Raw genomic sequence first — 1,153,433 nt, 5'->3', positions numbered from 1 at the left:
AGTGTAGGGACAGTCTAATCTAAATTTTCCTTTCTGTAAATGACTCATAAGCTACAGCTTGTGTCTATTCTTGCAACTTTGGTGATTCTTGAATTGGTTTTGGTGATATTCTTCTGCCGACTAAGAACATTTAGAAAATTCATGTTTGTATTGATACCCGTATATATTTTGAACCTTATTTTGAGATGTTTGTATCTCCAGTTAACTTTGGCTTTGAAATAAACTTTTAAAACTTATTCTTAGTAAGTGGTTCTTTAGAGTGGTGTAAGTCATTAACTGATTGACCTAGTAGTGGATTGTCTTTTACTCAATGACAGGTACCAACGGTTCAGTCGACCTGAGTTGGGATCTAGATCTATAACTATAGACCACAAATCCCGCGTTAACAGTTGGTAGCAGAGTGAGGATGGTTACCTTCTTGAGGTAGGTGATCTAGACTAGGTTAAGATTACCCCAAGGTCTCTAGAGATCGAGAGATGGCCTGCCGAAGAAGGTGCTGACGGTGCGAGAGAAAAGCAGCAGAGTCGGACGGGAGTGAGTATAACAAGGGTCATGCGTTGATAAGATTGCGGTGTTTTGTGTTGTATCTGTATCGTAATGTCTTGCGGAGTTGAATGCCTGTAGAGTGATTGAGAGAGGGTTGTGAGCGCGCGCAACCTGGTAGACTGGTAAACTGGCAACCTGGGGAACGGGTGAACCGGTGAACTGGTGAAAATCTTAAGTTCGGGGTAGAGCTTAAGTGGTTCGGGTGTATCGAACATCCAGAGTAATTGTCGACCAGAGTAAAGGGGGTCATGAGGTACCATTGATCGCCCGCAGGACCGAGATAGGGGGAATGCAAGAGTGAATGTGTGGGTAACGGACGCAGGTCGAAAGTTACCGTGTGCAAGTAACCTATCAGAGAAGGCGATTGTCTAGACGTACACGGAAAGACATTTCGTCAGTTAAGGCGACAATTACAGTTAGACTGTGGGCGTACAGTCAAGGAAAGTGATCGCTTGGTCGGAAGTAATCATTTTTCAGAGTATGAATGGGACGCATGCATGACCGCGGAGACGAGCTGAGAAAGGAGGGGAACTGCTGCGAAGGGGGAGAGTGACGTCAGCTAGAGCCGCGCTGTGATAGGGCGGTTGGTGAGACGTCAGCTAGAGCCGCGCTGGGATAGGGCGGTTGGTGTGACGTCAGCGAGAAGCCGCGTTCTGATAGGCCAGTTAGCGAGAACCGCGCTGAGATTGGTGGATTGTCATCAGGAAGTAAACGAACGCGGAGAAATTAGAAATATTGTAGGTTTTAAACATGAAGTGTTTTAAATGTTTGAGAGGGATCTTTAAGAGAAAAAGAAGAGGATCTTATTACGGGGAAGAGGCACCGCCAGAGGGTACACCAGCTTACTATATGGCAACGAATGTTGGGTTGCATACTATACTGTGGCTTGATACTTGGAGTAAGATTACAGAAGGGAATGAGGAACGGACTTTTCCGAAATACGGAACTTTTAGACTAGAAGTGTTGCATCAGCTGAAAGCAGTTATGTCCTCATTGAGACCTTTGCCTAGACCAACACAGTTTGAGGCCCTTAATGCATGGATCAGGGCGGCGCACGACAGGAGTCAGAACAGACGCCAGGAAAGGGTAAGGCGATCAGTAAGGGCAGTGCAAGATGCCAAATGGGATGAGGAAGCCAAGAAATGGAGGGTACAGACGATTGAAGTGGATAAGTTGTACCCAATGAGAGAGGTTACAGGAGAAAAGAAACCCATAGAAGAGGATGACGAGAGCGAGTCGGAGGATGGCCTAATAAATATATTGCTGATAGATAGACCGCCTCCGGACAATAGGGAGATAGAAAGTACGGAGCTCCCAAGGGAAGATAGAGTTGACATAGAAGGGTATAGGTCACTCCCTATAACGGATTGGGTACCTACCAAAGATGAAGGGTCACCTCAACATGGTACTGTACAGAGAGTAGTCGGAAGGGTTGTGGTGCAGAAGATGCCAGCAACAGAGAGGGTTGAGTCTTATGAATTGCCAGATGCTCTTCAAGTACCCGTTACCATAGGTCCTATACGGTCGATTTATCACCCAGAGAAAGGGAAAGAGGAAGAACAGGTACAGCTAGACAGAGAAAGAGTAGAGATGGAAAGAAGGAATAATACGACAAATGCCTGGAGGCAATTGCCGGGACCGATAACGTGGAGCACCCCATTGGATTCAGCAGTGGATCCCGTAACAGAGCAGGGGGGTCAGAGACCGATGGACCTGAGGGGACCACGGCCGAAATCCTATAAAGAGCTGAGGGCTGACTTGAGAGAATGGGATAGGTCCACGGAAGCACCGAGCAACAGGTCAAGAGTAGAAGTTGAATGGGGAAATCGAGGCAACGGGACATTATCTCACTGCGGGGCTAGCGAAAGCAGTCAGGAGAGTAGAGGAGTTACACGTCATATTGACGGTGGAAATGGGCAGGAGCGTAGAGAGAGAAGTACAGGGTGTGGAGAGATGTCTCGTCTCATTCAAAGTGAGGGAGACCAAAGGACACAAGAGTACAGGGATAGATTAAGTGCACACACCACACACCTGATGATAAGGTACAGCACTGGAATCGAGGGAACATGGGGAACCGCAAAGGATCTTCTCATGTGCCGACTGATCAGAGATCACAGGCAAATTGCGAAGACATGGTGAACAATGGAATGCCTTACCATGCACCTAGAGAAACCAGGCAGGATGGAAATTGTGGGACTATGGGAAATAGGAAAGTGTTTCACCATACACCCAGAGAGGATGGAACTGCATGGGACCTGGAAAGATGGGAGCATGGGAGGACTCCCCATAACACGCCTGAGCCCAGACGTAGGACTCAGAGCTGTGATGGGAGAGATGTAAATGGACTCTCTAGAGATGGCATACTGAAAGCTGTGATGAAAGCTAAAAGACTCGATGTGACCAGCTTAAGATCTGATCTGGACGATATAATAGAGGGTACGTTGCCTATAGAAAGGATTGAGATGTACGAACAAGATGAGCTGCTGTTTATAGCAAAGGACATCACTCAAAAGGCAAGAGCCACTCATGAAAAACTGTCTGTATTGGCAGAAAGGTATATGGTAGATTTGTCCAGAACCAAGGCATTGCAGGGTAACCATAGATTACATTATTCAGATCAGGACTTAGATGAGAGAAGGACTACTGGATTAAAAACACACATAAGAGAACTGATCACAGGAATAAGAGCATGGAGAGATCAGGACAAATGGGAAGAGAGGTGGTCCAAAAAGGGAACTGCTAGACGGAGCGCGAATGTGATGTCTCCGGAGGGAAGATTAATGCAGATGGAGGCATTCCCTTTGCGAGAAATAGCGAATGGGAGTTATGTACACGTGCCCTGGAGTAGGGGAGATTTGGCTGCATTTACCAACTCATTTCTGAAGTTAAGGGAGAACCCTGTAGAGTGGTACAAGCAGGTAGAGAGGTTTGTGAAGATCTCAAAGGTATTGTGGATTGATTTGAACACCTTGTTTGACATTGTGGTCCCAGGAGACTTGTGGATAGCATGCAAGGTTAGTGTCGACTGGCCAACTGCAGAACCAGAAAGGGATACTCGTACTAATGGACCGTCAGAAAGCGTAATGTTAAAATATGAAAGGGTGATGACTTGGCTGAAAGAGAAGGTGCCAACACAAGATATAGATTGGGTAAAAATAGACCGAACAAGACAGGAACCCAAGGAGACAGTTCATGAGTACTATGAGAGATTGCTGAAAGCATTCAAACAATACAGTGGACTAGATGTAATGGATCCCAAGGATATAGGACAGTTTGTATCAAAGTTCGTTTTGGGGTTGAGACCTGATATTTGTTTGATGATTCAGCAACATTTAATTTGTTGGCAAAACAAACCATTGGATGAGATTTTGAGGTACGCAAGGTATTGCAGTGATGAAATAGATTCCAAAGCAAAGAAACTGAAAGAGAAACTGATGATGGTACAAATGCAGTCAGCTGGAAGGGGTGGACAGCAGCAACAGGGAACAGGGACAATGGGACGGAAATCAAATAGTCAGAATAAGAACAACGAAGAAAGTCTGAGACCTAGAATAGATTTTGCTACATTGAAAAAAACGACAAAGTGCCACCAGTGTCACCAGGTGGGACATTGGAGACGCGAGTGTCCCTATAACCCTGAAAACGGAGAACTAGAAGTAGAGGAGGAAGTGCAAGAAGTTCCAGTTCAAGGGGTGACAGTGTCAAGAAGTAATGTGGCCAAAGGGGGGACTTCGGCTCCACGAGCTCAGTTCCCGCAGCCACCAAGGATTACGACAGGGGGAAAGATTCATCGACAAATGCCTCTTTTTATAGACGAAGGAGAGTGTTACTACGTTGATCCATTGACGGGACAACGTGTAAGTAGAGAAGGGGACTGTACCCTCTGGGCAGTTCTAGAGGTGGATCAAAGAGGACCGTTTGTTGAGGCAGAAGTGGCAGGGTGTCCTACAACATTCTTGGTGGATACCGGAGCTACTCGATCAACTTTGAGATCGGCAGTGGTTCCAGATTTACCAATATCGGGAGAAACAATTCAAGTGGTAGGAGTAGCAAATAGGAGAATGACTAGCCCTTTGACGGAACCAGTGTCAGTGAAAATAGGAAACTACACCAATGAACACCAGTTTGTAGTATGCGATTCCAGTCCTGTGTGTCTGTTAGGAAGGGACTTATTGTGCAAACTGAACTGCACAATATACTGCACACCTCAGGGAGTGGAGGTACAGACTACTGACGATGATGCTACCTTTAAAGTTACAGATTCGAGAACATGCATAGAACTGTATCCTACCCTGACTGTGGAGGACCTTCCTTGGGACTTATGAGATGCAGTGGCATCAGAGGTATGGGATTTTACTGGAGAAGAGATAGGATTGATCAAAGGGGTAGAACCAGTGAAGATCAAGGTAAAACCAAATGTTGAATATCCTAGAACGCCTCAGTACAAACTGACCCCGGAGACGATTGCAGGAATAAAACCTGTAATTGACTCTATGATTCAACAGGGAATACTGAAGGAGATCGTGGGTAGTCCATGCAACTCCCCGATTATGGGTTTGCAAAAACCTAGTGGGAAATTCAGGATAGTACAGGATCTTCGAAAAATTAATAACATAGTTGTTTCATGTTGTCCAGTGGTACCGAATCCATCAGTGATATTGTTTCAGATACCATTCCAAGCTGAGTGGTTCACAGTGATAGACCTTTGTCAGGCTTTCTTTTCAATTCCATTAGATGAGGAGAGCCAGTACCTTTTTGCTTTTAAGCTGGAAAATCGTGTTCTAACATGGTGTCGTATCCCACAAGGGTACACAGAAAGCCCATCAATTTTCAACCAGCTGTTGAAGAAAAATCTTGAAAGTCTGGTACTGCCACAGAACTCGGTTCTGGTCCAGTACATAGATGACCTACTTGTTGCGTCAGGAACAGAAGAAGCTTGTAAGACATATACCATTGCCTTGATGAACCATTTAGCTGAAAATGGACACAAGGTATCTCCGAGCAAATTGCAGTACTGTCTGACAGAGGTACAGTACTTGGGTCACCGAATAGAAAAAGGAAAGTGCAAGGTGTCACCAGATAGGATAGAGGCGATAATGAAGATGAACGCGCCTACGACACAGAGAGAAGTCAGGATGTTCCTAGGAATGGTTGGTTATTGCCGACAGTGGATAGCTAACTTTTCACTGAAAGCAAAACCCTTACAAAAACTGATGCACAAGGAGGTGAGTGATCCGGTACCATGGGACAAAGATTGTTTGATGGCGTTTCTACAGCTGAGAGAGGATTTGTGCCGTGCTCCAGCCTTGGGAATGCCAGATTATGAGAAACCATTTTCACTTTACTGCAGCGAAAGAGAAGGTTGTGCGTTGTCAGTGTTAGTACAGACCCATGGGAATGCCCGTAGACCAGTTGCATACTTCTCGGCTACTTTAGATCCGGTAGCCGCAGCGTTGCCCGGATGTCTCAAATCCGTTGCTGCAACAGGTGTCAGCATTGAGAGGTGTGAGAACATTGTGATGGGACATCAATTAGTGGTGTATGTACCACATTCTGTAGAACTGTTAATGACCAGGACCAAGACACAGCACTTGACCAATAGTAGGCTCACGCGCTACGAGCAAGTTATTCTTGCTGCGGAGAACGTGACCCTTAAGAGGTGCTCTGTTTTGAATCCTGCTACACTGATGCCACTTCCTAATGATATAGAAGGCGAAGAATGTGAAGATCACGATTGCCTTGATGTGACCGAACTATGCACGAAGCCAAGACCAGATATTGTGGATGAGCCTTTGACTGACCCTGATGAAATTTTCTTTGTCGATGGCTCATGTTTAAGAGATGATACTGGTCGGTTGAGAGCAGCTTATGCTGTTTGCACCATTACTGGAGTTGTGGAAGCCGCTTGCCTGGAAGGAGTACACTCCGCTCAGGTAGCAGAAATCATTACATTGACACATGCCTGTATAGCAGGTAGCAAAATTAGAGTCACCATTTATACCGATAGCCAATATGGTTTCGGTGTAGTTCATGATTTTGGGCAATTGTGGTCTCAGAGAGGTTACATGACCTCCTCTGGTTCGCCTATTCGAAATGGAGAATTCGTGCGACTGCTGTTAGAAGCATTACAAGGTCCAGCTGCAATTGCAATTGTCAAATGTGTAGCCCACACCAAAAATACAGATTTTGTGTCACAAGGTAATAGATATGCGGATGAAGTTGCCCGCTACTGTGCGGAGCAAGGATATTCTTTCACGGAGGTGGAAGTAGGGGGGGCTCAGGAAAGGACCGAGTTAAACATGATGCTAGAAACAGTTGATACTTGGGAGGATTTAAAAAACATGCAAGAGAATGCACCTGATTCTGAGAAAAAGGCATGGGAAACAGCAGGTTGTGTGAAAAGTGAAATGGACTTCTGGGTTTCGGCAGATGGTAGGGCAGTATTACCTGAGGAATTAGTGAGTCCAATGGCACGACAGATACATGGTCCAGTACACTTAGGAAGAGATGCCATGCTGAGGGTATTTAGGCAGACGTGGTATTGCCCTAAGTTTAGGATTGCAGCAGAAGCAGTCTGTAGGAGATGCGTTACTTGTCAGCAATTGAACGTAGGGAAAAGAACACCAGTTACAATGAGTCACATTGGGAGGTCTGGGGGGCCTTTCAACCGAATGCAATTAGATTTTATTGAGATGCCAAAAGTCAACCGCCTTAGGTATGTTCTGGTGGTTGTATGCATATTTTCCAGATGGGTCGAAGCATACCCTACACGCAGGTGCGATACACTCACAGTAGCAACGTTGTTGCTTAGAGAGTTGATCCCGCGCTTCGGGGTGCCAACCTCCCTGGAATCAGATCGAGGAACTCATTTCAACAGTGAAGTTGTGAAGATGCTTTGCTCTGCGTTGAATATTGATCAGAAGTTGCACTGTAGCTATCGACCAGAGGCTTCAGGTATCGTGGAGCAGATCAATGGCACTTTGAAGTCCCGAATAGCCAAAGTATGTTCATCGACTTCCTTAAGTTGGCCTGATGCTCTGCCCTTGGTACTCATGAGTATGCGCAGCACACCAGACAGGAGGACAGGTCTCTCTCCACACGAAGTTTTAATGGGGAGGGCAATGAGACTTCCGTCTGTACCGACTACAGCTTTGTTGAATATTACAGATGACCTGATCCTGGATTACTGCAAGGGACTGTCTGACGCCATTCATTCTGTGTCTCTTCAGGTGCAGGCCGCTGAAGTTCCATCTTCAAGAGACCTATGTCACGACTTGTGCCCAGGTGACTGGATCCTATTGAAGAAGCACGTCCGGAAGAACTGCCTAGACGTGCGTTGGAAGGGGCCCTACCAGGTCATATTGACAACGAATACTGCCGTGAAGTGTGGAGGGCTGTCAAACTGGATCCACGCTTCCCATACTCGAAGAGTTCCAGCACCCCTGGAAGAAACAGCTCCTCTCGCAGATGAAAATCCAGCTGTGGACGGCGAACCACTAGAGGGGATCAGTCAAGCTGTAGGGGTGTCAGAAGAAGTTGGGAGTGCTACAGATCCAGAAGAAGAAAGACAGGACGGCAGTGAAACTGAAGTTGCCACGGAAGGAGAGAGTAGTTGTGAATATAGCTCAGACACAGATCAAGTCCAGAGTGATCAAGAACCGAGTGTGAGGACAAGAAATAGGAGAACAAGGTGTGGAGAAGCTAGTTGGCCTGAAAGAAGAAAGAGGCCGAGCTTGAAGTCAACTCCAGAGAGAACTCTTGCTCCTATATCTGAAGACTCGGATTTGGATAAAGGTGCACAAGGACAGGAACAGGAAGGTCCGAGAAGATCGAGGAGAGTGCGAGTGCCTTGCAGAAGATACGCTACTCCTGAGTGGACCTACCTCGTTACAGATGTCCAGAGCACAGAGATCCGGGAGGGTGAGGGAAGTGACCCTGACCAGTACTGACCCCATCATAACAGTGGAAATAGTGTTGCTGATACCAGGAGTGGAGGTCGAAGGGTTGTTGACACTCACTATTCCCTATCCTCCTTATCTGAGCGGGATAAGAGACATGGTGTTAAGCAGAATAGAATTTCCGATTTGTTGTTCAAGGAGGCCAATACTTGAGGAGACCCTTCTTCGTTTGGAAATATTAGAGAGTGTGATTCGAGTCGCTGGAACACGTATAATTCCAGATTGCTAAAGACTTTGTAAGTAAACAGATTGAGAGATAACCTAGCGCCAAGTGGAAGAAGAAGAAGTTTAGGGATTTCATTTTAGCGGGCGGAGAAGGGCTAGGGTTGTCTGTTGCTATAGAAATCAAAGACTGATTTTGCAAAAGGGATTATCAGCTTCCAAGTGTGGTTCGAAAAGAGACATTGTGCTGTGAAAGAAAACCGGAACTACACTGTTTGAGATCATGGAGGTTGGCAACCCGAACCGCAGGACAAAATGCATAGTAGGCACACTTTTAGTGGGAGTGATTTTTCTTATAGTTTTAGTGGTTACTATATCCTATGTAATGGGACATGAAAATGAAGAGAAAGCAACAAAGGAAGCAAAAATTATATCGCTACAGAAACCTACAACTGCTGGTCAAAGGGGGAATAATACAGAGAAAGATAAAGCTTTACTAGCAGCTGAGACTCGTAGGTTACATGTAGATGCATCACAGGGGAACTTTAAATCAAATGCATATGCTAAATTGCTTTATGAATATGTTGATGCTATGGAGGCTAAAAATTGTTATGTGTGCATGAAATTGCCAGCCTCTGTAGATGAAGGTATTAGATATCATCATCTTCCATTGACTTAGGGAATCACATGTAGTTTGTTGCTGAGCATATTTTATGAACGTGATGGTTTTGAATATTATTTTTCAAACTTTGATGCTGTGTTACCAGAAGTGCCAAACTAGAAGCACTTGAACAAGTGGGATTATTATAAGAGTGAAGACAGATTACAGAAATGTTTCCTTCCCTGGAAAACATTAGATACTTCACATGCCCGAAGAAATAATTTGACTTGTAAAGTGTCAGAAATTGAGAAAAAGTTTGTAGGACAGGTGGATGATCGGTATAGGAGACAGAAGATTTTAAAATCTTCAGGTCAATGGAAAACAGATTGGACCGAGGAAGAAAGGTCACACCAACGAAAGTGTAGCAATGGTCCAATAGCTCTAGACCGAGAGAAAAGGGGGAAACTGTGCATACATAGGGGTGAAACCTATTACGAGAATGTGTTTGTGGGAGAAGTAAGTTGTGAACATGCTTTCCAACTAGAATATTACTCTAAGGACTTCTTGAAGGAAATGCAGGTGATTCCAAATGTATATTTTGTATGTGGAAGAAATGCATACGTGAAACTACCGGATAATTGGTATGGATCATGTTATTTGGCAATTGTCTTCCCCAAAATATACCATGCTAAGGATTTAGAAGTCATAGAGGGAGGAACACAAGCTAGAGGAAGAAGAGATGTCAGCACTGAGGAGGTAGTTGGAGATGTATTTGGTGCTGCATTTCCTCTTTTGGGGATAATGCTGAATGACATCAAGATTAGAAGATTGGCAACAGTTGTAGATAGGTTGTCCGCCAGTACTGCTAGATCATTAATGCTGGTGGAGGGAGAGATGCAATCGATAAGGGCAATGGTTCTTCAGAACCGACTTGCTCTAGACGTTCTGTTAGCCAAAGAGGGAGGAGTCTGTAAGGCTTTGAAGGTTCAGGAATGTTGCACTTACATTCCAGACAATTCAAAACCTCTAGAGAAGTACATACGGAACATTACTGAAATTCATCATGAGATTGAGGATTTGACGCAGGTAAACGTGTGGGAAAAAGTAGGTAAAGGAATGGGTAAAGTTGGAGGTTGGTTTGCCAACCTAGGAAAGAGTTTCATTTGGTACATACTGAAACCCATCATCATAATAGTGATTTGTATAATCACCCTGTGGGGATTGGTGCGGCTGTACCAATGGTATAGATCAAACAGGTTGCAGAGATCCATGAGAAAGCAGGAGAGGAGATTAACTGCGATGCAGGATAACCAGTACAGGAGTCTGAAGGCTCTAGAGGGAATGAAACGAGGGGGTACTGCAACGACTTCAGTTTGACTCAATTCATACCTCAGGGATGGTGTTGTGATGGTGATGACTACTAAAAGTCATCAAAGGGGGGATTGTGAGAGCGCAAATCAAAGAAAAATCTAGAAGTGCACCATATTTACAAGCACGTTGTATTAGTCTAGTAAACATTATGTAGGAGTGTCGAATTTATAGAGTGCAAATGTATAAGAGTGTTTAATTAAATTAAAATGCATATATCTGTGTGAGAAGCTAATGTAGAATTGTGTAGAAATGTTAGAATGATGTTGGAATCCTATGTTATGTGGCTGTTGGAGGGGAAAATGTAATTCTGCTAAACGTAGAGATGTGTAGGCCACATGGCAGTTCACAGAGAATACAAGAAGCTGATGCATTTCCACATAATATGGATTTTAATGTTGTAGTTCAAAGTATTATTGATCATAGAACTGAAATATATGTTTTATAGAAGTGTTTCATATAATCATTGTGTGTAATAAGTTAGAATACTGTTTAGACGAAGTGCATAGGCCCGTTTCATGTAATTCTAATAGACCTGAATAGACAAAAATCGTTTCCTTTTGATCTGCATGTGCTCGTTAGAGAAAGGTCGTGTTAGGCACAAACTGTGGAGCCTGCTCGATGGTTTACGACTTAGAAGATACGGTGGAGGCCGGAATTTGGGGCCCACAGTACAAGTGTCTGTTTGCAGGTGCGAGGGGGTTTTAATCAAGAGAGTGATGAATAGACTTTTGTCTCGGGAACCAGGCACAGGCCTGGAGGAGTCTTCAGGAATTTCCTGGGATGTACCGTCCTGCCGGAGAGGAGCCTGGGAAGCAAGGTCAACTCTAACAAAGGGTCCAGAGGAGTATCAGCACGGAACATACCAGAACCAACACCACGTGAGGGGCGTCTCTAAGGGGCGTTTCTATTGTAAATGTGATTTTGTATTAGGGACAGCACCCCTGGGTGGAGTTAAGGCAGATGGTCTGAGGAACCTAAGAGAGCGGATGGGTAGGCAGATAGGTTAACTGCGAAACCTCGATTCATAACGAAGACTAAGGGAAGTGTGTGATCTTCTTTGGAAGTCACCACGGCTGACACCTTTTTAGGTTAAGAACTTGTTAAGTAGGGATGTCACTTAGTCTAGTGTAGGGACAGTCTAATCTAAATTTTCCTTTCTGTAAATGACTCATAAGCTACAGCTTTAGTCTATTCTTGCAACTTTGGTGATTCTTGAATTGGTTTTGGTGATATTCTTCTGCCGACTAAGAACATTTAGAAAATTCATGTTTGTATTGATACCCGTATATCTTTTGAACCTTATTTTGAGATGTTTGTATCTCCAGTTAACTTTGGCTTTGAAATAAACTTTTAAAACTTATTCTTAGTAAGTGGTTCTTTAGAGTGGTGTAAGTCATTAACTGATTGACCCAGTAGTGGATTGTCTTTTACTCAATGACAGGTACCAACGGTTCAGTCGACCTGAGTTGGGATCTAGATCTATAACTATAGACCACAAATCCCGCGTTAACAGTGGCAATACTGCCCTTGATAATATGCCCCTAAGTGTTAAGTGAGAATAAAACAGCAGACTTTCTTGACTTGAGGAATAAAATAATCCACTGGTTGAGACACAACATTTTAGATCTGGTGTAGAGAACCCAGATCCCTGGGTAAGTTCTACAGGTATCTTGGAATTGTTTTTAAAATCATCCTCCATAGCAGCCAATTTTAATAATCCGTAAATACACCAATCCTTGCCTTATAAAGCTGACATTAGTATTGATAACAAGACCGTATATATTAAGAAATGCAGAGTACCATTTTTGAACAAATATGGGTTGAGAGACAGAGCACTGGATGCTGTAAGAGCACTAGCAATGCAAAAGTGCACAGGGAGAAGATCAAGGAGGAAACAGACTGCATGTGTTTTACTTAAGATTTGACTAAGTAGAGCTGATGTAAGCTGCTACACAAATTGACAGATGAAACAACTTCATTACAATTTTCCTGTACAAAGTTTATTTTTAAAATATGATGTAGTACCACAAAGTAGCATATAATAAATGCACTATGACTAAGCTTTGTAGAAAACTCTAGTATTAGATGTCACACGTTCCTAGGTATCTTATAGTGATAGTCCCTGCTGCCAGAGAAGGTAACAGCATTTTTCATGTGCTGGATTTCGATATTTGCCAATGGAATGGAGCATTATTCTGATCTGTATTACATATGTGTTTAAATATTAACCTGTGCATATTTATGTATAGTAACATTTGTTTTCTTACATCTTTCGTGTAACCAATTGAAATCCAAGTGGTCCTCTCCTCAGTCAACTACCTCTGTTCCAATGACTGGCCTCACGCCACAATATGCTTGTGGCTGGGGCCTTTCCAGAAATGAACAGGCCTGTTATTCATGTATTCCTTGGCTTAGGTAGTGAAGCTTCCCTTTAGCTAGTTTTAGGGCTTGAACATACCTCAAAACACATTTTTGAAATTTTCCATGTAATCCCAAACTGTATCACATCATGTTCAATGTATATGGAGTGTATTAGCCATATTGCCAGCTGAAGAGCTGTATTTGTTGATGAGAGCTCCTTCAGAGACAAAAAATGTCTTCTAACATTTTTTGGGTTGTCCTCTTTCTGCCTTCTTTATAGACAGTGCGGCTCTATGGACATCATGAGATTGTCTTTTGTTCAGGCTCAAACACCTGGATCCCCTGAGAAGTATTATATGATACCCAGAAAAAATACTTAATATCCATAATTTGATAAATCTTCATCCTCTTTCTCCTGGTTCCTTCCTGTGGGACTCTACTGAGCCAAATAAAAAGCATAAATCATTGTCAGGTTGTATATATGACCAGTTGTTTCTAAAACAAAAACCTCTGACTCAAAGGGTCACAATCAAGAAAAGCTATGTATTGGCGCCCTTCAGCTGTTCCAAAGAGTTTACCTTTCTCTTTTGCCTCACGAAGGCCTACATCTGTGGCGATGGTTATTTGCGAGTATCCATGAAGATGATCTGATTTTAGGATTGTCTTTCAACTAAAACGCTTGAATGAAACCGTGTCCAGACAGCCATCTACAAGAAAATGGATCAATTTCTGGATTGTGAAGTGATGTATCTATAGTTGGCCTTTATGGGCACCCTTTCCCAGAGAAATGTTTTCTTGCAGTCAAATCTGTTTCATAAATGGAATCAGTCAAGTTGCTCTAAAGCTCGGGAACCCAAATCGGACCAAGATCACAGTAGACCAGCTCCTGCATGAATCTACAGTGTTCCATATTTTCTTCAAAATCCTAAGGTACATTTTTCCACCAGGCCATTCCTCATTCTCTAGACAGACAAGGCACACTCTTGGCCCTGCCTGCCCCTGGATGTCATTCCTATGGAGAATACTCATAACGACACTTTGAATCATTTCTTTCAATTCATTTACTTTGATAGACCCATAGTAATGCCTGCCATAATGTACCACAGACGAACCCTACACAGTGATTGTTAGGTCTATTTTTATTTTCGCTTCTTTTCACTTGCGATCTTTTATAACTACCTTTGACAGTAAGTGAAACTTTTGTGCCCAATTGACAAAGGTTCTTGGAAAGTGAAAGAAAGAATATTTTTTAACAGTGAAATAAAGGTCTTCAGATGGTGTGAATAAATGCCCTGACATTACAAAGTAAACTTAAGCATAGTTTAAGAGCTAGCAGCCATTTGTCATAGAAAAGTGGTATATTCTTAGAGGACTTGTTAAGATGGGTAAAAGCTGGACGTTTCTGCAAATTATAGGCGTACATATACGCATACAGTAGTTTACAACTTTTTTTTTATTAATCGGTTACTTTATTTCACCATATTGCATTGTACTCATTGATTCCTGTATCACCATCCCCTTTGGGGATGTCAGCTTGGCAAATGTACCTACAGGAAAGCCCTGGATCTCTAATTTGAATTTGAATTTTTTTGAATTTTTAGTTATTTGTAGAGCGCACGTTCACTGAGCAGTTTCTTGGCGCTATAGGATTTCAAACTGAGGGAGACATCGAGGGTTATGGGCTGAAAGTCTACCCCGTAAGTCTAAATGGCTGCATTTCACATTTATTGGATGCTCTTCTAGAGCTGTATAGGCTACTAATGACACTCTCACCTCTACTCTGCCAGAGACATCCACATACTAGCAACCCCTGATTCTAATATCCACCCTACCAATACAAATTGCTTCTTCTTGGCTGACAACTTTGCTTTACACATACATACCAAAGTAGGAGCCCTAATCCAAATGCGTATGTAATCCTTATGTCTCCTCTTTCATCAATGTTTCACTCTACTATAACTACCTTATCCCTTTCTATCTAAAACCCTGCCGGACTACTTCTACTGTGGAGGCCGCCACAGTTCAAAAGTTGGCTAACTCACTGAGGGTTATTTACTACGTATCCGAACTGGCTCTCCTGTGATAGTTAGGAACTCTGTACCAGAGAGTGTCTGCTTGTTTCTGAAAAGTGCCGGCACTCTCTAATTAAAAGTATTACATTTCTCTTTAAAAGTACCGGTACTCTCCCTCTCAAAATAAAACAAGCATTGGCATAGCCAATAGGTCTCACTTTTGGGACCTTGTAAGTATTTAATTATGCAGAACATTATCCTCGGTGCAACAACATCGACTTTGCATGGCTAAACACTTATAAGGTCCCAAAGGTGAGACCTATTGTCTATGCTAATGCTTGTTTTCGTAATTCCTAACTAAGTGTAGAGATTGGTGAACACTATACTTCTGACGTCCTTCTTTTAATTCATAACCAAGGCCTTCTACTAATGGGAATCGAAGACAAGAAGCAGACACAGAAGCTGAGCTCCAAAATAATTAATTGTGCAGCAGTTAGGTAGGCTACTGCACATGCTACACAGCCTGCACAATAACAGACACTAAAATAATGAATTAACATAGGATACACCAAAACAATATGGAGCCTCTAAGATCATGATTTTAAAAGACCAGCTCTGGATCTCACTTACAAGAGAGCACTAAATCAGAAGGTGCATCTCTTCTGTAAGAAGATTTTACCAACTATTTATGAACTGTTTTGGTTTTTAAAAAAAATAACATTATCACTGTAAACAAAATCATTTTTTAATTAAAGGAGGAGATATTTTTACTAAAAAAAGGCTTATAGTTTGGATGCATTGTATGTAAGTGTGTGAATAGCATGAGGTAGAGGCAGTAAATAATAAAAATGAGAAACAGGCAGTGTCTACTCTCGGGTACTCACAGCTTTAAACCTGAGTTACAGGAGGGCTCTGGCCTCCCATGTGATACTGATGTAGAGAGATGTGACCTAATCTCACAGCTGAAGTACATAGGGATCCGGTGCAACCTTCACATTTGCAATCCTGAGGGATAGTGGGCCTGGGGCCTCTGACCCTCACATCAGTGATACTAATGCAGAGAGGTACGACCAATTCGCACAGCTGAAACCACAAAACTCAAAATGTTGTTCAAATCAAGGCTAAAATTTAGGCCAAAATAATAACTTTGCATTTCCGAATCGTATTACTCCCTCAAGACAAAACTGACATAGGCCCTATGGTGGATACTGTTATTTACCATATAGTCCAAAATCTTAAGATGCTATTTCAGTACAGCAACCAGTCTAGGGGACACTTTTAAATCCACCTTGTCAATTGTTTGATTGCTATGGTTAAGGATCCGAGTGCTATATAAAATATTAAATACATATCTTGACTCTTTATTTGTATGCAGAAAATACAATTAATCAGTTCCTATTGCTTGATTAAACACGAGTAATTCAGCTGCACATAACAATAAGACAACACATTTCGAATTAGCTGCTTAATTGCTCCTGTTGCTGCCTGATGATTTGGTTATTCTTTGTCAATAAGACTATTCATTTCTCAAACACAGGATTGTGTTTTACATGCATTAGACTGCGCCTTGACTTCCAGGGGGTCTTGAGAATATTTCTTAGCCCACACCCCTTTTACTGTTGCCGTCTTTTTCATTCCATTTAAAGCAATGGCAGAGGGCATGACCTCAGTAGAGTCTGGCCCAGAAAGCAGAATTCGAACATTTAGGGATGCACTAGCAGATAGCTCAGTGAGACAGCATATACAAACTCCACTTGCAACTGATTTATGACACCTTATCAAGAAGGAAGAGCCAAGTTTATAAACTGGATACATGTAGGTGAGACACACAACAGGAAAGCTACATTCCAGACAGAGACATACAAAGGATGCAAAGAGTTATGGTACAAATACAAAAAGTCTGGAGATTAAGTAGAGCTCACCACTATAATAGCAAGTAGTGAAAGGAGGAGACTGTGGGCTTGATGGTCATACTCATCTCTGACTTTGAACGCCCTCATTTACCTCCAGTGATTGTTAGCATGTGCAGTATCTATTTACAGCCAACATGTGGGTCAAAGAAAGGTCGAAAATGTGGATTATCCCAGTTACTGGGCATTTTGTATTCAGATGGGAATCCTTCGCCAGAGAGCTGCAGGCAGAGGGTGTTGGTCATCACTGGAAACGTAGCTCTAGAGACACCCAGCGGTGTTAAAAGTAGAAGTTTTAGCAAGTTTTGCAGAATGCTTTTATCGTGGACACACCTGGGCCGAAAGTGCCAGAACCGGACACGATCTGACTACCACCCTTTCAAAATAAAAGACTATCTCCTCGGACTGGCTGGTGTTTTCTCTTTCGGGCATTGTGATTTCAAGGCTTCATTTCAGATTTTAATAATGAACCCACACAGAATAGTGTGAGGATATCCGGGTGTCCCATGACTAGCCTGCTGTAAAAGATCTGGGGGTTTTGTTATAAAATAGAAGTCGGTCTCAGTGATCTTCGGAGGGTGGGAGGCTGATGTCTGATGTGAGTTATAAATAGTAAGTCTCTAATTAGATCCGGGTGAATGCTGCTTGGAGTAATCGGCTTCACTCACCATTGTGCATCTGCTGTTTGTCGGACCCTTTGTTGCCTGATAACTGTTAGATGCTGTTCTTTTCTGCTACTACTCTGTTTCTTGCATGTGCTGCTGCTGGCCCTCTGTTCTGTTTGCGCATTACTCTCTTCTCGAGAACTCCTTGAAATGGTATGAATTCCCCCCTCAACTAATACGAATCAAGCTCATTGGAAAATGTGTGTTATACATGTATAATTCCAAACAATTCCTCAGATTTTAAAAGAATTCAAACGCACAGTCCACAGTGCAAAAACCTTGTATTGATGCATAATATATTTTGTAAGCCATGACAACAAGTAATGTCCGCGCTGACGTGAAAGTGACAAGGCCGCGGGGCCCGAAAGTGAAACAAAAATGAGAGCTGACGAGGAAGGAGTGGAAGAAGGGAGGGGATTCATGCATGCGCTGTAAGGCTTAATGAGCCATTACAGAGGCAGCTGTGCACGTCGCATGCGCTTGTGCGCATAATCGCAAGCTGGTGGCTGGGAAAAGCAGTCTTTGGTAGCACTTAGAAAAGCCACTGACTGAATGTCTCGGCCAGAGCTGCGCATGCGCTGGATCAGGCGAGACTTAAAAAGTGGTGGTACTCAGTACCGGACAGTACTGGCTCATTTATAGCACTGGGTGGCGATAAAGAAGTGGCCAGTGGCCTGCTATACAGTCCATAATTGAATTGTTGGTGGTGATGGTGGTGGGGGGGGCATGCCTAACATAAACAACACACAACTGATTCTGCTATGCATCCACTCCGTAGTCTAGACCCTAACGCGGATGTCAACAATCTCACCCCCCACTGTCTCTCAATCGTTGCAGTCAAAATCAACAATGTCGCTCCGCTCCAAAGCAAAAGGAACAGACCCACCCCCTCAGCACCTTGGTTCAATAAAGCTCTCTATGACGAAAGGAAAAACCTTAGAATCTTGGAGAAACATTGGAGACAATCTCCATTCACCTCCAATCTCTCTCTTTCACGGTCAGCAAGATCCAAATACCACAAACACATCTTCCATGGAAAAGCATCACATTTCAGATACCTCCTCGACTCAACTAAAAACAGACCCAAAAAACTTTTCAACCTCATCAAAAACCCAAACTGTTCTCCCCAAACCATCAAACCCAAGGATGCTTCAAAGAAAGCAACTGAATTTGCTATATTCTTTGATGAAAAGGTCAAATCACTGGTGGATCAGGTCACCCACCCCACCCCATTGAGGAGCGAAAATCCTTAGTCACTTGGCCGGACTTTGCTGCCATATCGGACGATGACCTCCTCAAATGCATCCTCGAAACAAAACCCTCCAACCATTCTTCAGACCCCATACCTAGTGTCATCGCCATTGATTTCTATACCAATACCCTCTCCTATTGGACCAGGCTAGTTAATCTCTTCCTCAGTCAAGGATCCCTCCCAGCTGTCCTCAAAACAGGACAGGTTACCCCCTTCTAAAAAAATCCTCCGCAGATGCGAACGACCGCTATAACTTCCGCCCATCACCAATCTCCCTTTTCTTTCAAAGATCACAGAAAAATGTGTTGCAAAACAACTTTCCCAACGCATTATGGACAATAATCTCCTTGACGTGTTTCAGTCTGGCTTTATTCAAAACTGCAACACTGAAACAGCCCTGCTGCAAGTGATCGATGATGCGCTGTATATACTCGATTCGGGGGAATCGTGCCTTCTGATTCTTCTTGACCTCTCTGCAGCCTTTGACACTGTTAATCACAACAACCTCCTTAACACTCTTCAACAGAGAATGGGCGTGGAAGGCACAGTGCTTAAATGGTATGCCTCATTCCTCTCGGACAGATCCCAAATGATCAAGATTGCGAACAGGTTCTCGTCTCCACTCATGGTTCGTCAAGGAGACCCTCAAGGTTCTATCCTTGCCCCCACTCTGTTTAATCACTATCTGGAGCCATTAGCGAACCTCCTAAGCAAATCTGGAATCCTCTACCATCTCTATGCGGATGACACACAAATCTACCTCAAGGTGTCTTCCTCACAAGATCTCTCACTACTCAACTCTACTCTCAACTCTATTCACAACTGGATGTTAGTTCACCAACTCATTTTCAATCCCTCCAAAACTGAATTCCTCCTCCTATCTACCTCTCTCCCCGCCTCCTGTTCAATCCTGGATGGATCAGCTGAATTTACTCAACAGTAAACCCATCATTGTCGACTGCGCTAAAGCCTTAGGTGTCATACTTGACAAAAGACTCAACCTGGCTGAAGCCGCCCTGGGGGGCCAGCAGCGCCACCAGCTGCAGCTCGTGCACCGTGGCCTGCTGGAGGTGCTGCACCACCCGCTGGAAATGTAGCCGCTCCAGCCGCTGGAGCAGCCTTCGGGCCAGGGCCTGCAGCGCGTCCGGGGGCAGCAGGCCGCAGTCGCAGGCCTGGAGTAGCAGTGGGGTGACCTGGTGGGCCTTGCGGGGGGCGGCCCTCAGCAGCTGGACGGCGGTGCTCCGCAGGGACGCCTCACTGAGCGGCGCAGCCTCGGTGAGACGGCAGAGCACCTGCTGGCAGGCCTCCTCCAGGAGGTCCCGGAAGAACAGCCTCACAGCCCGGGGGTCGGCGGGGGGGGGGGGCGCTGCTGCGGCCATGGCGGGGGCCTGGAGAGCAGGAGCGGGGTCCACACGAGAAGCAGGGTCCAGGGAAGCTCAGGAGCAGGGTCCACACGCGAAGAAGCACAGCAGGAACCGGCAGCAAAGCGGACCCACAATCAGGGCCAGCTGGGCTCAGCCGGGCCGGGCCTTTATACACCTCTAAAGCAACCTCTCACACCTGAGGCTGCTTGTTTTTTTTTCCCAAGCCTGACTCGACGGGGTCGGGGCGCTCAACATGAGCACCAGGAGTGAGAGAAGGAGTAAGGGAGAGTCTGACGATGGATTGAAGATGCATGAAGTAGAAACAAGACTATCCAGCCCTGGTATTTATCACCGGCCACAATCCTCTTAGAAAAACGTTTGACGCCAGCACTTGTCCCTTTTCAAATTAAGCACTCTTTATTTTGCCACGTAGAAGTGAAGCTGATGGCAGACGTGGGCAAGGTCTTTAAGGGGAGAGGAGTTGGCCTAACGGCTAGGGCGCTCGACCTCGGACCTGGGGAACTGGCTTCGAGTCTCGGTAATGTCGCTAAAACATCCTGTGATTCTGGGCATTTCACTTAATCTCCCCGTGCCTAACAGAAGGAATGTGTATCTTCATGTTACGTAACTGGTGCTATGTAAAGCGCTTTGATACCTGGTTCGGGTCAAGTTGTCGCTCTGCAAAACAAAGAGTTAATCCAGATGCCGAGCTCTGGCTGGGATCCTTCAACTCCAAAATTATACAAGCTTTTCTGGAGCTCGACATGTCTCCTAAAGATGGACTTGGCTGCAGCATTCATGCCTGGCCGCATACTTGTTTTGCATCCTTTATATAGAAGTTAGTACTCCTATGCTGGGTGCACAGGCGATTGCCCACACAAGTAGCAGGCTACGCCGTGCACGATGTCTGGTTGGAAAGACGATTTTTTGTTTTACGCTTTGTGGTAAGAATGTGTTTAAAGGTTATGTATGTCCCAGAGAAGGCAGAAACTGGTGGAACACAAGATTCAGAGATGTGCTAGGATGCACTTAACTATCATCATCCATATCTGAGTGGCATGTGAGATGTCAAAAGCCTGTTATAGTATGTAACTATTTGGGACCCACGGAAATGAACATAAGTCCTCTATTAGCCAACAGTTTGTGGCAGACCTCTTCAGTACATTGCTTATTTGCTGTGGACTGCTACAGGAGTGGGTATGGACATGGCCCATAGCAGTTTTGTTTCAAGTGAGAGCGCCAAGTACTATAAGGTAATTATTGTGCAGTCTGAGTGAACTACATTTAACTGACGCTCTTGTGCGATGGTCGAGCTGCTCCGAATATTGGGGTGTCTGCGGTGGGTGCACTCTGTCCCAGTGAGAGCCTTTTGGTCCCAGGTTAGTGTGGGGCGCCTTGCTTTTGAAGTGCACGGTGGGGGTAGGGGGCTTTGCAACTCATGTCCTGTGCTTTCGTGCTATCATTAAGCGCTCGGGTTCCTTTGTTTTTTTGTGGGAGGGCCAGTCGGTGGGGGCGGTGGTTGCTGCTACCTTTAGGGGCATAGAGGTCCCCTGGCAGCGAGCGTAGCATGTCCAAGCTTATAATGTTGTGAGCTCTTTTAGGTATGAGACAGGTTCGGTTCTTGCGGGGGCGTCCGTGTTGCTATGTGCTTGGCCCATATACCTCAGGGCGACCTGATTTGGGGCTCTATCTCTAGTGCTGGAGGGTTGTCTGCTTGTTGGAATAGACGTGGTTCCCTGGGGTTCCGCATCTTACCTGTTGATAATGTCCTGGTTTTAGGTGTTGGGGTGTCTGGTGTGTGGTGGGTGGGTGTGTGTGTGTGTGTGGGGGGAGGTGCTGGTCCCTATGTACTGTCGCCTGATGCCGCGGCATGATCGGGGTTCTGGGGGGTTCCTGGGCTTCCTTGGCAGAGCTGTGCTGACAGCCCTCCCATCCTTCCCCTCCATGTGCCTCTGTTTATCAAGCGGTCATTGGTTAACGGGAGCCGGCTGCAGACAGTGTGTGCGGGAGGCATGGCACTGGGATTTTCCTTCTGTGTGCTCCAAGGCATCACTTCTGCAATCTTTTTACGTCTTTTATTTTCTTTGTGTCCCTGTGCATTGGAATAACGAGGTACTCTTTGTGCATGTTGTTTCCGCTCTGGTTTATGTAGCTGTATTCTCCCATTCTATGCAAGCGTTGCTTTTCCTTTGCTTCCATGAATGGTGTGCATTTCCACCGCATTTTCACTCGTATATTCGGAGTTAAAAAGGTGTTCTGCTCTACAGCTTTCGATCCCTTTGCTAAACCGGTTCCGATAGTTCTTTGCAGTATGTCTGTCTGATCTCTGCTTAGGGCACTTGGACATTCTCTAGTCCTTAACATTTAGAGTACTGCGACCTGAATTTTCCCAACAAATTCTAGTTAACGGTGATGGTCTGGGACAGTTTGGTTTCAAAAGCCTGATGGATGTCTCATGATACCCCGATTAACCAACATGAGCAATCCGTGGGAAAAGTCATCTATATCGAGGGGTATGCTGACACTCACGTGCTCTTTGGTTCCAGTTCGAAAGGACGATTCAAGTTTTGAGGTGTGAATAAAATAATAGTTTTTCATAAACGTCAAAAAAAGTCTGGCACCCGACACAGTCCTGGTTATTTATGTCTTGTTTTGTCTAGCAAAGAGTTGAAAACTCACCTGTTCCCCAAAGAGTAGGGAGGGACTAGGTTTTGGGGCTGATGAAAGCAACAGCAGCAGAGGTGCCCCGGCTTCACGCTGGCTTCTATAGCGCGGGGACACACCAGTATGGTGTAACCAGGCACTTTACAAATTCAATTTATTATTATTATTAGCGCACTATAAACCAGTAAGTCTCCAAGATACTTCTGAAGCTTGCTCCAAACAGTTACATTAGGCGCTTGGCAGCGTGCGCAGACACACAACTGTCTGTACACATGCTTGCCCTGAACATTACAACTTTGGCTTTGAACACAATTCAGTTCCCGAAATAGTTAGGGTTCTTATCCGTTTAAAGAAATGTGGGTATTACTGGGAAAGGTTAGCCAAGATTGGAGAATCTAAAGGATGGTGCCTGTATTTGAGAACCATTAACTCTTCCCTCAGCTGCAGGTCATCTTGCAAGGCTATTTGACATTTTTTTCCCATTAAGAAGAGTTAGGTAAGCACTAATCCGTGAACGTATTTGTAAAACCTATAACATTCTTCAAAATTCCCCTTCTAGTTGCAAATTAGTTTTTCCGTTTGTTGTCATGTTATGACATGGGCTTTTGTATCTTGCACAATGAGTTGTTTTTGTTGTTGTTGTAAGCTGGGATAGTGAGAATTGCACGAATGCAAGTTTAAAAGAAGACATTTATTGCATTTTAACGACTGAATTGATCTGACTGCCCATCGAGAGTGGGTAGTCGAGATAAGCCACAAGACTTTAGCAGGGGGGTGTTCATTTTGAATATGATTGGAATGATACTGGGGCTGATAGGACTTGCCCTGGTATGCTTGAGTTTGTGTAGCATTTATTCAAACCTTCAGCCATTTAACTTTAGGAAAGTCAACTCTATCATTGTTTCAACTTGTAAGCAGTTGTTTATTACTTTAATGTGGAACCCCATGAGTGTAGCATAGTTTTATAGCGCTCCGTATGCAGCTCCAACTTCTCCCTAACATATAAGGATAAACCAACTCGGATATGTAAATCCCTCACCATTAAGGCACTCATCAGCTGCTTTCAATAGCTATGCGTTTGCCGGGCAATGGACGCCTTTACCTTTTGAGGAAACTTGTTAAAGCTTTTACCACCAAAGAATTCTCACAACTCAATAAAACCCATATGCACCTACTGATCACACCTTTACAAAACCACACTTTCGTCTTCAATGGAAATAAGTGCAATTAATTCCTTAGCTTACTTAAAGGTGCTTCAGTGACATCCTGAGAAAGCATATCCAATGCTCTACCCTATTTCTCATCCTTTACCTCTATCAATATCTTTAATCTACATATACTTACCTCTTTATGCATCTATATACTTTCAATGTACTTATGGATTGATATATTTATCACTTTCTGCTACTTTAGCATTTCCAATGCACTACCCTATTTCTCAGCCTATGCTTCTCTCAATATATCTTCTAGCCCAACTTTCTGACTCATCTCAAACTTCTTTCTACTACTCTTTCCAATGCACTACCCTATCTCTCACCCTATACATCTATCACTATATCCTCTACACTCACTTTCTCATTTATCCCAAACCCCATACTACTACTATGTCCCCAAAAATAACCCTTTCTTGACTCTCTCCTACTCTACCCCTCCTTGCATCATCTGACACCTCTTTTACTATACCCCTCCCCTAAGACAAACCTTTCTAAACTCTTCCCTCTGACTCTTCCCCTCCAAAAACCCTTTTACTCATCCAAAAGTCTCCTCCTACTGCATATGACCTAAAAAAAATCTTCTATCTTCTATCCCTCCACTATCCTTTTCAATCAAAATGACAGACTAACATGTTCACTTCTCTAATTACATATTCCACTATACTAATTCACCACTAATCCTTTATGGGTTCCAGAGTAGCGTGCTACTCGCCAACAAATCTTTTTAACACCTCATCAGGGTTACAAACGCTATAGAAATGCAAACCTTTTTCCCTTTTTTACCCCTCCCCAACCCTTCTAAATCCAAATAACTGACTAACATATCCACCCCTCAAAATACTTCATATTTCACTAGACTAATTTTCAACACTATTTCTTTATAGCCTGCTACTCTCCAGAAAAGCACTTCAACACCCCATCAGGGGTAACAGGCGCTATATGAATGCAAACCTTTCTTTCCCTTTTATCCCTCCACTATCCTTCTCACTCCAAATAACTGACTAATATCCACCACTCAAATTACTTTCATATTTCACCATACTAATTCACCACTAATCCTTTATGGGTTTCCGGGGTAGCGTGCTACTCACCAAAAAAAGCGCATCAACACCCCATTAGGGGTAAGAAGCACTATATGAATACAAACCTTTTTTCCTCTTCTATCCTTCCGAATCCAAATAACTGACTAACATATCCACCACTTAAAATGTACTTGCATGTTTCACTATACTAATTCAACACTAATCCTCTATGGGTCCCGGAGTAGCGTGCTACTTGCCGAAAAGCGGTTTGACGCCTTGTCAGGGGTAGTAAGCGCTATACAAATGCAATTACAATTACAATACAATACATCAATTCCATTGCCAAGAACGCACGTTATTAGCTGCGCCTTCTGTGGGGAATACGTCGGTTCTTCCCGGAGAAAGACCTTAAAACCTTGGTCCAATTGCTAGTTCTCTCTAGACTGGATTATTGTAATTCTCTTCTGACTGGCCTTCCCAAATCTCACCTCTCCCCCCTCAAATCTGTCCTCCATTCAGCAGCTCGCTTCATTTCAGGGTCCAAACGAAGTGACCACATCACTCCTATCCTGTCTTCTCTCTCGATGGCTTCCCATCGAGGCTAGAGCTATTTACAAAACGGCTTGCATCACCCACAAAGCTTGCACTCTTCCTCCCCTCGCTATCTAGCGAATAAACCGAAATTGTCTGGAGGCTTGAGACCTTCTCAGAATGCGGAAAAGTTTCTGCTTGAGCCCCCCTCCTTCAAAACGGAAAAATTGATGGCTCAATCGTTCTCAGGTAATGCGGTGAGACTCTGGAACTCGCTTCCTCCATTGCTCCGTGCCACCACCTCCATCTGGATCTTCAAAGCGGACCTCAAATCTCTTCTATTCCAAAGCCGCTTTCAGAACTAATTCCTTCATTCTCAGACCCCGCCAGGAAGTTCGTTAGTCATTGTAAATTTGTAATATTTATGGATTTTTGTACATTCCTTGCCTGCTGTGTTTGATACTGTGTTCCTCTTGCCTGCTGTGTTTGATTCTGTGTCCTGCTATTTTTGTACGTTCTATTTTGTAACATTCCTCCCATGTAACGTAACTTGTTCTATTGTACAGCGCTCTGACACCTTCGGGTAAAGTCCACGCTTTATACAAATGCATAAATAAACACCCCTGGAGAAAGATATAGAAGAAAGATGTTATATAGAAGGTTGTCAGGTTCTACGGCGCGTTAACCCAATGCATGTTCCTCATCAAGTCCATTTCTGTGCAGTGACATAACATAAACCCCCGCAGGCCTCGTGGTGCGGAGGGGCCCTAGAGCTCCATGGGGCCCGTGCAAGAGCATTGCCCCCTGGCTCGAGTGCTCACGACTTCTTGTTCTTTGTGTGTGTGCTCAAGTTTCCTTACGCCATTGATTCTGTGGACGGATAAGGCTTCGAGTCTGTGGAAACGAACAGCCCGCGCGTGTCTGTTATTTGACAGCATAAATACACTTTCCTCGGTAGATGCTGGAGGTCAAAGGGCAAAGGAGTAAAGGGTCAGTGTTGTTTCCGGATATAAAGCATTCTATAAAAGGCGCTTTGATTTATGCGGTGGCGGAAACCGTGCTGGCCTTCCATGACGAGGACTTATGAAGCTCAAACCAAAGGTGATTTCATGCAGCAAAAAAAAAGACAATTTCGCAGCGTTAACCCTTTACGTTGCTTTGAAAATGAGGCTCCACAAAAAGGAGCCTGCTTTTAAAATGCTAAGAGGTCATTAATGTTAGCACTTTTTTTAGGAACTGAAAAACAGAAGCACAGCTCAAAATGTTGTAAACGTTATCAAGAAGTTCTTTCTAAAAAACATCAGACTTCTACTTTAGTCTTCTGAAAAGCTGTATTTCAAGGCACAGCTGTTTCTGGCAAACTGAGTAAAGTGGAATTGCTCTGTGTGATAAAAAGAGCCACGGAGGCCTGGCAGCTCTCGGTGCCTGAATATACAGGTACCGCATGCTCAGTATGCGGGTTCCTGTTGTTTTGATATATATTTTTTTCAAGTGCTTTTCCAAGTACTTTTTACTTAAAAGCAAAGTTGTGCAGCGTGTGCTGACGCAGCAGCAGTCTGTGTGTTGATTGGCGCCTGCTGACGAGCTCCCAGCTGAAGCCCTGCTCTTAGACAACCTCCATAATGCATGAAGGTCTTTTATTGATTGTCTGCAGAGCCGCATGAGGTCACGGTTCCTGCTTCATAATTATATTCGTCTACAGTTACTGGCTTCGGCGGGCAGAGCATTGTATTGGAAAGCCTGAATGGCGTCTATTAAGCGGCCTGTTTCAGTGTCACTTACTGAAAGTGTTCTTGTCCTAGTAAATAATGCTAATAATATTTATTTGTGTATGGCTATCCGACTTAAACATAGTTGAGACTTTGTCCTTTGCTTTCAGTCCTGTAAAATGTACTTATTATAATACATTAATAAACATTACATGAATAACACATTTTATTTCATAGTGTTTTGTAGGGCAAGTCCTAATCTCGGAGGGCCCGTGATAATGACAGAGCCTGTATCCTACAAATTCTAGTCCTAGTTGTTTCTAGTCCAATGCATTCACCATAATACTGTGTGTTTGTTGCAGCAACTTTAAAATCCACTGTTGAATATGTAAATTTAGGTCTATCATTTCACCATATCTTCTAATACACTATGTGGTTTACTAACATACGTTGTTAGCCATACACAACATATCCTACTTACTAACAACTTTGAAAGAGCTTAATAAATATTGAACAAGCTTATCTCTAAAAGCAAACCCATTGCTTGCACAACTCTGCATATTTTGACAATCATTCTGAGTGGCATGGTAATCCCGAATTTACCACAAAATACTGTCCCCTATCTGTATTATGAGTAGGGCTCCCGGTATTAGGGTATTTTTTTTTTTTTTTTTTTACATTTCTGTCTGTATTCATCCATATTTATTTTTGTGGCCATTTTATTGGTATTTATCCATTTTTTTTAATGTTTTGAGAGATAAATGGAGTCATAAAATGGTATATTTCCACATTTATTTAACTGATGAAGAATCTCTCACTTATGCTTAGCTGCCTGTTGCAATTTAGCAAATTAAGCAGCCAAATATATAAAACACTACACCGACAGGTAAATATTAGCATTATATACAGATATATGTTAACATATGCCTGGATTTAAGGGACTGTCAATCAATCAGGGGAATTGTAAGCGCACTACTCACCTGTGAGGGTCTGAAGGCGCTGGGGGGCGGGGGGGGGGGGGGGGGTAAGCAGCTCCGTTCAATCGAAGAGCCAGGTCTTGAGTGTCTTCCTGAAGATGTTCAGGAATGAGGTGCATTTGATGTCGATCGGGAGCTCGTTCCAGGTCTTGGCTGCGATGTAGGAGAAAGCTCTTCCCCCTTTTCTGGCTCTGCGGATCCGCAGGATTTTGGCGAGGGCAAGGTCGGCGGATCGGAGGTTTCGCTTGGGTGCGTAGAAGGAGATTCTCTTGTTGAGGTATTGGGGTCCGGTGTTGTGAAGGCATTTGTAGGCGTGGGTGAGTATCTTTAAGGGGATTCTCTTTTCTATGGGGAGCCAGGGGAGGTTCCGCAGGTGTTGGGTGATGCGCTCGTGTTGAGGGATGCCGAGGATGAGTCTGGCTGCGGTGTTCTGTTTGGTCCGGAGTTTGTGGAGCACATACCTGTTGATCCCGGCATAGAGGGCGTTTCCGTAGTCCAGTCTGCTGGTAATGAGTGTGTGGGTGACGGTCTTCCTTGATTCAGGAGGGATCCATTTGAAGGTCTTTCGGAGGATGCAGAGGGTGTTGAAGCAGCTGGAGGCGACGGCGTTGATCTGTTGGGTCACGGAGAGGGAGGAGTCGAATACGATGTCTAGGTTATGGGAATGGTTCGTGGGGGTGGGAGGGCTGCCGAGGATGGTGGGCCACCAGGTGTTGTCCCATGCAGAGGGGGAGGGTCAGAGCACGAGGGCCTCTGTCTTCTCCGAGTTGAGCGTCAGGCAACTGCTGCTCATCCAGGATGTGATGTCCTTCATTCCTTCCTGGAAGTTGAGCCTGGTGGTGATGGGGTGCTTGGTGAGGGAAAGGATGAGCTGGGTGTCGTCGGCATAGGATACTATGCTGAGTCCGGGCTGTCTGACAATTGGTGGCGAGGGGGGCCATGTAGATGTTGAAGAGCGTGATGCTGAGTGATGATCCTTGGGTTACTCTGCACTTGATTTCCGTCGGTTCGGACAGGAAGAGTGGCAGTCTGATTCTTTGGGTTCTGCCGGTGAGAAAGAAGCGGATCCAGTCGATGGCGATTCCCTGTATTCCGTCCAGAGTCTGGTGGTGAGTGTGCGGTGGGAGACGGTGTCGAACGCTGCAGAGTGGTCGAGTAGGATCAGGGCCGTGGTGTGTCCTTGGTCGAGGAGGTTGCGGATGTTGTCTGTGGCGGCGAGTAGAGTGGTCTCAGTGCTGTGGTTGCAGTGGAATCCAGATTGGGAGGGGTAGAGGATGGAGTTTTCTTCAACGAATCTTGTCAGCTAGGCATTGACGGTCTTCTTAGTGACTTTGGCCATGAACGGGAGGAGGGAGATGGGTCAGTAGTTCTTGAGGTCCGTGGGATATAGAGAGGGCTTCTTGAGCAGGGGTCTGACCAGTTGTCGGGATAGATGCCGGTCTTGAAGGTGGCGTTGATTGTGTGCCATAGTTCTGGAGCGATGGTGGCTCTGTGGAAGATGTGCGGCGGGCAGGGGTCCGTGGGGGCTCCTGAGTGGATGCCTTTCATGGTTGAGGTGGTGTCTTCGGTGGTGACTGGGGTCCAGATGGAAATGGTGGGCTCGCTGGTGTTGCTGGAGGAGGATGTGGTTTCGGGGTCAGGCGTCTTGAAATTGTCATAGATGCCTTTGATTTTCAGATGAAAGTAGGATCCAAGCTTGTTGCAGAGTTCCTGGGAAGGGGTAATGGCTGTGGTTTGGCTGGGGGGCTTGGTGAATTCCTGGATGATGCTGAGAAGTTCTTCGAGTTGCTGGAGTTGGCGAGGATCTTGTTTTGGATGAAGGTCCTTTTGGTGGATCTGATGTGTTGGTAGTGTTCCATCATAGCGTACTTGTAGGTGGTGCGATCTTCAGTCGTTTTGCTCCAGATCTCCAGCTATTCTTGAGGGGTCTGCAGGTGCGTCAGGATTCTTGGAGATCGGTGGTGAACCAGGTGGGGTTCCTGGGGCACTGTCTGTCGGGGTTTCGTAGGGGTATGAGCTCATCTGCGCAGTTGGAGATCCATTTGTGGAGTTCCTTGGCTGCGAGGTTGGCGTCAGTTGAGATGGTGTGGGCGTCTCGGTTGAGGGTGGAGTTGAGATGCTCCTCAGTGACTTTGCTCCAGTTCCTTCATGGAGGGCGCAGTGCAGGTTTGGGCGGCGTTGGTTTGTCAATGCGGAAGTGTACGCAGTGGTGGTCCATTCATGGAGGTTGCGTGGTGTGGCTGAAGTGAATGTTGTTACCTCCTGTGAAGATGGGGTCCTGCCTTGTGGGTAGGTGTGGTGACAAGCTGTTTCAGTTCAATGTCGGCGAGGTTGTCCAGGAGGGTGGCGGAGTTGGGGTCGCTGGGGTTGTCAAGGTGGAAGCTCAGGTCTCTGATGAGTATGTAGTCCATGGAGGTGATAGTGTGGGGGTGATGAGGTCGGCAATGGTAGTGGTGAACGGAGCGTGAGGTCTGGGGGGTCTGTAAGCGAGGGTGCCGCGAAGTGTGTTTCTAGGGCTGGTCTGGACCTGGAAGTGCAGGTGTTCGGTGGTGGAGAAGGAGTCACTCGTGGTGGAGAGTCAGAGGATGCTCTTGTGTGCGATGGCGAGTCCTCCCCCTGGGCGGTTGGGGCGGTCCTTCCTCTGGTTCTTGTATCCGTCAGGGATGGTGGTGGCGATGTCGGGCGGAGGAGGCGTTTGTCCAGGTTTTTGTGAAGAAGGTGACGTCTGGTGAGAGGGTGTCGAGGAGGTCCCAGATCTCTAAAGCGTGTCTGTGCAGGGAGCGCACGTTGTGGAGGATGCCTTTCAGGGTTTTAGTGGTAGGGGTGGGGGGTGGTTGTGGCGATGCGTGTGGTGCTGAAGGTATGGTGGTAGTTTTGGCAGGAGAACTGTCAATGGGTGGGGCTCGGCATGGACTGCTGGCAGTTGTTGCTCCTTTCGGGGTCGAGTGCGAGGAGGGCAGCTGAGTCGTAGCGATGGATGGTGGGAGACACAGCATTCTTGGCGCTGGTCGTGGTCGGGTCACGGAAGGGCACAGTCGGGCTTGATTTGGCGCTCCTGCGGCTCAGCCACACATCGGCCGGCATTAAATAGGGAAGCGGGGAGGGAAACACAGCTGGGAGCCGGGCGTGAGAACGGCGGGGGAGGGGCTGTGGGGGAGCAGAGGAAGGAAAAAGGACAGTGAGAATGGGCAGGGAGGGGAAATCGAGGGCACAGGCATAAAAAACAACAAAGGGCAGAAAAACAGAATCACAGATAAAAACAGGCACAGAAATTACAGTTAAAAAAACAGTAAAGACAGGAAAAGACACCACAAACAAAAACGGGCACAACAAGGCAGACAGACAGCAGTGGAGCAGCAGAAGAGCAAGGCTCTACCACTGGACCACCAGGGACGAGGTGCAGGCAGGAGCCTGAGAGTTGAGGAGAGCCACAAACACCTACCAGGAGAGAGAGGTGTCTGGGGCAGTGGCAGGCGAGGCTATGTCGGAGCTGCTTGGGCGGAAAGCGGGACCCTGGCCACATGGTCAGAGGTGGTACTGTTTCAAATGTGAAACTGTTTTTAAATCGCCATAGTATATACCTGGTTAGCAGCTGGTCTGGAATTCATTATGGACAAGAAGCTTTATTTTTTCTGCTTTTAAAAATAAATTCAGACAGGAAATAGATTGTTTTCTGTCTGTATTAATCTGTAAAAATCTGTAAAAATGAAAAACTTACAGCTTTAATTATGAGATTAAGAGATGTGGTGTTGAGAGTAGCCGAAATTTCAGAGTAAAATGGTATTTGCATGAGGGTGGTTTGTATTATCAAGCTCTACGTATTCACTTGTTTCCCCTTTCCCACAGTTTTCTTATTTGGTCGACTAAATTGGCATCACATATAAACTGCACTGTGACATTAGTTTCAGTTTCTATACATAACACAATTAAAAATTATTGCCCTATGTGGGAGTGAGATTGTCAGGTTTCCTGTGTCAGGATGAAATGCTTGAGGTACCTGCGAGAGAGATTTATATAGGCTCTCAATGTAAGATTGGTAGGTTTGGGGATCCTGGTGAGTCTAAGGTGCCCTGGATTTCAAATGGGCCCGCAGCCCTCTGGGTGTCTCTGTTTGGATGAAGTGCTTGGGGTTCCACTGACAGGAAGAGGCTGTTGGTCTCCATAATGCTAATACTCTTGACATGCATGTGCAGGGCAGTAAAGCTGATTATCACACTTTGAGGCTAAGATGTTGAGGTTTTTGAATTAGGCTGAGGAGTAAACGTTTGTTTGAGTCTTAGGAGCTTGGTGTCTCTGTTTGATACTGAGGTTCTTTGAATCCCTCGGTGAAGTTGAGACATACAACCCATGTGAAAGTGTGCTTATCTGGAAAGCAAGCCACTTTCTAGTCCACCCGAACATAAATCCTAAAGGACCCTCAGGGCTGCTCATATTTAAAGGGTCTGACTCGTTAAAGCAATAACTGGGATTGAAAAAACAGGAGCCTAATTGATGAGTAAATCTACACCCAACAGTTTACAACCTTGCATATATTTATTCTTTTTTTTGGCACTCTTAACACACTACAAGCTGCAACTGGCAACTTGAGGCAATACACAGTTGTGCATTGAAATATCTTCAATTTGTGAAATGTCATTTATTTGTCTTTTTTTGTCCACGACTGGGATAATATTTGTTGCTCTGGAGAACTCTCTCAACCACAACTCCACCAATTTTGAGAGTGTTTCTTTCTTCTTCCTAAACTGAAAAGGATGTACTATTGACCTTGTCAGGAGTAAATGTCAGAGCTTTCTATAGTGAAAGTATTTCAGGAAGAGCTTTAGAATACCCCAGAAGTGCAGGTTTGTTGTTGTGCACTAACAAACAGGGCTTTCCGGCCCTTTTAACATGCACTCCCTGAGCACTCCCGCCTAACTGGAGTAAATTTACTCACAGAAATGTCTTTGCGTAAGTAAATCCTTATATGAGTATCAAATCAAGTTATGAGATTTCCAAAAGTACTTTTACACCTGTAGAAGAGTTTTTTGTGCTTCGAGTTTAAGCTAACAGGCACTAATAGCTTATTGAAATAGGCCCCAGGCTTTTATAGATTTTGAGCGACATTGAAATTTACTAAACCAAATACAGTCTTCTTGAGCGAGAAACAAATTGTTTATTTACATGACAGATCAAAAGGATACTTACACCATTAAAAAAGCACACTAATCAGTAAATATTAAACGCAAGGTGTTTGAATGTCAGTGATCGACCTTGCACAGCTACCATTTAAAACAGTTCCTGTGCATGTGTGACAGCACCCCAGCACAAACAGTTGTACCATGCACATCATTCTGGTGTAGACACACATAAACTTGGCTGCAACAGAGAAATATGACTCCTTGGTGACTACCATGAAGTATTGGAATATTTTATTTAGTCGCCTTCAGAACGGACTGCTAAATCTATTATTTTTAGCTATTATGGGGCACATTTACCATTATTTCATGCAATTCGGTGCAGGAAGGGAACTTGCTGCACCGCGTTGCATGAAAGGGAGAGAGCAGAAATGATCTATATTTAAAGGTATGGAACATTTCTGCTCTCTCCCTGTGCTGTTGCACTGTGAGCTGCCTAGCACCAATGCAGGCACCATTGCACCATTGTGCAAGGCTCCCTGCATTATGGACAGGATTGTTGATATGCAGGAAAGGATACCATTCTGCACAAAAATAATCTGAAGAGTCAAATTCTTCTTTCTATGTATCATGCAGAATGCCTCGCGCCTAGAAAGAGTAAATAACAAGGAGAAACATTGTTGTTCTTCTAGTTACACCATCCTCTGTGTAGCATGCAAATTTGATGCAATACCAGGTTTACAAATCTGTGTAAATCTAGTATTTTGTTAAATCTATTGGTGGATGCATGGGCACACCCATGCTTCAGCCTTGGAACCCCTCTTGGCTCAACATGAAATGTAACGCAGCAGAAGCAGCTGTGTTGCGTTAAATTTCTTTACAAAGCCACGCAAGGCAGCACAAATCGCCCCACAAGGCAAATCAGAGTGCAGGTCCCCCATGGCAACAAAATGAGGTGCTACTAATTCCACAGTCTTTTTATGTACTTGCAGAGTCTTGCAGTCAATGTATAGAGTTGTCAATCAGGCAGTAACTCAGTTGTGTCTTAATCATCTGGTTACCTTCTGCACAGGAACTGGTTAAAATACCTTAGAAAAAATAAGGAGGTAATCTAGAAGTGTCCAGGTTCAAATAGGGGTTTCTTACATTCAGAGCAATTCTGCTAGATGAAATACATTGCCAATATCTCTGACATGCTTTCATCTATGTTATGCTAACTTCCAATGATAATAATGATAAAAATTATACAGCTATTAAACTACAGTGATTACTCCTACTAGCTGTTTCCGACAGCAATCATAATGCATCATGCATACAATGAAGAACTGTTAAATATCTCTTGCGAATGTCTAGGAAATTGATAAGGTTACAGGGAAATGTCATCCTTTATGTATAATTTGGGCATCCGATTTCAATTGCACATTATGTGGTTACAATTTAACTGATGTTTGCAGGGTCACTGATACTGAGAACCAGCTCTTGCCACACTTTAAACACACTGTGCAGGGTGAAGCATTAAATTCTATCATTGTGGTTAATGATTTATGTCTAGCCGATACCTTGGTTAGTACCCCATCCATACAATATCCTACCTACCAGGGTGGAGGTAAAACTAGCACAATTGATTTTCTGCTAATATCTAGAATATTTGCCTGCCTCGTTGTGAGGTTTGCGGTTGAACCCAACCCAGCTAGTGACCACAATTCCCTCACCATTTCTGTATATGTAACGGCACAGGAGGGCAAGGGTGATAAGCGTCCACTCAAGTATAATCGCAACCAGGGAGTAAGACTAAAATGGAGTAAAAAAAATCCCTCCCAATTTGAGGAGAATATTGTTAAAACTAATTTAAGTACAATCATGTTTAACTCATGATTCCCACCCAGACGTGGTCATACAGAATTCTGAGCTAATCTGCAAAAATGTTGCCAAAGACTTGACCAAGTTGGTGAAAAGGAGGGACCCTCAACAAACAAGATGGTTTAATGCTGAGTGTACCGGGGTACATAAAGATCTTAAGAATGCCCTGCATGCAATCCCCGTGACCGAACTTTATCAAAAAAATAAGGCAAACTTATAAACGTGTAATTAGACAGAGAAAGGATGAACAGGGAATACTAGCCTGGGAAGATCTTGAAAGGGCTAGTGACCTCAGGTATTCTAAAAGTTTCTCAAATGAGGTTAAGAGCATGGAATCAACAATACTTGGGGAAGCCTGGGAACTTCATTTCACAATTTTTTTAAATCCAAATTGTGTCTCACCATATGAATAAAGGGATGGATTAGTAATTAACTTAGATACAGCATACCACCTTAGTTCCTCCCTGACTGTTAGTGAGGTTGAAGATGCTCTAACAAAGGGTATTTCCTCGAAAGCACCAGGCACGGACGGGGTGCCCCTGGATTTATTTAAAAACAATCACAAATTATGGGCTCCGTTGTTGGTTAATGTTTTTGAAGTTGTAATAGTGGGTCGTATTCCCTCTTTATGGAAAGAGGCTGTAGTAGTGCTGACCTATAAAAAAGGTAATAGAAACGATCCTGCATGCTACAGGCCCATTTCCTTAATTGATGCCACTTGTAATGTCCTAGGAGCGTAATTCTTGCACGCCTGGAATCCTGGGCTAATACCTCTGGCCTTATATCCAATACACAATATGGCTTCAGAAGGGGTATGGGAACAAATGAACAGTGCCTCAACCTGTCCCTGATCATGGGTAAGTACATGAAGGCGAGGAGGAGGTCAATCCACCTTGCCTTCATGGACTTATCCAGCGCGTCTGATACAGTAAACAGGGGGAAGTTATGGAATCTAATGGAAAAAAAATGGGTTGTGAGGAGCCCCTTATAACTCTATTGCGGAGGTTGCATACTTCTACTACTGTTTCTATCCGTTATGGCCCTGGGGGAGAGAAGACTACGTCAATTGTTTCCACGGAGGGGGGTTCGCCAAGGGTGTATTTTGGCCCCTTTTTTATTCCTTTTATATGCAAATGGGCTGGAGGCTTTTCTTTTGGAGCAACAACTAGACTTACATAGCATGGGATGTAAATCAGTACCCCTGCTGTCATACGCAGATGATACTGTCTTGATGGCTTTGAAAGCCAATTGCCTTCAAAAAGCTTTGAATGCTTTTTCTGACTTTATGCTGGCATTGGACCTGAAAGTAAATTTTAGTAAATCTTTTATTATGGTGTGCGGTCCCAAACAAACGAAAACAATAACATTTGTGGTGAAGGAAAAGATTATAGACAAGGTGCCCAATTTCACTTACCCAGGGAATGTTTTTAATAACAAATTAACTGGTAGCAACTGATTGTGGCCAGAGTTTAAAACACTAGCAGAACAGTGGAGGGCTGTTCCGCTTTGCTTGTAAGTTAGAACATAGGCCATTAGCGGAAATGATAACTCTATATAAATCCAAATGTTTATCAGTATCTGCTTTCGGGGCAGGAGTATGGGGATATCGCAAAAGCAATCAGTTGCAAACTCTAGAAAATACATTTAAAAAAAGATTATTAATGATCCCTGTTAGTTCTTCTAATGCTTTTAGCCACTCGGAAGTTGGGTTGGATTTTGTAAGAGATAGAATAAATATTGCTCCCTTGATCCTTTTGGGAAAAGTGTGGACATCAGAGGACTTATCATTCTCAAGGAGTGTTCTCAGAGACTGTATGCCCTTGAAAAGGCTCTTGTGATCCCCTGGCTCCGATATGTAAAAGAAATGTTTTATAAGATGGGGCTAGGGCACCCTCTATAATAATACCGACAGTATTCAACCTAATATGAAACCGATGATAAAAAATGCTTATTATGCTGAATTAAGTATGTCTAACCGGGTTTGTAAAACACACAATTGTGTAGATGGGCGCCCAAACCATCCGCAATTTTATTTGTCGTTTACCATTCAAGTTCATTCACGTTTCCTCATGACCATATTTCGACTCTGCTCATTGCACTTTCTTGTGGCTTTCCCTGAACAGGTGAGTTGGTGTGAGTGACTAACGCCCTGTCCTTGCAATCATTTAGCCCAACAAAGCACAATGCACTTTGTGTTGTTCTGCAATTTTTACAAAGGTCCAAGGGTACTTTTTATTAAACCTGTCTTGCGTGATATCAGACCCTGTTCCGATCAGGAGGCATGTAATTTTTTACGCTTTTTATCCACTGCTGCTATATGTATTGCTATGCTTAATTTCATTTGAACTGCCTTATCAATTAGGAAACGTTATGAACTGTAATATTTAATTATGTTTTTAAATGAGTTTATAGTATTATTTATGTAATATTTATGTGCTGAACACTGATATGATGAATTAATTTGATCAAATATGGCTTTCATGCAGGGGGAGTTAAAACAATGCTGGAGGATGATATATGTGTTGAGTCCTAAAATTTAAAGTTCAATCATTTATTTTGCGACAGTTCTTACAGCCTTTTTTGTATAGGTCTCTCAAGAACTATTTATGTACATATGCAAACTTTTATGATTCTTAAGAAGCAAATAAAGTGTATTTGACTGACAATGAAGAACTGTTAAATATTTCTTGCGAATGTCTAAATGAAGTCATAAGAAGGTGTTTATTCATTACATCGATATTTACTACAACTTTAAACACTAGAACCATGCAATAATTAGTGCAGAAACAGAACATTAAGGATATGTTGCTGTTTAACACCTCACACATCGTTGAAAACACATTAGATATGATTTTCACCAACCCAAACCTAGTCACACTCCAAAGAATGAATCCTGTCACATGGTCAGGTCTCTTCCTCCTTACCTTCCAAAACAAAACACCACAACCCACCACAACTAAAACCAACCTAACCTAAACCACATAATGACCATGGAACAAGCTGAATTTTGAGGAACTAGATAATCTGCTTACCTCCAACACAAGTCTGGTCACAATAATTCCTGTCTAAACACTCTATGTATGTCTCCAGTGAGCCTTTGATCTCTTCTTTCCTCTGAAGACATCTAAGCATACCAAAGGAAAACTCACCACCTGGGCCAATACAGAAATAAAAAAGATCAAACAACAAAATGCTAAGTTTCAAAGCAATTGTCTCAAAATAAACACCCCTGAAGACAAGATATGCCTATACAGACACAACAGAACATACAAGTCTAAAAGCAAAAAAGCTATACCATTCAAGTCGAATCCACAATGCAAAATTTGCCAATAAACAATTCTATAAAACAGCCACCAAATTCCATAAGCCAAAATGCAAAGAAGCTACCAACCCCATTTCACACAAGATTTTTTGTGAAAAACTGGCTACCATTACATATCTAAAGCAAATATGTTGGATGCCTATTAAAAAAAAACTAACCTGGCCAATCAAGACGCCGCCTCTACAGACCTATAGCAAACGGACCATTCCTGCGCAAGCTTTTCGAAGAGCAGCTTTCAGCCCAGATATCACAATTCACTGAAGAGAATTCCATACTATCCGATTTCCAAACTGGTTTTGTCCAGGAAGAGGCACTGAATCGTCCCTAATGTCTATCTGGTATGACCTTAAAGACACACTGGACCAAAACGGAGTTGCTGCACTTCTTTTCTTGGACCTATCAGCAGCCTTTGACACAGTGGATCATTATACACTCATCCAAAGACTTGAGGAAGCCGGAATAGATGGCACAGCTCTCAAGTGGATCTCATTCTATCTACACAACAGAACAAATATTATACATACCCCCCTTCCCTCATAAACCATTCAACATTAAAGCATGAGTTCCTCAAGGGTAAATCTTCTAACCCATGCTTTTCGACATCCAGGTAAAATCACTAACATATCTGATCAGTGGATTTGGCATCACCTGCTATAACATTGCAGGTGACTTGCAGATATTTCTGAAATTGGAAACCCCAAAAGACATTAATACATCAAAACTCTTTGATTGCCATTGATCAATGGATGACATGGAGCCACCTCAAATGGAATGACTCTATAACCGAGATACTCCCCTGTGGTGAATGGAAAACATATGACCCTCTCTGCACCAGGCGTGACAATCTAGGACTACCTCTAAAAATATCTACAGAGATAGAAAAAAACTGGAATTACCAAGGATGCCAAACTGTCAATGAATCCAAAAGTGGATAAGGTAGCCACAACAAGCTTTCTCATGATGAAAACACTGTGATGCATCTTCCTGCACATAGGATTCCCACACAAGGTTCAAGCTTCCATTCTTCTTAGCCTATCAAAACTGGAGTATTCTAATGGTCTGTATCAAGGCTCAACTTTGTAAAATATGAGAAGAATACAAAGAATTCAGAACGCTGCCTTTAGACACCTCCTAAATGTAAAGTCATAAGCACACATCTCCTTTGTTTTCAGCGCCACCAGAAGTTCCTTCTTCAAGATGATTTGTATCACACTCAAAGTTATACATGGCAAAGGACCATTTTCCATCAGGAAGAAAATCAACAAATACATACAACAAAGGAACTTATGCCCAAGAATGGCTACGGCCTTATAATTCCTACATACAAAAAAACACATGGATGGAACCTTTCTCTTTGTTCAAGCAGCCAAACTATGGAACGCCCTACCCACAAACATAAGATCCACTGGCAACCATCTCCACTTCCGACAATGAGTCAAGAGCTAGCTCTTTCCCCCATAACGACTATACTCACAACTCAAGAATGTACCTCAACAATATACTCAGACACGATAATCTATACTTCTCACAGTATGGAAAGGAGCTGGTGTTCTACAAGTATATGGCATTGTACTTTGAACTATGCCTGATTTTATAAGCAAGATACATTCATAGGGGGAAAACGTTATACTACACCATAAGATACATGTGTATATCATACCATACCAACATTGCTGCTTCTGTGTACATATAGGTGCATATATAAAGGGTAATGCCTGCTACTAATAACTACAATAAGTGGCATGTGTATGTGTGTGTGTGTGTGTATATATATATATATATATTTTATTTTAGGCACCCCCTTTGACACGGTGAACCATAAGATTCTGCTGAAGCGGCTGTTTGAGGCGGGAGTAAGAGGGTCGGCAGTGCAGTGGTTCCACTCATTTCTGCAGGATAGGCAGCAGGCGGTGTCTATCCCCCCTTTTCAATCAGCATTTTCTCTGATTTCTCATGCGGTTCCCCAGGGCTCAACAATTAGCCCAATCCTTTTTAACCTTTACCTCAGACCTCTGATTACACTAATCAAAAGCTTCAATATTAAAATTGTCAACTATGCTGATGACACGCAGATGATCCTCTCCTTAGAAGGAGAGGACTCTACATCTGTTGAGGTTTTCCACAACTGCCTGCGTGATACGTCTCGCTGGCTAAGGGACAACTCCCTTCAGTTTAACGCAGGGAAAACGGAGGTGCTCTTTAGCACTGGAACTAAGATTCCCCGGCCATTCCCAGATAACTTCTGGCCCCCTGAAACAGGGACCTCAGTCCGGCCGGTGGAATCAGTCCGTAATTTAGGGGTCATGCTGGACCACAGGCTCAGTATGGAGACGCATATACAAAAGACTACTGCTTGCTGTTTTGCCATCCTCCGATCCCTAAGGAAAGTCCTGCCTCTCCTTCCTTCCCATGCTCGTGCCCAAGTGGTAAGATGTACCATCCTTAGCAGATTGGACTATTGTAATGCCCTTCTGCTAGGATCCCCTGGGTTCTTGCTGGATAGGCTCCAAAGGGTCCAATCAGCAGCTGCTAAACTGGCCTTGGGGCTTCCAAGAAGAGCACACGGGCTGTCCTCTCTGAGCAAACTACACTGGTTACCGGTAAGGCAGAGAATACAATTCAAGGCCCTTTGTATAGCATTCAGGGCGCTCCATGGAATTGGCCCGGCTTCCCTACAATCGAAATTTGCCTGGTACACTCCAGCTAGGCAGCTGCGTTCTTCTGACGCCAAGCTGGCAGTGGTTCCCAGATTCAAGAAAGTCAGATCCGGAGGCAGATCCTTCGAGGTAGCAGCTGCCAAACTTTGGAATACGCTCCCTGCCGAAATTAGGCATATTATTGAACTTCTTCCATTCAGGAGAAGGATTAAAACCTGGCTATTCCCCACGTTAACCGCCCGATAATTCCCGCCCATGTGTTCACTTCTTGCCTCCCTCTGATCTAGTCAGCGCCAGGATGCCTGCAATGGTGACAGCGCGCTTAACAAATGCCTAAAATAAATATATATACATATTACCTACTGGCGGTCGCCAGTAGGTATATATAGTTAGGATTTTTTCTCTATGGGATTTTTGAAAATTCTATGTCTAATAACTTTGGCGTTTGTGGACGGAATTGGCTGAAATTTTCAGGAAAATGGCACATTTTGTTTCTGAGCAGCCCTTGAAAATTTGGGGGGGGGTTCGTCAAGGGGGGGCCGAGAAAAAAGGGGGGTCCCAAAACGTGTTTTTAACATTGAGTTTTCCATAGGGCGGTTGGCCTCACTTTTAGCCCGAACGGCTGAATGGATTTGCACGAAACTTGGCAAAATTGTAGGGACTGGTAGCCCGATGTGCCTTTGCTAGGTCTCAATATATGTGCTCCAGTGGATTTTGAGAAATTAACGTTCAAAAAAAGATATATATCTGTAACAGCGGACCGGGCAGCGCTCCGGTTCGCGGACTTTACGCGTAACGGAACTTCGCGTAGCGAAGCTGATTGGCTCTCCAGCGTCTGTGAACATTCCAAACAGTCCGTAGCGGCCGCCATCTTGTCTCTCGGTAGGATCGAGAGACAAGAGGAGGCCAAAGCGAAGGGGCAAATGACCATAAGGGGGCATAGTAGATCCTCGCTGACCCTCTAGGTTTGATGTGGAGGTTTTAAAAGGGTCACGCGGGGCAAAAAAAAATAATAATAATAATAATCGAACGGCTGAATGGATTTGCACGAAACTTGGTAAAATATTAGGGACTGGTAGCCCGATGTGCCTTTGCTAGGTCTCAATATATGTGCTCCAGTGGATTTTGAGAAATTAACGTTAAAAAAAAGATATATATCTGTAACAGCGCTCCGCTTCGCGTAACGGAGGTTTGCGAAGCTGATTGGTTCTCCGGCGTCTGTAAACATTGCAAACAGTCCGTAGCGGCCGCCATCTTGTCTCTCGGTAGGATCGAGAGACAAGAGGAGGCCAAAGCGAAGGGGCAAATGACCATAAGGGGGCATAGTAGATCCTCCTTGACCTCTTAGGTTTGATGTGGAGGTTTTAAAAGGGCCCCGCGGGGCAAAAAAAAAATAATAATAATAATCGAACGGCTGAATGGATTTGCACGAAACTTGGCAAAATTGTAGGGACTGGTAGCTCGATGTGCCTTTGCTAGGTCTCAATATATGTGCTTCAGTGGATTTTGAGAAATTAACGTTCAAAAACAAGATATATATCTGTAACAGCGCTCCGCTTCGCGGAGATAAAATTATATCTGTATTACCTAGCTGTTGCTAACACCAGTTAGCGACGGCTAGTAGGAGATAGCGACCATCTTGGGCCCCACTTTGCATGTGAGTGATATTTATCACTAATGACATGCAAAGTGGGCATGCCAAGATGTTAGCGACTGGAAACAGTCGCTAACATCGCTATCTCCTATTATCAACTTTTGGAAATATTCGAGATAAGCGCGAATATCTCCAAAAGCTAGCACCTGCCCTGAGCAGTTCTTAGCCATGTTATCCAATGGGAGGTGGATAACATGGCTAAGAGCATTAGCTCGGTAATGCATGAATATCGCTGAGTTTTCAGCGATATTAATGCATTGCGGTCGTTTATTATCGTATTTGCGATAAACCTTGATAATAGCAAGGTTTATCTGCGATAATTTCTGACGATGCTTAGCGGTAAAAAAATCGTTGCTAAGCATCGTTAGGGATAAATATCGCTTAACTTTGGTAATATGCCCCAACGTCTGTTAACGTTCGATTCGAAGGAAATCAGGAAGTGTTGAAAAACATTGTCTGCGCCATCTTGTCTTTTTTCAAATGCCACACTTTTGTCGTGCACGGCAGCCATTTTAGATGCCTTGACCAGACCCACTCTGTGCACACTGTCGATCCTTAGCATGGCTCCCCACCCTCGCAAGCATCTCCCCCAGGCAGTGGTCACCCCCGCTCTCTGTCTTATGCATGGGTAATAAACCTCCCCCCATCTGCGCTGCTCTTCCCTGAGAATCACACCCTGTGCCCGCCCGACACCTCCCTTTCGCCCTATTCACTACCGCACCCTCTGACACTCCTTTTCCTCTGTGTCCGATTGTCCAGGCTGGTCCTAGGGTATCAGCTAGCCCTGCAGATGTAGTTTATGGCCCCAGCTGTAAAGAATCACCCCTCTTCAAAGGAGTTATAGTAGATCAAGGCCCACACTCGATGAGATCCGTCACAGCAGAAGCGTTCCTATTATCTGAAAACCATCCTGTATTGTGATTGGGGAGGGGACCGAGCCTGAAGCGGAAGATTCCAGGGATGACTCTTTGTACATCAAAGTTTTTACAATTATGTGTCACATTAAAAATATATAGCACTCCGACAAAGTAGTAAGATTATAAAACTTTAATAATTTATAAATATATACAAGAAAACAAAAATAGTAATAACATATAAACATTTTTAGGGAAAAACAACGAAGTAGCGGTCGGCTGTGCGAATAGTCCCAACGCAGCACAACGTCCAGATTTCCGGCGTGGGGCGTCGCGGGGGGTGGGTCATCAGTAGCAAACTGTTGTGCGAATAGTTCCAAGGCAGCAGAACGATGGCACCAAGGTGATGTCCAGTAAGTTGCCGCACTGGTTTTGGTATCCTACAATGCTGCTCCGAATAACGGCGTGGGGCGCCCCGGGGGAGGCGGCGTGAACGGGCCTCTCCAGGTGGAGTGTCATCTGTTGTAGTGGGGCGCCCCTTTACCGTTTCAGTTGCCATTCCGTCCGTTTTTGGTCCACTGTGTCAAAAGCCGCAATTCAGCTGAGTTGCGCCCACTCTTGCGGTGCAGCGATAGGCGGCTGTCACAGGACTCTCAAAATGGCGGCAGGCTCTTTCCTTTTTGGGCCTGGTCCACTGAAATGGCCCTGGGACACCTTGGAAATCGGATGCTTGTCTGCTAGGTCTTGGACCCCATTCTCGAAAGCGTCCCCTCCGCCTTGAGGATTCATCAAAAGTTTTGGGGGCCCCCGACTCCTGTAGGCTTCTGGTGGGGAGAGGTTGCCATGATTGCTCGCGGAATGACCACGACGGAGCTACGAGATGGTGGTGCTCTCATGCTGACGCCAGCTTCAGTCTGAAACATCCAGAAACAAGGTGGGGCTTTCATCGTTTGGGAAAAAAAAAAAGTTTTCATCCAATGAAAAGTGTTGTTTTTAGGTCATATGATCAAGCCTTCCATCATTAGGAAACCAAAAGTAAAATGAACCAATGAAAAGTTTTATAAACAAGTCACATGACCTGTTATGCGGCATAGGGTATAAAATGCGGAGAAAATACGTTGGCACGTGAGGCGGCGTCAGTAGCGGACCGATGTGCGAATAGGCCGAAGGCAATACAACGCGCCAAGATCCGGATGGCACCGAGGTGGTGTCCAGCAAGTTGCAGCACTGGTGTGGCCATCCTACAATGCTGAAAGTCGGCGTGGGGCGCCCCGTTGGCCTGTGAGTTTGCGTCAGTAGCGGACCGATGTGCGAATAGGCCGAAGGCAGCACAACGCGCCAAGATCCGGATGGCACCGAGGTGGTGTCTAGTAAGTTGCCGCACTGGTGTGGCCATCCTACAATGTTGAAAGTCGGCGTGGGGCGCCCCGTTGGCCTGTGAGATGGCGGCAGTAGCGGACCGATGTGCGAATGGGGCCAAAGGCAGCGCAACAATATTTTCAGAATAGAAGACACCACAAGGCGCTGAGATGCCAAGATCCGGATGGCACCGAGGTGGTGTCTAGCAAGTTGTGGCACTGGTGTGGCCATCCTACAATGGTAAAAGTCGGCGTGGGGCACCCTGTTGGCCTGTGAGATGGTGTCAGTAGCGGACTGATGTGCGAATGGGGCCAAAGGCAGCACAACAATATTTTCTGACTGACACCACAAGGCGCTGAGATGCCACGATCCGGATGGCACCGAGGTGATGTCTAAGTTGCGGACCGATGTGCGAATGGGGCCAAAGGCAGCGCAACAATATTTTCTGTATGGAAGATACCACTAGGCGTTGAGATGCCAAGATCCGGATGGCACCGAGGTGATGTCTAGCAAGTTGCTGTACTGGTGTGGTCATCCTACAATGCTGAAACTCGGCGTGGGGCGCCCTATTAGCCTGTGAGATGGCGTCAGTAGCGGACCGATGTGTGAATGGGGCAAAGGTAGCGCAAGAATATTTTCTGAATAGAAGACACCACAAGGCGCTGAGATGCCAAGATCCGGATGGCACCGAGGTGGTGTCTAGTAAGGTGCACTGGTGTGGTCATCCTACAATGCTGAAACTCGGCGTGGGGCGCCCCATTAGTCTGTGAGATGGCGTCAGTAGCGGACCGATGTGCGAATAGGCCGAAGGCAGCACAACGCGCCAAGATCCGGATGTCACCGTGGTGGTTTCATAGTTGAGAGGCACTTCATCTGCAGTGGGGCGCCGAGATCCGGATGGCACCGAGGTGATGTCTAGCAAGTTGCTGTACTGGTGTGGTCATCCTACAATGCTGAAACTCGGCGTGGGGCGCCCCATTAGCCTGTGAGATGGCGTCAGTAGCGGACCGATGTGCGGATAGGCCGAAGGCAGCACAACGCGCCAAGATCCGGATGTCACCGTGGTGGTTTCATAGTTGAGAGGCACTTCATCTGCAGTGGGGCGCCGAGATCTGGATGGCACCGAGGTGATGTCTAGCAAGTTGCTGTACTGGTGTGGTCATCCTACAATGCTGAAAGTCGGCGTGGGGCGCCCCATTAGCCTGTGAGATGGCGTCAGTAGCGGACCGATGTGCGAATGGGGCCAAAGGCAGCGCAACAATATTTTCTGAAGAGAAGACACCAAAAGGCGCTGAGATTCCAAGATCCGGATGGCACCGAGGTGGTGTCTAGCAAGCTATGCAGTTGAGTTGTGTGCGCACTTGCGGCGAATAGGTCGAAGGCAGCATAACAATGTTTTCTGAATAGAAGACACCACAAGGCGTTGAGATTTGGTTACCACCGAGGTGATGTCTAGCAAGTTGCCGCACTGGTGTGGCCATCCTACAATACTGCTCCGAATAACGGCGTGGGGTGCCCGAAGGGGGGGGGGGGAGGCGGCGTGAACGGGCCTTCCTAGGTGGAGGCTCGTCTGCTGTAGTGGGGCGCCCCTTTACCGTTTCAGTTGCCATTCAGCTGAGTTTCGGCTGCTCTTGATGCTACAGCGACAGGCGGCTGCAACAGGACTCTCAAAATGGCGGCCTGTTCTTTGGATTTGGGCCTGGTCCACTAAAATGGCCCTGGGACACCTTAGAACTCGGACGCTCGATTTTTTTTTCCTTTCCTGTACATGCAAAAAAAGGTAAATGCCCGGTACGTTACACGCTTCATCTGCCACGATGAACTCTCCAGAGGAACCGAAAAAAAAAATAGTTATGGTAACTATACCATGCATCGTCATATGGAGAGGTGGCACCAATTAATTATAGTGCTGCATAAAAGAGAGATTTGGAGGAGAACCCCTGACCTGCTAGTACATTCACCAAAGAAGTGGCATCAGAGGCAAGGGAAACGGTCCCAAATATTTAGAAGAACTTTGGAAAGATTAAAATGACATGTTTAGATTGTGGCAAATTAATTTCATGTGGACAGATGAGTGTTACTCTAATAAATACAGCATATGAACATCATCATAGTCGATGGTTGGTAGAGACATTTTGACTATATCCTGGACCTGCCCGTCCTCGCCCAAAATGGCGCTGGAATAAATGGGACTCGTAACTCCTTGTTGTGTACTGGTTGCAGAACCTTGAAATCACGAGATACATATGCAGTTTTGAAGCACATGGCGGGCGGGGACGAGAATTGATTGAATATTTCGACATCCCTATTGATATTAAGTTCTGATGTGTTATTGATTACTGTACTATTGAAAGTTCGAATTAACGTCACCCATGGTACTTGCCCGCAAATGTATATCTAGATAATTTTATTGTAACTGGCCCTGTCGTATTTTAATTATAAAATGTACGTCCACCGATTCCGTAACTGTTAGACACCTTAGTTCTTGCAACCTAATGGCCCGCCCGTTACGTTCCTCTACAGTGTAAATGTCTACTCATCATATACGATTACAGTTTGCTCCGTGGCAGGCCCACGTGGTTATAGGCTCGTATTTGTATAATGAAATTTTCACAATAAAGGTTTTTAAAAGAAAACATGGTAGTAGTATATACATTGGTAAAGTTTTTAATAATAGTCACTGTTTTAGAATCATTAAAAGGCAAGTGAAATAAAGCAGACCAATTACATGAAGGGTAAAAGGTATAATACGAAGGAACGCAGTAAAGATAAATGGTCAAGGGCTGTTGTGTTTTCTATTCCTGCAACATAAAGTGATCGATAAGAATCTCATATTCAGGCGTATCGGCGACTAAGACAGCAGACCGACCCTCATTTGCTCAACGGCTCCGTCATGGGACGAAGAAACACTCTTTTTCTCGAAAAAAGAATATATTTTACTTGCAGGACAGTTGTAAATTTTCCGGGAAAGTACATTAGCCTGGAACATTATAACATATATTTAAGAAAAAATAATGTTCGGAAGTAATAAAAAGCGTAATTTTTCGGTCATATGACCAAGCCTTTCATCATTAGAATAAGAAAAGTAAAATGAACCAATGAAAAGTTTTATTAACAAGTCACATGACTTGTTATGCTTACGTTACGCGCTGCGCGCCCCGGATGACTTCCGGATGCGCTAACGCGGCGCGTCATATGACGCATTACGCGACAACGCAGATCCAGAATATAGTCAAAATGTCTCCACCAACCAGCGGTCGGAACACAACCCCTTTCAGCAGGCTAAATAGTTCTGTTAAATGACAACAGAAGGGACAGGCAACAAGAACCATCAGTCAAAGAGGGGAGGGCTAGTTCTTCTCTACCGGGTTACATTGGGGCGCTACCGGAACTGATCGAATTGGTAGTCTACAGTGTTTCTGGATGTTTCAGACTGAAGCTGGGGTTAGCATGAGAGCAGTACCATTTCGTAGCTCCGTCGTGGCCATTCCGCAACCAATCATGGCAGCCGCTCTTTATCGTTATTTTGGGCGGGGTGGGTGGCGGAGCCGAGCTGTTTTGCAGCCATCATTGTGTGGAGTTCAGTTCATTTCACTAGTTTTGTATTTGTCATGAGGGGTTGTTCCTAATGTTTCTATTTTAGCGAGGTCAAAAAGAGATCCCGTTAGTGGCCTACTGATTTTGCTCGATTCCTTTTCTTTTTTTTTTTTACACGATTTTTCGTTATCTGCAAAGACTAAACAGAGTATTGCGACTCTGTGTTTGTTTGTAAATAGAGAATGAACCAAAGAGAACCAATTCTAAAACAGTAAATACTTGGATAACAATCAATCAAATGGAGAGAGAAGCAGGCACGACGTATTACAACGGGGGCAAAGGCCTGCGTTAACTACCCTTCACTATGTGCAAAGAGAGAGTACTCCTAATAGAAATGAGGGGGGGGGGCACCATTCAAAGCAGATCAGTGTGCATAAACACGAAAATGTTTTCACTTACCACGTACTTGACATTCGACAGCTTATGATATTTGCTATTAAAAAACCATTGAAATTCACTGAAAAAACCATAGGTTATAGATCATATATAGTTAGGAATTAGCATTTACAAAACCTTGAAAATTCACTGAAAAAACCATAGGTTATAGACCATATATAGTTAGGAATTAGCATTTAAAAAACCTTATTTTACTCACACAAAACCATTGAAATTCCATATATAGTTAGTTGCACTAACTATATATCGCGCACCCGCAATCCACTGCTGATGATGTCACATATTACATCATTCATGACATAGTCAGTGACATCACTGATGACATCACTGATGACATCTCAAATGACATCACTGATGACATCACTGATGACATCTCATTTGACATCAATGACCACATCACTGATGATATCATTCATGTGACAATACAATGCATCTCCTCATATTTTAACATAACCTCTGTTTCACCCAGTGTTAAATACAGAGTATAATTTTTGAAACCATTGACACACCAATACTAGTTACTACATATGTACTCACTGATTCCTACGTCTACACACACATTCACTCATTCACCCATACAATCATTCATACATACAATCACTCATCTTTACAACACTATCATATGCACTCATACACCTATACAGACACTCACACTCTGCCACTCATCCATGGAGTTACTCACACACCTAGTCAGTCCTGTAAAGAATCAATCACACTTCCATTTTCTTGTCTATATAGTTAAACATAGAGCACCTTATATTTTCAAACATATACTAACACATACTTACCTTGTTATACAATCATTGATATAAGTACACATTGATCTGCACAGAGTCACACACCTCCCAGCCAGCCACACACACACTCAGTCTCCCATACAAATACTTGGACAATCAATCAATAACCCATATAGTTACTCATATAGCTACTGATCAACACATGCAGCAGTTTACAGAACAACAGACATAATGATGCACAAATTAAGACAGTTTAGTCACTAACCCATGCACTCAGTGAGACACATTTAATCACTCAGTCATACAGTCAGTCATGCACCTACTAAATCCTTCGTCCAGACACTTACACATCCACTCATTCTTCAATATGTAAGACATATTTAAACTTTACAGAAACAAAAAATCACTGGATGTTGTTATCAGTCATGTCATCAGTGATGTCATTTGAGATGTCATCAGTGATGTCACTGACCATGTCATGAATGATGTAATATGTGACATCATCAGCAGTGGATTGCGGGTGCGCGATATATAGTTAGTGCAACTAACTATATATGGAATTTCAATGGTTTTGAGTGAGTAAAATAAGGTTTTTTAAATGCTAATTCCTAACTATATATGGTCTATAACCTATGGTTTTTTCAGTGAATATATATATCATTATAATTATTTGAAACGACACAAAATTTACCACATGAAAAATGGGAACATTAGACCATGTAAATATTGCTGCTTCAATGTACATGTGAGCATTTGCATTGAGAGGTATCATCCAGCAAACAAAACTTTACCAAGCATCGTGTGTGTGTATATATATATATATATGTGTATAATGTTTTTTCATTTTGCTAGTAAAAAAACCCTGCCGTCCTTACCAGCCTTCTTCCCTCTGACTCATACCAAACATTTTTAACTTCTATGGACTCCCAAACATCCTTCTCAAACTTTCAACCCTCCTTTTAAGACTTGCCACCCAACTAACAAGCACACAAGATCACTACTTACAAAAACAATCTTACTACTTCCCCTTTTCAAATCCACTCCTATCATTCTATCCCTATTCCAAACTCTACTAAACACACGAGAAATAAAGAGCACAAACATGACACAATTAATGCACAAAAAAATGTATAATCTTAGGTTTCAGATTGCCATTCTACCTACTGAAAAATCTCTTCAATGCCGTGTCAGGGGTCATAAGTGCTTTATAAATATATTTACAATTACAAGAATATAATGAAGTGATGGTTGGAAAGATTGAAAAAATCTCAGCCACTGGCAAACACTTGGGCGAAAGTCGTAGAAATGTATGAAGAGGAAGGAAAATCTAAAAATTGTGCAGTCCCCTGAATAAAAACTTGATTAAAAACAGCAGACCATACTCAGGAAGATGAAAATCAACGTTTTAAGCAGGTGTGTTTAGTGACTACATTCTTAAAGACTTGAAAAGTCCTTGAAATATAACATTTACAAAAATGATTTTCTTTAGCGGTTTGATGTGACCAGAGCACAAACAAAACCTTCCTTGCAAGCCACACAGAGTCCATTTAGCAACCAACAGTTCTCTTAGACGATTAAAGAATATGAGGGGCCAAGAAGATCTTTCAAGAGAAGACAAACGTACTGTCTTATTGACAGATGGGAACATCGATGCTGCAGTGTTGGTCCTATGGTTAGAGAATATGTAACCCAAAGCACTCTTCTCTCCTTTGAGAATCTGAGGTTGTTACTCATACGGCTCACTGGTTTCTCTAGCCATAAGAATAAAAATATATTTACTCAACCTTTTGAAAATCTTCAGGTCCTTCTTCAGTTACTAGCCAGGAAATGTCAAACAAACTAAGTTAGCACACCGATTCTTGCCATTAGAACATCTCCAGTTTGGCTCCCTTATCTTCATTTTAATCTCTGAGAAGAGTACTGTTTCTGTGTCTTAATCTCATTAATAATGAGACTGACATACAGCTCCTAAATAATATTCATATGCCAAATCACCAAACAGTAGCACCTGAAGGAGCTCTGTTGTGGGACCTTAAAATAAGGTTCAACCCCATCCTGCATAAGCTGTCTCTCTTCTGTTTTCCGGGATCTCCCAAAGAATCAATGGAGAGGAGGATTCCGCTTCTGCCTAAGATATTATGCTCATTCTCAAGAAATAGATAGAAACAAGGGTACCTCAATTGGTGAACATGGGGTGGTGAACTAACGTGAAGCCTACTGGAGCTCTCCATAGGCGCTCTTCCTTTAATGCTTAACAATTACCGCAACTACACCACAATTCAGCTTGCTCACCTGTTATATGTCCTGAAGATGATCTCGAATAATTGAGATGTAACCGCCGTCAAACCCTACAACATGAACTCCTCTCACTCTGTTAAAATATTTTGAGGAGGTTCTATTATTGTTGTCAATGCAATGTCTTAATTTTAATAAAACCATCACTTTTCATGTCACGCTTATTTTTTATTTATGTGAGCACCTGAATACTATTGTTTTGGAAATAAATATCTGTTATAAACTGACCTACATGTCCCTTTGCATATTGTCCATCACTCCCTTGAGGGATTAATTCCCATTCGGAAGCGCCGGAGGGACGCGGCAATACGGGCTTGAGTTATACCAAGTTACCGAAGGACACGTGATCAGTTGACACGGGGTCCTGTTGTATAGCTCCTATATATCCTTATATCGTGTTAAGTTAGCATAGGTACATTTCGGATTTAAACGCCATTTTTCCTTTCTTGCAACTTCTGCACACGACCCTTAATTGTTGACTTAGCTTTCAACCTAGTGGTTTGCCGTGGTGTATGTGAGAATAATATGTTATTGCTCTGATATCAGTTTTGTTTAATAAACCATGTCTGCACGGAGAGTGCTGAAGTTTCAGGAGCAACACGATATGGAATTGTTATGAGGTCTGATCTCCACGCCTTCATAGTCATAACACAAGTGCAGCCTTTGCCAACTTGGGCTTGAGGCGGGATTGATATTGCTTTGCACGAGAATTGTTAACACACTTGATGCGGTGCACATGCAGAGAGAGCTGGTGTATGCTGATGTGATTCCTTCATGCTAGGACACTAAGGTATGGGCCCGCCCTAAAACAACCCAAAGAGACCTTCTTAGATAATAATATAATATATGTGTTAGGGAGGGTGAGATATAAGTGTTGTTAACTCTTATTCATTACAGCATGTTAACATGCTGTCACCATTCGCTTTTTATGTCTTAGTAACTATGCTGATAATTTTGCTACTGATAATAAGTATACTTGTATTATCAAAGATACTGCGCCTGAGAAGACGGCATTAGTAAATAAACATTTCAAATGCACATGTGTCTTCTTTACTCCATGTTCTGGTTTGTAATGATAATATAACGAAAGAGTGTTCATGAGTCCCACGTACCCTGAGGTACTGTAAGTTCATGTTCTGGTTTGTCTAAACATTGGGTGTTTAATATGTCCAATGAGACACTGTAGCTAGCTCGGTAAGGGGTGAGTTGGTTGCTAAGGTAAGTTTTGGGACACCCTAATTTGCCGAGGTTCCACTCCTCTGTGCACAGTTCTGTGTGAGTACAGAAACCCTGCAACATGGCGCCCAACGGTTTCGGTGGTCTTATATCATGACACTCGAGTAGTTTATCGTTCATGCCTTAACCCCTTCACGTCCGTTTCCGGAAAACGGGGTGTCGGTGAAACCTACCTATTTTTTGAAGTAGGTCTTTATTCAAGCTTGATTCTTTCTTAAACGGTTTCTTTGAATTACTACCCAGTTGTGCTACAAAGTATTCTTTGTGTTTTCTTATTTCCAATACTGTAATGGCGGCAGCGGTGGCTATTGCGCAGCATAGTCGCGTAGCGGTACGCAACCATCTTCAGACGTACCAGGTCCCAGTAGATGGGATGGCTGTGATTTTCGTGGTATGTGCAGATCCGGCGTTTCCTTACGAGTTGTTTTACTCTTGGGTTACGTTTCCGGCTGTGGACGCTAATTCTGGTTTGTTCCACTCCTACACCGCCTCAGATGTCCCAGCTGAATATACGCCGTACAGGGCATTGGAAATACCTATTGATCATTGGCAGCATCGAGTTTGGTTTGATGGCGCCCTCCCCCACTCTATGTCCCCTGCGAGGTTAGGTCCACTCTCAATTCCAGGTACTAATTGGCCTGCGTTGGGTGGCTTTACCCCGCACCCGAATCACGGGGCTTGCACCCTGGCTGAAATTCGCAGGCTGCATGTAGTTTCCATTTCCGTGATTCGTGCTTTAGTGCAATACATCGGTCGACATCTTCCTGGTGGTCCCCAGGGGGGTGCGGCCGCTCCCATGGAACGAGGCGGTATGCGTCTCAATCCAGTGATGGTAAATTCGGTTTTTGGTGCGCGTCCTGTTGACAACGATGACTTCCCATTCTGGCTAGCAGAGAAGTTTGATCAACTGGAGGCGGTTTTTCCGAATTCTACTCCTGCTGATAAACATAGAATGTTAACGATTACTCTACCGAAGGATATTACTCCTGAACTTGCTGACTGTGACAGCTGGGGAAAAACATTTGCGGCAGTTTATACAAGGTGTTTCGGCACCCCGTCTATGACTGCCCTGCCTGAAATCGTTAGACGTGTTCAGAATGATCACGGTCCAGAGGCAGCGGTTGAATTGGGTATGCGCCTGTGTGGTTCTTTTGAGATTGTAAGTGATCTCATTCTCTCCAATGTTAAAGGAGATGCAGTTAACTTTCAGGTGTCGAATGCTTTGGCTGCTCTGCCCGATGCCGACAAACCCCGCCAGTTAGCAAAGATTGTGGTGGCCGCTTATAAAACAATTGGCCGCACAAGTAGAGGTCTAAAATATTTTCCAGTAAAGGAGAAAAAACAACCACAGGGACAATCTGCAGTGACAGATGCCCAGCCCAAGTCCAAGAAACAAAATTGGCCTAAAAAACAGACACAGGGGAAGCAGACAACGCAGACTCAGGGTAATTTTCCTGCAATACAAGCTCCTGCGCCACCCGAAAAAGTTTATGATTTGCGCGACCGCGCGATGATTAAATCGCCTGATCGTTTTCAGGGTTCTGATCAACGCTCTCCTCGTTCCTTTCAGGACACATCGGCTCCCAAGACCGGTGGAGGAGGAGGGGGTGGACGTGGACGTGGTGGCCAACAAGGACGTGGTCAGTCCCGCCAGACGGACGGCGCAGTGAAGCAGGAGGATTCTACGCCTAGGCGTCCGCAGTTTGCGAAAAAGAAAGTCGCAGCCTTAACAGCGCATCGATATGCCACAGATAGTGAGAACGCGGCTTCGGAATCTGACGTGGGCTCTGACCTTGCTGGACAGCGCGGCGGAGATAACCATAGTCAGAGAGGCGCTGCGTCCACTACTGAGGGTGACAGCGACTGATGTCTACGTTGTGATAGAAACAGCGGATACGAGACTTGCTCCCCCTGAAAGACTATATGAAATTGTCCTGTTAATTGAAGGTGACATACAGCGTACCGTTAAAGGTGTGTTTTGGGAGAATCTGTCTTCTACATATGATATTTTACTTTCGGAGGCTGACTGGCCCCCACCTTTTGTGCTCGCGGCGCCGCGAGGGGAGGAGGTAATCCTACCCAGTTTCGCGAACACTGTCTCGAAAGAGCATGCGCAGCATTTTGCAGAAGAGTGGGCTCGGGCTCTCGCGCCGGCTCTGTACCGTAACCAATGTGGTTGGGATAAATTGTCGCCTTGCCACGAAATTCCGTTGCGGTCTCAGCCGCAGCCTCAACCTCAATATCCCATTCGGCGTGAAGCAAAATCTTCCGTCGCGGAAATCCTTGAACAATTGGAATATCAGGGAGTTATTGAAACATGTGTGTCACCGATGAATAATCCCCTTTTTACTGTGAATAAACCTGACGGATCATATCGTTTGGTTTTGGATTACCGGCATTTAAACTCGCATTGCCGTAACTGTGCAGTACAGAATACCCACGGCTCTGCCCTAGTGGATAGTCTCGTGCGTAAGCGTTTCAAGACAACGCTTGACATATCCAATGGTTTTTATGCCCACAGATTGGACAGCTTTAGCTCCCAATGGACCAGTTTTACAAGCGCTGGAGTCCAAAAGCAATTCCGGCGTCTTCCAATGGGCTACAAGAATAGTCCTGGTGTATTTACCGCTCGAATTGTCTCTATTCTGGAGGCACTCGACCCTGATGCTTTTTCGTATGTGGATGACATATATCTCACAGACGACGATATTTGGGAGCATCTGTGTCGAGTAAATTCTCTTGTTTGCAACTTCGCAGACATGGGTTACAAATTCAACTTTGCAAAATCGCACATTGCTGAACACACAGTGTTGTTTTTGGGCTATGAGCTCAACAATGAAGGTAGAGGTTTGGCTCCTCACTTCTTGGAGAAGTGCGCACAATTGCGCGCACCAACAACTCTGAAAAAATTACAATCCTTACTGGGCTTTTTGAATTTCGGCAGAACTTACATTCCGGAATATGCCCAGCGTATCAAGCCTTTGTATGCTTTGATACAACCAACTTTCTCAAAATCATGCTGGCTGCCTGAGCATTCAGCCATTTTGCAATCCTTGCAGGCTGATCTGCTCGCTTCTAAATATTTACTGACTCGTGATAACCACACCAACCTGGTCATAAGAATAATTCCTGGGACGGTGGGTTTCACTTACCTCACTTTTAATGAAGGTGACACAGTACCTATTGCTTACAAGTCACACTTGTACACCTCGGCTGAGATGCGGTTTCCCACCATAGAAAAGGTTTTAACTGCTGTACAGATGGCTATTCTAAAGGAACGAGCTCTGTCACAGGGGAAACGCATGCTAGTGGTAACACCCTGTCCTCATTTGGAGGCAGTCACGAAAGCGAGTGTACCAAATTCAAAAGCTTTGCACCCTCGGTGGATTCAGTGGGCTGCGTCATTGTCATCCTCGGATGTCATGTTTATTTTTGACGCTTCCTTACGGTCGCAGGAGTACTTGCAGTATGAATTCGTTCATCCTGCTCCTCTGGCGATGCGACCTTTGGAGGACTTCCATTGCATCATTTACACTGATGGGTCGGCGCAGGTTGCGCATGGCTCTAAACATGCCTACGTTTCCGCATGCGCCATTGTGGTCGGTGCTATGTTGAATGATGAGTTCATTTCCAGGGAGGTACACACGTTGCCCCTGGGCGATTGCACCGCACAATTGGCAGAGCTTCGTGCTCTCTTACTAGCTTTGGAGTACGCAGATCCAAGTGTTACTACTCTAATTGTAAGTGATTCTTACTACTGTGTCCAGTCTTACAATGAAAACTTGTTCTTTTGGATTCAAAATGATTTTCATGATTCCAAGGGTAGCACAATAAAACATAAAATGATCTGGGTTCGAGTGGCAGAGCTTAAGGCTATGTTGCCACTCGTTTATGTGATTCATACTCTCGGTCATCAGCGCGTGGGAGTTCACGCTGTTGGCAACTCGCTTGCTGATGAAGCAGCGAAATCAGCAGTATCTACATACTTAGTTGCAGCAGTTACTAGGTCGAAAACCAAGATTGATAGCGACATCTTGGCAGCGATTGCTGCCTCTGAGAAGGGAAGTAAACATCCTTCGGGATTCCCTTCGAAGTATAATTACCACTTAAGTCCCGAAAAGGTTCCTTTTGTGACAATTCCCGATGTTGGGGAACGGCTGATTCCCAACTCGGATCGCAGAACAGACTTGATTACAGCGGCTCATGAAGGTGTGGCGTCTGCGCATGCGGGCGTCTCAGCCACTGTAACGCAACTACAACAACGTTTCTGGTGGCGGGGACTGTACAAACAGACGCGTGATTATGTCCTTCTTTGTGACATATGCCAGCAGATTAAACCTTCAACTGCTACGCGTCCGCCTCAGACTCAGTTGTACATTTCTAATAAACCACTAGGCTGTGTTTATTTAGATCACTGCGGTCCATTATCATCTGATACTGCGTATAAATACATCTTAGTAGCAGTTGACTCATGCACACGCTTTGTGTGGTTATGGCCACATCGCAGCGCTGATTCCCGGACTGTCATCAGAGATTTGCGTATCTTTATAGGGATTTTTGCCTGTGGTACCTTCCATTCGGATCAGGGTCCGGCTTTCGCCTCTAAGGCGTATAAGGATGCCATGACTTCGATGGGGGTCCAAGTCAAGTTTTCGTCACCCTACAGACCCGAGGGTAATAGTGTAGTTGAACGAATGAACCGTGATTTAAAGCAATCTTTGACAGCCCGAGTTATAGGCACTGGCAGAAATTGGCTGGCTCACCTCTATGGCGTGCAGCGTGCTCTTAATAATCTCCCTAGAAGGTCTCTGGGTGGGCGGACCCCATACGAAATGCTCTTTGGCATCAAGATGTTCGTCCCTGACCTTGACGGTCTAGACTCGGTGGTTCGCGCCACTTCCTTTGACGCAGATGAACATTGCAATGTTTTACAGAATCTACAAAAGACGAGAGACACTCTTGCAAAGGAACATTTGCCCTCCACATCGGATGATGCGTTGCAGATCCCGGTAGTTGGCTGGCTACCCCAAGTTGGAGAACTGGTTCGAGGGAAGATCGACAACAAGAAAGAGTTTGGTCCCTCCTATCGAGCTCCGGTCCCAGTGCTTGGAGTGAAGGGCACAAGAACAGTCATTTTACCACCACTTCCAGGTCGTAAGGAAAACAGGTTTATTTCTATTGACAATGTCAAGATACACAGAGTGGCCGATTCTTCTTAGCATGACACCGGCTGTTTCCTGTCCTTCCATTGTGAGAAATTCAATTATGCCCACTGCTTCTAATAATGAACCTGAGGTGGCCATCGATTTACCTGCTGTTTCCACTCCATTATTGAATACTTTACCAGGAACTAACCTTGATGAGACAGACTATACATACCCCACTGATTTGTCCATGCCTGACCTGCAAGCTCGTTTAGCCACGGAATCCAGATTTTCATTTGACTCTGCTTCCCTTGCCTCGAAAAAACCCTCTAAAATTGCATTATATGCTAGCCTGTTTAAAAAACATTTTTTGATACCTCCTTGGGTATACATTTGGCTGGTCCTTTTTTCAGTTTACCTTTTTATGTCAATTGGTTTTGTGTTTTATTTTTTTCGGATTATGAATGGACACTATGTCGAGGAGAGAACTTGCATTACTCATTTGAATGGAACTTTGGCCCCACTTTCCTCTTCACATTCTACACACAGATTAAAAAGAGACTTGACTTTGGTTAACATCACAGCGTGGCCTGTTCTGGATGGAATCGCGTGGGATGCAGTTCGTTTTCAGATTCATGGTCCAACGGAAGTCGTTAATGTCCCTAATGTACTAAGAGTTAATATGGGGGATGTGGTGAAACAAAACATTCGTTCTGATGATTGGGATGTTAATGCTGTGGAAAGTTTGTTTTCTGATTTGATATATTATGCTGCTTTTGATGCTGAGGATTTATATTTAGAATCTGCTAATTATGGTGAATTGTTCTGTTACCAACATTATGGCAATCACTTCTTACACAAGACATCTTCCCGAAGGGATGCGGTTAATTTTACTCAGTGGGAACATTGCCCAGCACCAACACAAGGGAGTTCAGAAACGTTTCTTAAAAAGTATACTTATTTCACTGACTTTAATCAGTCCAATCCGGAGTCCTTTTATTTTAAATTTCACAAACAGCCACTGTCCAAGGTTCGACTTACAAATACAAAATTGTTATATTCAAAGGCCTTCCTGGATCAATTAGTTACTGGAGGGTATGAGTTATGGAAGGATACCATAGACCTTAAATCAGTTTGGGGCTCAAGGGCCTGGCAGGTACAAGGCACTGAGGCTTTGCACCGTGCATGTCTCATCCCAAATCATATGTGGTTTTTAAATGAAACCATTTCCCAGACCACGTGCTTTGGATTGGCTACATCTAAAAGGTTAAACACCCCGTCTTTCCCGGAGTTGGAGGAATATGAGAATTGGAGTAATTTTACTAAATTGTCCATTAGAGATATACAGGCTCTGCTTCTGAATTCCTCCTTTAACATTTCCAGTATGACTCCCAAGGGTTGGCTGCTTTGGCACCGTAGTGCTGATTCTTGCCAAAAAAGATTTTTAAATATAACTGACGGGTTTAAGACTGTTAGATCTGATCCCCGTTTTGATTTGAGTCATACTGTCACCTCTTACTCTGTTGGCAAGTTGTGTCAAGCTTGGCTGAAACATTCAACTTTGCCTGCGGTTAAGTATCACCTTTCCAAACTGAATGCAGACGTGGAATTGAATGATTTCATTAAGGGCCCAGCTAGTGGCAGGTCGAAAAGGTGGTTATATGGTGTTTACAATGAAATTTGGAAACTCTCACAGATTGAGGCTGCTTCACGCCTTAGGGCTATTGATCAGGCAAATCTTGAGAAAGTGCTTGCAGTGGTTGACAATAGCATTAACGTGCTTTCCTCTAGAATTTACACATTAGATAATATTGTGTCGTCTGTTGTTGATATTGTGCATGATGAAGTGTCTGTATTATACCATGGTCAAAATCAATTACGTTCTATCATGCAGTTTGCATGGACACTACAGACTCTAAAAATGGGTAAAGTTCCCTGGGGATACATGAACGTTTCCTCTTTATTTGCACCATTTAATTTGACAGACAAACAACGCTTGCTTTCAATGCGTGATGCTTCCTTTTCTATGCTCCATATTGAAAGATTGGAATCTTTACCTTTTTCTGTGGCAGAGACCACTGCTGCTACGTGGCTTATCCACGGTTTAATAACGCTGCCTTTTGCTTTATATAAATTTTCAAATTGTATGAAATATGTGCCAATAGGTCGTTTTGAACCCTTAGGTAGCGGTTTTCTTCATGAGGTCTGGTCACTCCCATACACATACAGATGTTTCAAGGATGAACAAGAGGTTTATCTAACAGGGGATGAGTGTACTGAGACGCCAGATCATTCTTTAATGTGCAGACACATACAGTTACACGGTTCATGTAACAAGGACCGACCGAATATGGCTTGCGTTTTACAGGGCACGCCAGTTCCTGCTATCGTCCCCACGTTTAAATTGTTAGAGAATGGTAGTTATTTAATGCTCAATAATGAAAACTGCTGTGGTTTAATTAAAGGTATAGCTTTCATAGTAACGGTTAGTGAGCGAGTTATTTGCTGCAGAAATGTTCTTTATCCTCCCACACGTGAACATAGGGAGTCTTCCATTTGGCCACAGATACCGACCTTGGGAGCAGAATTCAGCGGCATGGCTAGAATAAGAGCTCTATTGTCCCAGAAAGAGGTGGCCTTGAGCTCGGCCCGTGAAACTTTCGTGCTTCACATTGCTAACACCCGCACGGAGGTTCAGGCTCTTTTAAACACTGATTTGCCCTTGCATTTCGGAGCCATGGTCCGTTCTATCTTTAACGCATCCTCCACAACGGGCCTAGCACATTTTTTTAAAGTTGTTAGCGGTGGTCTCGTGACTTCCTTTGAGAAGATTTTTGGAGTCATCCCTGCTTTCTTCCATTCTATTTTTTCATCCTTGTTTGGAGGGTTCCCGTTTTTGCTTGCATTAGCGGCTGGCGCATTGGTGGTTTTCTGCCTTTTTAAATATGGATGCCCTTCCTGTGCAAGACCACGCACAGTTACTACTGACGCGGTTTCGCAACCGCATGCTTGATTATTATGGCACACTGCCGTTGGCGACTCTAAGCACGGCGTTTGGGTTATCTTTTCGGTTCTCCTATTTCACCTGTGTCCAGCCTGTATTTCACTGCCTGACCTGTGATTTCCTTTGGGCCATTGATTTGTGTCTCTGCGGACCAATATCTTCTGACGTCGATTTTGATCAACTGATGAGTCCTATCATTGCTCACGAGTTGGTTTGTTCTGACGAAAGGATTATGGCCTTGGCGGTGGCACATGGACTAATGGGTCCCTGGGATGTGTTGTCGGCAGCGCAAAATTTCTTGGAACGGAGTTTTCTTGACAACCCACCGAGCTGTCCTCTGATGGTTATAGAGGATGCGGTGCTGGAAGATCACGTATGTTCCTTTCATCTTTTAAATTGGATGGCTGAACTGTTTTCGGATGAGGACAGTGACTTCCTCCTGGAGGCTGTTGCAGCTTACTTTTCATATACATTCTTATCATAGACACTGCCTCAAATTGACGTGCTGATTGATAGCATTTCCTTGATTTTATTGACTTTTGGTCAAGACATTTTATTTTTTGCTTGCCTGTTGGCTTGAGCCACATTATATTTGTGGGCTATTTTTTGGCATTAATTTTTATAATTGAATTTTTATTCATGCTCGTTTATACATGGATTCTGCTCTCATGTGATGGCACTTCTGTTACCTTATTTAGTCCGTTCTCGGATCATGGGGGGGTGTTGTATAGCTCCTATATATCCTTATATCGTGTTAAGTTAGCATAGGTACATTTCGGATTTAAACGCCATTTTTCCTTTCTTGCAACTTCTGCACACGACCCTTAATTGTTGACTTAGCTTTCAACCTAGTGGTTTGCCGTGGTGTATGTGAGAATAATATGTTATTGCTCTGATATCAGTTTTGTTTAATAAACCATGTCTGCACGGAGAGTGCTGAAGTTTCAGGAGCAACACGATATGGAATTGTTATGAGGTCTGATCTCCACGCCTTCATAGTCATAACACAAGTGCAGCCTTTGCCAACTTGGGCTTGAGGCGGGATTGATATTGCTTTGCACGAGAATTGTTAACACACTTGATGCGGTGCACATGCAGAGAGAGCTGGTGTATGCTGATGTGATTCCTTCATGCTAGGACACTAAGGTATGGGCCCGCCCTAAAACAACCCAAAGAGACCTTCTTAGATAATAATATAATATATGTGTTAGGGAGGGTGAGATATAAGTGTTGTTAACTCTTATTCATTACAGCATGTTAACATGCTGTCACCATTCGCTTTTTATGTCTTAGTAACTATGCTGATAATTTTGCTACTGATAATAAGTATACTTGTATTATCAAAGATACTGCGCCTGAGAAGACGGCATTAGTAAATAAACATTTCAAATGCACATGTGTCTTCTTTACTCCATGTTCTGGTTTGTAATGATAATATAACGAAAGAGTGTTCATGAGTCCCACGTACCCTGAGGTACTGTAAGTTCATGTTCTGGTTTGTCTAAACATTGGGTGTTTAATATGTCCAATGAGACACTGTAGCTAGCTCGGTAAGGGGTGAGTTGGTTGCTAAGGTAAGTTTTGGGACACCCTAATTTGCCGAGGTTCCACTCCTCTGTGCACAGTTCTGTGTGAGTACAGAAACCCTGCAACAGTCCCCTGTATGGTTGCCGGTACGTCCGGATGTGGCAATCATAAGGTCCGATATATACATAAGTGTGATGATTACGAACCAAGAACCCCAGACTGCCCTGATGAAATTGCTGAAAGGAGAGCAATGAAACATGTCGGCACTTTGAACTTGTATGGTATATGAAAATCCATTTTTAATCTGGAAGGCTTGCAGCACCAGAATAAAGATAGAGAGCTAGCAACCCTTACCAACATTTTTTTAAAACTTTGGTTGCACTTTACACATTAGTTTATTTATCATATTTTTTGGGGGTCATAGGTGCACTGGTACACTATTTACAAAGGTGCACTCTGGTATTGGCTATTTTCTTTACATACCACCATTAGTATTTATATAGTTGGTCACTTTTTGGTCATCTTTTCACACTGCACACAGAGAGAGTGACCGATGATGAGAAGTGGGTACACTGGGCACTGTAACCAGGAACCCCCTCGGGAGTTACGACCGTGAGGCACTCTCTCTGTTTTCACACATTTTTTGTGGTTTTGGGGACCTGTTTCTGTTTTTCTTTAAACCTACATCCTTGACCCATGAGATTAGTGTTATTTAACACACTTGGAGGATCTAGATGGCTCATCAGATTATCCCTGTTGATCAATGAAGTTTTGATGTACTAGTAGTAGGTAAGGCGCGTTTTGTTTACAGTTGTTTGAGTGGGGGGGCGGCCTTACCTCTTTCCCCCTACACTCCTATTGATTAAATTCTCTTCCCAATTGCCCTTATGCATGTCATTACCAGGGTAGATTTTGTTTACAAATACCACCCTCGGCATCTCCCATTATTTTTATGAGTAGAGAGAGGATCCTGAATTACTAACCTGGAACAGTAGAGACAACCCTTATCTGATAGTGGTGCTTACCTAACAGGGTAATTACAGAATTAGGGTGAACTATCTGGATCCCAATATAGTGACACTGATGAAAACTCTAACCCAAGGCATTGATAAGACAGCAGAAGGTAGCATACAGTAAATAAGAGTGAATGCCTAATTATGTGAACCTTAACCCCTTGCCTGCGGGGCTGATTCCTTCGCTGTGCTGGGGGGAGGGGGGGCGCGCACAGCGCCCCTATGCTCGTGACGAGCTCAGCTCGTCATGAGCCAGGGTGGTCGTGTGCTCGTCATGACCACACCCGTTTCTTTAGAACGCTCGCACAGCAGGGGAATTAGCCCCGCGTGTGTGCGTTCTAACGGTAATGAGCATGGGAGGGGTTAATGGGTTAGGCAGGGTAGCATTTCCTAAACGTGTAATGTCAGTGAGTGAATTGTGTGTTGGGCCTACAATCTTTGGGCCTCATTTATGAGGTTTTATGGTAGGGCAGCGCCGCAGGCCTTCCTGCAGCGCTGCCCTATGGTGAAAGAAATGGGCAGGGATGCGCCATATCTATCAGATACGGCGCATTCCTGTTCTTTTCCCCTGTGCCGGCGCACAATGGGCTGCTGTGCGCCAACGCAGCCACCTTTGCACCACGGTGCAATGGGGCCTGCGTTGCGGGGATAATTATTTCTGTGCAGGAAAGGATACCTTCCTGCACAGAAACAATTAGAAGAAGCGTTTTCCTCTTTATATGTGTGCTGCACAATGCAGCACACATACAAAAAGGGTAAACTAGGAGAAATAAAGATATTTCTCCTCGGTGTGCCTCCCTTACGCCTCCGGGAGGCGTACGTTTTTGGCGCAGCCTCAGATTTACGATTTCTCATAAATCTGGGGCAGTGTCAAAAAGCTAAGGATGTTGCTGGGAACGCTTCCAGCAACACCCATTGCACACCCCTTTAACGCAGAAAACTGCGTAATGGGAGCCATATTTATGAGGCAGCATTAAGCAAAAAAAAGTGGCTTAGTGCTGCCTCGTAAATATAGAGAAGGCTCCTGCGCCACGGAACGTCACAAAAAGTGAAGTTTCGGCAGCGCAAGGGGGCTTATAAATGAGGCCCATGGTACTTATCAAGCTCTGATTTATGCAGTACACATGCTGCCTTGTGGCCATCTTAGAAAGCTATACCTACTGATAGAAAAAACAGGTAAACAGGCAGAGAAGCACTGGTTAATGGGAACGAATCCAAGGAGTGGGCAATTCCAGCCCATTTCCTTTTTTGAACAATTTGTTTACATCCTTTACAGATGTATAAATAAATTGGTTACTGGTTTAGGTTAATCTTTCTAGAGGTTTAAGCAAAGCATATTTGCCAGAATTGTTGGAATTTCAGAGAACATATGGATAGTTTGTTCTAGAATGTTGCCATGTAAGACCCAGAGGGCAGATCAATTTGGCCTCACACCTGCATACACCAGTAATTTGTGACGCAGATCCTAATAGTAATATCTAGGATCTCTTAAAATCTGGCTCCAAAGATTGGTTTCACAGTACCTATTCTCCCAAAATTACGTAAAAAGAGGGCAAACCCAATCTCTGTGTAGCCAGTTTCATACCTCATTCGAGACACTTCTAAAACATTACTTGAATTAATCTTATACAAAATGGCAGGCTTTCAATAAAGTGGCCATTTTGCATAAAACTGCATTCAGCAATAATTTGCTCCACGAAATATGGAAAAATTCAACTTATTGCTCTTTTACCGCATGTCAGACATCTAAGTATTTGTGTTTCAGTTTCCCGTTTTCTTAGATGTTTTGTAAAGAAGTTATTTCTTTATCTCAGCAAGTGCTTTTCCGTGATCTAATTGAGTTTATACCAGTTTCTTCTCTTAACTTAAATTAAAGCTTGTGAGGCATTAAAATGGAATGATCTAATTTAGATAGATAGTCTTGAATACGACCATATAACCAATTCTTACTATCCCTTATATGTGGTTCTGTGAGCAGCCACATTTCCCAGTCATTATTTAAAGTACAATCTGATAATTTGTAAAAAAAAAAAACATGGCTCTGCTACCTGGATGCCTCACTCTTTGTGAAAATAAAATACAGATTGCTCAGTATTAAATGTTCTAATTTAGTTGCCGAATTGCTATACAGCAGAGGAAGTTGGTTACAAAATTGTTCTTTCTGATGTGGGTGTGGCATAGGCGCGAGTATGATGGTCACCTGAGTCGAGAGCTATGTGCCCATAATGTCTGTTAGGGAGATCTTCTACTCATGCAGATGATTGCCAGCTTGGCTTTTCAATGTGAAGGTTCCGCTATTGCTTCATATCATTTTGGTGGTGGCGGAGAAAAATGAAGTCTATTCACTACTGAAAATCTACTTCCACATTCACCCCGTGGTACCACTAGATGGCTGCCAGCCGACTCCCAACATTGTGGGGTACCATGGCCCAGGATTGACGAGAGCACAGACCACCAGGGGTTAATCGCAGCACAGAGCTGATGTTTTCTTCTTTGTAGAGGTGAGGTTGCGTTAGAAGAGTAGCACTCAAGTCACAACACCCTGGACAGTGGCTCTCCCCACCTGGACTTATTTCTGGCTTCAGATCTGCCCCTCACTTCGAATCTGCTATAGTAGTGTTGCTCCCGACACAATACTGATCATCTCTGTTTTTGCCTACCAGTTGGGGCAAAATTGATGCAGGACTTTACTGGAGCCCCCGAGTGCACCTCTGATGCCCCTTTGCCTGTGTAGGATCCTACCTCTGTGGCTACACATGATGGCTGCAAACGACAGAGCCTCAATGATCTCCTTGTCCCTTTTCTGTGAGTAAAACCAGGTGCTGAGTAAACACCTTTCTGGTCCAAATACTAAGGGTGGGGCATCAAGGGCTCAGTCCTGTGAACGCCTTCTTCTACAGCCACCATCAAGATTACACAGACATTCTTGGTAGCTCAAGAACTCCTCAATGTCACTATAATCGTTTTCAGGAAAATGGCTAAGCTAAGAGAAAAGGATCAGAAAGAGTCCAAAAAAGCCAAATCTGGCCTAAAGTGATGAAAGAAGGAGCCATCGATACCTGACTCACATGTTAAACCAAAGGCAGATTCGGCGACAAACAGAGATCTCAAAAGTCAGCATTTGGGTGTGCTCTACGACTTGGTACAAGACACTAAGACCAACACGGATAAGATGCAAGGAGATATTCAGGGCAAGTTGAACCCTCTCAGGATATGTTGGCCAAAAGTCCTGCTAACTCGTAGTGCCCCCATTAGTACCCCTAAACCTAGTAAGGGAACGAATGGTTTGGTCAACCTCCAAACATGACAACTCTGATCCCCAAGGAATCGTGGTAACAGATCTAGAACCCTTTCGCTTAGTCACTCGTGCTCTCGCAGAGAGATAAACTAGAAATATACAAAGGGACGTTTTCAATATTTATTATATGTGGTACAGTGATTAATAGTCAGAAGCAGACACATATGATTAGTAATATAAGAACAGTGGAAAGAATGACTGATGCCACCATTGTGCTAAAATAGTGAAACTATGCTGGCACATAAATACTGTGTATAGTGTATTTCTCTGTATGCATTCCCTAACCTAGATGTCTAGGGTGGGTGTTCTGCTAAGAATACCCTACTGTATAGTCTAAATACCCATTACCTGAAGGCAAGGTATGTACTTCCCCATCTTGGTCACATGTTGGACATCCCTCCTCACAGAGGGTAAATAAGAATCAGCTGTTCTGAAACGCTGACGATAGCAATGACCTCGCAATGACAGCAGAGTGCTTGTCTAATTAAAACTCCCAGGGCAATCATTTTTAGGCCTCTAAGATATCGTCACACTAAGGCATTTCTAGTGCACATGAAATTAGTGGAACACATTTAATCATATGGCGCCAGGATCAGAATTGAGCAGGATTATTCTAAAGAGACGATCACAGGATGAAAAGCCTACCTGGCGCTGCCACAAACCCAGAGAGACTTGGCCATTGAATTCTCATTTAGTGGTCTGGCTAAATTCAGGATAACACACAAAGGGAACTTAATGATCTTTGTTGAAGCAACTGATGTACAGATCTATATCTGATCACTGGAAGTAAACATGGCGATATAATATATATAATGTTCTCTCATTTACAGGGTTTGTTGGTGATAATGCTAAGAGACTAATCTTTTACTATTGCTTTGTTCTGATTACATTCATCAGTGTTATATTTCTCTCTATGATATAATAGTTTAATCAATATCATTGTATATCTGATTCCAATTCTATACTGAGAGTTTGCCGTTGCGATCTATCTGTGTTAGGGTTTGTGGACCATTAAGTGGATCATAATGTTTGACTTCCTATGCTCTTCTACCAAGTGATGTTACTTGTTTTCTTTTTGCCATGGCTGGTGGTCATATTAGGGGGGTCACTGTGGCTACGATTCTTCTGCGGGATAGGTTGCATACACCACTTGTTCTTTTTTGATACTCCACAGTCTGTTCTGAGTACTATCTAGACTCACTGTAGTATTTCATATACTACTTATTTGTGTATACCATTATGAATTAATTGAGCACCAAGGGCAATGGTGTCTAGCTCTGGCGTGCCTTCTCATGGCTCCTTGTGTTCTAACTATAATGTTGAGTGGGGAAGAGCAAGTATGAGGCTCCTCCAGGGTGGTTCCTGGAGTGGGTATTCATTGTTCGGTTTATAGGTTTATTGCTTCTTGGTTATTGCCTGCCTCCTTTCTCCTTTCTTTATTTTCATGTCCTTCTCTTTCATAACCTACACTGTGCAACTCTGAACTAGCTTACTGCTCTCTTTCTATTTCCAGAGCTGCTCCATACTGGATTCTTCCTCCTAATTTGCATACCAATGCTCTTAGGCTCATTCTACTCTTGCAATGTGCCCACTTATTGTATCTTTGCCACATTACCAGGATCTTGAACAGGGACTCTTGTTGAGAGAACTCGTTTTTATGGTGGTATGTTTTCCCAACTATACTGTGTTGTACACGCTGTCACGCATCAAGATGTTGGCCAATACACTTAGGGTTCTTTCACATAAATCCAAAGGACTGAATTACCCCACTAAGAGAAGGAAGATTGTGGACTATTGCAATAGACTGAGGGGAATATCATTTTGTTACAGGAAACAAAACTTGAATTTGAGAAACATGCAACATTTTATAGTTCATGGGTAGTAGATGCTATGTGTTCCCCAGTGGTGCAAAAGAAAAATGGTGTCCTTGCTATGGTTTAAAAAAACTACAGATTGACCGTAGAACCTCACTTTCATGACAGCCAGGGTAGATGGCTGATAATCAAGGCTAAGCAAAACAGTGTCAGACCTTTCCTAGGATCTCGATATGGTCAATGGGGTGGGGGTGGACTTTAATCTGTCGGTAGATGGATCTCTAGATAGGACATCACATTCTAAATTTATGGGTAGTAAATCTCATGCACAGATGAAAAAAAATATGAGAACAACAATCTGATTGACATATGGAAAGTATACAACCCCACCGTTAGTGACTTCACATTCTAATCTAATCCACATGACTCTTCCTCCACAATTGATTACCTTTTGGTAGGTAAAAACGAATTCCCTTATGTCCTCAAATCCTAGATTTCAGCTAATTGTGATCTTCGATGATGCTTGAGTCTCATTAGATGACATCAAGTAAAAGAGGCTCAATGAAGAATTATTAGAAGACAGCGATTCTAAAACCGCTATCCTTGAGGTGACCAACCATTACCTAGAAGTCAACAATATGGCTAAGAGGTTGCCAGTGATTTGATGGGATGTGTTGAAAGCAAAGATGAGGCGAGGTATGATAACATTGATGACAAATAAAGAACAAAAGTCTCCACAAACAACTTGCAGAACTTGATTCTGAGATAAAAAAGGAAGACACAGAGCTTAGAAGTGCTAAAGGCTCCTCTACATTAACGAAATTGCAGAGCCTTCCACACAAATGCAACAAGTTTTTAGCAAGAGAGCTCAGAAGTTGGTTGATATAAACAATACTGAAAACACCTGTCGTAGGAATCAAGCTGGGAAATCCCTAATCAATTACTTCTAATATGTTATGGGTAAATCCATGATACATGCAATCAGGAATTGTGCTTGGGAATCTCTACCTTCACACAGGGTAATCTTCAATCCTTGCAGAACTTTTATTCCATATTGTACAAATTCAAGGGAGAGATCACTCCTATGGACTGTCAGAAATACCTATCTACTGTCACTCTGCCAGGCATTTCTCAGGACAAGGGATTGTCCCTTAAAATCCCATTGACCAGGCAGAGATAATTAGAGCTATTTACAGGATTAAAATAGGAAAGGCATTGGGTCCAGATGGTTACACTGGGAAGTTCTGTAAAGCTTTTGCCGATATCCTGGTGGAGCCGCTAGGGGCTGTATTTCATTACCGCATAGAATCTGACTCTGTATCAGGCACAGGTACCAATGCCACCATTGTTATCACGAAAGAAGAGAATGACCATCTTAACATTAAGAATCATAGGTCCATCTTCCTTTTCTTTTCTTCTAGAGAAGGTGAGACACAAACTCATCGATCCTGCCCAAATGGGTTCCCTTAAGGGTAGACTGCTCACTGACAGTATCAAGCTGCTCTGTCATGTACTTGACAAAGCCAAGACTGTGTATTCCCTCATGGCTGTGATGGCTCTCGATGCAGAGAAGGCCTTTGATAAAGGATTGTGGACCTTCTTACATGCAACGCTAAAAACATATGAAAATTGAATCCATATGATTCTGACTCTATACTTGAACCCGGGGCAAGCGTGGGGGTTAATAGACACTTGTCCTATCCATTCAGGCATGCCAGGGTTGCTGCTTACCTTTGGTCTTATTTATGTTAATTATTAAATCACTTCTAACAGCCCTACTAAACAATGACAAAATCAAAGGAGTCTCCTATCCGTCTGGTAGGAAACTGGTGACGGCTTACTCAGACGATATTCTGATCTTCACTGAGGAAGCAGGCCAGGCCATTCCAGTCACTATGCAGGAGAGAGAGAGAGAGGTACTCAATGGTGTTGGGATACTTTCTTGTTAGAGGGAAAATGGAAGCCTTTTCCCTGAATGTCCACTGCTCTCTAACCTTAGTGGGGTATTTGGGTCTGAAATGGCAAACCTCCACACTTAAATACTTAGGAACCTCGTTTAAAAATGACCTGAAAGAATCCACAGCCCTTAACAAGAATAAGTTGGTGACCAACATCAAGGAGCTACTGACATCATGGCCACCTAAATACATCACGTAGTGGGAAAGGGACAAAACAGTTAAAATGATGATTGCACCACTAATCAACTTCCTGTAGGATATGATACCAGTCTCCCCCTCAATACTTCTCTTTAAGATCATGCACAGGGACGGCTGGTGTTAAAGGGTGAAAGGGGTGTTGCCCTGCTATCATGGGGGGTGAAAAACCTACGAGCAGCTTAGCTAAAAAGCTAATGGTTGCTTACTTTTGACTAGAGCTGCTCGTCGGTTTTTCTCCCTCTCCGCATGTGACGGCAGGGCAAAATGCTCTTTTATGAAGGATTTAGATTTTTGGGGTTTTGGTAGGAGTACCTGACTGCACATGTGCCGAGCGAGCGTAATGATTCTCTACCTAAAGGCACAAACCAGGCCTGTGACATCACTGTGGAAGGTGTGGCGAGTTTTAGCGGAGATGCATAGGCTTGCTTTTGGGCATATACTGCTCTGGCCCAGGGTGTCTGAAGAGTTCCATTCATTTAATGGAAAAGGGCGGGGCAGACTCGGGGACAAGGCAGAAGTGGGTGGCTAGCATGGAAAACTGGCCTTGCCTCCTCCAATGCTCGTGTGGCTTGTATTGCTTGATGAGGCCAAGGGATGGAGTCCTGAATCCAGCAGCTTTCGATCCCGAGAACAGGGAGTGCTGCTGTGCACGTGACGTGTTCTATTGCTGTGGCAGAGCGATAACTCGTCGCAGGAAAACCGGGACATGGCAAGGATCAGAGGCGGTCCGGGACCCGGTAAGGTAAGTTTTTATTTTTTATTCCCCCCCATATCCACCCGCGAGTCTGACTCATGCCGGCTGCAACTGCTCGCTCCCAAGTGCAGTGGTCGTGTGAGTTTAAATTTGGGAAGCAAACCCTACAAGAGGGGACAGATATCGGTTTCTGCCGGGGCCCTGGTGGACGGCATTGTGGGATATAGTCGATGCGGGCCATGTCCTGGATGATGATTTTATACCTTTAATAAACGTAGTGTAAATGCAGAGGCTCTACAGAAAATTAAGGTTGAAAGCTGACTGGATGGCAATACGCAATGCAGTAGTGTTAGCGGGAGAACCTTTGCTAGATCTTGGTTTTGCAGATATGCTGGTGCGGTGGACTGAACTAACTACAGCTTACCTGGGCACAAGCTCCCGCTGCCCCCAGAAGGGCCGACCCGCACCACTCATATGTTGTGTGGTTTCCCAAAAGTGATAGCTTTCTGCTTGTTCAGTGTTTTTTTATAAGGATGTAAATCAACGTGCTAGCTTGTTTCGGGGCATTCGGGTGTGACACGTAAACCTGCCTCCGGGCGATTATATCACAAGTACTTTGTTGAAACATGTACTTCCTCAGGGTGTAGGAGGCAGGGATGAGAAAGAGGTTGTGTAACAACATGCTTGTTTGATGGCGAAGATTCTTCCACTTAAGAATGTACAGATATAATCACATTGTAAACTACAAAAAAGCTTATACCAATGATTGAGCTAATCTTTACACATTTTTGTCCTGGTTGAAGTACTATGTATTTTGTATGTATTGTTAAGTGGATCACTGCCCCTGCTGCAAACATCATTGTTTGAACTCCAGAATTGGGCTCACTCTCCACATGGCATTCAGCCTCAGGACAGGCATTTACGCGCAGCACTTTCAAATGGCACTAGCCGCCACTGATCGTGGATAAATATATATCTGACTTTTTATGGAAGGGCAAAAAAGCATGAATAGCTATGGGCATACTCAAAATAAATAAAAACAAAAGAAGGCCTCAATCGCTCTGACTTCTCTAGATATCCATTGATTTTTCTATCCATCCAAGTGGCCTTGTGGTTCTCTTTAATAGTTTAGAAAGTTTTATAAAATTTGATGGGGTATCCAGGTATAGCAGTACAAACAACCTCATTGCTTCTTCCTGATTAAAAGGAATAATCACTTGAGATGTTACCTAAGGAAGCAAACTAGGTATAGATAAGGAAGTGATAACAGACTCTAAGTGATTCAAATCAATGACTTGAGTATTATTATATATAATGTAATGATCTAACATAATTGACTTCACTTATATTCACAGTTCTGGTCTTGTTTTGTGGGCATCTCAATGATTTAAAAATTACATTGCACTTATCTTTATCTCTACATAACAAGGCTACAAATTTGCCAAGACATTCACCCTCTTCATAAGATTTCTGGAGATAAGTTATATTGTTCAAATATGTTTCCTTATAGTAGAATTCACAGCGGCTATGCTTAGCTTTTTTCCATTCTAACCTATGCTGTGAAGTATTACGAGAGACAAAGGTTGTGTACGAATCGCGAACCTGAGTATGCAGATCAAGTATATACATTTTTTTCATGTTATTTTAAAAGCAATTATATGGTCTCTCAACATTTTTTAAAACATCCCAAGCCACATACCAATTAGCAGTCCTAATTGTGTCTTGTAGCCAAGTTTCATCTTCTAATATATCTGCCTTTTTGGTGGTCATGATTACGAACATTTGTAGTTGAATGCCAGAAACGCCATTAGACTAAAAACTCTATCACTTAAATTTTTAGGGCAACATTTTAAAAATCTAGATGGGCTGCAGTATTATGCCTTGAAAATATGACTGTATAATATGTTTTAATAAAATCTTAAACTCATGCATGCTCTTTTTTCTTAACAAACTCATAAAAACGAATAATCTAACTCTTCTACCTTTCCTCCGCAAGACTTAATAAGAGAAATGCTAGGTGTCTGAATCTGCACAATGACTGCCTGTTATTTGTAACTACCGAATCTTTTAAACCACCCCCAGGTCAGTGCCTGTCCTCCCTCCCAATAGTCCTCCAGCTCTTCTTCCCTATGGGTGCTCCAGGGAGTCTAGCCCATATAGACACCCTGACAGCTAGACCACTCTTCTTTTTAGGTGCCACGGATTAGCACCTATAGTGTCTCCCCCAATACTCAGATATACCAGCCCCTGATGTTTTAACTAAAAAGCCACACTTTCGCATGACGAAATGCATTACGTCAATTTAAAAGTGGCATTCTAATTACCTAAGGTCATTGCTTTTATTTAAAAAAAAAATAATCTTGAGTTTCTTTCTCGTTTGTAACATAGGAAATTTCCCTTGTATAATTTTATTCTGCTTAATTATGGAAGCTTGAGTGCCTGCAGCTCTGCATTGTGGAATCATATTCCTACATTCTTTTCGTCTTCCTGCTGTCATGTCTGAAAAAATTTGAAAATCAAAGTCATTGCTTGTTTTAAAAGATTTATACGTGATGTCACATAAAAACATCTTTTCTTTTATCCTTTAACCTGAAAAATTAAGTAGGAGTATGTTGGGCACTCATGATAGTAAGATCTTGAGAATATTCTGACAAAACATAATTTTTAACCAGCTTTTCGATCCGTGCTGCAGCCCCATCTTTCTTTTGTTACAGAATTGCTGTCAGCCGTACATTGGAAAGACGTGAAAGCTTCTCAAGCTCTTCTCCCAGTGTACAGATTCTTCTTGCAGTTTAGCTTGGGAATCCCCAACACCAGTGATGGAGCAAGGTTTTGTATGAAAGAAACTTGCTCGGATGCAATCCTCTCAAATAACATGTAATACTGTAACCAACATGTCCGTAAATACTAATATTGCATTACAGTCCTTATACAGAATCTAGGGGAAGCTTGCCTATGTGTTTTACTAATAAGTAACCTGAGTGACTTAAAATGGCTGCCTAAAAAGCAGGGATTTTCTGCGCATGTGTCTACTGCATCTACGTACTATGACGTCTTGCTTTTGGTGGGAAAACTTTGTAGCTGCGTAATAGCTATTAAAATGGCCACTTAAAACTCACATGTTAATGCACATGCTACGCTTAAATTAAATTTGCACGTTTTATTAAACTGCTAATGCAAAAGTTAAAATAAATGAATGGGATTAGAGTAGAAATAAGTGGTATACAGTGCATTCATTTATTTCTGTATTTTAACATGTCTTTCTTTGATTTGTTGATAGTTCATATTTGGGCCTGGAGGGTGACTGAAATCTCTACATCATCTGACTTGAGGGTAAGCGCACCCAAACCCGTCCGGATCCACAATGAATCAGTTTGAAACTCAGCCAAGGTCACTCTAGCAAAGAAGCGCTTGGGAACCTCACCTCTCGACCCGAAGAGGGAAGGAAAGAAGTCAAAATGTGCATACATTGTATTGATCGTAATGTTAAATGTGGGTGGGAATAAAGCTTGGGAAAGTAAAATTAAGGGGCGGGAATATTGAACAATGAACTAAAGAAAAAGAATAACATTAGCATAGTGTGTCGACCTCTCCCCATCTCTTTGTCCAATCAGAAGTGGGGGTTTTCATGAATATTGAAACATTGGGGGTGGTACATATACATAGAATTGTATAACTAAGGTAGGCTCGAAACCTGAGTCCTACTTATGGTCTTTTATTCGCCCCTAGCTTATATGTACCTTCCCCAATATGATGCAGCAGTAAGGTACTGAACAGTATTCATTTAGGGTACCCTGCCTATTGACAGATACAACCAAAAACTTCCCTCTAATGACCTTGTATATGATCAATATGGAAGCGTTTTTCGTATCCAATATTCTTCCTTTTTGCCTCACATAATATTCCTCGAATATTCCTTCCCTCACGTAATTTCTATTTCTCTTGATTATTCTCAGCACCCCTAACACCATTCCGCGCCCTTCATAATTTATTAGGATCGCTTCTGATTACGGAACTAGGCTCCGCTCCCCATTACAAGATGGCCACCACAGTCCCCACTGAACCCGGGGCTATTTCGAACTGTCTTTTATCTCACTGCCCCCTTGGTGGCTGCGCGCCACCCCAGCTGACCGCTATTCCAGCTCTCGGTCCGCTATATAGAGGCGCCCATCGTAGCTTGACCTTTTCCTTGGCCAGCCATTCCATCACCCGTGGAGACCGCCGACTGGAAAACACGACCCGATCTAATTTTAAGTAAGTGATATCCCGGAGTCCGCTATGCCCCCTTGAGTCTATCCGCTAGAACTGTAAACCTTTCTCATAGTACTTTCACTCCGAAATCACGCGGTGACCCTTATCCTCACTTTTATCTCGCCAGCCTCGTTGCTGATCCCCGTAGCCAGAAAATGCCAGGACGCACTTAAATTGCCAAACAGCAGATGGGCCGTTTTATACTTTTGGACACCCTCCGGGTAAGAATCCAAGCTCGCGTGCCCTCCAGCTCATGCAGTTCCATCTCAGGCGCTAGCGGCCATACGCAGTAGGTCTCATTTTTTAAGCCAGCCGCCTTGTATATATTTTTTTGTATAGGTGCTTATTTAATCCTGTACCGGCCGGCGGCGCCCCCCCTTCCCCGAGAATCCATTGAGGAGAGCATCACCTGCTATTACCGGTAATTGTTCCCACTTTTTGGCTTGTGTGATTGTCTGCCTAAATTAAGCCTTCCCTGTTCTTATTAACCAGCCCTATGCACCCTTATGATTATGTATTGTTCGTCTACAGTGTCTCCCGTGCTTTGAACCTGTCCTAGGACCCTATCAGCCCCGTCTTGCCCGTGCATGCTCGCTGGGGCAGTCCCTTTGCCTTGCCAAACAGGTATGCTAGACCGTAAAATCTATCTGGTGTTCTCTCCAGACCATTAACTACAGAGAGACTTTAAAAACGTTCAGAAATGATCAGGCCCTCTCTGAGTTGTTAACTAATTAAATCCCCTTAGAAACGCCACGGTGAATTTTCTGCATATTCCCAACGCAAGCTGATAGTAATTGTGCTCTCTCAAGATAGACTGCACCTCCTGTGATAAACGAGGTAAAAATCCTGAACCATTACACCCTAAATTTTTGCATCTCATTAAAATTGTTGTTTAGCCCTCCGTTAGACCTCCCTATTGTTTTCTTATTAATAGTCCCAGCAGATTGTAGCCATTATTCGCCTTTAAATCCTTCCCCCCCCCTTTTTCCCTTCTCTGTAAATAAATATCTCTATTATGCTATGAGTGTGTTTTGCAAGCCTAGTCTCGACCGCAAACAAACTGGATGTCACTAGTCTGATTACAGATGTCAGCCTTTGCTAGTTTACACCTAAACCCTCGCAAAAATGTATATATACCTAACCATTGCTTTTAATGTTTGTTTCACAGAAACTCTACCTGATTGTGGTTCCCCTTCCGTCCTCTCACTGTGCCCTGATGAAGGTGTAGCCCCGGACGGGGCCATACACCGAAACGCGCGTAGGCGCTTGTTCCTACCCAGGAACTCTCAGAACCAACCTGGACCCCGAACCATCGGTCCCTTTGTTATTTACAACCATCATCGCTTGGTGTCGTATGATTTGAGAATGAGTGTTGTATGAATGTAGTTGATATGTCTGAGCGGAATTTGAACCACTGTTTATATTTATTTTTATTATTGTGTCTATTTATTATGGTGTAGGTTAACCCATAAATCATATTTATGTATCTGCAATGAAAGGCAGTCTTTAAAAAAATGTACTCATGAAAAATAAATTTTGATACAAAATTAATAAATCTGTATTTGTGGTGTAATTTGCCTGGGTTTAGGTGTTTCTATATTAATACATTGGACCTCTCCTAGGCCTTTTTGTCCAAATCCATTGGGCAGGTACCCGTTCCGTATTAGTAAGTTAGATGACACAGACCCATCACCGACGCAGATGACGGTGGATGCCACAGAGGTCAGAGACGCTGTCCGAGCACTCTGATAGAAGACTCGAGAGAGAAAAAGACAGAGATACTGCCAGAGAAGAATTGATCATCTAGAAGGGGAACGCGGAAGAAGATCGAGGAGGCACATCCAAGGAAGGTGAAGAATCAAAGAGAGTAGTGCCAGAGGGGGGTGCGACGCAGGCGTTGCATCTAGAAGAGGTCACCTATCCAGTCCTGATCCTGTCCTAATCCTTTGGCTCCCGACTGACTTAGGGGTCCCTTTCCAGCTCCTTGGCCAGGGGTTGGTCCTCACACCATTCTAGGTAAATATAATTCTGTGTATTATGTCCTTGTACTGCTCTCTGTTTCCACCCTTTCTAGGTACTATCCTCATGAAATTTTAACCAAATCATATTATCTTATTTCCTTAATTTTTTTCCTAAGGAAATTGGTGTATGACATGTATTGGTATTTGACTCACAAAATTATATAGATACAATTTGAAATCCCTCACGAGTCCGTGGTCATTCGGAGAATAAAGTTAATGACATTTCTACCTATTCTACAAACTACTTGATCTGTTGACCAGAGGAAATTAAGACCCAAGGTGATAGGATTGGTTAGAATTGGTAAAGATAAAATCATTACGCAGGAGTACCAAAATTGATCCCAGCAGTTACTACCGGCTTATGTGTGAATGTTGTGGACCCAGGTAAGTATGGTAGTTTATGAGTAACCCAGCATGGTTAACTCGCTGGATCAGTTTTTCTTGGTAGCAGAGTTATGGTTAGGTTTTAGTTAGTAGGGATGAAAAATTGTGTATTGAATTTTTGATGTATGTATTAACCAAAAACCTGTATGTATTGTTTTATGTTGTCTGGAAGTTCCCGGGAATATTGAATAGCGGGTGGTAAATGGAAGCTATACTGCAGGGAGGTAACTTGCCTTGATGAAGAAAGTGTGAAAAGTTATGCAGAACTTGAAGCACTGATTTAGGGATTATTCTTGTTTAAAAATGAGAGTGATTGGTAGCAAAGGAGTTCGCTAATGAAACTTTGGTCTTATATCGCCTAGAAAGGGTAATACTGAAGGAGTAGCAGGTTCTTTGATGCTTGAGTGAAGAGTAAGCGGAAGAGGTTTCACTCATAGTGTATGAAGGATAAATAGAAAGTTTTACTCGCAGCAGAAGAAATTGACTTTTCTTTGAATTTAGTGAATCAGACACAGTAGCGAATGTTTTTGCGTTGGAAATGTGTATGTAAAGTTGTAAGAAATTAAGTTTTGCATTACCTTGTAAAAGGAGGGGTCAGTTGCGGGTGCTGCACTGATGTCATTGAGAGCTGCGTTGGGATTGGTCGAGACAGCGGGCGTGTAGCTGATGTAGAATTGTAAAGGAGGGGTCAGTAGAAAAGAGCAAAACTGACGTCACTGAAAAGCAGCGCAAGCATTGGTTAAGCGAATAAGCAAAACAGAAGTTGATTGGTCATCAGAATAAAAGATGCTCTAGTATTGGAGAAGCATTAGATTAAAAGCAAATTAATCATCAAAATAGAAGCCCCGATAATAATAGATAGTGGGATTTGTTTGTGGAGACTTGATCCAACAATAATAGGGACTCGTCCAGATAGAAGATTTATAGGGTTTGCCCACGAACAGTATATTAAAGGAAATTCACATAAAATGTACAGAGAAAAGAGAAAAATTGAATTTATGCAGAAAATTTAAAGTTATTTAAAAAAAGATAAACCCATTAAAACTAGTGAAGGAATTCTTATCCCTCCCCCGAAAATGCCTGCATCATATATGATGATGTAGAGAGGCTATCATACCTGTGTATGGTTAGAAAATTGGATAGAATATACAAAAGATGATGGATTATTAGCATTTCCTGAGTTTGGAACATTTAATGGGAATATTTTACATAATTTACGAACTCGCATGAATGAGTTAGAACCAAGATTGACCTAGTATGAAGCTTTAGAAGAATGGGAAACGGAGGCATTTGAGCGATATGGACCACGAAGTAACAGGAACCTGAGTAAATCTTATCCCAAATTTCCTCGAGAAACTCGAGATAGTCAGATGAAACAACGGAGACAATGGAGACAAGTCATGGTGGTAGAAATATTATATCCTGTACTAATGACAGAAGAACAGAGAGGAAGTAAATGTACAGAGAAAATTAAACATTTAGGGGCTCATTAGGATGGCGGACGGAAGAGCCACCGCGGCCCTGGAGTAGGCGGAAAAAGCCTTTTCCGTGTCCGCCTGCCGCGGATACTCCGCCCGCCATATCAGGATAGGAAAACGTGTCAAATTTCCGTCCGCGACGGAAAAGCACGCACCGCCGCCCAACTACACACGACCACGTGGCGGACGGAACACATCCGGAGGCCCCGCCGTACGTACTGACGTCTAAGACCGTCCCCCAAATCAAGATGGCGGAAAATACACATAAAACCGCAGCGGAAAAACAACCTGTCTGAACACGGCGGAATCCCCACAGCGAACATAGGTGACATAGCAGAGATACCCACCGCAAGCTGACCACCACCATGGACCCAGCGCTACACGCTTTCCCGATGCTCTTCGCGATCCACCACGTCCTAGTCATGGCCCACCATGGACGACGACGCAGGTAAGGCACAAACCATTGGCTGTCTGGAGGGGAATACCAGCAAGAGACGTGACGTAGGGAGGGGGAGTGTCATGTTACCGAAACCACTGATGAGAAGCAAATACGAATACACATTTGTAGTACGCAAGCAGGAATGACAACGACAGACCACGAGACTTGATAGACTACCTTTATTGTACAAAATAGGGGTATAATCACAGTGTATGCGTGAGCATGGGCAAAGTGGGCACCAGAGCAGCTACATCATTGGCAGTTAACGAGAGGGCAGAATGCAGTATCAGAGCATCAACAGGGCATTGTGGAGTACAGAGCAGGTACATCATAGGCAGTTAACGAGAGGGCAGAATGCAGTATCAGAGCATCAACAGGGCATTGTGGAGTACAGAGCAGGTACATCATAGGCAGTTAACGAGAGGGCAGAATGCAGTATCAGAGCATCAACAGGGCATTGTGGAGTACAGAGCAGGTACATCATAGGCAGTAAACGAGAGGGCAGAATGCAGTATCAAAGCATCAACAGGGCATTGTGGAGTACAGAGCAGGTACATCATAGGCAGTTAACGAGAGGGCAGAATGCAGTATCAGAGCATCAACAGGGCATTGTGGAGTACAGAGCAGGTACATCATAGGCAGTAAACGAGAGGGCAGAATGCAGTATCAGAGCATCAACAGGGCATTGTGGACTACAGAGCAGGTACATCATAGGCAGTAAACGAGAGAGCAGAATGCAGTATCAGAGCATCAACAGGGCATTGTGGACTACAGAGCAGGTACATCATAGGCAGTAAACGAGAGGGCAGAATGCAGTATCAGAGCATCAACAGGGCATTGTGGACTACAGAGCAGGTACATCATAGGCAGTTAACGAGAGGGCAGAATGCAGTATCAGAGCATCAACAGGGCATTGTGGAGTACAGAGCAGGTACATCATAGGCAGTAAACGAGAGGGCAGAATGCAGTATCAGAGCATCAACAGGGCATTGTGGAGTACAGAGCAGGTACATCAGAGGCAGTTAACGAGAGGGCAGAATGCAGTATCAGAGCATCAACAGGGCATTGTGGAGTACAGAGCAGGTGCATCATAGGCAGTAAACGAGAGGGCAGAATGCAGTATCAGAGCATCAACAGGGCATTGTGGACTACAGAGCAGGTACATCATAGGCAGTAAACGAGAGGGTAGAATGCAGTATCAGAGCATCAACAGGGCATTGTGGACTACAGAGCAGGTACATCATAGGCAGTTAACGAGAGGGCAGAATGCAGTATCAGAGCATCAACAGGGCATTGTGGAGTACAGAGCAGGTACATCATAGGCAGTAAACGAGAGGGCAGAATGCAGTATCAGAGCATCAACAGGGCATTGTGGAGTACAGAGCAGGTACATCATAGGCAGTTAACGAGAGGGCAGAATGCAGTATCAGAGCATCAACAGGGCATTGTGGAGTACAGAGCAGGTACATCATAGGCAGTAAACGAGAGGGCAGAATGCAGTATCAGAGCATCAACAGGGCATTGTGGACTACAGAGCAGGTACATCATAGGCAGTAAACGAGAGGGCAGAATGCAGTATCAGAGCATCAACAGGGCATTGTGGACTACAGAGCAGGTACATCATAGGCAGTTAACGAGAGGGCAGAATGCAATATCAGAGCATCAACAGGGCATTGTGGAGTACAGAGCAGGTCCATCAGAGGCAGCACGTGAGAGGGGCTAAGTGCATCAACAGTCCATTGCACAGAACATGTCCATCAGAGGCAGCACGTGAGAGGGGCTAAGTGCATCAACAGTCCATTGCACAGAACATGTCCATCAGAGGCAGCACGTGAGAGGGGCCAAGTGCATCAACAGTCCATTGCACAGAACATGTCCATCAGAGGCAGCATGTGAGAGGGGCTAAGTGCATCAACAGTCCATTGCACAGAACATGTCCATCAGAGGCAGCACGTGAGAGGGGCCAAGTGCATCAACAGTCCATTGCACAGAACATGTCCATCAGAGGCAGCACGTGAGAGGGGCTAAGTGCATCAACAGTCCATTGCACAGAACATGTCCATCAGAGGCAGCACGTGAGAGGGGCCAAGTGCATCAACAGTCCATTGCACAGAACAGGTCCATCATAGGCAGCACATGAGAGGGCATACAGCAGCATGTGAACAGCAACAGGGCAGTGTGGACACCAGAGCAGGTACATCAGAGGCAGTACATCACAGGGCATAGGGCAGCATGAGAACAGCAACAGGGCAGTGTGGACACCAGAGCAGGTACATCAGAGGCAGTACATCACAGGGCATAGATCAGCATGAGAACAGCAACAGGGCAGTGTGGACACCAGAGCAGGTACATGAGAGGCAGAACATCACAGGGCATAGAGCAGCATGAGAACAGCAACAGGGCAGTGTGGACACCAGAGCAGGTACATCAGAGGCAGTACATCACAGGGCATAGATCAGCATGAGAACAGCAACAGGGCAGTGTGGACACCAGAGCAGGTACATCAGAGGCAGTACATCACAGGGCATACAGCAGTATCTGAGGCACCACAAGTACGAATCCCCAACAACCCGTAACAAGGTCCACAGCAGTGGAAGACTGTGTACAATGGACAAATCACACACCATGTCCAATTACATGTGAGTGAAGACAACAGCACCTTACATCACACCATCAGGTGGATTGCGTGAAGTTCCCGCATCGGACAGACTGGCAGCACCTGAAACAGGAGTGTGAGACACAGCCACAGCCCGAGTGACCGACACATGGGCCACAGACCCAGACAGACTGGCAGCACCTGAAACAGGAGTGTGAGACACAGCCACAGCCCGAGTGACCGACACATGGGCCACAGACCCAGACAGACTGCCAGCACCTGAAACAGGAGTGTGAGACACAGCCACAGCCCGAGTGACCGACACATGGGCCACAGACCCAGACAGACTGCCAGCACCTGAAACAGGAGTGTGAGACACAGCCACAGCCCGAGTGACCGACACATGGGCCACAGACCCAGACAGACTGCCAGCACCTGAAACAGGAGTGTGAGACACAGCCACAGCCCGAGTGACCGACACATGGGCCACAGACCCAGACAGACTGCCAGCACCTGAAACAGGAGTGTGAGACACAGCCACAGCCCGAGTGAACGACACATGGGCCACAGACCCAGACAGACTGCCAGCACCTGAAACAGGAGTGTGAGACACAGCCACAGCCCGAGTGACCGACACATGGGCCACAGACCCAGACAGACTGCCAGCACCTGAAACAGGAGTGTGAGACACAGCCACAGCCCGAGTGACCGACACATGGGCCACAGACCCAGACAGACTGCCAGCACCTGAAACAGGATGAGGCACAACTGATACAGTGCCACTACATGATGCATGACAGCAAACAACAGACACAGTGCCACTACCTGACACATGCGAGTCAACTGCAGCGGCGCCACTGGGACCACTGAAATGATGAGCCACAGGGCTGTATGGGCCAGGAGGCAGGGTGGCTCTGGGAGCGGGGGATAGTTGCAATTGGCCGACATCGGGTTGGGCATGTGTCAATGGTGTGTGTTTCCGTTTCTTGGTGACATGTGACTGCACCCTGGACAGGACAGGACTGGCAAGTGGGCCTGACTGGGTAGAAATATCACCCCCCATGGGAGGTGCATCTGCTGGCGGGGGAATGCTCTCTGGGGACGTGCTTGAGCCAGCTTGTCGTTTGCTGTGTGGCTGCCTTCTGGCCTCAGCAACATGTGGCATGGGGGATACTACTACAGGGTCAACCTCCATCCGCTCCTGACGGGCCCTGATGGGAGTGGAGGTAAGGGGTGACTCCACTGCGGAGACATCTGTATTCCGTTTCCCAGAAAACAGCAACCGCAGTGCATCAAGGGGTGATGTATGCCTGTCCTTGACAGCACCACTGTCCATGGGAGATGCCTTTGCCCTTGGATGTCCAATTTCCGTAGGAGGAATGATGTCTGTGGATCCTCCCTCTTCCCTGGATGGTGCCCTGTCCCAGGCAGCAGACTTGTCTTTGCTGTACACATCCCCAGGACACACCTTCTCCCTGTGTGTGTCCCTGCCCCTGGGAGTGTCCGTGCTCTTCTTAGGTGCGTATGTCTTGTGACTGTCCTTGTCCATGCCCTTGGGAGTGGCTCCTTCCTTCCTAGTCTCCCTGCCCTTGGGAGTGTCTCCTTCCTTCCTAGTCTCCCTGCCCTTGGGAGTGGCTCCTTCCTTCCTAGTCTCCCTGCCCTTGGGAGTGTCTCCTTCCTTCCTAGTCTCCCTGCCCTTGGGAGTGGCTCCTTCCTTCCTAGTCTCCCTGCCCTTGGGAGTCTCTCCTTCCTTCCTAGTCTCCCTGCCCTTGGTAGTGGCTCCTTCCTTCCCAGTCTCCCTGCCCTTGGGAGTGTCTCCTTCCTTCCTAGTCTCCCTGCCCTTGGGAGTGTCTCCTTCCTTCCTAGTCTCCCTGCCCTTGGGAGTGGCTCCTTCCTTCCTAGTCTCCCTGCCCTTGGGAGTGTCTCCTTCCTTCCTAGTCTCCCTGCCCTTGGGAGTGGCTCCTTCCTTCCTAGTCTCCCTGCCCTTGGGAGTGGCTCCTTCCTTCCTAGTCTCCCTGCCCTTGGGAGTGGCTCCTTCCTTCCTAGTCTCCCTGCCCCTGGGAGTGTCCCTGCTCTCATGAGGTGCCTTCCTCGTCTCACTGTCCATGTCCAAGGTAGTGTCAATGGAACTGGGAGTAAGGTTTGCCTTGGGAGTACCTTGTGTGTGGGATGCCTGTGCAGCATGTGTTGCCATTGAACCCAAACCCTCTATTGGATCACGTGTCTGTACTCCACTGTCTCTGACGGTGTCTCTGTGAACAGATTTAGCTGACCTAGGGGATGGTGTCTGAGCCCTCCGAGACTTGACGTGCTGGCTGACGCTGCTTCTAGTGCAATGACCTGTGTTCGAGTCCTGGTCAGACAATTGACTCCCCCCTGAGACATCCAGTGTTGTAGATGGTGGAACAGAAGTTGCACCCAGTCCCTGCGACTGTACAATGGCAGACGACACACTGTTCCCCAATGACTGCACTGTCCTGTGTAGAGCAGCCAGATCGCCATGCATACCTTCCATGAAAGCTACCACCTGCCCCAACTTCCTATCGTGGTCTTGGAAAGCATTAATCATATTGGTCTGCCCCACACACAGCTGTCGCAGCAGATCAACAGCCTCAGCACAAAGAGCATTTTGGCTCACGGAGGCCGGGGCAGCGGTTCCGGCACCGAACGCTACTCTGCTCCCCCTACTCCTGCGTGCACGAACAGTACATGGTGCAGTTGGCGGCAGGGTGGGCCCTGTGTGCTGTGTCCCGACCAAAGGTGTTGATTGCCCACTCCCAGTCTGTGACAACAGTGCTGACTCACCAACACTGTCGGAAGATGTTGACGATGTTGTCTCCACATGCGAGTCCTCCGGGACGGTCCTGTCCCCCTCTCCGGCGCTGCCCCCTTCTGTGTCAGTCTGCGTGTGCCCGACGTCTGATCCGGATGCATTGGCTCCAAACATCTCCTCGGTCTGTGGCTGAGTGTCCACTGCCAAAGCTGAAATTCACGGAAAAGAGGTGTAAGTCACGGCCACACTCACGTACAGTACTGGTACGGAAACCCTATTGCCATTGCTGACGATGTACTTCGATCCCCCAACCTACACACGGACCACCCCTACCAGTCATCCTCACACGAAATAAGTGGCGTTGTCCGTGCGACATGTACAGCATGCGGACAGGGCATGAGCAACTACATCTGCACACCAGTCTTGCCATGGGGTGACGGAGCACTACAGCATGTGCACCAACACTCAACTGCTTAGCGAGTGCCGTCTCAATATGCCGCACCGGAAAGTGACTTTTAACTGCGCCAATGTCACCAACATGGCATTGCAACGAGACGCACGATTCACGGAAGTCACTAATGTGTCTGGCCAACATAACATGCATTGCACTCACAAGCAACATTCACTGACAGTATGCTTACCGCCACGTTGCTGGTCATCCACACGCAACTGCTCGGACAGGGCAGGATGCGTCACAGCTATGATACGGTGCATGAGAGGGGTCATTGAGCATCGGGCCAGTCGTGCCGTTCTTGGAATCATCCCTAGTGTCACTTCCGCTACGTTCCTGCTCAGCCTGGAAATGTCGTCCCAGCGTTTGTGGCAGTGTGTATGTCGTCTATTGGACACCCCCACTGCTCGTACATCACGTGCAATGCTCCACCACACGTTCTTGCGAAGGTGCAGCTTGACCTACCATGATGGGAGACAAAAGGGTGCAAGTTAGTGGACAGTTGGCCAGTCACACAGATTGGGGCAACACGTTACTCTCAAGCAGCCATGCACATTGCGATTCATGCGTTGGTCCCACATCACACCGCCAAGATCCCAGAGCCCAGGTGTCATGGTACACATCATGCACACCAACTTGTCCCCCACTGCACTTACCACCTGTCCGGGTGCGCCGTACAGCCGTCCGTAGTTGTGGAGCACACCGTCCACGAGGACATCCAGCTCCGCGGCGGTGAAGGGACGAGACCGGATCTCTTTGCCTCTCGACATGGCAAGGTCACGGAGTAGGGCACTAGAGCGGCAGTCGGTGGTCAGCTCCGCAGCAGCAGTTGGAGGTGATGGTCAGAGGCAGCAGTCGGTGGTCATCTCCGCAGCAGCAGTTGGAGGTGATGGTCAGAGGCAGCAGTCGGTGGTCAGCTCCACAGCAGCAGTTGGAGGTGATGGTCAGAGGCAGCAGTCGGTGGTGATCCTGGAATGTGTGGTATTGCACATGACACATTTATAGGGCCCTGTGGCCATGTCAGTGGCATACGGCGACAGCCATTGGTCAGCCCTAGAAGCGTGTTTGGAAATGGGCCAATGACTGGCCCTGGTGTTCCGCTGCACAGCATACGGTACATTCTATTGGGCACACGCCGCCCTTGTTCGCACCTCCCATTTCTGCACGTGCACAGACCGTCACGCTCACACACCGGCAAGTGCATGTGCAAGGTTCCGGGACGGATGGTCGATTTGCAACAATGTTGTATCACTGGCGCCAACATGGCGGGGCACGTGATCGGCGGGGGACGTGCAGGCCAACACATCCATTAGCTGATGTCAATGCACATGGCAGGTCATGCCCCCCCTTTCAGTGCCATTGCATCATCCAGCCTTCACCGGCCGGCCGGCCGGCCGGCCCTGCCCTGCCCAGGACCGCCGTGCCGGCCATGGCAACCAGGGCCGTTGCACGGCCCTTCCACTACCGCCGTGCCAGGCCCTGCCCAGGACCACCATGCCGGCCATGGCAACCAGGGCCGTTGCACGGCCCTTCCACTACCGCCGTGCCAGGCCCTGCCCAGGACCCCCGTGCCGGCCATGGCAACCACGGCCGTTGCACGGCCCTTCCACTACCGCCATGCCAGGCCCTGCCCAGGACCGCCGTGCCGGCCATGGCAACCACGGCCGTTGCACGGCCCTTCCACTACCGCCGGTAGTGGAAGGGCCGTGCAACGGCTGTGGTTGCCATGGCCGGCACGGCGGTCCTGGGCAGGGCCTGGCACGGCGGTAGTGGAAGGGCCGTGCAACGGCCGTGGTTGCCATGGCCGGCACGGCGGTCCTGGGCAGGGCAGGGCCGGCCGGTCGGCCGGCCGGTGAAGGCTGGATGATGCAATGGCACTGTAAGGGGGGGCATGACCTGCCATGTGCATTGACATCAGCTAATGGATGTGTTGGCCTGCACGTCCCCCGCCGATCACGTGCCCCGCCATGTTGGCGCCAGTGATACAACATTGTTGCAAATCGACCATCCGTCCCGGAACCTTGCACATGCACTTGCCGGTGTGTGAGCGTGACGGTCTGTGCACGTGCAGACAATGTGAATGTCGAAGGCGGGCCGCGTATGCCCAGACATAAACAGCGGATGCAGTGCACCGCCATGGCGTGGTCAATGTTTGCATCTTAGCTGATGATGCACCTTGTACCATTGTCTGCAGCTGCCTGCTCACGGTTGTGTGCGTGATTGCGTGGCTACACATGTCATGCTCCATCCCATGTGTGTCCATACCATGGCCATCGGTGAGCCACAAGTGTCCATCACGTGTGCATGTCCACATCGGGTAGTACCCTACACAAGTTTGTCGTACCTCACATGTACACAGTAGATCCCGTATGTATGGGCACCTGTGAATCAGTTGTCAGTGAGTGGTATGTGTCAGATGATGACTATGGTGGGGGTTCTGTTGTGTACTGTACATGTGTGTTGCCTATTGTGTCCCCATGCATGTGATGTCCGTATGCCCACCATTACTGGTGTTGCCATTGGTGCATCATGAAATGGGGGGGTGGGGGGTGTTTAATTTAGTATGTGTGCATGTACTTGCATGTGTGCATGTGATGTTGGGCCTACACATGTGGGTCATGTCACATGTCTGGTTGGCAGTAATGTTGAGGTGAGACACTGTGCATTGCACATGTTGCTAAACATCATGTTGCTAGTGGATGCACATTGTTGCTACGTCAATCCATGTTGTCCTGACAATCAGAGGAGTCACACATATGACAATCATACACTGGATACTACATGTTGGTAGAGGGCGTTGACATGTGATTGAGTTGCACACACATGCGTTGTATGTGAATTGACTTCCATTCCATCTACTCCCACACAGGAGGGCTCCAAATGTCCATCGCCCATACACTGTGCTGGAGGATATGGTGGACGAGGGGGTGATCCGGAAATTCAGGCTGGATCGCCGTCGATTGTTGGAACTTGTGACCCTATTGTCTCCTCACCTGCAGCCGCGAAGAACCTATCCAGGTTCCATGACACCCACGCAAAAGGTGATGGCGGCACTCCATTTCTTTGCAACAGGCACATTCTAGTACACAGTTGGAGATGCCGGGGGAATGTCACAGGCCATGTTCAGCACGGTACTCCGGGATGTACTGACAGCCATGATGCTGTACAAGCATGACTATATACATTTCCCTCAGGCGGCGGAGTTGGCAGCGGTCAAAGCTGACTTCTATGCCCTGGGTCGTATACCACACGTTGTGGGTTCCATTGATGGCACGCATATCGCTATCATTGCACCACGGGCACGTGAGCAGGTGTATAGGAATCGGAAACACTTCCATTCCTTGAACGTGCAGGTGGTGTGCCAGGCCGACAACATCATCTCACATGTGTGTGCAAGATTCCCTGGCTCTGCACATGACGCCCACATCATGCGGAGCAGCATGGTCCCCCAACTGATGGCTAATCTGCGTCTGGCACAAGCGTGGCTTGTTGGTGAGTATGCTGTGGTGACAGGAGTGATATCTGTGTGGCATGGTGTGCCCCACAATGCAGGTTGTGATGTTTCTCTCTCTCTCTCTTCTACCAACACAGGCGACTCGGCTTACCCAAACAGGCCTTGGCTGCTCAGTCCCATACGCAATCCCACTACAGCTGGAGAAATGAGATACAATGATGCCCATGGTAGGACACGTCAAGTGGTAGAACGAACATTTGGCCTGCTCAAGTCTAGGTTTCGGTGCCTGGATAAGACTGGAGGGGCCCTGCCTTACTCACCATGCAAAGTATGCAAGATCGTGATAGCGTGCTGCATGCTCCACAACCTGGCTGTGCGCTATAACATTGAACTGCTCTTGGACCCTGATGAACTGCAAGTTCCTCGCCCTCCCGACCTACCCATGTCAACTGATGAGGATAGTGGTGAGGAGGAAGGTGTGGACCAGAGGCGCCAGATCATTGATCGCTACTTCCCTTGATTGTGAGTGTGCTCCTCTTGTGCTGCTTGGGTATGCCCTGTGAATGTGTGCTGGTGTTGTGGCATAGTGGTGTGCTTCATCTCTGTGTTCTGCTATGTGATGCATGCATGTGTGTGTGTGTGTTAATTTGTGGCCAATGCACGTCTCCATGATGTGTGTCGTCTCATCCATTACTGTTGTGATGCGTGTGGGTTGTTCAATGTTGCACTGCAGTGTGTTCTGATGAGTGTGATCATGTTTCCTGACGTGTCTTTGCGGTTTCTATTTTCCCTAGGTCACTCCCGCAGCGCCATGATTCTGTACCAGTTGGATACCTGTACCTAGTAACATCTGTTTCTGATGCATTCATGTGAATAAACATGGAGGCAACACATGATTGAGTGAGTAAGTGGCATTTATTTACAAATTGGGCATGGGTGTAGGTGCATATTTACAAATGAGTGAAGGGGTGGGGAGTGAGAGTAGAAGGTTATGGCAGATGAAATGTCCGTGCTGACACCACATAGGGTGGTGTCTGCCTAGTACAGCAGGCCTGTGGCAGGTGGGACCGGATAGTTGGCAGGGTGAATGTCATGCTCAGGTACTGTTATAGTCATTTTCGGTTCCTCTTGGAGCGTGTGCCAGCTGCTTCCACACTGCTCTCGCCCACTTCCAGCCTCGGACGGCCCCTCCGTCTTTGTGATGGTACGGAGTCAGCTGGTTGCGCTGGGGCATCAGGTACCACATCCGCCGCAGGTGGCGGTGGCAGTGGCGTTGTCTGTGGGGTTGTGGGGAGGGTGGTGTTGGCGCATGTACATGGCATCCGCATGTTGGTTGTCATGGTAAAAATGTCCACTAGTTGGCCAAGCCGCCTCTCAATGGCCCCCAACATAGCAGTGTTGTCAACAAAGTCCTGGTGGGCCCGGTCTGCCTGTGCCTGACCACGTTGATAGCTTACCTCCACCCTGCCCAGTGCTTCCAATGACTGTGGCACAGGATTGTGTGTGTTGGTATCCTCATGTCGTCTTTGGCGTATGCTCCTGCCTGCCGGATCTGGCCTTGCATCTCTGCCTTGCCTCACACTCTCCCTGCGTGGCTGGGATGGCGCTGGCACGGCGTTGGCCGGTGGGTTGGGCAGGGTGGCAGGGGCAGAAGTGGTGGTAGTAGTGGTGGTGGTGGAGGTGGTGCTGGTGGTGGCTGTGCAGGTCACAGTGGCCGGTGTTGTGACAATGGCAGAGGCCGTAGTCGTTGGTGCAGGTGTGACCTGGGAGCCAGATGGCCCTGGCTGCCTGCTTGTGCCGGGATCATCCTCTGCCCCGGAGGTGGCTGCCCCATCGTCCCTGAGACTTCTGTGAGTGGCGAGTCTGGAGGGCGGGTGTTGCTTCCAGCTGTCAGATTAGGATGACCTGCAAAACGAAAATGTGAGGATAAGTAATGTGGACTTGACAGGTTGTTTTCATTTTGTTGCCGATTCTGTCTGCACTGGTACTCACCCCACCCACCACCACCACCGCCATCCCTATGGACATGGGGGCCTGTTGGGAGTTGTAGTTCCGTCCCCTCACAACCACCACCACCCACCACCACCACCGCCATCCCTATGGACATGGGGGCCTGTTGGGAGTTGTAGTTCCGTCCCCTCACACCCACCACCACCCACCAGCACCACCGCCATCCCTATGGACATGGGGGCCTGTTGGGAGTTGTAGTTCCGTCCCCTCACACCCACCACCACCCACCAGCACCACCGCCATCCCTATGGACATGGGGGCCTGTTGGGAGTTGTAGTTCCGTCCCCTCACACCCACCACCACCCACCAGCACCACCGCCATCCCTATGGACATGGGGGCCTGTTGGGAGTTGTAGTTCCGTCCCCTCACACCCACCACCACCCACCAGCACCACCGCCATCCCTATGGACATGGGGGCCTGTTGGGAGTTGTAGTTCCGTCCCCTCACACCCACCACCACCCACCACCACCACCGCCATCCCTATGGACATGGGGGCCTGTTGGAGTGATTTCGACGTTGGTGAGTATGTGGACTGCATGCATGGGTTGGGGTCTGGGAGATGTGTCTTCACAGTTGTGTGAGGCACACCATGTAGTTGTGCTCGTGGTGCTTGGTTTGTACTTACCAGCCTCTTCTCCCTCAGCAAGTCCATCAAGGCTCTCAGGGTGGATGATGGTCATCACCTTGTCCTCCCACTCGGTGTAGGGTAAGGGCTCCGGGGGGGGGGTTCCACCGCCTGTGTGATTTGCCCGGAGATAGTTCTTGGCTCGAATGGATTTCACTCGGGTCTTGAGATCATGCCACCGCCTCTGTATATCCTGCTTCGTCCTCGGGACGCTCCCGGAGGCATTCACCCTGGTGACTATCCGGTCCCACATGCTGTTTCTCCTGGCTATGCTGGTCTGCTGCACTAGGGCCCCGAATAAGTGGGGTTCGACACGGATTATCTCATCTACCATAACCTTTAACTCGGTGTCAGTGAATTTAGGGTTTTGGTGCCATGGTGTGTGGTGCTCGGGGTGTGGGTTTGCGTGAATGGGGAGGTGCAGGTGTGTGGTGTGTAGGAATGGTGTGGTGGGTCTTTGTGTGGTGGGTGTGTTTGGGTGTGGGTTGTGTGAATGATATATGTCTTTGCTGTCAGTTCAGTAGTGTATCCTGCTAGCAGCTATGCAGTGATACAGAGGAGTTGTGGAGTGGGTGGGAGTTATTTTATGGTGTGTGTCTTGGCCGTGTCTGAATGGTTATTGGCAGTCAGGTGCTAGGTGGGAGTGTTGCCAGGTGTGCATTGTGTGGTGCTTGGCGGTGGATCATTGTGTGTTGTGATTGGTTTGGATGTTTTCGGTGGGTGGTCGTTCTTTTTCGTGTGTTTGGTGATAACTTCCGTGGCAATGTATGGCATTGGTTTGACAGTAGGGATGTTGTTTGTGTTGTCGTTCCGCTGTGGAGCACGGATTCTCGGTGCATTGGTACCGCTGCGGACGTGGATGGCGGTGACTACCGGGGTACTTGCGGAGTTATCCTAATTGCGGACACGGACATTGCGCAGGTATCGCGGGGGTAGTGGATGTATTCGCGGTCATGTGCGTACGCGGCGGTCGGTGTTCTTTCTGTTCCGTCCGCCTGCCGCGGACTCAGGTGTACTCCGACCGCCGCGGACGGGGATTGGTGTGCTCCGTACGCCGCGGTCGGCGTTTTTTGCATGTTTTATCCTAATTGCTGTTGCGGATTTTCCGCGGACAGGTCCGGAGTATCTTGCCACCTTCCGCGGCGGACGGTACACGTTTCCGTCCGCGATCTTAATCGACCCCTTTGTGACAGGTAGTGGAGATTCAGAAGATGATTATTTTGAAGATATTTTGATGAAAATGTCTCCACCTTACCAAGAGGAATCAAGTAGAATTACCCCTAGTGCCCCGATTCTGAAAACACCTTTAGTTCCGCAGGTTGTACACGAGACTACAATTGAAACGGTACTTCAAGAAAAAGAAATGGAAGCGGTAAATAAAAACAGAAGTGAATTAATTCAGAAAATAACTCAGCTGAACACAATTCCTGCAGCTCTGACGATACCTGTAACTATAGGTCCAGTTGTTCCCTTAAATGGGGATAAGTAAATGTGTCCTAAACAACCTGTCATGACTACACCGGTCATGCAACCTAGAAAAGAAAATATAATAATTGATGATCCAGCCAGTGAATGTGAATCGATAATTTCCGTAATGGATTTGCCCATAAGAGAGCAAATAAATGATTCACCAAGACAATTCACACCAGGTTGTTCGAAAGAAGTGCACATTGAGACCTCTACAGGAATTGCCACAATGGTAACCGCCGAAGAAATAGAAAGATGGACACGATAAATAGATCAACCAAAACCCCAACCAAAGATATTAGATATATTTAAATTAAGAGTGGAATTGGAAGAGATGATAGCTGGGAATGTAGGAGTGGACAGATTAAAATTCTTTAGTGAAGAATAATTGCTATTCTTATGCAGAGGCATTACCCAAAATACAAAAATATTTCATGAGAAATTGATGAATTTGGCCTCAGAAATGGGAATTAACATAGGGAAATCCAAAGTATTGCAGAAACCATATAGAGCCGAATGTGGTGATAAGGATTTAGAAAACATGAACGTGTCAGGAAGGAAATTACAGATAAAAGAATTCTTAACACTGTTTCAAAAATGGGGAGATTTAGATAGATGGAAAACTAGGTGGACAAAGAAAAAGGAAGAAGCACAGGCAAATTGAACGACATCTGAATATTTAATGAAAGAAACAGAAAAGGTTGAAAGACCATGCCCAATGAGAGAAGTTCCAGGAGGAGGTTATATACATGTCCCATGGACCCAACAGGATATTTTATCTTTTACCAATGATTTCCCAAAGCTGAGAGAAAAACCAGTAGAATGGTACAGGCAAGTTAAAAGGTTTGTGAAGGTTTCAAAAGTTTTGTTGAAGGACTTAGAGGGTCTGTTTGACATAGTTGTACCTGCCGATTTGTGGACAGAATGTAAAATTACAATAGATTGGCCCAATGATGAGTACCCAAGGGATGAAGAGACAGGAGCCCCGTCAGAAGAAGTAATCACTTTCCTGAAAGGGAAGATCCCCCAAAAGAAATTGATTGGATAAAAATAGACAAACCAAACCAAGAAAAAGATGAGTCAGTACATGCCTACTATGAACGTCATTTACAGGTGCTCAAGCAGTACAGTGGGCTTGAAAAAAATTGGAGACAAAGACATGACACATTTTGTGTACCGGTTTGTGGCGCAAATGATTAAGCAGCACATGTTATGCTGGCAAGCAAAGCCCTTAGATAAGATCCTCAAGTACACAAAGTAGATGAAATCGATAACAGATGAAAGAATTTAGAAGAAAAAGTAATGTGGGCCCAAGTTAAATTAGCAGAACAGTAAGAATCCCAGCTAAATAATCATACAGGAAACCAAGAAAAAGGGCAAGGCCAAGGTGAAAATAATGGGTGCAAACCAAGAGGGTGATTGAGTATAGAAGAGGCAAAGAAAAAGTTTCCCTGTCACAGGTGCGGAAAATTGGGGCATTGGACAAACAAGTGTAAACTTATACAGAATAATAACACCCAAAAATCTAAATTTAAATCCACAGATGCAGAATGAGGTGTTAATGAGACAACCGCAGCAGGTTGTAAATCTACAGAGGCAATTGCCCCTATGCCAAATTTTGTGAGTCAAGCCAAGTACAGTTTAGACACCGGATTCCAGGAAGGAAGTGGTAAGAAAAATTCTGTAACACCACAGTTTCTTTTGCAGGATTCCTATTTCGACAATGATATGCAATCAGTAGATCAGTCAGGTCCATATATAGATGGTAAGGTTGAAGGGAATGACAACACCTTCTTGTTGGACACTGGTGCTACCCGTTCTACTGTGAGAACAGCAGACATCCGAAACCTACCCCTCTCAGGAGAATCGATCCAAGTAGTGGGCTTTTCTAATAAACAAATTAGGACCCCAATTACAAAAGCAATGGAGGTATGTATTGGCAATGTTAAAGGGATACACAAATTTGTGGTGTGTGACTCAAGTCCCGTAAATTTACTAGGAAGAGATTTATTGTGCAAAAAGAATTGAACAATATTCTGTATACCGGATGGTGTTGCAATTCAGACCCCCGATGAAGACGAAGTCTATAAAATCATGTTAGTTAAGCAGGGAACAGAAGTAAATGAAATATTTTCTATGATGACAGAAAAGGTAAAATCTACTGTACATCCTGTAATGTGGAATTTTACTGGAAAAGAAGTAGGATTGATGTCAAATGTAGATCCAATAAAAGTAACTGTGAAAGAAGGTGCAGTTTATCCAAATACCCGACAATACAAGATGAGCCCGGAAATGAAAGCTGGTGTTGCAGCAGAAATTGATCAATTGGTTGAGCAAGGCATTCTGAAAGAAATGAGTAGCCCTTGTAACTCACCCATAATTGGTATAAAGAAACCTAACGGGAAATATAGGGTGGTTCAAGATTTGAGGAAAATTAATAAGATTGTCATACCAAGTTGCCCTGTAGTGCCAAATCCAGCAGTAATTTTATACCAGATACCCTGGACAGCAGGATGGTTTACCGTAATTGATTATGCCATGCCTTTTTCTCTATTCCACTGCACCCTGGTAGTCAATTTTTATTTTCCTTTGAATTTGAGGAGCGAGTTTACGTCTGGAATCGTGTTCTCCAAGGGTACACTGACAGTCCTTCAATTTTTAACCACATTTTGAAAAGATGTCTTGAATCTCTGGTGTTGCCCAGACAATCAGTTTTGGTGCAATATATTGATGACCTATTGGTCGCGTCAAAAACCAGAAGTGACTGTGTTACTGATTCAATTGTTTGCTAAATCATCTGGCTAAAGGTGGACATAAAGTGTCACTAGAGAAATTAAAATTTTATAAAAATTCAGTCAAATATTTGGGGCACCAAATAGAAAGAGGAGTTAGGAAAGTAACCACAGAAAGAAATAATAAGACAAATGCGATTACCACAAACCCAAGAAGAAATAAGGATGTTTCTTGGAATCGTAGGATATTGCAGGCAGTGGATTGTGGGATTTTCATTGCTGGCCAAACCTTTGATACAAATGACCAAGAAACGAGCAAGCGATCCAGTGGAATGGGATGATGAAAGCATGACAGCTTTCTCAAAGTTACGAAACTGTTTGTGTGAAGCACCTGCCCTTGGCATGCCAGATTATTCAAAAGAATTTGCATTATTCTGCTACGAGAGAGATAATTGTGCACTCTCAGTCCTAACGCAGAGACATAGCCTAATGCGACGTCCTGTGGCATATTTTTCGTGCCACTTTGGACCCTGTGGCATCTGCACTACCAGGTTGTCTAAAATCTGTGGCTACAATGTGCATGAGTTTAGAACAATGCAAATCAATTATAATGGGACACCCTGTAAAAGTGTATGTCCCACATTCAGTTGTAATTCTGTGAACAAGAGCATGAACTCAGTATCTTACTACAAGTCGATTGACAAAATATGAGCAAATTATACTGGGAGCTGAGAACGTAACCATAGTCAGGTGTACTGTTCTAAACCTAGCTACCTTGTTACCAGATCCATACCAGGAAGAAGTAAAGGATGAAGTCGAACATGAATGTCTTGACATTACTGAACTCAGTACCAAACCCCGTCCAGACATACAGGAAGAACCTTTGAAAAATGCAGAACACAAGCTTTTTGTAGATTGCTCGTGTATGCGCCATGAAGAAGGAGTATTAAGTGTTGCTTATGCTGTGTGTACATTGGTTGGAATAGTCAAAGCATCCTATTCATCAGGAGTCAAGTCTGCACAAGTAGCCGAATTGATAGCTTTCATTAAAGCTTGTAAAATTGGTAAAATTGGAAAGTAACCATTTACACTGGCAGTCAGTATGGTTACGGGGTTGTGCACGACTTTGGCCAGCTCTGGATGCAGAGGGATTTCATGACTTCTTCAGGATCCCCCATTAAAAATGGGAATTTTGTGAAGGAATTGATTGGAGCAATACAATTGCCAAAAGAAGTGGCAGTGGTCAAGTGTGCTGCTCACCAGTCAGGAAATGATCATGTGACAGCCGGTAATCGATATGCTGACCAGGTTGCCCAACATTGTGCTAAATACACAATAGCAGTAAATAAGAACATTGAAACATGTGGAATCAGCTGCCAACTCATGCTACTTGGGGGTATAGGAACATGGGAAGAAGTAAAAGACCTACAAGAGGAAACAGACATAAAAGAAAAGGAGGAGTGGGAGAAAATAGGTTGCCAGAAAATAGCTGAAGATGGTTTGTGGGTCTATCTAGATGGAAGACCAGTGATGCCAGACTGTATGCTTGCATCCATGGCTAGAATGTATCATGGAGATACCCACATAGGCAGAGATGCTATGATTCGATTTTTCAGACAAGATTGGTTCAGTGCAAGGTTTAGTAATATCGCAGAGAGTCTTTGCCAGAGATGCTTAACATGTCAACAAATGAATCCAGGCAGGAAAACAGTAGCCAGCACGGGAAGAATTGGAAAGGTAGAAGGTCCATTTATAAGACTTCAAATTGATTTCATTCAGTTACCTGATTGTCGAGGACTGAAATATGTACTTGTCATAGTTTGTTTGTTTTCAAAGTGGGTGGAAGCATATCCGACCAGGCAGAATGACAGCTTGACAGTGGCCAAACCCCTATTGAGGGAACTCATTCCACGATTCAGTTTTCCAGTAACTATTGAATCAGGGTCTCATTTCAATAATGAAATAATGCGATTGATTTGTGAACCATTTAAAATTGAACAAAAGCTGCACTATGCATATCGCCCGGAGGCTTTTGGAGTGGTAGAACAATTGAATAGCACAATCAAGTCAAGACTGGGAAAGGTGCGTGCATCCACCCCACTGGAATGGCCTGATGCTTTACCTCTTGTCCTGATGGGACTCAGAAGTATCCCTCCCAGATAAAAATACTGGTTTGAGTCCCCATGAAATACTCATGGGAAGAGCAATGAGGCAAGCATGCATACCAGGACACAAGCTGTTGAATATATCTGATGATTTGGTACTGGAGTATTGCAAAGAGTTGGCTGACCAAGTGCGTTCTATCTCTCACCAGGTTGGGAAAGACTCAGTTGCCAGGCAGCCGAACCAAGCACATGATCTGAATCCCGGTGACTGGGTAGTTGTGAAGAATCACACTTGAGAATCGTGCCTAGCACCAAGGTGGGAAAAACCAAATCAGGTTATATTGGTTACAACAAAGCTGTAAAATGTGCAGGCTTGCCTAATTGGATTCACTCAAGCTATACAAAAAGAGTACCAGCACCTGATGAAGTAGATCCCCAACTAACTTGAGCAATTGAGGCAGCTGATGATTGTACAGCTCAAGTATCATGAATAACAGATCCTGAAGTAGCTGATCAAGGATAACCTAGCACTAGTCAGGATGACTGGATCCCAGTAGTGGACATACCTGAAGTGATTGTGAGAACAAGAAGTCAAACCCGATTAGAAAGACAGGATGAGAGTGAGGACGAGTTAGGAATAGAATAACGTGCTCAGATTGGCGAAAATTCAGTTGTAAAAGAACCGGAGCAGGACCAGACAAGAAAAGAATAATTTACTCAGACGGAAGAAAATAAAAACCCCATCCACAAGTCTGAGGAGGGATAGATAGGTCTTAGAGAACACGCCCAGGCAGAAAAAAATCAAGAAACTGAAAGACCTGAGCAGGATCAGTTAGGAAAAGAAGAACAAATTCGGGAAAAAGAAGAAAAACAAAGCAAACCAAATCCTTAACAGGGTCAGATTAGGGAAAAAGAACACATCCAGGAAGAAACGGTAGAGGTAGTAAGCCCTGGACAAGGTCAGATAGAGAGGAATTCTGAAGACGGAAATAATCAAGTTGTGCCACAAATCAATAACAAAATAAAAGAGCTCTTGAAGAAACTGAAAGCACAGTGCATGCTAAAAGGGTCAGGAAAGGTGATAATTGGCCTAGTATTATTAAGAGACTGCAATATCGCCTTAAAACTAAAGATGAAGAACCTGACCAAGTAAATGAAGTACCAGCCAATCTGGACCGTCCACTGAAAAGCCAAGAAGGAGAAGTCCACGGTTGAAAAGACTGAATAATAAATTCAAGGGTCCTGAATGGACATATGTAATTTTGGAAGATTACAAGAATCTTGAAATAAGTGGAGATAGCAAAGAAGGATTGAATGCTGAACAAATTGACGAAGAAGTGAGACCAACTTGAAGAAAAGACAACTCCCCAGGTTGTATCTTGTACACAATTTCTAAAGAGGGGAGATATCTTCTTAATCTGAAATGGCTGGCAATAGAGCTGTAAAACCGAAACAAAACTGTGTAAAGAAATGTTGTAGAATATGTATATGTAGCATATTTCTAGTACTTACAGTATGGTTAGTATTAACAGTAGCCATCCCCTGTTTAATGGTTACGGATAAACAGAATAGTACTAATACACGTGAAAGAGTGGCTAACATCAAACAGGACAGAGCAGATTTAGAAGCACCAGATGAGACAGATCTATATCACACTGTGAATAAAAATGATACAGATTTAAATGTTTTTGCAAACCTATTAGTACACTCTGTAGAAACCATGGAAGTGAGCAACTGTTATGTGTGTATGAAATTGCCAACATCAGTAGCAGAAGGTGTAACATATCATCATTTACCGTTGACATATGGTATTTCATGTAGTGTTTTGACTAGTTTATTTGATCAAACTGGAAAATTACAATATTATTATTCTAACATAGATGTGATTTTTTCTGAAGTTCCACTGCGAAAAGGCATGAACCCAGTTCTTAGTAGTAGAGACTCACAATTCATGAGTGAATATTATCTCACAATGGAAACAATAGATGTAGCTGATGAACATCAGCACAATCTAACATGTAAGTTACATGAAGAAGAAAAGATATTTTTTAGTTGAGCATAGGAGACAAGATTTCCAAAGAAGGGCATCTGAATCGAAACCTCAGATACCTAAATGGGCAGAGAAAGGAGACTTAATTGCAACTGGCAAGACTCATGCTGCTATGTCCCTGGACCTTGAGAAGAAAGGGAAAATCTGTCTCCATAGGTTAAAAACAGAGTATAACCATATATTTATTGGTTCCAGTGAATGAGAACACAATTTTTTGATAATTGGGGGATTGGGACTAAATGGTGGAACAGATCCAGTATTTCCTGGAATTTATTATGTGTGTGGAAACAAAGCTTATTTTAAGCTGCCTGACCATTGGTACGGGAGTTGCTATTTTGGAATAGTATGCCCTAAAGTATATCATGTAAAAAGAATCACTGGTTGCAATGAAGATAATAACGGACTAACACGCAATAAAAGGGCTACTTTTTCAGAAATGGTAGGTGATATATTCAGTGCATTGATACCTTCAGTGGGAGTTATTTTGAACTCACGAAAAATCTGTCAATTGTCTACAGTAGTTGATCAGTTAACAACTGACTCTGCTGGAGGATTTTTATTGATCAATGTCGAACTGATTGCGGTCAGATCTATGGTTTTGCAAAAATCGAATTGCTCTTGATATATTATTGGCTAAAGAGGGCGGAGTCTGTAAAATGTTGATAGTGCAACATTGTTGCACTTATATTCCAGACAAAGGTGTTGAAATTGGAGGCTACAATAAAAATATCACACATTTGGAAAAGGATTTAAAACCACTGGATATTGACAATGTATGGAAGTAACTAACAAATGGTCTTACCACCATAGGTAGTTGGTTTTCTAACCTAGGTGAAAGTATTATAGGTCAAATAATAATGTCAATAATGGGAATAATGTTATTAGTCTTAGCAATAATGTTTGGTGCAAATGTTGCAAGAAAATAAAATGGTATGAAGTGAATGAGAAGGGAAAGAAGAGAAAATATGATGAAATTCAGCTTGAAGAGATAAGAGAAGATATTTATAAAAGAATGAAAGGTTTGCAACATAAGAAAGAAAAGGGAAAAACTGAAAGAGTTGAAGAAGAAATCGAAATGGAAAATTGCTAAAGTTGGCATCTGATTTAGTAATTGAAATTAGTGATGGCATAAAATGCCATCAGAGAGGAGATTGATGGAGCAAGGTTTCGTATGAAAGAAACTTGCTCGGATGCAATCCTCTCAAATAACGTGTAATACTGTAACCAACATGTTCGTAAATACTAATATTGTATTTCAGTCCTTATACAGAATCTAGTGGAAGCTTGCCTATGTGTTTTACTAATAAGTAACCTGAGTGACTTAAAATGGCTGCCGAAAATGCAGGAATTTTCTGCGCATGCATCCACTGCACCTACGTAGTACGACGTCTTTCCTTTTGGTGGGAAAACTTTGCAACTGCGCAATAGCTATTAAGATGGCAGCTTAATACTCACATGTTAATGCACATGCAATGCTTAAACTAAATCTTGCTAGTTTTATTAAACTGCTAATGCAGAACTTAAAATAAATTAATGGGATTAGAGTAGAAATAAGTGGTATACAGTGCATTCATTTATTTCTGTATTTTATCATGTCTTTCTTTGATGTGTTAATAGTTCATAATTGGACCTGGAGGGTGACTGAAATCCCTACACCATCTGACTTGTGTGCAAGCGCACCCAAACTCGTCCGGATCCATGATGAATCAGTCTGAAACTCCGCCAAGGTCGCTCTAGCAAAGAAACGCTTGGGAAACTCACCTTTCGACCCGAAAGGGAAAGGAAAGAAGTCAAAATTTGCATACATTGTATTGATCCTAATGTTAAATGCGGGTGGGAATAAAGCTTGGGAAAGTAAACTTAAGGGGCGGGAATATTGAACAATGAACTAAAGGAAAAAGTATTGCATTAGCATGGTGTGATGACCTCTCCCCAGCACTTTGTCCAATCAGAAGTAGGGGTTTTCATGAATATTGAAACATTGAGGGTGGTACATACACATAGAATAGTATAACTAATGTAGGCTTATTAAGTTAGATGGCACAGACCCATCACCGACGCAGATGACAGCGGATGCCACAGAGGTCAGAGACGCTGTCTGAGCACTCTGATGGAAGACTCGAGAGAGAAAAAGACAAAGATACTGCCAGAGAAGAATCAATCATCTACAAGGGGAACGCAGAAGAAGATCGAGGAGGCACATCCAAGGAAGGGGAAGAATTGAAGAGAGTAGTGCCAGAGAGGGGGGCGATGCAGGCGTTGCATCTAGAAGAGATCACCTATCCTGTCCTGATCCTGTCTTAATCCTTTGGCTCCTGACTGACTCAGGGGTCCCTTTCCTGCTCCTTGGCCAGGGGTTGGTCCTCACATCATTCTAGGTAAATATAATTCTGTGTATTATGTCCTTGTACTGCTCTCTGTTTCCACCCTTTCCAGGTACTATCATCATGACATTTTAGCCAAATCATTTTATCTTATTTTCTTAATTATTTTCCTAAATATATTGGTGTATGACATGTATTGATATTTGACTCACAAAATTATTTAGATACAATAATAAACCACTCTCGAGTCTGTGGTCATTCAAAGAATACAGTTAATGACAGTTCTACCTATTCTACTAACTACCTGATCTATTGACCAGAGGAAATAAGACCCAAGGTGATAGGGTTGGTAAGAATTGGTAAAGATAAATTCATCACGGTGGAGTATCAAAATCGATCCCAGCAGTAGTTACCGGCTTATGTGTGAATGTTGTGGCCCAGGTGAGTATGGTAGTTTATGAGTAACTCAAGCTGGTTAACTCACTGGATCACCAGACATATTATTATAACTCCTCAGCCCTATCTAAATATTGCAAACAATTTTCATCCAAGGTATCCAAACCATCTTTCAGATGATGCTATATCTTTATTTTTTCAATTTCCTTGAGGATAATGTAAAGCGTTTTAGTCATTTTTGTGCATTCAGCTTTTAATTTAAGCCAATCTTCCTTAGTCTTAGGTATCTTGTCCATGTCATCAGAGTTTGCCTTGGTTGAATCAACATTCATATTATTTTAAAAGTTCTGGATCTTTTCTACCGCTAGGTAGACTGTCAATGCTTTGTCAGTGTTGGACCTGGCCCTCTCTGCAGGGTCATCCCTGTACCTTTCCCTTCACCCCTTCCATTTGTGCTGAATTAGTTTGTGTTACCCTCAGAATTCTGTGCACTTTGCCACTGTTAACCAGTGCTAAAGTGCTTGTGCTCTCGCCCTTAAACATGATAATAGTGTCTTACTCCTGACTGGAATATTTAATTTACTTATAAGTCCCTTGTAGAGTTTCATACCATGTACCTAGTGTTAGGTAATTAAATGCTACTAGTGAGTCTGCAGCACTTATTGTGCCACCCACTTAAGTAGCCCCTTAAAACATTTCCCTGGCCAGCCATTGCAGCATGAATGCAGTTTCAACTGCTAATTCAACTTGGCAAAATATCCCCCTTGTCAAGCCTTAACCGCTTCCGTGCTCGTGACGGAATCACTTCGTCACGAGCCACGGACGCGCTGTGCTGGTGACGGAGTGGTTCCGTCCCGGAGCGGCCGCCCCAACCACACTGCAGGAATTCCGCGCCCGTTCTAATGAGCGGGCGGGGCCGTGACAGGACCACTCCGTCACAAGGTCAGCGCTCCCGTGGCTCGTGACGGAGTGGTTCCGTCACGAGCATGGCGGCGCCGTGCGGCCCCCCTCCGCCGCGGCGGAATTACTGCCGCGGCCAAGGGGTTAAGGTTCCCTTTCGTTACATACAAGTCATCCCCAAGGTAAGCCTTAGATAGCCCATAGAGTAGGATGCATTGTAATTAAAAGATTGGACATGTACTTATAGGTTTTACTTGTCCTGGTAGTGAAAAACCCCTAAATTCGTTTTTTACTACCGTGAGGCCTACTTCTCCCACAAGTATACAATGGGTTCTTTACCAAATTTAATAAGTGCCAACATTTGATTGGCAACAGGTAGACATTTCATGTTTGGCGTTGGAGAACTTGTAATTAGAAATCCTCCTTAATGGTAACGTCGGATAGTAATTTTGAAAATGCCACTTTTCAGTTTCAGTTCAGTTTCATTGGTCTTTATTCGGATATGCATTATCCTTAAAAGTACAAACATTTCTCATAATTAATCATAACAAAAACAAAAACATTTACATATCCTATCATCTTAAAGTTTAAAACAAAACTCAACTACAAAACTATTCAATGGAAACATTGCAGAATTATCACAAATATTCAATAGCAACCCCAATACTAAAATGCCAAAGTGCAAGGTGCAAATATTTCAGGAGGTAGCAGCAAAGAAGGACAAATTATTAGGTCACATTAAAATTACAGGTGGCAGCCTCATATAAAAAAGTGCCAATGTGCATAGTGCAAGTAAGGATCAGAGGAATAGCAGCAAAAAGGCAGACTTGTTAAATTCCATACATAGTGCTCTATACGCCCGCATATTGTCCATATTATATATTACCCTATTTAAGTATAAAATCAAAAAGTGCATATAGTACATCCTAATCCGACATTCAGGAATTCATAGAGGAACGTGAACGAAAAGCCATTTTTAAAAAGGTGAAACTCGATATATTAAATCATCATCCTTAAGCTGAAGAATAGATTTATATGGAACCTTGAAATCAGTTATTCCATTTGTCCTATGAATGGTATCAGTAATTGCATACTATACTTTTGATAGAAGGCACAGAAAAACAAGAAATGCAGCATAGATTGCTTTCCTAAGTTGCCACAGGGGCAAGCCAGATCATCAATATTAGATTGATAGCCATGGGGAAGCACAGCAAATATTTTTGTCGTGTATTCCTATAGGTTCTGAATCGATCCCCCTATTCCTGACCCTATTCTGGTTAAACTAACTATCAAGTTAACTAGCAGTCAGCCCATGAGGCAAGAACAGCCCCCATGATGCAGATACCGTTATCTGACGCAGTCACACTACGGCACAGGAACGTGTTATCTGATTAGGTCATAACGCTTGAGATCTAATTAGACAAGCGACATTCCTCCAGCCCCTGATAAGGCATACGACGTTCTCATAACAAATCAAACCTATGACAACCTGGAAAATCCGTGCGGCCATTGTTTTGATTTCACAGAGAACTTTAGTAAAGAATGTGCTAACGAGCAAGTCGTATGACATCTTTATTGACGTATCTATGTCCATCCTTACGTCAATCTCGGCACCTTTAAGGTATAAATATTGCCGATCTTGCCCTATGCAAACACACGCGTGGTGACAAGACGGAGCAGCCATACTTGCCGAAGCCGAGAGCAGAAGCAGACCCCGCTGGCAGCAGCCCCGCCTTCCTGACGCGCTGAGAGACGCGCTGCTATCTCCTGCCGAGAGACCCAGCACCGGCGCTTCTGGGCAGCCCTCGCAGGCAGCCTGGAATATCGAGAGCAGAGAAAGAGATACCATTCCTCATTCATCCTAACTTCCAGGTACAGAACTGAATAACCCCTCACAGAGAATTCTTTAGTTATTCACTTGGCAAAAACAAACTTAACTTAAACTGTAACTTTCTATTCCCGCCCACGCATTAGACTTAGGTCAGGTACACGGGGTAGGCGTATTTAGAAACACCAGTTGAGTACGTTTAGTCAAATGTATATGTGTATGTAAATATATTTTAATCATTTTAAACATCATATGGCTCAGAAACCATATCAATGTTTTTACAGTATTATTTTATACTATTGCTTTTAATGTATGCACTTTACTTAACTATAAGTATTGCAATAATATCGATCCATTTCTCATGTATGAGAAAAGAGACTGATCAATAAATAACACCTTTTTATTGAACACGCCCGTCTCTTCCTTTTCTCTACATTCTGATGAGACTAAGAATGCACGTACTGACTGAGTAAAATAATTGCCTTGTGCTCACACGACTCTTGAGATTGACTCTTGATTAGGGGAGAGCAAAGTTGTCATGTTCTATGGTTGTCAGAAACTAAATCCCTTCTTGTCTAATCAGGGGAGGTAATTCTTTCCTGAACATTCGAGAAAGTTTCTAGCGAACTCTGAGCTTAGCTGGCAAACCCAAAAATTAAGTCTAGTATCGACAGTAGTAGACCTAGTTAACGTCTGGTCTAGGCCTTTACTGCTGTAGGTATTATTCCAATGCGCAGAGCCTATTGGGAAAATAGGAACTACACTACATGGCGCCCAACGCGTTTGGAAAGGGCGATAAAACTAACGTAAGACATTTAGAGTAACTCAGTCGTGCTTTCTCACTCAGACCCCTTTTCCCACATACTCCAAAGACGTCTGGAGTGGGTGAAAGGTAATATCCTCCAAAACCTCGCAGGAGGGAACTCCTATGTATGGTTCTTGGTTTAGTCAACGTTGAAGGATAAACAGTTCCAAAATATTGTGCATCTAATCTCTGTTTCCTAAAGAAATCTGATCTGCAAACAACAAAATAAACATAATACCATCCTGTCGGTAAAATGGGAGACAGTGATGAAGAAAGAGAAGCAGTTAGATTAGCAGCTGAAATAGCAGCAGCTGATAACACAGCACTCGATGCAGACCCGGATATAATACTCATCCCGGTCGCCAAAAGGAGAACTATAACTCTAAAACTTATAGAAAATGGACTGACACCTAGAGGTGGAACAGTCATATTCGTAATTGAGGCACACGAATATCGGCAGACAGAGGTATACTATACATGGATACATTTTCCAGCAGCAAATGCTGTAACAAAGTACTTCCACTATTACAAAATAGAGGTTCCACCAGAAATGTACACTCCTTTCGAGGAGGTGGAAGTACCACTCAAATTCCAAGAGCATTTGCTCTTATTTGATGGCGCCCTAAAACATAATAATCACATAACCAGGCTCGGTCCTTTAGGTAGACCAGGAGCAACGTGGCCGGTCCTAGCCGGATACACACCACATCCAGACATCGACGAGATGCCTGCACCACAGCTGTTAATACAGCTAAAACAATTACTAAAAATTCACAGACAATTAGTACAGTATGTGATGCGGACTTCTACAATTCAGCCAGCGATTAAACTACCACAGCTTACCCCTCACCAGGGGAACACAAACAAAATTACACCACAGAACATCCAATCCTGCCTAGGGAAAGTTCCGGCTAAACGGGAACAAATACCATTCTGGTTGGCACAGAAAATCACCCAAATAGAGGCGGTGTTTCCTGACACCACCCCGCTAGAAAAACACAGGATTCTGACTATATGTCTCCCAATGGGAATCGCACCACACATTGAGGACTGTGACACTTGGGGTACATTCTTTGCTTCTATCTACACAAAAACGCACGGTGTTCCATCCATTTCGGTAATACCAGATGTGCCAAAACAAATTCAAGATGAATACGGTCCAGAACCTGCTTTAACTCTTGGTATGAAATTACTAAAAGACTTCAAGCAGGTCTCGGCTATATTATTAGCCAACATAAAAGGTGAAGCAGCAAACGTGGCGATCCGCCAAAGGTTAAAAGAGACAGATATAGCAGACCAACCAGCTGAAATTGCCAGAATCATAGAAAAATCCTATGAGGAACTAGGCAGAGATAGTCTAGGTGGAATACCAGTAAAACCGCAACTGACTGAAAATCCAGAAAAAATATTTTTTAATAATAATTCACCAAAAAAGAACTGGGATGGAAACAAACAATCCAATCCTAAAGAAAAGAAATTCCAGTCCAGAGGAAGGTCTCCTAGGCGAAGAGAAAAATCTCCAAACAGAAGACAGAGGTCACCGCAGAGTGACCCCTCTGGGAATAGATATAACCTTAGAAATAGGGATAATATTAAAAAACCTGATAGATATCAAGACATTGATACACGTCCCTCTCAATCTTTTCAGAATTCCTCGCAGAAATCGGAAAGAGGAGGACGATCAGAACAAAGAGAAGAGCACGCCAAGTCCAAAGACAAGGAACCTGCTCAGCTAAAAAAGAAATTACAATTTCCAAAAAAGAAGGTAGCCAGTATCAAGGTAGTTAACAATGCCGAGAATACTGAGGACACAACTGAAAAACGGAGAGTGGGCTCAGACAATGCTAGACAGCGCAGCAGAGGTGAGCATAGCTCGCAAAGTCCTTATGAATCATCTGGAGACAGTGGACACGAATGAATATCTTCAAGTGGAAACTGCAGATACCAGAGTTAGCAAGCCCCACAAGATATACGAGATAACATTACGTATAGAGGGAGATAAGACTAGGAAAATAAGGGGACTATTTTGGGATAACCTCTCCAAGGGCTATGACATCCTTCTAGCTGAAAAAGACTGGCCACCAGAGTTTGTCAGGGAGTGCCCTCATGGCGAAGAAGTAATTATGCCTGCCTTCTCGAATCAAATCCCGATTCATAAAAAATATACACTTGCTAGAAAGTGGGCAGTGGCCTTAGCACCTGCTTTATATAAAAATCATGTAGGATGGGATGAGGATTCTCCTCCTCACAAAATCCAGTTAAAATCACAACCAACTGCACAAAGGCAGTACCCAATTAAGCAAGAAGCTAAAAAACAGGTAAATGAAATACTAGATCAGCTAGAATACCAGGGGGTGATTGAAACTTGCACCTCACAAATGAACAATCCTTTGTTTCCGGTCTCCAAACCAGACAATTCATACCGTCTAGTTTTGGATTACCGACACCTTAACACATGTTGCAAAACTTTTGCAGTGCAAAACTCACACAGTGCTGCACTAATGAATAACATAGTGCGCAAAAAATACAAAACAACCTTGGACATCTCCAATGGATTCTTTTGTCAAAACATAGCACCAGAGAGCAGATATTTAACTGCATTCTCGGTAAATGGCACTCAAAAACAATTCTGTCGGTTAGCCCAGGGGTACAAGAACAGCCCGGGGGTATTCTCAGCGAGAGTAACAGAATTACTACAACTATATGATGATGAAGCATTATCTTATGTCGATGACATTTACTTAACAGATGATGACTTGGAGACTCACTTGAAAAGGGTGAACACCATAATACTTGGGTTCGCTGCAGAGGGTTACAAATTCAACTTCAAAAAATCCAGAATTGCCCATCTGACAGTCCTATTCTTAGGATATGAGTTATCAAGTGAAGGCAAAAGCCTGGCAGACAATTTCCTAGAGAAATGTGCCGTAATCCAAGCTCCTAAAACACTAAAAAACCTACAGTCAATTCTAGGCTTCCTAAATTTCGGAAGAACTTACATTGCAAATTACGCAGAAAGGGTCAAACCCCTTTATGATCTAATTAAACCAGACTTTAAAAGATCCAGTTGGACTCAAACACACACAGAAATTTTGAGATCCTTACAAACAGACATGCTAATTAAAACAAAATTAGAAACACGTGATAATACACGCAACCTTGTGATTCGAGTCATCCCAGGGAGATGCGGATTCACATACCTAACCTCTAATGAGGGAGATAAGGTACCAATTGCATTTAAATCACACATGTACACAGAAGCTGAACAGAAATTCAGTAATACAGAAAAAATCATTCGTGCAGTTCAAACCGCAATAGCTAGAGAAAAAGACATAGCTGACGGTAGACATATCACAGTCAGAACAGCAGAATCAGCCTTTGAGGCACTAACAACACCGTGTAATTTACCAACAACAACATTGAATCCGGAATGGATACAATGGGTGAATTCAATCACAACGGACAAAGTATACTACTACTTTGATCCAGAACTAGAAGAATTGAAAAATCTAAAATATGAAAAGACGTATCCTCTGCCAATCGACATTCTGCCTCTACGACATTACGCCTGTGTAATCTACACAGACGGACATGCTCAACCGTCCGTTTGGGGAGAACAAGCATACAACCCCACATGTGAGATTACAAAAGAAGTGTGGCGCGGAGGTATATTAAAACCTCTATTAACAAAATCACACTCAGTAGAAACTAATTCAGAACAACAAACTGAAATAATCGCATTGAAAATGGCGCTAGATAATGCGGATCGCGAATTCCCGACACTTATAGTGTCAGATTCATATTACTGCGTCAAATCATATAACAGCGATTTGCAGACATGGATTCAGAACGGTTACAAAGATGACACAGATGCACCAATAAAGCAGAAACTGCTCTGGGAACAAATAGCTCTTTTACAAAAAGAACTACCAAAGACTCACGTGACTCACTCACTGAGTCATCAACGTGATGGCGTTCACGTTGTAGGGAATTCATTGGCTGAAACAGCCGCAGCGGCAGCCACTAAATCGGCTCCCGTAGTTCGAAAAAAGCGTACATTAAAATATATTGACGGTGAAACATTGCTGGCGGTGAAAACGTCATCAAAAGGCGACTGCTCAGCGTTACCGATCAACTATCCACTCAATTACACATACATCATAGATGCAAACTCCGTTCCTTTTGCTCGAATCCCTGGAGTGGGGGATAGAGTGATTCCAAACATGGACAGGAGAAGCTTGTTAATCGCAGACGCACATATGGGTGAGGGTCTTGGACACCTCAAACTAAAAGATTCTCTGGAAGATTTACAATCACGGTATTGGTGGCCAGGCATGAGCTTGCATCATACCATGTTTGTAAAACGCTGCCCAAACTGCAATAGAGATCGCAGTGGGGAGAGAAAGAGTTTGATACCTCGTCGTATTACGGCAGATAATATCAGCAGTAAAAATCAGGGCTTGCGATTAACATATACAGGCTAGTTACCACTTATAATGTAGATCACCAGCGCTCGGCTGACGTCCGGACTGTTATATAAGATTTGCGAGTCTAAATGGCATATACGCTAAGAGCATGCTACGTTTGACCATTGTTTTCACTCTAGCCCTCCGGCGGGGGGGGGAACATGGCCAAATGAGCACAGCCCAGCGGGAATCTTCTCACTTCCTTCCTGAGGGTATGGGATGGTGTAAAGAAAAAACCAAGGCAGAAAGCAATCTATAATGGAAAGGATATTAGGTTCGGGAGCTGGGTGGGTCAAACATCTAATAAGTGTCCAACGTAGTCTAAATAACTTGCCAAGAAATTCTCTGAAGGGATTCAGTCCGTACAAATTATTATTTGGAACTAGAATGATTATCTCTGACCTTGATAGTCAGACTTCAGTGGTGAAAGAAAAAAGCTTTGATGTCAAAGACCGTTTGGCTATTTTGCAGGACTTAAACAAAACAAGAAAAGACCTGAGCAACATACAGTTGAAACAACAGCCAACAACCACTGAAGAATCACCACCTGTCCCAGCAAGACCTGTCTGGATTCCAAAAGTCGGGGATCTAGTCAGGGAGAAGATCGCGGTAAAGAAGGAATTTGGGCCTTCTTACAGAAAAGCAGTTCCTGTCTTGTCTGCCAACGGGACAAGATCAGTTATACTACCGCCACTTGCTGGAAAAAAGGAGAACCGAGTTGTATCCATCGACCTGGTAAAACCACAACATGTGGCCGATAACAAACAGTAGGCCAAGTGGACTCCCAATAAGTAGCAGAACACCAAGGTTTGCTACCAGTACAGAGGTCCTAACAAAGAGGCTCATCACATTCGAAACGCCTACAGAAGAACAACAAGGACTATGCAACAATGCAATAGAACTCAGACCTCTGAAAACCCAAATAAAAACATTTAGCAGAGACACACCAATCTATACTGAAGTACCAAGTGAAAATGCAAGAAACAAAAATCCTGAACCAATTGGAACAATTGACAGAACTGCATCCGGTTACTTCATCAACTTCGATGATTCCTCTGAAGGCTTCAGTGAACCAAAGACACAGCCATCATCCAAATCCTTTAAAGACAAAGCGAAGGAACTTTTGAAACAACTGAAAGAAACATATCTGATTTCTCCATGGATTGAATTTTGGGTGGGTTTTGGTGCATTTATCCTCATACTTTGGCTCATCATGGTATTAACTTTGGGACGCTTCATTGAGGGAAAATATGCTAAAATGGACACAGCAAGTCAGAACATCAACTTGGTCCTCAAACCACACACATCTTCACACGTCGAGAAAAGAGAACTTTCTCCAGAACTTTCTTCAGCCAACTTCACAGCCAATCCGATACCTGGTGGGGTAGCCTGGGACAACACTGACTATGAAATTTATGGTCCGGTCGAGATCCTGAAATATCCACACCAAATCAAGATCTCCTTGAGTGACTTTGCAAAACCAAACTCATTTGCTGATGATTGGGACTTCGAAAGCATTAATAACATGATGTCTGACTTAGTAATGTCTGCTAAATTTACAAAACATGATTATTTGCAGGGTTCAACAAATTATGATAGTATGTATTGCTATAACCATTATGGTAACCATTTTTTACATAAATCTGCACAACCTAGAAATGTTTTAAATTATAATCAATGGGAACATTGTGCTACACCTCCAAAAGGGAGCTCAAGAACCGTTTATGACAAATATTCATATTTTTCAGGTTTTAACACAAGTAATGCTGAAACATTTTATTTTAAATTGTCAAACAAGACAGGGATGAAAACCATGATAACCAACACAAAATTAATTTATTCTGACTCGTTCTTTGAAAACATGAATACTTTTGGATTTGATTATTGGGACAAAAATGTTGATTTGAAAAGTGTTTGGGGTACAAAAGAATGGCAAGTACAGGGTTTAGAAGCTTTGTTTAGAGCCTGCATGATCCCAGAACAAATGATATTTTTAAATGACACTGTTCAACAAACCACCTGTCTTGGCTTAGCCAAAATCAAAGATTTAAATAAACCGTCTATTCCAAAGCCAACAATGTTTAGCAATAGCTCTGATACAGATGAGGAGATAGACGTAAACCATATATTAAACCAAAACAGAACACATCCTGATTGGAAACAGTGGTTGATCTGGCCAACAGATACTAATAACTGTCAAGACAGATTCCTGAATAAAACACAGGGGTTCAAAATGACCAGGCCAGACCCTAGATATCCCCAAAGACATCACCCAGGGATAATAACCACCTACAGTGTGGGTAAATTATGCCTTCAATGGCTACAAACTTCCACACTGCCTGAAATTAAGCAACACCTAACTTTACTTACTGATGGTGCTGACTTGCGTGATTTCATAATGGGACGACGCAAACAGCGTCAAAAGCGTTTCATAGCAGCCTCTGTATATGCAGCATATAATGAGGCCTGGAAGGTTACTCAAATTGAAACAGCAGAGAGAATACGGGAAATTGACCGTATTAATTTGGAAAAATCACTTTCTGTAGTGGACAATGGGTTAATGACTCTGTCCTCCAGAATTTTTTCATTGGACAGCATTGTGTCTTCAGCAATCGATATATTATCGCAAGACTTACTGTTATTACAACATGGTCAGTCACAGTTCTATTGTACAGCTTGGCTGGACGTTACAAAATCTGCGTTCAGGTTATGTGCCTTGGCGTTTAATCAACACAACGTCACTATTCCAAATCTTTAACCTTACTGATAGACAAATCGGTATGGCGCAAAAGGGTGCTGATTATACAATCTTGAGCATTGAAAAACTAGAAAGATTACCAATGACAATGTCAGAACGACCTGTCAGTGAATGGATAATCCACGGAATCATAAATATTCCAATCTCAACCTTCAGGTTTCAATACTGCCAAAAATATATACAGGCTGGCATGTACGAGAAATTGGGAAAGGGGTACCTTAAAACAACATGGAACCTGCCCTATTCACATGCATGTGTCAGTAATAAAGGACAGAAAGTGTTTCTTAGTGGCAACAATTGTGCTATGTCACTAAGCGGCACGCTTCTGTGTAACGGTATTAGTTTGCACGGAGCCTGTGAAGGGAATTCATACAACCTTTCATGTCACCAGCAAGGCGCACCTGCAACTGAAATAGAACCATTCTTTCAAAGACTCTATAATGGGAGTTACATTCTTATTGTAGACCGCAGATGTTGTAGTCTTATGCCCGGGACTCCTTATCTAGTCACTACGACGGCGAAGGTCAAGTGCTGTGGACGTTCTTTGTTCCCCAGCTCCTTCCCAGACAGGGAGGCAAGGGCATGGCCCAATTTGAAAATTACTTCTATTCGAATAGATACTTTAAGCAGAATGAAAACAGTGCTTCTTCAGACGCCTACAAGGCTCACGTCATCTAAAGAAACGTATGATCTACAAGTCGCAAGTACGACTGCAGAGATACATACATTATTATCAACTAATTCCCCCGTACATTTCGCGGAAATCCTGAGCGAAATCTTAAATATTTCTGATACCAATGGGATCTCAGGGGTATTTAAGACAGTATTTTCGATGGCATTAACACCATTCAAAGCCATACTGGGTATTTTTCCAGATTTCGTCCATTCGATTTTTGGCGGACTTCCCTTGATCCTGGGACTAATTGCAGGAATCCTATTCCTAGTCCTTATTTTTCATTATGGCAACCCATGTCACAGATCAAACTCTCGCGACAATGGAAGATACGATCCTAGCCATTGGATACCGGGACCGGATATCAAAAATCCTGGGACTCTCCCGGCTTAGAGACCTGAACATGACTTGGTTTCTATCATTTCGACCAATGTGGCAAAGGTGTGTATTACCTGTACTAAGGTGTCTGCTATGCGGAGAAGAATGCGTGTTAGACACCTTTCTGACGCTACAATCGGATGCGCCAGTGGATGCAGATACACTGTTGGTTCCTACCAAGGTTCACGCATTGTGCTGCCCTCAAAGGCTGCCAATCCTGATGACGGCATTCCTGGAATCTTCACCACTACGATTGAAGAGTAGTGAAGTTCAAGATGAAAGCAGCATCGAACAGGTACGACCTTCTGTCAGTGATGCAAATCAGAATGTCAATGCAGACAATCATGCGCACGAATGCATGGTTACCCCTATTTCCGACTTAGTGGAACTTTCCCATGAAGCTGTTGACAGTTTTTTCGAAAGCCTGAATGTTATGATGTTCTCTCCAGAACAGAAATAGAGACTTTTGAGTAAACTCGCACACGGCGTTCCCTGAATTCGGCCTTCAACTTTGAAAATAAAGTCACATGAACAATTACAATCCAGTTCACAGACAGCAATTTTTTCAGCAAGCCCCTAAAATATTTTTCTTCCTATATTTTTTCCGGGACACTGATCTTCTGCTTAAAGTAAGAAACTATTCCTAGAGAACTAAGATTTCTATTTTTAGATACTTTATATAGACTTTAGCTGCCCGCTGGTATGTTCACAAATATTTTTATTATGTGATGAAATGGTCTCGACCTTCCTTTCTGTATAGCCATATTAAGAGCCATTTCATGTGTATTTCTCATATACCAATAAGCAATAATGCATAAAAATGCGTGTTTACTTTTGCATTTAATTCATAGCTTAAGTGCATACAATATATATGACTGCAATTTTTCAGTATATTTGAAAATTTCGAAATGCATTTATGTATTTTGGGGTGGTAAGGTATACACTATACTCTATAGTATGTTGTACTATGTTATACTATGCATAGATTAGTAGATTATGACCATAGTTAGCGTGGAGTGGGTGTCGTGTATTCCTATAGGTTCTGAATCGATGCCCCTATTCCTGACCCTATTCTGGTTAAACTAACTATCAAGTTAACTAGCAGTCAGCCCATGAGGCAAGAACAGCCCCCATGATGCAGATACCGTTATCTGACGCAGTCACACTACGGCACAGGAACGTGTTATCTGATTAGGTCATAACGCTTGAGATCTAATTAGACAAGCGACATTCCTCCAGCCCCTGATAAGGCATACGACGTTCTCATAACAAATCAAACCTATGACAACCTGGAAAATCCGTGCGGCCATTGTTTTGATTTCACAGAGAACTTTAGTAAAGAATGTGCTAACGAGCAAGTCGTATGACATCTTTATTGACGTATCTATGTCCATCCTTACGTCAATCTCGGCACCTTTAAGGTATAAATATTGCCGATCTTGCCCTATGCAAACACACGCGTGGTGACAAGACGGAGCAGCCATACTTGCCGAAGCCGAGAGCAGAAGCAGACCCCGCTGGCAGCAGCCCCGCCTTCCTGACGCGCTGAGAGACGCGCTGCTATCTCCTGCCGAGAGACCCAGCACCGGCGCTTCTGGGCAGCCCTCGCAGGCAGCCTGGAATATCGAGAGCAGAGAAAGAGATACCATTCCTCATTCATCCTAACTTCCAGGTACAGAACTGAATAACCCCTCACAGAGAATTCTTTAGTTATTCACTTGGCAAAAACAAACTTAACTTAAACTGTAACTTTCTATTCCCGCCCACGCATTAGACTTAGGTCAGGTACACGGGGTAGGCGTATTTAGAAACACCAGTTGAGTACGTTTAGTCAAATGTATATGTGTATGTAAATATATTTTAATCATTTTAAACATCATATGGCTCAGAAACCATATCAATGTTTTTACAGTATTATTTTATACTATTGCTTTTAATGTATGCACTTTACTTAACTATAAGTATTGCAATAATATCGATCCATTTCTCATGTATGAGAAAAGAGACTGATCAATAAATAACACCTTTTTATTGAACACGCCCGTCTCTTCCTTTTCTCTACATTCTGATGAGTCTAAGAATGCACGTACTGACTGAGTAAAATAATTGCCTTGTGCTCACACGACTCTTGAGATTGACTCTTGATTAGGGGAGAGCAAAGTTGTCATGTTCTATGGTTGTCAGAAACTAAATCCCTTCTTGTCTAATCAGGGGAGGTAATTCTTTCCTGAACATTCGAGAAAGTTTCTAGCGAACTCTGAGCTTAGCTGGCAAACCCAAAAATTAAGTCTAGTATCGACAGTAGTAGACCTAGTTAACGTCTGGTCTAGGCCTTTACTGCTGTAGGTATTATTCCAATGCGCAGAGCCTATTGGGAAAATAGGAACTACACTACATTTTATTGTACCCGATCTAAGGCGACAAAGAAGGCTTCGCTCCCAACGAGTGATGTCTCCTAGGAGATAACTAGCGGGTAAACAAGAAGGAGGTCCGGCTTCTTCTGCCATTAATATATATTGTCCCACGGATACTTTGGTGTGCCGCTGTGCATATCTTATATCCCCATAGTGTTTATTTAAAACTTTATGGACAATCTTTTTGTCAATTCTATCTAGTTGATCGGGTTTATAAAATAAATGGCCAAGATTAACTGCTGTCAAATTTGCCCGTACTTCCGCGAGCCACGGTATGTCACCTCCCCTGTCACATTTTAAACAATCAACCAAGATCTCCCTTGTTAACGAGGCTGCCGGATTTTGCCAGACCTTTAACCAAAACATGGCAGGGCGGGACCTAATATAATCCTCCAAATAGGGTAATCTTAACTCATTATGACAGACAAAAGTAGATGATGAAATTGGTAGACCCAGAATTCTCCTACAGAATCTTTTTTTTCTTCAGTCTGGACACTTTTCAGGTTTATAAAACCCCAAATTTCAGCCCCATAAGTCATGATTGGTACACATTGTGTCCTGTAAATTTTAAGTAAGGACAGTACTACCTCAATTCTTTTTGGTTGAGGGAGGCTTATTACTGAGTTTGCTGCTTTTAAAAATGTAGTCCATCCATATGCCAAATGGGGTGCCCAGGATCCGTTATCTGAAAATTGTAGACCCAGGTACGGAAAAGTGTGAGTGCGTAACAAGGAATCTGAGCCTGAGGTAATAGTGTTAATAAGGCGTTTTTTAGGGCCACAACACATTAAAAAAGATTTCTTAAAATTTGTACAAAGATTCAGGCTATTCATAAAAGCTACAAAACCCCTAACTACAATACGAAGAGCATTGGGTGTGCACCCCATTAAAACAGCATTGTCTGCATATAATAGGGCAGGCAGTTTATTGCCATTAATTATTGGGACGTCTGAAGTTTGGTCGGACAATACATTGTGTAGCTCATTGACATATAAAATAAATAAAAGTGGGGCAAGAACGCACCCTTGTCTAACGCGTCTTCCAACCACTATGTTCCCTATGTTGGCATTTTCCTGTCCTATTTGGTGCCCGCAGCCTGTCCTTGGGTCACATGTCTAGGTATAGTTGGCAGTTGGGCTTTGTTCATTCCTCTCAGAGAGCCACATAATGAAGGGGTCAGGTGCTCCTGGATGGGCCATCAACTGGCAGGATGAAGGGTTGACCTGGGAACAGCCCCACTTCCACATGAATAGACTTAACTCTGCCTTCACACAAAGGACTTGTCACCCTTGCATTGTTCATACAGCCAGCTTAGTGCCAGGGACGGGTAACCAGGAAACTTCAAGCACTTCAAAGGGAATTCTCTATAAACGTTTCCTACTTCAAAGAAAGCACCAGGTTTACAAATAGGACCCTCAGAGGACTGCCTTCTGCTGTGGCCTGCTGTGTACTCCACAAAACTTCTTTTGCTGCACATGTAAGGAATGCTTTGATGCCTGAAGCCTGCCCTGGACCCACAGGGGCCTGCCCTGCTGCTCGAGCCCTGTTTCAACATTTGAACCCAGGACTACCAGAGTGATTCCAACGGCTAGTTGGCTAGCCACCTGATCAGAGCCTCAGCCATCTTGTAACTGCACCTAGACCCAGCCTGAGTGAGTCCTAACTCCCAAGTGGTGCCCCTCCAGCCCTGAACCCTTAGTGGTGGTGCTAAAGGTGCCAAGATAGCCAAAAGCCAAAACTTGGGGTTTACACAATTTTGAGCTAAAAACTGCTCAGGGAACCAAGAGGGGGGGGGGGTCAGGATTTGCTCATCTATTTGCCCAATGTGCATCGCTAGGCAGCCTGACTTTGCGGTGGCTCCGTCTATGTTGTTCTTTGCAGCAGCAAATCTAGGTCAGCGATCCTTCGCAAAGGGTTATCCTGCCAAATGGAACTCTCATCGGCATCGTCCCCTAGAGATTTTCAACTTCCAAAAAATAAACTAAGTCAGAACGTAGAAACCTTCATTTCGAGTTCATCCTGCAGCTTCCCAATAATGAAGCCTCCTCCTTGCACACTGTCTTCAGCCCTGCCCCACTGAACTTTACATTTCCAGAACATTTTCTTCAAAATGTCTTCTAAATCCAAAGGTAAGTGCCGACCGGGCCCAATCCACTTCTTGTATCCGAGTCGTGCTCCCATCACGGTCGGCCATATTTTTAGACTTTGACCCAATCCTGCACAACTAGATGTCCGTGGTTGGCACTTTGATCTTCAAGGGGCAATTTTTTCACCTTATACTTTAAAAACTCTTACCTCTGGTTCTACTGATTGGATACTCGTTGTTTTGGTGTCAAATAATTTACTAAAATGTGCTTTATTTCTCTAAATCAGTATGGGATTTTTCTTGTGTTACGTTTTCACTTCATTACTGTTTGTGTGCTGTATAAATACTTTAGTAACATTCAAATATGTTTTACCAGATAGCAATTATAAAGCTAATTTATATAATGTAACTGAATTGTAATGACAAATAAGGCACCGAGGGCAAAGTTATGCAGTATATATTTTCAAAAAATAAACAAAAAGAGCTTGGGAGCAGCATCAAAGTTATTTAAACAATGTGAACTAAAGTGGATGGTGAACGACCATCCAGGACGCGCAAAGTAAGTTATACAAGTAAGCAAGAAGCCCTCTGATAATGGATACGGATCTCTAAGAACACAAAAATGTAAAGATAAAATTCCAACAGTATGTTCAATACTCAGAATTAAATAGCATAGATAATACCCGTTTGGCTAATGAGGCGTAACAGGATTAGCCCGAAGTGAGAAAAATATGTATGTTGTCTTAGATAAGGCCTCATGATGTTTGACAGTTACACAGAGGGTCTAAAATATTAATCTCCAGCCTATTCTAAAGTTTATGAGCCAATAGTTAAAAATAATTATCTTGTGACAGTAGGGAGCAATATCCCATAATGTAAGCGTTGCTTTACATATTGTTATCCTAATGCGATCGCTAAATGCCATAAAGGATAGTAGATAAAATAAACTACAAAGGATAGCCCAACAGGCGTGTATCAAAAGCACATACAAAGTGCCAACAAGTTATATTAGCATGTCAATGCAATATTATCTAAAGGTGTGCTGAGCACACAAAGGTATCAGGTGGCTACACGCAGTAAAATGCGAGATAAGCCGGAACACAGCCAAAGTATAAAGACATGATAACAGTGCCCTCAGTACAATCCATTTATGCAGCTATTCCCTCTCAACAAGCAAATAAGCTTAAAGGCCAAGATGCCATATGCCAAAATAAAGCATGTAATAGACCACAATTGAGTGAAATTGTACTTACCCCCCAATGCCAGACTCAATGTCCAGGAAGGTTCCGAGTTGAAGAAATATGAAAACACACCTGAGTTCAAGATGCACTGTTTAACAGAGAACCCTAATAAAAATTCACGCATAGCAGCCCCCGCGAGGCTGCGCTGAGTTACACTACAGGGTGGGAGCAGGAGAGCACAATATCTTCAGACATATTGCTCTCTTCTCCCCTTTCCCTTGCACTGGTGCTGATTAAAGCTGCCGTGCGCCAAGCACACACCTTAGCACCACAAAGCTAGTGTGTGTGCGTTAGTCTAGCATAGGTTTTCTACAGGAAAGGTACCCATCCTGTACAAAATACAATGCCCACACACGATGCAAAGTTTTTCCCACTTTGTATGCCTGCTGCACAATGCAGCACACATGCGAAGTCGGAAAAGGAAGGAGAAATGAAAAAATGTCTCCTTCCTTGCGCCTACTTGAAAAGGGAGCAGTTTTCTCACGCTAAGCCCAATCTACTTAGTAAATTGGGTTTAGCGTAAGAAACCTTGAGTGGTTGCATGCTCCACCCTTGGTACACCCACAAGCGCTGCTTTGCATTACTTTTTCGTTATTTCCAGCACTAAACAAGTTTAGGATTGGAAAGTAAATGGAAATAAAAAGATTTTGTGTCGATTTGTCTCACTTTTGTGATGCAAACAAGGTGCAAGATCTTAGTAAATCTCCCCCAAAGTATTCGAAACCAAGGCAAGAGCGACCACACATCGTTGCCATGATGGAAAATATAAAGAATCACGCCGTATGTGCAGAAGATAAAACAGTCATAATGACAGATCGGTGGATGCGCTGAATCACAATCGCATAGTGTTATATTTGCCCCGATATCTGAATCAACAACCAGGGAAGAGTCCGAGCCTTCAGAAATTCTGAAGAGTGTGTGTGTTCGAAACACACCCTTCAGCAAACAAGTGCTAATGTAGTGAAGAAAGGAAAAAATATTAAAAACAGAAGCATGAGCGACCCCACATCGCCGCCATGACAGGAAGTGAAAAGTCACATGGTGTATGTAAGAGAGGAAACGAAACAGCCATTAAACAGCCATAACCCATTGAAAATTATCAAGAAATACACACAATGCAACCAGTATTGTACATACTCCCCTATTGAGTGCAGCGTGTCAAGGCAATAGTTCGAGGAGCAGGGATAAGATGCAGGCAGGAATCGAGTAGATACACAATGGCTATTTCCACAATGCTTAGGCAAACACTTAGGGGCAGATTTATGAGTTCTGGCGCATCTCTGCAAATCAGCAGGGATGCGCCAGAACTGATGCGTCACGCAATTCCCTCCTTGCGGCACCACAGATGCGCCGCATTTACAATGCGGCGCACCATGGTGCAAGGAAGGGCAGATGCGTGACGCATCTTGTGGTGTACGGGCGGCGCATTGCTGGAGTAGCGTCGCAAGTGCGACGCAACTCCTGCAATGTACAGAGGCCACCCATACATAACATGGTGCGTCACTCCTTATGCCTGCTTCAAGCAGGCGTAAGGATTTAACCCAGCAGCGTCGTAAAACTGACTCAGTGAAATCTTGTAGATTTCACTGCGTCAGTTTTACGGGGCTTTCCTACGAGGGAACGCCCACCCTGCGACAGAACGCCCACATGAAACCTGACACAGGTTTCATGTGGTGCAGGGCTTTACAACGTGACGCATCTGCCTAGATGCGTCACGTTGTAAATAGGTCGCAGGGATGCGCCACGTTTCCGCGCCGTTGCATCACGCAACGGCGGCGTAAACGTGGCGCAAGTCCGACATAAATCTGCCCCTTGTATTCTAGGGCTGCAACAAGGATGTCACACAGAACAACCCATACAAAAAGAAGTGGGACCAGACTGATCTGAAAAAAATATGTGTACGTAAAAGCTAGGTAAAACGTAAGGACAGACCCAGTATATCAACTATATGCATATCTGTTGATACAGACCAACACAGCTCCCATGAGTCCTTATACAAATACACCTATCAAAGATTTTGTAAACAAACAAAGGACAGGGCAGCTGGCACAAGCTGTCATGAGATTTAAATACACCTACAAACCTGATCACAGGGAATAAGAAGTTTCTTCTTGGCAATATGACATCACTGGTCCAGTGGGAAAGGGTGAAAACCAATAGTAAAGTCTGGTAAGAAAGGACACCCGTTCACCAGTATTATCTTCAAAATGGGGCTCAAATGAGTCATGAAGACAAAGGTAAGAGGGAAACGCAAATCAGTGTTAGTATCAGAGTATTGTCAGATAAAGACAGATTGTTATAATGCTTCAAAAAGTATTACATTAACAACTGACACAGTCCATAAGCTACCGACATAGCACAACTAATGGCATGGACAACTAAATACGCTGCCCTTAATAGCAATGCAATCATATTTAGATGACTTCACAATATAATACAAAACTCATCACTCTGGTTCCACTGAGTGAATTTTCGTTGTTTTGGTGTCAAAGACTTTGCTAAAATATACTTTATTTTTCTAAATTGGTATGGGATTTGTGTGTGTTGTGTTTTCACTTTATTATTGTTTATGTGTTGCATTCATACTTTAGTATCATTTAACAATATCTCACCAGGTAACAATTATAATGATAAATCATACAATTTAGCTAAATTATAAAGACAAATAAGGCACCAAGGATAAAGATATGCGGTATATATTTTCAAAAGAGAAACAAAAAGAGCTAGGAAGCAGCATCACATTTATTTGAACAATGTGAGATAAAGTGCATGGTGAACACAGTGTTTGTGGGGGAATAGTGAATGGTGCATGGTGAAGCATGTGAACATAGGACGGAAAAACAGTGTATGGACATTAAATTAACACATATTTAGGCATGAATTAGTACTTGATTAGGTATAATTTGACAAAATCATGGCATAAATAGACAATCCATAAATTTGCTGATGTATGTTGACTCCGTTTTGACCTTCGTTCCTTTGAAGTCATCATCAGGACAGATAGAATGCTGCCTAAAGATTGAAAAAGAGCGATGTTTTTCGAAGTAGGGCAGAACAGGATTAAGTCAATTACATGTAGAAGACGGGCCATATCTGTGGTACCTGTAAGAATTTTAGAGACCTACAAGAAATGGGTAGAAAAGAAAAGTAATCATGTTAATCCCTAAACTTGCAATGACAGTATTCGCAGAATAAAGTCCTCAATATCAGAACAGATAGAAAACTCACATGTGGAAGGGATGGGTACAGCATGCCAGAAAAGGATTTTTCTGCTCCATGTAGAAGGAAAGGAATCTTAAGATGTTTCGGGAAGAGGGATATGCATAAATGTGCCAGCCGGTCCCATTTGGAGGAGGGAAAAGGATCTGAAAAAAAGCTGCATAGAGCTCGAGATATATGATATATAAAACTACCATTGCATTATAGAGGACGGCATGGGTACTCATCAGCCGGTGATTCCGATGGTCTTGGATCGGAGCGTATGGTAAATGCTCAGTTGGTTCGCTGTAGTAAATTTGGAAGCGTAGCAGGAATTGCTATGGGGCATGGTGGGATTGAGTAGTGCGCTCATTCGGCTTAAAGTGGTGACATTCACTTATGAGGAGAACCTGGCCTGGTGGGTCAGGGTTCACTATCAGCATGCTGAAGAAAGAAGAACATGGGCTCATTTAATGTGGGGCATATCGGAAGGAAGACAAGTGACATAGTGCACTGTTGGACTTACCGAACAGAGAATGAAGCTGCAGGTGTGAGTCAGCATTAACAAATCAGCGCTGGTCGCGTGGGGCTGAAGGGGTCAAGATTTAAAGTGTTAGGGTGCGTCAATGGGCACATGAACAACTAGACTGCTAACAGTAGGAGACTTAGCAAGCTAGTGAACGGACCCAGGGAGAATAGGGGCACTGACAGCCAAATGGCGGTAAGAAAGGCCCAAAGTGGATAGAAAAAGAAATGGAAACAGAAAAAAACATAACATTGGGGTTTGTTCTGTCCATATCAAAGTGTGTATAGTCTATATTAGATAGGGTGAAAAGGAATACTATATACAATGGCATGAATGCTTAAAAGTTAAAAAGTTAGTAAACCCTCTATATCAGATAAAACATTACGGGAGGACAATTTCATTTGGATAAAACAACATATGTTACAAAAATATGTTATACATATTAATTGTGGCGAAACAAGTAAAGGGACCTCAAGTTGTACCATACTGTTCCGTTCTTGAAGGGTGTTTAGTACGTTGTTGACAGAGTTACAATGTGTGATCTAACGGCATTCACAGCATTGCAAGAGTTGTTGGAAATCCCCTCTCCATAATGGTAGTTTAGGTTGATCAATTACTTGCCAGGTAAAGTCAATCTCTTTTTTAAAAATATATTTGTATTAACTTTTAATAATGTAGAGGGAACACATGATCATTTTCCACATACTAATAACAGTAGGATGCTTAGAAGTACAGTGCAGGATAGAAAGCTTCAGTTTTCATCTGTTAAATTGCAATAATACAGTGGCTCTATTCTCAATTATTTTAGCAGCAGAGTGAGCAGGAGATACAGTGCAAAATGAGGGAATAAAATACCACCCAATAGAGTACACAAAATACAGATAGTTCTTCACAGTACCCACAGGATGATTGCACAGTTAAAAGGCAGAACCAAGTATAGGGCGTCCCATATATTAAAGTACACCAGTGCGATTTCTGGACAGATGCATGATGGATCAGAGCCATCTATAGTACCATACGGCTACCCCACAAATAGCCCACCTCTTATTACTCTCAATAAAAGTGCTTTAGTACTTAGCGCCATGTGTGCCTTATGTCGTACTACCTCCTAAAAGACAGATTCCCTAATTGTAGGCTCCCAATCCATTTGTCTACCAGGGACAAAATTCAATCACACCGTCTTCATACCCTCCGACCCTTATACTCATATAAACTTTTTTCCATATTATACATAGCTAAAAATCGTGACCTTCATGATGAAAATGTTGGCGGATCAGGGCTTATCCATCCTGAGACTATGCACATGTGGGCTACCACCATAGCCACAAATATCAAATATGTTTTGCCTTTGGAAAACCCATGAGCCTCACTAAATCCTAGCAGTAATATTATTCTTAGGGATCATACCAATACATGTCCCAACCTCTTGAAAATAGCTGAATAAGCTTGGACATGTACAAAGTATGTGCATATTTCCGCTTGTTTGACTCCACAACTGTGATATTTGGAGCCCAATCTCTTGCCCCATCTGAAAAGCTTAGCGGGGGTATAATATAGAGCAAAAATAGTTTTAAAGAGCTGGAATTTGAATCCAGCAGTTAAAAGGGTCTCTTTACAAATATCCAGAGAGCCCTCGAGTAACGACGCTTCCACATCTAATCTCATTTCCCATTTACCCTTCTGGGGCTCCAGATCGGTTGGGAGAGCCTCTATTAATAGATTATAGATATGCTTGATTCTGCTTCCCTGCTCTATCCCACTGAGTCTTTCCCTCATTGAGGTGATATCCTGCTATCATGCCAAAGATGCTAGCTTCACTCTTGAGCGCCATCAGAGCATTACAAGGATCAGGTGTTACCACTGGAATATCATCGGCATAAACGTTAGAATCAATCTGCCTTACAGAGACTGGCCGAATCCCAATATTATTCTCCAATTGTGCAATAAAGGGATGTATATATAATGCAAATAATAGAAGTGAACATGGACACCCCTGTCTCATCCCTCCGGTGATTCAAATCTGCTCTGATCCCTCACCCATTATCTGAAGCCTGGCTTTGGGAGCCTGGTATAAGACCCTAATGGCTTTGATAAAGCAGGGACTAATCCTCTTCCATCATAAAACCTCCCATATATAGCCCCAACATACTCAGTAGAAGTCCTTTTCAGCCTCCAACAGTATTAATCCCATAGGTGTCTTTGTTGCCTCAGTGATGTCAACAAGGGTGTTACCCTGCGCACATGGTCCATTGTTCCCTAGCCCGGGATGAAACTTGTTGGTGGGGGATCTCAGATTGATGATTACCTTCACCAGCTTTTTAGCCAGTATCTTGACATATATTTTGGCATCTGCATTTATTAGCGATATAAGCCTATAAGACTTTGGGTTTAGAGGAGGCTTGCCTTTTTCTTGAACACAACAATATTAGTGTCCTTCCGTGAGGTGGGCCTCCCCATCCCTCCGTGCACATAGAAGGGTAGCAGTCATGGCTTCCACAAGCTCCAGGAGGAAGGTCCTCTAGAATTCTAGAGAAATCTTGTCTGGTCCAGTAGCTTTCACCATGGCCAGAGATCTATCTGCCTCAGCCACCTCCTCGGAGGAGATCGCTAGTTTAGGGTAGGCCCTTTCTTCATCATTCAAGGTATATAAAGTTCTTCATAGACGTCTTTAAACACCCTAAGAATCTCTTTGGGGATTTCAGTTGTTTGCCCCTGCTTGTCTGCAAGAGCATCATTCCCCCTTTCCGTCTCGCTTTGTCTTATGCGATACAATAATAATCGGCCTGCGTTTTCTTCATATTCATTTCACACTGTCTTAAAGTTTTGAAATTTGGCGGCCACGTCCTCACTGTAGTGCTAGATGATTTTAACTTTTAGCACCACAACATTTTGTAAAATCTCACTCCAATCCCACCCTTTCATCATATTTACATGTTAACCATCAGGATTGTATTATGTAGGCACTCACTTTAAGGTATTGAGATTAATTTGGGGGTGTCGCTTCCAGGAGCATGCTCGGTGGGTACATCTCCATCTATGGACCATGGCTGTCCAATTGCCCCATTTGGATGGTGGGGGGTGGTGCTAGGGGTGGTCGGGGGGTGCTGGGCACTGCCTTTCAAGCTTCCTCTGATCCTCCCATCCGATTCCTCTCTAGGCCAGTCAGACTGATCCAACAGTGAAAAAAGGTGTTCTACCATATCAGTCTTTCTCCCTATATTAACTGAAGAGCGTTTGCTTCGACCTTGTGCCCTTTTCTTACCATCACTGGCATTCCCAAAGATGATGTGCCCTGGCATCTGACTAGGCGCTTGCTCCCAGGTGGGCCCTTCCTGCACTCCTGCCATTAGACTATAAGCATTCCCTGTTGTATCTCTGATCAGGCCACCCAGTTAATTGTGTATTTGCTACCTATGTCAGAATAGCCAAAGAACTACTTTGGACCCCCATACCGCTTACATATGTGGTGTCAGCATCTATTTGGGATGCCGCGGGGGTACAGACCTTTACTGTGGTACTCACTTTTGCAGTGGGAGTGGTCTCTACGCTGCCTGTTCCCTCCTGCGTGCTGGGCGTGCCTTAAATAGTGATTCCCGGCACCTGGTGCATCAGCTCTGGTAATAGCTCAAATGATTGAAAGGAAAGGGGAGGGTCTCTGCCGGTTGATGCTGGTCCCGGCCCTGGTCTGACTTTCCGAAGGAGTCTACCACTGTCCTGGCAAAATCCGAATCCCCGGAGCCAGCCTTTTTGAGTGTTACCTCTCCATTAACTCACCATTCGAGGAGAGACTTGCCTCACCCTGCCGCAACACTGCTAAAATTAGCCTCTCGGAACTTTAGGATCCCTGCTGTTTTAGGGCCCAGCCTTGCTTCGGCAAACAGCGAGCACCTCCGAGGCTTCCTTCCTGTTGTGCAGGTACATTTTCGCCCAGAATTCCTCTTGCGATACTTACGATCTGCGCAGCCTTTGGCCCGCAGCGTCCACAGCAACTGGCCACTGATCATTGCACACCGAGGAAGGGGCTGCAATCTCCACGCCAGTGCACTATCCCAGTGAAGCAATCCGGGAGGAGGGTTTGTACGGCCACATTCACATGGTTGCCATCTTCCCCCCAGGTAAAGTCAATCTCAGTGTGATTAAAGAGGTAAAGTGCATTCTCAATTTTGCACCAGAGTGGCTTCTATACTGAATGATCCGGGCCTTGACCATTTTCATTGTCTGTCAACTGTAAAGCAGATTGCAAGGATAGCAAATGGCATACATTACATTAGAGGAGCGACAATTGCTCAGTTGTTTGAGAGGATAGGTGTTGGTATTTACTCTAAAGTTGTTTTAATTAAATGTTCTGGAACATACAGTGCCATTTTGGCATTTGAAGTGTCCTACAACAGGTGGTAGGCCACATGATTTTATGATTGATTGGGTGCTATTGGTTTAGAGTGTCCATGTTATGGGGTGTGTAACTAGTGGTCTCCTAGATTGTTACCACTTTTATAGGAAAACAGGGGAGGTTCACTGAAGGTGGCTTGGGAACTGAGTATTTCCCAATTTTTCATTATGACTTTGCTCACCTTATTGCTTGAGGGGCAGAAAGTTGATATGAATGGTATCCGTGTATTCTGTCTTCTTGGTCTGGGGTTGGGCAATGTTTCCCTGGGGCAACCAGCGGGGATATCCCCTAAATGTTAATCCATCCGCTAGAGTGGTTGCCTCCTGGAAATAATCATTTTTCCACTTACAATTTCACCGGACACAGAGTAACTGTCCTTATAGTAAACCATCCTATAGGCCTCTAAGGTGGTTACTGGTATAAGGTAAAAGGGTGTTCCCTTCAGTGAGCTTTCTGAATAGGGAATTCCCTGTTTTGCCATCATGTACTTGTAGTGTGATATCCAGGAAGGGTAGGTTATTGCTTTTGGCATTAAAAGTACATTTGAGGTGTTTTTGTATAGTAATGAGCCAATCAACAAAAAGGGAAAGAGAATCCGAGTTGCTATGCCAAATAAGGAGAACGTCGTCGATGTATCATCTCCGAAGTGAGCACTGGTTCTGGAATAGGTTATTGCATGTCAGAATATGTAAAGATGCTATTTAATCCCTAAATGATGCTCCACTCAAGAGTGCAGGTGATTAATAACTTTATTTATATAATCATAGGAGAGTGCCGGGAACACGTCCGCTCCGCGACTCGGCGCTCAATACACACAATGGCGGTTACGTTCTACGTCATCACGCAGCCACGTAATGACTAGAGCGCAACACTACATATCTCCCCTCTTTATAGATTAACCAACAATTGAAAGGAACATCTCTAGGTCTATCCGCTGGCTAGGTAATTCACCTCTCCCAACTCATAGTCTCTGTATTTGGCAGCCCTTACCACAGTTCTCCCTGCGCGTGTACGTCTTACCGGTGTAGAGGTGGGACTCTCGGTGCTTTCCCCTGGCATTCGTGCTCCCCTTCTTCCAGCTCCTCTGGGACTTTCACTCCTAGGAGTTTTGCCAAATTTTCCCGGATGTTCTACGGCGACTGGGTTATCCTCACCTTCCAACTCTATTCCTCTTTCCTCTACATCCAAGTCCTTCTCGCCTTCCTCCGACAGGACGATGTCATTAGGTTGAACCTGATTGTTCTTAGCCAGCGATTCTTCTTCTCTGGACCACTGGAGGATCTTGTTGCACTTGGACATTCGATCTTGCGACCAGATTTTTCCGTCACTAAGCAATACAGCTCTGTTATATACTTCCTTTACTTGCAGGGGCCCACTGAACTTGCTGTCCCCTTTCCTTCTCAACTGGGCAAGTTTGACTCTGACCCACTCCCCTCTTTCTAGCAATGTCTCTTTCACATTACGCCTTTTGTTGAAGTGTTCTGTATATATTCTTTGTGCTCTCTCCAAGTTGTGGTGGACTACCGCCGGGGACCATTTGCTCGTGATGGTACGTTCCTTCCACGCCAGATTGTCCTTGGTGAAAGGGTCACGTCCCCTCAGGATTTGAAAGAGACTGTATCCGGTGCAGGTAGGGGTGATTCTGTAGGCCCACAACGTGCTCCTCACTTCCTTTTCCCAGTCTTTTCCCGCTCCTATGGCGGATTGTATGGAACCCATGACGACTCGGTTAAACCTTTCCGCTAGGCCATTGCCAGCCGGGTGGTAAACGGATATGTGTTTGACCTTGATGCCATTACGTTCCATGTAGTTGTTCCATTTTTCTGACGTAAATTGGGGCCCATTGTCGCTCAGAATGGAGCGGGGAATGCCTTCACGGAGGAAGGTGGCTGTAAGGAACTTCAGTACTGTCTAAGTGTCCATTTCTTCATGGATGTCTATTTCAGGCCATTTGGAAAACCTGTCTACGAGAACCACCACGTATTTCAGAACTCCCTGGGCATCCAGCACGGGACCAAGAATGTCTTTCGACAACTCTTCCCATGGATTTGCTGGGTTGTCGAATTTCCCCAGCGAAGGGCACATCAATGTTTGCGATTTGTTCGCCCTTTGGCACTGCTCACATTCTCGAACTTGTCTCTTGATCAGGCTATCCATTGCCGGCCACCAGTACATCTGCTTAGCTCTCAGCTTCGTTTTCACAATACCCAGGTGCCCTTTATGCAGAATGGCCAGTAAGTGCAGTACCAGTGACACAGGAGGGGCTCTTTATCACCTCTGAATAGGACGGTCCCTTGGTCTCCTATGGATAATTCATCCCGCACCTCGAAGAACTTCCTGTGCTCAGCTTTCATGTGTCTCTTTTCCGGCCATCCTTGCATTATGAAGCGCTCGACTTCCTTGATGTCGGAATCATCCTCATAGGCTTTCCTCCATTCTTGTCTGCTTATTACTTTTTCATGGTCTTCCATGAACGCGACGCTGACTTCTTCCTCATCAGAGTACTGCGGGGCCTCTTCCATGGCTGAAGCTCTGCTGAGATAATCGGCTGCTTTGTTCCTGGCCCCCGGGATGTACTCAACATCATACCTGTAGTCCAGCAATTTCAGAGTCATTTTGGCAATGCGTGGGGTAGCATTCGCGTGTCCACTGGACGTGAGTACTTTGACCAGGGGTTTATGGTCTGTCTTGAGCTTAAACCTCGTGCCCCATATGAATTGGCGGAACTTCCCCATAGCCCATACGGCAGCTAGCATCTCTTTTTCTATCACTCTGAACTTCTGCTCCGTGGGTGATAGTGACCTGAATGTGAAACTGATGGTAGCCATCTCTCCGTTCTTCCTATCCTGCATAAGGACTGCACCAGTCCCTTTTCGCTTGCATCTGTAGTTAGTATAGATTTTCCTTGCTGATCAAATCCCTGTAGAGGGACTGCCTTGCTGATGTCCTCCTTGATCCCCTGAAACTCTACTTGTGTCTCATCCGTCCACCTGAAGGACGTTTTTTCTCATAGGAGTTGGCGCAGGTGGTGAGTCTTGGTGGCGAAATGCTGCACGAATTTACTATAATACTCAGCCATCCCTAAGAATGATCTTACTTCTTCCTTGCTCTTCGGTGAGGGTGCCTCACATATTGCTTTGACGTTGGCGTGTTTGGGCGTGATGCCGTGATCACTGATCTTGTGGCCAAAGTAGGTGACTAACGACATTCTGAATCGGCACTTCTCCCATTCTGCTGTGAGCCCATTTCTTTCCAAGACCTGTAACACTACCGCCAGCTTTTTGTCCTGGTCTGCTTGATCCTTGCTCATCACCAAGATGTCATCCTGGAAGTACTGTACTCCATCTACATCCTCGAAAAGTTTGTGCATAAGTTTCTGGAATACAGCCGCCGCCGCCAGCCCGAATGGCATCCGGCGGAACTGGTAGCATACAAAGGGCATTATGAAGGATGTTAGCTTGCGCCTCGTGTGATGCAGGGCTATCTGATGGTAGGCCGAGGTAAGGTCAATGGTGGAAAACCATCTTATCCCCTTCGTTTTTGCTAGCATTTCGTCTATCCTTGGTAATGGGAACTTCTTAACTATTATGTTCTTGTTCAATTCCCTCAGGTCCACGCACAAGCGGACCTTGCCATTTGGTTTCATAGCCACTACCAGCGGAGCCAGCCATTCCGAACTATTTATCGGCTCGATGATGCCGTTGTCTTCCAGCCTCTGCAGTTCCTGTTGCACCACCTCCCTGATTGCCAGAGGTATGTTTCTCACTTTGTGGGACACCGGTTTGGCGTCGTCCTTGAGATCAATCTTGTGCGTAAATTTTGTTAATTTTCCAACTCTGCCTCCGAACACTGTGGGGAATTCTTCCTTCATTCTGGTGACGTCTGGCCGTTGTTCCGGGTTGGTCATTAGAACTTGTGTGGTGCCACCTGGGTTCAGCTGTATGCCCAAGTTGCCCTGGTCTACCCATCCTAGAACTGAAGGGCCTTTTTCAGCCACATATAGCTTGCATTCCGCAATGTGATCCTTAAATTTGAATTTCAGGACTCGGTATCCAACCATTGGGATGGGCTCTCCCGTGAATGTGACCGGTCGAATGTCTGGAGGTTCCAGGTGTGGTCCTAGGCAATGTTTAAAGCTTTCGTTCCACATTGTACGTTGTATTATGGTATACACGGATCCTGAGTCTGTTACTATCTTGATCGGTACTCCTCCCACGACTAAGTCGCATTGCGGTTTGTTGGACCGGTTGCAGTCAATGCCCAGTATATGTTCTTCGATGCACAGCACGTTGTCCTCTTCGTCTTCCTCTGCTTCACCTTCCGCTCCTAACTCCTGTGCTACGTACTTGACGGTTGGCCTCTTCAGCTTGCGGCGACATACTTTTTCAAAGTGCCCCACAATTCTGCAGAACATGCATTTGGCACGGAAAGCCGGGCAACGTTTGTCGTATGCCGTATGGGATAGACTGCCGCACCTGTAGCACGCATTCATGCTCTCCTTAGTGGATTAATTCGCCTGTGCCAGTCGGGGTGTCCACTTAGTTTGTGTCTTCCCTTCTGCCGCTGCTGTTTTGCCCCTCTCTGGCGGTCCTGCTTTAGTGACTCTGTTGACCATGGGCCTCGTGGCTGTTTCTCTCTTTGCTGCATCTGCACACCTTTTGGATAGTTCTGCCTTCTTTACCATGGCTATAACTTCCTTCAGGGTGGCATCCCCATTTACCCACAGTTTGTCTTGGATCGCTGTGTTTGTGGTGTGCATGACTATTTGGTCTTTGATGAATTTGTCGTGCAAGGCGCCAAAATACACATGATCGCTAATTTCTTTAATGCTGCCACGTATTCGTCTATGGACTCTCCCACTGCTTGCTTCCTCTGTTGGAAGTTGTACCTGTCTATGGATGTGCACACCGCCAGTCTATAGAGGTTGTTTAGGTCCTCTATCGCTTGTTGGAACACGTCATCATCCGCTGCCTGTCGCGGTGTGGGGACTAGATTCTGGAAAACCCTGATGCCTTCTAGGCCTAAGTTATGGAGTAATATTCTCTTCCTCCTCTTGCTGGGAAATGCCTCCCCACTCTCATTCTCTAGGGCTTCGAGATAGTTCATAAAGTATTCCCTCCAATCCTCCCATTTCATCACAGGATCACCTGGTTTGGGTAGGAATGGGACTGGCGTCATGAGCGAGGACGCCTGAGCACACATTTCCGCGTGCCTCTCTGGTATTACCTCTTCCCCTCTGTGATTGCCTGGTGCGCTTAGGCTGTGCTGATGTGCTTGGTCTTGTTGGGGCTCAGAATTGCCCCCCTCACTGTGCTGCGCGTGCTCCGCCAGGGCCTCTAGCTGGCAGGCTGAGCGCTTCGAGCCTGGTGTTGTTGCGCTTGACGAGAGGCTCACTATCTCTGTTTCTCCCTCTCTTTGTGGGGTAGTACTCACTGCGGGCGGATTCTCTTTCTCCGCGTGCTCCCGCGGTCCGTGGGTTGTGCGTGACTCGGCAGCAAATGGAGACCTCCGTCTCTACCCACGTGGTGGGTGTTGCGTGTCTTCCGCCTCTCTTCTGGACTGCCTACACCTGACTGGGGTGCCTATCATACGCTGTGGGTTGCCCTCCTGCTGTGGCGCTGTCCACTGCCAAGCTCTCCTGTGGTGTTGCCTACTTAGGGCTTGTCCCCTTCGTGGTCACTCTTATGGTGGATCTCTGGTGGGTTCTTGTGGATAGGCATCCGGTGGTCTCGTGTTCTACTATGTTATTTTCCGGGTCCCGGCCTCGTCGCCACTGTAAAGATGCTATTTAATACCTAAATGATGCTCCACGCAAGAGTGCAGGTGATTAATAACTTTATTTATATAATCACTGGAGAGCGCCGGGGACACGTCCGCTCCGCTCTCAGACTCGGCGCTCAATACACACAATAGCGGTTACGCTCTACGTCATCACGCAGCCGCGTAATGACTAGAGCGCAACACTACTGAATACTGGTCTTTTCTAAGTTGTGAACATAGAGGATAGCAAAATTTGGAGCAAAACATATACCTATTGAAACGTCCTTCTTTTGGAAGTAAAAGTTGTCTTCGTAAAGAAAGTAGTTATGTAGGAGGGTAATGCGTAGGAATTCCACTACAAAATCAATGGGGATTTGTGTAGGGTTGGATTGTGACTCCAGCAAGTTTGAAATGACTTCAATGCACTCAAGTTGGGGAATGTTTGTGTATTATGATTCAATATCTAGCCACACATATTAGATCAGAATCAAGATTGAAATCTTTGTCCTCAATTAACCGGATAGGGTCCCTACTATCCCTGATGTATGTGTCAGTGAGAGGAACAAATTCCTTTATTATCGTGTCAAAGTCTTTGCCCAAAGGTTCAAGAACTGTGCCACAGTGGAAACAATGGGACATACCGTGGAGTTCTCCACCTCTTTGTGTATTTGACACAAACATGCTTTGATGCCTGAGTTGTCTATGAGCACCCAGAAAGTATCAAAAGACACACTGTCAGCCTGATATGCCTCTCTTCCCTATCACACCTCTTCCCTCAAGTTCACTAAAATATTACAATTCCAAAGATTCAGCAATTGTTAATGTATAAAGCATAAAAGACACATCACCTAAGCATGCAGAACTGTCAGTAGTTATTAAGTATAATATGAACTGCTCAATATCTTTGTATAGTTTCCTCCAGACATTGTTTTAAAAAAAATATTTTTATTCGCATTTTGACAATTTAATAAACAGCACATATTTTATAAACATATTTAGCCGTGAGGTGGCATCAAAACTTATTTTAACCAAAAAAGAAGAAAAAAAAAGAAACCATTAAGCATTAGTTCATCTAGATCCTATGTACAATCCTATATACAATCAAACGAAAAATCATCAATAGCCTTGATACAATTGATACAGTTAATACTAAAAAAAGAACTCTATCATATAGCAAATCATACATCAAGGATTACGTTTCCTAACATGTACTAATATATATTGCACCAAATAATTACTCCTATCCATTTCAGCCTAGAGTTCAGGGATCATTAACAAACAGTGTCTCCTTCCATCATATTAAAGGGGCCCAAATACGTCGTCCCATAATTCTTGATTTTTTGCCGCTTCTCTCATATATAGCTCTTTCAAGAGTGAAGATTGCGAGTAACCGGGACCACCACTGCTGAAATGTTGGGGGCAGCGGATCGAGCCAGGCAGAGGCGATATTAATCCGTAACACATCCATAACCAGAAAGAGAAATTGCTGAGAAGGATCGTGTACCTCATTATTGCTAACTCTGAGAAGTATAAGGGCAGGGGTTAGCGTGATTTTCAAGCCTAATGTCAAATCAAGGAACTTCATTATTGAATCTATCAGGTTACCGAGGGATGGGCAGGATGCAAACATATGGACCAAATCAGCCTTTGGTGCATTGCACCGAAAGCAGTTGGATCCTATCTGCCCGCCCCACTGTGCAATCCTTGCCGGGGTATAATAGATTACAAAGAGAGTTTTATATTGGTGTGCTTGAAGCCTGGCTGAGCATACAACCATCTGACCCAGTTCTAAAGAATCCAGAAACCTCTCCGGTTCAACACCCACCTGCTCCGCCCATTTGATTGCATGTTTATCTAAATCATCTTCTTTAAGTGCAGTTAATTCTGCTAAAATTAACCTGATAGAAGAACTGCTATTATCTCTGATAACATTGATGACTTTAATTTTACTAAGCCCCCCAACCTTCTTGCTGAGGAAGCTGCGCAGCTGCAGGTATTTAAAAAAATGACTACGATCCACACCATACTCCGTCTGGATATCCCTAAACTGGCGAAAGCCCTCCCTGTGAATTAGATCTCCAACCTTTCGACCCCCCGGCTCATCCCAGTCCGGCCTAATCCCATCAAAAAATATTTCCGGAAACATCGGGTTTTTGTGGAGCTGTGTATAGTAATTGATCCTTCGAAGACCAGTTTTTTTTTTAGTGCGGCCAACATGGTCTTAAATTGTGTCCTCTTATAACTGGACTCGCTAAATTTCATAAAGCAGTTCTCGGCTTGATCACCGAGCAGCAGTTTATAAACATCAGGGAGTCCAGCTTCTTCAGCAGGTTCACCAGGGGGAGCACCAAGCAGTACACTCATATACTGGAGAGCCGCTGCCCAGTTATACGTTTTTAAATCAGGGACAGCAAAGCCCCCTCTTTCCTGTGGAAGTGACATAAACCTAAGGGCCCTCCTTGTTTCCCCTTGCGCCCAAATGAAGCGGTTGACTATGCTCTCCAATGTTAAAAAACAATCTTTTTCAAATTTTAGAGGTATTGCCCTGAATAAGTACAGTATTTTAGGTAAAAACATCATTTTAACCATGTTGCAGCGGCAGACTAGTGACATGTGTAAGTTGTTAAATCTGTCAAAGTCGGCCCTCGCCTTCCTAATTACTGGTTGAATATTCCTGGCAACTAAATTCCCTAGGTCCTACATGATAGTGTTACCTAAATAAACTGCTGACTCAGATACTCATAGGTCAGCCAATGAAAGATGTCTGTTCTTAATAATCTGAGTTTTGGCTTTATTTAAAGTATACCCTGAGTATCCTCCAAACTCCTGCGCTACCACCTCAACCACCATAATCAAGGTTGACAGATTTGCAGTAACAATGGCAACATCGTCCGCGTATGCCAGTACTTTAGATTCCAGCCCCTGGGAGACTATAGGCTTGATTCCATTATTGTCCTCAAATAATCGTATTACGGGATCTATATATATGGCAAAGAGGAGGGGTGAGCATGGGCACCCCTGCCTAGTTCCTCGCTTAATAAAAAAGGCTGCAGCATAGCTGCCATTCAGTCTTAAACGGGCAGTAGGTGCCCTATACAAAACCTGGATTGCTTCAGTGAATCCTTCACCTAAGCCAAACCATGCCAGAGTCGCCCACAAGAAGTCTCAGGAGACCCTATCGAATGCCTTCTCAGCATCCAAAAGCAAAGCAGCCATAGTGTCCCCTGAGATCTCCGTGACATCAAAAAATGTTATTAATCGGCGAACATGCTGCGTTGTTCCACGACCAATTTTAAACCTGTGTTGGCAAGGATGAATAGATTTCATCAGGATAGGGTTCAACCTCTTTGCCAAGGCTTTAGATTAGATTTTCACATCACTGTTTAAGAGCGTTATTGGGCGATATGAATCTAGCTCCTTCGGTGATTTGTCTTTTTTTTAAAAAGATTACAATATCTGCCCCTGCCCATGACTCTGGAGCAGATCCACCCCTTTGAGCTTGCAGACTAACCTCCAGCAGATCCGGTCCTATTATGTCTGCAAAAGTCTTATAAAACTCCACTGTAATCTGGTCTGGGCCAGCAGCTTTGCTTGACGGTAAACATTGCAAAGCGGCTATTACCTCCTCTTGCGTCAAAACCGCCTTTAGGGCCTCCTTATCTACTGAATCAACCTGATGTAGGGGAATCTTTCCTAGATACTCTTGAATTATATTCGGCTCTCTAGAGGGTTCATGGCTGTAAAGCTGTTGATAAAATTGCCGGAAAGCATCTCTAATACCAGGGGCATCATCTACTATGTTCCCACTAATATCCAGGATTTCAGCAATCTCTCCTAAGCTAGTCTTTTGTCATCGAGAAATTTTTTAAGTATATTGTCATATTAATGCTGTAATATTATCTGAATTCGGTCTCCTGTGCCTCTATCTCCCTCTTACCTATGTTGACAAACCCGCTTGAAAATTGCTACCTGTTGCACTTTGCCCTGTGCAAAAGTGTTACATATCTCTACGGGTAGATGTGCTAAAGTTAGTGAGGGTGCTCATGCTGCTTTTATAATGTATGGTGGATAGGGGCTCTGAGAATGACCCCCATTGAAGCATGTAGTTCCCATCAGGAGAATCTGCTATTGGCCTCAAAAGCAGAGAGAAAACTCTTGGTGCCTCAGGCCATTAATTTCCTTGTTTCCTTTTTCAAGTTTATAGGTACCAAACATGGCACCCATTCTGCAACTCTTCAGCCACCAGAGCAAATGCTGCACTGGTGGTTGCCAGTGGTTGCCCATAAAGCTTGATCTATAAATACAGGGGGCAGTCCTCCACATCACCAGCGAAACGGAGGTAATGGCCACCGCTGACCTGGCAGGTTAATGGGCTACCCACCAGGGTCTGTGACCGTGATAATGGAATTTAAGAGTCTAGTCAGTCATAAAGGCCCACATTGATAGCTAGCCTTTGCAATTGTCACTGCCTCTTCCTGCTCTGCTAGTACCTGCTCATCACTATTCATCATTTTGTTGCGATTAACAAGGATTTCTTTGAGAGGCAGCCAAAGCAAGACTCGAAGGGCAGGAGTGATGTGCCCTGCCTTTTTCACACCCAGATCTGATCTTGCTACTAGTTTTTGTACCATCCTAAGTTGTTGTAAACTGTTTGTCTGGAGATCTTTGTGCATGCTGTTTCAGAAATTGAGGTGTGACAGTACCAATGAGCAGATGAGATCCATTTTCTGATGTAAGCTTAACAAAGATGTGGCTTTTAATACACATCTGAAGGTATAATTCCCAGATTGTTATTGATAGCAAAGGAAACTAGCATCTACACTTGCCTTTTGATAGAATATTGATTTATTCATTTCATTAACTTGTCAAACCTCCGGCACATGCTATTTCTTTCTCCACAGGATGATAGGGTCCTTCACATGAGTTGAGAGTTGACATCTCCTAAGCAGGACAAAGTCAATGTAGCAGGGGGTAAACAACCTTTACAACGCAACTTTTACCACGCAGTGCCTTTACGACACAACTTTTACAACGCAAACCATTACAACGCATTGCGCTGGGGGGCGCTCTAGGATAGGGAATAGGTTTAATGTACTATCCAACACCTTCCCTACTATCCACGGGGACTGGAGTTGGAATAGTAAATTAAACTATTCACTATCCAGCGCCCAAAAGCACTATGCGTTGTAATGGTATGCGTTGTAAAACTTGCGATGTAAAGGTAGGCGTTGTAAAAGTATGCGTTGTAACGTCATACATCCGTAGCAGTGGAAAACTCTACCAGGGACGAGTGACTGCTGATGCTGGCCAATGAGAATCCTAATCAGGAGGTGTGTCTTCGCTGCTAGAGATGACAACTTTTCTAATAGAACCCACATTGTATGATTCTAGGCTAATCACTCTATCTACCTGTATCTAAAATGTGAAATGCAGTGTAAGAATTGCATTTATGTGATCATCATTTAATGTACACAACCTTGTTGATTGTCCCCCATCCCCCCCAATTAATGTACAGCACTCCGTTGCTTCTAAGCTAGGTTCACGCTATATAAATACCAATGCATACATAAACGCCTCTACTTTTGCAAACTTATATAAGTTACCACCTTTTGCTGGTACCAACACTCAAAATAAGCAAAACGCATTCAATGGGCAGACATGAATCGCATTTCAGGCATGCTAAAGAAATCACTTTCTTTGTTCATATTACCCAAATGTGCATAATTACTGCCAGCATAAGATTTGCCTGCTATCGTGTGATTTCAGTGATATCACACCAAGTCTAAGTGATCAAACGAGAAAAAAAGCACATGTGCTGCTTGTGGGATTTTGACGGTGAAACATTTTTTATTGGTCCACTTCTTTTTCTTAACAAGGAAAAGATGAGTAAGCTCGAGCCTTTATTCATGAGGGCATTTGTGCAGCGATAGAAGGCCTAATTTTCCTCCTTCAGCTTAACAAAGGATGCCAGATGTACACATTGATATCACACATCAAAGCAGGTTTAACAATCAGGGGTAGACATCAGACACTGTAAAATACAAACACTTGAGTACTGTGGGACGCGGTTATGATCGCTGGTGTGGCCTGGGGTTTTAATTAACTAAAGGGCCTGAAACTGTATAGCTAGATTATTAGACCTAAATATATCAACATGCATTTGTATCCTTGCTTTAAAGGAACCAGATGTGGGTTATTTAAAGTGGGATTGATAACAATTGATGATGTGGCCAAAAATGTTTGGTTAGTGCCTGAGCTTTAGCAATTAGTTCCTTGAAATTAATATAGATTACTGATTCTGGAAATTACAAATAGATTTCAAGACTGTAAGTGGCTTTTTACACATGGTATAACTCATTTTACATTTCATTTTCAAATCGATGTGAATCTTTCATATTTACGCATTCAAATCGAGGTATCTTTGATTACCAACAGTGGCTTACCCTTATCTCCTTAGCACGTGATACAAATGGTTTCAGGATTACATTTTGAGACTGGTGATGTGGAGGACTGCCCACTGTATTTAGAGATCAAGCTTTCCGAGCAACCACTGGCAACCGCCAGTGTAGCATTTGCTCTCATGGCTCATGAGGATGCAGAATGGGTGCCATGTTTGTTACCCATGTGCTTGAAAAAGGAAACAAGGAAATCAGTGGCCCAAGGCACCAAGAGTTTTCTCTCTGCTTCTGAGGCCATTAAGAGATTCTTCTGATCAGAACTACCTTGCCTCAATGGGCGGTCTTAAGCAAAGCCCCTATTAACTATACATTATAAAAGCTGTGTAAGCACTCTCACAAAGTTGAGCACATCTACCCTTAGAGATATGTAACACATTTTATGTTCTGGTCAAATGCGCAAGAGAGCAATTTTAAACTGGGTTTGTCATCATTGGTAAGAGGATGATAGGGTCATGGGAAACCAAATTCAGATAATTTTACAGAATTAACATGACAATACCCTTGAAGAATGTCTGGAAGAAACTATACAAAGATATTAAGCAGTTCATATTATACTTCATAACCAGTGACTCTTCTGCACGCCTAGGCGGTGTGTCTTTTATACTTCATACCCTAGCATTTGCTGAATGTTTGAAATTGTATTATTTTAGTGAACTTGAGAGCAGAGGTGTGTACGGGGAGAGACGCATTTCAGGCAGACAGTTCTTTTGATACTTGCTGAGATTGGTGCTGAGACAATTGAAGCATCATAGCAAGAGACACTGTGGGCGGAGTTGAGGTGAAATAGCAATGTTTTACAGGCTGGTCCTAAGACATAAGCGAAACGAGAGGTGAAGGATAATCCGCAGGAGATTGGGGGCTCAGAGTGCAAGTGATGGATGCAGTTCAGCCAAGGATCGAGGTGAGAACTTCCATTGAGAAATTCCATCTGAGAAACAATAGATGGGTAAGATACGTGTTGTTCGTTAGAAATAAAAAGCAGAAAAGGAGGCAGTAACTGGGAGTATGTTTTGGACTATGCTGCATTTTATGAAAAAAGATACTAGGGCCCAGATTTACTAATGCTTTGTGTCAGTTTTGTGTTGCTTTTTAATGGGATCCCGGTGCAAAGTGTTATGGTGGTATATACTATGAACTACAAAAATTGATTCATGCTGGATAGTATCCCAAAGTAAAGTAAAGTTGCACAATACAATGCCTTGCTTCACTTTGCCTCAAGGGGGCGTTCCATGAGTGGTGCATGGGTGTTCCCATGCAATCGCCCATGGGTTTTGACACAAATCCCTATCTACAAAGAATTGTATCATTGTGCTATGTCTCCTTGAGGCAAGCACAATGAGGAGAAATGCTTTAATTATCTACTTTGCACGTGTGGTGCACTGTACAGCACACTTACAAATTAGGAAGAACCTCAAAGCATAGTTTATTTCCTGGAAGACACACCTTCCAGTATAAAACCTATGCTTCAGAGAATGCTGACACCCTTGCACTATATTGGAAGGGTGTCTGCGATAGTGTATGGCTGCCAAAGGTCCACCGTAGGCAAGGAGAGGGGTGAACAGCACCAGGGTCAGGCTTGCCTATAAGGCAATCAGGCAGTACCTGAGAGGCTGGTCTGATAGGTTAGTGGGTGGGACTTTTTTTTTTAGGTTCATGTGCCTTCTGTATTGCCTTCGTGGGCCAGTTTTTAATGTTGATTTCCCAGATATTACCACAAACATTACTTGAAGCAAACACAAAGGCTCACATGCCTTGCAAAACAACTGTACAATGTGTCTTTACAAATTCAAAACTGCCCCATTCGCAAATGTGGGCCACTTTGTTAGGTTCTTGGGGGCATATTATCAAGGGGGTTTATCTCCGCTTTTTTGGCTTTAAAAGCCAAGAAGCGGAGATAAAATTATCTCCCTATTACCTAGCTGTCGCTAACACCAGTTAGCGACAGCTAGTAGGAGATAGCGACCATCTTGGGCCCCACTTTGCATGTCAGTGATATTTATCACTAATGACATGCAAAGTGGGCGTGCCAAGATGTTAGCGACTGGAAACAGTCGCTAATATCGCTATCTCCTATTACCAACTTTTGGAGATATTCGCGCTAAGCGCGAATATCTCCAAAAGCTAACACCTGCCCCTGAGCAGTTCTTAGCCATGTTATCCAATGGGAGGTGGATAACATGGCTAAGAGCATTAGCTCGGTAATGCATGAATATCGCTGACTTTTCAGCGATATTCATTCATTGCGACCGTTTTTTATCACATTTGCGATAAACCTTGGTAATACCAAGGTTTATCTGCGGTAAAAATCGCCGCAGCTTAGCGGTAATATTTTCTCTCTAACCAAGCAATAGCGATAATTATCGCTATTGCTTGGTAATATGCCCCTTGATTCGGTAATGGGGGCCACTTTTATTTTGGTGCCCGGGCCTATTTGCTGTCACAGTCTGGCCCCTAAAAGCACCACATTTTAGTAGATGCCGTGCCGTTCTGGTCTCTTTCTCTCTTCACCACACCAAATGCAAGTGAAAAGAAATCTAGCTTCCTTATTGTCCATGCTGAAAAACGAATAAAATGACCTTGAGTAGAACTTCAACTGCAAAACCAAGGACGCGTAGAAAGGGAGACTGAATATTTTGTGCTTCCTATTTGTGCCCATTTTATCAACGACGCATTTTCTCACAAACAAGCAAAGCCGCACATTTCTAGGAAACCAGCCCTGGAACGTTTTAAGAATGTCTTACTCAATCTTGCAATTAATCTGCTGAAAACACTTAATCACAGTCAAGTGGAGGTGATAAGGAACTAATGGCCCAGCTTTCCAAGAAATTAAGTTGCTGTTGGAAGGGACAGAAGACCACTGTGTCCGGATACATCAGTCCCTGCATAGTACTGAATGTGCATAACATGCCTTCCCGCCTTCCACAATAAATGCCCACTATGGCAATAAATGAACAATGCCAGAGGCTTTCACAGAGGAAGGTGAAATGATTACCTACCAGCTGTTCAACAGTTTGGGAATAAAAGACACAAACTCTAAGAGAACCATCCGAAATCATTTCACATATACTACATAAACCTTTCTAGATAACTAAAAAATAAAAACAAAAGAACATAAATGTTTGCTCAAGCTGAACCATGCTCTGTAATCTGCAACAAATAAAATAGCCTAAGTTTTACATCTTTGCATCTCCTAGTGTGCTGTGCTTAAACAGTTGCTTGAAAAATGCTGGCGTTGTGTTACATGATTTGCATTGTAGCATTTTTGTATTTGTATGAAAATATCCTCTTTAAAATCCTACTTTTTTAAGTGGTTTTACCAGTAGGAATTATGTGTTGCGGCAAGTAGGCAGACGTTTGTTACTTGCTGGCCTTTTGAATGGCCCGTATAAATGGGATTTTGCCATTCTATGTGAATGGGGAACTGCATTGATAAATATGGGCCTAAATGCTGGAACAATATCAATTCAAGCATTTTAAAAACAAAAATATTAACCTGGTGGACCACTGTTGAGGACTACCCACATTCAAGCAAGACACAATTACCCGCAGGCCTTTTTAAAAGTGTTGTATTATAATTACAGGTAAATGTAAATGTATGTGTCTTGTAAAGCGCACTGCTGCCCTGAGGCGTCGTGGCGCTGTAGACCGCTGGGGAACCCGTCCTGGCTATCCCTGTGAGATGGTCCCTACTGGGTATATCCAAGGTGAAATCAGGCATCCCCGGCGAATGTGGGGGGCCGTTGTAGAGATGAGGCAAGCTAATGCCCAGAGTTGCCGAGTGTGATCCCTGGTTAGAGAAGGTACCGAGGCGAGAATTATCGAGTCCACTGACCCTGGTCCATGACCCTGCCGCGTCGGGTATTGAACCCTGGTCCCGGGCCGTTCTCTGCTTCCGGGTCTGCCGCCTCTAACCAGTGAGCCACACCACTCTACTACCAGTGAGCCACACCACTCCAGAAGCAACAATAGTAATAGTATGATATGTTTATTTTATAAATCATTGATTACAATAAAATCAAATGCTGTAAATCGGATATCCCACCTAATAAAAATCAAATACAATACAATGGCAACATAATGAAACAGTTTAAAACATTACATGGATAAGTAATTAAAACTACTGTCTCTTGCAGAATTGTTTAAGTTGGAAGTGGGCTGTATCAAGTAATTTCATAATTTTACTGATAAAAGACTTACTATATGCATTAAAATACAATGTGATAGCCTCTAGTGCTTCCTCACCTTGAATTCCCAGAAATGCTCCGGAATATCCCGAATCTTAGAGCACAGACACATAATGTGTCCTATTCACTCATCCTTATAGTCATACAGCCTTCATCCCGAATTTCCAGCACAGCAAATGTTCTACAGTCCTTCGAATTGGAAGACTGGTGTGTACAGTAACCTGAATCTTAAACATTTCATTTTTATATAAACATCAAAATTTGAACTGATATATGGTTGTCCTGAGGTAATACAAGAGTGTATAACTAAATCTGTATGTTTATATTTCAATGATGCAAGAAAGTCTTCCTGCACCTCAACCATCCAACAGTGTCACTTACATACATATACCAGTAGACATCTCAATGAGAATATTTAGTTGGGGTAATTTTTGTGTCCCCATTGTTATCCTTAATAGCGAAAGATTCAGTCTCCCCTTCATATCCACATATATTATTAAGTCTTCTAGGATGAGCAGTTTAAGTGAATGGTCGATGGCCCTAGTGCAGTAGAAAATATTTTTACTTTAGCTGCCGTATGGAGCGCCCATATTGATGAGATGTTCAGTTCTAAACAAGATATACTTTCAGATGTCACTGACTGTACTACTCCAACAGCCCATCCACTCAGCAGCCCATGCAAACATACCACACCGTGTCGCACCCTTGGCAGTCGCATGTTGGCGTGTTGGCAAAAATTGTTGGCCTAGCAGCTCGTACTCAGCTCACACTTCCCTCCACACCTGCCAATAGCCTCCAGGGAGCGTCTGTGGCACTTAACAGTGCCTACAAAAAAATGTATGTAATAAAACGTTACTCACACTACATGGAACTGGACTAAAAATCCGAGGAAACGTTTGAAAGGAACCTAATCTGGAACTGTAGAACAACTGTGGCACTCTGGTACAACTGCTCGAATCTAAGAACTTTCCAGTATATATAATGCATCTACATCCAAGTGCCGAGACGCAGGCCATATAAGACTAGTGGTGATTAGTGACGATCATCGGACCATTAGTGCACAAGAAAGTTGTTCAGGCCAAGCCAAGTGGCAAGTGGTGCACCTTGGAGGGAAACACCACCAGCTGGTGAAGAGCATGGTTGTGGCGTTAGAACCAACACCCTAGGGTTGAGCCGGAGAAGTGCAGAGGTGGCCGGGCTAGGTCCCTGTGTGGTTTGTGTCACTCTGTGTGTTCCTCCATCCTACTGTGTCATCCGTCCGTAGCGCTCAACTGACCATTGCAGCAGAGATAGCTACTTCAACCACAACAACTACAGCTACTGTCACACCCATATCAATTATAACCGCCACAGCAGCTGTTAGTGTCCACACCTTCTATCAAGAAGAACAGCTTGTGTTACTCACCAGGACATCGGCAGGTGGGCTAAAGGAACAAAGAATTAGCACTGAATTCAGACGGGGAAGGCACAAGGTGCACTATCAAATGTCACGAGCATCACTGTGACCTGACATAGGGAGCCGACTCACCCAGACGAAACGAAGCAGAGCAGACAACCCATTTCTATCTAACTTCTATTTGTGGCAACGAGCACCCCAGCAATGTAAAGTCGAAAAATAGTTATTTTTTCGAATGGATAGATGCTCTTAAGTCTCATCCTCTGACTCAAAACTAACAGCAACTATAGAACCACTCATGCTCTCAACCTCAGTGTACACTGATATCTCACCATGCAGACGCAACCCTCCTGTCCCTTTCCAAGAAGGGACAATTCAATGACTGAACTGTAATCAGTTAGTATGATAAGTGGGTCACTAGAACTAAACCCAAGACCAATGGCAGGGACCCAAACTCCATCCAATTCAGGGATTCGACCTAGTCTCCCAACTGACACCAGTACTATCACTTCCAGAAATCAAGTCATCCTTGTATCCTTCCCATTGCATGCGCTCTCCGCTGCTCCTTTCATCTCATGGCAAACAACTGTGCTGGTTACTGGAAGAAACTCCATGCCTTGTGTGGCCCACCCACAGAGGGAGAACTGGACTGGGAGTGGAGTATGCCGGAATGGTCAGAGGCTTTCGACAACCGTATCTAATTGAGCAGTGGTACACTACAAGCCCAACTGTGGAGCAAGTGTCAAAGCTCCCATACATCAAAATAATTGCCCTACAATTGCGCAGAATCTCAGCCTGACAGAGACTAAAAATAGTTACACAAAAACAGACCAATCTGCTGTTTTTAAAAACATCAACATGGACACTCGACCCGTCTCAATCAATTCCACTCAGGTCACCACGATAAATGCCCTAACGTAGCTGTCTGACAAACTGAAGCTTCAACTGGATCTGATTAACACCCTAGCAACACCAATAACCAAGCTGGAGTGTAAATTAGACACACTGGAACTAGGTGAGCAACCTTCTAGTAAAACCTGGAAGGGCACAAGCACATGCTCGTGCCCTCCAATTATAGAAAACCTGGGTACTCTACCGGAGCCCCTATCCTCCATGATAATGGACTGGAAACAGGCTTTCCACTGGCATGTTATAAACAGCCCCCAAATCGAACTCAAAGTTTTGATTAACCCCGTAACTATGCCTGATACAGCCCTACGCAGCTCACCACCAGCTCTAGGTGAACCATCTGCCAGGTAGCAACCCAACCAGCTCTGTCATGATGACCCATCTCCGACTACGTCTGTCACTTATGCCCCCACAACTAGTAAAGGACCATTCAGGGTAAACCCAACGGATTGCAATAGCCTTGCAAAGGCTACCAACCATAGGCAATTATTATGTGACACCCAACGTATAGCAACCCTGTTGGACAATTCAACCACTTCTGTCACAGATGCGCCAACAACTAGAGAAGGACCACCTAGGGAAAACCCAATTGATTGCAATAAGCTCACATTAGCCGCCAACAATAGCCAATTTTCATGTGACATCCAAGGCATGGCAACTCAGTCGGATAATCCTTGGATGAGGCCATTCTCCAAAAGATCAAGGAAAAGATTGAAAACGGCTCACAATAAAGCCATATAACAACATCAATGAGTCTCACCAAATCCAGAGCCTATAGCTCAGACAAATCTCATATGTGACCACTTTGTTAGCCTGTAACCTATCTTCCAGGGTACCTCAGCCCCAAAGAAAGCATTAGGTGGGTGGGACCCAAGCTAGCACCCAACACTCAGCACATTGCCTCATTCAGTACAAGAGCATGCTGACCATCTATCATATCATCAAGAGACACCAGATGCCTCCTCTGTCTCGCAAGCCCAGCTAAGGGCCACTCAACCAATATATGCCCATCTTGGGCCAGGGCCAAAATCCAACCACGGATCTCAATAGAGCTCCATAACACCCAAGAGCCAGTTAATTCATTCAACTTTCAGATTAGCCATAGCCGGCTCTTGGAAGAAAAAACTCTGAACAACCACACCAACAGTTCCTTTAGCAACAACAGTGTCCATACTGATCCCAGAGGCTAGTGAGCACTAGCTAAATTGATCCTTAAGCAGCAATACCCCTCTGAGGGCCAACATGACATCCTAAACCAATACAATCTGCTGGGGTTGTTCAAAATCGTCTGGAACCTAGCAAATATAACAATGGAAGCCATTCTGGGAGTTGAATTTAATGCATTGACAAATGGTTCCAATAGGAAATAGCCAATACTATTAAGATCAAATCCCCTACACTAGCAGCAGATATCCTGATTAGTAAGGTGACATTCGAAGAATGGGGCATAGTGATCATGAAACCACTGGCTCCCAAATCCCCGCATCCTTTGAAGTAATTAGGGGAGCTGCCAAGGCCACAGGCCCATCCACTCAGCATCATCAGAGGGACAGGTAACTCTCAGCTCAACTTGTCGTACAAAAAGAGAATATCAGACTCCTATTCCAACCAAATAGTTTCAACAAGGAGAATAGCACTAGAGCTCACAGACAAAACAAAATAAGGAAATGATTGGAGCTGGCTATCAACTACACTTCCGAATAATACAAGAAATTACTTCTAGCCTTGAAAGTCAGCTACCTCAGGCTAAACCCAAAAGGAATCCAAACATAATTATTTTATCATGGAATGTAGCAGGATTAACAAACCATATTAAATCTTTACTTCCAGGATACATGGGCAGCCACAAGAACTCATATATTTGGGAGCCCTCTGGAGGCCTATCAATTTACATTAGCCTGGGTTGGGATTTGAAATTTAAAACCCTAAACCTAAAGACAAAATGTTCCGACTAGTGATTCTGGGAGGACTGCAAGTAAATGACTAGCACCCAAAGACCTTGCTTGTTGATGTATATTACAATTGTTTCGTAGCAGGACGTTTAGACAGGTTGATCCAAATATGTAATTCCCTTGAAACTGTGCTCTACGAAAACTCAAATCAGGAAGATGTCATATGTGATGACTTTAATCTGCGACACCTGTAAACTGACCTCACAAACCCAGCTATTCGCTTGCCACTCTCTTCCAAACCCACAGTCTAAAATCGATTCAGCACACACTCAAAAGTACAGCCTGAACACATAAATTCCAGGAATCCTTAAAGGGACTAAGTACTTAGGACTTTGTGTTCAACACAGCAAAAATCCAAGATGCTCTAGTAAGGTTTGAGATCCCGACTCGCCTAGAGAGTGACCATGTTCCCCATGTTACTTCCTTCCTTAAAAGCAAGCTCCAACAGGCACAAAAACCTGAGGATAATAGCTGACTCAACTGACGAGGAAAGTTGGCATCTAATAAGCAGGATCAAATGGAACCAGTGAATTTGCTGAAATTGAATGCATGGATATCGTCCAGATGCTTGTACCTTAAGACCATGAGTGGTAAAATCATTCTGGCCAACTGGGACTCAATTCTTAAAGAAATACATTTGGCAACAATGTATCCCTTCAAAGTGCATTTGCCACCTTCTGCAAAAATAGAATTTGTTTTTAAAAAAATGAGTAAAAGGAAGATACGTAGACTTCAAAAGGCCTGCCAAAAAGAGTGCAAAAAAACAACAGCCAAAGCCCAGCTTAAAACAAGACTGCAGATCCTAGAGAAACAGCATAAACAGATGGTCTGAGCTGCAAAATGCACATAGATGGAAAGAGAATGGATGCACGAATATTAACTGATGTGCAAACGGGAGCATGCTGACTTATAGAGGTATCTCAAGAGCAAAACAAGCCTATCAACGGCTAGAATTAACGCTGTCTATAAAACACAGTAGATCCTGCATGTACAAAACATATACGCTGCCAAAACGGCAACCAATGATGCTTTGGATGCTCACAGCTATCGCTAAAATTCAGTACACGGGGACGCTGCCAATTGACAATGGCATTTCCAAAATCTTGAAGAAAGTTAGAGCAACAGGAGCACCCGGCCCAAATGGTCTACCCCCGCAAGTCTTCAAAGGAAATCCCGACCTGTGCTCTGCAATATTATCTCCGCCTTACCAAACCTTTCTATGGACTACACAAATCCAGGAGAGCTGGAAGGGCTCTATCTCGAACTCCATATATAAGACAGGCAACAGGACAGATCCATCTAATTATCGCTTCATTGCCCTTTTGGATACTGATGCCAAGGCCTATACCTCCGCTCTCTTGAAAGAACTGGAGTGCTGAGCCGAAGTGAATGATATGATTCCATTCAGTCAAACAGGTTACAGGGCAAATTTCTATACACAGGACAATATTGTGGCCCTTACCAACTTAACCCATCGCGCAAAGAGCAAGAAGCAACACCTGCCCTTTGACTGCTTTGTGGACTAGTCATCAGCTTTTGACCTGGTAGTCAGGAACAGCCAGTGGAGAAAGCTCAGCGGTGGGACATCCCGAACAATCAAATCCAAACCATCATATCTCTATACACATCTATTTGGATCAGGGTCAAGCTAACTCTGACAGCTGTTAGCAGGAAGATCAAGACAGACAATGGCCTTAAGCAAGGCTGTGTGCTTGTGCCCTTACTAGTCAATCTGTTCACTGCTGATATGGGTGCAGCACTGAAACAAGAGGACCTCATCCCCCTAAAATTGGAAGTATGAAGGTAACAATATTACAGTATGCCAATGACATTATTCTCTTTGAACACTCTAGAATAGGCCTAGAGAGAGCACTTTCCACCCTGCATAATTACAACTTGGCCAATAAAATGGTGGCATACGGGTCAAAGACCAAAGTTTTAGTCTTCGGTAACCCGACCAAAAAACTAATTTTATCTGAAGCCTGGATCAATTAAAAATCGAAACAACTGATGCATGCAATTGTCTATGTGTTTAGATAACAACAAAAGGAGGACCCAAAAAGCACTTGAGGCACACTGTTTCAAAGGATTAGTCAATATTAATCAGAGCGTGCAAGCTGAATAACTCCTTGGAAAGCCCGTCCACCGGCCCTATAAGATGAGTATTAGCAACAACCTACTACCAATGATCAAATTAGGCCATGAAGTCTACCCAGGACAGTTAGGTAACATCATAGGCAAATATCAGCTGAAGGCACACAAAAGGGCTTCAGACTTCCATCACATCTTCAGAGCTGATGAGACTGAAATTTTGAATGGAGACCCAAACATGGGCAATCATGGTGTCCTTTGTAAATTATTACTATAGGGTAACACAAGCGATGCTCAATAGCATGAAAGCTGCCTTCCAGCACATCTTTGTCCTAGAAGGGAACTCCTGGTCGCAATACCTTCAATGATCAATTGTCACTCCGAAAATTGATCAGGCAGTACTAAACAATCTACAGCTTTCTTGTACCGCTCTCAAAGCCAACCTGAAATAACAAACAAAAATACTATTGAAGGCAAGTGATATGGATAAACTCAATAAATCAAGACTATTACAAGCGGTGGGCCAATCTTATGTTAATGCACAGCGGGATTGCCTCAGACCTCAACTCTACCTCTACTGCTCTCTTCGTAAAGCTAATGGGCCTACAAACTAAAGAACTAAATCTGAGATGGTTGACAATGACCAAACCGGTCAACTGTAGACTCTGAGGCTGCAAGTATGAGTTGTTTAACTAGCTCTATGCTGCTGTTGTGCATCACATTTTAAGTACCACGCCGCAGATTGTTAAAACCACTTTTTCTCGCCAATGGGATCCAAACGTGTAATGAGGCAACAAACCTGGTGTTTACTATTATGGAGCCGATGGAACTGGCAAAATTTGGTAAATACATCAGCCTTACGCAATCCTACTTAGAAGAGGCAAATTAAGGCAGCAATTCACCTCCAAAGACAGCTGTTTTGGAACTATCTAACTATCGATATATAACTGTGCTCGAACTGGCTTGCCAAGTCTAAAAATCTGGCAGCCAATTGCTCTTTGCATGTATTTCAGAGGCCAGCCTAAAAATCACCCTTTTTTTAAAAAAAATTGCCGCCACCTGAGTTGTACGTTGTTCTGTTGCAGCCATTTTTTAATTAGAGAACAAGCACCATAAGCACTTCAAAGCTACCCCAGCAGAAGACTCTAAGCTGCTAAACATGGTCCTCAATCGCCTCATGCATGTATTATAGTTACTAATTACTCCAGCACGGGTCTGAGAGGCGAACCCTGGACTACCATAGAAAGTATTTCAACTGCATTTGAGCACTTTAGGGCATATTTACAACAGAATGGCAAAGTGTGGCGTTAAGCAAAAATTGCTAACGCCACGCTTCACCATTCTGAAAATGCAGGGATGTGCTGTATTCTCAAGAATTCGGCGCACCCCTGTGTTTCCACTAGTGCGGGTGCAAAATTAAGCTGCCTAGCGCCAACACAGGCACCCTGCTGCCATGTTGCAAGGGTGCCTTCGCTGCAGGGGCAATTGTTTATGTGCAGGACGGTGTCTTTTCCTGACATAAACAATCCAGAATGACAATTTGAAACTCAACTTGCAAATTGGCATTTCGTAAAGGATTGTTTATGTGCAGGAAGGGACACATTCGTGCACATACACAATCATTCATGGCAATTTGCTGTTTCTATGTGTGCTGCACAATACAAAATATAGCGTGAAAGGGGGTCTTATTTACAAGGCGGCGTTAAGCCATGTTATGTGGCTTAATGCAGCCTTGTAAATAAGGCGAAGGGATTCTCCCCACAGGGAAGTCGCAAAGAATGACGTTCATGTGGCGATAGGGGCTTGTAAATATGCCCCTTTATGGCTGTGTTTGCACTTAATTCAATGCTGCTACATTTCGCCCTTTTCTTAGGTCTACCAGATTTTTAACATTGTGCTTAAGAATCCCACCTGCTTTAATGAGCCTCTAGACCAGTCTGATTATTGCACAATTTTGATAGTGGAACGATTTTAATTAATCATACAATAAAGTACACCCATTTTTTGTTATGTTAATTCACAACAGTTGCATATTATATATAATTCAATTTTTGAAAGAGGAAAATCATTTGTTGAAAATACATTTGCATTCTGAATGCTATTATTATGATATCAGAATGAAAACAGAAAATACGAAGCAATCCAATGCAGTAAAAAATTATAATTATTAACAGTAAAAAAAGCTGCTGATTAAAGATGACATGCATATGTTTTAAGTTTCAGTGTACTTTAAGAGCTCCAGGCCTCTGAATTCTGGTGCCACAGCACTTGCCGCACCAACAGGCACTTCAACCCTGAATGTGTGTGCATGTGTGTGTGTGTGTGTGTGTGTGTGTGTGCGTGCGTGCGTGCGTGTGCATGTGTGTGTAGTGTGGGTGTATATATATAAAAGAAAGATTACCATTCAACATAATCAGCAGATCTTAGCCAAGTTTATTTGAAGTCACTGCATGACACATTTCACTTCAAGCCTTATTCGCATGACTATCCCATTGTGAATACATCCATGTATAGTGCACAACCATAAACATAGGAGAGGGACACAGATATCAATACAAACATGTAGGCCATCTTAAAATGGCAATGCCCTTCATTCCCCCATATATAGCACTCCAAAAAGATATAAACAAGTATGTGACACATAAATGGCATATGTAGGAAACTAGCTCTCTATATAGTACACTAAAATGAAGTAGACTATGTAGAGAGTCTGGGGAATCCCTGATTGGTACACAGAGGAAAAAGTAGGTAATTCTAATGCTCTTTTTATTGTAGTGTGGGTGAGCAGTTAGACTCATCAGAGTGTAGTGCTAAGCATTTGTTGCACTCACAGAGGCAATAAATTGGACACACACTCAAGAATAAATCCAAGACCAATTTGTAAAAATAGTGGTGATTTGTATATCATTTTAAAGCCCAAGAACACAGTTCTAAGGTAAGTACTTTCGGAGATAGGATTTTGCAAAGTTTGATAATATATCCCTTCTATGCACAATTATGCACCATAGGAAACATTGTGGAATACGCAGAAAAATGCATAGAAATTAGGGTAATGCATTCAGGAAATTCACCTTCTTGTTTTAGGTCAATGTCCGGAGCAGGTTCAAAGTTCTAGCAGGAGATGTTCGCACCGTCCCGGATCGGCCGGGAGCAGAGTCCTGAAGTCTTGGAAGCTGGTTCGCACAAACAAAGGGGGCCACCTGAAAATACACTGCACAGAGGGACTTATAGGTAAGCCCAGTGGTTCTCCTTGGAGGGAGGCGGTTGTAAGGGACGGGGAACCACAGGAGCACAGCTGGTTGGTGGGTGCTGGGGACAGTGGGGCCAGGTGCAGAGCAAACAGGTCAGCCGGCCGTTGTGTGTCTTGAGGTCCTCGCGGTCAGGAGTAGGCAATTTGGAGAGGCAATCTTGGGACAATTGGACCACTCAGGAAGTGGGCCTCGGGGATCTCAACATCCCGCAATGGGTGCTTGCTTTTGGTGCTTTGAGAGTCCCACAGCTACTATTCTTCTTGGTGTTTGCCTTTGTGAGTCTGGTACCCTGGGTATTGATGCGTCGCGGCTTCGGAAGGTCTGGTGTCGCCAAGCTTGGTGAGGAGATAGATATGACCCTCTGGAGCCGTTGTACCTTTTATTGCTTTGGTGGTGCATCAAAGTTGTCGGGGAGAGGCAAGTCCACAAGCCGGACATCAAGGGATGCATACCTGCGGAGTGCAGGGGAGCGATACCTTCACTCCAAGGGAGCTTCTTCATAATTTCTGGAAGGCTTGAGATGCTCCATGGTTCTTGGAGTCCTTTCAGCTTTCAGGACAACACAACAGCAGCGACTGTCGAGTTCTTGGAACAGCACGCAGGGTTTGGCGCCTTTTTCTTCTGCAGCAAGGTCAGTTCTTGAGCAGCTGGTCATCTTTGTCCTGGTCTTCTCTGGTCCTTTGAATCTGATGTTCAGGTTTCAGAGTGCCACTTAAATACAAAATTTAGTGGCGTTTAAAGGGGAGACAGGTAGCAGCCAATGTGCTACTTACATTTAGGGTGTCTACACCCTCTAGTGACCACTTCCTCTGGGATGGGGCACTACTCTAGCCCTGATAAGTAGTTTTTCTACCATCTCAAAATGGTGGAATTTCATAGAGGGCCCACATCATATGTCCCACCCTAGGGGGTGGTGTAGCCTGGGTGGGGACCCTCCTCCTGATCACCAAAAGTGGAACAGGAAAGGGGGCTTGGCCTCCCATACTATCTGGATGTTCCTGGGTTGAAGCTTCCTGCTCAGAAAGGCCACCCTGTCCTGGAGTATGTGAAGCGCCTCTGCCATGATCAGTCTTTGTCTCTGTCCTCTGAGAGCACTGTTTCTCACTCCATGAGGTGAGAGAAATTTTTGGTGGTGGCAGACTGGTGAAAACAAGTCAGAGACCACACCAGTGCTTGGAAGGTTCCCAGGGGACCCTCTTAAAAGGTCTCCTGTGTGAACTTATTAATAAATTCAACACTGGCATCAGTGATGATTTATTAAGGCAAGATGTTTGGTACCAAACATCTTAGAAATCAGTGAAGCCATCATGGAGCTAGGAAACTTGTGTGACAAATATCCAGCCCATGCACTCTTTATAGCTTCCCTGTGCACTTGCAATATCTCAGAATAGATAGGACATTGTAGAGGCATATCTGCTCATGCTGCTAAGCTCTCACATAGGATATATTGTACCCTGCCTTAGAGCTAAAGGCCTGCAGTGGGGTGACTTACCTATACCTTATGCAGTGTAGGGGGGCATGGCAGAGAGAGCTGTGTGCCATGTTGACTCATTGGATTTCTCTGCACCAATACAAGCAGTGTGCAATGGCAGAGTGCTTAGCCTTGGTCAGGGGTCTCTGGTGTGACACAATCAGTTCTGTAGTCCCAGAGGACCTTCTTTAGTACCCATGCCCTGGGTACCAGGGGTAGCAGTTACTAGGGTCTTACAGGGGTAACAGGAGTTCTGCCAATCATGGTACCGTTTTTGGGAAAAAGATCTGGCAATGGGAACCTGGTTAGCAGGGACCCAGTGCACTTACAGTTCGAAATTTCATCAGGCAAAAAGTGGTAGCTAACCATGTCAGAAGAGGCACTTTCCTACAGCATATATCATCAATTCAACTTACAGGACATAAATGTAATTCTCATAGTGATCAACAGTAGTATAAACATAAATGTTACATTGGGTCTCATATAAAATCAATTATACCTTGACTAGGTCTAACATTTTGCCGAATCAGTTCATACAATCGGCCCTCACACATACAATGTCATCAAGCATTTATTAAAAGTCAAATCAAAAGTGACAATATTGTCATTGTAAAAACGATGTAGGAAAGCATCTCCTGATTATAAGATCTCATAAGGTGCCTATCTGTAAAGGAGAAAGGGAAATTAAACACTTTGTCACATGCAGTACACAGTATGTCGTCTATCCTTTAGAGTGCCCTCACAAAAAATGGTACATAGGTAGCACGATTCATCCAGTTAAAAAGAGAGTTTTAGAACATATTTATGCTATTAACAAGGAAGATTATCATTAGGCATGTTTGTGGTTGAACACTATATATGGATGTATGCACGATGGGATAGCCATGGGATCAAGGTTTGAGGCCGAAACGCATCATGTGGTGACTAAAAATAAACTTAGATTACGATCTGCATCTTGTGTTGAACGATGGTCTCTATTTTTGGTGGATTTTTTACATTTCTAAAGAGTACATTCCCTCAGCAGTCATTCCACTTCCCACAAGGCAGTGGCTACCTCATACAGGGTAGCTGTGGACTGTGTATAAATATATATATTACCTACTGGCAGTCATCAGCGGGTAGTCATAGTTAGGACCTAGTTTCCATAGGAAAATCTTTATTGACTTGCTTATAACTTTGCTGCCATTTTACTAATATTCACAACATTTTCCAAAACAAATGGAACTGCAGGTCTATTTGTGCATGGAAAGTTTCGGAGTGATCCGTCAAGTGGGGTCCGAGAGAAAGGGGAATCAAAAAATACGCGTTTCTCATGCAATTTCCCTTAGGTATTTTGAACATGACACCAGCCCGAACCGCTGGACGGAATGAAACCAAATTTGGCAAAAAGCTAGTTCTTGGTCCAGAAATGGCCCTTTTTCTAATTTACTGTAAATCAGTTCTGTAGTTTTGAAGTTATTAAAGAAAACATAATTATAGATATCTAGGGATGCGAACCCTCCGCAGATCCGTGAGGTCACGTGCTGAGATCTGATTAGCTTCATATACTTCAACCAGGAAGTGTTAACTGCCATTTTGGAACCCAGACTCAGCCGAGTCCCAAAAAAAGTAAATAAAAAGAAAATTGCAGAATGGGAGGGGGACCGTGCACCACCCCTCCTGGGCCATTATCGGCCTTGTGGACCACCACCTCCCTGTGGCAGGCCCTGCAAAAAGTAATGAGAAGGGCCTCACAGCCCCCCTCCTGGAGCCATTTAGGGGCCATCTCCTTATGGTCCGAGGTACCCACCCTTGGGACATAGTAGTTTGCTGTTGCTTGGCAGGAGGTATGACACCTCCCACCAAGCGAGAGCAAACAGTAAGTCCTTTCGCAGCGGCAGGAAAACTGCTCCCGCTCGCTGGGAGTGGACTTTTCATCCATTTTCAGATTAATGAATTGCTCCCGCACGCAGCTAGTAGCATTTTTATGGCTGCTCCCTGCATGCAGGTGTAATATCGGGTCCCGCTAGAGGCAGGGAGCTGGCGGGCAGCTGGCGGGGACTGAGGCGGTAGTGAGGCTCCCCCCACGGTCCCCAACAGTGCACACTGGGTGCCCTAGGTGGGCTCCAGGGCACCCAGCATGAAGTGGCAATGCCCCGGGGATGGCTCCCAGGGGCAAAAATGAGCCAAAGGAAGGGTCCGTCTTGTCCTTTCATGGTGCGAGCAGAGTCCATGGTGCTCCCTTTAAATTACTAATTGTATGCAAATGTGCAAAATTACCTGGAAGCCTTGCCCATTTGGCCCTGCCCCATCCACCATAGTAGTATGCAAAGGTCTTGCAACCTTATGCCAATATGAATGACAGCTTACCAAAAGATCACCCAACATGTTTCCTCCCAATTTTGGTGACACCTTCTTCATGTGGTGAATATGAAGACATCTGAACCAAACAAAGAAGCACTTACTTTATATAGCTAAGAGGAAGTACCCTTGTTTGGTGGAGATTCACCTCTTTGTAATCTCATCATCTTCTCTATAGTAGAATTCATGTTAGCAAAGATTTCTGGAAGAAGACACCTGAGGAACAATCACATTACCGAAATTAAATGCACAGAAGGTCACTGGACACATTTCCTACTGGTCCATTACAAAGCTGTAGTATAGAATATGCACTAGACATTTACACAAAGAGTTAGCACTTACTAATTAACCAGTAGATAGTACTCCAGTTTGGGTAGACATTTTGTGTAAAATGGTGCACTTTTGTTGGATAAAGGGGCAGGTCAGGTTCTGTTCTGGCCCAGTCACTCACACAGCTACTGACACACCCACACAGACAATCAGACACCCACTCACACAACAATTCAGCTACTCTCACATCCACTCACAGGCTCACACAGCCACTCACACACCAACATAACCACTCACGCACCCACTCACATACAGCCATTTACAGATCCATAAGCCACTCACACAAACACTCACAGACCAATGCAGCCACTGACACCCAATCACAGACCCATACAGCCACTCACAAACCCACTCACACAGCTACTTTCACACCCACTCACATACTCGCAACACCACTTACACACCCACATATACACCCATACAGCCACTCACACACCCACCCACAGACCCATACAGCCACTCACACACCAACTCACTGACCCATAAAGACACTCACACAATCACTCACTATCCATACAGCCACTCACACTCCATAAAATCCCTCAAACCCACTCACACCTATCCAGCCATTCACACACCTACTCACTAACCTAATTAGCCACTCACACACCCTCTCCCAAAGGTTACAGTTAGGAAATAAAATGTAAAACTACTTTGAAATTCACAAAAAAAAGGTTACAGGGAGGTTAGTTAGGAAACATTATTAAGAAAACCATAGAAATTCAGTGAAAAAAACAAACGTCACAGGGAAATTATAGATAGGAAATATCATTAGTGGTAAGCCAAGCGTACTAATTTAACTTTTCTAGTAACAGTATATATGCTAGTATATATATTTAACACTAATAAACTTGTGGAAAACACTCACAATCACTGCATGATGTCATCAGTGATGTAATTTGAGATGTCATCAGTGATGTCACTGACCATGTCATGAGTGATGTAATATGTGAGGTAATCAACAGTGCATTGAAAGGGCGTATGTTGTAGTTAGCTCATGTATCTATAACTAGTTTTGTGCATGCGAAATCTGAGCCTAACCATAACGTCCCAGTAACCTTCCTTTTTTCAGTGAAAAATAATATATATATATATATATATATATATATATATATATATATATATATATATATATATATATATATATATATATATATATATATATATATATATATATATACATTACCTACTGGCGGTCGCCAATAGGTAGTGATAGTTAGGATTGATTTCCATAGGGAAATCGCAACATTCTACTGGGAATAACTTTGGCGCCGGTTGAGGAATCTGCCTGAAGTTTTCCTCAACTTTGCCTCGCAGCTCTCCGCTCCTTCCCTGAAGGTTTGGGGGGGATTCGTCAATCGAGGGCTGAGATAAAAGGGGGGTCCCAAAACGTTTTTTCCCCATGTTAATTTCCATAGGGCGGTCGAACTCACTTTTAGCTCGAACGGCTGAATGGATTTTCACCAAATTTGGCAAAATTGTAGGGACTGGTAGCCTGATGTGCCTTTGCTATGTCTCAAGATATGTCCTCCAGAGGATTTTGAGTAATTTGGGTTCAAAAAAATATATATATCTATAGCCGCGCCCCAGTACGCGTTCCGGGGAGCGCACCGGGCACGCTACGCGACTTGCGCACGGAAAGCTGATTGGCTCTCAGGTGTCTGTAAACATTCGAAACAGTCCGCAGCGGCCGCCATCTTGTGTCTCGGTAGGATCAAGACACAAGAGGTGGCTAAAAACAAAGGGGGAAATGACCAAAAGGGGGCAGGGTACACCCCCCCTGACCCCCTAGGTTTGATGTGGGGGCCATAAAAGGGTCCCGCGGGACAAAAAAAATATGTTGGGTTTTTTCGATTTTCGCGGGGGAGCGCCCGGTACGCGCACCGGGGAGCGTACCGGGGAGCGTATCACGGGGAAAACCCAGTGAAACAGGAAAATAATAATTTAAAGTGATTAGAGGTAGGGTAGCTCTGCATAGAGTTGTTGTGTTGTTTGGATGTTTTAAGTACCAACATGTAGGTACCAATGCTGAGTCTTAAATTTAATGTACACCGTTTCCTCTGTAGATATCTTGCATGTTGTTACAGAAGTTATTGTGCTATATGGAATCCATATCATAGTCTGTCAGGAAAGCAGAAACAACATGGAGGCAGGAGATGAAAAAGAGATGTCAAATACACATTGGAGATAATATATTGGGAGAAAGTAAGTATCTATGAGCAAAATTACTATGTAACATAAAAAAGTTGCACAGTATACTATAAATCTGACTTTACATTATAATCAATTTGGTACTAGTTTATGAATTACATATAAAAATGAATAATGTCTCAAACAAGTTTAGAATTATTAAATATACATTTATTTTTCAGATTCTTTTTCCAAATTTAACAGAACTTCTAATAACAGATTGTCGGAAATGTCCTCATTTTGAATTAGCGAATCTACCGCTTCCACACATTGAACTAATTCATAGTCCCGTGATTCATCCATGAATTCTAAGTCTTCATTGGGTTCAATAACTTGTTCATTGTTGCTCTCCAGTACAATTTCAAAGGAAATATTTTGCTCTCCTTCCATTTTCTTGCTGTAATTTGAATAAAAAATAAATATATCAGTAGAGATAGAGCACTGTTGGGTTTAAGTTCAGACAGGTAGTTTTGATTTTTTAACAGTGAAGTTATCTTTGGACAGTGTATGGTATCAGGCTGGAAGTAGAAATATAAAAAAGTGTATATCATGAAGCCTAAGTAAATTCATAATTATACAAGACAAGCCTAACTCCATCCATAACTATAACAGAGAAGCATATCTCAATCTATAACTATTACAGAGGGATAGTATATAACTATCAGAAAATGTTTTCCAAATTAACTTAAAGTGCACAACATACTTCAGTTTTCAAAATAACAACTTACCTTTCAAAAAGAAGTTTAAGTTCTCAGTGGAAATGCTTTTGAAATGTACTTCAGGAAGTAGTAGTCAAAATGGCTGTGTTTCCCTCTCTTTGTTTATATATATTCATGTACATAACCAATCAAATGTCATGAAATAATAGTAGAAAATGAAAGTAACATTTTAATTGGTTGTAAATTCTAACACTTCAGATGTGTTTTTGTGAAGTAATTTACCTCAGGATATTTAGAGAGGTCTACAGGGTAAATGGCTCAATGGAATTCCACCAAATTTAGGAAAATAGTAGGGACTGGTATGTAGTATGAGCTATTCTATATTTGGTGAAAGTGTCTCCAGTGGTTTTTATGTAAATTAACTTTTAACATTTCTTGGGAGCACTTCCCGGTGCGCGCCCCGGTACGCGTACCGGCAGCGCTATGGGAGTCCTCCATTTTGTGTTTTGGTAGATTTGAGTCAGAAAATGGCGGACAAACAACGTTGGGAATGGGTATAAGGGGGCACGGTAGGCACTCCCTGACCCAATAGGTTTTCTGAGGGGGTCTTAGGAGGCCCATATAGGCCCCAAATTTTTTTTTTTAAATTTTCGCGGGGGGAGCGCCCGGTACGCGCACTGGGAGGCGTACCGGGGAGCGTACTTTGGTGAAAAATAGTGAAAAAAGTTAGAAAAAGATAATCATTTGGAGTGATCAGAGGTAGGGTAGCCCTGAAAAGAGCTTTTGGGATCTGTGGCTGATTTAGGTACCTACAAGTAGGTACCAATGCACCGTCTTAAATTCAGGAGGAATATTCTATTCCCCTCATCTGAGAAGTGCACACCATCTGCTCTGTAGATATCTTGCATGTTGTAACGCAAGTTGTTGTTGTATATTGAACCCATTCCATAGTCTCACATGTATGCAGAAACAGATGTATTCACATGTTTCCGTGCTTTCTCAAATTGTGGACAAAATTGGTTGGACCAGTTCCATTTCTGTCTTTGGCATATATTGGAGTATACCATGGCAGTTTGTGGAAAAAGTGTCATCAATTTCCCAAAGGTGTCCTTTAAAAGCATCTCCAGACCTACCCCAGTCAAAGTGCCTAGGTCATTTCCACCACAGTGCAAAATTATAAGGTTAGGGTGTGGCAGATTGTAAAAGGTTTTCACCAATGGTATCAATTGATGACATCTCAATCCTCTTTGGCCAAGCCATTTTATGTGCACATTTGGTAAATCAAGGTTGTGAAAATTTCTGTTAGCTGCATACCTTTGAGCCCAGTGAATGTAGCTATGTCCAATAATCCAGACAGAGTACATGGTGAGAGGAGGTTCTGGTGCAGTCAGATGAAGTGTAGAAATGAAATGGTAGTTGGAATAGTAGGAGTTTGCAAAAAAAACTGTGGAGTTTCAGTGCTCTTGAATCACAAGCAATGATTAGTTGAAAACTGAAAGTTAGGGTGCATGGTTCTGTTGTGTGAAAGAAGTCATTTGAATGGTTAAAAAACAGTCATTTAAAGAAAGATTGCAGCAGATAAGCTGGTGTATTCACAGGTCAAACATCCTTGCTGAGGTGATTTGCAACATTGTAGAATAAACTTTAACCCTGGGAGCTCAGTGAGGAGGGAGTTGCTATGGTAACAGGTAGAAAGGGCTGAGGGGGGAAGGGTGTTGGTTTGAAAATAAAGAGGGAAGAGTTTTGATTGGTTACCATGAGCAATATGTGTGTAGAATTAGAGATTTTCTGTGCCATTAATGGTTGCAGTGCCTGGAGAATATACCTTTTGCTCTGCTATAGAAATATCGGTGTGTGTTTCTGACACTGTTCTGAATCTCTCAAAGCATTTGTAAAGGTGAGTTATGATTCATTTAGATAGAGAGTTTAGATTCAGAAGCACATTGATTTTCTTTGCTTTTGGTTTGTGTGATGCTTTTAAAAAATACATGGTTTCTATATTTGTAAAATAGAGGATTTTTATTTTGTGAAATAGTGATGTTTCAGTAGTGAAGTTGAATGGTTGTACATAGGACTTGCACTCAGTATCTAAAATGTTATTTTAAAAATTAATTTTAGTGTAAATCAATGGGTTTCAGTAGTGAAAATGAATGCTTGTATATAGGATCTGTGCTCTGTTTCTAAAATGTTAATTGAAAAAGGTTTTTAGTGCAAAATAATGGTTTTTTACTTGTGAAAATGAATGCCAGTAAATGGGATCTGTGCTCTGTTCATAAAATATTAAATAAAAAACTGTTTTAGGGCAAATTAATGGCTTTCAGTAGTGAAAATGAATGCTTGTACATAAGACCTGTGTTCTGTTCCTAAAATGGTAATTGAAAAATGATTTAGTGCCGTAATATTGCGCTTACCCGTGCGTTCACTGGTACAGGCCCCGGGAGCGCCCCGTGGTTGAAAAAAAAAATAATGAACATATTTATACAATATAAAATTCGTTTTAAAATTTTTCACTTTCTATACCTATAAAGATTTGCTATTAAAAAACCATTGAAATTCACTGAAAAAAACATAGGTTTCACACCAGTTATAGTTAGGAATTAGCATTAAAAAAAACTATTACATTCACTGAAAAAACCATAGGTTTCACACCAGTTATAGTTAGGAATTAGCATTTAAAAAACCTATTAAATTCACTGAAAAAACCATAGGTTTCACTCCAGTTATAGTTAGCTGAAAGTTTTACTCGCATAAAACCATTGAAATTCCCACGTTATAGTTAGTTGGACTCACTATAACTTGCGCGTGCAATGCACTGCTGATGACGTCACATATTACATCACTCATGACATGGTCAGTGACATCACTCATGGCATCACTGATGACACCATGCTTGTGACAGAGTGACAGACCTCCTTTCACTGTAATGTAACCCTTGAAACATATATTGAAAAATAGAAACTAAAATTTTCAAAAAAATGGAGATACCCATACCAGTTACAACAACCAATTCAGTAATTCCACCATCTATATACACATCCACTCATTCACCAACAGTTCAATGTAGTCACTCATACATATACTCACTCATTATATATAGTGATACACCTATATATCCTGTTACACAACGACAGTGTTCCAAAAGTTACTCACACACATACTCACACATGCAAATAAACAATTGAACATCCATTTATTTGCATATACAGCTATACACACACTACCATCTTACTTCTAAGAAAACATACACATATTTACTCAGTTAAACAATCACTTATAGAAAAACATAGTTATTTAAACAGGAACTCTTACAATCCCTCACTCTCACATATACTCACTTATATACATCAATATTCACATATACTAGATTAAAACATATGTAGTTACTGATAAAGACACTAGCGAGACAGTCATTCACTCACTAAAACACACATATACACACTCATCCACCCATACAGTCCTGCACATATGCTGTCTTCAAAACACATACAAACAGTGAGTCAGTCATTCATGCATCTATGTGCTAAGTAATACCCCCACCAAACCATACAGACACTCATACTGATACTAAAAAAAACATCTATTAACCCATATACACACACATGTAGCTACTCAGCAACCCATGCAGCCACTTATACACAAAGTGAAACACTAATACATATATTTAAATATTTAAACATTATTCTCTAATATATGTATTCACTAAGATACACTTAATAAACCAGTTAACCAATCATTTTTTTTTTAAAACATCCATGTAAACACTTATTTAAACATTTATTCTTCCATCAACTTTTACATATACATATATAAAAAATATTTATTTTTCAGAAAGACACACCTTCACTGGATGGTGTCATCAGTGATGTCATGAGTGATGTCACTGACCATGTCATGAGTGATGTAATATGTGACGTCAGCTAACTATAACTGGAGTGAAACCTATGTTTTTTTCAGTGAATATATATATATATATATATATATATATATATATATATATATATATATATATATATATATATATATATATATATATATACAACACGAACAGATGGCGTGCTTCTGCCGCTTGCACGGCGGGCGCTCGACAGGATCGCCGATCCTTCAAATAAGTTTAGAAAACTGGTATGGTCCTATATGTAGAAACCAGAGTCGAGGCCCAAATTGAGTTTTAAGTGCTCAAGGTTTAATTGGCAAAAATAAACAGCCCCAACGCGTTTCGAGGTAAGCCTACCTCTTGGTCACGGGTGGAGTAACATCATTTCACCATACTTTTAAAGTAAACACCCAGATGCATTCTGTCATGCATCACGTGCCCATAGACAATGAAGAGATACTGCAATCGGGCTACAATGTATCATTGAGTTTGTTTACACAGTCATTTCAGTTGTTAACTTGAAATAAACATTGGCTTTGTGGCTACATGTCCAGGCATCTAATTAACATCGTGTGTCACATTTATCTCATGAAAAAATATAATAAATGTCAGAAAATTATACATATGCTTGTTCTGCATAAGTTGTTACCAAGAAAATCCCCGCCCAAGTGGGCTTTTTACATATCCAGGCATCTAATTAACATCGTGTGTCACATTTATCTCATGAAAAAATAAATGTCAGAAAATTATACATATGTATATATATATATATCCAAAGAAGCAAAACAGGGTCCTGCTGAGATCCTCTCTCCCAAGTCAGGTGGCGCAAATATTTCGGCGGACCACAAAAGCCGAATCCAATGTTAAATCCAAGATTGCTTCAAAGCAATAAATTGCGCACTCAGGAATCCGTTTACAAGGTGATTTTATTGTTTACAGCTCACACGCTACGCGTTTCGACACAATGAGTGTCTTGGTCACCAAGACACTCATTGTGTCGAAACGCGTAGCGTGTGAGCTGTAAACAATAAAATTTAGAAAACCTTATTTTACTCACACAAAACCATTGAAATTCCATATATTTAGTTGCACTAACTATATATCGCGCACCCGCAATCCACTGCTGATGATGTCACATATTACATCATTCATGACATGGTCAGTGACATCACTGATGACATCTCAAATGACATCGCTGATGACATCACTGATGACATCACTGATGACAACATCCAGTGACTGTATGTTTCTGTAAAGTTAAAATGTGTCTTACATATTGAAGAATGAGTGCAAGTATAAGTGTCTGGACAAAGGATTTAGTAGGTGCATGACTTAATGTATGAGTGAGTGATTAAATGTGTCTCACTGAGTGCATGGGTTAGTGACTAAACTGTCTTAATTTGTGCATCAATATGTCTGTTGTTCTGTAAACTGCTGCATGTGTTGATCAGTAGCTATATGATTAACTATATGGGTTACTGATTGATTGTCCAAGTATTTGTATGGGAGACTGAGTGTGTGTGTGGCTGGCTGGGAGGTGTGTGACTCTGTGCAGATCAATGTGTACTTGTATCAATGATTGTATAAGAAGGTAAGTGTGTGTTAGTATATGTTTGAAAATGTAAGGTGCTCTATGTTTAACTGTATAGACAAGAAAATGGAAGTGTCATTGATTCTTTACAGGACTGACTAGGTGTGTGAGTAACTCCATGGATGAGTGGCAGACTGTGAGTGTCTGTATAGGTGTATGAGTGCATATGATAGTGTTGTAAAGATGAGTGATTGTGTGTATGAATGATTGTATGGGTGAATGAGTGAATGTGTGTGTAGACATAGGAATCAGTGAGTGCGTATGTAGTAACTAGTATTGGTGTGTCAATGGTTTCAAAAATTATACTCTGTATTTAACACTGGGTGAAACAGAGGTTATATTAAAATGTGAGGAGATGCATTGTATTGTCACATGAATGATATCATCAGTGATGTGGTCATTGATGTCAAATGAGATGTCATCAGTGATGTCATCAGTGATGTCATTTGAGATGTCATCAGTGATGTCATCAGTGATGTCACTGACCATGTCATGAATGATGTAATATGTGACATCATCAGCAGTGGATTGCGGGTGCGCGATATATAGTTAGTGCAACTAACTATATATGGAATTTCAATGGTTTTGTGTGAGTAAAATAAGGTTTTCTAAATGCTAATTCCTAACTATATATGGTCTATAACCTATGGTTTTTTCAGTGAATTTTCAAGGTTTTGTAAATGCTAATTCCTAACTATATATGGTCTATAACCTATGGTTTTTTCTGTGAATTTCATTGGTTTTTTAACAGCTAATATCTGTAGCTGTAAAATGTATTCTTCTTTAAATCCAAAAATATATTTTATATGTTTATTAATAATTTTTTTTTAAAATATTTTTTTTTCTTCGTTCCCGCTTCGCGAATCGGGAAGCTTCCCGTTAGCTGACCTTGATGCCGCGAAATAGACCGCGAGCCGGTAAACGTTTCTTTATCGCAACTGCCGCGTTAGAAAACAACATCGTGACGCCTCCCGTCCGCATGACGTTTCACGTTGTCGCGTGATACGTCATATGACGTGCTACGTTAGCGAACTGGTACGCTTACCGAGTCGCAAAGCACAGGTTTCTGGAAGCAAAGCGGGAGGCCCTGCAAAGCGCTTAACGTAAACACAGCAGGTCATGTGACTTGGTAATAACACTTTTCATTGGTTCATTTCACTTTTGGTTTCCTAATGATGTAAGACTAGGTCATATAATCTAAAATGAACACTTTTCATTGGTTGAGAACTATTGTTTTTCCCAAATGATGAAAATCCCTCCTTCTTTCCTCACTCTGACTTTCATCATTGTGAGAGAAAGACCCTTTGTTACCAGTGAGCAATGGCTTCTTTAGTAGCTTCAGCTGGTGCTTCCCCACCACCTCCACCACCTCCAAGGAAGAGTGGACCACCTGCTCAAGTTATAATTCAGCAAGAAGAGGAAGAAGAAGAACAGGACGACGAGCACGAAGAGAGGCACTTTTTGCCTGAGGAGCCCAGGACGTCTCACCGGAAAGAAAACTTCATTTGGCAATTTTTTAAAATTCCCAAAGGTCAGAAAAAAGTAAATGCAAGATACGTAACTTGCCTTATATGTCAAGATAGACTGTCCAGAGGGACCGACAAAAAATACAGTTTCGGAAACTACACAATGCATCGCCATATGACTAGGTGGCATCCTAACAACTACAGTGCTGCACAGTTTCGTAACGACCTAGATAATCTCCCTATTATGGCCAGAAGATCTGTTGTACCGGAAGTAACGGGACCAGAGGGCAGGGAGATGGTGCCAAATATTCAAACGAGATTTCATGAAGTAAAACAAGTCTGCGTACATTGCAGTGGATTCATTTGCTACGGAGAAAGAAGCATCACTCTGATCAACAGAGCTATTGACTATCATATGCAAGTTTGTACGAAACGCCCCAAATAATAAATACTTTTTTTTTGTTTTGTTGCTCCTGTTGAGCCCTTTACAATGAATCGTTTTCATTGCCCCCTGCAAGAAAAACCCAAAAAAATATAACTGTTCAGAAAAATTCAAAAAAAGTAAAAAAATGTTCAGAAAAATAATAAAAAAAATATAAAACAACAAAAACAATAAAAAAAAAGTTCTTTTCAGAACTACCTCCCCGTTATTAAAAAATTGGTACAATATTTGGAACTGTGCCAACCTCTATTTCTCGTAGTACGCTTCCCAGTTCGCTCGCCGGTACGCGAACCGGAAGCGAACCAAAAACAGTAAGTATAAGGGAAGGAAACAGACACTTATGTTAAAAGAAAGACAGCTATAGGGGAGTAAACTAGAGATACTATTACCCGTAATCCTCTGCTGATGATGTCACATATTACATCATTCATGACATACTCAGTGACATCATCAGCAGAGGATTGCGGGTTTTTTGGCAACGTGCCTTATCCACGGTTTAATAACGCTGCCTTTTGCTTTATATAAGTTTTCAAATTGTATGAAATATATACCAATAGGTCGTTATGAACCTTTAGGTAGTGCTTTTCTTCATGAGGTCTGGTCGCTTCCATACACATACAGATGTTTCAAAGATGATCAAGAAGTTTATCTGAATGGAGAGGAATGCACTGAGACGCCAGATCATTCACTAATGTGTAGGCACATACAGTTACACGGTTCATGCAACAAACACCGACCAAATATGGCTTGCGTGTTGCAAGGCACGCCAGTTCCTGCTATCATCCCCACGTTCAAGTTGTTGGAAAATGGTAGTTATTTGATGCTCAATAATGAAGATTGTTCTGGGTTAATTAAAAGTATTCCTTTTATCGTAACAGTAAGTGAAAGGGTTATTTGCTGCAAAAATGTTCTATTTCCTCCCACACATGAACATAGGGAGTTTTCAATCTGGCCACAAATACCAACCTTGGGAGCAGATTTCAACGGCATGGCAAGAATAAGAGCTCTTTTGTCTCAGAGAGAGGTGGCCTTGAGTTCGGCCCGTGAAACTTTCGTGCTTCACATAGCGAACACCCGTACAGAGGTGCAGACCCTTTTCAATACTGATTCGCCTTTGCATTTCAGCAAGATGGTTCGGACTATCTTTAACGCGTCCTCCACAAAGGCCCTGGCGCACTTTTTTAAAGTTGTTACCAGTGGTCTCGTGACTTCATTTGAGAAAATCTTTGGAGTCATCCCTGCTTTCTTTCATTCTATTTTCTCCACTGTGCTTCGTGGATTGCCATTTTTACTTGCATTACCAGCGGACGCTCTTGTGCTTTTTTACATTTTTAAATATGGATGTCCCTCCTGTGCAAGCTCCCGCCCTGCAGCTGCTGACACTGTTCCGCAATCGCATGCTAGAATATTATGGCACAATGCCGTTGGCGATATTAAGCACGGCATATGGATTATCTTTTCGATTCTCCTACTTCACCTGTGTCCAGCCTGTATTTCACTGCCTGACCTGTGATTTCGATTGGACCATTGATTTGTGTCTCTGCGGACCGGTTTCTCCTGACGTCGACTTTAATCAGCTGATGACTCCTATCATTACTCACGAGTTGGTTTGTCCTGGCGAAAGGATTATGGCTGTGGCATTGATGCATGGACTAATTGGTCCCTGGAATTTACTGGCGGCAACACAGTCTTTCTTGGAACAGAGCTTTCTTGAAAACCCACCGAGCTGTCCTCTGATGGTGATAGAGGATCCGGTGCTGGGAGAGCACGTATGTTCTTTTCCGCTTTTAAATTGGATGGCTGAACTCTTTTCGGATGAAGACGGTGACTTCCTATTGGAGGCTGTTGCAGCTTATTTTGCATACACAGTTATGTCATAGACCTTTTTCATGTTTGATATGCTGAGTACTAGCATTTCATTGACAATTCATTGACTTATTTGTCAAGTTTTTATTATTTAGCTTACCTATTGGCTTAAGACTCGATAAAGTACTTGGCTGTTTTATTTTTCTTTAGCATTACATTTTCCTAGTTTTTAATGTTTTACCTTGCGGACCGTCCACATATAAAGTTGCAATCTGCTCTCATGAGATGGCACTTCTATTATCTTATTCAGTTCGTTTCCGGATCATGGGGAGGTGTCATCTAGGTCCTGGATATCTTTACACCGTGTTAAGTTAGCATGGGCTCATTACCGGTTTAAACGCCATTTTTCCTTTTTTGCAACTTCTGCACACGACACTTAGTTGTTGCTTTAGCTTTCAACCTAGTAGTTCATCGTGGTTTACATGAGAATAATATGTTATTGCTCTACTATCTGCTTTGCTTGTTAAACTATATCTGTACAGCGAGTGCTGAAGTTTCAAGAACAACACGATACAGAATTGTTATGAGGTCTGATCTGCACGACTTCATACTCATAACATAAGTGCAGCTTCTGCCAATTCTGGGCATGAGGCGGGTTTTATATTGCTTTGCCGAACACACATACACAACACTTGATGCGGTTCACATGAAGAGAGAGCTGGTGTATGCTGATGTGATTCCTTCAAATCTAAGACACTAAAGTATGGGCACGCCCTAAACCAACACAAACAGACCTTCTTAGCAAATAATATAATATGTGTATTAGGGAGGGTGAGATATAAGCAGCCGCGGGCCGTGGAGGGAGTTACGGTGGGGCAGGGAGGCGGGGAGGGGGAGGGGCAGGGTGGAGCCCTCTCCACCCTGCCCCTCCCCCTCCCCGCCTCCCTGCCCCACCGTAACTCCCTCCACGGCCCGTGGCTGCTTATAAGTGTTGATAACTCTTATTCATTTACAGCATGTTAACATACTGTCACCATTCGCTTTTTATGTACTAGTAACTATGCTGGTAATTTTGCTACTGATAATATGTGTACTTGTATTATCTAAGATACTACGCCTGAGAAGACGGCATTAGTAAATAAACATTTCAAATACACATGTGTTCTTCTTAACTCCATGTTCTGGTTTCTAAGAAATATATAACGACCGACTGTTCATGAGTTCCACGTATCCTGAGGTACTATAAGTTCATATTCTGGATTGTCTAAACATTGAGAGTTTGTTATATCCAATGTGACACTGTACCTAGCTTGCTAAGGGGTTTTTGATTACTAAGGTGAGTTTTGGGGCACCCTAATTCGCCGAGGTTCCAATCCTCTGTCCACAGTTCTGTGTGAGAACAGAAACCCTGCGACAGGGGCACCCCCGACCCTTGCTGGAGCTTCATCACACTTGCGATACAACTCCAGCAATGCGCCACCTTTACGGCACAGATACATCACGCATCTGTGCTGTTTTTGCCCCATGATGCGCCGCATTGTAAATGCAGCACACCATAGGTGACGGAACAGCGGCACAGAATGACTAACACATCCCTGGTGATGCGCCAGTCATCATAAATCTATCCCTATACTTCTTATCTTGTTCGAGATGAACCGCCATATGTATCATCAAAGTTTTTTGCATTTCCTAAATAGCGAACTTTAAGGAATAAATAGCGATTCTTTACCATTCCTAGTTTGCGATGAGCTATTTGCTAATTACAAATTACCCATTCATTTCCTTCATTTCCATAGGGCGGTTGGACTCACTTTTAGCTCGAACGGCTGAATGGATTTCCACGAAACTTGGCAAAATTGTAGGGACTGGTAGCCCGATGTGCCTTTGCTATGTCTCAAGATATATGCTCCAGTGGTTTTTACGAAAATTAACTTTGAAAAATATATATTGGGCTACATTGGCCTATATATATGTTGGAGCCCAAATGTAGCCCAATGTAGCCCAATGAAGCCCAATGAAGCCCAATGTAGCCCAATGTAGCCCAAAGATGGCCGCCAGAGACAAAAAAAACAAATGTAGCCCAAATATCAGCCAGATGTAGCCCAACTATAGCCCAGTGACAGAATGACCAATCAGCTTCGCAAACCTCCGTTACGCGAAGCGGAGCGCTGTTACAGATATATATCTTTTTTTGAACGTTAATTTCTCAAAATCCACTGGAGCACATATATTGAGACCTAGCAAAGGCACATCGGGCTACCAGTCCCTAATATTTTACCAAGTTTCGTGCAAATCCATTCAGCCGTTCGATTATTATTATTATTTTTTTTTTTTGCCCCGCGGGGCCCTTTTAAAACCTCCACATCAAACCTAGGGGGTCAGCGAGGATCTACTATGCCCCCTTATGGTCATTTGCCCCTTCGCTTTGGCCTCCTCTTGTCTCTCGATCCTACCGAGAGACAAGATGGCGGCCGCTACGGACTGTTTGGAATGTTTACAGACGCCGGAGAACCAATCAGCTTCGCTTCACAAAGCTCCGTTGCGCGAAAAGTCCGCGAACCGGAGCGCTTCCCGGTCCGCTGTTACAGATATATATCTTTTTTTGAACGTTAATTTCTCAAAATCCACTGAAGCACATATATTGAGACCTACAAAAGGCACATCGGGCTACCAGTCCCTACAATTTTGCCAAGTTTCGTGCAAATCCATTCAGCCGTTCGGGCTAAAAGTGAGGCCAACCGCCCTATGGAAAACTCAATGTTAAAAACACGTTTTGGGACCCCCCTTTTTTCTCGACCCCCCCTGGACGAACCCCCCCCCCCCCAATTTTCAGGGGCTGCTCAGAAACAAAATGTGCCATTTTCCTGAAAATTTCAGCCAATTCCGTCCACAAACGCCAAAGTTATTAGACATAGAATTTTCAAAAATCCCATAGAGAAAAAATCCTAACTATATATACCTACTGGCAACCGCCAGTAGGTAATATATATATATATATATATATATATATATATATATATATATATATATATATATATATATATATATGAAAGAAAGGTTGCCCGTCAACAAAGCCGCTGTAGGCTGAAACGCGTTGGTCGAGCAGAAGTGAACAATAAAATCAAGGTTAAAACCCCAACCTAGAGTGCCGCGTCCTTGGAGTGAAAATTGTGTTTTGGGCCCTGATCCGGCCCCTATGCAGAGCACCGGTAGCAGAGCGCATCACAGGTCTGAGGGTCACATTGGGAAAGATATATATATATATATATATATATATATATATATATATATATATATATATATATATATATATATATATATATATATATATATATTCACTGAAAAAACCATAGGTTATAGACCATATATAGTTAGGAATTAGCATTTACAAAACCTTGAAAATTCACTGAAAAAACCATAGGTTATAGACCATATATAGTTAGGAATTAGCATTTAAAAAACCTTATTTTACTCACACAAAACCATTGAAATTCCATATATAGTTAGTTGCACTAACTATATATCGCGCACCTGCAATCCACTGCTGATGATGTCACATATTACATCATTCATGACATGGTCAGTGACATCACTGATGACATCACTGATGACATCTCAAATGACATCACTGATGACATCACTGATGACATCTCATTTGACATCAATGACCACATCACTGATGATATCATTCATGTGACAATACAATGCATCTCCTCACATTTTAATATAACCTCTGTTTCACCCAGTGTTAAATACAGAATATAATTTTTGAAACCATTGACACACCAATACTAGTTACTACATACGCACTCACTGATTCCTACGTCTACACACACCTTCACTCATTCACCCATACTATCATTCATACATACAATCACTCATCTTTACAACACTATCATATGCACTCATACACCTATACAGACACTCACAGTCTGCCACTCATCCATGGAGTTACTCACACACCTAGTCAGTCCTGTAAAGAATCAATGACACTTCCATTTTCTTGTCTATACAGTTAAACATACAGCACCTTACATTTTCAAACATATACTAACACATACTTACCTTGTTATACAATCATTGATACAAGTACACATTGATCTGCACAGAGTCACACACCTCCCAGCCAGCCACACACACACTCAGTCTCCCATACAAATACTTGGACAATCAATCAGTAACCCATATAGTTAATCATATAGCTACTGATCAAAACATGCAGCAGTTTACAGAACAACAGACATAATGATGCACAAATTAAGACACTTTAGTCACTAACCCATGCACTCAGTGAGACACATTTAATCACTCACTCATGCATTCAGTCATGCACCTACTAAATCCTTTGTCCAGACACTTATACTTCCACTCATTCTTCAATATGTAAGACACATTTTAACTTTACAGAAACATACAGTCACTGGATGTTGTCATCAGTGATGTCATCAGTGATGTCATTTGAGATGTCATCAGTGATGTCATCAGTGATGTCACTGACCATGTCATGAATGATGTAATATGTGACATCATCAGCAGTGGATTGCAGGTGCGCGATATATAGTTAGTGCAACTAACTATATATGGAATTTCAATGGTTTTGTGTGAGTAAAATAAGGTTTTTTAAATGCTAATTCCTAACTATATATGGTCTATAACCTATGGTTTTTTCAGTGAATTTTCAAGGTTTTGTAAATGCTAATTCCTAACTATATATGGTCTATAACCTATGGTTTTTTCAGTGAATTTCAATGGTTTTTTAATAGCAAATATCATAAGCTGTCGAATGTCAAGTACGTGGTAAGTGAAAACATTTTCGTGTTTATGCACACTGATCTGCTTTGAATGGTGCCCCCCCCCCCCTCATTTCTATTAGGAGTACTCTCTCTTTGCAGATAGTGAAAGGTAGTTAACGCAGGTCTTTGCCCCCATTGTAATCCGTCGTGCCTGCTTCTCTCTCCATTTGATTCATTGTTATCCAAGTATTTACTGTTTTAGAATTAGTTCTCTTTGGTTCATTCTCTATTTACAAACAAACACAGAGTCGCAATACTCTGTTTAGTCTTTGCAGATAACGAAAAATCGTGTAAAAAAAAAGAAAAGGAATCGAGCAAAATCAGTAGGCCACTAATGGGATCTCTTTTTGACCTCGCTAAAATAGAAACATTAGGAACAACCCCTCATGACAAATACAAAACTAGTGAGATGAACTGAACTCCACACAATGATGGCTGCAAAACAGCTCGGCTCCGCCACCCACCCCGCCCAAAATAACGATAAAGAACGGCTGCCATGATTGGTTGCGGAATGACCACGACGGAGCTACGAAATGGTGCTGCTCTCATGCTAACCCCAGCTTCAGTCTGAAACATCCAGAAACACTGTAGACTACCAATTCGATCAGTTCCGGTAGCGCCCCAATGTAACCCGGTAGAGAAGAACTAGCCCTCCCCTCTTTGACTGATGGTTCTTGTTGCCTGTCCCTTCTGTTGTCATTTAACAGAACTATTTAGCCTGCTGAAAGGGGTTGTGTTCCGACCGCTGGTTGGTGGAGACATTTTGACTATATTCTGTACCTGCGTTGTCGCGTAATGCGTCATATGACGCGCCGCGTTAGCGCATCCGGAAGTCATCCGGGGCGCGCAGCGCGTAACGTAAGCATAACAAGTCATGTGACTTGTTAATAAAACTTTTCATTGGTTCATTTTACTTTTCTTATTGTAATGATGAAAGGCTTGGTCATATGACCTAAAAATTACGCTTTTCATTACTTCCGAACATTATTTTTTCTTAAATATATGTTATAATGTTCCAGGCTAATGTACTTTCCCGGAAATTTTACAACTGTCCTGCAAGTAAAATATATTCTTTTTTCGAGAAAAAGAGCGTTTCTTCGTCCCATGACGGAGCCGTTGAGCAAAAGAGGGTCGACCTGCTGTCTTAGTCGCCGATACGCCTGAATATGAGATTCTTATCGATCACTTTATGTTGCAGGAATAGAAAACACAACAGCCCTTGACCATTTATCTTTACTGCGTTCCTTCGTATTATACCTTTTACCCTTCATGTAATTGGTCTGCTTTATTTCACTTGCCTTTTAATGATTCTAAAACAGTGACTATTATTAAAAACTTTACCAATGTATATTCTACTACCATGTTTTCTTTTAAAAACCTTTATTGTGAAAATTTCATTATACAAATACGAGCCTATAACCACGTGGGCCGGCCACGGAGCAAACTGTAATCGTATATGATGAATAGACATTTACACTGTAGAGGAACGTAACGGGCGGGCCATTACGTTGCAAGAACTAAGGTGTCTAACAGTTACGGAATCGGTGGACGTACATTTTATAATTAAAATACGACAGGGCCAGTTACAATAAAATTATCTAGATATACATTTGCGGGCAAGTACCATGGGTGACGTTAATTCGAACTTTCAACAGTACAGTAATCAATAACACATCAGAACTTAATATCAATAGGGATGTCGAAATATTCAATCAATTCTCGTCCCCGCCCGCCATTTGCTTCAAAACTGCATACGTATCTCGTGATTTCAAGGTTCTGCAACCAGTACACAACAAGGAGTTACGAGTCCCATTTATTCTGGCGCCATTTTGGGCGAGGACGGGCAGGTCCAGGATATAGTCAAAATGTCTCTACCAACCATCGACTATGATGATGTTCATATGCTGTATTTATTAGAGTAACACTCATCTGTCCACATGAAATTAATTTGCCACAATCTAAACATGTCATTTTAATCTTTCCAAAGTTCTTCTAAATATTTGGGACCGTTTCCCTTGCCTCTGAAGCTCTCAGTGCCACTTCTTTGATGAATGTACTAGCAGGTCAGGGGTTCTCCTCCAAATCTCTCTTTTATGCAGCACTATAATTAATTGGTGCCACCTCTCCATATGACGATGCATGGTATAGTTACCACAACTATATTTTTTTTCGGTTCCTCTGGAGAGTTCATCGTGGCAGATGAAGCGTGTAACGTACCGGGCATTTACCTTTTTTTGCATGTACAGGAAAGGAAAAAAAAATCGAGCGTCCGAGTTCTAAGGTGTCCCAGGGCCATTTTAGTGGACCAGGCCCAAATCCAAAGAACAGGCCGCCATTTTGAGAGTCCTGTTGCAGCCGCCTGTCGCTGTAGCATCAAGAGCAGCCGAAACTCAGCTGAATGGCAACTGAAACGGTAAAGGGGCGCCCCACTACAGCAGACGAGCCAGGCCCAAATCCAAAGAACAGCTATCTCACAGGCTAATGGGGCGACCCACGCCGAGTTTCAGCATTGTAGGATGACCACACAAGTACAGCAACTTGCTAGACATCACCTCGGTGCCATCCGGATCTCGGCGCCCCACTGCAGATGAAGTGCCTCTCAACTATGAAACCACCACGGTGACATCCGGATCTTGGCGCGTTGTGCTGCCTTCGGCCTATTCGCACATCGGTCCGCTACTGACGCCATCTCACAGGCTAATGGGGCGACCCACGCCGACTTTCAGCATTGTAGGATGACCACACCAGTACAGCAACTTGCTAGACATCACCTCGGTGCCATCCGGATCTCGGCGCCCCACTGCAGATGAAGTGCCTCTCAACTATGAAACCACCACGGTGACATCCGGATCTTGGCGCGTTGTGCTGCCTTCGGCCTATTCGCACATCGGTCCGCTACTGACGCCATCTCACAGGCTAATGGGGTGACCCACGCCGAGTTTCAGCATTGTAGGATGACCACACCAACTTGCTAGACATCACCTCAGTGCCATCCGAATCTTGGCATCTCAACGCCTAGTGGTATCTTCCATACAAAAAATATTGTTACGCTGCCTTTGGCCCCATTCGCACATCAGTCCGCAACTTAGACATCACCTCGGTGCCATCCGGATCTTGGCATCTCAGCGCCTTGTGGTGTCAGTCAGAAAATATTGTTGTGCTGCCTTCGGCCTATTCGCACATCGGTCCGCTACTGACGCCATCTCACAGGCCAACGGGGCGCCCCACGCCGACTTTCAGCATTGTAGGATGGCCACACCAGTGCGGCAACTTGCTACACACCACCTCGGTGCCATCCGGATCTTGGCATCTCAGCGCCTTGTGGTCTCTTCTACACCGGAAATATAGTAGAAAATATTGTTGCGCTGCCTTCGGCCCCATTCACACATCGGTCCGCTACTGACACCATCTCACAGGCCAACGGGGCGCCCCACGCCGACTTTCAACATTATAGGATGGCCACAGAAGTGCGACAACTTACTAGACACCACCTCGGTGCCATCCGGATCTTGGCGCGTTGTGCTGCCTTCGGCCTATTCGCACATCGGTCCGCTACTGACGCAAACTCACAGGCCAACGGGGCGCCCCACGCCGACTTTCAGCATTGTAGGATGGCCACACCAGTGCGGCAACTTCCTACACACCACCTCGGTGCCATCCGGATCTTGGCGCGTAGTGAACCTGCAGCAGCTGCAAATAAGCTTCAGACAGTGTTACAACCGCTGCTCAGAACTCTCAACTATGACACCACCTCGATGCCATCCGGATCTTGGCGCGTTGTGTTGCCTTCGGCCTATTCGCACATCGGTCCGCTACTGACGCCGCCTCACGTGCCAACGTATTTTCTCCGCATTTTATACCCTATGCCGCATAACAGGTCATGTGACTTGTTTATAAAACTTTTCATTGGTTCATTTTACTTTTGGTTTCCTAATGATGGAAGGCTTGATCATATGACCTAAAAACAACACTTTTCATTGGATGAAAACTTTTTTTTCCCCCCAAACGATGAAAGCCCCACCTTGTTTCTGGATGTTTCAGACTGAAGCTGGCGTCACCATGAGAGCACCACCATCTCGTAGCTCCGTCGTGGTCATTCCGCGAGCAATCATGGCAGCCGCTCCCCACCAGAAGCCTGCAGGAGTCGGGGCCCCCAAAACTTTTGATGAATTCTCAAGGCGGAGGGGACGCTTTCGAGAATGGGGTCCAAGACCTAGCAGACAAGCGTCCGATTTCCAAGGTGTCCCAGGGCCATTTCAGTGGACCAGGCCCAAAAAGGAAACAGCCTGCCGCCATTTTGAGAGTCCTGTGACAGCCGCCTATCGCTGCACCGCAAGAGTGGGCGCAACTCAGCTGAATGGCGGATTTTGACACAGTGGACCAAAAGCGGACGCAATGGCAACTGAAACGGTAAAGGGGCGCCCCACTACAACAGACGAGACTCCACCTGGAGAGGCCCGTTCACGCCGCCTCCCCCGGGGCGCTCCACGCCGTTATTCGGAGCAGCATTGTAGGATACCAAAACCAGTGCGGCAACTTACTGGACATCACCTTGGTGCCATCGTTCTGCTGCCTTGGAACTATTCGCACAACAGTTTGCTACTGATGACCCACCCCCCGCGACGCCCCACGCCGTTATTTGCTGGGTGGCAACTTACTAGACATCACTTTTGTGTCATCTAGATTTCGGCGCGTTCTGCTGCCTTGGAACTATTCGCACAACAGTTTGCTACTGATCACCCACCCCCCGCGACGCCCCACGCCGGAAATCTGGACGTTGTGCTGCGTTGGGACTATTCGCACAGCCGACCGCTACTTCGTTGTTTTTCTCTAAAAATGTTTATATGTTATTACTATTTTTGTTTTCTTGTATATATTTATAAATTATTAAAGTTTTATAATCTTACTACTTTGTCGGAGTGCTATATATTTTTAATGTGACACATAATTGTAAAAACTTTGATGTACAAAGAGTCATCCCTGGAATCTTCCGCTTCACGCTCGGTCCCCTCCCCAATCACAATACAGGATGGTTTTCAGATAATAGCAACGCTTCTGCTGTGACGGATCTCATCGAGTGTGGGCCTTGATCTACTATAACTCCTTTGAAGACGGGTGATTCTTTACAGCTGTGGCCATAAACTACATCTGCAGGGCTAGCTGATAGCCTAGGACCGGCCTGGACAATCGGACACAGAGGAAAAGGAGTGTCAGAGGGTGCGGTAGTGAATAGGGCGAAAGGGAGGTGTCGGGCGGGCACAGGGTGTGATTCTCAGGGAAGAACAGCGCAGATGGGGGGAGGTTTATTACCCATGCATAAAACAGAGAGCGGGGGTGACCACTGCCTGGGGGAGATGCTTGCGAGGGTGGGGAGCCATGCTAAGGATCGACAGCGTGCACAGAGTGGATCTGGTCAAGGCATCTAAAATGGCTGCCGTGCACGACAAAAGTGTGGCATTTGAAAAAAGACAAGATGGCGCACACAATGTTTTTCAACAATTCCTGATTTCCTTCGAATCGAACGTTAACAGACGTTGGGGCATATTACCAAAGTTAAGCGATATTTATCCCTAACGATGCATTGCAAAGATTTTTTTACCGTCAGAAATTATCGCAGATAAACCTTGCTATTATCAAGGTTTATCGCAAATACGATAAAAAACGAGCGCAATGCATTAATATCGCTGAAAACTCCGCGATATTCATGCATTACCGAGCTAATGCTCTTAGCCATGTTATCCACCTCCCATTGGATAACATGGCTAAGAACTGCTCAGGGCAGCTGTTACTTTTTGGAGATATTCGCGCTTATCTCGAATATTTCCAAAAGTTGATAATAGGAGATAGCGATGTTAGCGACTGTTTCCAGTCGCTAACATCTTGGCATGCCCACTTTGCATGTCATTAGTGATAAATATCACTCACATGCAAAGTGGGGCCCAAGATGGTCGCTATCTCCTACTAGCCGTCGCTAACTGGTGTTAGCAACAGCTAGGTAATACAGATATAATTTTATCTCCGCGAAGCGGAGCGCTGTTACAGATATATATCTTGTTTTTGAACGTTAATTTCTCAAAATGCACTGAAGCACATATATTGAGACCTAGCAAAGGCACATCGGGCTACCAGTCCCTAATATTTTACCAAGTTTCGTGCAAATCCATTCAGCCGTTCGATTATTATTATAATTTTTTTTTTTTGCCCCGCGGGGCCCTTTTAAAACCTCCACATCAAACCTATGGGATCAGCGAGGATCTACTATGCCCCCTTATGGTCATTTGCCCCTTCGCTTTGGCCTCCTCTTGTCTCTCGATCCTACCGAGAGACAAGATGGCGGCCGCTACGGACTGTTTGGAATGTTTACAGACACCGGAGAGCCAATCAGCTTCGCTTCGCAAAGCTCCGTAACGCGAAAAGTACGCGAAGCGGTCCGCTGTTACAGATATATATCTTTTTTTGAACGTTAATTTCTCAAAATCCACTGAAGCACATATATTGAGACCTAGCAAAGGCACATCGGGCTACCAGTCCCTACAATTTTGCCAAGTTTCGTGCAAATCCATTCAGCCGTAAGATTATTATTATAATTTTATTTTTTTGCCCCGCGGGGCCCTTTTAAAACCTCCACATCAAACCTAGGGGGTCAGCGAGGATCTACTATTCCCCCTTATGGTCATTTGCCCCTTCGCTTTGGCCTCCTCTTGTCTCTCGATCCTACCGAGAGACAAGATGGCGGCCGCTACGGACTTTTTGGAATGTTGACAGACGCCAGAGAACCAATCAGCTTCGCTTCACAAAGCTCCGTTGCGCGAAAAGTCCGCGAACCAGTGCGCTAACTGGTCCGCTGTTACAGATATATATCTTTTTTTAAACGTTAATTTCTCAAAATCCACTGGAGCACATATATTGAGACCTACAAAAGGCACATCGGGCTACCAGTCCCTACAATTTTGCCAAGTTTCGTGCAAATCCATTCAGCCGTTCGGGCTAAAAGTGAGGCCAACCGCCCTATGGAAAACTCAATGTTAAAAACACGTTTTGGGACCCCCCTTTTTTCTCGGCCCCCACTGGACGAACCCCCCCCAAATTTTCAAGGGCTGCTCAGAAACAAAATGTGCCATTTTCCTGAAAATTTCAGCCAATTCCGTCCACAAACGCCAAAGTTATTAGACATAGAATTTTCAAAAAACCCATAGAGAAAAAATCCTAACTATATATACCTACTGGCGACCGCCAGTAGGTAATATATATATATATATATTTATTTTTTATTTATTTTTTTCAATGCAGCAAAAAAGCGTATCCTGGAGCACATGCGTGCCATAACAAACAAAGATCAAAATTATCCTGTGGCACGCCACTTCGAAACCCATCATAAAAGTAATAGGGACCTATTAACTTTTTTCCTCATTGACCAACTTGAGAAGAGGGAACGAGGTGGAGACAAAATTAGATCCCTTAGGGCACTGGAGTCCAAATACATTATTGATCTCCAGACCATGCAGCCAAGGGGACTGAATAATGACGAGGAACTGTGGGTACACCTCGAATAACATCATGGTCCGAATACTGAATGTAAGAAGGTTCTCCAGTGATAGCTGATACCATCTGAAAAATAGAGGGAGAATAAGCATGTGAATGAAATAAGAGGTAGATCAATTACATCTTTGAACCTCTCTTATAATCAGCAGTAGGTGACCCATTAATAAGGTCATAGTTGCCCATACAGGGCGAGATAACTAAAAGAGAATGACAAGCAAACGAAAGGGGTATGATGAATAATGTTTGACAAAATTATAATGATATATAATGACTTGTACTACCATTACTGCCTATTTAGTGCATAGTAATGTTGGCATGTTACCCATTCAGATACCACTTAAGATAGAGGTAGTATCTCTTTATAGAAGCCAAGCAATGATCAATATGGGTTCTGCAATGAAACTGACGATATGATGTAACTATCATAGTCGTTAATTATGTTTATATTCACGCTAACTGCGCTCTGTGATATACATGGCACATTAATTGTTTATATTGAGGTGGATATCGATGTCAGAATCTGTATAACGATTACCCTTTTTTTGCTACCTTCTTTTATTAATAATGGGAATACATGCGTCTTATATATAACAACATCATGTACTTATGGTGGTACAAAGAACATGTTTTTAATTGCACTTGCACCTTATTGAAACCATTCCCTGTGTATATTAAGTTGTAATTTCACTGCTGGCAATGCTTGTACATTGAAATATGGCCGCCGTTATGAACTTGGCGCTCCAGTCCTCTGTCTATGTTGATGGGGAGGTGGGGATATAATGGTGCCTTTTTGAATTCACGGGTTGACACTGAAGAAGCCTAATTGGTGAAACGCGTCTGTTGTCTTGGGGGCAGGGGGTCTGCCATTAAAATTACTTTCAAATCACAGCCCACGAGTGCCGTCTACTTTTGTCGAAACTAACGAATGTGTTGGAGAAATATATATATATATATCATCACACATCAGCTGAAAATAAGGTGTCATTATTTTCTTTTTTTTTTTTTTTTTTTTATTATTGTTTTTGGCAGAGGTAAAAGCATACAAGGACAAAACAAGGCATAGAATACAAAATAAATCTTTACAAATACTGTCATTATACAATTTAAATCCAGTTGTCAACGGGGGACCATAACTTTCGGCCAAAAGTCTTCTTTTTAAGTCCCTTCAGTTTGTAGACTGCTTTGTCCATTCTATAAACATTTAACAACTTTCCCAGCCATAGTTCAAATGTTGGTGGGTCTATATCCAACCATCTGGAGGTGATACAAGATCGGTATATAGACATTCCAATAAACAAAAAGTATTCTTGATCCAAAGATAAATTCCGAGAGGGAAAATAGACACCAAAAATGATAACAGAAGGATGGAGCGTGATCTGAACGTGCAGCAGATTAGTCAGAAACTTTTCAATCTTATCTATGTATACGACCAATTTAGAGCCGACTCAACACGAGGAAATTCAGCAACATTCGTGAACTCCGTCGCAGGGATAGTTTGTATCAGTATTCACCACGGTGAGATATCGTCGCGTTAGCACTGCTCCGCTCTGAAAGTACTTGATTCGAACAGCGCTCACACTGGTGTCCAGCCCGGAAATGGTCAACGCCTCAAACGGCTCCGTCCGACGGCAGGGCAGACACAGGCAGGAGAACAACCCTAGGCAGCCGTACGGCGTTTTTCAACCAGGTAGGGCGCATCGAGCAGAGATATGCTCATGCACCGTCAATTAGACACAGACTGTCACGGCAATTTTCCATAAAAAAACGGGGTTTTCCTTTCTCCCTCTCTCCCGGACGCCTGGAACCAGGGAGCTGGCTGCTTACACAGCCTTCCTCACGGCAACCATCTTGCCTCTAGCCAAGCATCCAGTCATTATTTTCTAATGAACTGAAAAAATACCTGTCCCAGAGACTGATTTTATAATAAACTACAATAACCACAATGCCTAGCAACTAAGCAGAGGAAATGATGCAACAATCATGTGAATGCTTTAAATGTTTTTGAAAAAATGCAGGAAGTTGATTGTGACCAAGATGCTTGCAGCATCGAAACGCGTTGATCAAATGCTTTCTTTTGCCTTAATAACTTAAAATAAACGAAATTGTGGAAGTTCAAAGGGAGTGCGCCCATTTATCCTTTCTAATCGAAGGAAAAGTGTGATGATGTTGAACGGCGTGGTTCCGCCGTAGGTGCACGCACCCGCGAAGAGCGCTCAATGGCCGGGGACTAGTGAACCAACGTGTGGAGATATGTATATATATATATATATAGACACAGACACACACACATACATAAATATACATATATGCACATATAATTGTTTTTTGGGAAACGTAAGTCTAAGTCAGACCTAAATAAAGTCTGCTGAAAAAAAAATTATTTCATTCTTGCATAGAAAGTTGAAGAAGTGCAAAGATTTTGATTCCGCACACCATAGAGATTTGAAATCAACAGTATATCCTAGGTAATGTTGTTCTAAGTAGATTATTCAATTAATATTAATGATTATGTTGAGTATGCCCAATTTTCTTGAATGTAAGTAGGGAGGTAGTTTCAAATAAATTCCCAGTTGTCAGACTTCCCATATCTAACAACAGTAGCTTGTTAGCTCTCTGATCCCCTCATTTAAATCCAGTGGCTGCTGGCATGGTTCGGGGATGGGGGGTTGCGCAGGGGGCAGTCACAAATTCGGGAGGGAGTATGCATAATTAAAAAAAGTTTTAAAGTAACTTACCTTGCCTCAGGGTCTTGCGTCTCTGCTCTTGCTCTCCTGGAACTCGAGGAACAGGAAGCAGGCCCCATTTACCAATCACAATGATGCAATGCCGCGTTGTGATTGGTAAGCACCAAGGTTACCCGACCAATCACAACGCTGCAGTGCAGGGTTGTGATTGGTGTGAGCATCCTGGTTGGACCCTCAGCCAGCGAATGGGGACCTGGACATGTTCTCCATGCAGGCTGTAATGCAGCCTGCATGGAAAATGGGGAATGTGCTCATGACACGTTAATAAAAAGTCATTGTGCACTAAGGAGTGGGCAAACCACTCCTCCCCTGCCCTGCTGAAAGAGCAGAGTGGCCCCGCCCTCCAGCAAAGCAGCACAAACATAGAATGATAAGAAATTAAAGTTAATATCTTTTTATATTTCTGCTTCTCGTACTGCTTGAAATCAGTGAGCCGACGCTCCCCTGCCATAGCGGAGGAGCCACCGCTGCTAAACACTAAGAAGTATAACAAGATCAATCTAGGCCTTATGCCTTGCTCCCTCTCGTACAACACTCCACCACCAGCATCTGTGTCATGTTTGTACACGTTCGTGGAGAATCAGCATTTTACCGCTATTGTCTCGAATGGAGCTCACCAGAGAGCTTGGTGCCAGTGCTCTCTCTATGTATTTTATCTTCTCATTCTTATCTTGGTCCAGGTAAGGTGCTAACCACTGCTACTAGTGGATAATATTTAAAGTTTGGGACTTCAAGTTTGACCTCAGCAAGTAGTAGCACACGTGTTGGCAATTTTGCCATTATCCTCCCACTGTTCTATGTTAATACAAGTATTGGAGTACGCAGTGTTTGAAAGAGGCTAGAGGAAGGGATTAATTCTCAATTTGCTAAATAAACACTAGAACCTAATCATTTTAACAATGTGATACGCCATACTATAGAAAGTGGGAGGTGCTTCCAGAAGGCCACACAACCTCATAGGATTGATACACATATTAGTGGGTTTCCCTCCTAAATGTCTACATCAGGGTGACAACATTTGAAAACCAAAATATTTTAATGTATCCTGTGCCAACCTCAGATGAGCATCGGCTGGCAGACAGTTGAGGCACGGAATATCCTTTTTCAAGAGTAACATGCACAACCTGTTCGAGTTGACCTTTAGGACAGAAAAACTTGCGAAGTTATCAAATATAGCAATTTTTGGGGACAGGCTGCTTATAGGGTCTCTTAGATGTGGAAGGTAAATAAAAAAAGACAACAGTGCCCCTAATGAGACAAATGCATCTTTGCAGATCTAAACTTGTGTCTTGTGACCTCCTGAATTGTGCCCCTCTCCTCAACACCAAGAGTATCTGTACAGGTCACCTAAGAATTCTGGCACACAATACGATACAGTGTATGAGAAATCACTTATACTGATGTATGGTTGACAGCGAAGAGTTGCATATTGGGCCTGCATAGATGCCCTAAAGGGCAGAAAGTCCGCTATAGATTTGCAGACATGGCTATTTTAATAGTAAAACGCGCCATCACCATGAGAAGGAAATCTACCTCCCCCTACACCACTTTCATGGCATACAGAAATGGCTTGATGGGGTACCGCAGAAAGTGCGATTATTAGACAGGAAGAATTTCGTGGCCTACGTAAAATTCCCATCTCCATGGAATGGGATCAGGTACCGGAAGCTTAGAAAACTATAGATCCATTGGCTATCCCAATATCTCAGACCGACACTACACCTTCCACACCCACATTAGTTAACCGAATCCGAATCCGTCTAATAGCATATAATTTGCATTGTCTTATCTATTAGGAGCATGTACAAGTATACTACTACTAGCACTGTATTAAGTAAGAGACTCTCACCCTCCGTTATAATCACATAGACATAGGATGCCAGTGAACTGGGGGGAGGGGGTAATTCTAGTTTAAGTTGCAAAGTTGCAATAGTTTATAATTGCATGTGTAAAAACGAGTTTTGTAATATGAGACTGTTTATTCACAGCTGCAATTCTAATTCATTATACTTGATGCACTACTGCATCGTGAAATGATAATATGTACATTTGCCTATGCACAGAACTGCAAGTTGTATGGCTTTTTTTTGTTTCTGCTTAGCTGTGAATTTCATATGCTAGTAGAATTGTCCAAACTCAATAACGATTATGTTAAAAAAAAATTCTGTACAGGTCACCTCCTCCTTTGCTGACTCTGGAAAATGCAAGCTACGCCTTTCTTGCTTTAAGGCATGTGCTTTCCCTCACATTGTTTGCCTTAGACCACTGTACAAGGACAAAGTTGTGCATTTTACTTATTGTTGTGTCTTGAGAAGTTGGAACTGTTTCCAATTGCAGGAAGCCTTTTTTGAGTTATGTTGTTTACCTGTCAAGCCATAAAACTCTATTTTTGTACAGGCCTCAACTCACAGGCCTAGCTTGCATTTTCCAGAGTCAGCAAAGGAGGAGGTGACCTGTACAGAATTTTTGTGTGGACTCTGGCAGGTGGTTCATTTTACAGTATTTTTATTCACCATTATGTACAGGCAAAAGTTAATCTATTTACTATTATTTTAACCACAATTTTGTAGTGCGTATGACAGGTTAATAAAAAGTCATTGCGCACTTAGGAGTGGGCAAATCACTCCTCCCCTGCCCTGCTCCAAGTGCAGAGCGGCCCCGCCCACCGGCAAAGCAGCACAAACATAGAATGATAATAAATTAAAGTTATTATCATTTTATATTTCTGCTTCTCGTACTGTTTGAAAGCAGTGGGACGACGCTCCCCCGCCATAGCGGAGGACCCGCCACTACTAAATCCTGAGAGGTACAACTAGTTCAATACAGGCTTTATGCCTTGCCCCTCTTATGCAACACTCCACCACCAGCATCTGTGTCATGTTTGTACACGTTCGTGGAGAATCTGCATTTTACTGGTGTTGTCGCAAATGGAGCTTGCCAGAGAGTTTGGTGCCAGTGCTCTCTCTATGTATTTCATATTCTCATTCTTATCTTGGTCCAGGTAAGGTGCTAACCACTGCTGCTAGGGGATAATATTCAAAGTTTGGGACTCCAAGTCTATCCTCAGCAAGTAGTAGCATACATTTTGGCAATTTTGCCCTTTTTCTCCCACTCTTCCATGTTAATACAAGCATTGTAGTTCGCAGTGTTTGAAAGAGGCTAGAGGAAGGGATTAATTCTCAATTCTCAATTTGCGAAATAAACACTGGAACCTAATCATTTTAACAATGTGATACGCCCCACCAGGTTGGTCGCTCCCCCTCCGCACAGCACCGCCTGTGTGTCTCTGCCCCAGTTGCTGCTGCTGCGGAAGTTCGAGGCCCTCCACCACCCGCAGGCTACCACCTGCGTCTTATCCCTGTTGGCCAGTGGTAGACCGTAGGTTTGTTCATCTTCCGCTTTATTGTTTTATTGTATTGCCTGTATTTCACTGTTGTGTCTGTGACTGCTGTTGTTCTGTCTTTTCCTGCTGCCTGATCGTGGTCTGTGCCCGTTTTCCTCCCTCTGTTCCCCTCGCTGTCCCCGTGTCTCTCAGCCCGGTTTTTCCTTCTGTACCCTTCGCTGCCCCGTGTCTCTGCCCGGTTTTTCCTTCTGTACCCCTCGTTGCCCCCGTATCTCTCAGCCCGGTTTTTCCTTCTGTTCCCCTTGCTGCCCCCGTGTCTCTCAGCCCGGTTTTCCCTACTGTTCCCCTCGCTGCCCCCGTGCATCTCTGCCCGTTTTTGCCTTCTGTTTCTCAGCTGCCCCTGTATTCTTGTGCCCTTTTTGCCTTCTGTGCCACTCGTTTTTTCCCTGTATTTCTGTGCCCTCTTGCCTTCTGTGACACTCTTTTTTCCTATATTTCTGTGCCCTTTTTGCCTTCTGTACCACTCATTTTCCCTGTATTTCTGTGCCCTATTGCCTTCTGTGACACTCGTTTTCCCTCGTTTTTGTGCTCTTTTGCCTTCTGTTCCCTTCATCGTCCCTCAGTGCCCTCGCCGATGCGTTCCCTGTGGCCCCGCCCCCCTGACTGCCCACTCGCTGCCCCCAGATCCCGCCTCCCGGCTGCTCCTCCCTCCCACCTCCCCATATATGCCGGCCGCTGCACGGCCGCGCCTCTGGCGGGCTGAAGATGCGCCTAAGGCAAGCCCGTCTGCGCCTGGACCGCGCCCAGCGCCAGAACCCTTGGCCCCTGCACCTGCCACGACGACCGCTGCCACTACGACGCCAGCATTCTGCACGCTCTCAACTCCGCACACCTGCTTAAAGGTCGCCCCGAAACACACACACGGTCCCTTCACCTGCCGGAACTGCAGCGACACCAGCCTCAGAGCCGATGAACCACCCGCCAAGAAAGATCCCAACCACCTCCGATGCATACTACTGAACACCCGCTCCGCACGCAAACACGCCGTCGAGCTCTGGGACCTGCTCAACACAACATCCCCGGACGTCGCCTTCCTCACAGAGACCTGGTTGAACACCTCCTCCGCACTCGACATCGCCATAGCCATCCCAGATGGCTACAAGATCACCCGCAGAAACCGCACCAACGGAGTCGGAGAAGGAATCGCCATGGTCCACAAGAACAGCATCAGGGTCTCGACTAGCACCGACGACGGGCTCAGCACCGCCAAACACATGCACCTCCAGATCCACACAGACCATAACTCCACCCTCAGAGGCACCCTCGTCTACCGACCCCCGCTCCCCGTCCAGCGACTCCATCGCCGACTTCATCAGCACGCATGCCCTGACCTCCACCGACTACATCCTCCTCAGAGACCTGAACTTTACCCTTGAGACCAACAACAACAACAACTCCACAACCCTGATCTATAACTTCGCCAACTTCGGACTGAAGCAACTCGTCACAATGCCCAGCCACACCGCCGGCCACACGCTCGACCCCGTCTTCTCCTCAAGCCCGCACGTCTCCGTCAGCCATACCACCGAACTCCTCTGGACCGACCACCGCTGCAGCCACTTCGCCTTCCAGAAACCCACCACACACCACCGCACCCAACAGATCCCCTGCTACTGCTGGATCAAAATCACGAAGACCAACTACATGCAAACCTCTCTCTCAGCCCACCCACTAAACCCTCCAACACCGACAACGATGCCCACAGCCTCAGACACTCGATCGAGGACTGCGCCAACACCCTCGCCCCGCTGAAGAAACCCCCCCACAAAGACACCAGCAAGAGGGCCAGCTGGTTCACCCTAGAACTCCTTGCCTCCAAGCAAGCCTGCCGGAAACTAGAGAAGGAATGGCACAGTGAACAAACTCGGGGTAGCCACACCGCACACAAGGACGCCATCCACAACCACCACCACCTCATCAGGGCGGCCAAGAGGACCTCCTTCAAAGACCGCCTCGACAACAACGCACACAATAGCAAGTAGCTTTTCAACATCGTGAAGGAACTCTCCAACCCCAGCTCCAACACCAACGACATCCAGTTGTCGCAAGCCCTGTGCGACTCCATTGCCACCTTCTTCCACCACAAGATAGCAGACTTCCACGACAGCTTCAACACCCAGACAGCCCCAACAGACAAGTACACAACAGACCCTCCACACACCATCAACCACGACCCCTTGCTAGCCTGGGCCAGCGTGAGCGTCGATGACACCACAAGACCATGAGTACAATCCACTCCGGCTCTCCGTCAGACCCATTCCCGCACCACGTCTTCAACAAAGCACCCCACCTGCACAACATCATCAATCTCTCCCTTGAGACCGCTACCTTCCCAGAGAGCTGGAAACACACCGAGATCAACGCCCTACTCAAAAAACCTAAGGCAGACCCAAGAGACCTCAAGAACTTCCAATCCCATCTCTCTGCTCCCCTTCCCGGCCAAGGTCATCGAGAAAATCATCAACAGACTGCTAACCCGATACCTCGAACAAAACAGAATCCAGGACCCTTTCCAGTCAGGGTTCCACAGCAACCACAGCACCGAGACTGCCCTCATCGCCGCCACCGACATCAGGACCCTGCTGGACAACGGTGAGACCGCAGCACTCATCCTCCTAGACCTCTCCGCCGCCTTCAACACCGTCTGCCAACGCACTCTACGCGCACGCCTCCACGCCTCAGGGATCCGAGACAAGGCTCTGGAATGGACCACCTCCTTCCTCTCTGGCAGAACCCAGAACCCAAAGCGTCCACCTCCCCCCATTCCGTTCCAAAGCGTCCAAGATCATCTGCAGCATACCCCAAGGATCCTCCCTCAGCCCGACACTGTTCAACATTTACATGGCCCCACTCGCACACGTCGCCCGACAGCACAACCTCAACATAATCTCCTACGCCGATGACACTCAACTGATCCTCTCCCTCACCAAGCACCCCATCACCGCCAAAGCCAACCTCCATGAAGGAATGAAGGCCGTCGCCGACTGTATGAAGATCAGCTGTCTGACGCTGAACTCGGACAAGACGGAGGTCCTCTTCCTCGGCTCCAACCCTTCAGCCTGCGACAACACCTAGTGGCCGACAGCACTGGGGCAGCCCCGACACCCACCGACCATGCACGCAACCTGGGAATCATCCTCCACTCAACGCTCTCAATGACCAAGCTAGTCAACGCTGTCTCCTCCTCCTGCTTCAACACCCTCCGCATACTCCGCAAGATCTACAGAAGGATCCTGATAGATACAAGAAAGACAGTCACCCAGGCCCTCGTCCGCAGCAGACTGGACTACGGAAACGCCCTCTACGCGGGAGCCCCGAGCAAGCTTATCAAACGACTCCAACGCATCCAAAACGCCTCGGCACGACTGATCCTCGACGTACCATGACACAGCCACATCACCCCCCACTTGAGAAACCTGCACTGGCTCCCCGTCAACAAGAGGATATCCTTCAAGCTCCTCATCCACGCACACAAAGCACTCCACAAGACCGGCCCAGCCTCCCTCAACAGACAGCTCTCCTTCTACATCCCCACCGGCTAGCTATGCTACGCCGACCTCTCACTCGCCACCGTCCTGCGCATCTGAAGAACAACCACCGGCAGGAGATCCTTCTCCCGTCTCGCTGCCAAGACATGGAACACCCTCCCACTAAGACTATGACAGACCCAAGACCTGCTGACCTTCAGGAGGATACTCAGAACCTGGCCTTTCGATCAATGGCGCCCCTCCCCAGCGCCTTGCGATCCTCGCAGGTAGGTAGTGGGCTTTACAAATGATTGATTGATTGACTATAGAAAGTGGGATTTGCTTCCAGAAAGCCACACAACCTCATAGGATTGACACACATATTAGTGACTCTCCCTCTTAAATGTCTACATCAGGGTGACAAAATTTGAAACCAACATTTTTAATGTATCCTGTGCCAACCTCAGATGAGCATCTGCAGGCACACAGTGGTGCCAGGGAATATCCTTTTTCAAGAGTAACATGCACAACTTGCTTCAGTTTACCTTTAGGCCAGAAAAACTGGCAAAGTTATCAAATATAGCAATTGTTGGGGACAGGCTGCTTATAGGGTCTCTTAGATGTGGAAGGTAAATGAAAAACACAACATTGCCCATTATGAGAAAAATGCATCTGTGCAGATCTAATCGTGTATCCTGTGACCTCCTGACTTGTGCCCCTCTCCTCAACACCAAGAGTATCTGTACAGGTCACCTAAGAATTGTGGCACACGATACGATAGAGTGTATGAGAAATCACTGATACTGATGTATGGTCGACAGCTGAGAGTTGCATAGTGGGCCTGCATAGGTGCCCTGAAGGCCAGAAAGTCCACTATAGATTTGCGGACATGGCTATTTTAATAGCAAAACACGCCATCACCATGAGAAGGAAATCTGCCTTCCCCCTACACCACTTTCATGGTATGCAGAAATGGCTTGATGGGGTAGCGCAGAAAGTGCGCTTATTAGACAGGAAGAATTTCGTGGCCTACGTAAAATTCCCATCTCCATGGAATGGGATCAGATGATGGAAGCTTTGAAAACTATAGATCCATTGGCTATCCCAATATCTCAGGCCGACTCTACACCTTCCACACCCACATTAGTTAACTTAACCGAATCCTTCTAATACCATATAATTTGCATTACCTTATCTCCTAGGAGCACGTACAAGTATACTACTACTAACACTGTATTAAGTAAGAGACTCTCACCCTCCGTTATAATCACATAGACATAGGATGCCAGTGAACTGGGGGGAGGGGTAATTCTAGTTTAAGTTGCAATAGTTTATAATTACATGTGTAAAAATGAGCTTTGTAATATGAGACTGTTTATTCACAGCTGCAATTCTAATTCACTATACTTGATGCACTACTGCATTGTAAAATGATAATATGTATATAAGCCTATGCACAGACCTGCAAGTTGTATGTACTCTTTTTTGTTTCTGCGTAGCAGTGAATTCCATATACTAGTAGAATTGAACAAACTCAATAAAAATTTGCCTTAGATCACTGTACAAGGATACAGTTATGCATTTTACTTATTGTTCTGTCTTGAGAAGTTGGAACTGTTTCCAATTGCTGGAAGCCTTTTTTGAGTTATGTTGCTTACCTGTCAAGCCATAAAACTCTATTTTTGTACAGCCTCAATTTACAGGAAACCAAATTAACTCTGACTGTAGCCATTTGCTATAAATACTGGCTGTTTTTCAGTCTCAGTAGGAGTCTGGTGGCTGAATGCGATTGACTCAGTTAACATGCTACTTCGGTGTTGCCTAAGTAAACGTGTATTCTGTTATTACTTGAAGAGCTGCGGAGAGGCTGTTTTTCTTTGACATAGATATAGCAGCACATCGTCTGCTTAGTGGGATATAATATGTGACATTCCATGCACCATCAATAGTCTAGCTGTTTTTTCCAGTGCACTCTGGTTGCCAGTGGCTCCATGGCAAGTGCAAATAGAAATGAAGACAGCGGGTATCCCTGTTGGAGACATGGCTGTACTTGACATTCACTGAATGTGAATCTCCCTGTATGGACTCTGGCAGGTGGTTCATTTTACAGTATTTTTATTCACCATTATGTACAGGCCAAAGTTAATCTATTTACTATTATTTTAACCACAATTTTGTAGTGCGTATGACAGGTTAATAAAAAGTCATTGCGCACTTAGGAGTGGGCAAATCACCCCTCCCCTGCCCTGCTCCAAGTGCAGAGCGGCCCCGCCCACACGCCCGCAGGCAAAGCAGCACAAACATAGAATGATAATAAATTAAAGTTATTATCATTTTATATTTCTGCTTCTCGTACTGTTTGAAAGCAGTGGGACAACGCTCCCCCGCCATAGCGGAGGACCCGCCACTGCTAAATCCTTAGAGGTACAACAAGTTCAATACAGGCCTTATGCTTTGCTCCCTCTTATGCAACACTCCACCACCAGCATCTGTGTCATGTTTGTACACGTTCATGGAGAATCTGCATTTTACTGGTGTTGTCGCAAATGGAGCTCGCCAGAGAGTTTGGTGCCAGTGCTCTCTCTATGTATTTCATATTCTCATTCTTATCTTGGTCCAGGTAAGGTGCTAACCACTGCTGCTAGGGGATAATATTCAAAGTTTGGGACTCCAAGTCTATCCTCAGCAAGTAGTAGCATACGTTTTGGCAAGTTTGCCCTTTTTCTCCCACTGTTCCATGTTAATACAAGCATTGTAGTTCGCAGTGTTTGAAAGAGGCTAGAGGAAGGGATTAATTCTCAATTCTCAATTTGCGAAATAAACACTGGAACCTAATCATTTTAACAATGTGATACGCCCCACCAGGTTGGTCGCTCCCCCTCCGCACAGCACTGCCTGTGTGTCTCTGCCCCAGCAGCCGCTGCTGAGGAAGTTCGAGGCCCTCCACCACCCGCAGGCTACCACCTGCGTCTTATCCCTGGTGGCCAGTGGTAGACCGTAGGTTTGTTCATCTTCCGCTTTATTGTTTTATTGTATTGCCTGTATTTCACTGTTTTGTCTGTGACTGCTGTTGTTCTGTCTGTTCCTGCTGCCTGATCGTGGTCTGTGCCCGTTTTCCTCCCTCTGTTCCCCTCGCTGTCCCCGTGTCTCTCAGCCCGGTTTTTCCTTCTGTACCCTTCGCTGCCCCGTGTCTCTGACCGGTTTTTCCTTCTGTACGCCTCGTTGCCCCAGTATCTCTCAGCCCGGTTTTCCCTTCTGTTCCCCTTGCTGCCCCCGTGTCTCTCAGCCCGGTTTACCCTTCTGTTCCCCTCGCTGCCCCGTGCATCTCTGCCTGTTTTTGCCTTCTGTTTCTCAGCTGCCCCTGTATTCTTGTGCCCTTTTTGCCTTCTGTGCCACTCGTTTTTTCCCTGTATTTCTGTGCTCTCTTGCCTTCTGTGACACTCTTTTTTCCTGAATTTCTGTGCCCTTTTTGCCTTCTGTGCCACTAATTTTCCCTGTATTTCTGTGCCCTATTGCCTTCTGTGACACTCGTTTTCCCTCGTTTTTTGTGCCCTTTTGCCTTCTGTTCCCTTCATCGCCTCTCAGCGCCCCCGCCGCTGCATTCTCTGTGGCCCGCCCCCCTGACTGCCCATTTGCTGCCCCCGCCTCCCGCCTCCCGGCTGCTCCTCCCTCCCACCTCCCCATATATGCCGTCCGCTGCACGGCCGCGCCTCTGGCGGGCTGAAGGTGCGCCTAAGGCAAGCCCGTCTGTGCCCGTCTGCGCCTGGACCGCGCCCAGCGCCAGAACCCCTGGCCCCTGCACCTACCACGACGACCGCCGCCACTACGACACCAGCATTCTGCACGCTCTCAACTCCGGACGGACCCACACCTGCTTAAAGGTCGCCCCGAAACACACACACGGTCCCTTCACCTGCCGGAGCTGCAGCTACACCAGCCTCAGAGCCTCCGAACCACCAGCCAAGAAAGATCCCAACCACCTCCGATGCATACTACTGAACGCACGCAAACACACCGTCGAGCTCTGGGATCTGCTCAACACAACATCCCCGGACGTCGCCTTCCTCACAGAGACCTGGTTGAACAACTCCTCCACACTCGACATTGCCATAGCCATCCCAGATGGCTACAAGATCACCCGCAGAAACCGCACCAACGGAGTCGGAGAAGGAATCATCATGGTCCACAAGAACAGCATCAGGGTCTTGACTCGCACCGACGACGCGCTCAGCACTGCCAAACACATGCACCTCCAGATCCACACAGACTCTAACTCCATCCTCAGAGGCACCCTCGTCTACCGACCCCCCGCTCCCCGTCCAGCGACTCCATCACCGACTTCATCAGCACGCACGCCCTGACCTCCACCGACTACATCCTCCTCGGAGACCTGAACTTTACCCTTGAGAACAACAACGACAACAACTCCACAACCCTGATCGATAACCTCGCCAACCTCGGACTGATTCAACTCGTCATAACGCCCAGCCACACCGCCGGCCACACGCTCGACCCCGTCTTCTCCTCAAGCCTGCACGTCTCCGCCAGCCACACCACCGTACTCCTCTGGACCGACCACCGCTGCAGCCACTTCGCCTTCCAGAAACCCACCACACACCACCGCACTCAACAGATCCCCTGCTGCTGCTGGAGCAAAATCACGAAGACCAACTACATGCAAACCTCTCTCTCAGCCCACCCACTGAACCCTCCAACACTGACAACGATGCCCACAGCCCTGAGGCTGACGCTGGATCGAGGACTGCGCCAACACCCTCGCCCCGCTGAAGAAACCCCCCCACAAAGACACCAGCAAAAGGACCAGCTGGTTCACCCTAGAACTCCTTGCCTCCAAGCAAGCCTGACGGAAACTAGAGAAAGAATGGCACAGTGAACAAACTCGGGGCAGCCACGCCACACACAAGGACGCCATCCGCAACCACCACCACCTCATCAGGGCGGCCAAGAGGACCTCCTTCAAAGACCACCTCGACAACAACGCACACAATAGCAAGGAGCTTTTCAACATCGTGAAGGAACTCTCCAACCCCAGCTCCAACACCAACGACATCCGGTTGTCGCAAGCCCTGTGCGACTCCCTCGCCACCTTCTTCCACCACAAGATAGCAGACTTCCACGACAGCTTCAACACCCAGACGGCCTCAACAGACAAGTACACAACAGACCCTCCACACACCATCAACCACGACCCCCTGCTAGCCTGGGTCAGCGTAAGCGTCGATGACACCATCAAGACCATGAGTACAATCCACTCCGGCTCTCCGTCAGACCCATTCCCGCACCACGTCTTCAACAAAGCACCCCACCTGCACAACAGCATCAATCTCTCCCTCTAGACCGCGACCTTCCCAGAGAGCTGAAAACACGCAGAGGTCAACGACCTACCCAAAAAACCTAAGGCAGACCCAAGAGACCTCAAGAACTTCCGGCCCATCTCTCTGCTCCCCTTCCCGGCTAAGGTCATCAAGAAAATCATCAACAGACTGCTAACCCGATACCTCGAACAAAACAGAATCCTGGACCCATTCCAGTCAGGGTTCCACAGCAACCACAGCACCGAGACTGCCCTCATCGCCGCCACCGACGACATCAGGACCCTGCTGGACAACGGTGAGACCGCAGCACTCATCCTCCTAGACCTCTCCGCCGCCTTCAACACCGTCTGCCAACACACTCTACGCGCACGCCTCCACGCCACAGGGATCCGAGACAAGGCTCTGGAATGGACCACCTCCTTGCTCTCTGGCAGAACCCAGAACCCAAAGCGTCCACCTCCCCCCATTCCGTTGCAAAAGCGTCCAAGATCATTGGCAGCGTACCCCAAGGATCCTCCCTCAGCCCGACACTGTTCAACATTTACATGGCCCCGCTCGCACACGTCGTCTGACAGCACAACCTCAACATAATCTCCTACGCCGACGACACTCATCTGATCCTCTCCCTCACCAAGCACCCCATCACCGCCAAAGCCAACCTCCACGAAGGAATGAAGGCGGTCGCCGACTGTATGAAGATCAGCTGTCTGAAGCTGAACTCGGACAAGACGGAGGTCCTCTTCCTCGGCTCCAACCCTTCAGCCTGCGACAACTCCTGCTGGCCGACAGCACTGGGGCTGCCCCGACACCCACCGACCATGCACGCAACCTGGGAATCATCCTCCACTCAACGCTCTCAATGACCAAGCTAGTCAACGCTGTCTCCTCCTCCTGCTTCAACACCCTCCGCATACTCCGCAAGATCTACAGATGGATCCTGACAGATACAAGAAAGACAGTCACCCAGGCCCTCATCAGCAGCAGACTCAACTACGGAAACGCCCTCTACGCGGGAGCCACGAGCAAGCTTATCAAACGACTCCAACGCATCCAAAACGCCTCGGCACGACTGATCCTCGATGTACCATGACACAGCCACATCACCCCCCCACTTGAGAAACCTGCACTGGCTCCCCGTCAACAAGAGGATATCCTTCAAGCTCCTCATCCACGCACACAAAGCACTCCACACGACCGGCCCAGTCTACCTCAACAGACGGCTCTCCTTCTACATCTCCAACCGCCAGCTACGCTCCGCCGACCTCTCACTCGTCACCGTCTCGCGCATATAAAGAACAACCACCGGCAGGAGATCCGTCTCCCACCTCGCTGCCAAGACATGGAACACCCTCCCACTGAACCTATGACAGATCCAAGACCTGCTGACCATCAGGAGGATACTCAAAACCTGGCCTTTCGATCAGTGGCGCCCCTCCCCAGCGCCTTGAGACACTCACGGTTAGGTAGTGCGCTTTACAAATGATTGATTGATTGATTATAGAAAGTGGGATTTACTTCCAGAAAGCCACACAACCTCATAGGATGAACACACATATTAGTGGCTTTCCCTCCTAAATGTCTACATCAGGGTGACAAAATTTGAAACCAAAATTTTTAAAGTATCCTGTGCCAACCTCAGAGGAGCATCTGCTGGCACACAGTGGTGCCAGGGAATATCCTTTTTCAAGAGTAACATGCACAACTTGCTCCAGTTTACTTTTAGGCCAGAAAAACTGGCAAAGTTATCAAATATAGCAATTGTTGGGGACAGGCTGCTTATAGGGTCTCTTAGATGTGGAAGGTAAATGAAAAACACAACAGTGTTTATAATGAGAAAAATGCATCTGTGCAGATCTAATCTTATATCCTGTGACCTCCTGACTTGTGTCGCTCTCCTCAACACCAAGAGTATCTGTACAGGTCACCTAAGAATTGTGGCACACGATACGATAGAGTGTATGAGAAATCACTGATACTGATGTATGGTCGACAGCTGAGAGTTGCATATTGGGCCTGCATAGGTGCCCTAAAGGCCAGAAAGTCCACTATAGATTTGCGGACATGGCTATTTTAATAGCAAAACACGCCATCACCATGAGAAGGAAATCTGCCTTTCCCCTACACCACTTTCATGGCATGCAGAAAAGGCTCGATGGGGTACCGCAGAAAGTGCGATTATTAGACAGGAAGAATTTCGTGGCCTACGTAAAATTCCCATCTCCATGGAATGGGATCAGATGACGGAAGCTTTGAAAACTATAGATCCATTAGCTATCCCAATATCTCAGGCCGACACTACACCTCCCACACCCACATTAGTTAATTTAACCGAATCCATCTAATACCATATAATTTGCATTATCTTATCTCCTAGGAGCACGTACAAGTATACTACTACTAGCACTGTATTAAGTAAGAGACTCTCACCCTCCGTTATAATCACAGAGACATAGGATGCCAGTGAACTGGGGGGAGGGGGTAATTCTAGTTTAAGTTGCAATAGTTTAAAATTACATGTGTAAAAAGGAGCTTTGTAATATGAGACTGTTTATTCACAGCTGCAATTCTAATTCACTATACTTGATGCACTACTGCATTGTAAAATGATAATATGTATATAAGCCTATGCACAGAACTGCAAGTTGTATGTACTCTTTTTTGTTTCTGCGTAGCAGTGAATTCCATATACTAGTAGAATTGAACAAACTCAATAAAAATTATGTTTAAAAATAAATCTGTACAGGTCACCTTCTCCTTTGCTTACTTTAGAAAATGCAAGCGAGGGCTTTTTTTGCTTTGATACATGTGATTTCCCTACACATTGCTTGCTTTACATTACTGTACAAGGATACAGTTATGCATTTTACTTATTGTTGTGTCTTGAGAAGTTGGAACTGTTTCCAATTGCAGGAAGCCTTTTTTGAATTATGTTGCTTACCTGTCAAGCCATAAAACTCTATTTTTGTACAGGCCTCAATTTACAGGAAACCAAATTAATTCTGACTGTACCCATTTGCAATAAATACTGGCTGTTTTTCAGTCTCAGTAGGAGTCTGGTGGCTGAATGCGATCGACTCAGTTAACATGCTACTTCGGTTTTCCCTAAATAAACGTGTATTCTGTTATTACTTGAAGAGCTGCGGAGAGACTGTTTTTCTTTGACATAGATATAGCAGCACATCGTCTGCTTAGTGGGATATAAGATGTGACATTCCAAGCACCATCAAACGGTCTAGCTGTTTTTTCCAGCACCCTCCGGTTGCCAGTGGCTCCATGGCAAGTGCAAATAGAAATGGAGACAGCTGGATATATGGCTGTACTTTCCATTCACTGAATATGAATCTCCCTGTGTGGACTCTGGCAGGTGGCTCATTTTACAGTATTTTTATTCACCATTATGTACAGGGCAAAGTTAATCTATTTACTATTATTTTAACCACAATTTTGTAGTCCAAATTCAGCATTGATAGAGGGTGATACGATACCCTGTCTAAGGGGTCATGATTGGATTTAGGGATCACCGCCACTGTGGCCTCTCTTGCTTTAAGACCCAGTTGCCTCTTTCAAGTGAACAATTATATAACTCTAGCAGGTGAGGAGAAAGTGGCTTTTCAAGCTTGCAATGATATCAAGTGGGAGTCCACCCAGGCCTGGGATCTTCTTTCTAGACACCAACCCTTTTGCAACAGAGATCTGTTCCTCTGTGATCAGGTAATCTAGTTCTTCCCTGTTTCCCAGGGACAGCAGAGGCAGGAGGGCCCCAGCTGAAAGAGATAGAAGGTCCGCAGGGTATGCTGGGATGGAGCTAATGTACGAGAAGTAATAATAGCAAAGATCATGTTAATATCATCTGGTGAACGTCACATTTAACCATCTCTGCCAGTTAGTGCCTTTAGTGTTTGTGCACTAGACTTCGCTCGAAACATTCAAGTCAGTGGATGACCTGATTTCTCGCTCTACATGCACCCTATCTATATAGTCACAAAGTTTAAAAAAATATTTTGGCCTCAACACCGCTGTGCCACCACCAGTTTTGCGGTGTTCCCATGGTGGCCCGACGGCCGTGGTCATAATAGGGCAGTCAGAAGACCATCACCGCTGTGAATCCCACGAGTCTGGCGGTCCATGGACCGCAAAACACGTAATAAGCCCTTAAGACAGCTTCAGTTGGAGAGGTTTAAAGTGTGCATGTCAGGCTGGCCATCTAGACTGGAGTGAGCACAACTCCTCTTCTGTGGCCAGTCAGCAGCAGTTGCTCCACCCCAGCCTCAAACATGGATAGGGCTGGAAGCAATGAAAAATAAAATGGCAATAAATACCATTTTATTTTTCACCTTTACTGCGCTGCTTGCAGCAGTGGGCGATGCTCCTTTGCCTAATTTAGGGGCAGTTGCTGCCAACAAGCAACAAGTTCTCCCAAACTAAAAAGGTTAGGGACATATTTATAAAAAAGTAACGGAGCACAGGTAGTCACCTTGCTGCACTGCATTACAGGGAAAGGGCAGGAATGTGCCGTATTTATCCCAATACGACGCATTCCTGTCCTTTCCCAGGGTTAGTGCACAATGTGCTGCCTAGCGCCAATGCAGGCTCCCTTACACCATGGTGCAAGAGCGCCTCTGTTGCATGCAGGTTGTTTTTGTGCAGGAAGGGACACCTTCCAGAGCAAACACAATCCCCTGAGGCATTTTCCTCTCTCTATGTGTGCTGCAGAATCAGCACACATAGAGAGAGGAAGTAACAAGGAGAAATATTAATAGTTCTCCTCATTACGCCTCCCCTGTGAAGGCATATTATTTTGACGGATTCCCAGGTCTACCAGTAATGGTAAATCTGGGAATACATCAAAATACATAGGAGTTGCATAGGAACTCCCATGCAACGCCCATGGAATGCCTCCCTGGGGCAGAGTAACGCTACACAGCGTTTTGCGCTGCGTTACGTTACGTCTGATTTATCAAGCAACTTGAGATGACCTTGAGTGGATGGATAAAACGCATTTTGGGTTTGCGTCATGCAAGTACCACATTGCGTGGTGTATACGCGATGCAAACCCCTTCATAAATATACTCCTTAGTGTGGGGTGGGGCCACTGGACGAGGGTAATGGACTGCATTATTTTCAGGTATTTGAAAATGTAAGGCCAGTCATTGTAGGGCCTTGGTGAGATAGTCTGGACTTTGTTGACCCTCTAGTCCAGTTCCTCCCCACAGCAATGTAGAGCATAAAGGTCAACGATACCCAAGCACAAGCACAAACCTACCATCTGCAAACTAGGCTTTGGATGGGCAGCGAGAGCAAGCCATTTAGTAGCCCAGGCCCAACAGCAGACCACACATGGAAGATTAAAGGAATCAGGAAGAGCAGGATAGGTGAAAACTGCAAAATAGCAGAAAATACTGCAGAAATTCTAGCAATGTGTAATGACATAATGCATCTAAAATTTCAGGAAACGAAATTTTGAAACTACCTGTAACATGAAGCCCTTGTACGATGTGCCTATCTAGATACAACGGAAAGTATAGAAATTATATCACAAATTTAAATATACGAATATTATGGACGTGGATATTTGTGCTGAAGGATGTTGCAATTTGTTTTATTCTACTGTGATGTACAGTTTTCCTTTGCTTGGCTTTAAGTGGTTGTTAAGTTTTGAGCTACTTTTCCTAATTATGTGGCTCTGATGGCATTCTCTGAGTTTGTGAATGTTGTAGGTTTAATCTATCTCCTTCACACACTTTGGCATACATTTAATATTACAATTAGCAAAATTTTGTGACCATCATTCTGGGTGATCTGCAGTGATGCCAAGGAATGCATGTGCACGGAGACTGCAACTTTATGACATACTGTGAGAAATGTGCACTACCTTCAGACTACTCTATATAGCTCTCACTCATGCCCCGTTGTGAACACTAACCAGTGGCGTAACGAATGTTGGGTGCTTCCTGCATTGCATTTAAGGAATTGCAATTCGTGATTCCTTAAATGCATTTGCAAAAAAGGGAATCGCAAATTTTGCGATACCCTATTTTGCAAGGGCCTTTTTTGGATGATACATCCCAAAAGGCTTTTTCCCATTTGCAAACGCAAATCGGCCAGTTTGCGAATGGGAAAAAGGCTTCATACATATGACCCCAGAATTCTTGCCCCTCCCTACTTTACGGAGTTGAGATATGGAAACTCCAGAGTGTTTATGAATTAGGGTTAAACAGTACACGTGGAGGGGGACAGATTTTGTTACAGAAAGGGGGCATACAGGGTTCTGACGCTCAGGGCATATTGGAATGCTGTGCCACAGACACAAAAGGGACACAAAGGCCATGCACAATCCCTTTGAGCTTCTGAATCATGTAGTGCTTGAGTCAGATGGAGGCCGGGCTTCTACTCAACAAGACAGGCCAACCTCTACACCAAGTGTGGTTTGGTGATACTTCTTACATAATGATGGCATGACATTGAGTCTACAAACTACTGGCAAAAGCATGAGAAAGGGTGCACAAATCTGAATAAAGAAATCCATTTTTGGCACAAGGAAGCGAGTGTGCTCACCAGGCAGAATCACCAGTTAGGTCACTTGTATCCGAAGATGGATCTTCCTCCTACCCCTTGTTAGTGCAATATAGGTCTTAGTGGCACCCTGGGTATTGTTCAGTATGCAGCGGCTTGTCCATGATCCACCATGGCAGCAAAGGGATGTGCTCTGCTAATCTGCTCTGCTAATCCGGCCATGTTTTATTTTTTCCTTTCTCCGGATGTTGTAGGCACTTTCTGTAGAGATTCCTGGTCTCCAAAGGCACCCGCTGGCTAGCGATGCTGTTGGAAGGTCATAAAATGGGGGCATAATCTGCTGTATGTCACAATTAGGGACAGCTTCCTGTGTGTCAATTAACAGAAACTACCACATCACTTCTGTTCGTTTCAGTCCGGGACATGTTGCCAGGCCCTTCCTCTGGTGGTGCCCTATATATCACTTTGAGAAATAGTATGGCACCACCTTGTGAGCAGTGCTCCTGGAGGCTGGCTAGCATTGGCTCAATAGTCATGGATGCAAGTGGTGGCTGTGTTTTTTAAAGTGCCTTTATAGAGGCATTGAATTACCTGCATCTTTGGACTAGTCTGAGTCCAGAGAATGTTTTCCATACCAATTGATCATCAGAGAAAGTACTCATCTTCTTTCTATTTACTGTTTAACAGTTGCATATTGTTTTGCCCCACACTGTGGTGTAGATGTCCTTTACACTGAACAGAGTAATGGAACAGGAGAAGGGTAAAGTGTCACATTACTCAACATAAATTGAGCTGAGAGACAGAGGGTGATATCCTCAAGGGCGGGTGATAACTATCGCCAACCCAAGTTATCAGAAGTTTTGTTATTGCCACCTAACCCTGAAAACTATTGCCATAGTGGAGAAGTGTGGCTCACTGGTTAGAGCGGCAGACTCTGAAGCAGAGATCAGGCCCGGGACCAGGGTTCAAGTCCCGGCGCGGCAGGGTCTTGGGCTCAATGTCCGCGGACTCGATAATTCTCACATCGGCGCCTACTCTAATCATGGGTCCCACGCTGCAACTCTGGGCAAAAGCTTGCTTAATCTCCACAACGGCCCCTACAACACTGGGATGCCTGGCTTCACCAGGGAGAGCCAGGAAGGGTTCCACAGTGTTATACAGCGCCGGGACGCCCCGTTGGGGCAGCTGTGCGCTTTACAAAATACACTACACACATGTTAGCGGTGTATTAACAATCCGTCTGTACATGGCGAAAGTAACAGGGAACAGGTGTGAAAACTCACGCTAACAGTAGCGCGATGGCGACAGGAATTCCCACGTTACCGGGCGATAACTAGCGACAGGCCCATTTGCGGAAAGAAAACATGTTAGTCAGCCCAACTTTGATTTGTTGCTATTGACTCTGACCAGCGTTTCAAATTGCCTATCGTCAACCGCCAATAGTAAATAGGCATAAAATACAATTATATGCAGAATGTAGCATGCAGGAACATGTGCAGCACACATCAACAACCCCTGCAAGTCATCCAACATCCAGGATGCCCAGGATGAGAGCCATGATGCCTCGCTGGACCTGCGTTTGGATCCTTGATGCCTCGTTGGACCTGCGTTTGGATCCTTGATGCCTCGTTGGACCTGCGTCTGGAGCCTGGATGCCTCGTTGGACCTCATCTGGGGCCTTCAGTATGATGTTGAGGAGCTGTGGAGTCGATGAACCGTGGCTGTAGACATAGATGCACGACGATCACCCATACCTGTTAGGGAAGTCTGGAAGGACGCATGGAGACATGTTGCTAACCTGTGTGAGAAGACCACCTTGCGACCCTTGGAGCTGTTAATGGTAGAGGCGCTCAAGCACATAAATGTAGGGAGGTCTGCATCGCATACTATGATCCACCACTACACCGGGTGCGCACGGAGGGGATTACCAACAGTGTGTGTCATCTCCCTGCACAATGGGCAGGATGATGTTGGGCCATCCGTACGCTGTGGAGGGTGAGGCCTCTGTGCTACGTCGAACTTGTGTGGTGTGTGCACTGCAACTACACACCCAAGAGGGCCCTGCTGCATCAACTGCATCTGAAGGTCCACCAGCGGACTAGGCGGCGACTGCTGTACCCAGCCTAGTGAAATCACACCTGGCTGATCCTGCTGGCTGAGTCACAGATTCGCAGAGAGTGCAGTGGATTGTGCCACGGTGTCAATGTACAGGTAAGGAGAAGTTGGGACGCGCAGCGCAGGAGGGCCGTGGGGCAAGTCGCTCAGGCCTATCACACGTAGATGATGCCCCCCCCCCCGGTGGCTTCTCTTCCGCTATGGCGGAAGAGCGTTGCCCCACTGCCTCAAGCAGAGCAGAAGAGGAACAATCATCACATGAGGATAACTAACTGTTGTAATCATGCTATGTATCCTGAGGTGGTGGGAGGGTGGGTAGGAGAGCTCCAAACACGGAGCAGGGCATGGGCGGATTGTGATGCCCACTCAAGTGCACAATGACTGTTTGTTCGGCTCGCTCAGGCCGCCCAAAACAGTCATGCACTCTTACCTGTTCCCAGTTAGAGCCTGCATGTAGAACATGCCCACCCAGCACTTCTCAATGTTGTCCGCTGTGCGCCCATGCACAGCGGGCGTACCACTCGTGTGCCAAAGGCACATACGTATTTGCTACACATGCCATAACATTGCATTCAGTTCCAATGCTAGGCACATTGCAACAGTAGAGGAGGTGTTGCATAGCGCAGACATAAATATCACTATTCTCACTTCAGTGAGTGCAACACAAAGCTAACCTTTGCACCCCACACCCAACTGTGAATCCAGAAATACATTTCTTAGCCCCCAATACACAACCCAAATTTCATATTTACCCCAATACACACCCCTAATTTCATACTTTACCCCAATACACACCCCAATTTACATATTTTACCGCAATACACACCCTACATTTCTTATTTGGTACATAATACTCCCCAAATTCATCTCCAACATCCACAACCCATGCACACCCTAAAACTTAAAAATATCTTATTACTGACCTCACAATTCTTTTTAATGGAATGCGATGTTAAGGCACCTGCGTTGTCGGAGTTGCGTAGTTAATGATGTACTGCCTGCATTGTACTGGATGTCTCCATGCCAAGGGCAACCCATAGGCTAGCATGTTTGCATTCGTCTGCCCCTGGACCACGCTCAGCACCAAGGAGCATTCCTCTTGGACACTCCACCGCTACAACGCCAGCACCCTCCTCGCCATCAACCCTGGACACCACCTCGCCTGCCAGGACCAACCTCTGCTCCGGACCGAACATCCCCATCGGCATCACTGATGGCTGCAGTATCACCTGCAAGGTGCAGCCCGAACTTCAAGGGCAAGGCATTGCCATCACCAACAGAGGCACACTCCGACTAACCATGCACTCTAATGACCCAAGGGTGACCATGGACCACCTCAACTCCCAGATCAGGACCAGGCCCATGCACACCCACTGTGGCACCCTCATGTGCAGGCCCCCCAGCCCCCCCATTCTCAAATACCATTGTTGGCCTCATTGCTCCCTAGGGTCTCCCATCCACTAACGACATCATACTCAGTTATCTCAAGAACCACCTGGACAACCCCAGTGAGCAGAACAACACTGCTTTCTGGGGAAGGTCCCCAACATCAGACGCAAGCAGCAACTCATCTCAACAGGCCACATAGCAGAACACACTGTCGAGCACGTCACCGCCACAAGCAGGAGCTTCAACTTCAGCAACAATACAGGACTCTCCTGGACCAACCATCATTGGATACATCACGTCTTCACCTTGCCCACCAGACGCCAACGTCATCATCGCAACCCCTCACAGCTCGATCAAGGCCACCGTAGGATGTATTCCCAACTCTCTCAGCACCAACACTCCACCACTGCTTCCAAACGATGGCACCGCAGTGCACAACCACCAACAATGGATCTCCAACAGCACCGACATTCGGGTACCCCTCATTAACGGCACTGCATCAGTACCTTCCGCCTGCCTGATGGCAGGCTTGAGGGTGACACAGTGCCCCAGGGATAGGCTGGCCCCATGCATTACTGAAGTTGGGTCATGGCTGTGACACAACTGCAGCAATGCGTGACTTTAGCACAGACAGATACATCAGGATTCCTGACGTAACTGTAATTACTTGCGTCATAGAGCACTGTCAAGTGAGTACAGCACATCCATGCTGTCGCAAGAAGGGCGTAGTGAGAAGTGTTGCAACGCTGTCTTGTTGCAGCGCTGCAACACTTTTCATGACTGGGGCACAGGAATGCGCACTATCTAATTGATGGTGCACAGTCTTGCCCTGTAATTTTGTAGCAGGGGAGCCCAGCAACATTGCTTGCAGCGCAGTCCAGCAACTAAACCTGCTTAAATGAGGCCCCAATGGTTATCTCCATTTTAAGGCCAGATATTTTCTGGTCTTAAAAAACTGCCTCTAATTGCAGTTATAGCCACTTTTTTCTTCCTCTGGAATTAAGGATTCCCCTTGTGAATAGAAAAATCTTGGTTTAACGTAAGATTTTGCAAGGGAACGCCTCCCTTGCATATCATTAGCGATAATTATCGCTGATAGAAGTTGCGATGTAGAAAATTGCCTACTTTGGCTTAAAAACTGTTGCTAAAGCATTTTAGCAGCAGCTTGAGAATATTGCGATAGAAATATTGCTGCTTTATCGGCAGAAAAGTGCTGCTACCACGGCGATATTTCCGTGTGAATATGCCCCTCAGTTTTAGCCTTTAGGAAATGGGCAGAAAACAGCTCTAAGTTCAGGAAGCACCATAATAAAGCAGGGGCGGCTCTAGGCTTATGGCAGCTCTGGGCAGGGAGCGCAGGTAGGGGGCCCCGGAAGAGGGGGTCTGGGCTGGGTGGAGCGGGAGGCCAGTGAAGAAGGGGGGGGTCAGGGTGTTTGGAAGTGGAACAGAGCCGGAGGCTGCCAAATCCCTGCCAGGGGCCGCCATGCAAATATGTATCCATCCTCAGAGGATTATTATATTAAGGATATATATTGGCGTGGTGGCCCCTGGGGTTTGGTGGCCCTGTGCAGGTGTACAGCTTGCACATGCCTAAGGCCGCCCCTGAATAAAGATTCATGCTGGTCAGAGTTAATAGCGATCTGCACTATGCTAGAGCATTTTACAGATTCTATGCTACAAAAAACCACAAGTAAGTTCAATAAAATTCCATATGTTTAAGAATTCAACCATTAAAATTGAGCAGTTTTTCCTTCTTTATGGAGGAGGCTGGTCAGAGTACGAGAATGTTAGGTGGTGACTGGTGATGACATGATAGCAGACAGGTACATTCTCTGGGGGTCTGTTATGGTGGGAAACCTTTGTATATTCCCTTCATTCAGGAACACTTGCCAAGAAAGGAGGAGGGGAGAAGTAGGCCTCATTAAAAAATTATAAAAATGTTAAATTAAAATTAAATTTCACTATAAAATGGTATTTGTGACAACCTAAGGGTATCCTTAATTTCCTTTTTTACTTCTATTTTTACTTAGTTTTCCTCTTTAGTTCAAAGTATTTTTCCTTTCAAAATAATTATGTGGTGCATTACTTCCACCTTCCACCTTCTGCCTTTTTCTCCCTCTCTTTGTTTCTTGTTTGATTCCTCTATCTTTTTTATTTTGGGGGATTGGAGGACTAATCCCATGCCTCCTTTTTTATTTTTATTTCTATTCCCTTTTTATTTAATTTGTTTCCCCTGCCGCATTCTCCCTTCTTGCTCTTCTTTTCTTTTTCCCTACTCCAGGAAGGCAGTCACCCATGTACTCGCTCTTTCCTCTTCCCTCCACTTTTTTTTCTTTTCTTCTTTTACTTACATTCTACAAGTAGCCTATCTTTAAAATACCTCTTTTTTTAAACCGTTTGTGTATTTTTAAGATTGCTTTTTGTAATTGTTTTTTTAAGTTTCGAATTCTGAAGTGAAAAGTTCTCAGTGTTGCGAACATGTGCATCGAAGAGGATCTCGGTCAAACTTAAGTGTGTACTAGTTCCTATGTTCCCAATCAATATCCCAAACACATTCTATACAATGCTTTTGAACATATTCTAAAAAAAAGCCATAACCACTTAGAGTTTATTGTTATCAGATTTCTATTTAATTGTAAAGATCATGATACATTCTTGGGGGGGACTCTCACCCCCCAGAGTTTCAGAGGTTGGATTTCTGACCCCCTGGCATAAGGACATTGTCAATGTGGGGCTGTGAATTAGAAATCCAGTTAGACAGCAACCCATACACAACCAACTGAGCCATTCTATATAGGAAGTGTTTCCTGGTAGTTATCAGTCCAACAAGATGAGCTCAGGGACACAGTGCACATTGCAAACCCTCCTTCATTTGTAAAGAACACACTCAAAAATGGCAGTAAGAAGCAGATCATGTTTATTTTAAAGATCCTAACCTAGTGCATAAAATGTGGATGATAAACCTACAGAATATGAAACGCAAGGCGGTGAAGCATGTCACGAATAATGAAAACAATAAAAACACTCTGACATTGTTACTGGGTTCTAGGATACTTACACCCTCAAGGTATTTCTAAGTGCCTTGCTCTGGCAATAAATAGCAAGATTTTACTCAGGTTTCAGAGATGTTTCGCACAACGAACCTGTGCCTTCATTGTGTAATAGAAAGCTAGCTTTTTCATATTAACGCCTGCTTAAAGCTGTACCATAAACAGTGACAGGCTGAAGGCCATTTTTTCACCTGTTACCTCCATCTTAAGTCGATGCTGCAAACTGGTGTGACCTTTGCCTTGGAAACTCTGGTGCAAACTATCTCTCTAAAATATGTCCCCAGACCTGGACTATTACCGGATCTGATTATCGTTCTTGCCTTATATAATTAAAACATTGATTTTACCATCAGACACTAACCCAGCAATAAGACATAATAATCATGATGACAAATGCGTCAGCTCGATTATCAAATTGATAAAGCAGGCACATTGGATGCAGATATTATTAAAATGTCTCCGCACGTTTAAACCTTCACTCTTTCTAAGAAAGAAAAAGAAAAGTCTGAATAAGGCAGAGAATGGAAACAGTAGAGAATGAAGAGACAAAACGATGGAAATGAAAACATCTGAACAGGTTGTGACAGCGTTTATGACTATCAGAAACCATTACCTAAGAGTGCAGCTACTTACTGTACACAAATTCTACATCAGTTCTGTTCCGGCCATGACCACCAAGGTAAATGTGTTGAATGGTTGTCCCTCTGCAAGACTACAGTATGGGGAGACCTATTTAGACCTATTTATCTTGGGGGTGGGGCACTGTGGGATAAGGTGACCTTCAAGTTCAACCAATAAAGATAAAATACAATTGAGCTTAAAGGACAAAGAAACATTCTAGGATGGGAGAGATGTCACAGTTAATTAAGGAATTTTGGGGCATATTACCAAGGGCCTTATCGCCGCTTTAGCGGGAATTTTTCCCGCTAAAGCGGCGATTATTTTTACGCCCTATTACCTAGCTGTCGCTAACACCAGTTAGCGACAGCTAGTAGGAGATAGCGATCATCTTGGGGCCCACTTTGCATGTCAGCGATAATTATCGCTAATGACATGCAAAGTGGGCGTGCCAAGATGTTAGCGACTGTAAACAGTTGCTAACATCGCTATCTCCTATTACCTACAAAGGCGTACTTTTGGAAATATTCGCGCTAAGCGCGAATATCTCCAAAAGCTAACGCCTGCCCAGAGCAGTTCTTAGCCATGTTATCCAATGGTAGGTGGATAACATGGCTAAGAGCATTAGCTCGGTAATGCATGAATATCACTGACTTTTCAGCGATATTCATGCATTACGGCCGATTTTTATCGCTTTTGAGATAAACCTTGATAATAGCAAGGTTTATCTGCGATAAAAATCGGCGGAGATCGGCGATAATAATATTGCCGCTAAGCCAACACAGCGATAATTAACGCTAGTTGTTGGTAATATGCCCCTTTGTCTTTATACATATGTTTAAGTTGGGGTTGGAGAATGGGGCAAACAGAACAGTACACAAATGCATTCTAACATATTTCACTATTTTTGATGTATTGCTGACCCTTACCTGCTCTTCTGTTATACTGTTATGCCATATCAAGCATTACATGGATAAACTTGCAACTGCTGATGTATGTGCAAGAGTCAAACAGGTGACTGACATCAGCTAGGTGCACATTTGCAACAGATTCATGAATATAAGAATATTTCAAATAAAACCTTCTTGCCAAAGCTTGCGAATTCCAGATGATTTATTATAGTAGCAGGATACTAGCACATGGGGTGAGGGAAGCCTTTGACACACAGCCCCCCACAATAGTTGTATACCACAATATTGAGCTAAGTAATATTATATGGCCTAAATATCAAATCTAGAAAAATTACCATCACTATATCTTGAAGGTAAAGAGATGTAGGTATGTATGGATTTAGAGTAACTATTCTTAACCCCACATCTACGAACCTTGACAATGTATAGAGATCTGTTAAGCCTCACTGGGGGGCATATTATCAAGAACGGAGTTAAGATTATCGCTGCTTTATCGGCAGGAAACTGCCGCTAAAGCGACGATAATGGGCTTTATAATATGCTGTAGAGAATTCCCTAAGAAGCCCATTTTCACACCAGAACATGGGCTTCTATGGGAATTCACAAGGGCATATTATCAAGCCCAATATCGCCGCGTTAGCGGCAGTTTCCTGCCGCTAAAGCGGCGATAATCTTAACTCTGTTTCTTGATAATATGTTGTTAAGCAAGGCTTGAACCTTCAGTTCATTCGGTTCTGTAAAATCACAAAGACTCAGAATGCTAAAGGCAGTTAAACAAATGAATGAGAAAACCCCCGACATAAATTGAAGGAGAACATTACAACAGTCGCACTGCTAACATTCTAACATGCAGTGAACACCCACCATCTTCTGAAGCTGGAACTTGACATCTTTGGTGGAGAATAGGTAGATGAAACGAAATATATTTTCAGGAAGAGGATCTGTATTTTGTGTAATGTAGAAAAGGTTTGGTAGCTGTTGAAGCCAACCCAATAGGTACAGTTATGGCATTATGCTGAAGATGGATGTGCAAGAGTGTTGGTCTGCAAGTGGAAGAAGGCGGGAAACGGAGCTTGGATGGCTTCCCTTCGGATGCAGGCTAGAAGAAGTTAGACTAGATAAAAGATGATATGCAGACTGACAGAATGTTCTATTTAACCCCCCCCCCTTTGTCTGCCACAATACTAACATATGTCTGTCTTTCGTTTCCACCTCTCCCTTACAAGAGACTCCAGTTGCAAGTTTGGGGACAAAACTTTTATGGTACATTAAGCTACATTTGTCAACACACAATGACATTGACTACTCATTTGCATTGATAACCTTCCTCCCGTTTCTGGCATGAGGTTATTTTACACCACTCTTACCCCACATACTATATGCACTCACACTACATTTCACCTCTGTCTTTCCTGTGTCCATCATTTACAGGCAAGTAATGCACCAATCCGCATTCTATTGATTACTCGTGAATTTTATTCCCAACACTGAAAAGTCTAATGAAAGAATAAATGCCATGCATGAACCGCTGGAACAGAACAGTGGTGGACGGAAGGCCAAACAATATACTCTTGAATAAAAATGTGCTTGCTGGTGTGGTGAAAGCTTTAAATGCCGCAGACTCCCAATGCAGATGGATATATAGGTATAGTATAAAACTTTTGCCATTCAGTCTTACTTGACCACCCATTTTTCTCCATGTATGTGAGATTCACACTTGAGATCAAGAGTTGGTGCTAACCAACTAAGGATGCGACTATAAAATGGTTACACGATTGACCAAATAATAAATGCAGGATTTGTGTCTACGCGGAGGAAACGCTATTGCATAAAGTATATACTTATCCACATTTATTACATTTCTGTCGACTTTTGCTAATACCTTTTTTTTAATAAAAGTTGGGGTAAGAACCTGGCATCAAGCCCTTATTCTATGGGTATCATGCAATTCTGTACCACTTATCTGCAGGTCTGTTAAGTTTTTGCCTGCTTCCGAAAAAGAATTGTCTATTTCAATTTAATTTGCTCTTTAATTGAGAATATTGCTGATCATTTGTTGAGCGCCAATTAACTCAATCAATTATCTAGGTTCTTTAAGTCACTGTATTTCTGCTGAGCTTTGTGTTTTCCAAGGGATGAACAGGGAAAATTATTCAACAGTTTGCACTTTAGCCTATTTTCACGTTTTATGAATGGTTTTCGCACGCGTCGCTGTTAAGTATTGCGTGACTATAATTTTAGTTGACCCAGAGCTTTAGACTTATGAAATTATTTGGCTATATGATTTGCAACAAATTGGAATATTCTGTCAAATTACTGATTTTAACTTTGTTGCTTAGTAATGTTTAGATCAATTGCTTGTTTACATGCACACTGCACTTTTATGACTTCCATCTGTACATTTAGCCTTAGAGTTAAAACCCTTTCAGCCCTACTTAGAGTACTGTTACATGTATGTCTGAATTAGTTTAATTTCCCGGTTGACCAAGTTATACTACTTTTGTAAAGTTTTTGATTTGCTCAAGTACAGAACAGGAAAAGTATTTAATAGTATGCACTTTAGCACTTTTTCACTTATGTCCTGTGATGTTCTGCCACTAAGCAATGACCGGTTATTATTTAGTGAATTCAGGGCCAGATGTATGACCATTGATGTTTGCGACTCGCAAACATCAATGTACAACAGTGTCAGAGACACAGTTTGTGATTCCCAATGGGGTCGCAAATGGCATGCCTCTTGCATATTCATGAGGCTGTTGCAATTAGCAACCCCATAGGGAATGGCTGCCACTCCCAGGGATGGTGGCCTGCTGGGGTCAGCAGACATCTATGTCTGGGACTGCTTTTAAATGAAGCATTTTTTTTTAAAAAATGTAGCCTGTTTTCCTTGAAGGAAAAGGGGCTGCATTTAAAAAATTAAAATGTAACTTTTCATTTTCATTTTTTAAAGGCAGGCACAGGCATTCCCTGAGGACTCCTTCCCATTTGCGAGTGCTTTACCACCCTTCTGAGAAGGGTGGTACACTGAGAGTGTTTTGTGACTGCAATTGCGGTCGCAAAACATTCTTACATAGCTTTTGGAGTCCCTATTAAGAGGGGAACAGCCCTTCCTAATAGCAAATCACTAACCTATTTTGCAAGACGCAAATTGATTTGTGACTCTCAAAATAGGGTTAGTACATGGGACACACATTTTCTGTCGGCTCAAAGGGGTCTAAAACCCATTTGCACCCACAAAAAACCTTAGTACATCTGGCCGTTAGAGTTTCTCAACTCATATAATCACTTGACCATAAGATCAGCAAGCTTTTTTGTATAAATGTTTACTCAATGGTCTTAATTTCACTACTAAGTAATGTTTAGTTTATCTGTTTGTTAAATATGCACTTTGCACATTTGTGAATTACATTTGTTCTTTTTTACTCTTTGGGCTGAAACTCGAGAAAAGTGCAGTTTGCTTTCTTAAGCTGCAATGTCGTATAAAGGACCATAACAGCATCTACTGCATAATGTATTTTAAACTATGTTTTAATGAGAATGTTATTGTTTTGAGTTAGGGGACTGTAATGATTTTCATTAATCAAACAATATTGTGGAGGTAGATGTGACCAAAACTAAAACAATGTCTGTCAGTAAACCGGGAAACACCACCTTGATGGATTCAAATGAAGTCCACCTGGAGACAGTATCCAACTATAAATATCTGGGGCTATACCTCTATTCAAAGGGAATTTTTCTCCCAGCAAAAACAATACATACAAAAGAAGGGGTTGCATTAATCCACGACTTTACCACCTTGGAGAAAAAAAATCCATTGCAACCACTCTTAGCAGTTATCTCTGTCAAGTTATTACCAACCATCAAATACGGAAGTGTTACGATGAGAGGTCTGGATGTGGCAATAGTAGATAAAATGCAGATTAACACCTTCAGGTGAGAGTTCAACCTGCGTCAAAGCTCATCTCCAACACAAATCCACCTCGAATTTGGACTCACAAGGCAAGATCTAGCCAGAAGATCAACAACGATAAAAAGTTGGTACAAGATCAGTCGAGCGAAAGATTCCACATCAAATAGTGCATTATGGTCAGCTCTTCAAAGTGATTGCAGGTGCACTGCTCAATGCCTTCAAAAAGCAAACAACAGGGCTACAAAGCTACAATCTTTCCTGAAAGACAACATCTAATTCAGCTCCCGCTCCCATGCATGGATGGTAATCAAACGGGAAGACACTCTGACCCGCACCCTACCTGCCAATTTCGTTTCCAGCATCCATAAAACTCAGCCTCATGACCCTGTGTATGAGCAACATACCAGCACTAGCAAACCAACCAACTTGAAAATACATTGTCCGACACCATGCAGACTCAGTAAAGGGAAAAAAAAGAGTACCTCATTCATTTGATCCGCATATGTCAAAAGCTGTGTAAGCTTCACTTGCAACTACTAAAGAAAAGCTCCACCCACAGAAGCATCCGTACTTGGAGGGAATCTATAATAGCATGCCTCAACTCTGGGGGCTCGCAGATGAACTGCGAACCTGTCAAATTTCTGGCAATGACCCCCACCAAGCAGCCTGGGGTTAATTAAAATTGTAAAAAAACTTTTTTAAGATATACTGTATCTGGAAGCAAATTAAATATTTTTCTGCACTTTCTCTCTGGATGTACTATTTTATGATATTACACGGCAGCTAAAAGTGCAAGAGACTTACTTGGACTAGTCTTTCGTTCTACCAAGTCAAAATGGTATACTTATATGTCTGTTCTATCCTTCTATTATACTTATTCCTACTTTTTCTTTCTTCTCTCCTTTACTTCTCTACAAAGTATAGCCAGCAAAAGAGGGTCCTGGGCAAATATATTGTCTGTCGCTATATTGAAACCCATATAATAAGTGTTGTACTATATATATATAAAATCTCAAAAATAAAAAATAAAATAAAAAAAAGATAGCTAATGTATTATAGTATTCAGGAGCGAAATTGTTATAGTTTTAATTAACTGAAACAATAAATTTGAACTTGAACTCAAACAATAAATGTATACCAATGCAGGGGTAGTTTATGAAAGCACCCATGTGGAATATGCCACCATAATGTAAATATTCGAGAGTCCTCATCCTTTAAATCGTGTCCGTTCTCTCATCTCTCTTGTACCTGTCGACTCAGCTTTCATTCTTTACAAATTCTCCCCCCGTTTACTTCTCCACCATCACTTCCTTCTGCGATTTCACCCTCCACTACCTTTACAGACCTGCGCATATGTTCTTCGCTTTGTGCTATTGCATAAATGTCTTTCTAGACGGATGGATTCCTTTATCCAAAGCTTGCCATGCTCTCAGCACTCATAAGAATCTGTTCTCTAATAAACTAATTATTCAACAATTGTCTTCCATTAGATGACGCAATGTAAATGATGCTGAACCAGCTAAGTATGGTGCTAATTATATTACCTTAATGTGAAACCTTGGGCTTTATATTTACTGTGGAAAAAGGCGTCCTCAGGCACATAACGAAAACCACCTGTGTGATTACTCTGAAATTAGGATTATACAGCAAAAGCTAAAATGTAAGAAAAATGATCTATTTAAAAAAAAGTGCAATACACTTCCTTTTCATCAGGCTGAGAGGAAACTGAACTAATTTACAGACATCTGAAAGGGAAGGAGAGGAAAAATGTTTCCTCTTTCAGAATGGATGGTGTAACTGTTTGGCAGTCGGGTTCCTATTTCAGAAACTGGCGAGGTTGTGGACTGCCTCAGTAGAGAGACCGATGATTACGCCATTTTAGGATCTGAAACCATCTCATTTCACCACAACAAGATACACTCCAGGGCGCACTATCTGCACCCCCCTTATCAAAGAGGGTTTGCCACCTCTGTATACACGCACACTGTGAGAATGCATAGTATACAAAGATTATCCATTTTTTTTATATGGGGTGCTTGGAGAGCTCATGGAGAATTTTTTCAGCAGATATTCCACATCCTGAAACTCGAGGGTGAAATAATGTATCCTTTCTGGTATTTTTCATGTTCTAAAACATGGCAAAGTCATTTTGACAGTCAAATGCAAGCCAGTCAAATTTTGATCGCTGAAAAACATGGATTTACATGGTTTGCACATGAACAGTGGGTATGCAGTCAGCTTGGTCACAAAACATTTCAAGTGCTTCCTACAAGAGAAAGAATGCAAGAAGGCAGGCATGCATTAACACGCTGTTCTCTCCTCCGCACGTCATCATGTCTGTAGGGCGCGCAGGGAATCATTTGATAATTGATAAAACTCTGCACGCTTGAATTTAATTAATAAAAAGGATTCAGGGTCAGGAAAAAGGCTTGCAGTGGGATGGAGTGGTAGATGACATCACTCCCCTTTGGGTGTCCCTTCATTGAAAAAACATTTAGACCCAGCTAGGTTACAATTCCTCTTCCATTATAAACTCTTGTCCTAAGCATTTCCATGGCCAAGTACTTGAAGTGCACTGGAGAGGGGTCCCCTCATGTCCCAGCATGCCCCCCCTAACGCACTGACACCAGATACCCCTACTCAGGCACGGCCCGTGCTGGGCGTTATACTGGGGCGGTGACGTCAGGCAGGGGAGGGTCAGGGTGGGGGGGTTGTAAAATGCGGGATATGGACCATTAAAGGTAAGTACCGATAAAAATAAATAAAACGAATTTCGTTGCCCACGCTGCATCGCCAAATGTAATGCAGCGTGAGCAACGAAATGTTTTTTTTTTTTTCGGTACTTACCTCTAATGGTCCATATCCCGCATTTTACAACCCCCCACCCTGACCCTCCCCTGCCTAACGTCACCGCCCCAGTATAACACCCAGCACGGGCCGTGCCTGCCTCTACTCCAAGAAGTGGGCAGATAGGAGTGCCCTACCTGCTCTGTCACTGGGTATCCGTGGGATTCGTTTGTGAACAGGATTAAGCTCAAGATTCAAAATAATGTATTACTAAAAAGAAAGAAATAGCATCTGAACATGTTGCTCTTCTATGCTAAGTCCTCTATACAGACCCTCAAGCATTTGGCGATTTCGCGATTCATGACATTATTGCGAAATTGGCTAAGGAGCGTGATGACCTCAATATTTCCCATCATGGCTGCGAAAAATCGCATGGCCACGAAAAATGGTCTCCCGGCAGATAGCAAAAAGAAATGGGGAGTTCCTATTTGCTGTACGCACGTATGTATTCCTGCGGTCCGGTCCGTTGTTAATATTCTTTCCTGGTAGGGGGTGGAGAGCTGGGTGGATGAGTGTGTTGGCATGGCGCTGTCACTGCGTCCTGACCAGCCAGCTCTGGTGAAAGGGGGCAGGGTCAGTGGTCCGTGGAGCCCCATGTCTAGGGTGGACAGGCGTCCCCGTTTTGCCTGGACAGTCCCTGTTTTTCACCAGCTGCCCCGGCAAATTTCAAGAAATTAAGAAAAGCTCATGTCCCGGTTCGTGAGAGGGTCAGCTGAAAACCCTGGGAGGTATCTTTTAAAGTTTTGTAAAGCAGGGATTGTTAGATGCTGTTATAAGAAGTCAATGTAATTCTATGGCAGGACCGGAGGCTCCGATTATGCTATCTCATTTCTTTACTAGAAATACTCAGCAGCCAATCACAATACAGTAAATAAAAAACACACTACATTTCCCATGAATACTCTGGATAACCATAGAGTATACACAGTATATAAGGAACCATAGAGAATAACTCATCCTCTTTCTTTGTCCATACTAAAACAGTTCAATTGAAGAAAAGCTCAGTCCCAAACGAAATCATGGATTAACGACCAACACCACGAAGCAGCAGTCCACTGGAAAACGAGAAGCGATGCTTGCATCAGGTGAAGAACTTCTGGGACGAACAACAGCCAACAGGCAGAAGGAAGAACAAACAGCAAGAACCTCCTTTAGGATCAGAACCTGAAAAAACAAATCAGAGCCGTAATACCCTATACCCACAATGGATCAAAACATCAGAACCAAAGGGGGGGGGTGGGGTAAAAGTGCAAGGATCATCATGAAACGATGCAAAATACAATGGTATATCAAGCAAAACATCAAAGATTAGAAATGCAAGCAGATAACATGGGTGGGATAATCTTCGCCTCCGTGTCCTTAATAGAATTGAAAATTCTTGTCACGTATGTTTGCAAATTTTTAATTGTCTGCTAAGGAGCACTGTCATTCTGTGCACTGCGTGGAAGTAAAATTGTAGTCCTTCTTCTATTTTGGGGAAATGTCCCGGTTTTTGGCTTTAATATTCTAGTCACCCTACCCTCGGCAAGCGGTTCTTACCTCTCTTTCCTCTCCTTCATTCGTTCCCCTATGAAATGGATCCAAAAAGTAAAGAAACATTTTGTTGGAAATGTTGTCTTTCTCTGGCATTTCCTGTTCGAGCTGCAGCCTCGGACCGAAGGGGTAAATAAATAAAAAAGAAAAAAATACAATATATGGAAAATAACTGCATGCAACTAGACATGGTGTTGCAAAGTGACCAAAGTGTTTTCAGTCACAAGCAAACACATTAGCACCACTTAAGAGAGTGGGCTAGTTAATAGCGCTTTCGTTTTCAACTCTTTCCTGGAACAGCGTTGTTGTCGGAAGAGAGGGTGGGAAGATGACATCTCCACGGCCAGGGGTGCCTCTCAAATCTCCATGGTCTGAGGTATTTCTAATGTCTTCATGGTCAGCGCGGTATCTGACGTCTGGGGTCTCCCTGTGCTATTTTGCTTGGATTAACCTGTGCTCCAGAATGTTACCACAAAGGAGAATATAGCATTAAAAACCATCTCAGAGAGTTTATAATGCCTATTTCAAAGTTAAATACTCTGCTAAAGCAGCTTACATTGCTTTAAGGCTGAAAATAAATGATTAAGAGAAAATAAAGTGTTGCAATAATGCCGCAAACTTTCAATTTTTGTGCTGCTAAATTTCATTTTTGTGGCGCTAAATTTACAAATCTATGCCGTAATATCCTGAGGGGGGGTCTGTCTATAATGTTTGGATGATGTCTAGCTTCTCCTTTCTCTGAGGGATTCCTATTTTGAATAGTTGTTATTGGGTGTCTGATGACATTAAGAAAAGGAATCTATAGACTAGGCTGATATAATCCTCCAATAAGATTAGCGTTTTGTTTAGATCTTTTTTCTAGAGCGAAAGTACGTTCAGCACCTTTAAGGTGCGCTGTAAAACTTCCCCGTTGCATGTTCACCTCCACAGCTTTTTCTTTCTATCCATGCATTAGTTCTCAGTTCCTCCTATGCGTTTCCTATCTTGGCTCTTTGGTTGCACCTTTTCCCTCTCTCTCTTTGCACTGCATTCGCATTTGAATAATTATTATTTTAGGAAAAGCAAAGAAAATAAAGCAAAGTGTTATACATAGTGATCAAGTATGTTTGAAAAAGAGATCGCATGGGATTTCTGTATATCAGAAAAGAGAACGTTTGTGTCTTCATCAACATGCAATATTAACTTTAAACAATCTTCCACGGAGTTGCAGATCGATTGCCATAGTCTCAAGTCTCTACAACTGCTATTGTAAATGGCCAAAGGAAAAGGTGAACAATTTATCAATAAAAAGGAAAGTCTATAAACATAGCAGAATATCAAGTATGGAAGAAACCTCAAACGTCCTGAACAAGGTGTAATTGATAATTTACACAGGCTAATCGATTTTAAAGTTATATCATGGTTCGATAGTGACCACGATGCCTTAGTACTTGAACTTAATGAGCTCAACCCTGGGAGTGTCACAAGTACTTATAGCCCCATCGATGATAGGCTGACACTCTCAAGCTGCAGGAGAAGAGTGCACTGGTCGGATATTAGTCAGTCACAAGACAAACTTAGCGCCCTCAATGAAGCCATGATTCCGGTGCTTCTGACTGCATCTAACTCAATTTTCCTCAATGGGGATAGAATCAATCCCCAGATGGCCGCCATGAACCATGTCAAACTAGGAGAAGTCACATTAGACTATTTTTTACCCTCAAAAACTAACAGGCCAAACCGTAACATCCACCATCCGTGGTATAACGAGCATTGCCGCAAATCTAAAGGAACCTTGGTACTGTCTTTTAAGGCCAATGACCGTCCCCTAATCAAATCATTAACCCCTTCGACGCTCATGACGAGCCCAGCTCGTCATGGAGTTTCCATTGACTTCAATGGAAATTACATGGGAAGCCATAAAACACCTTGCATCCAAGTGGTTAAGAAAAGCCTATAAGCCGCAGTTACCGAGGCCAAAAAAGGGTGGGAATCTGATAAGTGGGACACTTTGAGAAGTTCCCTGGGTTCTAGCAGGGATAACTCAAGGCACTATCATCTCGCTCATGCTTTTCAACATCTACATGAAGCCATTACCAGTACTGATCAATCATTTTCACATCACATGCTATAACTATGCAGAAGACACGCAAATACTCCTTCAACTGGAATTCCGCGAAAACTCCCCAACTTTCAGTTGTCTCAGAGCCGTGGATCAATGTATGACGTGGAGCCATCTCCATTTGAATGCTTCCAAAATGGAAATACTCACATGTGGCAATTGGAAACATTATGACCTGCTTGCCGCCTGGCCTGATGAACTGGGGTGACTGCCTAAAGTATCATAGGAAGTAAAACATTGTAATGACCATGGACTCCAAGCTATCGATGAATGCCCAAGTGGACAAACTAGCAAGATCAAGATTTGTTACTATAAAAACTCTGCAACAAATCTTACCCCATTTGGGAATTCATTAAAAAGTCCAAGCTACCTTCTCCCCTGTTCTGTTCAAACTCGATTACGACAATAGCATCTAAAAATGGATCACCTTTAACGACCATGAAAAGACTACAACTGATTCAGAAATCAGCTGCCAGACTACTCTTACATATCAAACCACGAGGCCACAACTCCCCTACCTTGAAAGCCCTGCAATGGTTATCGGTTGCCAGAAGATCCATGTTCAAGCTGCTTTGCATCACCCACAAAGCGATACATGGAACGGGACCACTCTTCATCAGGCATAAAATAACCAAACACATTCAACAAAGGAGCATCACCTCTAGAGAAGCACCTCACCCCGAAATCCCATGATACAAGAAAAAATAGATGGTTGGCACATCCTTCTCTGTTCAAGCAGTCAAACTATGGAACTCTTTACCCCCCAACAAAAGATCCACGGACAACTACCATTTCTTCAGAAAACTACTCAAGAACTGGCTCTTTGCCACATAAGCACCATACGCAAACAGAAATATACAGTATATCCCTCTTTATATAAGCATGTATTTGTACTATAAATATGTACCTATAGCTGTGTATTGCTTTGTATGAACATGTAAAATAATTATGTTAAACAAATAAATAAAATAAATGTTTAAGTACAACAACACTAGAAAGCTGGAGTTTATTTAATGCATCTATAATATACATAAACTTACTTCATTTATGCATCTATATACCTTCCATGTACTTGGATCAATATATTTATTACTTTTCTTCTAATTCAGCATATCCAATGCACTACCCTATTTCTCACCTTATACCTCTCTCAATATATCCTCTACCTCAACTCTCTGACTCATCTCAAACCTTTCTACTACTCTTTCCAATGCACTACCATATTTCTTACCCTATACCTCTATCGCTATCTTCAATCTACATATACTTACCTTTATCAATATATCCCCTACCTCCACTCTCTCATTGATCCCAAACCCCATACCACTACTATGATCCAAAAAAAACCCTTTCTAAACTCATTCCTACTCTACCCCTCCTTGCATCCTCATAACTCTTTTACTATACCTATCCCCCAAAGCAAACTTTTTCTAAATCCTTCCCTCTGACTCTTACCCTCCACATTCCTTTTACTCATCCCAAGCATCCACCTACTGCTATGATCTCACTCCAAAAAATCTAAATCCTTCCCTCTTCTATCCATCCACTATCCTTTTCAATCCAAATAACAGACTAACATGTCCACTTCTCAAATTAATTTCATATTTCAAAATACTAATTCACCACTAATCCTTTAAGGGTTCCGGGGTAGTGTGCTACTCGCTAAAAAAGTGCTTCAACACCCCATCAGGGGTAACAAGTGCTCTATAAATGCAAACCTTTTTCCCTCTTCTATCCCTCCGCTATCCTTCTCAACCCAAATAACTAACTAATACCCACCACTCAAATTACTTTCACATTTCACTATACTAATTCACCATTAATCCATTATGGGTTCTGGAGTAGCTTGCTACTCGCCAAAAAAGTGCTTCAACACCCCATCAGGGGTAACAAGCGCTATATAAATGCAAGCCTTTTTTCATCTTCTATCCCTCCGCTATCCTTCTGAATCCAAAGAACGGACTAACATATCCAAAATTACTTTCATATTTCACTACACTAGTTCAACACTAATCCTTTATAGGTTCCGGAGTAGCATGCTACTTGCTGAAAAAGCACTTTGACGCCTCATCAGGGGTAGTAAGCGCTATATAAATGCAGATACAATGCAGTACAATATATACAAAAGACCTTTTGGTTTTGCCAAATAGTCACTACTAAATTCACACATTGCAATGTTTAATAATAATGATTGTCAGAACATGTTTTCAAGATAGCATCTACTTTCCAGCTGAGGGTACCATCAGGTAAAGAAAAATTATTAAAAGCCCTCGCTCCTGTCGCCTATTTATTAGTATTATTTTCAGTTTTCTTTTAATTTTTTGGGTGCCACTTTTAAAAAACTATTTTTTATAAGCTGGGAGCAACAGTGGGAGCCCCAAGGCTTCCATGGCCCCTGCCTGCTACCCATCCAGCACCCATACTGGTTGCCTGCAGGAGCCGACAACTTTGTTTTTAACATGGGTGCCAAGTCAGAGCACCCACGGCATACAAAACTTTGAGGGCTTCAAGGGAAGCCCCAAGGCTCGTGTGCCTCTTGCCAGCTAGTCACACAGCACCCAAACTGGGTGCTGGCAGAAGGCAGCAATTCTTTTAAGTGGGTGCTCCCAAGACAGCTAAAATTGTTGGGGGTCAGAGGAGAGCCCGAGTGCCTGACAGCTCCAGCTGACTCCCAAGCCAGCACTCATTGTGTTGCTGGTGGGATCTGGTCCTCTTACTCTGCTCTCGCCTGGGCAGGAATCGTTTTTGCCTGTGCTCCTGCCGGATAGGAGCAATGTTCTGTTCCCTGCCCTGGTGAGTGGAGGCAGGATTTAAAGTTTATATTACCTATCTACTCTCTCCCGGGCAGGGAACATCAGTGTCCGGGGGATGGGGTCCCCGGGACACTGCAGCAGTATCTGGTGCCAGGGGATGGGGTGTCCAGGACCGATCTACTGCTCAGAGAGGAGGGCCTGATGTCCCCCTCCACATAAAAATTCAGCCCTAGGGTAAGGGGTCTCTCGGGCATTAAAGGGGCTCAGGGAGGGGCTGAATGCCTCCCTCCCCAAACACAAAACATCTTCCTGGGGGTGAGTTCCCTAGTGCCTTAAAGAGGAGTCTTGGGGAGAGGGGCCACATGCCCCTATCCTCAAAAACAGTAATTTGGGTTTACACCAAATCACAAAAAACTAATTTGCTGGACCAAGATCTGCCTTTCTGCCAAATTTGATGTAATTCCGTTCCGCCATTTTTGCAGTATTGCTGTTCCATTTGCCTATGGGAAATTGCATGGGGAATACACGGTTTAGGATCCCTGCTTTTTATCAACCCTTGCTTGACAAATCACCCTGAAACTATCCACGAGGAGCTGAGGTGAATGAACATTTTTTTTAATCTTAAAGTTTTGTAAAGATTCGTCAAACAGCAACAAAGTTATAAGGAAACCAAAAAATGCTTTTCCTATGAAAACGTAGTTCTAACTATAACTACCCTCTAACGACTCCCACTGGATAATATATATTAATTTACTATTATAATTTTTTCCTTTTTGGAGGGGACCATCAAACCTCCCCCTTTTTTAATTTATCATTACCCACCCAAAACCCTAACTTAATATTTCACATTTTTTTCTTTTTGGGTGGTAAACCTCTCTTTTTAATGTACGCTTAACTTCCCTTTACCACTACTCACACCTAAACCCTAATATTAGCCTTACCTCCCTTTACCACTATCCACCCCTTAAACCCTAAAATTACCCTTACCCCACATTTACCACTACCCACCCCTAAACCCTAAATGTACCCTTTTTTATTTGATTTTTTATTAGCATTTAACAATTTTATACATAATCACATACTGAAATGTACGCATTGGGTTATACATGTGTGTCAATCGTGCATACATCTCATTTCAATTTAAACCAACAACAAAAAACTGATCAGCATAATAGAATGTTAGATATCTAGCCTCGAGTTGCAGCATTATACAGGTATCAATATATCATTACACACATATATCAAGGTGTAGCCTTATGATATTAGTAGCACTGGATAACCCCCATCACTTTTTAGTATATACATAGAGAGGCAGCTAATGGGCCTCTACACCAGAATTGTACCTGTGTGTCCCAATCATGTTATATTGGGCCTATTCCAACCTCTTGGAGACATAAAGCTTGACAGTTTGCGAACTGTTATGCTATTTTTTGTTCTGGCCATTGGATTTTTGCGTTTGCTGTGATTCTCTGAATTGACTTCAAGAAGTGGCTTGTCTGCAAGAAGGGTGTATGGCTATGTGTGGCCTTCATCCCCTCTCGTGGGAGTATTACTATTGGACTGGAGTGTGCGTAGCCAATTTAGGACTGGTTCCCATATGTCCCATATGTCTTTTGGTCTGGACTGAGCTGGCATTAATTCCCAATATGTGGACCGCTGGTATTGAAAGAAACTGATATCTTGTATCCATTTCTTAATTGAGGGTGCCCATTTATCTTCCCAATGTATTACAACTCTGCACTTAGCTAACAAGAGCAGTAGAGCGTGTAATTTCCTTATCTCCGCTGGTGTGTCTTTGACATAACCAAATATGCCAACTGTGGGTGATGGTTTTGTGTGAGTTTCCAATATAGCGTTTATCTTGCTGATGATATCTGCCCAGTATTTAGATGGAGTGGGGCAATACCATGTCTAATGAAGAAATGACGCAGAGCCATGTTGTATAGCCAACATTTGTCGTCGGGCCTGAGACCCATTCCATGTGGTTGGACTGCTGCCCTATAAAATCTATGGAATTTTTTTTAATTAATTAGGCACAATTTCTAGTTAGGGAATAGTAGTTGCAGCTGTCCACAGCAGAATGTCCATTGTTACTCTGTAAGCTCTGGGTATAGTTCGGAGTTCCAGCCCATCATCGCCTTTGATGTAATTATCGGCGCAGATGTCTGCATTGTGTTATAAAGTCTGGTGATTAGCTTTTGTGGCGATGAGCTCATTATTATGTGTTCAAGTGCTTGTGGTGTGGGTGGCGGACTAGGAAAAGTGTTGTGTAATTGGCGACATGCTGCTCTAATACAATAATAAGTGAACATTTCAGAGAAACTCCCTGTCTCTCCCTCTGGTGGATCTAGCAGGGCTCTAAAGTTGTCCTCGGGGTACAGGTCTGCAAAAGTATTAGTGCCCATCCATCTCAACAGCTCCACTACCCCCTTGTTCTCAAGTATGGGCAGCTGGGTATTTTGTGCTAAGAGCATCGACGGGGCATATAGGATCGTAATCTTCGCCCGTTGCGCTTACCCCTTCCACGCCCAGTGTAATGTTTCATTAGTATTTATTTCCTCTATGGGGCGCTTGTAAGGCTGATATAAAGCCACCGAGAGGGGCGAGGGCACCGCCCAGTCCAAAAATTTGCAAATTGAGCCTGGGCGCTGTAGGAATACAGTGTGATATCAGGCGCTCCCAACCTCCCCCGCCCCCGCCCCTTGTTCCTGTGGGAGCATCAAAAGTTCCCTTGTCACTCGAGGTTGTTTCCACGCCCAGATCAAAGAGACCATAAGTGATCTAATTTTTTTGAACAAGATTGTCTAAGTGGCAATGGGATGTTTATAAACATGCAGAGGAATTTTGGCAATAATATCATCTTGGCTATGGCGATTCTACCTGCCAGTCAAAGCAGGAGTTTGGACCATATTCCTATTTTTCCGCCCAGCTATTCCATCGCCCGTCCATAATTCATACACCAAATTTCCTGTATATTACAACTGAACCAAATCCCTAGGTAACGCACCGGACCTTCTTCCCATTTTAGAGGGAATTCTATAACACTGTTGTTGTGGTTTTCGTAAGGGGCAACAGCTCCGATTTGGCCCAAATGATATGGACTCCAGACAGCCCCCCGAATTGTAGGATCTCGTGAAGTACTGGGTGTAAATTGTCACACGGGTGGTTTATGTAAAGAGTTAGGGCATCTGCAAAGAGCGATATGATCAGGTCTCTCGAGGAGAACCCTGTACCCCTAGCCACATGGTGTTGTCCTGGCCGCCAGTGGTTCGATAGCAATAGCAAAGAGTAGAGATGAGAGGGGGCAACCCTGTCCTGTGCCTCTCATGATACAAAACGGGGGGAAGTTTGTCCATTTAGTCGTATTATGGCTTTCGGCTCAGAACACAGAATTTGAATTTGTTTAATGAAAGTCGGACTAAGTCTCAACCTAGAGAATACTGTGAATAGATAGGACCATTCTAACGAGTCAAAAGCCTTGGTTGCACCAAGAAACAGTGCCAAGGCTTGCGTTTGTGGATTCAGATAGTGAACGACCACAAAGAATGTTCGCAGATTATGCACAGCGAATCTCCCGGAACTAAACCCCGATTGGTCCAGGTGTGCAATAATCAGGAGCAGAGGTTGTAGTCTACTAGCTAATACATTTGCATACATTTTTATGTTCATTAACGATAGGGGTCTGTAGGAGTCCGTCTCATCGGGAAGCTTGTTTGGTTTTAAAAATGATAGTATAGTCCCCTCACGCATGATGGGGGTACCAATCCACGTTCTAAAGCTTCCTCATATAATGTTAGTAGATGTGGGGCCAGAATATCTGCGTAGCATTTATAAAAAGAGGTGGTCAAGCCATCCGATCCGGGAGCCTTATCCGCCGGTAAACTGCTTATAACCTGAACAATGTCAGCTGCAGTAAAGGGTACGTCTAGATATGCTATGTGGGCTCAGCCCAGCCATAGTAGTAGACTAGAGTCGAGGTAGGACTGTAGGCATCCCCATTGTCTCTTGTGAGTGGGAAGAAGTATACAGACTGGAATAGAACTTGAAAAATGTGTCTATTATATTTTGCAGGCCTCTGATCAGTTTGTGTCCCTCGTCTAAAATTTCGGTGACATAGGTGTTGTTACGGGGTGTTCGAAGTGTGTTTGCTAATGTTTTGCCAGGCCTATCTCCTTCACCATATCTCCTGGCCTGCATGTACTTGCGTAGGAATTTTACTTCCCTCTGATATTCTTCTTCATACTAAGTAAGCTTTTCCCTCAGTGTTGGTAGCAAAGTCTCTTTCTCTGAGGTGTAGAACTGTTGGTCAAGATCACCTATTTCAGTTTCTAACTTTGCTAGGGAATGTCGTTTTGATGTGTTGTGATGTATATCATATTGTGATGTATGTTCCTTCAAGTGTATCGGGGTGCCTAATTCGTCAGATGTCTACCAACTTTCCTTCAGTGATAATACTGTTCAGAGTAGCCCCAGCCTTGGCGTGTAATCTACGAGTAGCCCCCATTCTATCAGTATCGTCATTCAAGATGGCACTGAAGTCTCCTCTCCATATCAATGTGTCCCCTCCCTGCATCATTATTTTAGCCCAGATGTTTTGGAAGATGTCTGGGCAGTCAGCGTCTGGACCGTATATTGCTGCCAAAGTTATGCACGTGTCCTAACTCGCCAGACAATATGATATATCTACCTTCTGGATCTATGTGTGAGTCTAACAGTGAGTGTCCAGGCCTGCCCCCTCCGGATCAAGACAGCGGCCCCTCGGGCATAGTTGGGGAATATGGAGGAGTATATGTTGCCCATCTTTTGTGTTGGCGTATCAGTGTGGAGGGGCTATTAATGTGTGTTTCCTGTAAGAAACATCTGTCTATGTTGTGCCTGGTTAGATAGGCCTGTAATAGTCTGTTTTTCTGTGGTTGTTCAATCCACGGATATTCCATGTTACAAATTTATAGGTATTCATTGTGTCTCTGGTGGTGTAGAGTGCCATGTGTAGCCCAATTGTGTGTGTCTCATCTCTGCAATATTTTTGGGGTTGGTTCCATGCACTTTCTTGGTGCAAGGTCTAGTATATGCAGTCGATTCTACCTCAAAGCAGTGTATGTATGTGTCAACTTCAAGTTTCTGTGTACTTTGCTTAAATCTGGCCATAATAAAAACAACAAGAACCATACCCATTCACACCCCGCCCACACCAACCCCCCAATCAGGTTGTGTACTATTTCCCCCTCTTCCCTGTGAACTGAGTACAGAACCCCAACATCTAGCCCGTAACTTAAGTGTGGGAGATGTCCCTGGGGGCATGGATGGGCCGGCTTACTGCCTTGCCTTTAGGAGGGGTGGTAAAAAAGGGGGTGGTGATGGACGGAGCATCTGAACCAATCAAACACTCACACCCAGTCAAAAGATCTGGGTTTAATCCATCACCGTTCTTTAGCCCACTCTGCCACCCCAGTTCAGACATGGCTGTATGCAAATCAGTCTGACCCTGTGCCTCTCGGGAACAGTCCAGCCCAAACTGCCAAGCCATGTCTTCCCTGGACCGGAAACAAGCTTCCGAGGACCGGTTTCTGGCATTACAGCGGTCTTCAGCCCGGCTTGCTTGAATCCAGTGGAAAAGTGAGCAAGGGACTCACGTCTGAGCATACCCTGCCACACTTATGGCGGGCAAAAGCGGTACAAAAGGGGGTGGTGATGGACGGAGCATCTGAACCAATCAAACACTCACACCCAGTCAAAAGATCTGGGTTTAATCCATCACCGTTCTTTAGCCCACTCTGCCACCCCAGTTCAGACATGGCTATATGCAAATCAGTCTGACCCTGTGCCTCTCGGGAACAGTCCAGCCCGAACTGCCAAGCCATGTCTTCCCTGGACCGGAAACAAGCTTTTGAGGACCGGTTTCTGGCATTACAGCCGTCTTCAGCCCGGCTTGCTTGAATCCAGTGGCAAAGTGAGCAAGGGACTCACGACTGAGCATACCCTGCCACACTTATGGAGTCCAAAAGCGGTACAAAAGGGGGTGGTGATGGACGGAGCATCTGAACCAATCAAACACTCACACCCAGTCAAAAGATCAGGGTTTAATCCATCACCGTTCTTTAGCCCACTCTGCCGCCCCAGTTCAGACATGGCTATATGCAAATCAGTCTGACCCTGTGCCTCTCGGGTACAGTCCAGCCCGAACTGCCAAGCCATGTCTTCCCTGGACCGTAAACAAGCTTCCGAGGACCGGTTTCTGGCATTACATCGGTCTTCAGCCCGGCTTGCTTGAATCCAGTGGCAAAGTGAGCAAGGGACTCACGTCTGAGCATACCCTGCCACACTTATGGCAGCCAAAAGCGGTACAAAAGGGGGTGGTGATGGACGGAGCATCTGAACCAATCAAACACTCACACCCAGTCAAAAGATCGGGGTTTAATCCATCACCGTTCTTTAGCCCACTCTGCCACCCCAGTTCAGACATGGCTATATGCAAATCAGTCTGACCCTGTGCCTCTCGGGAACAGTCCAGCCCGAACTGCCAAGCCATGTCTTTTCTGGACCGGAAACAAGCTTCCGAGGACCAGTTTCTGGCATTACAGCCGTCTTCAGCCCCGCTTGCTTGAATCCAGTGGCAAAGTGAGCAAGGGACTCACGTCTGAGCATACCCTGCCACACTTATGGCGGCCAAAAGCGGTACAAAAGGGGGTGGTGATGGACGGAGCATCTGAACCAATCAAACACTCACACCCAGTCAAAAGATCTGGGTTTAAACCATCACCGTTCTTTAGCCCACTCTGCCACCCCAGTTCAGACATGGCTATATGCAAATCAGTCTGACCCTGTGCCTCTCGGGAACAGTCCAGCCCGAACTGCCAAGCCATGTCTTCCCTGGACCGGAAACAAGCTATCGAGGACCAGTTTCTGGCATTACAGCCGTCTTCAGCCCAGCTTGCTTGAATCCAGTGGCAAAGTGAGCAAGGGACTCACGTCTGAGCATACCCTGCCACACTTTTGGCGGCCAAAAGCGGTACAAAAGGGGGTGGTGATGGACGGAGCATCTGAACCAATCAAACACTCACACCCAGTCAAAAGATCTGGGTTTAATCCATCACCGTTCTTTAGCCCACTCTGCCACCCCAGTTCAGACATGGCTATATGCAAATCAGTCTGACCCTGTGCCTCTCGGGAACAGTCCAGCCCGAACTGCCAAGCCATGTCTTCCCTGGACTGGAAACAAGCTTTCGAGGACCGGTTTCTGGCATTACAGCCGTCTTCAGCCCGGCTTGCTTGAATCCAGTGGCAAAGTGAGCAAGGGACTCACGTCTGAACATACCCTGCCACGCTTATGGCGGCCAAAAGCGGTACAAAAGGGGGTGGTGATGGACCGAGCATCTGAACCAATCAAACACTCACACCCAAGATCTGGGTTTAATCCATCACCGTTCTTTAGGAGGGGTGGCCATGCAGTCAACGGAGAGTTCAGCGTTAATGTCCGACAACAGCACAATTATATGTGCAATTAGTTATTATCTGCTGTGTATCGGTTGCCATTGTCCCATTGTCCCTCTTGAGATCATATCTCGCTTAGCCTGTGTCTTAACCTCTTTCAGGCCATACGTATAAAGTAAATGCCTCGGCCTCCAACTTCAATCGTTATCACTTAGCCTGGTCTCAGATGAACGGGCGCCATTGGTAGTTGGCGAGCGATTCTTGTTCCCTATGTGCATGGCAAATTTAATTGCTAATTTTGCATCAGTGAAGTGGTGCGATTTTCCCTCGTGAGCTACTTTCAGCTTGGCTGGGTAGAGTAGTGCATAAGGAATGTTCGCTTGTAGAAGAAGATTTTTTGCTGGTAGGAGCTCTCGTCTAGCAGCCTGAACCGCTGGAGTAAAATTAGGATAGGACGTTAAGTGGTTCCTTTTGTGATTAATAATGTTACATTTCCAGGCAGTAATTCAGTATACAGGCGAGTATAGGGCTGGGCGTCGAGCCCACTGGTGGTCTAGGGCCCAGGGTGCGGTGGGCTCTTTCTACCACGAACATGGCGGATAGGTCCAATCCAAAAAGTTCTTGTAGTAGTTCCTCCACATATAACTCCATTTTGTTGTTATTGTTATTGCAGTGGTCTCCGGTATGCCTGTGATGCGGGGGTTGTTACAGTGTGACCGGGATTCGAGATCATCATTCTTGGCCCTAATGATATTTAGCACTTTGTCCATTTGTAATAGCTGCTCTTTAGTTTCTACCTCAAAGTCATGTGCGTCCGACATGCGGTTTTCCAACTGGTCTCATCTGGTCTCGTGGATGTCGACTTTTTTCTTGACCAGATCCAGCTGTGCAGTCCGTTTATCTAGTTTGTTGTCTATCGTTTTGAGGCTTGACTTCATCTCCAGTAAAAGGGACCTTGGATCTTCAGTCTGACCCTCTGTCTCTTCTCCAGATGCTTGCTCCATCTCCGGGTCATTATCAGCTTCTTATTGTCTAGTGGCGCGTTTACTGTCAAATGTTAATCTGGGTTACTTGGGATCGTGCTTTCCCATGTTTAAGGCATGAGCTGACCAGTACAATAGCTGCAGCAAAAAAGTACTTCCCACTCTAACTGTTTCTGTTGGGGTCTACTGAAAGGGCGGACGCTGATCTTGCAGTATAGTAGTGAACAGTGCTCACTACCCTTAACTTAAACGCTGGATATGCAGCCTGTTTGCATACTGCTTAATAATTAATCTTCTGTTTCTGGGCGTGAATCACAGACTTTGAAAGATCTTTAGGTCTGAGCAAGCGTACTTTGCATGTACGGGCTCTCCGTTGTTGCCCTACTTTCCTGCTGCCTGCAGATTTTATCCAAAGTGTGTACTCATCTGTGTAGCTCACACCCACTGCATCTTTGTCTTTCTGTACCAATAACTTAATTGTAGGGGCTACAGCCGCTTTCACCTCGCAATGTGCCCCTGAAGAGAGAGTTTGGACCACCAGCACTGCTTATATCTTTGCCTGGGGTATTATAGCAGGACAGGTGGCAGCGGCGGAACCAACCCCTGCTGATTGTGGTGAGGGGGGCACGTCTTCTCCCTTCAATGTGACTTCACACCAGTTTTCACCATCTGTCCCCGCCGTAACAATTTCCACCCAGGTGAGCCAGTGACCCCTCCTCTTGGCAACCGCCATCCTGTGTGCACCCTCACCTCTCTCACTGGGCCACTGCGCTGGACGGCCAGCCACCAAGGCAATCAGCGATGTTGTCGCTGGATTTCCCATGACAAAGGGGATGAAGCACAGAGCAGCACGTCACGTACCTTGGGCTCAGATGGTCCAATTGGGGAAAGGACTATAAGGACAAGGATAAAACTTTTTACCTGTCCAAACTCAAAAATTATCATAAAGCTATACGCACGGCCCGCGCGTCCTTCTATGCCAAGGAAATCGACTCCAGCTCCAACCCCACCAAAATCATTTTTAAACTGGTTCAAAAGCTGCAAAACTGTGGCAATCCTGCCCCGGGTATCTCCTCCACTCAGCAATGTGAGGACCTCGCCACCTTCTTCATTGAAAAGGTGAGGAAAATGTATAATACCTTCTCACAGAATCCTTCTGACCTCACTAGTTCCCCCAACTCTTCCTCTACTGGCACCAGACTTGCCTGCAATCTCCCACGAGGATCTAGCCAAACTCTGCAGAAAGGTGAAATCCTGTGCTCCCTCAGATCCCATGAGACCGGCTCAGTTTTTAGAGGCTCTAGACTTATTTCTTCCATCCCTGGCCTCACTCCTTAACCTTTCCTTCTCCTCGTCAACCGTTCCTACATGCTGGAAACAAGCATGGGTTACCCCCATTATTAAAAAGCCGACCCTGGACCCCACAAAGCCGGAGAAATATAGGCCCATCTCACTGCTCCTCTGGGTGTCCAAATTAGCAGAAGCCCATGCTAACACCGTACTATCAGACCACATGGCCCAAAACAACATCTTGGACCCCTCCCAACATGGGTTCAGGCCAGGGCATAGTACGGAGTCTGCCCTTCTATCCACCACCGAACATCTTCGAAGGGTACTTGATGCCGGTCAAAGTGCTGCGCTGATTCTTCTTGATCTCAGCGCAGCCTTTGACACGGTTTCCCATAATATCCTGCTGAGCCGATTGGAAAACACAGGCATCTGTGATCTGGCCCTCGAATGGTTCCGTTTGTTTCTATCGAATAGATCCTTCCGAGTCTCAGCACCCCCGTTCACCTCTCGATCACACCCTATCGGCGAAGGAGTCCCGCAGGGCTCGGCTCTCAGTCCATCTCTGTTTAACCTGTACGTGCAGCCTCTCGCGGCAGTGGCTAGAGAATGGGGACTCACGCTGGTGTCGTACGCCGACGACACACAGCTGGTAATTACCCTCACCGAGGCCCCCTCAACTTCTGCCGCGAGATTCAGGGATGGACTGGCCGCAGTCGCCCACTGGATGACGGGTAACTGCTTACAATTAAACGCAGGGAAAACCGAGGTGCTGCTCCTGGGTAAGAACCCCAGCTGTTGGAGTGACCACTGGTGGCCCCCCCTGTTGGGCCCCACCCCCCCCTCTAAAGCCCTGGTAAAAAACCTGGGAGTTTGGTTGGACTCCTCATTGAGCTACCAAACTCACACCAAGAAAGTAGCAGCTACGTGTATCGGGCTATTGAGAAGCCTTAATTCCATTCTAGGGTCCTTCGACCCCAAAACACGTCAGCTTATAGTCCAATCCATCATTCTCTCCCGGTTAGACTATGCTAGCGTCCTTTTGTTAGGCGCTAACAAAGCTGAGACTACCAGGCTTCAACGAATCCAGAATTCGGCAGCCAGGGCGATAGTTGGCCTTCCTAGAAGATGCTCTGTTAGAGCCACTATACAAAGACTCCATTGGCTCCCAGTGGAAGCCCGAATCCAATTTAAGGCTCTTACCACCGCCTTTAAAATCCTCAAAACTGATGGCCCTGAACTCCTCCATCCGCTTCTAACACCCTACACCCCCCAGCGCAACCTCCGCTCTCAAGGTCAACACTTGGTAGTGGTTCCCCGCACGAAACTTTGTCGAGTCGGGGGTCGATCTTTTAGGCTTTTGGGAGCAAAACTTTGGAACTCCCTTCCCCTGAACATTCGCCGCCTTGACAACTTGTCCGCTTTTCGCAAGGCAATAAAAACTCACCTGTTCCCACTGCATTAAGCCTTCGGCCTCCCTACCCCGTCTCAGTAGGTTATGCTATGGATTCTCAGCGCCGGGACGCCCCGTTGCTGGGGCAGCTGTCGCGCTTCAAAAAATTTGTAACATAACATAACACAGGACTGGAAGGCCCCCCGCACAGCAGATCAGCCTCTGAGCGTGTTCCTGCCCGCAGTACCCATATGGAAGCCGCCAGCAGCAGGTGAGCGTATCCGTCTCCAAGGGGATATATTCTCAAAAAACACCAAAGGGCCTTGACCCTACTCAGTAAGGCTGAGTCACTATAATAACAAAACAGAACAATTGCCAACACTCCTAAACTTGTTTAGTAGCCAGAACCTAAGAATGAAACATATAGGTCCACACTTTCTACTGTGCCATCATAGCTGACAGTTTATAAGTCAATCTATGGGCGAAATTTCAATCCTTTGTTTAGTCTCCTGAATCCTTTAGTGTTCAAAAAATGAAGAAAAAGTGTGCCCCGCAGACTTGTTACCTTTGGCAAATAACTCTCCTGTTTTCGAAAAACGCCGTCCACTTCCTTAACGTCTGGTGTGTGACGTCCAACCCGCCAAGAATGATGGGCTATAGGGGGTGGCTGGGGATTGTAGTATCTTAACTGCCCGCCCGCAAGCCAATGCCGAATGATTCAATGCACTGCACTGAGCCGCCCACTGGGCGTTGCCACATTTCCAAAGGGTCCACACCGCGTATGCGTGTCGGTGCCTCATAGTCATGGCTACAACATAAGCTCAAAGCTTTATTGATAGTTCCCCGGACAGTCCGTGCATCATCTCCGGGCTGCAGCCAATTGCTCGAATTCCTGCATTAGATGTTAGGAGGTGGGGATTCAAAACCACCGGTGCATCTATTACACTTGCGCGAAGATAATATTATAGCATTGCATAGCTGTTTTATGTAGGAAATTGTGGTCAATCAGAATCATTTTCTGCGCTTCAGTGAGAGTTTATAGGATTCATTTGGTTGTTTGACCTTGGTATCTTGAGTGTGGCCCACCAGGCCTGGGAACACATTAAAGTTATTGTATAGTGTGGCTAGACCCGCCCTGGTGTGGTGGTTGTATGGTGTGAGTGTGTGGTATAAGTGTTTGGTGAATTTCTGTGAGGTATGTCTGAAGGTTTGCATTGAATGTGTGGTGGTGTCTTGGACACTGCTAGATTTCAATGAAATTTAGTCTTGTGTAAATATTTCCTTTTTGTATTTAATGTTAATGCACATGTATATAAAAGCATCTTTGATAAAGTGAATTGAAAGATATTTGCCAAATAAAATAATTGATGGCACAGTAGAAAGTGTGGACCTAAATGTTTCATTCTTAGGTTCTGGCTACTATACAAGTTTAGGAGTGTTGCTCAGTATTGCCGATATATTCTCGGCCCCTCGATCAATGTATGTCTCCTATGTGGTCTCGCCACAGGGCCCCAGCATAAGTTGTTGGGGTGTTGTCAGGCTGCCTCGCTGCTCCTCAATGTGGTCCGCTCACTCCGTGTCGCCAGACCTCATGTCGTCAATCCGTCGATAGGGTACTGTGCTTCGCCCGAGCAGCCCAATTATGCCATCAACCAGGTCCGTAGCAGCACCCCAGTCTGTGCTGTCGATTTGGGATGCGGATGGCTTCTTCTTCAGCAGGATTTTTCATGGATATTGGCACGGCCGGCAGAGCTCTCTTACAGAGCGGCCATCTTGCAGCTCGGCTCCGCCATGCCCCCAACCCTAAATTTACCCTTAGCTCCCGTTAGCACTACCCAGAGGTGTTGTGGGGTGTACCAAACGAAGGAGCTGCTCTCCACCTAAACTTAGGAACTACCCAGAGGTCCCTGCTTCCTTTTTTGCATAATTTATGAGGCCCCCTGAGCCTGAAAGGTTATTGTAACGACTTATATTGGGTGCTCCCTTGTGTGTGGACAAAGCTATACCTCTGAGTCGAGCTCTTAGTATTTGAAACATGTGTCAGGGGTTGCTTTAATTCATCCCAGATTGGCTTTTATGGGATTTTACCAATCCAAAACTGTAATACTGTGCCTGGAGTGGAAAAAGGCTTTTGTCACTTTTCAGCTTGGTGTGGAAGGCACTAGGTGATCCTATGTTTAACATCTTTGTTGTAAAATAGCAACATACTTGCCACTTTTTAGCTCAGTGTGGATGGCACTATGCTTTAAAACTCTGCTAGAAAAACAGACATTTGAGGTAAGCAGATTTAGAGTGTTGGTGGTGTGGTAGGGTGCCCGATATGAAGGAGCCGCTCTCTACCTAAACTTGGGAACTACCCAGAACTCCCTGCTTCCATATGAAAATGTTGAATGAAGAACTTAAGAGTGTGACAGCAACAAATACGGTACAAGTATACTTTTAGGGTGAAGAAAAGAGTTCAAGTATCATTTTGAACATTCCAGCCCGAACTTCCAGGCCTCGTATACCCAAAATATTTAATAGATGAACTCTAGTGACACATTGCCACCCAGGGTATGCTTCTGAGATGGTGATAAAATGAGAGGGTTGTTTGCTTTAGATTATTGTGGCATTTAAGCGTCACAGAGGTTCTTCTGCTGCCTGAGGCAAGGTAGACCACATTTAGCTCATGGACATTTCCCTAATTTCTGGGCTGTGGCGGCCTCTGCACCAGCACCTTATTTGGAAGGATGCCTTCTTCATAAACCGATAATTTCTACAAAGCAATGTGAAAAAGAAATGTACATTTATAAAACCGCTGCACAATATTTAAAGCCACAAATGGTGTGTGTTCAAGCAGACAGGTCTGTTTTCCCGCAAATTGCAAAGGTGGCGGAAGAGAAATCACTATAGAAACGTAGTTAGAGAACATTCAACATCTCAGTGCTTTTCTTCCCTCTTGCCCTGCAGCAGGACACTCGTGACACAAGGCAGCTCCTTCTGGAGATGCTATTATACCTCATATGTGCTGCAATAGACAATGTGTTACCTAGGCTTCGTTAGGAGACTTTTGTGCGGTTTCATTGAACGTTGTTTCCATGTCCACACTTCTTACTTTCCTTAAATGTCCTTTGTCTCTTCATCAGTTTCTTCATTCCAAACCTGGCCAGACAGCTCTTATTTCATTTTCTTCTCTGTTGCCTCTCTTCGAATGCCTCCCTTTCTTTTTGTCCTCCCTCCTGCATCCCTTCTCTTTCTCTCACCCTTCCAACAGTTCTTTCTCTCTGGCTCTTTTGCCTTTGTTCTATCCAGCTCTCTCTTCTTTACTCATTCTCTATAGCTAGACCTATTTTTTTCCCATCCCCTCACCCATGTCGCCTTTGTCTCCACCCCTCCTCTTCACCCTCCTTGCTTCTCTTTCTCCCATTACTTTTCTCGCCATCCCTTTACTTTTGTTTACCTCCTCCTTCCTTACGACCGTTTTTAGGTCTCAGCCTGGCGAAAAGCAGTGCATGCGCTACTCTGTCATGCAGAGGACCTTTTGGAATCAATACGATTCCAGCGTGCACGCGGGGAGACAAACAAGACAAAAGATGTGCACGCGGGGATTGGATGCTTTACTGGCGGCAGGATACACTGGGGACTTTTTTTTCTTACTGCCAGTAAAGGCAGTCCCCGCGTGCACATCTTCTGTCCTTCCCCTGACGGGCTGCGCTTGTTAACAAATAGTCAATCCGGGAGTGAGCAGTGGCACGCGCCAGCTGCATACCGAGTGTCAAGTTACACACAAGACCATGCAGGGCTCATCAATGCCAATTTCTATTCCTGATCACTTCTACATCTCCTCACACACACCATCAATGCAGAAAACGAGATGAGAATTCACACTCAGTGCTGCCCCCTCCATTCCTTGGCCTCTCCGTTGAGGTTGTATTGTAATGTAACTTCTTATATACCTGCTTTATTATAACATAATTATCCTTTGTTTTATCAATGCAGAAAACGAGATGAGACACCACTGCTGACACACCGCTGCTGACACACCACTGCTGATACACTGCTACTGACACACCGCTGCTGACACCACTGCTGACACGCCGCTGCTGACACACCACTGCTGACACACCACTACTGACCAGCCATGGCCGGCAGTGGGAGTACCTGCAGTGCGGTGACGTGGGGAGGGGGAGGGGCATACTCCATACATTACTACCACCCACCCTGCCCCTCCCCCTCCCCACGACACCACCCTGTAGGCACTCCCACTGCCGGCTGCGGCTGCTACTGACATACCACTGCTGACACACCACTGCTAGCACGCCACTGCTGACACTCCACTGCAGACACCACTGCTGACACACCACTTCTGACACGCAGCTGCTGACACATTGGTACTGACACAACGCTGCTGAGGCAGCTGCTAACACACCACTACTGAAGCCGCTGCTAACACACCACAGCTGACACAACACTGCTGATACACCACTGCTGATACACCACTGCTGATACACCACTGCTGACACACCAATGCTAGCACGCCACTGCTAGCATGCCACTGCAGACACCACTGCTGACACACCACTGCTGACACGCCGCTGCTGACACATCGTAACTGACACATCGCTGTTGACGCCGCTGCTGACACACCACTACTGACACATCACTGTTGAAGCCGCTGCTAACACACCACAGCTGACACACCACTGCTGATACACCACTGCTGACACCACTGCTGACACAACACTGCTAGCATGCCACTGCTGACACGCCACTGCAGACACCACTGCTGACACACCACTGCTGACACGCCGCTGCTGACACATTGTTACTGACACATCTCTGCTGATGCCGCTGCTGACACACCACTACTGACACATCACTGCTGAAGCCGCTGCTAACACACTACAGCTAACACACCACTGCTGATACACCACTGCTGACACACCACTGCTGACACACCGCTGCTGACACGACGCTGCTGACACGATGCTGCTGACACAATGCTTCTGACACATCACTGCTGACACACCACTGCTGACACACCACTGCTGACACGCAGCTGCTGACACACCGCTGCTGACACACTGCTGCTGACACACTGCTGCTGACACACTGCTGCTGACACACCACTGCTGACACACCACTGCTGACACACCACTGCTGACCCACCACTGCTGACACGCCACTGCTGACACGCCACTGCTGACACACCACTGCTGACACACAGCTGCTGACACGTAGGTGCAGGTAGAAGTGATGTTTGGCAAGGATTGTAGGGGGAGAAGACATGGGAGAGTTACACGAATAGAACAAGTATTGAAAATGCAATAGGTCTTGCCTTTGATTAAGTTAAAGCCATTTGCTTTGCTAATGGGATTGTATAGCAAAGCAAATGGCTTTAACTTAATGAAAGGCGAGACCTATTGCATTTTTAATGCTTGTTATTCATTTGTTCAAGTGTCCATTCCTATGCGTTTCCTTTCCCATCACCTTTATCTCCTTACTCCTCCTTTCTTCTGCCTCATGATTTCTTTCTACCCCTCTCGTTCCTCTAACCATATTGTCTCTGACTGTCTTGTCCCTCAGTTCTTCTACCCCCGATTCTTACTATTGCTGTCTTCTTCCCTCTCATGCTTGCATCCATCTTTCTCCTATCTACTCGTTCTTCTGTAACATCATCTCACTTTTTGCCCCTCTCTCTTTCATACCTTCCATTACCCTCTCTACATCTTCCCATTGTTTACCCTCATCCTTGCTTCTCCTTCTTTTATCACCTTCTCTCGCTACCTTTTCGCTTGTCTTTTCTTCTATTGTCTTCTTTCTTCTATTTGCGCTTTCTCATCCTACTCCTCTTGATCCTTCCCATCCATCTTTTTCCTCAGATTACCTCTTTCTCTCCTCTTTATTCTTAAAGTCACAGGCACAGGCACATATTTATTGTCGTATTAATGAGGAAGGGTCAAGCTTGACCCTGCATGGCCTATGAATAACAAGAAGGTTGGACATTGGCACTCTTGATGACCCTAAGGGCCCATCTAGAGGCCACATACGGTAGGTGAATAAAGAATAGATAACAAGTGGTTCGAGAGGTTGAAGCCAGCAGTCCTCATGTGCTGCTATTTTTCTATGTGGTGCGTTAATTTGTCTGATTTGCATGTTTTTCCACCCCATGGCAAAGCCTTCTGATCCAAAGACCACACAGTCTTTTTCTGCAAACTGCTATGAGGTAATTTCCTGCAATGTCATTGCCGCATTAAAAGCTGTGATGTTTCCTGCGATGCTGTCATTATGCACATTGTTAAGTTTCAACCTTGAAAAATCTTTTTGGTCATAGAATATAGGCAAGTGTGGTTTTGTAACGTTGCCAAAAATCGGAAAGTGAAGGGTTAGAATTACTGTGACATTCTCTCCTAAATGTTAGCGTTCTTTTCACATGAAATACAGTTTCGATCCGAATACTTCAATTATTGTGGTTCCTCTACAGAAATGGAGGTGTTCCATGCAGTGTCCCGCATGCATCCCACAACTTTGCGTGGACCTTTAGGGTGTACCGTTGGAAGCTGGCCACTGACACAAATACTTTGCAAAAGCCTATGAATACCAAAAACGTAACAGCTTTGTATATTTGAACTCCCATGGGAACAACCAGGGCTTCATTTGTAAAAGAAGAGGTGCAGGTGCCAAAAGTTTTGCTCTGATCCCTTGGCCAGCGCAATCAAATGTTGGGGTGCCAAATACCAAGGTTGCGTAGTCTTGATTCCACCTCATGCCTCTTTCATCCACACCAGACTCACTCTCCCTGCCGCTTTATCTCAATCTTGCAGTTTAATTCTCACCCCTTTCTTTTTTCTTTTTCCTTCTTTCTCTTCCTCCTCCCCCGCCCCCCCCCCCATTTTATGTCTACAATCTCTTGCTCTGGGTCAAAGTCTGTTGAGGTTAAATAAGTGGGGGTTTCTAATGGGGCCCACTTGCACCAACAGCTCAAAATAAACACTGGTAATAACAACTTCTCGACTTTCAGGTATCGCCCAGGCCTGCAGCAAAATCCACACACCTATCAGAGACTCCACAGTCGCGAGGGGCATCTCAGCGTAGAAAACCTGCAGATTCTGACTGGGAACAGAGACCAACTTTTTCTCCACTTTGATAACCTGTCCCTCTGTATGTCTAAGCATCTGCAAGGGCTTCACTGGAGCTGTTGAGGCAGGTTTCAGTGGCACAACGTGAATCAGTTCATGAATGGGCCTTTGGCACGCTTTAGTTTGTCCTGTACATCCTGCACCAGCAATTCACAACATTCGAAGGAATAAAATGTGCTTTGAAATTCCATGGAAACTAGATCATTCACTGGTCATCAGAACTCTTGCTATCTTGGTTCTAGGAACTGCATTCCTCCATGGTTTAGCAGCCATAACAGCAGTGGGCTCCATTTTAAACTGCACCGAGCATCAGGTAACTTCTCAATCATCAAATTGCACAGAAATATGTTTTTACTGCGCGAAACGGTTAGCATGCAGCAGCTGTCAGTTTCCTTTGGCCCAAAATATGTTTGGCCAGCAAAACTGCAGCTTGGATCTCACGTTGTGAATGGTCACAAGCAATTAGAATGCAAGCCTTCACTGGAGCCAAGACTTTTTAGATTCATGCTAAAATATCTAAAAATGCAAATATTAAACACAGTGAGGCAGCTGTTCAAATGTATTTCTAGCTTGTAATGTAATTGTAAAGTGCATACTGCTACTTGATAGTTGTGGCTGCAAGCTTCTCTATAAAACATGAGGAACTCAGTTTGGCGGGTTTGTTTAGTGAGCCAGCTTCTGGTTTTAGGAGTTTTGTTTGAAAAGTGGTTGGCTCTATCAATTATTCCAAATTATGTTTGAATGTTATCGAAATCTATCGGCAGATCAAAAAAGGGCAGATGCACATGTGGGTAGATGTAAAAACTTGGGATAGATAAGATAGAGGAAATATAATGATGTTGTTTCCTTTGGCAGAAGAAAGAATAATCGGAATATTCTGGGTGTCACGTGACATACTGCATAGCATAGGGTGGAAGAGAAGGTTGAGTCGGTGGAAGCCACTTTATAAATGATCTTGCTCACTTCCTACTGTAACGAAGTTAGCAGTCCAGTAGCTGGGGTGGGCGGAGCTAGGTGGGCAGAGGGGAAGAGGAGGGGACAGGACAGGAAAGGGCAGTCAGAGTAGGGACAGGGTCGAGAGTAGATGTGTTATAATAAAGCTCCAGTGATAGCACTACATAGCGTCTGTGATTATTGTAGCAGGATGCTACAGCTGGCGACGAGGATGGGATGCACTTGAACCCAACCCACAGAACCTCACAAGAGAGCCCTGTCCCCAGGCAGCCTCGAGGAGAAGGAGACGCTGCCCAAAGAGACGAAATTACGACCTGCCACGAGAGGCCGGTAGCAGGTGACCCTGTCCCCCCCCCAGCAGCCGAGAGGGACCCAAGAGGGAGCCGAGGCACCAAGCGTCTGAACGCTCGAGGTAGAAGAGACCTTCTCGCGCTAAAACGCGACTTGCGCAGGAAGCGCGCAGTGACCAGCCAGTGCTGCAGGGGCAGAAGCCAGGAGCCTACCCTGACTCTGCCAGACCCCTAGAGAGACGAGAAAGTACCCCAGCGTGGAGGACGGCGCCCCAATGAGACCGCCTGCCAAGCGGTGCTGAACGAGCGCTGTTCGCGCCAAAACGGAAGAAAAGCTCACCCCCGATGCGTGAGACATCGCCTGCAGGCCACGCAGTGAAGCGGGAGTTCGCCTGGATCGCGTCTGACTGCTCCGGTGTCCGAGGAGCGTCTGGAGAGGTGCGGAGGGTGAGCTGCCTGAAGAAACCGGCTGCCGGTGAGTGCCGAGTGGAGAATGGAGGCTTGAATGAGATCTTGTGGGACACGAGATTCCCATAGCGGCGGCCATCTTTGAGTCAGGCGGCTTCTGGGACATCCTCCCTGGGCAAAATTGAGGCGGCCATTTTGAAGTCAGGCATCAAGAAAAGAAAACAAGCATTGGCCATCAGAAAAGAAAAGAGAAAGAGAAAACAAGCACTGACAAAGGAACAAGCATCGGAACACAAACAAGCATTGACAGCCACAAGAGACAAACAAGCATTGCTAGCCACAAGAGAACAAACCTTGGAAACGCACGCCAGTCGCTGACGCAAGAAGCGGACGCGGGCGCCAAAACTCATCGCCAAGATGTCTAACCCTCCCGCGCAGAAGGACGTCAAGGGAGGCACCCACCTGCGAGCCCCGGAGCCACTGTCAGTCACAACAGGAAGCAGCATGGGACTAAAATGGCAAGAATGGCTAGAGGACTTCGAGGACTATATTGAAGGGTCCAAAATTGAACCAGACAAAGACAAGATCATAGCCCTTCGCAATCTAGGGGGGCGCGAAATAAGCAAGATCGTACGAGAGATCCCAGCCACAGATGGTGACACCTATGATAAAGTAAGAACTGTTCTAAATAACCGTTTTCTGCATAAAAGAAACGTCGACTATGAGAGACACAAGTTCCACCAGCAGCGCCAGGGAAAAGAAGAACCACTGAGTTCTTTCATACATCGGCTGCGGCGGCAGTCCCAACATTGTGACTTTACCAACTTCTCGCCGGATGCAGCCATCAAATCTCAAATAATCACGGGGTGTCACTCGGAGTCGCTGAGACGGCGACTGCTGAGAAAACCACAGGAACTAGCAGAGATCGAAGAAAACTCCCGACTGTACGACCAAGCCGAAGAAAATGCGGCGGAAATTGAAACAGGACCCAGTACCAGCCGTGAACACGCCAACCGCATCACTGAGAGACGGCAGGGACGACAGGATCGGCGCGACAGTGGAAGACGTCACCCGCGAGACAGATCGCGGCGCTCCAAGTACTCGCCCAGGCGACACCCGGACTACGGAAGGAAAGTATCCGGAAGGAGAGATCGACGACCTGAACGCACGAGGCGATGTTTCAGGTGCGGATACGACTACCCTCACATCGACTCCTGCCATGCCATGGGCCAACGGTGCAGAAAATGTGGACGGTCCAACCACTTTGAGGCCATGTGTGGGGATTACCACAAAGAAAAACGCAACGTTGGTGACAGACAGGATGGGTCGCAGCGGCCCTCACGACCGGAGGCCAAGCGTCATCACGTCAGAGCAGTTCAAGAAGAGCCTCCTAGATCTCCCACGTCCTCACATTCCAGTCACGACTCTCGGCGCTCCCGATGGGACCGTCGTTCCCCCTCAAGGGACTCAAGATCATCCTCATCCAGGCATTCGTCCTACACCACCGAATATGTCAACTTTGCTGACCATGATCAGTTCAAACGTTATTCACGCCTCAACATCAAAGTGGGCAACCATGCCGCCAAGTTCATGATGGACAGCGGAGCATCGCTCAACTACATATCTGTTGCCGAACACGACCGTATGGACCCCAAACCACGTTTGCATTTCGCGCCTGTCCGCGTCTACACCTGGATGGCGAAGAAACCCCTCCAATGCTTGGGCAAGTTTGACACCACCCTCACGCATGGCAAGCTCTCCATCCCAGCAGTTATCCATGTAATTAAAGGACCTGAGGCTGACTGTCTGCTGAGCCTCCCCACGGCGGAACGTCTTCAGTTGGTGCACATCCTCTTCAACGTCCATGACATCTCGGACTGCGCCGGAAAGTTCCCTTCCCTTTTCCGAGGTTTGGGGAAGCTGAAGGGCCGTCAAATCCACCTGCATATCAACGAGCAAATCAAACCAGTGGCTCAACACCCGCGAACAGTGCCATTTCACTTGCAATCCGCGGTTGAATGTGAACTGCAGGAACTTTTGGACGCAGACATCATTGAGCGCACTGCGGGCCCCACTCCATGGGTGTCCCCGGTGGTTATCGTCCCCAAGAAAGGATCCCAGAACAAAGTCCGTCTCTGTGTGGACATGCGTCTGCCGAACACAGCTATTGAGAGGGAGAGACACCCAGGCCCTCTCCTGAGCGACATGATCACGGCCCTCAACGGGGCAACCGTGTTCTCTAAACTGGACCTGAACAAGGGCTACCATCAGCTCGAGCTAGACGACAGCTCTCGCCCCATCACGACGTTTGCCACCCATCTTGGTCTTTTCCGCTACAAACGTCTCAGTTTTGGCGTCTCATCAGCCGCCGAGATCTTCCAGGAGGCCATACCTCTTGTCATCCACCACATCCCTAACGCCCTTAATTACAGCGATGATATCTTGGTCTATGGTTCGGACACGCAGGAGCATGACACCGCCCTCGATCGTGTCTGCCTCGCTCTGATGGAAGCTGGGTTAACCCTCAACAAGGACAAATGTGAATTTCATCAGTCGACCCTGAAATTTTTCGGACACATCTTCTCAGCGAGTGGCATGAAACCAGACCCGGACAAAATCGCCACGCTCAACAACACCAAGAGTCCGGCAGACGTCAACGACTTGCGTTCCTTTCTTGGGATGGCCAGCTACTGCGCCCGCTACATTCGTGACTACGCCACCGTAAGTCACCCCCTGAGGCTCCTCACGAAAGCTGGCGCGCAATTTGTGTGGACCCCGGAGTGTGAGCGTGCCTTCAAGGACATCAAACACGCCGTGGAATCAGCCAAGTGCCTCTCCTACTTCAATCCCAAGAGGAAAACGGAAATCACCGTGGACGCAAGCCCCGTGGGCTTAGGGGCCATCCTGGCACAGTACGACCATGAGTCGGATCAGAGGAGGATCATCGCCTATGCCAGTCGGAGCCTAACAGACCCGGAGAAACGTTACTCCCAACCGGAGAAGGAGAGCCTGGCTGTCGTGTGGGCGTGCGAACACTTCCACATCTTCATATACGGGAAACACTTCACGCTCATAACTGACCATCAGGCACTTGTCACGATCTATGGAAATCCCAAGTGCAAGATGCCCCCCAGGATCGAGAGATGGGGCTTGCGGCTGCAAGAGTATACGTTCTCGATTATTCACAAACCGGGGAAGGATGAGAATCCAGCTGATTATATGTCTCGCCACCCCCGAGACTCATCAGAGACTGCACCCTCCATTGCGGAAGAATACATTCACTTCGTGACCAATCATGCTCGTCCACCAGCCATCCCCATGCACGCCATTCGGGAAGCGACCAACCAAGACAGCATCCTACAAGCAGTGATAAAGCGCACCTGAACCAACAGATGGAGATACTGATGGAGCGAGATAGAAAACAAAATTTTGTTTAAACTCGCAAAGTCATATTTCCATAACATGAATAAAATTATTAATGATTTGTGATATGTCGTGCTAATACAACTTAGATTAAACTTTACACGTGGGGGGATTAACATGTGTGCTCATAAACGTGCATATTTGTTGCATCTTTTTGTTCGTGCAAAATAATAAAATAATTTATTGTTTTCGTTTTTGTCATTACTAACTGCTGCAAAATTAAAATAAGCATGTGCTTGTTTTGCTTTTCCTTGTCTGTGTGATGTCATTTCTACTATTCTAGGTGCATATGGGTCTCATAGAAAAACGGAGACTGGTAAATATAAACGCTGCTTTATTTGTTCGCATTGGCTAGGTAACATTTTGATTAATTGGGTGGGTTAATTAATTAGTAAACCATAGGGTGGATACAGAATATACATTATTTCTTACATTAATACTTTTCTTGTGTTTGTTTTATACTAGAAATCATAAAATGCCTGCTTTTGAGGCCTAGTTAATTGAGCCGCAGAAAAAGAGCTGATCCATAATTCTGCATAAAGTCACGAGACGCCCATTCTGAATTAAAACGTTTATTGAGGCTGCATTCACAAAGCAAAAACTGATGAGCTGACATCATTCTGTCGGACATGGCCAAGGTCGAAAGTGAACTTTTTGTCAGTCCTTAACTTGGCATCCGCGGAAGTTGCACTGAAAAACTATGGAAGCTGCGAGGATGACTTAATACAAAGTTGCAATCGCAGGAAGCTTCTGGCTTCACGTGGAAGAGACAATGGTCTTTGTAAGACATGATTTTGTGGAACTTTTTAAGAATCGGGTGACATGTCACTTGTCACTCTCAGCCAATGGGACGTCGTAGATTTCTGAAAACTTTCCTTTGCTAGTTTAGTTAGCGTAGAAAGGTATAAAAAGTCATGCCCTTAGGGTTGGGCTGGCTGCTGCTTTCTGACTTTCCGATGAGGGTGATGTGCTGCTGGACTTTGCGTGGAGCACGTAAGAATCCTCAAAGATCTTTACTTTAATTTCTGTCTATTTAGCTCAGTTAGGGAAATAGGTTTTAGAAATGCTAAACTTTATATAATTTTCTTTAAATTGATTCAATTGCTTAAATTGTATTTTTCTCATATTTCTTAACATCATGCTTGCTATATTGCAAATAAATTTCATTTATAAAACTTTCAACTTATATACCATAATTTAGAAAATAAAATCTTACTTTTAACAAACAAGCTGGTCTTGGTTATTTAGAAGTGTAGGTTACCTTTAGCTAGATCACGTCGCCTATGGTGGTCGTTTAAATGGTTGGGTTTTATTCTAATGACAATATTCTTTCTGCAAATGTATAAATATGTATATAGTGTGTAGGTAATATGTATATAGATTTATTCTGACCACCTGATTCAGTAGGCCCAAAATATATCTGGTTCATGAATGGGTCCATATTTAGTATAGAATTTTGTTTATAGGTTATGAAGTTGGGTAGCGTAGTTTATGATATATTTTCTATAGCCCGCTGGATCAATTCTCTGGTAGCAGAAATTGATGGTTGCTAAGGGGTAACCAAGGTAACATGTTGGTTGCTAAGGGTTGCGTCATGGTATGCAAATAGGATCAATGTTTTAACACTTGTTAAGTTCGTTTTTCGTGCCTATCTGTAAGCTATACCGGTATAGATTGTGTGGCGAGAAATTAGTCACGCAAGCCATCTGTTCAGTTTGTAGTGATATCGCCGAGTATCACAAGAGGTATCGCCGTGTACCATAGTGTTGTCGCCGAGCAGCACAGTTTTAGGGCTAGGTCTGAACCTTGTATAGTGAGGATTTTCTAAGAAATCAAAGCAGCATGAGAATAGGGACAAAGCGCCTTCCATAAAACTCACTGTGATGAGAGTATTAGTTATATCCGAGCTTGAGTGAAGGGTAAATTTAGCGTCGGTACATGATTATCTATAAACAGGTTAGAGTCCTGTACGGGTACATGTTTCATATCTATAAACAGGTGAGAGCCCTGTACGGATAACGTCGTTATTTTGCTAACGGTGCATGAATTCTATAAACAGGTGAGAGTCCTGTACGGATTTCATGTGTGTTTGAATTTAGGGAATTTTCCGTGTAAAAGTGCGAGTTTGAATTGTATTTTATGTTCAAGTGGAACTCTTAGAACTTTCACTTCGCGGTGGGTTCAGAGCAAAACGAGTTCATAATTATACGTGTTAGAAGGGTGGGGTAAGGTTACTCTACTGACAATTGAATATTATCCTTAGTGTGAATAGCGCCGTCTATTCCGAAGTGTGGATACTTGAATGTATGTAAACTATCCTAATTAGTGAAACGAACAGATGTTGTCTTTATAAGTCATTGTTAAGAATTAATTTACACTGAAAAGTGTTCTTAAAATGGCGCTGTGAAAAGATTTTGTGAAGGAGGGGTAAGCGCCAGGAGTGAGAAGCGAGAAACCGCAGCTGCTGTGTACGTCACAGAGCCGCGCTGGGATTGGGTGACCTACGTCACAAGCTGTATTCTGATTGGCTCCTGAGTCTCTGACGGCCTGTGAGCTGATTGGTCTTTCGAAAATTCTCCAAATTTATTGGTCGAGCTGAAAAGTGACGTAGCTCAACTGCCATTGGCTTGTTGGTGTGTTTCGCGCACGGATTGGTTGTTTTGCGGAACATCCCGGAAATATTTTACGAACGATTTTGTGAATTAAAATTTACTTTTGAAAATGAGTTATCATTTTAAACATGTTGAGAAAAAGACAACATTATTTCAGAAATTTAAGAATTTATTTTCACCTGACAAGAAAATCGAAACGCGAGGTGGTAAACTACTTCATAAGTATAAAACACCTGCAGCGTACATGGAAGGTGAATACGGATATCATACTGTCTTATGGTTCGACAGTTGGAAACGCTATACTAAAAACGATGGTGTTTTGGCTTGGCCTGATGATGGTTCATTTAATGTAAGAGTTTTAAGAAATTTACGAGAGAAAATGAATGCTCTTGTTCCAAAACCGAGACCAACTCAATTTGAAGCGTTAGTTGAGTGGGAAGATGAGATGTATCAGTTACAAAGAGAAGCTAGTGGAATTAAAAGACCTTCTAAAAATCCATCATGGAAAAGAGAAACTCATGAAGATAGATTGCGAATGTGGAGACAGGGAAACATGAGTGAAGGATTGTATTTAATTCATGAAATGGTAATGGGTTCACCTACAGGGAAATCTATGGAAAGTGAATCTGAGGATGCAATTATGGAAGAAATATATACAACTGCTAGAAATAAACAGCCTAATCAGCCTTTGAGACCTCCTAGATCATGGTCTACTCCGGTGGTTTCTACTGAAACTTCACCGAGTGCACCTCCAATTAGTGAAGCTCCTAAACTTTATCCAAATAATTGTGAAATCACTGAAACTCCTAGAAGACCAGAATTCGAGAATGCTCGAAATGAGGGTAGACATTTTTCAATGACTCCAAGAGCAAGGGAACCTCCAAAAGATTATGCAAGAGAGACAAGAAATGTTGAGGATGTTGATTATAATGAATATTTAAGGTCTAAAGAAGAATTAATTAAAAGAATGACAAAAGGCATGGAAGCTGTCACAGTTCCAGTAACAATAGGTCCTGTTCAGCCTGTATTTGATCAAAGAGATACAAACAAAAATGGATTAACTATTCCTTTAAATACAGAAACTCAAAAGCCTGCTGAAAAATTTTATTCAGACTTGACTGAATTAAACACTTCTAGATCGAGAATGCCTGATTTAACCTTTAATGAGGATTTATCTCCAAAAACACCAATGGGTGCTATGTCAGATGTAGGAAGTCCTGAAGTTAGGGTAACCACACCAAAACTTGATGTGGCCAAATTAAAAGCGAATATAGAAGAATTAATAATTGGAACAATTGGCCCAGATAGTTTAAATTACTATCGGGATGATGAGCTACTATTCATTTGCAAAAGTATTCAGTGGAAAACGAAAAATAAATATGATCAATTAGAGGATCTAGCTGCAGAACTTGAAATCGATGTAAGTAAACAAAAGAATTTTGCAAAACATTACAGATTAGATTTTTCAGAAAGTGACATTGAGAGTTTGAACTCAATGGGAAGAATAGTTCACATTAAAGATTTAATTGTCTATATCAAAAAGCTAGGAGAACTGAACAAATGGAGAGTGAAATGGACCAAAAGAAAGGAAGATGAAAGATTGGAAAAATTGTCAAAACAATTTCCAATGAGAGAAGTTGCAGGTGGAGGATATGTTCATGTCCCATGGTCGAGACAAGACATTCTGTTATTCACAAATGACTTTCCTAAATTAAGAGAGAAACCTGTTGAGTGGTACAGGCAAGTCGATAGATTTATCAAAGTGTCAAAAGTTCTGTGGATTGATTTAGATGGATTTTTTGACATTGTAGTTCCATCTGATCTTTGGACAGAATGCAAAATATCTATTAGTTGGCCAAAAACAGAACCTGAGCGAATTAAAGAAACAGGTGCCCCAAATCCAGTTGTAATGGATTTCTATGAGAAAGTAATTGTATGGATGAAAAACAAAATTCCACCCAAAGAAGTTGATTGGGTTAAAATAGAAAGAACAGAGCAGGAAACAAAAGAATCAGTTCATTCTTTTTATGAAAGACTACTGTTAATCTTTAAACAATACAGTGGTTATGAAAAATTAGATGAAAAAGACATGAGTCATTTTATCTATAGATTTGTTTATGGACTAAAACCTGAAATTGGAGAAATGATCAGAACTAGTATTGTCGGATGGCAAGCACTATCTATAGATGATATTTTGAGAAAAGCAAAATATTGTAGCGATGAATTAGAAGTAAAACAGAAGAAACTGAAGGAGAAAGCCATGTGGGCTCAGGTAAAGGTGGCTGAGCAACAGATTGCCAGCATGGGAAATAAGAACACTAATTTTGTTCAAACTGGAAATGCAAACCAGATACAAGGAAAGTTTAGAGGTAATAATTTCCCAAAGAAATTTAGCCCAAAGATAGAAGAACTGAAACAAAGATTACCTTGTTTTAATTGTGGCGAAATTGGACATTGGAGGGACGAGTGTCCTCATCCTCCTAAAAACTTAAAGAATCCCTTATTGAATCCACAGATGCAGAATGGTGTTAACCTGCAGCAACAGCAACAGATGCAACAGGGGTTAAATGAATTTAATATTCAGCGACAGTTACAACAACAGCAACAACAACAGGTGAATAATCGTCAAGACCAGTTGCCACAACCACCTTTTCCGAATTGTGGGGGAGTTCAAAAATATAATCCAAACGTGGGATTTCAGGGATGTGAACAGGTAATAAAACCACAAAAACAGCAAAAGCAGCAAAGGGTTCAAATGCAAAATGCTTCACAACAATTTTTATTAACAGAAAGCCAAGACAGTGATTCTGATGATTATTGCTGACGGTGCCCGAGAGAGGAGGAAGAGTGTGTTGTTGGAGCCACTCTTGAGGTTGACCAGTCTGGTCCTTATGTAAACGGGAAAGTTAATGATGTAGACATCACTTTTCTAGTGGACACTGGTGCTACCCGTTCTACTGTTAGATCAGTGGAAATTGAAAACCTACCTCTCTCTGGGGATACCATCCAAGTTGTGGGAGTAAGTAATCAGCAAATTAAAACAGACTTAACTGATCCAGTACCAGTTGAAATTGGAAATTACAGAGACAAACACAGATTTGTGGTTTGTAATAGTAGTCCAGTAAATCTATTAGGCAGAGACATCCTATGCAAAATGAATTGCAGAATATATTGTTCTCCTGAAGGAGTTGAGTTACAAACAATGGAGGAAGATGGTTTGTATAGAATGACAATGATGATGATGGAAGCAGAGGAAACAAAATTGTTTCCTGCATTTGAAGAAAAGGATTTACCTGAAGAGCTAAAGGAAACAGTGAAATCTGAAATATGGGATTTTACTGGGAATGAGATGGGTCTGATGAAAAACGTAGATCCTGTTAAAATTGCATTGAAGCAGGGAATAGAATTTCCAAACACTCCACAGTATAAAATGAAGACAGAGACAATTGAAGGTATTACACCTGTAATTGAAAAATTAATCAAGCAAGGTGTATTAAAAGAAATGAAGAGTAGTTCTTGTAATTCACCAATTATGGGAGTTAAAAAGGCTAACGGAACATTTAGGATCGTACAAGATTTGAGAAAGGTTAATCAAATTGTTATTCCTTGTTGTCCTGTGGTTCCAAATCCAGCAGTAATTCTATTTCAGATTCCATATGATGCTGAGTGGTACACAGTCATTGACCTTTGCAATGCATTCTTTACTGTTCCTTTACACCCAGACAGTTATGAAATCTTTGCTTTCAGATTCCAAGGTAAGACCCTTGGATGGACAAGAATCCCTCAGGGCTATACAGAAAGTCCTTCAATCTTTAACGAACTGTTAAAAAGATCATTAGAAGATTTAGACTTACCAGGTAGGTCTACGCTGGTGCAGTATATTGATGATTTGTTAATAGCTGCAAAGACAAGAGAAAATTGTGTAACAGACACAATAATTCTGTTAAATCGCCTTGCAGAAGAAGGACATAAAGTGTCCCCAGCTAAACTACAGTTTTGCAAACAAGAAGTAAAATATCTTGGTCACAGAATTGCAAAGGGAAAAAGACAAGTAACAATAGAGAGAATAAAAATGATTCAAGCAATGTTACCGCCAAGAACACAAAGACAGGTCAGAATGTTCCTAGGAATGGTAGGTTACTGTCGACAATGGATAAGTGGATTTTCAGTAATTGCGAAACCACTACAAAGACTGACCAAATCAGATGTAAAAGATCCAATTATCCTCAATGATGTTGAGATGGAATCTTTTGAGAACCTGAAAAAGAGCTTATGCCAAGCTCCTGCTTTGGGTATGCCAAATTATGAGAAAGATTTTGAACTGTATTGCAGTGAGAGAGAAGGATGTGCATTATCTGTGTTAATTCAGAGACATGGAAATTTAAAGAAACCTATTGCATACTTCTCTGCAGTTCTTGATCCAATTGCAAAAGCATTACCAGGTTGTTTAAAAGCAGTTGCAGCTACAAGTATCAGCCTAGAACAAAGTGAAGGAATCATTATGGGATTTCCTGTAAAGGTTTTTGTGCCTCATTCAGTTGAAATATTACTGACAAGAGGTAAGACTCAACATTTAACAAGTAGCAGATTGACAAAGTATGAGAAAATCATACTGGGAGCAGATAATGTTTCGATTTCAAGATGTTTGAATCTGAATCCTTCTACATTACTGCCTGATTCCGAAATTGTTGATGACATTGAGACTGAACACGAATGTTTAGATGTCATGGAATTCTGCACTAAACCCAGAAAAGACATCAAAGACAGACCTTTGCCTGAATCGGATTTTGTCTACTTTGTAGATGGCTCATGCTTAAGATCCGAAGGAGGTGTTTTAAAAGCTTCATACTGAGTTTGTACAGTCGAAGATGTTGAAGAAGCATCATGTCTTGAAGGAGTTCGTTCAGCACAAGTGGCTGAATTGATTGCTTTAATTCGTGCATGTGAAATATCAAAAGATATAAGAGTTACCATTATTACTGATAGTCAGTATGGATACGGAGTTGTGCATGATTATGGACAACTCTGGTCACAGAGAGGATACATGACATCAACAGGATCACCAATTAAAAATGCAGTTTTCATTAGAAGATTAATTGAAGCAATACAATTGCCAAAAGAAATTGCCATAGTCAAGTGTGCAGCGCACACTAGAGGAACTGATTATATTTCCAAGGGAAATGCCTTCGCAGACGAAACAGCAAAGTACTGCGCAAGGAAAAATTATTCTTACAATCGGAATAGAAGTACAGAAACTGATTCAAATTCATTAATGCTAACAACTGTTGTAGAAACATGGAATGAGATTAGAGATTTACAAAACGAAGCAGATGATGAAGAAAAAGACCTATGGTTAAGATCAGATTGTAGACCACGTGATGAAGATGGAGTGTGGGTTTACAAAGATGGCAGAGTAGTTTTGCCAAATTGTTTGATTTCTGATATGGCCAGATTATATCATGGTCCTGCACATTTAGGAAGAGATTCTATGGTCAGACTTTTTAGAGAAACATGGTTCAATACAAAATTTAGAACCATTGCAGAATCTTTTTGTCAAAGGTGTTTGTCATGCCAACAAATGAATCCAAACAGAAAATCAGTGGTGGGGACAGGAATAATTGGTCGAGAGGGTGGTCCTTTTACCAGGTTACAAATAGATTTCATTGAAATGCCCTTACACAACTGTTTGAAATATGTACTTGTAATTGTATGCTTATTCTCAAGATGGGTAGAGGCTTTCCCTACACGACATTGTGATTCAATTACAGTAGCAAAACTAATGCTCAGAGAAATCATCCCAAGGTACGGTTTTCCAGTCACTATTGAAAGTGATGGAGGAAGCCATTTTGATAACAAACTGTTGAAGTTAATTTGTGAAGCTTTGAGCATTGAGCAGAAAATACACTGTGCATACAGACCAGAGGCATCAGGTGTAGTTGAACAAATAAATGGAACTATCAAAAACAGAATTGAAAAAATGTGTCTTGAGACAGGTGTTAAGTGGACTGATGCTCTTCCACTTGTTTTGATGTCATTAAGAAGTACACCAGATAAAAAGACAGGTCTGAGTCCTCATGAAATTTTAATGGGAAGAGTTATGAGGCAAGCTTTTGTACCTGTAGGTAAACTGTTGAGTATAAATGACAGTGCAATTTTGGATTACTGTAAAAGGTTATCTGATATGGTAACTTCTGTGTCTAATCAGGTGGGAACTGAAGCTCAATCAAATGAAAAAGTTTTGACACATGATCTGAGACCTGGAGACTGGGTCAGAACGAAAGTACATCGGAGGAGGAATTGTCTATCTCCTAGATGGCAGAAACCTAGGCAGGTAATCTTGATCACTACTAATGCTGTAAAGTGCAGAGGATTGAAGCGCTGGATTCATCCAAGTCATACTATTCCAATACCAACTCCTGAGAATTCTGATGTTGAAAGTGATACCACAGATGACTCTGATTCTGAAGCAGAAGACAGAACAGAAGGTGAAGTAATTCCAGATTCTGAAGATCGACAAGAAAGTCGACATCTGGAAACTGTGCCAGTGAATGGAAATCTGATAAGAAAAGACTTAGAAATAATTGAAATAGATTCTGAAGGTGAAGAGAATCTGTTAAAAGGAAAGATAACTGAGGATTCGGTTGTCTATATTGAAGACAAAGAAGCTGAATCAAAAGAAGTTTCAGACCAGGAGAGTATCGAAAGGCAGAGAACAAGCTCTGAAGTAAGGAACAGAAATCCGAAATCTGGGAAGCTAGAGGTAATTGAAGAAGAGGAGGAGAACGAATTACCGAGTACCAGTGATGGAAGACAAAGTGAAGTTCCTGAAGGAGTAAAATTGCCTAATAGAGAAGTTCCTGAGTCAATTGAAATTTCAGACTACGAAACTGAAGAAAGTGACGTGGAAGGTGGAAGTGAAAACGGAAAGAAAAGGACTTGGAAGTCAGAATCAAATAATTCTGAACCAAAGAAGAAGTACGTGAGAAAAGCAGACTACTGGCCTGGTGGAAGATTGAGAGTGAGATTGATCAAAAAGCCAATAGAACAGGTTGAAGAAATCAGTAGTCAAAAGAGTCCAGGAAAAGAAGTTGGAGTTGGAAGAAAAATCGAAGTGATATCGAGAAAAGGAAAGAGAATAATTAGACCAAACCAGAAATACAAGTCTCCTGAGTGGACTTACTTAGTAATTCCACCTGTTATTGACATATATGATAGTAGTGAAGAAGAAAACGAAATCCAAGAAATTAGTGACAATGATTGAAGTACAGATTATTTAAATTGGCAAAAGGCTGAAGAAATTCTGTTAGTTGACACAAGGTCGAAGAAAAACTGTTTAGTTGAAGAAAACTTATGTATGACATAAGGTCGAAGAAATCTTGTTTAGGGTCATAAAAGAAAAATATATTTTAAAAGGGGGGTGTATATAAATTTTAAAAAATTATTTTTATTTTTGGGGCTAAAACTAACCTAAAAATGCCTTACGTTAAGGAGAGCACTTCAAGATGTTCTGTTTTTAAAAGATGCTGTAAGATGACTCTGGTGTGTCTGCTCATTTTAGTTCTGCTCTGGTTGGTACTAGCTGTGATTATACCTTTAGAAATGAATAGAGAATTACACAAAGTTAACATAACAAGCAAAGCTCTGGTTAGCCAAACTAAACATAGTACATCTGCAAAAGTAATTGATCATCAGCCTAACATTCATCAAGATAAATCAATAGGTGATTTTTCAAGCAATACATTCACAAAGCTTTTGAGTGAATATGTCAAGGTGATGGATGCAAAGGACTGTTATGTATGTGTTAAGTTACCTGCTTCTGTTTCTGAGGGAGTAACATATAATATGCTTCCTCTCACTTATGCTGTTACATGTAGTGTATTAACTAGTTTATTTTATCAAACTGGTCGTTTAGAATATTACTATTCAAATTATGATGAGATTTTTGCTAATGTTAAAATTGATAATGCTTTAAATAAGCATAAGAAAGCAAAACAATTGAGAGAATATTTCCTTGTTACTAACGAACTCACTTATGAGTATGCTTATAAGAATAATCTAACATGTAAATTGAGTGCTGAAGGAAAGAAATTTCTGAATATGGTTGAGGAGAGAAGAGCAATTTATAAGAGAAATGAATTAGTCAAACAGACTAAGTCATCCTTCTGGCAAAAAGAGGATGAGAAATTAAATGGCAAAATGCTTGAAAATATTGCAATTCACATAGACAAGCCTGTTAGTGGAAAGCTTTGCATTAGAAGAGATAACACACTTTTTGATAATTATTTTGTAGGTGCAAGCAACTGTGAAGATACTTATCTGATAATGGGAGGTTGGGGATTTAAAGGTGGAAAAGATCCTATCTTTCCTGGAATTTATTTTGTTTGTGGTGACAAAGCCTACTACAACCTTCCAGACCATTGGTATGGAACTTGTTATGTGGGAATTGTTTTTCCTAAAGTGTTTCATGTTGACAGAGATTCAGAAGGATTGTTTAAAATACATAATTATGTAAATAGAGCTAAAAGAGAAACCTTTACTGAAGTTCTGGGAGATATTTTTCAAGCTGTAATACCTTTTGTTGGTATAACCCTAAACGCAGGGAGAATCAGAAAATTGTCCACTATAGTTGATAGATTATCAACTGACACTGCTGATGGATTTCAATTAGTGAATGTTGAAGTTATTGCTATTAGATCCATGGTAATTCAAGATCGTCTTGCTTTAGACATACTCCTAGCAAAAGAGGGAGGAGTCTGTGGCATTTTACATGTCCAACATTGCTGTACATATATACCGGATGAAAGTAAGAATATTGAAATGTATATTAAGAATATTACACAAATGCATTCAGAGATAATTCCTTTAGAAGAAGAAGATTTTACTGGGAAACTTTCAAAAAGGTTTCAAGCAATTAAAAACTGGTTTCATAATATCGGAAGTTCAATTCTTGGCAAGATTCTGGCACCTTTGATTATAATAGTATTCATTTTTATTTTGACTAAAATAGGTTGTTTGTTGCATAAAAGAAAGAAACATTTGAGAGAAAAGAAAAGAATCTATAAACTCAGAAAAGAAGAGGAAAGGGAGATCGAGTTGCAGGAGTTACATAGAGAGCGTCATGTTAATTGCAAAGATTATGCTGAAACAGATTTTTAGGTTTACTGATACAAATGAATTTGAATCGATTTCTAATAAATTTAGTTTATCAAAATTTTGAGTGCTGGTGTGGTGATTTGTTAATCACCAGATGAGGGAGTTGATGGAGCGAGATAGAAAACAAAATTTTGTTTAAACTCGCAAAGTCATATTTCCATAACATGAATAAAATTATTAATGATTTGTGATATGTCGTGCTAATACAACTTAGATTAAACTTTACACGTGGGGGGATTAACATGTGTGCTCATAAACGTGCATATTTGTTGCATCTTTTTGTTCGTGCAAAATAATAAAATAATTTATTGTTTTCGTTTTTGTCATTACTAACTGCTGCAAAATTAAAATAAGCATGTGCTTGTTTTGCTTTTCCTTGTCTGTGTGATGTCATTTCTACTATTCTAGGTGCATATGGGTCTCATAGAAAAACGGAGACTGGTAAATATAAACGCTGCTTTATTTGTTCGCATTGGCTAGGTAACATTTTGATTAATTGGGTGGGTTAATTAATTAGTAAACCATAGGGTGGATACAGAATATACATTATTTCTTACATTAATACTTTTCTTGTGTTTGTTTTATACTAGAAATCATAAAATGCCTGCTTTTGAGGCCTAGTTAATTGAGCCGCAGAAAAAGAGCTGATCCATAATTCTGCATAAAGTCACGAGACGCCCATTCTGAATTAAAACGTTTATTGAGGCTGCATTCACAAAGCAAAAACTGATGAGCTGACATCATTCTGTCGGACATGGCCAAGGTCGAAAGTGAACTTTTTGTCAGTCCTTAACTTGGCATCCGCGGAAGTTGCACTGAAAAACTATGGAAGCTGCGAGGATGACTTAATACAAAGTTGCAATCGCAGGAAGCTTCTGGCTTCACGTGGAAGAGACAATGGTCTTTGTAAGACATGATTTTGTGGAACTTTTTAAGAATCGGGTGACATGTCACTTGTCACTCTCAGCCAATGGGACGTCGTAGATTTCTGAAAACTTTCCTTTGCTAGTTTAGTTAGCGTAGAAAGGTATAAAAAGTCATGCCCTTAGGGTTGGGCTGGCTGCTGCTTTCTGACTTTCCGATGAGGGTGATGTGCTGCTGGACTTTGCGTGGAGCACGTAAGAATCCTCAAAGATCTTTACTTTAATTTCTGTCTATTTAGCTCAGTTAGGGAAATAGGTTTTAGAAATGCTAAACTTTATATAATTTTCTTTAAATTGATTCAATTGCTTAAATTGTATTTTTCTCATATTTCTTAACATCATGCTTGCTATATTGCAAATAAATTTCATTTATAAAACTTTCAACTTATATACCATAATTTAGAAAATAAAATCTTACTTTTAACAAACAAGCTGGTCTTGGTTATTTAGAAGTGTAGGTTACCTTTAGCTAGATCACGTCGCCTATGGTGGTCGTTTAAATGGTTGGGTTTTATTCTAATGACAATATTCTTTCTGCAAATGTATAAATATGTATATAGTGTGTAGGTAATATGTATATAGATTTATTCTGACCACCTGATTCAGTAGGCCCAAAATATATCTGGTTCATGAATGGGTCCATATTTAGTATAGAATTTTGTTTATAGGTTATGAAGTTGGGTAGCGTAGTTTATGATATATTTTCTATAGCCCGCTGGATCAATACCACCCGCAGGAGGAAGAGGAAAGCCCTGCTGTCAGGAAAGAACTCCAAGCCTTCCGGCATGTCTCCGACGAACTCTCTGTAACCGGTGACGACCTCCTCCTCAGAGATCACAGACTAGTTATACCAGCGACATTGAGACAAGGAGTAATCGATTTGGCCCACGAAGGCCATCGAGGAGTCGTCTCCACCAAAAGAGCACTGAGAGAACGTGGCTGGTTCCCAGCCCTCGACCAGATGGTCGAGGACACATTGAAAGACTGCCACCCATGTCAACTGACCAGCCACAGTAATCCACCTGCACCCCTACAGATGACCCCATTGCCTGATGGGGTATGGCAAGAAGTCGCCATGGACTTTTATGGCCCCCTGCAATCCGGGAAGTATGTAGTTGTCATCCTGGACGAATACTCCAGGTTCCCAGTGGCCCAGTTCATATCATCCACCAGTGCCGCCTGCACCCTCAAGGTGCTTGAAGATGTCTTCGCGACTTGGGGTGTCCCCAGGGTCATCAAGACGGACAACGGGCCCCCATTCAATAGTCATGAGTTCAGCGATTTCGCGAAACACATGGACTTTCAACATCGCAAAGTCACGCCACTCTGGCCTCAGGCCAACGGCACTGTGGAAAGATTCATGTCCACCATTAAGAGAACATTCCAGCAAGCCACGGCCGAAAAGAAAGATCTTCAGTCAGCACTGAACGAGGTCCTTAGTGCCTACAGGACCACTCCCCACTCTACGACGGGCCAATGCCCTGCGACTCTCATGCTTGGGAGGACAATGAGGAATCGGATCCCCACCTGGGACGGAGCTTTGAGAAAACCTCCGTCGGATCAACAACACCGAGACATGGCCATAACAGATCGACACCGCAAGGACAAGATGAAAGAGTATGCGGACCGCAAGCGAAGGGCCCGGTCCCCATCCCTGAAAGAAGGCGACAGAGTTGTTGTCAAGCAGGAACAACGCCAAAAGACTGATTGTCGTTTCAAAGATGAGCCCCTGACAATTACTCAACAAAAGGGCTCCATGGTGACAGCAGAATCAGAGACACGAAGAGTCACCCGCAACGCTTCTCATTTCAAGAAGTGCTCTCCTGAAGTCCATGAAAGCACACCTGTGGTCCCCACACCTGAAAGCAGGGGCAACCCTGAGACTGTCGCACCCGACACCGGACCTTCACTTACAGAAGAACTCTCACCTGAAGATGTCGTGTCCACACCAGCGAGACCCCGCCGTCACGTGCGGCCTCCCAAGAGACTGATTGCAGAGATGGACTAATCTCTATTTCTTTCATTTGTTACTTTATTAAGAAAGGGGGAGATGTAACGAAGTTAGCAGTCCAGTAGCTGGGGTGGGCGGAGCTAGGTGGGCAGAGGGGAAGAGGAGGGGACAGGACAGGAAAGGGCAGTCAGAGTAGGGACAGGGTCGAGAGTAGATGTGTTATAATAAAGCTCCAGTGATAGCACTACATAGCGTCTGTGATTATTGTAGCAGGATGCTACACCTACCTCATTAGGCATAGAAATAAAAGTTTGAACTGTGAATGATAAGACACATTTTTTGGGACGAAAATCCCAGCTCTGGTTATTATATCATGCTTTTAAATAGCCTTTAATAACACCGTGTTTGCCATTTCTAAATAAACTAAATAACTGGTGCTTCTGATAGCCAATACAATAGTTCCAAGTTTATCGACTTTGGAAGAATGAATTGCTGGGTTGGACCTGCAGCATACACTACACTAGGTAATAACATGTTCATACGTTTATAGTATGTTTCATGTACGGAGGCAGTACCTGGGAAAAGCCTAATTGAACACTAGATTTTTCTATGCAACTTTAATGCCTAAGGCCTCATTACAGATGAATGAATGAATGAAGAGGCATTTCAAGAGCGCATAGCTACCCGGGGGAATTCCAGCACTAGTAGCAGTGCAGCTTCAACCACGGGCAGTATTAGGGGAACAGATACGTTTTTAGCTGCTTTCGAAAGGTCAGGTAATTTGGCTCGCGGCGAATACGAAGAGGCAGAAGATACCACAGTTTAGCGGCATTGTACAAGTAGCGGTGCCCTCCGCTTCATGTTTTTCTTGTTTTTGGAACTACCGCCAATTGTTTATTATCTGACCTTAAAGACCTATTAGAGCAATAAGGTTGAATAATGGAGCTGATGATGGGCAGGCCTTTACCTGAGAGAACTGTGGGCCATATGTAGGTAAATGGCATTTACCGAATCGTAAATACCGAATTTTACCAATTCGGTATTTACAAATCGGTAAATGCCATGTAGGTAATTATTCTGTAATAATTACCGAATCGGTAAGAATCGGTAATTACCGATTCGGTAATTACAGAACCGGCATTTGCCATTGATTCCTATGGGCCTTGAAGCTCATAGGATTCAATAGCAAATATCGATTCGGTAATTACCGAATCGGTAAAATTACCGATTTTACAAGGGGGACAGGGTGTCATTTTGACACCCTGTTGCACCCCTGTTTCTGGCTTGTGTGCCATGTGACACACATACATGCCCTTAGGGCATGTCTGTGTGCCACATGGCACAGGTGTACATGCACAGATGTGCATGTAGACAGAAATTCGTTATTTACCATGCCATGATATTTCATGGTAAATAACGAATTCCTAAGGGCCTGTGGCACTGTTTCCAGTGCCACCTACATCCCATATTACCGATTCTGTACATTTACCGATTCGGTAATTTACAGATTCGGTAAATTTACCGATTCGATAAATATACAGAATCTGTAATATTTTGGCCACCTACATCTGAAACTCAAAATACCGGTCGGTAACGGCCGAAATCGGCCGTTACCGACCGGTATTTGTCCACCTACATATGGCCCTTAGTGTGTAATACACAAAGTCTTGAACTGGATTCTCTCTTGAATGGGCAGCCAATGAAGCGATGCAAGCGCATGTTTAGCTGAAAGGCGCTTGGAAGTATTCATAAGCAAACGTGCTGCACAGTTTTGCACTACCTGAAATTTTTTGGTGGTGGTGAGTGGGGCTCCCAGATATAAAGCATTAGCATAGCCAAGGCATGACAGAATCAATGCTTGGACCATCAGTCTTCTAGCGGTGAAGGGTAGCAGGGGAAGGATCTTTCTTAGCATTCTTAAAATCCCAAAACAGCAGGCTGCGACTTTACATGCTTGCTCTTTAAAATCAAGGTTGCGGTCCAGCCATACACCCAGCCTCTTAAGATGTTCTTTTGGGACAGGTGGTGTCCCCACACAGCTAGGCCAGAATGAGCCTATGCTCAACGTAGTCGGGTTACCTAAGAGCATCAGTTCAGCCTTAGCTCCATTAAGTTTTAGACAAGAGCTGTCCATCCAACTCGACACCTTTTCAAGGCATAAGGCTAGGCCAGAGCCTGAATCGTCCTGTTGATTAACTGAAACTACCAACTGGGTATCATCAGCGTAGGTGATGATCTGAATGCCAAAAGGTGTTACTACTTCTACCAGAGAACTAATATAGACATTAAATAGAGTGGGGCTCAGGGAAGATCCCTGGGGAACCCCACATCTAAGGGGCATTCTCTTTGAGGTGATTTCTTCTTCAAAGACTACAAAATATATGTTCTCTAAATAGGACTGTAGCCATTTTAACGCTGTTCCTGCAACTCCTGCCTTCCTAAGTCTTGGGATTAGCAGATGATGGTGCACTGTGTCGAAGGCTGCGCTGAGATCTAATAAAATAGGAGCAGCGCAGCCACCTCCATCCAGAATTTTTAATTCTACCACCACTGTCACCGTTTCTGTGCCTTGCTATGGTCTAAACCCGGTCTGTGAGGGATGAAGATGATTAATATTTTCCAAAAAGGATGAGAGAGTATGGTTTACGTGCTTCTCAGCTAATTTACCAATTCCTAGTAATAGTGAGATAGGGCGATAGTTTGCCAACACGTCAGGATCTATTTTTTTTTTTTTTAGGAAAGCTCTAACCATTGCCTGTTTCCATCGGGAGGGCACTAATTCCGTTGCCAACGAAGCATTTATCACTTTTAAGATTACTGGGGATACAGTGCTAGAAATTAAGTTTAAAATATTAGGGGGGCAACGTATGATGGTGCTTCAGGTTTAAGATGACTTAGAAGCCCTTGAAGGGAGGTCAAACACAGGGGGGATAACCTCCAGTCGGCAATCTCCAGGTGGAGATAAAGTTTTTGAAACCGTCGCCAGAGGAAAAGACTTATAAATACTTTGTATTTTATCAGAAAAGAATACTGCAATTTGATTGCAGCGTAGAGGGATGTCCACCAAAGCGATGGGGGGGCACAGGAGGAGTTAAAAGTGATTTTGCAATCCGAAAGATTTTGTGTGGGCAGTTTGCCACCAAGGTAATTCTCTCTTCATAATAGAGAGCTTTGGCAGCTTTTATTTTAGATTTGTAAATCTTTATAGCCTCTCTGCATTTGATTTTGTTATTTACTGAGGGGTACTTTCTCCAATTTCTTTCCAGCTTTTTGCTGGACTGTCTGAGCTCCCGAAGTTTAGGCGTGTACCGGGTATTTAGATTGGCTCCTACTTTATTGTAAATCCATTTCTTTGGAAGAATAGTATCAAGTGACAGTGCTAACCAACTATCAAGATCATCATTCGCAGTGATCGGGTTAGTTTCGAGGATGGGAACAGTATCTTCCAGGATAGTCACCCAGGATTTTGTAGGCAGTTTTGACCAAACCCATACTTGTTTGATAGTTGTCGCAACTGGAGTAATAGCCTCCTGTGTTATCCATAAAAATGAAATTAGAAAATGGTCCGACCAAGGCACCGGAGTAGAGTCCTTGACCCAAAGATTTGAAATATTTGAGAAAATCGGATCGAGTAGATGGCCTTTACAATGGGTGGGACCGCCAACTGACTGAATAAGTTGAAGCTTCTCCAACCCCTGTACTAATTCTAATATGGGAGGGAGTAAGGTAATTGTTAGATTTGGGGGTCTCTGGTTGGCACAGGTAGGTACTTGTGACAAATAGGGACCCTCTCCTCTAGTCAGAGAAAGGGGATTACACACCTAAAATAACCCATGCTCACCCTCTAGGTTGCGTGGCGCGAGCCGTCAAGGCTTATTCCAGAGGCGTTGTAAGTTAAGCAGTTGTGACCACATACAGTAACCCAGTGACAACACTACAAATGGATACCACACAGGTTTTATATAAAAAATAAGTAGACTTTATATAGAGTTACCACAAGACCATAAACGAAAAAAATACACGCTATGATTGCTTTATGATGGTAGAATCAAGCTTAGTTCAGTTCAGTTCAGTTCTTAGATGCGACACTCTGCGTCAATGTACCTTAAGTTGCGTTGCGCTTCCACGACAAGCAATGTCACAGCGATGGGAAATGCGGCAAAGTTCAAATACAAAGAAATAAAGACGTGAAGATCTTTCAGATGCGGCACACTTCTCGGGGATGCGAGAAGCTCTCGATTCGATGCGTGGACTGCAGCGGCGACACCCTTACGATGCAACGGTAACAGCTCCAGCGGCGACGCTCTTCTCCCACGATGCGTGAAGCTTCCACTCAATGCAACAACTACAGCGGCGACATCCAAGATGCGACGGCAGCAGGTCCGACGGCGGTCCGCTTCTCGGGGATGCGAGGTGCTCTTGATCGATGCGGTGCAGTGCGACAGTTCCAGCAGCGACACCCTCCTTCTCTGGAGTTGCGACGGCAGGCACAGGGACGGCGACACGCTCTGACCTTGTTGCGAGATTCTTCTCCTGATGCGGTGCAGTGCGACAGCTTCAGCGGCGACACCCTCCTTCTTCGGAGTTGCGACGGCAGCAGCAGCGATGGCGACATGCTTCCTCTTCGTTGCGGCACGCTTCTCACCCATGCGGTGCAGTGCGACAGTTCTAGCAGCGACACCCTCCTTTCTACAGAGTTGCAACGGCAGGCACAGCGACACGCTTCTTCTTGTTGAGTCGCGCTTCCAGCTCCTTGCGACACGCAGTTCCTCAGAAGGCCCAAAACAGCAGCAGGCACTTCCAAAAGAACTCTGGGGAGCTTGGGGGTGAAGTCTGTTGTACCTGAGACTTCAGCAGGAGGAAAGCTCTTTTCCAAGCCCTTGGAGATCCTTCACAAGTTGAAAGCAAAGTACACAAAGTTCCTTTCTCCTTCCTTTGGCAGTAAGGCAACCGCTGCAGGCCAATCCCCCAAGCAGCACTTCAGCTTGGGAATAGTCTCTCATCAGTATCTTCAGGTTCCTCTCCTCAGTAAAGGTTTCTTCTTGTAGTCCAAAGTGATCTAATTTCATGGGATCAGGGTCCCAATATTTATACCCAGAAATCCTTTGTTCTCTGAGGGGAGAGGGGCCTTTGCCCAGTCCACTCCAAACCAGTTCTGAAGCACTCTGTTTACCAAACTTCTCCTTTCCTTTCACAGTGCAGAGCATGCACATCAGACGCCCCACATGAGGTGGAGCCAGCATTGTGGAAGGCAAGGACAGTCCTGGAGCACTCTGTTGACAGGACTCCTTCTTCTTCTTTCAGTGTGCAGGGCAGAGACATCAGCCGCTCCCCAGGGGGGTGGAGCCAGCATTGTGGAAGGCAGGCACAGCCCTATTCAGAGTTCAGGTGCACTCCTCCCTCCATCAAGATGCAGATCTCTCTATTCACCACTGGGTGACTCAGCCTGTCTCCTGGAATTCCCCATAATAATAATAATAATAAGAAGAAGTTTATAAAGCGCCTGGTTACACAAAAAACTGTGTGTCCCCGCGCTATGTAGACAAAAGGATCTAACCAGCTCCAGAGCATTCAGTAATGACTGGAGCACCGGGGTACTGCACCTTATTTTGGAAACAGATACGTTTTCAATTTATTTCTAAATCTCATCTCAGATGGTTCCATGCGGAGTTAAATTGGTAACGAATTCCATTGTTTACTGGCCAGGTACTTAAATGATCGGCCACCCATCCTAGCTAGGTGGATGCGAGGAACCTGGAAGAGCATGCTGCCAAGGGATCTCAGATGTCGCTTTGGCCGATACATGGTCAGTAATTTTTGGAGATATGCAGGCCCCTTACCCTGCGCGATGCGATGGGCCAGACACATAGTTTTAAACGTAATGCGCTCACGAATAGGAAGCCAGTGAAGCGTGGCCAGAGCACGGCTACCTGAGGACTTCCTAGAGAGATTTAGTGCCAGCCTAGCTGCCGCATTCTGTACACATTGTAATCGGTGAAGTCCTTTTTTGCTCAGGCCCGTATACAGCGCATTGCCGTAGTCTAAGTGCGGCGCAACTAGAGTATGAATCAAAGTTCTCCTGCTAGTTGCGGGGAGTAAGTCCAAGATTTTACGCAGGCTTTTTAAGATGCCATAGCACTTTCCAGCAACCCCTCTGGTGTGGTGTTCGTAGGACAGGTTGACATCTAATCTGAACCCCAGGTTTTTCACTTGCTCCGAGGGGTGAGGAGTGGGCCCTAAATCTGATGGCCACCAGGCAGAGGACCAGATGGAAGGTGCTTTCCCTATCACAAGAAGCTCGGTTTTACTAGCATTAAAACACAAGCAATTGTTGTTCATCCAGCCAGCAAGCCTTCCAAGACAGGCTGAAAAATTAGCTGCAGCCTCTTATGGGGGCTGGGACAGTGTCACCACCAATTGGGTGTCATCAGTGTAGGACACTATCTCCACCCCATAGGCTTCCACCAACTTGGCAATGGGTTCCATATACAAGTTGAATAAAGTAGGGCTCAAAATAGAGCCCTGTGGAACACCTTGCCTTATTGATCGTACTTCCGATGTATATGGGGGGCAGCAGACTTGAAATCTTCTATCTACCAGGAACGAGGACAGCCACTCGTAGGCCGGCCCCTCCCTGTCACTCACAGAAACCAGACATAGGAATACACATCCTAGCAGAGGCAGGTTTGAATGGTTAGACAAGTAAATACCTACTTTCTAAAAGTGGTATTTGCAAACACAGAATATTAAAACAAACTTTACTAAAAGATGTACTTTATTATTCTGAGTTCAGGCATACTAAACTCGAATTTGTACCATGTTCTCTGAGCTTGTTAGGATTATAAAGTGTAACAATTCTAACAGCCCATTCTGGCCTATGGAGAACTGGTAGCCTTGCGAAAGTGACTTGCAATGCACCCTGCCCTTGGGCCTACCATAGGGGTGACTGATATGAAGAAAATGGAAGGTTTAGAGACTGGCAAGTGGGTGCACTTGCCCAGTCACCATGACAGTACCAGACTGCATGCAGGTTCTGCAATGGCAGACCTTAGACACATTTTACAAGGCTGCTTCTGTGGGTGGCACAACCAGTGCGGCAGGCCCACCAGCAGCATTTGGATTACACGCCCTGGCACACTCAGTGCACTAGACTAGGGTCTGACAAGTAAACCAACATAGCCAAACATGGAATCACTAATCCATACATCAATTTACAATAGGGAGCACTTGCACTGTGGCACTGAATAGCAGTGGCACAGTGCCCAAAGCATCTAACACCAGTAAAAACACATGAGGCAACAGCAAAAATGGAAGGGAGACCCACGCCAATGGTGCCAGGTCTAACAGTAATGAAGATTAAAATCCCCTAATAAAGTAAAATTGGGGAAAGAGCTAGCTAGATTGGCTACAGTATCGAGCAGATCCTTACAGAATTTACCTAAAGGGCCTGGAGGACGATATACCAAAATCCCTGAGAAGTTCCTAATATGAGAGATGCCTAAAATGAAAAAGATGCTTTTGCAGTCTGGTAGGGGATTTATAGAGCTGCAGCAATTAAATTTGTTCTTATAAATAATGGCTAGTCCACCTCCTCTACCTGTAACCCGGTCCAGCCTCTTTATTGCATAGCCCCGTGGGCGGGCTTGGACAATTACAGGGTCAGCATCTTTATTCAAATAAGTCTCTGTTAGAAAGAGGACATCGGGGCTCTCTTCTTCTAAAAAGAGGTAGGTTTCCAATGAGTGTTTAGACATTGAACGACAGTTCAATAAAAACATTTTAATAACTTTCTTAGTAGGCTGGTCTGAGGGGGGTTTGAGCATGGGGCACAATTTGAAGTGACAGGTACGACAGTGCTTAATAAAGCTATCAGATGGGATTGAGTGTGTACTCTCACTTCTTGGCGCTCCTCTGTAAAAGTTAAGCTGCTCTGGGGTGTAAACGTGCTTTTCCCCAGCCAAACCGGCAAGGGTTCTGGCCCCTGGGCCCGGTCGGCATTGATGGGCTTTAGGCACGCCTTCGGTGCGCTAGCGGCGCATCTGCTGCGTGGTCGCTCCATCGCCCCCTTTGAGATGCCCTGGTATTCCTCATCGGGCAGGTAACTAAGTTAGTGGCCCTATTGGAAATTACATGGTCTTTAGAAATACCACAGATCTGTCATCTTTGCCTGAGATTTTGGTTGATTGATAAGCAGCAACAATCTCTGAAGGAACTGTGAGTGAGGAGAAAGAGCAATGACTGGGGAAACCATTCTCTGAATTACCACTTCAACAGTGACTTTCCAGGAAATTCTCAGGGTGCGACTCATAACCCCCTTAATTTTACACTTCCATAGTTAACAGGATTTCTAGTGGTGCGGAATTAACATTCTCCACCGCCGCACATCAGGACACTCGTAGTAAGGGGTTAATTGCCTTGCTGGTTTAGGATGTTAATGTCGTGCCACATTTTCAAACTGAGGTCCTCCTTTACAAGAAACTGGCGCATCGGGATCGATGTGTCATTTTCCTTGCGCCTGCGCCAAATGTCCTTGCAACACCATGGATGTGCTGTATTTACAATACAGGGTCCCATGGTGCCAGAATTTAACAGATGTGTCAGAAATGTTGTCACATCTGTAGGCACAAAAGTGACGCATTGCTGAAGTTGGTTGGAAAACTGATGCAACTGCAGCAATGCATCAGAACACATAGACGAATCCCATTGTAAAAGCTCTGTGTCACTCCTTACGCCTGGACTGAGCAGGCTTAAGGATTTTGACACAGTCAAGTCCTAGAGTGACGCGGTGAAATGCGGCAAATTTCACGGCACCACTTCTATGTGGCTTTTTTGCATGTGAATGCCTACCCAATGCATTAAACCTGGCGCAGGTATACTGTGATGCAGGGCTCTACAAACTGACGCCGTGGACCCAATGGGTCAGTTTGTAGATATGGAGCAGTGTGGCACACCGTTTGCGCCACCTCAGCTTCAAAAAAAGTGATGCAGCAGCAGCGCAAGGGGCTTGTAAATAAGCCCATGAGAGTTCAGACTTGTGCTGTGTGAATGCAGAGTGCTGTTTTGCAGTTGTTCTTTAAGGCTGCATGCTAATTGAGTTTTCCTGTGTGTCTTCTGAGTTGAGATTTGAAGGAAGGCTGCGAAGCAGAGAGGACTCAAGGGTTGAAATAAATTCCCTAACTGAGTATCCTGCAGCAAGTTTTCTCTGGGGGTCCTCTCCTTAAAAAGTGAGGCGGGCCTCCTGATTATTTATTCATGCATTAAAAAAAAAACGTTCCCCAGTAAAATATACAGCTGGGGAAGATGTAGAAGCTTACACTATTAGAGTAGGATCATGCTTGAGAATCCCATCCCATTTAGGCATGGATGCAACAAAGGTGAAAGAGACAAACTTTTAGTTAGAAAAGGAATGTGGTGGGACATTGTGAACGCTAGTATGAATGTTTAAGGGATGGAGTTTGATCACTTACGTTTTTTAAATCCTTATTCCAAAACGGGTGCTTCATGAGGGTCAATAGACTGCCTTAAAGTTCCAAGAAACTTTAGCTAACAAGGCATCATAGGATGCCACAGTCAAAATGTTTTCTAGGTTAGGGTTGAAATTTCCATCAGAGGCAACCTTTCAGCAAACAATACTATGCTTTGGCAATGTTTAGCACCATAGCACTTTTTATGTGTCCTGTACGGATCTTTTCTCCAACTTTACGCCTGCCTTGAGGAAGAGTAATTTTGTTTATGCAAATCCCTTCCTACAAAGGGTAGTAGATAGGGATCAGCAGAAAAACCAGTGGGTAGGTTCATTGGAATGCCCATCTACGATCCATGGTATTCCTCCTTGACGCAAAATAGCACAAAGTGCTCATTTGTATTACTTAGGGCTACTGTAAGATGCAATTCAAGATTTTGCGCTGGACGGTAAACCCAAAAAGAGCACATTACACCAGGTTTGTGTCACAGTTGTGATGCCAACCAGGTGCAAAGTGTTCGTAAATTCGCCCCATAAACTCAGGATTTGAAACACAACACAATGGGCAGTGTCATTCTAATAAAGTACAATACTGCCCAAAGGAACCCTTTTTGAATAATTGAGGTAAAAAACAATATGGGTCTAAACCTATGCCTTACAAATCGCATGCAGTGCTTGGATGCCAGTTAATAGCTCAATGTGCTACATTAAAAGAATATTAACTTACAAACTCCAGGTAACAAAATGATCTCTGTGACAGAAGCAGTAATTCACTAAGTTATCTATATAAAAAACAAATCTGTGATCCGCATGTTACATGTTGTGCTTTGTAGCGGGAACTTTAGCTTTCAATGCTGCTTCATCATGAGTCAAAACTTTGACGAGACACATCACAGATCTTTCTATCAAGTGCATTAACCATCAGATTTATCATGCCCTTGTTATTACCCTTGGAAAAATGCTGGTCACAGACAGATTTCTGCAGGCTGCTCTTATCTTACCTTAGTCTGTTATGCAAAGTTTCACCGTCGCCCCGCTGCCCGCCCCCCATGCAGGCTATCTTCCTGGATTTTGCCTCGCCTCTTCATCGACTTTGGAGACCCCAGTGAACTTTTCCCAGGTGTGGGGGCGCCGGAGCCACAACTGTCTGACTGTCCTCGAATTTGCTCCAGGGGACCCGAGCCTGCACGCCTCCTCTCCCTTCCTGTCTTTGATTTTTGGACTGTGCACCCCCCCTGGACTTCTTCTGGCACTTTGATTCATACTCACTGGGTCACTCCCATGGACTTCTTTACTCTTGTCCTGCCAGCCATTTTGTTGCTGTTCTCGGCCGTTTTTTTCTGGACCATGACCCGCCATCTTGTCCATTCCCTTGTCCTTTAACACTTTTCCCTCGTTTCCCCGTTGACAATCCTCTGATTTGCATTATCTCCATTCCCTTGTATCCCTCCCACCCTCCCTTGGTGCTGTGACTACGTCCCCCCTCCGACTCCACTTAATGGAACTCTGCTCTCCTGGTTTTTTGGGTCTTGACTTGAGAAAATCTACTATTTGTACATATATGTATATATAGATAACTCTAACCTCTAGTATATGTAGTAGATCTGTACTCGCTACCATTCCTGTGTGACTCTTAGAGTATATCCATTTGTATCTCTTCCTTGTGTGACTCTACAACTTGTACATTTGTAATGTTGTTTCTGTTTGTATCTTTTATGTAACTCATGTAATCCCAAGCCTTATGTATCGCAACTGGTTCTTATGTAAAGCGCTCTGACACCTTCGGGTAATGTTTGCGCTATATAAAAATCGCATTAAATAAATAAATAAATAAAAAAGGGCGCTGGTTGCACCATTCGAAAGCCAGCACTGTATGTGGCTTAGTAATTGAGGCTGAATAGCTCCTTTTGGGCAAGGCCCAAGACTGTGAGTGAAATAAAGATTAAATGCAATGCTGCCCGGAGCAATAGACAGTGGTATCGATTCAAGTAGTCACATCATTCAATTGAAAATCTTCATGTGCTTCAGTAAGTGGAAGGAAAATGCCCAGATGTTGGTCCCATGCCTTGCTATCCCATAGGATCTCAAGCAGCGCCTCTGTACTGGAACCTACATGGGGCTACTTGTGCTCTCATTTAGAGGGCAGATGACCTAACAGTTTGGGTGGAATTGTCACTTTCAGGTGGGGAAAAACCTGATATGCAAATGGTTGACTCCAAAAAAAAAACTATTGAATGTGTTTGAGAGAAATTTACAGTAGTTAGTTCAAGCATTTCCATCCATCACAACGTTACCAGCCTGTCAGCGCAGCTGCTAATTTCTTTAGTAGACTTTTGGGCCATTGTACAAAGAATGTGATTTTCCCCCATCTGCATTTGATTGCAGGAATGCATAATATGAGTAGATTGAATAGACCATTGTGTGTGGGGGGTGAAGGCCTACCTTCAGTGAGGATGTGGTGGTAAAACCATGTTTCGTGTTAGATTCCCCTGTCCTCTACCTTACTGCAAGTCGTGCCATGCCAGGGAAATCCACGTGAAAGCCAGAAGGTTCTGGAACAGCTTATGCTTACATGGGTCTTCTTCCGCTATGCTCAATAACAATTTCCTCATGCCCATTGCTAAGGATCTCCTCATGGCCCCAATTCAGACGGAATATCACTGTGAGTAAGAGGATTTGAGACTGTTGCCATTTGCTACTTTGGCACTTGCACTGAACATCTGTAGCCCCCAGATAGTGGTGTAAGAAGGGGAAGATTGCTGTAGACTTTAGTGCCTAAACCCTTACCACCTAGTTATGTAGAAAGGGCCCGATTCACAGAACTAACTAAGACAAAATCCTAAACTTACTACCATTTTGGTATTTACAGAAGGCACTTACTCATTTCGGCATTCACAGAAGTTAGGAGTCCTAACTTTAGGACTCCTAAATGCCTTCTGTGGATACCGAAAGTCTTAAAGTTAGGATTTTTCTTAGTTTAGGAGTAGTAAAGTTAGGACTCCTAACTTTAGGACTCTTAAATGCCTTCTGTGAATACTGAAAGTCTTAAAGTTAGGATTTTTCCCAGTTTAGGAGTAGCAACGTTAGGACTCCTAACTTTAGGACTCCTAAATGCCTTCTGTGAATACCGAAAGTCTTAAAGTTAGGATTTTTTTCAGTTTAGGAGTTCTAAAGTTAAGAGTCCTAACTTTACTACTCCTAAACTGAGAAAAATCCTAACTTTAAGACTTTCGATATTCACAGAAGGCATTTAGGAGTCCTAAAGTTAGGACTCCGACCTTCGGTGAATACCGAAATGAGTAAGTGCCTTCTGTGAATACCAAAGTGAGTAAGTGCCTTCTGTGAATACCAAAATGGTAGTAAGTTTACGATTTTGTCTTAGGTTAGTTCTGTGACTCTGGCCCAAAGAGACGGCCATAATTCTGGTTTAGTGGTGTCACTACACCTGCTGCATCAGTTGTACTGTGGCCCTGCACTCAAAGCCCTTAGCGCTTGCTGGCCTGATCATGTGGAATCTTCTCATTTGCGTTGAGCAGTTGTTGAAGGTACTGGAGTCCAGCTTTAGACACACATTCGCTGGCAGGTCCTTCCAATGCTTTTCATCTTAGTTAAAGGTGTATGCTGTTGACCGCCGGTATAACGTCAGGTTATTTCCGATTTTTGATGTTACAACTTGTTATACGAAAATCACGAAATTATGACACCCTCACATAATGTCAAGCCCCTTCAGGTAAAAAGCAGATCACAGGAGGAGCACTGGAACAACGTGAACGAACAGAACACAAGCGGCTGTTGTTCACGGCACTTGCAAGGTTGTTGCGCTTTTTTTTTTTTTTTAGCATTAACGAATATTCACATTAAAAATGGACATAAGGATGCATTTCCTGCTAAAATATAGGACTAAATGCCAGACTTGCATTTTGAATAATTTCATGTCTTTTTTTCAAGTTTTCATGTAATTACGCAAAAGATTTTTTTTAAAATTTTGCACAGCTCTAGTCAGTGGTGGGATTTCTCAAATGGGGTCTGAACCAATCCACCATTTCTGCTATTCAGAATGCCTCCTACTACCAGGTGTTTCTTGCACTAAGTATATATGAGCACTTCTCTAGACGAATCTCAGAACATCACTTAAAAATCTGAAGAATCCAGTACAAGAGCTCTTCATGTCATGAATATTGAACACCTCAAGTAATTGTTTCCTAAACCGTGGGTCTGTCAGCCGATTTTTTGTGGGTCCGCAAATTTCAAACAATAAATAAAGATGTCTTTAAATTGGGTATTTCTTTTGCCCCATTTGCTGCGCTTCAAACACAGAGGTCAAATGTCAGGCTATGTTCCCTGGCACATTGCTGCTTATTTTGTTACAGGGGATTGGTGTTTACAAATTCCACTCACTTTGTAGTCAGAGAAAGAAATGTAAAGTGAATTATGTGACAATATTGCTGGGGTAGAGGGAGTGTGAAAGGAAAGTCTATAGGATGTCTTTTGTTTTGTAACATGCATTAAAATGTAAATACCTGTAAATGATCTGTACACTTTCAGCAGTCAAGAAAGCAAAAATTAAGCACATTTTTTAGGTAATTCTGAAGTGAAATGGAAACAAACCTTTTAAGGATCAAAACAAATGAAGACACTTTACATGGTGATACACAAATGATAAATATGCAATTAAACCAGATTTCCAAACATTATCATATGTGTGCAACATGGTTTTATCAATTCAATTCAAAGAAGTCTTTATTTCGATAAACATATCATAAAAGACTATACATATTAAAAAAAGACATAACAGTACATTATGAGTGACAGGGCATCGCAACCAGAAGATTAAGTCATCAAGTTAATCCATACAATATATAATAATTTATTCTTAAAACAAAATATAAAAACCTATAAAATAAGTTAAAAAGGTAAAAAGATCCAAGGTCAGCTATCAGTAGGCATCACAGAATTAATTATACACAAGGATAGTATAAATTAGATAAAACAGTTTTAGTTCTGGCGTAGCTTTCTCATCCGAATTGCCCACATCCAGTGTAAAAATTGTGTGACAGCAATTACAATAGGTTCTGAGCAATCAGTTTGGAGAATCCTTAATGCCTCTGCTCCAGTGGTAATTCCCTTAAGCAAACAAATGGGCTTCAACCACTTGTGCCTGGGATGTTTGTACTCTGGGCAGATAAACAAGATGTGGGCTATGCTTTCCGGCTGAAAAGGGCAGAATGGACAACATATATTGATTTCAGCTTGCCATTTGCCGGTAAAAGAATTGACTGGAAGGGTATCCACCCTATATTGATGGTACCGTTTCCTGTCTTCGGGAAGTGTGATAGAATCCCAATAGCCCTCATAAGCAGTTTCTTCTTTGAGCTCAAGGAAATTTCTTGTGAGTGATGGGCCAATACAAGTTCTGAAGTTTTGCATTGAAACCATGGACCAATATAGCTCCCGGAAGGCCTTTCTCCCACAATGAGCTCAGACCCATGGCGGTATAAACTGCCTTGACCGCTCTCTACCATATAATTCTATTGGCAGTGTCTGCGTCTCGAACTTCGAGGAGGGCCTGGGCGTACTGGGAGAGTTCTGGTATAACCCAAAGTCTCCTCCAATAGGCCACAGGTCTAAAACGTGCCACATCCTCTAGTCGCTGGCAACCCAGATCAAAGAAGAGGGGCAAAAGTGGCGTAGATGGAGGAAGACCAGCTAATCCCATCACAAACTTGTTTTGAGAGCTCGTGAGTTGCGCTAGATTGCTAAACCCCCATAGTTCTGCCCCATAAAGAATGGATGTGCTTATTTTGGTACTGTAAATTTTTAGCGCTGGGGCAATAGGTTTTGTGGCCGAGAGGCGCAGTTCCTTTATTAGAGCATCTGCTAACTGACGAAAAAAAGAAAGAGATGTCCATATAAAACTCTCTCTGGAACCTAATAGTGTCCCATTTTTTTACCCAGACCACACAGTTGATCTAGAGAGTTAACATTGTTATACCCAAAGACATGAAAGGTAGAGAAGATACAGAGTCTGAGGAAAAAGTACCCATCAGCCCACTCATAAGTGGAATCTCGTCATCTGGGTATGTTTGTGTTGGCAAATGGTGTCCTGTAGGCTCTTCCTCGGAAGTGAATTTCGAGGCTGCCTAATGACGGACCCAAAACATTCCACCAACAGATGGCAGTGTATGAGCGGGAGGGGCTAGAAGTTTGCAGTGCTCAAAAGAAGAAAAGAAAGGAAAATGATCCAAGTGATTCTAAAAATACCTACAGTGATGTCATAGAAAACTTTATTGGGTCTGACCATCAAAGTGGTATGGTTAAAAAACAGTATAATGATAGCATGCAAGGAATTGCTACCCACCAGATATGTTATTCGGTCAACATGTTTCAGCCTAGAAACGGCTTTCGTCAGGACCTCTATGGTGCTACTGCAACACTTACTATTGTGATGTGATGTGTGATCTACACCCGCTTTCCAAAATGAAAATGGTGTATCTTCTCCTGTATATACAATGTGCGAAAAACAAACACAAAACACAATAAACCAACAACAGAACAGGATTATTAGTATACAGTTTGTGTATCTCTTATCTCTGTAATGTAACCATATTCATTCATTGGTAGGACACTCACCCTAATTGCAGGGAGAGAGAACCTCACCTCACCTGGCCACTGCTCAGGATAGAAGGAGGCCACGCACTGGAAAATAAACAGGTAAATTTTTTAAGGTAAATCCAGAGGCAATTGAAAAAAGAGAAAAAAGTTTAAAACATCTGTATTGGTGATACACATGGGAGAACAAAATGGCAAGAGCAGATTTGCATTGCATCAGGAAAAAACGCCCAATTAGAAACTGACTACACTGGCATGCGCTGTCCTGCATAGTAAAATAGAGCAGCTATCTAACCAGAATGTCAGCGACAAAAGGCGCCTGCTCCTATGCTATCAAATGGTACTTTCAACAAGCAGAGTACATATAGCATCTATCTGAGTAGACCGCAGTCACTAACCTCTCCGTCGTTGCCTCGGGGTAGAAACTGAGCCGAGGGGGAGGCGATGATGAGAGGTTGTGATCGGTTTAAGTATGCATAGTGGCGGACCTGAAAGGAAGCTGTCGCCACAAACGGATGCGATTGGTTTTCAGCATCCTAGGGGGCCGACCAATGGCCGCCGACCTCGCATTGAGCCACACCATCAACACTGACGGACCAATCAGAGCCTGCAGCTCGGGCGGTCAATGATGTTTGACAGCGCGTCCATGGCTGTCAAATATTACGAGCAGATCTCGAAGGAAAATGTTCCAAGCAGATCTCGAAGAAAAATGTTTGCGGGAACCATTCAGCATGACAAAAGGTTCTGTGACAATTCTAAAACCCATGTTTGAACTTGTGATTTCAGAAAAACGCAAAACCAGAAAAAGTAAGCGGCGGACCTTAGTGAGAACTAATCTCAGGGACGTCACTGTCGGCTCACGCATTGGTTGCGGTGGAACCAATCAGCAGCGTCTTTTAGTTTCCAAACAAGTGTCCGCTTTTTAGAGGGAAACGAGTGTTTTCAGTCGCTGGTGTAGCCTAAAAAAACTCGTATTGGGCTCGACAGAGTCTATCTTGGTCTGTCTATAAACCATCAAATGTTTTCGGAATTTACGAGTGATTTCAGAAAAAGCAACCCAAACAGGTGTCAGCAGCGGACCTTGGAGAGAAACCAAATCAGGGACGTCACTGTAGGCTCACACATTGGTTGCGGCGGAGCCAATCAGTCGCGTTTATTAATTTCCATACAAGTGTCCGCTTTTGGAGGAAAACGAGTGTTATTAGTCGCTGGTATAGACCAAGTAACAGCTTGTATTGGACTCAAATGTTTAGTTGTATTATTGATGAGAAGGTGGATTAACCTATTGTTGATGACATGAAATAGGATGTAGTGTAGTGTATACATATAGATATACTCAAGTATACACTCACAGCTGCATCCATGGAATGGCATCGTTCAATCCCTCCGTGTCACTGCAAAGTTTGTAGACCCATCTTTGCTCTTTCCTTAAGAGAAATAGTGAAACATCAGTGACGTGACTTGGTATATACGGTCGTTCCAAGACCAACCACCTAAGGTCATCAGGATTGTGTCTTTTGTCAAGAAAGTGCGTGGTGAGCCGTGTTGCCTGTTTTTTGCGCCTCATGGTGCTCATATGTTCCTGAATGCGCAATTTCACTTTTCTTGTGGTCATACCTATATACCTTAAACCACAAGGGCAGGTAATCTGGTAAATCACTCTCTCACTATTGCAATTTGTGTGGCGTTTTAGTTGCCATGGTCGGGTAGTGCCAATGTCTACTGCAAGAGTCTTAGTGGTTAATGGACACACTGAGCAATTTCCGCAAGGATGGTGTACCTTCTCATCAATAATGCCTACCGATTAGTCTAAATGTGTGATATTTTCTCTCCTGAGGTTGTCTAACAAATGAGAGAATTAAGAATAGATAAGAAAAGTTTTTTTCTTGTTCAACAGGTGTTTTCTGAAGTGTGTGCTGCTTTAGTCCATTGGGTGTCGCGGGTTTCTTTAATCCCCATTTCAGGCCCACAACTAAGAGACCAATTGGGTACTTTAGAGGCTCTGTTATATCAGAGCACGTGGCACTTATTCTGCATGATTATTACGTTACCACAGTGTGACCTGTTGGCCCGAGGCTGCTCTACCCCTTAACCATTTGGTAACGGTGCAGATTTTGTTAACTCATATTTGCCATAAGCATTATAGTGTTCAAGCGCCTAGACATACTTTGGTTAAACATTTGAGTCCAATACAAGCTGTTACTTGGTCTATACCAGCGACTAATAACACTCGTTTTCCTCCAAAAGCGGACACTTGTATGGAAATTAATAAACGCGACTGATTGGCTCCGCCGCAACCAATGTGTGAGCCTACAGTGACGTCCCTGATTTGGTTTCTCTCCAAGGTCCGCTGCTGACACCTGTTTGGGTTGCTTTTTCTGAAATCACTCGTAAATTCCGAAAACATTTGATGGTTTATAGACAGACCAAGATAGACTCTGTCGAGCCCAATACGAGTTTTTTTAGGCTACACCAGCGACTGAAAACACTCGTTTCCCTCTAAAAAGCGGACACTTGTTTGGAAACTAAAAGACGCTGCTGATTGGTTCCGCCGCAACCAATGCGTGAGCCGACAGTGACGTCCCTGAGATTAGTTCTCACTAAGGTCCGCCGCTTACTTTTTCTGGTTTTGCGTTTTTCTGAAATCACAAGTTCAAACATGGGTTTTAGAATTGTCACAGAACCTTTTGTCATGCTGAATGGTTCCCGCAAACATTTTTCTTCGAGATCTGCTTGGAACATTTTCCTTCGAGATCTGCTCGTAATATTTGACAGCCATGGACACGCTGTCAAACATCATTGACCGCCCGAGCTGCAGGCTCTGATTGGTCCGTCAGTGTTGATGGTGTGGCTCAATGCGAGGTCGGCGGCCATTGGTCGGCCCCCTAGGATGCTGAAAACCAATCGCATCCGTTTGTGGCGACAGCTTCCTTTCAGGTCCGCCACTATGCATACTTAAACCGATCACAACCTCTCATCATCGCCTCCCCCTCGGCTCAGTTTCTACCCCGAGGCAACGACGGAGAGGTTAGTGACTGCGGTCTACTCAGATAGATGCTATATGTACTCTGCTTGTTGAAAGTACCATTTGATAGCATAGGAGCAGGCGCCTTTTGTCGCTGACATTCTGGTTAGATAGCTGCTCTATTTTACTATGCAGGACAGCGCATGCCAGTGTAGTCAGTTTCTAATTGGGCGTTTTTTCCTGATGCAATGCAAATCTGCTCTTGCCATTTTGTTCTCCCATGTGTATCACCAATACAGATGTTTTAAACTTTTTTCTCTTTTTTCAATTGCCTCTGGATTTACCTTAAAAAATTTACCTGTTTATTTTCCAGTGCGTGGCCTCCTTCTATCCTAAGCAGTGGTCAGGTGAGGTGAGGTTCTCTCTCCCTGCAATTAGGGTGAGTGTCCTACCAATGAATGAATATGGTTACATTACAGAGGTAAGAGATACACAAACTGTATACTAATAATCCTGTTCTGTTGTTGGTTTATTGTGTTTTGTGGTTGTTTTTCGCACATTGTATATACAGGAGAAGATACACCATTTTCATTTTGGAAAGCGGGTGTAGATCACACATCACATGACAATAGTAAGTGTTGCAGTAGCACCATAGAGGTCCTGACGAAAGCCGTTTCTAGGCTGAAACATGTTGACCGAATAACATATCTGGTGGGTAGCAATTCCTTGCATGCTATCATTATACTGTTTTTTAACCATACCACTTTGATGGTCAGACCCAATAAAGTTTTCTATGACATCACTGTAGGTATTTTTAGAATCACTTGGATCATTTTCCTTTCTTTTCTTCTTTTGAGCACTGCAAACTTCTAGCCCCTCCCGCTCATACACTGCCATCTGTTGGTGGAATGTTTTGGGTCCGTCATTAGGCAGCCTCGAAATTCACTTCCGAGGAAGAGCCTACAGGACACCATTTGCCAACACAAACATACCCAGATGACGAGATTCCACTTATGAGTGGGCTGATGGGTACTTTTTCCTCAGACTCTGTATCTTCTCTACCTTTCATGTCTTTGGGTATAACAATGTTAACTCTCTAGATCAACTGTGTGGTCTGGGTAAAAAAATGGGACACTATTAGGTTCCAGAGAGAGATTTATATGGACATCTCTTTCTTTCTTTTTTTCTTCAGACTCTTAGTACCTTTCGTGTGTTTTACTGACTAGTTGGGGGACTAGGTACTAGTGGGTCTATAAAAACATCTCCCCTTGGACCCTCCACCACCCTTTTGTATTTTTGTTTCATCTGCTAACTGAGCCTGTTTGGTGGCCAACTGGTTAATGTGGGATTTCCATTCTAACTTAGAACCCAGGGTTATGCCAAGATAGGAAAAGAGTTGAGTCTGTTCTAACAATTCGCCATTCATAGCAACCCTCCCTCTCACAAGCTTTTGCTTGTGCATGACCATAAACTTAGTCTTCGTCACATTGATGGTAAATCCATAATCCTTGCAGAACGCTTCAAAACGCACAATAGCCTTCTGTAGACCTTGCTGCGTTTTAGATATTAACAAAGTGTCATCTGCAAACATTAAAAGAGGGATCGGTTTGCCATCCAATTTGGGAGCATCGGTAGGGTAGTTCTTAAAGTACTGTATCACCCTGTTGATATACAGCGAATACAGTGTTGGTGCCAGGACGCACCCTTGCCGTACCCCTCTGCGAATCGGAAACCTGCCTGTAACTTTACATAGTTTTATCAGTAAAACTGTATGTCTGTGAAAAAGTGGCCTTTTCAAAGTAAAATGCGCTGTTTGTAAATGAAAGTGCAATACCACAAGATGCTTTAGTCACGTTAAAAATTCACCCACCACATGTAATTAAATGTAGGTCAGTTGCGAAAGCTCCTATTTCAAAAAATTGGGTTGTGAATCTAAAAAGTTCGGGGAGCACTGCCTTCGGCTTTTATGGCTTTGTGGATTCCTCTTGAGCTACTTGGCATCCTGTGACCATACTACTTTTGTAAGGTGTCATCCTTAATTCAAGAAGCTGGAGGCTCAACCACTCAACCCATCAGATGAATGTGATCAGGTACTTAATACAACAAATCTAGGGATGGAAAAGCTCATTTTAGCATGTACCAAGCAAAGGTTATGTATGTTGTGGTACATCCTTAGCATGAATCTAACTGGTAAGCAAGAGAGTGCTGAGCAAGACAGAGCCCAAGAGTATGACTCAGATCATTTACAATGAGCACAGATAACAGGTAAGTTCCCCTGTGTGTGGGGAGGGAAGGTTGTGCTCTTTGAAGGGATGTGACTCACGTAACCTTCTTTCTAGACTCCAGAGAGTGGTTCTGATATCAGTTCTGATGCCAGTGTGGATATTGTTCCAGATCTTGAATTTGTTGATGAAGAATGCTGATATCTGTTTTTTTTCTCATTTTTCTGCCTCCTCATCTTCAGAGCGGCGAGGTCCTGGGTACAGGAGAGGGGCTGTCTGCCTGAGGTGATTAGTTTCCTGGCCTGGTATGTTGTATTATTATTTTTGATGGCCTTGTCAGTGATGCAGCTGGTCTTGAAAGCAAGAAGGGTCTACAGGGTGAGAATATATTCAGATGATGCAAATGTTGGCGCAGGGAATGCTTACTGGGTTGGGAGTTTACCTAGAAATTAAAATCTAGGCAAAAATAATCATAACTCTGGATAAATCTTTGCGAAAAAGAAAAAACAAAAGGAAAAATGGGAGGTATCAAAGTGCCAGAGATCGTCTTGGTGTGGCACTAGTCCTGCTTTCTCATCATAGGATCTTCTCGTTTAGGGCATCAGGATAACATCATAAAGTGATAGAATAATCACAAAAAATAGTTTTGAAATTACTTTTAAGTGATTCTTATTATGATTGTATTAGGTACTGGCTGGCGTAATCGCCAATATACTAATCAGACCAGAGTAAAGAGTCCCTGGCTCAGGTCTGATAGTGAATGGGGTGTCTGTAACAGGAAGAGAGCAAGTGTAAAGGAAGGAAGTGGTGACTTAAAAAATAGGCTCTAATCAAAGTCAGGTTCTAAACAAATAAAGGGTGGTGTGGAAAAATCAAGCACCTTCTCTTTTGTGTTGGAAGGGCAATCCTTTGGAAATTGTAAAATACCCCTCACGCACTGAAACCTGATTCAGTGTCATGCTTCATCTTTGGGGTCTTCCAGTCCCTCTACGAGACAGGGTGTGCACGACCTACATAGACGCGGGAGCACTTTTATTCGTGATAGTGATTATGTGTAGTGCGTGGGGTGGCAGGGTTGTGAAAAATATGTGAAATAGTTTAAAAATTCCCTGGCTAGTGGAAAAAATATTTTATTGCCTTCCCTAGCTGGAAACCGTAAACAAATGGGTAGGTGTAGATGGTGTGCTATAATGAGTCACTTTCTACAGGGTCGACATGTTTCAGAAGCCATCACCCTGGCTTTCTTCCTCAGGACCAAAAAGAAACGATCCCTAAGTCACCTTAATCTGTGGTATATTAGTACAAATGTGGTCTATTTGCTCACTTGCTCGTGTCTCTTGGAGTACGTAGGCATGACCACACGCCCCGTCAAGATAAGGATAGGAGAACATAAAAGTAACATCAAATCCAAAAAGAATACCATTAAAGCGGTGGCCCGCTTTCTGGAAAAGGGACACAAGTGGGAAGAAATCTCCTGGACAGTCATCGAACAAATTCAAAATGAAAGGTATTTGTTCGAAAAGAAACAAAGGTGGATGTTCCGCTTGAAAACACATGAAAAAGGTTTGAATGATGACATCCCCTGGAACCAGCTCTAACCTATCCATATCTAAAGACACATATCTCTTGAAGAAATGATAATTATCAATACTAGCTACCATTAGCCCTCTTTGAGATACCAGTTCCGTTTTTCTTACACGAGTATGATTCCTCAGGTGCCTACAACAGCGAATTTATTTTTATTCCTGTTTTCACCAGCTCTTTCTTACAAAGAATTTTGGTAGTTTTTTGTTAAGAATTTAAAACAATTTATATGTAAGGAATCTGGTTGGCTAACAATAACCTTTCCCTATTTGGCGAACATTTAATTTTTAATTCTTTAATTTTTGGGAAATCACCAGCTCACCGGTTTTCCTGCCAAACATACCTATATAATATTTTTTCTCATAATTTTTCTAAAAAAAGCCATCAACATCCATTTTATGGCAAACTTTTAATTTTTTGAAATTACTAGCCCACTGTTTTTCCTGCTAAATATAAATATAATTTTTCTCATAATGTTTCTCACAAATTCGACATCATTTGAGCTTAAACAAGCCATCAACAATCACCTTCAGGCTTCCGCAGACAAAGTACAACTTTTGCCAACACGAACAATCAACCAGGAAGTGTGGTTACGGGAAGCTCCCGCTAGAACCCATTAGCGGTGTCCATTTTGGTGAAGTGCACAGTCTAGTGTTTCTCCAACCACTGAGATCTTTTTTTCCCAATGCAAACAATCAACCAGGAAGTGTGGTTACGAAAGGCTTCTGCTAGGACCCATTAGCGGCGGCCATTTTTGGTGAAATGCTCAGTCTAGTGTTTCTGCGTCCTGTTTCCAAGAATTGAGTGCGCTTTCATGCACCAGCAAACTAGTTAAAAGCCGGGCTCTGATACAATTAGAGTATTTTGCGGTGAGCCACGAGAAGGTATTCCCTGGGTGAATACGCTACCTCCAGCATGGAAGTAAGATGACGGCCAGTCTTTAAAGAGCCGACCGCCGATCACGATAATCTAAAAAAGACCAAGACAACAGCACAGTTGTTTATACTCATTTTTTTAAACCCAGTGTCTGAACACAGGTGCCTTTCACCTCCCATGCCAGCTCATGGGGCAACAACGTTAATAAATGGATGTATGTATACCGTCTAATCTTGATAACACGAAGTGGGAGTATGATTGTTTAGGAGTGAATGCTCACAGGTAAGCATACTTTTCTAAAAACAACATGTGGGATGCAATGAACCTTTGAACATCCGCAACGAGGCGCCACCGGGACATGAATGACTGTGTACACTAAGCCATACGTAAATACATTACAATCCGCAGCGAGGAGTGTTTTTAAATTTCTGTGAGTGAGTGAGATTCACTATTGGGTTGCACAGCACCCACTGGATGCATGAATATTTTGTGTCTGCATAAGAGAAATATATCACATTGGTAGTCACCACAATACTTTCCACATGATGGTGATGTGAATACAACGTGTGATAAATAATGAGCGATGTTGTTTATCCCTTGTGTTTTCCCATTTTAGAGATTTGAAATTAATTTCAATTGGTATGGTTTTGACCGCCTGAGTAAGCAATACAAAGAACAGTACTTTTGACCAGCAGGCATATGTACTAATATAGCACCAATTAAGGTGACATAGGGATTGTTTCTTTTTGGTCCTGAGGACGAAAGCCAGGGGGATGGCTTCTGAAACATTTCCACCCTGTAGAAAGTGACTCATTATAGTACACCATCTACACCTCCCCATTTTTTACTATTTCCAGCTAGGGAAGGCAATACAATTATTTTTTCCACTAGCCAGGGAATTTTTAAACTATTTCACATATTTTTCACGATCCTACCACCCCACGCACTACACATAATCACTAAAATGAATAAAGGTACTCCCGCGTCTACGTAGGTCATAGCACGCCCCGTCCCGTAGAGGGACGGAGGACCCCAATGATGAACCATGACACTGAATCAGGTTTCAGTGTGTGAGGGGTATTTTACAATTTCCAAAGGATTGCCCTTCCAACACAAAAGAGAAGGTGCTTGATTTTTCCACACAATCCTTTATTTGTTTAGAACCTGACTTTGATTAGAACCTACAAGTCACTAATGTATCTAAGAAAAAGGCGGTAGAATCCTTGTGTTGTATAACAGTATTGAGAGAGGACGATTCTGCCTCTTTCCTCTTCACTCCCTCTTTTGATTACTTGAGGACCTAAAAAATAGTACCAGACTGTTTTTTTTGTTATATTAAATAGAAAACGAAAGCAGTTAACTTGACACATGAATAAAAGTAGGTTTAAGCGGGCTGTGCTCTGTAATACAGGTCAACATGCTTTATTGCATGCCAAAGGTCTGTAGATCTAGCAAACCTATCAGCATTTGAACATTCAGAATTGATTAATAGTCAACAAATGTTGAGGATCATGTACCCAACTGTAGAAAGCCTATCATTATGTTCTCGGTCTTGAGGGAGTACTAAAGTTTCTTCACATCTATGTAAAAAACATAAAATAGAGTCACAACCCGAAGTCCATCTTCTTACACAGGATGGTGGGCTTATCATAGAAGATTAAAAGTGGAGGATGTGGCATTGCTCAACTGCAATGTGGTTATTGATCTTATTGATCTGACGATATGTGTGTCATGTGATAAACTGTGGAACTCTCCATTACTGTGTTCACACTCCTGCTTTGTTCAAAGATTTTACTGTAGAATTTCTATTTTTTGAATTGTCTTGATTTGACAGAAGTGCTTCTGTTTCTCAGTGAGAGAAGTTGTGCGAATTGGCACTTTTTTTTGTTTGCATACTCAAACTCCTTGATGAAATCTCACTCTGCACTACTCTACTGCCATAGTCGGTCTTAATTTGTTGATCCTCTTGCCATGTTACTGTCAAATTGAGCAACTAAGAGAGACTTGGAAATTCATCTGAGTATTCATAAACTACTTCACATGGTTCTGCAATCTCTTGTTTATTTACTCCTGTGTGCATCAACCAGCCACACTTCATTGCTTTTTTCACACATCTACCATAACTGCCTGGTCAAATTCTCTTTCTCACCCTTTGTAGTTTATTTTTTCCCCCAATGCCTGTTTCCCTCTATTTCAGGTTGTCAACAAAGGTTGCCCATTTCCTGTACTTGACCTCAACCCTCGCTTCGTTGGGCATCAATTCCAGCTTGGAGGCCCTCCCATTTCCAATAGCAATATTAAAATGCCAAAGTACTTCCTGCATTGCTGCAAAAACTCTAGGAAATCCAGACCATGAAAACTGTGGTGCTTCTTGACTTTTGCAGGGGTAAGAATGATCAAAAGGCTAGTTTCTCTCATGGCAGACGTTCTGCTGTGCCAACTGAACTTAACTGACACACCTACACCAAGCTACTACATTCCTAACCAAAGTTATAAACATTTACCATTCATAGGGGGCAGGACTCAGCAGCAACTTCAACCTTAAAAATATTCAGACAAGAAGCAGGTTGCAGGTGATATCTCTGCTTTGGAAGGGGTTCACAGGGTGGGACCAAGGGGCACTTTTACAAGCCTCAGCGCCACCTAGGTGCCACTTTTTCACTTTTCCATATTAACAAGGTGGCGCTAAGCCACTTTGCTTGGCTTAACACAACCTTGTAAATATGTTGCTGTTAGCGTTCCACCGCAACACCCATTGCTTTTTGACGCTGTCCCAGGATGTGGCAGCGCCAACAACCATGTAGAATGACACAACAAGGAGAATTTCTCCTCGTGTTTTTCTCTTTCCATGTGTGCTGCATTCGGTAGCACACATAAAAGGTGCAAATTGCCATTATTGAATGTTTAAAGTTCAGGGAGGTGTCCCTTCCTGCACATAAACAATCGTCCCTGCAACGCAGGCACCCTTGCAACATGGCTGCAGAGTCTTGCGCTGGCACTAAGCAGCTTTTTTAACACCATCTCTAGGGGAAACACAGGGGTGGCCTGTATTCTTGTTAATACGGCACATACATGTGTTTTAAAAATGTCGGAGCATAGTGCTGCCAATGGTCCAGAATCAATGTGAGCCGCTTTAAAGTAGAAGGAGTAGACTTGTATTGCTTTCAAGGCCTAAGCCCCTGCAGGAACAAGGTAGTCTGAATGCTGAGGTCTTCCAGCTCTAGAGCCCAGAAGACTCAAGTAGCACATGTAGTGGGCAGAAGCCCTAATTTAGTGATGCTGATGACGAGAATAGTCTTGTACAGAAAATGATGACATCATCTTCTGGCTGTTATTGTTTGGATCAAAGGCCTTTCTTAAGAGATTAGAACAGACCTGATTTGGGGGGGAGTGGGAATAGGATGCGGAGGGGAGATACTAATGAAACTTAACATATGGAGATGTAATCAAAAGCTGTTTCTTTCAAGACTCCATGATCAGAGAAGAGCTTGCTCAAGTTTTGAAAAATGAGCCCCCTTCCAATTCTCTGTCATGCATGTGTCCTGGCATTATAAATCTCTATTCGTAACGTTGTTTCTCTTTCAGCCTGTAATGTCATACCCTAAAAATAAAGAAAGTGGAAATTGTCTGGGAGGAAATCTTTAGATGGTCAGAAGGATACCTCTGACTTCTATTAAGGAGTAATGACAGGGGGGTAACACATGGCAGGCCAATTCAGTGTTACTCTTTCACTGTAACAACTGCAGGATTCTAAACGACAATGGTCTGAGCCATGATCAGACCAGGACGCACCTGAGTGGAGTGATCTTACACAGTCTGGTTGTTAAGCAATGTCACAGGAGGGTGGGCCCCTGTCTTTTCTAGGTAGACCCTACTCAGGGTCATACTTACAAGCCCCTTTGCAGCATTCTTGCACCATCCACAGTGGTGCAAGAGCGATGCAAATTAAAAATAAGATTTATGAAGCCATGCAAGGCCACCCTCCCTGGCCCTTAGTGGCTTCGTAAATCTTGAGTAATGCAACGCAGCGCAAAGCGCTGCATTGCATTTCTCTGCACCAAAGAGGCACTTCCATGGTCGTAGAGTGGGTGTTCCCATGCAACATCCATGGATTTTGATGCATTCCCAAATTTACCAGAAGTGATAGACCTGTGAATGGTCCAAAAATTACGCCTCCCCAGGTGAGGTATAATGGGGAGAAATATGTTTTTTTCTTCTCGTTTTCTACTCTTTCTATGGGTGCTGAATTCTGCAGTACCCATAGAAAGAGGAAAAAGCTTCAGGGATTTTTTTTTTGCAAGAAGGTACTCCTTTCTGCACAAAAACAATTGTCCTTACAATGCAACCACCCTTGCACCATAGTGCAAGGGTGCCTGTAATGGTGCTAGGCAGCCAAAAGAGTGCCAGCACAGGGGAAAAGGTGGGAATGTGCAGAATTGCCTTAAATACTGCGCATTCCTGCTCTTTCCCGGTCACACAGTGCAGTGCAGCACGTGGACTTGCTGCACTGTGATGCACTGCTTGACTTGGCCATAACTACGGTCCTCTGTGTATATATCTTATTAGTTTAACAATACCTCCAGGTGTTGGGTCTCCTAAGTATACTAGACATAACATATATTTCTCAGGGTACTCCACCTTCTCACATGCTATGGACTTTATAATGTTCTCACCTTTAGAATACTGAGCACTCCTAAAATGATACCTATGCACAGCTGCATCGCTTCTCACATTCTCCTCCACATCTCATGCTTTTGACTAGCTAGGTTTAACACATGTTTGGAGCCTATCCGTGAATCTCACATACCTCACCAAATACCTTCCATATAGGTTAAGCTACATTGGAAAATGCTAAAAGCATGCATTCTGAAAGGGCTCCTGGAACCCGATGCAAACCAGAGCGCTGTGTTGCCCTATTAGGGGTACAAAGTGATATATGAATTATTCAATACAAATCAAGACCTTTTGAACCTTAGAAACTGGGATAAGATGACCCATGTGATCATGTGAGGAGGTTCAGGAGGGGCTTAGAAGAGTGAGGCCCTGGAGAGAAGAAGGCATGTGAGTCTGAGAAGAAACACCTACTTTACCCAAGAGCAGTCATGATGTGGGGTTGCATCCAATGCCCGGGGTAGCTGTAAAACCCTTGATGGAGTACGATATAGAGACTCCCCACAAATGCTGAAAACTAACAAAATAAAAGCAGATCTGTCCTTTGCTCCAATAGCGCCCAGGGCAGAAAGAAGTGTGCCACCCTCACTGCTAGTGAATAAAATGAGGCAGCAGTTGCTTTTCACAGGTCAGTCCCTGACTGTCTACTTCAAAGCAGCAACTTGCCTCCGAACACACATCTCTGAACCTTCCCCAGTTCACCTAAATCACATTAACTCTGCCAGGTTGCGGGGCGGCTCCTCCATAATGGCAGAGGAGCGTCGCCCCACTTGTCAGTCAGTCAGCGGTCTAGCAAATGACCGCTGATTGACTGAGCTGATGTCAGCAGTGTAGGGCAGTTGGGGCCTGGCATAGCAGGGTGGACTGGTAGGTGCATTGTAAGTATGCATGTCTGGTTGGCAAAACAAACTTTCCCCCCTAAATTTCTCCAACCCAGCTGTGTTCCACAGACCGGGTTGGAGAAACATCACAGGTTGCCTAGGCACGTTCTGAGCGGTGAACCATACTGCTCAGACCAATCCTGATGCTGCTCTCATTGCACAAGAGTAGCAGCAGGATTAGGTCAGAGCCTGTGCCCCAGTGCATGCTGGGACTTGAAGAGAGACGGAGAAAAGGACTGAGGCAGCCGCCACGACTCAGGTACATTTTTAAATTTAATTATTATTCCCCCGTCTCGCCTCCCCCCCTTCAGTACTGCGGCAGCCGCCACTGGTAGGCGGGTTCAAAGTTGGAGGGGAGGGGACGTGAATGTGTGGTGACAGGGCGTGAGACGTATATGGCAGGGCAAGGTAGTAGACTTAATGGGTGCTAAATACAGCTGCACATCAAAAACAATTAGAAACACTTTAAGTGGAATCACTGGAGCCAAGCTAGAAGGGCGTTTGCAGGACTTTTATGAAGACAGTTCTTTTCGCCTCTATGAAGTTTGGAGCCAGGGGCCCGGCCCCAGCTCACCAATGCCTAAAGCCAGCCCTGATTATAAGGTGTTCCCACTCAACTTAATGCTCACCATGTAATATTGACTCATCAGGAGATTACCTAGTGAGAGGTCTGTCACCGTGTAACACATGGCTGTCTGTGAGTAGGCAGTACTCTAAATATTTTAAAAGGGCACAGCCTGTATATGTAACATATATGTATATGCATATATGCAGATTTCGAATATTACATATCTCGCCATGTTTATTCAGGACTCCTTTTAACCCTTCTTATGTTTTCTTTTTACTTTAGTGCTGTTTTTCCTCCACTTAAGGAAATTCAAAGGGAGGTTCCTGAATGGACGGTTGAGCAGACAATAGGTCGGTGTGAATATCTATCCAAATGGTTCACACTGCGAGAAACGCTTATCAAAGCAGGCCATGTGGACCGACTTTTGAAGTGATGCGGTCGTAACCGAAAATAAAGAATGTGAACTGCTCAGCTGAACGAGATTAGCCCCGATGAGCTAGACGCATCTGCGAAACACGTGTCAGCTGCCAGTATTTATCTGAATGAATGACAGTAACGAAATACAACCCATGCATTGGTATCTATCTAAATGGGTTCGTGTGTATTTGGTCATATGACCGAAGTGCAAAAATATATTTTAGAGACACATGATTGAGTAGCCTATTACCAGTAGATTGCATCACTTGCACCGTTATCTCTGTCCCTGCATGCGAGCTCGAATGATAGCCGGAACGATTTATATGCTATTCTCAATATACCTTCAAACATTTGTAAAAAAAGTTTGTCTATTTTACCATTTGAAAAAAGTGAACAAAATATCTTTCAAAAAGTGGGGATGGAATCTTTATATAGAACCACAGCCGCATTTAAGTCAATCTCAACATGTTGGTCACTGCTCAGACTGGCAAAGCTCTTCCGTAAATCAAAGTCTATTAAATTGTTTCTACTGTTGAATGTGGTATTCCGTGGGAGCAGCAGGCAATCGTAAACGTCAACGCTACCCAAATTATTTCCAGTTCTTTATTGAAAAATGATACACAATACCAAATGTAAGTCTTGTTGGTCAATAGAGCGTATCCTACCCTAAAAAAATCAAAGTTAAACAAATAAGTACATGTTTCAGTTTCTGAAAAAGAAGATAACGCTGCGATGGTTTTTATTTAGAATGACTAGAGGGATTATACATGTGCTTCGAATTGCTGTGTCCTAATCTCAGTTGAAAAAGAAGCCACTGAATGGCAATGTAGTTGAAAAGTCGCAGGCCTAACATGTCACATCTGGATTCTGTGCGGATGGGATTCAGAGCCCCGGGAGACTGCTGACGTCATGAGCGAGAAATTCCCACAGACGTGCACAGAGCAGGAAGCTGACATTTTCTGTGAATGTTGTAGTTCCATACATTTTTATGAGGGCACATACATAAACAGCATTTTTTCCCAAAAGTTAACTGTCTCTAAGAAAATATCAGAAATCAACGTGCTTCAACACTTCTTAAAACTTTTCAATGTCCCCGCAAAGTGTGTGCAAACTGAGCACCCCCTAGTACAAAGTGCTTTAATTAAAAGATGCACAATTTCTACCGATTCGTGAGTTTGACACCTTAGAATGAAGAATGAAGTGCCAGTAAGGCTTGAGATTCTCTATTCCAATGTAAGCAAATTGCAGAAGTGTGCAATTTAGTACCGCAGTTTTCAGCATGAAGCAATGATCCAATTTGTGTGCACAAAGTGCAATCACGAATTAATCGCTCCCCAAGCCAGTGACACCAAACACTACATCTTCCACGGAGAACTCAACTTTCACCTCGACAACCCCAACAGTGCCAACACAGCCAACCTTCTCAAAAGCAGGAACAGTGTCAGCCTCACCCCGCTAGTCACTCACCCCACACACATCTCAGGGCACCCACTAGACCCTATGTTCACAATGATCTAATAAACAGTGAGGAAGCTGGGCCTTTTAGATAATTCATTTGTTATGTATGGCTCTCCATTAGCCTGAATGTCACATTCTAAATGTAATAATTCACTGCAATCATGTATCAAGGGTGGGTTATGGATCTAATAACTCACTGTTGCTATGTTGTAAATGAATTCCGGTCTGTTCTGGCTGGGCTCTGTAAGAGCCTCTCAGAGCAGCATTGGAATGCAGGGAGCTCAGCTTCTGAAGGTGAGGGAAGGCACAAAGAGTGGTGCGGTGGATTACAGAAAGTCAGGTATATTTTTTATTTGGGACAGTGTGGAGAGGTCATGTTATGTATGGCTCCCCTGTTACTCTTCTGCTGTTGTGTATAGAAAATATACAGGATATGTGCGTTTAGACAACATACACTGTAGTATTGGTGTCAGAAGAGCTCTGATCACCCCCACTGGGTATGTTAGCCTTTCTGTATCAGCTAGCTCACAGTGCCACTATAATCTACTCTTACCAAGGAGAGAATAGTTTCTGGCAACCTCCGAACATGACAACCCTGATACCTCAGGACCGTGGAAACAATGTACCTTTCGCTCAGTCACTTGTGCTTGCTTAGTTTCTCTCAGAGAGATACACCGCATAAAACAAGCTGGGCGTTTTCAATAATCATTTATTGAACAGTTGTTATTCTGGTGCAGAATAGATGTGCTGAAACAACCGTTAGCCAGTATAGGATATAAGTGAATAACAGTATTATGAAAGTAAAAGGATGGTATAGTTCTACCATCTTACTAAAATCATGAATACATTCAAGTATATAAAACACATGATAATTAAAAGGTGCTACTATGCCTCCCTATCTAGATGTACCTAAATGTACCCAGCATGGGTGTAGGTGTTAAGCCAAGAATACCTCTAGGATCTACTCAACCCCATTACATTAAGTGAGACTGTGGGACCTCGTCCTGGTCTCGAGTTGGACACCCCGCAAGGGATGTGTTCCGAACACTGCGAGATGGACTGTCTGCGTGCAATAAACTCAGCGTCTTTGGTCAGTGTCTCGGCCGGGAAGTCTCGATCTCCTCTAACTATCTTAGCAAGATGTGATGTATATATACCCATAGGTCTCCCCAGGGGTCCTACCTTGCTGTATGACTGTGTCGGCCTAAAGATGATGTCGAGCCTGAACTTTGTACATAGATTTTATACAGGAGATGGCAGTCTTGCTGTGCTTCCAAGAACCCTCATGCATAATGTATGAGATTTCGAACTAGGGAAAACCTGCATTCTGAATGCAGGTAATAGCTAGGTAAAAGGTCAGTCCCTGTAAACTGTGACAAGTGTAATGTAGGAAGAGAATATAGGTGAAGGGTGACAAGTTTACCGAGGCCTATATTATAGTACCTATATGGAATATAACACTACCCAACATAGCAGGGGAAAACAGGGGTAGATGATTTGCGGGGGACATGCATAACATAACATGTTATATATGACTCTCTTTGAGCCCTCTATTATGGATGTATGACGTTACAATGCATACTTTTACCACGCATACCTTTACAACGCGGTTTTTACCGCGCATACCATTACAACGCATAGCGCTTAGAGGTGCTGGATAGTGGTAAGTATAATTTTCTATTCCAACTCCAGTCCCCGTGGACACTAGGGAAGGTGTTGGATGGAAAATTAAACTTATTTCCTACCCTAGAGCGCCCCCAGCGCAATGCGTTGTAATGGTTTGCGTGGTAATACCTGCGTTGTAGTGGTAGTGCGTTGTAAAAATTTCGTTGTAAACGTTGCATACCCTCTATTATGAATACCACATTCCACATCAAGTTGTTAACTGCTATAACATAGCAAAAGTTGGAAACTAAAGTTGTTTCCGACTGTTGCTAAGTCATAAAGGAATTCCAGCCCAGTCTGTGAGAAGATGCTAGGAGAGTTTCCAAGCGCAGCATTGACTCTTTACTTTGATGGAGAGCAAAAAGTACAGATTTGAAAAAGGAAAGGAAAGGGTCAGCGTTGTGGGCAGAGAAGGGGCAGAGCGCGGTGAGGGTGGGTTGCAGAGGACAGATTTTTTTTTGTTATATTTGGGACTAAAGTTGCTGCACTGCATTACGTGAAATGGGGTGAGGAGAACATCACCATATCTACTCACCCCGTGCTGGCACAGCGACCCTTGCACCTTAGTGCAAGTGTGCCTGCTTTCTCTAAAGCATAGTTTGCTTTAATGCTTCTATGCTCTTCCTACTTTGTATAAGTGCTGTACAATGCAATATATGTGCAAAGGATGAAAAAGAAGGAGAAATTAAAAACTTCTCCTTGTTGAACCTGCCTCAAGGAGGCATAGGAGTTTGGTGCAAATCTCTGTCTATGACTCACCCCGTGCTGGCACAGCGACCCTTGCACCTTAGTGCAAGTGTGCCTGCTTTCTCTAAAGCATAGTTTGCTTTAATGCTTCTATGCTCTTCCTACTTTGTATAAGTGCTGTACAATGCAATATATGTGCAAAGGATGAAAAAGAAGGAGAAATGAAAAACTTCTCCTTGTTGAACCTGCCTCAAGGAGGCATAGGAGTTTGGTGCAAATCTCTGTCTATGACTCTATGTGGATAGCGGCCACCGAAGTCATCTGCGGCGTTCCACAAGGGTCATCGCTCAGCCCCACCCTCTTCAACGTCTACATGAGCCCCCTCGCAACCATCGCACGTCAACACAACCTCAAGATCATCACCTACGCCGACGACACCCAGCTGATCCTCTCCCTCACCAGCGACCCGGACGCCGCCAGAGCCAGCCTACACGAAGGGATGAAAGACGTCGCCGAATGGATGAAGAACAGCCGCCTGAAACTGAACTCAGACAAGACGGAGGTCCTCATCCTGGGATCATCACCCTCCGCCTGGGACGACTCCTGGTGGCCCCCCGCCCTGGGAGCCACCCCCAAGCCAACGGACCACGCACGCAACCTAGGCTTCATCCTGGACTCCTCCCTCTCGATGACCAGACAAGTCAACGCCGTCTCGTCTTCATGCTTCAACACCCTGCGCATGCTTCGAAAGATCTTCCGGTGGATCGCCACCGAGACCAGGAAGACGGTCACCCAGGCCCTCGTCACCAGTCGGCTGGACTACGGGAACGCCCTCTACGCCGGCACCGCCGCCAAACTCCAGAAGAAACTCCAACGGATCCAGAACGCCTCAGCAGAACTCATCCTGGACATCCCCCGACACAGCCACATCTCCGGACACCTGAGAGACCTGCACTGGCTCCCTGTCAACAAAAGAATCACGTTCCGACTCCTCACCCACGCACACAAGGCCCTCCATGACCTGGGCCCCAAGTTCCTCAACAGCCGCCTGACCTTCCACAAGCCCACCCGCCAGCTCCGCTCCACCAGCCTCGCTCTCGCCACCGTCCCCCGCATCCGCAGAGCCACCGCCGGAGGAAGATCCTTCTCCTACCTGGCAGCCAAGACATGGAACTCCCTCCCCATCCACCTCTGGACAACGCAAGACCATCTCGCCTTCAGGAAGCAACTCAAGACCTGGCTGTTCGAGCAATATTGTTCCCCCCCAGCGCCTTGAGACCCTCCGGGTGAGCAGTGCGCTATACAAATGCCTATGATAGATTGATTGATTGATTGATTGGTGACTCTATGTGGATAGAGATTGGCATCAAAATCTATGAGTGGTAGCATGGAAACAGCTATGCATAACTCATTAAAGCATCCTTCCCGCAAAGTAATGCAAGGCAACATTTTACACACACCACTACTTTTGGATAATATCTAACAAAAATCCAGCTTTGCATTGAATAGTAAATGCCTCTGTAACACTTTGTACCAAATGTATGTTACATAAGTAAGACACACCAAGAACAAAGTGCTACTAAATCTGGGACTGAGAGACTTTCTGCTAACAGAAATAGAGCAATCAGGGATAACTAGCAACAAGATTGGTGCTGGAGTACTGTCACATGACTCACAGTGAAGCAGAATATGCGCATCGTCCCCTAATATTTCTCTTAAGCTATCTGCCGCACACATATAGTTAAGTCTAGGGCTAAAAATAGACCCCTGATAGGCTGGGACATCTAATGTAAGAACCTACGTTACACCTCTCACAAATTCTTAATCACTCGTTGGTATAACCTCTGTGTGGTAATATTTGGAATAAAACATACACCTTGCTTTATATTATAAGATTATAAGGATATTACAAGTCACCGAGGAGTACAGTGACATATGGAGGAAAGAGTCAAAGGCCGAGTTCTTTTATTATGTCATGGATTTCCAGGGGACTTGAAATATCCTTTTAACATGAAACAAGTGCGGTTTTTGTCTTTATAATACACATGACACCACCAGCCTTCCCAGAAACTGCTTAAGTCCTTTGTTCCCAGCTCCTTTATATGAAAGAGATAGTACGGCTGCAAACATGAAGAATAAATGTGGAATTTGCAGTGTGAAATTAAACACACCAAAAAGGTTAATGCAAGTCATATTAAAATGCTGTAATTCAGAATGAGTAGAAACATGCAGAGATATTCTATTTCCTTTAATGACATATAGAGCGCAAACAATAAAGATGTTGCCATAAAGAGCTTGCTTTTGCTGATCACTGATCATTTTGGGAAAACAGATCAGAAGAAGGGAAAGTCAGTTTTCTTTTACTTCTTTTTCAGCTTTGGGATGCTCAGCAACCTGCCTTTGAACTCAGCTGTCTCTGGCAATAGGCATTAAAATGTCACCGTGTAACTTTAATTACTTATTATAGTTTAGCAACTATGTTATTTTCTTATCACAGCTGGCTACTTATGTCACACTTTACTGTATTAAGGGATTTAGAAACAGAATTGTATTAAGTGATTTCAGGCTTCCATATATTACAAGGCAATAATTAATCATAACACTGAAAAGGAAGAGAGACAGCACAATAATGAGGCGCACGCAGCAGTTAGACAGTTCGGACTCCTGTCAAATTACACAAACTCACAGCTTTCCTCCTTATCATGCTTATGAAGGTGTTTGTATCACAGCTCTCATGGGCTTAGAAGCTGGAAAGACCAGCATGCAGTGGTGCAGCCATACCTCCATCACATGTGGGGTTAGCTAGATGACAATGGAGGCGTATTGGCTGGGCGTTCAGGCTACAGGCGTGTTAGGGGAAGCAAGGTGGTTTCAATGGCTCCCTGTCCCCTGGCACTGCTTTTGACTGTATTAAAAATCTTGAGGGTATCAAACAATTTTTGAGAAGCTTGACTCAAGGAACAATGTAATCTATTTTGGGTGGAATTTATCAATATTGCCCCACCAAACTGTAATGTTTTCTAGCCACACAAGTGAGGTAGAGATGACATATGCAACAGTAATCAAGTATGAGCGTCAATTTGGTTACGTCCCACGTTCCTACTGGATGTCAGCAACACCCACATTTTAACATCTGATTAACATCTTGTTTCACCTCTCCTTCCATAATGCAGGTGGTGAATGACTTAGTTACCAGATATAACTCAAGGTAAGCGGAATTACTTAGTCTGAATCTTCAAACATTCTTCCTAGAAACCACTGGAGGTTGAACAAATGTGCACACCTATTTTTTACTCTTATAGGTCGCCTTATGTGATTATGATCCACCTTTTTTGGAATTGTGTAGGACACTGTTGTGGCATACCGACCTTATGATGTAAAGAAGTGCAGATGAATGCCTGATAGCCCCACCAGTGTCTATCACATTTGACAGCCTGCAGGCAGCCCTGGTATGAAAGGCTTTATGGATCTGTTTAACTTCCAACTGTATGCTGACTGTATCTTGAATTCAGGGCCCAAAAGCAGTGTTAAGCCTTGTGGTGAGTATTTAACAGAGTGGCGGTCTCATTGATTTAGTGTGAGCTCGTGTGCAAGAGATTTTTTGTACTGTTATGGCCACTCCAAGGTAACAGGTAAGTTCTACGTTTGACTTACTGGCCCCCGCAGAAGATACTGTAATCTGTCGTTGGTGCCAATTCTCCTACCTCGTTATGCATGGAGGAGGTTGTGTCTGGATCTATGCAGCATTTAAAAGGGGCCTGCGAGCTTGCTTTGCATTGGTTCATGAATTTCTGAGACTGTACCTGCGCTCGCGAGCGTGGAGTGGTGTGTGCACTCTTTTTTTACTGTTGTTGTAATACTTTATTCGATATTATCATATCATAGAAGTACATACATTCAAATTAAAAAAGGCATATGTAATAAAATCTCCCATTCATAGGATAAAAGACAATAAAAGTACTATTTACACTTTAAAAACAATCTAATAGCAGTACTAAAGTGCAACAGCAGCAGGATACATATGGGGTTTCAGTACATGCAGGATCTATACTTTAATGGTGTTTAGCAACCTGGTGCGAGTAAGCCAGGCGCTTGCTAGATATTTTGCAACTCCGCATACAACAAAAAAAGATGTTGTATCAGGTGAGAGGAAGCGGAGGGCGACCCTGAAGTCTCTGACCCCCAACTCCCTGCATACTGGTTTCAACCATTTCGATCTCGCCCTCTTGTATGCTTTGCAACCAAACAGAAAGTTTGGTAAGGATTCCGTCTTACATCGACAGCTTGGGCAAGTACCATATGAGACCCGTGATCTCTTCCATCCCTCAGTAAATTTATTAAGGGGTAGTGTCCCATACCTCATTTTTAGAAAAATCGATCTGTCTTTTGCTTCCCATTTTGTACTCTTCTGTTCCTCTGTATGTACTCACTCCCAATACATTTTCTTGACAACTTGCTTTGGGGGAGGGGACTGTGAGGTCCAGGAGTCGACCAATCCCAGCTTTATAACCGTTTGCTTCAATTTGTTTAGCCACTGTATTTTATTTGTACTATTCAAGGTGATCAATTTATCCATCACCAATGCATAGTTTGCTAGCTCGGGGGTCCTCCTCAGGCGCACCCAGAACAGCAAAGGGCGAAGGCGAACTATATCTAAAATAGAGCGTTTGCCCATGTCGTAGAAGAGGGGCTTCAGCGGAGTTGAGATAGGGAGGGAAACAAGATCCCTTATGATCTTGTTCTCAGCTCTGACCAGATCGACTACATTTTCGCAGCTCCACAGTTCAGACCCGTAAACTGGGTAGGGCAATGCCCTCCCTTCATATACAGCAAGAGCCGGCGCTATAGGCCTACTAACTGACATACGCTGACTCCTCAGAATAGCTCCTGAGACTCTCTTGAGGTTTAGCAGCATCTTGGCCACATGGGAGTCCCACTTCATTCTGTTGTTAATTCTGATTCCCAGGTAGTCAAAATCCTCCACCACCTCGAGAGGCAGCCCATTAAGGGTGATATTAATTTTCTTTGCTTTTTTTGAAGGGGGCAGCACCATTAGCTTGGTTTTAGATGTATTAATTGTCAGCCCACGTTCATCGCAGAACAGACTAAATCTGTTCAGCAGTTTCTGCAGCCCAGATGGGGTTTTGGACAACAGGAGGGTGTCGTCCGCGAAGAGGAGAGTAGGTGTTTTCTCCCCAGCCAGGACCGGGACATCGGCATTGTCCTCTCTCAAATGGTCTACCACCCCATTAATAAAGAGGGAGAACAATGTCGGGGCCATCACGCAGCCCTGGCGTACCCCCCTATTCACAGGCACCATCCCTATTAACTGCCCCTGGCTCCCCCATCAGATTCTAGCATAATTATCCTGGTGAAGTTTAACTATAAACTCCAGAAGGTATCGCGGGAACCCCATATCCAGCAGCACCTTCCAGAGCTTATGGTGGGGCACCAGGTCAAAGGCGCTCCTGAGGTCTATGAAGGCCAGGTATAAGTTACCCTTCATAACAGTTACTACTTTCCAGTCAATTGCCCAGAACCTGAACACCTGGTCCATAGTGCCCACATTCTGGCGGTAACCCGCCTGGAAGTGGGACAGTATATTCCCCTCCTCTAGCCACCTACCCATTCTATTTACAATGACCCTGCCAACTACTTTCTGCATAGCATCGATTAAACAAATCGGCCTGTAGTTGGTGGGGTCCTCCCTATCGCCTTTCTTATGGATGGTAACAACTTCAGCGCCCCTCCACGAATCAGGAACAGAATATCCCTGGAGGATTAGATTCATTAGAGGAGCAATGAAGTCAGACCACAGCTTAGGGTCATGTATGTATAAATCGCCTAGTAACCCATCCGGGCCTGCCGCTTTAGAGGGGGTTATGCTCCTAATGGCATCGAGAACTTCACGAGCTAAAAAGGGTTCTGCTGGTATAGGCTCCTCATCAATAAAATCATTTTGTGCCCTCCAGGATTGGCCTGACTCGTCTTCACCACAATACAAGCTTGAGAAATGTGAATGCCACTGCTGCTCAGTTATGTGGTTGGAAAGGGGCTCAACTCCTCTCCTGTCAAGTGTATTAATCATGTTCCAGAACAGGGTAGAGTTCTTTGATCTTGCAGCAATCTTAAATTGTTGCCAGTATTCTTCCTCCCAATCCTTCTTGGCACTTTTAATGCATCTATTGTAATCCCTTCTAGCCAACCGAACAGCTATAGCATCCTTTCTCCTGATTGCATTTGCTATTGCCCTTCTCCTTTCCCTACATCCTGCTGTGTACCATGGAGTGCCAGGTTTTGGTGGATTCTTCTTTTTTTGTCCACTGGTGTCTCTTATAATATAAAATGGACCAATTTTCTCTATTAGACTCTTGTACGAGTCCATCGGGTTAGAACTTTGTTCGGTACACTGGGCGCGATTATGGGATAGAAGTTCCCTCGTTTCTGCTTCTACTAGTTCCTTAATGCAGATCAAACTATCCTCTTGACACATTACCCTGTTCCACTTTAATCTGCGATTGTAGTTAGATGGGACTACTTCTTTTGTGATCATTAAAGGGTCATTTGATGTTTTCCCTCTCACTCCCCCATCTTAGTTCCATGCAAAGCGGATTATGATCGCTATCCTGCGACTGTCCTATTTCCATGTCAACTAATCTATTCCAGGAGCCAGTGTCGAGCAGGATATAATCAATCCGGGATGGACAACTGATTCTATTGTAAGTCATCGCACCTTTTGGGTCTGAAGTTGTTCTACCATTTAGGGCACGTAGGTTGTGTTCTAATGTTAGGGCATTTATTTTGATAAGCGTGGCTCAAATCCACCTGAGTGACTTACCACTCTCACCTATAGTTACCTAATAATAAGTCAGCCGGACAGTGGAGAAGAATAAACAAGCAATTTTATTAGGCCACAAACTCCCATATGAGAGGGCCCTGTCTGACCTCACTCTCTAAGAGTGTGGTGAGAGGACTGACTCATATCATCACAGTAACACATTATAATACAAAAAGGCAGAGTAAAACACGCCCATACTGGAAAAGTACTGGACCCCGGAGAGGATAAACAATGGCCTCATACAAGAGGCATCTGCACCTGGAATTGCAACATTCTCTCTTCTGGCTCCAAGGACACGGAGCCAGGCCTTAGCATCTCCAGCACATGAGAACAGAGTGATAAGGGGTTTCGCTAGTAGTTTCAGTCACAGTGAGCTGAGAGACAAAACTGCTGACATGTGGAATATTCCTATTCCTACGGGAGGGGGATGAGCAAGTGCAACTCGCACGCAAAGAGAAATGCATCAAAAATGGTGGCACACAGGCCAAGCTAAGAAAACTGAAATAATGTCACACGCATAAATGAATAACTAATAGAAGAATATAAACGTAAATGCATAAATGAATATTACAGTAGTTAGACACATTCTGCTAACTCATAAGCATAATGTATGCAGTGGGCGGGGCATGGAGAAATGAAACCTATCAGACCCTCCTTTTAGCAGACTGTGGCTAACTTTATTAACTAAAAGGAGAGCCTTTACATCAAATTCTAAGGGCCAAGGCACTATACTGATCAAAAATATCATCGTCAATAAGCATTAGCCAGTGAATTTCATGATGTTCAATAGCATTGGAAACAGGATGTCGTCTTGTTGGCCTTCTGGAAACTCGTATATTGCTGGCACACATGGAGCAACAAGGGGGAAGGCAATAAACACAGAGGCAGCAAGTCAGTAATACACCTACATTTCCTACAACCCAGTCGGGGAGTCAGGAAATCAGGCTGTTGAAAGAATTTCACCCTACCAATCAAAATGTACCAGCCCACGCAGCTATTCACAGGTGTCAAGGGAAGTGCCAGTAACCTGTCCTTCTTATTTGCAGCGGAAAGGAGTAACCCACAGACCCAGCAATCTGTCACATTATACACATCATGGTCATGGTCACAGAAGTAGTGCAGCATACTATAGGGCAGGAAATGCAGAGGCAACAAGTAAAACAACAACCCCTGCAATACCTACTAAGACAATAATTATTCTCTGGGTGTGAGGCACCCTCCTTTTTGACTAATCTAAATACATCACACTTTAAGTCATGAGCAGGAATTAATGTAAATAAGATCAAACTGTCATTATCAAGGAAAACACCCTATTGAATCCAATACTGAGGGCTCACTTGCATTATCAGCTAGGACCTATATCTAACATCCTTGGAGTAAATATTTTATCAGGCTGAGAAATGTGTATTACTAAACCACTCAAAGTATACTAACCCTCACAGCTACTTCCATAGGGCAAGAATACAAGCAACAATTTTCCACCCCTGTGTGTGTGTATGAAGGCAATGACCCACACACCCAATAATTGTTTTGCTGTTCTATGAATAACATGTGTCAGGTGCAACATTTGAATACTACATCATCCTAATGAACTTCCCAGTGCTCCTCTTCGTGAGGATCTAGAGTACCAATGATATTCTCAGGTGACGTTGAAATAATACTCATGAAGGTATGTGTCAAGCAACAAGAAACTAATTCTCTAAAGAGAAATATGAAAGCAACAGTTAGGATACAAACAAACTCAATATTAAATTTGTAGACCATGAGAACCAAAATGGTCAGGGACATCTGGACAAGGAGCCGCAGGGGCTGCTTCTCTTCGGGGATAGGACGGCCAAAGGGATACATTTCACCTAATGAACAGACCAGGGGATATCCTAAAAGTTCCAGACACTAGGGGCTCTACTAAAAGTTCCAGACACTCCAAAACCGGCCAGAGGGGTGCTTCACCCTTCAAAAGGGCTCTTCTCCCTATGTCCGTTAAAGCCTCATAGGCAGGCTTTCAGTCTCGCAAACCCTAATCCCTCGACGGAGTCGCACAACTGCAGCGACTCAGGAGCAATGAACCTGGGCCCACACACAACTCTAGCGTCCCGTTCAGCAGTGTCTCAATAATGCACCAGGGCTCTTTCAGCAGTCCATCCCTATCACTAGGCTAACCTGTTCAATATAGTCCACTCCTAATCCCTACCTCAGCCCTTCTTCCAGTGCTCAGTTCTTTCGCCTCTCTTTCCTGAGCCGCAAGTTATAGCGAGTGCTCCCTCGCACTTCGGGGTCTGAGAACAGAATTGGGGGATCACTTTGAAAAGAGGTGGCTTCCGTCGTTTGAGCACTGTGACCAAAAGAAGCCTCGCTACTTGTACTCAGGGCTGGCTTCCGCGCGTTCTCGTTGTGTTCCTCCTCGGTCAGTAAAGCATCAGAGAAGGGGAGATGTCGAGGAACGCGCTCCGTCTCGTGATCTGCGACGCCACCTCGGACCCACGCATCATAGGGTAAAGGAAGGGGAACTGTCTTCATATGGGAGGCATGCGTCCACTCCTTCCGACCCTCCACTCGAAGTGCAGTGCGGATGGTGAGGAGCACCAACCTTGGCTCGGACCATCTAGGCTCCAAACAGGACTTCCGCTGGTATTTCTTCACCACAACCCAGTCCCCTGGGTTGATGTTGTGGCCGGGACCCTAAGGCAGCGGCTTCAGTGTGTCTGCTACCTGCTGATGAATAGAACAAAGATCTTTAGACAAGGCATATGAATAAAATTCAAATTCAAAGAAACCAAATGAGGTCTATTCTGTGCTTTCATATTGCTTTACCCATGTCAATTTGAAGGTGAACACATCGTACCTATCAATAAATTTGTGCACTGACAATAGGTAATACATTACATATCTGACTTTTCGCTGTATTACCTGTAGATGGACGTATGCATTTATTGAATTCTAAGAGAAGAGAAAAAATAAAACAAAACAGACATGTTGTATTCCCCCATTTGCACTTGAGAAACAGCAAAAAGGGAAGTTCAAACCGCTCTTCCTATAGCGAGCACACAGCGTCTACTTTATGAACCTTCACTGTGGTGCAAAACTTCAAACACTTCTAATATTCTTTGTCTTTACTCAAAACAACTATATTTTTGCTCATGACCATGCTCACATATAATAGAGGCAGCAGGAAACTAACTTCTACAAATCTTTCATTTCAAAAAATATTTCTGCTGAGGATCACACAAGCATCTTTCTCACTATTTAGACCATGTAACATTTTATTTAGGGGAAAACCTGTTCACCAGCTCTAATAAGGAATATCAGCTCAACTATACCGGCTAACTGATAAGAGACTTGTACACCTTTACTTAGTGCTGCACAATAATGGTGTTGTTACCTAGGAATGTGACACAAAGGTACCGACCTATTGTTCCCTTCAAAGGTCAAATAAGGAAACACTAGTCAGGAGGCAACTCAAGACCTGGCTGTTCGAGCAGTAGCGGACCCCTTCCCCCCAAGCGCCTTGGGACCCTCGCTAGCGCGCTATACAAGTGTTATGATTGATTGATTGATTGGGCTGTTCCCTTCCTTTCATCCCTATCCAATTAAAATAATTCTCTAATAAAAACTCTCCGTTTACCCAACACTTGTAGAACAAAACTACCCACGTCTAATTCCCCTTTTAGATCAAACCAGGACAGGAGGGAGCAATACACATGTTACCTAGTTTTAATGTATATGAGAGCTAGCGGGGAGCTAGCTTCCTACCCCATTTTGACAGAAGGAAATCTGAAACATATTTCACTTCAGTCAATACCATCAACCACTGGGTGTAGCCCTGAGCATAAGCAATATCCTAGGGGATACATAGCACTTTTGAGAGGGCTAGAACATCTTTTAGCACATGTAGAAATGTCATTGCAATAAAATGATATGTGTGCCTATTAATATCTAATACAACGTATCTGAGGAAGAGTAGTAAGGAAAAGGGAATGGAACTGGGACACAGCTGAAGTCCCCCATAACTAGGCACTATGCGACATTCATTAGGGAAATGGCGCAAAAGGAAAATCTATAAATGAACAAAAATTACTTAGGTAATGGTCAAGTTTGTGACACAACACCATGAGTACACCGTAGAACTCTCGTATTTTCCCTCCATACCCCTTTTAACCAAATAGACATACACTGCTGAAGTGTTGTCTGTGAAATTTAGGGACCAGAACAAATTCCCCATAGAGGAGCTTGTTCTAGTATCAATAATAGAATTATCAAAATAATACAATACAGAGACATACAGAAAATAAAAACAAGCATACCAAGGCAGCAGGTATACTTGCTGTGTGAAGCACAGAAAGCATAGAAAATTCACTGTAACGCATGCAAATGAGCTGCGACACACAACACGATGCCATGCATTTCCTGCACAGTGAGCCTGTGGCCCAAAACCCAGCGTGCTGGCCTACTTAATTTATCAAGCTTAAGATCGATCAGCATACCATCCACGCAGAACAGAGCAAGCAATGCACAATAAGCCAAAGAAACCATAAAACACACAATAGCACAAAGGCCACAAAAGGGAAAACACAATATTAGTTACTGAAAGGACTATATTTTTTTCTCATGCATATCATACATCATGCGGTGTCAGTGCACACGTAATCTGTCCAGCACAAAGCTGCATCAATACTCACCGTAACACGCAGATAAAAATATTTCCCATTACCCTGAAACGAAACAAATCAAAACACACACACAAAAGAAACAACAACACAGAAAATATTGGACAAAAACAACCACTTAGTAAAAATACCTTCCACAAATACTTACCGTAAAACCTATGCTTGGAGCTCATTCATACCAATTCACCGTTCACTTTCCATTCTGAAAACCCTGTCTGCTGTCTTAGACAAGAACCATTTCTAACCTCTTTAACCGTCAGCCAAGAATATAAAACATTTAGCAGCATTGAAAATCACATGACAATCTGGTAATGGCATTTAATGCAGCATCAAAAAGGGAAAAGATATACATTTACGTTCACATCATTCACCTATAGTCTGTCAGAGCGCCACTAGCACTCTGAGTTCCCCGGAGCACACTAGCCCCAGGAGCACACCGGCTCCTCCAATCACCAGAGACACACCGGTCTCAGAGACACACCGGTCTCATGGAGCATCCCAGCTCCCTCAATCAACAGTCGGACCACTCACCTTCTGCTCGCAGAACCGACATCCACCGTTCTCCACCGCCGGCTGCTGGGACCAACACGGTCAGCTCCAAGGTTCCGCCTTCTGGACTCCGGTGCAGGATCATGAACCAGGACCTCTCCCGATCAGCAGGGTGGGGCAGCGCTGCGAGAACCAAGCTCGGCATCAAAGTGGGTACCCAGACCCACCGTGCCGACCAGAGGGTCCCCGGCCTTCTGCTACCCACTTACGGGTGAGAAAGATCCTTATCACGGAGTCCCTGTTCGTGCGCCATCTGATAAGCGTGGCTCAAATCCACCTGAGTGACTTACCACTCTCACATATAGTTACCTAATAATAAGTCAGCCGGACAGTGGAGAAGAATAAACAAGCAATTTTATTAGGCCACAAACTCCCATATGAGAGGGCCCTGTCTGACCTCACTCTCTAAGAGTGTGGTGAGAGGACTGACTCATATCATCACAGTAACACATTATAATACAAAAAGGCAGAGTAAAACACGCCCATACTGGAAAAGTACTGGACCCCGGAGAGGATAAACAATGGCCTCATACAAGAGGCATCTGCACCTGGAATTGCAACATTCTCTCTTCTGGCTCCAAGGACACGAAGCCAGGCCTTAGCATCTCCAGCACATGAGAACAGAGTGATAAGGGGTTTCGTTAGTAGTTTCAGTCACAGTGAGCTGAGAGACAAAACTGCTGACATGTGGAATATTCCTATTCCTACGGGAGGGGGATGAGCAAGTGCAACTCGCACGCAAAGAGAAATGCATCATAAATGGTGGCACACAGGCCAAGCTAAGAAAACTGAAATAATGTCACACGCATAAATGAATAACTAATAGAAGAATATAAACGTAAATGCATAAATGAATATATCAGTAGTTAGACACATTCTGCTAACTCATAAGCATAATGTATGCAGTGGGCGGGGCATGGAGAAATGAAACCTATCAATTTGAATCGCTCTTGGCGTCCATTTTCTAACTGGCGCTAAAGTAAGAGACGGGATACAATGTCTAGAATCCTCTTCGCTCAATCCCGGGAGGTCTTCTTCACTTAGGGGTTCATATGTACAGTTAAAATCTCCCCCTACAATAACACTGGACAGTGGGGGGATAACAGCCAGTGCCACCTCGAATAAGGCTATGGTAGGTGAAGTCTGTCCTTCCGGGGAACCTCTGGCATACACATTAAACAGCTCCATCAAGCTTCCAATAATTGGGCCCTTGACGGAAATATATAGTATGTCCTGCGGTGGTAAAGAGTGAGTAGTAATTGCCCAGTTCAGAGCCACACTAACCCATATGTGCAGTCCCCCCGATGGGCGACCTCTCCCCGCACTGATTGCAGGAATAAAGTGGGTAGAGTATCCACATTTATACAGGGGAGAAGTACTCCATGTTTCCTGGAACATACAGATGTCGAACCTATCTATGAATTCGTTCTGGGTTTGCCATATTTTTCTGGAGCCCCGCTATGTTCCAGGAGAGCAGTTTGATAATTTTCCTATTTGTATCCCTCTCTCTGATAACTGCTTCTGGAGCTATTCTTCCTACTGCTGTAGTTAGGGGATGTTTGGCTTTGGGCACTTCATTAGAACTTTCTTCCCTACGAGGGGCAGCCTCATCGTTAATCTTCAAGGTCTCCATTTCTATCAAACTTACAGAACAGTTAGTCTGATGCTCGGGCTTACGTGTATTATGTGTTTGTATTACACTATACAAATAGTCATCCTTTGATGGTCAATCTATATTGTTAAGACCCGATGCATCCTCGGGCCTCGGTTTAGACCATAGAGGTGCATGTCTGATTTGTATATTGGAGTTCCTAGGGGGGCATGTCCTATACTCTAAGGCCATTAAGGCCTCTGCAATTGCTGTGTTGCCAAATTGGATCTCAATACAGTCTGTTGACAAACTAGGCAGGGTAAGTCTTTTAACAGTAATCATATCCTCCCTAATGACTGATCTGCACCCTCTCACGTGGCGAAGCCAGTGGATGGCTTTATTGCGTATGGATTCACTGCTCTCATAATCGCTAGTAGCTCCCAGCTTAGTGACCCCGGTCATGTAGACAGTACCACGGGGGGATCCCAATAGTGTATTTGTCTGGGTGTTACTCCCATTAGTTGTTTCTGCTCTGTCACTAGAATATTTGTCATACCCCTGCAGGTCCCTATGTTGTGGTGTTGGGCCCCTCTGTTTTACTGCTGTGGCATATGAGGTCGGGATGTTATGCCTAACAGGCGCTTTAGCTGAAGGGTTTTGGGCTGGGATATTAAGTCGTGGCTCTCCTACAGTTTTAGAGACACATAGTGGGGCTGATCGTGTGGAGGATTTAGATAATACCACTCCTACAGTTTGGTTTAGTGGGGCTGGTTGTAAAATAGGGGTTTTATCCAGATTAGGAGCTAACGCTGAATGGGGAATATTCGCTATGTGTAAATCCTCCCGCTTTATAAGATCCATCATGATTTTCTTAATAAAAGCTTTCCATTTTCATCATGATTAGATGATTATAATTCAAACATCTGGTACATTCGCCTGAGCTATTAGCAACCTCCACAATCTCCCTCGGCCTTCGTGATAAAACCTCACTTATTTCCCCTGATTCCCCTTCCAGTACTGCAAAGCGATTGGTACAAGTGATACCCATTTCACATGCTGTCACCTGTGGGGCCAGAGATTCGGCCTAGACACTCATGTTTACCCCTTTTGGTGCCTCTACAATGTTTACCTCAATGTGGTTAGCAGAATTAGAATGAATTTCATCTACTGTGCCCCTGGGTTTCGATCTCTTAGAGAAAATAGCTGGAATCACTTTACTCTTTCTCTGAAGTAAGCTTTCAACCACGGGATCAGGATTGTCTACATTACTTAGAATAGGGGCAGTCAATAAGATGTCCTTACAGTCTTCGACAATGGATTCAATACTTGACATAACACAGTTATTGGCGGCACATAGCAACTTTTTAGACTTCTTCCTTTTTTTGGTAGTAATAACAAGGGCTCCCCCCCTCCATTGCCTTCCTCTTGCCCATTGCTTTCTACAGATGACCCTGGCAAGAGGGATGATATCCAACAACTCAAGAATGGCGCAGCACTATCTAGTGTATCCGGAAGCAATCAACTTGTCAAGTGGGCACAGTACCTTGTCAGTATAGGTGGGTCAAGATCTCACACGTTAGGGGGGGCCCAGCCCTGCCTCGGTCCGCCGCAGACGGCCCCACCCTTGTCCCGGGCTTCTCCCGGCGTGCTCCCGCACGCGTCCCATGGGACGAGGTTCCAAGGGAGCCTTTATGCGCATCCTGGCGCTTCCATGTGACGTCCGCTGCTGCTGGGAGGTGTGGTCACGGGAGAAGGAGGGGCCGGCGGAGCCAAGCCCAGCCGGAGGAACGAGCGGAGTAAAGCCCGACCCTCAGGTGCTGCCATGGGGATTCAGGGCTCGGCAGAGCCAAGCCCGGCCAAGAAGATGTGGCGGAGCAATGCCCGGCCCTCAGGAACGAGTACAACAGGTGAGGTTCCCCCAGACTCTGCACCAAGGGAGCCTTTATGCGCCTCCTGGCGCTTCCATGTGACGTCTGCTGCTGGTGGGAGGTGTGGTCACGGGAGTAGGAGGGGCCCGGCGGAGCCAAGCCCGGCCGGAGGAACGAGCGGAACAAAGCCCGGCCCTCAGGTGCTGCCACGGGGACTCGGGGCTCGGCAGAGCCAAGCCCGGCCAAGAAGATGTGGCGGAGCAATGCCCGGCCCTCAGGAACGAGTACAACAACAGGTGAGGTTCTTTTTTTGGATTTCGGGTGCAATGGAAAGTACGCACGCCAATGATGATGTTACTGAAGAGCTTGTAGCAACCTCTAATTCCTGAAGAAACTCATGGAACATGACGCCGGGCGGCCATCTTCGGGAATTGGGATTTGTGATATTGTCTCCCATGGTGTACACAACGTTCTGCTCACATATACAAGCTACTGCCAAGTTTCTCTATATTTATTCATTTACACCGTCTATTTCCCAGAGCGATGGTGACGGGGCTGGCCGAATGTACATTATGTCAGGTTTATTTTTTTCCATATTTTTTTTATTTTAATGCACAAGGGAGTACAGAAAGTTAAAAGAATCTTACAACACAGATAATTTGTTACAATATAGTATAATTACACTTATATTTACAGCCCCAAAAAATACAGAACAGGAACAGTTTGGCAGTCTTAATCCCTAAAACTGATTTAATCATGCAGTTAATTACCAATGATACCACCCAGATATCCTAATCTAACATATTTTCCTTATTCTTTAAACCAATTCAACATAGTGTAGTGTAGTTCCTATATTCCCAATAGGCTCTGAGCATTGGAATAACATAAACAGCAGTTTAGACGTAGGACTGAGGTAATCTACTGACTATGTTAGACTTAATTAGGTTTGTCAGCTAGCTCAGAGGTCACTAGAAACTTTCTCGAGTGAACAGGAATGAGTTAATTTTCCTGATTAGACAAGAAGGGATTAGTTTCTGACAACCGCATAAACATGACAACTTTGCTCCCTCAGAATAAAGAGTATATCTCTAGAGTTGTGTGAAAACAATAGACGGCTATTTCACTCAGTCAATCGTGCATGCTTAATTTCACCAGGAGTGCAGAGAAATAGAGAGATGGGCGTTTTCAATAAAAGTTGTTATTTATTGAGCAGTCTTCTTTCTCATGCAAGAGAAATGAGTTGCCACAATTGCAATACTTATCATGAAGTAAACTGCGTACAGTGAAAGGAGTATTATGAAATAATACTGTAAAAGCATTGATATGGTTTCTTAGCCATATGATATTTTAAAACGGATAAAATATGTACATACATAAACACATTGACTAACGTACTCAACTGGTGCTTCTAATATACGCCTACCCCGGTGTACCTGACCTAAGCCTTATATGTGCGAAGGAGTAAGTAAGTTGCAGTTTAAGTTAAGTTGGTTTTTGCCAAGAATCTGAATCAAGAATTCTCTTAATGTTTTAATCAGCTCCGTACCTTGGTTCTAGAATGAAGGAGGTCTTGTATCTCTCTCTCAGGACTCGATCTCCCAGCAACCCGCAAGGGTCACTGGAAACACCGGAGCTGGAATTTCTCGGCAGGAGAAAAGACAGCGTCTCTCTAAGTGCGTCAAATGGGAGGGTCGGCTTCCTTCGGCTCTCGCATCAGCTGGGCGTCGGGCAAGTAGATAGCCGCTCTGCTCCAAACCACTGTGTGTTTGCTTAAGGCAACGTTGGTATATTTATACCTGGAAGATGCCGGGTTTGACGTAAGGTTGGACATAAGACGTCACTAAGAACTAACAGTTCTTTCTGGACTCCAGGAGTTCTTGTGCAAATCAAAACAAAAGCAGGGGGAATTCCCGGGCTGCTGGAGGCTTGGTTTGTTTAAAGAACGCGTTGTACTTTCTAGGAGTCTATGGGAGTAGCCTTGCCGTATTTGGACTGCATTGGCTATGACTAAATATGGACATGATTCTTATGCCTTTATAAGGATATGTTTTGTTATAATTACATAAGGGCATGAATCGGGAATATTTAATTAGGGTCCTAGATAGATTCACAACAATAGGGGCCCAAATACAGGCTGGTCTTCAGATGGTACATTGAGTGTATACGAGTCAAACATTGATGATAGGTTGGGGGGTCAGATTCATCCACACAGGCACAATGCAGATTTATACTACTGCCTTAGCAACAAATACAAAGCATTGAAATTGACCAATAATTTCCTGGTCGTCAATCCCTAATAAGACTAATTGGGGGTCTTAAAAATACTGTCTGATCGAGGATTTCTTTCAGAAAATTACTAATTTCTTTCTTAAATGGGTCAAGTTTGACAGAGCTAAAAAACATATGAAGCAATCTGCATAAAAACATTTACAATGAGGGCAGGTAACATCCACACAGAGCCCCCATTCAGCTATTTTTGCAAGGGTTTAATAGAAGTTAAAAGCGTCTTATAATGTTGTGCCTGTAATCCGGCAGACAACAGTATCAACTGCCCTATTTCGAAATATTCTAAAAACAGGGCTTCATTAATGCCCAAGCAATGCCCCCAATTCTCTTCCTGTCTCCCCATATAATCGTGCATAACATTAATTGACAGCTGATAAATGTTGCTAATGCTGCAGCCTGCTGCACCCGCCAGCAAATGCAGAACTGAACACCTCTCCCCACACGCGCTACCTTTGGTGCATTTCATCAAAAAATCTCTAAATTGAAGAAATTTGAAAAAATCTCTTTTATCGAGAGAAAATTCATCTTGCATTTCCCCAAAAGATTTCCGTTGATCACCTAACTCCACCATGATCTCATCTATCACAATACTTATCCCGAAAAATATCTGGGAGGATCTGAGCATCTTATAATGGCTTACTGTAGCTATAGCGTCCAAGGCCTATTTTACACTTCAACAAGAGCGTAACCCTAATTGTTTTAAATGTAACTTTTTAAAGGTATCTTGGGTCCACTATCCTCAACAAGGGAGCTTCTGCAGCATTACCCCAAACCAGATTGTAAATTGGCATGAGGGTCTCACCCATCACTATCTCTCTCCCAGCCTGTTCCACTATTATTAAGGTTTGTGTGAATTGTAAGGCGGCTGCCCAGCAGAAATACTTAAAATTAGGCACAACTTGCCCACCCTTTTACCCTGACAGCACAAAACGTTTAAAACTCCTTCCTGTCTTTGCAAATGACCCTATAAAGCTACTAGCTATATCTTCCATACGTTAAAACCATTATGTCAGGTTTAGTGCAAAACAGTGGTGACCAGATCCTAGGGTTGAGAGCCATATGCAATAAGTGCTGATGTATGTGCCTGCATCTGTGGTTCATGTCTACTGGTGATGGGCATACCCTATAAAGTACTTTATCCATGGAATGCATTCGAGCAGCAGCCCTCACTCCTCCAGTGTTGAAGGTTTTCAACCTTCTTCCTGAACATACTATATGAATAATAGTGGAGTGTCTCCAAGAATCATAACTTTGATGGAGTTTTTGGGTGAGAGGTGGCTCATCTGGGAAATGGGGTGCAATTGGAGAGCAATCTGTTAATGTCATTTTTTAATTGCTCTACTGGTCGCACACCTGTTCAATCACAGGTGTGTCACCCTAGGCACAAGTATAGAATGCTGGATCCCAGCCTTGATAAACAATGTTGTTCATACTGTAGTTTGATTCATTGGTAATATTTAATTCTTGTTTTCACCAATTCATTCACTTTAAATTCCATTCAATTCATGTTAGGCGTAAACATAAGTTATTCCAATGCATTTCGGTGCTAATGTGCACCTTCCCTGATGAAGGTGCACATTAGCACCGAAATGCATTGGAATAACTTATGTTTACGCCTAACATGAATTGAATGGAATTTAATGTGAATGAATTGGTGAAAACAAGAATTAAACATTACCAATGAATCAAACTACAGTATGAATGACATTGTTTATCAAGGCTGGGATCCAGCATTCTATACTTGTGCCTAGGGTGACACACCTGTGATTGAACAGGTGTGCGACCAGTAGAGTATCTCGTACACCTTGGAGGGAGGTGATACCCCAGAGCACAGTTTAAGCAGTACAAAACCATCCAGGAGCGGTGCACAACCCATTTACTTGAAGTGATTTTTTAATTGCTGCCTGTGTAGATTGCGTTGCCTACTATGTGCTGAAGTTTTTTTTGTTTTTTTTGTTTTTTTTTAGCTGTTGTTTTATTTTCACATACATTTACTTGTCTGCTGAAGTTTCAAAGCCATTCGGAATCTTGGAGATGTAAGTCTTAAGGTTGAATGCTTAAGTATTATATACAGTTGTGACATGTTGATGCCATTATCAGTATTTATTGTGTTTTTGTGTTACCCCTGGTCCTGTTTGGATGTGGTAGGTGGGAAAAGTCAATATCCTTGTGTCTGTAGTGAGACCAGGGGTGAGGGTAATATTGGTGTCATGTTGAGGATCCTTCCCGGTCCTGCTGTGTACGCAGAAGTGTGAGTTATCCTGGTCCAGAAAGGACCGTTCTTTTAACTGTGTTTTGAGTATCCTTGTTCTTAAGTGATACCATGTTTGGCTATCCTTCCTAAGGGGTTAAGTATGTAGAGGTAGTGTGTTAAGTTGAATGTTTTGAGGGGTATGTGAGTGACATACCGGTGTTATGTGTCAATCCTTCCTAAGGGGTTAAGGATGTAGGAGCAGTGTATTAAGCTCAATGTCTTAGGGGGTACACAATTATACCCCAATGCAGTAGAGGGTAGGTGAAAGCCTGGTCCTGTTTAAGTGTATTGCGATGTCGAGGGGAACCGATAGTTAGTTTTCCCTGATGGATGAGCAGACATGTTTGAGGCTGTTTGTTTGACCTTTTTCTATGTAATTCTTTCGAGAGGGATTTATAGATTTTATGGGTTGTATTACCTATGGATCTTACCATCCTAAGTCCCATTGCATTTTCTGTTCTCCCTATAAGGAGGAGATGCGTTGTAATCTTTTGTTTAGTAAGGTGCATCCTCCATTGATGTTCATTGATGTTCTGTTCCAATGTGTGAGGTCATTAGAATGTTGAGAGTGTTTGTGTTTGGATGCGGTCAGTTGGAGTGGATGGGCTGAGCAGCTAGGATGCTGCTCCTGGAGTGGCGTTATCTGTAACCTGAAACTAAGTTAAATAAACCTACATCTATAACCTACTAGGATCTATCATATTTGTAACAGATTACATGTGCTATCCTTCAAAGTAGGAATATTAGCACCAGTGTGTTGCCAATGAACTGAAAGTGTCAGGCTGAAAGTGTGTAGGTGAGTGCCACTGCATGCATAAGTGCGCAGTTTCCTGCCTACCCACCACCCCTGACTTCTGATTGAGATTGCCTTGATTCCTAGAGCCTCTTGCCATGCAGCTTCCATATTTCCTATGATTTAACTCTATGGAAAGACTATTCTCATCTCGATAGCTGACCACAATGACCACTGTTATGTTGCAAACATCCTGATCTAGTCACTGACATATCTGCTTAGCAGTTTTATATCTATTGACAATGGTGAATACTTATTCTAATAGGTTGTTTTTGTTAGAATCAAAACCAACTAATTTGTTTGCTTACAGACACTGCAATCCCTTTTTACTGGTATTATTTTGGCACTGGGGGTGGCCTAGCAACATGGCCATCAGGACGTAAACTCTTGAGCTCCCGACCGGCCCACCGCAAAATCTTACAATAATCCTGAAGTTTGGACCTGATTACCAGCCCAGACCACTGCGCTGTGTCCAGTAACCCATGGTGTACCCGCGACACGACAGCAGGCTGAAAATACGGCTGAATGGAGGTGTTGTGAGCAGGACCTTGCTGGACCCGGTCCGAGACGGTGAGCTGTGATGCAGTGGCATGAGAGGGAGCGCGGCTGGGGCCAGAGGTTGGCTGGAGCCGATTACAGCATGAGAATTCTGGGACGTACGATCCCCTGGTTGTCCTTGCGAGCCTCTCCCCCCCTCTATTGGCGTGGAATGTGCTGGGAGCCCTGAGGAAGAGTGCCGGCAGAGGGGGTTGCTCTACGGACAAGGCCCAGCTGAGGCAAATAGGGATTTGTGCTCCGTGAGCAGCGGAGGCTTGAGAGGCACTGGCGAACATACAGCTGACCCCGATGGTGGGAGCCCTATAGCCGTGTGAGGGAATGGGACTGAGGAGGTGCGGCAGACTCCCCAAGCGAACTGTGTGACCGGGGCAGGATCAGGCAGGGAGAGAGGAGTTGAGGCGGCCTCCCAGTGGTCATCTTGCAAGAGAAACACTGGAGGGCTGAGGGGCTGCACGAGGCCTCGTTGGGCTGTGGGAGCTATCTGGAAATAGGAGCGGATGCTTGAAGCAGGGCCCAGCGCTGCCAGTGAAACCTTGACCTTGCCCCCCATCCTTTGGTGTGTTGGCGGAGGGGCGAGGTGGATTGCAGGAGTGCTTACGCGACCTGGGGTCATGGCGGGCCGCCTCTACTTGTCTCTGGGGTCTGTGCATGGAGGACCCCACCCATGACGGTGGGACATGTCTTAACATCCTGGCTCAGTCCCGATAGAAAAGAGGGAGCATCAGGGTTAGCCCTCGGCAAGACGGCTGAGCTCGGCATACTATTGCAGTAGTGCAGTGAATTGGGTGTGCTGTCTCACCAGTACGGCTGTGGTGGCTGGGACACAAGCCTTGCCTACATCCTGGGAAGGCTCCACCGTGGGTGTTCGCAGTACGGAGGGGCTCCCTTCCATGCAGACAGGACGGAGGAACTGTGGGGGCCTAGTGCAGATTGAGGAGGAGAGCCTGTCGGACTCCCTTGGGCACGGGTGCAGCCCTGGATAATCCAAAAGGTTCCTGCCCATGCTGAACTGTGACTCAAACACTGGCTGAGTGCTGAGGTGCGATTTGTATGTGATGGCTGACATTTATATCAGAACATGGACATCAGCCAAGGTGGGCCCACTATCAAAAGAGGTATATTACGCTTAAACTAAACCCAGGCTGGGGCTAATACTCGTGGCCGAGACTTGTGAACTACTGGACCTGCTGGATCGGAGGCGGTCTACATAGAGAGGGCGTGGCCTGGGTGCCGACAATAGAAGCGGACCTGATTGACACAACTGCAGTGCAGGGAGGGTGGGGATCCACGGCTTGACACGGGGTGGCCTCAATTGCACGTCAACATGAGCAAGGATAAAGCCGCCCGAGCAGGTGCATCCAACACCACCACGCAATATACAACACTGCGTCATCCCCGCAGCGCATAACTCGCCAAACCGCCGGCATGGACGAGGAGGATGGTGGAGGGGATGTGGAGCCGACACAGGCAGAGCTATTGCCCACCATACAGGGATCCCGAAAGGCGCTGAGATCCGGATTGATACAGTCTCCATCAATGTCAATCTCCTAGAGGCGCAAATCCGCAGAGTAGCAGACATGGTCACATTGGTTGAAGAGGATGTATCTGGCCTCATGGGAGAAGTGGCCGCCCTGAAGAAGCAGGTGTTGCAAATATCCTCCACAACAAAAGCTCTGGAGCGCCAACCGGAAGATGTGAAGGGCCAAGCCTGGCAAAGTAACATCCGCATTTTGGTCTTCCCTGAAAGGGCAGAGGGGAGGACCGTAGAGTCGTTTCTGGAGCAATGGATCAGGGTCCAGCTGTGCCTGGAAGGCTTATTGGACATGTTCGTCATTGAAAGGGCGCATAGGGCACTGGTGCCTCCTCCGCCCGCTGGGGCTCCTGCAGGCGTTCATCACGAAAATCTTGAACTATAGCGAAAGGGACTGCATCCTCCAGGCCATCAGAGAATGACAAGACCACTTTTTTGAAAACAGTAAGATATCCATTTAACCTGATTATACCAAGCATGTGCAAGAGCAACGGAAATCGTTTTTAGGTTTAAAGAGGAAACTGAGGGACCCACACCTGCAATACACGCTACTGTACTCCACGAAGCTCAAGGTGCTGGTGTAGGGAAAGGCTACCTCTTCGAGACCCCTAAGGAAGTGTGTGAATGGTTGGAGATAAGGGGGGATGCACTCCCTCCACAGAGCCTCGGACTCGGAACAAGAAATGGAGCACCAGATCCCTGCAAGGAACAAAAACCAGAGGGGGAGAAGAGGGGTCACTTGCCGGAGACATAGGCCGGACAAAGGGATCCGGGTTGGGAGCGATGGAACACTGCATATGAGTGTGGACTCTCTTTCGGCCACGGAGGTCAAGGGGGACACTGTCAGTCAGGACAATGGTGAATCAACACAATGGGCGACCGCATCAGTGGATGTGGTCCCGGAAATGCTGCTCGATAAGGAGGTGGATGTCGGCTGGGGTTGGGGGGCAGTGGTGTGTAGGGACTGCTGGGCAGGGCTGACTTAGGGGACACACCATCAACAGGCGAAATATTCTAAGACAGAAGCGAGCTATGGTATTGTAACAGCGTGCGCTTGTTATATGTACTGGGGGGGCCCCAATAATGTTGTTTTCTACTATTCGGCGACAGCTGAATTTATGACACGGGACACTTATGCTTGATGAGGACGAAATTTGAGGTGCGTGGCAGGTGGGTTCAAATTTCTCCATATAGGGTGGCTTGAGAGTGTTTGCTCCAGTTAGGCTATACAGGGGGATGTGTGAGGCCTGGCATGACATTAGGGGAGACATTTCTGACCAGACTGTTGTTTGCAAAATGTCCGTGGGTTGGGGGATGGATTTAGGGGTTACTAGTTCATTTGTGTTGGTTTGTTCAGAAGGTGTGCACTGTAGTGGCGAATGCACGGGTGGGCAGGGTTCGACTTTGGTGGATGAAGTGAGTACACTCTGCAATGGGGCCTGGGTATAAATTCTTGACCTGGAATGTGCGGGGACTGGGTACCTGTATCAAGAGACAGAGGGTGTTAACATTTCTTGAACGACATATATCAATTGCTTGCCTTCAGGAAACGTACCTGGATGATAGCGGTGCAGCTGGAGTAGCCAAGAAGTGGCGAGGTCAGATGCATCATTCTTCCTTTTCTACCCATGCCAAGGGTACAATGGGTGGCCTTGGGCATACCATTTACTCCGACATGTAGTGAATCCGGTGTGAATAGCAGATATGTACCGCTGCGAGGCTCGCTAGATGGTAGGGAAATTGTCATATTGAATACACATGCTCCTAATATAGATGATCCTTCATTTTTCCAGGTCACCCAGGAATTATTGTCCAACAAAATAGATGCTCCATTCATATGGATGGGCACCTTTAACTACGTTCTGGATTCAGCCCTTGATAGATATCCCCCTAAGTCTGGAACAAAACCTAGAATGTCTAAACACAATGGAAGGGTTATTATTATTGCGATAAGTCGTGGCGCCTCCAGAGTTCAACGTGATTCTTGAAAGAACAATATTTGGAACGGTGCCACAGAAAAGAGGAAAACCCACAACCTCCAAAAAAGACTGTAGTCCACAAGCAATAAATACAAAGAATCTGTGCACACGTTCTTTGGTTGATAGTATAAATACTGTACGTAATAGAAAATCACAAGACAAAAGCACAATGAGAAATGTTGATTGAAGTAATCTTCCAGTTAAGGTTTATTCATGGTGCCCAGCCATCACGTGTTTCGTCAGGGAGTTACCCTAGGCTTCATCAGGGCTCCATTTGTATTGAGTTTGATTTTGGTACCATGTAGCGGGTGAGTGATTTCATTGCCTTTGATAATAGAATTGCAGTTCCCACAGTTGTGGCACGGCAACGTTCCTCTGAATTCTTTCGTGGGGACATTAATCCTGCAATTTAATAATTCCTTGATGTTTTTAGTTCTTTCATAGGCGAATCTTGGGTTCAATGAGAATATGCCATTGAAGTCTTCCTCCGATGCTAGTAATGGCCAATGTTATAGAATTACCCTTTTGATGTTTTGACTTCTGGTGGAGTATTTGGATACGAATACAGCCCTCTGTTCGTCCTTTGCGTGGGATGCTCGTAACAGTTGATCTCAGTTTATTTCCTGTGCTCTGTCAACTGCCTGATGCAACGTGGTTTCAGGATACCCTCGATCTTTGAATTTTTTGATGGTGGTGATTTTCTGTTGTTCGTAAGTGGGAACTGCAATTCTATTATCAAAGGCAATGAAATCACTCACCCGCTACATGGGACCAAAATCAAACTCAATACAAATGGAACGTGTGACAGCACCAATTTGGTGTACATGTTAAAATGCCCGTGTGGCCTTATATACGTGGGAAAAACTGCCAGAAAAATAAAAACACAAATAGTGGAACACAAGAGTAATATTCGTTTAAGATTAACAAAATCCACAGTGGCCACCCACTTTAACGAACATAATCACAACCCTAGTCAACTACGATATTGCATCTTAGAAATGGTACCTATATTACCTGGAAGAGACAATGCCCAGTACCTACTTAGAAGAGAACTTTACTGGATACACCGGTTGTCTTCGGTACAGCCCAAAGGACTCAACGAACGTTTGGAATTCAGCTGCCACCTATAGATGAACTTCGTAGTAGGAAGTCACTGAAACACACTGTAATCTGTTCTCATTCCACTGTGTTTACAATCAAGCTTATTGCTTTTATTGTTCCTATTATACCTTTTTCATTACTATTCTTAACATTCTTTTCTTTTCTCCCTGTATTTTACGCACATATTTCGTCTCTACAAGCAATTCCACACTTTATTCGCTGAATGATAAAGTTTTTGCCTAAAAAAATGCGGTTGCTGTTTACTTCACCTTAGTAACGTACCACCTGACCTCTTTTCCGCCTATCGGAAACCCACAGGCATATTAACGGTCACGTGACCGCGCACCGATCCTATTGGAATCCTCCACACATGTCTGAGCATTTTACATCACGGCGCAGGCCGCTTAACACATTGGTATTACACATTTGTGTGGAGAGGACTACACGCCACACTTTTAAGAGCTCGCGGTAAGCATTAGGGCCGTTTCACACGTTAAAATATTTGACCTCCATGATTTGGTCGTTTAAACTGTATTAATTTTTTCATGTTTTTACATTCTTTACAGATGGTAGCTACGATCTTCATACGGTACTGAGCGTAACATTACGCATCAGTAACAGGTCAGATTTAAAGACTTGACTTGGTTTACCCTGCATGTACAAGCGTATGAGTTTCACGCTCTTGTTAATCACAGCGCACGTCGTTCTCACATAAACATAGGTGTATTTAGTCTCGATAACGATGTCCTCACCTTTTTTCACCGCTCTGACCAACTCTTCATTTTCTTAGCTGTCCTTAAGTTTAACATTTTCCTTTTCCGTTTTCCTTTGCTGAGTGAAACTTGTTAACTAAAATCCAGCCTGAAATCCGCCCTTTGCATGATAAAATTGACAAATAGTATCTAATGCATGACGTTAGTATATAATTATCAGCATCAGTACTATAATACATTAAATGTGTGCCTTACTTGGTTGCTTTCAGAAATCAGTCCCCTGATGAAGGGCGAACGCCCGAAATGCATTGGGCTGAAAAGAAACATATGTTTGAATACATTATGAACTAATAATGTGGAATATGAAAATCATTGAAAAAGAATAAAAAGACTACATATGAATCAACCTCAAGAAAAATTTTATTAAGCAAATTCTTCAGAGTACATTGAAGGGACGAGGGAAACAGCGCTATCTTCGCAGGCTTTAAAGGCAGTCACTCGCTGTTCAAGTATGGGGCTCGTGTGTGGGGTGAGGAGACAATTGCTTGGGGAACTTGATAGAGAGGAGAAGACATTGGTTGCTATACAGGTGGGGAGCCCAAATGACCCGGATGCGGGCAATTGGGAATGCGAACAGCACACACGTATAGCTGACATCTGGGACAGGCTGGATAAGCACACTCTGATGCGTTACCGCCAGCAGTTGCATGCCGAGGGTGACAAGTCAGGTCGCTTGCTGGCTTGGATATTATGAAGGGAGCAGGCTCCCACTTTGACTACTACTTTGAAAGCCGAGGGAGGGAGATTTGTCCACACCAGGGCTGGCATTTTGGAGGTGTTCCAGCAACATTTACAACGGGGCTATACTGCAGACCCTGGTGTAACAGCGGAAAGGTATTACAATTGTTGATGGTTTGTCACTTCTGCAGCTCTCACCTGATGGCGTAGAGGAGCTCCACGCCCAAATCACAGTTGAAGAAGTGCAGGAGGCGCTTCTAGCCATGCTGGGATCCAAAGCCACTGGGGCAGATGGGTTTACCATGGCTTTTTTGCAGGCCTACTCAAAACAGCTTGTGCAACCCCTTCTGAAGGTATATGAGATCTTTGAGGTAGGGGTTCTACTCCCCTCAATGGGCGAATGGGAAATCGTTATGCTCCTTAATCCAGGGGGGAACAATCAGGATCCCTCGGCATACCAACCCCGCACGATGATAAACTTGTATGTTAAAATATTATGCAAAGTTCTGGCTGCTAGACTGGCCCTTCATATGACTCATTTGTTACTTGAAGATCAATGTAGGTTCATACCAACCCGTAATACAGGCATTAATATCAGGAGGTTATCTCACATTCTGGACAAAGTACGACAATAAGACGAGGACCTAGCCCTAGTTTCTATAGAATGGGAAAAGGCCTTTGACTCTGTGGATTGGGGGTGTTTGCTGGAGGTGCTTAGGGTGGCTGGATTTGGCCCACGTTTTAGATGATGGGTGCAGATCCTATACCGGGCACCCAGCACTAGAGTCTAGGTGGGACACAACAGGTCAGGCGAATGGAGGTTGGAGAGGGGAACGCAACAGGGCTGCCCGCTTTCCCAACTACTGTTCACTGTGGCAATAGAGCCCCTGGTGATCTGGGTGCGCAGGGACCTGGGCTGTTGGGGTATCAGATTTGGTGGGACATCCCAGGTCATATCACTGTATGCAGATGACGCAAGTCTCCTCACCTCAGGAAGTGGTTCCGAGACTTCTACAGGTGCTGGAGGAGTTTGGCGAATGCTCTGGGCTGCGCCTAAATAGGTTAAAGTCTTTGGTGTTTCCCCTGGCTCATTTGGCTGGCCACTGCATGGAGTCTCTCTCCCAGTTGGGCTTGAGACTGGAGACTGGGCACTTTAGGTATTTGGGCATACAGGTGGTGGGTGAGGATTCACAAATATTACAGCTCGATATTTATAAAATGATGGATGCATTAAAGGGTTCAGTTGGCTTTTGGAAAACTCCTCCACTCTCCTTAATGGGCAGGTTAGCGATAGCTAAAATGGTGATATTTTGCTTTGTTGCCTCTCTATGCTACAGAATGCGGTGTGCCCCATACCTAGATGAATATATCTGGCTCTGGACTCCATATTGATTGACCTTTACTGGGCAGGATGGCGCAGCAGAGTGGCGATTGCCACACTAAATCGTACCTATGGGGGGGGGGGGGGGTCTTGAGGCTTCCAGAATGAAGCTCTACTGTTATGCCGCTCAACTGCAGCATGCCACTAGGTGGTTTGCCGAGGTGGACAACTGGAAGATACAGCTCCTTCAAGATAGAGTACCAACCACTGACCTTGTGGCTTTATTCATGGGGGTGCGTGTGCCTCCGATTCAGCACTGTATGTGGCTAGGCAGACAGCGTGCATGTGGATGACATTTGTGGAGCTAATCCTGAGACATGCCCCGTTCCATCTGGAATTGTCACTGTGGGATTTGGCGCAGGTCCGGAGAGTGATGGCTAACATGTTAGTTCTGACATGGCAGGAGAGGGGGGGGTGAATCGCTCAATGATCTGTCCATGGGAGAGAGCTTTATCACATTCGAACAGGCCTGTAGCAATTTTGGACTGGGGCAAGGACAATACCTACAGTACGCTGCCTTAGCTAACATATTTAAAGAAATATGGCTGATGTATCCTTTGATTCCTCAGCTTTCACAGACACTAGGTATAATACTTACGTGTGGGTCAGGCAGGTATATCATATCATTGTTGTATAGGGCAATGAGGGCAGACTCTAGTCCCGTAGCATTCGGGGCTTGAAATGCGGACCAGGAGAAGCCACTGGAAGATAAGGACTGGAAGGTGGTAGGTGTGCTCACACACATGATCTTTTGTAATGCTCACTTCCAATTAATACACTATAACTACGCACATTGTACATACATGACCCCGGAAAGAATGCATTGCATGGCTCCTAACAGGCCCAATTCATGTTCTAGGTGCCACAAAGAAGGGGCCAATTTCTTGCATTTGGCATGGAAATGTCCTGCGGTTAGTAACTTCTGGTCGGAGGTAGTGGAGCTGATAAGGGGCCATGTGAACATTAGAGTCCAATTAACACCTTCACACTGCCTCCTAGGATTGATACGTAAAAGCACAAAATAAAGCAAGATGGTGTATATGCTACAGCAACTATTGTTAGTGCTGGCAAGGCGCAGAGTTGCAATTAAATCGGGGTGCGGGCGCCAGAGATCTCGCCATGGATTTGGGATGTGCGTGACTGGACACTAGATGTGGAGGTGCATATGAAGAGGTGTCAGTTGAGAAACTAGAGAATGACTTAAGGCTTTGGAGGGAGCTCTGTCATGACTTTGACTTATTGGCCGACGGCCTCCAGATAGGCTCACAAAGCGCCACTGCAGGGGGGAATTCTGCGAATCCTGATGGGGGAGGGGGAGTAAATGTTTTAAATGTTTAACGCCTAGTTACAGAGTTTGGATTGGGTGGTACTGCGGATGTGACGTTGTCTTGAACCACTACCACTGTACTATGTGTATATGTAATTCCTTTGCTGGCTACTGAGTGCACACTTATGGTTGTGTTCGTGTAAAACTTTAAATAAAGTTTATATAAAAAGTTTTTAAAAAAAAGAGAATTCAAAAAACTATGCAGAGCATAAGTCTCCTCTCCCAGACTTTCTTGGCAGAGCATTGGGGAACCAATTGTACACGAATCTTTGGAGTCTTTTCCACAATCCACTTGAGGAAATATGTTTGTAGCACAAGCTGGTTACGTTGCACACAATTGGGTGTATAAGGAGACCTAGCCCAGAGTGTGATGAAGAACAAATATATAGTATTGATGGTGCCAGGAAGCTGCTCATGTGCTGGATGAGAACTGTGGTTCTTGAAAGAAAGGGTTTTGGAGAGAAAGTGATTTTTTTCCAGAGCACAGATTCTTGGCGAATCTCGTTATCAGTATGTGTCTGCTCCATTATTTGTGGCTGCTTCCTGTGGTGTACTACCACAATGGTGAATCTGAAACATTGTGCTACGAAAATATCATAGCCAGAATCTCGACTACAAAATATAAGTGGTTAAACATAGATTTACAATACTTACATTGACATGCATGCACTTTAAGCTGTAAATATCCTCAAGATCCATAGATCTAGAGGTAAGAATAGTATATCTAGACTTACCTATATATACTTACCTTCGGGATATTTTCGTACAGGATGTTCTGGCTACAAAATATTTGTATAACACTTTTTTGTACCCGATGTTTTAATATGCCACCGCTTCTTGTAATTTTGGAGACCGCCACAATGAGATTATTCGAGGCCAATCAATTAGTAAGAAGAGTCAACTTAAAAATTATGACAATGCTGTTAGCACTAAAAGAACCGAGTTTGGGAAAGCCTATTGTGATTCACCGAATATATATGATATGCTTGAAGGAACTGAATGCAAGGCGCTTGAGGATATTCATCAAAGTACAGGGAGCAGAAAAAAGCGCAAAAAAGGGGAACGCAATAGTGTCTGGCGTAGGTTATGGCAACTATGGAATTACAGTGCCATATTGTCTCCGCCAAACGCTGCCATTTCTTTTAAAAGTCATCAAATGTTTTGCATGCAATTACGTAGGAAGTTTGTGAGAATTTGTAAGTGGAGAGGGTTGCAAGATGAAGATGATGTACTAATCTCACCCTCTTGTATTTAATCTGGGTAGAATCTCATTACATCATTTTTTGTTCATTGTGACTCAACAAAAAGGTAAGTAGCCTAACAGTATGACCACTGTTGGGGCACTTACTCCCTGCAAGCTCTTGAATAGTCATACAGATAGGTGCTACAGTAGGGACCAATGGCGCCATCATAGAACACAAGAATGTATAGAAACCATCAGGCCAAAGCAGGAAGAAATGATTGCATGCAAGGATAACCTCACAGATGAAATCCCGAAACAGAGAGGTTCTTATTTGGGGAAAGTTCTGAAAAATAACCCTTCAAATAGAAAAAGCATGGCATAATGCAAAGTGTGCACCCACAGAGAGCCTACTTTCCAGTAGCCTGCCAGATCCCATTTCACAGGAGGCAAACAGCATCCTGCTACCCTTCGTGACATAACACTACTAAGAAACCTTGATAGGAAACAACATTTTCAGGTAAAGTAAGGTTTGTAGATGTGCTGCCAGAACAATAAAAAGGCGAGGGATTCATTTACAAATCCAGGTTTAAATGAACGAAAGCATAATTCCATGCTTTCTGAAAAAATAACTATGCATCATATATCATCAGCGTCAAAGAAGACTTGGTGATGGTAATAAACGACCAATTTCCAGACAGAAAGAAGAAAAATTCTTGCATTTTACCCAAAATGTGGCGCAGACCTGCGAGCCCCAATGTATAAATAGCATTGTAGACTTTAACCAACGCCAAAAACCATGTGGAGGACGCTACCCACTTCAATGACAAAAGAGCACCAAACTACAAAGAGAGCAGAATAGGCACTCAAGACCTAGAGATGAGAAGTAACAGACGAAAACTGGATTCCAGTAAACCTGTCTCTAGAAAATAATCAAAACACTTGTGCCCACTCAGCACACACTGGAGTATATAAAATGCTTGAACTAATCTCAGCCACCTGTAATTACTCATGCCACATCCCAGTCTATCTTTATTTTGCAACCCATGCCACAAAAGTTTGGACGCTGCCCTATGCAAATCAGTCTTGACCATGCTCCATTGGGAACAGCCCAGCCCAAACTAGCAGGCCAGGTCCTAGCAGAACCGGCAACAGGCATCCTGGGACAGGTTTCGCCCTTGTTGGGCTCACCAGCAAAGATAGCATGGTTTCAGTTGAGACAGTGGGCTAGGGACCCACCTGTGGGCATGCCTGTGCCACGTATGGCCACCTACTATAGTATACAAAAAAGTAATGGATGGACTGCTTGAACTAAGAGCCAACAGTAACTTTTCGGGTCGCATCCAGGAGAGGTGACCTGCCTTCATGATATATTCATTTCCACGCGAAGACGCTGCTTAATGCAATCATTGCAGCATGTTAAACCATGTGATGTGGAACTGCACGAGTTAATAACTCCAGCACTGCGTTAAAATCTCTATGGAGATAACCAGTTAATACCATTGTCACTGCATGCATAAATTGAGATTTGTTATGAAAAACACCACTGATTGGCAATCCATACAGAAGGGATTTCTTATCTTAAAATAGCTGACTGTGTAATAGAAGGATATGGTATTACTGGAAGATATAAATAAGATTGCGAGATGGAGCGTAATTGATGTCCTGCAGTTCAGAGCATCCAAGGGCAAAAGGATTCACCAACGATGATGTCATGTAAAATGCACCTACAACAAGAGGGGAATACGGATGAAATGAACAGACCTGGAGAAAGACCAGGGACGCATTAGTCACGGTAAATTAATTATGAGAACACAGCGTAAGGCTGCATATTATATTCGGGTTTTCGCAAAAGAGGTAGGAACAAACACAAGGCGGGAAAGACTACTCCAGCCTCGAAACTTAACTTTGCTTCTATTCTCTCGGAATGTCTCTAAAAGGGTGCAGGTTAAATGCATTATATAATTTAAAGTGGCTTGAAAATATATATTGCACATCTTGGCATCTAATCAAAGATAGACCCCTTCGCCACATTACTACCTTTCAATAACATCCACATCTCCAAACTTACTAAAATCACCATCCTCCCAACTTCTTCTTCCAAGAAAACTGAAACCTTCCATACTTCCATCAAACTTCAGAATTGCCAAACTCTAGTTCTCTTCACATTGCTAATCAAAGCGGTATAATGAGAAACTGCTTAACTAAGAATCCGACGATCATCACTGTAATTGTATCATCAACATGTCCCCGTACCTTAAAGATTGAAAAGTTATTTATTTGGAATATGCCTTTAAGACTAAGGGGGGTCAGTAGGAATGGGAAAGTCCCCAGCACAGTTAAGGGGATTGTACTCTGAATACCTTTTGCAAGTGAAATTGGTACTCTGACTTTTTATTTTGGCCCTGGTGTCACACTAATCTAGCTTATGTGCAGAGCCATATGCTTGTCTGTGACAATGGATGTATGACGTTACCACGCGATCAAAATGATTGCGGTACATCACAACGCAGCTTTTACAACGCAAGTCGTTACCACCACTTGCGCTGTAGGGAGCTGGACTTAGGAATAGTATGATTTACTATTCCAACTCCAGCCTACGTACAGTAGGGAAGGTGTTGGAATACTAAATCACACTATTCCTTAGTCTAGAGCGCCCTCCAGTGCAAGTCGTGGTAACGACTTGCGTTGTAAAAGCTGCATTGTGAATGTATTGCGGTGTTTTGACCGCGTAGTAAAGGTTGTTTCCCGTGACAATGGATGGTCTTGGCCCTGTGCCCTGGAGGGGTTCATCAAACATGCCCTCATAGCAGGCAGTTGTCTACTGTCCATGCAATGGGTGTATCACATCCAACAGTGGTAGTAACGTACCATACCTTCGGATTTATAGTGTGGCCAGAACTTTTTCCAGTGGGAGGGAGACCACAACTGCTGAAAATGAGAAGCTGCCAGGAGAAGCCACTGTACCGTGATTGGTGAAGTCTTTCCTCGCCCATTGACAATGCTGCCACAACCCTGACAGCGGCAGAGTTACTGCAAGAGTGGGACCGCTGCTTACCTGTCCCACATCCACCAGAGACCAATTAGTCAAAGAGTAACCATGGGACTACAGAGTGTGTGCGAGTGAAAGTCTGAGAATCGGGCCAGAACTCAGACTGCTTCCATCCTAATATCTCACTGAATTAAAAGTTAAATGAGCTGTTGGTACACATACACCTTGGGGGTGATTAGCCGCCTGGGTCTATAAATCAGGATCTTGAGAAAGATCGCACACTACCTCTCCCCAGAAGCTCGAAAGCAGGTTACTACGGCTCTTGTCTCTTCGAGACTAGATTACTGTAACGCGCTTTACTCAGGCATCAATAAAAAGCTCATTCAGCGCCTTCAGATAGTACAGAATGTGCCCGCCAGGCTTGTCCTTGACGCCCCTAGATTCTCCTCAGCCTCTTTAGCCAGGAAGAACTTACACTGGCTACCTATCCAGGCTAGGATCTCCTTTAAGATCCTATGCCTTAGTCATGGGGCCTTGTACGGCACAAGCCCAGAAGGTATAAGGCCCCTGTTGTCCTCATATACCCCTACCAGAGCTCTCTGCTCCTCTAATAAAAAAACTTGTGTCTGTTCCCCGGGCCTTTAAAGCCAGGTGGGGTGGGAGGGCTTTCTCCTCCCTTGCTCCAAGGTTGTGGAACGCTCTTCCTCCTGAATTAAAAGGACAATCTTCCATTCTGCTTTTTCGTAAAGCATTAAAAACATTATTTTTCACTGAGGCCTATCTGTTATCATGTCTTCAGTTCATACTACCTACTATACCATCATTTAGGCGCCTTGATGCCCTTGGGTTAAGTTGCGCGTTATAAGATGCCATTCATTCATTCATAAATGCTGATGAATCCCATTAGCCGGAGGTGGGTACAGAAGATGTTGCCTAGAACGTTCAGGATTTTAACCATGTATTACAGTCGCTAAATTACGCTGTGTAGTATTGAGTAACACTGTGAGATTAAGGTACTTTCTTTTACTCAAATGACCAGCACAGACTGTACAATATTTCACTGTGCCTGCTAGTTGAGTTCTGAGTTCTTTACCCTCCTTCTACCTCTGTGAGAAGCCTGTGGCTGCTTGGTCTTGCTACTCCTTTTTGAAGAAAGAGTTGTGCTTGGCCCATTTTGAAGAGAAATAGTAGGAAGAATCCCAGTCCACCAGTGGCAATGGTCCTCAAACACCAAGGATGGAACCCTGTAATCCATGTCTGCATTGTGCCCCTCCAGATGAGGTAGCATAGAGTAATTTAGGGTTCTCTGTAAATTGGTGTGGTTCCCACTTTGCCAGAGTTTCTGACAGCAAATCCTTAGCTGCCTTCATCAGGTCGTCTACCGGAGTGCCACCCAGTAACAATGGCACCACTGATATTTAGTGCCAGCGACCTTAATGCAAGTCATGGCAGACCTCAGCAGGAAAAGGGAGAAATGTCCCTGAAATACAGGGAGAAATATCCCAGTCAGTTAGAGACATTTCTATTTTGCTTTTCAAAAACAATCACCCCCTGTTTTGGGGATTGTTCATGAAAAGTAAAAGAGAATGCCATGTAGCTGTCTCAACATGGTGGGTCACACACTCTGAATTCAGCTATAAAATAAATTGTATCTGCTACACTGCTGATGCACTATTGACACAGTTATTTCCACCAGACATACGGGGATCTCGCAATAGGGTGGTTAATCTGCCTCCAGAGGACAATGGGAGGGCATCCACTGACCCGGGATAAATAATGTCCTAACTCTTCACATATAATAAATGAAACTTACAGCCTGATTCATGTACGGGCCGTTTTGCGTGGCCCTAATAGCGAATCATAGCGACTCGCTATTGAGGACACGCAAAACGGCATTCATGTAGGAATTGCTAAATCAATAGCGATTCCTACATGTTCTCTATTTGCGAGTAGCAATTTGCTACTCGCAAAAAAAGGAATAACTCCCCATTCATTCCTATGGGCCAAAAGGCCCATAGGAATGAATGGGGAGTATCCCTTATTTGCGAGTAGCAATTTGCTACTCGCAAATCAGATAGCGATTTTAAGGGTGCCAGGGGTGTCCAAAGGACACCCTGTAGCACCCCATAAATGCACATTTGAACAGGTGTTGCGCACACACATGTCCAAAGGACATGTGTGTGTGCAACATGCAACTTAGAAAAATGCTTTTAAAAGCATTTTTCTAAGTTTTTGCTATTTACCGAGAGGTCTGACCTCTCGGTAAATAGCGGCCCGAAATTGCTAATTCGCAATTTTTAAATGTGTCATGAATAGCAATTAAGGAATCTCTAATAGAGATTCCTTAAATGCTAATCCTCGCATGTTTGCTAATTCTTAATTAGCGATTTTTGCATTTGGGATTGTGAATACCAAATGCAAAAATCGCACTCGCAAAGGGCCAGATTCTCAGAATCTGGCCCTTTTGCGAGCGCTTTTAGCTACATGAATCAGGCTGTTAGAGCCTTATTTAGAGTTTGGTGTACAGGGCACTCTGTCACAAATGTGGTTGTCTGCCAATTTACAAATGCAGTATAGTCACTGGCACTTGTAACAATGCAACTACAACAACTGACACATTTGTGACAGAGTGCCCAATTACGATGGTGGTCAGAAGAGCATCCGACCACCATTGTAGCGGGATTGGGACTGACCGACAAGTAGTCGCGGTCCCACCTGTCAAATTATGATGGGACCGCCGTGTAGGCAGTTGGAATCATGGCTTTTCCCATTGTAGTTTGTGCAGTGGCCCGAAAAGGGCTGCAGTACAAGCCGCAATGGAAAAAACGATCTTTTTAAAGATCTATGCACCGTGCCGCCTGGCACACAGGGTAGGAATGATTAGGTGGACACCACAGGATCCCCACAAGCCTCACAGTGGAAACCCACAGGTGCCAAGCTAGGCGCCCAGCTAGGGGCCCCCAAAGTCGCTTTCTGACAGCCTTTAAATGGCTGTCGGAAAGGGGCATCATAATCCTTACTGCCGACAGGCTGTTGGTGGAGGTGCGACTAGCATTCTAATGAGGCCCAGAGTTACTGACTGCAAGATTAAATACAACCATAACTTTTCAAAATACAATATTTTGTAATCTCTGAAATATTCTAAAGTTCTTTGTTGCCCCCAAGAATAGGTCCGCACTGTACACATATGCCCTCATCAACTTTGAAAAAAATATAGTTTGTAATTCTAAGTGATTTTGAATGTTTTATTTAATTGTCGATAGTAATTCATAGTGTTGTAGTGGGTTGCTGGGCGTGTAGGGGATAGAGTGAGAAGTTAATTAAGATATAATTAATTATTGATTAATTAATAATTTTTAGATAAGTATGTGATTTATATACATTATGTATACTATGTAACATTGATTTATTACACTTATATTTTAGGTGCAGGCTGCTATGTTTGTAGGAGTATAGAGCTGGAATTTAATTAGGTAATAATACATTAACTAATAATGTATAATGTATTATTCATTATTTAATTGATTATTAATTATGATTGTGTAATCATATCTTTTAGTTGTATTTTAGGTTTGGGCTGCTGGATTTGTAGGGGCATAGGGTAGGAAGTTAATTAAGTAACAATTAATTAACAATTCATTAATAATGTATGCATTCAATATTGTATTAATTATCAATTATCAACATTGTGTAATGCTGATTTCTTTTAGTTATATTTTAATTGTTGGTTTCTAGGTTTGTAGAAGTATAGGGTGAGAATGTAATTAAATAATAATTATTAATAATAGTTATTAATGTGTAATTAAATATTTAATAGATGTTTAATTATGTAAATTGTGTAATAATTATATATTTTAGTTATATTTTAGGTGTGGGCTGTTGCATTTGTAGGGCTTTAGGATGGGAAGTTAATTAAATAATAATTAATGAATACTTAACTATCAATTGCTAATTAATTATGTAATTGATTATAAATTATGTAAATTGTGTTATACTCATTTATTTTCATTATATTTTAGGCATGAGCTGCTAGGTTTGTAGGGGTACAGGGTGGAAAGTTAACTAAGTAATAATTAAATTAGAAATTAGTTTGTAATTGAAAATTATTACATTGTTTATGAATTTTGTAAATTGAAAAAATTTTATTTATATTTTTAATTTATATATCTATATATATATATATGTTTCTATATTTATTATGTTAAGTAATAATGTGTTTATTTAAAGTTTTATAAATGTTTAAATTATTAAGGTTATTTAAATATGTAGTGTGTTTGAAGTGAAGTAGTTTACCTACTATTACTTAGGGCCTTATCATGACTACGGTGGTCCATAGTAAAGGAAACAACATTGACCTGCAAGATAAGGTTGAGTACCAGCTAGAAGCCTTCGGACAGCTAAATGACACAAGACACCATCAGATGATTACTAGAAGAGAATACAACACCAGTATACAAGCATTTTATAAATTAATAACGGTTTAGAAAGACAGAGGACACTTGATTATGAGGAATTTTAGTTTTTAGGGTGGACTACCCAGTGGTCCCTACCTTCATTCATATTCCTAAAATTCATAAGGATAACCTGAAACCACTGGGGTGCCCAATTGTGTCCTCAAAGGGAAGTTTGTTGAAAAGTGCTTCAATTTTTGAAGATTCAGTTCTTACTCCATTTGTGAAAGGTCTCAGTTTATTTCTTAAGGACACCACAGATTTTATGAGAAATATCAATAAAATCGCATAGGAGGAGAACTTTTTACTTGTGACTCTAGATATAACTAGTCTATATATATGCATTGAGCATCAACAGGGTTTAGAAGCAGTGACAACATTTCTCAAAGAAAGGCCTTTGAAATTTCAGGAACATAGTGGAATGATTTTACAGCTGCTGGTCATACAAAAGCAGGGAATTGCTATGGGCATGTGTTTCACCCCCAGTTACGTGAATCTTTTCGTGGGATGGCGGGAGAAGCACGTGGCCTGGGCAGAATCAAATGATCAGTGGGTGAACAAGGTGACCCTATGGACTAGATACATCAACAATGTTTTTATACCGTGGCGGGGATCACAGGACGAAGTGGAGGAATATATAACTATCTCAAACAGTAATAACTGCAACCTGTATTTTACTAGTAATATCAGCAGTACGGTGGTGGCATTCTTGGATCTACGTGTCAATATTGATAATCAGCAACTTATGACAAAGTTATACCACAAACCAAATGCAAGGAATTTAATATTTCACTTCACTAGTCAACATCCGTGCCCCTTAGTTAAGAGTAATTCAATATTACACTTCACTAGTCAACATCCGTGCCCCTTAGTTAAGAGTAATTCAATATTACACTTCACTAGTCAACATCGGTGCCCCTTATTTAAGAGTATCCCATATGGTGAATTACTGTGCCTTAAACGTTATTGCTCTATATTGGAAAGTTATGAACAGGCAGAAAAGGAAGCAGTTCAAAGATTCAAAGTAAGGGGGTACTCCAGAAATATTTTGAGCAAAGCTTCCAAAAAAGTGAAACAGCAGAACAGATGACAGTTACTAGTCCAGCAAGTCAATGGATCATTCTGTGACCAGATTAATTCTAAATTGCTCTGTAGATTCTGGAGAAATCAAAACTATAATTGGTAAACATTGATAAATCCTCCGATCAGATGCTATACTTGGCCATACAATCCCCTCACGACTTAGGGTCACCTAAAGGAAAGGTACATTCCTGAAGGACCTATTGGTCCATAGTCACTTTATAGGCAAAGCAATAAGGTGACAGGCTTATTTCCCTGCGCAAGATGTAAAGCATGCAGGAAAAGTAAAAAAATCAAAGACTATCAAATACCAGGAAATACAGTCAGAAAGTCTATCCCTGTGTTACTTAACTGTAAAACCAGCTTCATCGTGTATTGACTGGTGTGTCCATGTAACTTGCTATATATAGGAAGCATGGTACATCAGGCCAAAAAGAGAGTCCTGGAGCATGCTCGGGATCTAACCATCGAAGATAGTATGTATCCAGTGGCTAGATAGTTTGCTTTATGTCACCAGAGCAATAGCAATCTCCTCAGCTTCTATTGCATAGATTGAGTACCTATATCAGAAAGAGGTGGGGACAGGGTGGCAAACCTCCACAAATTAGAATCAATAAATATATTTGAGTTGAGGACCTGTACCTCCTATGATTTGAACAGTGGGGAAGAAGTGTGGATGCATGTAGGATAAATACAGATGAAGTATTGATTGATAAGCTTTAAGGAGATTATTTATTTACCCCCCTTCTTTATCTCCCCCCTTTTTTGATAAGGGTCAGTGTTTGGTTTATCACAGGATAGGCTAGGATTTTAATTGGCAGGCATGTGGTCTCTTTACTTAGCACAAATATAGGCTCATAGATACTTTATACAGCGAAAAAATATAGGAATAGAACTGTAGATACTTTATACTGTGATCCCCAGTATAGAAAATGGATATAAGTTCTGAACCAATTGAAGAAGCAGCAAAATGCAGTTAATGTAAGTCGAAATATGGCCAAAGTAGAGGGGGATCCTCTTGAGGGGAATTGCAAAAGTGCACTTCATATTCATATGTATAATCATAATTGTTAAATGTCTTATTGATTTAGGATGCTGCTGCTATATTGTGTGAATGTTAAAGTATGTAAAGAGCATTAGTAAATTATTCCAATTGAAAAGAACAAATATATCTATGTATGCGATAACCAAGAGGATCTGCGTAACCAGGAGAAGGTTTGAATTAGCACAATACTACCTATCAATGTCGATATGATAATGAGAAATTAAAGTATTGTCAATAGAATTATGAGCCCATACAGGGCACAATAGTGGCAGACACTGAATGATCATCCAATAATGGACCCCGCAAGTAAGAGGGGAGATTTGTGGCAATGAGGTGGTATTTGTGGAATAACAATTAGCCAAACATAAAATATAGATAGCTGTTGAGTCTACAGCCCAGTCAGGGATCAATTATGAAATTGAGAATAATAGGTTCTGAAAAAAATAGGTGTCACCAACATTTTCTATGGTGAGAATTATTATCATTTGTAATATTTACAACAAGCACACTCCGGCTCTTCTGAAACACAGGGCTGCACCATATTTACAACAATATGGTGCAGCCCCGCATTCTACCCTGTGCTGGCACTAAATTTAGCCGCCTAGTGCCAATGCAGGCACCCTTACACCATAGTGCAAAGGGTTCTGCCTTGAGGGGAATATTGTTCATGTGCATGAAGGTCTCCTTTCCTGCACATAAACAATCTCTAAATGGTGTTTCATCACTTCTATGCAGCACACATAGAAGTTACAAAATGTCATTTAAAAAAAACATTGTTTATGTGCAGGAAGAGTCACCTTCTTGCTCATAAACAATCAATGGCCTTTTGCTGTTTCTATATGTGTTGCACAACGCAGCACACATGGAAACAGCAAAAACGAGGAGAAATAAAGCATTTCTCCTTGTTTTGCCAGTTTAAGAAAAGGTTTTCCCTGGTCTTAATTTTGGCACTGCCTCCTATTTACACTGCCCTTGTAAATAGGGGGCAGCGTCAAAATCAATGGGTGTTGCGGTGGAATGCACACCACAGCACCCATTGCCTTCCCCTTTCACGCTAAGTACAGTATGAAAGGGGGCTTTATTTACAAGGCAGCGTTAAGCCACGTTAAGTGGCTTAACGCTTCCTTGAAAAGAAGGAAAAGCAGATATCGCCACAGGAACGTCACTAAAGGGGACGTTCCTGTGGCAATAGGTTTTGTAAATATGCCCCGAGTGAGCAATAATTGTTTGTTTTGTAGTCTGATTATTATAAATAGATGGAATTAATATGAAATGCAGTGAAAAGATGTGCAGAAAACGATCATTTTAAGATGGCCGCACTGCTAAATGCCTATCCTGTTTATACTTGAAAAGTATAGTCAGTTTTTTGTGACGATTTGAAACACGTTATGGTGAGTTCTTCAATAAATGTGAAAAGATGGAGTTGGAATGCTGACATTGACAAAGGCAGGGTGGGCCGAAAAGGGTCTGTCAGATTTTAGTGGTGGAATAAAATATCTTGGTGATTACACTCTGGAGTGAGCTACATCTTTCTTGTAAGGATCATTTTGCTATATCTATATATAATATATATATATTATGTTAAGTAATACTGTGGAAATTTAGGGGCCCATTAGGATGGGGGCGGATTGCCCCCGCCAGGCTGGCGGTAGCCACTGTCGGCCTGGCGGGGGCAACCTGCCCGCCATCCTCACTGAAATGACCCCCGCCACATTAGGATGGCTGGGGGGTCCGCGGCGGACGGGAAGACGTCCGCCGCTTTTCCGCGACAAAGTGCGTACATATGGTGGCGGTGTCTGCGAGATATCGCCAACCATATTACGATGCCTGCAGTCCTTTGCCTTTCCACGGCGGCAATGAAAGGCATACGGTCTTTGCTTTGGAGGCCCGTTGCAGGCCCCCAGGGTTATGTTATGTTATATTATATAAAGTTTTGTTAAGCGCTCAGCTACTCGGACCGAGTGTCCCGGCGCTATCAGACCCAGCACAACACAACCATCATGGTAGAGGGGGATTGATTACAGAACAACCACGTCTTAAGCTCCTTCCTAAAAGACAGTAGGGTCACGCATTTTCTTAGTGACAGTGGCAGTGCATTCCAGGCTCGGGGTGCAAGGTAACCATAGGAGCGACCCCCGATGCGAGCACGCCTAACTGCCGGGATAGTAGTCAGTGAAAGGGACGCAGAGCGAAGCGCTCTAGATGGAACATGAAAACCCAACCGCTTCCTTAGGTAACCTGCGCCAGTGCCATGGAGTGCCTTATAAGCCATGGTTAGCGTCTTGAACTCGATACGTTTCCGTATTGGAAGCCAATGAAGGGATTTCAGCAGGACAGCCACATGAGCCCTCCGACCAAGGCCGAAGATAGCTCGGGCGGCCGAATTCTGCACCGCCTGCAGCCGTGAAAGAAGATAATCGGGGAGGTCGAGGTAGAGCACATTGGCGTAGTCGAGCCTGGAACCTACCAAGGCTTGCACTATACTTTTCCTGTGGGCAATGGACAGGAGAGGGAGGAATTTCCTGAGCATTCTCAGTAACCTAAAGCATTGACCCACCAGACCCAGAATCTGTGGTTTAAGGGACAGGGCGGTGTCCATCTTGACTCCCAGATTCTTTGCCATCCCCGTCTCCACAGAGGGAGGGTGGATATCGGCCGGCCACCAGGACTTCCAGCATGGGTGCGGAAAACACCCAAAGAAGAGGACCTCAGATTTGTCTGGCTTGCATTCCAGCTGGTTTGTATGAAACCAGCCGAACACAGCGCCCAGGCAGTTCTTAATAAGCTCTCCGTCAAAATCCCTGTTCCTGCTACAGGTGAAGGGGGGTGGGGGTGCATATGGGGGTTACCTATGGTACCCCCCTGCGTTTCAAAGTACAACATGGCAGGCACCACGCGGTGCCTGTCATGTTGTACTTTGAAACGCACCGCCCGCCGCAATGTTAAAAATGCGGGATGCACCCGCCACTGTGGCGGTTGCATCCTAATTCCACGCACGGGTCCCCGCCCTTATGGCGGACGGTCCCTTCCCACGACAGGATGGTGGGCGGACAAAGTCCGCCCGCCATCCTAATGGGCCCCTTAGTTTGTATTTTTTCTAAACTAATGGGGTTATTCAAATACGTAGTGTTTGAAGTGAAGTCGTTTACACAATGTTGCTTAGACTGTTGTGGTAATATTAAATGTAAACCTTCCGAAGTCCAACACTTTCCCTACTGTTGCACAGACTGGAGTGGGAATACTAAATGTAATCCCTCTGAAGTCCAGCGTATTCTCTACTATTGCACAGACTTGAGTGGGACTAGTAAATGTAGCTCTTCCGAAGTTCAACGCGTTCCTTACTGTTGCACAGACTGGAGTGGTATTAGTAAGTTTAATCCCTCCAAAGACTAACGCTTTCCCTACTGGTGCACACCCTGGAGTGGGAATAGTAAATTGAACCTCTCTGAAAGTCCAGCGCTTTCCCTACTGTTGCACAGGCTGGAGTGGCAATAGTACATTTAACCCCACCAAAGTCCAATGCTTACCTGCCTGTTCAGCTGTTTGGAGTGGTAATAATATATTTAATCCCTCAAGAAGTCCTACAATTTATTTACTGTTCCATAAACTGGAGTGGAAATAGTATAGCTATTATTCCCAGACACCAATACATTTCCTAATAACAGTTAAATATATTGTTTATCAATATTTGTTTATATTTTAATTTCATATTATTTGTTTATATTTTTATTTGTTTTTGCATTTTCATATTATTTTTTCATGAATGTGTTTTTTTGAATTTTCTAATTTTCCATTTTTTTGTTTGGTATTATTTGTAATACTTCACGTTTAAAAACAAATATATACATGTATATATATATATATATATATATATATATAATGTGCTTTGTATACTAGTACATTTAAAGAATTAAACAAATGAAATAATATAACATAAAATATATATTTTTTATAATTGTATTACAATATATATTGGTGTGTACATATATATTGTCACTAGGCTAGGTTAGGTCCTGGGAAAACACTGACATTTTACATGTACGAGTTTCTTAAGTTGCCTTTTTTTCCACACAATGACTTTTGACACACATTTGCTTGTGTGAAAGTGCAGGATTAGTTTTTCTGAAACCACATTGCTTACAATTCCACTTCGTAAGTACACTATCACAACACCTTGAACATGCAGTACAAGGCCTGCACATCATTGTGCAAATGTTGTTTGTTATTCATTCATGAGGCGACAGGGCTATCACAAAGACAATAAACAATGTCGGCCCAGCTGAAGCCTTGACTCCGAACCATGGATACTTTTATTATAAATACCCACATATTTCCATCGTCAAGGGAGAGGAGCACTCTGCTGTCATTGCGAGGTCATCGCTATGTCGGATTCTCAGCCCAGTTCATGCCTGTTTACCCTCTGCGAGGAGGAATGTCCAACTGATGACCAAAATTGGGGACCTACATACCTTGCCATCAAGTAATAGGGTCTTAGATCATTCTGTGGGGGATTCTTGGTAGTAAAATTACTCTAGGTAACTACGTTAGGAAGCACATAGTAGGAGTACACCATACCCAGTACTCATATGGTACGATGGGGGAATTGTTCATCCTTTTCACTGTCCTCATACTGCTAATCATTTTCACCTGCTTCTGTCTATTAATCATTGCAGCGCATATATTTTATGGAAGAATCACCATGGTTAAAAAATGATTGAAAATGCCCCTTTATGTATTTCTTATGTATCTCTCTAAGTGAGCATGAGTGACTAAGCAAAAAGGTTCTAGATCGGTTACAAAGATTCCTTTAGAAGTCAGGGTTGTCATGTTCTGAGGTGGCCCAAACCATTCTGTACCTTGCCAAGTTTAGGGGTGCCTATGGTGCCACTGAGGTCTACAGGCCATCGTATCCTGAAAGGGGTGTGGACACCATCCCAACATTTATATTGTCCAACAAATGAACAGTTGCTACCAAAAAGTGAAATCAGTACAACATGATGCCACCAACGATGGTAGATTGGTTTCTTATTTAATGGATCACCTGAGTAGTTCTTTTGTGCATACCCAGAGACCCCTATACACCACCTAACCAAAGATGTCTGTGGTTGTAGGGACTATCTTTCTCAGCTGAGTAGGTAACCCCTATGTATTGGTTATAGGTTGTTCAAGCTTGAACCTTTCAAAAGATTTATTCTCATTCTGTTACCCTCTCTGAATTCCATTTCAGAAATATGTCTGACACAGAAGGCCCAGCAGCACTTAACATTGCTGAGAACTGCAGACATGCTATTAAAACATGGTCTCATAGTTACTTGTGGAGATGTGGCCTTCGTGGTTGAGGCTCACGAAGCATATAGGACAGAGGTGTTCTATTCTTGGGTTAAATTCCTGGCAGAAGACAACACAACAAGGCTATTTCACAACTATAAACAAGATGACGTTCCAAACAACCACACACCAAATGAAGAAATAGAAATACTTTTAACATTCCAAGAACCCAAAAATTGGTTTGATGGTGTCCTAGCACACACAACAGAAAACGTCAGGCTAGGTCCCCTTAGCAATGAGGGAGCAACATGGCCATACACACTGCATCCTGATGGCGATAATTTATCAACAGTACGATTGCATAGACTATACTAACACTTAGTGGCAATATACAGATGTTTGACAAGGTTTGTTAAGTGAACATTAACATTAAACCCTACACGGACTGCTCAAGCTGCACCACCACAATTGGCTACACCGGGCATCAGTCTAAATGCTGTCATGGGTATGGTTCCCATTAGACAGGGGGAGATTCTGTTCCGAATTGCACAAAAATAAGTCAGTTTGAAGCGGTATTTCGCCATACAGGACTGCAGGAAAAACAGAGAATATTAACACTTTGCGTGCTGATGGGGATGGCTCCCCTGTGGAAGACTGCACCACTTGAGGTATAGTTTTTGCTGCAGTATATACCAGAACCCCGTTCATGAGCTGTTTTGCTAGAAGTGCTTACATGGATCCAGAATGAGAATGGGGCAGCACCTGCCCTGGATTTGGGGATTAAACTGATGGGCAATTTTGACACTGTATCCACCATTATGTTAAGTAATATTAAAGGGGAAGCAGCAGAACTGGCTATATGCCAGCGCCTAAGGGATTTGTTTCTGGGACAACAGGAGTGTGAATTGCCTAAAATTATTGAAGAAACCAATGATATGCTGGGTAGAGATCATTTGGGGGCCAGACCTGGTAAACCATAACTAAAGAGTAATTCTGAAAAGGATAACTTTAAGCAAGCACCCAAGTCTTCTACAAAGTAGAAGTGGGATACTAAGAAAAACAAAGACGAAACCAATTCATGGGTGGGTCTCCTCCAAAGGAGGCCACTGAGAAATGCTATAACCTGCTTAACCGTGATAATATTAGATCACCTGGCAGGTATCAGGATACTAATACATGTTCATCTCGTTCCTTACTGGATACATCAAAAATGTTTAAAGGAGAGAGGTAGACAGCCAGAGCGCAGATCAGAGGAGTGCGTGAAACCAAAGAAGGACTCACAATGCTCATCTGACTACAGCATTAAACAGGAATATAAGCCTAAAACGTCAAAACCTCAATTTAAGAAGAAGAAGGTAGCTGGACTTAAGATAGAACTGCCGCTTTTATTATTCCACAATTGCATTAATGTGCTATTTTTAAACTTGATGTATTGTTTTTTACGCATATTATCGTTTCACAGTTCGACCTGCACTGTTATTTCAAACGTCACCATTACTACTTCTACTATTGTATAAGTCATCAAAATGTTTAAACTGTAATACATCGTCTTCAAAATAAAAACAAAATTAATTGATTATATCAATAAGTAACACATTCAGTCCATAGGTCTGTATCATTGATCAAATGCTGCCTCATTGAAGATCTCTCAGTCAGAAATTGCAATAATTTTTCCATAAGGAACACTGTTTTTGTCTTACATTGCAAAAGACTGCACCATAGTGCAGTGCAATTTTGCAGTGGCTCTCCAGTGAAAAACATAAGTATTGTACCAGTCGATTGGTGTACATTTTTCTTCATGAATAGTCAGGCGGTGCACATTTCAGTGCAAAATACCACTTTACTAATGGAAAGTCCCAGTGGGGCTGATTATGAGCCCCTCAGATTGGGGATCAATATCTCATGCAACTCATAAAATACAATTCCCTGGTGTTTGGCATTTAAAAGGTTTAGGGCATAGCATCTGTTGCACATTCCTCCCTGCAAAATAGGGAAATGCATGCGGAATTTGGTGTTGAAACTGCCTGCGCAACTAGGTGCTTTATGCACCAGACTCTTAATGTACTTGTATTTACATAGCATTATTACCATGGTAAATTTCATGTGATCTGGCCTGCCGAATCTACCTGGGAAAATTGCATGGGATGCAGTAATTAGTGCAAAACTTGTAATTCCGAACCTTGCATGCTCAAGAGTTTGAGGAGGAATCATAAAATAATTGACCATTCATACTGAGGGCACATGGCTTTGCAAGAACATATAGACTGATGCATAGAATGTTTTGTAATCATAAATTACAATAGCGCTACTGACTTCTTGTTAACTTTCAGCCAGCATTGCTGTTGCAAGATTACTTTCATGGGGTGTTAGCTGTTAAATATTTTTGTTTGCTCAGCTTCCACGCATACCAGAACGAAATGACAGGTAAACTTGCTGTTTGAAGTTTACAGAATAGCAACCAATAGCTTTGCCTGTAAAATAAAATTCTAGGATTGATTGACTGTAAACTGAAGGATCATCTCTTAGGGCCTGATTTAGAGTTTTGTGGACAGAGTACTCCATCACAAAGATGACACAGTACACTGTCTGCTAAATCCACAGTTCGCCCATCATATTAAGTTAGGTGGACTGTAAATATTTCATCTAATGAGCCCCTGTAGGATCTGTTAACTGTCTACTTCCTCCAAAGGACTAATGGAGTAAGGGATGTTGGAGGAATGACTTTACACTGCCCACCCTATTTAGGATGGACAGTATAAAGAAGTGGTGAAGAATAGGGAAAAACTATTATGACATCTATTGTGGAGGCCATTAGATTTGTTTTTTCAAAAACTAACTTCTGCTTAGGGAATTTGTTTTGAGAAACAAAAAACTTTTGAAAAGGTTGACAGCCAGCTGTCATGGTAACAGTAATATTGGCCAAATGTTTCCTACATTGACAGCCATCGCCATAGAGTGTTGTTTGCAGAGATGGAGGACAACTCTAAATTTAGCAGACAGAGGTCATTTTGGATGGTGATATCATAATTTAGAACTCTTTTGTTGAGGGACAACATACTGGATTTTCTTTAGAGCAAACATTATCAGTGCAATATAATATCTCATCCACCACCTTCCACTTCATGCCTCTGTTTCATCCTCCATGTGTTACTGTGCTCTTATCTTTCTCTACCTCCTTTATTTTCCCTTTTTTGTCTTTCTCTCTCTTCCTCTGGGTCAAAGTCAGATGATAAAAAATACGTTCCATTCTCTAAACAAGCATTTGCAATTCAATAGGTTTCGCATTTACGCGAGTTTGAGCTGTTGGAATTGTAAATGACAGTGCCTTTTATTTATGTTTTGATTTTTAAACCATAAATAAAAGGCATTGTAATTTACAATGCTAATAGCTTAAACTCTCGCAAATGCGAGACCTATAGCAATACAAATGCTTGTCTGTTTAATGATGTCATGCAGCCTTCAGGTTTGAGTTGGAGAAAACCGGGTTGAGGGGCGGGCTACAGAAGCGCACAACCATAGAGCGGAGATCAAAGCTAGAATGTAGCTTTGGTACAACTACCTCATTTGCTGGGTCCAAAGTCTACATCTGGGGCTTGTTCGCTGTCATGTGGCGCAACTCAAGCCCGTTCCTGTTAATGAATTATCCCTAGGAGGTGACAAACAATTGCTTTTTCGGTTAAAGCGCCCCATGGCACTCATTTATTTTAATGTAGGCCACTCCCCTTTCTTTAGGCTCCTGTAAAGAAAGGTGCGTGGCTGATATTACTGTTAAAGCGATGCAGGGGATGCTTTATAAAAAATAATAAAGCATTTGTTAAGCAGCACGTGCAAAACTGCTGCGCTGTGCAGGGAGCATTTTTTTAAAGAAGGGCAGCGTCCATGATCGGGCGCTGCACTGTCAGGAAACAGGGTGGGTTAGGGAGAGACTGTCGGGCTGCTAGAATAGACATTAAAGAAAATATGGCTCACCGACAAGATAAAGCAGACTGTGCAAGACCACAAGTAAAAAGTCCAGTCTTTATGGGAAGTTACAAATGCAGACAAGGCGGTATCAAGGAGGGACTAAGCCTATTCAGGAATGAAAAGCAACGATTATGAAAGGACTGTGACAAGAGCCAATTGCAAAGATGGGCGGGAAATGGGCGGGACTTTTATTCCATTCTTCAATACAGCTTGCCTCGCAGAGCAGCGCCTGCGCTGCCCAGGCTTGACCTAAAAGAGTACCACTGCCAACCACATGCATAAATTAAACACTGATCTATGTTGAAAAACCTGGTGGAACTGTATCTTATTATATTTTGTACACAAAAGTCCATAAGAATTTTCGTTAATAGTATTTTTGTGGTGTAGTATTTGATGTCAAGTGTTTTGAAGGAGCGAGACATCAGTCCTCTTTGAAGGAGTGTCCACCCCATCACAATCTTTTGTTGTGGGTTTTGGAGTATGCATTGATAACACATAACAACAAGCATTGCGAAAGCGAATAGGTCTGGTGTGGGCTGCCAGCCTTTTGGCAAATCTTGTTTTCTTTTGTCATGGTTTTTGCAAAATTCTATTATTCAGGAAGTTGCTGGCCCTCATCAATCTTAATAAAACGTTAGCTAATAGTAGAAATGTTGTTTTGGCCTAAAAAAAGCACACATTGCCTTAGTCCCTAGCACAAAAGAAAACTACTTTGCATCTTGATGTGCTCCTAGTGAAAGGGCAGCACGATGTAACTCAAAGTGAAGTTAGCCAATGGCTGAAGTGGGCTAACACATTGCCCCTTGATCCAAGCGGGAGTGGGTGGAAGGAAAATGTGGATTACAGAACCACAGACTAATGGACGAAGTTTGGCTATAAACCCCTTTAGGTAACTATGCTATACACATAATTTTAGTAAAATCAAAAGGTATTGGCTAACTCAGACTTAAAAAAAAGTCATTCAGTCTGGCGCTGGCTGCCAGCCTCTTGCCTTTGTGAAAAAAGGAAAGAAAGAAAGAAAGAAAGAAAGAAAGAAAGAGAAAGGCAAGAGGAAGGGAGGAAGTTGAAAAAAAGAAAGAAGGAAAGAAAGAGGAAAGAATGAAAGAGGAAAGATGAAAAGAAGAGGCCGAGAAATAAAGTGAGAAAGAAAGAAAGCAGAACAAAGGAAATAGTAGCAAGTAAAAAAAGATAGATGGGAGGAAAGAAAGAGGAAGGCAAGAATGAAAGAGGGAGGGAGAGAAAGGAGGAAAGAAAGAGGAAAGGAAAAAGCAAATGAAGAAGCAAAGAAAGGAAGAGGCAAGAAAGACGGAAAAAAGAAAGAAGGACAGAAAGAATGAATGACAGGCAGACAGGGTTGCAAGAATAGGGCACCCTCATGAGCTTATATTCAGAGTTCATGTGAGCTGCTCATAATATGTGAAAAAGCAGCAGTCAGATAAACAAAGGCCACTTTGAAACAAATTTACAAAAGCACTGGCAGGCGACAGGAACTGATAAAGCAGGAATGTACCCTGTACTCTCATCTGGTAGAAAGTGTCCTGCTATCATATCAGGCTCTGCAAACAAGGACAACACTAAAGTAATAATAAAGTCAACACATCAGCTCTGACACTGAAGGGAACTACCTTGTGTGTGGATGTTTTCCTTGCAAAAGGGCTAAATGCAGTCACTCCAAGAGAAGTTAGCCAGTTGCTGGAGAAGGCTGACCCATTGACCCATTCTGTATACTGTAGTACGTGGAAGCAAAATGTGAATAACAAAAAAACAGACCGATGGATGAAGATAGGTGGCTAATAGCCACATTATGTAAGTATAGTATACAAATAATTTTAGTACAATTAAACGGTCTTGGCTACTGCCAGACTAAAAAATGACCTAATACACAAACATCCCACATGTAAATGTAAAATACTCCTGTTTTGAAATATTTTGCATTGAAATAGGTATTAAGGGGTCTTTAGACATGGGTTACTCGCCAAGCTGTCAGCAATACCTACGGTTACAACCTTGTTCAAGCATACATAGACTGGAATTTGGCTCCCCATTTTACTCATGTGGTTGACTCTTTGGTGTATTACTTTGCCTTCTACAGACTGCTTGCATTGCAATGCTTGAGGTACTCTTTTGCATCTCAGACATACAATAATGACACATTCAATGTTTTATCTCCTACAAGCACTGCATACAGAAAGCAATCCATTTTTTGTCTTACTGCAATAGGGTTTTAAAATACTTTTGTTCCCATCATTACCAACACTACCATCATCACTGTCACACCACTGCTACCACCGTTACCAGCCCCACAGCATATGTGCATAACAGTGACTGCATGAGAGCCATGCCAATTCCCTTGCCAGTGCTTGTTGATATTTCAAACTACGGTTTAGATTGGTACTTATGCTCAGGCCAGAGTTAGCTTTACTCCTATTGTCAGGGTGCAGAGCTAGGATTACTGTTAAGGTTAACCTTAGACTTTGGGTCCAGTCTATGTGAAGGTTTAAGACTCAAAATTCACTTAGTTTTAGGGCCTTATTCTCAGTTTGGCAGTGCGGGAGCGGGATCGCCCATGTTTGAACTGCCCTCAAGATTAGGAGTCAAAATCAGTACCTGGATTGCTGCTGTCCATGCCGGGCAGGTACCGGGGTGCATGCACAAAGGATGGCACAACATGTGCCCCCCTGCATGCACCCCATGGTACATTCCTCCCCGCCACACTTTTCATGGCATTCGTATGTTCATGAAAAGTGTGGTGGTGAGGAAACTCGTAATATGCTTGGTGGGCCGCAGCAGCCCAGCCAAGCATATTGTGCCCTCAAGACTGCCGTGCTGGAAGTTGGGGTGGTCCTAGGGCGGATTGAACATCCTGGTCCTAATAGGATGGTTGGAAGACCACCACTGCCGCACCCCCGCTCCGTGGACCGCTAGACCCGTAATAAGGCCTTTAGGCACAAGGTCAGCTTTAGGCTTAGCATTTGTTTATTACATTCTTATGAATTTATAATACATTTCAGGATTGAACTTTTGGGATCGCATTTATATTTCTTTTTTTTTTTTGTTCAATATAATTCTTTTTAAGTATTTATATTTCTGTTTTTTTGTGTTTTCAATAGAATTGTTTTATGCATTACAGTTTAGGAATTATGACCTGCAAAAGGTTACAGCCAGTTTCTACACTTCATTTCACAATGTGGTCTACGCAAAGTGCTTTCCAACTTGGGCACCTCTGAGCAGAGCACAAGGCAGTACATTCGTTCAGTGGTTAAAAGGCTCACTGCTGAGATTTGTTTGCACCAGTAGGTCCCAGATATGTGTGTGGCCTAGGCTAACAGTCCTTTTTCTCCTTCCGAGTTTGATACATTGACAGCTGTTCAGAAGTTTAAAAACGTGTTTGTTTTTTTCAGAAGTACTCGATACCTTGCTTTTATAGAAAGCACTTTACAAGAAAGACAAACTAATATTAGGCAAGAACCCAACATTTGGAGGACAGATGAGAGTGAACTGCTTAGAATCAGGAAAAAACTAAAATAATATTCCACATCAACTAAAATCTAACAGAGCACCTAAAAAAAGTAAAAAATCTTGTTAAAACAAAAGTAAATGAGGAATACACAGATGTATGCAAAACATACATGGACTAAGAAAAGTGAATTTGACTGACATGGCCAAGTTAGAAATTGTAGCTAAACCGAACCGCCTGTTCTAAACTGTAACCAAATCTGCAGTTCTGTCAGCCCTGAAGTGAGCGAGTTTCCCCTCGCGCCACAAATATACCATCATCTGGAATTTTTTGCTGATGCAACAGAAGTCTGTGGAAAGCCTTGTTTTAATTATGTGCTCCAGTATAGAAATGACCTCATTGACATGTTTAGTGCTATTTGGCAAGAAAGCCTAGTTCAAACATACATTAGTATGGTCACTATATTTGCAAGTATCGTCTTCTGACATGTAATGTACACTCATGGTGGTTCCCGAGAGCCATAATGCCTGCTTCAATGCCATTAGTTCGGACAACCTCTCAGAATTATCAGTGTTTTAACTAACATCAATCATTCCTTCTGATGCATCTGAGACAGGCACAGCATGCCATAAATGGCTTTATTGAGGGATCTGCTCAGCAGCTTTTTCCAATATAGGACGCCAAATGCTTCACATAATTCCAGAAAAAATAAAACTCTGCACTAAAAAAAGGGAGCGTTCCACATTAAGTATAATTTATGACCACTGTCCGGGCATCATCTTCCACGTGCATGTGTACAAGGTAAAAGGACTGTTGATTTAAAAAAAAGTGGATAAATGAGTTTGAACTTAATATATATTTCCCTCTACTGTCTCGTAACCTTACATTGAAAGATAATATTAGGCCCACTTCCAAGGGGACAAGACACAGTATACTTCACAGTAGACTCATTACACAGACACCTTGCAGCAGCAAACCTGGCGATTGGTCAAATGAATTGCCTCCGCGAGTAGCATAGTAGAAATTCCCTGAGAGGACCAGAATATGAAAGTTGCCATACTGCTAAGGCCGGACTGGCCGTAGCAGGCACTGGGCGTTTTCCCCACGGGCCGGAAGGTTGGAGGCCGGTTTTGAGTGGGGGTCGGGGGAGGGGGGAGATTTGTTACTGGGGCTGGTTCGGCAGCCGTGATACAGTATCGGACCCCTGTAACAAAAGCTGCAGCAGTGCTTCTCACTAGCCCCCACCCCTGGGACATTTTAAGGATTTTAGGGGGCCCGGGCCAAACATATTTTGGGGGTCCCTGTTCGGTACAGTTTTGAATTTATGATACAATTTCAGATATTTCATGCCTTCTTTGGCCTGTTCACTGAAAGTGCATGGACACACTTGTCCAAATTTTCTGAGATAGTGACGTGTGTTTTCAATATTGTAACACAGCAGCAGCTCACGGATATTACTGCAAATAATCTTTATTTTATTTATTTATTTATTTTTGGCATTTATTAAGCGCGAACAATTGCCCGCAGGCGTCTCGGCGCTATACTGTTTTACCCTCCTTTATGATTTATGCAGTTTTTCAGAGGTTGAATAGCCAGGTTTTCAATTTCTTCCTAAAGGACAATAGATTTGGGCTTGATCTTATTGTTTGTGGAAGCGTATTCCATAATCTTGGGGCGGCAGCTAAAAAACGTCTGTCTCCCCAATTGACCAATCTAGTCCGTGGCACTACTAGGTCATTCTGTCCTGCAGATCGTAGCATTCGGGTGGGAATGTACGGAACAAGGTGGTCGCACAGGAATTGAGGCGCTTGATGGTGTAGTGCCTTGTAGACGATACATAACGTCTTAAATTTGATTCGGTTCCTAACAGGTAGCCAGTGGAGACTCCTCAAGGATTCGGATATAGGTTTAAATTTAGGAATGTTGAGGAGAAGTCTGGCTGCTGCATTTTGGATTGTTTGCAGTTTCTTAATTGTCTTAACTTGGGCATTTGCAAACAAGCCATTGCAGTAATCCAGCGCTGATAGGACCATTGCACTAACCAATGTCTTTCCCACATTGGTAGGAAGAAAAGGGATAATCTTCCTTACCAGTCGAAGTTTGTAGAAGGCTTTGGAGGCCGTCTGATTGGCATGAGCCATGAAATTTAGGTTATCATCGAAGATGACACACAAGTTTCTCACTTTCGTAACTGGTTCAGGTACAGCTCCGAAAGATAATGGCCACCAAGTAGGGGACCAACTAGGGCTGAGGTGGCCAAAGGTGACCACCTCGGTTTTGTCGGAGTTTAATTTCAAGCAGTTTGCTGACATCCATTTTCCAATGGCCAGCATACCTGTCTTGAAATTTTCCGCTACTTTTTCCCCATCATTTCTGACAGCCAGTATCAACTGAGTATCATCCGCATATGAGGTAAGGTTCATCCCATGCGCTTTGATGGTGTTAGCGAGGTCCGACACATAGATATTAAATAGTGTCGGACTAAGGGATGAACCTTGAGGTACCCCACATGGTAGTGATAGTTCAGCAGATTCATATTGGCCCAGTATGACTGCCTGGGATCTCTCTGCTAGAAAAGATGCTATTAAGTCTTTTGCTAAGCCTTGCACGCCCATCATTTCGACACGGTTGACTAAGATCTTATGGTCAACCGTGTCGAAGGCAGCTGATAAATCTAAGAGCACCAATAATGCAGTTCCACCTTGGTCTCTGATTAATCGGATGTCATCCGCTGCCTTAATGAGGGCTGTTTCCGTCCCATGAAACTTACGGAAACCAAATTGTGTTTCATCGAGCAGATGGTGTTGCTCGATGAATAACGCAAGTTGAATATTCATGGCTTTTTCAATTACCTTAGCGATAAAGGGTAGGTTCGCTATAGGCCTATAATTTTTAAGTTCTGCTTTATCCAAGCCTGCTTTCTTCAGAAGTGGTTTGAGTAAGGTTTTTTTCAATTGGTTAGGAAAGATTCCTGTGCGAAACATGAGATTGATCATTTGAGTAATTGCAGGGATTACGACGTCTATTAATGACCGAAGAGTGTTTAAGGGGCAAGGATCCAAAGCTGATCCGGATTTAATTGTTTTCACAATGTCCTGAATATTGTCATCTGTTACCTCTGCGAAGCAAGAGAGGGTATTACTTGGAGAAGGGATATTTGTTTTCCTGATCCATTGATCTTCGCCTTGGTTAAATGCTGAAAATATATCATTTACTTTGGCGAAGAAAAATGCTGCTAATGAGTTGCAGAACTCTTGTGAGCAAGGAGGATTAAGATCTCGGGCACATCCCGCGAGATGTTTGGTTATTTCGAAAAGCTTTTTATTCGAGTTTTGTGCGTTTTCGATTTGCTCTGTATAAAACTTCTTTTTAGTCTCTATAATTAGGAGTTTATATTGAGTTAAGAGTTCCTTGTACACTATCTTGTCCTCGTTATCATATTTTTTCCTCCAGATTCTTTCTTTATTTCTGCATTGCTGTTTCACTTTTCTAAGCTCTTCAGTATACCAAGGGGCTGAGGGGGAACTTCTGTTTCTGGACATTCTTTTTTCAGGTACCAGTTTGTTAGCCGCCTGGCCTACCCATGTGTGATACTGTTCAATAGCAGTATCTGGATCAGTTGCCCATTTGGGAGTGGAGTTCAATAGCGCCTACTTAAAGCAGGGGATACTGATGTCTTTCCAGACCTTGAACAATTCTCGTGAGGGAGATATAAAGGCGGTTGTGGTTTTGTTAATTTGAATGGTTGCCAAAACCAGATAATGATCTGACCAAGCCATAGGCAAGACATCAGACACTGATATATTTTCCAAGTTGGTGAAAATACCATCTAAGGTATGGCCTGCATTATGAGTGGGTCCTTTCACCAGCTGAGATAGACCAAAGACCTCCATTTCAGATTGCAATGATATGGTGTCCTTATCTTCGCCACGTTCTAAATGGAAATTAAAATCACCTAACAGAGTTATCGAATTGTCAGTGCCTGAAGTTTCTAGGATGGTGAGTATTTCTGTCAAGAAGTCCACCCGGGTTTCTGGTCTTCTATAAAGTAATATACCTTTAAAATTGTATGAGGGGGAGAGATAAATGTCAAATTGAAGTGCTTCACATGCCTTTGAAGGTATGGCTGTGGTGCGAATTTTAAAAAAGTCACGGGCAATTATTGCAACCCCACCACCTCTTTTGCCAATTCTATCTAGTCTGTGGCATTTGTATCCCTGTGGAACGGCTATTACGAGGTCTGGGTCAGAGGCTTTATCCAGCCATGTCTCTGTCAGGAACATTATGTCTATGTTCCTATCGGTGAGTACATCGGCTACCTCTTGCCTGTGTTTGGGTAATGAACGCACGTTAATCAGGGCTATCATAAAAATTTGGTTTGTTTGTTTCACGCTTTCGCTACCTGCTCTTTTATTTAATAGGGGAGTAGACATTTGACAATGTTTACAGTGCAATACGGTTTTAGATAGCAGGGAATCAGGACTGTACCTTATGCAATGTTCCGAGATTTGCGGGCGTAAATCGGTCAATGCTGAGCACGGGTATGAGATGAGGCTTGCGCGGGCATTTTGACCAGGGGGGGTGGCCCTAGGCCCGTATCTGGCGCGGACGGGCGCAGACGGGCCCGCCTTTGGCGCGCCTTCGGCGCGCCGCCGGCGCGCCCGCTGCGCCCGCCCGCTGCGCGGACGGAATGACCCCATTATTTTATATCCTGCCGAGGAGGGTGGGAGGCGTCCTGCCACTGGACCGCCAACCCTTCCTCCCTCCAAGATGGCGCCCCTGTCCCGCGTCGTCAGCCCGCAATCGGCCACGCCGGGATGGGGGGGTGAGTGAAGCACGCCTCGGTGCTAAATTAATCCTGCACTCGAGCCAACTATAATTACACCAGCTTAAAATTGCATCAATTAAAATATTTTACAATTCTTAAAAAGTCTGTGCAATATCAGTGCTAAAAAAGTCTGTGCAATATCAGCGCGCTTTCAGAAAGGGATAGTAAGTAGGACCCCCGGCTTTTCGCCTCAGGGGAGAGTAAGCGAGTACAGCGAGCCTTACAAATGCTGCTCCTTAAGTATCCGGGAGGGCGGGAGGCGTCCTGCCACTGGACCGCCAACCCTTCCTCCCTCCAAGATGGCGCCCCTGTCCCGCGTCGTCAGCCCGCAATCGGCCACGCCGGGATGGGGGGGTGAGTGAAGCACGCCTCTGTGCTAAATTAATCCTGCACTCGAGCCAACTATAATTACACCAGCTTAAAATTGCATCAATTAAAATATTTTACAATTCTTAAAAAGTCTGTGCAATATCAGTGCTAAAAAAGTCTGTGCAATATCAGCGCGCTTTCAGAAAGGGATAGTAAGTAGGACCCCCGGCTTTTCGCCTCAGGGGAGAGTAAGCGAGTACAGCGAGCCTTACAAATGCTGCTCCTTAAGTATCCGGGAGGGCGGGAGGCGTCCTGCCACTGGACCGCCAACCCTTCCTCCCTCCAAGATGGCGCCCCTGTCCCGCGTCGTCAGCCCGCAATCGGCCACGCCGGGATGGGGGGGTGAGTGAAGCACGCCTCGGTGCTAAATTAATCCTGCACTCGAGCCAACTATAATTACACCAGCTTAAAATTGCATCAATTAAAATATTTTACAATTCTTAAAAAGTCTGTGCAATATCAGTGCTAAAAAAGTCTGTGCAATATCAGCGCGCTTTCAGAAAGGGATAGTAAGTAGGACCCCCGGCTTTTCGCCTCAGGGGAGAGTAAGCGAGTACAGCGAGCCTTACAAATGCTGCTCCTTAAGTATCCGGGAGGGCGGGAGGCGTCCTGCCACTGGACCGCCAACCCTTCCTCCCTCCAAGATGGCGCCCCTGTCCCGCGTCGTCAGCCCGCAATCGGCCACGCCGGGATGGGGGGGTGAGTGAAGCACGCCTCGGTGCTAAATTAATCCTGCACTCGAGCCAACTATAATTACACCAGCTTAAAATTGCATCAATTAAAATATTTTACAATTCTTAAAAAGTCTGTGCAATATCAGTGCTAAAAAAGTCTGTGCAATATCAGCGCGCTTTCAGAAAGGGATAGTAAGTAGGACCCCCGGCTTTTCGCCTCAGGGGAGAGTAAGCGAGTGACAACCTCCCATTTCTCAAATATGAGGTCCTGTTTTGATCTAAAAGAAACTTTTTAATGGATTTTGCATAAAACATAATAAAAACGACGACATTTCTCTGCAAAATGTCTGTAATAGACTCTCATACATCAGCCACATTAAAATTAATCAGAGGAAAACGGTATCTTAAACAACAATCTGTTTAAGAATTATTTAAACAGAGTTGGCTCTACCAGGGGCCCCTTCTAAGGCCTGGGCCCCGGGCCGGAGCCCACTTTGCCCATGCCTTAAAACGTCTCTGCCCCACCCCACCCCTCCCGGGCTGGTCCAATTGAATTGCGAGGGCTGGTTTGCATTCCCAGTCCGACCCTGCATACTGCTGGTGCTTTATTCTCCGAATATTTACACGAAGAGGGCTCAGAAGCCTATTTTATTGGTTGTCTATAAAACATTGATAAGATCCCCTGGATGTGGGTTCTGCATTAAACAAGTAAAGTGTATACACAACAAATCACATGCTACAACTCAATTCTTAGAAGGTTGTTCATTCCTTGTTCTTAACACAATAGACCACTCATGCCAGGGCTAACAAAGAATCACTTTTAGTATTTTAACTGCAAGGAGAGTCACCGGAATTACAGCATTTCTCAGTAGTTACAGATTCACTCTACTTAAATCAACTTAAAGGTACTGCAGAGCTTTATGTACTCAATGGAGGGATGTGGGTCACACCACATAGCCTATCAGTCTGAAGGAGAAGGTGATAATGAATTCAAGTCGGTACTACAGCTCTTGACCCCAGATGCTGGGACAGTAAAAGTCTTCAACCATCTCTTTAAATATAGATCTCCTGGCCAGGTGTTAGCATGCGATCAGAAGCCACCACCCATGTGGGGTGATGCCTGCCTGCAGATATGCTAGTGCTCCCATGCTGATGTCCAGTGACATCTGAGTGTGTAAATAAGTTAAAGCGGGTTCAAGGGAGTGAGTGAAGAGGTGGGATTGTGTTAGAAAGAGAGATTGTGAGAGGACGTGCAAGTGAGTCAGCGGTGTAGCCATCAATGGTGCAGCAGGTGCATTTGCACCAGGGCCCAGGGTCAGTATGGAAGAGTTAGTGTGTGAGAGTCAAAATTAGTGAGGGTGAGTATGTTTGTGTGGGAGTGTGTATGAGTGAGAATAAGTAAATGAAAGAAAGTGAGACAATGAGTGAGGGGTGAGACTTAATGTAAGAGAGAGTGAGTGAGAGTGTAAGAGTGAGTATGAGTGATGGACATTGAGTGAGTAAGAGTGTGTTTGTGTATTTTATGATTGTAAGTCTGCTGCTGGCTTTGGCATACTCAATATAATTCAGGGCTTATGGTGGCAAACAAGGTAGCATGCAGCCACTGGCATATTGGAGATAATTCTTGGCATAAGGAAGGGCACCCATGGGAAAATGTAGGCCCTGACATATTTAAAGTAATTCTTGGCATGCTGCCCCAGTAGAAAAATAATGGTGCTTTTATACTGGAGGAAATTGTTAGCTTAGGCGCACCCTAGCAATATGCTGGCACTGGAACATTGAAGGTAATTCTTGGCATAGAGGAGGGCACTCAAGGCAAAATGCAGATCCTGAAATACTGGAAGTAATACTTGATATGAGAGGATACCTTTGGCAAAATACTGGTACTGACATAACATAGGTAATTCTTTGTCTCAAAGTAGACTGTATTGGCAAAATGTAGCTGAGGGGGGCAGGTTGGGGGAAGCAAGCTATGATAAAATCCTGGCACTGAAATACTGGAGGTAATTTTGTACATACATGGTATATGAGTAATATCAATGGCAAACTTCTGGTACTGGAATATTGTATGTAATTTTTTGCATTAGGGGGTACCTATAGCAAAATGATGGCATTGGCTCAATGAAGGTAATTCTTAACATATGGGGAATTCTCAAGGCAATTTTTTTAAAAACTGGGTTGATCTCCTGACAAGTATTGCATCTCACCACTTTCAAAGATCACCAGTACGACTTTCAACTGTCTTTTTGGCATCAAATGGCAATAGCCCCTTTGTAAATTTGGAACACTGCATCAATCCTTGCATTTTCACTTGACACTTTAGGTTTGTCCACATTATTAGGGTTTTCTCTCCATTAGTGACATTTTGTACACTTTATCTGCTTAAGTATTTTAGACAGGGCTGTGTTCTTTGAAAAATTGTACAGATTTTGAGTAGTCTGCTGGTACTTTTCTGACACCTGATTGTGCCAAACCTTCAATTGGCCTTCACAAAGTGATCGTGCTTCTTGCAGGATAACCAATTGTGCTGCTGTGGAGAACACTTTTTATTCTAGGCTGCAGACTATCGGACAGCACAGCTGTCTGGTTTGCTAAAGACATCTTGGGGACTTTCAGGAAGTTGACATAGGAATGCATGATTACCATTGGTTTGTGGTTTGAAACTCAGATTTTCTGGCGTTCTTTTTGCTGGCTTCATTTGCTTTAAGCTCTCCAGGTTCAGTTTGTCCCTGTGTTGTCTAAACTGTTTACTGTATTCTTCCACTGACTCACTTTCTGTAACCAGGCCTTTAAATCTTTTTTTCGTATCTTGTCAAATTTGCTCTGCATTCAAGGACCAAGGTTAAATGTCAGGCTCTGTCTTCTGAGGGTGCTTGATTACTTTTCTTTTGTCTGACTTCAAAGTGAGAGGATTTATGTGGCAATCTTGCTGTATACTCGGGGTAGGAAAGACGTTTTTTACTAGCACATGACAACATTGAATGAACTCTGAAAGTATTTTAGAATATTTCAGGATTAGGAATACAATAGAAGCACATATATTGTTATTTCTTTTGTGTGTTGGAAACAAATACTTTTGTATGATCAAAACAAATCCTTGTACTAGATGATGCAATTCCACACAATTTTCATTTGTGCACTATATAGGTTCATTAGTGAAGCTGTACTCTGTGCAAATGTAATGGTAATTTCAATTGAAACTGTCTTGTCTGTAATGGTAGTGCGCTGCCATACCATGCATACTCCGCTATACGCCACTCCACTCTAGTCTGAATACCTCCACTTTACACCACTCCAGCCAACCATGCAGAAAGAGGGCACTTTCTCACAAATGCTTTTCAATAGATTAAAAATTCATTTTTAGATTAATAAAAAATGTAATTATTAATTTTGTTGACATTTTAAGACTAGAAATATGTTTACATAAAATAATTCACTTGTTTCAACTTTTAAATTATGTGTAACATTATTTCCTCTAAGGTGTTTTATTAAGTCCCTGCCGCAATTATTTTCTTTGGGAGTGTGCTGCAGTACCTGTGAGTGACCATAAGTGAACTTACACTAAGACGGGGTCTCCAACCAGTAGCTCTGGAGCTACTGGTAGCTCACCAGCACCCTCAAAGTAGTTCTTAGAGGGGAAGCCAAACCAAGCCAATCTCAGAGATTATGTGTATATTAAAGAAGGCAGCACTTCTCATTTCACTACCCTTAAGAGTTGCAGACAGCCAAACCAATGGCAGGGCCTGTTGATAACACTCAAACACACACTGTGGTGGCCAATCAATCAATCAGGGATTTATAGAGCGCACTACTCACCTGTGAGGGTCTCAAGGTGCTGGGGGAGTGTGTGGGGGGATTTGGGCAGCTCAGGTCATTCGAAAAGCCAGGTCTTGAGGCTCTTCATGAATGCTTTCAGTGTGGGGCTTCATTGGATGCTGAGGGGGAGTTCGTTCCAGGTCTGGGCCATGATATATTCTAAACCTATGGCAGCGATAGGGTAGTCTAAGGAAGAAGCCTTACTGAGGACATTAAAGAAAACTCTATAATTATCGGGGGTTAAGCAACCTTTTACAAAGCCGGATTGTTCCGGTCCAATAAGTTTAGGTAAGATAGGGTCAATGCGTAATGCTAAAAATGTTGCAGAAATCTTTTAGTCAGTATTAACTAAAGAGATGGGGCGGTAGTTTTTACAAAGGGAAGGATCTTTGTTATCCTCTGGGATTAGACATATCATGGCTTCTTGAAAAGAGCCATGAGATGAACCATTAGTAATAAAGGAATTAAATAAAGGTAAAAGATTTGGCTGAGGTTCCGTGATTCTGAACCCGTTTCATAAAAGTCGTCGTATTGTGACGATTTTGGTAACAGCGGACCGCAAATGACGAGTGTGGTATGCACGAGTGTTTTAGTCATGTTCGAGTGATGGATTCACTATGAAATAAGGGATTTTGTTCTGAACCCTCGGGTGCCATTTTGTGTACGGCAGCCATTTTGTGGTTGCCCTCACATAGGCCGATGACTGCGACCAAACGGGTCCTTGGGACACGTACACCTTTAGCTGACTTCTGTGTGACCTGAGCAAGCTGACTCCGTTGCCCGAAGCTAAACTTGTTAGGCCAGTTCCTTGATCTGCAGCTGGTCAAGATAGAGATCAAAGAGCAGGACATTGCTGAGTTTATGGTACATGCACACACCCTTCTATCTTGCTTCTCATCTGTTTCTGTTCCTTCTTTTATGGCCTATTTATGGTTTGGGTTGAGGTCCTTTATTATGGGTCCGTCCGGCCTGTTCGAGCAAGAATGTTGGGCTTTCCCGTGTAATTGATGGTGGGCTGGACAACTGAAAAGTGGGCTTATCGTTATGTGATACCTTTTTTTAATGTCACCTGTGATTGGATGGTTTGTAAATAATTGATGCTAGCCAGGAATTGGATTGGTCAACTGTGAATAAGGAATGTTTGCCTGAAGCATGATTTTTGGCATAAAAGACCATGTTTTGCAATACGAAATCGAACAGAATTGAACAGGACCGAATGGTGATCCGTGTCGTGCTTTGTAGACCTCTGTTCCTGGTTGCATCCAATAAATGTTGATCTTTGACGTCACCAAGAAGTATCCCGTGTCTCTGTATGCCAAGACAGGAGGACTGGAAGACATCGGGCGTTTCCCCTGGCGCTGCTGGGTTCTTAAAACCCGGTTCTTCACTAGATGATGCAATTCCACACAATTTTCATTTGTGCACTATATAGGTTCATTAGTGAAGCTGTACTCTGTGCAAATGTAATGGTAATTTCAATTGAAACTGTCTTGTCTGTAATGGTAGTGCGCTGCCATACCATGCATACTCCGCTATACGCCACTCCACTCTAGTCTGAATACCTCCACTTTACACCACTCCAGCCAACCATGCAGAAAGAGGGCACTTTCTCACAAATGCTTTTCAATAGATTCTAATAATAGATTTCAATAGATTAACAATTCATTTTTAAATTAATAAAAATGTAATTATTTATTTTGTTGACATTTTAAGGCTAGAAATATGTTTACATACACATAATTTAAAAGTTGAAACAAGTGAATTATTTTAACATTATTTCCTCTAAGGTGTTTTATTAAGTCCCTGCCGCAATTATTTTCTTTGGGAGTGTGCTGCAGTACCTGTGAGTGACCATAAGTGAACTTACACTAAGACGGGGTCTCCAACCAGTAGCTCTGGAGCTACTGGTAGCTCACCAGCACCCTCAAAGGAGTTCTTAGAGGGGAAGCCAAACCAAGCCAATCTCAGAGATTATGTGTATATTAAAGAAGGCAGCACTTCTCATTTCACTACCCTTAAGAGTTGCAGACAGCCAAACCAATGGCAGGGCCTGTTGATAACACTCAAACACACACTGTGGTGGCCAATCAATCAATCAGGGATTTATAGAGCGCACTACTCACCTGTGAGGGTCTCAAGGTGCTGGGGGAGTGTGTGGGGGGATTTGGGCAGCTCAGGTCATTCGAAAAGCCAGGTCTTGAGGCTCTTCATGAATGCTTTCAGTGTGGGGCTTCATTGGATGCTGAGGGGGAGTTCGTTCCAGGTCTGGGCCATGATATATTCTAAACCTATGGCAGCGATAGGGTAGTCTAAGGAAGAAGCCTTACTGAGGACATTAAAGAAGACTCTATAATTATCGGAGGTTAAGCAACCTTTTACAAAGCCGGATTGTTCCGGTCCAATAAGTTTAGGTAAGATAGGGTCAATGCGTAATGCTAAAAATGTTGCAGAAATCTTTTAGTCAGTATTGACTAAAGAGATGGGGCGGTAGTTTTTACAAAGGGAAGGGTCTTTGTTATCCTCTGGGATTAGACATATCATGGCTTCTTGAAAAGAGCCATGAGATGAACCATTAGTAATAAAGGAATTAAATAAAGGTAAAAGATTTGGAAGAAGGATTTTAGCAAAGTGATCGTACAACTCGACAGTAAATCCATCCGGACCTGGGGCCTTCCCATGTCGCAAAACTGAAATAGCATGAGTAATGTCAGTTAAAGTAATATCAAGTTTCAAAGAATCAAAATCTATACAGTCAGAGGGAGGAGGATGATAGATTGAAAATAAGAGGATAAATCTGATTGAGTTGGTTGAGTCGCTGGAGTATATACGTTTTTTATAGAAGGAAACAAATTCATTTAAGATATCCTCATCTTTAAACAGAAGAGACCCATTAGTATGTTGCGGACAATCAATTTTAGTTCTTTATTTCCTTATTTTTAAGTAGTTGGCTAATAGTTTTCCCATTTTATTTTTGCTGTTATAATAGCAAGCACTACTCTTTAAAAGAAAGGAAGAAGCAACTTCTATCGAAAGTCTGTTAAAAGTAAGTTTTGCGTCAATAAGATTTTTAAGTGAAGATTCAGAGTTGTAGTGGTAATAAGTATATTCCAATTGTTTAATTTTATGAAGTAATTGGGTGGATTTAACTTCAAAATACTTTTTCTTTAGGGAGGCGAAATGTATTATAAAACCTCTAGCTGCCGCCTTAAAGGAATCCCAAATCATAACAGGAGAAGAGTCTGGAGTTGAATTAATAGCAAAAAACTCGGAGGCAAAATAACTGAATTGGCTAGAGAAGTTAAGGTCCACAAGTAATGAATTATTGAAGCGCCATCTACCAGTATGAGGGATAAAGGATGTTAGGTCGATGTCAACACAAACTGGAGCATGGTCTGAAATTAAAATAGATCCTATCTCAGAGTGCAGGGCATGTTGAGCTAAAGGCTTACTAAGAAGGAGATAGTCAATACGGGATTGTGTTTGATGTGGAGGTGAAAGTATGTGTATTCTCTGAGATCTGGATATCAACAAGGGACCTACGCTGTATGGAGGCGGTAAATTGTGAGTGCATTTTAGTATTTGCATATTTGAAAGACGAATGCCGATCCAATAAGGGGTCAAGTATTTGATTGCAATCACCGCCAAATCTAATATAATCATCATCATATAACATTAATTTATCAGATATTTGTGTCCAGAAAACCTTATCAACTGTAACAGGACCATAAATATCGAAAATAACCAAGGGTATGTTATAAATAAGGAGTTTAACAATAACCCAATGTCCATCGGAATCAGATTCTTGATGAACAACAGAAACATTGAGTGTCTCATGACAAAGAATCAGAACTCCATTTTTCTTACCTAAAGCTGAAGAAGAGAAAACCTTTCCAACTCAACATCTCTTTAGTTTGGAAGCTCCAGCTTCAGAGAGATCAGATTCTTGAAGTAGTGCAACATCAGTTTTTAAATTGGCTAAATGGGATAGCACCCATTGTCTTTTAATGGGATTATTGAACCCCTTAACATTCCATGTAGTAACTCTGAATGTGGGTAAAAAGCATTAACATTAACATTCTCTGAGCAGTGAGAAAAACAAGCCTTGAATTAAGATAAAATGGAAGAAAAAGAATATGAAGAAAGAAGGTAATAGAGTAAAGACCAAAAAGAAGTGGCAAAATGAGTCTCAGGTGCTCTTTTTGCTTTTGTGGTGCTGCCTCTGGTCCAGCACTGAAATGCCTTTGTGCTACCATGCGTTTTACAAATTGTACAAATAGAAATAGAAATTGGGGCCTGTTTAGATTGTGGCAGCCAGGGTACTCCATCTAAAACGTGCTATAAAAAAATGCACATTTGTTTTCTTCGTGCCCAATGTCTCAGCACACGTGCAGTTTGAGGCTCTTCAACTTTCAAAAATGTATGATTACTTTCTCAGTGTTCTCCTAATAAAAATGTAATTCCCATTTACATTCCAGGTCCTGAAGAGCCAAGCTATACCCAATTTACGAGTGTGGATTTAACAGGGCCGATGGTGTAGTCTATTGTAAAGATAGCCACTTGTGTTGGGTAGGCCCGGCCAAAATTTCAATTATGGTGGTGTAATGAATGTAATTTCCTGCATTTCTCAATACTCTTTTTATGAGAACATTCTGTGAAATTAAACCTTTACACCACATGATGTGATTGGGAGCTCTCTGGAAAAATCGTATAGCTGCAGCACCGGGACAAAGCAAACGGACAGAACGCAAATGCTCTTGTTTGCACCATTTATGGTTTTTGCCTTTTCTGGTTTTTTTTTTTGCACCAAACGCATCCTTGCATCAATTGTGGATGCACTTTGCTCCAAAAGAAATTAATACAAAATACTAGATCTGCTTTTCGTTTTATTGTTTCAATATGTCACGGAATTATGCAAAAAGAAATTGCATGAGCTACACACACCCGTAAAGCTGATGCATAGAACTTGAGGCCTCTGTCAACAATGAAAGTCATATATAATCGTACATTCAAGTGCACATCTGGAGGTTTATATGTGACAGGGAGAGTTTCTCACTGAGTTCCATCTCCTCACCATAGACCAGCATTCGACCAGCATTCTACAACAGAGACTCTTTCTTCTGAGGTGTGTTTTTTCATCTGATTATACTTGATTTTTCTCGGGCTACCAAGAGGAGCATTATCACGTGTTGTTACTCTTCTGTCTGTAGGTAAGACGATTAGTTACTGTCTCTTCCAACATATTCTAGTATTGACCAAGTTGAAAGCAACATCATAGATAGTACATCAGAAAATACGCAGATTCTGACCTTGCAAAAACTTCCCAAAGAATTAATATTTGGCTATGGGACCACAACATTGAACTGAAGCATGTAAATACTTTAGATGGCATGAGAAGGTTTTGTTTGATGAAGAAGTTCCAGAAAATGCATTCAAAACTTCAGTTATAGCATGAAGTTAATAAAATGAACAAAATGAAAACCTCAGATTTCAAACAAAAAATGCACTTAGGATTTGTCTAATGAATTGATAGGTGCACCTATGTCACAGAAAATGTTTTTAGGCAATAGAGAAAGGGGTGTAGCAGAAAATTGCCGAAAATTATGAATCCGTAATAAAGTCAAATTTGGTTATTGGTAAATATGCCAAGTGGTAAAATGGGTCAAATTTAACGGTTTGTTAACTGAATGATGTACCTGAGAGGTTTTGTGACTATTCCTACCACAAAATTCCAAGGCTACTGGCTATCTCATTTTAAAGTCTAGCTTGACAGCGCAGCTGTCACGAGAAATTATTAAATCAACAGGAAACAAGCATTCAGAGGCACTACAGAAAGTGGGCTTTGTCTCCACTCCCACGTTGATATTAACTTGAGCACAGGATTTGATTGGGCAGGATTTTGTAGCTTCTGCTTTAAAAGAGTGCTTGTATTGGACGTTTTGCCTTATGTGAACGCGGGGCTGAGTTGGTTGTAGTGACAATTCAATAATAAAAGCTAGGCATGATTCCTTTTTTATGTAAACAAGCAGTAGGACTCACATATGTATTTGTATTTGATTATTTATAGAGTGCACTGTGACCAGAATGGTATCCTGGCGCTAGATAGCCGGAAGACTCCTCAGTAGAAAAATGTGAAATGAAAAAAGATGATGTAATCAGAGACAAGAGGTTTAACCTAGTAGTTAATGGAGGAAGAGCCATGTTTTGAGGGCTTTTCTATACTTAAACAGGTCGGTTTGGGATCGTACTGAGTCTGGTAGCTTGTTCCATAGCTGTGCCCCTTTCACTGTGAGCGACGTCCTCCCTGTTGAACTTTATTGAATCTCTGTTCTTGAACATAATTAAGTGTAGCCGATCGAAGAGACCTAACAGGAGTGTATTTCCTTATTCTGGCCTGCAGTGGCTTTGGTCCTTTGTTGTGCAATGCCTTGAAGACAATGCAGAGTGATTTAAAGGTAATCCTCTGTTTACCGGGCAGCCCATCTGTAAGAGCACCAGAGGCAGAAGAGTGCCGAGACCTATTTAGCGTTAATTTAGCTGTGGCTATTTGATCGCGTTCCAATTGCTTTAGTAAATAGTCAGTGGCTCCCAAAAAGAGGGCATTGCAGTAGTCCAGTCTACTTAGTATAGCGCCTCTGGGGTTCAAGGATCTTGCTTAGGCAGTTAATATTGGGTACATTTTCCTGAGGCCCGAATCAAGGCAGAGCAGCTTCCAGCAACTCCATTCACATGCTTTACCATAGACAGGTCTTCATAGCACTACTCCCAAATACCAGACCACAGTTGAGTTGCTAGGCGGGGTCTCGGTGGGTAAGGCCAAAAATTGAAGGTTATAGAAGATGGGATTCAGCTTAAGGGAGTATTATGAAAAGTATATGCTTCAATAGGCCTATAAGGGTGTATTGTTATTACACTGTGTTGATGCTACCAGAGAGGTATTCTTTCTTGGAATATCACAGATTATGTTAGCAGTCAGGTATTTTGGTTACACACCCAGACAAACCAAGGGGTGGGGGGATCGCACTATGATAATTCTGGTGAGGCCCACAGAGGAGAGTTGTATTTTGTTCTGTAGAATCTAATTGTGTGTAAATATTTGTATTTTTATGACTATGGCTAATGAGTCACTTGTAGGAAAGCTTATGATCAATGCAGTTGGCATGAACTGGCTATGATGACAAGCCAAGGACAAATGCCATAGGTCTCATTTTTTGCTGTTCACTCTATGTGGGAAGGGTATGCCCAGACGTGGGTCCCGTGCTCACTAAGCCACTGGAGTCAAGCTATCCTGGCTTAAGACGGCTGATAGCCAGAAACCGGTCCTAGGATGCTTGATTCCGGTCCAGGGAATACATGGCTTGGCAGTTCGGGCTGGACTGTTCCCATGAGGCACAGGGTCAAGACTAATTTGCATATGGCCATGTCTGAACTGGGGTGGTTTGGTGAGCAAAATAACGATGGATTAAACCCAGATCTGTGACTGGGGGTGAATGTTTTGCCAATGTACAACATTACGTCCATCATCTTGTGTGTTTTGCTGTTCACCCTATGTGGGAAGGGTATGCCCAGACGTGGGCCCCGTGCTCACTAAGCCACTGCAGTCAAGCTATCCTGGCTGAAGACGGCTGATAGCCAGTAACTGGTCCTAGGATGCTTGATTCCGGTCCAGGTAAGACATGGCTTGGCAGTTCGGGCTGGACTGTTCCCATGAGGCACAGGGTCAAGACTGATTTGCATATGGCCATGTCTGAACTGGGGTGGATTGGTGAGCAAACAAACGATGGATTAAACCCAGATCTGTGACTGGGGGTGAATGTTTTGCCATTGTGCAACATTCCGTCCATCATCTTGTGTGTTTTATAGGTCTCATTGAGTCATATGAAAAGCTATGTCCAATACCATGGGTCTGGCCTGGTTTATTTATTGTGAAAAGCACTTGTTAAGGTTACGCAAGGCCTCACACTGACCTTAGTTTGATCCGTTCCTGTTGTGGGCACTAGACCCAGCCACGAGTGTCAGAGCATTTTTATGAGCACAAGTGGGACAATGCTGGGTGGTAGGAATTTTGTTTCCACCACAGAAATGTTATGAAAATGAGTGATTTCAGGCAAGATTTGCATGGAATTGTGGGTATAAAAAAACTACATGGGATTCATGCAAGCACACCACCCTGGGCTCCCCTAGTTGTCCAGTTTTTAGAAATGTTCAGGTTTTGCTAGAATCCAGAAAGACTCATCCACACACTTATCACCAGCAGACTTGACTACAGCTTTGCACTCTAAACCAGCACAACCCAGAAACAGCTCAAGAAACTATAGAATGTTCAAAACGCCACCGCCAGACTGGTCCTCGACACCCCCCCCCCCGCCATAGCCACATCATGCAACTCCACCAGCTCCCGGTCAACAAGAGAATCACTTTCAAGCTCCTCATAAGTCTATAAAGCTCTCCACAACATCGGACCAGAGTACGTGAACCACCGCCTCGCATTCCATGTATCCGTCAGTTAACTACGTTCTACCCAAACCCACACTAGCCTCCATCCCCAGGGACCACAAGACCAGAACAGGAGAAAGATCATTCTCCAACTGTGCCTCCAAGACCGGGAACTCCCTGCCCCTCCACCTCAGGCAATCCGTGTCGCTGACCTAATTCAAGAAGGACCTCAAGACCTGGCTATTCGAATTATCCTCCACACCCAGAGGGCCAGCAGCAAAAAAAAACTCCCAGTGCCTTGAGGCCCTCATGGGTGAGTAGTCATGCTTTAAAAACCCCTAATTACTGATTGAGGTCTCTTCGTCTTAGTTTCGTTGACTGATGTTATTTAGCACTTATTTTTAGCTCCTTTTCTTTGAAGAAAGGCACATGGTTGCCTGAAACGTTGAAAGGGTTGGAAAGACCTTCAGATCCTAATTTAATTAATATTCAGTTTTCTGAAAGATTACTTGAGTTAGTCACAGTCGGATATTTTTGAGTGGGTGACATCCCAAGGCGAGTGTGCAGCAAGTCGGTATCTCAGTCTAATACACAGCATCTTTCACAGTTCTTCACTACAGTGCTCTTGGGCCCAGGACACATTTGCTGCTGCGCCAAAAATAGTGAAAAGATAAGTTCAGTCAACGTTTATTTGGGGTGAAAACATGTTGTTTCAGGAATGCCTATCAAGGATAATAATTTCGGGAAAACACATAGTTTAGCCAGAGACATGTATTTCTACATTTATTCTTCTAATTTATCTTGCATATATGTCTGTTGGCATGAATCAATACATAAATGTAAAGATGAGCATCAGTGTGCACTTATGATGATGTAAGAAGTACCTACACTAACCAGTGACTGAAGAGAGATATGTTTAGATACACGCCAGAACTATAGGCATTGCCAATGCTTGCTATGTAATGTAATTGACTTCATATAATGATTGGTCTCAGAGATGAAGGGCAGTTGTGTATTGGTTGCATCTTGCTATGTCTGGTGAGTATGGAGTCTAAATTAGAACATGCCTTCAACCACCCAACAGCATCCCCTTGACAGGTTATTTGGAGAGAATTAAAATCTCTTTGTCATGACCCCATTTTTTGCACTTCTCAACCAAGGCATTGTGGCTGGCGAGTGACATAAGGGGTCACTGACATCATCCTGTCCAATATTTTCCCAGTATGAATGCTGTTTTTCTGATGTGAGTGTTTTTCAGAAGCTGAAAGCATCTCCATTGATAATGTTAATTGTCCATCTCACCACTTACCACACACCTTCTTGTGGTCAGACAGTGAACCGGCAGTTTGGTCATTGTCGCCATAGCCCCAGTAAGCTGCCAATGCCCTTCTTTGATATTGGACTAGGGTCAGACCACAGGCCATGCCTTAATCTCAGTCCTCATCTCACCTACCCTTCTTTAGGCTATGCACAGGTGTCTCTGGGTGGAGAGCCCAGCCTACAGCTCTGCACCAGATTAAGCTGTGTCCAGGGGGATATTGGCATGGGGCCTGTGCTATGGTCTGTACCATTAAGCTACCTGAGCAAACAGTGAAGTGGGCTCTGGTGCAGGACTTGCCTAGGGCCTGGCTGTGTGCCCAAACCTTGTCCAACTCAAACATGTCTGACTGCACACATCCCTCTCACAGAGCACATAACCACAGCCTTCAGCAGGCACAGGGTTTGTTTCACCTTTACCAGTCTTGGCTGTTTGAACAAAATAGCTACACCCAGCGTTCAGCTGTACTAACCGGGCTCTGCACTCAAGCCTGGCCCTATACCAGGCCGCTTACCTGCTCGGTCACACCAATGCCAGTTCTAGGTGCTTTGAGCTGCTGTGCTTAGCCACCAGCCTTCCGCAGCAGCTTCTTAGGGCATGGCCTTACCATAGTACCTAACTACATATGACCCAAACCATTTGTGCATGGCTTTCGATCAGGCACAGCAGGCTTTGGGCGCAAGTCTTTCCCTACGATCAGACACTACAACCATCCACAGTCCCACACAAATCATCTGCAATCAGTCTTTGGTAATGCGCAGCAGGCTCTGGGTGCAGGGACTGGCCTCCATCCTAGTCCTATACCTGTCCCTTCCATACCAGTTCTGCCCTCTTCCCAAACCACATGTTCTCAGTGCTCAATGTCCCTGCCTTTGGCAGTGCCCATTTGCACTGTGACTTTTCTTTTTTCTATCTATTTTTGCAAGAGTCACATATCTGCATATGACCAGCCCAAAAATAAAAAACAAAGTTTTAAAAAAAAATCATGTATTTTACGCAGAGTCACAAATCTTGGTTTCAGAATCCCATACAAATGTTCACTTGTGGGCTCCACAAACTGGGGGGTATATTTGCTAATCCTGGAGCACCAACTGGGTATTTTCTTAATATTTGGGCAATAACTCCACTGTGGGACTCCTCATCCATTAAAGATGTTCCTCCAGACACTTTTTTCAGGATGCAGTCTTTGGCGCCTGGCATCCTGAACAGTCTTTGTGGGTTCTGTGAGGCTCCGCAGATCCTAGAAAGGCTGAATAGAAAAAACGTCCCTTCAGCTAATTGGATCCATTTACTTTTCAAATTAAGGTCTGAAAATTCTCTTTGAATCTAGATACGTGGATAATTCATTCATGGAGTAACAGTCAAGACAGCTCTATAATGTAACTCTTAAATGTCCACAAAACACGTTTTTGAAATATAAATAACGCAAAATCCACTGAATGGATATTTCCTAAAGCACAATAATGTCCCATTCAGAGTGAAGTTATATTTTCATGTCAAGTTTGGTGTAATTCTGTTCAGTAGGTTTTTGCAGAAGTGGAGAACAAAACTCCTTAACAGAGCTGCAATGGAAAATAAAATATGATTCCTTCTTCTGTCTATTGTATAAGATAGTCCGAACCATTTAAATGTTCCCCTCAATTCTATTTCATTTTAAGGGCTGTGGATAAAAATCAGGAGTGCATCCACAATTGTACTAAAGGGCTTCAGCCCCTTCCCTCCCCCAGCTCCCCTATTCCTATCTTCTTCCTCGCCATCCACCATAACACAGGCTGCAGGTTCAGAAGCCAGGGACACCGACTTTTACAATTGCCACTGGCTGGAGTTAAGGCCTCAAAGTCAGCCTCATGCAGTGTGTTTAACTGGTCTAATACCATTTAAAGTTGAAAGAGGCTTTGCTTTCATTTCACTTTCTGTACCCCACCAGTCCCCACTATCCCATCTTAATCAGTCCCCTTGCATGGCAGAAGACACGGAAGAGCCAACAAATTAACATGTACCATGTAGAAGTAGGATGAAGTGCATTCAAAATTTTAAAAAGTGTATTTCTGTAACATGCAGAGGCGGTTCACTTTAGTACATCTGATTTATTAAAAATTGAGAGTTTTTCCAACATAAACTTAAAAACATTCATGCCCTCCTCCCTCCACCAGGATAATACAACTAGTCAACTCAACTATAAAACAAGCCAGTTCAGGTGTACCCTGCATTCATTTTATACATGGGGCAACCTTACATTCTATTAAATCAAACAAGAGAGATGTTTGTACAGTACACACCCTGAACTCATATGTTTGATGGTGCTCTCACGCGTGACAATGCACAAAAAAGGAAGCTCAGTGAAATGAAGTATATGCCTAGGATCACACAATTTAATGAAAAGAGGAAGCCGGTGTTAATCCCAGGTTTCCTAGTTTTGTGTCTTCTTTTTTACATCAAAGGTCACTAGTAGGTCGTTCATCTTTTGCACATGAGGTTAGAGAGTGGGTGAAAGGAGAAACCACATCAAATCTCGGCTTGTTTTAGGCTCAAGGGTCCAAGAGGATGTGAAAGAGGACATGGAACTGAGCAAGAGTCAGGAATCTCACTCAAGCCTGACTCCAGCTTCCAGTGATTAAGCTATTAATCACAAGTACTCACCACGCTGGTCAAAAATCAGCAGGTTTAACACCTTGGCTGCTTGAGATATTCCCCTGCTGTGCTGAAGGTCAATAGAAACGGGCGTGGTCATGACGGCTCAGCACACGAGCACCGTGACTCATGACGACTGGGAGCCGTCATCAGCACCGAAGGGGTTAAAAAAAAAAAACTACTTAGAACTTCCCATCTCATCCACAAATACACAATGGAGTACTCTGATGTATTCTAGAGCACGAAAATGCAATATTCCATCAAAATCTAATTGAAAGAAGTATGGCAAAAACCACTTAAGAATAATTTCATCTTCTAAAGAAAAAGTGAAAAAAGTGTATTAAAGTACAAACTAAAGGGGGGCGTGGCTTACGCGCCGGCGAGTAATGGCGCTGCCTCCGTGAGCTCCGTGACGACGCGGGAATTGCAGCTGTTTTCCCGATACTTCCCTCGCAAGCGGAGACCAGCAAGTGGCATCCCTGCACGGCGGAACATGGTCCCCGTGTGTTGCGCGATGCAGCGGCTCTCCTAATTGCCGCTCTCAACAAGTTTTGCCGCTAAGTATCACTCGGCTGCTGTGGGACGCGAGCGGCCGCCATTTTGTGCCGCCGAGCTCGCGTTCCGTTTTCCTTTCACCTTTGCCGCCTCAACAGCCTGTTGTTCTCCTGCTGCAACCAATGGACATATTTTGATAAGGTATGTTGTAGGGAACATCCATTATGCTCCTACTCTACCTCCATGACTTTTGGCGCCGCAGCTCTCTTCATGGCTTCTAATTATATTAATACTGAATAGCGGCGGCCATTTTGTGGAGTTTCTTGCGCGATGTTCAACACCTTCCTCTCATCTACATATAATCCTCTGTGGAGTATCAATTGATCCCCTTGGGTCTCATTTAATATGGACGCTTTGCTGTTTCTCTACTTCCATATTCCTGGATGGTTTTCTGACTGCGTATTGCATTGATTTTCGCACCATTTCGACGCATGTCATGTGGGTTTGAGGTATTGCTTCTCCATTGCTCCTTATTACCTCTTCTATGCCCTCTTCCTTCCAGTGCCTCTTCTAGCTCTACATATAGGGTCTCAACTTTTTGGCTATTGCGGTGTGACTTCCATCCCTGCGGTCCTCCTAGTTTGCCCTGCTGCTGGCATCATGTCTCAGGACGCGGGTCATACGAGATCGTCTGTCACCGGTACCAAACCGAAACGCCTTAAGAATGACCCTCCATCTCCAATTCGTTCCTCTCCGAACCCTGTGCTGGACTCCATCCTAGAAGAGGTTCGTGGCTTACAACCATTTATGGTGGCAACTAACGAGAAGCTCAAGCAGATAGAAGATCGTTGGGTTGTTATGGAGAACAAGGTTTTGCAACTAGAACAACGCATCAGTGACGTCCAGGATGTATCTACGAAAATTCCTATTCTTGAAAAGGAGATACAGCAGTTGAAACTTCACACAGAGGACCTTGAAAATCGTAACAGGAGGAATAACCTTCGTATTTATGGTATTCCGGAGTCCCTTGAGGGGGCCGACATGGTGTCCTTCGTCCGCAAATTCCTCTATGAACTTTTGGAACTCCAACCAGAATCTACTCCTCTAAACATACAGCGTGCTCACCGTTTGGGCCGTCCCACGTCCAACCCGGCCAAACCCCTAGAGGCATTATCCTGCTTTTTCTTGAATTCACCGAATTGATGACTGTTCTTAAAGCTGCAAGACTAAAACGTCGCCTCCTCTGGTCGGGCCATAACATCTTTATTGCCCAGGACTTATCAAACGCCACGAATGCTCGTCGCAAGGAGTTCCTCAATCTACGACCACATAAGAGGGACTTGAACATTCAATATGGAATCCTACATCCTTGTCTCTGCAAAATAACTCACAACGGTCGTTCCCGTACATTTGATGATCCTCTGAAGCTTCGAGAGTATCTCCGAAATGTCTCTGCTTCTTCTTCCACTATGGACACCAATGACTGAAACTAATTCTTTTCTATTTCCTGCATTCACTTATCTTATGTCCTGACGACTGTTGTGGCCTTGTCCTGGTCTCTTCCTTGTAATTCCTTACTACGACTTCTCTTCTTTTTGTTTATCTCCTATCTATATTCCCGCGTTTTCCTCGCTCTGTGGGGTTGGCGCCTTCGCCGGCGTCTCCATGCTCCTAATGTCTCGGTATTCTCTTTTCTCTCAGATCTGGCTTCTTTGCCTTGATCTGTTTGTTATCTTTCTCCTTCTCTTTCTTTCTTCTCTCTTTTTTCTTTTCACAGGCCATGCAGGTTTTCCCCTTGTTCATTTATGTTCCGTGTTCTTCTTTGTATACCTACCTTCCTTTCTTATTGCTGCCTACCGTACTTTTCATTGCTCCCCTTCTTGTTTCCTTATGCTTGAAATGCTCATTCGTCTAATGTTTCTCTATATTTACCCGATTTTCCTTGCCTTTGTTCATATTCGGTATTTGATTCTCATTTCTAACATGTTTGTCTCCACTGTCTCTCCTTGTAGTTGTTCACCCGCAGTGTATTGGACCCAGATGTTATCCTTATATCTTGTCTCCCATCATGTGTAATTTTGTGACGTGGAATGTTCGTGGTCTTGGCAACCCTGTTAAACGTCAAAAGGTACTGTCCCACTTATCCAAGTTAAATGCTCAGATTGCTTTTCTCCAAGAGACTCATTGTACAGATGTTGAATCATTGAAACTTAAGAGGGCTTGGGTGGGTCAAGTTGTATTTTCTCCTGCTGTTGATAAAAAAGGTGGTGTTGCTATACTATTTCGTAAAGGTTTGGATGTTCAAATTCTCTCCTCTCAATCGGATGATGAAGGTCGCTGGGTTATGTCAAAAGTGGTTATACAAAACAAAACGATGGTACTCCTAAATATTTATGGGCCTGTCCGACCAGATCCTAAATTTTGGTCTGACATCAAAGTCCTCATTTCCTCCATTGACTGCCCTAACATTATCATAGCTGGTGACCTTAACCAATGGTTAGATCCCTTTTCAGATAGACTGTCTTCCTCCAAATTCCAGCCTGATAAGACACATAAATCCTTTCAATCAGCCATTGCCTCACGTCCCCTTTTTGATGTATGGAAAACATGCAATCCGAACTCACTCGAATATACATTTTACTCCAATGTTCACCACACCAGGTCCAGAATTGACTATATTCTAGTCAGCAAATCCCTTCTCCCTGCGATTCAGAAATCCGAAATTGGTTCTATTTTTTTATCAGACCATGCACCTGTTTATGCCACTTTTGACTTAGCTCAAACCTCCTCCTCTTTTAATCGATGGAAATTTAATACTTTCCTTCTCTCCGATTCTGTCTTTATGTCTAAAGTTAAAGATTTCATCTCTGAATACTTTTCCCTCAATTTACCTAATGACACGTCAGTCTCGAATAATTGGGATGCCTTTAAAGCTGCCTTACGTGGTTTCACAATTTCGTATGTTTCTAAAAAGAAAAAACTCAACCGCGCTAAATATATCGCCCAACTCTCCAACATCAAGACCCTAGAGCACTCTTATTTTTCTTCCAAGAATCCTGACGCTCTCCTCCAACTTATCAAAGCCAAATCTGACCTCAATCAACTTGCCACGGTTGAAGCTTGTAACACCCTTTTGAAGATTAAATCTAAATTTCATGGGGGTCAGAATAAAGCTGGAAAAATGTTAGCAAATTATCTCAAAATTAAATCTGAACGAAAATCAATTGGCCCCATTCTCAACGAAGCAACCAACACTCTGGTTTCTTCTGATGAGGATATTGCACAAGTATTCCATAACTACTATAAACTCCTGTATACTGATGATACGCATCCTGATGATGATGACCTCTCCCGTTTTTTCAAAGACCTACCCCCTCCCCCATCTCTCCCTACCGAATTCCATCAACTAGAGACTGAAATTACTCCTCAGGAAATTCTCAAGGCAATTACATCCCTAAAGAAATCGAAAGCCCCTGGCCCAGATGGTCTCCCAATTGAGTTTTATTCCACCATGCACACTATTTTTGTTCCTCATCTGTTACAACTTTTCAACTCCTTTATTACTAATGCCAAAGCCTCTGGATCCTTTTTGGATGCCCTAATAATCATAATCCCCAAGCCTGACAAAGACCATTCCTTGTGTAAAAACTTCCGTCCCATCTCCCTCATTAATTACGATTGTAAAATTTTTGCCAAAATTTTAGCTGCCCGCCTTGAATCCCTTATCCCTCTGCTAATCAGCACTGATCAAGTTGGTTTTGTGAAAGGTAGACTTGCTGCTGACAATGCCCGTGTTTTTGCCAATATTATTTCACATAGTAAACGTTTTAAAGCCCCCCTAGCTGCCTTATCCCTGGACGCTGAGAAAGCGTTTGACCGTATTAATTGGAATTTCATGTTCAAATCATTACAATGGTTTGGGTTTGGCCCCTCCTTCATTTCTTTAGTTAAACTACTCTATTCTGCTCCTCGTGCAAGTGTTTTTGTTAATAATCAATTCTCACAATTTTTCGCCTTAACCAGAGGAACGAGACAAGGCTGCCCCCTTTCCCCTTTACTTTTTATTCTTTGCCTTGAACCCTTTCTCATTAAAATCCGCTCTAACCCCCTAATTAATGGGTTCAAATTGTCATCGTTTGAGACAAAAATTTCGGCTTATGCCGATGATGTCCTGGTTTACATGGCTAATCCTGTTTCTTCCCTTCCTCCATTTTTAGAAGAAGTCCGCTTATACTCCTCTGTTTCTGGATATAAGCTTAATCTCTCTAAAACGGAGGTCCTACCCTTAAACTCATCCTGTTACCAATACATGTTTGCATCAACTGATTTTGCCTGGTGTCCCTCCAAGATCAAATACTTGGGTATTTGGTTCTCCTCTACTTTAGGTGACACACTTAAACTGACCTTTACCTCTCTTACTCAAAAAATTCAATCACTTCTTCAATTATGGTCTCCCCTTTTTCTTTCATGGTGGGGTCGTTTAGACACCATTAAAATGATGATTTCCCCACATATTTTGTACACTGTCTCCATGCTTCCTGTGAAAATCCCTAAATTATATTTCAACCGGTTGAACTCCATCTGCTCTAAATTTCTGTGGAATAATAAAAGACCTCGTATTGCTTTACATAAACTTATACGCCCGAAATCTGAAGGTGGGGTTCGCTTTCCTGACTTTCAGTCATACCACTCTGCCTTTTTAATAAAACAAGCTTTCTCATTGGCTTTCAATTTCAGTGATACCCCTCTGCCCAGATGGATTGCACTCGAACGGTCCTTGTTGAAAGATTTTACTTTCCAACAATCTCTTTTTATGTCAAATTGTTCATTCATGACTACTCACCCTGTACTGAAATACTCACATACTCTACTGCACACTGTATTCTCGAAAGATTCATCCCCCTTACAATGTTTTCTTTCTTCTAGTGTATGGTATAACAAATATCTTCAGTATAAGGGTAAATCTTTTTATTTCAAGTATTGGAAAGAAAAGGATATTATGTTTGTATACCAATTTTTCTCTGATTCCTCCATTATTTCATTTTCTGTAATGCAAACCATGTTTGATTTACCTGTACACTTTCGCAAAGAATATGACATTATTACTTCTGCCATTTTATTTCATTTGTCTACCCTTCCTCCTTTTGATCTCCTTCCTTCCCTTACTCCTACCACTCCTCTATATCCTTTGTTTACTCAACAAATCCCTAAAGCTGCTCTAATTTATAAACTGTTATTAGATACTGTTGGTCTTAGACCTAAAACCATTACTGAAACTGTTTGGGAAACTGATTTATCTTTCTCGTTATCTGTTGATGTTTGGGATCGCTTATGGTGTAAGTTGTTTAAGACTTCGATTTCAGCTCGTATTACTCAATCACTTTTTTTTTCTATACCATAGAGCTCTTCTTACCCCTGTAAGCATAACAAAATTCTCCCCTTCATCCTCCCCCCTTTGTTGGTCCTGTTCCTCTCACCCTGGCACGCTCAAACACCTCTTGTTTGATTGCCCCTCTGTTCTTACTTTTTGGAGCTCAGTTTGGGATTATTGCATGCGTATTTTTCTTTTTTCTGAACCATTCTCAGCGCTTCACGTTTTTTTAGGTTCCATATCTGATGTTTTAGACTTACATTCCTATAATGCTAAATTATTTGATCTTTTCATTGCAACTGCATTCAAAGTAATTTTGTCTTGTTGGAAGGATAATACTAAATTGTCTGTGCATACATGGTGGAATTTCATATGTGATGAGCACAGAATTGCAATTGCTTCTTCTTCTTCTGTCACTTTAAAAATTAAGTCTGACCTTACCTGGCTGCCTTTCGCTACCTTCTTATCCTCTTATCCCCCTCCCTAACCATCCCTCCCTCTTTCTCTCTCCCCCTCTTTTTTCTTTTCTTTTCTTATCTTTCTCTGTTTCTTCCATTTTCTTCCTTTTCATATTTTATCTGAACCATTTTTCCTCTCCATTTATCTCCCATTGTTCTCTCATATTGGTTCTGATTTTTGTCATGCTGTTATATTATGATGTACTTTTTTTTTTCTTAATACAAAATAAAACTTTACTAAACTGGAAAGTACAAACTAAATGTTAATATTTGTTAGTGTTCCTAGTGCTTTGAAGCTAATCATAACAGAAGACCCTATTAAACCAATCCAGTCAAATGTGTTCACAATCTTACAGTAATTATTCTCTACTCTATTCCCTTAATCAAATACTTCAAGCCAATCAAATGCTTCTAGCCAAAACATGTTTCTTTCAGCCTCGCCGCCAAGATTTCAACAGGGCTAGAAAATATATACCACCACCAAATAATGGACATAGACTATATGCCTGCAGCCAAGTTCTTTTTCTAAAAAGATAGCGGCATCATGTGTAAAGTTCACCAATAGTTTACCATTAACAATATCAACATCAAACATCCAAATTATCCCTTATAGTTATCAAGTATCTGTATGTTCTCTACCGCAATGGACGTTTATACGCAAACAAAGAAACTACCAGTTGCGAACATGGTTTTACATTATTTCAAATTTAAGGGAGAGGTAAGCAAAGTGTGTAAACAAGTAACGTGTATTGTATCAGCCAAAGGACCAAGTGTGCCCTAAAATCAAGAGTGCAAACAAAATAACACACCCCAAAGCCCACAAATAGCAATAATCTCCAGATCCCAAATAAATGACAGTATGGTTGAATTCACCAATCTGTTGTGCTGTTGAGAATAACAGAATATTATTACACTTTCCCAGATATTCATTAACACAAATATATCCATGTCACTAAAATACCACTCTTACCTGTGCCCATATGCTCCATATTCCAAACAAGGGTTATGACGTGTAACTATTAACCCATACTGAACTGGAAAGCAGGTTTCTTTATAGAACAGCCTAGGCTGAAGCTAGTTTTGACTTATTCAGTTGAGATCATTAGAAAAGAAACAAGACTGAAGCCTCTCTACCTTACCTTAGAATGTAAACCCTAAATACAGTTGCATTTACCAAAACACAAACATGTATGCACATCAGACTTTGAAAGTAGTATAGTACCACACACATGGCGGAACTGCACTATGCAAATGTTGGCAACACACATAACATCTCACAATGAAAGATGGGTGTCTTTTATTCTGCCAGTTCCAGCTGGGTTTCAAAACATGGCCTAAAATGCCATAGTTGGGTATATTCTGCTTACACATAATGGGGCTGCTGATCATTTTTTTCGGAAAGCAGATACACCCACCTAACAGTGTAATAGTCAACTATGTTTGCCAGTGTTATCTTAGGAGACACACCTTAATGTCAATCAGGAATAAGAAAACATCATACCACACAGCAATACACATCACAAACACAGTTCTCTGAATATTAACTGCATAAATATTTAGTCTGACTAATGAAAACATAGATTTTCATTGGCACAGTGATATGTTAGCATTATTCTAATATTTGGATAAATCAGTATATCATAGATGAGTCACTATTTATAGTCCCCTGATCTTTTGATAGCATATAGAAACCACAGTATTTGTATGGAAACCAATAAAAGAAGAATTTGCAATGCCAATAGGTCTCACATTTGCAAGAGTCAGAGCTATTGGCGCTGTAAATGACAATGTCTTTTGCCCATGTGTTATGGGGTAGGGTGGATGTATGTGGTGTGGAGTTGAATTATGTGGGTTGGTTTGGAATTGTTAGTTGTGAATTTGTGTGGCATGGAATTGTGTGCTGTGGAGTGGATGTGTGTAGTGGAATTATGTGGCTTGGCATGCAGTGGAATTATGTGGATAGTAATCATGTGGTTCTGAGTGTAGTGGAATTATAGTGGGTTTGGAGTGCGTCATGGAGTCTAATTATGTGGAATGGTATTTATTGTAGTGTAGTGGTATTTTGTGGAGTTTAATTGTGTGGTGTACTGTTGAATTTTGTGGCATGATGTAGTATTGTGTGGTGTGGATTGGATGTTTGTGATGTATTGGGTACATGTGTTGTTGAGAAGAATTGTGTGGCGTGGAATGGAAATGAGTGGAATTGTGTTGGCTGGAACTGTGTGGTGTTGAGTGAAATTATGCTGATTGGAATTTCTTCTTCTTTTGTGATTGGAATTATGTGGCATGATGTGGAGTGTATCTATGTGGATTGTTGCTATGTGTCAGCTGCCAGTGTTCTAGAGTGGAGTGGGAGGAGTAGAATGTCGTAGACTGGATTTGTTGGTGTAGAGTGTCATAGAGTGGAGTAGAGGAATAGAGTGTTGTAGAGTTCAGTAAAGGAGAACAGAGTTCAGTGCCAGAGAGTGTCTTAGAGTGCAGTGTCATAGAGTGAAGTGTTGTAGAGTGGCGTGGAGTGGAGTGGGGTGAAATAGGGTGGAGTGGATTGGAGTAGTGGGGTGGATTGGATTGGGGTAGCACTGGATTGATTGGAGTGGTTGGATTGGATGGTGTGAATTGGATTGGAGTGGGATGGATTAGATTGGCTTGGGGTGGTTTGGATTGGGTAGGGTGGAATGGATGAGAGTAGGGTTAGTTGAAATGGGGTGAATTATAGTGGAGGGGTGGCTGGACTGGATTTGAGGGTGTTTGATTGAATTGGGTGGACTGGACTGGAGTGGGTGGATTGGAGTAGAGTGGGGTTGATTGGAGTGTGGTGGGCAGGATGGATTGGATTGAGTGGGGTGGACTGAACTGGGGTGGGGTGGATTGGATTGGAGTAGAGTGGGGTGATTGGAATGCAGTAAAGTGTGGTTATTTGGAGTGGGTGGACTGCATGGGGTAGATTAGATTGGATTGGAATGAGATGGGGTGGACTGGAGTGGGGTGGACAAGATGGGGTGGAGTATATTGGATTGCAGTGCGGTGGATTGGATTGGATTGGGTGAGATGAACTGGATTAGGGAAGGGTGGATTGGATTTAGGTGGATTGGGGTGGGGTGGGCAGCAGTTATTTTGTACAAAAAAATAATTCCAGGACTCTTGTCAGGAGGCAGCTTGCACAAGCCCGTTTCTCCTGTTAGTGCCGCCTAAAACAGACTACTAACCATGAAAGTGGGGAAGAGGATGTGGCACAATGGCCAAAGCTGCTGACTTCAGAGGTGGGGAATCAGGTTCGAGTCTTGGCATCAACTCCACATCCTGTGATTCTAGGCAAATCACTTAATCTCCCCGTCCCTACCATAAATAAATGTGTCCTTAACTGGTGTTCATGAAAAGCGCCGGTGTTGATGATTAAGTGCCAGATTTGAGCACAGGAAACTACCAGCTCAAATTAAGCACTGAGGTGGGATAGATTGGATTTGGGTGGGGTGGTTTGGATTGGGGTGTGGTGAGGTGGGGTGGATTGGAATGGTGTGGATTGGATTTGAGTGGTGTAGACTGTTTTGAATTGGAGTGGGTCAGATTATTTTGGAGTCGGGCAGATTGGAGTGGGCAGAATCTTTTGGATTGGAGTTGGACAGATTGGAGTGGGGCGAGTGGAGTCGGGAAGGAAGAGTTCAGCAAGTGAAAATCTTACCCTGGAAATCTGCGGGCAGCAAGATTCTGTAATGGACAAGGCTGTCACATCGATCATTGCAGCCTAGTTCTTAAGGATGAGTGACTCTTCCTTTTCTGACTCGGGCTCTCCATTGAAGACTCGGAGCTGGCGTTAGAATGTGCTGCCCGTGATGAAGTATGGGTGCACACGATTTCTGTTTTTTGCCTTGACTTGTGCCATCATGGAGGCACCTTGATGATTAGTTCACATACAGCAGGCCCTCATTGACTGCACCAATTGCAGGCTTGAGCAATAGAAGACAGCTCCGCTGGCCCACAGATTGAGATGTTTTCACAAAAGGAACACATATGGAACAGGAGGAGGGTGTGGGACGGCTACACCAGTGCAGGGAGTGTTTGGGTATGGGGGAAACCTCTAACTTTGAATTCAGAGAAAGAAAATTAGATTAGGTTCATGAAAGCAGTAGGGGGAGGAAAGAGAGCTTGGTAACAGCCTTTAACATTTCACACCTGTCTTTGAATGCAAAGAAAGTGTAAGGAGATAAGAACAGGATTTATAGCCCTGTTTACAAAAACGGACCTCAGATAACTGAAAACAGCATGTGCCCTGTCAAATGCTCTTAGAGAAAGTGAAAAGTATTACCTAAACAATTGTTACAGTGGGACAAGTGGAAGCCTACAAGTGAACAACTTGGACAAAGGAAGGACCAGGGAACCAAATTACCCACTAGCAAGCAAGGATTTTTACACAACAACCAACTAGACAAACCACAAGCAATAGGAGGAGTCAAAGCCCACAAAGTACATACAACAGATCATCCTGATAGCGCAACCGCTGTATAGGCTCGACCTAAAAACAATATTTTTTCATACTATGTATGCTATAAAATGTATTAATGGGTAGAAAATCTTTCTTCTAAATTATATTATTATAATAAGTGTTTTAATTTTCATTATTGCAAACATGGTGGTATTAATCTTGTAGGTCCCTCTCATAAAAACATATCAGTGGAGGTGTCCATCCGATATATGGTTTTATTTACATCACAAAATCAGTTGTGCTATCACACTAAACTCAATGTATATTGACTTGTCCGTATGTGTGTGGCCTCAAACATGCATATGTTGCTGTGTCCCAGTCCCCCCTTCCGCTCCGCGGCCACCGAGATCATCTGCGGCGTACCTCAAGGATCCTCACTCAGCCCAACACTCTTCAATATCTACATGAGCCCCCTCGCCACCATCGCACACAAACACAGCATCAACATAATCTCCTATGCCGACGACACCCAAATAATACTATCCCTCACCAACGAACCAGCCATCGCCAAATCCAACCTTCAGGAAGGTATGAAAGAGGTAGCGGAATGGATGAAACACAGCCGTCTGAATCTCAACTCGGACAAGACGGATGTCCTCATCCTCGGACAAACCCCATCAGCCTGGGACGACTCCTGGTGGCCCACTGCTCTGGGCACCGCACCGACACACAGGGACCACGCACGGAACCTGGGATTCATCCTGGACTCCTCCCTCACGATGACCAAGCAAGTTAATGCCGTCTCATACTCCTGCTTCAACACCCTACGCATGCTCCGAAAGATCTTCCGATGGATCCCAACCGAAACCAGAAGAACAGTCACCCAGGCCCTTGTCACCAGCCGACTGGACTACGGGAACGCGCTATATGCAGGAACCACTGCCAAACTTCAGAATTGTCTCCAGCGCATACAGAACGCTTCCGCACGACTCATCCTCAACATCCCTCGCCACAGCCACATATCCACCCACCTGAGAAACCTCCACTGGCTCCCCGTCAACAAAAGGATCACGTTCAGGCTGCTCACCCATGCACACAAGGCGCTCCACAACATGGGCACCGAATACCTCAACAGCCGCCTCTCGTTCTACACCCCCACCCGCCAGCTCCGCTCCACCAGTCTCGCCGTCGCCGCTGTCCCACGAATTCACAGAGTGACCACCGGAGGAAGATCATTCTCCTACCTGGCAGCGAAGACCTGGAACTCCCTCCCCAAACACCTACGACTGACCCAAGACCATCTCACCTTCAGGAAACGCCTCAAGACCTGGCTCTTCGAGCAGTAGCGGCGCCCCCCCCAGCGCCTTGAGACCCCCACGGATGAGTAGCGCGCTCTAAAAATGCATTGATTGATTGATTGATTGGGCAGACTAAAAACATACCTTTAGTCACAATAGGGCAGGACGGTCTTCTTGGACTTGCAATACCAAATATTACATGAACACATTGTCCTGCCACATAAGGACTTTGCAGGCCAATTGGGAAAAGGGTTGTCTTTGCGAAAAACAGTCTAATATGCTATATATTGATATCTGCAGAAACTGCATTTGAGTTGGGATTACGCTTAATCCACTTTCCAAAGATTATGATCAGTAGCATAAAAAGATCAAATCCACCAAAAACATGTTTGATCGAATTATTTTAGGTCTGTCCAATATGTTTAAAATGCATAGTCTGATATGGCATTCTCTCATACCGGCTTTGTGGATGCCTTAGCCCTCATTGCTTGAAGTGTGAGCACTTCTTAGGGTGGCACTGGTAGCCCCTCCCTTCCACACCCTAGAACTTCAGGTCTAGTTGTGCCCCTGACAATGATTACAGGTGCTTTATCATATACTACTTTATACCATATTTTTGCAACTTCTAAACACAGTAAATACAGTTGTTAAATTACCCAATCTAATCGATCTAAATGTATCAACCTTGGAAGGATGGCAGTCTGAGGTGACCTTGCTGGGATTCCAATCTGTGACGGATAGACCACGGCAAATGTCAGCAGTGAGCATTCAACTCACTTTAATTTTCTGTGCACAGTTACACAATATACTAATATACGAGATGAGTGGTTTCAAATTAAACTAAACGGACATTGGTTATGCTAAAAGAAACAAATAATTACTCATAGTATGAATTTGTAATGTAAATTCATAATGGGGAATATAAAAAACGAGTTAACTTGATTTATTTAAAATGCACTATAACAGGTTAGTTTATATAGAAGCATTACAGTTTTATGTTCCATCAGAGTTTTATTCAAACTATTCTACTTCTGTCTAACGCATACTTGATTAATTAAACATATCTATTAGTGGCAAAAACTAGCTTATTAAGTGCAATACGCTGACTGACGGCGCCAATGTCCTTCGCTCAGTGTAAGCTCATTCGAGATAACGCCTTGCCGTTGTCGAAGATGCTACTGATATGATTGCACATAATCTTACCACGCACATTTCCTGCTTTTATGGACGCCAGCGCCAAAGAAAACAATAGAATTCTGGGTAATATGGATGATAGATTTCCTGAAAGTCATGCAATCTATTTATTTATAGTCTGTAGTGAATTTATGTAAGCAAGTATGGGAGCGCACGTGGATGTACGCCACAGTTTCAAAATAATGGCGCACGCGCGTAGCTAAACAGTATTGACCCATGTGCATTTTCGTCCAACTTATGGGGTTGATTTGGGGAACGGGTGCCTGACAGCTCAGTAGCGTAGCCAGTGGTCATGGGCCTCAGTGCAAGGAAGTAATTGGCCGACCTGGCTGCTGTTTGATTTTTAAAATACAGTAATAATCAGAGTCAAGTGGGTCCCTCAGGCTTCTGGATCATGGTACCACTCACTCACCTGCTGCACCAATGGAAGCTACAGCAGTGGGACAGCTGCGCCATGTTGGAGAAACCAGGGCTAACAATTGCTACCATTACTTTGCTGCTTGTAATCGGTCTGGAGTGCTTCCCATACCCAGTCAATTAACCAATTTGTATGACTTTTGAAAAGTAAGTGCCACTTTATCGAATGCAAGTTTAATGGAAGTTGGTTGTTTTAGTTACCAATCGCTGGATAACTTTATGTTAGCTTTTTTCCCAAGCTACAAACAAAACCTCAGCAGAAAGTCAACACATTGGGTATCCCTGAAAAACAACTCTGAGGGCCACATGGGGCATTTTAATTCATTAGGAAGAACCTTGTACAATAGGGTGAGATGTTGGAGAGGTATCCCAGACGTGGCACAGATCTCACAAGCTCAGGCAGAGGTGCAACATTATATTTGCCCCCGTAGCCCTCGGTAAGTGGTGAAATTAGTAAAACAAATAAATAGAAAAAACACTTCTCCTTTAGCTAAACCAGTTGTAGCACCAAAGTGCCCATAGAAGTTTCCCAGGTGACTCCAACAAGTTTACATTTGCTGGAAAATAAAGTTGTTTTCGATGAGCTTTTGTGCTTTGGGAATGTTGTTTCTTGGCTTTGTGACATCATTTTTCAAGTGCGAAAAAGCACAGAATAGGTTTGCTATGCCAGCCCTCCTGTTTTTTTGGTTACTATGAAAATGACAGGCCTCATGATTAATGAGGTAAAATGCAAGAATTAGCATACGCATTCTGTTCCTGGTTTACTAAAATCTAACAAACGTTATAATTCAGATTTGCATATAATAGATTTGCAATTAGAGCAGTATCAACCTATAACAATCAGATGTTATATGGGAAATATACGTTTATTACTAAATGAAACACTAGTATACATTTGTACTGAGCACACAGGGATAAATGAAATACAATGAGGGGTAAACCAGCAGAAAAAAAACGCTAACCGTTTGACTCCAATGGAAATGACAGCAAACTGTTCCACTTATTTTTTTTTCACCTGTGCTACAGAGAGCAAACGCTTTAACAACTTCCTGCTAATGCCATTTGGTAGGCTGAATAGCCTGAGGACTTTGGTGTATTCCTACTGACTGCTGTGACCAGCCTTAAAAGTGGAGGGCCCCTGCTAAGGGGTCCATTCTGTCCTAAAAGGCATGCTAGCGCTCATGGCTGTGGAGGAGGGGGGGACACTTAAATGAACCTCATCTAGGGCTCCACCATGGGAATTGTCTTGCATTAGCTCTCATAACCAAATTCTGGTTACTATAGCTCTTTAATGAGCCTTTCTCATCATGCAGGACAGCGGAGAGCAGTTTTTATACAAATACAAAGGAGCCCCAGCCTTGCATCACAGGTGTCAACAAAAAAAACAAACACAAGTATTTAAAATAGTAAGCGTGAAGTGCAATTGCACTTACCTTAGGTAGTTGTAAGTTTATGACTTAGTAGTAAATGTGGGAGGGAGTAATCTGAGTAGTGGGCAAATGGGGAAAATCTTCTTCTAAATGGGAAGGGTTTAGGAAGGGAAAGGAGGGGTTTAGGGAGGCGTAAGTATGAGTTTGGAAGGCATGGCAATACAAACACCCACCCACAAAAGAGTAAGGCCATTGCTATACACATCTACTGTTACTATTGCCCCAAAGGTGGCAAAAACTAGCAAATGCACTTCAGTCAAGCCTTAGGGTTCACTTATGGTCACTCACAGGTACTGCAGCACACTCCCAAAGAAAATAATTGCGGCAGGGACTTAATAAAACACCTTAGAGGAAATAATTTTAAAATAATTCACTTTTTTAAACTTTTAAATTATGTGTATGTAAACATATTTCTAGTCTTAAAACATCAGCAAAATGAATAATTACATTTTTTATTAATTTAAAAATTAATTTTTAATCTATTGAAAAGCCTTTGTCAGAAAGTGCCCTCTTTCTGCATGGTTGCCCCCACTTTTTGCTGAATTGCTGATGTGCTTTGACTGGGTGTGCCCTGGGCTCCTGCTAATCAGATACCCAGGGCCTATGTTCTTTTTCTAAAACTGCATTGAAGCCTAAACCCAATTGGCATCTCTGGCCACAGGTCAGCCCCTGGTAAATGGTACCACAGGTACTCAGGGCACTGTGACCAGAGAAGGTCACTAAGGGCTGCAGCACTTCTTGTGCCACCCTTAGAGGTCCTGTACCATTACACTCACACACTGCCTTTGAAGGCTGCGTGTTTTGGTGCAGAATAAAGTGAAGAGTCAACATGGCATGCATCTCTGTGTGCCAGGCCTACAACCCACAGCCCTGGCATAGATCAGTCACCCCTCTAGCTGGGTGCACTATACCAGTGGTGAGAGTACAGGTGCATTACCCTGTACCCCTACAGTGTCTAAGTCCCCTTTTAGACATTGTAAGTGCAGTGCTGTGTGGAGAAGTGTGGCTCACTGGTTAGAGGAGGCAGACCTGGAAGCAGAGGTCAGCCCGGGACCAGGGTTCAATTCCCGGCTCGGTGGGGTCTTGAGTCCTAAAATGTCCATGGACTCGACAATTCTCGCTCCGGTGCATACTCGATTCACGGGTTCACACTCTGCGACTCTGGGCAATAGCTTGCTTAATCTCCACAACGGCCCCTCGCAGCGGGATGCCTGGCTTTCACCTTGCGGATACCCTGCTGGGGTTATCTCACAGGGGAATACCAGGACGGGTTCCCTAAGCAAGCGCTTAGAAACCGCTTGGTGATTTGCGCTATATAAATTCCTGTACATGTACATGTACATGTGCTGCCATTAAGAGTATATGGTGCTGGGAGTTTGTCATTACGAACTCCACAGCACAATAATGGCTACACTGACAACTGAGGAGTTTGGTATCAAACTTCTCAGCACATTAAACCCACACTGATGCCAGTGTGGGATTTAATGAAAAATGCATACAGAGGGCATCTTAGAGATGCCCCCTGAAAACTAACCTACCACTAGTGTCCAGGCTGAGTGGTTACTTTCAGCTGCCATCACCAGACGTGTTTCTGGACCCCTGGGTCGAGAGCCTGCTGCTCTCTGGGGCCTGAAACAATGCACATCCTGTTGCGGGGTGACAAGCCTCCTCCCCCAGGATGGACAGGGTTCACAAAGGGGAAGCTTCAAAGGCTTGCCGCCTTTGTGAGCTACCCCAGGCCTCTTCAGTTTTCAGCAACTGGTCCCTACTGGTTCTGACATCCCACTTTGGGCGGGAGATCCAGTGGGAAAAACAAGTGAGGAAGAGAGGTGTGTCAACCTCTGCCAACTCCACCCCTCAGGTGGGGGAGGCGAGGTGAAGCACAACTCTCAGTCCCCGCCATCTTGCAGATGGGGGACTCAGCCAACCAGGGACAGGCTCAAGCCCCCTCCTACTGGAGGGTGGCATATTAGGGGGTGTACCCACCCCAGGAAAGGGACCCATTGGTCCCTAACTTTTACCTACCTGTAACTCCCCTAAATCTAGTATTTAGGGGCACTCCTGAACCTTGCTTTCTCAGACAAGAACCTGCAACAAGTAAAGAAGAAGAAGGCCCGAACAGCTGTGCCGAAGCTAACAAGAGGAAGACGCCCACTGACTTGGCCACAGCCCTACCGGCCTGTCTCTACCTTGAACCTGCTCCTGCAAAATCCTGGTGTGTCCAGCAGCCAGCAACCTTGAAAACCCCAGAGGACCTGCCTGCCTTCAACCACAAAGACTTTGTCTCCCGTGACCACCACATTTGTTCATCTAAAACCTCTGGCTCCGGCCGGACACCGCAAATCCGCACCACTCTGCACCCGCCGTGCATGGCCCAAGCTCGAGTGGGAGAACACCAGGAGGAGGTCCCCCCCAGCAATCCTGACCCAAGATCTGGTGACCCATGACCTGCCTCAAGCCTCCAGCCGACGCCTGCAGCCTAAATCCGGACAGTCCCCCAACCACGACCAAGAGCTGGTAAGAAGTTCAGACCCCAAAAGGCACCCCTCTTCCCGATGCCCCATGGCCTTGGGTGGCCAAACCGACAGTGCCTAACCAACCCCAAACTTCCCAACTTACCTCTCGAAGTGGTGCTCGCACCCAGAAGACCTTCGTCCCCAAACCTGCAGTGCCTTTGCAAACCGGAGGTTCCCTATTGCAACAACAGGGCGCCCAACGTCAAAACAGCACCCTGCACCCGGCTGCCCTAGAGCTGCTAAGGATGCACATTTGGTGCTACTTTGTTTCCGCATTTGCCCTGAGCTAAAGTTCGGGAGCTTTGCTCTCACAACCAAGTGGCCTGCTCATCAGCAGCCACCAACCAGAGGCCCCCTATCTCCCATTCGATAACATTGGGCCTCAGCACTCCGCACCCGGCCGCCCTAGTGCAGCTGAGGGTGCAACAAGAGTGATCCTTGACCCTGGTGGAACCCTGAGTCTACCCCCAGAACCTCAACTCCCACTACCAAATACTTATCTTAAAACGGATAACACTATTTTCCTCCATAGTATAACATTGCCTGTTTTTCTTGGAAAAGTGTGGAGTTTGAACACCTAAAGAAATTCTTTTAAAGTGTACTGTTTAACAAAAATATTTTTACTTACCTGTTTACAGAAAATGTCCCAGAGTAGTAACTAGGTATACCACTTTGTGTAAGAAAAGTAATCTAAAAAGTAACTTACCTGGTATTTTACTGAAAAGCCCCTTCAAGGCTATACAATGTATTTACAAAGTATTGCATTTCACATCAACCATGCTGTAAGTCAAAACAAAGTGCATATTCAACTACAATTCAAACTGTTTACAAACTGCATTATGACTGTAAAGAATGTATTGCTTACCTGTGCCGGTCTTGCTTGGTTCTAGAAAATAAAATAACTAAAAGAATCTTTTTATACAAAAACAATTGGTCTGAAGTTCAGTATTTGAGGATGTGAATTCATTTGCTGACTGTGTACAACAAATTCTTAACATTGTCCTCAGATACTGCCTTACTGCTCGACCACACTACCACAAATAGAGAGTGAGGTGCTATCTAACTATACCTCTGCCAACCTCTGGGGTTCCACTGGACTCTGTGCATACTATACCTCACTTTGGTATAGTATATACAGACAGAGCCAGCTTCCTACATTCATTTATATTTTAAATGTCATTAATATTAAGATATCATTTACATTTATTTAACACAGCTATCAGTTGGAGTCACTAAATATTAATTAAAAATAAAATAGCTGTATAGGGTATTTTTATTTTATTTTGTTACAAATAAATATTCATAAAATAAATTATATATTTAAATTACTTACATTTCTTTACTGAAGAGGTAACATGCTCTAGCACTTTATTTTATTGGTTTTAGCATAAAAATAATATTTTTCATTTATTCAACATTTACATTTGCAATATAAAATATATTTTTTTAAATGAATAAATTTGAACTTTAATAATTTTCACTATTCTTTCCTATAGGGAGATCTACATAAAAGTGTCGTGAAGATCTCTCACTTGGGAAAAGCTAAACTCAGAAATTTGGCTTCACCCCCTGACTTCAGGGGTGGAGACATACAAGGCTACATTTTGGAGTAAATGTATTTGATGATGAATAGTCAAAAGTATACAATTTGCTCCAAACTATTGTAGTAAATTTACAGGTGTAGAATTACTCACATGTAGAATTACCTTTGGGAATAGGCCCCAGAGTCTCTAACCGATTTCATGAGGGCTTCGAAAGCACAAAACCTGTTGCACATAGTTAAAAGTTATTTAAATATTTTATTTGTCCATGTGTAATTGATAATTTAGCAGTCACTCCTTCTATTCAACCCTTTAGGCAAAGTAGAAAATTTGTATACAATAAACCCAACAGAGATACCAATAAATGCAAACAAGCTTAGGAGCCCAAAAATGAATCTTCAAAAAAAAAAAAAGGAAGCAGTATTTCAAAGGGCTGTACAATACCATACTAAATATATTTGTGGTACATAGGGGGTACCCCTGGAATGAGTTTCCTACATCAGGGTAACAACATTATTTGGAAATAAACATGTAGGAAACGAATACAAGGTGGATCTATGCTAGCAACAATATGTGACCAGATACCAATAATGATTAAAAAATATATTATTTTATTTGTTTGTTTTTGAAATAAAAAGGATATTCTTAGAAAAATATGTTTTCACTATAAATTCAAGAATCAATGAAGATTACTAAAGTGTAATACAATCAGAGTGCATTTACCAACTCTTGTCTCAATTAGCCAATAGTATTTGGTACACGTAAAAAGATATAAATGGTTACAACCATCATTTGTACCTATTTGTCTAGTCATACACAGCTATGGACTATGTTTTGTGTTAGATCAGGAATGGATCAAACACAAGATTTAAGTCAAAGGCTAAACACAGGCAGAAACATTAAAATAGAACAATACAAAATTAGTAACAGACTAACATACATTATGGTCATGCCTAACATGGTTACAATCTACGCGTATTTTGGCGATAAGACTTAATCAGGTTGTGGTGGTGAGCCTCAGCAAGGCCTACCAGTGCTAGGGGTTCTCCCTTCTCTGCACAGAGTCCTCAGACCAATAGAAAGAAGTTGGCACAGAAGCTGGAATAGAAAAGACAGAGTTTATTAAACCTCATGAGGTGGAACTACATTCACACAACACCCTTCGGCAATGTATGAAGTAGCACACTGACTGGAAGGAGCTTGGTCCTTTTATACCCACACAGGGGCTCAAATGAAGGCGGTACAAGTACAGAATGCTGGTTTTAAATACATATAAGGTCATACAGAGAGTGTGCTGGCAACAAGTGGGAGGGCCTGACAGCTAATTCTGGTGGACACATCCTGACAGTTACAAGTTGGGGACAGCTGTAAGCTCAACTGAGAATGTGCGAAACAGAAGAGGCTAAATATATCTTGTCACTAGGCAGATTTCAAGAGCAGTTGACAGGAAGGTAGGACAGAGCACATGGCGAGCACATGGCAAACAAAATGGCTACCAGAAATACAAAATGGATTCCACACAACGGACAAGATAGTCTCTAAATACAAGATGTCTTCTGCTAATGCTTAACCTAATCGCTGCTAAATTACAACAAGGTAGCCATATATGTCTTAAAAAATATTCAAAGAGGTTTCAATTTAAGAAGCTTATAAAGTCCATGGATATATCTTCTACCTGTAGAATGTATTAACTGTGCTTCAAGATGGATAGTGAATTAATACAAAGGTGGATGACTCAACATTTTCTTCAGGATAACTGACAACTTCAATAATTTCCAATAGTCATAGTAATGTAGTCTGATAGGAAGCCCAAATGATATATAAACTAGTGGAAGGTCTCTGTGGCAGGCAGCTCATGCATAGTTACTGGATATATGTGAAAACGCAGTTCCCGATATGTAGAAGGGATGCAACACCACCAAAATATTCCCTGACCGAATACTTTAAAAAAAGGAATCTATTCAGTATACAAAGAACCTCTGTGCAGCACGAACGCAGAGCCTGGGGATGGAGATGGCATCCTTCTCGACTTGAAGATCAGGCAGAATTTTGAATTCTTTCCCAGCTTTCTCGACTACTACTTAATCCTTTTTTAAAGTATTCGTTCAGTGAATTTTTGGGTGGTGTTGCGGTTATCCTGGAGAAAATTTTGAGTCATCCATCTTTGTATTTAGTCACTATCTATCTTGAAGCACAGTTACCAAATTTAAGAGGTAGAAGATATATCCATGGACATTATAAGCTTCTTAATTTGAAGCCTCTTTGAATATTTTTTAAGACATATATGGCTACCTGATGAAGGCGTGTGGATTGTACCCATGTTAGACTTAACCATGTTGTATGGTAGTCTGTTACTAATTTTGTATTGAGCTATTTTAATGTATCTACCTGTGTTTAGCCTTTGACTTAAATCTTGTGTTTGATCCAATCCTGATATAACACAAAACATAGTCCATAGCGGTGTATGACTAGACAAATAGGTGCAAATGATGGTTGTAACCACTTACATCTTTTTTACATGTACCAAATTCTATTGGGTAAATGCACTCTGATTGTATTACACTTTAGTTATCTTCATTGATTCTTGAATTTATAGTGAAAAAATATTTTCCTAAGAATATCCTTTTTATATATAAAAAAAAATACTATATTTTTGAATAATTATTGGTATCTGGTCACATATTGTTGCTAGCATAGATGCACCTTGTATTCGATTCCTACATGTTTATTTACAAACAATACCATTCTATAGGCACTGGTATTTATAAACTCCAAGATTATGGAAGGAGACTGTTGCCCTAGAACTCCTTTGAACTAGTGACTCCCTCCTACTGGGATACAAATCGGACTGAATTATGTATCGACTTGGCGATTATAATAATAAGGAAGCAAGGAGATAGAAAATGTACTGTGATCTGTTTTTTAATGTACAGAGTTACTGTTTTATCGTCAAATGATGATGTCTTGTCTTTGTGTGGTGAACATTTTTGTTTGTACTAGTCTACACATCAGAGATCTACAAATAACTATGGAATGATTAATGGATACACAGAATGGCTTGCATTATTAATTGATAATATTTTTGATTGAGTCATAATCTCTGTGGAAATGTATTATTTCTATGAATTTGTTCCTACGGTATCCCAAACCTTTTATTTTGAATATTTCCTCACCCAGGAGCTGTGGGGTTAGATTGGCGATCCCCTTTGGTTTGTGTGATATCTAGGATATCGGACCTGTCTACTGTTAAAATTGGATTGCCACTGGAAACACCGCCAGAACATGGACCGTGATGGTTCCATAGAGCCCTGCTGTTGTGTAGGCAAATAAGCTTAGGCCTGTAAGGGTCTGCAAGATGTGGTGCCATGGATCCTGCTGGGTCTGGCCTAAGCTGGACGGTCATGCACTGGTAAGTCTGAGTGAATGTGAAGGATAATGACGATGGCTTATGGGTGAATTAAATTATTCTTGTACCGATTTTTGTGAATGTCTTAACTAATGTTTTGCAGTCTCTCTGTACTGCTTGGGTTTTGACAAAAAACAATAAAATGAAGAAAAGTTTATAAAACTAGAAAGGTTGTGCTGAAATTGTGACATTGTACAGCGCTGCACCATAAACACGCCCAAATGAATCCCACGGATTTTGCCCCAGTGCTTCATATTCCACAAAGATTACACTAAAAGAAATGGAAAAGAAGTGCAAAGCATGGGGCACAATTAATACAAGATACAAGTGGGATTTGATTTAGGCCATGAACAAGGAGCCTTGTGGCTTATCAATGGCCTCCCCCCAAATATACCAATTATGCTAAAAAAGACCCGCTCCCCGCAATATGAAAGCTGCACAAGGGAGAGATATGGTGGTTGAAACTTTATTGCATATACAGGATTAAAATCATGCACTTCCTAGAATCCTGCTACACCCCCTTTTGTAACACTTTCCTACCTGGCACAATCATGTTGCTGTACTCAGAAGTTGGACGTTACCTCAAACCTTCCAGCTTTAAGGCAAGTAGCATCCGTTCATCTTTAAAACCAACCAAACATTTCCAGAACCTAGGTGTGTCAAATAGTTTTACCCATTGCATTGATACACTTCTGATACATAAGTGCTAAAGCCTTGCCCAGCTACCACTTTAAGGGCAGATGACCTCTTTCTTTGGCTAGGGACTTTGGGCATCCAACCCATTACGCATGAACTTTTACTGTAGGCAAAGGGGGGTTATAGGTTTTTTTCAAGCTTATATAGTGCAAACTCGACCCAAAAGTATTGGAGCGCTTTACATGAGCATGTTACGTTACACAAGGATATATTTATTTTTTGGTAGGCATGGGGAGATTAAGTGATTTGCCCAGAACCACAGGATGTTGAGCCGATGACTAGACTTGAACCTGGTTCGCCAGTTCCAAAGTCAACAGCTCTTACCATTACACCACATCTTCTCCCCAGTTGCAGGGCCTGGCCTCATGCCAGCCCCTGTGCCCATCCTGCCACATGCAGCTTAAAACTACTGCCCATGCCCTTCAGCCATGTGCAGCTGAGGTTGATTGCATGGCAATTTTAAGAGTTCATTCACCTTGTCTCGGGGTTTGTGAACTCTTTCATCCTTGGTGGGCATTGTGTGAATTTTTTGCACCCGTTGTTGGGTCAGTGAACCCTGCACCAGGTCAAACAAGGGGCCAGTACTCGTTATAGGGGGTTCCCCATGTTCAAACTGCCACACATTATGGCCATGGGAATGGCTTATGATCAGGCCCTGTGCCTAACATGTTATGTGTGGCCAACCGCTGCTGCATATGCGGTGGGACCTTGCAGAGAGGGCATTGGTTGCAATGCCAAGCTAGTGAACTGGCCCTAATTTAAAGAAAAATATGAAAGAGTTTGCATGCCCAACTTTGGGTTTATGGGCCCAAAGTGGGCTATGGAAACAAAAAAAACCTTTCTCCAGTGGAGAGGCTTTTATTTTTTTGATTTGCATGCCTAGGTTTGAGGAATGTCTACAGAGTAAGGGTGGCAATATCTCTATCTTTTAAACTGTTCAAGCCACTCACAAATTATTATAATGCTAATTTCTAAAAAACTACTGAACAGATGTGCACCAAAACGAGAAAAGACTCTTCCCTCAGTGAAGCTGTAGTTTAATGCCAGGTTTGGTGTAATTACATTCAGGGGTTTTTTCTGTGGGACAGACCACAGATTCCAAATGAAGCACAAATGGGAGACACAGATTTTTTGACAATGCTTATAAATGTTTCCCATCCTGACGAATTCGCATGAAACTCAAAATATCATGATTAAGCTAAACATGGTGTCTGCCAAATGTTGCACTGATGTATGAAACTGTGCCAAAGTTTTTAGCAAATCGATGACTTTTTAATCCCCTATTTAAACTTGTCAAATCTGCATGAAACCTTAGATTCCTGCTTAATTTGCCTGCCATATTTCATGCAGACTCATTAAAGAGTACCAACGTTATTAGCATTCGAACTGTTGTAGCTAAGCACATTCCCTTTGTTGGTGATCTCAGTTATATTACTTTTGCCCTTTGGATTCTGCTTGGTTTATTCAGAAGGTATCTCACCTTAGCTCGCATCTGCCCGTGGTGATTCATAGTTCCCCTCCCAGACTCACATGAGCAATGACACCATTCAAACTTTAGCATGCTATCCTTTGTGCAAAGTCACCACCTAAGCCTACATACAGACAAAAAATAACAAACACCTAAAAGCTCTTTTATGCAATGTAAGGTCTGGCCCAAATTACTGTCACCAGGAAGCTGACCTCATTCAACACTCCAAGCTAGACCAGTGACCTCCTCTTGAGGATTTTTGGTCCCAGGCAATAAATATTTTGGGGGGCCTTTTTGGATAACTTTTAATTTAATGCACATTTTTAGCTAATTGAAACTCTTGTGAAGCCAAATAATATTAAAGTATAGGTAGGTAAATTTTCAGAAATGGGGACACTGAAAAACAACCAAACCTGGAGCAGTTTGGTGTCTGCCAGCCAAGCAGTACTTAAGATAATGTGAACAAGCGTTAATAAATCCATTCCTTTAGGTATTTGTTTTTTGTTTTTTTAAATTGTATCTATAATTTTATTAATAGTTCAGCATAAAATACAATCATGTATTAATCAGCACATTAACATTAGTTGTTCGGCACGACTTGGCAATTCCCTATCCGTACAGTTTATTATAGCATCTATGGCTTCACCACATCATGGAGTTTACCATGCAATTATCCTTATCCCTCCACTCCCTCTGTTGGTGTCAGCAAGAATTGTACCAGTGGACCCCGGAAGTATCCTGGTCGCTAGGCAACTGGTAGCTCCTCTGAATATGTTTCTAACTGTTCCTTGCAATATACCATGTCTGATATCCAATTCTTCGTATTCGGAGCTCGTTTGCTACCCCATTTCATGGCAATGCATCCTTTAACCAGTAAGAGGGCTATGTCCAGGAGTCTGCGGTTGGTCCATTAAGTATTTGTAACAATTAAGCCTCCGTCAAAGACACTTGTGGATGTCTGCATGCCTTTTAAAGCTTAACGCAGTCAAAACTGAGATACTGCTCAATTTTAGCATTCGCTTCTTTTTAGGTCTTGTCTACGCAGTGCGCATGCGCTGGGAGGAGAGACCTAATGCCATTGGCACAGCTTTTTCAGCAAAGACGTGCACGCGTTGCATTGCTTGCAATGCCAACGCATGCACGTCTGGAGATTTCCTTGCAGGAGCGTGCGGCGCCATCTGGTGGCACCATATGGTCGCACACCCCCGCAAGGACATCACGCATGCCCCCTCCCCTGCTGCCGAGGCACGAGGATGCTTGAGCCCCGCCCCCAGCTCCACCTTCCAGAGCTGACCACACCAGCTCCCTAGTGGCACGCCGTCCCTTTCACTGAACACAGCATACTTTCCAATACAGGCAGGGTTCTGTTTCACCACAAGAAATTAACCAGAAACCACTTTTGAACTGTTAGAATCCTCACACTCAAGATAAGAGGATTGAGCGGTTGATGACAAGGGGAGAGGAGGAGAGAGAGAGTGTGCCTCTGGGGTTCAGATGCACCAACTCCCCAGCACAATGAATTCTTCTAATTAACATATTATCTCACTGCGACAGCTGCTACAGAGTGAGAGAAGTCGCCAGCCCCCCACAGTACTACTGGGGAACCGCGCCCCCCATTGTCTTGTGGCGGGACAGGAGCAGACTTCAAGGTGTGTCTCAGCAGAACAGCACCTGGGCATGGACTCACCACCAGGACAAGGCCCCCTGTCTGTGTGGGGTTCTATTCCCGGAGCAACATGTTGCCAGGATTTCACCGAAAAATATTTGTGTCTAAAATACAGTTATCAAAAATATTGCCTTATTGGTGATAATAATAAATAATCCACACAAAAGAATATTTCTGTCAGACAATATTTCTGCTAATAATATTCAGACATACAGCCAGCCATGTGTGCATCTATCTGCATGTGTGCTTTGGGTCTTTCAGTGTATGTCTGTGTATTATGTGTGCCTTTTTGTATGTATGTGGTTTGCGTCTATATAGCGTGTTTTCTTGTGTAGTATATTGTTAATATTGAGTGTGTATTTGTGTCTCTGTGTACTCCTGGGGTATTTATATGTATTGTGTCAGTGTATTGACTATGTCTGTATATTGTATGTTTGTGTTTGGTATAAATTGGGGACGGCTGTATACTTATGTAAAGCGTGTGTCATTCTGTCTGTATATATTGTGTGTTTTCTTTATTGTCCCCCTCTCCGGTCCCTGCTCCCCATTTATCCTGCACGCATTTGAAGGCACTACACAGCTGGCGCTGCCACCCACCTAACATGCACGCCATCTGTCCCATCCAAACATGGCACAAGGAAAACAAACAAAGCGTTAGTGCGATGTGGGTGCTATCCCTGTGCTTTGCTTATTGCTTCACCTTCCATGACAACCTCATGCAGCAGTTGTGCCATACGCCCACCACAACACATTCCTGTGCTGCACGCCTGGGACAGTACGTTTGTGAATTGTGTGTGACACACCAGTGTAGTAGCATCATCTTACAATTCTAGTGGTTTGCAACTTGCTCAACATTCTTGTCTAATTCCTGTGCTGTGCATCTTCCATGACATTATCCCAAAACCCTTCTGCTGGGCACATGCCACAAACTATCCACCATCCTCATGATGCTCACTAACTTGACACCTTTCTGCAATCATACTCGGCGCACCTTCCACAGCATACTCATTCGTACATAAACCCCCAAAATCCACCCGCAGTATTCATACCGCACACCAGACACAACATCTACTGTGATCATGCAGCCTTCACTTTATGTACCTGATCTGATCTCTGAAGAGAGGAGTCCTCAGCCTCTTGCTGAATCGAAGGAGGGTTGAAGCAGCTCCCATGTTGGGAGTGATACTGGTCCAAGTTCTAGGAGTGTAGAAGGAAAATTCCTGCCTTCTGTTTCCCCCTTTTTACGTTATTTGTCCCCACTTTAGCAATATCCTGGTTTCTGGTATGACGTTGTGCATTTTAGGAGGTTAGATTCTTGACCACGTTTTTTGTACTATTGTTTCTAATGACCCTGTAGGTGTTGCAACTGGTCTTGATCGAGTCTGGCTGGAGAGCTAATTAAATTCCTTTAGAGTTCGGATATTGTGGGTGAATTTCCTCAAACCTTTGATCAGCTGTGCAGCGGCATGTAGGATGCCTCAAAGTTGTGTCAAGTAGACAGTTGAGCCATTTACCAACAACTGCCTTCATACATGCTCCAGAACTCTCTATGATACCCAATGATACACCACAACTGACACGCCCTAACTTAATCTTCATTTGTGAAGCTTTCACTATACAACTATGCAACATTCAACTGCAAAGGGGTCTAGCATCCTTCTGAAATGATAATGCTCCCTTCTGTGATCCCCATGCCATGCAGCTACTCCAAAATCCTCGATTAAGGTTCAATCAACACACATGCACAGGCGCTCCTCAGCTGTAGTCTTGTCACACGCCGGACACCTTACACTTCTATGATGTTCATGCTGTGCATCTTTTATGACACCCTAATACAACCTTCAAATGCGCACTGTCCTAACATCCTCTTGAGATGAAAATGCTGCACACCGTTCTCTGATCCCCATGCCTTGCCACTTCTCCAGAATACTCATGCAACGTTCATCCAACACACATCCTATGGTGCTCTCCAGTGATATTCTTTCCTTAAACAATACTGTTCTCTGATCCTCATGCCTTTAAGCTTTTACAGTATGCTTCAGCAATATTCATGCCACACAATGCAAACCGTCCTTTTGTAATCATATCAAGCAGCTTCCACAATAGTATTATGCAGTCTTCACCTGCACACATGCCCCAACACCCTCCTACAATCTTTAGACCGCACACCTGACACAACTCACTTATGTGTCCCTCATGGTTTACAATAGCCACAAAAAACTTCTGTAATCCTTATACACATAGCTTACAACATCCTCTAGGATCCTTAAGCCATATTCCTGACACAGCATTCTTCTGTGATTATCATGACATTCACCTTCCACAACACACTCCTTGGATTTTGAAGCCACACTCCAGAAAAAAACTTTCTCCCATAATACCCAAGTCCTGCACCTTCATACCACACCCCATAAAAAACACCCTTCTGAGATCCTCATTCAGTGTACTTCCACAACTCTCTCCAGGCATCTTTAAGCACTTCTAATACAACGTTCTTCCACGAATCCGAAGTGACGCACCTGCATATTGGGCACCAGACACACACCCAAATGTTATCCTCATACCACGCAACTTCTTCAACACTCTCCTAGGATTTCTAAGCAGTACCCTTGATACACCACTCTCATGATCCTCTAGTGGTGCACCTGCATAAAAGTGCACTACTCTCCACACAGTTCTGTGATCCTCATGCGGCGCACCTCCCACAACACCCTTCTAGAACAGTGGTTCCTAACCTGTAGTCTTAGGACCTCTGGGGGTCTGCAAGGCCTACTCAGGGGATCCGCAACAGTTTTACAAAATTAAGTAATATTCAAATTAATTAACTAAAATTAATAAAGTATATACAAATAAGGAAGCACCATTGAACATTTGATTGTGAATTACACAAAATATTTCAATATTTGAGCATTAGTTTGGGGTATACTTGTTTTTGCATTTTTGTGTATTGTTTGAGGTTCACATCATAGAAATTGCTTAGGCCAGTTTTCCAGACCTCCGATAATGACTCAGTGGGGGTTCCCAGATTCCTGTAATGATTCAATGAAAGTCCATGGAAGTCAAAAGTTTAAGAAACGCTGTTCTAGAACTCTTAATCCACATTCTTGACACAAAACCCTTCTATGATCCTCATGCCATGCACATTCCACAACACCCTTCCACAACACCCTCCGAGGATACTGAAGCCACACTCCAAATACAACAGCCTCCCATGATCTTCAACTCACGCTCCTGCATATCGCACACCATACACAACACCCTTTTGGGATTGTCTTACTACACATGAGTCATAAGAAACCTCACGGAAAGCTTGAGCCATGCTCCTGACATGAAATCTTCTTGCATTCCTTAAACCACACACATGCTTCTGGGATCCTCAGGCTAAACATGTGTTAGGAAACACTGCTACAATTACCATGTCACAAAACCCTTCTACCATTACGCCCATGCCACGTACATATGTGACACTGTCATGTAAACCCATGGCATGCACATATCAAGGGCACAGCTCTCATTAGTGCAGCAGGTGCAGGGGTGGATTCACAGTTTTGAGTGACTCACAGCATTAATGTTTGTTTCTTAGTGCCCAATGAATGGGTGGAGCACATTTTTCTTATCTGCATTTCTGCTCATATTTAACTTGATTTACCATTGTGACAGGATTCTGTTATTCAAACCCCTTACCATACATAAGTCACAACAGCCTCTTGCAATTCCCAGCTGCGGACATACAGCAAAAACAAACAAGAATTCGAAAAACAAATTGGTCTGGCATTGACTGCCAGCCTTTTGGTCTTGTCAGTGCTTGCTTTGTTTTGCCAAGGTGTGTGAAAAACTTCATTGTTGAGGGATATGTTGACCTACCCCATCAGTTTAAAACAACCATAGGCATAGCCAATAGGTCTCGCCTTTGGGACCTTATAAGTGTTTAGCCATGCAACACTTGATGTTGTTGCACCAAGGATATTTTGTGCTGGATAACTAAACACTTATAAGGTCCCAAAGGCGAGACCTATTGGCTATGCCAATGCTTGTTTGTCATTGTCTGGTCAAACATCATGCAACCTCCTCTGGCTCCTGTCAAAACAGTGCACAGAATAGGAGTCAACCTGGATTTGAATAAAACAAGTGAATCACAGTTGAGTGAATATACCGGGATATATTACGGACAACTCAAGATCTTAAGGAAATTACTCCCTGACATTGAGGAAAACTGCCTGAAAAAATGAGATACAAATACATTCAAATTAGGGACTACCTAGTACGGAAAATGAATTTGATAGAAATTACAAGTTCAGATATTTGGGCCTGTTTCTATTCTGTGCATAGAAAGCCATTAATTAGTCTGGGATACAAGTGTCTCAGTTAGAATAGTTTTGACGAAGCTTCTAGACTGGCATCAAAATGGACTGTTAGCCTAGGATATAATGTGACAACTCAGAATATCTCTGCTGCCTTAGTCAACATCACTAAAGCCATCCAGTCTTCCAGCTTGAAACTCCAATCGTATAGAACGGTCAGCCAACTTTACTACACTCCACTAAAAATCTCTAAATGGGCACAAAATAACTCTAACAATGATCGTACTAAATGTCCTAAATGTGGTCTGGTGGCAGCAGACCTCATACATATGATATACTCATGCCCAACACTAACTAAATATTGGGTGGACATAGAAAATATTTTAACGCAAAATCAACTAATTAACTTCTCACTCAATGCAGCCGCGGTACTGTTGTCCATATACCCGGTTAGCCCTATCTATAAAGAACTGCTAAATATCACACTGGCTTGTGCCAGACTCGTGATCGCAAGGGCTTGGATTTCTCAGAATCCTCCTCATATAACTGAATGGTGGACATTGGTTTGGGAAATTTACACTCTGGAAGAGGCTATTGCTAGGAATAGAGGAATTAAAGCAAAAAAAAAGTTTGTCAAGATATGGGGGAATTTATTGCAAGGCCAGCAATGATTTGGATCATGGATGTTCTTTTTGTTTATGGCTTATTAATTATTAATGATGTGTCCTGACTAGGATCTACTATCTTTTAACATTTGTTTGTGTTTCGTACAATATGAACCTACACCGAATTGAATTCGATTTATCTTATTTTTCTGATTTTGTATTTGGATATGTTAATTTCTATGAATTGCTTGTCAAATAAAATTCTTTAAAAAATAAAAATAAAAAATAAAAAGACATGGAGGAAAACTGGCATATAATAGTAGTCAACATCTTGATACAATCTAGAGTGGACTATTCCAAAGCCACCTATATGGGAAAACCTATTTACCACGTCCACCCAGTTCAAAATGCTCCTGCCCAGATTCCCACAGGCATGTCAAGATGTCACAGGATTACTCCTATGCTAAAATTCCTGCACTGGCTTTCGGTCTATTTTAGAATTGATCATAACGCTCTTACTATTGTTAAACAGTGCACCATCATAGTCATGTTTTCCAATACCCACGTTCCAGCCCCACCAAACAAAGCCCTAAAACATACAACCCAGTTTCTGATGCCGGTGCATCGTGCCAGAACAGTCACTTCTGGAGACTGAGCATTTTCGTCTGCAGCAGCCTAACTATGGAATTCACTCATCAGTCCTATGCACGTTGAACCCTCACTTATTAGGTATAGTAATATCATTAAAACGTTTCTGTTTTAATCATTTACTGCCCTTCCTCTTGTTGGTATTTTACCTTATCACTGCAAACAAGCTTTAAAAATAAATGTAATCTACCAAAACTTGAAATGCTTTTGTCACCTTTTAACTTTATCCCCATTAATGGATGCGCACAAACCTTGCCATGTCCTTGGAAGACTAAGCAAACTAAATATGGTAAATGCCTGCCACTTTTCAGGTGGATACATCAAACGAGGCCTCAGATATTACCAAATTAACACTTTTTAACTCTCTTTTTTATCTGTGCCACCGTTAACAAATCTGTAGTTTAAAGAAAATACCAATAGTAAGCTAACGCTGCTTCAAACGTTGTGCTAATTCATCAAATGATGCTAAAGCTATAGGCAAATAAAAAAAAACTTTCACCTGACAAGACATATTGCTGTCTAAGTTTGATTGAAAGATCAATTCAATTTGCACCCTACAAAAACAACTTTTCTAACACTAATTTCTATTAAAAAAAACCTACTGAACGCATTTAGAGCAAACCAAGCAAAATCACTTTCTTAAGGGCAGTTTTACTTTAATGTCAAATTTGATGTAACTTGAGAGCCTTTTGGGCTTTTAAGAGAGCAAAGAATGGGATATGTCACACTTTTGACTTCCTTTTAGTTTGACCTTCACTTGCAGGAACTGCGCAAAACATGCCATGCGAAACCCATATCGAATGAAATTTTTTATTGGAAAGTTCAATGCAGATTAGTCAAATGGTGCCAAAGATATTAGGAACAAAAGTTTTTTAATTAAAACTCTGACTATTGCCACTTGTGCAATATACATGGTAAACTAGTCAACTAGAGACAAAACTGCTCCTTTCCCCTCAAAATTAAAATTGCAAGTATACAACATGAAACAAAAGCCATGCCTGTTTCAAGTGCATGCGCTCCTCAACTAACCCATGTGAACAGGGCCAGCAACATAAACACCAACTTGTCAACTACAGTCACAGAGTGGGCACTACACAGGGGAATGCAGTTATGATGACTTATAAATAGGAGCAGATCCACGTGGAAATGCAACTATAACTGGTATACATTGGCCCAAAAAGGATACGCAGGAAATGAATGTTTAACAATGTCAAGATTCCACTAATTTCAGCCACCTGAAGAACACATGCCACATAATCAAACCACGCAACAAACTGAAAGACGTAGAGCAGAGGGATCAGCTGCTTGCTGGATCCTTCATTGATTTGGACATTACTGAAACAGCACAGGGGCTTCAACGACGCTCACAGGTGGTTTACATCTCACCTGAAAGCTGTTAAGCTTGAAGTTCGTCAAAAGGAGCGGAAATGGCGCACAGCGTACTCAGAACTGGATAAAGCAAATTACCGCAGGGTTCGTAAGGAGTATCAGAAACTCATTCAGAAACATAAAACTGACTATTTTTCGGAAAAAATTCTTCACTCACATAACAAATCAAGAGAACTGTTTAACATCGTGGAAAGTCTTAGCGGCAGTGATAGAACTTCTCCATCGGTGGCCCCCACCCAGGAGCTTTGTAATTCATTAAACACTTTTTTCTTTAATAAAATTTGCACCATAAAACAAAGTATCCACCCCACTCTGTCTCCTCTCCCTCTGGCTGATACTTATTACAACCCTTCGACCCTGGAATTTCTTCCCCCCATTGTTGATGACAGCCTATCTAAATTGTTTGTTAAGGTCAAATCTGGCTCCCCTGATGACATCTGTCCCCCACACATCATGAGAGAAGTGGGAACTACCATTCCTGATGGCATGCTTCCCATGTTGAACGTATCTCTCTCACAGGGTAGAGTTCCGGACAATTTTAAAAAAGCCCTCCTTATTCCCCTCATAAAAAAAACTGGAGCTAACCCGCTGGACCCGCTTAATTATAGGCCCATTTCATTGCTGCCTTATTGTGCCAAAATACTGGAGGCTCATGTCTGTGACAGTATCTCCAAATTTGTGGAAGAATCAAAATATCTTGCACCCAATCAGGCGGGCTTCCGCCCTTGCCACTCAACTGAAGCTGTTATCCTCTCAGTGCAGAATACTCTAAGGCGGAATGCTGATGAGGGGATCCATCAGGCTCTGGTGTTACTGGACCTTTCGGCTGCGTTCGACATGGTTGACTACACCATCTTGGTCAACCGTGTCGAGCAGACAGGTCTTAGGGGCCCCGCGCTGAGCTGGATTCGCTCATTTATCACTGGCCGCACTCAATCTGTTAGATTGGGTACTTTCACAGCTCCCACTATATCTACCATCTGTGGAGTACCTCAGGGCTCATCTTTGTCACCTCTGCTCTTTAATTTGTACCTACGCCCCCTTCTATATTCTCTTAGGAAAGCTAGAGTTACCATCTTCAACTATGCAGATGATTTGAAGCTCATCTTTCCCTTAAACACCAAGGACTCAGTGGAAGAGTTTCAAAACACCATGTCTCATATCCTGAGTTGGATGAGCTGCAATCACCTGAAACTTAACCCGGGCAAGACTGAACTGGTCTTGCCTGGGCAGAGCGCACTTAGTTGGAATCCTAGCTTCTGGCCACCCAGCATGGGAGCTCCTCCGTCTAAGTCATCTTCAGTTAAGAGCTTATGAATTTTTATCAGTGAGGATCTCTCCTTGAAAAGGCAGGTTGGCGCAGTTGTGTCATCCAGCTTTTTTCAGCTGAAGAAAATCAAGAAGATTGCCTGCTTTTTCTCTCTGGAAGCCCTAACACTGATCGTCATTTCCCTGGTCCTGTCTAGATTGGACTTTGCCAATAGTCTCTATCTTGGGCTCCAGGCTGGAGAGCTAAAGCGTCTCCAGCTGGTTCAGAACCAGGCGGCCAGACTCATTCTTAAACTATCGAAAAGGCAGTCTGTTAGATCAGGGCTAAAACAGCTACACTGGCTGCCTGTCGAGCAGCGGGTAGCTTTTAAAACCGGGTGTATTCTATTTAAGTCTCTACATGATACTGGCCCTCTATTCATTGGAGATTTGTTTAAAAGATACAACCCTTCCCGCAATCTCCGGTCCATACACAAATATCTTTTGGTTGTCCCCTCTTACAAGAAGAAACGTCTCGGAGGTTGCTGCTTTGACCATCTTGCAGCTACCTTCTGGAACTCTCTTCCTCTTCATTTAAACCTTTGTGACAACATCCTTAGTTTCAGACATTCTCTTAAAACCTGGCTATTTTCCCATGCGTTTTGCTGAGCTCCCTATCTCTACCTTTGATTGGCGCGTTGCGTTCCTGTCTATAGCGCCATGAAGCCCCCGGGCGTACGAGCGCTCAATAAATACATATCAATATCAATATCAATATCAATTGTTGAAAAGGGCGAAGGCGCCTGGCCCCAAAGGCATTTCAGGCTATTTATATCTGTAACAACCACAAATCTGGGCACCCTACTTAAATGCCCTAGGAAATGCTATTCTGAGAGGTGAGAATATGTCTTCCTCCTGGCATGTAGCTACTATCATCCCTATTTACACGAAGGGGAGGAGGGATGTACCCTCCAATTATACACCCATCAGCTGGTTTGACATTGGCTAGAAAATAGTTTCTAGGCAGATATTGTTTAGGCTCCAAAAATAGCTAGTAGACCAATAGATTCTTTTAGCTAGCCAGGTGGGATTTAAGGTTAAAGTCAGTACTATCAACCAGGTGTTCCACTTCAGGACGATTTGCTGGAATTACATCACCTCGCGGCGTACCACGTATACGTTGCCTTTATAGATCTAACAGCAGCATTCGACCTGTGACAAGGGATAATCTATAGACCGGTCTGGAGTATTATGGTATTCCAGGTGATCTCTTGAAGAACTTGAAAACTCTGCACTTAGAATCCTATGCACAGGTCAGGTTGCATGCAGGAGGGGAACCTACATCCAAGATAACAATAAATCGAGGAGTCAGGCAAGGTTGTGTGCTTGCCCCACGCTCTTTAGTCTCTCTATCAATGGAGCGGAAGAATGGTTATGCCCCCAAATCTGTGGGCATTAACACGTCTATCCTTATGTTTGTAGATGATACGCTCCTATTATTACGAGCCCTGCGTGGCCTCCAGGTATTGCTGATTCGCTTTGTATCATCCTGCCTCGATAGGGGCCTTGAGATAAATCCCACCAAGTCGAAAATTAAGGCAATAAACCCTCACCGCTCCTCTATAGGCAGAATGTGCATAGAGGGGGTGCCTCTGGAACAAGTAAAATGTTTTGATTATCTTAGTGTAAGATCAGCTGATAATATATCCCGGGTACCACAATTGGAGAAAACTAGAACTAACCTGATCAGATGTACGTTGTTACAACGCATGCTTTTACTACGCATGCCTTTACAATGCAGGTTTTCCAACGCAAGTCGTTACAACGACTTGCGTTGGGGGGTGCTGGATAGTGAATAGTTAAATTTACTATTCCAACTCCAGTCCCCGTGGATAGTAGGGAAGGTGTTGGATAGTAAATTAAACTATTACCTATCCTAGAGCGCCCCCCAGCGCAATTCGTTGTAATGACTTGCTTTGAAAAACCTGTGTTGTAAAGGCACTGCGTGGTAAAAGTTGCGTCGTAAAGGATGTTTCCCAACCTGATCTGAAGGGCGTTGGCCATAGGAAGGAAATACAAGGCCACCTCCTATGGAGCTGTTCATCAGGTATTAGTATTAGGACGCTTTTTAATTTGCCTGCAAGCACGCCTCTGTTGCTCCTATGCCATGACCTATCACTAAAGAGAATTGACCAAGTGATACTACTAAAACCCATGCTATACTGGGTGCGATTCTGCACGAGTCCAGAACTGGAGTCCTATAGAAAAGCTCTTGGGGAGTTAGTTACTATTGAATAAAGGAGTTCTCACCCCAAGGCTCACGAAAATAACATCTCTGTGTGAGCTTGTTAAAATGGAGGAAGTTTGGCATTCTTCTGCCCAAATGACAAAAGGCTTTACCTCTAAATTTAAGCAAGTCTATTGGCATTTTATGCTGGCACAAAGTTGGAAAGACCAAAAAAGCAGGCAATATCACTGAGAAATTTCACACTCATGGATGTTCTTTTAGTTTTGAATCCTATCTGGATAGGATTCAGACCCCCCTCAGGTATGAAGTCTGTATAGAACGTTTAGGACTGTTACTCTACGGTTAAAATCCTTCAATTGCAAATGAGATAAAAGTGTCTCTATGTCTTCCCATGTCCATTTTGCTTGTAGTTGGAAGAGTCATTCAATCATTTCCTTTTTTGCTGCCCAATCTACGATCTGCCTCGTAAAAAATGGATCATTCCAGTGTGCAAGTTAATGGGCATGGTGCATTATTGGGATTCCTCCAGGATAATTATGTGCAACACAAAAGAGAATATTGTGTTCGTGATTTCCAGAGTTCTAATGTGGGCATGGAGATTTAGATCAAACACGCTTCTAGTTTAACTTAGACTGCAGATTATTTGGTTGTGCAGTGGGTGATTATGAAAAAAGCTGTATTTTGCACCCCCAATATTACTGTTGCCAGTTACTTTTTAAAATATAAAAGAAAATGTGTACTGTTCTTTTTTAATATGACAAGTAATGTTAACGTTTTAACGCATTTATGTATGTATTATGATTGCACATTGTTTCCACACAAAGGATCTAGCGGGAGAGGCACGACCAGTTACGTACTACTCCCTATCTACTATGAAACTCACAAAACATATGCATGGTCAGAAAATACAGTACACCTATACATTTACATATATATGTATGAGTGTGTGTGTGTATGTATGAGCTGTCAAAATAGAACCCCTTTCAGGACAAGCACCCTCACTCACTCGAAGGTGACATGCTTCATCATTGGGTTCCCTCTTCACAACTGGCCTCCAAGGTCCACAGTGCAGGCTACAACTCCCCTACTGGGAGGAGCTGAGGTGTTTTAAGGATGAGTAGTGTTGTAGGATTAGTGAGGGACAGAGTACAAATGAAAAGGTCGCTGCACTCGTCACTTTAAAATGCTTACAATTGCTTTGGGTTATAGGGCTCATGTAGAACCTGAATACAGCTATCACTTATTTTTAATAATTATGACTCTTGCACTCAGGAAATTATGTTTGTATCACCATTTCAGCCTTTTAGGTCAGAGTGAATATGCATCACAAAACTATATTTCATGTGACTACAGTATGTGTCACTATGTACACTTGTTGGACACGCGCCACCATGCCTAATGATGTTGTGCTTGTGACTTGTTATGTGATTATTTTCTAATGACTGAAGGCCTTTTGGAAGATAATCAACTCAGGTCGTAGAGAACGAAAACGGTCTTTCAAGACTAACATTGTGGCAGAAACCTGTAACGATCATTACCAGGCCCTGTACGCTACACCTGAGGAAAAGGAAAACTCAGTAAACCTAATCAATGACTTACAACTGAGTGTATCCCAGGAGTCTCCAGAGATAACCCTGCCTGAGGTATTAAGTTTTATAAATAAAAAAGTCCCGCACAAAGCACCGGGACTAGACAAAGTTCTGGGGGATCTCTTCCTCTCTGAACCAACAATCTGGGGGCCTTTCCTGTGGGACTCATTCAACGCAGTGCTGGGGGGAATGTTGATCCCTAAAACTTGGGCTGGAGCTGAAATTCTTCCAGTCTACAAGAAGGGTTCTCCACTTCTACCAGTCAACTACAGACCCATCAGTTTAATCAATGTGACGCAGAAAGTCTTTGACCGGGTATTACTGGCACGCCTTCAGGACTGAATGAGGATCACAATATCCTGAGTCCCTTCCAAGCAGGTTTTAGGAAACAAAACTCTACTGTAGATCAAATCTTAAGGCTCCAGGTTTTCCACTGGAAAACAGTGATCTTAGAGGGTGGTATACTTTATTTAATATCTGTATATCTAAAAGCTGCATTTGACCTGGTACCCAGGGACAAGCTGTGGTCTGTACTAAATGATATTCAGGTCCCCACATATATCTGCCATATGATCAGGAGATTACATAAAGGACATTTGGCCCGAATTAAATATGGGAAACAAGGGAAGCTCTCTACAACCCTCATTGTCAACAGAGGTTTTAGGCATGGATATGTGTTATCCCCCACGTTGTTCTATTTTACATCAATGCACTGGTAGACGCATTGAGCAAGGAGAAGGACATCGATGCCCCAAAGATTGCTAAAAAAAACCAATACCGGCATTGATGTTTGCTGATGGCACCCTCCTGCTTTCCAAATCACCAATGAGAATTCAAAGGATTCTTGTTAGCTCTGGCTCTATTTGCAGTAATAAAGGGTTTCAAATTACAATCCAGAAGACCAAATATATGGTCTTCAACCTAGTAAATTACACACGCCCTAACCCTGTTTGAATGGCACCCTACTTGAGAGGGTATCCATTTTTTAACTGAAAAAATGGACTGAGCAACACAAATAGCAAAAACTAGCCTTAAGTTAGCACAGACAACAGGGAGCATGGCCAAAGCTTAAACAAACTCCTTTTGCAAACCCATCAGCCCCACTGCTGCGCTATAAAGCGCAAGCAAGGGTCGCCGCCATGTATGGGGTGGAATTTTGCGGCCACTGCTTAATGAAAAATATAACTAAGATTGAAAATAATGTAATTAGGCAACTACTTGGACTCCCTCCAGCACCCCATGTGTCCCACTCCATTTGGATTTAGGCATTAGGTCGATTGCAGAAGAAATAGGACTCAGACCACTAACTTTCTGGTGATGTATTTGGGCTACTTTGGAACTGATTGTATCTAGGTCAGAGTTAAAAGAGGTAATGGGTCTCCCGTCCCGGGGGCAGGGAAATTACCCTGGCTTACAAACATTAGAGACACACTCCATAGCGTTGGAAGAACGAGCATGTGGGGTGACTCGCCATGCTTGTCTGCAACATCAAGGAACAAACTTGCCAGGAGCTATAGGGGAGTAAGACTTGCTCTCCTTCATGGAAGCTCCGCATTAGGTTCTGTAATATTAACCTTTATAGGAATCAAAGACCATATAATGCAAAGCCTTTCCTAGATTAAATACAGCCAGCCCTTGCTAGGAAACTGTATGTACAATTCAGGCATGCGACACTCCCCTGCACTCATTTTCCAATAAAAGAGTAGTCACTGTTTACCTGGGCATGCAGAAATGCAGAGGAAACAGAACTTCATGTATTCTCTTTCTGTCCTGGTTACAGAAAAGCTAGATCAGGATGGTTGATACAGTTGTGCAGAAATTTGGGGACCGCCCATTGTGCAGAAGCATTTAGGCTCCTGAAATGCGATGCTCGCGATTCCTGTTCTCTATGTAGTGTGCGCACAAGTTTTTTTGGGCCCCAGTATTCAGATTCAAGTCAAACCACTGTACTTTCTGGGGTAGAACCAGGGTAGTCATGGAGCGTGCTGGGTCTAATAACAAAAAACGTTTCCCTTGGGGCAGGAATTTTAGCCAGAGGAATGTGGAGACTAATTAGATCTTCTGTAATCAAACAACAATTGCCCTGAAAATAGCGGAAAGTTCCGTCCTTCTATCTGACTATCACATTCACCTGGATCTTAGTGCGTGCAAGCAATTTCTGCGACCCCACCATTCACCTCTAAGCCAAACTGCCGTCCCCCTTGCGGAGGGTCTAGGTCTAACTGCATTACGGGTCTGCCTGCATTAAAAGGGGAAAGGCACTTTAATGGGTAGGACCTTCATGCAAGGGAGTTAGGAGACCAATTGCACTTCTTACTGGTCAAATATAACTGCACCTAGTTAAATCTCCTTAAAAGTTCCAAAAATATTGTCCTTTTTAACTGAATATTTTAACAAATAGGGTTTTATTCTATTTTATTGTGGGTACATTGAATACTTGGTTTTAAATATTTTCCTTTATCTGAATGTATACTATGTTGTTAGGTTAGGGTAGAGATGAAGAACCATCTACTGACCGAGAAAATGAGGTCATAGAATTACTGCTGCTTGACTATGGGCTGGGAAGTGCACTGTCCAATAAAGGGAGTCAATCTTAGACTACTTACCTAGTTCTTTAATTTTAATGCATATGATGAGTCTCAAACTCTTAGAGGAGTTATTCCCCATCGGTCTAATCTAAATATTGCTTTGAACCATCACACAGTAGACTGTGTATATACCAAACACTCAGTCTCAGGAGCTAGTTTTCCCCATATAGGCATGGACCAGGCATCCAACATGGCGGAACTCCTTTACTCCAGTCTTTAGGATCTTGGAGGGTTTATGTTGTTTTGAGTTCATTCCGACTTTGGAGGACATCACAGAATGCACACAAGGACATTCATTGATTATGTGAATGTGCAGTTATAACGTTGGCTATTCTTATGTGCTGTATGTATTTATTGCATTGGCACTTTTATGGTTGTTTAACTGAAATAAAGTATTTTGATGATGATTCTTTTTATTGTACTTTTATGGTTATATATTTTTTAACCAAAATAAAGTACATTTGAAAGACAAGGTCATGTCTGCTTGTGTTATGAAGAAAAGGGTCTGTCTTCATTAGTATATCAACTTGAGACTTTTATTTGTTTACATTTTCTATGTCTTGCCATTGTTTTTTTGTCTGATTAAGGGCCCTATTTACAAAGTTAAAATACATTGTAAATGTATGTTTATGATTTAATTTACCTCTTTTATGCCTGTCAGGATATCACGAAGGAAATTATGACAGGTGTAAGCTCATTTTCTATTGTGGAGATCTTCACACTTGTAAACTCCACTCAAGGGGATGGAAAAGGGCATTACAAGGTGTGCCAGGGGTGGTTTGCCATGAAAGTTTATGAGTACTCACAAACGTATTTTTATGGGCATTCACAAACTTCCCTGATCCTTTTCCACCTTGGAAATGGTCAGATATTTACTCCAGCACAGGGAAGGAGGAACTCTCCTTCCAGGGAATGAATGGGAATGGATTGCCCGAGGGTTAGCTGGGAGATCATGGTAAGGGCTTTCTCCATGGGAACATAATTTCACTCCAGAGGAAAAGAACGTGCATTTGTATGTGTTATACTATTCCCCCTTTGTGCAACCCTCTACTATGAAGAACTCAACACACAGAGAACCGGAGCGGGCTAGAGAGGACCTTAACCTTCCCAGAATGTCTGGAAACCTGCAACTTTTGGCAGTTGTGGCCGGCATGGCTCGTGAGTATGGGGTGGGCGCGGGGATGGGCATGGGGGGGTTTCATGCAGGGGTGGTCGCGATTGCAGGAGCACAACTAAAAAAAAAATCTATTACCTTGCCGCCGTTGGGTCCCGGGTCCAGCGTCTCTGCTACTGACTTCAGGAACAGGAAGCTGGCAGCCAGACTCCCTCCTCTAAGCCAATCGCAATGCAATGCAGTGTTGTGATTGGTCTGAGCACCATGACACGGCACTCAGCCAGGGGCTGATGCAGGCTGTACTGCAGCCTGCATGGAGAAGTGGGAAAGTGCCCATGACTGGTTTGGCGGCCCGAGAGTGCAGACCAAACAGTCATTGCACACTCAGGAATGGGCAAACCACTCCTCCCCGGCCTTGCTCTGTTAGCACAGAAGCCCCGCCCACCCACAAAGGAAACAAAAAATGATAACAACTGAAAGTTATTAGCATTTTATGTTTTTGCTTCTAGCACTGTTTGAAGCAGTGGGGCGATGCTCCTCCACCATAGCGGAGGAGCCGCCACTGGCTCTCGGGTTTACTTCTGGGAATGTTGCTGAAGACGGAAAAGTGATTGCAGGTGGGGATCTTATCCTGTACCTTTCCACCTCTTATGTGAAAGGGCTCTACACGTTTGCTGCATCTGTAAGAAAACATCTTGCTGGATTGGACCAATAAATGTTGCGTAATAAGCAGGCATGCACAACTTTCAACAACAGAAAGCGAATGTCAAACAGTCAGATGGTACAGCATGGTGTATTTCATAGTTTTAAAAAGTGATGACAGTATAAACTTGAAAAAAATATTTGCAGAAAATTACATCAGGAATGCACATTTGTAACTATCATATTACTTCCTCACTCTGTTTTCAAATGCACAACACATTTTCCATCACTGAGAAAACAAATTTCGCCACACTATGCAGTGTAATTAAACAATTCATGTCTGGAAATTTTAGGCAGCAGAAATAAATATCACATGTTGAGGAAAATTGTGAAAGTGACAATTCTCAGCGTAATCTATTCTTTATATATCATTATTTGAAATAGAGGTTAATGCAAGAGTAAAAGCTCTGTCGAAGTTGTTCAGAATTGACACACTTCAGTTCATTTGTGGTACTCGGGGGCAGGCAGGTGGACATCCCGGGGCAGAAGGCACCTCTATATCTTGCCCTTCCGCATCCTGCTACTCTTGACGCTGGTTAGACTACTCAGTGGCGTAACAATAGCTCCAATCCCCGTGATGCGGGGGGGGGGGGGGGGCAAAGCTCTGGAGGCCCCGTTCAGCATTGGCAGGTCCCTGGCCTGAGAGCTCTAAAGTGGGTACGGAGCGTGGGGGGGGGGGGGGGGGGGCTGCATGTACTTTGCAGGGGGCCCCTCGATCTTCGTCATGCCACTGAGACTACTCATGACAAGTGATACTGGTGTCAATAGGGCCCTCACCCTCACCCCTCTGCCCGAACGTCGTAGAGGTACTTGGGGAACCTATGACCAAAGATTCCTATGTTTGTGAGAAGCGTTTCTTAAGAAAGGTCTTAGCTAATCCATCAAATGCAATAGATTCGTCTTTCTTACCAATGTTTAGGTTGAGGGGGATGAGAACATAAATAAGTAACATTATCTTAGAAGAGTTCATAACCAGAAGCAGCTACGTTTAAAGATCAATTGTAGACTTGTGAACAAAAGTTAAGGTAAGACACTTATTAAAATATTTAAACGTGCATGTCCTAAAAATACTGGGCTATCATCCTCGGTTAACATTTGCAGAAACTGCTGACTGGTAAATACAGTGTTCCTTTTCAGAGAAATTTCCTGGTAGATCTAAAGCAGATGTGCTGTCACTGCTCTCTGGAGTTCTTTACTGCTCCTTTGGGAGTAACATATATGCTTTTTATTTTACAAAGTGATAACAGTGCTTTGCCCGTTCAGATCTTCTAACTGTCCATATATTCTTTCAATGTGCAGTGGGAGCTGAGGCACACAAACACACATATTTAAGGGAAGTTGCTATACCTATCTGTTTGAATTGCACTTTATGTTTTGATTATTTTTTAGAGTATAATTCAAATAGCTTTCTTTGTTAAGCGGATGTTGTGTCTTCCGATCTATAACTTCATAACCTAACGTAAATCTGCAATATGGAGTTTTGTGCCAATTAACTTTATGGGCAGAATCTTTAAGAACTCTGAACATCTGAATAATAAAATCTAACTCACTCAAATGTGGGCCCTTTTTTAAATGTACAAAAAAATGCATCCTCAAAATAAGCTGTAGAAATCTCAAGAAATGTTAATATATAGCAAGCAATTTCTTACAATTGCAACAAAAGTTGCTTCTCCGATTTCTATTGAGCCTACATTCTGATGCTCATCACATTAAGAATGCGATCTACAACACTTTCTTAAATGGTCATTTACTATACGTCTCTGGCTAATTAGACTTACTTATAATTACACTGGAAAAGCATTATTTTAATAGGTGCTAATCCAGGGATCCTTCTGGCTTTGTTTTATACAGTTGCAATGTAGGAATAGTATTTGTATCTAGCCGTAACAATCCTTTCTTTATCTACATATACAATAAGATAAGGAAGAATATCCATGTGCAACGTTCTAATATGTCTACCTTTTCTATTAATAATTTGTACTTTTTGGTTTTGTTTAATAAAACAAAATATCGACAAAAAGATTGCAGCAAAATATGTCACAATATTTTTCTGTAAACACCCTACCCTAACACAAGTTTAACTTTTTTAAATGTGTATTTATTTAACCTATTGAACAGATAGATTCGAAATAGCGTTCAGTATATCATTGCAGTATATTGCATGGCCATTTATCTGTTGTTTAGTGTACTTGAATTAACTTGGTAGACAGGTGAGAAGGAACTAGGGAACAATGCAACCTGTGCATTTCTGAAAACTATAATATTTTCAAATGGTTTTATTTTCTCTCCAAAGAGAAGTCACATAATATTCAACCTATGCAGCAATAATGCAGCTGAAAACATTCCCACCTGCAGATTTATCTTCGTCAATGCCTAGTTTTGAAAATCACGTATATGTGCTCTGCTGGTTTAACAATACACCCTTTTTTGGTGTGGCCTAGAGACAGATTTAGCTAGGTTGCCAGTCTCATGTTTTCCACAGAGTTCATAACACACACACACACACCACAAAAGCAAACTCCTAAAATTTCCACTGCATTGATATGAGAGAGACGGACCCAAATGGCTCATGCAGGAAGATGCAAAATTCTCCAAGAAGATGACCTGCTCCGCTCCGCCCCTTTCCTGAAAGTTTGGGGGTGGTACGTGAAGCCGGGGCCGAGAAAAAAGGGGGGTCCCAAAACGTGTTTACCCCATGCAATTTTCCGTAGGGACCTTTAAAACGGGCTACAGCCTGAACTGCTGAACGGAATTACACCAAATTTGGCAAAAAGGTAGAGTTTGGTTAGCATATTACGCTTTTTTTTAATGGTGTAAATCCGTTCAGTAGTTCAAGAGAAAATCAAAAGTAAAATCATAGATATATCTATTGACGGAGTACGGTACGCGTACAGTACGCGTACCTTCCCGAGCACGGGCTTTATGCTAATTGGCTGTCAACACTCCAAAACAGGAAGTGTTGACAGCCATCAGTGAAAGAAACCACGCAAAACACGCAAAGGGGGCAGGGTAGAAACACCCTGACCCCCTAGGCCTGCATAGGGGGTCGGGCCCACATTTTTTTTATTTACATTTTTTTAAATCGCGGGATATGCGTATCCCGCAAAAAAAACAAAAAACAACCCGAAGTCTGATTTTTTTTTTAATTAGCCCCGGGGGGGTGGGGGGGGCAAATCCTGGGGGAAATATTGCTCATAATAATGGGGGGCCCAGAGGGGCCCCCCAGCCCCGGGGACCGCCACCCCCCGGGGCTTAAATGTTATGTATGTGGGGGGATCACGGCCCCCCCGCAGCCCCGGGGACCACCACCCCGGGCTTTTAATATTATGTATGCAGGGGGTTTACGGCCCCCCTGCAGCCCCGAGGACCGCCAATCCCCGGGGCTTCTTTAAAAACAAAAAAATAAACCTGTGTGGGGGGCTCAGGCCCCCCACACGCCCCGGGGACTGCCACCTCCCCGGGGCTCTAATATTTAAATTGGGGGGTCCGTGACGGACCCCCCAGCCCTGGGCACCACCACCCCCCAGGGCTTTACAAATGATGGGAGGGGGGCCGCGCGGCCCCTCTCCTGGAGCCTGTGGCTGCCCTGGGGACCGCCACCTCCCAGGGCCGGCTCCTGTAGTGTCCCGGGGTGCCCACCCCCGGGACACTGCTGTTTGCTATGGTTTTTAAAAGAGAGAGCAGGAAACCTGCTCTCTCTTTCAAAAACCAAAGCGATTGCATTTCTGCATGGGGAGCAGCATGTTAGCTGTTCCCCATGCAGAAAAGCAATGCCGGCTCCCGCAGGATGCGCGGAGCCGGCAGGGACCGTAGGGGGCTTGGGGACCCCCCCCACGGCCCCCAACAAGGAGGGCCAGGCCCCGGGGGATGTGGCCCGGGAGGGGGGCCACGTGGCCCCCCTCCCCCCCAAAAAAAATGGCTGGCCCCAGGGGATGGGGTCCCCGGGGCCCAAACTGGCCACAGGAGGGGGGCAAAGCAACCCCCCTCCTAATTAAAAAACAAATAAAAAAGGTCCATGCCCCAGGAGATGGGGACCCCGGGGCAGAGTATGGCCTTGGGAGGGGGGCCAAGCGGCCCCTTCCCGATTTTTTTTTTATTAAAAATTGGGGGCAGGCCCTGGCGGATGGGGTTCCCAGGGCCAAAAAAAAAAAGAAAAAGAAGGGGGGGCTACACAGCCCCCCTTCTTAAAAGTACATTTAAAAAAAGGGATAGGGAGGAGGCAACGCCCCCTCCCTTCACCTCTCTGCAAATGCGCCCCCTGCCGCGTCTGCAGAGGGGTAACTAATTCCCCTTGCATACTGGGGGTCCCTGGGGGCCAACTAGCCCACCAGGAGCCTCCAGTATGCACCAGGGGGCTATGTTGCAGAGAGGTGTAAAAAGGGGTGTGGCCTCATTACACCTCTCTGCAATGCAGCCCCCTGGCCCATACTGGAGGTTCCTGGTGGGCTAGTTGGCCCCCAGGGACCCCCAGTATGCAAGGGGAATTAGTTCCCCCTCTGCAAATGCGCCAGCGGGCTGTGTTGCAGAGAGGTGTAATGAGGCCACGCCCCTTTTTACACCTCTCTGCAACGCAGTCCCCTGGCGTACACTGGAGGTTCCTGGTGGGCTAGTTGGCCCCCAGGGACCCCCAGTATTCAAGGCGATTTAGTTCCCCCTGTGGAAACGCGCCAGGGGGCTGCGTTGCAGTGAGGTGTAATGATGCCACACCCCTTTTTACACCTCTCTGCAATGCAGCCCCCTGGCGCATACTGGAGGTTTCTGGTGGGCTAGTTGGCCCCCAGGGACCCCCAGTATGCAAGGGAACTTAATCCCCCAACCTAGAACGCGCTACAGGGCGCGTTTGCACAGTGGCGAAGGTAGGGGGCAGGGCTTGAGGTGATATGTGTGCAAACACACTCTGTGGGGCGTTTTAAGTTGGGGAATTAATTCCTCTTCAATCCGGAGGTCCCCTAGGGGCCAACTAGCCCAACAGGTACCTCCATCCAGTAAGTGCCACGGAGCTGCGTTGCAGAGTGTTGTAAAAAGGGGGTGTGGTCTGTGAACACCTCTCTGCAATGCAGCTACCTGGCGCATATTGGAGGTACCTAGTGGGCTAGTTGGCCCACAGGGGACCTCAGGATTGAAGCGGAATTAATTCCCCAACTTAAAACTCGCCACAGGGCGTGTTTGCACACATGTCACCTCAGGCCCCTCCCCCTTCCCTCACTATTGATCAAAATATTCCTCTAAAATCAGGCGAACTACGAATTCCGATTTACTCACCTGTTATCACGAGAGACGTCAGTGCTGCATCTTTGAGCCCAGTACGGACCCTGAAAAGTAAATCTAAGCGTACTTACCAGTAACTTGTATTTCCTTCCATTGGAATCTATTGTGTGGTTTTCACCAGAAAAGTTTCAAAGTGTCTATTTTTGAAACGTACAAATATTCCTCTAAAATCAGCCTTACTATGAATTCCGATTTACTCACCTGTTATCAGGAGAGTTCTCAGTGCTGCATCTTTCAGCCCACTACTGATCCTGAAAAGTAATTCTAACCATACTTACAGTGACTTGAATTTCCACCCATAGGCTAACATTGACAGGTTTCACTTGGAAATTCTTCCAAGTGTGGAGTTTTGGAACTTTAAAAAATTCCTCTAAAATCAGCCAAACTACGAATACCGATTTACTCACCTGTTATCAGGAGAGACCTCAGTGCTGTATATTTCAGCCCACTACTGATCCTGAAAAGTAATTCTAACCATACTTACCAGTAACTCAAATTTCCTTCCATAGGATATCATTGCCTGCTATATAAAATATATATGAATTAAAAAAAATATAAAATAAAATAAAAAATATATTACAATTTCTATATTTTTTTCCAATTTATATTAAAAATATGTAATGTAATTAAAAAAATAAAATATCTAAAAGAAAATACTTTAAAACAATGTAGTAAATCAGTATAAAAAAATATAACAATACATTTAAAAATTATCATTTACAAAACCTTTGAAATTCACTGAAAAAACCATAGGTTTCAGCCACGTTATAGTTAGGAATTAGTATTTAAAAAACCTTAGAAATTCACTGAAAATCAATAGGTTTCAGCCACGTTATATTAGGAATTAGCATTTAAAAAACCTTAGAAATTCACTGAAAATCCATAGGTTTCACACATGTTATAGTTAGCTGGACATTTCACTCATACAAAACCATTGAAATTCCCCCGTTATAGTTAGTTCAGCTAACTATAACTCGCGCGCCCGCAATGCACTGCTGATGACGTCACATATTACATCACTCATGACATGGTCAGTGACATCACTCATGACATCACTGATGACATCTCAAATGACATCATCCTTGTGAAACAGTGGCAGACCTCCTCTCACCGTAATATAACCTTTGATAAGCACATTCAAAAATAGAAACTACATTTTTAGGGCTCGGCCTACGTCAAACCCTGCGTAAGCAGGGGAGGCGGAGCTCCGAGCTCTTATGTTATAAAAAAAAAAAGTTTCTTTAGGGGTCCTGGAAAGACACATTCCTTAGTTTTTTGTTATCTGAATGTTCATTGGTCGTCGCGGTGCTGTTTTTGTAGTAGTCTTGATGCCATAGGGCATTAGGCGGCCATGTTGGCATATTCTCTGCGTTTTCACGCACGGCCGTCATAAATATCAATTAGGAGCTGTCAGGGAGGTGCTGTAATGGAATCCAGATGCTGTTTGCGCGTTCACGATTCTGCAGTGCAGATGCCGCCTCCGGGCGGGCTTCGTGTAACCTTGTTCTTAAGTGCTGCTTTGAAAAGGAACGATTAATGTATAACTAGTAAAGTCCACATTCAACCTCAAGATGATTAAAGAGGTGAACATGTCCTTGCAAGTAGGTTTACGTTTAGAAATTTTTACTAGATGTTGCATTCGAAATAAAAGAATGTGTTTAATCCATTCCTCCTCGCTGGTCCTTATGCTCTAGTTCACATAGTTTGACCTTCAAACGACACAGTGTGTCTCTTTTGGCCCTATTGTACATGTTCAGCTTCTACCCAGATTCCCCTCCGTCCCCAGCATAAATCTGCATTCATTTGCATATTTTCAGAAGTAAAAAGGTTAGGATCCTAATAAAAATCTGCATGCTGCCTACTGCCCTTTATCTATAGCTGCAGAATGAAATCACACACCAGAGAAAGACATCCAGCTGTACTAAGCTGCAATAGCTCAGTGGGTAGGGGGGCAGTAACAGGGGAATGTGCTGCCGGTAGTTTAGAGGCTGACTTCGAGTTAGGGCTGTGTTAGACTTTAATCCTACCCCAGGCTGTTATTGAGCTAACGGAAAACATCCGTTTGCACCCCTGATGGACTGCGTGACTGGCTGGGCCAATCAAAGACCTATGAAATGCGTGCATTAACTGTTGTCTGCATGTATAGGGGCATTCCTGGGGCGCGGAAGTGCAGAGCAGGGACATTATGCAGACAAGGCAGTGGGAATGTGTGCCGTGTGGCAATGAACAGAACGATTGTTGTGACCCTCACAGCTCAGAGTCTGCTGGACATAACAGCCTAGGCTAATAGACTTGCACGCCCATCACTCGCCTTCGCCTTTCGTTCTGGGTGCAAGGGAGCAATTATCGGGAGTTAACGCCCACAGCAGAGCTCAATAACACTGTCTGTCCCAGAGCGTCAATTCAGTGGTAGGTGTCCACGATGGATCACTGAAATAATATCGAGGGACAGAATATCGACCAACAAAAATATCGTTGACAAAATATCGAGAGACAAAATATCGAGTTTCTATCTACAAACAGGTAAGTACAAAAATATCGAGTTAAAAATATCGTTTACAAAAATATAGTTGTAAAAAATATCGACTTTAATAAAAACAATGTTTAATTACATTAATATAAAAAATTAATTACTAAAATATACTTAACAATACTTAAAATAACTTTTAATAATTAAATAATTAATGAAAGTAAAAAAAAAATATTTTTTTAATCATATTTCTTAAAACATATATATATATAGTAACAAAATTTAATTAAATAATAGCCAATAATATTAACGTACAAATACAAAAGAGTAAAAATTACTATTCCCACTCCAGTGGGTGCAACAGTAGGGAAAGCGTTGGATAGCGTAGGGGTTAAAATTACTATTCCCACTCCAAAGAGTGCAACAGTGGGTATATGATGTTACAACGCAACTTTTACAACGCACTACCATTACAACGTAAGTATTGGTAAGTATATAATCATTTTTTTAATTTAAATTATTTAAAATTAATTTAATATAATTTAATTTAATTTAATTTCATTAAATTAATTTAATGTAAATTTAATTTTACTTTATTTTTACACTGTACCCCTGTACCCCAAAAACCCAAAACTGACCCTGAACCCTAAAAAAAATGCTTTACCCAAAAACCCAAAACTGACCCTGAACCCTAAAAATACCCCTTTACCCAAAAACTAAAAACTGACCCTGAACCCTAAAAATACCCCTTTACCCAAAAACTAAAAACTGACCCTGAACCCTAAAAATACCCCTTTACCCAAAAACTAAAAACTGACCCTGAACCCTAAAAATACCCCTTTACCCATAAACTAAAAACTGACCCTGAACCCTAAAAATACCCCTTTACCCAAAAACTAAAAACTGACCCTGAACCCTAAAAATACCCCTTTACCCAAAAACCAAAAACGGACCCTGAACCCTAAAAATACCCCTTTAATTTAACATAATTAGCAATTAATCAATTAAATTAAATTAATTACCAATTACATTTTAATTAATTAACAAATATTTTTTAATTAACAATTAATTAAATATTACTACCAATTGTTAAATTTACATATTTAATTAATTATAATTAAATTACTTCCCACCCTATTCCCCTATAAACCCACAACCCGCTACAGGAAATAAATTATTTAAATTTACACAATTAGCAATTGATCAATTAAATTAAATTAATTACCAATTAAATTTTAAATAATTAACAAATATTATTTAATTACCAATTAATTAAATATTACTACCAATTAATACATTTACATATTTAATTAATTATAATTAAATTACTTCCCACCCTATTCCCCTATAAACCCACAACCCGCTACAGAATAAAATTACACAATAATTAAAAAAAAATCATTAATTAAAAATAATTATAACATAAAATGACACTTTTCACACATATTATAACATAAAAAACACTATAAATAATTAAATATTATTTAAAAAACGATATTTTTTACTATCTAGATTATATACTTGGATATTTTCACTTTCTATATTATTTACAGTCGATATTACTTCACTTACCTTAAAAACGATATTTTGGCTGTCTATATTCTGTCCTGTCGATATTTTGTCCAAACGATATTTCAAACTCGATATTCTGTCCAAACGATATTTTGGAGTCGATATTATGTCTGTGCACCGTCCACGATATATATGTTTAATATGTATGCTGCTCAGCGTCATCTCCGGGATTTTTGTAGCCCTGGGCAACTAAGTTATATTTTGAGGCGCTCTGTTCGGAACAATGTTGAATTTAGGACTCATTTGGTGCAAACTGAAATGAGCAGAATGATAAAAAAATATTCAACTATTTTCAACTTTCAGAAATGGAATCACATAAAAACTGATGTTATATGCATTGCCATATGTCCCAAAAATCCTAAAGATTCCACTAGAGCAGGAGAGAAGTTGAGAGAAATAAACAGAGAGCGAGAGAGCAAGAGAGAGAGAGCAAGAGAGAGAGAGAAAGAAAGAGAGAGATCGACCACCATCCCAGAGGGGGGATTCATAACTGGGGGCCCAGGGAAAGTGTCCATTTTGCCTATGCCTTACAACGCCTCGGCAGCTTGCCTCGGTTTGCTGCCGTCATGATCGAGGACATCATGCCATTTGAGTGTGCTCTCTCTAAATGTAGCGTGCATCGACAACCTGCTAGGGGGCGCACATGAGCAGTCTGCCTCCCTACTAGCAACGAATGCACAATATGCCTATTGTTGAAGCCTGCATAACGTGCTCAACAGCTGATTGCTCCCGATGCACACTGCAGCAACATTCTGCAAACTGCATTGGCAGCAGCTGACTGACGAAACTGCTTTATGTCGGCCCTCTTTGCAAAGTAGTCTTTAATTAGTGTTTGAAAATGTAACAATGCGGTTCCTAATTCACTATTTGCCAATTAATTTGCAAAGAAATCCTGGCTGAGAGAAACCACAACACCCTCTGTAAAGTAGTCCATACATCCCACAGAGTAGTGAGTGCAGAGTAGTGAGTGCAGAGTAGTGAGTGCAGAGTAGTGAGTAGTGAGTAGTGAGTGCAGAGTAGTGAGTAGTGAGTGCAGAGTAGTGAGTGCAGAGTAGTGAGTAGTGAGTGCAGAGTAGTGAGTGCAGAGTAGTGAGTGCAGAGTAGTGAGTGCAGAGTAGTGAGTGCAGAGTAGTGAGTAGTGATTAGTGAGTGCAGAGTAGTGAGTGCAGAGTAGTGAGTAGTGAGTAGTGAGTGCAGAGTAGTGAGTAGTGAGTGCAGAGTAGTGAGTGCTGAGTAGTGAGTAGTGAGTGCAGAGTAGTGAGAGCAGAGTAGTGAGTGCAGAGTAGTGAGTGCAGAGTAGTGAGTAGTGAGTAGTGAGTGCAGAGTAGTGAGTAGTGAGTGCAGAGTAGTGAGTGCAGAGTAGTGAGTAGTGAGTGCAGAGTAGTGAGTGCAGAGTAGTGAGTGCAGAGTAGTGAGTAGTGAGTAGTGAGTGCAGAGTAGTGAGTGCAGAGTAGTGAGTAGTGAGTAGTGAGTGCAGAGTAGTGAGTAGTGAGTGCAGAGTAGTGAGTGCAGAGTAGTGAGTAGTGAGTGCAGAGTAGTGAGTGCAGAGTAGTGAGTGCAGAGTAGTGAGTGCAGAGTAGTGAGTGCAGAGTAGTGAGTGCAGAGTAGTGAGTGCAGAGCAGTGAGTAGTGAGTAGTGAGTGCAGAGTAGTGAGTAGTGAGTGCAGAGTAGTGAGTGCAGAGTAGTGAGTAGTGAGTGCAGAGTAGTGAGTGCAGAGTAGTGAGTGCAGAGTAGTGAGTAGTGAGTGCAGAGTAGTGAGTGCAGAGTAGTGAGTGCAGAGTAGTGAGTAGTGAGTGCAGAGTAGTGAGTGCAGAGTAGTGAGTGCAGAGTAGTGAGTGCAGAGTAGTGAGTGCAGAGTAGTGAGTAGTGAGTGCAGAGTAGTGAGTAGTGAGTGCAGAGTAGTGAGTGCAGAGTAGTGAGTAGTGAGTAGTGAGTGCAGAGTAGTGAGTGCAGAGTAGTGAGTGCAGAGTAGTGAGTGCAGAGTAGTGAGTGCCGAGTAGTGAGTAGTGAGTGCAGAGTAGTGAGTGCAGAGTAGTGAGTGCAGAGTAGTGAGTGCAGAGCAGTGAGTAGTGAGTAGTGAGTGCAGAGTAGTGAGTAGTGAGTGCAGAGTAGTGAGTGCAGAGTAGTGAGTAGTGAGTGCAGAGTAGTGAGTGCAGAGTAGTGAGTGCAGAGTAGTGAGTAGTGAGTGCAGAGTAGTGAGTGCAGAGTAGTGAGTGCAGAGTAGTGAGTGCAGAGTAGTGAGTGCAGAGTAGTGAGTGCAGAGTAGTGAGTGCAGAGTAGTGAGAGCAGAGTAGTGAGTAGTGAGTGCAGAGTAGTGAGTGCAGAGTAGTGAGTGCAGAGTAGTGAGTAGTGAGTGCAGAGTAGTGAGTGCAGAGTAGTGAGTGCAGAGTAGTGAGTGCAGAGTAGTGAGTGCAGAGTAGTGAGTAGTGAGTGCAGAGTAGTGAGTAGTGAGTGCAGAGTAGTGAGTGCAGAGTAGTGAGTAGTGAGTAGTGAGTGCAGAGTAGTGAGTGCAGAGTAGTGAGTGCAGAGTAGTGAGTGCAGAGTAGTGAGTGCCGAGTAGTGAGTAGTGAGTGCAGAGTAGTGAGTGCAGAGTAGTGAGTGCAGAGTAGTGAGTGCAGAGCAGTGAGTAGTGAGTAGTGAGTGCAGAGTAGTGAGTAGTGAGTGCAGAGTAGTGAGTGCAGAGTAGTGAGTAGTGAGTGCAGAGTAGTGAGTGCAGAGTAGTGAGTGCAGAGTAGTGAGTGCAGAGTAGTGAGTGCAGAGTAGTGAGTGCAGAGTAGTGAGTAGTGAGTGCAGAGTAGTGAGTGCAGAGTAGTGAGTAGTGAGTGCAGAGTAGTGAGTGCAGAGTAGTGAGTAGTGAGTAGTGAGTGCAGAGTAGTGAGTAGTAAGTGCAGAGTAGTGAGTGCAGAGTAGTGAGTAGTGAGTGCAGAGTAGTGAGTGCAGAGTAGTGAGTGCAGAGTAGTGAGTGCAGAGTAGTGAGTGCAGAGTAGTGAGTGCAGAGTAGTGAGTAGTGAGTGCAGAGTAGTGAGTAGTGAGTGCAGAGTAGTGAGTGCAAAGTAGTGAGTAGTGAGTGCAGAGTAGTGAGTAGTGAGTAGTGAGTGCAGAGTAGTGAGTAGTGAGTGCAGAGTAGTGAGTGCAGAGTAGTGAGTAGTGAGTGCAGAGTAGTGAGTGCAGAGTAGTGAGTGCAGAGTAGTGAGTAGTGAGTAGTGAGTGCAGAGTAGTGAGTGCAGAGTAGTGAGTGCAGAGTAGTGAGTAGTGAGTGCAGAGTAGTGAGTGCAGAGTAGTGAGTGCAGAGTAGTGAGTAGTGAGTAGTGAGTTCAGAGTAGTGAGTGCAGAGTAGTGAGTAGTGAGTGCAGAGTAGTGAGTAGTGAGTGCAGAGTAGTGAGTGCAGAGTAGTGAGTAATGAGTGCAGAGTAGTGAGTGCAGAGTAGTGAGTGCAGAGTAGTGAGTGCAGAGTAGTGAGTGCAGGTTAGTGAGTAGTGAGTGCAGAGTAGTGAGTGCAGAGTAGTGAGTAGTGAGTGCAGAGTAGTGAGTGCAGAGTAGTGAGTGCAGAGTAGTGAGTGCAGAGTAGTGAGTAGTGAGTGCAGAGTAGTGAGTGCAGAGTAGTGAGTAGTGAGTGCAGAGTAGTGAGTAGTGAGTGCAGAGTAGTGAGTAGTGAGTGCAGAGTAGTGAGTGCAGAGTAGTGAGTAGTGAGTGCAGAGTAGTGAGTAGTGAGTGCAGAGTAGTGAGTGCAGAGTAGTGAGTAGTGAGTGCAGAGTAGTGAGTGCAGAGTAGTGAGTGCAGAGTAGTGAGTGCAGAGTAGTGAGTAGTGAGTAGTGAGTAGTGAGTAGTGAGTGCAGAGTAGTGAGTAGTGAGTGCAGAGTAGTGAGTGCAGAGTAGTGAGTAGTGAGTAGTGAGTGCAGAGTAGTGAGTGCAGAGTAGTGAGTGCAGAGTAGTGAGTGCAGAGTAGTGAGTGCAGAGTAGTGAGTAGTGAGTGCAGAGTAGTGAGTGCAGAGTAGTGAGTGCAGAGTAGTGAGTAGTGAGTGCAGAGTAGTGAGTGCAGAGTAGTGAGTGCAGAGTGCAGAGTAGTGAGTGCAGAGTAGTGAGTAGTGAGTAGTGAGTGCAGAGTAGTGAGTAGTGAGTGCAGAGTAGTGAGTGCAGAGTAGTGAGTAGTGAGTGCAGAGTAGTGAGTGCAGAGTAGTGAGTGCAGAGTAGTGAGTGCAGAGTAGTGAGTGCAGAGTAGTGAGTGCAGAGTAGTGAGTAGTGAGTGCAGAGTAGTGAGTGCAGAGTAGTGAGTAGTGAGTGCAGAGTAGTGAGTGCAGAGTAGTGAGTAGTGAGTAGTGAGTGCAGAGTAGTGAGTAGTGAGTGCAGAGTAGTGAGTGCAGAGTAGTGAGTAGTGAGTGCAGAGTAGTGAGTGCAGAGTAGTGAGTAGTGAGTGCAGAGTAGTGAGTGCAGAGTAGTGAGTGCAGAGTAGTGAGTGTAGAGTAGTGAGTGCAGAGTAGTGAGTAGTGAGTAGTGAGTGCGGAGTAGTGAGTGCAGAGTAGTGAGTAGTGAGTGCAGAGTAGTGAGTGCAGAGTAGTGAGTGCAGAGTAGTGAGTGCAGAGTAGTGAGTAGTGAGTGCAGAGTAGTGAGTAGTGAGTGCAGAGTAGTGAGTAGTGAGTGCAGAGTAGTGAGTGCAGAGTGCAGAGTAGTGAGTGCAGAGTAGTGAGTAGTGAGTGCAGAGTAGTGAGTAGTGAGTGCAGAGTAGTGAGTGCAGAGTAGTGAGTAGTGAGTGCAGAGTAGTGAGTGCAGAGTAGTGAGTGCAGAGTAGTGAGTGCAGAGTAGTGAGTGCAGAGTAGTGAGTAGTGAGTAGTGAGTGCAGAGTAGTGAGTAGTGAGTGCAGAGTAGTGAGTGCAGAGTAGTGAGTGCAGAGTAGTGAGTGCAGAGTGCAGAGTAGTGAGTGCAGAGTAGTGAGTAGTGAGTAGTGAGTGCAGAGTAGTGAGTAGTGAGTGCAGAGTAGTGAGTGCAGAGTAGTGAGTAGTGAGTGCAGAGTAGTGAGTGCAAAGTAGTGAGTAGTGAGTGCAGAGTAGTGAGTAGTGAGTAGTGAGTGCAGAGTAGTGAGTAGTGAGTGCAGAGTAGTGAGTGCAGAGTAGTGAGTAGTGAGTGCAGAGTAGTGAGTGCAGAGTAGTGAGTAGTGAGTAGTGAGTGCAGAGTAGTGAGTAGTGAGTGCAGAGTAGTGAGTGCAGAGTAGTGAGTAGTGAGTGCAGAGTAGTGAGTGCAGAGTAGTGAGTGCAGAGTAGTGAGTGCAGAGTAGTGAGTGCAGAGTAGTGAGTAGTGAGTAGTGAGTTCAGAGTAGTGAGTGCAGAGTAGTGAGTAGTGAGTGCAGAGTAGTGAGTAGTGAGTGCAGAGTAGTGAGTGCAGAGTAGTGAGTAGTGAGTGCAGAGTAGTGAGTGCAGAGTAGTGAGTGCAGAGTAGTGAGTGCAGAGTAGTGAGTGCAGAGTAGTGAGTAGTGAGTGCAGAGTAGTGAGTGCAGAGTAGTGAGTAGTGAGTGCAGACTAGTGAGTGCAGAGTAGTGAGTGCAGAGTAGTGAGTAGTGAGTGCAGAGTAGTGAGTGCAGAGTAGTGAGTAGTGAGTGCAGAGTAGTGAGTAGTGAGTGCAGAGTAGTGAGTGCAGAGTAGTGAGTAGTGAGTGCAGAGTAGTGAGTGCAGAGTAGTGAGTGCAGAGTAGTGAGTGCAGAGTAGTGAGTAGTGAGTAGTGAGTAGTGAGTGCAGAGTAGTGAGTAGTGAGTGCAGAGTAGTGAGTGCAGAGTAGTGAGTAGTGAGTAGTGAGTGCAGAGTAGTGAGTGCAGAGTAGTGAGTGCAGAGTAGTGAGTGCAGAGTAGTGAGTGCAGAGTAGTGAGTAGTGAGTGCAGAGTAGTGAGTGCAGAGTAGTGAGTAGTGAGTGCAGAGTAGTGAGTGCAGAGTAGTGAGTGCAGAGTGCAGAGTAGTGAGTGCAGAGTAGTGAGTAGTGAGTAGTGAGTGCAGAGTAGTGAGTAGTGAGTGCAGAGTAGTGAGTGCAGAGTAGTGAGTAGTGAGTGCAGAGTAGTGAGTGCAGAGTAGTGAGTGCAGAGTAGTGAGTGCAGAGTAGTGAGTGCAGAGTAGTGAGTAGTGAGTGCAGAGTAGTGAGTGCAGAGTAGTGAGTAGTGAGTGCAGAGTAGTGAGTGCAGGGTAGTGAGTAGTGAGTGCAGAGTAGTGAGTAGTGAGTGCAGAGTAGTGAGTGCAGAGTAGTGAGTAGTGAGTGCAGAGTAGTGAGTAGTGAGTGCAGAGTAGTGAGTGCAGAGTAGTGAGTAGTGAGTGCAGAGTAGTGAGTGCAGAGTAGTGAGTGCAGAGTAGTGAGTGTAGAGTAGTGAGTGCAGAGTAGTGAGTAGTGAGTAGTGAGTGCGGAGTAGTGAGTGCAGAGTAGTGAGTAGTGAGTGCAGAGTAGTGAGTGCAGAGTAGTGAGTGCAGAGTAGTGAGTGCAGAGTAGTGAGTGCAGAGTAGTGAGTAGTGAGTGCAGAGTAGTGAGTAGTGAGTGCAGAGTAGTGAGTAGTGAGTGCAGAGTAGTGAGTGCAGAGTGCAGAGTAGTGAGTGCAGAGTAGTGAGTAGTGAGTGCAGAGTAGTGAGTAGTGAGTGCAGAGTAGTGAGTGCAGAGTAGTGAGTAGTGAGTGCAGAGTAGTGAGTGCAGAGTAGTGAGTGCAGAGTAGTGAGTGCAGAGTAGTGAGTAGTGAGTAGTGAGTGCAGAGTAGTGAGTAGTGAGTGCAGAGTAGTGAGTGCAGAGTAGTGAGTGCAGAGTAGTGAGTGCAGAGTGCAGAGTAGTGAGTGCAGAGTAGTGAGTAGTGAGTAGTGAGTGCAGAGTAGTGAGTAGTGAGTGCAGAGTAGTGAGTGCAGAGTAGTGAGTAGTGAGTGCAGAATAGTGAGTGCAGAGTAGTGAGTGCAGAGTAGTGAGTGCAGAGTAGTGAGGGCAGAGTAGTGAGGGCAGAGTAGTGAGGGCAGAGTAGTGAGGGCAGAGTAGTGAGTGCAGAGTAGTGAGTAGTGAGTGCAGAGTAGTGAGTGCAGAGTAGTGAGTAGTGAGTAGTGAGTGCAGAGTAGTGAGTGCAGAGTAGTGAGTAGTGAGTGCAGAGTAGTGAGTGCAGAGTAGTGAGTGCAGAGTAGTGAGTAGTGAGTAGTGAGTGCAGAGTAGTGAGTAGTGAGTGCAGAGTAGTGAGTGCAGAGTAGTGAGTGCAGAGTAGTGAGTAGTGAGTGCAGAGTAGTGAGTAGTGAGTGCAGAGTAGTGAGTAGTGAGTGCAGAGTAGTGAGTGCAGAGTAGTGAGTGCAGAGTAGTGAGTGCAGAGTAGTGAGGGCAGAGTAGTGAGGGCAGAGTAGTGAGGGCAGAGTAGTGAGGGCAGAGTAGTGGGTAGTGAGTAGTGAGTGCAGAGTAGTGAGTAGTGAGTGCAGAGTAGTGAGTGCAGAGTAGTGAGTGCAGAGTAGTGAGTAGTGAGTGCAGAGTAGTGAGTGCAGAGTAGTGAGTGCAGAGTAGTGAGTAGTGAGTGCAGAGTAGTGAGTGCAGAGTAGTGAGGGCAGAGTAGTGAGGGCAGAGTAGTGAGGGCAGAGTAGTGAGTAGTGAGTGCAGAGTAGTGAGTGCAGAGTAGTGAGTAGTGAGTGCAGAGTAGTGAGTGCAGAGTAGTGAGTGCAGAGTAGTGAGGGCAGAGTAGTAAGGGCAGAGTAGTGAGGGCAGAGTAGTGAGTAGTGAGTGCAGAGTAGTGAGTGCAGAGTAGTGAGTAGTGAGTGCAGAGTAGTGAGTAGTGCGTGCAGAGTAGTGAGTAGTGCGTGCAGAGTAGTGAGTGCAGAGTAGTGAGTGCAGAGTAGTGAGTGCAGAGTAGTGAGTAGTGAGTAGTGAGTGCAGAGTAGTGAGTAGTGAGTGCAGAGTAGTGAGTAGGTAGTGCAGAGTAGTGAGTAGTGAGTGCAGAGTAGTGAGTGCAGAGTAGTGAGTAGTGAGTGCAGAGTAGTGAGTGCAGAGTAGTGAGTGCAGAGTAGTGAGTGCAGAGTAGTGAGTGCAGAGTAGTGAGTGCAGAGTAGTGAGGCCAGAGTAGTGAGGGCAGAGTAGTGAGGGCAGAGTAGTGAGGGCAGAGTAGTAAGGGCAGAGTAGTGAGTAGTGAGTGCAGAGTGGTGAGTAGTGAGTGTGCAGAGTAGTGAGTGCAGAGTGAGTGTGCAGAGTAGGGAGTGCAGAGTGAGTGTGCAGAGTAGGGAGTGCAGAGTGAGTGTGCAGAGTAGTGAGTAGTGAGTGCAGAGTGAGTGTGCAGAGTAGTGAGTAGTGAGTGCAGAGTAGTGAGTGCAGAGTAGTGAGTGCAGAGTAGTGAGTGCAGAGTAGTGAGTGCAGAGTAGTGAGTGCAGACTAGTGAGTAGTGAGTGCAGAGTAGTGAGTGCAGAGTAGTGAGTGCAGAGTAGTGAGTAGTGAGTGCAGAGTAGTGAGTGCAGAGTCAGTGTGCAGAGTAGTGAGTAGTGAGTGCAGAGTAGTGAGTGCAGAGTCAGTGTGCAGAGTAGTGAGTAGTGAGTGCAGAGTAGTGAGTGCAGAGTGGGTGTGCAGAGTAGTGAGTGCAGAGCAGTGAGTGCAGAGTGGGTGTGCAGAGTAGTGATTGCAGAGTAGTGAGCGTGCAGGGTGAGCAGTGTGTGAGCGTGCAGGGTGATCAGTGTGTGAGCGTGCAGGGTGAACAGTGTGTGAGCGTGCAGGGTGAACAGTGTGCGAGTGTGCAAGGTGAACAATTCCAATCCAAACCACATAATTCCATTACACACCACATGCATACACTCCATAACACATGGCTAAAAGACATTGCCATTTACAATGTCATTAGCTCTAACTCAAATAAATCCGAGACCTATTGCATTTCCAATGCTTGTTTTTTAAATGGAGATACCAATATCAGTTACAACAACCTATTCAGTAATTCCAACTTCTACATACACATCCACTCATTCACCAACAGGTCTATATAGTCACTCATACATATACTCACTCATCATATGTACTCACACACATATACATCTGGTTACACACCAACACTCATCCATAGAGTTACTCACACACATACTCACACATGCAAATAAACTATCAAACATTCATTTACTTGCATATACAGCTATACACACACCACTACACTTACTTCTACAGAAACATACACATACTTACTCTCTTAAACAATCACTTATAGAAACACATAACTATTTATACAGGAACTCTTCCAATCTCTCACTCTCACATATACTCACTTATATACATCAATACTCACATATACTAGTTTAAAACATATGTAGTTACTCATTACGATACTATTGAGGCAATCATTCACTCACTAACACACCCATACACACACTTATCCACCTATACAGTCCTGCACACATGCTGTCTTCAAAACACATACAAACAGTGAGTCAGTCATCATCAAAATCTTTATTCGATTGTTAAATCAGAGCAACCATAAAAGTACAATAAAATCACATTTTACAAAATCTCATCATAAAATACAGATACTTCATCACCAATCAGGATATACTAGACTTTCTTGATCTAAAAACACTTTTAAAAAAACGTCAAAATAGATACAATTGTTAAAATATTGTTCAGACTTTGAACAGCCAAAAAGGCAGGACGACAGCGATTCATTTCCATAGTCTTTATCAAGGGGATAATCCATCTTCGTCTCGGGATCGAATAAAATTTGCAAAAGAAAAGGATATGAATATCTGATTGATCAGAGATTTCGTCACATGGGCATTTCGGTAAAATTTGTGTCCAATCATTCATATTGGGGAAGCTAAGTGGCCTGAATATTAGATTTAATCTAAAGCGCATTAGAAAGAATCTCTCTTGATCGCTCATATGCAGTTTTAAATATGGTTGTATTTTTATTGAAATTATTGTCAACTGATGAGCGACCACCATTTGTTTCACCATCTCCTTAGTTGTTCTACACTTTACTAGGTGGCTCATACATTTTTCCTTGAGATCTTTTCTAGAAATGTCACACATAGATAGGGGTTCAGTAAAAAGATTTTCCAGACCTAGGGCAATGAGAAAATTCCTTACATAACTTAACCAACCAAACCTGCCACCATTTTCTAACCTCATCACATCAATCAAGATGGAGCGGTTTAATTTACATTCTTCGGTGGTCCAGGCCCTATGCCATAACAGAACTGGAGCGACCTTTATTATGTCTTCTAGATATGGTTCTCCAAGTTCAGTATGGCAAACATGTGTAGATACACTCTCTGGGACAGTTTAAAGATACTTCATAAAGGAGTTTTCCATCACCTGTAGTGTTCTTACATTGGCATACCCCCCCAAAACAACGCCGTAAGTGACAGTAGCTACACAGGTCGCTCTATAAACTGTAAGCATCTCCCCAATTGGTTTTCTTCCCATTCGTTTACTAAAAATTTGTAATGCCATAATTGATTTACTAAACAATACCCTTCTTGTTTTAATTGCATTATTCCATCGACCAGTATGGTCGAATAACACGCCTAGATACGGAAAGGTTAAGGTACTGTCAACTGGACTTGAGGAGACTAAAATTCTCCTTTTCTTTCTAGATGCACCATGGCCACAATTCATACTGAAGGTTTTAGTGCAATTGATCCTTAAGTCCAATTTAGTCATGAAGTCGGTAAAGGAAGTGACCAAGGTTTGCATTGCCATTGGAGTTCTTGCCATAAAGACAGCGTCATCAGCGTATAATAACGCTGAGATTGGTCTTTTACCAACCATCGGCATGTCCTTGCACTCTTGCAATAATATTCTCTCCACATCATTAATATAAAGTGCGAAGAGAAAAGGGGCAGGGACGCATCCTTGGCGTACTCCCCTAAAAATTCCAAAAGTTTCACTACATTCCCCATTTTTCCCATATCTGACTCTAGCTCTTGCCCCCGAATAGAGTTCCTTAAGAAATTGGACTATTGTGTTCTCAACTCCCCAGCTCTCAAGGACCCTCCACAATTTGCAATGAGTGACGCAGTCAAATGCTGACGTCAAATCAACGAAGGTTGAAAACATACAACCATCCTTCACCTTAGTATATTTTTCAATAAGGGCGTGTAGGTTCAAACACTGATCGATCGTACTCAGTCCCTTTCTAAAACCATATTGAAGGTCAGTGATAATTGCATTGTCTTCCGCCCAGGACTGAAGTCTATTTAAAATTACGCGGCCAAAAATCTTGATTGTGGAGTCCAAGAGCGAGATTGGGCGATAGCAGTTACAGTTAGATCTATCGCCTTTCTTATATATTGGCACTATTATAGGACCAGGATGATAGATGGGCGTTGCGTGAAGTAACATTAAAAAGCTGTGTGAGAAGCGGGGCCCACAGACCAATATTATGTTTATATATCTGCTGGCACCCCGTCTGGTCTGGGTGCTTTCCCTGCCATACTAGCTTTTATACTTGCAGTCACCTCCGCTACAGATATAACTGGATTAAGGTCGACCAGAGTACGGTGGGGATCCTCCATGTTGTTTTCAGTTAGTGAGGAATCACCCTCAGAGGTCGTCACGGAGTACAGATCTGCATAATGGGTCACCCATTCTCTTTCACTAATCGCTATTTCTATCCTGTCGGAAGTATTATCATTTAATGGCGGTGCATTTACCACTTTCCAAAAAGCTGCTGGGTCTCTGTTTAAAGATGCCTCGCACAGTGATTCCCACGTTTCCTTTTTTATATCATTCTTTCTGTTTTCCAGAGCCTTCTTATAATCCTTTCTCAGGGCTCTGATTAAAGTGCGGTCCTTATCCTGCGCTTTTAGGGCGAGTTTTAACTTAGAATAAGCCTTAGTGCAAGTGGTATCAAACCAACCCGCTTGAGTCGTTTTGCAATTTTTCGATTCAACCCATAGGCTGTTCTTAATTTGGAAAATAATTTCTAAAAAGTTTTTTATAAAATCAATATCATCAGTATTCTTATCTGTACAGGCGTGGAATAGGGGCTCGCAAATCCTAATTAATCTTGGAGGAAATCTGCAGGCATAACACTGGTCCATTTTAGAGCATACCCATTTTTTCTGACCATGGTAATATTATCCACACACGGTTTCTGGATACTACTTTTGCGCCGATCTTTGGATTTCCCTGTGATTTCTAGGCTAAGGGGAAAATGGTCTCTCAATGGGTTGTCCAAGACATTAAATACTTGGATCATTCCCCCATGTCTGGTCGTCATCAAGATGAAATCAATAGTTGAGTTTGCCCCTCTACCAATAAAAGTGGGTTTAAAGGGGCTCTCAGGTCTAACCATTTTATTCACAAAACCCATATCACATCCAAAAATGACGTCATTAAGACGATCACCACACTTAGTGTGCTCAAAATGGCTTAGACTTTCATCGTTATCCAGCATTATGCCGCAAGTCCCTCTCTCACCATTTTGACAAATAGAGCAGTTAAAATCCCCACCCCAAATGACACATACATCCTTAAATCTCCCACATAGAGTCGATTTTATATCTTTGCATAGGGTTATAAGAATGTCTTCCATCAGCTCTGTCGGAACATTATTATAAAAATTTACCAATATTAATGCAAACATTTTATCTATAGTAATCCTGATTATATGATAATACAAAGTATTAAAAAGAAGCTAATTTTTCAAGCAATGAAACAAGTTGGATGCATATGCAATTAGACCCCCTTTGGCCCTCCCGTGTACTGAATCAATAGCTGGGGTGAAAAATGTTTTAAAACCACTCACATGAAGTGGGACTGTCGACCACGTTTCTTGTAAACTGACAAAACTCAGTGATTGTTCCACAGTTTTGATTTTAAGCCTGCGATATTCCAAAACAGGAAAGACCAGCTGGCCCGAGGTGTCTCGCCACCCTTCCCACTGGTAACACTATCTGACTCGAGATCCATCACCGCGTTTACCTCATCAATTAACTCCATCTGCGGCCCCTCTTTGTTCCCATTAATATCGTTTGTCTTAGCCACACTGTTTGAATAGATCTCAATTGCTCCTTCTCTCCTACTCGTTTGGTTATGAGTAAAATGTTTTGCAATTTGGCCCGAGTTTACAGGGTGGATCTTAATTTTAAGTCAATCGACTCCATCCAGATCCTGCAATATTTCATAACGATTAAACATTGGGATATTAAATTTAGCTCCATCTCCGTCAAAAAACCCCGTTGCTGCCATTAATTTATTTTTGTTTGATTTGAGTATATGGACAGATAAAAATAGTTTAGATCTAGGGTTTGTATTCTTTGATTAACTCCGCAATCGCTCCAATTGCCGATAAACTTCACAACCCGTCTGTCCCTGAAATTAACTAATATACAGTTGCCTGGTAGATCCTTTGGTTTATGGCCCACCCAGGCTACTCTCCTAACATGTAAAATTTTGGCATGTAAATGGGGTGGAAGAGGTCTATTAGTGTTTAGCCAAAAAGTTACTTTATTTTTTAAATCTGAGTAACTTTCCCTTTGATCGTTATTCAGTTCGGGCACTCTAGTCAAAACCAATGGTACTGATTGCGGGGGAAGGTCAATACAAGGAAATATGGTCTTATTATTATTACTGGTGTCCCTGCCGTCTTCTTGCTGTCTGTTTTTCCTATAGTCCACCACCATAGCAATATCTTTTATTACCAAGGTTTCACTTTCTTTTGTTGCTGTTTTAATTCGAGGTTGGGCATTGTCCCCTAGTAGCACCTTATCTACAGAGCACCCTTTATGATTCTCTGTTACAGGATTGGTCACATTACAGGATGCAGTCATAGTGTTTCCCGTAGTGAGTTTTCCCACAGCATTAGATACTTCGGTGCCATTGTGGAAGTTAACATCAATTTTCCTCAATAGATCAGAATTAGCCAATGCTGTTTTCTCCAAACAACCTATTTTTTCCGTTAAGTTTTTAATTCTTTCTAATAGGGGTAGGATAAGGGACTTTACCAATTGTTCAATTTGGCCCATGAAGGCAACAGGGTTTGGATGCAAGGGCTCCGAGACCTGTTGTAATGGTGCTATTGGGGGAATTAGTATAGGGTCGGGAAGGGTTTGGGGAGTATTAAAGAATATTGGCTGGGGCCGTATTGCCGGCTTTCCGGCTTTTTTATTCGTTTTAATTTGTTTCGATGATCTACCATTCTGGTGAGTGCCCCTGCGTTTTCTCTTGCCATTTTGCCCCAGACATGGCACCTGACTTTTTGCCTGTAAACTAGATCTTGAATTTACCTTTTCTTTTTGGCCAGGCTTTCTTTGTATCTGTGGGGATAATCCCTTACCTATATCAGACACGATTGATTCATTGATCTCCAGTGTGGAACTACATTCATTGATAGTCCCACACGTTAGTAATGGTGAGCTAGTATCACAATTAATTTGTCGGGCTGAGTTCTCAGGTGTCAATACTAGTGTTATTGGGCCCAATGATGAACGCATATTATATAAGAGTTCTGATGATAGGCGGCGTTCAGTGATTGCAATTTCCTTCTCCAACACAGATGTTGCTCGCTTAATGAACATGTCTAATGTACCAGTGACTGACCCACCTATGGCCCCAGGGACACAGTTCCTTCCTTTCCCTAGTTTGACAGCCATTTATGCCCTTTAGTATCTCCGACCAACAACAATACCAAGAAAGGAATGTCTCTAGTGCTGAGTTTACATTGAGTCAATAGAAGAAATGTCTTACTTATTGTTCGACGTTAGAGGGGGGGGGCACAGCCCAGCCTCCTCCGGCCTGTGATGGCCTTGGATGGTCCCGCCCTTGTCTCGGGCTTCTCCCGGGACACTCCCGCGACGCGGGGGTGACGCGTTAATTTATGCGCCTCCTGGCGCGGATTAACCGTTGGTGGCTTCCGGCGGCAAGGGCAGCCGGTACTGGTAGTCCTCCGCACCCACGCCCCCCCCCACAGCGGCCGCGCTCAGCTGGAAAAGAGCTGCGGCGGCAGCGGGAGACAGTGCGCAACAACACGGGACAGCGGGCCCATCAAAAACAAAAGAGAAGCGGGCTCCAACAAATAATGCCCCCAGCAGGACCGAGCAGGCTTCAGGCAAAGCAGCAAGGCTCAGGTAAGTTGTATGAGTCACATAGTATCCATATTGGTCGGCATTATATGATAAGAGTGCCTTTTACACCCGAATGGGACCCCATTCTCTTTGTGTCTCTTCAGCCGTAGCCAATGACACTTAACACGCAGCGACTTTTTTCTGAATGTGCTGAAGCGCAAGTGAGTCAGTCATTCATGCATCTGTGCGCTAAATAATACCCCCCACCAAACCATAAAGACACTCATTCTGATACTCAAAAACCCAACTAATAATCCATATTGACACTCATGTAGCTACTCACCAACCCATGCAGCCACTGATACACAAAGTGAGACACTGATACAGATATTTACATATTTAAACATTACTCGCTAATACATGTATTCACTAAGATACACTTAATAAGTAAGTTATACAATCGATTTTACCAAAAAAACATACATTTAGACACTTATTTACCCATTTATTCTTCCATCGACCTTTAGATATACATATATAAAAAATATTTATTTTTCAAAAAGACACACATTCACTGGATGATGTCATTTGAGATGTCATCAGTGATGTCATGAGTGATGTCACTGACCATGTCATGAGTGATGTAATATGTGACGTCATCAGCAGTGCATTGCGGGCGCGCAAGGTATAGTTAGCTGAACTAACTATAACGGGGGAATTTCAATGGTTTTGTATGAGTGAAATGTCCATAACTATAACATGTGTGAAACCTATGGTTTTTCAGTGATTTCTAAGGTTTTTTAAATGCAAATTCCTAACTATAACATGGCTGAAACTTATGTTTTTTTTCAGTGAATATATATATATATATATATATATATATATATATATACACACACGTGCATACAGGGGCTTTCAGTCAGCCTTCTACATGCATTAGTCTGATCAAGTTTCATTTAAAATCCAACCTCAATGCCATTTCACATGTCTCAAATTAACGAGTCCTAGCATTGCTTTCTCTGGCCCATTGACCTCCAACAGTAAGCTATTCTACTGTGTCTAATATATGAAAAGGGAGCGCTGTGTGATACTAAAGCAAAGGGAATGTTTAAACAAAGATGTTCACAGTGGCCTTATCTGCATTGTAGTCTGGAATAGTGCAAATGCAGATTGTTGTCTTCCTCTCTTTTCCAATCCTAAATTGACGAGGGCCTTACTGCATTGGTGGGACCTGGCTAGCTGCACACAGCTCTGCGCCCCTGCTGAGGCAAGTTTTGATCTTCAGGCATAGAGTGTCTGGATCCAGAAACACCTTGAATCGCAACATGAATTAATAGCAGCAGTTGCTAGGGGAGTTTGGAATAGCTTGTGGAGATAGTTTTACAGACAGACAATCCCAACCTCTTAGACAGGGGAGGTGTGGATGCCATTTTGGGGTCACATGAGGAGAGAGTGGAAACAGTGAGTGCCACATGATATGACCCAATAGGTCTGCATCCTATAACCCATTCATGATTTGGAAAGCAGATTTTCATAAAAGCATTCACAAAGCACAATAGGGAGGTTTATCCACAACCCTAGTCAATGCCAAGGACGTCACTTAGTACAAAGAAATATAAAGGGGAGAAGTTGGTTTAGACTTCTTCTTTCCAATAAAGGATTCTTCAGGAGCATTCTAGATCCTTGTTTTAAATCAAGAAGTCCTGAAGATGTTACAGCAGATGGGGAAAACCAAAGTGGTGAATGATGCAAAGCTGAATGAATTAAAGAGGCTATTTTAAATCTTAGGTAATAGGTAAATATGTACGACAATCCCAGGCAACTACAGATAAAAATGACCTTGGAAAATCAGAAGACTAAATAACTGAATAAGGTATTTAAAAAAAATGGCATGCCATTGGCAGGTTAGATGGAAAGGTTTGAGAACTGCATGAGATATGAGGATCACTGGCTTTCTATCAGCTTTGAGGGACCAGAACTCAAAGGCTTTCCAAGGAAACTGGCCAGAAGAACGATCTGGATTAGGATGGTTTCATCATAATGTTATAGAATGTCACTGTATAAAATCAAAATGTGTGCTACTTAAATAAAGGGAAGCAGTGCCTATACTTATCTCTTGTCTAAAAATAAGCCATTCCACGACAGGGTTCTGAGTCAGACCAGCAAAAAAGTAAAGGTCTTACTAGTCTCAGCTGCAAACAGTTCTACAGATAAAGAACAAAATTATAACTACTAAGGAACGCATTCATAGACCTTGGAGTGAAGATAGGATAGCATGCATTTCCTGCACAAATAATAGTGATCCGAACTTGGACACTGTTAGACCTGGCATCTTTGGCGTGGTTTCCACCCATCTTTTCACCTCTACCTCCTGTATTTTTGATGCTGTGCTGGATTTCTTTTTTGCTGATTTAGATGCTTTGGGCACTTTGCCACTGCTCTTCAGTGTCAAAGTGCAAGTGCTCCCTGTGTAATTTGTTATTGAGATTGGTTATCCATGATTGGCATATTTGTGTCACCAAGACGTCCCTAGTAAAGTGCACTGAGTGTGCCAGGGCTGGTGATAACAAATGCTACTAGTGGGCCTGCAGCACTGATTGTGCCACCCACATGAGTAGTCCTAAAATGGTGTCTCAGGCCTGCCACCACGGTGCCTGTGTGCAGTCTGTGAACTGCCATGTCCTCCTGGTCAGTGTCCCCACTGGCCAGGCCTAACCCTTTCCTTTCTGTACACATTGGTCACCCCTATGGAAGGCCCAAGGTACCCCCTTGGGCAGGGTGCAGTGTATGTGAAAGGTAGAGCATGTACGTGTGCAGGTGACATGCTCTGGTAGTGAATTACAGCCATTTTCGTGTTTCACTATTGTAAGGTTATCTTGCCCCATAGGCTATCATGGGGGATGCTGGCTACAGTGGCTACCAGCATATCTTCGCATAGGAGCAAGATCGGACATAAAAGTCTGGTATACCTGAACTCAGAATGTAATAACACATCTTTTAGGAAAGGTTGTTTTTAAATCCTGTGTTTGAGAACAGCACTTTTAGAAAGTTGCTGTTCTCTTGTCTGACCCTTCTGTGTGGCTTGGCCTGTTTGTGAATTGGCTGTCTGGTTTGAGAGTGACAGAGGCTGGGAGCCCCCAGGAGGCTGGCTGAGTCAGCCCTAGGCTGAATGACTGCATCTGCATCTTGAGTGGTGGGAGGGGATAGCCCCTGGGCCTGAATAGGGCTGTGCCTGCCTTCCACAATGCTGGCACAAAGGGATCAATACTTTTAGGGGTATAAGTACAGGACCCCTGACTACAGAAAATTAGATCATCCTGGAATCAAGAAGGAACCTCTGCCAAGAAGAAAGCTGAAACTGAAGAAGGAAGACTGTCCTGCTGTTGCTCTGATGGACTGACCTGCTGTTGCTTTGCTGCCAAGGAGAGGGGAAGGACTTTGCTTTTGGTGCTGTGTCCCCTTGCTTGAAGGAATCTCCAAGGGCCTGAGAAGTGCTGGCTCCCTGTTAAGAAGTCCCAGGAACAAAAGGACTTCACCCCCAGTTTCCCTGAACTCTGCTGAGAGAGTGTTGTCCTTCCTAGAGTGCTTGGGCCAATTGTGGTGCCTCTGGAAGTTGTACATGTGTTGGGAAGCTGGAAACCATTCTTTTAAAGACTTTCTGCAAGTTTTGTCGCATCGCTCGCTTGTGGAGCGCATCCGTGACAGTGCGAGGAAATTCCCGCAGCTACGAAGGCCGAGATCGTCACAGCGTCTGTTGCCGCTGCCAGAGTCGTCGCATCCTTCGTTTGCGGGACGCACCAACCGGTGCAGGAAGATTACCATCGCTCCGAGTGTCGTCGCAGAGCCTGTCGTCGCTGGGTGAAATCGTCGCATAGCTTGCTTGTGGACCGCATCACGTCGCTGCGAGTGTCATCGCAGAGCCATCGCATCAAGGAGCTGCGAGAGAAGGATCATCACTGGTCTGCGTATCGTCGCCCCGGTGATGGCCGTAACTCCAAAGATCATCGCATCATGCCTTTGCAAGCTTCTTTCACTACGGAACCTCCGCACCGGAATCCATTCAAGGTATCGCATCCCTCCCCATACAGACCGGAGTCACTGCATCACGCACGCTACATCCAGTGGGGCTGTCACATCGCCTCCCCAAGGTCTCAGGAGTGACGTATCGCTTGTTTTCCACCACACCAGCTTCTGTTTTGGAACTTTGTCACATTCAAATGTACTGTTGGCTAAAGGTGACGCAACTTTGAACTTTTCACGCAACTATTGATTATCTTATCGCAACTTTAAGGACTCTTTTGCAGCCATATTCTTGAACTGTGTATGTTGGATTTTTGTCGTTTTGGTCGTGTGTAGTTTAGAATAAATACCTTTATTTTTCTAAACTGTTGTGGAGTCAGTTTGTGGTGTTTTCACTTTGTTACTGTGAGTGTTGGTACAAATACTTTACACATTGCCTTCGATAAGCCTTGACTGCTCGTGCCAAGCTACCCAGGGGGTGAGCAGAGGTTATCTAAGAGTGTTTCCTCCTTACCCTGACTAGAAGCAAGGGTCCCTATTTGGACAGTGGTACCTACCTCTGCCAACTAGAGACCCCCAGTTCTAACAGACACCATATATGTTCTAGTATCAACAGCATATATTTGAGGGACTGGATGTTATTATTGCTGAATCTCTGGTTTGGCAGTGTAAGTAACATCAACAACAAAGCTCTGAACAAATATGTTTATTATCTTTAATATATCGCTGGGGTAATTTCATGACTAAAGCTCAAAAAGGGTTTTTATGTTATCCAGAGCAGAACTTTGAGGGACTCTGGCTTTATAAAGACTAAAGTAAGTGTTAAATATTACAGCAACATAGAAGCATAAGCACATCATCTGTTCACCATTGTGAACTCTGCTGAGGCTGACCGCCTACAGAGATCAAATAAACTGGAAGAATCTGGAAATAAATACACTTGCTATTACATCTTCATAGAACATGGCAGTCTTAAGCATTACTTAAAATGCTTCCAGGAGACAACGATGACCTGTTAAGATTTATGTTTTCATTCTTGCCATAAAACTGACTTTGTTTCAACGGAAAACAGTGATAAAGTGTATGTTCTAGCACACAGTGCTCCAAGACCTTATTCATATTGACCAATAAACCCTGGGGATGACTTGGGCTCCATATTAAGAGGAACAATGTTTCACGGCACACAGGCATTATCCTACTGCACAATAATACTGCAGGCATTATTCTACTAGTCACTCAGCATTTTCCATGGCAGAATTATTGTTTGCCCTATGGTTTTTAACTATTTTAATCATTAAACAGATTTCTCTATGGCCAAAATCGATCAAGGGATCATGTTTTTGAAAAATGTTACTTCTTCTTCAGTTCTGACGCAATGTTTTGGCTGAGATTTGTTGGTCATCCAGATAATGCTTCAGGGCTCTGTTTAAAATTGTTGAGAAAATGTGAATTCCTACAGTCCCAAGCTTTGTGTAATCAATGTTTTATTTGATGATATTATTATAAGCAACAAGACAGGTTCAATGGAGGACGGGCTCTCTATTAATTACCATAAATCACTATAAAACATTTAAACCACCCTTTGTACATTAGCTTAGTAATGCATAATTTGATTACTTTTTTTTTCTCCAAACATGTCTCAGGGGGACCACCTTGTGTATCACATTCTCTTGCACTTCAAGGATTTTGCTTCCATGGCGTGTTCAGTAACACCACCATTTTTCAAAAGCCATATGATTCTATTGAGCTGACACCACTGGCCAACACCCCCACTCTAAGGGGTCGATTCCGATCCGGTAAAAAGCGCTCCGAATCGTCGTACGGAGTGTTTTTTCCCCGTACGAATCGTACTTGTAAACGTCCAGTACGTACGACGAAGTACGATTCGTACCAAGAGCCATACTCCGTACGAGTCGTACAAGACACCGTACGACTCTAATCTCCGTACGATTCTCCCTCGGAACCCGCTGTACGCGACATCTGTACGGTTCGCAGCTGGTTTTTACGACCCAGCAAGTACGATACGTGCCGGGTACGCACCGTATGACCCTTTTTCTACGGGAGCTGAAAACAGCTGTAAAAGCAGAGTTCGCGCCGAAACAGGTACAGGTTATACTACCATGTGTGAATTGCTTTCTTTTGTCCCCCAATCCAGGAACACAAAGCGCAACACAGGTACACCATTCCTTACCAGTTGTCTACTTATATGTAATAGAGAGGCAAAGGTTCCTTGTAGATAGTTTCATACTAACCCACTTGAACAGACACTGGTCCTGAAGAATCGCGAGTCAATCTGACATTAGGCGAGAAACATGTCGACCCAGTCACAAACTAGGATAGTCTTGCATTAGGGCACTTTACTTCCCTACAAGTCTAGTCCTTATCCAATTTTAATTAGAGCCAAGGGACCTCTAGAATAAACTTGATCCTGGCACCCTTGACTTCATTTTAACCACTTCCACATCTACAGTTACCTGCCCCCACACCCGCACTTCACCCATATGGCAGTTGGAAAAAGATCTCCGCCAAAGAGCCCCTCTATGAGGTGTTGCCCGTTGGGTATTGCACCGCCGACCCAACGAGGAGCATTGCCGATGATGAAGCATGACATCCACAAGGGTGTATGAGGCCATTACATCCAACAAAATGGATGCCCCTCGGTAGGCTCCTCCGGTGTCCTACTGCATCTATAACCTGTTACTGCCCAAACAAGCACTTACCCAGGAACGGCCTGGTACCCCTTTGTTCTTGATACTACTGGCGAACACCAGGGCCGGACCTTCCACTCCTATCTTGAGAGTGGTGATTTCGCCAATCCTTGCACTAAGGGAGAACCCCCTTGTGCTGTCCTTGTTTTTCTTCCCCCTTGTTGTACACATTACTTGCACGGCTAACCACCGTCTGACTTCTGATAGGCGGGTAAGATTTTTTTGTCCCCCACCACATTCGCATTCCTCCCTCTTGAGAAGGCGTATCTACTACTCACAAACGAGTGTTTTTTACATTTATCCTCCATCCGGACTGAACTCTGTCCTCCACCAGCATGGACGGACAGGGACTCAGTTTTGGAGAAGACGACGCAGCAGCAATCCTCAGAACACCATCTATTCTTGGTATCGACCTTGACAGCGCCACAGGAAGCGACACGGCTGACTGGCAATCTCTCTCAGAATTAAAAAGGGAGTGGGTGAGAATTACCCTCCACGGGGCTCTGATGGCCGAATATTTCAGGGCCAAGATCGCACCCAATGGCTTGATAGTGAAGAACTTCCCCAGGATTTTCTGGGAAGACGGCCAGTTCAAGATAGAGTGGTCACAGATCTCGTGGAAATGCACACATGATCTGCTCATTCTGTAGATCAATACAGCCAAACGCCTAGCTGACGACCTCCTAGTACGGATACAAGTAGCCGAGAGTGCACTCAAGAGCACTATGCCCAGCCTAGGCTTTAAGTCAAAGCTCACTGAACTTAATAAAGAAATTGCCGAACATAAGGAATACCTTATGAAGCAAAAAGTAACAAAACTCCAGAAGGACATTCAACGTTTCTCCAATGAGAAGATTTATCCTTATCTCAAGGACGATTATGTCCCCCCAGGCTCTGGGTACTTGTCAGACTCAAGTAATACGTCATCAAGAAGGAACTCCAACACCGATAGTAACTCCAGTGGGGATAAGGGCTCTATCCAACAACGGGGAAGTAAGAAAAGAGGAGGTCGGCATGGTACACACAACTACGCACAACCCCCCTATCAAGGGCCTGCCTTTTGGCAATACCCACAATTTCCACATCCCTTCCCTCCCTACGGCCCCCAATATCCCCCTCAATTTGCCCCACAAGGTGACAACCGACCTTTTTTAGACAGAGGCTGGGGCAGAGGGCGAGGGCGAAAGCGAGGGAATGCACCAGAAAAGAGAGTACAGTGGGAGAACACTCCCAATCAAGGGATGGACACGAGGAACAAGATATCCAACAAATGAGTCTTGTGGTCAATATTTCCTCACGCCAGCTCAGTGCAAGCGAAGAACAAGTGCTCCAGAAAGGCTTGGGCTTTGTCCCTACTCCCAAAATCGACAATTTTCAACAGATGTGCGAAATACAAAAATTATTTCGCAAAATCAGATTAAAAGCCTTCTTTGAGGGCAAACCACGCGAGATTCCTGAGGACTCAGGACTCCGCAATGCCTCGAATTTTACCCCACATAACGGCATGGTACCAAACAAGATACTGACCTAAGAGCAGGCGGTTCTCAAAGAGATCAGAGCCCTTACTAACCACAATAGCAACTCTAACATATCTAAATCTGAGTCACTACTTTTGTCCTCCCTGGCCAATGATCCATCAATAACTATCAAACAGGCAGATAAAGGGGGAGCAACAGTCCTGATGGACACTACGGACTATTACATAGAATGTCTAAGACAATTGGGTGATAGAAGATACTATACACCTATCCCCAACAACCCAACTGACCGCCTTAAGGGCTCAATCATGGGCATAGTAGAATCCGCTGAATGCCAGGACTGGATCAGCAAAAAAGAAGCTGAATTCCTTGTCAAGAGAGACCCCAGAGTCCCGTATTTTTACATCTTACCCAAGATACACAAGGGGACTACACCGGTCCCAGGACGCCCCATAGTTTCGGGTATAGACTTCGTTCTCGAGCCACTTTCACAATTTTGTGATCATTTTCTCCAGCCCCTGGTGAAACGAATCTCGTCCTACGTTCAGGACACGACTGATGTCCTACACTTGCTAGAGAATTTTGAAGACAGAGCCCAGCTAGACTTCCTCATCACCCTGGATGTAGAGGCCCTCTATACTAACATCCCACAGAGGGCCACACTGAGGGTGATTGAGGAGGTACTCAATGCGGAGCCATGGGTCTCACCTACGCCCACTACTTTCGTCATGGAATGTGCAACGATTGCCCTCACTGAGAACTATTTCGAATTCAAAGGCCAACACTATCACCAAACTCAGGGCACTTCAATGGGCAGCACATTTGCCCCAAGTTTGGCCTGCCTGTACATGGCAGACTTTGAAAGGCAACACATCCATGATCAGGCCAACCCTTACTACAACAACATAAAGTTGTGGAAGCGGTTTCATAGACGAAATTCTGATCTTCTGGACTGGCAATAAAGATTCATATGATGCATTTTTTGGGTGGATTAACTCTCTCAACCCATTTCTGCACTTCCCAATGACCGTATGACGGGCACCTGACAACTACCATGTTAAGGAAAAAAACTGACCGCAATAGCCTGCTCCATTACACGAGTCATCATCCAAAAGCCCTCAGGGATAACCTGCCCTTTGGGCAATTCCTAAGGGTAAGACGTAACTGCAGCCAACTGGCTGATTATAAGAAACAGTCCACCATTCTCTCAAGAAACCTTTTGGACAGAGGCTACCCAAACAGGGAGATAACAAGGGTGAGAAAAAGAGCTCTTACCAACCATAGGGATGGGCTTTTGGAAAGAAGAGAACCAAACCCTGGCAAAGAAGAACCCTTGACATGTGTGACCACATTCACACCAGCATCTAACACAGTGAACAAGGCTCTCAAAGGCCATTGGCAGATCCTAAATACCGGTGACATGAATTTCGATCCACCCAAGTTTGCCTTCAAACTGTCAAAAAACATCAAGGACATCCTGATACAAACTAGACCCAAGAAATCTAGAGTGATTAACCAACCCACTTTGTGGCACCTGCCACCTGTTACGGGTCATTACGCCTGTGGGTCCTGCAGTGTGTGCCCTTTCACGGCAACCTATAAATCCATACAGCTGACGCCGAACTTCTTGTGGGAAATGCGAGGCCACACCAATTGCAACACTACCAAATGTATTTATCTTATAATATGCCCCTGTATTCTATACTATGTGGGCATGACCACCCGCCCAGTTAAGATACGCATGGCAGAGCACCACAGCAATTTCAGCTGCAAAAAGAATAACACTAAGATGTGTAGGATCAACCCACAGTGCTGACTCCATTAAATGGCTGATATTGGAAGCCAATGCAAGCTCCACTAAACAGAGTTTGTTCTTCAAAGACCAGAGATGGATCCATCGACTTTCCTCGGACAGGGCGGGCCTGAATGAAGACATCCCCTGGAGCTCCTTATAAACAGGGACTTACAGCCCATGTGTGAAATGACCACCGTTGTCATCTACTGTGTCACCACCAATGCAATCACCTTTAAACAGTGACACACATGCCCATTGAGCCATCTGTGCTCTCACCCACCATACCTGTGCACGTATTGGTCTATGCTAGCTCCTACCGACCCGTCACGAACATCAACCAGGTATGAGCAGGCTATACTAGTCACTATACATTTTACCTGCCATTACATTGGATTGTATTGTATTGATGATTTGTAAAGCGCGTTGGCTACCCAGGGGCGTCCCAGCGCTATAGAAAAGAGTGAGTTGGACTGGAGAGGCTGGAGTAAGAGAAGCTGAGTGAAAAGTTAGATTGGAATTTTGCTGAAGAGCCAAGTTTTTAATAGTTTACGGAAGGTGAGAAGGTTAGGTTCTGATCTGATAGGGAGGGGAAGCGAGTTCCAGATCCTAGCCAGGTTGTAAGAAAGCGAGCGGCCTCCACACCTGGCCTTCCTAATGCGTGGTACTGAGGCGAGGTGGGAGGTCGTAGATCTGAGTGGGCGGGAGGGTAGATAGGCTTTCACCAGGGGGGAGTTAATAGAGGGGCCTGTACCCCAGTAGGATCGGTGTGCGATGCACATGCTCTTAAATTCAATTCTGGATCTCACCGGGAGCCAGTGAAGATCCTTCAGTCTGGCTCTGACTGAAGTTCGGCGGGGGATATCCAGGAGGATTCTTGCCGCACAGTTTTGAATGACCTGGAGTCTGTTAAGTGTAGATTGTGGGGCCCCCAGATATAGGGCGTTTCCACAATCGAGACGGGAGAGGATCAGGCCTTGAACCATAATCCGTCTTGAATGGAACGGAAGGAGGGGGAGAATTTTGCGGAGAAGTCTCATCAGCCCAAAGCAGGTGGCAGCAAGCTTGGTGGCTTGGTAGTTGAAGGTTAGAGTGTGGTCGAGCCAGATGCCTAAGCTCTTCATTTGCTCCTTGGGTTGCGGGGGGCTTCCTAAGCAGAGAGGCCAGATGGGATTGATGGATTTCGAGATGTTATTTCCAAGGAGCATTATCTCTGTTTTGTCCCCGTTAAGTTTGAGACAAGAGCTAGACATCCAAGCAGCGACGGCTTCAAGGCAGATATGTAATCTGTGATGAGAGTTCAGGGGGGGTCCAGTGCTACCACTAGCTGCGTGTCGTCCGCGTAGGTGACAATGTTCACCCCGAATGGGCGGACGACATCAGCTAGGGGGCGTAGGTAGACATTAAAAAGGGTAGGGCTCAGGGAGGAGCCCTGAGGCACTCCACAAGTGAGGGGTTTACTGGCTGAGGTGAAGTCCCTTTCAAAGACCTGGAAGGATCTATCCGTAAGGAAAGACCTCAGCCAAATGAGTGCTGTGCCTGACACTCCTATTTTGTTAAGCTGGTGAAGTAGGATGTTATGATTGACAGTGTCGAAGGCGGCACTTAGGTCGAGTAGGACGATGGCTGTGGACCCGCCATCGTCCAAGATCCTCCGTGCCTCCTCCGTCACTGCAATAAGTGCAGTCTCCGTACCATGACGGGGCCTGAAGCCGGTCTGAGAGAGGTCTAGTATGTTGTTGGCTTCCAGGAAGTCAGTGAGAATGATGTTTACATGCTCCTCGAGAAGTTTGCTAAGCCATGGCAGAAGGGATATAGGTCTATAGTTAGCGGGGTTGGATTGATCCAGATTGGGCTTTTTTAATAGAGCTCTAACCATTGCCCTTTTCCATGGAGGTGGAACAGTACCAGTCTGGAGGGATGAGTAGAGCAGGTCTTGTATGGTGGGCGAGATGAGATGGGTTATCTGGGTGAGAGCGCTGGGAGGAGCTGGGTCGATGGGTGAACCAGATTTAATCTGGCTCATGAGTTTTTCCAGTTTGGTAAGTTCTAGTGGGGGAAAGCTATTGAGAACGCAGGAGGGAGCCGTCATGTGGTCTATGTTGACGGAGTCTGAGATCAGGGTAACGGTGGGGGGAAAAGAGGAGTTGATGGTTTCTATCTTTTGGTGGAAAAACTCAGCTATTTCCTCGCAGTGGGTCTGAGTGTTATTGTGATGTTTTTGGGCCTCAGGAAGTTGCAAAAGGGATTTTGCTATCTGATAAATCTCCCTAGGTTTGGAGGCTGCCTTCTTGATCTTGAGTTCAAAGTATTTAGCCTGAGCTACATGGATATTTGCTTTGTAGTTTTTGATTGCCCGTCGATAGCTTGCTTTGTCTGCTGGAAGGTAACTGAGGCGCCACTTCCTCTCGAGTCGTTTACAGACACGTTTGGCCTCACGTAGATCACTCGTATACCACGGGGCTGTAGGATTGCCCCTTTTAGGATGGGAGTTTTTTAGTGGTAGTACTGTGTCTAGGGCACTGCTGATCCAGTTGTTGTAGTTCTCATTGTCTAGAGTGGGAGCGGAGGTGTTAATGGGTTTAGTGCCTTGAAGGAGATCCTGCCACTCAGTTAAAGGGAGTTTGGAGCAGTTGCGGGAGCGTTGAGTTGTCGGGGGTTTGAGGGGGAGGTGAAGGGGCAGGGTCCAGGTGAGTGGGATGAGGAAGTGGTCAGACCAAGGAAGGGGGGAGGAAATTCCAACATGGAGGTTTTTGCAGTTTCTAAAGACCGGGTCTAAAAGGTGTCCTTTTTGGTGGGTGGGCCCGGTAACGCGTTGGTGTAATTCGAGGGCGATTAGGCTAGAGGAAAGTTCTCTGGCTATAGAGTCATTTGGGTCGTCTAGGTGGATGTTGAGATCCCCTAAGATAGTAAAGTTGGCAGAGCTGACTGCAAGATTTGCCGCTATTGAGGCGAGATCCGAAAGAAACTGTCCTTGTGGTCCTGGCGGACGATATATAAGTATACCCGAGAAGGTATGTGTGGCACTGAATTTTATAAAAAACGGAAGGCATTCACAGTCCGGAACGTTTATAAGGGTGCTAGTAACAACGTAATCTGATTTATGGATTACTGCCAGGCCACCGCCAATACCCTTTTTACGGTCTAGGCGAAATAGTTGATAACCGGGTGGGAGCGCTTGAACCAGGTCAGGTTGAGAGTGTTCCTGAAGCCACGTTTCTGTGGCGAAAAGAACATCTGGGCTCTTCTCCTCCAACAATAAAGCGAGGCCGCTTGCCTAGTGACCACCTATAACCCATGACTATTACCACATCAAACGGAACAAAGGCCAACGGAACGGGCCACATATTGAATGGGGCACTGATTAAACACATAAATAAATATACACCCAGCATATTATATGTCAATCGTTCGTTATTGCTTCTGAGGAACGTTTCAATAACTGTGTCCATCACAAATTTCCCCACACCGTGACACCTGAATCGGCCATGCTTGTTAACCTTTGTAAACACCACTTAGTTTCCCAATTCCAAAAACCACTGTGAAATGGCCGCTGGGTTGTGAATAGAACCACTAGTTCCGGGTTAACGGTGCAGTTCCTGTAACCCTGAGGCCATACACACGCCCCCATCCCGTGACGCAGGTAACGTGACGCCGCCCGGCTTCAGAACGGGCTATGCTGGGTTGCTACTCATCTATCCGGATCCGGCGGCGAGGGGTAGGTCTCGAGACTGAGACGCTGGACTTGCAAGTAAGTGGTTACATGACCGTTACGCACTGTTGTGCGCCCTTTCGAACCGGACGGCTAGCCGTGACAGCTTTCAATTGTTCCGGTTACCGCTCAGGGTTAAATCCGGGAAAAAGGCTGGTGTGAGGTTTTGTTTGTGCCTACATGTGGTTTAAAAATGAGCGAGTGGGTTTACTGACAGCTGGGTAATCCGATGCTCTTCTCTTTTTTTGAACATTAAGGAGCCAACCTGTAGGTTTATATGACCGTGCCGACTGTAATTCTGTGTAACACCCAGGCTGACCACTGACCCTATGTTTCAATAATGAGGGGCCATTATACGGCTACAAACTTATGATTCTTTCTGTAAAAGATCACGTGACACAGTTTCAAGCCTTATTACACCAATATGCATTGAGCAGCACTTCGCAAAACGTTATCTCCCTCTGTGTAATACATTAACCATTACCTCACCTACGAAGGGCACTAACTTCCGAGGTTTACTGATATTAATTATGTATCACACCTAGCCTGAAAAAATTGAGGTGCACCCGTTGTTCTACCCGCCGGGTGCTGTTGTTGTAGCTCACCATCATTAGATAGGTGAGTGCCAAGAGTGTTTTGTCACTTTCAAGATGATTGCTGTTGTATATAATTTTTACCGTTTCAGTTTAATTATGTTCTACCACATGAGCATGCTAGACACTGTGCTCACCAAGGATGACATGTTTTTAATAATAATTTTTAAACTCACGTGCTGGTAACACAAATCACTGGCATGCAACACTGAGTGCTGTGAAGTCACCCATCATGTTACAGGTTATACTACCATGGGTGAATTGCTTTCTTTTGTCCCCCAATCCAGGAACACAAAGCGCAACACAGGTACACCATTCCTTACCATTTGTCTACCTATATGTAATAGAGAGGCAAAGGTTCCTTGTAGATAGTTTCGCACTAACCCACTTGAACAGACACTGGTCCTAAAGAATCGCGAGTCAATCTGACATTAGCCGAGAAACATGTTGACCCAGTCACAAACTAGGATATTCTTGCATTAGGGCACTTTACTTCCCTACAAGTCTAGTCCTTATCCAATTTTAATTGGAGCCAAGGGACCTCTAGAATAAACTTGATCCTGGCACCCTTGACTTCATTTTAACCACTTCCACATCTACAGTTACCTGGCCCCACACCCGCACTTCACCCATACGGCAGTTGGAAAAAGATCTCCGCCAAAGAGCAGCTCTATGAGGTGTTGCCCGTTGGGTATTGCACCGCCGACCCAACGAGGAGCATTGCCGATGATGAAGCATGACATCCGCAAGGGTGTGTGAGGCCATTACATCCAACAAAATGGATGCCCCTCGGTAGGCTCCTCCGGTGTCCTACTGCATCTATAACCTGTTACTGCCCAAACAAGCACTTACCCAGGAACGGCCTGGTACCCCTTCTCCCTACTGAAGACAATGATCTCTTGTTTGCACTAAATTCAGCAATGTGCAGCCAGAGCACTCCGCCAAGCAAAGAAAAGAACTAAGATCATTTCAGTGATGAAAGGCCTTCAGAGAATCTTAATATAAGCCTGGATGCTTTTGACATCCTCTCCTTCACAACAGTTATTGATATTAAAACACCACAATCCTACACCCTAATTTCTTATTCTTTTCCAGATCATCTGCATCTCCAAATACACCCCAAATTACAGAACCTCACCCCAGCTTGGAAAATGTAATTTCCTGCAGATCTCTGAAAACAAATTTACAATAATTATTTTGAATGCCACAGAACATCCTTCAGCAAAGACCTCGTGTCCCTAAACAAATAAACAACCCATTGGAAATTCAGTGCTATAGGGGGCCTCTTTTAGGTAACTAGAGGGTAACGGTGTTCTGAAACGCGCTGCTGGTTGTTTCTCCTGTCTTAGAAGCAGGTCTTTTCTGAAACGGAAAAGCTATGGACTCTCTGTGGCTCCTACCACACAAAGGCCTCCCTGAAATAAAAAGCAAAGCTCCAAGTGTGAGAACTTCAGCAACAGTCAGCATTCACCAGTGCCTTGTGCTCGAATTTCAAGGAATACAAATTCTGGAAAGAAGGCTGCTGAGTTGGCAAAACTGGAAATTCAGACTCAGAGCCAAGTGAGAGACAGGGAGAGCCAGTACAAGCAAGAAAGCTTAGCCATGCAACAAATACCCTGCAAAATATAAAGCATGTAACAGGTACTCAGGCCATGGGAGAAGATGTGCTAAATTAAACTAAACCACACTATTTATGGGCAATACCATTTAACCATGCAGTTGAGCAAAAGGCTTTTATTCCGCACATCCAAGACACACTTCTTTAAAACAAGCAGTGACACTGCCAATCGTTTTAGTTGTTGCTTGGCGAAATGTTTTACCTTTCTTTGCCTACGCACAATTCAGGTACAACAGGTGCCAAAGTAAAACAAGCTTTACACACACCAGGGCCTGCATAGGTAGTACCAGTTAATACTTTCTCACATCCATGAAACAGAATACAGAAACACAGTTCCTCCAGCAGTGCATGTTTTTACCTACCACAGGTAACCGATACATTTTAGGTATTGCCCCTTATAGATAGAAAATGGCGTGCTCCGAATAATAATTCATATGGTTTTAATTTTACCAAAAATGATATGCCGAGAACATTGGCGGATTAATACACAATGTAATACATCACCTACAGGTTGGAGTCAAGTAGTAAGAGTATAAGGTATTGAATGTTGAGCGTACACCTGTGGTACTCCTGATGCCCTCGCACTCGTACAGGGGGCCTCAGAGTGAATACATCACTCTGTACAGAGGCGCAACTAGAGCCAAATTTCGGAGGGGGCTAAGAAAAAATTTCGGGGGGGGGGCTGAACCTTTAACCACATGAGCGCTAGCGAAATTCCCCTCCTGTGCTCTTCTTTACAAAAACCCATTATTCATGACGAGCTGGGCTCGTCATGAGCGTAGCAGGAGGCTGTCATGAGCGTCGAAGGGGTTAATCAGTAGGCTGAGTGGAGCTGCAGGGGCTCTTAGAAGGGGTAAAACAACTGCAAGGCCTAATTAACATTCGAATGGTCTTTTAAAGACCTGTGAAACGTTCGGGTGTGGCTCTGTGTGTGCCCGTGATCTGTCTCATCCCGGGCTGCCACACACGACGGGGGGGGGGGGGGGGCTGAAGCCCGGTGAGTTCAATGGGTGTTGCGCGCCTGACTCTGTATAATAATGGACCACAAAACACTCTCACGAAGCCATCCAGACCAAATCAAATTGGCTTACTTGTGTTGAGTGGTGCTGCCATCTTGACAATCTGCATTTGTATAATGTACAGGGGCCATTGTCCAACCCTATAAATGTGTGCACAGCTCTGATTTCCACACTGACCTGGGGCCGTATTACGTAATGCATTGTTTGCGCCCAGAGCTTCTTTGAAAAGGTGCGCCGGGCACAAACAGTGCCAATGCGCCCCATAATGGTGAATGTGCTGCCCTGAGTGCAGCCGCGATCGCGCTGCCCTAGGTGCAGCGCATTCATGTAAAAACATGGAGCAGCTGCTCCGTGTTTTCACAGTGCAGGCGACACCCGCCTGCACTTTCAAAGGGGATTAGAAATCCCTTGTAGGCGTGCGCAGTCAATGACTGTACCCGCCTGCAAGTGGATGTGGGAGGTCCATGGGATCCCCTTTACCCCCTGCAGAGGGCTGCCTTCAGGGGCGCACTGACAGTGCGCCTCCTTTTAAATGGCACACTGTCAGTGCGCCTCCTGAGGGCTTCTTTGACTGTGCGCCTGCATCTGTAATATGGCACAGGCGCAGAGTCAAAGGAATTCCCTCATTTGCATACGACAGTCCCCTATGCAAATAAGGAAAAACACTCTGTTGATAGCGCTGGCGCTTTAATTGCGCCAGTGCTATCAGTATTATAGAAGGGAATGCACAAGCGTCTACGCCCCCTTCTACAATACCAAAGTGCCCCGGGAGCGCACAAAGCAGGCACAAACACATGTTGCACCCCTGGGGAACCTTATGTAATACAGCCCCTGGGGAAGTATTACACATTATCACTGTTTCCACCTGATGCACTTTTCAAAAGGTGCACCAGGCGCAAACAGTGATAATGCACCCCATTATGGTGTATACGCTGCCACCAGGGCAGCTGCAAACTCACGCTGCCCTGGTGCAGCGCATTTATGTGAAAACAAGGGGCAGCCGCTCCGTGTTTTCACAGTGCAGGCGGAAGCTGCCTGCACTTTCAAAGGGGTTTAGAGATCCACTTGCAGGCGGTTGCAGTAAGTGACTGCACCCGCCTGCAAGGGGATGTCTAGGGGGTCAATGGGACCCTTTTGCCCCATACAGAGGGCTGCTGTCAGGAGGCGTACTACCAGAGCGCCACAGTTTAACCCCTTGAACGTCATGAGCCACGGTGCTCGTGTGCTCATGTCATGAGCCATGGTGCTCGTGTGCTCATGACGAGCTGAGCTCGTCATGACCGTTGGAACGCTCGCACGCTGGGCTAATTCCCCTGCTGTGCGAACGTTCTACACAAACGAGTGTTGTCATGATAAGCTCAGCTCGTCATGAGCACACGAGCACCGTGTGCGCCCCCCGCCCCCCAGCACAGCGGGGGAATGAGCCCCGCATGCAAGGGGTTAAATGGCGCACTGTCAGTGCATCTCCTGAGGGTTTCTTTGACTCTACGCCTGTGTCTGTAATATGTTGCGGGCGCAGAGTCAAAGGAATTCCCTCTTTTGCATAGGGCATGCCCCTATGCAAATGAGGGAACACCCTCTCTTGCTAGCACTGGCGCTTTAAGTGCGCCAGCGCTATTGGTATTATAGAAGGGAATGCACAAGCGTCTGCGTCCCCTTCTATAATACCAAAGTGCCCTGGGGCGCACAGAGCGGGTGCAAACGCCTGCTGCGCCCCCAGGGCATCAACTGTAATAGGCCCCATCGGTACGAGCAATAAACGCTAAAAAAGACCTATGTTACAAAATATTGCCACCCATGCTCAGTGGTAACAAATCAACAATTAAATATAGACACTACCCGGGCTCAGGACCGAGCTGGTCTTTAAAAGTCACAATAATTGTCGGATTTGGTATACACCCTTTTCTCATCTTCCTTCTGACTACTATACATCGGATGTATGTGCTCTCCATTTTAATGCAAATACAAAACACTGTGTAAACAAAGTACGAAACGGTATTCTGCTTCGAAACACTCTTCATTAGCGCCGACGGCGCGAGGGGAAGGTGAAGGCCTGGAGCATTTCCTCTCTTTTTCATCTGCGGTTTGTGGTCTGTGAGCCGGCTGATAAAAGACCCCGTCCCACCACATGCCTGCTAAACATCTAACCATTAGATGAAGCCGCTGAGTTGGGATTTACAACAGATAAGTCACGGCTGCGCTCTGACGGTCTGAGGGGATTTGTAATTAAAACAATAGCGCCAGTGGCCAATTCTTTCAGATGTTGAAAGGGGTTTTATGGGAAACACAGACCCCAACGAGCTTCTTTCTCATTCTGTTTTCTATTTATCTGCTATGTAGAAACACATGTTTAAAGAGCTTGGTATGTCTTCCCAACCAGGCCCTGGCTTTACAAACACATCACAACTAAATTCAGCTCTTATTATTGTGTGTCTCACTGTCTGAAATGCTTACTATGGGCGTAAAGAAGGGGGTGTCAGTCACAGGATTACTGGCACTCATTGGTGACCGCGTATCTTCCTGTTTTATTTTTTTTAAGAGCCACAATTTTCCTGACATTTAAAAAAAACAATGTATATGGAATTAAGGGGGAGAATTTCGATGACAGTTATAAAGAGAAAGTATTTGGAGGATTTCTGGGTAAAAATAGGCACTGTGGTCCAGATCGCAAAACCTCTCGCTGTAATGTCGAAATGTACTCACTTAGGTTTCGGTTTTTAGTAGATTTCCACATTTATTTAACTCCACAAAGACCTCCAGAAATTCCCTTGGAACTCTGACTGCCATAGGTTTCATTTTATGTTTCTCTAAGTGGAAAAAATAGTATAATTGTAATTGCATTTATATAGTGATGAGGTGTTGAAGGGCTTTGTGCTAGGCAGCACACTGCTCGGAAATCCAAGGTCAGAGAGGTTAGTCCACTGTTGCTATTGCTGGTACTGGGATTAGACGTGTGCACTCAAGTAAACCCTTCCATGCATTCACTCCAGTTTTTGGTGGCAGATTAAACTAGGTAGAGTTAGATGTGAGCATTAATGGGGTGGAGGTTGTTTATGAGAGTGCATGAAGAAGGATAGTTGCCCTTTTCAGCAAGAGGAGATAGGAGTATTTGAAATGAGTTGTGGGCAGTTTGCAAAAATACATTAATAAAGATAAAGGCAAACATGTATGTGACATTGAGAAGGATGTGCTGAGAGAGAAGGCATGCAGAGGATGGAAGGAAGGAAGGAGAGGGACCCATGGATGAAAAACAGAGAGGTTAGAATATGAAGTCTTTAAGTAAACAATCGTTTCATGCCGGATTTTAGGAATATAAAGGATACTTTTAGATATGGCATGCAATTTGAGAAGATGCAAGGCTGTAGAAAGAAACTACATTATTTTCCCTGTAAAGATCAAAGAAAACATTAATCGCAAGATCATAGCAATGGGAGAAAATATGATGAATGATGCAACTATTGAAAAGGAGATTCTGCTACTGCTGAAGTGGAATTCTTCTAGTGTTAATACTCAAGTTTGGTTCACAGTATTATATACAAAGAAAAGTGGAATCCATTTTGACAACCCCACTTTGGCATGGTACACGATGGAGGGAAAAGACAGCTCCACCAGATGGGGGTAGTACATTGTCTGCTTTATTGTGGCTGTTAGTTGGAGATCCAGTCAAGGAGGTGTCAAACATGGTGACTGGACTCCCTTTAAAAATCCAATGAAGGATTTGTTAGCGAGCGGCTGCTGATTAGACTTCCCGAAGAGCTGCCCTTAGGTAAATGGTAGGGGTGTCGGCTGGGACTGCAGATTCTGTGTACAAGATAAAGGGAACACTTTCATTTGGGTTGGTGACAATCTAGTGTAGACAGTTCACACACCTTTGTGTTAATTGTGGGAGCCCCAGGTCTGAGAGCGCCCTGTTGGAAGAGGTGTCACCAAACGAATGCTGTGTCTGGAGAGGAGCCTGGAGAATACATTTGAAAGACAGAACCACTCCAAACCAGTTCTGCAGCATAAGACAAGATGCACTTGCAAGACAGCAGATACAAATTCTGTTTACTGTTAGCAAAATATTGCATGGAATTTAAACCATTTAAGGACTTTGTGAGACTAAATTTGTAAGAATGTCTAGCTTTTGCTCATGTCTTCGAATGTAAGAGGAATGCCAAGTAGAAGATATGGATGAATGAGGCAAGATGGCATGCATAGAGATGGCCACAGATAGAGACGAGATAACTGCGAAACAGGGGATTGGATAAGAGATGGAGAAAAGAGGGAGGGAAAATGAGGGATCGTGAGACAGCAAGAGACAGAAATTAATGAATAAGCGGCAGATAGAGAGCCACACTTTCAGAGGGTGGGTCTATGGAGAGAGACGGCATAGGGAGAAGGAAAATATTTTGAAATCAGCCAAGTTTGAGTATCCCTCCAGATTCATTATTAAGTGCATGGAACGTCATGCAGAACTAGCTGCTTTCAAGGAAACTAGTTCTTATGAAGAACTGGCTCTTGCAGGCAAGTTAAGGAAAAGTGCAACTAGTGGACCTCAACAAGCAGTGGTTAGGTGATTGGGCACTTTTAAAAGCTGCCCTGCCACCAATCAAGCCGTTGCAAGTGTTTTATGCATGTGAGTTGCTGGAATTGAGTGTAATAAAGACTATAAAAATGTGTTATCAATCAAATCACAAGAAGACACCAGGAAAACAGACATGTAAAGTCACCCAGCCATGGACATGGGAAGACCTAAGCTAACAGATTCTGGTATGTACGAAGACCCATATCCAGTCGAGAATGTTTACCACAGAAAAATCCATCCGCGGCCCGTGGAGGCAGTTCCGTGGGGCAGGCAGGCGGGGCGGGAGAGGGGCAGGGTGGGGGGTGGTAAACACTGGAATATGTATGATTGCAGGTAAGTAAAGAATTACATTAATAAAACAAATTTCGTTGCCTCTGGTGTTACCCTAGTAAATATTACACCAATTTCTAACATCATCTCATCGCAATATGCTAGCTAACTTTACAGGCACAAATTTCCTTGAAATTCGAATGATACAGCTCACTCAGAAAGTGCCAAGTCAGTAGCTAAGCCTACTTCCAACAACAGGACACTGCCTCTCAATTTCTGCTTCTGCCTAGCCAACATTTAATTAATTACGGCAAACGTGTCAACATGGATAACTTAGCATACCAATCCCCTCTCATGCGAATATGGAATTTTAAGAATTCTGCTAAGAGAATAGGACTACTTTTAGAAGGTTATCAAATGACCTTTTAGGCTGTAGATAAATGTAACACGTTAATGATGATATATGGAGCTATATTCAAAGCAACGCTTAACAATAAATCTCAAATCATGGTCCCCATTTTGGGAACTAAACTAGGATACAAAGTGACATTAGGTTACTCCTCCTCCTACATTTGAATAATTTAGTACCAGATATTCAAAATGAATGATAACCAAATAGGCTTCATCTTTGCTCCACGTAGACATCCTGTAACGGTACGATGTCAACAAATGGTGTGATTGCTTTTCAAGAAGTATATCCAATCCATGTCTCTAGATGTTTTGCCCAAAGCTACCAAATTCCTGCTCAACAGAGAGAATGATTTAATTGGGCTCCATCCTGGCTTCTAAATTACTAAGTTAACAAAAAGGTTTTAAAGTGAATCCCTCTGTGTTCCAAATATTTGGCAGATTTTTACATTTTCCCACCACACAGTGGGCACTAATCTTATAAAGCTACTTACTGAATAAAATTAGAAACACTTGAGAAGTTCTTTGTTTCACTTTGAGTTATCAATTCATTGCCTTATGGTGATGATAGTTAACAAATGTGTTTAAATGCAATAAAATACCAACAATATTCAGTAATTCTTTTCTACCCAGGATAGGTGCTCTCATACAGAAGTTTCAAAATGGCAATATAAATATAAGTGATGTGAGACTCACCCCTGAGGGCAAATACATGGGTGAGATATCCCTATATTTGACTTTGTATAGGTCTAAAAAACCTCTCATGTCTGAAGAAAATCCTTTTATATGCAGGTGCTTTTCTTTCCTTGTATGTTACCGTCAAATTGGGAGCCTTAAGGTCTTCGATTATGTCCAATTGGGGCTCAACGTGATGACAGACATTGATGCCATCTGGCCTGTTCCTTCTGCATTCGCTTTTCCTTGCCCCAGCACCATGACCACCGTCAACTGGGTAGCTGTCATGATAGTTCCCAAATCATATGTAGGCTGGTCATCCTTTCTCTGTGCTGCAATGTCATAGAAACTGTCTGCGTTTCCATTAAGCTTGTGACCCCAAAATGAACATAGTGCCAGCTGGCGAAGGATGAGGCTACATTCATGTGCGTAAAAATTATTGCAGTATGGTTTGTCTTATTTGCTGAAAGCCTTGAGGTTTCCTTTACAAGCATGCCCTGAAGTTTTTCCAGCATCCTTCTTTTTTCATTTTGATCTTGGTTCCTTCATCACCTCTGGTGAGGTTCCAAGAGTACTCCCTCAAGTTGAGCTTCTCTAATATACCCACTCTGCTAATCCTAGGTCTGCATCTGACTTGTGTTTCCTGCGGGAAGCAAGAGTGGAGTAACTGACCTCCTAACTTCTGATCAATAATTTGGATGCCAGTTATAAAGCAATCATACTGGACCAGTGGTTGGTGAACTGGAGGTAAAAGCTCATCACATTTTGATGCCCCCTCCAGCAGTTCTTGGCTTTGGTCACCCTCTACTGACCTAGCTTAATATGGACCAGAAGAGCAGCGAAAGCACTCTGCAGCAGTGGTACCATAGGACTTTGCCAACCCCAAATCAGGAACGGGAGAGGGAAAGGGAGAGAAGAAATCATGGATACTTGAAAGCAGAAAGACCGGGGCAGTGACTGCAGTGAGCAGGTTGTACTGCCGACAACCGTACACGTATGCTCCCCAAACCCACCATCCTCCTGTGCTTACATCTCCTTATGCACCTCAATCACCTCGGGGACCCCACACAACACTGCACCTTCACAACCTATGCCTGAAAAATTGAAAATGTAATTAATTTAAGAAGCTCAGAGAGCGTGCAGCTACCCCAAAGGGTCTCCTGGCGCTATTGGCGGGCAGTAGCATGGCATAGCAAGCGGAATATCTAAGAGGCAGGGTTTAATCAGGGCTGCTAAAAAGTAAAGGTTTTAGGTTTTTACGGAACTGAAGCAGTAAGTTACAGGGTCTGAGAGTGAAGGCAGAGAATTCCAGAGTTGACGAAACCGGAGAGAGATCGAAGGAAGGAGTTCTAACAGCGTTTACGGAGGGGTGGCAAAGACGGGAAGCAGAGGACAGCGGAGGAGAAAGAAGGACTACTCCTGAGGGAACCCCGGCAGAGCCTGGAGGCCAACAACACCATGCACCGCTGAGCCACATTCCAGGAGGAGCGTGGCTACTCCAGGTACGGGAGGGAGTGTCGGGCTTGGTAGGGAGGCGGGGGAGCACGGCAGTGTAGAGCCGTTTCTCTGGCATCTCACCCCTCCCTGTTTTCCCCTCCTTAAATCCATTCACTACCCCTGTTCACTCGCTCCTCACAAGTTTCCTCCTCACATCCTTAAAGAGAGTGAATCAAAGTTATTAAACATACACACGTACAGCAGTGATCCCTGCACTCCCCGGTCCCCTGGGTGATTTGCGCGACTCTGAACGTCATACCTGACGCTCTGTCTCTTTTTATCTCCACATGTCAACCCGGACTGGAGTACATGGCAATGGTATATAGGACACCAACACTGAAGTATAAAGCAGGAAGTACCGGCCCAGGACAATTTGTAATCACAGATCCAGCCCAGTATACAAGAGACTCGCGGTGTGCTGATTCCAGGGAAGGACGACGGGGATCCCAGCGCTTTTCCAGCGCTTTTGCCAGCGCAAGAGACTCTGTGAGGGCTGCGAGGGGTGTGCTGCTGAGGGGAAAAGGACTCTGACTGTACCAGACGCCGAGGGACTGCGAGGACCAGCAGGCTCTCTGATCCCCAGCTGCTGCCTCTTCCCTCGGCGTCCCCGCCCCGCCTGGACATTATTAATACTTATCGCGGCCCCCGCTCCGCGGGTGCCACTCATGGTGTGCTGATTCCAGGGAAGGACGACGGGGATCCCAGCGCTTTTCCAGCGCTTTTGCCAGCGCAAGAGACTCTGTGAGGGCTGCGAGGGGTGTGCTGCTGAGGGGAAAAGGACTCTGACTGTACCAGACGCCAAGGGACTGCAAGGACCAGCAGGCTCTCTGATCCCCAGCTGCTGCCTCTTCCCTCGGCGTCCCCGCCCCCCCCTGCCTGGACATTATTAGTACTTATCGCGGCCCCCGCTCCGCGGGTGCCACTCACGGTGTGCTGATTCCAGGGAAGGACGACGGGGATCCCAGAGCTTTTCCAGCGCTTTTGCCAGCGCAAGAGACTCTGTGAGGGCTGCGAGGGGTGTGCTGCTGAGGGGAAAAGGACTCTGACTGTACCGGACGCCGAGGGACTGCGAGGACCAGCAGGCTCTCTGATCCCCAGCTGCTGCCTCTTCCCTCGGCGTCCCCGCCCCCCCCCGCCTGTAGGGTTTAAATCTCGCCTCTAATCCCGCGACCTCATAGGTCCGAGGAGGACGGGACGGGCCACCCCCCTTGGCACCGCAACCTGTGGTAGTACTTCGTTTGATACATACCCCTATTATTTTTTGGTTAGTGTGTCTGTTACCTTCGCAGGTTGCACTATGTCACTTAAGCGGATCAATAAGAAATCTTTTCAAACACTTGACCCAGGACAGGGGACCCTAAACTTTACGGTGACCAATGGATCACTGCCCACTCTTCGTGAAGATGCGAATGCGTCGCGACAATTGATAGACACTAGGCAATCTTCCCCATTGAACCTTGTTAGCTCACAGAATTTATCTTTTTGGGAGGAAATGAATTCTCTATGTGGCACTAAGTATGCCCTAGTGGCACCCCCATTCCATGTAAAACGCACTAGCAGCTCTTCCCCAATTAGGAAACCATGTGAATTACTCTTACCATCTCTAATAGACAATACCCAAGGTGTTGCCTTGTCTCAGGGCCCTAATGAGAAAAGGAAGCATGATGAGATTATTGAAAGTGGGAATCATCTAAACACACCAAAATCGTGCAATGGTCCTATAGCGCCAGTAACCAACCCCCCCTAATTACGGCGGAGAGTGACACTTACGTAGACCAAGTACTTTTACTGTCTCAGATAGAGTTATTATTTAATTCTATCGTATCACCACTGGTAGGAAAAATCAACGCCCTGGGTGATAGGATAATGGGCATTGAGAGAATTATTTTAGCCAATCTCAACCCACCTAATAATGACCCATCTAATGGGGGAAGACCCCTTACGGCTATCTCCATAACAAAAGAGATAAATACTACAATTAATTCCCCTTCCACCCTTAAGAAGGCAATACCCAATGGCTCTGATTTGTCCACCACAACAAAAGTTCCTTTGTCTACTAATCTAACTAAATACTCCCAAACTTCCCCACAGCTCCTTAAAAAACCTACTATACCCAAAGCCGTTCCTAAACCAGGGTTTAATAGGCATAATGCCGCCAGAGAGGACCCAAGTCCAAGTAGCGTAAAATCGATACACTTGCCCCCTGAAGCCGCCCCATTTGTTCTTGTTTTATCAGGAATACCGGCACCCTGTCGTGGGAAACTTGAAAGCCGTCAGGAACTTTTAAATAAGGTCATATTCTGGATTTCCAAAAACAGACCACTTGTACATGATCATGACGGAGGTATCCTGAGTGTTAGAAGGGTAGGCTTAGAGATAGGAACATTGTCCCACTTTTACGAGCTTACCCACCCCAAAAAGGAGACGGCCCTATATCCGTTCGGGATTTACACGATTTCTACCCAAAGTAAACCATTCATAAATGTTTCTTCTGTCGCCCTGTTGATAAATCAACTTAAGGTTATTTTTAATGTATTGTAAATTTTAAATATGAATATATGTATTGCGGTTTTATGATATTAGTGTATACTTTTATGACTCCTTTGTGGAATCGAATAAAGTTATTTGATTTGATTTGATTTGAATTTCAGAGTTTAGGGCCCAACATGGAAAAGGAGAGCCCCTTAAGAGGAGGTCTGAGTAACCTGGGCGCCAAAAACAATGCAAGGTTGGCTGATCTCAGCGCATGGGTCGGGACATATGTAGGCACCAGGGATTGGATGTAAGAAGGAGCAAGACCGTGTCTAGTGTGGAACATATAACACAAGGCCCTGAACTTAATCCATTTGTCAACTCATAGCCAGTGCTGTCTCTGGCCGCTTCTCATAAACTGGGCCTTGGTTCGTTTTGTGCAGGGAAATGGCAAAGAAATGTTTGTTTTCAGTAAATCACTGATCTCCAATTTTAGGTTTGGCAAATGCAATTAGGAAATGGGCTCGTAAGGAAATGCATCATAAACTTTTACTTCAGCTGAAACTGTCCTTCCTGTATATCAATGGGACCCGAGCATCTTTAGATATTAGACTTTATTTCAGTTTACTATTCTTGGCTGACTTGATTAATAAAAAAATCTTGTTTAGAAACCATATGTTGGTGTGTTGTCCCTCTGTGAGCGGCAAGCAAACATTTACAAGTGTTTCCACTGTGTTGTTGGCAACGTTTCAGGAAAAAGTTATTCATTTTAGTCTCAGCAGCCTATTTAAAACACAGGCCATTTGGATTTTGACAGTTCTACCACAGGTTTAATTTACCTACTATTTTTTTTAATTTTTATGAAATAAGTTTAACTCTAACAACCACAACGATGCGGAGAAAAACTTCACAGGGTACAATATCGAAGAATATTTTTGAATCACTCTTTTATTATGGCTGTAAACATATATCAAATGGTTTACAAACTGGTGCTGAGCTCCCATGACTAAATAGATGTGCTATGCATCTTATGTAGCAATTGAAAAGATTTGGGGGTTTTTCACAACACAGGAAATGTGCATAGCTTGGAGAAAAGTGAGCTAAATATTACTTAGAGGGAGAAAAATAATGACACCCAATTAGTAACCAAAGACACCTAATTAGTTACAAACAACAGAATGTTTGATCTTTAGAACTGTTATGCCATCTTAGAAGTGGCCTTAAGGGCTGGCTCAAATAAAGAAAAGTAAGTAAAACGGATTTTCGAAAAATAAATAAAAAGAAACTGAATTGTCAGACATGGATGTCCTGATAGTTCGCCAGCCCTATTTTAGACCTGTGCTTACAGCTTATCTCCCACTATTAGCCCGAATGTTTTTATTGTCAGGTTTTTCTGAGGAATATTGCTCCTATCCAGTGTTTACTTTGTAAAAAAAAAAATAAGTGCCAGAGCTCTCGTCAGGAGGCAGCCTATTTTTCCTGTTAGCACCGCCTAAAATAGAACCAACTACTAACCATGAAAGGGGGGAGAGGATGTGGGGTAATGGACAGAACTGCCGACTTTGGAACTAGGGAACCAGGTTCGAGTCTCAGCGTGGGCTCCTGTGATTCTGGGCAAATCACTTAATATCCCAGTGCCTACCATAAATGAATGTGTCCTTAACAGGTACTCTGAAAGGCACTGGTGAAGTTGATTAAGTGTCAGTGCTGAGCACTGGAAACCATCGGCACAAATTGAATACTGCTCCTATCACAAAACTAAACTCTCAACTACAACTGGATGAGAAGTGTGTCACTTAGTATAACAGCAACAAAGTCTCTGTTATGATTGTTAAACTGAATACATACAAAACATGCATTTGCAATGAAATAGCTCTCGCATTAGGAAAGTTTGAGCTATTGGTATTGTAAATGAATTTTTTTTTATTTATGTGTTGGTTTTGAAAATAGTGAAATTAATAGCTTTGTCATTTACAATGCCAATAGTTATAACTTTCGCAAATGTGACACCTGTAGCATTTGTAATGCAATATGTGTTGTATTTACATGACTTAGATATATTGATATTATAAATAACAATGGCTTTTAATTTTTTTTAAATAATTAATACTTAAATAAAAGTTATTGTAATTTATAATGGCAATAGCTTAAACTTTTGTAAATAACTTTTGTGAAGATTATGTTCAGTGTATTTTATTGTGACGAAAATCCAACAGAAGTGAAATATTAACATCTTTTTGTGACATTTGTAATAATGCTTGAAACATTGATAGAACATATTTGAACCAGTTGTTTTTGAATGGTTGCACAGATTGATGCTGTGGTGGCGCTGAGTGATGTTGTGGTGGCGACAAGTGATGCTGTGGCATTCAGTGATGCTGTGGTAGGGCATAGTGATGTTGTGGTGCCCCTGAGTGATTCTGTGGTGATGCGATTGATAGAGTGAGTGCGATAGATAGATAGAGTGAGTGCTATAGATAGATAAAGGGAGGGCAATAGACAGAGGGAGGGCGATAGATAGATAAAGTGAGGGCGATAGATAGATAGATAGAGTGATGGCGACAGAGTGAGTGCGATAGTTAGACAGATAGAGTGAGGGCGATAGATAGATAGACAGATAGATAGGGTGAGGGCGATAGATAGGGTGAGGGCGATAGATAGAGTGAGTGCGATAGATAGAGTGAGGGCAATAGATAGAGTGAGGGCAATTTATAAATAGAGTGGGGCGATAGATAGAGTGAGGGTGATAGATAGAGTGAGGGTGATAGAGTGAGGGCGATAGATAGAGTGAAGGCGATAGATAGATAGAGTGAGGGCGATAGATAGAGTGAGGATGATAGATAGATAGAGTGAGGGCGATAGATAGATAGAGTGAGGGTGATAGATAGAGTGAGGGTGATAGATAGAGTGAGGGTGATAGAGTAAGGGCAACAGATAGCTAGAGTGAGAGCGATAGATAGAGTGAGGGCGATAGAGTGAGGGCAATAGATAGAGTGAGGGAGATAGATAGAGTGAGGGCGATACAGTGAGGGCGATAGAGTGAGGGCAAGAGTTAAAAATGAATCGGCCAATGAGCATGCGAGAAATCTGTCAAGTGAGGCTGTCCGGACATATAGTCTGTCCCTTTGCTTGGTGGGAAACTCCTGTCACCATGGAGCTGTTGCCAGTCCTGACTAGATTTGCCAATAAAAACAAAAACAAAAACAAAGTAGTCCCAGCCTGTGGCTATCACAGTCATTCTCTCCATTTAAAAAGTAGGCCTGGGCGGTGAACTTCGCTCCGTTCACGGAGTTTCAGAGTTTTTTCCCCGCTCGCGAACGGCAACCTCGTGAGCGTGAGCTGCCGCTCGGGTAGAATTTCTACTCGAACGACAGGAATACCATCACAAACTGCAGTTCGCACTGCACTCCGCCACTCACGGAACTTTGCCCAGGCCTAATATAAGAGTTGATTTGACAAATAAAGACTCAGGGCTGTTATTTATCAAAAAGTCAGGCAACACATAACAGTAAGCCACCTTGCTGCGCTGCACTACGTGAAAGGGAAAGCGCATTAATGTGCCATATTAACCATTATACGCTGCATTCCTGTCCTTTCCTAGCGCTGGCACACTTTTGGCTGCCTAGTTCCAACGCCAGCACCGTTGTCTCATGTTGCAAGGGTGCTTGCGTTGCAGGCAGGATTGTTTTTGTGCAGGAAGGGGCACCTTCCTGCACAAAAACAATCCTCAGAAGCATTTTCCTATATCTAAATGTGCTGCAGGATATGTCAGAATGTGTCAAAATTCATGGGTGGATGTATGGGAACAAACATGCTACACCCATGGCACACCTCCCTGCTGCAGAGTAACGCAAGGCAGCAAGTTGTGCTGCATTGCGTTACGCTAGATTTATCAAGCCACTCAGGGCCACGCAAGGTGGCTTTGTGTGGCTCAATAAATCTCAATTAGGGTCTGTGTCACCCTTGCCCTTGTGTGGAAAAAGGGCAGAGCATAATCTTGATAAATATGCCCGTAGGTTTTTGAACCCACATGCCTCATCTCAAGAAAATCAATGTACAGCAGAACGGGCAAACTATTGTCATTCTTGCTTTAGTCATCAATGCCTCGCAGTACAATTCGATGTGCAAAACCCCGGTGCAAAATGCACGTCAATGTTTGGTGAATTGAAGCAGATTTTGTGACCCAACCTATGTACTAATAGGGGCGTTAAAAAATAATGAATCATAGTGGGTGACAGAATGGGTTCTCTAGTTAATTTTGCTCAGCCAGGTCGAAATTTTCAACTCCCTATGATTAGCTGCATCAAAGAAAAGGTGGTCTTCAAGGCACACCAGACCACCATTTGTGTCATTGCATTCCAAAACGGAAATCTGTTTTTTAAAGCAGCCTTAAAGGAATTATTTTCGGTTTTGAGAATCCTTAGAGGGGAGAGGGCAGTTGTTCCCTAGTTCCCTGGGCCTCTACCTACTCCCTTTGAGGCTGCCACACCAATTCACAAAAGGGAAAAGGGTCCACGGGGGTCAATTTCCCCTTTACAAATCAATTATTAACCTAACTTGGGAGCTGGAAACTGATCAATGGTTTGCAACTGGAACTGCAGTCGAAAACCATTCATACATACCCTACACTTTCACACCCCTTCCATATGGTGATTTGTTTGGATTTCTAACCCCATTTTGTGAATTGAAAAACTTTTGTGAATCATTAAATGGGATTAGTACATATGAAAATGGGATTTTGCAGCTGTAAAGCAAGTTATTTTGCAAATTGCATGGCTTGCCACCACAAAATACTTTGCACATCTGGCCCATACTGCTTTATTGCCATTAGCTTTGAGCAAACTGCTGTCACTTCAAACTTTCAGGAATGAAGGTGCACACATGTGTGGATGAAAGTAAAGTTGGTTGGAGCTGCCTGTATGTTAGAGAAGGATCTTCTGGAGATGTGTCTCACATGTGTTACTAGAGGACGTAGAAGCATAATGTAGCAGCTGCCTGAGGAGGAATGCTACATCCGTGACTTACCTGAAGTGAACAGATCAAGATGTAAAACAGGATTGTCAACAATGAGACTTGGAAAAATCAAAAAATGTGTTCAGAAGCCACCATCTTGGTAGTTAGATGATGTATATTCAGACATTAAAAAATGCTTAAAGTGGTAAACAGGCCATTTCACACCTTTAAGCATATTATTTCCTTCTCTGCAATATTGTACATGCCATCTTAGATGGAGATGGGCTAACTTAAAGCCCTAGAGTCCCTCTGTAGTACATATTGTACATGTATATATCAAAGAGCAGAGTTTATTTGGCGTCTGGGCCACCTTTTAGGAGGGGATGCATGTCCAAGGATTTATAAAAAGCCAGAACCCACCATGGAGCAGTCCCTGAGAAAAGTTAACAAATAGTGGACCAACAGGAATTCTAAGAAGTATGACAAGTCCAGGCGATGGGAAGGTTATGTTCCACCACAATCAAAAAACCCTTGGGTCTATGAAATGTACTGTTTTTACAGCAGAGAGCAGAATAGGAGCGGAGGAAGCACAAAACCAAATGCAGCAGAGGGTAGCGGACTGCAGTTAAGCTGGTCAAGAGGACCGTCACAGGACCTGCTTTTATGTGCCCCCTACTTTTTCTTACATGGCACACACTGACAGACCCACTCAGAGACTCATGCACCCACTGACAGACACACTCAGACCCTCATTCACCTACTCACATACCCACTGAGAGACTCACATACACATACAATCACTGAGCCACTCAGAAACTCACACACCCACGCACACACTCATGCACCCACTCAGAGACTCACACACACCCACTCACAGACCCATTCAGAGACTCACGCACTCACTCTCAGACCCACTCAGAGACTCTTGCACACTCTCACAGACCCACTCAGACACTCATCCACCCACTCACAGACTCACTCAGAAACTCATGTTCCCATTCACAGACCCACTCATAGACTCATGCACCCTCTGACTGACCCATTCAGTCACCCACATACCCACTCACAGACCCACTCATAGACTCACACATCTACTCACACACTCACTCATACACCCATACAATCATTCACCTACCCATTCACACACCCACACAGTCACTCACACATCCATTAACTCACCCACACAGCCCCTCACACAGCCACTCACTCATACAGCTACTAACAGAGCTTCTCACTTACCCATACATTCACTCACACATACATTCATTCTTCCACAAAACCACTTACATACCCTTTCACCCATCAATACAATCATTCACATGCCCACTCATTCATCGATACAGTCACTCACACAAACACTTACTATACAAAACAGCCACTCATACACCCACTCTTACCCATACACAAAGTCAAACAACTCACTAACTCACACATCCATTTACACACCCAGTCACTCACCCATAGAGCCAATCAGTCACCCATACAGTCACTAACACAAACACTCATATATACAGCTACTCACACACCTACTTATTCACCCATATGGCCACTCAGACACCCACTCCCACACTGATACAGACAGTCACAGTGCCACTCAGAGGACATATATTAGAAACAGTATCACTCATTAGTAGTACAAAAAGAATAGTAATTTAACATATGCAGTATGCAGTAGCTTAGTAAATATATTTATCTCTCAGAAACTTTTACTTAACACTTGATGGATAGTGTCTTCAGTGATATTATTTGAGACGCCATCAATCATGTCACCAGTGATGTCACTGACCATGCCATGTAATATGTGAGGTCATAAGTAGTGCATTGTAGCGGCGTAAGTTATAGTTAGCTCTGGTAACTATCTCTGTTGAATTTGAAAGGTTTTGTACGAGGGACATCTGAGCCTCACTACAACGTACCTGCAACCTTTGATTTTTTCAGTGAATGTATATATATATATATATTTATATATATATGTTATTGGGTTATACTTACCTATTACATTGTTACCATGCATATGCCTTTACCATACATGCATTTACAACTAAAAGCAAAAAGTTTCATTGTAAAGGCATTTGTGGTAAAGGCATATACATGGTAAAGGCATGTGTGGTAAAGATAACTGATTAAGCAAATCAGCCATTGGTGCTTGATCTTTCCAGTAGTGAAATTATGTAATTACATACTGCTTTTCTGTTGGCAGTAAATACCATTCATTGTTAAACCAACATGGGATAAAATTGAACCGGTCTAAGACATATACCAATGCTGACATGATTTGTAGCAGATACACAAAATTTCACAATGTTTCTAGTTTAAAAAACCCTGCCCACCTTATACTTGATTGTTTGGTTACTACATATAACCTACATTACAAGCAGCAGCCTATGAGTTTAGTCATTTTGATGAACAGACCCACTACAGCTCTGATTTTCAGCAGTAGATCCTATCATTTAACAGCCGGATTGTATCTCTTATGGTTATTAGGTCTGCTAATAAGGTAAACAGCTGATGGAATTCATATGACCAAAGACAGACAGTCAGAGAGGATATTACCAAGGGTTAGTATTTTACAATTTTGTGCCATTTCACTGCTGCCAGTATTTACTAAATAATGACACTCTTCCCGGACTTAGCATCATTCTCCTAGGCCACTAAAGCAGCTACCATCTGAAGTTACTTGTGTGCTTTAAATACAACTTCATTTACTCTATAAACCATGGATCCAGGAATAAATAGTGAAATATATTGTAGTCTATTCACAAAGGCATTTTGGAATATGTAAAGTAGTAATTGGGAAATCCTCTTTGATGTACATGACCTTGTGAATTGGCCCCAAGACCGCTAAAATGGGAGTATTCAGGGAGTATTAATATACAATTAGTACAAATAAAAAAAGGATTGTGCCCTCTTACCACTTTTACTAATTGGATGTTTAGGGGCTGATTTACAAAGGGACGTAGGAGTACATAAAAGAGTGCTCCAGTAGTATTACTTCCAATACCCACAAATGCTTTTGTGATTCACCCCCACTCACCATTGTGCGCCATACAATATAAAAAGTGTACCACAATACACAGAGGTCATTCTGATTTGATCGTCAAAACAAATAAAAAATTAAAATGTGTTCAGGATAACGAGCAACACAAGTTGTAAAGGCTTTACTCAATATCCTTAATATAGAGATTGAAGTGTCATAAGCTTGTTAGTAAATAATAGGAACGATTGACTGTAGAGTCTTTAAGATTATGAGCGCTAGGACTCTCACGGTTCTGGGAGGACTTTAACAGGAGTTGCGTTAGCTGCTGGGTGGTGTTCAGGTGTGGTTATTAAGTAATGACACATTGGATACAAGGCTATTGGTGATCATATGCTGAAGAATAAAGACGTCTGTTACAGAGCTCTATGTGTGGTTCATTTGCATGCTCCCAGGCTGGGGAGGATGCTACACTGACTTGTAAACAGTAGCTGTTGAAATTGGCCCTTTCCGCAGGGTCATCTCCAAACATTTTGGTTTCCTCCTCCCCTTCTTCTGAATTAGTTTTTGTTGGCTTTAGGACTCTGTGCACTTTACTACATCTAACCAGTGCTAAAGTGCTTGTGCTCTCTGCTTAAAACATGGTAACATAGGCTTATACCCCATTGACATGTTTAATTTACTTATAAGTCCTTAGTAAAGTGTACTACCTGTGCCCAGGGCCTGCAACTTAAATTCAACTAGTGGTCATGCAGCACTGATTGTGCCACCCACTGAAGTAACCTTTCAATATGTCTCAGGACTGCCATTGAAGATCCTGTGTGTTTAGTTTTAAACTACCATGTCAACCTGGCAAGATAAACCTTTTGTCAGTCCCAAACCTTCCTTTTAATACATATAAGTCACCCTTAAAAGCCCCAAGGTGCAATGTACTTAAAAGGTGGGACATGTACTTTTAAGTTTTACATGCCCTGGTAGAAAAAAGCCTTTAAATTAATTTTTCTCTACTTCAAGGCCTATCTCTATCATTGGATAACAATAGAGTTACCTTATTACATTTTCTATGTGCAATTTCGAAATAGGAAGAGATGACAGGTTCATATTTGGTGTCTCTGGAATCCTAATTTAACATCCTAATTAATGGTGAAGTCGGATTATAAATTACAATTATTAAAATGCCACTTTTAGAAAATTGACATCTTCTTGCATTTCTATATGGTGCCTGCAGCCTGTCTCTGGTCACATGACTGGGTGTATTGTTTTGTACTGTATTTGCATTTATATAGCACTTGCTACCCCTGCAAGGCTTCAAAGTGCTTTTTTGGAGAGTAGCATGCTACTCCGAGACCCATAAAGGATTCATGGTGAATTAGTATAGTGAAATGTTAAAGTAATTTGAGTGGTGGATATGTTATAAATCAATGTGGAAAGGATCACTGGTCCTGCATAACCAAGGTCTGCAGGTGAGTCGGTAGGTGTCTCCCAAATAAAAGACCCTCATACACGTGTTTTTTTAGAGTCGTGTAGCGGTATATAATGTGTCCCCGCTTCTTGTAATACGTGTCCGTGCGTAATCCTTGGGTCAGTTTTTGTTTGCACCCTCCGCCAGGAGGTTGTACCATTGGTTAAAACAGTAGTGATGGTGAATAAGTGAAATAGTGTTATGAACGTGCTATAAAATACCCGGACAGCCAGAAGTTCAACTTTAATATTTCTGGATTCGGGTAAAGGGTTAAGGCGTGCTGCTATGGAATTATTTAGGAATTCTAGCGCACTAATCATGTGAGGTTAAAAGTGGTCGACATGTTTCAGCCTTATCTGCCGGTTAGTCAATTACTTCGACTGAGAAGGAATTGTAGCTCAATCATTGACTACAAAAGTCAAGCGAGTGATCTGTATGATAAATTACTAGTTCGTCAATATCCAAAAAAGGTGATCAACACATGCAAGAAACGTGCCCGCAACCAACCAAGAGAAGCTCTTCTAGAGACTGGAGAATAGTAACATCCAACAATCTGGATTGGCCAAAACCGATGTTTGCCAACAAGAGAAGTCGCAACCATAAGGATTTATTGGTGCACACGAGGCCTCCGCCCAAGAAAAAGAAAGACACACCTGGACTGTGGAGTAACAGTCCAGTAACAGGCCATTATCCATGTGGAACCTGCACAGTCTGTGACACTACAAAACCCACCAAGGAATTACAGCTGCTTCCCAATTTTAATTGGAAATTAAAAAGACATACGAACTGCAACATAAGTCATGTAATTTACATGATAACTTGTCCGTGTCAAATGAGATACATCGGCATGACTTGTCGTAAAGCAAAACAAAGACTTAGCGAACACCGCAGCAATGTGAAATGTAAAAAAACAACCACAAAGATGTCAACCCACTACAAAGAATCTGGCCACTCTGTGAATGACCTACAGTGGGTCATTTTAGAAACCCTTGAAACTATGGACAGAAATGCAGCTAAAATTTTATTCGAAAAAGAGCAACGTTGGGTGCACAGACTCAAGACAGACACTGAGGGCCTGAATGATGCCGTTCTGTGGTTATGTCTTAATAAATAATTGACACTTTGCCAAAATTACGAATTTTCTAACGTGCCTTGGTTTTGAGAAAATTCTGAATGAGTGCCTAAAGAGTACATTTTTAGAAGTTGCACTTGTTATCTATTCCCAAGCCCGAATGTTATAATAATTATCTTAAAACTTGATATACCCAAGAAGTACAAATGCTCGAGTAACTCTTCAGTTTCCATCATAACACTATTTCACTTATTCACCATCACTACTGTTTTAACCAATGGTACAACCTCCTGGCGGAGGGTGCAAACAAAAACTGACCCAAGGATTACGCACGGACACGTGTTACAAGAAGCGGGGACACATTAAATACCGCTACACGACTCTGTAAAAACACGTGTATGAGGGTCTTTTATTTGGGAGACACCTACCGACTCACCTGCAGACCTTGGTTATGCAGGACCAGTGATCCTTTCCACATTGATTTATAACTATTGAAAGGAGATTGAAAGGATCTCTTCTCTCTCTCCCTCCACAAATTGATGATACATGTAAAGCAGCGTGCAGCTGTGGGAGTCTAAAAAAAAACAAAACGTGAGTCCTCTGAACACCAGTCCCCTGTGATAATTGATCATGGCGGGGAGTTTTGGACTCAGTTATACGAGTGAAGAAATAGAAGCAATACTTGCCAGACCACCACTACTCATGGAAGGCGACCTTTCTCAAACTCTTTCTTCTACCGCAGAATGGGACGAGTTGAGCGAAATGAAAAAGGAACAAGTCAGAACGGCTGTGCACGGCATAATAATGACCGAGTACCTTCGGGTCAATGCGGCACCAAGAGGACTGTGGGTGACAAATGCCCCTCGTATCTTCCTCAAAGACCTAGCCTTCCGGAAAGATTGGTCGTCCATCTCATGGAAGTGCACCAGAGATTACTTGGTACTAATAATAAAAACTGCCACCAGACTAACAGAAGAATTGATGGTAAAAATAGAAATCCTTGAAACCAAACTAAACAATACGGTAAATATAACCATCTATAAGACCAGACTGGAAGAAATTAATAAAGAAATGAAAGACAGTCAAGAATACCTTACACAAACGAAACTGCAAAAACTAGCCAAAGAACTAAAAAGGTTCTCGCTAGAACGTATACATCCATATAGCAGCAAGGATTATAAACCAAATGACAATTCATCCAACAATGATTCAAATAGCATATCTTCAAATGACAGTTCAGAGCAAAGTGGGGATGACTCCACAAATCGTGGGAGAGGAAACTACCGCAATATGAGGGGCAATAGGAGAGGACAGAATAACTTCTGGAGACCGCCATACTTTCAAAATGTAGGCCCAAACATGCCTTTTCTCCCTTTCAACCGACAATTTCAAGGATGGCCCAATCCTTATTTTGAAGTACCTATGAATCATCAAATGCAATAAGGGGGCCACAACTACCAACAAGGACGTCCTTTTTTAGGGAATGGCCAGTCCAACCGCCGGTCCAGACAAAAAGGGATAACCTGGTCCGACCAAACAAGACAAGTCGAAACCAGGAGTGTAACGAAGGCCAAGACAGGATCGGGTCCAACAACCTCGTCATCAACCTGACTGACAGAATCCTAACAAAAGATCAACTCAGTGTCTTGAACAAAGGACTTGGATATGTCCCCACTCCAAGAACTGACATCTTCAAAACAAAATGCGAACTTGCAGCCTTTTGTCGTACCCTAAAGCTAAAAGCCTTTTTTAAAGACAACCAACAATTGACACAAGAAGGAGACACAACTCTGAGGAACAAATCAACATTCTGTCCCCTCAATTCACAAGTCCCTATTGAAATCTGCACCTTTGAACAGGCAATAATGAAGGAAGTTGACCTATTGCATAACCAACCACAGAAACCTTTTCAGAATATCACCAAGGCAGAACAACTGGCTCTCACTGAACTCAAGAACGATAGAGAAATCGTAATCAAACCGGCGGACAAAGGGGGAGGAGTAGTCTTATTAACAACAGCTGGATATGACAAACAGTGTATGGACCTTCTTCCAGATACAAAATTTTATGAAGTCCTAACAAGAGACCCAACTGCCCGTCTACAAAGAACAATATCCATGATGGTGGAAGAAGCGGAAGCCAACAATTGGGTGTCCAAAAAAGAAGCAGAATATCTGGAAGTGACAACACCAGTAACACCATACTTCTACTCTTTACCAAAAACGCACAAAGGCAAAATGCCACCACCAGGGAGACCAATTGTGTCCGGAATTAATTCGATTTTGGAACCACTCTTAGAATTTGCAGACCAATATTTAAGACCACTGGTCCAAAAGACACCCACCTATCTGAAGGACACAAGAGACCTCCTAAACATGTTACAAAATTTTGAGTACTCGGAAGGAACAATACTCCTAGTGAGCTTAGACGTAGAAAGTCTCTACACTAGTTTGCCACAACAAAAAACACTAGACACTCTTGAGACAATTCTTTTTAACACTGACTGGCCAAACAAAACCCCCAGACATTTCGTTTTGGAATGCTGTAGATTAGCCCTAATGGAAAATTTCTTCCAGTACAAAGATACCCTCTTCCTTCAACGCCATGGAACATCTATGGGCAGCACATTTGCCCCAAGTGTGGCGGGTTTGTACGTTAGCACCTTTGAACGCACTTTCGTTCAGAATGAGAACAATCCCTTTCTTCATCATATTCTCTTTTGGAAGAGATACATAGATGATATCATTTTAATTTGGAAGGGAGACAAGGAAACCTTGACGGATTTTCATCGCTGGCTCAATACCCAAGATGAATGCTTGAAATTTACATATACTGCTAATGAAAGTACTTTAGATTTTTTAGACATTACCATCTTTTCTAAAGACAATACTTTGCATACCCGTACTTTCTTTAAACCGACGGCCAAGAACAGCCTGCTATCCTTTCAAAGCTTTCACCCGAGACCCTTACGGGAAAATCTCCCGTACAGTCAATTCCTTCGACTGAGAAGGAATTGTAGCTCAATCATTGACTACAAAAGTCAAGTGAGTGATCTGTGTGATAAATTACTAGTTCGTCAATATCCAAAAAAGGTGATCAACACATGCAAGAAACGTGCCCGCAACCAACCAAGAGAAGCGCTTCTAGAGACGTGTCCCAAATTTAAGGAAGAGAGGATCACATGTGTAACTACCTATAGTCCAGTTACCAACCAAGTGAAGAAAATAATCAACAGAAACTGGAGAATAGTAACATCCAACAATCTGGATTGGCCAAAACCGATGTTTGCCAACAAGAGAAGTCGCAACCTTAAGGATTTATTGGTGCACACGAGGCCTCCGCCCAAGAAAAAGAAAGACATACCTGGACTGTGGAGTAACAGTCCAGTAACAGGCCATTATCCATGTGGAACCTGCACAGTCTGTGACACTACAAAACCCACCAAGGAATTACAGCTGCTTCCCAATTTTAATTGTTAATTAAAAAGACATACGAACTGCAACACAAGTCATGTAATTTACATGATAACTTGTCCGTGTCAAATGAGATACATCGGCATGACTTGTCGTAAAGCAAAACAAAGACTTAGCGAACACCGCAGCAATGTGAAATGTAAAAAAACAAGCACAAAGATGTCAACCCACTACAAAGAATCTGGCCACTCTGTGAATGACCTACAGTGGGTCATTTTAGAAACCCTTGAAACTGTGGACAGAAATGCAGCAAAAATTTTATTCGAAAAAGAGCAACGTTGGGTGCACAGACTCAAGACAGACACTGAGGGCCTGAATGATGCCGTTCCGTGGTTATGTCTTAATAAATAATTGACACTTTGCCAAAATTACGAATTTTCTAACGTGCCTTGGTTTTGAGAAAATTCTGAATGAGTGCCTAAAGAGTAAATTTTTAGAAGTTGCACTTGTTATCTATTCCCAAGCCCGAATGTTATAATAATTATCTTAAAACTTGATATAACCAAGAAGTACAAATGCTCGAGTAACTCTTCAGTTTCCATCATTTTGCAATAAAAAAAGACCAGTTACTCACCCGCGATTGATTCCGGGTTACCAAGGGCAGAGACAGCACATGCTGCTAGACGGGTGTTTGAAGGCTAGAGGTATCGAGGACCATTGTCCTTTTCACTATGGAGTAAACCGCAAGTATTGAAATCTTTTTACTAAACTCCCTCTTTCCTCACTCCAAACAGTGAAGCCTCCACCTACTCGCCGTGGTCCCCGAGGAAACAAGTCTCGCATAATGTAGAGGTACACTTTAAAAGGTTACGCATAAGCGCATGTTCAGACCCTGCTTTGTTTGAGTTATGCTTAGTTTTAGACTTTTATTAGAAGCGCTTTCATTTTTCATTTTGAAGAGACTCTCCTTCTGAATAGATGTTTCAGAGCGCGCATTTAAAGACACTATAGCGGCTGCATCCACATGTACGTTTTTCAGAATACATACAGAACGAGTGCCTGAGAAGAGTCGCTACCTTCTAATAATGAGCGCATGTATTTTTAAACAACCAAAAAAGTTTACACCCAATGGCATTATATCGTTATAACAATGTTTAAGATAATCGCGATGAGAACAGCAAATTGAATAGCGCCTTTGACATCATAGCACTGTAATGAATGATCTCATGACGCCTAAACAGGATTTTAGGATTTACATAGTATAATATTCCGCACAAAATTTTGAGAATGAGTAAGTTGACGCCGAATATGAATGTGACTCTGAGTTCAGTATTGCACAACTCGCTTTTAACTATATGCTTATTAATTCTTAATTTTGTCTCTATGTCATTGTACATTGTTGTAGTGTCCTCTCCCATTTTTTCGCTACAAATGTGGTTTCACTATCTCCCCTTTCTTTCATTACAGGTACAATGTGACCTACTACCACAAAACAAATCAGGTTATAAGTTTACCTTTTTCTCTTTTTTTCACTTAATCACCTCATGGTCCTGAAGAAAGCCAATTGACCAACCGGCAGATAAGGCTGAAACATGTCGACCACTTTTAACCTCACATGATTAGTGCGCTAGAATTCCTAAATAATTCCATAGCAGCACGCCTTAACCCTTTACCCGAATCCAGAAATATTAAAGTTGAACTTCTGGCTGTCCGGGTATTTTATAGCACGTTCATAACACTATTTCACTTATTCACCATTACTACTGTTTTAACCAATGGTACGACCTCCTGGCGGAGGGTGCAAACAAAAACTGACCCAAGGATTACGCACGGACACGTGTTACAAGAAGCGGGGACACATTATATACCGCTACACGACTCTGTAAAAACACATGTATGAGGGTCTTTTATTTGGGAGACACCTACCGACTCACCTGCAGACCTTGGTTATGCAGGACCAGTGATTCTTTCCACATTGATTTATAACTATTGAAAGGAGATTGAAAGGATCTCTTCTCTCTCTCCCTCCACAAATTGATGATACATGGTGGATATGTTAGTCAGTTATTTGGATTGAGAAGGATAGCGGAGGGGTAGAAGACAGAGAAAGGTTTGCACTTATATAGCGCTTGCTACCCCGGATGAGGTGTTGAAGCGCTTTTTCGGCAAGGAGCCCACTACTCTGGAACCCATAAAGGATTAGTGGTGAATTATTATAGTGAAATATGAAATTAATTTGAGTAGTGGACATTTTGGTCTGTTATTTGGATTCCAAAGGGTAGTGGAGGTATACAAGAGGGAAGGATTTAGAGATTTATTTTTTGTTTGTTTTGTTTTGGAGCTCATAGCAGTAGGAGGAGGCTTGGAATGAGTAAAAGGGAGGTGTAGGGGGAAGAGTCAGAGGGAAGGGTGTAGAAAGACTTGTTTTGAGGGATCAGAATAGTAAAAAAAAAGCAATTGAATTGAGATGATGCAAGGAGGGGTAGAGTAGGGAAGAGTCTAGCAAGGATTAGTTTGATAAATGAGAGAGTGGAGGTAGGTGATATATTGAGAGCGGTATAGGGTGAGAAATAGAGTAGTACATTGGATATGCTGAATTAATAGAAAAGTAATACATATATTGATCCATAAGTACATGGAAGGTTTATAGATGTATAAAGAAATGTAGTATATGTAGATTAAAGATGCATTAAATAAACTCTGGCTTTCAAGTGTACTTTAATTAATTTTATTTATTTATATATGTATTTTTTTTGCAATTCAACGGTGAAGCAATTGTAGATAAATAGTTATGATCAAAGGTTTACTTATTTATGCAGTCATTTTAATAGATGTTAATAATATGGAATATTGTAACTATCAGTAATGTGTACATTTCTGCCCCTGTGGATACTCTGCCAGGAAGAAGGACTGCTGTGCTGCTACAAGGGTTGTCACTCTGCGACATCTACTCTACAGGAACTGCTGCCCTGCTGTCTGCTGCCCTCTTGCCTGGGAAAGACCTGCAACGCCATCTTAAACTCAGGACCCCAGAGTGACTCAAATGGCTAGTCTGCTGGACATCAGGTCATAATAGGCTCCCCAACAGCTCCTGGACCTGTCTTCACAGAGTTCTAACACCTAAGATGCGCGTCCCAGGTCCTGGTCCCTTGGTTTGGTTCTCTAGCTCTTAAACTCAAACTTTTGGGCTGTTCCCGAAAGAGAACAGGCTTGTTTGCACCAGAATTGTGCTGCTTGCACAGAAAATCAGCATGAACAGTCGCAAGTTTATCTCTTTGCAAATCAAACATCGATCTCCCTCGTGGACGGCCAACGTGAGGATCCAGCTCACCCATCTGCGACACCCAGCCTGTTCCTCACTCTACGCGAATGAGACTCTTGGCTCAAAACTTGAGAAGGTAAGCCTTCAGCAGGACTAATTGGGGACTGTATACGATCCGCGCTCTGTCGTGGTCAGCTTCAGCTTTTAAATGTGACCCGGTTTAGCACAACCAGATGTCCCCGGTTCATACTTTTAGGTGCTTTTTTGCAGGTAATTCTTTAAAGATACATAACTCTGATTCTACCAATTGGACTTTTGTAATTTTGGTCTAGTTTTGTTCATTAAATGAAGCTTCTATTTTTCCAACAAGGTGTGTGATCTTTTTGTGTGGTGTTTTCACTGTTTTACTGTTTGAAGTGTCGCACACATACTTTACACATTGCCTCTAAGTTAAGACTGTCTGCTCTATGACAAGATACCAGGTGGTTGAGTACAGGTTAATTTGGGGTTGCTTGTGCCTTACCCGGACTAGGATTGTGGTTGCTGCTTGACCAAAGCTCACACCCCAGTCAACCAGTAACCCAATTTCTAACAGCAGAGTTAAACAATTTCAAAACTCACTTCAAAATGTGAATGTGTGTTACAAAGTTTATTTTAATACATCACTGTTATAGAAAGATTAATATTTCAGTATTGGATATTGCCTTTGGGTTTATCCCTAGCTAAATTTCTCACACTTTGCAAAAAAACTTGCAAGATCATTTGACATCCGAAGATACATGGCTAGAGTTCACCATAGTAAAAAAATGTCAATGGTTTTCAAGAAACATCTTTTCCGCTCTAGGTCATGCACAGCACACACATCAAAAGTTCAAGGCTTTTGAAATATAACACTTTTTCAAAGCAATCGTCTTTGAAATAGCAAAGGATTGTGATCTAATTAAGGTCTCATTTTTTGATGTGATTTCCATTCTTAAATGGCAAAATGTTGTATTAGAGCAATTACATGACTCGTGGCTGGTGTTAACATAGGAATCAGGGGAGAGTAGTAAATTATGTGATCCAAAAATATGTTAAAAATTGCTTTATGGGATTTTTTCATCTCCATACGTGGAGGTCAGCATCTGGTGTTTTTTCAACCGGTTGCATGAAAATATGAAAAAAAGATATTCAAAGAACTGGTTTGTAACAGTTTAATGGATTCCAGCACAAAGGAATTTATCAAACGGCTTATTAACTTCAAGGAAAATCCCAAAATAAACATCACAAATTAGCTTCGAAAACCTCGATGATTCGAAGGGCAGATTCGGTACATCCATCAAAGTTCGAATGTGTGAATCCATCACCACCACACAACAGCAACGGCTTGGTATGGAGAGTCATTTGTCCGGGGCAATCCAAAACTGCCTGCGTGACCTGAAATATAAATATGGACACTGTTAAAGGAAACAGGTTGTAATGGAGTATCCCATCCACCAAACACTAAATCAGGCCAAAAGTATTTTGTCGCAGACCAAGAGGCATATTTGCAAGGGGATAATGCTACAGGAACGTCACTTTTTGTGACGTTCCTTTGGCGCTATGCCCTGCAACATATTTACAAAGTGGCGTTAAGCCAATTTTTCTGGCTTAACTTCACTTTGTAAACATGGTACCCTTTCATGCAGGTAACTGCATAAAAGGGGCATGCAATGAGTGTTGCTGTGGGCGTTCCATCTCATCACCCACTGCTTTTTGACATTGCCACAGCTTTTCAAGGAGGTGTAATAGCAGGCGTCCCTTCCTGCACATAAACAATCATTAAATAATAGCAACTTGCTACTTTTATGTGTTCTTCAGAATGCAGCACACATAGAAGTAATATATCGCCATTATCGATTGTTTATGTTCAGGAAAGGTAACCTTTCTGCACATAAATGATCATTCCCTGCAACTTAGGCATCCTTGCATTGTGGTGCATGGCTGTCTGCATTGGTGCTAGGCAGCTAGTTTTAGTGTCAGCGCAAGGGAAACCATAGGGGTTCACGGTATTGTTGAAAATATGACGCATCCCTGCATTTTGGAAATTTTGGCGCGCGGTTTATGAAATTTTTGATGCAGCTTCACCCTCCGACATTTCCTTATACATATGCCCCCAAGCTGTATAACCCCTTATGACTCATGACGGCCCCCAGCGCCATGAGTCATGGTAGGCGTGTGCGCACGACGGCCGGGGGTAGTCCGAACCCCGTCCACGAATGGAATGTATAGCACAGCGGCGGAATTCGCGCCGTAGCCAAGGTGTTAACACCTTGGGCGCGAGTGATCAATAAAATAATGAGTTGTGCATAACGTGGTGAACGGTTAGAGAAAGAGCACTCTGATGCTTTTCTAATGAAGACAACACAGGACAGACAATTCCAACGGTGCGCGCAATGTTACGATTGGCATGTAAGACTGTGGAGACATTTAGACCACGTTGGGCCGTCTGAAATGTTAGCAAAGGCCCTAGCCTTAAGTCCCTTGTGGGAGGACTGTCCATCATATTTTGGCAGGCAGGGATCTCACTGCCTAAGTCCGCCCATATTGAACAGGCTTTGGAGGATAAGCAGACTGTCAAAGAGGTGCCTTTTTCAATCCTTTTCAATACTCTCTGTTTATTTAGACCATAGTCTTTAAACACAAAGAAGATCTCATAAACAATAAAACCATACACAAGAAGATCACATGAACAGAGAAAACCAGTTACTTCTTTAGAATTAATTTAGCTTAATACTTAAAAAATGGGACCGGTAACCACCTTCCCCCCAGGTGGCATCAACATTTCAATATTCTACACACAATTAAATAATTAAAATAGCATAAAAATATTTATCGGCGGTATCGTTGGTCCTCTCATTAAAAGGAAGTTCATTATCCTCATCCTTCCTTTTCATCAGCAGTTAATTAAAAACATTTGATCTATCCTTAAGCATCAATATTTATATACTCATGATAAGAGGTTTTAACAATAAATAATATTTCTACCCTTGCTTAAGTTTGTCCAATACAAGACACTTTAAACCTTTCATGTAGCTTCCTAGTGCAATGGCAATGTCAAGATTTATCATTTCTATCAATAACATAATGGCTTGGGCTCGTGACCTTATTCCATATTTAAAATATACTGGACGGAAAAATAATTTTCTCAATTCTAAAACTGCAAGGCAATCTAGCAATATATGCAGGATTTCAAATTTGGTCCCAAGGCCACATTTGCATATTCCATCTGGGTATAACATTTCTGCCTTTATTTTTCCGTCGATTAACCATGGGTTGATGCTAATTCGAATCCTTTGGATTTCGCATCGGAACCCATAGTTTGGTAAGGTTTCAAGGTATAGATACCATGCATCATTTACCCAGGAGTTTATGAAACATTGGACTGGTTTCTTCTTCTTCAGGTATTCTAGGTCATTATTCCTTGACTGCTTCATGCCTTGGTGCCTGAGTGACTCTTTGTAAATTCTACATCCAAGGGGTGTTCTCTTGAGCTCACCTTTAAACTCCCTGTTATTACCTGGATTTTCCTTCTTGCTTCCTTTGCCCATTTTAAACTGTTGTGCCAGATCTCCTCACTACACCACTGTGAAACTTTGTGCACTCCCCCTGGGTTCTGGCATTTCCAGAATCTTACAAAACACATTTGGGCCAGCCTGTTCCATGCTATAGTTCCGACCTCCATCCTAATTGCCTGGACCATTGCAGAGCTTGGTAAGGACAATAACATTTTTAGGTCGTTGCCCTCCTCCCGATTCCACTCTCCTTTACCACTTAGAAGGAGGACTTCTGCCCCATACAGTACTTGGGATGGGACCATAGCTTCATAAGCTTTTAACAAAGGTTTATGCGACATATCCCCATAATCTTTGTTAAATTTCTTCAACCCACAGATGGAAGAAAAAGCTTTTGTTTTTTGAGCTTCTAGGTGAGTACACCATTTTAAGGAGCTGTCGAAGCAAAGGCCCAGATATTTATATTATTTTACTATTTCCAATTTAGTTTGTCCTAAATACCAGCTAAGCTTTTTGTCTCTTTCAACAAAACATAAAATCTTTGTTTTATCCATATTTACAACTAAAAACTTTGTGTCACAGTATTCTTTAAAAGCATTTAATTTCCTTTGAGGCCCCAGTTCCGTTTGATCAATTATCACAAGTCCATCGGCGTATAAAAGACTTGCTACTTTCCTGCCCCTCATTCTGGGACTTGCACTTCTTTCTACCTCCAACGCTGCAGGTAGATCGGCTAGGAATATTGCAAAGAGCAGAGGGGCCAGGACACAGCCCTGTCTTAGCCCATTACCTATGACTATTTTCTGTGTCAGTGACCCTTGTGTGTCCTTTATTACTTGGGCCCAGTTCCCACTATGTAATTCCTTTAGGATGGGCAATAGGCTTTCAGGTATATCATATTTTATCAGGCACTCCCATAGGCTCTTTCGATCCACCGAATCGAAGGCTGCCGGAAATCAACAAAACAGCAATACAATTTCCCCTTTTGTTCTATTGACTTCCGGGCTAGTGCCCAGAGGGCGAAACAGTGGTCTATGGGGGCATGACCTTCTTCGAATCCCCCCTGTTCAACTGGTACCACTGAGTTCTGGTCCGCCCAAACTTTTAGTTTACCTAATACTATTTTTGCAAAAATCTTTTCCCCGATATCTATTACATTAATTAATCTATAGTTTTTTGGAGCTTGCTGGTCACCTTTCTTGGGTATGGGCCTTATTATTGCACCCTTCCAATTGTTAGGGAACTCCCCGGTTTCTAAGATAACTTGGAACATTTTGGCAAAGAAATTCTACCCACCAGTCCAATTGGATTTAAATTATCAGGGCAGGAAGGTTGTCAGGACCTGCTGCCCTTGTTAAATTCAAACCTTTTATCGTAGTTTTCACTTCAGAGGACGAAAAGTTGGGTTTTAAGACTGCTACCAGACCGCTCAAATCCGGTTGCAAACCCTCTTCTGGTTTTCTGCCTGGGCTATAAAGGTCCATCAAATATTCCTCCCAAGCTGCTTCTTCTACCACACAATTCATTGTGGCCGCTGGGCGATCCACTGCTGATTGGATTAGTTTCCAGAACTGGTGTGTATTCTTTGTTTCTATTGCCTCTCTTTTTGCCCTTCTAATTAACAGATTATAGTTTCTTTTTAATTTCGTGAAGGCAATGGATCATACTTTATACTTAGGCTACGTCCTGTTCTCCTACTTTCTCTTTTCTTTTTCAAACAATTCTTTGTATACCACCTTCTTTTTCTCACCTGCCTTCTTTGGATCTTTTTATCATTTATTTTGTCATTCCTCAGCCCATCACTGAGACTTTGGACCACTTCTTCAATTTTATCCTCAGATCAATCCAAGCTCTGACCACTTACTATGCTCAGATCTAAATTCTGTTGCAATTTTACTAGCCGAGCTACATACTCTTTTGTTAATCTTGTGGTGATCCGCCTAGGGTATCCCACTTGTTTTTCTATAACTTTATTACAGGGGTTCAGATGTACATCAGGGAGTTCTAATTCTAAGAGATTGTGGTCACTCCCTTCTCTATTAGTAATCCTAAAATCTTTAATTAGTTGGAAACACCAGGGTGTTGTAAAGACATAATCTATTGGGCAGTTTTGCAAAACTAATTTAAATGTTTTCTTTGCAGGGCAGTCTAAGGTTGATCTTCCGTTTAGACAAAAAAGGCTTTTAGATCCCAAATAATTTCCCCCCTGAGTATCATTAGATGTAGATACACGGTCAGGGAAAGTTGCTTGTATTATATCATACGCCTCCAGCAGTTTTTGAAGTCAACAATCTACTTTCTTTCGGTCCAGTTTATGGTTAAAGTCGCCCATCAGTATGATCAAATCCATGCCATATTTTTAACAGATTGTATCCATATCATCTTTAAAATACCCCATTTCAACAACATATTCCTCTCTGTTACCCCATTGCATATACACATTTAACAGCATCATTGTATTCCTTTTGTCAGAGGCAGATATGCTTACCCTACATGCAAGTAGCCATTTACAATTTACAGTTATTTCGATCACCTTTTTCACTATTTTGGTTGATATCAGTGTCATTATTCCCCCTGCTGGGCGCCCATATCTTTGCTTCTTAGCTAAGCGGTTAAACTGGCAAAAGCCAACGAATGTCGGGGTCTTGCCGCATAGCCAGGTTTCCTGTATACAGATGATCTCAGAGTTTTTCCCTAATTCCCTTACATTTTCTTGTTTAGATTGATCTCCGAGACCATTTATGTTCCAGGAAGCTATTCCTATGCCATGCGGCGTACCCTTTTCCTATTCAACGTCATCTAGGGATCCTTCCTCCCCACGCCCCTCAGTGTACCTATTTGAGGGACCTTCTTGGCATGATTCCTGGCTCCAGTTTCCCCACCAATTTTCCACATCTGAGTTGTTTACTACTATTTGTAGGTTTCCCGAGTCAACTCCTCCATCTTCTTCTGAGTTGATTATCCTTACATGTCTCTTTCTTAATCCTGCATGGTGCTTTAGAAAATTCTTACCCTGCCGCTCCTTCCCTGCAACCTCTATATGTACTTCCTCTTTAGACAGTATCCGTATCCCTTCTTTCTGTACCTCACTCACCGCTTTTTTGATCATACTCTTTACACGATCCGAGTACATCAGTACTCTGGTCACATCCTTTTCTTCTACATTTTGTCTACATCCCTCTTGTCTTAAGTCATTTGACCCTATACCCTTCAGATTTGGGCACTTGGCGAACACTTGCAAAAGTTGTGACCTATTTAGTGACAACCTCTTCCTTTGCTTCTTACCCCCTTTGCCTGTAGGTATTTGTTCAAAGTATATCCACTTATCCTCTTTGCCTTCCTTTTTTGCCCCCTTTAATTCTAGCTGTTGTATAGTTTGTACTTTGGTTATCTGATTTATTGGCCTACTAAATCCTACCTCCCGGATAAATCCGGTTTGGGAACTTCCTCCGTTGCCATGACCCAGGCAACAACCGGGGTTTTAGGCTGCATTGGGGATTTATTACTAACTTGTTTCTCTTGCGTACTTGGGTTAATATCTAATAGCGCCCTTATGATTTGTTTCTTTGGGGTTTTCCTCTTCATTATACCCCTAATGGGTTTGAGTGACTCTGTTTCTTGCACCCTACCCCCACCTCTCTTAGTCTTTTCTCTATCTTGTTACTCCTTTTTTAGTGGTTTCCTTCCTACTCTGATTACTGGTCTGAATCTGAAGACCTCGCCTCTTTTTATTACCCTCATTGGCCATTTTGAAATATAAATCTCCTGTTTTTCTTTAGATAAGTCGGCTAGCCCAGGGTGTTCCTCTACCGTAGGCTGTGGGTCAATCTCTGTAACTGGTCTTACCATACAAGACATTTGGCATCTAATCCCCTTTAGCTCATCCTCTATCTTAGCTAGATACATTTTTTGTGCATTTAATATGTCATTATTTGCCAACTTGACTTCAAGAAGTCCTTTTAGAGTTCTTTGTAGTATTAACATAAGGTCCAGCATCGATGAAGCTGGTGTAGCAGTAAGTTCCAGATTTAATTCCGAGGTTAGATTTAATTCCACGCTTTGTTCTATCACTGTCTTTTCTGAGTTCTCAAGCGGACTTTGCTTTTTATTTCTTCTTTGCCTTAACTCTTTATCAGATGTATCCTCTTCTTCTATCTTTGAGTCCTCCTTTGAAACCTGGCTATCTTGATATCCTATTTTCGGTTCATGAGTGAAGAGTCCTCGCGGTGAAGAGGACAACCGTGGTGACGGTATCAAGAGTTGTAGGGACAGATTGGCCAGAATTAATGATTCAATTGTGTGATCCTCATGCGGTAGGGAATTGTACCCAATCCCATTTCTACTTTTACTCACACTCTCGTTTTTACTCGGACTCTCAATTTTGGCTCAGTCTCTATATCGAGTGCCTTTGCCGGTGAGAGAACTTTTTTGAAATGTTTCCCCACAAATTCTTTTAGGGATTTTGAGGCTGTACTACCCTGCTTTTTGCCATAGCTCGCTTTGCTTTCTTCTTTGCCTTTTTCTCTGGGCTCGGCTCAGGACTCCCTTTGCTTCCTTCTGAGGTGTTCGGATTAGCTAGGGTCCCTTTTTCTCTGAGATTGTACTCCAAGAACTTTTTGGTTTTCTTGGGAGCCATTCCTAGTGCTTTAGGGTTTTCCAGTCTCTGCAATAACCAGATTAGGTCCCTACTTTTTTTTTCTTTTAATATACAACTCTTCAGTCCCTCAGCCCTTTAATGGTCCAAAAGCCTTTATCCTGTCCTTTTTTATCTCCTTGAGTGCCAAAATGCCCCCAAAATCGTCACTTACCTCTGTTTGTGCTTTCCCCCCGCTCCTGAGCACACCAAAAGGTAAGGAAATCATTTGCGGCTCCTGCTGCACTAAAAGACTACTTTGCGACTCGCGGTTCCTGCCGTGCTGTGTGGGCAACTCGCGGCTCCCGCCGCGCTGTGGGGTAACTCGCGGCTCTCTGTCGCACTGAGAAACTACTTACGGCTCCTACCGCACTGTGGGGCAGCTCGCAGCTAACTGCCACCTCTCAAGTGCCCGGTGGATGCTTTACCACGTTTAGAGTTACTCGCTGCTCCTTTGAGGCTCCTAACGCATTAAGGAGCCCGACTTGCGGGTCACGGGGCTCCCGGAAAGCTGCGGTTTGGCGTCTTTCCCGCTGCTTCTAGCTTGTTCTGCTCGGCTCCTCTTGGCTGCCTGCCACTGCAGAAAAAAGTCAGCCGGTGTCAGCGGGTGTCTGCGGAGGAGCCGGCGTTTCGGCGTTTCCAGCGTCTCCCACTTGCTCCCGCTTGCTCTGCTCACTCACTCGGCAATCTCCCCTGCTTCCGATCAATGGCAATCAGGTCACCAACCTTGAAAGAGTGAAAGGTTAAATAGTTGCCTTTACAATTATCCGAGCTATCGAGAAGCAATCCGAGGATAAAGCCAGCGGCGAGCGTTTAAGTGACTCAATCATCCCGCTGGATAGATCGCATAACAAAATATTTGCCATTCAGCAAATATATGCAACAGGTGTATTCGTCACCGCAGGGTTTCCTCCCCGAGGTACGTTATGTTAAGTATTAGTAAAATGTAAATTTCTTACTGGCCGTCATTTGTCAAGGGACTTGTGAGATTCCACTTTTTGGCTCCACTCGGCAAACCCTTTTGTTTTTCTAAATTAAACTCCCAAAACTGGATTTTTTTTATTTTTTAAATATTGCGCTAATACCCAGAGGGCTTTCTACTAATGTGTCAGTCATTGGGTGATTTCCCTGCCTGGAACCACAATCCTTTATGCGACATTCCCATGACAGGAACATTATTGGTTATCCTGCTCGAGACTGTCCTGCCTAATATTGTATAATAGTACCTGGTATGGAAATACAGGGACATTGCTCTGCTCTAAATAGACTGGGCACTGTCCATTGTGATCTGACCTCCATGTTGGTTGTCAATTCAAGAGCTTCTGTAAGCAAAGCCGTTCAGACCCCACTATAAGAAACCATAATATTCCTCCATCTCTGAATGGAGTGGGGAATCTATGAGTTTGGCACACGTGGCAGCTACTGGCTTTTGGCAAATGCTTAACATGTCTTACTACAGGTTATTTTAGATTACAAGGTGCTTATAAGCACATACGTCATGCTAAAAATGGTCTTTTGGCACTTGATATAATTGGGTATTTTCTGTAACGTTTTGGCCATATATGCTTGTGAACAAGAAGGTAATAATTACTTTTCTTCCAAAATAAAACAAGTTTGCAAGAAACTCTACAAAGGAGCCCAGTGGGTAAATGTAGCTGGAAGGGAATAAAGAAAGTCGAAGGGCTTCTAAAATCCAAAAGGTGTCTCGAGGTATATCCGGAACACTGCTACTCTAAGAAATACAATAATTGAGAATGAGGATGATCAGAAGTTTTCCCAAACTGAATGAGTGAAAGTATCAAATTATTTCACAACTAATTCATATTTATTAAAGGTTCACAAGACAATGAAAAGGAAATAGTACTATAAGACATTGGTGGATACCCAATCCAGGAAAGCCTTGCTTCTCTTTCATTGGCTTAAGCTTAGTCTAACATTACTAATATAGTCATAGTTAGAAGTATTTTAGAATAATGTTTGGCCTTTTTGCTGTCAAACGTTGTAAAATGCATTAAGAATGAGAAACTCAAATCTATTTTGTCTTCTTATTTTTACCTAGTCAGTACACAATGCATTTCATGTTTACTACTGCTTACAGAAATCACCACTTGCTGGTAGACAAACAACAACAATGCTATATTTATTTTCATATTTTTGTTTGAAGTGATTTCTTTTATCTCTTTTCAAGTATAGCATTTTAAGAAGGTGTAGATGGGTAGACTGTGATCGTGGTATTTGACTTTCAACCAAATATTTTGGAAAGGCGGGATTTTAACTCTAGAGTCTGCTCACCATTCTCCAAAATCCCGCCACAGGTCGACTGAACCTTTTTACCTGTCATAGAGTGAATTAGGCAACCTATTTACCAATAATCGACACTTACAACAATTCCCAATTGCCTTTCCCCAAAGGACCACTGACCAAAAATCGAGTTTAAAGATTTATTACAGAAAGGAAAACAGCTGAAGATACAGATACCTCAACACGAGGTTCAGAAGGTAAACGGGCACTAATACAAACATAATCCTACGGAAAAGTCTTAGGCGGCTTATGAATAATACGAGAATCAGTTCCAGAACCATCAGGCTAACAAAAATTGTTGTAACTTGGAATCTGGTATGCATTAGAAAGAAAATCAAGTTAATCTGTCCCTACACTATACTAAGTGACATCCCTACTCAACAATAACTCATTCTAACCAAAGGTGTCAGCCGTGGGGACTTCACAAAGAAGTTCAACCACCTCTCTCTTAGACTAGAGTTTCTCATCCAAGCTATGCTCCTTGCCCAACACGACCGCTCTCTCTAGCTCCTCAGCCCCTCTGCTCTTCCTCTACCCTCGGGGTGCTGTCCCTAATACGAAACCCCACAATGTGAGCGACACGCCTTCAGGTACGCCCCTCATGAAGGTGTTAATTTCTGGAAATTTACACCATGGCACTTGTCCATCCTTGTCCGTGCAGACGTCCTTGGGTCCCAGACTCTTCATCCTTTCAAGTTGCTTCTTCAAATTCCTGGTCTACTCCTCCATGTCTGAGTCTAACATTTCTAACTCTCGTACACAATGGGCCCTTCTACTCTACTGTCAGCTTGGTGATGCACCTGCAAAGAAATACATACTATTCGGCTCACATTCTATCAATGTTGCAATATTTTCTAAAAGCATCTTTTTTTACCAACAATTCTACAGTTAAGCGCTAAGCAAGACATTTTCGATCAGGCCTGCACAATTTCCACGAACTAGGCCTCTGCTTGGTTTATAGGCCCAACGTTTACATTAACATTTCACTCTAATTCTCTAGGCCTCTCACTTTAAGCAAATGCATTTTCTAACTTAAACTAATTATCGAGTACATAAAGCACGATTATACTTTTCAATTAATAAATCTGAAGGCACAATAGTAAATCAGTTTAAACACACTTCTCATTAGAGTAAGATTTCATTTCAACAACATCTCTATGTCATGCAGCAAGTGTGGATTTGCACTTTATGACATTAGTTCTGCACATTTCCTGATACTAATCCCTCTAGTACTCTATCCCACATTGCATCTAAACATGATTAGAATCCTCTATGCATATATGGGTGCTGACTACTTGTACATATGATGCACCCCTACAAATTTCACGGTAAATGGCGCTCTCTCAGTTGATTAAGACGTCTCTTAAAGAATACTGCAAATAAAGAGAGTGAAGAAAAGTACATAGTCCATTTTCGTCAAAATTCCAACAAACCTAACACATAGAATTCTCAAAATTATTCTGTGCGTCAACCTGTCTTCTTTAACATCGACGGTGGTCTACAAGTCTTTTCTTGTAGGCAGCAGACATGCATTTGGAGTGCACCACTCTAAAACCGAGTCAGCCTTTTCCTGCCTGTAAATATCACAGGTCCTACAGGGTCATACACAGGCAACGGTCGTGCTCTTTAGCCTACTTGTAGAGAACTCTAGTTTTTCCGTTTGCTCCAATCAAGTCGTCTTTGACACCTGCAGTGCTTATTAACACCTCAGGTGTTTACATCAGATTAGTGCTTGTAAAATTATCATCACCATATTTGCAAACCGGTTTTAGTCACTCTGCCTGTATTCATTGATCTGTAGCACCTAGAGGGTCACATTTGGGATGTTGTAATGGAATGCATTAATTTGTCATGAAAACTTTATCAGGTCTCTGACACTATACTCCAGTACTGGTTAATCCCAGGCTGCTTGACGGTTCTTATCCTAAGCGAGGTTCAACCTATTCGTTGTGTAAGATGTCTTGGCCTCTAAAAGGCAATATATGGATTTTGACATTAAATCAGGCAATATTTCAGCACTGACTATATACAGTCATGCCTACTGACATTTACATACCTTGATGACCCTGTCTAAAATAAAGGGAATCTAGTACTGAATCCACAAATGGCAAGTTGCTCCTAATAATAAATCTGAAAATCCTTAATGTGGATCCCCTTAATCTTATACCCAGATGGCATTAGTTATACCAAAGCAGTCTCTGGTTTTTGTTATGTGCAGGACGCTTCCTCTGCCAGGGACTCCCTACTATTTCTCACTCTTCTTTTTGAACTTTGCATGGCCTCAGATGAAAGGTAGGGCTGGCTTGAATACTAGCTTCTTGTCAGATAGGCCCTTTGCATCATTTCAGAGTTTCTTGGTACCTATAGGGGTCTGCCTGATTCCTCCTTCTATGTCAACAAAGCCATGTGACTATTTTTTAGGGCGAAGTCTATCAAACAGCGCAGCTGCCTGGTTGCAAAACTCTTCTTTTTTTTTTTTACAGAGTTTTATATAGCACAAACTTGACCCGAGGTATTGGGTAACAGAGTGCTTTACATAGCACCAGTTGCGTAACATGAAGATACATAATAATAAAAATAATAAAGACATTTGTAAAGCGCATGGTTACGCCATCTCGGCATGTCCCCGCTCTGAGTGAGAGGGAGGAGCAGTGCACCTAAAACAAACTGGCCATTACATTACATGCTGTCAGAGAATAGATAGGTTTTAAGCAGCTTTCTGAACTTGATCTCAGAGCTTTCCAGCCTGAGTTTTAGCGGGAGTTTATTCCAATTCTGAGCGGCCCGGACCCTAAAAGAATGACCCCCCATCCTGGCCTTCTTTACCTTAGGGATCTCCAGTATCCCGGTGCCAGTAGACCTCAGAACCCTCCTTGGCGCATATCTGGTAATCAAGTCACTCAGATCGGATGGACCAGTATTGTTAAGAATATGATGACAAGTGCATAGTGTCTTAAACATCACTCTTTCTTTTACTGGCAACCAGTGCAATGAGTTAAGAGCTTTCTTAGAAGCCGCCCTCCTAGGCTGACTAAGGACCAGCCGCGCAGCAGCATTCTGCAGAACCTGTAGTCGTCCAAGACTTTTGTCCGTGGCCCCCAGATACAGTATGTTGGCATTATCAAGGCGCGACGTTATGAGCGCGTGTAGCATGGTTTTCTTGCCCCTACCGGGAGAAGATCCAGTGTTTTACGCAGTTTTTTCAAAACACCAAAACACTTTCAAACTACCTTTCTTATGTGTCCGTCATAAGAAAGAGTCGGGTCTACCCAAACCCCCAGATTTTTTACCTCATTGGTACAGGGATAGAACCCAAGCTTGAAAGCCACCATTCCGTCGACCAGCTGGAGAAACTGCCTCTCACCACCAGCACCTCGGTTTTGCTACCATTCAATTTAAGGCAGTTCTTTTTTCATTCATTTATTAATTTTTTTGTTAGGCACTGGAAGATTAAGTGATTTGCCAAGAATCACAGGATGTTCAGTGTTTTTGCCGAGACTCGAACCCAGTTCCCCAGATCCGAGGACATTCTGAAAGCTTCCTTGGGAATGCATTCCGCTCATTGTTTACAATCGACTTTGTGTTTTGTAACTCACAGTCACTTGCTTTCTATTTGCTGGCTTTATTTGTTTTTCGCTGGCCAGCATGTATTTGCCCCTCCCGTGGGACATAGCATGGTTACCGCTTCTCTGACTGACTCCTTGTATCCTTCCACCAGTGCTTGCTTTCTGGGAACTCTTTTCTTTTTTAATGAGCCACTTCACAAAAGAACATGCGTTTTCAGCCATCGCCCTCGTATGCTAGTTCAAGAAGCAGTAAACATGCTGTATTTCTTTGAAAAGGTTTCCTGCCTCCTATCATTCGGCTTGACTGTTCTACTTGTATTTGCCATTTTGATAATCAATCCTGCATGCTGGAACAATATTCTGTCTACAAGCTTGCTTATTTTGCTCAGTGATCTTTAATAACAGCATAACAAATAATTCTCTTTCTCAATTTCACGCCCATACAAGAGGCACTGGAAGTAGGGGAGTGAATGCTGAGACACCCCTAAAATAACCATGCTGAAGTGAATGTGCAATAAACAGGCCTTTATATTTTCTTGTTATCTTGTCACATTTGCTGGGCATTCAAAGAAAGAGGTCAACGTTAGACTCTGCCTTCCAGGGAGGACGGTGTTTAATTTTTTTTCTTTGACTACAAAGTGAAAGGATTTGTGTTACAACCTTGTGGGATACAGAAATTTGAAATGGCATAGATTATTTTTTTTAGCACATAACTAAATGCAAGTGCCTGGAAATTAACTGTTAACATATTTCAGAAAATATCAGAATTAGGAAAGCACACATGATGCAAATGTTTTGTAATTCTGAAATTTGACACTACCCCACAGCACTTTTCCTGTGGCGCTCCATTCCCCGACACTCAACTCTATTACACTCCACACCACGCTACTCCATTCTGCACCACTTCACATCACTTTTAATCCACTCTATTCCAATTCACGCCACAACACTCTACTTCACTTTATAACACTCTACAGCTCCACGGCCCTCTACGACACTCCTCTCTAAACTCCACCACTCCATGCCATTACACGTCATTCCACCTACCCCACTACACTCTGTGACACTCTATGCCACTCCATTCGATGCCACTCAAATCTAAAGCACTCCATGTCACCTTACCCCACTCTATGCTGCTCCACTCTATACAACTCTATGCCCCTTGGCTCTATGACTCTCTACACAACTCTATGCCACTTCACTCTACACACCAGTCCTCTCTACTCCACTTCACTCTATGCCACTCTATTCCACAACACTACACTCAAGGATATACTATGCCACTCTACTGCACGTTATGAAACTCTGTTCTGTTCTACTCTACTCCTTAACACTCCACTCTACGACACGCCACTCTACGAGACTCCACTCTACGCCACTGCATGCCACTGTACCACACTATGCACCTCTCTAGGCCTCTCTACGTCACTCCAAAACACACTATTCCACAGTACTCCACTCTACAACACTCTACTCCATTCTGCGTCACTCCAATTCATGACACTATAATCCACCCTACGACACTCCACTCTATGTCTCTACGACACTCTACGACAATCTACACCACTTCACATTTCACACCAGTCATCTCTACTCCTCGCCACAACACTCTACTCCACTCTACTTCACTCCATGCCACTCCACTCCACTCTATACCACTCTAAGCCTCTTCACTTTACAACACACCTGTCTACTCCAATTTATGCTACGCCATTCTATGCCAATCAATCAGGGTTTGTAAAGTGTGGCTACTCACCCATGAGTGTCTAACGTGTTGTGGGTGCCGGGGGGAGGGGCACCACTGTACTCCACTATATGACACTCCACTTGAGGACACTCTATGCCACTTTATACCACCCTCCACTCTATGACTCTTTACTCCACTCCACTCCACTTTACTTCACTCTACAACACTTCATGCCTCTCCAGTCAATAAAACTCCACTCTACGACACTCCATTCCACTCTATGCCACACTCCTCTACGCCACTAACTTTTAGCCATGCTGAACAACAACCCTGCAGGTGTCGAACATGGCTTAACACATTGGTATAGCCAATAGGTCTTGTGTAGACAAGACCTACTGGCTTTGCTGATGCTTGTTTATGTTCTCTGCCAGCTGGACCACTTGCCAGGGTCTGCAACCATTTTCCTACAATAGCTTGTATACTGTTATCTCTGTTCACACTACAATTAGGCTACTTTCTACAGCTGCTCATTGAATATTCCTCTGTCTGGTGTGTGCAGTGTTATGGAGATTAAGTTGTTTTTGGTGTTTGGTTTAGTTGCTGTACTTCTAGTAAGCATGTGGAAGTTGTTTTATTTATGGTTAATATCATCCTCCATTATTCTTTACTCTGGAGATTCAATAAAGAAATAATTAGACCATTGCAGTTTATGGTATTATCGTTTAGTTTTGCTTCTTTTTTTTTGCCCGTATGCGTTTTTATGGCTGTTTAATGTGTTGCTTTGAGTAAGTGCTTTGTGATCTCGGGGTGGACCTGAAGGACTGTCTTTTAATATACAAGGCGGAGCTAGGCTTCTCAAAAAGCAGAGCAAATAACACCATGTAGGATACCTTTGAATTTGGTTATATAAAGTTATTCCCAAAACACATACGGCATAGCTTTAGCCTTCTCTTATTCAGCGACCTATTTGAAAACTGAGTGGGCAGCACAATTTTCTTAACAAAATTGGGGAAAGAACACTGAAGGATGGAAATACATTTTATAATCAGATGTTTTAAATACATGTTAATGTTTCAACGTGAAAAAACCCCAAATTATGGAATATAAAATTATTCCTTATGGGAGCAATGTAAATAGCAACCCTTCCTAAAGATGTCCAAATTCAAAACTTTCCGATATTTGCTAGGTAACTGAACTCACATTAGTGGTAGTTAAGCTGTTTATTAGCGCCCTACCACTCAGCTTCCATTCTTCTCAAAAATCATTTAGAAAATAGCTTTCGCTCAATTCCAATACCAGATTAGCAAGCCAAACCGTATCCAGCACCAGCAATTTGGCTTCAGATCATGCAACAGAGTAGAGACTGCTACACTTCAGGGAGTCGACAATGCCCTTCTGATACTAACAAGACTGACCCAGGTACCTAGTTCATACCTCTCTCCAGCAATTACACAGTGAACCATTAAGCTACAGGGAACAAGTATGTTTTTCTACCATACGGTTCAGTAGAGGTTCACCTCCTACCTCAGCAAACGTCACCAAATTGTCTAGATTCAGACTTCAAGAACTCAAAAAATCCTTTACTGTGCAATATGACTGTGCTCCATCCTGTTGCCTAACAACATCATCCTCTACAAGAAACCCCTTTAAGTCCAACTCACAAACACCAGCATCAAGATCCTTCAATACATTGAAGATACACAATTGAAACATAACATTGCTTTTGAAAAGCTCCATACTAACGTCAAGATTCATCGTGTGAACCATGGGTGTAAACCTTAAAAGCCAGTCCTGCAGGGGAGTTTTGCAGTGCTGGAAAAAAATATCTTTTTAATAAATTATAAATTGAATGTGGGTTGGAGTTCCACAGGGGTTTCCCAAATGTGGGATTCGGTGCAGTGCCTGACCACAGTCCAGTTCCTAGGGCCAACTCTCCACTGCGCACGGCTGAAGGCATGTTGGCAACGTTATGGTAGCTAACGGCTGTGCACAGAAGGGGTTGGGCACAGGAACTAGCTAAAATAGCCATCACATTTTGCTGTGCGCAGCGGGAGTTAGCTGCCCATGGGGTGATCGGAGGGGTTTGCAAGATGCTTGGTACTTCGGCCAACCTCCTGCTGCACATAGCCGAAAGCCATGCTCAGCAGGGGAGTTGTCTGAATATGATTAAAAATCCCTAGGGATTCACTGACACTAATTTTCAAAAACAATAAAACACTGGAATTCAACACCTATATTTTACTGAGCTATGACTTGCAGCCCTGCCATACCTGGCTCATGACATGTTAAAAACATATCTGATGACATCACTGATAAGCTCTCAATGACTTTTATTGATGACATCAACAATGACATCAGCCAGTCATTCTGACAGTTTCCCGTAGGTTAGTGAACTTGATGAATTTCAACACAGTACAACTAGAAACATTCCACTCCTGTCAATCCCTTGATCCAACAGGTACCCTTTCTCCCCTAGACAGGGAGAGCAGAGAGGTTCAAATGTCTTCTTGCTTTTTGGAAAACTGTTTTGTTCATCCGCAGTTGCCAGTGAGTGGCTACCGTGTTGGGAGTCTAAGTAATATTTGTTCTTTGGAACCTGCCAATCTTCAAAAGAACTGAATAAACACTAGATTTCGACACAATGCCCACTGTAGCTAATGAAAAATGTATTTTAGTTGATATATGTCTTAGTCACTGCGGTTTTGCTGATGTAGTACATTCACTAAAATGTTCCTCTTATGCAATCCTAAACATTATCATTATTAAATGCATTGTTACAAATATCTGTAGCTTTCATTTTTTGATATTTAGAACTACATTACAAACTTGCGGAATGTAAAAACAAATCGAATTAAACCTGAATACGAGCCACTGTGAATACATTCAGAGAAAGGAGAAAATATGCAAGAGCGGTTTGCTGACTTTGATCTTTGACATTATAGAATACAACTATTAGCCAACCATGTCAAATAAACTTTATTTTAAAAAGGCATGAGTCAGGGCTTAGTCTAATTTTTTTATCTTTTTTAAAAGTATTTCTCCCTAAAGTAATTTATAAAACTGCTTTTTAAATAAGATTTACTGTAAATAAGTTAAAGTGTGCAGCTCTTTATTCAGTGTGATTTCTGGCGTGAACCCAGCTGGAATTGATATGTCTCATTCAAAAAACAGGACTTGACAGTTACTGAGTAAAATATAATTAAAAGCCGAAGAGAAAAGCGCACAAAAATGTAAACATTGCTCTAGAGGCACGCCAGACCCCAAGACTGTGATTCAAACTAGTGAAAGGTATCACTCATCTAATGAGAAACAGAAGGCTCGGTTAGAAAGAAGCATCCCAAAGGACACAATCCGTAATACTACCGGGACGTGGAACTGATTTACGTTAATCAGTCTGTTCCCTTTCCTGATTCTAGTTCTGTACCTTAGGGTTCAACTAATTCAAGAAATTAGCTCCTTCTGTGGTATATAAAAAATCAGATAACACAAATTTTAATACATAAATGAATATGGTTTTCATTAAGAAATACATGAATGTGAAAGGTTTAAGTTGTGGATAATTAGGCATGAGCTCTAGAACAGACCTAATAGATTCACTGCCATCCGAACTGCAGAGTGCAACAGTGCAAGGTTCTGTGTGTAGGGAATGAAGTGTGGGTATGCAAACACCCTCCCTCGGACAACCAGCCTTAAAATACGAGGGGAGCAGAGTTGAGAAGAAATACCTATGGCTGATGGAGGCGCTCCCCCCCGGAGATGGAGATGACAAGTGGTGGCTGGTTCTTGAGCAGCCAGCCCACGGCCAGGCAGGCTTGGTAGAAAGAAGCGACCCCCGATCCCTGGGGGTGAGAATTGCCACCTACCACTTCAGCTTGGCTGCAAGAATTAAAGAAGGTGAAGTGGAGGCCCACCCGTGGTTGCCGAAGGGCAGGAACTGCATTCGGCATGCCTCTAGACCCAATCCAGGGCCCAACCCACTCACCCCACTCACAGAGATCATTGGCGATGTAGAGTATATGGCCTAGCGGGCCTCAGACTAAGAGTGGGAGGGTTAGCCTAGCTTCGGGCCCGTGACAATGGCCTGTTACCAACTGACAGTGTATCAACAAAACAAATCTCTTGGTGGAATCAACAAGTTCAGGTAGATCACACTCCACTTCCTTCCCGATCAACCACTCCTCAGTGACAGTCTTAAAGGGACCAAAAAAGGCAATTATAAAAAATCAGCTTAATGAAACATTCAATAACAAAACCATTATACAATTATATAAAATTCATATGTTTAAAAACAGTCTAAGCTTCTGATAGAAAAATATTTCACATATATCACAGAACTGCTATATTGACAGACACAACAACCTAGACATACATATTTTTCATTAAAAATGTGTCAATTTGAAGGAATCAATATAGCAAAAACATCTAGGCATTATTCCACTTATAATTCATTGTTCCTCAAATTTAACCAAAAACCGGGGGCATCGACACGTTTCAGTGGATTAACAGTGTAGAACCACCTTCTTCACAGGACAGCAAAAATTATTATATCCCTCTAAGCGAATTTGCAGTGTTCGCCTATCTTATTAAGTTGAGGCACACTGATGACCAAAAAAAGCTGGTTGTCGCAGATCAATCCTCAACATTTAATGTGAAACGTATTTATTCTGTCGCTCCCATAGATGTTAGGGACCTATACTTTTATATACCAATGTTGCTAGATCTCACTTGATAATTCTGTGAATATTACGTAGGGATACTGCCCTTCACTCCTATACTAGAAAGTGTTATTCCTGTAGCTATGAGTATATCCTAACAATGATGAACAAGTTGTCTTTTGATCCGAAATGATTTAAAGGATTCTATATAAGAGGTTCAAAGTCCAAATTTTGGGACGGGGTAGTGGGGACTAAAGAGCCCTCCTAATCTCTCAAGGTACCGACAACCACACCTACAGCATTTCCATTGGTTATGGTGTTTTCCAGTCGTCCGTGATTTAATCGTCCTACGTTCACCTTTAATTCCACACTGATTCTATAGGGAACCCTGTTTCTTGGAGTAGTGGGGTCTCTCTCTCTCTCTCTCTCTCTCTCTCTCTTGAGACTGTTACGAACTGAGACGGATCAGAAGAGGTGATAATGGTCAGACTGTGTGATCCAAACTTATGGGGACAGTGCCAGACGTGGTAGCAAGCACTGGGGGGTGACTCTTTCGCTTGTGCCCCTTGCACACTCATAAAGCCCTGAATAAAGCCCAGGGTCATTGGAGTCATTCAGTCCAGAACCTAGGACATAAAGATTGGCAGAGAGGAGGTAGGAAAAACTGCAGGGTTTAGCCTATGCCTATGGAAAATATTGGAGGGCCACTGGAGCATTCTGGAATGACAGGAGCCTGGCCAGGAGCACAGTGGTTTGAGGGCAGAGTGTGAGTAGGTTGGCTCGGCAGGGGCCCCTACCTACCACTTATCAGTTGCATGCGGGATGTGGGAGAGTAGCGAGCGCACATGGTAAACTTTCCATACTCTGCAGGCACTCAGAGTAGGTATTGCCTCTGTTCCCCGCTTGTCCCTGTATGCCATACGTGAGACCCAAGGGGGCACACACATGTGACACAACAATATGGGCAAAAAAACAGGCCGCACTGCATGTGCTGGCAAAAATAAATACATTTACCAGGACAGGAAAAGCAGTCCACTGACAGACGGTCAGTGTGGCAGGGTATGCTCAGACGTGAGTCCCTTGCTCACTTTGCCACTGGATTCAAGCAAGCCGGGCTGAAGACAGCTGGAATGCCAGAAACCAGTCCTCGGAAGCTTGTTTCCGGTCCAGGGAAGACATGGCTTGGCAGTTCGGGCTGGACTGTTCCCATGAGGCACAGAGTCAGACTGATTTGCATATAGTCATGTCTGAACTGGGGTGGCAGAGTGGGCTAAAGAACGGTGATGGATTAAACCCAGATCTTTTGACTGGGAGTGTTTTGTTTGATTGATTCAGATGCTCCGTCCATCACCACCCCCTTTTGTACCGCTTTTGGCCGCCATAAGTGTGGCAGGGTATGCTCAGACGTGAGTCCCTTGCTCACTTTGCCACTGGATTCAAGCAAGCCGGGCTGAAGACGGCTGGAATGCCAGAAACCGGCCCTCGGAAGCTTGTTTCCGGTCCAGGGAAGACATAGCTTGGCAGTTCGGGCTGGACTGTTCCCATGAGGCACAGGGTCAGACTGATTTGCATATAGTCATGTCTGAACTGGGGTGGCAGAGTGGGCTAAAGAACGGTGATGGATTAAACCCAGATCTTTTGACTGGGTGTGAGTGTTTGATTGATTCAGATGCTCCGTCCATCACCACCCCCTTTTGTACCACACTGACAGACGGGGCAGGATCCACAACAAATGGGAGGTGGAACCTCCCTCTTATTCTACAATCATACAAGCAATCGAGGATACATGCTCATCATTCAAGGGGAAAATTGGGAAACTTAGCATTGACCTTTCCCACACAGTAGACTGGGTGACAGAGGCTGAAAATACTAGCAGAAAGATTAGGGACTCTGTCCAGACATTGAAAACTAAGCGTTTGAACCTGTAGAGGGTGGTCAGCCAACAGGAGGACCGTGCCAAAGACATTGAAATGACATCTAGGCACAATACCATTAGGATTAAAGGGGTCCCTGAGGGAGCAGAGGGCACCACGCCATCACAATTTGTTACAACTGACTGAAATCAAGGATGGCAGCCGAAGATTCATCTTCCTGCTTCATCTTTGAGAAGGCGCATAGATCATTTGTGGCATGCTCCCCGGGGCCCATCCTAGGCCTCTGATTGCATGGGTGTTTAATTTTGCAGACAGGGCCACGATATTGCAGGCATTCCAAAAGACCAGCAGTCTTATCTATGGCTTAGCGAAAGTCAAGATGTTTCTAGGCTACACATTAAAGGTAACACAACAGAGATGCTTGTTCCTTGAGGTCAAGCTGAAACAATGCAAGTAAAGTATATGCTTTGGTCCCCTTTTGTATCGCTTTGTTCGCCCTAAGTGTGGCAGGGTATGCTCAGACGTGAGTCCCTTGCTTACTTTGCCACTGGATTCAAGATAGCCTGGCTGATGAGGGTTATGAACCCGAAACCGGTCCCAGGATGCTTGTTTCCGGTCCAGGGAAGACATGGCTTGGCAGTTCGGGCTGGACTGTTCCCATGAGGCACAGGGTCAGACTGATTTGCATATGGCCATGTCTGAACTGGGGTGGCAGAGTGAGCTAAAGAATGGTGATGGATTAAACCCAGATCAGTTCACTGGGGGTGAGTATTTGATTTGCTCGAACGCTCCGTCCATCATCCCCTTTTGTATCGCTTTGTTCGCCCTAAGTGTGGCAGGGTATGCTCAGACGTGAGTCCCTTGCTCACTTTGCCACTGGATTCAAGATAGCCTGGCTGATGAGGGTTATGAACCCGAAACCGGTCCCAGGATGCTTGTTTCCGGTCCAGGGAAGACATGGCTTGGCAGTTCGGGCTGGACTGTTCCCATGAGGCACAGGGTCAGACTGATTTGCATATGGCCATGTCTGAACTGGGGTGGCAGAGTGAGCTAAAGAATGGTGATAGATTAAACCCAGATCAGTTGACTGGGGGTGAGTGTTTGATTTGCTCAAACGCTCCGTCCATCATCCCCTTTTGTATCGCTTTGTTCGCCCTAAGTGTGGCAGGGTATGCTCAGACGTGAGTCCCTTGCTCACTTTGCCACTGGATTCAAGATAGCCTGGCTGATGAGGGTTATGAACCCGAAACCGGTCCCAGGATGCTTGTTTCCGGTCCAGGGAAGACATGGCTTGGCAGTTCGGGCTGGACTGTTCCCAGGAGGCACAGGGTCAGACTGATTTGCATATGGCCATGTCTGAACTGGGGTGGCAGAGTGAGCTAAAGAATGGTGATGGATTAAACCCAGATCAGTTGACTGGGGGTGAGTGTTTGATTTGCTCAAACGCTCCGTCCATCATCCCCTTTTGTATCGCTTTGTTCGCCCTAAGTGTGGCAGGGTATGCTCAGACGTGAGTCCCTTGCTCTCTTTGCCACTGGATTCAAGATAGCCTGGCTGATGAGGGTTATGAACCCGAAACCGGTCGCAGGATGCTTGTTTCCGGTCCAGGGAAGACATGGCTTGGCAGTTCGGGCTGGACTGTTCCCATGAGGCACAGGGTCAGACTGATTTGCATATGGCCATGTCTGAACTGGGGTGGCAGAGTGAGCTAAAGAATGGTGATGGATTAAACCCAGATCAGTTGACTGGGGGTGAGTATTTGATTTGCTCAAACGCTCCGTCCATCATCCCCTTTTGTATCGCTTGGTTCCCGGCCAGGCTGAAGTCACGAAATAAGAACAAAACATTAAGCTTTGACACTCGCAAAAGCACCTCGGACTATGTGAAGGATAAACCAACATTAAAAATTAACCTGTTCCACGCCACCCCCGACAACAAAAGGATGGGCTTTCAATGGAGTGGTTTAGAATGCAGAAAAAATAAGAAACACCACCGGTTGGAACACTCGAGACTCAGAGATCTGAAATGCCATTCTCCCGCGACACAGATAGATACAATGGAAGAACTTTATGGGAACAAACAACGTCCATTAGTGGGGTGATCAGAGACTCTCTCCTCCACTCTGTATTGCTGGGCCATCCCCACTGCCTTTAAATATCTTTCCATTTGGCACGTTCTAATGGGTGGAGTGTAGGGTGGGAGCTGTTAGGGGAGGACAGTTCAGTTCATTGCTATATGTTTTTCACATTGCCATAGTCATCCCATTTATCATCTCCTGAAAAGGCATAAAGTACATGGCGACAATACATGGTAGGCAAGACAAGGAGGATTTGAAGATCCTTTCATGGAATATAAATTGCTTGAACAACTACATCAAAAGGAGGGCGTTAATGCATTTAAACATGACCTGCACATTCTATTCCTACAAGAAACACACTTCCTGGTCACCAAATATGCCTTCTTCGTGAGAAAGGAATTTGAGTTTACCACATGGTATTTACGACTAGCGCTAGAGGGTGGCAATTATATTCAGCTGGTCCTTTACTGTGGTTGTAGGGCAGGTGGAGATGGACAGCCTCAGCAGATATGTCCTACTATTGAGTACAGTGCAGAGTAAAGTATGGTCTCTTTGTTATACATTGCATTGCCCGAATAGCCTTCACTGAATATGGAGGTTAAATACCTGGCTAATTTTTTATCACAAGAAGACAGAAGAATTGGGAAGGGAATTAGAAAAATTCTTGCCTCTCAATACCCAGTCAGTACAGTCAGCATCCACCCTCTAGGGAGAATTTTAATCAGTGATCAGGGGCAGGGCAATGGCTTATGGGAGGGGTAAAATCGGGAGAAAGATTCTGCAATAGTTGAACTTGACAGACGCCTGAAACACTTAGGACCTGATTATGAGTTTGGCGGATTGATTACTCCATAACAAGAATGACGGATATCAGGTCCACCGAATTACAAGTTTCATTATATTCAACTGGATATAATGGAACTTGTAATATGACGGCCGGGATAACCGTCACGTTTGTGATGCAGTAACCCATCCGCCAAACTAGGAATCAGGCCCTTAGAAGAGGTAAGTGACACAGGGCAGGAGACCCTCCTTCTGATCACAAGTACATATCCTAACTATAAACACAGATCGACACATATGATTGGCATCTGGGATAGACTTAGGAGACATGACAGGCAAAATGATGCATTGGCTGGTGACCAGACAAAGACCCTCAAGGATAATACTGATCATTCAAGACCCAGAAGGGGCGAGGTCATGGATGCAACTAACATAGTAAATACTTTTTCTACAAGTTATAAAGCCCTATTTGCCCAGGAGCCAATGCCAAAGCTGCAACACTTAAATCACCTAAATATTGACCTACAGTTCAATGCTTATTGACTGAAGACAGAACAACTTTTTGGACATGCCATTGAGGAACTAAATTCAGGGAAATACATGTATCATGTGGTTTCCAAGTGGAATTTTCTCAACACTTTTCATTAATAGTCTCTCATTGACTCCTTTTTTTAACATGGCCACCCAGGAGGGACACCAGCCTAAGGATTTATGTGAGGCCACAATAGTGGTGGTTCCGAAACCAAGGAGACTCCCAGACCGGTGCTCCTCGTATCATCCTATATTGCTGCTTAATATTGAAATCAAAATATTGGCAAAGATCATGGTGACCACGTCAATGAAATCTTCTCATTGGTGCATAGATATCAGAATGCCTTCATATCTGTCTGCCCAATTCAATAAAGAAAATAATGCCTCGGGATAGATAATCAAAAGCTAAAGGACGGAGATCAATAAATTATCCATTCCTATACTAATTAATCACATGAAAAATCTATATCTTCTTTCCATCCAAGACCAAAGGCAACTAACAGTTACAAAAACAAACTTTTTTGTTTATTTAGCCATATTTTTCAAAAGTGAATATAGATTAGCTTTTCTTCTTTTTTTAACAGATATATACAAATATATACATTACAAAGACAAATATATACACACATTATTTACATTTCGACAAACTAACATACATTTGGTTTCTTTATATCTCGTAGCCCTATTATTTGTCAAAAAAGGATGCTTCTAAAGTTATTTTACAAAAGGCATTCCTTTGGAAAAGAAGATCACCCAAAACACAGGTGCCGAAGAGGCTTATTGCTTCAACCTCTATTTTTTATACTACTCCTAATTTAATTTCCATCTTATTGAATTTTTAGGCGGTGTCTTCAAAATGAATGACGACGCGTTTCAGCCCTATTATTCTCGGGCCTCATCAGGACTAGGACAGCTGAGTGCATGAGTTTTCAAGGATTCACCACAGTTCGACTATTTCTCATACTCTAAAACCATCATGAGTATCCATATTTTTATACTCCAGGGAGCCGGCGTTTGATATGCTTACAGCCTACTGCCACCTTTCTTCAGAAGAAAATTTTGGTATTGAGGTGGACATCTATATCCAATTCCTCCCTGACTGCCGCGTTTATTCAGTCGCGTTATCAGCCATCGCCATACCGCATCTTATCATATCTGTCTGCAGCACAATGCATCAGACAGCTGCACTTGGCCCTCGACATAAGTTGAGAACTGGACCCTTGGAAGTATTGCTAGGCTTTGAAAGTCCTTCAACTCCATCCACTGGACGTTTCTTTTCGAAGTGCTACAAAAGATGAACTTTGGCCCTCAATTTATAGCCTATGTCCGGTCTCTCTACTTGGCCCAATGGGCCAATAGATGACTGGCTGACCCCTTCCCAATTGAAAGAAGCACCATAATTGGTTGCCTCCTCCCTAACAAAATGCTTCTGTTAAGGAAATTGCCCCTCCTCCAGGTCTTCTTCATTAATCATCCCAGTATTTTAAAAAAGGGGACAGGGATAGTCCACAGTGCTACAGGCCAATTTCCCTGATTGACTCTGTTGTTAAAGTTCTGGGTGGGGTCATATGGAATAGATTATCAGCTTCGACCCTGGATCACAGCATACTATGTGATCTCGAATACGACTTCAGACCTGGAAGGTCAACTATTGACCGGTGTTTGAAACTCCATTTGATTTTGAATAAATACACAGTGGCTCGAAAGAGATCTATTCAGCATGCCTTCATGAATTTAACTTTGGCCTTTGACTGTGTAAACAGTGATTAACCCAGGAAGATTATCCTGGATATGAGGCTTGACTGGGACACAGTGTCGTTTTTTAAGGATCTCCATGTCCATACCGTGGCATCGGTTAGATATACTTCTGATTCCCATTCCACAGGTAGTTTTAAAACCAGGCGTCACATTAGGCAGGGATGCATTTTGCCCGTCTTTCTGTTCACCTTATATATAAACAAATTAGGACAAGTTCTTGTTTATGTGGGAAGAGATTGTTTGCAAGAAGGTCGGACCCCTGCTTGGTCTTTTTTTATGCATGTGACTCCGTACTTTTGCCTAAAATTGCTAGGGGTTTGCAAGCCCTCATAAAAATGCATTTGTGGGTTTTATGGAGGAGCTAAACCTGAAGATTAACATTACCAAGTTCCACGTGTTGGTAATTGGCCCAAGAAATAGGTAGACACAAACACACAAGACAAGAACATGGATTCTTAGGAGGGTTAAAGCTTTCTCACATTTGGGTATCATGATCGATGCTGATTTACGCTGGAGCCCTTTGTTAACTATGAAGATGTCTGATTTTACAAGGACTAACACTGCAGTCTGGAGGTTTACCTCCAGATTGGGTAGGAAGATGATAAGCGCTCTGTTACAAGTTTACCATGCTATAAGTGTCTCTAAAGTATCATACAGGAGTAATATCTTGCGTTATATAAAGCAGGATCCCTTCAGGTGGTCAAAAATACATTTTTGAAATGCCTCATTTATGTTTCTCAGAGGCCCCCTCCTATATAGTACGCCAAGAACTAGGTGCAAATTAGCTTACTGATATAATAGCTACCCACCCACTTTTATGTTGGGTTGAGATCTGGACTAAAGGTGCACATTTAAACAGAGAGGTTTTGCAGTATTATTTATACCTTGATTTTGCATCACAAATTCCTTGGCTTAAGCATATGAGGGCATCGTTCCAGAAACTAGGAAAGGATAACCTATTTACATGTCCAAGTAAGATTGTAAAGGCAGACCGTGGTTGGATCAGGGAAAACGCTTTAAGACAAAGATAACTGGAGAGACTCTGCGGCTGTTCAGAAGGTGTTGGAATGAGGTTATCTGTTGTTGAAAACCACTTTATCTACAGAACCTAACCTCACAGCTGTTATCTTTAACCATGATCGATTCCTATTGACCGGATTTAGGTTAGACTTGTTGCCTCAGTTACTAGCATCTGACTGGGGCTGACATGAGGACCCTCTCTAGCATCCTGTGGCTGAGACAAGGTGTCTCCGCAGGAAACTATGCAGTTGACCTTGCTCTGTAAATTTTTTGAGATTCCAACAAAGGATAATATAGTTCCTCTTTTAAACAAGCCCGACCCTTTTGTTTTTACAAATGCTTTCTGTGGATATTGTTTTTATGTACCTAGTTTCTTAAAAGATGCTGTCAGATCAAGGAACTCTATGTGGAATTGATTGTAGTTTTGCGCAACTTTATCACTTATTGATTGTTTATATATTTTATATGATAATTGTTTGCGTGGTTTTATCCTTGTGTGTATTTGCTTTATGCAATGTAACGCTTTTATGGTGTTTTACTATAACTGACTAAAGCTTTTGAACTTGAGGTTGCTCCCTCTCATCTTACTATTCACCTTTGCCATTGAGACCTTGGGGGAATGGGTCAGAAGGGACGCACTAGTATGTGGATTTGACTGGGATGTGACTACTGAGGATCATATCTCCCTGTATGTGGATGTTGGTCATTCTCAGTGATTGACTTCAATTCCCAATTCATCGTGTACTTTATTCGGTTTAATTTAGGAGAAAACCATAAAAGTATATACATATCAAGTTAATACATTTTCCAGTAAGAAAAAACATGAATTGTTTGTTAAAAACACAGTAAGTTAATTACAAGATAAAATTAGCGTTCAGAGAATCACTATTAAAAAGCGTACAACAAAGAATTAAAGTGGATCAATCTTGAATTATAGGTTGGTTCTGTGGCGAATACAGAATTTTAAAAACCTAGCTATATTTAAAGCTAGGAAATCAGACTCCAGAAGTTGGAGAACCATGAAAGCGGGTCGACATTGAAGTAGGGACAGATTTTTTAAAATTGGCACTAGCCATGGCTTTCTAGGTTCTGAGTGACTTATCACAGGAGACCAATTTATGCAGATTCTTGGGGTTTATGGATCGGCCCCTTGTTTGGTGGTGAATTGGTATAAATCAATAGTGGTCTTGATCAAAGCGGAAGTGGATAATGGAGGAAAGCTCTCCTAATTGCAACTCAGATTTAAATAGCAAGAGTTTTATATCTCTGTGTCCCCACAATTGAGCAGGGCGGGCAATATAATTGCACTGCTAGAGTCTACAAAACGAGTAATGAAGATGTGGTTGCTACTACTGCTTTTTATTCGTGGGAGAATCGCTAAATTTAAAATGGTTGCACTCCTGTGTATGTTCTACATACTACAAAATGTCCCCCAGGAAATATAAGCTATACAACATTTTAGAATATCCAATTTGTTCGGTCGTCTCCTCCAGCTTCAGTAACATATTTGTTCAGTCGTCTCCTCCAGCTTCAATATTTTGAGAATTATCAAGAAGATTCTCCCTTTCATCCCTCTGACCTCCAGAAAAAGAGCAATTTTTTTACTAATTCTTTCAAAATGGGACTACTGTAACGGACTGTATGTCAAGCTTAAGAAACAGTACAAAAGGAAATTACAGAGCGTTCAAAACGCGGCAGCAAGACTTATTCTTGATTTGCCCATGTTCCATTCTGTCTCAGCATCTATCAAGAAGCTCCATTGGCTCTCAGTAGATAACCGTATCAAATTCAAAGCACTATGCCTTACATACAAGGCCTTACATGATTCAGGGTCCAGCTACCATAAACATTCCTTCTCCTGGTACATACACAATCGAGATTTAGGATAAAAAAATACGCTGATGATCTCTCGCCCCAAATTTAACAGACTCAAATGTGGGGATGGGGGAGGCAGTTGTTTCTCTTTCGAAGCCCCTGCACCCTGGAACAGTTTGCCTATACATATCAAAGTGGCACCCACTTTATGGAGTTTTAGGAAACTTTTAAAAACCTGGCTTTTCAGTGCCCAGCTTTTTCCTGTTACTGCCTCACTGCAATATCCAACTTAGCGCCAAGACACCCACGGGTATTCGTGCGCTTTAGAAGTTTTATAACATAACATAACATAAAGGGAATTGCTCTGGAAGGGAGGCTGATCTAGAGTGTCTCTGGTCAAGTGCACTCTAAACCCATAAGAAGGATTGTTGAGGGCCACAGATATACAGTTCTACTACTGGGTTGCCCACATGATGGCAATTAATGTCTGGCTAATTTGGGACAGGGATAATCCCGCTTACCAACTAGAAACAACAGTTACTGGGATAAGTGAGATCCCTTCAGGCCTTGTAAAGCTCCAGGCTCCCGCATGGGCTTTCTCCAGCAGGCCCCCATCCCTGTGCTGTTTGCGATTCCCAATAGGTTGCAATTTGAGACCTACCTCATGAATATTAATGAGGTATGTCAATTGCGACCCCATTGGGAATCGCAAAATATTTTGGTGGTACATGTGGCCCCAAGTACCGGGGCCCAAAGGTTCGCTCTGAAGAAGTCATTTCTTTCTGTCTATGGCGCTGGATGAACGTTTGTTGAGGAAAAATACGTGACTAGTCCTCAGAAACAGGTGCTGGTGGGCGTGGGCTTCTCCTGCACCCACTGGCTCAAATTAAGCACTAGTAACACAGTTTCTTGCCTTCTTCTAGGGCTCTAATTGAGTTTTGGATTATCCCTTAAGGGAGGCAACAATGGGATAAGTTCTGGCCTCAATGTTCAACCCCTTTATGAAATTAGAGCGGTTGGGACATGACACGATCCTGTCCACCACCTGCACAGGGTTTAGGGCAAAGCGGAAAAACATTTCACAGGGATAGATGATTTTATGGCTCCCAATACAAACTACAGATAATGTTTTTATTTACCCTCGTTTTATATTGCAGAGCAAATATATGATCATATTTTCAATGCACATTTTTTTTTTTTTTTTTTAAAGGAACATATATGCTTTTTGAAATTAAAAGAATATATTGACCCACAATCTGCCTGCAAAACTATTAAAGTAAGCCTTAGCTATACAACTGTTTTGTTTAAATAAAAACTGTCCTGTGTTTTCATTTTCTCGTTGTTTTGGGGATTGAAACCTGGAAGACCAAAAGGTTTACATTTAAATATCTTTTCCCTTTTGGAAAGTGCTACAAATAAATGACTTAGTGTCTGTTATGATGTGCCCTTTACGAAAATACATCTTTAAGATGTATTAGTCATCCCAGCAAGTGGGTTTGTGTGTATATAATTATTTATTACAGGTTATAATAAACAAATTCTCTATAAATGTCTTTTTTTGTCAGATAAACTGCTGGTGTAAATGTGAAAATGCCAATTTTTAGGAAAATTCCCATGCTCTCAATTGTACTTGCTTCACAATCATTTGATTTAAACCAGCGAACGGGTGTGCACACTACTTTGAGCACAAAACTGCAATACACATAAAAGTGCCCACAAACTGTGCCTTCACAAATTATGCAAAACCATAATTGTCAAGACTACCCCAATTAAGAGTACATGCTTTTACGTCGGCAAATATGGGAGGACTCAAGGTATCTCTATCCCAAACACATGGCAATAACCAGCAAGGGTCTAGCGCTGATAACGGTCTCTCTCTCCTTTGGTTACCCGCTCACGATGGGTGATAGCTGGTCACTGCAGATTAATACAGTGATAGTTGGTGCTGTACTGAATCTGTGCATGCCAGGAGAGCGTCGGCTTATCATGCCGTGCCATGCTTGCTGCCTTCCCCCATAATGTTGCCAGGCTCACACAACAGTGATGACAGCCAGTGCAGTGCAGTACAATGATAAGGATGTGGTCCGACTGAAGTTGGTGGTGGGTCACAAGCACAACAACGAGGGCAGAATTACGCCAGCCCGTTTTATTTCTAGGCAACAAGGCAAGCTAAAGGTTCGCTGCATGCACACATTTAATTTGCTCCTCACTTACAGTACCTTCGCAGAAAAGCCCATCCCGCGTCGTCTCTGTCACAGCCTGCTTAGGAGGGAGGGGGAGGAGAGGAAGCAGACCACAAAACAAGGAATTGTGTGTAAAGGCCGCTTTATTGAAACAGGTGCACGTCACATAAAACCTCCCCGGCAACTGCCTTACAAAACTAAAAACCTCACTAATACAACCACAAACTTGACCCCTGACCCCTGACCCCACCCCCGCCCCTATGATTTCCTTGAACCCGACCCCACCCAGACATTACAATATCACAAGACAATACAAAGCATTGCATTAAACTATAACCCCTTTAATTCTACGCTTCACTTAACCAACCTCCCCTGCCTGCCTCTTTACAACTGTAAATCACCCAACATGTCTAACTGAACTTAAAAACAACCTGCCTACCCTTTCCCTGTCGATACCCAAACTTGAACAATGACCAAAAGAGCTCTGCCAACCCCGGCAAACTTCCAATAACCCCTGCACTGCACCTGTTCCAAGCGACAATACAGAAAAACCCCTGCTCACCTGTCCCAATGAAAGCCGCCAAACAAAAAACGGAAGGAGTAAAAAATCCAACAACCCTTCAAAAAAGAAAATTAGGGAGGGAGGGTAAAAACGAATCTACGCCAAACACTCCCAGCCACCAGGTCACCAAACCTAAAATGGTGGCTGGGAGCAGGAGCCCAAATAATTTATAATTGGGCTCTGTTTGGCCTACAAACAAAAGTAGCCCAAAACAAAATGGAGGGCATGAAGCCCGCCCCTCCCAAACTACCCCGGGGCGACCTCCCTATGGTCGGCTACCCACCCAAACACCCCTTCATCCCAGCTCAGCCACGGGAGCTAGGCAGCACACCTCAGACACAATTTACCAATTTACTTGTGAATCAGTTAAATTTAGTGAACATGATGGTCTTCGTGACAGGCAGTCATTCTGACATACCCAACGTGATGATGCACATTCATCTTACCTAGACGAGTGTGGGCCAGCTGAAGACATACCAGGCAGGTGCTCTGAAGGACAGGTACATTTATTTGTAATAATTATCGAGCCTATGGGGGAGAAAGAAATTCTGTCGTGCCAGAAACCACTGGCACAAATTGAGCACTGGAGAGGTCTATAAGACAAGAGGCTGCTCCCAGAAACATGTAGACACATAGGCCTGGTCCCTGACTTACAACAAAGCACATGGAAGGGGTTTATTTGCATCCTAGTCCTTCCCTTGATTTACTACATATTTAGGGGATGGTGTGATATAGCAGACCATACAGATGCCCTGTTATAAATAAGTTCTACTTGTTACAAGATTATTACCAGTTGTACAGGAGAAAAAGATGAGATTGGAGGGTGTAGGTTTTTGTATTGTTGGAAAACTTAATAAAATGTATATATAAAAATAGAATACTTTAAAGTGGAGTGTTTCAACTATGGTTCTCAAGACCACTGTCCTAATTTTGAAACTTCTTGAAATGGAGATGAAGGTTTGCTCGATGTTCCAGTGTTCTTTGGAGATCTGGACATAGGCCGAGGAGTAGAGGTGAAAGGTGGGAGTGTAATGCTATATGCATTTATATGCATTTTGAGATTGTGGTGACCTTTGACTCTATGTGTTTTAACTGACTTCATTTTGAACGTACAGCATCGTTTTTGTGCTCTTGCATGATTTAATTTCATGCCTTCTTGCAGCTTCAGAGTAGAAGGTTTTTCTTACTTCTCAGCACAGAGCAAAACAGCCTGGCCTGCAACAGAACGTTTGGGATGTGCATTTGAAAGCGAGAGAGGGGAATGTACTTATCAGTCTCGGAGTCAAAACACAGAGAGCTAGCCAGCTTCCATCTTGACCGTGAAACAGACCGGTAGGGTCAGCATTGGTTTTGTAATAGATGAAGGGAGGGGGAATTTCTAGAAGTCTTTTTTCCATGGTAGTTAAAGGTATTAAAGACAAGAAGTTTTGACGCTCATACAGAAGCTCACTCGTAGGGTGGACGCACCATCACTGGAACATTTTTGCTGTCTCATTAAGACTTCTGGATGACTGACAGGAGCTTCCGAGTTAAGCTGACCAGATGATGTGTTCTCAAATGGTGATGCATAAGCTATAAGTTTCATTTGCTCTGTGATATTATCATGTTTTATATACATGCTCCTTATATTTGATTCTTTAGTTTGACAGTGCTTATGTCTAGCATTTGACAGTGCTTGTTTCTTGCATTGGATTGTCATTATTAATATTATTATTTGCTTATCTTTTACTTTCTTGCATTTGACTTGTGAATGTTCCATTATTTACATTTGCATGTGTTTTACCATGATTATCTGCTTGTGTTTTATCTCACGCATTTAAATATTTGTGAGTGTTTTATTATTACTTGCTTGTGCACATATATATATATATCTATATACATTTGCATGTTGTTTTACTTGTTTAGTTTGACATCTTGGAAAGTCATTCTGTTAGAGAGTGTTGTTCTAATAAAATCGCATGTTTTATTTTACCACTGCCTTTTGATGTGCCTCATTTTGTGGGTGCTGAGTCTCCTTTCCAAGTGTTTTTCCTGCTTCACCGAGCGCCTCATCTTGGGAGTGCTGAATTTCTTTTATTTAGGAGTGTAAAGCAAGACAAGGAGCACCACCAAAAATATACATGCCTGAATTCAGGTGGTGAATGAACCACGAGAAGGCCTTTGAAATTATTTTTTATCCTGTCACATTTGCAATGCTTCAAAGACAGAGTTCAAATGTCAGGTTATGTCATCTGACAGATTGCTGCTTGTTCTTTTAACAGGTAGATTGGTATTTACCTTTCTTTTTCGGACTGTGAAGTTAAGAGAGGAAAGTCTGTAGGATGTCAGTTTATGTTATAAAACAGAGCAACATTTACATGCCTATAATTATTTCAAAACATATCAGCAGTTAGGTAAGCACAAATGAAAAACTTTTTTGTATTCCAAAGTATGATGGAAACAATGTTTTTGAAAGGATCAAAGCAAATCAAGACGCTTTACTTTGTGATGTGCAAATTAAAAATATTTGCTGAATCTTGATTCCCACACAATATTATTTGTGCGTTTATATGGTGTTATCAGTACAACTGCATATCTGCAAATTTAGTGGCAATTTCAAAGGAAAATGTGGTGTCTGTAAATGAAAGTGCACTCCACATTTAGTAATATATTTATGAGAGTGTGTCCTGAAATGTACCACCGGCTATATACAGCACCAATACCCCTCTCCTGCTGAATAAGCGTGGCTCATTTGCAAACTAAATCTTGGGTGATTTTTCACAGCCTCTTTGAGTTTAGTGATGTAACATTGATATCAGCACCCCCACTCTGAAAATTGTTCCAGCTGCCCTGGGTCTCGACAGAGCTAGCTAGACTGTTAATGTATTCTGATTCATAGCACTTACACATTGTGTGAAAATTAGTTGAGACTACACGAAGAGGCACAATCTGCTTCCAGCTTAAGCTCTTTCTTAGGAGTCAGACACCTATGATGCTGAAAGACATGGATCCCTGCCAACCACTTACCCACTTGTCTGACTCACAGCCACTCTCAACATGCTGCTAAAGAGTGATTGTGGAAATGGGAGAGTAGAGGTGAGCAGAGGAACATATTAGAAATCCAGGTAAGGCTACCGGCTGAAGGCTGAGATAAGAGGGAGGGGAAACATACCTTCCTGACACTGAAGAGTGGGAGCAAAATGGAGTCTCAATCCTTAAAAAAACAAGAACAACACATGCAGAGAAAACCTTTAGAGCTTCCTTGACCAATAATCATTGATGACAACACATTTGCGGCAAATACCTATTGACATGCCTTCCTGGTTTCAACAGGAAAGAGGTGGAGGTTAAAGTCTAAGGAAGACATGGTAGACCCCCCTGCCCCCCAAAACCATCCACATTCGGATTCTGAAATAAAATACCTGCCTCACAGAACTTGGGATTGCAGACCATAAAAGTAGGAGGTTTGGTGCGGCTGGAAAACCTTTGCCTCAGAATCTTCCAAGGTGCCACACAACGACACCCTTAAGCGTACACATGTTTGGGCTCCCAGGAAAAGCTTTAGGATTAAGAGAAAGATTGAAGAGCTCAAAGAAAAAAAGGGATGGCAACTAGGTGAATGGTACCAAACAAATCTCTGGAGAAAATAGAAGATAGGTGTGCTACAGATGGCACCAACTGCAGAGTGTAGCAAACTTTACCTGACTTAGATGAAACTCAAGGGCAGGAGGATGAAAAGATTCAGGGTGAATACACACAAAGAAGCAAAACAAAAAAGCCTGTGACACAGCCATAGAATCAGTGGACAAGCATCCAGAGGGAAATAAAAAGGTAAAACATACCTGAAAGACCACAAAAAAGAGTGCCATTAAGACAACCAGATATATTCTCAAGGCTAACAAGAATGCAGAATGACCAGAGAGTTTAAGGAACAAGATACTCACCCCCACTTGTGATACAAGGCAATAAAACTGGGGGTATTCAGACGTGAAGAGAACACTCACTGTAAATTAGCTGAATGTAGGAAGATGAGAGGTATGACGTAAAGCTCCAGCAAGTTACCATAAGAACTAATTCACTAGGAGAATGAAGTCCATGGGAAAATAACCATGGCACCCCAGAAGAGTGCATGCATGCAGTCATTGATTAAAAATTATATAACATCCAATTGAGTAAAGGAGACAAAGATAGCAACTATAACAATGACAAGCAAATGGATAAGAAAACACACCAAGTCGATATAGGGCAAAGCACCAGTTGGTTACCCTGCCACAAGGATTAGGCTTAAAACTGCAAGGTACAAATTGCACTTTCCCTACTGAAATAGGACCACTTTATGGATTAGATAATACTCACAAGTCTCCATTCACGCCCCAAGTCCTACTATCAGGGTTGGAAGTGGAATACATCAAGAATAGAGCACCCCCACCTTTAAGAGGGGCACGGCTACTGAATCAACAGCATTTCAAAGAAAAAAAACAGCACCCATATCACAAAACGAAAATGGAGGTAGACTGTCATTAACACTGGAATGACAAAAAGACAACATTTATCAATGCGGTCTAAACATGGACTGGGTGGGGAATGAATGTAGAAATAAGACCAAAGATGCTTCTCAAATTAGAAAAGGACAGTGTTGGCTACCACAGTGCTTGGGCTCATAGAAGTACTGTCTCTGGGACCTATTCAGGTAATGTTACCCGTTCCAGGAAAAAGGTGATGTGAAGTACAAATCTGAATTGGCAGATGCAGCAATTTTGAATTGAGGCCCCAAGAAGAAGCCAAGGAAAGGATTCCAAAGTAATACACCAACGGAGAGAAGCAAAGTAGTTAAGAGTGGCATTTGTGACTTCTGCCCGTAACATCCAAATGGTCAGTTTATGCTACACATAATAACTGAACACAACAGTCTGTTAACTAACCAGAAATATAAAGACAGCACAAGCAACAAGGGACACCATATGTGCAGGTAGATAGCATGTGCCATGTTTTCCCCATGGAAATAATAATTTTTAGAAAAGGAGTGGGTCAGGTTTGGAAACTGTGGAGCACAGGGTGTGGAAGGCTATCAATAAACATTACATAGGTAATTCCACAAACAGAATGAAGTGATGCCTTAACAATGAAAGGCAGGTCACATTAGAAAGGCAACGCACAAATGAGCAAGAAATATTTTGTTCCCTGTCTGGCAATGATTCTCAGTATCTATGGGCTGTGTCCTATCTCAGGATGCTCCCTGATTCCTCTGTGATTTACCCCTACAATTTCTTACCTTGAGTTCTCCAGGTCTTGAGGACACTGGATGATGTCCAGTTCTTCCTCGCCTTTGTCAGAACTCTGGCTTTACACACAATTGGTAAGTTGTCTCAGTTTGGCATCCACCTGCATTATTTGTATTCATATGCAAGACTAAAACATTATGAAGATAGGAGAGCTACTGAAGTGCAGAGTACTAGGGGGAGAGATGTTGCTTCCTAATCTTGAGCTCTGGCTGGACTGGCTGTTTAGTCTTTTCCCTTTTCTCTATTTGAGCAAAGATCCTTGCTTCTGGCTGTAACTGATTCTGCTATCAGAGCAGGGGTTCTAGGAAGGTGATGATTCTGGTCAAGTTTAAGCAGCATACTGTGATTCTTGGTGGGCATGGCACAGAGAAAATCAGCAAGCGTAATAATAGAACTAACTAATTTCTAAGAAGCTGGATTTGTAGTGTAGTGTAGTGGTGCAATTACATAACCACCTACTAAGGATGATAGTATGACAGACATGAGCAATTGGGTAATAATTTAACAAGGGTCCTCACAACACCATTGGCTTCATAACATATTTTTGAGAATGGATAAAGAGAAATTATCCAGGGTAGCATCACCATTGTGGCCAAAACAAAAAGAAAACACTGATTGTAGATAAAAAGTCAAAAACAGAACAGCATCCGCATCACACCTGCAGTGGAACAGTAAGGACATGTCTCTTAGTAAAGAAACCATAGATGCTCACGTAAAGATATTCTCTCTTTCACATAAGATCATAGAAACTACATGATTATTAACCTACTCACAATAAGACTAGGCATTTAGAAGAAGTTCCTTAAAAGATATATCACTGTGTAGGAAGAAAATTGGGCCTTCAAATCATTAGAAGGTGCCATTTCCCAGGATATGCAGGAGAGGTGACAACTTAATAGTCAGAAAAGGGACATGGATCATGTTATAATACTTCAGGAAGTCAGAAACTCAGTCCGTCCCTTTTGAAAAATGTAAAGCCGTCATAAAAGCAGACCCGAGAAAAACCCATTTTAGGCCCACACCCTACATGATAGAAAGTTCAGATGAAGCACATTCAGCTGAACAGATGAAGACAAACATGGGCAGAGGTAAATGACGATGAAAATCAACACACCAGTTACAGAACTCTAGCAAAAATCCCAATGAGCTGGTTGAGTGACAGGGAACTCAAGATATTAGGTGCAAGCTGTTACAAGCACTTCCAACCTCTGTGCATTGTTTCAAGCATCTGAAGCTAGTACAAGGACAGAGATTCGGTGAAAATCATCTACCATGAACAATGGAGTCAGGCATGCCCCGTGCAGCATCTACTGAAAGTCGCACAAAATAACAAATTAAGCACCACATTGAAGTGATCGTAAGTGCAAAGTCCAAGTTAAGCTGAGGGCGAATCAAGGTAACTTATTCCAAATAAAATTAATATTTACTAAAACCTAATAGAAATAAGGTCAGCAAACTGTCAAATCTGGACACCATGAATTAGCCATGTAGGGCCGAAGCATGGTCCAAATATCCAAGACTTGAAAAGGCACATCAAAGACTTTATAGAACCTGACAACTACAAACATAAAAATATAAAATCCCTGACCCTAATAAAGTAATTAAAATCAGTCCTGCGTAATAGGCATTTTCCTGGTCCACATAATCATGTAAGAAATAAAGTGAGGATGGGGAAGACATGGTGGCCGGGGAGAAATGCTTGAGTGGGTCATGGACCACTTGCTTGTGGGAGCATCATGAAACGAAATGTTGATTTAGCTATCATATTGACCAGGCAGACCTGAGGATGTGTGTGTGTGGGGTGGGCTACATTGCTGGGGGGTTACGTGCAGGCTCCTGATGCTATGTATGACAATGTTATGGCTTGACCACAAGTCTGCTAATGATGTAATGCTGTACTTGTCACTGTTTTAAACTCTAATAACTACAGCTTAAAAATCGGAAAGAAAGTCAGGAGCAGTAACGACCAGAGGAAAGAATCAGAACCCAGTGCAAAAGGTAGCTACCAACATAGCACTGAGAACAGAAACTGAGGATCTTTAACATCTACACTTCAGAAAACTAGTCTGCCATCTTCGAAGAGTGAACCTGGCTCTACAAGAAGGACCTTAATAGAAGAAGCAGATTTACACCTATCATAGAGGACAGGAACACTGAAATGGGTACATGGAAAAGTGACAAGGAATCCCTGAGACAAAGGAGAAACATTGCCAATGTGCTGATCACTAAACCTACACATGGGGCAACTGGGAGTTCTACCTCAGAGTAAGCATTACATCTGCCCTAAATACTGTTCATAAGCATTTCAGAAGAAGCCCTAACTTTCAGATCAGGCAAAACAAACTCAATGGTAAACTACATCTTCAGACACATCAGTCAGTAATAAAACAGAATGAAATAGTGTGAACCATTACAAACTGACTGAAATGAAAAAATGTGAATGGAACAAAGCTCAGGATACACGTTACCCTTTAAAAATAATGTCCCACATAAATAAAGATCCTGTGAGCTTCTAATGTTCAATGTTGAACATTTGGTGACAGGATCAAGTGCATGGGGTTTGATAATATACTTGAAACAAGCACTTGGAATGCCATAGGTCTCACATTTACGAGAGTTTGAGCTATTGGCTTTGTAAATGCCATTAGTTTAAACTCTCGCAAATGCGAGAAGTATGGCATTGCAAATATTTGTTTGTCGTTGGATCCCTCATGCCGCACTTTCATGTGTGTGCGTAGCAGCTATGAAAGTAAAACCGCGGCATGGGGGCTTTTACGACAAAAAAAACCCAGCATCTATACGTCAAACAAATGCTTTTTTTTTTGTAAAAGCCCCGATAGGGTGGTTTGACTTTAATAGCTGCCACGCACCTTTCCTTAGATGCGGCTCTCCTAAAGAAGGGGGAGTGGCCTTCATGCATGTGAAAGTGCAGCATGGGGGCTTTGACAAAAAAAAATATTTGAAATGCCATAGGTCTCGCATTTGCTAGAGTTTTTAGCTATTGGCACTTACAATGCCAATAGCTCAAACTCTTGTAAATGGGTGACCAATGGCATTGCATTGCCATGGTCCGGCTGCTTTTAAAGTGAAAGCGTGCATGGCGCCCTGAATGTAAGGAAAGTATGTTGTGCCTGCAGTAGGGCAAAACCCATGAAAGAATATAGTGCTTACAGACGAATTAATAAAACATGTGGTGCTAAGGAGGGACTAACAAAGCGATTAAGGAATCAGAAGCCTGCATTTACAAACGACAATGACACAAGCCAATGACAAATGTGAGAAGAGAGTGGGCGGGGCTTCAAATCCCTAACTCAATACAGCATGGCTCGCAGAGCAGCACATGCGCTGCCCAAACTCGACCTACAAAACTAGAGGACAGAAGCAAATGCCAAGTGGCTTTCAAGAGTAGTGCGTGGAAACAAAGAACCTGCTCTGCTACTTCTGCTACATCCAATACGTTTCCATGCAAAAGATGCAAATGCATAAAGGAAAACGAAAGTGACTCACCAAAAGGCACAAAGAGCAACATTTAAAGAAATTCTGCCACACTTTGCTACAAAAACAAAACTATAACAAGCATTTGCAATGCAATAGGTCTCGCATTAGGAAAGTTTGAGCTATAGGTATTTTAAATGACATATTTTTTATTTATGTTTTGTTTTTGAAAATAGCGAAATTAATAGCTTTGTCATTTTACAATGCCAATAGTTATAACTTTCGCAAATATGACACCTATAGCATTTGTAATGCAATATGTGTTGTATTTACGTGACTTACATGTATTGATATTACAAATAACAGTGGCTTTTATTTTTTTTTAATAACTAATACTTAAATAAAAGAGATTGTAATTTATAATAGCAATAGCTTAAACTTTTGTAAATAACTTTTGTGAAGATTGTGTTCAGTGTATTTTATTGTGACGAAAATCCAAGAACAGAAATATTAACATCTTTTTGTCACATTTGTAATAAAGCTTGAAAGATTGAGAGAACATATTGGAACCAGTTGTTGTTGAATGGTTGCACAGATTGATGCTGTGTGTGGCGCTGAGTGATGTTGTGATGGCGAACGAGTGATGCTGTGGCATTCAGTGATACTGTGGTAGCGCATAGTGATGTTCTGGTGCCCTTGAGTGATGCTGTGGTGGTGCTGAGTGATGCTGTATGCTATGCTATGTTTTGTTTTGCTATCCTATGTTTTGTTTTGTTATGCTATGTTTTGCTATTCTATGTTTTGATTTGTTATGCTATGCTGTGTTTTGTTATGCTATGCTGTGTTTTGCTATGCTATGCTTTGTTATGATATGCTATGTTTTGTTGTGTTTTATTATGCTATGCTTTGTCTTGATATGCTATGTTTTGTTGTGTTTGGTATGCTATGCTATGTTGTGCTATGCTATTATATATTTTGTTTTGCTATGCTATGTTTTGTTGTGTTTTGTTAAGCTATGCTATGTTTTGTTGTGTTTTGCTATGTTTTGCTATGCTATGTGTTGTTGTGTTTTGTTATGCTATGTTTTGTTATGTTATGCTATGTTTTGTTATGCTATGCTATGTATTGTTTTGCTATCCTATGCTTTTTTTGTTATGCTATGCTATGTATGGTTTTGCTATCCTATGCTTTGTTTTGTTATGCTATGCTATGTTTTGTTGTGTTTTGTTATGCTATGCTATGCTTTGTTTTGTTATGCTATGCTATGTTTTGCTACGTTTGTTATGCTAAGCTATGCTTTGTTGTGCTTTGCTATCCTATGCTTTGTTTTGTTATGCTATGCTATGTTTTGCTATCATATGCTTTTTTTCGTTATGCTATGCTATGCTGTGTTTTGTTATGCTTTGATATGTTTTGTTATTATATGCTGGTGAGGGTGTGTGAGGGTGAGTGAGGGTGAGTGAGGGTGTGTGAGGGTGGGTGAGGGTGGGTGAGGGTGTGGGGGTATGAGGGTGAGGGGGTGTGAGGGGGTGTGAGGGTGTGTGAGGGTGTGTGAGGGTGAGGGTGTCTGAGGGTGAGAGGATTGTGAGGGTGAGGGTGTGAGGATCAGTGAGGGTGTGTGAGGGTGGGTGAGGGCTCATAATAGGATGGTCAACCTTAGTGTTTCCATGTGTTCTTTGTTGTGCATCTTTTTTTTGTTGAGGAGAGAAAGTTGTACCAGCAGCCTTGAACGATGTATCTTTGTTGATGTTTTCGCACATGAATGTTTAGTTTAGAAAGCCTCAAAGTATCTGGAAAGGAGCTGCTTCCAGAAAGGAAGTCTTGGAATGAGAGTATCTTCGTATGTGCAGATACTACAGCTGAAAGTCGCTTAGTAGAGATTTCATTACATTTCGTGAAAATAACGAAGCTACCTTATGAGACTGTACCTTTGCCAAATTGTTCCCCTTCATGGGAATAAGGTTTTAGCAAACTGATGAAAATGTGCATTTGAACTAATGTAATGTAGACTTGCACTGAGATGCCTTTACTGCTCCCTTTGGAGATTATGCCCTTTTCTCTCTTCCGGAGGAGTTAGACTCTTGGGAAACTTCCTTCCCAATTTGCTCGATCAAACTTTATTTGATTCAGAGATACTTCCTTTCAGAAGCGTTTCTTACTGACACCGACTGCCTGCCTTCTTCTAGCTTAGCGGACTAGGTTTTTCCCTTCACTGGAACCTGAATCTGTTTTGATTTATTTTATGACAACTTTACACTAGGGTGTCTTTGCATTTATGATTCTGAATTGCTTTGAATTAGTATATATTATATATATACTAATGCATTCATGTATTGACTATGGATTTATAACTTATTTGATGATTTGAATTTGTAACTTTCCTAATCTTTTAACCCCTTGCATGCTGCTGATGAGCTCAGCTCGTCATGCAGCACGGTGGCCGTGTGCTGGTGACGAGCTAAGCTCGTCATGGCCTCCGCGGAACGTCCACGCGGGGATAATTACCCCGCTGTGATGGGCGTTCCTTTGAGCGGGCGTGGCCGTGACAAGCTCAGCTCGTCACCAGCACACGGCCACCGTGCTGCATGACGAGCCTAGCTCGTCAGCAGCACCGCGGTGCTGCGCGCGGCCCCCCTCCCCCGGGACTTGGGGGAATTAGCCGCGCGGCGATGGGGTTAATAAACCTTCATGGTTTGAAAAAGTTATCCTCTCTGTCATTTTTGTTGGGACCAAATATGCTTTATATTATTGAATGTATTGATTGTTGCGTCAGCCTCGGTCAGAGCTAAAGGTCCATTCACTTGAGTGCAGCTTGTCCTTGAGTTTGCTCCAGAAATTTGCACGCCACAAAGTGCTGCATCTCCAGGGTATCATTCTCATCAATATGTTCTTCTGTCACTAGCAGAACAAAAATGACTGATAACATTTTCAAGTCCACATTACATGATAAAAAGAGAATTCAAGCTAACAATCCCATCAAGATATGAAGGTTGATCGGGGAACCCAAAGCAGTTACACCACACAATAAGTTGGAATTCTCAAGATTATAAATAGGCCTTAAGCCCAACCACCCTGCGGCAGCTCTAGGCCTGACACCTGCTTGGACTCCAGACAAATACAATTATTTACAACTATCAACTACTGCACCTTGACAGGTAACCACTGGCAAGAGATCATGGTCACAAAATGACTATCTTCATGCTTCAATTTTCTCAGGACATGTTTGAGTAACGCTATCTGTCTTTGATTCATACACCAGTATAACTATATAGGTCTAAACATTCAAGGGGTAAATCAGAAAAGTGTGTTGGCAAACTTAATAGTACCTTATTTTGGTGCACTAGTAAAGGGATGTTTTCTCCACACATCCATAGCATGGGACACGTATGCTGTTCCTCATCTTTACATTTATATTAAGCAGAGACTGTGCCTGTACTTTACTAGCAATATGTTCTCAGATCCGGCCCTCTTTACATATTGCAAAAAAACTGGTCACTAACTGCCCAGCACAGAATTGCGGCCACTAAGGCACCAACCACTAGCTCACAGATATCCTCTACAGTTTGTTTCAAATGTTTAAACATGCTTTTCCTGAAATTCTGCAGTAAACCTACATTTTTAAGACCTGAAAGGTAAGGAAAGTAGACAAGAGTCTATGGCGCACCGGCAAGGATTGAAGTCCATATAATGAGCTATGAACACATTTATAGTCCTTGAACCGATCAAGAAAAAAATATTTTGTATTAAATATCTTGAAGTGTCTGCCAAGTTAGGTGTGAAGTGATTTTGATCCGCTCTTAATTCTGTGAACTTTATCTTAGTTATATTTCACATATATATCTTATAGATCACATTTTAATTTGGTGACTTTTTACAGATGTTGTTACCAATCTTTCCAAACAGGCTTATCTCTGTTGACCACTTCTCCTCAGATCTGCCAGTATTGTATGTATTCTCCTGTGTATCTATAACTGCCAAGAAATGTTTGGTGGATGTGCACTCTATTAAGTGGAACAAACCCCTTCTTGAGGGGTCTTATGTCCTATACCTGATATGTGATTATTAGCAAGTACAAAAGCCACAGAATGAGGGGGAATGGCTGAATGTGAGCATTTACTGATAGTTGCATCATAACCATACAGGTTCGAGAGAACAGGATATCTTCTCACACATCTGTGCTGCTCCACCACCAAGGCAAGGCATTGTACATTGTATAATTGCCAGCTCACTAGGGCAACCAGCATGCATGGCGCTAGACACAGAGGTTGTTTTGTTTGGCTAAAAAATACACAGATTCACCAATGCCAGAGCTGCCTCACTGACATAGCTAAAACACACAATTAGACACAGCGAGGAGAGACTGAATTACACCTGCGCTTCAAGCTTCACTATAGAAACATAGAACAGTAAATGCGTGTGTGGAGAAGTGTGGCTCAATGGTTAGAGCGGCAGACCTTGATGCAGAACGCTGGCCAGGGACCAGGGTTCGATTCCCGCCTCGGCGGGGTCGGGCTTAAATTCCTCTGACCGGATATTCTCGCCTCAGTGCCGTATCTTAGCATGGACCCCACGCTGCAACTCTGGGCAATAGCTTGCTTAGTCTCCACAACGGCCCCCGATGCACAAGGGATGCCTGGTTTCACCATGGGATGCCCAGGAGTGGACACCTCACAAGGAAAAGCCAGGAGGGGTTCCCTTGTGGTAGGAGTACAAGCGCCGGGATGCCTCCGGGTTACTGTTCGCGCTATACAAATACAACACATTTACATTTACATTTAACAAAAGGAAAATAATCTACTTTGGCAGAGGACTGACTAGCCTCAGTGGCCATGGACACCTCAAATAATTGCTGGTGCATATGCTGAAGATTCTGCCATTTGTACCATCAGCACTAGATTTGTGCAGGTGGTGGCAGTTCCAAAGACTCCCACTGAGTAGTGCTGCCAGATAACGTTATGAATATTGATCCCAACATATCTTACCTGGAGCCTTCTTTTTACAATCAATCAATCAATCAATCATTGCATTTATATCGCGCACTACTCACCCGGAGGGTCTCAAGGCGCTTCGGGGGGGGGGGGGGGGGTCCGCTACTGTGCGAACAGCCAGGTCTTGAGCTGCTTCCTGAAGGCGAGGTGGTCTTGGGTCAGGCGGAGGTGGGTCGGGAGGGAGTTCCAAGTCTTGGCGGCCAGGTGGGAGAAGGATCTTCCTCCTGTTGTGGCTCTTCGGATGCGGGGGACGGTGGCGAGCGCCTGGTTGGTCGATCGGAGGTGGCGTGTGGGAGCGTAGAAGTTGAGGCGGCTGTTGAGGTAGCTCGGGCCTTGGTCGTGTAGGGCTTTGTGTGCGTGGGTGAGGAGACGGAAGGTGATTCTCTTGTTGATGGGGAGCCAGTGCAGGTCTCTCAGATGTCCGGAGATGTGGCTGCGTCGGGGGATGTCGAGGATGAGTCTGGCTGAGGCGTTCTGGATCCGCTGGAGTTTCTTCTGGAGCTTGGCGGTGGTTCCAGCGTAGAGGGCGTTGCCGTAGTCCAGGCGGCTGGTGACGAGGGCCTGGGTGACCGTCTTCCTGGTCTCGGTGGGGATCCACCGGAAGATCTTGCGTAGCATGCGCAGGATGTTGAAACAGGACGAGGAGACGGCGTTGACTTGTCTGGTCATGGAGAGGGAGGAGTCCAGGATGAAGCCCAGGTTGCGTGCGTGGTCTGTTGGTTTGGGTGCGGTGCCCAGGGCGGGTGGCCACCAGGAGTCGTCCCAGGCGGAGGGCGAGGGGCCCAGGATGAGAACTTCCGTCTTCTCTGAGTTCAGTTTCAGGCGGCTGGTCATCATCCATTCGGCTACGTGTTTCATCCCTTCGTGTAGGTCGGCTCTGGCGGTGGCGGGGTCGTTGGTCAGGGAGAGGATCAGCTGTGTGTCGTCGGCGTAGGAGATGATGTTGAGGTTGTGTTGGCGTGCGATGGCCGCCAGGGGGCTCATGTAGACATTGAAGAGGGTGGGGCTGAGTGAGGAGCCCTGAGGGACGCCGCAGCTGACTTCCGTGGCCTCTGATCTGAACGGTGGTAGGCGGACTCTCTGAGTCCTTCCAGCGAGGAAGGAGACGATCCACTCCAGTGCCTTCTCCTGGATTCCGCCGTTGCTGAGGCGCTGCACTAGGGTGCGGTGGCAGACGGTGTCGAATGCCGCGGAGAGGTCCAGGAGGATGAGGGCCGCTGTCTCTCCGTTGTCCAGCAGGGCCCGGATGTCATCGGTGGCCGCGATGAGGGCGGTCTCGGTGCTGTGGTTGGCCCTGAAGCCCGACTGTGAGGGGTCGAGGGATCCGTTCGTCTCGAGGAAGGCAGCCAGTTGCTTGTTGACGGTCTTCTCGATGACTTTGGCAGGAAACGGGAGGAGCGAGATGGGGCGGTAGTTCTTGAGTACGGTGGGGTCCGCTGTTGGTTTCTTTAGTAGAGCGCTGAGTCCGGCGTGCTTCCAGCTCTCCGGGAAGGTTGCGGTGTCGAAGGAGGCGTTGATGATGTCCCGTAGGTGGGGTGCGATGACGGAGTCGGCCTTGTTGAAGACGTGGTGAGGGCAGGGGTCGGTTGGAGATCCGGAGTGGATGGAGTTCATCATGCGGATGGTGTCTTCGGTGTTGATTGGAGACCAGGCGCTGAGGGTGGTGGTGGGGGGCGTTGGTGCGGTCGTGGGGAGCGTTGGTTGTGTGCTGAAGCTGTTGTGTATGTCAGCGATCTTGTTGTGGAAGTAGGAGGCAAGGGAGTTGCAGAGGTCTTGCGATGGGGTGATGTCGTTGTTTCCGGCGTTGGGGTTGGAGAGCTCTTTCACGATGTTGAAGAGTTCCTTGCTGTTGTGTGCGTTGTTGTCCAGTCGTTCCTTGAATGCTGTTTTCTTGGTGGCATGAATCAGTTGATGGTGCTTTCGGGTGGCGAGCTTGAGGGTGGTCATGTTGTCCGGTGTTGGGTCTTTTCTCCAGGCTTTCTCGAGGGCTCGGCAGTTCTTGTTGGAGCTCTTGAGTTCGTCGGTGAACCATGGGGCCTACTTGCTGCCGGGTCTGCTGGGCGGGGTCCTCAGTGGGGCGATCTTCGCAGCTGCTGATCCACTTCGTGAGGTTGTCGGCGGCCTGGCTGGGGTTCGCTGAGCTGGCGGGAGGGTGCTGGCTCAGGGATGCGGCGAGTTGGTCGGCCGTGATCTTGTTCCAGCTTCTTCGTGCAACCTGTTGTTGGTGGTGGTGGATTGTGGTCCTTCTGAAGCTGAAGTGGACGCAGCTGTGGTCCGTCCAGTGGAGTCCGGTGGCGTGGCTGAAGACGATGTCCTTGCTGGATGAGAAGACGGCGTCGGGTGTGTGTCCGGCGAGGTGGGTGGGGGTGGTCACCAGCTGCTTGAGTCCGAGGTTGGCGAGGTTGTCAAGCAGGGAGGTGGTGTTGCGGTCGTTGTTGTTCTCCAGGTGGAAGTTGAGGTCCCCGAGGAGGATGTAGTCGGCAGAGGGGAGGGCGTGCGGGCTGATGAAGTCGGCGATGTCTTCGCTGAATTGAGTGCGTGGTCCCGGGGGTCGGTAGATCAGGGTGCCTCTGAGGGTGGTCTTGGGGTCGGTGTGTATCTGGAAGTGAAGGTGTTCGGCAGTTGTCAGGGTGTCGTCGGTGTTGGTCGTGATGCGGATGGTGTCTCTGTGGATGATGGCGATGCCTCCTCCCGTCTGGTTGTCGCGGTCTCTTCGGGTGATCTTGTAGCCCTCTGGGATGGCGATGGCGATGTCGGGCGCTGAGGAGTCGTTCATCCAGGTTTCCGTGAGGAAGGCAACGTCAGGAGCTGTGGTGTCGAGGAGGTTCCAGAGTTGAACGGCGTGTCTGTGGACGGAGCGGGTGTTGAGCAGGATGCACTTGAGGTGGTTGCTGCTGGTGTTCGGCTTGGCGGGTGCTGGTGTGGTGCAGGTCCGGATGCAGGTGAACTTGCAGGCGTGGCAGCTGAAGGGTCCGTGGGTGCGTCTCGGGGTTGCTTGGTAACATCTCGGGATTCGGCCGGAGTTGAGTGCGTTGAGGGTGGCGGCGTCGTACGTCCGGCGGGTGGGCTGGGGTCTGCGAGGGCCAGGGGTCCTGGCGCTGGGCGCGGTCCAGGCGCGGACGGGCGCAGACGGGCTTACCTTTGGCGCACCTTCGGCGCTCATTCGGTGCTCCCGCTGCGCGCGTCCGCTGCGCGGTCGCTCTGGGGGCGTCATAAATGAGGAGCCGGGAGGGCGGGTCAGCTGGGTGGCGGGATCGGGGCCAATGGGCAGTGGGGGGGGCGGTGACGAGAATGGGCAGTGGCGGGAAAGGGCCGAGGGCGGCTCAGCGGTGGCCGGGTCGTCCGGCGGCTGGGGGAGGGGGGGCACACTAACGGCGGAGCAGGGGGGAGAAGGACACAGAGCAACAAACAGCGACGGCAGGCGGACGGCGGGCTGCGGGCAGAGGAAGGCAGCCGCAGGGTGCAGGTGCTGGCAGGCAGGCAGCGGGCAGTAGCAGTGGTGTGGGGGCGACCTCACCTGAACCAGGCTCAGCGGTCGCTCCAAAACAGTGGTTTCAACTGGACCCATCCAATGCATTTCATAGAAAAACATTAAAATGTAATCGAAACAAATGGAAATGGCATGCCCCAATATGTACCAAACTGTCAAGTCAAAGTCCAAGACTGTGTACATGTAGTAGGTACAGGCAGAACATTAGATCAGCCCTACATAAGACAAGCAGGGGTTGTGCAGTAACCGTGCGATAGGATAGGGGCCCCAGCCACCGCAATTTGAGGGTTGGTGTCATATTATGGAGCTAAGTGTGCTGCAAATTGAATGTGCATGACTGGAGATACCCTGTTCATGTTCCATTTCACATCCCTTTCTTGCGGCATAAGAAAGACTATTGTTCACCAAGCATGCAAGGTATGCTGTAATGGTGCTGCATGAAAGCCTTCATGACCACAAGCCTTTGCCAGTGATAAACTAACTCTTTTCAGGAAACACCTAAAAACCTGGCTATTTAACCAATAATCTAAGCTAATTCACTCATAATTCTAGATCTTCTGTCTAGCGCCAAGACACCCTCGGTTAATCGTGCGCTCAACAAGTTGTATAAAATAAATAAATAAATAAATAAATAAATAAACAAGGTTGTAAAGAAGGTGTGTTTCATATTCACCTGGGGTTTGCCATATCTTCCTTCCATGTGTCTCTGGTTGGTTGTATCAGGCGCTTCACATGAAACTATGTGTACATTTTAGTGTAGAGTAGCCACTCTAGCAGTCCCATGTAGGTTCTTTGAGGAAAGAGTCAGCAGCATATAATAGCCATGTCTCGAGGTTCCTTCAGTAGTCCATGAAGGAGGTGGTGGTTCTGGGGTGTTTCCGTAGGTCTTTCCAGATCTTGGCTGCAAGCTATGAGAAGGAAAGTCCTCTGCTTTTGGTCTTCTTGATGCAAGGGAGATGTGCTCTTGCCTGAGACGCAGATCTAAGGTGTCTGGTGTGTTGGTAGAAGTTGAGGCAGTGGTTGAGGTAATCTGGACCGGTGCTCTGGAGAGCTTTGTAGGTGCCGGTGAGTAGCTTGAACTTCCATCTTTCCTGGTCTGGGAGTCAGTGGGGATTGTTGATGTGTGGAGAGATGTGGTTATTTCGTGGGATGTCTAGGATGAGTCTGGCGCTGGTGTTCTCAGTGGCTTGGTGTCGGTGTAGGACATGGGCTGGGATTCCAATGTAGAGGGCAGTTCCATAATCAAGGCTACTTGTGATAAAAGCCTGGGTGACCGTTTGTCTGGCATTCAGTGGGATCCACTTGAAAATCTTTCGTAGCATTCGCAGATGCGGAACAGCGATGAGGAAAAGGGATTGATTTGTCTGCTCATAGAGAGATTGGTGCCCAGGATGATTCCAGGGTACTTGGTATGGTCCGCAGGGGTTGATGGGGGGGGGGGGGGGTGTCAAATTCGGAGGGCCACCATGAGGCATCCCTGGGTGAATACTGAACAGTTATTGAGCATTCTAATTGATTCCCACAAAATCCTTGACCTGTGTGGGTATGCACATTTGTGAGTGGTATTTTTATTTGCTAACTACGGTATCCTTTGTTTTTCTGATGGTCTTATACATATGCCATAGTTCAAATATACATATTCTGCATTTGGGATGATGGCAGACCTGGGCTAAAAAGTCTGCATATGAATCAAATGGCATTATGTGGGAATATGCAGCTATGTATTCTAATCCATCCCAAGGGATATGATTGCTGTATGTGGATATATATGTCTAAACAGAGCCATTTAATGAGTGTACCTGCCACAAAGCAGGCATACGATGACTGTGCCTAGTATATCAGGTGATCCCTGCACATATTTATACCTCATATATGAAGGTTGTGCCAGAGAATATGATGGATGTACCGAGAATATGAAGCTGCACTTCATATAGAAGATTGTCCATTGACTTATAGACCGTTACCTAGTGGATGGCTTGTGCAGTATCTGAGGCTGAACATATAGTGACAGCCAGTTTAATAAAATTGCAGGAGCTGGTCATATAATGGTTTTGCAAGACATAAGCGAGCAACATTTGCTCATATGAATGTGTTACAATACATATGAAGTTGTACTTTGAATTTGAGGCAATACTTGTCCTGTGATGACTACAACTGGGCATTTGGGTCTACACATAGTATGTCACATCAATGTTTGAGCATGAGAGACTGTCTCTACATATGATGGAAGCACAGGAACGTCTGAGGCTGCACTCAGAGGAGAGTGTCTCTCCTTGTTCTTCTGAAAGCTATGCATGGCGCATGATGGTAGAGCAACCAGCTTTTCATGGCTCAGCTCCTTGCTAATCACAGCTATGGGCCCTGGCACAAAGCAACTAAGCACAATCAAGTAATGCATAACGCTGAACCTACTTGCTTACCAATGAGGTCTTCAGCTGGATGTGTCTGCAGCATTACAGATATACTTGTCACTCAGTGTAACCAAAGAATAGATACTGCAGGAAACCTGTGGATTACAGCACTGCTCCTGTCAAGCACACAAGGCGCGTCATAAGTTCTTATCAGATCCTTGCTTTTTTAAATAAATATATTTTATTCAAATCCTTTTCACTTACATCAGAAAAGGATCAAGCTTCCATCTGTCTTCATGTTTCTTTAATTAAAATATTTTGGGAAAAATCCTGTTCCACTTACATGTCCCCTCATGTTCTGAGCCTAGAAATGCAACTTCGGTTTACAGAAGGACAGAGTCATGTAAATAGTTGACAAGAGAGCGAGGCCAAGGCTGGTTTCTCTGATGGTGACTGTTTACGTGCTTGTATAACCGGAGGCGCTCTACTCTCTTAAAAGGAGAGAGATGCACAGTTATGTCAACAGTTTACAATCTTGCCAATCATTCGTCCATCTTGTATATTCGATACAAAACACACACATAGAACTGACTTTACTCCAGGCAACTGGATGCTTTTATCTAGTTTCACTCATAGACATGCCGTTTTATCACTCGAACATGTATTCCATATTTCACTGCACTGTCGTTTTTTTAATGTATAGTATGAAGAGTCTGACAACAATCCACGTACACTATAAATGGCTGTAACACATGTCCTGTGTAACTATAGCCTAAGTCACATACGCCCTAAACTGCCATCCTTACAGAAGCAAAAAGAACAATTGATGGACAGAATGCAGACCTTTGTCATACATCCACCCCAGTACAGAGATCTGGGCTTAAATCCATCGTTTTCTTGCTCACCATGCCATTCCAGTTTGGACCCAGCCATATGCAAATCAGTCTTGACCCTGCACCCAATGGGAACAGTCCAGCCCGAACTGCCAGGCTAGGTCCTCCCTGGACTGGAAACAAGCGTCCTAGGACCGGTTTCGGGCTTTCCCTAAGTGGGATGGGTATGCCCAGACGTGGGTCCCTTGCTCACTGTGCCACTGGATTCAAGCTAGCCTGGCTGTGGAAGGGTGACATACCCTGAAACCGGTCCCAGGATGCTTGTTTCCGGTCCACGGAGGACCTGGCCTGGCAGTTCGGTCTGGACTGTTCCCATGGGGCACAGGGTAAAGACTGATTTGCATATGGCTGGGTCCAAACTGGGGTGGCATAGTGGGCAAAAGAATGATGGATTTAACCCAGATCTTTTGACTTGGGGAGAAAGTTTTCATTGTCAGTATTCCGCCCATCATTTGTTTGCTGTAATCCTTACAGAAGGCCAATGAATAGGATACCATTGAATAGGAATATAATTTGCATCACTGAACAGATTTCCTCAGAGTTGCACTGGCCAATAGGGCAACCTCAATCAAACTAATTATGGGCTTGTTGAGCGTGACTACTCACCAGTAATGGTTTCAAGGCGGGAAGGGGAGGCTTTGCCAGATGGGTAAGTCTGACAGGTTAGTGTGTAGGAAGGTTTTGCGGATGTGTGAGGGCTGGTGGTGTTATAAACATCTTTAAGTAAAGACTATGTGACAGTAGCAAGCAGCATGGTGCAGACTGTGGACACTATTAGTAGATGAACCAATCACACTTTGTGGGTACAACAGCAGGGATGTGGCAATGTTTTTAAAAATCTTTTTCATAGGGAAGTAACATAGTGAATTTCCTACCTACGTTTCTCACATATTACCACACACACTGCCCACAGAAAGCACAAATACATGTGGTCCCCCACTTCTCAGACCACTCAGGCAGCATGTCTTAAAAATTAGAGTTGCTAGATTTAGGAATGTGGGGCACTCTTCTTTATACCAACTTCATAAGTGTGGAACACATGTTTTGGTGCCCAGTCTTATTTTCCGTCCTTGTCGTTCCTTGGGTTGCTTCTCAAATAATGAGCCTTGTGGTAGCTGATCACTGCAGGTGTGGCAACCAGAAGCCATCCTAGATGACACGATTAGGTGCACCAGCAGCTGCTCTGAATGACCAGGTTACACACCAAGGTCGGATAGGCTCGGGCCCCAAAATAAAAGTGGTCCCCATTAGAGAAGCAAATAGCTTTAAAAGTGGTAATATCAGGAACATCCACAGTGAAAACTGGCCCACCTGGCCATAAAACCGGGCCACAGTTGCGAAACAAAACTGGCCCAAACACTGATCTGTTAGACCAATCCATCAGGCATTATCTGATTCTGTTAGGTCAGTCAGACACTGTTAAGCCCTGTAATGCAGTATGCCACATACAGGGATATCCAAAATATCAAGCAGGGGTGCACCCTCATATACCATCAACGGCAGCCGGAGGTGTTGGGAACATCTGAGTATTTCCCAAAGGAAACGTTCTGAGGTTCCATCTTCAAATGACGTAATAAGTCAAGTGGTGAGTACTGCATCATGCTCACATCTGCCTCCAGAAAAGATGCCTGGCCACACTCTCTTGCAGGCCTTTCAGGTCCCAACAATCGCTTGATTTAGGATTATTTTCCTCGTCCAAATTCACAGCTTTGAATCTGACAAGTATTTGGTATTTTTTATGGGAAAGACGATAAACGCTAATACCCCCTTTAGTCTATATGGATGAAGCTGCCCAGATATTACCAAGCTTTCCAATGCCACGCTTTTCCTGAAGGGGTGATGCCACTCATGTGCCTGCAAGCAGGTTGAGAGAAAGGCACATGGACATCTAAAGGGGCCTGTTCAGGGTATGCTGGGCAAACAAATGGGGCTACAGAATCATGAAAACCCCAGACTTCCTGTTGTCACACATAAAACTCAGTCCTATTCATGAATCCATTGCATTGTATCAGTGCTGCAGCCTAGAGTGAGTGGAAGAGGAGCAATCAAAGACATGAGGAACAAACCAGCCGTGGGACAGCACAGAAAAAGTTATTAATTTATGTCATTCTTTAGTCCCAAATAGGTGCAAACTGCCCCTTCCTAGACTTGGAAGCTCTTAGTCGCCCTGAATAAAATTGTTGACATAGAAATAGTAGGCATGCAGTAACTAAAATGTCTGAGGCCGCAAAAGAAGGAAGTGGGAAGTGTCCCCTCGTGAACTGGTAGACAAAGGCACCCCCGACCCAAACATTAAGTGCCCACAGAAGCCTCTTGTGACCCTCGTGATATGGATGGGGGGGGAGGAGAAATGAAAATGGAGGTAAGGTGATGTGTAAGTGCAAAAGAAACGTTTAATCTTTCAGGTGAATAGCATGTCTTCACAAATGTGGGCATTCTGATGGTTTTGATTTAAGCAGTATATTCTAGCACACCCAAAACTATATTGCTGGACCAGGCCCTTTTTTCAGGATCACCCCTGATTTTTGCCTTCCTTTGCTGAGCCCGTTTTTTAGGGGGGCTTTTAGGACTCTGTGCACTTTACTCCTGCTAACCAGTGGTAAGGTGCATGCACTCTCTCCCCCAAACATGGTACAACTAGCCTACACACGATTGGTACATTTAATTTACTTATAAGCCCCTAGTATACGGTACTACATGTACCCAGGGCCTGTAAATTAAATGTTACCAGTGGGCTTCAGGTACCACTATGCCACTCACTAAGGTAGCCCTGTAAAACATGCCATGAGCCAGCCACTGCAGCCTACACTGCAGTTTTAAACTGCCATTTCGACCCAGCAAAACAAATCTTGTCCCACTCCTAACCAGCCTCTTTAATATTTTAAAAAGTCACCCATGTGGTAGGTCCAAACCATCCCAAAGGCAAGGTGCATAGTATTTAAAAAGTAGTACATGTGGTTTTAAGTTTTCATGTCCTGGCAGTGAAAAACCCCTAACGTCATTTTTCAAAGCTGTAAGGCTATCACTCCCATGAATTAACATTGGGTTTCCTAATTACACTTAATAATTGGTAGCTTCAATGTGGAACCATATAGAGCACAGCTTTCCAAACTTTTCATGTTGGCGACACACCTTTTTGTGAAAACAATTTCAGGGACACGGTAACGTGAGCGAGCACAGCGAGCTAGCCCGAACCACCCACAACCCCATACACAACCCCCACACACACACACACACAACCCCACACACACACATACAACCCCCCACACACACACAACCCCACAGACACAACCCCACACATCCAACCCCACACACACCCCACACAACCCCACACACAAACAACCCCCCCACACACAACCCCCCCCCGCACACACACACACCCACATCCCCACACACACACACACACACACACACACACACACCTCCCCCACACACACCCACAACCCACACACACAACCCCAAACACACACACAACCCACACACACAACCCCCCCCACACACACAACCCCACACCCCCCCCACACCCCCACACACACACCTACCCCCCACACACACACAATCCCAGACACAACCCCACACACAACCACACACCCACACACAACCCCACACACCCACACACGGATGGTGAGCCACTGGCCCAAATGCCTTTAAGATTTCCAAGAGACAGTCACCAGTTAGCCTACAACACAGAAGTTCTGTCACGTTTGTGCACCGCCACATTTCATGGAAACACTAACCTGGTGTGTCCAAATATTCACCACAAAGATATCAGCCACCGCATGAACTGCCGAACCACTGAAAGCTATTCTTGGCTCAAAACCAATTTGACATTGAAGCTATGTTTGTATGGTACCTATAAGTGGAGCTAGTTATAATAACCCCATAATCTATTGATTATATTTTTTGTAACACATATTTGCAGTCCACCATACAAAGTTAGGCATTAAACTGAATTCCTATCCGCTTGCGACCCTAGCACTGAAATACTATACTTTCTCCTTTTCTAAGCACTGTAAACGAAAAACATTGGCCATTTGATGGTGGTTACCCCCACAGAAGGGTGGAAGGCTGGGAGTGAGATCAAGAGGCTAACATTTGGCAGTCGCAAGCATTTGGCTCACTTAGCTATCCTTCGGCCTAGCCGTTTGACCTAGCCCATCCTAGTTTGGCAACACCCATTTCCATTTTCCAATGGCTCTGTGCAGCAGTCAACCCCCACAGCGACTCAGGCTGTTTATACCACAAATCGAAAAATTACTGCATGCTAAACATACGAACTTCATAGCAGAACATCTAAACATTTGGAGCAATTAAGGTAAAGAAGGCACCATTAGCATCAGTAGACTCCATGTTCAGATACCCAAGTTTGCTGCCCAGGCGCTCCCTCCTTCCCCACTCTCAAGCCATAAAAATGTTGAGGAATAAACCCAACCCTTGGCCCCTCCCTTCTCGGGGTTCTCAGTCGCAGGCGCGTTAAAAGCTGAGCAAATTACCTTCTTTTGCCAAGATACACCTTTCAGGTCACAAAATTAATCCCTGACAAACTGACTCCTCCCTTTACCCTTCCTACAAGGATAAAATGTATGCAATAACATTTTTAATGGAGCCTCGAGACTTTGCCAAAAGAGTTTAGTAATAATCTCTATTAAATGCCCTCCGATATCTTTTATCAGTCCCTCAGAGCACCTCGACATTTGCCTGTCACTTAGAACTAGGCATGGATTACATATCGGAAATTTTAAAAACTAACCTGATTATGTTATGGCGTCGCTTTTGGACTACGGTCCAGTGCGATTTAACACAGCGTCTTTTGAAAGAGTGCATGAGGCTACATATTATACATAAGATCAGATGGCTAGCTTATGTTAAATCATTCTTGAATGATCTAGGCCTTCAGAAATATTTTCAAGATCCACCAACTATCTGTGAGATCCCTAAGAAAGAGCTAAAGAAATGTCTTTTGCATATGGGTCAGCTGAGATTAGCAAATGAATCAGGGAAAAGCACAGTCCAGCATTCAGTAGCCATCCAAATAGCGCTCACTATCCAACCATATTTGACGTTTAACCTAAGTCAGTATGAACATTTTTTGTTAACTCGATTTAGATTTTATATTTTTTTCCGTCAAATTACTTTTCCGCAACAGCATGACTGGTCAAGGGACCTTTCATTATGCCCCTGTGATTCCATCTCCACACAATCCTCAATACACACAACTCTGTTCTGTAAATTTTACGATATTCCACGTAGACGTTGGATTGTCCCTATATTAAGATCTATGGGCCCAGCGTTCTTAGTGCTTCAATATGTGGAAAATGAGGTATACGCTAAATCCATAGCGTGCTTTTTAAAATACTGTATTAATCACCAAACAAATCTTGATTAGACAAGGGTATAAAAGTAAATATAAATTTAATGAAAAAGCTGAACATTTTTAGATGATGATGCAATGAGTAAATATGTAAATGAATTGTTGGAGGACTTTGCTGATATTAATTTTTGCCAAATGTTTTTATGTACTTTTATGGAAACCGAATAAAGATGATTTGAATTTGAATTTGAAATGCCCTACTCTGTGATTGAACAAACAAAACAAAACCTCTCTCTCGACATGACACAGTGAAGGTTGAAAGCAAAGTCCTCTTTCATGACCATTCAGTAATCGACTTCTCTGTGCCCAGATCAGTTATGGGGTAAGTCGGAGATCAGCCTGTGTGCCCATTCAGTCTTGGCCTTTTTGTCCGTACATAAACACTAAGGACGAGTGGGAGGTCTGTCTCAAAGAATAGTCTCTTTGACTTCTCCAAAGTGTGATTCTTCAAATGAGGAGAAAACATGTCACCAGAAGCAACTTTCTAGGGTAGAGGGATGACCGTGCTAAATGTTTTGAGCACTCAAATGTTTGCAAGATTGCCAGAAAAAAAAACCATTTCATTTTTAAATACTCCATTACTAATGTCAGTGGAGAACAAGATTACATTGCAAACATACCACCAATGCATCCGCCTCATAAATACATAACAGAATGAGATATACAAATCATAGAGATGGCCCCCTAAAACGCATACCTGACAAACCTAAGGCACATCTCTCTGAACACACTACAAAAACCAGTACCTCTGAATAGCAAAAGGCCGAACCCTGCCCCCTTCAGCCTGCGATGAGGATTAGAACATTTTCCCCCCAAATGTTTTTTTTAAGCTCCTCTTCTGTTTGTCCTGTCCAGGGCTCAAACAAGATAGATTGCCAGTTTTGCCGCAGACAGGGCCCCGCCACCCTCTCGGCTAAGTGAAATGTGTTTTCCCGAGATTACAGTAATTACAACCGCAGCGTGAGCTCCAAACACGCACTAAATGAAACATCAGCACGTCAATGGGCAAATAAACAGCGCATTCTTGCTTTAAGACAACCCCCCGGGCAGCCCTAACAAGCATGACACACCTACGCATGGGGCGCGACACAGTAACGTGTCACGCCACACAGTTTGGAAAGCTGTGATATAGAGGAATGCTGTTGGTTCAAATGAAAGGAGTTATAATTAAAAATCCTCTCTAATGGTAAAGTTGGATTTTAAGTTACAATTTTGAAAATACCACTTTTAGAAAGTTGTACATTTTTCTGTCCACACCAAATGTGACTTTCTGCCAGTGTCACATGACAGTAGGCCGCTCTTCTGTTGGGTGTTGTGCACCCTTTCCAGACATGGGAACAAAGAAGAACCAGGGGTGAGAGGACTGCTTGCAAACACACACAAATAAACCTGAAAACAAGCCTTCCCTTGCCTTTGTTACCCTAGGCAGTTTGGAGCCAGAACCAAGGAAAGTGGAACAACTGACCAGAACCAGGTTTGGGGGTAGGTCAGAAAATTCCCCCTCACAAAGGCTGGCACCAGACATAAAAGTGGCGCCTTCAGATCCTCTCATCTGAACACTCCTGGACCTGTGGGAGATTTCGAAGGACAGCCTTGCTGTCTAAAGATGGAAGATTGGACCTGCTTGCATTGAACCTAGGCTCTCCAGAATTACTCCAAGGGTCAGTTGGCTGACCTCCAGTTTGAGCTGCAGGGACACAACAAGATTCTAGAGGCTTCTCTGCAACTACAAAGGTGACCAGCACTAACTGAACCTGGCCCAGTTCTGCTGCTGGCCTCTACTGTACAGAGTCCTGATCTCCAAGAGGTGTCCCCAAGGTCCTTGACCATTGGCTGGCATCAGAGTGTACTCCAGAATAAAAGGTGAAGATACAGAAGTTGTGGGCTTCTGAAGACCACAAAATGACCTCTTCACACTAAAAATCGTCCCATGATGACTGCCAATGCAAAGCTCCGGCGGTGCAACTGGCTTCTTGTGCTAAAACAGTGACCATTTGTAACAAGTGAATTACTCCTCACACAGACAATGACCTCCTTCCGGATCATTCAGATTTGAAAAGATAACTCTTCAGCAGGACCAACCTTGTCCCTGTGTCTGACCCACGCTCCATTGCAGTTGGCCTCAAGTTGTGACTTGCCCCAGTCCAGCATGTCCAGATAACTTCGGGTGGCACTTTGTGATTCTTGGCACTATTTTCACCTAAAAGTTTAAAAATGTATATGTCTGGTTCTACTGATTGGAGTGTTGTCACTTTGGTGTCATTTTATTTAATACATTTTACTCTAGTTTCCTAAATTCGTTTGGGATTTCTCTTGTGTTATCATTTTATTTTCGGTTTCTGTGCTGCATAAATGTTTACATATTGAACTAAGTTAATCCTGACCACTTTTCTGCCAAGCTACCAGAGGGTTACTTACAAGTTAATTTAATGACTTTTATGCTTCACACTGAGAATTATTGTGTTTAGCTAAAAACGAATTTCTTACATACATGATAAGCAGATAATTGAGTTTATTTAAATAGCATTTAACACTGAAATTGATAGGGAGCACCATGTGTGAGCCAAACAGTAGATGAAATCGCAACTTTCCTATTCTGCTAGTCTATAGATACAGGGTGCAAAACCCTGATGCCCTCCAACAGCAAGAGAAGCTCTGGAGCAGGTGAGAGATTATTGCACTTGTGCTCAAGGATATGTGAAGCTGTACATCTATAGAGCCAGCCTCTAAATCAGCTTTTTTTTTTGCATCATAATGGATTTTACTTCTCAAAGCCAGCATGACGCTCCTTACCATAAAAGCTATCCCAGATTTAATCTGTATGAACATTAAATATGCCCCACTCCGAATTCCACCAGTCCAATATATTTCAACATTGAATGGAATTTACATGTCCAACGACACAGTATAACTAAAGGCTAAGGGGCATCATGGACTGGTCTATGTAGCAGTGATTGCATAGTGAATGGATTTTCTTGTCAAACGCACGCTGTAGACATCATTTCTAGTCAGATAAGGGAACTATTGGACACAGAAATATTTGGTCAGAATGGCAGACTTGAGTCACATGGGGAAGCAAGGATTTGCTTGCATGCATGCTGCAGAGTCAGGATTTGCGGCAAGGATTATATACACTTTCTTCATTCATTTTAATTCAGCCGCCATTGCCCTGAGCTTAACAGGACACTGAATACAACTACATCTACCAGGACTCAATCAAAAAGACACAGTAAATAAACAAGCTGAACCAATCACAGTCCACCACAGTCCAGGCAGTGAGAGAACCCTGAGCTTCGTCATTCGTCGCTGCGTAACAGCAAGCTTAGTTTGTTTGCCATTCCTTAGTTTCCAGATTTTGTGATTTATTGTTGGTTCATAGTTATCGTACTGTGCCCCACACACATTCATTTTCGCCACACCAGTCTACCTGGGAACTTCAACAGCCTTGTGTCTGGCAAGGGTTGGAGTTTGCAACGACAATGCCACACGCAAGTGTTATGAGTTGGACCACCATGCGATATTGGCCTTCAAGCAATGAATTGCATCAAATAGTAGGCGAAGTTCTGATAGTTATCTTCTTTCCTTGGGGTCCTAAGAGGTTTCCTAAGTTTGATATCGGTTCTGATTTGCAAACTCCAATGTAAGATAGAAAGAAAAATATTTTAAAATGTGGTTTGACTGAATCTTTTCCTTAACCGCTATACATCGGGTGAGATGTGTTTGCATTTGGTACTAGGCAAAACGGTACCAGACATATTAGAATTAAAAAAAAAATCTATGAGGTTCAAGAGTCAGCCAGCCTTGCACTTCAACCCAGGATTTGAAAACAAAACTATGTTTATTCAGTAAAAAGCTACTATTTTTGTACATTTAGATTTAAGAGTCAGATTTTATTCTGAAAGTAATACAAGTACAAAATGAAATTGTACTGAATTTTGTTTTGCAGTCACCTAAGTTCTCTTTTTCCAACATAATTTTTAACTCTGGTGAACTTAATGGACAATCAAGCATTGACATATATAAACAACTTGCCAACAATTTTTCCAGAGGAAATACAAAGAAATTAAAAGAATAAATATTTAACCTACTCCATATTTTTAGAAGCAACATGTACGAAATACAAAGTGCAGGCTTCAATATTTGTATATTGTCTTAGATGTTCCATGAAGAGAGATTGCAGAAAGGCATGAATTGCTACTAAACTTTCCTCCAGCTCAAGAGAGGATTCCTATTTTAAAGCAGTTCAATATGTGCAATACAAATCCCATTTTAAAGCAAAAAAATCTGTTCGAATTGATGACTTTTAAAAATGTAATACGCCCCAGAATACCAATGGGGGTTGCTTATATGTCTACGAGTAGGACACAATTTATTATTTAATTCAAAAGTTTTATGTCAACACTTTCGGCTGTCAAGCCTTCTGTGCACAGAAAATGAATACATGTACCACATTTGGCACGGGAAAATGATTCTCGATTCGATTACTTTATTCTGGTCATAGACCATAAAAGTGCAAATGCAATAATATCATACAGTACATTAAAACAGTAATTATAAAAGTACACATTCAAATAACCAGCTTAGCCCTTGGTTACTAATGTTGTTAGTAAACATTCACCCCATCAAATATATGAAAAGGCATATACAAAATAAGATAAGCCCTATTGAAATATGCTCAAAACATACTGCATAAAAAATAGGCTTTGCTGAAGTACACGGTCAGATGAACCAATAAAATCTATAATTACATATGCAATGGGCCCGGTAAGGGGGAATCTACAAACTGCAGACTATGCCCCTATACGAGGGAATCCTGGCTGCATCTCCTATGCTGCTGCCCGAATTTTAACAACGACCGTTGGCGACTCATGCGTCCAATTTGTATTGCAAATGGAATAAAGTCTTGCAGTGGAGCATCAGGCCTGTGCCTTTCCATCACTGACACAACGACACTAGCAAGATTGGAAAAATTCACTCATCAAATCAGGATTGCCCTAAAAGCAGCTAACGAAAGCTACAAAACTCTGGTGAAGGGTACTGCAAATCCGTAGGAAGCAAGCTTAGCGGCCCTAAAACACCCCTAGCCCGCCAGTCTAAGACAGCGTTAATTAACATCAGCGAGGGCCAAAAGGATTGTAAGGTTGCTCCAAAGCCACCCAATTCATCTCTTCCGCTTTGTGTTTCATGCTCAAAAAATGGTTAGTTAAGCGAGTGGCTTGTTTACAAACAAGCCACCCGCCTAACTAACCATGAAGGTTACCGGAACTAACCTGGAAGAGATGAATTGGGTGGTTTTGGAGCAACCTTTTGTTCCACAACATATTAGTGATGTCACACGCTATCTCTTCCTGAAAGAACAAAAATGGATTTTTAAATTCAAGTGCGACACAGAAGGTTTGAATGATGACATTCGGTGGGTCATGATATAATCCCTACATACAGTGACAATCTATTCCCCCCTTTTTCCTTATATTCTACTAAGTAGCTTCCTTTCGTCCTCTCATCTGGAGAATGAATAAGGGTGACTAAGGCGATTGTGGTCTCCAGTTTACAGTAGTATGGATTTGATACAGGGCAGGCTTATTCAATCTATTTGTGAGCCTTTGAGGACTGGGGCCTACAAGACATAATCTTGGCTGTACAGGCAAGCGACAGTGATTACAACAAATTGTTAACTAATTTTACTACACACTTAGTGGATAGCACTGTACTGCAAACTTAAGTGAACTGCTAACACCATCCTTGGGCTTTCTGCCCACTAGTACTTATATTTACAGAGTCCTGCCGCCTTACAGATCTGGGTTCCTGGATATTAACAAGTTCTATAATGATATTGCTCTACTGAGATTTATACTGACAATGGTCTCATAAAGCACAGGATATCATTGCATAGGGACACACTCGACTGTCCATGTGATCCCAGACTGATCAAGCTATATGTGAGATTTTGCGTCAGTATTGTGAAACGTATACTTAGTACTGGCGTCATCTGCACATGCGCTATATTAATCACCCTTATGGGACTAGGCCGATTAAGGTAGACGCGAGAATTCACGTCGGTACTTTGGAATGTATGCTTAGTACTGGCTTAACTTTGTTTACACATATGCTATAAAATCGTATGAAGGGTTTGCAGTCTCCTTACCGGTCCACTGCATATTGCGCATGCGTTTATTGAACAGGAAACGCCGAGTCAGTTTGTCCTAAATGAGCTTCCAGTATGGAGCGTTTCCTGTTTTCTCCACAGTCCGCACATGCGCTACTAGAACACGATGCGAGCTGTATTGTTGCTCCCTCTCTGGTCCGCCCCATAACTGAGCTTTCAGTATGGAGTGTTTCAGTTTTTTTCAACAAATACGCACATGCGCAACTAGAACACGATGCGAGCAGTCTTGTTGCTCCCTCTCTGGTCCGCCGCATAACTGTGCATGCTTAAACGGTTGTGATTGAAGTTTGTCCCCTCTGTGGTCCGCATTCATGATTGGTCGACGTCAAATAAAAATGGCCTTCCTGTTCCGTCCGGTACCTCCCCCTCGGCTCAGGAGCAGCTAGGGGTACCGACGGACATGTAGGGCATTTTTCGACCTTGGCGGTATCGGTTCCAGGACCCTGCATGACCCCCCCTTCTCTCGCATGCACTAGTTATTGATACCGCTTTTAGCGCTAAGTTAGCTGTAACTGCTACGACTTACCTTATTCCAGCATTGAGTCATTTACCTCGAGGCAGGCAGCAAAAGCTTGCATCTATGCCGCCAAGAGGGGTGATTACCAACGTAAGGAATAGTAAGGAACATTGAGGAATAAAGAGGTGGGGACATTGAATACATGGACAGTGGTCTTTGAGTCTGGAACCAATGTGATCTATATTTAGACCACATGTAGGGCACCACTATCCATGGGAGGTTTCTAACCTACAGTACACATACACACAGTGTTTCTAGTAAATCTTGCCTACACAATCTTGCAAGTGAGGAGTCTCTAACGTTATGGTCCAAGAGGAGAGACTGTTCTGTTTTGCTACTTTAATGCTTACATTAGTGCCAAGGTTTTTAGCTTTTTGTGAAGCCGGTGGAAGTTGAGGGGAGGTATACTATAACAGTCCTCTACTATTACTATCCACCTACAGAGCGGGGCCTCATCACCTGAGCAGTTGCCAGGAGAGGTGAGGTTTACTCCTATGAGATATTGGGTGAGTAAAATTGTTATTAGCATTGATCTATGTGAATCCTCTTGTGATCACTAATATGTAAACAATTGTATTTGTATATACGGCTAATACATGTGTGTCTGTAGTTTATTTTTCAGTTCTTTTCATGTGTATCTCTCTAGGAAAGAATCAATTTTTTGAATACTCGTCCTACACACTGGAGTTACATGTATGGTAGGATGTATCTTATCAATTATTACTATTATTTTTCACCATAGAGAATGTTACACTTTTTGCAGTAGTGTAGTCTTTTGGTCCTGATGAAAGCCAGTGGTTCACTATTATCCACAATGGCAGAAACATGTAGACCCCTTTAGTCAACTGACAACGGTTATTTTGCCAAACTGTCCACACTCTGTTTTTGGCTTTGACACCATGTTAACCCTTCAATAAACTTACTCTTATTATCATGGTAGCCAATTTTAAATTGCACTTATGATTATTTCTCACATTTAATATCACTGCAAAATTAGTTATTCAGCACCACAGAGTTTACATTCATGGCTTGATCCATCACTGGTGGTTTTGGATTAGGGCAGCTCACGATTGTATGAGGTGAGTTGCGCTATCATAGACCAGTCTTTTCAAATCCCAGATGATGAAGTTCTGCCATTTGGTGGGCTGATGGGATTCCTTTCCAATTTCAGCACAGGTTGAGCTGCTACAGACTGTGTTTTTGCCATATGTTACATTGTCAACAGACCAGTAGTATTTGCTTTGTTTGAATACACCCACAGGTGACACCAAACAATGATCAGTCTGAGACCTATTTCCTCTGCGATCGGACACACCCCTAGGTCCAAACACAGAAGAACAAGTGGAGTACTAGGAGAGAGACCAAATGGCTTCCTAAAGAAGTTGTTCTCCAACTTAGTAATATTTCTTAAAGAACAGTGCCTCCAGAGTTCACCCTGTACATTGTGGCACCCATTGTTTCCAATTTATAAATTTCAGCTATTGGCCCAACAGGTTCATGAAACAAATTCCTAAATAGCTTGGACAACCCCCCTGTGGTCTCTGCTAGCTTAAGGTTTGTTTTGTCTATTTGTGGTCCCCAGTCCATTTTTTCTGATAAGGTGACACCTAGATATTCAAATACTGATTCGCTCTTGAGCGGGATCACATTCAGAAAACGATTAGGACGTGTTGTGCTTACTGGGTTGAAGACCATATATTTGGTCTTCTGAACGTTGATCTCCAACCCACTATGTTTACAGAAAGCATCACAGTGAACAAGTATCCTCTGAATGCCCATTGGTGACTTAGAGAGCAGGAGGGTATCATCAGCAAACATCATTGCCAATATTTTGCTGTGCGCTATCTTCAGGGCATCAATGTCCTTCTCATTCAATATGTTAACCAATCTATTTATAAAGTTCTATATAGCACAAACATGACCCTAGAGGGTATTGCATTGATATATACGCAGAACAAGGTAGGAGCCAGCACACATCGCCCTCTCTATTAACTGCAAGAAGTGAGGTAAGATCACCAGGTTTTCCATACCTGATTAGGGATTAATTGCCTTCATGCAATCTCCTACGCATGTGCCAGAGATAAGTAGGGACCCTGATTCCATTTAATACAGACCATAATTCATCCCTGGGTACCAGGTCAAACAGGGTTTTTAAATCAACAAATAGTAGATGAAGACTGCTACCCTCTCCACGTTTTCCAATAAAGAAGTTGGAGCCTAAATATTTGATCAATGGTGGAGGTGTTTTTCCTAAAACCAGCTTGGAATGCATATTATGTTCATCCATCCAGTCCTGAAGATGTGCCAACAGTACACTGGCAAAGATTTTCTGAGCTACATCAATTAAGCTAATAGGTCTGTAATTAACAGGCAAAAACAGGTGAACCCTTTTTATATACCTGGAGAATTTCAGCTCCAGCCCATGTTGCGGGGATCGCCATACCCTGCAATACAGTAATAAATAAAGCCATTTATCCATTTACCGTATTTTTTTTGCTAGAGCAATGGTTTCTCTCTGTGCTGCCCTCTTTATTTTAATTTGAGTCCTATTCCTAGATTTAATAGCATCTATCAGTGCCAGCTTGGCCTCCCTACAACTATCGTCAAGCCAGGTATGCTTGGCCTTTTTTTACCAATAAAAAATCTTGTTTTTACTGTTGATTTCCATGATTTTACCACAGACATTGCCTGCAGTAAGCACACATGCATGCAGTCTCCCACACATTACAAAACAACTCGAATGCAAATAATTACAAGTTCAAGACTGATCCTATTTGCAGACATGGGCACTTTTTAGCTTTCTCATTTGCTAATCGGGACTACTACTCTTTTTGGTGCCCGGATCTAATTTCTCTCCCAGTCCGACCCTGCCAGACCCCATACTACTTTTTGCTGTGCATCAGATGCATTTTACACAAAAGATTTTACGAAACGATAAGTCAAAACAAGCTCAGTAAACATCAGACTGAGGATGGGATAGTCGAGGGGCTATCCACTCTCAAGACCACCATTGTATCAGGTTTGAGCTTTAACCCCTTCGCTGCGGCGGCTATTCCGCCGCAGCGCTAAGGGGGAGGCGCGACGGCATGGCGGTCCCGTGCTCGTGACGGAACCGCTCCGTCACGGCCCGCGAGGGAGTTGTGCTTATGACGGAACGGTTCCGTCACGGCCCCGCCTGCCTAATAGAACCTTCAGCGCAGGTGCGGAATTCGTGCCGCGCAGGTGCTAGCGAGCGGGCCGTGACGGAACCGTTCCGTCACCAGCACAGCCCACCCGAGGCTCGTGACGGAACGGTTCCGTCACGAGCATGGGAGGGGTTAACCAACTGGATTTCATCCAAGATGCGACGGCTTGGCCCGGTTGAAAATCATCATCAAGCCTAAACAGAATATGGGTGCCATCGGCATATGATGCTCAGCTTAGGACCAAAGGACATTATACTTCTGGCCAGAGGAGGAACATAAATGTTGAACAGTGTTTTGTGTTCTCATACTGTCAGAAGTAATTTTTTTGTACAGACATCCGCTTCCTTTTCAAGTGATCTATTGGCTCTCTGACTTAAGGTTTGTCAACTTTGATGGTAATAATTAATCTGTTATTAGGCCCTTGTTTCAGTGATTTGTTTGCAATGGTAGGCTCATTTTCCTTTAGTCTTAAAATATTTCCCTCCTTGGCATTTTTGTCGCAGGGCTTGTTAATTGTTCCACGAGTCGCTGGGACACTCTTTGGAGCAGCTGTTGTGCTTTTTAAGTCTTTGTTTGTTTATTATTGTTGGTCTCTCTGGTTTATCTCTGTCTCTTTGCTCCTGATGTATTTCATTTGCACCAGAGCAGACTGCAGACTCTGCCTGAGTGTGCTTGACAGACTTTTTATCGCACTGGCATCATCAGACAATTCGGTTTTACTGAATAGGCCATTGTAATAGGTTCTAAAGCAATCATGGAAGGATTCACAGCTAAACATTTATTAAGTTTGCATTGATTTTCTATTGCGACTTGATCCACTTATTTAGGTTATCCCTAGGGTCCAGTCCACCACTTCACCACATTGTTTTCCCACTTTGTTTTGGAAATCGGGATGATAGTCACCCTATATAAATATACCTTACATTTTGGTCAGCTGGGTAGAGGACAATGGCCTTCAAGGTCCACCGTTGAATTGGATTAAATAATTTTGACAGAACTCAGGGAGGTCATTTGGCACATTTTTCAGCTAAAGTACTGCCTATAAAGTGCAGGGTCCACCAGGGTTCAATCTTGTTCCCCACCTCTTTACCCTGTATCTTAAGCCTCTGATTCAAGAATTAGCAGCTACAGGGTGCTGACTCCACAACTATGCAGACAACTCTCAACTACTGCTTTGCTTAGATGGAACTACAGCCCCTCAGTTAGAATTCACTAATACAATGCATCTTATTAGCAAATGAGGAGTGCGAAGGACCTGAAATTAAACACAGACAAAACCAAGAACATAAGACTGAGCAATAATAAACAAATCTATTAAATCAACTAAACTGGCCTTCAGAAATGGGATCCGTGCCCGAGCCCAGAACTTCTGCCAAAAGCTTTGGAGCTCTAGTAGACAGTAATCTGTCCATGAAAGCTCAAGTCAGATTTAAGGTACCTAAAGACATTTTGTTAGAGCTGTCAGCCTTAGGGTGGCGTTCCCCCGAAACTCCTTTTTTACTGATCTTGTTTTTGCTGGCCCTAGGGCTCTGAGTACTTTACCACAGCTAACCAGTGCTTAAATGCATGTGCTCACTCTTTAAAACATGGTAATATTGGTTTATCCCCAATTGGCATATTTCATTTAATCATGAATCCCAAATAAAGTGGCACTGCATGTGCCCAGGGGCTGTAAATTACATTCTACTAGTAGGCCTGCAGCACTGACTGTAACGCCCACTTAAGTAGCAAGCACTTTAAACATGTCTCAGGCCTGCGATTGCAGCTGGTGTATGCAGTTTTTAAAAATGCCATTTTGACATGGCAAGGTAAACCTTTTGTCAGGCCCAAACCTTCCTTTTTAATAAATAGAAGCCACCCCTAGTATAGGCCCTGCGAAACAGAGGGCAGGGTACAATGTATTTAAAAAGTGGGCCATCTGCAAGGCTGACCTCTCCCATAGGATAACAATGGAATTACTTTATTACATTGGATAAGTGTATTTGGTGTCTCTGGAATCACAATTTAAAATCCTAACTTATGGTGCAGTCAGATTCTAAATTGTAGTTCTGTAAATGCCACTTTTGGAAGTTGGCATGTTTCTGCCTTAGCCATTTAGTGCCTGTAGCCTATCTCTGGTCACATGACTTGTGTATTCCTCCTGGACAGCCACACACAATAAGGAGCGTAGCTGTGCCTGAATGGACCATCACTGGCAGGATGAGAGGGAGGAGCTAGGCACAGACCCACCCACACTTGAACAGGCTGTGTCCTGCCTCGACACAAAGGGCTGCATACTCACTGTAGTTAGTCTTGAGCCAGGACAGGGATGGAAGGATGCCCAGGTACTTCAAAGGAAAACTCTAGTAACTTCTAACCCACTTCAAAGGCACATATAGGTGTAAATACTGAACCTCAGACACCAAATGTTCAGTACCTTTCTGGACCTGCTACTAGGACTTCCACTCTGCTGGACTGATACTGTAAAGGAACTGCTGCCCTACTGTGCTGACATGCTGCCTGCCACCCTCTTGCCTATGAAAGAGAAACTGGATGTGCAACTTCATCTTGAACACAGGACACCAGAGAGACTCAAAGGGCTAGTCTAATGGCCTCTTAATCTGAGTCTCAAGTACATAAAAGGCTCCCCAAACAGTTCCTGCACTGAGCTGCAGTACGTTCCTGACTCCTAAGCGATGCCTCTCCGTTCCTGGACCCTTGATGTGGCTCATGGGCACTGTACTCAAACTTCTGAGCTCTTTGTGACCACAAACATGCCTGTTTACACCGAGACTGTGTAGCTCGTACCAAAAATTAGCGCAAACCGCTGCCAGACCATCTTTTCACACAATAGCATCAACTGCACATGGGGGATTGCCAAAGCAAAGCTCCCGCCTGCCTGTATGCAACACCTGACATGCTTTTCGAACCACACCAACAGCCTCCCATCACACTTTCCTTGGGGCCCTCTCCGATGCGATCGGGACTCTTGGCACAAAACTTAAGAAGATAAAATCAGCAGGGCTAACCTGGGTCTGTATGAGACCTGCGCTCCATTGCAGTTGGCCTGAACTTTTGACTTTGACCCGTTCCAGCGCGACAAGATAGTTGTGGTTGGCACTTTATGCTTTTAGTCAATTGTTTTCACTTTAGTCTTTAAAAATTCATACCTCTGCTCCTCCTGATTGGATTTTTGTCATTTTGGTCTATTTATTATTAAATGTTGCTATATTTTTCTAACTTGGCATGGGATCTTTTTGTGTGGTGTTTTCATGATTTTATGTTTGAAGTGTTGCACAAATACTTTACACATTGCCTTTAAGTTAAGCCTGACTGCTCTGTGCCAAGCTACCACTGGGTTGAGCACAGGTTATTTAGGGATTTGCTTGTGCCTTACTATGACAAAGATTGTGGTTGCTGCTTGACCAATGCTCACACCCCAGTCAACCAGTAACTCAATTTCTCACAATTTTCTTGCTGAAGATATTAAGGAAACTAGCTCCTCTCCTACCTTTTGCAGCCAGGGAAATGGTATCTATGGCCCCGTCTGTCTAGGCTGGACTATGCCAATTTCATTTATTTGGGATTGCCTATTATCATTCACCATAGATTGCAGGTGGTCCAAAATTATGCTTTCCATTTAATATTCAACATTTTTAGGAGTACATATGCCACTCCTGTGCTGAAGCATCTTCATTGCCCACCAAGAAAACAGCAAATTAAATTTAAAGCATGATGCCTTATATTTAAGGCTCTAAGGGGAACAGCTGCCTATGCTGTAGCCAAAATGATTTAAAAATACACTTCTTCACAGACCTTAGGATCTGCATATTCAACTTTCTCCCCATTCCTAGATATCGGGGAAAAAAGGTTGGGAGGGTGAATGTTCTCTCTGCAGGCACATCTTCTATGGAATTCTCTTCCAGGTCATCTTTGACGTGAGCCAAATATAAGTTTTTCCAGAGAAACATGAAAACATGGCTTTTCAAACAAGCTTTTCTTTGCTAATTACACCTTTCCTGTATCAATTTTTGTCAACTTTGGTATTTATTAACCGCCAAGAAACCTTTGGGGAACATGTGCCCCACCTAGCAGTATTAACATAACAAAATATAACTGAGGACTGATTCTTAAAGCACCTTACTTTGCCTACCTACAGACTTACACCCTCTAATAAATGTAGGTTTGATCCAACAAATTTAAAAAGCATTACTTGAAGTTAGTGGTCAATGTCAAACGGTTGCAGGAAAAGAAGGAACGATCCATACATAAGAGCGGAGAAAAAATATAAGCTCCAAAATTCAAGCTGTGAATCCCATCTGATCACCTCAAGCAGAAACAAATATACTGCAGTTTCAGAGTGAGTATGAAAACAAGTGGATGGAGCATGAGGTATGAATGTTCCCAGCTGCCATCTACTTTACTCCTGCTGAACAAGCTATGTTACAGTTCTTTGCTGCTTCGGACATCCCACGAGAAGAGAAGGAAGGAAGACATAATGTACCAGCACTTCAGGGCCTGGCTAGAATATAAGAAATACTGCTCTGGAGAAATAGTTCTGATGTTTATGGTGCTTATTAGCTTGTGGTTTCCTTGTAGTCATTGGTGATCGAGGTGCGCTTTGCAGTTTACTCTGCTGGTGTTGAAGTCTCAGGGGTATTTCTTTCCTACTCATTTTGCTCCTTCCTTATAATTTCACAAAATACCATAGATGGCTTTCCCTGAGAACTTTGATTGCTGAACATTTAAAGAGGTATATTTTACAAGAGAAAGGGGATGTCACATTAGAAAATGGAAGATGGCCAGCAAAATGCTTCTTACTCAGTCTGGAGAAGAATACAGGTCCCTTATGACTCACTACCACTTATGATGTATTCTTCCATTTATGCTTTGATTTCAATGGAGTAAAAATACAGTGTTTCCCTCGCCACGGGAGCCATCAATGAGACTATGGGCGGGCTCCAGAGGAAAAAGATTTGTCAGCAAGTGATCTAATTCCATCTAGTTTGTAACAGATATTGTCAAAGGTGGATTATATCCGGTACTTCTTTCAAATATTGGAGAAATACCATTCAGGCAGTGAGCACAGATAATTTAATGCATTTAGTCTATCATAAAATAATATGTCATATACTATAGTCTTGAATAACAGGTCAACGCCGCAAGGCCCTCTTGTAGACATATAGAATTGACTTGCCTTACATTGTTGTGTCTTGTGAAATAATGTGTCACATTTCCTTTTGGCTTCTCAGTGTCTTATCACTTGCTTTAGGCATGCTGCAGCATTGTCTATGGGTTATACATGTTTTATATTGTCTATTATGTCTTAGATTCTGCCGCGTTGCCTTAGGATTTCTGTAATTTTGGGGGAGTTATTCTGAAACTTTGTCCCTGGGATTTTGATGTAGTATACTGCTGCATGCTGCTAGGTATTCTGCAGTTTCCTCTCCGGGTTGATCTTTTCATGCTGTTATTCGCTGCTTGGCATGCCACTGCTTTATCGCTATGGTCTATGTGTCTCTTTAGGCCATTTGATGCTGGTATTCTGCAGTTATCTTTGGGTTGTCAGTGTCTTACACTGTCACGTGTTACTAGTAATTCTGAAGCTTTGTCCCTAAGCTTTAGATACCTAATACTATTCTGCAGGATTCGATCTGGGCTTTTGACTGCCCTGTGCGGTCTAATGTTGCACGGGGACTTTAAGTGTTTTTTCTGCCATCACACTCTTTTCAGGCAAGGGATTTCAATGTTTTCCTCATCAATTCGTTTTCAAAGTCTGTTAGTGTAAACTGTCCAAACAGTATATTCTTGTTTCTACGCTCTTTATGCAATGGCTCAAGAAAGGACTTTCTTCTCTGCTAAAATGCATGATGCATTGCTTACCAAGCTTGTCTTTCTCCACCTTCCATGTCTGCCTACGTCTACATATATCTTCCTCTAACCCATGGTTCAAATTTTGACAATTGATTGGCTCAGGTCTGTTTATGAATGTTACGAGTTTCAATCCCAGATGCTGTAAAAGCAGCGAAAGTCGTATATGGTGTGGGTGTGTGTGTGGTGTGTGCGTGTGTGTGCCCTAAATGATGCTGCAGCATTTTTTTGTTTGTACTCACTGATACAAGTTGCAACAGTAACTAATAATTAAAACAAGCATTTACAATGCAACGGTTTCGCCTTTGCAAAAGTTAGAGCTATTGGCATTGTAAATGACAAATTTTTTATTTATGTGTTGGTTTTGAAAACAGATAAATAAATGGCATTGTAATTTACATTGCCAACAGCTTAATCTCTCGCAAATGTAAGACCTATTGTACCCTCCTGGACGAGCTCAGCAGACAGCAATTACTACCACACACACACACACACCCAGAGCCAGCCACACACACACACAGAGCCACACACACACACCCAGAGCCACACACACACACCCAGAGCCACACACACACCCAGAGCCACACACACACACACATACACACACCCAGAGCCACACACACACCCAGAGCCAAACACACACACACCCAGAGCCACACACACACCCAGAGCCACACACACACCCACACACCCAGAGCCACACACACACCCACACACCCAAAGCCACACACACACACACACACCCAGAGCCACACACACACACCCAGAGCCACACACACACACACATCCCCAGAGCCACACACACCCAGCCACACACACCCACACACCCAGAGCCACACACACCCACACACCCACACACCCAGAGCCACACACACCCACACACCCAGAGCCACACACACCTAGGAGAGAAAGCACAGCGAGGGGGCAGGGAAGCAAGCACAGCGAGGGGGCAGAGAAGCAAGCACAGCGAGGGGGCAGAGAAGCAAGCACAGCCAGGGGGCAGGTAAGCAAGCGCAGCCAGGGGGCAGGGAAGCAAGCGCTGCCAGGGGGCAGGGAAGCAAGTGCAGCCAGGGGGCAGGGAAGCAAGCGCAGCCAGGGGGCAGGGAAGCAAGCGCAGCCAGGGGGCAGGGAAGCAAGCTCAGCCAGGGGGCAGGGAAGCAAGGGGCAGGGAAGCAAGCGCAGCCAGGGGGCAGGGAAGCAAGCTCAGCCAGGGGGCAGGGAAGCAAGCACAGCCAGGGGGCAGGGAAGCAAGCACAGCCAGGGGGCAGGGAAGCAAGCCCAGCCAGGGGGCAGGGAAGCAAGCTTAGCCAGGGGGCAGGGAAGCAAGCACAGCCAGGGGGCAGGGAAGCAAGCACAGCCAGGGGGCAGGGAAGCAAGCACAGCCAGGGGGCAGGGAAGCAAGCACAGCCAGGGGGCAGGGAAGCAAGCACAGCCAGGGGGCAGGGAAGCAAGCACAGCGCCCCCTTGAGTCTCTTCCACAGAACAATTCATGGAGAAGTCGTCATGCACCCAGGCCCTGGGGGAGCTCTCCCTAATCTTGACATTGCAAATAAAAGAAACATCAGCAATCTCGCTGCAAAAACAAGTGAGTGTGTGTGAGAGTTTGTGTGTGAGAGTGAGTGAGTGTGTTTCCACCCGTGGCCTTGATGTTGTTCACGCTTAAGATATGTTTTGTAAGTGCTGCCCCATTATATCCTCACAAAGGTGCTGGTCACTCCTACACCTGCAAAAGTGGCACAGCGAACAGAGCAGTTACTACCACACACACACACACCCAGAGCCAGCCAGCCACACACACACCCAGAGCCACACACACACACCCAGAGCCACACACACACACCCAGAGCCACACACACACCCAGAGCCACACACACACACACACACATACACACACACATACACACACCCAGAGCCACACACACACCCAGAGCCAAACACACACACACCCAGAGCCACACACACACCCAGAGCCACACACACACCCACACACCCAGAGCCACACACACACCCACACCTACACACCCAAAGCCACACACACACACACCCAGAGCCACACACACACACCCAGAGCCACACACACACACACATCCCCAGAGCCACACACACCCAGCCACACACACCCACACACCCAGAGCCACACACACCCACACACCCAGAGGCACACACACCCACACACCCAGAGCCACACACACCCACACACCCAGAGCCACACACACCTAGGAGAGCAAGCACAGCGAGGGGGCAGGGAAGCAAGCACAGCGAGGGGGCAGAGAAGCAAGCACAGCGAGGGGGCAGGGAAGCAAGCACAGCCAGGGGGCAGGTAAGCAAGCGCAGCCAGGGGGCAGGGAAGCAAGCGCTGCCAGGGGGCAGGGAAGCAAGCGCAGCCAGGGGGCAGGGAAGCAAGCGCAGCCAGGGGGCAGGGAAGCAAGCGCAGCCAGGGGGCAGGGAAGCAAGCTCAGCCAGGGGGCAGGGAAGCAAGGGGCAGGGAAGCAAGCGCAGCCAGGGGGCAGGGAAGCAAGCTCAGCCAGGGGGCAGGGAAGCAAGCACAGCCAGGGGGCAGGGAAGCAAGCACAGCCAGGGGGCAGGGAAGCAAGCACAGCCAGGGGGCAGGGAAGCAAGCCCAGCCAGGGGGCAGGGAAGCAAGCTTAGCCAGGGGGCAGGGAAGCAAGCACAGCCAGGGGGCAGGGAAGCAAGCACAGCCAGGGGGCAGGGAAGGTATACAACCTTTACCACGCAACTTTTACCACGACCTACCATTACCACGCAACTTTTACAACGCAGGACCCTTTACCACGCATACCATTACAACGCTGGTATTTACAACGCAGGTACTTTTACAACGCATACCATTACAACGTAAGTATTGGTAAGTATATCATTTTATTTAAAATATTTTAGGTTTGGGTTTTGGGTAAATGGGTATTTTTAGGGTTCAGGGTCAGTTTTCAGTTTTTGGGTAAAGGGGTATTTTTAGGGTTCAGGGTCAGTTTTCAGTTTTTGGGTAAAGGGGTATTTTTAGGGTTTAGGGTCAGTTTTCAGTTTTTGGGTAAAGGGGTATTTTTAGGGTTCAGGGTCAGTTTTCAGTTTTTGGGTACAGGGGTATTTTTAGGGTTCAGGGTCAGTTTTCAGTTTTTGGGTACAGGGGTATTTTTAGGGTTCAGGGTCAGTTTTCAGTTTTTGGGTACAGGGGTATTTTTAGGGTTCAGGGTCAGTTTTCAGTTTTTGGGGTACAGGGGTATTTTTAGGGTTCAGGGTCAGTTTTCAGTTTTTGGGGTGCAGGGGTATTTTTAGGGTTCAGGGTCAGTTTTCAGTTTTTGGGGTACAGGGGTATTTTTAGGGTTCAGAGCTGGGTTTGGGTTTTGGGGTTCTTGGGTATTTTTAGGTTTTAGGGCTGGGTTTGGGTTTTGGGGTACAGGGGTATTTTAACATATATATTTAAAAATTAATAATTAAATATTAACATAAATAATTAAAATATTAAATATTAAAATAATAATTTATTAATTAAAAAAAATATTATTAATAATTATTTTACCATATTATTTACTTACCTATACTTACGTTGTAATGGTATGCGTTGTAATAGTACCTGCGTTGTAAATACCAGCGTTGTAATGGTATGCGTGGTAAAGGGTCCTGCGTTGTAAAAAATGCGTGGTAATGGTCTGCGTGGTAAAAGTCCGCGTTGTAACGTCATATATCCGGCAGGGAAGCAAGCACAGCCAGGGGGCAGGGAAGCAAGCACAGCCAGGGGGCAGGGAAGCAAGCACAGCGCCCCCTTGAGTCTCTTCCACAGAACAATTCATGGAGAAGTCGTCATGCGCCCAGGCCCTGGGGGAGCTCTCCCTAATCTTGACATTGCAAATAAAAGAAACATCAGCAATCTCGCTGCAAAAACAAGTGAGTGTGTGTGAGAGTTTGTGTGTGAGAGTGAGTGAGTGTGTTTCCACCCGTGGCCTTGATGTTGTTCACGCTTAAGATATGTTTTGTAAGTGCTGCCCCATTATCTCCTCACAAAGGTGCTGGTCACTCCTACACCTGCAAAAGTGGCACAGCGAATAGAGTTACATCCTAACGAAACAAGCCTTGATGCTGGTCATTTACGTTCACTTGTGTATTAACATATTCTTCTTCAAAACCTTATTTCTTATGTTAACGTCGCCAGTTAGCAGGGGCGTAGCTTCGGGGAGTTGGGAGAGTTACACCCCTAATAAATACATTTTCTTGAAAATGGTTGGGAACAGAGGTTTTCAGGTGAATGTCGGCTTTTACAAGGAATTGTTACAAAAACACAAAAGCACACTCTCCCTCTGCTTTGAAAATCTGAAACCCACCCCCATCACCTTAATCTTACTTACCAAGCTACGCCCCTGCCAGTTATTCCAAAACACTCATGCGTGTACTTTGCCTGGAGTCCCTTCACCCCTGCCTGCTGCAGCCATGGAGACACTTTGGGTGAAAGTCTAGCGAGAGACGGGCCACGGAGTCGAACGGGCACACGGACAGCGGGAGGGGGGGCGGGAACGGGCACACGGACAGCGGCGGGGGCGGGAACGGGCACACGGACAGCGGGGGGGCGGGAACAGGCACACGGACAGCGGGAGGGGGGGCGGGAACGGGCACACGGACAGCGGGAGGGGGGGCGGGAACGGGCACACGGACAGCGGGAGGGAGGCGGGTTAACGGGCACACGGACAGCGGGAGGGGGGGCGGGAACGGGCACACGGACAGCAGGAGGGGGGGCGGGAACGGGCATCCGCACAGCGGGAGGGGGGCTTTCAGTCTGGTATGCTTAGGTGAATGTCAGCTTTTACAAGGAATTGTTACAAAAACACAGAAGCACACTCCCCCTCTGCTTTGAAAATCTGAAACCCACCCCCATCACCCTAATCTTACTTACCAAGCTACGCCCCTGCCAGTTATTCCAAAACACTCCTGCGTGTACTTTGCCTGGAGTCCCTTCACCCCTGCCTGCTGCAGTCATGGAGACACTTTGGGTGAAAGTCTAGCGAGAGACGGGCCACGGAGTCGAACAGGCACATGGACAGCGGGAGGGGGGCGGGAACGGGCACACGGACAGCGGGAGTGGGGGCGGGAAGGGGCACACGGACAGCGGGAAGGGGGCGGGTTAACGGGCACACGGACAGCGGGAGGGGGCGGGAACGGGCACACGGACAGCGGAAGGGGGGGCGGGAACGGGATAAAATAAGTAGTACAAAATGCCGCTGACCTGCTACCAAATCAAGGAAAGTAAAATCGCGCAGCCCACCCCTGCAAAGCACACGTTGGAAATGACCAAAACATGCCTAGACAAAAAAAAAAAAAAACGCCCACCGCCGCATAACGCACGAAAAGAGGCGGAGAGCGAAAAAATCACCGGAACACCAACGAATCTGCTCCCACAATGACTGACGCATCTCTCTTCCAATGGCTAGCCTCCATTTATGGAGCTAGCCAATGGAAGAGACAGGCGGGACAAAGCCCCTTACTGCAAAACATAAGATTTCGCCTGCGCGAACACTGCTGCGCAGTGGACGCCAGGCGAAACCTAAAAACGAATGAAAGCATTTTGTTAAAACATGGAGGGGTCAAAAGCAACATGGGGGTGCGGGTGGAGGAGCAGCATTGGGCACCACTGGAGGGACAGCAGATGAAAGCAAATAGGGGATCACAGGGGTGAAAAACAGCAACGTGGAGCAGGGAGAAGCACATGGACGAATAAACAACAGGGGGTGGGGGAGTACATAATGGTGACGCCAACATGGAGGGGCGCATGGAGAAGCACACTGGTGACAGAGAACAAAGCATAGTGCAGGGAGAGAGAAGTACACAAGGGAGACAGCTGGGTAAAAATCATGCCAACCCATGGAATGCTTAACGCAAAAAGAAAAAAGTAGTAGTTGAAAAGCAATCAGTGCAAGAAGCATTTGAGCCAGCAATCAAAATATATGGGAAAGAGGTTATGATTCATGGGAGGAACAAGCACATTATTGAGAAGCCAGGACACGAATAAGAAGCAGGCAATGAAGATTGACAGAAAAGCCAACCAATGGCAAGCAGACATAATTAATGCTTCACGTGATTTTTAGTCAAATAACCTAATCTTGGTGCTGAAGAACAGATGGGTATCGTTAACCACTTAATGGTACTCATTGTATCAGCCTGAGAAGGATGAGAGGCTGGGTGAACCTGTCAGGATTCAAACTCATGAGCATAAGAACAAGCACAGATACATTATTCCGCTGGGCCACAAGACCCAGCCTGGAGGTTAGTGATGAATAATGTTCAGACTACTAAACACAAAAATATATAGAATCACATAGGTTAAAAAAACGAAGATGCATTTAAAAACATCAGAATTTCTAGGATAATTCACAACTCTGCCATTAACAGTTCCCATGCATACCCTTCGAGTCCACCCCTTTTACCCCTCACAACCTCACCTGTTGAAGTCATTTCCCGTGTCCATAGTGCAGCCTACCACTATGTGAAGGCTGTAACCTTAACATCAAAGTATAAAAGCGAAAAAAACAACTTAAGATTGTTAAAGTTTCTTAGAGTCAGGCTTCGGGAAATGAACATGTAGACTCTAAAATAAACTTTCTTTCAAAAGTAGATAACTTTATTCACACTTCTAGAATTCTCTATAACACTCATCCGTGTAAGGAGTAGTTTTTATAAGAACAAGACCTATCCAACATGTCAAAGGTGCCTTTTATGTCTAGTCTGTTTTATTTTGTTTATATGACCTCTAGAGGTTTTTTTCTGATCGAAAAGGAGATGGGTTCTTTCACCGTAGAGACTTAAAAAAAAAAAAGGTATTGAAAGATAAACAAGAAAATACCTTTGAATGAGAATAGCAACAGAGATTTTGTTTCAGTTACTGGATACTGGAGTAAATAGTAATAGAAGTGGTTTCCTAAGCAGCCTATCACTTCCCATCCAGCAAACCTGTGTGCGCCTGAGGATCAAAGCTAGCGGAAAATTTGTTTTTCTGTGTTTCTTGCCCTCGTCGCTTCTGTCTCTCCTTGGCGGTCAAGGCTGGCTCCCGAACAGCTCTGGTCGCTTTTCAGGCAATAGACATAAATGTAGGACTACAAACAAACACACACAAAAAGAAGGGGTGGTGGGACGGCTGAAATAGCAAAGCGTTAGTCTGTTGTGGTACGGGAAAATCATGTATAAACCCAGAAGCAGACTTACCACAGCTTTATTAGCGAGATGCTAAACGACAGCCAACTGTCTCCTGCTAGATTTTTCCAGCGGTAGTAACTTGAGTAATTATTCAACAAAATGGGTTCTTGTCCTGCAATCGAAAACCACCAATGACAGGGAAAAAGAAATTCAGGTGAAAGGGAGGCCCCATCGAGCCCACCACAAATGTAATGATTGATCGGAAACAGAGCTCAAGAGAAGCAGATATGGCACAGCTGCCGGCCATGCGAGATGAAATTTGAAAGCGGGCCCGCTCACTCCAAAAGCATTCACTCTACCTACTCGGAAGAAAAACAAGTGCGTCCACTAAAGTGAAAGCAAAAAACTGTGTTTAATTACCCATGATGAGAGAGGAATGCAGCTGCCATACTGCGTGCCGCTGCTCGCTCCCGAGACCCAAACGCCGTGGGAGTGAACGTTTAGAGAAAAGGCAGGACATGCACCCATCTTTGGCCAATTGCATGCTTTCATTATTGAAAGCTACACGCAACGGCCAATGGAATGTGTGGGAGTTGCCAGACCCACTCGGAGAAGTCTCGGGGAAGTTTGGAGTGCTTACAAGAAGCCTCCCATAGAGCAGTTCATGCACGTTGCGCTAGGCTCGACCTAAAAAAGTGTAATAGGATACCATGTCACATTTGCACGGTTTAACAATCTAATTTTTATCCAACATTTGAAAGAGTTAGCAATCGCCTCTCACAGAATCTTCACACTTAATAGAAAGTGCCTGTCTTTAGGTCAAGAACATACTAAAGTGTGCCTAAATATTTATCAGTTAGTAACTCAAAATAAAAAGACGTGGAAAACACCACCTGATTTCTTACTAATCGTCTGCAGCGGAACAGACTGAGACATGTGTTAACCACTTCCCCTTACCTGTGAGTATCTCCATTTCTGGCATTTGATACTGGCTGGTGTTGGAAGGCCTGGCAATAGGGTGTCCAGATGACTCAGGATAAGTTGCTGTACATCTTTTTGTTCGCTCTCCAAATGTTCAATTCCAAATGGCACGCTAGTGTGAACAACAATAGACGGCCCAACCTCTGAGGATTCTGTGTAGGCAGGGAGCACAGACAGGCTTCTTTAGTTAGGAACTATATCCAATAAAAAGTAATAATTTAAAACAAATGTTCAATTGAATGAAATCCATGCTTGAAATACTGCAGTGACTAGACCTCTAAAAGCAAGGATTTGTAAGAGAGTGTATATAATACATGGAAGCCTGCAGACTCTGTCTAAAACCTGCCTGTTATTTTCCCTTATTACATTTGGGTTGTGACGTCTCTAGTCTACTGCAATAACAAAATGACATAGCGGCTCAACTGTAATAAATTATTACAGTTGAGTTGTGACATCCTAATGCCAGCTGCTCAAAAAAGCAGCAAAGGTTTAACAAATATGGCATAATTACAGCTACAGTTTACATACTTTGTTATAATGATCTGTTTTTCTAACACTGACAGTGACCAGCACAAAGGACACATGTATGACATTATGTTGTTCGTTTGCACAATGTAGTTCATTACAGTAAAGAAAGAACCTCTTTGTATGTTACTTCTCCTTCTGAGCTACAGCCTTTTTAAATCTAATTCATATTACATTGATTCTAACATGTTTTACAACAAAAAAACGAACTGCTTTTTGAGGTGTTTAATGTTGTGTTACACATCCACTTTATTCTTCATGTCTGTAACCATACTATACCTTTGTATGTATGTATGTATGTATGTTGCGGAATTTCTAATGTGTGAACCTAGGGAGTAAGGGACAGATGAAGAAGCAGGGAGAGCTAATGAAAATTGTGAAAAGTTAGCCTGAAGTAGTGTACCTTTAAGATTTTTTTTAGTTTCTTAGTGAATATTAGGAGGGTTGGTGCTGTTCTGGTGTTGTGCTAGATCCTGGGGAAGGGAGTGGAAAGCTTGTTTTCTTATTTTCTCCTTCCTACAGTTTCCAGTTTCTAATCTGGTGATGTTGGACCACCTCACCTGGCGGTGACCTCAAATATTATTAGCTTGTTAGCTGGGCAGACAGGGGCATTGTGATGCAGTCAATCTTGAAAATAATCTGAGCTGGCAGGGGGAGCCAGTGTAGATCCTTTAGCATGAGGACAATGCCGTGGAATTTCGTCAGCTCAGTGATGAGCCATGTTTATGTATAAAGGATGCCTTTCATAGGAGGGAGAGCAGCCTCTGGAAAGCCGTTGAAGAGGGTGGTGCCTAGATGAGAGAGAACAAGGGGATGAACTATCTTTGTAAAGTCCTATTACTCCTGGAAGAAGAATTCCACTATTTTCAAGAGCTAGTGTTGGAACCAGGTTGTTTTGGTCCTTTTGGCAATAGATTAATTGAGTGAGAGGTTGTAATCGATGGTGAATCTAAAGTATTCTGTTTGTTCTGTTAGTTGGAGTGTGAAGCCTGACTGGATCAGAAAATGTTTGTTTGATTAGTTAGTTATATCCCAGTTAGGTGGATCTTGATGCTGGTGTCTGCAAGGGTGGCCCTCAGGGTTCCACATAAAGGTTGAAAATGGTGGCTGAGGGAATGGAGGCCAGAGGACACCGCAAAAGACGGGGAGAACGCCGGATCTGGTACTTCCTATTTGAAAGAGTGTCTGTCAGTATGTGAGGTAGGACGTGAACCACTGCAGGGATGTGCCAGTGAATCCCATGTATGTTTTCAAGGCGTGGATCAAAGATTTATGGCCAGTGGCGTCAAAAGCTGTGGCAAGGGAGGCAAGTGATGTTTTTGCCATTGAGGAATAGCGTGTTGTTGACTACTTGGAGTATGACTGTTTCAATACTGTTGCATGGTCTGAACTCTAATTGAAAGTATTGAAGTAGGCTATTCTTGCAGATGTGATCCTGAACTTAATGGCGACTGCCTACTTGATGATTTTCCAAAAATGGGAGGGTTATAAGATAGAAGCTGGCAAGGTTGTCTGGATCTAGCATAGGTTGTTTTGTGAGGAGCAGGAACTTTCTGGTCTTGAGACTATCCACAAAAGTGTACTGGAGTAGCAAAGCATTGATAATGTGGAGAAGGGATGTGAGGACTTCTCTTTGAGAGCATATCTAAAGGCCTTAACTGAAGCATGAATTCCCAAAAGCTGTTGCACCTTCAAATGACCCAATATCTGAAGGAGTCCATATTGAAATGCTAGAAAGTGCTTTAAATGCTGGCCTGTTCAAAACATGTTACTTTGGGGGCTCCTGGGAGGTCTAATACCATCTGATATATTGTTCAGTTCCTAGGCGACTGCCTTTAGATACTTCGGGAACCATGCTGCCAGCCTGCTTGATTATTTTCTTTAGACAGCACTTATCGCCTCATTGCCTGTATGTATGTATGGTCAAAATTCTGAAGATCAGTCGCAGCCAGAATTCCCTGATAGGCAGCATTTTCCTACAAATGGATACCACATGGCTGAGCAATTCTCCTGTCAGGCCAAATAGTCTGCAGGTGCTATTTGTACCGACCCTCCGTCTCCCATACCAGTAGGCTTTCAAAGGGATTAACTCAAATCTGTGCCACATCAATTGGTGCCCTGATCCTTAGCAGGAAGTTGAGTTAAATTGGTTGACAAAGAAGGTATATCATATAATTTAGCTGCCCAGCTATGAAGAGACTTTTTTATGCAAGTCCTTACTGTAGAAATCTGCTGAGATTATTTTTGCTTGTTTTGAGAGGTCTTGATGTCTGTTAAAGTATATTTCCTAGGCCTCCTGAGTGATCCGGGAAGTGTCGAAGGGGTGGCCCAATGTAGAGCTCTCCTGCGTAATCAACTGCCATGAATGATGGTTCAAGGAACCTGTGGGCGCTGTCTTTAGTTTAGCATGATATGACAAAAACCTGGCTTTAAGTAGCAGATATGGCTTTGTAAGGTTAAATTCTAAACAGATTTGCGAGGGGTTGGTGCAAACTGGTAGAAAGAAAAGTTGGCAAAAGTATTTGCATTGCGCTTTGTCCAGCCAGGTATCAAGGTTATTTTTGAAGGCAATGGCTTCATAAGCCCAAGTGAGCATTAGTTTGCTTTTCACAACCTTCATTAAAGATCTGTTTTTTGTGTAGTTATTGAAAAGCCCGTGTCAGAGACTGGCAAAACTCTTTAAGACATTTAGGTATTTCGTCCTCTCTTGTTCAGTGATTTCTGAAGATATTTATAGGCTGACACCCACTCTAGCTTTTATTTATTCAGAAACCAGCAACCACTTTTAATTAGATTACAAACAAAAAGTTTAAACTTGGTCCTAGCTAGGTTGATTAAGATGTTGTTAATTTATTACCTGCGAGTAGATGTGGTATTATGACACCACTTAATTTCTGCAGAAATGACAGACCTATGTAGCAATACGTATACTGGAAACATCTAGCATTGCTTCAGGCACCTTAGTGAGGACTCACATTTAAAAATAGTGTTTCCTATAACAAACTAATTAATAATATGGAAGATCCACTTGGGAGCATTAGAACAGCGTGGGGGGTGGATAGATTGGAGCTGGATGATGAAGACTGGGTGGAGGCGGTCTCCTCCCCCAAGGTAGTCGCAATTCAGATGAGGCTTAGACTGGTGCAACTTAAAATCTTACATAGATCATATGTCACAGGGCCTAGAATGGTACACATGGGGAAAGCGACAAACGCAGACTGTAGGAGGGGGTGTGGTGAGGTGGGCACTTTCATGCATATCCTATGGCACTGTCAGGAGATACAAACCTATTGGATGAAAATGCATGATGTGATTAAAGATGTGCTGGGGGAGGTGATGCGACCGGAGGCCCGCAGATGTATTTTGAACATATGGGAACCCACGGATTTGAATGGATATCAAAAACAGTGGGTGACGCTGGCGTGTATGGTGGCGAAGCGTAATATTGCTCAATTATGGGGAGCCAGCCAGTCACTCCAGCTCACCAAGTGGTCCCAGGATTTAGACTGGTGTATGTTTAGAGAAAGGGCGGTATATGTGGCTAGGGGTTGTCCGGAGAAGTGGGGGAAGATTTGGGGGGCTTGGAATACTTACCGTGGCGATTTGTGTACACCCCCGATGAGACAGCTAGAAGCTGAAGCACTGGAGTCCCTGTGATCCCGAGAATTTTTTATACTGTATTTGCGATTTTGTACGAATGACAGTTCTAACCTTGCAATGTTGTTATGATTTGCTCACCTGATGCCTTATTTATTGTTTGGTTTGTTCTTTATTTAATAAAAAGATAAAAAAATAAAAAAAATAGTGTTTCATTGTGAATTACAAAACAACCTTGGAAATATGTTGCAACTCTAGCATGAAGGCCAACAAGGCTGAAACAATCCTGCAGTTGCACGTGTTCCCATAATGGGGCCTATGGCCTAGTTATTTGTGGTGAACTATTGACTTTGTCAGTAGGTATTTCCCTTGCCACACAGCTCCGCCTGGTAGCTGTTGCTCCCTGACCCTTACAGATCCTGAGTTTGAGGCCCTCGTCCAACCGCAGGTACCCGCCTGCGTCTCATCCCTGGTGGTCCAGTGGGGAGCATTTCTGCTCTGCCCTCTGTCTCTCTGATTTCTGCATTTTCCCCTCTGATCTCTTTTGTTCCTTAAATTTCACCTTTTCTGCCTTTCTGTCACTTTCTTTCTCTTTCTGCACTTGTTGTGCCTTTTTTCTCCAGGGCTTTTTTCTGCTTGTCCCCCTATGCCCCCCCCCCCAGCACCACTTTCCAGCTTCCCACTTTTCTAGCCTCCAAGCTGTCAGCCCTCCACCTCACCCTAATTATTGGCGGCCGTTGTGTGGCTGAGCACCTCTGGTACGTCAAACGCAGGCCCGTCAGCGCCAATCCGTGCCTGGACTGTGCCCTGTTGCCATGGACGTTGGTCCTCTGGCCCCCACCACTACAACACTAGCACCCTCCACACCCTCAGCACCGGACGCCACTTCGCCTGCCACCTAGTATCAGTGAAGAACGCCCAAGGCACGTTCATCTGCCGCACCTGCAACTGCACTTTCACCAGCCTCCGTACACCAGACCTACCGACTGCACGACCCTCAAGAATTGGACCTGACCTCCTCGGATGAATCCTACTCAACACCTGCTCCCTCAAAAGACATGCTGTGGAGATCTAGGACCTACTCAACTCCACCTCCCTGACATCACCTTCTTCACGGAAACGTGGAAGAACTCCAGCTCAGACCAGAACACCGCAACTGCCATCCCTGACTGATACAAAATCATCCACAAGGACCACATCAACCAACCAGGAGGAGGCATCGCCATCGTTCACAAAGAGACACTTCATCTCACAACCAGCTTTGACAACCACTCACCCAACATGGAGCACCTCCACTTCCAGATACATCCCAACCCGAACGCCGCCCTCCATGGCACCCTCCTCTACAGACCTCCTGGACCCCATCCCCCCTTCAGCAAAGCCATAGCGGGCTTCATTGATCATCATGCGCCTGCCTCGATGGACTACATCCTTCTCGGTGACCTCAGTTTCCATCTGGACAACCTCAAAGACCACAACAGCTCATCCCTACTGGAGAACCTCGCCACCGTTGGACTTAAACACCTGGTCACAATCCCAACCCACTCAGCGGGACACACGCTCGACCCCATCTTCTCCGCAAGCAACAAAATCTCTTTCAGCCACACCTCAAAGCCACACTGGACCGACCAACACACCGTCCACTCTCATTCACCAAACTCACCGTACGCCACCACGCCTACCTCAATCCTCACAGAAGCTGGAACAAGGTCACCGAAGACCAGCTCACCACCTCCCTCAGCTAGACCTCACCACAGATAACCACGGATGCCAACACCTCAGCAAGCAACCTCCACCGTTGGATCTCTGACTGCGCCACCACACTGGCCCCCCTCAAGAAAACTTCAGGCAAGCATCCCTCCAAGAAAGCCGACTGGTTTTCCTCCGCCCCCCAAGATTCCAGGCACACCTCAAGACAACTCAAGAAAAGATGGAGGAGCAGTAAGATCACAGCATACCACACATGCTTCATATCTGCCATCACCGCGCACCAGCACCTCATCAGAACAACAAAGAAAGCAGCCATCGAGGAACGCATCAACACCAATGTACACAACAGCAAATAACTCTTTGCCCTAGTCAAATAATTCACCAAACCCAGCAAAGAGAAAGCAGACATCCTCCATCCCAAGACCTCTGCGACAATCGCACCACCTTCTTCCCCAGCAAGATCAAGGCAATCTATGACAGCGTCATGACCCAAGATTCACCCACCCCACCCACACCCAATAGCTCCAGCCTCCAGAAGACCCTGACCAACTGGACTACCCTCACCTATGACAACACCTTTAGAATGATGAAGAGCAACCTTTCAGGAGCACACTCGAACCCTTCCCCTCACCTTACATCTTCAACAATGCCGGTACCTCTATTATTCCAGAATTCTGCCACACCATCAAGGGCTCCATTGAGTCTGCAACTTTCACGGAAGACTGGAAACACGCACAGATGAATCACCTGCAAGCAAAAAGACAGCATCTACCATCCCTGACTGATACAAAATCATCCACAAAAACCACATCAACCAACCAGGAGGAGGCATCGCCATCCTTCACAAAGAGACACTTCACCTCACAACCAGCTTCGACAACCACTCACCCAACATGGAGCACACCCACTTCCAGATACATACCAACCTGAATGCCGCTCTTCATGGCACCCTCCTCTACAGACCTCCTGGACCCCATCCCCCCTTCAGCAAAGCCATAGCGGACTTCATTGATCATCATGCGCTTGCCTCAATGGACTACATCCTTCTCGGTGACCTCAGTTTCCATCTGGACAACCTCAAAGACCACAACAGCTCATCCCTACTGGAGAACCTCGCCACCGTTGGACTTAAACAACTGGTCACAATCCCAACCCACTCAGCGGGACACAGGCTCGACCCCATCTTCTCCGCAAGCAACAACATCTCTTTCAGCCACACCTCAAAGCCACACTGGACCGACCAACACACCGTCCACTTCTCATTCACCAAACTCACCCTACGCCACCACGCCTACCTCAATCCTCACGGAGGCTGCAACAAGGTCACCGAAGACCAGCTCACCACCTCCCTCCGCTAGACCTCACCACAGATAACCACGGATGCCAACACCTCAGCAAGCAACCTCCACCGTTGGATCTCCGACTGCGCCACCACACTGGCCCCCCTCAAGAAACCTTCAGGCAAGCATCCCTCCAAGAAAGCCGACTGGTTCTCCTCCGCCCCCCAAGATTCCAGGCACACCTCAAGACAACTCAAGAAAAGATGGAGGAGCAGTAAGATCACAGCATACCACACATGCTTCATATCTGCCATCACCGCGCACCAGCACCTCATCAGAACAACAAAGAAAGCAGCCATCGAGGAACGCATCAACACCAATGCACACAACAGCAAAGAACTCTTTGCCCTAGTCAAATAATTCACCAAACCCAGCAAAGAGAAAGCAGACATCCTCCATCCCAAGACCTCTGCGACAATCGCACCACCTTCTTCCCCAGCAAGATCAAGGCAATCTATGACAGCGTCATGACCCAAGATTCACCCACCCCACCCACACCCAATAGCTCCAGCCTCCAGAAGACCCTGACCAACTGGACTACCCTCACCTATGACAACACCTTTAGAATGATGAAGAGCAACCTTTCGGGAGCACACTCGAACCCTTCCCCTCACCTTACATCTTCAACAATGCCGGAACCTCTATTGTTCCAGAATTCTGCCACACCATCAAGGGCTCCATTGAGTCTGCAACTTTCACGGAAGACTGGAAACACGCACAGATGAATCACCTGCAAGCAAAAACACAGCAACTACCATCCCTGACTGATACAAAATCATCCACAAAAACCACATCAACCAACCAGGAGGAGGCATCGCCATCGTTCACAAAGAGACACTTCACCTCACAACCAGCTTCGACAACCACTCACCCAACATGGAGCACACCCACTTCCAGATACATACCAACCTGAATGCCGCTCTTCATGGCACCCTCCTCTACAGACCTCCTGGACCCCATCCCCCCTTCAGCAAAGCCATAGCGGACTTCATTGATCATCATGCGCTTGCCTCAATGGACTACATCCTTCTCGGTGACCTCAGTTTCCATCTGGACAACCTCAAAGACCACAACAGCTCATCCCTACTGGAGAACCTCGCCACCCTTGGACTCAAACAACTGGTCACAGTCCCAACCCACTCAGCGGGACACACGCTCGACCCCATCTTCTCCGCAAGCAACAACATCTATTTCAGCCACACCTCAAAGCCACACTGGACCAACCAACACACCGTCCACTTCTCATTCACCAAACTCACCGTACGCCACCACGCCTACCTCAATCCTCACGGAAGCTGGAACAAGGTCACCGAAGACCAGCTCACCACCTCCCTCAGCTAGACCTCACCACAGATAACCACAGATGTCAACACCTCAGCAAGCAACCTCCACCGTTGGATCTCCGACTGCGCCACCACACTGGCCCCTCTCAAGAAACCTTCAGGCAAGCATCCCTCTATGAAAGCAGACTGGTTCTCGTCCACCCCCCAAGATTTCAGGCACACCTCAAGACAACTCAAGAAAAGATGGAGGAGCAGTAAGATCACAGCATACCACACATGCTTCATATCTGCCATCACCGTGCACCAGCACCTCATCAGAACAACAAAGAAAGCAGCCATCGAGGAACGCATCAACACCAATGCACACAACAGCAAAGAACTCTTTGCCCTAGTCAAATAATTCACCAAACGCAGCAAAGAGAAAGCAGACATCCTCCATCCCAAGACCTCTGCAAGAATCGCACCACCTTCGTCCCCAGCAAGATCAAGGCAATCTATGACAGCGTCATGACCCAAGACTCACCCACCCCACCCACACCCAATAGCTCCAGCCTCCAGAAGACCCTGACCAACTGGACTATCCTCACCTCTGACAACACCCTCAGGATGATGAAGAGCAACCTTTCGGGAGCACACTCAAACCCTTCCCCTCACCTTACATCTTCAACAATGCTCTATTGTTCCAGAAATCTGTCAAACCATCAAGGGCTCCATTGAGTGTGCAACTTTCCCGGAAGACTGGAAACACGCACAGATGAATCACCTGCAAGCGACAAACTTCTGCCGACCCAACACACCTCAAGAACTACAGACCCATCTCTCTGCTCCCTTTCTCAGACAAAGTCAACCAGAAAGCCATCAACTCCCAAAACAAACAACATACTGGACCTCTCCCACTCGGGATTCAGAAGCAACTACAGCTCTGAGACTGCTCTCCTCACCTCTACAGACGAATCCACATCCTCCTCGACCAAGGAAAGAGTGCAGCCCTCATCCTCCTGGACCTCTTGGCTGCCTTCGACACTGTCTCCCACCACAGCCTCTGCGCTAGACTCCACAACTCCGTCATCCATGACAAAGCCCTAGAAAGGATCTGCTCCTTCCTCACCGGACAAACGCAGAGTGTCAGACTTCCACCTTTCAAATCAGATCCCACAGAGATCAGCTGTGGAGGGCCTCAGGGATCCACCCTGAGCCCCACCCTCTTCAACATATACATGGCCCACTTGCAGCCATCGCCAGAAGCCACACACTCAATTTCGTCACCTAAGCCGACGACGCCCAGCTGATTTTCTCACTCACAGACGAACCCCCAGTCGCCAAGAGGAACTTCCATGACAGGATGAAAGCAGTTGCCACCTGGATGAAGGACAGCTGCTTCAAGCTTAAAGAAGACAAGACAGAAGTCCTCATCCTGGACTCCTCCAGCTCTGAAGACTCTTCGTGGCCCACAGTGCGCGGAATCCACCCCACACCCACAGACCACACACAAAAACTCTGCATCATCCTTGACTCCTCGCTCTCAATGAACCGTCAAATCAATGGTGTCTTGTCCTCCCACTTCCACAAGCTCTGCCTCCTTCGTAAGATCTTTAAGTGGATCCCCACCGAGTCCAGGAAAACGGTCACCCGCGTGCTCGTCAGCAGCAGACTCATCTATGGCAACGCACTCTACACTGGCACCACCCAGAAAAAAAAAAAAACAACTGCAGACCATCCAGAATGCCTCCGCCAGACTCATCTTGAACATCCCACGCAGCAACAACATCACCGGCCACCTGAGAGACCTACACTGGCTACCTGTGAACAAGAAAATCACCTTCAAGTTTCTCACGCATGCCTACAAAGCCCTCCACAACGCCAAACCTGCATACCTCCACCACTGCCTCCCCTTCTACACTCCCACCAGACATCTCTGCTCCACTCAACTAGTCCAGGCCACCGTCCCATGGATCCGCAAGACCACGGTTGGATGAAGAACCTTCTCCTACTTAGCTGCGAAGACCTGGAACTCCCTGCCTCTACACCTCAGGCAATCACCATCGCTGCCGCAATTCAGGAAGGTCATCAAGACCTGGCTCTTCAACTGAACCGAAGACCCGCTCCACCCAGCACCTTGAGACCCTCATGGATGAGTCTTTATGCTTCATAAGACCCTGATTGATTGATTTATTGAACTACCTTCTGCAGGCACTGCATAACTGGCTTGCCTGTGGTCACTCTTGCAGTGCAATGGCACTGTGTTAAGCAGAATACGGCTGAGAATAATTGCCAGTGGCTTAGAATAGTTCCAGTATTTCCTCCATCATGTTTTTGTGTTCTTAACGTTCTCTTTAAAGCCATTTTTCCCGACTTAGACTGCGTATTGCTCATGAGTTTAAAAAAGAAATTGGGTGTTTACTGACCTATGCCGCGTTTCTTGTTATCAATGGAGATGAAGCGTATGCAGGGATTGCTGGTGATGTACTGTGCAGCCCAGGGGACATCTAGATCTGTGCCAGCTTCGTAAAAGAGTCCCAGTGCATAGCGAGAAGAGTAGCTCACAGCTTCCAGTTGATGCCTCTGACTGGTGCTGATCACTGTGGAAAAATTAAATACGACAATCACATCTTCTGGAGGCAAAAAAAAACAAAGAACACCAAAGATATGCAGAAAGGCAGTTTGCATAATTTCACAAGAACAGTGGCTTGGCAAAACTGACATGGGCCCTATTGGTAATAATGAAATTGGCGCCTCAAACCTTGATTAGGTAGTAAAAGATATGCATGATTAGGGCACAGTAGTGCCACTCATATCTCTAGGCTTCCTGACACCCAAGACCAAGCTAGGGGGGATTAGGTTATCCTAATTGAATGGCGCTCCCGCTATGCTCTATTTAATATAGTATTAGAAACAGATACGAGTAAGAAGGCAAATATTAACAACAATTAACATGGTTGAATTGTCATATTATTTACCATTATAACAATGCTGATTACAGTAACTTGTCTCATCTTTCTTACAATCATAGCTCAGGTTTTCTATGCAAGAATACAATAATTTCAAGAAATTTTTGAAAATGCATTGTCGTATCTGTCTTGTGTTTGTTTACCTTGGGCATGCACGAGTGACAAAACAAAAGGGTTAGACCTATTTCCATGGATTCCTTGGGAATCAGTGTGCTATTTTCGAGGTTGCCAACAACCGCTGTTACCCTGGTCAGTTTAGGGGTTGGAGGTAGTACTGTGAGCTTTCCGAAACCCATGAACACTCACTGATCATATATTGGACTAAGACCCAATACTATGAAGTTTGTGTTGGTCTAATATACAGTCCTGTTATATTTGAAGGAACTTCATGATAACACCTCGATCCCATCCTAGCTCATACTTACATGGAAGAATTTGTGAATCATATCTTAATTCCCTCCTTTTAAGGCATGCCTTTCACCCTCAAGTAGGTTCCACCTCAGGTAGAGATAACCCAAATATTCTCTTCAAGAGAAGTTTCTGACTGTTTCAAGCCAATAAGAATAAGCAATATACACAACAAAAAGTACCCTTATCACTAAAGCTCTGGTGAGGTATGTATGGTTAAAACACTACCCTATAAAGCTTACATTGTTCTGCAACATACAGAAGCCTGCAGCAGAAAACTACAGCATTCCTATGGCCTTCATGCGCAACATCCAATAATGCCCACACAGGTCACACCCGGCACGCAAGCTCCTGGACAATACAAATTAATAAGTATTGCCAAGTGATACAGGCCACACTTGTAGCAATGGGCACACTATATTAGAATGCTTTCAAAAGTGAATGCAATGTATCTTACTTTTGAGATGCCTGTACCACCTTCGCCTGCAACCTTCTCCTGCCCTTCTCATGCCTAATTATGATGAGATCTCAAATGCGACACCTCCATCTTACAGGTAAACCTCTAGAAATACCCTGCTTTCTCACCCAATTCTACACTTCAGCTACTGTGCACTTACCTACTACCAGATAAACTGTGCTGGAACCAAACCAAACATACCTGTGGATCATTTCCTACTCGATGCCCATAGTTTATGTCTTGCATTTCACCAAAGACAACCCATGTCTTTCCCCTCCTTTGTCAATTGGGAGATTTTACATCCAACAAACTCATGAGTGTAATGTAAGGTGATCAGCAGAGATCAGTTCATACATAGCCCACGGCAACTGTGTCATCTGAAAACCAGTCAATTCTACTCTTTTTCGTTCATTCAGTACAGTTTAACTTTGCATGTCCTTTTACAACAAGACCCATTATCGGCCAAGGTTGAGTTCATTTCTGTTGTAGACTAGTTTGGCTCTATAAACAGATCTCAGCTAGCCTTCGTCTCTGTGAGAGTGCAGCCCAACACTATGGGCCAGATGTAGGTAATTCTATTTTACCACTTCTTAAATACCGAATTTTACCGATTCGGTATTTAAGAAGTGGTAAAATAGAGGGGGGGATGTAGGTAACACAGATTCGGTAAATACCGAATCGTTAAGATTCGGTATTTACCGATTCTGTAAATACCGATTCGGTAATGCCCATTGATTCCTATGGGCATTGAAGCCCATAGGAATCAATGGGCATTACCGAATCGGTATTTACTGAATCGGTAAATACCGATTCCAGCTAGGGTGCAGGGGGTGTCACTTTGACACCCTCTAGCACCCCAAAGACGGGCATGTGTGCCATGTGGCACACAGACATGCCCTAAGGGCATGTCTGTCTTTCACATGGCTAAGTGTGCATGCACACATGTGCATGCACACCTGGATTCGGTATTTTACCATCCAATTGGATTGGGTGGTAAAATACCGAATCTGTAAGGCCTTTGGGACTCAGAAGAGTCCCACCTACATCTGGGATTTACCGAATCGGTAAAAATACCGATTCGGTATTTTACAGAATCGGTAAATTTACCGATTCGGTAAATTTACCGAATCTGTAAAATGATGCCCCTACATCACAAATACCCATTTACCGGTCGATAAATGGCCTCCTACATCTGGCCCTATGTATTTTGTGCCTTTTATCTGTAACAATTTCGCTACACTAATGTGAATGCTGAAACCTTAACCTAGTTAGCATAGACTTTAAGGCTGGTGATGAATCATATGTTATACACCTAGTTCAAATTTCATTAGGAAAAAAGTAGATCCATAGTATAATAATTGTAGGATTTTTTTATCTAAAAACATAAAAAAGGGTATGAGGACTTTTTTTTTATTACATGAGCAGTTTTCTTCATTATCATCTCAGTGCTGCATTCCACAAATGCAGAAAAAAATCCATGCCCAATAAATTGAGAGATGCCACTCTTTTGTCTGCTAGTAGGAATTATGAGAAATGGGAAAATGCGGAGCAACAGCAGGCAACAGCAGAAAGCATCACACAGTTATACATGGTAAAAGAACAGTGCACACCAAAAACGTGTGTTGATGAGGAAGAGGTGAAGAATTTACTTTAGAACAGAGTGCAGACCTCTAAGGTCATAGTTAAAGGAAAACTTGTGTTCAGCAAGCTTACAGGAATTTATGGTCTTAGCACACAGGCACATATCATGTTGTCCTAGTTAAACAAGAATGCAAAGGAAGATGATTGAAGAACATTAGCAGGAGATTGAATTAGCCAAGAACACACAGGATCTGATAAGAGGTGTTAGGGGCAAAATGATAAAGCACACATAACGACACACATGCATTCAATCCAAATACACATGCATTCAAAAATAGAAGGATACTTCGTTTGTTAAACAGTTAGACCTGCAATAAAGGATGTGTAGTGAATTAGGTTAAAGTCTAGGGTCACAGGTGACCTCATTTTCTTTTTATAATTAATGTATACCAATGCATAACCGTCTAGTAATCTATTTTCAGAACTTTTGTAACCCCCATAGACCAACTCTGTATAACAGAAGCTGCCTGTGAAGCAGCATATTGAGACCAGCTGTTTACTGATGTGGACTTGCTATTCTCCCTTTTGAGACATTAAAGGGCTGCTTTTACACTGCCAAAGAGGAGTTTGCCTTTTCTTCATTTTTAAGTTACCCTGCAACAGATGGTGAGCCAGCCAGGAGTCCCTCTTGCCCCCACCTGACTGCTGTCACCGGAATATTGCCCACCCCAGAAGCACAGACATTGCGCACTTTTTAAAGAGGTAAGCAGATACCCTGTTCTCTGAAGTTCTGCCTATTCACGGGGAATGGGTAGGATCCAGGAATTGCCATCTTTTAAAGGTGAGGATAATGCGGACTAAGTTCCATGTTTTTGTATATATTGTGTGACTTGGTAACAGTAAACACAAATGTAGCTGTAGATGTGGGTAATTAAAAATTGGAGGGTGCCAATATGTGCGTCAATGTTTGACATAGATGGACAGCTGAAAAGCTAATGCCACTAAACTTTACCTCCAGGTAGGACTGTTAAAGAGTGCAGGAATCGCTGTTAGCATGAGCTAAAAGCCATTTTGTTCTTGGCAGCCATTTTAGTTAGCCATGTGCTCGTCATGTGCTTTCTCCCTCCTCCAGAGCCTTGCACATGCTCAGAAAGGCCTAGCTGGTAGAATGCACCTGCTCCTAGTGTATAACTGTCAGGCTGTTCTTACTGATGCAAGGAGAAATGTCTCTCCTCCCACTTTGTTGAGCAAGCAAATTTTGTATACCCATATTAGTCAAATGGTATTCTTGTATGTGCCAGGATCTCCCCTTGGTTCTTGGATTTATGCTGACTATGTAACAAATGCATATATAAGGCCCCTGTTCTCTGTACTCCTTAGACCAGAGTTCTTCAATCTGTGGGGGCGCGACACCATCCCAGGGGGGGGCGCGCACTCCACTCCAATCTTACCTTTGTTTGTAGAACTCTGGTATGGCTGGAGGGGGGGTGCGAGGGGAGATCGATGGGGCAGGAGGTGCCCGTTCTTTTGTCCTGTTAACTCTCCCGGGAGGGGGTTGATTCACGGAGCTGACAGCTTCAGCTGCAGTGCAGGCAAGGAGTCTCCTCTGCTAAAAACGAAAGCAAACAAACAGACACGCTTTCGGTTTTAGCAGAGACCCCTTGCCTCCCACTGCCATAGCTGCCAAGGTTACAGATTGCTATGTGTGACATTTTTATAATTTCAGAGTAATTATGAGTGACATTTCAACAACGATGAGTAACACTTTTTACATATCAGAAATCACACCCATTTAGCATCGAGAGACTTTGAGAAGACCTTAACACAGCTGTAATGCAACAAAAATGTAAGGGTACACACATAGCCCAGGGGTCACAACCCGGCCACAGACTAATATAGTTAAAAAACAGCAGTTTAATAAAAAATCAATTAGCTGATTACAGAAGGACGCGCAGCGCCACCCGTAATTTATTATTAACCTGAGGCAGAGAATAAGTTACGTGGGTATTCTAGGCCATTAACATACGACACAATGAGGCATCTGCAGACAGGGGGCCAGGGGAAGTTCACAGTCTGGCAGTATTATCTCAAAAAGATTGTGAGCCGTAATAATTCATAAGTAGCTGAGCGGCATCCCTGTCCGGGGTCCGTGCTACCTAAGAGTACTTGCACCAGTGTGTGTCATGTGCAGGCTGTAAGAGTAGTCTAAAATCACATATGGCATAGAAGTGTTTACTAATACCTTTAAAACATACCGTTAGTGTTTCAGGTGTTTACTTAATAATGATGACTAATCACTTCTTGTGGCAGCTCAGCTGAGCCCGGTGCCATGAAGTCAGATGCCAGTACTGCAGCTCTGCTCCTATAGTGCTGCACAGGTTCGCCGGTGCCTCAGAAGGCCTGAGGTCATGGGTCGAGTGCCGTCCCGCTGGCGCCGGTAATATATATTGATAAACTATTGCCTCCTGTGTAGGCAGCAGGCAGCATGCACTCTGACTCTCAGACTCACTGAGAGGGACCTACTGATGAGCACAATACTCCTCGATGCAATGATAGAAACAGCAAAATGCCAGTCGCTGCACATTATGCTCAGTACATATTTTTAGCTTCAGTGTTTTAAGACACACCCTTAATTACATCAGACAGGCCCCTTGGAGAGACTCCCAGTTTTTTCATCCCACTTAAAGCCTTGGAAACAACACCTTGTCACGGTCACCTGAGGTCCTGGCACTGTGCATCATGCATGACTCATGACTTCCAAGTTTTCAGATTGCCTATGTACAGGGGCATAGTGAACCCTTCCCCCCACCTCACCCCACCCTTTGCTTTAGGAAATACAGCAGGGGCTAAGTTCTTGATGGGCCTCTTCTGTCTGCAACTCTGCAGACAAAGGCTTAGCTCATAATTAATGTGAAAAGGGGGTGAGTGAATAAGTGAAGGAATGGGTGAATGGCTGGATGGATTAGTGAAAGTATGAATGGATGAGTGAAGGGGTGAATGGAAGGTTGAGAGAAAGGATGGATAGATGAGTGAATGAGTGGACGGATGGATGAGAGAAAGGGTAAATAAATAGATGTATAGGTGGAATGGTGGATGTATGGGTGGAATGGTGGGTGGAATGGTGGATATATGGGTGGAATGGTGGATGTATGGGTAAAAGGGTGGATGGATGAGTGAAAGGATGGATAGATGAGTGAAAGGGTGGATGGATAATGAGAGAAAGGATGGAGGGATGCACAAGTGGAAGGATGGATGAGGATAAATAGATGTATGTATGGGTGGAAGGGTAGATGTATGGGTGGAAGGGTAGATGGATGGGTGGAATGGTGGGTGGAATGGTGGATGTATGGGTGGAATGATGGTTGTATGGGTGAAATGGTGGATGTATGGGTAAAAGGGTGGATGGATGAGTGAAAGGATGGATAGTTGAGTGAAAGGGTGGATGGATAATGAGAGAAAGGATGGATGGATGCACAAGTGGAAGGATGGATGAGGATAAATAGATGTATGTATGGGTGGAAGGGTAGATGGATGGGTAAAAGGGTGGATGGTTCAGTGAAATGGTGGATGGATCAATGAAAGGGTGGATGATGGACGAGTCAATGGGTGGATGGATGAGAGAAAGGATGGATGGATTGATGTATTGATAAGTATAAGGGTGAATGAATGAATAGATAGATGGATTAGTGAAAGGGTGAATGTAAGGATGGATGAGTGAGTGAGAGGAGGGTAGATGGACAAAAGGATGGAAGAGTGAAAGGGTGGATGAGTGGTCAATGGGTGGATTCATGAGTGGATGAGTAAATGGATGAGTGGGTGGATGGGTGAAGGATGGATAGAAGGATGGGTGGCTAAGTGAAAGGGGAATGGAGAGAAAAAGGGAGGATGGATAGATGGATGAGTGAAAACATGGATGAATGATTGGCAGAATGGATGGGCAAATGTGTGCATGGATGAGTGAAAAGAAGAACATAAAGATGGATAAGTCAAAGAATGCATAGATGAGTGAAAGGGAGAGTGGAGAGCAGGAAGAAAGGCTGGATGGATGGATGGATGAGTGAAAGGTTGAATGGGTGGACGGTTGAGTGACTGGGTGGATGGATGAGTAAGTGAAAGGATGGCTGGATGGGTGAAAGGGTAAATGGTTGGATGGATGAGTGAATGGATGGGTGGAAGAGTGGATGGATGAGTGAAATGTTAGCTTGGGTGAAAGGGTAAATGGTTGGATGGATGAGTGAATGGATGGATGGGTGGACGAGTGGATGGATTAGTGAAAGGATGGATTGGGTGAAAGAATGGATGGATGAGTGAAAGGGTGGATAGAGGGATGGATGAGTGAAATGATGGATGGAAGGATAGATGATGGATAGGTTTGCAAACGGTTGAAAAGATTTGGATATGGATGGGACACAGATGGAAGGACAGACGTAATGGTGAAAGACTGAATGATAGATGAAAGAATTAATAGATGACAGAATGTACATGATACATGGGGAGGGTTGTGATGACTTACTTTGCTTTCTTGGTGCCATAAGAGCTATAGTTCAGAGTGGGAGGTATTTAAATTGTCTCGCTACTCCCTTGCCTATGTGTTACTATTCTGTATTCTATGTGTGCTCATGTGTGGGATCTATACATCATGCATATGACATTTTGCATGACATCCAACTGCTACTTGAATGCAAAGCCCCCATAAGCAAAGTCAGGTTCCATATTTTAAGTTCCACTTAATGAAACACCCATAATGTGTTCCCTATAGTGGGTTCATCACAGCAATCCTCCCTTTAGTTCACTTATGCATGGTGCTTTACATCTTACAATTTATTTATTTATTTATTAAGGAGTTTGTGAGATTGGGTTCTCAGCACTTGCGGTATTAAAGACTAAGTACCGTTCAAGACTGGATGTGGAGCACAACCCGAGGATGGCAGTAGCAAAAATCCACCCACTGATTGATAGTCTAAATGTGGCTAAACACCGGCACACCCGTCACATTTATGTTGGTAGTGTTATTATTAATCTTTGTCCTGTGTAAAACAAAGCATCCTAGTAAAAAGAATTTGCGCACATTTTATCTTGGAAAATTATGTTTTGAGCTGTGTAATACGCCTCTGTCATTTCACCACACCCGCTCACAAACCTGCAGTTTACTAAACACTCTTATTGTGTTGAACATTATTTGCCGGATATGGCCCGTAATATGCGCGTGGCAGTCGATCATGTAGTGTACCAGATTCCAGAAATTTCTGTCAGGTGGTGGGGGGCCCAACATCTAAAAAAATTCAGCTGGGGGGCTCAACCTAAAAAAGTTTGAAGACCGCTGCCTTGGACTGTCTCCTACAGTGGCCTGAGGGTACTGTATGATGCAGTCTCCTTAATGTGAGGTTATTAAATATTTCCTTTGATATTAAAGCTTCCATGCCAATCTCTTCTTTGTTGGTTAAGAACCGGTGTATCAGTGAACCCCTAAAAAGGTTTTTATTTCTACAGGATCTAAACACTCAAATTACAATCCTGGACCTAATGTCCAGAAGTAATTCCATGGTCTGAGAGACGCATAGTTTGAGAAGGTTATCCTCTCTAAGCGCTGAGTGAAGTGACCAGGGGTAGCCGGTTGCATGTACTGTTTAGAGTTAAAAAATGGTGATTAATATTTAGAAGTAGTTGAAGTGTTCATATTTTTTATGCAGATGGTGAGTGCGTGTCTGTGCATGTGAATGTGGCCACAGAACGATGTTGATGTGTAGTGTTGTTGCATAATGTTATTGTAATGTATAATGTTTAATATATGATTGGCAAAAGACAATTGTTGAATTTTCTTGTTAATGAGGACTTGCATAAAGTTTTAAAGGGAAAATTAATATTTGACAAGATACGAAAAAAAGTTACAATTGCAGAAGTGTTAGAAATACGAGTGATCATGGAGACTATCTTAGAGCATGTGCAAATTACCTTTCCAGACGATCAGAGAAAATTACACAAATATTGTTTAGACCGTTTTAAAGCCACTGAGAAACACATGAATCTCTGGGCAAAGAAAGGAACATTCGACGACAAAATATTACAGCATATTATTACACATTTTAAAAGTAAATATACAGGAGCCAAATTGCAGAAGTGAGAAGCCACCTTAGCTTTATACGAACCTTTTGTGAGAAGTCTAAGGACTTCTCAAAAGTTGATACACCCACACCCAGTCTGCTCCCCCACCCCCATACGATTCTATCAGTACTTCTCCCAAAATAACTGGTATTTATCCACTGAACCCTGAAGTTGAGACCGCTTTACAATCCCTAAAAGTAATTTCTAATGTCGCCCCACAGATGTCTAAGCCTAAGCAAACGAGTACTCTTAGACAGCAAGTAAGGGTGGGTTACTCCCAGTTTTCAGGAGAACTAGAAGTGCTGTTTACACTGCATTTAGATTCAGCCTCTACCCAGGAGATAGGGATGAAAAGCACGGTCCAGGAGACAGTGATGACCAGTCACGTGTTTTAGCAGCAACATTGCATTTGTTGCAGAGGCTAGACACTACAGCAAGAGTAGTTTGGGAGTGAATGTCCACCCTACAGTGAAGCGATGCAGAGGATGCCAGATGGAGTGACTATGTGGATAGGGCCAGTATCCCAAGGAAGAGTTAGAACTAAAGGTTGTTTACCACTCTGGCAGAAGGAGAAGGGAAACGTACTACATGATAGAAAGTGCCCTTCTCCGCTCTTTTTTGGAACTGGCTTCATGGGAAGGTGTTCCGGGTCCAATTAAGGGTTGGGATAGGGCTGCAATTTCCCTCCTCTTAATAAAGATGTTTTGACCCCAGGGGATGGGGTCCCCAGGGCACAAAGACCAACTCTACGCAGAGCACGTCAAAAGCTGTATGCAGTGAGGGATTGGCAGCCTGCTGGGGTTTGGCCACAGAGCCTGGCAGCAGTCCAAGCAATTTAGCCAACCCCTCGCTGAACACGGCCAAAGGCTGCACGCAGCTTGGGTGGCTGCCTGTGGGGAGTTGGAAGCAGGGCCTGGCTACAAGACAGGCTCTGCGGCTAACCCGACGTCATGCATGGCCAAATGCTGTGCACAGCATGATGCTGGCTGCCTCCAGGTGGCTGACTACAGGAAGTTGAATGCAGGGCCTGACTGCAAGCGAGGGCCTGTGGCCAACCCCAACTAATAAGTAATGAAATGCTGTGCGGAGCATGGGGTAAGCTGCCTTGGGGAGGGTTGGCTGCCTCTGGGTGATTTGGTCAGAGGGCCTGTGGCCAGGTCCTGTTTGCAATTCCCAATGATGCTGCATTTGTCAGAGCCACCTTGTAGGGCCAGACTCCCTCCCCTCTGCCTTGTTGGAAAGCCAGGCTTTTCAGTCTCCAGCTTACTCCTACTTTTCGAGCATAGCTTCAGAGCCGGTGCCTTGCTTCACAGCCTGCCTCTACCACCTGCTCCTTGTTTCACAACCTTTTTCCACATCCGTTTGATTACTTTAGAAACAGCTCTCTGTTTCCGAGCTTATCTCCAAATTCTCTTCTTTTTCTCTTGCTTGTCTCCACAATCTTTTTCCTTTTTTTCAAAGCCTGTCCTCACAATCTGTGCCTTATGTCCGAGCCAGTCTCCACAATGTGTTTGATTTCACAGCCTCTCTCTCCACAATCCATGCTTTTTAGAGCCCGCCTCACTGATCCAATTTTCACTGCCACTCTCGTCTGTTTAAATACAAGTTCTGGAGTCCACCTTTTTAGTTTGTGAGTCGTTTCAAATGCTGACTCAGTGACTCTACAATCCGTGCCTCATCTCAGTGCCTCACTAATCAGCCTGTGTCCAGTATTAAAGCCCACTTTATTAATCTTTATGTTGTTTCAAAGCCCGACTTTGCAATCAGTGCCTTGTTTCAGAGCCCAGCTTTACTATCTGTGGTTGTTTCAGTACCAGGCTCAGCCGTCTATGCCTAGTTTCAGACCCACTCTATCAGTCTGCGTTGTTTCAAAGTGTGTTCTTGTCCAACATGTGCCTTGTTCAGATCCTGCCTCTGGAGTCTGTGCTCTGCTTTGGACTTTGGCTCTGCCCGTCATGCTTTATTTCAGGGCCTGCAATGTGCATTCAGTCCCTTGCTTCTGACTCCGGCTCCAAAATGGGCACCTTCTGTCAAGGCATGGCTCTGATATTGTTCCTTGTTTTAGAACCCGATGCAGCAGCTTGTAGCTTATCACAGAACCTAGGTCTACAACCCATGTCTTGTATCAGAGCCTGAATCACTGTGGACTTTGCTTTGTTTCAGAGCCTGCATCCGTCCTGGCTTTGCTTCTTTTCAGAGCCTGCAGCAGTGCCGCCTTTGCTTTGTTTCAAAACCTGCAGCAGTGCAGCCCATGCCTTGTTTCAGAATCTGCATCAGTGTAGCCTTTCCTTTATTTGAGAGCCTGTGTCGGTGCAGCCTCTGCTTTCTTTTAGAACCCGTCAGTGCCGCCTTTGCTTTGTTTCAGAGTCTACATTTGTGCAGCTTTTGCTTTGTTTCGGAATCTGCATCAGGGTACCCTTTGCCTTGTTTTTCTTCTGTGCTGCTTGTTAGGTTAGATAGCGAGTTCACCATGCCGCCCAGGGCACAAGTCCTAAAAAAAGAAGTGGGGGGACGCTGTCACCGGAAATGACGTCATGTAAATGTAAATGTAAATGTAAATGTACAGGAATTTATATAGCGCAAATCACCAAGCGGTTTCTAAGCGCTTGCTTAGGGAACCCGTCCTGGTATTCCCCTGTGAGATAACCCCGGCAGGGTATCCGCAAGGTGAAAGCCAGGCATCCCGTCGCGAGGGGCCGTTGTGGAGATTAAGCAAGCTATTGCCCAGAGTCGCAGAGTGTGAACCCATGAATCGAGTAGGCACCGGAGCGAGAATTGTCGAGTCCATGGACATTTTTTAGGACTTAAGACCCTGCCGAGCCGGGAAATGAACCCTGGTCCCGGGCTGACGTCTGCTTCCAGGTCTGCCTCCTCTAACCAGTGAGCCACACTTCTCCACACGTCACAACAGGAAGTGACGTCACGAAAGGTGTTTTGCAAAATTGAGCTAATTGCCTCCCCGTGTGTTTCCAAACCCGATAGAACCACCCCCTCCCCACACGCCCCACCTCACGCCAATGAGCGCAGCCATGCTGTGCCAGTGATCGCATGAACATAGGGAGGCCAGATGTCACATCCCTAACTTAAATGCCCTCCGCCCCTTCCCCAGAACACCTTCGCAGCTTCCTCGCACTGAATAGAACGGGACTCTGCCATTCCCCAGTCTTCTGTTTCTGGCTCCCCTAACCCTAGTTTCCCCCCGTATTTCTCCACCCCCACCTCCCCCCTCCGCTTCTCTCTATTCTTCTAACTTCTCCGGTCCTGAATCTGTTGCTCAGCCGGCTGCTTCTTGCTTCCACCGTCCGCACATCTCACACCCCCCCCCTCGATTGTCCACAATGTGCAGTTCTTACACACCGCCCCACCTCCTTCAAATGCCCATCTGCTCGTGGTCGTGGAATGTGCCCGCCTTACCGCTGCGGTGAGCTCCGATCTCGTCCCAGAGAGAGACCAAACATTGAAGTCCAGCTGTTTAGCAGGGGGGACGACGTCCACCCGGTAAGACCCCTTAAAATAAGTGGGGGGACGCCATCCACCCGCGTGGTACCCCGACTCGAGCCCTGATGCCGCCACACTCACTCCCCTCCCCCCACTGCGCGTTCACCCCGACCGGCCGTGCGTGCCTACTGGCTCTGCCCCAGCATCACACACGCACTGGCTCTGCCACTGCCTCACACGATCACTGACTCTGCCACAGCCGACTCTGTCCCAGCTTCACATAGCACCGACTCTGCCCCAGCCCTACCAGCCTCGAATCTACCCTTGAAGGATAGATCTGACTGGCCCTCATGACTCCGCCTGTGCTCAGCCGTCCTCGTCTGTACCCTCCAGGCGAGGCGCAGATCTAGCGCTTCACCCCCCTTTCAGCTCTATGAGGCACTGAGAAGTGCACGCCCTCCCCGCCTGCAGCTGGCCTTGTTGCCCCATCCATGGTACATCCGGCCACCTGTAAAGCACCTAGAAGAGGCTGCATTGGTGCTGTGTGCTATTTGTAAGCTAAAAGAATCACTTTTTGTGAGTCTTTCTTGAGAAAGTGCAATGTTTAGGTTTATTCAGAGTTTTAATACATGGACGACTGTGTGGGATTTGCCTCATTCATACAAAAGACCGGTAAGGTACTGGGGTTGACTAAGCATTCTCCGCATGCACGTGTGCTGCTGGCTGCAGAATCTGGAACAGTCACCTTTATTGGACAGGTTGATAGGTCCAGCCTTGCTTCAGTACGAACTGCTGTACTATACCTCTCTTTTTCCCAAACTTTCTTCAGGTGCATGTAACAGTACGCATTTTCAATGCAATAGGCATCGCAATTGTGGGATTTTAAGCTATTGGCAATGTAAATGATAATCTCTTTAATGTATGTGTTTTTCAAAGCAACGAATATTTAAAAGGGATTGTCATTTCTAATGATAATAGCTCAAATTCTCGCGAATGCGAAACCACTTTAATGGTGGCTGGACCCCTTTCTTTAGACGCTTCTTGTCATATTCAGGTTACAGTGAGCAGCACCTAAAGAAAGGGGTGCGGCCAACATTAAATTGAAAGCGTGTTTGGGGCACTTTTACAAAGTGTAAAAATAAATAAATAAAGCTTTTGTAGTGCAGCCGCTAAAGTGAAAGCGGTCTGTGCTGTAAATTAAATAAATAAATATGCGTGGCCGCTAAAGTGAAAGCGGACTGCACCGTAAATTAACTAATTAATTAACTGCGGCCGCTATAGTTAAAGCGGACCATGCTGTAAATAAAAAAATACAGGATTCATAACAATATAAAAGGTGGAAACGTGCTGCGACGTCATGGGTGGAATAGGGAAGATCATTAAAGAAAATAGTGCTCACCAACTAGATAAAGCAGACCTTGTAACAACTTAAGTAAAAAGCCGAGTTAGACGTTACAAATGCAGAAAAGGCGGAACCAAGGAGCGACTTCTAAGCCTATTCACAAATGAAAAGCAACAATTTGGAAAGGACAGTAACAGGAAACAATTGAAAAGATGGACAGGGAAATGGTCAGAGCTTCTATGCTAGGGTGACCAGATCTAAGAACTTAAAACCGGGACATTTTGGAAAAATAGAAAAAGGACTACAATGTTTCATCCAAAGAATGGTGCTGAATGACAGCTCTCATCAACATAGGATCACAGAAGATGCCTTAAAAAAAACTGTAATTTCTTCAACCAATACCATACCTATTAATGAAATTGCTTACTTAGAACAGTTCCTAAGTAGCACAGCTTCAGAACACCCAAAAAAGTGCCTCTCACTGTTTTCAGTCGACCCCCTCTAAAAACCGGGACCTGAGCCAAAATTGCCAAAATCTGCCGGGGCAGCTGGAGAAAACTCGGGACTGTCAGGGAAAATCCCTGACGTCTGGTCACCCTATGCCCTACCTCAATATAGCATGACTCGCAGCAAAGTGCTGCCCAGGCTCGACCTAAAAATGTACAACTTCTCGGCACGATGGAATAATTAGCCCTTCTGAGTGAAGTGGAAGTCTTTTCATGTTTACACTTTACCCCAGATTCATCAAAGTCATGTTTTGCGAGTCCTTAATAGCGAATTTTAAGGATTCGCTATTAAAGACTCGCAAAACGGGATGCATGAAGGAATCGCAATATTATTTGCGATTCCTACTGATTCCTAATTTGCGATTAGCTAATTGCTAATCGCAAATAAGGAATGGCTCCCCATTCATTCCTATGGGCCTTTATAATCGCAAATAAGGAATGGCTCCCCATTCATTCCTATGGGCCTAAAGCCCCATAGGAATGAATGGGGAGCCATTCCTTATTTGCGATTAGCAACTAGCTAATCGCAAATGTGCCGCAATTGCAAGGGTGGCAGGGTGTCCAAAGGACACCCTGTTGCACCCCTGAAATGGTAATGTTCATGGGTGTTGCGCACACAAGTGTCCCAAGGACATGTGTGTGTGTAACATACAACTTAGAAAAATGCACTAAAGTGCATTTTTCTAAGTTTTTGCTATTTACCATGTAGTTTGACTTCGCGGTAAATAGCGTCCCCAAATTGCGAATTCGCAATCTAGGAATGGGTCATGCATTGCATTTAAGAAATTGCAAATTGCGATTCCTTAAATGCAAATAATCGCAATTTAGCGATTTCTACAATTGCGATTTTTGCATTTGGGATGATGCATCCCAAATGCAAAAATACCGCTCGCAAAGGGCCAGATTCTCAGAATCTGGCCCTTTGCGACCGGATTTTTGTTTGATGAATCTGGCCCAACCTAATCTTACCGATAGTTTTCAGTGCACCAGTCATGCACTCTCAGTCTCTATCTAACCTTGGAATTTCATAGAACAGGAACTTGGCCTCTTGTTTGCAAGTCGGATGACAAAAAACCCCCAACCCCCCTCTCCGTAGGCAGTTCATTCGGCCATCTTTAATATTCATCTCCTTATCTGTTGTCAGTTGCTCCTGCGATATCTTTTCAGGTAAACAAAGGCGCAGCGCTCAATCCTCCAAGTACACTGGGGAAGTATTTCTTCCTAGAAAACAGGGACAACAAAATGATTTACAACTGTCCGGAGCGAAACGGACCCAGAAAAACACTGAAACGTGGTTATCAGAGAGAAACAGATGAGATATAACAATGGTTCAGGGGAAGCCAAACCACAGGGTGACCGATTGGATGCATGAAAATATGTCAGCTGCCTCAGCTGCAACGACAGCTCACGTGCTTGCACGCAAGACTTCGCTGCCTGCACAGCGACAGGACGCGTATTGTGCTGTTCTGCGTAGCACTCTGTCTTTTACATTATTGTGCTCTATAATGAGCCTGCAAATATCTGTTGTGTGCAGGCTGCTTTGCACAACTGAGCTTAACTAAGTGCCCGTGCGTTGTTTGCAGGCTTTTAGGTGTTCGACTACAGTGTATTTTGTTGAGGTCTGTCTGTGGCTGGACAGCTGTGATGTAAGACTTTACTTCGTTCAAGGACCTCCATATGTTTCTGGTTGTTTTCAGATCATACTGATAACATTATACCAAATGTTCAATTCGAACTTTTTTTTAGAAAACGCAACAATGCCGCATACAAAGAGAACCCTCATAAATAGAAGGAGGTCACTTTAATACAAAAATGTGTTTACCATTGTAAAACTTGTTCCATACAGTGTTAGTGGAGAAGGCACTGTGAATTTACTGCAAGAGAAGCGTTTCTAAAGGTCTGAGGGCAGCCAATGTTAGTGCGCCAGGAGGAGGTCTGTAATAAGTATGCTTATGTGGAACGCATAAAGGGAGATGGGACTGGGTCCAGAACAATTGGTTGCCGCTACAAACTACTGTTTGATATATATATACACGCGGTGAGCTTCTTCCGCGGCCGGACTTGGCCGCTAATATCCAACGTAGAAGGTAGCCCCAAAGGAAGAGCCTTCCTTTGGGGCTACCTTCTACGTTGGAGATATATATATATATATCCAAACGTAGAGCACCCTGAATTGAGAAGCCGCACACAGACGTGTTAAAAAACCTTCTTTTATTGGTAAGTAGCAGGGAAACAGCCGTCGCCTCCACATCAAAGGTTCACCAAACATGTTTCGGGCCATCGATCCCTTGATCTCTGGCATCGAAAAGAGGCACAGCTGCAACAGTCTTGCAACGCCCTTGCAGCGCTAAAGTATCTTCCCACACAGTGGGCGTGTCGCACTTGCATTATGGTATTTGCGTTTTTTTGAAAGTTCATCATCCATAGTGGAATTTAGCAAAGTCTCTCCATTCACTTTAAAACTATAGTAGTTCTTCCATGTTGAAAGCAAGGCTGGGTCCCTGCCTGTATGCCTCACCAACACGGTTCATGCTGTTCCATTAGGCGCTGCAACATTCACTGCGCTTGGAGCTGCTCTTCCGCAGCAGGGCTTCTCGCGACCCGGGCTGGGCCGCTACAATATCCAAACGTAGAGCACCCTGAATTGAGAAGCCGCACACAGACGTGTTAAAAAACCTTCTTTTATTGGTAAGTAGCAGGGAAACAGCCGTCGCCTCCACATCAAAGGTTCACCAAACATGTTTCGGGCCATCAAGCCCTTGATCTCTGGCATCGAAAAGAGGCTCAGCTGCAACAGTCTTGTGCCACTCTTGCAGCGCTAAAGTATCTTCCCGCCCAGTGGGCGTGTTGCACTTGCATTATGGTATTTGCGTTTTTTTTAAAGTTCATCATCCATAGTGGAATGCAGCAAAGTCTCTCCAGTCACATAAAATCTATAGTAGTTCTTGCTTGTTGAAAGCAAGGCTGGGTCCCTGCTTGTATGCCTCACTAACACGGTTCACGCTGTTCCATTAGGCGCTGCAACATTCACTGCACTTGGAGCTGCTCTTCCGCAGCGGGGCTTCTTGCGACCCGGGCTGGGCCGCTACAATATCCAAACATACAGCACCCTGAATTGAGAAGCCGCACACAGACGTGTTAAAAAACCTTCTTTTATTGGTAAGTAGCAGGGAAACAGCCGTCGCCTCCACATCAAAGGTTCACCAAACATGTTTCGGGCCATCGATCCCTTGATCTCTGGTATCGAAAAGAGGCACAGCTGCAACAGTCTTGCGCCGCCCTTGCAGCGCTAAAGTATCTTCCCACACAGTGGGCGTGTCGCACTTGCATTATGGTATTTGCGGTTTTTTGAAAGTTCATCATCCATAGTGGAATTTAGCAGAGTCTCTCCATTCACATAAAAAACTATAGTAGTTCTTGCATGTTGAAAGCAAGGCTGGGTCCCTGCTTATCTGCCTCACTAACACGGTTCACGCTGTTCCATTAGGCGCTGCAACATTCACTGCACTTGGAGCTGCTCTTCCGCAGCGGGGCTTCTCGCGACCCGGGCTGGGCCGCTACAATATCCAAACGTAGAGCACCCTGAATTGAGAAGTCGTACATAGACATGTTAAAAAACCTTCTTTTATTGGTAAGTAGCAGGGAAATAGCCATCGCCTGCACATCACAGGTTCACCAAACATGTTTCGGGCCATCGAGCCCTTGATCTCTGGCTTCGAAAAGAGGCACAGCTGCAACAGTCTTGTGCCGCCCTTGCCGCGCTAAAGTATCTTCCTGCCCAGTGGGCGTGTCGCACTTGCATTATGGTATTTGTGTTTTTTTGAAAGTTCATCATCCATAGTGAACTGCAGCAAAGTCTCTCCATTCACATAAAAACTATAGTAGTTCTTGCGTGTTGAAAGCAAGGCTGGGTCCCTGCTTGTATGCCTCACCAACACGGTTCACGCGGTGTATGTGATGTCCGGATGGTGGCAATAAAACTCCCCTGGTGTGGTTCCAATGCATGTGTCGGACCCGTTCTTTAGGAAGAGGCGGGGCTGGTGGTGGATGTGTATGCAGCGGTCCGCGCTGCAAATCCGACACGCCTCTCGTTCTGGTGCTCCACTGAAGCCGGCATTTCTGTGTGGTGTTGCGTGCTGAATGCACACAGTGGCGCCCCCCCACCCTAGACTTTGTTTCGGTACCGGGGAGAGAGCAGCATGAGTCCAGCTGACTGGGACACCACCGGGAGACGATTGCCGTCAGGATGTGATCTCGCAGCAGAAAGTGGGCAAACTCATACGGCCGACAACTGTTGGGGCATTACTGAGTGCACGGACCGATCACTGCACCTGAGTCCACGTTTTGAGGAAGCGCCTACATATCCTGCCTGTGAGATCTGGACGGACTACTGATCAGTGTGGGGACTCAATCTACCAGCATGCATAGCGAGGACTGCTGCAGAGGTATGAAGAACGGAGCCTCTGATTTGACACACTTGTCTCCAATGGGAGTATAATGAGCAGTATATACCCCACACCCCACACAGAACTATCGAATCTAGGAACACAATGCTGGCAATGAGGAAGGCAAACGCCGAAACGCGTCTGCCAGGTGTTTTTATTGAACTGTGATGTCCGGATGGTGGCAATAAAACTCCCCTGGTGTGGTTCCAATGCATGTGTCGGACCCGTTCTTTAGGAAGAGGCGGGGCTGGTGGTGGATGTGTATGCAGAGGTCGGCGCTGCAAATCCGACACGCCTCTCGTTCTGGTGCTCCACTGAAACCGGCATTTCTGTGTGGTGTTGCGTGCTGAATGCACACAGTGGCGCCCCCCCACCCTAGACTTTGTTTCGGTACCGGGGAGAGAGCAGCGTGATTCCAGCTGACTGGGACACCACCGGGAGACGATTGCCGTCAGGATGTGATCTCGCAGCAGAAAGTGGGCAAAATCATACGGCCGACAACTGTTGGGGCATTACTGAGTGCACGGACCGGTCACTGCACCTGAGTCCACGTTTTGAGGAAGCGCCTACATATCCTGCCTGTGAGATCTGGACGGACTACTGATCAGTGTGGGGACTCAATCTACCAGCATGCATAGCGAGGACTGCTGCAGAGGTATGAAGAACGGAGCCTCTGATTTGACACACTTGTCTCCAATGGGAGTATAATGAGCAGTATATACCCCACACAGAACTATCGAATCTAGGAACACAATGCTGGCAATGAGGAAGGCAAACGCCGAAACGCGTCTGCCAGGTGTTTTTATTGAACTGTGATGTCCGGATAGTGGCAATAAAACTCCCCTGGTGTGGTTCCAATGCATGTGTCGGACCCGTTCTTTAGGAAGAGGCGGGGCTGGTGGTGGATATATATATATATACACTGCGGAAGGACTTTGTCTGAAACGCGTTTGTCATTTCACTGTTGCTGTAGGCGTGAATAAATCTTGCCGCCGTACCCGGAGTGCTTGAATATATATATATATATATATATATATATATATAACCTACTGGCGGTCGCCAGTAGGTATATATAGTTAGGATTTTTTCTCTATGGGATTTTTGAAAATTCTATGTCTAATAACTTTGGCGTTTGTGGACGGAATTGGCTGAAATTTTCAGGAAAATGGAACATTTTGTTTCTGAGCAGCCCCTGAAAATTTGGGGGGGGTTCGTCAAGGGGGGGCTGAGAAAAAAGGGGGGGTCCCAAAACGCGTTTTTCCCATGTTAATTTCCATAGGGCGGTTGGCCTCACTTTTAGCCCGAACGGCTGAATGGATTTTCACGAAACTTGGCAAAATTGTAGGGACTGGTAGCCCGATGTGCCTTTGCTAGGTCTCAATATATGCGGTCCAGGGGATTTTGAGAAATTAAGGTTAAAAAAAATATATATATCTGTAACAGCGCTCCGGGCAGCGCCCCGGTTCGCGTACTTGACGCGTAACGGAACTTCGCGAAGCGAAGCTGATTGGCTCTCCGGTGCCTGTCAACATTCTAAACAGTCCGGAGCGGCCGCCATCTTGTCTCTCGGTAGGATCGAGAGACAAGAGGAGGCCAAAACAAAGGGGGAAATGACCATAAGGGGGCATAGTAGATCCTCCCTGACCCCCTAGGTTTGATGTGGAGGTTTTAAAAGGGCCCCGCGGGGCAAAAAAAAAATATATATTTTTTTTTTGCCTGGGGAGCGCCCGGTTCGCGCACCGGGAAGCGGTCCGGGGAGCGTACTATAAGGAAAAAAGAATGATAGACTATGCTATTTTGAAATATTGTATGTTTATTGATTGTTCTTTTTGTTGTTTTTTTATTTTTTATTTAAGTAGCAGTATTAATGATTATTAAATATAAATGTATTTTTGGAATTGTGCACAGTATACTATAAGTCTGACTTTACATTATAATCAATTTGGTACTAGTTTATGAATTACATATAAAAATGATTAAAGACTCAAACAATTTTTTAATATTAAATATAATTTTATTTTTCTGATTCTTTTTCAAAATTTAATAGAACGTCTAACATTTGACTGTCCGATATGTCCTCTTGTTGAGTGAACATAACTTCCCACATTTGACCGTCATCATAATGAAGTAAATAATCCACAGATTCTACACATTGTAGAAGTTCATGGTCTCGTGATTCATCCATGAATTCCAAGTCAATGGGTTCAATTATTTCCTCATTATTCATGTCTAGGACAATTTCAAAGGAAACGTTCTGTTCTCCTTGCATTTTTGTGCTGAAATTTGAATAAAAAATAAATATATCAGTAGAGATAGGGCACTGTTGGGTTTAAGTTCAGACAGGTACTTTTGAGGCATGAAGTAGTACTATTAAAAAGTGCCTGTGAGAAAGCCTATGTAAATTCATAATTATACCACAGAAACCTAAATCAATCCATAATTATAATAAACAAGCCTTACTCAATGTCTAACTCTTACAGAGGGATAGTATATAACTATCTGAAAAAGTTTTCAAATTTATGAAATAATATCTTACCTTTTAAAAACAAGCTTAAGTTGTGAGTGAAAATGATCTTGCAATGTAGTTCAGGAAGTAGTAGTCAAAATGGCTGTGTTTCTCTCTCTTTTTTTTATATATATTCAGGTACATAACCAATCAAATGTCAGGTAAAAAAAGTAGAAAATGAAAGTAACATTTTAATTGGTTGTCAATTCCAACACTTCAGATGTGTTTTGTGAAGTAATTTACCTCAGGGTATTTAGAGAGGTCTACAGGCTAAATGGCTAAATGGAATTCCAACCAAATTTGTGAAAATGGTAGGGATTGGTATGTAGTATGAGCAAATCTATATTTGGTGAAAGTGTCTCCAGGGTTTCTTCTGTAAATTACTTTCCCACCTTTTTTAATGGAGCGCTTCCCGGTGAGCGCCCCGGTACGCGAACCTGCAGCGTTACGGGAGTCCACCATTTTGTGTTTCGGTCGAAATTAAGATACAAGATGGAGGGCAAATAATGTTCAGAATGGGTAGAAGGGGACACGGTAGACGTATTTTGACCCCCTAGGTTTTCTGAGGATGGCTGAGGAGGCCCATATGTGCGAAAAAAAAAACATTTTTTTAAAAAACTTTCGCGCGGTTAGCTTCCGGTTCGCGTACCGGGTAGCGCTCCGGGGAGCGTACTTTGTTGAAAATTAGTGAAAAAAGTTAGAGTAAAATAATAATTGTGAGTGATCAGATGTAGGGTAGCTCTGAGAAGAGCTTTTGGGTTTATGGTACATTTAGGTACTTATAAGTAGGTACCAATGCACAGTCTTAAATTCAGAATGAAAACTCTGTTCCCTTCATCTGAGAAGTGAACTCCATCTCCTCTGTAGATATCTTGCATGTAGTAACGCAAGTTATTGTTGTACATGGAGCCCATTCCATGGTCTCTCATGTAAGCTGAAACAGATTTGTTTACATGCTTCCTCGATTTCTCAATTTGTGGACAAAATTGGTTTGACCACCTCCATTTCTGTCTTTGGCATGTATTTGAATATACCAAGGCAGTTTGAGGGAAAAGTGCCATCAATTGCTCAAAGGTGTCCTTTAAAAGCATTTCCAGACCTACCCCAGTCAAAGTGCCCAAGTCATTACCTCCACAGTGCAAAATTAACAGGTCAGGTTTAGGCAAATGCATAAAGGTTTTCACCGATGGTATCAATTGGTGACATTTTAATCCTCTGCTGCCAATCCACTTAATTTCCACATTTAGTAAATTGAGGTTAGGTAAATTTCTGTTATCAGCATACCTCTGAGCCCAGTAGATGTAACTATGTCCAACAATCCAGACAGAAAACATGGTGAGAGAAGGTTCTGCTACAGTCAGATGAAGTGTGGCAATGAAATGGCAGTTGAAAAAATAAGAGTTTAAAATGAAAAAAACTGTGGAGTTTCTGTGTTAAGGAATCAGTAGCAGTGATTGGTGGATTTTGATTGCTGAAAACAGAAAGTTAGGGTGCATGGATGAGTTCTTTGAAAGATGTAATTTGAATGGTCAAGAAAAAATCATTTTATGAAAGATTGCACTGGATATGCAGGTGCACTGAGAGTTCAGAGTTCAATTGAAACATTGTTGTGTGAACTTGCAAACATCAGAGGTCTTTCAGGAGGTGGTTGCTATGCAAAAAAGGCAGAAAGGGCAGAGGGGGGAAGGGTGTTGATTTGAAAAAAGTGAGGGAAGAGTTTTGATTGGGTGACATGAGAGATATGTGTGATGAATTACAGCATTTCTGTGCTTTTTATGGCTGCAGACTCTGGAGTGCATAATTTTTGCTCTGCTAAAGACAAATTGGTGTGTTTCTGAGACTGTTTTGAAACTCATAAAGTATTTGCTAAGGTGAGAAAAGATTCATTTAATTTAAATAGAGAATAGTATGCTTTAGGGAGAAAATTATGAAGAAAGTTGTGTATTTAAAATGTTGCTTTGTGTCAAGTGTTTTACAAATAGATTTTGATTCTTTGTGTTACATAGCCATGTTAAAAGTGACGCAAAAATAGTGCAAGGGTCTTCAAAAATGCTTTCATGTGTCTTAGGGTATTTTAACTCACTTCCCCATGAATGTATGATTATAATTTGTTTACAAGATGTGTTTAAAAACGTTTTTTGAAATCAATTAGGTTTCTTGATATGTACTGCTAGAGTTTCATAGGTTGCTTGGGGCATATTTTCAAGGCTTTTGAGTTCCTTTGATGTTATTTTTCCCATTTTAATTTAAGACCTTTCCCTGTGGTGCAAGCTCCTTGTAAATATGCCCCCATTTGTGCTTGGCAAATTTAGATTTTAATTCTTTGACTAACATAGCCATGTTAAAAGTGACCCAAAAATGTTACAAGGGCCTTAAAAAAAACGCTTTCATGTGTTTTAGGCCATTTTAAGTCATTTCCCCTTGAATGTAGGTATATAATTGATTTAGATGATGTGTTTAAAAACGATTTATGAAAACAATTAGGTTTCTTGATATGTACTGCTAGAGCTTCATAGGTTGCTTGGGGCATATTTATAAGGCCTTTGAGTCTCTCTGATGTTATTTTTACCATTTTAATTTAAGACCTTTCCCTGTGGTGCAAGTTCCTTGTAAATACGCCCCCATCTGTGCTTGGCAAATTTAGATCTTGATTATTTGACTTACATAGCCATGTTAAAAGTGATCTAAAAATGGAGCAAGGGTTTTAAAAAAACGCTTTCATGTGTCTTAGGGCATTTTAAGTCACTTCCTGATGAATGTAGGTATATAATTGATTTAGATGATGTGTTTTAAAACATTTTTGGACATCAATTAGGTTTCTGGATATGTAGTGCTAGAGTTTCATAGGTTGCTTGGGGCATATTTATAAGGCATTTGAGTCTCTCTGATGTTATTTTTCCCATTTTAATTTAAGACCTTTCCCCGTGGTGCAAGGTCCTTGTAAATATGCCCCCATCTGTGCTTGGCAAATTTAGATTTTGATTCTTTGACTAACATAGCCATGTTAAAAGCGACCCAAAAATGGTGCAAGGGCCTTAAAAAACGCTTTCATGTGTCTTAGGCCATTTTAAGTCATTTCCCCTTGAATGTAGGTATATAATTGATTTAGATGATGTGTTTAAAAACGATTTTTGAAATCAATTAGGTTTCTTGATATGTAGTGCTACAGTTTCATAGGTTGCTTGGGGTATATTTAAAAGGCATTTGAGTCCCTTTGATGTTATTTTTCTCATTTTAATTAAAGACATTTCCTCGTGGTGGAAGGTCCTTGTAAATACACCCCCATGTGTGCTTGGCAAATTTAGATTTTGATTATTTGACTTACATAGCCATGTTCCATACAGTTCTCACCTTCTGCGTAGTCTTTGATATGCTAGACTCCATCTGCACTATGAGATACCTAAGCAAAGGAAACACAGGTGATGTGATTGTGAAATGAGGAAAAGAAACCCTAAATTTCATCTGCAACCCTGAGTAGGCCTCACCTCAAACAAACCTCTGGATAGGCTACACCTTATCGTCATCCTGAATCAATCATTTAAAATGTTAGGGACAGATTTATGATAGGTGTGTGCCTCTTTTGTGCCGCTGTGCGTCACTTTTGTGATGCAGCGGCGGTGCAAAACATTTGCTATGTTGTGACATATTTACAACTTGATGCATCTAGGCAGATGTGTTATGCTGTAAAGTCCTGTGCCACATGAAACCTGCGTCAGGTTTCATATAGGTGTTTTGTTGCAGGGTGGGCATTCATTTGCATGAAAGCCCTGTAAAACTAACACAGTGAAATTTAGAAGATTTCACTGAGTCAGCTTTATAGCATTGCTGAATCAAATCCTTATGCCTGTTTGAAATAGCCTAAGGAGAGATGCACCATGCAATGTGTGGCTTCCTCCTGTGCATTGCAGTAGACATGTCGTGCTTATGACGTGATTCCTGCAATGTGCTGCTTTTGCGGCACAGATGCGTGACGCATCTGTGCTGTTTTTACTCAATGGTGCTCCACATTGTAAATGCGGCACACCATGGGTGGCAGAGCAGCGGTGCACGTTAACTGGTGCATCCCTGGGGATGTGCCAGTTAACATAAATCTGCCCCTTTACATTTAAGTATGTGCAGGGGACACAGAGTCGGTGAGGCTTATCCAAGGTTAAGAAGAGATGAGTCATGTTCACTGAAAACTTGGACATAGGCCTCACCTCCTCAGCATCGCTGGACATGGCTAAATAATAGCTGCAAAATGTTACTCTTGTTAAACAATTTTACTATTATAGTCTCTGAGATTTGTGTCTTACTCTGCAACATCTCATTGTTGTTCTCTTTTTTTAAAGATAACAACAACATCAAGCATGAGTGATAATGAGCAATCAGTTGATCTCGATCTTATCGTTGAACTTGTCATTGAAACGTCAGTGGAAGTAGATCCCTTAGATGATTTAAATCCTGAGGATGATGAAGAACATGATGAGGATACCGATTTGTCAGAATTGTATGACATAGGGTGGGAAGCTGACCTGCTTGAGCCTATGGAACTATAAACATTTATTTTTAAAATTTAACGGAAATAAAAAGTACAAATGTAAACCGTTTCATTTAAAATTAAACACAACTTCAAAAACAGGTTATGTGTAGTGTCTTTAATAAAATAGTATAATATGCTCATAAAATTAGATCAGATTCACATATAAAACAGCACAGGTAAAATGTAGAAGCATTCCATTTCTTTGCTACTATTTGTGAATACTGAATTTGCTTATGCACTAAAAATTATTCTAAGTGAAAATGACAAGTAGTGTGTTAAGTTTTTGACGACTGTTATTGATTTACTGTTTAGTAATAGTGGTTAATAACATTTTTTATTATATTTTACCACAGATTCAACTGCAGATCATTTCAAAAGTAGAGAATGCCGACTAAGGATAGAATCAGAAAGGCTACAAAACGTCAAAGACAGCAGGTTCATCAATTATTGCAGCAGTCCTCTACAATAAAAAATCGTCAAGTCACCAAGAAAGCACCGGGTAGACAACTAAATCATTCATAAGAAACATTTGTAGAAAAAAAAGTAGTACTACAGAAAATGTTTCAGTCCAGAAAAAGAGAAGCAATTTAAACGGAAAGGAAAGGCCAATCAAAAATGTTACTGCTAGAGCAAGAGATAACTCTGTGCATGATAGTAGAAGGAAACAAAAGTTTAGGGACATTCGTAAACGAATGTTTCGCAACAGGATAATTGGCAATTTGTTAAAAAATATTAAGAAAGGTCAACAGAAAGTGGTTTTTTATAAGAGAAAAAAAAAGTTGAGAAAGTTATTGATCAGGCATTTGAAATTAAACGAAAGTTATTTATTTTGATTATCAATAGAATTAGGAAGCTAAACAAGGCAATTTATGATTTCAAAAGAAATAGTAGATGGAAGAGAATAGTTAATCGTAGTAATTTTTGTGAAGTTTTTTCTGGAGAATGGATGCATAGTTCAAGTTGTGAGGCATTTTTTAATGAGGAGAGTTATTTCCAGGATAATGATTTGGTGCATGCAGTTGACACCAGTGGTCGAGCTTATGAGGTGAAAGATGGTTGTCCAGTTGAAAAAGAAAAACTTGTGACAACAGAGACAGAAGAGGTGTTAGGTAATGAGGTTTTAGGAAGACGTCCTAAGGGTCCTGTGTACACCTGGAAGTGTAGTAGTATTTGCAGTGTACGACAGGATTCCATCAATTTGCTTTGTGATTTTGTACGGACATTTAATAAGAAAAGTTTGAAGCAGAAAATGATGTTGTTGCAAGAATTAGATCCTTGCAGAGTGAGAGAAGTGACGGGTTTGCATGGTCATTCACTGGCTTGTCTTTCCAGGAGAGTATGCCAGAGTGTTTTTCATCATTTCAGGATGCTAGCAGTGCATCATAATAAAGTGAGGAAATTAGTTAGAATGTTGTATTATGCTAAGAGTCCAGCAATTATGCTTAAACAATTATGCGCTGCTCTTTTGCATGGTTCTGAAATAGATGTGAAGAATATTTGTGAAGAAATTGAGTTTTGTTACTTTGGAAGTAAAGAGGAGAATGTTGAAATTGACCCAGAAGAAGAGGGTAATGTGGAAGACAGTGTACAGGTTTCCAGTACAGATAATTTTCAGAAGGAAATTGCCACGTTTCAGGTGAAATCAAGTGAGAGGCCTAATTTCACTTGTGTGTGTTGTCGACGCACTTATTATAAGAATCAGACTAAGTTAGTGGATTTATATGCAAAAAGTGAAAGGGAAAATAATAGTGAATGGAAGGATTTTGCAACATACTTGATGGTAGAAAATTGTTTTGATTTGGGATCAGATCAACGTGTGTGTACTTATTGTTGTAACAAATTAAATCAAAACCAGATGCCTGCTAGAGCGGTTCATAATAATCTGGAATTGGTTGAGATTCCTTCTGAATTGAAGGATTTAAATACTTATGAATCTATTTTGATTCGAAGTATCCATCCCTTTCAGGCTATTGTAAGAATGGAGCCAAAGACAGGGAAATTGCCTCCAACAGATTTACATAGAGGATTAAAGGAAAGAGTTGTTTATTTGCCTCTAGATTTGAAGAAAAACATTAATACAATTGGAGTAGAAAAAGTGGAAGAGGAACCTCTGGTTATCTTAGTTAATGGGGTTCCGACAAAGAGTAAGAAAATATGGCAAGATTTAGTGGATGTTAGGAAAGTCAAAAAGGCAACATTGTATTCGAAAAAAAATAATAAGTACTATAAGAATGTATATATTGCAGAAGAGGAAGTAAGTGAAGAAGAGGATAGCAATTTGTGTGCTGGTCAAATTGAGAAAGTAGAACCCTCTAAAAGTGAAGAAATATATGAACATTATAGTGTTCATCCTTTGCATTCCAAGGAAGTCATGGGGAATGCTATTGAGTTGTTTCAAATGAAACAAGCCAAAGGGAGTCCCATTAGTGTTTGGGAGGAAAGTTTGGAAGCTCGGTGTTTCCCACAGCTATTTCCAACAGGTCAAGGAGGAAGATATGATGAGCGACCTCATCAAATTCCTGCTTCTGAATACCGGACTTTACGATTGTATGCAGAAGATGCTAGGTTTCGACAATGCATTCCCTATTTGGTTCATCTCCTGTTGGAAAGCGATCTGTCTGGACTGTCATATGCAGTGAACCACATCTTGAAAAGTGGTATACAGATGCAAAACATCTCTGCAAGTGACTTTATGGATAAAGTCAATGTGCAAGACAGTATTTTGGATTGTCACCTGATTAATCTCATGGCGTGTCAGCGTGGTACTAATGAGTACTGGTACCGTCGTCATGGTGATTTAAAATGTATGCTGAGGAACTTAGGAACTCCCACATGGTTCCTCACTCTGAGCTGTGCCGAGTATGGCTGGGAAGACTTACTTGAATTTCTACAAGAGGCAAATGGAAACATTGAAAATATCGAATTCAAGACACCCGGAGAACTGTGCTCTTTGGATCCAGTGAATGTATGCAGGTACTTCAATCATAGATTTGAAACTATGATGTCTTTCATCATGAATAAGAAGAATCCACCTCTTGGAGAGGTGTTGGATTTCGGAGAAAGGAGTACCAAGCAAGAGGTGCTCCTCATATACATATGCTGCTGTGGATCAAGGATGCACCTAAATTTGGAACAGATCCAGAAGACTTAGTGATGAGTTTCATACAACAGTATTCTACGTGTGCTGTTCCAAACGCAAAGGAGAAGAAAAGCCTAAGAGAACAAGTTCTACGTTTCCAAAGCCATCGTTGTGGAAAGTACTGTCGTCGTAAATTCAGAAACAAGGACAAGTTCTACACCAAATGTCGTTTCGGATTTCCACGACCGGTGATTTCTAAAGGAAGAGTAAACAGTTTGATGTCTTCGCTGCGACATAATGTGATGAAGAAATCACCTAAAAACACATACAATTTGAAAAGGAACGAAGAGTCCAAGTACATCAACGACTACAACCCAGTGATTTTGTCCATGTGGAATGCTAACATGGATATACAGTTTGTGGCTGATAACTGTATGGCTGTGGCTCGGTATGTGACATCTTACATCACCAAAAAAGAAAAGACAGAATTGAAGGATATGTGGGAGGACATTTCCCATGAAAAGAGCCTCAGCAAGAAGTTGTACAGTTTCAGTCTGAAGATGTTGTCACATCGAGAAATTGGAGCTTACGAATGTTCTAACCGGCTGTCTTCAGCAAGTCTCTATGCCAAATCCAGGAGTATCGTTTGGGCGAGTCTTGGTCTTGCTGCAACGCATAATCGAGTTCTGAAACCTGTGCGGGAAATTGAGTATTTGGCGGAAAAGGAGCCGAACAGTACCGATATTTTGAAGACCAACATGTTGGATACATATTATCCAAATCGAAGCAGTCACCTCGAGAATGTTTGTCTGTATGAGGTTCTACAAAATTACATATTCAAGAGGAACATCAAAGAAGATATTGAGAAAGGAGTGTATGCTGTAATTGGAAGTGAGGGATGTCTGGTCAAGCAAAGAAAATGCCACTTGGTAAACCATCGAAAATTGAGTGGCGAATCTCCTGAAAAAAAGGAGTTTTTCTATTTAGCACTTTTGCAACTTTTCAAGCCTTGGCGTGCAGAAGAGGAACTGCTTGGAGATTTCCTCTGTTATGAAGACTCTTTCACTGCCGCCAAGGAGACCATAGAATGTCCTGCTTTTCCCAAATATCTAGAAATGTTGAATGCGGAAATCGAGCAGGAAGCAACGATTGCAGCCGAGATTGCCAGAGACAGTTCTCAGGACAGTCAGAGTTCTGTTTCATTGAGTCAGGATCCACTAGGAGGACCTGTTATCGAAAATGAAGCTGCCACTGCCATGAATGAAGTGGAAAGAGCCATGGCACATGCTCAGGAGGATGCGGTTAACTTAGAAGACTTGGAAAGACAACTCAACGTTGAGCAGAGGAAAATATATGACGAAGTTACCAAGCAAATTGATCATGGATTAAGTCATGAGAAGAAAGAGTGCTCATGTACGTCGTTGAAGCCTGTCCGACTGTACGCGAGTGGAGAAGCGGGAACTGGAAAAAGTTTCCTCATTAAAGCAATTTCATGTTATTTGCAGGAAAGGACTGAGTCATCGCTGTCTTGTGTTGTCACCGCTCCAACTGGACTGGCAGCACATAACATTAAAGGTATTACTTTGCATCGTCTACTGATGCTGCCAGTGGAGCATGACAACAAATTACAATACCACAAGTTATCTGGAGATGCTTGTTGTGAAGTTTCAAGAGTCTTGAGGAAAATGAAACTTCTTATCATTGACGAAGTAAGCATGGTTTCCAATGTCATGCTTGCCTTTGTGCATTTGAGAATGCAAGAAGTTCTTAAAACAGAGTATGATGTGTTATTTGGTGGCAAACACATCATTGTTTTCGGAGATCTTCTGCAGCTGACACCAGTGAAAGGACAACCTGTGTTCAAAATGCTCACGCATGAAGATACCAGGAAGTGCCTAGGGAGCATTGGCAACGTCAATATATGGTTAAACTTCAATTATGCTGAACTGCATGAAAATATGCGTCAGGCGAAGGATGAAGATTACAAGAATATTCTACAAGATGTTAGAATTGGAAAAGTGACCGAGCATGGGAAAGAAGCTTTACATGCACGATTACTGTCAAATTTATATCCAGAACAAGACGTTGTGCCTGAGAATATTTTTCAGAAAATTACTGAGAAGAAATCTGGAATATGTTTGATGCCAACTCTTGCAGAATGTGCCATCTTCAACAACAAAATGTTGCATTTAGAAAACCAAGAGATTGTGAAACTGGAAGCTATTGACAGAGTAGAGCATATGGGATCAACAATTATTTTGTCTGAGAATTTGAAAACAAAATTGGATTCATTAGAGAAGACTATATCTAAAACTGCAGGTTTTGAAAAGACTCTGAATGTGTGCTTAAACTGCCGTATAATTTTAAGAAGGAATTTACATGTTGAAAGAGGTCTGGTAAATGGATCAATGGGTAATGTTGTTGATTTTGTGAAATACAGAAATAGAGATGGAATTGAATTTTTAAAAATTAGATTTGATGGCATTGAGGAAGTACAGCTAATTGGTCGTTGTTCTGCTAGATTTTTGCTTGTAAAAGACTTATATGTTCGCCGTAAGCAGTTTCCTGTTTGCTTGGCATATGCGGTGACAATCCATAAATCACAAGGTTTAAGTGTAGACAGTGCATTGGTGAATATTGGCAGTTCTGTGTTCAAGGAGGGTATGGCATATGTGGCATTGTCACGAGTTAGAACTTTATCGGGATTGTACTTGATTGAGTGTGATGTCACAAACATTTGTGCGGATCTAGATTGTGTTAAGGAATACAATAGGTTAAGAAGAGAGTATGCGCCACATTTGCCTCAATATCCTTTGTTTGAGAAACGTGTGGTAGGCCGGAAACAAAGAAATGTGACCAATACTAGGGAGATTGTAGCAAAAAGACGAAAAGTCGATGAACCTGAAATTATAAGCAGAAAGAAAAAGGATTCTGTTGAAGATGTTGTTGGTTTTCAATTTGAAAACAGTTCTGGTGTCAACTGCTATGCTAATGTAGTGGTTAATGTTTTGTTTTCTCTAGAAAATGTAAAAGAAGAGATTGTGGTCAATTCTGATCAAAGATTTTGCAGTTTGTTAAATTCTGTGTTAGAGAAATGTAGCACTGATAGAACAAAAATAGAAAGTGTGTCTGAAATTCGAAATCTGTTAGACAGATGTTCAGGTCAAACACAATTCTCTCAAAATATTCAGCAAGATTGTCAGGAGTTTTTAATGTATATGCTTGATGTATTGCATGCTGAAGGTGTAGATGTAGATCACCTGTTTGGGCTTTCTTATCAATGGCAGCATGACTGCGAGAACTGTAGGGTATCAAGTACTACTAGTGTAGACTCAGAAAGATTTATATATTTAACTTTGCCAGACAGTAAATCAGTCTCCTTCAATAAGCTAGTAAAAGCAGCTGATCACAACATGGAGTGTAGCCAATGTAAATCTGAAATGATGTCAACATTATTTATACGAACATATGGCCAGTATGTCATTTTAATGTTCCAACGATGTAGGCCTGATGGAACAAAATTGACAACTTTAATTAAAAATTTTGTGGCTTCGCAGTTGTCAATATCAGGAAGGACTTTTGTAACTGCAGCAATTATATATCATGATGGTCCTTCAATAACATCAGGACATTACACAGCTTATTTGAAGTCTGGAAATGGCTGGTCATTCTGCAACGATTCTGTTTTAATTTAAAAAAAAAATTGCCTTTTGACCTTAAAAATTCTTACCTGGTGTTTTTAAAACCAAAATTTTAGAGAAGGAATCTCGGGATTTGCTCTGAGGAATTTCAAGAGGTTCTAATGGCTCCTACACGATTTGGCCTTGAGGATAAGTGTAGTACAGAGTCAAAAGTTATTTTTGTGTTTTAAATAGTTCCTGGAAAAAAAGAAGATTTTCTTACAGAAGTGGTGGGCAGAGATTAGTTGAAGGACAACAGAGTATTTCCCAAAGCAAACGGTGTTCTTACCATAACACTTGACGTCATGGAAAAATAACTGCACTTTGAATGAGTTCAGAAACACTGTTTCTTTTTATAAGCTAATTCAAGCAGCCAATCAAAACATGGAGTAGAGGGAATGTAAGTCTGCAATGCTGTCTAGATTATTGGTCCAAACTTTTGATTATAATGTCATTTTAAAAATCCAACTATATAAACCTGATGAAAGTAAGTCTTCAACTTTAATTACAAATGTTGTGGCTACACAGTCGTTGATTTTAGGAAGAACATTTGTAACTGCAGCTATTATATGGCATGATGGTCATTTGACAAGATCCGCTTATTACACAGCTTATTGAAAATGTAAAAAAATTTGCTGTTTCGGAAATTATTCCCATTTGACTACGATACAATGTTGCCTTTTTACTTAAAAATATTCTTACTTTCTGTTCTCAGAAAAGAGAATTTAGGGTAGGTAACTGGCGTATAATGATTCTAGGGGTTGATATAATTTTATCTACTGTTTTATATTGCTTTGTGATTAAAAGTGATGTAGAGAATTAAATAATTGTAGTAGTCATAGAGGAAGTGTAAGTCTGCTTCATAGTAAGCAGTATCAGTGTCATAGGAAATGTAGAACATGAGTGAGCAAGAAGGGTAAGATATTACTAGTCCAGGATTGTGAAAGTGATCTTGAACGTTTTCTTTCTGAAAGTTGCGGAAATAGAAAATGACGGGATTTGCTTACAAGAATTCCAAGAGTTATAAATGGCTCTTACATGATTTGGCCTTGTGGAAACGTGTGGTAGAGAGCGAGAAGTCATTTATTGTATGTAACATATTTTTCAAAACGATGGAGGTTTTCTTTCAGAAAGTGGCGGGCTGAAAATAAAAACAGCACAACCGAGTGTAAGCTGTTCATAGGACATCCTTCGACGTCATGGAAAGTAAGTTACTTTTGAGGAGTTCTGATTTCTGATTGGTTATGTTATATGGGTTTTTTAAACACAATCATTTTGATTGTGGTTTTTTTTCCCCGCTGTTACATGATGAATACCTTCAAGTCACTGTTTTTAGTGAAATTTGATACATTCTGAGAACAGCAAAAATAAACCATTTAACATGTATAATTAATTCTGTACTGTTTGTATTCATGATGTACATTTAGAACTGTGTAGGAGGTATGGAGAAGGTGAGGCTTCTGTAAGTGTCAAAGTTGTTGCATACAGTGCTCACATTCTACGTAGTCTTTCATATGATAGACTACATTTCCACAATGAGATACCTAAGCAAAGGAAACACAGGTGATGTGATTGTAGAATGAGCAAAAAAAATTGCACGTTTTTCAATTATATTACCTGTGTTTCCTAACATTACACATCACATTGTGTAGATGAGGTTTAGGCCTGTTCCAGGAGACAGAGGAGGTCTGACATTTGTTCAAGAGTGCAGTGGACATGACTCACTTCGTTGGTAGGCCTGCACATGTATTATCTCCTCTATACTCTTCAACAAGCCTACATTTCATCTGCAACCCTGAGTAGGACTTACCTGAAACAAATCTGTGGATAGGTTACACCTTATCAGCATCTAGAAACAATCATTTAAAATGTTAAGGGCAGTTTTATGAAGGCTGTGTGCCTCTTTTACGCCGCTGTTCCGTCACTTTTGTGTAAAAGATGCACCATGTTGCAAGATAGGCCTCAGTTCATTTCCAGCAAGATACCGTCAGTTTAAAATGTATATAATTAGGACTGTGTAGGGGGTATGGAGAAGCTGAGGCTTCAGTAAGTGTCAAAGTTGTTGCATGCAGTGCGTACTCTTTCATATGCTGGACTACATCTGCACAATGAGATACCTAACCAAAGGAAACACAAGTGATGTGATTTTGAAATGAGCAAAAGAAATTGCGCGTTTTTCAAATACATTACCTGTGTTTCCTAACATTACGAATCACATTGTGCAGATGAAGTTTAGGCCTGTCCAGGGAAACAGAGGAAGTCTGAACTTTATTGGTTGGCCTGCACATGTATTATCTCCTCTGTACTCTTCAACAAGCCTAAATTTGATCTGCAACCCTGAGTAGGCCTCACCTGAAACAAACGTCTGGATAGGACACACCTTATTGCCATCCTGAAACAATCATTTAAAATGTTAGGAACAGTTTTATGATGATTGTGCACCTCTTTTGCGCTGCCATTGCGTCACTTTTGTGAGACAACAGCAGTGCAAAAGATGCACCATGTTCCAAGATAGGCCTCACTTCATCTGCATCAAGATACTGTTAGTTTAAAATGTATATCTTTAGGACTGTGTAGGGGGCCTGGAGAAGCAGAGGCTTCTGTAAGTGTCAAAGTTGTTGAAAAACTGTTTGTCCTTCAATCTTTTCCCTTGTCTTTTCTAATTTTTAAATACATGTTTTAATATTTTTCAAATGTTTGTTCTCTCTTTCACAGATTGAAAGTATAAAAATAACAAGTGACTAAGTTAACGACAATTATAAGGTAAATGTTTTGTACTCTTTTCATTACATTTCTATCACATTTAACTACTATTAGTTCCACTGCTTCATTTCTTTAACCCTCACTTTCCTGCCTTTGCTACTTCCCTCATTCCTTTCTCTATTACTTACTTACTCTACTCCTTCCACTCCTTTTCTCAGTCCCTCTCTTCTCATAGTTCCTCACTCTTGTTCACTCACTCCGTCTCTATTACTCTTAGTGTCTTTGACTGATCACTCTTTCACTACTTGTTCATTATGCTTTCTCTGTGTAGTTGAAGCACACTAAGGGGCATATTATGAACACAGCCAATAAAATTATTGCTGTTTTTATCGGCAGAAAACTGCTGCAAAAGCGGTTTTAGCAGCAGTTTTCTGCCGCAAAAGCGGCTTTAGCGACACATTTCTGCTGATAAAAGCTGCAAAACTTTTATTGCCTATGTTGATAATATGCCCCTATGTTATTTAGATTTCTTTGCTGTTTCAATTATTCTTTTTCTGTTACTTCTTCTTTTCTGCTTTCTGTTTTTTCTCTCTGTTATTCCACATGTTTTAATCTTATTTTGAACATTCACTCATATTCTCTAAGAAACTCTTCTTTGTTATTCTTCTACTCTCCTTTTTTTCTTTCACTTCCTTATCTATTTTGTTTTTCACAATTATACCCTCTTCCATCTTTTCTTCGGTAAATAAATCTATTAAACAGTATCTCTGGTTTACTCCCTATAGCTGTCTTTCTTTTAACATTACTCTCTGTTTACTTCCCTTATACTTACTCTTCTTTTTTTTTTTTTTTTCTTTTTTTTGGTTCGCTCCCGGTTCGCGTACCGGGGAGCGAACCGGGAAGCGAACCAAAAGAAATAGAGGTTGCCAGAGTGCTAAACATTCTAGCAATTTTTTTATAAAGGGGAGGTAGTTCTGAAAAGAACTTTTTTTTTATGTTTTTGTTGTTTTATATATTTTTTTATTTTTCTGAACATTTTTAGTTTTTTTTGGATTTTTTGAACAATTTTATGTTTTTTTGGCTTTTTTGGGGGGGAAACAACGAAAAACAGGCATTACAAAGGGCTCAACAGGAGCAAAAAAAAAAATTTTGGGGGGGGGCGTTTAGAGCACTTGTGGTTTTCATATGCTCTGTTTATCAAATTAATACTCATATTGGCACATGAGAGTAGGTTACCGCAATATATACACACTATCTTCATGTGCACAAAGTTTTCTTGAATGTTTGGCACTGTTTCCCGTGCCTCTGGCCCCGACAGAGTTACCTGTGCTGATGTCCTGGCCACAGGAGTTGGTGGCTTGTCTTGGAGGTCACGCATCTCTGCCCTGCTGTAATTTAGTGGATGCCACCTCTGCATATGACGATGCATAGTATAGTTGCCGTAACTATACTTCTTATCTGTGCCTCTTGATAAATCTTCTTTGCATATTAGGCATGTCACATAGCGAGCATTCACTTTTTTTGTCCTTCAGGAAAAGAAAAAAACTGCCAAATAAAACTATTTTTGTGGTGAGATACCCGGGGCTCCTCACGTAAAAACTGTGTTGGCTGTACTTCCTCTTCCTGTTCTTCATCCTCTTCCTCCTCTGTGTTGGGAATGAACTGTGGAGGTGGTCCTCTCTTACTTGGTGGTGGTGGTGGTGGTGGGGGTCCACCAGCTGCAGCTACTACTGAAGCCATTTTCTACTCAGCAAAATAGGTCTTCCTTTCTCAAAGTTGAAAGTCAGAGTGAGAAAAAAGGTGGGGGCTTTCATCATTTTGGAAAAAAAATAGTTCTAAACCAATGAAAAGTGTTATTTTTAGGCCACATGACCTAGCCTTACATCATTAGGAAACCAAAAGTGAAATGAACCAATGAAAAGTTTTATTAACAAGTCACATGACCTGTTTCGCTTACGTTACGCGCTGCGCGCGCGTCCCGGATCGCTTCCGGGGAGCTGCGCTTCGCGCCTCGGTTCGCGCTCCGGAGCACTTCCGGGTGCGCTAATGCGGCGCGTCATAAGACGCATTACGCGGCAACGCAATACGTCGCGCTTGCGCGACGCGGCCCGGATCGCTTCCGGGGAGCTGCGCTTCGCGCCTCGGTTCGCGTACCGGAGCACTTCCGGGTGCGCTAACGCGGCACGTCATAAGACGGATTACGCGACAACGCGATATGTCGCGCTTCCGCGACGCGTCACAATGTTGATTTCTAACGCGGCAGTTGCGCAAACGGAACGTTTACCGGTTCGCGTACCGAGTCGCGGCACCAAATTGAGCTAACGGGAAGCTACCCGGTTCGGGAACCGGGAGCGAACCAAAACATAATAATAAAAAAAATTATTAATAAACATATAAAATATATTTTTTGATTTAAAGAAGAATACATTTTACAGCTATAGATATTAGCTTTTAAAAAACCAATGAAATTCACTGAAAAAACCATAGGTTATAGACCATATATAGTTAGGAATTAGCATTTACAAAACCTTGAAAATTCACTGAAAAAACCATGGGTTATAGACCATATATAGTTAGGGATTAGCATTTAGAAAACCTTATTTTACTCACACAAAACCATTGAAATTCCATATATAGTTAGTTGCACTAACTATATATCGCGCACCCGCAATCCACTGCTGATGATGTCACATATTACATCATTCATGACATGGTCAGTGACATCACTGATGACATCACAGATGACATCTCAAATGACATCACTGATGACATCACTGATGACATCTCAAATGACATCACTGATGACATCACTGATGACATCTCAAATGACATCACTGATAACATCTCAAATGACATCACTGATGACATCTCAAATGACATCACTGATGACATCTCATTTGACATCAATGGTCACATCACTGATGATATCATTCATGTGACAATACAATGCATCTCCTCACACTTTAATATAACCTCTGTTACACCCAGTGTTAAATACAGAATATAATTTTTTAAACCATTGACACACCAATACTAGTTACTACATACACACTCACTGATTCCTACATCTACACACACATTCACTCATTCACCCATACAATCATTCATACATACAATCACTCATCTTTACAACACTATCATATGCACTCATACACCTATACAGACACTCACACTCTGCCACTCATCCATGGAGTTACTCACACACCTAGTCAGTCCTGTAAAGAATCAATCACATTTCCATTTTCTAATCTATACAGTTAAACATAGAGTACCTTACATTTTCAAACATATACTAACACATACTTACTCTCTTATACAATCATTGATACAAGAACACATTGATCTGCACAGAGTCTCACATCTCCCAGCCAGCCACACACATATTCAGTCTCCCATACAAATACTTGGACAATCAATCAATAACCCATATAGTTACTCATATAGCTACTGATTAACACATGCAGCAGTTTACAGAACAACAGACATAATGATGCACAAATTAAGACAGTTTAGTCACTAACCCATGCATTCAGTGAGACACATTTAATCACTCACTCATACAGTCAGTCACGCACCTACTAAATCCTTCATCCAGACACTTCTACATCTACTCATTCTTCAATATGTAAAACATATTTAAACTTTACAGAAACACACAGTCACTGGATGATGTCATCAGTGATGTCATTTGAGATGTCATCAGTGATGTCATCAGTGATGTCATTTGAGATGTCATCAGTGATGTCATCAGTGATGTCACTGACCATGTCATGAATGATGTAATATGTGACATCATCAGCAGTGGATTGCGGGTGCGCGATATATAGTTAGTGCAACTAACTATATATGGAATTTCAATGGTTTTGTGTGAGTAAAATAAGGTTTTCTAAATGCTAATTCCTAACTATATATGGTCTATAACCCATGGTTTTTTCAGTGAATTTTCAAGGTTTTGTAAATGCTAATTCCTAACTATATATGGTCAATAACCTATGGTTTTTTCAGTGAATATATATATATGTATATATATATATATATATATATATATATATATATATATATATATATATATATATATATATATACCAACAATCTGGTTCCTGTTTTCCCTGCAATGGCGCTTCATAGCGGTGCGTTGCTCCTGCGGCAGAACCAAGCCGCTTGCAATTCACAACAACGTCTGTTTCCAAGGAAAAACTAAACGAGCCGCAACTCACAGCTGTGAGTTGCGGCTCGTTTCGTTTTTTCCTTGGAAACAGACGTTGTTGTGAATATATATTTATATATATATATATATATATATATTCTGCCAATCAGTAGTTTGCAGGGTCAATATTTATATATATATATATATATATTCTGCGGCAGGTGGCGCTGGGAGCAGAGCGAGCGCTTGCTGCATTTGGTGATTCGTCATATATATATACATATATATATTCACTGAAAAAACCATAGGTTATAGACCATATATAGTTAGGAATTAGCATTTAAAAAAACTTATTTTACTCACACAAAACCATTGAAATTCCATATATAGTTAGTTGTACTAACTATATATCGCGCACCCGCAATCCACTGCTGATCATGTCACATATTACATCATTCATGACATGGTCAGTGATATCACTGATGACATCACTGATGACATCTCAAATGACATCACTGATGACATCACTGATGACATCTCAAATGACATCACTGATGACAACATCCAGTGACTGTATTTTTCTGTAAAGTTAAAATATGTCTTACATATTGAAGAATGAGTGGATGTATAGGTGTCTTGATGAAGGATTTAGTAGGGGCATGACTGACTGTATGAGTGACTGATTAAATGTGTCTCACTGAGTGCATGGGTTAGTGACTAAACTGTCTTAATTTGTGCATCATTATGTCTGTTGTTCTGTAAACTGCTGCATGTGTTGATCAGTAACTATATGATTAACTATATGGGTTATTGATTGGTTGCCCAAGCATTTGTATGGGAGACTGAGTGTGTGTGTGGGTGGCTGGGAGCTGTATGACTCTCTGCATAGATGTGTGAGCAGTTGATTCACTAGATGTATGGGTTCAAAAGTGCATGTGGAAACAGCTGTATGGGCGGTTGACTGTGTGCATGAGTGTATTGGTGAGTGAATGGATATCTCAGTGCTACATGTCAAAGTAAGTACATATGTAAAATACAGTACATGTGAGAGTTGACATATATAAATACTTGTGCATAAGAGCCAGTGAATGTGTGAGTGGCTGTATGGATCATTGTGAACTTGTATCCAGGATTGTATAAGTGAGTAAATATGTTTTAGTATATGTTTGAATAAGTAAGGTGTGTATAACTGTATAGTTGAGGAAATGGAGGTGTGATTGATTCTTTGCATGACTGACTAGGTGTGTGAGTAACTCCATGGATGAGTGACAATCTGTGAGTGTATGTTTATACTGAGTGTATCTAAGATTATATAAGAGTCTGAAGAGGTTCATCATAATATCACATGAATGATGTCATCAGTGATGTGATCAGTAATGTCAAATGAGATGTCATCAGTGATGTCATCAGTGATGTCATTTGAGATGTCATCAGTGATGTCATCAGTGATGTTAAATGAGATGTCATCAGTGATGTCATTTGAGATGTCATCAGTGATGTCATCAGTGATGTCATTAGTGATGTCATTTGAGATGACATCAGTGATGTCATCAGTGATGTCATTTGAGATGACATCAGTGATGTCATCAGTGATGTCATTTGAGATGTCATCAGTGATGTCACTGACCATGTCATGAATGATGTAATATGTGACATGATCAGCAGTGGATTGCGGGTGCGCGATATATAGTTAGTACAACTAACTATATATGGAATTTCAATGGTTTTGCGTGAGTAAAATAAGGTTTTTTAAATGCTAATTCCTAACTATATATGGTCTATAAACTATGGTTTTTTCAGTGAATTTTCAAGGTTTTGTAAATGCTAATTCCTAACTATATATGGTCTATAACCTATGGTTTTTTCAGTGAATTTCATTGGTTTTTTAAAAGCTAATATCTGTAGCTGTAAAATGTATTCTTCTTTAAATCCAAAAATATATGTTATATGTTTATTAATAATTTTTTTTTAAATATTTTTTTTTCTTCGCTCCCGGTTCGCGAACCGGGAAGCTTCCCGTTAGCTCAATTTGATGCCGCGACCCGGTCCGCGAACCGGTAAACGTTCCGTTTGCGCAACTGCCGCGTTAGAAATCAACATCGTGACGCGTCGCGGAAGCGCGATGTATCGCGTTGTCGCGTAATGCGTCTTATGACGCGCCGCGTTAGCGCACCCGGAAGTGCTCCGGTACACGAACTGAGACGCGAAGCGCAGCTCCCCGGAAGCGATCAGGGGCGCGTCGCGAAAGCGCGACGTATCGCGTTGCCGCGTAATGCGTCTTATGACGCGCCGCGTTAGCGCACCCGGAAGTGCTCCAGAGCGCGAACCGAGGCGCGAAGCGCAGCGACCCGGAAGCGATCCGGGGCGCGTTCCGCAGCGCGTAACATAAGCGTAACAGGTCATGTGACTTGTTAATAAAACTTTTCATTGGTTCATTTCACTTTTGGTTTCATAATGATGTAAGGCTAGGTCAGGTGACCTAAAAATAACACTTTTCATTGGTTTAGAACTATTGTTTTTCCCAAATGATGAAAACCCCTCCTTCTTTCCTCACTCTGACTTTCATTTTTGTGAGAGGAAGACCTTTTTTGATAGTTCAGCAATGGCTTCATTGGTAGCTTCAGCTGGTGGACCCCCACCACCACCACCACCTCCTCATGGGAAGAGAGGACCACCTCCCCAGTTCATCAGCAACACAGAGGAGGAAGAGGATGAGCAAGAGGAAGAGGAGACAGAAGGACCACAGTTTTTAGAAGAGCAGCCCCGGGTTTCTCATCGGAAAACCAGTTTTATTTGGCAGTTTTTTTCGATCCCTGAAGGGCAGAAGAAAGTAAATGCCAGATATGTCACCTGCCTCATATGTAAGGAGAAGTTATCTAGAGGCACCTTAAAAAAATACAGCTTCGGTAACTACACCATGCATCGTCATATGAACAGGTGGCATCCTTTAAACTACAGCCGGGCAGAGATGCGTGACCAGCAGGACAACCCAACAACTCCTGTGGCCAGGTCATTATCACAGATATCTTTGACACCAGCAGAGGCACGGGAAACCGTGCCAAACATTCAGGACAACTTTGTCCATATGAAGTTTACCTGCTTGTATTGTGGTGCATTATTGTCTTGTGGCAATATGAGTATTACCTTAATCAACCGAGCTTATGAAAATCACAATTGCCCTAAACGCCCCAGACAGTAATTTTTTTTTTGCTCCTGTTGAGCCCTTTCGAATGCCTGTTTTTTGTTGTTTCCCCTCCATCAAAAACCCAAAAAAACATAAAACTGTTCAAAAAATACAAAAAATGTTCAGAAAAAAAAAAAAACATAAAACAACAAAAACATTAAAAAAAAGTTCTTTTCAGAACTACCTCCCCTTTCAAAAAAAATTGCTAGAATGTTTAGCACTCTGGCAAGCTCTATTTCTTTTGGTTCGCTTCCCCGTTCGCGAACCGGGAGCGAACCAAAAAAAAAAAGAAGAGTTAGTATAAGGGAAGTAAACAGAGAGTAATGTTAAAAGAAAGACAGCTATAGGGATTAAACCAGAGATACTGTTTAATAGATCTATTTACCGAAGAAAAGATGGAAGAGGGTATAATTGTGAAAAACAAAATAAAAAAGGAAGTGAAAGAAAAAAAAGAGAGTAGAACAATAACAAAGAAGAGTTTCTTGGAGAATGTGAGTGAATGATCAAAATAAGATTAAAACATGTGGAATAATAGAGAGAAAAAACAGAAAACAGAAAAGAAAAAATAACAGAAAAAGATTAATTGAAACAGCAAAGAAATGTAAATAACATAGAGCCATATCATCAACATAGCCAATAAAAGTTTTGCAGCTTTTATCGGCAGAAATGTGTAGCTAAAGCCGCTTTTGCGGCAGAAAACTGCCGCTAAAACCACTTTTGCAGCAGTTTTCTGCCAATAGAAACAGCAATAATTTTATTGGCTGTGTTCATAATATGCTCCTTAGTGTGCTTCAACTACACAGAGAAAGCATTATGAACAAGTAGTGAAAGAGTGATCATTCAAAGACACTAAGAGTAATAGAGACGGAGTGAGTGAACAAGAGTGAGGAACTATGAGAAGAGAGGGACTGAGAAAAAGAGTGGAAGGAGTTGAGTAAGTAGGTAATAGAGAAAGGAATGAGGAAAGTAGCAAAGGCAGGAAACTGAGGGTTAAAGAAATGAAGCTGTGGAACTAATAGTAGGTGAATGTGATAGAAATGTAACGAAAAGAGTACAAAACATTTACCTTATAATTGTCGTTAACTTACTCACTTTTTATTTTTATACTTTCAATCTGTGAAAGAGAGAACAAACATTTGAAAAATATTAAAACATGTATTTAAAAATTAGAAAAGACAAGGGAAAAGATTGAAGGACAAACAGTTTTTCAACAACTTTGACACTTACAGAAGCTTCTGCTTCTCCAGGCCCCCTACACAGTCCTAAAGATATACATTTTAAACTAACAGTATCTTGATGCAGATGAAGTGAGGCCTATTTTAAAACATGGTGCATCTTTTGCACTGCTGTTGTCTCACAAAAGTGTCGCAAGACACTAACATTTTAAATGATTGTTTCAGGATGCCAATAAGATGTGTCCTATCCAGAGGTTTGTTTGAGGTGAGGCCTACTCAGGGTTCCAAATGAAATTTCGAGTTGTTGAAGAGAACAGAGGACATAATACATGTGAAGGCCTACCAATGAAGTAAGTCATGTCCACTTCACTCTTGAACAAAGGCCAGACCTCTTCTGTGTCCGTGGACAGACCTAAAGTTCATCTGCACAATGTCATTCGTAAACTTAGGAAACACTGGTGATGTAATTGAAAAATGTGGAGTTTCTTTTCCTCATTTCACAATCACATCACCTGTGTTGCCTTTGGTTAGGTATCTCATAGTGCAGATGGAGTCTAGCATATCAAAGAGTACATAGAAGTTGAGCAGTATATACAACAATTTTGACATTTACAGAAGACTTAGCTTCTTATCTTGTTGGAGATGAAGTCAGGCCTGTCTTGCAACATGGTGCATCTTTTGCATCACTGCTGCATCGGTTTCATGTGGCACGGGTTTTTTACAGCATGACACATCTGCCTAGATGCATCAATTTGTAATTTTGTCGCCTCATAGCAAATCTTTTGCACCGCCGCTGCATCACAAAAGTGACGCACAGTGGTGCAAAAGAGGCATACACCTATCATAAATCTGTCCCTAACATTTGAAATGATTGATTCAGGATGACGATAAGGTGTGGCCTCTCCAGAGGTTTGTTTAAGGTGAGGCCTACTCAGGATTGCATATCAAATTTATGCTTGTTGAAGAATACAGAGGAGATAATACATGTGAAGGCCTACCAATGAAGTAAGTCATGTCCACTTCACTCTTGAACAAAGGCCAGACCTCTTCTGTGTCCGTGGACAGACCTAAACTTCATCTGCACAATGTCATTCGTAAACTTAGGAAACACAGGTGATGTAATTGAAAAATTTGGAGTTTCTTTTCCTCATTTCACAATCACATCACCTGTGTTGCCTTTGCTTAGGTATCTCATAGTGCAGATGTAGTCCAGCATATGAAACAGTACCCAGAAGTGCAGCACTGTATGCAACAACTTTGACACTTACAGAAGCCTCACCTTCTCCATGCCTCCTACACAGTTCTACATGTACATCATAAATGCAAACAGTACAGAATTAATTATACATGTTAAATGGTTTATTTTTGCTGTTCTCAGAATGTATCAAATTTCACTAAAAACAGTGACTTGAAGGTATTCATCATATAACAGCGGGGAAAAAAAACACAATCAAAATGATTGTGTTTAAAAAACCCATACAACATAACAAATCAGAATTCAGAACTCCTTAAAGTTAACTTACTTTCCATGACGTCGAAGGATGTCCTATGAACAGCTTACACTCTGTTGTGCTGTTATTACTTTCAGCCCGCCACTTTCTGAAAGAAAACCTCCATCGTTTTGAAAAATATGTTACATACAATAAATGACTTCTCGCTCTCTACCACACGTTTCCACAAGGCCAAATCATGTCAGAGCCATTTATAACTCTTGGAATTCTTGTAAGCCAATCCCGTCATGTTGTATTTCCGCAACTTTCAGAATTAAAATGTTGAAGATCATTTTCACAATCCTGGACTACTAATATCTTACCCTTCTTGCTCACTCATGTTCTACATTTCCTACGACACTGATACTGCTTACTATGAAGCAGACTTACACTACCTCTATGACTACTACAATTATTTAATTCTCTACATCACTTTTAATCACAAAGCAATATAAAACAGTAGACAGCATTGCAGACTTACATTCCCTCTACTCCATGTTTTGATTGGCTGCTTGAATTAGCTTATAAAAAGAAATAGTTTTTCTGAACTCATTCAAAGTGCACTTATTTTTCCATGACGTCCAGTGTTATGGTAAGAAGTTATGTCTCTGTACTATACTTATCCTCAAGGCCAAATCGTGTAGGAGCCATTAGAACTTCTTGAAATTCCTCAGAGCACATCCCGAGACTCTTTCCCTAAAATTTTGGTTTTAAAAACACCAGGTAAGAATTTTTAAGGTCATACGGCAATTTTTTTTTGAAAATTAAAACAGAATCGTTGCAGAATGACCAGCCATTTCTAGACTTTAAATACGCTGTGTAATGTCCTGATGTTATTGAAGGACCGTCATGATATATAATTGCTACAGTTACAAAAGTCCTTCCTGATATTGACAACTGTGAAGCCACAAAATTTTTAATTAAAGTTGTCAATTTTGTTCCATCAGGCCTACATCGTTGGAACATTAAAATGACATACTGGCCATATGTTCGTATAAATAATGTTGACATCATTTCAGATTTACATTGGCTACATTCCATGTTGTGATCAGCTGCTTTTACTAGCTTATTAAAGGAGACTGATTTACTGTCTGGCAAAGTTGAATATATAAATCTTTCTGAGTCTACACTAGTAGTACTTGATACCCTACAGTTCTCGCAGTCATGCTGCCATTGATAAGAAAGCCCAAACAGGTGATCTACATCTACACCTTCAGCATGCAATACATCAAGCATATACATTAAAAACTCCTGACAATCTTGCTGAATATTTTGAGAGAATTGTGTTTGGCCTGAACATCTGTCTAACAGATTTCGAATTTCAGACACACTTTCTATTTTTGTTCTATCAGTGCTACATTTCTCTAACACAGAATTTAACAAACTGCATAATCTTTGATCAGAATTGACCACAATCTCTTCTTTTACATTTTCTAGAGAAAACAAAACATTAACCACTACATTAGCATAGCAGTTGACACCAGAAGTGTTTTCAAATTGAAAACCAACAACATCTTCAACAGAATCCTTTTTGTTTCTGCTTATAATTTCAGGTTCATCGACTTTTCGTCTTTTTGCTACAACCTCCCCAGTATTGGTCACATTTCTTCGTTTCCGGCCTACCACACGTTTCTCAAACAAATGTGGCGCATACTCTCTTCTCAACCTATTGTATTCCTTAACACAATCTAGATCCGCACAAATGTTTGTGACATCACACTCAATCAAGTACAATCCCGATAAAGTTCTAACTCTTGACAATGCCACATATGCCATACCCTCCTTGAACACAGAACTGCCAATATTCACCAATGCACTGTCTACACTTAAACCTTGCGATTTATGGATTGTCACCGCATATGCCAAGCAAACAGGAAACTACTTACGGCAAACATATAAGTCTTTTACTAGCAAAAATCTAGCAGAACAACGACCAATTAGCTGTACTTCCTCAATGCCATCAAATTTAATTTTAAAAATTCAATTCCATCTCTATTTCTGTATTTCACAAAATCAACAACATTACCCATTGATCCATTTACCAGACCTCTTTCAACATGTAAATTCCTTCTTAAAATTATACGGCAGTTCAAGCACACATTCAGACTCTTTTCAAAACCTGCAGTTTTAGATATAGTCTTCTCTAATGAATCCAATTTTGATTTCAAATTCTCAGACAAAATAATTGTTGATCCCATATGCTCTACTCTGTCAATAGCTTCCAGTTTCACAATCTCTTGCTTTTCTAAATTCAACATTTTGTTGTTGAAGATGGCACATTCTGCAAGAGTTGGCATCAAACATATTCCAGATTTCTTCTCAGTAATTTTCTGAAAAATATTCTCAGGCACAACATCTTGTTCTGGATATAAATTTGACAGTAATCGTGCATGTAAAGCTTCTTTCCCATGCTCGGTCACTTTTCCTATTCTAACATCTTGTAGAATATTCTTGTAAACTTCATCCTTCGCCTGACGCATATTTTCATGCAGTTCAGCATAATTGAAGTTTAACCATATATTGACGTTGCCAATGCTCCCTAGGCACTTCCTGGTATCTTCATGCGTGAGCATTTTGAACACAGGTTGCCCTTTCACTGGTGTCAGCTGCAGAAGATCTCCGAAAACAATGATGTGTTTGCCACCAAATAACACATCATACTCTGTTTTGAGAACTTCTTGCATGCTCAAATGCACAAAGGCAAGCATGACATTGGAAACCATGCTTACTTCGTCAATGATAAGAAGTTTCATTTTCCTCAAGATTCTTGAAACTTCACAACAAGCATCTCCAGATAGCTTGTGATATTGTAATTTGTTGTCATGCTCCACTGGCAGCATCAGTAAACGATGTAAAGTAATCCCTTTAATGTTATGTGCTGCCAGTCCAGTTGGAGCGGTGACAACACAAGACAGCGATGACTCAGTCCTTTCCTGCAAATAACATGAAATTGCTTTAATAAGGAAACTTTTTCCAGTTCCCGCTTCTCCACTCACGTAGAGTCGGACAGGCTTCAACGACGTACATGAGCACTCTTTCTTCTCATGACTTAATCCATGATCAATTTGCATGGTAACTTCGTCATATATTTTCCTCTGCTCAACGTTGAGTTGTCTTTCCAACTCTTCTAAGTTAACCGCATCCTCCTGAGCATGTGCCATGGCTCTTTCCACTTCATTCATAGCAGTGGCAGCTTCATTTTCGATAACAGGTCCTCCTAGTGGATCCTGACTCAATGAAGCAGAACTCTGACTGTCCTGAGAACTGTCTCTGGCAATCTCGGCTGCAATCGTTGCTTCCTGCTCGATTTCCACATTCAACATTTCTACATATTTGGGAAAAGCAGGACATTCTATGGTCTCCTTGGCGGCAGTGAAAGAGTCTTCGTAACAGAGGAAATCTCCAAGCAGTTCCTCTTCTGCACGCCAAGGCTTGAAAAGTTGCAAAAGTGCTAAATAGAAAAACTCCTTTTTTTCAGGAGATTCGCCACTCAATTTTCGATGGTTTACCAAGTGGCATTTTCTTTGCTTGACCAGACATCCCTCACTTCCAATTACAGCATACACTCCTTTCTTAGTATCTTCTTTGATGTTCCTCTTGAATATGTAATTTTGAAGAACCTCATACAGACGAACATTCTCGAGGTGACTGCTTCGATTTGGATAATATGTATCCAACATGTTGCTCTTCAAAATGTCGGTACTGTTTGGCTCCTTTTCCGCCAAATACTCAATTTCCCGCACAGGTTTCAGAACTCGATTACGCGTTGCAGCAAGACCAAGACTCGCCCAAACGATACTCCTAGATTTGGCATAGAGACTTGCTGAAGACAACCGGTCAGAACATTCGTAAGCTCCGATTTCTCGATGCGACAACATCTTCAGACTGAAACTGTACAACTTCTTACTGAGGCTCTTTTCATGGGAAATGTCCTCCCACATATCCTTCAATTCTGTCTTCTCTTTTTTGGTGATGTAAGATGTCACATACCGAGCCACAGCCATACAGTTATCAGCCACAAACTGTATATCCATGTTAGCATTCCACATGGACAAAATCACCGGGTTGTAGTCGTTGATGTACTTGGACTCTTCGTTCCTCTTCAAATTGTATGTGTTTTTAGGTGATTTCTTCATCACATTATGTCACAGCGAAGACATCAAACTGTTTACTCTTCCTTTAGAAATCACCGGTCGTGGAAAGCCGAAACGACATTTGGTGTAGAACTTGTCCTTGTTTCGGAATTTACGACGACAGTACTTTCCACAACGATGGCTTTGGAAACGTATAACTTTTTCTCTTAGGCTTTTCTTCTCCTTTGCGTTTGGAACAGCACACGTAGAATACTGTTGTATGAAACTCATCACTGAGTCTTCTGGATCTGTTCCAAATTTAGGTGCATCCTTGATCCACAACAGCATATGTATGTGAGGAGCACCTCTTGCTTGGTACTCCTTTCTCCAGAAGAAATCCAACACCTCTCCAAGAGGTGGATTCTTCTTATTCATGATGAAAGACATCATAGCTTCAAATCTATGATTGAAGTACCGGCATACATTGACTGGATCCAAAGAGCACAGTTCTCCGGGTGTCTTGAATTCGATGTTTTCGATGTTTCCATTTGCCTCTCGTAGAAATTCAAGTAAGTCTTCCCAGCCATACTCGGCACAGCTCAGAGTGAGGAACCATGTGGGAGTTCCTAAGTTCCTCAGCATACATTTTAAATCACCATGACGACGGTACCAGTACTCATTAGTACCACGCTGACACGCCATGAGATTAATCAGGTGAGAATCCAAAATACTGTCTTGGACATTGACTTTATCTATAAAGTCACTTGCCGAGATGTTTTGCATGTGTATACCACTTTTCAAGATGTGGTTCACTGCATATGACAGTCCAGACAGATCGCTTTCAAACAGGAGATGAAACAAATAGGGAATACATTGTCGAAACCTAGCATCTCCTGCATACAATCGCAAAGTCCGGTATTCAGAAGCAGGAATTTGATGAGGTCGCTCATTATATCTTCCTCCCTGACCTGTTGGAAAAAGCTGTGGGAAACACCGAGCTTCCAAACTTTCCTCCCAAACACTAATGGGACTCCCTTTGGCTTGTTTCATTTGAAACAACTCAATAGCATTCCCCATGACTTCCTTGGAATGCAAAGGATGAACACTATAATGTTCATATATTTCTTCACTAGTAGAGGGTTCTACTTTCTCAATTTGACCAGCACACAAATCGCTATCCTCTTCCTCACTTACTTCGTCTTCTGCAACATATATATTCTTATAGTACTTATTATTTTTTTTCAAGTACAATGTTGCCTTTTTGACTTTCCTAACATTCACTAAATCTTGCCATATTTTCTTATTCTTTGTCGGAACCCCATTAACTAAGATAACCAGAGGGTCCTCTTCCACTTTTTCTACTCCAATTGTGTTAATGTTTTTCTTCAAATCTAGAGGCAAATAAACAACTCTTCCCTTTAATCCTCTCTGTAAATCTGATGGAGGCAATTTCCCTGTCTTTGGCTCCATTCTTACAATAGCCTGAAAGGGATGGATACTTTGAATCAAAATAGATTCATAAGTATTTAAATCCTTCAATTCAGAAGGAATCTCAACCAATTCCAGATTATTATGAACTGCTCTAGCAGGCATCTGGTTTTGATTTAATTTGCTACAACAATAAGTACACACACGTTGATCCGATCCCAAATCAAAACAATTTTCTACCATCAAATATGTTGTGAAATCCTTCCATTCACTATTATTTTCCCTTTCACTTTTTGCATATAAATCCACTAACTTAGTCTGATTCTTATAATAAGTGCGTCGACAACACACACAAGTGAAATTAGGCCTCTCACTTGATTTCACCTGAAATGTCGCAATTTCCCTCTGAAAATTATCTGTACTGGAAACCTGTACACTATCTTCCACATTACCCTCTTTTACTTGGTCAATTTCAACATTCTCCTCTTTACTTCCAAAGTAACAAAACTCAATTTCTGCACAAATATTCTTCACATCTATTTCAGAACCATGCAAAAGAGCAGCGCATAATTGTTTAAGCATAATTGCTGGACTCTTAGCATAATACAACATTCTAACTAATTTCCTCACTTTATTATGATGCACTGCTAGCATCCTGAAATGATGAAAAACACTCTGGCATACTCTCCTGGAAAGACAAGCCAGTGAATGACCATGCAAACCTGTCACTTCTCTCACTCTGCAAGGATCTAATTCTTGCAACAACTTCATTTTCTGCTTCAAACTTTTCTTATTAAATGTCCGTACAAAATCACAAAGCAAATTGATGGAATCCTGTCGCACACTGCAAATACTACTACACTTCCAGGTGTACACAGGACCCTTAGGACGTATTCCTAAAACCTCATTACCTAACACCTCTTCTGTCTCTGTTGTCACAAGTTTTTCTTTTTCAACTGGACAACCATCTTTCACTTCATAAGCTCGACCACTGGTGTCAACTGCATGCACCAAATCATTATCCTGGAAATAACTCTCCTCATTAAAAAATGCCTCACAACTTGAACTATGCATCCATTCTCCAGAAAAAACTTCACAAAAATTACTACGATTAACTATTCTCTTCCATCTACTATTTCTTTTGAAATCATAAATTGCCTTGTTTAGCTTCCTAATTCTATTGATAATCAAAATAAATAACTTTCGTTTAATTTCAAATGCCTGATCAATAACTTTCTCAACTTTTTTTTTCTCTTATAAAAAACCACTTTCTGTTGACCTTTCTTAATATTTTTTAACAAATTGCCAATTATCCTGTTGCGAAACATTCATTTACGAATGTCCCTAAACTGTTGTTTCCTTCTACTATCATGCACAGAGTTATCTCTTGCTCTAGCAGTAACATTTTTGATTGGCCTTTCCTTTCCGTTTAAAATGCTTCTCTTTTTCTGGACTGAAACATTTTCTGTAGTAATATTTTTTTTACTACAAATATTTCTTATAAATGTTTTTGTGCTCTTACCCGGTGCTTTCTTGGTGACTTGACAAGTTTTTTTGTTAGAGGACTGCTGCATTATATCATGTACCTGCTGTCTTTGACGTTTTGCAGCCTTTCTAAGTCTTTCTTTAGTTGGCATGCTGAAATCTTGAAATGATCTGCAGTTGAATCTGTGGTAAAATATAATAAAAAATGTTATTAACCACTATTACCAAACAGTAAATCAATAACAGTCATCAAAAACTTAACACACTACTTGACATTTTTAGTGCTTGGCAAATTTAGAATACAGAAATAGCAGAAAAGAAATGGAATTCATATTCATTTTACCTGTGCTGTTTTATATGTGAATCTGATCTAATTTTATGAGCATATTTTATTGAAGACACTACACATAACCTGTTTTTGAAGGTGTCTTTATTTTTAAATGAAACGGTTTACATTTTTACTTTTCATTTATTATAAAATTTTAAAAATAAATGTTTATAGTTCCATAGGCTCAAGCACGTCAGCTTCCCACCCTATGTCATACAATTCTGACAAATCTGCATCCTCATCATGTTCTTCTTCATCCTCAGGATTTAAATCATCCAAGGGATCTACTTCCACTGATGTTTCAATTACGAGTTCAATTATGAGGTCGAGATCAACTGATTGCTGATTGTCGCTCATGTTGATGTTGTCGTTATCTTTAAAGAAAGAGAACAACAATGAGATGTTGCAGAGTAAGGCACAAATCTCAGAGACTATAATAGTAAAATTGTTTAACAAGAGTAACATTTTGCAGCTATTATTTAGCCATGTCCAGCGATGCTGAGGAGGTAAGGCCTATGTCCAAGTTTTCAGTGAACAGGACTCATCTCTTCTTAACCTTGGATAAGCCTCACCAACTCTGTGTCCCCTGCTCATACTTAAATGTAAAGTGGCAGATTTATGTTAACTGACGCATTCCCAGGGATGCACCAGTTAACGTGCGCCACTGCTCTGCCACCCATGATGTGCCGCATTTACAATGCAGAGCACCATTGAGCAAAAACAGCACAGATGCGTCACGCATCTGTGCCGCAAAAGCAGCACATTGCAGGAATCACGTCATAAGCACGACATGTCTACTGCAATGCACAGGAGGAAGCCACACATTTCATGGTGCGTCACTCCTTAGGCTATTTCAAACAGGCATAAGGATTTGATTCAGCAATGCTATAAAGCTGACTCAGTGAAAACACTCACATGAAACCTGACGCAGGTTTCATGTGGCACAGGACTTTACAGCATGACACATCTGCCTAGATGCATCAAGTTGTAAATATGTCACAACATAGCAAATCTTTTGCACCGCCGCTGCGTCACAAAAATGACGCACAGAGACGCAAAAGAGGCATACACCTATCATAAATCTGTCCCTAACATTTTAAATGATTGATTCAGGATGACGATAAGGTGTGGCCTATCCAGAGGTTTGTTTAAGGTGAGGCCTACTCAGGGTTGCAGATTAAATGGAGATGGGGCACCCCTGAGCCTTGCTGGAGCTGCATGGCACTTGCGATGCAGCTCCAGCAATGCGCCACCTTTACGGCACAGATGCGTCACGCATCTGTGCTGTTTTTGCCCCATGGTGCGCCGCATTGTAAATGCAGCGCACCATGGATGGCGGAACAGCGGCGCAGGATGACTGGCACATCCCTGGGGATGCACCAGTCATCATAAATCTATCCCTAAGCTTCTTATCTTGTTGGAGATGAAGTGAGGCCTGTCTTGCAACATGGTGCATCTTTTGCATCACTGCTGCATCGGTTTCATGTGGCACGTTTTTTTTACAGCATGACACATCTGCCTAGATGCATGAATTTGTAATTTTGTCGCCACATAGCAAATCTTTTGCACCGCCACTGCGTCACAAAAGTGACGCACAGTGGCGCAAAAGAGGCATACACCTATCATAAATCTGTCCCTAGCATTTTAAATGATTAATTCAGGATGACGATAAGGTGTGGCCTATCCAGAGGTTTGTTTAAGGTGAGGCCTACCTACATTCATGGGGAAATGAATTAAAATGTCCTTAAGACACATGAAAGCGTTTTTTTAAAGCCTTTGCAGCATTTTTGGGTCACTTTTAACATGGCTATGTAACTTAAACAATCAAAATCTAAATTTGCCAAGCACAGGTGGGAGCATATTTACAAGGAATTTGCACCACGGGGAAAGGTCTTACATTAAAATGGAAAAATGACATCAGAGACACTCAAATGCCTTATAAAGAAGCATACACCATTATGTCCTTGTCATAAATGTTAAAAGCATTCCTTTTCCTCAAAAACGATTTTCAAGTCTTAATTTGAAAACACTGCACATGGGGAAATGACTTAAAATGTCCTTAAGACACATGAAAGCGTTTTTTGATTGCCTTTGCAGCATTTATGGGTCACTTTTAACATGGCTATGTAACTCAAACTATCAAAATGTAAATTTGCCAAGCACAGGTGGGAGCATATTTACAAGGAATTTGCACCACGGGGAAAGGTCTTACATTAAAATGGAAAAACAACATCAGAGACACTCAAATGCCTTATAAAGAAGCATACACCATTATGTCCTTGTCATAAATGTTAAAAGCATTCCTTTTCCTCAAAAACGATTTTCAAGTCTTAATTTGAAAACACTGCACATGGGGAAATGACTTAAAATGTCCTTAAGACACATGAAAGCGTTTTTTGATTGCCTTTGCAGCATTTTTAGGTCACTTTTAACATGGCTATGTAACTCAAACTACCAAAATGTAAATTTGCCAAGCACAGGTGGGAGCATATTTACAAGGAATTTGCACCACGGGGAAAGGTCTTACATTAAAAAGGGAAAAATAACATCAGAGACACTCAAATGCCTTATAAAGAAGCAGACACCATTATGTCCTTGTCATAAATGTTAAAAGCATTCCTTTACCTCAAAAACGATTTTCAAGTCATAATTTGAAAACACTGCACATGGGGAAATGACTTAAAATGTCCTTAAGACACATGGAAGTGTTTTTTGATTGCCTTTGCAGCATTTTAGGGTCACTTTTAACATGGCTATGTAACTCAAACATTCAAAATCTAAATTTGCCAAGCACAGGTGGGAGCATATTTACAAGGAATTTGCACCACGGGGAAAGGTCTTACATTAAAATGGGAAAAATAACATCAGAGACACTCCAATGCCTTATAAAGAAGCAGACACCATTATGTCCTTGTCATAAATGTTAAAAGCATTCCTTTACCTCAAAAACGATTTTCAAGTCATAATTTGAAAACACTGCACATGGGGAAATGACTGAAAATGTCCTTAAGACACATGGAAGCGTTTTTTGATTGCCTTTGCAGCATTTTAGGGTCACTTTTAACATGGCTATGTAACTCAAACATTCAAAATCTAAATTTGCCAAGCACAGGTGGGAGCATATTTACAAGGAATTTGCACCACGGGGAAAGGTCTTACATTAAAATGGGAAAAATAACATCAGAGACACTCAAATGCCTTATAAAGAAGCATACACCATTATGTCCTTGTCATAAATGTTAAAAGCATTCATTTTCCTCAAAAACTATTTTCAAGTCATAATTTGAAAACACTGCACAGCTCCTATGCACAAAAACACCCTGTCAGTACTAATACTTCACATTTTCTCCAATTACAATTTCTCAAAGAAACAAAATCTATTTGTAAAACACTTGAGGCAAAGCAACATTTTAAAAACACAACTTTCTTCATAATTTTCTCCTTAAAGCACACTATTCTCTATCTAAATTAAATAAATCTTTTCTCACCTTAGCAAATACTTTATGAGTTTCAAAACAGTCTCAGAAACACACCACTTTGTCTTTAGCAGAGCAAAAGGTATGCACTCCAGAGTCTGCAGCTATCAAAAGCACAGAAATGCTGTAATTCTTCACACATATCTCTCATGTCACCCAATCAAAACTCTTCCCTCACTTTTTTCAAATCAAAACCCTTCCCCCCTCTGCCCTCTCTGCCTTTTTTGCATAGCAACCACCTCTTGGAAGACCTCTGGTGTTTGCAAGTCCACACAACAATGTTTCAATTGAACTCTGAACTCTCAGTGCACCTGCATATCCAGTGCAATCTTTCATTTAATGATTTTTTCTTGACCATTCAAAATACATCTTTCAAAGAACTCATCCATGCACCCTAACTTTCTGTTTTCAGCAATCAAAATCCACCAATCACTGTTACTGCTTCATTAACACAGAAACTCCACCGTTTTTTTCATTTTAAACTCTTATTTTTTCAACTGCCATTTCATTGCCACACTTCATCTGACTGCAGCAGAACCTTCTCTCACCATGTTTTCTGTCTGGATTGTTGGACATAGTTACATCTACTGGGCTCAGAGGTATGCTGATAACAGAAATTTACCTAACCTCAATTTACAAGATGTGGAAATTAAGTGGTTTGGCCACAGAGGATTAAAATGTCACCAATTGATACCATTGGTGAAAACCTTTATGCATTTGCCAAAACCTGACCTGTTAATTGTGCACTGTGGAGGTAATGACTTGGGCACTTTGACTGGGGTAGGTCTGGAAATGCTTTTAAAGGACACCTTTGAGCAATTAATGGCACTTTTTCCTCAGACTGCCTTGGTATATTCAAATATATGCCAAAGACAGAAATGGAGGTGGTCGAACCAATTTTGTCCACAAATTGAGAAGTCGAGGAAGCATGTAAACAAATCTGTTTCAGCTTACATGAGAGACCATGGAATGGGCTCCGTGTACAACAATAACTTGCGTTACTACATGCAAGATATCTACAGAGGAGATGGAGTTCACTTCTCAGATGAGGGCAACAGAATTTTCATTCTGAATTTAAGACTGTGCATTGGTACCTACTTATAAGTACCTAAATGTACCATAAACCCAAAAGCTCTTCTCAGAGCTACCCTACATCTGATCACTCACAATTATTATTTTACTCTAACTTTTTTCACTAATTTTCAACAAAATACGCTCCCCGGGGTGCTACCCGGTACGCGGACCGGAAGCTAACCTCGCGAAATTTTTAAAAAAAAATTTTTTTTTCGCACATATGGGCCTCCTCAGCCACCCTCAGAAAACCTAGGGGGTCAAGATAAGTCTACCGTGCCCCCTTCTACCCATTCTGAACATTAGTTGCCCTCCATCTTGTATCTTAATTCGACCGAAACACAAAATGGTGGACTCCCGTAACGCTTCAGGTTCGCGTACCGGGGCGCTCGCCAGTTCGCGTACCGGGGCGCTCCCCGGGAAGCGCTCCATCAAAAAAGGTGGGAAAGTAATTTACAGAAAAACGACTGGAGACACTTTCACCAAATATAGATTAGCTCATACTACATACCAATCCCTATCATTTTCACAAATTTGATTGAAATTCCATTTAGCCATTTAGCCTGTAGACCTCTCTAAATACCGTGAGGTAAATTACTTCACAAAACACATCTGAAGTGTTGGAATTGACAACCAATGAAAATGTTACTTTCATTTTCTACTTTTTTTACCTGACATTTGATTGGTTATATACCTGAATATATATAAAGGAAGAGAAGGAAACACAGCCATTTTGACTACTACTTCCTGGTGTACATTTCAATTGGATTTTCACTAATCACTTCAACTTCTTTGTAAAGGTAAGTTGTTATTTTAAAAACTGAAGTATATTGTGCACTATCAGTTAATATGGTAAACTTTTTCTGATAGTTATATACTATCCCTCTCTAGTAGTTATAGATTTAGATAGACTTCTCTGTTATAGTTATGGATGGAGTTAGGTTTCTCTTGTATAATTATGAATTTACTTACGTTAAATCACATACACTTTTTTATATTCCTACTTCCACTCTGATACTATACACTGCCCAAAGATAAATTCACTGATAAAAACTGCCTATCTAAAATTAATCCCAACAGTGCCCTATCTCTACTAATATATATTTTTTTTATCCAAATTTCAGGCAACATGGAAGGCGAACAGAAAGTTTCATTTCAAATTGTCCTGCAAGAGAGCAGCCAAGAATTAATTGATCCAAATTATATAGAATGTATGGATGAAACTTGGGACCAAGAACTACTGCAATGTGTGCAAGCAGTAGATGACCTCCTTCAAAATGAGGACATTTTACACACTCAGAGATTACAAGCTATGTTCAATGAAAATGACGACATTTCAGACAGTGAACTGTTAGAAATGTTATTAAATTTTGAAACACAATCACAATAATTGCTTAAAAAATAAAGAAATTAAAAAATAATCAACAAAACCAACAATCAATTAACATACAGTATTTTAAAAGTCTATCATTCTTTTTTCCTTATAGTACGCTCCCCAGAACGCTTCCCGGTTCGCGGACCGGGCGCTCCCCACGCAAAAAACAAAAAAAAATGTTGGGTTTTTTTTGCACTGCGGGGCCCTTTTAAAGCCTCCACATCAAACCTAGGGGGTCAGGGAGGATCTACTATGCCCCCTTATGGTCATTTCCCCCTTTGTTTTGGCCTCCTCTTGTCTCTCGATCCTACCGAGAGACAAGATGGCGGCCGCTCCGGACTGTTTAGAATGTTGACAGACACCGTAGAGCCAATCAGCTTCGCTACGCGAAGTTCCGTTACGCGTCAGGTACGCGAACCGGAGCGCTGCCTGGAGCGCGCTTACAGATATATATCTTTTTTTTAACGTTAATTTCTCAAAATCCACTGGAGCACATATATTGAGACCTAGCAAAGGCACATCGGGCTAACAGTCCCTACAATTTTGCCAAGTTTCGTGCAAATCCATTCAGCCGTTCGGCCTAAAAGTGAGGCCAACCGCCCTATGGAAATTAACATGGAAAAACACGTTTTGGGACCCCCCTTTTTTCTCGGCCACCCCATGACGAACCCCCCCCCAAATTTCCAGGGGCTACTCAGAAACAAAATGTTCCATTTTCCTGAAAATTTCAGCCAATTCCGTCCACAAACGCCAAAGTTATTAGACATAGAATTTTCAAAAATCCCATAGGGAAAAAATCCTAACTATATATACCTACTGGCGACCGCCAGTAGGTAATATATATATATATATTTATATATATATATATACACACACACACAAATCAGATATATAAGGAGAATTTGATGTGGCCTGGGATACTCGAAATCCCAGAGCACCCGAAGGAGAGGAGGGGCTGCCGCCACCTCCCCGCGCTACAGGAGCGCCCTAATACCGCCCGCGGGACGTACAGGGGCAAAGCCCAGGCCAAGGGCAGGCCCATCCTGCACCCATCAGCCCCAGCCCCCGCCACTGCCCCCCTCCCCCTTGGCCTTTTGTCTGGATGCTATCTGGTGCCAAACAGAGACGACTACTTCATATTTCAATATTCTACAGAAAGCATTAATGTAAACAATCTCAAATTTAAATTCCCAAAGCATATTAGCGAGACAAGTGTTACATACTTAGACCTTGAGGTCTTGTGCAATACAGGGGTCTATCCAAATGCGTACATACAGGAAGCCGACTGCTGGCAATACAATTCTGCACGCAGCGAGTTTCCACCCTCCAAGATTGAAAACGAGTATTCCGTATGCTGAAAATCTAAGAATGAAAAGAAATTGTAGTGAACCTGGTGCCCTAGATGAAGCTCAAAATGCTTTAACTAAGAGGTTTTTACAAAGAGGATACAGGTATGAGACACTAAAAGAGGCTAAGAAGAAGGTGGACACCATTGAGAGAGATACATTGTTGAAACCTGATGCAGATAAGGTCAGAGAGAAGAAACAGAATACTGAAAATCAGATTCGGATGATTACTGGGTATAATGCCTACCAGGCTAAAGTGAGAGATAGCCTGTGTAGACATTGGTACCTAGTGAAGCAGGATGCGATACTGCAAGGAAAGGTATTAAGGAGACCCATTGTGACATTCAATAAAGCCAAATCAATAAGGAATGACTTATTTAAGACCAACACAGAAGTTAAGAAAGGAGGAGGTTGGTTAAAAGTAAGCCCAGGCTTTCACAAATGCTATAAATGCAAGGCCTGTAGGTTTGGGAAAAATGAACAACAGGTTGTATCACCTCTGCTTAGCAGTCCTTGGAAGATAAGAAGTCCACTTAATTTCAAAAGTGAGTTTGTTGTCTACATATTGAGATGTTCATGTCCGAAAATGTACATTGGAAGTACAATTCATATGGTCCATGTCCGTATTTTACAACATTTCAGGGCAATAAAGAATAATGACAAAAATTATGTGGTGGCACATCACATCAATGAAGTGCATAAAGGAAACACTAATGAACTTGTCTATTTTGCTATAGACCAAGTACAAAAAAACATAAGAGGCGGCGTCAGAGAGAGAAAATTACGCCAACCTGAGTTTAAATATATACTCCTGTTTAACACTAAGAATCCTCATGAATTAAACGCTGAGGAAGATCTACATGTACATTTGATGTAATTAGGTATTTCATTTCAGTGATTTTAAAATTTGATTTTAATCAACAGAGAGAGGAAGAAGACTTAGCATTATACCAACAGTTTTTAAACAGTCTTGGAGTCCATGTTAAGTAGGCCTACATGTTTGATACACCAATTACAATATGTTTAGAAAAGTGCATGGCCATTACAATAATAACAGGAGATAAAAAATATAGATGTACTGTAAAGCATGTGCGCTTTTTTGCGATATGTTGCACATTGAATGAATAGTACTGTGAAGCACTTGCACTTTATTCATTAGAATTGCGATATTTGCACATAATGTGAACATCATAAGCACCTTAGCACTTTTGCACTTTAATAAATCAAAGATTAGTGAGCTGCTGTATGGCCTTTACATTTATTGAAATGTTAAATACTTTTATAAAAACGTTTTTTATAAAACTTTCTCTTTTCTAATAATGTTTCCCAAATGTATTAAAAAGAAATATATTTGGTTTATTGGCAGAAACAAAGATGACTCGTGAAGGAAGTCGTTCCATATTATTGCTGAATTTATGTGATGAAACTGGACTCCAAAGAAGGGCACTAGCCCGTTATACCTTCTGTTTTGTTTTGTGGGATAGTAACACAACATAGTATTAATGAATTTTTATCCATGTATTTATATTGTTAGATCATAGGGAAGTAAAATATTGACAATATTAATATGATGCACCTGTTTGAGAGACTCGAATCCATGGAAGTAAAAGTAGAATGTATCTTCAACGGGAATTTATCAAAGGAAGATAACAGGGATCTTAAGATAATTCTTGCTTATGCATGAATTTTTAATGCAAAGATATAGTGATGATAAAAATGGACTCCATGGTATTTGATAAAAATTGAGAAATTAATCAATTTTTAAAGTGCAGTTTTAAGGATGAAACAAAAATTGTTAATTAATGTCAATGAAATTTGTAACAATTTTCAGTACATGTGGTGGATAATGGTGGTTTTGAATTGTGCTATCCTATATGCAGAACCGAAGTATTTCTTCCTTATCCATTGGAAATTGATCATGTGACTAAAGTTTTCTGTTTCATGCGATTGTCTATGTGAACAAGGCAGGTGTGCCGAAACGCGTCAGATCAAAAGTTAAAATAACCCAGAAAGCTGAATGGCAAAGCAACTCTTGTGTCGGTGTCCGATTTTAATGGTGAAGTTGGAAGTGGTTGAAATATATATATATATGCCAGGAAGACCCATAATTATGGGCTAGGAATAGTACATTTTAATGCCCCTCGAGGTATGTGGACTTTTATCTCCAAGAGCATGTCACCAACTTGCCGTCCTACTTACGTGATTCTAGTAACTTTTTATTGAAATTGAATTCAGTGCAAAGGGCAGATGACTATCTATTTTTAACACTTAATATCGCCGCTCTGTATACGAGCATCAGGCATGAGGACGGGTTAAAGGCTGTTGACTTTTACCTTAGGCAAAGATGCATTTCTATGTACAAACATAATGCAATGCTGATCAAAATGATACATTGGTGCCTTTACAATAAAGTTTTTATGTTTGATGGTAAAATCTTTAAGCAGAAGCAAGGTGTGGCGATGGGGGCATGCTCCTCCCCCAGCTACGCATGTTTACATGTAGGCTGGTGGGAGGAGCCTGTCCTCAGGGTCGAACACAGAACATTGTTTGAAAAGCATGTGATAAATGTGTGGCGCTATATTGATGATGTCTTCATAATGTGGAAGGGGACGTATCTTGAAGCCTGCAACTTTGTTGATCTCATCAACAAAAATGACATTAACCTGAATTTCACCACCAACTTCCTAGACATCACAGTGTTTATAAAGAGAGGGGCCATCGAAACATGTCTTTTCAGGAAACTAACAGCAGGCAACACATTACTACACGCCTCGAGTTTCCATCCCCATCATACCATCTCTAGTCTGCCCAGTGGAGAATTTTTGAGGATCCGAAGAGCTTGCAGCTCAAATTCTACCATGGCAATCACTCAACAGGCTGCTAAGCAAAGGCTGATAGAGCGAGGCTATGATCCCAGAAAATTGGAGGTTGCACTAAGAAAAGCCAACCGAAGGGACAGACTGGAATTACTCAAACATGTGAAAAATGTCAATGATAATGTGCCAATTCCACCAGATAGCACGGGGACCATAGAGAGAGAGAGGGTGGTTTGGGAGAAGTGTCTTGCAGGTTTATTTCAACATACAGCAGACAATCCAATGCCATCAAGAAAATCATCAATTCCAATGGCCCTTTGTGCTTACTGATGTGACTTTATAACAAGTACTTCCCAGTAAACCTAATTACACCTACCGTAAGGCTTACTCAATGCGCAGTGACCTGGTCAAAACCAGTCCAGAGCTAAATATCAAAAGCAGCTGGCTTTCCCCCAAGAATGTTTTTTTTTAAATGCAGCACTGGTCGTGCGTGTAAATTTGGGGTTAATACTTCATCGTACACCACTGCTTTTTCAGACATCCCCATCAAATTGACTGGTCACTTCACATGTCGCACTGAGTTCTCAGTATACGTGTTAAAACGTATCTGCGGATTACGGTATGTTGGGAGTACAAAACTACAGGTATTTTCCCGCATATTGCAACATCTTCGGGTGACTGTAAACTCAGACCCCACATATCCAGTGGCCAGACATATTAAATTGGAGCACAACAACAATCTTAATGTGCTCCAATATTTTGTATTAGACAGTGTCCCCATTAACAAACGTGGTGGTAATAGAGAAAAGAGGCTCAGACAGTTAGAGACACAATACATTGTTGAACTCGATACCAAAGCACCTCGAGGGCTCAATATTGGCGAAGATTTGCACCATTACCTGTAGTCACATGTGATATTTTGTTAGCACTTTGGCCTTGCCCGTATTACTAATGTACTATATATTTTATTGCAAGTTATGGTTTTAATGTTTTAGTCTCTGCTGTACGACCAATTTTTTGGGATTTTTACTATTTGTTTATGTTTCATATGAGTTGGTGGTTCTGGGCTATTTATTTGCGTATTTTGCACAGATTTTAACATTGATTCAGTCATGTTTTCTACCTTCAATATTATTTCGATATTATTTATTGAGTATAGTTATGGCTGTAACATCTGGATCTTTATTGACCAAGAGGGACCTCTTGGGGTTCATCTGGGGGGTCCCCAGGTGAAGAGTCACAGAAGAACTTATTCAGGATTGACCGTGCGTACACATAGGCATCAAAGCACACATTGATACGGTGTACATATATGATCAGATGCTGCTTTTTCTACATTGTATTTATTTTTCCTAATGGTTTCTTTCCCAGAGGGGTTTTTGTATTCTTCAGCACATAGCACTTTTTTCACTTTTAGGCTATCAGCTATAGGTAGGGCAACTAATGTTTTCAATTGTTTTACTCAACATATGCATTATACATTTTAACTGTAGTGGATGTTGATGACTGCTTATGTGCATCAGTCAATTATATTGAGTATGTGTACTGCTTCACAGAATGTTTCATTTATGTTGCCAGTGCCCCGCATTTAAGCATGTAAAAACATTTATTGTATTTTTACTATGTCTACTTTTGGTCAGGTGACAGCATGTCACATGGTAAACTGGGATTGTTTATATGTTTTCAAATCACTTGATTGGCGTTTATGTGATTATGGCGACTGGGATCACCAAAACGCGTCATGACCGCTTTGCACCGATGGATTTAATTTAATAAAGACTATATTTCAACCAGCAACTTACAACATATCAAAGAGTCCGTTTTCTCTGTATGGTGCCTGCAAGCATCTTGGAGTGTAACCTCATATATATATATTTTTTTTTCTGCCAATCAGTAGTTTGCAGGGGCAAAATGTATATATATATACACACACACACACACACCAGATATATAAGGAGAATTTGATGTGGCCTGGGATATTTGAAATCCCAGAGCACCCGAAGGAGAGGCTGCCGTCACCCCCCCGCGCGACCAGAGCACCCTACTACCGCCTGCGGGACGTACACGGGCAAAGCCCGGGCCAAGGGCAGGCCCATCCTGCACCCATAAGTGCCAGGAAGAGGCAGGGCCACTCCCCTTGGCCTTTCGTCTGGATACTATCTGGTGCCAGAAAAGACTACTTCATATTTCAATATTCTACAGGTACTGTGGCAACCTACTCCCAAGGGTAGTTTGTTAACTTTATTTCAGTCTTTACTGATTACTTGCATAATTATGTACCAACAGGGTGGAATTTTCTCCGGAACTAATATCATATTGTGCTTGTATCACCACTTCAGCTCCATTCTAGCAACACTGAGGCAAGTGAATCCACGCCCAAAGATTCATTCCTTAATCGCTTGAATACCAGTTTCAGCAAGCCTTCGCAAGGAGGTCCGGTCTCCCCACCCATGTCACGAGCACCATAGCCAGATGTTATGAACACTGACTAGGAGGATCCCCAGCCTCGGAAAGTGTTGTAGGTTTGGGGAGTCTTTCAAATCTCACAAGCTCTCAGTGCATTAAGTTTTTCCAAATCGTACATTTAAATATTGGCCGGGATGGAGAAACGTAAAATCCCTGCTCCAACTAAGCCTAGTTCTTCCTCCTTGTCGCTGGATGGCATCATCAACATGCCATGGGGGCAATAAATAAGGAAATTGAGCATGTGGAACACAGTCTCTCTTGCCCTCTGGCAGCTGGAGAGGGGCCTGGGATTACGCCTGTAAGGGACTCAGCTTCCGAGGCTTTGCGCTAAACTGCACAGGACCAAGGGAATGAGTCAGCATCAGTCCCATCCACCATCAATGACATTCCACCTGTTGAGCCTGCTTTGAATCCAGGATTGGACACTACTCCACCAAGCAACAATGGCCTTCTTGCGAAGTGGAAAAGGTGTCAGGGGCCCTGGAAGCTAACCTCTTGCCCCCACAATTCAATCATGTGATGGATCCTACCGTCTTTAACTTAGAGACTTTAGACTCTTTTCAGAATGTAATAAAGAATTTGCTTGTCCTTCTATATTCTAGGCTGGGTGCTATTGAAGAACTTTTTATACATTTTAAGGCAAATGGAGTAACTTTGACCACCACCCAACCTAGCATGTGCTCGCAGAAGGATGGCAAGTCAGCATTACACCCTACAATGTCTCTACATGACCCTGGGCCAGAGCCTTACATATCCCATCTCCAGAAAAGCAAGTTGGTTGAAACCCCCCTCGTCCAGTAGCATACTCAAGCCAAAGTTTGCAGTCATGATGGGGCACTTTGGACAAGGAGAGAGGGTGATTCAAACATCCCAAGGGCAGGCCAAAACACTGTCAGGCCCACTAATCCTAAACAGGACATTAAATATTCACGTCTGACAGGCAGCCGACTAAGGCTATATCCGCCAGGAACTTATTACGAGCAGGGGTGGGGTGGCTAGAGGGCTGCATAGTAGAGGGGTTGGGTGTCCCAACCTAGAAGTGATTAACTTATCCCCGCTTGTTGCCCCTATGTGGTTATCATGGCAAATGTTCCACCTCTGACTCGTGACTCAGTAGGGTTGCCTATACAATTAAGGAATAAAGTTTGATTACATTCCAAGTCTTTATTCCCAATCACAGGTGCTGATCAAATTCAAAGAACGTCAGATTAAACCCAGATCTCTTAACTGGGGGTGAGTGGTTGAAAAGTTTCAGCACTCCAATCAATTTGTTGTGTTTGCTATCTTCGCCCTTACTGGCCAAGGCTATGCCCAGATGTGGGTCCCTTGCTCGCTGTGCCACTAGATTAAAGCTAGCAGGCAGTCAAAGTATAGTGCCCACGAGGCGCTAGTGCAGCAGAGCAGGCAGGCAAGGCTGGGCAAGATCAGTAGACAGTGGGCACTCATCAGTACAGGACAGCAGCTCCTATAAGCAGTCATCTCCCATAAAGTGGCACTCCTCCTGACATAGCAGACTTCACTCCAGCAAAGGCTCTCACTGGCCCTGTGGACAGCAGAAGGGTACAGATGGGCTCAGGGGCCAGCACACAGGCCCTTGCGGCGGTACCTCCTGGCAGAGTGTCCCCCTCAATCAAGTCCACGTTCAGTCTGAGCACATGGCATCTCTACTGCTCTACATATACATCCCACCTACCAGAAAGGGCTGGAAGCTTCTAGAAGGTCCCTGGCAGTTCCAGCCTCCACTGTCACTGTGGGGGGAAGTGTAAAGCACCTTGTCACTTCAAACACTAGACCGCCAACCCACCTCAGGCAGGCGGCACAAGCAGACAGAAATGGCGTCCATTTTACAAAGGTGCATTTCTACAATGGTGGAAATAAAGGTGCATACACCATTGCACAACATTTATTATTTTCAGTTCAGACACACCATGTCAGTAAAAAGGCTAGGGGAAAAAGCGAAAAATGTTAGGACAATAAGGGCCAAGTCAAACAGTCCTATGGTACTGTCACTGGAAAATATAGGAATAAGATCCTCTGAGTGGTCAAGGGAGCTTTTGTCCAGTCAGCCATTTTGGTACCACGGGACCAGTACCTGTCCTGCAGTACCAAGCAATCTGATTGGCTGGTTGCAACCCCAAAAAAATGTTGTGGGTGCCATTACGCGACTCGGGGACTCAAGTCTCTGTATCAGGAATTGTTTGAAAAATGAGGTATATGGGGCATGGTGGGGACCCCTTACAATTATTTATTTATTTAAACCACTTGTAGAGCGCAACTGTCGCCTGGCAGGCATCCTGGCGCTAGGATGGCTTACTCCAAAGATGGAAACAGTAGGAGAATGTTAGACGGTAGTGGAAGGGGAAAGGGGAAAAAGCCAAGTCTTTATTAGTTTTCGAAAGGGCAGGAGCTGTGAAGTATGGCGAATGTCAGCAGGCAAACTGTTCCAGAGCTTTGCAGCCGCCACTCGGAATGATCTTCCCCCGATCCTAGCTCTCTTGAATCTGGGTACTATTACAAGTCGAGCGGTAGCGGATCGAAGAGCTCTGGTTGGTGTGTACCAGGTGAACATCCGTTGTAGAGGTATGGGTCCTAGCCCGTGTAATGCCTTAAAGACCAAGCAAAGAGACTTAAAGGCAATACGTTGCTTCAAGGGAAGCCAGTGCAGCTCGGCTAAAGCAGCCGTGGTTGAGGATCTCCTGGTCCATCCAAGGGCCAGTTTGGCTGCTGCTGATTGGACGCGTTGGAGACGATCCAGCAGTACCAAGGGGGAGTCAAGCAGGAGAGCATTGCAGTAGTCAATGCGACTAAGGATGGTACACCTGACTATCTGTGCTCTAGCGGATCGTGGAAGTAGTGGCAGGATTTTACGTAGTGATCTCATAAGGGCAGAGCAGGTGGCAACTGTTCTTGATACCTGCGTTTCCATGCTCAGCTTGTTATTCAGCATGACGCCCAAATTCCGAACACTGCCCACAGGTGGCGGGTTGTCTGAGTTTTCCGGAAGCCAGAAATCAGCAGGCAAAGGGCGAGGTATGCGGCTGGCTGGGCAGAACAGGACCTCGGTTTTTGAGGAATTAAATTGGAGGGAGTTATGGTGTAACCAGCCAGCAGTATCTCTCAGACAGTCGTGGAATGCTTCTAAAGTAATAGAGTCTTCACCCTCCCAGGAAAAAATAAGCTGGGTATCGTCTGCGTAATTTACTGTGGTCATGTTATGTGATTTAATGAGAGAGACCAGTGGTGATAAGTAAATATTAAAGAGAATCGGACTGATAGAAGAACCCTGGGGTACACCGTGAGGAACTGGGGAGAAGGCAGATTGAAAAGGGGGGAGGGATACAGCCTGTTTCCTGTCACTGAGAAAAGAGTGGAACCAGAGCAAGGCTGAGCCATCAACCCCAGCCGCTCTCAACCTCTCTAGCAGGATCACGTGGTTGACGGTATCGAATGCGGCAGACAGGTCCAACAGGATCAAGGCCACCGCCTGGCCCCTGTCTGCGCGCATTCGGAGTTCTTCCATGGCCGTAAGTACCGCTGTTTCAGTGCCATGGACTGGACGAAATCCAAATTGGAAGTCGTCCAGGACGTGATTCTGCTCGAGGTGAGATGACAGGCAGGTGCTGACCCATCGCTCCACCACTTTCGCCGGAAAGGGCAGAAGCGATATGGGTCGAAAATTGGACAGACATTCTGGATTCAGGGATGGTTTTTTCAGAAGCGGGGTGATTAACGCTTGCTTCCAGGGGTTTGGAACCACTCCACTGCGGAGAGATTGGTTACAAATCCTCCGAAGAGTGTGGAATAGCTCGTGCCCGTAAGCCTTCCAGATTTTTGGGGGCAGTGGGTCAAGAGGAGACCCAGAGGTAATGCTCAGTGCCAGTCTTTCAAAATCTGCTTTGGGAATCTGGGGGAGAGCCAGAAGACTTTCCCTGGGCAGACCGACTGTACTGGGGGTGTAGTTTGAGGGGCTGGTTGCATGGGAGGTAGGCGGGTATTGGGATGGAGAGAATCCCAGATTATTGATAATTGTCCTAATTTTATCCAGAAAGAACTCTGCGAGATTATCACAGAGCGTCTGAGATGGAGGAATATTTTTCTTCGTACAGTCTGGGTGTATAAGATTCTCTAAAATCTGAAATATGTTTTTTGAGCTATTAGCTGCATTGACGATTGTGGAGCAATAATAGGCCGATTTGCTCACTCTAATGGCCGCTTTATATTCGGTAAGTTTATTTTTCCAAAGGGTTTTATTAATGTCACAGTAGCCGTGTCTCCACTTCCTCTCGGCTTGCGGGGACTCTTATTTTTTTATGGTGAGGTTACCACAGTATTCCAGTGGGACCAAGCACAGCTCTACATTGCGGTCCTGCAGCAACCATCGCTCAAGGTTCACACCCATAGTACTACAATACCACTCAGCTTCTCCAGGGGAAGCCTGAATAGTACTGTGTGACCATGGGGATGAAGCTTGAGAGGCAGGTACACCAGGACTACCGCAGTATCCATTAGAAAATAATAATAATAAACAAAATGTGGGTTGGTGGTCCACGGGGGGTGGGCACCTGCGGAGGGTTGGGTGCAAGGCCTGTCTGGGGCCATGGCCAGGCTCAGTGGTAAAACCCCCGGCCGTGCACAGCTCGCAGATGGTCAGCCGCAGAAGTTTGTGCATAGGCCAATCTGCAACCAGATGTGCACAGCTAAAGACTGTGCACAGAGGAGGGCTGTCCACCTGCTGTGGGATTGGGTGGAGGACCTGGATAGAAACCAGGCTCTGTAGCAAAGCGCCCTGCTGAGCAAGGCCAGATGCCATGCTCAGAGGGAGAGGTAGCTGAATATGATTGAGAAAACAAGAAATTCACTGAAAAAAACAATGGCTAAAGTAATGTAATAGTTAGGTATGGTAATAATATCTTTCTTTACGTTTAAAATACCCCAGCAATTAACTTTAACCAAAGGTTTAAGTGATTTTATAGTGAAGTGTGGTAATAAGATGTTAGGAAATTCACTGAAAATAACAAAGGTTAAAGTGACATAAACACTGAAATTCACCAGTTATGGTTCACGGAGGTAACTATAACTTAAGCCGTGCCATGCCCTACTTATCACCTCATATATTAATTACATCATTCACGACTTGTTAAATGACATAACTGATGACATCTCAAATGATGCCTTCACTTTGCACCAAGCCTCTGCCTGGAGGGTGCTTGAGTATTACATTTGAAAGGGAACCAACCCAAACCAATACACAAGCATGAGAAAAATATGTATAGAAATAGGATTTGAGCCCACCCACTTTGTTCCGTTTCCAAGTTTCTCCTGACCAAGGAAGGTAGTGCTCCATAGAGTACAAAAAGAGATGCTGCATGACCAGAGCTGTTCCTATCTAACATCACACAAGTCAACACTTTCTGTTGAAACAACTGGGAATCTGCCTAAAAAGCTGCAAAGCCTGTCTGCCTACTGATAGAGAGAAAGGGTGTGTCTGACTTTGCTGGAGGAGATACTTTTCAGGAGGAGAAGCCCAGCATGTTCCCAGCGTGAGGTGCACCCTGTGGAAGCTGACAATTCCAAGAGACGATCCAGGAGAGGCCTGTGCAGTGAAGGGATACTCAGTCTCTCTACACAGTTTTTGAGGAGCTCCAAATAAGAATGTGTCAGAAGGAGACTGAATCACCACCAAAGCTTGAATCCCCAAAACAGAATGGAGGCCGCAACTGCTCCCCGACACAACTAAGAAGATTCGGCCTAGAGGCTGCAACTTTTGAAAGCTGGAGGGCTGGTCTGCAGCCATCCCCTGAGGACTGCTGCTGCCAAAGACTGGTGCAGCTTTTGGCAGCTGCATAAGACTGTCTCCCAAAGCTGGTCCTATGAACATTGTCCTGTTCACATCAACCGCTACAGTGGTCTACAAAGGACGAGACTGCACGTCAGGGTGGGAATGCCACCCGCGCCTGTCCCACAGACTGGATCACTGCTAATGACCAACAAGTAACCAAGGCTTAGCTGCACTTGCTGCACGTGCTTAGCTGCACTGGACGTTAGAAAAAGAAATGCCCAGACACATTATTTTTCATATATATAAGCACTGGGCTGGAACATTATTGTGCCTGTTGTTTGACTTTTGAGTTCTGAGCTCTTGTCCCCATTATGTCCATGTGAACGCTGTGACTGCTAGACCTCTCTACATTGAGGGTCAATTGTGGAAAGCGATGTACTTGGTACAGTTTGCAGAACCACAGTAATAAGACCCCCGAACACCAGTGGCACACAACCTCAACCACCACGGCTGGGGTTCAATAGCTCCTGTCGGCCCGTATCCTCCCGGAACAGTCTGGATGAAAACTGAAATATTATTGGAGATTGTGATTTTATGCATTTTATCCAAAAGAAGTTATTTAAACAAAAGCTTTTTGATAGAGGCAATCGAACATAGGTTTCTGCCTTCTAGCATTGCGGATTAACAAATTAAGACACGGACCCCATTATTTACTATTCGTTGCTCTAGCTGGGGGTAGTTCCCTAATGCAGTATTTTTAATACTTCCTGATATTACCGCTAGAATCAGTTATAACACAAAAAAGGAAAACCTTACAGTAACAAGATTTTGGTACATTTTCAACAATTATGTGGATTTGGTTTCCATCATATTATTGCTGGTAGAAATCATACATAGTACCACACTAATCCAAAACTCTACGTCTACACGAAGGTGCGAAATGAGCTATACCAGATAACCATAGATCTGGTAAGAGCTTTAGTGGGATGATGCACCTGTTGTGGAGGTCTGTGAGTAGCCTCAAGGTCACATATTCGAATCCCGTGAAGTAACCGAGTCTTCCATCTTTCTGAAGTTGATAAAGTGAATGCCATTGGTTTGGATAATTAACAACAGTTTGTCACAGAAGAAATGGCAAAGCGAACTATGTAAGTTTAATCGTTAATATTACTTACGGGTGGTATAGGATTTCCATATAGCTAGTGGACATTGATACAACTGGCTTCTTTTTAGAAAAAAGCACAACCGAGGGGGGAGAGATACACGCTATTAAAAATAACACATTCTCATGCGACAGTGTTGCTTTAAGGATATATATTTGCAGGAAGCGGATTGGTAGCTGAACGGCGTAGACCCAGACGAATACGTATTTTTTTATTGCACGATTTTAACGAATGTTATTTATTGTGCCTCTCCCAACAGGTTTAACAAAAGGTGTCCAGTGCCCCAGATCCCGGTAGCTAATAATTCTCGTACACATATGTCGTCTGACGTCAAAGAAAGCTCCGACAATTCTTCCCCTCCCTCCAGGTAAACATAAGGCACACAGAAGAGCCGATAGCAGTAGGCAGCTCTAATTACGCAATCACTTTATTGTATGCGAAGTAGGCGTGTGCAAAGCTACTCTCTGCAAGGCAACCATGCGTCAAGGTTTATTTAATACGTTCGGAACTACTGACAGCTCTGGGAGTTTCCTCACCTTCAGGCTTGTTTAACGACGCCTGAGCTGTGCCCAGGTGGCCTGGTCGTCGCTTTCATTCACACGGTTCTTGGCATGTGTAATTGGCTTAACCTCTTGCGAAAGCAAAGGCAAGCTCTTTCTAGGAATCCGCTTTCAGAGGGAAGTAATCGGAACGTCTCTCAAGTGCTAGCCGAGGATATTCGGCGAAGGCAGATGTCGAAAAAACATTCTCACAACAGGATTTGCCAGTTCGGTAGATCCCTGAGGTGTTGAGACGTGAACTTTAAACCATTTCAGAATGTGAAGATCGCCACGCACCCCGCAAACTGGCTGCTGAAAGCAACTGTAGTAAAATAGGGTAGGATCACAAGTCTGGCCAATGGAAAAACGAGTTCCTTTGGAGAGATGCATTTCAAAGACACGTTTTAATAGGGCCGAATGCTGTTCTATTCGATATCTGTAATTTTTAACACAAACGTATGCGTAGTGTCTCCTTTACAATTGACAGTACTGCATAAGTGACCACCAAACCACCAAAACGGTTTTTAACAATACTATTTCAACAAATAGGGTTTTCATTTTAACACTCCATTGTGGGATACACCTGTACCATCGTTCAAACCACAGTTAAAGTGAAGTAAAAACCTAAAACCACTGAAAATTGGCAGATATGGCTAGATAAACAAACCCTAACTCGCAGCCCGATCATGCACTGCTTAATCACACATGGCATACACTTCTGACGTTTTACATGACTTCATTGATGGACATCACTTGTGAACATATTCATGACATGTAGGCATTATCCACGATACTTCTAAATTATACTTAAAATGACTAAACTATTTTCCCACAATCAGATCTGTTGATTCTACTCTTTTGTGACAGTATTTTTAAAACGTAAGGAAATACTTTTTGGGGTTATATATGTTATTTTACAACATAATAGTGAGTCTCCTGTTCTGTGATAACAGTTGTACATTTGTGTACTGGTTGTATGGGTATATGTTGCACTGTGTTTGATTGTAGAGTGGGGTGGTGCTATGGGTTTGTGATGCTACTCTTGTGTTTGTATGGGGATGTATATGTTACTCTGAGCAGTTGTTGAGCTGGTGGTTGCCGGTGGGGGCCACCCGCCCTCATTTTTGGGCACTGGCACTTATTTTTCTGCATCAGTCATTACCGATAGCAAGAAAAGGAAAAACACACAAAGCGGAAAGGCGCAGGAAGAGAAAGACAGAAAAACCGCCCCAAAATACCTCCAGGAATGAGATAAAGAGGCAGGGAGCATCTAGCGGTGGATTAATGTGGGATGAGGTGGAATTAAATCTACACAGCTTTAGTATTTGGTTGCCGACATTTGATTGCACCAGCGCCGGCTTCTGAGCAGAACTTTGGGCACCGGTGCTCAATCATCTACAAATTAAGCACTGACCATATGTTACTTAGTGTTAATGTGCATAGCAGTATATCTGTTATTGCTTATAATAGCCAAACTGACTGTATGTTCGTATTTGTGTTTATATTTATCAGTGGATGTGTAGTTGCATTATGGTAGTGTAATGTTTGAATTACATGTGAGTATTTCTAAATAATGGAAGGGGTGTTGCAGTAGATTATTGAGTATTTTCCGTTTTGCAGCAGATGTTTGGTATATTATGATAGGTGTTTCACGCTGTGATGTGCTACATGTGTGGTAGTGAGATAGTGGGTGTCTATGTTGTTTCTTTTCTAGGGATTTATGACAGTAGAGGTCTGTCTCTATATTGTATGTGTTTTACATGTAAGTTTTTTAACATTTTATTGTTGTGGGTTAATGTGTGCAGCAGAGTTAAGTTTCTGGGTCAGTGATTACAGTATTATTACACAGTCTATTCAAAGAAAAATTATTTGGATTAATACTTCTGCGAATAGCGTTTGATGAGTCATATATAGGTGAGACACTTGGTAAATATTAATCTACTTAAAAATTATTTTCTTCAAGGAAATAAACAGAATTTTAGTACTAAGGGATGCTGTCATCAGTGATGTAGTCTCACGTCTTCATTGATGTAATGTAACCTGCCATGAGTGATGTCATACGTGGGGGTATAACTGGGGCCCAAGTTATAGGTTGTTTGGCCAGTAGCGGTTGGTGGTGGGAGTAGCTGCCGGGCGGTGACGTGGGGAGGTGTAGTAATCTATGGATTACGGAGGATTACATGTTATATGTTCGTTTTAAACATATAAATAAATAAAACAAATTTTGTTGCGTGCACTGCATCACATTTGGGGATGCAGGGCGCGCAACAAAATTTGTTTAATTTATTTATATGTTTACTTACCTGTAATCCTCCGTAATCCATAGATTACTACCCCCGTCCTGCCCCTGCCCTTCCCCACATCACCGCCCAACAGCTACTCCCACCATCGACCGCTACTGAGTTTGGCTAACAATAAATTCTGTTTTCTAGGTTTTGCTATGTAACCATAACATTTGTTTAAACATGGGAGAGAGCAAGTGATACACAACGATGCACACTTATAGAGTGAATAAAATAATAGAAAACATGACATACATGATGCATTTATAAATAGTGATCTACATGATGACAAGATGATATAAGATAAGTATTATGATCTATATGATGCATTTCTGGGACTGTATACGGTAACAATTTATGGCTCCTGATGATGTATCTGATGTTAGACACTGAGCTATTAAACCCTGTGAGGGCATCAAGATCTGTCTTATGGTACGTGTGTGAGGCTCTTGATATAGTTCCTAAGTATGGGCAAGTTTCATAAACATTTTAAACAAGAAGGTGAGCCCCTTGAGGACATGAGGAAGTATGTATATCATCTAGTAGAAAGTATATATTTAGAAAGTGTTTTATGGATGTGTATCACTCTCAGAACAAATCAAACAACTGGGGGAAGGGGAGGTGTACCCTGTGAGATTACCAGAATGTAAGTGTTAGTGAAATGTTGTAAGTAGTGGTTCCAGTGTGCAACCAAGAGTAGGGGTTATTGTGATTGTGGTCCATGTATCTATCTAGTGTTCACCAGACTTCATTCGATATCTTGGGATTGGTTGGGAAATCGTTCAGGGTATTGTGCGTAATCCATGCCCACCATTTGAGGTGTGATATACTGGAACAAGATTTTCATTCTGATTGGATGCTTTTCACAGCAAAAGTTAATAGGCGGTCCAATAAGGCCATGTCATTGGGCCTAAGGTTTAGAATAGTCGGAGAGGCCCAGGGTTCTAGGAAGATGATTAGTAAATGTAGGGACATTTTGGTGTATAGTGCCGTACTTTTGACCATTTATCATCGGTGATGTAGTCGATACTTCCAGGATCTAGGTGTCTGGACCATTTCAATTTGAGCGATGTTTTTAGTGCTGGGAAGGGTCTAGAGATGGTTTTATATATAGTTAAAGCCATATGTCCTGAGGATTGCCATGTACTGAGTCGTGAAAAGATGGTTGGTTCTTCATCATGTTTAACCTCAGACAGTGTTACTTTGTTTCAGAGAGCTGTAGAAATTAAGGTTAGTAAAGTTGTATAATCTCTGAAGCTCAGCAAAGGAACGTGGGCTAATATTTGTAATGGAATGTAATATTTGTAAGGAATGTGGACTATAGGTCTCTAATAGGTCTCTAATTACAGATATGCCTTTTAAAGCCCACAAGGTGTCAACATTCTCAACAGCCTCAGCCTTGATTTTATGTCAAAACCCGGAGGCCAATATTATGCAATGGATCCTTTATTGCCACCACTTAGCAGAATGTTAAAAGCTTCTAAAATGTATCACTTCAACCAAACATTCCAAACATAATAAAAAAAAACAGCAACAAGTCCTCTTTCTTCTTTTATTGCTGCTGCTCAGAGTTATGGATTGACTTTGGAAGACAGTTTGTCTAATAAATTGGGTGCATTTGTAGTGTCAGTGAATATTTAATTTTTGAGAGTGCGTATATTTAATCTTCGTCCTTGTGATAATAGAGGTGATACTTGAGGGGGAAAACAGTGAGCGTTCTATTTCAATCCAGCGTGGGTGATTACCAGTGTCAGGTAGAATCCAGTAGGCACCTTCTGATGCTAGGAAGGCAGAATGATAAAGGTTCTAATCGGGTAGGTTACAGCCCCAATCTTCAAAACGTAGTATTTTATAAGAAAGCCTCGCTCTTTTGCCACTCCTAAGAACATTTCATGTTATTTTGTTGAACAATTTGAAGAAGGTTAGGGAGAGTTTCAGGGGTAGCACGGATGATACAAAGTTACCTACTGGTGTAATCATCAGTGTGTCTTTAATATCTGTTTCTTTTCGACATGCGTTTAAGAAGTTGTCTTCTCATGGGCATTTGAACACGTCCCATAACGCCACTGGGGAAGTGACCGTATGTTCATTTTCTTTAAAAAAAAAATACCTCAATTTCTTTCTGTAACTCCAATATGTCAGAATCCTTTTCTAGGGTTTCCATATCTAAATACCAGAAATTGTGTTTTTCTTTGTTGGGGAGGTTTAAACTTAATATTCAGATAGCTGCATTGTCTGAGATGAGAATACATCTGAGAGCTGGTGTGTGTTGCACAGATTGAGCATTTGTTTGTGTGTCTTGTGAGGTCTGAACTTGAACGCTGAATGACGGTCTAAAATAGGATGCAATAGGAGGATAAGATCGCCTCCCAAGTTCGTTTTTGAGTTTCATAGGATGTCTATTAGTTTCCTGTTAGGTGTGTGCCAGAACAGAGAATCATCTGCATTGGGTGCATAGATGCTTATTACATAACGATCGTGTTCTCCATTATTAAGTCTTGTGATTAGCCGTCTATTGTCAATGTCATGTTCTGAGGCGATAACTGAGAGGGAATATCTTCTAGAAAGTAAGGTAAGTACCCCATTCTTTTTCCTGCATGCTTCAGAGCAGGTCACCTCTGCAAGCCACCCTTTCCTCATTGACAAGGCTTCTTTAGATCTAATTTTTGTTTCCTGAAGAAGGATTATATCACCAGACAGGTTTTTAGAGGAATCTAGTATTTTAGTTCTTTTAACTGGATGGTTCAACCCCGAGGTATTCAAGGAAATAATGTTTAGGGATGACATTTGTCGCCAGTGGGGTAAGCAGTTAGTGTTTCGGGTTGAGGGGGTCTGAATGAGGCCTTTGGCTTCTTTGATATTAACATCTTGGTTAACAGTGTATCACTGTGATGGTGGGGGTGGAGGAGAGGTAAGTGTTAGGGGGTGTTAACAACCATCTTTAGGAACTTACGTGGGTTTTAGAATCACCGAATGGTGATCTTGACCCCTCTCCCACCTGGAGGTGTCTGTGAGAGACGGCCTGCAGTGGGAAGTGCATAGTGGAGAGAGGCCGGAGGTGGCGGTATCTGGTGTGAAGGGCCAGTAGACAAAGCAATCATGCAGGTGTTGGATGATGTGTCTTGTCCATAACATGTGCATAATGAAACCTCATAGTGCAGTTTGGAAACACGTAACTCAGTCTGTAAACATAGATGTGAATATAAACATAAACCTAGATTAAATATACCAGTATATTTTATAATTAACCTCTTAATAGAGAATATCTTAACCAGAGCGGACTACAAATTACAATCTTATATAAAAAAACTAGCATCAGAGACTGTGAGAGTATACCAGTAGTAAGGAACTAGGAATCAGAATATAAACGTATGACGAGGTCACTATGAGAGAATAAGAATACGAATTTTAAACCAAACCGTAAATGTCTATGTCAATTCGGTTATCATATGCAGGACCAATCGCCTCCAAATTTAGATCTTGTATGGAGGCGGTCGGTAGGTGGATGGTTCTGAACTCTCTGAAACTGAATGGGGAGAAAACTGAGGTGATGGTGTTTGGGGGAAAAGAAAACATCTGGTCAGCCAACTGGTGGCCTGACTCCCTTGGTACTTGTCCCTCCCCCACCTCCTCTGCTAAAAATCTCGGGGTGATAATAGATCCTGCCCTTGACCTAGGCAACCAGGTGAGCAGAACTGTCTCCACTTGCTGGGGCTTGATTCATACTCTCCGTAGGGTCAGGAAATTTCTTTCCCTCCAGGCAAGAAAACAAATAGCTGTCGCTCTCATCGGCTCGCGTTTGGACTATTGCAATGCGCTGTATGCAGGACTCAATAAAGGACAGCTGCAGCGCTTGCAGGTGGTCCAAAATGCCGTAGCCAGATTTGTTCTGGATATCCCCAGACGCTCTTCAGCCACGGCAGCCAGGAAAACTCTGCACTGGCTGCCGGTGGAACTGCGTATTCGGTTTAAGGTCCTGTGTATGACCTACAGAGCCATTGCTAAAAAGAGCGACACTGGAATTGGATCCATTATCTCCCACTATGTTCCCCCTAGAAACCTGCGTTCCTCCGGGAAGCTGCTTCTTGCAGCTCCCCGTGTACGGAAAACCAGGTGGGGCGGTAGAGCCTTTTCCACTCTGGCTCCTAAGTGGTGGAATGAACTTCCTTTGGATCTGAGATCCCTTCCATCCCTACAGATTTTTCGCAGTGCCTTAAAGACCTTTCTCTTCAAGCAAGCTTATGTTTAAGATCTATGTCTCCCCTCTTGGTCCTTCCTGACCTTTTGCTAGGCGCCTTGATACCTTCGGGTTATTGTTCTGCGCAATACAAATTATCTTTCAATTCAATTCAATTCAATTCAGGAGACCATATAGATTCCATACAAGTGGTTGGCACATTCATATGTGAGTGAAAGTTTGAACATTTAAGCAAAACAGCAAGGCTCAAACCAGTTTAGGTGTTCCTGGGGGTGGAAGGGGACCCTGTGGTTATCATCAGTGTAGCTTCAACAGCCAAACCTTGAACATCACGAGCAACCATATCTTGCTGAGTTAACATGACAGATATCAGCTTCCATCTGTGTTTCAGATTTGTTGTCTAGGAAGGCAGATAACTCTGTTGGGTCTGAAAAGATTTTTGTTTGTCCTTTGATTGCGATTCAAAACTTGGACGTTTCGGAGAATGCATATGGGATTTCCATTTCCGACAGTCTTTTCCATAGGACTTAAAATCCCATGTGCTGGATGACAGGTTTTTTGGTATGGTTCTAAGATATGGAAATGTTATGGTCTTGCCAGTTTATAGCTTTAATTCACCACATGTGAGCTTATATCTGCTCTGTGTATTGATGTTTTAGTGGTTTGAAGGTCAAAGGTTGTTGGGATGATATTTTTTTTGTTTGAAGGTTGGAACCATGTGGGCTCTTTCGATCTCAACGTCTTTGTTGAAAGAAATTTGAAGCACTTCGGGGATTCATGTGATTAGGAAGGCTGCCATTGAGTTTGATGCATTTTCCATTCCTTCTGGTAGCCCACAGACACAAAGGTTTCTTCTGCAATTTCTGTTTTCAAGATCTGCACTTTTATGCTTAAGGGTGGTCACTGAATGTTCTAAAGTATGTAGTCATTTGGATTGGCCGTTGGTGTAGTCTTTGATGGAGCTTATTCTATTTTCTGCATTAGAGATTCTTGTCATTAAGTCTCTTAGGTCCTTGTAAATCCCAGCAACCTCGACTTTAAGCAGATCAGTGTTTGTGCTACCTCATGCACTGTAATCAGTTTTGGTAGAGTGGCATATAGTGTGGAAGAAGAATCTGGTCTTTCTTTTATTGGGGGGACTCCGGAACAGGAGGGGTTTGCGTTGATAATTTCAGACTAGATTTGTTTTCTCCCTCATCATGTTAGTTTCTCTGTGGTCAGCCATGGTTCCCGATAGCGAGCCAGGTAATGGATTCCAGATAAGTGGTCACATGTGCCAATATATGTTTGATTGATAATTACCAGAATAGAGGTCACAATATCTATTGAGATGTGAGTCACCAGGTATCACTACTGAGAGCAAAGTATCCAATATTGAAACTGATGGCAGGCACAACAAAAAGGGTGATATATATGGCTCTTGGGGAGTTTGATTAGAGGTGGAGGACTTATTGTCGAGTCTTGAGGATGTTGGATGTTTTGACAGTGTGCTTTTTGAGGATTGATTAGTGTTGTGTAGTCGTTGTAACGCAGTTGGGATATATGGATTTCAAATTGCTTATGTTGGTGGGTATTTTCTATTTCAAGAGCTTTATGGAAGTTGTATTCATCTGTGAGTCAGATCTGGTGTTTTGATTGTGGTCACTTTCCAGAGCCTCTGAGCAGTTGGCAAGTTGAGCGTCTCCCCTCCGTTTAGATTAGATATCCTCTGCATAGCAACAACAGATTCTGGTTATGGGGGGGAGCCTGCATGGTGTTGCATAGTGCCACATCACATTCACAGTTAAATCTTACATGGGTAGCTTTGAGTGGTTCTTCATCTTTGAAGATTATAGGATGTCAAGCATGTCGGCGGATGATCACCACCGGATGCCTGGGTGAAAATTACTTGTCTAATTGCATTTTAAGCAAAAGGTCTTTGTCCATGTTCAGTGCCACTACAAAGTTCAGGGTGCGGTGGAGCACTGCGGGGCTGCCGCTCATGAGGTGGCTATTGTCAATTGTGCTGTCTCTGGCATGGGCGGTGATCTATGACAGGGTTTCTTGTATATGGGGAGGGCCTGCAAGTGCGAGCGGCGTGGGGCACTTGGTGTTGATTGCAGGAAGTAGGAGGGTATGTATGCCAGCACACCACTCAGTGCACAGGCTTATCCCGGGAAGGGCCATCGCTTTGCCCTGTTCCACAGCAGTGTTCATCGCTGTTCGGGGGCAGGGTACCACCATTGATTTAGGCAATCACTGCCATATTTAATTATGCTGGGGATTAGGAGCAGCAATGTGGCTTGTGAACCCTACTGTTAGCAATTGGATTTCTGATTGGCAGAGGCATGCACCCTGTCCAAGGAGGTACCACAATCCTAGTCAGGGTATGTGTAGTACATACTAAAGGTTTACCTGTCCTCACCCTCTGGTAGCTTGACTGGCACACACACACTGACACGCACACACACTGACACACACAAACCCACACACACCCCACACCAAGCCAGTTTAGAAAAATAGCAAATATTTAGCTGAGTTAAAATAAGACCAAAATTACAAAAATCCGACATACACAAGTCAAAATATTAATGTTTCAAAATTAAATCAAAATGCCGGTCTTAGAAATCAATAGCTCCAACTGGGGCTATCTGGTTGCGCTTGACCTGGGCAAATCGATAGTTTAGTCCAACCGCGATGGAGCACAGGCCGGGTACAGGAGTCGCGCAGACCCACTGACAGTACCTTGGATGCGTTGCAGCTCAGGGATGATGCGTTGAAAAACGGAGGGGATCCTTTGCTGTTGAAGGTGATGCATCTGTCCCACATTCGGGCAATGTTGTTGATTGGTTGATGTCAAGTGCGCAGTGCATCGGTTCTGAGGTGTCGATCTCAAACCACAGGGTTGTAGGAGATGCATTGGCCCCAAGCCATGCTGCACCGGGGATGCATCGTGTCGGGGTCACAGATGTCGGGGATGTAGTGTCAAAGACTCACGCAGCAGCGGTGGTTTAGAGGCGCTGCATCAGAAAAGTTGGGGCTGCATTGTAAGTCAAGGTTGTTGTGTTATTCAGTCGGTGAGCAGTGTCTGGGTCTTGGCTGCAGGCATGTTGATGTGTCGATATCGCAGGGAATGCGGCAGGTACGTATGCAGCTTTTGTGTTGATTAGTTGGTTTCTTGGGTTGCAGCACCAAACACTCACTTCCAAGGGGCCAGGACTGGATTTGGCACAGTTGGTAGAGCAGGACTCACAGCAGAGGACCCCAGGTGTTGGTAGCAAGGTGCAGGTGAAGTCTTTGATATCCCTGAGACATCAGACACAGGAGGCAAGCCCAACAAGCCCTTGGAGAACCTTTAGAGATGCAGGATGTAGAGTCACGTCCAGTCTTCTCACTTCTAGGCAAGAAGCAACAGGCAAAACAGCAAAGCAGCAGTCCCTCCTGGCAACATAACAGTTCTTCCTGATAGAATTTCCTCAGTTCCAGAAATGTTCTGAGTACATGGTGTCAGAGGGTCAGTCCTTATATCTATTTTAGCCTTTGAAGCAGGGAGACTTAAAAGAAAGGTCTATGTAGTGCACAGGACCCTGCCATTCCCTGCCCTGGTTTCAGACACACTACAGGGAGTATGCAACACTTTGGGTGGGGACAGCACAGCTCCACTGAGGGGCAAGTATCAGCTCCTCCCTCTCACTGTAGCTCACGAAGACCTATCAGCCTGGTAATGGGCCATCAGAATATGCAGGGCACAACTCTGCTCCCTGTGTGGGTGACTGTCTAGAGGGAAGGCACAAAGCCCAGATGACACCAAACACAGACGTGTATTCCAGAGACAGGCAGAGGCACAGAATGGATAAAGTAAGAGAATGCCAACTTTCTATAAGTGGCAGTTTTGGACTTGAAATTTAAAAACCAGCTTCACTAAAATATGTTTTTTTTAATTGTGAGACCAGCGACACCTAACTTACTCATCCTATCTTTTACTAATCGGAAGTTACACTTGTAAAATGTTACAAGGCAACTCTAATGCTAACCAATGGGAGAGCTAAGCCTTGCTGTAGTGAAAAACAAATTGAGCAGTTTTTCACTACCAGGACATGTAAAACTCAAAAGTACATGTCCTATCTTTTGAATACACCGCAGCCTGCCCATCGGGCTACCTAGGGCCTACCTTAGGGATGACGTATATGTAATAAAAGGGTTGTTTTGGGCCTGGCAAGTAGGTGAATTTGCCAGGTCGAAATGGCAGTTTACACTGCATACATAGGATCTGTTGTGGCAGGCCTAAGATATGTCTGAAGGGCTACTCATGTGGGTATCAAAATCAATGCTGCAAGATCACTAGTAGCATTTGATTTACACCTGCACTGCACTGTACTGGCGACTTATAAGTAAATCAAATATGCCAAATAATGGTGAAACCAAATGCCATTACACTTTAGACACAGAACAAATGCACTTTAGCAAATGCACTTTAGCACTGGTCAGCAATGAGAAACTGCACAGTCCCAAAGACAGCAAAAACAAAGTTTAGCACACAGTAAAAAACAAGCATTTGCAAAGCAATAGGTCCCGCATTAGGAAAGTGTGAGCTATTGGTATTGTAAATTACATTTTTTTTTATTTGTGTTGGTTTTGAAAATATATAAATTAATAGCATTGTTATTCACAAAGCCAATAGCTTACACTTTCCTAATGCGAGTCCTATATGCTATGGCAATGCTTGTTGGTAGCAAGCAAGGACAGTGCTGTTGTGGTGCTGAGTGATGCTGTTGTGGTGCTGAGTGATGATGTGGTTGGGCTGAGTGATGCGGTGGTGTATTAGAGTGATGTGGTGGTGTCCCAGAGTGATGTGGTGGTGTCCCAGAGTGATGTGGTGGTGTCCCAGAGTGATGTGGTGGTGTCCCAGAGTGATGTGGTGGTGTCCCAGAGTGATGTGGTGGTGTCCCAGAGTGATGTGGTGGTGTCCCTGAGTGATGTGGTGGTGTCCCTGAGTGATGTGGTGGTGTTGTGTGGCCTTCAGCAGTGTGAGGCGTGCAGCAGTGGGAGGCGTGCAGCGGTGTGGGATGTGCAGCAGTGTGTGGCGTGCAGCAGTGTGTGGCATGCAGCAGTGTGTGGCGTGCAGCAGTGTGTGGCGTGCAGCAGTGTGTGGCGTGCAGCAGTGTGTGGCGTGCAGCAGTGTGTGGCGTGCAGCAGTGTGAGTAATGCAGCAGTGTGCAGCGTGCAGCAGTGTGAGGCGTGCAGCAATGTGAGGCGTGCAGCAGTGTGAGTCGTGCAGCAGTGTGCAGCATGCAGCGGTGTGAGTAATGCAGCAATGTGTGGCATTGTAAAGGGATGCCCGGCCAGGTAGAAGCAGGACCTCCTTTTTACGATTGGTGGAGTGCTGGCTATGCTTCCCCTCCCTCTTTGCACCATTGTCAGAGCAATTGGAATAACGAAGGATGCAGCCCGTTGCTAGAGTCAGAGGACGGCGAGGAGGACTACACCTTTAAGGGGAGATTCCGGGAGGACGAGGACAGGCCCACTGATGACGACAGATGCCTTAGATTGGGTAAAAGACAGGAACTCGAGATTCTGGCGAGTGACGACACTCCGGTGGAGTTCGGAGGTGGCGTGAGGAGCGGAGAAGAAACGGACGGAGTTCCAGTGACGGAGAAGAAACGCGAGGACGAGGAAAGAAAGCCAGGAGGCCAACGGTTTCGCGGAGCGCCGTGCCACACTCCCGAGGGAGGAGTCTGGCTGCAGCAGGTATGGCAGCGGTTTGCGGGGTGGGCCGGGAGACGGGGATCCTCGGCTCCTTAATACCGCGCGCTTGCCTATCTAAAACCGAGCCACTCCTCCCCATTATACCTTCCTCCCTCCTAGTGTAAAAACCTCCACCATCACTTATTCCTACCTCACAACTAAGGCACTAAGACCCGTTTTTATAGCACGTTTCACGGGTTTCCCCTCACTACCCCGGTTTCCCTTGGGTATCAGACATTGTACGAGGTTCCTGACAAGCTGTTCTCTCTCTCTCTCCACAATTTGGGAATTGACCGAGGGAGGAACTAGAAGAGCACCAGGAACAAGAGGGATCACGAGGGAGAAGAGCGCACCCTTAAGATCAGAGGTTGCCTAACCAGAACCATCGCCATCACGGATGCCGCCGTGTTTTCGAGGGAGAGACTTACCACCCGTTCTAAAAAGACACTGTCTAAAATAAAACCGTACTTACCCCGATCTAGTCTTCAGCCCCTTTCTGATACCCCGCCACATCTGGTGTCAGAAGTGGGATCCGCCACTTCCATCCCGTTACCCAAGATGGACCAATTAATTCAACATCTAATAAAGGGGCAAGAGAAGTTAGAATGGGCAGTTGAACGCCAAATTAATTCAGCCCAAGCGGACAGGGAGGTATTTAAAAATACCATCACAGCCCAAATTGTATAGCACGTTTCACGGGTTTCCCCTCACTACCCCGGTTTCCCTTGGGTATCAGACATTGTACGAGGTTCCTGACAAGCTGTTCTCTCTCTCTCTCCACAATTTGGGAATTGACAGAGGGAGGAACTAGAAGAGCACCAGGAACAAGAGGGATCACGAGGGAGAAGAGCGTGCCCTTAAGATCAGAGGTTGCCTAACCAGAACCATCGCCATCACGGATCCCGCCGTGTTTTCGAGGGAGAGACTTACCACCCGTTCTAAAAAGACACTGTCTAAAATAAAACCGTACTTACCCCGATCTAGTCTTCAGCCCCTTTCTGATACCCCGCCACATCTGGTGTCAGAAGTGGGATCTGCCACTTCCATCCCGTCACCCAAGATGGACCAATTAATTCAACATCTAATAAAGGGGCAAGAGAAGTTAGAATGGGCAGTTGAACGCCAAATGAATTCAGCCCAAGCGGACAGGGAGGTATTTAAAAATACCATCACAGCCCAAATTGAGGGCCTGAACAAGGCAGTGCAAAACCGTAGCACTATTCCAGTCGTAGACAGAAGAGGACCGCCGACTCATCCTTCAGGCGTGTCCTTGCAGAAGTATGTAAATGGAGAAGATCCTGACGCCTTCCTTTCAAACTTTGAGAGGGCAGCCCGGGCCTGTGGGTGGCCCGAGGAGAAATGACCATTCTTCCTGGCCCCCTTATTATCGGGAGAAGCCCAGGCCGCATACCAAGTAGCCAACGCTACCAAAAACAGCCCTTATACTGAAATAAAGGACATCATATTGGACAATTTAGGACTTGATGCAGAGGCATATAGAGCAAGGTTCAGGAGGGAAAAAGGGGTACATGGGGAGAATCCCAAGACTCTGTTTCTAAGGTTGAAAATGGCCACCGACAAATGGCTTAAACCTGAAAGCAGGAATAAAGAAGAAATCATGACGAGCATATACCTCAAACAATTTATGGAGGCTTTGCCCTACGGTACACAACGTTGGCTAAAGCAACACTCGGGACTCACTGCCCCTCAAGCCGTAGAGATGGCCACAAACTATTCCAGGGCTCAACCCCGATCCCTACCCTGGGACCATGAAAAACCCAGCAAAGTAATGCCTGTCACCAAGCAAGAAAAAAAACCAAAGCAGGCCCGAGCTCCAACGGATCAAACCTATTAGGATGGAACCCATGTCTAAAGGCCCACAGTGTTTCGAGTGTGGGGAGTAGGGCCACATCGCAAGACTCTGTCCTAGAAGGAATCCTCCAGAAGAACCGATGGAGGTGGGGTACATACCCAAGGCAGTGATGTACACAGAGGAGATGGGCCCATCATTCTATGTAAGGGCACAAGTCAATCAAAGACCTATCAGGGCCTTGTTGGATTCTGGGTTTAGACAATCAGTCATACAGAGGAAACTAGTACTACCCCAACAGATCTTTCCCGAGTCCTTAGTCCACATAAGGTGTGTACATGGGGATGTGAAGCCTTATCCATTAGCCCAAATCATGATAATACCCATGGGGGAACCCCCCTGTACAGTGAGAGTAGGGACAGTAGACTCCCTTCCCGAGGACCTAATTATAGGGGTGGATAGCCCTGATTTTTTGGCATTGTTCCAGAGACTCAAATAAGGGGATAACAGGTCCAAGTCCAGCCATGTTGACTGCAGAACCATGGCTTCTTGACCGTAGTTTTCAATTTGCCCAAGCCAACGACTCCACCTTATTTAATGCCTGGGAGCTGGCGCACGTGGCACAAACCACCCACGGAAATACGTACCCTAAGTTTCTGATTAAGAATGACCTTCTTTACAGAGAAGGAAAACCTTCTGAATCCCCACAACTATTGGTCCCAAAAGACTTTAGAGAACAAATCCTGTTCTATGCACACACCCACCCGACGGCAGGTCACTCTGGGGCGGAGAAAACCACCCAACACCTTTTAAAACACTTTTACTGGCCAGGAATCTATAAAAAAGCGGAAGAGTACTGCAAGAAATGCGACATCTACCAAAAAAAAAACATGTATAAACCCCCAGCTGTCCCATTGCAACCCCTTCCTATATTAGGGAACCCATTTGAAAGGATAGGAATGGACCTCATAGGGCCTCTGCCACGTACCTCAAAAGGACACACCCATGCACTAGTAATTGTAGACTACACCACGTGGTTTCCTGAAGCCTTTGCTCTTAGAGCCCCTAATGCTAAAAACATAGCAGAAAAGTTGTTGGAATTGTTCTCGAGGGTGGGGTTCCCAAAGGAAATATTGACAGACCAAGGGACACCTTTTGTGTCCTGTTTAATGAAGGAAGTATGCAAGTTACTGGACCTGAGTCATATACGAACCGCGCGGTATAACCGCATGTTAAAAACTACTTTAAAAAAAATGTTATCGGTAGAGAACAAAGACTGGGACCGGGTACTTCCCCTAGCACTATATATCCTTCGGGCCCAAGTGCAAAGCAGTCTAGGTTGCTCCGCATTTGAAATGTTGAATGGAAGACAACCAAGATCATTATTAGAAATTACAAGGGAGGCCTGGGAACAGGAGAAAAACACTGACCAGAAAACCCTTCTCGTTTATACTCAACAGCTAAAATCCAAACTCGGCAAATTAAGAGAACTGGCATATTCCAATTTGGAGAAGAGCCAAAATCGTCAAAAGAAATATTACGACAGGGGAAAGAGATGGAGGACCCTGGAAAAGGGAGACTGGGTCTTAGTGTTATTGCCCTCCTCCACAAAAAAATTCCAGAGCGAGTGGCTAGGCCCCTATTCAATAATAGAAACAATCGAGAGAGCGACATATAAAGTTCAGATCTCGCCTTCCCGACGTCAGACATTCCATATAAACCTACTTAAAAAGTGGATAGGGCCATTACAAAAAGCAGCCCAGTTCGGTCTCCCTACAAATTCAGGCCAAAGTACGTTAGACCAACTTCCGGTGAATGAAGAACTGTCTGATCAAATGAAGTGGGAGCTACGTACCACCCTAAACCATTTTCCCCAATGTTTTCGGATCTACCCGGTCGAACCCATCTGATAGAACATAAAATCGAAACAGAAGAGGGAAAATGCATAAAACAAAAAGCATATAGGAACCCTGCAGCCAGAAAACAAGATGTAAAACGGGAAGTACAGGACATGCTCAGATTGGGAGTTATACGACCCTCTAAGAGGAACTGGTCGTCGCCCATAGTAATGATACCGAAACCGGATGGGACAACCAGGTTCTTTATGGACTTTCGTGCTCTAAATGCTATTTCCACCTTTGATGCGTACCCAATACCCAGATGGATGATTTAATAGAACGAATAGGGGAGGCTCGGTTCATCACAACGCTAGACCTTACCAAAGGATACTGGCAAGTGCAATTAAGGGAGGAGGACAGACCGCCTTTTCCATGGAGGACGGTTTATTTGAGTTTAACGTCCTCCCATTTGGGCTACATGGGGCGCCAGCAACTTTTCAGAGATTAATGAATGACATACTTCAACCATACTCCACATATTGTTCGGTATATCTGGACGATATTGTAATTTCTAGCAACACATGGTCGGAACACTTATGTCATGTAACAGCCATCTTGAAAGCCCTGTGTAATATTCTAGGTTTGTTCTGTACTGTTTATTGATACCTTGTCCCTTTAAATGTGACTCCAATGTATTCTTAGAACCTTACTATGTTCATGAGGTGCATTCCACTAGGGATTCACTCTATCTTAGACTCTAACTGAACTGGTTGGCTATTTCTGTATGCCATTCAATAAATCTATCTCAATCTACTCAACTGCCTCCCTTGGATCATTACATAAATTTATTGGCGACGATGCGTGCTGTGTAATACCCTTGGGCCTGGCCATCAAGAGATAGAGCTTCGTTCCTGCTTATTGTTGACCACCCGTCACTTTAAGGATCGAGTCGGCATTTCCTACTTCAACACGGAATCATCAAACTGGCTCTCTACAATTACGGAGGTACATTTCTACCGTTTCGGAATTATCTACGCTTAATTCCTACAAATACGAAGATATCAGGAAGGATTTTCCTTCGTTGAACTTTATCAACCGACTTCAAACAAAGACAACCTGAAAACTGTAAGACTATTTATTCTTATTTATTTGTCTTATTCGTTTGTGGTTACTCGGACTTCTACTTCATTTTCCTTTCCTGATACTTTTGCTCTGCCTTGACTTTGACCGTTGTCAATTCAAAATTACATTTCGTACCTCGAGCCATACCTCGAGCCCTTCTGTGACTGGAGTTCTGATCTTCTGCATTCTGTTTCCGTGTGCAGTCCTGTGACGTCTATTCAAGCCTCCATGTCAGCACGTTTGTGAAGAGCGTTGCTAAGAGCGTCATACGTCATCACACAACGTCTTCTATTGTTCCTTTTCATTGGACGAATACTTTGATTGTCGGGATTGGTCCTACCATTCGTCTCTATGACGTACTGAACATTCTTCATGCATTCGCCGCTGATGCGCACAGCTCTTACCTTCAATTTCGCGCATTCACCGCTGATGCGCACAGCATTCATTGCTTAGCAACCATTTGTTCGCTGATGTGCACAGCTCCCGCTTTCAAGTTATTTATGCGCACAGCTCTCTCCTTGTATTCACAAACTCTCGTTTTCACCATATTTATATGCACAGTTTTTCTTGGACACTCACTGATGTGCACAGCTCCTGTGGTTTAAATTACGAACATAAAGCACTATTTTACCTTTATTCTATTTATTTGATACTAGTTCCATATTTAACGCTGGTACACACAGTTTTTATCATATACAACTTTTGACTCACTTTTCTGTTTATACTACTCACTTTGCTTCATTGATTTTATTGAAAAATTTTCTTTAAGTTATGTCTACTCTACAGTCAGTTAATCCACCTCCAGCTTTTCTGGAAACTCCTGGCGAACCTTCTATAAGGTGGGAAATCTGGCATGATGCTTTTGAGAATTATCTAGGAGCTATTGGAGCATCTAGATTTCGCCCTGAAAGGAAGAAATGTCTTCTTTTGCACTCCCTAGGCTTTGAGGGCAGGTCAGTCTACAAACACCTCCCTGACCTACCTGTTACTGAAGGTGTTGCTTCGGATGAATATAGTGACACCATTCAGAAACTTAAAATACGTTTCGATAAACAACCTAATCTTATGGTTCGTAGACACACTTTCTTTAAGAGAAAACAAGCTGATTCCGAAGATATTGATACTTATATCTCTATCTTACGCAGATTGGCATCTGAATGTAAATTTGAGAACTTCAATGAACAACTTATAAGGGATCAGTTTGTGTGTCATTGCAAGGATAAGAACATCAGACAAAAGTTGTTAGCATTGAGCGATCCGTCTCTTGATGACACTATTAAATTAGCCAAAAGTGTAGAAACATCTATGGTTTCTCTCAAAGAACTGGAGGACAAAGTTATTGAACCTATAAATGCCTTAAGTTTAAATTCTTCTTCTAGGTTCAATAAAAGAAAATCTGTACCGAATATCACTAAAGGTAAAGTTTGGAATAAAACTATTTCCTCTCAAATGTGCATAAGGTGTGGCAACCCCCAACACCTTAAAGGTTCTTCTTGTCCTGCTTCCAACGTTGTGTGCAACTATTGTAAAAAGTTGGGACATTTTGCTAAAGTCTGCTTAAAATTAAAAAACAAGAAAAGTTTTGATAAACCGGTTGTGGGTGTTGTAGATTCTGATTCTTCTTCAGATTCTGAGATAACTATTGGAGTTGTCTCTGATTTTCCTGATGAATCAATAATCGAAGGTGATCCTGATTCCTGTGTTGACCCCATCATTGATGTGGCTGTTGGGGACAAAATTTTGAAACTCCTTGTAGATTCTGGTGCTAAAATCACCATGATTGATAAGGATTTATTTGACATTACATGGAATAACTCTCGTCCTCTTCTTCCTCCAGACCGTGCTCCTGTGTCTTATGAAGGGAGGAGGATCAGTCTCCTTGGCTTCTTTGAAGACATCCTATGTTTTCAGGGAAGGAAGATTAGAGGAAAAATTTACGTTGCTATTAAAGGACTCAATATATTGGGTTGGTTCCATCAGGGTCTTTTCGGAATGACACTTAAACCTGGTGCGAGGGAACAAGTTTTTATTGCTACATGTTCTGATTATTTGGAAATGCTCAAATGCAAGTTTCCCTCTGTTTTTAGTTCAAAATTGGGCAAAATAAAAGGCTTTAAGCACAGGATCATTGTTAAAGAAGGATCAACACCTGTTAAACACAAACTTAGGGGTGTGCCGTTCAGCGTCAGAGATGATTTAAAGAAAGAACTGGAAATGCTATGTGAGTGTGGTGTGATTGAACCTACTGAATCCTCTCTTTGGCTTTCGCCTTTGGTCGTAGCCCGTAAGAGGGATGGCAAACTTAGGGTCTGTGTTGACCTTCGTTCAGTCAACAAAGAGATTTGGGTAGATTCTCATCCCCTTCCCCGCATTAACGATCTTTTTACAGCTACCAAAGGAGCAAAGTTCTTCACCAAACTTGATTTAGCCAATGCCTACCACCAGGTTGAGTTGCATCCTGATTCCCGTCACATTACTGCTTTCGTTTCCCATTTGGGTACGTTTCAGTATAAACGCATGCCTTTTGGTCTAGCGTCTGCCGCTTCGGTCTTTCAGAGAGTTATGGGTAATATTTTGCAAGGTGTTAAGGGTGTAACAGTCTTCCAAGATGATGTGTTGATCTTTGGCAAAGATGTAGGTTCTCATGATTGTGTTTTGGATAGTGTTCTTAGTTTATTTCAAGATCATGGTGTTGTTTTAAAACTTGAAAAATGCAAATTCATGTGTACGGAAGTTGAGTATCTCGGCCACATTTTGACACAAGACGGAATTAAGCCTAGACCTGGACTTTTGGACGCTATTTCCAAAGCTTCTACTCCGTCTGATAAAACTGGAGTTAAATCTCTTCTGGGTATTTGTGAATACTACTCCAGGTTTATTCCCCATTATGCGACCATTGTACGTCCTATCAGTAATTTGTTAAAAAAAGGTGTCAAATTTGTTTGGTGTGAAGAGTGTGTCCAAGCTTTTGAAGAAGTGAAAACTTCCCTAACGTCTGATTCTGTACTTAAGCCGTTTGACCCTGCCTTACCTTGTTGCCTTACCGTTGACGCAAGTTGTGTCGGTCTTGGTGCCACTTTAACACAAAACGAAGGTGGTGTAGAAAGAACCATCAGTTTTGCTTCAAGAGTGTTGAGATCGGCTGAGATTCAATACTCTGTGATAGAGAAGGAGCTTTTGGCTTGCACCTGGGCCATTGAGAAATTCAGACCGTTCATTTGGGGTAGACGTTTTTTACTTCAAACCGACCACAAACCTTTGGTTAACATCTTGGGTGGTGGCCTTACCAAGTGTTGTACGCCCAGGATTTTAAGAATGGTCACCAGGCTCTTACAATACAATTTTGATGTTGTGCATATTGCCGGGGGGAAAAACGTAAGGGCTGATTTCTTGTCCCGCTTTCCTCCCACTGTGTGTGACGATGATGTCGACATTCCATTTTCAAATCTTATTGATGAAGATTGTGATGATTGCTTAGTTGCTTGTGTGGACATTCCTGAGTTACAAATTTGTTCTGAAGTTGAGTGGAGAAAGGCTTTTGATAAGGATAGTATTCTTCAAGATGTTTGCAACTTTGTTAAGATAGGTTGGCCACGTGAGAAAGTGTTGTCTGCATCCCTTCAACCCTTTTCTAAAGTTGGACATGAGATTTCCATTGAGGACGGTATTTTATTACGCAATGATAAAATCATCCCTCCTATTGCTTTTAGAAAAGACATCATTACCAAAGCTCATGAGGGTCATTTAGGTTGTTCCCTCACCAAACGAAGGATTCGCGAGATGTTCTGGTGGCCTGCCATGGATTCAGACATTGATTGTTTTGTTGCAGAATGTTGTATATGTAAATCTTCTGATAAGAGTCTCAAGACTTGGGTTCCCCCTCTTATGCCAGTGGAATGTCCTGATCGTCCCTGGGCTAAGCTGGGTGTGGATATAATGGGTCCCTACTCCATGCTCAGTGGATGTTTCAGGTTCATTTTGGTTTTAGTTGACTATGCTTCCAAGTGGCCTGAGTTTAAACTAACTAAAGACGCCAATACCAAAAGTGTAATTGAATTTCTTTGTGATGTATGGAGCAGGGAAGGTTTTCCTGAAGTGTTGGTTTCCGACAATGGGAAGCAATTTGTGAGCCATGAGTTTGGTGAATTTCTCTTCAAGTCAGGGGTCAAGCATGTCAAGAGCTCCCTTTATCATCCTCAAGGGAATGGTCTCGTTGAGAGGATGAACAGAGTGGTTGGCGACTGTGTAAAGTGGGCTAGAAGTAGCAATGTTGAGGTCAGTAAAGCTTTGAAGAGCATGATTTGGTTTTACAGAACCACCCCTCACTCCTCCACTAAGATCTCTCCTTTTGAGTTGATGAGAGGTCGAAAGCCTAACACTTCATTTTGTCCTGGGTGGATGTCCAAATGGATTAAGTCAAGTTCAGATGTTTCAAGTCTCATGTCCATTGTTAAAAGTAATGTCTTACTTGCCCAGTCCAAACAAAAGGAATATTTTGATGTAAGGAAAGGTACGAAAGAGAGTGTTTTGGAAGTTGGCGATTATGTGCGGATCAGGAAGTCTGGACATGTCAGCAAAGGGGAAAGCAAGTTTGGACCTCCTGTAAAAGTTGTTAAAGTCACAGGTAATGCCATACAAGTTGAAGGAGGTTTCTGGTGGAATCTCAATAGAGTTGCTAAAATTGTCCGTGACTCTGGGGTTCTCTCTAAAGCTAATTCCTCCTCACATGTTTCTGAAAATCCCTCCAATACTTATGTACTCAACAATACTTCCTCCGCTGACACTGGTACCAGGAAGAGCTCTCGCATTGTAAATAGACCTTTAAGATTTAGAGAATAAGTTTACAAATGTATTTTGTAATTAGACTGTTATTTATCTCTGCTTTTCTTTTGTTTTCCCTTGTGTTTTTCTTTTCTCATGACCATTCATTCCTTTAAGAAAAGGAGATGATGTAATATTCTAGGTTTGTTCTGTACTGTTTATTGATACCTTGTCCCTTTAAATGTGACTCCAATGTATTCTTAGAACCTTACTATGTTCATGAGGTGCATTCCACTAGGGATTCACTCTATCTTAGACTCTAACTGAACTGGTTGGCTATTTCTGTATGCCATTCAATAAATCTATCTCAATCTACTCAACTGCCTCCCTTGGATCATTACACCCTGCAACTGGCGGGTTTAAACATAAACGCCAAGAAGTCCCGAGCAGCCTATTACAAAGTAAAATATCGAGGCTACATGTTAGGGGAAGGGGACATAGCCCCGCAAAAAGAAAAAATTAAGGCCATAATGAACACCCCCTTTTCCAAGACAAAAAAAGAAATAAGAGCGTTTCTAGGCCTGATAGGTTATTACCGAAGGTTCCTGGATAACTTCGCTGTCATGGCTAGCCCTCACACAGACCTATTAAAAAAGGACGTCAAACCCTCTAAGATTCTACATCCACCAGAAGAAGCTGAAATGGCCTTTCAGGAACTAAAAAGGGCCATAACAACAAGTCTAGTGTTAGTTCCACCTAATTTTGACAAACCCTTTTTCTTAGCGACCGATGCATCCAACACAGGGGTAGAGGCAGTTTTATCCCAGACAGGAGAGGATGGGCTAGAACATCCGGTCCTATACATCAGTCGGAAACTACACCCCCGGGAATGTAAATACCCCACAGTAGAAAGGGAATGCTTCGTGATACGTTGGGCAGAAGACAAACTAAAATACTACCTTGAAGGAAAACCCTTTGTATTGTACACCGACCATGCACCACTTCAGTGGATGTATAGGACCAAAGCACAGAACCCCCGAGTTCTCAGGTGGTTCCTCTTCTTACAGCCTTTTTCTTTTGTTATTAAGCATAGGAAAGGCCCTGACAACTGTAATGCTGATTATCTCTCTAGAAACTCGATTCTCCCCAATCGGCAGAAACCAGGGGGAGGTATGTAAAGGGATGCCCGGCCAGGTAGAAGCGGGACCTCCCTTTTACGATTGGTGGAGTGCTGACTTTGCTTCCCCTCCCTCTTTGCACCATTGTCAGAGCAACTGGAATAACGAAGGATGCAGCCCGTGGCTAGTCAGAGGACAACGAGGAGGACTACACCTTTAAGGGGAGATTCCGATAGGACGAGGACACGCCCACTGATGACGACGGACGCCTTAGATTGGATAAAAGACAGATACTCGAGCGTCTGGCGTGTGACGACACCCTGGTGGAGTTCGGAGGCGGCGTGTGGAGCGGAGAAGAAACGGACGGAGTTCTAGTGACGGAGAAGAGAAGCGAGGACGAGGAAAGAAAGCCTGAAGGCCAACGGTTTTGCAGAGCACCGTGCCACACTCCCGAGGGAGGAGTGTGGCTGCAGCAGGTACGGCAGCGGTTTGCGGGGTGGGTCGGGAGACGGGATCCTCGGCTCCTTAATACCGCGCGCTTGCCTATCTAAAACTGAGCAACTCCTCCCCATTTTACCTTCCTCCCTCCTAGTGTAAAAACCTCCACCATCACTTATTCCTACCTCACAACTAAGGCACTAAGACCCGTTTGTATAGAACGTTTCACGGGTTTCCCCTCACTACCCCGGTTTCCCTGGGGTATCAGACATTGTACGAGGTTCCTGACAAGCTGTTCTCTCTCTCTCTCCACGATTTGGGAATTGACCGAAGGAGGAACTAGAAGAGCACCAGGAACAAGAGGGACCACGAGGGAGAAGAGCGTGCCCTTAAGATCAGAGGTTGCCTAACCAGAACAATCGCCATCACGGATCCTGCCGTGTTTTCGAGGGAGAGACTTACCACCGTTCTAAAAAGACACTGTCTAAAATAAAACTGTACTTACCCCGATCTAGTCTCCGGCCCCTTTCTGATACCCCGCCACAGGCATGCAGCAGTGTGTGGCGTGCAGCAGTGTGAGGCGTGCAGCATTGTGCAGCGTGCAGCAGTGTGAGTAATGCAGCAGTGTGAGTCATGCAGCAGTGTGAGGCGCTTACTGGAGGTAGCTGGTGGGCTAGTTGGCCCCCAGGGACCCTCAGGATTGAAGAGGAATTAATTCCCCAACTTAAAACGCGCCACAGGGTGTGTTTGCACACATGTCACGTCAGGCCCCACCCCCTCCCTTCACCAGTGTGCAAACAGGCACTGTGGCGAGTTGTACGTTGGGGAGGTAACGCCCCTTGAATCCTGAGGGTCCCTGGATTTTCCCGTTTTTAAAAAAAAAGGCCTAGGGGGTCAGGGTGTTTCTACCCTGCCCCCTTTTTGCTTTTTGCACCTTAGTTTTACTGATTTCTTGTGCCTCGGTTCTACACTTCTAAGTGTAAGATAATGTTCGGAGAGAAAGTCAACTTCTGATATTTTTCCAGACATATTTTTAGAAAGAGATCTTATATATTTCTAAGGGAAGACTGTTGATTCTTTTTGCGCTGTGATGTTGAAAACATTGAAAATGACTCTCCTATGATTAACTCCTGTATTTGGAAGAAACTTCAGTTTTTTGGGGAATTCTAAAAGAATTTCATGAGTGTTCCTTACAAAGTAGTAACATACGTAATATTTATGAATGAAGAGTTTCCACCAGGTGGAAGTGTCTAAATTTTTAATGGTAACTCAGACATATGGTTGCACATTTCCACATTTATGTTGCTATAATTGCAAAAGAAGCATTGTCAAAGCGAATAGGTCTCACCAACGCAAGAGCTATTGACTTTGCCAATGTGTTTTATCCATTTTGTACACCAGCATGGCTGCTGTTCAGCACGGCTAAAGGTTAGTGGAATGGAGGTTACTGGAAGGAGGAGAATGGAATGGAGTGTCATAGAGTGGAAATGTGAAATGTGGAGTAGAGTATCGTAGAGTGGAGTGTATTGGAGAGGCATAGAGTGGAGTTGCGTAAAGTCTCGTACAGTGGCGTATAGTAGAGTGGACTCTTGTAGAGTGCATTGGCTTAGAGTTTTGCAGAATATAGTGGTGTAGAATGGAGTGGATTTAGAGTGCAATGGCAGAGAAGGAGTAGTTTCTGTCCTGTAACTCCAGTTCTGTAGTAGGGGTATCTCTGTTATAGTCATAATCTAGTGAATAGTCCCGCCCATGTGCGTGGACCCCGGAGCAATCAAAAATAATCTCTTACAGTGTCAAAAAATGCAGAAATGCATAGACACTTAAGAGAAAATTTTAAAGACAGATAATGCAGCCTAAAAATGCTACACTGTCCAGTACTTCAACTAGAAATTCCACCATAAAATCCACAAAACAGCAAAAGCCTGTACAGATTTCCATTGCTTTAATAGCAAAACTCCCTCAGGAATGATAGAGAGAAGAACCTGGACAGACAAGCCCCATAGGCTGCCATTATGTGGCTCAAAACAGGATACTGTGCCTTTAAGAGAATCTTCCAGAACCTTCTCCCAGTATCCCAGAATGCATAGCAGGTCCAACTTACTTTCAGTTCTTTTTGAAGGCGTAACACGCCAGACCTGTAGCATTCCTCAAAGGAATATGTCTCTCTCCACCGGGGAGGAGGGAGGGCGCTTATGACTATAACAGAGATACCCCTACTACAGAACTGGAGTTACAGGACAGAAACTACTCCTTCTGTAGTAGGGGACCTCTGTGTATAGTCATAATCTAGTGAATAGAATGGCAAGCCCATCCCCACACCAAAGCGGCGGTGGAGAAAAGAGAATTAACGCCACTACTGTGCGAACAGATTTCGCAGCGAAGCCTGCCCAACCTGAGCGTCTGCCCTGGCATCAGTGTCCAGGCAGTAATGCTTAGCAAAGGTATGAACTGACTTCCAAGTGGCCGCCTTGCAGATTTCTGCAATCGGAACATTACGGAGCAATGCTGTCGTGGCAGCCTTGCCCCTGGTGGAATGAGCCTTAGGCTTACCTCCTAAGGTCTTATTAGCTTTTTGGTAACACAGCTGTATGCAGGACACAATCCACCTAGAGATAGACTGCTTAGAGGTCGTAAGACCCGTCCTGACAGATCCATAGTTGATGAACAATTGGTCTGACCTACGAATATCCCTGGTTTTATCCAGATAAAATTTCAGCACCCTTCGAACATCCAGGGAATGCAAAGACCTTTCCGCTGGAGATGAAGGATTCTGAAAGAACGTAGGTAAAGATATAGTCTGATTGATATGAAAATCAGAAACAACCTTGGGAAGAAACTTAGGGTGAGTACGCATAACAACCTTAGCAGCATGAAATACAGTATAAGGTTCTTGGCAACACAAAGCCTGAATTTCACTCACTCTGCGGGCCGATGTAATGGCCACGAGGAACGCCGCCTTCCAGGACAGGTGCTGCAACGAAGCCTTATGAATAGGTTCAAAAGGCTCCTTCATCAATCTGGACAGCACCACATTCAAGTCCCACGAAGGCGAAGAAAGCCTGACAGGAGGGAACACTTTCTTCAAGCCTTCCAAAAAATCTTTGATCACAGGGATCTGAAAGAAGGAAGTCTGTGAAGGGCATTTCCTGTAGGCAGTCAAAGCAGCCAGATGAACCTTAATGGAATGAACATTAAGGCCAGACTGCGCCAGATGTAGTAGGTATGGAAGGATGACATCTTCCTTGCATGTCGTAGGGTCATAGTTCTTAGACTTGCACCAGATGCAAAACCTCTTCCACTTGTAAGCATAAGAAGTCCGAGTGGAAGGTCGCTTCGCCTCTTTCAGTATGTCCATATAATCCGCTGGGAGATTCAAATGGCCATATTGCACTATTTCAGGAGCCATGCCGCCAAACTCAAAGACGAGAGGTTGGGGTGCACCATCCGCCCCCCGAACTTCGTGAGAAGGTCCGGCCTGCACGGCAGTTTCATGTGAGGAAGGAGAGACCGGTGAAGCAGGTCCGTGAACCACCACTGTCTGGGCCATTCCGGGGCAATCAGAATCATCTTCGCCCTGGATTGGGAGAGCTTGATGAGAACCGCTGGAATCAGGGGAATGGGTGGAAAAGCGTACAGAAAGCTGTTCGACCAGTTGATCCATAACGAGTTCCCCAGCGTCCCCGGCTGGTAGTACCTGGAGGCGAAGTCTCGGCATTTGCTGTTTCGGGCGGTGGCGAACAGATCTACGTCTGGAGTCCCCCACCTTGCGAAGACTTCTCCTAGTACTTCGTCGTTTATGACCCATTCGTGGTTTTCCTGAATCAGTCTGCTCAGTTCGTCTGCCTGAACATTCTGCACACCTGGCAGATGCGCGGCCGTTATCGACAGTCCTCGAGCCAGAAGCCAGTGCCAGATCGCCTGCGCCTCCTGTGACAGAGTGCGCGATCTCGAGCCCCCCTGCTTGTTGAGGTAATACATCGTTGTCGTGTTGTCCGTCTGAACAAGCAGAGAGTTGGTCTGAAAGGACGGATGAAAGGCCTTCAGTGCCAAGTGAACAGCCCTGAGTTCCAGGAAATTGATGTGGTATGTGGACTCCGTCGGGGACCACGACCCTTGAATCTGTAGGTCTCCGGAGTGCGCTCCCCAGCCCTGGAGAGAAGCATCCGTCACGATAGTCTGAGTGGGAATGTCCTTGTGGAAGGGAACCCCTCTGAGGAGATTCCTCGCTGAACACCACCACTTCAGAGACTGAAGAGCATGTAGAGACAGTCGTATCCTGTCGTCCCAAGATCCTCTCCTCTGGTCCCATTGATCTTCCAAGCACTCTTGCAGCGGTTTCATGTGCAGCCGTGCATGCGGCGTCAGGAAGATACAAGAGGCCATCGATCCCAGTAGAGACGACACCGTCCTCACTGTTGGAGATGGAGCGACCATAAGAGCCTGAGCCTTCCGAAGGAGTGATAAACGTCGCTCCTCCGAAGGAGACACGCTTGCTGACAGCGTATCGATGGAGGCTCCCAAGTACTGGATGCACTGGACCGGAGTCGGGACAGACTTGGACATGTTGATGTGCAACCCCAGCTTGTTCAGTAGAACGCACGTCTTCTGGAAGTGTGCTTGAGCTTCCGAGAAGGAGGAGGCCTTGATCAACCAATCGTCCAGGTACGGGTAGACAAACACCTTGTTTGTCCTCAGGTGTGCCGCAACCACTGCCATGCACTTCGAGAATGTCCTGGGCGCAGACTTCAGCCCGAATGGAAGTACCGTGTACTGATAGTGATTGGTGCCGACTTGAAATCGCAGAAACTTCCTGTGCTTGCATGCAATGGGTACATGGAAGTATGCATCCTTTAGGTCTATGGCACACATCCAATCTCCTCGTTGCAACTGAGGGTACATCTGATGCAACGACAGCGTGCGAAACTTTTCTCTGCGAATCCACTTGTTTGCCTGTCGCAAATCCAGAATGGGCCTGAACTCGTTCTTGTCCTTCTTGCGGACCAGAAAGAACCGGGAGTAAAGGCCTCTTCCTCGCTGAGACAGAGGTACGTCCTCTATCGCCCTTTTCCTTAACAGGATATCGGCCTCCGCCTGGAGCTCGCGCAGCTGATACTGCGAGCTGACCGGGGGAATCGATGGAGGAGGGCTGGTGAACCGAAGACTGTATCCATTGCAAACAATATTCAGCACCCACTTGTCCTGAGTAATTTTTCTCCACTCTGCCAGAAAAAATTGAACGCTTCCCCCCACCGGAGCGGGTAACGGACGAAGGGGAAGTAACCGCTCAGGGTCGAGACCCAGCCGGGCCCTTGTTCGCGGTAGAGGACTGCTGTCCACCTCTACCCCTCTGACGTTTTTGGAAGGGCCTTCTGTACTGCTGCTGCTGTTGCTGCTGCTGCTGTTGCCCAGAAGACTGTCCCCTACCTCTACCCTGTGACCCGAACCGTCGTTGGAACTGGCGGTAGGGTTTCTTCTCTTTGGGCTTCTCCAAGCCCACAGCCGACAGGGTTTCTGCCTCGGCCTTCATCCTGGCCATTTCGTCATCTGCGTGTTTCCCGAAGAGGGTATCGCCGGAAAACGGCAGATTTGCCACTCGTTGTTGTGCTTCAGGCTTGAGCGACGTCAGCCGGAGCCAAGCATGGCGTCTCTGATTGATACCATAACAGTATCCATGCGCGGCCAACAGGGAGATAACCGCCGCGGCGCTGATGGCCTGGTTAGAAACCAGCATCCCTTCCTGAACGACCTCCATGAAATCCTCTCTCCGATCACGCGGAACGAGGTCCGCAAACCGTTCCATGGAGTCCCACAGTGCACGGTCGTATCGTCCCAACAACGCCGAGTCACTGGAAGCCTTCATCGTTGCGGAGGACGTCCCACATGCCTTCCGACCAGCAGAGTCAATCCAGCGGCTCTCCTTATCGGGAGGCACGGTGGAGGCAGGAGAGGTGGCATGGAGCTTCCGGGCCGCCGTCACAATCACCGAATCCGGTGCCGGGTCCTTTCGCAAGAAAGCCGGGTCCGACTCTGGAGCCCTGTATTTCTTGAGGAGCCTGGAAGGCGCAGCTTTCACCACCGCCGGCGTAAGGAAGAGTTGTTCCGCCGGCTCAAGTAGTCCTGGCACCAAAGGCAGTAGGGGGCGAGACAGGTGTTTCTTATGCAATGTCTCAAAGATCACCGAAGTTGAGGGCGTAGGGGCCGTAACCTCGATCCCCAACTTCGCCGCCCCGCGCAGGAGAACCTCCTGGAACGTGCCAATGTCATCAATCGGGGACACCCTCGTCTCCGGTGAATCTGACAACGTAGGTGAGTAGGAACGGGTCCCAGAAGCAGACCGAGACCTGGACCTATGCCTCCTATGGCGATGCCTGGATCTCGAGGAGAATCCGCGTCCACTCCTCGACCTGTCCCTTCTCCCCGAGCGTGACCTTGATCTCTTCGGTCTGGGACGCTCCGCCGGCCTCCCCGGGTCGGACGTCTTGGGTTTATGAGGAACCTTCGACTTAGGAGTCTTCTTCGGAGATGTCGGAAGTCTGGGCATCGACACCGATCACGGTGGAACCGGAGGATGAGCACCCGGCACCGGGGCCTGCGGTCCGGAAGGAAAAGCAGGTAGAGGAGGCAATGGAGGAGGAGTCGGAGCCCTCGGAGGAGGACCTCTAGGCAAAGGAGGAGGAGGAGGTGTAATAGTCTTCTTAGGGGTATACACCTCGGAGTATGCCGTTCCCGGCGAGCCACCATCCTGTCCTGACTGTGGGGAGCCCCCCACAGTCCTGGGCCTGTCTTTTCGACCTCCTGACGTCGACGATCTGTGCCCAGACGCAGAGCGTGGTTCCTTTGACGGCGAGCGTCCCTTCGGCGTCGACCGTTTCACACTCCTCGGCGTCGACCGGCTTCTCCGCCTCGACGTCGACCCTGACCAGATGGACGAACCTCTGAATCTCGACGACGGGCGATGACGCCTCGACGGCGACCTCGACCGCCTCGACGACGACCTCTTCGATCGCCTCGACGTCGATCTCTTCGATCGCCTCGACGTCGACCTCTTCGAGCGCCTCGACGTCGACTTCTTCGGCGCCTGAGACCTCCTCCGTCTCGACGGCGACCTCGACGACGAGGATCCCCTCGACGACGACAATGTCCGCGTCTTCGACGGCGAACGGCGGTGTCGCCTCGACGGCGAGCGCCGATGCCGTCCACTCGACGCCGACGGCGACGACGAGGAGATCGACACCGGGTTCGACGGCGGCCTGTAAACGTCCCTCGACGTCGACGGGCGACGTTTTCTCGACCCAGAGCCCTGGGGAGACCGGGGACTGGCCGTGGACCTTCCTCTCGACTCGTGGTCATAGCAACTGAACCAGACGGAGACCTCGGACGTTTGCTGGACTTCCTGCCCCTGGGGAGCCCCCCAGAGGCCTCAGCATGGGCAGCAGAAGCCCCTCCAGACCCACCTTGAGCCTTCAGTCTTCTTTCTTCAAGCCCTGAAGTCTGATTTTTCTCCTGTCCTTCAGGGTCCTGCCAGAGAAGCCTCTACAGATCACACACTCCTCTGGGATGTGGGAAGAGGGAAGGCAGAGGATACACACCTCATGGGGGTCTGACTTGGCCTTCTTCCTGGAGCACTCTGGGCATTTATCAAATAATGCAGGCATTATGGACAGCCAAAGAGAGCAGAAACCCAAGAAGAAAGGCACCAAAGTACTTTAAAAGTACACAAAAACGAAATTAGTGAAAAAACACCAACAAAACCCTTGAAAAGGGAGAGCTCAATGCTCCAAGGTCCTGCTTGCAGGAGCCGGAAAAAAGAACTGAAAGTAAGTTGGACCTGCTATGCATTCTGGGATACTGGGAGAAGGTTCTGGAAGATTCTCTTAAAGGCACAGTATCCTGTTTTGAGCCACATAATGGCAGCCTATGGGGCTTGTCTGTCCAGGTTCTTCTCTCTATCATTCCTGAGGGAGTTTTGCTATTAAAGCAATGGAAATCTGTACAGGCTTTTGCTGTTTTGTGGATTTTATGGTGGAATTTCTAGTTGAAGTACTGGACAGTGTAGCCTTTTTAGGCTGCATTATCTGTCTTTAAAATTTTCTCTTAAGTGTCTATGCATTTCTGCATTTTTTGACACTGTAAGAGATTATTTTTGATTGCTCCGGGGTCCACGCACATGGGCGGGACTATTCACTAGATTATGACTATACACAGGGATCCCCTACTACAGAAATAAGATGCATACAATGCAGTGAAGCAGAATGCGTTGGCATCGATTAGAGTGTTGCATGGTAGAGTGCAGTGGTGTAGAGTGGCATAGAGTGTAGTGGTCTAGAGTGATGCTGAGTAGAGTAGAGTGTGTGGCACAAAGTGCACTGGCATAGAGTGGAGTGATGCAGAGTAGAGTGGTATAGAATGCAGTAGCGTGACTGCATTGGCATTGAATGAAGTAGTGCAGAGTAGAGTAGCATAGAGTTCAGTGATGTAGAGTGCAGTGTTGCAGAGTAGAGTGTCATTGGTGTAGAACGCAGTGGTGTAGAGTGGTGTCGATTGCAGTGGCATAGAGTGGTACAGAGTAGTGTAGAGTGCACTGGCATAGAGTGGTGCAGAGTAGAGTGGCATAGAATAGAGTGGTGCTGAAGTAGTGCAGAGTAGAGTAGCATAGAGTTCAGTGATGTAGAGTGCAGTGTTGCAGAGTAGAGTGTCATTGGTGTAGAACGCAGTGGTGTAGAGTGGTGTCGATTGCAGTGGCATAGAGTGGTACAGAGTAGTGTAGAGTGCACTGGCATAGAGTGGTGCAGAGTAGAGTGGCATAGAATAGAGTGGTGCAGAGTAGAGGGGCATAGAATGCAGTGGTGTAGAGTAGAGTGACCTAGAATACAGTGGTATTGAGTAGAGTGATGCAGAGCTGAAAGCAGTGGCGTAGAGTGTAGTGGTATAGAGTGGAGTATAGTTGAGTGAAGTGGAATAGAGTACAGTGGACTGGTGTAGAGTGCAGCTGCATAGAATTTAGTGGTGCACAATGCAGCATCGTAGAATGCAGTGTCATAGATTAGAGAGGTGCATAGTAGAGTGCAGTGGCGCAGAGTTGAACAGGGCAGGGTAAAGTGGGGCAGAGTAGAGTGGTATAGAGTGCAGTTGCATAGACTGCAGCGGCGTAGAGGGGCGTAGAGTGCAGTGGCATAGAGTGGTGCAGAGTAGAGTATAGTGGTGTGGAGTGGTGTAGGATGCAGTAGTGTAGAGTGGAGTAGTGCAGTATAGAGTGGTGTTGAGTTCAGTGGCAGAGAGTGCAGTGTTGCAGAGCACAGTGCCGTAGAGTGCAGTGGTGTAGAGTGGCGTAGGGTGCATTGGCGTAGAGTGCAGTGGCGTAGAGTATAATAGAGTAGAGTGGAAAAGAGAGCAGTGGAATAGACTACAGTTGTACAGAATAGAGTGCAGTGTCATAGAGTGCAGTTACAAAGATTGCTGTGTTGTAAAGTGCAGTGGTTTAGAGTAGAGTGACGTAGAGTGCAGTGGCAAAGAGTGGCACAGAGTGGAGTACAGTGGCGAAGAGCGCAGTGGCGTGAAGTAGATTGTTTCAAACTATAGTGAAGTGGCGTGGAGTGGTGCAGGGTAAAGTGAAGTGGCGTAGAGTAGAGTGGTGCAGGGTAGAGTATAGTGGCATAGAGTGCAGTGGCATACAGTGGATTGGTACAGAGTAGAGTATATTGGCCTAGAGTGCAGTGGCATAGAGTGCAGTGTTGTAGAGTGGCATAGAGTGGAGAGGTGTAGAGTAGAGTTGTGCAGAGTAGAGTGGAGTGGCCTAGACTGGAGTGTTGTGGAGTAGAGTAGAGTGGCATAGAGTGAATTGGCAAAGAGTAGAGTGGTGCAGAGTAAGGAGAGAGACGTTACGTGAAGTGGCGTAGAGTGGTGCAGAGTGGAGTAAAGTGCAATGGCGTGGTGTTAAGTGGAATAGAGCAAACACAGGGAGATGATGGATGGAGCACGGAAACTTTTCAGACACTCACCCCCAGTCACCGATATGCAAATCAGTCTTGACCCTGTGCCTCATGGGAACAGTCTTGCCTGAACCAGGTCTTCTCTGTACCCAAACAAGCATTTCGGCAGTTCGGGCTGGCCTGATCCCATGAGGAACATGGTCATGACTGATTTGCATATAGCTGGGTCTGAACTGGGGTGGCGAAGTGAGCTTAAGAACGATTATGGACTCAACCCAGATCTGTGACTGGGGGTGAATGTCTGAAAAGTTTCAGTACTCCGTCTATCATCTCCTTGTGTTTGCTTTGTTTGCCCTAAGTTGGCATGGTATGCCCAGATGTGGATCACTTACTCACTTAGGCACTGGCTTCAAGTTAGCCTGGCTGATGAGGGTGTTACCCTGAAACTGGTCCCAGGATGCTTTTTTCCGGTCCAGGGAAAACCTGGCGTGGCAGTTCGGGCTGGACTGTTCCCATGAGGAACAGGGTCATGACTTATTTGCATATGGCTGGGTCTGAAGGGAGGTAAAGAAAGATGATGGATACAACCCATATCTGTGAATGGGGCGAGTGTCTGAAATGTTTCAGTGCTCCGTCCATCATCTCCTTGCATTAGTTAAGTGTTGTGGTGCAGAGTATCATGCTGTGGCATGGAGAGGTGCACAATAGAGTAGAGTAGATTGGAGTGGCATACAGTGGAGTATGCATGGTATAATACGGTAGGACACTGCCATTACAGACAATATATTTTCAATTGAAATGAACATTTCATTTGCACAGACATACAGTTTTACTAATGAAACTATACAGTGCACAAACGATAATGTGTGGAAATGGCATCACCTTGTGTATTGATTTTTTTTCCCCAAGAGTTTTATATAGCGTGAACTTGACCCGGTATCGGGTATCAGAGTGCTTTACATAACACCAGTTGTGTTACATGAGGACACACATTCATTTTTGTTAGGCATGGGGAGATTAAGTGATTTGCCCAGAATCACAGGATGTTCAGCGTCATTGCCGAGACTCGAACCCGGTTCCCCAGATTCGAGGTCAACCGCCCTAGCCGTTAGGCCAACTCCTCTCATATTAAAGTATTTGTTTCCAAAACACTTCAGAATTAAAAAGCAATGTGCTCTATTTGTGCTTTGCTAATGGTGATATATTCTGAAATGCTTTCCCAGTTCATTTAAATGTTGTTGTGTGCTAGAAAAAAATATTTTCCTCTACCCTCAGTATCCAGCAAGATTGTCACATAAATCCTCTCACTTTGAAGACGGAGAAAGAAAAAGAAACATCAAGCTCCCTCACAGGACAGAGCCTGACATTTGACCTCTGTTTTGGAATACACAGAAAATGTGGCCAGATAAGAACAAGATGTACAGGCCTGTTTACAGAATAGAGCAATCGTGGAAGAATACAAGGAAAGGTAGTGTGAAGAGGCTTTGCTCCTTGGAAGGGATGAACTGAACCTAGACTACCTCGAACAAATAAAGCCAGCAAATAAAAAGCCATAAAATGTGAGTTACAAACCACAAAGCCAATGGTAAACAACAGGTGGAATGCATTCCCAGGGAAGCTTTCTGAATGTCCCCAAGATGGCTTTAGCAAACCAGACAGCTGTGCTGTCTAATTTCTCCCCTTTGGAGGAACCACTTTGCACAAACCCCCATTAATTATGGGGCTGCTCTCTTCCATCCCACAGCCTGAAAACAATATTACTGCAGTCTGCGACTAGAGGATATATCCATGGTGCAGAGGTAATTGTTACGGATAAGCGAATGCTTACAGGTTTACTAGTTTGTAAACGCTTGCATAGTTTTGTAGGTGGGAATGTGCTGACCATTCGTGCACTCCTAACCCTAAATTTGCAATTTTGTAAATTACATGATACAAGTGGCTTATCAGTATTTGCAAATGTCAGTTGCAATTCTTCGAAGCAGGATTAGGATCAAGTTCTAGCAAACTGAATTTAAGTTGGCAAAAATGTTATCAGTCAGGACTATTCTGTTTTATTGACCCTTTGATTCGGACATTTCCTTCAGTATAACTTAAATACCATTAGTAATAAAAACAAACTATGTGCACCAGATTGCAATTATTTTAGATTAGTGCTCACCTGGTCATGTATCCTGTCACAATCAAGTGATAACCAAATGCTTGAATTCAAATTTGACTCCATCTCTGAATCAGGGCTGAAAGATATATGAAGTTGAAAAGTCACCCAACTCGTAATTTCTTTTTTTATTTCCTTTGCCTCTTTGTGAAGGGCAAACGTTAAGGCATTAAAAAGGGGAAAGCTTGCTTTACTTGTCGTCCTTCCTTGTAGTAGAATACAGTTTCAACTTCTGTTTAGTGCGACAGGTGGACTGGTGCAGCTTATTAGCAAAGACCCAGCCCTCTTTCACCCACCTCCCGACGTGAAAGATCGAATTTTTCCCCCACTATCACTCCAGCCATTTCCCTGCTGATCCCCACCATTCTGCTCCCACACTGTATCATTGTTTGGATCCCCCCCACACACTCCCTCCTCTCATTTCCACATGTTTAACTGTGTCCCTCCTAGCATCTCATACCTGGTGTAAAAGGGGGAGGAGTCTAACCAAAATTGTTATGGAATTGTTTTTCATCTATTTAAGAAGGACTTAAACATTCAAGTAAGTACTAAACGGTAGTTTATTTTGAATTATCTAATGTTTTGTCCAAATATTCCAGTATTCAGGAATGGAGTTCTACAAAGATGGAGCAGCCCCAGAAAAAGATTTTGTGGCAGTTGAGTGGGATTTTAATATTTCGACTTCCATGCTGATTCGCTGTCGACCCCCACATTGTCCTTCAAACCACATTGCCAAGTTTTGTATCAGTTAACCCTTGCATGCAGAATGCAATCTTCCCAAAGTGAACTTCGGAACAACCACTTAAGACCGGGTCCTCTTTTACTTAGATTCTGGCAACATCTGCTTGCTGGTATTCCCAACATCAGCCTAACTGAACTTTAGAATGTCCTCCATGCTATTGCTCTTCTTATAAAAGGAATGAACCCTCCCTGGTCAGCATACATGAGTGTGCCCTAGTAACAGGCTTCATCTTCAAGATGTGTTGTTTCAGATGGATTAGTTTCTTACCTGTAAACCCAGTTCTCTCTTAGGGGGATCTCCATTGAAGTCATAAGCATTGAATAGATCTGCCCAAGTGCGGGAATATCGGAGCACTTTTCCATAGTATAGTTCTTCAGTGTAGATATTCGCCTTTCATCAGGAAGGCCTATAGAAAACACTTACAAATAGAATAGAATGCAGCCTATAAGGAAGGCAACAATGGGCACATTCTTCAGATTGTACTTACAAAGGGGGTCAAGAAGCCCATACATATGTATATTATAAGCCAATACTTTGTAAAACAGCATAAATCTATTTCACAACCCCTTTTTTGTAAAATAGAGAAATGAAGGATAGGAGGACAGTGTAGCCACAGATACTGCCATTGTGTGAGTGTAAAAACGATTTATTTGCCTTTAGGGACCCAGAGACCTCCGTTATTCCATCATGCTCAGCAGGTGGCAGTTGCTTCAGTTCTTCAATGATGATTCAAGGATGATTCCCCTAAGAGGGAGCTGGGATTACAGCTAGGAAACCATTCCTTCTCTCTTAGGGGACCTCCATTGATAACAGTAAGCACTGACTAGAGTAGCAAGCCCATCCCAGCCAAAGAAGGTGAAAAAGACAGAGGAACAGCCAAAGGACCAAAACGAGCAAAACACATTTCTCAGGGATACCAGCCCGACTTGAGAATCTGCTCTAGCATCTGAGTCCAGACAATACTATTAGGTAAAAGTGTGAACAGATCTCCATGTAGCTGCTATGCTGATTTCAGCTATGGGGACATTTCCCATGAAAGTGGCAGTAGCCGCTTTTCCCCTAGTAGAATGCACCTTAGGTCTAGCAGATAAAGTCTTAATACATTTTTGGTAGCATAAAAGGAGGCATGACACTATTCAATGGGAGATGGATTGTTTGGAAGTGGCTAGACCTGTGCGGAATGGGCCATAGTTTACAAACAACTGGTCCGATCTACATATTCCTCGTGTTTTGTCCAAATAAAACTTTAAGACTCATCTAACATCTAGGAAATGGAGACTTCTTTCAGTCAAAGTAGAAGGATGCTAAAAGAAGATTGGTAAGGAAATCATTTGATTAACGTGAAAATACAAAATGACTTTTGGAAGGAATTCCTGGAGACTCCTCATCACTACCTCATTAGAGTAAAAAATGGCGTAGGGTTTGTGAGAACACAATGCCTGTATTTCACTAAGCCTACATGGTGATGTGATCACTATGGGGAAATCAGTTTTACATGAGAGATGTTGCAAGGACGATTTATGAATGGGTTCAAAAGAGTCTGGCATGAGACATATATTTAGCTACCAGGGATGAGCAGGATACCTAATGGGAGGGAAAAAGCTTTTTCAACCCTTCTAAAAAGTCTTTGATGACAAGGATTTTGAAAAACGAGGTTTGTGAAGGACATTTTCTGTAGGCAGTAAGAGCTGCCAAATGAACCTTTATGGAAGAGAATTGTAAGCCAGCTTTTGCCAAGTAGAGTAAGTATAGACAAATTAATTTTTCTTGGCAGTTTGTTGGGCCCACGGTCTTTTCAGAAACCAAATGCAAAATCTCTTCCATTTGAAGGCACACGCTAAATGAGTTGATGGCCGTTTAGCCTCCTTGAGAATGTTCATGCAGTCTTGCAGAAGGTTCAAATGTACATACTGAACTAGCTCGGGAGCCATGCTGCCAAATCTAATGAGGAGAGATTGGGGTAAACCATCTGGCCTCCATATTTCGTTAGAAGATCCGGTCTGCACGGCAGCTTGAAATGTGGACGATCTAACTGATGAAGAAGGTCAGCGAGCCTCCAATGACATAGCCACTCCAGAACAATTTGGATAATTCTGGCTCTTAAGTAGGACAGTTTGATGAGGATTGATGGGATCAGGGGGATTGGAGGAAAGGCGTAGAGAAATGTGTTAGACCACTCGATTCATAGGGCTTCCCCAGTGTCCCTAGCAGGAAGAACCTCAAGGCGAGCTTGGTCATTATTTGTTTTCTGTGGTGGTGAACATGTCGATTTGTGAAGAGATCATGAAATAGTGCACACATCAGAGGTGAGTGCATCCCTGCGTTGGGCACTCCATTAGTTCTTCATAGAAGACTCGTAGATAAACATTTACAGTTGAAGTTACTTTATTTTTCACTGTTTTATAAAACCTTGATTTCTTTCAATATTGTTTCTTCATATCAAATTGGTTTTTTCAAACAATTCATTATCCATGGGTTAAAAAACCCACTGTCTGATGTGTGCAGTATTTCATGATATTTCAAAAACGTACACGGACGGATATGTTACCTGCAGGAGCACCCGAGCGCCCCTATAAATCAACACCAGTCTAAAATCCCACAAAGATATTTAAGTATATAGCGGTGCACTTAGCCTATTTCTTGATTGATTTGTGGAGAGACCCACAACATGAAGATTGTTTTGCTATTCTCTCATCATTCAAGACCAAATCCCTGTGTCTGTCTGAACAAGCAGGGATTTGGTCTTGAATGATGAGAGTACTCCCTATTGCCTGTGAGTTGTTCTCACTGATCCATGAGACATTCCTGAAGATGAAGCATGTGAAGATAGGCATTCAGAGTTAGGAAGATGCATGAAGCCATCGAGCCGAGGAGAGATGACACTGCCCTCACTGTGGGGTGAGAAGCTTTCCTGATATAATGACATTTCAGACGGATTGATAACAGTCTCCCCTTCGAAGGACACACTCTTGCCTGACTGGTATTAATGAAGGCCCACAAATAACGGAGTGCCTGAACAGGAGTACATGTTGACTTGCTGTGGTTGATATGTAGCCCTTATCTTTAAAGGAGGTCGCTCGTCCACTAGTAATGCAGATTGGCTTCCTGAGGGGTTGACTCCTTGATGTGCCAATCATCTAGGTAGGGGTAGACGAAGACTCAATGTTTTCTGAGGTGAGCCGCTACCAATGCCATGCACTTTGGGAAAGTTCTTGGGGCTGACTTGAGGCCAAACGGAAGCCCCTTGTACTGATAGTAATCTTGCCACATGACGAACCTCAAGAATTTGCAAGGCTTCTTTGCTATAGGTATATGGAAGTATGCCTCCTCAAGGTCGATCGAGCAGAGCCAGTCTCCCTGGTGTAACTGGGGATAGATCTGATGTAATGCAAGCATTCAAAACATTTCCCATCTAATCCAATTATTGGCCAATTTCAAATCGAGAATGGGTCTGTACTCATTTCTGGGGCCTTTCTTCTTTACCAGAAAGTGTCAGGAATAGATACTAGATCCTCGTTGTTTGGGGGGGCGGTCTCCACCACATGCTTCTGCCGAATGATGTTGAATTCCGATCATAGCATCCGTACATTGTGATTGGATGGTTTCAGTTTTTATATTCAGTGAATTACTTGTGAACCTGATACAGAACTCATTCCAAACAATATTTAATAACCCAGGCTTCTTCTTTCGTGATAGTTTGCTACTCTGGCAGAAAAAGCATAATACTCAACCCCTACTGGAGTGGGTAATGGAAGAGGGGGAAGGAAAGATTCATGGTTCAGAGCCTGCTGTAGGCTTTCTCCCCTGAGCAGACTGATGGGTGGTTCTCCCTCTAGGCTGCCACCGCTGTAGCTGCTGGTAAGGCCACTGCTGTTGGGATTGCTGGTGACCTTGGTACCAGTGAGGGGTTTGAACCAACTGAGGGGAAAATGCAGTTGATTGTAGGGCTGTCTTTGCTCCATTTGCCTCTCTAGGCCAGCTGCCTTGCGGGTTTATATTTCAGATTTCATCTGAGCCATCTCATCATCGGTGTGATTGCCGAAGAGTGTGGCTCCTGAGAATGGCAGATTAAGGATCTTGTGTTGTGACTCTTGCTTGGGTGCCATGAGACGGAGTCATGAATGTTGTAATAATGCCAACCCATGACCATACTCATGAGCTGCTAACAAGGAGGAATCACTGATGATCCGATTGGAGAACATCATCCCCTCATTGAAAACCTCAAGAAAGTCTTCCCTTTTTTTCTCTAGGCGGATTGTCTGCAAAATTCTGTAGAGAAGCCGTCGTACCTGCCCAGAAGAGCCGATGAACTTGCTGCCTTCATTCTGGACGCAGCTGTATTGCATACCTTGCGGCCCACTGAGTCCAGCTTCTTACTTTCCTTTTCTGGTGGGACTGTACATGAAGGAGTCGTGACATTAAGCTTTTTTCCTGCTAGGATGACCACAGAGTCTGGAGGTGGGTCAGAGCGGAAAAAGAGAGACTTATTTGGAGGCCTGTTTTTTGTGGAGCCTCGATGGGGCTGATGTTATGGAGGCTGGAGTTAAGAAGAATTCCATCGCTGGTTCCAATAGGCCTGGAGCTAAAGGAAGTACAAGTCTTGAGGCTCAAGGTTGGTGAAGCGCCTCACACATAACCGATATGGACGGAGCTAGAACTGACATTAGTATATTGAGCTTTGCCGCCCCTCTCAACCAGTACCTCCTGGAAAGTAGTGATATCGTCCACTGGAGACATCCGTGGTGGAGGAGAGCCTGACAGCTTTGGAGAATATCTTCCTGCGCTGGAAGAGGAGGTGGGGTAGTAGGAACGATGTCTAGACCATGTGCCTGATCTTGATATAGACCTTGACGCACGATGATGAGAGCGTCTTGAGGATGGGCAAAATGTAGAGCACCTGAACATGTGCTAATGATGATGATGGCGAGACCTCGAACACGACCTGCATGGAGGAACTCTAGGTCTCGGTGGAGGGGCCTCCCCAAGTAAAAAAGCAGGAATTGGCGCTGGTAGAAGAGGTCTCTGAGGAGGTGCCAGTGGAGGCAGAGGTGATGGTGGAGGCTGTGGAGATAGTGGAGGCAGAGTAGGAGAGTCTAGGTACATTACTGGCAAAGAAGGAAAGTAAACTCTAGAATAGTCAGAGTCTGGAGATGATGAAATGCATCTCCGTTTCCTTCTTTCTGCATGTCTTGAAGTTCTCAATGTTGACATTCTCATTGACGTCGACACTCTCCTCAACGTCGACTTTTCCCCCGGTCTTGATGTTGACTAGTCTCTCTGTCTCGACGTCAACACACTCCTCGACGTCGATGGTGAAGTTGCTCTCAACGTCGACCTAACATACCCGACCCAGCCATTGACGGAGAACTAGTTGGTGCTGTACCTTGTCTCAATGTTGAACCTCTCGTTGACCGGGAACAACACTGCTGTTAGGCTGAACTTCTCTTTTTGGATCTTCCAAGCCTGGGGTCCTCAGACACAGATGTAAGAGCCCTAGTGGAGGACTGACCCTTTCCTCACTCTGATGTCCCACCTTCATAATACGCCTGCTGCCTGCGTCGCTCTTCTATGCTATGGAGGCCAATCTTCTCCCTTTCCCTCAGGGTACGTCTCGAAATGTTCCTGCCGTGCTGGCATTTGTCAGGAACATGAGTTTGTGGAAAGCAGATGATGTAGATTTGGCCTTTTTTCTTCCATAGGCAAGACACTTGTCGAATAAATAAGGCATTTTATTTGACAAAATACCAATATTTCCATTCAGAAAATGAAAGCTACAGTTGAAAACTAATACAGATTTTTGAAGAGGAAAACCTAAAAATATCACGCTCAGTGCTCCAAGATCCGGTCACCAAGCGGGAAAAAACAATTGAGGCAACTCCCACCTGCTGGGCATAATGAGATACTGGTGGTCTCTGGGTCTTTAAAAGCATATATTTGCTGTTTTTATATTCACTTAATGTCAGCCTAGGAGGCTGCACTGTCCTGTTATCCTTCATCACTTTACTTTACAAAAAAGGGTTTGTGAAAGAGATTTATGCTCTTTTTACAAAGTATTGGCGTACAATGTACATATGTATGGGTTTCTTGACTCTTTTTTTAAGTGCAATCTGAAGAATCTGGCCCCTGTTGCCTTCCTTATCGGCTGCATTCTGTTCTTTTCTTAAATGCTTTCTACAGGCTTTCCTGAAGAAAGGCGAACATCTACACTTGGGAACTATAATATGGAAAAGCGCCCCGGGATCCCCACACCTGGGTGGAACTATTCAATACTTATGCCTATCAATACAGTGATGTAGCAAGGGGTGGGGCGGTCCACCCCGGGTGGCACACTCTTACCTGCGCGGGCCATTGAGGGCCGCAAATGGAGGGACTGTCGCACCCCCACCCCCTGCTCTCACCCGCAAACCCTAGACTGACCGACAATGAATGCAAAAAAAAAAAAGAGAGAGAACATAGAAGTATGTAGGTACCCAGACATCCCTCCACACATAAGTCTCAGCCCTTCATTCCAGCTGTTCATAAAGAAGCTAAAGACAGATCTTTTAAAGGAGCCCCTTCATCAGGGGCCTAACTTAGAAGTGCCACTTTACTTTTCCTTTCTCCACTTAACTGTACATATTTAAATGCATGCCTTTTCATGGACGGTGAAGCAACAGCTTCATACCTACAATAAAGACATAATAATTGCCTTCAACTCTGCCGCAAGCAGAAATGCTGAATATGTCAACACATGGGAATAGTATGTAAACCCCTCTCATGTAATTGTTCGGCCTGATTATAATAAATCTGCGGAATTATGGCCTGCGGCCTCAGCAGGGAAACCAATGCCAGGCCCATGGCTGCTAAGGCCTAAGAGACCTGAAATTACAATTATGCATGTTAGCTATGAGCCAGCAGTCAGCTTCTGCGATAGTGAGATAAGATATGAAACATAATTACATATTTATGGACAGAGATAATCTCTTTGCTTCCAATGAACAGAAAAACAGCCTAATTTCCAGAGCTCTGAATTATGGCCTGCTTACTGTCGGCCATCACAAAGTTCTTTACTCAAATGCCACTTAAATACGACAGGAAAGAGCATGCATGATCTTTAACAACAGATATTCAAAACTCTGGAGTGGAAGCATGCATTATTGGGCTTTTGTAGACAACGTATAAAGTGAGCGTGGGCCTTCTATTTCCAATGTTTTATTGTACGCACTAAAAACAACGCAACAGGGTATATTCTAATACAGTTCAATAATTATGCCAGTTTATTTATTTTTGTCAATTTTAAATAGAGGGAACAAAGCCAAACCAGGCTTAGGAGCACTTTACAGAGAAAGAGCATAAAAGATTACGTCAAATTAAATAAAGAGAGTGGTATAAAATATCGGGGTCTAAGTACCAGAAACAACAAGCATTTGCAATGCAATAGGTCTCGCATTTGCAAAATGTTAAGCTATTGGCATTGCAAATGACAATGCCTTTTATTTATCTGTTTTCAAAACCAACATTTTACAATGCCAGTAGCTGAAATACTCGCAAATGCGAGACCTATTGCATTGCAAATACTTGTTTAAAGGGGGCCTCGAAACGGGTCTCTATCGGGCTCTGTTGTGTGCCCAGACACAGGCGGACCGTTTCTTTCCGGACTACGGTGACAGCAGGCACATGGATGTGCACTGCTCACACTGCTCCCTTCTCACTAGTGGAGAAGTTATGGCATGAGGTCATACAAGGTGAGGTTTTAGGAGGAAGGGAAATCATTTAAAGAGAGTCATTTTCTCTCTGAATTTCCCTTGTCTTTTTGAAACTCAGGAGCAGCAGCATTGCCAAGGTGTCACCAGGGCTTTAAGCGGGAGCTTTTTTATTTAATATTATATACAAGCCATAATTGCTGCTTATTTATCTGATGCAAGTAACAACCATTGCCAAACCCAATAGTTCTGACTTGTTCTAGTTATGATGTTACTTGGTGTATCATATATCTAGATCCAATGATAAACTGCAAAATACAAGTCGGGCGGCACACTATGCTGAGCACAGATTTTTAGCTTAAGTGTTTTTAAGCCACGCCCTAATTACATTGGCCACGCCCTTTTGAGAGACCCCCCAGTTTTTTCATCCCACTTAAAGGCCTGAGTGTACCTGTGAGTGCGAGCTGAGAGTTCCCTACAGGAAAGTAGTACGTTAATGAGCGTGAGCATATCCTGGAGGAGAGGAGTACGTTAATGAGCATGAGCATATCCTGTAGGAAAGAACAAACTGTATGTGCTACTGCTGCTTACAGGATACTGAGCGTGGGCAGTAAATATGTTGTGGGACAAACCACAACGAGCTGACATGGGAAACATCACTTTCTTAAATCTGTGCATATAAACAGCGTAGAGACGTTATAAACAAAGAGGGGAGAAAAAGGCGTAACGGCCAGAGCTACCATAGTTGGAACCGGAATCGAGCCTCAGCAACTTCCTGTGTCTTTGGGCAAATCACTTAATCTCCCTGCGCCTACCAATGAAATAACTTGCCCTTGTATAATATAACTGTTGCTAATTTAAAGCGCTTCAATACCTTAAGGTCGATTTCACGCGAAAAAACCAGCAAACACAAATAAACAGACGGTCAGCAACACACCTACACCCTTTTAAACCTGGCACACACGCTTTAAGTGAAAGGACACACCCAGGGCTCTGTGCAAAACCCACAGGCGTATAACAGATTGGTAAATCACACAAGAACCAATGGAGTAAAACATCCTCATATCTAATCGCTGAGGTTAAGGCCAAGCACTCATACAGGGGAAGAAAGGCAACCAAACCAACACCTATACCTAGCTCTAAGATTACGCCCTCGCTTCGCTCTTTTTTCAAAGTAGTTCCCAGGTGTTGGACTTAGTCCAAGATAATCTCCCATCTGAACGTGAATCTTCCCCTCCTATTTTGGGCAGACCTGACCCTGACCCTGACCCTTTTGAGACCCCGAAACAGTTACGCTCTCTAGTATCTTCTAGCTTTGTACCCCCGCTAGTCTCCGTGCCAATCCCTCAATTTCTTCGTATGGAAGACTTATCAGCTTCCCTTCCACCTCTAAATATGGAGGGGGCCTCACTCCCTCAGGTCCCTCAGGTCTCGGAGAAGACTGTAGCTTTAGGCCATAGTGAGCAAGACAATCACATTATATCCGCTGCAGCTTTGAGTGAACAGTGTGCCCAAAATGGAGAAGTCGAGGCAGTCAGCTGTACCCCTTTTAGTAGCATCAAACAGGGTTCTTTGTAACCTTTAGCAGTTGATCCTTCTTCAACCTCATTTACCAGTAAGGGTACAGAAGGAGATCAGGTAGGCCACAAGGGAGAGATCCTTGCTGAGCATATAAATTCAGACCGACCTGTCTGCTCACTACAACCAACCCTAGATATGCTTCCGACTACAGAAGATATGACAGTAGCCAGCGGCCACACAGCCCCAATTTTGGACCCCTCCAGCATTTCAATGGCTTCCCTACTGCTTATGTTCTGAAGCCTGTCAGCTGACATAAAGAGAGGCTTTGAAGAGTCCGCATCAATCCAGAGAGAGATCAGAAATTACTGTGAGTCTCTTAACAGCAAGTTTGATGGTCTCACTGCAAAAACGGAGGCTCTTGAAGAGAGAGTGGGCGGGCTGTCCTTACACCTAGATGATACTAAGGTTGAAATATCAAAACTCAAGAGAGAAGATTTGTCACTAGCAGAGAGGATGGAATCACTAGAGAACAATTCTAGGCGCTGCAATATCAGAATCCTGAATGTGCCAGAGGGAAGTGAGGGTTCGGACATTAAAGTTTTTATTATCCCACTGTTAAAACAGTCCCTCAAACTCGACATGCCGGAAGAAGAGCTCCTTAAGGATGTCCAAAGGATTCACAGGGATCCCTTCAGGCGGAACCCCCAGAGAACTAAGCCTAGAAAGATCTTGGTAAACTTTCATACTTATACTCTAAAAGAACAGATCCTCAATCTAGCGCTAAGGCAAAAATCTCTTACCTGCAAAGGATTAACCTTTCAAATACGATCCGACCTATGTAGGATCACCTTGGAAAAACAATGGGAACTGGGGAGAAGGATGGAGACATTTCGTGACCTGGGCGCAATGGTACAAATGGACTTTCCAGCAGCTTTAAAGATCATGTTTATTAACAAGATGTTCAACGTTCGCTCTGTCCAGGCGGCAGAAGAGCTGTTGCTGTCTATCGGGGGGAAAAAGGGGGCCACAGGCTAATCAAAGAGTAATTTTATCCTGTATTACTTATGGTTTCTCTTGGTAGCATTCCTCTAATCTCTCCACAGTGCGTTAATAAAAAGGGAAATATGAATGTAGAACCCTCGCTCATATAAGTAGTGGAAATAAAGTAATTTAATTATAGTAGAAGACTAAGGATAAAAAGGGAAAAACCAAAATAGTGAAGGAAAAAAAAAATACTAAATAACCTTTAGGTGGAAGAATTAAAAAAAATAAGGAAAAGGGCAAAAAAGAGAAAAAGGAAAGGAAAAAGGAAAAAAAAAAAAGCATCACTCTGCAGGGAGCTTGGGGAGGGAGGGGGTGCCATCAGCCGGTCTTGCTCCGGTTAGATAGCACAAGGGTTCCTCAGGGGAGGGGTTGGGGTAGGTTGGGGCACTGGGGGGGCGGACATTAAACATAAAATTTCCTCATTTACATTGAGGTTTTTGGCTATTATTTTTTCATCTCAAAATACGGGTAGTGAATCAAAAAAAGTAGGAGTAAGTGTTGACTCTTGTGGCATTGAATCCAGAGAAATTACAGCAATGATAGGGTCTCTGAATCATGAGTAATCCCATGATTCTCTCCTGGAATGTTAATGGCCTGCGCACCAAGCCAAGAGCAAATAAGATCATGCAATACTTACACGATATAGATGCGCAGGTCATTATACTCCAGGAGACACATTTAATCGAAGCTGAGATCCTTGAAGTGGTTAAGAAAAATAGGCGGATTGACAGTTCTGTATCCTCTTCCCAAACTTCGAATACACGGGGGGTAACCATTCTTTTTAAAAAACCCTTAAAAGCAAGAATTATCTCACAGGAGGTTGATCCTGGTGGAAGATGGGCGATCACATCTATAGATATGGGTGGAACCCATCTGACTCTTGCTGGTTATTATGGGCCTAATCGAGATGACTCTTCAGCTCTTGAATCATTATTTTCTCATCTCTTAAATTTTCCAGAGCCTATTATTATAGCAGGGGACTTTAACATTGTATTAGACCCCTTGCTTGACAAATCCCCAAGTAGTAGGCAGCTAACTCTATCCAAAACAAGAGCTTTTCTTCTTAACTGCATGAGTCAATACGGCCTTATGGACATATGGAGGGTGAGAGCAGGGTTGGAACCAGGATTTTCATTTAGAAATTTCAAATATTGGCACCAATCCAGAATTGACTTTTTTCTAATTAGTCGTAACCTGGTCGATTCAGTAAAAAACATAAGATACCTCCCCTCGCACCTGTCTGACCACTCCTCAGTAGCATTATCTCTATACGGAATATACACATCACCTTCCAGATCTTGGTCTTTCGATCGTTCATTCCTTACATCGTCGGATGATATCTTATCTATTAAAACAGATACTCGAGAGTTCATGCAACTAAACATTGGTTCAGCGGACCATTGTACAGTATGGGATGCATACAAAGCCTTTCTTCGTGGGGTAATTAAAAATAAGGTTGCGTTCCGTAAGAAGCAGTATACTCAAGAAATCGTATCTATTGAAACCGATCTTCTTAGAGTACAAGCCAAAATAGAAGCCATTCACAGTGCCTCAAACCAAGATCTTATACCCCTACAGAATAACCTGCTCACACTGAAAGAGAAAATGGCCACGGTTTTAAATCAACGTTTCCTCCAAAGATGGAAGAATAGTAAACTATCCCATTTTGAATATGGGGAGGGAGCCGGTAAATTACTGGCCTGGAAGACCAAAACTGACCAGGCTCGAAACATCATAGCCTCGGTAACTACGAACAATGGCACCCTCTCTTCAGATACAGAAATTAGGATAGCCTTTATGGACTTCTTTAAAAAGATATATCAGGAGGACAAGAACATTATCTTAGATAATGTAGACAGATGGCTAGACGGTGTCTCCCTTCCACATTTTCTTTAGACCAAAGTGCTTTTTTGGATGGGGTGATCACTGAGTAAGAGGTTATATCAGCTATCCAGGGAAGCAAGAGCAACAAGGCAGCAGGCCCTGACAGCCTACCAGCTGAAATTTATAAGAATTTAGTGGCTGAAATATCGCCCTTCCTTGTTATACTCTTTAATTACATACTGCAGGATGGGGCCTTGCCACCTACATCCTGGAATGGCGCGTCCATCACGCTTATTTTGAAACCAGGCAAACCTGCTAATAACTGTGGGTCATATCGTCCCATATCAATCTTGAACGCGGACTATAAAATCTTCGCATCTCTTTTAGCAAATAGGCTGGCCCAGGTGGCCCCTGATATTTTACATACATCTTAATCAGAAGGGTTTCGTGAGGGGTCGCCAGTTGCATGAACTCACTTACGATCTCATAGGTGCCATAGACATAGCAGTCAAGGATTCTAAGCCCTTGTCCATCCTTACGTTATACACTACCAAGGCCTTCGACAGGGTTAATTGGGTTTTCCTGTCGGGGGCCTTGAGAAAGTTCAACGTGGGAGAGGGTTTCCGCAGGGCTGTGAAATTGCTGTATAATTGTCCATCAGCCTCTGTGCTGGTAAATGGGGCTTTGTCTGAACCCTTTGCAATAACTAGAGGTACACGGCAGGGCTGCCCTCTATCCCCTCTCCTATTTGATCTCTACATAGAGCCCTTCGCGCAGAGATTAAGAGAGGATAATACCATCAAATCCTTCTTATATGGAGATTGGGAAAAGAGGGTGGCCCTCTATGCGGACGATGTCATGATAATGACCTCGGATATCAGTACCGCATTCCCTACAGCAATTAAATTAGCTCTGGAATTCGGGGAAGTGTCAGGTTACGAGGTAAATGCCTCGAAAACTGAGGTTATGACTTGGAACGATGATGCGAGAGGCTTTAATGAATATCTCAGTGAAAACCTGCGCTACTTGGGGCTGAACATCGTTAAAGACATTAGTCAGATTGCCTCTTTAAATTTTGCAGTAATAGCAAAAGAGTGTCATAAGCTAATGAGATCTTGGCAACACCTCCCTTTGTCTCTGTTGGGAAGAGCAAATCTTGTAAAGATGTCAATCTTACCAAAGGTTTCCTTTTTGTTTAATACAATTCCACTTTTCTTTTTGACCCTTCTTCGCTGTCAAAGTTACAGGGAGAAATCTCTTCCTTTCTCTGGAAAAACAAAAATCCTAGGATAGCCTGGAAAAAGATCAGGCGCCGTAGGGAGAAGGGTGGTCTGGCGGGCCCCGATATACAGATATATGCATGGGCATTTCAGCTCTCGCACTCATGCATGCTCCTCAAAACACCAACAGAAAAGGGAGTAGGCAATATGTTCTCGGCTCTCCTACGCTGTGAAGGAGTTGGTCCATCAGGTTACCTCTTCAAGTTTGGAGATCCCAAATTTGAAAAAAAAAGTAAAACTGAAGGTGCTTTACGGCCTGGCAAGAACTTGGGCAAAGATTAGATCTACAATTAATTTGGGGTACTATTCTAGTAGATCTCCAATCTGGGATCTACCCTTGGCTCCAAGCTGGGCGAGTGACGTACTAGCACTCCCACTCAGAGAAGCCGGAATATCTACCTGGGGAGATTTGTTTGGTGAACGGACCTTGCTTCCTTGGGAGTATCTAGTAAACAAGGTGGGGCCTAACACGTCAAGATTTAAATATTGAGTTGGGCTCAAGCTGTAACCACACAATCTACACGACGAACAAACTTGCCACTAGGAGGAGGCTGTGAACTTGAAACTCTTCTGATGGATAAACCACCAGCAAAGAAAGAGATCTCAGTGTGGTACAATCTAATAATGGAGGAGATCGATGTCAACTTCCCTCTGCCAGAGTTACTGTGGGGAGAATTAATGCCAGGCGTGCATGTGAAAGATCTCTGGCTATTCTCTTGGAGGGTCCTCTGGGATTTAGTTAAACCAGCTTGGCTGCGTAGAAATCATCTTTTTACCCTACATAGGGCATATTATTTCCCTCAGAGGTTGTCAAAGTTCTCTCTGGGTGGCCCTGTGGCTTGTCCAAGGTGTGGTTTAAAAGAGGCCCCGGATACTCATATGTTCTTCGACTGCCCCCAGCTGAAGATCTTTTGGGACTCGATTAGCAGCAAACTTTCATCATCTTTTGGCTCAAATGTAGTGATTAATCTTTGCATGGTTATTTTTGGACTTGTGGATCAGACTCGTAGTCCAGCAAAGAACTTATTATTTTACTCCATTCTGGCCGCTCGAAGAGAAATCTGTAAACATTGGAAAGATGCTTCCCCCCCCCCACGGTCCATGATTGGTGTAACTCTATCTTACAGATTTCGATATTAGACCTTGCCAGGGCTGGGAAGAAAGATAAAAGAGCTTTTTGGCATTTGTTGTACTGGACATTCTGAACCTGTTTTTTTTCCCCAGGTCCGAGATTACACTGCCATGGTTTAATCACTCTGCAATGTCCAACTACCTGTCGGCATTAGCTATGATAGCAACTGGCTTATTGGTGTCACCTGTCATTTGAGCAACATAGTTGGTTTGTTGGGGATGAGTCATGCCTTGCTGATGGGAACTGTTATCACCATCCGCCTGTCTTCCCAACCAATTTCGACTGAGTCAGCACGACTATACTCTTTGTGCCCCACTACCTTCTTCAGCTGTTTGGCAGCCAGAAACCATGAACGTGGATGAGGATAAAAGAAAAAAAAAATATAAAAAAAAAAGAACCAATGGAGTACAGGAGGAGCCAGGCCCAGTCACAAACGTAATAGACGGAAGTGACACGCCCCCAGCCGAGAAAATACAAGCTGAGCACATCTACCCCTTACAATATACAAGATACAGAAATCGGAGGCGCCTACAGGTCCCCAGACAGAAATCACACACAGGATCTTCGATACACCAACAGGTGAACACAGGCACCTGCAGATCTACAGGGGGTGACACTCCTGCTCGGGTGTCACACCCACAAACAGACACCGTTCTCAGAGAGGCGCACACAGACCGAGGCCTCCGGACAGAAATCATATCAAGGGATCCTCGACACCCTAACAGGTGAACACAGGCACACGCAGATCTGCAGGGGGCAAAACCCCTGCTCAGGTTTCATGCCCCAAAACAGACGCGGATCCTTAGAGAGGCACACACAGACTGCTAGCTGCCAGAGAGGTGTGACGCGCCCACCTATATGTGTGTGTACAAGTAAACACACAAGGACACAGCCTAAGCAAGAACAGCCATGCACAACACCGGCTGCTCTACTGGGGTCATTCGAAGAAAGGCGCAGAAGCACAGGTGAGCAGGCGCCACTGAGCCGTGCACTCACGGATGACCCATATCTTACGGTATTATTGTTTTTATGTGCCTGCCCCCTCTTTGGAGACCTGGCTCATCAGCCCAGCCACTTCTAGAAGGTTCTACACAATATTGCAGGTGTTCACCCCCTCTCCCACCCACACACACACACATATGAGCAGCAGATGAGTAGGTACAAAACGGCCGCTCAGTCTCGGAGGCCATGTCTGTGTCCAGGGGGAAGCGAAAGCACACCATGCGCGCGTTCAGGGAGCCAAAACATATGCATGCACATCTCCTGTCCTGCGTGAGTTGAGGGAGCAAAGCCCATGCACATCTGCTGTCCCTCGTGCTAATGCTGCCAGTCGTGCGCGTGCACATGTCCTGTCCCCCTTCGCCCACCAAACCAACAACAATAGATCTCATCAAGGGGAGCAACGTATGCGCCAGGTCACTAGGCGAGACCTAAACAAGCATTTACAATGCAATGGTCTCGGCAGCATTAAAGGTAGAGTTATTGGCATTGCTCATTACATTTCTTTAAATCATAAATAAATGGCATGGTCATTTGATGGGACAAACCTACTAGGAAACTTTGTTAGATAGTGAGGTAGTGAAAGAGAGCGTGTTAGTGACTTAGTGTATTTGAGAGTGATGTAGTGAGTGAGTAAATTAGTAATTTAGAAAGAGAGTGAATTTGTGAGTTAGTGAGAGTGATGTAGTTATTTTTTTGAGAGTGTGTGGTGATATAGTGAGGGAGTGATACCGAAATACAAAGTGATGTACTGATAGAGATAGTGCGAGTGAGATAGAGATTGAATTTTGAGTATTGTGTTAGAGTGAGAGATAGTTACTGTTATAGTTATATTGTGTTGCTGTGAGAGATACAAATACAAAGATTAATACAATAGTGGTAATAAATGACGCTTACAAAAAAACCAAGCATTTTCAATGCAATAGGTCTCGCATTTGCAAGAGTTTGAGCTATTGGCATTGTAAATGACAATGCCTTTTATTTTATGTGTTTTGAAAACGTGCAAGTGGTGCGTAAACACACACTTTGTACTTATAGTCCTTGCTTAGAGAAGCAAGGCTGACAGTAAAAGAGGTGCACATACTGCCAGCCTTGCTTCTCGTAAGCAAGGACCATAAGTACAAAGTGTGTGTTTACGCACCACTTGCAGGTTTTCAAAACACATAAATAAATGGCATTGTCATTTACGATGCCATTAGCTCAAACCCTTACAAATGCGAGACCTATTGCATTGAAAATGGTGAGAGGAAGAATTGAAAGAGATAAATAGAGGAGAGAAAGTGGAGGAATAGAAGAGGCGACAGAGAACGTGCAAAACTGAGAGAAATGAATATATGGGAAAGGTGAAATTTCTGGGAAATACATGGAAACTAGGGTGAAAAAAAGGAGTGAAGTGGAGAAAGTGAAAACTGACTGAGAAACAAAATTCAAATTGATGTTTGTCAAAGAAAAATCGAGAACGCTTGTGAACTAAATGGTTAGGTAATGATAGAAATGAAAAGGAGAAAGACAAGTCACACAGTCACCCTTAGTACTTAATTTGAGTTGCAGGTGGTGGGCACTGGAGCTCAAATTCGGCCTGGGAATTTAAAGCATGGTCCCAGTTCAAGAGATACGCAAAAAAAGGGAGAAAGATGCCTGTGAAATACAGGGAAACAGTAACACAAAGCAGGGATGAGAAAGAACCAGAAAGGGCGAGAGAAAGAGACAAGAAGTATAAGGTGTTAGAAGAAAGGGGCGGAGGTAGAATCATGCCTGTGTACCACCCTTGGTAATAGGCAACCCAAGTGACAGAGTCCTAGAAAAAAGCATTTGACCCGAACACTTATATTTTACAGAGAGCACTGACCTTTCTATGAAGAGCAGATGCACTGGCTGAAGTTTTCGTTCATGTTCTTAAGAACTCTTACAAACTCTCTCCCCGTTTTGCGCCTTTAACAACTGAAAAAGGGATAAAAATGCAGAAGGCTCTCGAGGAGAATAGTTGGTAAAGTCAGCGAACTGAGGGGTGATACTTACCGTCTGACTGGATGAGCTGGTCATGGTGGGAGGGCACCAACACTTTCATGGTAAGGGCCGCCCTAGCTTACTCTGTCCTTGAACCTACCTTCAGTTTATGTAATCCACAGACGTACGGAGAAAGTTATCAATTTGGTGCACAATTCCCAGGTAAAATCTGCTCCACTATTTAGTGCCTCACTGTACCAGATTGCCACCTTGGCCCTGCGCAAGCACATAATACCATGAGCCCAGTTCACACTTCACAGAGGGGACAGAAAAACAAGAAGCCGAGAGGCGGCGAATCCCTGACGGTAAACAGATGGCGCCCTAAGGGTGTAACCGAGCCTTCAGACAGCATACTGGGCTGGGTTTCTTGACATCATTACAACCGCAGTAGTGTGTATTAAAGTTAGTACAGCATGGAAAGGCAGGAGAGCCTCAGGATGACAGACAAGATACGTACCGTGTCACCATTTTACACAAAGCATTCTCAGAATGCTAGTTAGAAGTCACTGTCCCACATGTTTCAGCCTGTACGAAATAACAAAGACTCCTTAAAAGGTGGCTGTATTCAAAGTATGCACTACAAAAAAGAAGACGGCTTTGTCATGAAATTAATACCATGGGCCCTTAGCCCTTTCTTGTACAACTCCGCAGCAGCAGGGTGGTGTGCCAGGCCGAGTGCTTGCCTTTGTGTGCAAACACCAAGCTGGCTGGCTTGAAATTGTGCAGCTACGACTAGCACCTTAGCCTCATCTTCCAGGCCCTCCATCATTTGAATGGGCCTGAAAACCCATATTGCAGTATTTCGCTCAGAATGGGGTGGCTGGGAATACGTTATTAAGGATGTCTGCCCAGAAAAGCACAGGGTTTATAAATGACTCTGTGACAATGGACATGCAGCCCGGATCTCTTCTCTTTGTAACCTACAGCGTCTGCTGCGCTGTTTTGAAGGAACGCAATGAGCACCAAATTGCTTTGTTTCCTTATGTGAATGTACGATGTAAAATAAACTGTATAACAGTACAACAACAGCTGCCAGTTACAGCGCTTAGAAATGGCAGGAGTGCGGATTGAAGCATTCTAAAGACAACCTATTAACATTAACAAAATGCCACTGAGGGAATGCCCCACACACGAACAACCTGTGTGAGTAGTGAACAAGGCACCAAAATACTGTTTATGGGCGGGGTGGACTAAGTGTGTGCACCCGAGCACTCATGGCGGCGTGTATGGCGCTTACATAATGGTGTACGACTTTTCCTGTTCACCCGATCTGCGAGTTACTTTACTGTTTATTGACGGGCTGGGCTTGTTGCGTGCACTGGAGCACACATGGCGGTGGCACGGCGCTTACAGAGCGCTGTACAAGTGCTCCTGTTCACAAGGGCTGCGCATTATTTTGCTGCTTAAGGACGGGCGAACTAGGTGCGTGCACCGGAGCACACATGGCAGCGTGTACAGTGCTTGCAGAGTGGGTGACTGCTCCAGTTCAAATGGCCTGTGCGTATTTTACTGTTTATGGACGGGGTGGGCTCGTGTGTGCACCGGAGCACACATGGCGGCGTGTGCGGTGCTCACATAGCCGTGCACGACTGCTCCCACGATCTGCGGGTTATTTTATGTTGACCAGCAAGGTGTCCTACGCTCAGAGGGAGAGACAGGGGAGACACCAAGGAGCACATCTCTAGCCTCTGAACATGAGGTGCACCGCGCTGCCAAAGTAAAAAAAACAAGCATTACAGTCCCCGTTCCTTCCGCGCGTTCAGCCGAGCCCTGGGAATGCAGCAAGCGCATTCGCGTGCGCGTGCTCCTTTCGAATCGCCTCCAAGGCGATGCGCGCGGCCAGGAATGTCTCCTTGAAAGGAGACACGGCCACAATAAGTTCTCGGCGGAGACGCGCTTCCGCGCGTTTCAGCCGAGCCCTAAAAACTAGCACGAATGGAAATTGGTGTAGGAGAATCAACAGTATGCTGAAAAGAAAGACAATGTTATTGTTAGTGAAACAATGTGTTTATTTCAAGAATGAGAAAGAAAAACTATAATTTATTAATGGGTCACTATAAATAAATGGGATTTTTTTCACAGATGTGTTTTGAATGACATCAAATATAAAATAAATAAAGTCTTCCGGATTGCTGAGAAGTCGGCTCGCGGCCATTGTGCACGCCGAGTAGGAATCTGCTCGACTGGAGAGCAAAGCAGCATTCCCTGCAACTGAAAGAGTGCGCAACTTATTACTCTGCCCCACAAGACCCAAATCAATTATATCTGTGGCATGGGCGAAATGTAAAGACGGATTCCAGGTTGTCCATCAACTAGATACGGAGGCATTGTACCACCTCGCTGCAAGGGAGTAATTCGTGCTCCGCAAGGTTGATGCTTACCGAGCCCCAACGGAGGCTTATGACAAAAGTTCTTACAGGCAATAAATTAGAAAGTCCTGATGATGATCCCAGTTCAATAGGAGCCGGGGGATCGAAACGCCGTCGACACTTTTTGACAATTCTGTAACCTGTCTATTATGCAAATTTTGTTACAGTTATTGTTTGTCCTAATTTGCTTGTGAATGATACTAATGATGCAAGGGACAGTTGGCTCCCATGTTCTTTTTGCCTGAACTTCTTTGCTTCCTCTTTTATCCTTATCTTTCTTTCCTCGAACGCTGTTCGAATGTACTTTGGATAGGTGCAGGCTTGTACCCTATCAATTCCTGAATCAGACCTCATGGTCATTGTATATATTTTTTACACTTGTAATTAAAATTCAGGCCCGGCTGGGCACTGAAAAACTCTGAGATATAGTACTTATTGGAGTCTATATGTTATATTGCACTGATAAATTCCTTTTTCTAAGGACCATTGTTTTCCTGAATAATCAAATATAAAAGAGCATTGCTCGAGTTGTCCATGATGTTACTCAGAGCCCAGAGGTTGAGCGCAACCATGCTATTCATAGTTGGCTATCTACAGTGGCGTAACAGAACTTGAGGGGGACCCTAAGCAGGGTACATGGAGAGGGCCCCCCCCCATACTCCAGAAACAGTCAGAAGCTCTCAGCCACTGCCGGTGGAGTTCGAGGCCCCCCCCGGCACCGCAGCCGCACCGCAGCACACAGCCAGCCCAACACCAAGAGAGGTGCAGGTTAAGAGGAACACCGTTTGCACTCACCAATAATAAATTGCTGAACTTAAAAATCTGGTGTTTTTTCAGCCCAAATAGGCCAACTGAAGAACTCATAGTCATCGAAGACATGCCAGACTCGCATCAAGTAAGTGACTGGGGTAGGTTAGCTACCAACTAGGCAGGGAGGAACTCGACTCATTCCTATTCCCCTGAGACTAAACAGGGTGGAACTTCACACTAATTTGCTCACTGTGAGGCATCTCTCAGTTATATCATGGAACATATTTGGGGTTAAGAACACCCTAAACAACTGGGAGGTGTTAGCATTCCTACAGAGAGGAGATCCGTTATGCTTGCATGAAACTTGGTCCATGTTCCCGCTACTAATACCTGACTTTATGGAAGTCCATCAACCAGCTTAGAAGACCAACCTCTTCTGCAGACCCTCAGGAGGCCTATCCATCTACGTAAACTTGGTTATAACTATTGTAAAAATTAAACTCAATACAGATCCGGCCCAAGGTCTAAATCACAACGAGCACTATGTGCCAACATTGCTGATAAATGTGTATTTTAATTGCAAAGACACCCCAAGGCTAGGGAAAATGGGAGACCTTGTGGGTACCCTAGAAGAATTCATCTACACTTACCCCTCTCGTGAGATATTCATATCAGGGGTTTTAAGTCTCGCAATATAGGCTCTGATGGGAACTGCATAATTGACCCTACAGGTGGCATAATAAATACACTCCTTAAAACTTACCAAATAAATTCTGCCCAGGATAGACACTATGGTAAAAATGCCTCAAAGTTAGACTATGTGTTCCTGAACAAAATCCTTTCAGACCAACTACTGGATTTCTCAATTTAACAGCAGCAGACTAGTGACCACTGTTCCACTAACCACCACACTGTCTGTCACTCAGGGACCGTAAACTAAACTTCTTGCGCTCTCCCACTGCCGAAGAATTTCACAAATCCTAAGAACAGTGAAATGGCACAAAATAAATACAATGAGCCTGGCTCCTTGGAAATCTAAATGGGTCTCAAAATTTGAGAGAGGGACCCAGTAACCAAAGGGAGGGGTACCACAGCAGACCAAGGTCGTAAAAGAAACCCCTTTGGATTAATTTTTGTTCATCACACCATTCATACACAACTCATTCAAGACAAAATTCATTTCCAGTGGACAAGAGGGATGTAAACAAAAAAGATAACAAATCTAAAAAAATACAAATGTGTTCATAGTTTAAAAACATATATATCATAGTGCATACAATACATAATATACAAATATCCTAGCTAGACAGTGATGTTCAAGCCTAAGAATAAGCACACACTAATATTTCTACATAAAAACACAAGCATACATGGGGACCTAAAAAGGAAAACCTATTTCCTATTGATTAAGAAAACCAAAAAAACATATAGGGATCAATTGTGACTGCTATGAGTAATTCATGCATATACTAGAATTTAATACAATTGTTACCACAGATTTTATACAGTTTTCTTATGTATGCAGAATGCTGAATTTTATAAAATGTCATGTAAAAATGAATGGATGGGTTGTGTGGTGGACAGAGGGCTGTTTGACTAAAAAGAAGGTTAACATATGTTTTATGATCATTGTGTTTTTAGTTACATTCGTGATTTCCAGATGTTGATGTGAATTGGGACTTTTATTCAAATCTTCCTGAAGAAGATGTTGGCCATAAAATTAGTGCCCACCGAAACGCGTCGATGCATACATAAGAAAACTGTATAAAATCTGTGGTGACAATTGTATTAAATTCTAGTACATGCACGAATTCCTTTTTAGGTCCCCATGTATATTTGTGTTTTTATGTAGAAATATTAGTGTGTGCTTATTCTTAGGCTTGAACATCACTGTCTAGCTAGGATATTTGAATATTATGTATTGTATGCACTACGATATATATGTTTTTAAACTATGAATACATTTGTACTTTTTAGGTTTGTTATCTTTTTTGTTTACATCCCTCTTGTCCACTTGGAAATTAATTTTTTTCTTGAATGAGTTGTGTATGAATGGTGTGATGAACAAAAATTAATCCAAAGGGGCTTCTTTTACGACCTTGGAAATCTAAATGGGCACAGGAGCGCAACAATGGCTCTGGAGCTCACATTTTCTCAAACTGGCCTAAAACAGCAATAGCCTTGCAGCAATTACTGCAAGAAAAAACACACGCAATGCAACAAGGGTACCGCATAAAGGAGAGCCACTTCCAACAGTGATATAATAATGACGTTATACAGAGTAAGAGAATCCTGAGGAATGCCATTAGGCTAGCACATTACTACAGGATTTGGAAATCTGGGTCCGAGAAGAGGGCATCCTGCTATTCTATCAATCAGGGTTCAAGAAAGGGGCCTCCACCATCAACAACATTTTGGCTCACGCAGATTTGGCAGAGAAAGCTAAACAGCCTTAGAATCTATTCACTAGTTGCATGCTTCATCGATTACACCACAGCATTCGATAGTTTGGACTGACATATTCATTGGAATAAATTACACAGCTGGGAAATTCCCCAAAACGTGCTAGATACAATTATTGCACTCTAGTTTCAAACAAGGGTGAGAATTGAGCTTACTTAAAATACGGCAACCAGCAAAGTGTATACAGAGCACGGCCTAAAAGAAGGATGTGTCCTTGAGTACATGCTCTTTAACCTGTACACTGCCAACCTAGGTCAATCTCTAAAATCTTCAAATATACGTGTGTCAAAATCTGCCAGGAACACTTATTTTAATGCAGTACCAGATGATATGGTCCTAATGGACCACACCAAGACAGGAATGCAGAAAGATCTGGATGCTCTAAATGTGTATAATATTAAGAAGAAACTAAGCAATACGGAGGGTAATAACATTTAAACTACTACCAATCATCTGTTGTGGCCAATTAGCTTTCCCTGTGGCTTTGGTGGCTACCATGGAGAAGGTGCAATGCCGAGCCGATAAGCGCATCTTCCAAGTACCTTCATATGCCCGAAACTCCCTAGTACACTTAGAGTTCAGCTTGAGCAAACAATCTCTGAATAATATGGAAGCTATTGTCTGGTACTACCACGGAGCACTTGCCCCGGACCCAAAACTATGAAAGAGGTCCTGAAGGACTTATTCAGAGCAGGAAAGAACCCCTGCCCAGACTACTTGATTGAGGCATGCACAAAACTAAATCCACCCAGGCATAACAGGGAAAAACACCCCAGTCCACCCAGAGACTAAAAAGCACATTGAAAAAACAAGTAAGGCTTCTATCCAGGCAGGAAGAATCATAGAAGAGTCTAAATGCAACATCAAGCTCCCACTTAACCCGTGTACGGAATACCTCTTCCACCCATACCTGAACATTGCTTTAAGGAAGAGAACGCTCAAGAACACCCACCACGAAAGACTTAGGGCCATATGTATGAAACTTTGGTTTTGCGATTCTCAAATAGCGATTTTTATAGAATTGCTATTTGAGAGTCGCAAATGGCTATGTATGTAGGATTTGCAAATAATGTTGCGAATCCTAGATATTCCTTAATTGCAAATCGCAAATTGCAATTCGCAATTAAGGAATGCCTCCCCATTCATTCCTATGGGCCTCAATTAGAGAATCGCAAATTGAGAATGCAATTTCAAGGGTGCCAGGATGTCAAAAGGAACCCCTGTTGCACCCCTGAAATGTGCATGTGTGCTAAGGGCATGTATGTGCGCCACATGGTACTTTGAAAAATGCAAAAAAGTGTATTTTTCAAAGAAATCGCAAATTACCACCAACTTGAAGTTGGTGGTAATTTGCGATTCCTTTAGGCCAAATTGCACTTTTTCTGTGCTTCTTACATTGCATTTAAGGAATAGCAATTTGCGATTCCTTCAATGCAATCGCAAAATAAGGAATCGCAAATTTTGCTATTCCTTCTTTTGCAAGGCAGTTTTGCTTTCATACATACACCACTGAGCCAAATTGCGATCGCAAATGCCGAAATGTGAATTTCGGCATTTGCAATCGCAATTTGGAGTGATACATATGGCCCTTAAGGTTCTCCCAATCAAAGAAGTAAACGGAAGCTGGAAGTCACTCGCCAATGGTGGTCTGTGCAGACTATTCCGCACAACAGAAGAAACTCTAGCGCATTTAATTTGCACTTGCTCGGCTCTCTTAAAGGCATGGCACATTTATAAAAGCCAGTATTTCTAATTCATGGAGCGCGTACCTTCAGGGAAGCAAAAAAAAAAATCCTTTATTGCTTGGAAATCCCGGCTGAGTTGGCATGATTTGGCAAATTCATGGACTTCACCTAAAGTCTGCTAACTGGCCAGAGCCCAGCCTCGACAACTCACGGTACAGCACACAAACTACGAATTTGAAGTAACTCCAGGGTTGAAAATCGAAATCCAAAGATTGACCTTTGCACTAATAACTGTTTGTTTCTACAATCTGCACGATGCAATTTTCAGATGTGGCCCTAACCATGACCACACACAATTCATGGGGCGCTAACTAGAAGACACTGGGCTATACAAACCATTGCCTAAAGACTTAACAAGAATAGCGGATATACGAAAGATACTTCGACTGACTTTTATGTACTACTAATAGTTAATTGTTATCCATGTTATAATGTTTGAAGTTATAATAAGAATAGTGGGCACACAAATAAAATTGTACTTGTGTTGTATAGCCCGTGCCTCTCCTTTTGTAACAATTTAAATTCTAAACTTGAGCTTTGCACCAATACCTGTTTGCCTTCATAACAGCACGATGCACTTTTAGAAGTGGCTTCACTTGCGGCCACACACAACTCACATGGCGTCTAATAGAAGACACTATGCAACCCGATTTACTGCCCAAAGTAGTATAGTGGATATACAAAAGATACTTTCAGGACGTTTTATGCACTGATAGCAGTGGCGTAGGAAGGGGTGGGGGCGGACCGCCGTGGGTGACACGAGTTTTGGGGGCAGTGGCCTGCCCCCGCTCATAGCTGCGGCCGTCACGGGGTGATAACCACGTGGGAATCGCCAGCAACTGGGCTGTAGCAGGAATCCGTCATCACCCCCTCCCGCTCTTACATGCCGCCGCAGGCCGCATCGGGTGGCCAATGGTCTAGCTACACCACTGGCTGCTAATATTTCATTGGAACCTATGATATGATATTTTTAATAAGACTAGTAGGCATACAAACAAAATTTTATCTGCGTTTTATGGCATGCTTCTTTTTGTAGCAATTATAATAATGTAATCAAATAAATTATTACTTTCTTACTATGGTCCCTGGAGACCCAGACGAGGCTCGAAAAAACCATAGCACATGAAGCGCTGGTGCAATCTAAAGGGGGGGGTCCCTAATTTGCACAGGAATGCAAATGAGGAAACACTTTGCCTCTGTGTCCGTGCCGTATTACAGACAGAGACAAAGAATCTGTAGCAAGGCGTACAGCCTGTGCACCACAAAGAGGTGGCAAAGAGTGACCCGTGAGGGTGAGCATCAAAAGAAGGATTGGGGATCCCATGGGGGCCCAAAATATCCAGCTGCAGACAGGTGAAGTCAGTCACTGCAGGCAACCTGCAGGGAGATTAAAGTACCCATTCTAAAGCAGGCTGGGTTACCGCCTCCACAGTGACAGGCAGACCGGCTGTTTCAAACAGCTGCAAATGCTGCAGGCTACTGTCCATTACTGAATTGAAAACTCAGAATAGTTGTTATTTTCTGCACCTGGTAACTATTAGGGCGGAGCGTAGTTTGTGAAGTAGCGCTTCACGAAGCTACGCGACGTGCAATTCGCACTACGCGAGCTATGCGTAGCACTACACGAACTGCGTAGTAGCATGTTCGCACTGTGCAAGATGCCATTTTCAATGAATGCACAGAACGGACAAGCATCCGGCACTGTGCAATCATTGAAAACAGCATCTTGCACAGAGCGATCTGTAGTTTTCTGCCGCTCAAGGAGATTTTTACTCGAGCGGCAGCTTTCTCAACGTGGACTGGTAGTTTCTCATCGCGAGCGGTTGTGAGCATACGCGACCACTCGCAATGAGAAACTAGACTTTCCCGCTTTGAGAATCTCGCAGGGAGGTTTATATTCCACACTCGTGATCGGCAACTTGATGTTGCTGATCACGAATGAGGAAAAAGTCTCGCCAGGATGTCATTTTGCTTGCTCGCGGTCGCCAACTTGACGCTGAGGACCGCGAACAAGCAAAAAATGACCGCTGCACTACGCTACGCTATGCGTGTTTGCACTGTGCTACGTGCAGTTCGCGTGGTGCGAAGTTGCGCAAACTTCGCAAACTACGCAAGCGTAGCGTAGTGCTTTGCCCAGGCCTAGTAAATACCTCACAGTACGGTCTCCATATTTACTGGGTGTGTTAAATATGCCATTGCAACACGACCCAATCAAAGTTAGGTCTCTTGAGTCAACTAAAATAGCTTATGAAACAATGGTTAAAGTACCATTCCAGACAGAAGTCAAGTTGTTAAACATTTTTATCTTTTATTATTACGTACATGTAAGCAATTCAATACAAAAGGGAAAGTAGAGACTTATGTACTGGTGGGTCAGGCAGACTCCCCGACCTATGCATTTCAATTTCCTGTTAACCGTACATACTCATAACGCTGTTTTACACCCAAAAAGAGTGGGCAGTGGTTTACTTGTGACAGCACAGAGCACATCTGCCACCAGTAATATTTTTCTTAATCTTGTATTTAATGAACAGCACACCCTAAAGAAATTACTTCTTCAGCCAAAGTTGCGGCACTTTGTAAGTTTACTGTATCTTCCTGGTGCCAATATTACTGCCTAGATGTTTATATGTATTTTGGAGTCTTCAAGAATTTAGTACAACTTAAATTCAGAAAAATTTCTGAGTGAGGCTCCATCTTCTGTTGTGAACTACACAGAGCCAAAGTTGAAATGGGACTAGTCCTTATAATGATCACTAGTGTTTAGCACTAGTATAGCACCTAGAGTAAATGACCAACAGAGAGACCTCAAAAGGGGTGCAGACTACGCACTCGCTATCACCAACCCTTGTCCATTCGCTGTAATGGTCAGTAGTCCGCATTCCTAGAAATCGGATTGGCTGCTCTACTCTCAACATTCCAAGGGATGTACTAATTTTGGAACATGCCTATAGCAGCCATTGTATGCCCTCTGCAACAGTAATGTCTTCAATAGAGCTCTCTGTAATATAGTGTTCTAATAATGTTCACAGGAGGGGTCAGAAATCCACCCTCCACACCAGAAATACTGATTCTGAAGGTCTAGAAAGTGAGGTTTATGAGGTTTATTAAAAACTGAATCAGGGATACATTAGCCTTCAAGGCATTTTTGGTTAAACAGCAATCTAAACTGGTCCCTTAATAGAAGAACTTCACTTATTTTCCAATTACTTCAGGAAAAGTAGCATATGATTCTCAAGTAGACAACAATTGATGCAAGCAAATATGTGTTGTCGGGCCTGCGCCTTTCTATTTAAAAAAAAGAAACATTCTGTTCATTATTTTTCAATTCTACATTAAATTAATGCCTGTGCTACTCAATGCCATCAACGTCTCCTTTGATTTTGAGTGCTTTAATCGCATTTTAACATCATTTCATCTTCAGTGGGGTAGCCTGACATGATGTTTTATCTCTGTACGCTCATTCTGTGCCTCTTTTGGTGTGGGGCATTCTACTCCAAAAAAAGATGTTTAAATGGGTATAAAGAAAATAACACTGCCTCCGTGAAAAATAAACATTGTGCATGTTGAGAAGATTCTTGACTTCTGTAGCTCTGCAAACATTCTCTCAGGTGCAAAAGACAAGCTCTTAGATGTACTTTTTCAACAGATTTACAGGACGGACACAAATTAATACAATATGAAATTTGTGTACAATGCAAAAGAATATGCAGACATATAGTGTTCTAAAATGATTAATCAATTAAATGGAATACTGTTTCCAAGGCAATGCGTGAGTTCTATAAAACAGCTTAATTGGTGCCAAAATAATACAGCCTTTTGCAAATTCGGTTACTGCCAAAATGAATAGAAATGCCTTCCTATTAAAATATAATACAACATATGCTTTCTTGTCGATTACATAGATGGAGCTGCAGCCTTAAAAGGAGAAGAGAACTCTTGTTAGAGTTAAGAAACATAGGTGTAATCTAGTGTTCCAAATGTGAGATTCTGTTAAATCAAAATGCCAGTGTATTGCTTTAGCAAAAAGTTGAAGGTTGCATCACGACATTTTGCATAACTTGATAGAAAGTAACGTGTGCTAGCGTTTTATTATTTGTTGTGGCGCAGTGTCTTTTTAGTGTTATTTTAACTTTTGTTTAATTTGGTTATGTTTCTAAAATTGCAATTGCTTTTTTTGCCTTAACAGTGAGGGAAAGCCGGGTGTTTGCCATACTGTCATCCTGGTTTTAATATCACTTCTACAAGTCCATGGTGTCAAGTACAGGGTGAATTTGTATGTGAGTGAAATTGTGTGTGTGAGACGTCTTGAATTAACTTCATTGGTGACCAGACCACATGCTGACGCAAGCACCCTTTAGAAGTGCCTAATTTCTGATATAATACATGTTTGGGCCCAACGTTTTTCTCAGAGGTCCACCACCACCGAATGTCCGAATACAAAGTCTGTTTAGTCTTCATTGTCCCCATGGCTCTTCATCCACTACCATAAATTATGCCCCTTTATCTCACTTTCGCAAAATCGTTTTCATTACTGATTTTACCCTTATTTCACTGCTTTGCTGTCTTTCTCTTTATGCTTTTCTGTCTTTATTGCATTTCTCTCTCCCTTGTTATGTGATAAAGGCTGATGATGAAAAATATGTATAGATACAGCAACAGATGCAACATTCTACCAATAAGCCTCTGCTTAACAGTTAGTGGTCAAGGCTAACATATGCCCAGTAATTGCCATCTTAGGGCCTGATTACAAGTTTGGCGGCCCGAGGACCGCCAGACTTAAGGGGGCGCAGAAGTGGCAGTCCAGCCACTGCCGCACCGGCACTCTGGCAGCCCTATTACAAGTAGGGTGGTCAGACTGCCATGGGACCACCGCAGCCACAAGGAACCACCGTTCTTTGGCAGTGGCACGACAGTCTTGAGGCCACAATATGCTTCGCAGGACCGCTGCGGTCCCGCCAGGTATATTACACATTTCATCTCCACTGGCGGTGTCTTTGAGGTTCCTACTCCATGAACACCATAGCGGAGAGGGAATAAAGGGGTCCCTACAAGGCCCCCTGTGCCTCCTCCGCATGGAGATGATTGCAGGGGGGCACATGCTGTGTTTCCCTGTGTGCGTGCACCCCAGCTCCTGCATGGTATGGACTTTCAAGTCCATGCTGTGCAGGAACCCTGATGTGTGGTCCCATTGTGGTGCCTGTTTTGTAGGGAATGCCACGCCTCCTGCCCAACCACTTTAAACATGTAACCGGGTGACGGTGACTTTCGGTATTGCAGGAGCATAGTGGTGGCATACCACCCGCTCCCTCACCGTCGAAAATTTTAATTATGCCCTTAGTGTTCACCTAGGACATCCCAAATAAAAATACTTAACCCTCACTCACCTAGGTGACATGCTTCATCCTTGGTTCAAGTTCCTAGGCTGTCTAGTGTTTGAGCTGGACGCGATGATGAAATATGCCACCTAGGCAGGCGAGGGTTAAGTATCCTTATTTGGTATGCCCTAGGTGGACACTAAGATAGCAACTACTGGACATATGTTAGCCATAGGCTTATTTGTGGAACATCGCATCTGTTGCTGTATGCATGTAGAGATGAGGAGGATATACAATGGACCAATTTGAATCTCCCGGTGTCCCTCCACCCTCTCTCTTGCAAGTATTGGTATGTCAATTAAAAATATGTCCCGCCCCAAAAAAATCAGTGCCGGTTGGACCCCCTGCAACCACTGGCTCGAATTGAGCAACACCCTTTTGACACTCTGCCTTCTTTCGCAATAAATCAGGGCTAAGACTATGCTTTTATAGCGGTAGAACATTCGCCTCCTACACCAGCCGGTGCTGCAGCATGTGGGTGGTGCATGTAGAATACAAGAACTTAACCTACACGAAAAGGGATTTAACCAACTACTCATAAACACAAGCTTTCCAGTATTGAAATGTACATACATTCATCTGTTCTGAAACCATTGGAAAAAGTATGACCTCCTACCCTAACCATCCGAAGTGGAAACCCCCTCTTCCAGGATTTGTAGGGGAGTGGGTGTTGAGTAAATTGATACTTGTATAGCGCACTACTCACCCGCAAGGGTCTCAAGGCGCTTGTACGAATACCGCTGTGGAACCCATCCTGGCTTTCCCTGTGAGGTGTCCACTCCTGGGCACCCCCAAGGTGGAGGCTAGGCATCCTTAGCGTTGTGGGGGCCGTTGTGGAGATTAAGCAAGCTATTGCCCAGAGTTGCAGAGTGGGACTCCATTATTGGAATAGGCACCGAGGCGAGAATTTTCAGGTCCATGGAATTTTTGAGCTCAAGACCCGCCGAGGCGGGGAATTGAACCCTGGTCCCGGGCTAGACCTCTGCATCAGGGTCTGCCGCTCTAACCATTGAGACACACTTCTCCACTAGCCACACTTCTTCACTGAGTGAGGTGGGGTTTGCAACATCTACTGCAAACTCAGGCCTCACTCCTGGAGTTGTGGCTCACATTGTCGATCATGCATCGTACATGCTACATTCATTTGCATGATGAACTCAATCCTGGAGTTGTGTGGTCTTGTGTGCAAGGGACTGGATCCATTGGCTTTAATTGTAAATGATCAGAATTCCATTGAGAGATATGTAGCGTCTATTTCCCCTCTTCCAGAGTCACTGCACCACCTTTGTCCAATGACATAGCTGTTACATTCCTTCAGGGCTGACCAATCGTGTCAGGATTTGCTTCGCGGCGCCTGCCTAGGTATGTAGACAAAGACTACATTACCCAAGATCCTCCACGACAGGAAGTACTTAATGGGCGTGCGTGAGCACTCTGTGCTAGTAATTTTGTTTCCAGCGTTTCCGATCCGGATCATGGCTACGCTGCTCCAGAGGCTGAGAGAAGCGGTGCTGGGGATTTAGGCACCCTGGAGTGAACTTGTTCTGTTCGGGTAAGAGAAGACGGGGACGGAGGAGTTCTCTTCCGTGTCCCGCGCTGTACCCGCCTTTCCATTTCGGAGTGTGGAGTCTGGTGCGGCTCATACTGCTGATTCCTTTGTTCTGAGTTTTGAGGAGGATGGAGCGGAACACAGAGGTGGTAGAAACCTTGTGTTACCGTTTCCCTTCTGGTTACAGAGTGTTGATATTAACGGAGCGGAATACAGAGGTGGTCGAAACCTCGTATTGCCGTTTACGACTTCAGAGGTAGTTAGCAAAAGGTGCCGGACAGTGGATAATAACAGGCACAAGTGTTTAATGAACTTTGTTTTGTGGCAATTGTTAACCGGAGCGGGAGTGGTGGTCGCAACCACACGCTGCCGGCTAACATACTCTTTAATGATTGGATACTAAGGAACTTAGAACCGGAGTGGAGGTGGTGGTAGCAACTACACGCTACCGGGTTGCATACTTTCGCTGGTTTCCCAGAAACAGAACAAGGATTGCATTCTTCTCCTAGGGAAGAGGTGGTTGGCGGAGTGCTTTGAGCTGTCTGGCTCTCAACTTGCCCACTAGATTTCTTTTATTGTTTTGTTCTTTGGGATATTGAACCTATCTAAGTGTGTGATTACCGGAATCCAATTTCATTGATTCTCTCTTGCAGTCTATGGTAGGCTATAGAGCTCGAAACGTTTTCTATGTAAAAATTAGGAAGCTCATATGCTCTAGGGTTTCCTAATGTTATCCTTCTTCCCTTACAGGATATACATACATAGGCTCCATTTAGGTTTGACTGCGAACAACGATTGTGTTAATCAGGTATTAAAACAGGTATGCAAAACTAGAGAGAATTACTGAGAGTAGAGGTGTGTATATGACATCAGTTATATTGTTTGTTACTGTTTTGTCGTTTCAGGTTCTTGTCTCTGCTGTCCCTTCCCCTTCCTTTTTTCCCTCGCCCGATAGCTCGAACACCCTGTATGACAATCAGGGTGTTGGTGACGTTGGGAGGTGGATCCTTATTACGTCATCCAGTTCCTGCGGAGCTAGACCTGACAAATCGAGGGTCATCTCCACTCAGATACACCTCATCTCTACTAAAAGTGTTCTGTAATCAGAAGCTGAGTTATCAGGACAGGCTAGATGCCCACAATACTTTTTCAACCAGTACCCTTGAGTACAAGGGTGATGAATGAGTGTGTGCAAGGCTGGCTGAACAGGTAACTTGATGGGTGAGTTTATTTATGGCTGAGATCAGTGTGTTTAGGTTGCACCGCCTTTGGTGGTAGGAGGCTGTTCTCCACTCCCCACTCACACTCACACTCACTCAGCAGTCCATTAATCTCTGTGAGCAGTGACCTTCCTCTTCATCGGATCATACTCTATGCGCTTCATTGGATAGTTTATATGCTTGAGCGGACTGTACAGAAAATAGCCCCAGGCACCAAAATAAAAGTGGCCCCCATTAGCCAATGAGATTGTTAAAAAAAGTCGCACATATTTGTCAATCAGGGCAGTTTTTAACTTGTACACTGTATAATGGTTTTGCATAGTATGGGAGACAGTATGCATGTATGCTTGCTGCAGGCAATGTTTGGTAATATCAGGGAAATTAAAAGCCAACCAAACCATTAAACAGGCCCCAGAAAGCTAAAAAGCACTAGCCCACACGGCACTGCCTGATTGCCCTATTGACATGTCCGACCCTGTTTATGGTTGCTCACCAATGCAGACCATTAGCTTCCCTTGCTGTGAGAGTTAACACACTACACATGGTCAATTCTATCGTCCAAGAGACATGCTTTGTTTGTTTGTCACAAATGTCACAATGCCTCAAGGCCCTCAGTCTATCTCCTTCATGCTCTCTCATTTCAGTGACGGGAGAGACCACAGCTAACACCCCCATCCCTTCTCGACAGCTCTCAGATGCCAAAAAAACACACCATACTTCGCACATGCAAACACTAACTTCTGAAATCAAACTCCTGGCAAAGAATGCTACGGGGGTGAACAGCCTGGCATCCCCAGCAGCCTCCTTCATTCCACATCACATGCCCTCTTAGCAGAGAACAATAGTTGGAAAGTATACGTTTAGTTGCGGTTCCCGTCTGGAATGAAAGTGTGCCCTCCGCTCGGTTCTTTGAAATGAGCCTGTTTTAACGTGGCCACGCGAGTGGTGCCTTTACCAGGCTGCAATAAAGTTACATGCTGTGCCCCCGTCAACCTTCTGAGTCATATACCTGGGCTGCGCTTGTATTATGAATAATGTTTAAGAATGTGCATTATAACATGGTTCCGCGTGCATCACTGCACAGGTAACCGAGCGTGCAGCTAAAGGAAACCAATGTTGGACAGATGGTAGTGTGAAGTCCATCGGGCAAACAGAACCATCGATAGTGCGGGATTAAAAATAGAAAGTGCAGAGCTCTGCCTCACGGCGGTATCTTCCTCCTCAGAAGTGCCAGACTTCCTTATTTACAATGGATAAGCCGTGTTGGCCGGTGTATATGGCCCTTTCATACCACCGAAGTCTGTAAATCACAGACACAGTTATCCTACTGGGAAGAGTGCACTGTTATTTGCAAACGTCTCTGCAGGCCATGCCCTCTGTTTGTGGGCATCTCATAGGAAACCACATCGTCTGCCACACCCTTGTCAAGTCTTGCTGGCCTGTATATTTTTTTCAAAGTGGTACAAAAGGGGGTTGTGATGGATGGAGCATCTGAACCAATCAAACACTCACACCCAGTCAACAGATCTGGGTCTAATCCATCACCGTTCTTTAGCCCACTCTGCCACCCCAGTTCAAGCATGGCCATAGGCAAATCAGTCTGACCCTGTGCCTCATGGGAACAGTCCAGCCCGAACTGCAAAGCCATGCCTTCCCTGGACCGGAAACAAGCTTCCGAGGACCGGCACAGGGTCAGACTGATTTGCATATAGCCATGTCTGAACTGGGGTGGCTGAGTGAACTAAAGAATGGTGATGGATTAAACCCAGATCAGTTGACTGGGGGTGAGTGTTTGATTTCTTCAAACGCTCCGTCCATCATACCCTTTTGTATCGCTGTATATTTTTTTCAGACAGTCTACCCCTCAGCGCAGATTAGAATAAGCCGGAAGTGAGGTAAGTGTCTGCTTGTTATGCATCTGGTTTAGCAGGTGACTGACTGCAGATACACTGAGGCTGCTCTTCTGTCCACGTGGCCTGCAACAACGACTATGCTTAGCCGTGACGTAAGCTCAGGTGATACAGAACCTATACTCCGTCAGCGTCCCATATATGTTGCTCCAGGCACCATCTCTGTACAGGGGCTGTGGTAGTGTCTGACGCTCCACCACCTCCTGTACCGTACACTACAGATCCATGGAGAGCTCGTGTTGAGATTGTAATGGTGGCGGCTGCATTGGACGCATTTGCTGTGCTCGTGTGTGGCCAGGCCCGGACTGGCCGTTGCGGGCACCGGGCAATCCCCCGGTCGGCCGCAAGGGTGGGGGCCGGTTTTGGGTCCTGGGGGCCGTTTTTGTTACAGAGCCGTTTTTGCAGCATAGCTGCAAAATCGGCCCTGTAACAAAATCGGCCGAAAAGCGGCCCTGGCAAAGCGGCCAAGCACTTTGCCAGGGCCGGTTTTGGTTCCCAGTCCGGACCTGTGTGTGGCGAATACCAGAACTACACTGACAATAAAATGGCTGGTTGCAGGTAAAGATGAAAATTCCATCTTGATGGACATCTCTAACTCCCAATGGCTGTAATGGTGCTGACCCAAGCACTGTCGACATACAATGGCGGAGAGGTGCTGTTCTGGTTCGCCCTTCAACTTGTACGGTATAATTATGAAACGACGTCTCACAGACAGGTAAAACTGTCTATGACCATTCAAAAATAATATTCCCTACACTTTGCCTTTCCAAGTGCCATGAGTTCTTCCAAACTATGGTGCTGATGCTTTCATCTGAATTTTCAGCAAACTAGTTTTTGAAGCGACATGAAGCAACAGTGTCTAAAGAGCTTAATCAATAACATAAAATTAGGTTTAAAGTATTTGAGTTCTGTTTCGGTGTTTGCAGCTGTAATACACTTTGACCATGGCACACCACTTCATTATGCCCAGGAACAGTGCAAGGATTTTACGCACTCCAGACAAAATGGTATTTTGGCTCTGAAGCAATCCAACTACAGAGACAGGACTATAGTGCCAATATCGGCAACTCACCCAACCTGCAAATCATAACATTGTCATAATAAATAAACACACAAGACTCGTATGTGTTGGAGAATATATTGCTGCAGGTTTATTTCATACAAGAAATATGCCAAAGTGGTGGATCAACTTATGGGTGATCCAAGGGCAGGCAGCAGTGACACCCCAATACTCCCTGCCCACCTGATGAGCCAACTGCACCGTGGCCAACCCAATCAGTGCTACCCTTTTGTGGGGAAACTCCCCCTTACATAGCGTGGATCACCAGTCCAGCCCTGTTAGAGGCGGAGTGTGTCCAGGCAAGCCCCCAGTTACTCAGGCTTCCAACCGCCCGAAGGACTAGCGGGGCACCGTCATTCCTCCAGGGTCCTGCCGTAAAGACTCCTGGTGTTGTTTGGCATTTGCACTCTTCTTGTGCTCCTGAAGAGGGTACCCTTATGTACCATTCAGCCTCTGGATCGCCCTGTAACTCTGCCACAGCTCTGGATGTGACACCCATCACATCCAGGGCCCCCCATCAATGCAGGCAACTTTCTTACTTACAACCCGCTGACTCTAGGGTGTCACCCAGGTCCAACAGGAATAGATCCATGCCCACTTTAGACAGGTGAATCACATCCTCGTCAAAATACCCTGTTGCCTTGGCGTTTAAGAGTCCATGTCTGGTAAAGCCAAAACCCCTCTGTTCCATAAAATTAAGCATGGTGCTGTTTACTCCCCTATGAGAAATTTCAATGGCCTCTGATGACCTGGCCCCATGCCAGACCAACCGTGGAGTGATCTCGGACCTCCATAGCTCACATTGGCCCATCTGTTTACTTATCTCACCCATTGTGGCTTTCATAGCCTGTAGCAGTGCCTTTCTACCCATGAACATCAAATCATTGCCCTCAAGGAGGATGACCAAAATGTTGGGGGGAGGTCTGCCTCCTGCTAGTCTGTGCCGCAGCTTCTTTAACAAGCTGTGCCACCGCATGCCTGGGAAACCCAACCAGGTTATCTCAGTGTGGGAAAACCCATTCTTCCAACTCCTGCTCTCCGCCAAATGCGCCACCTTAGTGATGCCAGAATGGCTGATCACCCACACCTTTGATCCTGGTGAAACACAGAAATGCAGAGTTGCAAACAACTTTTAATTGTAAACACAAAACACTATTAGAAAACAATTACCATGCATGACTTACAAACAATATGCTCTAAAACCACACTGCAAGCACAAAAGCACATCTAAAGCCGTACTGGAGCTCAAGTGCGCACCATACTTTTTTCGGAATTTTCACGGGTGGATGTATTGCTAGTAGCACTGGGACTCCCACACCCCACCCGTTTGTGCACTCCGGCGTCAGGCCAACCTTAAATGCAGAGGTAGCCGCTCCTATCCTAAAGGAATGGCTGCAAAATCGCTTTACAGGTGCAGAATTTCCTGACAGTACCAAGCATGACTTCATGACTTGCTCCACCTACAACTCGGTGAGGGGCGTGTGGTCGGCATGGATAAGCAAGTAGCCTCCCGTGGCAGGGAGTAGGGTTAAGTAATCAGAGACCAAGCCAACAGGGTAGTACCTTTTATCCCCAACTGGATGTAGCCAGGTTACCTTCCCCAGCCCAGCCTGGTCCGTTTTGGATCGCTTCATCTGAATTTTTAGGGATTCACCTGTGAGCAAGGTATCCTGTCTCCCTATAGCATTCCCAGACCCATCTTTCCTAGACCTAGCCACCAATTCACTTACTCCAAAGGTCCCAAAGAAAGCCAAGCTGAATGCCGCAGAGAGGAGGGTGGCTTCAAAAGGTGAATGGGCGGCCCTATGCACTACATCAAATCATACGCTGTAATGTTCTGAATTCGATGGGAAACCTGGCGTCTGGAACTTGTGTTTCCCCTCTCATCCTTCTTTTCAGTGCTGCCCTGATGGGGAACGACCTGGTAGGACTCTGTTGGCACATAATCTAAGCGTTGTGACTCACCGCAGCTAAGTGGCCCGAAACCCATAAATGACTCTTGCCCTGGTTCTTGGCCCACACGACAAAGGTTTGGACCTTGTGATCCAATGTCATTGTACCCCTACTCCAGGCCCCTACCACTTTGCAGAAAGTAGCTACACAGGCCTTGTAATGCCTCCTGGTCGCTGGTGCTAGGGAAAGCTCGCCTAGCTCCCTCAATCACTGTACCACTGTAGAAGAAGCCAGAGATGTGGCAGGATAGGAGTAATCTCTTCTCTTGCTCGCGGCCACGCCTCCCGGAAATGGAGCTATTTAAAACAAGAGAGAGTGTCAGCTGCTACATTCTGTACCCCTTCTATGTGCCTAGCCCTAAACTACACATTGTTGTGCAAGCAAGCCCACACCAGTTCCCTCAGTAAGCAGAGTACCAATGGACAATTAGCTGTTCGTGCATTTATGACTTGAACCACTGCCATATTGTCAGACCAGAACAGAACTCTTCTAGATGCCAGAGCTTCTGGCCAGAGATGGAGGCCTACAACTATTGGGAATAGTTCCAGAACAGTTACGTTGGCTGTGATTTTCCTCTTATGCCAGGCATTCGGCCATTTCTCTGCACACCATTCGCTCCCCATGATTGCTCCAAAGCCCTCCCTGCCAGACACATCTGTGACCAGGCACAGCTCGGGGCTGCCCATCCAAGGTGCTTTCCAGATAACAGAGCCTTTGAAGTTAGCCAAGAACTCGGCCCACATGCTGAGGTCCTTCTTCATTCCCTTGCTCAGTCTGACCAGGTGATGTTTTTTCCTTACCCAGTGGCCCTGGCCAACATTCTAGCAAAGACCCGCCCAGCTGGGATAACTTTAGCCGCAGAATTAAACTTCCCCAAGAGGCTCCGAATTGTACCTAAGGTTGTCTTATCCTTTGCCAGGGAAACCTGGATTTCCTGAACCAAGGCCTGCACCTTGCCCGCAGGGAGTCTGTAAACTCCCTTCACTGTGTCTAGCTCAATCCCCAAGAAAGTCAGTACCTGCGCTGGGGCCTCCGTTTTGCCTGGTGCCAATGCGAACCCTAGATAGTCGGCTAGCCTTTCAAAATTGTGGATTTCCACCCTGCAATCCTGGGATCCCTCTTACCCAATGAACGGAAATCATTGAGGTAGTGAGTCACCCCTTTTACACCATACGTCCTTTGTAATGCCCATTGCAAGAAGCAGCTGAACGCCACAAAATAAGCACAAGAGACTGTGAAACACATAGGCATGCATCTGTCAAAGTAGAACTGGCCATATAGCTTGAAACCCAGCAAGTGTTGGCTGTCTAGGTGGACACCTCAGCAAACAAACAGCTGATTCAATATCCGCCTTTGCTAACAGGCCCCTTTACAAGCCTTCCTGATAAAGTCCACTGCTACGTCAAAAGTGCAATAAAAAGTTCCCTCCTCCATGATTCACTGAGTTCCCTTCTGGGTGTGACAGGTGGTGTATAAGCCTAAAACCATCAAGCTCCTTAGGGACCACCCCCAGTGGGGAAACAACAAAGTTGTCGACCGGAGGGTGGGGGAAAGGTCCTGCCACTCTCTCTAATGACAGTTCTTTCACTACCTTGGCCTGCACCACTGCTGGAAGCTCCTTCGCTGACCTGAGATTGTCGGCATTTCTGCTTTCCAGAGGTGCTGCAAAAGGGATCCTAAAGCCCTCAAGAAAACCCGTTGCCAGCACCTGACCATCTTATGCATTGGTGTATACCCTGAATGAGAGGAGGTTATGCAGGTGTAGTGGTGACAGTCATTTGACTGTGCAGATGGGGGCTAGTGCACTGTCAACATGTAGGAGGACGACGGCCTGTGAACAGGAGGCAACTGGTTCCACAAGTGTGCTGAGCGTAACCACCGTAGGGTGGGATGCCTGTCTCCGCTCAACTGTCCTGCTTGTTTTTGCTGGGTGGGGGCTCATGTCTGCTATAACAGGCCACCACGGGGTGAGGGGCCTCGCATTTGTTGCAAGTGTGTGTGAATTTACATGCCTAGCCCTAGGAGCAGGAGCTGCCATTGAACAGCCTACAAGTGCCCGGGGGGGGGACCTGAAACCTCCCCTGTGGCTCATTCCCCCCTGCGTGCCTCAAAAGGGCTGTTTGAAGTGGCGTCTCCTAAATTGGTACGACCCTTTCCTACTGGTTGCCCCCCTTGGTTTTTGGTCTGGTATTCTTTAATCTGCGTGGTGTATTTACTCAGATTCTCCATCCAGAGCTGAACTTCCTTTTGGTCCCATCCCATCTCGGGGCACATGGCCATCTTTTTCCTGAACTCTCTATCGTAGTTGTACTATCCCATGCCTCCCCACTTCAGGGCCTTGTTGTGAATATTCTGGGAATATTAGAATAAACCCGGGCAAGTTCCGGGTGTTTTTCCATTACTACCTCCGACAGGATGGAGAAGGTTTCTAACCAATTTTCTATCGTTTTTTTCTGGTCAGACTTGATACTTCTCCTTCTTCTCATCCTCCTTCTCGTCCATCTTTCTCGTGTCTAACCCATCCAGACCATGCATTAGGAGTGTGAAAAAATCAATGAAATTCTTTTGCCAGATACCCTCCTTCGCTGCCAAAGGGTCCTGACACGCCAGGGAGCAGTGGCCCGATAACAAGGGAGCCACTGATATTAGTGGCAGGCTGTCAGTTGCCTTAGGCATTGCCTTTTGGGTTTCCACATTAGTAGCAGAGGGGGCAAAGCCTAGGGTGTGTACCGGGTGAGCTGTGTCATTGGAACGAGCTAAAGTACCCAAAATGGCCACTGGCTGGACAGGGGGTGGCAGCAAAGTGGGTGTTGTGCTGGTAAGGGCTGGCGTGTTACTGGGTGCCATTAGTGTATTTGCGGGCACAACGGGATACGGTTGCCCTACTACTTGTGTAGGGACTGCTGCCGCATCTGCATGGGAAACCATGCCCTGGGTTTGGTTCTCACTTGGATGAGTCCCCCACATCTTCGTAATTACCTGTACCCCATCCCCACCACTGCTTGGGCCATAGTGTGAGGGTAGAGGAGCCAGGTTGGCGAGAGGAGATTTGAATTCAGCCATAAAACTCATCTTAGTGTTTATGAGCTTACCCCTCTTGTCCATTTAATCGGAATTTGCCAGGGCTGCACTACTGTTTGACATAGCCACGGTTGCAGCCTCTGGACAAATGGGAGGTGACATCACGGGTTCGGCTTCGCGGAGGTTCGCCGACATTCTAGCTCTATGCGCGGGGGCTTCGGCGGGTAAGTCCTTGTTCGTCGGCCTGCGGGCCTTTTCCGGCTTTGAAGGGCCCACATCATAGGCCAACTGTTCAGACAGGGGTCTGTCGACTTCAATCCCCGAATCCTCCGGCTCTTGCGCGTTCATAATTGCATTCGCCCATGCAAAGCCTTTCGACCCTCCCCATGTGCATGAATACCGCCCATTGTGCCTCCAGACGTGCCTGGTAGGGAATCCTCCACAGCCGTCATCTGGGAGAATAAGGGGGGTGGGGGGTGGGGGAGCCCTGGCTATCCATGCCTTATCCCTCAAACGTCAGCCAACGAACGGCTGGTCCTGCAAGGAGAGAGATATGTGTGTGAGAATGGCCCTCCCACCTGACTGACCGGTGCACTGGACTGGTCCCCGGCGTGACTTTTGCCTCCATTTATTTCTCTCTCGAGGCCTGCCTCCCCTATACTAACCTATTCGATGTGAGCGACCTTGCTGAGAACCTGCGTGCCGGCATTCACCCTATCGACGGATTGACGGTTACTTCAACAATTGTACTCTGGAAGGTTGGGGGTGTAAGGGTGGGTGAAAAAGAAACGTTATAAACGGGGCCCCTGTTGAGTCCTGCAGGAATGCTGGGAAGACACCAGTTGGTTGCCTGCCTTCCTGCCAACTCGACCCTACAGTGCGCTAATCTTCCCCTCCCAGAGAAGTTCAGGAAGTAGAACGTTGCCTTGCTAAACCAGCAACCTCGCGAGCCCCATGTATCGCATACCTGGTGACGTCCCCTTGATCCCTCTATCCAGTCGAATTCCCTGCTTAGATAAGGAGCTCGCTCCACTTGCATCCCAGGTGTTCCTGGAATAAATTAAACCAGTTATTTAGATGCCCTTCCATTCCCCTCACCACACCTTCAGTGCCTCTTCACTATGCCGTCGTTAGCGCCGCCAGCTGGCCGACCAATTATGACACCCTGTACCTGCTTGGCCAACCTGTTCCTGACCGTGCAACGCTCACCCTGCTGCCGGTTGTGATTTCGTCCTGTAGACGTCGCAATTCAGCTGCGGACACAAAGACAATAATCACTGTCAGTCTCCCCACGCCCGAAGGCCATTCTGTCTCCCATGCTCGAGTGCTCTTGCTCGCGGTGGCCATCTGCTGATGCACATCCATGCTGCCCCCATCAAGTAGGGCACCCCAAAGATGCACAGCCTGCCGGAGCGGACGTTGCAGCCTGGACATTCTGCAAATGTACCCCTCATTGCTCCGGCCACCCCCGACCAGCCTGTACTTTTGCGGCTCAGCCTGCGACGACACCCGTGGCCTTGCAGGAGGATCCGAACCTATTCAGTTCACCCATCTAGGAACGCAAACTTGCAGTCTAATGGCCTCCTCCTCCTACCCCCTCCCCTGCTGGGGTGAATGATACCCCAAGAATGAATTGGGGCTGACAGGCCTGGGCTTGGCCAGCCCCTGCCACCAGGGCAGGCAGCTCCAAACACAGCCTCCCTAGCTTTGCCAATCGCTGGAGCGGCCACCGCCTCAGCGCAACCTTCATGACCATATTGCTGGCCGAGCAGGGGCCCACGCTCCTCGATTCCCCGCTGGTGCTTGCGCACTCCTCACATAACCCCCAATCCCAGGGGCAATGAACGGGATTGCCCGCAACATCTTGGGGAAGGAGCCTGTCCTAGGCTAGGCATGAGGACTCAAAAGACTGGGGGCAAGGTCACCCTTAAACCTGCCGTGCGGGAGTGGGGCTGTGCGCCTTGCGACCCCCCCCCCCCAGCGGTTGAATAACTGTCCTTAGGCCATCCTGGCTTGATGGGGACAGGGGCGGCCTGTACCATGTTGCCTGGCGTACGGGGACCTACGCTCTATGCGACCACCGCCAGCCGATGCCCACAAATCACCTAACCCCTACCAGGGGACCCTTGACCAAGGGCAGAATCGGTCCTCCAGGCGGGAGAGGGCCCAAAAACTCTAGCGACTATCCCCCCTCACTCCAAGCATAAGCCGCCTCCCTAGCCACACCCGATGGCTGAGGGTGGAGGCAGCATAGCCACTTGCAGTGTTTCGCGTGGGCCAGCGCCTCACGCAACATTGGCCTGCAGCCGCCCGTGCCTCCCTCGACAATGGGGATCTCAGTTTTCCTCATGCTGCACGGTCTCAGAGCGAGCAGGTAAACACTCCTATAGACCTCCCTTGCCTTTTGGGCCATACCCCTGTCCAGGAGTTCTGCCCCCCCTCCTGCAGGACACCAGCCCAGGCAATGGCCGGGAGGCGGCCATACTCACGACTTGGAGGGGAGAGGGGGGAGCTTGAGAACGGACTCACCGCAAAAACAAACAGCTCCCGACCGACCAAAGGGCACGTTCTGACGGCGTGAAGAATCGACGCAAAAGGAATGCCGTATGGGCAGAGCACGTATAAATACTCTGGCCCCGCCAACTTGGTGCGCCGGAAGTGATGTATGCTACGCGCCGGACCTCAGAGACCACCAAAGGTCTAACCACTACACTAGTTTGGGGTGCCTAATGTGGTACTTAGGTGTTGGCCCTCCAAAGGGGCCCCCTGCGAGCACCACGTGCAGCCTCATTTCAGGGCTTTATTGTTATCTGGCATCAAGAGGACGTGGCTTAATGGCTAGAGTGGCCGACTTTGAAGCTAGGTAACCAGATTAGAGTCTGGCCAGAAACTCAAACATCCTGTAGTGTTGGGCAAATCACTTCATCTCCCTGTGCCGAAAATTGAATGTGTCCCTCTGTAAAGCAACAGGTGCTCATGTAAAGCACTCTCGGGTCGAATATCCGCTTTATAAAAAACTGTATGTATATATATATATATATATATACATATATATATATATATATATATATATATATATATATATATATATATATAGGCACACACGCTCACTGACAATCGTAGAAAGCAGACGGCACTCCAAGCTGTAGGTGTTTTCAAAAATTTAATAGCAGACCCCCTGCCCCAGGAAAAGACAAACGCGTTTCGCCGAGAAACGGCTTCCTCAGTGTCAACATACTAAAGTTACCACGCCATTATATCTCCTCCTCTCCATTAGCATCAAAAGAGGACTAAGCCGACAGTTAATCCTGACAATGGCAGACATCTTGTAAAGTGCAAAAATACTATTCTTCACGATTAAACATGGAGAGTAATGGCGATAAACAAAGTGCTCGTGCTCAAAAACAGTTAAAAAGAAACTCTCACAAAATAAATCGTTGAATACTTGACTTGCACACAGGAAGAGGAAATCCTCTATATCTCAGTGCTTGCATCTCATATATTTACACATGTACAGTATACTCGCAAATTTTGGAAAAGTAGTATTCTTATATAAGAAAAGAATAACGAATTGATTTACATGGTACCACATAAGGTGAAAAAATCATGTAGATGTTTTAAACATTCATCATATATTTACAACATTTCCATATCACGAGTGCCCATCAACAATCTATAAACATGCACCTCAATGTTTACGTTTCTGTCTCTGTTTTGGTATCAACTACAGGCAAGTCGCAATTCTTATAAGCCTCAATTGGCATTTACTAGTTGCTTTTAAAATATCTAGCCCTGTATGGGCATGGGCCTCCCTAATGTATTCTGTTAATATCCTGATTAATTCTGCAGAACAGAACTAAGGGGAGAGTTTTGGCAGAAGATAGGTGTCCAGGTTTTGTTACAGATGTGACCCCATACTTCTGAACAGGTTATTCCCACTGTATAGTTATTCCAGATGTACCCAAAGTTCTTCGTCATTATTTAAACCCACCGGTTTCATGGTCTGGAGGTCGATGATGTATCTCGACTCCATTGCCCTCAAACTTCTGATTTTATCCCCACCTCCTTTCTTGTTTTTCCAACTGATCTATTAGATAGAAGGAAAGAAGATCTCTATTACTGTTGTGGTGGGTTTCGAAGTGGCGTGCCACCGGGTAATTTTTGTCTTTATTAGTGATGGCACGCATGTGCTCTAGGATACGTTTTTTTGCTGGATTGATCGTACTTCCAACATACCTCTTTGAGCACGGGCAAACAAGACAATATACTACGAATTCTGAATTACAATTCAGAAATTTCTTGATGGTTCTGGTTGGTCGGGGATCATTGGGTCTACCCTCATATTTAGTTTTTTTATGGCTGTATTTGCACGCCTTACAGTGCATGCACGGGTAGAAACCCTGAATTGGTTTGGATCTCACTGGTTTGGGGGGGTCCCTGTAATGGCTCCTAGTTAGATGATCGCCCAAAGATTGACAACGTCTATATGTGATCGTTGGTCTAGGTGATATTCTGTCTTTCAGAACAATGTCTGTTTTCAGAATATGCCAGTTGTTATTAAAAATCTGGACCACCTCGTTGGATCTCATGTTATAGGTTGTTATCATTCTAGTTATGGGTTTCGTCCTTTCTGTTTCTTTCAGGTTTTTGTTCACCAGTAGGTCTTTCCTATTTATCAGATCCACTTTTTCCGAGGCTTCTAGTAGTGATTTCTGTGAGTATCCTCGTTCCATGAATCTGGCGGTTGCTGCTTTTTGTGCTGAAAGGAAATCGCTATGTTCAGAGCAATTTCTTTTCAGGCGTAAAAACTCGCCATATGGGATGTTCTTTACCATGGATCTGGGGTGGTGACTTGCGGCATGCAAGACGGCGTTGCCCGCCGTCGGCTTGCGGTAAAGTTTGGTTTGAATCCTGCCACCCTCCGCGAACACCTCCAGGTCCAGGTAGTGGACTGTTTTATCGCTGATCTCACTGGTGAACTTCAAATTAAGACTGTTTTCGCCTAACGTTGACACAAACCTCTCGGCCGAGGGTCTGTCTCCCCGCCAGACCACAAACAGATCGTCAATGTATCTGGTCCAAATCATAATATTGTCCAGCCAATGTTCGTTGGTCCCCCCCCAGGCCACGTGCTTCTCCCACCAGCCCACGAATAAATTCGCGTAGCTGGGGGCGAAGCACGTACCCATGGCGGTCCCCCTGATTTGGCGATACATTGTACCTGAAAAAAGAAAGATGTTATTAAAAAGACAAAATTCAGTCATCCTTAATAGCATGCGATTGTGTTGATGGAAATGCATGCTTTTCTTTTTCAAGAACCATTCAATGGCTTGAAGTCCATCTTGGTGGTCAATGCATGTATACAAATTAGCCACATCCAGAGTAATGAGAAGCATGTCATCCTCCCATTGTATGTTGTCAATAATCCTAAGGAAGTCCTGAGTGTCTCTGACAAATGATGGGAGGTCCTTGACAAAGGGTGATAGGTAATTGTCAATAAATCTTGAAGTTGCTTCTAGAAGACTTCCTATGGATGAGACGATCGGTCTCCCAGGTGGGTGCTTGATGTTTTTGTGCACCTTTGGTAGATGGTAGAAAGTGGGGATGATCGGGTGTGCACAATGTAGATATTCATGTTCATTCTTGCTCAACATACCCTCATCCATCCATGTTTTGAGGAGTCCATGATATTCCAAGATGCATTTATCAAATTCAATCTTGGTGATAACCTCATAGCATTCTTTGTCTTCCAGTTGTCTCAAAGCCTCCATTTTATATTGATCTTTATCGAAAATTACCATGTTCCCCCCTTTGTCAGAGGATTTGATCTCTATGCTGTTATCTTCCTTAAGTGATTTTATTGCTTGCCATTCCATGCTGGATATATTGGATTTTTTTCTGGTGATTTCCATCCTCTTAGAGGTCATTTTGTCCAAATCTTGAAGTACTGCATCATTGAAGACGTCGATCGCGTCATGTGTCACGTGTGGCAAAAATTTAGATTTTTTCTTGAACTTACTAGGATCTCTCTTTTGTGTGATGTCTTCCCTCCTTAAGATCTCCCCCGAGCTTGGCATATCTTCACTGCCTGCTAAAATGTGTGTAGTTTGAAGGAGAGGTAGGTCGTCATCTATGAGATCACTGGTCATTCCATCGATTGTGCCAAAGTCAGTAGTTTGTTCCAATGGTGGACGGTTGGCAAAGATCTTATCTAACTTCAACTTCCTTACGAATTTGAAAATATCAATCCTTGTCTCTACAGGGTCAAAATTGGCAGTCGGGCAGAAAGACATGCCTCTTCTCAGTACTTTTTCTTCATAGATCGAGAGTTTTCTCTGAGAGAGGTTAATGATGGTATTCTCATGTTTTATCGTTTCCCCCCCCTTCCCTTGCTCCGGGTCACTACTGATGTTGTATCTTGTGTATATATTAATTAGGTGGACCCTAGTGCTGCTGTCTTAACACAGGGATCTTCCGGCCCGGCTCACTGCGGACACCCAAAGGTACTACTTGGTAAAATAACGAAACCGATAAAACTATGTAAACAAAGTCCAACTGAGATTACTCTTTTCCCTATAAATTAACAATTTAGATAATGCAATATTAAAGGGTCATTGTCGATTTGAGCAAAGCAAAGATGGCATACGTCATCATAAGAATAAGAAAATATAGCAAATTCTCTCCATCATTATAATAGCATCTTTTTATATAAGGCTTAATGCAGATATCTATCATTTCAATACCAAGATCTTCTATTACCCAATGTAATATTTATTTTATTTAACGTCTTTAGAATTATGGAAGGCTGAGTTGGGCGTGTTGCAAGCTCCTGATCTGCTGATCAAATAGAGGTCAGCAGCAAGTATATAATTCACTGAACTATTTTGCAACATAAGGTAATAGTGAGAGGGTCGACTTGCAATATGCTCAGAGCCATCAGTAACCAAGTTAGAACTGAAGTTCAGAACTCATCCAGGAAATGACTTAAGAGTTTCATTTAAGACTACTTTCACATTATAGACGCAGACCTCACACAGTAGATTAGTAATCTATGTTATATTTGGATCACTTAGCTTAACTTACATAGGAAAAAGCAGTATAAAGGTAAGCAAAGCACATTAGGGAGCATCACTTGACAACATTGTTTGGGAGAATGGAATATTGGTGTTTCGTTTTCAGTAACTAGGTTAATCTGGCAATGATATTACTAGTTCTCTAACAATTGACATCATGTGGCAGAAGTGGGAATATTTAAATGCTTTTGCTTCTAATGGATCACAAATGGATGACCTAAAAACCTTCCATCATAATTTTAACGTGATGCCTGACCAGAGTACACATAGAGACACTTTCCCAAAAAAACATTAGCTCAAGAGCTCAAGGGATGTCATGGGTATGATCCATTACTTTAAAATGTATTTCCAATAATGCTGGTGAGCTACACAGGCAAAACTCACCGATGCAATGCTGAGAACTTCATTGTTGACATTATAAAGTACAGCATCAACCACATGACTGCTGACAGAAATAATATCACCACTGACATCAGTGAAGTAGCAAACAATACCTCTTTTATCCATTTGTTTCCCAAAAGGGGTGGAACAAAGTGTTGTCTCTAGCTGTTTCTGGAGAGTTCGATTGAAAAATTATTTATTTCCACCTCTCTACTATTTATTTAGAAAATAGAATAAGTCCTACCAAAGGAAGTAATGGATAGCTATCCTGTCTGTTAACACAGTAAGCAATGGATCTCATTTCTTTAGATATTTTTTTATTTACTGGCAACTTGAGGTGGAAGCTTCAAAGATATCAAGGAATCTTTAATAGTATGTTTTCGACAAAAACGATTCTGAAATGACTCACGACATAGTTCACAATCATATTAGCAATGAAAATGTTTGGCTGCCTTTGGGAGACGCGAGATGGGAGACTTACACTGGATCCTTTGCGTGAAAGCAGGTGTATTTTGCAGCCAACCATTTTCTAGCCACTCTTGCCCCTTTTCCTCAACCATAACTGAAACAAGCACTCTATTTCCAAGTAGCACAGATCTGAAAGGGTGGCTGATGAAGCCAGTCACCCATGGTTTAAAGCCAAGATTTAGAACTTCCAAAGTATCGAACCCTTCTGCATGATGCTTACTGGTTTTGACATGACCAGTCCATACTACAGAGGCCTACAGCTAAGACAAAAATAGGCAACACCAAAGAAAAACAGGACAATACAACATCAATTCAAGGATGCCGACCTCCTTGGTGTTTGAACTTCAATCCTCCTTTTTTCTTGTTCTCAAGGTAAAGCATTTGTACCTCATTCACCCATGAGACCCACTCTTGTGGGTTCACAATTCCCTTTGTGAAATACATTGGCTAGAATAAGAGTTGTGGTGAAAGAGAGCATCTCCCTCTCCTTGTGGCTCATGAGAGGAAGCACCAATCAGTCCCTTCCCTTTGCAAATAAATGAAATGTAAGTGCCTGTCCTGAGATTTAAAGAAGACCATGGTGGGGTCAACTGCCTGCACGTGAGGCCCTTGAAAGTGGAGCAGATTGTAGACTCACTGCTTTATTGCCTGCTGTCTTCATGGCTGCTTAACATTGAGGCCAGTTGTTTGCAATTGTGATTCTCGCATCTTTTAGGTTAGGGGGTGCAGCTGCATGTGAACTGTGAACGCAAACATATGGATGGGCACTGTTCTATTTGCCATTTTTATTTAACCATTCGCTGAGTTGATGATACAAGACAATAGGTCGGTGGATTTATAAATGGAAGCTATTCTTCTCACTAAGCCAACAAGCTCTTTTCACAGATGGTGTGAATATATTTACCTACCAATATTTCCAAGAATGGCCAATATCCAATTAAGGTATATGGGGCATATGTTTGTCATCATGCAAAGAATTACCAAAAGGGACTTAAAAATGATCTAATACCTGGGTAGATAAGATACATCTATGACTTAAAGTACTGGTTAATCAAAACAAGATAATATCTGAATATTTTGCATTATTTAGAAAATAATCCGCATTTTAGTTACACACGTTTTAAGTCCTAAACTGAAAGGAAGAAGGGTGACACAAATATTTTAAACAACCAGCACTTTTGAAAACACTTTGTATGTTTGTCTGCAATTCAATTTTTAGAAGAAAGAAGCCTGGAAATCATACATGCTGAAATGATTAACAGTTACGGTTCTTTAGTTTTAAGAGCCAAAATTAAAAAAAAGAGTTACTCAACTTTGTGCCCTTTGCACAAATTGTACACCTCTCTGCTAGTTAGGTCTTAGCTAGACAGCGCCTGTGCTGTCTCGAAGAGACATGTGGTTAATCTGTGGGCTTGAGCCCGCCACCTTGTTCCCATTTGCACACTTGATTTTTTGTCTCATATTCCTTGTCATCATTTGTCCCTGGCATGCATGGTCATGTCTCTTCTTTTGTTTAGCCACCCCCTAGAGCATAGACCAAGTGCTTGTAAACATTGACTGCTCCAGTTTTTACAACCATTTTAGGACCAACGTTTTCCTTTCTTTTTCAGCACTCTGCACAGTGCTTGTGCTGTAACCAGCTCCAACTCCTACCACCTGCCCCACCCACAGATCACCCCCTTCTTCTCCCATCACTGCTTTTCCCTTAGTTGCTGCTTTCTGTTTCCCCTACCTACTCCCTCTCATCTCTGCTTGCTACCTTGCACCTCTCGGTGGTTTCCCCGTCCACAAACCAGCCCCTCCTCTGACCACGTCCCTGCTTTAAGTCCCCATTGTAGTCTGTTTCATTCTAATGAGTGGTAGTGTTCTGGCCTTTAATGACCTTTTAATGTTTAGCTGATATGCTGATTGGAGCATGTGTGCACGGCTGCTATCACTTGGCACATGTGTAGTCTCTGTTCATTTTCTGTGCATGTGAGTACTAGGTGTGTGTGTGCATGTATGGTTGTTTGGCAATGTTGGCAGATGTGCTGCTAGACAAATAGCTAAAAGGCATTAACATTGACAAAACCAATAAATCGGACACTGGCAAGACCTATTGGCATTGCCAATGCTTGTTTTTGAAGCTCTCAGAAAGTACCCGAGAGAGTGGAGAGGCACAGGGAAATTAGACCTTTGTGAGAAAGAGCATTTAATCGTATTTGATGAATCTCAAATAAGTGCCCACCCATTTTACACACATTGCTTACTACACAAGGGTAAAACATGCCATTAAAACCTTAAGCAACAAAGTGCAAGAGGAGTCTGGCACTAGGCACTTTCAAAAAGTCAATTTGTAGAGTCAAAAAGATATGTGCCATTCCTTTTAGGAGGTGCTGATGGGAGATGAAGCCATGATGACTAAATATAGTCTCAAAATGGTCGCGAAAACTTGTGGTCCATTGAGCTAGATGTTTTACATGATAAATGGTCTATTGTGCTAGTGCGCCATACATTTGAGCTCCCTTCTCACTTAAAAACAGTGCAATTCCTTGTGTGTCATACTCACTTTATTTGAGGGAGCAGCAAAAATACTGCTGAAACAACAAATATTTTAGATGTGCGAGACAGGTCAGACAACAGCACTCTACATTGGCATCCCAGCAGGCATATAAAGATGCAATCCATTATCCTCACAAATATGGGTGCCCTTCACCCCCTATTTTCATAGTCAGTTTCATATTTTATTGTTTTCTCCCCTTGAAAGTGTCCCCGAGCCTGCGGACCCCTGCACTTCATAAAGGCGCAAAAGCTGGAATAACCAGCGAAATGGCACTTTAAAGGCAAACTCTGGAATGCTCCACATCAACAAATGATTTCAATTGTTATTAAAAAAATGAATGGTGCTACAGTCTGAATATTGTAACTCTTGAAACTCCAGATATTCTGTCGGTCTAATGGCTGCCACGTTTTCACAGTAAACCAATGTGCAGCAGTACCGCTTCAGAACCATAAAAAAACAAAATGTAGCCCTGCAAAAGCAGGAAAAAAGCGAACTGTTTCATGAAAAACGACTGCAATTACTCTACAGGAAATCTATAGAAATGTATTGCTCCTCCAAATACGTTAAGATCAAATGGGGAAAAATATAAAGATTATCTCGCAAAGAGCAGCCACTTTGAGTGCCCTCCTTTCCCTTCCATGCGCAGGGAGACACACACAGATGGCAGCTCATGAATGCTAATGAAGCTGGACGCGTGTGCCTCCCTGCAGACAGCCCTTTGGCCCAGGGCAGGGTTCGCGCATGCACCTAGCCAAGGATTGGTCTCGTCGCCACACAGAAGACAATTCTGGGATTTGCTAATTAATAACTCTCGCCAGATGTGAAAAATCAGACTGACAGCGCACACACGTCACCAGTGGAGTTCCCCTGAATTGTGTGTTGCTCTTGAAGTACATGGAATCTAGGCCCTGAGATAAACTGACAATTTCACATAACTTTTATTAGAGTATTATAATTTAGTCCGGGGATTTCATTTAATAAGCAAATGCATCCAAGCAGATGACGCCTTGGGTACTAATCTCAAATCAAGGAGTCACTCCATTGTGGAGTCGTGAAACATAGGTGAAGAATTCGGTGTCCAGGTTCAACTCTTTTCCACTTTATAGACTACGCACTTTGTGAAGAGGAGTTACATGCCGTAGCGAGGCAGCCAGGGACCCAGATTGTCTGCAAGGAAGCCCATGATTTGTGCTGCTAGCCAAGCATATGCCATTCTGGCGCTTAAATTTGAGACAGAAGCTGCTTGATAGCAAAGCTGGCTTTTTTAAATGTTTGGGATCTTTATACTGCCCATAGGTACTTAGTCCCTGCACAATACAGACCACTATGACTAACATATTACCCTCCAAATTTTCTCAGACATAAATAAAAAGCCTGCCAGTTATTCTTAGTGCCTGACAAAGCTTCACATATCCTTCAGACACTTCACCCAAGTGACCAATGGATAGCTACCTAGGCTGTACTCGTGCATGTTTCATCCTAAGGGACTTTAATGTATTTTCTCATCAACAGGAGCCCAGGAACCCATCGGAATGTTAGAGTTTGTACCATGCCTGAGTGTTCATACCTCTCTCTCTCCCCACTCCTAGAACTAACCCATAAAGGTAGACCAGATATATACCAGTGATCTGTATAATACTACTATAGAAAAGTTGCCTTTTTCTGGCGAGCCTCGGCAACACATGCGCTGCTCTGCGAGTCATGCTGTATTAGAGTATGTACTGAAGCCCCGCCCACTCTCCGCTCTTATTTGTCATTGGCTTGTGTCATTGTCCTTCGTAAATGCTGGCTTCAGATTCATTATTAGGCTTGTAATTCCATCCTTAGTACCGCCTCGTCTTCAGTTGTAACCTCCCATGAGGACTGGCCCTTTTACTTCGGTTGATAGCACTATTTTCTTTAATGAGTTTCTCTTACTACAGGAGGGGCTCTCATGCGCAGTTGTGACCGGCTTGTATAACTATTTGCAAAGGGAGCTCTTCAGGGGCCATGAGAGACAGAAGGGAGCAGGGTGTGAGGTTTGTGATGTAAATTCCGTTAGATCTGGCGTGTTTATTTTCAGAATGAACATCTATGTTAAACATGAATATGCTTTAGGTTTGCTCCACCGCTCACTTGCTAAAAACCATGACTTCAACAAAGGACTCCTACTCTCTTTTCTCAATTTGTTCCTCTGTGAGATGGATCCAAAAAAAGATAGAAACTCTTTGGCTGCAAATGTTTCTTTGGACACACTCTCCTGCAACCACAAACCCGGCTGGAAGGTATTCAAGCGTTTTACTGAGCAGTTCTCCAGTTCCTTCCGGTGCCTTCTGTTTGCAACACACATAACACCACACATACACAAACATTCTCTCTCTCTTTCAGAGCCTTAACCGCGGCAGCAATTCCCCTCACGGTGCGGGCGTTCTTTAAGTGGGCGGGGCTGCGTAGGCCATTCGCAGCACTGGGGAGGGAGTGCCCGACGGAAGGGGTTAAACAAGCATTTGGAATGCAATAGGTCTTTTGTTAAAAAACAAAAACATAAATAAAAGGCATTTTAATTTACAATGCCAATAGCAAAACACGTATAAATGTGAGACCTATTGCAATGCAGATGATTGGTATACAACCTTTACCACGCAACTTTTACAATGACCTACCATTACCACGCATTTTTTACAACGCAGGATCCATTACAACGAAGTACCATTACCACGCATGTATTTACAACGCAGGTACCTTTACAACGCATACCATTACAACGTAAGTATTGGTAAGTATATCATTTTATTAAAAATATTATAAGTTTGCGTTTTTGGGTAAAGGGGTATTTTTAGGGTTCAGGGTTGGTTTTGGGTTTTTGGGTAAAGGGGTATTTTTAGGGTTCAGGGTTAGTTTTGGGTTTTTGGGTAAAAGGGTATTTTTAGGGTTCAGGGTCAGTTTTGGGTTTTTGGGTAAAGGGGTATTTTTAGGGTTCAGGGTAATTTTCAGTTTTTGGGTAAAGGGGTATTTTTAGGGTTCAGGGTCAGTTTGGGGTTTTTGGGTAAAGGGGTATTTTTAGGGTTTAGGGTCAGTTTTCAGTTTTTGGGTAAAGGAGTATTTTTAGGGTTTAGGGACAGTTTTCAGTTTTTGGGTAAAGGGGTATTTTTAGGGTTTAGGGTCAGTTTTCAGTTTTTGGGTAAAGGGGTATTTTTAGGGTTCAGAGTCAGTTTTCAGTTTTTTGGTAAAGGGTATTTTTAGGGTTCAGGGTCAGTTTTCAGTTTTTGGGTAAAGGGGTATTTTTAGGGTTCAGGGTCAGTTTTCAGTTTTTGGGTAAAGGGGTATTTTTAGGGTTCAGGGTCAGTTTTTGGGTAAAAGGGTATTTTTAGGGTTCAGGGTCAGTTTTGGGTTTTTGGGTAAAGGGGTATTTTTAGGGTTCAGGGTCAGTTTTGGGTTTTTGGGTAAAGGGGTATTTTTAGGGTTCAGGGTCAGTTTAGGGTTTTTGGGTAAAGGGGTATTTTTAGGGTTCAGGGTCAGTTTTGAGTTTTTGGGTAAAGGGGTATTTTTAGGGTTCAGGGTCAGTTTTGGGTTTTTGGGTAAAAGGGTACAGGGTAAAAATTAAATATAATTAAATTTAAATTACATTAAATTAAATTGATTAAATTAAATTAAAATAAATTAAATTAATTAAATTAAATTAAATTAAATTAAATTAAATTAAATTACATTATATTAATTTTAATTAAATTACATTAAAAAAAATATTATATACTTACCAATACTTACGTTGTAATTGTATGCGTTGTAAAGGTATATGCGTTGTAAATACATGCGTGGTAATGGTACTTCGTTGTAATGGATCCTGCGTTGTAAAAATTGCGTGGTAATGGTAGGCGTGGTAAAAGTATGCGTTGTAACGTCATACATCCCAGATGATTGTCTTATTGGTCACCTCGGGCATTTTGCCTGTTTCCGGTCCCTAATTTTTCTGGTATTATGACTCTGCACTGTGACACTGCTATTTAGCGCTACACCCCTAAAACTACACTGTACAATTGCATTGATTCCTCCAACTGGTAGGTTTAACTCCCTGGTAAGGCTACTGTAATTTTGTGCAGAAATTGTACCAGTGGTTTGGAAGTTAAATGTGATATGTAGACTGCAGAGTGTATTTACACTACCCATATATAATATAAACATATATGCTCAAGTTGGACTGCAGTTAAAAGCACTGCAGACGCATGGCAAGGAAAGTGCTGATACCATGGAGAATAAAACTATAATTTTATATTATCTGAGTCACTCCTAGACAGTAGACACAAAAAGGCACTGCAAAAGCATTGAACACAATGAAAAATCTGGGTAAAAAAGTACTGCAACACATCCTTCTTTAGCCCAGGCCTATTTATATATGAACTAGACTGGAAATTATATCACTAGAAAAAAAGGTTTACACGTAATAGTTTAGGAAATTTAGGCAACAAACACTGAATAGGAAACCATCAATACCTACTCTTTCCAGGAAAATGGTGTTTCCCTAAAATGACCAGCTAAGGAAGAATAACCTGATGCTTGACATCCCTCATTCCTTCACACTCTGCCAATCACCTCATACACCGAATGCTCTACAACACCTACAGAGCACTCTGTGGGTCACTGTGAACTCAGAGGCACGGGTCAGGGGGAATGAGCGGGAACCTCCCACCACATGCTGGACACACTAATCAAAGACATACTGCCTTCTTTTATGATGCTAAGCAAGGGAAACATGCCCTCTTCGGCAAGTCTCGTTCTGAGATATAACAAAGAAACTGCTTGGCTGCTGGAATAAGCCTAAAAGGCTCTTTATTTCTGCTGGTATCCAGGGCCTGGAACTGCTCCCAAAGGTCAAGTGATTGACTTCCTGTTTTGCCTGCTCTAAGGACACAAAATGCCGAAGGACTCCTAACTACAAGAATGGCCAGCTGACCATGGTATACTGGACCCCCTGCAGGAGCCCTGACTGGAGAGCGACCTAATGTTTAGAAACCTTCCATTTGGACCGGAGTGATCTAGGTGTGACCAGGAGGTAACTTCCAAGCAGTTGGAGGAAAGAGGATTTTTGTAATTATTTCCACCTTCCAGGAAATTGGCATAAGGTGCTGAAACTAACCTAGGGAGGTTGTACCCTCGCCAGGAGGAAATAAATGAGGTTTCTCTTGAGTTAAAAAATGGTTCAGCTGTTCCTCATGGTAAAGGTGGCTAGCCTTAGGGAGCCTGGACTGCTGAAGCTAACAGCCTTGCCCAGCTGATGGACTTTGAGAATGAAAAACGTGAATCAATCTGTAAATCCTTGAACGGGATGAGGTAACCTATCTATCCCAGCAATGAAGCAACCTTGAGGGCTACAAAATCCCACTTTGTTGCACTTACAGCTTTTTACAACAAAACCTGCATTTTCAGAGGGAGCCCCACAATCACATCAATGACTTTGAGGGACCCTCGCTGTTTTCAGATTTGGACTCTAGCCTACTGGAAGGCTTTAAGTTCCAAAATGAAGACCATGTCCATAGGTAAAATCTTTGAAAGATGTGATATGCTTAGTTGGATGACTTCCACTCTATCACGTCAGTCTGAAATAATGTTGCAGTCCTAGTCAACTGGAAAGGTGTACTATTGATAGAACCTGTACTTTTTCTATGGCACTTTTTGCCTTTAAACGTACAAAAAGTTAATATCTCAGTTCCTCTACTATGGGTTCGATCATTTTGTTGTCTTTTTGCTTATACTTTTTTTTCAAAATGTCTATACTGGTTTGGAAATTTTAATTAGCTATTCACCAGACTTTAAAATTGCTGGTACTTCTTCAGCCTAGCATGCATTTGCCTAATGAATTACCAACTGGTTGTGCCACAGCTATCAGATATTGAGCAGAGTTTCATTGAGAACTTCCGTGAGACCTCACAAGGGGGTGTTTATTAAGTTGCCCACTTCCAAAATGAATAACCCACTTTCAAACAACAATAGATTTTAATTAAAGAATTCCCATCTTGGACCTAAAATCTTGATCACCAGTGACACGTTGAGCTCACTCCTATATACTTTGCTAAATGACTCATTCTCTCACGAACCTAGCGATAACATCAATAAGTAAATTAGCAAAGTCATCAACTGTGAAGCTCCATTAAAGGCACCCACTACACTATCAAACAGTGAAGGCACATTTGCAGTGTCATTCAAAGCTCTCAACTTCCACAGGAAGCAATTTGAAGTCAAATAACAGAAGAAGCATAACAACCTCAACAAAAGAGTCTACAAGTCAATTAAAACATATATAAAACAAAACAAACAACAATAGAGCCTTTTCCTTTCTAACTGGACTAGTTCTGCATATAATGTGCCCATTCACACACATAAATTGACATGTATAGATGTACTCGTGTAAATCCACTCCTGCACCTAGGAGTAACAAGACACTTTTTTGCTATTCACTATTTCAAAGTGTAAACTTACTCCGAGGTGTAGACTTGCTTGTCTCCACCCCTTGGTGAAGCCTCCTAGAAAATATTCTACAAGTGTAAAGTTATTTCTCTTACATTTTACACATATGCAGTGTCCTCTCGCACCAGGGTAGAGATCTCCCTATAGTAAAGTTTTGGAAAATATTTTAAATGTATTAAACTTCACAAAAATATTAGAATTATTTTTTTTTACTTTTAGTGTGAATTCATTTTAAATATTTATTTTTAATGTTACAGTACATTCACTTAAATGTGTATAAATAATTACTTATTCAAAATAAATCTATTTAATTTAAAATTTTCTGTAAGAATAATTTTTAAAAATCTACATTCAATTTTATTTGTATTTAATGTGCAATAAAATTGATTATAAATTATGTAATGAATGAATTTTAGATTTTAATTAACAAAATGTTAAATTTTATTATAGTTTTAATGTAGAAATAACATAATAATTAAATATAGAAATAACATACTAATTGCTCATTAATTATATTGTTTTTCCAAAATAATCAATATTTATATATTTATTTTAAGAACTACAAAAATGTAAAGTATTTTTGTATTAATTCCATTGAGGTGTTATTTTAAGACCCTGCCATCATTTGTTTTCTATTGGAGTATGTTGCAGTACATGTGAGTAGTTATGTGTGGGGCTGGACATACTCTAAGGCTGTGCAAGTGTACAATTCATGTCTGCTTTGGGACCTTTTTGACTCCAGCAACTTTAGAAGTGCAGTTTGGGAATAGCAATGTGCTTAATTTTGTGTTAGGTGGGTGTTTTATTTTTTTATGTCCCTCCCTAAACCCCTTGTTACCCCACCCTAAACCTATCTATCTCATTTTGGTGTCAGTATTTCCTATTTTCCAGCCACTCCCCCATACCTTCCAAATTTACTACTAAAATGTAGACCTATGTAAAGAGATCTGAACTCATGACGGAGTCAGAGATTTCCATACGTGGGTTTATGAATTGCATTTTGCAATAAGTAAGGAATGCTACTGTAGTACTACTTTACATACTACAAAAAAGTTTATAAATTGTGAGCATAATTACTGAGAAGTTGTTTTTTAAACCATCAAACACCTTCCTTAGTTCTCAAAATTTGATCTCACCATAGGCCTAATCATGATTCAAGCAACTGAGTTGCCAATTATTTTATATCCAAAATATATATCCAAAATAGAAAACAAAATGGTAGCCACTCAGGGGCCTGCTAAACCTAGAGGCCTCCCAAAGGTGCCACTTTCTTTTTGTTACCACACAACCCAGCTTCAACGTAGAAGTTCATCATCCCTTATCCCAGTAAACAATTCATAAATTGTCTCCTAAAGTTCAAAGTTCCAGCTTGACATCATGATTGCCTGGATTCCTAAACTCTAAAGACTGGGCTATGCCCTTATAAATTCTGTACCAATATTCACTTACAAATTACTGTGGGAAATACCATCCTCTAATTTTCCTAGATCTACTGTTAAAACATTGCTACAGGGATCCTCATTTGTAAGTTCACGTTCTTGAAAACGTATAACCCATTGCCATTTTACCATTCATGAGTACGGTTTTAGAAACGATTACCGATTCAAGGTTTCTGGTACAAGTTACCCCTTTTCACCATTTTGACCTGCCTTTTTTCAGGTTTTCGGTCTAAACATAAAACAGAAGTGGCAGTTCTGTCTGCAACCAACGTTTAGGAAGAGTCAATCCAAGAATGATTAGTGGTTCAAACCTCCTGTATATCAGCATTGCTTCAGACTCTGGCCACCACATTTTACAACTTGGTAGATTGGACTTTATGACCATGTTACCTTCAGAGGTCCTTGATGATTGAGCTTTTCTTTCTTTCAAAGAAATCAGACTGAAATATGTAAATGTTTTCCCTATTCACTTGAAGATGATGTGCAGGGACACTCGGAGATCCATCATATCCATCAGTCCCTGGTACTACTTAATATCGATCTTTACATGTTCTTTTCCCACATTAGCACTCCATATCAAATTGTATGAGAATGAAACGTATCTATATACACACGTGAACTCTTGTCCGATAGTCATTTGAATATTCTCAACACCTGTCTTCTGCATATCCTTAGTTGGAAGAATATCAGCATCTTCCAATTCAATGTGAAAGAAATCATTTTCTTCTAACTATACAGGTTCATCAAAAATGCCCAACTCGCGTCCCCTTGATGGCCATTTCTTCTTTGATGACACCTTTATATATAACCATTAAGTTAAAAATCTTAAGAATATAAAGGACAGGAATACCTCACTCGCACCAAGGTCCATACTTTCGATAAAAGGAGTTTCTTCCAAATTTCCAAGGTCAGGAGGAGCTATAAGGAGCTAGATAATTAAAATGGAGCTAACAATGATGTGCTTGAGGAAGCAAATAATTGCCCTCACAGTTACGGCAATTAAATCTACCTAGCTCTTTCCAAAAACTCTGAACCATTTCTGAAAGTCGTAGAAAACCAAGTCAATGAAGTAAGGCACATTATACACTAGATCCCAATTGATTAACTAATTATATGCAGAGCCCTTTGCTTAAAGCAGTGGTGCTTGCATGGATCAGCCAGGTATCCCATATTGGCAGAACAATCCTGCCATATTTACCAAGAGGAATCGGATTACGTTGGTTCTAACATACCTACGTTAGTTTGGAGAGGAAAACAAAATGCTACAGAACACGGAATAAAAAGGACTTATTAACAAAGATGAATCTAGACTTCTGTCAAATTAAATACAGATTTCAATGCGAGCAAACTCTTGATGTTTGTGTCTCCTAACCTTAGCATGGTCCAGTCTGATATTTTATTATTCTTATATTTATTTAGGTTCTGAAATTAATATTTACGGAATGCTTACCTCCCTACCACCCACGTGTAATTGAGTTACATTTGTTTATGCAGATTGGACTGCATGCTTTGGTCTCTACCCCTCAGGATAGTCTTTAAGGCGAAGCAGAGTCTTTATAAAGATAATACAGAAATATATTCTTATGGAATGATTGTATATTTGGTTGTCAAATGGGAGAACAATTAGTGTTCTTAAGATACTTAAAGAGAGAGAGATGCCCTCTCCTGTTTACTAGGTTGGTTTGTGCATATGGTGAGATGCGTTATAGTGGTTAGAGGCTGTTTTCTCGTGAATCGTCTGTTATGCTGACCTGTTGCTCTCTGCCGACATTTCATTTTCCTGCCACGAAATGATGTATACCAAAGACCTTTTTTTTAATCTATTTTTTATTTTTATTTTACTTTGGTGTTTAGACATGTGGACGTTCAATTCCCTTGTTATCTTGAAAGTAAAAAACAAATCCCAAGAGCATGTTAATCAGTTCACAAAATATTCACTTTTGCTTATCACGAGAAAACATAATTTGAAGGTGACCTGTGAAAGTATGGACTATTCAAAAACTTTGTAGCTGTAAAAACTGTTGCTGCCAATATGGAATGAAAGAGAAATATGTTATTGCTAGACTGGAGTTTCATACCATGCTGTCCTTCTTCTTGTGTTTAACATCAGTCAAACAAATTAACATGAAACTTTTTTCTTTGAAAAACAAAACTAAATATCTCATGAGACCTAGAGCTAAAGACTACCATATGAGGAAATAACACAGATGACAGTTATCAGTGCCTTGGGTATAAATCCTCTTTGTAATGCAATCCTCTTTCTTGTTACCAAACGGCAGCCAGTTAAGTACCATTTGTGCCTTTTTAAAATTATATTATATTTGGTATGCAGAAACACCGAGTTTCTTCCAAACACGGAAGTTAACATTTGGGCTCAGTCCCTGGTCAGTATTTACTGTCTGAGTGCTTTCTTTTTTGCTGCACTGGCCTCCATTGCTTTCCTGTTCAGAATGAGATAGGCATTCACACTTACTTCTTCTCAGACAATTCATTTGGAAGAGTGATGGAAGGGCGTTGCTAGGCCCTAATGGGTATGTCCATGTTTATTTCTCTTATGTTTTGCCGAATGGGCCAATTTTATTGACAATCAGTGGTGCTTGACAAATACTATTGTTTAGTGTTCTCTCCGAGCCTGCGGCTTACGTTTATCCATTTACAATGTCAGCTAATGAGAAAATAGGCCTATGAACAAGTTTGAATTAGACATTGACCATGATCAAAAGTTTTTTAAAGTACACCTGCATAAGTTACTATACTCATGAGACAGATTCAGATGTGGCAGATGACTCTTATTTAATTGGTTTGGTCCCAATAGAAACAGATTAAGAAGTCCTCTAAATTTCACAGAGAGATTTCTAATAAGAATGATCAATCAGAAATTCTAGACCCTAAGGAGGATCCTCTGTTTGAACCTCCTTTAATTTCACACATTGCAAATTTCTTAACTTCTTTGGTAAAGGAAGCATTACAGAACAGGGAACAGGTGTACATCGAACATTTCTCTTCAACACTGATTATTTAATGGAAATTTGGGGAACATCCTCTTATCTGTGGACAACTCAGAAGAATTATATTGATTGTACTTCCTTCTGCTAAATACAAAACATTGTGGGATGTTAACTTGGTGTTACAAATGTTTGAATCCAGGAATGTAATTAATCCTTCCATTGAAATATTATCAGTTAAACTGATCATGCAGCTATGTTTAACCTTATTCAAAATAATTTTTGATGCCAGGGCTTTAACATTTCAGCGAAATAAGTTTCCTCCCATAGAGTTATGTTCTTTATTTCCAGAGAGCAAAACCTTTTTCCTCTAGTCTTGAAAATCTTTACTTTCAAGAATGTCCAAAACTCTTTGTCTGCTGTCTGGATGAATATGAAGTAAGTACCAGCTCTCTAAGATACTCCATCCTTCAATTACTTATTTCTTTCATGAAAACGAATTTACTAATCTACTCGCCGACACTCACTTGGTGGGTCAAATGGTTTATGTTTCGTGCTGGTATTGGTCCCCCCTCCTCCAATAGATGTATGACATCAAAAGCGGTTGTATGTTCTTACAACGCATTCCGTTGCAACGCATGCCTTTACCACGCATGCGTTACAACGGAATGGTATTTCAACGCATAACCTTTTCCTCGAATTCTTCTGTGGTGACGTCGTACGTCGTTAAGAGGAAGCGGAATTTTCTTTCTGTTTCCTCTTAAACTACGCCGATTGCCTGCACATCCTGACGTGACTTCAGGTGAGTTTTTTTTGGGGGGGGGAGACCCCTCCAAGCCCAACTTTTTTAATTTGAACCTTTACCAACGTATGCCTTTAATACATACCTCGTAGTAAAGGTATGCATGGTAAAGGCTTTCGTGGTAACCACACATGCGTTGTAATGCATGTGTGGTTAATGTATTCGTGGAAACGGCCGCGTTGTAGTGCCCGTTTCCCCATCAAAAGCTTTTGTCATCGGAGCAGCTGGTTGTCTTCGGTTTACAACTTTTGAACTTTGCATCATAAACCTTTCCTCATGCTTCTATGTCTTTATTTGTTTGCTTTGAAAAAGCTTAAGATGATGTGCTGATATTGCAAGTTATTCTGGCAAGTATTATCCCACTTCTAAATTTGAAATGTAAATATATGGTCTTTCCTTACTTTTGCCACCTGTTTTCATTTGTGTATACTGTTTGGAAGTTATCTTCACTATTCCGTTTTACATTTTTCATTTGAGTCTACACCAATTTTTGGCACCCATTCTCATTTGCATATTCTATTTGGAAATTTTCTTTATTATTTCTTTCTATAATGTTTCTTTGAGCGTCCAAACCAGCAGTTCCTCAATACACCTGAAGCTTTATCTCACGAGAAAGAACGGATAGTTGCAAAATTACTTCTTGTGTTTTGCTTCGTCTTCTGCATGTCTCCATTCTGGCACAGACTATAACTTATGGTTTTGTCATCAAGAAAGAGGACAGATTGCATAACAAAGGTAATTTATACTCAATATATTGATAACGGAACCTTGTGTTATAGTGTTAAATGATGGTTTTTAGATCTATGCCACATGGGATATGTAGCTTTCTTCCGAAAAAAATATTTTCATCTTAATTCTTTTGGCGGTTTTTGAATAAAATAGTAAGAATGACATGCCTCCCTCTTTTTCATACATTTAGAGGTTTCCATCATTAAAATAACTTGGAAAATCCACATATTTTCCAATATGTCAGGATGGGCTTACCCTGCACTAAAAACATCTGGTAAAATATATCCTATTTTATACATAAAAATATGGAAACCGCTGCTTTCCTTGCCAAGGATGATGTTTAGCTGCCAAAATGTGCTAGTATGAAAAAACCCACATCTTTTTATCTTAATAGATTTTTAGTTAAAACTGGTGACTATTAGAAGCCTACAGATGTTTGTATCATTTATTGTTAATGTTTCCCTTTAATTAGAGAGGCTGGTAAGTTATTGTACTTCTATTATTTGCCCTGAATATAATAGGAATGCTTACATTTCAAATAAAGTATCTAACACCATTGCATTTAATTGTATAATAAATGTGTGGTTAACCATAACAGTGGAGTGTGATTTTGCCTCCTGTACCAGAATACACCTGTATAACCAGGTCCTATTGAGTGTTACGAATATACCTGAAGAATCACAATTTAAATTTACCAAGTCGTTAGTACTAATAGTTAAAAGTTACTAATAATTTCCCGTTCGACCTATTAGTAGGCCTCTAGACAATTGTTTGCATCAGGCAGTGATATTATATTATGTATTAAGCTAAGTTCTATAATCACAGTAATTCCATGGGACAATTAAACAAACTTGGTTGATTGGTTTTATCACAAGGGCTTTAAAAAAAACTGTAGAAATGTCTTTATTGGGTTTTCAACAAAACAAAGGGAGAATACATACTCTACACGGAAGGAGAATAAATAAACCTCCAGAATAGTGTGGCCGGGCGCCACTGCCACTGCAAACAGTATAAACAATCTTAATACTAATTGCAAAGAAAAGAAAGAGTGATGGAGGGAGGCGGAGTTGAGAGAAGGGAGCAGCAGCGGGGAAAGGGACCCCTTTGTAACTGGTGTGGCCCCGGGTTGTGTAGAACTGTGGATGAATTCACGTGATTGGGTTTCAATGAGGGGGGTAGGAAAGGTCTCCCGGGAAAGGGAATGGGGGAGAAGGGGCAGCCCCTGAAGTCATGCGAGGTCTTTAACCCGAGGAATATATGTGATTTAGAAGTGTAGAATGCTTCAGGGTCGCTCTGTCAACTCTGAGGATGAGGGGAACCCACCATGGGGGGCTTTGAGGTGAGCTATGAAGGGCGATCCTAACACTTAGTGGAAAAGCTGTAGAGCTCGAAGCCTCTGAGTTTGGAAGCTGCGAAATTCCAAGCCCTCCATCTAATCTTTAGTGGTTGCCACTCTTTATTAAAGTGCTCATCAGTGTGGGTGAGGGATCTTTTCCAAGGAGAGCACTTGTCACATTTAGTAAAATCAGTGTATATCAGATGGCGGCTCCTTTCTTTTCCAGCTGAGTGCAATGAGTTGCCTGGCTGCCCCTATCATGTGAAAGAGGAGTGTCCTGCTGTGTTTCATTACACCCTTTATAGTGGAGGGCAAAATACCAAGGGGAGTGGTGAGAGGGTGGGCGGGTATGGGGTATCTCAGAGTGTGCCTCATTTGCTCTATAATTTCTTTCCAATATGTCTGGATAAGAGCACATTCCTCAGGACAAGTAAGGAAGTTCTCTCGGCTTGACCACATCTCCAACAAAGTGCTGCGGTGTTCAGGTACATTTTGTGGAGGCGAGTTGGTGTAAGATACCAATGGTTCATTATTTTGGAGGCAGATTCTCACTGGGGTATGCTGCGGAGTGTTTTGGGGATATCCCACCAATCCCAGCGGGATTGATAGGGATGGGGGACGATCGTTTATGAGCCTTGGATAGTCACACGGGATTTATTTTATGCTAATTTCTTCATTGAGATTCTCCCATTATTAGTCGAATACTGTGTATAAGTCCCTTTTGTTTAGTATCACTATCCATTAGCCTCATAAACCTATGTATTGAAGAACCGTTCAATCAGGGAGGACAAGTCATGTTATGAAGAAAGCTAGATAAAGTACATAGTCTGGATTCCTGAGTTAAGGCAACTTAACAAAAAAAGTCTTTCCAAGCAAATACCTCTCCAAATCAGTACATTCATTGTCAATTTGGAATTGATCAAGTTTGCTGGTTCGAACAATAACCCATCCCTTGACTGACAACATGATGCCTTATTCAGCATGTTCAATGCTAGAGAGACTTAGTAATAGGCTCGATTCTGTGGTTATTTGTTGAACGTAGAACGTAAGTTCCTGCAGGATATTTGGCTCAGCATAATTCCGACCATTACCTTGTTCTATATGATCAGCTCTAACACCCTGGTCACGCCTTGCTATGTCCAGGCCGCTTAAGGAGGCTCTTTCAGTTCACAAAAGGGCCTCAACTGTGGAATGTGTTAACCCTAAACCTTCATCTTCAGAAGGACAATCTTATATTTCAGCAGCTGGTCAACTCCCTCTTCTAAACCTATGCCTACCTGGAGAAGCCTAGATGAAGTAATATTTCACATTAGCTCCAGTAGACAGGATTTCCCCCTACAGACTTCAAAATAAATACAGACTATCCACCCATCCATTCATTCCTACTTTTGAGTGGGCTCTCAGTGCAGTGTTACTATGCCTACATGCATGCACCTATTGTGCAACAAGCATGTGATGTGGTCTTGATGGTAGATTACTTCTTTCACCATAACAGGGCACTGCTCAGTACAAAACAAAGAGTAGCAGAATCTCTCAAACACCTGCAAGGATAGAGAGTCTGACAGTGCTGCTCTAAAACCACCACAAACCTCATTGTGAAACTAATACAGTTTGGGCATCCCTGAAAGCGCCTCCCCTTTTCTTATATCATCCTGAGGGGCAAGGAACTCAGCTGATCTACAGCTCAGAGTGATGACTGCATCAAAAGTTATATAACGAGTGTAAGCATTCCACAGATTATATTTAAAAAATCAATTAATAAACAGCAACCGGCCTTCACTTCATAAATCTGTATATGCAACAGAAACCTCAAATTCATTGTAGATACATTAATCTGAACACATGGCTCCACAAGCATCCTTAGTGCAAAGTCAAATTTAAAGAACTGTAGCTATTTGGTATTGTAGAATACTTCTGCATGCTTGAACTGCAGAGTACCTTTTGCATTTCACCCTGCATTCGGCGTCTAGCACAGTAGACACTTAACCTGTGCTCCGAGGACCCCTGAGAGTCCACGAGGCCTACCCGAGAGGTTCGAGACTGTTTCTTTCGAAATTAAATAATATACAATTAATCAATTAAAATGAACAAAGTATATACCAATAAGAAAGCAACACTGAAAATTGGAAAACTTTTTCTTTATCTGATTGTGAATTGATCACTATATTTCAATATTTGGGCATTTGTTTAGTTCAACTTATTTTTATGTATTGTTTTGACGTGCAAATCATAGGAATTTTTAAGACCGGGCGTGCCCGGCTTCCAATAATAGTATTCGCCCTATACATACAAAGTTCAGTGGTACTCTTTTTCTCTTGGAATCCTCATTTTAATGAGCTGGAGTTGCAGAATTGAATATAATGCAACAAACCTGTTTAGAGATATGAAATTGGAAGATAACGTTTTAAATGACTAAAACCATGATCGTCTCTGAGGCTCAGCTGGTATAAAGGGAAAGGCTTCTTCAATCAAGTACATATGATGAAAGAACCAAGAGGGACAGTGGTGGCTCCTCCGCTAAGGCAGAGGAGAGTCGCCCCACTGCTATTTCAGTAGTGCAAAAAATAAAAATAAATGAAAATAACCTGGTGTTATTATCATTTTCTTTCTCTGTGCAGGAGTCGCGGAGGTGCTGGCTCCCTAAAGCCAGAGCAGGAGAGGGGTGGTTTGAACTCCTCTAAGTGCACATGAGAATTTGGCCGGCCCTCTAGGACCGGTCAAACCGTCATTCGCACTTGGCATGTTCTCCATTGGGCTGTGTTGCACAGCCCAGTGGAGAACATGCCCAGCCTTACCAGGCACTGCCTGAGCATTCAAACAGGATGCTCTGACTACTCACAATTTGCTCCAGGAATACGCCTCCTTGCAACACATGCCTTTTCCCCGTAGGCTGTTACAACGACAACGTTGTAACATTGCATCCATTACCCCGCAAGTCATAACAATGACTAGCTCTGCGGGGGCGCTGGATGTTGGAATAGTATAATTTACTATTCCAACTCCAGTCTGTGCAACAGTAGGGAAGGTGTTGGATTTTAAATCCAACACCTTCTGACCCCTACGCACGTCGTTGTTATGACGTGCGGGGTAATGGTATGCGTTGTTACAACTCAGTCGTTGTAACAACCGTGTTGTAATAGCCTGCCGGGAAATGGATTTGTGGTAAATGTGGCAGCCCTGCTCCTGCAGCGTTGTGATTGGCTGGGAGAGCCCAGAAGCCTGAGTGCTTCCAGTGCATCCAGCAGATGGAGGAGAGTTGTGTGACGGCTGGAGAGGCGTGCAGCAGCGCAGCGGACAAGGTAAGTTACATTTCTTTATATTTTTTTTAATACTCCTGCCTCACCACCCTCATTCCAAGCGAGCCACCACTGAAGAGGGACCTTTCATGCTTGGTGAGAAATGGGCCTCCATGAAGTCTGTCTAAGGAGAGCCAATTGGGAACTACCGAGTCTAAGCGTGCAATATAAGGAGTCCCATGAGTCAAAGTGCGTCAACAGGTAGGTGCTACTACTGGTACGCCAGTATCCACTGCTCCTTTGTGGTGCCTTGAAACCCCAGTGCTTGGCCAACCTGTGATCCTGCCAATCGAAAACAGATCATGCAAAAGTAAGAAGGCCTGTAGCTTTCGCCAGTTTTAGCAGCTGAGAGTTTCAATCTGTTTTACTCATTTTAGACAATAACTGCCTTTGGCGTCATAGATTGCTTAATGTCACTTTGGGTTGTGTTAAAGGACTTGTGGTGTCACTTCTGCTACACTATAATTTTGGTGAAACTATGTCATTGGTGTTGATATTATAGAAGCAAGTTGTAATTTACCTGTTAAAACCAAACATTACAATTTTGTTAAAACAGGTTCTCACACGGTTGCTGCTTTATAAATGTATCCAGTATCTTGATGCCACCGTGCCTCCCACAAAGTTTGTCGGAATTAGGTCCCATAGGTCTGCCAGTCCCATGATTGTGCATGGCCAAAATGGCAAAGAGCTCCTTAGCCGTAAATTTTATTTTCTATGCGCCCAACACTTTTAGTTTTGCAGATTTATATAGCGCAAACTCGACCCAATGGTATTGGAGCGCTTTACATGAGCACCAGTTACGTTACACGAGGACACATTCATTTTGGTAGGCTTGGGGAGTTTAACTGATTTGCCCAGAATCACAGGATGCTGAGCCAACTCCGAGCCTCGAACTTGGTTCCCCAGCTCCAAAGCCAGCTGGTCTGACCATTAGGCCACATCCTCTTGCACTTGCATTACATACCTTACATTTGAAACAACCACACCACTCTGTGTACTGCTGGACCTGCCCATTCTTATAAAATATACCCAGAAACCAAGGTATTTCACTTTTCATCGTTCTGCAACTTGTGATTTTAAAAGGAGACTTTTTTCTTTTTTTAACTAAAGGTTAACCAGTGGGGATTCTGATTCACAAAGCCATTTTCGTCTGTAAACCTAAAGTTTGTTGCCACAAATGGCTCCATTTACACTAGCTGGTATCAACGAAAAAATACAAGACAGGGATACATCCATTTACTACTGTGTAATTGTACAACATGACTGGGTAAAATTACGCAATGGTAATCCCCATGCAAGGTGTAGGGACGCGGTGGATCACTTTGTGAGTTGGTGGATGTTCACAAACTCTTCTCGCAACCTTTCCCAATCTCAAAATACCTAACAGGGAGGAAAAGGGAGCTGAACAATCCGAAACTTAGTGGGGTTGTAAAGAAAGTTGCCCTGCATGGGGAAAATGTTTTCTACTCAGAGGGGAAAAATGCACAGTAAGACACTTAGGGCCTCATTATGATGTTGGTCGAAAAGGCTCCGAATGGCATTCGGAATTTCCTAAGCCGTGTCAGGAACCCATGTTTCTGACCCACTCAGAAACATTTCCGACTGACCAATTATGATAGATGGTAACCGTTCAGTCTTCCCGACTCTGTTCCGAACGGCATTCGGAGACTCCGAGTCGGTCGGAGACAATTGGTACAGGTCTATAGACCGTGATTCCGACCGACGTATTCCAATGTCGGATTCTGGCAGCCTTTCTGAATCGGTCTGTCTGACAAGAAAAGGCTGTCGGAAACAGACTTTGGTGCCCTGTAGAAGGCTTCCCTTCACCCAGAAGCTTCCAGTTGGGGACCATGGGGGTACCCATGGGACCCCTCTTTCCAACCATGCACAGGGGGAAAGGTTGTCCGTAATCACCCCTTTTTTCAATGGGAGCCTGTGTTGTCGGTGAGAACACAGGCTCCCACTGAAGTCAATAGGAATCTGACCCAACGGTGTTCGGAAACATCATAATTGGTCGGTCAGACTCCTCAAACCGGAGTCGTTCAGAAATGTTTCTAACATGGAGTCGGTCGGAATGCTTTCCGACCGACATCGTAATGAGGCCCTAAATGTGCAATTGTTCAGAGGGGCTAGTAATTCAGAAATAACAATTGAAACACATTTTAAATGACATTTCCTGTAGTTCGCCTTGACACCTGTGATGGTGCAACTTTCTGGGCATATTATAGGCAATGTTTGTGGGAAAAAGTCGTAAATAGGTACCCACCAAAAACAGATTTTCTATTGTTTTTATGAATCTGATTCTGTGTCTCAATCTTGTGAAACCAAATATGCAATGCTCCCATCTATTACAAACGTTAAGTGCTGCAAGGGTGATGTTTTTGAGGCTTTTTAGTTTGAAATGTCAAATATATTGGTTCAGGTAGCGCAATAGGCCATATGTCACTGAGGCTGGTGCGTCACTGCTCATTTCCTCACAAACACACATCTCTAGAGGAGCTGGACTATGAAGTAAAGTGATGTCATTCGAACCTACCACATTAACGGTATATTTCTCAAAATGGCTATTCCAATATTGATTTTTTTTAATTTAAAAGGTTTTTAAAGCACTAGTAATGTGGTATTTTGATCAATTCACAAGACTAACATCATGAGCATTTTTCCAGTTTACCGATCTAGTCTGGCAAAAGAACTATGCACAGCACAACAAGGAGGATCAACACTAAATAACATGAAAATAAAATACAACACTAATTAAAATGAAATACAAAGTAGCAGACACGCTTCTGTATCCCTCTGCTTAGGTTTGGTTTAGTAATAAGTAAAAAAAAAAATTTTTGAATTGTTTATAAAAATGAATTCTGTGTTCAAGAGGAAAAAAAGATCTCACACTAACGTGGTTATCCCGTAAATACATAAAATAGCGTGTGGAAAATCTACTTCTCTCCAGGAGGACATTAAAGTAAATAGGCCATTTTAGACAGCAGGCATTAGAGAGGATTGAGAAAAAGGTGAGGTCATTTCTTTCTGCAGGGAGGCCGAAAGGGACTATGGGAGCGCGGATTCCGCACTGCATAATTATCCTGCGTTACTGGTTCTTAAAGAGCATCAAGTGAAGAGACGGCAGGATATGAGGGAAGCAAGAGGTCACACATTAGCCTTCACTGCTTATACGGCACTTGTGCACCTCCAATGTGCGAGGCTGTGAAACCACAGGGAGCAAGCACGTGGTTATCTGCTTCTGAGAGGATGAGGAATGTGATAAATCATTTGCAGAAGCATAGCAGTGTTATCCAGGGATATATTCGAATTAACTGGATTGCCGCGGGATCACCGAAGACTCAGCGGAAGTCGCCTTTGCAACGTGAGAGGGATAGAATTCCACTCTGTGCTCTGCAAATCCCCGAAGGGAGGGATGAGCCTCGGAAATTTCTGTCAGCAAAATTATACGAATCTTAAAGTAAAGCCTCTAAAGCGGGGCTTAGCTTGAAAATGTGCTCATCACTTGAAGAGTTTACAAGAACACAGATCTGCTGTGTTTAAATTCTGCTTGAAGGGAGTCTGTTGTGCGTGAAATCTTCACCCGGAACAGAGCGTTCATTCATGCTGTCACAGTTCAACGGCTATTCTGCCTGAACAGTGAAACTCGCAGAAGTATGTGGTGTGTTGTGAGCTTCATGCACTAAAGTCTTCGCATTCATAAAGCCAGTACATCTCACTTTTCAAAAGTGAGTCCAAATTTGCAATGTTCAAAAATACTTCGAAATTTCTGTTATCATTCGAATGAGAGAATACACACTTTGTGGTCGATTGTGAGTCACAAGGGACAGCGCTTTCTTCTCTCTTATCATTCACAATGGTGTACACAAATTCTTTGTGATCCTTTCGGCAGGTGAAAGAATGCAATCACTCTCAGCCAGGGCACAATTCCTATAAAAAGAAGTGGGGGGACTGACAATATGCAAATTACCTCATGACGTCACGTGCGGCACGTGTCAGTGTCTGAAAATGACACCAGGACACGTCCAGATATTTCTGTGTGATGTGTCCTGATCAAGTATACAAGGACACAGGAATGATTGCTTCTTACTACCTTTATTAAGCACGTCTCTTCTCGTCCAGGTCCCTACTCTATCTGCCCCTTTCCTCTCTTCGCTCCTCCTCTTCTCCTCCTCCCCTCTGGCTCCGCCCACCTAACTACTAGACTGTTAACTACACTACATCTCCCCCGTTCTTGACAAAACAACAACAACAACAATGTGTTTCAGATTTCTTCAATGAGTCTTTTTGGTCTTTGAACATCTCGGCGGGGCCGCATGGACATGGTACAACTTTCAGTTATCGTGTCCACTGGGGAGTCTCTTGTCTGGCTTCCGCTCTCCTGGATGGACTGGTCATGTCCTTCAGGGGCGGACACTACCGTCATTCTTGTCATGGCTTCCTTCATGTCTGGAGGGCATTTCTTAAAGTGCGACACGTTCCTCGTGATCCGCCGTTGGTCGGACTCAGCGGTTATCATGGTGCCCTTCTGCTGGGTGATCAGCAATGGCTCACCTTGAAAGCGACAGTCAGTCTTTCTTTGTTGTTCTTGCTTAACCACGACACAGTGTGGTTCTCCACACAGAGAAGGTGATTTCGCTCTCCTCTTGATGTCAGCATACGTTTTCATCTTATCTTTGTTACGACTGTCCGTCTCCATTACCTCTCGATGACTGCGGAGTGGTGACACAGATCTCAGTGCTCCTTCCCAAGTCGGAATGCGATTCTTCATAGGACGCCCGAGCATCAGGATTGCGGGGCACTTCCCAGTGGTCGCGTGAGGGGTTGTTCGGTATGCTCTGAGGACTTCATTTAAAGCTGCTTGCAAATCCCGTTTTTCTGCAGTGGCTTTGAAACGTCTTCTTAAGGGTGGCCATAAATCTTTCGATGGTGCCATTCGCCTGAGGCCATAGAGGTGTGACTTTCCTATGTTTGAAATCCAAGTGTTTTGCAAACGCACTGAACTCGTGTCCGTTGACAGGAGGACCATTGTCTGTCTTCAACTCATTGGGAACACCCCATGCTGCAAACACCTCGTCCAATACTTTGAGAGTACTAGATGCACTCGTGGACGGTACGAACTGCGCAATGGGAAATCGGGAGTATTCGTCAATAATGGCTACAACATATTTTCCAGATTGCAATGGTCTGTAAAAATCCATGGCGAGCTCTTGCCACACTCCCCGGGGTAGGGTAGTCATTTGCAGTGGAGCCGGAGGATCCCCCCGGTTGACCAGCTGGCATTGAGGGCAGTCCTCGAGAGTTGACTCCACCATCTGATCGAGAAGAGGAAACCACACTCTTTCCCGGAGGGCTCGTTTTGTCCACACTACACCTCTATGTCCTTCATGAGCAAGATTGATGACACCTTGTCGTAGGAGTTTGGGAACAACAACTCGTTGACCTCGCAGAATCAGCCCATCTGTAGTGACAGACAGTTCGTCACAGACGTGTCGGAATGCTTGCATCTCCTGCTTGACCATCGGGTCGCTGGCGTCGTCCTCATTGTCATGTCTCCACCGGTTAGTCTGAATCCGACGCAGTACCTTCTGCAGTACGACATCCTGCGCCGTGGCATCCCGAATAGCTTCCATGGGAACGGCAGGTGGCAACGCTTGATCGGCCACGAAGTGGATGTACTCCTCTGCAATGGAGGGCTTGGATTCAGAAGATGCAAGGGGGTGACGCGACATGTAGTCCGCCGGGTTCTCAGACTTCCCGGGTTTGTGAACAATCGTAAAGGTGTATTCCTGGAGTCTCAGGCCCCACCTCTCAATTCTTGGTGGCATCTTGGATCTCGGATTGCCGTAGATAGTGACTAGCGCCTGGTGATCGGTGATCAAGGTAAAGTGCTTGCCATAAATAAATACATGAAAGTGTTCACATGCCCACACCACAGCAAGACTTTCCTTTTCAGGTTGCGAATAAGCTCTTTCAGTATCAGAGAGACTGCGACTGGCATACGCAACTATGCGTCTCTGGTCAGAGTCATGTTCATATTGCGCCAGGATCGCCCCCAGCACGACGGGGCTGGCATCCACCGTAATTTCCGTCTTCCGACGCGGACTAAAGTATGAGAGGTTGACGGCAGACTCCACCGCCAGCTTGATCTCCCTGAATGCCTGCTCACACTGGGGGGACCAACTGAACGGCTGACCTTGTTTTGTGAGAAGTCGAAGCGGGTGGCTGATTGTGGCATAGTCCTTGATATAACGAGCACAGTAGCTGGCCATGCCGAGAAAGGACCTCAGTTCGCTCACATCTTGCGGGCTCTTTGTCTCGTTCAGAGAGATTACTTTCTCCGGATCAGGTTTCATCCCGGCATCCGAGAAAATGTGACCAAAATTTTTTAAAGTGGACTGGTGAAACTCACACTTGTCTTTGTTAAGCGTCAAATTGGCCTCCAGCAGTGCATGGAAGACGTGATTGAGAGCCATGTCATGCTCACGGACATCAGATCCGTATACAAGGATATCGTCGCTGTAATTGAAGGTGTTGGGAACGTGATGGATGACTTGCCGGATTGCCTCCTGAAAAATTTCTGCAGCCGAGGAGACACCAAAGCTCAGGCGTTTGTACCTGAAAAGGCCAAGATGAGTTGCAAATGTCGTGATGTAGCGAGATTTGGCATCCAACTCCAGCTGGTGATAGCCTTTGTTCAAATCCAACTTCGAGAACACTCTCGCTCCGTTTAGCGCAGAAATCATGTCGCTGAGATGTGGTCCAGGGTGATGCTCCCCCTCTATAGCGGTGTTGGGTAACCGCATGTCGACACACAGCCTCACCTTGCCAGGGGTACCCTTCTTCGGTACAATGACCACCAGCGACAACCACGGTGTCGGACCATCAGTCCTTTCAATGATATCCGCTGCTAGGAGTTCTTGGAGTTCATCCTCCACCGCTTGTTGCAGATGAAATGGTACACGGCGAGGGTGTTGTGCCACTGGTCTGACTTGTTCATTAATATGGAGACGGATTTGGCAACCCTTCATTTTTCCTAATCCCTGAAAAAGCTTGGGAAATTTGCAGACAACATCCGAATCATCACTAACCTTGAAAAGGATCTTGACAAGCCGGAGACGCTCTGCAGTTGGTAGACTCAGTAGGCAGTCTGCCTCCGGACGTTTAATGACATGTATAAACGCTGGAATGGTCACAGTCTCGTGTCTGAGGGTAGTTGGGAATTTTCCCAGGCACTGGAGTGGCTTCTTGGACATCCAAGTGAAGACACGGACATATGCAGGGGTCAGTGGGGGCTGAGGTTTCATACGCTCATATTCCGTAACAGGAATGTAGTTAAGCGACGCTCCGCTGTCCAGCACAAACTTCAATCAGGTTTACATATTCCACTGTGTATTCAGAATCTCTGGATGAAGATCTAGAGTCTCGGGACGGAGACCTCTGTTCCCAACGCGATCTTCGTGATTCTCTGCTGGAGTGTGACGAGCCGGACGACCTCGTCGATTTGTCTTGGACTGCTCTTATATGATGTCTTCTAGTACCAGAGCGAGGCGACCTCTTCATACTGCTCTGTCTCTCCTTGTGATAGTCTCCACACATCGCCTCAAAATGGTTTGACCGCCCACATTTTCTGCATCGCTGGCCCAAGGCGGGGCACGCATCAATATGAGGATAGTCATATCCGCATCTATAGCATCTTTTTGTTCTTTCTGGCCTCCTTTCTTTCCGGCCAGGATCTCGTCTCCTATATTCGGTGTGTTGTTGATGGGATGACGGCCTAGGCCTCCATGATTTTTCTGTTGATCGTCGACGACTGCTGCTACGGGCTTGAACTCGACAAGCTTGTTCGCGGCTTACATGGCGTCCTGATTCAATGGTGGTGGCGTGTTCCTCCGCCTGATCGTAGATGCGAGTCATTTCCTCAATGTCATCTAATTCATGAGGCTTCCGCAGCAACCGTCTCCTAAGGGTTTCTGAGTGGCATCCATCTATGATTTGAGATTTGATGGCAGCATCCGTCGAAAAAGTGTCGAACTCACAGTATCTCGATAGTCGCCGCAGCCTGGTTATGAAAGTGCTCATGGCTTCATCTTTACCTTGACGTGCCTGATAAAACGTGTGTCTTTCATAGTCCACATTTCGTTTGTGTAGCAACTTTTTGTTTAGGGCCTCACGCACCTTATCATACGTTCCCACATCTGCAGGAGGAAAGTCCTTGATTATCTTGCTGATTTCGCGGCCCGCCAGATTGCGGAGGGCAATCAATTTTTCTTCATCAACAGTTACCTTGGATCCCTTGATGTAGTCTTCGAAGTCTTCGAGCCACTCTTGCCATCTGGGGCCCATGCTCCCTCCTGTGGTCAGTGTTAGTGGTTCCGGGGGCCGGAGATGCGACACCCCGGTAACAATCGGTTTGACTTCATTTCTTTGCGGTGAGGTGTTTGGAGTCACCATCGCGATAGTTCGTTCACTTCGCCTTACGTAGGCTTTGCTTGACTACTGGTTGCCTTTTTGGTGAGCGTTCAGGTTAAATGGATTTTGCTTCTTATTTGTCTTGACTTGCGTTGATTTATTCGGTTGCATTTACTTGTGCTTGTTTGTGACTTTCGGCAGTCTCTAAGTGTCACTACTTGTTAGTACAACAATGCGCCTGACTCTAATATGGCCGCTCCTGATTTTCACAGGGATGTCCCATCAGTATGCCTGACTCCAAGATGGCCGCCCAATTGCCACGAGGCTTGACTGACTTCAGTATACCTCCACATATAAATCCCCACGTGGACTCACTCAGGCCTTCATTCGGATCCTGCACCTTTCCGCTAGTATTTTATTCTTTCCACCACCAGCACGGCTCGAGGTTTCAATCCGACTCAATCTCCGGGCCCAGATGCAATGTCTCACGCATCGGGAGTGAGATTTCCGACGAGGCGGCACAACTTCTTCTGGCGGGACAGCGCTTCCTTTTCCAGCGCTCGGTCAGTCCCCGCATTCACTCGCGCATCATGGCAGGGCCGGGGTTGGGCTCCCGGTCCCTCGCTTATTTTCTTTCGGCCTCACTTCCGCCCGTATTCGCTTGGGCGCTGACAGTCTTTTGGCACGAACGGCGCCCGATTTGAAAATACTTCTCCGGCACTCAGGCAGTCCTTTACTCGGCTGCACCCGAGAAGCTCCACGCGATTGCCAATCGCGGAGCACAGATCTCGATCGCTGGTCGCTCCGACGGCGATCTTGGCAGGCTCGCGTGTCGTGACTGCGACTTGGTCAGCGCGACGCCCGGGGACCGGACAGTGTTTGATCATGGGGTTCCTGGGATAGCGGATTGCTACATCCCACCCTCGTCGCCAGTTGTCGTGTCCTGATCAAGTATACAAGGACACAGGAATGATTGTTTCTTACTACCTTTATTAAGCACGTCTCTTCTCGTCCAGGTCCCTACTCTATCTGCCCCTTTCTTCTCTTCGCTCCTCCTCTTCCCCTCATCCCCTCTGGCTCCACCCACCTAACTACTAGACTGTTAACTACACTACACTGTGGGGCCCAGCTTCTTGGCAGGGGGGACGGCGCCCACCCTGTGAAAAGAGTGGGGAGACGCTGTGTACCTGCATGTACACCCAACCTCGAGCCCTGCTCTCAGCCACCACACTTGTATCACACTACACTTGAAGGAGCTCCACTTGCTCCCCATTCAAAAACGAGCACAATTCAAACTCCTCACCTACACTATCAAGGCACTACATAACAATTGCACATACATCACCAATCGCATGTGCTTTCACAAACCTTCCAGACTCCGACGCTCCTACTTGCACTAATTCCATGTGTACGGCTAACCAGGCCTGGCAGTCGAACATTCTCCTACAGTGCTCCTGAAGCATGGAACGACCCGCCACTACACATAAGAGCCTCTTCCACACTTCCTAAATTCCGCAAGAGGTGAAAGACCTGGCTTTTCGAGTAGTCCCACTAGGCCCTAGCTGTGGCTAGCAACACACGTACCCAGTGCCAGGATACCTTCCCAGGTGATAGTGCGCTCTACAAATCTGCATAACAGAACATAAGAATGGCAGAGCATGTGATAACCATTCCCAAAGCGCAGGCTGTCAATATTTGGCAGCTTACACTTTACTTGTGCATGCTCTGGACATTGGAAGAAGGCATCAATTGTCCCAAACACCACTCCAGGCACTCCCAGTCTGAAATTCACAGCGTGCCACTATTTGCTACATAATGACTCCTTTTTTCTTGAAAGGGCAAGGGTCGCAACGCAGGCAAATTGCAAATAAACTGCTGGGCTGGAGGTCTGGTGTTCTTTGCAGGCCCTTATATCACCAGCCCCAAATTTTTCCAATGATTTGCAAAATTATTCCTGCACAATCAATATATTTAAGGTTGGTGGCTTGAAACGTTTTGTACACAGTGGCTATGCAATGTAAGGGATTTGAGAATCTACAGCCCTTTAAAGAAGGAGTGGGTCACAGAACGATACAAACCACTTCCATGCAGACTGTTTTCTTTTGCAAGAGGCCCCTCATTGAATAGTGGTAAAACATCAGGGGTGTGTGACTGTGCAAAGCATTTTAGTACTCGACTCCATGACGTTTTTTGTTTAAACATTGTGAAACGGAAGAAAACTGGGCAAATATAGATTTCTATGGGGGAAAAAATTAACAAAAAACACACTTTTCATAGGAGAATAATCTTACAAAAACCCTTAAAGATTTCCATTTACCTTTTTTCCAGAGATCGTGGAAAAGCCCTCCACTGTACTCATTTTAACAAGAGCAAGGAGGGAGGTGGGAATATTTCTGGAAACCCATTTTCCATTAATTTTTAGTTTTTTATTTCACCAGTTCCCTACCCAGCGTACGCATTATCTCCACAATGCAGACTTTCTACACAGGTAGGGTTAGAGAAAATTGACATACTAAAGGAGAGTTATACAAACCATACATTTCTTCGACACCTGAAACCAATGTGTGCCATAGCAATGTGTGTAAATCTCTGCAATACATAGACACAGACTTCCCATTCGGGCACTTACAACTTCTTTTGCAAATTAGCCCGTTTGTTAAAGGCATACTGCATATCCAGAAACCATATTGAGAAAAGGTGCAGTGGTATGCCAAGCTGAGTGGTACGAGTGCGATGAGAGAGATCAGTCCTTGTTCAACTCCCTACATTTTGTATTTACCCTGTTTCATAATCCTCAGTGTTGCTTGCTGCTTCTTCAACCGAAATAAGCAGAACTTGAAAAGCAGTGAACTCAACCTGGCCTGAAGAAACCAGTTGCAGTTATACAAACTGTAATATTCTGCAAAGTCCAAATCATCCAAGCCCCTTGGTTAAAGCATGTTACCTTAGTAGCTTGGAGAATGAAATAAAAATAGCTACAGATGCTGCCAAACAAAAGGTTAACAGAGGTATCCTATAAGTAAGTGATACCATAGACTGGCCTCGATGATATAAACTTAGCTGATAGTTGGCTCAGCGTTTGCAGAAGTGTACACATTAATTAGCGTCCCTTTTTTTAGACGTGCTCGCATATTCAGGTTACAGTGAACAGAGTCTAAACAAAGGGGTGCAGCCAATATGAAAGTGAAAGCGTGTATGGTGCTTCCAGCCAAAGTGAAAAAATTTTTTTATGTCAAAGGGTTCTGTAGAGCGCCCACTAGAGTGAAAGCAGCCCACGCTGGTATTTAAATAATTAAATAAGCACGGGCACTAAAATGAAAGCGGACCCGTGAGTGTCAGTTACATTTTGCTCACTAAATGCTTGTCAAACACTAATTTTAATTGTAGTTTTGTGTTCTCTCTCTTTTAAAAAGAACTTCATTTTCGCATACTTGCACACTAAAATTTTAATTCACATAGAACTTAGTTCTATATATACTTTTTTGTTGTATTTCATATGGAATGCTCTTGCTTTAAAATCGTTTTTAAATTTGTACCTGTGGTAGTTGTTTGCCTGGCTCTGTATGATCCCATACTCTATGGTATGGCCGACCCCTGACTTTCAGCCTCTCTAGCCGCACAGACACCTCTCGCTGGTATCATTTCGAGCGACATTCTAGCCGCACTCTATGGTCCTTGACTCTATTTTAGTGGACAGATGCAAGCGCGCAACCCGTGAGTGTCAGTTACATTTTGCTCACTAAATGCTTGTTAAACGCTAATTTTAATTGTAGTTTTGTGTTCTCTTTCTTTTAAAAAGAACTTCATTTTCGCATACTTGCACACTAAAATTTTAATTCACATAGAACTTAGTTCTATATATACTTTTTTGTTGTATTTCATTTGGAATGCTCTTGCTTTAAAATCGTTTTTAAATTTGTACCTGTGGTAGTTGTTCGCCTCGCTCTGTATGATCCCCTACTCTATGGTATGGCCGCCCCCTGACTTCAGCCTCTCTAGCCGCACAGACACCCCTCGCTGGTATCATTTCGAGCGACATTCTAGCCGCACCCTATGGTCCTTGACTCTATTTTAGTGGACAGATGCAAGCGCACAGCTTTTAAGACGGTTTTCATCTTAAAAAGACTACTTTTTTTCCACATTTGTCAGGAACATAGCATGACAGTACAATCTGTTGATTAACAAAACAGCCTTCTTTTTGACCTAGGTATTTCAGTGTATGTTTTAGATCCTTCTGTCTCACCTCTTGCGTTGAGAATCATTAAAGGTTCTGTACATTGCCATCAACTATTCAGCTATTTTAACTTTCATAAACAGTTGTTGGATTAATCTACACCATTAAACAGTAAAATGTATCAATAACACACAACCTCTCTGCTCCACCCAGTGATGAAGTCCGGCACCGTTTTGTTTGTGGATCCCTGGACCCTTTCCGGTTTTGTTCAACTTGTCTTTTGACTTTTGGTATCCACTGCAGTTCTCTTCTCCATTACCGGTCATCCAGACTTGCTATGTACTCTTAACACTTTACTTTTACCCCTCTACCATTCTTGCTCCTTGGACCTGTTTCTATTCTATTCTTATGCTCTAGTAACCAATGTATTTTTGTAATAATGTCTTTCTCCATGCTATGTTTTTATTCTAGGAAATTATGTAACTATGTAACAATATTCTGTTGTAACCACTTCCTTATGTAAAGTGCTCTGATACCTCCGGGTCTAGCCAGCGCTATATAAAACTCTTCAAATAAAAGATAACAAGAGTAAGTAGTCCATATGCCACCACTAGATACACATTTTAAATATTTGTAAATATATATTTAAAACGTAACATTTCAAATCCTATATAAATTATATTTGTTGACAGAAACATTGTAGTAGTTCTTTCTATTAACTAACCATGAGTTAAAGTGCATATCTCATAATAACCAGACAGATACATTCCTCTCTTGAATCAGTGAGGCTCAGGCAGCTCTGAGCACACATTCATTCCCACTCTGGAAAAGGGTACAAGTCCTAAAAAAGAAGTGGGGTGACTAACCAAGTTAGGCAGTATGAAAGTGACATAATGGTGTGTGACATCACGGCGCGTGCTATGCTCGTGGCATCACAGGAAGTGGCATCACAACCCATGACCTCACAAGAAGTAACATCCAAACTTAGGCCCTCACACGCATGTTTACTAGGCCTAGTATAAGTACTTTGAGTGCACTACAATATTTAACAAATTAGATTGTGCATCAGGGCTGACCAAAAAAAGTGACGCAACCCTGACGCAAAATCTGGCCCTCATTTTATACATTTGTTTTTTAAAACCCTGCCACAAAGATTGCACATTCTCCAATTTAAAATATCTTATGGGGTTAAGGCATCTGCTCCAAAGATCTTTGGGTGCCCAGCATATCTCATGGAATAATAATAATGGTAAGATAACTATTTGCTGGAGAGGTCTGTGTTTTGTCTAGTACCAGTTTTGAACCAAAATAGCATTGAGGGTTAATATGTCTCCTGCAATGTGCAAAGCACATTATGTAACACTCTGATGATAGATTTTATTTTATGTAAATAGGCAATGGGTTACTGCTTTTAACGCAGAGATACTTTTGTTACTTGCAGTCCTGGAACTGTAATCCTTCTGATATACCACAGTGAGCTATCAAGGACATGTGGCTCCTACACCTAGTAATCATTACTGTCTTATGTAACACATCCTGTACATTGATTTATTTTCAATGTATAATGGGTAAGTGTGATGTAAAGCACTCTGACACCCTGCTTTGGAACGAGTAGCGCTATAGCACTACAAAAGAAATAAAACGAAATAGTGGTAATTAACTTGGTATTTGTGTAAATACTGGGACAGACCAACACATCTGACATTCTTACAGTAAATGAATACCTCGTATGTACAGTGACTCTACACAGTCAAAAGCATGCCTCTTAAGAACCTGTGAAGTAATACGTTGTGTGCCTTTGTTTCCCCTCCATTGCATTTAGGTGTGAGGCTTCAGATAGCTCCCAGCCAGGATTCTTCAACAAAATGAGGCCTTAACTTTGGCCTTTGTTATGGGCCCAGCTGGAATCTGATAAGCACTCTGGCCTGCACTTTGCTGCTCCCAATCAAAGCAGACAATGTGCAAGCGTTCCTGAATGTGTCCTGGTGTCTGAAAATTACACCGGGACAAATTTAGCATATTTCTTTGGGCCCCAACCTATTGGCAGGGTAGAAGGCGTTCACCCTGTCAAAACAGTGGGTAGACACTGCCTACCCGTGTGTACCATGGACTAGTGCCCTGCTCTGGAATGTCCAACACCATCTTGCAATATCAACGAATATCAGCTGAATAAAATAAAGTAACACAAATGTATCGCGGTCTGAATAAAGAGAGATATAAAAATATCATTTTTCTAGCTATTACCTTTCAGTTAGACACATTATGCACTTTTCTGAGTGCCAATAGGTCGACCAAAAGGAGGTCTGTCCTCCAGGGGTACTGGGGGAACCAGGCGCAGTCCAGATCACTGTGCTAGTTTTGGGCTGCATTTGGGCTCCCACCCACCATTTTGTAAATAGGTGGACATGGTTGCAGCCCCTCAGAGTAGGAAAAATATGATGACTATTTTGGCAGAACAATTAGGCTTAGGTAAGCTCAGTGTAGGGTAGGTGTTTGTTCCTGTTAGTGTTAGGAAGGCTAGATAGCCCATGAGCATGCAGGACGAGTGGGTAAAAGAAGTGCTCCAGCTGCTGAAGGAGGTCTGGCACTTATATCTTCTGGTCATCCCAAGCCCAAACCCGCAGTTGGTGGGGCCAGTGAGGAGGGCATCCAGTGGTGCAGCAGACGCCATTTTCAAATGCTCACCAACCTGGGGCCCGGCACTCATGCAACTGAGTGTAAGGGGTCACCCATGAACATGCGATGTGGACTTGGCAGTAAAGGAAGTTGGGGGTGGGGCGAGCTACGGGCCACGTGGGATAAGCAGTGTATGCGTGGAGACCCATGGATGGGGAGGGAGGTTGCACCAGAGCCTGGGTAAAACACACTTCCTAGGCCAGCGGCACTCAGCAGGTGCCTGCTAGTATGATGCAGTTAGGAAAGGGGTGGGGTTTTCATTAGACAGTGCTGGCTCTGTGTCAAGGTCCCACCGGTCTGGGGAGGAGATGGGCAGGCTGGGGGAATCTACTTTCCCCTGGAATGGGGAGGTGAGGAGGAGGATGAACTCTTGTGTGCTGGGCTCTCCCTGGGTGGGCATTTCGAAGAGGGATCTTTTGGCTAACCGCAGCAGCTAGTAGCTGGATGGGGTTTTGGCCATCAATATTTTAATCACAGGCTGGGGAGGAGTTAGGCAAGAAGGGAGCATTTAGCTAGAAATGTCAGGAGGGGCGGGATTGGGATTCTCATGAGACAGCATTAGACTTTAGCGACGAGCATCCTTCAGGTTCAGGAGTCTCAGGGGAGCGCCCTGTGGAATCAGTAGTTGTGGGGTGGGGACGCCTCGCATTTGGAGCCATGTTGGACCGGAGTGATGTAGCGGAAGCTGAAGTTGAGATGGGGTTCTCTTCTCGGAAGCCACAGAGAGTGTACACCAAGCAGTTATAAAAGAGTCTGCAAGAGGAGAAGGGGATAGGTCAAGGATGCGTTTCGGAGAGGGGGGGCAGAGAAATGAACCAGCAGGTAGTTGTTCCAAGGCACCAAACACCAGGCCTATTCTCTTCGTTGCAGGTGTCCCACCTACGCCGGGTAGCAGACCTGGAAAAGCACAGTGTGACTCATCTGCCTCAGGGCGAGCAGAAAGCATGTCACAGAACGGCCAGCCAGATGGCGGAGTGGAACTCTGCCATACGTGGCGCAAGATTGTCTTCGCCATCACAATTACTGGAGTGGAGCATCTACCATTCAGGAACAACACAGGTCTAAACGGCCGGCATCAGCAAAGTGCCTGAAAGGTCATGGTACGGCCCCTCAGGAGATGGTATATGGTAGCCCGAGAGGAGGGCAGCAAAGGCCACATAGCATGGTGGACATGGGGACTGTCCCAGGCGGGCTCAGGTGGCACGATGACGGGCTAGACTATAGAGACAACAGTCTGGAGGAAGGAGAAATTGTGGACACAGATGTGAAGGTCCTTTCAGTGCCATAGGAGGGGCACCATGGGGAGGGGGGACTATCACTAACCCTTCATCTAGTGCTGCTTTTCAGGTTCCAATAAGTAAGCAAGCAAGGGCAATAACTGTGCAAGGGGCACAGCAACAACGCACACTGGCAAGGCGGCAGACCTCGGAGCGTGCACCAACCGTACAGCCAGGTAAAAACGTCAATGTGACAAGGCGACAAGTTCTGTCATGGTGTCAACAGGGGTGGATGTGGGGTCAGAATGGGGGAGGGAGACACAACTGTGGAAGGGTGGGTATGCTAGGGACACTGGGGTAGGTACTGAGGACACAGAGGGAGAAGGGGTAGAGTTTCCGAAGAAGATAGAGGTTGGCAGGAAGGAGTGACAGAAAGATAAGTGGAAACCTGCAATCCTAGAACAGGAGAAGGAGGAGATGACAGGTGCAGGGGATAGACAAGGGGAGAAGAGGAAGGTGGAAGAAACAGTAGTCAAAGAGAGTAACAAATTGAAGTTCAGGAAACTTCCCTATATAGATGTTATAAAGCCCCTGGAGGCTCAATTAATGTTGTTAATGAAGGTGAGAATGTGGAAAGGTGAGTACGTAGATAAGTATCTGTGTCTTGTTCCTCAGTGGACGTGGCTGTGGCCATGGCCATGGTAGAGCAGGCCGGAGTGGGAGCACATATGGCTAAATGAGACATGAAATCAGCTATTCGGTTGCTTCCAGTCCACCCAGACGATTTTCAATTCCTAGGTATTCAATTTGGAGGTTCATGGTATGTGGACAAAACAATACCCAAGGGATGCTCAAGTTTATGTGTGCTCTTCAAGTGTTTCAGCACTTCTACAGTGGCTGTTTACACAAGCAACAAGTCATGAGAAGGTGACACAGAATCTCAATGACTTTGTCTTAGTCAGGGACTCAGATTACGCAGACTGCCAGCGGCTGCTTGTTACTTTTCAGGAGCTCTTGGAGGACGTGGGGCTTCTGTTAGCTCTGGAAAAAATGGTTGGATCGGTGACCACCATATCTTTTCTGGGAATACAGCTGGATTTGGGGGACATTATAGCATGCCTTCCATTGGACAAAAAATTGAAGATGCAAGTACTGCTAGACACGATGTTGGCAAAACAAAAGGTCATAGTTAGAGAAGTACAGGTGCTCTTGGTCAACTTAATTTTGACTGTAAGATTGTAAGGGCGGGCAGGACATTCTGCAGGAGGCTGGGTTTGGCTCTATCAGGGCTTTCCCTCCCTCACCGACATGTGAGACTATCTGCGGCGATTAAGGTGGATCTGCGGATGTGGTGAAAATGTTTAGATTCCTTCCATGGCATTCAGATTACAGCATCACAAACTTTTGAGTGGGATGTTCGGATTTGTTCTGATGCCTCTGGGGGCATCGGGTTTGTATTATATTGGCAGGGCCACAGGTGTGCAGAGGATAGGCCTGATTGGTCAAAACGAGGGGGTAGGAGCATAGCTGTACTGGAGTTCGTTCCACTAATGGAAGCGGTCACACTGTCGAGACATTTGTTGCAACACAAGAAAGTACTCTTTCAAATAGACAATATGGCCATAGTCCAGCTAGTTAACAGGCAGTCCGCAAAAGACACTCAGGTCCTCATGTTGTTGAGAGTTTTTGTTCTGTAATTTTTGAGACAGGACATTTTGTTAGAAGGTTGGGCTAGGGAAGAAGGGAAATTGGATAACAAGAGGAAGCCTCTTTGTTGGCAAGTTTTTTGCAGGGTAATTCAGACGTTGCCAGAATTGTGTTTTTCCCAATTTGAAGTCGTCCTTTTCTCTACCCTTATGTTGTGGATGTATGTTGGAGCCTTTAGGGTGTCAGAACTCTTATGGGGGTAGGGGTACAGTAGGTTTGGCATGGGAGGATGTTCGTTTCCGGCACAATGACCAGATCGAAAAGGAAGTTGGTCATTTTGCAGTTTCAAGAGAAGGATGTATGCCATGCAACATGGGGAATGAAGCTTAGGGCAAAAGTGGGGACATTGCAAGGGATTGTGTTTCAACATCAACAAGGGATTGGGTCACTTCTTTTCAGTTGCTAGCAGTACTGAGGAAGGCGGTACCAAACCTGAGCTTGGTGGCTACAGACGTTGGCACTTATTCTTTCAGGTTTGGGGCTGTAATGGAGGCAAATAAGAGGGGGTGATCTATGGAAAAGATAATGAGGCTGGGTAGGTGATCATCGCGTTGTTTTCAGAGATATGTTAGGTCTGGCGAAGGGGTGAGAGAGGGTTGGTAGCCGGATGATGTGTTCACATTGTTATCTTTTTCAGGTTTGGTTCCAGGCCCATTGACTGCTGTCTTGTCGGTGTGGATCATTGGAAATTCCTTCGTAAAATGGCGGCCAGGGAGGCAGGGAGGAGTACATGGGGTAGGAATTTGGGTTTTAAACACAGATCTTTGATGATTGAATGGGTTGGTAAGGGTGGCATGGGTGGAAGGTGCGGCTACTGAAGCTCAATGTGATTATGCGGACTAATAATTGCCTCGACATACTGATGGTTCACTTTGGTGAGAATGAGATGGTGGTGGGGAAAGTTTTGGTTATTTTATGGTCAATGAAGCAGGATTTGATGAAGGTACGATTGCCATGGTCATGCTGTTTTGTGGTATGGACAGAGTTTATTCCTAGAAGATGTTGGAGGGGTGTGGACAAGCCTCAGCCATAGATAAAGCCAGGAGGAAGGTAAACCGGGAGATGCGTAGTTTCTGTAGGGTCGAAGGCCTAGGCAGGATTCAGAATGTGGCTTACATTATGAGGAAGTTGAGTTTATCAGAGACGATGGTGTGCATCTGTCAGAATAAGGTATGAGATTATACCTGTTGGTACTGAGAGATTTTTTGGTCAGGACACTAAAGATAAAAGAGTGAACTGCAACTTGTTTGGGAAGGTAGAAAAAGTCAGGGGGTGTTTTTTTTCTGGTGGCAGTTGGCCCACAAGTTTGCAGGCCTTCACTTAAGGTTATTTTTGTAATATAGAATAAGCAGGCAGAAAGGTAGGGCCTCAACAAGCCCACACCAAAGTTCTGGAGTTAAAATGTTACGTCATTGGAATAACAAGTTGAGCACAGGTTAATAAGTTCATTGCTAAGTAGAAGGGAAAGTGTAAAGTAAGACAATCAGACAATGTATAGTAGGTTATGTTAAAGTTTGAAGGGTATATGGGGAGGCGGGATTAGGGGAGGAGGACCGTAGGTGTTTGTATTTATTGTGAAGTTTAAGTTCTGTAAGGTCATAGGCCGAGGAGGTTTATGTAATACACACCTGTTTCAATAAGACGGCTGTTTACACACTTATAAGGAGTCAGTGGTCTATAGTGCACCCCATTTCACCCAATATGACTTTCATGCAGAAGAAACTGAACAATAACTTACACCCACATACTTTGCTCTAGAGTACAAACCCAAACTTTAAATGTCTTTTTGTTTAATCTTTGTGGATGTCCCATCAAACTCAAACATTGCGATTATCCACAACGGAACAGACCCATATTCCCTCACAAGTCGTACCTTAGTCCTACTGTGTCTTCTGCAGAAAGAAAACTACAGTTTTCCAATTCTCCAAGGTAGGTTGTGATCTGACTGCTACTATTTGCACCACTATCCCCGCAACTCAATATACTGAACAACACTGTGTAGCTGTCAGCTAACATGCATCGGCAGAGATGGCCATTTACCTACTGTCCTTCCATTCACTCAAACCTCTGTAGGAAAGCGCCAACCAACAGCGGCCAGAGTATTCCACCATTATGCAAATGTTTTGTGCAACTTACTAGTTCTGAAATACGGTTAGTCACTGACTCTAGAAAAGTCCTCTGCTGTGCAGCCGTCTTTCACTGCAGCCCCAAGCACCCACTGTAAGTCACCCTGCTCCATCTGGCCTCTCACACTTCCCTCTAGCTCTAAAGTCCCTTCTCCTAAGGCCCAATTCGAAGAGTGATCAGAACTAACAAGTGCTGCCCCTGTCTTTAACCCCTCAATCAAGTGCACTGTTTTACTAAACGTTTTCTATACTCTATATGACTACCAATACTACAAAACTAAGCCTGTCTTTAGAACCTGATCGTTTTAGTGACTATTGTCACTCAGTTCAAACAAGCTGCAGCCTCGACCTTTCCATTAAAGATGGTTTAAAAAAAGTGAAAAATCCGAATAACCTTAAACCGAATTAATCTTTTGAAATGTTCACAGTGACAGCAAGAATGCCCAGGGCCCTAGTACAAAGAAGGAAATTGTGCCCCGTGTCCACTGCTTGGGTAGTAAGATTCAGCAATGATCAGGGTTCGATGCGTCCCTCGGTCCACCACCCCAGTGCCCCCCCCCCCCCCTGCACCTGCAGACTACAACAATAAACTCCTTTTTCGTATCAGGGAATCCTCAACCCTCCCTCTGCCATTCACAAATACTCGCGCATCACCTCACACCCATTTGTACATTCTTTTATATTCGGCCCTATAAAGAACGTTTTTATTTCTTGCAAATTACCGCCGGTCCTCTGGGGGCCATGTATCCCCAAGTGATTCACGTGCTCGACCTACATGAAATCTGTATGTAGAATTATGGTACCGACCATGATTGACAGTTAATTACGTCGTACATGTTTGACAAACCATCTATGGCTGTACAGCTTTTAGTATAGAAGTCCTTGGAGGATCTCGGAATATTTATACTTTCGGAAAGAAAAGATAACGTAAATTAATATCTTATTTTGTTTGTTCTGTGACGTGGGCTGTACGCATATCGATACGAAAGTGCTACAAAAATAAAATCTGAAGCAGCAATCAGCAGGGCCTGCCACAGAATGCAGTTATTAATTACCACCGTTCACACAGGGGCCTGACTCTGAGCCCAACTTCCGCTCTACAGGCATGTTTCTTATCTTAACTTTACTAGCACAGACTTTCTTGTGTGCTTGCCAAGATTTCAAGGCGATGGACTAAGACAGCGACACGGTCTTTACTGTAGACAGCGCAAGAGCTCCCCCAGGCACAAACGCTCATTAATGGTAGTGCAATTGAAACATTTTGTGGACATTGTTTAGTGGAGAACAAACGTTTTCTAGAAGGATGTGATTGGCTGCTGTAGAAGGGCCTGTGTGAATAGTACCCTTCAGTGAGTAATGCGAAAATTGCTGGTTAAGGAAGTATGACTGTAATTCCTCAGATAATTGCATAAACGTAAACATGCCAAGTTATGGTCTGAGGAAAGCTTTTGTCATTTTTCAAAGACCTCATAAAAGAAAAAAAAGAAGTCATGTACAGCAGGCTCAACAAACCGCAGACTTGCAGCACAGTCATAGCATGTAGCCTGCAGGAAAATAGCTAGGAAAACAACAGTAACCGTATCTAATTCAGTGACTTAAAAAGTACACAAATATGAAATTAAACTATTTTGTAGTAGATCATGAAATAAATGTAATCCCTAAACAGGTTCAAACAGTTCTGGTTATTGGACCAGCAGAGGTTTACATTATTTCACACATTGTTGTAACACAAAACAATGCCTCCCACAAAACTTGATGGCTGGCTGCTAAAAATTCCAGTTTTATCGAGTGCCTCACTGATATGGAAAGGCAACGGGCACCGATGCACCACAAAAGCAGCAGTGCCCTGGATGACGCCCAGTCCTAGCCCCACGGTGGAAGCATCCCTACTGGCACTGTCGCCACAGGCAGAGAATCCTCTTAATGAGGATGTTGTTCCACCACCACAAACCAGAGATGTTTCATTAGCACACGACTCTAATCCAGACCTTGGATCCACATAACACGTGGCCAGGTATATCAATGCAGTCAAACACTACAGGATTACAAATCCCAGGGCAACACTGTTGCTGCAGTGTATCTCACCCAGAACCTTCAGCTGCTGCGTTGGGGTAAAATACTGAGCAAAAAAACATAAGAATAAAAAAAAAAATTAAAAATCCACATTTTATTTCCCAAGGACTTCTAATGCGTAGTAAGTCCAGCACAGAGCTACCCCTATGATGGGGTACCAGGTCCGGGGAAACCTTCTATAAGATCTCATATTGATGTTACCTTTTTTCCATATCATCCCATTAGAGTAGGATATTAAAAGACATGGTTACAGATGGACCTATAAAAGTTAAGTAACTGCAGCCCCAGTTGATCGAGCCAGGGGCATAAGCAGAACAAATGGAGATTGTGAGCCTCATCAACTTGACAGCTCGAACACGGAGAGTTATCCCAAGGACCCCTTGATATAGCCCGGGAGGAGAACACTATGAAGGCAAAGCAGTACACTGGTGCTTTTGTTTGAGTTGCACAATTCTCAAAGCGGTATGAATCACAAAAAGAGACTGATGAAGATCCTCAGTCATGACCTCCTCCAGGAGTCCCTGATACCTATCTGCCCAAAGTGCCAATTTATGTGGCATGAACCACGAGGCACAAATTGAAAAACGCATAAATAGTGGTAAGAATATTCTCTGAACAGAACAAATAAATAAGATCATAAGTTAGGTTGCTGTGCGTGATACAATGCGGAATCTGAAGATTAAGAAAAAAAGGCTGATCTGGACAGCATGAATCCAACCTCAAAAGTCTTTAATCACTTGAGAATACCATTGTCAAAAAACTGGTGAAAAATGCTGCATTCCATCTGCCTGCCAAGGTAGGGAAGCAGAAGCCACAGGTATGACCGCCAAATCGCAGTTCCGCATACTAATTTCAATGTTTCCCTGTTTGAAAAACACCATTTTATGGAAGGTGTCCAAAAATAAACACGCAATATTAAAAATACTTGAGGGGTAACGTGCAAAACGATTCTCTAATGCCATATTTGGATGCTAGTGACATTTAAAAATCACTCAGCCTTCGGCTTCGTGGTTTAAGATGTCACTTGACCCCCCTCAATGGCAATATAGGACCTTATGCAGTAAAAACTCTCTTATAAAACATTCCACTAATGTCCTTATTACATTCTTGTTGTGATTTCACTAGACATCTGAGATACTAAAATTACATAGGTGCTCCACTGTAATAGGTAATACTTTTGAGATGAACTATTTTAACAATAATGCCAAAGCCAGTAAGCACAGTAAAATGAAGCTTCTTCAACAAAATAAACAGTACATTCCCACTTGAACAACTGTAATAAAAACTGATTGTCAACCTACTTCCCTCTAAATGTCTTTCCTGATAATCCAGAGAAAAACTGTTCATGTTGAAATATTTATTTATTATATGCTTGGGATTCTGACTATAGGAGAGGCAATCAATCACTATCATACAACCCAGTATAAATCTGCAAACGTAGATTTGATACTACTTACATTAACCTGCCTAAGAATATGAATTAGCAAGTAACTGTAAGCTACTTATTGGTGTTGACTTTCAGAGTAATAGTCCACATTTATTATACATTATCTGAAACTATGTAATCTGTATAATTGCAAGGAATGAGAGATCGAGAGTTTTTGAAGGAGAATGAGGCGATGGCCTGGCTATCTATTACAAGGAATAAAATGCTGCACTATAAGCAATAACAAGCATTTACAATGCAATGGTCTCGGCATTATTAAAGGTAGAGCTATTGGCATTGCTCATTAATTTTTTTTTTTTTTATAAATCATAAATAAATGGCATTGTCATTTACATTGCCAATAGCTTAATGGTTAAATAAATGGCATTGTCATTTACAATGCCAATAGCTTAATCGCTCGCAAATGCATGACCTATTGCATTTACACCCACACAGACCCACACACACAAAGCCACCCACACACACATACAGAGCCACCCACACAGAGCCATCCACACAGTCATTCACATAGAGCTCCCTACACAGAGCCACCCTCACACAGACAGAGCCACCCACAAATAGAGCCACCTACACAAAAAGCTATACACACAGAGCCACACACACAGAGCCACAGAGCCCCCCACACACACAGCCACACACAGCCCCCCCACACACAGAGCCCCCCACACACACAGAGCCCCCCACACACACAGAGCCACACACACACACACAGAGCACCACACACACAGAGCCCCCATACAGAGCCCCCCCCACACACACAGAGCCCCCCACACACACAGACCCCCCCACACACACACACAGAGCCCCCCACACACAGAGCCACATACACACCCAGAGCCACACACACACCCAGAGCCAGACACACACCCAGAGCCAGACACACACCCAGAGACACACACACACACCCAGAGCCAGACACACACCCAGAGCCAGACACACACCCAGAGCCACACACACACCCAGAGCCACACACACCCAGAGCCACACACACACCCAGAGCCACACACACACCCAGAGCCACACACACACACAGGAGAGCAAGCACAGCGAGGGGGCAGGAGAGCAAGCACAGCCAGGGGGCAGGAGAACAAGCACAGCAAGGGGGCAGGAGAACCAGGGAGCAGGGGAGCAAGCACAGCCAGGTGGCAGGGGAGCAAGCACCGCCAGGGGCAGGGGAGCAAGCACAGCCAGGGGAGCAAGCACATAACAGATGCTGAATCCGCAGTATTCAGTGGAAGAGCTCAACATACAACAAGCAGGGAAACAGAGGCACGAAAACGGCGGGCACAATCACCGCCTATTGCTATCCCTCTGTAGATTACACAGTCTGCTATTCCTCTATAGTTAGTCTCATCTAGTCTGCTGTTTCTCTTTAGTTAATCAATGCATTAGGCCAACTAGTCTGCTATTTATTTTACACTAACAAACAAACCAGGCACATCCAGTCAATATTTCTCTGCAGTTAACGAATGCTAAATCTATTTCGCTGCATTTAAGGAACATGGGAGGGCCATTTAGTCTATTTCTCTAAAGTGAACGAAGGTGCCAGGTCCATCCATTCTGCAGTTGAGTTAAGGAAGGTGCCAGGCCCATCCAGCTTGTTGCTTAAAGAAGGTGCCAGGCTCATTCAGTCTGCTGTTTAGTTTAAGAAGGTGCCAGGTCTGCCTCGAAGCATTAAACAAAATCAGTGAAAATGGAATCTGAGTTGTACACACTGAAGCCTGTGATGGGCAGGAGGCATGCCACAGTCAGTAGTGCTACTACAATAAACAAGTAAAAAGGCTAGTGACTCCCCTGTGAATCCCACTGTGGAAGGGGGAAAGGCAGCACGGACAGTGTTAGGAAGGGGGCGTGGGAGAATGAGGCAAAAGCAGATAAAACCCAGGACAAAAGGGGACATGCTGTGGGGTAATGAAAGATAAATAAAGGGAGTGAAAGGACATTGAGATCTCAGTGCCCCGTGATTTGAGGATCATCCGTTGTCTCGCAGATTTCGGCGGAGAGCAGAAATACTCACTCCTCAGTGTTTCTGGACTGAGATCCCGAACAGGTACTCCGGCAGGGGCCACTTGGCTGGGATCGCAGGCAGATCCTGTTGCAGCGGAGTAGCAGGGGGGCGCGGCCCGCCCCAGGCGGCACGAGTTTTGGCGCAGCTGCGGCCTCCCTTGCCCCCACCTCCCGCAGGCGAATAACGCAGGGGCCGCCACGGGCGCCTAAGGCCTAGCTACGCCACGGTCCCGTTGAGGGCAGGCCGGGCTCCCAGAAGCGGAGTTTCCTGTTCTACTGGCTCAGGAAAGCTGTAGCTCCGAGCCACAGCTCCGAGCCACATACGCCGCATTCTTTGCAGAGTTTCCACACACTCCCTTCAGAGAGGAGCCAGCGGAACACGGCCTGTCGGGGAGGAAAAGAACAGAGAAGTGAGGGCGGCGAAGGCAATGGGGTAAGGAGTCCCGGGGAGAGAAAATGCTGGAAAAAGACAAAAGCGAAGTTTTCACATGCTCTCTTCAGAGAGGAGCCAGCGGAACACGGCCTGTCGGGGAGGAAAAGAACAGAGAAGTGAGGGCGGCGGAGGAAATGGAGTAAGGAGTCCCGGGGAGAGAAAATGCTGGAAAAAGACAAAAGCGAAGGAGCATAGAAAATAAAGCGAGATAATATAGTGTTATATGGGGGGAAAACAAAACAAGGGGCGCATACAAGACTTGGAGCAGGACTGACGGATCCTGGTGACCACCAGCCCGGGTACACACGCGCTGAGGCGCGGGAGCTGGTCCATGAGAGTATACAGAACCCTGTGGCAGCGAGGCTGTTCCTGCCAACAATGGTTGCCGCAAATGTCCGAAATTTTTGGAATCGGGGGCGTGTTTTTTGCGTTCTGAGTGACGGATGACGTCACAGGTAGAAAGAACGCAAAAAACACGCCCCCGAATCCGAAAAAGACGGGGCTTCAACCGAGTGACGCCCCTCTCCTCCAATGGCTGGCCTCCGTTTAGGAAGCCAGCCAATGGAGGAGAGGGGCGGGTTCAAGCCCCCCTAACTCAAAAACATAAAATCTTCAGACTCCGCCCACTGCTACGCAGTGCGACGGCCTCGACCTAAAAAAGCATATGGTAAAACACTTTAAAATTCAATTACCTTTGTCAGAACCCCTTTCAGAGGGTCACGGAGCATGCAGAAATTACTGGGTTCTGCCATGGTGGTTGAAACCTTTCACCCTTGTTGACCCAGGGTCTGGATTACTATGCAATCTGAGCATCTGGGCCAAATACCCATTCCGCACATGACCTTCAGTGGTGGTACTTGTTGAGTAGTCCAAGGCTTGTCAGGGGAAGTAGGTGTAGAGTGAGCAGAGACTCACAACTAAAAATAGATCCAGCAACCCCAATAAATGATTGTCCAGTCAAAAACTTGATTTTATATCAAATGAGCATTTATCTACTAACAAGTACAAAATAGGTTTTAAATGTTTTATGTTTTAAAGGTTTTATATAGTGCTGGCTAGACCCGGAGGTATCAGAGCGCTTTACATGAGTATCAGATCGTAGTTACAGGTTACATCGTTACAAAGGTTACACAGCTATTAGAGCATGACAACATAGTTACTTGTAAGGTCGAGATAAACAATAAGCACAAAAACGTAAGGGGAAAAGCAGGCAAGGGGAGAGATTCAGGGGAGGGGGTAGGAGCAGGGGAAGTAGACAGATAATGAAGGCGGGAAAGAGGAGGGGAGGGTGAGAGACACCGCATGGACAGAGGAGGGGAAGGGCGACGGGGACACAAACCGGTAGACGAGTCAAAGCAACGTCCAAAGTCCAGTAAAGCTGTGATCCCAGGGGAAGTGGTATCACTTTCCTATCTCTGTTGCGAGAGGCTCCCTTTACGCAGTGGACTCTCTCAGAGGGGTCTCTGAGACTCCAAGGCCTACATACTGGATCCTTCCCCAAAAAGGGGAGAGGGAGTGCTTTGGCAAGGAGTGGTATACCATACCTCAGCTGTGAGTGGCTGCCTTGGCGCAGTGGACTCTCTCAGCGGGTTCGCTGAGACTCCAGAGTATAAATATTGGATCTTTCCCCAACAAGGGGAGAAGGAATGCTTAGTCAAAGGGCACAAAGGACAGGGGGCTAGGCAGAGTAGCAGGCAAGGGGAGAGATTTTGGGGAGAGGGAAAAGGAGCTAGGGAAGTAGACAAAGAGAGAAAGAGTGCTAAATGGGAAAATATTTAATTAATGAGTTATTATATAGTGCTGGCTAGACCCAAAGGAATCAGAGTGCTTTACAAGAGGAACAATGATGTTGCAATTAACATTAGTTAAAAGTTACACAAGTATCAGGAAAAGCATATTAAAGAACATAGGGGACAAGGTGAATGGAGCAAGGAAGGATAAGGGGATAGGGTAAAGGGGAAGGAGGAAGATAAGATGTAGAGACGAGGGGAAAATCCGCCCAAGGTCCGGCTGCGTAGGTGACGGCAGGGTGAGGACCGTGTCATGCAAGTCGGAGGAGTGTCTATCTGCTTCTTGAGCGCGTGTTTCAAGGTCGATTACTCTGCTGCCCACTGAGTCCATGTCGCGGTGAATATCCGCCATCTGCTGCATGGCCAGGTTATCAGAGAACAGGTTGGAAAGGCCTTTTTCAAACGTCTACGGTAAAGAGTGATACATTTCCTTTTCATCCAACTTATATTAACTCAGTCCTGAACCATCGGAGAATAAGGAGCTTGGACTATCACTTTGCCTCCGAACAAAGGACATCTGCAATGACGAAGAACAGATTTTCTCAACTTGGCTATTTCTTTTCACAGAGTTGTTGCAACTCTCCTTTTCCTCACTGGGCTTCTTCAGTTGATTTTGTTTCACTTTATGTGCCCAAGAAGTTAGAGGTTTACAATTGGATTTTTCGCTTTCATTGGCCCTATGCATTTCAGAGGTAAAAGAGCAAGAGCAAGTCAACCCTTGGTCAAATTGTTTGTCATTGCCCGGCTGATCAGGCTTTGAAGCCATGCTCTGAAGTCACACTTTCCCATTTCTGGCTGATGGTAAATCCCCAATCATGTGTGGTGACATCCAAGGCAGGCCCAGCTATGGCGTTCAACTGTTAGAACTTCTATGGGGGTTCTTCAATAAGATACCTGAGACACTTCGCTAGAGGGTGCCAGTTTAGAGCAAGTTCCCAAGGGCCCGATGCCCCATTGTTCAATCTTACCCACTCTTGCGGAATGGCAGTTCAGAGTTCCCAGGCACCCCATAACAGCCAGACTGTAGCCAGCCAGTGAGAAATTGTGGTGGCGGCCGCCCTCAGCACTTCTCCGATGCAGTAAATCTCTCCTGGGATCAGGGGAGCAGGTCTCTGATGCTCCCAGATGGGGGTCATGGCCTGCCGTGTCTTGTCAGCTGCACAGGGTGGTAAGAACAATGGCCCTCTTCCTACTTGACTCCACTTCCTGCTGACACACAGGCATGGTTGCAGCAGCACAAAAAGGACAACTGCCCTCTCTCTTCACTATGGCCCAACCTGGCACACAGAGGTTACAGGATGCATGAACAAGCAAACGTCCCTATTCAAGCCACGGCACTGTATAGGACAATGGCCCGCCATCTCTGACAGTGCGGTTCCAAAGGTAGTGACACATATTTTTTACAGCAATGCTAACCTAGCAATGGGGTTGCTGACTTTGGCATACGGACTGGCAGTCCGATCGGTACAATGTTCCAGCCGCACCAGAATCTCACAGTGCACTTCCAAGAGCTACACATCAGCATCCCGCGCAATGAAAGTTTGAGCGTTGTCTCCTCATTTCTTTACAGATTAGTTCTCCAAAGGAAAATCCTGTTTAGGTTTGATGTATAGTTTTGAAAGTAAAGCAAGCTTTTTTTATTGTAATCTTTTTTTGAAAAAGTATTTTATTGGTTGTATTCTTGTTTTTGTATTATTTCCAAGTTTTTTTGAGTATGCAAAAACAGCTGACACGTGTTTCGCCCTACTTGGTCTATTGGACCAGGGCTTTCTCAAGGCTTATTGCTTAATCATGACAGCAGTATACAATTTTATTTGATTTGAATACAGAGTATTATGCACAACATTTTCAAGGCAACAAATATGCAAAATATAATTGATATCTAATTGAGCAGTAGTCTTGAGGTAATCCCTTGCTCCGAGTGTCTTTACAAAAGCATCCCCACTGGATCTCACTCCCACCAAGCGATCGCCTTTCCCTCTGAAGCAGCGTAATTTAGACTCCACCCTCTACTTAAACTCTAGTCATATGTTACAATATATAATCCATGAATTCAACATGTACTTTAACTCATTAACTCATGTGTTTTACCTTTATGTGTTTTCATAGATAAACATTGCTGTTCACATTTAGAAATAACATGTACTTATGTTGGAGGGACTAAATAACCCATGGATTTACATTTAGTGGATATTTACATTATAAAGAAAATAGTTTGCTTTCTATGGTCAAATAATGTTACAATGTACTTTGATTTTGATTCCCAAGCTAACTTACCTTGATATGAAACCTATGATGAGTGTTACGGATTTCGAAACTGTTAGTGTGATGTTTCTTCCTTTCTTTAAAGGTGTGTTATTGAGTTCCTTGGTAGCTAGAGAAAGGCTCATTATTTGTAGTAGACTGATAGTGTGCATAAGGATGAGAGTGGGCACCAGATGCAGAGAAATGATTAAAGGAGTCTCCTGAACAAGCCTATCAGGAAGTTGCAATTCTCAAGGACAAGCAGACATATGCCTAATTGTGTTGGGATGGGAATGTAGGGGTGGCCGGCTCCCAGCAAATGCTGCCAAGGGATCTGCTCTGGACTGTGGGAGTGAGATATGGATGATCTAGGACCTTCGACTGTGCTTTTAATTAGTGCTCCATAGTAGCTAGAGGGGAGACCTTCTCCTGACTTGAGAGAGATAGATCTCTCTACCTTCTGATTTTCTTGAGTATGAAGCTTCATGGTAAACACTCTTTCCATTTTCCTGCTGAAATTATACTGAGGTTCATATATTGCTGACACCTCGCTCTTTTCTCCTTTAGAAATCCCCTCAGCACTTTCATTTCTTAATTTAGCTAGGGCTGGTTGTTTTGCATTTTCTACAAATTATTTGCATTCTGTACTTCATAATTAGGGCTCACGGTTTTATGGTATTTATTTTCTTGGCAGTTCCGTCTGTATTTATCCATATTTATTTTTTTGCTAATTTTATCTGTATTTATCAAATTTTATTTGGGGTTTTGTGAGAAAATTAAGCAAAAATAGTACATTTTCACATTTATTTAAACAATAAATGTAAACTCTTATCTGAATGTATGACATATTTCAATAATATAAATCCGACTGATCATAAATCAATGCACATGTATGACAATATGACCATTTTAGAATCAAACTTTTGCAAATCGACTGGAGTTAAAGCCTCATAGCAATAATTTATTTATTTGTTAACAGCTTACCTGTCAATCTTCGCAGTTATATTGGTCTGACAGTCATGACTGATAGTATTTAGAATCACTCAAAAAAGAAACTAATTTTTCGTTTTTTTATCCACAGTTACATTTAAATACAGACAGGAAAATAAATGGTTTTCTGTCTCAATTTATCTGTAAAAATCAGTAAAAACAGAAAGCAGGGAGCCTTATTCATAATACCGATATTTAGAGTGCCTGAGCACCTTAATATTTTCTCTGTAATTATATATTTAATTAATCAATGCCAATATTGATGACTGTGATGAACTAGCAATTCGTAGATACATTTTTATGGTTGCATTCCATCTTCTCAGTTGTTATTATGGAACTGAATTGGTTTAATCGAACGGTAAATTAATCCTGAATGTGAGCTCTCCCTAAATGCTTCAAGTTGACTACTACTACTACTACTACGACTACGACCAGTGGGGGATTCTGTTCGATGATTATTCAAACAGATTGAGGTTTAGAAATCCTAGCTCGATCACATTACAGGCCCCGCTGGTCTTGGGTCAGGAAGTCACTGGTGCTGCAGTATCAAGTTGAGTGTTCTTGATCCTCCTGGGTGATGTCCCATCACCCAGTATGGAAGACTGGCAGACCCTTAGTCCTTAGTCCTGGTCGCAACAGGCATAACTCATGTTGAAAGCTGGACTGAGACCGTCAACATTATCGGCGCCCTCTTGCTCTCCTTAACCTTTTTGTGCGCGTAAAACAGCCGCCATTTTGAACACCATGGCTTCCCTGCTCCCGCCGAGAGCCAGTGCGCCGCTCTCCCCCTCCTAGCTTCGCCGGCATCCCCCGCATACTGACAACCCCCCTGCCTGCACCTGCCGCGAATCATAAAACCCCTCTTCAGCGCTGCTCTGCCCCAGGCCCTCGTCCTGTTCCCAGCGCGACACCTCCCTTCTTCCCATTTATGATCCCCGGCCCTTTGATGCAAACCCCCTTTTCCCCGTGTGCCCGTTCGTCTTCCTCGTTCCCAGGCCGACACCCAGCTCTGCCGATACTGTTCCTTGCCCCTCCCCATACAATAGAAAGTTTCCCCCCAGCAAGGGATCCCCGGGTTGATCAAAGCCCCCGCCCTACGAGATCCGATCGAACCCCACACACTCCGTGAGTCGGCGGAATATCCAGCTGCGCGATGATCATCACCTGTTGTGACCGGGGCGGGGACTTCCACTGTAACCTTGCGTGGGAACGGGCTGGGAAGGGGGGATTCTGAGGATGTCTTTCCGTACATCAAAGTATCGACGAGAATGTGTTACATGTAATAAAGAGATAAACTTGTGTATAAGAGGCCAGGCCTCAGGGATGCAGTTAGAGCACCTCAGAACGATACCCTCTGCCCGTTTTGTTGTGTTCTCCTCCGGAGAGAATAAAAACCTTGTTTCCTGCCTTCCAGTCTCCAGCGCCTGCCTCTTCAATGCTTTAATTTCTTTGTGGGTTCAAGAGGCGACACCGCCGGGCAACACTTAAGGATCTTATATTCTGGTTGGTAGTGCCACCCTTATTTCCACAATTGGCGTCCCAAGCGTGGGGCCCATCAGCGACCCATGGATCCAGTGGGAGAGGTCCTGACGACAAAGTGAACGACTGCAACGATCGGGAACGCGTCTGTCCGATAGACCCTCGTCTGACAGCCGATCATCCGAACTTCACTGGTTCCGAACAGACCTCTCTCGAGTGATCTACGGTCCTGACTGGGAACCATAAGGAGTGCCGCGAGGATAACGGAGAAGAGAGGACGATCGGGCGCTGGATTCGGAAGACAAGAAACTGTCCATGCGGTCCGGGTAAGGTCGTGTAATCACGACAAGTTGCGAAATGATTGCTTGATTGCTTGATTGTTTAAAAAATACTAGTATTGCTCTTTTTATTTATTTGGAGATTCACTGTCTGCAAACGGAGAAACAACGGGCTCTCTCTCTTTGCAAGCAGTGGAGGATAGGTAGGGCAGCAGCCGTGCTCATTTTTTCTCCCCCACTCAATAATCACTTGAAACTGAACTGTTGTTCGCAAAACTATTGTTTCCTGGAGATTCCCTGTCTGCAAACAGGGAAGAGACCACCCTTTTTGCAGACAGTGAAAAGGGTAGGTAACGCAGATCTTTGCGGACCTACTCATTCTCCCCATTATTATTTATTGGTCTTTTGTTATTTTGATCCATGAGGTATTCACTGCCTGCAAACAACGTAGAATAGAAATATTCTGTCCAGTCTTTGCACCTAGTGATAAGATAGGCAGTGCTGACTTTTTAGTCCCTCGTTACGAGCCGTCATGTCTGTCTTCTCCCCACTGATTAGTAGCCTGTTTAGCCCGGACCGCTTATTAGAGATGGACCATCCAGCCCCACTGGAAGGCACCCCTAATAAGGACATGTTCATGAAGCATGGATTGACCGCTATAGCCTATAGTAAACTATGGCATAAATATACGAAAAAGGGTCAAGAAAGTCAGTGGCCCCTGATAGGATCCTTCGATGATGATAAAATAAAAACGCTAGAAACTGCCCTGGGTAAAAATAAGACAACACCCACTATGCTTGACAGCTTCGGCATGTGGCGAAAAGAAACTGAACAACGTAAAAAGAAAACTGAGAGTAGGTTGGAAAAAGAGCTGCGAAAAGCAGCCCACCTAGCTGCCCAGAAACTAGAAAAAGAGATAAAGGAAAGAGAGAAAGCTAAGCAGAAACTAGAAATGGAAACGCCAAGCCAGTGTCCGGTTAGAACCCCCTCCATGCTCTACCCTGATTTACCCTCGAAACAACGAGCCAATGAGGACCTGCTGTTAGGTCCTCCTATCATCTACATGCCCCCTCCATATGCCCCTTCTCAACCCTTGGCGCAGCACGCGCCACCCCCAGGTACAAACGAAGGTACCGCCACAGCGTCGGCCCCAATGGCCTCTGTGCCAGCCGAACCCCTTGTATTAAAACCCGCATCCACAACAACGTTAGACGACCATGAGACTCGAGGGGCTGGCCCTGCAAGAACAAACAGACTAGACAAACATGAGCGAGCGGGGATCGACAAAATAGCAAGGACACTGGTAGAAAGGAAGGAGGATGAAGAGTACATCACGGATGTGTTCAGCTCGTATACAGGGAGTCACAGACGACATTTTACCGTACGACTGTGTTATCATGTCTTGAATGCATACGAGGACCGATATCGAGACAAAGGTCCCGAGAGCCTAAGGACTCTGTACCGGAAGGTCGATATCGGGGATGAGGGCGAGTGTGATGTGTCGGACCTCCTTACGCGTACGCTTGAGGTTTTCCGCCACCTCACTGAACGAAAGCCGGGAACTAAATCCGCAGCCTCTGTAGTGACCGAACCACCAACCGAGCAATCTAACACCATGATGCCGATACGAGAGGCTGCCCCTTACTGGGTTCCTCCTCGGGGTACAGGGACTCACGATGATGCAGATAACCAAGATGCGAAGGGAAGGGTAGTGTACAACTGGGTCTACCAGCCATGGGACCGGCAAGAGATACTGACATTCCGGAAATCTCTACCCGACCTACGTAAAAACCCCACTGCCTTCTATACTGAATTGGGTACAGCCCTGGGCTCAACGATTATGACCCTGGCTGACATCGACTTGTTCTTCGGGTTATGTCTACCAGCTGATGTGTGGAAGCAAATCCGGAAAGTCGACCACCTTGAGCTGTTTGGACATACCTGGTCACAACTCGATGACCTGGATAAACAACGGGGACCAGGACAAAAACCTTTGAAATCCATTCTAGACCTCCCAGATAAAATTGTAGAGAAATTAAAAACCCTAATCCCAGAAAAGAAAGTGGACTGGTCGATAGTAACAGCCTGTCGCCAAAAACCCCAGGAGGATGTATCGGAATACTTCTCCCGGTTTGAAACGGTGTTCTCCGATTACAGCGGCCAGGACATGACCACTGCAACCGGACACCATCTGTTTGTCCAGAATTATGTTAAGGGCCTATCATCGGAAATCTCCCAGAAACTACAGGCCAGCGAGAGTAGTTGGGCAGCCTCCAAACCTACCGCGATTCTCCAAATGGCCCAATATTATGAGCATCAGAAAAATGAAAACGATAGGGCGACAGAGAAAAAGAAGAAGGACTTAAAAGAGAGGGTGATGATTGCCAAACTGCAAGGGGTGACTATAGGACGAGACCAATACCGGGGAAACTACCAGACAAACGTCCCTAAGACTACATTTCCCCAGGACCGCACTCTGACTTCCTACAGTGGACGCACAGACCTTAGAGAAAACCAGTGCGCTTTCTGCAAAGGGACTGGCCATTGGAAATCCCAGTGCCCAGTTCTTCTGGAAATGATCAGAAACAAAGACCCCAGGGATGTAGCAAACGGACCGAGACCTAAGGGACAACAACGAGGGCCCCCAAATGACGCGACTAACGACAGATCAAGCAGACCAAATACGTTCGATCGACCCAGGCAGAACCAATATCAACAATCTGACTATGACGACACTCACACCTTCGCATAGGACAGCCAAGGGCGAGGGAGGGATCCAGTCGAGCTCTATGTTGACCAGCAGGGCCCTTATGTCACTGCTAAGGTCCTGGGTACCAAGTCTCCATTTCTGGTAGACACTGGCGCAACACGTAGTGCGTTATCTAAACGACTGATTCCAAGGGCACCCTTGTCTGGCTCACTCATAACATCGACAGGTTTCGATGGAACGCCCTCCACCAACCCTTTGTCTGCCCCGATTCTCTTTGACGTAGAAAACAACACCACCGACACCACGTTCTTGCTTTCCTCCAATAGCCCTGACGCCATTATGGGACTTGACTTACTGAAACACTTCCGAGCGACGATCAGGTGTTCCCAAGATGGAGTCCGAGTGTTTCTTTACGACAACCCCGTTCTGCTTAGACATTGCTCTCCCCGACACATGTTTTCCATCACCGACATTGACGCGTCCCTGCTTGACACTCTACCTCCGTATCTGTGGGCCAAAGCGGATTCGGACGTAGGGCGTATGTTAATTGACCCAGTGCACATTACTGTCCGACCAGACGCAACACTCCCAAAACTCCCACAATATCGGATATCGCCAGAGGGCGAGAAGGCATTGGTAATGATTATCCAGTCACTGATAGACGCAGGAGTGGTAGAGGAAGTGGTTAGCAACGTTTGCAACAGCCCTATCTTGCCCATTATCAAGAAGCAGGGAGAGGGAGATGAGAAAGCATACCGTTTTATCATCGACCTCCGAGAGATCAACAAAGTGGTGGTACCCCAGTACCCTGTGGTCTCAGACATCACCACCATCCTGACTTTGATTCCATCCACTGCCACCACCTTCTCCGTCATCGACCTCAAGAACGCATTCTTCTCCATCCCCATCCACCCAGACAGCCGATATCTCTTCGGCTTTACCCTAAAAGCCCGCTCATATAGGTTTTGCCGAGCGCCTCAAGGCTACACGGAAAGCCCTAGCATTTACAGCCAGGCCCTCAAAAGACAACTAGACCAAGTCCAGTTACCCGACGGAGTGGTGTTGGTACAATATGTCGATGACATCCTTTTGGCAGCCGACACCACCCCTCTAGCGGTTACCGCCACCATTCAACTCTTGCACTTCCTCGCGGAAAATGGCCACAAGGTCTCCAAGAAGAAGTTGCAATTCTGCCTACCCCAGGTCACTTACCTAGGCCACCTTTTGTCCAAGGATGGAAGAAAACTCACCCCTGATCGAATCCAAACCATTCTATATACCCCTGTCCCTAAGACCCAGAAGCAGGTTCGCTCCCTATTAGGCCTCACCTCCTTCTGCCGACAATGGTTACCAAACTTTAGCCTCGTTGTAAAACCACTGCTTTCTCTGCTAAACAAAGACGTCCCTTTCCCACTCCCTTGGACCCCTGAGTGTCAAACTTCCTTCACAGAACTGCGAGATGCCCTTTGCTCAGCCCCTGTCCTAGGTACCCCTGATTACAAAAAGCCCTTCTCCCTTTACACTCACGAAAGGGAGGGGTGCGCTTTATCTGTCCTGACCCAGGCCATCGGCCCTAGGCAACGACCGTGCGCTTACTTCTCTGCCACTCTTGAACCTGTCGCCAGAGCCTTGCCTGCCTGCCTTCGAGCTGTAGCTGCTGCTGCAATCTCTATCCGACAAAGTGAGGGGATTGTACTCTCGAATTCCCTCACGGTACTGGTACCCCATGCAGTCGACACCCTCCTGAACCAAACCAAGACGCAACATCTGACGAGTGCACGACTGACTGGATACGAACTGACCTTGCTTGCCCCCCATATCACCCTGAAAAGATGCACCACACTGAACCCAGCAACTCTGTTACCCTTGCCAGAGAACGATCCCAATGTGCACCCCGTACATGACTGCGTGACTCTTACGGACGAACAGACCAGGAGTAGGGTCGATCTCAGAGACACGGCTTTCCCTGACCCCGACAGGGAGCTGTGGGTGGACGGTTCTTGCATCAAACTCTCCGATGGTACCACTTCCGCTGCCTATGCAGTCACCACGGCTCGAACTGTAGTAGAAACAGCCCGCATCACCCAGCGATCTGCCCAGGCAGCGGAACTGATTGCCTTAACGCGAGCCTGCATCCTGGCAACAGGAACCACAGCGAACATTTACACCGACAGCCAGTATGCCTTCGGGGTGGTTCACCATTTCGGGCTCCTCTGGAGGGAGAGAGGATTCTTGACCTCACACGGCACACCCATTTTGCACGGGGATTTAGTCTCCGCCTTAATCGAAGCTGTCCTCCTCCCCAACAAGCTTGCCGTTATCAAATGCCAGGCACACAAGAAGGTGACAGACATTATTGGACAGGGAAATGCACTAGCCGACATCACCGCCCGAACGACAGCTGAAAATAGAACGACAACACGTATGTACGTGACCAGGTCACAAGCAGAAAACTGGACTGACGCCAAGGACACAATTAGAGACATAAAAACGGCTAGCACACAACACGAATTGACTGAATGGACACGGGTGGGATTGAAAGACGATGAAGGCTGCTGGCGGACAAAAGACACGAACAGATGGTTGTTACCTGATTCATACTTGATTCCCATATTAACCATGGCACACTCCCCTGCCCACATAGGATCAGCCCCCATGATCGAACTTGTCTCCAGGGTTTGGCACAATGACAAGATCCCAGATTCCGCCAAACGCCTGGTCCAACAATGCTTAATATGCCTGCAACACAACCCCGGGAAAGGAACTGTAGTACCCCGGGGGGGATTTGGGGTCCCAAACCACCCATTTGAAGTCCTGCAGATGGACTACATCCAGCTAGACAGATGCCAAGGCCTAAAATATGTACTTGTTGTGGTGTGCGCATTTAGCAAGTGGGTGGAAGCATATCCGACCCGTGACAACACCGCTATGGCCACTGCAAAGGTTCTGTTAAAGGAGTTTTTCCCCCGTTATGGCCTCTGTCGTGTTTTATGGAGTGATAATGGCCCCCACTTCGTAGCCAAAGTTATCCAGCTCATCCTAAATGGGCTGGGTATTAAACAGAAATTCCACGCAGTCTTCCACCCTCAATCTGCTGGGCTTGTCGAACGACACAATGCCACACTAAAACTTAAACTAGCCAAAATAGTGGCTACCACGGGCCTGAAATGGCCAGACGCCCTCCCACTGGCATTGCTATCGATGCGCTCTACCCCCACCCGACATCACTTAACTCCTTATGAAGTCGTCTTCGGTCGACCCATGAGCGTCTGGTCTGCCCCGAAACCAACTTCCATTCATGACGTTCCGGACGTCCTAATGTCTGATTATCTGTACAAATTGACTGAAACTTTGTCTGTCCTTCATCAGCAGGTGCAGCAGGCCATCCCCGATGCTTCCAGGGGTCCGGGTCACGCCATCCAGCCGGGGTACTTCGTGCTGATCCGAAATTTCCAGCGATCAAAGAGTTTGGAACCCCGGTGGACGGGCCCCTGGCAAGTGCTGATCACCACTCGGACCGCACTTCGAGTGGAGGGGAAGAAACACTGGCTGCACGCTCATCACTGCAAAAAGGTCTCTCCAGCCCTGGCCACGACAGACACAGTCAACACCCAAGAAGAGCTCCTGAACCAGGACCGACCATCGTTGAACTGCTATCCTGATACTGAGACACTTGAACTTTCAAAACATCCTGACCCCACTGTGCCATCTCGAGAAGGGTATTTCCTGCGTCGAAAGGAGGGAGCTTCGGCTAAGTAGGCCACGGACTAGGTTAAAGGATCTCAGAACGGTGACCCTAAACTACCAAGGGTTACCTGGAGAGAAGCTAAAACTAAGTCTGTGGTCCTGCCCACTACCGAGCACCTTGAAGACGAAGATGATGGAAGCGCCAGATAAGAAAATGATGGAAGCGCCAAATAAGAAGCCGACGGAGACAGCAGGAAATACCCACTACAGAAATCCGAGAACAGACAGACTCCATAGCTCAAAGACAATTGCGCTCTTCATCGTAATCCTCCTCTGCTTTCTCCTCATGACCACGCTCTGGATTTTGGAAGAACATGCACCTGCTCACGAAACATTCCTAACCACTGCTCAGCCTACCACCATGAAGGACCATTATCTAATTTCGCTCTCTCCTCAACTAAGAGAGAGGCGAAAGGAGTTTTGGAACAACTCTTTCGTGCAGCTACTTCACCAGCACAATCTTGCCACCAATACCACCAACTGCTGGATCTGTGGGTTGCTACCCCATGCCACTGGACACTCAATACCATTCATCCCTTCACCCTTCTCCGTCCACGGCTCCTGCCTTGCTTGGCTGATCCTCCTGCAAGAAAGCTATACGGGCAATGCCACCTCCAGCAGAACTGCAGCGCATTCTTCTCACGGGGCCGGGCGAAACAAGACAAAGACACACTTCTGCCCGCTGACCCCCAGCGACTCGATCCAAATGGACATCCCGGCTAAAGAACGAATCGAAATGCAGGTGTTCAACAATCCAACCAGACCCACCTTCTCCTACCTGCGGAAACGAACGGCTGCCACCCTGACTGTGGCCCTGTCGGTCATCAACGTCACAGGCCACATGTGTGTAGAAGGACTTGGGACACAGCTGGTGGGTCGCAGCGCTTGCCGCTTTACCAGAACTTTGGATTCCGCGGATCCACCTTCCTTTGTGTCATCCCCAAACATGTATTTCATCTGCGGCACGAAGGCCTACACCTGGCTCCCCAAAGGCTGGGGGGGCACTTGCTACATCTCCTTCGTCCTTCCTCCGACTTATGTAGCCCCAGCGAACCACCACAGGCAAAAACGAGCCAAAGACCTTGAACAAGCCGACTCGACAGGGGCGCAGTTCCTCGATGCTATGAAAGGACTCGTCCCCCTCTGGGGCCCGATGGCAAACAGCCGTGCCATCCGACATTTGACTCAGGCAGTCGAGACGACCATGAACATCACAGCGGGCATCTTTGCCAACAACACTGCCGAGCTCCAAGCGGTCCGTTTGGTGGCTCTTCAGAACCGCCTCGTTCTAGATGTGGTTCTGGCGGACCGTGGAGGAGCATGCCGCATAATTGGGTCCAGCTGTTGCACATACATACCGGACAACTCACCCTCAGTGTACAAAGCCATCGAACATCTTCACAGACTCTCTTCGGAAGTTCACCAAGAGCAAGAAGAATGGTCGCTTGGTGGTTGGTTCTGGGACACCATCAAAAGCTGGGGCTGGAGACTGCTCACCATTATCATGATTCCCGTAGTTGTAATATGTGGCCTATGCTTAGGAATTCAATGCCTGCCACCTATGTGTTCTTTATGTGCGAGTTGCATTTTTCCCAAAACTGTGGACATTGGAAGCGAACATATGAGAGCATTGTATGATACCGAAGTTAGAAATTTGATGAAAATTGACATTGAGTAAAGCAAGGTGGCTAGACATGTTGAAAAGGGGGGACTGTTGAAAGCTGGACTGAGACCGTCAACATTATCGGCGCCCTCTTGCTCTCCTTAACCTTTTTGTGCGCGTAAAACAGCCGCCATTTTGAACACCATGGCTTCCCTGCTCCCGCCGAGAGCCAGTGCGCCGCTCTCCCCCTCCTAGCTTCGCCGGCATCCCCCGCATACTGACAACCCCCCTGCCTGCACCTGCCGCGAATCATAAAACCCCTCTTCAGCGCTGCTCTGCCCCAGGCCCTCGTCCTGTTCCCAGCGCGACACCTCCCTTCTTCCCATTTATGATCCCCGGCCCTTTGATGCAAACCCCCTTTTCCCCGTGTGCCCGTTCGTCTTCCTCGTTCCCAGGCCGACACCCAGCTCTGCCGATACTGTTCCTTGCCCCTCCCCGTACAATAGAAAGTTTCCCCCCAGCAAGGGATCCCCGGGTTGATCAAAGCCCCCGCCCTACGAGATCCGATCGAACCCCACACACTCCGTGAGTCGGCGGAATATCCAGCTGCGCGATGATCATCACCTGTTGTGACCGGGGCGGGGACTTCCACTGTAACCTTGCGTGGGAACGGGCTGGGAAGGGGGGATTCTGAGGATGTCTTTCCGTACATCAAAGTATCGACGAGAATGTGTTACATGTAATAAAGAGATAAACTTGTGTATAAGAGGCCAGGCCTCAGGGATGCAGTTAGAGCACCTCAGAACGATACCCTTTGCCCGTTTTGTTGTGTTCTCCTCCGGAGAGAATAAAAACCTTGTTTCCTGCCTTCCAGTCTCCAGCGCCTGCCTCTTCAATGCTTTAATTTCTTTGTGGGTTCAAGAGGCGACACCGCCGGGCAACACTTAAGGATCTTATATTCTGGTTGGTAGTGCCACCCTTATTTCCACACTCATGCTGAGCTTCTAAACGTTGATGTACAGCCTCAGTATGACAATGTGGGAGTCATAAGCTCACCTTTAAATAATTCATTTCCAGACAAACTTGTGTTGTAGTGTCTCAGAATTTGCAGTTCATAAGCTTTTGGTTTCTCTCTTTAAAGTGCCCACTTCTTTGTTCAGCTCTTCCTCCGGAGAGCAGTCCATCGCTGCAGGATAGTCTCCAATCTTGATATCCCTACACAGGCCAGGGGAGCAACTGGAGGGTCACTCCAGGATGTCAGCCTAGTTATATGTGCTTCAGAATGATACTAAAGGGCCACAGCCTATTCTTTATGATTCTCTTATTAGAACCAACTCCTTCCTCTGATGTACCCAGGTCCCTTTGATCAGTGGCCTCATTTCAGAATCAAAGAGCTCTTATTGAAGTGCACCGCAGGGCCTGACTCTTCATTCCTCCAATGTGTGTCCCACCCAGCTCTCACAAAAGCAGCAATCCACAAATCTGTTTGGAGGAACATCCACCTCTCCCTGCTCCTGCAGCAAGCCCTGGGTCTCCCAAAATATAACCCAGTATTTTCTGTGTATTGTGCTTTTCACAAGCGCACACATACCCCTGTGCAATCATTCATTCAAATTCTCAGTCGCCAATGCACTGTACCTCTCCCGGGGTACGCATACATCCTAGCGTGTTCAGACCACATCATGCTCTATTCACAACATGCTGTACCTTCCAATGGGCACACGTCGGTACTAGCAGGCACACTCACGCTAATTCTCCTGCACTTTAATATCTCTCAGGCAAAGGTACATCCTTGCGTGCACACGCAGCTGCTCACATAATAATTCGAGCACAGTACCATCTCCCAGGCACACATAAATCGTGGCGCTACACACACAACTGAATGAAGGCCAAGGGACGAGTTAAATACATGGCGGCAGGATTTAAGCAGGATAGGCTAGGAGGCAACACTCTAGTGACACAGGTAAATCGCATGGTCTACTGCCACCACTGCGCTTGTGCTTCTACACTCAAGTAAAAGACAGTAGCCTTACACCTCCTACACCTACTGAGGGCAACTCTTTGGGCACCCCTCCCAGTCTAAGCAGACCACAGTCCATGAGACAGGCCTAGGTCATAGCACGCACGCATGTTCCTTGTTCGCTCATGATTGAAAATTATAAACGATCCAGCTATCACCACAGCTAAGGCACTCAGGGCAGGGGTACATGTCCATCACCATGCGAGGGAATTGTCCCTGCCAACAACCTTATAAAGAACTCAGCCTTCAGCTTGGGTCCTTGTTTGGTCCTAGAACTCACAGTGTCTTCACATACTCTTAAATCTAAAATAGGGGCTGCTTTATCAGATACCCGTTTGTATGAACCATTGCCTTAGGCTCAAGGTTGATGAGTAAAAGACTGATCACAGTACATGGTTTATGTTGATCATCTATTGACTCAGTAATATTTATGGTGTAGTTAGGGACACTGAAATTATGCAATTCTGCAGCTGCAGCATTTCCGCACGTGCCACATAATCCATTATCTTCTGCCTACTTTGCTGATTGATTTTAGCAACAAATATTTCTTGCTCAAACAGAGCAAAACTTACTAAAAATGTTTCCACATGTGTTACTTTGTCTGAAAAACCGGATTGTTCGTATTTGCTAACTCCCTCAACGACTTGTCGTTCTTGGCATTGATACCACAAACAGTATTAGAGTGTCTCTCGTCTAGCTCTCTCACAGAAATATAGCAATTTTAAATACTCCTGGCAATGTGGATTGCTTCTTTTAATGACAGATTCTCCATGGACAGTAGTTTCTATTGAATTACTTTGTAATGGATAGTGACTCACAAACTGGCCTATTATCACTGTAGTCTCTAAATCAGTTGACACAGTGCAGTGATACAAGTAAGAGTCTACGCTTTCTCCAGGACACTGAACTCTCTTATCACCATCAAACTGTGCATGACATCAAAACAAGATTCTAAATTCTTTACCACTTCCCGTCCTGTTCTTTATCGTTATTTAGAATGAGCTCAGAAAAATATATTCCCCCCTTCACATCCTAATAAATGAAGAAGCCAATACTTCTTTCGTTCTGGTCTGAGTCTAAGTACCCCTAGCACAGTTTCACAGACATCAAAACAATGTTTCCAGCTGATTGGTGCATATCCTGGGCATTCCAAAAATGGGGGAGGTGGGCTTATAGATTGCAAAATAGTAGGATATGGAGGATACCTTGCAGAATGTAGGGAATCAACAAATAATTACACTAAAAAAATATGACCCACAGAATCTTGATTCTGCTACAAAGAGTATTTCTTACTATGCAGTCACAAATAGATAATAAAATCCAGCTCTGTGACCTAAAATAATTCCAGAATAGAACAGCAATGACGAACCAGCCAGAGTTATTTAGAGGACAAATGCAGAAAGGCACAAAATGTAGAAAACATCTTCAGAACTAGTGGATGAATAACCACGACTGAATGTAAACATTTTGGCAAATCAAAGAATGAGTCTTAAAAAATCATCCTTACTTGATAAATGATAAGAGAACAAAAACGTGTGTGCATCACTGATAATGATGTAGTTGTGCACACAGTGCATTGTTCATTGTTCAAGTTCATGGTCATTAAAGCCTTGTTGCTTGTGTGCACTGTTTGTGGATGTGCCTCCAAGATGTTAATGCTACTATTAATTAAAGAGAATTAATGGCTCATCGATACCTGCCATGCATGCGCTCCAGTCAAGTTCAAGGTTACTACACAACCAACTGTGCCAAACCTCAACGAGGACTAGAAAAGAGGAATTCAGTCTGCAAAGCACCCTGCGTTCCACTGCAGAATGATGGCTCAGGTAACTTGGATAAATAAGTTAGGGCTTGTCATTAAGCAACCTTTGGTGCCAAACCTTGCTTAGGGGCCTGGTCGGTGTTCAGAAAACTGCAGGAAGAAATCCTGGAAACCTACATGCAACATCAACCTCCTGGACCCCCACCAATCGGGCTTCTGAAAAGGGTGCAGCACAGGGACAGCGATCCTTAATATCATAGATGATATATACAAGTCCCTCGGTAAAAACCAGTGCACCTTACTAATCCTCCTAGACCTATCAGCAGCCTTCGATACGGTCGACCACCAAATACTCATTAAGGTACTCCAAGAAAGGCTAGGGGCTGAAGGAGTGGTCCTACGCTGGTTCAGCTCCTTTCTCCAAAATTGCTCTCAAAGAGTAAAAATCAAAAACTTCTCATTAGACCTTCATCCTGTCAGCAGAGGCGTCCCCAAGGATCAGTCCTCTCCCCGCAACTTTTCATCATATACATGGAACCCCTCACCACTATACTCAAAAGATCCAACATTCTCTTCCACCTTTATGCGGACGACACCCAGATTAATCTTGAAACCTCTTCCACTGAAGACATCCAGAGACTCAATGACACTCTTAGAGAAGTCCAACACTTTCTCTCTCTAAACCACCTGAAATTGAATCAAGACAAAATGGAAATCTTCCTCATTTCCAACAAAACGGAGAACCCCCAAGTCGCAGAATGGCTAAAAGCAATTATTGCGCTCAACAACAATCTCTCCCTGGCCGACTCCATCAAATCGCTGGGAATCACCCTGGACCCTAAACTAAGCATGGACAAACACTTCAAGATCACTGCACAGAGCGCTTTCCTCAAACTGAAACTACTCAATAAGATAAAAACCTTCATCCTGACCAACGACCTCAAACAAGCGACTCAATCCCTGGTACTTTCCAGATTAGACTATGGGAATGCTACCCTCACAGGCACAGCAACATCTCACCTAGCTCCCCTCTGATCAACAATTAATGCAGCTGCAAGAATGGTCACCGGAGTAAAAAAATATGACCATATCTCGCCTGCACTCAGAGAGTTGAAATGGCTCCCAATTGAATTAAGAGCCAGTTTCAGAAATGCCTGCCTCTCGCACATAGCCCTCCACACAGGGAAACCCGCCTACCTGGCCTCCAAACTCATGAAGGCCGGTCAGACAAGGATCCTCAGGAGCTCCAATACTCTACTCCTCATCCCGGCAAAAACCCGCAGACAAAAAACTGCAGGCAGATCTTACTCTGGAAATGCGCCCAAATTATGAAACTCCATCCCAGTCCATATCAGGACGATCCCCTCCTTTCTAAAATTCAATAGGCATCTCAAAGACCTCTACCTCAATTGTTGCTTCCCAAATGGATAGAGTGAAACCTTAACTCACAATCGTGCCCATCAATGCAGTATGACACTTTATAACCAAGACCTCTACTTCACACCCAGCCCGACTCCTCCCAAACATCCCCCTGGATTGGAAGGTTGCGCGGCTTGAACAACTGTGTTCACTATTACGAGACTATGTAACTTTCCCTCTATCGTTATACAACGCGCAAAGCCCTCTACTGCACCCTGTAGTTTCACTGCTATAATATGTGTTTTCCTTTTTACAAAGTGGTGTAAAGTGCTCCAATACCTTTGGGTCTGGCTAGCATTATATAAAACTCCTTAATAAATAATAAATAAATAATACATGAGTTCTACTAGAGGCCTCAGGGATAATCAGCTACGATGAAAAATCACGCTTTTGCAGTGGAGATCTGCATATGCTGGGCCTGGAAGCCACAGAATCATAAGACAGGCATGGCTTGAAGATATCAAGATAGGAAACCCAGTTAGTTATTGGTCAGGATCCATCAGGCATAAGGGACAAATGAGGAAAAGCAGAAACACACACGTTCTTGTCAGTTCACAGACAACTCGTCACTAGGCCTGGTTCTGAAATTCCGCTCTACTCGTGGAGTTTGCTAAGTATTTGCCACTCCGTGCTCCGCATATCGCGCAGAGTTCCAAAAACTCCACACCGCTTAGCTGAGTTTTTTCCACATTCACCAACATTAAGTTGGCGAGCACAAGCGAGGAAAATCTTACTCCAGACCACCTCCCAGCAAGATTTCTCAACGTGGGTGATCGCGCCTGCCCGCAACAGCTCACGTTGGGAAACATTCTGTTCGCGTTGAAAAACCTGATGCTAGAGTGGATCATCTACTCAAGCAGCAGGAAGAAGCAGCGCCCTCTTGCGCTGCACAAGGAGTCATTTGCGCAGATTTTCTAGCGTGGGACACACACCCGGTGCTACAAACTAGCGCAAACAGTGCGACCTAATGCAATCTGCCACTTGAGAACCTCTGCATAGTGTGGCAGAAGTTTTTGGTCACTTTGCGGAGTTTCAGGGAACTCTGCCTAGGACTCCTCTTCACAAAAAGGATGTGGTGTTCCCAGGAGAAGAGCAACTGCAACCTAATGAGTATGTCAAAAGAAGTATATTGAAAATCTGAAGACCAAACAGAGTGCCTTCATGCAGTGCTTCCTACAGGTTAGACATAGGTGCTGGAACAATTTTCAGGGTGGGGGTGCTTCTATCAATGTTACTCAGGGCCACTGGAATTTTGGGGCACGAGAGCACCAGATTATGAGGCAGAGTTGAATAAATTGTGCATGAAGAGATGCCAAATAATGCGGCACATTTGGTGACAGGATTACTTCATTATTTTATCATTTTTACACTCGTTAACACTGTCTTAGCAAAGGTTTCACCTCATTATTACGACTTTAACACTCAAATACAACAATAAGGTACTGATTAGTGACAAATTAACCTTCAGGAATGCCATTCTGCTGATCAGCAACATAGGTTGATGCATTTTAGGTAACATTAGATCAGTTTGAGCTTGAAACAATTTTTTGTATGACAATCTGCAAATTATGCAGCAGCTGATGGATTATGTGGCAAATGCAGCAAATCCATAACTATGTGGAAAAACACAGCAGCCACAGAATGCATAATTCCAGTGGTCCTGATATTATGTCACTGAATTCATAAGGATTGTTCAAACTATGGTATCACACAAAGAACAAGTGTAGCAAATGAGCCACACCCATTTAGCAATAGAGTGGTAAGGATGTAGTATGTTGCAGGTTGGGCATTTGGTGAGCACTGTCACAACTATTTTACTAAATAATAGACTATGAAATGCCATTAATTTTGTGGACGTTGAGTTTGACAACTAAAACTATACCGAGCACAAAACATAACGTGTGGAAATTGAGATTCTGTAAATATTTGGCATTTGCTCATCACCCAGAGTCTTGATTTGCTTAGATCCTAAAAAAAAAATATTTGTTTCTATCACACTTCAGTATTATTTAAAAAAAAAACTTTAATAGTGATTTCGTAACTGCAGGTATATTTTGAAATATTTGTACAATACGCCGCACGGCTCCTCCGCTGTGACCGCGTCTCTGCCCCCGGCGCCGCAGGTTCGCCCCTGACTTCGGTGTCCCACTGCTGCTACCTTCTCCTTTCTACTGCTGTTTGCCCACATTTGTGATTTGTGCATTTATTTTTATTGTTGTATTATTGTAGTTGCTAATTTGTTTCCCTGCCCTCTGTGTGTGCCCCCCCGCTCCCCGCTTCCCGGCGCTGCTCTCCCGCGGCCCCGCCCCCTTTTTCTGTACCCCCTGCCCATTGGCACCCCGCTCTCGCCTCCCAGATGCTCCTCCCTCCCACTTCGCCTCATATGGAGGCCGCACGGCGCAGGTGAGTGTCACCTGACCCCAGGCCACGCCGCACGGCTCCTCCGCTGTCACCGCGTCTCTGCCCCCGGCACCGCAGGTTCGCCCCTGACTTCGGTGTCCCCCTGCTGCTACCTTCTCCTTTCTACTGCTGTTTGCCCACATTTGTGATTTGTGCATTTATTTTTATTTTTGTATTATTGTAGTTACTGATTTGTTTCCCTTCCCTCTGTGTGTGCCCCCCGCTCCCCGCTTCATGCCGCTGCTCCCCCGCGGCCCGCCCCCTTTTTTCTGTACCCCCTGCCCATTGGCACCCCGCTCTCGCCTCCCAGATGCTCCTCCCTCCCACTTTGCCTCATATGGAGGCCGCACGGCGGCCGCGCAGCAGACGCGGGCAGCGGGCGCGCCACTGGCGCACCAAAGGCAAGCCCGTCTGCGCCCGTCCGCGCCTGGACCGCGCCCAGCACCAGGACCCCTGGCCCCCGACGGTGCCAGCCCACACAACAGACTTACAACGCCGCCACCCTCCATGCACTCAACGCCAGCCGGAACCCTGCCTGCTACCAAGCCATCCCGAAACGCACCCACGGATCAGGCACCAGCAACACTCACCTCAAGTGCATCCTGCTCAACACCCTCTCCGTCCACAGACACACCGTCGAACTCTGGAACCTCCTCGACACAACATCACCAGACGTCGCCTTCCTCACAGAAACCTGGATGAACGCCACCTCAGCCCCCGACATCGCCATACCCATCCCGGATTGATACAAGATCACCCGGAGGGACCACGTCAACCAAACCGGAGGAGGCATCGCCATCGTCCACATAAACATCATCCGAATCACGACCAACTCCGACAACACCCTCGCCGCCGCCGAGCACCTTCATCTACAGACCCCCGGGACCACGCACACAATTCAGCGAAGCCATCGCAGACTTCGTCAGCCAGCACGCCCTAACCTCCTCAGACTACATACTCCTAGGGGACCTCAACTTCCACCTGGAGAACAACAATGACAGCAACACCGGCGCCCTGCTGGACAATCTCGCCAATCAAGCAACTGGTGAACACCCCCACCCACTACGCCAGCCACACGCTAGACCCTTCTCCTCCAGCAAGCACATCTCCTTCAGCCACTCCACCGGACTACACTGGACAGATCACAGCTGCGTCCACTTCAACTTTAGGAGAACCACGACTCACCACCACCCGCAACAGGTTCCCCGCAGAAACTGGAGCAAGATCACCGCCGACCAACTCACCACCTCCCTCAGCCAGAACCCTCCCACCAACACGAGGGACCCCAACGAAGCAGCCCGCTACCTCACACAGTGGCTCACCAACTGCACCGATGACCTCGCACCACTGAAGAACCCTCTAAGCAGACCCAGCAGCAAGAAAACCTCGTGGTTCACCAACGACTTCAAAAACTCCAAGAAAACCTGCCGCACCCTCGAGAAAGCCTGGCGCCACGACCAGACAACAGAAAACATGACAGCCCTCAAGAACGCCACCCGCAAACACCACCAGCTGATCCGCACCACCAAAAGGACAACATTCAAAGAACGACTGGACAACAACACCCACAACAGCAAGGAACTCTTCAGCATCGTTAAAGAGCTCTCCAACCCCAGCGCCTGCAACAACGGCATCACACCCTCGCAAGACCTCTGCGACTCACTCGCCTCGTTCTTTCACCGCAAGATCGCCGACATACACAACAGCTTCGGCGCACAGACCACGCACCGAACCAGCATCCCCCACCACCACCCTCTGCGCCTGGACCCCGGTCAACACCGAAGACACCACCCGCACGATGAACACCATCCACTCCGGCTCCCCAACCGACCCCTGTCCACACCACATCTTCAACAAAGACGACTCCATCTTCGCACACCAACTCCGGGACATCATTAACAGCTCCTTCGCATCCGCCACCTTCCCGGCGAGCTGGAAACATGCCGAGCTCAGCGCCCTCCTGAAGAAACCCACCGCGGACCCCACGAACCTCAAGAACTTCCGCCCCATCTCGCTCCTCCCTTTTCCTGCCAAAGTCATCGAGAAGACCGTCAACAAACCACTCTCCGCCTTCCTCGAGAAAAACAGATCCCTCGCAGTCCGGTTTCCGAGCAAACCACAGCACCGAGACTGCCCTCATTGCAGCTACCGAAGACATCAGGTCCCTGCTCGACAACGGGGAAACAGCTGCCCTGATCCTCCTGGACCTCTCAGCAGCCTTCGACACCGTATGTCACCGCACCCTGATACAGCACCTCAGCAACACCGGAATCCAAGGAACGGCCTTGGAATGGATCATCTCGTTCCTCCCCGGAAGAACCCAGAGAGTCCGCCTCCCCCCGTTCCGATCCGCGGCCACCAAAGTCATCTGTGGCGTTCCGCAAAGATCCTCGCTCAGCCCCACCCTCTTCAACGTCTACATGAGCTCCCTTGCAGCCATCGCACGCCAACACAACCTAAACATCATCTCCTACGCCGACGACACCCAGCTGATCCTCTCCCTCTCCAACGACCCCGCCACCGCCAGAGCCAGCCTCCAGGAAGGATTGAAAGACGTCGCGGAATGGATGAGGCTCAGCCATCTGAAACTGAACTCAGATAAGACGGAAGTCCTCATCCTGGGACCATCCTCCTCTGCCTGGGACGACTCCTGGTGGCCCCCTGCCCTGGGCACCGCCCCCAAGCCAACGGACCATGCACGCAACCTGGGCTTCATCCTGGACTCCTCCCTCACGAAGACCAAGCAAGTCAACGCTGTCTCGTCATCCTGTTTCAACACCCTGCGCATGCTCCGAAAGATCTTCCGGTGGATCCCCACCGAAACCAGGAAGACGGTCACCCAGGCCCTTGTCACCAGCCGACTGGACTACGGGACCACCCTCTACGATGGAACCACAGCCAAACTCCAGAAAAGACTCCAGCGCATACAGAACGCTTCTGCACGACTCATCCTGGACATCCCCCGTCATGGCCACATCTCTGCCCATCTGAGAGATCTGCACTGGCTCCCCATCAGCAAGAGGATCACTTTCAGACTCCTCACCCACACACACAAGGCTCTCCATGACATGGGGCCCAAATACCTCAACAGCTGCCTCACATTCTACACACCCACCCGCCAGCTCCGATCCGCCAGCCTCGCCCTCGCCACCGTCCCACGAATTCACAGAACCACCGCCGGAGGAAGATCCTTCTCCTACCTGGCAGCCAAGACATGGAACTCCCTCCCCACCCACCTATGGATGACCCAGAACCATCTCTCCTTCAGGAAACAACTCAAGACCTGGCTGTTCGAGCAGTAGCGTCTCCCCCTCCCCCCAGCGCCTTGAGACCCTAGCGGGTGAGTAGTGCGCTATACAAATTTGCTGATTGATTGATTACAATTAATTTAAAAGTATTTAAGTGTTATTATGTGAGAAATAAATGTCATCCTGACACCTTTCCTTTCACATTAGCAAGTTTGACACTTAGTTCACTTTACAAAATCATCTCACCTTGCAGTCAGAGAACGAAAACACAATCTGCATGGTCAAACAATAAACCACAGTTTGTCAGAAGACACAGTCTGAGATTTCTCTGACTTTGAACGCACAGTAAATATGACAAGAAGTGATTATAAGGTTAAAACCAACTGTCAGTCTACTTATTCAACAACCACCCAACATTCCAGATAACATTACGACACCCAGTTCACACAATATATGTATTGTATACAGTAATTGCATTTATATGCAGTAGCGGCTGTACCGGACGTGGGTGGGGGGAGGGAATGGATATAAAAGGAAAAAGACTGACTTGCCTTAAATGGCCGGCCGTCGCCTCTCCTCCGTCCTCTTCATCTTCCTGTCTCCAGTCCTGCCTGGCAACGCTGAATAGTTCAACGGTCAAATGGGGACAGGGAGCATGTGCATGTTCTTCACCAGGCTGTGTAATGCAGCCTGGTGGGGAACATGCAAAGTGCGCATGACTGTTTATATGGCCCATATGAGCACTTAAGAAGTGCAAGCCACTCCTCCCACTGCTATGGCAAGCCCCGCCCCACCACTGACTGCAATAGGAAAAATAGAATGATAATGTTACGTTATCATTTTAATTTATCTTTTGAGTAGTGGGGCAATGCTCCTCCGCCTTAGTGGAGGAGTCGCCACTGTTTATTTGGTGCTTACTACTGTTGAGGGGGTATAGAATTATTTTATGGTGACTAGCACACAACTTCATAATCCAAAATTAGCAGTTAATCCAGTGGTTATTAATTATTGTTGCACATTTCTTAGTTATTGGGTTGGTCTTTTAGTCTGTGGAAACTGAAGAATTGTTTCAAGTTTCTTATAGTGGATTAAGATAACAGGTCATAAGTATATATATAATTATTAGAGTAAGTTCACCAAAGTGGAACAAATAGGATACGTAAATATCGAGGAGGAGGTTAGATATCGTGAGACTGCAAAGTGAGGTAACAAAGAGAGGTTACACAGAGAAAGAAGTTTATGGGAGGGCAGGGGTGAGTAGCTATGTTAGAAAAAGGTTAGGTACTACAGGTTTGGCTAGTCATAAGGGCAGTTTGTGATTTGTAAGGAAGCGGAATAGTTAGTTTACTGAAGTATAGCTGAGAGTAAGAGGAAAAGCATGTGATGGAGTAGGGTACACAGAGGTACTAAGGCAGCCAGAGGTTAGAGTGTAAGGAGAGTATCTTCAAAACAGAAAAATGGGAGAGAGGGTCTAATCACCAAACTATAAATCGAGTTAATTTCCAAGCAATGTGCTTTTTAAGTGGAATATTGAGATATGAGATGAGGTGCAATCTGGGCACGTTTAAGGTCCAGAGCTTTTGAATTCCTGAACACCAATGATACAAAGATAATAATACTACACATGCTGAGGAAACCCTATCAGCCAGTAAAGATAACATTCTTATTGCCAAACAATATACCACAAAATAAAACACACAATGGTAGAAGCACAACACAATGGAACTAAGTTCACCGTGTTTCAATTGTCAACAGCATACTCACAACCAAAAAACGTTATTTCTTCAAGACACCCAATTGCAAGCCATTTACAGATGAAAGCAAGTGCTGTGGGTGACTTCAGACTGCAGTAGCAGTGCAAGCCTGGCACTCCTGAGGTAGGTGGGGGCGTGGCAGGGATGAAAGTGGTCTAGTGTCTAATATTTCCAATACTGTTAATTTTATCGAAGGATAATGTACATTAATCGGTGAATAAAACATATACAACTCCTCAGTCAGGCCTTAACTTGTACTAGTTAAACTAAATTATTGAACACCAAATGCACTATATTTTGTTAATATTTTTTAATTTCTTTATAATATACCTCAATAAAAAAAACAACAAGGACATTATAAAATACAACAAGAAAGACAGCATCAAAGGGAGGAGATATACCTTTTCCAACAGTCGTATCCTGGGCACAGTTGTCTCAGGTCTGGACAATTAAACGTCCTTCCAAAACATTGGGCACACAAAGGATTTAGCTCATCATTCAGACAGTATGCTGACGCTTCCTTGCACCCCGGTCTGCTCGCGTTCTAGAAAACTGGCCTAATTCTTTCCACAGAAGAGGTGCCTAGAGTTTTGCCTGCTTGCAAGAGCAGTCTGCATCTGCGAATACCATCGAAGCCAACGTTACAGTTTACCATGAGTCCAACACAGGACGGTGTGAAAAAGTCAGCCCTAATAATTCTTGCTGAACTGCGTCAAGTATAGACGGCAAGTGTCTGCTTGTTTTCAGAATCTACAATGTATTCCGTCCTTTGTCCGTTATTAGTCTCTCCGCTGCTTATTTCTTTTTTAAGCACCCTCCTAACGACAAGGCCTTTAACCTTTCTCTCTTGCCGAATGGTTTTCATCTTGCAAATTGCATAAGCTTCAAGGCGCGGGTACATATGCTTCATGTATCCGACCAGCTGGTCAGTACACCGTCTCATTACCACTACAGGCGCTCTGAACCCTGAGGGGACCCTTGCGCTGCTTGATGCATATCATTTCTCCAGTCGATCGCAAAACTATAGTTTTGGGGGAAATGTCATTGGTGCGTTAGCGCTTATATACATGTTACAACGGGAAAGTGGGAGAATTTTGCAATAAAAATCGGTGATATATAGTTTCTTCCATTGACCTATTTTGTTGCAACGGCAGTTTTATGCCAGGGACAAAAATCGGGTGTCTCCCGTCTGAATCAGGCCGATTGCCACATATGTTGCCAACAGTGCTCAGCGCGCCCCTAGATCGGCGTCGACTCCACATTCATCCTGTGGTTAGTGGGAAATCGCTCAACTTCCCCATACCTCAAAAACGAATGTGACTGTGTGTAATGTAACTGATGTTGATGTAAAGCGCCCCAATGCCCCTGGGCAGAGTTCGCGCTATATAAAACTGCAAAAGTTAAAAGAAAGTCCGGGGAAGGCTCGGCTGGACGCTTCCAACCTCTTGGGAATACACAAGGTACCTTTGCTCTTTCATTGGGCACAAAGTTTGTGAAAACATGTCACAGCGCAGCTCAAATGAAGAAGCAGGCTGTCGTTATGCATTTGCAGCCTGGACATTTAATTCAAAGAAAACGGGTGCGAGCTCGGGGTTTGTAGCAACACAGTGCAGGCCGACTTCAGAATACAATTGTCTTTGCGTTTAGTGCCACCCTCTGGTTTCTTTAGTGTCCTGCAAGAAAACCGCCATAAAAGGGACTAAAAGCAATTGGATTAGCAAAAAAAAAAAAAAGAAAAATAGCACCTTCTATGCAAAATGAGCTCGGGTGCCTACACCAAACTAAAACGTCGGTGCCGTTGTGATGTTGAGTGTGTTCTAGATCTGCAACAACACAGCAGAGCTGACGACTTTTGCTGTTGTAGGTTTATAAAGCGCAAACACGCTTTACATGAGTACCAGTTCCGTCACACAAGGACACATTCATTTTTTGGTAGGAAGGGGAGAATTCGTGATTTGCCCAGAATCACAGGATGTTGAGCTAACTTGGAGACTCCATACTTGTTCCCCAGTTGAGTTCCAGAGTCAGCGGCTCTGACCAGGTTTGAGTCTTGGCGTCGGCTCAACATGGGGGCTTGGGGGGAGCGGCCGACCGAAATGAGGTCCCCCGGGCAGTTTGGGAGGGGTGGGGAGTGTCATGGGCCGGCCATTTTAATTTTGGGCTACACATTTTTGTAGCCCAAATATAGCCCAATGGAACCCAACCATAAATAGGTTGGGCTCCTGCTCCCAGCCATCATTTTAGGTTTGGTGACCTTGTGGCTGGGAGCTTGGGTGTTAGTGTTTTTTTCGAATTAGTGAGAGGGTGTTACTGAGTTGGAAGCGTCCTGTACTTATAATTGATTCTCTCTCAGGGCGTTATCAATTAGGATGTCTCACAAGGATTTTCGAGTGCTTGAGGCACTCCGGCTCCTTAGTGAAGCGGGCCGGATGGACCTGGTCGTTGGCAACGTGTGGGAGCCGGTGCGCCCCGTGCGGCAGGCCTCGGCAGGTGCGGCTGTGGCCACCTGCACGTTGCCTAAACTTTCCCGGACGTCTCCGGTAAGTGAATGGGGCCGCCCGCGTTCTAAAAACGCGGCCCCAGTGTCTGTGAGGCAGGTAGGAGGTGCGGAAGTTATAGGTGAGGCGGGCAGGTCAGGACGCGGGGGCGGGAAGCATTCTTTGGGGTAGAGTGCGCTGGCGTCTGGGGTTTGTGAGCCGCTGACGGCTCCGGAGCGTGTCCCACAATCTGTTTCCGCCCCCGCAGCGAGGGGGAAACAGAGGCAGGAGAGCAGGCAATCGCTTCGCACCTTTGCTCTTTGCTTCAGACGGGCGGGCATCTGGGGGGACGGGGCAGGCTGGGGGCCTGAGTGCGGTGCTTCGGGAGGGATTGTTTGGCTCCGGTGGTTGGGAGGCGGGTGGGACGGGCTGTGTTTCTCCCGCGGGCTCTCCCGCTGCAAGTCTTGTGCATGGCAGTTCGGGGGGAGGAGAGGACCTGGAGGCTTTTGGAGCAGTAATGTGGGGTAATGAAGGGGATAGTGTTCGCCCCCGGGGATGCCAGGCGGGCAAGTGTCTAGCCCCCTGCTTTTCTCTCCACCTGGTTCTGTTCGGGGTGAGGCTTTGTCGGAGGGGGGGGGAGTTCTGTGGGGGAGGGGGAATGGGGGCAGGTGGGGGGGTGGGGCAACACGCAGAGTGTAAACCCCATCGGAGCCCACTGGGCGGGCGGGCGGCCTTTCTAGAGAGGGGCAGGGTGCCGGGGGGCCACCTAGGGGAGGTGGGGTGCACGGTGGGGGTTTGCAGTCCAGATCCGGTCCCACTGGGTTGGAGGTTGATCGGGCAGTGGATCTAGAGCCAGCCGGGGGGGGCAGGCGTGGGAGGGTTTGGATATCTTTCCTTCCTGGACAGAAAGGGTGCGGGCCTGGGAGGGGGGCGTCTGGAGGTATGCCAACCCCGGGGGAGCGGAGTGGGTTTTAGGGGTGCCAGGAGGCTGTCGGTGGGGGAGGGTGCAGGGGAGGGGGCACGCGGAGGATCTGGGGTTGCAGTGGGTGGGCGGGACAGGTGCGGACTGGGGACCCACCACCGAGGTGGTGCAGGCAATGTTGGAGTGGGAAGGAAGATGGGGGATTCCCCCATCATCTAAGGTCAGGTCAGGGCAGGTACGGCAGGGCACGGCCAAGCGAGCCAGGTATGGTTCGCCGGGCTCGCGTGGGAGGGGTTACCAGGCGATAGTGAGGGGCCCAGCACATCAGTCCAAACTTTTTCTTTGCAGGTCAGGGAGCGTTGGAGCGCTGCGGACTCAGTAGGGCAGTGTGCGGCGCAAGTACACCGAGGAGAAGGGAGGGTAGAGCCCAGCACGGCGCAATCCGTACCGTCGGGGGATCCCGTCACGGCCAGCGCAGGAAGGTCCAGCACGTCCTCGCTGGCCCCAACCACAAGCCGCACGAGGTGGCCAGCCATGTCAGAGGAGACAGATTTTTTGGGAGGTCAACGCATGGGGGAGTATCGGCGTGTACAGTCGGCTTCTCCTCATAGTGAACATCAAGGGGCCCGGGTTGTGAATTTTGCTAATGAAGTGTTTGCAGCGGAAGAGCCTATTGTGCTGGATTACGATGAGGACAGCCCAGAGGAAGGGGAAGTGAGGGAGACAGAGAGGGGGGTCCTCTCATGTTTGTCATAGTATTTTACAGGCACCGGCAAGGGCAGCGTTTATAAAATGAACGGTGTCAGGGTCCAGGAGAGAGCACGGCCCCTCAGTGAGGGCTCCTCAGACAATGGATCATACGGAGCAGGCGGCATGGTGATCAGCGCCCGTCCCCGCACCCTCCTTAGAGCCAGGTGAGATTAATAGACCACAGGCCAAACCTACAATGGTGTCTGTGGGGACAGGAAGTGAAGGGAGTGGAAGGAGAATGGAGGGGAGACTACATAGTGGTAAATATGTCAAGGACACTGGGGTAGGGACGGCAGAAGGTGGGGCTGATCAGGGCGGAAAAGTGGAGAGTGGGACCAATATCGAGGCTGCTGGGGGGGCAAGGAACCGTTTCCGAGTAAGGAGTTAAAGATTAATAAACTGCCGTATATGGGAGTAACAAAAGCCTTAGGGGCGCATTTAATGCTGGCTACCAAGGAGCGTATCTGGAAAGGTGAATATGTTGAACTGCTAAAGCTCTTGCATAGGGAGGTGAGGTCCAACGAGGGATCTAAAGAGGAGGAGTATGAGCTGGCCAAAAGGCCTAAGGTGACGCCAACAATAGAGAATTGGATGGCAACGTTTTTAATCTACGCCAGTATTTACAGCGAAAAATTCCCGGAGCGCTGTGTAGCCTTATTTAAGTACATGGATGTCATTAGGAAGGCGCAGATCACAGCTGGGGATTATGCGTGGTCACAGTACGATGAGGAGGTCTGGGCCCGTATGGCCTGGGATCCAAAGGCAAAGTGGGGGGAGCTGGATACGGACTTGTGGCAGCACACAATGGGGGCGGTCACGGGAGGTAAAACAGTGTTTACGGCTAGCGGTTTACCCCTGGTGTATCGGCCCTTTCAAGGGAAGCCCACCCGGGGAGGGGTGGGAAGCACAACAACACCACAAACTGGGACAGGAGCATGCTGGGATTTTAACAAAGGCCTGTGCACAAAGGAATACTGCAAGTTTCGGCACAAGTGTTCCAAGTGTGGTAAGCGACATCCCCTTGTTAACTGTTGGGGAGTCAAGCAGCAGGGAAACCAGCAATGGCAGCAGGGAAGTAGCAATGCCCCTAACTCCTCACAACAATTCCAATCTAATAGGGGAGGAAAGGCACTGCAGGGTGTTGGGCCTAAAGGCTCCTACACCAGTTAGACTGGCGAAGCTGGTGGAGGGCTTGCAGGGATACGGGGACGAAGCGGGTTCTGATTGAAGGGTTTCAGTGGGGGTTTCGATTGAGTTACCGGGGACGAAGACAGAGGCGATGGGCTGAGGGGAGGATGGCAGGCCCCTTTAATGACTGGCCAACTAAGAACTTGATCATATCACCGATCTGGGTTGTGCCCAAAAAAGAGGAAATAATCCTCATAATCCTCATAGGGGAGAGCCGATCCGTTAGTTACAGTCCCGCAGTCGCAATCGCCACCCGGCGTCACGTCTCCCCGCAATGCCTTGCGGCGGATCACGTGACTGCCGGGAGGCTAGAGCACGACACTACAATGTAAAGCGCTCCAATACGTTCGGTCGAGTTCGCGTTATATAAAACTGCAGCAACTAAAAAATTAAAAAATTAAAAAATAAAACAGCGAAATGTAACAGAACGTCCCTCGCTTACCATTCGGGAGCTCAGTGCGCCTTTCTGGGAAACATAAAAAGACACAAGATCGGGCATGGAATAATGTTTGCAAAAAGCAGCTATTTTTTACCAAAATATATTGGGTTCGCGGATATTTTACAATTCCAGGGTTTTCTTAAAATGAATTTTTGGGTAAAGAACTGGTTGAAAAGTCTAAGGTTTAATGCACAATGGTATTTCTAGCCGCACTGGTGTTGGAAAGCGTAGAGACCCACACGAGTCGACAAGAGGCCTGGCTAATGTCACCATGGCGTTTGCGAGCTAACACCCGAACAGGCAATGCAGAGAATAGACTGTAAGCACGAAGACAACACACAACAATGTATTATTCTAAGGAATAGGCTTATGATCAGTGTATACCAGCTTTGGTCCCTGGATCCGGATGGGGGGGGGGGGGGTAAAAGTGCCAGCAAGCAACCACCACATTAAAAGAGATGATTGACTAAACTGAGCACACTTAGTTGGCACTTAAATACCCACAGTGCATGAGCTTTGGGTATGTGTGTCTGTCTGGTGCCTTGTCCATACTTAGAGACTGTCTGTTAGACCTGGCATCTTTTGGTGTGGTTTTCCCTGACTTTTTGCCTTCTGACCTCCTGTTCTGACTATGTGCTGAACTTCATTTTTGCGGGGAATCACTTTGCGACTGACCGTTGCCGCTGGGAGCCGGATTTTACCTAAACTTTTAAACCCACGCCTTGCCGGACCCGCTCCGCTGATCCCGCTGCGCCTTCCTGGACTCTGGGGCTGAGAGGACCGAGTGACCAACACCGACTCGAGGCACCGGCAGGGCTGCGAGCAGTACTGCAGGGACTCAATATCCCAGGAGTCCCTGCTTGTCACACCTGTGGCTGCTCTCCCTTCCGGCAACGCCCCCGCCCCTTTTTAACTGCGCTGGTGGAATTGAGCTGTGGGAATCACTTTGCGACTGACCGTTGCCGCTGGGAGCCGGATTTTACCTAAACTTTTAAACCCACGCCTTGCCGGACCCGCTTCGCGGGTCCCGCTGTGCCTTCCTGGACTCTGGGGCTGAGAGGACCGAGTGACCAACACCGACTCGAGGCACCGGCAGGGCTGCGAGCAGTACTGCAGGGACTCAATATCCCAGGAGTCCCTGCTTGTCACACCTGTGGCTGCTCTCCCTGCCGGCAACGCCCCTGCCCCTTTTTAACTGCGCTGGTGGAATTGAGCTGTGGGAATCACTTTGCGACTGACCGTTGCCGCTGGGAGCCGGATTTTACCTAAACTTTTAAACCCACGCCTTGCCGGACCCGCTTCGCGGGTCCCGCTGCGCCTTCCTGGACTCTGGGGCTGAGAGGACCGAGTGACCAACACCGACTCGAGGCACCGGCAGGGCTGCGAGCAGTACTGCAGGGACTCAATATCCCAGGAGTCCCTGCTTGTCACACCTGTGGCTGCTCTCCCTGCCGGCAACGCCCCCGCCCCTTTTTAACTGCGCTGCAAAATACAGTTAGACCAAATCACCAACAAAACTTGACCCCACCTGAGACCACACCTGACAACAACTACCCTGTCACTAGAGATGTCAATTTAACCGACAATCAAACACCTAACTCCGGAGATCTACCTGTAATTGCGATGACAATACCGGAGAATGAGAATGAAAGGATAGCGGTAGATAATTTCATTGAAAACGAAGAGAAGAACCTGACAGAACTAGAAGAATCTCTGCCACCATCACACGTGGCCACTTCAACGGATGAGGACAACTCAGATCAGAGCGAGCCCCCCTATGATGAGAACTACGAAAGGAGCATAGTAGAGACTAGACACCTTCCCCTACATCCTTCGAATACGAGACTAGAGACCCACGGATCCTCACCCACAAAAACACCCCCCAAACTTAACAATATAGGAAATAATGATGTCACCCTTAATAGAATCCGAAATCACAACCAAATTAAGGATACAACGATAAGTTATGTGGCACTGAGAACAGACCACGCACGGAGGAGAGCTAAATACAGAACGCAAACTGCCAGATCCATCTCACTTAAGAAACTACCCCGAACACAGAAAGAAATGAAGGAGTTAAGGAAACTAATAAGCAACATGGCACAAGACTCGATAAAAGTCTCACAGACAATTGAGAAAATCTGGGAGATGACGATAAACACGAACTCCAAGATCACACACATCCAGAATATAATACTCCGACCCAACCGACCAAACAGGACCAACCCCATTCCAAACAACGAAGCTCATGCCCTACTTCGATCTTACGAACAACAGGCCTCGAAAAAGGGAGAGATTATTGAAGTTGTACCTATTGACGCTAATAGAACGGCCCGAACGAATGATAGGAAAGCAATCTACCACAACCTACAACCTATCCAGATAAATACAACCGAAATTGAAAACGGAAACAACGTCAACTCACAGAAAACATTGAATTGCCTACTACTTAACTGTCGTTCGGCAAATAAACATGCATCAGACATAGCCGCCCTAATCCTCAACAAAGAAATTGACCTGGCCATCCTCACGGAAACATGGCTCAATGAATCATCTTCCCCAACCATGGATCTTCTAGTACCACCACAATATAACATTGTCAGGTTAGACAGACCAAGGAAAGTGGGAGGAGGTATAGCGTGCATTCACCGGTCAGAGATAGAGGTTAACCAATTCCAATCCGACCCTATAGAATCTTGTGAATACCTTGGCCTTAACATAAGATCACCAAATAATCAAAACTACAACCTACATGCGTTCTACCACCCACCTGGAGATAATGCAAAGTTCACAGAACATCTCATGGAGATCATAACTGCTAATTCTAACTCAGACGCCAACAACATATTCCTAGGTGACTTTAACCTCCACTGGGACGACGGCAATGACAAAATGGTTAAATCGATCAACGACTTCCTCAAGGAGCTAAACCTCACTCAAATATGCACCCAGCCCACTCACTCACAAGGAGCGACTTTAGATTGGATAATTTCTAGAAACAAAGAAATCTCAATTACCGCTATAGACCCGTGTGACTGGTCAGATCATCACGCTATAACTTTCATGATACCTACAATGAAAAAGGGCAGGAACGTACAACCGCGCAAGGTCAAAAAACTGTTACGAGATACAAAAGAAGCTAATATTGAAATATTGGTTGAAAGATGTGAGAAAGACCTCAAGCCTCCTAACAACTGGCAGAATGTAAATGAGCTGACTGATCACTACATAACCTCAATCGGTAATATAGTCAATGACACCTTGCCTCAAAAACTGAAAAGAGTCTCGGAAAAACCCAAAAATCCTTGGTTTAATGAGGCTTTGAACAAGGACAGGCGAAAACTGAGAATGGCTGAAAGGAAATGGAGACAACATCCCTCCTCCCCCGAACTGAAGGACCTCAGAAAAACAAGGAAACAATACAACTTAAAGATAACCAACGCCAAAAAAGAATTTATAAGGGCTGAACTTGACAATGCCACAAACAGACCTCGAAAACTCTTCGAGATCCTAAAACAACAGTCAAATAAACTAACTAAAACGGCCCAAGAGAACCCAAAAAATCCAATAAGCTGTGAGAAATTCTCCTCATTTTTCACAGACAAAACTAAACTGCTAGAAGCTGAGCTCACAAAATCAGCGGCTAACCTCACGACCCTTCCCCCTTCTAAAAAGGAGGCGAATGCGACAACAACGGATCTACTCACAAAAAACAAGGCTAGCTGGGATACATTTGAACTATACAACCAGGAAAAGATCTCCAAAACGCTAGCGAAACTTAAACCAAACAACCACTACCAAGACCCGCTACCGGCAAAATGTGTAAGAGAAATCAGCCACACTCTAGTTCCAATCTGGACTGAGATAATAAATGCCTCACTAGCAGAAGGGACCCTTCCTGACTGCCTAAAAACGGGGCAGGTAGCTCCCATCATCAAAAAACCGACAGCTGATGCGACAGACCCGAATAACTATCGACCAGTGACCAACATCCCTCTACTGGCCAAACTTATTGAGAAATGCGTACAAGGCCAACTGAGTCAACATATCGCTAAGTTCTCACTACTAGATGACTGCCAATCAGGTTTCAGAACAGGACACAGCACTGAAACTGCGATATTACATATTGTTGATGACGCTTTACAAGCCCTTGACCAAAATCATGCGTGCCTACTGATTCTACTGGACTTGTCATCGGCATTTGACACGGTAAATCATGCGATACTGAGGACCAGACTACAAGACAGGATGGGTTTATCTGGTAACGTACTGAAGTGGTTTAACTCCTTCCTACAGAACAGGACTCCGCTATTCCTGGTCAACGAAGCAATCTCTTCTCCTTGCCCTAACACAATAGGGGTCCCTCAAGGCTCAACGCTATCCCCAGATCTATTCAACTTGTATGTAGAACCTCTCACAGAGATTCTTCGGAACTCACAGATATCCTACCACATGTACGCAGACGACACGCAAATATATATGAAGATTGCCTGCAGTAAAGACATTGACCTTATTAATGAAACTCTAAAGAGAGCATTGCAGTGGCTAACAGCTAATCACCTGAAACTGAATGCCAATAAAACTGAATTCTTGTTAATTTCACAGACAAGGAGTCACACAGAGGCAAAGGAATGGGCGAAATTGGTGACTGCGCTTAACTGCACCCCGACCCTAGTTAATTCAGCCAAATCACTAGGAATTACACTAGACAAGAACCTAGACATGAAAGAACACATCAACTCGATGGCCAAGGGCGCCCGCTTCCACTTGAACTATCTAAGGAAACTGAAGCCCTTTATCTCTGAAGCAGACCTAAAACTTGCTATCCAATCGCTAGTTATCTTGAGGATCGAATATGGCTGCACCACATTAGCTGGCCTACCGAAAACATCCACTGCACCACTAAAAGCCTGTCTCAACGCAGCGGCAAGACTCATCACAGGAACAAGGAAATTCGACCACATATCTCCTCACCTGAAGGCACTAAACTGGTTACCTTATGATGCTAGAATTAAAATGAAGATGGCCTGCATCACACATAAAGCGGTCCACTACAACATGCCGAGATATCTAGCCAAGAAAATTAAGATATCGGGAGGTAACAGATCAACAAGAAGCTCTAAAGAGCTGCTATTGCGGCCGGCCTTCTTCCAGAAAAAAAAGACCTATGACCGAGCTTTTTCGGGAGCCGCCCCCAGAGTCTGGAACTCACTCCCTCCTTACATCAGGAGGATTCAAAATATCGCAGCATTTAAAAGGGAACTGAAAAGCCACATGATGAGTAAATACCCTACATAGAGATGCCCACGGACTAGTGATATGAACATTTCTGCCAAAGAGGACTGGAGTCACCACGAACTATTGGAAGACTAATAAGACAAACGACTGATTCCACTCAAGCCTCGGCTTTACAATCTTTGCTACCTCACTATTAGGTGATATCTGCACTATGTCTCTCACCTGAAGATATTACCCATACCTTAACCTGTTTATATTTATGATCGATGCATCTAGCTATACCCATACTACCCTAATGGCTAATATCGCTGATATTGACCTGTTAATAATATACAATCCTACCTCATAGAACTTGACTGTATGACTATGACACCACCTAAAACATTTGCACCCCCCAACGCTAAATACTCAAGCGTTAGGAATATATTTTACCTAACCACCGTAGATAGCACATTACCTCCCACCTCAGATTTGTTTTTGCTGCTATAAATGCTACTATAATGTCAACTGTTTAATCTTCTAAGTCTTTATGTAATTCCCCTTTCTGATCTCCCTAGATAGCAGACTGCCTCTATATATGTTTTGCTGCTATAAATGTTACTATAATGTCATTCTGTTATCCATATGTTAAGCGCTTTGATACCCACGGGTCTTGTCCGCGCTATATAAAACTCTATAAATAAAATAAATAAATAAAATAAAATAAATTGAGCTGTGGGAATCACTTTGCGACTGACCGTTGCCGCTGGGAGCCGGATTTTACCTAAACTTTTAAACCCTCGCCTTGCCGGACCCGCTCTGCGGGTCCCGCTGCGCCTTCCTGGACTCTGGGGCTGAGAGGACCGAGTGACCAACACCGACTCGAGGCACCGGCAGGGCTGCGAGCAGTACTGCAGGGACTCAATATCCCAGGAGTCCCTGCTTGTCACACCTGTGGCTGCTCTCCCTGCCGGCAACGCCCCCGCCCCTTTTTAACTGCGCTGGTGGAATTGAGCTGTGGGAATCACTTTGCGACTGACCGTTGCCGCTGGGAGCCGGATTTTACCTAAACTTTTAAACCCACGCCTTGCCGGACCCGCTTCGCGGGTCCCGATGCGCCTTCCTGGACTCTGGGGCTGAGAGGACCAAGTGACCAACACCGACTCGAGGCACCGGCAGGGCTGCGAGCAGTACTGCAGGGACTCAATATCCCAGGAGTCCCTGCTTGTCACACCTGTGGCTGCTCTCCCTGCCGGCAACGCCCCTAGCCCTATATTAGAGTTGGAGGTACCCGCTGCGCGGTAGCGCGCGGGAGCCCCCGGGGCTAAGCCCGGGCAAAGGGCGGGCCCTCTGTGGCCCTCCGAGGCCTGGAGAGTCTGGTCTGGGCCATACCCCTGGGCAGTGATATTAGTGACTTGCTGGTAACATCTCAGGGGGTATTATTATTGTAACCTCTTTTCATCACTCTGTTGTATTGTAATATTTGTTTTAGGATTTGTTAATCAGATAGGTATAATCCATTACTAGAAATGTGTACCCGGGAAACTCGCAGCAAATCGAAACTCACTGGTTCTCTTGATAATTTTATTGTACGTACTAACCAACTAATTGACGAAGGCATCGTCCTTATGGAAAGGAGGGTGTCCCAGGACCTCGCTAATGCGAGAAGGTCCTCTCTGGGAATTATTGCATCTGCACGTACACCCATCAAAAATCTTTCCAACCCGGACTCTAATTCATCCGTTTTATTACTCAATTGTCCCCCTATTAACGATAATCAGGATGTTTTACTTGTTCCTCATATTCTGAATCCCTCGCCAGTAGTTCTTCCTACTAAAATCCCCGAGGCAGGCACTGCTGGTCAGGATGTCTCAACATACTTAAGGGGTGTAAGAGAGGGCGCTGTCCCGAAAAATTCCAAACCACCTAGTATGAGTGCTGGTGCCACTACATTAGGTGCTGACGTTGCGGGTGGTCACACAGTGATCTCTAACAACATCAGTGATAATCAGGAAGGATGTGATAGTTTGGCCATTCCAGTTCAGGGTAGTGATAGAACAGAGGGTCCTCATGGATCTCACCCCTTTCCATTGGGTATTCCCGATAACTCTGATTCTAACATCAGCCTTGCAAGCCTCTTAGAGTCTAGCTCCTTGGATGAGACAGCAGAGGGCCTCGAAGATAGGAAAGGTATATTTATGAGTGCCCTAGCAAAACTTATTAAAACTTTACTTGCACCCCTGGAATCCAGACTATTAGGGATTGAATCACAGCTAAAGGCCATGCACGAAGAAGGGAAAAGCAATCTTAATAACCCTGTTAATATAGCTATGGAAACTCCGGTACTATCCAGTATTAAACCCTTAGTACCGAAGCAGACAATAGGGGATCCCGTAATTTCCAAATCACTACCATCAAAAACACCCACTGCCAAGAGTAGCAATAGTAACACTCCCAATTCAACGTCTAACTCTCCCAAAAAAACACAGAGCCTTGATAAACCCCTATCTTCTGTGCCTAAACCACCGATCCTTAAACCAGTACAACCTAAAGTTCGCCGTAATATTAATTTACCACCTGACGCATGCCCCTATGTAATAGTGCTAACTGGTGTCCCTGAGCTTGCCCCTTCAACATCTGAATCTTTTTGGGCTCTTAAGAACAAAGTCTGTCACTGGTTAGATCAAAACCACCCGCTACCCTCAAATATTAATAGCAAAATGCTCATGGTAGAGAGAGCACCTTGGGTGGGCGAGAATAAAAAAACCATACAGGGGGATTGTGTTGTTGTGTCCTTTGAGGATTTGGGTCCGGTGGATCACATAACTGCAGGACCACCACGTATTACTAACTCTTCAATTTCAGCCAAACCCGTATCCTATTTCTACATGGTCTCAGACTATCGTGGTAACAGGTGGAGTTGGCTGAGAGGTCAAAATTTCTCAGGAAGAGGAATAAAAGGGGATCCCTGGCAAGAGCATAATCCAAACCAGTGGACTGGGAGGAATCCAACACACCCTATAAGGGGTAGTTGTTTCCATGATACCAACCAGCAAATTGGGACATGGTCTGGAAACCATAAACTTAACACCTTGAGCCAGTGGGATGGTGGCGTCAACGAAGGGTGGAGTGTAGTTCCGAGGAGATCAGGTAGGCCAGTGTATGGCCCAGTGCCCCCTAATGGAGTATGGCCAGGTTCTCAATTCAACCCCCCGTCTATATCTTGTTTCAACCGCTACAGTGGGCTGGAAAATGTAGATTGACTTTTATCTACTTCTTCTGGGGTATTAACTTTAAAGGACATGTTAGATCCACTAGGCCCAGAAGTTTCTAGGACAGGAGAAACCCAAGTTTATTTAAAATCCTATAACTCTGGGTTGGAAAACAAGTTAGTTGAACCCGTAATCTCAGATGAAATTGAAAAAGCACCAACTGGGGAAAAGATAGAATGGTCTGTGGTCAAAGTAGGTAATGTTAGGCCGGTCGAGTTACTCCCGGAAAATGGTGATCTTAGTTGTATCGAAATGGAAATTCCGTCTTCCCATTTATTAACTGTTCCAAATACAGGCGGCACCCCCATAAATATTCTCTCCTGGAATATAGCAGGGCTCAAAAAAAACCTTGAAATTCCAGACTGGAATAATTTCATTGAACCATTTGGCATATGCATGTTTCAGGAAACATGGTGTCTGTCTCCACAGTATAAAAATGGGTATTCTACTTACTATGTCCCGGCTGTTACCTCAGGGAAAGGCCGCCCATCTGGTGGCCTGCACATATGGGTGAAAATTAATCTCAATTACGCTGTCAATATGTATAATGTTCCCTCAGATGACTTATTGTATATATCTCTGAAAAGTCCAATGGGGGGCAAAATACATATCTTCTGCATATATGCTAGAGGATCGCAGGGCTGTCAGATTTCTCCAACAATAGAGCTCTTGGACTCCAACTTATTAGAACTAGCCCCGGGTTCAAAAATCCTGGTGGGTGGCGATTTTAATTGTACTTTCGAACCCCTGGACGATGAGGACGTTTTGGGTTGGACCGCGGAGGATTGGAAGTACTCCATCCCCACCTTAGATTTAGCACCTATCAAGAAATGGTATCCTAGAGCTATACAGCTGAATGCCCTAGCCTTGGCTCACCAATTACGAGCTTTGAATGGGCGGACCATTTCCGATCGCAATGGGGCGATGACATATAACAAGATAGCCTCCCCATCGCGAATTGATTATATTTTCTTGGATCTCCACTCCTGGTCCAACCTTATAGACATGGAGATTAAACAGTCCATAGATAGTGACCATAATCCTCTATGCATGAAAATTAACTGGTCAAACGAACCAAGTGAGTCCGCAGGACCGAAACTAATTACCAAGGAGCTTATCCCATCCAACTGTAATAGGAAATTGAGATGGGAGGCGATTAAGTTTGAGGAAGAGGTTCTCCTGCACATTAGGGAGTTGGTTATAGCGGAATCTTCTACTCTGTCGGGAATAAAGATGGATTTGGCTAATTTTAATATTCTTGGGCCACTATTCCTAAACAATTATCATGATCTTGTAGCTAAAATAGGCAAGGTTTTTCAAAAAACCACTAAGAGAGATCATTGCCCTGAGAAACACCTATTAAAAACAAATCCTTGGTATACTGCTGACTGCAGGGAAAGGAGAAAGGAAATTGCACGGGCAACAAAGTTAAAAGACCCCAGAGCAGTAAGACTGGCCAGGAGGGATTACCGCAAAATTTTGGCATCTTCTAAAAAGAATTTAGAGGAAGACCACTGGCAGAAACTTAAAATAGCAGCATGGGATAAGAATTCTGTCTCTTTTTGGAAATTGATCAACATTTTAGACAGAAGAGGAGTTGATCCCATTTTAAATCATATAAATGAACAGCAATGGCACGCTCATTTTTTAAAGTTATATTGTGAAGATGAGACTCAAGCCCTCATATCTTCAGCAATATCATCCCCATTAAGACTAGATTTATCAATAGAGATTGTCCCTTTCGAAGTAAGAGAGGTTAAAGATGCTATCTCTAAAATCCGGCCAGGCAAAGCAGCTGGACCAGACGGCCTACCTGGAGGTTTGTTAGTTCATGAACCTTTGGTTTGGGCAAATTTTATAGCTAGTTTAATGAACCTAATTCAACAGGGTTTCCCAGTTCCAGATTCTTGGAAAGGGGCGGAGGTAATCACAATATACAAAAAAGGCGAAAGAGAGGACCCCGCAAATTATAGGCCAATTAGTTTAATTGACACTATACAAAAGGTAGTTGGTAGGGTTATTGTAAATAGAATCGAGACATGGCTCATGGAAGAAGAAGTATTAACACACTTCCAGGCAGGGTTTAGACAGAATGTGGGTGCAATAGATCAGGTGTTCCGGTTCTGTGCGGTCTATTGGAAGTCAGTTTCCATCAACAAAGGTAGTTTGTATCTGGCTTTCATCGACCTCAAAACCGCATTCGATGTCATTCCTCGCTCCAAATTGTGGGAAGTTCTATTGGCAATGGGGTTTCCCAGCTATCTTCTGCAATTTATTATTAAGCTCCATGAGGACAACTTTGCGAGGATACGCTGGGGGAGCCAAGGGCAATTGACAGAGAGGGTACCAGTTAACAGAGGAGTGCGGCAGGGATGTGTGATGGCACCGACGTTGTTCTCCCTCTTTATAAATGGGGTGGTGGACCATTTGAGGGAGGACCCTGCGGATGCGCCAGTCCTTGCCGGTGAGAAGACCCCTACACTCCTCTTTGCGGACGATACCCTCTTGATGTCCAAGACCCCAGGGGGTCTGCAGAAATTGCTTGATCGTTTCTCGCTCTTCTGCAGAGAGCGGGGATTAACAATAAATACTACAAAGACTAAATTAATGGTTTTTTCGTTAAAAAGGAAGTCAAGGAATGTACATATTTCACTTTTCGGGTCTCTGCTTGAGGTTGTAAATGAATTTGACTATTTGGGGGTTAGATTATCCAATAATATGTCCTGGGGGCCACATATATCCAAAATGACACTTAATCTGAAAAGGGTCTCTGGAGTTATACTAAAAAACCAACGCCAGTCAACCAGTAGACCTGTTGCTCCAACCCTATCAGTTTATGAGGGAAAGGCGGTAGCATCAGCTGTCTACGGTTCTGAAATCTGGGGCGGCGTAAACACTCGAGCCCTGACAGTTATAGAGAACAAGTTTATTCGAGACTTGGTATCTCTCCCCATGTCAACACCTCTGTTACCATTATTGTTTGATATGGGCATTAAATGTATAGCTGATAAAGTCCACCTTAGACCCCTATTATTTTGGGTGCGACTTCGTAGGACAGAAGAATTAAAAGATTATGCTCAAGTCCTGGATGAGTTAATTACCCTAAATGTAAATAACAAAATACAGTGGCTTAACAACCTCAAGCTCTTGGTAAACTCGATAGGTTTGGGAGCGTCTTGGATCTCGCAGTGCCCTCCCACTAAACAAGAAGTAAAAAAGCTGTATTGGAAATGGGTAGATTCCAAGGTGCATGCCAATTCGAACCTTGGCCCACTGACGACCAAGTTTTTAGAACACAAAGTGTGGCGTATGATCGAGCCCCTTCTGGATTTTATCCAAACGCCTAGAGATAGGACTTTGTTTTTGAAATTCAGATATGGTACCTTGCCCGTTAAAGAAATCACGGCAGGTTGGAAAAGTATGGAGGGGAAAGATCTAAACTGCCCAGGCTGTAGTTGCCCGAAAGAATCTCTGGGCCACTTCCTATTTGCATGTTCTGCCTATAAACCTGTTAGGAATAAATGGCTGAAACAAGTGTGTAAGTCCATGGGCGTGAAAGATCACAGATTAGCCCTGCGTATTATGTCAACTGACACATCTTCTTTGTACATTGTTTGTGGGGTCTCAAAATACCTTGCGGGTGCCTGGTTAATTCGCTCCAGATTGCTAGGTAACTCAGCAAACCCGTCCGAATCAACTGGCTAGTATTACCAATCCTTTTTTTTTTTTTAAGCTTCAGATTTATTCTTTTTTGCTGTAGTACTTTGGGACGGACTGCTTTTTATGTTTATGTATATTTTGTATGTATGTCTGTACTTTTATGATGATTATTTGTCGAATAAAGTATTACAAACCCAAAAAAAAAAAAAAAATTTGCGGCCTTTAGGACTCTGTGCACTTTTTAACTGTTGACCAGTGCTAACGTACATGTACTCTGTGTCTAAAATGTAATGGCATTTGGTTTCTCCATGATTGACATATTTAATTTACTGAAAAGTTCATAGTGCCAAGGGCCTGTATATCAAATTCTACTAGTGGGCCTAAAGCACTGATTGTGCCATCCACATGAGTAGCCCTTTAAAACATGTCCAAGGCCTGCCACTGCAGAGCCTGCGGGTGCAATTTTAGACTTCCATTTCGACCTGGCAAGTTCACATTCTTGCCAGGTAAAACCCTTTCCTTTTATTAAATATAAGTCACTCCAATGTAGGCCCTAGATAGCCCCATGGGCAGGCTTCAGCATATTTAAAAGGTAGGACATGTACTTTGGAGTGTTACATGTCCTGGAAGTGAAATACTGCTACATTCGTTTTTCACTACAGCAAGGCCCATCTCTTCTGAAGGTTAGCAGTGGAGCTGCCTTGTAACACTTTAGAAGTGTAACTTCTAATTGGGAAAATATAGGAAGTATGAGTTTGGTGTCTCTGGACTCAACTCTTAAAAACACATCTTTTAGGAAAATTGGTTTTTAGGTTGCAATTCTGAAAATTTCACTTTTAGAAAGTTGGCATTTTCTTACTTTAACCATTCTGCGCCTTTAAATGCCTCTGGAAAACATGTATGAGTTGGGTAACGGCTGAGTTTGTGCTTTCCCTCTAGATAGTCACACACAAAGCGAGTTGGGGTGTGCCCAGACTATCACCAGGATGATGAGTCTTCCTGAGCTAGAGTGAGAGGGAGGAGCTGACAATTTCACCTGAATAAGGCTGTGACTGTCTCCACACAAGGAGCTGCATACACCCTTGTAGTGTGTTTTGAGCCAAGGCAGGGTCTTGTGCACTCCAAAGACCTTTCTATGAAGTCTCCTTACTTCAAAGGCTGAAATGGGTATAAGTACTGGATCTCTGACACCATATACTCAGAATGCTTCGGGACTGAGGGCATTCAGCCAGGAAGAAGAGATGTTGTGCAGCCAGGAGGGACCGCCACTTTGCTGTACTGTGCTAGCCTGCTATTTCTTGCCTGGGAGTAAGAGGATTTGACTTTACTCTCTACATCCTACAACTCTAAATGGTCTTCAAGGGCTTGTTTGGGCTTGCCTCCTGTTAATAAAGTCTCAGGGATATCAAAGACTTAAACTGCATCTTGCCACCATCCCCTGGGTTCCTCTGCTCTGAGTCCTGCTCTGCCAAGTGGTGCCAAATCCAGCCCTGGGCCCTTGGAAGAGAGTGTTTGGCACTGCAACTCAAGAAACCAACGCATTGAACCCAAAGGGTCATTCGGAAACGACACCTTCCCTGCAAAATTGACGCATTGCTGCAGCCTGCACTGAGGACGTAGATACCACTCACCGAGTGCATAACACAACAACTTCAACTTACAATGAAGCCCTGACTTTATCAACGCAGTGCCTCTGAATCACTGCTGCTGTGGTGTTTCGGACAGCGCATCACTGACGTTTGTTGGGCACTGCCCTGACTCCGACACATTCCCGGCCATTCCTGCTTTCTAACCGATGATTCGCCTTCAGCCCAGTGGTTCAACATCGAAACCTCAAAACAGATGCACAGCACTCTTCATATCGATGCACCAACGACTTTGTCCAACTTCTGAACCGACAAATCGCCTACAAAAGTGAAGCATCACCTTCGTATTTCAACGCATCGTGCAGAGCATTGATGTACCCAAGGTACTGCCAGTGGGCCTGCGTGACTCCTGCATCGGGCCCACACTTCATCATGGTCACACTGAACTTTTGGATTTGGCCCGGTCAAGCACGACCAGATAGCTCCAGTGGGAGATATTGATTTCTAAGCACTGCATTTGATTTTAATCTTGTAAAATTCATAACTTGAGTTGTGTTTGTTGTATATTTGTCATTTTGGTCTTGTTTTACTCAGATAAATATTGGCTATCTTACTAAGCCGATGTGGAGTAATTTTGTGGTGTTTTTACTGTGTTACTGTGCATGTGTGCACAAATACTTTACACATTGCCTCGTTAGTTTAGCATGACTGCTACGAGCCAAGCTACCAGAGGGTGAGCACAGGTAAACCTTTAGTGTGTACTACACTAACCTTGACTAGAACTGTGGTTCCTAGTTGGACAGGGTGCACACCTCTGCCAACCAGAACCCCAATTTCTAACACTATCTCAAAGAGGTCGAGGAAGAGCAAGGAAGAGACTTCACCATCACTGTGAGACCTGAATATCCACCTTCCATGCACTGTTAAGTTACCTCAGCATCTTGCCTGCTTTCAGTAATCGGCGATCCTGGGGCAGTCTTTCTGGAAAGAGCAGAAGCCATCATTCAGCTCTTGCTCCTGCATCACGCAGGCACTTGCAGCTCCCGTTCAGCCAATCCAGACCCTGGACCCCGGAGCTGCACAAGAACTTAACAAGAACCCATTGCTCCAACTCCCAGGCCCAGATCCCACATCCAGTCCCACAGCTGTGCCCCCATCTGGTCTATGAGCAAAAGGTGGGATCCTGGGTTTGAAGAATTTGCCTGCCTATGTTGTCAGGTAAGGGAAGCAGGGGGCGGAAGCAAGAAGGCCAACATGCATGCGTGTGTGTGTGTTTTTGGAGTAAACAGGCTTGAGGAGTGAGGGAGTGCCTGCAACTGATCCTGTCATATTGGACTGTCTACTTGTGCATATGAGACCAAACAAGAGCCTATTTGACTCTGCTGAGCCATGATGGGATTGTACATGGATTGCGAGGCTCTTCCTGGTGTTCTGTAATTACTAATGGCATCAGATGGCAACAGTTGTATATTTAATACTGTGCAGGGCTATAAGGGATTGTACATGAACATAATGAAACTGTATGAAGATTGTGAGATTGGACCTTGTCAACAGAAGCTGTTCTTGCCTGTGGTGGTGGCACCTGGGCTTTACAGAGATATACTGAAATTAAACTGGCATACTAAGATGGCACTGAGATCTAAGACTGAACCTGGCATCAGAAGATGCTCCTGGAATTCATGTAAGCAATCTATATTTAACTAAGCCTTGTCATCGGAAGTAATTCTTGCACTTGACTCTAGAATTGTACAGGGGCATTTGAGTTATAGTGGAGCCATGAAGCTGAATTTCTGCATGAAAGGTTCTTCACAACCTAGGACAGCAGGACTTTGGAATTTTAGCTATAGTTAAGAAAAAAATCTGTCTACTGAATTGGAGCATCAGAACCGGTTTCTGGCCTCTGATAGCAGCTTGAGGACATATACTAAGGCATCGCATGTACTATATAGGGACAGACTAACAGTCCATGGGCTGCAAGACTGGATGAACATTTGTTGATGATACTTGCCTGAGTGAGACAGTATAGGGGTAAAATGAGACTTTGCACAGGTTTTGAGTCATACCCTTGGATTCAGAAGCCTTTATGGGATACAGGGAAGCTATTGATCCCTGGAGCTATTCCTGACACAAGCCAGTCATCATTGAGTTCTCCACTTTCCGGTAGGGACTGCGTGTTTGTTGGGCAACATAAACGTAGGTGTGGATCCAGACTGATTCTGTGCACCCCGCAGGATATGTTGTCCTAGACACCAGCTAGCTCCCACTGCCACCGTAGGCAGGGGCGGCTGGTGACATTTGAAAGTGGTGAGGCGTAAGCTAATTTGCATATTGCACCGCAGCGAGCGCAGCGAGCGAGCGAGCCCGAACCACCTTGCATCCATCCATACATCATTCATGCATCCACCCATCCATCCATCCACCCACCCACCCACCCATCCTGCATCCATACATCATTCCTTCATGCATCCACCCATCCATCCATCCACCCATCCATCCTGCATCCATCCTGCATCCATCATTCATTCATGCATCCACCCACCCATCCATCCTGCATCCATCCTGCATCCATCATTCATGCGTCCACCCATCCATCCATCAATTCTGCATCCATCCTGCATCCATCATTCATTCATGCATCTAATCACCATCCATCCATCCATCCTGCATCCATCCTGCATCCATCCTGCATCCATCATTCATTCATGCATCCACCCATCCATCCTGCATCCATCATTTATTCATGCATCCACCCATCCATCCATCCACCCATCCACCCATCCATCCTGCATCCATCATTCATCCATCATTCATTCATGCATCCACCCATCTATCCACCCATCCATCATCCATCCTGCATCCATTCATCCACCCATCCATCCATCCATCCATCCATCCAGCATCCATCATTCATTCACCCCTCCATCCATCCACCCTGCATTCATCCTGCATCCATCATTCATTCATGCATCCACCCGTCCATCCATCCATCCATCCTGCATCCATCATTCATTCATGCATCCACCCATCCATCCATCCACCCATCGACCCATCATTCATCCTGCATCCATTCATGCATCCACCCATCCATCCACCCATCATCCATCCTGCATCCATCATTCATGTATTTTTATGACCATATAACTTGCACACAGCTTGTCAGTGTTCAATACCAGTCTCGAACCTTGTACTCCAGCACCAATGATACATGATTAATATTAATTGTTTTTAAAACATGTATTTATTCGACACCAATTTCACACCTTAGTCGGAACATCATTTTTATTTGTTTTTTAAAATATCTATTTATTTAACACCAAAGTAAGTCATGTATACATTTTTATGGCTCGATAAGAGGCTCGAACCTGGTTTCCCAGCACCAAAGTCGGCCGCGCTAACCGTCAGACCACATCCTCTCCCCTTTGGTGTGGCCCTGAAGTTTTGTTGGTTCATATTCACACCAAAGTCATGTATACATTTTTACAACTTCACACCAAAATCGGAACATACATATTGAGCCCAAAGTCATGTATACATTTCTACAACTGTACTACACACCAAAATGGGAATCCCCGCTTTCTCCCATGCGAGCTCATTTTGTAATGCGCTGATAGTCACTAAAGAGGGCAGCGTCTGATGCTGCATGGACTTAGGAGGCTGTACTCTGCAGTGTGAGGTGGTGCCTGAGATGCTGAGGACTTAGCGAATTTATGTTTATGTTATGTTATGTTTATGCACCTCCCGTGACACGCCTCACCGCGCTCTGCATTGGCAGACACGGCGAAGGAGCCACGGGCACGCTTTGTGACTGCTAAGAGGTCGCTTTATTGTCGAGGCAGAACAGTGCTAACTTTTGTGCTCCAAACTTGAGTCCTTACTTTTCCCGACCACTGTTCCATAAAATAGGCCCACACAAGAGGCAGGAGCACCATAGTGCACATTCATTATTTATGTGGCGGTGATGGGGTTCGGCGGGGCCGTATCCTAGCACTCTGAATTCTGATCATACCTGAGTTGAGTGTGAACGCCGGGTCTCCCTGGCCGAGCAGTTCCTTCGGTACTTGTCGTATTCCTGGGTCCGGTCAGGTCAGAGGTCAAGTCTTCAATCAAACCCCATACAGAGGCCGCAGTACGAGGGAGGGAGAGAGAGCTCTGCCCCCCCAGATAGGGGGTTATGTACCCGGGCTATGTATTGACCAGCCAATCCTGGCACTGTATGCAGCGCCAGGATTGGCTGGGGGGCACCATGACTCCTCGCCCAGTCGCCCTGTGTAACCCCGGGGGCTGCGGCCCGCCCCCTGGTCCTCTCTCTAAGGGGGAATTGACAGGAAAACGATCTGCGCATGCGCAGGCATGTTTGTGCCCAAAATTACACTTGCGCAGCTGCAGCAGGCCCATCCTCCCCCTCCACTCCCCCCCCCCCTCTGCGAACTCCGGGAAAGTCGGGTGTCTCCCGGTTTCCCGGCCGGCAGATAGCGCGATTTTTTGAAATATTTGTATTTGGCTTTTAGTGACGACGCGGTAGGTCCATGGGGCTTAGTGGGGCTACGCCCCTACGCCCCAATGGACGCACCGCACCTGACCATAGGCACCCCTAAAACTAGACTGGTAGCAAATGATTTGGCAACTACAAACCCTGAACCCCCCACCCCTCCCCTCGTGCCCCCAGGATCATGGAACCCTTTCAGTCAGTCACTCATGCTCACTTTCTCTCAGAGAAATATACAAGGAATACATAGAGGGGCATTTTATATATTTATTGAACCAATGTGATGTTCAAATGTTCAAAAGACGGAAGCAGACAAAAGTTATTAGCAATATAAGGACAGTGAGCAGGATGAGCAGTTCCTCCATCTTGATAAAACAATGTATATATTCATATATTCATATATATATATTCATATATATATATATATATATATATATATATATATATATATATATATATATATATATATATATAACCTACTGGCGGTCGCCAGTAGGTAGTTATAGTTAGGATCTACTTTCCATAGGAAATCCGCAACATTCTATTGGGAATAACTTTGGCGCCGGTGGACGAATCTTCGCGAATTTCTCAAAGAAGATGGCCCGGTCCGCTCTGCTCCTTCCCTGAAAGTTTGGGGGGGGGATTCGTCAAGCAGGGGCCGAGATAAAAGGGGGGTCCCGTGTTTTCCCCATGTTAATTTCCATAGGGCCGTTGGACTCACTTTTTAGCCCGTACGGCTGAATGGATTTCCACCAACCTTGGCAAAATTGTAGGGACTGGTAGCCCGATGTGCCTTTGCTATGTCTCAAGATATGTGCTCCTTTGCATTTTGAGTAATTTAGGTTCAAAAAAATATATATATCTATAAGCGCGCCCCGGTACGCGCACCGGGGCGCGAACAGGGCGCGCTACGCGAGTTCGCGCGCGGAAAGCTGATTGGCTCTCGGGTGTCTGTCAACATTCCAAACAGTCCGGAGCGGCCGCCATCTTGTGTCTCGGTAGGATCGAGACACAAGAGGTGGCAAAAACAAAGGGGGAAATGACTAAAAGGGGGCAGGGTAGACCCCCCCTGAGCCCCTAGGTTTGATGGTTTTTTCGATTTACGCGAGGGGAGCCGCGGTACGCGCACCGTGGGGCGTACCGGGGAGCGTACCGGGGGAAAAAGAATGACAGATTTTTTTTTAAAAAAGCATTTTTTTATAAATTGGAGGTAGTTCTAAAAAGAACTGTTTTTTTTATTCTTTTTGTTGTTTTATATTTTTTTATTGTTTTTTGAAAATGTTTAACTTTTTTTGGCTTTTCTGAACAATGTAATATTTTTTATTTATTTTTTATGGGGAGAAACAAAAAAACAGGGAATTGTAAATGGCTCAACTGGAGCAAAAAAAAAAAAACAGGAAAAAATTTATGTTTTTTCGGGCACTTGTGGTTATCACCAGCACAGGGGATAAGTTTAATGCTTTCTTCACCATAGCAAATTGGCTTCCCACAAATTTTGCAAACGATTTTAAAATCGGCAAACTTGGATTGAATGCTTGGGATCATCTCCCTTGCCTCTGGACCCGATGGAGTGGGTTGTTCCCTTTGGGAGGTGCTGGGAAAAGATTGGGGAGGGTTTCTGGTCAGTTCCCTGACCTCTGCCCTAGCATAGTTGTTAGGGTGCCGGGGTTGCATGTGCCGAATCATGGTGTTGTTGCTCAAAGAGTATTTTTTGTTAGGGTTCCCCCTGGAAAGTTCACAGCCACAGATCAGACAAGTCACTTTTGCTGTATTGACTTTCTTCTGGCCTCTGGGTATTTAAAAAACTCCCACACAATGTGCTCTTTCGGTTTGTAAGGGGGATTGTCTTCAGGCAGGAAAATCCTCCTCTCCTCCTCCTCCTCCTCCTCCTCCTCCTCCTCCTCTTCTTCACCACCAATGTGGTGTTGTGGTGGTCCTTGTGGTGGTGGTGGTGCAGATGCTCCTACTGCTGCTGCTACTGTAGCTATTTTTCAGACAAATAGATACAGAGAGGTCTTTCAACAGGTCTTCCTCACTCAAAGTACAAAGTGAGAATGAGGAAAATAGGTGGGGGCTTTCATCATTTGGAAAACAAAACTGTCCTGAACCAATGAAAAGTGTTATTTTCAGGTCACATGACTCGGGCCTTCATCATTTGGAAACCAAAACTGATCTGAACCAATGAAAAGTGTTATTTTCAGGTCACATGGCCCGACGTGCTTACGCTACGCGCCCCGGGGAGCGCCCGGGGGCTTGTGGCGTAAGCGCGTCAGGGCGCGCCCGGGGGCACTTACGTAGCACGATCATATGCGCTCGTGCGCTTCCGGGTGCGTTTACGCCGTGCGTCATAAGACGCATCACGCGGCTACGCGATACGTCACGATGATGTTTTCGTTCGCGACAATAGCGCTAACGGGACGCTCACCGGTACGCGCAATGGGGCGCGGCTTTGCTGCGCTTACCGTGAGCGCATCGGTACGCGCCCCGGGAGCGCTCTGTGGTAAAAAATAAATAAAATAAATAATAATACAAAAAAAACATAACAAAAATAGTATTACATAAATATACAATATAAAATTCATTATCAAAAATATTACATTTCATACATATAGAGATTTGCTATTAAAAAACCTTTGAAATTCACTGAAAAAACCATAGGTTTCACACCAGTTATAGTTAGGAATTAGCATTTAAAAAACCTATTAAATTCACTGAAAAAAACATAGGTTTCACACCAGTTATAGTTAGCTGGAAATTTTACTCACATAAAACCATTGAAATTCCCACGTTATAGTTAGTTGAACTCACTATAACTTGCGCGTGCAATGCACTGCTGATGACGTCACATATTACATCACTCATGACATGGTCAGTGACATCACTCATGACATCACTGATGACACCATCCTTGTGACAGAGTGACAGACCTCCTTTCACTGTAATGTAACCCTTGAAACACATATTCAAAAATAGAAACTAAAATTTTCAAAAAAATGGAGATACCCATATCAGTTACAACAACCAATTCAGTAATTCCACCATCTATATACACATCCACTCATTCACAAACAGTTCTATATAGTCACTCATACATATACTCACTCATCATATGTAGTGATACACCTATACATCCTGTTACACACCGACAGTCATCCAAAAGTTACTCACACACATACTCACACATGCAAATAAACTATTGAACATCCATTTATTTGCATATAGAGCTATACACACACTACCACCTTACTTCTATGGAAATTTACACATATTTATTCTCTTAAACAATCACTTATAGAAACACATACCTATTTAAACAGGAACTCTTACAATCTCTTACTCTCACATATACTCACTTATATACATCAATATTCACATATACTAGATTAAAACATATGTAGTTACTGATAAAGACACTAGTGAGACAGTCATTCACTCACTAACATACACATATACACACTCATCCACCCATACAGTCCTGCACATATGCTATGTTCAAAACACATACAAACAGAGAGTCAGTCATTCATGCATCTATGTGCTAAGTAATACCCCACCAAACCATAAAAACACTCATACTGATACTAACAAAAACATCTAATAACCCATATACATACACATGTAGCTACTCACCAACCCATGCAGCCACTTATACACAAAGTGAAACACTAATACGTATATTTAAATATTTAAACATTACTCACTAATATTTATTTTTCAGAAAGACACACATTCACTGGATGGTGTCATCAGTGATGTCCTGAGTGATGTCACTGATCATGTCATGAGTAATGTAATATGTGACGTCATCAGCAGTGCATTGCACGCGCAAGTTATAGTGAATCCAACTAACTATAACGTGGGAATTTCAATGGTTTTATGCGAGTAAAATTTCCAGCTAACTATAACAGGTGTGAAACCTATGGTTTTTTCAGTGAAAATATAATTAAATATATATGTATATATATATATATATATATATATATATATATATATATATATATGTATATATATATATATTACCTACTGGCGGTCGCCAGTAGGTATATATAGTTAGGATTTTTTCCCTATGGGATTTTTGAAAATTCTATGTCTAATAACTTTGGCGTTTGTGGACGGAATTGGCTGAAATTTTCAGGAAAATGGCACATTGTGTTTCTGAGCAGCCCCTGAAAATTTTGGGGGGGTTCGTCAAGGGGGGGCCGAGAAAAAAGGGGGGTCCCAAAACGCGTTTTTCCCATGTTAATTTCCATAGGGCGGTTGGCCTCACTTTTAGCCCGAACGGCTGAATGGATTTGCACGAAACTTGGCAAAATTGTAGGGACTGGTAGCCCGATGTGCCATTTGTAGGTCTCAATATATGTGCTCCAGTGGATTTTGAGAAATTAACGTTTAAAAAAAGATATATATCTGTAACAGCGGACTGGGCAGCGGCCCAGGACGCGTACTTTTCGCGCAACGGAGCTTTGTGAAGCGAAGCTGATTGGTTCTCCGGCGTCTGTCAACATTCCAAACAGTCCGTAGCGGCCGCCATCTTGTCTCTCGGTAGGATCGAGAGACAAGAGGAGGTCAAAACAAAGGGGGAAATAACTATAAGGGGGCATAGTAGATCCTCGCTGACCCCCTAGGTTTGATGTGGAGGTTTTAAAAGGGCCCCGCGGGGCAAAAAAAATAAATAATAATAATAATCGAACGGCTGAATGGATTTGCACGAAACTTGGCAAAATATTAGGGACTGGTAGCCCGATGTGCCTTTGCTAGGTCTCAATATATGTGCTCCAGTGGATTTTGAGAAATTAACGTTCAAAAAAAGATATATATCTGTAACAGCGCTCCGCTTCGCGTAACGGAGGTTTGCGAAGCTGATTGGTCATTCTGTCACTGGGCTATAGTTGGGCTACATCTGGCTGATATTTGGGCTACATTTGTTTTTTTGTGTGTCTGGCGGCCATCTTTGGGCTACATTGGGCTACATTGGGCTACATTTGGGCTCCAACATATATATAGGCCAATGTAGCCCAATATATATTTTTCAAAGTTAATTTTCGTAAAAACCACTGGAGCATATATCTTGAGACATAGCAAAGGCACATCGGGCTACCAGTCCCTACAATTTTGCCAAGATTCGTGGAAATCCATTCAGCCGTTCGAGCTAAAAGTGAGTCCAACCGCCCTATGGAAATGAAGGAAATGAATGGGTAATTTGTAATTAGCAAATAGCTCATCGCAAACTAGGAATGGCAAAGAATCGCTATTTATTCCTTAAAGTTCGCTATTTAGGAACTGCAAAAAACTTTGATGATACATATGGCGGTTCATCTCTAACAAGATAAGAAGCATAGGGATACATTTATGATGACTGGCGCATCACCAGGGATGTGTTAGTCATTCTGTGCCGCTGTTCCGTCACCTATGGTGTGCTGCATTTACAATGCGGCGCATCATGGGGCAAAAACAGCACAGATGCGTGATGTATCTGTGCCGTAAAGGTGGCGCATTGCTGGAGTTGTATCGCAAGTGTGATGAAGCTCCAGCAAGGGTCGGGGGTGCCCCTGTCGCAGGGTTTCTGTTCTCACACAGAACTGTGGACAGAGGATTGGAACCTCGGCGAATTAGGGTGTCCCAAAACTCACGTTAGTAATCAAAAACTCCTTAGCAAGCTAGGTACAGTGTCACATTGGATATAACAAACTCTCAATGTTTAGACAATCCAGAATATGAACTTATAGTACCTCAGGATACGTGGAACTCATGAACAGTCGGTCGTTATATATTTCTTAGAAACCAGAACATGGAGTTAAGAAGAACACATGTGTATTTGAAATGTTTATTTACTAATGCCGTCTTCACAGGCGTAGTATCTTAGATAATACAAGTACACATATTATCAGTAGCAAAATTACCAGCATAGTTACTAGTACATAAAAAGCGAATGGTGATAGTATGTTAACATGCTGTAAATGAATAAGAGTTAGCAACACTTATAAGCAGCCGCGGGCCGTGGAGGGAGTTACGGTGGGGCAGGGAGGCGGGGAGGGGCAAGGTAGAGAGGGCTCCACCCTGCTTCTCCCCCTCCCCGCCTCCCTGCCTCACCGTAACTCCCTCCACGGCCCGCGGCTGCTTATATCTCACCCTCCCTAATACACATATTATATTATTTGCTAAGAAGGTCTCTTTGTGTTGGTTTAGGGCGTGCCCATACTTTAGTGTCTTAGATTTGAAGGAATCACATCAGCATACACCAGCTCTCTCTTCATGTGAGCCGCATCAACTGTTGTGTATGTGTGTTCGGCAAAGCAATATAAAACCCGCCTCATGCCCAGAATTGGCAGAAGTTGCACTTATGTTATGAGTATGAAGTCGTGGAGATCAGACCTCATAACAATTCTGTATCGTGTTGTTCTTGAAACTTTAGCACTCGCTGTACAGATATAGTTTAACAAGCAAAGCAGATAGTAGAGCAATAACATATTATTCTCATGTAAACCACGATGAACTACTAGGTGGAAAGCTAAAGCAACAACTAAGTGTCGTGTGCAGAAGTTGCAAAAAAGGAAAAATGGCGTTTAAACCGGTAATGAGCCCATGCTAACTTAACACGGTGTAAAGATATCCAGGACCTAGATGACACCTCCCCATGATCCGGAAACGAACTGAATAAGATAATAGAAGTGCCATCTCATGAGAGCAGATTGCAAGTTTATATGTGGACGGTCCGCAAGGTAAAGCATTAAAAACTAGGAAAATTTAATGCTAAAGAAAAATAAAACAGCCAAGTACTTTATCGAGTCTTAAGCCAATAGGCAAGGTAAATAATAAAAACTTGACAAATAAGTCAATGAATTGTCAATGAAATGCTAGTACTCAGCATATCAAACATGAAAAAGGTCTATGACATAACTGTGTATGCAAAATAAGCTGCAACAGCCTCCAATAGGAAGTCACCGTCTTCATCCGAAAACAGTTCAGCCATCCAATTTAAAAGCGGAAAAGAACATACGTGCTCTCCCAGCACCGGATCCTCTATCACCATCAGAGGACAGCTCGGTGGGTTTTCAAGAAAGCTCTGTTCCAAGAAAGACAGTGCTGCCGCCAGTAAATTCCAGGGACCAAGTAGTCCATGCATCAATGCCACAGCCATAATCCTTTCGCCAGGACAAACCAACTCGTGAGTAATGATAGGAGTCATCAGCTGATTAAAGTCGACGTCAGGAGAAACCGGTCCGCAGAGACACAAATCAATGGCCCAATCGAAATCACAGGTCAGGCAGTGAAATACAGGCTGGACACAGGTGAAGTAGGAGAATCGAAAAGATAATCCATATGCCGTGCTTAATATCGCCAACGGCATTGTGCCATAATATTCTAGCATGCGATTGCGGAACAGTGTCAGCAGCTGCAGGGTGGGAGGTTGCATAGGAGGGACATCCATATTTAAAAATGTAAAAAAGCACAAGAGCGTCCGCTGGTAATGCAAGTAAAAATGCCAATCCACGAACCAGAGTGGAGAAAATAGAATGAAAGGAAGCAGGGATGAGTCCAAAGATTTTCTCAAATGAAGTCACGAGACCACTGGTAACAACTTTAAAAAAGTGCGCCAGGGACTTTGCGGAGGATGCGTTAAAGATAGTCGGAACCATCTTGCTGAATTTGAAAGGCAAATCTGAATTGAAAAGTGTGTGCACCTCTGTACGGGTGTTCGCTATGTGAAGCACGAAAGTTTCACGGGCCGAACTCAAGGCCACCTCTCTCTGAGACAAAAGAGCTCTTATTCTTGCCATGCCGTTGAAATCTGTCCCAAGGTTGGTATTTGTGGCCAGATTGAAAACTCCCTATGTTCATGTGTGGGAGGAAATAGAACATTTCTGCAGCAAATAACCCGTTCACTTACTGTTACGATAAAAGGAATACTTTTAATTAACTCAGAACAATCTTCATTATTGAGCATCAAATAACTACCATTTTCCAACAACTTGAACGTGGGGATGATAGCAGGAACTGGCGTGCCTTGCAACACGCAAGCCATATTTGGTCGGTGTTTGTTGCATGAACCGTGTAACTGTATGTGCCTACACATTAGTGAATGATCTGGCGTCTCAGTGCATTCCTCTCCATTCAGATAAACTTCTTGATCATCTTTGAAACATCTGTATGTGTATGGAAGCGACCAGACCTCATGAAGAAAAGCACTACCTAAAGGTTCATAACGACCTATTGGTATATATTTCATACAATTTGAAAACTTATATAAAGCAAAAGGCAGCGTTATTAAACCGTGGATAAGGCACGTTGCCAAAAAACCCGCAATCCTCTGCTGATGATGTCACTGAGCATGTCATGAATGATGTAATATGTGACATCATCAGCAGTGGATTACGGGTAATAGTATCTCTAGTTTACTCCCCTATAGCTGTCTTTCTTTTAACATAAGTGTCTGTTTCCTTCCCTTATACTTACTGTTTTTGGTTCGCTTCCGGTTCGCGTACCGGGGAGCGAACTGGGAAGCGAACTAGAAGAAATAGAGGTTGGCACAGTTCCAAATATTGTACCAATTTTTTAATAACGGGGAGGTAGTTCTGAAAAGAACTTTTTTTTTTATTTTTCAGAACATTTTTTTACTTTTTTTGAATTTTTCTGAACAGTTTTATATTTTTTGGGGTTTTTCTTGGAGGGGGCAATGAAAACGATTCATTGTAAAGGGCTCAACAGGAGCAACAAAACAAAAAAAAGAAGTATTTATTATTTTGGGCGTTTCGTACAAACTTGCATATGATAGTCAATAGCTCTGTTGATCAGAGTGATGCTTTTTTCTCCGTAGGAAATGAATCCATCGCAAAATACGCAGATGTGTTTTACATCACCAAATCTCATTTGTATATTTGGCACCATCTCCCTGCCCTCTGGTCCCGTTACTTCCGGTACAACAGATCTTCTGGCCATAATAGGGAGATTATCTAGGTCGTTCCGAAACTGTGCAGCACTGTAGTTGTTAGGATGCCACCTAGTCATATGGCGATGCATTGTGTAGTTTCCGAAACTGTATTTTTTGTCGGTCCCTCTGGACAGTCTATCTTGACATATAAGGCAAGTTACGTATCTTGCATTTACTTTTTTCTGACCTTTGGGAATTTTAAAAAATTGCCAAATGAAGTTTTCTTTCCGGTGAGACGTCCTGGGCTGCTCAGGCAAAAACTGCCTCTCTTCGTGCTCGTCCTCCTGTTCCTCTTCTTCCTCTTCTTGTTGAATTATAACTTGAGCAGGTGGTCCACTCTTCCTTGGATGTGGTGGAGGTGGTGGGGAAGCACCAGCTGAAGCTACTAAAGAAGCCATTGCTCAGTGATCACAAAGGGTCTTTCTCTCACAATGATGAAAGTCAGAGTGAGGAAAGAAGGAGGGATTTTCATCATTTGGGAAAAACAAGAGTTCTCAACCAATCAAAAGTGTTCATTTTAGATTATATGACCTAGTCTTACATCATTAGGAAACCAAAAGTGAAATGAACCAATGAAAAGTGTTATTACCAAGTCACATGACTTGCTGTGTTTACGTTAAGCGCTTTGCAGGGCCTCCCGGTTTGCTTCCAGAAACCTGCGCTTCGCGACTCGCTTCGCGTACCAGTTCGCTAACGTTGTACGTCATATGACGTATCACGCGACAACGTGAAACGTCATGCGGACGGGAGGCGTCACGATGTTGTTTTCTAACGCGGCACTTGCGGTAAAGAAACGTTTACCGGCTCGCGGTCTATTTCGCGGCATCAAGGTCAGCTAACGGGAAGCTTCCCGATTCGCGAAGCGGGAACGAAGAAAAAAAAATATTTTAAAAAAAAATTATTCATAAACATATAAAATATATTTTTGGATTTAAAGAAGAATACATTTTACAGCTACAGATATTAGCTGTTAAAAAACCAATGAAATTCACAGAAAAAAACATAGGTTATAGACCATATATAGTTAGGAATTAGCATTTACAAAACCTTGAAAATTCACTGAAAAAACCATAGGTTATAGACCATATATAGTTAGGAATTAGCATTTAGAAAACCTTATTTTACTCACACAAAACCATTGAAATTCCATATATAGTTAGTTGCACTAACTATATATCGCGCACCCGCAATCCACTGCTGATGATGTCACATATTACATCATTCATGACATGGTCAGTGACATCACTGATGACATCACTGATGACATCTCAAATGACATCACTGATGACATCACTGATGACATCTCAAATGACATCACTGATGACATCATGACACACCAATACCAGTTACAACATAAGCACTCACTGATTCCTACGTCTACACACACATTCACTCATTCACCCATACAATCACTCATACATACAGTCACTTATTATTACAACACTATCATATGCACTCATACACCTATGCAGACAGTCACACACGGCCACTCATCCATGGAGTTACTCACACACCAAGCCAGTCCTGTAAAGAATCAATCACACTTCCATTTCTTTATCTATACAGTTAAACACAGAACACCATACTTCAGTGACATCACTGATGACATCACTAATGACATCTGAAATGACATCACTGATGACATCTCAAATGACATCACTGATGACATCATGACACACCAATACCAGTTACTACATACACACTCACTGATTCGTACGTCTACACACACATTCACTCATTCACCCATACAATTACTCATACATACAGTCACTTATTATTACAACACTATCATATGCAATCATACACCTAGTCAGTCCTGTGAAGAATTAATCACACTTTGATTTCCTCATCTATAGTTAAACACAGAACACCATACTTTTCACACATATACTAACACATACTTACTCTCTTATACAATCACTGATAAAAGTACACATTGATATGCACAGAGTCACACACCTCCCAGCCAGCCACACACACACTCAGTCTTCCATACATCCAGTCATTCTTCAATATGTAAAACGTATTTAAACTTTACAAAAACACACAGACACTAGATGATGTCATCAGTGATGTCATTTGAGATGTCATCAGTGATGTCATCAGTGATGTCACTGACCATGTCATGAATGATGTAATATGTGACATCATCAGCAGTGGATTGCGGGTGCGCGATATATAGTTAGTGCAACTAACTATATATGGAATTTCAATGGTTTTGTGTGAGTAAAATAAGGTTTTCTAAATGCTAATTCCTAACTATATATGGTCTATAACCTATGGTTTTTTCAGTGAATTTTCAAGGTTTTGTAAATGCTAATTCCTAACTATATATGGTCTATAACCTATGGTTTTTTCTGTGAATATATATATATATATATATATATATATATATATATATATATATATATATATATATATATATATATATATATATATTCACTGAAAAAACCATAGGTTTCAGGCCTTATATAGTTAGGAATTAGCATTTAAAAAAACCTTTGAAATTCACTGGAAAAACCATAGGTTTCAGGAGTTATATAGTTAGGAATTAGCTTTTAAAAAACCTTTGAAATTCACTCAAAAAACTATAAGTTTTAGTGGCGTTATAGTTAGCTGGACATTTTACTCATACAAAACCATTGAAATTGCTCCTATATAGTTAGTTGTACTAACTATATTTCGCGCACCCGCAATCCACTGCTGATGATGTCACATATTAGATCATTGATGACATGGTCAGTGACATCACTGATGACATCTCAAATGACATTACTGATGATATCACTGATGACATCATTCAGTAAATGTGGTTTGCTTCGTTATTTAAATATGCATTATATATATAGCAATTTGCATTGAAGAATAAGTGGATATATATAAATAAATATTTGGATGGAGGATTTAGTAGCAGTGTAATTGACTGTTTACTTGACCAATTTATAATGTCTCACTAAATATAGTGGATAGTGACTAAACTGTGTGAATATCTGTATCACTTTGTCAGTTGTTGTGTAAACTGATTCTACAGTTGGTTACTAGCTATGTGAAACTCTATATTAGTTATTGATTAGTTAACTGAGTATTTGTATGGGAGTGTGAAAGTGTGTGTGGTTCGGTGGGGGGGGTGTGACTGTCCAAAGATGTGTGAATAGTTGATTCAGTAGATATATGAAGTTAAAACTAAATGTTCTAACAGTTGTTTGGGTGAGTGAATCTCTTTATGGGTGTGGTGATGAGCAAATATATTTCTCAATGGTACATGTCCAACAAACTAGAAAAATAAAAGGCAGTGTATGTGTCAGTTGTTGTATATAAATAAGTATACATAAGACACAATGATTGTGTGAGTGACTGTATGGATAACTGTATACTTGTAATAATGATTTTATAATTCACTAAGTATGACTTACTATCTAAATGAATAGAAGAAGTGGTGTTTGTATAAGTGTTTTGCTAAGTAAATATGTAAGTATGATCCATTGTTTGCATAAGTGAGTAGGATGACTTCATATGTGAAGAGGATGCGTGCTGTTGTTTAATGTCGATATAGATGTATAAGTATTTTTGATAGTGTTCTATTGTTCATTGACAGCATGTATGAGTGAATCCATAGGTAAGTGATTAGATGTGTGTATACATCTATGAATCACTGAGTGGATTTTTAGATACTTGTATTGCTGTGACAATGGATTTAAATATGATACTCTGTATTTTACAAAGAGTGATGAAAAATTGTAATAGTGTATGAAAAGGTGTATGTGATTGTCACGTGGATGATGTCATCAGTGATGTCATCAGTGATGTCATTTGAGATGTCATCAGTGATGTCACTGACCATGTCATGAATGATCTAATATGTGACATCATCAGCAGTGGATTGCGGGTGCGCGAAATATAGTTAGTACAACTAACTATATAGGAGCAATTTCAATGGTTTTGTATGCGTAAAATGTCCAGCTAACTATAACACCACTAAAACTTATAGTTTTTTGAGTGAATTTCAAAGGTTTTTTAAAAGCTAATTCCTAACTATATAACTCCTGAAACCTATGTTTTTTTCAGTGAATTTCAAAGGTTTTTTAAATGCTAATTCCTAACTATATAAGGCCTGAAACCTATGGTTTTTTCAGTGAATTTCAAAGGTTTTTTAAATGCTAATTCCTAACTATATAAGGCCTGAAACCTATGGTTTTTTCAGTGAATTCGCAAGGTTTTTTAAAATGCTAATTCCTAACTATATAAGGCCTGAAACCTATGGGTTTTTCAGTGAATTGCAAAGGTTTTTTAAATGCTAATTCCTAACTATATAAGGCCTGAAACCTATGGTTTTTTCAGTGAATTTCAAAGGTTTTTTAAATGCTAATTCTATTAGCGGATAACGTTTAAATATATTAATATCCTAGTGGGACCACCTGAGAAGCCCTAAGGGGTCAGGGTGTTTCTACCCTGCCCCCTTTTTGTGTTCTTCACGTTTGTTTTTCTGCTTTCTTGTGCCTAATTCCTAACTATATAAGGGCTGAAACCTATGTTTTTTTCAGTGAATTTAGGTGTGCCATACTTTTGTCATAAGTAAGACTGTTAGCGCTCTAGTTGCTCTTTAGAACACTCTGGGACATTCCGTCATTGGGCTATAGTTGGGCTACATCTGGCTGATATTTGGGCTACATTTGTTTTTTTTTGTCTCTGGTGGCCATCTTTGGGCTACATTGGGCTACATTGGGCTACATTGGGCTACATTTGGGCTCTAACAAATATATAGCCCAATGTAGCCCAATATATATTTTTTCAAAGTTAGTTTTCGTAAAAACCACTGGAGCATATATCTTGAGACATAGCAAAGGCACATCGGGCTACCAGTCCCTACAATTTTGCCAAGTTTGGTGGAAAACCATTCAGTCGTTCGGGCTAAAAGTGAGTCCAACCGCCCTATGGAAATTAATATGGGGAAAACACGTTTTGGGACCCCCTTTTATCTCGGCCCCCGCTTGACGGATCCCCCCCAAACTTTCAGGGAAGAACCGGAGCGCCGCGAGGCGAAGTAAAGGAAAATTTCAGAAAGATTCCTCAACCGGCGCCAAAGTTATTCCCAATAGAATGTTGCGATTTCCCTATGGAAAACAATTCTAACTATATATACCTACTGGCTATCGCCAGTAGGTAATATATATATACAGGGTACTGGACTAAAGCTGTGACCCGCCTTGAATACTCACCTGGTGCCATAAAGCTGCTGGAGGACGGCGGACCTAGACAACTAGGTGAGACCTGGACAGTTTGTTTTGTGTCTCCCACCTTGGTTGCCAGGAAGCTCAAGGCAAGAGAGAATGGAGGTAGAGAGAGCAAAGTCTGAAAGAACGAAGCGGCATGCCGAAAGCACCGGACTGTTTGGTATGCAGCATTGTGGGACTGGTAGTCCCCTTAAGTAGCGCGATCAAGCAGAACCGGAGGCGGGGCTCCATAAACCACCGGGAGCAGGAGCCCATTAATGAGAGACACTGGAAGCACGCATTCGGAGCATCTGACGAAGGCGAAAGCCGAAACTAGTTGTGTAAAATCCGAATAAATAAGCCCCTACGAAATCCGCAGTGTCCTTCGCTTTCTTTCACCGTCAAGGAGGAGAAGTTGATCTGCATATTTAACGCTCTGCCTATGGAGCGTACGGAGGACCCTCTCACAAAAAGTGGACACAGACACATGGGTAATCTTTTGAATGTATTCAGGGTACTGGACTAAAGCTGTGACCCGCCTTGAATACTCACCTGGTGCCATAAAGCTGCTGGAGGACGGCGGACCTAGACAACTAGGTGAGACCTGGACAGTTTGTTTTGTGTCTCCCACCTTGGTTGCCAGGAAGCTCAAGGCAAGAGAGAATAAAGGTAGAGAGAGCAAAGTCTGAAAGAACGAAGCGGCATCCCGAAAGCACCGGACTGTTTGGTATGCAGCATTGTGGGACTGGTAGTCCCCTTAAGTAGCGCGATCAAGCATAACCGGAGGCGGGGCTCCATAAACCACCGGGAGCAGGAGCCCATTAATGAGAGACACTGGAAGCACGCATTCGGAGCATCTGACGAAGGCGAAAGCCGAAACTAGTTGTGTAAAATCCGAATAAATAAGCCCCTACGAAATCCGCAGTGTCCTTCGCTTTCTTTCACCGTCAAGGAGGAGAAGTTGATCTGCATATATATATATATATATATATATATATATATATATATATATATATATATATATATATATATATATATATATATATATATATATATATATATATATATATATTACCATATAGTTAGGATTTTTTCTCTATGGGATTTGGCTGAAATTTTCAGGAAAATGGCACATTTTGTTTCTGAGCAGCCCCTGAAAATTTGGGGGGGTTTCGTCAAGGGGGGGGCCGAGAAAAAAGGGGGTCCCAAAACGTGTTTTTCCCATGCAATTTTCCATAGGGCGGTTGGCCTCACTTTTAGCTCGAACGGCTGAATGGATTTTCACGAAACTTGGCAAAATTGTAGGGACTGGTAGCCCGATGTGCCTATGCTAGGTCTCAATATATGTGCTCCAGTGGATTTTGAGAAATTAACGTTAAAAAAAATATATATATCTGTAAGCGCGCTCCGGGCAGCGCCCAGGTTCGCGTACCTGACGCGTAACGGAACTTCGCGAAGCGGAGCTGATTGGCTCTCCGGTGTCTGTCAACATTCTAAACAGTCCGGAGCGGCCGCCATCTTGTCTCTCGGTAGGATCGAGAGACAAGAGGAGGCCAAAACAAAGGGGGAAATGACCATAAGGGGGCATAGTAGATCCTCCCTGACCCCCTAGGTTTGATGTGGAGGCTTTAAAAGGGCCCCGCGGGGCAAAAAAACCCAAAACATTTGGGGGGTTTTTTGCGTGGGGAGCGCCCGGTACGCGCACCGGGAAGCGGTCTGGGGAGCGTACTATAAGGAAAAAAGAATGATAGACTATGATATTTTGAAATATTGTATGTTTATTGATTGTTCTTTTTGTTGTTTTTTTTGGGTTTTTTATTTAAGTAGCAGTATTTATGATTATTAAATATAAATGTATTTTTGTGATTGTGCACAGTATACTATAAGTCTGACTTTACATTATAATCAATTTGGTACTAGTTTATGAATTACATATAAAAATGATTAAAGACTCAAACAATTTTTTATTATTAAATATAATTTTATTTTTCTGATTCTTTTTCAAAATTTAATAGAACGTCTAACATTTGACTGTCCGATATGTCTTCTTTTTGACTGAACATAACTTCCCACATTTGACCGTCCTCATATTGAAGTAAGAAATCCACAGATTCTACACATTGTAGAAGTTCATGGTCTCGTGATTCATCCATGAATTCCAAGTCAATGGGTTCAATGATTTCCTCATTGTTCATGTCTAGGACAATTTCAAAGGAAACGTTCTGTTCTCCTTCCATTTTTGTGCTGAAATTTGCATAAAAAATAAATATATCAGTAGAGATAGGGCACTGTTGGGTTTAAGTTCAGACAGGTACTTTTGAGGCGTGAAGTAGTACTATTAAAAAGTGCCTGTGAAAAAGCCTAAGTAAATTCATAATTATACCACAGAAACCTAAATCAATCCATAATTATAATAAACAAGCCTTTCTCAATGTCTAACTCTTACAGAGGGATAGTATATAACTATCTGAAAATGTTTTCAAATTTATAAAATATCATCTTACCTTTTAAAAACAAGTTTAAGTTGTGAGTGAAAATGATCTTGCAATGTAGTTCAGGAAGTAGTAGTCAAAATGGCTGTGTTTCTCTCTCTTTCTTTATATATATTCAGGTACATAACCAATCAAATGTCAGGTAAAAAAAGTAGAAAATGAAAGTAACATTATAATTGGTTGTCAATTCCAACACTTCAGATGTGTTTTGTGAAGTAATTTACCTCAGGGTATTTAGAGAGGTCTACAGGCTAAATGGCTAAATGGAATTTCAATCATATTTGTGAAAATGGTAGGGATTGGTATGTAGTATGAGCTAATCTATATTTGGTGAAAGTGTCTCCAGTGGTTTTTCTGTGAATGTAAATGTAAATGTTAATGTAAATGTACAGGAATTTATATAGCGCAAATCACCAAGCGGTTTCTAAGCGCTTGCTTAGGGAACCCGTCCTGGTGTTCCCCTGTGAGATAACCCCGGCAGGGTATCCGCAAGGTGAAAGCCAGGCATCCCGCCGCGAGGGGCCGTTGTGGAGATTAAGCAAGCTATTGCCCAGAGTCGCAGAGTGTGAACCCGTGAATCGAGTAGGCACCGGAGCGAGAATTGTCGAGTCCATGAACATTTTAGGACTCAGGACCCCGCCGAGCCGGGAATTGAACCCTGGTCCCGGGCTGACCTCTGCTTCCAGGTCTGCCTCCTCTACCCAGTGAGCCACACTTCTCCACTAGGTTTTTCTGTGAATTACTTTCCCACCTTTTTTGAGCGAGCGCTTCCCGGTGCGCGCCCCGGTACGCGAACCGGCAGCGTTACGGGAGTCCTCCATTTTGTGTTTCGGTAGAATTGAGATACAAGATGGAGGGCAAATAATGTTGAGAATGGGTAGAAGGGGGCACGGTAGACGTATCCTGACCCCCTAGGTTTTCTGAGGGTGGCTGAGGAGGCCCATATGTGCGAGAAAAAAAACATTTTTTTTCAAATTTTCGCGCGGTTAGCGTCCGGTGCGCACACCGGGTAGCGCTCCGGGGAGCGTACTTTGGTGAAAATTAGTGAAAAAAGTTAGAGTAAAATAATAATTGTGAGTGATCAGATGTAGGGTAGCTCTGAAAAGAGCTTTTGGGTCCTGTGGCTGATGTAGGTACCTACAAGTAGGTACCAATGCACAGTCTTAAATTGAGGATGAAAATTCTGTTCCCCTCATCTGAGAAGTGAACTCCATCTGCTCTGTAGATATCTTGCATGTAGTAACGCAAGTTATTGTTGTAGATGGAGCCCATTCCATGGTCTCTCATGTAAGCTGAAACAGACTTATTTACATGCTTCCTCGATTTCTCAATTTGTGGACAAAATTTGTTTGACCACCTCCATTTCTGTCTTTGGCATATATTTGAATATACCAAGGCAGTTTGAGGAAATAGTGCCATCAATTGCTCAAAGGTGTCCTTTAAAAGCATTTCCAGACCTACCCCAGTCAAAGTGCCCAAGTCATTTCCTCCACAGTGCACAATTAACAGGTCAGGTTTTGGCAAATGCAAAAAGGTTTTCACCAATGGTATCAATTGGTGACATCTTAATCCTCTGTGACCAATCCAGTTGATTTCCACATTTTGTAAATTGAGATTGTGTAAATTTCTGTTATCAGCATACCTTTGAGCCCAGTGGATGTAACTATGTCCAACAATCCAGACAGAAACCATGGTGAGAGGAGGTTCTGCTGCAGTCAGATGAAGTGTGGGAATGAAATGGCAGTTGAAATAGTAGGAGTATGTAATGAAAAAAACTGTGGAGTTTCTGTGCTAATGATTCAGTAGCAGTGATTGGTGGATTTTGATTGCTGAAAACAGAAAGTTAGGGTGCAAGGATGAGTTATTTGAAAGATGTAATTTGAATGGTCAAGAAAAAATCATTTTATGAAAGATTGCACTGGATACGCAGGTGTACTGAGAGTTCAGAGTTCAATTGAAACATTGTTGTGTGAACTTGCAAACATGAGAGGTCTTTCAAGAGGTGGTTGCTATGGAAAAAAAGCAGAAAGGGCAGAAGGGGGAAGGGTGTTGATTTGAAAAAAGTGAGGGAAGAGTTTTGATTGGGTGACATGAGAGATATGTGTGATGAATTACAGCATTTCTCTGCCATTGTTGGTTGCAGCCTCTGGAGTGCATACCTTTTGCTCTGCTGAAGACAAATTGGTGTGTGTCTGAGACTGTTTTGAAACTCAAAAAGTATTTGCTAAGGTGAGAAAAGATTCATTTAATTTAAATAGAGAATAGTATGCTTTAAGGAGAAATTTATGAAGAAAGTTGTGTATTTAAAATGTTGCTTTGTGTCAAGTGTTTTACAAATAGATTTTGTTTCTTTGAGTTACATAGCCATGTTACATAGGCATGTTAAAAGTGACGCAAAAATGGTGCAAGGGCCTTAAAAAAATGCTTTCATGTGTCTTAGGGCATTTTAAGTCACTTCCCCATGAATGTAGGTATATAATTACTTTACATGATGTGTTTAAAAACGTTTTTTGAAATCAATTAGGTTTCTTGATATGTACTGCTAGAGTTTCATAGGTTGCTTGGGGCATATTTACAAGGCCTTTGAGTTCCTTTGATGTTATTTTTCCCATTTTAATTTAAGACATTTCCTTGTGGTGCAAGGTCCTTGTAAATACGCCCCCATGTGTGCTTGGCAAATTTAGATTTTGATTCTTTGAGTTACATAGCCATGTTAAAAGTGACGCAAAAATGGTGCAAGGGCCTTAAAAAAACGCTTTCATGTGTCTTAGGGCATTTTAAGTCCCTTCCCCATGAATGTAGGTATATAATTGCTTTACATGATGTGTTTAAAAACGTTTTTTGAAATCAATTAGGTTTCTTGATATGTACTGCTAGAGTTTCATAGGTTGCTTGGGGCATATTTACAAGGCCTTTGAGTCTCTCTGATGTTATTTTTCCCATTTTAATTTAAGACATTTCCCCGTGGTGCAAGGTCCTTGTAAATACGCCCCCATCTGTGCTTGGCAAATTTAGATTTTGATTCTTTGAGTTACATAGCCATGTTAAAAGTGACGCAAAAATGGTGCAAGGGCCTTAAAAAAACGCTTTCATGTGTCTTAGGGCATTTTAAGTCACTTCCCCTTGAATGTAGGTATATAATTGATTTACATGATGTGTTTAAAAACGTTTTTTGAAATCAATTAGGTTTCTTGATATGTACTGCTAGAGTTTCATAGGTTGCTTGGGGTATATTTAAAAGGCATTTGAGTCCCTTTGATGTTATTTTTCCCATTTTAATTTAAGACATTTCCCCGTGGTGCAAGGTCCTTGTAAATACGCCCCCATCTGTGCTTGGCAAATTTAGATTTTGATTCTTTGAGTTACATAGCCATGTTCCATACAGTGCTCACCTTCTGCGTAGTCTTTGATATGCTAGACTCCATCTGCACAATGAGATATCTAAGCAAAGGAAACACAGGTGATGTGATTGTGAAATGAGCAAAAGAAATTCCAAATTTTTCAATTACATCACCTGTGTTTTCTAACATTACGAATCACATTGTGCAGATGAGGTTTAGGCCTGTCCAGGGACACAGAAGAGGTCTGGCCTTTGTTCAAGAGTGCAGTGGACATGACTCACTTCATTGGTAGGCCTGCACATGTATTATCTCCTCTGTACTCTTCAATAAGCATACATTTCATCTGCAACCCTGAGTAGGCCTCACCTCAAACAAATCTCTGGATAGGCCTCACCTTATCGTCATCCTGAATCAATCATTTAAAATGTTAGGGGCAGATTTATGATGGCCGTGCGCCTCTTTTGCGCCGCTGTTGCGTCACTTTTGTGATGCAGCAGTGATGCAAAAGATGCACCATGTTGCAAGATAGGCCTCACTTCATCTCCAACAAGATACCGTCAGTTTAAACTGTAAACATTTAGGACTGTGTAGGGGGCATGGAGAAGCTGAATCTTCTGTAAATGTCAAAATTTTTGTATACAGTGCTCAGCTTCTGTGTACTCTTTGATATGCTAGACTCCATCTGCACTATGAGATACCTAAGCAAAGGAAACACAGGTGAAGTGATTGTGAAATGAGGAAAAAAAATTACACATTTTTCAATTACATCACCTGTGTTTCCTAACTTTACGAATCACATTGTGCAGATGAGGTTTAGGCCTGTCCACGGACACAGAAGATGTCTGGCCTTTGTTCAAGAGTGAAGTGGACATGACTCACTTCATTGGTAGGCCTGCACATGTATTATCTCCTCTGTACTCTTCAACAAGCCTAAATTTCATCTGCAACCCTGAGTAGGCCTCACCTCAAACAAACCTCTGGATAGGCCACACCTTATCGTCATCCTGAATCAATCATTTAAAATGTTAGGGACAGATTTATGATAGCCGTGTGCCTCTTTTGCGCCACTGTGCGTCACTTTTGTGACGCAGTGGTGGTGCAAAAGATTTGCTATGTTGCGACATATTTACAACTTGATGCATCTAGGCAGATGTGTCATGCTGTAAAGTCCTGTGCCACATGAAACCAATGCAGCAGTGATGCAAAAGATGCACCATGTTGCAAGACAGGACTCACTTCATCTCCAACAAGATACCGTCAGTTTAAAATGTAAACATTTAGGACTGTGTAGGGGGCATGGAGAAGCTGAATCTTCTGTAAATGTCAAAATTGTTGTATACAGTGCTCAACTTCTGTGTACTCTTTGATATGCTAGACTCCATCTGCACTATGAGATACCTAAGCAAAGGAAAGACAGGTGATGTGATTGTGAAATGAGGAAAAGAAATTCCACATTATTCAATTACATCACCTGTGTTTCCTAACTTTACGAATGACATTGTGCAGATGAGGTTTAGGCCTGTCCACGGACACAGAAGAGGTCTGGCCTTTGTTCAAGAGTGAAGTGGACATGACTCACTTCATTGGTAGGCCTGCACATGTATTATCTCCTCTGTACTCTTCAACAAGCTTAAATTTCATCTGCAACCCTGAGTAGGCCTCACCTCAAACAAACCTCTGGATAGGCCACACCTTATCGTCATCCTGAATCAATCATTTAAAATGTTAGGGACCGATTTATGATAGCCGTGTGCCTCTTTTGCGCCGCTGTGCGTCACTTTTGTGACGCAGTGGCGGTGCAAAAGATTTGCTATGTTGCGACATATTTACAACTTGATGCATCTAGGCAGATGTGTCATCCTGTAAAGTCCTGTGCCACATGAAACCTGCGTCAGATTTCATGTGAGCGTTTTGTTGTAGGGTGGCCAGTCATTTGCATGAAAGCCCTGTAAAACTAACACAGTAAAATTAAGAAGAATTCACTGAGTCACATTTATGGCATTGCTGAATCAAATCCTTACGCCTGTTTGAAACAGCATCGCTGGACATGGTTAAATAATATCTGCAAAATGTTACTCTTGTTAAACAATTTTACAATTATAGTCTCTGAGATTTGTCTCTTACTCTGCAACATCTCATTGTTGTTCTCTTTCTTTAAAGATAACGACAACATCAAGCATGAGTGATAATGAGCAATCTGTTGATCTCGATATTATCATTGAAATTGTGATTGAAACATCAGTGGAAGTAGATCCCTTGGATGATTTAAATCCTGAGGATGATGAAGAACATGATGAGGATGCCGATTTGTCAGAATTGTATGACATAGGGTGGGAAGCTGACCTGCTTGAGCCTATGGAACTATAAACATTTATTTTTAAAAGTTACTGGAAATGAAAAGTAAACATGTAAACCGTTTCATTTAAAATTAAACACAACTTCAAAAACAGCTTGTGTGTAGTGTCTTTAATAAAATAGTCAAATATGCTCATAAAATTAGTTCAGATTCACATATAAAACAGCACTCGTCAAATGTAGAAGCATTCCATTTCTTTGTTACTATTTGTGACTACTAAATTTGCCATTGCACTAAAAATTATTGTATGTAAAAATGACAAGTAGTGTGTTAAATTTTTGACGACTGTTATTGATTTACTGTTTGGTAATAGTGGTTAATAACATTTTTAATTATATTTTACCACAGATTCAACTGCAGATCATTTCAAAAGGACATAATGCCATCTAAAGAACGAAACCGAAAGGCTACAAAACGTCAAAGACAGCAGCTTACTAAATGCTTGCAGGAGTCCTCTACAATAAAAACTCGTCAAGTCACCAAGAAAGCTCCGGGTAAGACAACGAAATCATTCCTAAGAAACATTTGTAGAAAAAAAAGTAGTACTACAGAAAATGTTTTAGTCCAGAAAAAGAGAACCAATTTAAACGGAAAGGAAAGGCCAATCAAAAATGTTACTGCTAGAGCAGGAGATAACTCTGTGCATGGTAGTAGAAGGAAAAATCAGTTTAGGGACATTCGTAGACGAATGTTCCGCAACAGGATAATTGGCAATTTGTTAAAAAATATTAAGAAAGGTCAACAGAAAGTGGTTTTTTATAAGAGAAAAAAAAAGTTGAGAAAATTATTGATCAGGCATTTGAAATTAAGCGAAAGTTATTTATTTTGATAATCAATAGAATTAGGAAGCTAAACAAGGCAATTTATGATTTCAAAAGAAATAGTAGATGGAAGAGAACAGTTAATCGTAGTAATTTTTGTGAAGTTTTTTCCAGGAGAATGGATGCATAGTTCAAGTTGTGAGGCATTTTTTAATGAGGAGAGTTATTTCCAGGATAATGATTTGGTGCATGCAGTTGACACCAGTGGTCGAGCTTATGAGGTGAAAGATGGTTGTCCAGTTGAAAAAGAAAAACTTGTGGCAACAGAGGCAGAAGAGGTGCTAGGTAATGAGGTTTTAGGAAGACGTCCTAAGGGACCAGTGTATATCTGGAAGTGTAGTAGTATTTGCAGTGTGCGACAGGATTCCATCAATTTGCTTTGTGATTTTGTACGGACATTTAATAAGAAAACATTAAAACAGAAAATGAAGTTGTTGCAAGAATTAGATCCTTGCAGAGTGAGAGAAGTGACAGGTTTGCATGGTCATTCACTGGCCTGTCTTTCCAGGAGAGTATGCCAGAGTGTTTTTCATCATTTCAGGATGCTAGCAGTGCATCATAATAAAGTGAGGAAATTAGTTAGAATGTTGTATTATGCTAGGAGTCCAGCAATTATGCTTAAACAATTATGCACTGCTCTTTTGCATGGTTCTGAAGTAGATGTGAAGAATATTTGTGAAGAAATTGAGTTTTGTTACTTTGCAAGTAAAGAGGAGAATGTTGAAATTGACCCAGAAGAAGAAGGTAATGTGGAAGATAGTGTACAGGTTTCCAGTACAGATAATTTTCAGAAAGAAATTGCCACGTTTCAGGTGAAATCAAGTGAGAGGCCTAATTTTACTTGTGTGTGTTGTCGACGCACTTATTATAAGAATCAGACTAAGTTAGTGGATTTATATGCGAAAAGTGAAAGTGAAAATAATAGTGAATGGAAGGATTTTGCAACATACTTGATGGTAGAAAATTGTTTTGATTTGGGATTGGATCAACGTGTGTGCACTTATTGTTGTAACAAATTAAATCAAAACCGGATGCCTGTGGGAGGAGCCTAGCCGGCAACCGCAATGGCTGCTTAGTCCCTCGGCTCCGATCACCATCTCATCCTGAGACCACATCCTGTATGCACTACCGCAGCAAGACGGTGTGCGCGGGGACATGAAAGCGTCCGCTTGCCGAGGGTGAAGCCCCGAGGTCCGTGCCTGCTTCTGGAGGCGAGTTGGGATCGGCGAAGTTCACGGCCCGCGACGGCCCTGAGACCGGGGCCTCGGCTGGACTGGAGCGGGTCCCTGAGTGCATAACGACGGCCGCCGGTGACCTGGAGGGACCGGTCAGCTCCGTGGTGGTGTGTAGCGGCAGTTTTTCTGGCGGGCCCATATTGGCGGACTGTGCACAAGTGGGAGGACCGTGCATATCATTCTGCTTCCGTGTGGACGGATGGTGCGACACGGTCTTCGATTGTTCTCCGCCGAGAAGTGTTTTGTCCCGCTCCTGGCGGGAGGCTCCCGAATTTCCACCGAGCTGCCGCCCAGCTGAACTAACCCCGGCGGTGCCTTTTAATTGCTCTTGGTTACACCGCTTGCCGCCTTGCTGCTTGTGCCGCGGCCCCGCTCCGGCCCTGCTTGGCCCCGTGCAACTATGGAGAAGGGGTGCATGATACACAGGGGGCACGGACCGGATCTACATCTTGGCGATTTGATGGCTTCCCTAGCTGCCCTCCGTGACACCTTGGTTCAGGGCGCCCGATTACTGGGGGACAAGTTGGACGGGGTGGCCCTCGCGGTGGAACGAATGAGATCGGCTGACCCGTTAACACATGGCGGGACGCCGTCTTCGGCACCCAGAAGCTTCAAGATGGCGCCCATTCCTGCACCCGGAGGATCAGAAACACCGTGCCTCGCGCCATTCCATGATCATGCCATTGGATGCACTGGACAGTTTAGCGGCGCTGGACTGAATCTGACTTATGGACCCTTTTCCTGCGACCTGGTGCCGGAGATCCTGGTGCTGCTCCTGTCGTTTTCGGACATTGCCATGTTGTTCTCCTGTGTTACCTCGTTGCATGATGTGTGGGAGGTCTGTTTTCAAGCCAGGTCTTGCCCGTCACACTTGCTGGAGTTTGGTAATGTTGCTGGATCTGGTGATATACGTAAGACTGGACAGGGATGACTAACTCTCCTTCGGGTCCTCGTCTTTTGGGCTGGGGGCTGTGAGGGTTACGCGACACGTTGCCTTCCTTAATGCTGCGCTGGATTGATTTTGTCCCTTGCGACTTGTCTAATCTGATCTGACTTTTGCTGCTTTGGTTCCCATCCTGTGTGACTATAATGATTCTGTGAGGAGAGGCCGAGGGACTGCTGTAACTTTGCTTTTCATTTTTGTTTTTTGGTTTATGCTGCAAGGGGTACTGTTTTCATGACGTGGTTGCTATAGTGGATGTTGCTGCTAGGGGGGGGCGGAATGTGCTGTTTTTTTTTGTCAATCCTGTTCCATGCTCATTACTGCTTCCGCTCCGCTCGCAATAGTCCCTTCTGTTTACATTTTGCTCAATGATGACCCCTTGTATGTTTAGGTTTTGATTGCCGGCGGGGGGCGCTGAATGCCCGGGAGCGAGTCTGTCTCTCTCCTCCTCCACTCTTTATATTTTTCCCTACTGTGGGGCAGTTCCGGGGCGACAGGCACACTGTTAGTGGGTTTGGCCATAGCCATTACAGGGGTGCGGGGTGGAGGGTGCGGGGAGGGGTTGTTATTTTAGTTTGTTTTGTTCTATGGTCTCTATCGCTCTTTTCCGGCTTTGGGAGGGTTCTTTCCTCTTTAATAGGGTTGGCTGTCTCTGGGTCGCACACCTTCTTCTTTCCTGTGTCTTCACGAGCCTTTCTTTCCTGTTCTTGGGGGTGGGCTCTCTGGGTTTAAACCAAGAAATGTTGCTTCTGTACTGCTGCTTGTTGTCTAGTCTTATCGCTGCGGCTGCTCAAATTCTATAGTTGCCGACCTCATAGCCTATCTCTGATGGTCAATGGGGTGATTCCCCCTTGTTTCTACTGTATCCCCTAATGTACGGTGTGTAGTCCTTGTTGTCGCAGCCCCCTCTCTTCTTCTAAATTTAAAATGAAACCCTCATATCCTGTGTAGCGCACCCCGCAATCACGTCTGGTGTATTTTATAATATCCTGAGTGTAGATTTGTCTACGGTTATCCTGTTTTTATTGACTGTCTTTGTGGCCGGCCACGATGGTTGTGGGCTTACGCATGTATATCCTATTTTTACAATAAAGGTTTAAAAAAAAAAAAAACGGATGCCTGCTAGAGCGGTTCATAATAATCTGGAATTGGTTGAGATTCCTTCTGAATTGAAGGATTTAAATACTTATGAATCTATTTTGATTCAAAGTGTCCATCCCTTTCAGGCTATTGTACGAATGGAGCCAAAGACAGGGAAATTGCCACCATCAGATTTACAGAGAGGATTAAAGGGAAGAGTTGTTTATTTGCCTCTAGATTTGAAGAAAAACATTAATACAATTGGAGTAGAGAAAGTGGAAGAGGAACCTCTGGTTATCTTAGTTAATGGGGTTCCGACAAAGAGTAAGAAAATCTGGCAAGATTTAGTGGATGTTAGGAAAGTCAAAAAGGCAACATTGTATTTGAAGAAAAACAATAAGTACTACAAGAATGTATATGTTGCAGAAGAGGAAGTAAGTGAAGAAGAGGATAGCGATTTGTGTGCTGGTCAAATTGAGAAAGTAGAAGCCTCTAAAAATGAAGAAATATATGAACATTATAGTGTTCATCCTTTGCATTCCAAGGAAGTCATGGGGAATGCTATTGAGTTGTTTCAAAGGAAACAAGCCAAAGGAAGTCCCATTAGTGTTTAGGAGGAAAGTTTGGAAGCTCGGTGTTTCCCACAGCTATTTCCAACAGGTCAAGGAGGAAGATATGATGAGCGACCTGATCAAATTCCTGCTTCTGAATACCGGACTTTACGATTGTATGCAGAAGATCCTAGGTTTCGTCAATGCATTCCCTATTTGTTTCATCTACTGTTTGAAAGCGATCTGTCTGGACTGTCATATGCAGTGAACCACATCTTAAAAAGTGGTGTACACATGCCAAATATCTCGGCAAGTGACTTTATGGATAAAGTCAATGTGCAAGACAGTATTTTGGATTCTCACTTGATTAATCTCATGGCGTGTCAGCGTGGTACTAATGAGTACTGGTACCGTCGTCATGGTGATTTAAAATGTATGCTGAGGAACTTGGGAACTCCTACATGGTTCCTTACTCTCAGCTGTGCCGAGTATGGCTGGGAAGACTTACTTGAATTTCTACGAGAGGCAAATGGAAACATTGAAAATATCGAATTCAAGACACCCGGAGAACTGTGCTCCTTGGATCCAGTGAATGTATGCAGGTACTTCAATCATAGATTTGAAGCTATGATGTCTTTCATCATGAACAAGAAAAATCCACCTCTTGGAGAGGTGTTGGATTTCTTCTGGAGAAAGGAGTACCAAGCAAGAGGTGCTCCTCATATACATATGCTGCTGTGGATCAAAGATGCACCCAATTTTGGAACAGATCCGGATGACTTAGTGATGAGTTTCATAGAACAGTATTCTACATGTGCTGTTCCAAAGGCAAAGGAAGACAAAAGCCTAAGAGAACAAGTTTTACGCTTCCAAAGCCATCGTTGTGGAAAGTACTGTCGTCGTAAATTCAGAAACAAGGACAAGTTCTACACAAAATGTCGTTTCGCCTTTCCACGACTGGTGATTTCTAAAGGAAGAGTGAACAGTTTGATGTCTTCGCTGCGACATAATGTGATGAAGAAATCACCCAAAAATACGTACAATTTGAAAAGGAACGAAGAGTCCAAGTACATCAACGACTACAACCCAGTGATTTTGTCCATGTGGAATGCTAACATGGATATACAGTTTGTGGCTGATAACTGTATGGCTGTGGCTCGGTATGTGACATCTTACATCACCAAAAAAGAAAAGACAGAATTGAAGGATATGTGGGAGGACATTTCCCATGAAAAGAGCCTCAGTTAGAAGTTGTACAGTTTCAGTCTGAAGATGTTGTCGCATCGAGAAATCGGAGCTTACGAATGTTCTGACCGGTTGTCTTCAGCAAGTCTCTATGCCAAATACAGGAGTATCATTTGGGCGAGTCTTGGTCTTGCTGCAACGCGTAATCGAGTTCTGAAACCTGTATGAGAAATTGAGTATTTGGCGGAAAAGGAGCCAAACAGTACAGATATTTTGAAGACCAACATGTTGGATACATATTATCCAAATAGAAGCAGTCACCTCGAGAATGTTTGTCTGTATGAGGTTCTACAAAATTACATATTCAAGAGGAACATCAAAGAAGATATTGATAAAGGAGTGTATGCTGTAATTGGAAGTGAGGGATGTCTGGTCAAGCAAAGAAAATGCCACTTGGTAAACCATCGAAAATTGAGTGGCGAATCTCCTGAAAGAAAAGAGTTTTTCTATTTAGCACTTTTGCAACTTTTCAAGCCTTGGCGTGCAGAAGAGGAACTGCTTGGAGATTTCCTCTGTTACGAAGCCTCTTTCAATGCCGCCAAGGAGACCATAGAATGTCCTGTTTTTCCCAAATATCTAGAAATGTTGAATGCGGAAATCGAGCAGGAAGCAACGATTGCAGCCGAGATTGCTAGAGACAGTTCTCAGGACAGTCAGAGTTCTGTTTCATTGAGTCAGGATCCACTAGGATGACCAGTTATCGAAAATGAAGCTGCCACTGCCATGATTGAAGTGGAAAGAGCCATGGCACATGCTCAGGAGGATGCGGTTAACTTAGAAGACTTGGAAAGACAACTCAACGTTGAGCAGAGGAAAATATATGACGAAGTTACCAACCAAATAGATCATGGATTAAGTCATGAGAAGAAAGAGTGCTCATGTACGTCGTTGAACCCTGTCCGACTGTACGTGAGTGGAGAAGCGGGAACTGGAAAAAGTTTCCTCATTAAAGCAATTTCATGTTATTTGCAGAAAAGGACTGAGTCATCGCTGTCTTGTGTTGTCGCCGCTCCAACTGGACTGGCAGCACATAACATTAAAGGTATTACTTTGCATCGTCTACTGATGCTGCCAGTGGAGCATGATAACAAATTACAATACCACAAGTTATCTGGAGATGCTTGTTGTGAAGTGTCAAGAGTCTTGAGGAAAATGAAACTTCTTATCATCGACGAAGTAAGCATGGTTTCCAATGACATGCTTGCCTTTGTGCATTTGAAAATGCAAGAAGTTCTCAAAACAGAGTATGATTTGGTGGCAAACACATCATTGTTTTTGGTGATCTTCTGCAGCTGACACCAGTGAAAGGACAACCTGTGTTCAAAATGCTCACGCATGAAGATACCAGGAAGTGCCTAGGGAGTATTGGCAACGTCAATATATGGTTAAACTTCAATTATGCTGAACTGCGTGAAAATATGCGTCAAGCTAACGATGAAGATTATAAGAATATTCTACAAGATGTTAGAATCGGAAAAGTGACCGAGCATGGGAAAGAAGCTTTACATGCACGATTACTGTCAAATTTGTATCCAGAAGAAGACGTTGTGCCTGAGAATATTTTTCAGAAAATTACTGAGAAGAAATCTGGAATATGTTTGATACCAACTCTTGCAGAATGTGCCATCTTCAACAACAAAATGTTGCATTTAGAAAACCAAGAGATTGTGAAACTGGAAGCTATTGACAGAGTAGAGCATATGGGAGCAACAATTATTGTGTCTGAGAATTTGAAATCAAAATTGGATTCATTAGAGAAGACTATATCTAAAACTGCTGGTTTTGAAAAGACTCTGAATGTGTGCTTAAATTGCAGTATAATTTTAAGAAGGAATTTACATGTTGAAAGAGGTCTGGTAAATGGATCAATGGGTAATGTTGTTGATTTTGAGAAATACAGAAATAGAGATGGAATTGAATTTTTAAAAATTAAATTTGATGGCATTGAGGAAGTACAGCTAATTGGTCGTTGCTCTGCTAGGTTTTTGCTTGTAAAAGACTTATATGTTTGCCGTAAGCAGTTTCCTGTTTGCTTGGCATATGCGGTGACAATCCATAAATCGCAAGGTTTAAGTGTAGACAGTGCATTGGTGAATATTGGCAGTTCTGTGATCAAGGAGGGTATGGCATATGTGGCATTGTCACGAGTCAGAACTTTATCGGGATTGTACTTGATTGAGTGTGATGTCACAAACATTTGTGCGGATCTAGATTGTGTTAAGGAATACAATAGGTTAAGAAGAGAGTATGCGCCACATTTGCCTCAATATCCTTTATTTGAGAAACGTGTGGTAGGCCGGAAACGAAGAAATGTGACCAATAGTAGAGAGGTTGTAGCAAAAAGACGAAAAGTCGATGAACCAGAAATTATAAGCAGAAAGAAAAAGGATTTTGTTGAAGATGTTGTTGGTTTTCAATTTGAAAACAGTTCTGGTGTCAACTGCTATGCTAATGTAGTGGTTAATGTTTTGTTTTCTCTAGAAAATTTAAAAGAAGAGATTGTGGTCAATTCGGATCAAAGATTTTGCAGTTTGTTGAATTCTGTGTTAGAGAAATGTAGCACTGATAGAACAAAAATAGAAAGTGTGTCTGAAATTCGAAATCTGTTAGACAAATGTTCAGGTCAAACGCAATTCTCTCAAAATATTCAGCAAGATTGTCAGGAGTTTTTAATGTATATGCTTGATGTATTGCAAGATGAAGGTGTAGATGTAGATCACCTGTTTGGCCTTTCTTATCAATGGCAACATGACTGCGAGAACTGTAGGGTATCAAGTACTACTACTGTAGACTCAGAAAAATTTATATATTTAACTTTGCCAGACAGTAAATCAGTGTCCTTTAATAAGCTAGTAAAAGCAGCTGAACACAACATGGAGTGTACCCAATGTAAGTCTGAAATGTTGTCCACATTATTTATACGAACATATGGCCAGTATGTCATTTTAATGTTCCAACGATGTAGGCCTGATGGAACAAAATTGACAACTTTAATTAAAAATTTTGTGGCTTCGCAGTTGTCAATATCAGGAAGGACTTTTGTAACTGCAGCAATTATATATCATGACGGTCCTTCAACAACATCAGGACATTACACAGCTTATTTGAAGTCTAGAAACGGCTGGTCATTCTGCAATGATTCTGTTTTAACTTTAAAAAAAAAATTGCCTTTTGACCTTAAAAATTCTTACCTGGTGATTTTACAACCAAAATTTTAGGGAAAGAATCTCGGGATTTGCTCTGAGGAATTTCAAGAGGTTCTAATGGCTCCTACACTATTTGGCCTTGAGGATAAGTATAGTACAGAGTCAAAAGTTATTTTTCAGTTTTAACTATTTCCTGAAAAAAAAGAAGGTTTTTTTACAGAAAGTGGTGGGCACGGATTAGTTAAAGGACAACAGAGTATTTCCCAAAGCAAACGGTGTTCTTACCATAACACTTGACGTCATGGAAAAATAACTGCACTTTGAATGAGTTCAGAAAAACTGTTTCTTTTAATAAGCTAATTCAAGCAGCCAATCAAAACATGGAGTAGAGGTAATGTAAGTCTGCAATGCTGTCAAAATATTTTGAACAAACTTTTGGTTATAATGTCATTTAAAAATTCCAACTATATAAACCTGATGAAAATAAGTTTTCAACTTTAATTTCAAATGTTGTGGCTACACACTCGTTGATTTTAGAAAAAAAATTCTAACTGCAGCTATTATATGACATGATGGCCCTTTTGACAACATCCACTTATTACACATCTTATTAAAAATATTCTTACTTTCTGTTTTCAGAAGAAAGAATTTAGGGTAGGTAACTGGCCTATAATGATTCTAGGGGTTGATATAATTGTATGTACTGTTTTAAATTGCTTTGTGATTAAAAGTGATGTAGAGAATTAAATAATTGTAGTAGTCATAGTGGTAGTGTAAGTCTGCTTCATAGTAAGCAGTATCAGTGTCATAGGAAATGTGGAACATGAGTGAGCAAGACGGGTAAGATATTACTAGTACAGGATTGTGAAAGTGATCTTGAACGTTTTCTTTCTGAAAGTTGCGGAAAAAGAAAATGACGGGATTTGCTTAGAAGAATTCCAAGAGTTATAAATGGCTCTTACACGATTTGGCCTTGTGGAAAAGTGTGGTAGAGAGCGAGAAGTCATTTATTGTATGTAACATATTTGTCAAAACGATGGAGCTTTTCTTTCAGAAAGTGGCGGGCTGAAAATAATAACAGCACAACAGAGTGTAAGCTGTTCATAGGATATCCTTCGACGTCATGGAAAGTAAGTTAATTTTAAGGAGTTCTGATTTTTGATTGGTTATGTTATATGGGTTTTTTAAACACAATCATTTTGATTGTGTTTTTTTTCCCCGCTGTTATATGATGAATACCTTCAAGTCACTGTTTTTAGTGAAATTTGATAAATTCTGAGAACAGCAAAAATAAACCATTTAACATGTATAATTAATTCTGTACTTTTTGTATTTATGATATACATTTAGAACTGTGTAGGAGGCATGGAGAAGCTGAGGCTTCTGTAAGTGTCAAAGTTGTTGCATACAGTGCTCACATTCTGCGTAGTCAAAAAAATTGCAAGTTTTTCAATTACATTACCTGTGTTTCCTAACATTACGCATCACATTGTGTAGATGAGGTTTAGGCCTGTTCCAGGAGACAGAGGAGGTCTGACATTTGTTCAAGAGTGCAGTGGACATGACTCACTTCGTTGGTAGGCCTGCACATGTATTATCTTCTCTGTACTCTTCAACAAGCCTAAATTTCATCTGCAACCCTGAGTAGGACTCACCTGAAACAAATCTGTGGATAGGCCACACCTTATCAGCATCTAGAAACAATCATTTAAAATGTTAAGGGCAGATTTATGATGGCCGTGCGCCTCTTTTGCGCCGCTGTTCCGTCACTTTTGTGACGCAGCAGCAGTGTAAAAGATGCACCATGTTGCAAGATAGGCCTCACTTCATCTCCAACAAGATACCGTCAGTTTAAAATGTATATAATTAGGACTGTGCAGGGGGCATGCAGAAGCTGAGGCTTCAGTAAGTGTCAAAGTTGTTGCATGCAGTGCTGCACTTCTGCGTACTCTTTCATATGCTGGACTACATCTGCACAATGAGATACCTAAGCAAAGGAAACACAAGTGATGTGATTGTGAAATGAGCAAAAGAAATTGCACTTTTTTCAATTACATCACCTGTGTTTCCTAACATTACGAATCACATTGTGCAGATCAGGTTTAGGCCTGTCCAGGGAGACAGAGGAGGTCTGGCCTTTGTTAAAGAGTGCAGTGGACATGACTCACTTCATTGGTAGGCATGGACATGTATTATCTCCTCTGTACTCTTCAACAAGTCTAAATTTCATCTGTAACCCTGAGTAGGCCTCGCCTCAAACAAACCCCTGGATAGGCCACACCTTATCGGCATCCTGAATAAATCATTTAAAATGTAGGGGCAGATTTATGATGGCCATGCGCCTCTTTTGTGCCACTGTTGCATCACTTATGTGATGCAGCAGTGATGCAAAAGATGCACCATGTTACAAGATAGGCCTCACTTCATCTGCAACAAGATACTGTTAGTTTAAAATGTATATATTTAGGACTGTGTAGGGGGTATGGAGAAGCAGAGGCTTCTGTAAGTGTCAAAGTTGTTGAAAAACTGTTTGTCCTTCAATCTTTTCCCTTGTCTTTTCTAATTTTTAAATACATGTTTTAATATTTTTCAAATTTTTGTTCTTTCTTTCACAGATTGAAAGTATAAAAATAACAAGTGACTAAGTTAACGACAATTATAAGGTAAATGTTTTGTACTCTTTTCATTACATTTCTATCACATTTAACTTCTATTAGTTCCACTGCTTCATTTCTTTAACCCTCAGTTTCCTGCCTTTGCTACTTCTCTCATTCCTTTCTCTATTACTTACTTACTCTACTCCTTTCACTCCTTTTCTCAGTCTCTCTGTTCTCATAGTTCCTCACTCCTGTTCACTCACTCCGTCTCTATTACTCTCACTGTCTCTGACTGATCACTATTTCACTAATAGTTCATTATGCTTTCTCCCTGTAGTTCAAGCACACTAAGGGGCATATTATCAACACAGGCAATAAAATTATCGCTGCTTTTATTAGCAGAAAACTGCCGCAAAAGCGGCTTTAGCTGCAGTTTTCTGCCGCAATAGCGGCTTTAGCGGCAGTTTTCTGCCGCAAAAGCGGCTTTAGCGGCAGATTTCTGCCGTTAAAAGCAGCGATAATTTTATCACCTATGTTGATAATATGCCCCTATGTTATTTACATTTCTTTGCTGTTTCAATCATTCCTTTTCTGTTACTTCTTCTTTTCTGCTTTCTGTTTTTTCTCTCTGTTATTCCACATGTTTTAATCTTATTTTGAACATTCACTCACATTCTCTAAGAAACTCTTGTTTATTATTCTTCTACTCTCCTTTTTTTCTTTCACTTCCTTATCTATTTTGTTTTTCACAATTATACCCTCTTCCATCTTTTCTTCGGTAAATAGATCTATTAAACAGTATCTCTGTGTTACTCCCTATAGCTGTCTTTCTTTTAACATTACTCTCTGTTTCCTTCCCTTATACTTACTCTTCTTTTTTTTTTTTTTTTTAATTTTGGTTCGCTCCCGGTTCGCGTACCGGCGAGCGAACCGGGAAGCGAACCAAAAGAAATAGAGGTTGCCAGAGTGCTAAACATTCTAGCAATTTTTTTATAAAGGGGAGGTAGTTCTGAAAAGAACTTGTTTTTTATTATTTTTGTTGTTTTATATTTTTTTTATTTTTTTCTGAACAATTTTTTACTTTTTTTGTATTTTTTGAACGGTTTGATAATTTTTTTGTTTTTTTTGAGGGGGAACAACGAAAAACAGGCATAAGAAAGGGCTCAACAGGAGCAAAAACAAAAAAATTATTTTTTGGGACGTTTTGAGCACTTGTGGTTTTCAAATGCTCTGTTTATCAAATTGATACTCATATTTGCACATGAGAGTAGGTCACCACAATAAAGGCACACTATCTTCATGTGCACAAAATTCTGTTGGATGTTTGGGACCGTTTCCCTCGCCTCTGGTCCCGACAGAGTTACCTTTGCCGATGTACTGGCCAAAGGAGTTGGTGGGTTGTCTTGGAGGTGACGCATCTCTGCAACGTTGTAATTCAGTGGATGCCACCTCTGCATATGACGGTGCATAGTATAGTTACCATAACTATACTTTTTGTCTGTACCTCTAGATAAAACATCTTTACAAATGAGGCATGTCACATGTCGGGCATTCACTTTTTTTTGGCCTTGAGGAAAAGAATAAAACTGCCAAATAAAACTGTCTTTGTGGTGGGATTTCCGGGGCTCTTCACGTAAGAACTGCCTCCCCTCTACTTCCTCTTCCTCTTCTTCTTCCTCTTCCTCCTCTGGGTTGGGAAGGAACTGTGGAGGTGGTCCTTCCTTCCTAGGTGGTTGTGGTGGTGGTGGGGGTCCACCAGCTGCAGCTACTACAGATGCCATTATTTTAATAAGCAAAAACAGGTCTTCCTCTCACAAAGATGAAAGTCAGAGTGAGGAAATAAGGTGGGGGCTTTCATCATTTGGGAAAAAAAAATGTTCTATACCAATGAAAAGTGTTATTTTTAGGTCACATGACCTAGCCTTACATCATTAGGAAACCAAAAGTGAAATGAACCAATAGAAAGTTTTATTAACAAGTCACATGACCAGTTACGCTTACGTTACGCGCTCCGCGCCGCGCCCCGGATCGCTTCCGGGGAGCTGCGCTTCGCGCCTCGGTTCGCGCTCCGGAGCACTTCCAGGTGCGCTAACGCGGCGCCTCATAAGACGCATTACGTGGCAACGCGATACGTCGCGCTTACGCGACGCGTCACGATGTTGTTTTCTAACGCGGCAGTTGCGCTAACGGAACGTTTACCGGTTCGCGGACCGGGTCGCGGCACCAAACTGAGCTAACGGGAAGCTACCCGGTGCGCGGACCGGTAGCGAAACAAAAAAAATAATAAAAAAAATGTATATATATATACATAAATAAATTATATTAAAAACATATAAAATATATTTTTCGATTTAAAGAAGAATACATTTTAAAGCTTTTGATATTTGCTATTAAAAAACCATTGCAATTGACTGAAAAAACCATAGGTTATAGACCATATATAGTTAGGAATTAGCATTTACAAAACCTTGAAAATTCACTGAAAAAACCATAGGTTATAGACCATATATAGTTAGGAATTAGCATTTAAAAAACCTTATTTTACTCACACAAAACCATTGAAATTCCATATATAGTTAGTTGCACTAACTATATATCGCGCACCCGCAATCCACTGCTGATGATGTCACATATTACATCATTCATGACATGGTCAGTGACATCACTGATGACATCACTGATGACATCTCAAATGACATCACTGATGACATCACTGATGACATCTCATTTGACATCAATGACCACATCACTGATGATATCATTCATGTGACAATACAATGCATCTCCTCACATTTTAATATAACCTCTGTTACACCCAGTGTTAAATACAGAGTATTATTTTTGAAACCATTGACTCACCAATACTAGTTACTACATACGCACTCACTGATTCCTACGTCTACACACACATTCACTCATTCACCCATACAATCATTCATACATACAATCACTCATCTTTACAACACTATCATATGCACTCATACACCTATACAGACACTCACACTCTGCCACTCATCCATGGAGTTACTCACACACCTAGTCAGTCCTGTAAAGAATCAATCACACTTCCATTTTCTTGTCTATACAGTTAAACATAGAGCACCTTACATTTTCAAACATATACTAACACATACTTACTCTCTTATACAATCATTGATACAAGTACACATTGATCTGCACAGAGTCACACACCTCCCAGCCAGCCACACACACACTCAGTCTCCCATACAAATACTTGGACAATCAATCAATAACCCATATAGTTACTCATATAGCTACTGATCAACACATGCAGCAGTTTACAGAACAACAGACATAATGATGCACAAATTAAGACAGTTTAGTCACTAACCCATGCACTCAGTGAGACACATTTAATCACTCACTCATACATTCAGTCATGCACCTACTAAATCCTTCGTCCAGACACTTATACTTCCACTCATTCTTCAATATGTAAGACATATTTTAACTTTACAGAAACATACAGTCACTGGATGTTGTCATCAGTGATGTCATCAGTGATGTCATTTGAGATGTCATCAGTGATGTCATCAGTGATGTCACTGACCATGTCATGAATGATGTAATATGTGACAACATCAGCAGTGGATTGCGGGTGCGCGATATATAGTTAGTGCAACTAACTATATATGGAATTTCAATGGTTTTGTGTGAGTAAAATAAGGTTTTTTAAATGCTAATTCCTAACTATATATGGTCTATAACCTATGGTTTTTTCAGTGAATTTTCAAGGTTTTGTAAATGATAATTCCTAACTATATATGGTCTATAACCTATGTTTTTTTCAGTGAATTTTCAAGGTTTTGTAAATGCTAATTCCTAACTATATATGGTCTATAACCTATGGTCTTTTCAGTGAATATATATATATATATATATATATATATATATATATATATATATATATATATATTACCTACTGGCGGTCGCCAGTAGGTATATATAGTTAGGATTTTTTCTCTATGGGATTTTTGAAAATTCTATGTCTAATAACTTTGGCGTTTGTGGACGGAATTGGCTGAAATTTTCAGGAAAATGGAACATTTTGTTTCTGAGCAGCCACTGAAAATTTGGGGGGGTTCGTCAAGGGGGGGCCGAGAAAAAAGGGGGGTCCCAAAACGCGTTTTTCCCATGTTAATTTCCATAGGGCGGTTGGCCTCACTTTTAGCCCGAACGGCTGAATGGATTTGCACGAAACTTGGCAAAATTGTAGGGACTGTTAGCCCGATGTGCCTTTGCTAGGTCTCAAGATATGTGCTCCAGTGGATTTTGAGAAATTAACCGTCAAAAAAATATATATATCTGTAAGCGCGCTCCTGGCAGCGCCCCGGTTCGCGTACTTGACGCGTAACGGAACTTCGCGAAGCGAAGCTGATTGGCTCTCCGGTGTCTGTCAACATTTTAAACAGTCCGGAGCGGCCGCCATCTTGTCTCTCGGTAGGATCGAGAGACAAGAGGAGGCCAAAACAAAGGGGGAAATGACCATAAGGGGGCATAGTAGATCCTCCCTGACCCCCTAGGTTTGATGTGGAGGCTTTAAAAGGGCCCCGCGGGGCAAAAAAAGAAATACATTTTTTTTTGTTTTTTTTGCGTGGGGAGCGCCCGGTTCGCGAACCGGGAAGCGGCCCGGGGAGCGTACTATAAGGAAAAAATAATGATAGACTTTTCAAATATTGTATGTTAATTGATTGTTTGTTTTGTTGATTTTTTTTATTTATTTCTTTTTTAAACAATTATTTATTATTGTGATTGTGTTTCAAAATTTAATAAAATGTCTACCATTTCACTGTCTGAAATGTCGTTATTTTCATTGAACATAGCTTGTAATGTTTGAGTGTGTAAAATGTCCTCATTCTCAAGGAGGACATCTACTGATTGCACACATTGCAGTAGTTCTTGGTCCCAAGTTTCATCCATAAATTCAATATCATTTGGATCAATGATTTCTTGGTTGGTCTCTGCAAGGACAATTTCAAATGAGACTTTCTGTTCGCCTTCCCTTTTGCCTGAAATTTGCATAAAAAAATATATATTAGTAGAGATAGGGCACTGTTGGGATTAATTTTAGATAGGCAGTTTTTAACAGTGAATTTATCTTTGGGCAGTGTATAGTATCAGAGTGGAAGTAGGAATATAAAAAAGTGTATGTGATTTAACGTAAGTAAATTCATAATTATAAAAGACAAGCCTAACTCCATCCATAACTATAACAGAGAAGTCTATCTAAATCTATAACTACTACAGAGGGATAGTATATAACTATCAGAAAAAGTTTACCATATTAACTTAAAGTGCACAATATACTTCAGTTTTTAAAATAACAACTTACCTTTACAAAGAAGTTGAAGTTATTAGTGAAAATCCTATTGAAATGTATACCAGGAAGTAGTAGTCAAAATGGCTGTGTTTCCTTCTCTTCCTTTATATTCAGGTACATAACCAATCAAATGTCAGGTAAAAAAAAATGGAAAAGAAAGTAACATTTTCATTGGTTGTCAATTCCAACACTTCAGATGTGTTTTGTGAAGTAATTTACCTCAGGGTATTTAGAGAGGTCTACAGGCTAAATGGCTAAATGGAATTCCAACCAAATTTGTGAAAATGGTATGGATTGGTATGTAGTATGAGCAAATCTATATTTGGTGAAAGTGTCTCCAATGTTTCTTCTGTAAATTACTTTCCCACCTTTTTTGATGGAGCGCTTCCCGGGGAGCGCCCCGGTACGCGAACCTGCAGCGTAACGGGAGTCCACAATTTTGTGTTTCGGTCGAATTAAGATACAAGATGGAGGGCAAATAATGATCAGAATGGGTAGAAGGGGACACGGTAGACGTATTTTGATCCCCTAGGTTTTCTGAGGATGGCTGAGGAGGCCCATATGTGCGAAAAAAATATATATTTTGTAAAAATTTCGCGCGGTTAGCTTCTGGTTCGCGTACTGGGTAGCGCTCCGGGGAGCGTACTTTGTTGAAAATTAGTGAAAAAAGTTAGAGTAAAATAATAATTGTGAGTGATCAGATGTAGGGTAGCTCTGAGAAGAGCTTTTGGGTTTATGGTACATTTAGGTACTTATAAGTAGGTACCAATGCACAGTTTTAAATTCAGAATGAAAACTCTGTTCCCTTCATCTGAGAAGTGAACTCCATCTCCTCTGTAGATATCTTGCATGTAGTAACGCAAGTTATTGTTGTACATGGAGCCCATTCCATGGTCTCTCATGTAAGCTGAAACAGATTTGTTTACATGCTTCCTCGATTTCTCAATTTGTGGACAAAATTGGTTCGACCACCTCCATTTCTGTCTTTGGCATATATTTGAATATACCAAGGCAGTTTGAGGAAAAAGTGCCATCAATTGCTCAAAGGTGTCCTTTAAAAGCATTTCCCGACCTACACCAGTCAAAGTGCCCAAGTCATTACCTCCACAGTGCAAAATTAACAGGTCAGGTTTAGGCAAATGCATAAAGGTTTTCACCAATGGTATCAATTGGTGACATATTAATCCTCTGTGGCCAAACCACTTAATTTCCACATCTTGTAAATTGAGGTTAGGTAAATTTCTGTTCTCAGCATACCTCTGAGCCCAGTAGATGTAACTATGTCCAACAATCCAGACAGAAAACATGGTGAGAGAAGGTTCTGCTGCAGTGAGATGAAGTGTGGCAATGAGATGGCAGTTGGAAAAATAAGAGTTTAAAATGAAAAAAACTGTGGAGTTTCTGTGTTAAGGAAGCAGTAGCAGTGATTGGTGGATTTTGATTGCTGAAAACAGAAAGTTAGGGTGCATGGATGAGTTCTTTGAAAGATGTAATTTGAAGGGTCAAGAAAAAATCATTTAATGAAAGATTGCACTGGATATGCAGGTGCACTGAGAGTTCAGAGTTCAATTGAAACATTGTTGTGTGAACTTGCAAACATCAGAAGTCTTTCTGGAGGTGGTTGCTATGCAAAAAAGGCAGAGAGGGCAGAGGGAGGAAGGGTGTTGATTTGAAAAAAGTGAGGGAAGAGTTTTGATTGGGTGACATGAGAGATATGTGTGATGAGTTACAGCATTTCTGTGCTGTTCATAGCTGCAGACTCTGGAGTGCATACCTTTTGCTCTGCTAAAGACAAATTGGTGTGTTTCTGAGACTGTTTTGAAACTCAAAGTATTTGCTAAGGTGAGAAAAGATTCATTTAATTTAGATAGACAATAGTATGCTTTAGGGAGAAAATTATGAAGAAAGTTCTGTATTTAAAATGTTGCTTTGTGTCAAGTGTTTTACAAATACATTTTGTTTCTTTGAGTTACATAGGCATGTTAAAAGTGACCCTTAAAAAAACGCTTTCATGTGTCTTAGGGCATTGTAAGTCATTTCCCGATGAATGTAGGTATATAATTGATTTATATGATGTGTTTAAAATCGTTTTTTGAAAAATATTAGGTTTCTTGTTATGTACTGCTAGAGCTTCATAGGTTGCTTGGGGCATATTTATAAGGCATTTGAGTCTCTCTGATGTTATTTTTCCCATTTTAATTTAAGACCTCTCCCCGTGGAGCAAGGTCCTTGTAAATATGCCCCCATCTGTGCTTGGCAAATTTAGATTTTAATTCTTTGACTAACATAGCCATGTTAAAAGTGACCCAGAAATGGTGCAAGGGCCTTAAAAAAACGCTTTCATGTGTCTTAGGCCATTTTAAGTCATTTCCCATTGAATGTAGGTATATAATTGATTTATATGATGTGTTTAAAATCGTTTTTTGAAAAATATTAGGTTTCTTGATATGTACTGCTAGAGCTTCATAGGTTGCTTGGGGCATATTTATAAGGCATTTGAGTCTCTCTGATGTTATTTTTCCCATTTTAATTTAAGACCTTTCCCCGTGGAGCAAGGTCCTTGTAAATATGCCCCCATCTGTGCTTGGCAAATTTAGATTTTAATTCTTTGACTAACATAGCCATGTTAAAAGTGACCCAGAAATGGTGCAAGGGCTTTAAAAAAACGCTTTCATGTGTCTTAGGCCATTTTAAGTCATTTCCCCTTGAATGTAGGTATATAATTGATTTAGATGATGTGTTTAAAAACGATTTTTGAAATCAATTAGTTTACTTGATATGTAGTGCTAGAGTTTCATAGGTTGCTTGGGGCATATTTATAAGGCATTTGAGTCTCTCTGATGTTATTTTTCCCATTTTAATTTAAGACCTTTCTCCGTGGAGCAAGGTCCTTGTAAAGATGCCCCCATCTGTGCTTGGCAAATTTAGATTTTAATTCTTTGACTAACATAGCCATGTTAAAAGTGACCCAGAAATGGTGCAAGGGCCTTAAAAAAACGCTTTCATGTGTCTTAGGCAATTTTAAGTCATTTCCCCTTGAATGTAGGTATATCATTGATTTAGATGATGTGTTTAAAAACGATTTTTGAAATCAATTAGTTTACTTGATATGTAGTGCTAGAGTTTCATAGGTTGCTTGGGGTTTATTTAAAAGGTATTTGAGTCTCTCTGATGTTATTTTTCTCATTTTAATTAAAGACCTTTCCCCGTGGTGCAAGGTCCTTGTAAATACGCCCCCATCTGTGCTTGGCAAATTTAGATTTTAATTCTTTGACTAACATAGCCATGTTAAAAGTGACCCAAAAATGGTGCAAGGACCTTAAAAAAACGCTTTCATGTGTCTTAGGCCATTTTAAGTCATTTCCCCTTGAATGTAGGTATATCATTGATTTAGATGATGTGTTTAAAAACGATTTCTGAAATCAATTAGGTTTCTTGATATGTACTGCTAGAGTTTCATAGGTTGCTTGGGGTACATTTAAAAGGCATTTGAGTCCCTTTGATGTTATTTCTCCCATTTTAATTAAAGACATTTCCTCGTGGTGGAAGGTCCTTGTAAATACACACCCATGTGTGCTTGGCAAATTTAGATTTTGATTATTTAACTTACATAGCCATGTATGCCTCTTTTGCATCACTGTGCGTCACTTTTGTGACGCAGCGGCGGTGCAAAAGATTTGCTATGTGGCGACATATTTACAACTTGATGCATCTAGGCAGATGTGTCATGCTGTAAAGTCCTGTGCCACATGAAACCGATGCAGCAGTGATGCAAAACATGCACCATGTTGCAAGACAGGCCTCATTTCATCTCCAACAAGATAAGAAGCTGAATCTTCTGTAAATGTCAAAATTGTTGTATACAGTGCTCAACTTCTGTGTACTCTTTGATATGCTAGAGTCCATCTGCACTATGAGATACCTAAGCAAAGGAAACACAGGTGATGTGATTGTGAAATGAGGAAAAGAAACTCCACATTTTTCAATTACATCACCTGTGTTTCCTAAGTTTACGAATGACATTGTGCAGATGAGGTTTAGGTCTGTCCACGGACACAGAAGAGGTCTGGCCTTTGTTCAAGAGTGAAGTGGACATGACTTACTTCATTGGTAGGTCTACACATGTATTATCTCCTCTATACTCTTCAACAAGCGTAAATTTAATCTGCAACCCTGAGTAGGCCTCACCTTAAACAAACCTCTGGATAGGCCACACCTTATCGTCATCCTGAATCAATCATTTAACATGTTAGGGACAGATTTATGATAGGTGTGTGCCTCTTTTGCGCCGCTGTGCGTCACTTTTGTGACGCAGCGGCGGTGCAAAAGATTTGCTATGTGGCGACATATTTAAAAATTGATGCATCTAGGCAGATGTGTCCTGCTGTAAAGTCCCGTGCCACATGAAACCGATGCAGCAGTGATGCAAAACATGCACCATGTTGCAAGACAGGCCTCATTTCATCTCCAACAAGATAAGAAGCTGAATCTTCTGTAAATGTCAAAATTGTTGTATACACTGCTCAACTTCTGTGTACTGTTTCATATGCTAGAGTCCATCTGCACTATGAGATACCTAAGCAAAGGAAACACAGGTGATGTGATTGTGAAATGAGGAAAAGAAACTCCACATTTTTCAATTACATCACCTGTGTTTCCTAAGTTTACGAATGACATTGTGCAGATTAGGTTTAGGTCTGTCCACGGACACAGAAGAGGTCTGGCCTTTGTTCAAGAGGGAAGTGGACATGACTTACTTCATTGGTAGGTCTACACATGTATTATCTCCTCTATACTCTTCAACAAGCGTAAATTTAATCTGCAACCCTGAGTAGGCCTCACCTTAAACAAACCTCTGGATAGGCCACACCTTATCGTCATCCTGAATCAATCATTTAACATGTTAGCGACAGATTTATGATAGGTGTGTACCTCTTTTGCGCCGCTGTGCGTCACTTTTGTGACGCAGCGGCGGTGCAAAAGATTTGCTATGTGGCGACATATTTAAAAATTGATGCATCTAGGCAGATGTGTCATGCTGTAAAGTCCCGTGCCACATGAAACCGATGCAGCAGTGATGCAAAACATGCACCATGTTGCAAGACAGGCCTCATTTCATCTCCAACAAGATAAGAAGCTGAATCTTCTGTAAATGTCAAAATTGTTGTATACACTGCTCAACTTCTGTGTACTCTTTCATATGCTAGAGTCCATCTGCACTATGAGATACCTAAGCAAAGGAAACACAGGTGATGTGATTGTGAAATGAGGAAAAGAAACTCCACATTTTTCAATTACATCACCTGTGTTTCCTAAGTTTACGAATGACATTGTGCAGATGAGGTTTAGGTCTGTCCACGGACACAGAAGACGTCTGGCCTTTGTTTAAGAGTGAAGTGGACATGACTTACTTCATTGGTAGGTCTTCACATGTATTATCTCCTCTATACTCTTCAACAAGCGTAAATTTAATCTGCAACCCTGAGTAGGCCTCACCTTTAACAAACCTCTGGATAGGCCACACCTTATCATCATCCTGAATCAATCATTTAACATGTTAGGGACAGATTTATGATAGGTGTGTGCCTCTTTTGCGCCGCTGTGCGTCACTTTTGTGACGCAGCGGCGGTGCAAAAGATTTGCTATGTGGCGACATATTTAAAAATTAATGCATCTAGGCAGATGTGTCATGCTGTAAAGTCCCGTGCCACATGAAACCAATGCAGCAGTGATGGAAAAGATGCACCATGTTGCAAGACAGGCCTCATTTCATCTCCAACAAGATAAGAAGCTGAATCTTCTGTAAATGTCAAAATTGTTGTATACAGTGCTCAACTTCTGTGTACTCTTTGATATGCTAGAGTCCATCTGCACTATGAGATACCTAAGCAAAGGAAACACAGGTGATGTGATTGTGAAATGAGGAAAAGAAACTCCACATTTTTCAATTACATCACCTGTGTTTCCTAAGTTTACGAATGACATTGTGCAGATGAGGTTTAGGTCTGTCCACGGACACAGAAGAGGTCTGGCCTTTGTTCAAGAGTGAAGTGGACATGACTTACTTCATTGGTAGGTCTACGCATGTATTATCTCCTCTATCCTCTTCAACAAGCGTAAATTTAATCTGCAACCCTGAGTAGGCCTCACCTTAAACAAACCTCTGGATAGGCCACACCTTATCGTCATCCTGAATCAATCATTTAACATGTTAGGGACAGATTTATGATAGGTGTGTGCCTCTTTTGCGCCGCTGTGCGTCACTTTTGTGACGCAGCGGCGGTGCAAAAGATTTGCTATGTGGCGACATATTTACAACTTGATGCATCTAGGCAGATGTGTCATGCTGTAAAGTCCTGTGCCACATGAAACCTGCGTCAGTTTTCATATAGGTGTTTTGTTGCAAGGTATGCATTAATTTGCATGAAAGCCCTGTAAAACTAACACAGTGAAATTTAGAAGATTTCACTGAGTCAGCTTTATAGCATTGCTGAATCAAATCCTTACGCCTGTTTGAAACAGGCATAAGAAGTGATGCACCATGCAATGTGAGGGTTCCTCCTGTGCATTGCAGTAGACATGTCGCGCTTATGACGTGATTCCTGCAATGTGCTCCTTTTGCGGCACAGATGCGTGACGCATCTGTGCTGTTTTTGCTCAATGGTGCTCCACATTGTAAATGCGGCACACTATGGGTGGCAGAGCAGCGGTGCACATTAACTGGTGCATCCGTGGGGATGCGCCACTTAGCATAAATCTGCCCCTGTACATTGAAGTATGAGTAGGGGACACAGAGTCGGTGAGGCTTATCCAAGGTTAAGAAGAGATGAGTCCTGTTCACTGAAAACTTGGACATAGGCCTCACCTCCTCAGCATCGCTGGACATGGCTAAATAATAGCTGCAAAATGTTACTCTTGTTAAACAATTTTACTATTATAATCTCTGAGATTTGTCTCTTACTCTGCAACATCTCATTGTTGTTCTCTTTCTTTAAAGATAACAACAACATCAACCATGAGTGACAATCAGCAATCAGTTGATTTCGACCTTATCATTGAACTTGTAATTGAAACGTCAGTGGAAGTAGATCCCTTGGATGATTTAAATCCTGAGGATGATGAAGAACATGATGAGGATGCCGATTTGTCAGAATTGTATGAGATAGGGTGGGAAGCTGACCTGCTTGAGCCTATGGAACTATAAACATTTATTTTCAAAATTTACAATAAATGAAAAGTAAAAATGTAAACCATTTCATTTAAAATTAAACACAACTTCAAAAACAGGTTATGTGTAGTGTCTTCAATAAAATATTAAAATATGCTCATAAAATTAGATCAGATTCACATATAAAACAGCACAGGTAAAATGAAGAAGAATTCCATTTCTTTTTTGCTATTTGTGTATTCTAAATTTGCCAAAGCACTAAAAAATATTCTATGTAAAAATGTCAAGTAGTGTGTTAAGTTTTTGATGACTGTTATTGATTTACTGTTTGGTAATAGTAGTTATTAACATTTTTTATTATATTTTACCACAGATTCAACTGCAGATCATTTCAAAATTTGACAATGCCAACTAAGGATAGAATTAGAAAGGCTGCAAAACGTCAAAGACAGCAGGTCCATGAAATAATGCAGCAGTCCTCTACAAAAAAAACTTGTCAAGTCACCAAGAAAGCACCGGGTAAGACCACGAAAACATTCATAAGAAACATTTGTAGAAAAAAAGTAGTAGTACAGAAAATGTTTTAGTCCAGAAAAAGAGAAGCAATTTAAACGGAAAGGAAAGGCCAATCAAAAATGTTACTGCTAGAGCAAGAGATAACTCTGTGCATGATAGTAGAAGGAAACAACAGTTTAGGGACATTCGTAGACGAATGTTCCGCAACAGGATAATTGGCAATTTGTTAAAAAATATTAAGAAAGGTCAACAGAAAGTGGTTTTTTATAAGAGAAAAAAAAAAGTTGAGAAAGTTATTGATCAGGCATTTGAAATAAAGCGAAAGTTATTTATTTTGATAATCAATAGAATTAGGAAGCTAAACAAGGCAATTTATGATTTCAAAAGAAATAGTAGATGGAAGAGAATAGTTAATCGTAGTAATTTTTGTGAAGTTTTTTCCGGAGAATGGATGCATAGTTCAAGTTGTGAGGCATTTTTCAATGAGGAGAGTTATTTCCAGGATAATGATTTGGTGCATGCAGTTGACACCAGTGGTCGAGCTTATGAGGTGAAAGATGGTTGTCCAGTTGAAAAAGAAAAACTTGTGACAACAGAGACAGAAGAGGTGTTAGGTAATGAGGTTTTAGGAAGACGTCCTAAGGGTCCTGTGTACACCTGGAAGTGTAGTAGTATTTGCAGTGTACGACAGGATTCCATCAATTTGCTTTGTGATTTTGTACAGACATTTAATAAGAAAAGTTTGAAGCAGAAAATGATGTTGTTGCAAGAATTAGATCCTTGCAGAGTGAGAGAAGTGACAGGTTTGCATGGTCATTCACTGGCTTGTCTTTCCAGGAGAGTATGCCAGAGTGTTTTTCATCATTTCAGGATGCTAGCAGTGCATCATAATAAAGTGAGGAAATTAGTTAGAATGTTGTATTATGCTAAGAGTCCAGCAATTATGCTTAAACAATTATGCGCTGCTCTTTTGCATGGTTCTGAAATAGATGTGAAGAATATTTGTGAAGAAATTGAGTTTTGTTACTTTGGAAGTAAAGAGGAGAATGTTGAAATTGACCCAGAAGAAGAGGGTAATGTGGAGGACAGTGTACAGGTTTCCAGTACAGAAAATTTTCAGAAGGAAATTGCCACGTTTCAGGTTAAATCAAGTGAGAGGCCTAATTTCACTTGTGTGTGTTGTCGACGCACTTATTATAAGAATCAGACTAAGTTAGTGGATTTATATGCAAAAAGTGAAAGGGAAAATAATAGTGAATGGAAGGATTTCGCAACATACTTGATGGTAGAAAATTGTTTTGATTTGGGATCGGATCAACGTGTGTGTACTTATTGTTGTAACAAATTAAATCAAAACCAGATGCCTGCTAGAGCGGTTCATAATAATCTGGAATTGGTTGAGATTCCTTCTGAATTGAAGGATTTAAATACTTATGAATCTATTTTGATTCAAAGTATCCATCCCTTTCAGGCTATTGTAAGAATGGAGCCAAAGACAGGGAAATTGCCTCCATCAGATTTACAGAGAGGATTAAAGGGAAGAGTTGTTTATTTGCCTCTAGATTTGAATAAAAACATTAACACAATTGGAGTAGAAAAAGTGGAAGAGGAACCTCTGGTTATCTTAGTTAATGGGGTTCCGACAAAGAATAAGAAAATATGGCAAGATTTAGTGGATGTTAGGAAAGTCAAAAAGGCAACATTGTATTTGAAAAAAATGAAGAAATATATGAACATTATAGTGTTCATCCTTTGCATTCCAAGGAAGTCATGGGGAATGCTATTGAGTTGTTTCAAATGAAACAAGCCAAAGGGAGTCCCATTAGTGTTTGGGAGGAAAGTTTGGAAGCTCGGTGTTTCCCACAGCTATTTCCAACAGGTCAGGGAGGAAGATATGATGAGCGACCTCATCAAATTCCTGCTTCTGAATACCTGACTTTACGATTGTATGTAGGAGATGCTAGGTTTCGACAATGCATTCCCTATTTGTTTCATCTCCTGTTTGAAAGCGATCTGTCTGGACTGTCATATGCAGTGAACCACATCTTGAAAAGTGGTATACACATGCAAAACATCTCGGCAAGTGACTTTATGGATAAAGTCAATGTCCAAGACAGTATTTTGGATTGTCACCTGATTAATCTCATGGCGTGTCAGCGTGGTACTAATGAGTACTGGTACCGTCGTCATGGTGATTTAAAATGTATGCTGAGGAACTTAGGAACTCCCACATGGTTCCTCACTCTGAGCTGTGCCGAGTATGGCTGGGAAGACTTACTTGAATTTCTACGAGAGGCAAATGGAAACATTGAAAACATCGAATTCAAGACACCCGGAGAACTGTGCTCTTTGGATCCAGTCAATGTATGCAGGTACTTCAATCATACATTTGAAGCTATGATGTCTTTCATCATGAACAAGAGAAATCCACCTCTTGGAGAGGTGTTGGATTTCTTCTGGAGAAAGGAGTACCAAGCAAGAGGTGCTCCTCATATACATATGCTGCTGTGGATCAAGGAGGCACCTAAATTTGGAACGGATCCAGAAGACTTAGTGATGAGTTTCATACAACAGTATTCTACGTGTGCTGTTCCAAACGCAAAGGAGAAGAAAAGCCTAAGAGAAAAAGTTCTACGTTTCCAAAGCCATCGTTGTGGAAAGTACTGTCGTCGTAAATTCAGAAACAAGGACAAGTTCTACACCAAATGTCGTTTCGGCTTTCCACGACCGGTGATTTCTAAAGGAAGAGTAAACAGTTTGATGTCTTCGCTGCGACATAATGTGCTGAAGAAATCACCTAAAAACACATACAATTTGAAGAGGAACGAAGAGTCCAAGTACATCAACGACTACAACCCAGTGATTTTGTCCATGTGGAATGCTAACATGGATATACAGTTTGTGGCTGATAACTGTATGGCTGTGGCTCGGTATGTGACATCTTACATCACCAAAAAAGAAAAGACAGAATTGAAGGATATGTGGGAGGACATTTCCCATGAAAAGAGCCTCAGTAAGAAGTTGTACAGTTTCAGTCTGAAGATGTTGTCACATCGAGAAATCGGAGCTTACGAATGTTCTGACCGGTTGTCTTCAGCAAGTCTCTATGCCAAATCCAGGAGTATCGTTTGGGCGAGTCTTGGTCTTGCTGCAACCCGTAATCGAGTTCTGAAACCTGTGCGGAAAATTGAGTATTTGGCGGAAAAGGAGCCAAACAGTACCGATATTTTGAAGACCAACATGTTGGATACATATTAACCAAATCGAAGCAGTCACCTCGAGAATGTTTGTCTGTATGAGGTTCTACAAAATTATATATTCAAGAGGAACATCAAAGAAGATATTGAGAAAGGAGTGTATGCTGTAATTGGAAGTGAGGGATGTCTGGTCAAGCAAAGAAAATGCCACTTGGTAAACCATCGAAAATTGAGTGGCGAATCTCCTGAAAAAAAGGAGTTTTTCTATTTAGCACTTTTGCAACTTTTCAAGCCTTGGCGTGCAGAAGAGGAACTGCTTGGAGATTTCCTCTGTTACGAAGACTCTTTCACTGCCGCCAAGGAGACCATAGAATGTCCTGCTTTTCCCAAATATTTAGAAATGTTGAATGCGGAAATCGAGCAGGAAGCAACGATTGCAGCCGAGATTGCCAGAGACAATTCTCAGGACAGTCAGAGTTCTGTTTCATTGAGTCAGGATCCACTAGGAGGACCTGTTATCGAAAATGAAGCTGCCACTGCCATGAATGAAGTGGAAAGAGCTATGGCACATGCTCAGGAGGATGCGGTTAACTTAGAAGACTTGGAAAGACAACTCAACGTTGAGCAGAGGAAAATATATGACGAAGTTACCAAGCAAATTGATCATGGATTAAGTCATGAGAAGAAAGAGTGCTCATATTCGTCGTTGAAGCCTGTTCGACTGTACGTGAGTGGAGAAGCGGGAACTGGAAAAAGTTTCCTCATTAAAGCAATTTCATGTTATTTGCAGGAAAGGACTGAGTCATCGCTGTCTTGTGTTGTCACCGCTCCAACTGGACTGGCAGAACATAACATTAAAGGTATTACTTTGCATCGTCTACTGATGCTGCCAGTGGAGCATGACAACAAATTACAATACCACAAGTTATCTGGAGATGCTTGTTGTGAAGTTTCAAGAGTCTTGAGGAAAATGAAACTTCTTATCATTGACGAAGTAAGCATGGTTTCCAATGTCATGCTTGCCTTTGTGCATTTGAGAATGCAAGAAGTTCTCAAAACAGAGTATGATGTGTTATTTGGTGGCAAACACATCATTGTTTTCGGAGATCTTCTGCAGCTGACACCAGTGAAAGGACAACCTGTGTTCAAAATGCTCACACATGAAGATACCAGGAAGTGCCTAGGGAGCATTGGCAACGTCAATATATGGTTAAACTTCAATTATGCTGAACTGCATGAAAATATGCGTCAGGCGAAGGATGAAGATTACAAGAATATTCTACAAGATGTTAGAATTGGAAAAGTGACCGAGCATGGGAAAGAAGCTTTACATGCACGATTACTGTCAAATTTATATCCAGAACAAGATGTTGTGCCCGAGAATATTTTTCAGAAAATTACTGAGAAGAAATCTGGAATATGTTTGATGCCAACTCTTGCAGAATGTGCCATTTTCAACAACAAAATGTTGCATTTAGAAAACCAAGAGATTGTGAAACTGGAAGCTATTGACAGAGTAGAGCATATGGGATCAACAATTATTTTGTCTGAGAATTTGAAAACAAAATTGGATTCATTAGAGAAGACTATATCTAAAACTGCAGGTTTTGAAAAGACTCTGAATGTGTGCTTAAACTGCCGTATAATTTTAAGAAGGAATTTACATGTTGAAAGAGGTCTGGTAAATGGATCAATGTGTAATGTTGTTGATTTTGTGAAATACAGAAATAGAGATGGAATTGAATTTTTAAAAATTAAATTTGATGGCATTGAGGAAGTACAGCTAATTGGTCGTTGTTCTGCTAGATTTTTGCTTGTAAAAGACTTATATGTCCGCCGTAAGCAGTTTCCTGTTTGCTTGGCATATGCGGTGACAATCTATAAATCGCACGGTTTAAGTGTAGACAGTGCTTTGGTGAATATTGGCAGTTCTGTGTTCAAGGAGGGTATGGCATATGTGGCATTGTCACGAGTTAGAACTTTATCGGGATTGTACTTGATTGAGTGTGATGTCACAAACATTTGTGCGGATCTAGATTGTGTTAAGGGATACAATAGGTTAAGAAGAGAGTATGCGCCACATTTGCCTCAATATCCTTTGTTTGAGAAACGTGTGGTAGGCCGGAAACGAAGAAATGTGACCAATACTAGGGAGATTGTAGCAAAAAGACGAAAAGTCGATGAACCTGAAATTATAAGCAGAAACAAAAAGGATTCTGTTGAAGATGTTGTTGGTTTTCAATTTGAAAACAGTTCTGGTGTCAACTGCTATGCTAATGTAGTGGTTAATGTTTTGTTTTCTCTAGAAAATGTAAAAGAAGAGATTGTGGTCAATTCTGATCAAAGATTTTGCAGTTTGTTAAATTCTGTGTTAGAGAAATGTAGCACTGATAGAACAAAAATAGAAAGTGTGTCTGAAATTCGAAATCTGTTAGACAGATGTTCAGGTCAAACACAATTCTCTCAAAATATTCAGCAAGATTGTCAGGAGTTTTTAATGTATATGCTTGATGTATTGCATGCTGAAGGTGTAGATGTAGATCACCTGTTTGGGCTTCCTTATCAATGGCAGCATGACTGCGAGAACTGTAGGGTATCAAGTACTACTAGTGTAGACTCAGAAAGATTTATATATTTAACTTTGCCAGACAGTAAATCAGTCTCCTTTAATAAGCTAGTAAAAGCAGCTGATCACAACATGGAGTGTAGCCAATGTAAATCTGAAATGATGTCAACATTATTTATACGAACATATGGCCAGTATGTCATTTTAATGTTCCAACGATGTAGGCCTGATGGAACAAAATTGACAACTTTAATTAAAAATGTTGTTGCTTCGCAGTTGTCAATATAAGGAAGGACTTTTGTAACTGCAGCAATTATATATCATGATGGTCCTTCAATAACATCAGGACATTACACAGCTTATTTAAAGTCTGGAAATGGCTGGTCATTCTGCAACGATTCTGTTTTAATTTTCAAAAAGAAATTACCTTTTGACCTTAAAAATTCTTACCTGGTGTTTTTAAAACCAAAATTTTAGAGAAGGAATCTCGGGATTTGCTCTGAGGAATTTCAAGAGGTTCTAATGGCTCCTACACGATTTGGCCTTGAGGATAAGTGTAGTACAGAGTCAAAAGTTATTTTTGAGTTTTAAATAGTTCCTGGAAAAAAAGAAGATTTTCTTATAGAAAGTGTTGGGCAGAGATTAGTTGAACGACAACAGAGTATTTCCCAAAGCAAACGGTGTTCTTACCATAACACTTGACGTCATGGAAAAATAACTGCACTTTGAATGAGTTCAGAAAAACTGTTTCTTTTTATAAGCTAATTCACGCAGCCAATCAAGACATGGAGTAGAGGGAATGTAAGTCTGCAATGCTGTCTAGATTATTTGTCCAAACTTTTGATTATAATGTCATTTTAAAAATCCAACTATATAAACCTGATGAAAGTAAGTCTTCAACTTTAATTACAAATGTTGTGGCTACACAGTCGTTGATTTTAGGAAGAACATTTGTAACTGCAGCTATTATAGGGCATGATGGTCATTTGACAAGATCCGCTTATCACACAGCTTATTGAAAATGTAAAAAAATTAGCTGTTTCGGAAATTATTGCCATTTGACTACGATACAATGTTGCCTTTTTACTTAAAAATATTCTTACTTTCTGTTTTCAGAAAAGAGAATTTAGGGTAGGTAACTGGCGTATAATGATTCTAGGGGTTGATACAGTTTTATCTACTGTTTTATATTGCTTTGTGATTAAAAGTGATGTAGAGAATTAAATAATTGTAGTAGTCATAGAGGTAGTGTAAGTCTGCTTCATAGTAAGCAGTATCAGTGTCATAGGAAATGTAGAACATGAGTGAGCAAGAAGGGTAAGATATTACTAGTCCAGGATTGTGAAAGTGATCTTGAACGTTTTCTTTCTGAAAGTTGCGGAAATAGAAAATGACGGGATTTGCTTACAAGAATTCCAAGAGTTATAAATGGCTCTTTCATGATTTGGCCTTGTGGAAACGTGTGGTAGAGAGCGAGAAGTCATTTATTGTATGTAACATATTTTTCAAAACGATGGAGGTTTTCTTTCAGAAAGTGGCGGGCTGAAAATAAAAACAGCACAACCGAGTGTAAGCTGTTCATAGGACATCCTTTGACGTCATGGAAAGTAAGTTACTTTTGAGGAGTTCTGATTTCTGATTGGTTATGTTATATGGGTTTTTTAAACACAATCATTTTGATTGTGTTTTTTTTTCCCCGCTGTTATATGATGAATACCTTCAAGTCACTGTTTTTAGTGAAATTTGATACATTCTGAGAACAGCAAAAATAAACCATTTAACTTGATAATTAATTCTGTACTGTTTGTATTTATGATGTACATTTAGAACTGTGTAGGAGGCATGGAGAAGGTGAGGCTTCTGTAAGTGTCAAAGTTGTTGCATACAGTGCTCACATTCTACGTAGTCTTTCATATGATAGACTACATTTCCACAATGAGATACATAAGCAAAGGAAACACAGGTGATGTGATTGTGGAATGAGCAAAAAAAATTGCACGTTTTTCAATTATGTTACCTGTGTTTCCTAACATTACACATCACATTGTGTAGATGAGGTTTAGGCCTGTTCCAGGAGACAGAGGAGGTCTGACATTTGTTCAAGAGTGCAGTAGACTTCGTTAGTAGGCCTGCACATGTATTATCTCCTCTATACTCTTTAACAAGCCTAAATTTCATCTGCAACCCTGAGTAGGACTTACCTGAAACAAATCTGTGGATAGGTTACACCTTATCAGCATCTAGAAACAATTATTTAAAATGTTAAGGGCAGTTTTATGAAGGCCGTGTGCCTCTTTTACGCCGCTGTTCCGTCACTTTTGTGTAAAAGATGCACCATGTTGCAAGATAGGCCTCAGTTCATTTCCAGCAAGATACCGTCAGTTTAAAATGTATATAATTAGGATTGTGTAGGGGGTATGGAGAAGCTGAGGCTTCAGTAAGTGTCAAAGTTGTTGCATGCAGTGCGTACTCTTTCATATGCTGGACTACATCTGCACAATGAGATACCTAACCAAAGGAAACACAAGTGATGTGATTGTGAAATGAGCAAAAGAAATTGCACGTTTTTGAAATACATTACCTGTGTTTCCTAACATTACGAATCACATTGTGCAGATGAAGTTTAGGCCTGTCCAGGGAAACAGAGGAAGTCTGAACTTTATTGGTTGGCCTGCACATGTATTATCTCCTCTGTACTCTTGAACAAGCCTAAATTTGATCTGCAACCCTGAGTAGCCCTCACCTGAAACAAACGTCTGGATAGGACACACCTTATTGCCATCCTGAAACAATCATTTAAAATGTTAGGAACAGTTTTATGATGATTGTGCACCTCTTTTGCGCTGCCATTGCGTCACTTTTGTGAGACAACAGCAGTGCAAAAGATGCACCATGTTCCAAGATAGGCCTTACTTCATCTGCATCAAGATACTGTTAGTTTAAAATGTATATCTTTAGGACTGTGTAGGGGGCCTGGAGAAGCAGAAGCTTCTGTAAGTGTCAAAGTTGTTGAAAAACTGTTTGTCCTTCAATCTTTTCCCTTGTCTTTTCTAATTTTTAAATATATGTTTTAATATTTTTCAAATGTTTGTTATCTCTTTCACAGATTGAAAGTATAAAAATAACAAGTGACTAAGTTAACGACAATTATAAGGTAAATGTTTTGTACTCTTTTTGTTTCATTTCTATCTCATTTAACTACTATTAGTTCCACTACTTCATTTCTTTAACCCTCACTTTCCTGCCTTTGCTACTTCCCTCATTCCTTTCTCTATTACTTACTTACTCTACTCCTTCCACTCTTTTTCTCAGTCCCTTTTTTCTCATAGTTCCTCACTCTTGTTCACTAACTCCGTCTCTATTACTCTCACTGTCTCTGACTGATCACTCTTTCACTACTTGTTCATTATGCTTTCTCTGTGTAGTTGAAGCACAGTAAGGGGCATATTATCAACACAGCCAATTAAATTACCACTGCTTTTATCGGCAGAAAACTGCTGCAAAAGCGGCTTTAGCTGCAGTTTTCTGCCGCAAAAGCGGCTTTAGCGGCAGATTTCTGCCAATAAAAGCAGCAAAACTTTTATCGCCTATGTTGATAATATGCCCCTATGTTATTTAGATTTCTTTGCTGTTTCAATCATTCTTTTTCTGTTACTTCTTCTTTTCGGCATTCTGTTTTTTCCCTCTGTTATTCCACATGTTTTAATCTTATTTTGAACATTCACTCATATTCTCTAAGAAACTCTTGTTTGTTATTCTTCTACTCTCCTTTTTTTTCCTCACTTCTTTATCTATTTTGTTTTTCACAATTATACCCTCTTAAATCTTTTCTTCAGTAAATAGATCTATTAAACAGTATCTCTAGTTTACTCCCTATAGCTGTCTTTCTTTTAACATAACTGTCTGTTTCCTTCCCTTTTACTTACTCTTCTTTTTTTTTTACTTTTTTTTTTGGTTCGCTCCCGGTTCGCGTACCGGAGAGCGAACCCGGAAGCGAACTAAGAGAAATAGAGGTTGGCAGAGTTCCAAATATTCTACCAATTGTTTTATAACGGGGAGGTAGTTCTGAAAAGAACTTTTTTTTTATTGTTTTTGTTGTTTTATATTTTTTTTATTTTTTTTCTGAACATTTTTTTACTTTTTTTGTATTTTCTGAACGGTTTTATATTTTTTTTGTTTTTTTTTGGGGGGGGGGAAACGAAAACGATTCATTGTAAAGGGCTCAACAGGAGCAACAAAAAAAAAAGAATTTATTCTCTGGGGCGTTTCGGACAATCATGATTGTCGATAGCTCTGTTGATTAGAGTGACGCTACTTTCTCTGTAGCAAATCAACTGACTGCAACGCACGCACACTTGTTTGATTTCCCCGAACCTCATCTGTATATTTGGGACCATTTCCCTCGCCTCTGGTCCCGTCACTTCCTGTACAACTGATCTTCTGGCCATAGAAGGGGGATTATCTTGCTCGTCACGTAACTGCGCAGCACTGTAGTTGATAGGATGCCACCTACTCATGTGCCGATGCATTGTGTAGTTGCCGTAACTGTACTTCTTCTCGGTCCCTCTGGACAGTCTATCTTTACATATAAGGCAAGTTACGTACCGTGCATTGACTTTTTTTTGGCCCCAGGGATGTGTAAAAAATTGCCAAATATAATTTTCTTTGACATGAGACCTCCTGGGCTCCTCACGCAAAAAATGCCTCTCTTCCTGCTCTTCCTCTTCTTCCTCTTCTTCCTCTTCTTGCTGAATGATAACTTCAGCAGGTGGTCCTCTCTTCCTTGGATGTGGTGGAGGTGGTGGGGAAGAATCAGCTGAAGCTACTAATGAAGCCATTGCTCAGTGATCACAAAGGGTCTTTCTCTCACAAAGATGAAAGTCAGAGTGAGGAAAGAAAAAGGGGTTTTCATCATTTGGGAAAAACAATAGTTCTAAACCAATGAAAAGTGTTAATTTTAGATCACATGACCTAGTCTTACATCATTAGGAAACCAAAAGTGAAATGAACCAACGAAAAGTGTTATTACCAAGTCACATGACCTGTTGTGTTTACGTTACGCGCTTTGCGCCGCGTCCCGGATCGCTTCCGGGGCGCTGCGCTTCGCGCCTCGCTTCGCATACCGGTTCGCTTCCGGGTACGCTAACGTGGCGCGTCATATGACGTATCACGCGACAACGCGATACGTCACGCTGACGCGACGCGTCACGATGTTGTTTTCTAACGCGGCAGTTGCGCAAACGGAACGTTTACCGGTTCGCGGACCGGGTCGCGGCACCAAATTGAGCTAACGGGAAGCTAACCAGTTCGCGGACCGGGAGCGAAACAAAAAAAATAATTAAAAAAAAATTGTATTAAAAACATGTAAAATATATTTTTTGATTTAAAGAAAAATACATTTTAAAGCTTTTGTAATTTGCTATTAAAAAACCATTGAAATTCACTGAAAAAACCATAGGTTATAGACCGTATATAGTTAGGAATTAGCATTTACAAAACCTTATTTTACTCACACAAAACCATTGAAATTCCATATATAGTTAGTTGCACTAACTATATATCGCGCACCCGCAATCCACTGCTGATGATGTCACATATTACATCATTCATGACATGGTCAGTGACATCACTGATGACATCACTGATGACATCTCAAATGACATCACTGATGACATCACTGATGACATCTCAAATGACATCATTGATGACATCACTGATGACATCACTGATAACATCTCAAATGACATCACTGATGACATCACTGATGACATCACTGATGACATCTCAAATGACATCACTGATGACATCACTGATGACATCTCATTTGACATCAATGGTCACATCACTGATGATATCATTCATGTGACAATACAATGCATCTCCTCACACTTTAATATAACCTCTGTTACACCCAGTGTTAAATACAGAACATCATTTTTTAAACCATTGACACACCAATACTAGTTACTACATACGCACTCACTGATTCCTATGTCTACACACACATTCACTCATTCACCCATACAATCATTCATACATACAATCACTCATCTTTACAACACTATCATATGCACTCATACACCTATACAGACACTCACACTCTGCCACTCATCCATGGAGTTACTCACACACCTAGTCAGACCTGTAAAGAATCAATCACACTTCCATTTTCTAATCTATACAGTTAAACATAGAGTACCTTACATTTTCAAACATATACTAACACATACTTACTCTCTTATACAATCATTGATACAAAAAAACATTGATCTGCACAGAGTCACACATCTCCCAGCCAGCCATACACACACACTCAGGCTCCCATACAAATACTTGCACAATCAATCAATAACCCATATAGATACTCATATAGATACTGATCAACACATGCTGCAGTTTACAGAACAACAGACATAATGATGCACAAATTAAGACAGTTTAGTCACTAACCCATGCACTCAGTGAGACACATTTATTCACTCACTCATACAGTCAGTCACGCACCTACTAAATCCTTCATCCAGACACTTCTACATCTACTCATTCTTCAATATGTAAAACATATTTAAACTTTACAGAAACACACAGTCACTGGATGATGTCATCAGTGATGTCATCAGTGATGTCATTTGAGATGTCATCAGTGATGTCACTGACCATGTCATGAATGATGTAATATGTGACATCATCAGCAGTGGATTGCGGGTGCGCGATATATAGTTAGTGCAACTAACTATATATGGAATTTCAATGGTTTTGTGTGAGTAAAATAAGGTTTTGTAAATGCTAATTCCTAACTATATATGGTCTATAACCTATGGTTTCTTCAGGGAATATATATATATATATATATATATATATATATGTGTGTGTCTTTCCGCGAAGTTCTCTTTGCTGAACCACCAGTGCCCGGCACAGCAAAGATACTCAGCCTCCAAGAGGTATTTTGCCATACCATTTTCTATTTTTTTTTTTTGTGAACTCTGCATATTCCTGTGGTACAAAGTCAGACAATAGAACGACCAACACATTTCAATTGACACCTTTAACTGGGTATAAGTGTATATAGATTGTACTCCTAATCAATCAATCAAGGCATTTGTATAGCGTGCTACTCACCCGGAGGGTCTCAAGGCGCTTGGGGAGGGGGGGTCCGCTACTGCTCGAACAGCCAGGTCTTGAGTTGCTTCCTGAAGGCGAGGTGGTCTTGGGTCAGGCGGAGGTGGGTGGGGAGGGAGTTCCACGTCTTGGCGGCCAGGTAGGAGAAGGATCTTCCTCCCGTTGTGGCTCTTCGGATGCGGGGGACGGCGGCAAGGGCGTGGTTGGTCGATGGAAGCTGGCGGGTGGGAGTGTAGAAGTTGAGGCGGTTGATGAGGTATCTTGGGCCTTGGTTGTGGAGAGCTTTGTGTGCATGGGTGAGGAGTCGGAACGTGATTCTCTTGTTGACGGGGAGCCAGTGCAGGTTTCTTAGGTGTGCGGAGATGTGGCTGTGTCGGGGGATGTCCAGGATGAGGCGTGCTGAGGCGTTCTGGATCCGCTGGAGTCTTTTCTGGAGTTTTGCAGTGGTTCCGGCGTAGAGGGAGTTGCCGTAGTCCAGTCGGCTGGCGACGAGGGCCTGGGTGACCGTCTTCCTGGTTTCGGTGGGGATCCACCGGAAGATCTTCCGTAGCATGCGTAGGATGTTGAAGCATGACGAGGAGACGGCGTTGACTGGTTTGGTCATGGAGAGGGAGGAGTCCAGGATGAAGCCCAGGTTGCGAGCGTTGTCCGTTGGTTTGGGTGCGCTGCCCAGGGCAGGGGGCCACCAGGAGTCGTCCCAGGCGGAGGGCGACGATCCCAGGATGAGGACTTCCGTCTTATCCGAGTTCAGTTTCAGGCGGCTGTTCATCATCCACTCGGCTACGTCTTTCATCCCTTTGTGTAGGTTGGCTCTGGCGGTGGCGGGGTCGTTGGTGAGGGAGAGGATCAGCTGGGTGTCGTCGGCGTAGGAGATGATGTTGAGGTTGTGCTGGCGTGCGATGGCCGCGAGGGGGCTCATGTAGACGTTGAAGAGGGTGGGGCTGAGCGAGGAGCCTTCAGGAACGCCGCAGATGACTTCGGTGGCTTCTGATCTGAACGGGGGAGGCGGACTCTCTGTGTCCTTCCGGCGAGGAAGGAGATGATCCATTCTAGTGCCTTCTCTTGGATTCCGACGTTGCTGAGGCGCTGCACTACTCCTACTGTGCAGTCCCTAACGTAGATGCCTTGGGTGTATGTATGTGTTCTGTCAAGAATCCACCATTTGATGACACAAGCCCCATTACCTAAAGGGAAAAAATGTAGGTCCCCATCTTGGTCACAGATTGGACATCCCTCCTCGCAGAGGTATCAGCAAGCAGCTGGGATGAGATTTTAGCATTTAGTGACCTCAGAATAACAGCAAGTGCTCCACTGCCCCAACCAGGAAATGCTTGTTTATTTACAACAAAAAGCATATTTGATGAAAGCTGTCTCACCTTATGGAGGAAAACAAATAACATTTGAACAATGTGTTTTGAGGCCTTGTACGTGATGTTCAAGGTGTCGTGACAATGTTCTTACTTATGGAATTTGCAAGCAATGCAGTTTCAGAGAAACTAACCTTGCATAGTCAAGCACACACCTGTATACTAAAAGTCATCTTGTGAAAGAGAAGGCAACTTAGGGAACCTGCATATGCTAAAAATGGCAGTGTTTCTCCCCAGGCCTAACTAAGACACGTCACCATTGATACCCGAAAATACAAGATTTGAGAAGCTGAAAGTCTATACAAAATCACTTCATTTTCTAAAAACAAAAGTCTAGTATTTGCGGTCGACATGAGTTTGTGACAATTTTCACAAAATCACAAGATGAGGTTTGGGAACAAAATTAATTTATTGACTAAATTGGAAAAATTGATTTTGAGGGTTACAAAGAGTGCACTTTTAGAAAAGTTAGTGCTGCAATTTCGGAAGAACGTCGGTTTATTTATTAAAGATGGAAAGCTAGTAAATTAGGCCCAAAGCGTTTTTAATTGAAAGCATGAGCTGACCCGTTGGGGACAGATTAGTTCATTTACTAGAAATGAAAAGCTGGTATTTGAGTCAAAAACTAGGGGTGGACATTTTTCAGAATATGGCAAGATGAAAATTAGAGACAATAGTGAATTTTCACATATTACATGACAATTCTACAGGATAAGGTTATGAGGTTTACTGAAGATTCAAATTTGACATTTGTAGGATAAATAGACTGGATTTTTCAAAAATGTTAACTGCCGTTTAGGGGCACCGTTTTTTAATTTATTTAAAATATAAATCTGGTATTTGGGGTCACATTTAGTGCATTTAATGAGCAATTCAAGAAATAAAAAACTGGTGATTGGCGACAAATTTAGCGCATGCTCGTAATATATCAAGCAGCTATTTCAGTGTTGTTTTAAGTTGATTTGTGGGTGTATATCACTGATGTTGAGAATATTCACCAAGGGGACATCTTCCGTCCAAACATCAATGCATGGTAGAGTCCACTTGGACAACCTCCCAATTTGACAAAGGCAAAAATCACCTCTCTTCACAACCACTACCTGACCTTTTTTAGGTTGGATAATCACCTGCATGATTTGAAGAATTTCTGTTTCAAGTGTAGGTTTCTGTGTTTTATCGGACGGGCATCTGGCCATTTCGCACAGAGTCGCAAAAAGAAGGAATCATGCTGACAATGGCCTGTGTGCAGTGTTGCAATCGCTCATTGATTTCGCAGTTAGGGGCAGATCTGCTCAGGAATCCACGCTGCTGTATTGCGTTAAGGACTTGAGATTGAATGGCTATAGATATATTACTGAATCTATGTGCCTTTATTTACCCAAGTAGACTGTGACAGGGATCCCTCTACAATCCCTTTGTCATTGGTAGTTCAGGCCTCCCAGTCTTTGTTTACTCTGGCCCTTTATATCAGCCACACAAGAAGAGAAGGAAGACAGGGTGTGAATGGCTCATGATATGCATGCAAGAGGATATAGGGTGCCAGGCAACCCACAGGACAACATGGAGCCGCGTCTGGTAGCAGTGACACATGTCAATTGGTAGCCCTACAAGGAGAAAGAGCCTTGATATGCCTAACGATCAATGTAAAGTGTGGAACCAAAAATTTAGAATCAGAAATAGGTCAAAGTCTAGATCACAAGGCAGGTGGAGAGTCAGACAAGGTTCATAAGACAAAGGGTGTCTAACATGGGAGCTGGTGACTGGTCATTGTATGCACAAAAGTAGAAACACTGAAAGGTGATGGAAACAGCTCATCTGGAGCACCTTCTTAAACTCCCTGCCTACATACCTAAAAGTAATTAGGAAGAGGACTCTATATCGAAGGAACAATCTTTTGGCTTCTTCAAGTGACGGTTCCATCGGATGACTGAGAGGGCTTAAGCCAGATGCAACCTTGTTCTATTCCACCTAGAATTGATATTGTGATACCGTTTGCGAGTAGAACTAGACCTCTATAAGAAAATTCCTGCTTCACGTATTTTGTTTGTCATTTCTTATCATGGACTTAGTGAGTATTGAGTGTTTCCTTGTTTCAAGAAGGCTGTTTTTTGTTACATAATGATAATTTCAGGACAGTGAAATAATGGGTTGATCTACAGGTGTCTCTAGAACTGCCAGTAAAACCTATTCCATTTTAGTGAATTTCTTTGAAAAATGTTGCTGTGAAACATACCCTTTGGCCGCGTGTTTTCGAAACCTTTCTTGAGAGAAGAGAGCAGCATAATTGCTGGCTTTGCTGGCGCACTTTGTGCAATTAAAGGCAAGCTTTATGTTCAACAAGACTTCAAGTTCTCTAGCTACCACTAGACCGGAAGAGAAGGTATGTAAGATTTTATTGATGAATGTATATATGTATGTATGTGGTACTTTTATAGTAGAAACCTAGCTGAAAAGCAACAGTGGGATGTGCAGTGACAAAGTCAAAGATAACCAATGAGCTGTTGAAAGGGGAGCTGGATTCTGGGAGTACATGAGGACTGCAGTGATGTAGTGTTCTTTAAAGAGGTGTGTCTTGAGCTCTTCCCTAATTGGAGCAGTGTTGGGTCAGTCCTAATGGGTATTGGAATACATTTCCAGATCATGAGTGGAGAAGTGTGTTTTTTTCTTTTTTGCATTTCTTAATCTCCAGTCTGTTGGTGCCGTGGCTGTGAGTGTTCCGAGAACCAGTGGCGTTGAGATTGTCAGCCAAATAGGCAGTGATACCGGCCCTAATGCTAGGCATTCCCACCAATAATCAGATCTGTTGTGCTGGATCTGCAAGCAAAAGCATAGGGTTGCTCTTTATCAAGTCACAGAATGGTTAATAATAAGGAAGAGGTTTGAGGCCAAAGCCTTTAGAGAGCCCACAAAACTGCCAAAATGTAGGGAAATTAACAAAATCCAATTAGAGTCAAAGAATTGTTGTAAATCAATTGCCCTTCTACCAGGCTTCATTAAATTAATTATCTTGTCACTAAAGGTTTTTCATGGGGAAATGAGGGACATTAAAAGTTGTTCTCACCCCAGAAACCTAGTGATGATTTAAATTGAGAGGAGGTTCAATCAGTGTCACACACCACCACTCAGTGTGATTTTTCCCAGTGTCATCATGGCCACTTACTCTCCTGAGATTCAGAAAATATCGAATTTTCCATATTTGAAGATGGAACAAAATAAACATTTCTTGAAATTAAATAAACTGAGCAATTTTATAGGAATGTTTGTCTGAATATCCTGCATTGAGGAGTACACATTCCAGATGTTATTGTAGCAGGCCACAAAGAAACTGTTAAGTAGACAGCTCCAATAAAATATTTGTCATTGACAGAGCCCCAGTGAAATTATGTGCAACTCACATCTTTTGCTGCTTGCACAGTAAAATGAGTTGTGAGTTCCTCTCATTCTGGAACCACATGCATTTTCATTTCGCGAAGGTGAGCAGAACTTATGGAAGAAACAATTATTTAGTAAAAGTCCTATGCCTTATGTATTCCTCATACTCCCAGGTACTGGCGCCGTAATGCCAATAAACCTCACCTCTCTTCTCTAAACTTCCTTATGCTGATAGTTTCTAAGCATCGTTTATATGTTGCATATGCTTTAGAAAAGAGGTCACACTGTTCTGTTTCAAGGGTTTTTAATTCTCATGTGAGCAAATGCAATAAGAACATGAACTTAGAATTTGTCCAAACATGTTAACTTCCTTTAGCATGTTCATCATCAGCCATTCTTTCTACACAGACAGATGCACAGGATAACTCTCGACGGAGGAGCTCCTGGCTGCATTGGTCCATAGCAGTTGCAGTGCTCGGTTTGACTCTTCTAGGTTTATCTCAAGGTGTCTCCATTACAAACATAAAATTCCCAAATTAGTTGTTTTACTTCGGATAAATGTATCCTTTACTTAAGGATAAATTGTTGAATTGTCAAAGAAGAGCAATTAATTTATGCCTGTGTGTCATTATGGGAAAGGTTTACCTATATTTCCAACGCGCGTTATTTGTTATTTGCTAGTGTGATATTAGGCGTGCTGCGCTGATTTCAATTTTAAAATTTACCGCTTTTCTTATCTTGGTTGTACTTAATTTTTTATCCCCTGATTTTAAACAGAACATTGCCCGACCACATACCTGCATTTAAATTGTGCCCTCACTGCGTGTAGAGCGGACTATATCGTTTTTCACTGCCCACTCGTGGCGCTTGGCCGCCATCTTGGGGCTGTTGTTCCTTTAGCCTGCCACTTGCCTGAGCGCTCTAGTGCTCAGAGAGGAGACCAGGTGAGCATCTACTTAATGCTCACACTTCCCGCGCAGCGGTGACGCGCAGCGGTAGCGCCTGACTCACGCCTGAGTCAAGCCAGAGTCTGCCCGTCTGCGCCCGTCCGCGCTAAGGACGCGCGGGACGCAGCGGGCCCCTCCCGGTAAGCACCTTTTGGGAGGCAGGATGATCGTATACACTAGTGCATTGTTCGGGGCGATTGGGCAGTCTCTCCCGCGGTGCATCTCTGCACCACATCATCCGCTGTGTGGCCCTTATCAATGTGCCTGTAAGGGATGGTCGCTTGACTTGCCAGTGGGTATTCGGGACTATGATATCTCTCCAGCCCCGCGGGTACGCATTAGCGCGCCTCTGCCGAGTAAGAGTTCTGCTCATGGTCTGCGGATATTAAACCTCAACACCAGATCTCTGGTAAAACACCACTTGTCCATCATGGACCTCATTATTGACGAGGAGCCAGATCTGTTTGTCATCACTGAAACCTGGCTCCAGGACACTGACGTTGCCATAATTAACTTAGCCTGCCCCTCAGGTTATTCACTTTTTACGTGGAATCGCTTGTCTAGAGGTGGAGGTATCGCCCTAGCTGTAAAATCTACTTTTGCGTGCACCTGGACGGGTCTGCATATTGCTGGGTGCGAAAGCGCCCTGTTTAAGATCACTATCAGTCCCTAGTTCACGCTGTCGGGGATGGTTGTATACCGCCCCCCAGGCAGTGATGTAGCATTCAGGGGAGCTTTCCCTGAGGCGGTTAGCACGCTGGCTAGTGGCTGCGCCAATTTTTCAATCTTAGGTGACCTCAACCTCCATTTTGACAATCAAGAGACTGTGGCTGTCAGTGGTTTTCTGGCAGATCTGGAGGCCCTTCAGCTGACCCAACTTGTTACTCAACCCACACACGTGGCTGGCCACATCCTGGACCCGTTTTTTACTAACCTAACGGATGTCCAAGTTCTGGCTATTTCTCCAGCGGCCTGGACCGACCATTTTTTGGTGTCCGTCTGGCTACCCCTTCCTGTAACCCCTACTATTCCACCTCCTAAGTGGATCCCTCGGCGCCACTGGAATAAGCTTAGGCTAGAGGACCTACATCACATCCTGGCTGAAGAGCCATTAGGCCCTCTGCTTAATGCTACGTCGGGCTACGACCAGTTCTGCAGCTGGATTACCAAGGCGCTTGATGTATTGGTGCCTATCATCCCTAGTAAATCCAGTCCCCGGCAGTCGAGTCCTTGGTATGACAGTGCTCTTCGCGCTTTGAAGAGCTCATGTAGACGGGCCGAAAGGGAGTGGTGGAAGACGTATGATGCCGTCAAAAAAACCGCGTACTCGGCTTCCGTCAAGCTCTACCACCGAGCCATTTGTAGAACCCGTGCGGCGTTCTACGCGACGGAATTCCGCAACAGCCTTAATCCATCTAAGACCATCTTCAAAACCCTCAAAAATCTGATGGTTAAGAGAGCGGATCCGCAAGTGGATGGTTCTACTTCCCATTGTGAGACTCTAGCCGCTTTCTTCTTGGAGAAAGTCAAGAACATCTATCAGTCGTTCCCTAGTGCGACGTTGCCCTCCAATCCTTTGAACGGTCCCTGCAGTTGCCCGGCATTACACTCTCTCCCTACTCTCTCCTGGGATGAGTTTGTCAAGTGGGCACAGCGAGTCAAGTCCGGTTCTCCCGCGGACCCGCTCAGACCTGCCCTTTTTAGAGACCCTTCTTTTCAGGGGCGTACGGTAGTGTGTTCGCTGATTAACCTTTCCCTGACCTCAGGTACTGTTCCTGCCAAGTGGAAGCAGGCGGTGGTTTTCTCCGATCCTGAAAAAACCATCTTTGGATCCTTTAAAACCAGAAAACTACCGCCCCATTTCATTGCTCCCCTGGCCGGCCAAAGTCATGGAGGCTCACGTCAACCTGGCCCTCTCTGTGCATATGACCCGGGCCAATGTCCTCGATCCCACGCAGAATGGGTTCTGTGCTGGTCACAGCACGGAGTCTGCCCTTCTGGCAATGGTAGAACATCTGCGGATTGTGTTGGATGCAGGTCAAACGGCAGCGCTTATTTTACTAGACCTTAGCGCTGCCTTTGACACGGTGTCCCATCGCATCCTCCTGCACCGCCTGGAGGACATTGGCATCTGTGGCTCCGCTCTGCATTGGTTCCGCTCCTTCCTCAGCGATCTCTCCTTCTGCGTTGCCACCCCTCCTTTTCAGTCCAAATACCATCAGTTGGACCTGGGGGTCCCTCAGGGCTCCTCGCTGAGTCCCACGCTTTTCAACCTGTACGTGCGGCCGCTGGCTGATGTCGCCAGGCAGTGGGGCCTAACCATGGTCTCTTACGCCGACGACACGCAGCTAGCGGTTACGATCAGCGGGGATGTCGAGCAGGATGCCCCCAGGTTCCGAAATGGGCTGAGAGAGGTGGCCAGCTGGATGAATAACAACTGTCTCCAGCTGAACGCGAAGAAAACTGAGGTGATGATCGTTGGGAGGGGAGCGGATCGCTGGGGGGACAGCTGGTGGCCTCTTGAGTTAGGGCCGGCCCCCACACCAGTGATGGAACTCAGAAACCTGGGAGTGTGGTTAGATCACACTCTCTGCTTTACGACCCACACTAAGAGAGTGGTGGCATGCTGTTTTGGTGTCCTGCGTGGGTTAAGGCCGGTGCTCAAATTCTTTGATGCTCCGACAAGACAGTTGGTCATTCAAGCGACGATTATCTCCCGGCTGGACTATGCCAGCTCGCTCCTGCTGGGAGCAAAGCAATCGGATATCATCCGCTTACAACGCGTACAGAACGCGGCTGCGAGAGCAGTGGTGGGTCTGCCAAGGTTTTGTCCCACTTCTAATACTTTGCGGTCCCTACACTGGCTACCGATCAAAAGCCGTATTCTTTTCAAGGCCCTTAGCCTTGTTTTCAAAATTTTAAAAGGGTCGGCACCTGAGATTCTTAATAATCTCGTATCCGCCTATGTCCCGACTCGCTCTCTTAGATCTCTCGGGCAATCCCTTGTGGTTGTCCCGCGCTTCAGGCTCAGCCGGATGGGCGGTCGTTCTTTTCGTGTGAGAGCTGCGACCCTATGGAATGCTCTCCCTTTAGAAATCCGCCTGTTAGAGGACTTATTAGTATTTCGTAGGGCCCTGAAAACTCATCTGTTTTAATTTTCCTCATATTCACTTTTCTGTTCCTTTTAGCGTTGTGTTATGTTCACCATTCCCTGCGCCAGGACGCTCCTTAGCTGGAGCATCTGTGCGCAATACAAATGATATTAACATTAACATTAACATTATGATTCAGTACGATGACCCATTACGACAATGACATTTTTCAATTGAACCCACATTAATATCACGCATTATTGAACAAATCAATGTGTTTTATTTTGAAGATGTAACCGTACCTATGATTACCTTGACAAAACTCAAAGGCAGGTCTGCTGGAACAAAATATGTGTTGATTGCATAACATTAACTGTCTTAAGATACATTCAATTATTTTAAAAAGAGAACCACTTTCTAAAGAAAACTATTTGGACCATGAGTTTAAATAAGGATCTCTCGAACTATTGTGGAATGTTGTGTATTGATTCAATCAATCAATCAAAAAAGAATGTTTATTTAGACCCTTGGTCCTTAAACCTAAAAAAACATTTCAATATTTACCAAATACACTGTCATTAATTAATTTAAACATATTAAATATACCACTCCAGGATACATCCAGATTCTTAGTTATTTCATTTTCCTAACCTAATTCATTTGATCATAAAATATCATTAATAAATTTCCCAGTTCTATCAACTCTTAAAAACTTTTTTAGCTTCAAGCATGAATCTTCCAGGTGCACATGCTATGTCCAAATTTACATTTCCGTTAACAAATCTACTGCCTGTGCACGGTTTTTAATACCATATTTTAAAAACATTGATCATAAAAAAGTTTCCGTGCAGCAAGAACCTTAAAACAATCTAGTAGAACGCGCAAAATATTGCATTTTGAGCCTAGTTTGCATGTACAATTCCGTTCAGAATTCATCATAGCCCCTTTTATCCCGTCATTCGCATAGCAGGGATTATTTCCTATTCGTAATCGTAATACTTCATTTCTAAGACAGCAATTGGGTAGTATACCTATGTACGGGAACTGTTGATCAGATTGCCGTGACTTAGTCATGAAGTTCACAGATTTTTTCCCCTTAAGGTACTGGCGATCTTGGTCTCGTGTAATTTATTTCCCTAGTATCTTAAGTTCTCGCCTTACAACATCGATTTGTAAGTCCTGAGGGTACAGTTTGACTCCCAGTTCCCTACATAGTGTATCTAACATTTCCTGACCTCATCTGCCCATTTCAGATCACTCTGCAAATTTAATGTTTGCACCATTGTGCTATTTTTTGCTCCTTCCCCTTCCCCAGGCGTTTACAGAATCTTATCATTGCCATACGTGCCATTACCTCCCAATATACCATGCCCGTTTCTATTCTTAGTGCCTGAATCATAGATGACCTAGGTAGGGACAATAGATTTCTTATACATTTTCTCTCTTCAGTATCCCACCCTCTTTTGACACTCATATCAAATATTTCAGATCCATACCTGTATCGATTCTTTTATCTCGTACTTTACAAAGAGTTTATACATATTGCTTCTGCCCAGCCTTTGCAACCAGGCCAGGTCCAAGGATATTGCTCAATGATCCATGCATGTGTAGCGACACACAAAAAATACAACACAGTGACTTGCGGTCCATGTCGCTCTTTATTACCCAAGTGTATTGTGCAGAATCATGTAGCAGATTACACAATTGAGCAGATATATTAGGGCCAAAGCTGCAACCTCCCCTGTACAGTACAAACAAATCCCCAATATAATGTAAACAAGAGTAAAATTAATCACAGGACAGTAAAACTTCAAAGATAAGGGGCAGACCTCTCCTATGCTCAAGAAAAAAATTGAAAATCCATAGCCACATCTTATGAATATTATAAAACAATGTAATCAGATATGGCATCATTAAATGTTAATTTGAGCGCCAGTAATAGGTATTTTTCATATTCACTTTGATAGTGACAAATGTCAGAGAGAAGGGTACTACCCTTCCAATGCTAATATGCTAAAAGTAATGAAGTAAGGAACAGTATAGTTCCCTTCTATTGTACACTTCACCCAAATTGCAGCTTCACCCATGTAAACTGCTTTTCAGTGCACAAGTTACAAATTTGGTCGGAGTTAAAAAGAACAATGCAACAATGCAGAGCACAAACTATTGTCCTACCATTTGTTATTTTATTTTACCCACTGTGAATGATGTAGGAAGGTGCCTGTAATAAAATGGCATCTCTACTCTCTAGTAATAATGCGTTACATTTCAGTAGTGACATTATAATGCTACATCCTTCTAAGCAGCACTGGGGGGAGGGGGCATGTTTTCTCTCAGAAGCTGCGAAAGAAATGGCACAAACACACTCGCTGTGCGCAGGAAGCAGGGCAAAAAAACAAACAACAGGCACTTCCAGAGTACAGAGATTGTCTCCGAGTATCTGTGCACCTTCTCCCATGCAATCTGTGAAGGAAGTGTGTGAGAGCATCCATTCCTGCAGCTCAGCTTTTTATCACGGAAAACTCTCTGCCTTATAGAGGTGCCACTGCATAGTAAGTAGCAGCAGTAAGCAACTACTACCATTTTACTGCACCATCACTTATTTTCAGGAGATGCAGCAATGAAGAGTTCTGACAAAAAACGTAATGGTTCAGCATTGGTCCAGTTGGCTAAGACTTTATCCTTAAGCAAAACGATACTCTACATCTTTTACAGTAAAGGGAACATTTATTTTTAGAAGCAGTTTCATTGACCCACTTTTGGGTCAGCCCATCTTTATTCTCGGGCAACAGGTTTACGTGTGCGTTTACTGTTGTTCTGTCTTCCCTGTCATTTGAGACATCTCCGGTAAGCGCTGGAATCTTAGCCAACAACATGTCTATTTGTTGCACTTCAGTGCACGTTTTAACCAAAAAATTGCATGGAAATGCTCTTGGGAAATAATCCAGGCGGGGCTGAAAGGGTGAAGCGTGAAAATGGGTTGTCGACAACGAGCCGAGGAAGACAAGGTACCACATTAGCAGAAATGAAGTACCCTATAGAGTCACCTATAAATAAACTCAGGCTGCGTCCTTGTGCCTCCTCGATATGGACACAGAATTCCCTGATGCTTGTTATATCCTTTTGATCACTTTTAATGCACCGTTAGGGACACTGAAGCCTACACTGCACCAGTCCCACTCAGAGGTCAGAGGCAGGTACTCAAATGGGTGGGAGGCGGCACCCATAACAAGGTCCTTTACATACATCACCACCACGCTGGTCATGCTGCTCGCGTGGTCGAGTTAAAAGGCGTGCTCTTCCGTCTCCAAACGCCTTACAAAAGAAGTCAGTCAGGAAACTCATGCACAAAGAAAGTAGCTGATGCTGATTCAATTATCAATCCTAGACATGCAGAGTCCGGACTCAGTTTGCCAGTCTTCTAGAAAAATGAAAACTGTGTAACATGGAATACACATTTACTCTGGCATATGCCACACATACTTTTTGGACCGTTCAAAAGCAAGTTCAATGACTTAACAAGTAGGAAAGATGTATTTGTAAAGTGCCTAAACTGAGAGGTGATCCGGAACCGGAAATCATTCCATAATTCCTTTCCTGTGTCCACTGCTTGCCTGACGTGATGTGTTGCAATGCAGCCACTGGCATTCACAAGCAGCAGTATACAAGGGCTTAGGATACAATACGCATGGGGATTTTTCAACAGACATGCACCTTAAAGCATCGTGCCACATGGTTGGTGTGTGCTTAGCTGCCAACCGTGAGCTCACACGTGGCAGTCGATCAGGGAAGGGGCAATTGTCTTGAATTTTGTTAAACAAACCTTGAAAACGTTGTCAACAAACGGTGTAACATCTACTTAAGGCAAAGGGAATGTAAAGTCTGGACCGATACGAAGCTGTTAGACAAGAGAAAGAAAACACACAATGACAACTGTGTCAAAATATATCTTTAAGTACTTCAACAAAGTAAGCAATGTATTTATGAAACTATTATTAATATACCGTGAGTGGCAATGCTGCCATAGGGTTAATAAATACAAGGTCAGCGGACCCCCTTTCCTCTTGACTGGATAGAAATGGGCAGCCCCCAGCCAGGGGCAGGTAAGTGTGGAGGGAGTACCTGTCGTCGTATAATGTTCGCTTGCCCACTGTAAGAAGGCGTAGAATATACACGTTATTCCTAGAAGGTGCTACAGTGTCCACATCCTGGTGCTGTACATTGAACTGGGAATGGTTAACCAGTGGAAAGTTTTATCTGTGCTGGTTGATTGTAATTGGATTGGTGGATGTGATTTAAGAGAGTGCATGAATTTTGGTAAGCAATACATGTTTAAAGTTTGTATGAAGCTTGTTGTACATTTTTGCACGTACTGCATATGGCAATTCATATGTTAAGCGATCTTATTTTATGAATAAATAAATACATATATACATCCAAGTATCCCTACACCGACTACGCCAATGATGGCCACACCCCTGTATTTGCATCTGCATCACTCTACAACAAAATGATCCCCCAGGATAATCAGACTTTATAAGTACAAAACAATACGTTGTGACTGTCACTTATTGGGCTGTATATTACAAAAACATATTTGTAATTATATGAAAAATATCTCATGATATTTGTCCAATCAATATGACATAGTTTCAAAATTCTAGTAAATCACATTTTACCAATATATTATTACATATTTTTCGTAAAATTAAACAGGCACATGTGTTTTTGTAAAACACAGTGCAATAAGTGAGAGCCGCCAAAAATTGTTCGGAGGGGAGTTCGTTTTGTTGTAAGGTATAAAAAAAGCCTGTCCCCTTCGACTTGTTTGAGTTTGTAGCAGCGACATACATTTTATTAAATAATAAAATAGGCCGAGGCCATGGACTTACAGTTTACAATATCCCCACTGAGCTGTAGAATTTGTGGAACGGGTATTGTGAGAATTATTGCATCAAACTCTTCCGGGGATCCCGACTTTCTGCAAACTTCCCATTTCCCTTCTCTCAGGTTTATTTGCGTGACGTGATGTTCATAGAAAACAGCAGCGCCTGCTTCAGAAGTGAAAAAATTACTGAAATTTCGAACCGTAAAGGATACTAAAGTCACCAGGAAAATGCAAATACATTGAGCAAAGAGATTAACCACATTATATTACACCACTGCCCCACTCTGCGATTCCCAACATGCCAGACGTTGGTGCTGGCACACGCAGCAGGTACAGGAGATTTTGAGATACAGATTTTCCATAATGCCAGTCATCTAATCAGTAGAAATCACCTTGGCTGCGCTTGCAAAAGATCCAAATTCTGAGTTTCTAGTTCAAAATTTCAAAAACTAGTGCTTAATTTTCACAAAAACATATCGAGTCGTCTTCAAAAGCATGCTCTTTTATCACTCAAGCAGAACAGCTCAGTACAATTCTCTCAATATATTGACTAAATAGATGCATATAAAAAGTAGGCCTATTCATTGTGCTAATATAGTATAGAACAAGGGTGTCAACTCCAATACATATTGATGACTTTGTCAACTATCTTTGTCAGCAATTATTAGACCAGATTCTAAACTAAATTCAAGCATGAGAGAGAAGAAGGAAGTGTGGATTAAGGTGAGGAAACACTGGGGTGTGCAAAGTTATAATTTTATATTCCTACTAACCTTGGTATTTCTCTCCAAAAGTTAGAAAATATGCAACCTTTGCATGGTTATTGTATCCTCTACAAATATTTTGTATGTATTGTATTGTAATTGCATTTGTTGAAATAACTGTATTCGGTTGTTTGTTTAAATCATCAACGTTTACAAGAATAATGAAAGTTCACCATTTTACAATAAAATAAATTTCAGGGGCTGAATTTAAAATCATAATAAAATGACTAAGATAAAAACATACATTAAAAAACCAAAGTTCAGATTGGCAGCCTTCCAGGTAATAGTCACGCCACAAACAGAAGTGTTAGGAAAAAGCTGATATATGGTACACAAATTCATTGTTTCCATTTGCCAACATATCATAATCAAAAAGGGTTTGTTTTCTGATACTAACAATCAGTGCAACCTAGGATAAAAACTTCTGGCGAGTAATCCAAAAGGAGAATAAACAAGCATTGGCATAGCCAATAGGTCTCGCCTTTGGGACCTTATAAGGGTTTAGCCATGCACCAGTTGATGTTGTTGCACCAAAGATATCATGCTGGATAACTAAACACCTATAAGGTCCCAAAGGCGAGACCTATTGGCTATGCCAATGCTTGTTTTGCATGTTGGCGTTAAACACCAATCCTCACGGGTCACATACAGAAAGGCAGAAGAGTGCATGCGTTGTGTACTGTTGAGATAACGTGTCCAACATGTGCAAAAAACAGAGCTACAACAATGAATCTGCGATGGTAAAGCTAATGGACAGAATCTCAAAAGAACAGGTGGCTATATTATAAATCACAACTAAAATGCAGAGAGAAAAATGTCAAAAGGAGTGGAAGGGAACAAAATCTTTAGCCACTTCACATAAAGGTGAACACTAAAGGGACCCTCCTGCAAGCACAGATTTACCACATTACTTGCACAGAATGCTTTGGGTAGACGCCGGGGGTGCTTAGAGCGGGAATTAGTGTTTGAAGTAAAACGACATGTGTCTAAATGTACACATGGCACACACTGGCAAGATCGCCTGTGATCCTACTCTGCCCCTGGTGTGAAAGTGCTATGTGTCTCTGCCCCGGCTGGACAATGCATTCCTTTATTTAGGGCCAGTAACATCCAATTAGCCTCTAGGATAGCGCCACGTTGCCCACTGCCCCAGCCCTAGCTTCTGTTCTGTCTCCCTGAGAGGAAGCGGGCTCCTTTCTCTACCCATCCGCGCTCATGGCCTCTATTCTTAGCCTGCAGACCCATGTCCTTTGGCAGGGATCGTCCAATGCTCTCCAAAGTGCAAATCCACTGGATGAAGCGCCAGGTAACAATGTTTATTTGTGCCGGTGTTTCATTTTACAACCGGATAGGGTCTGTTTGTGGGTGTACATTCCTTAAATCATGTGTAGAAAAATGAAACAGAGACTCGACTGGTACACAACATGTATACATGGCAATATCCAGTGCTCATAGACTGAAGAAAAGACATGTATTACTTTTTAGATACATTTCTAGCTAAACACAATCAATTTAAATGCACATGCAGTTAGATATACAGTTTTCTTTCTTTGAAAAGTAGAGTAAATAATTTTGTTTCATTTATTGTGACACGGCGGCAGCAGGCAGGCTGATGGGTGGATCAACTGGGTGGGGATGCTCGAGGGGGGGCAATGCGTGTCAGCATGTTGTTAGCGGTGAGTGTTGGAGGCACTACCCAAGGTCTGTGGAAGAGGACCGAGGGTAGGGAAGGGGTATGGTAGCTCTGTGGAAGACGCAGGGATTTTGCCAATGTGAGGGAATGGGAAGGGAGTGAGGCGGCGGTGTGGGGGAAGCCTGGAAATGCCATAAGAGTCCAAGAGGGAGAACAAGGCAGCGTGAATAAAACAGCGGCGATGGTAACCGCGAAATGGGGCAGGGTGTTACTAGGGGAGAGCGGCTGGGAAAGCAGTGGGTGCGGAACTCTTTGAAAGTTATGTGGAAAGGCTAACGCTCTCTTCGAACAGGATCGCTGACAAAAACACTGACAATGAAAGAACGCAAATCAATGTCAACATGTTCTAGCGCTGAAAAGAACACTGACACTGAAAGAACGCAAATCAATGCCAGCATGTTCTAGCGCTGAAAAGAACACCAACAATGAAAGAACGCAAATCAATGCCAGCATGTTCTAGCGCTGAAAAGAACACCGACAATGAAAGAATGCAAATCAATTCCAGCATGTTCTTGAGCAGATGTTTTCCTTCACAAACAAACATGAGCAGATGTTTTCCTTCACAAACAAGCATGTCATATGCAAAAGCGCAAGCAAAAAAGGAGACGGAGAGGGCGAAGCCAGTGAACGGCCGTGTGGGCGAGGAGAGAGGCGCGCTCGTGCTTGGGAGAGCAGTCTGCTAATTTTTCAAGCACTGCACTCGTGCTTGTGGCGCGCCCCTTCTCGCTCCCGCAAGGTGGATGGCGCCACAAGCACAAGTATGTGCTTGAAAATGAGCAGAGCGACGGCTAAAGGCCCTCCTATGCAACGCATGCGCTCTGCGTAGGCGAGACCTCAAAAACACTAACAGCAAAGTCTATTGGCCAAGATGTATCTGTTTTTTAAATTCTGTATGCAGTCTGTATTGCCTAGATCTAAGGTTTAAACAGATCAGTCTTATCCACCTACTGTGTATCAGTTGGTATTTGATACAAAAGAAAAATATGTGTTCTTCTGTCTCTTTTGTTCTTGCACATGCAGGACATAGGTCTGTTGATACTCCTTACTGGGAAACTTTAGAAGCAGATTGCCATATCTAAATCTAGCATATAAACTTTTGGCAAGTGGTGGAATGATTTGGTCCAGGAAAGGTTCAAATCGTGGGCATGGCTTGGCATTTAAGAACAGCATTGTTAGGTGGCCATTAGATTGTCTTGTAGCATAACACTCGCCCACAACCACCCAATACCTGGATTTCATTTTTAGTAGGTCTCCACTAGTTTTTTTCTCTGGGTGCTCCCATAAATCAAGAATATTCATTGATTTAAACCAACCTGCGATATGTTTGAACCAATGTAGTTTTTTAGCACCACTGATCATTAATACCTCCCTCATAGAATCACAATAGTCAGAAAGCTGGGGAGTCGTCCACATGCGTAAATGTTACAGATGTGGTAGCCCTAGTCATCTGGATAATATATAAGGTGTCAAGCCAGATCAGTTACCTGTCATAAATGCGGAAGAAGGGGTCACATGCCCTGGGTCTGTAGAGATCAACAATCCAAAGCCGTGGGGGGAGGAGCCTAGCTCGAGAGCGTAATGGCCGCCTTTTAGCTCGGCTCCGTCGGCCCTCCGGCTAACCTCGAATATCCTGCAATATATCCTGTACTGCGACGATACTTCACTACAGATTTTGGAATTTAAAGACCCACTCTTACTCACCGTCTGGTCCGGAGGCTCCTGCGTGCTGTGGGTCCGCAGCTGTGTCCTCGGTGAGATTGGGGCCTCCGGGCGCTCGAGACCGGGACCTCGCCTGTGGGACCCGACCGGCGGTGCAGAGATTGCCGGCCCCGGCCGCGAGAGTGAGCCACTGGTGGCAACCGTTGTGTGTATGCCCCGGCGATCCTGAACCGGCCCCGATTTCTGGACCGTGCGGCTGGAGGGGGACGAGATGTGTTGGGGGCTGACTGTGTGAAGGGGTCCCTTCGCCTTTGTCCTGTCCGGCAGCCCTGGACCCCGTGCCTGGCTCTCGCCTGTGGAGCCTGCCACTGTTCGGAGGGGGCCCCCCCCCCCATCGAGCGCCTGCCCGTTCTGTGCCGGTGAGGCCGTTGTTGGGAGCCTCCGGAGGTCTGTAAAGTCCTACATTTGGGAACTGTTTGGGGGCCCACGGTGGAGTGTGGGGCGGCGAAACTCACAAGATGGCTACCAACAACGTGGGGGGTGATCCGCTCTGCACCGACGATCCTTGCTGGCCAGATTGTGCGGAGGCCTGGGCGTGTACTCGAGCGCCCACGCCCGGAGATGTCCTGGACGCCTTGATGTCCTTGTACGCTGTCTTGGCCCCCGGTGCTTCTACCGATCCCATGCGGCCCGCCTCCATTTTGGGTCGCCGCTCTTTCATGCACCCCTATCGTCCTGATGCCTCCATTGCTTCGCCCCCTTCGGCTGCGCCAGGAGTTGCTGCTGTTGTTCTTCGGCCGCTTGATGGGCCGGTGGCTTTTGAACCTCTGCTTTCTCACCGCCTGGACTTCGAGGACTTCCACACGACGCGGAGATCTGCTCCTTCCCGGACAACTGGGAATTATGGTGGGCCGCCGTTTGCTCCCGCTTCGATGGATTCAAACTTTTGTCCTGGAGGGGTACCTTTGTATTGTCGAACTGCGCACCTGGACTCCGGCTTGCTTTTGCCTGCCCTGTTGTTGCTGCTACAATTGACTTGCTTTATTGACTTTTTGTATTCCCTCCGTACGATGGCTCTCCCTAACCTACATCACTGCCGTAACTCTGGTCAACATTACGATAATTCTGTGCTGGGTGGTCCGCTCCATATTATCCTTTATTGGGTTGGTTTCGTGGTTAGGAAGGGTTGGGGGTAAGTTGCACAACATGATAGTTTGCTGGTTTACCTGCCCGTTGCACTGATGCTTGTATTCCCGACATTGTGAAACGTTAAAATTTCCCCCTCCTCCCCCTCCTTGCGGGTTTCTGCTGTATGTGAAGGTGTAGTACTGATTTGATACTTATTCATTTGTTGGGCCGGGGAGGGTCGTAGCCGAATGTGTTTGTTCATATCCTCTGGCTCCTCCCTCATATTTTATTTTTTTGTTTCATATTCCCTCTCCTCCTCTTTTTGTCTCCTTATTCTACTTTCTTTCTTTACTATATTTCGGGTTTCGGATTAGGGCGACAGGCACGCTGTTTGGAGGGTAGGCCGTAGCCTTCTGCAGGGGTGCGGGGTGGGACGGGTGGGCGGGGTCTTTCAGAGTTTTTTTTTTTTTGGTTCTATGGCCCTTTTCTATCTCTTTATAGCGGTGCCGCTTCTGTCCTCGCTTCTCTGGCATGAGTGGGTTGGGGTCTGTTGCTATGCCACTTTTATCGGTTTCGATGCTCCGTCGCGACTGCCATACCCTTCTTCTCGCCAGCTCTCCACTTTCTTCTGTACTATTAGCCGCGGGATGCCTGGCCCGGGGTGGCGCCCATCTTGCACGATTGTGTTTCTCCTTTTATATTTCTTTTTCTTTGTTCTTCCTTTTTTCCTTTCCCCTGTTCTTGCCCTTCTTGGTTTCCTCCCCTCTGTTTCCCCCCTATTTTTCCCCCTTTCCCTCCCCCTCTCCCCTTCCCCCCTCCTCTCCCCCCCCCTTTTTCCCAGGCTCGTATGGAGAGAAATAGGTTCCGTTCGTACAGTCTATCCGCTCCCCTTGCCTTTGTTAGCGTGTTATTGGGTGGGGGGCATGAGATGCTGGTAGTACTTGTATGCTTATCCACTATATTTTGCGTTTGTTTTGTGCTACGATCGACTCGTGTCTTTACATCCTCCTCCCCCCCCCCCCTCTTCCCGTTTTGGCATGGGTGTATTCCTGTTTATTGGTTTTTCCCGTATTTATGAGTCTGCCATGAGCCTTGTCCCCTTATTATAAAATGGACCTCGTTGATCCTGATATTGGGCCGTTAATGTCGCTTATCCCATTCCTAGCATTGTTTAAATATGTTTGCCTGCCTGCCAGCTGGCCTTGTGTCGCTTATTTTGACTTTTGATCGTCTTTGACTTGTGGCCGGCCGGATTGGTTGTAGGCCCACGCATGTTTATCCTATTGATGCAAATAAAGGTCTTCAAAAAAAAAAAAAAAAAAACCAATCCAAAGCCGTGCTGGCTATTGAACAGGAACATCCCCAAGAAGCCAAACTAGTGTTCCAACTGCAAAGTGGTGACAAGGCAAATGATTTCCCGTCCTGTACTATCACCTTGGATAAAAGAGAGGTGATGGTTTTTGCTGATTCTTGCTCACCCTATATCTTGGTGGAAGCTGAGGCATTTACCAAATTGTTTCCCTCGTGGCAACAGGGCATGCAGCCTCCCGACATCCATCCAGGGGGTCACAATAGGGACCCCATACCCTTGATAGGCGTGACAACCATGAACATAGGGTTTAAAGGGAGGAGTACTGTGGGCAAAATCTACATCATGCAGAAGGGATCCAACTTGTTGGGGTGGAAACACCAAAGGGGACTGGGAAGCAAGTTATACTCCAATAGTCCTGACCAAGTTCTCCTAGTGGCCCCGTCTGTGGAGGCACAGAGGTTTGCAATGACTTCCCCGAGGTCTTTATGGGCAAGCTAGGACTACTAAAAAACTTCCAACACTCCATTAAGCTCAAAACTAATGCTAGACCAGTGGCTCACAAGGTCATGCCCATACCACATATGATGCAAACACCCCTCCAAGCCGAATTAGACAAACTCTTGTCACAATGGGTTATCGAACCCATAGAAAGCTCGCAGTGGTTGGCCCCCATTGTCCTTATGACCAAGGCGTCCAGCAAGGAGATCAGGTTATGAGTGGACCTGAGGGACCTAAACAATAACATATGGGTGGATAGGCATCCCTTGCCACGTATACATGAGGTACTTACTCTAATCAAAGGTGCAAGTTGTTTCAGTGTGCTAGACTCTCGTCCGCCTACCATCAGGTAGAGCCACACCCTGACTCCCGCCACTTAACCTCATTCATAACTCCGCTGGGAGCGTTCCAGTACATTTGCATTCCCTTTTGTTTGGCTTCAGCAGCCACTGCCTTCCAAAGGATCATGCAATACGTACTTAAGGATCTACCATGTACCATGTGCTTTCAAGATGATATCCTCATTTATGGGAAAGATTTGGAAGAACATGACACCATTGTGAAGAGTGTGTTGGCCAAACTTGGGGCAGAAGGCCTGACCTTAAAGAAAGACAAGTGTTGGATAGGGGTAGGTTCTGTAGAGTACCTGGGTAATACTATTTCTCAGGATGGAATAAAGCCTAAGGTTGACCTGGTCGAAGCCATTCACGGGACAGCCGCTCCAGTGGGTGTTGAAGAATCAAAATCATTTTGGGGTTATCTGAGTACTATGCTAAGTTTGTCAGAAATTATACTAGTATTGTGGAGCCGTTGCGGGCATTACTCAAATCGAGAACCACTTTTGTGTGGTATGAAGATTGTCATGGGGCGTTCATCGCAGTGAAGGAGAGCGTTGCCTCTGCCCCATCGTTGGGCAGATTCGATCCCACGAAACCCACTGTCCTGTGCACTGCCGCAAGTAATAAAGGTTTGGGTGCAAGTCTCACCTAGGTTGTCAACGGCACGGAACAAGTGGTTGCATTTGTTGCTCGCGCCCTTAAAGGAGCAGAGGTAAATTACTCCGTGGTAGAAAAAGGGCCAGCAAACATTTCCGTTTCTTTCTTTGGGGTATTCCCTTCACTGTGAAGACCGACCACAAACCTCTCGTTTATGCTTTCACGACTAAGGGGTCTGAAAAAACCACAGCAAGCATAGCAAGTTGGATCTTGGGACTGGAAGGCTAAAATTTGAATGTAAAATATATGCCAGGTTCGGAAAATGTGGTAGCTGATTTCCTTTCTCGCTAACCTTCTGATGTTTGTGACTATCCAACCTTAGTTGAAAATGATGAAATTATACTTAAATTGTCTTTAAATTGTCTTGCCTGAGCAAAGAGGAGTGGGAGGAGTGCTTACGTAATGATGAGGTAATGAAGGCCCTTAAAAGCCTTATCGTTAAGGGGTGGCCTAATGAGATATGTAAGGTCGCCACTCCATTGAGCGTGTTCTGGGATGTAAAATTGGAATTGAACATTCAAGAGGGGACGGTTTGTAGGGGGAGAAAATTGTTTCACCTGTAGCACTTAGACAAAAAATAGTGGATCTAGCCCATATTGGTCACTTGGGGCGTAGCCTTACAAAAAACAAAATAAGATTGGATTACTGGTGGCCGGGGATGGATACCATAGATAAACATACAGTGAGAGACTGTCTCGAGTGCAGCCACTCGGAAAAGACACAGCAAGCAAGGAAAACCCCCCTAACCCCTGTTACAGTGTCAGATAGTCCATGGTCTAAACTAGCCCTCGACATAATCGGTCCCCCCAACCTCAAAACCATGAAGGAACGATTCATACTGAACATGTTGGACTACCACACTCGGTGGGTGGTTTATAAGTGTGTGCACCAGATAAACACGAAGGTGCTCATAAGCTTTCTGAGGGATGTATTCTTCGAGGAAGGTATCCCGGACATCCTGGTAACTGATAATGGGGTGCAATTTACACCAGAAAACATGACAGAATTCCTAACAGAAATGGGCATCACGCATCATTGTCCACGTGCCAACGGGTTGGTAGAACGAGTGAACCGCCTAGTAAAAGACTTTCTACAGCGTGGATAGATCTTAGGAATCTCAGCGGAAAATACATTGCAAGACACACTTTGGGCCTATCTTACTACCCCGAACTTGGTCACAGGGGTGACTTCCTTTAGTTCATTGAAGGGTAGGATTCCCAAAACCAGACTCTCACCTCCCCAAAAAAGACAGAATACCCGTGCTGTGAATCGTGATGAGATTAATAAAAGAGTGGCGATCACCTATATAAGTATAAGGACAAGTATGATGTACCTAAACATGTCAAAACTTGTACGGTCAGAGAAGGTGATTGGGTTGGAGTGGACCTTCCCAGACCACGCAGGAGGGAGGCCACAAGGTTCTCAGAACCCATGAAGGTAATTAAGGTGGGAAGAAATGTTGTTCAGCTTGTAAATGGGCAAACCTGGAGCATGGCAGACTTTTTCCTCATAGGGAAATATTGGTCCCTCAAGTTGATGCTCTAAGGGGTGGAAGTGCAGGCGTTGTTCCTAGGAGAACTAGGAGGTGTATTCTAGCTATCAAGGTTACCAGATCTACTGGGTACCTAGATCAAACATTATTTTCCATAGCTTCTCACGCGGTACAAAATCAAACTCGGCTCTCAGATCAACAAATGCTACATAAAGTTTCTGTTTTCTTAATAGCACATACGTCCAGGTTAACAGGGTGAACCTGAAGTCCTAATCGCATGTGCTAATTTTCGATCAAAATCCTGCTTGATATGGGGACAGTATCGCATTATCCTCTATCCAAACTTGAAGTTTATCCAAAACTTGTCTGGCTAAAATCTTTTGTAAATTGTCGATCAGGCTGATGGGTCTAAAGTTGGAAGGGACAGAGGCATCTCCCTTTTTGTGTATGGTGATTATCTCAGCTCCCCTCCATGTTGCCGGAATATCCCCACCAGCCGGTATACAATTTGACAAGAGGATTATATACGGGGCCCAAATCGTGGGTTCTGACTTATACAAGTCCCCTGGTATCAGGGCCAGGGGCTTTACCTGCCTTTAGTCTGTTAGTTGCTGAAAGGGTATCTTCTAGACTAAAAACCAGTGCAGTGCCAGACATATTCATGACAGGAAGGGTGTTAACAAAGGTCTGATCGGCTCTAGATTCATCCTACAGCCAGATCCCCCAGCCTTGGAATATAGTCCTGAAAAGTGTTCCACCTAAACCTCTGGCTGGCTATGGTAACTAAGGGTATTTGCATTCTCCAAACTTCCTTTTGCGAAGATGTGCCAGAATAAGCGAATGTCTTTACCTTTCGCAGCTAATATCAGATCTTGCCAATTTTTTTCAGCAAAGTCGTGCTTGGCTTTGGTGAGTGCAGCTTTGTATCTTTTGCATGCCAAAGCTACCCCAGACTGACTATGCTCCTTGACAGCTAAATGTAGTGCCCCCTTTGTTAGCCTGCATTCGCTGTTGCACCATTTATTGTCTGTTGTGCTAGCCTTGGTTATCCCGTAGAGACCTGGATGCCTGCCGGACGCGGCTTGAGCTACTGGATACTAAAAATATTGACAAATTACTACTGAAGATACTTTCCCTTTGCACTAACCAAGTCTTAAACAGGCGGACCACTGAGCCTGAGGAGCCATAATTGGTCCCAACACGGATGCATTTCACTGAACATGGCTTTTCGGAGGCTTGACCTATCCGGCACTACTCTTTGCCCTGAAGAAGCCCTTTGTTTGGATGAAACGCGTTCGCTGTCATTGTTGATGCAAACCAACCGCTCTTGAAATAAAAGACAATGGCTAGAAACTAAAGAGTACGGATTTTTCTTGTACACTTCTTACCTTGTTTCGTACTGTTTACTAATTATATTGCCTCTCATCCTCCCCATGTGTTGTGCTAGCAGGCCTTCTACCAGAGCTATTTTTAGTCAAAACTATTTGAAGGGCATCATAAAATTCCCTGTGCACTGATAGTAATGGAATTAATTCAGAGAAGTGTGCACAGTCCAAGCTGCTGCTCAAGCCCAAAAGAAAAAGTATGAGTAGCTCATATATCCTGGTGTATAGGACCTGGTCTGCTAGGACTTTAGGCCAGGAGACTCTTCTGCAATTGTTGGTTACAAGAGTCTCTTCTGCTCTAGAAATGCAACTTGATGGATTCCTATCCAGGGCAGTCCGCGACATTTTCAGCAGCAAAGGGGTGTGATCGCTGTCGAACCTCAGAGCAATTATCATATCCTCCACTAAAGTCCAGATTCGTACACCAACAAAAATATAATCAATAACACTAGTGCTGGCACCCCGTTTAAAAGTGACCTGCCTGTTTCAGTCAGATTTGGTTCCCCCGTTGCATGCCCTCAGGCTCCTTCTTGTAATCAAGGCTGCAATTTGCAGGGAAACAGATGTTAAACGATGGCTCTGGTTACTAGCTGCCAGGCTAGGTATGCCCCGCAGCTCATCCTCTTCCTCGTGTAGTGTGCTTAACAATTGAGAAGGCTCGAAAGAAGCATTGAAGTACCCAGCAACTATAATTTTGGAGTTCATTTGATATACTCCTACCAGGTCATCTAATAAAGATAGTACTGGAGCTTTGTTGCTATAAGACTCATTGGTTTTGTGTTGTACTGAGAGTTCTCATTTGAACTTGGTCCTACGTCGGTTTTAGTGTTTTGTGAATTTGAATAAGTGTGTTAAGTGTGCAAGAAAAATATGTCAGAGAATGAAGCTTTCGCTTACAGTGAGGATCATATAAAGAAGCTGCTAGCGGCTCCACCCCTCTTTGCGTCAGCATCTTTAAGCGTATCAGCACAAAATCAAAACGAGACAGATAAATTACTCGGACTAAAGAAAAAACAGATTCGGACGGATCTACATGGTCACTTTTTGCTCCAACATTTGAGAGCTGGTACTATTCCAGGAGGCTTACAAATAAAAAATATACCTGTAATCTTCACAGAGGACCCTATTTATCAAAAAGGCTACAGTTTCATAGAAACAAAGTGTAGCCGGGATTTAATGGTACTGACAATCAAGACAGCTCAAAGACTATCAAAAGTACAACTAGTGGAAATAGAAAGTTTACAATCTAGTATTGCTACAAATCAACTGATCACGGACGCTAAAGGATTATTGGAAAAAGTGGAAAAGGAAATCAGCGAATTCAAGGACTATACCATAAATCAGAAAACTAACCAATTCGATAAAGATCAAAAAACCTTCAATTTAGAAAAGGTATACCCGTTCCTACAACCAGATTTCTACTCCCGCCCTGAATCTCGAAGACACTTACAGGAGTACCAAGGAAGATCTTTCCAAAAATACATCACCTTTTCGGACACCTCATCCTCAGGCAGTAGCAGTGAAGGAGACAATATAGATCCTAGAAGAACTACCAACAGAAGGGGCTCTTTCCAACAGAACCAACAGGGCCCTACTTTTTTAGGGAGAGGCCAGACAAAACCCAGAGGAAAACCAAGATACAACCAACCATGGGAAATGTCGACCAGACGCCAAAATTACAAGAACTGACGCCTTCATTCATTTTCAACATTTCCGATAAAACTTTGACAAAGGACGAAGAAAGTGTCCTTCAAAAAGGACTCACATTTGTCCCTGCAAAAAGAACGGATTTTGTCAAATTAAAGACTGAAACCATAGAGTTCTTTCGCAAAATCAGATTAAAAACAGTCTTCTCAGAAAATCCCCTGGAATTTAGTATGGAGACCACTGGCCTCCATAATAAATCCACATTTTGTCCTCCAAACCACAAAATACCAAAGGAGTTAGTCACGTTTGGGAGAACTATCCTATCAGAAATTGCTGATAAGGAAAAGAAGACCAAGTGGATCAAACATAATATCACCAAATCTGAATCAATGGCATTGACAAATCTGAAAAAAGATACATCTGTTATCATAAAACAAGCAGATAAGGGTGGGTCAATGGTGTTATGGGACCGTTCATTATTCATCAACGAGGTCAAAAAACAACTAAGTGACACCAATTGTTATCGAAAGATCAACAAAGATCCCACATTAGAATTAAAACATCAACTACATGCCATCATCGACGAAGCATTCCAACAAGGCTTTCTTGGAAAAAGAGAATCAGAATATCTAAAGATTAAACATCCCAGAATTCCGTTGTTTTATGTACTGCCAAAGGTACATAAAAATGAGAAGACTCCCCCTGGACTCCCCATAGTGTCAGGTTGCGAATCCCTGATGGAACCGATATCCAAATTTGTGGACTTCTTTTTAAAGCCATTCATATCTAGTGTAAAATCTTACATTAGGGATACAACTGACTTCATTAATAAATTACATGAAGTTAAATTTGACAGAACGAACGATTGGATGGTGACAATGGACATCACGTCCCTGTATACCCAGATACCACAAGATGAAGGCATACAGGTTTTAAAATCTATATTGGATACAAGAGAACGACCACAAAAGGTACCAACAGAATGTATTGCTCAATTGGCACAGTTTGCATTAAAACGGAATTACTTTTACTTTGACGGAGACTTTTATTTTCAAGTAGGCGGCGTGGCAATGGGTTGCCCATTTGCTCCAGAACTGGCCCTCCTTTACATGTCAAGCTAAGAAGAAAAATTCATCTACCATGATAACCCTTTTGGAACATGGATTAGAAATTGGAATCATTATATCGACGATATTTTCTTTGTATGGTCTGGCTCCGAAGAGGAGGTAAAGCATTTTAATGATTGGCTTAACAACAGAACACAGGAAATCAAATTCAGCCTGATGTATTCAAAAAATAAAATTTCTTTCCTAGATGTGGAGATATACCCTTCGGAGGAAGGAGGTCTGATGACTACTCTATATAAAAAGGAAACTGATCGGAACAAATCATTGCATTTTACCAGCAATCACCCCCCGAAGCCTGAAGGAAAACTTGCCGTAAGGGCAATATTTAAGGATTCGCAGAAACTGTCAGGACAAAGAGGAATACTTAAAACATGCCGATAAACTGACTACTAATTTAATTGAACGTGGATACCCTAAAAAACTACTTCGACGTTCCAAAAAATGAGCGTGGTGGACACCACGAGCATGTCTACTGGAGAAAAAGGTCAAAAAGAAATTGGACTGAATAGTATTAGTCACTACATATTGCCCCAATTCCAACATGTTAAAAAAGGTGGTTAATAACAACTGTCATTTGGTAAAAAATCTATGCGAAGATTTAAAAAAAACCTCCTCTATTCGCTTTCAAGAAAGAATCAAGTATAGCCAATAGATTAGTGAGAGCAGCATTACCAATAAAAGCACAACCCACTTTAAGGACCATGATTGGATTACCTCCTGTTATGGGCCACCACAAATGTGGTGGATGCAACTGTTGTGATTCCACCGAAGAAGGGTCAACTTTCAAATACAACGAAGTAACATGGAAACACGATATTTTTACTAATTGTAAATCACGGTATGTGATATATGGAATTAAGTGTGCATGTAACCTGCTTTATATCGGCAAAACGAATCAAGAGATTCGTACAAGAATTCAGCAACATAGATCGCGACTAAAACGAAAAGTCCCCAATGCTCTATTGGTGAATCACTGGCAAATAACAAATCATGGAGATAATGAATTGCGATGGACAGTGATTGCAAAAGTTGAACAGGACTTAAGAGGAGGAGATTTGGAAGCTAAACTTTCACGAAAAGAAGCAATGATGATTGTGAAATTTAATACAGCCATCGATGGATTAAATGAACTGTCTGAAATGTACAAATTATAATGAAGACCAAGATTGTGATCATAATATGCCCTCTTGACTCGGCTGAAATATGGTAGTCGATGCACTTACAGTTCACCACTGTGTGAACAAGTTCCCCTATGCAAGATGGCCCCCCTGAACGAAATACAAAGAAGAAATTGTTAATGTTAAAAGTATCTTTATTTACATCCAACGCAATCACCAAAATGTGAACCCAAGATAAGAGAAACAGCATTTAATAGGCATACAATGCCAGTCAAACACTAACATACAGTGTCAAACCTAGGAATCCTGGCCACTTAAATATGGCACCCGCAAAAAAACAGAAATCATGTGACACGCTTAATAGACAGGAAACACACGCGGATGAACGCGGAATGCCGGAGACTGAGAGCCCGGACCCTGATTAAATCGGAACACGAAACAAACTAAAGGTGAGCACCATCCAACACTACAAATTGAGAAAACAATTGCCCCAGACCACTAAGGAAAGCGTAATGCCCCAACCCTAATAACAATGCACCTTCCCATCTTTGAGGCGCATCGTGGGCTCCGTTTGAGAAAACAGAAATTCCCCCCGTCCTCCCCGCAATTCACATGTGGACAAAAAGAACAACAAAATAGGTAAGACACCCAGTCTTTCAACAGACTATTTACCAACTAGTTTGGTGACCAGGACCGCCTAAATTAAATAAAACGTCTGTTCTCTTCCACAGAGAGAGGCGCCTAACCACAAGATAGCAGTGAGTAATTTCTTTGATGCTGTTTGAGGATTGATACATGTGGCAATTATAGAAAGAATACCAATATGTTTATCTACCATTTAGGTGGTCCCGCTTCGTGGTCGTTGGTGATTTAAGGATTACAAATCTGTCTGACAATTAGAGAGGTAAGAGGTAGAGAGGTGGCTGTTGAGCCTATACCAGTTTCCATTCTAAAACAAACAACTAATAAAGGTTCCCCCCTTTTTTCTTTTTTCATTTGCAGTCTATGGTCCTGATGAGAACTCCACATTAAAGAGAGTTCGAAACGCGTAGACCTTGCTATGTTGAAACCATAAGAAAATCCAATGATACTTGTATTATAGTGATTTACGCTTTGAAATTAGATTCTATGGTTTCCTTTTGAAAAAGTTGTATATAAACTGTATAAATAAAGTTTTTTGATACTAGAGTGTTAGGAGTATGAATGTGTGTTGAGTATGTTTGACAAAGATCTTTAGTGATAGTGTGTATGAATGATATGAAGGGGATGTGGTACAATAATGATTAAATGTTTGTTTATGTTATGTTTTTTAAATGTTTCGTTGGAATATATAAAATGTACAAAAAGTAAATGAAAAATTTGAAATAAAATGAAAATCTAAAAGATTGATTCAAAAAATCAGATACTTCTCACATAGTGTTCTATTCGTGTGTGAGTAAGACAAATCATTGATTTACTGATATTAGCAGCATTGGCAACTTTTTTTTGTATATATAAGACTCAGACCAGCATAGACGTTAAACAAGGTCAAATATAGTCCTGTTGGAAAAGCAAGCTGGATCCCCAGAATATCTTGAGATGTTATTGTTAATTGCTTGTACTTGCAAGCTACACTATTCCTCACAAAAATTACCTGCCCCCGCTAGCTCTGCCTATTGTTTTTGGTGGATTGGCTTCTACGCTGAATGTGGAATAGCCATTTATATGGACCCTATCCACAGCCCAAGTCTCCTGGAAATTGCAAATACCATTTTTGCCTACATAGGAATACCATTCGGGATCTTGGAATGGATCCCTGCCAAATTCCAAGAGATTAAGGTTAGGTTATTATTTGCCTCTGTACTAAGTGTGCATAGACATCCATGGGTATCTATGTTACATATCAACATATTGCCACTGGTCGAACAATCCAGTCGGGTGGATGAATAAAGTTGCAACTGGAGTGCGACCTTGGCTATGCTAATGATATTGTTAGATTGTGCATCAGCATTTGGTACCGAAAGCAGATTACTACTAAACAATTCGGTAGAGTGGCTGTCACCTCAGGAATTAAAAGCAAGATCACTAACACAGGCCATATGGTCTAGCAGGGGGTCAAGAGAACATTTTTATTTCCTTATTTGGCCACATACTGAAGTAGCCAAGTTTACTTCATCTATTCTACTGCTACTAAATGGTTGGGTTTGGGGTTTTGTCTGGCTTTGCTATGCCTATAGTGCTGCGTTTTGCATGAGGCGATACAGGGATAAGGAATAAAAAAACTAGTAGTATTCCAGAGTCAATCTTCTAATTGAGATAAAGACCCCTCCCTTGGCTTGCAGCTCTGTAATACATCATCAGCTCCAGGCCTGCAATACGTAAATCTAATGGATGAGTTATTTGGAGGCTTTGTCCTGATATCTAGGGACACCAAGTCATCAACTATACTAACATCTTTTAGTGTGAGTTCTATCACATCGAAAGCTGAATTCTTGGGGGAGCTCCTTTGAGCACAGAGGATGTCATCTAGAATAACCGAGCGACAACCTCTAGTGTGCCTAATGTATAGATTTATTTATAAGTGATTCTTCAGGTTCGAGCTTTGCATAGGGCGGCAATTTGCGTACATTTATCATGACGACTTTGGTTTTTAAATCATTTGGCCTACTTCTAGGGCAAGGGGCGGGGATATTGTTCCATCCTCTGCTAGTTAGATTACATTGGGAGTTAAAAATCCTTAGGGGATTCAGTTGCTTCAATTGACCAGGATTAAATATACTAGGGTTACTTGTAGCACCATTGCTCCGTTGATGTTGAAGATTGGCCCTAATGTTTTGCTGGAGGTGCTGAGGGTGCTGGAGGTAGGTTTGATGGGATAGAGACCTGCAATTCTTGCTTTCTGCCTCTTGAACTTCAGGAAACCCCTCTGAATTATGAAGATTGTGTCAAAGGATAGGCTGTTGTATTGCTAATTGTTGCGTTATCTGGGTAGTCTGGGTGGACGTACTACACTGGGTGGTTGGCTTGTCGGTGTCTTTAACGCATTTAAGTTTCTCTAATATTAAGCCCATCTTACATATGGCAGTTTTTAATTCTCCCACTTGGGTTAATTGATTACAACAATACACTCCCTAATTGTGTGAGCTGGAAGTCCAGATAAAACAGTCTCCATAGGGAGACTGGAAGGGGGTCAGAAACTGTTACATCATCAGCTATATCAGACAATGGTAAAAAGTGATTACTACAATGAACAATATTGGCTATTACAAGAGGGGGGGGGATAAATTGGGTGCATCCATGCTATGAGACTTTCCCTGGGTGACAACCTTAGTCACAGGTTGTATAGCTGTCTTCCCAAACATGCTCGGTATACATGGCTGGACAGTAGGAATACCCAAAGAGGTGGAGTCCAGAATGATTGGAGTCTCTCGCGATGCTGGTGTGTCTGAATGTACCAAATCCTTGCATTTAACAATTAAAATATCAATTTGATCAATTACACAGTTCATGCCAGTTTTTTTTTGTTTTTATAGCATCAGTAGGCTCCTTGGCAGCCTTCCGCATGATTAGTGTAGTGATTGGTACAGGATACTATTGATCAGCACTAATGCAGGAAGCAGTTAGCCCGAGAAGCAAGAGAGGATCAACCAATTATATGAAAAAGGTTCAAATGTTGTCCCTGATCATTTTATTTATTTTTTATTTATTTTTGAACTTATATGGCGCAAACAGCAACCCAAAAAGGGTTTCCCGGCGCCTAAGAACACAGCACAACTGATGGAATGTACAGCAGAGGTCGTTCAAAAACACTGGTCGAACACCAAGTCTTTATCTCTTTCTGGAACCTGGTAAGACTTTGCTCCTTTCGTATATGGATTGGGAGTGTGTTCCAGATGGATGGGCCCTGATGGGCAAAGGATCTTCCTCCCATCCTGGCTAGTTTGAATCTAGGCACACAAAATTTTTCCGCTGATTTGGATCGTAGATTTCTTTTTGGAATGTAGGGAAGGGCTAATGTCTGAAGGTATTTGGGCACGGTACCTGCTTTAATTTTAAACATATAGTTTAAGGCCTTAAACCTGATACGATTTTCCACCCTCAACCAGTGCAACTCACGCAGGTAGGGGGACACGCTGTTGTTCTTAGGTATAAAACAAAGGAGTCGGGCAGCCGCATTCTGTACAAGCTGCAGCCTCTTTGTAACTGCCTTATTTGCGCCCAAATACAGGATATTTCCGTAGTCGAGCCGGGATGTAATTAAGGCGTTGACACCGTTTTCTGCATGGGGACAGACAGCATCCAAAGGATCTTCCTGAGCCACCTCATGATCGTAAAGCAAAGGCCCACTACTTTGTTGACCTGTTGCTTCATGAACAAGGAATTGTCCAGAATTACTCCCAAATTCCTAGCATGGGTCACTGGTATAGGAATATTGCCCATCTGGGCCGGCCAGTGTGAAGTACTCCACAGCTCTGGCTGCTTGCCCAGAAGGAGAATTTCCATCTTGTCTCCGTTTAGTTTCAACTGGTTAGTTGTCATCCAGTTGAAGATGTTCAAAAGGCCCTCTTTAAGGAGAGACGAAGATGATATCTGGGGTTCAGACAGTGAAAAGACAATCTGAGAATCGTCTGCATACGACATGAAGGTAAGTCCCTGGCCCCTGAGTCCCAGTCACTTTAAACCAGCTGACTTACCGAACACTCTCGGAGAGAAAATGTTAGTGGAGTGGCCTAGCCCAGCCTCCTTCAGGCTCCGATGGGCGTAAATGGGCCAGCCCTTGGCCCAGGCATGCCCGCGCGTGTCCCGCGCTGCGGGAGCCCCTGGCGATTTTTGAAGCGCCTCCTGGTGCTGTGATGGGCATCACTGCAGCTGTTTCAACAAAGCCAGGCTGCGGCTAAAACTCTTTGCACAACTTTCTTTCTTCTCTAATAGGAAAAAATTTCCTCCATTCACCGTTTCATGTAGAAGAAAGTTCAACTGATCTGGAGTAAATAGGATCATTCTAAGCATCACAATTTGCTCTATCTGGCTTGGCTCCAGAAACAACTTCATTATCACCAACCGAGTAATCTTGAAATCACACAGATGCCGCTCTTGGCCCCAACATTCCTGCAACCTTGATCTATACTTATGTGAGCTTTTCGATACTTCATGCCCACAGACTACATTTTCTGTAGACGCTCATTCACTTTGGAGCTCATCCTAGCCAGAGTAGTGCTTCAAACAGCAAGGCTGTGATTCCAGGCTGGTAAAACCATGCACTGGGCATTTATATAGTGCTTACTACCCTGACGAGGGGACTGCCATGGGGTGTCCTTATGCCCCAGAGATGGCAGTCCTCTTCATGGCACAATATGAGGAAAAGTTTGTTGAGGTGAATAACCCTTTCAGACACCACATCATACAATGGTACCGTTACATTGATGATGTCTGGCTCCTGTGGCAGGGGAGCCAGACCGAACTCCTTACATTCCATGCCTGGCTTAACACCAGACATAGGGATATACAATTTTCCATTGAACACAGCACTAGTCGCATGACATTTCTAGACGTCGAATTAACATGCGTCCAGGGTCAGCTCAAAACATCGTTGTTTAAAAAATCAACAGACAGAAATACCATTTTACATCATAGAAGCGCACATCCGAGAAACCTTAAGGCTAATTTGCCATATGGACAACTGCTCAGGATAAGGAGGAATTGCTCTGATATTGATGACTATGATGTACATGCTTGCAATTTTTGCTCTGACATGCAACAAAGAGGTTATCCCAAAAAGCTCCTGAAACATTCGTTCAAAAGAGCTAGATATACTCCTCGTGAATGCTTATTGGAAGTAAAAAAACATCCAACCTTGGAGAAACTTGTGTGCGTTTCTACATTCTGTCCTGACACTCACAAACTTCGACAGGCTGTTCTGAAGAATTGGCACCTTTTGGAGGGATTGGATTGTCCGTTCCCCAAGCTGATCTTCGCATATAAAAAGAACCGGAGCATTGGTCAGCAACTTGTCAGAGCGGACATTGCTAGACCTAAACCTAAGAACGATTTGCTGTCACAATGGAATCTTAAACCCATTGAAGGCCACCACAAGTGTGGCAATTGTGTCGCGTGCCCCAATCCCATTGAGGGCAAAGAATTTATCCACCAAGGCATTAAATGGGCTCACAAGGAGTTCTCAAATTGCAAGACGAGGAATGTCGTCTATGTGATACTGTGCCCCTGCGCGAAGATTTATGTTGGCAAGACTAACCAGCAGATTAATCATCGGATCAGCCAACATCGGTCTCGAATTAAGAAAAAGGTGATGACAGCCCCGATGGTCGAACGTTTCTTGGAGAAGGGCCATACTGAACATGATTTCAAATGGTCCATTCTAGATACAATACACTCCGGCAATGGGCGCCAAGACATTGATCGAATGTTGCTTCAGAAAGAGGCTTATCTAATTTTAAAATTCAACAGCGCTCAGACTGGGTTGAATAAATAGCGCGCCTCTGACCAGGTTTTCTCCATAGGTGATGTCCGTGTCGCAGTGACCGCCTTAGCCAAACTGTTGTTCCTTCAAAGGAAAACAAGCGTCCATGTCAAAACAATAAAGATATTGGTGGGTGGGCATTCTGGGACAATTCGCTTCTAGACAAATTATAATTCACTTTAGTTACATACACTTAGCATCATTAGATAAAATGTATTGAACATATGCACCATGCGCTTTTCAGGTTCAGAGGTTTTGAACAAACAGGCACTAACACAGCCCAGCTCACAATACGCGTCTTGCCAATCACCCCTTCTCCCCAATGTCAAGACTTAAATCCCGATCCGACGATGAGGGACCCAATATGTGACCCAAGGCACTTTTTCCATTTATAATTAAGAATCAGCTCTCAATGCATAATGTGTAATGGCTTCAATACGTTCAGTAGAATTACAAAGCCCAGAATGCCTTTGGATAATAATAGCATAAAAGTAAGGCAGACGCTGAACAGCCATCTTGACTGAGATCCTGAGTTGTGCATTTAGGAGACAGCGTCCGTAACTAAAGGTGAGAGCTCCCTAAATCCAGACAGCCTACAGATCCACAGTTTCTTTAAATAGACAATAATTCTTACGAGATTTCTTTTGCTTGTCAGGCAACGCGTGTGGAAGAAATCTCGAATTAATTTATGAACAACGACATGACAGGTATGTCCTGGTCTATTTCGCGGCCGATAAAACATTTGGCCCCTTGTAAAGCTTGAAAATGACATGGCTCAATATGTTTATTTCAGGAAAAACATTGATGGTAACGCCTTAGTGCGCTTATACCGCCAGACGGCAAAACGAAGGTCAGTGCCCTCTTCCTTCACAATAATGATAAAGAATGCATGCAATAGGCGACGCATTATATTAATTTTCATAAATGTTCGTCCCCCTGTCTAGATTGTTGGGATAAAAATCTTTAAGTCCCCCGTTGCCCTCCACATCATATCTCCTCCTCCTCAAGAAAAGCCCGGTATGTAAATATTGTTTTTTTAACAAACATATGTGATAAACTTCGAGACGAATAGGCAATAAAATAAACAAAACGATCCTTTGTCTTTGCATCTTACAGATACAAAGAACTTAAGCCATGATGAGAGACCAGGCACGATTGTCCTGGCCTTGAAACGCGTCGGCAGCTTTTTGGTGGAATAACAATTCTACGACAAAGATAATTACGACTCATTAGCTTAGATAGAGTTGAACAACTATCATTCAGTTGATATTATTCCCCATGGATTGAATTGTTCTCAGTTATTAACTATTCATGTAGTTATGTTTCTAGTTCTATGTATCCATTTATTTTTCATTAAATTTTTTGTATAGTGTTTGATGTTGATTCATTGACATTTTGTGTTTTTCTATGTATAAAATTGTAAAATATGTACAGTGTTTTTTCTGCTATTAAGATTTGAAATAATGCTTAAAAATAATGAAATAATTGGCAATAAATGAAAATTGCTGGGCTTTGGATTTAATAAATTTTGTCTGATTCCTCAAAAAGGTTTTTTCCTTTAAATAACTGTGGTTCAAGCAAGTTGTGTGTAGTACTACCCTGACGAGGCGTCAAAGAGCTTTTTGGGCGAGTAGCACGCTACTACGGATTACATAAAGGATTAGTGTTGAATTAGTATAGTAAAATATGAAAGTCATTTGAGTGGTGTATATGTTAGTCTGGTATTTGTACTCAAAAGGATAGCGGAGGGATAGAAGAGAGAAAAAGGTTTGCATTTATATAGCTCTTATTACCTCTGATGGGGTGTTGAAGCGCTTTTTTGGCAAGTAGCACGTAGGTAGGATTGAATCTGCGTAAAAATGCTAACAGTTACTGGTATATCACAGTTTCAGAATTCTCATGAGAAAAGGCTATACAAGGTCTGTGTTCACATACAAAATGTTGCAATTTACTAATACAGTAATGCTTCAGAGTAGTTGTGGGGAAAATGCTAAGCAGGTGTGGTGGCTCCTCCGCTAAGGTGGAGGAACCTCGTCCCTCTGCTTTTCGCTGTGAAAAATAAATAAAAATAAAATTATAATAACTCTACGTTACTATCATTTTATTTGCTCCTGCTGTGGAGTCTCAGCAAGGTGGGGTGGATCTTCTCTGCTCTCACTGCAGGGGGAGGAGTGGTGGGCACTATGTAAGAGTGCATTAATGTTTGATCGGCCCTCTCGGGTTGGCCAAATATTCATGTGCACTCTGCATGCTCTTCATGCAGACTGCAATACAGCCTGCGTAGAGAACATGCCCAGCCCCCCATTCCGTGGCTGAGAGCCGGACCACAGTGCTCAGGCCAAGCACAACGCTGAATTGCAGCGTTGTGATTGGCTATGGGGAGCCAGATGGTTCCTGTTGCCACAGAAGAAGCCAGGAAGATGACTGAGAGGACGGAGTAGAGGTGGCAGTGGCCGGGGAGCTGGCCGGCCGGCAGGCATAAAATTCGACCCTCTAACCCCTCCCCCCCCTCCCCACCTGCCCCACTGCTGCTTCCAGGGAGCAGCCACCACTGTAATCAGGGTAAGCATTTGCCTACAAAATGCTTGCAAGTTGCAAGTGCAACACAGTTCCAGAACACTTGTGAGGGAAAAAAGCGAAAGCAAGATACGCATTTAAATACAAAATGCTCACGAGTGCATGGCACCATCCCATAGTTGCCAACATTTGAAAAAAAATGCCCGGGACACTTTGCAGCATAGGACTACTGCAGATAGAAAGTTCTTGTTTGTGTACCTGTGTGTAATATTAGAGGTACAGTTTCTGCAACAATATACCCTGGGACAGTCTCCAACTTGCCGGGACTGTCCCTGCAAAAACGGGACAGTTGGCAACAATGCCATCCTACATTTATGAAAGACAACATAGGAAGCTCCATGAACTGTGGGAAGGTCAAAAACAGGTGATGCTGCAAGACTACGCTCACATAATAAAGATGAAATACCAACTTTAAGCAACTCTAGTTAACAATTGTCTTGTTGGAAGACACACCAGGCGAAGGACATTAAAAGGAAAGAAGAAATAAAGAGGTGCTGAGATGACAAACTCAGATTGAAGAGCCATGTCCAAAAGTTGTTTTAGGGATAAAATCAGAGAATGGGAAGTCAGATGTTGAAAGATTGTTAGACAGTATGCTTCATGCACGAAACACATGTTTAGGCCTTTCTAGCTACGCAAATTAAAGCAAATGAAAAGATTAACGAGCCTTAAATTAAAATTTGCTGAGATTAGTGGAGCTCCAAACTGTTCCAGAGATTGGGGGCTTGAAATCAGCATGTCTAATGGTTATGTATATTCATTTGATTTAATTTACAAGGAAAAATACTAGGCTAATGCAGAGAGGCTTGGAAAATTAAAAGGTTCCTGGTTTCAGAAAATCGTACACAATACTATGAGGATATGTTTAACGGATGCAATTCTTCTAGAGGTATGTAGTACAGCCACATACTTCACTTTCTTTGTTGTAATTTTTTTAATTGAGTTTATTCCAAACAAAAGTTGCAGACACTGAATTAACTTGACACCAGGTATTAAAAATGATATCCAACGAAATATGCATCACAGTACTGCTAATAGGTACATGTGAATAAGTATATTCATATACAATATCATGTAAAAGACAGTGTCACATAAGCCTAAGAGGGTTATGAGGAACTAAATGGGAAATAAAACATCAAATCAAATCATACAAAACAACTAAGTCCAAAATCACCATCCCTACATGCTATCCTGTCCCACAATCCCGTACAAACAGTAATGCAATGTGACATTTTCTAGAAGCTCAGGCATCCCTCGGTGACACCCACTCAAACCACAAGACAATCGCTAGGGGGCAACAGATCATTCAGTCCGTCAATGTAATCTGCCCATTGCTCCATGAGGTTACATCTCCCATCCCTAGCACGTGCAACAGTCTTAATGGAGAGCTCTGCTAAAGCCCAGCGAACCACATCCGCCTGCCATGCCGAAATTAAGGGAGCGGATGTCGCCTTGCAGGACATAACTATACACCGTTTTGCTAGGAACAGTCCTAAACCCTGGAAGCACATCCATTGTTGAGTTTTTTGGTTATTACCCCCCTAGACAACAAGTGGGATCACAAGGCAGAATGGAATATGTAATAGTGGAGATACAAGAGGTCACCGCATGCCAATATTCTGAGATCCCGGTGAAAGTCGAGACCATGTGAAGGAAGTCCACTGTATCATGGCAGCATCTAAGACATTGTATGCTGGCGGCAGGATACATCTTGTCTATTCTATTCGGGGAAAGGTATGTATGGTGCAGATCATCGAATTACGTGAAATGGAATAGAGCGTTCCGCAATATCAATTTAAGGGAAGTAAGAAATCTCCACCAGACAGAGTCTGTTAATTCTATGGCCAATTTGTCAGCCCAACAGTCTCTGAAGGCATGGGAGCATGGATCAAAAGGGTCTCGACTCAGTGTGTCATAAAACTGAGATTGCTTGTTGCAAGCTTTCGATGGTCAGCATCAGTTCCAGTCGACCAGTTACCTGTGTTAAATCTATATCTGTGTCCCACATTTTACCAGCCACATCACAGAGAGCCAATATACTAAAAACTGCAGCGGGTTTAGGCTGCCACTCGCCATCAGATCCTCAAACGTGAGTAGCTTACCCTCCAAAGGCAGTGGCTCGGTGACGTTCGTCCAGCGGTGCTGGTAAGACCAGGGTTGTGGTCTGAAGTGGGGCAGTGCTCGTCGTGAGCTGGCAGGTCACAGTGCAAGCAGTGTCGTTGCAGTTGCTGAAGTGCTGTTGTCGGCTGACAAACTGCAGTAGATGGCGCCATTGCTGATGGGCCAAGACTGCTGTGCAGGATGAGGACAGTGCATCATGTAACTTACGAGTGGTGCCCTCGAACCACGGTACAAGCAGCTGCATCAATGTTGCATGGAGCGGTGTCGTCGGGGATACCAGGGCCACGATGCGTAGTGTGGTGCCCACAGGTCGCGGTGCAAGCAGTGGCTCAGTGGCGGTGTCAGGTGGCGGCATCGGTGAGACCAGGGTTGCGGTGCAAAGTGCGTCGTGCCCTCTGCTGTGCCTTCAGGACACTGAGTCGGCAGCAGCATCGTTGGCGGCGCCAGGTTGCTTTTCTTCTGTTGCAGCACAAACACACACAGTCCACAGTGCTGGTAACAAATGAACTTGAAGTCTTAGCTGTTCCTGAGACTTCCTGAACAGGGGCAAGCTCTACCTCAAGCCCTTGGAGAAACTCACAAAAAAGGATGTTTCAGAAAGTTCAGTCCAGTCCTTTCACTGCCACGATAGAAGCAGCCACTGCAGGCCAACACAGCAAAACACACTGCAAAGGGGTAGTCTCTACTCACAGCTTCTTCAGCTCTTCTTCTTGGCAGTTTTCTTGGTTCCAAAAGAGTTCTAAAGTTCTGGCATCTAGACTTCAATATTTATACTACAAATTCCTTTGTCCTGTCAGGCAGAGAGTGCATGTGCTTAGTCCAAACCAGTTTGGTCCTCTCTGGCCCAGCTTCCCTGCAGGAGGCGGAGACAGCATTGTCTACAGCAGACCAGGCCCATTCAGGTGCAAGGAAATATCCTACCACTATTCTAAATACAGCCCAGGTCTATTCAGCCCAGCCGTGACTCATCCAGACTCTCTGGAGCCACTGCACATCCCCAGCCCCTGCCACTCCAAAGCCAGACAGTCAATACACATCATAGCAGAAGAACACAAGATGGCTTAGCAGGAAAATACCTACTTTCTAAAAGTGTTATTTTCAAACACAAAATTACCTTTACTAAAAGATGCATCTTTAGATTTTGTGTTCAGGCATACTAAACTTTATTTTCCTATCTAGCCGCAATGGGAAGTTATATTTATAAGATGTTATACATTAACTCCCAAGCTTTCCTATGGGCCAGATAGCCTTTCAATAGTGAAAAACGAAATTGACAGTATTTCACTATCAGGACATGCCACACACACATCAGGGCATGTCCTAGCTTTCACATACACTACATTCTGAACACAGGGGACCTTGGGCCTACCTTAGGGGTGACTCACATGTAGGAAAAGGGAAGGTTAGGACCTGACAAGTGCAAGCCTGGCAAGTGGGTGCAGTCTAGTACTGCCATGTCAACTTGGCAGTACTAGACTGCACACAGATACTGCAGTGGCAGGTTTCAGTTACATTTGAAAGGCTGCTTGTGTGGGTGACACAACCAGTGCTGCAAGCCCACTAGCAGCATTTGATTTACAGGCCCTGGGCACACACACTGCACTGTACTAGGGACGGACTAATAAATTAAATAACCAATCATGGAATCACCAATCCATACTAACAATTTACAACAGGAGCATTTGCACTTCAACACTGAACAGCAGTGAGAAAGTGTACAGAGTCAGAGACACTAAATCAGCAAAAACAGAGTCAAAACCGAGAGGTCAGAAAGCTAAAAGACAGGGGAAACACGCCAAAAGATGTCAAGTTTTACTCATTGTTTTGTAGCTTATTTGCACTACTGCAGAGTAGAACAATGACATGCAAAACAGCATTTTCCCTGCTCCAGCAAGCAAAGGACCACCGTATTGGTTTATCCTCACCACAGAGGATGACATACTAAGCTAGCCAAAAATGAAGGCGAGAAAGCCTTTAACTAATCTGCAAATCCGATTGGTCCAACTGTAAAAGGAATGGTGATACCCAAATTGCTATGCCACTTCCCCTGAGAAGGGGAAAGGTTTCTGAAGTATTGGGGTACTTCATTAGTTTCCCTGCATAACCACGTTCACATCCTATAGATTTCTAGCAAATGTGTTTGAAAACTGTACAGTAAAATACACCATTACCCATCAACACTTCTAAAGACGTTTTGGGTGGAGACAAACCCAAACCCTTCCTTAGAAAGAGTCAGGCTCCCACTCTGTTCACTTGGTGCAGTAAGGGTTTTTTTTCTACAGGAATGTTTTTGATTTCCAATCTTGGACTGATGATAAGCACTAAAACACACAATTGAAGAGTGAAATTCAAGATGTGAAACTAAACGAGGTAAATTAAAAATAATGTAAGCGACCACCAACTTGCACTTTTATCAGCGTACACAAATTATGTGATACAATAATGATATTCAAAAAAAGAATAGCTAGAGGAAATGCACCTAAAAGAAAAGATAGCATGAAATCTAAAAGTGAAAGAAGAACATATTTTTAATTCAACAAGAAACAGTTCTGCTTTTTAGTTTCTGTGACATATTACTTATGCATAAGAAACAGCCATCATAGAGCACAACATTGTATGTTCCCAACGCTACCTGACTGTTGTAAGTAATGTTTCACGATTGAAGAAATTCCCTTGGGAGTCACAAAATTCTCAGATCCTTTTTTCATCACCATTCCTTCTACTGGAGCAGTCAGTGGTTTCAAAATACCCTGTGTCAACATTTCATCATAGAAACTGGAACAAAACAAAAGAAAATACGTCACTGCCCAGATATGTTTTTTAAAAAATGAGTTACAATGACACAAAATGTTTTTCTGAAACAAATTAAGAAAAGTATAGAAATTTCTCTGAATAGGTCTGATGTTAATGAGATTTTAAACTTCAATGCTGCTCCTTTTGATAATGGGTACAAAATGGTACAAAACCTTAAATCCCATATTTTTTTGCTATTTTCCCATTTGTCTATATTAATGTAGTGCATTTGGACTGAAAACCTACAATGGACATATCCATCTTGACAAACGATCAACTGCACACAGCCATACAGGTACATCTCAACCCCTAACTTTGCAAAAGTGTAACAAGCCCCACTGTCATGTTATCAACACACATATAGTAAGGACAACATTTTGTCATTCTCATTAAGACCATTAGTAATAGTTTTACATCTTTCAATACATTTGGCTTCATTCTTTGTAGGATGTTTCCCATAACTCCACCTCATGTATCTGTCCTGCCTATCCATATCACAGACCTTATGATTTCATTCTCATTATGCTGATGTGTCTCAAAATGATGAACCAATGGTGCCCCTTGGGTACGACATCTTATCCTGGACCTGTGTTGCAAAACCCTACCTTTCACTTGTTATCACTAATACATGATATGCAATATACAGCATTTTTCATGTTACCATTTGAAAATAGTTTTTCAACAATACAGATCCCATTGATGTTTGTTATTTTTAATTGTTAGCAAACTGACATGTGGTGCACTTGTAATGACCCTTGCAGGGTCATTACAGGTGTGGAGGATGCACCAGTTGAATGCCAGTTGAGGAGCCCCCCTCTGCTGATCCACATATGTTCACATTCGGTGAGATGCTTCTAACACTCCGTTTAGAATATTGCAGACAGTTACAATTTGGAAATTTGACCCTATTGAAGGGTATGACCGGTAAAAAAAATCCTCAAGAAAGATTGAATTGGCACTTTAGGTGCATATTGCTGTACCGACCTACTATTTTGTTGAATAGAGGATGTTGAATGATGTATAGGATGAAACATGGGGGCCCTGATTACAAGAAGGTATTCACCCTCTGTTGTCATATCACCAACTGGTGGGCCTGAAAGGGTAGATGTGAATTCTGGAGGACTCTGTTGACATTTGTAAAATATCTGTAAACTATTTTTCTTTCCTGAAAGAATTTCGTCTCATATCACCTTTTCTGCTTGAAAATAGGTAGTTCTTTCCTGTTGTCTAAATAGTTTCAAATGTGAAATGACCACTACGAGATTGTGCCTCCTTGCGCAGACATTGCAGCTTGACCTGTTTTTTGGACCAAATGATCTGAGGTCACGTGAGGCCTTTTGCGTCAATGTAATCTGAACACGCCAAAGCGAACATACCAGGGGGACACAGAGGGCCGGATTGAATTTTGTCCTGCGGCAGGTATCAGGGGTCTTCAAGACACCATGGGGACGCGGTCTATTTTTGCGATCCCTGTAGGGACAGGTGATAGACCGTCTGATTGTGAGGCCACTAGAAATTTCCCACAAGTACAACATACCCGAGTTGGGTGCTTAATAATACTGAGGTCCGTAAATGTGATATAGCTGTATATGGATAACGTGTAATCACCACATAGGGTAGGGTTGGATGTTCAAAGGCGTTTGCACTTAGAGTTACTTTTCCTGACCTCTTGAACAGTTTTAAGTAGGAACATGTTGACTCTGCGACTACTTTTTGGGGGGTTTTGTTACACACAAGGGTCCAACTAGGAGATCCTGTATGGTCACCTCCCATCTAGTTTGTACACAGTGTAATTTGATTGCTTCATAACTTTATTCACAGTACTAGGTGTTTAGGATGCTATGCATGGCTTATTCACACAGAAGGGGGTTCATGTCCGCCAGCTGGTACATTGATCCTAGACATCTTGGTGGTGGTGATAGGCCAGACTCACTGTTGGTGCGAGTTGATACACCATTAGGATGTTTTTAGATAACATGAGCTGCATATTCCCTATGTTGGAAAGTGGTTTTAAATGGATTGGGTATTATTTATCAGTTATTGTAGTGTATGGATGAACTTGTGACCTTGTTGTAGTCCTGAAGAGGGCAGTACATAAAGCTCTGACATTCAGGTACAAGAGGGCAGCCACCTACTGACAAATCAACAAAGGACATCAGGCTGGAGGATACAGAATCATTGTTTGGGATACAGATTTACCTCTAAAAAATGTGGCAGCGCTACCTGCAGGGTGGACCTCATAATAAGAGAAAAAGTGAACACAGCATGGTACAACAACAAGGAGGAGAGAAAGCTTTGGAATCTTGAGAGAGTGTACTCATTATTAGATGGGTTGAGGGGGTGCAGTATTATGGTGAAATACTGCTCCTAGCTAAATAACATGGTAGGTCCAATACAATAATAGTATACTGGTTACACATATTTTACAAATATTTTGCTGATTTATCCTCCCAGAGAACCCTTTATTGTAGCATTCTGCTATAAGTAGTGCATGTATTGCCACGTGGGAAAGCTTATGCACAGCACAGCAGGGCTGGGTTGTTTACAGTGACAAGTCATTGATAAAGGCATTGGCCCTGATCTATTTATCATGGAAAGTTATGAGAAATGCAATGGGCCTGACTTTTTGTGAAAATCATAAAGTACAAGCCAATAGACCTTTAAGAGTGAATTGTCATTACACTGTGCTAAAGCCTGTAGCCAGGTTATTAGTACCATTGAATTTTGAAGATTAACATAGTAGGCCAGAGTTTTGGTGTTGATTACCTCCTTTGACAGTCCCTTGGGGTTGGTTGTTTGCACTTTGATAATCTTTGTTGTGACATTTTAGTGATGTATGTTTTGCCAACTGTAATTTTGTACATATTTGTAATCTTATGATTACTGAGAAAAGAACTTTGGCTCAGCCCTAATGGTGGTTCTCCCGAGTACAGATTTTGATTGGGTAGAAGTTGTGTGCTTCCGCTGAAAAATAGCGTTTGTGTTGTGCGTTTTGCCTTGTGGGAAAGTTTATGCTCAAGGCAGCAAGACTAAGGTGGTTATGGTGACAAACTACTGGTCAAGACTATAGGCATGAGGTCTTTATTATGAAAAGTATGTCAAAAACAGTATGCTTGACTTATTTGTTGTGAGAAGCATAGGTTAAAAACTAGCAGGGCTATAAGGTGGAATATCATTCCACTGTACTATAACTTTTTGACAGGTATTTGTTTTGCCAATAATAATTTTGTACATGTTTATAATGTTGTGACTGTGTAGCTATAGTTGCCATGTGAAAATGCTTATGCAGAATACAGTTCTCCTGACTTGGTTATGGTGACAAACCAGTGATGCAGACTATAGGTCTGATTTGTTTGTTAAAAAAACGTATGTCATAGCCATAGGTCTAATTTCTTTATTAGGAGAATTTACAACAAAAACACAGTAGGTCAGTAGGACAATAATGTGCCCAAGCGTGTCCAGTCTCAATACCCCAGTCAATAAGGTTGCAGTTGAACTAACAAATGAGGGCTTTGAGAAGAGTGACAACTCAAATACGGAGATCCCAATGACATTAGAAGCACTACAAAACAAGATCTCACACTCAATCAGGAAAGCCAGGGCTGAAGGAGCACAAGGGCCCAATGGTCTTCCCCAGGCCCTGTGCAAATCAGACACTGACCTGTGGGCAGCCCACCTGTTTCTCCACTGCAGGCTAAATAATACCATCCCAGAGTCTAGGAAAGGCACTATCATCCACCCTATCTACAAAAGTGGCAAAAGAAACGCCCCTAACAACTATAGAATGATAGCTCTCCTTGACTTCGAAGCCAAATACTACACCAGCATTTTATTGGAAGAGCTGCTGGCCTGGTGTAACGAGGAGTGGTGGACACCCAGAACTGACCCAGTGATACCTCCTTCCTTACAGACGAACCCCTGGGCATCGGAACAGGACGAACTGGACGAAGCGGAACACGGTGCCTTTAATTGGGCGTTCTCTGAGGAGGAGGCCCCTCGTCCCGACCACGTCAGAACGGCCGGATTGGATAAACCCCAGGAAGTATTGTTTGGGGCGTGTGACGTCACCCCGGTGGAGAAGGCGAGGAGCGGAGTCGGAGTAGGAGAGCGGGCAGGAGTACGGAGAGAAGAACCAAGGAAAGTCCCCGAGGAAGAATCGGCAGAAGGCGGAGAAGGGTCCCAAGGAGAGCCAGGAGGCCAACGACACCGTGTGCCGCCGTGCCGCACTCCCGGGGGAGGAGTGTGGCTATCTCAGGTACGGCAGCGTATGGCGGCTTGGGTGGGAAGCAAGAGCGTGTAACTAGTGTATTTAGCCCCGTAGTTCTCCATTGTCTTCCCTTTCCTTTTGTTCCATTTCCCCGCGTCTACTCCCTCACTGTCTGTCATCACGTTCCACCACTACCGTTGGTTGTACAGTATCACCGGTGAATCCCTGTCTCACTCACACGGCCCCGAGGTGCAAAAACCCCAGCCGACAATAGAACTAAGGGCCCCCTTTCTGTTGGTCTTCTCTTTCATGGGAACCCGGAGCCTGGGAAGCCGACGTATTGGCCAGACAGCACAGAGCGGAACCTCCTTAAGGCAGCCAAGCGGGAAATCATCCAAGAAGCCAAGACGGATCCGAGTCAATTTGCAAGGGAAAGACTGACCTTCCGAACCAGGAGGACTTTAATGTTGAACCCAAAACGTGGTATCCCAATAAAACCTGCATTACCTAACCAACCTGGCGTGTCTCTCATCCCTGACCCACCTGCCAGGTCCACACCTGGGCAGATACAACAAAGCGCCTTCCTTTTAATCAGACCGTCTTCGTGGACAACTCCAGAACAACAACTAATTTATTCACCCTATCGTCTTGATAGAGAAAGCGGCAGCCCAAAGCATCCAACTTCACAGTTGCTTTGTTGATTTTAAAGTGGCCTTTGATCAGGTGCCCCGGGGCCAGTTGTGGGAAAAACTTGAGCTCTGGGGCATACCTCCGGCCCTTTTAAATGCTTTAATTCAACTTCATTCGGAAACTTGGATAAGAATTATTTGGGAGAAGGTTCCCATGAAGACTGAGACCAAAAGTGGTGTGAAACAAGGATGCGTGCATGCCCCACTCCTTTTTAATCTGTTCATCTCGGATTTATCCCCAATACTCAACAGTGTCAACAGCCACCCCCCCATCAGCAACTCGCTATATGCTGATGACCTTGTGCTATTAAGTCACACAAAAGTAGGCCTACAGAGGCTACTTGCTGAGCTGCTCCCCTACACCACAAGAAACCTCCTTGAGTTGAACTTGTCAAAAACAAACACATTTTCTAAGCAGAAAGATTCATTAAGGGACAAAGCTCTTACACTTAAGGTTGCCTCAGCTAAACTGTTGAAACAAGTACTTGGCCTGAGTCTAACTCCAATGCTGAAGGTGATGAAGGCGAAGATAACCAACTCCTTGTAGTACGGTAATGAAATCATAAAGGGCACAATAAGTACTTTATTAAATAATTTAACCATTAAATATTTTAAACATGCTTTCCACCTGCCAAGATCTGCTTCGCCAGCTGTAGTTAGACTCAAACTAGGCTTATTAGACCATCATGGCATTGAGGCAGGTGCATTGATAAAGCTCTGTAACAGACTGCGCAGTGCCCAGGAGGGCAGCCTGGAGGTTAGACTCTCGAAAAGAATTTCGAACAGCCACTTCAGCCATAAACAGTGGCATCACCGGGGCTACTGCCTTCAACTACTTAGTGTCAAGGAATGCTGGGGAACAACCTCCTCCCAGTCGACGCTAAAGGCAGTCATCAAGAGAAGCGTCCAGCTGTGGTCTTTCCATTCAGATAGGCCAACACTGTCTAGAAGGAAACATGCCTGGGCAATAATTTCTGATGTTAAACCGGGGGTCGAATTATTGTAGTTAGCTAGCACATTTGCACTTTTATGGAAATTAATGTTTATTGCCCTGAGGGTGGGAGAATGGCCTTTTTTTAAAGAGCCTGCCTGAACGGCGCCGCCCCGGCACTAGTATCAAATGCAGGAAGTGTGGCTATCACTCCGAAGCTATGGAGCATATAGTTTACGTAGGTTCCGCTATGCTCATTGACACACTGTCTTTATTGAGGGACGAATGGAAAAATATTGGAAAATGATCTTGTTGCCAAGCCATAATTGCCACCCTAAACCCAGACAATACAAAGCTGAACATTCGGTTCACCAAATTTGTTAAAAGAGCGGTGAAAATGTTGGGAGATAACAGAGATAACAGAGTTGCAAATCTCCATCAACCCGGCTAAGTTATTACCCCGTTCCAGGTTCAACAAATGAAGTCCTGATTGCTTACTACTGTTGATTGGAACATTGCCCTTTGCTTAACATTAATAGTCCATAGGTCCCCAGATGGCTTTTGAAAATACTAGTTTCGTCATTTTTTATAAATTAAAAAGAGAGGGGAGATGTCTTGATATACCCGCCATCCCAGTATTGGATTGCCACAGGTAATTCATTATTGTGAGGGTGTCTTAATCATACACCCCCATTTTTAGAGAGTCTTAGTATTAACCATAGTTTGTTAATGCCTTGCTTCTTGTATATAAGAACCATATGAGTTTTAAAAAAAATTGTAATGGAAAAATTGTAATGGTTTTAAGTAATCAAACAATAAAGTATTATTCATTCATTCAGTAGGTCAGATACATTTATTTCGGAATATAAAGCCAACAGTACTTGAAGTATGGATTGTTAGCTTAGAAAAATACTGTGTTGCATGGATCCTTACAGGTCGCTGTAGTAGGCAAGTGTTTTGGGTTTCCCCTTCTGGTTCCCCTCTCTGAAAAAACTGTAGGTAGATGATTTTTACTTTGATTTGTACTTTGATGTCCTTTTAACCATTTTAGGGGGTGGGAGGGACAGTTGGTTGAATATTGTTTAGGCAACCATAACATTATGTGGATGCATATCATCTTCTAGCAATATGCCCGAGTGCTGCCTTGTGGGAAAGCGTATGCAGAAATCCGTAGTCTTGAGTTGGTTATGTAGATAAGCAAATGGTAAATGCCGTAGGCTTAGCTGGTTCTTCAGAACAATTTTTGTCAGTGCAGTACTTTAGACCTGTTTATTATATAAAGTTAAGACAAAGGCAGTAGGTCTGACCAAATAATTGTGAAAAACATTTGTTAACACCATTAGGTCCATAATGGTGAATAGTCATTACACTGTGTTAAAGACAGTAAAAAGATATTTTGTTACAAGGAAACTCATAGTTTATTGTAGTAAGCAAGGATGTTGGTGTTAGTTAACTCTGACAAACAGTTGAAGTTAAAGATTTACAATGTGAAAATCCTTCCTAGGCGCCGCTTGTCTATGGTTTTACCAACTATAATTTTGTATAGATTTGTTATTTTATGATTGCTGATTGCCAGTTTATGTGAAATAGAGGAGACCTCAGTTTGATATGGCAACAAGCCAGTGATGATGGCTATAGGCTTGATAGGTTTACTGGGAAACGTTATGTCATATTTCATACTATAGTGTTGACGGCGGTAGACTGGTATTTTGTTACATGTAATCTTACAGCTTAACAACTATTTCTAAATTGGACAGCCATCTTCAAATGGTATTTTCCACAGTGAATCATTAGTTTACCTTTCTAAGATGGCCACCATGTTTAGGAGCATCATGTCGGCAACCTGGTTTAATACAACAGTGTTGCACTAAACACTATCATTCAAAGGTGGCTGCCTGGTCAGATATTTACTCACCAGCTCTTTGTAATGGTATTGTGCATAGTGCATAATTGGTTTTACTGCTACAAGATGACCAACACGTTACTTTTAAATGTGGTTCCTACGTTGGAACTTTAAAACAATGATACACTATGCACAATACCAAGAGGACCATCCACTTTTATGTTTCATTTTATTTTGTATTAGGGGCGTACACCCACCAAGGTTAGGTTGCAGCATATTCTTTTCAACTTTTATTATTTGGATTTATCATCCATTTGCTTGTGGGAGTTTGTGTGTCTGTTTTATTATGGACAAGAGAGTGTATGAATGCAAAAACAAGTGAACTTGTTGTATTGTACTGTAATATTTATGGATTTCTTATTGCCCCCTATGTTGGAAGTATCTACATGTTGTGCATGATACCCACTGAGGTATCATGTTTTGGGACGCAGAGCTTATCAGTGTGCTGGATAAAGTGATATGAGAGATAGACAAATAGCTTATGATTTTCAATAAACTGGTAGCTTAGAGCAGCTCTGCAGGTCCCTTTGATTTTTTTATGATCCTAGTTTACTTAGTTGATTACTGCACTGGGTTATCCAACTTGATATTTTGTTTAAAGTTTAGGGTCTTGCACAGACATGGTTGGAAAAAAGTGGTGGGAAATCTGCTGGGATCGACTTTGTTACTATGAGCCCATACCTGAATGTCATTGGGAGATGTAAAGAAGCAGCATTAGGATCTAGCTAGTTTGGACCTTCGGGGATGGACCAGATTGGAGTCCTCTGATTTTCCAAACATATGTAGTATATCTCTTCAGTAATCTGATGCCTGTTCCGCTGGTGAATGCTGATTTATGGGTTGGGTGATGGGCAAGGAAGTAGCAGATATGTCTGATGTAAGAATAAGATGATTAAGCAGTATAAGGGAGTTATTATTGGCTTCCGACTGTGGAGTGTTATAATAGAAATATTAGAGTGGGCCAGAAGTGTTACCGATGAATTGACTCTATTATATAATACCCAAGCTAGCCTTAGGTCAGTCCTTATTAACTTACCTGGACATATACAGTAGTGGGTACTGGTTGGGCTGTTCCATATCTGTTAATTGCATTTGAAAGTGAAATTATCTTTCTCGGTCCTATCTCAGGGTTGTGGGATGATGGAATTATCTTGGAAACAGCCACATTTTCAGCCTCCTATAAATGTATAGCATGGTGATATGATGATCCGTAGTATAAGCCTCGACCTCAGTGTCCTGTTTTGTTTGTGTTGCTTGAATTTACCTTGTGGTGTAGTGGTCATTTTCCCTGGGAGGCTCTGTGGAAAATGAAGAGTGCCTCGCACAAAGCTATTCTACCTATAGGTAGCCAGTGGTGTGACTGCAAGACCAGAGTCTTGTGTTCTCTTGGACAAGGGTAGTAAATGGGTGATGAATGGGTATATTGGGCATTCATACTGGCAACGAAGCATTTAGGATTTTAAAAACAGAAACTGCAGAACCCATAGAGATTGCTGTTGCCAAATTTTTAAGTTGGATGTGGGCCATTCGGGCAAAAAAGAAGAGATTACGTTAATATGTTTTTAGTGTATCGACCTGGTGTTTTATTTATTTACCTACATGCTGCACCCACATAAAGTAGATATTTGGGGTTTAACTGTTAGAACTTCTTACTGGTTTTAGTATACTTATTTATTACATATTTATGTATTTTATTATTGTTGTGGATTTATTTCTTTGTGTCACTTCTCTTCTGCGTACAATCCTGTAATCTTTATGAAAATGAATTAGTTAATTGTTTTAAATGGCAATGTCTTTCATAATTTTTTTTATCGAAATAAAGACTTATTGAATTGAATGGGTATATGAGTGCAAAAATGAGTGACAGAGTGCATGCATGATGGCATATTGAGTGCCTAAACTCATGAACCTCTTTCAGTTATAAGACCTATAGGCAATGCCAATGCTTGTTCAAATTGCAACACTGAAAGATATTTCGACTGACAAATACTCTGTCAACCTTTATAACCCTTCTAATATTCAATTCTCAGAAAAAGGAAATAAAATGCAGAGAAGTGGCCTGCAGGATAAGTGTAGCTTGTTTTATTTACTGGTCTGACCAGGTCTTGAAAGGGAACATATAATTTAATAGGATTACTTGCTACAGCATTGGTTCTATTTATTGATTTTTGCAATAATTGTGTTATATAATGCCAACTGTGGTTTATGGAAAATTGAAGAGCCTGGCAACAGTGGAATAGAAATAACAAGTTAAGGCACTTAAGATATGTAGATGGAGCAGGAATGATCTTTGAAACTGAAGCCTACATTTGATCCCACTTGTTCCGCACCTTTGATTTAAACAGATATGTTTTCAGGTATTTTCAGAAGGCCAGCAAAGTTATGGCATACATAGATTTGTTCCGTCGGGCATTTCCAAATTCTGGTTGCTTAGCATAAAAGGCAGTATCTGAAATGAAATGAAATGAAATGAAAAATTCCACTTATATAGCGCATAACCACCCAGAGGCCTCTTGGAAAGTAATGTAGTCAGTTTCATGAGGAGGTTTCAGCAATGTTTTACCATGGCGTAGAACCTGTTAGGGTGCTTGCTTAAGTAATTTGATTCAGGAACTGTTGAGTGTTCATAAAGGTTTCTGCTTGTACCGAATTTGAGAAGATTCTTAAGTGATTGCTGTTGTATCCAGATTTCCTTAGCACATCTAACAATTAGTTCCTTGTTTACCAGGTGCACAATATTTACAGTTCTAACAATTTGTGCTCTACCGTAACTAGCATGTTGATAACTGATAGAGACTTTCTATTAATGTAGTCAGGTCATTTATTCAATCTAGTACGTAGTCGTTGGAGAACACAGCCATTACCTCTTAAGGGCTGATTCCTATGTCCGATGGACCGAGGGAGTACAGAAGGGTTTCCGGATGGCGGACAGGCTCTCTGAGCCCGTCTTAAGTCATCTGTAAAACCGATTCAGACTCCTTTCCGACCGAGCCCATCAGAATGGCTCGGTCGGAAAGGAATCCAATAGGCACATTCCGATGCGGGCAGGCGTTGGTCGGAACCCTTCCTGCCTGCATCGGAATTGGCCCCTTAAGCTTAGAGGCTATATGGTGGTTGACATGAATGGTAAAATGGTTCAAGTTGTGTAGCTAAATTGGAGATTCTGTGTCTAGAACGCTAGCAGTAAAGAATTTTTAACTTATTTTTTTGAGAATTTTGGAGAAATTAAGTTGCAAAAAATTAAAGAAAGCTAATATTTTTTACTGCAGAAGTCACAAGGGTATCATCAACGTTTTGGGGAATATTGAGGTCTCTTTGAATTGTTTTTGGAGTGTACTGGAACAGAGTAAAGGTTACAACCAAATTTGACCCATACATGGTTTGAGTGTTGAGGCCTGCAGGTAGCAGATGATTTGGAATAACATAGGCCTATTCACAAACTGTACTTGATTGTATGTTTAGTAGTACTATAATAGTATTACCCACTGAGTACAAAATGCTATTCATTAACCTACATGGATAGCTCTGCCTACACTTCTCTTGTCTTTTCTGGGTGGAGATCACTGCCCGACTGCAGAGATCTCTGCACACATACGTCTACGGTTCAGTATTAAATGTGGAAGGGATAGACAAAAGTGGCTGGGAAATGGGATGGGTTTAAGGTTGGAGGAAGTGTTTAGGAATGGACAAACACTGACCCATAAAAAGCTAAGCCCATCCCTATCCACATCTGCTCTTCAACAGCCAGTACAGAACACAAGCATTTACAATGCAACGGTCTCACCTTTGCAAAAGTTAGAGCTATTGGCATTGTAAATGACAACATTTTTATTTATGTGTTGGTTTTGAAAACAGATAAATAAATGGCATTGTCATTTACAATGCCAATAGCTTAATCTCTCGCAAATGCGAGACCTATTGCATTTGCACCCACGCTCACACACACAGAGCCACACACACACAGCCATACACACACACACACAGAGCCACACTCACAGAGCCACACTCAAAGAGCCACACACACACACAGAGCCACACACACACACACAGAGCCACACACACACACACAGAGCCACGCACACACACAGAGCCACACACACAGAGACACACACAGAGACACACACAGAGCCACACACACACACACACAGAGCCACACACACACACAGTGCCACACACACACACACACACCGAGCCACACACACACACACACACAGAGCCACACACACATAGAGCCACACACACACACACAGAGCCACACACACACAGAGCCACACACACACACAGAGCCACACACACACACAGAGCCACACACACACAGAGCCACACACACACAGAGCCACACACACACAGAGCCACACTGTACAACATGGCTAAAACAATCACATTGACAAAGCTAAAATGCTCTAGTCCTACTTTTATTGTCTGGGCAATCCCGGTTTTAACTCCTCAAAATCTGGTCACCTTAATCTTATTGGACAGAAGGGATTCTTTAACAGGTTAGTGGATCAAAAGTTTATACAGAAGGAGACTGACATATTGGAGAACAGTACATAATTTCAACATATCAGCCCAAATATCTTGAACAGCAAGACTAACCTTAGAGAACGGGCACACCTTCTAAGATTTAACTACAGCAGTTTTACTAGCGGGTGGTACTTTTCATAACTTCAGGGTGGTACTGGGTTGCACACGGTATCAGTCCCCAAATTGTAATAAGGTACTGAAGAGTGGAGGACACACCCACCAGCACCTTGGAAGAAATGTCTTTGTATACGTTTATTAAACTGACTTGTACACATCCTGGAGAAATGGAACACGCCTCCTTTATGACCGTTTAATGATGGAGCTGTGATGCACAAATGAAAAGTGGGAAGGGTGGCAGGATGACAGGGTCACTGTCAGAGAGCAGTGCAGGGAAGTAGGCACTGACCATCGGAGATTTCACCCTGCAACCAAGGGACAGTTTAGTCGTACTACCTGTCTTGAAGAAGCATATTAGCATTCAATATGCCAAATAACCACCCACCTCCACGTTGGGTCTCTGCCGACCCCGTCCTCGCGGGTGCCGCACCTTTTCATGCACTCTGAGGGGTCCGAACTCTGGGGTCAGGCCCTATTCACTCCAATTCCAAGATGGTCATCAGAGGCCCTTGCAGGAATGCGTCACGAGCTCAACGACAGCGTCCGGTCACACAGGCAATTAGGGACTACAAACCCCAACAGTTCCTGTTACAAAGCAGGTGCATACACCAGATTTCCCATCTGAGAGCGCGCTAGTAAGGGTTGAATTCAGTTTGTGTACACCTAACATAGCTGCCTACCGGAAGTGTTCCTGAAAATTGCTGCGCAAATCAGTATTCGTTCGATACCACCCCAGGGGCATACGTAACGTGACACAACCTAGGGACGCTCTAAACAGACTTACCCTAAATCTACGACTGGAATTAACGCTTGCAATTGTTATTTTATTGTTTTGCGTTTTTGCATCAGGACGATATTTTGAAATGTAACGGTACCATGTCATTACAGTTTACGGGCAACAACACGTGGGGCTCGGGAGATTAAACCCTTTGTTTGGGAGTGCCACGGAGCACAGAGGAGAATGGGGGTGCGCGGCCTATCCCTTGTTTCAGACCTCTCTGCCTACGCACTTCGAGAAAAGAAGGTCTGCTTGGATGGAGAGCAAGTATCGACAGTAGGCATGCGGCTCAGAGGGCTTTCTTCCTTGAAATGTTGGCAAAGGCGGCCCATATAATTACAGTAGGAACGTGCCACGAGTGGCAGATGGCAATTATGTTGCATCGAAAATGCAAAATAAGGAAACTGAATATTTCGGTTGCAGACACGGCTAAACAGGGACACGAAAAAATGCACTGCATGACGACACAACATGCCTGTTTTCATACTCTCAATCTTTGCAGAGGTGTTAGTTTTACAGCACCGCACTGTTTAGTTCACTGCATGCAATGGTTTAAATGAGAAGACGGGCAGCTGTAAGCCCCGTCCTTTTCAGACTGGGGGGCGTGTTTTTCTTTCTCTCCTCTTCTCCATTGGCTGGAGGAGAGGAGAGAAAGAAACAAAAAAAACACGCCCCTCAATCCGAAAAGGATGGGGCTTACAGCGAAAAAAGAACATCACAGAGACCTCTTCTCCAATGGCTGGCCACCGTTTAGGAGGCCAGCCAATGGAGAAGAGGGGCGGAGTTTACCCCGCTACTCTGAGACATTAAGTCTCGCTGGCGAGACTGCGCATACGCGCAGCCTACGCCAGTCTCGACCTAAAAAGGACTCTATTAGTCATAAATGTAGCTCACACCTGAAGTACGGGTACAGCAGCAGCCTCCCACGTAAAATAATGGAGGCAGACTTAAATTAGAACTCCAGAGGAAAGCGTGTCAAAATACACAAAAATATATTTCTACTATTTAAAAATATATACAAACCTAATTTAGGGTTGAAAAATTAAATATAAGCAAAAAAAGTATGTTATTATAAAACGTGAATACATTTTCATTTTTTTTTTAATAAAATGAAAAAATAATTACATTAATTCTAATTAATTCTACATGTAAATATTAGTAATTTATAAAGCATAACTATATAAACATATTTTACTTTACTAGTAGTTTTTTACTTAAATCTTTTTAAAAACTGGTTTTAATTTTGATTTATAATTTTAAGTTAATTAAAAATTGAATTCAACATTAAGCTAATAGTTCTATGGTATTTTTCATTTTGTCCTACATTAAAATATATATATATATATATAAAATTAATTGACATTTATAAGTAATATAAAAAAATGTATTTTAAGGTTGAGTATTCTTTTCTTTATGATAAGGAGATTTCCGCCTGAGGAAAGTTACTAACAGTAACTTGTCACTCGTAAATTAGGCTCGTGAATTTGGATGGGCTGGAGACATGTAAGTCTACATTTTATATTAACTTTACAATCGAAAATGGTGAATAGGCTCAAGTAGTAAAGTTTCTACAAAGTGTAAATGTGCATGTGTAATTTACTCACATATAAATGTATCTTAATGAATAGGCCCCCCAGATGTTTAAAACCATAGCTAACCATTGACAATAGAGACTGATGAAGGCACATGTTCATATTCCATGTGATTAACTGTTTAGAATAAGGAAACATGGTAATATATTGATACATTACTACAGTGCCAATTGTACCTTAGGGCCAATTAATCAGAACTAATGCTAGCCATGTAATTCCTCCAATCTCAATATCAAACGGGTTATAAGATATTGTACTAGAGTAGATTCCTCAAGAAAACAAAGCATGGATGAATATGTAGTAGTTTCTGTCCTGTAACTCCAGTTCTGTAGTAGGGGTATCTCTGTTATAGTCATAATCTAGTGAATAGTCCCGCCCATGTGCGTGGACCCCGGAGCAATCAAAAATAATCTCTTAAATCGTCAAAAAATGCAGACCTGCATAGACACTTAACAGAGAATTTAAAGACAGATAATGCAGCCTATTTCCACAGGCTACACTGTCCAGTACTTCAACTAGAAATTCCACCACAAAAACCACAAACAGCACAGCCTGTCCAGTTTTCTCCAAAGAGAAAAACTTCCCTTTACCAGCAAAAGCCTCTGGAATGATAGGAAGGAGTGGACAGACAAGCCCCATAGGCTGCCATTATTGTGGCTCAGAACAGGATACTGTGCCTTTAAGAGAACTTTCCAGAACTCTCTCAGTATCCCAGAATGCACAGAGGTCCCTTTTAATTTCAGTTATTTTTGAAGGCGTAAAACGCCAGACCTGTAGCATTCCTTACATGAATATCTTCCTCCACCGGGGAGGAAAGCGGGCGCTTATGACTATAACAAAGATACCCCTACTACAGAACTGGAGTTACAGGACAGAAACGACTCCTTCTGTAGTAGGGGATCTCTATGTATAGTCATAATCTAGTGAATAGAATGGCAAGCCCATCCCCACACCAAAGCGGCGGTGGAGAGAAGAGAAATAACACCACTACTGTGCGAACAGATTTCGCAGCGAAGCCTGCCCAACCTGAGCGTCTGGCCTGGCATCAGTGTCCAGACAGTAATGCTTAGCAAAGGTATGGACTGACTTCCAAGTGGCCGCATTGCAGATTTCTGCAAATGGAACATTACGTATCAAAGCAGTCGTGGCAGCTTTGCCCCTGGTGGAATGAGCCTTAGGTTTACCCCCTAAGGTCTTATTAGCCTTCAGGTAACACAATTGTGTACAGGACACAATCCACCTCAAGATGGACTGTTTTGAGGTAGCAAGACCGGTCCTGACTGATCCATAATTGATAAAAATTGGTCTGACCTACGAATATCTTTGGTTTTATCCAGATAAAATTTCAACACCCTCCTAACATCCAGGGAATGCAGAGACCTTTCCGCTGGAGATGAAGGATTCTGAAAAAACGTAGGTAAAGTTATGGTCTGGTTAACATGGAAATCAGAGACAACCTTTGGAAGAAATTTAGGGTGAGTATGCATAACAACCTTAGCAGCATGAAATACAGTATAAGGTTCTTGGCAACATAACGCCTGAATTTCACTCACCCTGCGGGCCGATGTGATGGCCACGAGGAACGCTGCCTTCCAGGACAGGTGCTGCAACGAAGCCTTATGAATAGGTTCAAAAGGCTCCTTCATCAATCTGGACAACACCACATTCAATTCCCATGAAGGCGAAGGAAGCCGGTCAGGAGGGAACACTTTCTTCAAGCCTTCCAAAAAGTCCTTGACCACAGGGATCTGGAAGAAGGAAGTCTGTGAAGGGCATTTCCTGTAGGCAGTCAGCGCAGCGAGATGAACCTTTTAATGGAATGGAAATTAAGGCCAGACTGCGCCAAATGTAGAAGATACGGAGGGATGACATCTTCCTTACATGTCGTTGGATCATAGTTTTTGGACTTGCACCAGATGCAGAATCTCTTCCACTTGTAAGCATAGGAAGTCCTAGTGGAAGGTCGCTTAGCCTCCTTCAGTATGTCCATACAATCTTCTGGTAGATTCAAATGGCCATATTGCACTATCTCAGGAGCCATGCCGCCAAACTCAAAGACGAGAGGTTGGAGTGCATCATCTGCCCCCCGAACTTCGTGAGAAGGTCCGGCCGGCACGGCAGCCATATGTGAGGAAGGAGAGACCGGTGAAGCAGGTCAGTGAACCACCACTGCCTGGGCCACTCCGGGGCAATCAGGATCATCCGCGCCCTGGACTGGGACAGCTTGATGAGCACCGCCGGAATCAGGGGAATGGGTGGAAAAGCGTACAGAAAGCTGTTCGACCAGTTGATCCATAGCGCATTCCCCAGCGTCCCCTGCTGGTAGTACCTCGAGGCAAAGTACGGCATTTGCTCTTTTCGGCGGTGGAGAACAGATCTACGTCTGGAGTCCCCCACCTTGCGAAGACTTCTCCTAGTACTTCGTCGTTTATGACCCATTCGTGGTTTTCCTGAATCAGTCTGCTCAGTGCGTTTGCCTGAACATTCTGCACACCTGGTAGATGGGTAGCCATTATCGTCAGTCCTCTGGCTAGAAGCCAGTGCCAGAGTGCGTGATCTCGAGCCCCCCTGCTTGTTGAGGTAATACATCGTGGTCGTATAGTCCGTCTGTACAAGCAGAGAGTTGGTCTGGAAGGACGGATGAAAGGCCTTCAGAGCCAAGTGAACCGCTCTGAGTTCCAGGAAATTGATGTGATACGTGGACTCCGTCGGGAACCACGTTCCTTGTATCTGTAAGTCTCTGGAGTGTGCCCCCCAGCCGTGGAGAGACGCATCTGTCACGATAGTCTGTGTGGGAATGTCCTTGTGGAAGGGAACCCCTCTGCGGAGATTCTCTGCAGAACACCACCACTTCAGAGACTGAAAAGCATGCAGAGACAGTCGTATCTTGTTGTCCCAAGACCCTTTCCTCTGATCCCACTGATCCTCCAAGCACTCCTACAATGGCCTCATGTGCAGCTGTGCATGTGGCGTGAGGAAGATACAAGAGGCCATCGACCCCAGTAGAGGAGACACCGTCCTCACTGTTGTAGATGGAGCGGTCATAAGAGCCTGAGCCTTCCGAAGGAGTGATAATCGTCTCTCCTCCGAAGGAGACACGCTTGCTGACAGCGTATTGATGGAGGCTCCCAAGTACTGTATGCACTGGACCGGAGTTGGGACAGACTTGGACATGTTGATGTGCAACCCCAGCTTGTTCAAGAGAACGCACGCCTTCTGGAAGTGCGCTTGAGCTTCCGAGAAGGAGGAGGCCTTGATCAACCAATCATCCAGGTACGGGTGACAAACACCTTGTTCTTCCTCAGGTGTGCAGCTACCACTGCCATGCACTTCGAGAATGCCCTGGGCGTAGACTTCAGCCCGAATGGCAGTACTGTGTACTGATAATGATTGGCGCCGACTTGGAATCGCAGGAACTTCCTGTGTTTGTGTGCAATGGGCACATGGAAGTACGCATCCTGTGGGTCTATAGCACATAGCCAGTCTCCCTGTTCCAGCTGAGGATAAATCTGATGCAACGACAGCATGCAAAATTTCTCTCTGCGAATCCACTTGTTTGCTTGTCGCAAATCCAGAATGGGCCTGACCTCGTTCTTGTCCTTCTTGCGAACCAGAAAGAACCGTGAGTACAGACCTCTTCTCATTTGAGACAGAGGTACGTCTTCTATCGCCCTTTTCCTTAACAGGGTATCGGCCTCCGCCTGGAGCTCGTGCAGCTGAAACTGCGAGATGACCGGTGGAATTGCTGGAGGCGGGCAGGTGAAGCGAAGACTGTATCCATTGCAAACAATATTCAGCACCCACTTGTCCTGAGTAATTTTTCTCCACTCTGCCAGAAAAAATGGAACGCTTCCCCAGACCGGAGTGGGTAACGGATGCAGGGGAAGTAACCGCTCAGGGCCTTGACCCAGCCGGGCCTTTGTTCGCCGCTGCGGACTGCTGGCCGCCTCTGCCCTTCTGGCGCTTCTGGAAGGGCCTCCGGAACTGCTGCTGCTGTTGTTGCTGCTGTCCCGAAGCCTGCCCTCGCCCTCTGCCTTGCGCCCCGAACCGTCTCTGGAACGGGCGGTAGGTCTTCTTCTCCTTGGGCTTCTCCAACCCGACAGCCGTCAGGGTCTCGGCCTTCGCTTTCATGCGGGCCATCTCGTCGTCCGCATGCTTTCCAAACAAACAGGGTTTCCCCCGAGAAAGGCAGGCTGGCCACCCGTTGTTGAGCCTCTGGCTTGAGAGATGTACGTCGAAGCCAGGCGTGGCGCCATTGGTTGTCACCATGGCAGTACCCATGCTCCGCCAGAAGAGACACATCAGCAGCCGCGCTGATGAGTTGGTTCGACACCAACATCCCCTCATTCAGAATCTCCTGAAAGTCCTCTTTCTTCTCTCGAGGAAGGAGCTCAGCGAATTGCTGGAGGGACTCCCATAGGGCTCGATCGTATCGCCCTAGCAAAGCTGCGGCACTTGCAGCCTTCATTGCAGTAGATGCCGTACCACAGACTTTCCTGCCTGCCGAGTCTAACCAGCGGCTCTCCTTATCAGGAGGTACTGTAGATGACGGGGTGGTGGCATGCTGCCTCCTAGCCGCCGTCACTATGACCGAGTCCGGTGTCGGATCCATCCTGAGAAAAGCCGGGTCAGAATCCGGCGCCCAGTACTTCTTGAGGAGCCTGGAGGGAGCCGCCTTCGTCACCGCCGGAGTGAGAAACAACTCCATGGCGGGCTCTACCAATCCTGGTACTAGAGGCAGCAACGGTCGAGACAGGTGCTTTTTATGTAGCGTCTCGAAAATCACGGACGTCGTGGGCGTGGGCACCGCCACCGTAATGCCCAACTTAGCCACACCCCTCAGCAGAACATCTTGGAATGAGACAATGTCGTCAACTGGCGACACCCTCGTCCCAGGGGATTCCGACAAAGTCGGCGAGTAGTCCCTTGCCCCAGAAGAGTCCGTGTGGGATCTTGATCTGCGCCTCCTGTGGCGTCGCCTTGATCCCGTCGACGACCGGTGACGACTCCGCGATCTCTCCCTCCGGCCGGAGTGAGAGCGCGATCTCCTCGGCTTCAGACGCTCCACAGGTCTCAAAGGAGTGGCGACTGCGGCCTGACCGGGAGCCTCGGCTGAGGAGTCCCCTTAGGCGGCGTCGGGTACCGTGGTAGTGAAGCCGTCCTCGGCGGAACCGTAGGCGGTCCATAAGGCGGAAGCAGAGGATGAGAATGAGGAGGAGGCGGTGGTGGAAGCGGAGGCGGAGTGGGAGTCCTCGGCGGAGGTTCCTTGGGCAAGGAAGGAGGAGGTGAAGGCGACCTCTGCTTAGGAGGTGCATATACCTCGGAGTACACCGAGCCCGGTGACACCCTCTTCTTCCTAGGCGGAGGCGATGGAGAGGCAGTGTCTCCTATCGGCGAACGTCGCCGGCGCGCCCCAGCGGACCCAGAGGGACTCCTGGTGCCAGAACTCCTTCTGCGCTTCTTTGGCGTCGAAGAATGTCATCTCGACGTCGAGGAACGCCAACTCGACGTCGACCGGCGCCATCGACTCGACGTTGAGTCTCGCCTGGACGTCGAACGTCTCCTCCTCGACGGCGACCGTCGTCCTCTCGACGTCGAACGTCTCCTCCTTGACGTCGAACGCCTTCTCCTCGACAGCGAACGCCTTCTGGACGCCGAGCGTCTCCTTGACGTCGAACGCCTGCGAGTCTTCGCCGTCCTCCTCGACGTCCAGGATCCCAATGACGCCGAGGGCGAACGGCGGTGTCGCCTCGACGGTGAGCGCTGACGCCGGGCCGAACTCTCTCGACGTCAATGACTCGACGACGACGACGATGACTCCGTCGACGGCGATCTCGACGGCGGCCTAGTCAGTCCCCTCGACGTCGAACGTCGACGCCGCTTCGACCCAGAGCCCTGGGGAGACGGGGAACAGACTGCTGTCATCACTCTCGACGCCGTTGTCGATGCTATCGACGCCGGCGGAGAACGAGGACGTTTGCTGGTCTTCCTGCCCCTGGGGAGCCCCCAGAGACCTCAGCATGGGCAGATGGAGTATGCCCAGACCCACCTTGTGCCTTCAGTCTTCTATCTTCCAGGCCTTGGAGCCTGATCTTCATCCTCTCTCTCAGGGTCCTGGTGGAGAAGGTCTGGCAAATGTCACACTCCTCCGGGACATGAGATGAGGGAAGGCAGACGATGCCCACCTCGTGTGGGTCCGACTTGGCCTTCTTCCTTGAACACTCTGGGCATTTGTCAAACAAAGCAGGAATGTTGACAAATAAAAGAGTGCTCAAAGACACACACAAGGAAGAAAACACTAAAGTACTTCAAATGAAAGCACTCAAACACTTGAAAAGTGAAAAAATCTCTAAATAAACCCTTGAAAGGGAGAGCTTAATGCTCCAGGGTCCTGCTTGCAGGAGCCGGAAAAAAGAACTGAAAGTAAAAGGGACCTCTGTGCATTCTGGGATACTGAGAAAGTTCTGGAAAGTTCTCTTAAAGGCACAGTGTCCTGTTCTGAGCCACATAATGGCAGCCTATGGGGCTTGTCTGTCCACTCCTTCCGCTCTATCATTCCAGAGGCTTTTGCTGGTAAAGGGAAGTTTTTCTCTTTGGAGAAAACTGGACAGGCTGTGCGGTTTGTGGTTTTTTTGGTGGAATTTCTAGTTGAAGTACTGGACAGTGTAGCCTGTGGATATAGGCTGCATTATCTGTCTTTAAATTCTCTCTTAAGTGTCTGTGCAGGTCTGCATTTTTTGACGATTTAAGAGATTATTTTTGATTGCTCCGCGGTTCCATGCACATGGGCGGGACTATTCACTAGATTATGACTATGCACAGAGATCCCCTACTACAGAAATGTTGTTGACCCTATAGCTATTGAGAGAGTGTGTCAAAGCCTTTTTCAATGAATCACGTCACAAATGGGGAAGGCTAAGAAGCACTACTGACTGGAATTTCGGAAACTTAAACTCAGTGATAGGCTACAGTGTTGCACAGCATGTTGAAACTGAAATTCTCCCCAGCATGTGGTCATTCACTCCAAGCAGTATGCAGTGTTGTATAGTAGTTGCTGAAACATACTACATTACAATGTGTTGGCCAAATAAACAATGATTATCCCAAATTTCAGATTCAGCTACTGTCAGCTACATCCTCAACACATAAATAAATGACCACTTTTACTTGCATATCTTTTTGGGGAAATGTAAAGACCTCACCCTAAATTTGACATGTTGTGGTATTTACATGAAAGAAGGCTTAGAGGCGCCAAGTATAATATTGCATTTTGCAATTCCTCCTCTCACTTTAAAATGCAACTCCCTTCTCCAAGGATCCGAATGACCACCACTTTGTGTCCAGAAAGAAGGCAAGAGCTACTGTTTTGTCAAGGGTTCAGTGAATTGAAGTTTGCTATTAACATATGTATGACAGAGATGCAACATGCACTAAATATAGTTCTTAACAACTTGAAATAATCAGCAGAGAGAAAACCATATTGAAGAGTTCTTTGGGGACACCATTGTAGTTTCCATGAGGGTGAAGTGCAGAAAAGTAGACCATTAATTCATAATTTTAGTTGCTCTTCATTTAAAATGGAAGTCAACTATTCTATTGCTTCAGTACTCCACTACTTATCTACAAACTATATATTGATGGGGCACCCGGGCTTATCCACTCTTGGGCCAGCACAACCCAGATCACTATCAGTATTAAAAACCAAATGCTCCACCTGGAGGTAAGCCATGGACATCCTTCTGTGGACGAGACTGTATACTATTAGCTTGTCCCACAGTATCGGCAGTCTATGGTCTTTCTAATTATTCATTGAAGGTATTTCCCCAGCTTTGTGAAAGATAAAAGCATGAAGACGCTGTTGTTTTGAATCCATAAATTCTGACATTATGATTGTCATGTCTACCTTTTATAAAGCCGGATTGATAAACATGAACAGGTTAGGCATAATATCCTCAAAACTAAGTCTCAAAACTTCAGCATACATTTTTGCTTTTGACCGGAAGAAATTAAAAGTGAAGAACATCCCTATGTGTCCCTTCCTGGCATTTGGAAATCAACATGGAGGAATAGGGTCTTGTTTTAGCAGTTCGCTCTATATCTAAAAAAAAAGTTACATCCTATTGCCATGTGCAATGTAAGACCTTCCTTCAAGTTCACTGAATATGAGGCTTAATGCAGCCATCCATTACACGGCTTTACCGTGTGGAAAGAATGAATGACTAAAGTAATTTCAAGCAATGTGACAAGTCTATCCAATTGTTCCTCTGTTTATAGGTGAATACAAAAAAGAGCAAAGGTAGTGAGATATTCACACTGTAGCTTAGGTTCTAGGAATTACTTGGAATGAAGGGCTTCAGACTACTGTACAAATTCATCCAGGATTTGAAAGCTGTCATATGGTGCTATATCATCTATATTTTTGAGCTTTGAAATCAAATTCCTATTTAATCAAATTTTTGCTTACAGTCGATTACCCTCCGTAAAATATTTACATCGATATTGTTGGGTTTTCAGAAGCATTTTAGTTCTCATGGATAGCTGAAACTCTAGTTCCCTTTTTAACTTCCCTAGCTGATGATGGTCTATTTGATTCTTTTTCCTTATGGCTCTTTCCATCCGTTTCAATTTGAGGAGGTCTGGTGGCTTCTTCCACTTTTCTCAACAGATTAGCTAAATCCCACCAGACTGCAGGCTTTTCTGCTTCACATTTCACTTTGCAAGAAGTGTCTTCTGGTATCTTGCTTATAACAAGCATTGGCAAAGCCAAACGATATGGTCTTGACTGCGTATTTTGGTTTGTATTATTTTATGATTGTAAATTTAACAAATAAGAATGTGGATTGATGCTTCCAAACGCTCCTGAACAGATAGAAAACATGTTGTGCATAGGCACAAAGACAAGGCGTTATTTTTAAATACGCACTGCATACTTTGCACAAGGATTCCAATTATCTTGCATACCTTCAATGTTTCGACTAGAGCTGTAACACTACAAGGAAAAGTAGTTTTCAAAGAATTTCAAGATGACACCACTATACAAACAGAAGTCTGCGATTGCTCCTGTGATGCCCCTTGTGAGCACAAATATAACATAGAGTTACATCAAAAAAGCTAAAATATCACTACAACATCAGGCAATCTAAAGCAGTATGTTGTTTAACTCCTTCTAACATATACTATGCGCAAATTAACTACTCACACATAATTTCTGTAATAAGCCAGGCCTTGGGCCACTGAAACATTGAAAACAGAAGCCACCAAAAACACGACGACTGCTTTTTAGCCTTTAACTCGGTTATAAGAAGGTGGCCCTGTGGCATACATCATCCTATATTGCCATTCAAGTAAACATACTTGTTACCCACCACTTTATCAAAGTACTGAATAAAGTAAGAACTGGATACAATTATTTCTCATTTTGGTTATTCTATATGGTCGCCTCCAATCAACGTAATGTGGAATCATGCAGGGCTCAAGATAATCATAATTAATGGGGAACCAAGAGAGAAACAGTGCTAAAGTGATGGTGACAAATCAAGAAGGAAATAATATAGTAAGTGAGAACGTTTGTGTCAGTTGTGTGCGCAACCTTGTTGCTTCTGGACATATTGCGCATACGAATAGAGGAGACCATTGTATTTGAGTTACCATATTGGTGAGGTTGCTCATGGAGCATAAAACTGCAGACAATGGACCATATTAAAGTGAACTTAAGTGCCTCAGCTCAACTGCGAGTGTAATTTCATTTTAAACTAAAGGAAGGATTGTGACTCGTAGATGCAACTACTGCATAACATGTGAACTGAGTGACAGGTTAAGCATAGTTGTGTTGCAGGCATTTGGAAGCTTGGCAGGGGTGGGGAAGCTTGAAGATCCAAGCTGACCACAGTGGCGGTGAGACCAATTCTTAAACGACCATTGCTGCTACCAAAAATGTTGCCCCTACCAAACATTGTGTAAGACCAGATCAGTGTTTAGTGGTAACCATGGGGTGGTTAGACACCATGTCATTTAACGTGATGAGTGATGTAATATGTGGGACCATAAGCAGTGCATGATTGGGGCGCAAATTATGCTTAGTTCACAAAATTATAACTGGTCTATATCAGTGTTTTTTAGACTTAGCATTAGCCTATGTCTCATTCCAACACTAAACTACAACCTCGCCATTTCAGTAAAAATATATACGTCCTCTCTCACAGTTCACTGAAGAGGCTGCCCCAGCAAAACAGCGGTGTAATGTGTTACCAGGCGTGGACCCTGCTTGATTGCAGACCAACAACACTTCCCACTATGCGGTCAGGAATGACGCGCTCCATCAGGGAACAATGATGCAGAAAACGTTTTGTACCAAGACCTCACAATGTGCTACGGCTCGATGCATGCATTACTGAGTGGGTCTGTGAATGAGTGCATGAGTCTCTGAGTGAGTCTGTGAGTGAGTGCATGAGTCTTTGGGTCTGTGAGTGAGTGCATGAGTCTCTGAGTAAGTCTGTGAGTGAATGTGTGGGTCTGACTGGGTCTGTGAGTGTCTAAGTGGATCTATGAGTGGGTGGGTTAGTCTCTGAGTGGGTCTGTGAGTGGGTGCTTGAGTGTCTAATTGGGTCTGAGTAGGTGCCTGAGTGTTTGAGTGAGTCTGTAAGTGGGTGCATGAGTTTCTGAGTGGGTCTGCGAGTGGGTGCGTGAGTCTCTTAGTGGGTCTGTGAGTGGGTGTGTGAGTCTCTGAGTGAGTCTGAGTGGGTTGTGAGTGAGGGCATGAGTCTCTGAGTGTATCTGTGAGTGGGTGTGTGAGTGTCTAATTTTGTCTGTGAGTGGGTGCATGAGTGAGTGAGTCTGTGAGTGGGTGCATGAGTCTCTGAGTGGGTTTGTGAGTGATTGTCTGAGTTTCCCATTGGGTCTGTGAGTGGGTGCATGAGTGTCAAAGTGAGTCAGTGAGTGGGCGCATGAATGTGTCAGTGGGTCTGTGAGTGGGTGCATGAGTCTCTGAACGGGTCTGAATGAGTGTGTGCAAGGGTTACTCAGTGGGTCTTGAGTGAGTGCAAATGAGTCTTTGAGTGGGTCTGTGAGTGGATGCATGAATGAGTGTGCCTGTGTGTGGGTGTGTGTATGAGTGGGTCTATGAATGGGTGCATGAGTCTCTAAGTGTGTCTGTGAGTAGGTGTGTGTCTAAGTAGATCTATGAGTGGGTGTGTGAGTGTCTGAGTGGGTTTGTGATTGAGTGTATAAGTATCTTATTGGGTCTGTGAGTGGGTGCATGAGTGAGTGAGTCTTTAAGTGGGTGCAGGAGTCTCCGAGTGAGTTTGTGAATGGTTGTCTGAGTTTCTCATTGGGTCTGTGAGTGGGTGCATGAGTGTCGAAGTGGGTCTGTGAGTGCTTGCATTAATGCCTCAGTGGGTCTGTGAGTGGGTGTATGAGTCTCTGAGTGGGTCTGTGAGTGAATGCATGGGTTACTCAGTGTGTCTTGAGTGAGTGCAAATGAGTCTTTGAGTGGGTCTGTGAGTGCGTGCATGAATGAGTGTGCCTGTGCATGGGTGTGTGTCTGAGTGGGTCTATGAATGGGTGCATGAGTCTATGAGTGTGTCTGTGAGTAGGTGTGTGTCTAAGTAGATCTATGAGTGGGTGTGTGAGTGTCTGAGTGGGTTTGTGATTGGGTGTATAAGTATCTTATTGGGTCTGTGAGTGAGTGTGTGTCTCTGAGTGGTTCAGAGTGTGTCTGAGTGCTTTCTGTTTTGCACTCCTCTGCTCTGTTTTGCCTTTTATGCTTGTTTTTCTGCCCTGTTTTGCCTTTCCTGCTCTTTTTTTGCCCTCTGTTTTACCCTTCTCTGCGCCGTTTTGCCTTTCCTGCTCGTGTTTACCATCTGTTTTGCCTTGCCTGCTAGTCTTTCTGCCCCATGTTTTGCCTTTCCTGCTCGTTTTTCCGTCCTCTGTAATGGCTTTCTGCTTTTTTTCTCCACTCTGTTTTACCCTATTTTGCCCATTTTTTCGCTGTTTGTTTTTCCTTTTTCTCCCAATACACGGGGGAGGGGGCTGTCCAGCCCAGCCTAGTACCATGCATCAGGCCTTAGACTAACAAATTCAAGTGTGGTAGTCCGCATTACCACACTGAAATGCATTAGTCATGCTTACAAAGCTCCCCGACACAGTGGTGATGATCATGAGGAGCTCCAAGCAGCCTCATGCACGGCGCTTAATCTATGTTCACTGCAGAGTTATGCCTCAGCCAGCCATGCAGCCTGATCGTTTGCTTCGGACTTGTTGCTACAGTGATCACATGCTAGTGTAGTCTTAGTGGATGCATTTTTAATGAATTGTGCTCACCCACTCTCTCTCGCGGTCACGTTTGGCCTCACCTCCCTAAGACACACATCAAGGGGCAGGACAGCTGTTTGAAAAAATAAGCAGAAAGCAACATGTCTAGCAGACCTGTAGATCCAACATGTAGGGCTTGTGTTGCTTTCAGGCAGGATCACAACATGATTGTGCCAGGTGGTTGGCACCGTGCAGCATAACCAGATTGTTTTTCCTGAACCACATCCACCTGCCCAAGCAAGTGAAGCCGCACAACACGCACAAGATGATGTGGCTTTCCACAGCAATTCATCCAGCCAGGGGTTAATTAGCGGTGCAGTGCGCAGTTTCTGCCTGTTTAGCTGGTGGCTGTTTGGCCTGGCAAAGTGCACTACTGCACCAAAAGGGCCAGTAGCACCGACCATCCTGAAGATTGAAAAGAGAAAGCTTTGGCTCATCTTAGCCACAGCAGAAGCCTTCTGCTGTGGCCCATGGCCCATCTGCCAAGCTCAGCCGTATGCCGAACATGGAGACATTCCAAGGAGCGGATTACTGCATTCCCAAGCAGAAGCACAGTATCACACACTCTACGCATAGTTTTCAAAGTCAGCCGTCTAGACTAGGTGAGTCACACACTCTGGGCCCCACGATGGCGGGCGGACTTTTTCCGCCCGCCTCCGTAACGGAAAACGGGACCGACCGCCAGAGGTGCGGCGGTCCCACGGGGCCAATTAGGATGTTATACCCACCCTGGCGGTCGCATCTAGCATCTTTATCATTGCAGCGGGCAGTGCTTTAAGCAGCACCCGCCGCAATGTTAAAGTGGCATGTTGTGCATTGCCATGCACAATGTGACAGGCACCGCATGGTGCCTGCCACCTTGTGCATGGCAATGATGGGGGGGTATCATAGGTACCCCCCAAGTGCCTCAACGGGCCCCCAAAGTGGTTTACTGTATGCCTTTCCATGGCGGAGTCTCCGCCATGGAAAGGCATACCAACTGCAAACATCATAATATGTGGGCCTTTTCCGCCCGGCCAGCAATCGTGCGGATTGCCGACCAGCGGAAAAGTGGCGGACGGACTGTCCATCCGCCGCAGTACCCCCAGCCATGGTAATATGGCGGGGGTAAATGGCGGTTGGGTGGGGAGTTATGGTGGGCGGATTGCCACCTCCGGTCAGGCAGTGGCGATCCGCCCGCCATCATAATAAGCCTCTTTGTCTCAGACTCTGCACAGTTGACTAATCTGATCTCTGCAGCATGTGCTTTAACCTTATTAAGTAACTGCAATTACTCCAGTTAGTTTACACAGTTTACTCTCACAGCAGTGCACCCTCACGGTAGTACCACGCACTGCAGTGCACCCTCACGGTAGTACCATGCACTGCATTACAACCTCACGGTAGTACCATGCAGTGTCATGCATCCTCATGTTACTGCCCCCTCTGCTGGGCCCACTGCCAGATCTTTTTTCTGTGGGTGCTACATTGCACTGCTGCAGTTGCCTGCACTGAACTGAATTGTGCCTGAGGGAGGCTTGCTCTGCTGCTGAGGCCTATGCTGTATAGAAAAAACATTTTACTTGTATGTCCCACTTACATTATCTGTGGGAACACTGCATCATTAACCCTGCACCTGCAGCAAACAAATGGGGGAGGAGTGCTGTACGGCACATCTTCCTGGGCTAATTTTGCTCCAGGGGACCCCAGAGTGCCCTGGAGCCTACCCAGAACACCCAGTTTGCATCTTGGGAACTGCAGGGGATCCGCAAGGCCCCCGCGGTCTCAGCCAGCTCCCCGCCTCCTGCGAGAGCCAGCACTGCTTTTGCACACAAGGAGCTGTTCGAAATGCAGCTCCCTGTGTGCAAGAGCAATACTTTCATCTCTTTCCCTTCCTGCATGTTTGCAGGCAGGGAAAGTGATAACACCTCCTCTTTCAATGGGAGTGAGCACTTTGACAGCTCCCTCCTGCTGGATCCAGTCAGCTCCCGCCAAGCAAAAGCAAATATCTAAGTCCGGGGGTGGGCACCCCGGGACATATCAGGGACCGGTGTGTATTGGTCCCCAAAACCACATAGGGCCCCAGGAGGGGGGCCATGTGGCCCCATCCATATCTGTGGACGGGCCGGCCCTGGGGAGGTGGTTGTACCCGGAGCCGTATATGGCCAGGGGGGCCATGAGGCCCCCTCCCAGTATTATGTAGGCCCCAGGAAGGTGGTGGTCTGTGGTGCCCATACAGCCCTCCACAAATTGTTCTTCTTGCTCCTTGGAGGTGGTGGTCCCCGGGACTTCTACAAGCCCAGAAGGGGGTTCACATGGCCCCCATACATTATTGTAAACAAAGCTCCCAGGAGGTAGTGATGCCCAAGGCTTATAGAAGCCCAGGAGGGGAGTCTGTGAGGCCCCCATCCACCATTTGAAATAAAGCCTCTGGGAGGTGGTGGTCCCCTGGGCTCAAAGAGCCTAAGGAGGGGCGCCCATGTGCCCAGCTCCTTTTATTTTTTTTTTTAAATAAAATACCCACGGAAACTGCCTCACCTAGGGCCCTATTCAAAACAAGCCAAGCTAGGCATTATTCGTGAAGGCGTCGCAATCACAGATAAACAAATTTGGATTTCCTTTAAATTCTCAACAATTACTGAACGGATTTACATCACATAACTGACAGTGTGATCTGCATAATTAAATCTACCTTTCGGCCAAATTCGGTGTCATTCCGTCCAGCGGTTCGGACTGTCGTCATGTTCAAAACTCCTCGGGGAATTGAAAATGGGTAACACACTAGCGACACCCCCCTCCTCCTTTTTCTCAACCTACACTTGATAGATCACTCCGAAACTTTCAATGCACAACAAGAATCATGGCACACTCTTTGGGGAAGATTCCGCGAAGATTCATCAAACGGTGCCAAAGATATAGGTAAGTCAAAAAAGGTTTTTCCTAAGGAAATATGGTCCTCACTATAACTACCTAGTGCACATATATATAGATATATATATATATATATATATATATATATATATATATATATATATATATATATACACATATATACATACATACATACATACACACATATATATATATATGTATATATATATATACACACATATATACATACATACATACATATATATATATATATATATATATATATATATATATATATATATATATATATTCACTGAAAAAACCATGGGTTATAGACCATATGTAGTTAGGAATTAGCATTTACAAAACCTTATTTTACTCACACAAAACCATTGAAATTCCATATATAGTTAGTTGCACTAACTATATATCGCGCACCCGCAATCCACTGCTGATGATGTCACATATTACATCATTCATGACATGGTCAGTGACATCACTGATGACATCTCAAATGACATCACTGATGACATCACTGATGACATCACTGATGACATCTCAAATGACATCACTGATGACATCACTGATGACATCATCCAGTGACTGTGTGTTTCTGTAAAGTTTAAATATGTTTTACATATTGAAAAATGAGTAGATGTAGAAGTGTCTGGATGAAGGATTTAGTAGGTGCGTGACTGACTGTATGAGTGAGTGATTAAATGTGTCTCACTGAATGCATGGGTTAGTGACTAAACTGTCTTAATTTGTGCATCATTATGTCTGTTGTTCTGTAAACTGCTGCATGTGTTGATCAGTAGCTATATGAGTAACTATATGGGTTATTGATTGATTGTCCAAGTATTTGTATGGGAGACTGAGTGTGTGTGTGGCTGGCTGGGAGATGTGTGACTCTGTGCAGATCAATGTGTTCTTGTATCAATGATTGTATAAGAGAGTAAGTATGTGTTAGTATATGTTTGAAAATGTAAGGTACTCTATGTTTAACTGTATAGATTAGAAAATGGAAGTGTGATTGATTCTTTACAGGACTGACTAGGTGTGTGAGTAACTCCATGGATGAGTGGCAGAGTGTGAGTGTCTGTATAGGTGTATGAGTGCATATGATAGTGTTGTAAAGATGAGTGATTGTATGTATGAATGATTGTATGGGTGAATGAGTGAATGTGTGTGTAGACGTAGGAATCAGTGAGTGCGTATGTAGTAACTAGTATTGGTGTGTCAATGGTTTAAAAAATTATATTCTGTATTTAACACTGGGTGTAACAGAGGTTATATTAAAGTGTGAGGAGATGCATTGTATTGTCACATGAATGATATCATCAGTGATGTGACCATTGATGTCAAATGAGATGTCATCAGTGATGTCATTTGAGATGTCATCAGTGATGTCATCAGTGATGTCATTTGAGATGTTATCAGTGATGTCATTTGAGATGGCATCAGTGATGTCATCAGTGATGTCATTTGAGATGTCATCAGTGATGTCATCAGAGAGAAGAACTTGCCCTCCCCTCTTTGACTGATGGTTCTTGTTGCCTGTCCCTTCTGTTGTCATTTAACGGAACTTTTTGGACTGCTGAAAGGGGTTCTGTTCCGACCGCTGGTTGGTGGAGACATTTTGACTATATTCTGGACCTGAATGGCGTCGGTATAAATGAGACTCGCAACTCCTTGATGTGTACTGGTTGCGCAGCCTTGATATCACGAGATATGTATGCAGTTTTGGAGCACATGGCGGGCGGGGACGGGTACTGATTGAACATTTGCACATCCCTATTGATATTAAGTTCTGATGTATTATTCATTACTGTACTATTGAAAGTTCGAATTAACGTTACTCATGGTACTTGCCCGCAAATGTATATCTACATAATTTCATTGTAACTGGTCCTGTCGTACTTTCATTATAAAACTAACGTCCACCGATTCCGCAACTGTTAGACACCTTAATTCCTGCAACCTAATGGCCTGCCCGTTACGTTTTTCTACAGTGTAAAGGTCCCCTCATCATATACGATTCCAGTTTGCTCCGTGGCCGGCCCACGTGGTTGTAGGCCCGTATTTGTATACTGACATTTTTGCAAAAAAAAAAGTTTTCGAAGGAAGTATGGAATCAGCGTCATAACAATCGTCTAGGTTGGTAGGATTTTAGAATAATGGCTGTTATTCCCAAACAATAGAAGACAGATAATGCAGACCCTTTGCCTGAATTTTGGATTGATTGAAATTTGTATCCGTCACACCTGCCCTTTTTCCAGAATTGTTAGAAAATGGTCGACCGTAGCTTAAGGTATCTGCCGAATGTAAGGTGTGGTATTTTGTCCCATAAAATAAGACTAATTGAGAAACAAATACACGAAGAGGGAACTCGAATTTAGAGACAAACAAAATGAAACATTTTTTGGCATCATATGAAGGGGAGGATATGTTACACAGAAAAATAATGCGAAAGGGATAGCCAAGATCTGTTGTATCACACGTTCCTGCAGCTAGTCTGATACATGGTAAGTAGAAGCTTTTTCGTGTTTGCGCGCGCTGACATCCTCTGAATGCTGTATCCCCCCCCCTTTCTTTTCTCCTCTGTAGGTTACATCGGAGTTCCGACTGAAGAATGGAGTGGACATGGACCGCACCGTGCTCCATGTAGGGAAAGACATAGACAAGCGCTGTGAGATATTGCATAGAGTGCAGACCATCACTGTGAACGTGAAAAATTGTATGGTGTGACTGAGTGTACATGCCCTGATTGTATGGTATGAATGTGTATGTATTCCATATGCCCGGCCGATAAACGTTCTGTTTGCGCAACTGCCGCGTTAGAAAACAACATCGTGACGCGTCGCGTAACCGCGACATATCGCGTTGTCGCGTAATGCGTCATATGACGAGCCGCGTTAGCGCACCCGGAAGTGCTCCGGTGCGCGAGGCGCGAAGCGCAGCTTCCCAGAAGCGATCCGGGGCGCGGCGTGGAGCGCGTAACGTAAGCATAACAGGTCATGTGACTTGTTAATAAAACTTTTCATTGGTTCATTTCACTTTTGGGTTCCTAATGATGTAAGGCTAGGTCATGTGACCTAAAAATAACACTTTTCATTGGTTTAGAACAACTTTTTGTCCCAAATGATGAAAACCCCTCCTTGTTTCCTCACTCTGACTTTCATCTTTGTGAGAGGAAGACCTTTTTTCATCACTTAGCAATGGCAAGTGTTGTAGCTTCAGCTGGTGCATCCCCACCACCACCACCACCTCCTAGGAAGAGAGTACCACCTCCTCAAGTGGTAGTTGAGCAAGAGGTGCCCCCCCCACCTTCTTGTTGCCTGATTCGGCCAGCTCAATCGATCGAGCATGAGACTCTGTTGTGATCTGAAGAACCGCTGCCTGCGGTGCCTCCCAGAACCGCTTGACGGAGGCCCCCGAGGGGCGGTGTGGTGGCGCGGACTGGGAGGGGGCGCTTGGCTCCTGCCCCCTCCCCAAGTCTCGCTCGGCCAGCTGAGTTGCGCCCACTCTTGCGGCCTACGACATGGAGAGGCCGGGGCGTTGACTAGGCGGGGCCTCCGGCCGCAACCACAGCGCCAACGATCGCTGCTGACGGAGGGGAGCCTTGCCGGTGAGAGCCACTGATCTGAAGAACCGCTGCCTGCGGTGCCTCCCTGAACCGCTTGACGGAGGCCCCCGAGGGGCGGTGTGGTGTCGCGGACTGGGAGGGGGCGCTTGGCTCCTGCCCCCTCCCCAAGTCTCGCTCGGCCAGCTGAGTTCCGCCCGCTCTTGTGGCACAGTGCCTCACTCGGCCGGTTGAGTTTCGCCTACTCTTGCGGCTACAGCGTCTCACCCGCCATCCAGCTGAGTTGCGCCCACTCTTGCGGCCTACGACATGGAGAGGCCGGGGCGTTGACTAGGCGGGGCCTCCGGCCGCAACCACAGCGCCAACGATCGCTGCTGACGGAGGGGAGCCTTGCCGGTGAGAGCCACTGATCTGAAGAACCGCTGCCTGCGGTGCCTCCCTGAACCTCTTGACGGAGGCCCCCGAGGGGCGGTGTGGTGGCGCGGACTGGGAGGGGGCGCTTGGCTCCTGCCCCCTCCCCAAGTCTTGTTGCCCTGGTGTGGCCTGAGATCGCCCCCGACATAGGCGGCCGGCTCCCCGGGTCCGGCGGAACTTTTTGCCTTTTGGTGACTCTTCATTCTGGACCTTGTCCCACAATCCGTTTGACCTGAAGACACGTCTTGCGGTGCCCTCGCAATGCGGCCTGGTCCCTGAATGTGTGCAGGGGGACGGTATTGATTGGATCAAGATGGCGGCTTCACACAAAGCTGACTCAAGTGTTGCTGCTGATGCTATGCAGACAAAAACTGGTTTTCAGTTTGTACATTCTTCAGGATTTTTCCATCCAAGGCTGGTTGAGAGTTTGTAGAACGATGGCTTCAGATTTTCAACATACTACTCTTCAACATTCTTCATAAATGTAACAATGTGAGACTCACTAGGAGAACGGCCGTTTATCTTTCCTTTCAAAATGCTGCCAACAATATTTTCTGAATGGAAGACACCATCTTGTAGCATAAAGGGCTGCGTCAAGGGTGGTATTGCCCAGAATGTCTTGTTTTCTAGTGCTCGTAATGACGAAGCCAGAACTGCCGAAAGGGATTCTGGTCCTGCCGCTACTTATTGGAGACATTGAACTATACTCTGGACCTGCCTGGCCTCGACCAAAATGGCGCCAGTATGGGAGCGACTTGCAACTCCTTATGACGTTCTAGTTACTTAGCCTTGACGTTATGGGGGATGTATGCGGTCTTTGTGCACATGGCGGGCGGGGAAGGGTACTGAGTGGGAATACGGACAACCCTATTGATGTCGATTTTTCATTATTGATTATTGTATTAATAAAGCTTCGAAGTAATGTTACCCATGATACTCGCCCATGGTGTGCGTATGGACGATTTTATTGTAACTGATCCTGGTATACTTTCAATTATAAAATCAACCTTCACTGATCCTGCAACCGTTTGTCACGTTTAGTTTTTTCACTTAAATGGCTCGCTTGTTACATACTCCTATACCCCTGGCTTTTGAAAGACACCATCTTCTAGAATAAAGGGCTGCGTCAAGGGTGGTATTGCCCAGAATGTCTTGTTTTCTAGTGCTCGTAATGACGAAGCCAGAACTGCCGAAAGGGATTCTGGTCCTGCTGCTACTTATTGGAGACATTGAACTATACTCTGGACCTGCCTGGCCTCGACCAAAATGGCGCCAGTATGGGAGCGAATTGCAACTCCTTATGACGTTCTAGTTACTTAGCCTTGACGTTATGGGGGATGTATGCGGTCTTTGTGCACATGGCGGGCGGGGAAGGGTACTGACTGGGAATACGGACAACCCTATTGATGTCGATTTTTCATTATTGATTATTGTATTAATAAAGCTTCGAAGTAATGTTACCCATGATACTCGCCCATGGTGTGCGTATGGACGATTTTATTGTAACTGATCCTGTTATACTTTCAATTAAAAAATCAACCTTCACTGATTCTGCAACCGTTTGTCACGTTTAGTTTTTTCAATTAAATGGCTCGCTTGTTACATACTCCTATACCCCTGGCTTTTGAAAGACACCATCTTGTAGAATAAAGGGCTGCGTCAAGGGTGGCATTGCCCAGAATGTCTTGTTTTCTAGTGCTCGTAATGACGAAGCCAGAACTGCCGAAAGGGATTCTGCTCCTGCCGCTACTTATTGGAGACATTGAACTATACTCTGGACCTGCCTGGCCTCGACCAAAATGGTGCCAGTATGGGAGCGACTTGCAACTCCTTATGACGTTCTAGTTACTTAGCCTTGACGTTATGGGGGATGTATGCGGTCTTTGTGCACATGGCGGGCGGGGAAGGGTACTGACTAGGAATACGGACAACCCTATTGATGTCGATTTTTCATTATTGATTATTGTATTAATAAAGCTTCGAAATAATGTTACGCATGATACTCGCCCATGGTGTGCGTATGGACGATTTTATTGTAACTGATCCTGTTATACTTTCAATTATAAAATCTCAATTCAATTAATCTTTATTTCGATCATGAAAGATCATAAAAGATGTACAGATGATTTTCATCATTAAAAACATTATAACAAAATATATTATACATTTTGAGAATTTCCCCCAACTCACGATTACAATCAGATTACTAAAAAATGCATTTTAATTTATGTAAAAAAAGGAGGGAATGTTCATGGGACTTTAGTGTTCCTGATAATTATTGCACGTAAACGCCACATTGCTGTCAGGAATTTTGCCATTGCGAACACCGTTGGTGCCGATAAGTCTGTCTTTAGGACTCTGTAGGCCGGGGCATAAGTACGGAAGCCCAAATTCCTCAAATAAGGGACCAGCCAATATCTCCTAATTTTGCTATAAGCTCTGCAGAACAGGACCACGTGGAGATCACTTTCTAGTTTGTACTTGCATGCTGGACACACCCCAGTGTCCAGGTTGCCATCCCAGGATTTAGTAATGGGCCTCAGGGGGAGAGAGCCATATCTCCATTGCATGAAGATCTTCCGGACAGAGACAGGCGTCATAGCGTCTAATACATGTTCGGGACTATAGAAGTCTTTGGTCTTGATGAATGTGTCCGTTAGGGATCCATCCCGTATAGAATTGATAGATTTCTGGAGCATAGCGGTATAAAACAGGTTTGAGAGTTCCTTTCTGGAAAGCCTTACAACCGCTGCTTCTAGGTTGGACCATAACTCTGGAACTCCGAGAAACATACACATGTCCCTAATGAACTTTATCCACGGGACTTTGGTGGCATAGGTTGATCTCAAGAATTCCTGCAATTCATTTCTATAGTGTACCAGTTCTTGACTACTCCACAAGCGCCTCCAGTAGGTCAAAGGTTTGAGGCCCAGTTCCTCTGTGATTGGTCGTAATGCCAGGTCCATTCTTAGGGGGAGTAAAGGAGTGATCGGGGGAAGTGCAGCCAGTTGTCTTATGAAATTGTTTTCTGCAACCTGTACAGTATGCAATGGAATATGTCCCCATAACTCACCCCCGTAAATAATGCCCCCCCGGGCTTGGGCTTTATAGATATGGATGGCGGGTGCCAATGGACGGAGAGGGGATTTTTGGGCGATTCTTATGATGGCACCTGCCCTCTGGGCTAGTTTTGAGGTTGCTTTTGTTTTATGTGGCAGCCAAGTCAGGTTGTGATTGAGGGTTATGCCGAGATATTCTATTACGTGTACTCTTTCTAGGGTTGTGGATCCTAGACAGGGATTTGGGCAGCTTTTGGGTCTGGGATTGAGGATCATAAATTTGGTCTTAGAGGGGTTTATTTCTAAGCCTCTTGCATTACAAAACCCCAGAAACCCATTCAGAACCCTCTGCAGCCCCATTGGTGTTTTTGACAGCAGCAGGGTGTCATCCGCGAACATGATCGCTGGCACCCTGCTGCTATTCAATTGTGGCGCATCGATGTTAGGGATCCTATTCAAGTGCTCAATCACCCCGTTCACGAATAAGCAAAACAGGGTCGGCGCCAATACGAAGCCCTGTCTTACCCCTCTGCGAACGGGGAATCTGTCTGTCAATCTGCCGCCCTTTCCATATCTCACACGGGCATAATTATTTGTATGCAGCCTGACTAAGACATGGAGAATATCTCCTGGGATAACCAATTCGGACAGCACCGCCCACAATCTGGCCCTTGGAACCAAATCAAAGGCGGCGCGGAGATCCACAAAGAGCGCATACAATGTACCACCTTCTGAAAGCACCGTCTTCCAATATATAATATTCAGTCTTAGTATTTGGTCGACTGTTGAGACTCCTTTTCTAAAACCCACCTTCACTGATCCTGCAACCGTTTGTCACGTTAAGTTTTTTCAATTAAATGGCTCGCTTGTTACATACTCCTATACCCCTGGCTTTTGACCCTTTCCTACGCGCGGTCTGTACTACCGCCCTCGGGCGATCTATGTAATGAACAGACTACCATTGCCGAAACACAAGGGAATGCATCTCAGAGAGATAAGTCAAGTACGTGGTAGATAAAAACATTTTCGTGTTTATGCACGCTGATGTGCTTTGAACGCTGCCCCCCCCCCTCATCATTTAGATTACCACCGCCCATTGCACAAAAGCGTACCGGGCGCTCCCCACGCAAAAAAAAGTTGGGTTTTTTTTATTTTATTTTTTTTGCCCCGCGGGGCCCTTTTAAAGCCTCCACATCAAACCTAGGGGGTCAGGGAGATCTACTATGCCCCCTTATGGTCATTTCCCCCTTTGTTTTGGCCTCCTCTTGTCTATCGATCCTACCGAGAGACAAGATGGCGGCCGCTCCGGACTGTTTAGAATGTTGACAGACACCGGAGAGCCAATCAGCTTCGCTTCGCGAAGTTCCGTTACGCGTCAAGTACGCGAACCGGAGCGCTACCCGGAGCGCTGTTACAGATATATATTTTTTTTAACGTTAATTTATCAAAATCCACTGGAGCACATATATTGAGACCTAGCAAAGGCACATCGGGCTACCAGTCCCTACAATTTTGCCTAGTTTCGTGCAAATCCATTCAGCCGTTCGAGCTAAAAAGTGAGGCCAACCGCCCTATGGAAATTAACATGGGAAAAACGCGTTTTGGGACCCCCCTTTTTTCTCGGCCCCCCCTTGACGAAACCCCCCCAAATTGTCAGGGGCTGCTCAGAAACAAAATGTTCCATTTTCCTGAAATTTTCAGCCAATTCCGTCCACAAACGCCAAAGTTATTAGACATAGAGTTTTCCAAAATCCCATAGAGAAAAAATCCTAACTATATATACCTACTGGCGACCGCCAGTAGGTAATATATATATATATATACATACACACTGTTGTCTTTAATAGCTGATAGAATGGTTAAATTTAAAAAAAACTAGTCTCCTTTTAGAAAGTTCATTAAAAATGCAGGATGACACAGAGGGGTTCCAGGTCATATGTCAAACGTTTTGCACAGATTGGGGGTTTGCAGACTGAGCCCTTCCTATCAATAGATGACAATAACCTCGGAACAGATGGACAAGATTAACTGTGGTTATTTCTTTCTTCTACCTGATACCTTTTCGGACATGCCCTATGGATCACCTAATGTCAATGTTATATATATATATATATATTTTTTTTTATTTTGTCTTTTATAGAGCGCAAACTTGACCCATTAGGGTATCAGAGCACTTTACAGAGTCATAGAGTTGTACAAAAAACATGAAATAATAAGAGTATACCATCAATAGGGATGGTGCGGGGTGCCAGGTACATAAGGGATGGAGGGATAACATATACAGTTTACATTACAGTTACTCAAGACAAGGTCCCAGGTTACATAGTGGGGTTTGCAGTTCATCAGAGGGAGGCAAAAGCCGTGAGTTGATCAGGGTCTCTGTGGCGGTTGAAGGTCAAGTTTAAGCAAGGAATTTACCCATAAGGAAAGATTTGGCCACCTTTTTGAAGAGTGCAAGAGAGGGGATTCTTCTGATGGCGGCTGGGAGAGAGTTACATATTCTTGGTGCGACCCCAGCGAAAGTCCGATTATAAGTTTTAATCTTGAAATATCTTGAATAACGCTTTATATTGTGTTTCAACTGAAATACATAGAAGTTATACTTGCATACATTTTCTTTCCTTCATTTATGTTCCTTGTTCTGGTATTAAGTAACATAGGATGCTATACTATCTGTATGGACTGAGCCCTCTTTACATATTGAATAACGCAATGTGCAAAAAAAACTATAAATAAAGTTTTGAATAAAAGACATAGTGAAAGGAACTCAGACAAGACGAAGCTTAAGCAATGATGATTCAACAGATGAAGTTAAAGTTCTTCATGCAGGCAAAATTCATATTCTGTCTCATACAACTACAGTGCAGGCCTGTTTGAAGGAAATCCAGGCTATAGGAAACCTATCAGCAGGAGATGCACCATAAAATGATTTACTAAAAGTCAGAAATGGAAAGATAGGCCTATAATGATGATGATTATAGTTTCGCTACAGAAGCTGAATTCATTGTGGCACGAAGTAGGGGGGGTCTGTAAAATTCTCTGAGGTGCCATGTCATCACTACAGAAATGTGCAGAGGATGGTTGGGAGTCAAGACTGGAAAGGCTCCACAGCTTTGAGAGGAGAAAGTGGTGTAGGGACGAAAGCAGAGAAAGGTGAACAGAGTTAAGAGTGGGTTTCAAAAGTTAGTGAAGAAGTATAGGTTCTGTAGACAGCTTTCGAGGGACCTGAATGCATGGTCAGGGAGGAAAATTAGGTTTATTCTAAATTAATTGTTCTGATTAAGACAAGGCTGAAATTGTTATCATCGAGGAGAGCACTTCACCATGGGACCCCACTTGGTGGCGAACAGTGCTAGGACTGACACCCACCCCCTACACCCATGCCAAGAACCTCAGAATTGTCATAGATAGCAAACTCGACATGACCGCCCAAGTCAACACAGTCAGTGACTCATGCTTCCAGATTTAAGATTTTCAAATGGCTCCTAATCGGCACCCGAACATTCATCATGCACAGCCTTGTCACAAGCAAGCTGGACTATGGGAGCACTCTCCTGGATCAACAAAATACTCACACATCAAGCTGCAGATCATTCAGAACTCTGCAGCCAGAATCACTCTCAACCTCCAACACCACACAACACCTGAAGGAGCTCCACTGACTCGCCACACACAAACGACTACAATTTACACTCCTCACCCACACTTTCAAGGCACTACATAACACTGGCCCAGCATACCTCAACAATCACACCTGCTTTCACAGACCTTCAATGCACCTCTGCTTGTCTGGACTTCAACTTTCACACATCCCACGCATACGGAAACCAAATCCGGTGGTCAAGTCTTCTCCTGCATAGCCACTAGATATAAAAGCTTCCACATCACTTCTTGAATTCCACAAGAAGCTGAAGCCTTGCTTTTTGAGTAGTCCCACTAGGCCCGAGGTTTAGCTAGACTCACACATGCTCAGCTCCGGGATACCATCATAACATAAGAATAATTGCTTTGAATGCCTTTTGCTTTAACAATACTCACAAGAAAGTTACCCTTTTGTTGTCATTTATGGATTGAAGCCCTCCATTCTTTTTTTACAGGGTACACGCTTTCTGGGGAAGAAATGTCTGAGATAGCCAATTGGTCATTTGCTGCAAACTTTTATTTCTTTCTTCAGAATAAGACGCACATGGTGTGGTTGCTATCTTGTTCTCTAATTACTTTTAGGATCAGATTAAAATGTAGTAATTTGTTATTTCTCATCTCATACTGTGTCATGGAAAATGTCCCAAATTAACATATACACTTAGAACAAAGGATAACTCAGGAACATGTAAACTTTAGAAGCATCAGCAGGAGTGGCCTGTGCAGTTAAGAGCGGTGGGGCCGGGTTGGGGGGGGGGGTTCCGAAAGATGGCAACGAGGGAACATTCATTATTTATTTAATTTGTCTGCGTCGTCTATCGAATCCCCCCCACCGTCTCATTACCTGTACGGGCCACTCCTGAGCATCACAGATGAAACCTAAGACCATATCAAGAAGATCTAAGTGTATTGTGCAAGGAACCTAAAGCTTCAGTAAAGAGCAATATCTGTTGAAACATTTTCATCTTAGCCAGTGTGACGGCATTGGTAACTTCATCTTTTGGACCTCCAAGGCTTGCTTTTTATAGAAAGGTTAAAGAAAGATGTTCCAGCAACCTCTGCAGTTTCATTACAGTCACAGGAGTCAACATATTTCAATTCTTTCTCTAGGTGTAGCCAATACCACAGACTCCTTCCGTTTAAAGTTTAAAAGGATATCCCCGTCTACATATAATGTTCAGCCAGACTGTATTCTCTTTCCATCTTATGTCTGAAGCATTGTGCAGATGTGGTTTCGAAGTATCCTCAACGGAGTTCATTGAAAAATAATATTTGTTTCTTGCCTGGGATATTTTTATGCACTAAGTCATCTTACCATGGAAAATTATCTCCAACCTGGTTCCCTCTTGTCATTGCTTATGGAGTACATCCAAAGATATATCTACAGCTCTCTGGTGGGTATTTCAACCAGAATATATATTATTCTGCTGTGAGCATATTTTCATGCTTATCAGTTGCTAGCTTGCATGCTAAAATGCTCCTCCGTATCCTAGAATTTATTCCATATTCTAAAACTTTCATTGGATCGATTGTTGATGTTTGATGATGTTAACAGCTACTAATAGTCCGTGTTAGGATTGGTTTTATCTGTCCATTCTGGGAGTAACATCCTTATATGTGCCATTGTCAATGGTGTGTGATCATCTTTTTCATTCACTTGCAATAATTTAGGGGCCTCGGACCGAGATGTATTAAAAAAATGCCTGAGATCTTTGATTGTGGTAAGTCCCTAGTGCTGGTGTTTGGTCGCTAGAGTGCTGCAGTTAGTGCACTGATAGACAGATAAAGGTTAAGAAACCTCAAAGGGCATTTGAAACCAAAAGACCAGCTAAGACCAGTGATATTCAATCACAGGTCATGTGGGCTGTCATTTATTAACTGCTCCTCACATGGCTTAAAGAAATATTAAGCGGAACTAAACTAAACAAGTGTTAAAGAAGAGGGATTAACAGAGGAAGTGATTCAGGACAGCATTACACTTTGGTGAAACAAGAGTTACTAGATGAAAAATGATCTGCCAAGCTTTGATCTATGCTCTATTTTTATTTATTTATTTATAAAGTTTTATATAGCACGAACATGATCCCGAAGAATATCAGAGCGCTTTACAATTTAAGGTCGAGGAAGGTAAAAGTTGCGGCACCATCTAACTCATTTTCTCAGATATAGGATTATTAATAGCATGTCCACAGATTCAGTGATGCCCTGTATCGTGAAGGTCCAGCAGAGATCAAATTTGCCCCACTGTAATCAGAGTACAGTTGTCAGGCAACTTCTTGAGAGCAAGGCATCGCAGTGCAGGAACTCAGGAATGTCTCTTTTATGGAAATTCTCTAGGCATACAGCTGCCAGGCTCAAGACCACTGCTTAAAACAATGTAAGTGGCGGAGACCCACTGCAAGCCGCCAGGGTCTCCACCCGCTGGAGGAGCCAAATCACAGTCACCTTCTGCAGAGGGCTCCAAATGACTCCTGCAAGACATACACACATTCCTGACAAAGGCATGCAATAAGTGGGGAATCTACAGTTTCACCATTGGTGACCACGGTACACGGTGGCATCAGTTAGCGTTCTCCTGCCACAAAGGAATCACTGGTCTCGAAACTTACAAATCTCTAAGGAAATTAGGCTTTCAGAGTAGAACAGGATGAGTCATTCACCAGGGGGTGGTGGGATCCGAGAGGCAATAGCCAAAATGAACCTCCAGAATATGCACGCCTTCAGAGACCCGTCTGTACTTTCTTTTCTGGAGTGCAATGCATAACAGACTTGCCAACACTGTAAGGGTGCTGGTGATAAAGTTTACTCTTTGGAAAGATTACCATTATTTAGTCCCGCCAAGCTGTAAAAGTGGCAACGTTCGCCTTTTACAGGATAAGGATGCATCGGTTTACCAGAGGTGACAAAAGAAGCTGGTACCAGATATCTTGAATTACCACGCCCCCAGGTAAGAGCAACCATAACTGTTCTAATTTTGTTTACTTTCTCGACACTGCACTTCCCCTCTTCCTGCAATACTGGTTAAAAGTGTGAACTTATGTCTGTAAAAGAGAGAAACTGATGTTATAACAACATACTTCCACAAATGTAGTTGCTGACGGAAAGTAAAATAAGTTCCTGACCTGAATAATGTTTTTGTCTGTTGGATGAGCGTCATTAATACTGTTTTCTCAAAATATGCCCATAGTTTACCTGCACCTTAAGCCTCCAGGCGCATCGTTTGATGCCTCAGTCAGCACTGTCACCTCTTTAAACACGAAAACAGCTCCCCCTCCCCCCAAATCACACATCTGGCCTCATTTGGACTGCAATTGTAGGGTACTTTGGGGGGAAATGCAGAATGTAGGTATATACATGTTTTTGCCCTATGGCCATTTTTTCATATTTATGGTAATACCCTGGTACGTGTGATAACAGAGAACACGAATGTGCGGCAAATGCTTTTCTGCATTTTCCAATAGTGACGATCCACATGGACGCCCAAGTCCTGTGATTTAACATGTTGCATGTGACGTGAATGACAAATGCGCCAACTGAGAAGGAAGTGATACTCTATGTGCAGTTAGAGAAGATAATTAGAAATAATGAAAAGAAATCGTATGAAGTGTGATGAGGATCCGATACGGTGGAAGACTGGTGTTCAATGCCTTTACCATGAAATGGGAGCTCAGAACAAAGATACAAGGAGCCTTAGGCACACTTACATTAGTGCGCCGTTAACCATATTCACCCAATAGGTGAGCCCTGTAGAAGGGTGAGCTGGAGATGGTGTTTGACCCCAGTCGACAGTAGTGTCCATGTTAAAAAAGAGAGTATTATTTATAAATATAAATTACTATCATGGAGTACCATGTTCAATCAATGTATAATAATGTAAAGTGTGTTGGGCTTTTTGCCAATAGTAAAGCTAGAGAGCATATATTGACAAATTAATTCAAGCATGTTAGTATTGTGTCATATTCATTCTCCGTTCATAGTGGTCATGGGGTATCAGGTGAATTAAGCAATACCCTTCTTCAGTCATTCTTACTGGCTGTAAGATCATATAAACATAAGAACATCTCTGCGTTTGTATACCTTAGGACGGCATATATAGCTTGCTCGATTTTTAGAAAGGGGTCATCCTTCTTTTCCTACAAGACACACATAAAAGTGAACATAAGATATCAGAGTCAAGAATTTTACTGAGAGAGCCTAATGTACCAGCATTTGAGTTCCGAGAAGCAAATGGGCAAGAGCTATTTAAGGAGATAGGCAGAGTGAACCATCAGGTCACATATTCCAGGTGAGATGAGGCTATGACCTCGCTATTTACTGTAGGAGCCAACAACCACAGAGGTCAACAAGCTGAATGTACAGAGATACAAGATAACCAAGCATTGCCCCTCAAAATTAAGCAAAAACGGAGTGTTGTCATTTCTAATGCTTCCGCTGCTGTTCCTCGTACTCACCTTTTGTGTTTTTCTGCATATTCAGGGGTAAGAGTGATGTACTGGGCACCCAGGTCTGCTGTACATCTGGGATTGTGAGGGCTTCTGCTGGTAGACATTCTTCCTCCTAAAATAAAACCCCAGAGATTTCTTATTCATGCATCTGCAACGTGAACGGCATTCGTATAAATGAAGCATTGGTCCATACCAAACCGCAAAATACTTGTAAACTGGCTCACCCATTTTGTAATGTTGCACCTCGATTTCTACAAGACGAGTTAAATCTGCTTCTCCAAGACTACTCTGCCAACATTTGAGAGGTACAACACACAGTTACATAACCCCCCTTACTAAATACTTGTCAAACACACGGTGACCAAAAAGAGGTAGCATTTCCACGTGTCAGAATATCTGATTAGCAAACAAATTTACATCACAAGAAGATCATTGTGCGGACAACACCACAAAAAAATCACATGAAACGGATCTAGATCAGAGGGAATGATCACGCGGCTTCTGACCCACAGTACACCACTTAATATGAATGACATGCCACAAGTGAGCGAAATTTAATTTCTTTGGCCAACCTTGATCTTCCTAAAACTGGGCCAGTTGGTAACTCCAGCAACAACTGCAAAGCTGTCTTTGCATTCTTAAAATGTCGAGGAAAAAACATAATTTTTAACGGGTTTGTTTCAAAAACGAAAATATTTTTCCACCTCCCTTTTTCAAACGCAACTAATAGGAAAACTTTCAGAAGTACAAAATAAACCCTAATGGTTTTATTGCATAAAACAAAACTGCTTTAAATAAGAGACAGTCTTTTCAGCTGAAAGGAATTGACACATCACATGTTCACAAAATAATGTTATCTGATCTAATCGCAGGCCTACAGAAGGTGGATAAAAATATGCAGGAATTTGCTGCAAAAAGGGTAGATCGTAGTAATTTATAAACAAGCATTTGCAATGCAATCGGTCTCGCATTTGTAAAAGTTAGAGCTCTTGGCGTTGAATATGAGAATGCTTTTTACTTTAGTTCTTTTGTTTGCAGTGGACTGATCCTATTTGCATAGCACTATTGCCATTTAAGTTCGTGATGCTGGAGAACCAGTAAACGGGAAATAGGTATGAGGGAGGGGAGACAAGAGTAACATGCTGCCTGAAAAAAAAAGAACATAATCCTGGAAAAAGCAAACACTCATAAGGAATGTAAGATTAAGTAAATCATGTGAAATGTAAGCAGAACAACATGGTTACCTTAACACTTTTACACTTATTACCAGAAATTAATGAGTGTTTCTGCCTGAAAAGTTAAGGACATGACTTTGGGGCCTGGAAGGGAGCAGTGTCAATGTCCTTTACTTATATCCTTACAAAACATAAGAAGTATGATTTAAAAAGACCACAGCCCTGAACACACAGCGACGGTACACATTTTATAAACTAATATAAGGAAAACAGGTGGTAAGGATCAAATTCAACGTTTTCCACTCTACGCATCAACTAGGTATTGTTACACCGCCGGGAATGGTGCACTCTAGAAAACGAAAGTAGCGTTTCACTGGTAAAATGTCAAGTGGTGCTAATGTGTGTGGGTGTGAAAAACCCAATCTGGTCATTTTATGACCACTCTGTCTTGTTTTATTTTTCATATTTTTGACCTTTTTTTCATCTCTCCGTCCCGAGGCTGCACGTTGGAATAGAAAAAGGTCAGAAAAAGATGACATTTGCAGCAAAAGTGTAGTCGCGGTTTTCAGCAAGTGAGGAGGAGTGAGACAGAGACAGAAAGAGAGGGAATAAGAGAACAGGAGGAAACATGGCACAGATCGCAAATTTAATACAGCTCATTACCGTGTTCACTAGTACATATTTATTAACCTTGGAAGGAGGAAAGACTGGTTAAACAAGGATTGAAACTTGTGACATGGAGGTCTCTCTGTGGTCCCAGTTTTCGTGTTTGACAACGCTGTATGCACTCACAAACTAGCTAAAATGTCTGTATTGGCCTCTATAAAGATATCTGGGCACATGCACTGATTTACATACCTGTATTTTCATGGCTGGGTGCACCATCCCTTCCTATAAGTTGGAACTGAGTAATTTGGGGATGTCGCCCTTCTGCCACCATTAGTTTTACAGATTCTAACAGGGGCCTGTGCCAAACGACTTCTTGGATGCACTTCATAGAGGGAACTTTACCCGTACTTTGTCAACAAACCCAGCCCTAGACTTGTAATTAATGTTTTCAAGCTGCACATGAAGCACTTTTTGCAATAACAGGCTTGGCTTACCTTCCAGTTGCATCTGGTTTTCCTGTGGGTTCCGTTTGAACCTCGTAAAACGTGTCGTGACCCGACAATGGGGCACTAGGACCCACAGGGCCAAGTGACTTGGGGAGCCGGACACCGGACACCACATCCGGTCAAGGGGGCGGAGGGCAGAAAGCCAGGGACGAGGAACGAGTATGGATATGTGGTTGTAGGGCTGCAAGAAGATACAATAAAAGCGCCTGTGCACCATACCTGATTAGCGTGTCTTTCCTTGGGGGGACTTCAGTGGATATTACAAAACGGTCCGCCGGTGTTCCACCCACTTAACAAGTGCTGCAACAAGGGACACGGACATGGGGCACACGTTGATTTTTTTCCCCAGATGATGGTATTTTCAAGACTTACCAATTGTGTGTGTGCTCACAAGCAAGGGGCATGTAAGGGACTGAGCAGGTGGTTGTGGTGGTGGGTGCACGGCGGACCGGAAAAGCAGGCACGGAGGACGTATATAGTGGGCTATGCCGGTATTTTATTTCACAGTACAAGGCAAAGAGTACAGGAGGGGAAGCGGTGAGGGGTCCAAGGGTCTTCGGGACTCTTCTCCAATGAGGGGGTCCAAGGGTCTTCCGGCCTCTTCTCCAATGAGGGGATCCGGTTGGTCGTCTGATCGGCTCCGGTGTTGGGGATGTACCTCGGAGGACAATAAGAGACAATATGGGACCGTTAGTCTGGTAGGACCTCAGTGAGTTTCCTTTCACCAACACCAGGGGTGTGAGGACGGAAAGAAGGGTCCGTGAGGTAGGTCTGGGTCGGGAGGAGGAACGGGGGACGGGGATACAGAAAAGCGTGTGTTGGAGGAAGTGAAGGGGGGGGGTTTCCACACGGTGCGAGTGCTTTACAGAGAATGTACAGTGCCAGGTGGAGCTAAATCTAAGTGCTTTGTGACTATGAGTGCCTAAACGGAGAGAGGGGTGATTATCTACAATATATATACAGCGAGCACCTAGCGTGCTCTCAGGGCGGTTACCAGTACTCACCCGGTCCGCCGCAACTCTCCCTTGGAGTCGCGGCCGCTCTTCAGCCACCTCCTCAAGGACTCCACCAATCTTCGGACCACACGTCTTCTCCTCCTCTCTCCTCGTCTCCGTCTTCACCTCCGGTCTGAGCGTCCTGCCACGATTCTCCGACGGCGTTCTGGGCTTCCCGTCTCTTTTTAACTGGTTCTGTCGCTGCCTCCGAGGCGGGACTTCCGGGGTCAGTAGGTTCTGTTTCCGGTCGGTGGTTTCCACTGGTTGGCTCCTGTGGCTCCTGTAACACAGAGAGGGGCGGATGACTCCTCAACATGGCGGCTTTTCCGAAACGGGTTGCGGATGCGGGGTTTGCAGACCCGTCGGATAGTGGTGAGTATCGGGGACATGGTAATCCGGGCGGGGAAGAGAGCGGGGCCCCTTCACATCCCCTTCCCCTAGCTGTCTTTCTTGTACGGGTTGGTGAGGAGGGGTACCGGGAGAGGAAATCGGCGTTGCCTTGTTCTGTTCCCTTCCGGTGTTGGGTTCTGAAATGATAAGGTTGGAGGGACAGGAACCACCGGAGGACTCGGTCATTATGTCCTTTGTTCCTGGCCATCCACTCCAAAGGAGCATGGTCTGTGTAGATAGTGAACTCTCGGCCCTCCAGGTAATAGCGGAGGCTTTCGATGGCCCATTTGATCGCGAGGGCCTCTTTTTCCACGACTGCATAGTTCCTTTCTCTGGGGAATAACTTCCTGCTGAGATATAGGATAGGCCTTTCGTATCCTTGTGTGTCTTTCTGGGATAGGACAGCCCCCAATCCCTGGTCGGAGGCGTCTGTTTGTAGAACAAAAGGTAGAGCATAGTCAGGGCTTACCAGTACCGGGCTGGAGGTCAAGGCGTTTTTTAGATCGGAAAATGCTTGCCATAAGATGGGGGTGGGATTTTTCAGCACAGCTTCGGTGTGGGTAGATTTCTTTAGGAGGTCCATAAGGGGGGCTGCTCTCTGGGAAAAGTTGGGTACGAACCTCCGATAATACCCCAGGAGTCCCAGGAAGGCTCGTAGGTCTTTCTTTGTTTGTGGGAAGGGAAGGGATTGTATGGCTTCAGTTTTGCTTTTCTGGGGTCGTATCAGTCCTTCACCTAAGAGGTAACCCAAATACTGGACCGTTTGTGCAGCGAGGGTGGTCTTAGCGGGGTTGATGGAAAACCCAAAGGAGCCTAGGGAAGCAACAACCCTGGTTAGATGGGTAAGATGTTGCGACCAGTTATCGCTGTATATAATGATGTCATCTAAATAGGCTCCCGCATACAGAGAGTGGGGACTTAAGACATGGTTCATGGCTCGCTGGAAGGTGGCAGGGGCCCCATGAAGGCCAAAAGGCATAACCGTGAATTGGAACAAGCCCTCTGGGGTGGAGAAGGCGGTTTTCTTTTTATCTTGTTCTCTGAGGGGTATCTGCCAATACCCCTTACAGAGGTCCAGGGTGGAAATGTACTTGGCTCTACCAATCCTTTCGACCATTTCGTCCACCCGGGGTAGGGGATACGTGTCAAAAGAGGACACTTTGTTGACCTCCCGGAAGTCGATGCAAAACCGTACAGACCCGTCAGGTTTTGGTACAAGGACAATGGGGGAATTCCAGTCACTAACCGAGGGTTCTATGATTCCCATCTTTTGCATGTCCTTCACCTCTCTGCTTATAATGGCTCTCCGAGCTTCAGGTACTCTGTACGGTCGCATTCTGACTACTTTCCCGGGTTCTGTGTTTATGGTATGTTCGGTGATCGTGGTTCGTCCTGGAGACGAAGAGAAGACCCCTTTTACGGGTAACAATGCTTCTCTGATTTCCCGTTTTTGTGGGGCGGACAACTCGGGATCCAGGCAGGGATCAAAGGGGAAGGAAAAGGGCAACATAGCGCCTGACAAAACAGGTCGGGGTCCCTCCCATTTTTTTAAGAGGTTGATATGGTATATCTGGCTGGACCCCCGAGCGGGATCCAGTTCGACCTCATAAGTAACCGGGGTGACCTGTCGCGTGACGGAAAAAGGACCTTGCCATTGTCCCAAGAGCTTGTGGTCTGACGAGGGCATCATCAGGAGGACTAGGTCTCCCACAGCGAAGACCCGGTTTTTAGTGCCCTTGTCGTACTGAGTCTTTTGGGCATCTTGGGCCCTGTCTAGGTTTTGTCGGACTATGTCCCGTATTTCGGCCAGATGAGACTTTAAGTTCTCTATGTACTCCGGCAAGGGACGGGTCCGTTCGGGTTCGGCCTCCCAGGCCTCCTGGGCCATATCCAGCAATGTGCGAGGGGGCCGACCATACAACAATTCATATGGGGAATAGCCAGTACTGCTTTGCGTTTTACAACGAATGGCAAAAAGTGCCAGAGGCAACATATCCTCCCAGCGTTTGGCCTCCAAACCTATCAATTTCTTCAGAGTTTGTTTCAGCGTGGCGTTGTAACGCTCAACAAGACCATCCGTCTGCGGATGGTACGCTGAGGTCCTGATCTGTTTTATTCCTAGTTGGGAACATACTTGCTTTAGGAGGGCTGAAACAAAAGGCGTGCCCTGATCGGTCAGGATTTCCCTGGGAAACCCAACTCGGGAAAACACCGAAATGAGTGCTTTAGCGATGGTTTGAGCTGTGGGTTGGCGTAAGGGAATGGCTTCGGGGAAACGGGTGGCATAATCTACTATGACTAGGGCATAGCGACACCCGCTCCGTGAGGGTAGGAGGGGTCCTATAATGTCCATCCCTATTCTGCTAAATGGGATATCGATCAGGGGAAGAGGTCTCAGTGGTACCCTAGGGGGCCGATAACGGCTGTTTCTTTGGCAGACCGCACACTCCCTGCAATAGGTTTTTACGCGCTGGTGTACCCCTGGCCAGTAGAACTTGTCTAGGACTGCCTGACTGGTCTTCTCGTCCCCGAAATGACCCCCTAACAGGTGGCTGTGGGCCAGGAAGAGAACCTTCTCTTGGAATGGGCCGGGAATCAACAACTGTGCTTTCTGGTGTGCACCCCCCTTGCGATACAACAGGCCGTTTTTCTTGAAAAAGTAGGGACCTACTTGTAAGGGGTCCTCGTTGTCTAGGGCCCTTCCCCAGGCTTCTTGTAACAGTGGATCCTCTTGTTGGGCTGCCCTGAACTCCCTGTCGGTCTCCCATGGGTGGTCCTCGATGACCGTGGGATAGGCATATGTATGGTGTTTCTTCTCCTGTCTCCTCTGATTTTTGGACTTGTGCGGTTTCGGGGTGGCGGTCTGTGAGGACAAGTCCTGGGAATAGGGGGCCTCTCTCCACCATTGGGCAAGGGAGTCGGTAGTGTCCTGTAGCAGCAGGGGAAGACCTGAGTAGTCGCTTCCCAGGATGGCTTGTTCGGGTAGCTTTGGTACAAGACCGACCGTTAGTGCGGTACCAGGGTCACCGGGGTGTTGTACCCGCACCTGGGTTGTGGGGTAACTTTTGGTGTCCCCGTGGACGCACTGTATGGCTACCATTCCTGTAGGGGTTCCCACCGGGAGGGTTGCATCCTGAGGACGGAGAACGCTTTGGCGGCAGCCTGTATCGGCTAGGGCAAGGACTCTTTGACCTTCGATAGACACCGGGCAGTGAAATGGAGGTGGGGTAGCCCCCGGGGTGTGGCAGACATAGTTCCGTACAATGCCGATCTCCATCGGCTCCTCCTTCTGAGGGCACACCCGAGCTATGTGTCCAAAGCCACCGCAATTATAACACTGAGGCCCAGGATTAGGAGGACGATACATGACCGGAGGGGCCATGAGAGGAAGAGGTTCGGGTCTCCTTGGTGGTGGTGGTGGACGGGAAGACCGAGGGGTCGGTCCATAGTGTGGTTTATGGGTGGGTTCTTCTCTGGAGCGTTGCAGTTCCTGAGCCCGACTATATGCACAGGCCACTTCCACTGCCGTGTCCAGAGTGAGGTGGGAGTGTTGTCGTACCCATCTCTGTGTGGCCGGGTGCAAGGAATTTAGGAATTGTTCGAGATAGACCTTGCCCATGATATGTTCCTTTGTGGATGCTTCAGGTTTGAGCCACCTGTTGGCAAGGTCTTTGATCCGGAAAGAGAGGGCCCGGGGATTCTCTTGGGGCCCTTCCTTGGCCTGTCTCAATTTGACTCTATACGTGTCGTCATCCACTCCGAGGCGTTCCAGTATGCACTTCTTTATATCCGGGTATAGGTTGTTTCCCTGGATGTTCGCCTGTTGGTAGGCGGCTTGCAAGTCGCCTGTCAAAAGAGGACCCAGGTATTGACCCCAGCGCTCTACGGGCCAATTGGCGGCCTGTGCCAACCGTTCAAAATTGGTGGAGAAGTAGTCCGGGTCCTCCCCCGGGACATACTTCTGAAGGACCACCGAAGGGAGTGAGGTCATGGGTCTTGGTTGTCCTAGGGCATCCGTCAACTTGCCCATGGCTTGTTCCTGCACGGTACCTTGGCCTTTGAGGACATCGTGCAATTGTCCTCTGTCGGTTTCGGCTGTTTTCAGGAATTGTTCCATCAATTTACCCAGTTGTTCCTGGGAGTCGGCCATTCTCTTCATGACGTCCTCCATGCTTCCGGTTGATCCCACTTCTGACACCAATTGTGGTGGTGGGTGCACGGCGGACCGGAAAAGCAGACACGGAGGACGTATATAGTGGGCTATGCCGGTATTTTATTTCACAGTACAAGGCAAAGAGTACAGGAGGGGAAGCGGTGAGGGGTCCAAGGGTCTTCGGGACTCTTCTCCAATGAGGGGGTCCAAGGGTCTTCCGGCCTCTTCTCCAATGAGGGGATCCGGTTGGTCGTCTGATCGGCTCCGGTGTTGGGGATGTACCTCGGAGGACAATAAGAGACAATATGGGACCGTTAGTCTGGTAGGACCTCAGTGAGTTTCCTTTCACCAACACCAGGGGTGTGAGGACGGAAAGAAGGGTCCGTGAGGTAGGTCTGGGTCGGGAGGAGGAACGGGGACGGGGATACAGAAAAGCGTGTGTTGGAGGAAGTGAAGGGGGGGGGGGTTTCCACACGGTGCGAGTGCTTTACAGAGAATGTACAGTGCCAGGTGGAGCTAAATCTAAGTGCTTCGTGACTATGAGTGCCTAAACGGAGAGAGGGGTGATTATCTACAATATATATACAGCGAGCACCTAGCGTGCTCTCAGGGCGGTTACCAGTACTCACCCGGTCCGCCGCAACTCTCCCTTGGAGTCGCGGCCGCTCTTCAGCCACCTCCTCAAGGACTCCACCAATCTTCGGACCACACGTCTTCTCCTCCTCTCTCCTCGTCTCCGTCTTCACCTCCGGTCTGAGCGTCCTGCCACGATTCTCCGACGGCGTTCTGGGCTTCCTGTCTCTTTTTAACTGGTTCTGTCGCTGCCTCCGAGGCGGGACTTCCGGGGTCAGTAGGTTCTGTTTCCGGTCGGTGGTTTCCACTGGTTGGCTCCTGTGGCTCCTGTAACACAGAGAGGGGCGGATGACTCCTCAACATGGCGGCTTTTCCGAAACGGGTTGCGGATGCGGGGTTTGCAGACCCGTCGGATAGTGGTGAGTATCGGGGACATGGTAATCCGGGCGGGGAAGAGAGCGGGGCCCCTTCACAGTGGTGTTCATGGAAACAAAGGAAGCCGTCGACTGCTTCGAATTGCAAAGCCACCTGCATACACACTCTCACCTCTACAGTTCAAATGTTGCCCTGTTTATCAAACTAATGCACCAGTGTTGCTTGCCATCACATCTCTCCATAGAGTAAAGATAAATATCCCAATAGTGTAAAAAACACGCCCAAACATTCCAAAAGGTCTGGCAGTCTCCACTGACCTTTGGATTTGGCAGCGCTTCTTTTTTTTGTCAAGTTTTTTTGTAAAACTTTATTTTTGAAAGAGCTGCGGGCAGTCACCAATAAATACCCAGCAGTAGCCTGAGAAATAATAGAAAATGCTCGAAGTAGGGAAAGGGTGCAGTACCACAAGTTGTTACTAGGTGTCCATCTGGAGTTCTAAACGGACCTCTATTAGCCACATAAATAAGGTACTGCACCCTGAAATCCTGAAGAATCAGAGAGGAAGCGCACCGATGATGCCACGCAGTATAAAACGAAATAGAGATATTGTTTGATGAGCATTGTGTCAGGAAAAGAGAAGCAATTACCACAGTGGCTCCCGGCAAGAGTCAATAATAGTCCAGGAAGACACTGGCAAGCAAAGCCTTAGAATACCTCTCTCAATGCCAACTGGCAAGCTACTTGACCTATTACCTTACTAATTGTATGCATGAGGAGGAAAGAAATGCTCTCTGTGGCTGAGCAGCCATCACAAGGAGCTTTTGTTGCGATGCAGCGAGGAGCATGCACAGAGTCACGCTCTGTGCCCCCAGAGCCTCCCATGCATGTTCTCTGCTGCCCAGGAGGGAAGGAGTGCTAAAGCAAACACAAAATAAAATTGTGCCGCAAATTAACATAAATACAGAAAAAGGAAGAACACATGTAACAGGGGAAGTCTGCTGGGAGGGTCTGAAACAGCAAAAGGCAGGACGAATCAGCCATATTCACCAATCACAAGCAGCCGTTTACAGAGGGCATTAATAGGAGCCAATAGAAAACATGGGAGGGGCTTCAAGTCTATATTCTAGATACAAAATGTTTCGAAGAGACATCGCATGCGCTGCCTAGGCGAGACCTAAAAACCGTAGCCTATCACCAAACTCAGTAGGCTATGTATATATGTCAAAGTTCATAGAAAATTACAAGATGGAAAAAAAACATTTAGCTTATGCAAGCATGCCCTAAATTCACAATCTGGTATTTATTTTTAAGTTTGATATAAGGAAGGTTGAATTCAAAGTTGCACTAAAAAGATTTGTTGAAAACCATTACATTACATGAAAGTTGCTTACAATTTCATGCATAGTGATACAATTACTTGTCCAGTATAACAGCACTCTCTGTTCGTGTGCCATAGTAGGGGTTAAAACCAAGAACATCTTTGCTCACATGTATACGTGAGAAGAACAGAAAGTGTGTATTTCAATGCAGGGCAGTTCTTCCCAAAGCACTGGACTGATCAAAAAGTGTTGGGAATAGGACAGGGCACTGATCTAGGAGCAACTGAGACTCAAATTAACTTCACAAGGGTTAGGAAAGCATGCAGCATCTTAGATAAATCTTTGATAAAACGTCTATAGAACACATCAGTTGCCACTTAAGCTTTGTTGAATCAAAAAAAGGTGTAAGCTACAGATCAGCCCTGCAGTTGAGAACTGCTGTGTACAGGACACAATTAGTCTTGCAATGTTGTATTGGGAAATAGTATTTTCTTCTAGCTAAGAGACAATTAGACAAAAGAAGAACCCAAATATTGGCAAGCTAAAAACTAATAGCTTCATGGGCTTTAATATTTTGAAGACTATGCAAATTGGAGAAGGTGTTAGCTCATGGAAAGAATGCGGGTGATATCTGTTTTCATGCAACATGGAGCCAAGTCCTGCGGGATATGACTTGCATGTTCTCACCACCTGCAAGATGGCCGCACCTTGAGTGGGCTCTGCTGGACGAGTAAAATATCCGCCATAATCCGAGGGAACAAATATTTTCCCAGACAAATACAGAGGGGGACTACACTGCCCTCACCGCACGGCGCACCCAAACCCCAGCAGGAATGGTCCAGAGAGCTGCAGAACGTAGATAGAGACATGCACACGCCACCCATGACATCAGCAGAGTAGGCCACAAGAGAACCGGCATAACAGCACCACAAGAACATGACTACATTGCTGCATAGATGTGGAGTTCACCCCAGCTGCGGCGCCCGCATTGACAAGGGCCTGAAAAATCGCCCAGCTTGAACCCAGGGTAACGGCAACCTGGCGGGTTCATGCCGCAGTAGGGGACGAGTGTGCTCCGTGTAGAGTGGCTGAGTGCTGGCGGCTGGCCCACAGGACTGCTGCAATGGCAAAGAGACCATAGAGCAGGGTTGCACACCTGCCACGGCAAATACAGCATAACACTATGAAGTAAGGAGTCGGGCGAGGGGGTTGGGGTTGGCTACAGGCCAACAGTAGCTGAACACACAAGACATGACACGCTGCTATCAACCCCACTCACAAGGCCGGCGAACTACAACAGACTTACCATAGCGGCCCCTGACCGGCCGGCGCCCATCTGTGGCCAGCACATAGCTGATCCCACCCCACAGGAGTCATTACAGCACATGATACTCAGTATTGTGTTCCCCTGGGCAGCCTTAGAACGAAGACCTAGAATGACTTTACTCTGGCGGTACAGACAGCAAGCCGTGATTTCCTACCATCAAAACGGAATCTTCAACAACTGAAAATTCCATAGGCCCTCCTTTACCCGGTCAAACTTCCCATAGATAATGATGGTAGGCTGTGCTACTTCACGGATTCCAAGGCTGCTATGACCTACGCAAAACAACTAAGCAGGAATATATCAAACCCAGATAACTCATCCAAAGACGATGACTGAGACTCATATATATGTGCCCCTTGCAGAACTGATTTGGACCCAAACAACACACCAGACTGCTCCGCCACCATTCAAATTAACTACAGCATGTGGCATGCCCAAGAGTTGAGACCGGACATAATGTACTATGCTACCCTTTGTTGTTCCTAAAAATACTACAATACTCGGACACCCTGCCCTCGGGTCAGGGGAGTACACCTGGAGAGTCCATGTACCCTCACAGGATAATTCCCTTGGATGTTCAGTATGTTTAAAAGTTTGGCATCTTTGGGTGGCGTGGGCACAACATCTCAACCTTATTAGGGGGTTGAAGTGGGTGGGTTTGGAACCTGGGAGGTTTTGGTAGAGCAATGGGTGGGGGATTTGTTAGATTTGGGGACAGTTTCCTTGTTGCTTAAGTGAACCCAGGATTATGCTAGCTGCTATATTTAAAGGCTGCACCAACATTTCCAATGGTACAATTTCCCCAAAACCTCGAAGTTAACACTGAGACACGACAAGACACATACATACAAAAATTGAATCATGACTAATGTAACCTGTCTAACATGAAGCACTCGGGTATCAATGACCACCACAAATCCAGTCTTATGCATGAATACCTTAAGAGACATGATGTAGACGTGTGTTTTCTTCAAGAAACACATTTATCCAGAAGTAACACAACTCAACTAAGCGCCCATTGGTGGAGCAACCCCTACTCATCGGTCTACTCTATTTATGCCAGTGGGGTAACCATCCTAATCAAGAAGAGACTTATCTTACACACCACACCCCCCCACATAGACCCCGATGGTAGATAAGTTGTAAGGAAGGGCACGCTATACAAGCATCCATTGATTACGCTGGCTGTTTATGGACTCAACTCGGACAATCCTGACTTCTTTCTTCATGTCAGGAGACTGATAGCAAAACATAGCCCTGCCTGTTAATCCTGGACTTTAACGTTGTGCTACTAGGGAACCTAGACCGCTCGGGTACCAGACTACAAAATTCGCAGGCCGCAGAAATATTAAACTCGCTCATAACTGACAATGCGCTATTGGATGTGGGGCGACATGCCCAACCCAATGGACGTGAGGGAACCTGCTTTTCCACCTCACATAACTCCTGGCCATGCTTCGACCTGTGGTTAGTAACCAAGGACTTAGTTAACTGGTCTTCCTCTATTAAACATTTAGCGCGCACTTTGTCTGACCAATCCCCGTACCACTGGTTCTTCATATTCCCCAGACCCTATGGGGTATGTTCTTGTGGTGCCTTCCCCACTCACTCTGAGGGACAGAGCATTTACTGAAGAAATTTGCAGCGCCATCTGTGACTTTTTTGCATTAAACACTGGCTCGGTCAGCTCACCCTCTTCACAGTGGGAAGCGTTCAAGGTAGTTATCAAATGCGCGTGATTTGCCAAGCATTTCTTACGTATTTTGGGTGAATAGAGGGTCCCTGGAAAGACTAGAAGCGAAAATCAAATTGCTGGATTAAGCCTATAAAACTAATCCCATGTCCGGTATATTAGCTGAGATTAGAGCCAAAATGTTAGAATATCAGGATGAGGCAGAGAGAGAGGTGCATTACTTGGGGCACAAGGTGCGGGCGCGGCAATACGGGGAAGAGGACTGCCCTGGGAAGACATTGGCTCGTCTTCTGAGGAGACCACATGCCTAGTCATATGTGTCCGAACTGCTTGATGGCAACAGCAAAAGAGTCACATCTCCCGCAGAACTGCTCAAAGTGATGTCCTCCTTTTACTCTCAACTCTACTCCGCCAGTGTGACGAGAGATCTGGAAACTTTGAGTGAATATTTTGAGTCAAACAAATTGCTATGACTAGGCCCTGGTCATAGGGAATACTTGGATGTTCCTTTCACATCTGAAGAAATTGCACCGGTTGTGTGGATGCCATGAGAGGAGCCTGTGAACAAAGGCTTTGGCAGCCCGAAACGCGTAAGGCAGAAAAAATATTATTGTTGGAATTGCAGGTTGCCTAAAAGAATGGAACGACATGCTGTTGAGTACAGCTTCGCATGAGGACATTTTGGGTTTCATATTAACGAACCGCTGTCCAGCCGTGAAGCTTGCACCACCGCTCTGAAACAAAAAGCCGTGATTTGGATTGTACATGTCACAAACAGAACAGCAAGTCTTTTTCAATGAACTATGCAATGTACATCGGCAAGCCCACTGAGGGATGAAAAGAATATTAATTGACTCTTGGCATCTTTACACCCACCAGGGAAAAAGGAACATGAACTACACATCCCAGCATGCAAAGAAGGAGAAATAAAGCACCCACTGATGGTTACCCACTGAGGGACAATTACTATGAACTATCTATCCCAGCATGCATGGATACTAATGAGCATTCCACCTGAGGCACGGCGGAATGCGTGCATTGGGCGTGGGAAGGCATTCGCAGACGGACATGCTCTGACACACTATATGTGCCATCTGTCGCACTGGCAGTGAACACCTCCTTCCACCCATTGCATAAAAAAGGGGTGGCATGCCGAGCTAAGGTACTGGGTATAAAAACAATCGCTGACTTATACCCAGATGGATAGTTTCTCCTCCCCCATTACTAATACAGACACACGCAAAATCACTTTAATATATTATCAAATCAGGGCGACCTGTACGAACACAAACAACGCTGTCCCAGACCCCCTGCCGGTCAACACATCGCTTGAATATGTTCATACAACCGCATCACAGCACAAACTAATAACCAACTCCATTCATTAACACTAGCAGTCTCCCCACTGGACAACACGCAAGCTTGCCAGGCCTGGGAACTGGACACAGGCATGGCTATATCCGTGGAACAATGACAATACTGCTGTAGCCAAACCGAGTGACTTTCCCCAAACTACAGATTACGACGTATACACTTCAAATATATACACAGACTGTGCAGCACCCCAGTGGGGCTTTATAGGATAGGCCTAGCCACCAATGCAAGAGGGCAATGGTGCTTTGCACCAAAAGTCACATTCACGCATCTAGCATGGAAATGTCCGAAAGTGGCGGATTACTGTATGTGAACCATAAAGCGCCATTACACAAGACCCCCTAATGCCAGCCCTGTCTCATTATTTATTAGGGTATGTTAAGGAACTTCCAGACACACATCGTCGATTATTAGCGGTGCTATTGCTGCTGGCCAAGCGCAAGTTGGCAATACATTGGGTTTGCAAACCAGCTCCATCGACAAAAACGTGGCTCGCCAACGCTACACACTGCCAAACACAACTGGCCATATACTGGGACCTCATCCCACCAGCAAACCAAACTCACAATATCTGGGACCCATTTACGAAATAGCTTCGCCAATTTGACAATATCCAATCGAACGCACGCTCCCCCACACATAATGGCAATTAAAACCACGTCAAGACATCATGTGTAGACAAAGCACGCTTTTAGAATACCTAAAAAATACATTAGCTGTGCACTTCAATCAATTGACCCCACATGCTATATAACCCTGCTACACTCAAGAAAGTAACATGTACCACTGTACATTATGTTGTTAGTTATACATGGCAAACTGTCCTCTTAAATTGGATATTATCAACCTACTATACAGAGATGTTGTTAACTGTATGCCTCTTTTGAAATATGAATAAAGCTTTAAAAGTTAAAAAAAATAGTCCTGCAGGATACAATTGGAGTGTGTCTGATGACTATCTTGTCGCAACAAAGGCTGTGCAGTATGTGCTTGAAACTCACTTGGGTATCTGGAAGATTGATCTGCCACAGCAATTAGATCAAGGTCACAAAATGTTATGCGCTTTAATGTTTAAGGCACTCTATCGACTAAATTGATGTCCAACCATGTAGTCTGTCATATGACAGGATAAAAAGCTAATGAGTGCATTGTAACACCTAAAGTTCGTTTTAGAAGCTGAGTATTCTCCAGAGAAGAAAAAACATGATGGAGTGAAATCCAACTTTTAGACCTAGTATCTTTTGTTGTGGTTTCTCCTGACTTTCTGCTTTCTGACCTCTGACTCTGTGCTGAACCACGTTTTTGCTGGCTTTAGGACAGCATATACTATGTGTTTCAAATGTAATGGCATTTGGTTTCTCCTTGAGGGGTATATTTGTCTTACTAATAAGGTCCTAAGATAGTCCACAACATGTGCCCAGGGCATGTAAATCAAATGCTACTAGTGGGTCGGCAGCACTCATTGTGCAATGCACATGAGTAGCCCTTCAACCATGTCTCAGCCTGCCCCTGCATAGTCTGGGCGTGCAGTTTAAACCCTTTGCATGCTTCGGATGGCCCCCGGCCGTCCGACATAACGGTGAGCGTGTGCGGAGGACTACCGGGTGCCGTCCAATTGACGCCCAGTCATAAATCACCTGCGCCGCTGTCAACGGGTTAAACTGCCAATTCAACCTTGTCAGTGCACCTACTGCCACATTCACATGAGGGATCTAGTTTCCTGGTGTGCTTCCCAACCGCCGATGGTTTTGGTAGAGAGACATCCACCATGTCTCTACTGTATTCCGTTTCAACAAATTCCTACCATCAAAGGAACAGACCAGCACTCCAGAAGTTTAAATCCACTCAAACTTTATTTTGAGTGATGGCATATCATCTACGCGTTTCAGCCGGCGCCTGCAGCCTTGGTCACGATAGTAAGCCATGTTTTTTTCTGTTTTTAAATGCATTTCACTTTACTTGTAAAATTATGGGAAAAGGACAAAAAGTTGACATAGAAAGAGGGCAATTGAAAAGTGTAAATGAGAGGTATTGGGGCTAACAAGTTTAGGCGCCATCTCGGAACATGTTTTTTTTTTAACAATTTTTTTTATTGAAACAAAGCATCAGCAAAAGACACAGTTACAGAAGATTATTGTCAAAGCCAATATAACACCTACTGGGGGTACAGGGCGCTAGAATAAATACATATCAGAAACGTACGGGGATGGGGGTACATCAAAAACAGCATCTCTGGGTGGCACACAAATCTCTCCTCTATATTTATTTCAAGGTCCCCATATCGAAGCCCACTTTCGAGGGCGGCCTCTCGCGATGAAAACAGTCTTCTCACGAAACATACTCCGGTCGAGGTTATCTTTCCAGATCTCAAGGGTGGGAGGCTGCGCGGATCCCCATTGCTGGGTAATATTCCTTTTCGCTATCATGAAACTCAATGTAACCCACTGTGTTTGTGCAGAGTTGAGGTCAGTGGGTTCCCATATGTTGAGGAGGCATCTCCTCGCCTCTGGTAGCAAGGAGACCCCCAAGACCTCGTGTAGAGTGTTATGAATCATTCGCCAGTACTCAGAAATATATTTACACTCCCAGATGATATGGAGGAACGTCCCCACAAGACCACACTTTCGTCTACACAATCCGGTATCAGACAGTCCTATGTGAACAAGACGGGGCCCGTGATATAAACCCTGTGTAGTATTTTTAACTGAACAAACTGTAGCCGTGTAGGAATGGCAACCACCTTAGGAGAGGACATAGCCGATTGCCAGTCCTCATCATCCAGTTCTATTCCATCTCGCACCCACTTCTCCCTCAATTCCACAAGTAAATCCGCCTTGTGATTAATTCGCTTCTTATAGATCAGGGAGATCGTTTTCTCGAGGAGGTGGCCATCCAAGATTCTATCATCAGGAGGTGAGGCCTCTAGGAGATAGGCTTCTCCAGACAGAGCCGCCTGCAGTGAATGTTGAATTTGTGCATAGCGGAAGTATTCAAAGCTCGACAGCTCGAATTCAGCCTGCATTTCCTCAAATTACTTAATCCTCCCCTTGCCCCATATATCTTTAATGGTGGAGATCCCTATCAGGTCCCACTTATCGAATCCTTTCGTCTTCCAGAGCTTCCCCAGCTGCTCCAAGTCGAAGAGTGGGTTAGCTAGTGTCAACTTGTCCCTCCATCCCAAAGAGTTCGTGGCATCATGCCAGATACGGACAGTGTGCTTAGTCGGCCCGTCAAGTCTAACTGTGCTGGCTTTGAGTACAATGCTCTATTATACTTGCCTCCGGGGAGGAGCCATTGATCCACGGCATAGCCAGGATCGGCAATGGGGCCATACATTCCATGATTTATCGCGGCCCAATAATACAGTTTAATATCTGGGAGGGCAATGCCTCCATCATACCAGGGGAGCGTCAGTTTAGCTAAAGTGATACGGGGTCTGCCCTCCCATAGAAGACTACGCTGCAACCCTTCCACATCACGGAAATAGCTGGCCGGCACTACATCTAGGGTATTTTGAAGGGCATAGAGGAAACGAGGCAGAGCCATCATTTTTAAAAGGACCGCTCGCCCTAACAGGGAGAGCGGAAGCTTTCTCCAGTTGGAGATATCACTTCGAAGCCTCTGCAAAGGAGGAAGAAGATTCTGGGCGTACCGAACTGCAGGGTCAAGAGAGATAAAGATCCCCAAATAAACCCATCTGTACTGATTTGAATGGGATAGTTCCGCGGAGGAACCGGGGGTTCCCCCCTAAGGACATACAACAGGGATTTCCCCCAATTGATGGAAAGCCCAGAGTTCTTACCGAAAGAGGCCCGGACATCGCACACGACAATGAGTGACTTCCGGGGGGGTTAAATAGAGCAGAACATCGACCGCATACAAGGACATTCGGTCCTCCCAGTCAGGGGATCACCGAATGCCCCGGATAGATGGTTCCCAGCGCAACCAAGCCACCAGGGGTTCCAGGGCCAATGAGAAAAGAAGAGGTGAGAGAGGGCAGCCCTGTCGAGTACCTCGACCAAGACAGAAGGACGCTGAGACCCGATTATTAACGACTATTTGGGCAAGCGGCTCAGTATATAACAAACGCACCCAGCTAATAAAGTCAGGGCCAAATCCAAATTTAGACAGGACCGCCCACAAATAGGACCATTCTACAGTATCAAAAGCCATGGTGGCATCAAGCGAAACATCTACGGCTGGCTCCTGCAAAGTATGGGCCCTGACAATAACGCCTTGCAATCTACGTAGATTTAGGGCCATGTTTCTATGAGGGATAAAGCCCGACTGATCTGGATGAATCAGCCTGCTTACCACTTTCACCAGTCTATTAGAGAGAAGCTTGGCCAGAATTTTGGGTTCAGCATTTAATAAAGAAATGGGCCTATAAGAAGCACAGTTGGTCTTGGGATTCCCCACCTTATGAATCAGGACCACGGACTCAACCCTATGATCGCTAGGCAGGATACCTTTTTCCCGGGCCTCAATAAACATGGCTTTAAGGTAGGGAGCCAGTTTATCGGGTCTGAGTTTATAGAGTTCAATTGTAAGCCCGTTCGGACCCAGCGCCTTACCCGAGTTCAAGGAGCGAATAGCTTGGGCTATTTTGTCAGCCGTTAAGGCACTATCCATGAAATCACGGTCCTCAGGAGATAGGCACGGGAGCTGTATATCACAAAGCAGTAGGTGAGAGTCCTTCTCGGGCTGATCAGAGACCAAGGTGTAAACAGTTTGGAAATGTGCCGCAAACTTATCAACAATACTCTGTGGATCTGTAAGCAAAGCTCCCTCCTCAGTAACGAGTTCTGGGACAACACGGTCGGCCTGGTCCTTTTTATCCAACCGAGCAATAAGTTTACCTGCCTTATCCCCGAGGTCATAAAGCCTGCCATGTTGCTCCCTGCCAAGAGCCCTTGCATTATCAGTTACCAGTGATTTATAATCATACTGCTTAAGGCTTCAAAGATGCAGTTTAGCTTGTGTCACCTCATGTTCCAGCTCCCCCTCCAGCCGACCAATCTCAGTCTCTGCAGTAACCACATCCCTAATTCTTTCTTTTTTAGTTCCAGCTATTAATGATAGAGCCTGCCCCCTAATGACCGTCTTAAAGGCTTCCCAAAGAGTCATCGAGGAGGACACTGATCCCTCATCATCCATAAAATATTCATCTAGAGCCTTAATGAGGTCCATGCGAAGTTTGGGGTTATGTAAATACCAGGGGTTAATGGGGGCTACCCTACCCGCCGTTTCCGAAGCGATACAAAGCCGGAACCATAACGGGGAATAGTCAGAAATACCCCAGGCAAGATGGACGGCCTCAGCGACGTATGACGCCTGAGCTGCCGGGATCAGACAGTAATCTAAACGGGAAAGGCTGTTATGGGCACCGGAATGAAATGTGTATTGTTTCTGTTCAGGATGGAGCAATCTCCACCCATCCACCAAACCCATAGCGTCGATGAAATCGGGTAGCCATCGCATAGTGCACTCCACATCTCGCGGGGGATGTCTATCCATAACTCCAGAGACAACCGCATTGAAATCACCACCCAAGATCAAAAGCCCAGCCGGCAATTCGAGCAAAAGCTTTCCCAAATCAGCAAATGAGGTACTCTGCATGCCCGGGGGGACATAAAAAGACAAAAGGGTAAGAACATGTCCTTCCCACCGACCCGCAATGCCAACATATCTGCCCCGTCATCCTCCCAATGGAATCTATCACCAAAGGAAGCACCTTCCGAATTAGGATACCCACCCCTCTGGAACCCGAGGTGAATCCCGCGTGGGCCACCAACTTGTACCCCATTCTGTGCATAGCCTTACAGGAATTCCAAACTAAATGTGTTTCTTGAAGCAAAACCACATCTGGTGCCTGGCGTTTAAGATACTGTAGAACCACACTGCATTTAATTATGTCCCCCAACCCATTCACATTCCATCTCAAAATCTTCAGTTCCCTACCCCCCATCATCATTAGCGAAAAAGATGTGACAATCCTCTGTCTGCTGCATGGTAAACAAGTTCAATCTGCTGATGGCATAAACAATCCACCCAACTGGTGAAACAAACTTCCCTCCCCAACACCCCCCCCCCCCACCCCACTGCCCTGCCCATTGAAAAACGCAGAGTGCCTGTCGCCCTGAACATTCAAAAGAAAGAACAAACAAGCATTTGCAATGCAATGGTCTCGGCATCATTAAAGGTAGAGCTATTGGCATTGCTCATGACATTTCTTTTTTTTTTCTTTAAATCATAAATAAATGGCATTGTCATTTACATTGCCAATACACAGCACTCTGCACTCAACAGCACACACCACTCTGCACTCACTGCTCTGCACTCACTGCTCTGCACTCACTGCTCTGCACTCACTGCTCTGCACTCACTGCTCTGCACTCACTACTCTGCACTCACTACTCTGCACTCACTACTCTGCACTCACTACTCACTACTCTGCACTCACTACTCACTACTCTGCACTCACTACTCTGCACTCACTACTCTGCACTCACTACTCACTACTCTGCACTCACTACTCACTACTCTGCACTCACTACTCTGCACTCACTACTCACTACTCTGCACTCACTACTCACTACTCTGCACTCACTACTCACTACTCTGCACTCACTACTCACTACTGTGCACTCACTACTCACTACTCTGCACTCACTACTGTGCACTCACTACTCTGCACTCACTACTCTGCACTCACTACTCTGCACTCACTACTCTGCACTCACTACTCTGCACTCACTACTCTACACTCACTACTCACTACTCTGCACTCACTGCTCACTACTCTGCACTCACTACTCACTACTCTGCACTCACTACTCACTACTCTGCACTCACTTGAGTCTTGAGTGGAATTTAGTGCACCAGGAAGTGCAAACGGGATTCTTGTGTGTCGATGGCTGTGTGATTCACTTTTTCATAATAAGCAGTTTTTTCGCAGCGCGATGAGAACAGCTGGGGGTTTGCCATTTAGTTTACAAAAACTCCTTTGCCAAAGTTAAGAAGTCGCCGATCTCTTCAATCAAGATTGCAGATATCCATGGCATTGCAGATAAAAAAAAGTAGACTGAGTGGTTAAAACACATAACTGTTGAATTGGAGAAGATGGTATTTGTCATAAGTGGAATAAGTCATCGCTCACTCTATTCTCTGCACTTCATAACAAGTAGAAGTGGAGAAATACGTGTTCTTTACAAAAGATGTGATTATGTGGAAAGAAAATCAATGTATTCGTCGATTATTTATTATTTGAAAGGCTAAGGATCGGCTGTGATTTATTATTAATTACTGTTCATTAAAATTTCCCATTGGCTATGTATGTTCTACACATGGTTTCACCTTCCATATTTCAGGAACACAAAAGGTTTCTTGGAATTGGAACAAGATCGGGTTACTGGTGTTATAAAGTCAACAGAGTGCGGGAGGTTTGCACTGGTGCTTTAAAAAAAAATTGCATAAGTTTCTTCATTTTGGAGCACGATGCCTTTGTTAATTCTATTTTTAAACAATAATACATTTGCTTACATATACACCTGTCCCTTTAGTCTAACTAAATATAATCTCTGATACCAATATGCCCGTGGTTATTATATATGTTTAAAGCCGCATTGCGTGTTGCTTGTCGGTCCATTAAACCAGCACGGCACTCCACTCTCTGCAATGGCCATGGCTGCGCTCGACAAACTTTTAAAATCAACTGTTTTACCATTTTAAAAAAAAAGTAATATTACTGCCAGTTTGGTCGTGATTGGGAAAACAAAAGCCGGTGCGCCCCCGACCCGCAGCAAGCGGCGTGACGTGAGTCTGATAAATACACTGCAAAACACATTCTCCTTTTCAGCAAGTAAAAATATGTGATAAAATATGTGTTTAGCTCCATAATGCTGACGGGTGCACTATTAACAAACAAGCTTTCCCTTTTGCAGTAAGTAAAACATTTATGATAAAAAATGTGTTTAGTACGAGGATACAAACCGAGCCGACACCGGCCCAGCAGACAGACGAGCTGCATGCGAAACCTATCGTGGGGCGGGACTGACAAAACGAAACCTATCGTGGGGCGGGACTTCCGTTTTGTGAAGCCCGCGCCCACGGACTGCCTGGAGGAGCACCGAGGGAGAGCCCCGCGGTCGGAGGCTGCACAAGTCCGGAGGGCCTTTGACCGGTGAGCGGAGCGGAGCAGGGCGGGGGGGGGGGGAGAGAATGCCTGTATGTCTGCGTGTCCGGAGGGCCTTTGACCGGTGAGCGGGGCGGGGGGGGGGAGAGAATGCCTGTATGTCTGCGTGTGTGTGTGCGACGGCGGAGGCGACGGTGACGGCGGGGGAGGGGGGGGCCTCGGTGCACTTGTGTGTGTGCGTATGTGTCAGGGGGGGAGTCTCTGTATGTATGTATGTATGTATGTATGTATGTGCGTGCATGGGCGCTTGTGTGTGTGTATGCGCATGCGTGTGTGGTGCTTGAGCTTCCCAGGAGACAGCGCCTGGCCACAGCGCGCGTTCCCGTTTCAAATCGGCTCCAGGGATGCGCGCGCCCCAAACTGTCTCCTGGGAAGCACACTCCCTAACATAAGATCTCGGCGGAGACGCGCTTCCGCGCGTCTTTAGCCGAGACCTAAAAAGTACTTAGGGGGATAGATCATATGAGCTCCGGTCAGCACCCAAAAGACATAGTGATAAGTCGGTGAAAAATATAGTTATGCAAACATTAAAACACTCCCCCCTACCCCAACACACGCCCCCCACCCCCCCCCCCCCACTGCACCGCTCCCCACACCGCTACAACACACGACTGGACGCCCATTTAAGAAGGGTGAACTTCAGAGTCACCATCTCCTCCCCGGTCCGCTCGATCTGGGGGGCCCGAACCTCAAGCCAATCCGATACCATCTCCGGCTGATCGAAAAACCATGCCCTACCATCCGCCTCAACTCTAAGACGGGCCGGAAACAACATTGAATACTTCATGCCTCTCTCTTGCAGGTCGCGCTTCACGGACAAGAAGGATTTTCGTTGTTTCTGAACTCTTTGCGTGAAGTCAGGAAAGAAGGCAATAGTAGCGTTTTCATATTTCAGGGGAGCACTGGCCCTTGAACACTGAAGAATAACATCTCTGTCTCGGTAGTTGAGGACTCGGGCCAACATGGGCCGCGGGGGAGGCCCGGTCTGGGACGGCTGCCCGGGACCCTGTGCGCCCCCTCAATGACGAAGAACTTACTGAGACCCTTCGGTTGCAGATGTTCTTAAGGATAAGATCCTCCACAAACAGGTCTGGGGCCTGCCCCTCTGACTTTTCAGCTCAGATTCATCTCCGGCCAGTGCCCCTTTCACAGAGTCCTCCGGCAGCCTTCCTTTTGGTATATCCTTAGAGATTGTGTACCTGTCGAGTTTGTTGGATTGAATCGGTTTCTACCCCCTGGTCCCAGTGCCCTTCACACGCTCCATGTCCCAATGGGCAGAACGCTATCCGGGGCAGTTTCCAGATATGGCCAGAGAGCACTACCAACACTTTAACTCCAGTCACGGGCCCCCCCAAAATCCGCAACAGCAAGGATGAGCAACGCTGCCCAACAATAGAATGAGCTGAAATGGGCCACACGATGGCACGCAGCGTCCGAGAGATGAGAACATGGTCTGGTCGCCACCACGGGAGACACCCGCTGCACCTTGGCGGTATTGCAAATACCAGGCAGCTTTGTTTACTTTGTTTACCTTGTGCCTGTGACCTCCCCCCCCCCTCCCTTCGCCACAGGACCGCTCTCGGCCGAGTATTGACGCAGAGAGCTGGTTCCTGGTTGGCGTGTGACTGACGGCCGCCATATTGGGTTGGGCTATTGCGGGTGACGTGCTCTAGTTGCGCTTAAAAGGAGCTCAGTGTGCTTGTGCGCCTGATCTTGACAGAACGAATTTCTCCCCCTCCTGAGGCGGAAGCCGGGAGGTCTATTCTTTCACTTTGCATTTTTAATACTGCACGTTTTAAATTTGGCTTGACTCAATAAGCTGTTACGCTAGCTTGATTTAATAAGCTTTTACTTTGTTTACCTTGCGCCTGTGACCTCTCCCCCCCTCCCTTCGCCACAGGACTGCTCTCGGCCAAGTATTGATGCCGAGAGGAGTTTCCTGGTTTGCGTGTGACTGACGGCCGCCATATTGGGTTGGGCTATTGCGGGTGACGCGCTCTAGTTGCGCTTAAAAGGGGATGGCCATGCCTCCGCGCAGCGGACGCTGACAGCGGACGCGCCGGACCTGTGCCGGAGTCGTGTCAGAGTCCTGCCCGTCTGCGCCCGTCCGCGCACAACCGGGCACAGGGGCCTCTCCCCCTGGTTGTCGACTGATATACTCTTCAGGTGAGCTACACCGGTTAGACTCTAGTAATCTTACCTTAACTCCAACCATGTTGACCAAGCTAAAAGAGACTGGCATTGTATGTACTAATAGGAGCGCGCCTGCGACTCATTCCCCTTTGAAACTAACTAGCCTGAATACTAGATCGTTACAAAAACATTACCTTGAAATTTTCACTCTCCTTCAGAATGAAGACATAGATGTCCTAACTCTTACAGAAACGTGGATGGGAGATAGCTCCCTACCTGATATCATAGCCGCCCTCCCTAATGAATATGATGCTATGTGGCATAATCATGCAGATAATGCTCGAGGAGGTGGTGTAGCAATTCTTTTTAAAAAACATTTAACTGTCACTAAATTAATGGCAGAAACAGTTGATTTAGCTGACTTACTTGGGGTGAAAATTACATTGAGGAACACCTGCCTTGCTGTTCTTACAGTCTGTCGCCCCCCAAAATCTACCTCTTTGTTTAACGATTTACTAACCCCCATTATTTCAGATATCTGTACACGCTATCAAAAAGTATTAATAACAGAAGATTTCAACATCCATTGGGACAAAACATCTAAGGATGTGGCAACTCGACATTTGAAAACCACTATGACTACACTTGGACTCCAACAATTAGTAGATGCACCCACACATGATAAAGGCCATACTCGTGACCTTATTTGGACTTCAGACCCGGATGTTGTTCTAACTGGTATCTTGCCCTGTATATGGTCAGACCATTACCAGGTAAACTGCGACATCCCATTTGATGGATATCTGTCTCAATCACTACCCCTAAAATTTAAGAAAGTACGTCAATGGAGGAAAATTGACTCAGGAACTCTGACGGACACCCTCCTCAAAAATAATATACAGTTACACGATATGTTTGGAGATTTAGATCAGGAACTTGCGAATGTGATGCAAAATCTTAGTCAGGCCATTGACTTAATTGCTCCTGAAAGAAATCAAAAGATAAGTAGAGTAGTGAAAGGAGTTCCATGGTTTAACTCTTCCTTGAGAGAACACAAAATAAAGCTCCGCCACTTAGAGAGACGCTGGAGGAAAACAAAGGACTCCACAGATAGGGATCATTATAGAACATTCCTTAAACTGTATAAAAATTCTATTTTGTCAGTAAAAGCAGAGTACTACGAATCCCGAATTAATAACGTGGAGAATGTTCAGAAAGAAACTTTTAAGATCTTAAATGAACTGAGCAAGAAGGTAGAAAAAGTAGAATCTCCGATAGATTGTAACATCTTTCAACACTACTTTCTTGATAAGGTAAAAACCATTCTTTCCGACATTCAGAACTCCTCCAGCAGCTACCCTTTACCTTCATTTTCACGCCATCCTTAAATTTCCTTTGATTGATTCTACAGTCTTAGGTCAACTTATGAATCGAACTAAGTCAGGCTCGCCAGCAGACCTATGTCCTCCTAGCATCTTTCGTCTGGCGCTCCCTACTTTAGAGAATCATTTTATCTCCCTATTGAATAAATCATTAGATATTGGCCAGCTCCCCTCTAGCTTCAAAGAAGCAGGAGTTAGGCCCCTAATAAAAAAGCCGGGGGCTGATCCCACTAACTTAAAAAATTATAGGCCTATATCCCAGCTACCTTTTCTGTCCAAAATTTAGGAACAACATGTTCTGAGATCTCTCTCAGTATTCCTGGAGTCGCAACATCTACTCCTTGAGCGGCAAGCAGGCTTTCGGGCGCACCATAGCACTGAATTGGTGAAGCTTTCAGTGCTAGAGGAGCTCAGATGTATGGCTGACAGTAAAAAGCCGAGTGCCCTGATATTATTAGATCTGTCAGCGGCATTCGATACTGTCAGCCATACCCTGCTTCTGGACAGATTGGCCGCTTTTGGGAGGGCATTGGTACCAACATCCCGCAGGCCCTCATCCTTTTAGATCTGTCCGCCGCGTTTGACACGGTGGACCACTCCATCCTCCTCGCCTGTGTCAGGGCGGCGGGCATAGAGGGCCTGGCCCTCGCCTGGCTGGAGTCCTTCCTGAGTGGCAGGGCTCAGGCAGTCCACCTAGCTGGTTTCACCGCTGCCCCTCGTAGGGTGGTATGTGGAGTCCCCCAAGGTTCCTCACTTTCCCCTCTTTTGTTTAATTTATACATCTATCCCCTTATCTTTATGTTACAGCAGCTCGAGGTCACGGTGTTTAATTACGCCGATGACCTCCAGCTAATTTTCAACCTCTCCCACTCCCCCTCGTCCTCCCTGAATGTCCAATCCGTCATGTCGTTCATCCAAGATTGGATGAACTGCAACCACCTCAAACTTAATCCGGACAAGACGGAGCTTGTCTTGACCGGAGGTGGTTGCAGTCCCTGGTCCTCTTCCCATTGGCCTTCTTCACTTGGTGTCCCCCCGCTCCCTGTCCCCAAAGTCAAAACTCTTGGTATTTTCCTAAACTCCTCACTTTCTGTCCACTCCCAGGTTAATTTGGTTGTTTCTTCCTGTTTTTTTTCCCTTAGAACCATTAGGAAGATCTCTCGCTTCTTCTCTCTGCCTGCCCTAAAGATCATAGTGATGGCTATGGTGCTCTCGCGCCTTGATTATGGCAACATCATTTACAATGGCGCCCCAGCCTATGCCATCCACCGTTTGCAGCTAGTGCAGAACCAGGCTGCCCGCCTGATTCACGGCCTGCCTAAATTCCATCGAGTTACCCCTCTACTGCAGGCCCTGCACTGGCTGCCGGTGAAAGAGCGAGCCCTGTTTAAACTTGGCTGTACCACCTTTCAGGCCAAAATGGGCACTGCCCCGGAGTTCATCTGCTCCGCCATCACTTCCTATACGCCGGGAAGAGAGCTTCGATCCACCCATCTGTCCCTGCTAACTACCCCTCGTTTCAGAAAGAAAAAGGCGGGCGGAACAAAATTTGCAGTTCTTGCCCCTGTATTCTGGAACTCCCTCCCTACGAAACTCCGCATGACGCCCTCCTATACCGAGTTTCGGAAAGGTCTCAAAACTCTGCTCTTCTCCCAAGCCTATAATGTCTAGACTCCCCTTGCTCCCGTTAGCCTCCTTGCAACCCAACAGCGCCAAGAAACCGCACGGTATAAGCGCGCTATAAAAATGTTTTTAAATTCAAATTAAATTCAAATAAAAGACACAGCCTATAAATGGCTAAAATCCTTTCTTTCTGGGAGAACTCAAAGGACTCAATTGGGGGATTGTATATCAGACTTCGGTGCTCTGAAGTGTGGAGTCCCCCAGGGTTCTGCTTTGTCCCCACTCCTTTTTAACCTTTATCCGCAGCCCTTAATCAACTCTTTGGTAAGCATGGGCTGTAAAACTTTTAACTACGCCGACGATACTCAGCTGTTACTGAGCATTGATAATACGGCTTTCGCACAGACCCATGCCCAAAACATCCTTAGACATACAGTGAGATGGATGACAGCAAACTCGTTGAAGATCAATCCAGACAAAACTGAGGTCTTGGTGGTTTCAACTGAAGCTTCTCCTTGGAGCGACTTATTTTGGCCTCAAGACCTTGGCCCTACCCGAAACCATGTGCTAAGGTAAAAAGTCTAGGCATAAAAATTGACCATGAGTTGTCAATGGCTAGCCAGATTTCATCTGTGGTTGGGACCTGTACTAATCTAATTAGACAGTTACGTAAGCTAGTCCCCCTTCTTTCCTCTTCCACGCTTCGTACTATGGTCTCCGCTACAATAATTTCAAGGTTAGACTACAGGTATTTGGGTTTGCCCAAAACTTTGATCAACAGGTTGCAAGTTGTCTTGAATGACGCAGCCAGGCTGATCTCAGGCTACCTAGACGGACTAATGCATCTCCACTGTTGTGTAAGCTACATTGGCTCCCCATAAAACAACGTGTGGAGTTCAAAAGTCTATGCATCGCTCATAAGGCTGTCTATGGCCAGGCACGTGCGTACATAAAAAACGCCTTGGGGTATATAACCCCATACGATCATTAAGGTCTTCTAACACCCAACTGTTGTCCTGTCCCCGCTATAAATTAGCAACGAAGGGTGGCAGATCTTTTTCAGTGGTGGTTCCACAGATCTGGAATAAACTCCCAGAGTCTCTCCGTAAGGAATCAAATCTGTTGCATTTCAGGAAGTCTTTGAAAACACTCCTGTTTAGGGAAGTCTTAAACACTGCCTAAACATCTTGGCTTTATGCATCTTCCTTCTATTCACTATTATTGTTTCCTTCTGTCAATAGCGCCTAGAGACCTGTCGTTGATTCGGCGCTATATAAGCTGTAGTTAACAATAACAATAACAATAACAGCTGTGCCTCAATGCCCAATCAAGCTCACCATAAAGTGCGTATATCCAGGGAAGACCTCAGGCCCATCACACTCCGTTAAAATCTGCCTGCAACAATGTCACGTGGTACCAGAGGCACCCTCCACCGCATCTCCATGCTCCAAGGCGCAAGTCCAGAGGGGGCGGGGGGGGAGGAGAACTCCACCAACCCAGCAGTCACAAAACAAAAGTGACCACAGGGTCAGCCGTCCGCCCCGCTCCTCACAGCATCGAGCAGCAGCGCTTCTCCCCGCGCAGCCCTCCCCCCTGATTCAGCGGGCAGGTCAAATTCACCTCGGGGGGGAGGGGGGGAGGTGGAAGAGGGCCATCCACCAGGCCACAGATGTAGGCAGAAGCGTCACCAAAAACAGTCATGCAAATCAGCAGCTCCCCATCTGCAAGGTCCTCCACCTCACAGCAATGCCCAGGCGATTAATGAGGAGGGAGGGGGGGGAAGGGCCCGTCCCCGCAGATGCCGCCTCTCCGATACCGCAAAGTTACTCAGGAGCGGGGGGAGGAAAGGGACAAAGACCCTGAAGGATCATTATCATTATTGATTATTGATTATCATTATCAAGAAGTAATTAAAATTGAAATGAAGCATCAAGAAACAATTGTGGAGTCCTTTTGTTTATAGGAACCCAAGGTGTGCCCAAGGGGATGCAACCAAATTAGTTTGGAAGCACAGCATTAGATATCGAATTTAGACGTCTAAAGGACGGAAGACGCCGCCAGTGGAGCACCCAAACCAAAAATACAAGTTATCCTAATATAAAATAAAATAAGAGGCTGTGCACCTGTAATAAAAAAAGCCAAGTCTGTATTTAGCATTTAAAATGTATATAAAGCAAGTTGGGCTGGTTGTGTATTTAGTGTATTGGTCCATACGGGCATTGCCCAACAGCAAGAAGGGCTGAATAAAAAGAAACATAATAATGATAACATCTGAAGCAGGCAGCTGTAGTGAGAGTGCTTGGCAGAGAACTGACAGGTGAGAGCCATGCGCCTTCACTCGGACAAAAACAAGCACATCTGTGTGTGCTGGGTGCAGGAGGCTGAGCGCAGTATAGCATAAAAACAAAAATGACAAAACAATACTCAGGTTAAGGACAGCTGCGCTTAAATACACGAAGAACAAAACACACGTTTGCTAAAAAGAGAAGAACTTCTCTTTAAAAATGTTCAGTTGAAGATATTATGGATTATCTCTCTCAATGGCCTGCTTGGCAATTGTATTACCCCATGGCCTGTGTCTCTTTTGTCATTATGTTGTCATTATTTACCGGCTGTTATTGCTTTATATCATTATATCAGTTGTTATTGCATTATATAATTGCATTATGGGTTCCTCAATTCCTATGTAAAGCACTCTGATACCCACTAGGGTCATGTTGGCGCTATATAAATTTTTTAAATAAATATTCTTTCCGGATGATGCACAGACCCTGCTCCTCCCTGTCTAGGCAGGACACCTCTCGCTTTCTCACGCCCTCTCAGACTCTCTCTCCTCTCTCTGACCTCTCTCTCAAACTCTCTCTCACTCAGACTCTCTCTCTCGCTCAGACTCCCTCACACTCTTACTTTCACTCTCTTGCACTCTCTGTGTCTCTCTCGCTCCATCTTTCTCTCTCTCTTTCTCTCTCCTGCACTCTCTTTCTCCGGTTGGGCAGGGACATCTCCCTCAACACCCTCTCTCTCCCCCTCTTCCTCTCTCTCTCTCTTTCTGACTCTCTCTCTCTTACCTTCCTCTCTCTCTCTCACCTGCACTCTCTCTGTCTCTCTCCTCTCTCGCACACTCTTGCACACTCACTCTTTCAGACACACACTCTATCTCTCCTGCACTATCTCTCCAGTTGATGCCACCATCCATGTCTGGGCACCCCCCTCTCTCTCACCCTCTCTTTCCTTCTCTCCCTTTCCCTCGCTCTCTCTCATTCAGACTCTCTTTCACTCTCTCTTTCAGACTCTCTCTCGCTCTCAGACTCTCTCTCTTTCTCTCCCTCTCTATCTTTCACACACAATCATACCAGGGGCGTAACACAGGCCTCCACAGACCCTGCGGTGTTGGGGGCCCCCAAGCTCCAGGGGGCCCCCTCAGCACAGTGCTCAGGTGTCGGGCTGGAGAGCTACTGATTGAGTCGGCACAGAGGGATAGAATTATCCACATTGTTGTTTCTAAAGGGGGAACATTTAGGTCTTTTCTGAAGTCAACTCCCTGGATTGAAAATACTTCAGCGCGCACTGGAAAACAATAATTGACCTGCAGGTTAAACAAGCATTTACAATGCAATGGTCTCGGCATTATTAAAAGTAGAGCTATTGGCATTGCTCATGATTTTTTTTATCATAAATAAATGGCATTGTTATTTACAATGCCAATAGCTTAATCTTTAAATAGCGTAATCGCTCGCAAATGCATGACCTATTGCATAACTATGCAATGACTAATCCCTTCCTTAGGCCACTTCAGGAACCAACATCCAGAGTAATATGTCTACTTCTGGAGAGTGGCTCTTGTGGTATGATGACCAGATTTGGATATCACCTGTAAAGTTTTGTGCTCAGTTCTGGGGGGCAACTCTGGCATTTTGCATCCAGTTTTGAGGGCTACCCTGAAGTACTGCCTTCAGTTCTATGGGCTACTTCTAGAATATTATCTCAAGATTCTGGGGGCCCACACAGCTCACACAGCTCTCACAGCCCACACAGCTCTCACAGCCCACACAGCCCTCACAGCCCACACAGCTCTCACAGCCCACACAGCTCTCACAGCCCATACAGCCCACACAGCTGTCACAGCTGTCACAGCCCACACAGCCCACACAGCCCACACAGCTCACACAGCTCACACAGCCCACACAGCCCACACAGCCCACACAGCTCTCACAGTCCACACAGGAGCCACTGTGAAGTCAACAACATTTTCCGGCAGGCTGAGCACAAATCAGATTAAAAGACACTGATCATGGGAAGAACACTGCAGATAAGTGTAAATGTCCATGCACTAGTATCCGACTTGATGGTAATACCCACTAATCAGTGGACAGCCTGACCAGCATGAGACTCAGAGCAGCTGCTGTTGAGTTGTAATGTGATAACACGTGCTGCAGAGGTAAACAAACTAAACCAGGACTCAGGCAGCAGGCTCTCGGACTCCTGAAGGATGACCAGACAGAGCAGCCGTGCAGTTCGATGCTTTTTATTATGTTATTTTTTTTTGTTTCACATGATCATGATTCTGGTTAGTACGTGACGGTGCGCCGGGCAAGTACATGTGAATACGGTGACGCAGTGCTTTGTAGAAGAACTAAGGGGAATGGGCTGTAATAATGCATTAGGATTACTGAGAGTTCAAGTTACCTCTCTGCACAGCCAGGTGCTGTGTGACAGTGTCTCACCTTCTGGCTGGCCTACCGGTACCCAATTTCTTTGAGAACTACTCACTGTTACAGCTACATTCAACAGACTAGGCTTTCTGCCTTTTTTTTTTTTATATACGCATGTGAGGAGGCAAGCGCCGGCAACAATGAAGTAACACCTCTCTGAGCTCTTGCTGAGTTAATGACAACTGTGGATTCCAGAATCCTCAACCTAGTAACATACATATAAACACATGGGTTGTTTCCAATAGTTGCCTTAGTACAATATAAGTTGCAAGCATGGATGCATGCACCAGAGCACGACGTGCACTGCAGTGACATTTACAAAATAAGTGCTGCCACCCACAGTCGCGTGCACAGCGCTGCGTGGGGGGGGGGGCGGCGGGGGGACTAGACTCTGAAAAACCTGGTTATTTAAGACCCAGCGGCGCCAGGGGCACGCCCAAAGTCTTCGGGTTCACCTGTCTTAGAATACAGAGACACAGGACTCTTCGTGGTGGCGTCAAATATCACATTTATTGGCTGCAGCCAGTAACAGAAGTCCTAGAAATCATCCCGGTATGAGTTCTCAGGAGACTGCTCAATTTTACAAAGGAAGTCATCCCTTTTTATGCCAAAAATCACATTCCAAACAAATACCTAACATTTACAAACTGTCCAATCACATGTATTCACACCAAAGGTATCGCATGACGGTAAAACCCACTTTTCAGTTGCCCAGCCCATGATCAATCATCGGTCAAACCCAACATTCTTCTTTAGACAGGTAGAACGAACCCATAATAAAAAAGGCCACAGCCCAATCATAAATAGACCATAAAGAAAGGAGCAGAAACAGGTGAGAGTAGGATAAGGCATATTTGTGTGCAGTAAAACTTTACGATGTCCTGTGCTCTGATCCTTAATCTTGATCAGCTAAAGGGCAGGAACTGGTTTAACAAGGTCAGCTTCAGGCAACAGGGTCAGTTCACTCAGGTCAAACAGAAGTCAGCACGAACTGGAGCTAAGGTGTACGTGTCCTTAAAAAGACTAGTTCAGCCACAGTCATCGGCCTATGTGAGGGCAACCTCAAAATGGCTGCCATACACAAAATGGAACCCAAGGGTTCAGAACGAAATCCCAAAATACGTAGTGAATCCATCGGTCTAACATGACGAAAACACTCATACTTGCCGCACTAACTAGTTACGGTTCGCTAATATCAAATTCGTAACGAAACCATGACCTTTATGAAACGGGTTCAGAATTCACGGAACCTCAGACCCTCCTTTTTCCCTTACATAGGCAATAACCTAAACTCACGTCAATCTGAGTCCAGGTCTATATTCATCAGATCATCAAGATTTTGCTGGAGCATAATCCTATTACTTAGTACCTCTCTTGGGACAGGTCTCCTTGCACACGTAGTAGCACAGAGGCCACATATAGCAGGAGCGCACTGCACACAAAGACAGAACAGGAACAGAATCGCTAAAGCCATCCCAATGATCATCAGAATCTTCCATCCCCAGGTCGATAACAGTTCCCAAAACCATCCAATCAACGACCAATCTCCTTTATCCACATTTATAGACTCAGAGATCTTATGTAACTTAGAAATGGCCTGGTATACTGTAGGAGCATTGTCTGGTATGAAAACACAGCAACTCGATTGGATCACTTTACATACCCCACCTTGATCTGCAAGTATGACATCTAAAACCATTCGATTCTGTAATGTCATAAGGCGATCCGCTTGGAGCTCAGCAGTCAAATTACTAAGGGCACCGGCAGTCTCAACTATGGTGGACTCAACCACTCTCATCAATTGCCGTATGTTCCTACTATTAACCATAGGTCCCCAAAACGGCAGGAAACCCTTAAGAAAATCTCCCAATTCTTGTCCTGAAGTATCTTCCTTACTGAAGACACCTCTAACTACTCTAGTTCTGTGGTAATCTGCCGCTGCAGTATACGTAGGAGGCAACAAGTAACCAACATAACATGTGCCCGAAAAATCAGGGGGCAACCATGTATATGCTCTGTCGTAACAAACAAAATACGTGCCCTTAGCTGCTAAAAACGGTGGGGAAGTTTGGGATGCAAAGACATTTATTTATTTTATTTATTTATTTTGAAAGTTTTATATAGCGCGAACAAGATCTTTGCAGATAACAGAGCGCTTTACATATGCAGGGAGGGTGGGTACACGAGGGAGCATAAAATACATATAGGAGGGAGTAATAACAGTAGGGAAGGGTCGGTAATACAGGTAAAAAACAGCTGTGCAAATGGATCAAGCATGAGTACATATCAACGCAGAGTCTTAAAAGATCAGGGGTGGCAGTTCAGGTGTATTTAGCCATGAGGATAGCTTTAACTTCTTTCTTAAAGAGAAAAGTGGAGGGGATGACCCTGGTTTCCGGAGGGAGTGAGTTCCAGATCCTAGGCGCCATTCCTGAGAAGGAGCGTTTGTAAGTTCTTTCCTTCCGAAATCTTCGAGGTTTCAGCAGCAGATTCTTTGAGCTTCTGGTGGATCTCGCTCCGCCTGAGATTGTCAGCTTCTGAGTGAGGTAGCTGGGTGAGTTCAAGTGAAGAGCCTTGTGAGTCAAGCAGGCAATTTTCAGATGTATTCTGGCTTCAAAAGGTAGCCAGTTCAGGGATTTGAAGCCAGGGGAGATATGTGTATATTTTTTTGATCCCGTGATGAGTCTCGCTGCCGCATTTAGTGAGGCTCTCAGGGGTGCAGTTGTAGTTAGGGGGAGGTCGCAGAGGGCGATGCTGCCGTAGTCTATGCGAGGGATGATTAGCGCTTGTACTGCAGTTTGGAAGTCTTTGGCTGGGAGGAAGGGTTTGAGTTTCCTCAAGGTATTTATTTGGAAGTTCGCTCCCTTAGTTGCCTTGCTGATATGCTGTTGCATGTTGAGATTGGCGTCAAGTGTTATGCCTAGAGATTTTGCAGAGTCCACGATGGTCGGCTGGACATTGAGTGCAGTTAGGTGTTTAAGCCATGTTTGAGTGGTAGAGATTTTCGCGGGGGGTGAGATCCGAAGGAACTCAGTTTTCATAGCATTGAGCTTGAGGTGGTTATCGGCCAGCCAGGATTGGGTGTTTCTGATCGTTGCGTTCAAATGCATAATGTCTTTGGGGGACTGTAGTTTGAGATACAGTTGAGTGTCGTCGGCGTACATGTGGAAGTGTACATTGGATGCTTGTAGCAAGGAGGTGAGAGGTTCCATAACTAGGTTGAACAAAGTAGGGGATAGGCAGGATCCTTGAGGTACACCCAATGATACATGCACTGGGGAGGACATCAAGTTGTTGCTCTTGAATTTCTGGGATCTGTTGTGACGAAATGAGGTGAACCACTGAAGAACAGTCCCTGAGAGACCCATTCTTGTCTCTAAAAGTTCGAGTAGGTTCTCATGTTTCACAGTGTCGAATGCCGACGAGAGATCAAGAAGGATAAGGAGGCAGGAGTCATTGTGATCTAGGATTTGGAGGGCATCGTCAATTATGTGCGTCATAGCCGTTTCGGTGCTATGCCCTGCTCTGAAGCCTGATTGATGAGGGTTGAGGAGTTCAAACTGTTCTATGTGCTTTGTCAATTGTAGTTGAACGCATTTTTCCAACAGTTTGGCAAGAGTGGGAATGTTGGTGATAGGGCGGTAGTTGTTTAGATCAGTGGGGTCTGCTGTTGGTTTCTTCAGTAAAGGTGTAACTTGTCCAACTTTGAGGGAGTCAGGAATCATTCCTTGCTGAAGTGAGCTATTGATAATGTTAGTCCAGAGTGGCAGGATCAACGGGGCGAAGTCTTTTACAGCGTTAGCGGGGAGAGGGTCACTGAGGTGATTGGATGGTTTCAGGGTGCTGAGTAGACTGTTAATTTCTTCTTCAGAGTACGTGTCAAAGGATGACCATGTCGCGTTGTTTTTTGGTTCATTGGGTGTTATGCCGTGGTGTTTGGAGTAGAGGTTTGCGTCAATGAGGAGATCGCTCCTTATGTTGTCAGTTTTTTGTTTGAAGAAAGCAGAGAAATCTTCACAGGAAGGTGCATTGCCCATAGTGTCGACTGCTTGGGGTTGTTCCTTACATTGGGATCGGATTAGTTCGAACAATTTACTTGGACTGTTTTTTGCTTGGTCAAGCTGGAGTCTGAAGAAGTCTGACTTTGAGCGCTTTATTTTCCTGAAGTATGCGTTTCTCTTTTTCTTCAGAGTTTTTAGGTGCTGTGCCGAGGGAACAGATCTCCATGTGCGCTCTGCCATTCGCATGGCCCGTCTGTCTTCATTGAGGCTCCCTTCGTACCAAGGGTTAGAGACCTTGGTGGTGTCTCTTTTCAGTTGCATCGGTGCAGCCTCATTGATTAATGAGGTCATAGCGTTGAGATATTGGTCGGTTAGGCACTGAACGTCCGTAACGTCGGACGGGGGAAGTAGGAGATTGCAGCTGTTAGGGGGTACTAAGTTTGGCTTGAGTTTCTTCAAGTCTCTTTTCCAAACTTTGGGCTTGGAGGATTGGACTGGGATCCGTTTAACTTTTTCGTTAATGTAGAAGGTGACAGTAAGGTGATCTGACCAGTCACAGGGTTGGATTGAATCAAGTTGAATAGTGCCTTCTTTGGAGATGATGAGGTCGAGGATAGAGCCTTTGTCATGGATCGGGCTGTTGCAAATTTGGGTGAGGTCAGAGGCGCTAAGGTAGTCTTTGAGGCTATTGACCACTGCGTCGCTACCATCATTCCAGTGAAGATTGTAGTCTCCAAGGTAGATTTGTGTGTTATGCCGTCCTGAGTTGATTCAGATAATGTCCATGAGTTGTTGGGAGAAGGTGAGGTTGTCCCCCGGAGGGTGGTATATGATGTGTAGTGAACAAACAGGTTTGTTTTCACTGATGACATCAAGGCAGAAGTATTCACATGAGGTAAGAGAGGGGGCGGAGACTTTAATAATTGCAAGGTTGCTCTTGTAAATGCATGCAATTCCACCGCCTGCCTTCCTGGGTCTGTCAAGTCTAATGATGCAGTAGTTGGGGGGGACTAGGATGTCCATGAGAGGAGTGGAGCATTCAGTTAACCATGTTTCAGTTAGGATGGCTAGGTCAAGGTTCAGAGAGATGATGAGATCAGCGACCTCCGAGGCGTGTCTTTGGGCCGATCTACAGTTGAGAAGTGTGCATTTGAGCTTGGGGGTGCAGAGGGTGGGTGGTTGGTCTTGAGTGAGGGGTACTTTAGTGAGGTTGTTGGGGACAGAGCCTCTGTTGGTATGCGTGGGGTGCCTGAGAGGGTTAGAGAGAATCGTAGGAATGGACAGGTGTGTGGTGGCCATGGGGTTTTTGCGGGCCGAGACATATGTGCGGAGTAGGGAGAGTATGTCGAGGTCCGACAGAGACCTGACGGTGCGCCGAGGGCGGTTGGAGGTGTTGCGTGAGGGGATAGTGGTCCTCTGTGGAGGGTGCGTAGGGTATGAGGGGGCTAAGTTGTTAGGTCGAGGACGGTGTGAGGGAGCTAAGTTGTTAGGTCGAGGACGGTGTGAGGGGGCTAGGTTGTTAGGTCGAGAAGTGGAGGTGGGAGGGGGGTGTCTGAGGCATGTGAAGAGCAACTCTCTGAGTGTGTGTAGTTCTTCTCTCACTTGGAGGATGGTGGATATGATGGCGTCCAGCGTGGTGTTGGGTACGGTGTTGGGGGTGGGCATTGATGGAGAGCTAGTGTCTGTGTTACTGAAGACGTGGGGGGGGAGAGGGGAGGGGGTACTTGTGGGGTGGATGGAGTCGGAGTTGGGAATGTTAGTGCGTGTGTTATTGTTCGGGTAGGTGGGGGTGTTGGGGGTGGGGGGGTGAGTGAGGGGGTGAGTGTGAGAGCATTAGTGTTGGTGTTATTGGGCGGGGAGTCGATGGTAGGGGGAGTGAGGTAGTTGCGGGACGTTTGGAGGCTGGATGTTGCGGGGGTGGCAGCGTGGTAGAAGGGAGTGAGAGTGGAGGGGGAAATGTTGAGGGGGGAGAGGGCTAGGAGTGGTGGGAATACAGAGAGTGGGGGGGAGAAGTTGCAGGAAGAGTGAGGGCCGGGAGTGGCGGGAGTGAAAAGAGTGAGAGTGGTGATGGGTTGGGAGAGAGTCATGTTGTGTTGGGTGCTGTCAGGTAAGCTTTGTTGTTCTTGGAAGCTAGTCGACACAATGGGGTGCTGGTTCGGAGGGAGGGGGGTAGAGGGGGTGGGGGTCTTAGTGGCGGAAGGGAGAGCCACGATAGGGATAGAGTACTGTGATGTGTCAATAGCCGGGAGGTGATAGAGTAGAATATTGGAGGAAGGCAGGAGGTGCGTGTTGGCTGTAGGGGGTGCTGGGAGGTCGGGGGTGTTGGTATTGGGGGCCAGGTGGTGTGGGATCTGAGCGTTGGAGATGTATTCTTTGAAAGTGGGGAACACGTTGTCAAATAAGTCGAGGTTTCTGTCTGTGGATTGAATTAAGATAGTACCGTTATTGTAGATAGTGATGGATGCTTTAGCTGGGTAGAGTTGGGATGGTGTGGTGGAGAGTGTAATGCCATGAGCAGTTTTCCTAGTGGTCAATATGGTGAGTAGAGTGAGGAATGTTTTCCTCCATTGTGCTCTGCGTTCAGTGTAGAGAATAATATCGGTGCTCTTGGCTCCATTGATGGGGGAGTAGTAGGTGTCTAGGAAGGGCGTTTCAGGGTGGGACCTTAAGAAATTTTGCTTAAAACGTTTTGCGTTTTTTTTGGAGAGCTCTGGGGGGTAGTTAATTTTGTATGTGTGCTTGCCCGTGAGTTCCATGTTGGACAGAAGGGGGAGGAGGCATGCGAAGGGGTGTGTGAGGGTGAGCGAAAGCAATAGCTATGGTGTGCGCGGGGGAGGAGTGGGAGTGGGCGAGGGAGTTAGGAAGTGTGCATGGGGGTAGAGGATTTGACTAGCCTAAGATGGCCGCTTCGTTAGGCATGGTTAAGATGGCTGCCAGGATAGAGAGGTAGCACAGAATAAGGTAGTCCTATGTTTGTTCCTATGTCCTGAAATCAGGGGTGTGGCCAGGTTTCGGGACCTTTTCGTGAAGTCCTTTTTCTATCTTACTAGGAGGGTAGGGAGAGGCGAGTCCTTTGTCTCTTTTGGAGGGCCAGGGGAAGGCAGTGCTATTAGATAAGCTTTGAGAGGGTCTGGCAATTTGTTGTTGCTGCTTTATGACCCCAGCCATTTTGGGTGAAAAGGTCTGTTATCTGAGGAAGACAGGGAAATGGAGAGTGAAAGCTGCAGTTTTATGGCCCCCACCATTTTGGGCAGCGAATCCCCAAAGTTTAGCCACGCAAAACCGGCTTCAAAAACGGTGCAAAAATGCCAATTAAAAATGCACGCTACCTTGCCATAGTCCTGGGGTCCTTTCTGTACCAGATTGTTAATCTACTAGCTTCAGCACGCTCTTCTTCCGTGTTGTCGCTGTAGGGATCCTCTTTTCGGTTGTCCGTTCCAACGGAAGAAGTGAATCTTCGTTAATGAATGCTCGACGCTTGTGCTGCTGTCCGCGTTGTTTTGCTTTCTTTTGGTGCCCTTCCTGGAGGCGGGTCTACGCGGCCACTTCTCTCCGTGTTTGGATGCAGCACGGACCTCCCGGGTGCCGCCGAAGCCGCGGCTCAGCTGATCCGCCACCTCCCCCTCTCCGGACGCCCTGCAGCTCCACTGCCCCTGCTCATGGGCTCCGCCGCCGCCGTCGACAAGGATCCCGGTGCAAGCCGCGCGGCCGCCCTTGATCGGCAGCCCCGGCCGGCAGGCAGCCAGGGCAGGCTCGCACTCCCCCTCAGCCGCAGATGCCTCGTTGCAGTCACTCCGCCGCCCAGTTCTTCCAGACGCGTAAATCGCACCGCAGCCCCCCGCCACTGCTCAGGGGCTCTGCCCACCGGTATACATCCCGGTGTGGGCTGAGCGACCACCTGTAGCCAGCAGCCGCAGCAAGCGGGCAGTTAGGAAGGCTTGCACACGACAGGGCAGGCTCGCACTCTCCCTCCGGGCCACGAAGAGGAACGGTCCACAGGTGCCAGCGATCACAGCAGCCGCGGAAGGGAACCAGATCACAGCAGCTGCAGAAGGCTCCAGCCCGCCGCCGAGGATCCGCCACTGACCACGACCACCCTCAGCGTCCAGGGCTTCGACGATGATCCAGTGATTCCCAGGGCTTCAGGTACGTGTGTTACTCCAGACACGTTAAACCCTTCACTTTCAGGTTCCATCCAGTTACTCTCACTCCAGTTACTTGTTTTTCTCACTAGCGATGGGTACTAGCGGGGATAAATCCACGACTGGGATCCCCAGCACTAGGAGCTCCGGACTAGAGCTCCTACCAGGCGGCCATCTTGCTATTGCTCAGACATACGTCTGAGTACAAATACTCTTCCCTAACTGAGCTCTCGGATTCTTGCCCTTCCCTTGTAGACAGAAATGACCACGATGGGGTACAATCCAAATCGGAGGTGACTTCTTTCGTTTCTGCTTTTCACTCAGACTAATACTGTATCCAGTTGCATTTCAACCGACATATGCCATTAGCTCATCTCTGGGAATAGTTCTATAAGTGTCGATCTCTCTACTCATATTTAGAACTCCTTTCACCAAAGCTTGATTACTCGTGTTTTCTCTTACAGAACGCGGAGGATGTACAGGAATTTATATAGCGCAAATCACCAAGCGGTTTCTAAGCGCTTGCATAGGGAACCCGTCCTGGTATTCCCCTGTGAGATAACCCCGGCAGGGTATCCGCAAGGTGAAAGCCAGGCATCCCGCCGCGAGGGGCCGTTGTGGAGATTAAGCAAGCTATTGCCCAGAGTCGCAGAGTGTGAACCCGTGAATCGAGTAGGCACCGGAGCGAGAATTGTCGAGTCCATGGACATTTTAGGACTCAAGACCCCGCCGAGCCGGGAATTGAACCCTGGTACCGGGCTGACCTCTGCTTCCAGGTCTGCCTCCTCTAACCAGTGAGCCACACTTCTCCACATAAACCTCAAGGGCATAAAGGAACATAGTCTGAAAAGCCCACAAAGAACCATTCTGACTAAACGGTAAAATCAAATAGGGAACACCTCTATCCGTAGTATGAGGCATAAGACCACACACCCAGCAATTAGTGATGTTCACCACCAACTGATGTTGATGCAGTAACTGTATGAACGAGTTGTTTACAAATTCTGACCTTCTAATCTGTTCGTGTTCAGGTAAGACATGAAAGGAATACAAAGAAGGAGTAGCCGGTAAAGTCGTAGGTTGGGAAATGGGTGACCGTGCGCTTAACAAATTCCGTATAGAATAGAATGGGTGCAGAAATCAGTTGAAGAGAAAATACAAACCAATCCACCAAAGCTAACGTCATGCTAAAAAACATCAAAAGACATGTGATCAGAAAACATTTGCTATGCATAATTTTACACAGTTTCTTCTTAAAGTTCATTTTGTCAACGGCTCTCTCAATCTAAAAAAACTCCATCCTCTAACCGATGCTGTTCACGGCGGTTGGTTTTCTTCTGCTAAGGAATGCTTCTGCCAGCCCAGGGAACTCCCTTAGACCAACCAGAACCATCGACCTTGCGTCTTCGGCTTGCACTCTCTAGTCTTTACACCGTGACCCTACAGCTGAACCCGGATGGTGGTTCACAAAAATATACCAAAAAAGTTTCTTGGCCGAGAGAGTTCAATTCCTGAGAGAGTTCAGTTCCAAAAATCAAAAAAAGGAATTCATTTATTTTATTAGTCCATTGTTTCTAGGACGTAGATTATAACGCTCTTTTCCAGGCCTCGTTTGAGGCTGAAACAACAGTTCAGGTTCAATAGTGTCTAATCTTTGAGACACAGGCACAGCTTCTTGAAGGACATCGTCATCTTCTTTCTCGGAGCCTCTCCACACCAACTCAGCGTCGCAAAACGGTACAAACTTTGGCACCCTTTCAGTCTCGGAATCTGCAATACCTTCACGGACCCACTGGTCGTACGGCAGAGGCAACGGTGCTCTCTTACAATGTACGCCGTGGATCCAGTTCTTTTTCCCGAAAACTTTCACTGAGGTCCTCGTAGACAACAAGACTTGGTGTGGGCCGGTCCAGCGGGGCTGATCATTCTTGGTTCGCTGAAAGTTCTTCACCAAAATCCAGTCACCAGGATTGAGGGTGTGACCTGGATCCACAGAAGCTGGCGGCAATTTATCATGAACCTGTTGATGCAAGACACGTAATTTAGTCGTTAAGTCATACAAGTAATCCACTAGCATAGGATAATCGATGTCACTGAACTTCGTTGGCCTCGGCACTCCCCACACATTTGCCGGACGGCCAAAAACTATCTCATAGGGACTAAGGCCTATTCGGGAATGTACTGTAGTTCTAGTTGACAAAAGTGCCAACGGTAAAGCATCGGGCCATTGGAGACCAGTGCTCGCTTGAATCTTGGCCAGTTTCAGCTTTAGGGTTCCATTATAGCATTCCACTAAACCAGCCGATTGGGAATGATTCGCAGCGTGAAACTTCTGACTAATTCCCAACCCTTCACACACTCTTTTCATCACCTTCCCCACTAATTCACTTCCGTTATTACTCCATACCATCCATGGCAATCCAAATCTAGGGAAATATTCTTTGACCAGGACTTTGGCAGTGGACGAGGCAGTATTATCTTTTAGGGGGTATGCTTCTACCCACCTAGAAAAGGCACAAACAACTACAAGGACGTACTTTAAACTATTGCACCTTTCCATGTGGATGAAATCCAATTGCAAAACCTCGAACGGATACGTCGGAGGCGCAAAATGACCAGCTGGAGTTGGAGTTCCCTTGCCAGGATTATACATCAAACACACCATGCAATTCTTGACCACATTCTCCGCACATTTGGGAATTCCAGCATTCTGCCATACTGGAGCCAACAACTTACAAATCCCTTTCACACTAATGTGAGACAAACCATGTGCCATCGTAACCACCGCAAGCACATACGCATCTGGCAACATCCATCTTTGGTATTCTGACAATTCAACCCAACAGCCAGTCGAATCCAATCTACCCATAGTTTCTCTCCAAACATTCTTCTCACTTTCAGTAGCTTCAGCCTGTATTGATTTCACACTCTCAATCGTATCTTCGCACATTCCAACATCACCAATCCATCTCGCAGGGCCTGCCACATACATTCGACTCATCAGATTTCTTGCTGTGTCTTTCGCAACTTCATCCGCAAACGCACTACCACGGCCAACATCATCCGTAACATTCCGATGAGCACTACACTTCACAATCGCAACTTGCTTCGGCAAAGTAAGTGACTCAAGAAGCTCATTCACCAACTGTCCATGCTGAATCTTAGTCCCATGGGATGTCAAGAATCCCCTTTCTTTCCACAAGCGTCCAAAACTATGAGCAACACCAAACGCGTACTGGCTATTAGTATACACATTCACTCTCTTTCCTTCAGACAAAACACACGCTCTCGTTAATGCAATCAATTCCACTGCTTGTGCTGAATTATAGCTCACTCGTGCAGTCTCAACAACTGTGCTTAATGTCGTCATGGCATATCCTGCAGTTGTGTCACCATTCGGAAGCTTGTAGCATGAACCATCAACCCATAACGTACCATTAGGATCCGGAAGAGGAGAATCTTTTAAATCGATCCTACCCTTCGTCTCCTCTTCTGTCCTCAGAAAACAATCATGCTGTTCCTGACCATCTGTATCCACAGACGTGATTTAATACATTGCATCGCTTAATATGTACATGACTAGCCAAAAGTGTCAGCTCATAACCCGACAACCTTGCACTAGCAAGGTGTTGAGTTTTTGGCCGATTTAATAAAGTATCCACTGCATGTGGAACCATCACAATCAACGTATTATCCATCACCAGTCCAGCAGACTGTCGGATAGAAACAGCCGCTGCCGCTGTAGCTCTCAAGCAACTCGGCAACGCTCTAGCTACCGGATCTAAAGTTGACGAGAAATACGCACATGGACGATCTACTGGAACCGACACTACTCCCTCTCTTTGTCCATGGCTGTCCTAGCAATCATTATAATCAGCATTCTCACTCTCAACATAATAGTCATCAGCATAGTGCTGAGTCGACTGACCAGATGCAATTTTCTGTTGATCAAAACAATTCATAGAATTCTGCGGGGGAAAGGAACGTTCGTTCTGAGGAAACGCACCACGTCCTCTACCCCTAGACACTTGCTGAAAACCACCATGGCCTCTCGGGGCCGGCATACCACTCGTGCGTTGTTGTAAAACAAGGCACTCATTTGTATAATGACCTTCCTCCCTACAGTACGCACACTGATTCAAACCCAAGGGGGGTCTTGGAGGAAAATACCCAGCGTTCTGTTGCGGTCTCTGAAACTGTGGAGGTTGCTGAAACTGTGGGCGTTGCTGTGACTCTTGCTGATTCGAGCGCCTACTATAAAAGAACCTTTGTCTTTAAGTCTTTTGTCTTTTTCTCTGCTTTTTCTTTCTCGTCCTTATTCCTATTCTCATAGTACTGTGCAGTCGCCAATATCTGGACCGACGATGAAACAGCCCAAGAACATTCAGAATCTTTCAACGTATTAGAAAGTTCAGGGAGCAAACTAAAGACAAATTTGTCCACAAATAATCTTTGCCCACCTTCCGTACTCATGTCCTGACCACTATGATCTATAAATGTTTCTTCAAACCTAGTGAAGAAATCAGATACACTTTGATCTTTCTTCTGCTTACATGCGGCTAACTTATCCCAATTCACTCGTAAAGCAGGCATCCTCGTCTTCATTAAATTAATAATTCTACCTAGAAATTCCGTAACCAAAGGTTCAGGTTTAGCACCTCCCTGTTGTCTACCATCTGAAGCAATAATATTCACCCAAGTATCTCCTAATTCTGCCGCATGATTCTCATGACGAATCTTCGCCCACAAAGGTTGTGTAACTACATTACCCATCAACTAGTCGATGACGGCTAAATTCATAATACACGCATCTACTGTCTGAGACAATTCTTTGTAATAACCGGCAGGATTCTTACGAGGATCAGGTACGGTCTGCTTAAGAGCCAAGACCCCTGCTCTCTTCCAAGGGACATGTACCCATACTCGCTGAAAATGAGCCGGTGTGGCAACAATACCCTGATTTACATTAGCCTGAACTGCTTCCTTCCATACAGGAGGAACTTCTCTCATGGGATACTGTCTCGCTTTTCTTCTAACAGAGGAATCAGGTTCGTACAATGTCTGAGGCGGAAGGCTAGATCTAAAAGCCAGTATCGTCTCTACGGCATCTGTAATATCAGATTCCACTATCATCCCTTTAGCAAAATCCGACTGAACATCAAGTAGTTCCTGCGGGATCAAACCCAAATCATTATCTTCCCATTCCTGTCGCAGAAACATACACATTAAATTAAAAACATACCTTTGCTTGGGCAGTTCCCACTGAAAGAAAACATCCATAACCGCTGGCAAACTATACCTTGAGGCATTCATAATCCATTTACGAGCTAACAAATCCAACACAGCCCGTTCCTCGGAACCAGGAAGCTGACTACGACTCTGCCTATGTTCCGAAACAGGGGTCATATTCAATGACCCAAATAATGGAGACAATAAACTAGTAACAGTCTCTGTCATTCGTTTTCGAACAGAAGCAGAAGGAGCAGACATAAGAACAGGAGAATAAGTATTTTGAGGCAAAGAGGGTGTAGGAATAAGAACAGTAGGAGTCTCAGATGCAGAAGCGGAAGGCAAAGGAGTTTGAGGCAAAGCTGGTAGCAAAGCTGGCGACCCTAGAGCGGGTTGCGCAGGAGGAGGCAAAACCACCTGTGGAGTACCAGGTGGCTGAGCAACAGCAGGAGGTTGAACAACAAAGGGTGGAACAACCGGTGGTAATGGAGGCGCAGTAGCACCCTGCACATAAGGAGGTGGCAATCTCAGTAAATGAGAGATCAAAGAATCTTTTTCAAGATCTTCAATCGCTTTCGGAGGAGAAGACGGCAAGTCCGGATAACATTTATCTATGGCCATGCAACGTTGCTTATCTGACACCTCAATTGCTTTATCTGCTTCGTTTTCTTTAAACTGCCTAGCAGCTTGCATTATTGATACATCCTTTTCTCTTTTATCTCTTTTAGCTTGTTTAATTTCTTGTTGTCTGGCTTCTTTACGCCAAAGGCGAAAGGAGTCAAACATTGCCGGCCGGGCTTTCTTCCTAAATAATTTAGTTTCTAAATTGTCTAAAATCTCTGTGTTAAAGCTACCATGTTGGGGCCATTGTAAGACACCATCTTTTCTAGTGTAGTGGACCCATACTTCATTGAACGTAATGGGGCCCACGCCGTGTTTAGAATAGAGCTCATAAGTCGGAGTTCCAACCGGAGGTATCGGACACGAATCCTCCAATCGGGAATCCCTGTTGCAACCACAACCAAACCAAGTACCAAATTTGCTACGATTAGGCATCTTCGCTCACTAATCGAGCTTCAAACTTCAAGGGATTATCTCTACCGATACACTCGTAAATATACAAGACCCTCGGCTTTGGAAATTGCAATTTTCAAATCAAAACTAAGGACCAAACAAACTAAGAACCAAAGGACCAAAAACTAAGGACTGGGAGCGACCCACTTATACTTAACTGAGGTATCAGTCACGCCACCAGAAGACCCGTCTATCGTCTCGCCGTACAAAGCATCACAAACGGGTCCAAGACAGGGCGACAGTCAGGGCAGCAGTCCTTCGTAGCCGTCAGGAAAGCGGGAAGCCTCGCAGAAAAGACCTTCAGTCTACATTCGACATGCTGGGGTCGATGAAGTGGTGGCCGTCCTCCAGAATTTCCTCACGAAGCTCCTCACGATCTTCAGGGATCGGTACCACTGAAGTCGCCCCACGTTGGAAGCGCCAACTGAAGAACCGGGTTATTTAAGGCCCAGCGGCGCCAGGGGCACGCCGAAAGTCTTCGGGTTCACCTGTCTTAGAATACAGCGACACAGGACTCTTCGTGGTGGCGTCAAAGATCAAATTTATTGGCTGCAGCCAGTAACAGAAGTCCTAGAAATGATCACGGTATGAGTTCTCAGGAGACTGCTCAATTTTACAAAGCAAGTCATCCCTTTTTATGCCAAAAATCACATTCCAAACAAATACCTAACATTTACAAACTGTCCAACCACATGTTTTCACACCAAAGGTATCGCATGACGGTAAAACCCACTTTTCAGTTGCCCAGCCCATGATCAATCATCGGTCAAACCCAACATTCTTCTTTAGACAGGTCGAACGAACCCATAATAAAAAAGGCCACAACCCAATCATAAATAGACCATAAAGAAAGGAGCAGAAACAGGTGAGAGTAGGATAAGGCATATTTGTGTGCAGTAAAACTTTACGATGTTCTGTGCTCTGATCCTTAATCTTGATCAGCTAAAGGGCAGGAACTGGTTTAACAAGGTCAGCTTCAGGCAACAGGGTCAGTTCACTCAGGTCAAACAGAAGTCAGCACGAACTGGAGCTAAGGTGTACGTGTCCTTAAAAAGACTAGTTCAGCCACAGTCATCGGCCTATGTGAGGGCAACCACAAAATGGCTGCCATACACAAAATGTAACTCAAGGGTTCAGAACGAAATCCCTAAATACCTAATGAATCCATAGGTCTAACATGACGAAAACACTCATACTTGCCGCACTAACTAGTTACGGTTCGCTAATACCAAATTCGTAACGAAACCATGACCTTTATGAAACGGGTTCAGAATTCACGGAACCTCAACTCTCCAGTTACTGACCTGCTGCTGCCCAGCCACGTGATGATCTGCAGCACAGACACTTGACTCACTGCCTGCTGCATACTGGTAGGTAACTGCCAGTGCTGTCTATAGACTCCAGGCAGTCTCAGCCAGGTCAGCTGCTGAGCTGCAGTGCTGTCCAGTCCTCCTCGAGGCTCTAGCCGCGGCACTCCCCCACCGCAGCCGCGCTCGTCCTCCTGTGTGGGGCTGGCCGCGCCAGCCCAGACATTCGCCGGCTCAGCTGTGTGCCACACATGCGGCCGGACGGTCGGGACCACCCCTGCGGCCGGGCCTGTCGGCCAGGCCTGGTGGTGCCCCATTGATGAGAGAGGCTGTGAGAGTGAGCCGGCAGCCAGCCTGCACCCTCACTATGAGATCCCCCGCCGACAACTACTTCCTGTTCCTGGCGCTGGCAGCCGGACGTGACGGGAATAAAGTACCCGAACATCCGGATTTAATCTTGGCCCCCTGCAAGTCGGACATATAAACACATGGGTTGTTTCCAATAGTAGCCTTAGTACAATATAAGTTGCAAGCATTGATGCATGCACCAGAGCATGACGTGCACTGCAGTGACATTTACTAAGAAGTGCTGCCACCTGCCGTCGCGTGCGCAGCGCTGCGTGGGGGCGGGGAGGACTGGACTCTCCAGTTACTGACCTGCTGCTGCCCAGCCACGTGACAATCTGCAGCACAGACACTTGACTCACTGCCTGCTGCATACTGGTAGGTAACTGCCAGTGCTGTCTTCAGACTCCAGGCAGTCTCAGCCAGGTCAGCTGCTGAGCTGCAGTGCTGTCCAGTCCTCCTCGAGGCTCTAACCGTGGCACTCCCCCGCCGCAGCCGCGCTCGTCCTCCTATGTGGGGCTGGCCGCGCCAGCCCAGACATTCGCCGGCTTAGCTGCGTGCCACACATGCGGCCGGACGGTCGGGACCCCCCCTGTGGCCGGGCCGTCCGGCCAGGCCTGGTGGTGCCCCATTGATGAGAGAGGCTGTGAGAGTGAGCCGGCAGCCAGCCTACATGCTCACTACGAGATCCCCCGCCGACAACTACTTCCTGTTCCTGGCGCTGGCGCTGGCAGCCGGACGTGACGGGAATAAAGTACCCGCACATCCGGATTTAATCCCGGCCCCCTGCAAGTCGGACATATAAACACATGGGTTGCTTCTAATAGTAGCCTTAGTACAATATAAGTTGCAAGCATTGATGCATGCACCAGAGCACGACGTGCACTGCAGTGACATTTACAAATAAGTGCTGCCACCCGCCGTTGCGTGCGCAGCGCTGCGTGGGGGAGAGGGGCGGGGGGGGACTGGACTATCCAGTTACTGACCTGCTGCTGCCCAGCCACGTGACGATCTGCAGCACAGACACTTGACTCACTGCCTGCTGCATACTGGTAGGTAACTGCCAGTGCTGTCTTCAGACTCCAGGCAGTCTCAGCCAGGTCAGCTGCTGAGCTGCAGTGCTGTCCAGTCCTCCTCGAGGCTCTAACCGCGGCACTCCCCCGCCACAGCCGCGCTCGTCTTCCTGTGTGGGGCTGGCCACGCCAGCCCAGACATTCGCCGGCTCAGCTGCATGCCACACATGCGGCCGGACGGTCGGGACCCCCCCCTGCGGCCGGGCCGACCGGCCAGGCCTGGTGGTGCCCCATTGATGAGAGAGGCTTAGAGAGTGAGCCGGCAGACAGCCTGAACGCTCACTATGAGATCCCCCGCCGACAACTACTTCCTGTTCCTGGCGCTGACAGCCGGACGTGACGGGAATAAAGTACCCGCACAACCGGATTTAATCCTGGCCCCCTGCAAGTCAGTGATTCGTGATTGGCTCAGGCTGCACGTACTGTATCGGGAAGGGCACAAGGCCACTGCCCCTGCAGCCCCAGAGAGCAGAGGAATGCGAGCACAGGGGCCAGGAGCGCAGCGTCCCACAGCTAAGCACAACAACAAAAATAAAAAAATGGCGGCCCCAAGCTTCCGACCATTTTCGGATTCGGGGGCGTGTATTTGTTGTCTTGAGTGACGGATGACGTCACTGGCGAAAGAACAGCAAAATGTACGCCCCCGAATCCGAAAGAGACGGGGCTTGTTTGGAGTGACGCATCTCTCCTCCAATGGCTGGCCTCCGTTTAGGAAGCCAGCCAATGGAAGAGAGATGAAAGAGAGAGGCGGGTTCAAGCCCCGTACTCAAAATCATTAAATCTCCGACCGGAAGCTGGCAAGCCAACATTTCCGGTCCTCGACCTAAAAAACTAAGGTCCTTCACATTGCATCCATCTGGACGGTAAGACGATTTATGCAGAGATGCCGGGGCCCGCAATGAAGCAAGTAAGTGCACTCTCCATTTTACAGAGTGCTATTTATTTCCTTGTGATTTTCAATCCGGAATGCAACGTATTTGCCAACCCTAAATTTGTTACTGCAAATGTGTGTCCCAATTTGGTATTCACAGCCGAGATATGTTTTACAAAATGTATTTTAAAAGTATGTGTGTTATTCTCATACACGAGCGCAGCACATTTACCACTAATTGCAAATTTGCGGACATCTCAGCTAAGTTCCACCAATTGGATAAATCTTTTTTTTTTTTAAATATACCTCTAAAAACAGCTATTTCCGGTCACCTTACACTTCCTAGGCTCTGGTCTGTTTTTTTGTGTCCGATGATCATGTTAGTGCTTAGAAGCAGGCACTCTGTCGTGCATTATCCATGTGGCTCAGTCCTTCCAGGGAAGTTGAATGCTTCTTTCCCACTCAGCATGCCCTTTGCCACCTTTTTGCTTCCTAAGTGCCCCTCTATTTATGGTCTAATATGGTATAATCTTCTTAAAGTTTCTCATTGCTCAAATTGGTTTAATTAATATGTTTCACTTGTCCTAAATGCTTGACTTTTCACAGGGGAAAGTGTTGCTGAAATGTCACTCATAATTCCGCTGAAATTATGAAAATGTCACACATAGCAATCTGAAACCTTGGCAGCTATGATGTGCTATATGGATGTGGATGGTAATTATAAAAGCAATTACCATCCTATTTTAAATTATATCAAAAGCATCGATAGACGTCAGGCTAAGTGGTCACAAAGTGACGTCTTGGAATGGGAGGGGTTGCAGCATTTGGAAAATGGCCTGACGTCAGAGCAGTCATGTGCTCTAAACAGTTACATGGCGCATGCTTCTGTGCCTCGTGTATTCTGTTTAGAGCTGTAATTGAGAGGCGGTTTCAGGAGTTGCAGCTGGGCCTCATTGAAAGGGAGCACCGTGGACTGTTCTGATGAGACACCGACACCTGGCAACATGACTACTAGTGACGGGTGAGTGTTTTTGGTCCTCCTTTGGGTGTCGGAATGTCTGCTTCACTTTCCCTCTCTAAACCCCAACCTCTCTTCCTTTACCCCACTGCCCGTGGCCTGTCGCCCTCTCCTTTAACCTCTATTTCCCCTTGAGTAGCAGCAGTGGGAACGATTCATTCAACTAGTTTAAATTAAGTGCTTTAACTGAAGGATCATTGAGCACGTCTCCTGTGCTGTAACCCCAAAGCCTGGCAGACTGTGGGCCTTCTGCTTTAAAGAAATGCAAATGGGGCCTACTAGTTAATCTGCAAATGTAAGGGGAAACATCTGCAAATGTAAAGAATGCTTGGGAGTTAGTATGTGTACTGTCTTTAATTGATCAAAGGTGTGTGATGGCAAAATACATTCTTTTTGAGTGGTAGTGCAAAGAGGTTACAAGTGAGTTGTGCAGTGAGTGTTTTTAATTGGCATGGTGTTGAAGGGATAGTAATGTAAAAAAAAAATTATTACGTACAGTCTCAGTATTATTAAAATATATATTTTGGAAACACCATTTTATCTTAAGCTTTTAAGCATTTTGTAGCAGTATATCTTCTACTGTGTGTAATGCAAGTTTAAAAAAGTGAATTACATAATCTCAGTGCTTTCTGTCACAGACTGACCTTGTGGCACTAGAAATATGATGTAATTCTGTGGCTCTTTGGTTACACACAGACCTCGGCAGAGTATTAACTAATAGACGTTCATAATGTACTACAGTGCACTTGCCACTATCATTTTATAAAAAATTAAAAAAATTAAGTTGCAAGTTATTTTATGGGTAGCTACCTGACAGTAAAGCTTTCGTAATATTTTGGATTTTTTAGCCACACCTTTTGTACAACTGATATTCTGAACTCCTGTATTTAAAAGTGCATGCATATGTGATAATGAAGAAAATTGAGTTTAGGTCAAATAAAATATTTGCCTAAGATCACACCATTTAAGTGGAGTAGCCGTGATTTATCAATATTTTCTGGTTTTGCTTTGTACAAATCGGCCACTAAATGAGTATTTATTTGTCATTCATTATGTTAAGGCTTTGTTTTCAACCTCTTTTTGCAGTTTTTATATACCACAAACTCGACCCGAAGTAATAGAGCGCTTTATGAGCACCAGTTACATTACACAAGGTCACATTTATTTTTTATAGACACAAGTGAAATTAACTGATATGACCAGAAATGCAGACAATTCAAGTAAGAATTAAACCTGGTTCCCCAGTTCCTAAATAGGCAGCTCTGGCCATAACATGACATCATGGGTGCAGAAAGGGTGGCAGGATGAAGCCAGCATTAGAACTCTGGGCCTGATTCAGAAAGGGCCTCCGCACTGTATGGGGCTTTGGAGCTTGAATATGGACTGTAAGGCACATCTAAGGTTCACAATGAAAAGTCTCATAGTTTTGTGGAGATTGTACATTTTAAAAATCTGTTACGGCCCAGATTTTTTTAATACATGTTGCTGCTACACTCTGGGCTTTCCTAAACTCTCACCCAGGCACATATGCTCAGTGTGCAACACCTATGCATTTCAAAAAGAAATTGCCTGGACTTCAGACATGAAAATTCAGGAGTCACAGTCTCACAGGTATTCCTCCTGTCCCATTTTCCATTGCCTTTCACCCTCAATCTCTGCCATGGCAAACCTCCTCCTCCCATCTGCCAAACCACTCGCTGTGTTAAAAATCACTCCTGGACTGAAGAGATTTGGGAGGCAGTGCTCTGTAAAACATTTCACACTAAAGCTGAAAATCCCTGCAATGGCACATTTTTTCTAGTTCTGATACTTGTGCTTGTGTTTTAGATGGTGTCATGTAACACTGAATGATTTCCTTCCAGGGGCATGCTTCTGTAGCGGTTCAGACACATTGGCTCCATTTTAAATTAGGTGTCACCAGAACTCCAGGTGTCCCAAGCTTTTCTTGTAGGGTAACTTAGTGGGTTAAAGTATCAGTAGAACACTGCATTAAACCTACAGGCTATGGTCTGAATACCTTCAGGACAAACTTAGACATTCATCCTCCCAAGAGCGATAAAATTAGCGTACTGTGTGTGTAAAGGTAACAAATGTTGCAGTCCAATAGCATTTGGCATAGAGAGCTACATGTTACACAATGGTGTATGAGAGTGTACTCCTCCTCCATGGTGCTCCGTTGGCAGCAAATGTGAGGTTTGCATCCAAAGCGTCATGCTGTCTGCTTTCTTTACAGCTATGAAACCAACCACTACATGTGGCAAAGCCAGGACCAGGACACTAGACAAGACCTGTGTACATGGTAGGCAACTGCACTATCAATCAATCAATCAATCAAAGCATTTATATAGCGCGCTACTCACCCGGAGGGTCTCAAGGCGCTGTGGGGAGGGGGTCCGCTACTGCTCGAACAGCCAGGTCTTGAGCTGCTTCCTGAAGGCGAGGTGGTCTTGGGTCAGGCGGAGGTGGGTCGGAAGGGAGTTCCAAGTCTTGGCGGCCAGGTAGGAGAAGGACCTTCCTCCTGTGGTGGCTCTTCGGATGCGGGGGACGGCGGCGAGGGCGTGGCTGGTCGATCGAAGCTGGCGTTTGGGAGCGTAGAAGTTGAGGCGGCTGTTGAGGTATCCTGGGCCTTGGTTGTGTAGGGCTTTGTGTGCGTGGGTGAGGAGCCGGAAGGTGATTCTCTTGTTGACCGGGAGTCAGTGCAGGTCTCTCAGGTGTCCGGAAAATGTGGCTGCGGCGGGGAATGTCCAGGATGAGTCGTGCTGAGGTGTTCTGGATCCGCTGGAGTCTCTTCTGGAGTTAGGCGGTGGTTCCGGCGTAGAGGGAGTTGCCGTAGTCCAGCCGGCTGGTGACGAGGGCCTGGGTGACCGTCTTCCTGGTCTCGGTGGGGATCCATCGGAAGATCTTACGTAGCATGCGCAGGATGTTGAAGCACGACGAGGAGACGGCGTTGACTTGTCTGGTCATGGAGAGGGAGGAGTCCAGGATGAAGCCCAGGTTGCGTGCGTGGTCTGTGGGTTTGGGTACGCTGCCCAGGGCGGGGGGCCACCAGGAGTCGTCCCAGGCGGAGGGTGAAGATCCCAGGATGAGGACTTCCGTCTTGTCCGAGTTCAGTTTCAGGCGACTGTTCATCATCCACTTGGCAACGTCTGTCATCCCTTCGTGTAGGTTGGCTCTGGCGGTGGCGGGGTCGTTGGTGAGGGAGAGGATCAGCTGGCTGTCGTCGGCGTAGGAGATGATGTTGAGGTTGTGCTGGCGTGCGATGGCTGCGAGGGGGCTCATGTAGACGTTGAAGAGTGTTGGGCTGAGCGAGGAGCCTTGAGGAACGCCGCAGATGACTTCGGTGGCCTCCGATCTGAACGGGGGGAGGCGGACTCTCTGTGTCCTTCCGGCGAGGAAGGAGATGATCCACTCCAGTGCCTTCTCCTGGATTCCGACGTTGCTGAGGCGCTGTACTAGGGTACGGTGGCAGACAGTGTCGAAGGCCGCGGAGAGGTCCAGGAGGATGAGGGCCGCTGTTTCTCCGTTGTCGAGCAGGGCTCGGATGTCATCGGTAGCTGCGATCAGGGCGGTCTCGATGCTGTGGTTGGCCCGGAAGCCAGACTGCGAGAGGTCGAGGGAGCCGTTCGTCTCGAGGAAGGTGGCCAGTTGCTTGTTGCCGGTCTTCTCGATGACTTTTGCCGGAAACGGGAGCAGCGAGATGGGGCGGTAGTTCTTGAGGACGGTGGGGTCGGCTGATGGCTTCTTAAGTAGGGCGCTGAGTTTGGCATGCTTCCAGCTCTCCGGGAAGGTAGCGGTGTCGAAGGAGGTGTTGATGATGTCCCGCAGGTGGGGTGCGATGACAGCGTCGGCCTTGTTGTAGACGTGGTGAGGGCAGGGGTCTGTCGGAGATCCGGAGTGGATGGAGTTCATCGTGTTGACGGTGTCTTTGGTGCTGATCGGGGTCCAGGCGCGGAGGGTGGTTGTGGGGGGCGGTGGTTCGGTCGTGGCATGCGTCGGTTGAGTGCTGAAGCTGTTGTGTATGTCCGCGATCTTGTTGTGGAAGTAGGAGGCGAGGGAGTTGCAGAGGTCTTGCGAAGGGGTGATGTTGTGGTTTCCGGCGTTGGGGTTGGAGAGCTCTTTCACGATGTTGAAGAGTTCTTTGCTGTTGTGTGCGTTGTTGTCCAGTCGTTCCTTGAATGCGGTTTTCTTGGTGGCGTGGATCAGTTGGTGGTGTTTTCGGGTGGCAAGCTTGAGGGCAGTCATGTTGTCCGGTGTTGGGTCTCTGCGCCAGGTTTTCTCGAGTGCTCTGCAGTTCTTCTTGGAGCTCTTGAGTTCGTCGTTAAACCATGGTGCTTTCTTGCTGCCGGGTCTGCTCGGCGGGGTCTTCAGAGGGGCGAGGTCGTCTGCGCAGTCGCTGATCCATTTCGTGAGGTTGGTGGCCGCTTGGCTGGGGTTCGTTGTGCTGGTGGGAGGGTTCTTGCTCAGGGAAGTAGCGAGCTGGTCTGTAGTGATCTTGTTCCAGCTTCTGCGGGGAACCTGTTGCTGGTGATGGTGGAACGTGGTCCTTCTGAAGCTGAAGTGGACGCAGCTGTGGTCCGTCCAGTGGAGTCCCGTGGCGTGGCTGAAGGCGATGTCCTTGCTGGAAGAGAAGACCGGGTCGAGTGTGTGTCCGGCGTAGTGGGTGGGGGTGGCCACCAGCTGCTTGAGTCCGAGGTTGGCGAGGTTGTCCAGCAGGGTGGTGGTGTTGCGGTCGTTGTTGTTCTCCAGGTGGAAGTCGAGGTCCCCGAGGAGGATGTAGTCGGCGGAGGGGAGGGCGTGCGGGCTGATGAAGTCGGCGATGTCTTCGCTGAATTGTGTGCGTGGTCCCGGGGGTCTGTAGATGAGGGTGCCTCTGAGGGTGGTCTTGGGGTTGACGTGGATCTGGAAGTGCAGGTGTTCGGCGGGTGCGAGGGTATCGTCGGTGTCGGTCGTGATGCGGATGGTGTTCCTGTGGATGATGGCGATGCCTCCTCCTGTCTGGTTGACGCGGTCCCTCCGGATGATCTTGTAGCCGTCCGGGATGGCGATGGCGATGTCGGGCGCTGAGGAGGCGTTCATCCAGGTTTCCGTGAGGAAGGCGACGTCTGGGGCTGTGTTGTCGAGCAGGTTCCAGAGCTCAACGGCGTGTCTGTGGACGGAGCGGGTGTTGAGCAGGATGCACTTCAGGTGGGTGCTGCTGGAGTTCGGCTTGGTGGGTGCTGGTGTGGCGTGGGTCCGGTTGCAGGTGAACTTGCAGGAGTGGCAGCTGAAGGGTCCGTGGGTGCGTCTCGGTGTGGCTCGGTAGCAGCCCGGGGTTCGGCCGGTGTTGAGTGCGTTGAGTTCGGTGGCGTTGTAGGTCCATCGGGTCGGCTTCCGTCGGTGGGGGCCAGGGGTCCTGGCGCTGGGCGCGGTCCAGGCGTGGACGGGCGCAGACGGGCTTACCTTTGGCGCACCTTCGGCGCTCATTCGGTGCTCCCGCTGCGCGCGTCCGCTGCGCGGTCGCTCTGGGGGCGTCATAAATCAGGAGCCGGGAGGGCGGGTCAGCTGGGTGGCGGGAGCGGGGCGGCCAATGGGTTGAAGGTGGGCGGGGCCGCGGGAGGCAGCGGCGGGAAGCGGCACAGGCGGGCGGCTCAGCGGCGGCTGGGTCGCTCGGAGCAGCGGCGGCAGGAGGCGATGGGAGCAGGAGGGGTGACCCGGTCTAGTGAAAGGCACAGTGGTCACTCCAGCACACACACAGCGGACCCCCTTAAATCAGGAGCCGGGAGGGCGGGTCAGCTGGGTGGCGGGAGCGGGGCGGCCAATGGGTTGAAGGTGGGCGGGGCCGCGGGAGGCAGCGGCGGGAAACGGCACAGGCGGGCCACTCAGCGGCGGCTGGGTCGCTCGGAGCAGCGGCGGCAGGAGGCGATGGGAGCAGGAGGGGTGACCCGGCCTAGTGAAAGGCACAGTGGTCACTCCAGCACACGCACAGCGGACCCCCTTAAATCAGGAGCCGGGAGGGCGGGTCAGCTGGGTGGCAGGAGCGGGGCGGCCAATGGGTTGAAGGTGGGCGGGGCCGCGGGAGGCAGCGGCGGGAAACGGCACAGGCGGGCGGCTCAGCGGCGGCTGGGTCGCTCGGAGCAGCGGCGGCAGGAGGCGATGGGAGCAGGAGGGGTGACCCGGCCTAGTGAAAGGCACAGTGATCACTCCAGCACACGCACAGCGGACCCCCTTAAATCAGGAGCCGGGAGGGCGGGTCAGCTGGGTGGCGGGAGCGGGCAGCCAATGGGTTGAAGGTGGGCGGGGCCGCGGGAGGCAGCGGCGGGAAACGGCACAGGCGGGCGGCTCAGCGGCGGCTGGGTCGCTCGGAGCAGCAGCGGCAGGAGGCGATGGGAGCAGGAGGGGTGACCCGGCCTAGTGAAAGGCACAGTGGTCACTCCAGCACACGCACAGCGGACCCCCTTAAATCAGGAGCCGGGAGGGCGGGTCAGCTGGATGGCGGGAGGGGGGCCCCTCTGTGTACCTTGCAGGGGGGCCCCCTCAAGTTTCGTTACGCCACTGGGTCACATTTGTGGCTTACATGGGAATGATTAAGTGATTTGTCCAGAAACACAGGATGTTGAGTCAATGCCGAGACTCAGACTTCTTTGCAGTTCTGCCCGTAACACCACATCCTTGGTAGAGGCAGGCAGACAGAATTCACATGAAAGCTCGGCTCAGCATGGATTCCAGGTTTCAACAGGACCTCGAGCTAAGCCAGAGCCAGGCTTCAGGCTCCAGCCTAGCTGGTGCTTTCCGTGGCTCGCACACCTCTATAGAGCAGCACATCACACATGGACTTGGGAATATTGCCAGCTATGGTACATTTTTAAGGACTAAGGCAGTTCCCCACAATGTGAAATTACCTTGAACCCTTCCCAATCATAGACTCATCATATGACATCCATATTACGAACATTACCATTTTATCATGTGTAAAAAATATATAATTTCTTTCAAAATTGTAATTTTATCTGATATCCCCTGATCTTTTCCATGTTGTATTTGTTATGCTCCTACAATTGTATTTTTCTCCAAGCAAAATACATAACACGGTGTATTAAAAAAATACAAATATTTACAGTCATGTCTAGGAAGGCTCAAGAATAAGTACTTTCGATAATTGTAACAACGTAAGCCCTGAAAATGCTATAATCAAGCTCAGTAAAATCGTAACTCTGAGATCCGCTACTTCTGTCTGTTCAATGGAAGGGAGGAGCTCATATTCCAAAGCCGCTTTTTACACAGACACCAGTTTTATACGATACTCGTACGGTTAGTCGAGGCTAACGAGGGCAGGCATGTGCTACAACACTGACCTGCTCCACGTGCTTTATCCCAGACAACAACCTGATGTGCAGTCATTCCTGGGCGTCTTTTCAAAAGGTGTGCACACAGGCTTCCCGTTACTCCAGCTCCTACAATTAGTACTCGCGACATTGCAAATAGAAGAGCGGCGGCTACCAAGAAACAACGGAAGGGACAATCACGGCCAGCTGCACTTGAAACAACACTCGGCTTCAGTGCCCTCTAACCCGAACAGGCGTGCGGCAGATGGCCAACGAAGACCGAACCCTGAGTTTCGGTTGTATTGCATAAGTGCGATAACGTGGGAAAGATTAGGCAGAAAGAAATGTACGGCTTTCAGTGGCGAAGCTCCTCTTTGCATCGTTTAGCAGCTGTGCACACATGGGCAGCAATAAATTACACCACGCAGCCGAACAATATGGAATTTATCTTTTCCTGTGATACCAAATAACACACTACTCCGGCGGCATTAACAGTTTTAAAGGTTCCAGCCCAGAATCCTCGGGAACCGCCCCCTGCACTGTATGCCCCGCCCCTCCGACAGCTGATATGTAGGGGTGTACCCGGAATGGCCAATGGATTGTCCACGCCCTCCTCTCCTCTTTTTGATTGGCTGAGAGGTATCGGCCGAGCGGTGCTTCGCGGAATCCCCGCCTCCGAGTTTGCTCTGCGTTCTAGTGCCACTATTCCTGCCAGTCTTTTGCTGTCTGCGAGGCGCTTCTTCCAGCGGGGGGAGTTATAAGGTAAGCCTTTACCCGATATATGCTATCGGGGCAGGTGGTTAATGTTTGTACTTTTATGTTGGGTTAACTGGAATGCACGAAAACTGTTAGCTCCCTATCCAGTGCCCACTGTGAGTGACATCCGCCAGCGGACCCCGCCCCACGTTTCACCCTGGGAAATGGACAGACCTACCCGGGCATTCCTTCATTGATTTGCTGCCAGTCCTACTCGGAACACCATTCACCAGCCCTCCCAGAGCAGCGCTTCAAATGTTGGTAGCGCTGCAATCTGACTCCCAGTGGCGTTTCTAAACATGATACTTTTTGGGACTTATACAATTGGTCACCGATAAAACTGGTGGAGACCCTTCAGTGGGTGATCATGAAGCTTGTTGCGCACGTGTGTTATATGTATATGGATTTATGTATTTATTTTAAACTTTAAGTTATGTGAAAGAGGCATGTTTTTCGGACAGTTTTAGTCTCTCGAATTCCCATCTTCACACAACTCTTCTGTCGTCTCTTTACGCTCTTTTTCTCCTCATAGCTTTCTGAAACAGTCACTCTGCACATATAACATCTCATCTCTTCGGCACCCCTTTTACACTCCTGCGCATACTTCCTTACATCTCCTTCACTTCACCAACCCCACCGCACACATAAGTTAGGAGGCCATATTACATAAGGTCCCCCGGGGGCTCAACATGTGTTTGCACCCGCTCTGCGCGCCCCCAGGGCACTTTGGTATTATAGAAGGGGACGCAGACACTTGCGCGTCCCCTATAATACTGATAGCGCTGGCACACTTAAAGCACCAGCGCTATCAACAGAGGATGTTCCCTCATTTGCATAGTGGTGTGCCTTATGCAAATGAGGGAATTCCTTTGACTCTATGCCTGCACCATATTACAGATGGGGGAAAAGAGTCAAAGAAGCTCTCAGAAGGCGCACTGACGCCATTTAAAAGGTGGCGCACTGTCAGTGCGCATCCTGACAGCAGCCTTCTGCAGGGGGTAAAGGGGGTCCCATGGAGTGACTGCACCCTCCTGCAAAGGGATCTCTAACCTCTTTGAAAGTGCAGGCGGGTGCCGCCTGCCCTGAAAACACAGAGCCACTGCTCCGTGTTTTCACATGGATGCATTTACCCCATTGCCGTGCAAGATTGCGACTGCCCTGTATTTCCCAGGTCCCCTTTTTATAATGATCACATAAAGGAGTATCTTCAAGTACATCAGTCGTCTATAATGTTGCCCCTTCTGCACTAAGAATCTAAACCACACATAGGGCTCACAGGACACCTGACTTGCATTTTAGTTCAATAAAGGCATTGTGCACCATGGGAGGGCATGAATCTTTCTTTTGATGTTCAAAAACATTTAATAAACGCTGTGAAGTATCTGATGCACGAATGTGAAACACTCCTTTTTATTAAAGAAATGCACTTTTTTGAACTTTGAAGAGATTTTATCATAGTTTTGAATGATATTTGTTGCATAATTTACATGACTGTTTTTTTCTGGCTCGACTTGTGGCCAGGATCTTAGAGCCAAGCAAGACCCATTCCTTGGCTCTCCTTGTTATTTTGTTGGTGTGTTTGTCTCTACACGCACATGGCACCCACTCACTCCTATTTGCTGCTTTTTATTTAACTTTCGCCTTGTCAGTATTTTGACAGCTGTTTTCTTCAATCACACCCTTGAGCATATAAGCACAGTTACAGTTGGCTCACCTTACCATTTCTCTGCGAGCTCTGCAGAGAAGTCAAGGATTGGATGAGCATGTTTTCTGAACCACTAAAAGGCAGTGTGAGAAATTCCACAGCTCTCAACAATGGCCTACCCACAACCTGAACTCACACAGCTACATAAGTGCAACTCTTATTGCACTAGACACTATACATGAGTAATACGTTGCATGAAAAACCGACATAAACACATCACCCTTGAAAAAGTTAACATTCTTAGAGAAGGCAAGAGTAAGCGAAATGTGAATAGGAGCAACATTTCCCTGCAGGTTAATACATGGATCTCAGCAGCAGCCATGTTACTCCACTGACCTATTTTTAATAGGGGTGTACAAAATTAGTGTAATTTAATTTCAAATAATTATGCTGGGTTTTGGCAAAATTAAATGAAATCACGCAAAATGATAATCTGCCACTTCACGCTATATTTTTTCACAATGTGTCCTCGTCAATCAGCTGCTCTCTTTCTGTTTTTCTTGTGCGTTAGTGGTAAATATTTACTGTTAATTGTGCCATGGTTTACCGTGAATGGCACATAATGATGAAAAGTGGTGCAAAGCGTAATGTGAAATTCACAAAATTCTATCAATTTGCATACAGGCCTACTTTTTACTAGAATTGGCTTAAAGTGTACTCAAAGGCCAATTTTCATTTGAGTCAACAATGGAATTTTAGTCTATAAACCAGCATACCGCAGACTTAGCTCTGCAGCTGTTCCGTTAAGATATTTAAAGCTTGAAATATGAACACCATTCTTCAACCAAGATGTGTACTTTGCACACTGATGGTTTGCAAATGGCCATGCAGCCTGTGATGCGACCGGTGTACTAGAATTGGTAAATCTCAAATTGTCCATTCGCAGAGGGTCACAGAATAACTTGGTCAGTGAATATAATCAGGCAGGTCACAATTTGTGGCCTCTAGAGATTGGCTGCAAATGCAGTGATGGAGGTCTGTAATGGATATCAGACCTCTGTCCCTAAATTTGCATTCACAAACTGAAAACTTAATTGTTTTGTTTTTTTGGAAGCAGCCCATGTCCAGCAAGAGAACGGTACTGTTTTTTGAAAAGATTGTTTGACAATTCAGAAGACATCAGGCGAGCAGTCAATGGGCTCATGGACCAATGACTGATCTCCCTGAGGCGGACAACATGAGTCTCACAGAGGAAACTGTCCCTTGATGACAGTGTCTCCTTTTCATAGTAGTCGCCACCCAAGTTAGGCATTAGGTAACCAATCAGTGGTTTGTGACAGCAGTCACGGTCACAAACCATTGATTTGTATTTTTCAGAATTGCAAATATGAGAGGGACGCCCCTTTCCTGCCCCCTCCCCTCATGTTTTCGGTTCTAAATAGGTAGCAGAAGCCCTTTTACAAGTTGAAAAACTTTTGTCTTTTAAAAGGGCTTTTGTACATCAGACAAAGCCCTTTTTGATGTTGCAAACCCAGTAATCTTCGTGAAGCACGAGGTTTATGACTGCTCAATGGATTGACACAAGAGGCCCTCAGTTGTCTTTCTGAGATTATATAGTGCGATGTAAAAGTTTTTGCAGGTATTCATAACATGCCCACCAAACCACTGAGCTGTTTTATAGAAGTAGTAACTAGTGACCAGTCGATTGCCTACATTCACACAGCACTGCAGCAGGCACTTAGCCATCTGAGCTACCTGCAGTTTTATTGTCCTGCATAGATCTCTTGCCTGTTTCTTCGCCCATACTAGTAGTTATCCATGTAGGTTTGCCCTTGTGCAGCGGTCAGGGCAGAAGTCGATTTGGTAGGGCCCTTCCTTCCCTTGCACCATTAGTGACCCACTACAATGAGAAGTGAAGGCATTGCGTGTTGACTCAGGGTTAACACTGTGGGTGCCTGACATGCAAATTAAATTGGTCTCTCAAAATGTCTATTTCCAGCCCAGCTTACGCGTTTTATTCAATTAGGTTTTCAAACATTTTCTGATGGCTCATATCAATAAACAAATGAATGACTCTCAACAACCAATGCCTGGAAAAGCCAGGCCTATGACTTTGCCAGTCTTTGTTTCTTTTGCATTCTGGTACTTGTAGTTCTCCACGTACAATGGAGTAAGATAATTACAAAGAACAAACGCTAGGTATGTAGACCCGGGAATCTAGAGAGTTTTGCCATTACCCCCTCATCCCAGTCTTTCCATTTTAAATAAATCTTCCATTCCTCCTTTCCTTGATGTGTTCTTATATTTGGGACACCACTGTGCATAACAGTGCTGTCGTCCCATCAAGCACCCGCGGGGGCTCATCTGATAACACACTACGCTCTGTCTGAACCAGCAGGAATACTCACACTCGTGAGTTGGAAGTATTTTTACGGATGGATGGAATCCGCTTTATAAATCAAAGCCCTGAGTCAGACCAGACCTCAGTGTGTTGTTTACCTCGTGTGGATGTTATTTTTGCTCTCAGCTCTTTTGTTGAAGAAACGATCTGCGTCCTCTTAATCTCTTTTATTGGTCCACTAGCAGCCCATCCCGACGTTGTCCGGGGCTGAAATAGAATGTGTGCAAAGGGTTGTAATAGGCAAGAAAAATGTATTTTAAGATCTCACAGTATACAATATTTTTAGTTTCAACTGGCCCAGAGTAATTTGGGCAGTGTTAAATGCGAAGGGTGTGATCCCCGCTGGTAGGCTGAGTGGCTTGATCCACCGCCTGAGCACCGGAGAAATATGCGAAGCTTGTGCTCCCCGCTGGTAGGCTGAGTGTCTTGAGCCCCCGCCTGAGCACCGGAGCAGTATGCAAAGCTTTGTCCAATATGCGAAGCTTCTGCTCCCCGCTGGTAGGCTGAGTGGCTTGAGCCCCCGCCTGAGCACTGTAGCAATATGCGAAGCACCATAGCAATATGCGAAGCTTGTGATCCCTGCTGGTAGGCTGACTGTCTTGAGCCCCCGCTTGAGCCCTGGAGCAATATGTTAAGGCGTGAGCGTGTAATGCTGCGTGAATGCCGCGGCCTGTGAAGCCTTGCCCATTGGTGTTTGGCCACGCCCCTGTCACAACGGCCACGAGCCGCGTCCCGTGAATGCCGCGCCCATTGATGTTTTGGCATGCCCCTCTCACAACGGCCAGGCCCACAAGGAAGTAATGTGAATGTTTTTGTTTAGAATGCCGTATTTTCTTTTAGCAGTAATGCCAGGGAATAGCGTGCCTCGCGTACCGTATTTGCTTTTAGCAGTAATGCCGGAGAATGGCGCGCCTCGTGCCCTGTGAATGCCGCGCCCATTGCTGTTTGCTGTTTGTCCATGCCCCTCTCACAACGCACACGCCCACAAGGGAGTCCTGTGAAGGTTTGTTTACCGCGCCCATCGATGACAGCACAACGCCCACGCCCACAAGAGACTACTTTACCCCTCAGGTTCTTTTACCTTTGTAATATATATGGTGGGCACCTGTATAGCCTATGTCCATCTGCTGCAACTGTCCTTTCCAATGCTGTATTGGGTGTTGTGATTGGTGCTGTACTTCTTAAGCTTACCCGCCTCAAAGGTTTGGGCTCTCTCTTTATTATATTAGTATATAGATTTAGCACACAACTAAACTGGGTTCATTGTCTTCATAATTGGCACATAATCAGTGTTTTAATGAGAATGGTAGACCACATACTTTATTGCAACACTTTCTTATAATTGCTAATGTTTTATTTAGAATCTTTTTACTGTCTTCAATAACTAAAATCGTCACAGATAATGCGTATGTTGTTCCTGGTTTTCAGCATCCGGTTTCTATAGTATGTAATGTTACTTGTAGCCCTCTTAAGAAAGCAAAGGGCATACTGATGTAAGATGGTGCTTACTTATGCTTGTATTTTGATACAGAATCAGGATGTTGGTGTTAATTGCTGTGGCGTGCCTTTTCCAAAGTGCACTAATGTCCAGGGTGCAGAGGAGAGAAGCGGGCAGCTTCCTGGCGTCCAATGCAGACCCTGAAGCCTCGATGAATGTGGTGAGTACGAATGGCCTACGTCAGTCATTGTTTGGTTGTAAGTGGGCATAAGATTTCTTCGATCGTGTGAATAGGTAGATTAGCATGGCCATGATGGGCTCTAATACCAGAAAGGAAAATAGCCAACTATGCCAGTAATAAAAGATGGCCATCTTTGGGATTCGGTAGTCCCTCTCATCCGTGGGCCTGGGTGTTAGCACAACTGATGCACTAATGATACTTTAAGGGCCACAAGTTTCATATTCTAGCTGAAGGCCACTTTGAGAACTTCCGCGGGGAGGGATTCTATGTCAGTAATTTGTTGGGTGTCGTCTGTGTATGTGATGAAAGCTGTTTTGATGCTGCAACTTCACAATTTTTTTTTTTTAGGTCTCGCGACCTATCAATGCGCGCAAGCGCATTGAGCGGAGCGAGAATTCATGTCCTCAAAATCCTCGTCAAACCAAGGGCTTTTTGCTGCGGTTTTGTTTAAGTTCACGTGAATCACGTGACCAAACAAGCACGCGCATCAGCCTCCCTCCTACTCGTACTTTCAGTTTCTCCCGCCCCCATCCGGCCTCTCTCCAAGCGCATTGCGCTTTCGCACACAGGCATTCCGCCTGCCACACTTCTCCTCCCTCACATTCCCACCCCCCCACCAGGCTCTCCCGCCCCCATCCGGCTTCCCTCCGGCCTCTCTCCAGATAACTCAGCCTCCAAAACGTACAAATCTTTGAGCCAGTCTGTTCCTTACATTTGCTTAGCTTTCTTGTCAGTCTCATGTGTATGCTTCTTATCCAATGGCTTTCATTCTTTTTGCATGTGACCCTTCAAAGAAGCATTGGCTCTTTACTACACTTTTGATTGGATGACATGAATTGTTTCCTTCCACTGCTTACTTTCTGGAATCGATTTTTTTTGTTGTTTTTATTTCAGCACTCCATCAGAGCGCATGTTTTATCTCTCTTGCCAGCATATGCTCCATTTCTTCCCTGCTCCGCCTCTTACCCTGTGACGTGGACCCAGTGCTCTGCATGGATGCATGCCTCTGTTACAGGGAGCAGATCTTTATCGCGCTTTCGCACACAGGCATTCCGCCTGCCACACTTCTCCTCCCTCGCATTCCCGCCCCCCCCACCAGGCTCTCCCGCCCCCATCCGACTTCCCTCCGGCCTCTCTCCCCGTAAGCTCCTCGCTCACATTCCCGCCCCCCCACCAGGCTCTCCCGCCCCCATCCGGCTTCCCTCCGGCCATTTGCCACACTCCTTGCCTCTGCCGCAAAGGACTCCTCCCCCCCGTCACTCTCCAAAACAGCTTTGTGCGACGTCTGTATCCATTACTGGGATATGTTGGCGCTTGTAATTGCTTATTGGCCCTTACTAGGACAGTGAATATTTGTATTATATGGGGGGTCTTTTGCTGTTTGCCAGAGAGTCACTACACTCACTGCACCCTACCTCACTCACGGATCGATCTTCACTCACCAAAAATGCCATGCAGAAGTACAGTGTTACATGGATATGTTGCCTGGGCACGTTCTGTTCAGTGCAGTGATACATTGCTATAAGAGGACACAGATGTATGGAAAAATACGTGATTGCTCGGCTTGTTCAGTTTGTCGGGCGCTATTCTGTTTCCTGGGGAAGACGGGACCAGATCCCGGTCATCTGGTGTGTGATAGCGGCCGATATAGTGCTTGTCGGCTGACGGTGACATAGCACTACTGACATCACCGCCGGCGCCCAGACTGACAGCTATCAGCATAGGTTCCCTCCCGCCCCCAGCCAGTCCAAAGATAATTTTATTTATCTATGATGCAGTAGGACGAACATCGCTCTAAGCCACTGAAACCTATTATTGAACTTAATCAACCTCGGAGTAGCAAGGCGGGCAATCTGCTGATGGGCCTGTGGTGTGTAGGCCCTTCGATGGGCCGCTTTTGTGCCCGTCTCAGTCTCCACTGCAAATGACACATCATCAAGGCTGTTAAAGCCTCTACATACATCTAAGCACCTTGACGGCGATGCTAGTTACTGATACTTAAATAAGTATATCGGGTTATATATTTTTTGTGATTACTGTGTAATTTGAGGTCTCACGCCTTCATCCTCACAACACCACACACCATCGGAATACACACACCCTCCCCCTCACACCACCTCACGCACACTCACCCTCACACACAATTACACTCAAAGACCCTTACACACCCTCAATAACATTCTCACAAATCACACACACTAACACACTCACACACCCTATCAGCATCACACATCATATCACAATCAATCACCCTTTTCAAACACACTCACACTCTCTCACATTACACAAATGTCAGAAAAAGACATTAATATTTCACTTCTGTTCTTTTATTTTCCTCACAATAAAATACACTGAACATAATCTTCACAAAAGGTATTTACAACAGTTTAAGCTATTGCCATTATAAATTACAATAACTTTTATTGAAGTATTAATTATTTAAAAAAATTCATAACCATTGTTATTTGTAATATCAATACATCTAAGTCACGTAAATACAAAACATTTGCATTACAAATACTATGAGTGTCACATTTGCAAAAGTTAAAAGTATTGGCATTGTAAATGACAAAACTATTATTTTCGCAATTTTCAAAACCAACACATAAATATAAAATGTGTCATTTACAAAACCAATAGCTCCAACTTTCCTACTGCGAGACCTATTGGCAACGCCAGTGCTTGTTTGTAAAAGTGCCCCATGCTTTTGCTTTAATGGTGGCCGCACCCCTTTCTTTAGAAGCGGCTTGCCGTAACCTGAATACACCGAGCAGCATATAAAGAAAGGGGCGCAGCCACCATTAAAGTGGTCTCGTATTTGCGAGAGTTTGACCTACTGGCATTAGAAATGGCAATACTTTTTTTTTTAAATAAATGTGTTGGTTTTAAAAACACATACATAAAATAGCATTGTCAAATACAATGCCAATAGCTTTAACTCTCGCAAATGCGAGACCTGTTGCATTGCAGATGCTTATTTTTCTTCTCTTTTTGGACACTGTTCCAAACCAAAAAAAAACACCCGGCTTTCTTGCACTCACAAGGCGACTGACGTTGCATATGAGGGACAGTGAATCAGTGTCCAAAGATCGGTTTAGGCGGATGCACAATCTTCACTTCTCATATTTGTATGCTAAAGGTCAAGTGCAACGTGTTTTTCTAGAAATGTGGCAGTGACTCACTCACTTAAAGGAGTAGCCACTACGTTCAGCTTTCAAATCTATTCGCCCTACTAAAAAACGAATCAGATGGTCGATTTGTGCACTGGATCATGTAAATTTCATTATTGATAATGCAAGGCACATGCACCATTTCCTTTCTAGTGGCCCAACCGACAACTTTTTCAAGTGCAGAAAATATACACATGAAAAATCTGGATCTTCATCCACGAATTCAAAGTCTGTATATTTTTTCTTTGCAGATTTTCCCACAGTTGTGAGTGACACTTGGGCCCCTATTTCAGACACAGTGGTAATTGCAGGGGAGTAATGCCACAACGGCTATTGCCAATATCACAAATATTGCAAATAGCTCGATGTGGAATTCCTCGGTGATTCTAAGTAATCTCCTACAGGCCCCTTATGGATTGCAAAACAACGAGCACAAATCAGTGTTACTCCTGCTTTTTCCGTATATTAGCTCGCTATTCCAGGCTTTTTTATCCTGACAGATTTCTCCAAGTTTGAACTAGAGTATTTGTCTCTGAGGATTTGTTCCTGCTAATTCTACACGGTAATACAATTTATTTAACACCAATTTGTGTGGAAACGTCTACGTTACAGCTAAAGCTGCCAACTTTAGAACTGGGGAACTAGGTTCGAGTCCAGCTGCCAACACAATATCCTGTGAATCCGGGCAAATCACTGAATCTCTCTTTGCCTTAAAAAATGAATCTGATCTTGTATAATGTAACTGGTGCTCATGTAAAGCTCTTCAATGCTCATGACCTGGGTTTGCTCTATATACAGCTACAAAAGGTGCCAACTTGTACTTTAGCTTATTTGGGTGCTGTTTTTGTGTGTACCTAGTTCAGTCCCTGGTAAGTGTATGATTTAAAAAGTGGCAGCCCCTTAAAATAGTAACTTTCTGTATATTTAGAACCATCTGCAAGTGCCTTTGCCACACTTACCTGCACTTCTAAACTTGTACTTAAATCGATTCGGTGTAGGAGGATAAGTACTTACTTACTTATGCCTACTACCCATCCTGGGGTATAGGCCATCAACCAGGAGTCTCAAGCCATCTTTGTCCTTGCCTTTTCTTTGTCTCACACCAGGTGTAACCCATCTTCTTGCAGTCACCCTCAAGGCTTCCTCACCAGGTGTTTCTTGGCCTTCGTCTTTTCCACTTCCCTTGAGGGTTCCAGGTCAGGCTTGCCTAGTGGTGTTTGAAGTGGGCTTGCGGAGGGTGTAACCCATCCAGCCTAGTGTTTTTTCTTGATATCCTAATGAGCAGGAAGTTGCAAAGTCTGCTGCCATAGGTTGTTGTTGCTGATGGTGTTTGGCCAGTGGAATTAGAGGATTTTCCTTACAGGTATTGATGATGGTCTGGACTTTGTTGGCGGTGGTCACTGTTGTGCTCCAAATTTCTGTTCTGTACAGAAGGACCAATTTTATTCTTGTGTTAAAAAGCCTGATCTTGGTTTGCAATGTTAAGTCCTTTGAGCTCCAGATCTTCTTTAGCTGAATGTAGGCAGCCGTTGCTTTGCCAATTCTTGCCTTGACGTCCGTGTCTGTGCCACCCTGCTTGTCTATGACGCTGCCTGCCCAGGTAGATGAAGGCCTCCACCTCTTCCAGTGCCTCGCCTGTGAGAGTGACTGCAGTTGTGATGGCTGTGTTGGCCTTCAGGATCTTGGTTTTTCTGCTGTGGATGTTGGGGTCAAGTTGTGCTGATGTGGCTGCCACATTGTCTGTCGTCTCTTTCATTTACAGATGGGTATGGGAGAGTAGGGCCAGGTTGTTGGGCTGCACCCAAGGTGTCCACTGGATTCCATTTCTCCTCCTTGCTATCAGTGTCTTCATGATCCAGTCTATGGCCAGCGGGAGGAGAAAAGGCAAGAGCAAACAACTCTGGCAGGCTCTGGTCCTCTCTTGGAAGGCTTCCATGAGTTGTTCCATATGGACTATTTTGCAGGTTATTCCTTTCAAAGAGTTCCTGATGATTCTTACAAATTTATCTGGCACAACATAGTGGCAGAACAGTTTCCAAAGTCTCTCTGTCCATGCTGTTGAATGCCTTCTCATGGTCTATGAAGTTGACATAGAGTGTAGAGTTCCATTCCTTCAACTTCTCAATGACGAGCAATTTTGCAGTCTGGTCTGTACAGGATCTATCTTTGCGGAGACAGCTTTCTGGTCTCGCATCTGAGCCTTGACTTGTTCCTTTATTTTTCTCTCTGTAGTTTGCACAGTTACTCAGGTCATATTTCATGGGGATCGTGATGAGATATCTCTCCTTCCATTCTAATGGCACCTTTTTCTCTTCCTAGATCCTTCCAAACATGGGGTAGACCATGTCTACTGATGTTTCAATTTCTGCCTTCAGTGTCTCTTCAGAAATGTTGTCAGGCCCTGCTTCTTTGCAGTTTCTCAGATGTTTGATGGCTTGCCGTAGTTCTTCCTTGGTTAGTCTGCTGCAGTCGATTGGCGATTCCTTGTCAGCTGGTTGTATGTCTGGTGTAGACTGTAGCACGGGCTGGTTCAGCAGTTCATCAAAGTTCTCCATCCATCTTGGTTGTAGGCCTTTGTTACCCATGATTGTTTTCCCAGCTTTGTCTTTGACAGGCATTTCTGGCTTGCTGTATCTGCCTGAGAGTTTCTTCATTATCGTGTAGAGTTCTTTCAAGGTTTCCTTAACTTGCTGCTTCCTGGGCTTCTATGGCAAGACCGCCGATGACTCTTCGCTTACCTGCTTTTAGGCTTCTCTTCTCTTCCTTGTTGGTTTTTGTGTATTCACCTTGAGCTTTCAGTTTCTGCTCTTGTTAGGATTGTGGTGTTTACTGCAACTTTCTTTTGCTTTCTCTCCTGGCTTTTGCGGGTAGTCTCAGTGGAGAACTATGCTTTATGCTGATGTTTCTTGGGACCCAGTACCTCCTGGCAGGTTGATTTCAGTGTTTATTTGATCTTCTCCCACTGAATTTCTACTGGGTCTTTGTCAGACCTGTTACTGAGGGTGACAGAGTATTTACTCAGTTTCTGTGCATTTTTGAGGATGGTGGTGTTATACTGCTGTTGTTGGTTTGTCAGTTCTATCCATGCTTTCTTCAGTTTAAGCTTTACCTTGGCTGTGACAAGATGGTGGTCTGATGCCACGTCCGCTCCTCTCATCACTCTCACATTCTGCAGGTACCTCTGGAATATCTTGGCATTGCAGACATGGTTGATCTGATTCTCTGTTCGATGGTCTGGTGACACCCATCTTGCCTTGTGCATTCTTGTTTGTGGGTGTACACTAGCACCTATCACCAAACTGTTGAGGGCACACAAATCTGCAATCCTTTCACCATTCTCGTTTGTATCGCCAAGGCCATAGTTGCCCAATAACTTCTTATACCCAGTGTTGAAGCTTCCAATCTTGCAATTGAGGTCCACCATCAGTATGGTGATGTCTCTCTCAAGGCATGTCTCCGGGATGGACTGAAGTCTGTTGTAAAGCAGTTTTTTCCGCTTCTTTGCTGTCATTTGTAGGTGCATAGCACTGTATAACATTCAAGTTGATCCTCCTTTTCTTTCTGCGGAAGGTCGGTGTCTGCTCGCATTAGCATGAGTGCCACTCCCTGAGTGTGTGGATCATTCTCTCCCTTATGTCAAGAATACAGCACCTTTCCTTCTGGAGCCGGTATTTTCTGTCTAGACTGTGTCCATTTGGTCTCACTCTAGTCAAGCTGGGCAAGCTTGTATTTTTTCATCTCGGCTGCTACTTGGGCTGTCTTGCCTTTCTCGTACATGGTCCTCATGTTCCATGTCCCGATGTGGATGGTACTATTTGAAAGCGGGTGGATCGACTTTTCGGCTTTTGCCACAAGGCATCAAAGCTCTCTGTGAAGGAGATTCCTCTGTCCCCATGACCGAGATGTCTTTTTGTTGACGTTTCTATACCTAGGATTTTTAGGTCGGGCCTTGGCAGCGCATGTGCTGCTACGAGGCATGCAGTAGTGGAGTAGGACTTTGAAGCCCCAACGACTCTCCACCCAGGTTTTAAATGGCTTGTGTAATTTTCCTTTGTGAACACTGGCCTCCAAGTCGTTATCATGCATGTTAGTCCCTCCTTGGTACTGCCTTGTCTGCATTTGTTACCTCCCATAACAACTGGCCCTTTTATTTGTGTTGTTACATGGTCTGCTTTATTCATCGGTGAACACTATTTTCTTTAATACTCTTCCCCTAGTCCACCCATGACATTGCAGCACCCGCCTGCTTTTATTTTAATAGTATTGTATTTATTCATATTACAGCGCAGTCTGCTTTTACAATAGCGGCTGCTCTTATTTTATTATTTAAAATTCCGTGCGGTCCGCTTTCAATTTAGCGGTCGCGCTTATTATTTATTTTTTTATCAGCACGGTGCCCTTCATGGGCCGCCATGCGCATAACTTTAATAGTCACGGGTGTCGTGCTATATGATTCAGCATGGTGCCCGCTTTAGTCTTTCTTGTGCATTTTTTATCCTACCCTATCAAAGCTGGTAATCTACTCTGCTTGATAAGGTACACAATGCTGGGTGCCACTCCCTTTCCATGCTCCACGGGTAGAAGTACCGCAGCCATATTAATCTTTTAGCAGGGGCTCGGCAAGGAAAAGCGGCCTAAGACAGCTGCGGGGCCCCGGCTGAAGGAGGCGGCTCTCATGTTCACAATCTGTAGGTCTTGTGAAGATTGCTGCTTTACACAAGAGTTTCACACCAAAGCTATTTTCTAGTTATATTATTTGTAACAAGATTTGGGAACTTCCTCACTGTCTTGTGTTTTATCAGATGCTGTTTGCACTTTTAATAGAACAGGGTGGCAAAAGGCAAGTTAAGAAAAAGTCCCCACGTCTTGCCATTTGTACTTCCATTTTCAGCATCTTGCTCAGGGTAAACAGATTGATAACTTCCAGTGTTGGGGGTATGGCGAGGTGATGCAGAAAACCAGCTTAAAAAGGGGCGTGGTTCGGCTCTATGTGCATTTCAATTAAACACTTTGCCCACCCTCACTAAAAGGGAAGGAGGGTGTTGTAATGGCCAGAGCCGCTGACCCTTTAACTAGGACCCTGGTTCGAGTTTTGGCTTCTGCCCAACGACTTGTGAATCTGGGCAAATCACATATTCTCCCCAACAATTAATCTGACCTTGTTGCAATGTAACTGGTTCCCATGTAAAGCGCTCTGGGGTGCGAAGGAGACCAAAGCAAGCGGCATGTTCCCATTGCTCATGAAAAGCACCCGTTGGTGGGTGATTTTGGTTACGTATGCTGTGTGAGTGCTGCTGTATTGTGCTGCCAAAAGAAACAGGGGTAGCTGGGCCCAGCGGGAAGGAGGGTAGACAGGGCCTCACAACTATGAAATACAAATATTTGCCTATGCCTCCGGACTACTTAGAGCACTCACAAATTCATGTGCGAGTAAACAATAGTTTATTAGTTTACCCAAACAACACTTTATGTTTTTTAATCAGTAATCAATTCGTGAAACATTCAAAAAGATTTTAGAAAAAGCAGAACAAACACTGCTATCAACTTCATTTCTTAGCCATACATACTTTAAGAGAAAAGATTTTGTGCATATATACAGTGAAACAACAAAATAAATGACGTTTTCTAACAAGAAATGACTAAAAACATATACCGTGAATACATGTCACCACGAAAAAAGATAAATAACATTGGTCATATAACCATACATGCTAGAAAAACTTTTCGAAAACAGGAGGGAGACAGGAATGATATTACAAACAAATTGATTATGCTCCCTGGTCCTGATTACAATGTTTTCAAATCAATGTCAGGAACACTGCTAATTTTTGCATCAATAAACAATGGCCAACTGGCCAGTGAATCAAAGAGGGAAAGAATGCCGACGCGTTTCGAATCCAGTTTAATGGATTGCTGGATTCTCGTCAGGGCCGTGTGATTCTATTCCGTGGGAGCTGTTTAAAAAGACAGACAATATGTTTGTCAAAAAGTGAGTCCTCTAGCCATTCTTTACTAGACTTATTTGGGAACAGATTAGAGCGTACCTTATGATGTTTAGCCCACAGTCGCTCCAGTTTGCATGAAAAATGCCATCTATGTCATCTATGACGGTCAGTTTGCGCTGCAACAGAGTGAATTCTAGTCAAACAAGCATTAGAAATGCAATCGGGCTCGGATTTATTTGAGTTTGAGCTAATGGCATTGTAAATGCCAATGTATTGTTGCTATGTGTTATGGAGTGTGTTCATGTGGTGTGTACTGCCAGTGATCTCCTTGTGAGTGTGCGAATATTGCACCGTTACTGCCTGTGATGTCCTTCTTGTGAGTGTGAGAAGCTTGCACCTCTGCTGCCTGTGGTCTCCTTGTGAGTGTAAGAAGCTTGCACAGCTGCTGCCTGTGATGTCCTACTCACTACTCTACTCTACTCACTACTCTACTCTACTCACTACTCTACTCTACTCTACTCACTACACTACTCACTACTCTACTCACTACTCACTACTCTACTCTACTCACTACTCTACTCACTACTCTACTCACTACTCTACTCACTACTATACTCACTACTATACTCACTACTATACTCTGCACTCACTACTCACTACTCTGCACTCACTACTCACTACTCTGCACTCACTACTCACTACTCTGCACTCACTACTCACTACTCTGCACTCACTACTCTACTCACTACTCTGCACTCACTACTCACTAATCTACTCTACTCACTACTCTACTCACTACTCTACTCACTACTCTGCACTCACTACTCACTACTCTGCACTCACTACTCACTACTCTGCACTCACTACTCACTACTCTGCACTCACTACTCACTACTCTGCACTCACTACTCACTACTCTGCACTCACTACTCACTACTCTACTCACTACTCTGCACTCACTACTCTGTGTGCCTGGTGAAAGCGTGCACTGACGGCTGGTGGTGTGTGTATGCCTGGTGAAAGTGTACACTGATGGTTAATGGTGTGTGTGTGCACCTGGTGAAAGCTTGCAGTGACGGCTGGTGGTGTGTGTGAATACTCACATAGTGATTACCCTGCATACTCAAACACTGCTCACCCTGCACAGTCACACACTGCTTAACCTACACACGCACACACTGCTCACCCTACACACTCACACACTGCTCACCCTACACACTCACACACTGTTAACCCTGCATACTGCTCACCCTGCACGCTCACACACTGCTCACCCTGCAAAGTCACACACTGCTCACCCTGCACACTCACACACTGCTGGCGCTGGACACCAACGTACTGCTCACCCTGCATACTCACACACTGCTGACCCTGCACACTGACACACTGCTGGCCCTGGACACCAACGTACTGCTCACCCTGCATGCTCACACACTGCTGACCCTGCACACACACACACTCCTGGCCCTGGACACCTACATACTGATCACCCTGCATACTTACATACTGATCACCCTGCATACTCACACTCTGCTCACCCTGCATACTCACACTCTGCTCACCCTGCATACTCACACTCTGCTCACCCTGCATACTCACACTCTGCTCACCCTGCATACTCGCACTCTGCTCACCCTGCATACTCGCACTCTGCTCACCCTGCATACTCGCACTCTGCTCACCCTGCATACTCGCACTCTGCTCACCCTGCATACTCGCACTCTGCTCACCCTGCATACTCGCACTCTGCTCACCCTGCATACTCGCACTCTGCTCACCCTGCATACTCGCACTCTGCTCACCCTGCATACTCGCACTCTGCTCACCCTGCATACTCGCACTCTGCTCACCCTGCATACTCACACACTGCTGACCCTGCACACTGACACACTGCTAACGCGTGCCTTAACTATGCATATGCCTTAAACACGTGAATGCGTGCCTTAGGTAGTTGGTGTTCTAGCTGTCTGAGCAGATGGGCAGGGAGAGGAACCGGAATGATCGCAGCAGGGAGAAGGACCGGGACACAGCTTGGTAAGTTGGGCCGAACTTTAGGGCTCCGGGCTGGGGCGACTGGGGACGGATCTTTACTACATATGCCATTTACAAGAAAATGTGTTGCAAAGGCATGATTGGTAAAGGCATGCGTGGTAAAGACGCGGTTGCTGTAAAGACTGCGTGGTTTAGGCATGCGTGGTTTTGTTATACAACCTTTGATTGGGGAGAAAATCACCATAGATGTACAGTTATTGCTTTGTTTCTCTTTCATGATGAAACCTATGCCAAATTGAATAAAAAGTGTTCTAAAATAAAGTGACATTTGTCCACAGTGGAAAGCACTTTACAAAAAGGTTAACTGGTCATCTTTCAGCTGCTTAGTTCTATATTTGGTTGTTAAACTGGTACTAATGAGGTGAAAATCTATCCCCAGAATGTATTACCAGGTGTAAAAATTACAAAATCATGATGGTATGCTACCAAAAATGTGCTGCATTATGTCGCATAGTTAACCTTTTCTTGCCACATAATTTAGTTAACCCTGCAGTATAATTTGGTGCTCCCCGCCACATAATTCGAGTGGCCCTGCTGATAGTGTCTCCAAATTGCAAGTAACTAAAAAAGAATCCCCCTTCTCAGCCGAAGACCTGTCTGCATCTCTCGTAATGAATATTCAATTCCTGTCAGTCTGAGGTTCAGAATTATATTTGGATAGCTGTGGATACTGGGATGTTTTTCGCCAAAGGAGTCTGAGCGGCATGAAATGGACAGGATCGAAGCTGGCATGGTCTACACTGTCACTGGATTCTGTGGATGAAAAAAAAAAATCACCTTTATTCGCAGTTATCCATCCACAATTTTTTGTCGGAAATCGGTTCCAGGCTGGCCTGGTCTAATATTGTGAGCAGGTGTTTCTAATTCTGGTATTTTAAAGAAAGAAAGAAACGTGGTCTGAAGGAGGAAGGCGCCGTCTCCAGAAGTGAGCATTTTTACCTCACTGCAGTAGAACCCTGCTTTGACTCCCGGGGCCGAGATGTACTTGCAGTGAATAACAGACAGTGCCATTCTCGGCCCGATAGTATCTCTATAAGCGGTGTCATCCACAAACACCTCCCATCAGTCTGAAAACACCTTTACAGCTTGTGCAATGGCCAGAGTTCCCCTCTGTTGACACAGCACTTATAAACCAGGCACTTTCAGTCCCTCTGACAACGTCCAAGCATCGTCAGTTTCCTTCGGTTGGCAAGGTTTTTCGAGCGTTTGTAATGGCAAGAGACCTCCTTTCCCACTAGGGAAATCCATCCCCTCTTGTGACCTGCAGGCAGTTTCCGCCGTGGTTGACAATACCTGCTTCACCGTGCAAACCACGGCCACTTTATGTTAGTCTGACCAGCACTCTCTGCTGAGTGCCGGGCCCTGGCATTGCCTTCCCTTCGTCGAGGCCTGCCACCTCACAGACAGCACTGACCAGTTTGACAATGTCCTTACATCCCCTGGGCGTCCCAGCCAGGAGATGTCGGTCTCACAGTGCGGATGTAGTCCTCGCATCCCTCAGACGGGTCCTGGCACCGAGGAGACATCTCAGATGTCAAGCCTCCATCCATCACAATGCGGATAGTCTTGTTCGTCTGCGCACGCACAAGGCAGACGGAAAGCAGCACACCTGCTACAGAAAGCGTTCATAACAAAAGCCTCGCGGTTCATGGCACCCGAGGGCCTCTTTCGGGGGAGGAAGCAGTGCTTTATTTGCGCCGGTGTGGCGAACAGGCACTCGTTTTAAAACACCAGGACACTTTGTGCTTGCACTTACATTTTAGTGTCGATTGTTAACACTCCAAACTATTTTTTATTTTTTACTGCAGTATGTAGGGCCTGACGAAGGGGGGCAGGGGGAGTGTTATCTGACACTTTAAGTTTACGTTAACGCACAATACTGCGTTTAAATGGCTGCTCTGATTGCCGCACCGTTGGCCCGCCACATCCGCCTCATTCCAGTGGGTGGATGGTGGAATAGATTCGCAGGCTCAGGATGTCCTTGTACTTACTCCGTGCACAGTGGAGTATTGTTTCCTTTCCGAAAGCCACTGCCTCGGTGCCCTCCTGCACGACCCATTCACCGCCAGAACCAACGTGTGGTATTGATGCTCCCGCTCCCCAAACGAGATGCCTGGGTGAGTGCACGATCTCACAGAAGCGACCCGGCAGAGAACAGTGCTAGTGAGTCGAACATGTTCAGGAACATTACCGGTCCACCAGGCACACAACACTTGCACCAAGAAAAAGTGCAGGATTAATCAAGACGAAATGGTATGCGGTAAGATAGTTATGCATGTGTCACAACCTCTGGAATCTTTAAACAAGCAAAGAGTTGTCAAGAATTTTCAGAAGCTAGTCTTTAATACTAACCCCCCTCCCCCTTTATCTAACCCCAGGGCCAAGCAGTACGCTGGCTCGCGCCAAAGTCAGGGAGTCAAACAGCTGCCTTGATAAACTGCGCACCCGAGGAGGCCTTTCCGTATACACCGAGCACATGATCACTTTTATGATGCTTGAATTGTTATGTAACATTATGTGAGCGCTCCTCCAGTCACGGCATTCCTTCTAGTAAGCTTTGAGACTCGATGCCAAAATAACACTGGCGAGTTAATAACAAGAACTGGAGCCGTAGCCGGGGGCCGGTGACCAGAACCGTCACCGCCGCCACAGCCCACCACAGCCCGCCGGCAAAGGAGAGAGCGGAGTGCAGCAAGCGGTAAGCAGAGATCGTATCATCACTCGTCCCCGCCACAACCACCGCTAACTGTCCGCCGCGGCCGTTCTCCCGCCAAGCAAGCCAAGCGGTGCAACTCGGTGAGCAGTGAACGGCCCCCCACCTGTAGCTACCTGTAGCTGCCGCCAGCATCACAGAAAAGGAAGCTGCGCGCAATGAGCGCTGCAGATTTGTGAACGCGCCCGGCCATCTGGATTCACTAACGGAGGCACCCTGACAGCTCCTAATTATAATTAATGTACTTCTTTGCGCGAGCACGCACGAAATATGCCTCAAAATGGCGGAACAAAACTACATTTACCCTATCACTTCAAGCCTATTAAAAAGAAAACACAAGGAAGACGAATCACTGGCCACATGACATAAAACGCTAAGGAATGTCTGGAATTTCTCTCTCCAAGGCCCTCTTCTTCTTCTTTTTTTTTCTCCTTTAACATTAGTTCTCTAACTCCTCCCCTTTCAGGGGATGGAGTCCGAGCCCTAAAAAGGGGGGGAGGCGATACTTTTTCTGTTTTGTAAAAGATTTCGCCGATTGTTAATTACCTGAAAAGATTCTTGGACGTTTGACAAGTTGTTTGCCAGTGTCTTTACGTATTTGGAGTTGTGCTCATTTCGATTCTGTGAAAAACAGATAGAAAGGGGTCACTATAGTTGCATTGCTAGCTAGATCATGCACCCGTGGTCCCCGCCCGTGAGCAGAAACTTACTTGAGCGCTAATCAGCTGTTGTTCCAAAACGGGGGTTCTGTTTTCTTGAATAGCGGTCGTTCGTCTCACTCTGGTTTTGCCAATCTGGGGAAGTGAGGGGAAGGTGTTAGCGCCCTTCAGCGCCTGGTTCTATCTTGCGTTAAACAGTGCCAAAGACCGATCTAATCAGAAAGCGGGTCTGAAGCTTACCGCAATTGTTTAGGAGTCTCCACTTAGCGTCCACGCACCAACCGACAGCCTCCAAGTCGTGGATGTCAGTCGCAGTGCCGGTGAGTGCATTTCCTGGTCATGTGGTCACGAAGCGGCCAATCAGAACTCAGGGACAATTCTGGTGCACTCTGGGACAGGTAGTTCCAAACAGCGGTTATTTGATGCACTTTGGATTGCAACCACATTGTTGAGTGATGATTCCCCTGATGAAAGGGGGCCTGTAATTCATGGGGGACAACCCATTATGTTATGCCCTATTTATTTCACTAAGGCTGTTCAGACCTTTATTCACGCTATCGAACTTGAGGATTAGATAGGCCTCCTTACGCAACAACATTGTGTCAACGTCTTGGAAATTTTTAGAATCGATCTGGACCAAAACAGTCCACCTGATATCGTTCTCTGAATGGGACTGACTGATAAAGTGTTCCACCATAGGGGCGGTCAAGACTTTTCTCTTTATGCGAGATCGATGCTGGGTAATTCGAGCATTGATGGCCTGGTTCGTTTTGCCTATGTACACTCTGTTGCATGGGCAAACCACCGCGTAGACAACGTTGCGAGTTTTACAGTTAGTGAAGCACTCATGCTTCCATCTGATGTCATTATTTATGAATATGTCACCTTCTAGTGTAGTGGAACATGACACACAGTTACCACATTTGTGGTGCCCGCAAATTGGTTTTAACTTCCACTGCGTAACAAGATCACTTTTGGGTGGTGGAATGTGGCTGTCTGCTTTAATCAATTGTTGCCCAATGCTTCTGTTTTTTCGCATTGCAAAAATGGGCTTCGAGAGGGGGTACTCCAACGTTTCCAGGAGATGCCAATTTTTCCGTATTATGTTCTTAAATTGGTTCGTGTGTTGGCCAAATGTTGTGACACACACCAATTGCTCCAAATCCTTCTTTTCTTTCTTTTGGAATAATGATTCCCTCGGAGTGAATTTGGCCCTATTTTTTGAGTGTTTTAACAATTTTTTGGGGTACCCTCTCTCTGCCATTTCATCGCAAAATCTTGATGCATGACAATCAAAATCATTTATATTCGTGCAGTTTCGCCTGATCCTGAGCAGCTGCCCGTAGGGTAAATTGTTTTTAAGCGATTGGGGATGCGAACTGGTGTAATGCAGGATTGTGTTCCTGTCTGTTTCCTTCTTATGCAAGGAAGTCGTCAACCTGGTTTCGCTGGTGCCTACAGTGACGTCAAGGAAAGTCATCCCTTTTGGACTATGATTGAGCGTAAATTGGATGTCAGGGTGCCTTGAGTTCAACCACGCATGGAATTGCTCCAGTGACGCCTGGCTCCCCTGCCACAGGAGCCAGACGTCATCGATGTATCTTAACCATTGAATGATCTGGCCTGAGAAGGGGTTATTGTTTAGGACAAACCTCTCCTCATACTGCGCCATATAGAGCACTGCCAGCTCCGGTGCATAGGGACAACCCATGGCTGTCCCTTTGATTTGAATAAAGAAGTTATTCTCATACTTGAAGTAATTACTTCGAAGAGTGATCTCTGCTAGTGACAGAATGAATCCAGTAGGCACCCGGTGGGGTCTCACCCTCTGTTCTAAATAGAGTTCGATGACCTCCAGGGCTTCGTCCTGCGGTATTTGGGTGTAGAGCGCAGCAACGTCCAACGTCACCATCAAATCCGTCTGTTCATTAAATGTGCGCCCCTCAATCAGTTTAATAAACTCTGTTGTGTCTCTGAGATGCGATCGGACTTGTTGTGTACATGGTTTTAAGAAAAAATCTATGTATTTCGATATTGGTTCAAGTACCGAATCGCAGCCAGAGACTATGGGTCTACCAGGGGGCGCCTTATCATTTTTATGAATCTTCGGTAAGAAGTAGAGAATCGGAGTTCTGGGCAGCTTTTTATTCAAAAATTCGTGCTCTTTAGGCCCCAAGAATCCTTCATCTAGACCTGCCTTTGTAATTCTGGAAATTTTCTCCTGAATTGCATGAATGGGATCCTCTTTTGAAGGTCTGTACCACTCCCTATTGTTGACATGTGCTAAACCTTCTTCTAGGTACATAGGGCGTGGCCAAAGGACCACTGCCCCGCCTTTGTCGGCCTGTTTTATAATTATTGAAGTATCAGATTTCAAATCATCAATCGCTTTTTTTATACCTTTACTGATGTTATTTTTGACAAAGCTCGTTTTCTTCTCGAGTTTAGTGAGGGAGGACAGTACTGCTTGCTCAAAAGCAATGATCTGTTTTGGGATGTTCGAAGTAGGAGTAAACCGTGATTTGACTCTAAGTCCAGTTGTTTCCTGTGTTGACGTCATTTCGGCTCCAGCGAAAAAAGTTTTCAACCTCACCTTGCGGCAGAAGTCAAGAGCTTCCAGTTTCAATTTTGTAAAATCAGTTCTTGTGGTTGGGACAAATTTGAGACCCAGGTTGAGGAGCATTTCTTCATCTTTAGTTAATTTCTTATTGGAGAGGTTCACTACAGTGGACAAGTTTAATTGTTGTTGTTGTAAGTTTTGTTGCGAGTACGCATTTGCCATGGTTGTTTGAACCGAGGTCGCGTTTGGCCGCCCCTGGCCAAAAAAGGAGCCGGCCCTCCAGTTGCGCCTCGTTTATTGAAATTTGACTGCCTAGAGTCTGTGGAAGAATCAGAAGAAGTGGTATCTGAAAAAGTCAAAAACCTGTTTTTTGATCTGCCCTGGAATGTATTTAGGGCCCCTCGTGACTCACCAGAAGTGTAGAAATCCTCTTTTAAAAAAGGGTACACTCTGTCTAGCTGGAAGGATTTAGAGTCCTTGTCAAACTGCGCTGATTTAGTGTTGAGAGTGAAATCTTTAAATGTGGCAATTTCCTTGTCAATTTTGTCTAGGAGTGCCTTAGCTTCAGTCGTAGTCTGGTTCTCGTTAATGGTTTTGATCAATTCTTCTATCTCCCTTTCTTCCTGGCTGCAAATGCGTTGGGCAGTTTCAATGGTGTGTACCATTAAATCCCTACTGCATTTAGTGTTGATTTGACTGAACCCTTTCTTGTATTCGGTGTCCTCTATGAAGATGACAGGAATGTTCTTCACCTGAAGGCCCCAGGGTATGGTACCTGCTTTTAAATGTCTCAATAGAAAGTGACCGTGAAGTTCCGTTCTTATGTGCTTCTTTTGAAGCCTAGTTAATTTGTCAGCCTCGTTTTGCTGTTTTGCCGAGGCACTTAAGGTGATGGAAGAGAATGGCGAGGATGCAATTAATTTTTCAATATGGCTTTCCGTGAAGGACAGCGTGTCCTTGTCTGCCATGCTAAGCAAGAGTGCACACTCTTGCAAGGCACTCAGTGCTTACTAGAAAGATCAAAAGACAATATTTTTTGTCGTTCCCAAGCCACTCGGGCAGTTGCCCGCTCAAATAATCAAAAGAAACAGGGGTAGCTGGGCCCAGCGGGAAGGAGGGTAGACAGGGCCTCACAACTATGAAATACAAATATTTGCCTATGCCTCCGGACTACTTAGAGCACTCACAAATTCATGTGCGAGTAAACAATAGTTTATTAGTTTACCCAAACAACTCTTGCTTAGCATGGCAGACAAGGACACGCTGTCCTTCACGGAAAGCCATATTGAAAAATTAATTGCATCCTCGCCATTCTCTTCCATCACCTTAAGTGCCTCGGCAAAACAGCAAAACGAGGCTGACAAATTAACTAGGCTTCAAAAGAAGCACATAAGAACGGAACTTCACGGTCACTTTCTATTGAGACATTTAAAAGCAGGTACCATACCCTGGGGCCTTCAGGTGAAGAACATTCCTGTCATCTTCATAGAGGACACCGAATACAAGAAAGGGTTCAGTCAAATCAACACTAAATGCAGTAGGGATTTAATGGTACACACCATTGAAACTGCCCAACGCATTTGCAGCCAGGAAGAAAGGGAGATAGAAGAATTGATCAAAACCATTAACGAGAACCAGACTACGACTGAAGCTAAGGCACTCCTAGACAAAATTGACAAGGAAATTGCCACATTTAAAGATTTCACTCTCAACACTAAATCAGCGCAGTTTGACAAGGACTCTAAATCCTTCCAGCTAGACAGAGTGTACCCTTTTTTAAAAGAGGATTTCTACACTTCTGGTGAGTCACGAGGGGCCCTAAATACATTCCAGGGCAGATCAAAAAACAGGTTTTTGACTTTTTCAGATACCACTTCTTCTGATTCTTCCACAGACTCTAGGCAGTCAAATTTCAATAAACGAGGCGCAACTGGAGGGCCGGCTCCTTTTTTGGCCAGGGGCGGCCAAACGCGACCTCGGTTCAAACAACCATGGCAAATGCGTACTCGCAACAAAACTTACAACAACAGCAATTAAACTTGTCCACTGTAGTGAACCTCTCCAATAAGAAATTAACTAAAGATGAAGAAATGCTCCTCAACCTGGGTCTCAAATTTGTCCCAACCACAAGAACTGATTTTACAAAATTGAAACTGGAAGCTCTTGACTTCTGCCGCAAGGTGAGGTTGAAAACTTTTTTCGCTGGAGCCGAAATGACGTCAACACAGGAAACAACTGGACTTAGAGTCAAATCACGGTTTACTCCTACTTCGAACATCCCAAAACAGATCATTGCTTTTGAGCAAGCAGTACTGTCCTCCCTCACTAAACTCGAGAAGAAAACGAGCTTTGTCAAAAATAACATCAGTAAAGGTATAAAAAAAGCGATTGATGATTTGAAATCTGATACTTCAATAATTATAAAACAGGCCGACAAAGGCGGGGCAGTGGTCCTTTGGCCACGCCCTATGTACCTAGAAGAAGGTTTAGCACATGTCAACAATAGGGAGTGGTACAGACCTTCAAAAGAGGATCCCATTCATGCAATTCAGGAGAAAATTTCCAGAATTACAAAGGCAGGTCTAGATGAAGGATTCTTGGGGCCTAAAGAGCACGAATTTTTGAATAAAAAGCTGCCCAGAACTCCGATTCTCTACTTCTTACCGAAGATTCATAAAAATGATAAGGCGCCCCCTGGTAGACCCATAGTCTCTGGCTGCGATTCGGTACTTGAACCAATATCGAAATACATAGATTTTTTCTTAAAACCATGTACACAACAAGTCCGATCGCATCTCAGAGACACAACAGAGTTTATTAAACTGATTGAGGGGCGCACATTTAATGAACAGACGGATTTGATGGTGACGTTGGACGTTGCTGCGCTCTACACCCAAATACCGCAGGACGAAGCCCTGGAGGTCATCGAACTCTATTTAGAACAGAGGGTGAGACCCCACCGGGTGCCTACTGGATTCATTCTGTCACTAGCAGAGATCACTCTTCGAAGTAATTACTTCAAGTATGAGAATAACTTCTTTATTCAAATCAAAGGGACAGCCATGGGTTGTCCCTATGCACCGGAGCTGGCAGTGCTCTATATGGCGCAGTATGAGGAGAGGTTTGTCCTAAACAATAACCCCTTCTCAGGCCAGATCATTCAATGGTTAAGATACATCGATGACGTCTGGCTCCTGTGGCAGGGGAGCCAGGCGTCACTGGAGCAATTCCATGCGTGGTTGAACTCAAGGCACCCTGACATCCAATTTACGCTCAATCATAGTCCAAAAGGGATGACTTTCCTTGACGTCACTGTAGGCACCAGCGAAACCAGGTTGACGACTTCCTTGCATAAGAAGGAAACAGACAGGAACACAATCCTGCATTACACCAGTTCGCATCCCCAATCGCTTAAAAACAATTTACCCTACGGGCAGCTGCTCAGGATCAGGCGAAACTGCACGAATATAAATGATTTTGATTGTCATGCATCAAGATTTTGCGATGAAATGGCAGAGAGAGGGTACCCCAAAAAATTGTTAAAACACTCAAAAAATAGGGCCAAATTCACTCCGAGGGAATCATTATTCCAAAAGAAAGAAAAGAAGGATTTGGAGCAATTGGTGTGTGTCACAACATTTGGCCAACACACGAACCAATTTAAGAACATAATACGGAAAAATTGGCATCTCCTGGAAACGTTGGAGTACCCCCTCTCGAAGCCCATTTTTGCAATGCGAAAAAACAGAAGCATTGGGCAACAATTGATTAAAGCAGACAGCCACATTCCACCACCCAAAAGTGATCTTGTTACGCAGTGGAAGTTAAAACCAATTTGCGGGCACCACAAATGTGGTAACTGTGTGTCATGTTCCACTACACTAGAAGGTGACATATTCATAAATAATGACATCAGATGGAAGCATGAGTGCTTCACTAACTGTAAAACTCGCAACGTTGTCTACGCGGTGGTTTGCCCATGCAACAGAGTGTACATAGGCAAAACGAACCAGGCCATCAATGCTCGAATTACCCAGCATCGATCTCGCATAAAGAGAAAAGTCTTGACCGCCCCTATGGTGGAACACTTTATCAGTCAGTCCCATTCAGAGAACGATATCAGGTGGACTGTTTTGGTCCAGATCGATTCTAAAAATTTCCAAGACGTTGACACAATGTTGTTGCGTAAGGAGGCCTATCTAATCCTCAAGTTCGATAGCGTGAATAAAGGTCTGAACAGCCTTAGTGAAATAAATAGGGCATAACATAATGGGTTGTCCCCCATGAATTACAGGCCCCCTTTCATCAGGGGAATCATCACTCAACAATGTGGTTGCAATCCAAAGTGCATCAAATAACCGCTGTTTGGAACTACCTGTCCCAGAGTGCACCAGAATTGTCCCTGAGTTCTGATTGGCCGCTTCGTGACCACATGACCAGGAAATGCACTCACCGGCACTGCGACTGACATCCACGACTTGGAGGCTGTCGGTTGGTGCGTGGACGCTAAGTGGAGACTCCTAAACAATTGCGGTAAGCTTCAGACCCGCTTTCTGATTAGATCGGTCTTTGGCACTGTTTAACGCAAGATAGAACCAGGCGCTGAAGGGCGCTAACACCTTCCCCTCACTTCCCCAGATTGGCAAAACCAGAGTGAGACGAACGACCGCTATTCAAGAAAACAGAACCCCCGTTTTGGAACAACAGCTGATTAGCGCTCAAGTAAGTTTCTGCTCACGGGCGGGGACCACGGGTGCATGATCTAGCTAGCAATGCAACTATAGTGACCCCTTTCTATCTGTTTTTCACAGAATCGAAATGAGCACAACTCCAAATACGTAAAGACACTGGCAAACAACTTGTCAAACGTCCAAGAATCTTTTCAGGTAATTAACAATCGGCGAAATCTTTTACAAAACAGAAAAAGTATCGCCTCCCCCCCTTTTTTGACTAGAATTCACTCTGTTGCAGCGCAAACTGACCGTCATAGATGACATAGATGGCATTTTTCATGCAAACTGGAGCGACTGTGGGCTAAACATCATAAGGTACGCTCTAATCTGTTCCCAAATAAGTCTAGTAAAGAATGGCTAGAGGACTCACTTTTTGACAAACATATTGTCTGTCTTTTTAAACAGCTCCCACGGAATAGAATCACACGGCCCTGACGAGAATCCAGCAATCCATTAAACTGGATTCGAAACGCGTCGGCATTCTTTCCCTCTTTGATTCACTGGCCAGTTGGCCATTGTTTATTGATGCAAAAATTAGCAATGTTCCTGACATTGATTTGAAAACATTGTAATCAGGACCAGGGAGCATAATCAATTTGTTTGTAATATCATTCCTGTCTCCCTCCTGTTTTCGAAAAGTTTTTCTAGCATGTATGGTTATATGACCAATGTTATTTATCTTTTTTCGTGGTGACATGTATTCACGGTATATGTTTTTAGTCATTTCTTGTTAGAAAACGTCATTTATTTTGTTGTTTCACTGTATATATGCACAAAATCTTTTCTCTTAAAGTATGTATGGCTAAGAAATGAAGTTGATAGCAGTGTTTGTTCTGCTTTTTCTAAAATCTTTTTGAATGTTTCACGAATTGATTACTGATTAAAAAACATAAAGTGTTGTTTGGGTAAACTAATAAACTATTGTTTACTCGCACATGAATTTGTGAGTGCTCTAAGTAGTCCGGAGGCATAGGCAAATATTTGTATTTCGTATTGTGCTGCCAGCCGCTGATATGCCCTCTCCCTTGGGGCATGCCTGCTTTCTCTGCTTAGGAAATATATATACTCATTTCCTGTGGAAAAGTAGGTCACCAACAATCTGAATACTCTTGGGTATTTGGCCAAAGATAATAAAAAATAATAAAAAGGGTGAGCCAGAGCACTAGGAGCCGCATAAGCACATTGCAACACTGCAGACGGCTAAGTAAATACACATACACTCTTAAACAATGCAGTTTGCGTTGTTTTCGTTGGGGGACGGGGGCACAAGATCACTAACACGCAACACTTGCCCATATTGCATACATTATAACTACCATGGGGATTGTTGCACTTTTAAGATCAGGTTCCAGATACGATCATTGTAAATGTTTTGTAGGAAACATACTGGGCAAAACCACAGAATGTTGCTGAATGCACACGAGAGTGCATGGCAGTGTTCTGACTTTCCGCTGTGAATGTTGTGGTATGTTATTGGGGTTTGTCAAGCGTGACTAACGAGCGGAGAGGCCTCCAGGCGCTGGAGCAGGTGTGAAGGCCGTCTGTAGTCTTCAGTTGAGTAGCCAGGTAACGGCCAACGTGATGATTGAAGCCACGCTGGTGAAGGGCCTTGGGGCAAACCGAAGGTGGCTGCAGGGGCTCTTGACCTGCCCCCATTGTGAAGCGCCATGAATCTGCAGTAAACAGGCAACTGCATTGACAAAGCCAACAGGTCTGGTTTTAATGTGCTGACCCGTTCATGCTGTTTACAGGCATTAACACACATTAAACCCTCACGTATTAACCTTGTCCTTGCTCTGTATATTTGGCTTATTAAATGCAGCTTGCCCCATTCATCCATCCCAGGTCCTTGGATATTGTATTGTAGTGTAATTGCATTTATATAGCGCTTATTACCCCTGACGAGGCATCAAAGCGCTGAAATACAGTCATAAGAATACATCTGGGTATTCAGTTTTGATTTGCAGATCTGCAAGTGTCTGCTCTAATTAAGAATGCAGGGACCTTGCTTTAAGAACGGAGTTTAGGTTGCTCTTCACCCTAATAGACACTCTGAACCCTATCCTTATAACAAGCATTTGCAATGCAGTAGGTCTCGCATTTGCACGAGTTTAAGCTATTGGCATTGTAAATGACAATGCTTTTTATTTATGTTAAAAAAACACCACCACATAAATTAAATGCCAATTACAATGCCAATAGCTTAAACTCTCGCAAATGCGAGACCTATTGCATTGCAAATGCTTGTTTTACACAGTGGGGAAGCTGGGCTTGGGACCGGCCGCGGTGTAGGTGAAGTGGGTTCGGAAAAGTGATTCAAGTTCATATGTTTTGCATTTGGCGCACTTGAAGGGAGGTTCGGAAGTTATTTTTTTCCTCTTATGCGGAGCAGAGAAATTGTCATTTATTTTGGGCCGGTTGCAAAGCATTTTCTGCCAAGGTACCAACACGTCAATAATAGCAGGTAGGTTGAGTGACTGCGTCTTATTCTTTATAACATCTGTTTTCTGCTCTAGGCTTATCACTTTGAGCTTCTAATCGTATTCTTTTGAATGTCCCAGTTTTAAGAACCATAAGCTTGGGGAAGAAACCCTCCAGCTCTAATCTCTCTGTTTGCCGGTCACATACAGTGCCTTCTCATTCTAGCTATTTTAAGGGCAATCACCCTATGTAACAAAGTAGCATATTCTTCCTCCCTTTTTCCTTCTTTTATCACTAGATAAATTCTATTAATTATGGTAGTTCATGATTTATAATATTTATTATGGTTGCATTTTTTTAGATTCATGTTATAAATACACCCCTAAATATAATTGTTTTACACTAATAATATTGAAATATATTGAAATAGTTTTATTTTTATTTCATGACTGCTAATTATTATGAAAATTGTAACAAATGTTACTCTGTTTTTGTACTAATTGGATATGATGTGTTGCTTACGTTTTGTTTTCAAAATCAAATAGGATTTTCCAAGTCCTAACAGATGGGTGTTCACTGCCCTCAGCAGTATGGCCCGTCTTCGGCCCACTTTTCCACACACACTCTTCGCAATGCTCACTGGTGCACAGAAACCTAGTTGCTTTAAAGAAGTCTACAAAAGAGCAGAAAATGCTTGGCTTAAAGAGACTGTATAATACTAACATTAAAAACACAGGAGCCACGTACTTTCAGTAGAAATATTTCAGCTATTTAAGCATATCTCCAGCAGTTTAGGCTCTGCCAAACCGGTCTCCCTACCACTGTCTGACCGTCTAGCAGAGTTATTTTTAAATAAAATTGAGATAGTCGGATCTGACTTGGTCTGTTCATAACCTGATCGGCTTCTGCTTCCAACTCTATTTCTGCTGCCTACACTCTTGTGCATTTGATAAAGGCCTTTTTGTCCATCTCACACATTCTGGAAGACAAGTTGTGTTTTGTTAAATCTGGGGTTCCCGATTTGACTCATGCCCCCTCCCCCAAATTTTAAGGTCGCTCTTCCCTCCGTTGTTTTAGTCCTGATAGAGATCTTTAACTCCTCCTTGAGCAAACCCCGTACATAAAACTGGGAAGGAGGCCATAGCCCTTTCTTTGTTGAAGAAACCAATGCGGACACTCCCTCATAGCCAGATATTGACCCATTTCCTTGAGTCACTGTTAGCTAAAATTATCAAAAGCTCAGTCAACTTTGAATTGTCTTCATTCCTAAAAAGTCACATTATTTTGGGCTATCACTCGTGCTTTTGTCCTTATCGTAGAACTAAATGAGTACTTGTGCCTACCTCCTGGTATGAGAGTGACTCTTGACGAACAGTGCAGCATGGATCTCATCTCTAGGCTGCCTTCGGTGTTCTCTCCTGCCCCACTCCTCCCCATTGCTTCTTTGAAATGGAAGGCACATTTCTAACATCCTCTGATGTATCTGAACAATTATTCTAGAAATTAAATCTTTTGGGCAGTGTTTACTTAATGAAAGGGAAGCTAGTCTATGCTTTTCTTAAACATTGTTTTCTACTGTTAACAGAGTAACTCACTTTATAGGTCTCGGCATCGAGACCTATTGCCGCCGAGTTCGGTCTCAAGGGAGACAGTTCTGGGGACGCGCGTAGATTTAACATCGTGGACGCGCATGCCCAGCCTCCCGGCGCCGTGCACATCTCCTGTCTGTCCCACATTCACACAGCGCCTCTCTCAATCACGCACGCAGCCCCCCTGATCACACACACAGACACGCACATGCACATACACACACATACACATACACATACATACATATATACACACACACCCGACCCCCTACAACTAAGCCCCACTCACCGCATCGACGTCCTCAGTCGCCCCTCCTGACTTCTGCAGCCACCGCGAGACAGCCATGACGCTCCCGAACTTCCGGTTTCGGGACGTGCACGCTCACGGCTTGTTGTTTCTGTTTCCGCAGTTCTCTCCCTTCCACGCGACCATACTGGCTTCCTGCTCCTATGGCTTCACTGTCAGGTACTTTTGAAAAAAATGTCGGCGGTGTGGCTTTTGAAAGGAATTCCGTTTGAGTCATAGTTCAGCTGCAAATAAGCCTCGTTAATAAGTGGAACAGAAAACATCTTTCCCGCGTGCATGGATATGAAATGCGACACTCATCCTTCAGCCCAGTGCAACCACCACACACGTACATTATCCAGGGCCCCATAAAGGTTAACCAAACAGTCTCCTCTAAGGAAACCCGCCATGACAGACGTTACTGTCAACATTTTCTTCACAGATTGCGGGGTGATATTTCTGTTATTCGTGGTAAATGTTGATAAGCACTAGGGTAGTAACAGCAGCGTCACCTTATCCATTCTGTCCAGATACCATTGTGTGTGGCCTTCTTTTCAAGTCTACGTACGAAAAGAGCTTTTTCGGTTTATCACTGGAGGTTGTTAATATACGCACTTGAATCGACTTCTCAGCATTGTACATGCATGCCTCATCCATTGTTTTCCTTTAATTAAGGCTTCCTGGCGTAGTTTCTTGAAAGCAGCATTTTTTAGCCGTTAGGCTTGTATTCACCAGAGTGACTAGTCCCACCAAAGTCATGGCCCTTAAAATAGTTATCACCAGTGCTTGAAATGGAAAAATAAAAGTGCAGGTACTCTGGGACAGAGTACCTGCCTTTTTCTGAGAAGTGCTGGTACTCTCTATTTAAAAGTATCACGTTTTTCTTGAGAAGTGCAGGTACTCTCCCTCTCAAAATAAAAAAGTACCGGTACTCAGTACCGGACCATTTAAAACATTGGTTATCACACTATTAATACTAGAATTTTGTACGAAAGGTGTTTGCACCCTGGCCCACTCTACCTTGTTTTTGCTTTTTATATCTATATTTGACGTTATCACACTCTGGTCGGATCTCTTATTTCAAGGGGCTGGTTGTTCGTAATGTAAGTCCACAGACACTGCAAGAACTCCTAGTGGCAGTCCGTGTATTAGCTTCGCAGTGTTCCATAAAACAAGAGGGTCTGTGTCCGATTTTTAGCAAAAACTACCGTCATGGCATTTATGACAACAAGCATTTGCAATGCAATAGGTCTCGCAGTTGTTAGTGTTTGAGCCATTGGCATTGGAATTGGCAATGCCTTTTATTTACGTTTTATAAACAAAAGGCATTGCCATTTACAATGGCAATGGCTCAAACTCTAACTACTGCGAGACCTATTGCATTGCAAATGCTTGTATTTCTTAAGTAAATGAATTAATTTATCATGGCTGCTGTGTTCCGCGGCCGCCTGTCTCCGTGCGCGGCCGGCCGGCTGCTTCATTACCCCGCGCGCCTCCCGAGCCTCGCGCCATGTCATTGTTTTTGACAGCCATCTCATTCCCCTATCACAAGCAGTTTGCTGGTAATCACATTCCCACCGCTTAATGTCGATGATGCCCGGCCGTGCATAATATTCCTGCACATCCACTTTCTAATTTTCTTGCAGGAATTAGTCGGTCGTACATCTCGGCTGAAATGGAAAAAGGGGGGGCGACGGAGGTGCAGAGGAGGGAGGGACGGAGCGGAGGCTGTGTGTGTAGGTAGGTGCATGATGATAAGGCGAATGCGCCGGTGAGGCCTGTGAAGGCTCGAGGAGCAAGCTGTCGATGGTTCTTTAAGCTTAAATCGTGTAATCAGCACCGGTTCATTAAATTCCATTCATTGGTGTGGGAGTGATTTGTCACTTAACACGCACAAGAAAAAAATATGTCCTTTCAAACATTTATAAATAACGTCCAAATGAAAAGGTAGGTTGGTGTGCAACTGCGTGTTACCAGCACCTCAAGCTTGTGTGAATAACGGCCACGCGTCATGTTTTAGACAACACGCTCCCAACGGTCACGCGCCTCTTAAAGCGTCTTCCATAGAGGACTGGCCAGCAGAGTTACGTTTGGACCAAAACGTGCATAGGTTTCACTAAACTAAGTGGGGGGGAAATTATGCAGCGTATTCTGTTACTGAATGATCGTGTTGTTTTATGATGTTCACACACACACTGATGCAAGAATGCTCTCAAACTCAATGACAGTACAGACATGTTTAAAAGCGAATATGCAGAGTCCACCAGATTATATTGAAAATGTTATTCCACCACAAATAATGGTTTTGTCTCGTCTGGTAGCGCTACGCTATTTTATTAACGCCTCCTTTCTAACTCCAAGAGCCAAATAATTAGTGTCTGCTACAAGCGTTGCATATAGAGCCTCTGTGTTAAAGGAAGGTACCGGCAGCCTGTGGGTTAAAGCTGTTCATGGCACCTGCAGAGTCCGACAGCACAGGGGTTAAGAAGTGCAGCGGCCTCCTAGGCAGTCCGACAACCCCAGGGTGAACGGTGGAATCCAGTGACGGTCCCTGCAGAGTCCGCGGCCTCAAGGTATGCATGCACAGGCAGCACAGCACCGACATCCTATAGAGTCCGACAGCCTAAGGATGAGAGGTGGACACGTCCCTGCGGAGTCCGGTAACGTTACAGGTGGACACCTGTGGAATACGGCTACCGAGGCTTAATGGCAGGTTGACGTTGTGCACCGGGACCTGCAAAGTCCGGTTATCCTGGACTGACTATTCACGGACAGAGCCCGGCAAACCGTGGGTTTAAGTTTTGTTTGCACAGTGCCCCGCAGAGTCATGCAACCCGTGTGGTAAAAGTGTGCTTCGCCCCTGTGCATTTCGGCATCTCGGTGCTCACAGGTTCCTTTCCACGGGGCCCCGCACCACTGGAAGAAAGTGTAATGTCCAACCCTATGCCCGGGCCCTCGCCGTCCTGATTGTGCGCCCTTCCCCACAGCCAGGGCCAATCACTTCTGAGTGCTCCTCGCTTGATTGGTGGGGGGCCAGCCGCGACACAGGTGTCCATTTGCGGGGTGATCCGCCATCCGTTCGCCAAGGAGCAGCAGCAGCAAGGGGCTTTCCCCGCCTCCGGCCCCTCGGAAGACTGCGGGAAAAGTAAAGCTGGCGACCCGGACTACTGTCGGAGGATTCTTGTCAGAGGTGGGTCACGTCGTTCTTTCACTGCTGTGCTCTCCTGGGTTATCCATCTCGGTGCTCACAGGTTCCTTTCCCTCAGCAAGCATGCTGCTCCCCCTTTGCCACCACATTTAGTTCGCCATATTTTGGATAAAATTGTTTTTTCCTATAGGCAGAATCTGGGAGCTACTATCCATTCAAGCGTGAGCTCCTCACCCCCCCCCCCTCGTTGCTTGTGTGTGTGAGCTCCTCACCCCCCTCCCCCTCGTTGCTTGTGTGCGTGACCTCCTCACCCCCTCCCCCTCCCCCTCGTTGCTTGTGTGTGCGTGAGCTCCTCACCCCCTCCCCCCTCGTTGCTTGTGTGCATGAGCTCCTCACCCCCCTCCCCCCTCGTTGCATGTGTGCGTGAGCTCCTCACCCCCTCGTTGCTTGTGTGTGTAAGCTCCTCACCCCCCTCTCCCCCCTCGTTGCTTGTGTGTGCTTGAGCTCCTCACCCCCCTCTCCCCCCTCGTTGCTTGTGTGTGCGTGAGCTCCTCACCCCCCTCTCCCCCCTCGTTGCTTGTGTGTGCGTGAGCTCCTCACCCCCCTCTCCCCTCTCGTTGCTTGTGTGTGCGTGAGCTCCTCACCCCCTCTCCCCCCTCGTTGCTTGTGTGTGCGTGAGCTCCTCACCCCCCTCGTTGCTTGTGTGTGCGTGAGCTCCTCACCCTCTCCCCCCTCGTTGATTGTGTGCGTGAGCTCCTCACCCCCCTCCCCCCTCGTTGCTTGTGTGTGTGAGCTCCTCACCCCCTCGTTGCTTGTTTGTGTGTGTGTGAGCTCCTCACCCCCCTCTCCCCCCTCGTTGCTTGTGTGTGCGTGAGCTCCTCACCCCCCTCTCACCCCTCGTTGCTTGTGTGTGCGTGAGCTCCTCAACCCCTCTCCCCCTCGTTGCTTGTGTGTGCGTGAGCTCCTCACCCCCCTCATTGCTTGTGTGTGCGTGAGCTCCTCACCCCCCTTCTCGCTCGTGGCTTCTGCGTGCGTGAGCTCCTCATCCCCTTCCCCCCTCGTTGCTTGTGTACGTGAGCTCCTCACCCCCCTCCCAGCTTGTGTACGTGAGCTCCTCACCCCCCTCGTTGCTTGTTATCATTATTATTATTATTATTATTATTATTATTATACATAATGATAATAATAATAATATAAAGGGGGCACATGTTATACAGTTTCTTTCTTTTTTTTTCAGTAAGGGTTAGAGAAACGTAGTTCAGTACTTTTTTCCACATGTACAAACAGAATCCCGGCGTCGCCGCGGGGAGACTGTGTGCCAGGCTGCACACATAAAACCTCCATTATTTACGTGCAGTGCGAGGGAGACCATTTTAATCAGTAATCCCCTGCTGACCGTTTGAGAGTTCAGATTAAAAATAATGTGCCCGTCTGAACCTTACTGTAGATTGGCGGGGGGGCTGAACCGGGGGTGGGGGTGCACGTACTTCAAAATGCAGGTGGAAAGATGGAATGTTCACTTCAGCATCCTGCTTAGTTTGGTTGAAATGTACTTTGCAGCAGTGTCATTCCCCTTTTCATTGTCCTGACATTAGCGGAGCTGCCGAGTCGGTAATCTTTCCTCGGCTTCTATTGCGTGGCGCAGGTTGTCCCCGCCAAGAGTAGGTGTTTGGGCGACACTATTTAGGCGTCGTCAGTCTTATGGCTCCGACGGACCTCCAGTGTTGCCACACAATACTCGTAGCCGTTCCTGTTTAGTGGTTATTGTGTTCGTTTAATTGTTCGATTGTTAATGCGTGTTACTTGGAGTTGCGGAAATTATGTGTTTTTGTTTTGCGGGTTTGGTTTGTGTATGTTTGCAGGTGCTGTGCTTCTTCGCTGATTGGTCTGTTTGCCGCAACTATTTTGGGTAAGAGTGTGTGTGTGGCTCTGTGTGTGTGTGTGTGGCTCTGTGTGTGTGTGTGTGGCTCTGTGTGTGTGTGTGTGGCTCTGTGTGTGTGTGTGTGGCTCTGTGTGTGTGTGTGTGTGTGGCTCTGTATGTGTGTGTGTGGCTCTGTGTGTGTGGCTCTGTGTGTGTGGCTCTGTGTGTGTGGCTCTGTGTGTGTGTGTGTGGCTCTGTGTGTGTGGCTCTGTGTGTGAGTGTGTGGCTCTGTGTGTGTGTGGCTCTGTGTGTGTGTGTGGCTCTGTGTGTGTGGCTCTGTGTGTGTGTGGCTCTGTGTGTGTGTGGCTCTGTGTGTGTGTGGCTCTGTGTGTGTGTGGCTCTGTGTGTGTGTGGCTCTGTGTGTGTGTGTGTGTGTGTAGCTGTGTGTGGCTCTGTGTGTGTGTTTGGCTCTGTGTGTGTGGCTCTGTGTGTGTGGCTCTGTGTGTGTGGCTCTGTGTGTGTGGCTCTGTGTGTGTGTGGCTCTGTGTGTGTGTGGCTCTGTGTGTGTGTGGCTCTGTGTGTGTGTGGCTCTGTGTGTGTGTGGCTCTGTGTGTGTGGCTCTGTGTGTGTGGCTCTGTGTGTGTGGCTCTGTGTGTGTGGCTCTGTGTGTGGCTCTGTGTGTGGGGCTCTGTGTGTGTGTGGCTCTGTGTGTGTGGTTCTGTGTGTGGCTCTGTGTGTGTGTGTGTGTGTGTGTGGCTCTGTGTGTGTGTGTGGCTCTGTGTGTGTGGCTCTGTGTGTGAGTGTGTGGCTCTGTGTGTGTGTGGCTCTGTGTGTGTGTGTGTGTGTGGCTCTGTGTGCGTGTGGGGCTATGTGTGTGTGTGTGGGGCTCTGTGTGTGTGGGGGGCTCTGTGTGTGTGTGCGGGGCTCTGTGTGTGCGGGGCTCTGTGTGTGTGTGGGGCTCTGTGTGTGTGGGGCTCTGTGTGCGTGTGGGGCTCTGCATGTGGGGCTCTGCGTGGGTGTGTGTGGTGCTCTGTGTGCGCGTGTGGCTCTGTGTCCGCGAATACTCTCTACTACTCTCTAATGCTCACCTATTGCCATTGTAAATGACAATACCATTTATTTATGTTAAAAAAGAAAAGAAAAAGTCATGAGCAATGCCAATAGCTCTACCTTTAATAATGCCGAGACCATTGCATTGTAAATGCTTGTTAGATATGTGTTAGGATGGCCCACACAATGTTCGGAATTCCTGCCTAATCCAGTAACATGTTTAAGTCCATGCAAGTTGTCTATTGTTAGAAAAAAGTATCCTGTGGACACTCATTTCAATATGTATTGAATGCTAGGTCCTCCCTATTTCCTTCAATCTCCGGATAAATAACGTATTCAGTAAGATTTTATGTATTAAGAATTATTGGATGTTAAAAAAAATCAACTCTTTTTTAAGGTGTCCTACAAACATTTGTATATTGAATACAGCACAGTCCCCACGTGAAGGCACAAACAATTGACCAATTTCTAAAGGTATTCACGCGGATATGAAATGCATTTGCCACCCTAATGACCCTCAACAAGCAACCTCTACAAGAGTTAAATGGTGTTGGAAAGAGTATGGACCTCATACATTGTTTTTTTAGGGGGGAGGGGGCATAGATAAGGTGAGGCATTTTTGCATGTGAAAACCATTTTTTTTATAGAAGAAAGAGAGGAAAAACTAAATGGGCATTTTCACCTTAAGGCTAACCCCGTCATAGTATATTTTCCGCAGTGTGGATAAAGACTCCTAGCATTTTCATGGTACTCCTTATTTTTGGGTATCCTGGCTCCAAGTTTACATCCTTTGGAATTTGCTATTTGTGGGATATTCTCTTATTTTATTGATTCTTTCTATGTATTTCTGCTTAATGTGTTGTTATAGTGAAGCTTTTCTAGAAGATGTTAAGCAGAATGCTTTTTTCAGAATTATTTGCGGTACTGCTGGTTTTTAGTTCCCCTTTTGTATTTTTAATTTCTTGCAGTGTGAATATGTTGTGAGTTTATAATAAGTGGTCTTGTGTTCTTCAGCTTCATGGTTTAGTTTCTTAGTTCCATTTACTCGTTTCCTTTTACAGTAGAGCTGTGAGGTTTCCATTTTATTTTTGTATGCACTTTGGCTCAGTGTTTAAAATGACTTCTTATAAAGATAATGTAACTTCTTGAAAGGCCACTTCTGCATTCTTGTTGCTTTGCCATTTCTTTCACTACCTCTTTACAACAAAATATTTATGTGCCGTTTTATAATGCCCCAACTATAACTGCCATGCTAGGGAATAGTAATGCAGCGTTACGCTAAAACATTTATGATAAAAAAACAAAAAGACGTAAACAACAAGAAAGAAACTTGCTCTATAGGCATGGACCTGGGATTATTTGGTGGGGAGCACCGATTTATGAGGCAGGTTGTCAAAATTATATGACAAGAAAATACAATTTATCCTATACATTATTTATGGCCAAAGATTCCACCCCATTACCAGCAGTTGCACAACCAAATACATAAATAAACAAGTGAAAGATGAACAGTTAGTTGTGTAAAGGTTCGTCCAACGTGTGAGCACATATTTCCACGTTTTTAATAACGTTTGATCCGTTTGAGCTAGAAACAATTTATTTTGTTAAAATCTGTAGATTATGCAGCACAGCAGATGATGGATTATGTTCCAACTACAGGAAATTCTTAAATATACAAAAAAAAAAGCTGCGGCCGCAGAATCACATAATTCAAGTGCCTCTATCTATAGAGGAAGAGTGTTCATACATGGGAAGACATCCATCTTGGTAGTTTATAGTCTCATGCTATTGGAGGATTTCAGAGGCACTGGAAAATATCTGATTTAGCCTACTTTTGTGGAACAGCAAATTTAGTCCATGCAGTGACTGGACGAAGCACTAAGGACGTTGATTAAATATAATGCCCTTGGTAGGGAAGTGAGTTCACTCACACTTTGGCCTTCCTTGCCATACAAATTTGACCAGTTGTCCGCATCTTAACTCCTGGACAGCCTCCTGTGTGCTGTTGAGGGGCTAACGGAAAGGAAAGGAGCAGAAACTGCAGAAAGTGAACACTACTCTTAGCTATTACTCTATCTTTAAAAGGGAAGCATAGAGCGCACCACTAAGGGGTTGGGAGGGAGTGGGGATAAAGAGGGCAGTTTTATTAATGAAAAATAATCTTCGAGAGTAAAGTTGCTTTATCCAGTTGGCTTCGGAACACATTATATTGAAGAGATCAAAATCTGTGAATTCTTAAGTATTTTTGAGACCGTGGTCAAGACCTAGTTTGGCGCACCGTATTCAGACCAACTTTATTACAAATTTTCAGCTACTTATATACATTTATATAAAAATATTGTGTTTGAGATATCGACCTGTGACAATATCGTATCTATATGTCGACCGCTGTCACGGTTGGTAATGCTGGGTTAAGGATAGCAAATGTAAAATTCCCACTATATACTTGCCATCACTATATAGTGAAGTAAGTGAATGGGAGGAGGCCCTATATAAAATGTATTATTAAATCTTCACATTTGTGTAATACAGACAAAACAAATTGCCAACCATCCTTTCTCAGGAGCTTCATTTAGCACTAGAAAGAAAAGTCCTTGGTATTCGAGATGTCCTTGATAAGATTATGTGCGGCCTGTTGCTAATTCTTTTGATCGCAGTACGAGGATCTCTAATTCCTTTGATTGTTAGATCGATTGCACCATAAAGGTATTGAATTAAATGCTCATATGTTTTCTTGATGCTGCCACCATTTCAGTTTCTATTATTCAGGATGCACTTTACCAAGATGTTTAGTGGAAGTTATTCTAGCTCTGTAGGCGGACGCACAAATATCCTTCACTAATTTATCCCTAACATTTGTTTAAACATTTTCATCTTCCCTCTGCATTCTCTAGCACAGCATACATGTTTGTGATCCAGATCTTATGAAAACAACAACCAGAAGAAGTCAATTTTTCCTGTTCAGTGGCCATTACAGAGAGGGGCCAACCATGTCCAAATTAATGTTGGCTTCTAGCCTCTCAGGATGACCCGAGATGGCTCAGTGAGTTGGACTCTCGTTTTTAAAACGTGCAGTGTTCTGCAGGCTGGCACTTTCAATCCTTGTGAGGGCGATTCAGCCTTCTAGTTGTACATGGTGGATAAACTGAGCATGGTTAAATTAACTTGTAGTAGTACCTGCCATTGAAAGCACTTCAAAAATGCAAAAGTGCGATACAAACAAATTATTATTATTATTCACCATCTCGTCACTGAGATAATTTGTGTTAAGGCACTTCTACCCTGTCATTTATATACTTATTTAGATATGAAAACTAGGGAACTGAAGTGCAATAATAACGTCTGTGCACAAAAGCAGGTATTTGAAACAAAATTACCCTTTTCCGGCTATCAATCCTCACCAAATTCATCCATCCATCATGTTTGTTAGTTTTTTTCAGAGTTGCACATTTCTCATCAAACAACTACAGTTGATCATTACATCCTAAAACTCATAAAACTGGATAAGGGAAGGCTCATCTCTCTAAGCTTGTTTTGCATACTATTTTGTGCACAGCCGATATCATATGAAATGGGTGCATGGCATGTTGAAACACGCTGTTGTGTAGTTCCTGTAAAACATATATAGGATCTGTGCGTTTAGACAACATACACTGCAGGATTGGTGTCAGACTGATTCTAGACACCCCCACCGTGTATGCTGGCCTGTGTACCAGCTAGCTCACAGTGCCACTAGAAACTCTTCTTTCCAAGGAGAGGATAGTTCTTGGCAACCATCAAACATGACAACCCTGATCCCTCAGGACCTTGGAAACAGAGTACTACTTTTTGCTCAGTCACTAGTGCTCACTTAGTCTCAGAGAGTTACACTGAATAAACAGTAGGGAGGTTTTTCAATAAGTATTTATTGAACAGTCGTTATTCTAGTGTAAAATAGGTGTGCTGAAATAATCAGTAGACAATAAAAGATATTAATGATTAGAAGCACTAAGAAAGAAAAAGGATGGTAGGTCTCTACCACTTTGCTATAACCATGAATACAGGTAGGTATATAAAATACATGACCATAAAATGCGTACTACAATGCTACCCTAACTAGATGTACCTAGCATGTATGTAGGTGTTAAGCCAAGAATCCCTCTAGGATAAAGTCAACCCCATTACCTGAAGTGACAGACTGTGGAACCCCGTCTTGGTCTTGAGTTGGACACCCCGCAAGGGATGTTTTAGACCACTGCAAGCTGGAGTATCTGCATGCAGGAACCTCAGCATCTCACGTCTGTGTGTCAGCAGGGAAATGCTGATCTCCTCTCTGTCTCAGCAAGATGTTATCTCCCAGGGGTTCTACCTTGCCGTGCCACTTGTAGATCTTAGGATGACTTTATACATAGATATTATACAGGAGATGGTAGTCCCAGCTCTGGAGCGTAAAACCAGTGTGCTCCGTTCATTCCCTACGCTGCTGTCATGGTGAGAGCAGCGTCGGGATTGGCCGCAGGGGAACCTGGGAGTTCCAGTATGTCCCCAGAGGAGGAGAAGACTGGCAAACAGAGCAGCGAGCAGGAGCCCAACAGGTACGTTTTTTTTTCTTTTTCCTTAATTGTTTCAGCCTCTTGCCCCCGCCCACCAAACTGCCCCCCCCCCAATTTCCCTGATACCAGCCGCTATTGGTTTCTACAGAAGGTGTGACCTCTACTATACCTTTATAATGGTGAGGGAGGCGTATTAAAGGACTATTTGCTTGGTTTAGTTTTTTGAGGTGAAGATAAGACTCTGGGATCTGAATACATTTGTATATACAGCATAGTTTATATTTCTTATTGCTGATGCAAGTATATGTCAGCCTGTAGTACAAAATATTTGCATAAAAATAGTGATGACAAATATATGGTAGCGTTAAGCTGGAAAATGTGTTTAATATGTTTGAAGTCTACTGTGTGGTCTTGCAACATTAGGCAATAATATAAGCCTCTAAGGCTGCATGTGGGGCAGCCGTGGATTTATGGATTTATTAACATTTTATTGAAGTGTTTTTATGTTCATCCCACAGAGTGAAATTATCCGATACTGGGGATATGCCAGCGAGGAGTATGAGGTGGTAACAGATGATGGCTACATACTAAGCGTCAATAGAATACCTCATGGAATCAAAAAGAATGGAAGCAAAGGTATAATAACTAATGATGTTTTTTTTAATGTGTGGAAATGTATGTGCCATAGTTGCTCCTCTGCGTTGGAGCATGCATTTAAAACCTCTTTTCTGCAGTTGCAATTTCCTTGATGGATTCCTGTAAGAGCCGACCCAGCTGAAATACAATCGTACAGGGAAAGAAACAACGGGCATATTTTTCATCAGGGCTTTCGAAGTGATACAATTTGAGAGTGCATTAGTCTGCCTCGGATTAGTTGATAACAGCGGCCATGAACTTTTGTGTAATGATAATCTGTGGACATCATACAGAATGCTTATTTCCACCTTTCTTTCTCGTTGGTTACTAACAGTCAGCAAATCTGTGCTCTCATGATCATTGCCACCACCACCAACGTCTGTCCATCCATTTATCATCCTTTCTCATCATCGCATCCATCCATTCTCATCATGTACATTCGTCCAACCTCATCACATCTACCATCTATCCATCCATCCTGATCACATCCATCCATCTGTCCAGCCTCATCAGTCGTCCATCCAAAATTAATCCAAGTTTTATCAGAATAGCACAATTTGCAACAAACCTCAGCAATTGTTTACTACAGCATAAAGAATATAAAACCTGAAAGAAAAATCATTTACATTAATGCTTAAAGAACAAAAGAATAACCAAACTCAATTCAATTCAATTCATGAAGCTTTATTCGGTACATGAGACATGACCATAAAAGCACATAGAAAACAAACAGACAGATGACCAAGATTACAAATTAATGATTAAAACATGATTTCAGAATAACAATTAAAACAGATATCAGTAGAGAAACAGTCCATATAATTAAAAAAGCATGTTTTTTCTAGCATAAATACATTTGTTTAAAAAAGAGGCAGTATAAAAACAAATATCGGCGGAATTCAAATTACACAGTAAGCGCATAGCCTGATTAACTGTACACACACCATATTTCAAAAACATCGGTTTCAGATAGGCGGTACGGAAGTTCGTGTACAGTTTACAGATTAGTAAAAAGTGCAGGGTGCTCTGTTTAGATACGCCATCACACAAACATGGCCCTATTGGATGTTTTTTGAGAATTGGTAGGGCCAATAAATGGTGTGCTACTCCAAACCTCAATCTTGTAAGCATAAACTTATGGGATGGCCTGGTCACCGTGGATAAATAGGATGGTGAACCTTCCGAGACAATATATCTATTATAAAACAGGACAGTGGTCATAGAACCTGCAGCTGACAACCGTTTCCTAGCTCTACTGGCCAGGAATTTACCTTTCAGTTCAGCTTTAGGGATCAGGGATGCGGCACTGGGATCAATCAGGACATTAATATTAAAAATTTCAGAGTAACAATCAACAACATAATTTAACCAGGGAATTTTCTTGTAGCGATCCAATGATAGACAGTCCTCAATAATTGTTCTATTAAAAGACTTTTCCTCCTGAAGCCAAATGGAACGCCAGATCAGGAGTGGCCTTAAGGACAATAGATCACTTGGATAATAAATATCCAGTTCCCGGTGGATCAACTCGGTTGAGGCAGTCTGGGGTAGATGCAAAAGCTTTTTCAAAAAAGAGTTTTCCTCCGTTTGTAAAATTTGAGAATATCTGTGACCCCACACACCTGCCCCATACAATGCTATTGTGGTACATCTTGCCTGATAAATTTGGAGCATGTCCTTAGTGCGCCTATCTCCAACGTTTGCCGCGAATCTAAAAACACCATAGGCGTTTTTTGCCATTTTATTACCCACATTATTAAATTCATCATACCATTTTCTGTCTCTTGAGAAGGTAATACCAAGGTAACAAAATGTTTCCACATGTAGCACTTTTTCATGGTCAATAAAAAAGTTATTTGAAGATTTTTTTCTGGCCCCGCAGGTCATGGTGTGTGTTTTCCCCTTATTAATAGACAGTTTCCTGTCTTGAATAAACTGACAGAATCTAGGCGCTGTAGCCCTAGGGGAGTTCTTGAAAGCAAGACGGCGTCATCAGCGTATAATAACACCGGGACAGAAACACCATTCATCTGGGGGGCATCGGCCTTTACATTCTTTAAAATTGCATCAACCTCATTAATAAATAATATAAAAAGAAGAGGAGCCAGGACACAACCCTGTCGGATCCCACGTTACACACTGAATTTGGGGGTGCACTCTTCTTTTGTGCCATAACGCACACAGGTTTCAAGCTTTTCATACAACCTGGCCAGAAAGAAAATTATACCCTCCGGGGCTCCTAGCTTTAACAAAATTGGCCATAAAATAGCATGGTCGACCATATCAAAAGCACTGCTTAAGTCTCTAAAACAGAGGTATAATGAGCCTGTTTTTGCTTCAGTGTATTTGCTAATCATTAGGTCTAAGTTTATACACTGGTCCAGTGTACCCCTGCCCTTCCTAAAGCCATACTGGCTGTCAGCCAAGATGTTCTCTTGCTCTGCCCATTCTTCTAATCTTATTAGCATGACTCTACTCATGATCTTGACAGAGGAGTCTAGAAGAGAAATGGGGCGATCGTTTTTTACCTCTGACCTACTGCCTTTCTTGTGAATTGGGATGATAATAGATTCTCCCCAGGTTTTAGGGGGCTCACTACAGACTGCAGCGTTAAATACAATAGTCAGGAGAGGGCTCCACAGCTCTGGGGCTGATTTGTAGACATCAATGGGGACCCCATCGGGTCCCTGGGCCTTCCCCCCCTTGCTAGCGTGTATTCCCTGGTCGACCTCTTGAACAGTAATATGGAGTGGTAGTAAGGGCCAACTGCTAGGATTCAAATTCTCATAACATTCAGATGCAAAAATTTTGGAAAAATGTGTAACCCAGTCATCGCTAGTGACGTTAGAGGTTAGCTCTGGTATATGGTCTTCTTTGCGAAAAGGAGAGTTAACCGTAGCCCAAAAGAGTGTATTATTAGATGTTTCAGATGCTTGGTTTAGGGAATCCCAAGCCTCCTGCTGTAACTCACTCTTCCTACGTTTCAATGCTAACTTTTTAAAAAGTCGGGATTTGATTATTTGGTCAGTATCCCTAGGTTTTTTAGCAAGAGCACCTTTTAATTCTGATAGTAAATTGGTGCATGCATGATCAAACCACCCCGGCCCCTTACGATGCTGATCTCTACTAGGTCTGGTAAACCTAACATAAATTAATCTGTTAATTTCATTAAAAGCAAATAAAACCCGTTCGGTGTTGGTGACGTTATCAAATATAAGCGAGATGTCTGTCAGGCAATCCTTAGCGATGGAACTGGTTAAGTCTTTGGCTTTTTCTCCCTTCCATCTCATTCTTACACCGTTTGGTCTGTGAGGTTCAATGTTAGTAATAATTCTATCAGCTTCCGCGGTGCATCCTCCCCACAAAGTACATTCTAATATAATGTAATTGTGATCATTTAGTGAAGTGACTTCAATCCTAAGGGAGGCACAGTAGGGAGTAATATTTGCAGAAACGATCACATGATCGATTACTGAACTAGTGTGTCGGTTCTTGAACGTGGGGATGATTTGTCCATTTTCATCTTTAGAGAAACCCAATATTTCTAAATCATAACAGTTCATGATTTTATGCAGTGTTTCCCCATATACATTATGTTTAAAGTGTAAATCTATACCAACATCGTTTGTGACCCCACGGACTTTCTGGGTAGACAACTCACATAACGGGATATTAAAATCACCCACCCAAATAAAATCAAAAAGAACATTCGTTTCTGTGCTTGGATTTTCTACAGCGCTAGCCAAATTATTAACTACTGCCGTCCTGGAGTTATCAAAGACATTATTATAGTAGTTATACAACAAGATATTACGGCCCTCCTCATCAAGGAGCCAGAGAATTTGCACATGCACCCCCACAGTCAAATATTTTTTTACTAGAATTTGCCGATTAATAGAGACTAATATTAAAAGACCACCTTTTGCTCTCCCTGACGCAGAACCCTGCGCCAGTAAATTATAAGAGGCGAACCCCGCATAGTTAATGTCTTCCCTGCACCAAGTTTCCTGGAAACAGAAAATATCATGGGTATTTATAAAACTTGTCCAGCCCAAAGCATCACCCTTAGATTTTATACCGGAAATATTCCAGCTGACGATGGTTATACCTTTGGTGCTTTTAGAACCCCTCATACTAATTTTCTCCAGTGGTACTGTTTTAATTGGGCCATCCCCTAAACTTGGGTTTCCATTTAAAGTCTCCCTGATTTCTTTCATATTAGATTCGACCAACAGGTTTGGTTCCAGGGCAATAGACTTATTATTAGACACTATATCCTGACGATTAGTGGTCTCACCCAGCTGGGTCCCACCCGTCCAAGGGAGTCAATCATTTGCATCCAGGTTTCTCAAAGCTTGATATCTATTTACTGTTGGGACTTCAAAAACTGAATGATAAATAGGTGTTGGGGGTATGACTCTATAATTAGCTGGTGGTACCGTGCTGAGATGGCTATAGAAGTACCCGAGTGGGCGTGCACATACGCTGTTCTCATCCTGTTTTAAAGAAGCAGCTCTTAGCAAGACGGTTGCGACGTGTTGGGGATGTTTAAAATTTACAATAACACAGTCGCCCCTACACTTCTTCCTAGCATTGCCAATCCAAGTTACCCTCCTGGTGGACAAAATTTGGTCTGAATAAGCCGGTGGAAAGCCACACTGCTTATGCAGCCAGGAGACTGTTTTATTTTTAAGAGATGCATGTGACTCAGGTTGATACTGATTCAAAGGGTTTTCTAGAGGTGGAACATTAGTTAAGACCACTGTATAAGGAACACAATCGGGGGGGAGATTGATAGACCCTCTATATCTCTGTTCAGACGAGCCCTTATTGCTCGCTGATGCTGGTAATGTTACTGCCTGTTTTTTCTGGCAGACTAATGGTACTTTGATAGGTGTGGGGACTACCGGCACAATCAACCCTCCATTAGGTGGCTTTGGCGCTTCTTTACTTACTTCAGGGCCCTTTTACACTACGCTAGGCCTCTTTACCATAGCTATATGGATATCTAGAAGACCACCTAACCTTTGCACTTCTGCAGTCATCAAATCAAGTTTTGTCACTAGGGGTTTAATAATATTTTCAATCTTGGTATTGATGATACTAGTTAAAAGGTCAAATTGCTTGGTATTCATTCTAACCGCTCCCTGCTTCTCCCCTAACTCTACTCCAGCCATCATGCTTTTAGGGGGTGAATCAGCCTTTTTATTATTACGGGTACTACGGGTTCCCCCTCGTTTAGCTTGTGCCTTCCTGCATGCCCTCAGTGCACTCCGAACCGGGGAGCGCTGCACTGGCGAATCGCAGGGCACATTCTGAGTATCCAGAATAAGGTTTACTTGGTCAAGGCCTATTATGGGTAGGGTTTCGGGGTTATCTAACTGACTACTATCATCAAGAGGGCACGATTGGTTGATAGGCGATGTGGGCTGTGGAGGTGATGTAACATGAAGACTGTCCCGGCCTAAGGATAAACTTCGCTCTTTGTTGATCTTGTTAACCACTTTCACCAGGTAATTATCTAGTGTAGCTCCCACTGACGGGGTATTAACGGCTTTCTGTTTAGACATGTTTCAACTTGACAACCGTTGCAGTCAAAATTGAAAAGAAAAAAGAAGTAACAGCTGCTACAGTAAAATGAAATAAGCTATCATGAATTTCAACACACTAAAATTTTGGGGCCCTGTTACGGGCAATACATACAGAGTAATTCTTATGTCTTCGCTTCGCGGGTTTTGAAGGCAGAGCCAAGGTCCATGGCCCTGCCCTGCCCCGGACTGTCACAGACTGTCCGCCCTTTGTCGGGGCTTCGTCCGGCGCGTCCCGCGCAGCGGAAAGTGATATTGGTTTATAGGGCATGAGCTCGAGGGTGAGTGGGCGGGCCGCAGCACAGCTGGTGTGGCGCACGGACTCCTGGGCGCTGGAGTCCCGTGTGGCGTGCGGCGTAGATGATTTTCCCCCTCTGAAGGTCATGGCAGCACCGCACTTGTGGGTACAACCCCTCCTAGGGCAGCAACAACTCCGGCGTCAAATGCCCAAAGACGCGATGCGGGACCCACGCCAGCGGGTTCCGCGAGCCGTAATGAGGAGCTCGAGGGTGAGTGGGCGGGCCGTAGCACAGCTGGTGTGGCGCACGGACTCCTGGGAGCTGGAGTCGCATGCGGCGTAGATGATTTTCCCCCTCTGAAGCTCTTGGCAGCACGGCACTTGTGGGTACAACCCCTCGAAGGGCAGCAACAACTCCGGCGTCAAATGCCCAAAGACGCGATGCGGGACCATAACCAAACTCATATTTTTTCAAATAAATGTACACTAAAGTACAATCTAGTCCTCTAAATTGTGGGTTTAAAAGCAACCACATGCATGATACTCTTAACACCTACCTCAATTTTTAGCAATTTCATTGGGATAGACCAAAGAAGCCTACCAAATTTCAGTAAAAAATATTGTGGGTGTAGGGCAGGATTCTAAATTTGTAATGCACCATACCTCAAATCTTTACAGCACCTCAGTCGTTAATTTCGCTCAATACAATTCAAGGTGTGCCAACATCAGTCGATGCCCCAATTTTGCTTCGAGGCTTACCATAGTCGGACCCTAGTTGTACGAGGTTAGTTGCAATTTTGTTTCCTTGAAAACACAAAATTATTTTCTGGCAAAAGCCATATCCCATTTAAACGAAGTTCCACATGCAGGCATCCAAAACAGTATCCTCCATGCTTAATAGGCATGGCACAGTGACATTAACAATTACACAATCACAATTTTATCATCCTAAATGATGGTTGAAATCAACAGTAAATATTAAACAAAGAGTCCATGTTTTCAAAGAAAGTTAACCATCCACTGTTAAATGTCTCTTAAATGTGAGTGCATGAATATATATATATTTTGAGATATTACGGAGGTAAAATCGTATGAGAAGACAGTGAAAACTCACACCCCTAGGGGCCTCTGCCTACTGCTACAAAATTGCACATTTTAAGACTTTTAGCAATGAAATAGCGCAATACAATTTCGAACGAATTTCATTTTCACAAAGGAATTTCACTGAAAACATAAAGTTTGAAAGTCTTTAAATGACATGTTGCTTTCTTGTCATGCCCTTAGTCCATTCCACTGATGGTACAGGCCTTCAGTAAATTGTGCTTTTAAATAACAAAATATAGGGATCGGAATAAAGCCATAAAACCTAAGAAAACAAAATTAAAATGTCATGAATACTTCAATAACAGACTACCAGATTCTACACTTCTTGAACTAAAGTAGGCTTTAAAAAAATGTTTGAGTCTCAACAAGCACTTTTGGATCCATACCACTCATCCTCTGTGCCTTAAGTGTGAGCTTCTATATTGTTGAATATCTGATCCGAGTGCTAGGTTCAACATAAATATAAGTAAAGTCTGCAGATGCCTAGAATTTTATTATTGGTCCCTCACAACAAATAATTATAACTGCAATTAATACAGAAATACAATGATGTCTATGTTCATATATCCAGATGGATATTATGATTTATTTTGAAAAATACACAGAGACATACAAGTGGGACAGTGTACAACGAAAAATTGAGTTACCAAACTCGGGCATTGCACATATTGGCCATGATACAATTTAGTGATAAGGCCAAAGAACATACATAGAAGCACCATAGCACACATTAATAACAAACATTATAGGTTTGTATCAGGTGCTGAAGTCGACGTTTTGATCCCTTAAAGATAATTGGATCATCATCAGGATAAAGCAATTGATACCTTAGAAGAATGCCATATGAGAATGATTGGCCCATCCCTCAGGGTGTAAGTGCAAGGACTACGCTTAAATCACCAAAGAGTACTTGTCTCTGAGACACTTCAGAACCTGTAACCCTACAAGGAAAGGAGTGTCATTGACTGATTAGCTTGAGCTGCTGATGCTGTACTGTTGGTGTTTTATGAACATGAGATGCTAAGAGGACTGTGTGGTCCTAGAGGAGGACAATGAGCAAAACGAACCATTAATATCCCAAACTGATATTTAAGGGGTGATATCCATGGAGAGTACCCCTAGGCAAGGATGATCAGACCACTAGGAACACAATCGGTCTGATGGAGAGGCTAGCAAGGACAACATAAAGACGTGTCGCCACAAAATGAAAAATAGCCTCCAACTTATTTATGGAAAGATAGCCTCTCTACCTGATCAAATGGACAAAATTAAAGGAAGAGTGGACAAACATAGGGAACGCCTGAATTTGGTGGCATGGTGAATCTCAGAGGCTGAAGATGATAGCACAGAACGAAAGAAAATAATTCAGTGCCTTGAGAACGAGATTGAAGTGATCTCAATGAAATTTGAGGATCTGGAGGCACGTTCTCGACTATGCAATCTCTGTATCTTGGGTTTGCAGAAATTGACGAATACTGGCCCCATGCCCAAATATGTGGAAAGGATTTAGGCCATGTTTGGAGAATACACGTTTTTATCTGTATTTGTAGTGGAAAGGGCACACTGTTTGCTTGCACCACGCCCTCCGCCTAGCTCACCCCGTTGCCCATAACTCCTGAATTGTAGGGACCCCAAGTCCGTCCTATAGATGGCAAGGGAGAAATGAGACATGAACTTTAAACAATTCTCAATTGCCCTCTTCCCTGACTTTACTGTGGCCGTTCAAGAAGAACACCAAACGTTCCTTCTGGTAAAAAAAGAAGCCACAGCAGAGAGGAATAGACTACGCAATGTTTTATCCAGTGAACCTAAAAGTTAACTATAAAGGAAAATCATACTTTTTTACTGACCCTCAATGCCATAATGAATTTTCTACAGAGTGACATGTGGCGGGGCTCACTGAGGCCTTCGGAGAACTCTCAGGATGTAGCTAGGAGCTCCACAAGTATATGTCTGTGTTGGGCGTATGGTGTTGAAAAGACCTTTGTCTACTCTACTGGCTATCTGATGGTCTGATGAGACAATTATGTTTGAAAGGACGATTATTTAGGAACAAGGGTTTTAAATAAAATGAACTGACAACAGTAGTTACTGACAACAAGAGTTGTTGACTATGGATAAACAGTAAAAGGTGAAAAAGGAACAGGTCATCAAGAAGATATTTTATTCAAAAATATATTTTTATTTTTATTTTTATTTGAGATCTGATTTAAACATTCATTAACGATACAGTTTTGATTATCGTAATGTGTTTGTTGTGTATCACAATACAGTTTAGTAAAAAATATGGGCTTCTAAGCGAGAATTTTCTTTACCTCGTTTACCCGAAGGGGACTCTCACCCATGCCAAAAAGATACAAACTAAGTTACCTTTATTTTCGCTGCAGCTCGAACTCGGTTTGCAGCAAACCCCGTCTGGATCTCTTTACATGACGCTTTGCCGTCATTGCAATTAGTAAGAACCATTACACATCTCCTGCAGCTATTGAGATTGTCCGCTGTATTTGTTTGTATATCGACATACCATAGAACAGCAACGAATATTATCACCATAAGCACTCCATTTGTAGTAAAAATTTGGCACCTTATCTGGAATCCAAGTGATCACCACACTATATCTAGAGTCCACTTCCATTTATTGTGGATGCCACACTTAACGGGTACATTTGGAACATATATCATGGCTCCCTGATGAAGGCTTAAGGCCGAAACGCGCGTAGTAATGTCAAATTATCCTTAGCCATGTTTTTGTGATTATAAAACTTATCCTTCTGTATATATATTATTTTTTGTATTTACTTGAATCTATTTATGAAATGTATATTTTTTACTAAACTGTATTGTGATACACAACAAACACATTACGATAACCAAAACTGTATCGTTAATGAATGTTCAAATCAGATCTCAAATAAAAATAAAAATATATTTTTGAATAAAATATCTTCTTGATGACCTGTTCCTTTTTCACCTTTTACTGTTTATCCATAGTCGGCAACTCTTGTTGTCAGTAACTACTGTTGTCAGTTCATTTTATTTAAAACCCTTGTTCCTAAATAATCGTCCTTTCAAACATTTAGTGATCCCAATTTAGGAACTCTAGTTGGGGATACCTCCTTTTCTCACACCCCTGATGAGACAATTATGCCAATCTTTAGGTCGAGCTGGTAAACTGCATCCAAAGGATGCAAGTGTCCAGCTGGAGACCTAATGTTGTCTGTCTCGGGGGGAGGAGGACAAGAGGGTGTTACGAGCTTGGAAGCGGCCGGATTTGGGTGCGCGAACGCGCACGTCGCCTCCGTCCACGCGTGCACACACAGCCAGCCACCACACGCGCGCTGCTTACTTTCACTTTACATCCCCCCACCAGTCATCGGATCTTTTTACACACGCATGCATGCATGCATACATACACACAGACACACGCGCACACACAGGCACAAACACACACACAGACACACTCGCACACACACACACACACACACACGCGCGCGCACATGTCCCCCCCCCCTCCCTCACACCCCACTCACCGAGTTCTTTTCGTGTGTCCCTCTCTCCTTCGGCAGGCAGCGGCAGGCAGCGGGTCATCCTCAGCAGCAGGCGGGGCTCTCCACGAGCACGGGAGCCCCGCTAGCTGACGCGCAAATCTTCCGGCAATCTTCCGGCTGACGGGCACAGGAGCGCTTCAGCACAGGAGCGCGGGGTAGGCTCCCGTCGGCTTCCTGTCTTTTTGCGGCCCCGCCCCCGTCCCAACACAGGTTGCCTGGCTTCCTGTACAAGCCGGGCTGCGGCGGTGAGTTTTTATTGTACTTGTTATGTAAGCATTCATCTCTGTGGGGTGTAAAATGTGGACTGCAGTTCCATGGGGAGCCTGGTCTTATTTTACTTTTGAACAGCGGCCTACTTTGTGTGCCGCCAGCTGGTTCCATTGCACTTCTCCGCCATCTGTCTTTTCTTGCGGTGTGATGCTGGCTTTCACAGCATGCCGAGCTGCTGTGTGCATCCCTTGTACATTAACTGGCTCCTCTCTCTTCACTGACCACTTTGGCGATCGGCGTCCTGAAGCAGCAGGAAGAACAGTGTGAAACACGCAACAGGGACAGATGCTGGGGATTAACCTTCCGCCCACCAAAGCCACCCGACCTGTACTACTCTTTGTCAGTGCGTAGTTTACTGTGGCCGCATAAAACACTTCCTGTGCAGTGCAGATCTGCCCTGGTGAAAAGACTTTCTCCGGGGAGTTTCCAGCAGTTTAATGGCTTACATGGTATTTCATGGGGAATGGGGCTTTGCACCGGAGAGTGTGCCGTCGCCTTTCGGTATCTTTTTATGTGTCGTGCCGCCATGTACTATACTGTCCCCTTACACACGTACAGTTATATGAGAAGGTGCTCTGCAGGGGTAGGCTGCATACATCCTTTTGCTGCCACTGCTCCGAATGCTAGTCTTCTTTCTCCCTGCTCCTCAGTTGCGGGGCTGTGCTCATGCCGCAAACAGTGGTCGTTAGAGATCGGCCATATGTGTCAACGTTTGGGAGTAAGCGAGAGGGAACTTAGTCGTCCCAAATTGGTTTACACGTTAACTTGCATTTAGCTAAATTCTTTGTTTCTTTATGGAATGCAGGCTTCAAGACAAACCAGCATTGGCCAGGTGATTATTTATGCAGCCCCTCACCCTCCAGGCTCATGCTATGACATCACACTCCTCCATCCCTATGGGCGCCCAATTCTCTCACCCTCCATGCTTGTACTGAACATTACACCCAAGCCCCTCCCCCCACGCACCCCCCATGAACACTCCGTACCATTGCACTCCTCCACTCGCAGGTCCTCACCCTCAAGACTCATGTTGTGCATCACGCTCTGCCGTCTCTGGAGGTGCCCAATCCTCTCACCCTCCAGGATCGCACCACGAGGTCACACCCTCCTTCCTCAGAAACTCCGTGGCCCCTGACCCTGCAGACTCTTACTGTGACTTCGCACTTTGCCATCCTTGCAGGCGCTAAGGCTCCCCACACTGTGCCACCCCACACCTCTATCCCAAGGTACTTTCAGCCCCCAACTCTCCATTCTCATACGGTGTCATCATTTCCTCCAACCCTGGACACTCCCAGTCACCCAACCTCGAGTCTCATGCTGTGCCATCACACCCCTCCATTCACAGGTATTCACACGCCCCCTAACCCCCCCCCACCCTCCAGTCTAATATCTCCGTCCCCAGGCACCCCCAGACCCCTCATTCCCCAGTCTCATGCTGTGCCATTTCACTTCTAAATTCTCATTCAACTCTTGTATTGCGTCCTCTTACTCCCTTGCCCTGTATATTCTCCAGTCTGGTATTGTGACATCACACTGCTCTATCCCCAGCCACTCGCATCCCCCCCACCCTACAGTCTCATTTTATGCAGTCACGCTACTCCTTTCCCAGGCTCCCCACCCTCCAGTCTCATACTGTGCAGTAACGCTTCTCCTTCCCCAGACACTCACAGCCCCCACACTCCTCCTTCCCCAGACTCACAGCCCCCACACTCCAGTGCCAATCTATGCAGTCACACTCCTCCTTCCTCAAACTCTCACAGCCACCACACTCCAGTGCCAATCTATGCAGTCACACTCCTCCTTCCCCAGACTCTCACAGCCACCACACTCCAGTGCTAATCTATGCAGTCACACTTCTCCTTCCCCAGTCATTGACAAAGACCATGTTTTTCCCCTTTGACCTCATGAAAAGGATTTTCTTAAATGTCGGTGAGCTTAAGGGTCCCTCTAGCAGTGTCACCAGCAGAGCAAGAGCATAAATGCACAAACAGCAGCTGCTGTACTGAGTGCACCATTCCAAGCTTCCACCACATGCAAAGAGCAACAACTAGTGCTGATCTGCTGCTCTCTTCCACCCGCCTCCTTCTTTAACTCACTGTTCTGTTCTCCCGTGATCTGCTGCTCTCTTCCACCCCGCCCCCTTCTCTAACTCCCTGTTCTCTTCTGCTGATCTGCTGCTCTCTTCCACATCGCCTCCTTCTCTAAATCCCTGTTCTATTCTCTTCTCCTGTGCTGATCTGCTGCTCTCTTCCACCCCACCTCCTTCTTTAACTCCGTCTGTTCTCCCGTGATGAGCTGCTGCTCTCTTCCACCCCGCCCCCTTCTCTAACTCCCTGTTCTATTCTGCTGGTCTGCTGCTCTTTTCCACCTCGCCTCCTTCTCTAAATCCCTGTTCTATTCTCTTCTCCTGTGCTGATCTGCTGCTCTCTTCCACCCACCTCCTTCTTTAACTCCCTGTTCTCTTCTGCTGTGCTGATCTGCCGCACACACACATCCACGCGCACACACACAACCACGCGCACACACACAACCACGCGCACACACACAACCACGCGCACACACACAACCACGCGCACACACACAACCACGCGCGCACACACAACCACGCGCGCACACACAACCACGCGCGCACACACAACCACGCGCGCACACACAACCACGCGCGCACACACAACCACGCGCACACACACAACCACGCGCACACACACAACCACGCGCACACACACAACCACGCGCACACACACAACCACGCGCACACACACAACCACGTGCACACACACAACCACGTGCACACACACCGCCACGCGCGCACACACACCCATGCGCGCACACACCCACACACAACCACGCGCGCACACACCCACACACAACCACGCGCACACCCACACACAACCACGCGCGCACACACCCACACACAACCACGCGCGCACACACCCACACACAACCACGCGCACACACCCACAACCGCAAACACCCGCAAACACCCACAACCACGCGCACACCCACAACCACGCGCACACCCACAACCACGCGCACACCCACAACCACGCGCACACCCACAACCACGCGAACACATACAACCACGCGCGCACACATACAACCACGCGCGCACACACACAACCACGCGCGCGCACACACAACCACGCGCGCACACACAACCACGCACACACACACAACCACGCACACACACACAACCATGCACACACACACAACCACACACCTACAACCACGCGCACACACACAACCACACACCTACAACCCCACACACACACAACCACACACAACCCCACACACACACAACCCCACACACACAACCCCACACACACACAACCCCACACACACACAACCCCACACACACACAACCCCACACGCGTACAACCCCACACGCGTACAACCCCACACGCGTACAACCCCACACGCGTACACACACACACACGCGCCCTCACTCTATGTATCTATCTATCGCCCTCACTCTATGTATCTATCTATCGCCCTCACTCTATGTATCTATCTATCGCCCTCACTCTATGTATCTATCTATCTATCGCCCTCACTCTATGTATCTATCTATCGCCCTCACTCTATGTTTCTATCTATCGCCCTCACTCTATCTATCGCACCACCACAGCATCACTCAGGGGCACCACAACATCACTATGCACTACCACCGCATCACTCGTTGCCACCACATCACTCGTTGCCACCATTCAACAACAACTAATTCAAATATGTTCTCTCAATGTTTCAAGCTTTATTACAAACGTCACAAAAAGTTGTTAATATTTCACTTCTGTTCTTGGATTTTCGTCACAATAAAATACACTGAACATAATCTTCACAAAAGTTATTTACAAAACTTTAAGCTAATGCCATTATAAATTACAATAACTCTTATTTAAGTATTTAATTTTTTTTTAAAGCCATTGTTATTTGTAATATCAATACATCTAAGTCACGTAAATACAAAACATGTTGCATTACAAATGCTCTAGGTGTCGCATTTGCAAAAGTTATAACTATTGGTAATGTAAATGACAAAGCTATTAATTTCGCTATTTTCAAAACCAACACATAAATAAAAAAATGTGTCATTTACAATACCAATAGCTCAAACTTTCCTAATGCGAGACCTATTGCATTGCAAATGCTTGTTTTTTTCTGTTGCCCACCTACTTCTCTACTCTAGAGGGCGAAATGGGGGGCGGGTTGACTATATCTTGTCATGATCCACTTCAGAATATAAGGAAAATAGGTGCACTATTGGGGACCCCCATGTTGGTTTGCTACTAGACTATGAGCATCATTTTCATCATTGCTAACCTAGTTCTTTGGGGCTTAACGTTATGGACTTTCCCTAAGGGTTATTTCTTCAATGTGTCTGGGAGGTGGAGCATTGTTTTTTTCTTTTCATTTGTCTACTCACACCACCTGCATTTATGTGCACCTGTTTAAAATACGTTTGTCTGCTTTAAGTGGTTTATTTCTTACACACCATTTCTTTATAAACCACATAACCAGCACCTCACCAGGAAACATAACACCCTTAAATAATACACAGATTATGTTTATCACCTTTTTAAAGCAGATGGTCATCGACTCTAGAGGGGGAGCGTGGAGAGATATCTTGTAGATGGGATAAAGGTGGTATGGTTGCATGAAAACTGTCTAAAATTACAATTGTTATTTAATAGAGGTTTTCTTTTTCCTTGTTTGCGTAGGTGCAAAGCCCGTAGTGTTTCTGCAGCATGGTTTGCTTGCAGATGCTAGCAACTGGGTTACAAACCTGGGCAACAACAGTTTGGGATTCATTTTAGCTGATGCCGGCTATGATGTTTGGTTGGGAAACAGCCGAGGAAATACCTGGTGCAGAAAACACAAGACGTTGTCCGCTGACCAAGATGAATTCTGGGAATTCAGGTATGACGCAGTTCATAGAATTTGAAAAGTCACACATATTACTTTTATTTTAAACTATCTTATTAAGCCTACCTCTATAGAGCACATGCTTTTTGACAACTGCAATTGATGGTGCCTTTGAATTTAATTGAAAACAGCTCTTTGATGAGTGGGGGTTGAAATTTAAAAGAAAGACTCTTACTCCTTTTGTTCTTTCAGAACAAGCATTGGCATGCCAAAAAGGGTTTGATAGACAAGTTAGAATGTTTAGGAAAGTTACTATAGAGTATCAACGACTGTACTTGATCATTATCCTATTAGACTTGCAAGGTGCACGGATTGTTATTATTTTTTCCTTCTGCGGTTCATGTCCGTCATATGATGTATTTGTATTTAAAATAGTATTAAAAAACTAATTTAAAAAAGGATTCGTATGCCAATAAGTATACATTCTGCCAAATGCAATTCAAAAACTCTATTGCAGTAGCAACTAAAAAAAATTGTATTGGCTATAAAATGCATATACCTTTGTGCAGGCACTGCATTGTCTCCCCCTATATTATTTTCATCATCTGCTTAAAAATGAGAGATGTTTTCTGTGGAGTAAAGCCCCACTTGAGCATGGGAGAATATTAAAAGACCTGATGCTGTGAATAACTATACCGAACACATAGGCAACCTGGCACCTGCCTCTTTCCTCATGCTTCAAACCCACAAATGGCTAAGAGTCTTGGTGGACAGGGCGTTCTGTCGCAAACATGATGAGTACCCAGTCCGCCAATCTCTAGGCCCACCTGCCTCATAGAAATGGGCTTACTGTAAGCTTTCCAATGATGGACCCCCTGTTGGAACCATCAACGTATATCTTGCTCTGAGTCCAATAGCACCCTGTTAAAGGTAGATGGTATATTTCTTATTTCTTTTATTTATGCCCGTCACCACCAGGTAAATCCTGGCAGTGAGGGACAGAAAGAAGCAATAATGATCCACATGCACTGAGAGGAAATACCCAGGGTGTGGAAGTCATTAGCATCTTTTTTTTTAGGAAGAAACTCCTGCTTTGGGAGTTTGTTTCTGAAAAACCAAAAAAGGTTAAAAGTTTGCTGAATGGCCATTAAAACAGATCGTGGTCATCCACCTTACTTTTTGTAACTTGGAGGGAACCACTGTGTTGATGGATGTTTTCAAGGTACAGAGATAACCGCTGGGCCGGTGGCCATCTGTAAATTGGATGAATGATGTACTGTAGGGGTGACAGACATAATGTCTTCTACCTTCCCTATGGATAGCACTACATCTGTCAAACTTATAATCAGGCCCATAGTCTAACACACCACCTACCAGAGACACCCCACTTCACTCCACTGACAGCAAGTCCGTGTGTGATTGAAACTTTTCAGGTATTTGGAAAGTTTTCTAAAAACTACCAAATGCACTAAGATGCCATCACAGTGGCAGATTACCCACTATATAAATGGCAAATACCATAATGTTATTGTGGTGATTGATCAGGGCACTCTATTTTGTCTGACAGAGCATTTCTGTCAGTTTTTGATTGAGCATCCTGAGATACCATAGTTTTGTGTCCCAACAAGTAATATCTTACTTAGGGCCTGATTATGATCTTGTTGGACAGGCTACTCTGTCAAAAACCTGACAAATATCTTGTCCGCCATATTATAAGTTTCGTATAATAGGATATACTGGACTATTAATACAGAGGACGGGATAGCCTTCACGTTTGTGACGGAGTAACCCTGTTCACCAAGATCTGCCCTTAGTTCCTTCTATACTTGTATGCCCTTGATTACACCTATACTTTTGTCCATATACAAATTCTTAGCTTCCATGTTCTGTCTTATTCAGTAGCTCATAGATAAATAATGTATCAGTCCCACTGTGTATTTCAGTGTGTGGTGGTGGTTTCATAAGACTATTGTACAATGTCTGTATTTAATTTGTTGGTATCAGGGTCAATAACTGTAACTATTTTAATGTGCTATTTGCAAGTGTGTTTATTTTTTAGCACTCAGCGGTGCAATAGCCTGGAAATGAGTCACAAGATAAAAACATACAGGGCCTTTCTGGTGGACCAGTGATCAGATGATTATTTACCAGGAACCCGCGCAGTTGAATAGCATTAACTTTACAGATGTTAGCTGAGGAAGCATAATTAACACATATAATACAATAACATTAATCGCATGAGTTGGGAAAGCAAACAAATGCAACATGGATTAAAATATAATGGCTATACATTGGTCTAGCTTTTAAGAGAACAAGATGGCTTGCTTCTTTTAAGTTATGTCCCTTTGTTGTACACTTAGCAAGGGGTAGATCTTTCGCGTGCGACCCAAATAGCCAACTAGAAGAGAGGTACAATCAACTGCGGAACGCTAGGTAGCAAACTTGATTCAGATGTCCTTTGGTGATTCGACCGAGTGTTTTAGAAAGGCGCAACCATTGGGAATTGTTCCTCCAAAGTCAAGCGTTGCTTCCTGAAGACTACCAAGTAAAAGATTTAAACAGCATAACTGGTCCAATAACGTCACTTCACCTCAATGGCAAATGGATGCATGAAAGCCTAATATGAATTACTGATTAATTTCTGACGATTACTTTTTTGTGTGTTTTTTTGTAGTTACGATGAAATGGCAAAGCAGGATCTTCCAGCTGTAATAAACTTTATTGTTCAGAAAACTGGACAGGATCAAATGTACTATATTGGCCATTCGCAGGGCACTACTATTGGTAAGTTTATGATGTAGAAATTAAAACTGGGGCACCTAAAAACATTGATTTAATTGACCTATATTCGATCATAGAGGGTCCTAATCGTCTTGAAATACTAACACCGTTTTTGCAGAAGCTTATTGGTTTGTGGTACCAGAGTTCATGATAGTGCTGTACTTAAAATAATACATCTTCTATAGAGTTTTGCCCCCCTCCCCTCTGTATTTTTTTGATTGATGGCACCTTCATGAAAACATGAGTGAGTACCATTAGAACAGTAATCTAGATGGGATTATGTGTTTCACAGTCTCTACACCTAGCACTTAACCAAGAAGAATCTTTAAATTCTGGGCAAATCAGTTTATCTCACTGTTTATTAAATTGCAAATGTATGTGAACTAATATAAATATGCGTAATGTTTAAACAAGTCCAACTGTGCAGTGGTCTACATGAAATAACATGCACCCCCACCCCCCCAAATTTAGCCCCCATTGCATGCTTGGTTCCGAAATCCACACGCCATATTTTACTATGTACAGAAAATCATGATCAAGATGTTCGTGTTGTAGTGAAAGTATTTCTTGAACTGTGGTTTCCTGTTCTTTCAAGCATGATCTGCACTATAGGGAACATTTAAAGAAACTCTGCCCTTTTTCGACACAGCTGTTCTTCTGAGCAAAGGTCAGTCAGCATTGAGGTCATTGTGGCTCGATGGTCATACCTTTTTACTAGAATCCAGGGTAAGTGCGAGCCTTATGATTACGCAGACCAGATTATGACTCTTATCCCAGGAGGCTGCGATCTACACATCTGCCTATTCGACTCAATCTGATGATAAAGTTAGGGACTCCTGTGTTTAACTGGACAACTCATTCCTTTAATCTTTGAATCCCTCAGATCTCACATAATGATATTCCTTTCTCAGGTGCCTTTAAACCAAAAAAAGATGGTATTTCAAAAAATATTTCAAAATTGAGTTTTTTCCCGGAGCTTTTAGCAAAATGTAATTGAAGCTATTGCTTGCACTCTTGTTTTTGTGGCCTGCTTTGTTTCTGGTGCCAAACATAACTCATGCCGTCAGTACTGTGTATTGCACCAGAAATGGATGGCTGTAGCAGGTTGCCAGTGTGCCATAACATAATATGTTTGCTATTGCCGCTGACTTTTTGGTCAGACTTAAAACTTAAAGTTACACTGAACTCTCAAAGTTGTTATGAATAGATTCACACAATTGTGCATATGTAGTTTGTAATCTTTGTTTTTGCTTGAGTAGTTAGCCCACCTGTAGGTCTGACACCATTGACTTTTTATTTTATTTTAGGACTGACCTTTTGGATATATTTACATCACTGGTAGGAAATGAAGTAATGCTGTGTGTTGGATGTTTCTTGTGAATGATAACTATTATCAAAACATGTATTCGGCAAAATGTCTGTCCCTGTTGAGGTATGGACGTGAGGTCTGGGAGTTTGTAAAGACTGACAAATTACAAGTAGAAGAAAAACTATTTTTACGACGAGTAGAGCAGCTCCCGCAAAACACCCCTGCATTGTCAGTGCATGGAGTGTTTAGTCCACTATTGTGTTGGATTAAGATCTGATCCAGGGAGGAGACAAAGCTCTGTCGATTGATTCTTATGGATTGTTTGGCCCTTGACCAGGTGCATAGAATTCCCTGGCTATCGTATGCGTCGCTTGGGAGATTGGATATTGTCACTGCATCCTATTTTTTGTCTTCTCGAGAACTGAATGGTATTAAAAGATTGTTCCTTGAGCAGGCTCAGCTAGCAAGAGAACAGATCGAGCTGCAGAAACCCTGGTGCGGGGTCACATGCTTTTAGACTGTCCAGGATATAGAGCCATATTTACTGCAGGTGCTCTCTCAGCGTGACAGGTTTTTATTATCCAGGTTTAGGTTTAACCTGTTACACCATCTTTTTGGCCTCTCCAAGTGACTGGGCCTATTCTGAGAGTAGGGTGCCCCACGGCTGCGACAGTAGACCTCCGCAGGACAGCTTTCATTTTGTAATGTTTTGTGATTATTTTAGTAGGCCTAGAAAACGATTTTTAGTACCACTGCTGAAATCCCTGTACTTTTCACCAGCCTAATGAAATTGTATTGTTTAGTGTGCTGTGTGTTTTTTTAGGTGGGACATTGATGTCCCGTAGATTCTAGACAGGACTGGTTTCTTTGTTTTGTATTTTACTGTATTGGGTTTTTAATTGAGATGTATTTTATGTAAAATGTTTTATACTGTACTCCTATCAGCCGTGATTGACTGGAATTGTGCCAAATTTTGCCCAGAGGGAGCAGAGAGAGTGAGCGAGAGAGAGATATCATGTGTATGCCTATCTTTTTGTCTGTCTCAATATTTCTGGGTCATAGTAGGATAGTGTCTAAAATATGGAGAGGTATGTTGACTTTAGAAGATTTGTCTTCGATAGGAAAAGGTTAGTGTCAGGAGGAGAAGATTTTGAGGCACAGTAATACGGCAGATTTTTTTTTTCAAACATATTTTTATTGACATTTTACATTTACAGTGACATTTTGCATCATATCGCGATTCTTCAGAACACATTTACTTGTATTGATATCATATTGCTTTGTTATTCGTGCGGTGAATAGTCTAATTTCTAGTCACTATTGAGATCTTTCTACGGAGAATTGCTGAATTTAACTGGGGGTGAAAAAAAAGAACTGGGGTGGTGCTCATGGAATTCTGGGTACAGGTTTCGGATGAGGTCTTAGGGCGGCAGGTGTCTCGGTGAACGGTGGTTCCACAAGTTACCAGGGGCGATGGTGGTGGGGACCTGTGGTCGATCTATTTCTGGGGGTCGGGCTTACACTTAATGCGTAAAGCCCGGCACTAATACCTAGTAACTTTAACTGTGCACTGTGGGAGATCAGGCATTGATGTTCGCGGCCTGCAATTGCGACTGTGTTTCTCGTGGTGTGTGAGGGACTCCCACCGGGTCATCATGGGTTAGTGATTGTTTGAATTGATTCAGTAGCATAGCCCAGTCCAGTGATATAGGGTGTTTGCGTGTCCCTTTCCCCTTCTCTTCTTGTAATGTTTCTTCATCCGCCATTGCCCATTTTTGTACCTTCCACACCCATGCAGCAATCGGAGGGCCTGTAGGGGACCACCAGTGCATGGCTATGTTCCGCTTGGCTAATAAAATGTCCAGTAAGACAAATCTGAGGGGCACTTTGTGTTGTTTCCTCCTCTGATAGATACCCAACTCACAGGCTTCCCATGTACTCAGATATGTTAGCCCGGTGAGGTCCTTGAGTGACTTATGAATGTGTTGCCGGTATGATTGTAATGTGGGACAGCTCCAGAATATGTGCTGGAAATCCGCCGCCTGCAATTGGCATCTGGGACTTAAAAACTGGGTGTCGGGGTAAAAGCGTTGGAGACACGCTGTTGTCAAGTACACTCTGTGTAGGATATAGAACTGTATATTTTTGAATTGCGCGTTTCGAGACACCTTCTTAGGGTATTCACGAGCTCTTTCCCATTCTTTCTTTTGTAGAGAGCGGCCAAATTCTTCTTCCCAGGTGGCCCGTAGGGTCTCTAGTGGTTTGTTCCCGGGTTCCCTGATGGCTTTATAGATCCATGTGACCAAGTCTCGTCTCACTCCCTGGTGTAAGATTGTGTGTACGACCGGGTGCGTGGTTGGTTCACCTGTCGAGAGGTCATGGTATTGACAATAGTTTGCGAGGAGTTTATGGTGGAGTAAGAACTGACCGGCAGGGAGATCATGGTTCTCTATCAGTCGCTGGAAGGGCCTGAGCTGGCTATCTTCAAATAGCGACTCCACCTGAGTGATGCCGCAGTCTGTCCATGTATGTAGCATGTTAAGTGTGTAGTAGTGTTCACGTTTGGGCCATCCGACCAGCGGAAGAAGGTGGAAATATGGAGGCCTCCCTGACGACATACAGTGTATCCTTTGCATGCACTTGCGTGCCACTGTTACCTGTACGGGATATGTACGTTTTGGTTTGGTGCCCGGTAGAAGTAGTCGCCGGAGTTCCAGAATGGGCACGGGACCATTCGTGGTGTGTGTCTCCCCTGTGTGTCTGCCTATCGTCCAGTAGGAAAGCCACTGCAGTTGTGCAGCTAGGCAATAGGATTCGAGGGATGGGGTGGCCAGTCCTCCTTGTGTGGTGGGTAGTTGTAACTTCGCTATATGCTATCCTATGTCTGCTTGTCCCCCATATCAGCAAACCGAGGAGTGCGTCTAAGTCTCGAAAGAAAGTTCTGGGCGGGAATATTGGCAAGTTCGTGAAGTAGTATAATAGTCGCGGAACCCTTATCATTTTGGCGATGGTAACTCGGCCAATCGGAGCTAGCAGGAGGTTTTTCCAGAATCCTACCGAGGATCTGATGCCAGCCAGAGCCCTGCGGTGGTTACCTTTGTAAATGTCGGCCGGGGTGTGATAGAGACCGACCCGAGATATCGTGGAGCCTCTGATCTCCTAGTCTGACAACCCGGGGGGGGGGAAGGTTCGGGTGCAGCAGGGTGTCAAAAGCCTTTTCGAGGTCTTGTACACGGCAGGCTGCTCGGGGGTAAGTGTCGCTCACTTGATCTTGGACATGGAATTGTCGGCGTATATTCTGGGATGTGTTTCTGCCCGGGACAAAACCACACGGATCTGGGTGTACTAGGGGCCGTATGATTTGTGTGTATCTATCCGCCAGTATCTTTCCTAGGATCTTGCAATCAATGGAGAGGAGCATGATGGGGCAGTAGGATGCCAGGCACAGTAATAGGGTTGATAACGACTGGATTTCAGTCCTGCCTACGACCCGTCGAGTGGGGTGTTTGTTTTACATACCTGTGCAGTCCAACATTCCTACGAGTTGAAGTCTTGTTTGATGGAGTTCTGTGTTTGAGTTTTCTATTTGTGCAAGAAGCTGTGCCACCAAGTCATCCTGAGGCTTTTTGTGTTTTGCGCTCTCTATGTAATCAAAGAGGATCTGCTACCAACATTTTCAAGCAGACTTCTGGATCTACCTGCATGATGACTTCATTCACCTCATTGCCTGCTAAAGGCCTGACTTACCACCAAGATGAGCATTTCTCAGTAGAATTGCTTCTATGAGCTTTCTTCTAGTGTGCTCCTTGTGGAGCAAAGATCTCTAGCAATCATTGCAGTGCCACAGCAGAGGTTCTACATTAATCATGAGGCATCAGTCTCAACAGCATTTACTATGGCAAACAGAACTGAAGAAAGGTCCTTTTAGCCATGATCATAAAATTGCAGGGTAAGTACAATGACCAGTGAGTTTTTCCCTAATGCCCTAGGCTCTTATCAAAGTATTTTGGAGAAGCTGCACACTGTGTTAGATTAGGGAGACAAGTCTGCTTCAACAGTACCCCAATAAATCCTTTCCCAAGGTGAGAGATTTTGGAAAAAACTGCACCAGGGGTTGTAGAAATGTTTCACTTTATAATGAAGCGCGTAGATGGCAGAACATTTGCGTTATTCTCTTCAAGATCTACCTTCCAGTAACTCACGGTCAAGCAATTAAATCTTGCCACCCTGGTGTTGCTTAGAAGAGGCAGGTCAGAATACCTAAGAAACCACCTCTCCCTATTAAGCCAATCACCCTGGGTCTAAAAATGTCATCTGGAAGTCCACCTACCTGCCTGTTAAGGGCACAAAGCCAAATATTAAAATTTCACAGCTCATTCTGACTGAGTGATCTGTGGGTCTTGCCATACTCCATTTACGTCTTAGCTGCATTGGAGAGACAGATGTTCCACCAGGTTACGCCATCCTCCCAAAACCTCTCATTAATAATCAGAAAGTGACCAGCAGATGAAATTCATGGAATTCTGAATAAGAGACACAAGGACTTCTTAATGCGACATGTGACCATGCTGACACAACTGTATTTCGCTTCCATAGTTGGGGGCAGCATTGTGCAAGATGGAACAGTGACTGAAGAGTCTCTATGTCATCACTATTAAGTCCACTTCTCTCATAAGCCATGTAACATGATTTTACCTCCTCAAACGCCTCCATGTTTTCAAAGCTAATGGTAAACGCTTGTGTGAAGCCAGTGTGGATAGATGCCCTCAGAGAACCTCTGCATATTCAACAAGGATTTAAAAAGTAATTCTGACTTCACAGATGAGTTATGTGCCTCAGTGATAATCGTGATGATGGAGGTCTTAATCTTTATTGCATCAGAAACAGGTCTCTAATCAATTCAATAAAATAGCAAAGAATTACTGGATCTTTTCACTATATATGTTTTCAGGTAGGGGTTTTATTTTTTTATTTTTTATTTTAAAGGTTTTATATAGCACTGGCTAGACCCAGAGGTATCAGAGCGCTTTACATGAGTATCAGAACATAGTTGCAGGTTACATCGTTACAAAGGTTACACAGTTATTAGAGACTGGCAACATAGTTACATGTAAGGTCGAGACAAACAAAAAAGGACATATACATAAGGGAAAAAGCAGGCAAGGGGAGAGATTCAGGGGTAGGGGGTAGGCGCAGGGGAAGTAGACCGAGAATGGAGGAGGGAAAGAGGAGGGGAGGGTGAGAGACACAGCATGGAAAGCATGCTACATAACATGGGTAATTGGATATAGTGTAATAGCGCAAACTTACTGCAAAATTATGAGTAGTTATGCAAAATGTATCTTGGACTCAAAAAAATGACCTGAATGGTCTCTTTGGGTAAAAAGTCAATGGGTAAACATAATTTAGAGTTGAATAATGGTTGCTAACCTTCAAAATACTACCGATTTGCGCTCGGATTTGTAGTTTGTAATTACCTGAATGGTTCGCTTGGGTAAAAAAATATATCTGCAAAGTTTGTTGACTGCACATATTAAAGAAACTGCTGTTCGCATTTAGATTTGTAGTTTCATGCTCAGAAATTACCCAATCAGTACATCTTGTATTAAAATGTCTCCCTGAAATTACGTGATGTGGCATCATTATGTTTTCTCAGCAATTTTGTGTAAATTGCCAGAGTTGCACAAATTACGTCGACATAATAAAAATGTTGCCAAGTCCTAATTTTCAAGTTAACTATACCACACCTCCCATGTGTAGGAGAGTAGGGTCTGCTATCCTATGGTCACCCCAAATTTTTGCTTTTTGCTTCACTGGTTTATGACTTAATGTGGCTGTGGGCCTGCTAATCAGACCCACAGCCTGCTGTTCTCTCTCTAAATTGTTACCCATGTACTTTAGGTGCATAACGACATTGGAGTTGGTTCACCTTATTGGCCCCTGTAACAGTGTACCCAGGTACCCAGGGCATAGGTGCTTCCAAGGCCTACCAGGGGCTGCAGCATGTATTATGCCACCCCTGGCCTGGCCTCCATATTTGACACAACTGGCTGATCACTCAGCTGGGGTAAGTCTGTGTAACCACCCCTTACTTAGGTGTAGTATGCCTATACCTAACCTAAAATGGACACATATGTTCCTATCAGTCACTCCTATGGAAGGCCTCATCAATCCTGGAGGCAGAGTGCTTGGAAATATGTGAGATGGTGCTCTGGCATGAGCTGAGCCTGTCTGCAGCTTTCGGAACAATGTCCTTTAGCTGTTTCATGATACTGCCATACCATATACTCTTAAGTGCATTATAATCCTCACGGTTAAATGCTATCTTGGGTTTGGCTTTATCAAAACATGTCGAGTAAGGTGTCATACGAATTGGAATACTACCCCCTCGCCAGTTCTGGCGACGGGGTTAGCATTCCACCCTTCTAGAGGGACACGACATGTACCTAGCCTGAACCCCGGTTAAAGTTAAACAGAGCCTCAGCATCACAAAATGGATGCTGCCACCACAGACACAAGTCTGACCTCCTGCTGCTGGGAGTCCTTCCAGCGAGGGCAGCTTGGACAAAGGGTTTCCTGCCTGGGGAGGTGCTAGCACCACCCCAGACAGGATTTTGTGTATTGGGTAGGACAGGGCTGAATAGAATCAGACATGCCTGGGGCACACAAGGTGTCCTGTGCATAGGCCAGTTCAAACCGGTGCTGGGGCTTTCCTGCCCCAGTCCTGGCGCGAAACTGGACAAAGGAAAGGGGGTGTAACCACTCCCCTTCCTGGTTCCACCCAGAGGAGGGACCTAGTAGGTGATCCGGCCCCCCAGATTCGAATAAAAGTGGGAGCTGTGTCCTGAGACTTCAGATCATCCTGAATCAACTTGAAACTAAGAAGACGACTGGACTTCGACATTCTGCTGCACAGAAGACTGAAGAGCATCTCCCTTGTGGCCTAGGAGTGGCCACCCTGTGAACACAGGCACCATCCAGCAACTCGACGTCTGCTTTGCCGCCGCCGGAGCCCGAGCCCAGAGCCTGACGAGACCCAGACTCCCAGACTTCTCACAGCCCGATCCACAGTCCCTGCAAAGAAGGGACCCGTGGAGGCACGAGAGACGTGGGACCGGACCTCTTGAAAGACCCCCGAGAAGCTGACTGCGCAGCACCAGAGGCACCCTCGACGCTGTGCTTTGGGGTTTGAGAAGCCCCAACCTCGAGCAGCCCTTGCACCGAAGATCAGCCCCCCAGCATCTCTACGATCTGCGTGGGGCCCTTTTGCACCGTGCCACTCGACGCGCCATCCCGGCCACTTGCCACGTGGCTAGCGGCCATCTTGGCGACAAAAACTACGAACTACACCGCTGGTCTGGTTGCTCCAGATTGGCCCTTGCTCCCCTGAAAAGGAGCACCCGCTCTGACCTTGCTGGTCCGAGTGAGAAGCTTGAATCACTTCCTGCGTGGCTTGCTTTAGCCAAGGCCTGTTTGCTCCAATCAAGTTGCCGACACCGTCATCAGCGAGAGCCTACGTGGGACAGCTCGTGACCGACTCCTGGACGTCCTTGACCTCTTCGTGTCCACGTGGCTGCAGAGACAATCTTCACGACATCACCTGTTTGCACCCGACATCGCCTGGTTCCTTCCTGGTTCCACGGTAGTCACTGGCTAGTGACTTTGAACATTGTCCCCTCTGCTTTCAGGTCTTCACCTCTTCAGATCCACCCTTGGATCCACCGGAACTCTTCACATCGAGCCGCCTGCAGCATCTTCAGCTCCAAGCACCATCGGCCTGCGTGACGAAACCCGACACTACTTCGACCTCGTGCACCCGCTTCCTGTGGGTGAGGTAACTCAGCAACGCCGGTGTTCCCACACTGGTATACACCTCTGGTGTCTGTGTCTAAAGTTTCATCCTTCTAGGTCACTCAGAAGGTTCCTTAATAACTAACTTTGTAACTTTTACGCACCATTGACATTGCATTGGTATTGCGTGCACTTTCCGCACTGCACCCGAGTCCCGCGGGCCTTTCCCGACTTCTTCACTGCTAGTCCCGAACAGCTCCAGCGATTCCCCAGGCCCTAGGCCTCTTCACTTTCCCCATGGTGGTTCTTATACCACTATTTTAGTATATGGTTTAGGTGGCCCCTAGGGCTCATCCATAATTGTGCAACTTTTGTGTATTTAAACTGTGTTTTGTTTTAACGCATTTGCTTCTGTGCTCATAAAGAGTATCAGGGTTATTTGTAGAAATAAATCTATATATATTTTCAATATATATCTGTGTGGTGTCCTTTCATTTGGTATTCAAGGGATTGTGTATGGTAAAACAGCTTGCTTCAGATGCCTTTACAGAGTTTAGCCTAAGACTGCTTAGTCCATGCTACCCCTAGGATAGCTTGTCTATAAGGTTGACTTTACAACCTGCACCATAAGGGTTGCTTGGCATGGTACAAGGTGATCACTAGAACTAGTGAGCATCATATACCAGGCCAACTTCTCACATTGGTGAGCAGCGGATTGGGATTTGAGCTTGCTGTTGTTTTACCATTACAATCTTTGAAAATATCATTTGAAAGATCATACAGGTACCTGATAGGTACACTAAAACAAGACTAGATATACTTAAGTTCTACTGAACTTAGTTGTTGTAGAGGATAGGGAGTAGCACACCCTGACTACAACTACTAGATAGGTTTTGTAGGAAAACACAAGTGTAGGTAGATTGCAACACATCCACCACACTAGAGCAATGTCTGGAGCAGAGGGATCCACTGGACCCATCTCTGTTGAAAGTGACCCTCCAAAGGCACCATCCAAATTTGCTATCTTTCCATTTAAGGAACTGAGGCAACTGTGTTCCATGAGAGGAATCAAAACAGGTCCTACTCCTACAGCAGGACACCTCAGAGAGCTATTAGACCAGTCTGAAGCTCTAAAGAACTCCAAACCAGGCCCCTCAGGGACTGGTGAGGAAGTTTCTCCTTCTGAAGATGATAACCCTGATGCCCCTGCCCCTGTCATCCAGCTAGATGAGGAAGACCAGACCCCTGGGAATACTCAGCCTGAGGAAGAGGAAGAGGAGGAGGAGGAGGAAGAAAGTGATTCTGATGATGGTAGAAATAGCCAGGTGTTAGTCAGCAGGCTTAACCAGGCTAACTTAAGCTTATTTGGGACTGAAGGTGGGTCCAACCCATTCAGACCCCCCAAATGGACTTAACCAGGAGCATAGGAGGAGGAGGAATCACTCAGGTGAATCCAATACTTCCCATGTTTCTAGAGGTTCTCATGGCAACTCCAGAAGGGAGTTGACTAGCCCTCAGAGAAGGGAACATGAGGCCAAAATGAGAGCGGCTGAACTTAGGATCCAGAGACAAGAGTTAGAAGTTGCCCTGGCCAAAGAGAAACTTGCTAGAGCAAGGCAGCCTAGAGAGAGTGGATTAGAATCCACTGGTGGCAGCACTATCCCTAAGGATAAAGACAGGTCCTATGACAATAGAAACCTGAGTAAGATTGTGCCCCCCTACAAAGTTGGGGATGATATCCACAAGTGGATGACTGCACTTGAGAGAGCTTGCAAAGTACAGCAGGTCCCTCAGGAGCAGTGGGCAGCAATCTTGTGGCTCTCCTTTGAAGGTAGAGGCCGAGACAGACTCCTCACAGTTAGTGATGGGGAGTCTAGAAACTACCTGGTCCTGAAGCGTGCTCTGATTGATGGGTTAGGCTTAACCACTGAACAGTACAGGTTAATGTTCAGAGACACCCAGAAGACACAGACTCAGGACTGGTCTGAATTTGTTGAATGTGCCACTAAGGCTCTGGAGGGCTGGTTGCTGGGAAGTAAGGTTACAGACTATGAAGGATTGTACAATTTGCTTATTAGAGAACAGATTTTAAATAACTGTCAGAACCAGCAGTTGCATCAACATTTGGTTGACTCAGATCTAACCTCTCCCCAAGAATTGGGAAAGAGGGCAGACAAATGGGTTAGAACCAGAGTTAAGCAAAAGAACCAGAACCAGGGTGGTGACCAAAAGAAAACAGACCAGAAGGGTGGGGAGCAGAAAACTAAAGACCAGAAGTCTTCAACAGGGCCCCAAACTAATACTGAGGGTGGGTCCCAACCTTCCAAGAAGAAGAAGAAAGAAGGTCAAAGAAAACCCTGGTGTAGCTTTTGCAAAAACACCACTCACTGGACAAGTGATTGTAAAAAGGGTGGAGCCCCCAACACTGCAGCCCCTAAGGCACCTGCACCCACTAGTACAGTTGGCAGTGTTGGTCCACAGACTAAGGGGGTAGTGGGTATCACCTTGGGAACTGATGGAGATTCTGACCTAGTCAGAATCCCCACACAGGCTGTTCTGATTTGTGATGGGGAGATTGATTTTCCCCTACTGTCAGTCCCAATAATTTGGGCAAGTACAGACAGACACCTTTAATTAATGAAAAAGTGTCTCAAGCATACAGGGACACATGTGCCAGTGTCACTATGGTGACGCCTAGCTTTGTGGACCCTGGACAGTACCTACCAGGTGATAATTACCTGGTGACCAATGCCAGCAATGTCACTACTACACATAGTGTGGCAATTGTTAACTTTTCCTGGGGAGGGGTAACTGGCCTAAAAAGAGTTGTGGTTAGTGCTGATCTCCCAGTAGAATGTTTGTTGGGCAATGACCTGGAGAGCTCTCTATGGTCAGAAGTTGAGTACAGGACTCATGCAGAGATGTTAGGGATATCATCACATGTCCTTGCTGTGACCAGGTCACAGGCCAAAAAGTGCCTCTCTGAACCTCAGGTCTTGGATCCTGGAACAATGGACCAAGTACCTTCAAAGACAAGGAACAGGAGGGTAAAGGCTGTGCCTTCCCAAATGCCTACAAGTGAGGATCAGCCTTCACAGGAAGATGATTCTGAGACCCCTGAAGGAACTGTCCCTATAGAGCTTGAACCTGATCAGGTTGAGTTTCTGGGGACAGGGGGACCTTCTAGGGCAGACTTGGGGCAGGCTCAGTTATCCTGTCCTTCTCTTGAACCCCTCAGACAGCAGGCTGCTGCTGAGGCTGCTGGGAATGCTCAAGGTACCCATAAGGTTTATTGGGATGATGGGCTCCTTTATTCAGAGGGTAGAGACCCCAAGCCTGGTACAACCAGGAGGTTGGTCATACCTCTGCAATTTAGGGGCTTCCTTCTTACCTTGGCACACAATATTCCCTTAGCAGGACACCTAGGCCAGAACAAAACATGGGACAGACTTGTCTGTCACTTTCACTGGCCTCACATGTTAGAAGATACAAAGGAGTTTTGTCGCTCCTGTGTAACCTGCCAAGCAAGTGGCAAAGCAGGTGGTACCACAAAGGCCCCCCTAATACCACTACCTGTGGTGGGGGTGCCCTTTGAAAGGGTAGGGATTGACATTGTTGGACCAATGGATCCCCCTACAGCATCTGGGCACAGATTCATACTGGTGGTGGTGGACCATGCCACCAACTACCCAGAGGCAATTCCACTTAGGACCACAACAGCTCCTGTTGTGGCCAGGGCCTTACTTGGAGTTTTCTCCAGAGTGGGGTTTCCTAAGGAGGTAGTATCTGATAGAGGTGCAAACTTCATGTCAGGATACTTGACAGCTATGTGGAAGGAATGTGGTGTCAACTATAAGTTCACCACTCCCTATCATCCACAATGCAATGGGCTTGTTGAGAGATTCAACAAGACCCTAAAGGGCATGATCAAAGGATTACCTGAGAAGCTCAGGCGAAGATGGGATATCCTTCTGCCATGCCTTCTGTTTGCTTACAGAGAGGTCCCACAAAAAAGGTGTTGGCTTCAGCCCCTTTGAATTGTTGTTTGGGCACCCTGTAAGAGGACCCCTATGTCTGGTGAGGGAAGGATGGGAGTTACCTCTCAAAAAGCCCAAGCAAGACGTAGTGGACTATGTACTTGGTCTCCGCTCCAGGATGGCTGAGTATATGGAGAAGGCATCCAAAAACCTTGAGGCTAGCCAGGAATTACAGAAGGCCTGGCATGACCAAAAGGCTGTCCTGACTGAGTACCAGCCTGGACAGAAGGTATGGGTGTTGGAGCCAGTGGCCCCAGCAGTACTCCAAGACAAATGGTCTGGACCCCATACAATCCTTGAGAAAAAGGGAGAGGTTGCCTACTTGGTGGACCTTGGAAATCCCAGGAGCCCCCACAGGGTGCTCCATGTTAACAGGCTGAAAGCATATGTTGACAGGAGAGACATGGGCTTGCTCATGGCTACAGATGAGGGGCAGGAGGAAGAGAGTGACCCTCTCCCAGACCTGCTGACTCAGAATCCTGAGGATGGCTCAGTTGATGGTGTGGCCTTAGATGGCAGCCTCACTGAACATCAGCAAAATGACTGTAGACAGGTTTTGCAGTTATATCGACATATGTTCTCCCTGACACCCAGTCAGACTAACTGGTGTACCCATGTGGTGGACACTGGTGATAGTCTTCCTGTAAAGAACAAAATTTACAGGCAGCCTGACCATGTCAGAGACTGTATCAAGGCTGAGGTACAAAAGATGCTGGAGTTAGGTGTCATTGAGCCTTCAGAGAGCCCCTGGGCTAGCCCAGTGGTTCTGGTCCCCAAACCTCACACCAAAGATGGGAAGAGAGAGATGAGGTTCTGTGTGGATTACAGAGGACTCAATGCTGTCACCAGGACAGATGCACACCCAATTCCAAGGGCAGATGAGCTCATAGACAAATTGGCTTCTGCCAAGTATTTGAGCACATTTGACTTGACAGCTGGCTACTGGCAAATCAGGTTAGCTGAGGAGTCTAAGGCCAAGACAGCATTTTCTACCCCCAGTGGGCATTACCAGTTTGTGGTGATGCCCTTTGGTTTGAAAAATGCACCTGCCACCTTCCAAAGGTTGGTGAATCAAGTCCTTACTGGGTTGGATGACTTTTGTGCAGCATATCTGGACGATATTGCTGTCTTTAGCTCCACCTGGGAGGATCACCTGGTCCACCTGAAGGAAGTGCTAGAGGCTCTGCAAAAGGCAGGCCTCACTATCAAGGCAACCAAGTGCCAGATATGGCAGAGTAAGGTTGTGTACTTGGGCCACCTTGTGGGTGGAGGCCAAGTTCAACCACTGGAGAGTAAGATTCAGACCATAAAGGACTGGACTCCTCCAACTACCCAGACTCAGGTCAGAGCTTTCTTGGGCCTGACTGGGTACTACAGGAAGTTTAAGAACTATGGGTCCATTGTGACTCCTCTTAATGATCTGACATCCAAGAAGATGCCCAAAAAGGTTCAGTGGACAGAATACTGTCAAAAAGCATTTGATGACCTGAAGAAGGCCATGTGCTCTGCACCTATCCTGAAGAGTCCTGACTACTCAAGAGAGTTTATTGTCCAAACAGATGCTTCTGAGTTGGGAGTGGGAGCTGTGCTTTCACAACTTAATGTAGATGGTCAAGACCAGCCCATTGCTTTCACTAGCAGAAGGCTGACCCCCAGAGAGAAACGTTGGTCAGCCATTGAGAGGGAGGCCTTTGCTGTGGTGTGGGCCCTGAAGAAGTTGAGACCATACTTGTTTGGCACTCACTTCAAGATTCAGACCGACCATAAGCCCCTCTTATGGCTTAATCAGATGAAGGGTGGTACAAGGTGATCACTAGAACTAGTGAGCATCATATACCAGGCCAACTTCTCACACCATACACCACCTGCAATACAACAGGTAAGCTTCTGGAACTTTTTATGAGGGCTCAGAAGTATTGGACTGGAATGATCAGTAGGACCTTGAAACGACAACTTCTATGTAAGGAACTTAATTGTGGAATCCAAAAACTAGCAGTACAGTTTTCTTCAAAGTCTATACTGCAGGAGTCAAAAAAAGAAGGCTGAGGTAGCCCATCGGCACAACCAGTAAGTACATGCATGCAAGGAGTGTCTGAGTGTCTCATATCTGGTACGGCACCTAGAAAACCTGCATTTCATCCGCTTAATGGCATCTTCAGTGAACTGGCTGAAGTTGTGCCTCCTATTTTGACAAACCTTTGCTTTTCTTATGCCTAATCTTGGTACCCGGCAATACAAGTACTTAATCCCTTGAAACACAGAGGTTACAGAACATCATAGTTTACTTTGAGAAGAGATTCAGTAAATCACGCTTGGGTTAAATAGACATCCGACCCTGTTGAGCCCATGCATGCCTGCACTTCTGCTGGCACGAGTTGCATTGTCAGAATGGCAGTTGGAACTGTTACCCTATTCGAAGCAGGAAACAAACACCTGCATCACGTATCTCCGTAGAACTAGATACTCTGTTGACAAAGTCCCCTTAAATATACTTCAATTCATGGTCCTTCTGCCACATTGTTATCTCCTTGATTTCCATCTGAAGCCCTGTGATGGATGTAAACTATTTGTAGGAAAGCCATCCTTTTTGCCCGGATCCACCTCCATTTTTTTTAATGATGCTGGGTGTTGGTGACTCAAAGTGCACTGAGCTCTGCTAACCAGGCCCAGGGTCTATGCTCTGTTCCCCAAATTTATATGGTGATTGGTTTAACTCTATTTGTTTAACTCCAATTGACTAAGACAACCTACCTGTAAGTCCCTAGTATAATGTAGGCCATGTAGGGATAGAGACCCCAGTGGATTTCATGCACTTTGTGTGCACCGTTATGGTGCCTGTTATCATTTTAAAGACATTTTTGCCTTGCAGGTTGGTTTTTAAAATAAAACAATGTCCAAATTTGACTTTAGAATTAAAAGTACTACCAAAGTCCAAAACTACATTTTTATTACTTATAAGTCACCCCTACGGTCTGCCCTAATTGCCCCAAGTTCAGGGTGCTTATAAAAAGCAGGGACAATTTAAAAGATGTTTTACATACCCTGGTAAAGAAAAACAGCCAGAGCCGTTTTTCTCTATTGTAGTGCTGCTAGCCCAATATGGTAACCTAGGGAAGGCTTGATTAAAATGTATAAAGTCTATCTTTGCATTGGAGCTAGCAAGCAGTACCATTCTAAGTATCAAATTAATGTTCACATTAAATCCAGCAACTTGCCAACGTTGGTGTAAATGTAACTGGTACAGGAAAGTAGTTTTAGAACTTACTACTCTGAGGTTACGTAAAACAGCCCAGTAGCAGCCACTTCTGATTGGTCAGCCTATGACAGCCAAGCTGCTCCCAGAGTAGGTGTGAAGAGGCCTGGTTCTGCATTAATACAGCCATTTGGTTGGAGAAGATTTGTTTCCCGGAGAAGCCAGGGAGAAAAAGGGGGCTGAGGAGATAAGCTGGACTTCAAAGGCAGGAGAACAGATGTCCTAAGGGCCAGGCCAGCCCCCACTTCGTTGATCCACTATCAGATGAGAGCCCCCAAATTAGATTAGGAGAGGTGCTGGAAAGGGAAGTGTAGTCGGTGGTTAGCCACACCTTTGGGTTTAGTTATACAGACACACACCAAGGAGAGATATTCTCCATTTAGGTTTTTGAGTGATTAGGGTATACTGGGTCAAAATTATGCCACACTTCGCAGGAAGTGGTCATAGAAGAGGGAGGTAGCTAATAGGTTACCCCTATTGGTTAGGGTGTCCCCCCTCCTGCCAGCCCAGAATGGAGGATAAATATGAAGGAGCTGAGAACAATGCTTGGAACAAAAGAGGAGAAAGGGCGGTCCTGCTGGATCCCTGGACCTCACCATAGAAGGCTTGCACTCTGAAAGACTGCACCTGTTGCACTCACAAGGCTCCACCAAGAAAGGACTGTGCCAGACTCAAAGGAAAATAAGTGGATTCCTTGATTAGCAGATGATATATGTGTCATTAGTCAACAGATTTGAAAACAAAGAATTTGAGATATACTGACTGCCAGTCCTCAAAATCTCATCACACTACATTTATGAAGTGCTTGTTAATCTATTCTACAACATGTTAGCTTGTGTGAGATACATAAGGTAATATTCCTACCAAGGGTTGTGCAGGATGTGAGTATCTTGTAGAGATAAACATGCCTGTTCTATGGCTGTTATGGGCTTTGGGTAGCATGTATTTACGGTTTCTTCTGTTTAGATTGGGTAATAGTTCAATAATACATGACTTCATTGAAGATACCCACACTAACAAATACTTGCTACAGATAATTAACTTGTTCTTCTCTTAAATATTGTTATTGCATTTATTTTTCTGCAGGGTTTATAGCCTTTTCAACTATGCCAGAGCTGGCAAAGAGAATCAAAATGTTTTTTGCCCTTGCACCAGTGGCTACGGTCAAATTTTCCAGTAGCCCAATGGCCAAACTAGGGATCATTCCAGAATTCTTTGTCGAGGTACGTGATTTTTTGTTATAATATTTAATGGTATATTGTCATTTTATTATAACGTTCTGTATGCACGAGCTCACAAAAGTACATGTATGAGAACTGAATAATGTTCAGCTAATAAGAGCATTATCTGACCCTGACCAGTTGAGCTTAATTGAGTTTCACCATCTAATCAATGTAATATTTTTATGTACTCAATGCGCTACTATGTGTACAAAAACATACAAAATTGTCACATACCTATTTAACAAGCCAACTTGAGGTAGTTGAGAGTTGTTTGAAAATATTCCGTTCTGAGTACTTAATAGTTCGGGCACTTAAAAAGGGGGAGTTGTGATGCTTAACTTGCTGTCAATAAAAGTTTAGAGAGCGCTCTTTTAACATGTTGTTGACACTCAAAGAATTGGGCAAAACGGTAGTAATCCACACAGGTCAGTTTTTGGTTACTTGAGCACTACAACACTATGCATATAAGTGTAAACAAATCTAGGTTTCCAGTCTAATATCAGCCGATTTACTTTGCAAATGCACCGTGATCTATTTTGTTCGCCTTAATTTCTCTTAAGGTAACATTTCTCCACGTGGAAAAATCACCATTTCCCTCTCTGACAAATTAACTTAATGTGAAACAAAATACACCAATAAAGGGGAATGTGGGAATAATTAGTCAAAGAGCCTTTGAATGAGAATCTCTCAATTTGTCCTTTAGTATCACTTTTGTGCACATTCATTAAACTGAGAGACAGCAAAAACACTTGTGTTTAAGGTCCTCAATAGCTACGTTTTAAAATATTTGCTTTTTTTCCAGGGCTAACTGCTACAATGAAAACCTTTGATATGTATGTAGAAGTGAGAGTGAAAGTAATCCAATGTCTAAGAATTGTTTTTTGTTTTTCTACAGGAACTATTTGGCAAGAAAGAATTTCTTCCACAGTCTTATATAGTGAAATGGTTCGCTACCCACTTTTGCACCCATGAAATTATAGAAGAGCTTTGTGGCAATATCTTTTTTATCCTTTGTGGGTTTAATGAAAAGAATCTGAATATGGTATGTACATGTAGAAAAAGACTTTTCTTTTTAATTTTGTCTGGTTTTTAGCATCTCTGGTTTGAAATTGTTAGGCTGTGAAGATAAAGGGATAACACCTACGTCTCTCATATCTCAGATTACCTTCATTATGCACTACATGAACAGACATGGCCAACAAGCTGTCCTTGTACACAGAGCCAAATGCCACTAACTTGCTTAGCAGCACAAACTAAGAAGCTCTAAATACACGTCAAGCACATGAAAGCCCATTCCACATTGTACCTTGCTGCCAGCATCATGTCTCACTCTTCACCCCTGAATCATCTTGAGACATGACCAAATCTGCAGTTCTGTAAACATCTTATAAAGCTTTGACTGCACAAGAAGGGGGAGGAGGACCTGCAGTCTTCCTGAAGTAATCGTAGGCTTGCACGCTCCAAATCTGTCGCCTTTTTCTCCTTGAAGCTTTTCATCTGACTCATTACCCCTTCTGTAGTGTCTTGCGAGATGTAGAGTCTTGCAAATTAACAATGATGGAACCCTTTTGGCTACTAATGAATTCCATAGAGTTATGACATAATGATTAAAGTGTATTGCTGTAAAGCCTGCTTTAGAATGTTGAGTTCGCAGTAATACGTTATACTTATAATGATGTGTGTTATTGAGCCCCATGTGTGGCATGGTCATTGGCTGGTACCCGGGCCGGGATGGGGAGACGCTACAAATGGCAACGAGATAGGGGATAAGTAACCCGAAGTTTGACAGTGCACTCAGAGAGATTCCTGTGGTTCAAGCAAACTGCTTGTGCGTGGCACCCTCAAAGTACAGAATCACCGTTTAATGCATGTGGAGTCAAAGCGCAGCTCCGGCCTCTGCGAAGCAGTTGAAAACTAAAACATTCAGAGAGAATCTGCACGTCATTAGTCGAGAACATGTTGGTCAGGCTGAACATAAAGGTACCACGCCACTACACAACATAGAGTACATGCAACAGCGTGGTCCTCCTGGCAATTGCTTACAAGGCAAAATACTGTGTTAATTCACGTATTGAAATCCTGACCACAGAGAGAAAAAAGGAAGAAAACACGTGGTATTTTCAGAATTAATTCAATTTATATTCCTTAGAATATTTTTGGTAACGCATACATATGTTAAAATGTTTATATAACAGTCGCTCCAAAGAGCGCCTAGAAAAGTATTCAGATGTGCTCATGTGCAGGGTGATATTGAAAAGAAGAATGAGGATTGTCTCCGAATACTTTTACACAATTTTAAACCATGGCTAAAGTGCCTCAAATTAGCCAATGCAATATGCCTGTTTGAAAAAACAATCTTCTGCTCAAAAGTAATAATCCATAGCTAAGGACTGGTGGTCACTAAATCCTAACACACCATTCATAAGGAAGTGACGCAGTCTGACTCAATTTAACAGGTGAGAGAGCTGGGGAAGTTTGCCTCAGTGATTCTCCAACCAACGATCCGTGCACCAGTTGTGACGCACCCTTATTTTACTCTATGAATAACTGCAAAGTAGACGTGTTTGCATCTAATTGAGGAACTGTGTCTGGTGCATCAAAAACTGTAGGAGATGGAGGTGTAACAGAACCTTTCATGTTGAAGTTGCAGCAGGGGTGGGTGATAAAGTTTGCCCCAATGTACACTCCTGCGAATTAATATCGGGCTTTCGGTCCTTCTTAGTATATGGTGGATATAATATGAATTACTATGAAGCTAGAAGCGGGTGTATAATTTTTTTTATTTTTAACTTTATTGGTGCATGATGCTCGGTCCCGTGAAGACTACTGAATGTTTGCCATATTCATATGTATGCAAATCCAGCCCAAGACATAGGTTACCTTTAGAATCCACCGCTCATTATTAAAAGGAAATACAGCTGATCTCTCCTTAGAGCTCCTTCAATATTGAGCATTAATGCCTCATTTGCATGTGACGGGTATAACTGGTGGCTTAAAACCAGTTTAGTAGAAATTCCCTAAATTCAGATGTTACTATTTGTGTATTCAGTTATTGAAAATGAGCAGTTACGTATCAAATCAAATGCTTTTGTCAAACACTACTTTTTGCCTAAAATCTGTTTGAATGCACACATCTATAGTGGGAAACAAAAATAATGTTTTTCTTAACATTTATTTTCTCTCTAGAGTCGAGTGAATGTATATTCATCACATTGTCCAGCTGGAACATCAGTACAAAATATGGTTCATTGGGGCCAGGTAATTCCTTTTTATATATTTTAAATGTTTTGGAGACCTTTGCTACCTCATTAGTTACAGATTAAATTCTATTGTACCACTTTTGGCAAGCTGTGATTCTCATGTATGAAGTCTGGTCATTTCTTCTATTGTGTTCAGTTTCCCCCCATTTCTGGTGCTCAGTTAGGAGTGAATCGCCACACTTTGTCTTCCACGAAGTATGTGGTGAAGTATTTTATCTCAAGCATTCAATGTAGGAGTTCAAATATCTGAGGAAAATCTGCAATGCAAACTTTACTGGGTCTGCATTGGTTTATGCTAATAAGTGGTAGTAAGCCTGCAGTATCAATGGTACAAAATGTGATAGCGTGTTGCTTAGGGAACAGGGTGAATTCCTGATCTAAGGAAGTGATGCTCGGTTTGGGCTTGCCTCAGGTTGCTGTTAGGTACAGGCTGGCTCATGGAGCCACCTCAAGAATCTGCCAACATGGATGTTTTTAATTTGACAGCGTGATTCCCTGGACCTGGATTGACCTGACCAAAACTGAATTCTGCTGCTGTCTGATTTTGCTTCTATATGGGATTCTTAAATATTCCTTTTTCAGCTTTGCCATCCCCAGAGGGGGATTTGACAGCTTTTAACAAAATGTATAAATATGCACCACATGTGTCTGAAGCCTCCAAGGAGAGAGAACCCATGACTGCTCATACACTATATTTTATTTCAATACAAATTACATTGGAACTGTTTATAGATGTTCATACCAACAGATTTTCAAAGCTGATGGGCAAAATAACACTAAAAGGGATTGTTAGAGCTACAGAGTGTTCACTTTATTGAATGAAAAGTACAGAATTATGGAAAAATAGTGTCTATTTTCCCTGTTGACTTCTGGGAAAGAAGTTGTTGTCCCACTGCTCTTCTGGCTCTTAGTTGTGGGCTTCTTTTCACAAGTCCACCCCACCCTGTGGCAAAACCAAAGTAGATGGGTATAAAGGCGTACGTTCTACCCCTGGACCTGCATAGCCTCTTCTCTCATGGTCCTTATTGGGTCCCTTCCCTTTTCCCTTCTCTTGCTTGGGCTCGGATTTCAGTAGATGCTCTTCGAGACCAATTAGTTCGCTAGAGGTGAGAGTGTTGATAGAAGACTTGGTTCTATTCAGAACTGATGGGTCAGTAGAGATAGGCGTGTCAGCTGAGGCATCTTTCAGACAGCAGGCGGGACTGATTTAGGGTGTGTACGATTCTGAATTACGTGATTTGGAGGTAGTGCATTTTTGTTGGGAAACAACTTCTGAACAGAAAGCAGGACCAGTTTCATGTGGGTGTTTTCCATACATGAAGGATGCTGGTAATGGGTTAGGATTTTCCCTCATCTGTGGAACATTCCATCCTCCTCCAATGACATCCACTGTGTGCCGTGCCAATCCCATCTCAAGCTTATGGTCGAAGCTTCACTGCCTCAATATTGGCGGCTCTACCAGTGACTGCTGGTATCACAACAACTTCTAGATTGGCGATGGGTACTTCACTATGGGTAATGCACCCAGGGTCAGGTAGCGCACAAAGTGCACCAATTTCATGCTTTTGCAAGTCCCAATGATTGTTGCACACAAGCTGCTTAAAATAGTACTTCCTTAGAATCATGGTTCATCCTCAAGATGAGTTCACCATGGACCACCAAACTCTCCGGACCCCCTTTATTTCATTGGATTATGTGGACTAATCCTTTTTGGCCAGAAAGTATTTAAAACTCAAATGTACATATGATGCATTATTTAAAGGTGAGAACACTTTGATCTTGGCACAGCTACGTCTTCTCTTTGCCATGTTGTTTTAGCAAGGCTCTTCCTAATGCTTCCATGGAGGAGTTATTCTAATTCACATTTTGGTATGTTATGTTATGTTATGTTATGGAATCTTGTATAGCGCATGGCTACCCCAGCAACGGGGCGTCCCAGCGCTTGCAGACATGCCTGAAACTAGTGCGACAGAGGATGTGCTAGATGGACGCAAACAACCAAGTTTTTATGAGTTTAAGGAACAGCAGATGGTTTGAAGTGGCTCGAGCTTTTAGGGGGATGGAGTTCCAAAGCTTAGGGGCCAGGTACCTGAAGGAGCGGCCGCCGGCTCTGCTCCTCCGAATCTTGATTGTACATGCTAAAGAAAGATCCGCTGAGCGGAGTGCGCGCGTAGGGATATAAAAGGAGCATAGTCTTTGAAGAGTTTGGGGGCCAGCGCTATACAAGATTTTGTGGGTGAGGCAGAGGGTCTTGAATTGGATGCGTTGCTTTATAGGTAACCAATGTAGTCGCCGGAGAAAGGGGGATGTGTGACAGGTTTTGAGTAAAGCAAACAGAACACGGGCAGCGGCATTTTGTGCTCTTTGCATCCTGTTTATTGTAGTCGTGTTAGAGCCTAACATGAGGGAGTTGCAATAGTCCAGATGAGAAAGGACTGACGCCTGGACTATGAGCTGGCGGGTAGGGGGCTAAAAAAAAAACCAGAATGGGTTTGAGAGAGCGCAGACGCCCGTAGCAGGTGCCCGCCACTTTTTTGGCATGGGATTCCAAATTGAGCGAGTTGTCAAGCATCACTCCTTAGGTATAGGAGCTGATCCCAGCGCAGGAGGCCACCAGTGCTCGTCCCATGTCTGCGTGCCATTGCCAATCAGGAGTACCTCTGTTGTGGAGGAGTTTAATTGAAGACAGTTGTTAGATAGCCACCTAGATATGGCCAGAATGTCTTCTTGTGTGCATGTAACATTATCTTGTCAACGGGCATGAATAAAACTATTCTGTGTCTCTGGTCTCCAATGAGGGCTACTATATTTTGAACAGAGGGACCAAGTAATGGATGATCATAAAAAGATCACTTGAGTATTTAATGCGATTGCTTCCTCCAAAGTTGGGCAAGCTATATTTTTGGAGCAGGCTGGAGGCGAGCGTACATGCTGAAAATGTACAACTTCTCGGATATTATAAATACACACACATTTATAATACTTGTATCAACTCAGTATAGCTTAAGGCTGTCAACATCATTAGATTTGAGGCTCTAGAATCCATTTCGTACTGGTGCAGTTGATTAGAAAACAGATTTGCAGTAAAACTGTCATATTTTTAGCCTTTGTTTTATTTACTTTCTTAGATAGAATTTTTGTGTGAAAAAAATGGTTCCTAGGTCTGGGCTATAGCAAGTCAATATATGATTGTTACATTTAGTTGTAGGATTCTCTGTCATACCAGAGCCTGCTCATAGGTCAGCTAAGCAGTATGGGGCGGCCTGGATGTGCATGTCTGACTTATTTCCAATAGATTAATGCTATAGAATTTTAAATAGGTCATGCAGGTTTCCGCCAAGAACTCTCTTCAATAGATACTTGTTTGTTTTTTACTGTTTTTCTGCAAAAATAAACTTCATTGTTTTGCGTATTTAAAATGATGCATATTTTGTACTTTGTATTATTGTAGGCTGTGCGAACGGGTGTGCTGCAGGCATTGGACTATGGGAGCAAGGCTAAAAACATGGCTCGTTATAATCAGGTAAACTGTTTTGGATTAAACTACTAAGAAAATGAAACCATGTATGAGGTTATATTTTTCACACTGTTCAAAACACGTTTCGATTACCGCTCATGACAACATTTGCGTGACAATCTTAGACATCAGATTGATAAAAAGACGAAAGTGTCAGAGACACTACTTTTTCATCAGCTTTGAGTTCGTTTAATTAGCAGCTCTGGAGCTCCTTGAACCTTTGTAATTTGAAGGCTGCAGAAAAGTGGGTTGCCTGTGAGCTTTAGAATTGTTCTGGTTATGACGCGTTTGGCAGCAAGCACCTATAATCGCGGTTTTAAAAAAAAACGGATTACTCCAGTGCAGCAGGACACCATTATTTTGTAATGGACACCCTTATATAACGTGCATATTTATATAAAATGTCCCAGTATCAAAATACATCCTTGACGCTTACTCAAAGATTTTCTTCTTCTTCCCTAATTCCAATAATATGCCTTACAGCTGCGGATTTCTTTGTGTGTGTGTGTGTGTGTGTGTGTGTGTGTGTATATTCACTGAAAAAAACATAGGTTTTAGATATGTTATAGTTAGGAATTAGCATTTAAAAAACCTTTGAAATTCACTGAAAAAGCCATAGGTTTCCAACATGTTATAGTTAGGAATTAACATTTATAAAACCTTACAAATTCACTGAACCATAGGTTTCAGGGGTGTTATACTTAGGAATTAACTATAACATATCTGAAACCCATGGTGTTTTCAGTGAATTTCAAAGGTTTTGGAAATGACAATTTTTAAATGTATTAATTGTTATATTTAATTTTCTGGTACTTATTTACTAAATTTTTTAGACTTTCTTTTTAGATATTTTACTTTTTAAATTACATTATAATTACGTTATACATTACATTACAAAATATACTTTCCCACCGTGAATTACTTTAGTTTAAATACTTTGCAAATAGGCAATAGACTTAAGTACAGTAGTTACAGTTGTTGCAATGGGCAATTTCAAACACAATGCAACATTGAGCTCAATGTGAATTTATAGTTAAATGCAATTAGTTACTTTATGGATTACTTTCCTAGCCACAGGACTGGATCCTAGATTCAGTCCTGGGACATCTCCTGTAAACAGTTGAGTAAAAGCGTTTTGGTTACACTAGTGAGTTTTAAGGAATATTATTGTATTTTAAAAATTAACACTTAGAAATGTTTTCACATAGAATCACCAATGTTATCCTATGGGAGAAAATTCACTCGCAATGCCACAGAGGCACGATGTGTATTGAAAGGCATGGGGGTGCCCCACATGTGCACCCCCGGAGTCCCTGGGGGGCTGCAATGGGCCCCCCAAGCAGTCTCCGCATGACTTGCCGCCATGGAAAGGCATGTTCACGGCAACATTCTAATATGGCTGGCGGTGTCTTTCAGACACGCCACCATATGGACCCTTTTCCACCCGGTTAACTTGTCGACCAGGTGGAAAAGCGGCGGACGTTCTTTTCGTACGCCACAGACCCCCCAGCCATTGTAATATGGCGGGGGTCTTTTCTGCAGGGATGGCGGGCGGATTACCCCCGCCAGGCCGGCGGTGACTACCGCCGGCCCGGCGGGGGCGATCTGCCCGCCATCCTAATGGGGCCCTTAGAAACTTTTCTGGTGAAAACCAGACAATGGATTCCTATGGAAGGAAATACAAGTTACTGGCAAATACGGTTAGAATTACTTTTCAGGGTCAGTGCTGGGCTAAAAGATGCCGCACTGGGATTCTCTCCTAATAACAGGTGAGTAAATTGGCATTCGTTGTTTAGGTGAATATTTTAAAGTTCCAAAACTCCACACTTAGAAGAATTTCCATCTGAAACCAGTCAATTTTAGCCTATGGAAGGAAATTCAAGTTACTGGTAAGTATGGTTAAAATTACTTTTCAGGATCAATACTGGGCTCAAAGATGCAGCACTGAGGTCTCTCCTGATAACCGGTGAGTAAATTGGAATTCGTAGTTCCTCTGATTTCACTTCGGTCCAGTATGTATAGAGTAACTTTCCTAAACCATCTCCTCCCTTCACCACTGTGCAAATAAGCCCTCTAGCGTGTTTTAAGTTGGGGAAATAATTCCCCTTCAATCCTGAGGGTCCCCAGAGTGCAACTAGCCCAATAGGTACATCCAGTAAGCGCCACAGAGCTGCGTAGCAGTGAGATGTAAAAAGTGGCACGGCCTGCACCACCTCTCTGCAACGCAGCGCAGTGGCGCTTCCTGGAAGCACCTGGTGGGCTAGTTGGCCCCCATGGTCCCTCATGAATGAAGTTGAATTAATTCCCCAACTTAAAACGTGCCACAGGGCATGTTTGCTCACATCACCTCAGGCCCCGTCCCCTCCTTTCATCACAGTTGAGCGATTAAGTCCCCTTCAATCCTAAGGGTCCCTAAGGTCAAACTAACCCACTAGGTACCTCCAATAAGCGCCACAGAGCTGCGTTGCAGAGAGGTGTTAAAAGGGGTGTGGCCTCTGAACACCTGTCTGCAACGCAGCTCCCTGGCGCATACTGGAGATACCTGTTAGGCTATATGGCCCTCAGGGATCCTCAGTATTGAAAGAGATTTAATTGCCCAACTTAAAACGCACCACGGGGCGCTTCTTCACAGTGGTGAAGGAAGGGGGCGTGGCCTGAGGTGACATGTCTGCAAACATGCCCTGTGGCGCGTTTTAAGTTAGAGAATTAATTCCTCCTCAATCCTGTGGGTCCCTGGGGGCCAACTAGCCCACCAGGTACCTCCAGTATGCGCCAGGAGGCTGTGTTGCAGAGAGGTGTTCAGAGGCCACACCCCTTTTTACAACACTCTGCAACGCAGCTCCGTGGCGTTTACTGGAGGTACCTGGTGGGCTAGTTGGCCCCCAGGGACCCTCGGGATTGACAAGGAATTAATTCCCCAACTTAAACCGCGCCACAGGGTGTGTTGGCACACATGTGAACTCAGGCCCAACCCCTCCCTTCACCACTGTGCAAACACGCCCCGTGGTGCGTTTTAAGTTGGGGGTTTAACTCCCCTTGAATACTGAGGGTCCCTGGGGTGCAACTAGCCCACCAGCTACCTCCAGTAAGCGCCACAGAGCTGTGTTGCAGAGAGGTGTAAAAAAGGCGTGGCCTTAGAACACTTCTCTGCAACGCAGCCCCCTGGTGCATACTGGAAGATTCTGTTGGGCTAGTTGGCCCCCAGGAACCCCCAGTATTCAAGGGGAATTCGTTCCCCCTCTGCAAACACGCCAGGGGGCGCGCTTGCAGAGTGCTACAAGAAGGGGGCATGGTCTCCGGCGCGATGCCGGTCTTTTTCTTTTTTTTGTTTGGTTTAAGAAGGGGGGCTGTGTGTCCCCCCTTTTTTTACTAATATTTTGGCTCTGGGGACCCCATCCCCAGGGCCTGCCCCTATTTTTTTTTTTAAATAAAAAATTTGGAAATGGGGCCGCGCGGCCCCCTCCAGAGGCCATAATTGCCCCGGGGACCCCATCCCCCCCGGCATGGCCCTTTTTTTTTTTTTTACATCTAGGAGGGGGGCTGCCTTGCCCCCCTCCTTAGGCCATTTATGGCCCGGGGACCCCATCCCCGGGCCGGCCTTTATTTATTAATTTTAAATTTACATTTTGGGGAGGGGGGCGCGTGGCCCCCCCTCCCGGGCCACTTGTAGCCCCAGGCACCGCATCCCCCGGGTCCCCAATCCCCCCCGCGGTCCAGCTGGCATTGCTTTTCCATACGGGGAGCTGCTAAGATGCATCTACCCCTGTGGAAAAACAATCTGCTTTACTATTTGGAAGAGAGAGCAGGGAAACCTGCTCTCTCTTCCAAATAGCAAAGCAGTTTGCTATGGCAGGGTGGGAGCCCCGAGGCTCCCACCCTGCCATAGCAAACTACAGTGTCCCGGGGGTGGGCACCCCGGGACACTGCAGGAGCCGACCCAGGGGAGTGGCAGTCCCCAGGCCCATCACAAGGCTCCAGGAGGGAGGCCTTGCGCCCCCCTCCCACCATCTGCAAAGCCCCAGGTGGTGGTGGTCCCCGGGGCTGGGGGTCAGTCACAGACCCCCCAATTTAAATATTTAGTGCCCCGGGGAGGTGGCGGTCCCCAGAGAGTGCGGGGGGCTCAAGCCCCCCCACACAGGGTACGTATATTTAAAAAATAAAGCCCCGGGGGTGATGGTCCCCGGGGCTGCAGGGGGGCAGTATGGCCTCCCAATCAAAAGTTGAGCCCCGGGGGTGGCGGTCCCTGTGTATCGGGGGGCCTTAGAGGCCCCCAACATTAAAGTCTTAGGCCCCGGGGTTGGCGGTCCCCGGGTCAGTGTGGGGGGGGGAATTGTGCCCCCCCACACTTTATTTTTACCATACCTCCAGGATTTGTCCCCCCTGGGGGCTAATTAGCATTGAAGCGCGGGAGCCCGCACTTCATTTTTTTTTTTTTGATCAGCAGGATCCGCGCACTCAGTGCAGATTTTGCTGATTTTTGCTGTGTTTCTACCCTGCCCCCTTTTCGCGTTTTGCACGTTTTTTAATTAGGTCTCTTATGCCTCGGTACCACCGAGGCACAAGATGGCTGCCAACACTTCCGGATATAGAGTGTTGACAGCCAATTAGAATTCAGCTTGTGCACGGCAGGGTGCGCTTAGGGTGCGCGGATCCTGCGCAGCCATAGATATATATGTACTTTTAAATGTCATTTTTTCAGGAACTACTGAACTTATTTACACCATTTAAGCAAAAGGCACGTGTCTGAACCAAGGTGTAATTCTGTTCAGCAGTTCGGGCTGTAGCCGCAATGAACGGTTCCTATGGAAAATTGCATGGGGAAAACACGTTTTGGGACCCCCCTTTTTTCTTGGCCTCGCTTGGCGAATCACCCCGAGACTTGCAGGATAGGAGCGGACCGGAGCTGGCCATTAGTTTTGAAAATTTTGCGAAGATTCGTCAACCTGCGCCAAAGTTATTCCAAATAGAATGTCCGGATTTCCTATGGAAACTATCTACTGGTGGCCGCCAGGTTATAATATATATATATTTTTTATAACTGGAGTTTTCTGTGAAACCTCCCGTGTGCCTTACCTGTTGAAACTCATCTTTGTCTCCCCATAGTCCTGACTGTTTGTCTCTTACACCTGCCGTCTAGCATGTTGCTTCTGTTTTACAGTCATTACGCTATTACCTTTTCAACAGTAAGTGCACTTGTCGCCTTTCAAAATTTTCATACATCAAATTCTCCTCTTTCAAGCTGACTTTTGACTGGTCCTTTTAGAGCTCTTATCCAATGCTATCATTATTTGTTTCTTATAACATCAGTTGCTTACATCCTTCCTTAATTCGATCATATCCCTTTTTCGGATTCTGTATATTTGGCTGCTCGTGTGTCGATTTGCCGGTATTCAAAGTTGTCCAGTCAAAATAACTTTATCCGATTTGACAAAGCAAGTCATGAAGGTATCATCGTTTAAAATCAATTCCTATTATTAAAATACAGTTTCATGTGTGAGAATGAAGCACCCCCAAAGTTTTCTTTCTTCACCTTGAAGATGCTCAGAAGTTTCCATCCCTTCACCAACACAGCTTTTCTTCAGTGTGTTTTATATCTCTTCTGCCATAGACACTTTCTTACTTTCATGTATTTATTCTTGTACCTCTTAACCTGTCGTCTTTCCTCTGTTCCTTCCTTATTATGGATGCTAAAGCCAATGATGGCTGCAAACTATGGCGATTGGATGGGTGGGAAAATTGGTTAATACATTAAAAAAAAATAATAATAAATTAAATACATAAAAGAAATAAATAGAAAGGTACTTACCATGCTTACAGGAGACACGTCCTCCTCGCTCTGGTCGTCGTCTTCTCCTGATGTCACGTCCAGCTGGGCTTAATGAATCCTGTCGCTGCATGTGAGCAGTGCCAGGATTGGAGATAGCAGCCTCTCTCGCTGCTTCCAAGGACACTGGAGGTTTGTGTAGGCTCTCAACCTGACTGTCTAAGACAGCTGGGTTGAGAGGTGTAGAATGCTCATGTCAGTTTGGCCGTTGTAAGACGGCGGCCCAAGGAACATCCGCGCTATAAACTAGTGCACAGTCAGCTCACCACTAATGCCACTCAGTAGGCCCCGCCTCAGGACGAATTGATTAAATAAAAATGGATGTGGATGTGGCCAACCTAGTGGCGGATTTAGCTGCCTGTCAGCTTGATCAGCGGGTCTCTGGCCCTACACATTCGACTGGGCATCTGTTGGACCCTGTTTTTACTAATATTTCGTCCCTCACAGTTCAACCGCCGGTCAGTATGGTTTGGTCTGACCACTTTTTAGTCCCCTTGGCTATTCAGGGCATTGTACCTGTGCGCAAACTAGACACCCCTCTCTGTCTTTAACGACCATGACATAAATTAAACTGGGATCAATTCCAAATCCATCTTTCTGCTTCTTTTCCGGTGCTACCGATGGATCCTGACAAGGCTAATGTAGCCTTTTCTGATTGGATCAATCAGCCGCTGGATAAGCTGATCCCAGCTAAATGGTCCCGGAACCGCACTTCAAAATCTAACCTGTGGTATAATGAAAAATTAGCTGTGCTGCAGAAAACCTGCAAAAAGCGTGAAAGGTTTTGGAGGAGGGATTTTGACTCATTATCTAAAGAGCGCTATCGGGATGGAGTAAAGATCTATCATAAGGCTATACATACTGAGCGAGCTGCATTCTACGCTAAAGAAATTAGTAACAGCACCGATCCCGCAAAGAGTATCTTCTCTATTGTTTCTGGTCTTAAAAATCAGAAGGGGGCCGCTGTCCCACTGATAACCTCGAACAGGCAATGCGAGGAGCTCGCCTCGTTCTTTTTAAAAAAAGGTTGAAGACATCTATAAATGTTTTCTCACGGCCCATTCCGGTTGCCCTGAGATATCCAATAATGGTACGATTGCCACCTTAGAGGTTTTTCCTCAGATTCAGCAAGACCATTTACTTGCCCTCTGCTCTAAAATTAAGTCAGGCTCACAGGCCGACCCACTGAAACCTGATCATTTCAGGAAAATTTTACCAACCATTTCTCCTCTGCTAGGTCAAGTGATCAACAGATCGCTCAGCTTAGCTGTTGTGCCCACAGCATGGAAATAAGCTAGGGTGATACCATTGCTTAAAAAACCCTAATTGGATTAAAAAAAAAAGAGAATTTTAGGCCAATTTCATTGCTTCCATGGCCTGTCAAGATCACGGAGGCATATATTAACTCCATTCTCTCAGACCACTTGACCGTCAACAATACTTTAGATCCCTCGCAAAATGGCTTTCGCCCCGGCCATAGTATTGAGTCGGCACTTTTGGCTGTGACAGAGCATCTCTGGACAGCATTGGACGCAGGACAGACCTGAGCACTGATCCTCTTGGATCACAGTAGCGCATTCAATACTGTGTTCCATGCAATTCTGTTATGCCGTTTGGAAGAGACTAGCATTGGTGGCCTTGCTTTGGAGTGGTTAGCGTAATATTTCTCTGATAGGACCTATCAGGTGACCGCTCCCCCTTTCTCCTCGTCCGCCTTTCCCATCAAGCACTGGGTGCCACTGGGTTCTTCTCTGAGCCCTCTGCTCTTTAACTTGTATGTACAACCTTTGGCTGCAATTGCCAAGAGCAGAGGACTGACTGTGGTCTCCTACGCCGACGACACTCTGCTGGTGGTAGCCCTCTAGAGCAACTCTAAGCACGACTCTTCTAAGTTTCAAGGCGATCTTGCTGCAGTTGCCGGTGGATGACAGCTAACTGCCTCCAGCTGAACGCCAGCAAGTCGGAGGTGTTGCTGGTGGGTAGGGATCATGGGTTATGGAATGAGCATTAGTGGCCCATTAATCTAGGCACCCCCCCTCCTCCTAAACAGGTTGTAAAGAACTTGGGGGTTTGGATGGACACCTCTCTCAGTTTTCAGACCCAAACGAAGAAGGTGGCGGGCACCTGTTTCGGGTTGTTGCGCGGTCTTAACCCTATTTTGGGTTTCTTTGACGCCCCGACCAGACAGACTATCATTCAGACCCTGATTACATCTAGGCTTGATTACGCGAACTCTCTGTATCTGGGGGCTAACAAAGTAGAAGTACACAGGCTGCAGAGAGTACAGAACGCCGAAGTAAGAGCTCTTTTGGGCCTGCGCAGAGTCTGCTCTGTGACTAATACAATCCGTCACCTTCATTGGCTGCCCGTGGCTCAACGGATTGAGTTCAAGGCTCTCTGCATAGCCTTTAAAATTTTGAAGCTCGCCTCCCCTAACATTCGGACTGATCTGCTCTCCTTTCATGTCCCTTCCCGTCAGCTTCGTTCCATGGGCCAACATTTGCTAGTGGTCCCTCTGGTTAGGAGGACCCGGGCCGGAGGCCGTTCCTTCCGTTCTCTAGAACTCACTGCCCCTCCATATTCGAGGTCTCGGCAATCTTCTTGAATTCAGGAAAGCCATTAAAACTTTTCTCTTTTCTACTGTGTATGTTGCTCTGATTCCTCTTTGTGTTGTGTTAGCGCCTGGACGCCTCTTGGCTGGGGCAGCTGTCGCGCTCTACAAATCTTTTAATTACCATTTTAGTTTTCCCCTCTCGGGCAATTAAGTGGAGTGATGCTCCACCACTCAGGCAGAGGACCCACCCCTGACTAAAGAGTATCCTTTCGCCCTGGGGTTTCCTGCTTACTCTCACCAGTAGATTCTGCTCATATCTTCGGTGTAACCGTTGCTTCGCAACAGTTGAGGTTTGTGCCAAACGTATATAATTTTTACAATTGAAAATATGCCTGATAATTCTTGCATAGTACTTGTGTAAAACCTCTGTCCAATTTGCAAGTCAAGAAGTAGCTTCTGGCATCCATATTGCATGTCTTTTCTATTATGGTTTTATATCATACATAGTAGGATTGTACAGCGACTGAGCTTTTATTGGTTTATGGCCACCCTAGGAATAAAAAGCTTTTCCTGAATTGGATTCCAGTGAGACATAATGTGCTCGCATTAAACCGAAGGCACTTCTGAAGTACCCCCTGATTGTTTATATATAGTGTCCCATGATACACTGGCCGCTGCTGAGATCTCGACCCTGTAGAACATCAGCCAAGGCCTCTTTATCCATTGTTACTGCAAAAATATCATTTTATTTAGGCTCTAAAACGAGAAACATACCAGTGTATCATGAAGTGCCCCTTTTACACATATGATGTTGGATTAATTGTAGAATTGCTGATTCATTTACCAATAAAACGGTAGTGCATTTTATTTCAACAAGTGGAATAGGCACCAAAATCCCCAGAAGAAGTGGGTATGGTTGTCTGTGCAAGAAGCGACGCTGCAGTGAAGAGTGGGGCTGGATATATTGCTTTGCTCCTGGTCATGCTTTGCGCTATGCTGAATGGTTGAAGCTAGTAAGATGCTATCTTTTCTGTGCAGCAACATATTTAGGCCCTAATTACGATGAATATGATGTCGGTTGGGGTTGCCTCTCATCGACATAGTCTAGGTGGGAGAACCTACTGACCGGAAGTCGACGGTTACCGATAGGCTTCTCATGTCGGACAGCCCAACTAGAAAAGCCTGTGGGAACAGACATCATAATCTGATGGCTGAAACGCCATCCGTAGGGGATTATGTGCGACCTCCGACTGCCAGTCGGTCCAACTGGCTGGTGAAAACTTCGACCGCCTACATTGTAATTAGGCGGGCGGACTTTAAAACATGAATGTTGGTTGAAAATCCTCCGACCACAGGTCGGAGGATTTCCGACCGACCTCCAAATGAGGCCCACGGAGTCTGTTTGCTTAATGTTTGTTTTGAGCTATGTAAGCATGACGTTATATCTGAGACCTTCAAAACTTTTCAAACATTCAGATTTGAGCGGAAGGCTACCAATTTTTTGGCCCCATCCCACCTCCAGATTTAAACCTGTGATCCCACAGCTTTCTATTTCAAGTCAGAGCAGGTCTCAAAAATTCAGAGTGAAGAAAATAAAGCGCCATCTGCTTGCTCTTATATTCTGCTCTTATATTCAGAAGCTTCTCTGAAAGGAGAACCTGAAGTGTCCAGCAGATGACCGGGCAGGTGAAAGAGGGTCATTCACCATGCAGTGGCCCATCCACGCCTCCTATTGCTCCCACGAAACATATGCAAAAAAACGTTTTGGAACAATTGTTTACAAGAATTAGAGAGGGTCTTTGTGTTTTGAAGCCTCGACTCCTCCAACATCGGCAAGAGGCTGCCAGAGATGGCACACACTCTGTTGTCATTTGGTGGTGAGCAGAGGAAATATTCAGGAGAAAGGCATGTTGATGATTTGAAGAAGCACTTCCTAAATGTGTGTGTCCCATGACTGGAAAACACAACAGTGTGCAGCTGTTGATCTGAAATATGTTTGACTCCCATACTGGAATATGTGCGAAGTGCTTTTTTACCTACTTACTAAGTGCAGTTTAATACACTGGTGGCTGTCAGGTGGCCTTGTGTCACTAGAAAGTGACAGCTTGGGGCTTTTTAGTTTAACAGCATTTTGGATGCAGCAACATTTAAAACCTTCCTTAAAATGATCAAGGCAAAACTGCATATCCCATCGTACAAAAGTCTTTTGGCTAAAGAAACTGGGCTGGCTGATGGTGTCATGTGCTTGTCGAATGGAAGTCAGGGTTTGACAGATCTCAAAAGATTGCTGCATAAAATTCACTGCTCTGCTTGACTTGCTGAAAGATAATGGAGTGCAAAGGCACAATGAGAGTGAATCGATACTGGAGAGTGATGAAGGCGAGGGAAATGGGAAAAGTGTGTGATGACGAGAGTCGTGGAGGAAGAATGGGTGAAGGACCATGAGCCTGCGTTCATTGTGTCTTTGGAAAATTGGTGCTTTGGTGGAGAAGCAATGTGTGCTGTGGAGTGTTCGGAGTGTGGGATATGCCACTAGGAATCAGGGGGCTCATGAAGAGAAGGGCTGCTGCAGCATCTATCTCCTTTTAGTGGGGTCTTTGTATGCATTTAACTTACTCCTGAACGTGTACATAAGTAAATAATCCAGTCCAGGGGAAACTCCCTGCTTTTGGATAGGGAATACCACACCCTCATTGTGTGAGACACTACACTGAAAACAGGCTGCAAATATTCAGCCTTCAGGATGGGTTAGATATGATTGTAGTCAGGCGTGTAAGCACTGAACATGTGTGTTCATGAAAGGCTTGTGTGTCTCTAACTGGTGGCAGAAATGAATCTGTTAACAGACACTGTGCCCTGTTGCAGGCACTGGGGTTTCTGGCAAGGTAGTTCCTCCTTAGTGACATGTGATTTCATTTTCAGTAATGACTTAACAAGGCTACAGTCTATTGACATAATTTCTAGTGGCAGCAATATTATGCTAGTTAGTCTGTTTGAAATTTGAAATTGTCTACCTGTTTTGTCACAAAACGTTGGTAAGTATGCTTTAGGGCATTGCGACTGGTGCGGCTGCACTGGGTGCTGACCTGTGGACGGGGAGCGGACCTCAGTGAGGGGGGTGCTGTGCTTAGCAATAGCTTACGATTGTAGAGATGAGGGGTACTTGTGCCCGGTGGTAGTGAGGGAATCCGAGGAGGCGGTCATGGGATGTGCAGGCGCCAAAAATGATTGTTGTACCGGACACCACCAGCTCGAAAGCCGGTCCTGGCCTTCACCATCCAAAATCCATCTGTTTCACAGGGAACTGTGACTCATTCAGGCCCTATAGCTCTTCTTGTCTTTGGAGAAGGATTGTAAGTTGAGTTGATGGACTCCATACCAAGTGGTCGTCGTTTAAAACCAATGACTTCATCCTACTCAATAAAAAGCTAAAACACTCAAACTGGTTCTTTACGATGACTACTTATTTCCTGCTATTACCACGTAGTATTCTTGAACAGGAGGGGAAATCTAAATATTTGGCTGTGTTGCAAAGTATTTTCATTTAATTGGTAATGAGTGAGTGTTACAGAGTCAGGTGGTATTTATGCATGCTTAAGCTTTTGGGAACCGATTCACAGAGATACATCTTGACTAAAGTTTTAAGTTAAGTTTGTTCATAAACCTAATTTTACAACCAAATGTATATTTTCTACACCTGCCAGGAATTCACAAAGGGATTAAATCCATGAAGTACTGAGGATTTTCTGTCAGAAATGCAGAGAAATCTGTAGCAGAAAAAGAAAAATCCCACTCAGGGTGGGTGGGTCAGGGGGATGGACGTTCCAAGGCATAATAAGCCTTGGAAGTTTAGGAACACCAACAACCGTATGTTTGTGGGCATTTCCAAACTCCTAACTAATCCCATTTCACCATGTAGTCCGTTAGAGTTTCTCTCAGCCAGGGTCTGGAGTAACTAACTTAGTTTCCGGGATGGAATTTGGAACAGATCAGCGTTGGACTTACAGGGGGGCCGGCAGGGTGGTGATGGGGCCTTCTCCGTGTAGAAATACTTTCCTCACTGAGTAAAATAAATTAATAACTGTGTATTTGTACAGGATTCTTCTTTTTCTTTCAGTGTAGAGTTCTCTGATATGTAGACCTCTGCACTGGGGGAATTGGGTCCTTTAGGAAATGGTGTATGCCACCCCCAGAAGAAGACCTGGAAGCCTGTGCCTGGCGCTGCTTCCAGGCAGATTTTGGGGAATTATTGGCGAATACCTAAAAGCTTAGCAAAATATTTAAAGAGAGATCTACATTTTGGCCCGTACTTTGAAAATTTTCATAATGAATAGGGATATTTGTGTTTTAAATGTATAGCTACAATATTACAATGAAAGAAAACACTGTGGTGGGAGTGCATGCTTCTCTAACAGACCAACTGTTCTATTGTTTCAGACCACCCCTCCTGTCTACAAAGTCAAGGACATGACGGTGCCGACTGCAATCTGGACAGGTGGCCATGACTGGCTGGCAGACCGGAAAGATGTAGCCATGTTACTTACTCAAGTTACTAACTTGGTATTCCACAAGGAAATCCCAGATTGGGAGCACCTGGACTTTATCTGGGGTCTTGATGCCCCTGAGCGCATGTATGATGACATTCTGAACATGATGAACAAATTTTCATAGCATTCCATGCATTGGATGTCATTATAGGCACACTGTTCACTGAATAGAGGGCCAAATATGATACATTGGAATATCAGTCTTCAAAAAACATTGAAGAAATAAGGACTTGCCTTCAATATCTGATACTTGTGGTTTAATCTCGCACTTTTTAATCTGTGAAATGCCATCATGCATACATGGGCGTTAGAGAAATATTGAATTAGAGTCACCTATGGGTTTATGCTTTGCTCACGGGAATGAGATCCACATTTGATTGGCTAAACGCCCTACATCTAAAGAAAGTTTACTGATGTAAGGTACAGCAGTTTCTATTGATGTTGATGTTGGAAATCACGTTAAAGTGACAAAAGAAGTTTTTTTTCGTAGCGTTTACAAAGACAAAAATGGCCCCTTCTTCAGGCAAAACCTGCTTATAAATGCCTTGTTTAGGTAAACATTTACAGCCTTTCTTTGTAAATCCTTTTGTCACTAGAGCATTCATTGACCAGAATTTGCCTGACAAATAACCCAAAAACCATTTCAGCACCCTGCCTCAATGACAGTGATCCAGTACAGTGACCTTGTTGTTTCATAGTCGACAACCCAAAACATTCCCAACTCAGTACCTCCTGATGTGGACAGATGATTATATTCGTTTCCCAAATTGAAGCCAAGGACTTGCCAGCAATTCATGGAATATATTTTTGCCACATAATAACGAAGCTTGTGAAATTGCCACTTTTTTGGATAATCTTCCTTAAAGAATTGGATCTATGGAGGTTAAATCCTGCCAGAGACAATACTGAACTAAATGTGAAACATGCCTTAAGCTGATATTGCCTCTTAACTGGTGACTCTTATAGTGGTTTTTTAATGCCTTTGATACACATGGACGATTATGATGTGCTTTTTTTACAGGCTGGAAATACCTTTTGCATACTTTTTTTTAACCTTTTTCTGTCATCAGTATTTTATCATCCTGTATCCTGATGTGCCATTTAAGTAATGTGCCTTAGAATAATACTTGACGTTGCCCCAGGAAGCACTTATGCCACAGAAATACTGGTCACAAAAGAAAGCCTTTAAGTAAAAGTATTTTAAAACTTTATTGATTAAAACCGCAGGATGATCTGTGAAGCTAAACATGCATTGTGCAAAGCAGGAGTATATAGCAAGAATTTCTTGAGGTAACGCAACAAGAAGCAATACTTGCTTAACATTTAATAGTAATTAGGCTCCTATTTTTTGGTACCATGATATTCCGTTGCTCAGTCCTGTGAACAAGATGCTGGAGATGAACGCATTCCTATATGGAAATATTCTATAGTAAATGTTCATGAAAAATGCGTTTTCTTTTTTCCCCTGCAGAGGTTTTTTTTTTTTTTTTTAACAAGAAAGATTGGATTCTATGAATTATTGCAATGACGTTGGAATTGTTATTATTTTCAATGGGATACAAATCCAGCGCTTGCAGGAAAATGTTTGATAGTCTCCATGCTACCGTTTGTTTTGCATTGGGACTGCAAAGCGCTCGACAGCAAGGCAATGGCACTGTAGTATCGGAGAAAGCAACACCAGGTGTGGATTGTCCATGTATTGAGGGTCCTGCTCATGGCCATTATCATCACTCTGAGATATGTGTGAAAAACATTCTCCTCTTAGTCAATTTAGTCAGCTTAAACTAGAGCTTTAAATGAACATATCAGACGTACATATTATGAAGGCACTTAATACTTGAAATTAAAGAACAGTGGGATCAGAGTGATTTTCATCTGCCAGAATCAAGTTTGAGGAGTTCTGGTACTTATTTTATTTTTATTACAAAACTCAGGAACACTCCTCATCTTTTCACTAAACTACTGATATCTACTGCATATGTCTCCGCACTGAAACACCTCCACTTATTTGCTCTTATACAATCTCCAGTTTTATGGGACCTGGAGGCTACTGCTTTAACTTCTCATCTCCACATTTCATTGACTCCACCTCTGAATATTTAGGCCCCAACGTGTCCACCCAAATAGGTTTTCTGCTTCTGGCATTATATTGTTTCCACAGAGGTGCTCAGTCTTATCAGGTGAAATGCTAACAGTAGTAATAAAATTAACATTTTGGGGCTTAAATGCCAGCGATATGAGATATGTTGAATTTCTTTTATTAAGATCACAGGATGATGCGGTGCATGAACAATGGTGAAAGTGAGATGGAGTAGAGGAGCTGCATAGTGAAATATGTGACTTTTCATACACCATATCTGGTTTTTGCCTAACCACATGATGATTGTGTTCAATAGCACTTTGAGAATTGTACTTGACCCTTGAGTTCCCAAATAATCCTGGACTGTGCCCGTAAAAGTATGCAAGGCACACCTAAAAATGTGAAACAATATAAATGGTCTGTGGGTTTCAGTTTAGAATTCTCAACACCCAAGTTCTCATCACTTTTAAGGTTTTTGCTTTTCTGTCTATATTAGATTTTCTACATTTTAGTTAAAAAAAAAGTTTTATAGGCTTATACTTTCCCATAGAGCTGTACAGAAAGCACCATGTCTCCTCGGAGACTTTAGCTTTAGCTTCCTACGCTGATGAGTCTGTTAGAACCACTGTGGACAGCTAATGTTAATCTATTTGAGGAAGAGCACCTTTTCACCATGTTAGTCAGTGGTGAATGTAGAATGTTTTAAAAGGAAATCCTAACTCTTCGCTTCCCATAAACAAAGATACAATTAGTAAATTAGCTCTTCATAGAAGAGCAGTAATTAAATGAGTAAAAATACATGGTGGTCACGTTCTTAACCAAGACGTTGACTAGACTGGCAATGTAAACGCCATTCGGGCATGGTGGATCCATATCCAAAGAAACAACTGTGCCCAAATCAGACATAGTAATTGTCTTGATTACTAAATCTGCTGGTCCTTGATTTTTGGAAAACATAGTTTTGGGTTTTTAGGCCTTATGTGTTTTTAATATATTATGTTATTGTGCCCTGAAGAAGTAGTCTCTCTTCTCCCACCCTCTGGTTTCTCTGCTGAGTTTTATCCATTACCCCCAGTTACTTTCTGCTGTGGGTTTGGTACTCACTTTTTTAAGTTTATTGAGGAATTGTACCTATAAAATATTTGGTTTTATTAGCATCGGAATACAGGGTTTATTTGTGGGTTTAAATGTGGTGTGCTGACAAGCTTTCATTTTTTCTGTGGTTACATTTGACAGAGTACTACTGTTTTGCCTACTACTAGAAACATACCAATAATGTTTCAGACTCAGGAGTTACAAGCAGTGTTACTCTTAAACCAAAGATGTAAAGGATAACTGTATTTTTTTAATGTGCTAAACAACCATGAAACATTACTGTAAGTACAACTTTAACGTCAATAAAACGAGCAGTTTTCAGATTCATGTGTTCACTCCTCTCTCTTGCTATACATTTGATCGGTCATCCTTGGCACAGCACTCTTCAAGAAGCTGATCACATTCTGCCTTCATGTGGTTTTTTTTTATTTCTTTTTAATTTATTGTTTTTTCAAAAGACACAGGACAAGAAAAGCCAATGGTGTTAATCATGATACCGGAGTGCAGGAAGCCAATCCTCATTTGAACAGGCATCAATAGTCAATCTATGCCTCACACACAAGGCATGTACAGCAGCAGAGTATCACCTATACAACAGCAATACAACTTCCCACCAAAACATATAACCCACATTATGGATAGTGGTGGAGACAGTCTGGTCAAGGGGTGTGGTCCAGTTATGGCAATTACTCGCTCGATGGGTATGGCGTTAGCATGGCTGTCTTGTCGGTGCCTCTTTGTTGCAGGTAGTTGACAAAGAGCGCCCAGATGTCCTGGGCCGGGATCTTAGCAGCATGAGGTCCCAGTATGTTGCCAGTTGTTCTTGACAATAGGAGACGTCAGCCAGCCAGGCCTGACTAGTAGGGGTCGGTTTTCTACCCCAATTTATTGCCACTCTACATTTCGCTAGCAAAAGTAGCATCGCAGTGAGGCGTTGGTGGTCACTGGGGGTCTCCTTCACATAACTAAGGAGGCATACCATGGGATCGGGTGGGAATGGAGCTTCTATAATGGCACTCACAGTGCTGCAAATCGCAGCCCAGAAATGTGCCACCTTGGGGGCAAGCCCATGACCGATGCAGAAATGTGGCTCTAGGCTCGTGGCAGCGCAGGCAGTGGAGTTCTGTGGTTAGTCCCATTCTGTGGAGCTACAATGGTATGTGGTATAGTTGATTTATGTATTAAAGTGTATTAGTCTGTTCATAGTTAGGGGACAGCATTTCTGAATTACTACAACAGTAAGTCCACTGCACATCAGACCTGTCCGAATCCAGTTCCACCTTATAGGCGGCCTGAGCTTTCGAAGTATTCACTGGGGAAGTGTCCAATGTGAGAGTGTAGAGCGGAGTAATGAGTTTAAGCGGTGATACAGAAGTGTGAACATACTCTTGTACCGCAGAGATGGGGGGGGGGGAGGGCAAGGAAGGTGTCCTGTAGTGTACGACAAGCAGCTCTAATTTGATAGTACAATGGTATGTCTAGTGGCGTGTGAGTGTGTGTTTCAGTATCCGCAAATGGAGGGATGAACTGGTCATCTGGGTATAAATCCGAGAATACCTTAATGCCAAGCGCTCCTGGACCCCCGATTGCGCCCTTTTCATGTAGGGGGGAAACATGGGATAGTCAGCTAATGGGACAGAAAGCACTGCCTAACTGGCCTGTTTTTAACTTGCATTTTATGTTCCTTATATGCGAGTTTAGGCACTGGGAGTTGCCTGGCTCCTGTTTTTCCCTCTTTTCTGATTATTGCCTTAATTTCTATTTATTTCGATTTTTCGTTTCCTTGTAAACGCACTAGGTTGTGGGGGGTGCCTGGCTCACTTGCACTTTGCATAAAATGCATGTTTTTTAAAATTATAATCTCACCTTGTGAGTTTTGTTTCCTGTTGCTGCATTGTAGTGTGGGCTTGTCTCTTTTTCTGCCTACCTGGCGTGTCAGTCAGCAGTTTCCGGCCTCTGGAGTCGTAGCCATGCAGGCGGCAAATTCCTGATAGCTGCGCGACCGCACACCGGACACCTGCAGGGGGCGCATCAAGCCCATCTGTGCCTAGACGGCGCCAGGACCACTGCTTCGCAATCCACCCTGCCTCCCTCCACAAGATTAAAGGTGGTCGTACATGGTTCCTACTTTAGAAATGCCCTAATGACGCTCAATCGCCCTATAAGAAAAGCGTGCTTGCATAGTTTAAACTTATCCCAAAGCCTTAGGGGTTGTAGCGCTTGTGTTTTCTGTCTGGGTGAACATCACTCAATGAACCCTCCCGGCAGGACTTGTGAGCCCGATATGGGGAAGATGCAATGCTTACTAATAAACTGTCGCTCCTTACCCAAACATAAAATGGAGATCGCAGACCTTATCTCCGGCCTGATGCCCCCTTGTTAACTGATGCAAAAAAACAATAGAACATGGTGAGCAAAAGAATGATGGATTTAACCCAGATTTCTTGACTGGGGGTGAATGTTTTGGTTTGTTCTCAATTCCGTCCATCAACCGTGTGTCTTTTTGCATTCTCGCCCTAAGTGCACCGGGTATGCCCAGACGTGGGACCCAGGCTCACTGTGCCACTGGATTCAAGCTATTCTAGCTGAAGAGGGGTGAAACCCCAAAACCAGTCCTAGGATGTTTGTTTCCGGTGCAGGGAGGACCTGACTTGGCAGTTTGGGCTGGACTGTTCCCATGAGGCACAGGGTCAAGACTGATTTGCATATGGCCAGGTCTAAACTGGGGTGGCATGGTGAGCAAAATAATGATGGATTTAACCCAGATCTCTTGACTGGGGGTGAATTTTTTGATTTGTTGTGCATTCCGTCCATCAACCATGTGTCTTTTGCTCTTTTTAATTGAGACATGGCTGACAGCAGCCTGAGCCCCCAAAATACTAGATGTGGTACCCCATGGTTATACCATACTTTACTTGGACTGCCCCACACTCCGCGGGGGAGGTCTGTCAACAATTTTTTAAATTTTCAGTGTCAACTGAAATCGGTTAATATTGCCCTGAGTCAGCTTTTGTTAGCTTAACTTTGAACAGTCAGCTTACGTTAACTGGGCTTTTAATCTATCACCCTCCAGGGTCAGCTGCAACATTTAAAAAATTTTTAGTAGACATAATACCGAACTATGCAGTGAGATATGCTAATTTCGTAGTTTTGGGGGACCTTAATATACACATACATAATCAGGGCTGCCCAACCACAAAACATTTGATGGATGATCTGAGCATATTAGAAATGTCCACAGTTGGTGAATGCGCCCACATATGTTTTGGGCCATATTTTGGACCCCATTTTTACAAACTCGCACTCCTTAATTGCGGCCGAACCTTTCACTATGGCGTGGTCAGACCACTATGTGATCCCGTTTGGGTCCACGGAGCCCACTCGTCAAATGACACTATCTCAAAAATACAGTTTGCGTAAATGGGCCCGGATCACGCCTACTTCTTTTACACAGGTCTTAAATCTTAATAGACCCACACTTGAAACCTGTCCATCATCGGGTAATATACAGATTAAGGAGTGGATCAATCGTGACTTAGATACCTGAGCACCACTTAAACCTGTTAGTAGCAGGCGGTCCAAATCATCTGTACCCTGGTTTTCTGAGGCTCTCCAAGAAACCTTGTAAAAAGTTAGAATGCAAGTTGCGCAAAGAGTACAGTGTACAACATGAAGTTATATATCTTGTAGCCTTATAGAATTATCACAAAGATCTCAGACATGCCAGTGAAAATTACTATGCCCTTCAAATTGAAAACTTGAAAAACTCAACCAGGGAATTTTTCCAAGTAATTAAGTCACTAACTTCCTTAGAACGTACCACCTTGTAAGTTCCCCCATCTACTGACCGTTGTGACCAAATTGCTTTATCCTTCTTGGATAACTTGAGTAACATCTATATTTCCTTCCCTGAGAGTGCAAGGACGTTGAAAAGGGCATCGTCCCTTGTATGATGCCAGATGCCCTGGGTACGTTTCATAACCTGAAACCGATTGCAGAGACTCATACATTAAATCTGGTTCCCCTTTAGACCCCACATCGCCGGCAATCCTGTAACACAGAACTGCTGCTATTGCACCGGTGCTAATGGAGCTTCTAAATCTGTTGTTCCGTACAGCCTTAATCCCGAAAGAGTGGAAGCATGCTATCATCATCCCTCTACTCAAAAAACCCAATCTCGATCCACTACTTCCTGAAAACTTAAGACCTATCTTGCTATTACCCTACTTTGCTAAAATTGCGGAGAAGTGTGCCAACCAGCAATTAATGCAGTTTGTGTAGGCATATGATCTCCTCCGCGTAACACAATCTGGATTCAGACCTTGTTTTAGCACCGAATCTGTGCTACTTCATGTGTCAGACTCAATACGTAAAATTGCTGATGAAGGTCACTCTAATCGTACTTGACCTAAGTGCCGCTTTTGACACCGTCTCTCCTGGCTTGCTCCTTGACTGACTACATCAGGGAGGGATAGGAATTATGGTACTAGGCTGGCTGACAAGCGTTCTAGAGGGTCACACCTTTCAGACTACTCTTTAACCATATGTTTTGTCCATCCAACACCTGAAACAGGGGGTACCGCAGTGCTCAGGACTCAGTCCTACCCTCTTCAACCTGTATATGCGACCACTGGCAGACTTGTTGGATAAACATGGGGTGCGGACGGTATCATATGCGGCTGATACACAGTTGATCCTCACCCTGGTCCAGGACAACAGCAAGGCGGCAGAGTATTTCAAGCCATGGCAAACTGGATGAAACACAGCTGTGTCAGGCTTAATGCCAGCAAAACAGATATCTTAATGGTAGGAAAACCACTTGCCATTTGGTCATCGTGTTGGTGGCCCAGTATGCTAGGGTTTCCTACTCTTCGGAGCCACAAAGTGAAAAATCTTGGAGTCTGGTTTGACTCCACACTTTCCTTCTTTGACCAGATTTCTGCCCGCACAGGTACCTGCTGTGGGATCCTAAAAATGTTGAAAAAATTATTGGGCTTATCCCGTACGCTGCCAAAAAGACAGTGGTCCGGGCTCTGGTGACCTCCAGATTGGACTATTGTAACATTCTATATCTGGGAGCACCAAAGAAGATCATATATAAGCTCCAACTGGTGCAAAAAGCAGCAGCTCAGATGCTGTTAAATATCCCCAGATTTTCACCAACCGGTAATGTCCTGGAGACTCTCTAATGGCTTCCCATTGAGGAGAGGATCTCCTTTAAAGCTTTGTGCTATGTTCTCAGAATACTGCAGGGCAAGGGTCTGAAATATCTTCACCCTGTGATACACTCCTACCTCCCTATACTCTGTTTGAGATCGTCCGGAACTGGTTTGGTCTGCATTCCAAAATTCAAAAGTAAACGCTTTGGGGGCATCTCTTTTAGCTACCTGGCAGCCAAGCAGTGGAACTCTTTACCTCTGTGCCAAAGATATGGAGAACATATCTTTAGGAAACCGCTTAATACTTGACTATTTAGGAAAAATCTTTACCTTTGCTTTTCTCTGCTTCTTCTCTCATAAGAATGTTTTCAGCCTTGATTGGAATTCAGCGCGGGGACACTCCGTAATGGAGTAACCATTGTGCTTTATAAGCTGCTGTAACATAACATAACATATAGCGTTGTGAGTACAAAAGGGGGTAGTGATGGACGGAGCATCTGAACCAATCAAACACTCACACACAGTCAAGAGATCTGGGTTTAATCCATCACCGTTCTTTAGCCCACTCTGCCACCCCAGTTCAGACATGGCCATACGCAAATCAGTCTGACCCTGTGCCTCATGGAAACAGTCCAGCCCGAACTGCTAAGCCATGCCTTCCCTGGACCGGAAACAAGATTTCTAGGACAGGTTTCTGGCATTTCAGCCGTCTTCAGCCAGGCTTGCTTGAATCCAGTGGCAAAGTGAGCAAGGGACTCACGTCTGAGCGTACCCTGCCAACTTATGGTGAACAAAGCGTTGTGAGACCAGCACGCCTATGGAGGCCTCCATGCCCACCACACACATTCCACTGTATTAGTTTCAGCTCTGGATTTCCTGTAGGGCTGGAACAGTGCTGTCGCGAGCTGCCATGAGGACGTTTGATCCGGCTCCACTGATAGGTGTGGCTGTATGAGGTAGGTTGGACCCAATAGTGTAAATATTGTGCCTGGGCGCACAGGGCATATAACTGCATATCTGGTGCTCTCAAACCCCCGTGCATGAGTTTTAGTGTTAGGACTTTATAAGAGGCCCACCTGCCCATGCTAGTATGACCATGATTGACCTCAGTCATTTAAAGAACTGCGCTGTGAGTGGAAGGGGGACATTGACGAAGAGATATAAGAACTTGGGAAGTACTATCATTTTGGGGTGGCTATACGGCTTGCTAAAGAGAGTGGTAATCTGATCCACATCTGGACATGCGTCTCTAGCCAGTCCATTGCACGTCCACAATTTGCCTGGGTCTCCTTTCCTAGATAGCTCACCTCCCTGTGTGCCTCCTCCCTTTATTTTGACAGTTTGTTCCTGCTATCTGCTAGCACAGTAGGGTCAGGAGCTCAAGAGTATTCCTGCTCCGGGGCCCGAATGACCTACTCCAAATTGCCCAGTATCTCTTGGATCTCCTTCAGGACACCTTATTGTTTGGCAATAGAGGTCCCGTGTATTACCACCTTGCATACCTCCCACAAAGTGGAAGGCAGTGCTTTAAATGGGCCGGTACTCACCGGTACGGAGTACTGCTACTTTTTAAGTACCAGAGTACCAGAGTACCAGAACTTCTCCTAGGACAAGGACACTACCGGTACTCATGGTGCATTGCCTAGAAACAGGTGGTGCTCCTCACATGTTCTAGTGCCTCGGCAATACTTCACATGACCCCCTCTGATTCTGCAATCCTGATCTGGGATCGCACAGGAGCGCCAGAACAGCAGCTCTTGTTACCTGGACACAGCAATCTTTTCCTGCTTCTCTGCAACGCTTCCAGCAGCGTGGGGCGGCATGGTGTTTTGTTTACCCTTTGATCCTGCACAGTAGGAGTTGAGAGTCCACCATAAAACTAATGGACGAGGGCATGGGGCGCATTCTTCAGGGCAGTACAGCTTTTTAGCATGCCATTGTTTTAAATGACATCACGCAGCTCATGGGGAGGTAAGCGCCACGTGAACGCACGGGGAAGAGCCTGGGATTCGGACAACGAGACTCACTGGCCCGTGGTCTGGGAGGTGTGTAATTGATTCAGTCCAAATGAGAGCATCTTCAGATACTAGCCAGAAGTCAATGCGGAACCAAGAGCTGTGGTAGGAGGAGAAACATGTGCCTTTGCACGTATCTCAGTGTGTGTAGGGCCAAACTTCTTGGGGCTGATTATCTAAGATTAATGTGTTGAGGGTGTCGGCTGCCTATGGGTGAAGCTGCTTAGTGCCGGAGTGGTCCATAGCCCCCTACAGAGTCACACTGAAGTTTCCTCCCCACACCACTGTCCGTGGCCCGTAACCTATAACCTTTCTTCAAATCCTCAGAAAGAAGTCTGGGTCATCAGTATTAGGGCCATATACAGTCACCATTGTTATCGGCTGGTTGTAAAGCGTGCACACTAGGATATCATAACTCCTGTCTTTGTCTTTTAAAGATATGAATGTGTGCCAAGGAAACCCTTTTTTTTAGTAGTATCGAGATGCCTCAGCCATAACTGGAAAACACCGAGGAGGGGTTCTCGCCACAGCAGTGAGCATGGATTTGGGCGTGGAACTGGTTATCCAGTGTGTCTCTTGTAAAAAAACATACATCTATTTTTTGGCGGGCTAAGTATTCATGTACCAGTCGTTTAAACCCTGTATATTCCATGTAAAGTAGGAAACACAGACCATGGTGTCAGGGCGCGGGTATAGCTGTCCTGATGTGCCCCTGCAAGGTGTGATCCATAGTGAATTCCCCTTGATAGCGGTCGATGCCTGTCTAGCAGAGATCTAGAATGGACACTACAGAGCATGACTTTGGGTCAGACATTGTATATAAAATAGCTCCTCCATTGGAAACGTCAACCCCTCCACCTCCAAGCAACCCCAACATTTAATGTGAGTCAAACAGTGAAAACCCCACATTCCCCCACCGACTTACACAAACCTCCAATCATGTGAGTCAACATACCCACCCACCCATCAAAGAAACCATCAAGAAACAACATAAAAGTACTACTGGAATCATCCTTCGGGGACATGGGCTCACCAAGCGGACAACCCTGCCCCGTAAGACCGGGTGGCTGAGCAGCAGTGCAGGGAAATACGTTTTATGCTCCACCTCCGATGAAGAGCGTCGAGCAGTGTGGGGAGGCTGTACATGAGTGAACCTTCTATGGGTGGACAAGAGTGGAGGAACAGAGAGTCAACGTTCCGGAGTAGTTCAAGTCCATCAGGGAAGCAGTTAGTCATTGCCAATTGTCTGGCTATCTTCTGTCTGGCGGGGAGATTTTGGCGGGGAACGTCGAGTCTTGCTGAGTTGTTTTGCAAAGCTCAACGCGGCCTTGAGGGTCAGCAAAGAAGTGCATCTTGCTGTCTCATGAGATCCGCAGCTTGGCCGGGTAAAGAAGGGCATAAGGCACGTCAAGCTGTTGCAGAATGTGCTTTGCAGGTAGGAATACCCGTCTCGCAGCCAGCACTGTGAGGGTAAAATCTGGGAAGGAGAGGGTGTTTCCTTGGTGTCATATCTCCCCATGCTCTCTTACCCGCTGCAGAATGGCATCGCGATAGTTCAACAACTGGGCTAATATGGGGTAGGCTGGAGCTCCTGACAGTGGCCTCGGGCCAAGTGCGCGGGGCGCCCTCTTCACAATGAAGACATCCAATAGGTTGTGTCGAAAGGGCTCGCGTGGCAGGGATTCCACATACTCCTGCATCCTGGAGATGGCTGTGGCCTCCGGGACCACAGTGATGCGGAGATTGTTTCTCCTGGAGCAAGCCTCCAAGTCTTCATTTTTGGACTTTAGGATCTCCAGCACTTTATCCACATTTAACAGATGTTATCCATCTTTCGTTTGCAGGTCGACCGCATCCGGCACCATGGTTCCCAGGTGATCTATCCCTGTTTCGTGCTTATCCACTCGCTGTTTTACCTGGTCCAGGTGGGTTGTAAGGAGGTTCATTTTTGAGTCTTTGGCCTTCAAACTGTTCTTGACATCTAGAAGTAGCGTACGGAGATCGTTGTCTCGCATGCTGGTCTCCTCTGACTGCATGGACTGGCCCTCAGCATCTTCGGTCGATTCCCCTGTGTCGCCTGCCCTCAAAAGATACTTTTGATTGTTTAGTGTCCTGTTTGCCATGGTGCTTTACAGTTCGTAATACGATGCGGCAGGAACTGGCCTGTGTATTATCTTACAGGTGTGTGTGGCTAGGGGTAGGAGCCCCACTCCTTCACATGGCCATCCTGCTGGTGCAGATGACCACTACCAGAGAGTAATAGGGCCCTGTCTCCCTTCGCTCACTCCTCCACACGGCAGTCCCGTATAGGCTCAGGAGATAACCTGGCCTGTGAGGTCACAAGTCCCCAACTCCGTGCAGTTTCGGACCAGGATAGCGGCAAACTAAGTCGGTGGCGTTGACCTCCCCTAGAGCACACACAAAAGCACTTCATCCATACAGCGGCCAACATTAGTGGCCCCTCTTATAGGTGGGTACTGATTGACCCCAGCGGGCACATAAGGTGTAGGGCTGTCAGTTTGTCATGGGGCCTTTCGTGCAGTTGCTCCCGTGTGGAGCACCCCTAGCCTCCTCCAATAATGGGGATGTAGCAATAGCAATGTAGAAGGTCAACTCAGCGCCAGGAGGTCCCCCGCTTCGCCCCCACCAAGGCCGAACCCCCATCTCCAGGGGTCAACACCTTCTGCTCAAGTGATCTGGCTGCTGGACTGGGTTTAATGCAATATGCACTGCATGGCTCGGGCAATGTCCGCCACAGCGGTTCTGCCGCACGCACGGCCATCTGCAGAATGTGTGGTTCGCTCCAAGCAGAATCTGGTGGGGGAGGTGGGCCCCAAACAATAACCTTCAGGGAGTACCGGGAAACTGTCCCAATCTCAGGGGGCCTCCCTCCTCAGGGTACCTTCCTCCATTTGTGCTGTGTCCCTCCAGCAACGATTACGTGAGTCCTCCTCTATCTGCTCCGTCAGCCCATCCACGCTACTCGAGTCTCTCTCAGTACCCTGGGCCCCCGGCCCTTTTCGCTCATGCCACACTCCTCGCCACCTCCCCACCAGTGCATGTTGAGGAATCGTCAGCAGAAGCGCCATTGCTTTCCTCCAGCCTGGGGCTACAGCCACACTCTCGCCGCTCCTATCGAGTCCTGAATGTCACACTGTTGGTCTCAGCTTTGTGGGATCTCCGATGATTTAAGATGGCATCTCGGGTGCCCGCAGCCCCAGCAGAGATTCAAAGCTTCAAAAAGGAGCACAAAATGGTTAGGAGGGATTAATACAAACGATCAATACAAGTCGGGGTTGGTTAATTCCCAAACTAACAGAAGGCAATTCTACAATTTATTTAGCACATTACTGTACAATGATCACAAAACTGGTTGTCATCATGATTACTAATTTTATTTATAGTAATCTGTACTTCAAAACTGATAGTACTATTTTTAACAAATCACATTCTATATTATATCAAATGTACATATATACAATTATCTGTAAACATCTTGAAAAACCTATATCTACCAAACAATTTTGGAATAGCAAACAGCATAAATATGTCACATAAATCAGGAAATAAGTGCATAAAACAATTCCATTTTCACCCCACAAAAATACAAATCATAGGCAGCGTCCCCCTATTCAATCAGGAGGTCCACTAAGAGGAAGTCGTGTACAAACACAATTGGTTCAAGAAAAATATATGAACCTGACTTCAAACTTGTGTTTAACCAAACTAATACTCAGGTACACAGTATCCACAAACTCCTCTTGTCGAGAATCAACTGTCGACGCGAACGCGTTTCGGCCTCCAGGAATCTTGGCCTCCTCAGGACAAGGGTGAATAGGTAAC

At 44.1% G+C, this 1,153,433-nt stretch overlaps 2 protein-coding genes across 3 annotated transcripts; one reads left to right on the top strand and one right to left on the bottom strand.

The window, feature by feature from the left end:
- Positions 1-486,353: 486,353 nt before the first annotated feature.
- Positions 486,354-1,039,977, bottom strand: RNLS (renalase, FAD dependent amine oxidase). Of its 2 annotated transcripts, none has more exons than XM_078642883.1 (7): positions 1,039,729-1,039,977; positions 980,811-980,916; positions 935,601-935,743; positions 907,000-907,161; positions 578,635-578,808; positions 567,751-567,926; positions 486,354-486,590 (listed from the first exon to the last, which is right to left on the bottom strand). In XM_078642883.1, the coding sequence occupies exons 1-7, from the start codon at positions 1,039,847-1,039,849 to the stop codon at positions 486,438-486,440; spliced, it is 1,035 nt and encodes a 344-aa protein (XP_078499009.1). In that variant the 5' UTR covers positions 1,039,850-1,039,977; the 3' UTR covers positions 486,354-486,437. The 2 variants fall into 2 exon arrangements, with proteins under 2 accessions (XP_078499009.1, XP_078499010.1); XM_078642884.1 differs by having other exon boundaries at positions 907,000-907,158; positions 1,039,729-1,039,976.
- A 314-nt stretch (positions 1,039,978-1,040,291) lies between these two features.
- Positions 1,040,292-1,141,467, top strand: LOC144754725 (lysosomal acid lipase/cholesteryl ester hydrolase-like). The gene is made up of 10 exons (XM_078642882.1): positions 1,040,292-1,040,460; positions 1,046,032-1,046,158; positions 1,083,417-1,083,534; positions 1,099,001-1,099,199; positions 1,101,820-1,101,929; positions 1,119,403-1,119,539; positions 1,120,435-1,120,581; positions 1,122,726-1,122,797; positions 1,126,251-1,126,322; positions 1,139,132-1,141,467. Exons 2-10 carry the CDS (start codon positions 1,046,039-1,046,041, stop codon positions 1,139,363-1,139,365), a joined length of 1,209 nt encoding a protein of 402 aa, XP_078499008.1. The 5' UTR covers positions 1,040,292-1,040,460; positions 1,046,032-1,046,038; the 3' UTR covers positions 1,139,366-1,141,467.
- The last annotated feature ends 11,966 nt before the right edge of the window (positions 1,141,468-1,153,433 follow it).

Source organism: Lissotriton helveticus, chromosome 5_1 (assembly GCF_964261635.1).
Source record: "Lissotriton helveticus chromosome 5_1, aLisHel1.1, whole genome shotgun sequence".
NCBI classification, from domain to species: domain Eukaryota; kingdom Metazoa; phylum Chordata; class Amphibia; order Caudata; family Salamandridae; genus Lissotriton; species Lissotriton helveticus.
This window is presented reverse-complemented; position numbering and strand designations above follow the sequence as displayed.

Bases quoted from the DNA above. Each gene is read 5' to 3' on its own strand.
- LOC144754725 (XM_078642882.1), top strand. From the start codon at position 1,046,039: ATGTTGGTGTTAATTGCTGTGGCGTGCCTTTTCCAAAGTGCACTAATG. The intron at 1,083,535-1,099,000 runs GTATAATAACTA...TTGTTTGCGTAG, and splicing joins CAAAAAGAATGGAAGCAAAG to GTGCAAAGCCCGTAGTGTTT. The intron at 1,120,582-1,122,725 runs GTATGTACATGT...TTTTCTCTCTAG, and splicing joins ATGAAAAGAATCTGAATATG to AGTCGAGTGAATGTATATTC.
- RNLS (XM_078642883.1), bottom strand. From the start codon at position 1,039,849: ATGTCGCGAGTACTAATTGTAGGAGCTGGAGTAACGGGAAGCCTGTGT. The intron at 980,917-1,039,728 runs GTCAGTGTTGTA...GTTTTATTTTAG, and splicing joins GGATAAAGCACGTGGAGCAG to GAGGAAGAATGTCTACCAGC. The intron at 486,591-567,750 runs GTAAGGGGAAGT...TTTATATTTCAG, and splicing joins AGAAATGGAGATACTCACAG to GTCACGCAGGCAGTTTTGGA.